General features: G+C 40.3%; 8 protein-coding genes, 2 non-coding genes and 1 pseudogene across 10 annotated transcripts; 8 read left to right on the top strand and 3 right to left on the bottom strand.

The window, feature by feature from the left end:
- Positions 1–11,775: 11,775 nt before the first annotated feature.
- Positions 11,776–201,321, bottom strand: USP32 (ubiquitin specific peptidase 32). Its single transcript, XM_036836787.1, has 34 exons — positions 201,111–201,321; positions 136,121–136,248; positions 110,331–110,436; positions 105,852–105,970; positions 99,532–99,691; positions 82,954–83,085; positions 81,207–81,314; positions 79,238–79,353; positions 78,798–78,860; positions 77,200–77,283; positions 71,697–71,758; positions 56,365–56,467; positions 52,614–52,809; positions 50,591–50,766; positions 49,806–49,946; positions 44,979–45,096; positions 41,648–41,802; positions 40,376–40,457; positions 39,501–39,575; positions 38,884–39,022; positions 38,515–38,620; positions 36,957–37,130; positions 35,985–36,159; positions 35,298–35,449; positions 34,061–34,172; positions 32,595–32,806; positions 27,166–27,350; positions 23,247–23,333; positions 21,630–21,750; positions 17,235–17,426; positions 15,280–15,568; positions 13,119–13,543; positions 12,561–12,653; positions 11,776–11,949 (listed from the first exon to the last, which is right to left on the bottom strand). Exons 1-34 carry the CDS (start codon positions 201,166–201,168, stop codon positions 11,776–11,778), a joined length of 4,818 nt encoding a protein of 1,605 aa, XP_036692682.1. The 5' UTR covers positions 201,169–201,321.
- On the top strand, positions 115,555–115,661 carry LOC118887628. The gene has a single exon (XR_005018103.1). It is a non-coding gene; the product is annotated as a U6 spliceosomal RNA (small nuclear RNA).
- A 30,235-nt stretch (positions 201,322–231,556) lies between the features above and the next one.
- C20H17orf64 (chromosome 20 C17orf64 homolog) lies at positions 231,557–240,372 on the top strand. The gene is made up of 6 exons (XM_036838163.1): positions 231,557–231,607; positions 232,752–232,853; positions 233,121–233,296; positions 233,731–233,846; positions 236,737–236,928; positions 240,209–240,372. The coding sequence occupies exons 1-6, from the start codon at positions 231,557–231,559 to the stop codon at positions 240,370–240,372; spliced, it is 801 nt and encodes a 266-aa protein (XP_036694058.1).
- Positions 240,373–248,564: 8,192 nt separating this feature from the next.
- On the bottom strand, positions 248,565–320,155 carry APPBP2 (amyloid beta precursor protein binding protein 2). Its single transcript, XM_036836709.1, has 13 exons — positions 319,737–320,155; positions 291,486–291,574; positions 287,427–287,578; positions 282,538–282,661; positions 266,765–266,933; positions 262,913–263,002; positions 261,292–261,359; positions 261,106–261,211; positions 260,279–260,403; positions 257,536–257,621; positions 255,685–255,875; positions 254,238–254,403; positions 248,565–252,023 (listed from the first exon to the last, which is right to left on the bottom strand). The coding sequence occupies exons 1-13, from the start codon at positions 319,872–319,874 to the stop codon at positions 251,770–251,772; spliced, it is 1,758 nt and encodes a 585-aa protein (XP_036692604.1). The 5' UTR covers positions 319,875–320,155; the 3' UTR covers positions 248,565–251,769.
- A 60,050-nt stretch (positions 320,156–380,205) lies between these two features.
- On the top strand, positions 380,206–432,463 carry PPM1D (protein phosphatase, Mg2+/Mn2+ dependent 1D). The gene is made up of 6 exons (XM_036838312.1): positions 380,206–380,900; positions 396,070–396,298; positions 406,678–406,802; positions 420,960–421,150; positions 426,965–427,207; positions 431,800–432,463. Exons 1-6 carry the CDS (start codon positions 380,429–380,431, stop codon positions 432,355–432,357), a joined length of 1,818 nt encoding a protein of 605 aa, XP_036694207.1. The 5' UTR covers positions 380,206–380,428; the 3' UTR covers positions 432,358–432,463.
- An 8,052-nt stretch (positions 432,464–440,515) lies between these two features.
- On the top strand, positions 440,516–440,621 carry LOC118887622. The gene has a single exon (XR_005018096.1). It is a non-coding gene; the product is annotated as a U6 spliceosomal RNA (small nuclear RNA).
- Positions 440,622–443,390: 2,769 nt separating this feature from the next.
- BCAS3 (BCAS3 microtubule associated cell migration factor) lies at positions 443,391–1,016,153 on the top strand. Its single transcript, XM_036838162.1, is given in 29 exon segments — positions 443,391–443,498; positions 443,933–444,008; positions 445,749–445,836; positions 450,639–450,693; positions 455,996–456,071; positions 464,141–464,247; positions 491,609–491,690; positions 525,627–525,699; positions 567,553–567,623; positions 567,626–567,652; positions 569,985–570,026; positions 570,029–570,059; positions 575,204–575,211; positions 585,122–585,198; positions 590,707–590,790; positions 601,503–601,673; positions 614,537–614,630; positions 635,170–635,303; positions 651,949–652,213; positions 678,911–679,061; positions 688,991–689,035; positions 696,818–696,942; positions 698,938–699,103; positions 701,045–701,145; positions 726,340–726,440; positions 729,166–729,362; positions 735,084–735,181; positions 993,118–993,285; positions 1,015,358–1,016,153. Coding segments are annotated over 29 exon segments (2,970 nt in total). The 3' UTR covers positions 1,015,507–1,016,153.
- Positions 712,388–712,754, top strand: LOC118886201 (60S ribosomal protein L39). Its single transcript, XM_036835552.1, has one exon. The coding sequence runs from the start codon at positions 712,440–712,442 to the stop codon at positions 712,593–712,595; it is 156 nt and encodes a 51-aa protein (XP_036691447.1). The 5' UTR covers positions 712,388–712,439; the 3' UTR covers positions 712,596–712,754.
- Positions 1,016,154–1,023,203: 7,050 nt separating the features above from the next.
- TBX2 (T-box transcription factor 2) lies at positions 1,023,204–1,032,726 on the top strand. The gene is made up of 7 exons (XM_036838279.1): positions 1,023,204–1,023,944; positions 1,025,064–1,025,331; positions 1,026,339–1,026,485; positions 1,027,687–1,027,763; positions 1,027,873–1,028,036; positions 1,028,488–1,029,122; positions 1,031,338–1,032,726. Exons 1-7 carry the CDS (start codon positions 1,023,550–1,023,552, stop codon positions 1,031,788–1,031,790), a joined length of 2,139 nt encoding a protein of 712 aa, XP_036694174.1. The 5' UTR covers positions 1,023,204–1,023,549; the 3' UTR covers positions 1,031,791–1,032,726.
- Positions 1,032,727–1,060,310: 27,584 nt separating this feature from the next.
- LOC118887358 lies at positions 1,060,311–1,061,423 on the bottom strand (annotated as a pseudogene).
- An 11,934-nt stretch (positions 1,061,424–1,073,357) lies between these two features.
- TBX4 (T-box transcription factor 4) lies at positions 1,073,358–1,098,424 on the top strand. The gene is made up of 8 exons (XM_036837220.1): positions 1,073,358–1,073,557; positions 1,074,334–1,074,428; positions 1,082,580–1,082,699; positions 1,083,942–1,084,089; positions 1,094,062–1,094,214; positions 1,095,165–1,095,253; positions 1,095,386–1,095,621; positions 1,097,531–1,098,424. Exons 1-8 carry the CDS (start codon positions 1,073,363–1,073,365, stop codon positions 1,098,166–1,098,168), a joined length of 1,674 nt encoding a protein of 557 aa, XP_036693115.1. The 5' UTR covers positions 1,073,358–1,073,362; the 3' UTR covers positions 1,098,169–1,098,424.
- Positions 1,098,425–1,153,433: the final 55,009 nt, after the last annotated feature.

Raw genomic sequence — 1,153,433 nt, 5'->3', positions numbered from 1 at the left:
AAGGCTTAGCAAGGTAAAGGATCTCGCCCCTTGCCAGCCAATGAGTGGCCACCCGATCTACAAGCCCCACAGTCCCTGCTTGAACTGAGTGCTGCTGGCCTGAAAGTGCTTCTAAGGAGTCCTCAGAGGGAAGCTTGGATTTAGAAACCACCAGTCTGGCCAGAGATGCTGGGGACACATGCTGTTCCCTAGATCTTCACTGCTCTCCCTGCCCTTCCCCTGCTTGTGGCTTGTCTCATGAGGTCCACACAGCAGCCAAAACCTGGCTTAAAAGTTAACTCCTTTGTGAAAGCTTCCCCGATCCCTGCTCCCCTCCTTCTCCACCAAGACCCCCTAAGGGAAGACTGGAGGATCCCGTCCGAGCTGTCGGAGGATGGAAGTGCCAGGCCAGGGTTGGCCACGTGGAGGCGGGGGGCGGGAGGGAGGCAGGCAACAAATGTCAGGGTGAGTGAATAAAGGGAAAGATGACAGTAAAGCACAGAATTAGGCACCAGTCCAGGGCTGGGACTAAATATTTACCTTGCCCATCGGGCAATCCTGAGAGATAATCCTTGTTTTCTGAGCTCTATTTATGCAGATTTTCCTTCAGTAACTGACACAATCAACCTGGTTTTGTTATAGTTTGAACAGCTGTTTCCACACGTGGGGCCAGGGCATAAGAGGTGCTTTATTTATTTTATTTATTTATTTTGGCTGTGTTGGGTCTTCGTTGCTGCGCGCGGGCTTTCTCTAGTTGTGGCGAGCGGGGGCTACTCTTTGTTGTGGTGCGCCGACTTCTCGTTGCGGTGGCTTCTCTTGTTATGGAGCACGGGCTGTAGGCACGCGGGCTTCAGTAGTTGTGGCACGCAAGCTCAGTAGTTGTGGCGCACGGACTTAGTTGCTCTACAGCATCTGGGATCTTCCCGGACCAGGGCTCAAACCTGTGTCCCCTGCATTGGCAGGCAGATTCTTAACCACTGCGCCACCAGGGACGCCCTGTACGAGGTGCTTAATCCTTGGCTTCCGCTGTGCACCAGCATCATGTGTTCTCCCCAGTGAATCCGCTTCCCCATCCTTGGGCCCTAAGTCCCTTTGCCCCTCCATCCTGCAGGCCTGGCCAGGCTCCACAAGGCTGCAGGTCAAATTGGGGTTTCACTCTAGTTTAAGCTGTGGCTTCACATGCAATCAAGGGTCGAGTCACACTGGGGCTGCTTGGAGGGTCATAAGACCCTCCACGGGTGCTGGGACTATTGCCCGAGTGGCCTCCCGGGAGGCACCTCTCCTAAGGGAGAGGCGTTGGGTGTGACATGCTGGGTCCACATGAAGCCTCAGAGTTGTAGGGGTGAAGGGATGCGGAGTTTGGAGTGGCATCTCTCAGTCAGCCTCTGGGGTTCACACTGGAGTCATAAGGGGGATGGAAGTGGCTTATAAAAACCGGAAGAGCAATTTTACCCAAATACTAACGTGGGGGACAGCAGCTCTGCTGTGGGAACACTCTAGCAGAGTAAAAGGGCCCAGCGGGGGACTCCGATCCTGGTGCCCAGTCTGTGGGGGGAGGCAGTGGTGGTGTTGGATTAGGGGCGCCTAAAAGATCAGGGGGTCCTGCCCAGCGGATACCACATGACAGCTGAAAGGACTAGTTCAAAACACATTTAGATACCCTCCGGAGGCTGCATCAATGTGTAGACGGAGAGTGGGATTTTTGCAGGAGTAAGAGTGAGATCCATTGAAACCTGTGTATTCAGAGAGTGACCTTCACTGAAGCCCAAGGTTGCTTTGGCCAGGCCAGCACAGTCGGCACAGAAGCTGGTTCACAGATGCTGTCCGTGGAATTTGGTGACGGTTCAAGTTCAGGGAGCAGGATGAGGCTGGTCTGCGCTCTAGATGAGGAAACGGTTGCCTCAACAAATACCCATGCAAGCAGGATTAGATGAAACGTTTCGTTCAAGCCTTTGCCGGGCGCTGTGGCCATGCTGCCACTTCCAGGACATTCCCTTTCTTTTCTAATCAGTCAGGGAGTTTAGATTTCCCTCTACATTTATACTGCTTATGTTCCCAGAGTCCAGATTAGGCATACTTTCTCTCTCCTGACGTATATGAGTTTTGGATTGAGGCTTGACATTTCATTATCATCAAAGGGGAGAGATGAGAAAACCAAAGCTGGGCTCATAAACCCTGGGGAAAAAGACAATGGGCTGCTTCTTTGGGGCTCAGCACAGTCAGAATTGAATGGAAGGCCGCTGAGGAGTCAGCCTGCTGCGTGATTGGCCCACTCTGCGGGCTGGATGGACATGTGGTATCTGGTTTAGAAGCCCAGGCTTACGGGCGCAAACACCTAGTTATAAATGGTCAGGCTCGATTGTTCTCCCTCCCTTCCCAGGAAAGGCCAGGAAGGAAAAGGCCTCAGCTGAAGGGAGGAGGCATTGTACTTGGTAGGTCAGGCATCTCAGGTAGCCCGTCTGGCAGGGGGCCCGTGGGGAACATGGGATTCTCACGGCTTCTGTGGCTGATGGCTGCCTTCCTGAAACCAGTTCATTCAATCCTGGTCTTTCCCATCCTGCCTCTGGCACAATCACCTCCCTGCTAAATCCCTGATACTACCAGGCACTCCAAAGTCCAGTTTGGAGCTAGTGGCCTTGACCCGCCCCAGAGTCCTTTCTTTCTCCCTCCCTGCTCCCACTTCCCCTTCAACACCCCTTCCTCCCTCCGTCTGGCTCCTAAAGCCCCTGGGCCCCCAGAGGTGAAGAGAACAAACCTAGGAAGTCGGTCTCCCTCAAGAGTCACTGAATGGCTATTTGCTCCCAAGAGTTTTTCATCTTCCAGGAAGAGGGAGAGGAGGCTGCTTTCAGGACACCTACTTCCTCTCCTCACATAACAATAATACTTTGCATTTGCATAAGCGTTATTGGTTGTAAAAGGGGTTCACGTTCACTTTCTCATTCAGTGATTATCACAATAATCTCACTGATTCTGTTTCCTCATCTATAAAAAGAGATGATAATGCATCCCTCACAGAGCTGCGGTGAGCATTAAAGAATGAACGAAACATGCATAGCTTGGGGTCTGGCAAGCAGTAAATGTCCGTTTAATGGCTAAAAGTGCCCTCTTCAACTTTTCTCCCGATTCCAAGGGCAGAACTATCCTTTATGCCACATAGTAAGTGCTCAATAAACATTTGATGTATGAGTGATAAACTCTGCCCTCTCCCTTTCCCATCTCTCCCAAAGTGAGAGGATGTTTATTTGCAACTCCAAGCCGCAGGGAGTTCTGCAAACAAGGAGTGGCAGCAGTGACTTTCTCCAGCCAGCAAGGTGAAAGGCCACAGGCCCTGGGGCTGGGTCCCTATAGATGCCCTGCCACAGGCTGCTCCAGTAGTCTCTGCAGCGGGGGAGGGAAGTTGACTGGCCTTCACTCTAGTTGGCTGGCTTTTCCTCCCTGCCCAGCCGGATGTACTGAGAGTAGCAAAATGGCTTTGGAAAGGCCCACCCTGCTGGCACGGCGATTTCCAGCAGAAAATGAGAATGCTCTGCTGTTGAAATCGAGCAAGACCCTGTGGACCCTCCTTGGTACAAAAGCCCCTCCATGCCCACCGTTTCTTTTTCTTTCTTTTTTTGGCCGTGCCACGCGGCTTGTGGGACCTCAGTTCCCCCACCAGGGATTGAACCTGGGCCCTCAGCAGTGAAAATGCCAAGTCCTAACCACTGGATTGCCAGGGAATTCCCTGTGCCCCCGGTTTCTTGTTTGTAGAAACAAGCTGTGGTCTCCTAGGCCTTCCCTGAGTTCCAAAGAGCAGATTCAAGCAGTTAGTAATTAAGGAAGAGAGGGAATACAGAAACAAAGGAAAAGCAGTCAAGAAACAATAGTTCAGCTATGAAACAGAGTCCTAGTTCCTCCTGAAGGGATATACAAAAATCTGACACATACCTTTGAATTGTTCTGCAGAAACAAGGACCCACATCTGGTGGAGGAAGGTGACTGCATGCTGACCACAAGCATGTAGACCCCAGGTGGTCGATGTTGTCAGGAAAAGCTTCACCCTGTTACCTCACCACGCACCAGTCAGAGGACTGAGCGTGAGCTGGTCACGCACCCCAAGGCCCCGCCCCTTTATCCCTAAAAGCCTTGCGCCCAGGCCAGCCAGTAAAGCGGATCTGAGACAAACGTACGTTTCCATCTTCTCGGTTGCTACCCTCTCTATCAGTAAACCTTCCTCTGCACCAAACTCCGGTATTTCGGTTTGTTTGGCCTCAGCACCGGGTACTCGAACTTGGGCTCGACAGCACTGTTGCTGGGGACCATCCTCCGGGAGCTCTTCAGGGATCAGCACTGCATCATGATCAACTGTTTTTTTTTTTTTTGTTTTTTATTTTTGGCCGCGCAGCGAGTCTTGCACAGTTCCCCAACCAGGGATTGAACCCGGGGCCACGGCAGTGAAAGTCCCAAGTTCTAACCACTGGCCTGCCAGGGAATTCCCCATGATCGACTTTCTGAATGCTTTAGTGTCCAAGGGGCTTTATTTATATTTTTTAAAACAAATTTAAAAAATTTATTTATTTATCTATATTTGGCTCCGTCGGGTCTTCATTGCTGCGTGCAGTCTTCCTCTAGTTGCAGCGAGTGGGGGCTACTGTTCATTAGACTGTGCAGGCTTCTCATTGCGGTGGCTTCTCTTGCTGTGGAAAACGAGCTCTAGGCGCACGGGCTTCAGTAGTTGTGGCTCGCGGGCTCTAGAGCGCAGGCTCAGTAGTTGTGCACATGGGCTTAGTTGCTCGAGGGCATGTGGGATCTTCCCGGACCAGGGCTCAAACCCGTGTCCTCGGCACTGGCAGGTGGATTCTTAACCACTGCTGCCACCAGGGAAGCCCCCAGGTGCTTTACTGAACATCTGATCCAGAGTTCCCAGAGGCTGCTCAAGCAGCACCCCATCCCCCACCCTCACTTCAACCTGAGCAACTCCAACCTCACCTGCTTCAGCTATGGGTCCTTCAGATAAAATACAGTTGGAGGGGGCTTCCCTGGTGGTGCAGTGGTTCAGAATCTGCCTGCCAATGCAGGGGACATGGGTTCGAGCTCTGGTTCTGGAAGATCCCACATGCCGTGGAGCAGCTAAGCACACGCACCACAACTACTGAGCCTGCGCTCTAGAGCCCACGAGCCACAACTACCAAGCCAGTGCACCTAGAGCCCCTGCTCCGCAACAAGAGAAGCCCCCGCACCACAACAAAGAGTAACCTCCGCTGGCTGCAACTAGAGAAAGCCTGCGTGCAGCCATGAAGACCCAACGCAGTCAAAAAATAAATAAAATAAATAAAATTATACATAAAAATAATACAATTGGAGGAAAGGGTCCTGCCCCAATGTTGTTTCAAAATAAACGTTTAAGACCACTGACATCAGGCAAACCCTTCATGATTCACAATGGAACAGAGGTGCAGGGGAGACAAGTGACCTACTCCAAAGTCATACCGTTCTGCAAGAAGCAGAGCAACATTGCTTTCTGTGGGGTCACCTAAGATGACGGCCCTGAACTAGGGGCTGGAGCAGCCCTGCTGACCATGGGCATCTCCTGATCCATCCTGGGGGGCTCCCTGCTCATCCTCAATACAGAAGGCCCCCTCTCTATAACCCCAGTGAGCGCTGGGGTTTACCATCAGTGCAGAGGATCCCGCCATGAAGAACCGAAGACGCCCGCCCCCGGGGCCTCCAAGGATCTTGGACACGGCCACCAGCCCACTCTCCCTCCTGGTCCTCCTCTCCTGTGTTCTCCGGGCCACACTAGGCGGGCTCCTTTCTCTGGCTTGCCTTCCTTCTCTTTTTCCACAGCCCTTCTAGTTTTCCTCCCATTTCCTGCCTGTTTCCTTTTTTCTTTTTCCTCTACTTCCTTTGATCTTCTTGGAGCACTTGAAGCCTAGTTTCCATCTGCATTCCTCTTGGGCTTGTGGTAAAGTCCAAAGTTCATTATCAAGAGAAATTTCAGCAGAAGTGGATTGTGTATTTGAAAAAGAGAAAGTTAAGTTACAGAAAACACAAATTTGTTTATAACTAAGTGGTCTCAGATTAGTGTGTACTTAATGAAAACCATGGGAAAATGTTTTGCAACCATACCAAAATACTTGGCAATGTGAAACACTTTTATGAGAGCAGGTCTGACCTTCTCAGGCCTTCACAACATGGTTTCTCCTGCTTGTTATCTTCTACTATGCTCCTCGTGCACCTTCAGCTCACCTCAAATGGCCTCCACAGCCTCTGGAACGCACCACCTCGGCTGCCTTTTCTGTTCAGACTGCTACACTGCTCTGCACACTTCTGACAAGAAAATCCTGGTCTTGCTTCACGGCGCTGCTCACTTCCCTTTCCCATATGGTTTTCCCTAAGTACTCTGCCAACAGCTACTGTCTAACGTCCTCAGTCAGCACTTCATCGGAGACAGTTATACCTACCAATCCTCCTTACATGTGTGCATATGCATATCATCTTTCCCTAATTAGACTGGAAGTAATGATTCATTCCCTGGAGCAGTGGTTTCCATAAATGACCAATCTGCAGGACAGTGCCAACTGGCTACAAAAGAATCTCCCCTGAGGAACTTAATAAAATGCAGATTCTGGGGCTTCCCTGGTGGTGCGGTGGTTAAGAATCCGCCTGCCAATGCAGGGGACACGGGTTCGAGCCCTGGTCCAGGAAGATCCCACATGCCGCGGAGCAACTAAACCTGTGCGCCACAACTACTGAGCCTGTGAGCCACAACTACTGAAGCCCACGCGCCTAGAGCCCACGCTCTGCAACAAGAGAAGCCACCGCAATGAGAAGCCTGTGCACCGCAACCAAGAGGCCCGCGCACCGCGATGAAGAGTGGCCCCCGCTCGCCGCAACTAGAGAAAGTCCTTGCACAGCAACTAAGACCCAACACAGCCAAAATAAATAAATAAATAAATTAAAAAAAAAAAAAATGAGTAGCCCCTGCTCGCCCCAACTAGAGAAAGCCCGCGCACAGCAAAGAGGACCCAACACAGCCAAAAATAAATAAAATAAATAAATTTATATTAAAAAATGCAGATTCTTGGACTGCTTGGGAGAAGATGATCTCATAAATCTGGGTGTCAATAGGCACAGAGCACAGATGTAATATGACAATGCGGGTGGGACTCTGGAATCAGCACATTTAACAAGCTCCTAGCTGATTTTGATGATGCTCATGAATGGCCAGGTTGGGAACAGCTGCCCCCAGAGAATCTAGCACAGAGCTCTGTACCTAGAATGTGCTCATATGTTGTTAGCTGTACGCTTCTTGACTGGTAATGAACTTGAGCATAACATTATTGTTATGTTATACCTGTGTTCTGCTTCTCTAAGTGGGGAAAGAATACTATTATTTGAGTACCCAATAGGTGTCAGGGCCTGTGCCTATTTACATTCATTATCTATTCCTTATAATAATCCTTTGAAGTAAAGTGGTATTCTCATTGGGCATGACAAATCTGAGGGTCCAAAGAACTTGTTTTAGTGCACAGTTGATGTAATATAGCAAGACCTAGAATCTCTCCAAGTCCATGACCTTCCTACTGACCAGAGGGCATAATAGTGGTGGCTAGTATCTGGCTTGCAAGTATGTTTTACTTGGACAGGACAATGTTTAAAAATTAAAAAACAAACCTGCCAACATGTCTAAATTGGATATTTTGTATAAATATCTGGATTTCTGGCTTCTCTTTAGGGGGGAAAAAAAAAGGTTTGGTCTAACACTGGGGCCCGCATTCCTGCATGGCAACAAATGGAGCCTTTAGAAGGATGTGTGCCCTACAACTCACCACTATTCCCCATTCTCATCCACAGCTGGACCAGCTTCTCTTACACTCTGTTCCCAACCTGGTCCCTATAGGTCTCTGAGTTTGCAACTCCTGCACTCTTATTTACCACCTTGCTTTCCACTGGTAGGAAGTTTGGCAAACCTAAAGGCAACCTCTTTTTATTGCTCTATCATGTATGGGTCTCTGATCATAGACGTAGGTGTGTTTCTGACCTTCTGATTTCAATACTAAGAAACCTGGTGGTACATCATCAAGGAAAGCTGGGATCTCTGTTCCCTAAGCTGCGCATTATGGCTCTAGCCTAGTAAAATTCTATAGTCAACCTTTAAAATAGTTGGAGAAAATGTGGCCATTCATCTACTTGCTCCAATTCAATGGTATCTACAACTAAGAAAAGAACCCATAAGTGAGCAATGCCACCAAGTGGAAGGGAGATTCCATGTTGAACTGCCTTAGCCAGAGAGGCTGATGACCACTCTCAAGTTACAGGGCCATTCAGGAACCAGAAATAAAATGCCTGCCCATCTCTGTATGCTGTTTCTTTTCAAGATTGTCTTTTATTTTTTTCATTAAAATATTATTTATTTTATATATTATTTACCTTCCATGTGCCAGGAACAATGTTTGAGATACAAAGATGAAGATACTCAAGGTTGTCTTTTAAAATTTTTATTTATTTATTTATTTTTGGCTGTGTTGGGTCTTCATTGCTGCGCAAGGGCTTTTCTCTAGTTGCGGCGAGCGGGGGCCACTCTTCGTCGCGGTGCATGGGCTTCTCATTGCGGTGGCTTCTCTTGTTGCGGAGCACGGGCTCTAGATGCGCGGGCTTCAGTAGTTTTGGCTTGCGGGCTCTACAGAGCAGGCTCAGTAGTTGTGGCGCACGGGCTTAGTTGCTCCGCGGCATGCGGGATCCTCCCAGACCAGGGCTCGAACCCATGTCCCCCGCACTGGCAGGCGGACTCCCAACCTCTGCGCCACCAGGGAAGCCCAAGGTTGTCTTTTAAAAAGCCAGAGACACAGACCGCACTTTGGAAGCCGTGCTTCATTTTCGATGACTTTTCTGATCCTTTTTCTGTTTGTTCGTTTCCTTAAACAAGCTACTGTTGCTGCTGATTCAACATGTTTCATTCTATACATTTTTAATGTGTATTCCTGTTTTTTGGAGAATGTGAGCAGAGAGCTATCAAATTCTTTTAGTGTCAGTACGGCCAGGGAATACAAAAACCTCCTTGTATAGGACTGAACTCATGGGGGAAAGATTTCACATTCATCGAGCACGTCCCAAGAAACTGTGTCAGGCATTTATATACTTCATTTACTTAATATAAGCCCCAGAGGTAGGTATTCTGATTTTAAAGGTAAATAGATAGGACTGAATGTGAAGGACCCACAACTCTAAATCTTCGACTCTTCTCAACACTGTCAACTGCCTCCCTGGAGATCTCCCAGAACGACAACCAGGGACATCCCTGGTTTCTCAGAGCCCCCTAGAAATCCAGGATCATCTCAAGGTATTATACAAATAAGAAGTCGGCCTCTTCTTCACCTTATCTCTTAATCTGCAGGAAAACTATTGCGAAACCTCCTTCATCAATTCTCAGTTCCAAACCAGCAAGCCACCCTTCTCCCCAACCCCTTCAATACCTTCGAAGCAATTTCCTAACAGGGATGTGAACCAAATTTAAATCAATTTATCCGGTCACTGCAGGTATCTTGTTCTACCTTCAACACAGCTTGCATTCCCTCAGAGATAGAACCTCCAACTCTGTAAGTCAGGTAGGTATTATTCAAGTTAGGAGAATTAAAACAGGGTCACAGAGAGGAAGGCTAAAGAATTTGACTTTTTTGTGCTTACTTGTATAGAGGAAAAACAGCACATAGATGCATCCACAGTATTTAATTTGTTTGGATAATAGTTACAGATAAACAGTTACACTCCATATACAATTACCAATACTTTTTTATACAGTTCGTATTTCAGTACATCAACACTATTTTATTTACACTCTATTTATGTACATTAACATCTCTCTAAAGTCAGTGCATTGTCAACAAGTTTTATACAGTAATTTACAAAGTGAATGTAGTTAGTTAATTTAATAAATTTTCTGCTAATCATGAATTAAAAAAATTAATTACAACCAATATAACCAACACAGATCAAACAACATTAGTAGATTGTGCTACCTGCTTAAATAAAACATCTGTAAGGAAATTCTTTAAAATCTTCCACTTTTTCATGGGACTTGTCCAGTTAGGAATGGACAGATTTTATACACTGAAAATCATGAAACTATAAAGTCTGCATTTTGTCTGACTTTATCACATTATACCATTTAGGCCACTCCTTCCTACCTGCGATTATAGTCTTCTTCTGAATAGGGTTTCAACTTAGACAGCCATTTATGACAACCTTTCCAAATGCTCTGAGAAGAACTGGATAGCAACCGACCTCAGATATCAGAACACAAATGCTTAATTACATTGGTACCTACTATCTATGAGGAAGGAAGGGTAATGGAATCTGACAATTAATGAGAATCAGCTTCCAGGGTCCAGATGAATAAAAAAAGACTGAAAAAAAAGTGAAATATTTACTTCGAATACATATTTAAAAACAACACAGGAAAAAAATGTTGCCTGAAATAAATAACATTTATATACTTTTGTTCCAGTCTTGAATTATTGAAGAAAAAAATGAAGTGAGCAAAGAAACATAACTTTTGATGACCACTACTGTGAAATGTAAAAAAATAAAAAATAAAAAGGACAAACACCAAAATAAAAAAAGTATATGGACATGCAAACAAAAGTTTACTTCCTAAAACCACCAATTTCATTAAAAATACTTATACACTATCAATGTTTGGGATGTGTTTTGTTGTTAAATTTAATATGATGGGGGAAAATACCCCAATTAAGTTAATTTATAGCCCTTATAGCCATCAAATATGAACAAGTTCTGAAAAGTTCATTTGCACATATTCTTTCTTTAAAGTGCAAAACAAAGAAACAAAGAACAAACAACCACTAATTTTAAAATACCATCTAGCTTTGTTGCCACTTTCCCTCTCAGAAGCTCTCTGTGCAACAGTGCATGTAAAGATGGTGCAAATTTTGGCAACTCCCCTCCCACACTCAGCAGTGGTGGTAAACATTTTTGAGGGCTCTTGAAGTATCCTCAAAGTAGGCCGCCTCTATCTGGAGGGCTATTTTATTTTAGCTGGATCTCCCAGGATGCTTTTTTTTTTTTTTTTTTCTGCAGGGTCTCCCAACCAAGGCCCTGGGTAGAAGGTACGCAACTCTTAAGAGATTCTCCCTTTCAGACTTACCACTTATATATGCCTCTGCTACCACCAGCGATTGGTTGTGTCTCAAACACAAACACAACAACAAAAACAAAAAGCAATAAAGACATAGAAAGAGTGGGAAAATGGTTTAAAAAGTAAATCGAAAAATCTGTGTCCGTGCTGTAAGAATCCTTCGCACACCCTTTGTGATCTTGCTTTCTCCATCGTGTCAGTCACTACAGTGGAATAAAACTTCAGGAAAAAGGAGGTAGCATATCATGTCGTCCCCAGACAACACTACAATTTTTTGTTTTACTTTGACTCCAAGGAAATTCTTAGTATTTTGTTATGATTATTGGTAAACTATACTTGCTACATGTTTGTTCATATCTGGACAAGCACAACTTAGTTCTTATTTGGTCCCAGGGGGCTGGTGCCAAACCCTTTTGTTTACAGGCTAATGGTGGGCTCTGCCTGAAAGTTCTCTACCAGGGAGCTCGTGTGAGACACTTCCAAACAAAATTATTACTACTGTTATGTTAACTGCTATTTTAATTAGGATTTTTATTTTGTGCTTCAGGGTCACAGGATAAAATAACTACACATTTAGCTTGCCTTTCAGCGACGCTTTTGCCCATTGTCAGCTACGGGGAGTCATCTCCCTCATCACAGCCTGTCTAGCAGCCAGAGTGGTAGCTTTACTGTAACACACAGTACTTTTTGTAATCAGACTCAAAGTCCTCGTCCATGCTGCTTGTGTCTGCCATCTTTTTGCCGTCAATCTTTGGCAGAAATTGTGCATAGTCTATCCCCTGCTGCTCATAGAAAAGAATGTAGGCAGAGTCGGTGTCAATTTCATCAGGGTGAAGTTCCTGAAGGAGCAAGAAAGGCTTTAACTAAAAAGCCATCACTATGCTGGCTCTTAATCCTCACCAGGGAAGGGAGGACCAACACTCTTTAATTACTAAACCTGATTGCTTCCAATCAGCTTAATATTTTGGCTGTCTCATACCTGCCCCTAAAATAAGACCCATTATTTTCAATGTTTGTTTTGGGGAAATATTCATACCATAGACAAGTCAAAAGGATGACAAAAAATGAAACAAAACAACCCATCAAATTCTACTAGCTCAAAAGATAAGAAATTTTTCTTATAACCAATACCTTCTTCCTCTTCACTGTTTTCATTCTCTGCTCTGCATAACCGCCCCCACCCCAACCAGGGATCAAACCTGGGCCCTCACAGTGAAGGCGTCGAGTCCCAGCCACTGGAGTGCCAGGGAATTCCCTGCATATCACTTTTATTCCTTTATACTGAAGGCATCTATATACTGATTCTCCCTTAGAGGAATTTCTTTTTTCTTTTTTCCTGATTCTAATAGCAATAACTATTTCCTATTCAGGAGAAAGTCCATTATTTCAACAAATGCCCTCCAGTTCTGTTGACATTTGTTTCTTTTATTCAAAGATTGGGGATATTTACCTTACAGCTGCTGTCATTGTAACAGTACCACCTGCTGTTTGGATTTTTGGCATAAGTGACGTAATGGCCCCCGCCCAGAATTCCTGAATGGCACTATAAGAGAGAAGAAAGTGGAGGTATATTAGTAGCTGACAGGGCACAGTACTAGGATCCAATCAGGAAAACACTTTTGGGAAAAAAAAGTGTTTTCCTTCTTCCAAAAACAAATCAAAGAGGAAAACTGAAAATTTTAAAACTCTGAATCTTACCATTTTATTGCTGTAATTATTTTTGGAAAGCAAAAATTCCTTAGAAACACACAGTTGTGAATGACTTGAACCTGTGACTCCGGTTATAATGATTACACGACTGTTCCCTTTATTACACTGTGAGCATCTTGGATTCTACCCAAAAGGCCAAGATATCTACTGCTAACTTTGTCTATCACCAAGCTCAATGCCCAGCAAATAAGCAGGCCCTGAAAAAATGATGAATGAATGAATGAATGAATGAATGAAGATGAGCAAACAAACCACTGAAAGTGCAGATCATTCTGAATACATACAACAAACCACTTACCGAAATTGCATATAGATTATAAATAGGCTTAACATGAATATCTTCTCTTTGGTCATCGGTGCTGTCTTCTTCACTGTGGTTTTCAAACTGACCATTGCTGTAGCCATTGCCACATGCCTCATGCTCATAAAGGAAGCCGTTGGCCAAAGCTACTTCATGGTCCTGCGGGGTGACCAGCTCAGGCTGGCTGCCCCCCAGCATGTGCCCTCGGCTCAAGGCATCAGCCAGCTCACAAACTTGCCCAGCCCCGTTCTCTTTGCTGGCATCCAAGTTCTCCTTACTACTTGACAGTTTATTTTTGCTGCCGATCTGGGGTAGCCGGAGCCTCCCTTTGCTCCTCCCTATAGTCCGAGGGCTGCTGTTAGGGCTGCTGTTTTTGCTGGAGGGACAGCTGGTTCCACTTTTTCTTGATGAAGAAGGTGAACCTGTGAAAGGGAAGAAAAGATAAATCCAAATGCCACAAGTTAAACCAGCTACCAAATGCTAACTATGAAGTCAACTTCACAAGTGTACACATAAAGGTAAAGACAGGGGTGTCCTGACTGGCTACGCTTTATTCCTATTATGTGGACAGTAGGTTACATTCTTGTCTTCCTCAACGCCAACCCCCTCAAGGCAGCAATGTCCTGAAAATGTGAAGTACAACTAAGTACAGACTTAGAAAATAGCAGAAAGATGATTTAGGACAGATTCAGTTCAAAACAATATTAGACTAAGGAGTTTTACAAATACATATTCTTCTTCTTTGTAAAATTAGATTAAAAAATACGATCACTAATTATCAAGCACTTACTATTGCTAGGCATGATATTGGGAACTCTATTATCTCTACCTCTCACAACAATCCTGTAAAGTAGCAGGCCATAAACAGCTCCCGACCCCCTTATATACCCTTAAGAATTGTTGAGGACCTCTAGAACTTTTGTTTATGTAAATTCTATCTATCAATATTTACCATACTAGAAATTAAAACTGAGGAATTTGAAAAACACAATACACAAGCATATATTTTTCTTTCTTTCTTTAATTAATTAATTAATTAATCTTTGGCTGCGTTGGGTCTTTGTTGCTGCACGCAGGCTTTCTCTAGTTGCGGTAAGTGGGGGCTACTCTTCTTTGCGGTGTGCTGGCTTCTTATTGCGGTGGCTTCTCTTGTTGCAGAGCACAGGCTCTAGGCACGCGGGCTTCAGTAGTTGTGGCATGCGGGCTCAGTAATTGTGGCTCTCGGGCTCTAGAGCGCAGGCTCAGTAGTTGTGGTGCATGGGCTTAGTTGCTCCTTGGCATGTGGGATCTTCCCGGACCAGGGCTCGAACCCGTGTCCCCTGCACTGGCAGACGGATTCCTAACCACTGCACCACCAGGGAAGTCCCACACAAGCATATGTTTCACTGACAATATCACACGTATCGTTGGCTTTGACTCCGCTTGTGAGAGAATGAGAGTGGAAAGGCAAATACTTAGTATTTTTTCCTTTTTCTTTTTTTTTTGCCTTGCTGCGTGAATTGTGGGATCTTAGTTTCCTGACCAGGGATTGAACCTTAGCCCACAGCAGAGAAAGCGCTGAGTCCTAACAACTGGACCGCCAGGGAACCCCCAAATACTTAGTATTTTTATGAAAATAGTTCTGATCCTCCAGAAGGGGTCTCAGGGACTCTCTAGGGGTTCCCAGACTATATTTTGAGAACCCCTGCTGTAAGGGAACAAGGATGACAACTATCATTCATGATCACCAAATGTCAGGCTCTATGTAAAGTTCTTTACTCTTTTTCTTTTTTTAAATGTTTTGTTTGTTTTTTGGTTTTTTTTTGGCTACGCAGTACGGCATGTGGGATCTTAGTTCCCTAACCAGGGACTGAACCCATGCCCCCTGCACTGGAAGCACTGTCTTAACAACTGGACCCAGGGAAGTCCTAAAGTGCTTTACTCTTGATGTATCAATTTCTCACTCTGTGAATTTAGTATTATCTTCATTTTATGAATGAGAAAATAGATTTAGCGAGGCTGTACTTCTTGCTAAAAGTCACATTTCAGACAGGTTCCTTGTACAACCAAGCTGTTGCTCCAGAGTGGAAAACAGGGAAACACGCAGCCTAGAGGGATCCCTGGAGAGCCCCTTGCAGAGTGCCGTCTGGGCTCCGTGAAGTCCCCCAGGCCTCCTCACCTTTAGGGCTACTGATGACATTGGCGCTCAGCGAGGATGGGCTCTTGCTCAGGAGCGTGTTGTCTTCCCCAGCTGAGTTCTGAGCATCCACTTTCTTCACCTCTCCTGCCGGGACCCTGGGCTCAGAGAGGTCGTCCCCCTGGGGTGTGAGTGGCTTACGCTGACAGAGAGCTGGGTCTCTCGGCACCAAAAAAGCACTAGGGTCAAAACTCTCACGAGGAAATTTAACAATTTTCTGTGATTTTATCCATCGCCCATTTACAAATTGAAATCGTTTAAGATGAATAATCTGGAGAAGAATAGAAAACAGTTGCATTAAAGAGTTCTGAAGATACAAAATACACATTAAAAAACCCCAAGTCTAATACACGTAAATGTTCCAAAAATATAACTTTTTTTCCCCCAAAAGAATACATTTTATGATGTAACATAGTTAACAGTCAGCCCACTGCCCTTTAGCTATATGACTAACATGGTAATCCTCCTAATTTCCTTCAGTATCCTAGGAGCCTACACTTGCATGTTCTCTGGGCTTGTGACGCACGCCGACCTTTACCTCTCTCCAATATCATAGAAGGTCCATTCATAAACACACTCATGAGGATAGAATACTATATACTGAATGTTTTGAAGAAAAATGGAGGCGTTTTTTACAGATGAAACTTACCCAATCTCCAATAGGAGGCCTCTTCCTTCTTACCACATCCTTTGGTTGCTACCATGGAGTTTCACTGTCCTGAAGAGCATAAGAATCTCCCTTCTCTTTTTTGGCTTCTCTTCTTCTTTTCAAGAGCAATGAATTCCTCTAGCCTTACGCAGTGTGATTATGCTCTCTACTGTGGGCACAGATATTTGGGTGGCTCCCTCTACCCTAAATGCTTAATAATTTACTGTTTATATAAAGAGAACCCCTCTGTAAGGGGCAGGCTGGTGTGTGGATTTAACAGAAGCCCACCAAGCTCTCAACATAACATCTACTCCTCATTATTCTTTAAAGACCTCAAAAACATAGTTTTGCAAAAGCCAATACTTCATGATATGTTTTATGTGATGGTTATATGAGTATATATAATTGTCAAACTCATCAAACTAGACATTTAACATCTATGAATTTAATTCCATGTTAACTATACCTCAATTTAAAAAAAAAAACTTCCCCCTTTCCACCTACCTGTTCCCAAGCCTGTCCCTGTGCTCTGCTTCCCATCCCTGGAGCTAGCTAATCACCATTAGTAATTTCTTGTGCATCCTTCCCTGGGAAGTTGTTCTGGTCTACATTCACAGTCTCACAGAGTAGTAGGAAGAAGATATGAATAAAAAAATACACACAAGGTCTGGTTAAAATACACCAGTGCCTTACATTTGATATGATTTCCTCCCTTAAGGAAAAAACTTTCTTAAATGAATAGGAAGAATTGACACCTCAAACTTTCTTGACAAGCAACAGGAGAGTCTCCTAATCCATGAATGGAGAAGGCAGAAGTACATCAAATCAGAAAGAATACGTAAGCCCCAGTGCACTTGTGCCTACACATTTAATTCAGCAGCGTGTTGTGGCCATGTGCTGAAGCACAGCGGGATCGGAGGTTCAGCCTCTGTTCTCTTCTGTAGTCCATAAAGCACAAGCCTAAAGCTTCCTCTCTCCCTAGAGCCCGAAGTGCTTTCACCTTTTCCTGAAGTTCAAATTCACCAGGTTGTACCACTCGTGGCACTTCTCATATATTGCACTTAATGCAGTTACTGATCTATATGACTTCTCTCCCCTTCTAGGCTGTATGCTCTTTAGGATACAAAACTAGCAAATATCTGTAGTACCATTCATCTCTGTGTGCAACAGCAAATGTGTTTTAAACACTGCTGCAGGAAGGGTCTTATTCTCAAAAACTCTTATTTGTTCCCCACTTCTTTCCTTCAAGCTAGACTCTTGCTCTCTCAGAGGTGGGACTGTAACATACCAGAATGGGGGGGAGCCTCCAGAGATCTAGCTTCTTGGTTGCCAAGCAGTGGGTCTTACACTTGGAGCAGTAGTACATCTCATTTTCCCCTAGCTCCTCCTCACTGGTGAAAGCACGCAGACAGCTGTCCAGGTTGATGGGCTCAGCTTGCGCTCGCCGACTCTGCTCCACACTCTCGTGCTCATCTACGACCTGCAGGTGGAGGGAACAGGAGGCATGGGAGAAGGGGTGGGAGGGAGGCAGTTGAAAATGGTCACCTGCTATGCATCATCTTCTAGGTGACTCAACCTCATTTACTTTACATGAGGAAAAAAATACAACCCAAACTAGAGTCTGAGCAAATAGGGCATTTGTACATTTATTCACAAATATCACATCAATAACATCCTTGATCAAATTTCTATTTATATGACCATAGCTTTTTTGGGAAAAATTTCTGCATGCTTCCAAATGACAAAAACAAAAACAAACAAGGAACTGCCTGTTTATTTTACAATTTGAAATCCTAAAACAGCTTACATGTGGGCTGGCTCTCAAGCCAGGGTGTTGAGATTAGGCCATTTATTTTTTAGCAGGGACACAGAACATTATTAGTATGCTGCAGGCTTTACAGAGGCTAGGAGAAATAATATCACTGAAACACAGATGCCAGATCTGGATTAAATAAGAAAGGATACAGAAAAGCTAACCTTAAGAGGACAACCCCCAGGGCATTAAAACTCACAGGCCACAACTCATTTGCATAGTGATGTCACATAACACAGAGTTATCAAAATACCATGTGTATTATTATCTGTCTCCTGCCTCTTGGTGCCTTTCTATCCGAGATGGCAATAAAAGGAACAGCAGGCTCAAAAAAGCCTGATTTTGCTGAGAAGACCCCTAATACCTGCCCAAACCTCTGTGGTCCTGTTAACCAGCATGCTAGGCTTTGAAGCAAGGAGGAGGTAAATATGAGGAAGGAGAGAGCAAAGGGGGGTAGATGTGCAAGGATGTATGTTGGAGGTGGCGTGGGAATCAGGAGGAAGGAGACAAGGAGGGGCCTAGAATGCAACAGAAAGGAAGGATTTTTCCCTCTCCAATTCTTGGCTGCCACCTAATAAGCAATCAAGAACCACGGCAGGTGAGGCATACATAGCATGACTATGAATGACCGTGAGACTCCACAGGGATCACGTCGCAGGGTGGAGCTGGGACTACAAGTACAACAATGAATGCCTCTCTTTTTGGCACAGGTCACATACAGGTCCCTCACCCCACTTATTACTCCTCCCTTCCGGAGGTGAATTGCCTTTGCCTGAGGCAATTTCCCTCAAGTTTTCCTTCCTGAGCTCACAGTTTAGAACAGGTTTTCAGGTGTGACTTTTTCCCTACGTGAGAAGATGGCTGAGTCACAGGCTGTCAAATGTTTTTATAAACTATCAAGGTTGGGGTTGATTATGCAATGAAGAGTTTTATCATTGCATCGCCATCCATTTCTAAAGAGCTTATTTAAAAAGGGGAACTTAGAGGAAATCTCTTTTTTTTAGGAAGGGAAATCTGGCTTGACCTTGACTTCTTTTCTGATACTAACTCTCATCATTTTTAGGGCTGGTCATCCAAGGGAAAAACTGACATGCTTCAAAAGGAAACATGCTGTATCATGGTGGTTAGAATCAGACTAGAAAAAGAGGTGTATTAAATATAGTACTGTCTCTTTTCTCACAGCCAGTTAAACATTATCTGTATTATCTCTACCAGGGATGCTTTATGGCCAACCACAAATTATAGTAAGTAAGTAAAGAATGTTGATTTTTATTGACTATATGTTCTATAGAACACACAGGATATAGAGCTGGATGGAGACAGGGAGGAAGGAGATGGATGAAAAACATATCTGTGGACAAAAATAATTTTTATTTATTAATAAAATTTCCCTAAATGATAAAGATTCCCTTTACCTCTTGGGATCCATTCCCAGATCCTCTACAATTATTCAAATAGTCTAAATTATTATTGGCACCCTCTTCCTTTTTTTTTTTAATCTAAGTTGCTTGAAAGCTCATCCTTAGCCCCAAACATAAAGGAATGAAATAATAAGCTTTCATACATTATAAGACTATTAGAAAAAGAGGGGATCTGAGAAGTTATCTAGTTTAATTTTTTATTAAGGAATATGAGGTCCAAACAGGGGAAAAATGAAAAGAATAATAAGCACAATTGCCTATATTTTTCCCTCCTTACCAAATAAAACATTCATGTAGAAATTCTGGAAAGCAGTGAAAAATGTAAAAAGGCAGGAAACCTTTTATATTCTTAATATAAAGGCAAACTGTCAAAATATTGGCAGATTTTCTTCTGCTCTTTTTTTATATGAAGAGATTTTTCAGTGTATGCAATTTTATATCTTTTTTTCAATTTTATACCTTGCTTTATAAAAAACTTTACAAGACATCGTAAGCATCTCTCCATGTATGTCGGGAAAAACTCCTGGTAGTCATCATTTTCAATGACTGCATAATATTTTATCCAATTTCTATACCACATGCCTCTAATGTGGGACAAATACAAGTTGCTTCTAATTTTTTACTATTCTAACAAATGCTACGATGAAATTTGTCAGCAAATCACAGAGTATTTCCCTAGGATAAATTCTTAAAAGGGGAATTACTGGAATAAAAACCATAAAACATACAGGCAACAATCTCAATTTTGAATCTCCTTTGTCTACGTGACTCTCCAAGCACATGCAGAAACCACATGTAGGAAGAAATTAGTCATGTGGCCCCATTCCCCAGCAAGGAAAGATATCTCAATAGCAGCTTGGTTTCCATGGTATCCTAAGAGCATCACTGAAAATGGAAGTGGGATGAGATTTAACAGGTCACGTAGGTCCCTCTTCCTATAAAGCAGGATGTCCTCCAGAGTTTTTCAGATTGCACACTGGGTTTGTTATAAAGGGAAAGAGATTTACAGCCAAATAATTGTTCATCTTTGACAGGAGTATCTTGTCACAATAATGTCCTGTTGGATTTTGTGCTGATGAAGATTTAAGAATCTTTCTTTCAACTGCTAAAATTTTCCCTCTTCAAAGGAACCATGGTTGAGGTTGTTGAACTACCTTGCTACAGCGAGCATAATCTGCCAAAACATCTACTTCTCTTCAGCTTCCTTTAGCCCAATGATGTTTCATTTGGCCAAGTATCCACAAATAGTACTCATCCTTGGCTAGTGAGAGCCTTAGGGTGTGTGGGGGCATATTTAGGGATCCAAATAGGGAATTTGGTCTGGAACTGGGAGTTCCCCCACTCCTCAATAGCACAAAAAGACAGAAAAGTTCATAGAGAACAGACTTGTGGTTGCCAAGGGGGTGGGGGAGGGTTGGACTGGGAGTTTGGGATTAGCAGATGAGAACTATTATACGTGCGTTATATATGTGAATGGATAAACAACAAGATCCTATTATATAGCACAGTGAATTATAATCAGTACCCTGTAATAAACCATAATGGAAAAGAATACAAAAAAGAATATATATGTATGTATAACAGAATCACTTTGCTGTACACCAGAAACACAACATCGTAAGTCAACTATACTTAAAAAAAGACAGAAAAGTTAATTCTCATTACTAACTTATCTAAAGGGAATGCCTTAAGAAACAGTGAAGGAAATTTCCATCAAGAATCATATAAATGCAAAAGCCACTACTACTCTTCCTGTGACTAAAACAACTCCTTTGATTCTGTTGCTTTTACATCTCCACCAGATTCTTCATCTCTCTATGCACAAGCTATCTAGTCAATCTACCCTTCAAACAATATTTGGCAAACATTTTTAGATATGGAGGTAGTATTCTTTTGGAAGTTACATTTTCAAAATTTAAAAACTGCTCCAGCCAGAGTGGCAGTAGAGGAATGCTAAGTGTGAAGAACAGGCATGGAGATGTACTCTTAGGTGCCCAGTCTTGAAACATTCAGTTCTTTCTCTAATTTTCTGATCACTATGCCCATTAAAGGTAGCAGCTATAGCCCTGGAATGCACTTGAGCTAAGTAATAGTGGTTACCAAATGCTGCAGCTTCAATAATAATTAATAAACAGGCAGAGAGACTGGCATGCTTGATATGTCATGGCCAGAGAATATAACTTCTTAATTATGCCCGAAGTTTTGTTTCAAGATTTACTTATTATTAATATTTTTGAAATTCAATGCTCCAATACAATTAACTCTACAAGTGGGAAAACTGAAACATCCACATAATCATGTTAATATATTTAAGTGCCACAGAGAATGCCAATGAATGTTTTTCTAGCTGTTTTTAAACTGTCTGAAAATAGAAATGGCATGATACAGTTAAGCTGGGAAAAATTTTACATAGGAAAACCACCATCTTACGATGGCTTTGAGTACTTACCCTTTCCTGTGAAGTTTGATAGCGGAGGTGAAGGGCCGTGGGGTCCCAATCCACAGCAATATAGGCATTTCCAATGAAAGCTCTGTCTTCCCCACAATCAATTTTACAGCCCCTGCAAAATCTAAAGGGGGAAAAAAGATCTACTGAGGAAAGAGTAATTATGAAGGAATCCAAATTTTCTTTATCAGAAATATTCTCAAAAAAAAAAAAAAAGAAAAAAGAAATATTCTCCCCGGGAATTCCCTGGAGGTCCAGTGGTTAGGACTTGTCACTTTCACTGCCACGGCCTGGGTTGAATCCCTGGTAGGGGAACTAAGATCCTGCAAGCTGTGGGGCGTGGCCAAACAACACAAAAAAACCAAAAAGCCCCCAAAACTCTCCCTTTCTACTTTTTTTAAAAAAAATAAATTTGTTTATTTATTTATTTATTTATGGCTGCGTTGGGTCTTTGTTGCTGCCTGTGGGCTTTCTCTAATTGCATTGGGGGGGGTGGCTACTCTTCACTGCAATACGCGGGCTTCTTATTGCAGTGGCGTCTCTTGTTGTGGAGCATGGGCTCTCGGCTCACAGGCTTCAGTAGTTGTGGCACGTGGGCTCAGTAGTTGTGGCTCGTGGGCTCTAGAGCGCGCAGACTCAGTAGTTGTGGCGCACAGGCTTAGTTGCTGTGCGGCATGTGGGATCTTCCTGGACCAGGGCTCGAACCCATGTCCCCTGCATTGGCAGGTGGACTCCTAACCACTGCACCACCAGGAAGTCCCCCTTTCTACTTCTCTACTTTCCTTCTTGGACGTCCCAATTTGTCATGGGCTTCTAACTTCAGACTGATAAATGCATGAATATGTACTAGTAATTATTATTATTTCAGGGAATCCTGCTTATCATTTCTCAAATCTTTGGTTTTTCAAGGTACTTGATAACCATTTGTAAATCCACATGAATATGTGGACTTTATGGCAAATAAATGATATGGGAATTGGCTATCTGAGACCATACACCCTCAAGAAATTCTAAATTTAGTTATTAAATGCTTGGAGGTAGGACAATTTATCTGGCATAACCATGCCTATTTCCTTGTTTGTAAAATGGCACATTAAATAAATATATATAAAAATTTATGGGGCGGGGGAGGGAACCATGACAAAGGCCATGGTTCCAAGGCCTATACAGACTCAGTTTGCTAAAGCTATTACACTTCTCTGAAGGCTGACTTCAGTACTCAAGCATTTTCCAAGCTGGGACAGTAATGGTCAATCAATCTCCATAACTCTTCTAAAAACCAAAAATAGACTTCCAGCAAGGTCTAGTAAATAGACTATGTCTTATTGGGCTCAGAATTGCTAAACTGATTTATACCTAAGGAGCAGAAGGTATAGAATGATAAGTGTTAGTCATAAACTACGAATTTGATGAGGATTGTAGAGTTTACAAAACCAGCTAAATCTCAAGAGCAAAACTTAGCTATAGACCTCACAGGGAAGAGATGAATGAAGAACTCTTAAGTTTATTTCAAGCTCCTCATTATTCATTATCACTTCTAAAAACTGGAAACCTTATGAAAAAGGTATAATATCTGAAGCTGCAATTCTAAAATTTTTCTTTTGCAGAAGGTCACTTTACCTATACCATGGGCACCAAGCACAGGAGTTCCCATCTTTCTGCACAACTCGTAGAGTGAATGGATACTGATAACCCATACTGTCATCACTGAAACAGAACATAAACCAAAGAGTATAAGAAACATTTCTTAGTTGAGGTCTCTTTCATCTTCTCTTGAACTCACCCTAGAAAGGGGCACCTGTCAGAGCAGTATGTTCACACTGACAGCTCAGGGCTGGTTATCCTAACCCATAAACTGCAGCCCTGTACAACCACACTCAGGGCTCCCTGCTTACAGAGGGGGAGACACAGCAGACCGCCAGATGTCTCTGAGGGAGTCCATGTGGTCCACGCAAATTTCATGAAATAAGCTAATCATGAAATCAAATGCTAATTATCCTTCAGCCCTAACTCTGTCAAGAGATTTAATTCACATTAAACCAGACCTCTTCCATGACAAGAACACTGACACACCACAGAAAGCTGAAAGGTCATAATGGTATTAGAGAAGTTGACTAACTATATATTTAGAAGCTTCTTTAATCAGAATCCCTCATGTGGTACATGGCAGATACCCCCTTTCCCTGCCTTAACTATCTAAAGCTATAAGCTACGTAACATTTTTAGGGTGATGTCTTAACTGCAAGATAGCCTTGTGAGTTCTCCAACTTAAAAAAAATTTATTCATCCTTGCCCCAATAAGAAGCAATGCAAGGACTATAACATAAGAGCAATATACTTTATGGATCATTTGGCAATTTGTAGCGGCTATTGCATGGTTGCTGAAGGTAATAAAACCATGATAAGGACACACTGTAAGGGCAACAGTGAGTATCATGCCTGTCACAGCAGTTCCTAGATTTCTGCATAACTTGTTGATTGAATGACTATTGATAGCCCATGCTGTCCAGTATCATGTCAATGTAAACCAGGTCAATGGTAAGTGAGGAATCCAAAGAAAGATAAAGGGACAAAACAACCAGGCAGCACTCTGGCAGAGAACTGGGCAGCACCTCTCTTCTAAAAAGTTTCTTTACTTTTTTGCTCTAACGGAAACCTGGCTTTCCTGAGGACTCCGCTTCCAGTTCACCTCTTAAGTGCTAGCTTTCTTCTCATAAACCCCAGAACCTGAAGGTGATATGGGTCTCCTCCTTACTCCTCTTTACCACTTCTGGTAAAATTCTGGTTTCTATGTAGCGTCTGCTACTGAATTATACCACCTGCTTGCTATTCCTCCTTGGTAGGGACATTTCTTCTTTATTCACTAAAGATTTTAGAACCCAGTTCACTGTTTTTCTCTCTGTCACTTCCATCATTACTCTTGGTGACTTCAATGTAACTTATCTAACAACTCCTCGGCCTTCTCTCTTCCAACACTAATCTCCATTCTATACTGATCTACCCTCTCCAATGGTCATATTCTAGATCTTGTCAACTGATAGTGGCTATTACATGGCTGCTGAAGGTAATGAAGCCATGATAAGGACTTTACCATCTCCAAAAATCTCAATTCCAAACATCCTACTTTGCAACAAACATCTCCTATCTTCTTGGATCACTTATTCAAGTATCACTACTCTAACAATTCTTTGACCCAACATAAACCTCCAATCACTGCCCTCAAATCCTCACTTTCCTCCTTATCCACTGTCCCTCAAACTAATCATCTTTTGCATGGATCCTCAATTCCAGGAATTTGTCCATTTAATCTAAAATTTCAAATTTACTGACATAAACACTCAGAAAAGTAGAGAACTGTACAATGAACAGCACCCAACTACAATTAATCATCAACTCTTGGCCACTCTTATTTCATCTATACCCTTACCTAGCCCCACTAGATTTTTTATTCCATTTTTTAAAATGTGGTACAATATACATAAAGTTTACCATTTAATCATTTTAAGTGTATAACTCAGAGGCATTAGGTACATTCACAATGCTGTGCAATTATCACTACCACCCAGCTCCAGAACCTTTTTATCTCCTCAAACAGAAACTCTACCCATTAAGCAATAATAAATTCCCCTCCCCCCGGACCTTGTTAACCTCTAATCTACTTTCGGTCTATAAACTTGCCTATTCGAGATACACCTCATAAAAGTGGAATCATACAAACATTTGTCCTTTTGTGTCTAGCTTATTTCACTGAGTGTAATGTCTTCAAGGCTCATCCATGTTGAAGTATGTATCAGAACTCCATTCCTTTTTATGGCGGAATAATACTCCACTGTATGTATATACCACATTTTGTTTATCCATTCATCTGTTGATGGACTTCTGGGTTGTTTCCACCTCTTGGCTACTGTGACCCACTAGATACTTTTGAAGAAAATCAGAGGCATTTTATCATTTTCATCCATAAATATTTCACTGTGTTATCTCTAAAAGATAAGCTCTTATTATTCTTTGAATGTCTGTAGGACCATCTTCTCTTTAACCTACTCTAACCTCTGTGTCTTCATCTACACCACTCCACTAAAACAGCTTTTGCAAGGTCACCAAAGGCTGCCATTTAATCAAATCCAGTGGTCAATTCCCAGTCCTTCTCTTAATCTCTCTGTAGCATCTGGAAACTGATCAGTCCTCCCTTAAACACTATCTTCACTTAACTTCTGGGACACTACTCACTCCTGGTTTTCTTCTTACTTCACTGGCTGTTCCTTCTGAATCTCCTTTGTTGTCTCTCCCTCCATTATTCAACCTCTAAATGCTGGAATGCATCAGGAATTAGATCTTAGGCATCTTCTCTCTTACTATCTAAGTAATATCAACTGGTCTCAGGGCTTTAAATACCAACTATTTGTTGATGACACCTATATTTATACCTCCTGGAAAGACCTTAAGTCTATTTCCCACTTGAAAATATAACACAGATCTTGAATTTAGCTTGATTCCTGTCATCGCTTGCCAAAACCTACTCCTTCTCCAGTCTTCCTCATTTCATTAAACAGTACCAGCATTCACAAACAATTGTTCAGGCTGAAAATCTAGCTTGGATTCCTCCTCCCCTCATACTCCATATCTGATTCATTAGCAAGCCCTGGGAAAAGTCCTCATCTAGAAGCCTTCTAATTCAATTAGATTTTCACTTCAAATTTAATCTTGCCCTATTGTCATTTTTACTAAACACAACATTCATCAATTAAATCACTTATCTACCATTTGTACTTTTCCTTTAAAATTTATTTACCTTAAGCCTTATCCTAATTATCAAAAGACCCTCATACCATAACAAATAACCTATCAGCAAAAATAATTTCTTTACTCAGTTAACACAGAAGCAGAACTCCCACTTGCACCATGATAACAAGAAAATGATCTTCAATTCAAATGAGATATAAAAGGCAACACAATCCCAAAGATTATTAGAAGTAAATACATTTACTAATCCAATAGAACAGTGGTAAGAGGAATGGAAAAAAAACAGAAGATGCTTATTTTCTTTACCAAGACTTAGGAAATTACTCATTGTTAAAATGACATGGTAGGGAGATAATCCAACTGAATCATTGTTATGGCGTGAGACTTTTTCAGAGTTCATGTATAGATATGCACGTATAGATACTGCTCCCATTCGGAATTTCAGAGGGTTGAGATGATGCAAATTTCCTGGTGAATTCATACTCTCTACTTTTGTAGTAACAGAAGCCAAGGATATTACCTGAAGCATATAAAATACTAGCCAGAAAGATTTAGGTAAGAGATCAGAGAATACAACGATTATTAGACACTGGAATGTCTAGGTGATGAAAGGAAGGTGTACAGTCTCTCCTACTCAAAAGACCAAACCAAATGGTTGAACTGTATGTTCTCTGGATGGTTCTTCAAGGAGTGATTAACCTGACATGGAATGGGTTCTATAAATCACACAGAATTCACATAAATTCTTTTTCTACATTTGGAAACCAAAGATCTAGGAAGATGCCCTGAAACTCACCAATCTTGCGCATGATTACTAGCTTCCTGAGGTGGGAGTGGGCTGGCTAATCGAGATACTTGAATCCAAACCGCATCATACAGGTCTTTCTTCCGGGTATGCACAGTACACGGAACAATCAGAGGCATTCCAAAAAGGCTGGGGCGATTCTTCTGAGATGACAGGAAATACAGTTCTGTCCTCATCTGTATGTACAAACAAGAGAAGAAAGAGCGGAGAAGATAGGCCTCTGATTCCTCCCTTTCATTCTTCTAAGACTGCCAAAAACAGGCATCACTACCATTTTCAACTTAGTCGCTATCACACTTCTCTTTATTTATAGGACCATCTTTTATTAATATGAAGAGAATGGTTATTCAAACTGGAATCACTGAAAGGTTGAGGTATTGCCAATTTCAGAGTTGCTCTCTATCTATCAAACTTGGGTTTTCAGCATTTAATATTTTCAAACTGCGTAGGTTTCTCTGATAAACATTTCTCACACACACAGAATCATATGTAAAAAAATTAAAAATCATATTCTTAATTACACGATAGGATAAAAGTAAGGTAAACTTTTGAAACGTTTGCTTTGAGTATGTTAAAGGAGATTTTTATTATTTCTTAACATGGAGATACTGCACAGAATTAGCTTGGAAATGATGGCTTAAAACAAAAGTTCAGTATAATAGAAAGGTTGCTGGGAGTTGCAGGATTACTCAAAAAAGCTGATGAGTGCTTGGACGTTTAATTCTTTAAGTTTGGTCTTTATATAGTAGAGAAGCTAAGCCAACAACTTATAAACCCACTAGTTTCTAAGTGAAAAGACTCTTATTTCAGATCCTCAAGTATTTTATTTTGCCATTATTCACTTAAGATTAGCTAAATACATGATTTTAAGACCCCATTTCATGTGTTGGTAGTTATATTATTATAAGACCCACAGAAATGTGGACAGAGTTCAGAACTATTTTTTAAAAATCAAAAAACTTAGATGAGTTTTTCTCTCCTAAAACTTCTACTTTTCTTCCACGCCAACTCTCGGTAGATGACTTATTTTACTAAATAAATGAGGTCATTTAAGCAACTATTTCTTTACTCTTCTCAGTGTATTTCTCTTCTTTTTTTTTTTTTAATTAATTTATTTTTGGCTGCGTTGGGTCTTCGTTGCTGCGCGCGGGCTTTCTCTAGTTGCAGCGAGCGGGGGCTACTCTTCATTGCGGTGCGCAGGCTTCTCATTGTGGTGGCTTCTCTTGTTGCACAGCACGGGCTCTAGCTGCGTGGGCTTCAGTAGCTGTGGCACATGGGCTCAGTAGTTGTGGTGCACGGGCTTAATTGCTCTGCGGCATGTGGGGTCTTCCTGGACCAGGGCTCAAACCCGTGTCCCCTGCCTTGTCAGGTGGATTCTTAACCACTATGTCACCAGGGAAGTCCCTGTATTTCACTTCTAAACCCACACAATTTTCATCCTCTTGAAGGTAACTTCTCCCAGGGCCCTGTGGCCCATACCTGCTCAGCATGCTCCCAGCTTTACTGCACCAGGAATTGTCCTTTTGTCCTCTCCTAACGATTTTTTCTCTAATCTGAAAAAACTCACTTGACCTACTGTGCTAAGTTCTTGCCCTATTTCTTTACTTGGTTACACAGCCGAACTTCTCAGTTTTCATTCTTTTTGATGTCTCTGGCCTATGTAACCATATCTTTCTTTCTTAATTTTTTTTTTGAAACTGACTTCCCTTTAGTTGTTGTGTCAACACAACACTATTTCTCCCTTTAGTCTCTGAATATTCTTGCCTGTGTTACCTTGCCTTATTCCCCTTCTTTTTCTATCTTGTAGAAGGGAGTAGAAGAAAAATATTTTCAAAGTAAGTCAACCATGAGATCAAAGGGTCTGAAAGAAGAAGGTGGCAATGAAAATGATGAAAAATGGTAAATTCAAGTAGTATTTTGAAAGAAGAAATTAAAAGGCATAATGATATACTGAATATAGGGTTTTAGAAGGGGGAAAAAATTCTAAGAACACTTCTAGCCTTTAGCCTTTAGCATGGAAGAACGGTGTTGCCTTTCACATGAATAATGGGAAAAGGGAGTTGACTTGGGACAGATGGTAAAATCAATTTTAGGCATTCCCCAAAGAAGCTGCTAGATCATGAAGGAAACTGGAAACAGGGAACTGGTTAAAAGGTGAAAATTTAGAGCTGATAATATGGCTTTATGGTCCAATAATTACAAAAACCTATATATAATGCTTTAGCACTTACAAGCACTTTACGTAACATATACATGATAACTGAAGAGAGCTGTTCTCTAAGAAAGATTAAAAATACATCAGTGTTCTTAATATATAATCTGATAATGCTCCATTAAAAAAGACATGGGGAAATGAATGAATCACCCCAATTATTTTAGCTGATGGGACCTGTTGGAGCTGTGCTTAAACAAAATTCCAAGACACAAATATATCCCTTAATTCTCTAGGATGTCCACTCATACAATCCTGTTTAGAATATGTTCCATAGAACATTGTTCACATGGTCAGAAAATCACCTTAACTCGGGAGTTACTGATTCAAAGGAGGGAAAAAATGCATTTCAAAGAATTATCACAGAGCAAATAGTTGTGTAATCACCAGTCAGGTCAAGAAACAATTCAGCCAGCACTCCAAAGCCTTCCTCTTGCTTCCTCCCAATCACAAATTCTTCCTTTCTCCTAACGGTAACAGTTTTTCTGAATTTTATGGTAATCAATTCTTTGCTTTTCTTTATCATTTTACACCCTACGCATAAACAGTAAATTTCATTTTCCCTGTCTTTAAAGTTTTTATTTATAAATAGAATCATATTATTGGTATTTCTTTTGTGTCTGGCTTCTTTCCCACATTATGTTTATGAGATTCATTTACGTTGGGTATAACTAAAAATTCATTCATTTTCATTGCTGTATAATATTCTATTATATGACCATGTCTCAACTTCCTTATCCTTTCTACTACTAATGGACATTTAGTGGCTTTATTTTGTGTTTTCATAAAAACACAAAATGGAATAGTGGAATTACTTATCTTTAATTAGAAAACTATTTTTACAAGTAGCTGTATTAATGTACACTCTCATCAGCAGTGTATGAGAGTTCCTGTTGCTCAATTATTCTTACCAACACTGTCAACCTGTTTAATAATGATAACTATTCTGGTGGGTGTGCAGTGATATTGTAATGTGGGTTTTTAAAAAAATTATTTATTTTTGGCTGCCTTGGGTCTTCGTTGCCGCACGCGGTCTTCTCTAGTTGCGGAGAGCGCAGGCTGCTCTTCATTGTGGTGCGCGGGCTTCTCACTGCGGTGGCTTCTCTTGTTGTGGAGCAAGGGCTCTAGGCTGTGGGCTTCAGTAGTTGTGGCACACAGGCTCAGTAGTTGTGGCGCGTGGGTTCTAGAGCTCAGGCTCAGTAGTTGTGGCACACGGGCTTAGTTGCTCCACGGCATGTGGGATCTTCCCGGACCAGGGCTCGAACCCATGTCCCCTGCATTGGCAGGCGGATTCTTAACCGCTGCGCCACCAGGGAAGTCTTTGTAATGTGATTTTAATTTGCATTTCCCTAATTAGTAGTGTGGCTGATCACTTTTTTATATGATTATTGGCTATTTGGATATCCTTTCTGTGATGTGCCTATTTAAGTATTAGCCATTTTTTTATTGAATTGTTTTTTCTTAGTGACTTATAGGAGTCCTTTATATTTTCTGGATTGAGCCTTTTTGTTGGTTACATGAGTTACAAACATCTTCTACTACTAGGCTTGCCTTTTATTTTCTTAGTGATGTCTTTTGATGAAACCGAAGCTCATAATTTTAATGATGTACTATTTATCAATCTTTTCTTTTATGGTTAGTGCTTTCTGTGTCCTATTCAAGAAGTCTTTTTCTCTAAACCAAGGTCATGAATATATTCATGTTTATTATCTTCAAGGGTCTGCTTTTCTGTTTTGCTTTCATATTTAATTCTGCAGTCCACCTGGAATTGATTTTTATGTGGTGAGAGGTAGGTGCGTCAAGTTTCATATGGTTATTCTATTATCCCAGCTCCATTTACCGAGAAAACTGTCTTTCACTGCTCTGTAATGTCATCTTTGTTATAAATCAAGTGTTCATACATATGTGAACCTGTTTCTGGGCTCTCTATTTTATTCCATTGGTCTATTTGTCTTTTCTCACACCAATATCACAATGTCTCAAGTATCATTGCTTTATAAAATCATGATATCTGGTAGCTCAATTCTTCATGTTTTGTTCTTCTTCAAGACTGTCTTGGTTATTTTAGTGCTTTGTGCTTCCATATATTAAAATCAGCTTATCAAGTTATACACACACAAGCATACACATACAGAGTATGCATTTTTATTGGGATTGTGCATTGAATCTGTAGATTTGTTTGTGGAGAACAGATATCTTTGAAATACTGAGTCTTCTAATCCATGAATACGGTCTGTTCCTTCAAACATCTGAGTCTTCTTTAATTTCAAGCAATAATATTTTATTGTTTTCTATACAGATACCTTGTATATTTTTTGTAAAGTTTATTTCCAGGTATTTAATTTTTTTCTTGGTACTTAGTTTTTTGAATAAATGATAATTTTATGATAAATGATTTCTGTAGTGAATTTTGGTGGTCCCCAAAAAGATATGTCCACATCCTAACTCCTAGAACTTACGAATGTGACCCTATATGGCAAAAGGGTTTTTGCATATGTAATTAAATTGAGATATCATCCTGGATTATTTGGATGGCCCCTAAATCCTATGACAATTGTTCTTAACAGTGAAAGGCAGAGGAAGAAGGAGAAGAAGGCCAAGACAGATGCAGAGATTGGAGTTATACAGCCACAAGCTAAGGAATGCCTGTACAAGTTGGAAGAGGCAAGAAGGATTCTCTCCTAAAACCTATGGAGGGGGCACAACCCTGTTGATGCCTTGATTTCAGACTTCCGGCCTTCAGAACTGTGAAAGAATTAATTTCTGTTGTTTTAAGCCACCAAGTTTGTGGTAATTTGTTACAGCAGTCCTAGGAAACAACTTGTCTTGCCCAAGAATCTTCTTGTTTCTCCCTCCAAAACAAACAAACAAAACCTTCTCCAAAGGCATCTACACTTATATGGCGGAGAAGATGTACACAGCTACATGAACATATAGGAGCCACAAACTTTTTAAAGACAGTAGTACTATATTCAGATGCACCAGCTCTCTTGTTGCTGCCTGATACATGAGTGAGGAATGTCATTTCATACGTAGGCCGTCATGTGTGATATTAAATCCTGGCTGCAATCAGTTAGAACACACCGCAATCACTTAGAACATAACACATTGAAAGTGCACACACTGAAAATGTTGCAAAGACAGAAAATGGCTGTTTCATAAATAACACTGGCAAGACCAGCAGTAACTTGCCTAACATTAAACTAACCATTTTTCGGTGGACTGCAATGATGTAGCCTGTAAAGGAACTGTCAGGAAGAGATGGCATATGACCATTCACCATTCCATTTGTGAAGTTTTTCTCAGTTCCACATGGCACAACAGTGTTTGGCATTCCATTGGGGATGAATATTGATCGAGGCAGGTCCCCATTGGTGGTTAGGGTGAACATTCCATTTGTAGACGGGGAAGAGGAAAAATCTACAAATTCAAAGATAAGTATAGCATCACAAGTCTGTGGTACCTTTATCTTTGCTCTTTTCTCAAATATTGCTGGGACCCAGACCACTGACAGTCTCTTTTAACAGAGGACAGGGAGGAATCATAGGTCAAATGATAATTCTAGATTAATTGGAAGATTTTAACTTCAGATTTTACCTCGATAACTCACACTTCTGACTAAATGACAAAGGACGAGTAACTGACAGAAAGAGTAAGTAGAATTTTTCCAACAGTCTTTATTAGCTCCGTGTTGTGGCACGAAAACAGTTCTACTGCTTTTCTTTTTCTTCTCCTCTAAAAATTCATTTCTCCATTCTTCTAGAAATGTTCTAAGACGGTAGTCCCTAGCCAGATGATGGGTTTTTAAAAAATTGTTTAATTTTTAAAAAAGACTATTTTTTAGGGCAGTTTTAGACTCAATAAGATAAAGAGCAAGGTAGAGATTTCCCACCTGCTGCCTGCCCCCACCCAGCACAGCCTCCCCCAGTAGCAACCTGCCCCACCAGAGTGAAACATTTGCTACAGCTGATGAAAGTCACTGCTTTTTAAATTAAAATTAAATTAAAAGTGCATTTCCTCACTTTCACTAGCCACATTTCAAGTGCTAAACAGTCCATGTGACTAGTAGATAACTGTATTGGATGGCAAAGATTACAGAAACTTTTCCTCATTGCAGAGAGTTCTACTGGACAGTGATGATAACCAAAAAGCAATGTTAAATCATCCACCATCTACTGAGTGCCAGTGACAGGAGCCTCATTCTCTCTGAAGCACGTTATAGTTGGGGAATGAATCTAACTGCCAACAGTATAAAGAGGAGACAAACCCCACTAATGGCCAAAAAGACTCATTGGATGACCATATTAAATCACAGGCAATATTAGATAAACAGATTCCTTTTTAGTCAAATTTATTATTTTGTTTTCTCATAGTACATTTCTCTCACACCATCTGTTACCATGGTAATATTAGATAAAAGAGTTAAAGGAGATCTGAATTCCAGTGGTAGATTTAGCTAATAACTACCTATCTAACTTAGTCAGGTTCTCTGAATTTTAGGTTCCTCACCTATAAAATGAGGATTTGAGATAAATGATCACCAAGGTTTCCTTCAGGCTCCAAAATTCTTTTGCTCTAATATTTTTAGCCTAAACAAAAGCGTAAAAAGGATGACAACCCTTAGACTGTTATTCAAAGCTAAAATCATGAGAAGGAGCTCTAGTTCTATCTTACCTGTCTGTACTGGACTAGGAGCTGAAATTGGAGATCCAGGGACGGGAATTTCAAATGCACACAAAAATCCACTCACTGAGAGTCGTACTTTCTGGTTGTCCTGAGGGAAATTCTATAGAAAAAGAGGCGAGATGAGAAGGGGGAGATGTTTCAGATAAAATGGAGAATCACCTCTCTGATATATCTGAAGCAAATGTCTTAGATCCTTTTATCAGTAAAACAAATAAGATGTCCGAATAATTTTTCTAAAATAACTATAAATGAAAGCTTGATAAACTAAGTGAAAACTAACCTTCCTGACAAAACCATTATCCCCTTTCATAGGAGGGCAGTATGATGTGTATAATTGACTTCTTAAGTTTTGTCCGTCATTTCAAGAATCTAAACCCAAAATCCCCAGAGAGATCTCACCTCCGCATTACATATGAAAAAAAATGTCAAAGAGGTGGGAGTTTGTTCAGAAACCCCGAAGATGAATATAAATAATACCAGTGGTAGGAGATCAATTCAGGGTAGGCAATATATCTATTAAATTTCTTGTTTCTCCAGCTGGTATGCAAGAAGAAGTGATTTGTGTCACTTTGTCTTTACTCTTTAGTTTCTTAGTCTGTTGAAAGGCCAGGTATATATATTCATAAAGGTACTAAAAAAAAAGTACTAAAAGAACACATTCATACATACCTAAAATACTTTAAGAATTCTAGCAATAGTGGTAATACAGAAGAGCTGTTAGGTGTAGCAGCAGCAGTCACTGGGGGTAAATCTAGACTGTAGTGACACAGCTAGATCACTCCGTATAGGTAGCTTTGGGCTTACATATTTCCCTTCTTTAAAAATACCACCATTGGGACCTCCCTGGTGGTCCAGTGGTTAAGACTCTGTGCTTCCACTGCAGGGGACATGGGTTCGATCCCTTGTAGGGGAACTAAGATCCCGCATGCCATGCAGTGTGGCCAAAAATAATAATAATAATAAAAATACCACCATCATTATTACTCTTTTATTCTGGTAGACAACTCTTTTAAGTTTCTTCTAGAACGAAAAACTTCACAAATTTTTTTCCAGTTTTTGTTGTGTTTTATTATCTCCCTTGGTCATTTGACACAATAATTAATCGAGAATTATTAATTATTATTAATAATTAATAATAATACTTAATAATAATCATTATTATTAATTAACTGTGATCTTTGAAGGATGGAATCAAGAGTTTCCTAAAAAGAACAGTTAATATCACCTTTATGTTGGAACCATGTACTTCTGCAAGAAGGATCTGTTCTGATTTAAGTCCACAGAGATCGCTTAGCTGTTTTTTTAAACCTGTGTACTTTTCATCCATATTCAGTCTTAGTCCATATCGTACAGGGGTAGTACCATCCAACGTAATAACTAGTAAAGAGAAAAGGTTTTTTACCAGTAAAATTCAGGTTTCATTGAAAGCTTTACACTGTGTGTGTCTGTGTGTGTGTGAGAGAGAGACTTGGAAACAGCAAATATTTCAGTCTAGAATTTTAATTTTATATGTAAACACTATGACAGATGGTGCTTAAAGATAATCTTAAGTAAAATCATTATTTTTTGAATATTCATCTGATACAGAAGTGTGAGTGGCTTTGCAAGATTTTAAAGAGAGTTCCTGGCACATTTGAAACTAACAGAAGACTCAATGGGCACAAAAATGGACCCATGTTCCAAGTCTTTCAAACCTCAAATCATGCCTGAAATTAGATTGTTAAATTGTAACATGCTCACAACACTGTAAACCAACTAACACCAATAAAATTTAAAAAAAAATTATAACATGCTGACTACCAATCTTTATGAGAACGCATTATACACAAATGACTATACTTACAAATGCAGGCTGCTTGAATAAGGTAAAAGACAATGGAATTAAATAATTTTTCATAACTTTGCGACCCACCTGTTATTTCTAAGTGCATATAACTGTCCATCGGTAGTGGCAAAGACAAAAAATTGAAAGGGTCAAATCGCACACTTATATGCCCACATGTCTTGCATTTGACTTGGGACCTTAGCTGTCCATGGAACAAATCCACAACGATTGATCTATTTCTCCTCAGATGGTTGTCCCAGGCCTAGCAAGAAAAAAGATTAGAGAAATTTTTTATCTCCCCAAATTCAAAGAAAATGGTTAAATATATTAGATTTAAATGTCAAGAATATAACCCTTAAAAAAAAAAAGCTTTGTGCCTACAAATTTACAAGTCGGATATGTAATTTAAAATATATTGCCTATTGAGATAGTAGAGAAATACATAAAATACTTCAAGAATTCTGGCAACAGTGGTAACACAGAAGAGCTGCCAAGTGTAGCAGCAGCACTCACTGGGGTAAATCTAGACTGTAGTGACACAGCTAGATCACTCTGTATAGGTAGCTTTGGGCTTACGTATTTCCCTTCTTTAAAAATACCACCATCGGGACTTCCCTGGCGGTCCAGAAAAGAATGTGATTCTTTCTGCCCAATCTATAAAGTATTAAATTCAGATGGAAAACCCTATTTCTTTCTTTCTTCTTACCATGGTAACAATGATGAGTTCTTTGTCCATTAAAAAGCGTAAAAAATATGCCTATTGGTCACTGTACACATTACTTTAGCAATTATGGGGGCTCCTAAATTTCTACTGAATAATTATTCCTACATCCTCTCCCCCAAATTTACATTGAAGAGGAAACATTTTTCTATTTTCATTAAAGATGCTTTGTTTTAGGATTACTGCACAAGAAATAAGCAGAGAAATATAAATTCCTTCATTTTCGCAGTAAAATTCTGACCACAGAACAGTTTAGTTAGCATTTAAGTTGTGCAACACATATTTGTGGTCAGAATATTTTATCTATTGCTTACATTAGAAACTCAAAACTGACAAACCTCTGCAGCTACTTCCCAGTCTGGTCGGCCATCACTGTCCTTTAGTTCCACGTATGGCTTCTCATGGACTCGGTTGAGATCTTCATGAAGACCATCCAAGAGAAAAGCCAGAAGTTCTTGGGAGTCTTGTTGCTGGAACCCATTAAACCTGGGAGCATATTTTGCTATGGTCCACTATAAATATAAGAGGAATCAAACTCATTATTTGCTATCTCATAAAGTTTAGAATGAACATGCCCATAATTCTATCAGAGGCATTAGAAGAAGATAAATAGTATAGTATTTAGTCTGTCTCTATTTCAGCAAATATATTTTGGATAATCATGAAATCTTTCTAATCTTAATCTCAAATGATGTTCCCTGCCCCAGCCCCAAAAAAGTATTATGGCCAATCCTATGTTCTGGTTTAGCATCATATAAGCAAACAGTTCTTTAGGTACATAGCTATTTAATATACAAGATGGAAATATTAAAATAGCATTTGCTCACATTGGAAGATTCCTTTTTATAATGTTTTCTTTTTTTTTTAAATTAATTATTTATTTATTTATTTTTTTATGGCTGTGTTGGATCTTCGTTTCTGTGCGAGGACTTTCTCTAGTTGTGGCAAGCGGGGGGCCATTCTTCATCGCGGTGCGTGGGCCTCTCACTATCGAGGCCTCTCTTGTTGCGGAGCACAGGCTCCAGACGCGCAGGCTCAGTAGTTGTGGCTCACGGGCCTAGTTGCTCCACGGCATGTGGGATCCTCCCAGACCAGGGCTCGAACCCGTGTGCCCTGCATTAGCAGGCAGATTCTCAACCACTGCGCCACCAGGGAAGCCCTTATAATGTTTTCTTTTACAGTTAGCTTTTCTGGTCTTGTTGTATCCTAACTTTTATTATTAGAGGCAGAACAGCCTCATGTTCAACTGTGAGGACTTAGTAACTAGCTTGCAACCTTGGACAAGCTATTTGACTGCTATGAGTCTTAGTTTCCTGAGCCATAAAATGGGGATAATAATGTCGCTTTATACTGTAGGGACATTTAGAAGATTAAATGAGTTAATACACAATTATTACAGTGGTAATCCTAACATCAACTAGAATTCACTGCATATGATATTAATGTCAAATTTGTATCCATTAATTACATTCTTTCTTTCTGCTACTTTTTAAAATTCTGCAGATAGAACTAATTATCTTAGTAATGTTAAAAATGTACTGAGTATCATTAATTAGACTCAGGTCTACCTTGCAGTTAGAATACTGCTAATAGTGAAGGATTAAGAAAGAAAGGTTTACTGTATATACAAGTAAGATACCTGATAAATTAGTAAAATGAATGGCATCCTGAATTTAGACTATACTTTTGATCTTTTTCTACCCACTATGTCTATAGTAGTATTTTGCATATATGTGAAGAAGTAAAAGTATCTGACATCCAGTTTATGCCTTGTGAAGGACCCAAAAACATTACACTAAAACTAAAAAGCTAAATATAAAAAACATGTAGAGAAAAATAATTACTTAAATAACTGCTTAGGACTTAAATACCTTTATATTATTTTAACATGCTTACCCGAAGCTTTAATGGGGCAACATTCTTCTGAGTTCCACTCCAAAGTTCCTGTACTAAATCCCCATAGCATTTAGCCATATGTCCCTTCATACCAATGGGATTTGTCCTAGAAGTTTGAGAGGAAAATTTGTTGCCAAAGATTCTTATAAATCACAATCATGTGGACACAGCAATGCCTAGAGTCCGTTTTCTCACATCAAAATATCTTTTCAAAATAAGAGAAGTAGCATTTGGTCCTTACTTCACGCTTAATAGGGCAAATAAGATTAAGACTTTCCTCCCCCAGGGTGAAGAAAGAGGAGATTTAGGTAATATTGCGTTCATAGCAAAGTTATAAAAGTTAAGAGCCAATGACTCAAGGAAGATTACCTGTTGAGTTCATACAGATGTCTCCCTGAGATAAAATACTGTGTCAGTGGCTGTGTGTTACTAACACACTGGATGCTTGAGTTCATGAAGCATGTGTTTCCCAGGTTACTCAGACCTGTGGCCCCCTTTTCTGTCGGAACTGGAACAAACAACACGAGAATGGAAGCCTAGCTGTAGCAAGATGTCATGACCAAACAGTTATTTGTATTCAATGCAATGATTTTTATAACTCTTCTAATCAATTAAATGGAGCTAATATTTCTCTATTGGGTCTTGCAATGCTAAGTAGAGGTTTTTTCATGGAGCATCATCAGCAATCATGATAATCTACACTCATTTGTAATCTAGAAGCAGCAGTGATTCTCTTTAATTGCTATGATCGTTTTTTAGAGTTCAAACAATTCTCTCCTAGAATTATGTCTTTCAAAATGTATAAATTATTTAATTGCATGGTTAGAAAGAAATTTGATGCTTCAGGAAAAAGAAGAATAAGAGGGGGTCTAATCGCTTTTGAGCTAGAAAGCTACAAGTTGTTAAGACTTCAATAGTTGAGAGAAGGAAAAATAAAAGAATAATTTTAAGATAGTTTGTTTAAAAATAATACACTGTAGACTTACCCTTGTGTCTATCTATTTTACTACTGTTAGCTATAAAGGACATTTCTTCAGGCCAACTCATATCTTTGTTGCGAACTGGAAAAACAGAGACAGCAATGTGTTAATTTCTTATCTATTCAAATCACACCCACTAAATTGCTTCTGTTAAAAAAAAAAGTTCTTATTTCTAAATCAGAAACTGAAAAAAAAAAATCAAGTTAATTTTAGTAATTGCCTCTGAAACCATTCCAATTCTTTACACCGGAGACTTTACTGGTTAGAATTAATTAGTAAGCTAATCCCTCAATTACATACCTGAAGTAAAATTATACTCAACCATCTATAGAAGGAATTAAAGTTCTTAAACTTAATACACTGGAACTATTACAATGCTTTCTTAAATTGTGACAACTGCCAGAGAAATCTATTCATTTTAATACAGAGGCAGCTAGGAATGTTTCATGAATCTTGATGAGAAAAGACACACTAAGTTTTCAATGATGTGTGCATGCCAGTGTGTAAATCTATGCTTATGTTGGTGAATGACTAGTGTTGACTAATGAAAAGCCTGCACCACTAACTATGCAAGAAAGTCTCCTGACAAAGAGGCAGCTTGAAAATTTTAAGGAGCTATAAACTTATAACTGAATTCACTCGTTTTTACCCACCGCTTCCACCCTTGCCAGCCAATGAATGTAGACATGTTTTTCTCTTAAAGCAATACAAATAGTATTACATTACAGTAGGATTACATAAGGGTTTAATGGGTTTTCTTTACTATATAGAATATAGTGATCAAATACCAGTTGGAAAAACTATAAAATGGATTATCAGTAATTAAATCTTTAAATTCTTCCCCTAAAAATCTAATACAAATGCATGCTTCCATCTTGTACCTTCAATTACCAAGTGCTGCTCATCCTGGATTTTCAAATATTCTAATCTATGATCCTCATCATCCAGAAGAGTGAGGTAATTCTGTATATGGAGGAGGAAATGTTTTGTTAATTTAATTACTAAACTTGAAACAAATATGGAAATAAAAATGAATGACAATTAAAAACATCCTTGTAGTTACATAACTCGTGACAGATATTTAGCGTATTATAGTTATTCAGAAATGCTCATAATTTTGGTGGCAAAATGAGGGAAAGACAATGTATACTTTGTAAACACATACTTTATGTCTCTAAAAAAGTTATATAGGATTTGGGGGAGACCAGAAAAGACTCATCACACATCAAACCAAAATTCACTGAGATTTAGATTTTCTGAACAGCTTATAGAAAAGAAGTTTTTTTTAGTATCTAGTATGAAATTCAGTAAATGTGCTTGTGGTCAAGATGGAACTTGATTATTTACTAGGAACTGAAAATGTAAAACCAAATGTCATGCAATAGAATTATACATTTTTGTTGATGCTCACCCTGTCTAAAGCACTCAGAAAATTAATTCATTTAATTCTTACAACTATCCTAAGGGAAATACTATTATTTTCCCCATTTACTCATGAGAAAACTGTGACAGAGAGTCAAGGGACTTGCCCTTGGTTATTCAACTAACAGGTGTGAGGGCCAAGATTTAATCCGTGGCAGTGTGGCTCCAGCACCTCTGCTCTTAACTTATTATACTATTGGTCACCTCTCAATGGTGACCAAAGGAGGATGTAAGAAAGAAGGAACTAGGGAATAAAGAACTGGTTAAAACTACTTATGATCCAATTTCAGAGTATTAATGGAAATATATTGCATGTGTTAGGAAGAATATATAAGCAATTAACAGCACTGCCTCTGAGGAGAATGGAAGATAGGGGTCAGAGGATGGAAAGGAAGAATTTTCACTACACACTTTTGTATTGTTTGAATTTTTTTAACATGTATATAAGTTACTTTAAGACAAATCAAAAATAAACTATTTGTTAAAAAATGATATTTGCCGTTACTTTATAATAATAATCTTCACAAGATGGTACTATCCATGACTGTTATTATGGGTTTCAGATGACAAATATCTACATGTATGCATCCAGTAATTTAAAAGTTGAAGTTTCCACTGTGATTCCGAGACATGGCTTTCAGAACAATTAGTGCAGATAAAAAAACCCATACTTATGAAACATGGATTTAACACTTAATCAGGACTTTCCTTGACTCCGACATGTCTCTTACCTCACTGTTGTATAGCCACAGGCGCATATCTTCCTCTTTGATGCGCAGCCTCTGAGATAGATATTCATGAATTTCCTTGATGGTCTGCATTCGACTAAAACAGCCTGTATAGGCTAAGACCCGCTTTAATGGTGCATTCGGAGAAGGTACATTTCCTATGGTCATAGTAGTCACAGTAAGGAAAAACGCAGATGTAAAAAAAGAAAAAAGCACCCCTCTCAGCAACGGGGACCATACTATTTTTGGACATGATGAGAAATGAGAGTTACAGATTTAATAATTTTATAAATTAAGACACTTTAAGAGAAAGCTTTAAAATGAAGGTAGGAGAACTAAGTGTCTTAGAGTAAGCCTTAACTTTGAAAGGAAGAACAACAAAATTAGAGGCCCAAATAATTGGCAGTATCTGGATCCCAAGAGTGGCAAATATCAATGGGCATCCGTATCTAGGCTGCCCTCAGCTGGGTCACACTCAATAGCAAAATCAAAACTCAGTGTAAGAATGGGGAAGATAAAATGGGACTGGATTTGAATTCCACAGATAGATAATTGGATTTACCTGATCTACTTTCTTAAAATAAACTGTCTTTGAGTTACTAATCACATCACTCTCATTAAGTAGCCCAATTACCTGGCACACTGGTACAATTACACAAGAATTGTTACTTGTACTTAGAATTCTAAGTAGGCATAGATGTTACTTGGCCAAACAAAGCTTTAAAGGAAGCCAAGAAATTTCCCATGACAAAAAAATTGCCCTATTGAAAGGTAGTAAGGGGGGAATCATATGGCCTGCCCACCCGAAAAGAGGAAAGCAGACATGACCTTGAATTCTTGAAGGGCTCAAGGTGGAAACAAAAAGAGGCAATAAGAGGAAAGAGTGAAGACTGAAGGAAGAATATATCAAGTCTAACCACATACTTCAAAAGAAAAGGGTGATAAAATGACAAGAGATTATGGAAATCAAAAACAGGTTGCTAAAACAACCTGCTAAACCCTAGGTAACCACTCAGACAAAAATCTAGACAAAAGCTGTAGCTTAAAATGGTCATCTCTGCCTATGGGAGGTTATAGTTTACTGAGCAACCCAAAACTAAAATACACTTAACATATCAATATAATCCATGAAGGGTACAATTATACACTCCAGGTAGTTTTCCATCCATTCAATGGTGACTTAGCTTTTTTCCTCCCCTTAAATGTGCTTTGAGTCTTTACCTACTAAACAGAGGAGAAAAGTACTGGCATCATCCACTTTTTCGGAACTTCCAAGAATTAACTCACCTAAAATAAGCTGAAAAATCATCTAACAATGACTTCTTGTTTGTTGAAAAGGCTACAATTAAGTCATTGTAACTGTGGCAAGGTTTGTATACCTGTCATTCCAAAAGGAATAAAAGAGCCTAGTAAACAGCTGTGATAAATTGAGTAATGAGAAAGATGAAAACTACGTTATGGAGAACAAACCCAACTATGATCAATTTTTAAACATCTAGCAAAGCAAATCATTTACTATCAGCAAGCAAAGGATAACCCCTAGAAGAAAACAAAAGAGCAAATTTCTCCAAAAACACATCAGAGGATTAGTTATAAGATTACAGCAAGAAAGCATATTTTTATAAACTTCAAAATGATTAATGATTGATTTCACAACTAATTAGTACGAAATAAAATTTCAAATTAAGAACAAATTTGGAGCGTAATAACTACCCAGTTCTAGGATTCAGAAGCATTTGCAAGTGTAATGTCCAAGTCAATTTCTATTGTCCTTAAGCCACATAAGAAATTTATTTGAATTCTAGACAGTTTTTGTAGCATAGCTCATTAAGCAGGCAGCCACTTATTATACATAATTTCGTGCTTTTGAATAGCACCAACAAATCTAGTGGAATTTACAGAAGCAGCAAAAATCTAGGATCAGCACAAGAGTTACAAAGAATACTTACTAAAAGCGCAACAACACATCTTGCCTCTCATGTTATCTTTCAAAGAGAATTGAAAAAGATATGTACTAAGGGTGCCATGGAAGCAAGGCAAATACTATTATTCAATGGAAAATTAAACCAAGAGTGTTTCAGAGAGATTCTTATTTCACTGTTCCTTGATTTTAATGTGTTCCAAGACAAAGTTTGGTTAGGCAGAGGCCACTGCTTTGCTATAATTCTTACCAAACAGCATGTGTAAGAATCTCCATATATTATCTGAATACAACCTTTAATGAAGACATAAAACTACTCTATTACATTTCAAAGGAGGGATGATACTTTACAGGGTTGGTCTGGGTTCAAAGGTAGTTCTTTCATATTAAGTTATATTAATTATAACAACATTCTGGCATTGTTAACACAGTCTGGGACTTTGTGTAAATGGATGAACTCATTATTTTTGCTGAAGAAGAACTATTTCAAATATTTGCAAGGCAAAAGCATTGAGCAAGTCTGGCCCATCAATAAAATTTAACCTCATAGATCAGCTTGGTGCTTTGTGACCACCTAGAGGGGTGGGATAGGGAGGGTGGGAGTGAGACACAAGAGGGAGGAGATACGGGGATATGTACATGTATAGCTGATTCACTTGGTTATAAAGCAGAAACTAACACACCATTGTAAAGCAATTATACTCCAATAAAGATGTTAGAAAAATAAAATAAAATAAAATTTAACCTCATAGAGAAATCAAAAGGGAACTTTTTGCATGTATTACATTAAAACGAGAACTTATTTATATGTCATTTTGATAGGCTTGATATTTTTGAAAGAAAATGTGTCAATTTCATTTTCAAAAATGTGTCTTTTCCTTTGTATTATCGGTCTGTTATAAAGGTTCCTTGGACCTAGTATGAGAAATGTGTCATGTTTTGTTAAAAAAAACCAAAAACCAAAAAACAAACAAAAAAAGATGATATTGCCAAAGAAATTACTGCTTAGAAATTTGAGTGGAGTTGAAAAGACCAGTCATTGACTGGCAGACTCTAATTTAGGTCAAGCACATAATTTACAATGTCTTGTTCTCAAAGAAACAAAGTAAATAAAATTTACTTCTACGTATTATCTTTGTATGTTTACAAGCCAAAAAAGGGAACAACACTTCTCAGTTTGCTGCTGAGATTTTGCCTCTACCCCATCTAGTTCTTGCGCATGACCGTAGATCTAAGCCCCACAAGTGATTTACTGATTCTGTATGAAAACAGATGAAAATGTGTATTAGTACAGTGGCACCAGACTATGAGCAAATTGGTTTTTATTTTTTTAAGGAAATGCGTGGTATTCTTGCTGCATTCTTAAGTTACCTCTTGGTAAATGCTGAGGAAACATTCTCAGGCTCATCATACCCATATTCACCCAGATGTTAGACTGCTGTGTCCGAGTGGCAGGCTGCTGTCTCAGGAAGAGAAGATAGCGAGGAAATAATTCCAGCTCTGGGATTTCTGTCTTGCTATTCTTGATTACCTATTGTTTTAAAAGACATAAAGTGATCACTATAAAAGAAACAAAACTTGCCATTTTTTACCTAATTTCTTAGGTTTATTTTTAAACTAAAATGTTCAATAGGTTCACTGCCTATGGTTCAGTTAGATTATAGAAATTCACAGGTTTAAATTACATGGGTTTAAAGACCCTCAGCCTCCTGCACCTAAATCCATTTTCCAGGATTAGGATTCATGGTGGGTATTTTCTCCCCTTTCATTTAAAATCAAGTAACATCAAAATTAAGGGGAAAAAATCTTAAATATTATCTACAATTCTAGCACTCTCACACCATAACTCTTTTCACTTTTACATATTTCATACATATAAATGATGGTATTTTAAAGGACAAATTCTTAGGAATGGAGTTAATATAAAAGTACAGAAGTATTCATGTCATTAACTACATAAGTCATAGTGCCACCCAAAATGTAGCATTATTCCCGGAAATGTATGAGTGTATTACTTTCACAAAAACTTATCACTGGACATCATTTAAAGATACCCCATTTCTGGGCTTCCCTGGTGGTGCAGTGGTTAAGAACCCTCCTGCCAATGCAGGGGACACAGGTTCGATCCCTGGTCCAGGAAGATCCCATATGCCATGGAGCAACTAGGCCCGTGTGCCACAACTACTGAGCCTGCAAGCCACAACTACTGAACCCACGTGCCACAACTACCAAAGCCCACGCGCCTAGAGCCCGTGCTCCGCAACAAGAGAAGCCACCGCAATGAGAAGCCCGTGCACCGCAACAAAGAGTAGCCCCTGCTCGCCACAACCAGAGAAAGCCCGTGCGCAGCAACGAAGACCCAACGCAACCAAAAATAAATAATAAATAAAATTAAAAAACAAACAAACCCCATTTCTTTAATACATATAAAGAATATTATAAATTTGCTTAAAATTTTATTTCTTGTATTTGTAGTGAGAACAAAAATGTTTCCACGTAAAAATTTACTATCTATGTGTTTTGTGTAACTGGACTGTTTATATATTTTTTGTCTATGATTAAAACAACTAAATTGGATGTACAAAACTGGAAGTCACACGGTTGAAACAGGATTTTTCAGTAATCCCTCTAATAACTTGCTTGCTAGCCCCAAAACACAGGAAAACATATTACCAAAGTAGAGCTTTAAGAGTTTTAAGAGTAGCACCTTATCAATTCAGCATTCCAAAAGGATAGCAGGGTCAACACTCAAACTCTTTAAAACATAAAATCTTACAGAATCTTTAATAGCCTCAAGTGATTGGGCTTTGTTTCATTTCCTTTTGCCTTAGTAACCAATATATTCTGCAACAGGGCATTTTTTAATATCAAGAGGGGGCAGTAAAGAGCCAGATAAAAACAATGCTACAAACCAAACCTTTAGGACTCTTTCTTAAAAGTATTCTACATGTTCTGATATGCTATAGTATGGTACTAGGAAAGCTCCACTTGGGAGCTTTTTCAACTCCTATTTAAAGCAGTAAAAGGAGCTCTCCCTGACACTGGAGGAAAACAAAGTCTGTCCACTTCTAGAGAGTCACTGATAGCTGTGAAGCCAACAGTAAAATTCTCTTATGATTTCAGTTTAACTGTGATTTTGGGAAAGATCAATAATTCTGCACCTATAGTCGTCAGGCTACATAAAAAACATACTTTTGGCAGAATCTGAAATGACAAAGAAGTAATTTTTATAATCTGTAGCTTGCTTTCCAAGATAAGTGATTTTGTGAGCAAACTACAGATTAACAAATTCTTATATATACATGCACAATCATACATAAATACATATTTATTTACATTTTAATTATTCTTGTATATGAACTTATTAACTTCAACCACAACCGGCAAACAATAGATGCAATTCCATTTACAGGAATTTACCTTAAAGAGATCATCACACATGTTTAGAAAGAGACTATTCACCAGAAAATTGTTTTTTTTTTTTGGTCGTGTGGTGCGGCACACAGGATCTTAGTTCCCCGACCAGGGATCGAACCTGTGCCCCCTGCATTGGGAGCACAGAGTCTCAACCACTGGACTGCCAGGAAAGTCCCAGAAAATTGCTTTAAACAACTAAAATCTAGAGGCAAACTAAAAGTCCATCAGTGGTGATTGGTTAATAAATTGTGATTTATTACATATGTGTGTGTATGTAATAAATTAAGGAACACTATGCAATTATTAAAAATAATGGTATAGATCTAAATTTATTAACCTAGAAAGATATCAATAGCATCTATCTTAGACTGAAAATAGCAGATCACAAGACATCAAGTATAATATGGTTCAATTTCATTAAATTATCTATACATATTTATATATGTATATGAATAGGCACAGAGGAATGTTTGGAAAGATGAACACCAAAATGTTAATAGTAATTATCTCTTAAGTAGTAGGATATGGTAGATATGGTATGCTTTTTATTTTCTTCTTTATTTTTTCTATATTGCTTAATTTGTTATCATTGAGCTTGTACATGTGCAAACTAAATAAAGCTATTTTTTTAAAATGGTATGATTTATGTAAATATGAAGATGAAAGTATTTATTTTTAACCTTGCTGTGGCAAATATATTTAGTATTCTTTAACTTGAAACACCATATTCTAAATGTTTTTACAGCAATTTTTCCTGAAATCAGGTAAATTTATCATATTTAGAGGTAAAAAAATATTATCAAGCCAGCAACCGAAGCTTTCCTGTAGTAAAATTACTGCTTATTTAAACTAATATTTATCTGACATCAATGTTAAAAAACATGACCTTTTGTGAGGTTCCAAAAAAACTTGTTTAATAATTATAATGATGATGGTGATGATAGTAGCAACAGGCAAAATTTATTGACCATTTACTATAAATCAGGTGCTGTGCTAATCATATGTATTATTTACTTATCAAAACAACTCTAATGAGGTAGATATTATTGTTATCACCATTTTACAGATGAGGAAACTAAGGTTTAGAGATTAGAACACTGGTAATCTGAATCCAGGCAGACTCCAAAACATCAAACTCACTCTATCTATCTATCTATCTATCTATCTATCTATCTATCTATCTATCTATCTATCTATCTGCCTACCTACCTACCTACCTACCTACCCATCCATCCAACATAATTATCACAATGATTCTCCTACAGATATAGAATATTAGATCCGTCTCTGCCAATGCAGGGGACACGGGTTCAATTCCTGGTCCAGGAAGATCCCATACGCCTCGGAGCAACCAACCCTGTGTGCCACAACTATTGAGCCTGTGCTCTAGAGCCCACGAGCTACAACTACTGGGCCCACGCCCTGCAACTACTGAAGCCCACGTGCCTAGAGCCTGTGCTCCACAACAAGAGAAGCCACCACAATGAGAAGTCCGCGCACCACAAAGAAGAGTAGCTCCTGCTTGCCGCAACTAAAGAAAGCCTGCATGCAGCAACAAAGACCCAACGCAGCCATAAATAAACAAACAAATAAATAAATAAATTTATTTAAAAAAAAAAAAGAAGAATATTAGAGCAGGAAAGTTCCACCAGAAATTAAGTGATTAACTCAAGGACTATCCCACCCCCCAATAAATAAAGAATATAATATGTATGTAAGTGTATCTATGTATATTCATATTTATATGTATCTACCTAGGAGTTCTGTTGACAAATACAGTAGAAACCTTTTGGAGCCAACAAACACAAACCCTAAATTCCTGATTGTGATTTAAACATAATTTTTAATAAACATAATTATTAATAACTCAAAATCATTATCAAAATTATAGACTACGGATATATAGCAGACTTTTACTCTTTTTGGACGTGATCTAACTTACTATATCTTATCCATGTAAAACCTTCCTGGTATAAAAATGTTCTAGCTTGGACATTATACAGGGAGAGTGTTTCTTGATACAGTAAAAGAATCTTCTTATAAAGTATTTTACTGCGTCAATAATGTGAAGAGTATTCAGGTCAGTGAGTACTGCTGTTTACTGTATAAGCAGAACAAATGATGTTGAATAGTTAACTCACTAATATTTTGATATTACACACTCCAAGCCCTTTAAATTACTTTAGAGCATTTTACTTATGCTCTAAATGACTCATTCTAGTAATGGCAACAATCAGAATTCACTAGCTTTGAATTCTTTTTATCATATGTTGTGATCTTTTATATGTTCCTCTTTCAAAAAGACAAACCACAAAAATCCACCAACAGCTACAAGATGAATCCAATCCCTAAGTGGATGCCTGTGTGGTTAATGGGAGTAACAGTTTTAGAAGTAACCTCTGTACCACTTCCTCTACGTTCACTGAACTTTTTGGCACTGGCTCTCAGACTTCTGCTCCAGTCTGAGTTCTGCATTATCTTAAGGGCTATGTTTATGTGGATGACTTATTTAACAGACTAGCCTCATAATTCCTTGACTCTATTTAGTCCAGTGACTATTTCCTCCACTCCATATAAGTCACCCACTCCCAAAGGAACATCATTGTATGGTTGGTACCTAATGTAGTGCTCAATAAATGTATGAGTAAATGAATGAATGAATATGAAAGAACCTAAAATTCATTCAGCTAATTTGAACAGGTACTGAATACTCTGCTACCATGGGTAAGAACTAATTTGTGGATAGTGTGGTTCACATAAAAAATTAATAGAAGACCCCATCTATAATTGCTCCTTATATAAGGCAATATTGGCTATACTTACAGGTCTAGGTAGGGCCAGGTTTGCTCCATACCAATGATAAAGTGCTCTCCATACAGGTTCTGGAACCATTTCATAATCTCTTCCGTGAATCAGCTGTGGGGTTCGTTTTAATCGTCCTCCTTCTAGTGTTAATGATGTAGCCTTAGAAAGAACAGAATGTAAATGTTGATTTTTTTTTTTTTTTTTTGGCTGCACCTCGCAGCTTTCGTGATCTTAGTTCCCAGACCAGGGATGGAACCCGGGCCCACGGCAGTGAAAGTGTGCAGTCCTAACCACTGGACTGCCAGGGAATTCCCCCAAATTTTGACTTTTAAAATTGCAGTCTCTTGTGTTTTAACAAAACCTAGATACAGGAGAATAAACACATGTCACTACTCAGTTACATGTCACTAGAAAAAAATGAATTTTCTAAAAGATTTTTATTTTGAACTTTCAAAATAAACTAAGAAATGAGACTCAAGGCAGATCATTTGAAAAAAGTCACTGGAACATTTGGAAATAATAAAAGTTTTCACAGACTTCTTTCCAACAGTAAAAAATATTATTTTGAAAAAAAAAATTCACATACACGTGAAACTACATTTTTACAGTAGCTGTCCTAAGTAAGGAAAACATTTCTAAGGATCACTAAACTGCTTCTACGCAAGTACTAAGTCATAAAATATTCTCACAGAAATATTTCCATCTACAACAGGTTAATAAAATGAATCACAGACATTTTCTATGTGCTAAAATCTATAGAATGAAATTTATTAGCAACTTGAAAGAGATGTCAAATTACTTACCTTTACTGGTTCTTGAGTTACTAGTGGCTGGTTATCAATAGCCCCTGGTTTCTGAGGATTGAGGTGCAACAAAATATTCCCACTGGTTCCTAGTAAACACTGGTTGTTATTGTCAGAAGTGTTATGTTGTCGAGCAAAGCACATATCTGCCCCTGGTGTGGCAGAATACAGAAAGCCTGTAAGGAAAAAGAAGATGGAATCTCTTTATTTTATTATACATAAATAGGCTTGAATATACAAACTCAATGTCCATGTATTAGGTTAATGCTATTATTCTGTGGTCAGGTCAGTACAGGGTTAGACTCTGATTAATTCTGTAGAAGATAGGAAATAGAGAGGTATTCCTTTCTGGACAATACCTAGTATAACACTAGGTAGAATAAAAGCTTTGAAAATTGTTACCAAATGAATGTTTGGCCAGACTCCTAGAATATCTAATAATTCACAAGAATTATATATCCTCTTCCTTTCCTCTGATAGGAAAGGAAAAAATACAGTCAAGTAGCTGGGCTCTCACGTATCTTCCCTTAATTCTTCCTTCCACCTGCAAAGGTTCTTGGTAGATAATGGTGATAACAAGTCTCTAAACCAAAGGGAAGGAGCTAAAACAAGAACCCCAACAGGAGAGTGCTGGGAGGGAAGAAACTGTTGCTTAATAAATCTATTTGAAAGGAAGGCATGAATGTTACAATAGAAAAATACACACAGGAAAATTACTGGTGATAACTTAGAGTTGTGAACCCCAGTGGTATCTTAAGGTATTTCAACTCTCAACCACATGTTAATCTCAGGTAAACCTTCTAGCCATCAATTACTTTGAACCTTCTATCTGTGGTATGGCTCAGCATGTGTATAGCACAGATTATACAGAGTGAGCACATATCAAAAAGGATCTTAGGGAGGGTCAAGAAACAATCTTAGTGTGAAAGCTGATCAGAGAGAGCACTTCCAGGACTGCTAAGTGATCTCTGTAACGTCAGATGCGGAAAAAGAAGCAGTAGATTCTACAGAGTTTTGTAGAGAAAATGCTAACTCTGTCCAATTTGCCTTCTCCCTCCACAGAAAAGGAGAAAAAAATCTCAAAGATGAAACAACAACAGAATAAGGTTGAGAGTCCTGCTACTGTATCAGCAGAATGATAGGGATCAACTAAATTCATTTGGGCCAAAATACACCAAAGCATCTTCCCCATAAGTGCAGAACCACTAAGTTTGTTTTTTGTTTTTTTTTTTAAATTATTTATTTATTTACTTATTTATGGCTGTGTTGGGTCTTCGTTTCTGTGCGAGGGCTTTCTCTAGTTGTGGCGGGCGGGGGCCACTCCTCATTGCGGTGCGCGGGCCTCTCACTGTCGTGGCCTCTCTTGTTGCGGAGCACAGGCTCCAGACGCGCAGGCTCAGTAATTGTGGCTCACGGGCCTAGTTGCTCCGCAGCATGTGGGATCTTCCCAGACCAGGGCTCGAACCCATGTCCCCTGCATTGGCAGGCGGATTCTCAACTACTGCGCCACCAGGGAAGCCCAAACCACTAAGTTTTATGTAGGTATCAACAACGGAAGGGGATTATGGGGAACATTATGAAGTCTTTCTAAATATTTTAACAAAATAACCCCCAAATTCCATCCTGAAATGTCTGTAGAATCTGATATGAGGGTGCATTTAATCCAATGAATGTATGCTTAGGTTAGAGAGAGTTCTGGAGATAAAAATTTAGGTTTTCTTACGTCTTCTCAAATCTAAATTTATTGACAAAATGATTTAATAACAATATGGAAAGATTGACTTAATCAATGAAAACTGAAAATATTTTCAAATTGAGAGATTAATGAAGTAGAATATAGAAGAGTTCCTCTTTGTAAAGCTACTAATACATTCAAGAATCTATTAATTGACCATTTCATTCGAAACTTATTTCTGTGAATGGAAACCTGACGCCCCATATCCTACCAAGCACACTCTCTGACAAAGTGTACCCCTTTAAGAAATGACCCTGCCTAAACCTCTTGGAAAACAAACTAGCTTACCACTGCCAGCAGTTTCCGAGGCTTCAGATGCAGTAGAAATGTTGTCTGAAAATTTCTCTTCTGTGGTGTTCACATAACTGGGGCTGCCTCCTCCGATTCTATCTTCACTCTGCTCTATAGGATGTACTGTTGTTCCAAATAAATACTTTCCTCCATTCAGAACAGATGACGGCTCAATTACAACAGGGCTGGTATCCTAAAAATCATGAAGTCAGAAATTAAGAGGTAAAATTTAATAATCTGCCAATTATGCAGCCTTCAAAAATGAATCCGCAAATTGTCTATTGTTTCTAATCTTCCTGTGGTTGGCTACAGCCACTTAAAAACATTTTGATGTATAACTAAATTTTAATTTCTTCAAAGGGGAATAGTGTATATAAATAAAATTGGTAAGGCAGAATGGGAACAGACTGCAAGGGATTCTGTGCCACATAAAATAATTTAGACTTTATTCTGTTGAAAGTTGGAAATCATGGAAAGCTTTTATTGATACTAAAAAATTAAATAATATTTATTCTTTTTACTATTAAAGATTATATTGTTATTATAGAAAATACGGAAAAATATGAAGAAAATAAATATCACAAGTACTCAGATGCCATCATTTATTTTTTGTGACTGAAAACATATACACATATGTAAAAACTAAATGTGGAGAATACAGTTAGAATTAAGGGCAGGACACTGACTTCCCAGCTATGTGACCTTTTACAATAAGTAAACTTATAAGCCTCAGCTCCTTCATGGGTAAAAACTAGGATAATATTAGTATTAATATCTACCTCAGAGTTTTATGCCTGGCATTTAGTAAATGTGAACTATCATTCTGGTTGTTGTTAGATATCACATTTTAAATACAGCATATTGCTAGTTTTTCTTTCCCTTAACATTATATTGACAGGATTTTTCTGTGAGAGGCTTTTAAATAGGGGAATAGCATAACCCAATTTTTGCTTTAAAAATAACTCTAGTGTGCAGAAAGGATTTGAGGCAGAAACTGAAAATTGAGACACAAGTTAGAAGACTTCTATAATAATTCAGGCAAGAGATGATGAGGCACTAAACCATAAAAAGCCAGATCCATAAGTAAGGAGATAGAGAGAAGAGCATGGATCTAGGAGATTAAAAAAAACTTGACAACTAATTGTGTATGAAAGAGGGGCACAGATAATTCCAAGGTCGGACATGAGGTGCTGGCTTAGATGACTGGATGGGAGTTGGCACCTTCATAAGATAAGGTGTACTGGTGACTGGAATCGTTTTGGGAATGACCTTATTTTGGGATATTCTGGTTTGAGATATGTGGACATTTGAGTCTAGTGCTCAGGACAGAGAAAGAGACTAGATATAAAAATGTGGGGCTCGGGGCTTCCCTGGTGGCGCAGTGGTTGAGAATCTGCCTGCTAATGCAGGGGACACGGGTTCGATCCCTGGTCTGGGAAGATCCCACATGCCACGGAGCAACTAGGCCCGTGAGCCACAACTACTGAGCCTGCGCGTCTGGAACCTGTGCTCCGCAACAAGAGAGACCACGATAGTGAGAGGCCCGCGCACAGCGATGAAGAGTGGCCCCCGCTTGCCGCAACTAGAGAAAGCCCTCGCACAGAAACGGAGACCCAACACAGCCAAAAATAAATAAATAAATAAATTTATAAAAAAAAAAAAAAATGTGGGGCTCAACAGACTTCCGGAAGGACAAGAAAATGGTGTATATAGAATAAGGAGAGTACAATATTTACAGGATAGGTAGCAGAAGAATCTGGGAAGGACACTGAGTCTGAAAGACCAGAGAAAAATCAGGAGATGCAGAATACCAGAAGCAGAGGCCGCTAGCATAGAACTATTCTCTACTAAGTTTACTTGTGGAAAAAAAACAAAAAAAAAAGAGAGAGAGCGCTAAGACTTGAGAAGCTGGAGGGAAGGTGCTATGAGAATGTATATCTGTGAGTGTTTTAAAAAGATCAGGATATTTTTAAGTGAGAGGGTAAAGAGAAAGACTAAAGGGGCTAACCAGTAGAACAAGATCCCATAGGCATCTGAGAATGATAGACAGTAGCATGGGTAAAGGATCTCAAGCGGCATTCAATAAATAATGACATGAATTTTAGTAGATGAAACTGATCAATGGATGTGGGTCTTGAAGGCACAGCTTATAAAGTAACTAATTGAAACCCAAGAAAAACATCAAATTTAAAAGACAAACTCCAAGTCACAGAATAGCAACAGCATAATGGATGCTTTAGATTCTTTTAATGAAATTACAGCATCCCTAATTTTAGCCAAAACAAGGAGACACTGTGTCAATATTTTATTAGATTTTTTTCCCTCTTTGATCTGTAAGGCAGGTGAATACTATCAATTTGTAAATCCTTCAGAAGCCAGCTCTGAAGAAATTCCAGTGCCTTTAATCAAAAGAGTGGCAATAAGAATGAGAATGAAACCTAGACTTCTTTCTACATACCAATTAACTTTATTGGACTAAAAAATTTTAAATAGCCTTATTGTTAAAACTTCAAATAGTTCAGAAGCACATAGATTCACATTCTTTATTACAGATCCAAGTGTTAGCATCTTCTATTAATTATTAACTTTCTTAAAATATGGGAAAGGTACCGGATTATTTTGGGTATTAAATAACCCTAGTTCACAGTGAAAAAATTATTCCCTATTCAATTCTCTTTCAATCCTCTGATTACTTCAAGGACAGGGTCTCAGTTTGGTACTAATGTGTTAATCTAATGCTTGATCTGCTAATCTAATACTTGACAATTTCTCTTTTTGACAGAGAACAGGTCTCAGTTATCAGTCTTCAAAAGGCAACACTACTTGGCTAGACTTTAATAATATATTTTATTTTCATTGATTTTATTTTGATCCTCTATTTCTGGAATGTGACGCTGATTTTCTATTTAAGATAGTGATATAAAGTTTCCTTTTAAAATAAAATATATTTACATAAAAATGATAAAGTTATTTATATAAACATACTAAGAAAATAATAGTATGGGAACTATATGGTAAAAAAATGGTGACCATAGTACACAAATGATTAAAAACTGGGAGTCTACATTAAGTATGGATTTGGGGTCATCAATATTTTAAATTCAACTACCCACCAAAGAAGTCAAAATTGTATATGGACAATGGAACAATAGAATCACACTGACCTATGGCCTGTGAAGTAGGTCTGAGTAGTTAGTTTATATTAATATGTTTGGACTTCAGTTTGTAGACTTCATAACAATTTATTAAAGATAATATTGATCTTCTCACAGCTTTTCTGATATTGAGTCCATACCAACAAAATGTATTCCATTTAAATTAGATTTCAAAAGAGAATTTTCAGTAAACAAAAATGACTTATTTAAATTAATTCAAACTTTCTTCAACTATGCTTTCTGATTTATCTGGTCTGGAGTGGAGCATAGGCAGTTCTTTCTTTTTTTTTTTTTTTAAGCTTTCTATGTGATTTTGCTATGCAGCCACTGCCCAAGTGAAGATTATAGTCTCCTACTTTTGTTTTCATAATGTGCTCCAAATGCTGAGTATAGTAACTGATTTCTTAATGAATCTATTACTTGCTCTGGAACTTGCTTTTTAGAAAAGCAAGTTGGTAGCATCATATAGGTATTCATTTCTTTCCCCTTCAAATCTTTAGGTTGGAGCATTTTATTACTGGCCACTAGTCACACAAAGTCTGATGGAGTTAATAATCCTATGAAAAATGTAGATATACAGGAATCTTACTCACATATTTGACATATTCTTTCCACTGCTGCCACCACTGCATGGAGATGATAAACCAATTGTGTCCGGGTTGCAGACCATACCTGCTCTCTCGTTCTAACCATCCTCTGTACATACAAAAGAAATTCAGTACAAAAAATGGTGTATAAAACATATGACCACGCACCTACAAATTATCATCAGAAATTTTTCAAAGGAAAAACATGAAACAGATATACTTGGGAGATGGCCACATTTTAAATTAGTGAAACATTGATAAGCCAATTTCTGGAGTCATAACACCACTATTAAGCCTCCAACTGATGTTTCAAATACAGCTTAACTAAGGAATAATTTAATAACATACTAGTTACCTGAATTAAGTAAAGAACTCAATGATTTTGGTAAACTTACAGTCACGTGCAACCATCACCACAATCCAATTTTAGAACATTTCAGATACCCCCAAAAGATACTTTATGCCTATTTTTAGTCATTTTTTAGTCAAATTACTGCCCTCAGCCACAAGACACCACTAGTCTATTTTCTATTTCTTATAAATTTCCTTTTTATGAACATTTTGCAATTTTTAAATGGACAAGGAACTTAAATAAATGGAATGTTATCACATGGTCTTTTATATCTGGCCTCTTTTACTTAGCATGTTTTAGAGGTTCATCTATGTTGAAGTAGATATCACTAGTTTGTGCTTTTTTATTACTGAATAATATTCCATAGGTATATTATTATATATATACATATATACACCATATTTTGTTTATCTATCTAACACCTGATAATTTGAAACTGGCCAACTGTTTTCCAAAGTGGCTGCACCATTTAACATCCCCATCAGTTATTGTCTGTCTTTTCTATCACAAATGTCCTAATGGGTGTGAAGTGGTGTCACATTGTGATTTTATTTTTAAGATTAATTTATTATTTATTTATTTTTATTGGAGTATAATTGCTTTACAATGTGTTAGTTTCTGCTGTACAATGAGGTGAATCAGCTATATGTATATCTATATCCCCTCCCTCTTGGACCTCCCACCCATGCCCCCATCCCACCCATCTAGGTCATCACAGAGCACCAAGCTGAGCTCCCTGTGCTATACAGCAGGTTCCCACTAGCTATCTATTTTACACATGGTAGTGTATTTATGTCAAACCTAATCTCCCAGTTGGTCCCACCCTCCCCTTCCCCTGCTGTGTCCACATGTCCATTCTCTATGTCTATGTCTCTATTCCTGCCCTGCAAATAGGTTCATCTACCATTTTTCTAGATTCCACATATATACATGAATATACGATATTTGTTTTTCTCTTTCTGGCTTACTTCACTCTGTATGACAGACTCTAGGTCCAGCCACATCTCTACAAATGACCCAATTTCATCCCTTTTTCTGGCTGAGTAATATTCCATTGCATATATGTACCACAACTTCTTTATCCATTCATCTGTCATTGGACATTTAGGTTGTTTCCATGTCCTGGCTATTGTAAACAGTGCTACAATGAACACTGGGGTACATGTGTCCTTTTGAATTATGGTTTTCTCAGGGTATATGCCCAGTAGTGGGATTGCTGGGTCATATGGTAGCTCTATTTTTAGTTTTTTAAGGGACCTCCATACTGTTCTCCATAGTGGCTGAATCAGTTTACATTCCCACCAACAGTGCAAAAGGGTTCCCTTTTTTCCACACCCTCTCCAGCATTTATTGTTTGTAGATTTTTTGATGATGGCCATTCTGACCAATGTGAGGTGATACCTCACTGTAGTTTTGATTTGCATTTCTCTAATAATTAGTGATGTTGAGAATCTTTTCATGTGCCTCTTGGTCATCTGTATGTCTTCTTTGGTGAAATGTCTATTTAGGTCTTCTGCTCATTTTTTAATAGGGTTGTTTGTTTTTTGATATTGAGCTCCGTGAGCTGTTTGTATATTTTGGAGATTAATCCATTGTTTATTGCTTCATTTGCAAATACTTTCTCCCATTCTGAGGGTTGTCTTTTCGTCTTGTTTATGGTTTCCTTTATTTATTTTTGGCTGCATCAGGTCTTAGTTATGGCACGTGGGATCTTTGTTGCAGTGCTCGGGCTTCTCTCTAGTTGTGGCCTGTGGGTTTTCTCTTCTCTAGTTGTGGCATGCAGGCTCCAAGGTGCGTGGGCTCTGTAGCTGTGGTGAGTGGGCTCTGTAATTGTGGCGTGTGGGCTTAGTTGCCCCATGGCATGTGGGATGTTGGTTCCCTGACCAGGGATCAAACCCATGTCCTCTGCATTGTAAGGTGGATTCTTTACCACTGGACCACCAGGGAAGTCCCCGCACTGTGATTTTTAAAACACTATTCTTATTGAGGAGAAATTCATATAACATAAGATGGTTGTTGCACATTTTAAATGTACTAAATGCCACTGAATTGTATACTTTACAATCGTTTTTTTTTTTAACATCTTTATTGGAGTATAATTGCTTTACAATGGTGTGTTAGTTTCTACTGTATAACAAAGTGAATCAGCTATACATATACATTTATCCCCATTTCTCCTCCCTCTTGCGTCTCCCTCCCACCCTCCCTATCCCACCCCTCTAGGTGGGCACAAAGCATGGAGCTGATCTCCCTGTGACATTTGGCTGCTTCCTACTAGCTATCTATTTTACATTTGGTAGTGTACATATGTCCATGCCACTCTCTCACTTCGTCCCAGCTTACCCTACTCCCTCCCCATGTCCTCAAGTCCATTCTCTACGTTTGCATCTTTATTCCTGTCCTGCCCCTAGGTTCTTCAGAACCATTTTTTTTTTTTTTTTAGATTCCATATATGTTAGCATATGGTATTTGTTTTTCTCTTTCTGACTTACTTCACTCTGTATGACAGTCTCTAGGTCCATCCACCTCACTACAAATAACTAAATTTCATTTCTTTTTATGGCTGAGTAATATTCCATTGTATATATGTGCCACATCTTCTTTATCCATTCATCTGTCAATGGACACTTAGGTTGCTTCCACGTCCTGGCTATTGTAAATAGTGCTGCAATGAACATTGTGGTACATGACTCTTTTTGAACTATGGTTTTCTCAGGGTATATGCCCAGTAGTGGGATTGCTAGGTCATATGGTAGTTCTATTTTTAGTTTTTTAAGGAATCTCCATACTGTTCTCCATAGCAGCTGTATCAATTTACATTCCCACCAACAGTGCTACAATTGTTAATTTTATGCTATGTGAACTTCTCCAAAACATTTTCATACATCCCAACTAAGCAGTTATTTTCTATTACTCCCTTCCCCCAGCCCTTGACAATCACCAATCTGCTTTCTGTACCAATAGATTTACCTATTCTGGATATTTCATATAAATCAGGAGGCCCCAACACCCAGGCCGTGGACCAGTATTGGTCCGTGGCCTGTTAGGAACCGGCCGCACAGCAGGAGGTGAGTGGCGGGTAAGCAAGCAATGCTTCATCTGCCGCTCCCCATCGCTCCCCATTGCTCGCATTACCGTCTGAACCATCACTCACATTACTGCCTGAACCATTTCCCCCTCACCCCACACCCCCGAGTCTGTGGAAAAATTGTCTTCCACGAAACCAGCCCCTGGTGCCAAAAAGGTTGGGGACCACTGATATAAATGGAATCATATAATATGTGACCTATTGTGTCTGGCTTCTTCATTTGTGAGGTTCATCCATGATGTAGCATGTATCAGTACATCACTCCTTTTTATGGCTAATATTTCATGGCATAGATATACATTTTGTTTATTCATTCATCTACTGGTTGATATTTGGGCTGTTTCCACCTTATGGCTATTGTGAATAGTGCTGATATAAACATTTGGGTACAAGTATTTGAGTGTCTATTTTCAATTGTTTTAAGTATATACCTAGAAGTGGAATTGCTGGATTATGTGGTAATTCCATGTTGAAGAAGTACCAACTTGTTTTCTAAAGCAGCTACACCATTTTACAATTCTACCAGTGGTGCAATGAGGATCCCAAATTCTCCACATCATCACAAAATTTATTTTCCATTTTAAAAATTAAAAATATCCTAGTAGGTGCAAAGTGGAATTTCATGTGGTTTTGAATTGCAAAATTTCCTTAATGACTCATGTTTTTGAGCACCTTTTCAACTGCTGCATAACCACTTGTATATCATCTCTGAAGAAATGTGTATTCAAGTCCCTTGCCCATTTTAAAATTGAGTTATCTTTTGGTTGGTGAGCTGTAGGAGTTCTTTATATATTCTACTTACTTGACCCTTGTCAGATCTATGATTTACAAATATTATGTCTCATTCTGTAGGCTTTCTTTTCACTTTCTTGACAATGGCCTTTGATGAAAAGTTTTTAAATTTTGATGAAGCCAAATTTATCCATTTTTTTCTTTGGTTGCTTATGCTTTGGGGGTCATGTATAAGAATTAATTTCAAAATCCAAATCATTCTTGAAGAAATATTTTTGCAGGATACAGAATTCTTGTTTTTTGTTTTTTCTTTCAGCACTTTAAATCTTATTGAGGATCCATTGTATGTGATAAGTAGCTTCCCTCTTGCTGCTTTCAAAATTCTGTCCCTGGCTTCTGACAACTTGATGATAATGTGTCTTGATGTGGATCTCTTAGAGTTTAATCCTGCTGTTCAATGAGCTTTTTGAATGTTTAGGTTCTTGTCTTTTATCAAATTTGGTAAGTTTTTTCTTCAAATATTCTGTCACTTCCTCTCTCTCCTCTCCTTCTGGGGTTTCCATCATGTGAATGCTTGCTGCTATTTCACAAGTCTCCTAGGCTCTGTTCATCTTCCTTCATTCTTTTTCCTTTCTACCCCTCAGTCTGGGGTAGTTCAATTGAACTACCTTTAAATTTGCTGATTCTTTCTTCTATCTACTCAAATCTGGTGGTGAACCTCTCTACTGAATTTTTCATTTTGCTTATTGTGCTTTTCAGCTCCAGAATTTGTGCTTGGTTCCTTTTTATACTTTCTTTCTCTTTACTGATATTATCTGTTTGTCCATACATTATTCTCCTGGTTATTTTAACCTCTTTGTTCATGGTTTCCAGCAGCTTTCTGAACATATTTAAGATAGTTGATTAAAATCTTTGTCTACTAAGTCCAATGTCTGTGCTTCCTTAGATACAGTTTCTGTTAATTTCTTCTATGAATGGGCAATGGACTTTCTTGTTCTGCTGCATGGTTCATAATTTTTGTTGAAAACTAGACCTTTTGAAAATTATAATGTGGCAACTCTGGAAATCTGATCCTCCCCCCTGCCTCTGCTGGTTTTTGTTGCTTGCTATAGTGTTTGTTCAGTGACATTCCTAAACTATTTTTTGTAAAGTCTGTTATGTGTGGTCTCTGAAGTCTCTCTTCACTTCACTCGTGTTCAGCTGGTGTTTTGACAGAGATTTCCTTGAATGGCAGGAGCGAGGGGAGAGGGAGAGAAAAGGAATAGTAGGGGGAAGAAAAAAAGGGAGGAGGAGAGGAAGAATAGGGAGGAGGGGATGGAGGAGGGCAGGGTGGGCAGAGGAAGAAGATGAGGAGGAAACAAAAACCACTCCTGTCTTTACAGAATAGCTCTGTGCTGGGGAATTCTTCAATGCTTATCCAGGCTCTTTACAGCTGCCTTAGCCTTCATTTATACATGCCCTCAGTCTAGAGATTAGCCAGAGGTGAAAACATAGGGGTATTCTCAGGTCTATTCTGAGCATGCATCTTGCCACGAGTTCGTGCAAGGCTTTCTAAATTTGCTAGTATACACAAGTGTGCTTTCAAATGCCCTAATTTTCCAAGGAAACTCTCTCCAGCTTCTCCTCCTAGACTTTTGGCACTCTGTTGTACGGCTCAACTATAATCTTTTGCCCCAGGTCGTTACGGTTTGTTCATTTGCTTTACAATATTTTTGAGGAATGCCCACTGCTTTTCCAGCCTGGTTAAGTTCTCAGTTAGGCATACCAGAGATGAACTCCTTGTGTCAGTTCTTCAAATAAACCCAGACAGGTTAGAACAAACAAACACAAATCTTTGTGAACATGGTGTGCTCTGTTCCATGTGAAACCAAGCACAGGTGCCTAAACCAGGAACATGGGTTGCCATCTTCAAGACTGACAATGAACCAGATAAGGGCAAATATAAATGCCAGAGTTTTCCTATTGCTTTTCAGTTGTCCTTTTTTTTTTTTTTAAGAGTTCTAACAAAGTTTGTTTTGACAGTTTTTCCTTTATTTTTCAATGTTTCTGTGGAGAGACAGGCTCTTGGAGCTACCTACTACACCAGTTTCACTGAGTCACTGCTGTCATTGTGCTTTTAATTTGCCTTCCCTGAAAATGCATGGGTGTACTAGCCATTCATTCATATATGTTTAGTGAAATGCCTATTCAAGTCTTTTGCATATTTTACTTGGATTTAAAAATTTCTACTGTTGTAACACTCACTTATATAACCTGGAAACAAGTCCTTTGTCGAATAAATGATATGCAAATATTTTCTCCCAGTCTCTGTGTTAATGGTATCTCTTGAACCTTGAAAGTTTTTAATTTTGACTATGTCCAGTTTATCAAAACAAATTCATTTATGGATTGTGCTTTTGGTGTTATATCTAAGAAATCCTTGGCAACACCAAATCACAAAGACTTTCTATTTTTTTTCTCCAGAAGTGTTATAGTTTCAGTTTTTATGTTTAGGTCTATGGGATCCATTTGGACTACATTTTTTTTTGTATGGTATAGGTAAGGATCTAAATCTTTTCAAGGTGAATATCCAACTATTCCCACACAATTTGTTGAAAAGACAACCCTTTCTCCATTACATTTTGTTGGCAAATTTGTAGGAAATTAATTGACCAAATATATAAAGGTTTATTTCTAAACTGTCAGTTCAGTTTGATTGATCTCTGTGTCTGTCCATGTGCCAGTACCACACTACCTTGATTAATGCAGCCTTACAGTAAGTTTGAATTCAGGAAGTTCTCCAATTCTGTTCTTTTTTGAAGTTGTTTAGGCTAATCTGAGTTCTTTGTGTTTCTATATGAAAATTAGGAATAGCTTGTCAGTTTCTACAAAAACCTAGGATTTTGATTGGTATGTTGAATCTATAAATCAGTTTGGGAGAATTATCTTGACAGTACTGAGTTTTCAAACACATGAACATGGAAAGTCTCTTCATTTACAAAGATTTTAATTTCTCTCAGCCTGGCTTTGTAGTTTTCAGTGCACAAGTCTCACACTTCTTTCGTTAAATTTGTTTCCTAGGATTTTATTTATTTTGATTCTATTGAGAAAGGAACTAGAGTCTTAATTTTAAGTTTACTTTCAAATTATTCAGTGTTAGTAAATAGCAATTCAATTGACTTTTTATATTGATTTTGTATCCTACAACCTTGTTGAACTAATTATTAATTCTAGATTAATAGATTTTCTGTGGATTCTTTAAGAGTTAGAATCTATGTCTGCAAATAGAAACAGTTTTACTTCTTCCTTTATAATCTGGATGACTTTTAAAAATTTATTTATTTAATCTTACCTGATTTCACTGGCTAGAACCTCTAATACAAAGTTGATAGACGTGGTAAGAGCAAGCATCCTTGCCTTTGTCCTGATCTTATGGGAAAAGTCTTCAGTGTTCCACCGTTAGATATATCAGTTGTAGGTTTTTCAAGAAATCTTTATCAGGTTAACAAATTTCCATTCCCCAAAGGTTTCTTTGAATGTGCATAGTTGTGTTCCAATAAAACTTTGTTTGTGTACCCTGAGATTAGAGTTTCATTTAATTGTAAAGTGTCCCAAATTATTAATCCCCTTTTGATGGTTTTCAAACATTTAAAAATGTAAAATAACATTTTTAGCTTGCAGGTTGTATAAAAATCAGGTAGCATTCCCAAGTTAGCCAAAGGGCCAGAGTATGAAAATCCATGGCCTAGAATACAGTCTGTCCTAGACTGTATTCCATGTGCACTTGAATATGTATTCTGCTGTTTGCTGGGTAGAGTGTTCTGTTACTGGGTGCATATGTATTTACAATTGTTATATCTTCCTGATGAATTGAAACTTTTATCATTATAAAATGTCTGTTTGTAGTAACATTTTTTTGCATAAAAGCCATTTTAATTCTAATATCAGTATAGCCACTCTAGCTCTCTTATGATTACTATCTGCATGGTTATATCTTTTTCATCCTTTTATTTTCAATCTATTTGTGTCTTTAAATCTCAAGTACAGATCATCCACAATTTATGATGGGGTTATGGCACGACAAACTCATCATAAGTTGAAAATATCTTAAGTTGAAAATGTGTTTAATACACAAAATCTGCTGAACATCATAGATTGATTAGCTTAGGCTACCTTAAACGTGCTCAGAACACTTATATTAGCCTACAGTTGAGCAAAATCATCTAACACAAAACCCATTTTATAATACAGTGTTGAATATCTCATGCAATTTATTGAATATTATACTGGAAGTGAAAAACACAATGGTTGTATTAGTACAGAATGGTTGTAAGTGTATTGGTTGCTTACCCTTGTGATTAAGTGGCTGACTGGAAGCTGCAGCTCACTGCTGCTGCCCAGCATTACAAGAGAGTATCGTACCACATATCAGTAGCTCAGAAAAAGATCAAAATTCAAAATATGGTTTCTACTAAATGTGTTATTGCTTTTGAACCATGATAAAGTCAAAAAATCATGACTCAGGGACTGTCTGTAGTTGGATTTAAAAAGATTCAGTCTATCTTTAGCTTTTGATTAGAGTGTTTAATTCATTATTATTTAAGGTAATTATTGGTTTGGATTTATGCCTACTATTTAGTTATTTGTTTTCTATTTATTTCAAGTATTTTTATTTGTTCCTCTATTCCTCCTTTACTTCCTTTTTTGCATTAAATAGATATTTTCTAGTATATCACTTTAATTTTTTTTAAGAAACCATATTTTGGGATTATTTTCTTAGTGGCTGCTCTAGATTTACAATATGGATCTTAACATATTCTACTTCAGATTAACTCTAAATTATTGCAGTGATATATAGAAACCTTACTCAAATATAGCTCTGCCTCCTACTCTTTTTGTATTATTATTGTCACACATTCTCTATGTTACAAAAACACAATTTTTAAATCACTATCTCATTAATTTTAAATTAGTAAAAAGAAACAGAAAATATATATTTATACTGTCTTTTATTAACTATGTAATTATGTTTACTGGTGCTCTATATTTCTTTGTGTGGAGACAAATTACTGTCTGGTGTCACTTCCTTTCAGCCTGAAGAAGTTTCTTTAGCATTTATCTTAGGACATGTTTACCAGCAACAAATTCAGTATTTATATTTACCTTCATTTCTGAAAGATAGTTCTGCTGGATAAAGAATTCTGGATGACAGTTTTTCCCCTTTCAGCATTTTAAATGCCATCCCACTGGCTACTGACCTCCATCTTTTAAGAACGTCAGCTGTTGACTGTATTGGGGTTGCCGTCTACAAAAGAAGTCATTCTTCTCTTCCTGCTTTTGAGATCTTCTCTTTGCCTATAGCTTTGAACAGTTTGACCATGTGTCTAGATATGAATCTCTTTATGTTTCACTTACTTGCAGTTCACTGGAATTCTTGAATTACTGATTTTCAACACATTTTGGAAGGTTCAGCCATTAATTTGTCAAATATTTTTCTCTGCTCTTTTCTCTCTCTCTCCTTTCCTTCTGGAACTTCCATTATGTTTATGTTGGTATACTTATTTCTGGCATTCCATATGTCCCTGAAGTGCTGTTCACTTTTATTTATTCTTTTGTTTCTGTCCTTCATATTGGAAAAATCTCTATTGGTCTATGTTATATTTTACTGGTTATTTCTCTGTCGGTTCAAATCTGTTGTGAATTTTTGTTTCACTTACTGTACTTTTCAACTCCAGAATTTCTATTGGCTTCTCTTTTAAAATTTCTGTCTCTTTACTGATATTATGTATTTGAGCAGTCATTGTCATGATACTTTAATTCTTTAAACAAAGCTTACTTTAGTTCTTTGAAAACACTTATATTCAAATACTGCTTTGAAGTCTGCGTATTAAGTCTAACATCAGTGGCCACCTCAGAGACAGTTTCTATCAACTAGTTTTCCCTCCTTATACGGGTCATATTTTCCTATTCTGTTGAATGTCTTGTAATTTTTTGTTATTGAAAACCAGACATATTTGATAATATATTTCAGCAACTCTGGATTCTGACCGCCCCCACGTGTGTTCTTCCTTGTGACTTCCTGAACTAATTCTGTAGAGTCTGTCTCTTCTGCAAGTATAAGGCTGCTCAGTTTTCTTTATTATTATTTTTAAATATTTATTTATTTTATTTTTGGTTGCATCGGGTATTAGTTGTGGCATGCAGGATCTTCGTTTAGGCATGCGGGATCCTCTGCTGTGGCACACGGGCTCCTCGTTGCAGCATGTGGGCTTCTCTTAGCTGTGGTGCATGGGCTCCAGAATGTATGGACTCTCTAGTTGTGGTGCCTGGGCTCTCTAGTTGTGGCCCGTGTGCTCAGTAGTTGTGGCACGCGGGCTTAGTTGCCCCGTGGCATGTGGGATCTTAGTTCCCCGACCAGGGATCAAACCCACGTCCCCTGCATTGGAAGGCAGATTCTTAACCACTGGACCACCAGGGAAGTCCCAGTTTTCTTTATTATTGTTTCTTCTATTTATTTTTAAGCCTGGATTTCTTGGGAAGAGCATAACTTACTTGCCAGCCAATGACTAGTGAGAGGCTGTGCTTAAACATCTGGAGCCACTTGCACCTCTTCCCTGATGGATCTGTGTTCACCATTTGAGAAACACATGCAAAGTTCAGAAAGGTTACAAACCTTCTCTGTGCAAGGGAAGGCTTTTACTTTCTGCATGTGCAAGGATTCCCATTAAACCAGGAATGAATAGACAGCTAAGGCTCGCTTTGGTGTCTTCTGAGCTTGCATGTAGTCTTGTATATACTAGGAGCCTTCCAAATCATTTAGAATATGGGGAAGTTTATTAATACTCACTATGGTTATCTTGTTCTCTGGATCTCTTTGTTAAAATTTTGACTGGGCTGTCAGTCTGCTGCTTCCTTTAACCAGTACCTCAACCCCAAGCTAGTGATGTTCCCTGATCGTTTGCCACCATGTGATCTCTACTGTTTCTTACAATTTTTTATAAGATTGTTTATATTCTTATTTTATTTTTTTGCTTTCTTTTTTAAATTGAAGTATAGTTAATTTACAATGTTGTGTTAGTTTTAGGTATACAGCAAAGTGATTCAGATATATATATATATATTCCTTTCAGATTCTTTTCCATCATAGATTATTATAAGATATTGAATATAGTTCCCTATACAGCAGGCCCTTGTTGTTTATCTATTTTATATACAGTAGTGTGTATATGTTAATCCCAAACTTCTAATTCCACCCCCCACCCCCATTTTTTTTTACAATTCTCTTGGCCAGGCACTCAGCCCTGCTCTACTGCAAATCAAGTCAGCCCTCTCTGGCCTGCCCTGGTAAAACTATCATGCAAATCTGTTGGATGGGAGGGCATGGGAACAGTCTCAGGTAGAAATACTACAGAATCCCATTATTCTTACCAAGGTTTAGTAGTTTTTCTTGAATAAATGCTTCTCAATTTGTTGAATAACTCTGTTCAGTTTCCAGAGTCCTAAAATGGTTGGTTGACAATTTTGCCCAGTTGCTTTTCGGGGAGAGAATTTGCTGAGATCTTCACTCAGCCATTGCAGAAATCATGCTACTGATTTTTTTAAAATAAATTAATTAATTTTTTGACTGCTTTGGGTCTTCATTGCTGCGCGTGGGCTTTCTCTAGTTGCAGCGAGCGGGGGCTGCTCTTCATTGCAGTGTGGTACGTAGGCTTCTCATTGTGGTGGCTTCTCTTGTTGCAGAGCAGGGGCTCTAGGCGCGCAGGCTCAGTAGTTGTGGCACACGGGTTCTAGAGCACAGGCTCACTAGTTGTGGCACATGGGCTTAGTTGCTCTGCAGCACGTGGGATCTTCCCAGACCAGGGATCAAACCTGTGTCCCCTGCATTGGCAGGCGGATTCTTAACCACTGCGCCACCAGGGAAGTCCATGATACTGATTTTTAAACAAAGTACTGATTCTTTAAGTTAGCAACAAATATTTCTTTCTTTTTTTTTCTTTGAGACAAATATTTCTTTCACTTCATTGCCTATGTACCAACCTGACTCATCCTTTATTTATTTATTTAAAAAATATTTATTTATTTATTATTTATTTTAGCTGTGCTGGGTCTTAGTTGCAGCACGTGGGATCTTTAATTGTAGCAGGTGGACTTCTTAGCTGCGGCATGCGGCTCTTAGTTGTGGCATGTGAACTCTTTAGTTGTGGCATGCGTGCAGGATCTATTTCCCCAATCAGGGATTGAATCCAGGCCCCCTGCATTGGGAGCGTGGAGTCCTACCCACTGGACCACCAAGGAAGTCCCTCATCCTTTACTTTTTATTAAAAAAAAATTTTTTTTGAAGATCTAATTCAGTTTATTCAATGATTCATGAATCAGGTAGCATCCCGTCTAGCAACTAGAAGGGTGATTCCCTGACTCATCCATCAAAAACCATCACAGTAAAATGAATTTTTGAAGTGAAAAGTGGAGGCAAAATAAAACAAAACTCAGAAATCCAAATGAAATAAAAAATTTGGAATCTAGGATTTAAAATTCAGATTTATTGAAAAATAAGAAATACGGAAAGCAGTAGTTGTGTTTTTAATGAAAAAAGTCCTAGACTTGATTCTGCCACCTCCATGTAATTTTAGGTAAGTTCCTCAACTTTTGTGAATCTCAGTTTTCTCTTTTACAAAATGGGATGATGAAATTAATTTCATGCAGTTATTCTGAGGACTAGATGAAATAATCCAAGTGGAAGTATTTTGCAAAGAACAAAGTTTTATAAAAATATAAGATTATCTCAACATTACACTTTTAAATAGGGTTACTATGAACATTTGCAAAATAATTAAGCCAAGAAATATATATACAGTTTACACAGCATTCTTAATATCTATGCTAAGTCATAATGACTTAAGAAGATATTAGTATAACATGAAATTATATTGCAGTGCTGTCAGAAAAAAAAGTTACTGCAGCTACATAAAAGCCTTTTAGTATTTCCTTACACTATCTCATTTGTACACTTCAATGTATTTTTAATTTTTATTTTACGAGAGTTAAACATTAGAGAAAATCAAGCAACACTGTCAACATCTGTAAACTGTAAATAAGAAGAAGTCTTCTGAGTATGAAAGTTAAAAAGACTACACGAGACTACAGTTTTTATGAAAACAACATTTTAAAAAATGGATTTTGCCTAACCTTCTTTAAGAAGTAACCATTTTTAAAAATCCATTTTAAAAAGTTGCAGAATATATTTACTACTTCAACTAACCTAAATCTCAATTGGCACTGCCTATTTAAATGTGACTATGTAATATTGTTCTCCGGTGTTCCCAACAACGCTGTTTCAGTAAAATCTCTTTTATCCATTAGTCCAAAACCAAAAGAAACTACTAAAAAATTGGTATACACACTACTTCAGGAAAAAGTCAAGTGACAAACTATATGTTGAGACTTTATTCTAAAAGCAAAGTTTAGTAGAGATTCAGTCATATTTCTAAAACTTTCTATATAAACATGTAGTATAATAGTAATCCTAAAGCAATGAAAGATACTTAAGGTATTAAAAATTGAATTATAACTATAAAAATATACAGGCTCATTAACCCACGTATATGACTTCAAGTAATTCTGCCTAAGTAAATCCCTAATCAAAGGCTTATAGACTTTATGACTAAATTGTTCCAATATACTTACGTTAAAGAAAAATAGAGATAAAATTAGGGAATGAATAGGACCTATTAGCCAATCAATTAAATTATAAGAGGCTTTTATTGATAAATAAAAGTGTCATTTTATATTATCTGCAGTGGAAATGTAAGCAGAAAGTAAAACTATATTTCAGAATATCTCATTTTCGTAAAAAATTTACAAATTCCATCAGAGGTATACACGTATGTGCATATGTGATAGAGTGCCAATAGTGCAACCATCAACAAAATGAAAAGGCAACCTATAAAATGGGAGCAAATATTTGCAAACCACATATTTGATAAGGGGTTGATATCCAAAATATACAAAGAACTCATATAGTTCACTAGCAAAACACCAAAACAATCCAATTAAAAAAATGGGCAAAGAAAAAAAAAATGGGCAAAGGACCTGAATAGACATTTTTCTAAAGAAAACATACAAATGGCCAATGGCTACATGAAAAGGTGCTCAACATCACTAAAAATGAGGGAAATACAAATCAAAACCACAATGAGATATCATCTCACATCTTTTAGGATGGCTATTATAAAAAAGATAAGAGATAACAAATGCTGGCAAGGATGTAGAGAAAAGAAACCCTTGTACACTGTTGGTGGGAACGTAAACTGATACAGCCATCACGGAAAACAGTGTGGTTTCTCAGGAAATTAAAAATGGAACTACCATATGATCCAGCAATCCCACTCCCGGGTATATATCCAAAGGAAACGATATCATTATCTTGAAGAGACAGCTCTATTCCCAAGTTCATTGGAGTATTATTCACACTAGCCAAGGTATGGAAACAATCTAAGTGTCCCAAAACGGATGAATGGATAAAGAAAATGTGGTGTTTTTATATATATAAAATGGAATTTTATTCAGCCTTAAAAGAGAAGGAAATCATGTCATTTACAAAAACATGGATGAAGCTGGAGGGCATTAAGCTAAGTGAAATAAGCCAGACAGAGAAAGACAAATACTGCATGGTATCAAAAAAAAAAAAGTCAAATTCAGAAACTGAAGAGAAAAGTGGTTGCCAGGGGCTGGGAGAAATAGAGGTCGGTAAAAAGGTACAAATTTCCATTATAAGATATATAAGGTCTTCAAATCCAATGTGATATAGTTGATAACAATGTATTATATAAATGAAACCTGCTAAGAGAGCAGAACTTAAATGTTCTCACCCTCCACCCCCAAAAGGTAAATAAATATGTGAGCTGATGATGATGGTGTGTTAATTAACTCAATGGGTGGAATCCTTTCATAATGAATACAATATATCAAGTCATCACATTGTACATTTTAAATATCTTAACCCAATCCCTTGGTTAGGAAGTTAGTTTAACAAAAACATTTCATTATATAACTATTTTGGAGAAACAAAGTGCTACTGTAATGATAACATTAAAATGGGACATGCTGTTACTCAGTAACAATATATTTCAGGTGTCAGAAATTTCAACTATTTAATGAAAAATATACAGATTGGAACTACAAACTTACCTGATAATTTGTCCTTCCTCTTCTGGAGTAGCTGGTCTTAACCCCAGAACTATGTGACATACCTAGAGATAAAAGTGGTAAATTAAACTTCTTTGGTGCCAATGACTGGACTATAGACTATTTCACATTCTCTGTATGAGATCCATATTCTAGATGGGAATATTAATCAGCAATAGCTTTCAACTGATGAATAATCAATGATCCACTTAAGCAAATCTGAACTTTAAACTTAAGTTTTTTGTGTTGTTTCTTTTTAAACAAACCATTGCAATGGAAAGCAATTTCCAAATCTCTGCGTGATAAGAAAGAGACAGAGAGAGAGACAGAGAAAGGAAGAAAGGAAGAAAAGGAGAAAGAAAGGAAGAAAGAAACTACTTTTCAGAATATTTCATTAACACTATATATCTTAATTATCTCACATAGAGAATATTACTTCCTTTCCTGAAATCTGAAGAGCATACCATGGCACCTGGGCAGAGAGGTGAAGGGGAGATGAAAAGGATATAGAAAATGAAGGATAATGGTGGCATTTCAATTTGAACAACTCTAAGAAAAACATTATTGCCACTAGTGCTAAATATGTTTTTTTAAGGCTCATTTTCTCCTCAATTTATTTGCCTTCTCTAAATATCATCACAAAAGATATGAATTTTCCCCCAACATTTAACATGAAAACTTTCAAAACTACAGAAAAGTTGAAAGAATTTTACACTGAACACCTCATACCCATTACCTAAGTCTAACATTTACATTTTTATTATACTTAATCTATTCATCCCTCAATTCATCATCTTAATTTTTGCATGCATTTCAAAGTAAATTATAGCTATTAGTACAGCTCCCTGTAAATACATCAGCATGCCTGTGTATAGTTTTGTTTACATTTTGAGGTACAATTTACTTAACAGTACACAAATTAGGTTTATAAGATTCATCCACGTATCAGTAGTTCATTCTTTTTTATTGCTGAGTAATAGTCCACGGTTTGAAAATACCATTTTATCCTTTCTCCTACTGATGAATACTTGGGCTTTGGGTTTTGTTTTTTTTATTTTAATTTATTTTTGGCTGTGTTGGGTCTTCGTTGCTGCGCGCGGGCTTTCTCTAGTTGTGGTGAGCGGGGTCTACTCTTGGTTGCGGTGCACAGGCTTCTCATTGTGGTGGCTTCTCTTGTTGCAGAGCACGGGCTCTAGGGCATGCAGGTTTCAGTAGTTGTGGCACATGGGCTCAGTAGTTGTCACTCGCGGGCTCTAGAGCACAGGCTCAGTAGTTGTGGCGCACGGGCTTAGTGGCTCCACGGCATGTGGGATCTTCCTGGACCAGGGCTCAAACCCGTGTCTCCTACATTGGCAGGTGGATTCTTAACCACTGCGCCATGAGGGAAGCACAGGTATCTGGTTTTTTGTAAGCAAACTTAATAAAAAGGAAATATAATATACATGCTTAAAAGTGAACAATATTTTTAAAAGATTTTTTAATTGAAGTATAGTTGATTTACAATATTGTGTTAGTTTCACATGTACAGCAAAGTGATAAAAGTGAACAAATCTTAAGTGTACAGTTTAGTGACTTTTCACAAAGTAAACACACCTATGTAACCTTCATCTAGTCAAGAAACAGAACATTGCTACCTCCCCCAAAGTTCCACTTTGAGTTCTTTCCCAGACACCACTGTACCCCTTTGATGTGTTCACTATACTAAATTCTACCACCATGGATTGGTTTTGTCTGCTTTTGAATTTTCTGGCCCAGTATTTTCCACTCAAAATTATGTAAGATTCATCCATGTGGTTGTGTGTAGCACTAGTATATTTATTTTTATTGCTTTAAAGTAAACCATATGTATGCATGTGCCACCATTTCTGTTTATGTATTTATTGTTGATAGGTACTTGGGTCATTTTCTGTTTGGGGCTGTAACAAAAAGTGATTATAAGAACTTATTCTGGGCTTCCCTGGTGGTGCAGTGGTTGAGAATCCGCCTGCCAGTGCAGGGGACACGGGTTCGAGCCCTGGTCTGGGAGGATCCCACATGCCGCGGAGCAGCTGGGCCCGTGAGCCACAACTACTGAGCCTGCGCGTCTGGAGCTTGTGCTCCGCAACAAGAGAGGCCACGACAGTGAGGGGCCCGCGCACCGCGATGAAGAGTGGCCCCCGCTCGCCGCAACTAGAGAAAGTCCTCGCACAGAAACTAAGATCCAATGCAGCCATAAATAAATAAATAAACAAACAAACAAACAAACAAACAAATAAATAAATAAAAGAGCTTATTCTATGTTTTTTGGCGCTCAGATATACAAGTTTCTGTAGGGTACATACATGGGGTAGATTTGCTGAGTCATAGAGTATACATAAAAACAGCTAAACAATTTCCAAAATACTTGTAAGAATTTCTATTCTTACTGGCAATGTGTAAGAGTTCCAGATGCTTGTTATCCTCAACAATGCTTCATATCACTTCAAAGCTAACCATTCTAGTGGATGTCTAATGGTACTCCAAGTGTGATTTTAAAATGTATTTCCATTATGACTAAAGAAGTTAGTCCCCTTTCATAATTATTAGCTATTTGGATATTCTTGTTTGTGAAGCACCTGTTCAAGTTTTTTGTACACTTTGATATTGAGCTTCTGCCTTTTTTTCATTGATTTTTGTTCTTTGTATGCCCTATATACAAGTCTTTTGTTGGATACAGGTATAGCAAATATATTCTTATATTTTCACTTTTTTTTTTTTTTTTGGCCATGCCGTGTGGCATGGGGAATCCTACCTAGTTCCCCAACCAGAGATCAAACCCATGCCCCCTGCATCAGAAGCGTGGCGTCTTAACCACTGGACAGTCAGGGAAGTCCCTCTTTTCACTTTCTTAATGGTATCTCTTGATAAAAAGAATTCTTAATTTTACTGAAGTCCAACTTAAAACTTTTCTTTATGCTTAGTGCTCTCTGTGTCCTGTTTAAGAACTCTTTGCCACCTCAAAGTCATTAAAATATCTCCTATATTATTTTCTAGACATTTTATTGTTTACCGTTCAAATTTATTAGATTTATAATCTACCTAAATTACTTTCCATGTATTATAATGGGGTGGGAATAATGATGCATGTTTTCACCATATGAATACTAATTAATTCAGTACCACTTACTGAAAAGACCACCCCTTTGCATCTGCAATGCAATGTCTTCTTTGTTATAAATCAAGTGATCACACCTATGTAGGTCTGTTTAAGAACTCTCAATACTGTTCCACTGGTTTGTCTGACTTTATGCAGATATCACATTGTCTTAATACTGTTATTTTATAACAAGTTCTAATATCTGGTAATACAAGTCCACTGTTCTTTAATATCACCTTTGCTATTTTTATTTTTGACCCTTCATACTTCTCTGTGTATTTAGAATCAGCTTGTCAAGTTCTACAAAAACACAATGACAACAATGAACTTTTTGGGATTCTGACTGTGAGTGCACAAATCTTTAAATCAACTGAAGGGGAAGTGACGTCTTTAAAGTATTGAGCCTTCCAATCTATAAATATGGATTATCTCTCTCTGTATTGGTTTTTTTATTACTGCTGTAACAAATTATCACAAAATTTGCAGCTTAAAACAACACAAATTCATTATCTTACCGTTATGTAGGTCAAAAGTAAGGCATGGATCTCACTAGGCTAAAAATCAAGATGGCAACAGGGCTGTATTCCTTTCCGGAGGTCAAAGGAAGAATATGCTTCCTTGCCTTTTCCAGCTTCTAGAGTTCACCCACATTCCTTTGCTCGTGGCCCCTTCCTCTTTCTTCAAAGCTAGCCACTTGCACCTCTCTCACTCTTCTTCCAACGTCATTTCTTTCTCTCTGACCACAGCTGAGAAAGATTTTCCACTTTTAAGGACTCATGTGATTAGACTGGACCCATCTGGATAATACAGGACAATCTCCCCATCTCAGAGTCCTTAAACTGATACATCTGCAAAATCCCCTTTGCCATGCAAAATAACATATTCACAGGTTCCAAGGATTAGGGCATGGATATTGGTGGGGGTGGGGGTAGGGTGCATTATTCTGCTTACCACATTATTTAACATTTGATACTTTCTGACAAATGTATAAGATAGAAGATCCTGCTCATGTTTAGCATGCTTCCTCTGCAAAATATTGGGCACTGAGTTTATTAAAAAGGATTGAAAATAAAGTATTACCACAGGAATGGTTTACTAATTCTACTGATACTTATGTTACACTTAAATACTCAGGCAAGTGTGGGATCTTGGCAAATAAAATAAGAGCATAATTCAAGCTTTTATCACTGAACTTACCAGCTAACTCTACCTATTTTAAGACACAGATAGAAAATAAAACAAATTAGCATAACAGTCTGCTTACTCATATATTAAGTGAACATAAAGCTTACTTAAGTGGTCAAAATGTTTATATAACTAATTATGACTTAATGTAGTTGAGAATATTATTTTAAATGAGATAAAAAAATAGGTGATCAATTTTCATATTACCAAGCAAGTCATTTCTGCTTATAGTAGTGATTTATATTATTTTTGTAAATTTTTTATTTTACAAAGCCATCAACTTAAATCCCTGCTGAAAACTGATAGTGGAGCAGCTGAGTGATTTATATGGATATTATAGGCTTATCAGATTGCATATGCTTTAAATATACATTAATTAGTCATTAGCTATCATGAAGAGTTCAATTTCCATTTATTCTAACATCGTTGTGTCGCAGACAAGTTACTCTTTATTTGCAATGGAAGACCATGATACATACAAAGATACTAAACCTGACTTTCACAGGGGTGCTTTTACAAGGAAAGGAAAGTATAATAAGGAGAATCTAAAATATCACTATTAAATCAACAAATATTTATAAAGAACCATGAAAAATGGGAAACCATAAGTTATTTTTTTAAATTGGAGCAAGAGAAGTATTTTAACTGGGAAAACAGTTAAAATATGTCTGCTCACTGCTAGCAGCTATTCTTTCCTCCTTCTCCTTCAATCTTTTCTGGACCTTCTAAAGAATTAGAAAAAAAAACAAAACTGAGAAACAGTCTTGCATCTAAGATAATCTCCTAACTGGGAAGATTGTATATTTTGTGAAAAATTTACAGCTGCCTACTTATGATCCATCTCTCTGTTCACACAGCCTTACTTGTTAGGAGGGGCCTTTAAACAAGACAACAATGAAGAAAAATAGCAAATTATAATGGCTTTTACAATTTAAATTATTCTCTATATGTCTACATTCTCCTCTGTCATTAGTTGTAAGATAAACATAATCAGCTCTATTCTACTTTCCTATCGTCTCATGACTTTGAGAAGCTTCAGTAGGCACTCATGCTCTCTCACCATCCTTCAGGTTGTGTACGGGATAATGTAGTTCTTTTTATAATATATGGTTTTGTAGCCCAGTTGTAATAACTATTACATAATGGAAAAGATGCAGAACTACTGGTACCACTGTCCTCTGTACCTGTCATTTACCTTAAACATACCTGGAAAAGTAGATTCAAAAATTCATTGGCAAGAACATTTTTCACACTCCAGATTTGATAGTCTTCTAGAGTAAGATGGCCCATCTGAAAGAGAAACAGTATTTTAAAAGATCTCATTTTTTATAGTATTTGAATAAAATCTGGTTTATTAAACTTCTAATTGTCATATGTCTGAAAGAAAACCAATAATTTAAGGGAGATGCTATGTGTTCATCTGAGAAGTAGGCCAGCTAGGATAAGTTTAAAAGTAACCAAACTTTGTTGAAATAGTCAATGGCAATGAGGACAATTTATCACCAACAATCTTCTTCTTCCAATAAGACCTGGGAAATAACTCACAGTATCTTCTGGTTCAAAGGTTACTTATGGAACCCACAAAACGCCCTGAGTAGGGAAAATGAAGCATTTACTAATTTTGAAAGCATTTTTGCAGACTCTTTGGATTGTGCCCTTTGATCCTAACAATTTTCTAAGACCTTCTTAGAAATATCTGGCAATTTTATCAGAATTCTTAGAGATTTAACAGAATTTAATAAATATAAAAAAATGAGTATCTACATTACATTTCCCCAAAATACAATTTAACATTACTCTTATAAGTTGAGTAAAGCAATATTTTCTTGGTGTCGAAGTGTACCAAAAATTACATTTTCATATAGAAGGCAAAATATATGTAAGCTATTACATGCTTATTCTGGCTGCCATTAAAGAACTCAGAAGAGACCTTTACCAATATTACTTTTTAAATTTTTTAAAAGAATATATGTGGGGCTTCCTTGGTGGCACAGTGGTTAAGAATCCGCCTGCCAATGCAGGGGACACAGGTTCGAGCCCTGGTCCGGGAAGATCCCACATGCCGCGGAGCAACTAAGCCCGTGAGCCACAACTCCTGAGCCTGCGCCTAGAGCCCATGCTCTGCAACAAGAGAAGCCACTGCAATGAGAAGCCCACGCACCGCAGCGAAGAGTAGCCCCCCCTCACCGCAACTAGAGAAAGCCCACGCACACAGCAACAAACACCCAGTGCAGACAAAAATAAATAAATTAAATAAATAAATTAAAAAAAAAAAAAGAATATATGTACTACCCAGATTGAGATAAAAGGTCATTTCCATCATCCCAAATATCCTTATGGTCCTCCCCAGTTAAATCACTCATCCCCGAAATCACTGTTGTAACACCTATTACCATTTTTAAGTTTTGCCTCTGTTTTCGAACTTCATATAAATGGAATCATACAATATGTGTTCCTTTTTTCGGTGCATTCTTTCGCTCAATATAAGGTTAGCCCTACCATAACTTATTAAAATGGGAGAAATAAAGATTATAAACGATGGCAAGGGCTGTGTCTACTTAATTTTTATAAAATGCCTAGCTTATAAAATATAATAAATGTTTTTATGTATGTAACACTTAATGGAGTTGTTTAAAGATGGAATGGGCTATCTTTAGAGACAACTTGGAGGTGTTGTAACCACAGATCCAAATAAGCACTTGGTGGGGATGAGGTAGAAGAGATTTAAATATGTATATAAACTATATATATCAATTCAGAGTACAAGATATTTTTAGAAAAGGATTAGTCCCAGCGAGACTCACCTTTGTGGTGTCATGTGCATTCAATATGCCTTCTACAATGTCAGATAGATCCATGTGTAATTCCTTTAAAAACAGAAACCCAAAGACATAATTAGAAAAGAGTAGATATCATCTTTATTAGTCAGTGACTAAGGTATACGATATTTTGGTCAAGTATTTTTTAAAATTACCATTAATAGATTGTTACACTTCCTTTAAAAAATTAAGCCAATTTCCCTCTGGTTTCATTTTTACTTTACACAATACATTCAGTTTATGAAATTTTCGAAGGCAAATTCTTTTCCCAATTTTGTACCTTCAGCTATGGATATTTTGAGTAGCATAATATAGCAACTAGAGGTAATAACAAATCCCTTTCTCTTGATCTCTTTTTAAAATTTTTCACTCTATTTTCCTGTTGGAAATTTACATGCAACAAGATGTATACAACCAGAATTTACCGGGATGTCATCAGTGCGGTTGTCCTTCCAGACCTCTAAGAGTGCAACCACCATGTCTCTCAGTTCAACCCTGGAGAGAACTCCATCACGGTCAACATCAAACACCTTGAAGCAAACTAAAGAAAAGAAACTCTTATGGAGGGAAATTACTTTTATATTCTGAAGTACAATACATTTTACTGGAAGCTGCCTTAGTAAAATTACTTAGTTTCTTAAGCAAGTATATTCTGGATTAAGTCTGCTCATCTGGAGCAGACTATGTCATTAAAGTCCTCTGAACTTGTAGGACTTCCTACACGTACTTGCTAAGTCTCTCTATCTAAATCATTAGCCAGGTTGGAGAACCCTATCCTTCCCCCAAATCTAGAGTTAAATTCCTTGCAAACTGAAAAATAAGAGCCATATTACTATATAATACCTCACAGATTTTGAGGAGGTAGTTCAAGCCTTTAAATTAATTTCTAATATTTAAAACTGATCACTTCAGAGTTGATTCTCACAATGCTGAAAATATTCCATCTACATTAAGAATCAACAATAACAAGGTGGTACAGTTGGCCCTCTGTATCCACAGGTTCCACATTTGTAGATTCAAACAACCACAGATCGAAAATATATAAAAATTAAGAAAAAAATTTTCCATAAAGTCCCCAAGAGCAAAACTTGAATTTGCCACACTGGCAACTATTTAATAGCATCTACATTGTATTTACAACTATTTACATTGTATTAGGTATTATAAATAACCTAGAGATGATGTAAAGTACACAAGAAGATGTGCATAGGTTATATGCAAATACTATGCCATTTTATACAAGGACTTGAGTATCCATGGATTTTGGTATCTGAGAAGGTCCCAGAACCAATTCCCAGCAGATACTGTGGGATAACTGTATAAAGATTTTGCCTCTCCAATGTAATTAAGGCACACTCATTTTTTGCCAAAGAACAATTTCAACTCTTCAATTCTTTGTTTATATACAACAGACTAAGAATTAGAAATAGCACCACTTTGCTAATTAACATCAAATGAATCACTCTAGTTTATTAACTTCCACTAGCAAAAAAGAAATTAAAAAAATTTTTAAGGCAATAATAAACCTCAATTGAAAAGCAAAGATTTCGGCCTCTTTATTTAATATTTGAACTTTAATGGGAACAAATAATCTATCATAAAGCCAGGTTAGAATAATGGTATACCATATCAGGGAAGAAAAAAGAAATATAAATTTTTTAGATTACACACTTATCTATTTCATATACTCCCATAATAATTATGCTATTAAATCAATGGAGTGCATCATAGCACATTACTGAAGAATATCAAATAACAAGTAGCATACCCCAAATAGGCAACATTTGTGAAGCTGTATTTTAGAAAGACACAGAGATAATGACACTTGTAAATATATTAGAATCAGGTTCCAATTAAATGTAAACTGTTGCATTTTCTCAAATATAGTTAAGATTTATTAATTTAATATACTTATGCTTATAAATTACACTATAACATTTTAGTTAGGCTTAAAAGACCATTTTACTATTTAATAAAACTGTGTTTTGATCATAAATTTCACTTTGCTAATAAAATATTAATGTATTCAAGTGACAGAAAATAAGTTATACTTCAAGTCATGCAAGACACAAAATTCTCTATAGACTACCAGGAAATATTTTCTCAATGCTTAACATTTTCAAATACATCATGACTGATGTAGTTCATTTATCATGAACTGCACATTCATCTGGAAAAATCAACCCCGTTACTAATGACAAATCCCAAATCACTCCACAGAAAATAGGTGACTGAATCCTTACAGCGACCTCAGTAAAACCTCAACGTGAGACTGCTATTTGCCAAAGTAATGAAAATTCAAGCCTAAATCCACAGATGATTTTTATATGAATGAATGCTGATTTTTTTCGCTGTATAGTTTGCAAATTTTGTGACAATGTTTAACACACTTACATTTTTGTCTTTCGGCCAGGGGTCCTCTGCAACAGGCTGATAACCCACAGGATATCTCCTTAAAATCTATGTGATTGTCACGATTTTCATCAAAAGCATTAAACAAACCTGTAAAATAGGAAGACAACGTAAATCACAACAAACAAACTTCCTAGTGTTAATAATGACATGTTTATGAAAGGAGGCATGACTCTTTCCCATAAACTGACTGAATTAAAAAAAAAAAAAGTTTATCAGTAGTTCCCATTGTCCTAGGAAGTATTTCTCTTTTTCCTGGTATAATTATAAAGCTTAACTTTCTAGCAGAAAATACATTACTATCATTTAGTGTTTGGTTTTGTTTGCCTGCCTGTCTCTATCTTATATCAATTCCTATAGCTAAAAATGACTATAGCATGTAAAAAATAAAAATCAGTTTAAAAAATCAAGAACTGAAAAAAAATGTCAGAGACCACAATTATCCTTATTTGGAAAGACTAAGAAGAAAAAGGAAAAAAGAAGAAAAGTTGAACCGCATATCAAAGATATACTGTGTTGTTATTAATAAGCTCCATTAAGCTCTTTCATGAAGCAAAGAAAAATAACACACTATATTACCAAAGAAAGAAATTCTGTACTGCAGTCTTCTTTGTATTACTTAATATTTATAAATATTTTAAAATTCAGAAATAAAAGGGAATTTATAATATAATCCTGTGGTTTTCAAACTTTTTATAAAAAATAGAAATGGAATAATTTTGTTTTCAAATAAAATGACTTATCACTCTCCAATTCTAGAAAGGTAAAAACACTACTGCACCTTTGAAGTAGGTACAAGCCCTATCTGTTCTGGCTCCCCTAACAGGTATTTCTGAAATACACTGGGAATGTGAAGAATACAGATTGTCTGTAAGACTCTACTTCTGTGCCTTCCGTTTAAAGAGTAGAAAATCAAAGGTAGAAGTAGTTACATGACTTGCCAAAAGTTAGAAAAGTTTAAAAAGGTCTGAACCAGAAGCAGAACCCAAGTATTCAGATTCCAAATATGGTTTTTGTGATATCACCAACAACTACCCTTTGCATTCCTAACTTTTTTTTAAAGTTATAGCCATGAAAAGTTTAGGGCTAAGTGGGGAGCATAGGGATGGTCCAGTCCAGTGGTTTCTTAATCTTTTTTGGGCAGGGGAGGGAGGGAGGGATACAACAGTGGAAACTTCTTCCTTTTTTTTTTTTGGTGCCACGCCACGCGGCTTGCAAGATCTTAGTTCCCCAACCAGGGACTGAACCCGGGCCCTCAGCAGTGAAAGTGCAGAGTCCGAAGCGCTGGACCACCAGGGAATTCCCCAGTGGAACCTTCTTACGTAAAAGAAAAATAGTGGAGGCTCTTGAGGTGAGGGAAGAGGTGGGGCTATGTGTGGAAGCCTAGAGCTTTGCCTGCTCAGTGGCCACCTCCCTAATCCCTGCACCAGATGCTGAGGCACCTCATTGGAGTACAGTTTTGTAACCACTGTCTCGGTCAAAATGTTTTATATATGAGAATATACAGGTGAGAGAGCAAAACTGACTTATTCAAGGCTACATAGGTAGAATAGGAAGCTCAAGACTATAAATCCCAATTTAGTTTTTTTTCCCACTGAACTACACTATTTGCAAGAAACTTGCAAACTTGTAACATTATAGCCTTTTAGAGTTAAGATGTATTGGTTAGAAATAAAAGATGGTCTTATGTGTGTTTAGCAAGGAACACTAGAAATAGAATGATTCCTACCTTCACTTAGAGATGGACGAATTGGTGGTGAAACCAATGGGCCAAATGTCTCTAAATCAAATCGTCCAGTTCGGGATTGAGCCTTCAGCAACCAATAGCGTTTCTCCAGATCAATGATGTCTGATTCCTCCACTGAGAGTCAAATCAAACAAGATTATAAAACCTCAGTCTTCTCTTCTGGGCACTTAGTTCATCCTGATAATGTAACTTCTAAGGATATATTTTAATTTCCCAGTGAAATTGCTAAAAATTACCTAAAACAAAACTCTGAAAGACAAATACATTATATTTAAAATGGAATGAAAATTAAATTCAAATTAACATATAAGAAGCTTTAAAATGGAAAATTTTTTTTTTTTGCAGTTCCCCATTTAAATCCAATATGCAAAACAGGAAACAACTGAGACCTTTTTTTTGGCTTCCCACACCATTTTTATCTGTACTCATTTTTGGTAATTTTCAATCTGTATCTTGGATTTAGTGATTCTATATACATATTCTCTCCTGGCTACACTATAAACATCCTAATAGCAGGATCCCACGTCTAATCCATCCTGTTGATATGGTAACTACACACATTCAATACTTATTAAATAAATGAAAATGAACATGACAAAAGATGTTATAAGTAATAAAGTCAATAAATAAGACAGAGAGTAGAACAGGATTTATAATGTGATAGGTAATAGGGGCATCATGAAAACATGAACATCTTTTTCTCCTCATTTATCAGAAGATGTATTTTTAAAAAATCACAGGTAAACTCCAACTATGGTTACATTCTATATGTGCATTGTTGTTTTTTTTTTTTAGTTCCTCCAAGGAACTAAAGTAAGATTTGGAAAACAAACAAGGTGAGTACTTCCATTACCCTGGCTTTCTGCCTGCAGCCTCTTCCCAGACCTTGGCAAGGTATGAGGAACCTAAGCAGTGAAATTTCACTGAGTTAAGAATAGAACTTGTAGTTCAGGGAGGTTGAGGTAGCTCAAGTTTACAGGGCAGAATACTGGAGAGGAAAGAGTTATGTAGAGAAAGAGCTCCAGAAAAATGAACAGGAGTCTTGCTGAGTTTTGGCAGAGTACTAAGCTATGTACGCATAGAGTGAAATTCATTGAGGCTGGGCTAGGAGATGCCTAAGTTCTGACCAGCCAGAGCGGAGATACCTTGTTGAACACTGGGAGCATTCACAGACTCAGAGGGTCACACTTAATCAGTAGGGGAAAAACTAACTCTTAGAGTAAAGGCTACTCCAGACTTGCCCCCAAAAAACTTAAAAAAAAAATTCTAGAAAATATCAACCTGATCCACAAATAACTCCCTATCAAAACAAAACAAACTTCCTATTTTAAAGGATGACAATAGAATCCATTAGCCATATAACATTCATAATGTCTAGCATCCAAATATATACATGTACATAAAACAGCAGGAAAAAGCGATCCAAAACCAGGATAAAAACCAGTCAATAGAAAAAGCCATAGAAATAACAGAGATGATGGAATTAGCAGACAAGGCTTTAAAACATCCATTATAAATATCTCCAGAATTTAAGGAAAACCATGACTATATTGAAAGGAGAAACAGAAACTATTAAAAAAAAAAAGTACCAAATGAAACTACTAGAGATGAAGAGTACAATACAATCATCCCTTGGTATCCATAGGAGATTGGTTCCAGGACCCCCGTGGATACCAAAATCCAAGGACGCTCAAGGCCCTTATATAAAATGGTGTAGTATTTGCATATAACCAATGCACATCCTCCTGTATACTTTAAATCATCTCTAGATTACTTATAATACCTAATAAAATGTAGATGCTATATAAACAGTTGCTGGTACGTGGCAAATTCAAGTTTTGCTTTTTGGAACTTTCTGGAAAAAAATTTTTTTCAAATATTTTCAATCCCCAATTGGTTGAATCTGTGGATGCGAAATCTGTGGATATGGAGGGTTAACTGTACTTGAAATTTTAAAAATTCATGGGAGATTAACTGCAGATTAAAAAATACAGAGGAAAGGTCAGTGAACCTGAAGACTGAGCAATAGAAACTATCCAAATGGAAGCATAAGGAGAAAAAAAAGACTGAAAAAATTAGTAGACTCTTAGTGACCTGTAAGACAATATCAAAAGTATAGCATACATGTTACTGGGGTCCCAGAAAAGAGTGGGCAGAAAATATTTAAAACAAATAACAGCTGAAAAAATTTCAAATTTGATTAAAACCATAATCCCATAGACAGAAGTTCAATGAAACTTGTGCAAGAAAAATTCAAGGAAAACCAAACCAAGGCAAGACACGATCCAATTGCTGATAAAGTAAAAATCTTAAAAGCAGCATGAGAGGGGAGAAAAAATACATTACAAACACAGGAACTAAGATAAGCAATGATTTCTTTTCGAAAACAAGGGAGCCAGAAGATTAATGGGGGTAAAAAAGGGTTTGAAAGGAGAAAAAAAAAAAACAACTGTTAATCTCAAATTCTATATCCTATGAAAATATCCTTCAAAAACACAGGCAAAATAAAGTATTTTTTGGACAAACAAAAGCTGAGAGAATTCATCAATAGCAGAACAGTACCAAAAGGAATGTTAAAGGATGTTCTTCAGACTAAATTAAATGATACCAGATGGAAATCAGTATCTACACAGAGCAATGATGAAAACAGGAAACACCCAGTCCATAATGTCCATCTGATATCATTAATCATGACAGATTTTGGATAGGAGTTTAGTTGCAGCTTTGGTTAGACTAAGTTTACCTCTAGTTCAAATGCTCTGAAGGTGAGCTCAGAAACTGCTAGTTTTTGAAACTGGAGATCTATAAACTCCAGCCTGAAGGCTGCATGCATGTTTGTATAAATAATGTTTTATTAGAACACAACAATGCCATTTACTTACATATAGTTTATGGTTGCTAATGTGTTACAATGGCAGAGTTGAGTAATTGTAACAAAGAGCCATATGGCCTACAAGTCTGAAATATTAACTATTTGCCTTTTAAAGAAAATGTTTGTCAATACCTGTGTTGAAACTGCATAACCACAGGACTTCAAGACTGCAACTCCATAAAATGACAGCAGCTCAGGACCACAGAGCCTTGAGACTGAAACCTTCAAGATTTTGAGACTTCAAAATTATGAGCTCATGAAACTGCCTAACCCCAGTCTCAGCAAAATTTCCACAGGACAGAATTACGGGGTGGAGAGGATTATCTTTGCACTTGCGGTTCCTTCAGATTTAAATCTGAAACGGGTTTTTCAAAGTTTGGCTGGATTCTCCTCATCCCAGCAAAGACTGTCCTCAGGCAGGCTCACTCTTCTGGCAGCCTTAGCCCCAATCTCAGCCTCTGGCCTCAGAAATGAAAGCACCTTTATATTCTTTGATTACCTAGGAAGCACTTGTCCCTCTGGAGTTCAGTTTTGCTTTGTTTTTTAAGATTTCTTTGTATTGATATGTCTTCAGTGGCTTTAAAGATTATGATTGCTTGGTTTATGTAGTGATTTCATGTTATTAAAATGGGAATGAAGATCCTTCATGTCCTTCTACTTCCCAACCTAAAGTAGAACCTTTCCCGTTATTTAACATGATTCTGAAAATTCTCACCAATGCAATAAGATACGAATATGAGGTATAATGTTAGAAAATAAGCAAGGTTATTATTTGCATATAAGTAGAATGCATTCCAAAAAACTCAAAGAGAAAACATTTAAAAATTATAATTGAGTTTAAAAATCTGTAGGGATATAAAATAAATATATAAAAATCAATGCTTTTCCTATATAACATTAATAACATGTAAGAAAACATAAAAGAGAAAAAGCATAACAATAATAGCAATTTCCCCACAAGAGACAAATATCCAAAAATAAAAGTCAGTAAGAAAATGGGGGTCAGATTATACAGGCCACTGTAAGGACTTTGATTTTAAGTGAAATTGTGAACCATTGGAGGATCTAAAGCAGAGGAGTGACATGATCCAACCTACAGGATCACTCTTGACTGCTGAGTTAAGAATAGCCTAGTGGGCAGCTAAGAACAGAAGTGAGTTTAAATCATCAATATACGGAATTAAAAAGCATTAAGATTACAATAAATTAACAAGTACAAGACAGACAATTCATAAAAAGGGGGGGAGTTAATTTCACTAAGAATAAAAACATCATTTCAGAAGAAAAATTTAAGCAGAATCATGCTACTTCTCTGCTTCAAAACTTTTTTAACACTCTTCTCGCAAGATACCCGCATGGCTATTACAACTCTTTCAGATCTTTACTCGATGTCACATTCTCGGGATCTTCTAAACTGCACCCCATCCAATGATGTTCCTCCATCCCTCTTCCCTGCTTTACTTTGCTCTCTAAGACTTATTTGTTTTGTTTGTTGTTTCCTCCAACTAGAACATATGCTCCTTGTAGGCAGGCTTTTTGGTCTATTTTATTCATTGCTATATTCTAAAACTTAGAATAATATCTGGTACATTTTGAGCACTCCAGAAATATTTTTTTAACGGACAAGTAGCTTACAAGTTACCTGGCAAGACAAGAACAATGTATTTTAAATTTCTAGTGATTTCAAAGCATTCATTCTTACTCTATTCCTTAGCAGTTTTGGTTTTTCTGTCTGTCTTTTTTTTTTTTTAAGTTTTTTTGGCTGTGCTGCGCAGCTTGCGGGATTTTAGTTCCCCGACCAGGGTTTGAACCCGGGCCACTGCAGTGAAAGTGCTGAGTCTTAACCACTGGACCACCAGGGAATTCCCATAGTTTTCTTTTTTTTTTTTTTTTAACAGAAGTATCTACTTCAAATACCCAGATGACTGAATTTATTTAAGAGGAATAATTTAAAATTTTAGCAATAGGGAGAGTAATCACAGGAGTCTGATATATAAATTGAGCATTACTGCCTCATTTTCCTAAATAAGATGTCTGTTTACTCCATTTATGATGTGAAAGGAAGAAAGAAAGAGAAATTTCTTCTGTTCCTCCAGAGAAACAGTTTTCTCAAATTCTAAATTTTCTTCCAAGTAGTAGATCTGCTGATTAAAAAAATCTGACACTGAAACCAAAGGTGGAAGACAGAAACTGTGTTCTCATTTTTATACATCTAGGTACTGAGCATATAATGGGTATTCAATGAGTACTTCTGATCAGTTGGTGTTCAGTTAATACACTAAATTAGAACACAGAAAATTCACATCAACTTCCTCCCAAATGTTTTTACCTTTGAAAACTAAGTTCATTAATCTCCTTAAAAAACACATTTTTTTTGTTGAAGTAGAAATGTGGAAAGACAAGTAAGTAGAACATATTTAGAAGACAAAAATGATCAGATTGGTTATGCTACAGCTCCCTTTTAAGTTTATGTGATCTGTTCATTTATAGTTACAGACTGTAATTTGTTAATCAAATATTTGCAAAAGCATGCTAAAGTAAGTTATATATATTATCATTACCCAAACATTTTACATGAGTTGGCAGCTGAATTGCTGAGAAGAGGAAAGATAACTAACCTTATTTTCACTTAAAGAAGTTAGAGGCTAACAACTGCAGTAGTTACTCTATTTGCAATTCATAAATAAATATCAAAACTTATACTTTACCAGCTAAATGGGAATTAATTTATCACCCACCTATTGGTATAATTTTTTCTGGTTCACAACAGCAGCATACTATATTCCCAACATTCTAAATAGTTCCTCGCCTGCCCTTTGGGCCATCCTAATCAAGTCCCACCTTACCGGAGGCTCCAGCTGCAGAAATTGTTCTTTAATGCCAGAATTGGATTCTTATTTAAAAACAAAAACAAAAACAAAGCCAAGCAAAATATCCAAGTATTTTCAAACAGTAACACAGTTCTTTAACATTTCTGAGGAAGCAACCTGTTCTCAAAAGCAATGACCTTCTGCGATCTATTTAAGCCTTACATTATTTACAACAAGATAAGAGGATAATGAAGGAGGGACATGCAGATTTACTAGGCAGTTTATGGCCTAAGAATCACTGAAGTACTTTTCTCTTACTGAAAGGAGGTTTTAACATTGCAAACTAAAATGTGGCAAGGGAATATAATAATATGCATATTTTTAGTTGAGATAATAAATGCTAAAATAAAGCATTTGAGTTATATAAATTTGAGTTAGATAAGAAAAGAAAACCAATCAAAATGAGTTCAATGGCCCTAAAATTAGCCCAAAATACTACATTAATTACCTCAGGATCCAGATTCTACTACTTAAAAGAAATCACGCTTATGATACATTTTAGGGAAACTCTAAAAAACATATTTACAAGAGAGAGGTAGCACACATATTTTCTTCCAAATAATATAGCTAAACTCTATGAAAAGATGGTCATCATTAAGGAAAAAAACCTCTCAACTAGTTCTTAAAACATAGTTCTTAAAATCTTAGTTCTTCCAATTACCTATTTCACTGTTGGTAAATGGGGAATCATTCAGTGACCTTGCCTGGGTCAAATGAAGTTAATTATTAAAGAGAAATTTAAAATAATAATCATTTGAAGGTATCCCAAGGGGAAAAAAAAGGAAATTGGAAAAGTGAAGCTGCAAGATTGTCTGAAGTGAGTCTGAGGAAGATGGCTCACCACAACCACAACTATCACATGACCACCTCCTTTTATCTGCAATTACAAGCTGCTCATGAAAGATTAAAGAAAAAATGACTGTGTGTCAATAAACTGTCTTCAAATCCTAAAATGATACTAATCATGCACTCTGGGCTTCAAACATCCCAATTTTGGCACCTATTAGCCATTTGATCTTGAGAAAGTTTCTTTACCTTCTTGTAGCTGTGGTTTCCTCATTTTTAGAACTGAGATAAAATGAACTTCAGAGGTGGCACAAGGATTAAATGAGATAATGTACAAGGAGTATAGTGCCTCCTTTAGTAAGGGCTCAATCTGTATGTGGTAAATTGGAACCTTCCAAAGCATTTTTGGGAAAAAAAAAAAAAAAGTACAGGAGCTATAGTCAAGATCATTTAATATTCTACAAACATTCAATAAAAACATTTTATGTGCCTGACATTGTGCTAAAAATTATAGACATGATTGTGAACAAAATAATTATGTTTAGATTCTAATAGAAGAGAAAATGGGTCATTTTAATCCAGTGTGGAAAGTACAATGAAGGAACAGAGATACAGGGTTTTCAGGGAGCACATAAGCAGTGAGGCCCTAGAAGTCTTGATATTTAAAGAGGTACACACAGAACATCTAAGGGTTGACCAGGGAAAGGAAAACTAGTGTGGCAGAAGAAGGATATTACAAGCAGAAGTAAAAAAGCATGTGTAAAAGTCTCTAGGAAAAACAGGTAGTGATAGGACAGGAAAACAAAAAGAATAACCATTGTATTCTGCTATAATTCAAAAAAAAGGAAGAGGATAACCTATAGAAGGATTTATGCTACGGACACAAGATAAAAGACAAAAAACAAGAGAGAACTTTACTTTCCAGTGAGTGACAAAAAAAGAGTGTTAAAGATGGCAGTTCAACCTAGAATTAGTAGACAGTTCGGTTAGAATGTAGACATTTCAAAGGTTAGCATCTAAAGGATGAGCCTTCAAACTCAAGCAGAGAGATGCCAGACTGTGATTGGATAGGACTATGCATGTACAATAGTAGGGGATTTGATACACTGAACTAAATTTGTAAAAAGCTGATTAAAACAAATTATTTTGAGTTTATAGTCTGTGGCTCCAAATTCCAACACTATGTGGTGCTAAATAACCATGAACAAAATGGGTGGGGAAAGGCTATTACAAGAAAAAGCCAAATGACTAGTTAGTCTTAGAAAGTAGAATCTTCTTTCAGATATCAATAATAATAAAAATAAACTTGTACCAAACTATTTCAAACATTTAACTATATAGAACATGTTTATGTTCTCTATATATGTTCTCTGATTCTGAATATCAAAATGTTTAAAAATTAACTTGTCATTAAAAACACTGTATATTTGACAAAAAAAATCTTTTTAGGAAATCTAATCTTAGGTATTTAAACAGCAAATTATAAAAGAAAAATAGGGGGCTTCCCTGGTGGTGCAGTGGTTGAGAATCCGCCTGCCAATGCAGGGGACAGGGGTTCGAGCTCTGGTCTGGGAAGATCCCACATGCCGTGGAGCAACTGGGCCCGTGAGCCACAACTACTGAGCCTGCACGTCTGGAGCTTGTGCTCCGCAGCAAGAGAGCCCGCGATAGTGAGAGGCCCGTGCACCGCGATGAAGAGTGGCCCCCGCTCACCGCAACTAGAGAAAGACCTTGCACAGAAACGAAGACCCAACACAGCCAAAAATAAATAAATAAATAAATAAATAAATTTATAAAAATAAAAAAAAAAAGAAAAATATATCAGTCTTGATAAAAATCTGGTTAAGATCTACTCAAGCATAAAAACTTGGACTTTTGGCTAAAGTTCTAATTCAGGGAATTCCCTGGCGGTCCAGTGGTTAGAACTCAGTGCTTTCACTACTGAGGGCCCGGGTTCAATCCCTGGTTGGAGAACTAAGATCCTGCAAGGTGGTGCAGCCAAAAAAAAGTTCTAATTCAATTTCTTAAATAAAAGGTAAGGTAACAATAGTTTGGAATCTGAAGTTCTAAAAACTGTACTGGCCATGACAAAATCTAAAATCTTGTGTAAATCAAATCAGTTAGTTATTCTAACTCTGTATTGAATACAAATAGCACCCCAGTTTCATTTGTGATTTACACGAAAGAGAAAAAATTTGATTAAAAATGGCTGTATGTTCAACTTACTGTGACTTCAAATTTTACTTTATAATCGTATGTGAAAAAGTAATTAAAGACATCTGCACTCTAACATAAATGTTATTTACAAGTGAAAAATTATAACTCCTTTTTGTTTCCTAGATACCTTGGGTCATTACACAAATTTAAATGGAGTCAGTGATGCTTTAAAATAAATATTTTCTGTTTACTTATAAATCAGTTAATAACATTCTCTATTTTTATCCCACGTTTCCACATTCCTGACACATTATTTGAAAAGTTTAATGTACCAAATATTCTTTGAGTGAAAGAGCCTGCAAAGACATCCACAGAAGCTGAGAGTTTATAAATAATATGATAAATCACAGATATCAGAATATAAACCTACCCATGTCAGAATTTCTGTAAGAAATATAGCAGTAATTCTGACTGTCATAATGCTTTCACAGGAAAGCCCACTAAGAAAGGAGCCATTTGCTGAAGCCAGCAGCAAATGAGTTGTCTGTTGTACTAGTTTATTTTTGTTCTTTATTTTTATAAATTCTAAAATAAAAGAAAGCAAACTGGTAAGAAAAACACTTTCTTCCCACAGACATGGATGAGTTAATTTTTGTACTGATCTACAGTCCTCTCTTAGAAAACTGCTTGCTCCCAAAACAATTACTCTCTGGAGAAAGTGGGATGAAGCTCACCGACATTCCCAAGCCAAGTGTTCACTAATACAAAAGGATGCAGGGAGTTCCTTGATGATCCAGTGGTTAGCACTCCATGCTTCCACTGCAGGGGGCACGGGTTTGATCCCTGGTCAGGGAACTAAGATCCCTCATGCAGCGCATACACGGCCCGGCCAAAAATAAAAAAAAGAGGATGCATACTCATTGTAAAGCACCTACCTATTCTATATCAGGCATAATGCTGAGTCCCTTAAAAAAGGTACTATCTCATGTATTCCTGAAGGGTAGCACCATATACCACCCCAAACATGCCACTTTAGCATAAGGGTTATTTTGAGTTGAAGGCAATTGAGAAGAAGCTGATACAAAAAAAAGCTCTCCAGCTCCCCCTATTAGCCTAATTTATAAAGATGTCTTACCTGCCCTTCTACCAGGAAGGATAGAAGTTAATCACCAGAGACCACTCTAGATACTTATCAACCTGGAGATAGCACCAAAGGAAAGAATCTACATAACAAACCTCATTAACCAGCCATATCAATCAACAGTTTCTCCATGTATTTGCCTTCCCACAATGTGCCATCCCTAGCAGCTCAAAGTCCTTTTCTTTTGTCTTGTCACATCTCCATAAAATTATTGCTCTTTGCTAAGATGCTATATAAGCTCAAGCTCTAACCACCCCTTTGAGTTACTCATCACTGAAAGTTCTGGTACATAAGTAAGTTAGTTAAGTATCAATAGTAAGAAAGTAAGCTTATGTTTTTCTCTTGTTATCTGTCTTTTGTTAGTCTAATTTAAAGGGCCCCACCCAATGAAACCAAGATAAGTAGAGGAAAATACTTTTCGTTCCCCACACTCCTTACAACACATCTATGAGGTACAGTTATATCATTATCCCTGTTTTCCAGATGAAAAAAGAAGTTCATAGAGATTAAATTTCCCACAGCTACATGAATAATAAGTAGCAGGGCCAGAGTGTCTGACTCAAGAGTCCGAAGAACTCCTAAATACCACATGAGTATTGTTTCTCAAAATATAGTTCATGGTCCATCTATATCAGAATTACCCTGGATATCTATTAAAAGTACAGAGTCCTAGGGACCACTGATAAAAATCTTTGAAGACAGAACCAGTAACCTGCACTTTTAATACCCTCTTCAAATAATTCTGAAGCTTAATAAAGGCTAGTAACTACCAATATACAATAGTGGTTTAATAGTTGATTAACTTTTTATTTTGGTGTATTCCTCTTACAAGAAAAAAGTATACAACAAAATTCAGCCAAGAGATCGGCAATTAAAAATGTTATAGATAACGGAGAAAACTGAAAGCACAGTTTATTTCTTCAAGTTTTTACCACACACTACCAATTTACTTCTCTGGCCACCAAGGAAACCAATGGGTGCATTACAGGAGGAGAGAAAATAATTAGTTCAGATAGCTTATTCTCTTTAGTATTTGAAGTAAGTTAATTTTCTGTAGCTCACATAATTTATCTAACCAAAAGTTTTAAAGGTAAGATCTAAGAACAAAGTAACTTTGCAACCTTAAGCAGTTCCTTAAATTTACAAATATAATTCATTTTCACCCTAAAAATGTATGTCTTTATATGAACACTCACATACTATGAAGCTGTTAAACCTTATTCAAACATGATGATTTATCTTGGTCCTTCTCCCTCGTATGGGTTTAGTCCTACAATCCTAAAACAACATATTCTTCCTGCTCACTCCTGGGGAAATCAAATGTTTAAATCAGTACTTAGAATGTAGATGAATAGGATATAAGCCTTGTCCTCAAGGGACTTGTAACTTCCGATGAAAAACAAAGGCATTTCCAATTGACTCTAAGGTAAGGCAAAAAGCATCTTAATTGCTTTAATTGAAATGTTAAGTGTGCAGGAATGCAAAGAGAAAAGTGATTAATTCAAACTGCAGAAAAATGGAGAAGGCACGACAGCATCTGAGTTGGGTTTGATGACAAAGTATTTCAATTGTCAAGAACTGAAAGATGGAATGTGTTCTTAAATGAAGGAATATTAGGAGTGATGGTAGATAGGGTAGCTATAAAATTTCATGGTATAGTCACAGAATATTGACCAGGGCTCTGCAGTTGAAGCAGAGAACATATGTGAGGAGAAACAGGTATGGAAAATTAAGAATAATAAACTAAGAGACTTTAGAGTTATACTAAGGATTTTAAAACTTTATTCTACAGAATATGAAGAATTTTCAAAGGTTTCTAAGCAGGGAAATTAAGAATGGTTTTTGGTTTTTTTAAAACACAAACTAAAAAAGCAAAACCAGAAAACTTGTCTTTCATTCTTTCCTATCATTAACATGTAGTCAGATAAATAAGGAAAGCTATTACAATGATGATAGTAGCAAAGAAAGATGTAAGAAATATAGCTGAGTTAAGATTGTTAGGATCTAGGGCTTCCCTGGTGGCACAGTGGTTAAGAATCTGCCTGCCAATGCAAGACACATGGGTTCGAGCCCTGGCCCAGGAAGATCCCACATGCCACAGAGCAACTAAGCCTGTGCGCCACAACTACTGAGCCTGAGCTCTAGAGCCTGCAAGCCACAACTACTGAGCCCACGTGCCACAACTACTGAAGCCTGCACGCCTAGAGCCCATGCTCTGCAACAAGAGAAGCCACCGCAATAAGAAGCCCGTGCACTGCAACAAAGAGTAGTCCCCACTTGCTGCAACTAGAGAAAGCCTGCACACAGCAGCAAAGACCCAACACAGCCATAAATAAATAAATAAATAAATAAACAAATTTATATATATAAAAAAAAGATTGATAGGATCTAATATGAAGCTTGATAAAGAAGTCAAAGGTAGCCTCAAATTGGATTACTAGAATTACAGATACTAGTAACCAAGATGGAAAAGACAGGAGGTATGGAATCTAAAAAATACAACAAACTAGTGAATATAACAACAACAAAAAAAGCAGACTCACAGATGACACAGAGAACAAACTAGTGGTTACCAGTGAGAAGAGGGAAGGGGGGAGGGGCAATATAGAGGCAGGGGAATAAAGAGGTACAAACTATTAAGTATAAAATAAGCTACAAGGGTATATTGTACAACACAGGGAATATAGCCAACATTTTAAATAACTAGAAATGGAGCATAACCTTTAAAAATTGTGAATCACTATATTATACACTCATAATTTACATTATATTGTACAGCAACTATACTTCAATTTAAAAAAAAAAAAGAAAAAAAAGAAAAGAGAGGAAGAAGAATATACTGTTTGCTTTTTTTACCTATAGATGGACTGAAGTGAGGAAAGATAAATTTGGTTTTAGACATGAGAGTAAGATGTTAGAATATATATCCAGGAGGCATTTATTAAAATGAATATGCAGTTTGAGAGATACCTCAAGATCAGAAAACTTCATCTATGTATCACCTGCAAAGATATGCAAAAGAAAAAAAGGCTGTGATGAAGCAAAGCACATATGCCATTTAAGAATAGAATAGAGCTAAAGGCTGATCCATGAGAAATAACTTACACTCGAAAAGTGAACAGAAAAAGGATAGCAGTGAAGAAAAGTCAAAAGAAATAATAAAAAGCTAGAAAACTACAATGTTTCAAAACCAAAGGAGAAGAGAATTTCAAGAAAACTGAATGGTCAATAGTGCTAAAATGCTGCAGAGATATTAGCAGGTACAATGAACGACCCTATGAAGAAACCTCTCAGTTTAGAAATTAGGTCATCATTTCAGCTGAAACAATGCATCTGCATTAATATTTTAAATAATTCAAGATAAAATATTTTTTAACAAGGCAAAGGCATTGTACTTTTAGATACCATTAAAAATCCAAAAATCTTCCCACTTGATAAAAAAATAAATAGAAAAGATCATTTTCAAATTAAAATGGAGCCATATAATGGGATAATATTTTTAACATTTTGATAATTATTTTGACTCATTAAATTTAAATAAATCTGTAATCTTTAATACGGCGCTTTCAAAAACAAGCAATAAGTAGCATTTGCATTTGCATTTGCAAAGTATGTCAGAACTCATTTAACTTTAAGCAACTGACAAAGACTCTCTCCTTGACCAAACTTTAGCCCTACTCCTTTGAGCCCTCTTTTCTACTAGGCCTCGAAGTTGGCCCCCATATCCTGTCTTTGGCCTGCCCAGCTGAATCTTTTTCTTTTTCCCATAAATTTATTTTATTTGTTTATTTATTTTTGGCTGTGTCGGGTCTTTGTTGCTGCGCGCGAGCTTTCTCTAGTTGCAGCGAGCAGGGGCCACTCTTCGCTGAGGTGCGCAGGTTTCTCATTGTAGTGGCTTCTCCTGTTGCAGAGCACAGGCTCTAGGGCACGTGGGCTTCAGTAGTTGTGGCGCACAGACTCAGTAGTTATAGCTCCTGGGCTCTAGAACACAGGCTCAGTAGTTGTGGCGCATGAGCTTAGTTGCTCCATGGCACGTGGGATCCTCCTGGACCAGGGCTCGAACCCGTGTCCCCTGCATTGTCAGGCAGACTCTTAACCACTGCACCACCAAGGAAGCCCTGCCCAGCTGAATCTTAGCAAAGAATCCTGCTAAATCATCCCCCTATTCTTGATATCTGATCAAGTTCCTCATACTCCATATTTAGTGAATAAGTCTTCAGCCTACTTTTAGCAAGAATTCCCCTACCCTTGATGATTGATTCCTGTTAGTAATTTTCCCTCCACTGACCCCCTCACCTTGCTCCTTGGACATAAATTACTTGTCCTTGTAATATTTGGAGGTAAGACCAATATCTATCCCCTATTGCAATATGCTACTGCAAAAGTCTTGAATAAAGTCTTGTTTACCATTTTAACAAATGTCAGAATAATTTTTTCTGTAACATAAGTCATTCAAGGAAAGTAATCACACCTTTAGCCAATAATAATAGAAAAATAATTTACCATACAGTCACAAACGAAAGCAAGAGTTCACCAGAATATCTACATGACTGACAACTTAAATATTAATGTAAGTTAGATAGAGCTTAAAGTAAGTATAAAAAGATTCCCTAATTTTTTATACAAAACAATTTTTTTTTTAAAAGGCTTTCCTATCAAAAATAAAGGCGGGGGGCACTGAAAAGTAGGAACATCAAATTCATTGCCTATTCATGCCAGAATTTATCTGTCAGAACTTCTGGTGACAATGGAATGAAAATGAGAGGGAAAGTAGCTGGTGTATAACTAACTAGTAGCCAACTCATAAATTACATGAACAAATAGATACAAATAGCACTTGATACCCAAGGTCCTCTACTCAGTCAACAAATACTTATTTAAGGCTTGACACAGGGTGAATAAAAAAATAATACAGACTCTCTATGATTTAAGAGAGATGACATGTACAAATAAATGGAATGCTATAAATAATTATAATACAAGGGCAAAAGTGGTAAGTTCATTCAAGAAGGGTACAAAAAAGGTGTTATGAGAGTTCAGAGGAAGGAGAGATGATTTCTCACAGGAAGGCAAGAAAATGTTTTATGAAAACCAAGCAGCATGTGATTTAAGTCTTCAAAGATGACTAAGGTTTATAGGGAGAATAAAAGGGAAAGGCATTCATTCTAGTGTTAAGAAGTAGCATAAGCAAAAGCCCAGTGTAGGTACAATTCTGTAACCACAGGAAAGAAGAACAGTAGAAGTTAACACTTAGGTCTGTGTTGTGGAGGACTAAATACTGTCCCTCAAAAATTCATTATCACCTGCAATCACAGAATGTGACCTTATTGGAAATAGGGTCTTTGCAGATGTAATGAATTAAAGGCCCTTGAGTTAAAATCATCCTGAATTTAGACTGGGCCCTAAATCCAATGACTGGTGTCCTTAAAAGAAGAGAGGACATAGACACACACAGAGAGAAGGCCATGGGAAGACAGACACAGAGATTGGAGTTACGCTGCTACAGGCCAAGCAAAGCCTGGGGTCACCAGAAGCTGGGAGAGACAAGGAAAGATTCTTCCCTAGGGCCTTCAGAGGGAACAAGGCTCTGTTAACACTTTGATTTCAGCTTCCAGAACTGTGAGAGAATACATCTCTGTTTTTTCAGTTTACAGATTGTGGTAATTTGTTACAGCAGCCCTAGGAAACTAATACAGGTTGGTTAAGGACAATTAGTAGAGGGCTATTGTGAAATAGTAATATTGACCCTCGTTCCTGCTAATATTTGCTCTTTGATCAAATTCCTGTAATTTCCTGAGTGATAGGAATCTCTGACACAGAGCTCCTAAATTCTTTGCAATTTTCTGGGTGATAGGAATCTTTTGTTTTAATGTCTGAGATGACTTTTGGTAAGCTCTTAGAAAGGGGCTGGTCACTAGAAAGACCAAGTCATAATTAGAAACTCGGAACTTTCAGCCCCATTCCCCATTCTCTGGAGATGGAAGATGAACTAGAAATGTAGTTAATAATCAATCATGCTTATGTAATAAGCCTGCACAAAAATCCCCAAAGCACAGGGTCTGGAGAGCTTCTAGACTGGTAAACACATCTACATGCCAGAAGAATTGGGGCATCACAGCTCCACAGGGACAGAAGTTCCTGTGTTTGGGGCCCTTCCAGATCCTGCCCTATGTATCTGTTCATCCAGCTGTTCATCTGTATCCTTCAACATATCCTTTATTATATAATGCATCAGTAAATGTAACTGTTTCCTGAAGTTCTGTGAACTGTTCTAGTAAATTACCAAACCCAAGGAGGGGGTCATGGGAAGTCTCATTTATAGGTGGTTGGTCAGAAGCACAGGTCACAATCTGGACTTGGCGTCTGAAGTGGGGAGCAGAGGGGCAGTCTTTCGAGACTGAGCCCTAAACCTGTGGGGTCTGTGCTAACCCCAGGTAGACAGTGTCAGACTGAACTGAGATGCAGGACACCCAGTTGGTATCCATAGAGCACTGGAGAATTGCTTGGTGTGGGAAAAAAAAAAACACCCCACACATTTGGAGTACAAAAGTATTCAGTGAGTAGACAAAAAAGAGAGTTTTCCTTTTCAGCTATGTACTCAAGCCTCCAGTATTCCATTTTACTATACTTCGGAAGAAAAAACCCCACTGATAATAGGCATATTCTCATATTCTCATATTACCAGGCAATTGTATTAAAAAGTGAACAGAACACAATGAAATGCCATTACTTACAATGTGTGACTCCAGCCAGAGTTTGGTAGAAAGTGGGAGTATCACTATCATCAGTGAGGGTCACATATACACCTCCAGACAGCAGCCAACGAGAGAAGGTAAAAGCATCTTTGTTTAGAAGAAGCCAATTTCTAAACTTTTCATAGTTTACTTTTTCACCCTAAAATTAAAACAAGAAAACATAGGTTTAGTCAAATTTTAAGGTACCTACTTGGAACTTATACAACTTGAAATTTGCATTTAATTGACATTTACCCTTCTACTATCTATAAAGGAAGAATTATCTAAATATCATTATAGGCTATATACCTGGAAATAAAACTGTTTTCAAATATAATTGTACTTCAGAACTTCCATTTGCATAAAATCTATATGCTAATTGCAAATTATTTCATCAATTCATTAAAGCAGTGCATTTCTACTAATAAGTCACATTTTATATGCTAAGGTATATCCTGAAATCAGTAAACTGAATTTCTTTCAATATTTAATAAAACCAACTTTTCACTTGCTTCATCCCTCTTCTTCAGCACTTCAATTGGTCAGAATTAGCATATTTTAATTAAATATGTATGGAATTTAAATACTCTTTTAAATTTCATTGGCGAATTAAAAACTATCCAGGAGTCCTCCTCCAAAAGACATCACTGAAAACATGTATTCACAAGTCAACTAGAATACAAAAAGAAGCAAGGAGATTTCTATTTCTTTGCTTTCTTTCCAAGTATTTGTCTTGCTAAATCTCTGGAGGAAAAAAAGTATCCAGGCTGAGAAAGAACATCATATGGCTGTGTAAGTCAATCTCTTTGACTGGAAGACAAGAGGACCCAGGTAGAGTGAGGGCCAGATGTTTCTATGAAGAAAAAGGCAGAAGCAACCCACATAGAAATACAATGAAGAATGACCTAGCAGCTCTAATCTTGATGCAGATATTAAGGGATACAAATAACTTAGAACCTAAAAGAGTTATGGTAGAAATAATTTCTATATTGTTAGTAGCATCCTATTAACTATATAGCAACATGCTTAAGCCTCATGGTTTCAGAACATTTAACAGTGCAATCCAAGCAATCAAGACAACATTGGAAGTCTTGTTTTTCTAAATGGAAGAATATGGCATTCAGACTTGCTGCAGGGATGTGAGGACATTGCCAACATGTTTAGAGAATCATAGCCATATTCTTTCTCTACCCCACATTTAGTCTAGAAAGAGGGTTTGCAGTATAAACCCTACAAGCTGATGCACATTTTTACAAGTTAACATCTCTGACATTGGGAAAAGTCTTAAAATCAATAATACCCTTCAATTGTAACTCGCAGGTTTTTTGTTCTTTATAATACATAAAAGCGCATCTTATTAATCGATGGCATCTTAGATTCAGTTGAACGTGGTAGTTTCAATGGTTTCAGTGAAGCTAAGATGTTGTTATAAGATGCACCTTCATGTACCTCTAAGAAAGAAAGAAGCTGCCGATTATTCTACCACCTTCACATATAGGTAATACTTATAGAGTATTTACAATGCCCTAAGCACCATTCTAAGTATTTTTATATTCATTTAATCCTCAAGCAACCCTCTATAGGAGATACTATTATCTCCATTTTACACATGAGAAAACTGAGGCTCCAAAAAGTTATGCGTTCAAGGTTATACGGTGGCAGAGATAGGATTGAACCCAGGTAGTCAAGGCTCCAAAGTCTCTGTGCCTAAACTATACACTTCACTGCCTGGCCGACTTAGTGAAATATAAAGCAATCTCTGAAACCCACTTGCCCATCGGGATCACTCCATATAACTGGTAGCACCAAAATTCCATCTGCCAAACCTGACTTTTTATGTTTTGAATCATGGCTCTAAATAAGGGAAGTAAAGGGAAAGTCTCCTTTTATAAACTGTCATAATAGCAGTCTAGAAAAAAAATTTCCAGTACTATAAAAGGCAATTAAAAATAAACAGATTTCTGAAACTGATACATCTTTGAAGAACAATGTAAAATATGAATTTCCACCTTGAGAATCAACACCCAAAAAAATTCAGTAAGAAAAAAACAATATAACTCCTATGTGGATTTCCTTCATTTCAAGTTACTGAAACATGGTAACTTGAAAAGCAAGGGTCGGGATCACATCACACACATTACTCAGAAATTACAGCAGATAAATACATCAAATAGTTGAATTAGGTAAAATTAGCCCATTTACAGTCTTGTTTTTTTGGTTTTTTTTAACCAACCTTAAGTACCTAATCATTTAAACAGCTATACACATGAGTATCCCAAAACCTAGACCTCTCATTTCTTTGTCCTCCCTCTTCCATAGATCTTGTCCTTCATACAAGACTAACCCAACCATTTATTACCATAGTCTTATATTGATATTTTTATTATAATAACCATTCCCTTTCCAATAAATGCAATTTTAAGCATTCCACTCTCCCTGTCACAATTTCCTCTTATGAGCACACTCCTTCTAGTATCCTGACTCCAGTGATTTTTTAACTCCACAGGACCTACACCAATCACCTACCCTTCACATTGTCAAATCTAATGATCACTTCTCAATGATCAAAGGACAACTCACTTGATCTTTCGGTTTATTTGACGTAGTTAAATACTCCTTCCTCTTGAAACATTTATTTTTTTAATTAATTTATTTATTTATGGCTGTGTTGGGTCTTCGTTTCTGTGCGAGGGCTTTCTCTAGTTGCGGCGAGCGGGGGCCACTCCTCATCGCGGTGCGCGGGCCTCTCACTATCGCGGCCTCTCTTGTTGCGGAGCACAGGCTCCAGACGTGCAGGCTCAGTAATTGTGGCTCACGGGCCCAGTTGCTCCGCGGCATGTGGGATCTTCCCAGACCAGGGCTCGAACCCATGTCCCCTGCATTGGCAGGCAGATTCTCAACCACTGCGCCACCAGGGAAGCCCTCTTGAAGCATTTTTATCACTTGGCTTCTAGGACACCATTCTCATTTGTTCCTCCTCACAAGCTATTCCTTAGGCTCCTGTTTTGATTCTTCATCATCTCGCCATACGTCAGAGTACAGGACTCCGTCTTCCAATCCGTTTTCTATCTTAATTCACTCCTAGATGACCTCATCCACATCTATAAGCCAAGAAATCCTTTCCTCTGAACTCCAACTTATATGTCAAAAACACGGTTACAACTCCACCTGAATGTCTAATATGATTCTCTAATTATGTCTTAAACTTCTCTTGCTTTTGAAACCTCCAACTTCCCTCTCCTATAGCATTAGCCATCTCAGTTAATGGCAACTCCATTCATTTACTAAATCAAGCGAAACACCTTAATCTTCCTTTTCTCTTTCACTCACAGCCCATCATCAATACAAGAAATGGTCCTGTCAACTCCACCTTCAAAATAAATGCAGAATCTGAAAAGTCTCATCACCTCACTGTTACACCATGACCTCTTCCCTGGATTATTCAGATACCTTAATCAGATTCTGTTCAGTGTACTTTCTACATAAGAGCCAAAATGATGACGTTTAAAATGTAATTAGGACTTCCCTTGGTGGCGCAGTGGTTAAGAATCCACCTGCCAATGCAGGGGACATGGGTTCGAGCCCTGGTCTGGGAAGATCCCACATGCTGCGGAGCAACTAAGTGCATGTTTCACAACTACTGAGCCTGTGTTCTAGAGCCCGCGAGCCACAACTACTGAAGCCTGTGCACCCTAGAGCCTGTGCTCCGCAACAAGAGAAGCCACCACAATCAGAAGCCCACGCATCGCAACGAAGAGTAGCCTCTGCTCGCTGCAACTAGAGAAAGCCCGCACACAGCAACGAAGACCCAACGCAGCCAAAAAAAAAAAAAAAAAGTAATTAAACAACAGCAACAAAAACTCATATATTTTCCTGCTCAAATACCTCTAAAGACTTCTATCTCACTCAGGGTGAAAGCTGAAGAACTCACACTGTCCTACAGGGCCATGTGTAATCTCCCTACCCCATCCCACCCCCTCCCCCAACCTCTGTAACTTCATTTCCTACTATTCCCTTGCTCATTCCATTCCAGCTAAATTGACCTCTCCTTGTTCCTTGAACAAGTCAAGCACACTTCCCCTCAGGGCTTTTGCTATATTCTCTTCATGAAAAATGCTTTCCCTAGATATCCGCGTGGGTTTTCTCTCTCACTTCCTTAAAATTCTTTGTTCAAATGTCACTTTCTCTGATAAGCCTCTCCTAACTATCCTATACAAAATACCTACACTTGGCTACCTCCTCCCCATCACCACCTATGCCCTGTATTCTACTTTATTTTTCCCTATAGCACTAATTATTATCTAATATATGTACCTGCTATTGTGCCTAAATTATAAGAGAACTGGGTGGCTAACCACATTTAATCCCCATCTATAAAATGGTAATGTCTGCATAAGCCTTATTAAAATGAAAAAAAAAAAAAGGAACTTCCCTGGTATCCAGTGGTAAAGAATCCGCCTTCCAATGCAGGGGATGCCCGTTCAATCCTTGGTCAGGGAACTAAGACCCCACGTGCCGCAGGGCAACTAAGGCTGCGCGTCTCATCTAGAGCCCGCGTGCCACGAACTACAGAGCCCACGTGCCCTGGAGCCTGTGTGCCACAACTAGAGAGAGAAAACCCTCACACCACAACTAGAGAGAAGCCCGCATGCCTCAACAAAAGATCCCGCATGCCACAACTAAGACCCAACGTGGCAAAATAAACAAACAAACAAATAAATAAATAAATAAAATATTTTAAAATATACACATATATGTATATATATACATTCTCCCCGGAAATGACCAAAGCACTTGACATCTCTGTGAAAAATTCAAGTAATCAGGCCTGTAAAGATTAGATCAGTTTTTTTTTTCTGGTCAGCAAATTTTATTAGGGGGAAAAAAAATGATCTAGTTTGTCTTGAGGTACTGAAATATCATCACAGCAACTTCCAGTCAATAAGTCAGAACCAGAAATGCAGGAGGACAATCCTTCTGCACCAAACACACAGAAATGCTGAGTAAAATGTAACACCATAACTACTACCAAAAACTGCTTAGCCAAGCTCAAAAGCAAGAAAGGGAAATCTCCAGATGCTATCAACACAGAGGAAACTTAAAGCCAGAGTGATAAAAAGCTAAAGGTAAAGCCAGAGAGTCCAAAGAGATATAAGAACCACACACATGGGCTTCCCTGGTGGCGCAGTGGTTGAGAATCCATCTGCCAATGCAGGGGACATGGGTTCGATCCCTGGTCCGGGAAGATCCCACATGCTGCGGAGCAACTAAGCCCGTGAGCCACAACTACTGAGCCTGCATGCCGCAACTACTGAAGCCCGCGTGCCTAGAGCCTGTGCTCCACAATGAGAGAAGCCACCACAATGAGAAGCCTACGCACTGCAAGGAAGAGTAGCCCCCGCTCGCCGCAACTAGAGAAAGCCCGCGCGCAGCAACAAAGACCCAACACAGCCAAAATAAATAAATAAATAAAATAAATTTATATTAAAAAAAAAAAAGAACCACATATGGTTGGGGTATTAACAATCAATGCTTATATAGTTAGGAAGGTGAGTAAACTAAATTGAATTAAAACTCTCTGAATAAAACCAAGAGCAGTGAAAGTGAAATGGAAGTGGGTCAAATAGCCACCCATAAGAAATCATACAGCACTGAGTGCTGCAGGAAAGAATCAGAAACTTGTAAAAGGACTTTACTCTGCCATCTCTTGGGACTTTTCCCATATTAGCAGACCTCTGAAAAGAAATAAAAGAATTTTCTCTGTTAAAGATACACATTTTCTGTTGTTAAAGTTTTTTACAATGAAAATATATTATTTATGAAAACAGGAGAATGACAAATTTTTAAAACCCAAATATTTCACTATGCAAATCAACTAAGTAAAATAAATGATAAAATAGGCATTGATGGATCATAGAGGTCACCTATGGCTCAAGGCCAATGAGTGATATATCTACATGCTCATGATGAAAAGCAATGAGCACCACAACCTAAGCAATGCTGTTTCTGCAGGATCACCTGTGTGTGTGTCTGTATGTGTGCTGGTGTGACAGTGGGGGAGTATGTTTCATTATACCGTTAAGTATAGACAGTTGCCTTTATTGGGAATTGGGAATTTTCAGATTCACAAACACAGCAGTAATAAGCGTCATGGACCTTTGAGCATAGCACACAAATCGTTAAAGCATCAACCATTAAATAGAAAAATGTCAAGAATATGCTACACATAAACGTCTATTCATCACAGCTAAATTCATTATACAACTAAGAGTTAATACTTTGTCCACAGGGAGGGATGAAATGTAAATCTTTAAATATACCTCTGAGAAACACTTCCTGAGTGTATCTGGGACTTTACCATCCACCACATGGAGCATTCTTTCCATTTCTTCCCGTATAACATAGCTCCCGGATTCACTTGCAAAAAGACTAAAAATGTCTAGGAGAAAGAAAGAATAAAGTAATTTTATCATAGATTAATGTACTCTGGTGGAAGTAGGGAGGGAAGAGATAGGTAACAATTATTGAGTGATTACTAGCGCCAAGCACTTTATAAATATACAATTTAATTTATTCATTAAAAAAAACAATGCTAATTAAAACAGGAATGTGGTACCTTTTCAAATACCAAATTTGCAAAAATGTTTAGGTGTGACAATACCAAGTGTTAGCAATAAACTGGGATAAACAGGAACTCTTATATACTGTTAATGAGTATAGATTACTGTAACACTTTGGAGAGCACCTTGCCAAAATCTAGTAAAGATGAATATTTATGCTAGAAATTCAATTTCTAGGCAACTCCACCTTCACTTGTGAGAAACTCTCATACATACGTGCGTGAGGTACAACATACACTGAAGTATACTTTGTAATAGCAAAATTTAGGGAAGAAAAGATAAATGTCTATCAACAAAAAATATAGGTAACCTGAGACACACACACACAATGAAATACTATATAGCAGTTAGAATAAAGAAACTAAGTGTTTCAACATGGGTAAATATCAATAATATTCAGGGGAAAAAGCAAATTGCAAAACCTGTATAGTATACAATTTATTTTAAAAGTTTTAAATCTGTAAAACAGTTGAAGATATGTTTAAGGATACATACAAATGTCATAAATGTATAAAGACCTGCATGAGAAATGAAAGATCACCAACTTCATGAGAGTGCTTACTTCTGTCAAGGGAAGAATGTGGATGGGAACATGGAGGGATACTGAGAAAGAGCCTCACCTTGGCTATAATCTTTTATTTCTTAAAAAACAAGATCTGGGACAAATATGACACAATGGTAAGAAATAATAAAGCTGGGTGGAAGTACATACTACATGTATGTTTGAAATATTACTGTTATGAGTTGAACTGCATCCCCCCAAAAGACATGCTGAAATCCTAACCTCCAAGTACCTGAGAATATGACCTTATTTGGAAAGATAGGAGACAGAAAGATAGAAGAGACATTCCATCCCTCTGAAGGCCCAGTGGGTTCCATTGCCTGCCCTCCCACATGCCATGGCTGATTCCCTTAAGGGGAATATTTGCTAGAAGCCTCTGACCATCTGTTATGGGTTAAATTATATTCCCCTGCTCCAAAAGATGTTGAAGTCTTAACCTCAGTACCCATGATTGTGACCTTATTTGAAACAGGGTCTCTGCAGATATAATCAAGTTAAGATGAGGTCATGAGGGTGGGTCTTAACCCAATATGATTAATTATAAGAAGACAAGACAGAAACAGTGGGAAGAAAGCCATATGATGAGATGAGATGGAAAGAGACTGGAATGATGCAACTGCAAGCCAAGGAATACCAAGGATTGAGGGCTACCACCAGAAGTTACGTAAAAAGAAGGATTCTTCCCTGTAGATTTCAGAGGGAGTAAGGCCCTGCTAACATATTAATTTTGGACTTCTAGCCTCTAGACTGTGAGATAATAAATTTCTGTTGTTTTGAGCCACCCAGTTTGTGGTACTTTGCTATAGCTGCCCTAGGAAACTAATACAATTGTATAATAAAAATGATTTAAAATTTTAAATATATGTGTTTATGACCCTCAAATTGGTTATTTTTATTTATTGGCTACCTCGAGCCAGAGTATGTGTTTGTTGGTAGAGGGATGTTAATTTTAAAAAATCAGGATCTCAGTTAAATTCCAATACATAAAATTGGGTTTAGGGATATGTTCATTATCTTGATTGTGATAATGTGGATATATACATGTCTGAAAACATCAAAATGTACACTCTTTAAATATGTACATTTTATTGTATATCAATTATACCTCAACAAAACTGTAAAAAAGGAAACAGCTGAAGAACAACAGTCTAAATTCAGAAGTGAGAAAGAAGATTCTGAGAGATTTAGAAGCAGTAAGAGGGCAGCTTAGAAAAGGAAGAAAGAAGAAAGACCAGCATCCAGTGGGCAAGGGTAAAATTCTAGGGATTTTTAGAGCAAAATGTCACACTCTTTAATATAAACACCTTCCTAAACTTCCCCTGGAAAATTTTCTTCTTTTTTTTCTTCTTTGAAAGTTTATTTTGGCCTCAATGTTTTTCACACGTTTAATTGTAGGTACATATGTGTGTATATAAACAATCACTTTGAGAAAACAGTAAAAGTTAACAATTTATTGATTGCCCGCTAGTTCTTGATACTTGCCAGGTGCTTTACATAAATTTTTTCTTCTGAATTTTACAATGAAAGTTTTTGGTGGATGTTACTTTCATCCTTGTAGTGATGAAAAACAGGGGCTCAGAAGATCAAGAAGAGACCCAGAGTCATACAGATAGTAATCAGTCAAGCTAGCTTTTGGTCTTGGTCTTTCTCCCATGTTTTGCTCTGAGAATCATTAATTATGATAATAGTCAAATTATACTACCCTATTTGATAATAGTCAAATTATACTACTGAATTCCTACTATGTGCCAGACATTGGGGTCAGAGTGTCAGGGATAGAGCAATTCTAGCTGAGTCCTCCCATGTTGTCACTTAAATTTTAACTGTCATCTGACATTTCCCTCTCATCTCCCCTGGAAAATTTTCAATAAAATTTACATTGTTTACTAATATTCTTGTTAAGAGCAGATTTGCCTTGGGGGAGCTCAAAGAAAAGAATGAGGAAACATAAGACATTATAAGTAATTAAATGAATGAATTAAAAATTAAGTAAATAAATGCATATCCTAGGAAACACAGATGAATGATGAATGATCAACTAAGGTTGTCTTCCCTTTCACATTTAGAGGGTAAATGATGCCCTCTCATTGTAATATAAAATTTCCCTGCTTAGTAGAACTTAAAGGTGCCATCCTCTTCTGGGCTTACATAATTCACCTGATACAATTCATCTCTGAAGTTAAAAGTAAAACCATTAAAAATAATTAAACCTTTTACCAAGAATTTGTATAAAGTATTATCAAGTGAACTTCTGGTTGTATTTGTGAAGTAAGGCAAGAATAGATTGCTAAATCTATGTCTTCAGAATTATATTTTAAATAACAGCTTTACTGAGATATAAGGCATGTTCCATAAAATTCACTCTTTTAAAGTGTACAATTCAGTGTTTTTTAATATATTTACACGGCTGTGCAATCATCACCGCTATCTAATTACAGAACATTTTCACACAAAAGAAATCCCATACTCATTGGCAGTAAGCTCTCCATTTCCCTCTCCCCCTAGCCTCTGGCAACCACTAATCTATATCCTGTCTCTATAAATTTGCCTAATCTGGACATTTCATATGATTGGAACCACATAATGTGTGGCCTATTTTGACTGGCATTTATCACTTAGCATAACATTTTCAGGTTCATCTATGTTGTAGCATGTATCTCTTGGAGGAGAGCAGAATTTGTTGCCCCCAAATACGTCACTTTGGCTTGACAATTATTTTGAGCTTAAACGCAATCAAAACCCAGCAGATTCAGAAAAGCTCATTACCTTCCCATCAACAGCCTAAATTTACATTGGAAGAAAGGCCTATACCAGAGAGAGAGTTATTATCAGAGATACTTTTTTACCTAAGAAACTAGTATAACAGGGCAACCTTTGTTCTCCAAACATCTCCTCTGCCTTCCTGTGAATGGACTCCCTCTTGTATCCTCAGATCCCTAACCCTTTCCTTAGCTCAGAATGTTATCTAAGCCTCAATTACCTGGCTGCCCTTTGGGTCTCATATTTTTATGGGGCTCCTGTACGTATATACAAAATTTGTTTGGTTTTCTCCTGTTAATCTGTCTTATATCAACTTAATTATTAGATCAGCCAAAAGACCTAGAAGGGAAATTTTTTCCACTCTTACACAGTACTTTATTCCTTCTTATTGTTGAGTAATATTCTATTGTTGGTTATATCACGTTTTGTTTATGCTGAATGCATCAGTTGATGGGCATTAGGGTTGTTACCATTTTGTAACCATTATGAACAGTGCTGTTAGGAACATTTTTTTTTTTTAATGAATATATGTTTTCCGTTTTCTTGGGTATATACCTAGGAATGAAATTGTGGGATCATATGAAAACTCAGTGATTAACAGTTTGAGAAACTGCCAGTTTTCCAAAGTGGCTTCATTATCTATCTTAACACTTACGTGGTATCTAATTGTAATTTGAATTTACACTTCCCAAGTAACTACTTATGTTTAACATTTTTTCAAGTGCTTACTGGCTACTTGTATATCTTCTTTGGAGAAACATCACTTCAAATCCTTTGACTGTCATCAAAATTTTGAGGTAGATTATTCTGTACACAGATGTAGTATTTTAACATTTTGAGATAATAAAAGTACTCACATTTTGCTTTCTCTTCATCTCTGCCTCTTGTAAGAAGGACAAGTCCAACTATTAAGTTATTGAAGTGCAGTCCTTTGGATGTTCCACCAAAAGAACAATAAATCACCTAGGAGAAAATGAATGATACAGTCAACTATAGACATTTCAGTTGTTGAGGAATGTGAGGCTGATATCACCTTTAACAAATCTTATCTCCATCTCCAAACAAGGTCCTGGTAAATTTTAGTGCAATGATGTTGTTTCTCCCTCTTCTTCCTCCCTTATAACTTGTTATGGCACTCAGCCAAGAATATACTGTACTTATCCTAAAGTACATATATCACTGGCTCACACACTGAATTTTCTTTCTCTTGGGAGTCCTCATCAAGGTCCAAAAAGACAAGTTCCTCCCCTTCAATAGTCCCAATAATGTGATAAGGATTTCATGCAATTAGACAGCTTCCTTCAACCTCTGTTAAACATATATACACATAATTTTGATTTGAAAGATCAACATTCTCTAAGTGAGTGTTCAGAAATACAGTGGCAATTACACTGCAATATATAAATGTACCTAATTAACATGTTGTACACCTTAAATTTATACAATGTTATATGTCAAATATATTCAAATTTTAAGTAAAAACATGAAGAAAATACAGAAGGACATTTTTATACTCTTAGAATTGAGTATTATAGTAACCAGAAATAAAAAAGAAAAGCTATTCATAAGAAAGGGACAGTAACAGCAATCACATAAATTCATTTATTCAACAATTCTGTGTTGAGTGCCTAGCGTGATAGTGTGATACAACAAACATATATTTGGTCTTCCTCCAGGTTCCTGACACAAGAGCTTCTAAAATCTTTGGAATTCCCAGAGTGATACAGGTGAAAGGAGCATCTTTTGTTATTGATAATATCCCTTTAAACCATACCTGAATTTATGCTAATAAGGTGACTCTTGGTGAGTCCTTACAAAGCTTCAGAATGGGAGCTGGTATTCAGAGGTACTAATGATGTGATTAGAGGGTTAGAACTTTCAGCCCCACTTCCCAAAGTCAGGGAAAGGGAGAGGAGCTGAAGATTGAGCTAATCACCAATGGCAAGTGACTTAATCATTCATGCCTATGTAATGGAACTTCTATAAGAACCCCTAAACCGAAGGTTTGTTGGTGAACACATCAAGGTGCAAGAAGGTTGGAACATCCAGAAAGGACAAGAAAGTACTGTGCACCATCGCCTTCCTAACTGCCCCCCCCCCGCCATCCCATGCATCTTTTTGCATTTGGCTGTTCCTGAGTTATATCCTTTATAATAAACTGGTGATATTAAATAAAGTGTCTTCCTGAGTTCTGTGGGCCATTCTAGCAAATTACTGAATCCCAGAAGGGGGACATGGGAACCCTCGACTTATAGCTGATTGGTCAGAAGTACAGGAGGTCGGGGACCTGCAATTGGCAACTTCTGAAGTGGGGGGCAGACCTGTGGGGTCTGCACTAACTCTGGATAGTTAGTATCAGAACTTAATTGAATTGTAGGACACCCAGTTGGTGTTCAGAGAGTTGGAGAACTGATTGATGTGGGGAAAAAACTCCACACATTTGGCATCGGAAGTGCTGTGTTGTTTAAAAAAGAAAAAAGAAAAAAACCCGACCTAGTAACTGCCATGCAGAATTTGTCATTGAAATACACGATTAAAGATAATTCAAGGAATAAAACTTAAATGGTCAACATATGAAAATACATATTCATTAAATGATACTTATAAATATATTTAATAATACTCTGACAGCTGATGCCAAAAACTGTGTGTTTAGTGCCACTGAGAGCAAAAACTAGCATAGGGAGATGGCCCCAAATCAGAAAATATAAAACATAAAAAGAACATAAGAAGTATACTTCATAGAATAACTATTTTTAGCTAGCCCCTGCATAACCAGAGGAAGGTAACAGAAAACCCCCTCTATCCCTGATTTATAAAGCCCCAGACCTTTAAAACTCCCCTACCATTGGGGGAAAGGCAGAATCACTGAGAAAGTCTTGCCCTCCAAGATCCAGAGACATAATGACCCCCTAGAACTGAGACAGAAATAGGACAACAGAGAACGTCCCCCCCGCCCCAGTACCCCTCACCCACCTCCGCCACTGTGCTAGCAAACACTGAGGAATAAATAACAGCAGTCTACTGCCGAAGGAGAGGGAAGAGTATGGAGAGAGATCTTCTCTATGGTACAGTAACAGAGAGAAAATAAAATCAAAAGTTAAAGATAGAGCAGACATTAGAAATGTTCTCTGGCAAACAGGACTCTACCCTAAAAAAGGTAACCCTAGTCTGGAATTTGAAGCCTGTAGTGCACTGTGAGTAGCCATAGCAACACAAAAAACCAGCTCAACTACAGACTAGACTGACAACTACTTGTGCTAAAGACCTAGCCAGGCATAAATACTATTTAGCTCAGTCTCTACTGTCCTATATAAAACATCTATCATTCCACCACAAATTATAAGTCACACAAGGAAGCAGAGAAAAACACCCAAAACCTCACACACTGACAAAGGAAAAACATGGGAATAGAGTTCAATAAAGCTTTGGAATGGCTCAACAGTAAACTCAACAGACTCAAGTTAGAGATTATCCAAATGAAACATAGAAGGAAAAAAAATGTGGGGATGGGAGGGAACAAAACAGAAAATCCAAGAGCTGTGAGAAAATATCAAATGATTTAACATACATGTAATTGAAATCCAAGAAGTAAAAGAGAATGGGTCAGAAGAAATATCTGAAGAGATAAAGGCTGAGGATCTTCCAAAACTAATAAAGACACAAAACCACAGATACAAGTTGTTCAGAGAACAGGTAGGGTAAATCATACTTTTAATCCCCCAAAACCAACTAGACAAACCATACCCAAACTATTCGAAACAAAAGATAAAAAGAAAATCTTTAAGGCTGCCAGAGGAAAAAAGATGCATTACACTGAGAGAAACATTTCTCATCAAAAACCACATAAGCCAGAAAACAGTGCAATGACATGTTTAAAGCACTAAAGGAAAAAAAAAACAACTGAGAATCCTATACCCAATGAAAATATCTTTGAAAAAGAAAGAAAAACAGAATTTTTCAGGAAAATGAAAACAGAGAAGTCATGGGACTTCCCTGGTGGTCCAGTGGCTAAGACTCTACGCTCCTAATGCAGGGGGCCCGGGTTCCATCCCTGGTCAGGGAACTAGATCCCATATGCTGTAACTAAGAGTTTGCATGTGCAACTAAAAGATCCTGCATGCCACAACTGAAGATCCCGCACACCGCAACAAAGATCCCACATGCCACAACTAAGACCCAGTGCAGCCAAATAAATAAATAAATAAATATATTTTTTTAAAAAACAAAACCAGAGAAGTCATTACCAATGAATGTGTACTACATAAAAGGGCAAAAGAAAGTAGTACCTCAGGCTGAAGGAAATATGATATCAAATAGGTAAATGTATCTACACAAAGAAATGAGTAGGAAATAGCATAAATGAAGGTAAATATAAAATTTATTTGTTTCCTAATTTTTAATTGCTCTAAAAGACAACTGGCTGGCTAACGGAATAATAGTAAAATTTTAATGTGCTTATAGCATATGTAAAACACATGACAACAGCACAAAAGATGGGACAGAGAAATTGGAAGTATACTGTTGTATACTAAGATATTATACCATGTATCTCAGTCTGTACATTGCCAATCAGCAAGAAATTAATCACAGCACTATAGTGTTTAACCCAACATCAACTCCATTGATATTATTATTATTATAAAAACAATAGCTAACACACTTAAATGGTTATTACATGGCATATAACTATTGTTGTAAGTGCTTTACCAGTATTAAGCTTCAAGATGATTCCATGAGGAAGACATTACTGGTGTCCCCATTTTATGGCTGAGGAAAACTAGAGCCCAAGGAGATCTAAGTAACTTGTCCAAAGTCATACATCAATGAAGCTGCAGGGTCAAGATTCAAACCTAGTTTCCTGAAACTGAACTCTTAACCACTTCACAGTTCTATAGTACAATTATACACATTCTCTAGTATTATATGAAATGAAAGACATCACCAGCAAGATGTATACCATTTTGGTGAAATATATTGAAGATTAAGAAATTTCAAACTATCACAAACCCAATCTACAGACACTATGTTTTTGGCATCCCTTTCTCCCCAGTTTAACTTGATAATGTGGTCTTTTCACTTTTGATCACTGACTTTAGTACAAAGAGAGCAAAGTAGTAACAGTAAACTTGAGAAAGAAATTTTGGGTAAGATATGATTTTCAATTTTGCAAGTATTTGCAAAATGTAGAAGATTTTGTTTTGAATTCACCTGGTTGGAATGCTGGAATATACTGGTCCCTCACTCCCAAAATATAAGAACGGCAATAACTTTCTAAAACCACCAAGTTCAAAAGTTCATTTAACAGACGATGAAAGGAGGCCCGGGAAAATCACCACATCTCCTGAATTCTAAGATGTATGCATTTTCCACCTTTTATTAATGTGTCAGAAATCATGCATCTAACATCAAATGTGTAATATCTTTTTTCATCCTCAAAAAGTTATTTTTAAATCAACAGTCACCTTATAACTGACAATGATTTAACATTAATGAAATATTAAGTGCCACGCTCATTACTATTCACACTGTTTTTAGGATTGACGAGAGGCGTTGTGCACAGGATAGGCAAGGATATTTTGATGCTACTTTTTAAAAGGCACATAAGTGTTAACTTATTACTATAACTTGTTATAAGATCTTTATTTTAAAATCCCTCTAATAATCTTCTTTAGCTATTAAAAAGAAAGAAGAATAGGGACTTCTCTGGTGGTCCAGTGGTAAAGAATCCGCCTCCAATGCAGGGGACGTGGGTTCAATCCCTGGTCGGGGAACTAAGATCCCACATGCCGTGGGACAACTAAGCCTGCGTGCCACAACTACTGAGCTCAAGCGCCTCAACTAGAGCCCGTGTGCCGCAAACTACAGAGCCCACACGCCTTGAAGCCTGTGCGCCACGACTAGAGAAGAGAAAACCTGCACACCACAACTAGAGAGAAGCCCGCTTTGCCACAACAAAGATCCCGAATGCCGCAACTAAGACCCGACGCAGCCAAATAAATAAATAAATAGAATTGATTTTTCTAGAAATGTCTAAACAACGACAAACTCTTTGTGCTTTAAAAAAAAAAAGACCTGTTAGTGCTCACTTCAGTAGCGCATACACTAAAACTGAAATGATACAGAGAAGATTACCATGGCCCCTGTGCAAGGATGACACGCAAATTCGTGAAGCGTTCCGTACCATGATATCACTTATACATGGAATCTAAAATAGGACACAGGGAATTCCCTGGCAGTCTAGTGGTTAGGACTCCGTGCTTTCACTGCTGAGGGCCCAGGTTCAATCTCCCACAAGCCTCGTGGTGTGGCCAAAAAATAAATTTTAAAAATAAACATGACACAAATGAACTTATTTATGAAACAGAAACATATCCACAGGCATGGAGAACAGACTTGTGGTTGCCAGGAGGGTGGATGAGGTGGAGAAGGGATGGATTGGGATTTTGGGATTAGCAGATGCAAACTATTATATATAGAATGGATAAACAACAAGGTCCTACTGTATAGCACAGGGAACTATATTCAACGTCCTGTAAAAGAATATAAAATACTGTGTGTGTGTGTGTGTGTGTGTGTGTGTGTGTGTGTGTGTGTGTATTGAATCACGTTGCTGTATACCAGAAACTAACACAACATTGTAAATCAACTCTATTTCCATAAAAAAAAATTTTTAATAAGTAAATAAAGTTTAAAAACCTGATATACAGTTTATTCTTAATTTGATATGTAAATATTTTATTGTCTATCTCTACAAGATACTTTTAAAATATAACCATAATATCATTATCACAACTAAGAAAAACCTGTCTTCCCAAAATTCATATGTTGAAACCCAGTGTGAGATGGACTTTTGGGAGGTGATTAGGTCACAAGGGCAAAGCCCTCATGAATGGGATCAGTGCTCTTATAAAAGAGGCCTAAGAAGCTCCTTTGCTTTGAAATACAATTCTGTTTATAAGCCATCCAGAATATGGTATTCTGCTACAGCAGCCCAAGTGGACTAAGACAAACACTAACAAAAATTCCTTAGTATCATCAAGTATCTAGTCAGTATTCAGATTTCCCCAACTGTCTTATTTTTTTTTTCAACTTGTTTGCTCAACTTGGGAGCTAAAATATATAATTGGTTGCTAGTCTCTTAACTCTCTTGAGCTGTAGGTTTTCTTTCTCTCTCCCTCTTCTTCTCACTCCCTCTCTTTTTCATCACAATTTATTTGCTGAAGAAAGCAAGATGTTTGTCCTGTGGAGTTTTCCAAAGTCTGCATTTTGATGATTGTATTGTCTATCCTCTGTATTCCCTGTAAACTGGGAGTTAGATCCAAAGAATTAATCACGTTTAAATTATATTTTTTGGCAAGAACCATCTCCCAGTTGGTGCTACTGTATCTCCATCAGGAGGCACATAATGACTACTTATCTCTCTTTTTGTGATATTAATAGCCATTAATGATCACTGCCTAGATTCACAAATTCATTAAAGGTTAAAAAAGGCTGGGGCTTCCCTGGTGGCGCAGCGGTTGAGAATCTGCCTGCCAATGCAGGGGACACGGGTTCGAGCCCTGGTCTGGGAAGATCCCACATGCCGCGGAGCAGCTGGGCCCGTGAGCCACAATTGCTGAGCCTGCGCGTCTGGAGCCTATGCTCCGCAACGAGAGGCCGCGATAGTGAGAGGCCCGCGCACCGCGATGAAGAGTGGCCCCCGCTTGCCACAACTAGAGAAAGCACTCGCACAGAAACGAAGACCCAACACAGCCATAAATAAATTAAATAAATAAATAAATAAATAAAGCATGACACACACACACACACACACACACACACACACAAAGGCTGATAATTCTTTTGTTTATTGGCTGAAATATTTCGATAAAGAGAAAATTCTCCTAATCTACTATTTGGTTACCCTGAGATGTACTTTGTATAGAAGAGCCAGAATAAATGTTTGATTCTTTTCCTTCATTAATCAGTTTTTAAAATATGAGTTGGTTTCCCAGCATCTTTCAAAGGTACCTGTGCAGAAAAAAGAAAATATAGAAGACCTAAGACTGCTATCCTTAGGTCTGCTTGCCAGTTTGGCCCTTGACTGATATCTGTGAACTTGGATTTCGGGAAGATTTCCACCATTCCTTAAATGTTAAATGTGGTTAACTACCTAAACTGTTTATAAAAACAATGTGGCAGGGCTTCCCTGGTGGCACAGTGGTTAAGAATCCGCCTGCCAATGCAGGGGACACGGGTTTGAGCCCTGGTCCCGGAAGATCCCACATGCCACAGAGCAACTAAGCTCGTGTGCCACAACTACTGAGCCTGCGCTCTAGAGTCTGCGAGCCACAACTACTGAGCCCGCGCGCTGCAACTGCTGAAGCCCGTGCGACCTAGAGCCCATGCTCTGCAACAAGAGAAGCCACCGCAATGAGAAGGCCACACACCGCAACAAAGAGTAGCCCCCGCTCGCCACAACTAGAGAAAGCCCGCGTGCAGCAACGAAGACCCAACGCAGCCAAAAATAAGTAAATAAAATAAATTTATAAAAAAAAAAAAAACAATGTGGCTTATACTCAACACCTGCTTTCTTTTGGAAGTTTGGAATTTTGGTATGTGATAGGTAGAAGGTACCCAGGTGACCAGCTCCAATAAAAGCCTTGAGCACTGAGTCTCTCTAAAGAGCTTCTCTAGTAGACAACATTTCACACCTGCTGTCACAACTTATTGCTAGAGAAACTAAGTACATCCTGTGCGACTCCACTGGAAGAGGACTCTTACAAGCTTGTACCTGGTCTCCTCCAGACTTTGCCCCATATTCCTTTCCTCTTTGCTGATTTTGCTTTGTATCCTTTTGCTATAATAAATCACAATAGTGAGTATGATATATGCTCAGTCCTGGGAGTCCTGTTAATCATGAATCTGGGGGTGGTCTTGGAAACCTGTGTCCAAAAGGAGTATTTTTATTTTTTTATTTTGGCTGTGTTGGGTCTTCATTGCTGCGCACACGGGCTTTCTCTAGTTGTGGCGCACGGGCTTCTCATTGCGGTGGCTTCTCTTGCTGAGGAGCAGGGGCTCTAGGCACGCGGGCTTCATTAGTTGTGGCTCGCTGGCTCTAGAGCGCAAGCTCAGTAGTTGTAGAGCACGGGCTTAGTTGCTCCGCAGCATGCGGGACCTTCCTAGACCAGGGATCGAACCCGTGTCCCCTGCATGGGCAGGCGGATTCTTAACCACTGCGCCACCAGGGAAGTCCCAAAAGGAGTATTTTTAAAAATATATTTGATATGTTTCAATCTCCTTACAATTAACCTTAGTGATGATCAATTTCCCCATTTTTGCCCATCCCTTTGTAGAGGGAGACTCTTCGAATTGGCTCCTGAATCCCTTCTATATGACTCTAAGTAGTGTCTTACACCTTCCTTACTTTCTGGTATGACAAGATGTTCTAAGCTCATTTTATAAATTCCCTGACCCAGACCTAGAATCAGACATTTTTCCAAACAGCCTTGTTCTTTGAAATGGGAAGTTGTATTTAGAGATCACAATCAGGATACTAGTGGTGCTTATTGCTTGGGTATTAGTGACTGTTTCTCAAACTTTTCAGTGGACAGATCTAGGAAAGTAAAACACATCATGAATTTATACTAATACTCCCATATACATGCAATCTTTTCCATTTCATCTCCAACTAATCATTACATTTTGATATCGATTGAATGTTTCAATATTAATAATGTTTCTATGTTCCTTTCTAGAGAACATCACTGAACTAAGGTAACATGGAAGTAGGATAACGAGAAGATAATTCTAAGCGGTAACTTCAAAAGGGAATCTGAGACCATAAAGCATGAGAATACTGGGCCTAGATATTTGTAGAAAAGACTTCTGATGTTCTCACAAAGGTAGTTCTCCTTTCTTTGGGGACATAAGGCATGGAGACATTTTCTCATGCTTCTTGCAACTGAATAGGGCTGTATGACTACTTCTGGCCAAAAGGTTATGAACAGAAATGACAGACACAACTTCTGGGCCATGCACCTAATTGCACAAGACCTCTCCCGAGCATGACTTCCATTACTCCACTACTGATTTATAGAAGCTCTTTCTGATATGTAAGTGCCAAAGATTTGACACTGCCAAACAAAAACACTAATTCAAAAAGATACATGTACCCCAATGTTCATAGCATTATTTACAATAGCCAAGATATGGAAGCAACCTAAGTATCCATTAACAGATGAATGCATAAAGATGTGGGGGGTGTGTGTGTACACATACATATACACAACGGAATACTACTCAGTCATAAAAAAGAATGAAATTTTGCCATCTGCAACAACATGGATGGACTTGGAGGGTATTATGCTAAGTGAAATAAGTCAGAGAAAGACAAATATGGTATGATATCATATGTGGAATCTAAAACAAACAAACAAACAAATACGTAGTGAATACAACAAAAAAGAAACAGACTCACAGATATAGAGAACAAACTAGTGGTTACCAGCAGGGAGGAGGAAGAGGGGAGGGGCAAGAAAGGGGTAAAGGATTAAGAGATGAAAACTACTATGTATAAAATAAATAAGCTACAAGGATATATTGTACAATACAGGGAATACAGCCAATATTTTATAATAACTATAAATGGAATAAAACCTTTAAAAATTGTGAATCACTATTTTGTACACCTGAAACATATATATATGTACATCAACTATACCACACACACAAAAAATTCATTAAAAGAAAAAGACCCACTAAAATGTGCACTATTGTCTTATGAATGAATACCAAATTGAAAATAAACATTTTGGCTTCAGTGCAGGAAAAAAAGACAAAAGGGGGGAAAATTGACACTGCCTGTAAAGCTGAACCAACAAAAAGAGCTGTCATGGAGAGTCACCTAACTCCATCAACAGGATTTTTATGACTGAAAAATAACCTTATGTTATTTGGAGTGATGAAAAACTTTGGAAATAGACAGTGGTGATGACTGGACACAACATAACATGGTGAATGAAATTATTGCCACTGAAACGTGTACTTAAAAATAGTTAAAATAGTAAATTTTATGTTATAAATATTTTACCACAATTAAAACATACTAAAAATAAACAAACAAACATGGGAGAACTTCTACTAACTTAGAACCTGTTTATCACTATCAACTAATAATAAACACCTGATTATACCTGATTGTTCAGCACAAATGTTCTCGTTTGTTTAGAAAAGATTTTTAAAATACACAATTAGTGCTTTAACCTATTAAGTTACTGTTAGAAAGCAGCTTTGAATTTTGTTTCCCACTTTAAAAAATCTGCCTTGTTCCAACCCAAAAGCTTAAAACACCAATTTTTGGAAACACCATTTTTCTGAAACATCAATTTTAGGAAAACAATTATGATTTCTGTGGGGAAATGAACATTGTGGGGAGAAAGGTACAGAGGATTTCATCTGTATAGAAAATGCTTTTATTCTGCTTTATTTCTTTACATTTTTGGTAGATCTTAAATACTGCAATAAATCCTTTAGTGCCTCATACATTACAGACAGCAAATATTTTTTGAATTATTGAGTGCACTTAAGAAAATAGACATTTCAGGGACCTCCCTGGTGGTCCAGTGGTTAAGAATCTGCCTTCCAATGCAGGGGGCGTGCTCTAGAGCCTGTACGCCACAACTAGAGAGCCCACGTGCTGCAACTACTGAGCCAGCGCGCTCTGGAGCCTGTGCCACAACTAGAGAGAAGCCCATGCGCCGCAACAAAGAGCCCAAGCACCACAATGAAAGACCCCGTGTGCCACAACTAAGACCCGATGCAGCCAAATTAATTAATTAATTAAAATAATAAAAAAGAAAATAGACATTTCACTCCACCATCCAGGTTTGTTGGCAGCTAGAATCCCAGTCTGACCAACCTACCAGCAATCTTCCCCATTGCATCTTTTCACTTTCCATTAAAATGGAAAGAAATTAAGAGTAGATTCATGGGACACATTAATGATTAAAATACACAGGATCCTAGACAATTTTGAAGTTCCTGAACTCCATTTCATTCTTCTGAATGTGAGCCCATTTCAGTGTTAAAACCAGACACAGTAGTAGTCTAAGATTCCTATTTTCTTGTATTCCTTATAACCAACCATTTATTTAAGGAAACTTAAGTGATTCTCTGCTCCTTAGGATCAAAAGAACTAATAACATATACCCTTCTGTTAATGTTATCTTAAAGGAAAGCTGAAGAGAATAAATTATACAAAGTACAGTCATTTGAGAATTTTAAAAGACGGGCAATTTTTTCATTTTGTATGTTTTGCTTATTATCTGTCTCTCCTGACAAAAATGTAAGGGATTTTATCTGATTGTTTACTGCTTTTCAGCACTCACTATTCCTTTCTATATAAATGATATTAGAAAAATACATTATTAAAGATAATTATAATAGATAAGTCATTTGTTTACTCCTTAAGTAGGGCATTTTAGATCAAATTTATACAGATATCGCTTGTTTTTACTTAAATGGTTTTGAATCTTGTATAGAAATCTTAGCAAAATTAATTTTAGACTTGGATTAATCTTATGCCTCAGATTCTCCTACAATGATGTGATGAATGTTTAGTTTTGGAAAAATAAACAGTCTATAGGAACTGGCAAAAGGTCAACTTGACATACCTTTTGTTTTACCATAATATAGTAAATAACTATTTTCAAGTGAATGAAACAATCCTTTAATCATTGAATATATCAATTCTCACATTTTTCTACTACTATTTTCAAAAAGGACTCAATTCAAATCTCTAGAAAAGTAAATTTTTATGGGTATTTCCTGGCGGTCCAGTGGTTAGGACTCCGAGATTCCACTGCAGGGGGCCCGGGTTTGATGGGGAACTAAGACCCTGGTGGGGAACTAAGATCCTGCAAGCAGCACGTTGTGGCCAAAAATGAAAATAAAATAAAATAAATGCTGAAAGGGAATTTTTAAAAAATATACCTTTCCCTTTAAGAGATCACATAAGAAGTAGACCAATTTCCTCATATGCCTAACTATAAAGCTAGCCTAGAAGTTACAAAAAGTTAATTAGCTTCCATGTTACGACAAAGATCATGTTCCAGAAATTTAAAATGGTAAAGTGATCAAATTAACTAATAAGAATTAAGATAAACATGCTGACTTTATTTAGGAAAGTATTTGACAAGGTCTCATAATAACACATTTTAGATAATATAGTAAATTGTGGACTGAATAATTATAGTTAGGGTCATGCAAATCTGATTGAAAATTATAAACACAAAGAGTGTTGATTAAAAATTCTATACCTTCTTTGGAAAAAAAGGCTATAAAGAAGTGCCAAAGGCTTCCCTGGTGGCACAGTGGTTAAGAATCTGCCTGCCAATGCAGGGGACACGGGTTCGAGCCCTGGTCTGGGAAGATCCCACATGCCACGGAGCAACTAAGCCTGTGAGCCACAACTACTGAGCCTGCGCGTCTGGAGCTTGTGCTCCGCAACGGGAGAGGCCGCGACAGTAAGAGGCCCGCGCACCGCAATGAAGAGTGGCCCCCACTCGCCCCAACTAGAGAAAGCCCTCGCACAGAAACGAAGACCCAACACAGCCAAAAGTAAATAAATAAATAAATTAATTAAAAAAAAAAAAGAAAAGAATTGCCAACCTGGACTTTATATTTTATCATAACTATTAAACACTTTTTACCAGTGATTTGGATTATGACATAGAAGCCGTGTGTGTTAATTGTGTAAATGACAAAGATGGAAGGAATGGCTAATAAAATAGGTAGCAGAATATAGAATCAAATTCATCTTAGGCAGGGACACTAGGCTAAATGCAACAAGATTAAATGTAATATATTCAGAATTTTTTAAAAACTCAGTATTATACATAAGAATAGAAGAACAAGATCAAGCTTGGAAATTTTAGCTAAAAAAGCTATGACCTTTCTGCTTAAGCTAATACAATTTTATGCTGCATGGTAGTGATTAAAGAATTAAATATTCTCCTACTGTTCACTAATCTAATTTCATCTAGAGAGCAGCATGGGATTAACCAGTATGCATATTAACTATGGTTAAGGAGCAGCAGGGGAAAAGGACTTGTTCATGTGCCTAGAAGGGAAGGTTCCCATTTCCCAATTCAAATAGCTTAATTCCATCTCTGAGGGGTAGCAGATTTCCAATGGGAGTTCTAGTAGTGACAGCAAAAACTTTGGGACCATGATACCATGCCAAAATCCCCAGTGGCTTCTCGCTCCACCCTTATCTCTAAAACCAGAAAATGAGGCTGGTACTAGGTCAGGTGAATATATAGAACTGTTTCAATGCCCCCAAATTTAAAGGGGGTAGAATGAAAAACAAAAATTTCACTGAATTCATGATATCTTACATTTTCAAGGTGATTTGCCACATCGATTTACAACATCCAACACTTAGCAAGACACAGAAACTTCAACAATGTAAGAGAAATGTTACAGAGAAGGATGTTTGAGATAAAACTGACCACTTTTAAGTTATTAGTTACAATGGGATATTATTCAGCCATAAAAAGAAATGAAGTTGTAACACATACTACAACATGCATGAATCTTGAAAACATTATGCAAGGGAAATAAGCCACACACAAAAAGACAAATATTGTATGATTTCACATATATGAAATATTTAGAATAGGCAAATTCAGAGACAGAAAGTGGCTGAAGTGGGGGGGGGGGGTAAGTGGCGTTATTATCACTTAATAAGCACAGAATTTCTGTTTGGGGTGATGAAGACATTTTAGATAAAGATAGTAGTGATAGTTCCATAACATTGTGAATGTAATTAATGCCACTTAAATGTATACTTGAAAATAGTTAAAACAGCAAATTTTGTTATATATATTTTAACACAAACACTATTTGCTTTCTCTCAGCTCAGTGGGATCCAGCAAAGAAAGTGACTTATTTGAGGCCTGATCTATCTCACTCATCCAGTCCCAATCTCTGATGTCATGGAATTACCTAGAAAATTCAAAGATTGACTAGCAAAATCAAACAAAACCCTAACCCAAAAGCAGTCCTTAAAATAACTCACAAGCAGTTTAGTTATTAAGAAACAAGGAAATCATTCCCCACTCACAAACTATACCTTGTGGAAAGAACTGTTTGAATACAGAATGCATTTTCTCTCATAATCAATGATCAGATTTCCCTGGCTAACCCCATGAATTCTACCTAAATTATAATGTTGTTAAAATACTGAGTAATTAACAATAATTTAAAGAAGACTTAAAAAGTATACAACTGTGAATGTATTCATCTGTATTATGAACTAAATAAGCTTAGGGGCTAGCACAGGAATGCAGTCATTATTTACAAATATTATTTCCAGGGAAACGTGTACACTATGTGATAAAAAGGAAATAAAAAGACAATATGAATGTCTCAGTCCATCTCTCCTCTCTTTCCTGGTCCCACGCAGTCCCCATTGCTGATATTTTTAAGCAGACAAAAGTAAACTAAAGAAAGAATGAGCAACTGGAGTAGGGGCAGTGCACATTATCAAGTCCCTACATGCCAGAAATGTCCTTGATAATACATCTACCCAAAATCACATTCCCAGAACCGAGACCACCATTCCTCTAAAGATGGATCGATCAAGCAGGGTAATAACATGTTTGGCTATCCTTTGCTCATGCCTTATTCTCATGAATCCAGTTCAAGTCAAGAAGTAATAAGCATGAAACTATTATCTATATGCATAACTGAATCACTTTGCTGCACACCAGAAACTAACACAACATAGTAAAGCAAGTAAATGTCAATAAAATAAATTAAAAAAAAAAGAAGTAATGAGCATAGAGCACTCTTTCTGCACATATATACATTGGCTACTGGTAATAATAAACCTGTAGGGAAGTCAACAGTGAAACTAAGAGAATACCAGCAAGGTGCTGTCATATGCAGATGCTGCCTTGTAGCTACATTTAAGAATATGTTGGTTCTGGGGACTTCCCTGGCGCTCCAATGGTTGAGAGTCTGCCTTCCAAGCGCAGAACGCGGTTCAATCCCTGGTCAGGGAACTAGGATCCCACATGCCACGGGGCTGCTAGGCCTGCACGCCACAACTACTGAGCCTGTGCACCTCAAATGGAGAGTCTGTGTGCCCCAAACTACAGAGCCCACGTGCCACAACTACTGAGCCCACGTGCTCTGGAGCCCACGTGCCAAAACTAGAGAGAAGCCCACATGCCGCAACAAAAGATCCCACGTGCTGCAACGAAGATCCAGAGTGCCACAACTAAGACTTGACACAGCCAAAAAACTAAATAAATAAAATAATAAAATAAAATAAAATGTAACATGTTTAAGAAAAAAAGAGTATGTGGGCTCTAAAATGCCATTTTAAAGAATGGAGATCTTTGTGCCAAGATATTTTTACCTTCCTATTTCTCTCAGTAACCAAAAATACACAGTTAACAAATAAATAGCATTCTGGGATATCTTATCATCAGGCAAATTTGAGAAACACCACACAAACCCAAACACACAATTATTCTAGGCAACAAAGACAAAAAAGTAGGACTACATCGAGCTACAAAGCTTCTGCACAGCAAAGGAAATCAAGAACAAAATGAAAAGGCAACCTATATAATGGGAAAAAAATATTTGTAGATTATATATAAGGGGTTAATATCCAAAATATATAAAGAACTCATACAACTCCATAGCAAAGAAAAAAAAAATCAAACAACCTGGTTTTTAAAAGGACAGAGGAACTGAATATAGACATTTTCCCAAAGACATACAAATGATCAACAGGTACATGAAAAGGTGCTCAACATCACTAATCATCAGGAAAATCAAAATCAAAATCACAAGGAGGTATTACCTCACACCTGTTAGAATGGCTATCATCAAAAAGACAAGAGACACTGTTGTATGGCATATATGAAAGTTGTTAAGAGAGTAAATCGAAAGAGTTCTTATCACAAGTAAAAAAATTTTTTTTCTTTTTTATATCTATATATGATGACAGATGTTAATGAAACTTACTGTGATAACATTTCAAGAAATATGTAAATCAAATCATTATGCTGTACACCTTAAACTTCAATGCTGTATGTCAACTTATATCTCAATAAAATTGGAAGAAAAAAATAAAGTGTTGGTGAGGATATGGAGAAAAGGGAACACTGGTGCACTGTTGGTAGGAATGTACATTGGTGCAGCCATTATGGAAAACAGTATGGAGGTTCCCCAAAACACTAAAAATAGAATTACCATATGATCCAGCAACTCCACTTCTGGGAATATATCCAAAGGAAATGAAAACAGGATGTTGAAGACATACATGTACTCCCATTTTCAATGCAACATATATTATTCACAATAGCCAAGATATGGAAACAACTTAAGTATTCATCAACGGATGAATGAGTAAAGATGTGGTATACATATACAATGGAGTATTATTTAGCCATGAGAAAAAAGAAAATCCTGCCATTTGCAACAACATGGATAAACCTTGAGGGCATTATGCTATAAGAAATAAGCCAGAAAGAGAAATAAAAATTATGCATCGTATCACTTATATGTGGAATCTCTTTAAAAAAAAAAAAAAAAAGGTCAAACTCTTAGAAACTGAGTAGAAAAGTAGCTGCCAAGGCCTGGGGGAAACAGGGACAGGTTGGTAAAAAGGCACAAACTTCTCAGCTGTAAGATGAATAAGGAGATCTGAGGATCTAATGCACAACATGGTGACTATAGTTGATAACACTATATTATATGCCACTAATTCAAATTTGTTAAGAGAACTTAAATGTTCTTACCAAAAAAAAAAAAAAAAAGCCCAGGAGTTACATTCTGTAAACTCCAAGATAACAAAGTGTTTTAGAAATCTAAAGAAACTGCTGTGATGGCAATTTTAAAAAAATACAGTAAATATCCCAATTCATACCTTTAAGATACATCTTTAATAGGATACATCAAAAACTGGTAAGAGGGAATTCCCTGGAGGTCCAGTGGTTAGGACTCTGTGCTTCCACTGCCAGCGGCCTGGGTTTGATCCCTGGTTGGGGAGCTAAGATCTCACAAGTCAAGCGGCACAGCCAGAAAAAAAAAAAAAAAAAAAAAAAAATCTAAAAAAGAAAAAAAAATGGTAAGAAAGGTCCTTCCTTCTGGGAGGGAAATTAGATGCCTAGTGGACTGGGTGGAAAGGAGATTTTTTCACGGTCTGTTCTTTTTAAAATTTTGAACCATGAGAAGGTATCATTTGTTTAAAAGTACAGAAAGAGAATAAGAAAGAAAAAAAGACATGTATTTCCTAATTGTCCTCAAAAGCCATATCATACTGACAGAGATCTAAATCAGGTAAAAAATGAAGCCATAGTCACCAGACAAGACAGATTTTCAGTAGACCAAATAACACAGTGCTGTACATCTTATATAAAAGTAAAAGAATCAACATGACAGGGCTTCCCTGGTGGCGCAGTGGTTGAGAGTCTGCCTGCCAATGCGGGGGGCATGGGTTCGAGCCCTGGTCTGGGAGGATCCCGCGTGCCGCGGAGCGACTGGGCCCGTGTGCCACAGTTGCTGGGCCTGCGCGTCTGGAGCCTGTGCTCCGCAGCGGGAGAGGCCGCGGTAGTGAGAGGCCCGCGCGCCGCGATGGAGAGTGGCCCCCGCTTGCTACGGCTGGGGAAAGCCCTCGCACAGAAACTAAGACCCAACACAGCCATAAATAAATAAATAAAAAAAAAAAAAAAAAAAAAAGAATCAACATGACAAATAAATGTATGAGCTTGCAACTGCACCTGAGTTTTCAGTGAAACATAATTGTTAACAACTCTGGAACCAAAAAGCCCCGGGGTCAAATCCTAGCTCTTCTAATTAGGAGCTGTATGGTCTTGAATAAATTATATAACTTCAATTTGCTAGTCTAGAAAATGGGATTAATAATAATAGCACCTCCATGGTGCTATTAATAATAGCAACATTCACATGGTGCGGTGAAAATTAAATGAGATAATTTACATAAAATATTTACCCTAAGCCAGGTGCATGGTAAATAACTCCATAAATTTTAGTTATTATCATCATCCACGGGGGGAAACACAGAACAGTAGCTAACAAGGATTTGGATACCTGGACTTGAATCCTGGATCTGCTCATTAGCTTTAATACTTGAGCAAGTAACCTAACATCCTTAAGATTCAGTATCTTTTTCTCATTCATAAAACGGTAGGAACAGGGGGCTTCCCTGGTGGCACAGTGGTTAAGAATCCGCCTGCCACGAATTCTATCAAACATTTAGAGAAGACCTAACACCTATCCTTCTCAAACTCTTCCAAAATATAGCAGAGGGAGGAACACACCCAAACTCATTCTATGAGGCCACCATCACTCTGATACCAAAACCAGACAAAGATGTCACAAAGAAAGAAAACTACAGGCCAATATCACTGATGAACATAGATGCAAAAATCCTCAACAAAATACTACCAAACAGAATCCAACAGCACATTAAAAGGATCATACACTATGATCAAGTGGGGTTTATCTCAGGAATGCAGGGATTGTTCAATATACGCAAATCAATCAATGTGATACACCATATTAACAAACTTAAGGAGAAAAAACATATCATCTCAATAGATGCAGAAAAAGCTTTCGACAAAATTCAACACCCATTTATGATAAAAACCCTCCAGAAAGTAGGCATAGAGGGAACTTTCCTCAACATAATAAAGGCCATGTACGACAAACCCACAGCCAACATCGTCCTCAATGGTGAAAAACTGAAACCATTTCCACTAAGATCAGGAACAAGACAAGTCTGTCCACTCTCACCACTATTCTTCAACATAGTTTTGGAAGTTTTAGCCACAGCAATCAGAGAAGAAAAAAAAATAAAAGGAATCCAAATTGGAAAAGAAGAAGTAAAGCTGTCACTGTTTGCAGATGACATGATACTATACATACAGAACCCTAAAGATGCTACCAGAAAACTACTAGAGCTAATCAACGAATTTGGTAAAGTAGCAGGATACAAAATTAATGCACAGAAATCTCTTGCATTCCTATACACTAATGATGAAAAATCTGAAAGTGAAATTAAGGAAACACTTCCATTTACCATTGCAACAAAAAGAATAAAATATCTAGGAATAAACCTACCTAAGGAGACAAAAGACCTGTATGCAGAAAATTATGACACTGATGAAAGAAATTAAAGGTGATACAAATAGATGGAGAGATATACCATGTTCTTGGATTGGAAGAATCAACATTGTGAAAATGAGTATACTACCCAAAGCAATCTACAGATTGAGCGCAATCCCTATCAAACTACCACTGGCATTTTTCTCAGAACTAGAACAAAAAATTTCACAATTTGTATGGAAACACAAAAGACCCCCAATAGCCAAAGCAATCTTGAGAAAGAAAAACGGAGCTGGAGGAATCAGGCTCCCGGACTTCAGACTATACTACAAAGCTACAGTAATCAAGACAGTATGGTACTGGCACTAAAACAGAAATATAGATCAATGGAACAGGATAGAAAGCCCAGAGATAAACCCATGCACCTATGGTCACCTTATCTTTGATAGAGGAGGCAAGACTATATAGTGGAGAAAAGACAGCCTCTTCAATAAGTGGTGCTGGGAAAACTGGATAGCTACATGTAAAAGAATGAAATTAGAACACTCCCTAACACCATACACAAAAATAAACTCAAAATGGATTAAAGACCTAAATGTAAGGCCAGACACCATCAAACTCTTAGAGGAAAACATAGGCAGAACACTCTATGACATAAATCACAGCAAGATCCTTTTTGACCCACCTCCTAGAGAAATGGAAATAAAAACAAAAATAAACAAATGGGACCTAATGAAACTTAAAAGCTTTTGCACAGCAAAGGAAACCATAAACAAGACGAAAAGACAACCCTCAGAATGGGAGAAAATATTTGCAAATGAAGCAACTGACAAAGGATTAATCTCCAAAACATACAAGCAACTCAGGCAGCTCAATATCAAAAAAACAAACAACCCAATCAAAAAATGGGCAGAAGACCTAAATAGACATTTCTCCAGAGAAGATATACAGATTGCCAACAAACACATGAAAGCATGCTCAACATCATTAATCATTAGAGAAATGCAAATCAAAACTACAATGAGATATCATCTCACACCGGTCAGAATGGCCATCATCAAAAAATCTACAAACAATAAATGCTGGAGAGGGTGTGGAGAAAAGGGAACCCTCTTGCACTGTTGGTGGGAATGTAAATTGATACAGCCACTATGGAGAACAGTATGGAGGTTCCTTAAAAAACTAAAAATAGAACTACCATATGACCCAGCAATCCCACTACTGGGCATATACCCTGAGAAAACCATAACTCAAAAAGAGTCATGTACCAAAATGTTCATTGCAGCTCTATTTACAATAGCCAGGACATGGAAGCAACCTAAATGTCCATCGACAGATGAATGGATAAAGAAGATGTGGCACATATATACAATGGAATATTACTCAGCCATAAAAAGAAATGAAATGGAGATATTTATAATGAGGTGGATGGAGTTAGAGTCTGTCATACAGAGTGAAGTAAGTCAGAAAGAGAAAAACAAATACAGTATGCTAACACATATATACGGAATCTAAGGAAAAAAAAAAGCCATGAAGAACCTAGTGGCAAGACGGGAATAAAGACACAGACCTACTAGAGAATGGACTTGAGGATATGGGGAGGGGGGGGGGTGAGATGTGACAGGGTGAGAGAGTGTCATGGACATATATACACTACCAAATGTAAAATAGATAGCTAGTGGGAAGCAGCCGCATAGCACAGGGAGATCAGCTCGGTGCTTTGTGACCACCTAGAGGGGTGGGATGGGGAGGGTGGGAGGGAGGGAGGTGCAAGAGGGAAGAGATATGGGAACATATTGTATATGTATAACTGATTAACTTTGTTATAAAGCAGAAGCTAACACACCATTGTAAGGCAATTATACTTCAATAAAAAAATAAAAAAAAAAAAAGAGTTTAAGGATGGGAGAAAAACAGTGTGGGCTAAAATTGTCAGAGACAGCTTTATGGAGGAAGGTGGAGTGGAATTTTTATCCTAGACAGCCATCCAGAATTGAAATCAATCCTGGGATAGAGATTTAAGAGTTTCCAGTTAAAAGAAATAGTTAAGGAGTAGCAACTATCAATTCACTTGCATCACATATTTTGTAAATGGTGAAAACCAGTTTTAAGTGAATGTGAAAACAAGAGGAAATGATTACAAATTAATACTACATGGAAATGTTTTGTCATTAGATTTCTTTGGGGGAATAGGGGTTGGGAGATGGGTGACACACTAAAGAAAAAACACTGAATAATTAAGAGTTAGTGGCCTTGGTTCAGAGAAGTCCAATTTCAAGTAGAACACAGTTTTCCATTCACCTTGTTTTGACCTTGTTTTCTTAATTCCCTCAAATTCCATTCATTTAATATTTTGTTCAAATAACACATAGCTATTATTATAAGCAAGATCAGAATTACATCAAAATATTAAGTACACGAATCTATCCTAGAAAATAATGAGTCAAATGAAATCAATGCTTTGATTCTAAAAATTTTAAACTGCTTTGAGTTATTTTTCCTTATCCAAAATAGCCTGTCTTGGAATTTATCATAGGAAACTCTTAGAAGGATTTTAAGAAAGATCACAGAAGAGCCATATACAGTGGAATGATTACTTCCTTAGTTTTGCTACTAATCACTTTGTTTAGAAATCCCATCATTTAACAAGATTTTGCTGCAACTACAGAATACAGATCCTCCATTCTATGAGTCTGCCTACCCACTATATCTAAATTCAAACTTCAAAACTATCTGCCCAGATCTATACTTCCATTTTACTTAAAATGTACTATTTCCTCTTTAGCAAATAACTTTGTACTCTGCAAGATGAAACATACTCATAAATTCTCTCCCTTTCCCAAATACACACAAAAGTTGAAGTCTATCTACTAACCTGCCTGTCTTGGAGAGATGCCTGAAATAAGTTACAAGCTCATTTATATAAATGCTGCAACTGTTCCAGAACTGAGCTTAATGGGGTTCACTCATCCTTTGAGATTATTGTATGAGACACTATAAAGACATCCTTTCATGAGAAAATACCAGAGATTAAAGACAGAAGTACTTAGTTCCTTATAGTACTTTAAAACTTACACAGTGTTATATGTACTAATCAATATTCACATGCTAATAGTACTCCTCCTCACTTAAAATAAACCTAGGTCCATAGGATAAATGATGTTCACCATCATCACTAAAAGCATTTATAAAATTTCTATTTGTGTTTAATACTGTGCTAGAGTTTACACACAAAAAAGTGTTAACTATAATGAAACTGAAATTTGAAACTATCATTATGGATTTTACAATTTAAAATTAAGATCATTCTTGTAAAACAATTATTCAATACTTTAATTATTCTAGCCAGTGATGATTCTTAAAAGATAGTCCAAAGGACAGAGACTCTTGAAATAATTTTGGGTGAAATGAAATTTACGAAATAGTCACATAAAAATGACGCTCCAGGGAGTTCCACTTCCACCTTAGATGTAGAAAGCCTGAGTGTCACTCCTAACCTAAAAACAAGAAAAAGTCATTTAACTATCATATTACATTTCTCGAGCATATCGGAGAGCTGAGTTAACAGGGTAACCTGTATCTGACATTTCAAGAAAGATAGATTCCTCCAAAACAACAGCAGGAAGAGGCAGCTACCATGCAAGCGAGTAAGAAAAAAATCAGCTAAAATTTTAACAAAGTGCCACTAATCTATTTCCTGTCTCCATAGATTTGGCTATTCTGGCCATTTCACACAAATAGAATAAAAAAATACATGGTGTTTTGTATTTGACTTAGAATGTTTTGAAGGTTCATCCATGCATGTATCAGAAAACTTCATTCCTTTTTTATTAACAATATTCCATTCTATAGATTAGATATACCACATTTTGTTCTATTGATGGACATTTGACTTGTACACTGAAAACTATAAAACATTGCTGAAAGAAATTAAAAATCTAAATCAATGGAAAGGCATTCTAATTTTGTGAGTCAGAAGACTTAAATATTGTTAAAATGGCAATACTCCCCAAATCAATCTACTGATTCAATGCAACCCCTATCAAAATCTCAGCTGCTTCTTTTGCAGAAATTGAAAAACTGATACAAAAATTCATATGTAAATGCAAGGGACCCAGAATAGACGCAACAACTTGAAAAATTAGAAAGATGGGGAAATGACACTTGCTTATTTCAACACTTACTATAAACCTAGAGTAATCAAGACAATATGATACTGATACAAGGATAGACACAGAAAGCAATGGAATAGAATTGAGAATCCAGAAGTAAAACCTTATGCTTATGATCAGTTGATTTTCAACAACAGTGATAAGATGACTCAATGGGAAAGAATAATCTTTTCAACAAACAGTTGCTCGGACTATAACAGAGAAGAATAAACCTGACTCCATATTGAATCTATTCCTTTAGCTCTAACCTTTGCGCTCTGTTGCCTGTGCTTAGTCATGCAGGCTTTGCACCTTTTGTAAAAGAATGTTGCCTATAGCCTGAAATATACAAGATAGCCCATTCTCAAGGCTCTGACTTTTTAAAGGTATAACACTTTTTCATTCATATAAGATAAAAAGTTACAGAACAGAGAATAACATTTGTCTTGCAGGAGGTCTAGGAACATTGTGATCAGACCTCCGTGGACAGCTGCAAGAACAAAGGCACCAAGAAGTCTGCAACAACCAGCCACACCCTCTCCCCTTTTAGTATAAAAGAAGCCTGAATTCTAACTCAGGGAAGATGGTTCTTTGGGACACTAGTCCACCATCTTCTTGGTCTGCTGGCTTTCGGAATAAAGTCGTTATTCCTTGCCCCCACAACGCGTCTCTCAATTTATTGACCTGTCATGTGGCGAGCAGTAGGAGCTTGGACTCGGTAACAGGACGACTAAAGAACTATTTCCAAAAGAATGAAGTTGGACTCGTCACACCATACACAAAAATTAGCACAAGATGAATGAGACCTAAAGGTAAGGGCTAAAATCCTTAGAGGGAAACAGAAGAGTAAATCTTTGTGACCTTGGGTTAGGCAATGGTTTCCTAGACATAACACCAGAAACACAAGTGATAAAAGGAAAAACAGGTAAACTGGACTTTATCAAATTTTAAAGTTTTGTGTTTCAAAGAACACCATCAAGAGAGTGATGGGACAATATATTTGCAAATCATGTATCTTATAAGGGACTGGGACCTAGAATATATAAAGAACTCTTACATCTCAAGCATAAAAAGACAACCCAATTAAAAAATGGACAAGGACCTGAATGGACATCTGTTTATAGGTATGTAGATGTACACATGTAAATCTTTATACATGATCCAAAGAGATAAATCAGATATTCTGACCTAAGTTTTCCCAGCACCATGAAGTTACAGAGACTGACAGTTTTGACTTTAAGGAAGAAGCTGAGGGAAAGAAAAGCTCAAGTTAGTATACATTTGAATTTGGAAGCATCTTGTTTTAAATACTACGGATTCAGTTTAAATCCCTTCCTCTAATGGGCAACTTATATTATCTCATTAAATTGCTAGTTATATCCTAAAATGAAAAATTCTGAATTCCAAATTTTTATATTATACTAGCACTTAAGACAAATAAATTAAAAGAAAATAGGAAGATGAATTCATACTGAAAAAGAGAACCCAATAAATAGTATCAGGAAAAAAACTAATCCTGTCATAAATCCAAAATAATGACAGAGCAAGAAAGTACATTATTTTACACAAGAATACATGTAACAGAATTAATGCAACATATATCCCCACCAAAAAAAAAAAAAAGATTAAAACACACAAAAAAGCAATAAATGTAATTTCTATATTATGTAAACCATAAGATTCAAAAGCACACAGCACAGGTTAGAAATATCAACTGTCACTAATTAGGAATGGTGAATTAAGGTTTTATGAAATACACCAAGCTTAAAATTCTTATTACAATTTTCACTGTTTTATTAATTATATTCTCATTTCACCTTTCGAATGACATATCTGTGTATATACCTATAAAATAGTGAACTTAATGTTAGAAAGGGGATATTTATATCAACTTAGCTCATTTTATCTCTACCTAAAATTTTTAGTAGAATTTAAATAAGCCTTTACAAATTCTAATAAGCTAGTGTTTCATGTACAACATTTAATTTTACAGAATTAATTTAATTAGGTTTTACTATATGGAAAGGTTTTAAATTCAAAATTTATAAAAATACTCCCAAGATAAAAATTATATGTCAGAGTGATGAAGTTTATAAGAATAAGAAGCTAGTCATATAAATGGTCTCATGATAATAATCAGTGGCTATTAAAGCTCAGAAGTACACAGAAGCAGAATTGCAGCTCTGCAGTACTCCCATTTGGCCTCTAAGAACACAGCCATATTGACATCTAAAACAAGATCTGTTAACCTACTCAGCAAGAAAAATAACTGTAGGGAAGATTAAATCTGTCAAGACCAGGAGAACCCTCAAGAATTCAGGCTGGTGGTAACTATCTCAAAGGAAAACCTAGAACATAAAGATTACCTCAGCAACTTTTGGAGGCACTCCATCCCCAAGCACTTCTCTGATGAAGCAGTGCTGGCCCATGTAATATGAGAGTCCACAGGTCCTCTTGAAGGCATCTTTCAGTCGTTTCAGCTCTACATCTGTAACTGCAATTCAGAAAGAGAAGATGGGTAAGAAACTAGAGGAGAAAAGTCATCTCTCAAAATCTTTACATTTTTTCAACCCAATTCCTAATAAAAATTGGCAAATATTATTTCTCTTTCCAAATAAGTCAAATAAATCCAAAGATATTTTTCATAATTCCAATATTTTCAAATCTAATCTAGAAAATAAATATGCAAATTCCTGACCCACTATTCTCAAATGACAGAAAATTAAATTATGCATACAAATTTTAGGCAGGGGTAAGGAAGAGGCAACAAGTACTTCGAATTAGCAAGTAAGCTAAATGGCCTTAGACGCTGGCATTAATATGTTTCTAGCAGCAATGCACTCATTGCCTCTGGGATAAAAATTATATTATTTCTACTCTTTGAGCATGTATCTATCCATGCAAAAGACACCCCCTAAGTTTACCTTAGACCATGTCATCATCTACAAAGAAAGTAACCTATAAATAGATGATTCTAATAAACTATAATTTTTAGACACCCACTCTCAAAAAAAAAATTACTGAGTCATTACTTTATTTTAGGCATTGAAGCCTTTTTTCCACTGAATAGAACAATCTTTGTCTACAAGGACAGAAAAATAAATACTCTTTAGTATTATGTGGTCAGTACAATCGTCACTATGGAGGCACAGAATTGGTACCTTTATCCCATGCTAGAGAAGAAAGACAAGACTTCTGGACAGAGAGGATGATTACTTAAACTTTTAAAGGCTAAACCAGGCAAAATGGACAAGGGCATGCCAGGCAGACATAATAGTTTGTTTCAAAGTATAATGCATAGAGCATGATGTATAGAGCGTGTGGAGAATTGTATGTTACTAGAACAAAATGAATAAGGCAGGGAGTAGTAAGTGATAAACCTGAAGCAGTCATTGACCAATTCAGAGAAATTCGGTTCTGTCATAATAAGGAAGGGACTCCGTCAGACACAATTCAGATACAAACTCCAGGCAGACAGGAAACAGGACACAGTCAGATAAAATTCAGATAGTTTACCAGTTCTATAGAGAATGGAACAAATGTGGAAGCAAAAGATAGACTGCTACTAAGAGAAGAAAAGGAGGAGCTAAATCTGGGAAATATTTAGAAGGAAAAGTCAGTAGAATCTGAAGCTTGACTAAAAGTAGAAGCAATCTAGAATAACACTCAGGATTCTATCCTGGGAAACTTGAAGGATGGTATTAGCATGTAGAAAGGAAATGTACGAAAAAGAGTAAGTGAGGAAGTGGGGACTTCCCTGGTGGTCCAGTGGCTAAGACTCCGCACTCCCAATGCAGGGGGCCCAGGTTCAATCCCTAGTCAGGGAACTAGATTAGAGCCCACATGCTGCAACTAAGGGTTTGCATGCCACAACTAAAGATTCCGCATGCCGCAATGAAGATCCCGCATGCAGCAGCAAAGATCTTGCGTGCCACAACTAACACCCAGCAGAGCCAAATAAATAAATTAAAAAAATATTTTAAAAAAAAAATAGTGAGGAAGAAAAAAAATGATAAATTCTGATAAGGACATCCTGAAAATGAGGAACCTTGGGGAGATCCATTGGGTTTTTACAATTATGAGTGTAAAGCTTAGGAGAGGTTTGATGAGAGTCATCAACCTATAGGTGGCAATTAAAGCCATGAATGAAGAGCACAAATGAGACAGAGACAAAACTGGGAGAAACCAAAGCTTACAGTACATGTGGAGAAAGAAAAAATACTCAAACAAGATCAACAAGGAATAGTTAGAACAGGAAAAACAAGAGTGTAGTCTCCAAAGGACAAGAAAAAGGGCTGGTCTACAGTCTCAAATAAGGCAGAAAAGGCCAGCAAGATAAAGACTAAAGAGTGCCCTGGCACATAGATTATCATTCAATGAAAGTCTGTGGTAGGGAGGGAAAGTTCATGAGTTCAACAACCTGTAGGGCAATGATAAAACAATAAGAACTAATACTTGAATAAGTAGCTAGAGAAAAGTATGAATACTAGATGCTTAATTCATTAAAAAATGAATTCATAATATTAATAGCCCCAAGTTACTAATTTCTTTTCCTTTTTAGAATGCAAAAGTGAGAAACAGAACAAAGCTCATTTTATAAATTACAATAAAAAAGAAGAAATTACTTCAGCTACTGGAATACCTATTTCTTCAATATGCCTAATTTTCATTAATGGTTTTACTAACAAATTAGGATGCTCATAGTCTAGTGGAGGAGACAAGAAAAATCAATCACTGTGATATAAAATGATAATCTCATACACTGTTGGTTACAGATATTTGAAGGACTGTTTGGTAATATGTTAAAAAAATAGCAACCAGATGACTAATGAATTTATTCCCTTATAACAGGAGAAAATGTACATATAAGCTTTTTAAAGCATTTGTAAAAGCAAACAATGTCCATCAGCAGAAGACAGATTGAATAAGTTATTGTATATGCACAAAAGAAACTATCAGACACTAAAATACTGCCAGAGATCCATATTTACTGAAAATAAATAGTATTTTTATTCAAAATAAACAATCTAACAGTTCGTCTGTAGATAAGGAGTACATAAAAGCATTCATTGTACAAGTGAAACTTTGAAAACTTTAAAGATTCAGGCAAGATGGAAAACAAAAGAGAATCAAGCCTAGTAAAATTTTAGGGTAGGAAAACATAATATTAATGCAATTATTTTAGTTTTAGAAAGAAAAAGCAATTTCTGGAAAAAATAGAAAACTGAACACATGTGGTTTTTCTATCTCCTCTCTCTCCAAAGACTTCACTAAAATTACAGCAAGAATAAAAAAGGACATAAACTCACAAGGACAAAGAGAATAGGAGAAAAAAGAACTGAGGATCTAAGAGGCAGTCAATTTTTTCTGGGGAACATTAGTGTCTGGAGGAGTGACTGACCTGAGCAGATAAAATAAAATTGAAACCTAAGCACCAGCAGTTGAGAAATGTGAACAAGAAAGTGAACTAACTTACTCTGTCTAGAGCACCCAAAAAAGACTCGAATTCATTGTACCAATTACCACAAAAAAAAAAGGGGTGAGGGTAAAAGGTGGGATTGAAGAGAAATTGGTTGAAAGTTATATGAGGAGTGCTTAGACTCTCAGGTCCCTTGCAGCACAACACAGTCACGCACCAATCTACCATCTACCCCCCACCCCCCGCACATCACTTTTAGATGTAGATATATATCAAAAACCAGAGATACATTCTCTGGAGACACTGACACAGAAAGACTCCATACATGGAAACACCTAATTTAGCTGAGAGCTATAGGAAGGACAATGAGGTATGAAAAAAGGTGAAGATTAAGTGAGCATTTGCATCCAGCTGCCCTCCCTTGCCCTATTCTCACATATATATCACCTGGGCAGAATCAATGAGGATTCTTCTCTGAAGAAAGTAAATGATTCTAGAACAAAGACCTACTGTTATTGACATGGGGTGAGGGGAATGTCTCCATTCCCCCTTTAGAAATGGCTGGGTTCCCAAAAGGAAAATCCACAAGTCAACAAGTGATATACTCAAACATGTAAGTCTTCCAGTCAATCTTTTAATACATCACTCTTTAAAATAAAAAGGCAATTTGGCAGTTATTATAAAGTTAAGCATATACTTACCTTATGACCCAATAATTCCAATCCTTGCTATTTACCCAATACTGTACAGAAACATACAAAGGAGCTTTATTAACAATAGCAAAAACACTAGAAACAACAACCCCTTGATCCTTGAACAGATGAATAAATAAATGTGGTATATCCATACAATGGAATAGTATTCTGCAATAAAAATGAAGAAACCACTGATTCATGCACCAACATAAGTGGATCTCAAAAACTATGCTGAGCAAAATAAGCCAGACACAAAAGAACATATACCATACGACTGCATTATATAAAAGACTTAAAGAGGCAACACTAGCTGTGATGTCAAAGACAGTGGTTGACAGGTGGTGAAGTGGCTGGAACTGTAGGGAACAGACACTGCAAAGAGATAGGAGGGAACTCTTCTGAGGTGATGGAAATGTCTTATATATTTGATCGGGGTGGTGGCTACAAAAGTGAATATGATTGTCAAAACTTACTAAACTGAATACTTAAAATCTGTGCATTTTATTGTATGTAAATTATATATCAATAGAGTAGACTGAAAAAATGAATGAACTGCCAAGGAACACCAAAAATTAAGGAAGATTCCAAAAAGAAAGGTACCAAAACAAACAAATGGGGGAAGGGGGAGGGGTGAACAGAAATAATGAAGAAAGAAGAAAAAAAATATGAAAACCTCCAAATATTCTCAGAAAAGGAGAAAAAGAAAATTACATCCAAATAGGAATAGGGTACTATAAAAATATAACAAGGAAAAAGTACAAACAATCTCTCCTGTACCTTTTCCAGAAAGCTATAGGAGAATGTCCTACAACAAAATGAGGGGGTAAACAAAGGAAAGAAAAGGGATCCAGGAAACACTGACTGTAGCATGAGAGAGGTAAAGGGAATTTCCAGGATGATTATGATATGATATCCCAGCAGGACAGCTATGCATAATCCTAGAGAACAAGACTAGATTAGAAATGAAGGACTCCAGAATAAAAAAGGAAAGCATGACAGTAAACTAATACATTTGGACAGTAAACTAATATATTTGACCACAATGGGAATAGCTTAAAGAGGTATTTCACCTTCAAAAAATAAATCTCAAGGGCTGGTTTTACTTTAGGTTTTTCTTAATCTAAGGAACTGTAAAACATTTCAAGTCCACCTATAACACTGTCATAAGAGTCAAGAAACTAATCAGAATCTTATTGAAAACTACAGAAACAGAACTAAAATCCTTCCTCAAACAGGAGGTAAGTGTGATGAAAGACAAGGGAACACCCAAGGCAAAGAACCAAGGGAGAAAGTTTTATCTTCTCATATCAAAACAAATTTTCAAGAGAATTTAACACAAATCTCATCCAACAAAAAGCCTTGGTGATTTCAAGACATCTCAGTTTTCAAAATATTCCATTAGTGAGAATTAGCAACTCACAATCAAATACCAAGATATGGTAAGAAAAAGAAAGTACTTGATAATCACGTAATGATTATAGCACAAAAGTAAAAGCAATTGCACAGAAGGGGCAAATACTGAAACAGAGATAAAACAAAGATTATGGTCCTCACCACAGAAACAGAATCCTTCCAGTAAGACGCTCCTGAAATGCAATCAATCAATCAACAAATCATTAATTAATTAAAGGCTACTGTGCCCTTACTGATCATATGCCCAAACACTGTGCTAGGCCATGAGGAACACAAAACTAATAAGACCTCCAACTCTGCTTTCAAGGAACTCACAGCTAAGAGACAGACTCATGAATAAACAATGACAATATAGTAAACATAAAGACATAGTTGTGCACAGAGGAAGAACATCTAAAAAGGGGGGAAGAGTGCTCTAAAACTACATTAACTAAGGCACAAGTTAGAGCAAAACAGATAGCTAGGTCCATCTAGTGATTATTTGCATATATACTTTCTATAAAGATCTCCTTGTGAATTCTTTTTACATTTGATCATCTATAGCATGACATTCTCAAGACCTATTTGATCTATAATAAACCTAATATAGCAACTTATCAGCATAAACAACCTAATCACCAGTTTTTAAGAGAAAATGGTAGTCTCCCGAGCTGAAGTAGAGATATACAGGTTATATCATTGATATAACTGTGACTAACATGGCTGATTTGAGTTAATTGTAGCCACGAATTTGTGCCTCCCTGGACACCTTCTCATCCAAGACTTTCCCACCCTTTCTCATCACTTGGCTTTTGGAGCAGGGTGAAAGGCAACAGCGTACTGTGGTGAGCTAAGGCGAGGACACTGAATTCACTCCAGGCAGTCTAATGTCTCGCTGAAGGACTACATATTCAAGGGCCGTGGGGCGCTGACAAGAGACCTGTGCTTCTTTAATACTCTCTGCTATTCCTGAACCACATTTCATCTGATCCTTTACCATCACTATCAATAAATATTGTCCAAATAAATGAAAATATATGTGTTATTCCAACTCAAAGGCCAGAAACATAAGGCAATCTCCCTTACACTTGACTATTCTCAGACCTCACATTGGGAAGAAAAGCTGTATGAATAAAAATATTCTGTAGCTCCTCTGCTCTAGAACACAAGTTCAAGCATAAAAGGAATTACTGGTGGTAGTACAGACTGATGATGCAAACCTCAAAAACGGAAATACCTACAGGGAGCAGGAGGGTAATATAAATGATGAAGAGGGCCAGGTGGGGTCTGTGGAACCCCAGAGAGCACATATTCCTCCTACAGCATGAAGCTGCTACTAAGTTCCAGGCCTATGCTGCAATGTGGCAATGAGGAAACCAGTAATATAAATTTTTTGTGAAATCTCTCCACATTAAAAGTGTTAGCAGCTAATATTTTAAAAAAAAATTAATCAACATGCAGTCTAAATATGACCCACCAGCTGCCAAGTTTGGCAGCCAAATGGTTAAGGGCACAAACAAAATATATATATGTTCGAATCCAACACGGTCACTTATATATATATATATATATATATATATATATATATGTATAAAACAAAGACAGAAAAATAATGGATGCCCAATAATGACAGTCTGTGGGGAGGAGGAGATTTCTAGCAGTAATGAGAGCAGCCCCTGTTTACTTTCTACTCCTAACTCTGGAGGAAAGTTGTGAAAATGAGGACTGGAGAAAGGAGGTAAAAGTCCAACAAACAACAACAAATTTTTCTTCCCCTATCCTTTTTCCTCCTTACCTATAGACTAATGTTACCACCCCAACAGATCCAGCTGCTGCCTAACACTGGAACAAAGGGGAGGGAAGGAAAAGAGAGCAAGCAGAAGAGGAAGGGAAATATCAAGAAGAGGAAGGCAATTTCTGTAGGTTTGACAGACAAGCATACAGAAAGTATTGTCATTAATTGTAAAGAACTACCCAAGTCAACGCTTAGTACCTTCGGGGCATTGGTTCCAGGACCAGCAAACCCACCCCACCCCAACCCCATACCAAAATCCACAGACGATCAAAGTCCCTTATATAAAATGGTGTAGTATTTGCATGTAACCTACAAAAGTCCTCCTCTATACTTTAAATCATCTCTATATTCCTTATAATACCTAATACAGTGTAAATGCTAAGTATCAATAAATTGTTGTAAATACAATGTAAATGCTATATAAATAGTTGTCTGTGTGTAGCAGGAGTGGCAAATTGACGTTTTGTTTTTTGGAACTTTCTGGAATTTTTTCCCCCAAATATTTTCGATCCACACTTGGTTGAATCCACAGATGAGGAACCTGTGGATACAGAGGGCCAACTGTATTAGATTTGACCATGAGTGCTGTCTTACTCAAAGCCAGGTTAGTCACATAAGTATGAGTATTCATAAGCACTTTTAATTAAAAGGTTATTAACATTCCAAAAAATTATGAACAAAATAAAACCTCCCTTTGTAAAACAAATTTTGCTATCAACATCACATAAAAGAAGTAAGTCAGGAGCCATATGGTCTGAATAGGTCAAAGGTTCAATCTGATAATTCTGCTGCATGCACTGGCTATAGGTTGGGCTAAATATTATATTTACTTGAAGCATGGGTACATTCATTGCTTTATTTATTATATTTATCTATAAAGGCTCCTAATCATACTTGAACTAAAGTCACATTTTATGAAGACTACGTTGTATCAGATTAAAGAATGGAGCTCATATTTTATATTTAACCCACAGATCAAACACAAGACTAGTTTAGAGTTCAGTAAATCCAAGACTTCTCTAGAGGGTATTTTAAAATTTATTTTAAAAATACAAACAAGAGCAGAAAAAACAGGGACTTCCCTGTAGAGCCAGTGGTTAAGACTCCGCGCTTCCAATGCAGGGGGCGCAGGTTCAATCCCTGGTTAGGGAACTAGGATCCCACTTGCCCCACAGGCACAGCCAAAAAAAAAAAAAAAGCAGAAAAAACATTTTACGGTTGTCTAGCAGTTTCTAGTTACATAGTAATCCAAGCATATTCTGAATGGCCCCTGCAACTACATGAAATATCATGAAAACTGAAAAGAACTATGTATTTCACCTAATTATATACAGGTATCCCCCGCTTTTCAAAAGTTCACTTTATGCCTCTTCACTTTCATGAGAAACCTACGTTAGCATCTGTTTTCGCTAATCAGAAGAAATCTAAAGAGGATTTCTGCTTTTACAAAAAAAGGCGAAAATAGCTTTTAGCATTTGTTTTGCAGAGAGCTATTATAGAGGCATCACGCACCCCAAGCAGCAAGAGTGGCATTGCCAAGCTCCTTCCCTGGGAACTACACTAGCATCTCAGCATCAAGCTGCCATAGCTCTGAACTATGTCTGTCAGCATTTATGTTTTATCTCAGTTTATTTTGTACATTGTTAGCAAGATGTGTCCTAAGGTGACTGCCTCTCTGCTTTATGCCATTTCAGCTTACAAAAGGTTTCACAGGAATGCTCTACTTTCGGATAATAGGGAAAACCTGTATACAATAGTAGGCAATAGTGTGTTGGGTGCTATGGGGGATACAAAAATAAACTATGGTCCTTGGATTTAAAAGCTTAAAATCTGTCAACAAATATTTGAGTGCTTATCACAGGCCAGATGGGCACTGTGTTATATCTTTATTCTATTAGTTCTTAATCCTGGAATCAACTGAGGAGCATTTAAAGAATTCTGATGCCCAGGCTCCATCCCAAACCAATAAATTGAAATCTCTGGAAGTAGGACCCAGGGATTCAAATGTTTGCTAAATAAATGAATACATAAGTAACATACCAATAACACAAAGTAGACTGTAATAAATAGCCTAAAGGGTATAAACAAGTGATATGGAAGTACAGAAGAAAAGATTACAAGGGAGGAATCTAGGAAAGTTTCATAAAAGGGGGGCAGTTCCCATACTAGAAAGTTAAGAATGAGTACAAGACAGGGAGACAGGAAGAACATGTCAAGTATCAGGAAGGGAGTGAGCAATGACACAGAAGTCAGAAGATGTTAGGAATGTTTAGAGGACAGTTTTTGAGGCTGGAATGTAAAGTGTGGGGACTGCAAAACAGAAAAGTATGGGAAGAGAAGTGGAAGGAATATCTAGGGTGATAAATATGCTAATGAGTTTTTACTTTTTCAGGAGTTATTCTGGTGAGAGTGTGAAAGAAGTATATAATAAGGTGTAAATTTTTTAAATTAGGAATGCAAATCTAGAAGCTAATGAAAAACTAAATCTAAGACTTCTATTAAGTGCTCAGTGTTCATATAGACACAACATATTCCACACTGAAAAAGTTTACAATTTGAAAAAGAAAGCCAGAGAGACATACATCAGCCCTCATACAAATCCATTCCTCCTCATTTTATTTCATTGTCTGATAACAGAGAAGAAGGAAGAAGGGCCACTCGGCCTCAGTTTGAGATCTCCAGTATTATGGAAAAATGTCTACCAAAATGCCCATCATTCGCTCCCTGGCCAAAGAAAGAAATGATGCAGGAAACAGAAAGAGAATAAGATTGAGGAAAAGAAGGCAAATAGAACAAGAAAGTTAACAAAGCGAAAACAGAAAGATTAGAGAGAAAATATTATACAAAGAGGCACAGGAAATCAACATACATTCCACTGGTATCCCAAATTTTAAAAGCTGAAATAACAAGACTGTCACTTCTGCTGCAGTCATAAACCTGCCCAGGTTCAAGAGGAGCAACCACAGATTCCAGTGTGTCAAAGTCACATTGTAACCAGCTTGTGGGATGGGAGATATTTGTCATAGCTATCTTTTGAAAATATAATCTGCCATAAACACGAATACTAAGTATTACATCTGTACTGGGTTTTCTTTTCTCCATAGGCATCTGAAGAATTTCACATCTTATACTACTCTTCTAAATATTTACAAATCTCTGTAACACAAGTTAGATACGTAAGTACTAAAGAAAATGGTACTTCCGTCAAAAGTGTTACCAAAGAAGTTGGCCCTAAAATAGTCAACCATACAACTCTCCTTCAGGAATACTAAACCATTACCTCTAGCCAAAGAGAGCTAAAGTGAAGATTTAAACTTTCAACCCCATTGGGAGAGATCAAAATCCCATCTGTACTACATCTAAGGGCACCATTTCAGAAATTAGGAGTAACCTAGCCTTAGAGAAAAAAAGGGGAGGTGGGGAGAGAAGACTGTGATCTATTTCTTCACAAAGAACTTCGGTATCTAAAATCTGTAGAAAGAAGGGTGGCGGGGGGAAGGAAAGAAGGGAGGGAGGGCAAATATATTCCAAGGCAAAAGGATAAAAAAAATTAGGTTAGCTTTACTTCCTGATATGAGGTTCTAAGACCATTGAGAGCCTTCCTTCCTGAAAGTTTAAATGAATATTTTCTCTTTTCTCATAGTCAGCTTGACTTGTATAATGAAATACAACTTAGCAAGGCAATGGACACACTGTTCTTGGGAAAGAAAATCAAAGATGAAACAGACCTAGTTTGTTATAACTGTTAGTTTGTTGTAACTGTTTTAAAAGAGGAGAGGGAAGCATAATCTGCCAAAAAAAAAAAATTTCATTTACAAAAATTCATTTACAAAGCAGAGCTATCAACACTAATTCTGTTTCACCTTGTTTTAAGCAATAAGTATGTTCAAATCATTCAACCAGGGATTTCAGAACTTTCTCTAATTCCATCATTTTAATGTTATAGTCCACATACCCTATATATTCATTATCTGTAGTTCTTAGAGGCAGTTCCTAATTGCATGTGGCCTACAAGAATAACATTCCACCTAGCTGTTATTAAATTGTACTTTTAGCTGATTTTTTTCAACAATCACTTATTAAATGTCTCCTATGTGTCAGGCACAGTCAAAATGAATAAGACATAGTCCCTGCATTCTAATACTTCAAAATTTAGTAGGGAAAAAAGGCACAAAACCAAAATAACTGCAATGCCAGACAGGAAATGTTAAAGAGGAGGTATTAAAATGGAGTCCCCAAATAGCGAGTGATTAATTCTGTCCCAGTTGGTAATTAAGAAAGGCTTCCAAGAGATGTTGACCCTTGAAGGATAGGAGTTCACCTGGCCAAAAAGGGCAAAAGTGTAATCCATGTAAGGAAAACATATATAAAAGAATAAAGTAGCATGGATAATCAGGGGATTGCAGGTAGTTTGATATAAATGAAGTACAGGGTACAAGAAACAGAGTCGCAGGAAATGAGGTTGGAACGATAACTGGCAGATAAACAGAATCCTTTTTTCGAGGTGATAATGTTCCCAGGTAAAAGACTATACTTTCCAGCTTCCCTTGCTATGGAACTAGAAATAGCCAATGAAATGTAATAGAAATTGCTGCCAGAAGACACCTTAAAAGCTCCAGATAGTTAGCAATGTCCTTTTGCTATTATCTCTTCTTCCCACCTGGATCTCAAGATGGGATGGCTGCCTCTCCAGAAGCCGTTTTACACTATAAGTGAACTTGAAGTTAAAAACCATACACTAAAGATGGTGAAGTCAAAGAGACAGAAAAAGCTTAATGACCATGGAATTGCCATACAACCTCTGGATATTCTATCTCCAGATTTATGTATGAGAAAAATAAAGAACTATATCTTACATATTTTCTGTTTAATATTCATCCAAACTTAATCCTAGATAGATAGAGATATCAGATGCAACTGCATGGAAGGACACTCTAAGCTATTCCTGAGTTTTAAACAAAGAAATAACAATCAGATTTATGTTCACACTCGTATTAATGTGTTTAAAAGACCGGGAAAAGACCAGATAAGCAGCATAAAGAGCAGCTGAGAGGCTATTGTGTTAGTTCAGACAAGAGTTGAGGACTTAAACTATAAAAAGGAGGTAAGGTAAGACAGATTCAAGAGATATAAGAGTTGACTGAACTGAGTTCAATGAATAATTAGCTGTGAAAAAAACAAGAAAGAAAAAAGGATCTATGGTGATTTCTAGATGTCTGCTTGGTTCTAAGTTATACTCAGACTTGATGAAGACCAAGTCTATAGGAAAACTTGAATATTTCACATTGTACAGCTGACCTTTGAACAACGTGGGTTTAAACTACTCAGGTACACTTATACGCAGATTTTTTTCCAATAGTAAACACAGAGGACTACGCCATCCGCCATCCGAGGTTGGTTGAATCCTCAGATGCGGAACCACAGATGGAGGAACCTTGTATACAGAAGGCCGACTGTAAGTCATACACAGATTTTCAACTATGGGTCAGCACCCAGAACTCCTAAGTTATTCAAAGGTCAACTGTATTTACATTTCTGTTACGGACTAAATGAATGTCACTAACAAAATTCATATGCTGAAGCCCTGACCCCCAGTGTGGCTGCATTTGGAGTTAAGAAGTAACTACTGTTAAATGAGATTATAAGGGTGGGGCCATTGGATTAGTGTCCACCTAAGAAGAAACACCAGAGAGCTTGCACTCGCCACCTCTCCCCCAGCTCCCCACATACACACAGAAGGCCATGTGAGGAGCCAGAGAGAAGGCAGCCATCTGCAAGCCAAGAGAGTCCCCATCAGAAACCAAACCCTGCCAGAACCCTGATCTTAGACTTTCCAGCCTCCAGAACTGTGAAAAAATAAATTTCTGTTGTTTAAGCCACCCAGTCTGTGATATTTGTTATGGTAGCCCAAGCTGATTAATACAGAATTTGGTATTGAGAAGTGAGCTGCTGCTATAACAAATGCCTAAAAATGTGGACGCAGCTTTGGAACTGGGTAATGGGTAGAGGCGGGGGGAGTTTTGAGGTACTTGATAGAAAAGGCTTAGACTGCTGTTAAGGAACTGTTGGCAAAAATATGGACATCAAAGGCAATTCTAGGGAGAGTTTAGAAAGAGGAGGGCTACGGAGAAAGTCTCTGTCATCTTAAAGAATACATCATGAACAGAATGTAGGTTAGGAATATGCATGCTTAAGGCCATTCTGGTGAGACTGAAACCAAGTCCCCCTAAAACCAAGTTCCCCTGCAGAGTTTATGATTAACCTCTCTGTCCAAAACTTTATTCCCTTTCTTGTCCCACCCCTTTCCCCTCAGGATTGAGGAATATCAAAGAAAAGGGGGGACTGAAACCAAGTGGGACCATGCAGAGCCTTCCTGGGTACTAGCCCCTCTGTGTCCCCCGCTTGTTTGGCCAAAGAGCAGACTCAAGCGGTTAATGATTAGAGAAGTGGAAAATGCAGAAACAAAGGAAAGCAGTCAAGCAAGAGAAGTAATAATAGCTTGAACAATGGAGTCACAGGACTAAGTCACTGAAGGGATACAGATAACAGTCTGACGTGTATCTTTGAGTTGTTCTGCCGAAACTAAGACCCCCAACCCAGTGGAGGATGGTAACTACAAGCTGACCACAAGCATGACCACAAGCACATAGACCCTAAACTGGTTGGAACCAGAAAGTTGATGATTAAGATTCCTGAACATTACCACCAACCAATCAGAAAAATGTCCACTAGCTGATCATGTACTCTGTGACCCTCATCCCTAATGCTGCCTTTTAAAACCCTTGCCTGAAAGCCACGGGGGAGTTCAGGTTTTTTGATCATTAGCTGCCCACTCTCCTTGCTTGGTGACCTACAAATAAAGGCCATACTTTCTTTCACCACAACCTGGTGTCAGTAGATTGGCTTTACTGCGTGGTGGGCAAGTGAACCCAAGTTCGGTTGGGTAAAAATATCTTAGGGACTTCGCTGGTGGCACAGTGGTTAAGAATCCGCCTGCCAACGCAGGGGACACAGGTTTGAGCCCTGGTCTGGGAAGATCCCACATGCCCCAGAGCAACTAAGCCCGTGCACCACAACTACTGAGCCTGTGCTCTAGAGCCCGTGAGCCACAACTATTGAGCCTGTATGCCACAATTACTGAAGCCTGCACACCTAGAGCCTGTACTCTGCAACAAGAGAAGCCACCGCAGTGAGAAGCCTGCGCATCGCAACGAAGAGTAGCACCCACTCGCCACAACAAAGACCCAACACAGCCAAAAATAAATAAAAATATAAAATAAAAAAAAAGATCACAGACAGAAATGAGGAACAAAAAACTGGAGGAGAGGTGATCCTTGCTAAAAAGTGACAAAGAACTTGGCTGAACTGGTGTCATGTCTCTAGTGTTCTGTAGATACAGAACTTTCAAGTGATGAAATTGGATATTTGGGTGAAGAGATTTCTAAGAAAGAAAGTGTTGAAGACTTGTTTTTCTCTTACTTGTTTTTAGTAAAATGTGAGGAAGGAAAGAGATAAATTGAAGGAATTGTTAAACAAAAAGGACCCAGAACTTGAAGGTTTGGAAAATTCTCAGCCTATCCATACTGCTGCAAAAAATGATAAAGGCTTGATCTGAAGAGAACACTAACAATAGATGTGGCTAACATCTATTTGATAAGGAGTTGAACCACAAACTAATCAGCCACTTCAGCAGAAGCCAGGAATAAAGATGGGATTATAGGAGCAGAAACACTGCTAGCTGGGACTAAAAGGAATAGAAAACAAATGGGACAGAATGAAAGAAGGCTGTCTGGGATTCTACAGGATGGAACAATAGTTACCAGCTACAAACATGCATCATCCTTCAAGAAAAGGGAAGACTGACCCCAAAGGCGATTCTGAGAGGGCAGGGCTGCCACTCCCACCACCGGTCCAGGGGGTAGTGCTGGCTCCTCCTCATCTTCAAAAGGTGTGGCCTCCTTGGTTTGAGGGTGGGGGACCAAGATGCCACCACCCAGTGCCTCAAGAGCAAGGCCATGGCCCAGGGGCTGGGGGCAAGGCTTCCCCACAGAGCCTTGGGGGGTGACGCTGCTTCCCCAATGCACCTGGAGGGCAGTGCATGAAACCAAAGAGGATTATTCAACTCTTAACATCTAACGGAGAGACTTCCCTGGTAGCACAGTGGTTAAGACTCTGTGCTCCCAATTCAGGGGGCCCGAGTTCAATCCCTGGTCAGGGAACTAGATCCCACATGCATGCCGCAACTAAGAGTTCGCATGCCACAACTAAGAAGCCCACGCGCCGCAACTAAGGAGCCGGCAAGCCACAACCAAGAGGCCCACCTGCCACAGCTAAGACCCAGTGCAACCAAATAAATAAATATTTAAAAAAAAAAATCTAATGGAATTTGCCTTTGTAAATTTCAGACTTGCTTGAGAACTGTCACTCCTTTCTTCTTTCGACTTTTCCCTTTTGGAATGAGAATGTGTATCCTATTCTGTCCCAGCATTGTATTTTTGCAAGCTTATCTCCAGTCTCATCCACACCTGGATTTAGATGGTATTTAGATGAGACTATAGACTTCAGACTTTACAGTTCGTGCTGGAATGAGTTAAGACTTTGGAGGCTGCTGGGATGGAATGAATGTATTTTCAATGCAAGGAGGACATTAATTTGGGGGGGCCAGCAGGCAGCATGTTATAAACTGATATGTCACCCAAAATTCATACGCTGAAACCCTAAACCCCAGTGTAGCTATATTTAGACTGGAAAGTAATTAAGGTTAAATGAGGTCAGAAGGGTGGGGTCCTGATTGTTTAAAAATAAGATTAGCACCAGAGAGCTTGAGAACTCTCTTTCTCTCCCTTCAAGCACACAGGAGAAAAGTCACTTGAAGGCACAGAGATAAGGCGGCCATCTGCAAGCCAGGAAAAGAGCCATCACCAGAAACCAAACCCTGCCAGAACCTTGATCTTGGACTTTTCAGCTTCCACAAATGTGAGAAAATTAGTTTATGTTTTTTAAGCCACCCAGTCTATGGTATTTTGTTACAGCAGACCAATACAATATTTACAGTACCAATAATAAATAGGCCAACTCCTCCTTTCTAATTTAGATAGAAAAGCTATTTAAATGGCTTTTGCAGGATCAGAGGAAGGGATTAGAACTCACCGTCTTTGAAAGGAAAATAAGTCTATACTTTAGTGATCTCACCAAAAAAAACTCAGTGTGAAAGAAAGAACAGCACAATGCTCATCTCTAAACTCTTAAAAATTTTTTTTTAATCTATACCAGTAGTTATCAAACTTTTTCTGCAATGACACAGGATGGATGTTTTCATTTCCATGTGCATTCCCTGAACTCTAGCTGTAACTACAGTCTTTTTACTTCCATTTAAATCATATAGGGGACTTCCCTGGTGGATCAGTGGCTAAGACTCTGCACTCCCAATGTGGGGGGCCCGGGCCCTGGTCAGGGAACTAGATCCCACATGCCAAAACTAAGAGTTCACATGCCGCAGCTAAAGATCCCGCATGCTGCAAGTAAGACCTGGTGCAGCCAAATAAATAAATAAATAAATTTTAAAAAAATAAATAAATCATATACATATGTGAAGTATATGAACTTTAATCCACTTTTGTAAAGGTAAGCTTATTTTTTAAACAAAGTTCAGTACTTCACTATTACTCATTACATGGTTATAAAATATTTCACATTAGACCACAATATTGGTGTTCTATACTCCTATTATATACTGCCTTATATCACAACTTTTTTTCAAAGGTAATGGTTAAGTCTTATCTCTCCAAGTAGATTTTAAGTCTCTCGAAAGCAGGGACCAAGTAATCTATTTCTTCATCTTTCTCATAGAACCAAAGCTTGTCATGCATTCAGATTTTTGCTAAAAGATAGGAATTGCTGTTTTAACAGTTTAGTTCCAAAGGCATGGATGAAAATTTAACAACATCTGAATCAGAAGATAACCACAGAAGTAAACAAACACTGGGAAATATGCCTTTCACTGCCAAACTAGAGTAAGAATTTCCAAATACAGACGAAGGAAAATGCCCAGTGTAGCAAAGAAATCACAACCAATATTAAATTATAAATGTGCTTGGTGCAGCTGATCTAAAATGAATTTACCTACCAAAAGTCTCTCTAGCAGACTACCTATAGCAAAAACTATTGCAAAAAAAGGCCAACCTAAATGGAACGTCTCAGGTAAGAGGCAGCCCACAACCAGCACGTTTTTTGCCACTAGTGACTTCAGAAAACAAGAGCTTCAGAATATATCTAGGGCCAAATGGTGTCATAAGAGTTTTTTCCCTCATAAGAAGGGGCAGGGACTTCCCTGGTGGCGCAGTGGTTAAGACTCCATGCTCCCAATGCAGGAGGCCCGGGTTCGATCCCTCGTCAGGGAACTAGATCCCACATGCATGCCGCAGCTAAGAGTTTGCATGCCACAACTAAGGAGCCCGCCTGCTGCAACTAAGACCCAATGCAACCAAATAAATAAATATTTTTTTTAAAAAATAAACAAATAAAAATAAAATTAAATTAAAAAGGGGCAAAGCAAGGCTGAATGATTAAACTCACACACATATTCATAATCTTTAATCAAGTGGAACAAAATTAGAAATTCTGAAACTGGCCTAACATTTGTTCTGTAAACTAGAGTTTCTAATATAAATGATCAATTCGTTTTGATAGAGGAAATCAGCTCTAAATAAGATAATATAAAAAACTAATTTTAATGATTATGTATTTATTCTTCTAAAAAGATTAGAGGACTTCTGAGCATCACAATTTTCCACAATACCACCATAAGACAGGATAAAAGTTCCCAATTTTTATAAGTGAGGCAAAAAAAAGATTGATTTGGCTAATCAAGGACAATGCTAAAACTATAAATACTGATTTTGATCTCTAAGCAATATTGCCCTCAAAAAAAGTAATGGCTCATAGGAGTTACAACAATGCTTATACAAACTGTTTCTGTGGCAGATCATGGCAGTTATGGCTGTATCTGTGAACCCAAAGTATAAACTCTATTATTACAGTCTAAATTAATAAGCTTTCTACTTATTCTGAATTCCATCTATCAAAATACAAAAAGCAAATGAGATCATTAAAATTCCAATGCCAAGACCCCTCATCAACCCAGAAAACAGTCATTGCCAGATTTAAGAGTATTAACTACACTGCTTCTGAATATCTACAACTTCATGTCACAGGGAATGATCTTTAACTATCAGACTCCTTTTATTATCTTCCTTTAAAACAAACATTAGAAGGACAGAGAGCCCAACTGAAAGTTGGAAAAAAAGACTTAAATGAGCATTTCATAAAAGAGGATAGCTAAGGTATTCATTAGAACATTAGAAAAGGTGTTCAATTTCATTAGCAATCAAGGAAATGCAAATTAAAACCATGATAAGATACTACTACACAACCATTAAAATGGCTAAAATTTAAAAGGCTGAGAACACCAAATGTTGGCAAGGATATAGAGGAACTGAAACTCTTACTCACTGCTAGTGGGAATATAATAAAATGGTATATCTACTTTGTGAAAAGGTTTAGCAGTTTCTTATTAAGTTAACACATACCTATCCTATGACCTAGCAATTTCACCAAGTATTTACCTAAGAGAAATAAAAACATATGATGATCCCAGAAGACTTGTACAAAATGTTCACAGTAACTTCATTGATAATAGCAAAAAAACTGGAAATGACCCAAATGTTCATGAACAAGTTAACAAAAAATTATGATATATTAATATTATAGAATACTATTCAGCACTGAAGAGGCAAAAGCTACTCAACCACGTAACATGGATGAAGCTCACAGTTATTATACTGAACAAAAGAAGGTTGATAAAAAGAGTAGATTCTACTTACGTGAAAAACTAATAAACCTACCCCAAATGCATAGGAACAGTCCTACAAATACAAATACCTGATGTACTGACAACTCCCCAGCTACTTACGAATGGACAAAAATTCCCTAAGAATACTCTTATCCCTCTATGTGACTAACAGTAGTTGATAAACACTCTGAAGCTGCATCTGAAAAGGACTCACTGACCTAGCAGGGAATAGTATTCCACATCTTCAAATATTAGCATTTAGATACATTTTTAAATGACTTTTTCAATTTTACTGTTATTGTGCTTCATCTAGTATTCCCACAGAATTGTTTGTTATTTTTTTTATTGCAAATGTACAGTATTTCAGCTACATAGTGACTTAAATTTCTGTAAGTCACCACCCTATGAATCTAATCATCATTTATAACACTGTTTCTATGGAGAAATAAATTTTAAATTCCAAATAAACTTTTGGAAGTCAATGTATAGAGTACTTTAAAACTAGCTTACTCTTAGATTAAAAAAACACGTTTCAATAGCTCAGTTAATTCAATATGTTTCTCTAACATCATTAAATCACACAATAGTACAAATCTAATTTTTAATAGTAAACATGCCTACCAAAATAAATTTTCACAAATCCCTTTAAGCATTCACAGTACTTTGGTTTTTGACTCTAAACTAAAACAGAAATATAGCATTTTGAAGGAAAAGCCAAAATAACCATTCCTTCAACGTTTTCAAAGTATCTATTAGAGAGGAAAAGAATGACAATATATAAATGGTTAACTAAACATAAAATCAGAAGTAATATAGAAGAAATCCCACAATAGAAACAAAGAAATTTCTACAAATATGACACGGGAAAAATTGCAAAAAGCAAACTAGTGATGAATAAATTATGCCTGGCACGAATAGATTGCAAAGGTAACTACGACATACATTAACCTAGTAGAAAAGAACAAATTCTGAAGTAGACCTTGATATCTAATACAACAAGGAGAGCATATAAAATACAATTAATGGCTACTTGAATATATAAAATGTATAAGGGGGCAATCAGAAACAAATCTACTATAGGTCAGAACCTCACAACTGAGAAATAGTACTAGAAAAATGTAGATAATACAAAATTCAAAGGATCAGAAAACCAGTAAAGGCAAGGTTTAATAAAGATAATGTTACTCTGTACATCAAGAATATAAAAGACCACTTTGAAAACAGGAGCCCCAAGCAAGAGTTTTTACATCTAAAAATTAGATTTAAAATGAAAGTAATTTTTACAGACGGAGTTTATTATAGATCAAATTTGCAGAAACTAGCCAAGACCAGAATATTGATGATGAGGATCCTTGTCTTAGAACAAAAAGATCTAAAATGTTCTAGCATGCAATAAATAGATGAAAAATTTTATCTTTTTTTTTCTTTTCTTTTTTTTTTTTGGCTGCACAGCATGTGGGATCCTAGTTCCCAGACCAGGGACTGAAACTCTGCCCCCTGAAGTGGAAGCATAGAGTCCCAACCACTGGACCACCAGGGAAGTCCACTTTCTTTTTTTAATCTTTTTTTTGAAAAATTTAATTGTAAACCTTAGAATGAGAAGTAGCGATACAAAGGCTCCAACTATCCCAAACTATAGTTGACCCTTAAATAATGCAGGGGGCTAGGAGTGTCAACCCTCCATGCAGTCGAAAAATCCACATATAACTTATAGTTGGTCCTCCATATCTGCAGTTCTTCCGTATCCATGGTTCCTCTGTATCCTCAGGTCCACATCCTCAGACTTATCCAACCATGATCATACAATACTATATGTATTTACTATTGAAAAAAATCTGAGTACAAGTGGACATGCACAGTTCAAACCTGAGTTAAGAGTCAACTGTACTTACCTTTCCCTAATGATATTAATACTCACTGCCATCATCCTTGCACTGTCCTCTGCCTATTATCCCCAATTACTCTAATTGGCCCAACATCCTTCAAGACTTGGCTTAATGTCTCTCTTTTACTTTTTTTTTGAAGCATATTCTAAAGGCTTCCATGCCCCACTAAGTAAAGGTAGGTGTCCCTCCCATAGAATGACCTTCCTTACCACCATTTACTCAGTATCAAGCTTGAGATGTTTTAACCTTTAAATAACACAACTTATACTGTATTTGTTAATTTAATTGTGTATCTCCCCTCTGCTCTTGAGAGCAAAGAAATGGTCTTATTAATCTGTATCCCAACACCTATCAAAGAACCTTAAATACTACTGATGTTCAATAAATTTTTGGATAAAGATTTAGATTTTTTGATGATCAGATGAATGTCCTATCTATTCTTCTATTCACAGCCTTTCACTTATTACTGAACCACAGCATCTAAAACTGTACTGACTCACAGTAAGGGCTCAATAAAAATGTTTTTTCATTATCTTGTACCTGATGTTTGTCATCACTAAATGTATCTCCTGCTCACATCTTTCCTCAGCCTAAAACCAATTTTCAATCGAGTTCATTTAGTAACCTACTGAATGAAACCCAGATGGGAAATATAGTACGTTAATTCTAAAAGTGCTGTGGAATAGGTATAATTTAGACATTTACCTGCGCAAAGGCAGAAAATCAAATAATGACTCAAAATCTCTTAACTCTGATAATGCATCTTTTCCTTATCATTAAAACAGACACCATGTACTGAAAAATTACTATTTATACATTTTTGTGGTATGTTTTTGCTTCAAAAGATAAAAAGTGACAAATTTTAGAAGAAAAATAATCACACAATATCAAACAAGGCAGATAAGATACAAACTGGATATGACCCAGTCTTGCTCCAAAGCGCCTCCAAACTATCCTTTTTTAAAAAAATTTTTTATCTAACATTTGCCCTATGTCAGGTGTTCCAGGTGTTTACAAATATTATTTCATATAATCCTTGTAATTTCCCTACAGAGTAGACACTGTTATTATTCCCATTTTATAGATGAGGAAGTTGAAGCATGAAAGTCACTTGCCCAAGGTCACACATTTGAGTGGCAGAAGCATGATTTGCACCCAAGGACTCAGTTTCCAGGGTCCATACTCTTAATCTCTATGCTTTTAAGAAGAAGCTTGAGGGCTTCCCTGGAGGCACAGTGGTTAAGAATCCGCCTGCCGGTGCAGGGGACACGGGTTCGAGCCCTGGTCCAGGAAGATCTCACATGCCGCAGAGCAACTAAGCCCATGTGCCACAACTACTGAGCCTGCGCTCTAGAGCCTGTGAGCCACAGCTACTGAGCCCGCATGCCACAACTACTGAAGCCTGCGTGCCTAGAACCCGTGCTCCGCAACAAGAGAAGCCACCACAATGAGAAGCCCACGCACCGCAATGAAGAGTAGCCCCCACTCGCCACAACTAGAGAAAGCCTGTGTGCAGCAACGAAGACCCAACAAGCCAAAAATTAATTAATTAATTAATTAATTTTTAAAAAGAAAAGAAATTTGAACACTGAGGTCGTGAAGTTAGTGCACTTCACCACTGCTGGTAGCATTATACACTGGCAAAATCCTTTTGTAAAGTAATACAGCAATACTTAAGAAGAGCAGGAAATGTTCATATCCTTCGATCATGTGGTTCATTCCTGGGAATTTCATTTAAAGAAATAATTTAAGAGTATCAGTAAAGACGGTAAAAAAAAGATTTTATAGAAACATGAAAACATGTTTGTAATATAATAAATTAACCAAAGATTATTAAACGTGTTCAGAATATACACAAAAATGAATGACATTATGCAAAAAACAGTGGTTGTTGTATTGGGTGGTACTTTGGGATCATTTTCTGATTAATTTTTTATTACACAAGTAATAAGTAAAAGTATTCTTCTTTTAAATTCAAACAGTGCATACAGATAAGGCTAAAGGCACCACCACTACTAAACCCTAGTCACTGACTCCCAGTAGTCTTGATCCCTCACCCTTCCCCAAGAGATAATCATGTTTGGTCTACCTCCTTTCAGATCTTTTTGCATGCTTTCATAAGAAGTACCCATAGAAATGTAGCTCATTCCTTTATGTGTTGCATAGTATTAGTATTCCATCACATAACAATCCTATAGATCACCTAGATGTCACTTATTGTTGACATTTAGCCTGTTTCTCATTTTTTCTTTCATACAACAATTGCCATGAAAAATCATGTACATGTCTCCTTAGAAAAAAAAAATATATGCTTCTCTAGTAAGCACTAGGCCATTCACATTTTTTTCATTTAATAAATACCACCAAACTTCCAAGTGGCTCTACCAATTTACATTCCTAAAATTGGGCTTTTCCTAGCCTTTTATTCACTGTTGTTTATATAGTCTCTGTAATTCAAACGAACAAAAATTTCTAAAAGAATCTATCCTGTATGGCCTTGTATGGGTAGCTGTTTAAATGATGAAGAAAATAAATCTCCACTTCTCTTGTTATTGAGAAGGTATAAATCTAGCTCCCTGCTATTATGTCCTAGTTTTATCCCTGAGCACATCATCTGTAATTCAAAGCAGAAAACAGTGTGGCAATGTATATACCATTTAGCCTTAGCGCTCAAAGATACAAGGTTGACAGTATTGTTATGTGTGGGTGTGTGGAAACTGGAAGTGAATGCAGTCATCTCTTCTACTATGCCCATACAAAGTTGTTCTTGGCTCTACCACAACACACATGGTTAGTGCATGCTAGAAAATAGACTGTGGCTCCATATCTTCACTTCACAGACTGCCAGTGTCTGTAATCAAAAGGAACCACCCTATCTTTGCAGAGCATCAAGTTGGACCATCTGCCACTACTTCTGTTCCCCAGCATCCCTGAGCTTTGCTGCACTGCATAAAAAATTGCAGTAGTCTAAGAGAAAATTCTGCTTCTTCCTTTCTATTAGTTTCTATTAACAAGCATAAAAATGTGAAGGAAAAATAATATAGAATGGAATATGTGTGCTGGACAGCTAAGCTAGTTTATTAATGAATGAACCAGTAACAACTTATCAACCTAGAGCACAAATGGAGAAATAGGCAAGTTGTACAAGCTTTCTTCTACTAAGAATAGCAGCTCACATTCTGAAACATGCCAAATATGCCACTTTACAGTCAACAAATTCAAATAATTTCTGGGGACGAATATGTCTTTGGAAACTGCCCATAAGAACATAAATCAAAAAAGACACCACTTAGTTTATGGTCACAGGAAATCTGTTGTATACTTAAACGCTGCAGGAGAGTCTTAAAAACATCATGGAAAGAATGCCTTTAAGTATTCCTTAGCTTTTTTTATTCTCCATAATAAAACAAAATGACTACTTAACATATGTTGATGACAAGTTTTCTAGTTCATTCACTTGCTTCCAGCAGTTTCTCAAGTCAAACACACAATTTATCATTCTCCTGGTTCATAAACTTCTGAGCTATCAGCAACATGGCACTCATCAGTTCAACTACATTAAAATGTATGTTTCCAAGTACCCTCCTTTCCCCCAGAGAGGAAAAACACTTAGTCAAAAGACATCTAGTAGCCCAAATCCCTCTGCAAGTCTAACAAAAGTGGAATGACAAGTTGTCATTAGTGCATTTAACCTTAAAAAAAAAAAAAAAAGATTAATAGTAAGTATTGTTTCTAACCTAGCATTTTACTCTTTAAAAAGCACACTCAAAGACACTATCTCATAAGATTCTTAAAAAAAAGAAAAAAAGGGGGAATTCCCTGGCGGTCCAGTGTTTAGGACTCTGAACTTCCACTGCCAAGGGCCTGGGTTCAATCCCTGGTCCGGGAACTAAGATCCCGCAAGCCACACATCACGGCAAAAAAAAAAAAAAAGATTTTTGCAATAGGCTCATAAGATAAGGATAACATATTTCTCTGTACTGGGAAAGAGAAAGAGAAAAAGACTGAAGGCAAGGAGGGAGGGGAGGGAGGGAGGCAGAAAGGCAAGAAAAAAGGAAGGGAGGGAGGGAAGAAGGGAGGAGGGCAAGGAGGAAGGATGGGGGGATGGGAGGAAGAGAAGGCCAGCCCACACACATATGTAAGTTTTCAGGTTCCCTAAGGAAACCAATGACGTTTCATTCACCACCATCCCCCAAAACCTGCTAAGCCAATCACATTTAATATCCATGAATTTAAAATTAGTTATTACTTCCATTCTCTTTCCCTTTAAGAGCAGTCTTTTATAACATAATATATCCTAAATCTCCCCTTTCCAGAAACTTTATTATTCACTATGATGTCTGCAAAGAAAAGAAAGCTCAATCCTCCAGTGAGAGTCACCTTCCAAGTAACAGTCAAATTTTATATTTTAGGTTCCCATTTGTAAAGAAAGCCACAAATAACAACACAGGTGTACATCTTTATCAAATGAGTACAGAATTAAAAGTCAGATATTCTACATTCTACTACTAGTACTAGCTAAATCCATAATATTCCAGTTGAAAGTCATTTTCTTGTACCTTTCAATTAAGAAACCATGAAAAATTTCCCACAATTCTATGAGAATTCACTCAACCTTATGTGTCATTAAGATCCTTGCTGAAAGGTACTATAAAAAAAAAACACCTTAGAAGAGAACAAATTAATGAAATTTGGAAACAAAAAAAACCAATGTATTAGTCAGAAGAAAACATATTAATGAAATTTGGAACTGTTCTTCTACTTTCCATACAGAGTGGAAATAACTAATTTTTTAACATCTTTCCTGACAAACTGGTGAAAGAGAACACATATAGTGCCTCTATTCTCAACACTGCTGTCATTTAGGAAGAACTGTTGAAAATCAACTGATGCCTTGGCAGCCGCTACACCTAATAAGTGACAGGAAAAAATGTCATTTTCAGTACTACTGATGATAACAACATATAACATCTGAAAACCTTCATATGTTATTCCTTCTGATACCAAAAGCAACTCAGAACAAAATTATTTAAATGGATAAGAGCCAGATGTGGACAATTCTGAATTCTTTAAAGAAATTCACATACTTACATTGTCAAACTGAGTTCTTACTTTCTATTTTCTCAACAGTGTTTACCCATACTTTATAATAAGAAGGTGCATACCAACCTGGTAATGACAAATGTTTTAATCTGAAAAATTTTAATTAAAATTATAAGAAAATCTAACAGCTTCAAATTTTTATAGAAAGAATTCATGTACCATAGATACTTAATTTTCATGAGTATTTTAGATACTGTCCGTTACCAGTTCTCTTATCTCAGATTTTCTACAGCAATGATTACCAACAAGCATTGGAGGGAAAAATCATTACTGTTCTATTAAACATTCAGGTAGAGTAATAGACAACAGCATTACCAGTTTATGGTTTGAAGAAAAATAAAAAGAAAGTTATTTCAACAAGTGAAAGTTAATTTTGTTTAAATGAAGAAAATGGTCATTGTTTTCCAGTTTTTCTTGTCAACCAAGCTCTAATTATTCAGTTAATCTAGTTTCATAAATAAGTTTATTGCTTTAAAAATGACTCTGTTTTAAAGTTGAATTTAACTTTCAAGACAATCTGTAACTAAAGAATTACCTTTCCTGTAATCATTCACTCAATATTTCCCCAAGGAATTCCTGCCCTAGTTATGTACAAAAATTTTATTACTTTTTTCATTACTCTACACTGTGACTTCATGGCAGTGGTTATTAAGTCGTCAGGAAACAAAGTAATTACTAAAAGGATTCATTCAGAGAAGGCATTTTTACAAATAAAATTTTATACATAATTTTATTAAAATATCAAAAATAATGCCACAGAATAAATATATAAGAGGAAAAATTAAAACAAAAGTACCAAAAAGAGTTTGCCCTTGAATCCAAACTTCTGCCTTTTGAAGAAATTAACTCATATTTTTATAGTAATAGTTTTAGTACTCTGACATTTAAAACTGAAATGAATATTTCACTGCACTTTTAGGAAAAATGAATATAATTAGATTTGGTAAGAGTCTGCTATTGATTCTTGATTTTTATAATTCTAAAAATATTCTAATTTAAGTCTATTTTTGAAAATTGTGGTGCTGTTGTTTTTCTCCCAGAAACAGAAACACACTGCTATTATTAAAGTGGATAAGAATCTTAAGCCCAATTTTTATTTTTATTTTTTTAACATCTTTATTGGAGTATAATTGCTTTACAATGGTGTGCTAGTTTCTGCTTTATAACAAAGTGAATCAGCTATACATATACCTATATCCCCATATCTCCTCCCTCTTGTGTCTCGTCTTCCTCCCACTCACCCTATCCCACCCCTCTAGGTGGTCACAAAGCACCGAGCTGATCTCCCTGTTAAGCCCACTTTTTAAAAGAAACCCATATAACTCAAAGAGCCATATAAGCTAACAGGCAATAAACAAACAAACCAACAAACAAATAAAAAGAAAATGCTGACAGGAAGTAAACATTCCATATAACCAAGTTCACCCTATTTCATATAACACAATTTCATCCTTCCTGCTGCAAGAAAAATAAAGTATTTAGAGATAATGAAGCATTTCATGCTGTACTACAATACTGGGTAGTGTTCCACTCGCTGTTTATTTATTTTAATGTAAAATTTTTTAAAATTTGACAAAGTTATATAAACACTAAATTTCATTTCAATATGTAGTGGTTTTTTTGCCATTTTTTTACTTTCTAGTAATCAAGGAAAAGAGAAGTTCTATTGTTAATAAGAAATCCTGATATAAAGATCTAAAGGATCTTTGCTACTAGAAGAAAATCTTTTCACCAAACGGCCCTGGTTCAAAAGAAACAAGGCTGCTAGTTGTAGGGCCAACTACTAGTTGTAGTGGGGGGAAAAACGTTATAGGGAAAATATATTCTAAACTAAGGTCCTAGTTAAAAAACAAAAATAAAACAAAACAAACTATTAAAACCAAGAATTGAATCTGGCCATCAAAAAATAAACATAAAATATGTCTAGGAGTTTCTTTTCCCTATTGCACACAATAAGCACTTCATAATTGTCAGCAATTTCCTGATAACCATACACGGCTTTATAAACAACCTCAAGATGGCAACATTCTGAAGTTTTATTACATAAAAGCAAAAGTGTACAAACACTTCCCAAACAACCAAAGCAGAACAACTTAATTTAAAATAAGGAAGTCTAGATTACATATGATGCAATGCAAGTTTCTGTAAGGGAATACACAAGTTTCTGATGCAAAACTATATGGAGGAATAATTAGAACAGAATTTATGAGGTAAAATAGGAGTTATTACACATATTCAAATTCTTTTTTTTAAGATTTTTTAAAAACCAAGAATGGAAATGATCCCCTGGCTCATATTGGATTAGCTGCTTAGCAGCTTGAAAAACAAAAACAAAACATAAATTTAGATATTAACTTTTACTACACTCGAAAATAAATTTCAGGTAATTTCTTTTTAAGTTCAATACTAAAAATATAAAGTCATAAATTAGAATCGATTATCTTTCAGAGATCTTTAGAGTAAAAATGTAAAACTTCAAAAGTGATACAAAATACAACAGTTCACAGGTTTGACTATACACAAATTTTAAACTCACGCACATTAAAAAATAGCAAAAAAAATCAAAAAATGGTAAACCAACTGGAGAAAATATATATATATATTTTTAAAGATTTATTTATTGATTGATTGATTGCTATGTTGGGTCTTCGTTTCTGTGCTAGGGCTTTCTCTAGTTGCGGCAAGCGGGGGCCACTCTTCATTGCGGTGCGCGGGCCTCTCACTATCGTGGCCTCTCTTGTTGCGGAGCACAGGCTCCAGACGCGCAGGCTCAGTAGTTGTGGCTCACGGGCCCAGTTGCTCCGCGGCATGTGGGATCTTCCCAGACCAGGGCGCGAACCCATGTCCCCTGCATTAGCAGGCAGATTCTCAACCACTGAGCCACCAGGGAAGCCCCTGGAGAAAATATTTATAGCATATCTGTCTGACAGTTTACGTTTAAGGCATTTATTATAAAGAGGGTCTACAAATTGATTTATTTTATGTTTTAGGAACTAAAAATGTTGATAAGAACAAAGGAGAAAAAGACAGTGAGTAAATACAACTATCAAAAACGTGGGGAAAGTTTCTACCTTGACAACTAATACAAAAAAATACAAATTAAAACAAGCTGCCATTTTAGACTATTCAATTAGCAAATAATTTTTTTGGCAAATTATAATACCAAATTCTGATAAATGTTTAGTCAAATCAACACTCATATATCACTTTCAGAAAATGATTACAAAATAACAAGGTCTTACTATATAGCACAGGGAACTATATTCAATATCCTGTAATAAATGTAATGAAAAAGAATATATATATGTATAGATGAATCACTTTTCTATACAGCAGAAAAACACAACATTGTAAATCAATTATACTTCAATAAAATTAATTTAAAAAAAGAAATAAAATTCAAAAAGATGTTATTTCTCGAATTCTATTCTAAGGGAATAATCCTAAATTTGGGGGAATCTTAAATTAATGAAGATGTTCACTTCAGCATAATGTAATAAGTGAAAAACTGGAAGAAACTTAAATATCTAGTAATAAGGCAACAGTAAATTATGGGCAATCTAGGCAATGCAATATCAAGCAACCAAGAATCATTATAATTATGAAAATATAACAATTTGAAAAAAATAAGATATGATACACTATGTAACAAAAAATACAGAATTCTAATAAAAGAACACTGGATTGAAATACATTTAATTCCACTCCCTTCTTAAAGCCCACTAAAACTCAATAAAGGGACTGTTTGCTTCTTTAAATGCATAAACCCAAAGACAAAGAAATCAGGATAGGAGATAAAACTAAGAAAATTTTGGAAGCTGTAAAGCAGATGGATGTATATTCAATATTAAATACAGGACTTAGTAGATATAATAAAGCTGAATCCCTAAGCTGACAATAGGAGAAGATGAGCTTTTTATATGCAGAATCCTATAAAGGCTCAGGATTAGTGGGACCAGGGTACCTCTAGAAGGTGGGAGTAAAGAAGGTAGTTGTGCTATTGGCTCAAAGCTAACTAAGAAACAGTGACATTCCAGAGATACCCAACTCCATTTCACAAGCCTAGCCACTAAGCTTCCCCAACTATGGCAAAAGACTAGAAGTTTATTGTCTAGAAGATATGAAACATCAGACAATTTGGACATCAGACATAAATGAAGTTAGGTAAGCCATTCTAAAAACACGGGTATTAAATAAACACATGAATGGGAATGTAGAGATATCACCCCTCTTCCTCTTCTGAGCTTCCGGAGTCTGGCAGTCAGACATTCACCCTCCAGACAGAAGACCTGAGAGGACTTCTCTGAGTAAAGACCTAAATATACTGACTTATACAGTCTCACCTCAAGAAACAAAAAGAATCTCAAATAAACAATCTAACACCTACACTTAAAACATCTAGAGAGAAACTAACACACCATTGTAAAGAAATTATACTCCAATAAAGATGTTAAAAATAATAATAATAAAATTAAAAAAAAAAAAAACTACAGAAAGAAGAACAAAGAAAACCCAAAGTCATAAAGATCAGAGCAGAAGTAAATGAAATAGAAACAAAGAAAACAATAGCAAAGATCAATAAAACTAAAAGCTGGTTCTTGGAGAAGATAAAGAAAATTGATAAACCCTTAACCAGACTCATCAAGAAAAAAAGGGAGAGGATGCAAATCAATAAAATTAGAAATGAAAAAGGAGAAATCACAACTGACACTGCAGAAACACAAAGGACTATAAGAGACTACTACAAACAACTATATGCCAATAAAATGGACAACCTGGAAGAAATGGACAAATTCTTAGAAAGGTACAAATTTCTAAGATTGAACCAGAAGAATTAGAAAATATAAACAGACCTATCACAAGTAATGAAATTGAAACTGTAATTAAAAATCTTCCAACAAACAAAAGTCCAGGACCAGATGGCTTCACAGGTGACTTCTATCAAACATTTAGAGAAGAGCTAACACCTATCCTTCTCAAACTCTTCCAAAAAACTGCAGAGGGAGAAACACTCCCAAATTCATTCTACGAAGCCACCATCACCCTGACACCAAAACCATAAAAAGATATCACAAAAAAAGAAAATTACACACCAATATCACTGATGAACATAGATGCAAAAATTCTGAACAAAATACTAGCAAACAGAATCCAACAGCACATTAAAAGGATCATACACCATGATCACGTGGGATTTATCCCAGGGATGCAAGGATTATTCAATATACGCAAATCAATCAATGTGATACACCACATTAACAAATTAAGGAATAAAAACCATATGATCATCTCAATAGATGCAGAAAAAGCTTTTGACAAAATTAAACACACAATTATGATGAAAACTCTACAGAAAATGGGCATAGAGGGAACCTACCTCAACATAATAAAGGCCATATATGACAAATCCACAGCAAGCATCATACTCAATGGTGAAAAACTGAAAGCACTTCCACTAGGATCAGGAACAAGACAAGGATGTCCACTCTCACCACTATATTATTCAACATAGTTTTGGAAGTCCTAGCCACGGCAATCAGAGAAGTAAAAGAAATAAAAGGAATACAAATCAGAAAAGAAGAAATAAAACTGTCACTGTTTGCAGATGACATGATACTATACATAGAGAATCCTAAAGATGCCACCAGAAAACTACTAGAGCTAATCAATGAATTTGGTAAAGTTGCAGGATACAAAATGAATGCACAGAAATCTCTTGCATTCCTATATACTAATGATGAAAAATCTGAAAGAGAAATTAAGGAAACACTCCCATTTACCATTGCAACAAAAAGAATAAAATACCTAGGAATAAACCTACCTAGGGAGACAAAAGACCTGTATGCAGAAAACTATAAGACACTGATGAAAGAAATTAAAGGTGATATCAACAGATGGAGAGATATACCATGTTCCTGGATTGGAAGAATCAATATTGTGAAAATGACTATACTACCCAAAGCAATCTACAGATTCAGTGCAATCCCTATCAAACTACCAATGGCATTCTTCACAGAATTAGAACAAAAAATTTTACAATTTGTATGGAAACACAAAAGACCCTGAATAGCCAAAGCAATCTTCAGAAAGAAAAACGGAGCTGGAGGAATCAGGCTCCCTGACTTCAAACAATACCACAAAGCTACAGTAATCAAGACAGTATGAGACTGGCACAAAAACACAAATATAGATCAGTGGTACAACATAGAATGCCCAGAGATAAACCCACGCACATATGGGCACCTAATTTACGACACAGGAGGCAAGAACATACAATGGAGAAAAGACAGCCTCTTCAATAAGTGGTGCTGGGAAAACTGGACAGCTACATGTAAAAGAATGAAATTAGAACACTACCTAACACCATACATAAAAATAAACTCCAAATGGATTAAAGACTTAAATGGAAGACCAGACACTATAAAACTCTTAGAGGAAAACATAGGAAAAACACTCTTTGACATAAACCACAGCAAGATCTTTTTTGACCCACCTCCTAAAGCAACAGAAATAAAAACAAAAATTAACAAATGGGACTTAATTAAACTTAAAAGCTTTTGCACAGCAAAGGAAACCATAAACAAGACAAAAAGACAACCCTCAGAATGGGAGAAAATATTTGCAAATGAAACAACAGACAAAGGATTAATCTCCAAAATATACAAACAGCTCATGGAGCTCAACATCAAAAAAACAAATTATCCAGTTAAAAAATGGGCAGAAGACCTAAATAGACATTTCACCAAGGAAGACATACAGATGGCCAAGAAGCACATGAAAAGATGCTCAACATCACTAATTATTAGAGAAATGCAAATCAAAACTACAATGAGGTATCACCTCACACCAGTCAGAATGGCCATTATCAAAAAATCTACAAACAATAAATGCTGGAGAGGGTGTGGAGAAAAGGGAACCCTCTTGCACTGTTGTTGGGAATGTAAATTGATACAGCCACTATGGAGAACAATATGGAGGTTCCTTAAAAAACTAAAAATAGAGTTACCATATGACCCAGCAATCCCACTCCTGAAACCGTAATTCAAAAAGACACATGCACCCGAATGTTCATTGCAGCACTATTTACAATAGCCAGGTCATGGAAGCAACCTAAAATGCCCATCGACAGACGAATGGATAAAGAAGTTGTGGTACATATATACAATGGAATATTACTCAGCCATAAAAAGGAACGAAATTGAGTCATTTGTTGAGAAGTGGATGGATCTAGAGACTGTCATACAGAGTGAAGTAAGTCAGAAAGAGAAAAACAAATATCGTATATTAATGCATGTATGTGGAACCTAGAAAAATGGTACAGGTGAGCCGGTTTGCAGGGCAGAAGTTGAGACACAGATGTAGAGAATGGACATATGGACACCAAGAGGGGAAAACTGCAGTGGGGTGGGGATGGTGGTGTGCTGAATTGGGCAATTGGGATTGACATGTATACACTGATGTGTATAAAATTGATGCCTAATAAGAACCTGCAGTATAAAAAAACAAACAAACAAAACAACTAATACTAAACTTTCATTGGGTTATTTGTATGGAAATATGTTAACATAAATGTTTCAGACATTACATGAAATTTCTAAAAATCTTATATTTGTATTTGTATGGAAATATGTATGGAAATATGTTAATATAAATGTTTCAGACATTACATGAAATTTCTAAAAATCTTATATGTTCTGGTATAATGTTATAAGTAATAATCCTAGTTATTACTTTAAAATGTATATCTCAGAAATAACTAATTTTCTTGTCAACTGCATTATTATGAACTTTCATCAAATCTTTAACTGTGGTCATTTTTAAGTCTTTTGTCATTTACAGACAGTTCTGGGTGTACTCTGATGATTTTGCAAATATGTTCCTATAAAAGGGTTTCATCTTCAAGAAATTCATGGAAAAGACTCTGACAAGTACAGGTTTCTGGTAACTGACTGTACTGCTGAACTGAATGAATAAGCATTTTCAGAACTCTAATGAAAAACTGATGAACTCATAAAAGTGCTAACAAAAGATCAAGATGAAAAAAAAAATAATTACATGGGACTGAGTGAACTGATGAGGATGAGTATAATTTTTGTGACTTTCTGTCTGAATTTAAAAAAAAAAAAAAAATCCCACAAGGACTCAGAGGCAAAGAATATACAAATCAATTTTCACTGCAAAGTAAAGGAGCTGTTACAGTGGAGGATTACTGGACTGAATGTCAATATTATGACATAGTATGAGTGTGTTTCATGTTTGGTAATTGCAATCATTGTTGCTTTTGTTGTGGTCATCCATGTACAATGCTTGGTGTCAGTCTATTTATGTCTTGTAAAAATAAAATACAGTGTGTGTGTGTGTGAATAAAAAAAAAAAAAAAAAAAAAAAAAACTGATGAACTCATAAAAGTGCTAACAAAAGATCAAGATGAAAAAAAAAAATTAATTACATGGGACTGAGTGAACTGATGAGGATGAGTATAATTTTTGTGACTTTCTGTCTGAATTAAAAAAAAAAAATCCCACAAGGACTCAGAGGCAAAGAATATACAAATCAATTTTCACTGCAAAGTAAAGGAGCTGTTACAGTGGAGGATTACTGGACTGAATGTCAATATTATGACATAGTATGAGTGTGTTTCATGTTTGGTAATTGCAATCATTGTTGCTTTTGTTGTGGTCATCCATGTACAATGCTTGGTGTCAGTCTATCTCTTGTAAAAATAAAATACAGTGCGTGTGTGTGGAAAAAAAAAAAAAAAAGTAAATCATTGTGGATATACAGTTCAGGTTTTGTCAATCTGTCCACAGTATTTATTGAGTGACCAGTGTGTGCAGGGAGGGCCTGGTAGGAAATAGTCTTTGGGCATTACAGTATAAAACAACAATAACAACCACCAACAGGAAAAAAAAAAATCTAGAAGCAATAAATGCTGGAAAGGGTGTGGTGAAAAGGGAACCCTCCTACACTGTTGGTGGGAATGTAAATTGATACAACCACTATGGAAAACAGTATGGAGGTTCCTTAAAAAACTAAAAATAGAACTACTATATTACCCAGCAATCCCACTGCTGGGCATATACCCTGAGAAAACCATAATTCAAAAAGAGACATGTACCCCAATGTTCACTGCAGCACTATTTACAATAGCCAGGACATGGAACCAACCTAAATGTCCATCGACAGATGAATGAATAAAGAAGATGTGGCACATATATACAATGGAATATTACTCAGCCATAAAAAGAAATGAAATTCAGTTATTTGTAGTGAGGTGGATGGACCTAGAGTCTGTCATACAGAGTGAAGTAAGTCAGAAAGAGAAAAACAAATACCATATGCTAACACATACATATGGAATCTAAAAAGAAAAAATGGTACTGATGAACCTCGTTGCAGGGCAGGAATAAAGAGGTAGACACAGATAATGGACGTGAGGACATGGGGTGGGAGGGCGAAGCTGGGGCGAAGTGAGAGTAACATCAACATATATACACTACCGCATGTAAAATAGTTGGCTGGTGGGAAGCAGCAGCATAGCACAGGGAGATCAGCTCGGTGCTTTGCGATGACCTAGAAGGGTGGGATAGGGAGGATGGGAGGGAGGCTCAGAAGAGAGGGGGATATGGGGACATGTGTATGCATATGGCTGATTTGCTTTGTTGTGCAACAGAAACTAACACAGTATTGTGAGGCAATTATACTCCAATAAAGACCTACTAAAAAAAAGTACCATTAATATCTTCAAAGAGATAAAAGATGAAAAAAAAGAACAAGATACTATTTAAACAAAATTCGTAGAACAAAAAAGGGCTCTTAAGGACATACAAAGGGCCAACATGCACAATTAAAAATGTTCAACATTATTAGACTTCAAGGAAATACAAATTAAAACCACACTGAGATACTACTTTCCACTAATCTGAATGTGTGAAAATTAAAAAGACTCACAATACCAAGCATTGGTAAGGAGGCAGAGCAACTAAAACTGGTGAAAGTAAAAAAATTGTATAACCACTTTGAAAAACTATTTGATGGTTTCTAATAAAGCTAAACATATACCTACTCTATGTCTCAACCATTCCACTATGGTCCTAGGTATATAAGATATATGAAAGCTTATGTCCAGAAAGACTTGCACAAAAATGTTTATAGCAGTTTTATTCATAATAGCCAAAACTAGGAAACTCAAATTTCTAACTGAAGAATAAATGATTGTGTTCAATTCATACAGTAGAATACTACTCAGCAACAACTTGGATGAATATCACATCTCTCAGATATTTTTTGAGCAAAAAAAAAAAAAAGCCAGATGCAAAAGGATACTATACGATGCCATTTATATTAAGTGTAAAACCAAACAAAACTAATATATCATGATAGAAATCAGAAAAGTGGATGCCTCTGGTGGGTGGAGAATGACTAATTGGGAAGAGGCATGAAGCGCCTTTCTGGGGTGATGGAAATATTCCATATCTTGAATTGGGTAATAACATAATTATAAAGCATTTGTCAGAAATCACTGAACTAAACATTTAATATCTATATCTTGCTAGGAGTGTAGATTACATGAGTGCATGTTTTTTAATCTCATTGAAGTGTACACTTAAGATTTGTGCATTTTACCACATATAATTTTATCAAATGAAAATTTTCAGTAAAGAAAAAATTTGAGAGCTCTTAAAAATTAAAAAATGAGGGCTTTCCTGGTGGTGCCTGCCAATGAAGGGGACACGGGTTCGAGCTCTGGTCCGGGAAGATTCCACATGCCATGGAGCAACTAAGCCCATGCGTCACAACTACTAAGCTTGCGCTCTAGAGCCCGCGAGCCACAACTACTGAGCCCACGTGCCACAACTACTGAAGCCCATGCACCTAGAGCCCGTGCTCTGCAACAAGAGAAGCCACCGCAATGAGAAGCCCACACACCGCAACGAAGAGTAGCCCCTGCCTGCCACAACTAGAGAAAGCCCGCACACAACAAAGACCCAACGCAGCCAAAAATGAAATAAACAAAATAAATAAAAATTTTCAAAAAATTTTAAAATGAGAGCAGAAAGACAAAGATCAATTGAAAAACTGTAAGGTAAGTTTAAAGAAATCTCCCCCAAAGCAGTAAAAAGACAAAGATGGAAAAAGCTAAGAAAATTAGAGGATCAGTCCAGGAGGTCCAATATTCAAATAAGAGTTGCAAGAAGAAAGAAAATCTAAGAGAGGAAATCATCTATGAGATAATTTTTTTCATTTCCCAGAACTGAAAGAGATTAGCCTTCAGATTAAAGGAGCCCATTTTTAGCAATAAATAGGTGAAAACAGAGCCATATTAAAGGACATCACTGTGAAAATTCAGAACATTTTAGATAAAAATCCTATAAGCTTCCAGAAACAGAAACAAATACAACAGTCCAAGAATTAAAATGGCACTGGATATCTCAACAGCAAATGGGAAGCCCGGCTAAAAATGAAGCAATACTTTTTCAAAATTCTGAAGAAAAATGATTTCTAGGGACTTCCCTGGTGGTCCAGCAGTTGGGACTCTGCACTCCCAATGCAGGGGGCCAGGGTTCGATCCCTGGTCAGGGAACTAGATCCTGCATGCTGCAACTAAGAGCCCGCATGCCGCAACTAAAGATCCCAAGTGCCGCAACTAAAAGATCCCACACACTGCAACGAAGATCCCTCATGCCACAACTAAGACCCAGCGCAGGCAAATAAATAAATATTTTAAAAAAAGAAAGAAAAATGATTTCTAACTTAGAATTCTAACTCAGACAAACTTTAAGTATGAGAACAGATTTAAGATATTTTCAGATTTACAAATTTCAGTAATTTACCTCTAATAAACTCTTGCTCAAAAAGTTCCTGGAGAAAACCAAAACAAGAAAAAATCCAGAAAGCAGAAGATATGGGATAGAAGTAACAAAGATCTAGTACAGGAGAAACTCCAGGATAAGGGTGAAGGGAGTTGCCAGGATCATAACCATGGACCAGGTTCAAAGAGTAGCCAATCTAGTTTGAAGCCAGTCCAAAGGCTACACAAAAACATTAGATGCAACTGACAACATCTGATAATCTTGAGAGGCGAGTGTAGGGTTGAATTAGTGATACTTAGAATACTAAACAAACACAAATAAAACCACAATTATTAGCGCTAGGGAAAACAAAAAATTGTGCTAGAAAAGTAATCATAGCTCACTACATAACTTCAGCTGTGAATCATATGTACATGGTCATAAGGTAAACACTGAATATATATCTAACCAAGATTACCATATAGCTGTAGTGTAGGATGAAGTAATAGGGAGAGGTGAAGAGGAAGTGGCTAAGGGGGAAGGGGGGGAAGAAAGCTAAATTCACACGCTCAGAAGTGGGAAGTCAATAGATAATGCCTAGAATATAAAGTAGTCTCTTCTGAGAAGGAGAAAATACCAAGGAAGATTAGGCAACGGCTTATTATTCAACAAATCTTATACAAACTACTTAATGCTTTAAGCTATATGCATGTATAGCACCAATAAAAATAGACATCTCAGAAAAAACTAAAAGATATAAAACTGCATGCGTTATGATTAAAATAATATAAAACATTTATTTGAAAAAAGGGTAAAAGCAAATAATTAGCTGTGTTAGGTGACAGGATCATTAGTGAAATGTTCTCCCTTTTCCAGTCTTTCATAATACTATTGTATTGCTTTTATAATTTTTACGCAAATTTTACAAAAGTGCTATTGGCTGTTAGGTGACATCCCTGTTTGCCTTTATTTACAATGCTCCGTCCTTCTCTATAGATACCACCCTACTTTTTACAATGCCACCTGAACATCTAATCATCTTTTGTGACTTGGTTAAAACATCACCTCCTCTTTCCTTTCATCCCCAAACTACTGTCTCCTTCATGACCCTGCTTTATCTTGTATGAATAATAAGCTCCTGAAGGTCGTATCATGTCTTATTTGTCTTGATACACCTAGCACTCAGCACAGAACCTAGAACAGTATGTAGGCATTTAATAAATAATTAATCATTCAATTATTTATTTATTTCAATAAGAAATCTAAGTGCTTTTGTCAAATCAAACAGACCATAAAATTTTTAAAAAGAGGGAAAAAAGGCAAAAGGAGCTAATAAATTCCACACAGAAGAGACTTTTAAAAGGGAAATGTAATTTCTTACTATTAAATTTCATTTTTTCTACTTTAACATTTTTAAAATAATCTACCTTTTACTTCTCTATATAACTCAGGTTGACAAAGTATTATCCAAATCTTTAATAGGAACTTACCTAGATTACCTTAAGGATAAACTCAAAGCGTCTTAAATTCTTCATAAGCTAATGAAAGAGGCAGATATCAGATGATTCTCTAAACTTTGATGTTGAAGAGAATGTATTATATTTTTTAGAAAATTTTTTTCAATTATATTGATCAACAACAAGCTCTTAACCTGATCAGATTCTGTCAACACAAACACTTTTAATGGTGATGCCAACAAATAACCTCAATTTTTCTGCTACACAAAAAACTTTAAAAAGCTATTAATGGCAAAGGGAATAAATTAATAAGAGCTGTTGAAAGCTTCATAAAACACAAATCTATTTTTATGAAACAACTGGCTAGAAAACACACAAAAAGCATTTACATATTAACCTGAAAATTTAACCTTAAAAAAAGTCACAAAAAACTTTACAATGGGACTTTAATCCCATTGGAATACCAAAAGAAATGGAACTCCTTATTACAGCTAAATATGAAAAAAACACAGGTCACTCATGAAGTGGCCTAAAACGTGATGCTGCCTCTTTTTTTCTTTTTTTTTGGTAATAAAAAAAATAATTTTAAAAATACAACTTAAACTTTTTTGAAAAACAGATATACAAGGAGACAATAAAAATCACCTTCAACCTCACAACACAGTGATAACCTGTCAATCTGTTAATGTTTTGCAATATATTCTTCAAATTTGTTTTCCTTTACATGTATATAATTTTTACAAAAATGAGATCACACATTATATTACTTCATGTTTTCCTCACTATACCATACTGTGAACAGCATTCCATGTTATTAAGTATTCTTCTACAGTATCAGTTTTAATGGGCATATGATATTCATTGTGTGGATATAACATAATTCATTTTACTAATCTACTGGTGGATACTTAAGCTGTTCATAATTTTTTTTTAATTGTAAACAATCTAAAACAAAAATTGTTACTAAATCTTTTTGGTGAAAAAAGAATATCTTTGTTAATCAGGTCCACAAGGTAGGTAAGAAACGAAAAGCATCTTAAAAACTACCCACAGAACGTAAGCACATCATACATTGTCTACATTAAAAGCAGTAAGCTCAGGACTTCCCTGGTGGTCCAGTGGTTAAGAATCCGCCTGCCAATGCAGGGGACACGGGTTTGATCCCTGGTCTGGGAAGATCCCACATGCCATGGTGCAACTAATCCCGTGTGCCACAACTACTGAGCCTGTGCTCTAAAGCCTGCACGCCACAACTACTGAGCCTGCACACCACAGCTACTGAAGCCTGCACGCTCTAAAGCCTGCATGCTGCAACTACTGAAGCCCGCACGCCTAGAGCCCATGCTCTGCAACAAGAAAAGCCACAGCAATGAGAAGCCCGCGCACTGCGACGAACAGCCCCTGCTGGCCGCAACTAGAGAAAGCCGGTGCGCATCTACAAAGACCCAGCACAGCCAAAAATAAATTCATTAATTTTTTAAAAAGGCAGTAAGCTCGTAGAATTTTTAAGTGTAAGAAAAGACTGAGGTTATATAGGTAAGCCTCACGTCCTTTTCTCTACAAACCGCATACACATTTATTCCTTTCCTGAGAAATCGAAGAAATCCCATACTCATGAATTTCAGTTACTACAGCTTAGCTGAATAACCCAAGTCTCCCCAAAACACAGCTCAAATTTCAGTCATCACATTATATTAACTATAAATAATTGCATAAAGTACAAATTTCACTGCTATCTCCTCAGTGCACAAATCCCTATGTAAACAAAAGATGCACATCATGATCAGTGACCAACAGTCTCACTTCTTTAAATGTCTGTCCATAACTGATCACGCAGCATCTGTTATTTAGTTCTCATGTGGAGAGCAAAGGTAGTTACATAATAAATCCACATGATATTTTATGAAAATGGAGAATCAAAAGAGGGAACTCACCAACAAAGATAAAAATGTAGCAAATAAATGAACTGATAATGCTAAATTCAAATTGAACATAAATGGAGATTTAGAAGAAACAGCTGACCATGGAAATATTGACATTGCTACCTTTCAAGAGACACTAGATATGCATTTAGAGGAACTTAGTGAAAGGTAAATAAGGAAAGTAGTTGTGTTGAAAAAGATGAAGATGTCCCAGAGGAAGCAGCACTGGCAAAAAAACTTTTAAGGAACCCTCAGAGGTACTTTCACAACACTGAAAGGAGAAAAAGTGTTGGAAGTAACCCATACTTAGAAAGGACTATGACAATTCACCAAAGAAAAGATGCCCACTCCATATTTTAAGTTATACAACAAGAAGGAAGCTTGAAACTACTCCCGATAGGTTTTTTACAAAGAAATTTTTAAAAGTTCTGATCATTTAAGTTATAGTGTACTAAATAAACAGTATTATTGAGCATTTAAAGAAATATCTATAATGCACCATAAATTATACAGCCCAATGCCAGAATTTGCATTCTAGGACCAAACACATATATACACACCCATAAAGTGTATAAATAACACATATTAAATTATGTCTTTGGTTAATACTGTTTCTCCTTTTCCTATTTAAAATGCAGTAGAGCTGAGTACATTCCATGGATAAGGCCAGAGTTATGAGTACCCTTATCCCATCAACACTGGTAGAGACAATCCGACAGAAAGCTGCAGAAGTAAGTCTAACATGACGATCAGAATTGAGATGTGAATTCTAAGCACAAAAATGACAGTAGGAGGAAAGTGAAAAAAGTAAATAATTTTGACCTGTCATTTTTAATTTTCCCAACAAATCTTTAACTTCTAAACTAATCTGGAAAGAAAGGATAATTCGTATCTTCCAACATACATAATCAAAAAGCAGTAACTCAGAATATGCACTGCATTTTCGTTATCACTCAATTTTTTTTGCCAATTATACTGATTTTTAATTTTATGAAAAGGAACAACTTTTTTAAAATGAAGAAAATTTGGGACTTCCCTCGTGGCACAGTGGTTAAGAATCTGCCTGCCAAGGCAGGGGACATGGGTTCGAGCCCTGGTCCAGGAAGATCCCACATGCCATGGAGCAACTAAGCCCGTGTGCCATGACTACTGAGCCTGCGCTCTAGAGCCCACGTGCCAGAATTACTGAGCCTGCGTGCTACAACTACTGAAGCCCACGGCCTAGAACCCGTGCTCCACAACAAGAGAAGCCACTGCAACAAGAAGCCCATGCACCGCATCAAAGAGTAGCCCCTGTTCGCCACAACTAGAGAAAGCCCGCGTGCAGCAATGAAGACCCAACGCAGCCAAAAATAAATAAAATTAAATCTTAAAAAAAAAAAAAAAACTACAAGGAGATACTACTTCATATCCACTAGGATGACTAAAATAAGACAGATAACAAGTGTAGACAAGAATGTGGAAAAACCGTAACCCTCATACATTGCTGGTGGGAGTGTAAAATAGTGCAGCCACTTTGGAAAACAGATGGGCAGTTCCTCAAACTGTTAAATATCGAGGTACCATATGACCCAGAAATTCCACTCCTAGGTATATACTCAAAAGAACTGAAAGCAGGGACTCAAACAGATCTTTGTACACCAATGTTCATAGCAGCATTATTCACAATAACAAAAAGGTAGAAACAATTCAAATGTCCAGATGAATGGATAAACAAAATGTAGTATATTCATTATTATTAATAATATACATATTATTCAGCCATAAAAAGGAATGAAATCTGCTACATGCTACAACATGGATGAACCCTGAAAATAGTATGTTAAGTGAAATAAGACATGAAAGGATAAACACTGCATGATTCCACTTATAGAGGTACCTAGAATACGCAAATTCAGAGACAGAAAGTAGAACAGAGGCTACCAGGGGCTAGGGGGTGGCGGAGGAGGGGTTATTATTTAACAATTACAGAGTTTCTGTTTGGGATGATGAATAAGTTCTAGAAATAGATACTGGTGATGGTTGCACAACATTATGAATGTACTTAATGCCAGTGAATTATGCATTTTTAAATGGTTCAAAGAGTAAAGTTAATATTATGTATAGTTTACCATAGTAGTAATAAATGACTGAAGTCAGAAAAAAAACAAAATTATGTACATACCTGAGTCTGTGAAGATGAGACAAAAATTCACATGAAACATTTCAGAAGTCCCTTACAACAATGCTAAGACAGTTGAAAATACAATACTGGTCAAAAGGCTATGTTCCTACTGCAATTAGAAATCATAACTGAGTATAATTTTTGCTTTCTATCTCATATGTATGAGAAAAGTATATTATTTTACTTGTTAATGTTAGGAATACACACACACACACACACACACACACACACACAGCTTTTAGAAAGGGTTTTACAGAAGTGCAAATGTCAAATTAGATTTTTTTTTAACTATTGGAAATAATTGTGAAGGACTTAATAAATGTGAAAACTTTAAAAGGCTGAAAAATCCACTTGCAGTGTTTCCACTTGCATAGGGAAATACGTAAACATCTATCATTCCAGGTATAAGGACTCAGGATACTAAGATAAACATAAAAGTCTACCCTTTCAGCTTAGCTTACCCCTGCCAGGATCACAAAGGCACCGGTGAGAAGTAGACATCTTGGGTGTATTTTCAAATCCTCAAACTGACACAAATAGATAAGATGAGAAAAGTCTTCTAAATAGCAGGGCAACCTACAATTGTCTATCTTCTAATAAATTCTTCTAACACATACAGAACTGCCTTGCAGTGCAGTTCTCTTGGACCTATAATTGTAACCTTCAGTCACATTTCTATAAACTTGCAAATTGGGAGTTTGAGGTATGAGCCACATGTTATTTAAACATTCAGATGAAGACATGGACATGAAATTTAAAAGGTGCAGTTGTCCCTTGGTATCTGTGGGGGACTAGTTCCAGGAGCCCCTGTGGATACCAAAATCCACAGATGCTCAAGTCCTTTACATTAAATGGTGCAGTACAATGAATACAGTCAGCCCTCCTTATCCGCAGATGCAAAACCCAAGGAGGACAGAGGGCCAACTGTATATCTTAAAATAAAACTAAATAAGAAATAACTACTGATTTTAAAATGCAACACATCATCATATAAAGACACCAATGACTGTAACCATCTGCTTCTCTTGATCACCAAACAAATGCTGAACATCTATCTGTTCTTAAAACAGTAAAAAGTGGGTTTTTGTTGTTGTTGTTGTTTTTTATTGGGGTACAGTTGTTTCACAATGTTGTGTTAGTTTCTACTGTATAGTGAAGTGAAATAGAGTTCCCTGTGCTATACAGCAGGTTCTCATTAATTATCTATTTTATACATATTAGTGTATATATATCAATCCCTATCTCCCAATTCATCCCACCCCCACAAAGTGTTTTTTTTTTAAAGATTCCTCCTCAAGAAATTTGCAGTCTAGCAGGAAGATTAAATTAGTAAACATAAAACAATACCATATGTATGTAAAAATACTGAAATAACAAGGATACAAATTAAGAGTCACAGGAATTCAAAACTGGTAAGTGCTGGATAGTCCAGGAACATTCCAGAGAAGAAGGCACGATTTAGACAAAGTCTAGAAGTCCAGAAAGATGGGTAGAATCAAATGAGAACAATCCCTTCATATTCTAGCCTCATCTTGCCTGTCCAACACTCTGTACAATATAAAATTATTAGAATAAATGAAAGCAGAGAAAAAGTCACCCAGACAAATGACAGAAATATGAAATGAGGAGAACCAACCAACTAGCCCACATAATGCTTACTGTAGAGAAGTTAAAATTTTTTAAGTAGGAGTATATATCCAAGTGTGTAAATTATATGAAAAGAAGTTTCCAAAAATTGCATGGACTTTTGACATGACTTTCCCTTATTTTCTATTCATATCAGTAAGTATTTACTGTTTATGAGAAATGTGTCTCAGAACCAAGCAAACCAATGCTCATCTGCAAAAAGTGGGCACTCAAACTTAATCAAAGGTATTAATTATAACACAAATTAGAAATCTACTAGTCCTGGGACTTCCCTGGTGGTGCAGTGGTTAAGAATCCACCTGCCAATGCAGGGGACACGGGTTCGAGCCCTGGTCCGGGAAGATCCCACAAGCCGCGGAGCAACTAAGTCCATGCACCACAACTACTGAGCCTGTGTGCCACATACTGAGCCCACGCGGCCCAACTACTGAAGCTTGTGTGCCCTAGGGCCCGTGAGCCTCAACTACTGAGCCTACGCGCCACAACTACTGATGCCCGCGTGCTCTAGGGCCCATGTGCCACAACTACTGAGCCCACATGCTGCAACTACTGAAGCCCACACACCTAGAGCCCATGCTCCACAAGAGAAGCCACCGCAATGAGAAGCCCACGCACCGCAACAAAGGGTAGCCCCCACTCGCCGCAACTAGAGAAAGCCCGTGAAGAGCAACGAAGCCAAAAAATAAATTAAACAAACAAACAAACAAACAAAAAGACTCTGAGCTCCCAATGCAGGGGGTCGGGATTCAATCCCTGGTCAGGGAACTAGATCCCACAGGCATGCCGCAACTAAGAGTTCGCATGCCAAGACCTTCAAGATGGCGGAGGAGTAAGACCTGGAGATCACCTTCCCCCCCAAAAATACATCAGAAATACATCTACATGTGGAACAACTCCTACAGAACACCTACTGAACGCTGGCAGAAGACCTCAGACTTCCCAAAAGGCAAGAAACTCCCCACGTACCTGGGTAGGGCAAAAGAAAAAAGAAAAACCAGAGACAAAAGAATAGAGACGGGACCTGCACCTCTGGGAGGTAGCTGTGAAGGAGGAAAAGTTTCCACACACTAGGAAGCCCCTTCACTGGCGGAGACGGGGCTGGGGGGGGGGGGCGTGGCAGGAGGGGAGGGGCAAGCTTCGGAGCCACGAAGGAGAGTGCAGCAACAGGGGTGCAGAGGTCAAGGCGGAGAGATTCCCGCACAAAGGATCAGTGCCGACTAGCACTCACCAGCCTGAGAGGCTTGTCTGCTCACCCTCAGGGCGGGTGGGAGCTGGGAGCTGAGGCTTCGCCTTCGGAGGTCAGATCCCAGGGAGAGGACTGGGGTTGGCTGCGTGAACACAGCCTGAAGGGGGCTAGTGTGCCACAGCTAGCCGAGTGGGAGTCCAGGAAAAAGTCTGGACCTGCCTAAGGGGCAAGAGATCATTGTTTTGGGGAGCGTGAAGAGAGGGAATTCAGAGCAACACCTAAATGAGTTCCAGAGATGGGCGCAAACCGCGGCTATCAGCGCGGACCCCAGAGACGGGCATGAAATGCTAAGGCTGCTCCTGCAGCCACCAAGAAGCCAGTGTGCAAGCACAGGTCACTATCCACACCTCCCCTCCCGTGAGCCTGTGCAGCCCGCCACTGCCAGGGTCCCGTGATCCAGGGACAACTTCCCTGGGAGAACACACAGCACGCCTCAGGCTGTTGCAACGTCATGTCTGCCTCTGCCACCGCAGGCTCGCCCCGCATTCTGTACCCCTCCCTCCCCCCAGCCTGAGTGAGCCAGAGCCCCCGAATCAGCTGCTCCTTTAACCCCGCCCTGTCTCAGCAAAGAACAGTTGCCCTCAGGCAACCTACACGCAGAGGTGGGGCCAAATCCAAAGCTGAACCCCAGGAGTTGTGCGAACAAAGAAAAGAAAGGGAAATCTCTCCCAGCAGCCTCAAGAGCAGTGGATTAAATCTCCACAATCAACTTGATGTACCCCGCATCTGTGGAATACCTGAATAGACAACGAATCAACCCAAAATTGAGGCGGTGGACTTTGGGAGCAACTGTAGACTTGGGGTTTGCTTTCTGCATCTAATTTGTTCCTGGCTTTAGGTTTATCTTAGTTTAGTATTTAGAGTTTATTATCATTGGTAGATTTCTTTATTGATTTGGTTGCTCTCGTCCTCCTTTTTTTTTTTTATATACAGATATATATATATTTTCCCTTTTTCTCTTTTGTGAGTGTGTATGTGTATGCTTCTTTGTGTGATTCTGTCTGTATAGCTTTGCTTTTACCATTTGTTCTAGGGTTTTGTCTGTCCGTTTTCAGTTTTTTTTTTTTTAGTATAGTTATAGCGCTTGTTACCACTGGTGGATTTATTTTTTGGTTTGGTTGCTCTCTTCTATCTTTCTTTCTTTCTTTTTTTCTTTTTGTTTCTTACTTTTTAATTTTTTTTATTTTTAATAATTTTTTTAAATTATTTATTTATTTATTTATTTATGGCTGTGTTGGGTCTTCGTTTCTGTGTGAGGGCTTTCTCTAGTTGCGGCAAGTGGGGGCCACTCTTCATCGTGGTGCACGGGCCTCTCATTATTGCGGCCTCTCTTGTTGCGGAGCACAGGCTCCAGACACACAGGCTAAGTAACTGTGGCTCACGGGCCTAGTTGCTCCGCGGCATGTGGGATCTTCCCAGACCAGGGCTCGAACCCGTGTTCCCTGCATTGGCAGGCAGATTCTCAACCACTGCGCCACCTGGGAAGCCCTATTTTTTATTTTTTATTTTAATAACTTTATTTTATTTATTTTTTCTTTCTTTCTTTCTTTCTCCCTTTTCTTCTGAGCCGTGTGGATGATAGGCTCCTGTTGCTCTGCCCGGGTGTCAGGCCTGTGCCTCTGAGGTGGTAGAGCTGAGTCCAGGACATCGGTCCACCAGAGACCTCCTGGCTCCACGAAATATCAAATGGCGAAAGCTCTCCTAGAGATCTCCATCTCAATGCTAAGACCCAGCTCCACTCAACAACCAGCAAGCTACAGTGCTGGACACCCTATGCCAACCAACTAGCAAGACAGGAACACAACCCCACCCATTAGCAGAGAGGCTGCCTAAAATCATAATAAGGTCACAGACACCCCAAAACACACTACTGGACACAGTCCTGCCCACCAGAAAGACAAGGTCCAGCCTCATCCACCAGAACAAAGGCACTAGTCCTCTCCACCAGGAAACCTCCATAACCCACTGAACCAACCTTAGCCACTGGGGTCAGACACCAAAAACAACGGGAACTACGAACCTGCAGCCTGCGAAAAGGAAACCCCAAACACAGTGAGTGAAGCAAAATGAGAATACAGAGAAACACAGAGCAGATGAAGGAGCAAGGTAAAAACCCACCAGATCAAACAAATGACGAGGAAATAGGCAGTCTACCTGAAAAAGAATTCAGAATAATGATAGTAAAGATGATCCAAAATCTTGGAAATAGAAAGGAGAAAACACAAGAAATGTTTAACAAGGACCCAGAAGAACTAAAGAGAAAACAAACAATGATCAACAACACAATAAATGAAATTAAAAATCTCTAGAAGGAATCAATAGCAGAATAACTGAGGCAAAAGAACGGATAAGTAACCTGGAAGATAAAATACTGGATATAACTACAGCAGAACAGAATAAAGAAAAAAGAATGAAAAGAATTGAGGACAGTCTCAGAGACCTCTGGGACAACATTAAACACACTAACATTCGAATTATATGGGTCCCAGAAGAAGAAGAGAAAAAGAAAGGGATTGAGAAAATATTTGAAGAGATTATAATTGAAAACTTCCCTAATATGGGAAAGGAAATAGTCAATCAAGTCCAGGAAGCACAGAAAGTCCCATACAGGATAAATCCAAGGAGAAACACGCCAAGACAAATATTAATCAAACTATCAAAAATTAAATACAAAGAAAACATATTAAAAGCAGCAAGGGAAAAACAACAAATAACATACAAGGGAATCCCTATAAGGTTAACAGCTGATCTTTCAGCAGAAACTCTGCAAGCCAGAAGGGAGTGGCAGGACATATTTAAAGTGATGAAAGGGAAAAACCTACAACCAAGATTACTCTACCCAGCAAGGATCTCATTCAAATTTGTTGGAGAAATTAAAACCTTTACAGACAAGCAAAAGCTAAGAGAATTCAGCACCACCAAAGCAGGTTTACAACAAATGCTAAAGGAATTTCTCTAGGGAGGAAACACAAGAGATGGAAAAGATCTGCAATAACAAACCCAAAACAATTAAGAAAATGGTAAAAGGAACATACGTATCGATAATTACCTTAAATATAAATGGATTAAATGCTCCAACCAAAAGACACAGACTGGCTGAATGGATACAAAAACAAGACCCAGGGCTTCCCTGGTGGCGCAGTGGTTGAGAATCTGCCTGCCGATGCAGGGGACACAGGTTCGTGCACTGGTCTGGGAAGATCCCACATGACGTGGAGCAACTAGGACCATGAGCCACACCTACTGAGCCTGCGCCTCTGGAGCTTGTGCTCCGCAACAAGAGAGGCCGCGATAGTGAGAGGCCCCCGCTCGCCGCCAACTGGAGAAAGCCCTAGCACAGAAACAAAGACCCAACACAGCCAAAAATTAAATAAATAAATAAATAAATAAACAAACAAGACCCATATATATGCTGTCTACAAGAGACCCACTTCAACCTAGGGACACATACAGACTGAAAGTGAGGGGATGGAAAGAGATATTCCATGCAAATGGAAATCAAAAGAAAGCTGGAGCAGCACTTCTCATATCAGACAAAATAGACTTTAAAATAAAGACTATTAAAAGAGACAAAGAAGGACGCTACATAATGATCAAGGGATCAATCCAAGAAGATGCAACAATTGTAAATATTTATGCACCCAACATAGGAGCACCTCAATACATAAGGCAAGTGCTAACAGCCATAAAAGGGGACATTGACAGGAACACAATCACAATAGGGGACTTTAACACCCCACTTTCACCAATGGACAGATCATCCAAAATGAAAATAAATAAGGAAACACAAGCTTTAAATGATACATTCAACAAGATGGACTTAATTGATATTTATAGGACATTCCATCCAAAAAAAACAGAACACACTTTCTTCTGAAGTGCTCATGGAACATTCTCCAGGACAGATCATACCTGGGGTCACAAATCAAGCCTTGGTAAATTTAAGAAAATTAAAATTGTATCAAGTATCTTTTCCAACCACAACGGTATAAGACTAGATATAAATTACAGGAAAAAATCTGTAAAAAATACAAACACATGGAGGCTAAACAATACATTACTAAATAACCAAGACATCACTGAAGAAATCAAAGAGGAAATCAAAATATACCTAGAGACAAATGACAATGAAACACGATGACCCAAAACCTATGGGATGCAGCAAAAGCAGTTCTAAGAGAGAAGTTTATAGCAATACAATCCTACCTCAAGAAACAAGAAACATCTCAAATAAAACACCTAATTTTACATCTAAAGCAATTAGAGAAAGAAGAACAAAAACCCCCCAAAGTTAGCAGAAGGAAAGAAATCATAAAGATCAGATCAGAAATAAATGAAAAAGAAATGAAGGAAACAATAGCAAAGATCAATAAAACTAAAAGCTGGTTCTTTGAGAAGATAAACAAAATTTGATAAACCATTAGCCAGACTCATCAAGAAAAAAAGGGAGAAGACTCAAATCAATAGAATTAGAAATGAAAAAGGAGAAGTAACAATTGACAATGCAGAAATACAAAGGATCATGAGAGACTACTACAAGCAACTACATGCCAATAAAATGGACAACCTGGAAGACATGGACAAATTCTTAGAAAAGCACAACCTTCCGAGACTGAACCAGGAAGAAACAGAAAATATGAACAGACCAATCACAAGTAATGAAATAGAAACTGTGATTTAAAATCTTCCAACAAACAAAAGTCCAGGACCAGATGGCTTCACAGGTGATTTCTATCAAATATGTAGAGAAGAGCTAACACCTATCCTTCTCAAACTCTTCCAAATATAGCAGAGGGAGGAACACTCCCAAACTCATTCTACGAGGCCACCATCACCCTGATACCAAAACCAGACAAATATGTCACAAAGAAAGAAAACTACAGGCCAATATAACTGATGAACTTAGATGCAAAAATCCTCAACAAAATACTACCAAACAGAATCCAACAGCACATTAAAAGGATCATACACCATGACCAAGTGGGGTTTATCCCAGGAATGCAAGGATTCTTCAATATACACAAATCAATCAATGTGATAAACCATATTAACACACTGAAGGAGAAAAACCATACAATCATCTCAATAGATGCAGAAAAAGCTTTTGACAAAATTCAACACCCATTTATGATAAAATCCCTCCAGAAAGTAGGCATAGAGGGAACTTACCTCAACATAATAAAGGCCATATATGACAAACTCACAGCCAACATCATCCTCAATGGTGAAAAACTGAAAGCATTTCCACTAAGATCAGGAATAAGACAAGGTTGTCCACTCTCACCACTCTTATTCAACATAGTTGGAAGTTATAGCCACAGCAATCAGAGAAGAAAAAGAAATAAAAGGAATCCAAATCGGAAAAGAAGAAGTAAAGCTGTCACTGTTTGCAGATGACATGATACTATACATAGAGAATCCTAAAGATGCCACCAGAAAACTACTAGAGCTAATCAACGAATTTGGTAAAGTAGCAGGATACAAAATTAATGCACAGAAATCTCTTGCATTGCTATACACTAATGATGTAAAATCTGAAAGAGAAATTAAGGAAACCCTCCCATTTACGATTGCAACAAAAAGAATAAAATACCTAGGAATAAACCTCCCTAAGGAGACAAAAGACCTGTATGCGGAAAACTATAAGACACTGATGAAAGAAATTAAAGATAATACAAACAGATGGAGAGATATACCATGTTCTTGGACTGGAAGAATCAACATTGTGAGAATGACTATACCACCCAAAGCAATCTACAGATTCAATGCAATCCCTATCAAACTACCAATGGCATTTATTACAGAACCACAACAAAAAATTTCACTATCTGTATGGAAACACAAAAGACCCCGAATAGCCAAAGCAATCTTGAGAAAGAAAAACGGAGCTGGAGGAATCAGGCTCCCAGACTTCAGACTATACTACAAAGCTACAGTAATCAAGACAGTATGGTACTGGAACAAAATCAGACATATAGATCAATGGAACAGGATAGAAAGTCCAGAGATGAACCCACACACATATGGTCACCTTATTTTTTATAAAGGAAGCAAGAATATACAATGGAGAAAAGAGAGCCTCTTCAATAAGTAGTGCTGGGAAAACTGGACAGCTACATGTGAAAGCATGAAATTAGAACACTCCCTAACACCTTACACAAAAATAAACTCAAAATGGATTAAAGACCTAAATGTTAGGCCAGACACTATAAAGCTCTTAGAGGAAAACATAGGCAGAACACTCTATGACATAAATCACAGCAAGATCCTTTTTGACCCACCTCTTAGAGAAATGGAAATAAAAACAAAAATAAACAAGGAAACCATAAACAAGACGAAAGACAACCCTCAGAATGGGAGAAAATATTTGCAAATGAAGCAACTGACAACGGATTAATCTCCAAAACATACAAGCAACTCAGGCAGCTCACATCAAAAAGCAAACAACCAATCCAAAAATGGGCAGAAGACCTAAACAGACATTACTCCAAAGAAGATATACAGATTGCCAACAAACACATGAAAGAATGCTCAACATCATTAATCATTAGAGAAATGCAAATCAAAACTACAATGATATATCATCTCTCACCGGTCAGAATGGCCATCATCAAAAAATCTACAAACAATAAACGCTGGAGAGGGTGTGGAGAAAAGGGAACCCTCTTGCACTATTGGTGGGAATGTAGATTGATACAGCCACTATTGAGAACAGTACGGAGGTTCCTTAAAAAACTAAAAATAGAACTACCATATGAACCAGCAATCCCACTACTGGGCATATACCCTGAGAAAACCATAATTCAAAAAGAGTCATGTACCACAATGTTCATTGCAGCTCTATTTACAACAGCCAGGACATGGAAGCAACCTAAATGTCCACTGACAGATGAATGGATAAAGAAGATGTGGCACATATACACAATGGAATATTACTCAACCATAAAAAGAAACGAAATTGAGTTATTTGTAATGAGGTGGATGGACCTAGAGTCTGTCACACAGAGTGAAGTAAGTCAGAAAGAGAAAAACAAATACCATATGCTAACACATATATATGGAATCAAAGAAAAAAAAAAAAAAAGGTCATGAAGAACCTAGGGGTAAGACGGGAATAAAGACACAGACCTACTAGAGAATGGACTTGAGGATACGGGGAGGGGGAAGGGTAAGCTGTGACAAAGTGAGAGAGTGGCATGGACATATATACACTACCAAACGTAAAATAGATAGCTAGTGGGAAGCAGCCGCATAGCACAGGGAGATCAGCTCGGTGGTTTGTGACCACCAAAAGGGGTGGGATAGGGAGGGTGGGAGGGAGGGAGATGCAAGAGGGAAGAGATATGGGCACATATGTACATGTATAATTGATTCACTTTGTTGTAAAGCAGAAACTAACACACCATTGTAAAGCAATTATACTCCAATAAAGATGTAAAAAAAAAAAAAAAGGTTCTCATGAACCTAGGGTCAGGACAGGAATAAAGAGACAGACGTAGAGAATGGACTTGAGGACACAGGGAGGGGGAAGGGTAAGCTGGGACGAAGTGAGAGAGTGGCATGGACGTATATACACTACCAAACGTAAAATAGGTAGCTAGTGGGAAGCAGCCACATAGCACAGGGAGATCAGCTCGGTGGTTTGTGACCACCTAGAGGGGTGGGACAGAGGGAGATGCAAGAGGGAAGAGATATGGGAACATATGTATATGTATAACTGATTCACTTTGTTGTAAAGCAGAAACTAACACACCATTGTAAAGCAATTATACTCCAATAAAGATGTTAATAAAAAAAAAAAAAGGTTCTCATGAACCTAGGGTCAGGACAGGAATAAAGAGACAGACGTAGAGAATGGACTTGAGGACAAAGGGAGGGGGAAGGGTAAGCTGGGACGAAGTGAGAGAGTGGCATGGACATATATACACTACCAAATGTGAAATAGATAGCTCTTGGGAACCAGCCGCATAGCCCAGGGAGATCAGCTCGGTGGTTTGTGACCACCTAGAGGGGTGGGATAGGGATGGTGGGAGGGAGACTCAAAAGGGAGGATATACGGGGATATATATATATGTATAGCTGATTCACTTTGTTATAAAGCAGAAAGTAACACACCATTGTAAAGCAATTATACTCCAATAAAGATTTTTTAAAAAGTTAAAAATTTAAAAAAAAAACAAAAACAGTTCGCACACCACAACTAAGGAGCTGGCAAGCCACAACTAAGGTGCCCACGAGCCCCCACTAAGGAACCAGTGAACCTCAACCAAGGAGCCCACAAGCCGCAACTAAGGAGCCGCCTGCCACAATTAAGACCTGGCGCAACTGAATAAATTAAACAAACAAATAAATAAATAAATATTTTTAAAAGAAATCTACTAGTCCTTGCATATAAGGTCATGTTTCTGTTTTCCTCGTATTTTCTACTGAGTGCTCTGTAGATTCATGTAATTTTAGTTTAGAGCCAGTTTTTAACCCAATTTTAAATGTTTATATTCCTGGAACATTTAAATATTTGCATAAATATCATGAAACAACCATAATTTATCCTGTAAAAATACAATTTACCAGATTATTACTATTAGCTTTATTCTGTGAGCTTTCTCCTTTATTCAAAAGGCACTAAGTTGTCCCATTCATTCAGTCAACATTTTAATAAGCCCTACCAGGCACCTTCTAGACCCCAAAGTTCTCATTCTGAAGGATTTCAGAACTCAACATAAAGTAGAGGAGACAGCCAATTAAACCAGCAGCTATAATGCAGCGGGATAACTACTACAATAAAAGTATATTACAGCAGGAGAGAAAGTAGGAGCAATATCAGGGAAGGTTTCTAAAAGGACTTGATGCCTGGGTTTAGTTTTGATGGATGAGGATCTAGTAAGGCAGATAGCTCAGGGAGAAAGATGCATGTAAATTCATTGATGAGCATGTACTTCATGCCAGCCTCTATGTCAGCTTCTGGAAATAAAAATAATACATTGACGCTAATTCAAGACACTAGTAATCTCAAGAATTTACTTCATAGAGAAAAGGCTTAAAATTTGGTCTTAAAAATGAGTTCACACTCAATTTTTTTTTAATGAGTTCACTGTGCACAAAAAAGTAAATACTGCATGATTCTATTCATATGAGACTCAAAAATAAGCAAAACTAAACTATAGTGATAGAAGTCAAAACAATGGTTACCTCTGAAGGGCAGTATCAACTGGGAGAGGGCAGGAGGGAACCTACTGGGGCAGTGGGAATGTTCTTTATCTTGGTTTTGCATGGTGGTTACTTGGGTACATACCTAAAATTTCATCAAGCTGTACAATGAGATTCTGTTGTATGTAAGTAATGAAGGGGGGCATTCCCAGATCTAGGAAGCAGCATTTTCAAAGGCACAGAGTATTCAGACAAGGACCAAATCACAGAAACTACCAGGGCTTGCCATGCTAAAAAGACTGACTTCAAACCATGTGTACCTTCCACTGAAAGGCACTTGAGTAAAATGACCAGATGTCCATTTCAGAAAGACTATTCCAGATGTATAATGGATTGGAGGGGTACGAGACTAATAGCCCAGGGGACAGATGAAGCCCTTTTCTAAGGCAATGACTTTAAAGGTGGAGAAGAAACAGAAGATAATAAGAAGGTAGCACCAAAAGGACACTGTGACTGATTAAATGTGAACAGAGGAAAGAAAGAGTCTCAACTGATGACTAGGTTTCTGGCTTGGGCCCGAAGTTGCATTTAGTTTTGGACTCTACTGAAATAGTATAAGAAACATGCTCCACTCAAAATGGAACATTTTTCTATGAGATGTTATTCATTGCCAAGTGTTCATTCAGTTGATGTCTTATTTTCCTTTATTATTTAAATACATTTGCTTGGGACTTCCCTGGTGGCGCAGTGGTTAGAAATCTGCCTGCCAATGCAGGGGACGCAGGTTCGAGCACTGGTCCTGGAAGATCCCACATTCCGCAGAGCAACTAAGCCCGTGCACCACAACTACTGAGCCTGCGCTCTGGAGCCCACGAGCCACAACTACTGAGGTCCATGCACCTAGAGCCCGTGCTCCGCAATGGGATAGGCCAGCGGAATGAGAAGCCCGCGCACTAGCCCCCACTCGCCACAACTAGAGAGGGCCCACGCACAGCAACGAAGACCCAACACAGCCATAAATAAAAATGTTTTTTAATAAATATATTTGCTTGGCAATCATCTGTCAACTTCAATTTGAATCTCTATGGTACCAGCGATGTGACAATATAAAATGTTTCCACCATTAGGTAATTGCTCCTTACCACACCTCTAAGCCTACAAAGAATAAGCAATTTGTCCCTCCATAATCAGCTGTAAAGAAGTATTCTCAAGTCAGCATCTCTGACAAAATGAATAACTTCTGATCTATAAAATTCTATACAGTGAAAGATTTCATTTATAGATGCTTACATAAACTAAAGAATCTCTAAACCAAATGTATTAATCAAACAACTGTTGCAAACTCACCACAGCTTCCTACCACAGCTACTCACCAATAGATTCCAAACCAACTTTCAAGCAGAGCCAAAAATGACATAATAACATGCCTAATACAACTAACCATTTTTTAAAAGCAAAAGATGCATTTAAATACATATATACTATAGATAAGAAAACATGAGTTTTAAGCCTCTGGGCACACACACATATCCGAACCAATTTTCCTCTAAAAATTCAATCTGGTTTTTAGAAAAGATTGCTTTGATATGCAATTCACTCATTCAACAAATATGTATTGATTAGCTAATGTATGACAGGCACTGTGCAAGTGAGTGCTAGGGATACAGCAGTGAGTAAGACACGTCCCCACACTCATGGAGTTTTATACCCTAGTGGCATATGATCATGAAAACTGTATTCTGGGGCAATGTCTTCCTCCTACCCCAGTCTCTAAGTGAACACTGCAGTGAATCTGCCCTGAGCCTTAAATTAAGACCCACATGACTGAAGATTAAGTATAAGGATCATTAAAAAGGAACTTCAAAATAATTAGCTGGTAAAAACATAGAAGGCCTCTCGGAAATTAAAAAGTAGAGATATAAGAATTATTTTTAAAAAAGCACCAGACTGGGGACTTCCCTGGTGGTCCAGTGGTTAAGACTCTGTGCTTCCACTGCAGGGGGCACAGGTTCAATCCCTGTCCACTGCCCGGCGGGCAGGTTCGATCCCGCAAGCTGTGCAGTGGTGTCCCACCAAAATGGAAGAGTAAATCAAGAAAGAGGAAACGAAGAATACAGACAACAGGATCCAACACAGGACAGCAAAGGAAATCCCCAGAATAATGGTGAGGAAGATCCCAGGATGGCAGCTATGCTTTAAGCACAAAGGCAAAAGGTACAGATTGGAGCAGGCCAGAAAGTTCCAGGAAAAGTTTTTTCTAATATGGTGAACTGAGTGAACACCTGATGTATATTAACATATGGAGTAGGGACTTCCCTGGTGGCACAGTGGTTGAGAATCCACCTGCCAATGCAGGCGACACAGTTTCGATCCCTGGTCCGGGAAGATCCCACATGCCGCAGAGCAACTAAGCCCATGCGCCACAACTACTGAAGCCCACGCTCCTAGAGCCTGTGCTCCACAACAAGAGAAGCCACTGCAGTGAGAAGGCCGCGCACGGCACTAGAGAAAGCCCACGTGCAGCAACGAAGACCCCAACACAGCCAAAAATAAATAAATAAATTATTTTTTAAAAAAACAAAACATATGGAGTAGATTTAACATTTGGTGGTAACTTTGGCGGTTGAATTATAGTAAATAGAAACCTAAGCAAATAATATAAAAAGCAATTATTAAAGGAAATATTTAAGAGGAAATCAAGTGTACAGAAAAGGAAAAGTAATCCTAGTATATTAAATAGCTTAGCGGTGAACAGCATTTACAAAGGTCTAATTATGTAAATAGCAAACAATGATCCCTAACCAAAATTAAAATATGCATATACTAAGATAAGGAAATGGGAGGATAGGAGCACGTGTGTCCTTTGAGGACTGGTAGCAGTATAGAAAAAGAGCCAAGTCCTCATCTTTAATAGTGGGAACACAATAAATACTCCTTAAATGGAAGAAAAAAGTAGCAATACAAGCATATAATTTCAAGATATAAAGACCAAATTAATAAATTTAGGGACTTCCCTGGTGGCGCAGTGTTTAAGAATCCGTCTGCCAATGCAGGAGACATGGGTTCGAGCCCTGGGCTGGGAAGATCCCACATGCCGTGGAGCAACTAAGTCCCTGAGCAACTAAGCCCCTGCACCACAACTGCTGAGCCCGCAACCTAGAGCCCACGAGCCACAACTACTGAGCCCGCGTGCCATAACTACTGAAGCCTGCGTGTCTAGAGCCCGTGCTCAACAAGAGAAGCCACGACAATGAGAAGCCCACGCACAGCAACGAAGAGTAGCCCCCGCTCGCTGCAACTAGAGAAAGCCCACGTGCAGCAACGAAGACCCAATGCAGCCAAAAATAAATAAATTTTTAAATTTTTTTAAAAATAAAAAAATAAAAATAAATCCCTTCAAAAAAAATCACTTCATGAGCAAAATTATTAAATATTATATATTACTAAAAGACATTCTTAAGTGTTCATAAACATAATACTTACTGCCATACTAGTCTCTCAATGACTACTCAGGACTTTACATTATTAGGTATGAACTTAAATATCTGAACTAAACAGACAAAATTACATATTACTTTTAAGGCTCCCATGTTTTTAACTATGATTCAAAACCTTTAGCAATTTTTTTCAAAGATTTTCAAAGCTGATGAAAGGAAAAGAAATTCTGAGATGGATTGCTCAGAATACTCAATCCCTGTCAATACTCCACTCTTTACCCCCCAACCTCACAAACATTATGCAGTTCTCCAAATCTTCTCTCCATCAATTGTATATTCACCCAGTCATGCATATTTGCTGAGCACAAAATACACCAGGCACTGAACCTATCTTGGCACTGGGGATTCATCATCATGACTGACGATAAACATGATAATCACAAATTATGAACTATACAGAATAGTGCAATACTGACAGAAGACCACTTCATATAAGATGATAAGAAAAGGTCAAGCTGAGGCAACCAGAGTCAGGACGTCAGGTATGAAGAATGAGCCAGACATGTGAAAATTTGTAAAGAGCCTTTCCAGACTGAGAGGAAAACAGCCTGAGAAGAAAGGAATGACAGGATCTGATTTGAATTTTAAGATTACACTGGCTGCTGTGTGAAACTGGGAAACCACTGCATGGTACCTTAGCAAGAGATGCTGGCAGCTGGGGCTAGAGTAGTGGCAGTGAAGATGAGAAGTCAACAGACTGGACTGGATACCAAACTACATGACTAGGCAACAGACTCAAACTGGGGATAAGAGGTCAGGTCAGATGGTGAAAGAGAGGAACTAAGGATGTCTATAGATTTTTGGCTTTACCCACTGTGTTGGAATAGTGGTGCCATTTACTGTCACGGGAAAGACTAGGAGAGGCCGACCTTGATAGAAGGGCCTTTTCACAACGCAACCTCTCTAGACTCTTTTACAAGTCATTAGGAAAAGGCAAGACACCACAGCAAACCTTGAAAGTTTTTTCTGCAAGGGGTAAGATGCTAAGACATTCTAACTTTACAGAAATGAAAGAGGAGAACTTCCTCTGTAAAACCTCATTTTAGCATAGATTTGCTCTTAATGCAGTCCAGTATCAAGGACTCCAACAACCATCAATTTTCCTGAACCTTGTTCACAAGATAGTGATGAACTTGGGATTCCTCTAAAGTAAAAAGAGCCTTATGTTAATATTAAATCCCTAATGAAAAAGGGTGACAAGGGAAAGCCTTCATCTTTGAATAGATGGGTCTTCTAACAGACAGGTCTCTGACTATAACAGTAAATACCATAAAGCTAGTTTTATCAGGCTTTTGGGTCAGTAATTAACTATCCATCTCTGACCTCCAAGAGCTCTTTACTATTAAAAGAAAGGAAAGAGGCTGAGTGAGTGGCTCAATTTAAACACAAATATCATGAAGCCCAAAAGGTAAAAGCAGAAGCATAAACACACCCTGAAGAGAGAAGCCATGCTTTCTGGAAACAGTATGGAAAGAACTGTCATCAACAAGGACCTACTGTATAGCACAGGGAACTCTACTCAATATTCTGTAATAACCTTAATGGGAAAAGAATCTGAAAAAGAACAGATATATGTATATGTATAACTGAATCACTTTGCTGTACACCTGAAACTAACACATTGTAAATCAACTATACTCCAATATAAAATAAAAATGTTTTAATACTTTTTTTAAAGTTTAAAGATATATTAAAAAAAAAAACTCTCAGTCCCAGCCTTCTCAGTACTACTATCAAACCACCAACTTTTAATTTATAAATAAAAACCTCTTCACCTCTGCAGCTGTTTAACATTGGAGCTTCTAAACTCTCAGCATTAATCTCTAGTGCTCCAAAAACAGATTTTCTATAGCCACAGCAACAATAATAATCACTTCCCTAACTTTTCCTGGGACCTATCATAAAATCAAGTGCCAAAATTCTTCCCTGTCTCCTGAGAAAACACCTGGCTATTGGTTGGTCACCACATTCCCAAGTCTAAGTGACTTACACATCTTTCTGGAAGGCAACCCTGAATGCTGTCACTGTGAAGTCTCACTAACCAAGCACAAAGACAAACAATGAACAACAAAAAACAAACAACAGCTGTCCAGCTGGGTAAATGGGGAGGCCATTAACCATCAAGTGATGTCACCTCATTCTGCTCATTCCCCCCATATCCAGGGTTCATTGGTGTATTTATCTCCTCTTTGTCACTGACACTTCATATGGAGTGTCAAACTGGAGATTATGAAGAATAGAACCTTTGTAACTACTTAGGTGACTACATATAAGCAGACTAACTTAAAATTGCCCCATTTTTCTCCTTTACATATAATAACAGCTGGCGAGGCATACTTGCAAAAGGCTTGACCCAAACCTACCATTCCACACTAATGCTAGAGCGTTCACTGGTAAATTTAGCAAATTTAGATGAAGGCAAATTAGTGCTTTAATAAAAGAGAATAGTGCATCCCAGAAGGTACCAACTGTGAAATTCAATTTCCATTTATACAATGATATTTTATACTAAACCAGCTAACATCACATCATAGGTAGTATAATACTAATGAAATTTTAATATTAATACTACAAAACATGGAGAATAAAATCTTGGTTGGGGAGTCAATGTTTTAGAGCATGTTAGGGTTGGTGGATAAGCAAAATGAAAAGTTCTGAAATCCTCAACTATTACATGCCTAATTATTCCACTAGCAAACACAACAACCTTTAAGTGACTAGGAAATTAAATTCTTTAATAAACAATTAATTGAGCACATACTATGAAATGAGTACGGTGATAGGGCACTTCCAGATCACCAAATACTCCCACACACACTCCGCATTCCTACAGCACTCCCTTCTATAGCACTGGAGCACTTAATATACTGCATGTTAATCATTTATAAATTAAATACATATATACTACATTTTGAAAGTATTATGCCCATTATCAAAAAAACACAAAAAAAGAATCTTAACATAGAAGTTCTAATACTTTATTCCCACTTGCCATGGACAGTCCTACACACATCTTACAATATATACTGTACACTTCGGTGGAGATCATCGACCCAGGCTATAGGAGAGGGGTCTTAGTCATCTCTGTTTCTTCAGTGTCTAAGTCACAGACAGCGCTCAGTAAAAATTTGCTGAGTGTATGAGCAAAGAGACACTTGAAACGTGAATCCACAACATAACTTTTTGACATCAGCCAGCTGCTTAGTCTAATGTAAGTGCCAAATTCTACTTAAAGAAAGGGATTAGAAGAAATTTACCTACTGTATTTTATTACTACAATTTAAAAGCTACGGACAATTTTAATTCAGCCAGTTCTTAATTAAAAAAAAAAAAAAAAGGCTTATAATTCTGTTTCCAGAATGATGCAAGGAAAGAAGAGAGGAGCAGGAAGAAAGAATTAAAGAACTGGAGATTTTTTAAGGTTTCTTGAGAGTTCTGAAATGCTTTAAACTGCAATTCCTTTCATTCAACATTTTTTTTATTGCTATGTTCCAAGCACTTAGAATACATTTTTAGGAATACACAGCCACAAACTTAAGATGCAATAAGGAAATGAAGTAAAGAGATAAAGAACTTAGATGCTAAAATTCTCACTATCCATAAAGTACAGTAATACTGTACTTTAGAAAATACATGCAATTGAACCAGAGTCAAGCCTTCAAGGGAAAGCTTGTGTTCTATTTAAGAAAGATAGATACAAGCCAAAAATAAAAGCTACCACTAATACATCTCCCTTAAAGAAAAAAAAAAAAGTTAAGGTATATTTTAAGGAAATTAATTTTTATTAAACTGATATAGTGTAGCTAAAATAGTATGCAAAACCAATCTTTCTAATTTCTAGAGCTTCTGAAATGTAAATGAGAAGTCACTAGCCTGCCCTTTCAGTAGGAGTTATCTGTCACATAACACTCCATTTCCAAGGCCCCATTTTGCAAGATAAACTGCTTGTAACTCCATATTTGTAGGTGACAATATGTACTTGATATTTTTTTAATACTATCTAATTGTGGTTAGGCATTATTTAGTGCTCAGTACTTTTAAGTAAAGCCAAGCAAGTAGGTATTTCAGTAGTTTATCAAGCTTGCTTTTTACTTGTACAATGATTCATATAACACACAATGTGTATTTGTCCAATCCTTTCCCCCTTCCCATTCACCTTATACAATATAAGCAAGCAGCTAAGACTAAGGATGGAAGTTTCAGTACCTATTTACATTATTCACATGCCCCAAAAAAGTTCTCAAACTATTTTCTAGCTCTATCAAAAGCTTTATAAATTCCTTCTATAACCTTACTAAAAAAAATTCTATATCAAAATCTGACATTTACTAGCGTAAACAGTATCATATTCAAAAGAACTACCCACTTTATAAAAGAAAAAGCTGCTGGTTTACATTTAGAAATGCTATGTTATCAACTTGCTTCTCTTTCTTGCCTTAATTTTCCTCTGCTGCAAAAATGATAAAACATAAATTCATTCAAACAACAGTTAAATAAGGTTTTAACAAATATTTTGCTACCTCTTCAAATATATGCTTTAAAATTCAACAAGCAGACACTTCCTAACAAATTGAACAAATACCTTCGGTCAAATCACTTTAAAATACACCAACTATTAATTTCCTTTATATTTACAAAGGTAGAATCTTAGTTTTATATGAAAGTAGGCAGGCTAGAGTTGGATAAAAGTTTAATTTCAGAATTCCTTAATGTCAGCTAAAACACCCTCAAACTTAAGAAACTAAACACTTCTAAACCTTGAAGCTGAAATCAGTTTGACTGATGTCCTCTTTCATGCCATGTAAGCCATTGCCTAATTGAGGCCAGACCTGTCAGGCTCAACAGCATCCCAGAAATGACTAGCCTTCTAGAGCTGGAAACACATCAAGAATTTGGAATATTTCTCATATTGAAGAAAGGAAAAAAGTTCAAGTGAGATTGTCCCTAAGAACAATCAGTATACTGTTCCACAGGGGGGGAAAAAAAAAAAAAAAAAGACCTAAAAAGCATATTTTTGTTATTCTGGTCAGTCCACAAGAATATATCAAAATTCTGTATCTATTTTCAGGTGATGGCCCACTGAACTTACCCCTTTCCTTCCTACACATGAACAAGAGTTCACTATTAAATTCTCATTTTGAATGCCTGTCTTGTAATCTAGATTTTTTATTTTATATCTTTAGCTACTAAAACCATCACCTGGAGCACGGCTGGTTTCTTGACTCAGAAACCTGTTACCAATAATGCCTAGCACCTAAGCTGCTTAATGGTTTTCACTTCTTACCAAGAAAATCCATTAAACGTCGAAAAGAAATAAATACAAGCGCGCGCGCACGCACGCACACACATTCAAATCCCAGTCATGAAAAATTAAGTCACATTCCGGCCATAAACCGTGCAATAGACACTTCGAGTTAGCGTGTGCCTTAGTGATCATGGACAGCGGTATCAGAGTAAGTGATAGGGGGTTGGAGGTGGCTGACAACATACAGTGCATCAGAGCCAATAAGCAGCAGGCTAGGACTGACAGCAAGGCCGGTCTCTAAAGGGAGCTATAACACAATATCAGAATGCTGGATTTCCGAATGCCATTTTATGGGGAAGGAGGGGATGAGAACTGGGGATCAAGTGCAATGAAAGGCTTTGACCAACGTCTGAGGCGATGAAACCGAAGACAAGGTCTTCTGGCAACACCAGCTGTCCAGTCTCATCTCACCTCAAACACAACTCAATTTCAGGTCGTTCTTATCAAAGTCAGCTGCTCAAAGGGTGAGGGGGTGGCAGGCAGGGGATGGTGACAGCCCCCAAGAGACTGCCAAAAGCCCTTGGAAAAGGCAGAGACACTACAATTGGAAGGGGCTTGAAGGGGCTTCTACTTCGCAAAAGGAGGGCTTTGCAGCCGCCTCCCGTCTCCCTTTCCAGCCGGGGTTGTTAGGTAGGAGGTTAGGATGTTGCTGGAGGGTTTATGAAGGAGTGATAGGAGAAAATGGCAGTAAAGGATGAGGGGGGCTGGAAGGGCTGGTGCCACCCAAGAAAAAGAGGGAGGAGGGACTTCCCTGGACACATCCAGGATAACAACGCCACCACAGAGCAAGGGCAGTGCCCTGCTAGCGCCTGACACCCCTCTCTCTGGGAAAGCTTCGCCCCCGTCCACACGATCCCAATCCCCAAACACTGCTCCCACCCGACCCTTCTCCCCCACGGTATCCCCATCGTGGCCTCCTTTCCCTTCCGCCTCAGGCCCCACGCCCTCAAGCTCCCCTCCCCTTCCCCGGTCACCCACCCTCAGGGCAGCCCGTCGCCGGCCTCCCCGGCAGCTCGCCCAGACCCCTCCCCCCCTCACCTCTCCTCAGCGCCTCCTCGTAGCTGAGGAATCCGATCCGTGACTCCTTGGCGCCCATGCTCCCCTCATCCCCTCGGCCGGGGGTCGGAGCCCGATCTCGCCCCCACCCCCCTCCCGCCTTCTCCTCGGCGTCCCTGGCAGACGGTGTTGGCGTCCCCCGGCCTCCTCCTCCCCCCACACTAACAAGTGCGGCTTCTGCCCCGGCGGCTCCTCCCGGCCGCCGCCACCGCCTCCATGCCGAATCACGTGACCCGCTCCCACCCCGCCCCCTTCCCCTCCCTCTTACTCCGCCCTTCTCCTCTCTCCTCCCCTCCCTTCCCTTCCCTCCTCACGCCCTCTTCCCTCCCCCGCCTCCCGCCTGCCCCGCCGAGGGTCACCTGACCCGAGGCCAGAGATTGTTCCGGGTAATGGCCGCCTGGGGCCACCCACTCCGCCCCGCCCCACGCTCGCCGCGCGCAGGGGCGTAGGGGCGGAGCCAGACCTCGCGCGTAACGCATCATCGCCACCTTCCGGCCAATCCGAAGCCGCGAGGCCCAGGAGCCTCCGCCCGCCTGGGGGGCAGTGACTTCCGGGGCGCTCGAGGCCGTCCTCCCGCCCACATGTTCTGGCGCTCGCTGGGCGGGGTCGGAGCCCTTGACTGTTGGTCAGGCCTGGGCCCAGACGCATCTTGAAAGAGAAATGGAATCTTAGGGTGCGGGGGTCCTAGCGGTGCGGTTCGTGAGAGAAAGGAGCGGGCAGAAGGTGCATTCCTAACGTTAAGGACATTTTTGTTTGGGAGGGAGCTATGAAAGGAAAGGAGACTCTCAGGAATTTCATGTCACCAGAGAATTCTTTATCCTAGTGGGGCGATCCTTAAGGAAAGCGAATGTTCTGACAGAGTTGAGAAGATCTTCCTTTTCGCGTTACCCCATCCCCCATCCCAGTTGACGCTAGATTTCCTTTCACATACGCTCAGTCAGCCGGCCCTGGACTCATGTCGGCCGCCCTGGGCGCACCTCCTGCTCTGAGCCTGCTTCGTGTACACAGTCTTTGGAAGCTGTTAAGCAAAGGCTTAGCTTACGGATCTGCAAGAGTTGCTCCCTGCCAGAAATGTGGGAGTTACAAGACTGATAACAGCGTTCTTACGCTTTTTTTAATTATTATTTTTTAAATTGTGTGTAAGGTATAAGAGAATTGGCCATGCTAACCATTTTTAAATATCTCAAGAGCAGAATTATACAGTACTTCCCTTTTTGTGACTGGCTTATTTCACTTAGCATAATGTCCTTAAGGTTTGTCCATGTTGCAGCACAGTATCAGAATTTCCCAGGTTTACCATATGACCCAGCAATTCCACTTGTGAAATTATACCCAAAAGAATTAAAAACAGGGACAGGAACAGATATTTATACATCTGTGTTGATAGAATATGATTCACAGTAACCAAAAGGTAGAAGCAGTTCAAGTGTCCATCGACAGATGAATAAATAAATACAGTATATGCGTACAATGGAATACATTCAGTTCCTTGCTTTTTTAAATTCAGTTTGCTTTCGTTAGTCTTCACCCTGAAAACCACAGCATCAAACTTCTGGATAAGGAAACACAACCATTTATTTGAAAAATAAGCATTTGGATTAGATTAGACTCAAGGTGCTACTTAGGTAATTGAGGGGCAGCAAAAGGATTTTTAGTTCCTAAAGCCAACATATTATAATATGTCCTGCTAGAGAGAGAAGGTAATTAACTCTCTACTCATCTTTCCTGGCAGACTAGATCAGCGGTGTGGCATTAGTCACAGTGCTGCCCTTTCCAGTTCACTGTGAGGTAGTTAATTTTAAGGCCTCAGATTAGTTTCACTACTAAAAAGCCATGAATAAGGGGGTTGGGAATGTACTTCAAAGCCTTTAATTTCCGCGTGATTAGTTCGGCATAGACATAAGTCTCCAGACAAAACAAATCAGTCATCTTCAGCCTGCAGTTAGATTATAGTAATTAATGGGAAGTGAATCTTAAGAAAGGGCTCAGCTGTGGAGAAAGGACCCTCAAGAGTTTAATTGCAGCATGCCTTGGCATTATTACTGTCCTAAATAATCAGTACCTAAAGGCAACCTTGCTGTACAAAGGACAGACCTGGGTGATTATCTACCCTCTTGATTTACAGTAGAATTGGAAGCAAATTGTTTTATCTCTTTGTAGTACTTGCCCCGCTTGAAAGGTGGGATTGGGTTGGAATTTATCTCATGAAATAGTAAATTATTACAAAATACTCAGGAAAGAATAGAAGATAAACTATATAATGAAACATTTAAGAGCAGTACTAATACACAGGAACTTTTAAGATTTCCTCCTTGGTTTTAGGCCCAGCTTCCCCTGGAGCCATAAAAAATTTCACCCCATCATGGAGTTTACCATGGATTAAGCACAACTCAAAATTATGGGTTGAGGTAGAAAACTAGGAAATACTATTTCTCCCTTGTCTAAGTTAAATTAAGCATATTATTGAAGGCAGTGAAGCAGATAGTTATGTCTGATGGGAATTTTAAAAAGCTGGGATTAAAACCTGCCTTTCCGTTTGTATTACACGGTATCAGGCAGTCAAATGTTAAACATCCCTCTATAACTTAAAATTGATATAGCACTTAAGTTTGATGATGTAGAAAATCTAAAGTCTACCTGTCATGCTGAAAGGAATTCTATTAATCATTTAGTTTGTTCAGTTTCATCATCTTTTACTTCATCCATTGAAGAGTTGACCAGCCCCCTGACTTTAAGCATTAGGTCGCACTTGGGCAACCATTGCTTTAACTATGATTACATGTCTGTGAAAGAGTTATCCATATGAAGATGTAAAGCATGGGAGATTGGTATGTAATTTCTACTTCCAGTTGGGCAAGCTAAATGACAGTGTTCCTCAGTTTATATTCCCAGAGAATTGACATAGGAATAGGATAGAGTCATTTTAGTACTTACCAAAGAAGCTTAAGTCACAGACAGGGAGGTCACTACAATAAAGAAGGGGTGGAACAGCACCTGACTTTTGTATAATCGGATTGCCACAAAGTGAGGCCAACACTGTAGGAAGTATGACTCTACAATAAGAGAACTGATTTTCCAGAATTAGGGACTTGTTACCTTATGGTGACACAATGTGAAGTTGTGGTCACCATATATATATATATATATTTTGGCCGTGCTTCATGGCTTGTGGGCTCTTAGTTCCCCAGAGCCACGGCAGTGAAAGCACCAAATCCTAACCACTGGACTGCCAGGGAATTCCCTACTTGTATTATATTTTTATTTAAAACATTTTAAGTTTTTTGGGTTTTTTTAAAAATAAATTTATTAATTTATTTTTGGCTGCGTTGGGTCTTTGTTTCTGTGCGCGGGCTCTCTCTAGTTGCGGCGAGCAGGGGCCACTCTTCGTTGCGGTGTGTGGGCTTCTCATTGCTGTGGCTTCTCTTGTTATGGAGCATGGACTCCAGGCGCGCGGGCCTCAGCAGTTGTGGCACACGCACTCAGTAGTTGTGGCTCACAAGCTCTAGAGCGCAGGCTCAGCAGTTGTGGCACACGGGCTTAGTTGCTCCGCGGCATGTGGAATCTTCCCTGACCAGGGATCGAACCCGTGTCTCCTGCATTGGCAGGGAGATTCCTAACCACTGCGCCACCAGGGAAGTCCCTTAAGCTATTTTTAATGAAAATAATACCACTCATTGTAAAAAAATTTTTCCATCAGTACAAAAGTGTATCTAAAACAAAAGATCACACTCCTGCTTCACCCAGTCTCATTCCTTAGGAGTGTGTATCCTTCCTCTTTTCTGTGACTATACCCACCATATTTTTCATGAATATAAGATATGCATCTACTACTCCCTTTATTTTTACACATATTTTCAGTCTACCTACTGATCTGCAGTTTCTTTCTTCACTTAATAGAATATCCCAGACTGCTTTTCATCTCAGCATACAGATCTATCTTATTCTTTTAACAGAAGCAATAGTAAGCTGTATTTAATGTATAATTAACCAATTACCTATTGATGAACACTAGATTGTTTCAAGTATTTCAATATTACAAATACTGTTGCAATAAACATCCTAGTACATATATCCTTCTTTACATATGTGACTGTATCTGTAGATGGAATTTCCAGAAGTGGAATGGCAGAGTCTAAGAGTATGCACCTTTTAAGTTTCAATAGATGTTGCCAAATTGCCTGCCTAAAAAGTTGGATCAATTTACATTCTAATCTAAAAAAAATAAAATAAAATAAAAATAAAATTTACATTCTAATCAAGAGTATCTGAGAAAACCAATTTCCCCTCACCCTTGCTAACATTAATATCAAGTTAAGCTGATCTTTGTTATTACCGTTTAACTATTACAAATCCTATGAACAAAGAATTGAACCCCTGCTTTTCTAGACATGAAATTCATTTTCATTTTAAACCTGGACAAAATATTTGAAGAATGACTAAAGAGATGTCATTCTCTAATCAGCAATTAGAGATGTTTCTCTTTCCCATTTATCGTTCTTAAAAAGGTGCCTAAGGGCTGCCCTGGTGGTGCAGTGGTTAAGAATCCACCTGCCAATGCAGGAGACACGGGTTCGAGCCCTGGGCTGGGAAGATCTCACATGCCGCAGAGCAACTAAGCCGGTGCGCCACAACTACTGAGCCTGCGAGTCACAACTACTGAAGCCCACGAGCCTAGAGCCCGTGCTCCGCAACAAGAGAAGCCACCACAATGAGAAGCCCGCGCACCGCAACAAAGAGTAGCCCCCGCTCTCAGCAACTAGAGAAAAACCAGCGTGCAGCAGTGAAGACCCAATGCAGCCAAAAATTAAATAAATGAATAAATAAATTTTTTTTAAAAAAGGTGCCTAAAATTGGCAAGATTTCAACAGGGCCCATCCCCTAAGAGCTTCCAACTCACAAGATACCTAAGCTAAAACTAAGAATGGGAAAGAAGTACAATATTCAGAGTGAGGGCCTTTAACTTAGACCTACTTTAGAAGTTTTCTTCTGTCTTAGCCACAGTCCATGCTTGGCAAACATTTTACACTACCCACTGAACCTGTGAGTAGATGTTTTGCCTTTATAATGCTCCTCTGTTGCCCTCCTCCACCCCACCTGCAATTAACTTGTATTTGTGTCTTTTTTAAATTGTTTACAAATGTTAGGAAATGGGTCTTAAGGACAGGACCACCAGTGGCTGCTTTTTCTTGTCAGCTACTGAAAAATCAAGCAGCTTCCTTTTAGTCCTCCTCTGATCTCCTTATTCCTTCCGATATGGCAATTTCATTGTACTCTTAGGCCAGTCTTTTCCAGCAAAATAGGAACTACAAGTTTGAGAATAAGTCCATTAATTGAATTCCACTCAGCAATTAAAACATAGAATAATACAGAATCCAGCTCTGAACCATAAGAATACCTTACTTCAGTTTCTAGGTTCTAAATAGCTTTGTCAAGTCATCCAAAGTCCAGCTTATCAGTCTAAGTACGCTTTCTTAGATCTGAGAAATGCCAAATGTACCTTTGACTTTGATTTCTTCAACTAGTAGATGAGCGATTTAAACTCAGTCAGGCTTTTCTCAGGTCTTAAATTCTATGATTGGGCTTCCCTGGTGGCGCAGTGGTTGAGAATCTGCCTGCCAATGCAGGGGACACGGGTTTGAGCCCTGGTCTGGGAAGATCCCACATGCCGCAGAGCGACTAGGCCCGTGAGCCACAATTGCTGAGCCTGCGCGTCTGGAGCCTGTGCTCCGCAACAGGAGAGGCCGCGATAGTGAGAGGCCCGTGCACCACAATGAAGAGTGGCCCCCACTTGCCGCAACTAGAGAAAGCCCTCACACAGGAACGAAGACCCAACACAGCCATAAATAAATAAATAAATAAATAAAATTTAAAAAAAAAATTCTATGATCTTACTAGCTCTTGAAATGTACATTCTCTTGCCAGCTCAGATCTGGTCTTTTGGGGGGTGGGTTGTTTGTTTGTTTAATTAATTTATTTACTTGTTTTTGGCTGCACTGGGGCTTCGTTGCTGCGTGCGGGCTCTCTCTAGTTGCAGCTACTCTTCGTTGCGGTGTACGGGCTTCTCATTGCGGTGGCTTCTCTTGTTGCAGAGCACAGGCTCTAGGCACGCGGGCTTCAGTAGTTTGTGGCCACAGGCCTCAGTAGTTGTGGTGCATGGGCTTAGTGGCTCCGCGGCATGTGGGATCTTCCCGGACCAGGGCTCGAACCTGTGCGCCATCAGGGGAAGTCCTCAAATCTGTTTTTATTTTTAGTTCAGGCTGAGTTTTTTTTCTCACATGGCTAATTAATGCATGTTTCTATTCTGTTTCCCACCTTTTACTGAACTCCCAGTCTGCTGTTTGTCTAACTGTCCTCCATCTCTTGAGGCGTTCCTTTTGATCAATAACTATTATTTTGATGGAAGAGGCTATGCATGTGTGGCGGCAGTGGGGTAAGTGGGAATCTCTGTACCCTTCTGCTTAATTCTGTCTTGTTAACCTAAATTGTGCTCAAAAAATAAAGTCCTGATACTCAAAAATTCTGATACAGAGATGTGCCTGCCTACATATCAGTTTTAATAGCTAGTAATTGTGGTATACTCTATGAAAACTCACGGGTTACAGTGGAAGTGAGGATGGAGTAAATCATTGGAGTCTTAAAAGGAGTTAGGAGGTGAAGCTAGCTATACAGTATGTGTAAGTTGTGATTGTAGGTTTAGGTGAAACGTTTGTTTGATGTTACTGATCCAACAACTAACATCGTTTAAAGTCCCAGTATTGGGCTTCCCTGGTGGCGCAGTGATTAAGAATCGAGCCACACTACTGAAGCCCATGCGCCTAGAGCCCGTGCTCCACAACAAGAGAAGCCACGGCGATGAGAAGCCTGCGCACCGCCTCGAAGAGTAGCCCCCGCTCGCCACAACTAGAGAGAGCCCGCGTACAGCAACGAAGACCCAATGCAGCCAAAAATAAATAAATAAATAAAATAAATCAATTTTTTTTTAAATCCCAGTATTTTCTTCTAAAAGGATTGGAAAGCTATACAATAGCATTTGGTCAAAATTTTTCTGGCAGTTATGTTCAATTACTGGCCCCCCAGGGGTTGGGGGTTAGAATCAAATCTGGATTTCTTTGAAAGAGGAAGGAAATTCTCATAATAAAACGGGAAGTTGACAAATCCCTCACTCCTTCCTATTTAACATCTTCCCACCGCCCCAACATTTGGTATGAATGTTGCAAATAGTTCATTTTAACATTAAGCATTTTTCTGTGTGCAAAGGACTGTGCTGAATCAAAGATGAACTTTTTAAAGCCTGTGGGAAGTACTATGATCAGGATAAACACAGTATGTTATGGGAACCGAAAGTAGCGAGAGGTGTTAGTCCAAACTGAAGAAGTAGGGAGGGAGGGAAGTCTTGGGCGACGGGAGTCTTGAAGGATGAATAAGAAATCAGCCATTCATTCACTCTTTTTTTTTTTTTAAACTTTTTGGCTGTGCCGCACAGCATGTGGCATCTTAGTTCCCCAACCAGGGATTGAACCTGGGCCACAGCTGTGAAAACACCAAGTCCTAACCACTGGACCACTAGGGAACGCCCTATTTTTAAACGATTTCTTAATTGCTGTGTTGAAAATGGGCGGGTGAGAGAAGAGATAAACACAGGGTAAACCCAGGGAGACCAGTGAAGAGGCAATTACAGATATCCAGGCAGTGAGGTTGAGGGGTGAGAGGCTGGGTCCAAGATAATAATTTGAAGGAACAACCGACAGGACTTATTGACAAATTGGATTGGGATGTCTGAGAGAACATTCAAGGGTGACTCCCAAGTCGGTGGCCCAAGTAACTAGGAGGATAGAATTGCAATTCACTGAGATGAGAAAGGCAATTGGAGGAGCAGGTTTGTGGGGAAAGATCAGGAGCTCAGCTTTGGACCTGTTATGTTTGAGATGCCTGTTAGACCCCCAAGTGAATAGAGTTAAATACTTGTCTGACGTTAGAAAGAGTCCAGGCTGGAGATATAAATTGAGGAGTCATTAGAGATTGATGGCATTTAAAGTCACAAGACTGGATAAGATCTCCAAGGACATGTTCCACTCCCAAAGGGCTTCCAACATTAGAAGTTCAGAGATGGGGAACAAACAAGAAGACTTAGTGAGAAGGTGAAGCCAGGGAGGTAGGAAAGCAAATAAGGGGAGGGGGCATGCCAAGAAAAAAGAAGAGTGTGAATAAAGGCACAGAGATATAAAGTAGAACTCCAAAGAAGCTCTGCTTCATCAGAAATGCCTTTTGTACCAGGGCTTCCCTGGTGGCGCAGTGGTTGAGAATCCACCTGCCAATGCAAGGGACATGGGTTCTATCCCTAGGCCTGGAAGATCCCACACGCCGCGAAGCAACTAAGCCCATGCAACACAACTACTGAGCCCATGTGCTGCAACTACTGAAGCCCGTGCGCCTAGAGCCTGTGATTCACCGCAAGAGAAGCCACCGCAATGAGAAGTCCACGCGCCACAACGAAGAGTAGCCCAGCTCACTTCAATTAGAGAAAGCCTGCGCGCAGCAATGAAGACCCAACACAGCCAAAAATAAATAAATTAATTAAATAAATAAAAAAAAAAAAGAAATGTCTTTTGTACCACCAAAATCAAAGCTAGCTGCTAAGACAACTGAAAAATCAAAATCCATTATTAACTAGCAAGGCAACAGTTCTCACTTTTACCACTTGGTAAGAATTATAAGCATTTGAGGAATGCTTTCAGACAGATTTTTTAGAACGTAGTTTGTTTTTGTGAGATTTCTATTTTGCTGTGATCTCTTTGAGCTTGTCAATGGGCAATACTGGACAAGAGGTTCTCGGCACAAGAGGCACCATTAAAATTTGATCTAAAAGAATGAATTAGGCTAAAGTATAATAATTAATGGTTGACGGAATTCCCCTGTGGTCCAGTGGTTAGGACTCTGTGCTTTCACTGCCGAGGGTTCAATCCCTGGTCGAGGAACTAAGATCCCGCGAGCAGCACAGCCAAAAAAAAAAAATTAATGGTTGAAAGTAGATCTCTACAAATGCATGAACTTTAGCCCGGATGTCACTCAGAAGAGATTGTTGAGGCCCATACTTTTGTGTACATTAGTAAATAATACTGACATCCCAATTAATTCATACAAAAATCTAAGAGAGTAGTCAATAAATACAAAGATTGTTCCCAGAAAATCCGTAGGGAAATGGTTCAAATTTCCTCCACTCAGTCAAACTATCTTTTAATTAGTAGCTCAGACCACGTCCTGGACTCAATGGGCAACCTTCTGAAAAAAGGGTGTTAAATTAACCCAAATCTTCTAGTTTCTGTGGCTATGGAACAAAAACAAAGATGGGCAGAGTTAAATTCTAGTTAATAGGCCCCTGTGTGCATTTATTTAACGGCACCCAACTTAGCATTATACAAATACTAGTATAAGGATTTTCTCTCTCCTCAATACTCCATCCCTCATTGATCTCCAACTTACTTTTTCACTCTTCTGAAGTGCTAGAGCACTCATTGTAATTACATTCTAGTACATATGTCTTTGCTTACATGAGTGAGTATGCCTATGCTACTGTATGTGATTCTGGTTATTACCGCTGCACAAGAAATTATCCCCCAAAACTTAGTGGCTTAAAACAATGACAACATTTATTTTGCTCATGAAGCTGCAATTTGGGCAAGGTTCAGTGGGGATAACTAACCTCTGCTCCATTTAGTGTCAGCTGCAACAGCTTGAAAGCTAGGAAGTAGGAATCCTCTGAGGGTTTGATCACTCACATGCCTGGCAGTTGATCCTGGTTGCTGGCTGAGGCTGTAGCTGGAACTGTCAAGTGGAATGATTACACGTGTAATGTGTTTCTTCTTTCCTCACAATGTTGTGGCTAGCTTCCAAAGATGAGCGGGGCGGGGGTGGGGGGATTAGCCTAAGCCATATCGCCTTTTATGACGTAGCCTTATATATAATGCAGTGTCACTTCTGCTGCATTCTAATCATTGAAACAGTCACAGAGTTCTGCCCAGGTTCAAAGGGAGGGGAAATAGTCTCCAGAAATATTGCTGTGCCACAGTCTGCCCTCTGGTCACAACAATTTACATTCTTCCCATATGCAATATACCTTCATCCTTTTCTCCAAAATTCCCGTTATGACATCAGGATCAGGCATGGAGTCTGGGATCTCATCATCTAGATCAGGTCCAGCTGTGAGTGAGGCTCCTCGGTTGTGATTTGAATACAGTATCTCTTGACGTGATCACCTGTTCTTTGTAAATATACACTGAGGTTATTCAGGGAAAAGGGACCATGATGTATGAAACTTACTTTTAAATGGTTCAGGAAAAGACTATTTTTATACACACACAATTTCTGGAAACAGTTTCCCCATTCCTTGAGCCTGAGCAGAAATTCGTGATTGCGTGATTGCTTCAATGAATAGAATGCAGCAGAAATGGCACTGTGCTACATCTGAGGATAGAATATATATATATATACACATATATATATATGTATATATGCATTGTAGGCACATATATATGTAGTGTGTGTGTCTATATATGTACATATGTATTTATATATATAAATATATAAAGAGAATGGGAGAGAGGGAGAATGCAAATGATAAAGCAAATTCAGTAAAATGTTAACAATACATGAATCTGAGTAAAGGGCATACAAGTATTATTTGTACTATTCTTATTTTTGCAACTTTCCTGTAAGCTTGAAATTAATTCCAAATAAAAAAGTGAAATAGTCAAAATTCAAAAAAAATGAAATAGGTTCTGAGCATTAATATTTTGATATATTTCATTCCAGGGGCAAGTCCTGACTTGACCTTTCTATTAACTTTTGGACATTAAGACCCTTTAATTCTCCCTTTTCCCAGATGTCTACAAGAAGACACCATCACCTCCCATACTTTAGCCTACATTCCTCCACATCCCATTTCCTTAAAGAGCTAGTCTTGGAAAGATCCCTCTCTGAGAGGGGAGATTTGGCCTCGCTGAAACTCAGCTTTTCCATGGTCTTTGCGTTACCTACACACTAAAGGCATCTGTAAGAGTGGCTCGGCTTTTGGAGAAATTACAGAGGGTTGCACATCAGCCTCCTTGTAACAAAAAGAGACTGGGATTAACTCTCTTGAAGAACCATCATTGTGCTCCCAGAGCATAAACTCTAAAAATAGTGGCTGCCCAGAAACAACTTTCTCATGTTTCTAGGTTGAAAAGGACACTTAAAGAGAAGGCGGGTCTTTTTAGTCAGTGTCACAATCCCCAAACAAGCAAAGAATAATCACTAGTAAAAGCCCCAGTTCAGGAACTGTTAGTACCTCTACAAGCACATGCTGGCCATTTAATAAATTTATTCATGGCCATCATGTGTACAATTTTATTCATTCAAAGCTGATTATTCTGAAATCCTTGCATCAACACCAGATGTGTTATCACCTAAAAATTAGTATTAGCTATACCGAAGATGTATAAAGAGTTCATTTGTGAGATATGTAATCGAGGATCATCCTCTTAAACAATTTAATAATAATTGCTAGCACTTATTGAGCTCTTATATGTGTCAGACACTGGATTAAGGTCTTTTATACATATTGTTAAATCATTTAATCTTTTTTTTTTTTTTTTTTGGTTGCGTTGAGTCTTTGTTGCTATGCGCGGGCCTTCTCTAGTTGCAGCGAGCAGGGGCTACTCTTCAGTGTAGTACGCTGGTGCATGGGCTTCTAATTGCGGTGGCTTCTCTTGTTATGGAGCACGGGCTCTAGGGCACACAGGCTCTAGAGCACAGGCTCAGTAGTTGTGGCGCACAGATTTAGTTGCTCCGCAGCATGTGGGATCTTCCTGGACCAGGGATCGAACCTGTGTCCCCTGCACTGGCAGGCAGATTCTTATCCACTGAACCACCAGGGAAGCCCCAAATCATTTAATCTTCACAACAGCCCTATGAGGTATATATTATCATTATCTCCGTTTTACAGGTGAAGAAAATTGAAGTTTATCAGGTTTAAATAATTTGCCCAGAGTCATACAACTAGTTAATGGAACTAGGATTTGAACCCAGGCAATCTAAATCCAGAATCATGCTCATAACCTATACTTACACTATGGATTATAAAATAAAATAAAGTATGAACTTAAGCATGTTGCTACTTTGTGAGTTATTTTTCCTTTGTGAGAACATTGATGAGTTTTGCCCACACATACGCTGAACATTCATTCTTTGATAAATTAGCATTGTTTCTCATGATGAGTATGCTTAGATAACTTCTTTGCCATTAGACTCATAGATCAAGTAGTTAGTAAATTCTTAGGATAGAGCAAATCAGTCTGGCCATTCTTTTGGATCCTAGAATGACCTCGCTTAAATGTAATTATGTTCATTTAGTAATTCACTTATTCAACAAACATTTGTCAAATAACCATATGGGGTAAGAAATTGGGGTGAGATACCACCTGGACAGATTTGTTAGCTGCCCATAAAAGGCTTCCCAGGTTGACACTAATCTTAGTGCAGTCACCTCACTTGAGGAGCTTTTAGGTTTACAAACTCCCTTTTATCAGATTGATCATTTCTCACAGACTGGATTATGCTAATAAAATGACCATGAAACAGAGGACCTTTGTTTCTGACCATGATGCAGTTAAAGGGACCTAACCCTCTGCCATAACAACTAGGAAACTAAACAAAATATATAAAACAATTCTTTTCAGACATTGGACAATAGGTAGTCCAGAACTGACATCGTCGAGAGAAGAAAAACAAATGAGCTGAGTTCTACAATTGCCCTGGCTTTATGCCTAGAAGCACATTCTGGATCATAAATTCACAACATGGCGGAACACAGCAGTCTCACTGAGTTGAGAAGACAGAGATAGGAGTTCAGGGTCTCTGTGGCAGCTGGAAGTTGCTAGACAAAATAGCAAAATGGAAGAAGTTATATAATAAGAGCTCCAAAAATCTGCTGAGGGCCTTGAGTCTTTGCTGGATACTAATGTGGCCATACGTAGAGTTAAATTCCAGGAGAATGAGCATGGAATAATCAAAGAGATATAACTGAACAATTCCCAGAGCTCATACAGGGTTAAGAAACATTCTGACCAGTCTGAGTAGAAAGACTTCACTGACTACCCAAGACGTTCAAGAGAAACCTCAGAAGTGTCAAACATTACCAGTTGGTCTAAACTACCTCTAGAGTAAATTATACTCTAGACCTGCTCTAACAAAACTTTAAAACAAGCCTCAAAAACATCATATTAATCTGAAAGTAACCTAAATGTCTGGTAAAACAAAAGCCTATGGTGTTTAAGGGAAGACTACAAAATTCAGGCACTCAACAATGTTAACATCCTAGCATCTGATTAAAAATTACCGTATATGCCAAGAAGCAGGAAAAAGAATAGCCTAACCAAAAATTGATGACTGATTAAAAAAAAAAAAAAAAGAATAGCCTAACCAGGAGAAAAACCAGTCAACAGAAACAGACCCAGAAATGACAGAGATGATGTAATGAGCAGACAAGAATGATAAAACAGCTATTATAACTACAATGGGGTATTTAAAAGAAAACACAAACATAATGAGGAAAGAAATGGAAGATATAATAACCACATAAAACTTCTAAAGGTGAGAAATATAATACCTGAAACGAAAAATTCAACATGGCAGCTAGCTTCCCCCAAAGCAAGTGTTCAGAAGAAAAAAAAGAGGCTGCAAGGAAGAAGGCACATGCCTTTTATGACCTAGTATATTCCTTTTCTATTGCAGTAATAATTTAACACAAACTTGGTGTCTTAAAACAACACAAAATTTATTCTCTCACAGTTCTGTAGGCTAGAAGTCTGACGTGACTGTCATCTTGAGGAGACTCAAAAAGCCTTATGGAGAGGTCCAGCTAATGAGGAACTGAGGCCTCCCACCAACAGCCAGCACTCAGTTGCCAGGCACGCAAGCAAGTCACCTTGGAAATGGATGCTCCAGCCCCTGTCAAGTCTTCAGATGACGCAGCCCTGGCTGACATCTTTTTTTTTTTTTTTAATTAAATTTATTTATTTATTTATGGCTGTGTTGGGTCTTCGTTTCTGTGCGAGGGCTTTCTCCAGTTGCGGCGAGCGGGGGCCACTCTTCATCGCGGTGCGTGGGCCTCTCACTATCGCGGCCTCTCTTGTTGCAGAGCACAGGCTCCAGACGCGCAGGCTCAGCAATTGTGGCTCACGGGCCTAGTTGCTCCACAGCATGTGGGATCTTCCCAGACCAGGGCTCGAACCCGTGTCCCCTGCATTGGCAGGCAGACTCTCAACCACTGCACCACCAGGGAAGCCCCTGGCTGACCTCTTGACTGCAACTTCATGAGAAACATTGTCAGACTCACCAAACTAAGCCACTGCTAGATTCTTGACCCACAGAAATTGTGTCAGATAATAAGTATTGATTGTCTTAAGCCATTAAAATTTAAAACAATGTATTTTCCAGCAGCAGCAGATAACTCATGCGAGAACCTCTTCAACAAATAGTACTGGAACAACTGGATAGCCATTTAGAAAACAAACAAACAAACAAAACTCCCCCCAAACTGACATATTCATACAATAGAATACAACTCAGCAATAAAAAGGAACAGACTATACATCCATGTGACAACATGGGAGAATCTCAAAAACACTCTGCTGAGCAAAAGAAACCAGGTGTGAAAAGTACACCCTGTATGATTTATTCATATGAAACTGTAGAAAAGACAATTGATGATGATGGAAAGCAGACCAATAGTTGCCTGGGCCTGGGGGTGAGGGCGGAAGGAGGAGGGAGGAGTGAAGGTTGGCTGGGAAAGGAGAAAGGAAATTTTGGTGTGATGGGAATGTTCTATATCTTGATTGTAGCTCTATAGGTTATAAGGGCGTATTTGTTAATACTCACTGAACTCTATGCTTGAAATGGGTTCACTTTACCTCAGTAAAGTTGAATTTTAAACTGAAAATAAAATCCCATGAAACAAATATACATACCTAAATGGTTAGTGCCTTTTATATAGGAGAAATTTCTTCTGGGATATATGATATATTAGTCTCTATTAAGAATTTCCCAGGGACTTCCCTGGTGGTGCAGTGGTTAAGAATCCACCTGCCAATGCAGGGGACACAGGATCAATCCCTGGTCCGAGAAGATCCCTCATGCCGCGGAGCAACTAAGCCCACGTGCCACAGCTACCAAACCCCGGGCGCCTAGAGCCTGTGCTCCACAACAAGAGAAGCTACCACAATGAGAAGCCCGCGCACCACAATGAAGAGTAGCCCCCGCTCGCTGCAACTAGAGAAAACCCACGCACAGCAATGGAAGACCCAACACAGCCAAAAAAATAAATTAAATTAAAAAAAAAAAAAAAAGAATTTCCCAGGACTTCCCTGTCTGTCCAGTGGTTAAGATTCCGTGTTCTCACTCCCGATGGCCTGGGTTCAATCCCTGGTCAGGGAACTAAGATCCCACGAGCCATGCAGCACAGCAAAAAATAAATAAATAAACAAAGAATTTCCCCCTTCCAGCATCAGGGAACCTGGGAAACTAAATTAATAATCTGAAGATTTTTTTGGTCAGCAGGTCCTTTTGTTATAGCTCTCATGATACCTGATGTCATACTTGTCACTCTAATTACAAATTTCTGGGAGTACTTGACTGACATCTTTCTCTTCCAGTAGACAATAAAGCTCCCCAAGGGCAGAGACTGGGCTTGTTTCACTCACTTCTATATCCCCAGAGTCTAGCATAGTGGTTGGCACAGTGTAAATATACGTATTTGGTAAATTAATTCTCTACTTCATTCAACGTACACAAGCTAGTCCTATAAATACAAAATCCTTCACAGATAAGAAATTGAGTCCCACTACTGTATAACACAGGGAACTCTGTAATGACCTATGTGGGAAAAGAATCTAAAAAAAAGTGGATATATGTGTATGTATAACTGATTCACTTTGCTGTACAACAGAAACTAACACAACATTGTAAATCAACTATACTCCAATAAAAAAAAAAGAAAGAAAGAAATTGAGTCCCTTCTGTCCAACAGGTAGAGGAACTATGGCCTCAAATACCTCACTCCGCCATGCCCTTTGTGAGTGTTCTCTCGCCCTTCCCTTTCTCTTCCCACTCCCCATCCCTAGCCCATCTCTCTTCTTTAACTGGCTCACTTCTCTACCTGTAGATGACATCAGAGATGCTGCCCTTGGTTTGGGTGGCTATCCTCCTTGACATTCTCATCTCTTCACTCTAATCTGGTTTCTCCACTCCAGTCAAGCTAATGTGATCCCTTTCCTGCACACAATTCTTCCTTTTTTACCATCTCCATGACTTTGCCTATGCTATTCCTTCCACAGAGAAATCCTAATCCCTTCTTGCCAATCCATAAGATTTGGCCTATAAATTATTTATTTTAGGAAATCATTCTTACCTAACATTTCTCAATCTCTATGCTCTGCTTCTCACCAGCCCTTTGGATTCAACCTGAGACATGGGGACTTTGCACTTATGGAGACGTCACCCACTTGTATCATCATGATGGATTTGTATGAAGTTATGTACTTTCCACTAACTATGAACTCCTTCCAAATGGTACCTGCTTGCTTCTTTCCCTTGTATCTGTTGTATCTTGTAGTTGTAGTTGTAGTTGATCAACTACAAGTTGATCTCTTGTAGTTGTATCTCATGCAACTACTCAGGACAGAATTCTGCACAGAGTTGCACTCAATCTCAATATATTACAGTTGTACAAGTGAAACATCAATGGGTAATTCATCCCAAGTGCAAGCCTGGAAAGGAAGCCAGGTTTGATCCTACTGAAACAGCTTAAGGGAGAATGTCTTTTCTGAGACCAGGTTCCCAAATGCATCTCTTTTTTGTGGGCTAGGAGACTCCCATTTTTTTGCCAGTGGGGATAAATGAAGATTCCTTGAAACATACTCTGCCAGGTGGCACAAATAAACCATATAACTATATTTCCTTAAACAGAAAAGCCCAGAACATAAGGATATGTGGGTTCCCTGGGTTAGACCAAAGGCCATTTAATTCAGATTATTTATTTATTTATTTATTTAATTTTTAAATGGAGAGCTGGTCGCTTCCACCCCTACTTTATTTATTTATTTATTTTTGGCCACGCCACACAGCATGTGGGATCTTAGTTCCCCAACCAGGGATCAAACCCGCACCCCCTGCATTGCAAGCACAGAGTCTTAACCAATGGACTGCCAGGGAAGTCCAAGATTTTTTAAAAATAAATTTTTTAACAACAAGGTCCTACTGTATAGCACAGGGAACTATATTCAATATCCTGTGATAAACCATAATGGAGCAGAATACGAAAAGAATGTATATATGTGTATAACTGAATCAATTTGCTGTACAGCAGAAATTAACACAACATTGTACATCAGCTATACTTCAATAAAATAAATTTTTTTAATTTACAGAAAAGTTGCAAAGGTTTTATGGAGAGTTTCTATATACTCCTTACTCAACTTCCACCATTGTTAACATCTTATATTATCATGATATAGTTGTCAAAGCCAAGAAATAGACATTGGTATATTATTATTATCTAAACTCCAGGCTTTATTTGGATTTCACCAGTTTTTCCATTAATGTTCACTTTCTGTTCCAGGATCCAACGCAGAGTACCATTTTGCATTTAGTTGTCATGTCTCCCTTCTCCTCTCTAGTCCGTGACAGTTTCTTGGTCTTTCCTTGTTTTTCATGGTCTTAACAGTCTTGAGGAAGACTGGCCAGATATCTTGTAGAATGTCTCCCAATCTTGTTTTGTCTGATGTTTTTCTCATGATTAGACTGGGGTTATGGGTTTTTTGAAAAATACTGTGAAGCTGAACTGTCCTTCTCATCACACATCATATTTGGGAGTGCATACATGAAAACCACATGACATCATTGGTAATATTAACCTTCATCATTAGGTTGATTTAGTGTTACCAGTCTTCTCCACTGTAAAGTTACTAACATTCCCTGTTCCTACTCTATTCTTTGGATAGCTCGGATCTTGATGGGCATCAAAAACCATTTTGTAAAGAGAGCAGGGTAATTTGACACTATAATGGCCTTAGGTTTTATGGATTTACTCAAAATATTCCTAATTCCAGAAGGAGTCCAAAAAGACAAAGAATCTTCTCGAAGTCTGACCTTCTGAACTATAGAAATAAACCAAAATATATTAATGCCCACTTGTCAAGCAATGCAACATTACATAGCTCTAAATTTTTTAACAAAATTGAATGCAATCTATTGACAGCCGAGATCTCCCAGCTTCTTAAAATCTAGAGAAAATTTATGCAGATCTCCAATCTGTAGAGGATAGAAGTCCAAAGTGTTTTTCAAGGTTTCTCCAAATTCCCAGGAATTTATGTCACCATGGTGGTACCTTCTGATTGAATTTTTCCCTCTGTACCTTATCTTTTAGCTGTCCCTTTATCTCTCACTGGCAACCAGGGCCCAAGATAAGATAGCCTAGATTCTTTTTGATTCATTTCATTCCCAAAGAAACACGAATCCGAGGCTGTTGAGTAGGGTAGACACAAAGGGTTTTAGTGAAGGGTTGCATCTTGTACCTTACAGCCAGTGAATACAATCCATATTAATCCTTTTGGCCACCCTTTCCCAGGAATGTCTTATTGGAAGTGTAGTCTCCGTCTGACCCAACTTCCAACTCACCCCACAGTGAGCCAGCTTATCATTATCTGTTTTGCTGGCTTCTCGCTCTGCAGTGTCCCCTCTTTCTTCCTCTCCCTTCTGGCATGCATTGGTGGATTGCTGCACCGCAGCTTGCAGGATCTTAGCTCCCCGACCAGGGGTCAAACCCAGGCCACAGTAGTGGAAGTGTGGAGTCTTAACCTCTGGACTGCCAGGGAACTCCCCTGGCATTCTAGATTGAAAGTAAAAACAAAGGCCAAATTCTTCTCATTTTCTCTTTCACATCATCTTAGCTATCTCTTTTTTTTTTTTTTTTTATAGCTACTTTATTTATTTATTTATTTATTTATTTTTTGGCTGTGTTGGGTCTTCGGTTCGTGCGAGGGCTTTCTCTAGTTACGGCAAGTGGGGGCCACTCTTCATGGCGGTGCGGGGACCGCTCTTCATCGCGGTGCGCGGGCCTTTCACTATCGCGGCCCCTCCCGTTGCAGGGCACAGGCTCCAGACGCGCAGGCTCAGTAGTTGTGGCTCACGGGCCCAGCTGCTCCGTGGCATGTGGGATCTTCCCAGACCAGGGCTCGAACCCGTGTGCCCTGCATTAGCAGGCAGATTCTCAACCACTGCGCCACCAGGGAAGCCCCTAGCTATCTCTTTTTGATAAGGCTCCTTGCCTGCAGGTGTCACCTTCTGCCCCCGGAGTTATAAAGTTGCTGGAGGAGCTCGTGGTCTCTAGAGAAAGGGACGCCAACCCAGCACTTCCTGTGCAGCAGGCATGTGAATGGGCCCCTTTACCTGAACAAACTTTTTTTGTTTGTTCTATTTTTTTATTGCTTTCTAACATTGTACTAGTTTAATGTGTACAACATAATGATTTGACATATGTATATACTGCGAAACGATCACCACAGTAAGTTTAATGAACATCCCTCACCTCACATAGAGAACTATCTTTATTTAATCCTCAGAGAAACTCTGTAAGGTAGGTTTTGACCTCCTTTTGACCATTGAGGAAATTATGGCTTAGAGACAGTGGGGTGCTGGTAAATGCTTAACCAACAGTTTGGTGGGGAGAAGACCCTAATTTGTAGTGTTTTTGGTTTCTGCTGTGTAAATACTCCTACTGCAGCCAACATCCAGCTACCAATATGACATCACTGAATTTGGAGATGGGAAGAGATGCTTAACAGGATACCGTGATATAGTATCTCCACCAAACAGATACAATAGACATAAAAATCTCCCAGGCAAAGATCATTGTAAAATGTAGAAAAATAATCAAGAAGTGCTGAGTTTTGAGTATTATTTTCTTTCCGATATAATTTATTTAACTAAGTTTATAATTTTATTTTTACAGAATTAACCTTTCTTTTTTTTGGCTGCACTGCATGGCATAGGGGATCTTAGTTCCCCAACCAGGGATCAAACCCATGCCCCCTGCATTGGAAGGGCAGTCCTAACCACTGGACCGCTAGGGAAGTCCCAGAATTAACTTCTTTATTGTGGTAAAATATACATTACACAAAATTTACCATTTTAACCATTTAAAAAAATTTTTTTTTAATTATTTTTTTGGCTGCATTGGGTCTTCGTTGCTGTGTGTGGGCTCTCCCTAGTTGCGGCGAGCAGGGGCCACTCCTTGTTGCGGTGAGCGGGCTTCTCATTGTGGTGGCTTCTCTTGTTGTGGAGCATGGGCTCTGGGCACGCGGGCCTCAGCAGCTGTGGCACATGGGCTCAGTAGCTGTGGCTCGCGGGCTCTAGAGCGCAGGCCTAGTAGCTGTGGCACACGGGCCCAGTTGCTCCGCGGCATGAGGGATCTTCCCGGACCAGGGATCGAACCCATGTCCCCTGCATTGGCAGGCGGATTCTCAACCACTGCGCAACCAGGGAAGCCCTTAACCATTTTTAAGTGTACGATTCAGTGGCATTAAGTATATTCACAATGTTGTATAGCTATCACCATTATCTATTTCCAACAATAAACTTTTCCATCATCCCCAGCAGAAACTGTAACTATTCCTTCTTTCTCCCAGATGCTGGTAACTTTTATTTTCCTTTCTGTCTTTTTAATATAAGTGGAATCATACAATATTTGTTCTTTTGTATCTGGCTTATTTCACTTAGCATAATGTTTTCAAGGTTCATCCATACTGTAAAATCCATATATAAAAATTTCATTCCTTATAAAATAATGCCATTTGCAGCAACATGGATGGACCTAGAGATTATCATACTAAGCAAAGAAAGTCAGAAAGACAAATACCATATGATATCACTTATATGTGGAATCTAAAATATGACACAAATGAACATAGCTACAAAACAAGCAAACTCACAGATATGGAGAACAGACTTGTAGTTGCCAAGGGGGAAGAAAGGATTGGGAGTTTGGGATTAGCAGATGCAAACTATTATATATAGGATGGATAAACAACAAGGTCCTACTGTATAGCACAGGGAACTATATCCAGTCTCCTGGGATAAACCATAATGGAAAAGAATATAAAAAAAGAATGTGTATATGTGTATAACTGAGTCACTTTGCTGTACAGAGAGGTTGGCATGATATTATAAATCAACTATACTTCAATAAAAAAATAAATTAAAATATATATGTGTATAACTGAATCACTTTGCTGTACAGCAGAAATCAACACAACATTGTAAATCAACTATACTTCAATAAAATTAAATTTTTTTTTCATTCCTTTTTATGGCTGAATAAAATTCTATTGTATGTATATACAACATTTTGTTTATCCATTCATCTGTTGATGGACACTTGGGTTATTTCCACCTTTTACCTATTGATAATAATGTTGCTATGAACATTAGTGTACAAGTATGTGGAGTTTCAATATCATTTAATGTCTGTGTTTAACAAACAGCTGACAAAATTCCTGAAAATTTACCGATCAGCTCTGGTGAGCCTCTTAGAGCCTGTCAGAGCTAGCTCTAGCACAACGCTGGAGAGTCCATTATTCAGTAAATTAGACCTAACAAGGGCCAATTTGGGATTCAACTCCAGCATCTTTCAAATGTGCCTGATGATAAGAATTGCCTGGGACATCCATTAAAATAGTGATTCCCAGGCCCTCGTGGGAGATTCTGATTCCGAAGCTCTGAGGTGAAGTGATTTTACTCATCAGAATTTGTCTCAGTCTGGAAAACCTGATACGAGCCTCCAGTACCAACAAATCTAGGCCTGAAGGCAGGGGGTACAAATATGGTGCCCTGGAAGAGGGGAGGTGAGCATAAGTCCCTTGGGACTTTTTTTTTTTTTTATCAGAGAATACTTTGAATATCAGTACTCATTTTAATGCCTAAATTCTGATACATAAATTTTGATTTTTATTTTATTTATTTATTTATTTATTTATTTATTTTTTGAGGGAGAGAGGACTTTTTTTAAATTAATTATTTTTGGCTTCATTGTGTCTTTGTTGCTGTGTGGGCTTTCTCTAGTTGCGGCGAGCGGGGGCTACTCTTCGTTGCGGTGCGCGGGTTTCTCACTGAGGTGGCTGATCAGCATGCACAGACGTGCCTGGGTCCTGCCAGCGATGGAGGGCAAAGCCTCACGCAGGCAGCCCTGTCCTGACAGGCTCTCACCCTTGTATTAGAGCAAGAGATACTTCCTTCCCACCGGTAAGGGCTGGCTGTAGGTCCCTGGCAGGGGACACAGTGCTTTAGCTTTACTGGACATGGTCAAGGACCTCACTGGTCTTCTGCTTAGTCCCTGGTTTCTTCGGTTGGGTCTGGAATATGGTTAGTTAGGCCTAAAAACCTCTTGCCTCCTTCCTCCATCCTGTTTCTCTCCAGACTAGCTGTGTTTCTGGCATTTCTCAGTGTCTCTATTTGCTTCCACCAGCTCAGGTTTAAAGACCCATCTGGAAAACTACGGCTGAGAAGGTTCACACTCTTAGGTGCGACCTCTTAGATCACTGGTTCCCAACCTTCTGGGGGCTATAGACTTCTCTGATTGCCTGGTGAAGGCTGTGGGTCCCCGCATACAATACGCTAGTTAGAGTTCCAAAGGGCTTGTTGACTTCCTCAAGCCCGTCAGTGGATCCATATTAAGAGACTCTTTTGGGGATTAAAATATACACACTACTATATATAAATTAGATAACCAACAAGGACCTACTATATAGCACAGGGAACTATACTCAATATCTTGTAATAACCTATAATGGAAGAGAATGTAAAAAACGAATATATATATTTATATACATATGCATAACTGAATCACTTTGCGTACAACTGAAACTAACACAACATTGTAAATCAACTATACTTCAATAAAAATTAAAAAAAAAGAGAGAGAGAGAGAGAGAGAAAGAGAAAGAGACTGTGCCTTAGGTAGTGATTCAGACCCTGGTAGCTTTGGAGTAGGGATGCCTTGGCCCTCCACTGGGAACTGTCTCAAGCCCTGAAGATCCAGCACTCCAGCTATGACAGGAAATTGAATGACCCTCTTTTTCTTGAAGTCTTGATATAATTCTATTTGGATAATTGGATAATTCAAAGTAAGATCAAGAGGCTTCTTCTGGCAATGCTAAAATACCCTGGGGTTTCTTATCATCAAGAGGAATAGAGCAGAGTTCTTCTGGGGAATAAAAAGTCTCTGAGTCACTGTTTAACCCAGAGAGAGAGAGATGGGAAAATCTTCAGGTCTATGAGAGGAAGCGCAGGCAGTAGATGCTCAAGTCATTTTCCATGTCCACTGAATTCAGAGCATAGAATTTTGTGAGCTCTACCATGTGCACTGGGGGGTGGTATAAGCAGATAGAGTAGGAGATCCCCGGACAAAAAGAACCAGTCATGGCTTTCTTGACACAAGAGAAGCCAGTTTAGCCTAAGCCATTTTGTCATCTAAGCCTGGCTGCAATGCTTGCCCTTGAACAGGTCTCAGTAATTAATGATCTTAAGGAAAGTGAGGGAAAGCAGGAACAAAGGAAAAGCAGTCAAGAAACAATAGTTCAGGGACTTCCCTGGTGGCGCAGTGGTTAAAAATCCGCCTGCCAATGCAGGGGACATGGGTTCGACCCCTGGTCCGGGAAGACCCCACATGCCGTGAAGCAACTAAGCCTGTGAGCCACAACTACTGAAGCCCACGCGCCTAGAGTCCCTGCTCCGCAACAAGAGAATCCACCGCAATGAGAAGCATGCGCACCGCAAGGAAGAGTAGCCCCCATTCGCCACAACTAGAGAAAGCCTGCGAGCAGCAACGAAGACCCAATGCAGCCAAAAATAAATAAATAAAAATAAATAAATCTATAAAAATTATTTTTTTTAAAAGTATATAAAAAAAGAAACAATAGTTCAGTGATAAAACAGAGTCCCAGTTCCTCCTCAAGGGACACATAAAAATCTGATACTTATCTTTGAGTTCTGCAGGATCTAAGGGGTTGGAATGATGATGTTGACCTTTTCTGACCCTATGATGTCAATCAACTGAAGCTTGGACTCTCAGTCTTTGCCCCAATTTTATGCTGAATTCTTTGCCCAAGCCCCTTCACGAAGATGCATGCACCCTTAGCTTAAAAATTCCCCACTTATGCCGTTGGGAGACACTGTTTTGGGAAAGATCCCCGGTGTTCTCCTTCCTTGCTGCAAGTAATAAATCCTTCCTTCTCCCAATCTTTGGCTTGGTTGTGTCCTTTGGCTTGACACCCACCAAGAGGTGAACCCAGTTTTCAGGTTATGGGGTGGGGGGAATGTGATGATTATGAAATCGGTCCATACCATCAAGGAACATGCCAGCCTGCACAAAGTGGAGGGTGGACAAATTCACACACCTTTCTACCCCCATCTCCTCCTGCCTAAAGTATGTGGCATACAGGATTATTTTTTAAATTAAATATTAGAGGAATGACTGCTGAAAGAGTTGCCTTGCCCTATAGAGTCATTTTATGCTGACCATTTGGATTCTTTTTTAAGTAGTTAATTAATTTATTTTTGGCTGTGTTGGGTCTTCATTGTTGCATACGGGCTTTCTCTAGTTGCGGTGTGCAGGGGCTACTCTTCGTTGCGGTGTGCGGGCTTCTCATTGCGGTGGCTTCCCTTGTTGCGGAGCACGGGCTCTAGGTGCGCAGGCTTCAGTAGTTGTGGCACGCGGGCTCTAGAGTGCAGGCTCAGTAGTTGTGGTGCACGGGCTTAACTGCTCGGTGGCATGTGGGATCTTCCTGCCAGGGCTCGAACCCGTGTCTCCTGCATTGGCAGGCGGATTCTTAACCACTGCACCACCAGGGAACCCTGACCAATTGGATTTTGAAGAGTGTTTCCCAAAGGCAATGGATTTTCATTTTGTCTTAGTTAACGTTGAGCTTTGAGCCATTATTTGTGACTGCTGTTAGATTTAATTGTCTCTTCAGGCTACTTCCTATGGTTTATAATAAAACCATTATGGGAATAGGGCAGACATCCAGATTCTAGGATTTGCTGGAGGCTCTGGGAGAGAAAAGGAGGGGTGGAGTGCGGTGAGGGAGCAGGCAGAGACAGAGAAGCTTTGGGGTTCTGATACTTAATTCCCCCTTCTGAATTTTAGATATTGTTTGGGGCTGGTGGAGGAATAAATGTACATATATTCTTTGTTCCTTCTTCTTTTTTTTTCTCTGTTTTCATCCAGTCTTGGTCCATATTCACATCCACTTACCTAAGTATGAGTTATAATGTAATATTCTTCTGCATTATGCTTTTAAACTTAGCATTATATTACATTTTTAATGATGTTATTTATTCCTTAAATAGCTTTTAAAAACAGAGCTCTCCTTTCTTTCTGATTGTAAATCTAAAGCATAGTCATTATTTTTAGCACTATGTTTTTTTTTTAATTAATTTATTTTTACTTATTTTATTTTTGGCTGTGTTGGGTCTTCATTGCTGCGCGTGGGCTTTCTCTAGTTGCGGCGAGTGGGGGCTACTGTTCATTGCAGTGCGCAGGCTTCTCATTGAGGTGGCTTCTCTTTTTGCAGAGCATGGGCTCTAGGTGCATGGACTTCAGTAGTTGTGGCACGTGGGCTCAGTAGTTGTGGTTCATGGGCTCTAGAGTGCAGGCTCGGTATCTGTGGTGCATGGGCATTGTTGCTCTGCGGTATGTGGGATCTTCCTGGACCAGGGCTTGAACCCATGTCTCCTGCATTGGCAGGCGGATTCTTAACCACTGTGCCACCAGGGAAGCCCCATATTCATTATTTTTAAAAATGCAGATAACATGAAAAGAAAGTGAAAAATCACCCTCAATATTTTGAAGTGTAGCCCTCAAAACTTTTTTCTATGTGCATATAAATACCTACAAAAATGGGATCATACCACCCTATCAAATTACCCATGAAAGTTTTCACAGAACTAGAACAGATAATCCTAAAATGTATACAGAACCATAAAAGACCCAGAATTGCCAAAGCAATCCTGAGTAAAAAGAACAAAGCAGGAGGCATAACCCTCCCAGACTTCAGACAATACTACAAAGCTACAGTAATCAAAAGAGCATGGTATGGGCACAAAAAGAGACATATGGATCAATGGAACAGAATAGAGAGCTCAGAAATAAACCCACACACCTATGGTCAATTAACCTTCGACAAAGGAGGCAAGAACATACAATGGAAAAAAGACAGTCTCTTCAGCAAGTGGTGTTGGGAAAGTTGGACAACTGCATGTAAATCAATGAAGTTAGAACACACCCTCACACCACACACAAAAATAAACTCAAAATGACTTAAAGACTTAAATATAAGACATGACACCATAAAACTCCTAGAAGAGAACATAGGCAAAACATTCTCTGACATAAATCGTACTAATATTTTCTTATGTCAGTCTCCCAAGGCAATAGAAATAAAAGCAAAAATAAACAAATGGGAACTAATCAAACTTACAAACTTTTGCACAGCAAAGGAAACCATAAACAAAACAAAAAGGCAACCTATGGACTGGGAGAAAACACTTGCAAATGATGCGACCAACAAGGGCTTAATTTCCAAAATATACAAACAGCTCGTACAACTCAAAAACAAAATAACAAACAACCCAATCGAAAAATGGGCACAAGGCCTAAACAGACATTTCTCCAAAGAAGACATACAGATGGCCAACAGGCACATGAAAAGATGCTCAACATCACTAATCAACAGAGAAATCCAAATCAAAACCACAATGAGGTACCACTTCACACCGGTCAAAATGGCCATTACAAAAAAATCTACAAATAACAAATGCTGGAGATGGTGTGGAGAAAAGGGAACATTCCTACACTGTTGGTGGGAATGTAAATTGGTATAAATGGAAAATGGCATGGATGTTCCTCAAAAAACTAAAAATAGAGTTGCCATATGATCCAGCAATCCCACTCCTGGGCATATATCCGGATAAAACTATAATCCAAAAAGATACATGCACCCCTATGTTCATAGCAGCACTACTCACAATAGCCAAAACATGGAAACAACCTAAATGTCCATCGACAGATGAATGGGTAAAGAAGATGTGGTATACAATGGATATATGATGGAATATTACTCAGCCATAAAAAAATAATAATAATGCTATTTGAAGCAACACAGATGGACCTAGAGATTATCATACTAAGTGAAGTAAGTCAGAAAGAGAAAGGCAAATACCATATGATATCACTTATATGTGGAATCTAAAATATGACACAGGGACTTCCCTGGTGGTGGAGTGGTTAAGAATCTGCCTGCCAATGCAGGAGACATGGGTTTGAGCCCTAGTTCGGGAAGATCTCACATGCCTCGGAGCAACTAAGCCCCTGCGCCACAACTACTGAGCCTGCGCTCTAGAGCCCATGAGCCACAACTACTGAAGCCTGCGCGCCTAGAGCCCATGCTCCGCAACAAGAGAAGCCACTGCAATGAGAAGCCCACACATCGCAACGAAGAGTAGCCCTCGCTCGCCGCAACTAGAGAAAGCCCGCGTGCAGCAGTGAAGACCCAACGCAGCCAAAAATAAATAATAAATAAATTTAAAATAAATAAATAAATAAAGTATGACACAAATGAACTTATCTATGAAACAGAAACAGACTCACAGAGATAGAGAACAGACTTGTGGTTGCCAAGGGGGAGGGGTTGTGGGAGAGGGATGGATTGGGGGTATGGGATTAGTAGATGCAAACTATTACATAGAGAATGGATAAACAACAAGGTGCACAATACAATATTCAATATCCCATGATAAACCATAATGGAAAAGAATATGAAATAGAATGTAAATATATGTATAACTGAATCACTTTGCTGTACAGTAGAAATTAACAAAACATTGTAACTCAACTATACTTCAATAAAATAAATTTTAAAATAAATGGGATCATACCATACATGCTGTTCCAGTTCCTGTTTTCCATGTCATTAAATACAGATATAGGGGCTTCCCTGGTGGCGCAGTGGGTGAGAATCTGCCTGCCAATGCAGGGCACACGGGTTCAAGCTCTGGTCTGGGGAGATCCCACATGCTACGGAGCAACTAAGCCCGTGAGCCACAACTACTGAGCCTGTGCGTCTGGAGCCTGTGTTCTGCAACGGGAGAGGCCGCGACAGCGAGAGGCCCGCGCATCGCGATGAAGCGTGGCCCCCGCTCACCACAACTGGAGAAAGCCCTCGCACAGAAACAAAGACCCAACACGGCCAAAAATAAATAAATAAATAAATAAATAAATAAATAAATAAATAAATAAATAAATAAATAAATAAATAAATAAATAAATAAATAAAATACAGATATAGATTAGCAATTTAAAATTTAAAAATTTTAATTCATATTTAATTTAAATTTATTCTTATAAATTTAATTTGGTAGGGTAGTATTTTAATAATTAGTAGTATTTTAGTAGTAAAGGTTTTTTTTTTTTTGGCTGTGTTGGGTCTTTGTTGCTGCGCACAGGCTTTCTCTAGTTGCTGTGAACAGGGGCTACTCTTCATTGCGGTGCACGGGCTTCTCATTGCGGTGGCTTCTCTCCTTATGGAGCAAGGGCTCTAGGCGCACGCGGGCTTCAGTAGTTGTGGCTCGCAAGCTCCATAGTTGTGGCTCTCGGGCTCTAGAGCACAGGCTCAGTAATTGTGGCGCACGGGCTTAGTCGCTCTGTGGCATGTGGGATCTCCCCGTGTCCCCTGCGTTGGCAGGCGGATTCTTAACCACTGCACCACCAGGGAAGCCCAATATTTTCTAAATTAATCTTAACCTTAATATTAGAGTAGTATTTTTAAGTATGTGTGTGCCACAGTGTATTTACCCTTTCCTATGGATTACACTTCAGTTGTTTACAAATTGTCACCACTGTAACAGTCCTCATACATATACCTCTCCGTAGGGCTAATTCTAGCAGTAGAATTTGTGGGTCAAAGAGAACGCATATTTAACATTTTAAATTACATTTTTTTTTACTAATTATCACTCCCAGTAGTTTGTAAAAGAGCTCCTTTCCCCTCACTCTTGCCAGTGTAATTATCCTTCTTAATAGCCGCAAAATAATCTTGAATTGCTGCTCCAGTTTGGAGGCAAAGCCACCTTGTCCCCTAGGAACGTCAGGAGCTAAATGCCCCTGTCAAACGCGGCTACTGCTGCCAGATGGCGAGAGGGAGAGCTGGGAGGACCGTGCCGCAGCCTCAGCCCGGGCTGGGTTGGCCGACGGCCGTCCGACCCAGTGCCCGCGAAGGCAGGGGAGGTAGAGGGCCAAACGGAGTGGGGAAAACGGGACCCGGGCCCAGAGGACAGAAAGGCAAGGGCCAGAAGAGGGAGTTCCGCGATCCAAGGAAGAAGATGAGGGTCAGGTGAGGGAACTGAGGCCGCACGGTCTTACCAGCGCCCCGACCCGCTGTGCGCCCTGAGCGGCCACCCGGGCCGCGGTAGGGGTGAGCGGGCGGCTTGGACCCGCGCCCCCGAGCGCCTCCGAGGACCTCCCCGCGACCTCTGATCCCCCCGAGGGCGACGCAGGAGGGATAAGCCAGGGCGGTCGGAATCCGACCCAGACCCTCGCGCCCCACCTAGTGGCGGCGGACCCAAGGCAATTTACGGGACCTCTGTGCGTCTCAGCTCAGCAAGTCTTCTGTGAATGCGGATCACTGCTGGGACCTACCCCGGGGAAGACTGCTGTGAGCGTTAATTGAGATAATACACGGTGGCTAGTATTTTTGTACACCTCTCTAGAAACACCGCCACCACCCAACACAACGGGCTGCTTCCCTTCCTGGAGATTACGGGGGATGGAAGAGAAGATCTATCCCAGGACAGATTTACAGCGTTCCTTTCTCCCTACACCCTCTAGCCCATCGTCCCCAATCGGGAAAGCGATGTTACAAGACCTGGTCCTCACTCTCGGGAAGCCCACGCTGTAACTGAAGGGGCATGAATGGTACACACGCCGGAAAATGACTTCAAAAGCCTTACCCGGGTTCAAAATGGACAGCATCTGACAGTTCTCTTGGGAGAAGGGGTGCCAGCCCCTCCTGCCCAGCTGTGCGCTCTGACAAAGTCCGGGGTCTACCTGGCACAACCTGCTCACTTCCCTAAGCCAGTCCCAGTTGAAGGAGAGGCTGGTCACCTGGGGAACGAGGGCAGGGGAGGGGAGGGGCACGCTCTGTGTTGGCAGTTGCCATGGTTTTGCTCCGAGTTCTGAGTGCCAACCTGCCCACTCCCTGAGACACTCAGGTCCCAGAAGCAGTAGGTCAGAAGCCTGAGGGGGCTGAGGAGTGCTACCTCTGGAGCCCATCAGCACACCTGTTGAGATGGAAGCCTTAGAGGGGCAGGGGGGTGAAGGGGACCAGCCACTAGAGAAGGTGAAGTGGGGTTGGGGATGTGAGGGAGGGAGGAAAGGAGGGCCCTGGAGGGGCTGGTTTGGGAAGGCAGAGAGTATGAAATTCATGGAAGGAGAGAAGAAAGAAAAAGGGTGAGGTACACGAGTTGGCAAGAGACTGAAAGAACAAGAGGTTAATTCATTCAGACAGATGTTTATCAGGGACATATATACCTGGCTAGATGATGGGAAGGTTCTCGGCAAGATGATTGTTGTTTATGAAGATACACAGGCTCGTGTGTGTGTGTGTGTGTGTGTGTGTGTGTGTGCGCGCGCGCATGCGTTATGGTCTGTGAGGGTGGTTGCCTGATTTGTGTGGCATGTTTATGGAATTGATCAGCCAGAGTCCCCTCTCTCTCGGGTCTGGAGGAGCCTGTGTCCCGTTCCCTCTCCATCTTTCTCCCTCCCTTTCCCTGGTCTCTCCCTTCAGAGTGGTCTGGGCCTGGATCTTCCTTGTGCCCCCTGAACACAGGCAGGAATTAATGCTCACTTTTCTGAGAGGCTTTTGAAAGGTCAGGTGTAAATCCCATGTCAGTCTAATCCTGTGCTCTGACTTCAAGTATTATTCCACAGTCACTTCGTCGTTATTAATTTTCAGCTTTTTTTGCCCCAGCTTGCTGTCAGAAAGTTCCTTCTCGTCATCACCATCACCGTCATACACTTTCTGAGTGCCCATTAGCCCATGGACCTGGGATTTAGGCACTCAATAAGTGCTGAATGAATGAGTAAATGAATCCCTAATCATTCCCCCAAGGAGTTACTTAAACTTCTTGGTGCCGTTAGTGTTCTCATCTGTAACCAGGATTAATGATTTCTAGCCTCACAGAATCTGTGGGAGAATAAAATGAGTTAATGTGTATCAAGTGCTTTGCAAAGTTAGCTAGTATACTGTGCTATAATTATTATAAAAGAAATGGGTCGGGCGTTCTAGGTTTTCTAAACAGGGATTCTCAGAGATGGTTTTCTTTGCCCGGGGATCACTCGCCTGAGTGCTGGCTCAAGGACGAGGTCACTGGGAAAACAGAGAAGGGCTTTGGCTGGCATCTGGACCAGTGGTTGCCCAGCACTGCCCCTCAGGAGCAGTAGCCCAAGCCCCCCAGCTCACTCCTGCCCCTGCCTCCTCCCAGGGGACGGATGCACCCTGCTCAGAGGGGAGCTCCAGCACCATCCCTGCCAGAGACTCACTGGTGTGCCAGGCCAAGGGCCTGGGCCAGGACACCTTCAAAATTGTGAGTAAGGGGCCAGCCCAGGACCCTGCCCCCTGTTCCCCACAGGTCAGGAGACCTGGGTCAGAAATTGGCAAGCCTCAGACTCATAGTTCATGGCCCCACTTGACACACTCTTGGGAAGGAAGTGGGGTAAGAGGTTGACGGGAACCTCCTCAACACTTCCTGGGCCATAAGGGTTGCAGCTGGGCCAACCTGCTGGCTATGTGGGGCTGCCCAGCTGCCTCTCCTTTTTCCTGTGGCCCCTCACTTCACCTGTTGCCTCCTAAGTGTAAAGAATATCTAAGGCCGCTGAAGAAGTTCCTGCGAAAGTTGCACCTGCCCAGGGACCTTCCCCAGAAGAAGAAGCTAAAGTACATGAAGCAGAGCCTGGTGGTCCTAGGGGACCACATCAACACCTTTCTGCAGCACTACTGCCGAGCCTGGGAAATCAAGCACTGGAGGAAGTAGGGCAGCCTCCTTACCCTTACCGCTACACTCACTCCTGGGCCGACCCCTCTAGAATCAAGGTCACACCTTAGTGAAAATCTCCTAGTCCTTCATCTTAGTGTGAAAGAGTCAGGATCCTGGAGTGAGCATGGTGAAGGGGGATGGGGAGAACAGGGTCGGCTAGTGACTCAGGGCAGCACTGAGTAGACAAAGAACTCTCCTGACCCCGGGGAGAATGGCCTCTGATCGAATAACTGCTGTGTGGTGTGGGGGGCTCCTCACCGATACAGGGTATCCAAGATCTGGCAAATCCCCGTAACTCCATGTCCCCAACCGAAAACTAAGGAGGCAGCATTTCCCCCTGGGTGGTCCTGGCCACAGGACAAATGCTGGAGGGAGAGGGGCTGTGCTCCGCCCCCCTCAGCCTTGGACTTGGACTTCTCCCCTGCAGGATGCTCTGGCGATTTGTCTCCCTCTTCTCAGAACTGGAGGCGAAGCAGCTTCACAGGCTCTACAAGTATACCAAGAACACCCAGATGGACAAGTTCCCGGTGAGGTTCCTCCAGGGTCCAGCTGAGGGTTGGTTGGTGTGTTCTTAACTTGTGAGGGGAGGCCTGCAACTGAAGGGCGGCATGTGGAATCTTAATTCCCCAACCAGGGCTCAAACCGGCGCCCCCTGCAGTGAAAGCCCGGAATCCTAACCACGGGGCCACTAGGGAAGTCCCTGAAGGGCCCTCTGATACAGCCAGCACCCCTCAGTCCCTTCCACACTCACTGCCTGAGGAAGACGCCACTGCCCCTGCGGTGGGCACAGAGTGGGACTGAAGAGGGCAGAGACTCAGCTTCAAGTTCTAGGTATTTATTCATCCTCCACACCCACACCCTGATGTGAACAGGGGCAAGGACATCCCTGGGGAGCCATGGGCAGGGATGATTGAGGCCAGGCAGAAAGGCACAGCCAGCTTGGGGAAGACTCTGGAGATTGTTGCAAAGGACAGAGGACAGAGGACAAATTCCTGGGCAGGGACTTCCCTGGTGGTCCAGTTGTTAAGACTCCGAGCTTTCCAATGCAGGGGGGCGTGGTTCGATCCTTGGTCGGGGAACTAAGATCCCACATGCCACGAGGCATGGCCAAAAAATTAAAAAAAAAAAAAAAGTCCCAGGGCAGGCTTTGTCCAAAAACAGTGCTTCTCAAACATTTTGGTCTCGGGTCACTTCTACCCTCTTAAAAATCATTGGGAACCCCCCAAAACATGTATTCCTGTAGGTTACATCTATTGATATTTATTTGCCCTACTAGAAATTAAAGCTAAAGAAATAATTCAAAATATGTATTTACTAATTCATTTAAAAATAAAAACAAGGAGTCCATTATATATTAACATAATTTTTATGAGAGTTAACTATATTTTCCAAAACAAAAAAATTTAGAGAGAAGAGTGGCATTGTTTGACATTTTTGCAAATCTCTTTAGGGCCTGGCTTAATAGAAGACAGTTGGATTCTCATATCTGCTTCTGCTCAATCTCTTATGATATAATGATTTGGTTAAAGTGCATGAAGAAAACCCAGCCTCACACAGATATATAGTTAAAAGGGAGGAGTATTTTATTAGTGTTTTCATGTAATTGTGGATATTTTTCTTTGATACCACACCAAAACTCAGAAAGTGGCAGTTACTTAATTGCAGTGTGGAATCTGAAACCATATTGATGAATGTTTTAAAATAGAATTTTAAAAAAATTTTTTAATTAAATTTTTTTTTTTTTTTGGCTGCGTCGGGTCGTCATTGTTGGGTGTTTGCTGCTGCGCACAGGCTTTCTCTAGCTGCCGCGAGCGGGGGCTACTCTTCGTTGTGGTGCGAGGGCTTCTCATTGCAGTGGCTTCTCTTGTTTCAGAGCTCAGGCTCTAGGCGCGCGGGCTTCAGCACTTGTGGCACGTGGGCTCAGTAGTTGTGGCTCACGGGCTCTAGCGCGCAGGCTCAGTAGTTGTGGCTCACAGGCTTAGTTGCTCCGCGTCATGTGGGATCTTCCCGGACCAGGGATCGAACCTGTGTCCCCTGCATTGGTAGGCGGATTCTTAACCACTGCGCCACCAGGGAAGTCCCAGAGTTTTTTTTTAAAACCAGTTTTAGGTTTACAGAAAAATTGAGTATAAAGTATAGGGTTAGCCAAAAAGTTAGTTCGGTTTTTTCCATATAATGTTATGGAAAAACCCGAACCAACATTTTGGCCAACCCAATACAGAGTTCCCATATCCCACTCTTTTCTGTCTTCCTTATTATTAGCACCTTGCATTAGAGAGGTACATTTGTATCTTTGATGAGCCACTATTGATACACTATTAGCTAAAAAAATAATGTCCATAGTTTACATTAGGGTGCACTCTTTGTTTTGTACATTCTATAGGTTTTGACAAATGTACAATAACATGTATCCACCATTACAGTAGCAAACAGAATAGTTTCATTGCCCTAAAAATCCCCTGTGCTCCACCTATTCATTCCTCCCCCCTTCCCCCAGACGCCTGGCAATCACTCATCTTTTTATTGTCTCCATAGTTTTTCCTTTTCTGGAATATCCACGTAGTTGGCATCATACAGTACGTAGCCTTTTCAGATTTGTATCAATGAACTTTTCACACTAGGTTACATTAGAATCCATTGGTTTCTCTCTTGCACTTTGAGTGGACCCCACTTTTCAGGGGGTCTGTGAGGTTAGAGTATTTCACAGAGCACACTTTGAGAACCACTGATTTGAAAGAATAATCACAGATAACAGTTTTTATGTACCAGGCACATTATGTTCCCTCATGTCATCTTCGGAAGTAACCCTAAGTGGTAATTAGAGTTATTGTCCACAGTGTGTAAATGAAGGTGGTGAGGTAAAGTAACTTGACCCAAACCACATAGCAAGTGGAAGGGAAGAATTGGATTCAAACATAATCTAGCTCAAAGGAAAGCCCTGCCCTGCCCTCACCCCACCCACTGCTCTAGCTGTGCAGCCTTAACCAAATCCTCTCTTTCTCTGGGTCTTTATTTCTACCTCTGAACATGAATGAGTGGATCGTTTCAGTGATTCCCCTTCTGAATATAAGGAGCTGCCATTTTGGTGATTCTTGGATTTCAGCAGCCAGGAAAATTTCAAAACATGTTTCAGGCTCTCAATCTTAATTTGCAAAGGACTCTTTAAAACAAGTACCACTGTTTCATTACAAAACATAAGACACTATACTCAAAAAGAGATGAAGGACATATCCTAACGGAAAGAGACACCCAAGAAGGGGACAGTTGGCAGCCTGGGTCTCAATGTCCCCATGGTCCCCATCTGTGGCCCTCCATCCTTCTGGCCTACACACGGTGTGAGGTGCAGTCAAAGCAGTTGCCTAACAAGGGCAGGCTGGGCTCTGGCACATGGGCCCCTCTCTTATCCTCAACACTGTGGCCCCTTGCAGGTTAGCCTTCTACCCCTTGGACATCCCAGAGAGCTCCTTGCTGGCCAACAAGGACGACAGTCTGCCCAAGCTCTGCACTGCCTGGGGGCTGCACAGTCACCTCAGTGGCATGAAGGAGAGGCTGTCCAAGGTGCATGCCCCGGGCCACCAGGTCTCCCTGCTCGGGGAGCTGAGACCTAGGGGCCACAGCATGAGAGGTAATGCCTGGAGAAGGGGCCTGTGTGTCCCGTGGAACACCTGACATAGTCTTCATCCCTCCTCCCATCTTCTCTTCATCACCTGCATTTTCTTTTATTTATTTATTTATTTATTTATTTATGTATGTATGTATGTATGTATGTATTGGCCACACCACGCGGCATGTGGGATCTAGTTCCCAGACCAGGGGTCGAACCGCGCCCCCTGCATTCGCAGCACGGAGTCTTAACCACTAGACCACCAGGGAAGTCCCCATCCCTGCATTTCTTCTTTCTTTTTTTTTTTATAAATTTATTTATTTACACTTATTTATTTATTTATTGTTGGCTGTGTTGGGTCTTCGTTGCCGCGCGCGGACTTCTCATTGAGATGGCTTCTCTTGCTGCGGAGCACGGGCTCTAGGCATGCGGGCTTCAGTAGTTGTGGCACACGGGCTCAGTAGTTGTGGCTCGCGGGCTCTAGGGCGCAGGCTCAGTAGCTGTGGCACACAGGCTTAGTTGCTCCGCAGCATGTGGGATCTTCCCGGACTAGGGATTGAACCTGTGTCCCCTGCACTGGCAGGCGGATTCTTAACCACTGCGCCACCAGGGAAGTCCCATCCCTGCATTTCTCTTTCTGTCCATTTTCCTTCCCCCTCTCCACTTTTTCTTTTCTCTTTTTCGCCCTTTCCCCACAGGTATGCTCATTATAGAAAGTTTGAAATGTACAGATAGTATAAAATAGAAGAGAGGAAAATTACCCATCACCCAGAGGCATGACTATTAACATTTAGGTGTGTTTCCTTCACTGTTCTGTTTCATCCCAACCCCCCAACCCAGAGGTCTCAGGAGACATGCTTTTTTCAGTTAACATGTAAACAAAGCACTTTCCCATACAACCAGAAGCAGAGCAGAGATGTTTCTAGAGGCTAAGAGCAGGAACTCCCAGGAAGTGTCCAAGCAGCAGCAGAATGCCCCTTCTTAGCATTGGGCAGCGTATGGGCGGAGGGAGGGGTTCATTCCACCAGGGAGGAGGCCATCCAGCCAGGTGGCCTGGGAACCGCCTTCCCAGCAGCCTTTGCCTCTGCAGTGACTGCGCGGCCTGGCTCTCTGGACAGAGGGTGTGGGATTAGGGGACAGAGACTCTTCAGTGAGAGGGACCCCAGCCAACGTTGGAACCTATGAAGGCCCCTCCTGTGCACTGAGGTGCGGAGAGGTGTTGGACCACCTACCTCTCACCTTTCTGGAACTGGCTTCTTGCTTAGCTCCTGGGGGAGAAAATGAAGGCAAATGGTAGCCTAGGACCGCAGAGCATGGTCCGAAACTGGACCCAGGTGTTCCTCTGAAGGCCGGGCTGGCTGGGGCAGCCCTCAGGGCATCTTCACCAGTCACAGCTGGACCCAGTGGGAGGGCAGGATTGAGGGTGGGTCAGGTACAGAGGGCCCAGGTCAGGCAGCTACTGAGACCCAGAACTCTCTCTGCCTGGGCTCTCTGGGGGCCCGTGGCCCCAGTGCCTATTGTTTAAATGAGAAGTAAAACATACAGTGGAATGAAGGCCAGTCCATCATTAAGATGATCTAGGCCAGGGACTTCCCTGGTGGCGCAGTGGTTAAGACTCTGCACTCCCAATGCAGGGGGCCCAGGTTCGATCCCTGGTCAGGGAACTAGATCCCACATGCGTGCCACAACTAAGAGTTCACATGCCACAACTATGGAGCCGGAGAGCCACAACTAAGGAGACTGCCTGCCGCAACTAAGACCCGGTACACCAAATAAATAAAATTAATTAATTGATTTTAAAAAATGATCTAGGCCAAGCTGTCCATGAATCAGATGAGGGTAGTGAGGTGCAGGCTTTTGGGCCAGCGTCTCCCTGTACCAAGAGCTTTGTATCTCTCAATTTCACCCAAACCCTGCAGCATCCTGATGAGATGGGCCTTATTATCCCCCTCCTACAAATGGGCAATCTCAGGATACAGGGTACAGGGTAGGTCTGGAGGAGGTAGGTTTGGGACAGGATTTAAAGAAAGGAATAAGGAGAGGGAGGGGGAAGGGGAAAGAGGTGGGAGGGACGTGTGCGTGGAGGTGAGGGGGCAGTGAGTAGACAGGCTGGGCTCAGGGGTGAATGACCAAGCACACTGCAGAGGTGCAGGCTGGCGGGTAACAGGAAAAAGGCTTGGATGGTGGGTTAAGAAATTGGGCTTGAAATTGTAATTCTTAAAATAACATTTTATGACAAACATAAGCATATCCTAGAAAATTAGATAATACAGATCAGCAAAAAATAAGAAAATATAAACATTGTCATCCACAGTTAGCACTTTCCAGATGTTTTTTATGCATATAAATACCTGTATTAAACCAAAATGAGACCATGCCGTATATAGGATTTAGATTTGAACTTGCTTTTTTCAGTTAATTATAGAAACCTTCCATGTTAACATCTTCATTTCATCTTATTGTTGGATTAAATACTCCACTTTCAAATTTTCCCAGCAAAGATATCTTTGCCCTGGTTTCCCAAACATGTGTTTCACCTGGTTGTGTCTCTTAAGCCTCTTTTAACCTAACCGAGTCCCCTTTTTTACACCCTGGCCTGTTGAAGAGATCAGGCTATTCTGCAGAATGTTCCAATTTCTGCTTTTTTCTTGTTGCTTCCTTTTGGTATCTTTGAAGCTTGTTCCTCTATCCAGGAGCAGGATTGTAGGTCAAGAGTCTCGATGAATTCATGTTAAACATGTTTTTGGCTGGGATATGTTACAGACGAGGTTGTGTTTTTCACATTGTGTTACATGAGATAACACATACTACCTGGTAGAGCCACCATGACTGAGTGAATCACCAAGTCTATCGTGCAATTAAAAGTGACCTGCATGGTGTTTCTTGGGCACCATGTTCATGAGTCAGTTCTTAAGGAACAAGATGGCAACGGTGTTTGCAAACAACCCAGCAACAAAGTACTGGGAATTGGGTTGTGAAACTAGAGAGAGGAGTGGGGAGGAATGAGAGTCGGAAGCCAGAGGTCTAGTCCCAACGGTACCCCTAGCTTGGCTTAGGCTTTGAGCAGCAGCTCATTTCCTTACTCTGTGCCTGTGTGAGATCCCTCAACTGTAAATTGGAGGGATACCATCTCCCTACCCCGCATTTCTGTGAGAAAAGAGTACGGGACATAGGTTGGAAGCAAGATAAGATTTTGTTGTTCCTCCTTTGAGTCCCTACCATGCCCCCCACACGTTACAGACTGAGATTCTCTTACTATTCGTCATGTCATCAGCACTGTCTCTGACTTGCCCTTTTTCAGGTTCTTTAAGGAAACTTCCTCAAAAACCACAACTCAAGAGAAAGAGGATTAAGGAAGCCCCAGAAACTCCAGAGACCTGCCCAAAAGAATACCCAGCTGGGGCAGAGGGCCAGCTCGCCCTGGATCCCAGCGCACTTGTACCTGAGGGCGTGGGGGACCAATGAGGGGAAAGAAGAAATTGTCTTTATCAAAAGGATGCTCAGGTCTTAATTATGTATAAATGGGGCAAGGAAATAAACATCCTTAATACAGTTTGACTTGGCTAAGGTGGTCACTGTGTCAAGGACCATCAGTCTGGGTGGCGATACATGTAAATAGACAATACAACGGGGTGACACAGGTGCCTGGGGAAGACCTCAGGGGAGGTAACACAGGCGCTGATGTGTGTTTGCCAGGGAAGAGCACAGGTGGGAGTGGAATGGGCCTGGGGTCAGAGAGTGATAAGTCTGGCGCCTGCCTAAATCATCTGCCCTTGATCTCATGGGAAAGTTAGCGGGGGGACAGTGAGAAGGGAGTTGCCAGGAATGAGCTGGTGTGACTCAGTTATCAGGCAAAGTGCATGGAAGTGAGAGAGAGTAGAGGCAGGAGACCAAAGAAGTAACCATATTAATAGTCTTAGCTAGGAACTATACTCAATATTATGTAATAAGCTATAAGGGAAGAGAATCTGAAGAAGAATAGCATACATATGTATAACTGAACCACTGTGCTGTACACCTGAAACTAACACGATATTGTAAATCAACTATATTTCAATTGTTAAAAATATTTTTTAAAAGTCTTAGCTAGGATGTTGGTTCAAACCCGTGGTCCAAAATTGGCAGCCCATGTGCTGAATTCAGACCACTGATGTGTTTTGTTTGCCCTTTGTGGTCTACTTGTTTAAAACATTTTTATTAAAAAAAGTCAGTTGCCAATATTAACTTGGTACATTTCACATTAGAAACAACAGCAGTTTAAAAAACTGTCCACACTTGGACCTGTCTTCTCAAATGACCACACCTTGCTGGGGCTGAGACACACATGGGGCTTAGGTTTCACTGATAACTCTTTCCAGTTCACCACAGTCCCCACCCTCCTTGTTGCCTGACACACTGGCCTTCTTCACTTCCTATCACCTATTGATCCTTTTAGCCTTTAGTATTTGTTACCCTTAGGGTATATACAAATGCAATGAAGCTGTGCATGAAAGGGGGAGGAGTGAATTTGTGAGACTAAGGTAAAGTTGACAGTTTTTGGTGACAGAAGTGGGAGATGAGGAAGGAAGGGAAGGGGAGGAAGTGAAGGTGGTACATTGTTTCTAGCTAGAAAGGCCAGGTGGATGGAGGTCAATTCCAGGAGGAGAAGCTGGTCCAATTGTATTCCAAGAACACAGGAGAATCAGGACTCTGCTAGCAGCAGCAACATACAGTGCCCAGTATGGGCTGGAATGGATGGGACCAGAACAAATGTGTGTGACCCTTTTTCCTTTCCTCCATTTGTACTCAGGAGTGAATATCATCAAAGATTTAAAATATTAAAATGAATATCATTCTAGACTTGAAGACCAAGTACAGGGAAGCATAAATAGGGAAGGAGGTGGCAGCCCCATCTGCTTCTTTGTTCCTGGTGCCCATTGCCTCCCAGAAGCAAAATGAGAGGCTAAGGCAGGGGCCTGGGATCGGCCTTACTGGGTGTTCCTGACAGTCCTGCCGAAGCAGGGAGGATTTTATATGGGAAAAGAATCTGAAAAAGAATGGGTATATGCATATGTATAACTGAATCACTTTGCTGTACACCTGAAGCAAACACAACATTGTAAATCAACTATACTCCAATATAAAATAAGAATTAAGCTAAAAAAAAAAAGCAGGGAGGATTTGTGAGAGAAGGGCAAGCAGGCTGGAGGGTAACCCTGACGACTGGGGGCTCTCCAATTTTCTCTACTCCTGAGAGATTTCACTGACAAGTCCCAGGAAAAGGGCTGTTTGGGGAACGGATCTGAATAAGAAGGTGAACCCTGTGTGCGAGGCAGCACCGCCACCTAGAGGAACTATGGAACTCTACAGCCTTTTTCTTCCCGTGGAAAGAGATGGAGACCAGGAGGAAATGGGGGAGCTTCCTACCAGACTTGAGGACAATCAGGAGGCCTGAAAGCAAAATGGGCAACAGGCGAGGCCTGGTTTTGGAGGCCTCTTAACTCCTTCCTCAAATTCAGTAGGATCTCAGAATTCTAAAAAGGCAGATCACATGACATTGCTCTGCTCAAAACCCTCCAACAGCACAGAGGTTTTTAGGGCAGTGAAAATACCCTATATGATTCTAGAATAGTGGATACATGCCATTATACATTTGTCCAGACCCATAGAATGTGCAACACCAAGAGTGAACCCTAATGTAAACTATGGATGCTGGGTGATTATGTTGTAGCAATGCAGGTTCATCAGTTGTAATCAACCTACCCCCTGATGGGGGATGTGGGTAATGGGAAAGGCTGTGCACGTGTGGGGATGGCAGTATACAGGAAATCTCTGTACCTCCTGCTCAATTTTTCTGTGAACCTAAAACTTCTCTGAAAATAATGTATTAAAACAAACAAACAAGCAAAACCTTCCAAAAGCGTTTTCCCTCATACAGGTTAAAAGCCAGTCTTTGCGAGGGCCTGCAAGGCCCTCGATGATCTATCCCTGTCCATTCTGTTGCCTCTCTGCCCTCGTCCTTGCTTTTCTCATACCTGTCAAGCATACTCCTGCCTGAGGGCTTTTTCACTGGCTGTTTCCTCTGTCTGGGATGTTCTTTCCCAAGCAATTACAGTAGTACCCAGCATGTAGCAGGCACTTAACACACATTTGATGAATGAATGATTTAATGAAAAAATGAACCAAAATAAACCTTTCGCCCAAACACCACCTGGTTCAGAGGGGATAAAAGAGGCCCAAGAGGAAAGGTTACTTCTCCAAGGTTGAGAAGGAAGTCTATGCCAGAAGTGGGACTAGACTTCAGACCTGATGACCCCAGGCCAGTACACATCCCACACACCAAGGGCACATGCTCCACCTGCCCTCAGCCAACACGCTCACTTCCCACAAAATGTCAGTAACACACAAGACCCAATGTATGACTTCTAGGATCGGCTGTATTTTCTTAGTAACAATATCTCTAAGGTGGACTTGGGGACACCAGAAATAGGGGGTGGGGGAGGTTATTTGAGGGTGGGGAGCCTTGGAAACCCACCAAGGCTTAGGTCAAGGTGTGGTTTGGGTAGAAACCCCAAACCACACCTTGACCTAAGCTGCCTGTGGATAGGCTCACCCTGAGGAACATGATGGCTCCTCTCCTAGTGAATAATGGATAATTTCCCTAAAGTCTCAAACAGAAGAGTCTCCTGACCACAGATATAATGAATGACTGCTACCTGACCCACGCCCACCCCAGGCTACCAGAGTCTCCTGGCCGTCTCCTCTTCGTAATAACACTGCGGCAAATGCTGTGACTCAGGAGAGATGGCACAGTGCTTTGCATCCATTCTCCTCGGACCTTCATGTCAAACTTGTGAGGGAGATTCCACCCCATTACAGAGAAGAAAAGAGGGGCTTAGGGGCTGCCACAGCTGAATTGAGAGATGGGTTTTCCAGGTCTCCTGACTCCACATCCAGTGCTCCTGGGTTTTGACTTTACGATTTTTTTCCTTTGTGCAGGCAGACATTTCCTATTTTTATATAGTTAAATTATCAGTCTTTTCTTTTATGGCTTCTTTACGACTTCGAAAGGTCTTCCTCACTCAGAGAATATTTAAAATTCTATCTTTCCTTCTTCTAGCACTAGGGTTTCAGTTTTTACATTTAATCTTTGGTCTATCTGAAATTTATTTTGATTTAAGTTGTGTAATAGGATTCCAATATATATATTTTTCAGGTGGCTAAATGGTTATCCTTGCACATGTGGGAATGTATTTATAGGATGTAAGGGGAAAATCCACCTTTTCTACACTGTTCTGAAATGTCACCCTTATCATATATTAAGTTCCTGACTTATTTGGGTCTATTTCTGAACTTACTGTTCTGGTCTGATCTGTCTGTTCATGTAGAGTTGGGTTTTAATGAAAAAGGAGAAAAAGATATACAGTAACAAAACAGGATATGATAGGAAAAGAGTATACAGATTCTAAAAAGAACCAAATGAAATTTTTAAAATGAAAAATAATTATTGATATTAAAAACTTAATAGTCAAGTTAAACAGAAGACAACATCTGAATTCCCAGATTAATCTTGACATCATAAAGCAAAATACTGTAACCAGACATTATGGGCCTCCAGCTAAGCAGTATGTTTGCAAAAAATTTGAAACTGAATCTGATCAGATTTCTAGCTCTATTACCAGCTCATAGGAAATACAAGGGACTGAGGAGCACATTAAGTGATACCATGGGGACAGAATCAGCAAACTCTTGACTATGTGAAAATTCAAAGGACAAACAAACCAGTTACTTTAATATATAAACTTCAAAGGGGGAAAAAAAGAGGAAGAGGAAATCTAAAAATTAAAAGAGATTGAAAAACTATGGGGGTATGACCAAAGGACATAAGAGGACCATGTTTGCACCCTGATTAGAACAAACCAGTTCTACAAAAACGTTTCTGAAACATTCAGGGAAATAGAACATGGGCTGACAAATTTGATGATATAAAAGGATAAGTTAATATTTCTTAAGTGCGGTAATAGTATTTTGGAGTTTTATATATATATATATATATTTTTTTTTAAGGTTTTTAATTTTTTTTGGTCACGCTGTGTGGCATGAGGGATCTTCGTTCCCCGACCACAGTTTGAACCCCTGCCCACTACAGTGGAAGCATGGAGTCTTAACCACTGGACCACCAGGGAAGTCCCTGGAGTTATATATTTTTAAAGTCTTTATATTTTAAAGATAAACAGTAAAATATTTGTAGACAAAACAATATGATTCTTGGATTTGATTTAAAATAATCCAGGACTTCCCTGTGGTGTAGTGGTTAAGACTCCGCCTGCCAATGCAGGGGACACGAGTTGGAGCCCTCGTCCAGGAAGATCCCACATGCCGCGGAGCAACTAAGCCCGTGCGCCACAACTACTGAGCCTGCGCTCTAGAGCCCGCGAGCCACAGCTACTGAAGCCCGTGCGCCTAGAGCCCGTGCTCTGCAACAAGAGAAGCCACCGCAATGAGAAGCCCGCGCACCGCAACGAAGATCCAATGCAGCCATAAATAAATAAATAAATAAATTTATATATTAAAAAACCCTCCTTTAAAAAAAAATAAAGTACTGTCTGGAAGTGATCACATTCTTTTCACACTTTATATATCATGTCTGGCTTAACTGTTTTATGCAGTTGTCCAGAAATTTTTAAAAATTGTGGTAACTCATAAAACTTACCATCTTAACTATTTTTAAGTGCACAGTAGTGTTAATTATATTCATTGTTGTGCAACTGATCTCTAGAACTGTCATCTTGCAAAACTGAAACTCTACACCCATTAAGCAGCCTCTCCCCATTTTCCTCCCCCCCAGCCTTGACAACCACTCTTCTACTTTCTGATTCCCCTAGATAGCTCATGTAAGTGGAACCATCCAGTATTTACTTGCTCTCCTCTCCCTTTTGTGACTGGCTTATATCAGTCAGCATAATGCCCTCAAAGTTCATCCATGTTGTAGCATGCATCAGAATTTCCTTCCTGTTTAAGGCTGAAGAATATTCCATTGTATGTATGTACCACATTTTTATCCATTTTTTATCCGTTCATCCATTGATGGACATTTGGGTTACTTCCACCTTTTGGCTATTGCGAATAATGCTGCTATGAACGTGGGTGTACATATGATCATGACAATGGCTTTAACAAAGCTTTAAATAAAATGCTGCATAAGTACCAAGAAGTGGCAACTCAAGCTTTAAGGGAAAGCTTCCCTTGTCCTTTCAGCTTGATGAAGGAGATTTTATGCAAGAAATGGCATTCCATACAACAGAGGAAATAGCATGTTCAAAGTCATGGAGATGTAAAAGGAAAAAAATTTAAATTCAGTATCACCAGGGAACTCCCTGGTGGTCCAGCGGTTAGGACTCCATGCTTTCACTGTGGAGGGCCTGGGTTCAATCCCTGGTTGGGGAACTAAGATCCCGCAAGCCGCACAGTGCAGACAAAAAAAAAAAAAATTCATTATCACCAAAGGTGGCAGGTGATGAAGTCAGTGCTGACTATTCCAAGTGCAGGTGGGATTTTGTCTAAATGTTGATCAATTTTCTTTGTAATCTTTTAAAATCTCGTTTCATTTCCTGTAACTAACTGTTTTGAGTGCTTCAGATTCATGCTGTTTCATGGTGGATTTTTAAAAAGACCTAATGTGACCCTGCCATTCATATGAGGAAATAAAACACAAAGAGGCTTATAATGACATATCTCAAATTCCTACTGTTGAGAGGCAGGGCTTGAACCATAACCCACACCCAGGGTTTTCTCCATTGTCACCAGCAGAACTTCACCAGGTCTCATCACCCATTCTCAGCCTTTTAGAGTTCGAAGACTAGGGAAAAGAGTGGTGTAATTAATTCTGTAAAGACCAGAAAGTCCCCTGCATTAATGCAGTGCTTATCTTTTCCAAAGTACTTTCACGAGCACCATCTCCAGATGCTGTTACCATGTGTCTTCTCTGCCACACATCTCACTTTTGTTGAACAAGAACACTGTTGTTCTAGTTCCGACAGTTTCTCTCACACTGTTCTCTAATAAAAAGTCTGTGATGTTTCAACAATCCCAAGTCCCAACCAAAAGTGAGCACAACTAAATTGGAAACAGATACACTATGAATGCAGGAACACTATATTTATTAAGTCAATAATTCATTTTTAGCAATACAAGTACAGAATATATCACAATGCTGGTTACAAACATACTTAGTATGGTTTAATGGTTACAAATAATGGTGGGCACTACAAGTTTGTGATAAGGATGACACGAAAGGTCATTCTGACACAATGAAGAATTAATTGCCTTTAAAAAATCTATCAATGACCTTAGATATTTCTATAGAAATTACTGTGGCACTATTAGTGGGGATTTTCATGTAAAGAATTGATAATGATTTGCTTTTAATTGTTTCATTAAGAGATTTTTGAGTCTATTAAACTAAAATCCCCTGTTGCTTAGTAAAGTATAAAAATAGTACTGACCTGGTAATATTTAATAAAACATAGCATTCATTCACATCATAAAAGTGGAACTAAATTGAAAAGTTTTAGTTACCATGGCAACATATCTTCCCATAAAAGAAATCTACAGAAATGAGTAATGTTACACAAATGGTACCTGCAAAGTTATTTAGTGATCCAACACTTGTGCACCACAAACCAAGGTTTCTAGATACCTATATATAGCATATATTTTTAATCTTAAATTTTACTTTTGAAAAAAAATGTGCACTTCAAAAAACTCACTAAGGCCACTCATGCTATAGATGCCTAGGACTGTAATTAAAGAATAGCATTATTTTTAAAAATGCCAAAGCACACTCCTTCAGATCACCAACAGGGTAAAACCAGTTTTCTGCCTCAAACATTCCTGAGATTTGTGGACAATACAACTACTAGTGTTCAAGCTGGAGATTAATTCAAATGTCAGATAAAAAAAGGAATTTTCTAGCAAGAACTGAGGTCCTCCAAAGCCAAGAGGTGAAATATACATGTTAATTCTTAAAGCAAAAATAAAACTCTTAAAGACGTTTTTACTTATAAATAAGTATTTTTCCAGTAGTAACTTTGCCATCCAGAAAAAGAACAGTTTGGAAGCAGCAAGGCTACAAATTCAGGGGAAAAAAAACAACAAAACTGAGTAGCAGTTAATACAGGTATCCTCTGCGTTCTGAAAGTTCACTTTATGGTACTTTGCTTTTATGAAAGACCTACATTAGCACCTGTTTTCGTTAACCGAAAAAAATCCAAAAGGATCTTCACTTTTACGAAAAAAGGTGAAAAGCAAAAATAGCATTCAGTGCTTGTTTTGCAGACAGCTGTTAACAGAGGCAGTGGCACCCTGACCAAGAGTGGCACTGCCAAGCTCCTCCCCTAGAACTACGCTCAGTATCTCAGCTTCAAGCCACAACTGTGCGAGTTTCTGTGCTTTATCTCAATTTATTTTGTGCATCCATTAGCAAGACATGTCCTAAGGTAACTGCCTCTCTGCTGTTCACCTGTTTTTGGCTTAAAGAGGTTTCATGGGAACGCTCTACTTTCGGATAGCAGTGAAAGCCTCTACCTGCTACTCAGCAAACCATTCTTTCAATCTGTAAAGTATGGCCAAAAGCTTCAATCATGTTCTAGGCATGTGTTTACTGTTCAGCATTCTGTCTGCACTATAAGCCGCCAAATGGCACTCTCGTTATTTATGATTGCAGCCACTGGACCTAGTTTCCACAATATTATGAACCCTTCTCTAACAGGCTAAGAACAAAGGTCTTTGTCAAATCTTTCATTTTCACAAGTGAAAGCACACCTGTGTGGGGATTACCCCAAAGCAATAATGAGTTCATTTTTTGCTGAACAGAGACAGAAATTTGACGATAATAAGGGTCCTAATGCGTTGGGCAAAGTCAGCTTTGGGGACCCATAAAAATTATGGTCTAAAAAACCCAACCCGCTCTCCTAAACTGAACGCTGGAGTGACCGACCACCTGTGTGGCTCACGAATGTTACAGGGCTCCCTGATGCACCCAACTTGAGTAGCACCAAACTTTAGGAAAAAAACTGGGTAAGAGAGAAACATTGAAAGCCAGGAAAGGATGAGACCAAAGGCCCCTTATTTAATATTACTTTGCTGAACTTCCAGAAAAATCTTTTAAGTTGGTCTAGGATTTCTTACACACAACCCCACCATATATAAAAAGTTTGTTCAAGCAATTGGCTATTGTGAGGTAATTTTATTCTTTTGAGATTTTTTCTAACCCCAAAAATCATGATGATATTTACCTCCCTAACTTATCCTAAACATCCCTAACTGAAAGGATAAATCCCACACTTAAAAATTAGGGTATTATTCTTCATTAAAACCAGAAACAACAGCACATTAAGTTACATCACTAACAGAAACTGGCAATCTCTCTTCTCAACCTAGAGTGTCTGCATTAAGTCAAAGTATATGGATTTACAGAAAACTACATTAAAGCAGTGGCAATAAGGGGGAACTACCAATAATGACTTTTTTTTTTTTAAGAAAAACTGGCTGCCATTTAATATTATCACCCTGTGAACCTAGGCTTCTAAATATCATGTTGTTTTATCACTGAGTGTGAGCTAAGTTGAGTTCAAACTGAATTAGAGAAGATGAGGCCTTAAGTCATTTGCTTGATTTTATCCTAGGAAATGCTATATGTGCACAAAACCAAAAATATAGATTAAAAAAAAAAACTTCATATGAAAACATAAGTTTCAAAATATTTATTGAAAAACAATTTACCATGACATTCCTATACCACAAACATACCACAGGACTCTAAATAACCAACAAAAGTATACAAAGCCTATCCTTAAAGTATCTTTGGAGGTATTAAATATATAGGCCCATGAGGATAGAGCTGAGTAACTTAAAAATGTTAGTCCTTGGTCACACAGACTATTTGGTAATTAATAAAGAGGTGCCTCTTGGCATTAGATTGTAATAAACTGGAAGGGGGAGGTGCAGGTGTGCCAATGTACTCTTTTCAAAATTAAAAGTAATTCAATTTGAGGATTAAACCCAGGTTTCAAAATCACATAGCTATAATCTTAAGGTCTGGGCTTGCTTCATCTTTAGGTACCTCCCCTAGTCATCGCCCACTTGGGGACTTAAAAACACTGGCTCATAACTAACAAGACGGCAAATAAAAGTTTTAAACAAGGTTGTATTTAGGAAGTCCAAAAAAGTGTTTAAAATCAAATTTATCTGAAATCTCCAATTACTTTTTCTGTAGTCAATGTGGTGGACAGTTTAGATTTTTTCTCCCTCCCACCCCAACGTGCCTGTTAAAAGAAAACCAAAATTCAGCACACATCCACTCACCCACAGACCACTCCCAGCATTAGCCAGGAGCAACATCTCTAACAGCCAAGTCATGAACCCCTGAAAATAGGGGGGAAAACCCTGATTCTTAACTATAGAGGCACCAAATAGGCCACTATAATAAGAACTGAGGTAACAGCAAAAGACCTTTTTTGTTTCTTGGATTGCTACATGTCACAACTTCTCAAATTTGAATATTACCTCAACATTAAATAACCTGACTGGCTTAAAAAAAAAATCAAAACCCAATAAACAGAAAGACAAGTTAGTGAAATAGATATATCATTAGGGGAATCTTTCCACTTGACTCTTGAATTTCAAATAAAATGACCTAGTTGCACTATTATTTACCATAAACATGAAGGATTTCTAAGAAGACTTGCTGTTTTTCGGAATTCATTTTTCCATTAATCCCCATAAACCACACAGTAACCTATAATTCCCATCTGGACATGAGCTATTTCATGACTCTTAGCCAATATGCTTGCTAACTGTGTTGCTTATTAGGGTAACATTTAAAATGAGGGAGGTGGCTGCAGCAGATATTTATAGACTTGCTTATGGCATTGCCATCTGTGTACCTTGACTAAAATATGCCACTGAAATTGCCAAATTTCCCTAGTTTGGTGTCTATTACATGAATATAATTTTTGCATGATCACTTTTCATTATACATCTAAATGAAATCATTCTACTGATAAAAGTATAGGCAGGGGCTAAAATAATAATCTAAAGCCTCTGGTCCAAATAACCCCTTTCTACATTAGGCTGGTCCTTTTCAGATCCTCCTGGTCCTGTTAGCAAACGCTATGAGAGCATCTTGCATTTTTGTACCCCAAAAAAACACAACAAAACCAAAACAACCAAAGAGTTAAAACTGCTGGTTTATCAGCTTTCCTGTTACTTACAGATCAACACTGGTCCAGTTCAGATGAATCTGACAGTCCTTCCCTTGTAATAGAGCTCTGGAGTGGTTGTATCCACTTCTCTGGGTAAGGTAGCCAAACCTAAGTCTGGATGTCCCTCTTCTATTAGTATTTGTGTTAACTTTTCTATACTGCATATAAAGATTTTCCCCATAAAATTTCTTTACAATACAGTATTGAATACCTCCTCAAGGAAGAATTATATGTTAAAAAGTTGTTAAAATCATCCTTACATAATAAGAATGCAACTCTTTTAAACTCTTAAATAGTTTTATTTAGGGGTTCTTTTTTTCTTTCAGGCTTTCTGCAAAATGAATTATTTTTTAAAAAGAAAAAAAAATTCCTGTTGTTTGTTCTACTAGGTTGAAAATATGGGCCAGATTACTTATACATGCGGTACATGCTGAATATAACTGAATATATGCTTATTCCTACGGACACTCTGCAAGATAGGGATCACCCAAATAGGGTCAATGGACTGGACCAGTGTTTCAATGCAAATTCCAGCCCCAAAAAACAACATGGTTTTGATTTCACAGTATGAATTCCCTGGAATCTGGGAAAAGGTAAATTAGTTAACTGAGGTCCTCCCTCAGCAGCTCGGTCCCTCAACATTCTGAGAAATCAGGAAGGACTGCACCACTTCTTCAGTGGACTGGGGGCTGGTGTTGACATCTTCAAGGGCATCGGTCACTGAATACTGCCGATCTCGCAACCGGTTCCAGTTAGACAGAACATTGTGATATTCAAACACTTTCTCGTAATTTCCAACGGAGTTGTAAAGTTTAATGAGACCTCGGTAATCATATTCTAGTCCACTGTAGCCTTCACCAAAAAGTTTCTTCCCTGAAAGTAAACAGAAAAAGAAAGAAAACTCAAATAAATAATGAAATAACAAGTAGTTTCCACAACACAAGCTCAGTTCTTTAAAATAAGGTGGCTTCGTTTTATTCCCTTAAAAGGAATAGATTCAATTCTTTTATCAGCATTCACCAACATAGTCCTACCCATAATCTACCTCTAAGACTTAAAAGAGATCTAAAGAATGGCAGCACCTTCAACAGTAGAAAAATACATATGCACAAGGCTATTTATTACAGCATTGTTTATAAGTGCGAAATATTAGAAACAAATGAAGATTTGTTTCAATCAACTATGGAACATCCACTCAACTATGGAACATCCATTCAAGGCATACTATGCAGCTATAAACAGAGGAGGGAGCTCCCAGCTCTTTATGAACTGACACGGAGTCATTTATAGGGTATACTGTTAAGTTAAAAAAAAAAGCAAAGTACAAAAAAGTACCAAGAGTTTGTCACCTTTTATGTATAAAAGGGAAAATAAAATATTTATGTATCTGAACATTTGTGCAAAAAGACACACAGAAAATATGGGACTTCCAGGATTGAGCAAGGTAATACATTACGGATAATGAGCAATCTCACATACATGGATATATGATTTATTGGCAAAGGTAGCACAGCAGAGGGGAAAGGACAGTCTTTTGAAAAAATGGTCCTGGTCAACTGTATATCCATACAGAGGAAAAAAAAGGCGGGGGGTGGGGGGATTTGATCACTACCTTACACTATAAACAAAAATCAATTTCAGGACTGTGGATCTAAATGTGAATGGTAAAATAAAGTTTCCAGAAGATAATCTTCCAAAAGAATATCTTCATGACTTTGGGGTAGGAAAAGATTTCCTAAACATAATATAAAAAGTGTTAACCATAAAAGAAAAGAGCAATATTTGATTACATTAAAATCTAAGAACTTCTGTTCTTTGAAAGGCACCATTAAGAAATAAGAAGTAGGGACTTTCCTGATGGCGCAGTGGGTAAGACTCCACGCTCCCAAAGCAGGGGGCCCGGGTTTGATCCCTGGTTAGGGAACTATATACCACATGCATGCTGCAACCAAGAGTTCGCACACGGACTTCCCTGGTGGTGCAGTGGTTAAGAATCCGCCTGCCAATGCAGGGGACACGGGTTCGAGCCCTGGTCCGGGAAGATCCCACATGACGCGGAGCAACTTAGCCCATGCAGAACTACTGAGCCTGCGCTCTAGAGCCCGCGAGCCACAACTACTGAAGCCCATGCGCCTACAGCCCATGCTCTGCAACGAGAGAAGCCACCTCGATGAGAAGCCCGTGCACCGCAACGAAGAGTAGCCCCCACTTGCCGCAACTAGAGAAAGCCCGCACGCAGCAACAAAGACCCAACGCAGCCAAAAATAAATAAATAAATAAAAATTAAAAAAAAATTTTAAAAGACAGAGTTTGCACACCACAACTAAGACCCAGTACAACCAATCAAAAAAGAAAGGGAGGGAGGGAGGGAGGGAGGGAGGGAGGAAGAAGCAGTACAGTGAGAGTTATCTGCAACACATTTAACCAACAGATACATCCAAAGTATATAAAGAACTTCTATAAACCAATAAGAAAATGACAGACAAGTCAATATAAAAATGGGGAAGAGTTTTAACAGGCACAACATTCAGATGATGACCACAGCATCTTATTTTGTAATAGGGCTGAACTGAAAACAATTCAAATGTTCCAAATATCCATTAATAGTAGAATGGATTAAATAATGATATACTAATCCAATACAATATTACACGGCACTGGAAATTAACAAGGAACAGTGATATGAACAACACAGATGTATCTCACAATTGATGGTCACCAAAAGAAACCAGGCATATAAAAATATACATTGTATGATTTCATTTATATCAAGTTAAAAAACAGGTACACTGGGTCTATGTTAAAATCAGAAGAAGGGAGAGGATGGGCTGGGGGTAGTGTTTACACAAATATTTAAAAATAACTACTTTTGCCTTTACTTGACGCTCTACTGTCATATTTCTTACTAGTGGCTTCAACATCAATAAATAATCTTTAGCAAAATGTTTCAGATGATTTTTGAGTGGTCCCTGGATATCCTTAGCAGCTCTAAACTCATTTAAGTCTTAATAATAACACTTCCCTATACAACATATAAGACATGTTGATCTCTAATCAACTGACTAAGAAAATTTTAAAGTAACATACCAATTGCTATAGATCGCAAATAAAGTTTCTCAGCATTTTCATACTGATTCATGTCATAATTATATAAAGAAGCCAGATGTCCCACTGAAAGGGCTACTTCATAATCTTCTTGACCAAGAAGTTGCTCTTTAATCTGAATTGCTTTGATGTGCATTTCTTCTGCTTCCTGAAAAATAATTAAGCTGTATTAACCATTAGATTATACTTTTTCTTATGTCAACAATTCTTACCCCATGAGTAAGATTCTTCTAAACGCCAAAGACGTCTTATGGATGGCATAAGGTAATCTGATCAGAGAACACGCTATATTCTTCCAAAAGTTGCCTACGGGAAGCCTTACTGGTTTGGGGAAGCTATGCACATAAGCTGATGAAAGTAATAGTGTCCTATACCAAAATGACAAAAGAAAACTTGTCCTTGTAATAAAAAATTGTTAGAAGAAATTAACATCAAAATATTCTAAAATGAAAATTTCTTCTTTCAGTTAATACACTCCAAAATTTAATTGAACCTTAAGAAACTCTATACTATAGCATGTTATTTTACATAGAAGTACACTTTATTTTATTTTTTGGAGTTCTGACAATTTTTATTCCAACAAACCAAACTCAGGTTAATTGAGGAATGTGTAAACTGATTTTTAGATAAAAATGAATGTCTTAAGCAGCAACTCTCATCCCTTCCTTATTGTGACCCTGTAATGGACAATAATAAGAATCTATAACCCAAAATTCTAAAAGGGAACTAAATTCAGTAAATTTTTATCACTACAATTAATAACACTTGCAATATCTTATATTTCTTGCATACCTACTATGTGTCAGGAATTCTGCTAAGTGCTGTACTTAAATTACTAGCTAAGAGCTATGTTTTAAGTCTAACTATAATAACTGTTTTAGTCTTTATGGTTTGATATATTTATTTTTCTAGGGTCTGTATTTTTGAATTTTATTTATATTTTGACTGTCTTTTTAAAAATTTTTATTTATTTATTTATGATTTTTGGCTGCAGTGGGTCTTCGTTGCTGCGCGTGGGCTTTCTCTAGTTGCAGCGAGCAGGGGCTACTTTGTTGCAGTGCGCAGGCTTCTCATTGCAGTGGCTGCTCTTGTTGCGGAGCACGGGCTCTAGGCACGCAGGCCTCAGTAGTTGTGGCTCACGGGCTTAGTTGCTCCGCAGCATGTGGGATCTTCCTGGACCAGGGCTTGAACCCGTGTCCCCTGCATTGGCAGGTGGATTCTTAACTGCTGCGCCACCAGGGAAGCCCCTGTCGTTTTATACTAGCCATTTTCTCAATTCTTATGTGAAATAATGTAGGAGTATAATAAATGTATACCTTATTATTTAAGATTACTAAAGAAGCATTATTTAAGATTTATTTATTAAGATTATACTTTATTATCTAAGATTATTTAGAGAGAGAAAAATATAGTAAAACGTGCTTCTAACCTTAAATTTTCTCATTGACTGATAAAGTCTTCCAAGGTTTCCATAGTGTTTTGCAGTCTGTACATTAAATTCCCCAAAAGCTTTTTTAGCTAGCTGGAGTGAAGACAGGTGCAAATCATGAGCTTCTTGAAGCAACCTCTGTTCAGTTTCTTTATTATGACAGTCAATTGCAATCTCCTCTAAAATAAGTGCTGAATAAGAAGGCAATAAAATTAGTGCATTTCCAAACCATGTATGAAAGCTAATCAGAACATAAAATAATTTAAAACTAAATTTTACAAATGTTAGTAGTATATACTTATATATGCTTATGGTTTAGAACCATAAACCATATCCCATACCACAGAACTGGTGAAGATGAAAGTATTCCATTTTAATGAAAAAATACACTTTTGGGGTCATTCTATTATGCACAGTATAATGAATTTCAAATTTAAGAAAAACAATGGTATACAACAAATTATTTTGCAGAATTACTCTCTATTTTACCAGACCTGTTATGCTTTGCTGATGTGAATTTGTTGTTTAAGCAAATACAAGGAAGATAAGAACAAAGAGGCAAATTTTTTAAAGTTGTCAAGGAGTACCTAAGCACTGTTGAAAATTTGGAAACCACACTTTGTAAATTATATAACCTTTAACCAAATACAACTAAAAGAACTGGTTTCCTCCTAACTCACTTGACCAATCAAACCAGGCAAGAAGATAACTTTAAAGTCCCATTCAAGACCCTCAAATTCCATTTAAAGTCTTAAAAACACATATTCTTTTACCAGGCAATTTTATTTCTAGGAAAATTGTCCATGTGCACAAAAGTAAAAAGAGATTTAGTTCACTGTAGCATTTTTAAAGAACAAAAGGTTAAAAAACAATTTAAAGGTCCAATAAGACAGGTGAGGTTAAGAACATTAGAAAAAAAGATATATACCTACATGTACTGAAATGGGAAAATGTTGATAATATATTAATTGAACAAAGCAGATTATAGAACAAAAAAAAACTATTCACTCATTTCAGCATTTGAAGAAAGAAAAGTCTAAAAAAATATTCACCAAAATGTTGATTCTGGATTGATGAGATTTCAGGTAACTTAATTTTTTCTCTTTTCTAACTTTTAATTTTTGACATTAATCATGTATTACATGCATGACTTTAAAAATGCAAACCTAGAGGGGAGGTAAAACCCAGTTCCAGAATTAAGGTAAAAGTTATCCAATATGCATGGAATTACCACATGGGTGACCCAATCATGTTGGCAAAATGAAAGCCTTGGTAGTGATTTGCAGAAGAGTTAATGAGAAAAGAAGAAAGTGGTATGTGGTAAGAGCCTTACAACATTAAGGGTAACCTGATATGAAACTGAGTTTCAGAAGCTTGCATGATAAAACTGAAGGTATGAGAAAAACCCATCTTCAGTTTCCTACCCATGTCACTGCACAGTAATAATTTGTGATTCTTCCATCCTCTCCACAAAAGAAAGGAATGAATGAATGAATGAATGAGTGAAAGGAAAGAGAGGAAAGAAGGTAGGAAAAGGTAAAGAGAGAGGCAAAAGAAATGTATTCTGGCCTATTAACAATGTTATATGAGAGAAGTGAACAACCTTTCATTATGAACCACTGTAAATTCTTAGAGTTCTAGGCAAATACTTTAAATCAGTGAATTGGCTATTTTAGTAATATGCAGTCTAATCCTGAGGAAATAAACAAATACCCGTATTTTATACCATATACCATCGATTTTAAAGTATCAGAGAGTAGACATCTATTATAATTGACAGCAAAAGAAATCTTAAAAAAAAAAATATATATATATATATATATATATAGGAGACTAGACTACAAAGGGTACCTTTCACCCTCTTTGAAGAAGCCAAAAGAAGATGATCTTCAGGTAGGATGTGGGTAATGATACCAATAGCTCTTTCTGCATGAAATCTGCAATACAGATAGATATACTCTGGCATTTCTTTTCTTTTAAGTTACAAATAATTTAAGCATTTTAAAAAATCACAATTTATAATATAATACTGAGAGAATTTCTAAAACTATCTGTGGAAAAGGACCAGTTTTTTGTTTGTTTTAAAGTTCCAATCTTTTGTAGACTGAACTTTTAAACATCCAGTGGATTCCCATCTCCCTCAGAATCAACTGTGAAGTTGCTATCACAGCCTATAAGGCTCAATATAATATGATCTTTCACTGGGCTACCTCTCTGACCTCATCTCCTACCATTCTCAGAAACAATCCCCTCTTTTCCTTCCAAGCACACAGGAACTGCAGTTTTCTGAACATGTAAAGCACGTGCTCACCTATGACTCCTGCACTCGCTTTACTGTCTCTCTGTAATGGCTGTCCCCTGAATATCCACATGGCTTACCCTCACTGAACTCTTTCCACACCAGCCTATACAAAAGACCCTAAAAAATCTACCATCATTCTTTAAACTCTTAGCTTACTTTATTCTTCTTCATAGCATGTATTCTCACCTGACATGTTTGGTTATTTGTTCATGGCCCATCTCGTCAAACAGAAGGCAAGCTGTTTGTCTATTTTATCTGTCAGTTCCTCTCAAACAACTCCACGCCTTCTATTCCCATCTTCCAGGTAATCATTAATTTTCTCAGATCTATCTTCCAATTCACTGTCTCTTTAGTTGTGTCTAATCTGCTGTTTAACTTGTCTACTGAGTTTTAATGTCAATGACTATTTTCCAATTCCAGCTATTATAATGTATTTTTATAATAAAAGTGCTTATTAAGATAATTCATACCAACACAATTCACCCATTTAAAGTGTACAATTGAAGGTTTTTAGTATATTACAGAGTTATGTACCCATCACAATTAATTTCAGAATATTTTCATGACCTCAGAAAGAAACCTTGTGCCCTTTAGGAGTCAATTCGTTTTCCTCCAACTCCACCAGCCCTAGGCAACCACCAACTTACTTTCTGTTTCTACATGTTCGCCTGTATCTAGATATTTCATATAAATGAAATTATACAATATGTGGTCCTTTCTAACTGGCTGCTTTCACTTAGCACAACGTTTTAAAGGTTCATTCATGCTGTAGCATGTATCAGTTGTTTTATTTTTATTTTTTTAATTGAAGTATAGTTGATTTACAATGTTGTGTTAGTTTCAGGTGTATGGCCAAGTGATTCAGTTATACATACATATATATCTATTTTTTTTAGATTCTTTTTCCCTTATAGGTTATTACAAAATACTGAGTATAGTTCCCTCAGTTGTTTTATTTTTAAATCTGTCTTTTTTTCTTCATTTTCCCTCCAAAATATTACTGATTCCTTCTTTTATATCAGCATCAGCACATTTTTTTCTGTAAAGGGCCATATAGTAAATATCTCAGATTATGTGGCTACACTCTGTCCCAACTACTCAACTCTGCTGTTATAGCATAAAAGGAACCATAGACAATACATGAGTGCATGAGCATTGCTATGTTCCAATAAACCTTTATTTTGCCTTCAGGCCATAGTTTGTCATCCCATTTTATATCTTTAAACATTTAAGAAACCTTACTTTATAGTATCAGCCATAAAGTTCTGTTAACTGATACTTTTAGTGTTCTAATCTTGATAATTATGTCTGCTGACTAACCCATGGGGGAAATGTTCCCTTATTTAAATATTTTTTATGATGAGTTCATCTCAGGTACAGCTAGATCTATGGGAAGTCTGTATGGCTTGGACGGAAGGTTAATTATTTCCAAGAGTTTTGCATTTTCTCCTGAAAAGCATCCCAGGAGAACTAGCAGTCCCAAAGTGCTTCTTAATGTTTTCCTCAGTTTGGGGGTTCTTGCATGCATGATGCCCAAACACAACGTAGACATCTATAAATTATAAATTCCCCTATGAGGCTCCTTTTTTTTTTTCAACTGAGGGCCCAACTTAAGTTGGAGAAATTTCCATGTCACCTCTCTTGCCAGTGGGCAGTTCTTTTCCCTAGTCTACTCTTTCTCCAAGGGTGTAGCCTTGATCTTGGCTTCATGTGAGGGTTTCACTTCTAAGCCACAGCTTCCTATGGGCTAAATGCCTTGTCTCTTAAACCCAGGATTGCTGTTCAACCAAGGTTACCGAAACTTCTAAGCCTTCTAAGCCTTTCCACCCCAGAACGCTCATACTGTAGTTCATGCCTACCCTTTTTGGATTTTAGTCCATTACTGGCCCTTGGGGATTTCTTTTCTCTCTTACAAGCTCAGTTATGCATTTAAAAAGATGATTGTTACATTATTCAGTACTTCTGCATGTTATGAGCAAGTTTTTATGTTAAGTCTGTCATTTAACCAGATACTACTATATTAGTCAAAGAAAAATTACTGAAGGAGACACTTAAAAAATAAGTCATATTCTATATGGAGATATATGTCTCAACATTAAACCACATAAGATCTAAACAAATGGCTTATAAATTGATATGATTTTAAATGACTTCAAGAACATTTCAGGTATCTTGTTAAAGTTCCAGGAGGACAAATTTAATCCATAAGATACACTGAAAAGTATTGTATTAGGAAAAAACAAAACAAAATATATCAACACATCCCTCACTGAAAAGGAAAGTGGAACTTACAGTGCATTGTCAAATTTCCCAGAGCTATACTGGTGAACATAAGAAGAATAAGCCAAGTCTTCATGAGCTGTTGCTACATGGATATTTTTGCCACCAAACACTGACTGCCGAATGTCAAGGGCTGCCTGAAAGAGTCATAAGAATAACTGGTAATACTGTGAATCCTTAAAAGACACTACCCAGTTAAATTAAGCATCCTAGTAATTTAAATATATATTCTACATACTCAATCCCATCAGTTTTGAAAAAAGTCCTGCTGTATTTAAATCACAACAGAACATAAAATTCACCTGCAGCCTGATTTTCTAAAGAGTAAGTCTGACTTAAAAGGCAATGGCTTAATAATAAAAATCATTCACAGGTCTTAGGAATTATATTAGTGTTTTTCTCTATGTCCTCTTCAGAAGTAAACTATAAAATCAAGGATACCTTGTCCAGAGCGATGGCATAACACATCACTTTCCTGAGACTGACTGAGATAAGGCCTAAAATAATTGCTATCAAGCCTCCTTGCTACTGCAAAGGCAGCTATAATGATTTGTGCTAAATCAACAACAAAGACAAGCCATCATCTCGGTAAATGAAAAATGGAAAACTACTCTTAAATACTGACCCACAACCCCCGAACTTTTTTCCTGGATGATTCTCTTTAATTCCTAAAACATAAAGTTTTAAGCCTTCTAGGTATTATTTAGTAAAATAATGGAGTACCATATATGAGGAAGGGCTCAGAAAGAGTTATTTTTAGATAGTGGTTTATACATCACAAATTACAGGTCAGCAAGTCAATTTAGGTTGAAAGAAAAAAAGTGTAACTATTAACATACCTGATAAATTGCAACAGACTGACAGATATTATCTACATTGAGTAAGTAGAACCCATAATCTAGCAGTGTATCAGAATATTTTGGGTGTTTGGATCCAAAATGATCCCTATAAAAAGATACAAAACTATTAGGATATAAAGTAGAAATAAACAATTTGAAATGGTATTTTTAATAACAATCACCTACCGTGCCAAATACACTGCATGCTTAATTAACTGTTCTGCCTTCTTAAATTCACGTTTTACAACACAAGCCTAAAGATAAAGTGAAAAATTGTTAAATAACTCTGAAACAGTTAGTGTGTTGAAACACGTATGGCTTATATATTGATATAGTCAAACTATAATGGTTGAAAAAAGCATCTTCAAACATAAATAGAATGGTTCTATTTGTAATTTCTTTCCTTCCAAGCATTTGAAAATTCCATTATAAACAGATCTGTACATATCCTGGGAAATTACAAAACTTAAAATTTTGATAGTCATACCCAGAACAAACCTGTTATAACAAAGTCACCTTAAAGAGCTGGTATACTCCCATCCTTACATATTATTAAAACAGAGGCGGGGAGGGTTCACCGTATTATTTTCTAAGGTACTTATTTATATCCCCGTTCTACAGTGGCTTACAACTATTTTGTAGTTTTCCATCTAATAACTTTTTTTTAAAAAAATAGTTATTTATTTATTTATTTTATTTATGGCTGTGTTGGGTCTTCGTTTCTGCGTGAGGGCTTTCTCCAGTTGCGGCAAGTGGGGACCACTCTTCGTCACGGTGCGCGGGCCTCTCATTATCGCGGCCTCTCTTGCTGTGGAGCACAGGCTCCAGACGCACAGGCTCAGTAATTGTGGCCCACGGGCCCAGCCGCTCCGCGGCATGTGGGATCTTCCCAGACCAGGGCTCGAACCCGTGTGACCTGCATTGGCAGGCAGACTCACAACCACTGCGCCACCAGGGAAGCCCTAATAACTTTTAAATGCACAGAATTCCAAGTATTTCTATTGCTTCTTAAAATATTTTGATTCATGAGAAAGCCAGTAGTCTTTAACTGTAAATATTATTTGCATACAGAAATGTAAATCTTGCATATATATTAAGCTGTCTTTATATTAAATGTATATTCAATGTTTTAAATTAATTAAAAACATATTAATGTCTCTTCTAGCTCTAATAGTAACCTGAATATTTATGCTGTTTACTTGCTCTAAAATGACTTATTTCATAAATTTCGCAGAAATCTTCAACTCTTCTAAATCTATAATTTTAGAATAATTCTTCTAATTGAAATTTCCGTAAGTAAAACCAACCAAAATGGAATATTCAAAACTAAAAAACCTCTGGGTAGAAAGAGTATATCTGAAAAGTACATCAATGTTTCAAAGCCTCAGTGTACCAAAGCAGCAATTTTTAAATATTACTAAATGGCTTCAAAGACTTAATGCATTTTTTTTTTACAGAGTAAGAAGAAACTAGAGGAAAAATCAAGTAAGTATTGCCTACCCAGTCAAGAAAAAAAAAGCTATCACACTGTGACACTGCCAATACTGTGACTAAAAGATTTATTACCAGTCTATCTTTTAGGAGAAAAGTGACGAAAGCCCAAACAACTATGACATAAGGAATTCAGGTTGCTGTAAAGGTTTAAGAAAGAAGCCAGATTTCTAAAACTGAGCAGAGAAACTTAGAAAATAGACTTTGTTATCCATGAGTATGCAATACCTAATTTGTTAAATAGTAGGTTAATTTACACAAATTTAAAGTTTACTAAATCCTATAATCCATTTAATAATTTCAACATTATATTCACCTTAGAAGCTTGTCTTAAAACATCCACCACGACTTTGACTGGTAAGCCTGTTGTGATTTCTTTCATTGCCTCAATGCACCATTTGTATGCCTAAAAAATATTTACAGAAGAGCAAAACCTGTGATATATCAAATTGACAATATTTAATGAAATGATTATGAATTTTTCCTGCAAGCTTGCAAGTACTTGAATAAGAACACATACAAAATATTTACACTTAAAATTTTCTCTCAGAGGCTGAGTCTTCTTGAAAGTGTAAGTTTGTTACATTTTTCTTTGCATATGTGACACATATTCAGGAAATCAGAGGCACGTTCTTTGTGTCCCAGAAGCCTTTGCACATACCGTCCCCTCTGCCTTAAAATACATTCCCCTCCTCCCTCCAACCCCTTAAACCACCTAAGTTGTCCTTCAGGTTTCAGCCCTAGACTAGGTTTCCTGTACTTTCCTTCCCCTACTGTAACACTTATTATTTTGTATCTTAATTGCTTGTTTAGTTGAGTGCTTACTTTGTGCCAATTATTGTTCTAAGCACTTTACGTGCACTAACACATGTAATTGACACAACACCCCTTTGAGATATGTACTATTATTATAGGAAAACGAGGTGCAGAGAGATTAAGTACTAGGCAATGTGCTGGCACATAGGTATCTATTGGGGAGCACAACAGAAAATGTCCTTCGTCTCCTAGTGCTTAGTGGGGAAAAAAAGCAAAATAAATTACTTTAGATAGTAAGAACTGCTTCAAAGAAACAAAATAATATTATGAAGGGGTCACAAAAAATGTGGGGAAAACAAATTGAAAATATTAGAAAGTAAACATTTGTTTTCCTCTGTAAGCTTCCATCTCTTCCATTCCACCTAAAAGATGTAGCTATTCAGAAGCAATTTTGATGCAAAAAGGAAATATATGCGATTTAGGCCAAAAAACCTGATTTGTTTGTAAGATACTAAATAAGCTGATTTTGTTCCAGAATAAGAATGTAAAATCTGTGGTAAGTTGTAATACTGCTTTTAAAATATTTACTGCCCCTCCTCGGGGAAAGATAAACTTCCCTTCCACATTAAAGATGAGAATGGTTATGTGAGTTCCTTTAGCCAAAATATTAATTAAAATATAAGCAGAGGTGAAACGTGGCATTTCTGGGAGAAAGCTCTAAGAACCAGTAATCCCTTCCCCATAATGTTTCTGCCTCTGCTCAAGGCTGATAATGTTCTAGATAGAAGCTGCTCCACAACACAGGGTTTTGAACAAAGTACAGATGTGATGTTAAGCAGAGCCACAGAGATCCCAAGACGGGATGTAGCAAGAGCAAGAAATAAACTTTTATTATTCCAAGTCAGTGCTGTTTGGAGGTTGATATTACCTTAGCATAACCTAGCCTACATGGACTAATAACAGAATATGGTGATACTTCATCAAACTATTGATATATCCTCAAGATTTGTGTACTTTTCTGTAGATACAATGACAAATTTATAAACTATCAAGATTATCCAAGAAACATCTATAGACTTAAATATTCCTCATGAATGTGCGAGTTGCAAAGATCATGAATAAGACACAGTATGACACCCCAGTTCAAATGTTCAGAAAGAAAATAACTGTCAATTAAATAGTAACTGCCTAGTAAAGAAAGTAGAAACTGGTGGGACTTCCCTGGTGGTCCAGTGGGTAAGACTCTGCCCTCCCAATGCAGGGGCCCTGGGTTCAATCCCTGGATGGGGAACTAGATCCCACGTGAGGCAACTAAGAGTCCGCATGCCGCAACTATGAGCCTGCCGCAACTAAACATGCCGCAACAAGGATCCTGAGTGCCGCAATGAAGACGCAGTGCAGCCAAAGTAAGTAAATAAATAAAAATAAATATTAAAAAAAAAAAGGAAAGAAAGTGGAAACTGGTGAATAAAAGGTACTTTTCTTCCACTGAATACATCGGTGAGTCTGGACATATTAAGGTGGGTCTGGAGCTGGGTACATGAGTAGAAAATGGCAAGATATGACTCACTTTATAGAACAGAAAGAAGGATGCAGGGCAGTATGAAAAACGAGGATGAAAAGAAACAATGAAAGAGGAAACAGAGATGGCCAAGATGAGGAGGACATATGCAGAGAGATAAAAAGATGGTGGGGCACCTGAAGAATTTTTCTTTTTCTTTTGGGCATACCATGCGGCTTGCGGGATCTTAGCTCCCCAATCAGGGACTGAACCTGGGGCCCCGGCAATGAAAGCACTGAGTCCTAACCACTGGACCACCAGGGAATTCCCAGAAGAACTTTTAAGGTAGGCATTTCTAATACTTGAACTGTTGCTGTTTACTTCATTCTCATTTCTAGTAAAGGCTATCCACACAAAGGCCCTCTGTGAATGGGGTTCTTTGTTTTTGGTATGTGAAAATCATAGAAAGGGGCTAAATTCTATATCTGGGTCAATAAGCTATGGAATAGTCTGCATAAAAGGGGCGGCAAAATAATCCATCGACAGAACGAGTTCAGCAGACATAGGAATTCAGCATTAAAAATAACCGGAAGAACTTACATAAACCTCCTGAGAAAATGCAGGCATGTTGATAAGGATTTTAGATTTTAACACGTACACTTAATGACTTAAAAAAATTTCCCCCCAACTTTATTGACATATAACTGACAAATAAAAACTGTATATATTTAAGGTGTTCATGATGACTTGATATACATATACACTGTGAAATGACTGTCACAATCTAATTAACACAGCCATCACCTCACACTGTTGCCTTTTTTGTGTGTGATGAGCACACTTAAGACCTACTCTTAGCAAGTTTCAAATACACAGTACAGTATTAACTACAGTCACCACACTGTACGTTAGATCCTCAGAACTTACTCATCTTATAATGAATTGTTAAGCTTTCAAAAATAGTTAATGCAAACAATGAGGCATGCCTATTAGAACGGCGAAAATCTTAAACACTGACAACACCAAATGCTAGCAAGGATATGGAGCAACAGGAGCTCGCATTCATTGCTGGTGGGAATGTATACTGGTACAGACAGTTTGGCAGTTCCTTAAAAAACTTATACTCTCACCATACGATTCAACAAATGCATTCCTTGATGATACCTCTTAGATATTAAAAGCAGGATGATCCTAGCACTGGGATTATAAACATCACTTCACAATTATTCTAGAATTCTCCAGTTTCACTTCTAATGGTGACGTTCCTTTAAATATGGAACATACATGTATTTATATTACAGGGTAAAAATTGAGATAGGGATAATTTTAAAATATGAAAGCTAAATGACAGCTATCTGAGAGCATAAAGTAACTATGATACTCTTCCATAAATAAAGGAGTTACGCTTACACAGCTCACTTCTCAACTATGTATTCATCAGCACCAAAGCCTTAATTTAACAGTATAAAGCCAAGAATGAGGCTATCTTTCTCATAATGCAGAAACAGAAGCAAAACAATGCAATAAAGTATAAATAAAATCTAGGTTCCCACTGAAACGAATGCCTTCAAGTTATGAGAGTTCACCCAGAGCTACACATCCAATAAAAAAGCACCTATTAAAGGTTCATTTAACAGAGCATGCCCTCAAAATAATTTAGGCAGAGATACATTTGGTCAAATTAAAAACAAACACAAAAACAGGCTCTAAACTGTATATGTATGTTTAAAATTCATATCACAGAATAATCCTTTTGCCTAATTTAAAATATTCCATTACAAATGTATATTGCTTTAAGTAAACCTAATATGTCAAAATGAGATCTATTAAAACAAATATGACATTATATGATTTATCTTTTGTTTTATAGATACTTACTGGTCACAGTGAAATGTTCTTCAAAACACTCACCTCATCATAGTGACTTTTTGCAAACAGGAGTGCACACAGTTCTCCATAGAGCGCAGCTCTGTTTGCTTGCTGGCCATGTTTTGAGAGTTTATCCATGTATGTCTGAGCTAACTTAAATGTTTCTTCACCCAAATGATATTTGCAGTTTCCATTTCGCACATGAAGCAATCTGCAGAAGCACAAATAACATTACTCTATTTCTGATAGCTATTTCCAGCATGGTAGAACTGATAACCTCTTACTGATCACTATGTAGCACCCAAATGAGTTAAGGTCACGAGACAGAAGAAATGAGGCAGCACTGGAAAACAATCGTCCGGCTGAAGCTAGGACCGACTAATGCACAGAAGAAAGTATATGCTCGTTCCAGAAAGCTACCTATGGTTATCTCATCCAACTTTGATTCCTTATCTTCTCTAAATATTTTGTGTATTTGTGCACCTACCATGTGCTACATCTATCACTTAATTCTTTTTGTTCCAAATCCCAAAGTAATGCAGTTTCATTATAAAAAATTTGGAAAACAATGAAGACAATAAAAATCAACATGAAATTCTATTACCTACCATTACTTTCCATTCTTTTTTTTAGGATATTCGTGCAACCCTTGATCAGTTACCACTCATTTTATGTTGCTTCATAAAAGTTGTTTTTACTTATCTTTGCAGTAAGCTAAGTTCACTGAAAATAGTGGTACTGCCAGTTCTTTCTTTTATAACCTTTATCCTCTATGGTGGAAAAATACAGAATTCTTTACACACAGTATCTGTAAAACCATGCTATCTAGTTTGTTGTTGTTGTTTTTTAAATATTTATTTATTTAGGCTGCACTGGGTCTTAGTTGTGGCACGTGGGATCTTTAGTTGCGGCATGTGGACTCTTAGTTGTGCCATGCGAACTCATAGTTACAGCATGCATGTGGGATCTAGTTCTCCAACTAGGGATCGAACCCAGACCCCCCGAACTGGGAGCGTGGAATCTTACCCACTGGACCACCAGGGAAGCCCCAAAACCATGCTATCTAGTGATATGTAAGAGTAGTAAAATGCTTTAGGTCAGAATGAGGTCAAGATAGCAACAGACTATACCTCTGTATAGACCATACAAGACAGGAGAACACAGTGAGGACTGGACATATATTTATGTATCTATTATAATGTTGGCTAAAACATTATGTCCATATATTATGCTGAACATTATGTCCATATATCATGATAATTTTCTGAAAATGCTCAGCCCTGAGAGGGAACAAAATATAAACGTAATTTAAAAGAAAACCAAGTATTAAAAAAAGAAAACCAAGTATGAAGAGGTTAGGAAGCATTCTTCAGGAGTATTAAATAAAACCCAGATACTTAAAATCTAATTTTTATATCTATTCCAAAAATATTAACAGATCAATGACCCAAGATGAGAAACACTCTAACAGTCTTCTGATGTCTATCATTCCGTTGTACAGTGAGAAAAAAGAGAGTACTTTTAATTTACTTTTTTAAAAATTGAAGTCCAGCTGATTTACAATGTTGTGTTAATTACTGCTGTACAGCAAAGTGACTCTGTTATACATACATATATATACATTCTTTTTCATATTCTTTTCCATTATGGTTTAATCACAGGATACTGAATATAGTTCCCTGTGCTAGACAGTAAGACCTGTTGCTTATCCATTCTATATATACCAGTTTGCATCTGCTAATCCCAAACTCCCAATCCATTCCTCTCCCACTCCCCTCCCCCCTTGGCAGCCACCAGTCTATTCTAAAAGAGAGTAATTTTAAATTATCAGTACTATTCAATAAGGTGGCAGATATTACACAATGCCACTGTGTATCCTCCCAACACTCACAATACAGTTATCTGCTTTTAGAAAAGACTAAAACCCTCACATAAAACAATACAGTATTGAAGTTAATAAAAAGTTCTGGGGACTTCCCTGGTGGCCCAGTGATTAAGAATCAGACTTCCAATGCAGGGGACCTGGGTTCGATCCCTGGTCGGGGAACTAAGATCCCACATGCCGCAGGGTAACTAAGCCCGCACGCCACAACTACTGAGCCCGAGCGCTCTGGACCCCGAGCGCCACAACCAGAGAGCCTGCGCACCACAACTACTGAGCCCACGCGCCACAACCAGAGAAGCCCGCACGCCGCAATGAAGAAGAATCTACACACCACAACGAAGACCCAGTGCGGCCCAAAAAAATCTGAATGGAGTATCTTTCATATTACAAAATTTCAACTTAAAGAAGAAATATATATAATTATCAGGCAACTCTAGAATGGTGAGTTGATTAGATTTATATTTTAAAGCAGAAATATAAAAGTAGAAAAAATGTTTTGTATACAGGCAACTTTTCATGCTAAAGTAAGTACACTCATACAGAATAAAGAGACAATATCACTTGACAGTCAAATTGCTGATCTAATGACCAAGCAGTCTGCAATGATTCCTGTCACTATGAAAAAAAAAGTGAAATCTAGTAAAAGATTATAGTAAAAAGAAATATGTACTTCAAATGATAAAGTTTTCAGAGACTCTCATAGTCAAGTATTGACTGAACACCTATATGTGCCAGTCATTTCTATTTCTCTAGGTGCAAGGGATATAGTGGCAAACAGGACAGAAAGAATCCATGACCATAAGAAGCTTCATTCTAATAACGGAGGCACTATACAATGGGGGAAAGACAGCCTCTTCAATAAATGGTGTTGAGAAAACTGGACAGCTACATGCAAAAGAATCAAACTGGACTACTTGCTTATACCATAAAAAATAAATTCAAAATGGATTAAAGGCTTAAGTGTTAAGTCCTGAAACCATAAAACTTCTAGAAGAAAACATAGGTAGTAAGCTCTCTGACATCAGTCTTAGTAATTTTTTTTTTGGATATATCTCCTCAGGCAAGGGAAACAAAATCAAGAGTAGACAAATGGGACCACATCAAACTACAAAGCTTTTGCACAGCAAGGAAAACTATCAAAAACCCAAAAAGGCCACCTACTGAATGGGAGAGGATACTTGCAAACAATATATCTGGTAAGGGGTTAATATCCAAAATATACAAAGAACCCATACAACTCAACATCAACAAAACAAACAACCCGATTAAAAAATGGGCAAAGATCCTGGGTATTTACCCAAAGAAAACAAAAACACTAATTAGAAAAGATATATGCACCCCTATGCTCATTGCGGCATTATTTACGACAGCCAAAACATGGAAGCTACCTAAGTGCCCATCAATAGATAATGGATAAAGAAGATGTGGTATATACACACAGTGGAATATTGGTCATAAAAAAGAATGAAACCTTGCCATCTATGACAACATGGATGGAACCAGAGGGTATTATGCTAAGTGAAATAAGTCAGACAGAGAAAGACAAACACTGTATGACTTCACTTATAGGTGGAATCTAAAAAACAAAACAAATGAACATAACAAAACAGAAACAGAGTTACAGACAAAGAGAATGAACAGGTGGTTACCAGAGGGGAAGGGGGTAGGGAAAGAAATAGGTGAGGGAGATTAAGAGGTACAAACTTCCAGCTGCAAAATAAATGAGTCACAGGTATGAAATGTGCAGTACAGGGAATACAGTCAATAACTGTAATATCTTTGTACGGTGACACATCATAACTAGACTTATCTGGTGATAATTTAGGTTGTATAGAAATATCGAATCACTATGTTGTGTAACAGGAACTAACATAGTGTTGTAGGTCAATTATACATCAAAAACAAACTCATGGAAAAAGAGATCAGATTTGTGATTAACAAAGGTAAGAGGTGGGGGGAGGGGGAATTGGACGAAGGCAGACAAAAAGTACAAACTTCCAGTTATAAGATAAATAAGTACTAGGGATATAATTTATAACATGATAAATTAACACTACTGTATGTTATATATGAAAGTTGTTAAGAGTAAATCTTAAGAATTTTCATCACAAGGAAAAAATTTTTTTCTATTTCTTTAATTTTGTATCTGTATGAAATGATAGATGCTCACTAAACCTGTGATAATCATTTCACAATGTATCTAAGTCAAATCATTTTGCTGTACACCTTAAACTTACACAGTGCTATATGTCAATTATATCTCAATAAAGCTGGAAGAAAAAAAAAACTTCATTCTAGTGGGGAAAAGTTTATTAGGCAGACACACACCAATTAAGACAAAGATAAATGCTATGAAGATGATAAAAATAGGGTGATATGGTCAAAGCCTTCTTAAAGGAAGGGCTTAGGGTAGACAGGGAAGAATTCTCTTGCGGAGGTAACATTTGAGTTGACACTTAATGATGAAGAAGCAATCATGTGCAGATCTGGGGGAAGCATGTTCCAAAAAGAAGGAATAATGAGTGCAAAAGCCCTGAGAAAGGGAAAAAAAATCTGGCATAATCAAAGAACAGTAATAAGGCCAATGTGTCTGGAGTATTTCTTTAAAAATAAATTTATTTATTTATTTATTTAAATTTTTGGCTGTGTTGGGTCTTCGTTGCTGTGCACGGGCTTTCTCCAGTTGCAGAGAGCGGGGGCCACTCTCCGTTGCGGTACACAGGCCTCTCACCGCGGTGGCCTCTCCCGCTGCAGAGCACGGGCTCCAGGCACATGGGCCTCAGTAGCTGTGGCTCATGGGCTTAGCTGCTCCGCGGCATGTGGGATCCCCCCGGGTCAGGGATGGAACCCGTGTCCCCTGCATTGGCAGGCGGACTCCCAACCACTATGCCACCAGGGAAGCCCGTCTGGAGTATTTTGAATAACAGATTATATAAAGAGAGATGAGAAAGTAGAGAAAAGAAAGATTTTTATAGGGTCTTACTGGCCATGGTAAGTCATTTGGGTTGCAAAAGTGAGATTACTTGATTTATGCTGTAGAACAACACTATCTAATAGAACTTTCTGAAATGTTCTATACCTGCTCTGCTCAATTTGGTAGCCACAAGCGGCTACTGAGTATCTGAAATCTGCCTAGTGTGACTGAGGACTGACTTTAAATTTTTAATGTTAATTAATTTTTTTTTAATTTTTAAAATTTATTTATTTATTTATTTTTGGTTGCATTGTGTCTTCGTTGCTGTGTGCGGGCTTTCTTTAATTGTGGCAAGCGGGGTCTACTCTTTGTTGCGGTGCACGGGCTTCTCATTGCAGTGGCTTCTCTTGTTGTGGAGCACGGGCTCTAGGTACGTGGGCTTCAGTAGCTGTGGCACATGGGCTCAGCAGTTGTGGCGCATGGGCTTAGTTGCTCCGTGGCATGTGGGATCTTCCTGGACTGGGGCTCAAACCGGTGCCCCCTGCACTGGCAGCATATTGTTAACCACTGCGCCACCAGGGAAGTCCCATAATGTTAATTTAAATAGTCACATATGGTTAATGGCTACCATACTGAACAGTGCAACTCTAGAAAGATTGCTCTGCTTGCAGTGTGGAGAATGGATTACAGTAAAGCCAAGAGTGGAAGCAAGGCAACCAGGACAGAAGATATTACAAAAGTCCAGAAAAAAAACCCTTGAGAAAAAAAGGATTGGTATAAGAAATACAGATTTGATAGTTATCCAAATGGCTGAATGAGAAAAAAGTTAAATTTAGAGAATGAAAAGAACAGTGGTCACCAATCATTTCTACAATACTAAGAACTGCATTTCCAGCAAACTTCACTATAGGTATTCTGCCTAAAAATTAGTTTCTGGAAATTATTTACTAATTGGTGGAGGTAGCAAACTACATGTTTTATGCCAGAAAAGCACAGCTTGATATTTTCTCCAGTCTCCGCTGATGATCTATTGAAACAAAAGGGCAAATTCAACATATGGAGACTCTTCAGGGTCTGTGTGTCCATCTGGGCTGACAATGAGCAGGATGCAGGATCCAAAAAACTTTTGGTCCAACTGAGGATCTAATTTTGCCTCAACGTTCAGCCTAACAAAAAGGCAGGTTCTCAAGGCTCTCCAAATGTGGCACTACCATGTAAGCACAGTATTTTATTTTAATAGATTTAAAGATAGATTTTATTTTCTAGAGCAGTTTTAGATTCACAGCAAAACTGAGAAGATAGAGATTTCCCATATACCTCTAACCTCACAGTATTTTATTTTTATGACAATGTAAAATCATAGCTACTTGATCAATAGCTATTATCAAAAGCAATTACTATGGGACTTCCCTGGTGGTGCAGTGGTTAAGAATTCACCTGCCAATGCAGGGGACATGGGTTCGATCCCTGGTCCGGGAAGATCCCACATGCCATGGGGCAACTAAGCCCGTGTGCCAAAGCTACTGAACCTGCAATCTAGAGTCCACGAGCCACAACTATTGAAGCCTGCACGCCTAGAGCCCGTGCTCTGAAACAAAAGCCACCTGAATGAGATGCCTGCGCACTGCAACGAAGAGTAGCCCATGCTCGCCACAACTAGAGAAAGCCTGCGCGCAGCAACGAAAACCCAATACAGCCAAAAATAAATAAATAAATTTTAAAAATAAATTTAAAAAAGCAATTACTATTTAATTAGTTAAGTTATTCATTGTTTGAAGTGGAAAATATACAAATCTAGAGGTCACTAGTTTTTGTTTTTTTTTTGTTTTTTTTTTTAATTTTTATTTATTTATATTTATTTTTGGCTGTGTTGGGTCTTCGTTTCTGTGCGAGGGCTTTCTCTAGTTGCGGCAAGCGGGGGCCACTCTTCATCGCGGTGCGCGGGCCTCTCACTATCGCGGCCTCTCTTGTTGCGGAGCACAGGCTCCAGACGTGCAGGCTCAGTAGTTGTGGCTCACGGGCCCAGTTGCTCCGTGGCATGTGGGATCTTCCCAGACCAGGTCTCGAACCCGTGTCCCCTGCACTGGCAGGCAGATTCTCAACCGCTGCGCCACCAGGGAAGCCCGAGGTCACTAGTTTATAAATATATTTACTATAAGATTGAGCTAGATGACTAGTTAGACCCTCATTAGATAGACATGACAAAAATAAAATCTTAAAAGTAAACCCAAAGGAAAAAATCTCTCTCCTGCTTATGCAAGCATATTTTCCTATGAACTACTTACGAATTTTACAAATAAATGATAAACTGAAAGGGGAGGGTTGGGTAATTAAAAAAAAAAGACTGGTGGGCTTTTTAAAAAATTGTGGTAAAATGTATAACATGAAATTTGCCATATTAACCATTTTTAAATGTACAGCTTGGTGGTATTCATTATATTTACCATGTTTACAATCATCACCACCATGCATTTCCATAACTTTTCATCACCCCAAACAGACACTATAATATACAATAGCTTCCCATTATCTCCTTACACTCCCCAGCTCCTGGTAACCTTTAATTTCTCGTTTCTATCAATTTGTCTATTCTAGGTATTTAAGTAAAATCATACAGTATTTGTCTTTATATATCTGTCTTATTTCACTTAGAATATTACTTTCAAAATTCACCTATGTTGTAGCATACATCAAAACTGGCTGAATAATATTCCACTGTATATACAGTTGACCCTTGAACAACGTGGCGAGGGGGTTAGGGACACTGACCCTCCAGGGCAGTAAAAAAAAATCCACATATAACTTTACAGTCAGCCCTTTGTATCTGTGGATTCAACCAAGAGTAGACCGTGTAGTACTGTAGTATGTATGTACTGGAAAAAAAAAAAATCCGTGTATTAAGTGGACGCTCGCTGTTCAAACCCACGTTGTTTAAGGGTTCTTTTGTCGATGTATACTTGGGTCATTTCCACCTTTTGGCTAATGTGAAATATTCTGCAATGAACACTAACACACAGGTATCTGTTTGTGTCCCAGTTTTCAATTCTTTGTGATATATATACCTAGGACTGAAACGGCTGGGTCATATGGTAATTTTTTTTGCTCAGCTTTTTAAGGAACCACCAAACTATTCTATAGCAGCTGCTCCATTTTACATTCCCATTAGCAATGCATGAGGATTCCAATTTCTCCACATTCTTATTAACACTTATTTTGTTTCTTCCTTCTCTCCCTTCCTTCTTTGCTCTCCCTTCCCTCCCTCTCTCTTTTTCCTCCTTCCTTCCTTCCCCCCCCTTTCGTTTTCTTTTCTTTTCTTTCTTACATTACAGCCAAACTGGCAGATGTGAAGTGGTATTTCATTGTTTTTGATTTGCATTTCCCTAATGACAAATGCTGCTTATTGGCCATTTATATATCTTCTTTGGAGAAATGTCTATTCAAATCCCTTACCCATTTTTTAATTGTGTTGATTGTTGTTGTTGAATTGTAGTACTTGAAATATTCTGGATAGTAGACCCTTACTTGATATATGATTTACAAATATTTCTCCTATTCCATAGGCTGTCTTTTCACTTTCCTGATAATGTCCTCTGATGTACAAAAGTTTTTAATATTGGTGAATTCCAATTCACCTGTGAACAGAGATAGTTTTACTTCTTTCTTTCCAACATGGATGCATTTTATTTTATTTTATTTTTGTCTAATTGCTTTGGCTAGAACTTTCAGGACAAAGATGAATAGTAGTAGTGAAAGCAGGCATCCTTGTCATGTTCTTGATCTCAGGGAGGAAGATTTGAATATAATGTTAGCTGTGGGTTTTTCATAAATGCCTTTTAGCATATTAAGGAAGGTTCCTCTATTCCTAGTTTTCTGAATGTTTCTATCATGAAAAGGTGCTGGATTTTGTCAAATGTCTTTTGTGTCAATTGAGATGATCGTGGTTTTCACCCTTCATTCTACTAATGTGGTGTACTGCATTAATTTTCTTACGTTGAATCACCTCTGCGTTCCTGGGATAAATCCCACTTAGTAATGGTGCATAATCCTTCTATATTCTATTGCATCCGATTTGCTAGTATTTTGTTGAGACTTTCTGCATTTATATTGATAGGAGACATTAGTCTGTAATTTTCTTTTCTTTTTTCTTCTCATGTCTTTTTTCTGGTTTTGATATAGGTTAATGCTGGCCTCATAGAGTAAGTTAGGAAGTGTTCCTTCCTCTTGATTTTTTTGAAGACTTTGAGAAGAATTGGTATTAATTCTTTTTATTTTTTTAAAAAATATGTATTTATTTGGCTGCATCGGGTCTTAGTTGCAGCACGCACAATCTTCATTGTGGAGGCGGGATCTTTTGTTGCGGCAAAAGGGCTCTTTGTTGCAGCACATGGGCTTCTTTCTCTCTAGCTGTGCTCAGGCTTAGTTGCCCCACAGCACGTGGGATCTTAGTTCCTCGACCAGGGATCGAACCCGTGTCCCCTGCATTGGAAGGCAGATTCTTAACCACTGGACCACCAGGGAAGTCCCTAACTTCTTTTAATGTTTGGTACAATTCACTACTGAAGTCTTCTGCTCTTGGACTTTTCTTTTTTGGAAGGTTTTTGATTACTGATTCAATCTCTTTGTTATAGGTTTGTTCAGAATTTTAATTTTTTTCTTGGGTCAGTTTAGGTAACTTGTGTATTTCTAAGAAATACCTGTCTGGCGTGGTTTTAATTTTAAGTGGGGAAGCAAAGCACTGCGAGATGTAGCAGATACTGCTGGCTCCCTAACCAAGTCATTTTTCCCATCTCATGCTTGTTGGCAGAACCCTGATTTTGTTAGGCACTGACCCCTTTCTCATAGGACTCATAAGTAAATCATGATTAGTTTAAGCCAATCCTAACATGGTGATCCCATTCAGATTGCCACTGATTGATTCAGAGGTCAACAAATGACCTAGCTCTGGTTAATGAGACTCAAGGGTATGTCAGCTAGGTGGTTTCTGAGAAAGGCTCCTTTGTCATTAGAGATAAAATATGGTCTTTCTTCTACTGGACAATGTGGAATCTGCACGTGATACCTCAAACCACAGCAGCAGTCTTACAACCACTGGGAACAGAGGAGCCAGAAGATGGAAAAAACCTAGTTCCCTGATAACCTCTATGAATTCTGAATTAACCCATCCTGGAGGTACTTGACTTTGTACTGATTATCTTTTTAATCAAATTCTTTGTATTTTTAGGGTGCTGTGTTTATGTAGAGGGCTACTATCTTATTTGCTATACATGGGTTTATGACCTTTTTGTGGATTGTACATTTTATTGTCAATATCCCTTCTGTATCAACTAATGGTTTTCATCCTGAATTCTGCTTTTATTGTTAATATTATTGTCTAGGGGTATTTTCTTTTAACAATATTTAGCTGGGTTTCATTTTTTATTTATTTATTTATTATTTTTTTTAAAGAATTGCTTTATTTTTTTATTTTTGGCTGTGTCGGGTCTTAGTTGTGGGATCTGCCTTGCAGCGTGTGGGATCTTTCGTTTGCAGTGCGTGGGCTCCAGAGCGTGTGGGCTCTGTAGTTTGCAGCACATGGGCTCTCTAGTTGAGGAACGCGGGCTTAGCTGCCCCGCGGCATGTGGGATCTTAGTTCCCCGATCAGGGATGGAACCCGCGTTCCCTGCATTGGAAGGCAGATTCTTAACCACTGGACCACCAGGGAAGTCCCTGGGTTTCATTTTTTAACCTTCTTGGCAGTCGCTGTCTCTAGATAGGGGAATTGAGTGCATTTACATGGTCATAGTTATATTTGGTTTTAATTGTTTCACATTTTTCAGTTATCATACTTAGTTATTTCTTCTATTCTCTTTGCTTATCTATCTACCTTGGACAAGTTTCCAATCATCCTTACCCCTACTCCCACTATTCTAATTTGGAATGTCTATCGTATTTTTCCATTAGTCAATTTATTATATACCGCTCCCTAGCACTGACAATGTTTGAACATTAAATGATAGGCATTCATATTCCCCTTACCAAGATGAGACCTTTGTAATACTTTCTTATACTACTACATTTTCCTAAATGTGTATTTTTAAAATAGGCTATTATGTAATATATGCCCAACAGCAAGCAACCTGAACATAATAACATGAGCCTCAATTTTCCATCCAAAAAGGTTTTTTGCCAACTTGAATACATCAAGTTTTAGGGATATATATGATAACATTTTGAAATTTATAATATTTAAATCATCTTTATGTTATGTTATAAATACATATTTAAAATCTAAACTAAATTTTCAAAAATTAATTCTCCTTCTTATAATTTATGAAATGTTACCCAAACTATTCACACGCATCTTAAAACATTTATCTTCATCATCACCAAACTACTTCTTAGTCATCTAACAGTTTTTCAGAGTAAAACATTTTCACTTGCTTGAAAATCAGCACTTTTGAGTCTGCTTTCATGTCCCTAGAAATGTTATCCAAAGGTACCAGCAACCATTTGCAAAGCACTAAGACAGCTGGGCTTTCCCATTCCACCTAAGACAAGTAGACACCCATAATCTCCACAACCAAACCACTTAATGCATCACATTTCAAAGTAATATTCAAGTAGCCAGTTAATAAAGATATCTAACACAACTATAAGGTTATGACCCCTAGAATAATTCCAAATTTTGTGTTAAATTATGTTAAATTCCATTACTTCTGTAAAAAGAAAATTCTGCCAGGTGACCTCTATGAGCTTCCTGGTATTGGCACTGGCTGAGTTTCAGGCTAACATTTCTTTCCCAAACAGTACTTTGTTTTTCAAAACAAGAGACTTGAAAGAACATCACATAACATGAGGGACTTTGTAAGGCAACTCTTTTTTCAATTTTCAGGTGGAAAAAACACAAACTTATCTTACATTTAATAGTATGCGGTAACTGAGAATTTGTCTTGTTATTTCTAAAATTTCCCTTTCATTTCCAGTTTGAAAAAAAATCCTTACATAAGACATATTACAAATTCACAATTTGTTCTTCATTCTTTCCACTCCATTATGTCTAACTACATATTACAATATTCACTGCTTACCACTGTTTCTACACCATCTTCCCCTGTCTTGAGATTTGTTACTATTGAACTTTTATTTGGTTGGAGATATTCCTTGACTATTTTCCTCAGATAAAGTAACTGGAGGTATATTTGGTATCTACATATTTGAAAAATTTGAATTTTATCCTAAAAGTTTGTGAAGTGTAGTATTTTCTCAGTAATTGAGATACTGCTCTTGTCTCTTAGCTTCTAACTCCTATTTATCCTTGGATTTCAAGAAATTCACCTGCTTCGGGCTCAAGGTTCTTTTTCAATCTAGATTCAAGTCTTTTCCCTCCAGTTCAGGAAGTTCCATTTTTCACTTAAAATCCCCAAAATACACCAAAATAATAATCGTGGTTATATCTAGGCAGCAGAGTTACAGATAATATTTATTTTCTTCTTCATAGTTTTCTGTATGTTTTCAATTTGTTTGCTAATAGACACGCACATGAGCAGAACAAACAAAGCTATTAAATAGAAAGCAAGTAAAGTAAACGAAACTAGGCAGAGTCTTCAAGGAATAAAACAAAGACTGAGAAATGGTACCAGGTTTAAGAAGAAGAGTCTCTGACATTTGCTCTATACTGCTTCCATGCCAGCCCCAGATTAGAAACTGGTTTTGTGCTATTAAAGTTAAAAACACACTGTTACATTAGGCTCAAAGCTCCTGGGATTGGCTAAAGGATTTCATTAATATTTGTTCTCCAAAATAATCCTCTCCCAAATCAATTAAAAGCTAAGTAAGAATAATTTAATATTTTTTCAAAAAATACTACTATAATAATAAAAATTATCTTTACGTCTGTAATGGCCAAGAATTTAGCAAGCAAAGCTGTGTAGAAGCAAATTTTAATTTGAAATTTAAAATTCTTGTCTTCCCTGGTGGTGCAGTGGTTGAGAATCTGCCTGCCAATGCAGGGGACACGGGTTCGAGCCCTGGTATGGGAAGATTCCACATGCCATGGAGCAACTAGGCCCGTGAGCCACAACTACTGAGCCTGCGCGTCTAGAGCCCATGCTCCGCAACGAGAGGCCGCGACAGTGAGAGGCCCGTGCACCGCGATGAAGAGTGGCCCCCGCTCACCGCAGCTAGAGGAAGCCCTCGCACAGAAACGAAAGACCCAACACAGCCAAAAATAAATAAATAAACACATACATAAATAAATAAAAACAAGCTCCTGCTTTAAAAAAAAAAAAAAAGAAATTTAAAATTCTTAAGAACAAGATGTCTAGGTATACAGGCAGTAAGCTGGTATAAATAGTTTTGTTTCTTGGCACAGGTATTTTCCTATTCACATGTGCTTGTTCTGAAAACAGCCCGAACACTCACAGTATTGACAGTTACCTGTCCAATATTCCCCTCTCCTCCTTCCTTAATGTAGACCCATGAGTTCATTTGGGGCAGCAAAATGCACAGTTAAAAATGTTTTGCTCTCCAGATCACCTTATACTGGTTGGAGGATGTGCAGAATGTGTCCCAGTTTCCCAGTTTCAAAGAGAGGTAATAAGTAAAGAAGATAAGGCTAGGCCTCTGGGAAAGCTATATTTTCTGACTGAAAAAAAAAAAAAAAGAAAGGAAAAGGAAGCAGACTCAGCAGGCATGAGCCCTTTGCCCTTCTCCTTGCCCGTAGCATTTGCAAACATAATGACGTGAGCTACATGCTAAAGATGACAAAATAGGAAAAAGAAGAGGAGCCCTCCCTGGTCCTGTGAGAAAACTAAATCTTTTGGTTATATTAATGCAAAATTTATATAAGAGCCTTAAAATCAGACAGGAGAAATGTTAGTTATCTGGATGGAATAGATCTTCTGACTTTGTGCATAAAAAGCAAGCACTTAAAGAAGAAAATGTTTTACCTTTTGGTCAAAAGACTGCTTGCAATGAAAGAGCAATCTACAATGAAATCATACAAAATGGGTTTTCTGTTCTAAATTAACTAGTTCATACACAAAGAAACATTTAGCTAGCCCCTAAAATACCTATAAGATAGTCTAGTTTTCTATTCCTAGGATAGGCAGAAGTGGGGAGGAAAGATGACACAGATTATCAGTACTACAAATTACAGGCCCAATACCAATCCTTTTATAGTTTCTGCACACAAGTGTTACTATAATTTATCATAAATATCTGTGGGAAATTATCCTAAGCTTCTAAAATATTATTTATAATTAAGTTTGCACATTATAAAATTAACTTCAGGATTTGAATGTTTGTCTAACACAGGTAAGCCCTGTATAAAACGGGGTAATAACCTCAAAAGATTGAGCAGAGAGAGCTTTAGTCAATGGTAGCATAAATCAACAATGGTTTTATATAGGAGAACCTGTATTCTAGCTCTGAAGAGGTGCAGATTTAATTAACTTATCTCTAAGGTACAAAAAAAATATGACCCCTTATTCAATAAAAATAGAAGACTATAAATTCAGTAAACTGACCAGATTCTAGTTAACTTAAGACAAAGAATTATTCTGTTATTTTTTAAACTTTATTTCGATTTCCCTTTAGTTTCATAAAAAAATTCTTTTTAAGAAATGTCAAATCAAATGGGGGGGACAGAGAGAAAACCTACGTGAAAATAGCTAAAACTAAATGTTACATATATTAAAAAAATAGGGCTTCCCTGGTGGGGCAGTGGTTGAGAATCTGCCTGCTAATGCAGGGGACACGGGTTCGAGCCCTGGTCTGGGAAGATCCCACATGCCAAGGAGCAACTGGGCCCGTGAGCCACAACTACTGAGCCTGCGCATCTGGAGCTTGTGCTCCGCAACAAGAGGGCCGCGATAGTGAGAGGCCCGCGCACCACGATGAAGAGTGGCCCCCGCTTGCCGCAACTAGAGAAAGCCCTTGCACAGAAACGAAGACCCAACACAGCCAAAAATAAATAAATAAATAAATAAATAAATAAATAAATAAATAAATAAATAAAAAGGAATTCCTTTAAAAAAAAAAATAAATAAATAAAGACAGTAAAATCAAAGAGTTACTTCTGGATTTGTTTGCCTTTCATTTAAGTACATCTGTTAAAAAATGTATTTTAAAGAAAGGTTAGGGGGACTTCCCTGGCTGTCCAGTGGTTAAGATTTCGCCTTCCAATGCAGGGGTGTGGGTTCAATCCCTGGTCAGGGAGCTAAGATCCCAGGTGCCTCGCAGCCAAAAATCCAAAACATAAAACAGAAGCAATGCTGTAACAAATTCAATAAAGACTTTAAAAATAGTCCACATCAAAAAAAAAGAAAGGTTAGGGACTTCGCTGGTGGCCCAGTGGTTAAGACTCCACGCTCCCAATGCAGGGGGCCCAGGTTCGATCCCTGGTCAGGGAACTAGATCCCACATGCCGCAACTAAAAACAAAAGATCCCACATGCCACAACTAAAGATACCACACACCTCAACGAAGATCCCGGAAGCAGCAACGAAGATTCCCGCGTGCCGCAACTAAGACCCCATGCAGCCAAATAAATAATAAAGATTTTAAAAAAAAACAAAAAAGGTTATTTAGAAGTAAAATATTAATCAGGTTACGTACAATTCCAGAAATGTAAACGGAGCACAGTAAAAACAAAACAAAACACACACACACACACAAAAAAAAACCCAAGAAGGGACTTCCCTCCGGGCACAGTGGTCAAGAATCTGCCTGCCAATGCAGGGGACACGGGTTCGATCCCTGGTCCAGGAAGATCCCACATGCCACGGAGCAACTAAACCCGTGTGCCACAACTGAGCTCGCATGCCACAACTACTGAAGCCCGTGCTCCACAACAAGAGAAGCCGCCGCAAGGAGAAGCCCACACTCCGCAACGAAGAGTAGCCCCCGCTCACTGCACTAGAGAAAGCCTGCGTGCAGCAACAAAGACCCAGCACAGCCTAAAATAAAAAAAATAAATAAAAAAAAAAGGTCACTAATACCATTACAGCATGTAATTAAAGGACTGTTCCAACTTACCTCACACAACATTCTACTGCACGAAACCAATGAAGCATCTCATCATGTAGAGTACACAACTGAAGGCAAGACAGGAAAACTTTCTCAGCATCACTGTACCAGCCTGCATCTGAAAGAAAGCCACCTAAGGGACAAGAAAAACCAAAAACTTTAGATAATTTAATAAATCACTTGAAAGCTAAAATGACATGCTTACAATGATTATTACCTAAAATGAAAAAAACCTCTGTTTAGTCTGAAACAAAGATACTAATTGTGAAATTTAAAAAAAAAAAGGAACTTTCAAACTAGGGAAATTAGATCGAAGTTGAGACCCTGAATAAGGAGTCAAGAGTTTTTGTTTTGTTTTTTACTTTTGGCTGCATTGGGTCTTCATTGCTGCGCGTGGGCTTTCTCTAGTTGCGGCGAGCGGGCGCTACTCTTCGTTGCAGTGCGCGGGCTTCTTGTTGCGGTGTGCGGGCTTCTTGTTGCGGTGGCTTCTCTTGCTGTGGAGCACAGGCTCTAGGTGCGCGGGCTTCAGTAGTTGTGGCATGCGGGTTCAGTAGCTGTGGCGCACGGGCTTAGTTGCTCAGCGGCATGTGGGATCTTCCCCAACCAGGGATCAAACCCGTGTCCCCTGCATTGGCAGTCAGATTCTTAACCGCTGTGCCACCAGGGAAGTCCCAGGAGTCAAGAGTTTTAGCCCTCTAAAAGTACTTCATCGCCTAAGAGTTGACATTTTCCAGCTAATTAGCCACTATATTTAGTGATTTGTCTAACATTTTCATCACGCAGGGTAAACATAACTTTCCAATCTCTCCATACCCAATCCCAAAGAGGATAAAGACATCTGAATAAACTTAATCTTCTTAGCATAACAGCACATCATAGAGGATACACAGATAAAAGAGACAGTAGTGCTTGCTCATCTTAAATTTTTTTTAGCAAAAAATTAAACTGCTGTCCTCCAACAGTTGTAATGCATGGGGCATCTGGGCATCACTTCCTTAGGATACTGTCCATCTTTTTAGAGCCTCTTGATCCCCTCCTAATAGTTTAATCACTTTTTGACAGTGTCAACTAATCTTAATAGTGTCAATAGTATCTGGGTCAAGAAAAAATATATTTTGCTCAGACTGGTGTTTCATGTTTAATTAAAGCTATATGAAATGAAACAAATATTTTAACTGGAGAGAAGTGTGCTTTAGAACACTTTTTTATCCCCCCAAATATGACATTTTAGGGTCCTCACTGAATGACTGGAATAATGAGATTATAATATTCATATGAAGCAACCTCCTACTCATTATCTCAACATATTGTGCACTGTGCTGGGTTATTAGGCTATTATCTCTCAGCTTCAAACCAACCCTTCTAGACTGTTTTATGATGCTGGGCTAGGACTCTATAACCACATTTCTCCTCTGCCAGCTGGCTCCCTAGTAGTCTCTACCAAAGAAGGCACTAGAGAGAAAGGCTGTAAGACTGGAAAAGTAAGAGACACTCCCCGATAGCTGCCAGTTTCTGCCAGCAACGCCCCTGCTCACAGCAGTGTCCCAGGGTAATGTTTCTTTACTCTGGCAGTGGCAATTCATCTCAGTAAGCCAATTCCAGCTGCAGTTTTCCAACACTTACAGAACCTGATTCACAGCACCCCATCAGAGAGACACTAGTACCAGCCAGTCAGGTGTCCCTCCTAGAGGTCGAGATTCTAGACCAACGAGCTCCCTTCTTAGAACTCTGAGGCACCTGTACCAGGCAAGCAGCATCCCAGCTCTGCGAGGCACCTCCTCAAGCTTCTTTTTTCTTTTTCCTTTTGGCCACGCCATGCGGCTTGTGGGATCTTAGTTCCCTGACCAGGGACTGAACGCTGTGAATATACTAAAGACCTTTAAATTATATACTTTAAATGGGTGCACTGTATGGTATGTGAATTATATCTCAATAAAGCTGTTATTTTTTAACAGTTTCCATCATGTATACTTCTGGTATGAAGTTTTTTCACTGTTTTGGTAATTTTAGGATCAAGACTAATAATATAACTGAATCTGTTAGGACTTGGTTCTAACTCCAAGATACTTGTTCGATCTGGCTCCTTACAGTGGCCAGACTGGTACAAGTGAAGAGACAACAGAGGATTTCAATGAACATTAGCTTTCCTGCCTTTCATCTTCCTTGATACTAAACATCTCCCACATAGATTTTTACATGACCACCTAGGACTAAATGGATGTCAATATTAACATTCATCTAGGTCACAAACACTCTATTAAGAGACATTCTTTAGTCACAATTCTTTGTTGCAATTTATATTCCACAGGACTACCAAAGGATAAATGCTGAGGGTTCTTTTCGGAAAAGAATGTTAAGTTCCTCCAAGCAAACCCTCTATGACCACTACAAAAAAACACTTTTTTCCTAATACTGAAGGAAATGATCATGAAAACTTGGCAAAGAAAGTAAATGTGCAAGTGCCAAAGAGAGAGAGAGAGAAAACATGCACACACACACACACATTAATGTGAGAAGTTAAAAATGAAAGGTAGGGCTTCCCTGGTGGCGCAGTGGTTAACAATCTGCCTGCCAATGCAGGGCACACAGGTTCGAGCCCTGGTCCGGGAAGATCCCACATGTTGCGGAGTAACTAAGCCCGTGAGCCACAACTACTGAGCCTGTGTGTCATAACTACTGAAGTCCGCGCGCCTTCAGCCTGCGCACCGCAACCAAGAGTAGCCCCCACTCCCCGCAACTAGAGAAAGCCTGCGTGCAGCAACCAAGACCCAACGCAGCCAAAAATAAATAATAAATTTATAAAATAAAAAAATGGGCAGAGGATCTGAATAGACATTTTTCCAAAAAAGACATACAGATGGCTAACAGATACATGAAAAGATGCTCCACATCACTAATCATCAGGGAAATGCAAATCAAAACCACAATGAGATACCACCTCACACCTGTCAGGATGGCTGTCATCACCAGAAAACAATTAATGAGTGTTCCCGAGGGTGTGGAGACAAGGGAACCCTCCTGCACTGCTGGTGGGACTGTAAATTGGCACAGCCACTATGGAGAACCGTGTGGAGGTTGCTCAAAAAATTTAATATAGAACTGCCACATGATCTAGCAATTTCACTTCTGGGTATTTATCCAAAAAAGGCAAAAACACTAACTCAAAAAAGATATATGCACCTCAATGTTCAGTGAAGCATTATTTATAATAGCCAAGATATGTAAGCAACCTAAATGTCCATCAACAGATGAATGAACGGATAAAGAAGGTGTGAGATATATTTATACACACAACAGTGGAACATTACCCAACCACAAAAATTAAACATAAAAAAAAAAGAAAAGAAAAGAAATCTTGTGACAACACAGATGGATCTAGAGGGTATCATGCTAAGTGAAATAAGTCAGACAGAGAAAGACAAATACCATATGATCTCACTTATAGGTAGAATCTAAAAATCAAAACAAACAAAACAAAATGAAAATAGACTCGTAGATACAGAGACCAAACAGTTGGTTGCCAGAGAAAGGAGGTGGGGTGTGGGGTGAAATAGGTGAAGGGGATTAAGAGGTCTGAGCCTCCAGTTAGAAAATAAATAAGCCATGGGAATGTAATATACAGCCTAAGGAACATGGTCAATAATACTGTAATAACTTTGTACAGGGACTATACTTGTCGTGGCAATCATTTCATAAAGTATGCAAATTCCAAATCACTATGTGGTACATCTGAAACCAACATAATACTGTATGTCAACTACATTTAAATAAAACACACACACACAAATGAGTATATGTAAAAACCAATGAAAGCAGGCTTCCCGGGTGGCGCAGTGGTTGAGAATCTGCCTGCCAATACAGGGGACACGGGTTCAAGCCCTGGTCTGGGAAGATCCCACATGCCACGGAGCAACTAGGCCCGTGAGCCACAACTACTGAGCCTGCATGTCTGGAGCCCGTGCTCCGCAACAAGAGAGGCCGCGATGGTGAGAGGCCCGCGCACCACGATGAAGAGTGGCCCCCGCTTGCCGCAACTGGAGAAAGCCCTCGCACAGAAACGAAGACCCAACACAGCTAAAAATAAATAAATAAATAAATAAATTTATTTTAAAAAAAAACCAATGAAAGTTAAATAAGGTCTATAGTCTAGGTAACAGTATAAACCAGTATCAATTTCCTGGTTTTGATATTGTCTGTAAATCTATAATCATTTCAAAATAAAAATTTTTCCAAAAACAAAGTAAAAAGGTAGCAATAACTTGAATAAATAATTGCCTGAGACATACTTATCTATGTAGATTTGTAAAAGCTATACTAAAATGTTATGCAAACATTAAACGATATTTTTCTATGTGTGTAGCATACAAAACCTTTTCAGAATCCTTTTCCATTTATGTTTTTAGTATTCTCATACCCATGAGAAAATGGAGATTTACCCTCATTTTAGAGATGGGAAAACTGAGGTCCCAAAAGGATTAAGTCCCACGTCACAACACACAGTAAGCTGGTGAAAGAGGTTGGTAGCAGCTTGACATGGTAGAAAGGTAAGTGGTTTGGAATCACAGTGCCACAGGATTCTAAATTTAGCTCCATTACTATGTGACTTGAGCAAGTTACTCAACTTTTCTGAGTCCGTTTCCTCATTTCTAAAACTCTATTAATACCTTCACATCACTGGAATGTCATGAGGATTTTCTTGAAAGACAGCATTTAGATACATAGCATAGTACTTAGCACAAAGTTAATGTTCAATATATCACATCTAGTTCTTCTGATGTTTTTCTCATAACCTCCCACGTTGACTTTGGGAATGTCCTGTGAGAATCCTTTAATGCCAGCAGGCTTAATTCTGAGTCATGTTACAGGACAAAACACCCCTCTGTTTTACCATTACTTACCTAAAACAAAGCCAACCTGAATGGCTTTTTCCTTTACTGCAGCATCTGATTCCGCTATGTAAGAGCACCGTCTACTAAATGAGTAGGCTAAGACTGAAGCAACTTTCACACCATGATCCATCAAAGCCTGGAAACAATGATGAAGCAAATGTCTGAAAGAGAAGGAAAAGGTCGTTTTTGTTTTTATAAAGGTAACATATTTTGTCCTTTTAGAAAGTGCTAACTTTCATGCACATTGTTCCTTCCTGCCTCAGGAAATTTGCACATGCTGTTCCTTCTACCTAAAAAAGCTCTTCACCACCATCACCTAGTTCTCTCCCATAAATCGGTTAGACTTCAGCTCAAATGTCACTTCCTCCAGGAGATCCTCCCTGTCTCCTGTCTCCCTCTCTTCACCAGCCTGAAGGGGCCATGGTAGGCCTATCCCAGAATCCCCAAGGACCTTGTAGGTTATGTTAAGGCATTTACACTTCTATCTAGAAGAGAAAAGGGAGCCACCAAAGTGTTGCCAGCTAGGAAAGATAAGATCCAATATGCTGGTAGGTCTGGGGCTCAGAGAATTATGAACAGCAGCAAGCAGCTTACCTGGGACACAGATGACCCTTGCTCAACAAACAGTGGCCTCATCCTACCTCCCCAGGGTACCTCCAGTAATTCCCTATGGTAGTGTTTTCCAGAATGGGGCATGACTATCACTGGGGGCTCTAGGCATAATTTTAGTGGCATATAACCAAATATTTTTCAAAGATTAACATATTTATTTCAATGGGGATTCAAAAATAAAACTTGCAATCTAAAAAAAAAAGTGCTAACTTGCTTTTTTGAAATAACAGTACCATTATTTTCAAAGATGGAATAAGATAAAAAGCAACTGTTTGCCTTATGAATTATGAGGTCATAACAATTCACAATTTAGCCTAATATCTTTTACTCAGTGGATCACTGAGTGATTCTGTATATGTAAATTGATGACAATGAAGGATGAAAACAACTTCTAACATCAATCTTAAAAAACCAAATTGTCTTGTAATTCAACAATGACCCAATTAAAAAATGGGCAATAGATTTGAATAGAGATTCCTCCAAAGAAAATATACAAATGGCCAATAAGCACAAGAAAAGATGCTCCATATCATTAGTGATTAGGGAAATGCAAATCAAACTCACAATGAGATACGACTTCACACTGTCTAGGATGGCTATAATACTACTTTTTTAAAAACAGTGATGGCAAGGATATGGAAAAATTAGAACCCTCATACGTTGGTAATAGGGACATATTGGGTTAGCCAAAAGGTTCATTTGGTTTTTCCCGTAAGATGGCTCTAGCAGCACTTAGATGTCTTTAGCTTCATTCAAAACAATTTTGTTAGATTGTATGGGACAGCTGTTGTATCAGCGTGCATTTAAAAAAACACTTATCAAAACTGGTGAATTTTTGTGTAGCCATTTTAATATTGAAGATGGAAGAAAAAAAGCAACATTTTCAGCATATTATGCTTTATTATTTCAAGAAAAGTGAAAAACGCAACTGAAACACAAAAAAATATTTGTGCAGTATATGGAAAAGGTGCTGTGACTGATTGAACATGTCAAAAGTGGTTTGCGAAGTTTCGTGCTGGAGATTTCTCACTGGACGATGTTCCACGGTTGGGTAGACCAGTTGAAGTTGAAAGCAATCAGATCGAGACATTGATTGAGAACAATCAACGTTATACGGTGCGGGAGATAGCTAACATACGCAAAACATCCAAATCAAGCGTTGAAAATCATTTGTACCAGCTTGGTTATATTAATTGCTTTGATGTTTGGGTTCCACATAAGTTAAGAAAAAAAACCTTCTTGACTGTATTTCTGCATGGATTCTCTACTTAAATGTAATGAAAACGTTCTGTTTTTAAAACAAATTGTGACGGGTGATGAAAAGTGGATACTGTACAATAACGTGGAACGGAAGAGATCGTCGGGCAAGCGAAATGAACCACCACCAACCACACCAAAGCCCGGTCTTCACCCAAAGAAGGTGATGTTGTGTATATGGTGGGATTGGAAGCGAGTCCTCTATTATGAGCTCCTTCCGGAAAACCAAACAATTAATTCCAACAAGTACTGCTCCCAATTAGACCAACTGAAAGCAGCACTCAATGAAAAGAGTCCAGAATTAGTCAACAGAAAACACATAATCTTCCATCAGGATAATGCAAGACTGCATGTCTCTTTGATGACCAGGTAAAAACTGTTACAGCTTGGCTGGGAAGTTCTGATTCATCCACTGTATTCACCAGACATTGCACCTTCAGATTTCCATTTATTTCGGTCTTTACAAAATTCTCTTAATGGAAAAACTCAATTCCCTGGAAGACAGTAAAAGGCACCTGGACAGTTCTTTGCTCAAAAAGATAAAAAGTTTTGAGAAGATGGAATTATGAAGTTGCCTGAAAAATGGCAGAAGATAGTGGAACAAAATGGTGAATATGTTGTTTAATAAAGTTTTCGGTGAAAATGAAAAATGTGTTTTTTACTGTTACTTAAAAACCAAAGGCATTTTTTTGGCCAGCCCAATAAAATGGTGGCGCTGCTGTGGGAAACAATTTAGGAGTTACTCAAAAAGTTAAACCTAGGTTTACCCTAGTTGTATATACATACAAGAGAACTGAAAACATACGTCCACACAAAATCTTGTTCATGAGCATTCATAGTAGCATTATTCATAATGGCCAAAAGGTAGAAACAACCCAAATGTTCATCAACAGATGGCTAGATAACCAAAACATAGTAACATAGTATATCCACACAATGGAAAACTGATACAAACAACAGCCATGAATGAACCTTGAAAACATTATAGGTAAAATCCAGTCACAAAAGACCACATACTGTATAGTCCCATTTATATGAAATGTCTAGAGCAGATAAACCCAGAAACAGAAAGTAGATTAATGGTAGGCTAGAGACCAGGGGTAAGGGGAAATAGGAAGTGACTGTTAATGGGTACAGGGTTTCTTTTGGGGATGATGAAAGTATTCTAGAATTAGATAGTGGTGATAGTTGCAAAAATTTGTGAATATACTAAAAACTAATGAATTATACAGTTTAAAATGATAAATTTATGGTATTATGAATTATCTCAATAAAAAAACTGCTTTAAACAAAATTGTAAATAACCAAGTCACTGCTTTGCATAAAGGGGGGAAAAAAGTCAAACTACATGTGTTTAGTTTCACAAATATATTAAACACTTACCAAGGGATTGGGACTTGGTAAAAAGATAACCTGAGAGATGAAAGAGAGGTAGTCCACTAAATCTTTATAATGGCCATCTTTAGAACTGCATAGAGAAATTCAAATCCTAGAAAGCTAACCTTTTCGAAGAGTAAAGAATTTTTTTTTAAAGTTTTTCTATGGCCTTCTTGTCCCAAAATGAAACTCTCATCTATTATTTTTTAACAGATTAATTTTAATTATTTAACTAACCAAGAAATTTCTCTTAGGCTTAGTACACAGGTCACATCCAAAGGTATCCCTAAACAATGAAATCATGTTAATTTGTTAACATGTTACTTGATTATTTTATCATCTCTTTCTAAAACACAAACTCCATGAGGAAGAGACCTTGTAAAACTTATTCACTGCTGTAACCCCAGCATCTAGAATAGTACTTGACATATACTACACATTCTAACAAGTATTTACTTAACTTGGCAACATTCATATTACAGATTAACAATATTTTGTAAAACTATATTCTTATTTTCCCAGAAATGTAGGTTAGGAAAAAGAAATGGCATTTCAAGCAAATTTAGGGAAGAATGATAAAGAGAACAGCAAGGACAATCAAAGGCCATGTCACCTACATCCACATATAACTCCTACTACATAATAGCCAGAACGGGGAAGATGAATTCAGTCCTTCTTGAACACAAAAAGCAAGGGTGGTACTGATGGTTTCAAAACAATATGAATGTACTTACTGCTACTGAACTGTACACTTAAAATATGGTCACAATCGTAGAATTTAGATATGTACAGTTTACCACAATTGTTAAAAAATGAGTTTACCTTTTATCCAAAGCTCTCAATACTTTAGCAAAAACTTCCAATTCACAAAATTCACTGCCCAGTTGACATAAGCGTCCCTGTTGGTACAGCTGAAATTAAAAAAAAACAAAAAAGGATAATGTTTAAAATTTTTAATTTAATTTCAATTTCTACTTTACTTATGAATATAATTTGATGGAGTTAATATTTGATGAATTTATGACTATTACTCAAAGTTAAGATTACACAGTAATATCAGGGAAGATGCTTATGCTAAGACAAATGTAACATTAACTTAACAAATCTCTATAATTCATATAGAACACTTTAATAGTTGTATATAATATTTAAAAATTAATATTTGTATAACAGTATATGGTACATGCTAAGTACTAAAAAGTGCTATATAATTACTTTATTTATTAAACACTAAAAACAGTTATATTCAGGACTTCCCTGGTGGCCCAGGGGTTAAGAATCCGCCTGCCAATGCAAGGGACACGGTTCGATCCCTGGTCTGGGAAGATCTCACATGCCGTGGAACAACTAAGCCCGTGTGCCACAACTACTAGAGCCCATGCTCCACAACAAAGAGAAGCCACTGCAATGAGAAGCCCACGCACCGCAACGAAGGATAGCCGCTGCTCGCCACAACTAGAAAAAACCCACGCACAGCAACGAAGACCCAATGCAGCCAAAAAATAAACAAATAAATTGATTAAAAAAGAACAATTATATTCAAGAAACTAAATTTTTTTTAACTTCTTTTTTTCTTAAACAAAACTGGGTAAAGTAAATTATAAAAATGATAGCAAGATAATGTCCAGAAGCCAGAACTGGTCACTATGCCCCACTAAGGGCTCTTCAGACCACAAAAACCTCAGTTCAGTTCCAGGCATGAAACATCACAAGCAGACTAACAGTAGATTATATCTAAAGTAATCCAGCATGGCAAGATTTCTAATCATGTCACAATCATATACTCCTTTTGCCTGACTTTTTTTTTTTTTTAACATCTTCATTGGAGTGTAATTGCTTTACAATGTCCTGTTAGTTTCTGCTGTATAACAAAAGTGAATCGGCTATATGAATACATATATCACCATATCCCCTCCCTCTTGCATCTCCCTCCAACCCTCCCTGTCTCACCCCTCTAGGTGGTCACGAAGCACTGAGCTGATCTCCCTGTGCGATGCAGCTGCTTCCCACTAGTTATCTATTTCACATTTGGTAGTGTATATATGTCAATGGTACTCTCACTTCGTCCCAGGTTACCCTTCCCCCTCTCCATGTCCTCAACTCCATTCGCTATGTCTGCATCTTTATTCCTGTCCTGTCCCTAGGTTCATCAGAACCTTTTTTTTTTTTTTTAGATTCCATATATATGTGTTAGCATACGGTATTTGTTTTTCTCTTTCTGACTTACTTCACTCTATATGACAGACTCTAAGTCCTTCCACCTCACTACAACTAGTTCAATTTTGTTTCTTTTTATGGCTGAGTAATATTCCATTGTATATATGTGCCACATCTTCTTTATCCATTCATCTTTGATGGACACTTAGGTTGCTTCCATGTCCCGGCTATTGTAAATAGTGCTGCAATGAACACTGTGGTACATGTCTCTTTTTGAATTATGGTTTTCTCAGGGTATATGCCCAGTAGTGGGATTGCTGGTCATATAGTAGTTCTATTTTTAGTTTTTTGAAGAACCTCCATACTGTTCTCCATAGTGACTGTATCAATTTACATTCCTACCAACAGTACAGGAGGGCTCCCTTTTCTCCACACCCTTGCGAGCATTTACTGTTTGTAGATCTTTTGATGATGGCCATTCTGACCCCTGTGAGGTGATAACTCACTGTAGTTTTGATTTGCATTTCTCTAATGATTAGTGATGTTGAGCATCCTTTCATCTGTTTGTTGGCAATCTCTACATCTTCTATGCAGAAATGTCTACTTAGGTCTTCTACCCATTTCTGGATTGGATTGTTTGTTTTTTTGATATTGAGCTGCATGAGCTGCTTGTATATTTTGGAGATTAATCCTTTGTCAGTTGCTTTGTTTGCAAATATTTTCTCCCATTCTGAGGGTTATATTCTTGTCTTGTTTATGGTTTCCTTTGCTGTGCAAAAGCTTTTAAGTTTCATTAGGTCCCATTTGTTTATTTTTTATTTTTTTAAGCTACCCTGGACATCTTTAAATCATTTACCTAATGGAGTTTTTTTTAAATTAATTTAGTTATTTATTTTTGGGTGTGTTGGGTCTTCATTTCTGTGCGAGGGCCCTCTCCAGCTGCGGCGAGCGGGGGCCACTCTTCATCGCGGTGCGCGGGCCTCTCACTGTCGCGGCCTCTCTTGTTGCGGAGCACAGGCTCCAGACGTGCAGGCTCAGTAGTTGTGGCTCACGGGCCCAGTTGCTCCGTGGCATGTGGGATCTTCCCAGACCAGGGCTCGAACCCGTGTCCCCTGCATTGGCAGGCAGATTCTCAACCACTGCGCCACCAGGGAAGCCTCCATTTGTTTATTTTTGTTTTTATTTCCATTTCTCTAAAAGGTGGGTCAAAAAGGATCTTGCTGTGACTTATGTCATAGAGTGTTCTACCTATGTTTTCCTCTAAGAGTTTTATAGTGTCTGGCCTTACATTTAGGTCTTTAACCCATTTTGAGTTTATTTTTGTGTATGGTGTTAGGAAGTGTTCTAATTTCATTCTTTTACATGTACCTGTCCAGTTTTCCCAGCATCACTTATTGAAGAGACTGTCTTTTCTCCATTGTATATTCTTGCCTCCTTTATCAAAAATAAGGTGACCATATGTGCATGGGTTTATCTCTGGGTCTTCTATCCTGTTCATTGATCTGTATTTCTGTTTTGTGCCAGTACCATACTGTCTTGACTACTGTAGCTTTGTAGTATAGTCTGAAGTCCAGAAGCCTGATTCCTCCAGCTCCGTTTTTTCTTCTCAAGATTGCTTTGGCTATTCGGGGTCTTTTGTGTTTCCATACAAATTGTGAAGTTTTTTGTTCTAGTTCTGTAAAAAACGCCATTGGTAGTTTGATAGGGATTGTGCTCAATCTGTAGATTGCTTTGGGTAGTAGAGTCATTTTCACAATGTTGGTTCTTCCAATCCAAGAACATGGTATATCTCTCCATCTGTTTGTATCATCTTTAATTTCTTTCATCAGTGTCTTGTAGTTTTCTGCATACAGGTCTTTTGTCTCCTTAGGTAGGTTTATTCCTAGGTATTTTATTCTTTTTCTTGCAATGGTAAATGGGAGTGTTCCCCTAATTTCTTTCAGGTTTTTCATTGTTAGTGTATAGGAATGCAAGAGATGTGTGCATTAATTTTGTATCTTGCTACTTTACCAAATTTGTTGATCAGCTCTAGTAGTTTTCTGATAGCATCTTTAGGATTCTCTATGTATAGTATCGTCATCTGCAAACAGTGACAGTTTTACTTCTTTTCCAATTTGGATTCCTTTTATTTCTTTTTCTTCTCTGATTGCTGTGGCTAAAACTTCCAAAACCATGTTGAATAATAGTGATGAGAGTGGGCAACCTTGTCTTGTTCCTGATCTTAGAGGAAATGGTTTCAGTTTTTCACCACTGAGAACGATGTTGGCTGTGGGTTTGTCATATATGGCCTTTATTATGTTGAGGTAGGTTCCCTCTCTGCCTACTTTCTGGAGAGTTTTTATCATAAATAGGTGCTGAATTCTGTCAAAAGCTTTTTCTGCTTCTATTGAGATTATCATATGGTTTTTATCCTTCAGTTTGTTAATATGGTGTATCACATTGATTGATTTGGTATATTGAAGAATCCTTGCATTCCTGGGATAAACCCCACTTGATCATGATGTATGATCCTTTTAATGTGCGGTTGGATTCTCTTGGCTAGTATTTTGTTGAGGATTTTTGCATCTGTGTTCATCAGTGATATTGGCCTGTAGTTTTCTTTTTTTGTGACATCTTTGTCTGGTTTTGGTATCAGGGTGATGGTGGCCTCATAGAATGAGTTTGGGAGTGTTCCTTCCTCTGCTATCTTTTGGAAGTGTTTGAGAAGGATAGGTGTTAGCTCTTCTCTAAGTGTTTGACAGAATTCACCTGTGAAGCCATCTGGTCCTGGGCTTTTGTTTGTTGGAAGAATTTTAAGCACAGTCTCAATTTCAGTGCTTGCGATTGGTCTGTTTTTATTCTCTGTTTCTTCCTGGTTCAGTTTCGGAAGGTTGTGCTTTTCTAAGAATTTGTCTATGTCTTCCAGGTTGTCCATTTTATTGGCATATAGTTGCTTGTAGTAATCTCTCATGATCCTTTGTATTTCTGCAGTGTCAGTTGTTACTTCTCCTTTTTCATTTCTAATTCTATTGATTTGAGTCTTCTTTTTTTCTTGATGAGTCTGGCTAATGGTTTATCAATTTTGTTTATCTTCTCAAAGAACCAGCTTTTAGTTTTACTGATCTTTGCTATTGTTTCCTTCATTTCTTTTTCATTTATTTCTGATCTGATCTTTATGATTTCTTTCCTTCTGCTAACTTTAGGGTTTTTTGTTCTTCTTTCTCTAATTGCTTTAGGTGCAAGGTTAGCTTGTTTATTTGAGATGTTTCTTGTTTCTTGAGGTAGGATTGTATTGCTATAAACTTCCCTCTTAGAACTGCTTTTGCTGCATCCCATAGGTTTTGGGTTGTCGTGTTTTCATTGTCATCTGTTTCTAGGTATTTTTTGATTTCCTCAGTGATCTCTTGGTCATTTAGTAGTATATTGTTTAGCCTCCATGTGTTTGTATTTTTTACAGTTTTTTTTTCCTGTAATTGATATCTAGTCTCACAGCGTTGTGGTCGGAAAAGATACTTGATACGATTTCAATTTCCTTAAATTTACCAAGGCTTGATTTGTGACCCACGATATGATCTATCCTGGAGAATGTTCCATGAGCACTTGAGAAGAAAGTGTATCCTGTTGTTTTTGGATGGTATGTCCTCTAAATATCAATTAAGTCCATCTTGTCTAATGTGTCATTTAAAGCTTGTGTCTCATTTATTTTCATTTTGGATGCTCTGTCCATTGGTGAAAGTGGAGTGTGAAAGTCCCCTATTATTATTGTGTTACTGTCGATTTCCCTTTTTTTTTTTTAAATTTATTTATTTATTTTTGGCTGTGTTGGGTCTTCGTCTCTGTGCGAGGGCTTTCTCCAGTTGTGGCAAGCAGGGGCCACTCTTCATCGCGGTGTGCGGGCCCCTCACTACCGTGGTCTCTCTTGTTGCAGAGCACAGGCTCCAGACGCGCAGGCTCAGTAATTGTGGCTCACGGGCCTAGGTGCTCTGCGGCATGTGGGATCTTCCCAGACCAGGGCTCGAACCCGTGTCCCCTGCATTAGCAGGCAGATTCTCAACCACTGCACCACCAGGGAAGCCCCGATTTCCCTTTTTATGGCTGTTAGCATTTGCCTTATGTACTGAGGTCTTCCTATGTTGGGTGCATAATATTTACAATTGTTCTATCTTCTTGGATCGATCCCTTGATCATTATGTAGTGTCCTTCTTTGTCTCTTGTAATAGTCTTTATTTTAAAGTCTACTTGTCTGATATGAGAACTGCTACTCCAGCTTTCTTTTGATTTCCATTTGCATAGAATATCTTTTTCCATCCCCTCACTTTCAGTCTGTATGTGTCCCAAAGTCTGAAGTGGGTCTCTTGTAGACAGCATATGTACGGGTCTTGTTTTTGTATCCATTCAGCCAGTCTATGTCGTTCGGTTGGAGCATTTAATCCATTTACATTTAAGGTAATTATCAATATGTATGCTCCTATCACCATTTTCTTAATTGTTTTAGGTTTGTTATTGTAGGTCTTTTCCTTCTCTTGTGTTTCCTGCCTAGAGAAGTTCCTTTAGCATTTATTGTAAAGCTTGTCTGGTGGTGCTGAATTCTCTTAACTTTTGCTTGTCTGTAAAGGTTTTAATTTCTCTGTCGAATCTGAACGAGATCCTTGCTGGGTAGAGTAATCTTGGTTGTAGGGTTTTTTTGATATTTACTTATTTATTTTTGGCTGTGTTTGGGTCTTCACTTTTTTTTAAATATATTTATATATTTGCTTATTTATTTTTGGATGTGTTGGGTCTTCATTGTTGCGCAAGGGGTCTACTCTTCTTTGCAGTGCATGGGCTTTTCATTGCAGTGGCTTCTCTTGTTGCGGAGCACAGGCTCTAGGTGCACGGGCTACAGTAGTTGTGGCATGTGGGCTCAGTAGTTGTGGCTCATGGGCTCTAGAGCGCAGGCTCAGTAGTTGTGGTACACGGGCTTAGTTGCTCCACGACATGTGGGATCTTCCTGGACGAGGGCTCGAACACGTGCCCCCTGCATTAGCAGATGGATTCTCAACCACTGCGCCACCAGGGAAGCCCCTGGGTCTTCACTGTTGTGCACAGGCTTTCTTTAGTTGCGGTGAGCAGCGGCTACTCTTCATTGCAGTGCACAGGCTTCTCATTGCAGTGGCTTCTCTTGTTGCGGAGCACAGGCTCTAGGCGTGTGGGCTTCAGTAGCTGTGGCATGCAGGCTCAGTAGTTGTGGCACGCAGGCTCAGTAGTTGTGGCTCGCGGGCTCTAGAGCACAGGCTGAGTAGTTTTGGTGCAAGGCTTACCTGCTCTGTGGCATGTGGGATCTTCCTGGACCAGGGATTGAATCTGTGTCCACTGCACTGGTAGGCAGATTCATTACCACTGCACCACCAGGGAAGCCCCCCCTTTCATCACTTTAAATATGTCCTGCCACTCCCTTCTGGCTTGCAGAGTTTCTGCTGAAAGATCAGCTGTTAACCTTATGGGACTCCCTTGTATGTTATTTGTTGCTTTTCCCTTGCTGCTTTTAATATTTTTTTCTTTGTATTTAATTTTTGATAGTTTGATTAATATGTGTCTTGGCGTGTTTCTCCTTGGATTTATCCTGTACGGCACTCTCTGCACTTCCTGGACTTGATTATTTCCTTTCCCTTGTTAGGGAAGTTTTCGACTATAATCTCTTCAAATATTTTCTCAGACCCTTTCTTTTTCTCTTCTTCTGAGACACCTATAATTTAAATGTTGGTGCATTTAATATTGTCCCAGAGGTCTCTAAGACTGTCCTCAATTCTTTTCATTCTTTTTTCTTTATTCTGCTCTGCAGTAGTTATTTCCACTATTTTATCTTCCAGGTCACTTATCCGTTCTTCTGCCTCAGTTATTCTGCTATTGACTGTTTCTAGAGTATTTTTAATTTCATTTATTGTGTTGTTCATCACTGTTCGTTTGCTCTTTAGTTCTTCTAAGTCCTTGTTAAACGTTTCTTGTATTTTCTATATTCTATTTCCAAGATTTTAGATCATCTTTACTCCATTACTCTGAATTCTTTTTCAGGTAGACTGCCTATTTCCTTTTCATTTGGTCTCGGGGGTTTTTTTACCTTGCTCCTTCATCTGCTGCATATTTCTCTGTGTTCTCATTTTGTTTAACTTACTTTTTTTGGGGTCTCCTTTTCATGGGCTGCAGGTTCGTAGTTCCTGTTGTTTTTGGTGTCTGCCCCCAGTGGGCGAGGTTGGTTCAGTGGCTTGTGTAGGCTTTCTGGTGGAGGGGACTGGTGCCTGTGTTCTGGTGGGCAGGGACGCATCTGGCCGTGTGTTTTGGGGTGTCTGTGAACTTAGTATGATTTTAGGCAGCCTCTCTGCTAATGGGTGGGGTTGTGTTCCTGTTTGTTTGGCATGGGGTGTCCAGCACTGGAGCTTGCTGGCTGTTGGGTGGAGCTGGGTCTTCGTGTTGAGATGGAGATCTCTGGAAGAGCTCTCGTCGATTGATATTACGTGGGGCGGAGAGGTCTCTGGTGGTCCAATGTCCTGAACTCGGCTCTCTCACCCTGGAGGCGCAGGCCTGACACCAGGCCGGAGCACCAAGACCCTGTCAGCCACACTGCAAGGTACGTGGGGATATTCTTGCCTTTGGGGAAGTCTGAAGTCTTCTGCCAGCGTTCAGTATGTGTTCTGTAGTTGGTCCACATGTAGATGTATTTTTGATGTATTTGTGGGGAGGAAGGTGATCTCTACGTCCCACTCCTCCGCCATCTTGAAGTTCCCCCTGCAATAGGAGACTCCACTGAAGACACCAACCTCCGCAAGAGCTAGAGGTGCAGAGGCATTTTTTTCAGAGGATTTGCAGAGCTTGCTTTTTTTTTTTCTTTTCCTTTGTGCTTTGTCTAGTTTCACTTGTTCACAGGGTGCTTCATGCAGAGGCCTCACACCCAGCACTTCAGATCAGAGTGCCTAGTGAGAAATGGCTGTGCTGACACCTCAGCTCAGCGGGCCGGGCCGTGTGCGGAAGCACTGCCCCTGACACTGCAACTCAAGATCTGCCTGATTTTTTTAAACTTCCATTTAAAATAGTATTTTAATAAATGTGTTAAACGTTTATCCCAAATAATACATGTACACAGTTAAAAATAAATACTACTGCCCCTCTTTCCCCTGCCTCAACTTCACCAAATGTTACTGAATTTATATATGCTATATAAATACAGTGCCTTAGAAAGCAAGAATTTTATTATATCAACTCACTTTACATTAGTAAGCACTTAACATCTAGCTCATTTGACAAAAACATGGGTTTCAGAAAGAGGACATGATCCTGAATTCATCTGCCAAATGGGCCAGTTAACTTTGCACAGGGAAAACATACTACAAACTCATTTAGCAAACTCTTGGGCATAAATCACTAGTCATAATGGAGGCCAGGTCAGATTAGGTAGATATAGGAATACAAATCAATGGTGACTGCTGGAAGGGAGAGGGGACAGGGACTGCCATGTGCTCAGGAAGGGGAGGCAGAAATGTTATCTTCAAACAATGACTGGATATTCATCTTAACCATAAACTTTCATAAGGAAAGATTTGCTATTTTTGGAGATGATTATGTTTTCTGAGGTTAGAAAAACAGGAAGAGTGGGACTTCCCTGGCAGTCCAGTAGCTGGGACTCCGCGCTCCCACTGCAGTGGGCAAAGGTTCAATCCCTGGTCAGGGAACTAGGATCCCGGAAGCCACACAGTGTGGCCAAAAAAAAAAAAAGCTTCTGGGAATGTATATGATAAAATTCCCTTCCATCACATATACCTTCACAGTTAACCAATGAAGAATAACTCAGGGAAAATAAAGCTGAGAATTAATAATCACATCCTATTTGGGGGCTTAACAATGTGACACATTTCTGATTTGGGGCAGAAAAACAAATGCACTTATCAAAATATATAGATACACATACTCCAAAAACAGTACAGGACCAAAAAACCTTAGTTTCTTACCAAAGTAACTCATCATTAGCAAACTTAAGGCTTAGAATTTCTTTTGTAAGATAGAAGAAATGGAAAGTTGTACAACTTTTTTTGCCTACACTTACTAGTCAAATAAAGACAATTAAACTAAACTTTATATGTTCTACAACTCATAGTATCCCTTTAATACTGAAAATTTCCTAACAAATGGATTTGAAACTAAAATTTAGGAAAGCAGTAACCTTACTTACAATTTTAAATGTAAGTATGCCTATTAACAAAAACAAGCTTTTTTTTTTCTCTCAGCTGTTTAATTTTTCTAGCTAAAAAGGGGTCTGCCTTTAAATTCTGGGGAGAGAGTAGTGATTTAACTGTTTCAAATCATCCTTTCCTGTACAGCAACTATAATTCAAAAAAAAGAAAATCCTTACTAGGCTTATCACCAAAAATGAAAATTTCTACATTTTATGAATGGGATTTTTGAATACCAATCCAGAATAAAAAGAGCATTTAATCCTTACAGAGATCTTATATGCATGTGCCAGGCACTGTTCTAAGTGCTTTTCATAAGCAACGCACTCTGTCCTTCCACAGATGAGGAAACTAAGGCATATAAAGTTAAATTACCTGGTCTAAATCACACAATTAAGAAGTGGCAAGGCATTTGCAGCAACATGGATGCAACTAGAGATTATCATACTAAGTGAAGGAAGTCAGAAAGAGAAAGACAAATACCATATGGTATCATTTACAGGTGGAATCTAAAGTATGGCACAAAGGAACCTATCTACAAAACAGCAACAGACTCACAGATATAGAGAACAGACTTGTGGTTGCCAAGGAGGACAGGGGGAAGAAGAGGGATGGACTGGGAGTTTGTGGTTGGTAGATGCAAACTATTACATAGAGAATGGATAAACCACAAGGTTCAACTGTACAGCACAATGATATTCAATATCCTGTAATAAATCATAATGGAAAAAATATAAAAAAAGAATGTCTCTATGTGTATAACTGAGTTACTTTACTGTACAGCAGAGACTGGCACAACATTGTACATCAACTATACTTCAATTAAAAAAAAAAAAAAAAAAGAAGTGGCAAGGCAACAATCTGGCTCCAAGCAGTCTATCCTTATATCCATGTTCCTAATAACTTACAGTACAATGCTTTTAGACGGTATTATATCAGGAAGTAAGAAAGAGCATAAAATGGGCAATTTAAAACATTTTTATAGAAATAATAGAAGAGGGACTTCCCTGGCAGTCCAGTGGTTAAGACTCCGTGCTCCCAATGCAGGGGGCATGGGTTGGATCCCTGGTCAGGGAACTAAGATCCCTCATGCCACACAGCACGGCCAAAAAAAAAAAAAAGAAGAAATAATAGAAGATTAATCCCTTCATAGAGTCACACATCTTATGGAGTAGAGCTTAGAAGAAAGAAAACTGAGGCTCTAGGTTCTTTGGTAATGATACTTATATCAAATTTTTTAAAATTTGACTTATTTTAGTTCATTATTACATGTGTTTTAATATTAAATTCTGGGCAGGAAAAGAGATGCAGACGTAGAGAATGGGCTTGTGGACCCGGGTGGGGGGCGGGAAGGGGAGGGTGGGACAAACTGAGAGAGTAGCACTGACATATATTCACTACCATGTATAAAATAGATACCTAGTGGGAAGCTGCTGTACAGCACAGAGAGCTCAGCTCGGTGCTCTGTGATGACCTAGAGGGGTGGGACAGGATGGGGGGCGTTGGGGTGGGAGGGAGGTTCAAGAGGGAGGGTATATATGTATACATATAGTTGATTCACTTTGTTGTACAGCAAAAACTGTAAAGCAATTATGCTCCAATACAAAAAATTTTTTTAATAAATAAATTCTGCACCCACTGGGTAATGAGGCTATTAAAGGACTAGCAACTTCTTTTACCTACTGGTACCTTCAGGAAAATAAGAAAAAACAAGTTTATTTTTATAAGTAGGTAAATTATCTTCCAAAAGATATGAAACAGACAATAAAATTATTATGTAAAAACATAAACAATATTGTACAGGTATGAAGATTGACCAATCAATGGAACAAAACGCAAAGTTCAAAAGCAGATCTTGGTATACATAAAAAAAATTAACATATGATAAAGGGAGCATTTTAAAAATCACTGAAAGAAACAAAAAGTTAGTTAATAAAGAGTGCATAAAAATGGGGAAACAAAGTAAGGTACCTCCTGATAAAACAGAACAAAAATAAATTCCAGATTTATCAAAGTTTTAAATATTAAACAATTAAATCATAGCAGTGTTAAAAGCTACCTGGTAACACTGCCTTTCTAAGCATTATATACCACAGGCAAAAATCATAAAGGAAGAGATATGTGATTTGATAAACACCAAAAATGTCCATGAATGTAAAATACTGTAAATAGGGCTTCCCTGGTGGCGCAGTGGTTAAGAATCTGCCTGCCAATGCAAGGGACGGGGGTTCGAGCCCTGGTCTGGGAAGATCCCACATGCCACGGAGCAAGTAAGCCCGTGTGCCACAACTACTGAGCCTGCGCTCTAGAACCGGCAAGCCACAACTACTGAGCCCACGTGCCACAACTACTGAAGCCTGTGTGCCTAGAGCCTGTGCTCTGCAACAAGAGAAGCCATTGCAATGAGAAGCCCGTGCACCGCAATGAAGAGTAGACCCTGCTCACCACAACTAGAGAAAGCCTGCGCGCAGCAGCGAAGACCCAACACAACCCAAAATAAAAGAAACAAATAAATAAATTTTAAAAATAAATAATAAAATAAAATACTGTAAATAAAAATTAAACATACAATAAAAGTAAGTAAAATATTAGTAACACACTTGTGTAGGATTTAGTATCTTTAATACATAAAGGGGTGAAACTCCTGGTGGTATTTTAGAAGCAAGGGCTTTCAGAGACTAAAGTAAAATTTTCTTTCTTTAAAAAATATTTATTTATTTATTTGTTGTTGGCTGCGTTGGGTCTTCGTTGCTGCGCGTGGGCTTTCTCTAGTTGCAGCGAGTAGGGGCTACTCTTCGTTGCGGTGCGCAGACTTCTCATTACGGTGGCTTCTCTTTGTTGCAGAGCACGGGCTCTAGGTGCGCAGGCTTCAGTAGTTGTGGCTCGCGGGCTCTAGAGTGCAGGCTCAGTAGTTGTGGTGCACGGGCTTAGTTGCTCCGCGGCACGTGGGATCTTCCCGGACCAGGGCTCAAACCCATGTCTCCTGCATTGGCAGGTGGATTCTTAACCACTGCGCCACCAGGGAAGTCCCCTAAAGTAAAATTTTTACAGAAAACTGAAGGCAGCTATTGCAAGGGCAATACAAGACAGCCCCAAACCCAGAGAACTCTTTGGGAGATAAAGATAGGGATGAAAGCCTTCCTTACCCCAAGGGATTTTGAATTGACGTGGCTGCTTTCGCAGCCAATCCAAAATTACCAGGCTGAGTGAACAGTTTAGTGTTAATATCAAATTAGCATACAAAATAATCTAGGCTAAAAACATGGAAACAACCTAAATGTCCATCAAAAGATGAATGGAGGGCTTCCCTGGTGGCGCAGTGGTTGAGAATCTGCCTGCTAATGCAGCGGACACGGGTTCGAGCCCTGGTCTGGGAAGATCCCACATGCCACGGAGCAACTAGGCCCGTGAGCCACAACTACTGAGCCTGCGCATCTGGAGCCTGTGCTCCGCAATAAGAGAGGCCGCGATAGTGAAGAGGCCCGCGCACCGCGATGAAGAGTGGCCCCTACTTGCACAGAAACGAAGACCCAACACAGCCAAAAATAAAAAAAATTAAAAAAAAAAAAGATGAATGGATAAAGAAGATGAGGTATATATACACAATGGAATACTACTCAGCCATAAAAAGCATGAAATAATGCCATCTGCAGCAACATGGATGGAACTAGAGATTATCATACTAAGTGAAGTCAGTCAGAAAGACAAAAAAAAATACCATATGATATCACTTATATGTTGAATATAAAATATGGCACAAATGAACCTATCTACAAAACAGAAACAGACTCTCAGACACAGAGAACAGATTTGTGGTTGCCGAGGGGGAGGGGGAGGGCGGAGGGAAGGATTGGGAGTTTGGGATTAGCAGATGTAAACTATTATATATAGGATGGATAAACAACAAGGTCCTACTGTATAGCACAGGGAACTATATTCAATATCCCATGATAAATAATAATGGAAAAGAAAAAAAACAAAAACAAAACAAAACCAACCCAAAATAATCTAGGCTAATTCCCCAAAACAAAAACTCAGAAAGGTTTAGAAAAAGATATAAAAGAAATCAAGTTCAAAACGATGGTCTAGGGACTTCCCTGGTGGCGCAGTGGTTAAGAATCTGCTTGCCAATGCAGGGGACATGGGTTCGAGCCCTGGTCTGGGAAGATCCCACATGCCACAGAGCAATTAAACCCGTGTGCCACAACTATTGAGCCTGTGCTTTAGAGCCCATGCTCCGCAACAGAAGAAGCCACTGCAACGAGAGCATGCACCACAACAAAGAGTAGCCCCCACCTGCTGTAACGAGAGGAAGCTTGTGCTCAGCAATGAAGACCCAATGCAGCCAAAAGAAAATAATAAAAATAAAGTAATATTTTGTTTTGTTTAACACACATAAGATACATTTATTCTTGTTTTCTAATCTCAAAATTCACTTGAAATGTAGCTCTGAAAAAATTAACTTTGGCATATAACTTGATATTCCTTTACTTTGCTCTCATATCACATTGTATATTACATGTAATGTCCTTTATCTGTTGTTTGATTACAATCTGAACGTGTTGTCAGATTACACATTCTTGGATTAAAGCAAGTACCACAGAAGTATTTTAATGTAACGCACACTTAATTAAAAAGTATTGGGTTGGCAAAAAAGTTCATTCGTTTTTTCCCGTAAGATGGCTCTAATAGCACTTAGTTTTCTTTTTTTTGTTTTTTTTTTTTAAGTTTTCTTTAACTTCATTCAAAACAATTTTGTTAGATTGTATTGTGACAGCTGTCATATCAGCGTGCATTAAAAAAACTTATCAAAACTCGGGAAGGGGCTTCCCTGGTGGCGCAGTGGTTGAGAATCTGCCTGCCCATGCAGGGGACACGGGTTCGAGCCCTGGTCTGGGAGGATCCCACATGCCACGGAGCAACTAGGCCCGTGAGCCACAACTACTGAGCCTGCGCGTCTGGAGCCTGTGCTCACAACAAGAGAGGCCACGACAGTGAGAGGCCCGCGCACCACAATGAAGAGTGGCCCCCGCTCGCCACAACTAGAGAAAGCCCTCGCACAGAAACAAAGACCCAACACAGACAAAAATTAATTAATTAATTAATTTTTTAAAAATTGGGGAATTTTTGCCATTTTAATATTGAAGATGGAAGAAAAAAAGCAACATTTTCAGCATATTATGCTTTATCATTTCAAGAAAGGTAAAAACGCAACTGAAACACAAAAAAAGATTTATGCAGTGTATGAAGAAGGTGCTGTGACTGATGGAACGTGTCAAAAGTGGTTCGCGGAGTTCTGTACTGGAGATTTCTCGCTGGATGATGCTCAACGGTGGGGTAGACCAGTTGAAGTTGAAAGCAATCAAATCGAGACATTAATTGAGAACAATCAACATTATACCACGCAGGAGATAGCCGACATACTCAAAATATCCAAATCAAGCGTTGAAAATCATTTGCACCAGCTTGGTTATGTTAATCGCTTTGATGTTTGAGTTTCACATAAGTTAAGCGAAAAAAGCTTCTTGACCATATTTCCACATGCAATTCTCTATTTAGACGTAATGAAAATGTTCAGTTTTTAAAACAAATTGTGACGGGTGATGAAAAGTGGATACTGTACAATAACGTGGAATGGAAGAGATCGTCAGGCAAGCAAAATGAACCACCACCAACCACACCAATGCCCGGTCTCCATCCAAAGAAGGTGATGTTGTGCATATGGTGGGATTGGAAGCGAGTCCTCTATTATGAGCTCCTTCCAGAAAACCAAACAATTAATTCCAACAAGTACTGCTCCCAGTTAGACCAACTGAAAGCAGCACTCAATGAAAAGCGTTCAGAATTAGTCAACAGAAAACACGTAATCTTCCATCAGGATAACACCAGACTGCATGTCTCTTTGATGACCAGGTAAAAACTGTTGCAGCTTGGCTGGGAAGTTCTGATTCATGCGCTGTATTCACCAGACATTGCACCTCCAGATTTCCATTTATTTTGGTCTTTACAAAATTCTCTTAATGGAAAAAATTTCAATTCCCTGGAAGACTGTAAAAAGCACCTGGAACAGTTCTTTGTGCAAAAAGATAAAATGTTTTGGGAAGAAGGAATTATGAAGCTGCCTGAAAAATGGCAGAAGGTAGTGGAACAAAATGGTGAATATGTTGTTTAATAAAGTTTTTGATGAAAACGAAAAATGTGCCTTTTATTTTTACCTAAAAACCAAAGGAACCTTTAGGCCAACCCAATAAATGCTTTCTTCTGGAGGTAAACCAAATATTTTAATTTCTTGCTTCTTATAACATTTTAATTGCTCAGCTGTTCCACTCATTGGTTCTATGTCATACTTTAAAAAAAAATACAACTGACCAACATGATTTTTGTATCTTGCAGGGCAAAGTGCTTTGCTTATTGGTAAGTAAGCAAAAGGTTAAGTGAACATGTTCACATTATTTAAAGCACAAGAAACAGTTAACTCTCAAATGGGAAGGCAACCCTTTCCTAACGTTTAAATACGCTGTCCACATATAAAGATGATACTAGATTTGCCATCCATTAAATGAGAAATTGAGTTTTTTCCCCAATCATTACAAGAATGAACTTATGTCTAATACACAGATTCTCTAACTCTGTCTCTCATGTGATGGGTCAATGGCATAATTTTCAAGATAGCATGATTGTGTTAATGGTGGAAGATGCTATCATGGTACAAATGGAAGGTCAAAACAAAAAACTAGCTGGATGTAAAATCTAACCAACAATGATAACCAGCCACATAAAACTCAATACGATTCAGTGATCTCTACATTTGGGTAAGAAGTTTCTCAACTTCTCTTAAATCTTCACTACCAATCTTGGTGAAAATTAGGAGTGTATCCATGAAGCACTAGAAAGAAGATAGTATGGTTATAACAAAACATTCTGTCTCTATAGGAAAACTCATTCTCTACAACTGAAACATTGTAAATCAACTATACTGCAATTTTTTAAAAAATGTAAAAACCAAAAAAACCCAAAAAACTCATTCTGTATTCTAGATAGCCAACTTTAAAACATTTTCCCCTCTGATTCCAGAATTGCATATACATTTTTTAATTAGAAAATATAGAAAAGAATTTATAAAAAAGAATAACATTCATTCAATTTTACCATCTAGAGAAAATCACTGTCAACATGACGACATATTTCTTTTTGGTCCTCTTTTTCTTACTGATTTGCAGGAGTTTTCAGTATGTTTCATAAACTTGAATTCTCCACTATGGATGTTAAAAACTTTTTTTTTCATTACACATTTTTTTTTTTAAAGTTCTGTCTTTTTTTTTTTTAACTTTTGGGTTTATTTATTTATTTATTTATTTATTTATGGCTGTGTTGGGTCTTCGTTTCTGTGCGAGGGCTTTCTCTAGTTGTGGTGAGCGGGGGCCACTCTTCATTGCGGTGCGCGGGCCTCTCACTATCGCGGCCTCTCTTGTTGCGGAGCACAGGCTCCAGATGCGCAGACTCAGTAATTGTGGCTCACGGGCCTAGTTGCTCCGCGGCATGTGGGATCTTCCCAGACCAGGGCTCGAACCCGTGTCCCCTGCATTGGCAGACGGATTCTCAACCACTGCACCACCAGGGAAGCCCCACATTTTTAAGTTATTAAACTTGGTTCCAAGACACAAGAGTTAGAGAGAAATCATATCTTTAAAACTCTGAATCTTCCAATCTAAGAAGAAAATATGTTTCTTCTACACTTACTGAAGACTTTCAGATTTCTGTACACCTCTTTTTGGATTTACTCCATGGCATGTTTTCTTTTGATGAGTAAAACATACTTTCCTATATTGTATATAGAAAAATTATCATACTTTTAATTATAAATGTGTAATCATCCTCCTACTGAATTATCTTATTGTAGTATTTCACTTGATTTTGGACTTTTCTTATTCTAACTGCATTGGTTAGCCCTTCAAGAATGTTGAATATGTAGTATACAGCTCCAGAAATAAGTCTGAAAAATCACTTAAATACCAATAATATCAAATGGTACTTGAATATACCCAAGAAAGTATCTAAAATTGGCGGGAGTTTTGTCTGCTGAGGGAGGAGGCATATGAACAAAGAGAAAAGTATAATTTCTCAGTTCTTTTACGGTTTTTAGTCTATCAACTTCTCTCTTGGATCATTTGTATCTTCCTAGAAACACAATTTCAGTAAGGTTTTCAGACTGATTAGCACAGAATTACATAAGCTATTGTACATCTAAAGAAGCTATTCTATAACTTAAAAAGCCATTTTTCCCCTTTCCACTGTATCTATGGTTGTTTTTACTTTCTCATTCCTAATTTTGAGAATGTGAGCTTTCTCTCACACTTGTTGATCTGGCAGCTAGTGAATTAACTACTTAGTTGAATTATTTACTTTTCTTTTAAACCAGTCACCTCAACTTATCTTCTTTTTTTTAAGACTTTTTTAAAAATAAATTTATTTATTTTATTTATTTATTTTTGGCTGCGTTGGGCCTTCATTGCTGCACGTGGGCTTTCTCTAGTTGCGGCAAGCGGGGACGACTCTTCGTTGCGATGTGCAGGTTTCTCATTGCGGTGGCTTCTCTTGTCGCGGAGCACAGGCTCTAGGCGCGCGGGCTTCAGTAGTTGTGGCTAGCGGGCTCTAGAGTGCAGGCTCAGTAGCTGTGGTGCAAGGGCTTAGTTGCTCCGTGGCATGTGGGATCTTCCTGGACCAGGGCTCAAACCCGTGTCCCCTGCATTGGCAGGAGGATTCTTAACCACTGAGCCACCGGGGAAGTCCCTCAACTTATTTCTTGGTCACGCTAATATTTTAGAATATCAATTTTTAGGCTATTCCCCTCTTAGTACAACTTCATGTCCCAGATATCTTATTCTTAAAAATTCAATTTTACTTCTTTTATATATCAAAATAATATAGTCATAAAAATCCAAGCAGTATAAAAAAAAGAGAGAATAAACAAAAACAACATAACATAATAAGTACTTTACTTGTTATCTTTTTTTTTAAATAGAGATCTTTATTAATGTTAAGTGTAAAACACAACCTACTAAATTAAAATATTAATAATGTTCCTGGATTTTAGGATATTTGGAAGATACTTTAGGAAATAATTTTGTTGATCCAAGTTTCTTTAAAAAAATCTGTCAAATGATGTTTGAGTGGATTCTTTTTTCCTACTCTCAAATGTCTTGGAAGCTAAGGAAACATTTTAAATTATTTTAATTTTAAAACTTTTTAAAGGTAATATAGTGAGCATGCTAAAATTGATAATTTGAGGAATTTATTCTACGTAGAATATTACAATAAGCCAATAATAACATCAATAAATGGATATCATTTATTTAAGAAAAGAGAGAATATATGTACAAAGTTAAAAATGACTATAATCCTATCCCTTGAATAAACACTATGAAATTTTGTGTTCCTCTAATTTTTTTCAACACATAAACAAATGTACACATATACCAATGTACACATATATTCCTCCATTTAAAAACAACAGGATTATATTATTCATACTACTTTGTAACAAGCTTTTTATTCTCCCCATGTGCTCTCTACCTCAGTATACACAGCATCCTCATTCTTTCCTTTTTTTTTTTTTTTCTGGCCACGCTACGTGGCATGTGGGATCTTAGTTCCCCAACCAGGAATCAAACCCATGCCCCCTGCAGTGGAAGCACGGAGTCTTAACCACTGGACCACCAGGGAAGTCCCAGCATCCTCATTCTTTCTAACTGCACTATGATATTCCATTCCTGATTGATTTGCATATAGTTGTTTCCAATTTTTGCCATCATAAACCATACTGTACTTAATATCCCCAAATAGAATTTTCTGCACAGTCAACAAGCATTGCTGTAGGAAAAAAAAAAATTTAATGGTATTGTGGATTAAAGGGTATGAGTTATCTGAATCATTAAACCATGACAATCTAGTAAGTGAAAATGAATGTTAATTTTTAAACCTTTTTACTGAAGTATAACATACACACAGATGAGTGCACAATTCATATTTAAAATATAAAGCTCTAAGAGGTACAAACTATTATGTACAAAATAAGCTACAAGGATATATTGTACAACACAGGGAATATCACCAATATTTTATATGAATTATAAATGGAGTATAACCTTTAAAAATTGTGAATCACTATACTGTACACCTGTAACTTGTATAATATTATACAGCAACTATACTTCAATAAAAAATATATATAATTTAGGACTTCCCTGGTGGAGCAGTGGTTTAGAATCCGCCTGCCAACGCAGGGGACACAGGTTCGAGCCCTGGTCCGGGAAGATCCCACATGCCACGGAGCAACTAAGCCCGTGCGCCACAACTACAGAGCCTGTGCTCTAGAGCCCGTGAGCCACAACTACTGAGCCCACGTGCCACAACTAATGAAGCCCACGCGCCTAGAGCCCATGCTCCACAACAAGAGAAGCCACCACAATGAGAAGCCCACGTACCGCAACAAAGAGTAGCTCCCGCTCGCAGCAACTAGAGAAAGCCCACGTGCAGCAACGAAGACCCAATGCAGCTAAAAATAATTAATTAATTAATTAATTTAAAAATATATGTATATAATTTAAAAAAGAAAATGAAAGAATAAAATGTAAAGCTCAATAAATTTTCACAAAGTGAACACACCCATAACCAACATGCAGATCATAAAATAGAGTATTATCAGAATCCCAGACATCTCCCTCTGTGCCCCTGCATAGTCACTATCCTCCAAGGATAACTGCTCCTGACTTACAATACTTGTGATTAATTTTGCCTGTTTTTGAACTTTAAACAAATGAAATCACACTACATATCCACATTTTCCAAACTGCACCAAGGTTTCCTGGGGCACTGCAAGATATTTTAAGTTTGAAAGAAACAATATTCCACATCTGTATTAAACCATGCCAAATACTAGATTGCTATATTCCTTTCAACAACATCTTATCTTTGTGAAGCAGCATTTTCAGTGGTTGCTATAATAAAAGTAATGTGCAAAAATCATTATGAAACAGAAAATGGAATGGTGGTGACCAATCCGATTCCAAGATGTGAGAAGTTGTACAGTGCCCAACAAACACACAACCCAGTAATAAGTAATTGTGGTTATTTAAGAACGAAGTACACTACTCTTTGTTCTTTCAATTTTTGTGCACTATTCTTTTAATGGCTCTTAAGTTGTTAGGACATAAGTATTACTAACTGTTTATATCTACTTAATGAACAGAACTGTTAGGTATTTCTTTTGGCCTAAGGGTGCTATGAGGGGAGAGTTTGGGAGCCTCTGATACATACTCCTATGACTGATTTCTTTCACTCAATATCATTTGTGAGATTCATCCATATGGTTTATAACAGTTGCAATTCATTCATTTTCATTGCAAAATATTCCACTATATAGCTACTCCATAACTTATTTATTAATTCTCCTACTGATGGACATTGGGATAGTTTCCACTTTTTGGTTATCATGAATAGTATTGCTATGAACTTTTTTTTTTTTTTTTGGTCACACTGCACAGCTTGTGGAATCTCAGTTCCCCAACCAGGGATTGAACCTGGGCCATGGCAGTGAAAGCACCAAATCCTAATCACTAAATAACCAGGGGACTCCCTGAATGTTCTTAAGTGTATATATCTTGAGATGGAATTATGGGGTATATATACGTTCAGTTTTAGTAGATGATGCTAGTTTTCCAAAATGGTATATCAATTTACATTCCCACTAACAGTACATGAGAGTTCTGATTGCTCCATATCCTTACCAACACTTTTTTCTTTTTCATTTAGTCATTCTGAGGAAAGTACAGGAGGGCAGCGATTTCCCTGAAGACAAAATGAGGTTGAGCATTTTTCCAAATGTTTGACAGGTCCTTGGAATGTCCCCTTTTGGATGTCTATTGAAGTTATTTCTCCATTTAAAAAAATGGGTTATTTTCTTAATTTCTAGTTCTTTAGATGCAGGATGATTCCTTTGTCAGATATATGTGCTTCAAATATCTTCTACTCTGTGGCATGGCTTTTCCCTTTTTTTAAAATAAATTTATTTATTTACTTTTATCTTTGGCTGTGTCGGGTCTTCGTTGCTGCATGTGCGCTTTCTTTAGTTGCGGTGAGCGGGGTCTACTCTTCGTTGCTGCTGTGCGCGGGCTTCTCACTGCAAAGGTTTCTCTTGTTGTGGAGCGTGGGCTCTAGGTGCGCAGGCTTCAGTAGTTGTGGCGCACAGGCTCCAGAGCGCAGGCTCAGTAGATGTGGCGCACGGGCTTAGTTGCTCCGCAGCATGTGGGATCTTCCTGGACCAGGGCTTGAACCCATGTCCCCTGCATTGGCAGGCAGATTCTTAGCTACTGCACCACCAGGGAAGCCCTGGCTTTTCCCTTTTGATGGTATCTATCTATCTATTTATGGCTGAATTGGGTCTTTGTTGCTGCGCGTGGGCTTTCTCTAGTTGCAGTGAGCGGGGGCTACTCTTCATTGTGGTGCGCGGGCTTCTCGTTGTGGTGGCTTCTCTCGTTGCGGAGCACGGGCTCTAGGTGCACGGGCTTCAGCAGTGTGGCGTGCAGGCTCAGTAGATGTGGCGCACGGGCTTAGTTGCTCTGCAGTATGTGGGATCTTCCTGGACCAGGGCTCGAACCGTGTCCCCTGCACTGGCAGGCAGATTCTTAACCACTGCGTCACCAGAAAAGCCCCAGCTTTTCCCTTTTAATGGTATTTTTTATGAAGAGATGTTCTTGATCTTAATGTAGTCCAATTTTTCAAGTTATCTTTATATTTAGCTCATTTGTATCCTATTTAATAAATCTTTGCTGACACACTGAAAACTTTTTTTCCTAAAAAACTGTTTTTTCACACTTAGATCAGCAATCCACCCAAAACTGGTAACTGTGTATGATATAAGGTAAGCTCGTGATCCTTCTCCCCCTACATGGATATCTAACTGACCAACACCATTATTTGATTCTCCTTTCTCCACTGTACTGCTGTGTCACTTTTATTATAAACCAGGTGACAGTATACATGTGTCAGTCTGTTTCTGGACTGTATTGCTCCATTGGTCTATTTGTCTACCCGTGTGCCAAAACCATCTTATCTTGTTACAGCTTGATATTTGATGGTGTAAGTCCTCCAGATTTTCTTTCTTCTTCATGGTTGACTTGGCTTGACACTGCATTTTAATTTGCATTTCATCTGAACATCTTTTGATATTTATTATGATTAGTATTAGATGTTTTCTTCTTGTATGAGCTAGCTGTTCAGGTCTTCTGAAAATAAGTTGGTTGTCCTTTACATACTAATTAGTATTAGATCTTTCTGTATTTAGGAAATTCACCCCTCATGTGACAAACGTTGCCATTTGCATAGTCTTTTTAAAAAATGTGCTTACAATTTTCCCCCTATTATTTATTTATTGTAATATTTTATATTACAATAATTTTTATATTTATATATTTATAAATATATTTTAATATTTATATATTTATATTTTATAAATATATATTTTATATTTTATATTTTTATATTTTAAATAATAATTGTAATAATTTATTGTAAAATTTACAATTTTCCCCCTATTATTTATTTATTTATTATTTATTTATTTATTAATTTATTTATTATTTATTATTTATTTATTATTATTTATTTATTTATTATTCCCCCTATTATTTATTTATTTTTGACTGTGTTGGGTCTTCGTTTCTGTGCGAGGGCTTTCTCCAGTTGCGGCGAGCGGGGGCCACTCTTCACCATGGTGCACAGGCCTCTCGCTGTTGCGGCCTCTCCCGTTGCGGAGCACAGGCTGCAGACGCGCAGGCTCAGTAGTTGTGGCTCACAGGCTTAGTTGCTCCGTGGCATGTGGGGTCTTCCCAGACCAGGGCTCGAACCCGTGTCCCCTGCATTGGCAGGCAGATTCCTAACCACTGCGCCACCAGGGAAGCCCTCCCCCTATTTTTTAATGTACTCAAAAGTATCAATTTCTTTTTTTCCTCCTGGGTTTTGGTTTCAGGCTTAGAAAAGCCTTCTCTATGCCAAGACAGCATTAGTGTTGGCAAGATGAGTAACAAGAGGACTTCACGTTTTACATTACTCATTTTTGTAATGTTTGACATTTTTTAAATTTGTAAATTACCTCAATAATTTCTTTAAAAAAGAATTTCAGTCATTTCCCACTGTAAGATATTGACCCAATAATTTATTCTGATACTTTTATGATTTCATTTGCCATATTTAAATCTTTAATTCACCTGGAATTCATTTTGGTATAAGGTGTGAAGTGGAAGTCTAACATTCCCCCTAAATAACCAATTTTCCCCCATTTATTTAAAATACAGCACTGTCCTATAACTTTATTATGTAATATATTCTTAAATATGCTTTGGTTTCTATCTAGTCTGTCTACTATGTTCTATAAATCAATTTCCCTCTTTGCTGTTCTTGTGCCAATACCATGTTGTTTTAAAATATACAGCCTTCTAATACACTTGACTATCCTAAATACTGTACATCTTAAAAATTTCCTTGGCTCATTTATTCTCATGTAATTAATTCCTCCACATAAACATATTTAATCAATTTCCTATACCCAATAAAATTCTGAGATTCTGATTCAAGTTGTAATAAATTCACAGCTTAAACTGACAAGAGTGGACATATTTATAACATATTACCTTCCCATCCAGATACGTGGTATGGCTGGCTATTTATGTTTTTTTATGCCCTGCCTCCCCTAAAGTTTTTGCTCTCAATTTATTAATCCTAAGAGTTTTTTTATGTGAAAAGAATATTAACTCTTTGGCTGTCAAATATGTTGCAAGAATTTTTTTTCAATTTGTTACCAGCCAATTTAAAAAAATATTAGTTGAGGCTGTATACAACTAAGAATAGAAATAAACACAGAAAAAGAAAAAATTAATTCAACTCTAATACTAAATCAGGCATTAATCCGTATGGTTTTCAGCCTGAGACTTATAATAATTTTTAAAAATCCCAAATTATTAAGTTTAAGACTAAAAACAATAAATAGAACACATTATGGCAACACTTCACTGGGTCAAAACTTAACTCTATGGAAAATTCTGTAATTGGAACAGGATAAAATAGACCATTCAGCAGTTACAATAAAAAGAAAAGTTCATAAACTTCACTCTTTGAAGAACCCAGCCCTTCACTCTATTTGCCTTCAGTTGGTCTACAATTTTACAATTCTTTCTATTCACTTTATCTACTTCTATACCCAAATTGTTGAGTACCCTTAGAGAAAACCCATTCTGATTCAAAGACATTATCCTGTAGGATACTGTTTTATGGAACCATCTATATCTCCTATCATTTTTTTTAAACATATTTTTACTGAGCCTCCCTTTCTATATAACTTAGCAGCCATTTCCAACTTCTGTTTAGCCTTTCTACATAAAAGCCACCACTCCTATCCCTTATTCTCAGCAGATGATCTTACCTCTTAATTCATAACTACCATTCTTTGCAAACTTAGTTATGTAGACACTTTATGTCTTTAACTCTTTGCGTCTGATCTTAGAGGAAGAAGTATTCCTTCCTCAACTCCAATGTAAGACTAATACCTTGGACTTCCCTGGTAGCGCAGTGGTTAAGAATCCACCTACCGGGCTTCCCTGGTGGCGCGGTGGTTGAGAATCCGCCTGCCAATACAGGGGATACGGGTTCGAGCCCTGGTCTGGGAAGATCCCACATGCCGCAAAGCAACTGGGCCCGTGAGCCACAACTACTGAGCCTGCGCGCCTGGAGCCTGTGCTCCGCAACAGGAGAGGCCGCGATAGTGAGAGGCCCGCGCACCACGATGAAGAGTGGCCCCCGCTCGCCACAACTAGAGAAAGCCCTCGCACAGAAACGAAGATCCAACACAGCCAAAAGTAAATAAATAAATAAATAAATAAATTTAAAAAAAAAAAAAAAAAAAAGAATCCACCTACCAATGCAGGGGACACGGGTTCGAGCCCTGGTCCAGGAAGATCCCACATGCCATGGAGCAACTAAGCCCACGCACCACAACTACTAAGCCTGTGCTCTAGAGCCCACGAGCCACAGCTACTGAGCCCGCGAGCCGCAACTACTGAAGCCCGCGCACCTAGAGCCCATGCTCCGCAACGAGAAGCCACTGCAGTGAGAAGCCCGCGCACTGCAACGGAAGAGTAGCCCCCGCTCGCAGCAACTAGAGAAAGCCCATGCGCAGCAACCAAGACCCAATGCAGCCAAAAATAAATAAATTAAAATAAAAATAAAAAAAAAAAAGACTAATACCTTAATTTATGCAAGGTGAAGGAAGGGGCAAGGCTTATTAATTTAAGGCTCCTACACAAGGACTCTGCTCCATAATTTATTTCCCGCCTTACCTGTATATTCAACCTCTCATTCCGTTTTGGTTTCTGCCATTCAGCCAATAAATACATTCTAACATCTTCCATTCTTTAAAAACAACAACTTTCACATTTTACCCTTTCTACATATCAATACCTCTCTCCCTTCCCTTTTTAGGGAGCAGTCAGCATGTCTACTTCTTCACCTCCCATTCATTCCATAACCCCATTTCCTAAAGCTTTATGACTGTGCCTTCACCTGAAGCTACTGACAAAAACTAACACAGTGACACTGGACTATGGTGAATCAGGATGGGGAAATTTTTGATTGCACAAATACTATTATTTTGTCTATGACTATGCCTATTGATGGAAGTTGGGACAGCTGGAGGGAGGGATCTGACTGTGAGTTTCTCCTTGGCTCTAAATTGGAGAAAAGTGGAAACTGTAAACATTAAGCAAGAAAGCAAGGTACACAGGAACTAAATACTAGACCTAGACTAAATTACTTAACTTTCTCACCTATAAAACAGGGTTATACCCCACTTTACAGTTTAATTGTGAGGCTTAAACAAAATAACTGTGTAAAAGCACTTACAGTTCCAGGCACATGTTAAACACCCTCCTTCACCTTAGCACAGTGCCATATTCCCTACAGGCACACAACTGTTAAGGAGTACAAGTGTACCAAAAAAGACACCATATTAAAACTTTGTGGACTACGTGAAACAGAAAATGTGGCAAAAGCACCATCTGTTCATACTCACTATTAATAATACACAAATGAAAAGCTTCAATTAGAAATGAAAGTTACAGAAGATATCCAAGTACTTTGAGGGAATTCAACCACTAAATATACTTTGATTAAACTTCCAATGATTTTCTCTAAAAAGTGTAAAAGATTACACGCGATTTATTAAAATAGATAGAGTTAGCATACACAAAAAGCTGCAGTTTCCCGGGTAGAGAAAGAGATCCAACTCATCCTTCCTGGGAGGAATGAATCTTAAATATACAAAACTTCCTTAGATATGCACAAAAGTAAATCAATGTATCAAAGGGATCTGGAATAAAGGGAGATTTTTCTCTAACTTCCCCTCCCCCCAAATAATAACATAAATGACCAAAATGAATATTCCCCAAATATCTAGGGGGGAAAAAATTTAATTGTTAGAATTGGTGTAAAGCAGCTGGATTTAGTAGAATGCAGCAAGTCAGCTGCTTTCTGAAAAAATATTCGGGGTGGAGAAAGCGGGCAACCTTCCCGATGAAACAACTGCCATAAAACATCATACATATATAAGAACATACACATCTGTTAAATATCAGTTTACAATGTTCCAGCCAACTTACAAATCAAGAGGAAGTGTTCAGATCTAAAAAATAAATCACACTTTACTTCTAGTCAAATTTTGCGTGGGTGGCTACAGGAGAAGAGGCGTTATCCACGCCGATTCAAGGCAAAGAGGACTGAATAATAAGTCCACTGTTCACATTCAAATGTGGGGGGAGAGGAAAAGGGAGGCTCCGAGTCCATAAAGTTCTCCTCCCTCTCTAAACACTGCAAAACTGTCCACGTCTAAAAACACTTACCCCTGAAACTACTTGGAGACTGACTTGGAAACTTTTTGTTCAGATTTCTGAGGGGGAGCGATTTAGGAATGCTGCAAGATTACAACTTGCAAATACATGAACATACTTTAAATTCTAAAGTTTTTTTTTTTAAGGATTTTCCCCCTTTCAAGTAGTTTATCAACACTCCCATGTTAATAAAACCCCCTATTCAACCCCCAGTATAAACAAAAACCAAAGCTTTAAAGGATATGCGAATAAGGCACACGACTACTTCCAATAATTGCTCAACTCCCTCCCAATTAGGAAGAAAAAGGTAAAGCTAAGGAACAAGAAGCAGGGGGAAAAAAAAAACCAAACAAACTTGGGAAGGAGGGCGGCGAGAAAAGAAACTAGAAAGGAGGGGAAAAGAGCAAAGAGAAGTCCAGCTGATGGTGACACTTAATTGGGAAGGGAGGGCAGAAAATATCCCGAAGACATAGGCTAGAAGGGAAGGATTGAGTGGGACAAGGGCGCAATAAAGGAAGTCCACGCAAAAGGCCTACCCAAAGGGGCCCCAATGTAGGAGGGAACACCAAAAGGGGAAAAAGACTCATTAGGAAGACGTATCCATCAAGGCCCAAGAGCTTGCGAGACAGAGGCTACCAGATGGGGTGTTTCTATATTGGTCACCCCGACACCGCCCCATATGTCTCGGAAGACGACCCTGCTACAAGGGGTAAGGGGTTAAACGCGGGGGTTCGCGGACGTGGAAGGGGGTGCGGCCCCAGGGGTTCCTGCAGGAGAGCAGAGCGCTGGCCCACGGTCCGTACCTTATAGTAAACATCGAACTGAATGTTCTCGGGTAAGGAGCGGATGTCTCGGCGTGAGCGGATGTAGTTGTCCACGACAGCGGAGATGGCGGTGTTATAGAGGGTCTCTGGGATCCACTCTAGTTCCACGGCCGCCATCTTCCTTCCCTCCTCCTCCGCCTCCTCCGCCTCCTCCTCCCGAAGGCCCCCGCCTCCCTCCGTAGCGAACTCCTCGGCGGCCCCGGAGGATTCCCAGGGGTGGCGGCGGCCACGCGGGCACACAGCAGAAGGGCGCGGCTGCCCTGGCTCCTCCGGGCAAGCTGGGGGCGGCGGGCGCGGGCGCAGGCCCGTGTGGAGAGCGGGCCAGGGATCCGGGGGCAGCCGGGCCGAGGCCTCACATTCCGTGTTTGCGAGCACCCTGGGATCCGTCCCAGTGCCTCTCTCTGCAGGGGCGGGACTACGTGTGCGGCGTCATGACGTCAGCGTACGCCGACGCGCTGGAGGGAAGGAATGCGGCAGGCGAAAAACTTGGGAAGAAAAGATCCGTGATCCCGCCCTCGGGGAACATACTTTCCGAGGGCGCTGGAGTTCAGTGGATGGGGGTGAACTTTTTTCACTGCGACAAGTTATGACAGGTTTTTAAGCAGCTCCTTCCGACCGGCCGCATCAGTCCTTTCAGCCAGTCCTACTTCGGGGGTTCTTAGGCACGGACCCTTTCCAGGCTCAGGTAGAAGTTTGGTTGCAGTTATCAGTCCATTAAAAATCATGCATTCAGAGAAGTAACATTACTCTGGAAACCCTCCCTTAGACTCCGGTCCCTAAGCCAAGTTAGGAACCTTCGGCCTAGGAACTAGGGATCAGGATGGAAGGGAGACTTGCACTGTGTAACCATTTGCCCTGTTTGAACTTTACTATGTTTCTTTTTCTAAATGAAACTTACCAAAAAAAAAGGGGGGGGCGGGGAAAGAACTGCTTTAGAAGAGTTTGGTGGGAAGGTTAGACTTATTATGGAATTACAAATAGTGGTGAGAGAAAAAGGGCTAAATGGTAACTGTGGTATGACTGTGGTAAAACAGAAATGAAGATATCTGTTTCCTTCCGTCCTCAGCCTGAATATCTGCTACTTATGTAACTTAATTTTCCAAGTCTGCGATTTCAAGAACTTTATGCAACATCTTTCTGCTCTAGGAATTTAACAAGGAAATTACTGGCCATAATTGGTGACACTGTCAATCTCGTAGTCACGCTGTAGCAATGTAAAACCTGAAAACAATGATGATAATGTGCTGACATTTAGAGTTAAAGGAATTGGAAGTGGCTCTTCCAGTTCACCCTGCTATTTCAATGTTAAATGGTTAAATAGTTTGGTAAGAAAGAAAGAAGGAAACACACTTAGTCCTCTTCTCAGTCTATACGGTTCTTACTCTGTAGTGCATGAACCTGGGAAAGCTGTGGTTGGCCTTAAGGTAGGGTTGCCAGAATTGGCAAGTAAAAAAATACAAATGCCCAGTTACATTTTAATTTCACATAAACAACGAATCCCTACCTTAAGGCACTAAATCCAGAATTAGAATCCATCTGCAGGCCAGGCCCTTGTTAACCAGATGAACAGAGAAACTAGTGGAAACTAGGCCATTTTTGTTGCGGACTGTCCTCAATTGAGGGAAGAAAGCTTCTCCCTTGTACTCTAGAAAATTAACGAGTCCCAGCAGAGCTGGTATTTGAACTCAATAATTATATAAATACTGCCTTTCATATTCTGGATGATAGCATAACATCTGAGTTTTCAGTGGTCAGGGTCAGATCATGAAGGGGCTAATGTGATGCTAATGACCTTGGACTTCATCTTGGAGATGATAGGGGATCCTTAAAGGATTGTAAGGAAGCAAAAGATTTGTGTGTCAGCAAGAAGACAGTAATCATCTATGACCAGCAGAGCCGGAGGAAGATCTCGAATCATGCACTCCCAGCTACAGGAGGATAGAATACAGAAGAGGCCTGCTAAACTGTCATGGCCATCTATACATTTTGGCGGACAGAGGTCCTTTGTGTCACAATGTTATCGCTACAGTCCACCAAATCTCTAACCCTTGACTACTGGTGGCCTCAAATTTGGCAGAAAGCCTTCCACTATACAGAGCTATATGAGACATGAACTTGGTCCAGAAAGAATCCTGAAAATCCTAAGAGGCAATACACATTTTGACCATTTTTAAATTGCAGGTTCTCCCTTCATTGAGCTGTGGGGGTCTAAGTATTGAGCAATACCTTGCTCTTGACTCTGGTTGGACTGTGTCTGTTTCAACAAATGGAGTACAGCAGAAGTGATGCTAGGCCAGAAAAGGCCATATGGAGTCTATCTTGTTCTCTGGAATACTCACTCTTGGATTCCTGAGCCACCATGTAAAAAGATGAACTACCCTGAGGCCACCATGCTCTGAGTAAGCCCAAGTCACATGGAGAGGCTACACGTAAGCACTCCCGGTCAACAATCCCAGCTGAATGCAGCCTTTGAGTCATCCCAGCTCAGGTACCAGTTGTTTCAGTGAAGAAACCTCCAGATGATTCCTCATCTCTAAGACATTTGAGTTACCTTCAGCCACTCCATTCTTTCCAGATGAGGATCCAGCATCAAGGAACTGATTGAGACAAGTATCCCTGCTCTGGTCTGAATTCCTGACCCACAGGAGCATAATAAAATGGTTCTTCATTTATATCACTAAGGTTGTAGTGGTTATGCCACAGCAGGTCACTGGAACACCCCATTCCAATCCCCTAAATTTCCCAGGAACCCATCACTTTAGACTCCATAGTCAACCTATTCCCTCTCAGGGCTATACATTACTAAACATATGAATTCATTCATGAGAATGAGACAATTCATAACCTGTGTTGGACAGTTTTCTTAACTTTCTGACAATGGCTCTGCTATACTACTTATAAGAGTGAACTGCATAACCAAAGAGAATCAGAATGGAAACAATGATTCTTGTCCTAAATTTGAAGAGCCTTTTTCAGAGCCCTCCATGTCTAAATCCACATAATCAACACCCATCAACCACAGGCCAACCATCACATGGACCTCATAAATAGAGTCATCAAGGCACACGTATGGCAGCACACATCACATAGGCAGAATGACTGGGTCCTGATACTTGCAACCATCAAAGAACAGAGCAAGGCTTTGCCAAACAGTTCTTGTCACTTAGGGAAACAATGAAGATAGGAAATCCTGCCCAGTTCTCATCCCTCAGTACCATTACCCACATCTGCAGAAAACTCAGGAGTTTTTTGGACATGTTCATAGTTACTATGCATCTTGTCTTGACCCCTTTAAATTCACCCTGCTTGCTACGTGTGGCTTCCCGTCTCCAAAGTTAATCCAAACAGCTACCTACTAGGATGCTCCCCCAATTCTTGATCTCTACTGTCTTCATTAACATACATAACACCCCCATTTGGCCCTAAGAGCAATAGAAAATAAAACCTATCATTTGCCAGTCCTTATTTTGAGGAAATCCACTTGGAACCTGCTCTGTATGCAGTCCGTCTACTCACCCTGACAATCAGAAGTAGAGAATTAGCATAGAAGGTCTGAGTGGTTTTGTATTTGTGCTGCTGGTGCTGGTCCAGTGCATGGAATAAAGGCTTAAGGGTCATTCTTGGAAAGACAAACATGTAATCAATAATCACATTATAATGTGAGAAATACCGTGATAGCGTTTGCACAGGATATCATGAGAGTAGTGAGGAGATAATGAATTGGTTTTGGATGTAATAGTCATATAAAAGTTCCAAAATAGGTCAATTCTCAAAGTATTTTCAGTTGCAATGAAGTTCATAGGAAAATATACACCTGAAACTAACACAACATTGTAAATCAACTATACTCCAATAAAATTTTTTTTTTTAATAAAGGCAATAAGAGTTAAAAAGAAGTTCAGGACTTCCCTGGTGGCACAGTGGTTGGGGATCTGCCAGCCAATGCCGGGGACATGGGTTCAAGCCCTGGTCGGGGAAGATCCCACATGCCGCGGAGCAACTAAACCTGTGAGCCACAACTACTGAGTCTGTGCTCTAGAGCACGCAAGCCACAACTACTGAGCCCACGTGCCACAACTACAGAAGCCCATGCGCCTAGAGCCTGTGCTCCGTAACAAGAGAAACCACCACAATGAGAAGCCCGCGCTCCGCAGCAAAATGTAGTCCTTGCTCACCACAACTAGAGAAAGCCCACGTGCAGCAACAAAGACCCAACGCAGCCAAATAAATAAATAAATAAATAAAATCCTTTTAAAAAGTTCATAGGAAAATAACACGAATAGATTTACTTGAGCAATACAGTGTAAGTGAGTTCATTTCACCTTGACACTATACCTCCAAGTTCTAGGAAATTTTCTAATTTTCAGAATGTAAAAAAAACATGCAAAATTGTGAAACAAAGTTGTGGTTCTTTATTTGTGACAGTGAAAAGTTTTAATTTTTCAATGAGATGGAAAATGGGAACAAAGTAAACTATACACAAAGTGATATAGTCATATAACTCTTGAGCCATCTTGTATAGATATTATCCTGCCTAAGGGCATTCCAATCACATCCAACTCCCCACCAAACTTTTTAGTCAAAATATACAAATGATACAGATTTTTAACCTAGAAGACAAAATATGTGGTGAGGTCATTTACTGAACTTAACAACATACTGAGGAGTTTGGGTCCAGTTTTGGATTTTTTAAGGATGAGGTTTCTATGAGATACACAGGCAGACTTGGGAAAGGTTTCAAGACGGGGGGGGGTGGGAAACTTGATAATTTTTGAGGATAGTTAAAGATAAGAGAGTAAAAAGAGTATATCAAAAGAGAGGGAGAATGTATAATTCAAGAGAAAAGAAAAAGTTAAAAGATCACATTATAATCTTCCATGTAACATCTCTTATAATGATATCTTATCTTATAATTTAATTACATCATGTGTGGATGCCTTATCTCCCCAACAGGCCTCTAAGCATCTTGAGGACAAGACAGTAAATGTTGTGGGGACTTCCCTGGTGGCGCAGTGGTTAAGAATCCACCTGCCAATGCAGGGGACACAGGTTTGAGCCCTGGTCCGCGAAGATCCCACAGGCCGCTGAGCAACTAAGCCCGTGCACCACAACTACTGAGCCTGTGCTCTAGAGCCCACGAGCCACAACTACTGAGCCCACATGCCACAACTACTGAGTCTGCGTGTCTAGAGCCTGTGCTCTGCAACAAGAGAAGCCACCGCAATGAGAAGTTCGCGCACCGCAATGAAGAGTAGCCCCTGCTCACTGCAACTAGAGAAAGCCCATGCGCAGCAACGAAAGACCCAAAGCAGCCAAAAATAAATAAATAAAATAAATAAATAAACAGTAATTCCACATTTCCCCCTCTTCCCAGCCCCTGGTAATTTCTAATCTGCTTTCTGTCTCTGTGGGTTCACCTATTCTAGGTGCCTCAAATAAGTAGAATCATACAATATTTGTTCTTTTGTGTCTGGCTTATTTCATTTAGCATGTTTTCAAGGTTCATCCATGTTGTACCTTGTATCAGAATTTCATTCCTTTTTAAGGCTAAATAATACTCAGTTGTATGTATATACCACATTTGTTTATCCATTCATCTGTTCATAGACATTTGGGTTGTTTCCACATTTTGGCAATTGTGAATAACGCTATGAACAAAGTATACAAATATATATATATATATATTTATATATATATATATATCTGTTTGAGTCGTTTTCAATTCTTTTGGGTGTATACCTTGAAGTAGAATTGCTGGATCATATGGTAATTCTACTTCTAACTTTTTGAGGAACTGCCAAACTGTTTTCCACAACAGCTGTACCATTTTATATTCCCACCAGCAATGCACACACGTTCCAATTTCTCCACATCTTCACACTTGTTATTTTCCATTTTTTGGATAATTAGCCATCCTAATGAACACGAAGTGGTATTAAAATATCTTTGTATTCCACAAAAATTCACATTAGAGTGATCAGCTAGCCCAATAAGAAGACAAAGTGTATTAAATACATAGCTGAAGACACTAAAGATATGTTGGAAAAAACATTTAGGCAATACATATCAAGAGCCTTAAAAAATGTGCAAATTCCAACTTAATTTATAGAGGCTTCCTCACATGTTTAAACTGACATATGTATAAAGATGTTCATACAGTTTGTTTACGTGGTAAGATACTCATTTTAAAATATGAACAACAACCCTTCCCCCCACTGAGGCAGTGGATAGAATGGTTCTATGCTCATTTGTTTTAAATGAGAGGACACAGAAGAGGGAAACAAGGATCCTTTTCTTTGCTTGTGCATTTCAAAAGTCTAGGCCCTGCAGGGGAATAGAAAGAACTTATATACATAGACAACACAGTAGATTTGATGAAAACAGTTTCCCCATCCCTTACACAAGCCCGTTTTTGCTGGAAAGGAGAAAGGAAGAAGGGGGAAAGCCCAAAGTGGAAAGTATAGGAAACCGATTACGCAGAAGTGTCCTGTACCCTGTGCCTTCACCGCCTCCACCCCTCACCCCCACAGCCCTGCATGGGTCCTAGAGTAGGAAAGAAAAAAAGATTTGGGGCGGGGGAGCATTGAATGCAGAAGGTCTACTTTCATAAGTATTAGAATCCATAAAGGGAGTAAGAACACATAGTAGGAAATGCGGCTTAATAGGCCCAGGCAGATGGGCCTTAGACAACATCACAGGGCACCCCAGCATGATATGGGAGTGGTATAATGACTACCTGGGGATAACCGGCATTTGTGAAGGGCTTTGAGCAACCCAAGAGTTGCTCAGAACAGCAGAATGATTTCTGTGTACCCAAGATCCTGAGACAGCCTCCCAGAGCTGGCCACTGGCAGCCTGTCACAGGGGCTGACAATTCCAATGTAACAGAGAGTGCCCTTAACGGAGGAGAGAGAGAAATCTGTCTCTCAAGAAGCTCTGAGATCCAAAAGCAGTGATGGGCATGGACCATCTCGGAAAAGCTGATCACTAGCAAGATAAAACAGCTCCAACCATTTTTGGTCCTTGGATCACACGACTCAAGATTCAAATTCCAAGGATAGAAGGTCATACTGGCTAGCTTGGGTCACATGTCCAACTTTGGCCAGAGGAGGACAAGGCAATATATAAGACTATTCACCAAGATTATATCAAGTAGATGGTGACCTAAATGGGAAGGAAGTCCAAAAAGGAGGGGATATATGTATACATATAGCTGATTCACTTTGCTGTACAGCAGAAACTAACACAACATTGTAAAGCAACTATACCCCAATTTAAAAAAAAAATGTGGGGCTTCCCTGGTGGCACAGTGGTTAAGAATCTGCCTGCAATGCAGGGGACATGGGTTCGATCCCTGGCCCGGGAAGATCCCACATGCCGCGGAGCAACTAAGCCCGTGTGCCACAACTACTGAGCCTGCGCTCTAGAGCCCGTGAGTCACAACAGCTGAGCCCGCGTGCCACAGCTACTGAATCCCATGTGCCTAGAGCCCGTGCTCTGCAACAGGAGAAGCCACAACAATGAGAAGCCTGTGCGCCACAACGAAGAGTAGCCCCCTCTCGCCGCAACTAGGGAAGGCCCGCACACAGCAACGAAGACCCAACACAGCCAAAAAACAAACAAAAAAAGAAAACAAATAAATAAAATAAATTTATTTTAAAAAAATGTGTTCAATGAACATACACTGTATTCCAGACCATATTCTGGATATGGGGATCCAAAAATAAATAAAACAGGTTAAAAAAAAAGACTATCTCAAGTACAAAAGTGGTAGTTACCTAAGAAAATAACATCAGATGATATTACCAAAAGATGAGGTCAGAGATAGCTGGCAAACAAAAACTACAGATGTATACCACAGCTGAAGTCACCAAGTGGATTTACTCTTCAAAGATATAATAATTTTTGGAAAATAGCAACTTCATTAAGGCATAATTTATATACAATAAAAGTTATGTATCTTAAGTGTACAGGTTGATGACTTTTGACAAATGTACACATGTATGTAACCACCACCCCAATCAAGGTGTATATCTCCATCTCCCCAGAAGTTCCCTGGTGCCCCATTTGCAGTCAATCTCAATCAAGGTGTATATCTCCATCTCCCCAGAAGTTCCCTGGTGCCCCATTTGCAGTCAATCTCCCCAGCTGCCCCACTCCAGGCAACCACCAATGTGATTTTCTAGTACTGTTGATTAGTTCTGTTTGAGAATTTCTTATAAATGGAATAATAATCTAATATTTTAAACATTTCATTTTATTTCCTATTAGCTGCTTAGCTATAGCTCTTTTTATTACTTTTTCAGTGATTCCTCCAAGGCTCATAAAATGTATTCTTAACTTATCAGAGTCTACTTAGAGTCAATACTAAATATATCTCTTCCCATTTCCCACTTTCTACTTAAGCCTTATCCTACTTATCTGACACTTCCTGCCTCACAATGAAATAACTTTATAACAAATAAAAATTTACAAATAAATTCACCTACCCTCTTATACTTTATATGAATATCGTCATATCCTTTCCTTCTCCATTATAAGTCCCTCCTTACATTTGTTTTGTTTTAACAGTTACTGTCTTTTAAGTGAATTACAAGAAAGAAAGCAGTCTTTTATATTTTCCTGCTTATTTACAACTCCTGATGCTCTTACCTTCCTTTCTGCAGATTTGACTATTTGGAAAGTATTTAATACTCTATTAATTTACATTCCTGACGGTAGTGGCAGTGATTTTCCTATATACAAATCATAGCAAGTTAGGAAACATAATGGAAAGAAAGATTATAAAAGCAATAAAAGGGCTTCCCTGGTGGCGCAGTGGTTGAGAGTCTGCCCGTCAATGCAGGGGACACGGGTTCGAGCCCTGGTCTGGGAAGATCCCACATGCCGCGGAGCAACTAGGCCCGTGAGCCACAACTACTGAGCCTGCGCGTCTGGAGCCTGTGCTCCGCAACAAGAGAGGCCTTGATAGTGAGAGGCCCGCGCACCGCGATGAAGAGTGGCCCCCGCTCGCCGCAACTAGAGGAAGCCCTCGCACAGAAACGAAGACCCAACACAGCCAAAAAAATAAATAAATAATAATTAAAGGTGCTAATAATTAAAAAAAAAGCAATAAAAACTGAATAAAGATTAAGAATATAGAATAAAGAATAAGTGATAAAGTCAATAAGAAATGTGAAAGACCTATGTGAGATTAGCCACAAAATAAAGGGATACAAAAGAGGCTTTTAATGAAAGGAGGGACATGCTTTGTTCCCAGAAAGACAATTTTGTAATTATGTGATTTCTAGTTAATTATACTTAATTTCTACTTAATTCTCAACAATTCCGTGTCATTTTTGTGGTCAATATAACATATAGCTGGAATTTACCTTTAAAAAAATTCATATATTAACTACTGGTATATCTGATTTTGCTCCAGCAATCATGGTTTACATTTTCCACCCATTGTATAGTCTTACCTTCTTTCTTTTCTCTGTCTGTGACTTTGGCTATATAGGTTTTTTTAAAAAAAATGTAGTACTGGACTTCCCTGGTGGCGCAGTGGTTAAGAATCCGCCTGCCAATGCAGGGGACACGGGTTTGAGCCCTGGTCTGGGAAGATCCCACTTGCCACGGAGCAGCTAAGCCCATGCACCACAACTACTGAGCCTGCGAGCCACAACAACTGAAGCCCGTGCACCTAGAGCCCGTGCTCCTCAACAAGAGAAGACACCGCAATGAGAAGTCCACACACTGCAATGAAGAGTACCCCCTGTTCGCCACAACTAGAGAAAGCCCGCGCACGGTAGCAAAGACCCAACGCAGCCAAAAATAAATAAATAAATTTATTTTTTAAAAATGTAGTATTGCATTCCATTTTTGCAGTACTGCATTCTATTTCCATTCTTATAGTGGTGAATTTTATCTTTTATAAAATAATAGTTATTACTATTTTCTGATTGTAAAAGTAAGACATGCCCATGAAAGAATATTTGGAATAAACAGAAAACTAGGAAAAATTTTACTGTAATCCCACTATGCAGAGATAACCACCGTTAATATCCTTAAACTTTTTGTGTATTGAAATTAATTTTTTTTTCCTAAAAGTAAAGCATGCTTCCTGTAACAATTTCAAATAATACAAAGACACTATAGTGGGCATCTTTTATTTTTGCTTGTCCAGTATCTAGTCCTTCTTCTTCTGGAAATGATACCCTGATTTTGCTTTGGGGAACTATCTCTCCCCCACTTTCAGTCCATGTGTTTCAGATGAGACTGATCCAACCCCTCAGCTCTAAGGGCTAGCACAAGACTCAGTTTTGGCCAGAGTAATGATGGCCCAGGAAAGGCTAACAGGAAACAATTCTGCAACTTTGGTTGAAATTACATATTGGGAAAAAGAAGTTCATTTCTACTATGACCCACATCTAACAAATAGAATATGATGAAAATGGTGCTATGTGACTTCCAAGAACATAACTTCTATTCTGCACTTTCCTTCTTGAGTCATTCATAGAATGAATTGGGAAGCCAGCCACCATGTTGTGAGGATACTCAAGCAGCCTCATGGAAAGGACCCTGAAGAGAGGAACTGAGGCATCAGCCATGTGAGTGAGCCACCTAGAAAAGAAATCCTCCAGCCTCAGTTGAGCTTTCAGAGGACTGCAGCTCTACCTGACTTCTTGGCTGAATCTTCATGTGAGATCCTGAGCCAGCACAGCTCAGCTAGGCTTCTCCTGACCCATGGAAACCTTGAAAGATACTAAATGCTTATTGTTCTTTTAAGCCATGAAGTTTTAGGGTAATTTGTTATGTAGTAATAGATAACTAAAACAAGGTTGGTTTAGGAACCTAGACCTAAGCCAATCAGAATGTGGCATTCCCAGGTAAACTTTATCCATTTAGGAATAGGCAATTTACTAAACTGTCCCAACTGGACAAAAGGGATGGGCTTCCTTTTTTTTAAAAAACAGTTGGGTAAGCAACTGTCTTCCACTACCCATAAACATGAAAATCTATATTCAGATTGTAATTGGCAGCCATCCTGTTGTCATAAAAGAGGCCAACTTTAGGATGAATATAATCTTGCAGGTGGCAAATCAGATAGACCAAATAAATTGGGTCCTTGATAAAATTATTGAGCTACAGAAACAAATAACCATAAACCCCACCTTAACTTTAGCCTTCCAGTTATATGAGCCAACACATTTCCTTATCATTTTAGCCACAAAAGCCTTCCTTTTGTTAGCATATACTTTGAAATGAACATCTCCCATTATTTTCAAACTTTCTTAGTCATGTCATTTTAGCTGCCTCTTTAGCTGGGGTTTCGTTGTTGTTGTTTTTTCTTCTCTCAACACACCTATGCCTCTGATTGGAAGAATTTACTATATTTGCTTTTATAGTGATTAATCATATATTTGTTTTTATTCTCACTATTTTGGCTCATGCAGTCTATGTATTTTGCTTTATTCTTTACTAATTTTGAAGTCTTACCTCAGAGGTTGCAAATTGATAGCTTTATATTCAACCCACAAATATGGTTGGGGTGTTTGTCTTATAGGGTATTTAAAAATTTTGAGTCAATATTTAAAAGTCTGGAATTTGGGGACTTTCCTGGTGGTCCAATGGTTAAGAATCCGCCTTCCAATGCAGGGGACATGGGTTGGATCCCTGGTCGGGGAACTAAGATCCCACATGCCGCCCTGATCTCAGACTTCCAGCCTCTAGTACTGTGAGAAAATTAATTTCTGTTGTTTAAGCCAACCAGTTTATGGTACTTTGTTATGGTAGCCCAAGCTAACTATAATATACTATTTTTTTCAAGAAAAAAAATATACATTACCTCTCTGGCCCCTGTGGACATTTGGGTTTGCAATTTCTGTTTAAATCTTTTTTTACTTGTGGTTGCCCATAATTTGTTAAGAATTATGATATGAGCCAATATGTTTATGAGCATCAAGATAGTCTATCTATAATTTTGCTACCCTACACAGGATGCTTTTAACAAGATTTCATTCTCCCCTACTTTATACCTCACTTCCACTTTTATCGTGATTCAGTTCAAGATTGTTATTAATTTTTCTTATTTGTTCTCTTTTATTTTAAGATCTCTTCCAAAGAATTGCATTAAACTTCAAAATCACTTTATCAAAAACTATTTATACTTAACTGTAAGCTTTGTTCATTTCTTTGCTTATCACAGTTTCTAATAAATCATGCTTCCCCTTTTTGTCCTCTTTATTGTGATTCATTGTTTATTGTGCTGCAGTACTTCCTTAAGGAAAAAAATCTCTGTTGATAGATGGTTTGCACTCCCTCAGAACTTGTATCAGTCACTGACCTGTTCAGTTTCCCCTGAGGAAGGCCTCCCACTCCAAGCCTACAGCATCCTGCTGGCTTTACCCCCAGGGTAAAGCCATGGGCACGGAACAGGCCTGCAAGTGAAGACCCTCCCAGAGCAAGAAAGCAAGGGAGGTGGTGGAGGCTTAAGGAATTTCACTGATGTGAAATACCTTTCACCATGTCTATTGTGACCACCCCAGTCTAAGCCACTATCATTTCTCATCTGGATGACTGAGATAGTCTCCTAAAATGATCTCACTGCATTCACTCAAAGTAAAAACAAAAGTCCTTACAATGGCCAACAAGCCTCCATATGATTTGAAGGTCCCTCCACCCCGCCTCACCTCCCTGACCTAATCCCCTACTGCTTTCCTCCTCACTCTATTCCAGACAGAGTGGTCACCTTGCTCTAATGTTCTCTCTGCCTGGAACACTCTTCCCACAAATAACTTCACTATTAACTTTCTCACCTCTCCAAGTCTTCACTCAAATGATGCCTTTCAAATGAGGCCTTCCCTGATCACCCTAAATAATGTTGTAACTAGCCCTCCAACCAATTTGCTCCTGATCCTCTCCGTCCTCTGCTTTATTTTTTCCCATAGCACTTACCATCTTCCAACATACCACATATACTAGTAATTATTATGTTTATCATTTATTACCTCTCCCCCTGCTGGAACATAAGTTCTACAAGGGTAGCGATTTTGTCTGTTTTGTTCACTATTCTATCTCCAGTGCCAAGAACAGTACTCAACACATAATAGGTGCTCAATGAATATCTGTTGAATATAATGAGTAGGTTATATATTTTCTTTTTTTTTAAAATAAATTTATTTATTTATACATTTATTTTATTTATTTATTTTTGGCTGCCTTGGGTCCTCGTTGCTGCACGTGGGCTTTCTCTAGTTGCGGTGAGCGGGGCTACTCTTTGTTGTGCTGCACGGGCTTCTCACTGCGGTGGCTTCTCTTGTTGCGGAGCACATGCTCTAGGTGCGCGGGCTTCAGTAGTTGTGGTACGTGGGCTCAGTAGTTGTGGCTCGCGGGCTCAGTAGCTGTGGCTTGCGGGCTCTAGAGCACAGGCTCAGTAGTTGTGGCGCACAGGCTTAGTTGCTCCGCGGCATGTTGGATCTTCCCAGACCAGGGCTCGAACCCGTGTCCCCTGCACTAGCAGGCGAATTCTTAACCACTGCACCACCAGGGAAGCCCTATATATTTTCTTACATCAAAAAATTCTTACCATGTAATTTTCGAAAAGAAGTAGAAAATAAAAAGCATAATAAATTGCCATGTACACATCATCCAGCTACAACTGTTATCAGCATTTTGCAATGTTGTTGAGTAGGATATATTTAGATGTGGCTTACTTTTCAGTAACCAAAAATAAAGATGATAGCAGCTTATATTTTTTCCCAAATAAAGGTAATCTGTGGGAAAGCCCTCTTTTTCATCCTTAAATGAGTTAATCCCAGACTTTTAAAAATTGCCTGTATAGGTGCTACTCTCCTCCAAACCTATCATGTGACTCAGCTCCACGAGAATTACTTGAAGGCTAAGGTGTGAAAGGGGTTCCTCTTTAGTTTCTGGAAGCATGATAAAATTTTTCCTGTTTACAACTCTTGAATCATTTCATCAGGAAATTGGAGAGATAGGAAGTAGAATGTGTGTGATTTGTTCACCACCTTGGCCAATTCAACATCTGTTTTTTTTTTTTTTAATGTGTGCATGCCCTCTATTTTTTAAATATTTTATTTATTTATTTATTTATTTATTATTTATCTGTTTTTTTGGCTGCGTCGTGTCTTAGTTGCAGCACGCAGGATCTTTGTTGAAGCATGCGGGATTTTTCGTTAGGGCACGCGGGTTTCTCTCTAGTTGTGGCATGCGGGTTTTCTCTTCTTTTGTTGTGTGCACGGGCTCCAGAGAACGTGGGCGCTATAGTCTGCGGCAAGCTGGCTGTCTCGTTGAGGCACGCGAGCTCAGTAGTTGTGGTGCGCGGGCTTAGTTGCCCTGTGGCATGTGGGATCTTAGTTCCCCCACCAGGGATCGAACCCATGTCCCCTGCATTAGAAGGTGGATTCTTTACCATTGGACAACCAGGGAAGTCTCTCAACATCTGTTTTATACTAATTTTTTTCTAAACAGTATTTAAAATATTCCTGACTTCTATTAAAAAGCTACTTTGAACAGCTGTGATTTTTTTTTTTTTTGCCATAAAGTTCCCTCTTGCCAAAACTCCATTATAGCAACAGTAATTTTTTTTTTTTTAAAGAGGCATAAACCAGCAGGAATACAGAAAACAAGAAGGGAGGCAACAGCAACAATACTTTGGCTGCTGGAATGTAGAGGAAATGGATGGGTATTACCTGACTTAGTAAGACCTAAGAAAGCACAGTCTTCAACCAGCAATGGAGAAAGTAGAGCATCAATCTGATTTATGTCAGAGAACTCATAAAAGACTCATAAAACTCAGGTACCTCTGGAATTGGGGAGAAAGGAGTGGCTAAAAACAGGAAGACTGACGGAAAATATGATTAGGAAATGTTAGGCTCCTAGATGCTAACCTTCACACATGCTGACAAACAACTCTGCTTGTTCCATCCTGGCAGGAGAATGGAAGCTTATTCTTTCGAGAGGGTAAAACATAGGGTCTCTGGTCTGGGGGATACCAGGTTCAGTTGAAGGTAGGAGTTTCATGCTAAAAACAGGTTTAGTAAGTGAAAATTTTTTATAGTAAATGTTAAGATGCTTCCCCTACTTCCTAGCTTTCTTCCTGCCTCAGCTTCCAGAATGCTGATAGCCGGGTCTATACCCTCCATGCAGGAGACGAGGTTTCTCTAGAGAGTCTGATCAGCCCAAAAGAGCTAAAGAAAGTGACATCAAGGTTCCTCAACAAAAGAGTTAATTCAGATTACCATGTATTGGGTTGGCCAAAACATTCGTTCGGTTTTTTCCATAAGCTAGATCTAGTAAACGATTAGTTGTGTTTAACTTCATTCGAAACAATTCTGTTAGATTGTATTGTGACAGCTGTCATATCAGCATGCATTAAAAAAAAAAACTTATCGGGGCTTCCCTGGTGGTGCAGTGGTTGAGAATCTGCCTGCCAATGCAGGGGACATGGCTTCGAGCCCTGGTCTGGGAAGATCCCACATGCCGCGGAGCGACTAGGCCTGTGAGCCACAATTGCTGAGCCTGCGCGCCTGGAGCCTGTGCTCCGCAACAAGAGAGGCCGCTATAGTGAGAGGCCCGCGCACCGTGATGAAGAGTGGCCCTCACTTGCCGCAAGTAGAGAAAGCCCTCGCACAGAAACGAAGACCCAACACAGCCATAAATTAATAAATAAATAAACAAATAAATAAATAAATATTTTTAAAAAACAAAAAACTTATCAAAACTGGTGAATTTTTGTGTAGCCATTTTAATATTGAAGATGGAAGAAAAAAACAACATTTTTGGCATATTATGCTTTATTATTTCAAGAAAGGTAAAAACGTAACTGAAACATACAAAAAGATTTGTGCAGTATATGCAGAAGGTGCTGTGACTGATCAAACATGTCAAAAGTGGTTTGTGAAGTCTCGCTGGATGATGCTCCACAGTCAGGGAGACCAGTTGAAGTTGAAAGCAATCAAATCGAGACATTAATTGAGAACAATCAACATTGTACCACTTAGGAGATAGCCGACATACTCAAAATATCCAAATCAAGCGTTGAAAATCATTTGCACCAGTTTGGTTATGTTAATCGCTTTGATGTTTGGGTTTCACATAAGTTAAGCGAAAAAAGCTTCTTGACCACATTTCTGCATGCAATTCTCTATTTAAACATAATGAAAATGTTCTGCTTTTAAAACAAATTGTGACGGGTGATGAAAAGTGGATACTGTACAATAACGTGGAATGGAAGCGATCGTGGGGCAAGCGAAATGAACAACCACCAACCACACCAAAGTCCGGTCTTCATCCAAAGAAGGTGATGTTGTGTATATGGTGGGATTGGAAGCGAGTCCTCTATTATGAGCTCCTTCTGGAAAACTAAACAATTACTTCCAACAAGTACTGCTCCCAGTTAGACCAACTGAAAGCAGCACTCAACGAAAAGCATCCAGAAACAGTCAACAGAAAACGCATAATCTTCCATCAGGATAATGCAAGACCGCATGTTTCTTTGATGACCAGGCAAAAACAGTTACAGCTTGGCTGGGATTCATCCGCCTTATTCACCAGACATCGCACCTTTGGATTTCCATTTATTTTGGTCTTTACAAAATTCTCTTAATGGAAAAAATTTCAATTCCCTGGAAGACCGTAAAATGCACCTGGAACAGTTCTTTGCACAAAAAGATAAAATGTTTTGGGAAGATGGAATTACGAAGTTGCCTGAAAAATGGCAGAAGGTAGTAGAACAAAATGGTGAATATGTTTTTGTTTGTTTGTTTTGGTTATTTTGACCACACCACGCAGCATGCATGTGGAAGTTCCCCGACCAGGGATCGAACCTGTGCCCCCTGCAGTGGAAGGGCAGAGTCTTAACCACTGGACCACTGGGGAAGTCCACAAAATGGTGAATATGTTGTTCAATAAAGTTCTTGGTGAAAATCAAGAATGTCTTTTATTTTTACTTAAAAACTGAAGGAAGTTTTTGGCCAACCCAATAGTAAAGGCACACAGTGAATAAGTCCCACCTGCAGACAGAGCCTAGAGGCAGCTCAATTAAATATGAGCATGCAGCCATGCATCTAATATAAAACACAGTAACCAAAGCAAACAGAAAAAGCCACTTGGAGGAAACCTATACGTTGAGGGAGAAGAAAACACAAAAACTATGTCTCATATCTTCAGAGATATTTTATCTGTTAAACAAGAATAAGATACAATTTTAAAAGGGACTTAAATTCTAAATTTTAGAGAGCAATAAGAGCTCTTGGAAATTAAACACATGATCACAGAAGTTAAAATCTCAATAGTAGTTTTGGAAGTTAAATTTGAGGAAAACTCTCAGAAAGTTGAAAAAAAAACTGATAGGGAATAGAAGATAAAAATATAGGGGATCAGGCTGAAATGGATGACACTTTCAAATATTAGGAGGTCAAAAAAAAGGAAAGAAAAAAGAATAGAGAAAAATAGAGGGGAGAAAATAATCCAGACATAATTTAGAATTATTTTCCCAAACCACAGGACATGAGTTTCCAGACAGAAAGGGCCTACCTAGTGCCTAACTAAATGGATGAAAAATGAACATCCACCAAGGTTCATCACTATGAAATTTCAGAACACCAAGGACAAAGAATAAATCCTTCCAGCAAGATTTTAAAAAACAATCAAAGAAGCAGTTATACTGCAATAAAGATGTTAAAAAAAACCAACAACAACAACAACAAAAAACAATCAACGTGACATCAAACTTCTCAACAGCAACACTACTGTGAAAATATTTATTAACGTATGGTCTCAGGAAATACCTTTGACAGAAAATTATTTCCAACCTAGAATTCCCTACTCAGCCAAATTATCAGTTAAGTGTGAAAGTAAGGTAAAAATATTTTCAGACATATAACATCTCAGAAAACAATTGCTCCTCATTTACCTATTCTCAAAAACAACTAAGGAGTGGACTCCGCAAAATGAAGGAATAATCCAAGAAGGAGGAAAAAATATGACACAATATTGAGGGTCCAACCAAAACAGAGCTAAAAAGTAAAACTCTAGGATGATAGCAAAGTAGCTCCAACAAGACAGTGGCACAGGCCTGAAGAGGAACCAGTATAGACTAGAGCCGATCAGAAGACTCTGGAAAAGATGTCTAAAATAAGATTAAATCGAAAGAATATTACTGCTAGAATACTACTGTTTTTAAATGTTTCGGGAGATTTATATAGCCAGAGGAAGTTTGGGGTTAAATTAATAAATAAGTAGAAAGCTGAATAATCTAAAAAACAAGATAACCCTACAAAAGAAAAAATGTGTAAGAAATGAAAAGGACTCATAGTATAATACTAAATTTGATAAGACTAGGATTTACATAGCCATAATAAAGTAAATGCTATATGTTGATCTATTGAAATTATAAACTAAATGTACAAGAAGGATAAGGAAATGGGAAGGGTGCATATGTGACATGGTAGGGGATGGCAAAAGAGTTAAATCCTCATCTTTCATGAAAGGAAGACAATAGATAATGCCTGAATTTGAAAAATAAGAAGCAGCAATGCATGTTATTTTAGAGATAGGGAAGTAAATTCCCAAAAAAATCACTTGAGAAAGTGAAATTTGGTTGCCACTTGGGAAAATATTTCATTAAAGGGTGGACAGATAACAAAGGCATCAAACTTCCCAATAGGAACACTGTTGTTGGAAACCTTTTAATTAGTGCATAGACTTGGTGAATGACCTTGAGGGAAAAATCTATTTCCAATCTAAATCAATCTGAGAACAGAAAATAGAAAGGAGGACTGCTGTTTGACATAATAAAACTATAATAGAACAGCTTGACTCAAATTAAATGAATGTATAACTTTGAGAAAGCTAATTACAAAATATTTTACATAATTCTATTAAGGGTACTATATTAATAATTAACTCATATGACTAAATTTGTTGGAATTCTTATATGGAAATTAAAAGCTAATTTTTCTCCTTGATACAGTAACTAAAAAATGATTAAGTTAAAATCTGAAAATGTTTACTATTGAATAAATTCAGTGAATTCTTTTGACCCACTTAAAGAAAAGAACATGACATTCATGAAGTAATAACTGAAAAGCCTTTAAAAGAACTGTTGTGTAGTTCACATTAATTTAGCTTTTCTTTTTTAATATGCCTGCATTACAAGAAAAAACTTCTTTCAAGCCTGAGAAAAAGGAGTGAATTCTTCTTTGCCCTTCAGGCCCTCTCCTGCAATATACTGAGGCCATATAAGTGGTTGGAGTTTAGTGGGAGCTGGGAAGGGTTGAAAAGGTCTGCCTGACCAAAGGTACCTTTTCCACCTGGCTGTCAAGATGTCAGAAAAATCCTCCTATTAGTTACTCTTTTTTATGTGGACATTAGAGCCTCCTGTTAAAATAAAAATAGTTTAACTGGGAGTGAATTTACTAAGTCATCATCACTTATTAACAATTTAGTTTACCAGTTTATCTCTTAGCATACTCCTGGTGTTGAAGGACACAGAAATAGTAAGCATTGAACAGGAGAGAAGAATGATCTAATCAGCAATGTCCAATAGAAACATAGTACCAGCCATATATGTTAATGTGAAATTTTCCAGTAACCAACAAGTAAAAAGGAACAAACCAACAAGTAAAACGGAACAAACCAACAAGTAAAAAGAAACAAACCAACAAGGAAGGACCTACTATATAGCACAGGGAACTATACTCAATATCTTGTAATAACTTATAATGGAAAAGAATCTAAAAAAGAATATATATATAAAAGAATATTTATATTCATATATGTATATGTGTGTATAGATATAGATATATCACTTTGCTGTATACCTGGAACTAACACATTGTAAATCAACTATATTTCAATAAAAATTTTTTTAAAGTAAAAAGAAACAGGTGAAATTATTTTTAATATATTTTCTTTAACCCCATATATTTATATAAATATTATCATTTCAACATAGAATCAATTTTTAAAATTACTAAGGAGATAATTTACATTCTTTATTTTACTAAGTCTTTAAAATCCAGTGTGTATGTTACACAGCACATCTCAATTTGGACTAGACACATTTGAAGTGCTTAATAATCACATGTGGCTAGTGGCTATCATATTGGACCAAGAGGATCTAAATCAATGGTTTTCAAAGTGTGGTCCCTGGACCAGCAATATCACCATCACCCTAAAACTTGTTAGAAATAAAAATTCTCAATCCCTGCACCAGACCTACTGAATCAGAAACTCTGATGGTGCAGTCCTGCAATCTGTGTTTTAACAAGCCTTTCAGGTGATTCTGATACATGCTAAATTTGAGAACGACCAGTCTAAATAATAGGGAACTGGTGGGAGAATTTTTTTCCTTTACTCTATTAAATAGGTATTACATTCAACATGGGTCAAAATTTTTAAAATACAAAAGCATATGGGGACTTCCCTGGTGGTCCAGAGGTTAAGACTCTGCACTCCCAATGCAGGGGGCCCGCATTCGATCCCTGGTCAGGGAACTAAGATCCCACGTATCGCAGCTAAGCACGTGCACCACAACTGCTGAGCCCTGCCCGCTGTAGATCCTTTGCGCCTCAACTAGAGAAGCCCGTGTGCCACAATGAAGACTCAGCGCAGCCAAAAAAATATATACAAAAGCATATACAGGGTGGACTTCCCTGGTGGCACTGTGGTTAAGAATCCACCTGCCAATGCAGGGGACATGGGTTCGAGCTCTGGTCCAGGAAGATCCCACATGGCGCAGAGCAACTAAGCCCATGCGCCACAACTACTGAGGCTGTGCTCTAGAGCCGGTGAGCCACAGCTACTGAGCCCACATGCCGCAACTACTGAAGCCCGCATGCCTAGAGCCCATGCTCCGCAACAAGAGAAGCCACCGCAATGAGAAGCCCGTGCACCGCAACCAAGAGTAGCCCCCACTCACCGTAACTAGAGAAAGCCCACGCACAGCAACGAAGACCCAACTCAGCCAAACAGTAAAACTGAGCCTAATGAATCTAAACTGCTGCCCTAAGAATACATTATTTATGCTAGCTTTTGTATAAACAAAACCTAAGACCAAGTCTTTCTTAAAGATTTTAAAATTATAAACATTATGAGTCCTTCTCATTACACATACGCACACACACACATACACACAGACAGTACAGAATTATATGAAGTAAATAAGACAGCTCCCCCATTTCTGAAACTGCCCTGATTACATTCATTCCTGAGTATTTATGCTTCAACTTTTCCTTCTTTTTCATGAAATATAGTATGTTCTTAGTATATTCTCATTTCCCCCCAAAACCACCCAGAACCTGTTTCTTTTGCTTGCAATCAGAAGAATTGTAATAGTGTAAAATGGATATACCATAATTTAACCTGTCTTTTCCTTGGACATTTAAATTATTTCCAGTTTTTAATATTATTAATAATATTACAACAAACATTCCTTACATCTCTGCCTACCTGTGTGTTATCTTTAAGATAAATTCCTAGGGGCTTCCCTGGTGGCGCAGTGGTTGAGAATCTGCCTGCTAATGCAGGGGACACGGGTTCGAGCCCTGGTCTGGGAAGATCCCACATGCCGCAAAGCAACTGGGCCCGTGAGCCACAACTACTGAGCCTGCGCGTCTGGAGCCTGTGCTCCGCAACAAGAGAGGCCACGATAGTGAGAGGCCCGCGCACCGCGATGAAGAGTGGCCCCCACTTGCCGCAACTAGAGAAAGCCCTTGCACAGAAACGAAGACCCAACACAGCCAAAAATAAATAAATAAAATAAATAAATAAAATTAAAATAAAACAAAAAAACAGGATAAATTCCTAGAAACGAAATTGCTGAGTCCAAGGGTATGTGCATATAAAAGCTTGATAAATACTGCCAAATTTCCTTCAATAAACGTCATGCCAACGTACACCTTCAATGTACACTGAATAGTGTTGTTGGAGACTTTGGATGCTCCTTTCCCCAGCTACAACTCCAATTCTGATTAATGAAGAACATACACCCCCCCCAAAAAAAAATTGGTCAAATGGGAATTGAAGTACAATTCCATGAATATGGACAAGAGCCCAGCGCGCCAATGCTAAGCTGTCATTTAGCTTAGGTCTGAGGCTGAAATAAAGACTTTTATTCCCGGCCTGAATCCAGACCTTGTGACCCACACACTCAGGCTTTCTTGCAGAGAAATCAAAGTTGAAAAATGAAATTCCCTTCCTCTTATGAATGAAAGTTCCAAAAATCTATCCTCCCCAATTTCCACTGGTCGTGATGAGTCTGGTTTCCAACAGCAGGAGCTAAATCTCAAATCCCTATCCCAGCCAAAAAGTGAAGCCCCTTTGAAATACCTCCAAAGTAGAATTACTCCTCCCTGTAACAGATGAAGGAGATATTCTATCTGATTCATTATGAAGAAGGGCTTACTGAGAGGCAGTCCTGAAGGATTCTTTTGTTGAGGAAGAGAACTGAAGTCTTTTTCTCTTGGTTTGAAAAATACTTGGCTGAAGATTGGAAGGGCTCATCTCTGCTTTACTGTTGGTCTGTTGGTCCACTGCATGGATGTTGCCCAGCCACAGAGACCTGATCCCTGTGCCATTGGTTGTATTAAGCTGTATTTCTTCAGGAAAGTAACCAGAAAGGTGAGGTGTTGACTAACTGTTAACGTGGTTACTGATACCAGGGTACATTTCTAAAGTATAAATACATGGTTTTAGGGTACTTCCCTGGTGGTCCAGCGGTTAAGAATCTGCCTTCCAGTGCAGGGGACGTGGGTTCGATCCCTGGTTGGAGAACTAAGATCCCACATGCTGCGGGGCAACTAAGCCTGCGCACCACAACTAGAAGAGCCCACGGGCCACAACAAAAGATCCCGCGTGCTGCAACTAAGACCCGAGGCAGCCAAAAATAAATAAATAAATATTTTCTTTAAATGTATATATATGGTTTTACTTCCCTGATTAAAGACCTCTGATGATTCATCGTAGCCCAAATCATAAAGTCTACACTTTCTGATTTGGCTTTTAAAGCCCTTCACAATCTAACCCAAACCTACATTTCCACCTTTCACTATTCCTACCCTACCTCCTACCCCACTCCCTTATTTCTTGAAATCTGGTCTTCAACTATGCCAGAAAACTGGCCACTGCCTAATCGGGCAACACATGATGAATCATGCTCTCCATGCTCTTGTCACATCTTATCAATATTGAGAACACCTATTTACCTTGAATTACTCAGAATATATCCCGCCTGGACTGTCAGGTAGCTCAAAGTTAAATTTGATGGATACTCACTGAACTCTTACTAGCTTAACTGTCTTTTCCATTTCTTTGGACCAGATCTCTGTCCTTATATTTGACTTGACTTTTTAAAATTACAAAATCAATGGAATATGGAAAAGAAGAAAAATATTATTAGTTTGTTAAAAAGAAATAACGCTGTTTATCTAAAAAAACCCACGAGTACTTAAATGTATAAACTATACAACCCTCCATTCTTCCCTAATCCCACTCCCCAGATGTAGCTGTTGTTAAGCTTAATAAATATACTTCCGAATTTTTTATATAAGCAACTGAAACTCTCATACATTGATGGTGGGAACAAAAAGTGGCACAGGGCTTCCCTGGTGGCACAGTGGTTGAGAATCTGCCTGCTAATGCACGGAATACGGGTTCGAGCCCTGCTCTGGGAAGATCCCACATGCCGTGGAGCAACTGGGCCCGTGAGCCACGACTACTGAGCCTGCGCGTCTGGAGCCTGTGCTCCGCAACAAGAGAGGCCGCGATAGTGAGCGGCCCGCGCACCGCAATGAAGAGTGGCCCCCGCTCCCCACAACTAGAGAAAGCCCTCACACAGAAACGAAGACCCAACACAGCTAAAAATAAATAAATAAATAAATAAATTTATAAAAAAAAAAAAAAAAAAAAAAAGTGGCACAACCATTTTGGAAAACTATTTGGCAGCATCTACTAAAACAATATACACAAAGACACACAGTAGTTTTACTCCTAGGTGTATATCCAACAGAAATGTAGGCATATGTAGAAAATACATAAAAGAAACATTCATAGAACATTATTCATAATAACTCAAAACTAGAGACAACTAAGCTGTAGAACAGATAAATTTTGGTATATTTAATAAAAATACCAGATAGCAACAGAAGTTAACAAACTATAGCAGCATTCAATATGAATCTATCTCACAATAATAACCAAAGAAGCCAGACACAAAAGAAAATATACTCTATGATTACATGCATATAAAGTTCAAAACGGGCAAAACTAATGTATAGTGATAGAAATCAGGATGTAGTTACCTCAAGAGAGGTTGCTTGTGACTAGGAGGGTGCATGAGGGGGCATCTGAGCTGTTAATGGGTGTAATTGCTTTCTAATAATTTATTGAGCTGAACACCGATGCAGTAAAAATATATTGATCTTATTATTTTTAATGGCTCCAGAGTCTTCCACTGGATAAATGTTGACTAATTCACTGATTTTTTTTCTATTAATTGGACATTTACATTGAACTTAGGTTTTTATTCCTATTATAATGTTGCAATGAACAACCCTGTAATATATCTTTTTCCATTTGTATAAATATATCTGTAAGATAACATTCCTAGTAGAAGAATGATGCTTTAAAAGGAATGCACGGGAATTCCCTGGTGGTCCAGTGGTTAGGACTCCACGCTTTCCCTGCTTGGGGAGCTCCAAGGCACAGCCAAAAAAAAAGGAATAGACATTGTAAAGGTTGATGGGCATTGTTTTATAACCCTGCAAAAAAGCTGTACCAATTTGCATTTGCACCAACAGGACATGATTGCTTAATTTCTATAACCTGGAAATTCACTGGTTAGTATTTGTCTTTTAATTACTGCCTCTCTAGTAGGTAAAAACATTTCTTCATTGCTGCATTCATTTGTACACTTATTTATTTATTTACTTACTTGCTTACTTCTTTATTTATTAGTTTATTTATTTATTTATTTATTTATTTATGTGGGGGGCGGGGGTAGACCAAGCCATTTTATTGAGGGGCTTCCAGGGAGGGTTGAAGGGCTGGGAGGACAATGAGATCTGACATCCTTCTCCAGGCCGGGATCTCCTCAGCTTCACAGTCGCTGAAAAGCTACTTTTACTCCTTTAAAATTATTGGTGAAGTTGAAAACTTTTTCATGTTATTAATGATTTTGTTTTGTTTTGTTTTTGTTTTTTGGTGGTTTTTTTGCCCACACCGCACAGCATGCGGGATCTTAGTTCCCGGACCAGGGATGGAATCTGTACCCCCTACAGTGGAAGCTGGAGTCCTAACAACTGGACTGCTAGGGAAGTCCCTGTTTATTATTTTTTATGAGCAGCTTATTTATGTTTTTCTCCTCCTTTTTCCCGTAGAGAGTGGTTTACTTACTAATATATGTGTTAAGAATACTAACCCTTTATCAAGTTGTGGAAAATATTTTTCCTGGTTTGTCATTTGGAGTTTGTTTTCATTTATGAAGATTTTTGGCCTTAGAAGAAGCAGTTTAAATTTTCATGTGTTCTGTTTTGTTTTTAATGTTTTCTAGTATCTTGTCAGACTTGAAGTCCAGTAGGCAAGTTTTTCAGAATTTGTCTTGTGTTGACTATTTTGTACCAGTTTTTCCTGGAACACAGTGTACCCTTTGGGATGTTCTAGGGGAGGAGATCAAGGTATTAGACAAATTCTGCCCACACATCCTGGGCCAGCCTCCCAGACACTGGTCTGGAGCAAATAAGACAAGCAGTCTAACTCCTCAAGGCCTTTATGAATGCTTCTTTGATCCTGGCCTCTGAAGCCTTTGAAATGGATCAAGGCAGAACATTCACTTTTTAGTCCAAAAGCCACATTATATACTACATGAGATGTCACACCTTATTTCCTGCTCAGTTATATTTTCAAATTTAGTTTATTGGATGACACCACCCAAATAATACCAGGCCAGCTATTTTTAAAAATGGTAACATTTGGACTGTAACAGAATGATGCTTTGCCCTTATATTTAAGAGAAATTCATGTTCCCCCAATGAATCTCTCCTTTTTTACACCCAAAGAAGCATTAAAATCCCCAAATTTCCCCTTTACCACTTCTCCTTATTCAAGGCTCTAGCTGGAGAAGTCTCATTCAGGTGCCAGCTTATTGTCAGCGTTTTTTCTTTGACAACTGCAACTCTATCCATCTTTCACTAGACCCACTGCAGTTCTTCCAGCCCCTCGCAGAATGTTCCAACCCAATTCTGTACTTTTCCTGAGTTCTAGAAGAACACATGAAAATATTTCAACATAATCACCTTGTCCACAAAACTTCATTTCCTATGCAATAGTGATTTTCCATAATCTAATAGCAATCTAAATATATAGGCTGGGTGCCAACCATTGGCCATAGCAGAATATTCTGTGTTGGGGTAAGAGAGTGAAGACAATGAGAAAGGGCTTCCCTGTTTTAGATTTGCCATGAATCTTATCAGTCCATTCCAGATATTCAGAGCACATCATCTGTGGAATTAAAACTCAATTGGGAGAAGATCCACAATAAGAAGTCATGACACTGGGACTTCCCTGGCAGTCCAGTGTCGTTAACAGTACACGCTTCCACTGCAGGGGGCAAGGGTTCATCCCTGGTCGGGGAACTAAGATCCCGCATGCCACGTGGTGTGACCAAAAAACATATATAGGTGTGTGTATATATACATATATATATATATATATATATATATATATATATATATATATATATATACACACACCCCTCGCATATAAACTTCCACTTCCCAGACAACAGCATCTGAATTACTTTTGTCTCCCTGCAAAAAAAAAAAAAGAAAGAAGAAAACTTGTAATGGTTATTCCAAAGACCCAGACTAGTGGGCTTTTTTTTTTTTTCTATCCATCATCCAACCTCTTCCATAGTGAAAGAAAGTAGCTCACCTCCCACTACAGAAACCAAAGAGGCAAATTCTCCCTACCCTCTTCCCCTTCCCAGCAGTCAGAACACAAGACCAAACAAATGTTCCTACCCAGGAACTTGAGTCTTGAGTGAGTGACGAAAAAACGATGGTCAGAATTTACTCACAAGAGGGGCTACAGTGGCAGTGTCTTGCCATGTCAGGGTCAGTAAACACTTCTTGATAAAAGACAGCTGTGGTGACTCCTGCTTCTTAGGCCTGAGTTGTCTTGGCCTCTGTTGGTTTTCTGAGCCTGATTCTCCAGTATAGCTTTGATTCTGTGAGCCAATCACAAGACTATACAAAGTGAGGGATACCCCTAAAAAAGGAGGATTAACGTTAGCCAAAAATAGCAACAGACGGTTTACTACATCTTCTTTCTGCTTCCTTTGTGTTTATCTCATATTTAAAACCTACGAGTTTCCATTTCATCTTTGGTTCCTGTATTCCTGGCACAATGCCAAAGAGAGTCTTAGGATGTGGCCTCCATTCTCCTTTAGGGATATGATTCCATGTGTTTATAAAAGGCATATCCCGCGATGAAGAGTGGCCCCCACTTGCCGCAACTAGAGAAAGCCCTCGCACAGAAATGAAGACCCAACACAGCCAAAAATAAAAATAAATTAATTAACTAATAAAAAAAAAGGCATATCTCCAAGCAAAGTTTACAGCTTTGTTTTGTTTAATATTTATTTATTTGTTTGTTTGTTTGGCTGCGCCAGGTCTAAGTTGTGGCATGCGGGATCTAGTTCCCTGACCAGGGTTCAAACCTGGGCCCCCTGCATTGGGAGCTCGGAGTCTTAACCACTGAACCACCAGGGAAGTGTCAAAGTTTACAGTTTTGTACTCCCCACATTTCCTCCGCGGCCTCTGCGGCCGTTTGCTACTGTGTACGCTGCAGTGGGTGCTGCTGCTGCTTCAGCTCCACAGCTCCTTACAGCTGTGGTTCCTGGTTCTGGGTAAAGTCCTCCATTGTGTGCATTCCTGGACTGGCTGGAAATAACCCAGATGTCCAAATGAATAAACAAATTGTGGTACATGCCTACAATGAAATTAAATTCAGAAATTAAATGCAACAAACTATTGATACAAACGACCACATGAATGAATCTCAAGATTATTATGTTATTATTACAAGACAGTTACAGGGCTTCCCTGGTGGCGCAGTGGTTAAGAATCCGCCTGCCAATGCAGGGGACAGGGGTTCAAGCCCTGGTCCAGGAAGATTCCACATGCCGCGGAGCAACTAACCCCGTGTGCTACAACTGAGCCTGCGCTCTAGAGCCCGCGAGCCACAGCTACTGAAGCCCGTACACCTAGAGCCCGTGCTCCGCAACAAGAGAAGCCACCGCAATGAGAAGCCCGCACATCGCAACGAAGAGTAGCCCCCGTTTGCCACAACTAGAGAAAGCCCGCATGCAGCAATGAAAACTCAACACAGCCCCCCCCCCAAAAAAAAGCACTTACAAAAAGCTACATACTGTATGTTTGCATTTATATATAACTGTAGGAAAGGCAAATATAAAATATAGTGACAGGGACTTCCCTGGTGATCCAGTGGTAAAGATCCAGTGCAGGGGATGGGGGTTCGATCCCTGGTCAGGGAACTAAGATCCCACATGCCACAGGGCAACTAAGCCCATGTGCCACAACTACTGAGCTCATGCGCCTCAACTAGAGAGCCCGCATCTCAACTAGAGAGCCCACGTGCTGCAAACTACAGAGCCCACGCGCCACACTAGAGAAAAGAAAACCCGCATGCCACAAATAGAGAGACGCCCGCGCACCACAACAAAAGATCCCTCACGCCAGAACTAAGACCCGATGCAGCCAAAAAAAAAGGTATAGTGACAGAAAACAGATCAGTGGGTTCCTGTAGCTGTGGATAGAGGGGATTTACTGCACGAGAAGATAAGGGAACTTTTTTGGGGTGGTTGTGGTAGTGGTTACATGGGTGTATACATTTGTTTAAACACACAGAACTATATATTTAAAATGGGTGCATTTTGGGCTTCCCTGGTGGCGCAGTGGTTGAGAATCTGCCTGCCAATGCAGGGGACACGGGTTCGAGCCCTGGTCTGGGAAGATCCCACATGCCGCGGAGCAACCGGGCCCGTGAGCCACAACTACTGAGCCTGCACGTCTGGAGCCTGTGCTCCGCAACAAGAGAGGCCGCGATACTGAGAGGCCCGCGCACCACGATGAAGAGTAGCCCCCGCTTGCCGCAACTAGAGAAAGCCCTAGCACAGAAACGAAGACCCAACATAGCAACCAATCAATCAATTAAATAAATAAATCTTTAAAAAAAAAAAAAAAAAAGGGTGCATTTTATAGTATATAAATTATACCTTAATAAAGCTAGTTTGTAAAAAATGTTAGCACTGAACCACCTATATTTTTTCTCTACTTTCAGGCACTATTAAGGTTGAATTGTGTCCCTCCAAAAGATATGTTGAAGTTCTATCCCCCAGTCCTTCAAAATGTGACCTTATTTGGAACCAAGGTCTTTGTAGATGTAATCAAGTCAAAATGAGATCATACTGGATTAGGGTGGGCTCTAATCCATGACTGTTATCATAATAAGGAGAGGAAATTTGGACAGAGACACAGACAGGAGAACACCGTATAACAACGGAGGTTGACCTTGAAGTCGTGCATCTACAAACCAAGGAACACCAAGGATTGCCAGCCACCACCATAAGCTAGGAAGAGGCAGGGAAGAATCCTCCTAGAGCCTTCACAGAGATCATGGCCCTGTCGACACCTTGACTTTGGACTTCTTGCCTCCAGAACTTTGAGAGCATAAATTTCTCTCATTTAAAGATATCCAGTTTGTGGTAATTTGCTACAGTAGACCTAGGAAACTATTACAGGAACATAGAATTATTTTCATAATATATTATTCTAACTCCTGCCTTGTGGGGATCTTCTAAGAGGGAGATATGATTCCTTGAGCTTGAGGTCTGAAAAATTCCTCTTAACCCAGCACCTCCTTGGTAGAGTTGTCAAGGAACTAGCCTTCCACCGTCAGCCCAGCATCCAGCCCAGTCTCACACATGACCATTTGTGGTGCTGTGGTGCTGTCCGGCTACTGTTTCATGGATCTCAACACTTGTGGTTTCCCTTAGCTTCATATACATCCTAAGCCCAGCTTTGTACACATCTAAGCATGCTACTTGTGACATATGTCATTGTGTGAGTGATGGGCTATAAAATTTCAGATGTTACTGTGTATTTCCTTATCCTCCAGATCTTTTTTTTTTTTTCTTCTTCCAGAAGAGATTTTTCCACAACCTACAATTAGTTCTGAATTTCCCACAGCTTTGGGAAAACGTGGGTGGAGGGTGGAGACATCACTGTGCAATGTCAGGAACAAAAGTCAATAAATTTTTGTTTGTTTTGTTTTGTTTTTGGCTGCGTGGCCCAGCATGCAGGATCTTAGTTCCCCGACCAGGGATCAAACCCGTGCCCCGGCAGTGGAAGTGCAGAGCCCTAACCACTGGACCATCAAGAAATTTCAATAAATTTTTCTTTGTAAGCTCAAAATCTATTTCTATATCATAAAGCAAAAAATAGTAAAAAAAAAAAAAAAAGTAGATAAAAACAGCTAGCAGAGGACTAGACAGGTAGAGATTGAGAAATTGACAATCTCTCCTCACTCCCACTCCCTCTCACAGGAGTTTAAACTCCAAAGGGAAGAAGGACCAAGTAGGAACAAAACTAAACACACTGTATTTTAAACATGAATTGAGGTATAATTGAATTTAAATGTTCGCCTTAAATTGGCAAGGATGGGGACTTGAGGTCAGAAATTACGATTGAATTATAGAAAATAGTTCTATTTTATACACACCCTACACCTGTAGGAGCCTAAGAGCGAGCACCTTTTTAATTGTGCATGCTAAGTATCTCACTTACCTTACCCGAGTACCAGCCCTGTTCTTTGATTGTTGCTTTCGGAGGATACTTTTCAATGATTTCCTGAACTTCGGGTTTTTCTGGGGAAGATTCAGCTACTTCTGGGATTACTACTTGACCACTCGTTTGTTAAATCTTTTGGGGTCCCAAACATCCCTGGTGTCCCTGAAATAGTAACATGTGATAGAACACCTGTTTTCCAAGACTGTTATATCTGAGTAAAAGTTTTTTCATATTTCCCTTTCACTGAAAGAGCACAGCCTTTGTCTCTGATAGGCCCTTCTCCTCCCTCACATCCTGACAACCTCTAGTCTACCCTCTGCCAACCCTGTATAAAAAGTGCTGTTTGTTTCTTTGTTTAAAGTTTCCTGTAAGGTGCTCTTCTTTCTGCCAGAGGTCCTTCTTGCATCTCTTTCAACCTAATTCATAAAGCTGAGGATTCCAAATGCAGATTCTTTTTAAATGAAATTTCATAAAGCTAAAGGCCAAAAGTGTCACGCATTTTTCTCCCACCTTTTTTCAAGAAGCCACACAGAGTTCTCATGGATTCTTCCCATCCACTGTGGTTGAACTGACATAATGACCACTCAGGATTCCTAATCAGCAAAGAATGGGAAAGTGGTGGCGGTGTATCAGTTAAATTCCTTTGAATTTAAATACAGAAAATGACTGCTACATGCTAAGGGGAGAAAAAAAAAAAAAAAGAAATGGAATTTGATGTTGAAGTAGCTCACAAATCTTGGAAAAAATAGTAGTCTTTTTTTGTTGTTGCTGTTGGACCATTTTTCAGTGTACCACTCAGTGGCACTAATTACAATCACAATATTGTGCAACTGTTACCACTATTTATTTCCAAAACTTTTTCATCACCCCACACAGAAACTTTGCACTCATTAAGCAAGAGCTCCACATTCTCCCATTCTCCCAGCCCCTAGTAAACTCTATTCTACTTTCTGTTTCTACGAATTTAACTACTCTAGGTAACTCATATAAGTGGAATCATACAATATTTTTCCTTTTGTGTCTGGCTTATTTCACATAGCTTTCAAGGTTCATCCACGTTGTAGTATGTATCAGAACTTCATTCCTTTTTAGCTGAGTAATATTCCACTGTATTATACACCACATTTGTTTATCCATTTATCTTTGGGTGGACACTTGGGCTGCTTCAATTTTTGGCTGTGGAGAATAATGCTGCTGTAAACATGGGTGTACAAATATCTGTTTGAGTCCTTGTTTTCAGTTCTTGTGGTATATACCCAGGACTTGCTAATCATATGCTAATTCTGTGTTTAATTTTTTGAGAAACCACCATACTGTTTCCCATAAATTCATTTTTAAGTAACATTTGTTTTTTACTGATTATGTGATTTAGAAAGTAGTTCTTAAGTGTGATCATATCAGGAAGCTTAGAACGGATAAAATAATCTTGCCTTTTCATATTTCTGCAAAAAAAACCCTGAGAATTTGCTAGAGATTGCATTGAATCTGTAGATCATTTTGAGTAGTATTGACATCTTAACAGTATTGTCTGCTGGTCCATTACACAGCATATCTTTCCATTTATTTAGGTCTTTAATTTCATACAGCCATGTCTTATAGTTTTCAGTATACAAGTCTTACACCTCCTTGGTTAAATTTATTCTGAAGTATTTTATCCGTTTTGATGCTATTGTGATTTGGACTTTTAAGATTTATTCTCTCAGCAACTTGCCAATATGCAATACAGTATTACTAACTATAGTTACCATGCTCTACATTACATCCCCATGACTTATTTGGAATTGTTTTCTTAATTTCCTTTTTATATTTTTTGTAACTGGTGTATAGAAATACAACTGATTTTTGTGTCTTTATTTTGTATCCGGTTATTTTACTAAAATTATTTATTAGTTCTAACAGTTTTTTGTGTGTGTGTGGATTCTTTAGGGTGTTCTACATATAAGATCATATCATTTGCAAACAGAGATAGTTTTACTTCTTTCTTTCCAATTTGGATACCTTTTATTTCTTTCTCTTGCCTGTTTGCTCTCCCTAGATTGGAAAGAATTGGAATTAGAGCACCCCAATCACCTCACAGAACTTCTCTTTAGGATGTTGCCATAAGATATCTCCATTCTAAACTATTTCTATGTGTCTCCATTCAAGTCTGCAATTCCTGGGAGATAGAATCTGCATATGCCCATGACTTCTGGGGGCCTAATCCTTGTGGGTGAGGTGTTGTAAGATTAGCCTAGCTTGGGCCATAGACCTTCTCTCTGCCTAGAGAGTAAGTCGGCTACCAGAAGAAAGCGATGGCAGAAGTGCCAAGAGGATAAAAGCAGTACGTACAAACAAACCACCAATCTGGTCTGCAAAGGTTGATCTAGGTGTCTGTTTTCTTACTGATTTGCTGGAGCTAAGTGAAAAGTTCAATGCTGGTACTTTCCTGTCCACTCAACGTGGATGAGGATTTCTGTAAGGCAATAAGCAAATTTTCTGTTTGGGATCAAAGCATTATACGTAATGTCCAAGAGAGAAGGGGGAGCTCAGGTACTCCTAACCAAACAGAACATACTTATGATCCTAAGAAAAATCAGGGTCATCAAGTCCTTCCTGTACTGAGACCTGGAACTCAGATGACATCTGTGTCTCTGTAGTTCACAGTAGACAACAGAAATCTCTCTTATATCCTGACCGTATGTAATATCTTTCTTGTCTACCTACAAGTATCAACAAAGGGCCCGGTTTCTTCAAAAGGGGCACACCCTCTCTGAAACTAGATGTCAACTTTATAACTTTGGATCATTCCCCAATTAGGCAAAAGTGAATCTTGCAACATAATTTTACGATATATATTGTATTTTGCAAATGTCCCCTGGTAGACAGAACTAGTATAACAACCAGCTACAAAATGTCACTGGGGATAATAGAGTGGGTCCAGGGGGTGAACAAACCCTCCACTTGGGTCTACTCACAACACAAATCAGCCTTAAAGGGCCTCAGATGACTCCACCACCTTTTCTCTTGTCTTTTCTGCTTCCCTCCAAATTAATCATGATATAATCACTAAAAGGAAAATATTTGTCGTTGCAATTCATGTTATCATGCTGTCCAAGTTGTTGGCTATTGTGGTAAGCAAGATATTTAGGGAAAGTATGTGGAGTAAAGGTTCAGGTGCTACGCAATGACGGGAAGTTAGTATTTAATATATTCACTCTCCAAAAGCATGGAATACTCATAACCCAACAGGAAAATCTCTAAACCAAAAAGTCCATATATCATGTGAGAAATCAATAGGTGCCTTATTATTTGCAAAAAATATAAATCATGACTTTTTCTCCCCATCCATAATAGTAGCAACGAAGAGCTCTGGAAATCTTTTAAACAAATGTAAGAAACATTCCATGACCTCGGACATAGAACATTTATAGATAAGATCCTTGAAATCTTGTCTTGAGAAATATCAGAGTAAAACTGAAATCCAATTTCTGGGTTTAGGCAGAAAAATTATCTGAAACTTATGCAAGTACTTGAAACTCCAAGTTATTTGTGACTTGACCTTCATGAGTCACATGGCAGCCCATTACAGCTCTTTTCTGTTTCTTCCCTCCTGTTGCTCTATGCTAGGTTTAGTGGAGTAGTATGTTTTCTCCCTCTCTGTCAACCAGGAACTTCATATTTGAATTTCAGCTAGAGGAAGTGGCACAAATAAACACCCATTACAAGTTGTGTCATCAATAATGGTTTCTGATGAGAAAGTTTTAAAAATCAGAAGAGGGCCTACGGCAGACGCGCTGGGCTCTCACATGAGGTCCCCGTGACCCATCTCTGTTTTCAGAAACAGCTGTGGTGGATAGTTCCGTGTGAGCTCAGATGCACCTAGCACTAACTAACTAGATAGCCCATGACTATCTACGGTGCACCTTGCATATTCTGCCCCAGGACATTCTCCAATGCCGCAGGAATCAGCTAGACCCATAGACAAGTATAGGCCGGGGCAAATTCATCCAAAGGGGAATGGGAGTGGATGATGATCCAGATGGACCATTCTGGAAGGCATTCTGTAGTTTCTCAGGAGGCTCTGGCTAACTGGAGCCCCTGTTGCCCACAGCAACAATCTAGATAATGACCCTTATATGATCTTTTCCTTCTCTATTTCATTCCCCTCAGTCCCTCCTGTGATCATCTCCAAATAAACTACCTTCACTCAGTTCTTTGTCTTAGGCTCTGCTTTCAGGTGAACTCAGTAGTCATCATTGGTATTCTCTGTACAGGGACTTAGATATCTTGGCTCCTGGTCCCCCTAAGGAACTATGGCTGGGGACATGTGGGAACAAACTGATGGCTGTGAGTAGGGGAGAATTCTGCAGAGAACAGAGACAGATAAAGGAGGAGAGAAAAGAATCCAGAACTAGAAAAGGCAGAAGAGGAAAGGCTTTGATGGAATGGGGAAGAGGGTGAATGGGGATCCTGGACCATCCAAAAGGGAACATCGACCTTCATTCCAGGGAGGAGGCTAGCTCAAGACTGTGCTGAGGCTATGTTGACATATTACCCACCTTCCTATTGTCCTCCTAATTCTTATTCTGATAGCTCCAATGATTCTGTGAGCCCCAACATAAGCAGGAGCATGCAGTCATGGCTATTGTCTCCATTCCAGAGATGATATATGACAAATAAGAAAATTCTAAGGAGAGAAGGGAGTGCATGGTCCAGGCCCTATCCCCAAGGATCCCTAGTTCATTCCTAACCTTCCTTAGCCCCTTGTCTCCCTGCTTTTCTTGATACACCCAGCTGACTATAGGGTATATTTTCATGGTAGATTAGAGGATGTCAAAGGTCAATGAGATCTTCACTTTCCTCCTGTATATTTGATTCTCAGGTTCAGGAGCAGTGGCCCAGCCTCAGTGCCAGGGTCACTTGGGAACCCTCACAGGATCACACTATTATATCACTTTCCCCATTTCACTCTCTAATTTGTCCAGAGGAATAAGTTCCCTCTTCTCATGCTTCTTGGGAATGGGGTTCTAGATCCTCTTACCCATTCCTTAAACTTATGAAGAAAAATTAAAGTTCATTAGGAGCAGGAGGTATCCTTTACTGTGGATATCTTTTTTTTTTTAAATAAATTTATTTATTTATTTATTTTTGGCTGCATTGATGTTCGTTGTTGCGCGCGGGTTTTCTCTAGTTGTGGTGCACGGGCTTCTCATTGCGGTGGCTTCTCTTGCTACAGAGCACAGGCTCTAAGGCTCTAGGGCGCCCAGGCTTCAATAGTTGTGGCACATGGGCTCAGTAGTTGTGGCTCATGGGCTTAGTTGCTCCATGGCATGTGGGATCTTCCTGGACCAGGGTTCGAACCCGAGTCCCCTGCATTGGCAGGTGGGTTCTTAACCACTGCGCCACCAGGGAAGTCCCACCGTGGATATCTTTATGGCTTCCACCTTTGCCAAGGGAATCTGTGTGAGAAGGTGTGCCTTCAAACTTTAGGCAGTTTACCAGACAGCCTTAGCTTTCACTTTCCGTTTGCAAAGAGCCTTAAAGTCAGCCAGAAATTAGTAACTAGGACCTTCTCCATTCCCTTGTCTCTCCTGTGCATGTGCAAAGCGTTGTGCATTCAAACAGCCTTTTAGAACTGCTGGAATATGCTAGAGCTTTTCAGAGCTCCCTATGGTTATCTAGTTCTCCAAGATGTACTCAGATTCCCAGCTTGTCTCTTGCTAACCCCAACTGAAAGCATAGCCTTAGGCAACTCCTATGTTGCCAGCAGATGGCTATTGTTTTGATAATGCCCTGGGAGCAGGGTATTTTTTTTCTGTTGAGCTGAACTCTGAGTCAAATCAAATAGTCAAAACTACCTAAGAATAGAGATTTTCCAGGGAGCTGCAAGTTCAGACAAAATATTGACTGTGCTCTGGGGATGTTGCTTTTAACTGAGCTCCGCAAGAGATCAGTCCTCTCCATTGGCTGTGAGACTGCTGGCTTTTTGTGGCTACCGTGAAACTGAGCTGGGGAGGGAGGGTGAATGGGAATAGTATTCCATTCATAAGTTAAAATATCACAGATCCCATTTTCTAACCAAAGTTCAGTTGTTTCTCTTGGATGGATGATTTTCACTTTTTCTGTGGCTTTGATTGGTTTCCAAAGTTCTAAAATGGTTGATTTTAATTGTTTTGCCCGTATTTTTATTGTTTTTGTGGGAAAGTGAGTTCACTGAACTCCTCAATCTGCTATTATGGAAGTTGACCTCCAGGCAAGCTCATTCCTAAACATGGTTCTTCTCACATATCCTACATCTCTCAGTAGAGTCTTTATTTAAAGTTTGTCCTGCTTCAAGGTCAGTGTGATATAAGCTTATTCTGACGTGGAATATCCCAGTTATCCTTAAGGTATATGGTTCTCTTAAATGGAACTTCCAGAGGTCATTGGAACATATTTCATCAGGAGCATCCCCCTAGCCTGCTGTGTAGTACAAGACAAGTTACTAACAGCAGCACCCTGGACAGAAGGTGATAACTTGAGTACTGCCAAGTTCTCTGTACAAGTGCCCTGGCTGGAACAAATGCCAGTAGATTCTTTTACTTCTGTTTTTCATCTGTCTTGTCATCCAGGATGTGTCCTTGATCCATCGTTGCTACCTGTAGGGAAGGGAAAGCATCGTGGGCTATTTAGGATGAGGTGCTAATCCTTCCTACTTAGCTCTGGACCTCTCACCTGGCATTAGTGGAGCCAATCAATAATGCCTTTTCTCCAGATTTCTCATTCATTCTCCTAAGAATCAGTTCATACTGTTTCCATGTCATTCATGCCTTTACTGCTGGGACATGAACTGTGCCTTTTTGGGGTCCCAGCTGGTAATCTGCCAAAGCTTTCTGTCTTTAGTGAGTTTTTGTTATCCTCCAATGATTGAATGTGAGTGAAAGAAATAGACACCAACTCCTCTATCTCCATGCAATTGATTTAAATAGTCAAAGGAAAATTAATATCAATGATGAAAATATATATCATTGTTGAAACAATGGAGGGGAGACAATGGAGGGGAGACACCACAATCATTTCTGCTGGATAATGGTCACCTGGGACTCAAGGTAAGGCTAAAACCCATATGTATCATTTCCAAGAGACAAGTGCAGTATCACGAAAACTGAGTAGAGGAAATCCTAGCAGATCCCCACTAATCAGAGAAATAAGATCTCCTAGAAAAAGCTGTTTTTTGGAAGGATGGGGCCATTTCTATTGAATACTTGGAATTCCTTTTGACACTACAGATCAATAGCACCTGAAGGCAGTTGCACATAGTTTAGGAAAGAAAAGGAGGCCATGAAAACAGAAGAACCTGTGGAGAGGTCTTTCCCTGACTGTACATCTCATTAAAGCAGGTAGCTCATCTTAATGCTGGGAGAAGTTTTCTTATTTTTAGGGGCAACTGACCCCATGAGGCAACTCAACTTACAACACAGCCAGGGAGGCAGCCATACACCTGTACCTAAAGCAGAAGCCAGACCAAAGAATCAGATACCAAAAAACTATTACCAGGAACAGCAATTTGAACAAACAATAGGTAAAGATCTACCAAGACAAACTTCTAGGTAAGATGACCATGACTCTAACTTCCTCTCAACCCTGTGCAGGAAGCTGACACTCTGAACTTATTATTTAAACCCACATAATGAAGGACTCCAAGAGCAGCTGGGTAAATAGAGAGACCCAAGGAAAATAAGTGCATAATATTTTTAGTCAGTTATGAAGTCTTTCTAAATCAGAGGTTGGCAAGGTTTTTCTTATAGGGCCGGATAAGTAAACATTTTAGGCTTTGTGGGCCAAGAGACACAATCAAGGCTATTACGCAGGTACTTATATAACTATTTTAAACTGTAATCATTTTTTTAAAATGTAAAAACCAGGGACTTCCCTGGTGGCACAGTGGTTAAGAATCTGCCTGCCAGTGCAGGGGACACAGGTTCGAGCCCTGGTCCAGGAAGATCCCACATGCCACGGAGCAACTAAGCCCGTGAGCCACAACTACTGAGCCTGTGCTCTAGAACCCGTGCACCACAACTACTGAGCCCGCATGCCACAACTATTGAAGCCCGTACACCTAGAATCTGTGCTCCGCAACAAGAGAAGCCACCACAGTGAGAAGCCCACGCACCGCAACGAAGAGTAGCCCCTGCTCGTCACAACTAGAGAAAGCCCGCGTGCAGCAACGAAGACCCAACGCAGCCAAAAAAAGAAAAAGTAAAAACCATTTTTAGCTTGTGGGCTGTAAAAACAAAACAGGTGGCTGGCCAGATACGGCTCATGGGCTGTAGTTTGCTGATCTAGACTTATCCTCACTCAAATATGAGTAAGGAGAAACACAACATTGTAATCAATTATACTTCAATTTAAAAATATATGTATGAATAATGAGGAAAAACACTGGATCTGTGACTGTTATGAAACACAGGAGAAAAAGATAAACATGGCATACACAAGAGATAGATATATTAGCTAAGATACTTTCGGTCGTGACAGAAATACAATTTAAACTATCTTAAGTGAAAAAGGATTATTAGCTCAAATAACTGAGGACTGGTGAATCAAAAGGGGAAGCAATGTGGTCTTTTTCTTCCATCTCTTTTCTCAGCTCTTCTCTATGATTCAGTCACTTTCAATCCACAGATGCAAATTAAAAGAAATGTATTATATTGGAAAGCTGGATTAAGCAAAAGATTTGGGAAAAATAAAGTAAAACTGACCAATAAAGAAGATCTGTACAAACGCATAAAATGAAAGTGACTTAAAAACTAGTTAAGAGGGAATTCCCTGGCAGTCCAGTGGTTAGGACTTGGCACTTACACTGCCGGGGGCCCGAGTTCAATCCCTGGTTGGGGAACTAAGATCTTGTAAGCCGCAGGCGCAGCCAGAAAAAAAAACAAACAAAAAAAACTAGTTAAAAACTAGTTTAAAAAAACTACTTAAAGAGTAAGCTGCAGGACTTCCCTGGTGGCGCAGTGGTTAAGAATCCTCCTGCCAATGCAGGGGACACTGGTTCAATACCTGGTCGGGGAAGATCCCACATGCTGTGGAGCAACTAAGCCCGTGCGCCACAACTACTGAGCCTGCCTTCTGGATCCCACGAGCCACAACTGCTGAGCCCGCGTGCCACAACTACTGAAGCCCTCATGCCTAGAGCCTGTGCTCTGCAACAAGAGAAGCCACCGCAATGTGAAGCCCGTGCACCGCCACGAGAGAAATCCCGCACGCAGCAACGAAGACCCAACACAGCCAAAATAAAAGGTTGAAAAAAAAAAAAGAGTAAGCTGCAGAGTGAGTAGCTTTGGATTTAAGAGGGCTTGAGGGGAGTGGGGGAAGCCTCGGAAAGGTGGGAGAGAAGAATGGAAGAGGAAGAGAATCGATCAAGGGCAAGGAATGAGGTTCTTGAGTAATGCCCTGGGCGTACAGATCCAGAAATTTGAGGCAACACTTATCCTTGTAGCATTCCTCATCATTCTTGGTATAGGGGCAGAGAAGTCGGCATAGGATTTGTTCTCAAGAAGGTGTTTGATGTCCAGGTTGATAGAAGAAGGAAGTGATGTGAGGGAGGTGCAAGTGCTCCTGAAAGAGTAGTTGAGGTGATAAACCAGGGAGGTCAGACTAAAGAGTGAAGGAAGTGAGGCAGTGATAGGTTGAGAAAAGAAAGATCAAGAACCTATCTGTCTCCAGAAATTTACACAACATTGTAAATTAACTATACTTCAATTTAAAAAAAACCTATATGTCTCTTTTTTGTCAGTCAAACCTCAATAAAGCTGGGAAAAAAAGAACCTATAGGACTCTGTATGATCTAAGAACAGTGGTAATAAAAATTAGGGCTTGGACGAGGTGGAAATAGAGAATGGTAGGTACACTGAAGTCAAAGGTTTCTATTTTTTTAATTCTATTATTATTATTATTATTATATTTATTTTTGGCTGTGCCGTGCGGCTTGAGGGATCTTAGTGCCCTGACCAGGGATCAAACCTGGGTCCCTGGAAGCACGGAGTCCTAACCACTGGACCGCCAGGGAATTCCCCAAAGATTTCTAATATGGAGTAGTTTTTTTCTTTTTTTAAAGAAATTCACGTTTTTAAAATTTTATTTATTTATTTATTTATGACTGTGTTAAGTCTTTGTTTCTGTGCGAGGGCTTTCTCTAGTTGCAGCAAGTGGGGACCACTCTTCATCACGGTGCGCAGGCCTCTCACTGTCGCGGCCTCTCTTGTTGCGGAGCACAGGCTCCAGACGCGCAGGCTCAGTAGTTGTGGCTCACGGGCCCAGTTGCTCCGTGGCATGTGGGATCTTCCCAGACCAGGGCTTGAACCCATGTCCCCTGCATTGGCAGGCAGATTCTCAACCACTGCGCCACCAGGGAAGCCCCTGGAGTAGTTTTTAGCATGGTCATGTATCAGTCTGGTTGACCTGGAGTGAAACTATATGTCACTTGAGTTGCATAAGTCACTGAAGTGTGAGGTTATGAGGTTTAATGGTTCTTTCAAGGGAAAATGAAGTTATCAGGGTGCTGGCACACTGCGGGGTTTAGCGGTAGATAGGAGCCAGGTGCTACAAGCTCTTATAAACGTAGAATAGAACCATAAACTGGTAGATGAGAAAGAAAAGTGGTGGAGGAATTTTTACCCATCTGAGAGGAGTACTGGCTTAGTAATAATGGGAATGAAAAAAATGCAAAATTCCCTCCAGCCCCTATAATGTGTGGATTACGGGAGACCATGAGCCCCCTAACTTGAAAAGAGTAGTCCCAGGAGCAGAATTTCCGAGATAAAACAAGAAGGGAGGGAGGGAAGATTATAGAGGACAAGAAAATGTGGAGGAGTTTGTTTATAATGGAAGTAAATATCCAGAAGGCACAGTGGAAAAATATTTTAGGGAAGACAGCAATGGGAGGATGAGTCAGGAAAAAGAAGAAAGTAACATTGGTCTGGAAGTCTGGGAGAGGAAAAGAGTGGGAGATACAGAAGCTAAGTGCTGAGCTGCCCATATTTCGGGTAAAATCCAAGAATGATAGGTGAGTTCAGCTGGCCTCTATACAAAACTCTGGTGACCTGTTCAGGTATGTCTGATATTCTGATATAGCTATATTCAGATAAAGTCTCAGTGGATTCTGTATCATGATATGCAGGCTAGGGAGCTGGGGTGAGCATGTTGGAGCAGGTCTAGTTTGGTTCTATCATTCAAAAATTTCCAAGCCATTGTGTACAGTACGTGTTCAATGTATATTCATTATTTGTCCGATGAAAGAGGGACTCGGTGTAACCAAAGAAAATAGGTGAAGTCTCCAAAGGACTGAAAAGCCTAGAAGATCTCAGCTATTTTTCCTTCCTTTCCCATTTCGACAGTCATAAAACTGGGGAATGGGGTGGGGCTGAGAGTTGGCCGCCTCAGAGAACTAGAGTGGCTGAGAGACTGTCCTGCCCAAAGGCAAGGGTATCGACCAGATGAACTTAATCTTGGATAGGAAGGTGTGTTTGTTGAAAGGGCGGTGGAGGAGGAAGAATTCATTGTACTCTGTCCCCTGGAACATGTCTAAAAAGGTCACTCAATGAATGGTCTACATGAGATTCAAGCTTCTGAAATGAATGTAGGGAAATCAATCCATTGCCAGATGAGGTGGAGGAAAAAGTCTTTCTTTTATAAACAGAGACTCTCCCTGCCCCCCCTCACTCCCTACCATCAGCTCCATCAAATTACCCAACAATTCTGACATATCCTCATCTCACTTCATCTTCTGAATCTTTTCTCACAGATCTAATCTCAGTGACATTGTCACTTGTCCTTTGGGGATTTTACTATTTTGTACTATATTTGTTGATTGATTTGTTTCCTCCTCTCTTTGCTGCAGTAGAGAAGGTGCTGAATAGGATTACCATTAATTACTCAGAACCAGACGGAAATAACACCTCAAAAATTGAAGGTAAAGCTCTGTTAGGGAGATTGACAGACCCCAAAGTCCTGAAAGTTCAATGTACACTCCTTTGTCTTGAAATAATTATTTTCAGTCTAAAATTTGGGAAATAGGAAAAGTTTGTTGACCTCAAGCAAAAAAAAAAAAATTTTTTTTTTGTTTTTTGGCTGTGTCACGCACCTTGCAGGATCTTAGCTCCCCAACCACGGATTGAACAGGGCCCCGGCAGTGAAAGCACCGAGTCTTAACCACTGGACCACTAGGGAATTCCCTACCTCAAACAAATTCTTAACTTCAGGTTTTTATCTGTTAAATGATGTATTAATATTTACCTTTGCAGAACAATTGTATTAAGCCTATGGTATATTAAGGATCTAGCATGAAATAGGCATTCAACAAATAGTAATCATTATTATAATTTTCAATCCACATAAACTATATTACTTAAGTATCATAACAGTCCAGTTAAATAAGGATAATTATTTGGCTACCTCAATAGTAGACTATCGAGATTTTGTGTAAAATAATATGCTTAAAGCTAATAACTGGTTAACTGGTACCACGCCCTAGTGGTCACTCCAAGGTCATCTTCTTGGGATCTGAGCGAAAACAGAAACAGCTTGTTCCTGGACTTCCCTGGCGGTGCAGTGGTTAAGAATCCGCCTGCCAATGCAGGGGACACATGTTCGAGCCCCGGTCCGGGAAGACCCCACATGCTGCAGGGCAACTGAGCCCAGGCGCCACAACTACTGAGCCTGCGCTCTAGAGCCCCTGAGCCACAACTACTGAGCCTGAGTGCCACAACTACTGAAGCCCACGCACCTAGAGCCCGTGCTCCACAACAAGAGAAGCCACCGCAACAAAGAGAAGGCTGTGCATGGCAATGAAGAGTAGCCCCCCGCTCACGGCAGCTAGAGAAAGCCTGCGCTCAGCAGCGAAGACCCAACGCAGCCAAAAATTAATTAATTAATTAATTAATTATTTTAAAAAAGAAAGAGCTTGTTCCTGAAACCATATCCTAGATTCTGAAATCCTAAGTTCTTTAATACCAAATGACAGCTACCTCATCTGATCCACTTATTTGACACATAATCTGAAGTGAATTCACATTACAGAGCCCCAAAGAGGCTATATTCTGAGATGGCTGAGTATATAGTCCTGGAGTTAGACTGTGTGGGATCAAACTCTACCACTTATTTTTTGTGTGACCTTAAGCAAATTATTTTCTTCAAGTGCCAGTTTCCTCATTTGCAAAATGGGGAGAATAATAGAACCCATCTTATGGAGCTATTGTGAGAATCAACCGAATTCATATGTGTAAAGTGCTTAAAATAATGCCTAGCGCACAAAAAAATGGCTATTTTTTTTTAGTATAACTCAAACTAGGGAAAGCCCACATGCAGCAACGAAGACCCAATGCAGCCAAAAATAAAAATAAATAAATAAAATTTCAAAAATAAAACAAACTGAATTCCTAAATTTCTTCATCAAAGCAGATAGCAACAAGATTCGGGCTTGGCAATTTCCAAAGCAGGTGTTTCTAGTTACCTGCCCCAGGAAAATCTTAATAATTCTTCCACTGCACCGCATAACTTCCTTGTCAACTTGTCTGGATGAATTAATTGAAAAACATTCCTTTAATAAGTAACAAAACAAATTGACCTTTTGTGCAGTGTTATGAGAATAGCTAATTACAAAGCAATAGCCTTCACCTAATATTTATAGTTCCTTATCCCATCAGTCTCTCCCTTGCTCCCAGCTGATTTCACTCCTACTTCACTGAGAATATATAGGCCAATGGGCAGTAAATTCCTCAGCATCCTACCTCTCCACAAATCTACAAACTTACCTGCAACCCTGTCGATCTCTGCCTTTTCCTCATCTCCTCAGTGGCGAAGCTATCTCTGTTCTAAGGTGATTTTCTCCATTTATCTACTAAATCAGTGGTTCTCAGATGTGATCCCTGGACTGGCAGCATCAGCAGCACCTGGGAACTTACTAGAAATGTAAATTCTTGGGCTTCCCTGGTGGCGCAGTGGTTGAGAATCTGCCTGCCAATGCAGGGGACACGGGTTCGAGCCCTGGTCTGGGAAGATCCCACATGCCACGGAGCAACTAGGCCCGCGAGCCACAGCTACTGAGCCTGCGCGTCTGGAGCCTGTGCTCCGCAACAAGAGAGGCTGCGATAGTGAGAAGCCCGCGCACTGCAATGAAGAGTGGCCCCCGCTCGCCACAACTAGAGAAAGCCCTCACACAGAAACGAAGACCCAACACAGCCAAAAATAAATTAATTAATTTATAAAAAAAAATGTAAATTCTTGTGCCCCATTCCAGAAGTACTGAAGCAGAAACTCTGGGAGTAGGTCCCAGGAACCTGTTTGAACAAGCCCACAAGGTGATTCTGATGCACACTGAAGTTTGAGAACCACTGCTCTAAATTCTTACTATTCAAAGTGGAGCCCGTGACCGGCAGCATTGGCATCACCTGGGAGCTTGTTAGAACAGTAGGCTTAATCCCACAGGTGACTCCAATATCCCCAGGATATTAAAGTTTGAGAAACTGCTCTAGATAGCATTCTCTTCTCAGGGACCATCGACATTCCCCCTCTCCCTTTCACTTTTTACTCTCTTTTGGACCTTTCCTGTCGGCATTTTAAAATTACCTTTCTCGGGCTTCCCTGGTGGTGCAGTGGTTGAGAATCCACCTGCCAGTGCGGGGGACACGGGTTCGAGCCCTGGTCTGGGAAGATCCCACATGCCGCGGAGCAACTGGGCCCGTGAGCCACAACTACTGAGCCTGCGTGTCTGGAGCCTGTGTTCCGCAACAGGAGAGGCCGCGATAGTGAGAGGCCCGCGCACCGCGATGAAGAGTGGCCCCCACTTGCCACAACTAGAGAAAGCCCTCGCACAGAAACGAAGACCCAACACAGCCAAAAAAAAAAAATAAATAAATAAATAAATTTAAAATTACCTTTCTCTTCTTTTTTTTTTCCGGGCCGTGCCATGTGACTTATGGGATTTTAGTTCCCTGACCAGGGATCAAACCTGGGTCCACCGCAGTGAAAGCACGGAGTCCTCACCAGTGGACCGCCAGGGAAGTTCCCTGTCTCTTCATTATTTACAAACAAATTATTGGGGAGTTCCCTGGTGGCCTAGTAGTTAGGATTCCCAGCTTTCACTGCCGTGGCCCGGGTTCAATCCCTGGTAGGGGAACTGAGATCCTGGAAGCCAAGCGGCTCGGCAGAAAAAAAAAAACTAACAAATTATTCCCTTGACCCTTCAGCTCCTTCTCTCTCCCCTTCCATTCACAGACAAGCTTCTTGAATGACTTGCCTACACTGTAATCAGGGTCTCTTGGTCATCACCTCTCACTCACTCAATCCATATCAGCGAAACTTCGGCCTTTACCACCCTACTGGAACTTTTGGAGCAAAAGTAACAAGTAACCCCTTTAGGGATAAATCTAGTGAATGGTTTTTAGTCATAAACTTACTTGACCTCTCTACAGCATTTGACACTACTGACCATGTTTGTCTTCTTAACATTCTTCTCCTTTGGCTTTTTTAAAAAAATAAATTTATTTATTTATTTATTTTTGTTTTTGGCTGCGTTTGGTCATCGTTGCTCTGTGCTGGCTTTCTCTAGTTGCAGTGAGTGGGGGCTACTCTTTGTCGCGGTGCGCGGGCTTCTGATTGCAGTGGCTTCTCTTGTTGTGGAGCATGGGCTCTAGGTGCACGGCCTTCAGTCGTTGTGGCACGCGGGCTCAGTAGTTGTGGCTCGTGGGCTCTAGAGCGCAGGCTCAGTAGTTGTGGCGCACGGGCTTAGTTGCTCCGTGGCATGTGGGATCTTCCCAGACCAGGGCTCGAACCCGTGTCCCCTGCATTGGCAGGCGGATTCTTAACCACTGTGCCACCAGGGAAGTCCCCAACATTATTCATCTTATATCTTGTAACATTATTTTTGAGATGTATCCATATTGACAGAGCATAACAGTTAGTGATGTTTCTGGCTGAGAATAGTATAAAATCCAACCAAAGGTGACTTAAAGAAGGATTTTTTTCCTCACATAACAAATACTCTAGAGGTAAACAGCTGTTGGTATTTTTTCCATGGCTCAGTAATGTAAGGACCAGAATCTCTATATTTCTCTTGGCATTTCCTTCATGGTTGTATGCTGAGGGAAAAGACAGTGCCAGCTACATTTGTCTTCAGAATCCCCCAACAAACTTCCATTTATATTTCACTGACCTTTACTATCTCAAGACCCAGGTGCAGTGGAGTTTAGGAAAGGGAGTGTTGAACCTTCAAATCCTCTACAGAGGAGACAGTAAATGGAGAAAGGAATTATGAATGGTTGGTAAGTCAGTCAAATAATGTCTGACACACTATTCCTAAAAGAACATTCCTTCCAGCTGCTATCACAGTCACATTAATACACCACATATTGTTATCTATTCCTTTTTTTTTTTTTTGCCATGACACCAGGCATGTGGGATCTTAGTTCCCTGACTAGGGATCGAACCCATGCCCCTTGCAGTGGAAGCACAGATTCTTAACCACTGGACTACCAGGGAAGTCTCTCTATTCCATTTTTGATGGACGTTTTTGATTTTTGCTATTGCAAACAATGGTGCAATGAACATCCTTGCATATGTCTTCTTGTAAGTTTGTAAAATCTTTATCACCTTCATTACACACAAAAACTGGCTCTATTGAATTATATATTTTTGCATACCAAGGATTTTGAAACAAGAAAGTTGAATATTTAACTTTTTTTTTTCCCTCTGACATCACTTTCCTGAGGTGTAAACTCAAAGTGAGTTCATGAGTTTGTGAATGAAGGAAGGGTCTTGAGGTAATAGGAATTTCTGGGAGTAGAAAACCAGTAAACATAAGAACAATTTTCTGCTACACATAAATCAATAAAGTGTCAGTGTATGAAAACTGTAATTTGAATTAGTACATAAGCAAAAACTAGGACATATCAAAAAGAAACACAAAGAAGCAGAAATCTCAGAACAAACTACATGGATGAAAGCAACACTGAAATACAGAAGAATGCGGGACGGTTCAGAGCCCAAACAAACAAGACCAACCATACTAGTTACGGGCCATCCGCACTTCCCTATCAAGGAGGAAAAGGAGATTTCTGTTTTTGTCAATGAAAATTCTTTATGTTGCAGTGAAGGAAAATTCAAGGCAAAGTGGTTTCATTAAAAGGGAAACTGAAGAGACCGTTGATAGATCCAGGGGTAGTCATGACATTATTCAAAGTTCAAATAATGTCACCAGACCTAGCTCCTAGATCTTCTTCCTCTGAGTGTTAAACTTCATTTTCAGACTGGTTCCCGACCTGGTAGCAGAATGGCTGCAGCAGTTCCAACTTCACACTAGATGCTAAGGTGAGAGTCTCTTCTAGTGGCTCCATTATTAAGGAGAAGCTTTTCTCTCCCAGAAGCCCCAGCAAATGTCTCCTCATATCTCATTGGCTTCTGAACAGGCTCTGAGTTCATTAATGAACCCATCACTAAGGCCATAGAGATGGAATATGTTGACTGGCCTAACCCAATCTGGGCTCTCTCTTAGAGCTGGGTTTGGGACCAGTGCTACCCAATGACATAGCTTGAGAGTGGGGGAGGGAGAAGAAAATCACTGCACCATTTTACCAAAGGAGAGGCGGGTGGGTGCTGAACGGGAAAAAACAAAATGTCTACTATAAGAGTATTAGAGGGCTTCCCTGGTGGCACAGTGGTTGAGAGTCTGCCTGCCAATGCGGGGGACACGGGTTCGAGCCCTGGTCTGGGAAGATCCCACATGCCGCGGAGCAGCTGGGCCCATGAGCCACAATTACTGAGCCTGTGCGTCTGGAGCCTGTGCTCCGCAACAAGAGAGGCCGCGATAGTGAGAGGCCCGCGCACCGCGATGAAGAGTGGCCCCCACTTGCCGCAACTAGAGAAAGCCCTCGCACAGAAACGAAGACTCAACACAGCCAAAAATAAATAAATAAATAAATAAATAAATAAATAAAATTAAAAAAAAAAAGAGTATTAGAACATATTTTATTTCATTTTTAGTTTATTACATGTAAGTAAGCAGAGTAAGCTATATTATTCCCATTACAAAGCTAGTCTCAGTCATTTTCTATGAATTCTTTGACCTTTTCACCTCATTTTTCATGGAAGCCCTTCCAAGAATAATTACACAATAGAAGCTCTTTCCACCAATCACCACTGAAATGATTTATTTGATTAATCAGTGCTCACTTTTGCCTCTAAAAAAGACACATGTCCAGATGCCCACTGCACGCTGAAACTTTGGGGCTAGACTTTGATTTGCTGATACATCCAGACACTATTGCTCTCACATGTTGAGTCAATATTGGTTCACAAACCTGTTTGTTCCAGTTGTTCTTGTTTAATTACATATTTAATTAAATGTTACATAACATGATGAAATATGAGTGCAAGAAAAATAAAGTTCTCTCTATGAAAATTAAATGGAATGCTTTAGAAAGATTTAATAAAGGCAAATCAATTTTAAAAAAACTGCTGTGAATCAGGTATGGGTGAGAGAGGCTACTGTAAACGGTGGATGGTGAGTTGGGTAAGTCATAAAACCCAGCAGAATTCTGTACTGAGAGCACTCTGATCACTTTTTAAGTTCTTGTTCCACTTTAAAGAAATCAAAACTGAAAGTCATAGGTGATACACTATTCATGTGGTTTATGGGAGAAGAAGGGATGCTGAACTCCAAACAGTGGACTCATATTCAAAGTAAAGGTCTTGGCCCTACATCAAAAGATTGGCAAATGAATGTACATGAATGTAAGTTAAAATGTTTAAAGTACGTATGTATATGTGTGGTGAAAGCTATAAATTAAGCAGAGAGGTCAATGAGCAAGAGAATTGGAATTGAATTTGGTAATTAGTAGGTAAGAAGTAGATGGTTCACGAAGGTAAAGAGGATGGAGGGCAGATTATAGGAGAGTAAGGTGAAAAATAAAACTACTGAGAAATTTTAATCAAGAAGCTTAATAGAAATAAATCATTAATAACAATGGTAAGAGCTAACATTTATTGAGTGCTTATTGTATGCAGGTACTATCCTAGACATTTTCCATGCACTATCAATTTTTTTTACAACAGTTTAGGAGATAGTAGTAAGTAACTTGCGCCCACTTAAACAGCGAAAAAGTGAAATCAATTTTTCTGGTAAAGCACATGCTGAAGGGAAAAAACTCAGGATTTTTCTGATGAGAGAATATCCCAGGAAAAAAATAATAAAAGGATTAAATCAAAAGCAAATTATAAGTAAAGTCCCCTTCATACGAACGAATTCTGTTCTGACAGCATGTTCGTAAGTCCAATTTGTTCGTAATTCCAACAAAGTTAGACTAGGTACCCAACTAACACAACTAGTTATATAGTACTGTACTATAATAGGTATATAATACTTTTCACACAAATAATACATAAAAAACAAACAAACACAAAAAATAAAGAAAACATTTTAAACCTTATAGTACCGTACCTTGAAAAGTACAGTAGTACAGTATAACAGCTGGCATACAGGGGCTGGCATCGAGTGAACAGGCAAGAAGAGTTACTGACTGGAGGAGGGAAAGGAAGTGGGAGATGGTAGAGCTGAAGGATCGTCAGCAATAGGAGACGGAGGGCAAGCTGCAATTTCACTCACGCCTGACGGTGATGGCACAGGTTCTGGTTCCTTGCTGGATTCAATTCTATCTACCCTCTTGAAAAAACCATCCAGTGATATCTAGGTAGTAGCTCTTTTTTTCTCGTCATAGGACATGGTAGCACTGGATTGCATTCTGAACGGCGGCTGCAGCCCTCATGTACCGTTCTACGTTCGGGTCCTGTGCCTCAAAAACTAACAGTGCCTCCTCAAATAAAGAAAATCCCTTGCCATTTCCTGCATCGTGAATCTCTTCAGTTCTTCAGTTACTTCTTCCTCTTGTCTCTCTTCATCATTTCTCTAGGCCTCCAATTCCATCAGGTCTTCGTTGGTAAGCTCCTTGTGTTGCACAGCAAGGAGTTCAATGAAGTCATCCTTTTGTAGATCTAGCTTGAAATAAAGATACTGTACTACTGTACTCTATTCAGTACTGTACAGTAAAGTACACAAAAGCACAACCTCTTGTAGAGGATACATGCACGTGACAATGTATGCCAGACACGTGAACTAACTTACGTGACTGGACATGACAATGCATGTTCACATATTTGAAAGTTTGCAACTTGAATGTTCGTATGTAGGGGACTTACTGTATTAAGTGTTCTTGCTACTTGGCCAACATTCATTTAAAAATACAAGCTTCCTTTCTCAAAAATAGGTAATTTAATAGTTTACCTTTATACCACCTCTCACAGGTCAGAATGGCCATCATTAAAAAGTGTACAAATAACAAATGCTGGAGAGGGTGTGGAAAAAAGGGAATCCTCCTACACTGTCAGTGGGAATGTAAATTGGCACAGCCACTATGGAGGTTCCTAAAAAAACTAAAAATAGAGTTGCCATATTCTCGTGCAATCTCACTCCTGAGCACATATCTGGAGAAAACAATAATTTGAAAAGATACATGCACCCCCATGTTCATTGCAGCACTATTTACAGTAGCCAAGACATGGAAGCAACCTAAATGTCCACTGACAGATGAATGGATAAAGAAGATGTGGTACATACATACAATGGCATACTACTCAGCCATAAAAAATAATGAAATAATGCCATTTGTAGCAACATGGATGGACCTAGAGATTATCATACTAAGTGAAGTAAGCCAGACAGAGAAAGACAAATATCATATGATATCACTTACATGTGGAATCTAAAACATGCCACAAGGGACTTCCCTGGTGCCTCCCTTGCAATGCAGGGGACACGAGTTCAATCCCTGGTCAGGGAACTAAGATCCCACATGCTGCAGGCAACTAAGCCCATGCACCACAACGAAGATCCCACGTGCCACAACTAAGACCCAACTCAGCCAAATAAATAAATAAATATTTTTAAAAATGACACAGATGAACTTATCTACAAAACAGAAACAGACTCACAGGCATAGAGAACAGACTTGTGGTTGCCAAAGGGGAGGGGAAGTAGGGGAGGGATGGATTGGGAGTTGGGGATTAGCAGATGCTAACTGTTATATATAGAATGGATAAACATTCTACTGTATAGCCCAGAGAACTATATTCAATATCCCATGATAAACCATAATGGAAAAGAATATGAGAAAGAATGTATATATATGCATAACTGAATCACTTTGCTGTGCAGTAGAAATTAATACAACACGGTAAATCAACTATATTTCAATAAAATAAATTTTAAAAAATAGTTTACCTTTAAAAATCAGTTCTGAAGTCCCTTCTAAGTTCACTCAAGTCCCACAGACTGGATGGAAGAAGAAAATGTGAAAAAAAAAAAAATGCTATGCCTTACAGTTCTGCTCAGCACAGAGGAGGCAGAGAGTATTCTAAAATAATTTGCTCCTGGGACTTCCCTGGTGGCTCAGTGGTTAAGAATCCACCTGCCAATGCAGGGGACAGGGTTTGATCCCTGGTCCAGGAAGATCCCACATGCCGCGGAGCAACTAAGCCCATGCACCACAACTACTGAGCCTGCGCTCTAGAGCCTGCTAGCCACAGCTACTGAGCCCGCATGCCACAACTACTGAGCCCAAGTGCCTAGAGCCCGTGCTCCACAACAAGAGAAGCCACCGCAGTGAGAAGCCCGTGCACCGCAATGAAGAGTAGCTCCCACTCGACACAGCCAGAGAAAACCCGCAGAAGACCCAACGCAGCCAAAAATAAATAAATAAAAATAATAATAAAATAAAATAAAATAATTTGCTCCTACCCTAGCTTAGAAACGAAAATCATGATATTAGCACCCAAAAATAAATGCAATGCTTAAATTTTACTAGTTTCTGTCTTAAAGGTGGTCTTCTCTGATTTTGTCTCTAATTCTGAAGGGTGCACAACTTGGAGCTTGAAACCTCCCCAGAAGCATAGCAAGCCGTACTGCTGAGTAAAACTGATAGTACACAGTACTTCAAGGGAAAAAAAAAACTGCTTTTTCCAAATTATATAAAGAAATAACTTTTGTTAAACTTTTCAAAAAATGAGAAAAATGGAACTTTTCATCAAGGAAAAGCAATAATAAATTCAAGAGTCGGTTAGATCTCTTTAGAAAAAAACGGTCAAGTGTGTAAGTAGAGCTACCTAAAGAGAAAAGGTATGAATGCTCTATCCACACTAATGACAGCAAAACCACTTATCTGCAGAAACCACGACAGATTGAATTTCCATGGCTAATTAAGAACACATACAGGTTTGACACCTCTGGGACTCTGGCAGCAGTGATTCTAATTTTGTGTCTCCTACCAATTTGCCTTTGCACACGATGAATGTGACAGTGGTAGCCAGATTAGACTGACTATTTTGTTAAATACTGAGTTGCAAAAACAACAGGGTCAGAGTAAAGGCAAGGTTATAGAATTTAACCTCTTGAGACACATTGTCTCGTAATTCCAAATACACAGGGTGGCTCTAATAGATGAGGAATGGACTATTACTTAGTAGATATTACTGATATTTACTAGCCATAGGAAGAAAAAATAGCAAATTAATTAGTGTCATATTTCTTCTAAGGTTAATTCTTTTTTTTTTTTTTTAATTTTTACTTATTTTTGGCTGCATTGGGTCTTTGTTGCCGTGTGCGGGCTTTCTCTAGTTGTGGTGGGCAGGGGTTACTCTTCATTGCAGTGCTCGGGTTTCTCATTATGGTGGCTTCTCTTGTTGTGGAGCACGGGCTCTAGGCGCGTGGGCTTCAGTAGTTGCAGCACACAGCTCAGTAGTTGTGGCTCACGGGCTTAGTTGCTCCGTGGCATGTGGGATCTTCCCGGACCAGGGATAGAACCCATGTCCCCTGAACTGGCAGGTGATTCTTAACCACTGTGCCACCAGGGAAGTCCCCATAAGACTAATTCTTACAGTATATGTTTGAAAATTTTGAACTCAATAATTAAAAGCAAGATATGACTCCCAAATCAACAAATTAGTGAAAAAGAATAGTTAACACTGAAATAGATCCAAGGGTATATAAAAACTTAATACCTAATAATGGGAGTGTCACTAACCAATAGATCAAAAAATGGGTCATTTCACAGAAGACATTGGGAAATATACCTGCTTGAAAGATTCAAATCCACTTCATGTCAAAATAATTTCAACTAAACTTGAATGGTATTTCAACATTTTAACCACAAAAACACTAGAAGATAACATGAAATTTTAGTCGCATTTAACTGATCTCAGAAATGAAAAGGACATTTTTAAACATAAAACCATTGGAAATATAAGAAAGAAAAGCTCAAGAGGTATTTTAGTATATTCTATCCTGTATTTTCTTCTAGCATTTAAAAAATATGTATTCATTTACTGTCATGAAAAATGCTGCTGGGAAAATCCTTATATGTGTACCTTTTGCAAAGATACCCATATAATGAATTACTGGCAGTGGAACTTCTAGGTCAGAGGATATACATAGTTTAAATTTCAGTTGATAGGGACTGAAACTAGAAATAAGCTAATGGCTCATGAAAGTGCGTGTCTGCACACCTTTCCCAGCCCTACATATTATCAAACTTAAAAGGCTTTTGCCAGTCTAACAGGTAAAAAATATCTCATTGTTTCTTCTTGCACTTTTACATATTTTTCTTAGTTTAGCTCTTTAATCTACCTGTCATTTTATTTTACAGCTGGTCCGAGTTAAGGACTTCACCTTTTTTCCCCTTCAGGGATGGCAAGTTGTCCCAACAAAGGGATGGCCATGAGTCCTAATGTCAGTTAATAAATAATCAGCCCTGGGAATTCCCTGGCCATCCAATGGTTAGGACTCGGAGCTTTCACTGCCAGGGGCCGGGTTCCATCCCGGGGAACTAAGATCCTGCGAGCTGCGTGGCAACGGTGCGGCCAAAAAAAGCAAAACAAAACAAACGCAAAAACCAAACCAAAACAAACAAACAAAAAATCAGCCCTTTCCTCAACTGTTTGAAATGCTACATCCATCATATTCTCTTTTCACATGTATATATTGACCCTTTTCTGCGCTCTCTCTGTTCTGTTCTATTATCTACTGGTCCGTTTGCCATTTCTCTGCCGCTCCCAACTTTATAAAATATTCTGATATCGGCGGGGCAACTAGTCATCTTAATATTCTTCTTTTTCAATAACATCTTGGCTATTCTCATCCATTTTCTCTTCTGGATACATTTTATTTTATTTTTTAAAATAAATTTATTAATTTTATTTATTTATTTTTGGTTGCATTGGGTCTTCGTTGCTGCATGCGGGCTTTCTCTAGCTGTGGCGAGCGGGGGCTACTCTTCACTGCGGTGTGCGTGCTTCTCATTGCGGTGGCTTCTTTTGTTGAGAAGCACAGGCCCTAGAAGCCCACGCACCGGAACGAAGAGTAGCTCCCACTCGCCACAACTAGAGAAAGCCCGTGCGCAGCAACAAAGACCCAACGCAGCCAAAAATAATTAATTAATTAATTAATTAATTTTAAAAAATGTCTCAAACATTTAGGGACCAAATAAATCATGTAGGCCTTCATAAGGAGTTTGTATATTATTTTAAATGTGATGGGACGTCATGGAGTGCATTGAATAGGGGAATGACTTGATCTGATTCATGGTTTTGAAAGATCATGATAGTAGTTAGTGGAAAAAAGACTGCAGAGGTCCAAGAGTGAAAGAAAGGAGACTTGTGAGGAGACTAACATAATGGTCCAGTTGAGAGGTAATAGTGGCTTAGAATGGAATGGTAGTGGTGGATGTAGTGAAAAGTGGTGGGTTCAGTATTGATTTCGAAGATTTAGTGAAAAGGATTTGATGATGAATTAGAAGGATTGAAAATTGGTGGGGGACCTAGGGGGAAAGAGAATGGAGGAAAGAGAGGAATAAAAAAACTCCGATGCTTTTTGGCTTGAACAGCCTGGTGGATAACGATGCTTATTGATATTGGTAAGAAAGGGAGGAGGAGATATGGAGAAGAAATTAAGAGTTCGTTATGACCATGTTAGCATTAGACACCTGTGTGGAACAGTCAAGTGTGCAGTTGCACACAGAGTCTGGGATGCAGTGTAAAGTTCAGACTGCAGATATAAATTTGGGAGTCATCAGACTTCCCTGGTGGCGCAGTGTTTAAGAGTCCGCCTGCCAGGACTTCCCTGTTAGCGCAGTGGTTAAGAATCCACCTGCCAAGGTAGGGGACACGGGTTTGAGCCCTAGTCCGGGAAGATCCCACATGCCGTGGAGCAACTAAGCCCGCGTGCCACAACTACTGAAGCCCACACACCTAGAGCCCGTGTCCACAACAAGAAAAGCCACCACAATGAGAAGCCCCCGCACGGCAACGAAGAGTAGCCCGCGCTCGCCGCAACTAGAGAGAAAACCCGTGTGCGGTAACGAAGACCCAATGCAGCCAATAAATAAATAAATAAGTAAACAAATAAATAAAATTACTTAAAAATATCAGTAATAAAAAAAATTTTAAACTATGCATTTAAAAAAAATTTTGGGAGTCATCAGTGAATAGTTTTTAGAGCTATAGTCCTGGATGGTGTTACCTGGGAAGAGTGTATAGGAAAAGAAAAGATCCCATGACAAAGCCTGGAGTACTCCCAACAACCTGAGGTCTAGCTGCGGATAAATAGGCAAAGGAAAATGAAAACGGGTGGTCAGTCTATGTGGTAGGAAGAAACCAAGAATAGTGTGGTCTCTTACAAGCCAAGAGAACAAAGGTTCCAGAAAGAAGCAATGGTTTGACTTGTTACTAAGTTTCAAGAAGGAAACAGTGGTTCCCTTGCTGCTTCAGCTGGAACAGAGTCAGTAAGATCAGAAAAGTCATCATTTAGCTTCGGAAACAGAGAGGTCTCGTTATGTCATTAAAAACAGTCTCAGCAGCATCACGGGGATGGTTGCTTGACTGGAATGGGTTAAGGAGAAATTATGCAGTTGGAACTGGAAGTAGACTCTAGATAGAGACAACTCTTTTTTTTTTAATTAATTAATTTATTTTTGGCTGCGTTGGGTCTTCGTTGCTGCTCGTGGGCTTTCTCTAGTTGCAGCGAGCGGGGGCTACTCTTCGATGCGGTGTGCGGGCTTCTCATTGCGGTGGCTTCTCCTGTTGTGGAGCACGAGCTCTAGGTGCACGGGCTTCAGTAGTTGTGGCACGCAGGCTCAGTAATTGTGGCTCGTGGGCTCTAGAGTGCAGGCTCAGTAGCTGTGGCACACGGGCTTCGTTGCTCCGCGGCATGTGGGATCTTCGCGGACCAGGGCTCGAACCCGTGTCCACTGCACTGGCAGGAGGCTTCTTAACCACTGCGCCACCAGGGAAGTCCCTGAGACAACTCCTTAAAATTTTTTGGGGGGACAGGGAGCAGAGAAATTGGGTAGAATCAGGAGTCAAGGTAGTTATTTTGTTTTTTGTTAAAATAGAAACCAGAACATATTTGTACAAAGATGGAAATGACCCCGTAGAAAAAGAGAAATTGATGAGGTAGGAGCAAGAATGGATAACTGGTGGAGCAAAGCTCTTGAGGAGAGAGGAGACGGGATCTAGAATACAAACGGAGGGGTTGCCTTTAATGGTAGCAAGGCCTTGGCATCATGAAGGGGAGGATGAGGAACTGAGAAGCCAGGATATTGGATGGAAAATGTAGATAACATTTTGAAGAATAAAGTGGCTGAGAAGTGATAAGAATAGTGGAGGAAAGAAAGGATGACAGTGAGCCATGAACAAATGAAGGGGGAGTTAACAGGGATCAGTAGGTGACAGCATCTTGGTGTGGTGGCAGCTGGCATTAACATTAAAAGAGCTTGGGTTTTGTGTTTTTTGGTTTTTTTTAAATATTTATTTATTTATTTGGCTGCGCTGGGTCTTAGCTGCAGCATGTGGGATCTAGTTCCCTATCCCGGAATCGAACCCGGGCCCCCTGCATTGGGAGCGTGGAGTCTTAACCACTGGACCACCACAGAAGTCCCAAGCTTGGGTTTTTGAAGGAGGAAGGAAGAGAAATGATTTGGGGGCAACATGAGAAGTTAGTTCGAAGATAAGAATACCTGTGAGAGGAAAAATAATCTCCTGTACTTGAAAAGTTGTAAGGGAGGTAGTTTTGCTAGGCGACAAACCAGTTTTCAGTTGGAAGAGGAAGTTGATGGAACATTTAGAGAAGAGGTTAAGAATAAAGAGGAAATGGCTGATAAAGATGTTGAAATCTGAAGGGTGGAGTGAAATGGTTAGGATGATTGGTAAAGAGCAGAGTACTGAATCAGATTAATAGAAGTAGAGAGTACCATGGAGATGCTAATCAGGGTAATGACGGATGACCTGGAGGCTACCGGTTGTGACTGAGTGAAAAGGATTATAGAGCATGATGGAATATCTTTTTGTAATCTCTAGGAGTGGAAGGGAAGGTGAGTAAGCTGTTTAAGATTAGTAATATAGAGAGCTACACAAACTGTTGTCTCTTGCAGGTCTTGTGTTATGGAGGGTACTGAACTAGAATTGCTAATATTTCACTTAGGTTTTTTGCATTTAGTTATAAAATATGGTCTATAGATATCCTTCCAGCATTACAATTATTAGGTTTTAATAACAGGATTATGATTATCTTTCAAAACAAGCTGGGATTTTTTTCCAAGTGTTTTTACACTCTGGAACCATCTGGTGTAGTGCATTTTGACGTAGGGTATATCTTTGATTACATTTTCAATTTAATTGATCCAGTCAGATTTGCTACATTTTGAGGTGATTTAATTTATTTTTTAAATTTTATTTATTTATTTATTTACTTTCGGCTGCGTTGGGTCTTTGTTGCTGTGCGTGGGCTTTCTCTAGTTGCTGCGAGCAGGGCCCACTCGTTTTGGTGCGCGGGCTTCTCATTGAGGTGGCTTATCTTGTTGCGGAGTACGGGCTCTAGGCACGGGGGCTACAGTAGTTGTGGTGCGCAGGCTCAGTAGCTGTGGCTCGCAGGCTCTACAGTGCAGGCTCAGTAGTCGTGGCACACAGGCTTAGTTGCTCCGTGACATGTGGGATCTTCCCGAAGCAGGGCTTGAACCCGTGTCCCCTGCATTGGCAGGCGGATTCTTAACCACTGTGCCACCAGGGAAGCCCTACCTGTTGTATTTTTATTTTTATTTGTTTTTGCCTGCGTTGGGTCTTTGTTGCTGTGCGCGGGCTTTCTCTAGTTGCGGCGAGCGGGGGCTACTCTTCGTTGCGGTGCGGGGGCTACTCATTGCGGTGGCGTCTCTTGTTGCGGAGTACGGGCTCTAGGCGCACGGGTCAGTAGTTTTGGCACGCGGGCTCCGGAGTTGTGGCTCGTGGGCTCTAGAGCACAGGCTCAGTAGCTGTGGCGCACAGGCTTATTTGCTCCACGCCATGTGGGGTCTTCCCGGACCAGGGCTCGAACCCGTGTCCCCTGCATTGGCAGGCAGATTCTTAACCACTGCACCACCAGGGAAGTCCCCAGGTGATTTTATTTATATGTTTATTGGCATAAGGATTTTTTTCTATTTGTATTTCTTGTCACATGTGAAAAAATGAACATTTTCCCCATTCCCAGTTCAGAACTAGTATCATTCCATTTGAAAAAACTCCAAGGCTGTAGAGGAAAGGGCACCCAGGAGAGCTGATGGTGATGTGGCCAAAAACTGGAAAAGGGAACTTTGATTCACGACAAGAACGTGTGCTGTTGAGAACATACCAACCTGCCCACTCTGAGGCTTATTTTAATGCCGTTGAAGTCCGTGCAAAGGTTTTAGCGCTTAGACTGTAACTTACCGGAGGAAGACGGGAGAAGATAACCGAACTCTTGGAGCACTGGAGCGCTGGGTAGTTTTTGTAAGCTATTTTCTGATCCCGCCTAAGGAGGAAAATGCTGCACCCAGGGCTCGTCGGAAAAAGTACTACTTTTAACAAAAGCTGAAAAGATGTTTAAAAAGACAGTTAAGCCTTTTAAGTCTCCGACATACCCAGGTATATGAAACGAGACTGTGCAGCCGATGGTGGAAATTTCCCGAGTTTTCTTAACACAAGCTGGATTTGCTCTCTCAACTCCCAGTCGGATCCATCCCACCGAAATCCAATTCAGCTGTGGCATGCTTTTTCCAGCCTGTTCGCAAACCACCTTCCGAAGTGAGGTTTCCCGCCATTTAACTTAAAGAAATGAAGGTCTTTCCTCCCAGATTCTCTACACTCGTGAGAGGCCCAAGCCCACACGAGGCGAGCAGCGGAACGCCCAGGGCAGCAGACTGCATCATGATCCCCAGGACTGAGCAAAAAGGTGACATCAAATTGGTAGATAAGCGTTTAGCACCCGCCGAAAAGCGGGAGGGCGAAAACGCCCACTGCAAAGCGAAAACCAGCCAGGTCGCGCGCGGGCCCAGCGCCCACGGTGGGAGGAGGGAGGGCGGCCGTTGCGGGGAGGAGCGAGGGTTGAGGGCGGAGGGCGGGTTCGCTCCAACTCGACTCCGGATTGGTCGGGCCCAGAGAGCCGAGTGACGTCAGCCGGCGAGAACGTCTGATTTGTGTGGTGGGCGCGGGCAGCCGGCGGAGGCGTATTACGCAGGCGCAGCTGGTCGGCTCATTTCCCCCTGGCGCTTCTGCCAAGCTCTGGCGGACAAGTCTCGACATCGTGCGCCCCCCCCCCCCGACTCCGGGACCGCTCCCTCCCCCTTCTCGGCGTAGTCGAAGATAAACAATAGTTGGCCGGCGAGCGCCGAGTGTGTATCCCGCCGCCGGATTCGGCGGGCTGCGTGGGACCGGCGGGATCTCGGCCAGCCGGCCATGGCGGGGCTGTACTCTCTGGGAGTGAGCGTCTTCTCAGACCAGGGCGGGAGGAAGTACATGGAGGACGTTACTCAGATCGTGGTGGAGCCCGAGCCCACGGCTGAAGAAGAGCCCTCGCCGCGGCGGTCTCTCTCTCAGCCGTTGCCTCCGCAGCGGTCACCGCTGGCTCTTCCTGGCGGCGAAATCTCGGGGAAAGGCCCGGCGGTGGCAGCCCGAGAGGCTCGCGACGCGCCGCCGGACGCCGGGGCCTCGCCGGCTCCCGGCTGCTGCTGCCGCCGCCGTTCCTCGGTGGCCTTTTTCGCCGTGTGCGACGGGCACGGCGGGCGGGAGGCGGCACAGTTTGCCCGGGAGCACTTGTGGGGTTTCATCAAGAAGCAGAAGGGCTTCACCTCTTCCGAGCCGGCGAAGGTGTGCGCTGCCATCCGCAAAGGCTTCCTCGCTTGTCATCTCGCCATGTGGAAGAAATTGGGTAAGTTCCCCAGCTTGTTTGGCGCCCGCCTCTTTTTCAGGCAGTTTGGGGCCTTTTTAGCGCCAGTCCCGCGGTCCCCCGGCACGGAGAGCGCTCTCAGTGTCCATCGATGGGAGGGAAGACTTTTCTGGGTCTCAGCGCTCTTTCCAGGGTGGAGGTGCGGGCAAACAAAGTGGCTTTGGGAAGGATAGGATTGTTGTCTCCCTTCAAACGCTCATCGCTTTATTTCCAACACCCCCCCCCACCCCCGCCAAGGATCAATGGGGAGCAGTCCTCTCCCTTCGCGACTTCACTTTGGTGGCCGCCAGCGGAAACGTGTTTGAAACCTGGCGCCAGATTTTGGCCAAAAGATGCACTGAAGACACGTTGCTATCTGGGACAGGCGAAGGAAGCGGGAGGTGGCAAAAATTAGACGAGATCGGGTGCGTTCAGGGTGGTATGGCTGTAGACAAGACGGCAAAAATTAGTGTTTCCTTCCGATCTGTCATAATTTTGCTGTTGAAGGACTTGCCCCTGTCGGTTGCCTCCTACTGGTGGTGTCAGTCTTCCAGAATTGATCCTGGGTGGCTGGTAGTTGGAGTAAACTGTTGGATAATTCAGAAAGGCTAAAAAGTTATCATCTAGCGACTTAAAGTCTTGGAAGGAATTCGCTGTGGTGGTCATGAAATGTTTCTAAGATCTTTATGCTTGTCCGGCTTATGAAAAACAAAAGCGCGGAATGCGTTCCTACTGCTTAAACCGGCCGGGTTAAGGCGATGTGTTAAATTCACCTAGGGCTTTTTAAGAATGCACTTCCCCCCCCCACCCCCACCCTTTGGTAGTTGCCTTAGCTAATTGCTGTCAGATCGTTCTCCACAGTTCCTAGTTAAAAGTACTTGCAAATTTTAGCTGCCCTTCAAAGTAGCAAGAGATAAGGAATTACCGATGTGCCAAAAGGAGAGACCTTCATTTCTAAAAATTTGGTGTAGTTGTAGTTTCATCTAAGCTTTAAGTGTTCTCTAAAGCAGTCTGTGTTCCTGTACCCAACATATGTTATCATACAGAGTTATAATTGCTTACCCATTGCTGTGAATGAATGGTCTGAATCTTTTTTTAAGAGAAAAGGTAATACTACTTCTGTCATTTTAAAAAGTCCTGTGGTTTATGGTAGAATAGTGTTGCTTTATTTTCAGCAGAGGGACAGAGACATAGGAGAAGAGTGTAAAGGTTGGTCAAATACAAAACATTTTTAAAAGGTATTGTCATAGAGTTGTAGAGTAGCTTCTTTCAAAGTCTCTTTTCTATTTGCCTGGCTTTCTGCCAGGAATTATTTGATTGACTCATAGAACAACCAGTCCGCCGGTGGGAGGCGTTTTCCATCCAATCCCAGAGGTCCCTATTATGGATTTGTTTTGTTTCTGTGTAGGCAGAGCACAGCTGAAAGCACCAGCAGTATATTCCAGAAATTTGTCATTTCATTGCTTGCAGGGCAAGTAGGAGTGGACAGCAAGACAAGATAGAGGAAGATTAGACACAAAGAACGATTTAGAGTCCTGTTTATTTTGCAGCACACTTGGGGCAACGTGAATTTGCCATATGTTTTCACTAAAAGGATAAAGTATAAACCCTGTTACTTGAACATATTTTTTAATAAAGCAGAAACCATGCTGTTAAATGTGAATGTGTATGTTTTTTGACATATATGTACTTTTTGAACCAAGATTTATACACCAAATGTTAAAGTTTGCTTTGTTCCACAGTTAACATCGTACTCCATCATCAAAACTTGAATTTAAAAAAAAAAAAAAAGTATGCTGAGCATATGGAAGTCTTGACACAGGAAACTCCCTGTGTCGAGTTTCCACTTTTGTAGTTCTCAATTGGTTATTGTAGTGGTTCTCAAACTTTTTGCTCTCAGAACCCTTTGTACTCAAAAATGATTTAGGGTCCTAAACAGCTTTTGTTGATGTGGGCTACATCTATCATATTTACTGTTTGAGAAGTTAAAACAGAAATTTTAAAAATATTTATTAATCTATTAAAAATAAACTTATTGTATGTTGACATTTTTAAGTGAAAAATCAATTTTTCCCCCAAATAAAAAATATTGAAATAAGAAATATTCTCATCTCTGCCTCTGCATTCAGTCTGTTATGCTATGTTTTCTGGTGAAGTATGTAAAGGAAAGGCAGTCTCACACACATATATAGTAGGAAAAGGGAGGAATAGTTTGTCTTTTCAGATAGTTGTGGATATTCTATACCAAAGTGGTAGTTTCTTAAGACTAGTCAAAATAGAATCTGAAACCTCATCAATGAACTTTTCTATTTTTACATTAAGAGCCATTGGTCTGTCTTGCACTTTGAATCAATTTTTTACCCACGTGTGATTTTGTGACATGGTGCATTAGTCTTTTGGAAAATAATGGTTCACTGAATTATGCGGCTCTTCCAAGTATTGATGCATTTCATTATACAATACTAAAGTATCCACATTTGTTAATATCACTGATCTCTTCAGAAAAGTCTTAAGATTGGGAAGTTATCAAGTTCATTGTAGTGGACACACATATTCTAAAATACGAGGTTTTGGGATTTCGCTGGCAGTCCAGTGGTTAAGACTCTGCGCTTCCAATGCAGGGGGTGTGAGTTTGATCCCTGGTGGGGGAACTAAGATCCCAGATCCCATATGCCACATGGTACGGCCTAAATAAATAAATAAATAAAATAAGAGGTTTTAAGCAGCAGTTAGAAATTTATCACTGGCAACAAATACTGTCAGTTGTTTCTCTTGAAATGAAAAACTCACTTTGTTCATTTTGAAGAAAATGTACGTTAAATGGCCAAGTCGCCGTCTTCTTTTTTTTTTTTTTTTTTGGCCGCGCCATGTTGCTTGCAGGATCTCAGTTTCCCGACCAAGGGACACGGCAGTGAAAGGCCAGAATCCTAACCACTAGGCCATCAGGAACTCCCTGCCCAAGTCTTATTAACCCATTTTATCAGTCTTTCAAGTAAAAATGATGGTCTGTTAAAATTGTGGCTACTTCATTTCATAACTCACACAATCACAAGTGCTTTTCCTCTATACAGCCATAGTATGCAACAGAAGTCTATTATGCAGCTTCTCTTCTTGTCTTACAGAATGTTAAAAAGACGTGTATTCATGGGTGGAAGTTTAATAAAATTAATTTTTATTGCATCATCAAGGACATTCTTAAGTTAAACTGGTTTGCCTTTTTTTTTTTTAAGTTGTGAGTGGCTATGGTGAGTACAGTGATTACTAGTTCACTTTGGTACCACTGTCTTGACTCCTGCTAAGGCACCAGCAGTTTTACTAAGCACTGCTTTTTTTTTTTTTTTTTAAGATTTATTTTTAAATTTATTTTATTTATTTTTGGCTGCGTTGGATATTAGTTGCAGCTCGCGGGATCTTTCGTTGTGGCGTGCGGGCTCTTTGTTGTGGTGCGCTGGCTTCTCTCTAGTTGTGGCGGCGGGTTTTCTCTTCTCTAATTGTGGCGAGCAGGCTCGAGGGCACGTGGGCTCTTTAGTTTGTGGCACGCGGGCTCTAGTTGAGGCGCGCGAGCTCAGTAGTTGTGACACGCGGGCTTAGTAGTTGCCCCGTGGCATGTGGGATCTTAGCTGCCTGACCAGGGATCAAACCCATGTCCCCTGCATTGCAAGGCGGATTCTTTACCACTGGACCACCAGGGAAATCCCCTAACCACTGCTTTTGAACCATCAGTGCAGGTATCAACACAGTGCAAAGGGCAAGTAAACTCAGAATTATTAAGAAAATAGTTTTGGCCTTGTGGAATCCCTGTAAAGATCACTCATACCGTTGTGAGGTAACTGCTGTGTTTTATCTGCCTCTCAGCTAAATCTTGACGTCTTTGGGGGCAAAGATACCGCCTTACATATCTTATAGTTAATCTCTTAGGGCTAACCGTGCAATTCCTTGCCCAAAGTAGCTGCTAGTTTAGTTGAATTTCTGTGGGTGTAATGGTTAAATTGGCTTTCTTACTTTTTCTTTAATTAAAAAAACTTCCCCCTTTAAAAATTGTAAAGTACACAGATTTACCATTTTAGCCAATTTTATGTGTACAGTTTAGTGGCATCAAGTACATTCTCAATATTTTGCAATAGTCACCACTGTCCATTTTCAGAACTTGTCCATTACCCAAATGGAAATTCTGTACGCATTCAACAGTAATTCTCCATTATCCTCTTCCCCAGTCCCTAGTAAACCTCTATTTTACTTTCCATTGCTATTAATTCACCTATTCTAGGTACCTCATGTAAGCAGAATCATACAGTATTTGTCCTTTTTGTGTCTTATTTCATTTAGCTTAATGTCTTTAAGGTTCGTCCACATTGTACCATGTATCAGAATTTTCTTCCTTTTTAAGGCTGAATAATATTCCACTGTATATATACACCACATTATGTTTATCCATTCGTCTATTGATAGACATTTGGGTTGTTTCCACCTTTTGGCTGTTATGAATAATGCTACTGTGAACATAGGTATACAAGTATCTGTTTGATTCTCTCTTTTCATTTCTTTTGGGTCTAAACCTGGAATTGGAATGGCTTGGACATTTGGTAATTCTGTATTTAACTTTCTGAGGAATCACCAAACTGTCTTCACAGCAGGTTCACTGTTTTACATTGCCACAAGCAGTGCTACAAGGGTCCTGATTTCTCCACATTCTTGCCAACACTTGATATTTTTCTTTTCTTAAAAAATAATAGCCATATTAATGGGTGTGAAGGGCTTTCTTATATTTTTAAAGAATACCTTCTTTGTCTTCCTAAGCCTTTTTTTTGGCCCGCGTGGCATGCGGGATTTCCCCGACCAGGTATAGAACCCGCGCCCCCTGCATTGGGAGCACAGAGTCTTAACCACTGGACCACCAGGGAAGTCCCCTAAGCCCTTATTGAGCTTGACCTCTCTAGCATTGTTCTAGTGCTTGTGTACTCTTGCCAAATAAAAAAGGAAAACATAATTTATCCAAAAATTTTTATATGACTTATTTTTATCTTGAGGCTGGGGGATTTGATAAATATAGCATGGAGTGAGAGAGTATGTGAATATATCGGTTTTTTTTTTTTTTTTTGGCCATGCCATGCGGCTTGTGGGATCTTAGTTCCCTGACCAGGAATAGAACCTGGACCCCTGGCAGTGGAAGCGGGGAGTCCTAACCAACTGGACTGCCAGGGAATTCCCAACATATCCTTTTTTAAAAGTAATTTTTTTCGTATTTTTATTACTTCTTGATCTTAAGTTACAGTATGTGCCTGATTTATGTATTTTCCTATGTCTGGATTTACTGTTCTTGTGTTATGCTTGCCTTCTAAGAAATAATGTTTCAAAGTTTGTGTGTGCTTCTTTAGGTTTATTCGTTCGAAATAATGTTCTTATTATCCTTTTCTTTTGATAGTTCAGAGAAGATAGTGAACAACATGCAGCTTTTATTCCTTTGAGCCATAGTTCATTGACTTATGTTATCAAGAGAGCCATTAGAAAGATAATGACATACTCTTGAAATAAATGTAGTGTGATCTCTGATGTGATTACAGGAAATTTGCCACAGTATTTGTAAAGGAAGATGAAATATGGGACGTTTTGTTTTTTTAATTTGTTCAAATGAAAATCAGAGCATTTACTTAAAAGAATATGGCCAAATGAATGAATTATGAAGAAGCTGGTCCTAACCTAAATTGTTGGTTCTGGTTTTGGCACATAGTTTTCATTATCTTAAGTTTAAAGACAGAGACGGACAAATGCAGAAGAGGGGTGGAAGGGGTAAAGGGAAAGACAGGGAAAGCCAGATAGAACTAAACTGGAAGAAAACCTTTATTAAATCATAGAATTTTAAACCTGTATCTTTATTTTAGTTTGATATTTCTCAGTTTTTACCATCAAGGACCTTCACCCTCTCACACATCACATGGTCTGAATGAGTTTGCCATATTTATCAAGTACCAGTTTTTTCCATTTTTGTTAATCAGTCATTACTTTCAATCAGTATTAGCAAATCTCTGCTACATGTTGTTGCATATATCTATAGTTCATTCCTTTTTTTATTACCGAGTAGTATGCTGTTGTCTAGATATACCACAATTTGTTTATCCATTCACCTATTATATATATATATATTTAGGCTGCGTTGGGTCTTTGTTGCTGCACGTGGGCTTACTCTAGTTGCGGTGAGCGGGCTTCTAACTGTGGTGGCTTCTCTTGTTGTGGAGCACGGGCTCTAGGTGCACGGGCTTCAGTAGTTGTGGCACACGGGCTCAGTATTTGTGGCTCGCAGGCTCTAGAGCACAGGCTCAGTAGCTGTGGTGCACGGGCTTAGCGCTCCGTGGCATGTGGGATCTTCCTGGACCAGGGCTTGAATCCGTGTCCCCTGCATTGACAGGCGGATTCTTAACCACTGCGCCACCAGGGAAGCCCTCCATTCACCTGTTGATGGGCATTTGGATTGTCTACAGCTTTTGGCTATTACAAATAAAGCTGATGTAAAGCTTTTCTTTACAGAAGTCCACTAATAAATGTAGAAGGAATGGGGACTTCCCTGGTGGTACAGTGGTTGAGACTCCACGCTCCCAATGCATGGGGGCCTGGGTTCAATCCCTGGTCAGGGAACTAGATCCCACATGCATGCTGCAACTAAAAGATCCTGCATGCCACAAATAAGACCCAGTGCAGCCAAATAAACAAATACATATATATATTTTTAAATTTTATTTATTTATGGTTTATTTATGGCTGTGTTGGGTCTTCGTTTCTGTGTGAGGGCTTTCTCTAGTTGCGGCAAGTGGGGGCCACTCTTCATCGCGGTGCGCAGGCCTCTCACTATCGCGGCCTCTCTTGTTGTGGAGCACAGGCTCCAGACGCACAGGCTCAGCAATTGTGGCTCACGGGCCCAGTTGCTCCGCGGCATGTGGGATCTTCCCAGACCAGGGCTCGAACCCGTGTCCCCTGCATTGGCAGGCAGATTCTCAACCACTGCGCCACCAGGGAAGCCCCATATATTTTTTTAAATGTAAAAGGAATGATAGAACCCGAAAATCTCATTTGGTAACCATCATAATAATTGATTCAGCCAAGAAACATCAATAAATGCTACAACTAGTAGGTAAAACTTTGAGGAACAGAATTGCTATATTACTTTCCTAGAGGTGCTGTAACAAATTAGCACAAATTGGGTGGCTTAAAACCACAGAAATTTATTCTCTCATGGTTCTGGAGGCCAGAAGTCTGAAATCCAGGTGTGAGCAGGGTTGATTCCTTTTTGGAGGTTCTGAGGGAGAATCTGTTCCATGCTCTCCCCTAGCTTCTGGTGGCTGGCAGCAATCCTTGTCATTTCTTGGCTTGTAGATGCATCACCCAGTCTTCACTGTCTTTATATTGCCTCCTCTGTGTCTTCTCCTCTTCTCTTCTCTTTGAAGGACACTTGTCTTTGGACTTAGGGCCCACTGTAATCCAGGGTGATCTCTTCTTAAGATCTTTAACCTAATTACATCTGCAAAGATCCTTTTCCCAAATAAGGTCACATTCACAGGTTCTGGGTGAGCATATCTTTTATTGAAGTTGCGGGGGGGCACCACTCAACCCACTCCAAGGATATTTATATCGTCTCAGATAATCTCCCTATGAACACTTTTTAATTACAAAAGGAAAAGGATTATAGGGGGAAACCTGGTAGACAGCACCTTAATTGAGTGATCAAGAGTATCATCACTTTTAATGGGACAAATTGAAATTGTATACTGCCTGCAGGGAGAAGATCATATTTAATACTTCTGTGATATTCCTGCCAAAAATGTGTAATCTGATTACAAACATGAGGAAACATGAAACAAACCCAAACTGTGAGACATTCTTGAAATGACTGGCCAAGTACTCCTAAAAAGCATCAAGGAAACACTGAGGAATTGTTCCAGATTGGAAGAGAATAAAGATACATAATAAGTAAATATAACAAGGGATCCTGAATTTTATCCTTTTACTGTAAAGCATATTGTTAGGATAGTTGATGAAATTTGCATGAGATATATGGATTAGATGGTTGTATGGTATCAATGTTAATTTCCTGATTTTGATGGTGTATTGTAGGAATTAGATACTATAATAGTATTTGGGAGTGACGGTATATTTTGTTGGCAGTTTGCTTTCTATTGGTTCAAGAAAAAAATTCTTTGGATTATTCTTGGGGGAAAAAAAAAAAAGTAAACCTGAAGAAGCAGGTCTCAGATCAGAAACCTTGGATACCTCCAGGAATCTAGGTAGCAGTTTCATCAGAGCCCTGCTGCTGGATGCATACCAGGCTGTATTTATTTGTTTCAGTACAGAGAATAAGTCAGAAACTTGCAGCAGCATTTGGAATCACCATTTGATTATAATTCCGTGTCATTTTCCAAGAGCTATCAGACTTTTGCAGTGGTCAAATTATAGAATGGAATATATCGCATCACCACCTCAGCTCATGTTTCAGTGGTGACACCAATCTTTGTTATTCTTTGAGAGATGTGATAACGCTTTTAATTTTCTATTTTGGAAGAGAGTATCATTGGTGGTCTTGCACTTGGCCTTTTCTACCCTAATAGGCTTTTGAGCAATCAATGAAGAGCTATGACGGGAAGCTATTAGTTGCTGAGGTTATTTGGGGACCAAACTAGCTGTGGCATAGGTTTGGGATTCCATTGGTTCTGAGGTGGACTGTATTGAAAGTCCTATTTAGTACCTGACCTCCATGAGCCTTAGCTCTTATCAGTGGACTGTGGCTGTGTTCTGTAGCCCCAGAATTATTATCTTAGAGCCATCGTTCAGTAGTTACTCAATGTTGTGGTTCTTTTTCCTTGGTGTATAGCTACATGTGAAAATGGCCACATATCACTTTGAAGAAGGTTAACAATTCTTTAACTAAACTTGGAAGATTTTCTTTTTGTTTTTTGTTTTGTTCCCTGTTTTTTTGTGAAAGACCATTCTGCAGATCCAATTTTTCTTCTGCCCTGTTGTCAGCGAGGTAACCGTACCAGATTTTCTTTGGGTAATTAACTGCTCCTGTCTGATCTCTGTCACCTCAGGGTTCTCCCATCCACAGAGATCAGGGAACCCATTTTCATTGCAGCCTCTTCCCTTAGTATTTCTTGCCTAGACAGAAGAGTCAGTAAAATGTGTTTAAAAGATTTTAGTGTACCATATATAAAATAGACAAACAATAAGGATTTACTGTATAGCACAGGGAATATATTCAATATCTTGTAATAACCTATAATGGAAAATAATAATAATAAAAAAGAACATATAGGGACTTCCCTGGTGGTCCAGTGGTTAAGGCTCCGTGCTTCCGGGCTTCCCTGGTGGCGCAGTGGTTAAGAATCCGCCTGCCAATGCAGGGGACACGGGTTCGAGACCTGGTCTGGGAAGATCCCACATGCCGTGGAGCAACTAAGCCGGTGCGTCACAACTACTGAGCCTGCACTCTAGAGCCCGCGAGCCACAACTACTGAAGCCCACATGCCATAACTACTGAAGCCTGTGCACCTAGAGCCTGTGCTCTGCAACAAGAGAAGCCCTCACAATGAGAAGCCCCCGCAGTGAGAAGCCCCGGCTCGCTGCTACTAAAGAAAGCCCACGCAGAGCAACGAAGACCCAATGCAGGCAAGCAAGTAAGCAAGCAAGCAAGCAAGCAAGCAATAAATAAATAAATAAATAAATAAATAAATAATAAATATTTAAAAAAAAAATCTGCCTGCCAATGCTGGAGACACAGGTTCAAGCCCTGGTCCGGGAAGATCTCACATGCCACGGAGCAACTAAGCCCGTGTGCCACAACTACTGAGCCTGCGCTCTAGAGCCTGCGAGCCACAACTCATGAGCCCATGTACCACAACTACTGAAGCCCGTGCACCTAGAGCCTGTGCTCCGCAACAAGAGAAGCCGCTGCAATGAGGAGGCTGCGCACCGCAACTTAGAGTAGCCCCTCGCTCGCCGCAACTAGAGAAAGCCTGCACACAGCAACGAAGACCCAACGCAGCCAAAAAAAAAAAAAAAAAAAAAAATAATAATAATAAATTAAGGGAAAAAAAGGACTGCGCTTCCACTGCAGGGGGCACCGGTTCAGTCCCTGGTGGGGGAACTAAGATGCCACATGCCACATGGCGTGGCCAAAAAAAAAAAATATATATATATGTGTATGTGTATATATATATATATATATATATACACATATATATATAATTATAACCAAATCACTTTTTTTATAACAATGTTTTTTTCCAATTTATTTATTTTATTTATTTATTTTTGGCTGCACTGGGTCTTCATTGCTGCACACAGGATTTTTCTAGTTGTGGCGAGAGGGGGCTACTCTTTGTTGTGGTGCGCAGGCTTCTCATTGCCGTGGCTTCTCTTGTTGTGGAGCACGGGATCTAGGCAGGCTTCAGTAGTTGTGGTTCGTGGGCCCTAGAGTGCAGGCTCAGTAGTTGTGGCGCATGGGTTTAGTTGCTCCAAGGCATGTGGGATCTTCCCGGACCAGGGCACGAACCTGTGTCCCGTGCATTGGCAGGCAGATCCTTAACCACTGCGCCACCAAGGAAGTCCTTAGTCTTTGTTTTAATGACTTAATGCACATTTTCTAAAGGATACTTAAGTCGGAGTTCATATACTATCTGATACTGTCTTTTTAATATGCTCCTAGTTTTAAGTCATTTTTTTTAAATTAAAAGATTAAAATGTAAAGTAGAAAACAAGAAAGGCTAACTAAGGAAGACAAAGAGGTAGCTTCCTTAATATATAAATTTATTGCAGTTTCAATCAGAACCTCCACAGGGTTTGTTTTTTAATTTTGCAAGTTGCTTCTGAAGTTCATATGGAAAAATACTTGAGAATATTGAAAAAGAAGAATAATTGGTGGATACTTAAACTCCCTATTATTAAAAAGCACCATAAATAGATTAGTAGGATGAGTCCAGAAATAGATCTGAGGCAAAATGTAACATATGATAAAAGGTGACATTTCAAATGAATAGGGAAAGCATGGATTATTCAGTATTTTTAGATCATTGTGGAATATCTTTCGTATGTTAGTGCTTTTGACAAAAAATGTGATTTAAATATTAACATTGCTTTGAATATCCTTTTTATTTTTAGCTTTTTTTCTCCTTTTTCATCTCGTTTTAGGTGCTTTTTGCAAACAGCTAAATTACTTGTATGCTGTAGGTAAATTTTGTTTTCTGAATGTGGTTAAGAACCCTTGTTTCTGGGAGTTCACTTCGTTCGCATTTATTATGATAATAGATTTTTTTTTTCAGGTTCTTAGCTGCAGAAGACAATGTTTTCTAGTTTTCTTTTTTTAAAAAAAGGAAAAAAGAAAATGTTTTAGCAAGAGCTATAGTTAACCCATAAAATAATTGAAAGGGCTAAAGAAACATACACCATACTCTACGCTGGGCTTCTGGAAATGACGTCTGTAACCAGACTGCAAAACTGCATGGGCTAGGGAGCTGTCTGCTGTGATCTGTTTGCAAAATTGGTGCCTTCTTCCTGCTGCTTGTTTTTCTTTTAACTTAAAAAAGGTGTGAAATATAACATAGCATGCATACATAAAAGGCCATAAAACATAAATGTACACTTTAATAAATAATCATAAAATGAACACCATCCAGTTACAAAAGAGAACATTGCCTGTACACCAGAAGCCCCTGTATGCCCTTTCTGATCTCATATTTCTGTCTTCCCCCAAGAGGCAACCACGATCTTGACTTTGTGATTATAGGTCTGTAGTGATTTACTTATTTTTCTTAATAGTTTTACCTCTTGTCTGTAAATATGATAGTGTTTTTTTTTTCTGAAGAAAATCATGCTGAATGTATTCTTTTATCTCATCCTTCTTGTGAGATTCTCACCCATTATATGTAGTATATAGTCTGTTGTTATGTTGAAGGACATTTGAGCTGTTGCCCATTTTTAGCCCATATGAACAGTGCTGCTATGAACATTCATACGTATTGTGTGTCATGAATTTATGCTGTATACCAGTGGGTAGTGAGTAGTCAAGAGTATACGTATCTTCACCTTTACCATATAATGCCTAGATGTTTTCTAAAGTAGTTGTACCAGTTTATACTCCTACCAGTAGTTGATGATAGAACATGTTACTCCACATTCTTAACTTACTCTTGTCAAACTTTAATTTATGCAGCAATCTGATAATTATGTTGTGGTATCTCATTATGGCTTTTATTTTTTAATTAATTAATTTATTTATTGAGTTATTTATTTATTTATGGCTGTGTTGGGTCTTCATTGCTGAGCACGGGCTTTTCTCTAGTTGTGGAGAGTGGGGGCTACTCTTCGTTGCGGTGCGCAGGCTTCTCATTGAGGTGGCTTCCCTTGTTGCAGAGCATGGGCTCTAGGCGCGGGCTTCAGTAGTTGTGGCTCACGGGCTTTAGAGCGCAGGCTCAGTAGTTGTGGCACACGGGTTTAGTTGCTCTGCGGCATGTGGGATCTTCCCGGACCAGGGCTCGAACCCGTGTCCCCTGCATTGACAGGCGGATTCTTAACCACTGTGCCACCAGGGAAGTCCTCATTATGGCTTTTAATTTGTATTTCCGTGATGATTAAAGAAGGCAAACACCTCTGCATGCTTTTTGGCTCTTTGGATTTCCTCATTTGTAAAAGCCTGTTCAGGTCCTTTATCCGTTTTTCTATTGAGTAGTCTTCTTGATTTGATTTGTTTTAGCATTTTATATATTCTGGATACCATTCCTTTGGTGTGTATATATTACAAATATATCCTCTTCCATTCTGTGAGTTGTCTTTTCACTCTAGTAATCATATCTTTTGATGAACAGAAATTCTTAATTTTGATGGTGGTGCAACTTCACAATCATTTTCTTATATGGCTAGTCCATTCTTTGTCTTTAGGAAATCCTTCCCCACCTTGAGATCATAAATGTACTTTCTTGTGCATTTTCTAAGCATTTTAGCTTTGCTTTTCATGATAGGTCTTTAATGTACCTGGAATTGATTTTGTGTGTGTGTGTGTGTGTGTGTGTTTGGCATCAGGGACACAAAGTTGTTTGTTTGTTTTTTTAATTTTATCCCAGTTCCATTTATTGAATGTCTGTCCTTTCTCCACTGTTCATATGTCAAGTGTCTGAATATGCATGGATCTGTCTCTGTGCTCACTGTTGTATTTGTTCACTGGCTTTTACAACTTTTCCAAACAGGTCTTACTAGAGATTTGTTAGCACTGTTGGCAGATATAGCACACCTTTCGCTGTTATTGTGAATGGGATCTTTTTTTTTTTAAGTTACATTTTGTAATTTTTTGTTGCTGTTTTACAAAAATAGAATTCATATTTTATATAACTATTTATATCCAGTAACCTTATTGAACTTTATCAATACCAGTAATCTATCCACAAATGTTTTCTTTAGGGCCTTTTTTTTTTTTTGGCAACTCCACTTGGTACCTCTCAGGCTGGTTGCTTTTCTTAAATACATAATGGTGATAACAACAAAAACTAATGTTTATTGAGCACTAACTATGTGTCTGGTACTGTTGCTGATAGTTTTACATGTGTATATGCCTGTGTGTGTGAATTTCTAGCTTCATCAATATTGGTAGCTGTTCTGGTTTCCCTTAGCATTTGTGAAGGTCATTATTTCGTATACTGCAAGCAGCCCTCTGTTGTGAGTGACAGGTCACTCTGGAGGGTGAGTTCCATCTGTGGGATGGGATGGGATGGGGAGATGCACTGTAGTGTTCAAGAGATGGCTTTTCAGCATATATAATATTGGAAAAGAAAAGAACTAGTTAGCCCAAATATATTAGAGAAGCCTTGTGGCTATAAAAGTTGTGTGGCACCCGTCCATTTGGGGGGGGTGCTTATTTCTTCTCCCACATCCCCTTTGAGACCCTGTTGTCCCTATCAGCCAATGCACCACTTTTCTTAAAAGAGAGGTATTATAGTTACTGGCATCTTAGGAACTTAAATGTTTCACCTTTTACCATGCAGGGAGTTTAGGCACTGACCTAGCTCCTGCAGTTTTAAATGAATCTGCCAAGCTTTTACCATCCATTCCTGACTTCAGCCTTTGCCACTGCCTCTGAGTTTGAACTTTTCTGGAACTCTGTTAATGGGGAATACTGATGTACTGCCTCCTGTACTGACTGTGCTTTTTCCTTATGTTGGATTACAAATTTTGCATTCTGATTTTTCCCTCAGTATAATTCCATTTGTTTAAAATTCCAGGAATTCCTCAGATTTTTTTTTTTTTTTTTTTTTTTTTTTTGCAATTCCTCAGATTTTCTTATGACCCTTCTCTGTGTTTCATGACTGCTCTGGACTTTTTCTAATATTTATATTCTGTCCTTTCAGTAGGATTTTGATGGGGAGAATATGTCAGTGTTTGGACTTAGTTTGCTGTCTTGAACTGTAACTTGTAGTTTAATATTACAGAATATTTCAGAATTTTAAATGATAGTGAATATAATCAGTCAGTATAGGTTTTGGAATTAGGTATATGGGATCTTTGCCACTTAAAATACTTGAGTTATTTTGAGCAAATTTTGTAATCATTGAAAGTTTTGGTTTCCTCATCTGCGAAATGAAAATAATGAAACTAATCTTACCTATCACTTAGGTTTATTAGTATTATATGAGATAATACAATACATGTAAAGCTCTTAGCACAGAAAGTGGTATCCAGTAAGCCCTCAATAAATGTTATTTATTAGGTTATGAATATTCAACAGTTGTTTCAAAAACAAATCCAGTAGCTTTTTCTGAAAATCTTCTTGAAGTGAAATTAATAAACAGATGATAAGCTGCTAGCAGTACGGTATCAAAACTTTTAACATATCCTTGCCACTAAATGTAATTAAGACTAAGACTTATGTGGAATTAGTAAATCTATGCTGTAACATTTTTCTCGTAGGATCGGCTTGATGGTCATAATATAATTGCATTATTTATAAAATTAATTTATTAATATGTGAATGAAGGGATTAATACAAGTCCTTCTTTAATACCTTTCAAAATATTTTTCTTAAATATTTTCCTATGCTAATTCAAATTTTAACAGGCTAATTCAAAATATGTTGGCATTTTTATTCTGCCACAGGATTAATGTATACACCTGAAAGAGTAAAATGTTTTATTTTTTATTACAGCAGAATGGCCAAAGACTATGACAGGTCTTCCCAGCACGTCAGGGACAACTGCCAGTGTGGTCATCATACGGGGCCTGAAGATGTATGTAGCTCATGTGGGTGACTCAGGGGTGGTTCTTGGAATTCAGGATGACCCAAAGGATGATTTTATCAGAGCTGTGGAGGTGACACAGGACCATAAGCCAGAACTTCCCAAGGAAAGAGAACGAATTGAAGGACTTGGTGGGAGGTAATTATTGTCCTTTTTTGTCTTTCTTCTCTTGGTTCTATTTAGTCCTTTTCTGCTTCACTTACCAGATTTACCTACTTCTCCCTTTTAATGAAGTTACAGATTTTTAGTTTGCCTGATGAAGTACTCATGTATGTTCATATTTATCTTATTATTTTGAATTGACTGTTTTATTTCTGATAATGGCTCCAAAGGGAAATAATATTTTAATATTATTATTAAATAATAATAATATAAATAATAATAATAATATTTTGTTACTCAAGTAACAAAACATACAAGGATTTATTTAAAACCTTTTACATAAATACTGATCAGCATGCCCTTCAGAATCTGGACAGAGCAGCCCTTAGAGTTCCAGAGTAGGACAATTTGATATTTATTTCTTTAGGCTGTGCTGGGTCTTAGGTGGTCTTTGTTGCGGCATGCATGCAGGATCTAGTTCCCCGACCAGGGATCGAACCCGGGTCCCTTGCACTGGGAGCTTCAAGTCCTACCCACTGGACCACCAGGGAAGTCCCCCAGAGTAGAACAATTTGAATCTGTCTTTGGGAATAGAATTCTGTTAGAATTAGCCTTCAGTTTTTCCCTTTGATTTCTAAGTCATATATGCTGCAAACCCCTGTTTCAACTTATTGTCTCAATATGTATCGAGATAGTTTGTAAACTATGAACTGAATTTGACTTCAGCGTAATATTTTTATGCTACAAACTAAAATATAAGATTGTTCTAAAAATCAGAGGAATGAGTAACATAAGAAAATTTTAAAATTATTCTAATACTAATTTTTAAAAATCAAGGATTAAGGCAAGTTAAACAGAATCCAGTGTTTTCTAAATAATCATTCTAACTCAAGTCTTACCATGATATTATTACTTGCCTCCTCTTTCTTGCTTTTTTCTTTTTTTTAAGAAGCCCCAGGTTTTTTTTTGTTTGTTTGTTTTTTTCTTTTCGGCTGCATCGGGTCTTAGTTGCGGCACGCAGGATCTTTCATTACGGCATACAGGCTTCTCTCTAGTTATGGTGCGGGCTCCAGAGCGGTGGGCTCTTTAGTTTGTGGCACGTGGGCTCGCTCGTTGAGATGCTCGAGCTCAGTAGTTGTGGCGCGCGGGCTTAGTTGCCCCGCAGCGTGTGGGATCTTAGTTCCCTGACCGGGGATTGAACCTACGTCCCCTGCATTGGAAGGCGGATTCTTTACCACTGGATCACCAGGGAAGTCCCTCCTCTTTCTTGCTTTTATTAAATCAAAATGGTCTTTTTCAGAGAAATAATAAACTGAAGGAAAGAATTAACATCCTTAAGCTACCAAGAGTTCAAAAGATAAGTAAGAAAAACACTAAAACTCTGCTGCCTTCAGATAGATGGATAATGGAGAGGAAGTTTGAACAAAAACAGATTCTCAAAAGAATAGTATAAACATTCGAAAAAATGTTTAACATTATTGAAATGAAATTCTATTTTTTGCTGTTGGGTTAGCAATATTTTTGTTGTAATGGATATCCTGTTGATAAGATTATATATTGGTATGACCTATACAAAATATAACACATACCACTAACTTTAAATGTATATAGACTCAGTAATTTCAGGAATCTACTCTAAAGAAGAAATATGAAATGTGGACCAAAATATCTGAATGGAGCTATTGATTGCAGCTGTGTTTATTTACTGTTAATTTAGCTGAAAATAACTTGAAGGCCCAACAGCTGGAAAATGGTTAAGTACATTTAATATATATTCATAACATTGGATATGATATGAACATTAAATAATGTTTATATGTAAATTTTTAAAAATCATGGTGTTATGAAAAATTTCAAACATAAAAGTAAAGGTAGGGGAATTCCCTGGCAGTCCAGTGGTTAGGACTCTGCACTTTCACTGCTGAGGGCCCGGGTTCAATCCCTGGTCGGGGAACTAAGATCCTGCAAGCCGCGTAGCATAGTCAAAAAAAAAAAAGTAAAGGTGGAATAGTGTAATGAACATATGGGGAATACATATGGGGAATTTTTCTTTAATATACGATTTTTTTTCCCTGTTTCACTGACAAATAATTGACATATATCACTGTATAAATTTAAGGCGTGCTACATGATGGTTTGGTTTACTTATACTGTGAAATGATTACCACAATAGGTTCAGCTAACATCCATCTTCTCATATAGATACAATAAATAGAAAAGAGAGAATAAAGGAAAAAAAAATTTCTCCTTGTGATGAGAACACTTAGGATTTATTGTCTTAAAAACTTTCCTGTGTATAATGTAGCAGTATTAACTGTAGTCATCATGTTGTACATTACATCCATAGTACTTATTTATTTTATAACTGGAAATTTGTACCTTTTGACCACATTCCTCCAATTCCCCCTTTCCCCTACCAGGAATTTTTAATAATATGGGAGAATGCTTATTGGTCACAATAAGCAGGATATAAAATTACATTGCTAACTCTTTGTCTCCGTGGAGATTGTACAAATTTATACTTATATCATCAGGATATGTGGATGACCCTGACAACAGACTTATAGAACTTTTTGATCATATCCAGTTGTAGGTTAAAAAGAACGCATCTTGGTGATGTTTTCATTTGCATTTGCATCTTGAGAAAGGTTGAATATCTTTTTATTTAAGAGCCATTTATACTTCCTTTTCTGTGTTTTTTTGTTTATATTCTTTGTTCATTTTGGGGGAGAGTAGTTAGCCTTTTTTGTATTAATGTGTAGGAGCCACTTAGACATTAGAGAAATTAGACTAATATAAGTGATGAGTTTCAGATGTTGTTTTCACAGTTTGTGTTTTGATTCTGCTCCTGGAATCTTTTTTCCATGTGGGAGTTTATTTTAATGTAGTTAAATTGATCAATCTCTACCGTTATGACTTTTGGGTTTTGTGCCATACATACAGTTCCTTCACTCTGAGGTTATTAAAAAGTCTTCTATATTTTCTTCTTGTACAGCAGTTATGAATACTTTGGTCTTAGGAACCCTTTACACTCTTAAAAATTGAGGCCCTCAAAGAGCTTTTTGTTTATATGGGTTACATGTATTGATTCTACCATATTAGGAATTAAAATGGAGACATTTTCAAATATTTGTTAATTTATTGAAAAATAACAATGTTAGGCTTATTATGTGTTAATATAAAGAAAATTTTTTGTGAAAAAATAGCTGTTTTCCCAAAACAAACATTTGAGAGGATTGGCGTTGTTTTACATTTTTAAAAAGTCTCTTCATTGTCTGGCTTAATAGGTGACTGCTAGATTCTTGTATTTGCTTCTGCATTCAATCTGTTGTGATAAGGTATTTTGGTTGTAGTATCTGAAGCAAAGTCTGGTTTTACACAGATTTATAGGTGGAAAAGGGAGACTATTTTAAAAGCTTTTCCATGTTTTGGGGGTATTCTTCTTTGATACTATTCTAAAATTCACGAAGAGGGAGTTTCTTAAAGGTTAATAATAGTGTGGTATCTGAAATCATATCAATGACTTTTTTCATACTCTTTCACTGAGAGCCATAGGTGTATCAGTTAAGAGCCATTGGTTAAATAATATCTTTATCCATGCATGTTTTTTTAATTAGTAGATTTTTATTGTTTAAAGCAGTTTTAGATTCATAGCAAAATTGAGCAGAAAGTATAGAGTTCCTGTATACTCCCTGCCTCCTTCTACACGCATAGTCTCTTCCACTATCAGCATCCTTCCCCAGAATGGTACATTTGTTACAATTGATGACCCTACATTGACACATCATTATCCCCAAAGTCCATAGTTTACATTAGGGTTACTTTTGGTGTTGTGCATTCTAGGGTTTGACAAATGTGTAATGACATGTATTTAACATTATAGTTTCATACAGAATAGTTTCACTGTCCTAAAAATCTTCTGTGCTCTGCCTATTTATCCCTTCCTCCCTTCCTACACCTGGCAACCACTGGTCTTTTTATTGTCTCCATAGTTTTGCCTTTTCCAGAGTGTCATATAGTTGGAATCATATAGTGTATAGCCCCAGTGCATGATTTTGAAACCTAGGTATTGGTCATTTGTAAAGTATTGGTTAGCTGAGTTATGCAGATCATCCAAATATTGACACATTTTATTATACAATATAGCAAATCCTGTAGCTGCTCAAAAAGTCCACTGTATACACATGGTCGTAGTACTATTATGAAAATAATTTTGAGGGCTTCCCTGGTGGCGCAGTGGTTAAGAATCCTCCTGCCAATGCAGGGGACACGGGTTCGAGCCCTGGTCCGGGAAGATCCCACATGCTGCGGAGCTACTAAGCCCGTGCGCCACAACTACTGGGCCTGCGCTCTAGAGCCTGTGTGCCACAACTACTGAAGCCCTCGTGCCTAGAGCCCGGGCTCTGCAGCAAGAGAAGCCACCGCAGTGAGAAACCCGCACACCGCAACGAAGAGTAGCCCCTGCTCGAGCACAGCAACGAAGACCCAGCACAGCCAAAAATAAATAAATAAGTAAATAAAATTAAGAAAAAGAAAATAATTTTGACCTTGCATATCCCCTGAAATGGTCTGGGGGACTCCCGGGGTCCCTGAACCATATTTTGAGAACCACTTTTCTAGTACTTGTGTGGTTTCATCATTTACATTTTAAACAGTCCCTTTTTTAAATTTTTCTTTAATTAATTAATTAATTATTATTTTTTGGTCCGTGTTGGGTCTTTGTTGCCGCCCGTGGGCTTTCTGTAGTTGCAGCAATCGAGGGCTACTCTTCGTTGCGGTGCATGGGCTTCTCATTGCTGGCTTCTCTTGTTGTGGATAGTGGGCTCTAGGCACGGGGGCTTCAGTAGTTGTGGCATGTGGGCTCAGTAGTTGTGGCACGTGAGCTCTAGAGCGCAGGCTCAGTAGTTGTGGTGCACGGACTTAGTTGCTCCGTGGCACGTGGGATCTTCCCGGACCAGGGATCGAACCCATGTCCCCTGCATTGGTAGGTGGATTCTTAACCACTGCGCCACCAGGGAAGTCCCATTATTTACATTTTAATCTTATAGCTCTGGAATTTTAAAATTAAAGCTGAGTAATAGGGATATGAGTTAATATTTTTTTCTCATTGGCCATTGGTAGCCACTTGAACAACCATTCCGTACTGATTAGAAGGCTTACCAGGCATAAAACCCTTCTTCAATGGGAAGATAACCTTGAGTTTATCCTCTTCTAGCACTCTTTCTCTGGTTAAGATAAATATGGAATGTCAGCTCTGTTATAAGGCAACATTGCTTATTGTAGAATGACCCTTGAATGGAACTGCATCTGGATAGGAAAGATTTTGAATGGACCACAAATTTCTCTTGGGAAGCAGAGACCTCAGCTGCCCTTTGTACATGCAGTTTGACTTGTGCAGGGACGAGGAAGTCATGGGCTGTTAAGATACTGATTCTTATGGCATACGAAGCTCACTTGTGGTGCCTAGAAATTGGCTCCTGGATTTCTGTAAGGATCACTGCTGAAGACAGCACAACTGAAGCTGCAGTGCTGGCATACTGTGTTTCCTGTCCTGTATGCTACAAAGTTAAATGAGCCTGGTTTCATGCTATAGTTTATTTGATCCTATGAGTGTGAAGGTCAGTATGTATCTGAGACCACTACTGGTAGTTATGCAAAATGAGCTTTGCAATTATATATATTTGGGTCTTTTTCTGGACTTTCTTTTTTTAATACTGTATATTCGTGTACCAGTGCCATACTTATTTTATTTATTTATTTTTATTTTTATAAATTTATTTATTTATTTATTTATTTATTTATTTTTGGCTGCGTTGGGTCTTCATTGCTGTGCGCAGGCTTTCTCTGGTTGCTGCGAGCGGGGGCTACTCTTCATTGCGGTGTGCGGGATTCTCATTGTGGTGGCTTCTCTTGTTGCGGAGCCTGGGCTCTAGGCACGCGGGCTTCATTGCGGGCTCCGTGGTTGTGGCTCGTGGGCTCTAGAGCGCAGGCTCAGTAGTTGTGGCGCACGGGCTTAGTTGCTTCGTGGCATGTGGGATCTTCCCGGACCGGGCTCGAACCCGTGTCCACTGCATTGGCAGGCGGATTCTTAACCACTGTGCCACCGGGGAAGCCCATACTTATTTTAAATTGAGGCTTTATTTTAATTTTTAATATTGGTAGGCCTGATTCCTCTCATTAGTCTTTAAAAAAATATTGTTCTTGACTGTTCTTTATTTTTCGCTATGAATATTAAAGTTATTTTTATTTTAATAACTTTTTTTAGAGTTTATTTTTTTGTCCTGTTACTTAAAATAGCATCTGGATAGTTGGACAGATGCTGTTTGCCATTTGAGAGCAGGTGTCTTTTTGCACAAATTGAACTGTTTTATTTATTTATTTATTTTAAATAAATTTTTATTTATTTATTTATTGTTGGCTGTGTTGGGTCTTCGTTGCTGCGTGCGGGCTTTTTCTAGTTGTGGCAAGCGGGGGCTACTCTTCACTGCTGCGCGCGGACTTCTCATTGCGGTGGCTTCTCTTGTTGCGGAGCACGGGCTCTGGGCGCGCAGGCTTCAGTAGTTGTGGCACGTGGGCTCAGTAGTTGTGGCTCGAGGGCTCTAGAGCACAGAGCTCAGTAGCTTGGCACACGGGCCTAGTTGCTCCGCGGCATGTGGGATCTTCCTGGATCAGGGCTCGAACCCGTGTCCCCTGCATTGGCAGGCGGATTCTTAATCACTGTGCCACCAGGGAAGTCCCTGAACTGTTTTATTGTAAGTTATTTCCTCCTTTCCCTCTGTCCTCACTCTAGGCAACTGGCCAGTGCTCTGTTTTTCTGGCCTTCTATTGCTGCTCAGTCAGCCCTTTGCATATCAGGCTGATCCTTTGTGTATGCCATTAGTGATGCAGGACAACAGCAGGAAGTGCAATAAAAGCAGCATCTTTTACAACATTTCTTTGGTTTTTTGATACTGGATTTAAAACTTTGTTTTAGCCAGTGCCCTTATTTTGTCATTTGTTTCTCAGAAACACAGAGACCATAATAACTTTGAATATTAAGTATCCAGAGAGCTCCTAGGAGTGTTATGTTGGAAGCAATTTGGGTAGGTACTGTAATTACTTAAGTATTAAGTCTTACTTTTTAGGGAGCTGGTTTAGGAAAGAACAATAGGGCATAAGGTGTTAGGAAGGCAGAATGTTGGTGTCTCTTCTCCTGGAACTGGTATGTTTCACAGATTCTTGTGAATTGTAGATTTAGTCTTTACTCTCCTGTTTCCTTTTTGAGGATCAGCATTGAAGAAAGCATAAAATAACAAAGTGATGGCCTTTGATACTCTTACTATGACCGAGAACAATGTTGCTTTCAGTATTACAAATTAAACTAATTCTCAAAAGGGATAGTAAATGAACAACCCTCTTGAATTTCTCTTCTAGGTTAACGTTGACAAAGTTTTCTGCTCATTCTGTACTTGCTTCATTCCCCCCTGTTCTGTCCAGTATAGTAGCCACTAACCACATATGAGTGTTTGAATTTAAGTGTAAATTAATTAAAATTAAATTAAAAATTCGGTTCCTCATTTGCACTAGTCACATTGACAGTGCTCAGTTGGCGGACGTGGCTAGTGCCTGCTGTATCAGACTGTGCCCAGTGAACATTTCTATCATTGCAGGAAGTTTCATGAGACAGAGCTGCTCAAATCTCCTGGCCTGCCCTTGTCTCATGAGCTTGTTTTCTACTTAAGAAAGATGATTGAGGCTGTTCTCCTTCTGTCATATTCATGTTTTTCTGGGCTCAGTGGAAGATTTCTTTTTCTCATTTATGAAGGTTTATGCCTTTATTTTGGGTCTCTTAGAACTTGTATTCCATTTGTTATCTCTTCTCCCTAGTATCTTCATTCCTTTGAAGTTAGAGCAGAAATAGAAAAGCCATAGATGGAGGTTAACTTGGAGGCTGCTGCTGAGGTCTGCAGCATTTCATACTGACATTCCTGTGGAGACGGTCACCATTATCTGTCCTGCCTTCAGCTTTCCATATCTTGAAGCCAGTTTAGTTTCAGTGTTCATCAAGTTTAGGGGGACAGAGTCATACTACTCACAGTCAACATAGTAAGCTATTAAGAGACTCATGTATACATCAGGATGTCATAGTACTCATTAATAATGAGAACAGTAACTGACAAGAAGACCACATATTATTGTCATCTGGCCTGCCGTAGATGAAATGAAATTTCAGATTATAATCAGAGGGTTTCAGTGTGCACATGGGACTTTAGTGTGAAGACTTAATTCGGTTACCTTAATGTCATCTATCTTTGAGGGTTCAGAATCAACTTGTGTCTGATGCATGTATCTGTCAGGTGAACCTAATATCAGGCAGGCTGATATTGTTTCTTGGGAATGCTCTTTCCCACTCTTCCCCTCAACTTTTTAAAGCCTTCCAGGGGAACATTTTTCTTCTATTTATTATTTTTTTTAAATTCCAGGCAGATTATGATTAAATTGATTTAAGGGCCAGTTTCCCATTTCAGTCGTTCAGGCATAGGTTGAGAGACCATCTCTGTTAAGTTTTATTACTTTTTTGCTCCAATATTTGACCATATCTCAATGTTTTAGGCACCCTGGAGTGTACTAACTTCTCTGTGTATTAATTACAGATTTCTGTTGCTCTAACACCAAATTTCTAGGCGGGTTTTCTTGTTGTGTAACTCCCAAATCTATATTTCTGCAGCTGATCTGTTTCCAAAGTCTAGTCTCACTTCTAAATACAGAAATATCTAAATACATAGGTACTTCTATTGAGGCATTTCTTATTAATTTCTCAGATCAAAAATATTAAAATTGAAGTTCTATTTTCAATGCCCCTAAATCCTTCAAAAAGTATACAACCTTTTCAATTTCTTTTATCATTATGTAATCCCTCTTCAATTTTAACCACTTCTTCCTCCCCTCAGTTTTTTTAGTTATCAAATTATCTTGCTTTTTTAGAGTCATATACCACAATGTTCCTTGCAGCACTATTTACAATAGCCAGGACATGGAAGCAACCTAAGTGTCCATCGACAGATGAATGGATAAAGAAGATGTGGCACATATATACAATGGAATATTACTGAGCCATAAAAAGAAACGAAATTGAGTTATTTGTAGTGAGGTGGATGGACCTAGAGTCTGTCATACAGAGTGGAGTAAGTCAGAAAGAGAAAAACAAATACCGTATGCTAACACATATATATGGAATCTAAAAAAAAAAAAGGTTCTGAAGAACCTAGGGGCAGGACAGGAATAAAGACGCAGACATAGGACTTCCCTGGTGTCACAGTGGTTAAGAATCCACCTGCCAACGCAGGGGACACGGCTTCGATCCCTGGTCTGGGAAGATCCTACATGCCGTGGTGCAGGTAAGCCCATGCGCCACAACTACTGAGGCTGTGCTCTAGAGGCCGCGAGCCACAACTACTGACGCCCGCGTGCCTAGAGCCCATGCTCCACAACAAGAGAAGCCACCTCAATGAAAAGCCGACTCACCACAATGAAGGGTAGCCCCCTCTCGCTGCACCTAGAGAAAGCCCATGCACAGCAACAAAAACCCAACACAGCCAAAAATAAATAAATAAATTTATTTATTAAAAAAAAAAAGAAAAGACGCAGTTGTAGCGAATGGACTTGAGGACACGGGGAGGGGGAAGGGTAAGCTGGGACGAAGTGAGAGAGTAGCATGGACATATATATACTACCAAATGTAAAATAGATAGCTAGTGGGAAGCAGCTGCATCGCACAGGGAGATCAGCTCGGTGCTTTGTGACCACCTAGAGGGGTGGGATAGGGAGGGTGGGAGGGAGATGCAAGAGGGAGAGGATATGGGGGTATATGTATACATATAGCTGATTCACTTTGTTATACAGCAGAAACTAACACAACATTGTAAAGCAATTATACTCCAATAAAGATGTTAAAAAAAAATCCAAAAGAAACACACAAAATGAATATCGTGGTGGAAATTAACTAAGACCACTGAATCCCACTGAAATGGATTTGAAAAGGGAAAAATGTATTATGTCCTATTGCAGTAGTCTATTTCTGTGTATTTCCATTTGTGTGTGTGTGTGTGTGTGTGTGTGTGTGTGTGCGCCTGTCATTGGATCTTAAAAAAAAATTATCTTGCTTTTTTATATACATGATATCTACTCATTTCTATTCCCATTGCTTCCTTTCTATTCTGTCTAGCCTACCTTAATAATCTCCAAATTCTCATCTTAATCTACCCTATTTTGTCTTTGCCTTCTGAACAGGAACTTTGGTTTATGCATCTTTGTATCTGAAAGAGATAAGTCATTATTTTGCAGTAATCTGATTTTATTAGCTATTTAACACGTTAAACTACTTTAGTTGTTATATTTTAATCATTTAGAGTATTTATGTGAACTCTATTTTTTAGCGTGATGAACAAGTCTGGGGTGAATCGTGTAGTTTGGAAACGACCTCGGCTCACTCACAACGGACCTGTGAGAAGGAGCACAGTCATTGACCAGATTCCATTTCTGGCAGTAGCAAGAGCACTTGGTAAGTAGGACTTACATTTGGTGAAACCATCTTGGATTTTCTATAATATATGGTGGTAAAATAAAAGAGAAGACTGAGAATTAAACCGTCATTTGGCACGTCATGAAGGTATAAATATGATATTATAGTAAATGATTGAAAACCTAATTGAGGGGAAGGTTAAAGTATGGATTTCAGTGCCAATTGCTCTTTGATCATGAGTTATGTTCAATGTTTTGCTAGTTCCCATTTATTCCTAGGGAAGTAAATGTATGCCTAGGCTTGATGTTAGCCTTAAAACTATTTCTAAATGTCCTTCCCTACTTCAGCCCTTCATATTTCTCTCAAGAGCCTTCAAAGCTCTTTTTTTTTCATTAGCTAGCAAAGTAAATTGTACATGACAAAATAAACATACTTATTTTCTGTTCTACCTGGTTTTGAAAGGAAGGCTAGAGGATTATAGCTATAGAAATATCTTACCTTGGATGTACTAATTAAATTTTCTTCTGAAGAAAATTTCTTTTGGAAAACACCACTTTTTTCCTTCTCTCCTTCTTCCTCTAACAGATACTTGAGAACTGACTTGGTGCCAGGCACTGCCTTAGGCTTTGGAGAGATAATACAGATATACTCTGCCCCCAGGGTGCAAGACTGAGTAGTTGGGGAGATAGGCAATAAAGAAGGAAGCTTGTCCTGAAAGTAATATAATATTGCAAGTCAATTATACTTCAGTTTTTTAAAAAGTAAGCTTGTAAATGAAATAATTACAGATTAGGAAATATGAAAGTCCTGTGATAAAGAATAATTTAGAAGGGAAAAACTATTTTAGATAGTGTGATGGAAATGCTCCTTTTAGGAAGTGTTATTTTAGCTGAGATTTGATGGCTGAGAAGGAGTTATTCTTGTGAAGAGCCTGTTGAAGAATATTCTAGGCATGGTTCCTGAATTGGGAAAGAGCGTGGCCTGTTGTAGGAATTATCAGAAGGCAGGAGTTAAAGAGGCAAACATGAGCCACAGATGTTTTCATTCTAGTCTAAGGGTACTGGGAAACACTGAAGGGTATTAAGCTAAGGAGTAACATTATCTGATTTGCTTTTTTAAAAGATCATGCTACTGGGGCTTCCCTGGTGGCGCAGTGGTTGAGAATCTGCCTGCCAATGCAGGGGACACGGGTTCGAGCCCTGGTCTGGGAAGATCCCACATGCCGCGGAGCAACTGGGCCCGTGAGCCACAGTTACTGAGCCTGCGCGTCTGGAGCCTGTGCTCTGCAACAAGAGAGGCCGCGACAGTGAGAGGCCCGCGCACCGCGATGAAGGGTGGCCCCCGCTTGCCACAACTAGAGAAAGCCCTCGCAGAGAAACGAAGACCCAACACAGCCATAAATAAAATAAATAATAATTTAAAAAAAAAAAAAAAAAAGATCATGCTACCTATCATGTTACTATCTTTGTTCATCTTTGGTGATCATATACATATAGTCCCAATATTCATGGAGCCTATAATCTAATGGGGAGATAGATAATAAACAAATGAGAAAATTATTTTAAAAAGCATTATAAAGGAATTAAACAGTATGATATGCCACTAATTGGTGGGAGGGATAGTGGGTAGCAGAGGAGGGCTACTTTGGAGAGGATGATTAAGGAACATTCTTTTATTTATTTATTTTTTAATCAATTTATTTTTGACTGTGTTGGGTCTTCGTTGCTGCGCATGGGCTTTCTCTAGTTGCGGCAAGCGGAGGCTACTCTTCGTTGCGGTGCACGGGCTTCTCATTGCAGTGGCTTCTCTTGTTGCGGAGCACGGGCTCTAGGTGCTCGGGCTTCAGTAGTTGTGGCACGCAGGCTCAGTAGTTGTGGCTCATGGGCTCTGGAGCTCAGGCTCAGTAGTTGTGGCACACTGGCTTAGTTGCTCCGTGGCATGTGGGATCTTCCCGGACCAGGGTTCGAACCTGTGTCCCTGCATTGGCGGGCGGATTCTTAACCACTGCGCCACCAGGGAAGCCCAAAGAACATTCTTTTAAAAAGTGATATTTTGGGCTTCCCTGGTGGCGCAGTGGTTGAGAATCTGCCTGCTAATGCGGGGGACACGGGTTCGAGCCCTGGTCTGGGAGGATCCCACATGCCGCGGAGCAACTGGGCCCGTGAGCCAAAATTACTGAGCCTGCGCGTCTGGAGCCTGTGCTCTGCAACAAGAGAGGCCGCGATAGTGAGAGGCCCGCGCACCGCGATGAGGAGTGGCCCCCACTTGCCGCAACTGGAGGAAGCCCTCGCAGAGAAACGAAGACCCAACACAGCCAAAAATAAATAAATAAATAAATTAATTAATTAAAAAAAAAAAAGTGATATTTTGAGTAAGACCTAAAAGGAGGCGAAGGGGCCAAGTCAAAGCAAAGCCACAGCACTTGCAAAGGCCATTAGGCAATTAGTGGACATTTGATTTGGGAGGGATGGTGGTGTGGGTTGTGTAGCATATATTCTTTTTTCCTACTGAATAATGCCCTGACTTCCTTTGGGGAAACTGTATCTCCCCTACTATGTGCAGTCTTAGTTTAGACATTCCTATTCAGGGTCCTTTTATAAAACATAAAAGGTTGGGCATATGACCCCAGCTAGATCAGTTAGATTCCTTGTTCCATGATTTTGAGCTGTGAATCTAGAAAGGATAAACATTACAAACCAAAAACGTGGTTGGAATGAATTCATCCTAGTGATACTGACCTCCTTTGGCAGTGCTCATTGATGTGGTTGGGTTTTCCTGCCTAGTTGTTTGGAATTGCCCTGTCTCCATGCCTGGTTCTCCAGCTTCTTGTCTACCGTGTGAGCTACTTGAGTTTCTTCTGAGTTGCCTTTTTGGCCTAGGTTAACCTGAGCTGGAAATTGTTGTTTGTTAGCAACAAATCCTAATGCAGAAAGGAAAGGACTTGCTGTCTTTAAGGACCAAGAACGAAGCCAGTGTGAGAGAGAGGAGGTAGAGATATAAGATGAAGGCGGAGATGAGGACACTTGCCTGATTAAGAGGGTGGCGCAGGCTAATGTAAGGAGTTTGGTGAAGACATTACCGGTGGTAGGCAAGAACTAAATCCTGCAAGGCTTTCTAGACCATGATAAGGAATTTTATTTTAAATGCTTTTGGGAAGGGATTGAAGAGTAGGAGAGGAAGTAAACCATAGTGGTTAAGAGGTAGACTTTGGACCCAAAATTCCTAGTTTCCAATCCCAGTGCTGTTATTTACTGTACAAACTTGGGCAAATTACTTAATATATTGTGGCACAGTTTTTTCTGCTGTAAAGTGGGGCCTGCTTCGTACTGTCGTGAGTATTGGGTAACTTAGCACATGTAAAGTGCTTAAAATAGTGCCTGGCACATAGTAAGTGCTCTGTAAATGTTAGTTGTTATTATTGTTGTTTACTGAAGTAGGGCAGTGACATGATCCAGTATGTTTTTTAAAGGATCATTTTGGCTGATCCAGTTTGTTTTTAAAAGATCATAATGGCTAAAATTATAGGGTAATAAAATCGGAGGCCAGGGTCCCATTTAGGGACCTGTAGCAGTATTCTAAGCACTTTACATATTTTACAGATTTTTGTCTGAGTTTCCCAGGCCATTCATTCATAGTATACATGTGATATAATTGATCCTCCAATTGTTAGCAAGGAGAAAGAGGGGGCAAGGTGGATGACAGATAGTCAGCTGCTATTGACACTTCAGGTAGATGGTAAATTTCCAGTTAACTGTTGCCATTTGTAACATTAGTGAGCTTAGGGGGAAGGCATGGGATGCAAGGAATTAATATTAGTAAAGAAATAGAGGGGATTTTTGTGGGGAACTCAACATGGACTGAGGGCAAGGTCTTACTCCAGGTTCAAAAGTAAGGTGAACCTTCAGTTTAGAAAGTAGATGTCAATTTATTTTGTATATGTGAAGTGTGTGTGCACCAAGCATTTCAAGTAAGCCTTGAAACCCTTAAGTGATTGTGGAGAGGAAGAGAAGGAACAGGTGATGGAGTGGCAAAAAGAGCAGAAAAACCAACTGGTTTTCCTGTTTCAGACATTCCTACTTAGTTCAGATATAGCTCTGGAGTAATTCAGACAAGAAGTAATTCAACCTGCTTGAATATCTTCAGTAATCTTTACTTAATGTTTCAAAGTAGAAACTCTTGTATTATTAGACAATTCTGTGAGTTAAAATCTGCCTCCATGAAGCTTTCAGACAGGGCAGTGTACTTCCTTTTCTTTTTGCATAATGACAGTCATTTACCTATTCAGAATTGGCTAGCATGTTTCTCTAGGCTAATTTCAGACCCTTCATTATTCTTGTCGTATTCCTCTAGATGTTTCCTTCAATAAACGTGATTTGGGAATTGAGGACACTGCAAGATGTGGTCTGACCAGTTTGAAGTACAATGGAAATACTTAGTTCCTGCTACCTGAACATTGTACTTCTAATAATGGAGTCCTAGAATCCTATCATTAGCTTTTTGTAATCTTACCACATTAGTTGGCTTATTAAGCTCAGATCTCTAGATATTTCTCTTATGAACTGCTACCAGGTCAAGTTTCTCTTTTATGTACTCTGTTGGTTTTTATTGGGATGGTGTAAGGGTGGGGAAATGGAGACTGAATAATAGCATTAGATGAGTTGTTGTTGGAATGTATTTATCAATACAAAAGGTATTGATTAATAGATTGGTGTGTATTTAGAGAGAGAGATCTTTTTTTTTTTTAACATCTTTATTGGAGTATAATTGCTTTACAATGGTGTGTTAGTTTCTGCTTTATAACAAAGTGAAGCAGTTATACATATACATATGTTCCCATATCTCTTCCCTCTTTTGTCTCCCTCCCTCCCACCCTCCCTATCCCACCCCTCTAGGTGGTCACAAACCACCGAGCTGGTCTCCCTGTGCTATGCGGCTGCTTCCCACTAGCTATCTATTTTACATTTGCTAGTGTATATATGTCCATGACACTTAGAGAGGGAGATCTTGATTGATGTGATGCTGTTTTTTTTTTTCTTAGCTTAGTTTCAACATTTGTTAACTACCTAGAGAAAGAAATAATGTGCGTGGTCCTCCATTTTGTATATTATACAAATATGCAAAAATACTTAGGCAGCAAGATATTAGCATTGTTTAACTACTTTTAGTTGCCAGAGAGAAAAAATAGTAATTAGAGAGTAGAGAAATCAGACAACACTTTGACTAGGTGATGACAGTTACCATCACTAATGAGGAATAGTTGGACATTGTATGCCTCCAGATGTGTGGTACACATATCCCCTATGTAGTACCCTGGTCAAAAATGCATAGCCTCAATCTAGATAAAGGAGGTTAAAGAAATGTTACAAGTAAAGAAAAAAAGAAAAAGAAAAGAAAAGAAACGTTACAAGTACATGCTATTCCTGATCCTAGGCTGGATCCTATAAAGGATATTATTAGGCCATCTGATAATTCAGAATATGGATGGTAGATGGTATGTTAGGTAAATATTATATTAATATAAATTTATGAAGCTGATAACTGCAGTGTCCTTATTCTTAGAAAATATACTTTGAAGTATTTAGGGATAAAGGACCATTATTTAAAATATTTTTTATATATACACACAGAATCTTTATATATATGTAGATTGAAAACAAGCGAATGGGGCAAAATGTCAACAATAGATGAATCTGAGTAAAGATGGGTGTTCTTTGTCATAGTTTTATTTTTATAGCTTTATACATTTGAAATGATCTCCAGATGAAATGTTTGTAAAAATAGGCTGGCAGGGACTTCGCTGGTGGCGCACTGGTTAAGAATTCGCCTGCCAATGCAGGGGACACGGGTTTGAGCCCTGGTCCGGGAGGATCCCACATGCCACGGAGCAACTAAGCCCGTGTGCCACAACTACTGAGCCTGCGCTCTAGAGCCCACAAGCCACAACTACTGAAGCCCGTTGGCCTAGAGCCCATGCTCCACAACAAGAGAAGCCACCACAATGAGAAGCCTGTGCACTGCAACGAAGAGTAGACCCCGCTCTCTGCAATTAGAGAAAGCCCACAAGCAGCAATGAAGACCCAACGCAGCCAAAAATAAAACAAACAAACAAATAAATAAATAAATGGGATGGTCAGAGGAGGTCTGAAAAGATGACATTTGAGTGAAGAGGTGAGGCATCAAGGCCTGTGGGTGTCTGGGGCAAGATATTAGGCAGAAGGAACAACAAATACAAAGTGTCCTTTTTATGATTTTTTTTTTAATTAATTTTATTTATTTATTTTTGTCTGCGTTGGGTCTTCGTTGCTGTGCGCGGGATTTTCTCTAGTTGTGAGCGGGGGCTACTCTTGGTTACGGTGCGCAGGCTTCTCATTGCCGTGGCTTCTCTCGTTGCGGAGCACAGGCTCTAGGTGCACAGGCTTCAGTAGTTGTGGCACGTGGGCTCAGTAGTTGTGGCTCACGGGCTCTAGAGCGCAGGCTCAGTAGTTGTGGAGCACGGGCTTAGTTGCTCCGCGGCATGTGGGATCTTCCCAGACCAGGGCTCAAACCAGTGTCCCCTGCATTGGCAGGCGGATTCTTAACCACTGCGCTACCAGGGAAGCCCCATGATTTTTTTTTTTTTTAACTGAGCAGCTTGAAAGGTGGAGTTGCCATCAACTGATGTAGCAAAGACCAGAGTATATGTAGCAGGGGGAGGTCAGTTCAGTTTTGGACAACTTACCTTCAAGGTGCTAATCAGACATTAAAGTGGTGATATCTATTGGGCTTCTGGTTATGAAAATTGACTAGGTGAGGGCTAGGCTAGAGATATCAGGCTGTGGCTGAATCAAGGGATTGAGTGTAGGTAGAAAAGGGGGGGAAAAAGAAAAGAAAAAAGGAAGGGTCCAGTGACTGATCCGTGAGATACTGTCACTGTTAGGAGGTGGGGGCATGAATGGAAGAACAGGTAAAACAAGACTGAGAAAGAGCCACAGGTAAAATACAAGAAAGTTCAGGAGAGTGTCCTGAAAGCTAAGAGAAGAAACTGTTTCAAGAAGGTATTTCGTTATATGTCAGTTATACCTCAATTAAAAAAAAAATATTTCAAATACTGTTGATAGTTCAGGTAAAGGAAAGACTGAGAAGTGACCTTTGGGTTTAACAATGTGAAAGTCATTGGTGACCTTGACAAAGTAGCTTTTGGTGGATATTGAGACCACAATCGTGCCTGGAGTTGGTTCAAGAAAGAGTGAGAAGGGGAAATTTTGATATAGCAAGTTTTAGACACTCTTCCTAGGTGGGGAAGGAAGAGATGGGGCTTTAGCTGGAGTAGAAATAATAGCATCAAGAGAGGGTTTGCTACTGTTATTTTAAAAAGGGAAGAAATAATAACAGTTGATGGGAAAGATCCTCTAGACCAGGGAGAACTCCATGTAAGAGATAAAATACAATTGCTATAGTAATTTCCTATGACAATTACATTATTTTAACATAATTTTGTAAACAAATATATGGAAATAAATGAATATTTTCATATAGAAAGACATGGGAGAGATGGTATTGCTTTAGTAATGGAAAAAAATTGCATCTGCTTTTTCTCTTGATTTTATTTTTCTATCACATATTTTCTCAAATTTTCTCAAATATCTTTTTATTTTTTTAAACTTTATTGAGATATAACTGACATACAGCACTGTATATAGGTTTAATGTGTACAGCATTTAAAAGAGAATATCCTTTAGATTTGAACATTTAAGCTGAAAGAAATGCTTTGTCATATTACTTTTCCTGTCTTTATTTTGGCACTTGGGGGAAAAAAGGAACTATTTAAGTTCTAGCTTTCTTTTTAAGTTTAACTTCTTGCATGGTAATTCTTATTGGCCCCATAGTAAATTAAATTATAGAATTTAGCACCACTCTTATGGTTTATAGTCATTTTTCTTCCAGTTTTTTGGGAAAGAGAGAAGTTTACTTATCAAAATTTGTACTGATGAAGATCAGAATTACCTGAGTGCAAATGTAGCAAAGGTGCCTCCTAGTGGCTGCCCAATGGAATTGCATGTGAGTCTTGCAATTCATTTATTCATTGAACAGATATTTGAGTGCAGTATGTGCCAAGCACAGGGTCTTTGCCCTCATGGAAGCTTACAGTTTAGAGAGGGGAGAGGCATTCATCAAATGATCACAAAAAGAACGGAAACATTACAACTCTTAACTATTTGTATATCTGTTAATGGGAACTTAAAATGGGAGTATTTTACCTAACCGGAGAGGCCAGAGAAGTGATGTTTGAGCTGAGGTCTTAAGAATTACTAAAAGTTAATAGAGGAAGAAAATGTGTTATAGGCATAGGAACTGCATTTGTGAACAGCTCTGTGATAGGAGGAGGCATGGTGAATATAAGGGACTCTGATGAAGGCTAGGTGGAACAAAGATATGGGAACAAAAGGCATAGATAAAGTCAGAAAATACTGCATTTTTATAGGCTGTGGTTAAGAGTTATGCAAGAGTAAACTATTGCAGAGTTGGGGTGGGAAACATATAACTAGGTAGGGGTGTGTGTGTGTGTTTTAATTATGGCAAAATACATATAACAACATTTACCATCTTAACCATTTTAAGTATACAGTTCAGTGGTATTAAGTACATTTACATTGTTGTGCAGCCATCACCACCGTCAATCTTAAATTTGTGTTTTAAAGAGATGATTTTGGTTGCAGTTTTGAGAATGGATTAGGTGAGGCAAAAGTTGCTGGGAAGCTCTCCACGGGAAGCCACTCACAGAGCTGGAGGCAGGGTGGGGTGGGGAGACATGTTGAAATTCCCTAGGGATAAGGACCACTAGGTGTCCTGCACATTGCTGGCTGTAGTATGCCCCAGCAGCAAGCAGAGAACATACTGAAACCAGAAGAAAGGCCTCTTTCTCATCTGGTATCACTCCAGTGCCCCTACTGAAAACAAAAGGGAAATAGCCATTGAGCAGGCAACCAACCTCTGCCACAATGTTCAAGGCCCCTCCCTTCAATATATAGAGGAATGACATTCCTGTGATCCTATAATGGTGTACAAACACTAGGCCAATAATAAAATACTTAGTTCAATTCTGATTCTTACTCATTTGATCTCAGGTAAAGCCATGTAGATTACCTGAACTGGCAAAATAAGGGAACTGGCTCTATCTTATGTTCCTAAATCTAGCTATGAATACAGATCATATGGTGAGTTTGTTAAAAATTCAAATTCTAGGGACTTTTACCGGCAAATTTAAAGCAACTTGAGCATCAAAACAATAACAGGAATAAGTTATAACATAATGAGGAAAAAAGAATCCCTAAGTCCATACTGATACAAAAAGATTATAAAGAGGTAGAGAGAAAAATGGATAGTTCTTCTTTAGAAAAGACAACTAATAAATGTAGTTAGTGTTCTAATTCTATCATCAGTTTACAGCCATCACAATAACACTTGATTCGTGCAAGAATCATTAATGAATGCTAAAATGTGGCATATTTTGGTGAGGAATAGAATATTTCACACAATCTCAAACTATCACTGTACAGATTACTTAGGGCATCTTTACAGTGCTGGTAGGCAGCACTTTAACTGAATGATCAGGTTTGGCATCGCCAATAATAGGACAGACTGACATTTTGTGCCTCCTAATGTGACATACTAAGAAGGCTATGACTTCAGCAATTTAGTATTCTGGCCAAAAAAAAAAGTTTAACCTGAACACAAACCCTTATATCTAGCCTGCGGACACGAGGAAGCAGTCAAGACAAATCCAAATTGAGGGTCACTCTGCAAAACAACTGGCCTGGACTCTCTTGACAATTGTCTGTCCGTGTCATGAATGACAAAAACAAATCACAAAACCTAGAGAATTGTTCTGGGTTAAAAACGACTAAAAAATATGACAACTAAATGTAATGAATGATCCTTGAGTGGATCCTGGATATTAAAAAAGCATTATTGCGGGAATTCCCTGGTGATCCAGGGGTTAGGACTTGACACTTTCACTGAGGGGGCCTGGGTTCAATCCCTCTTGGGGGAATTAAGATCCTGAAAGCCACGTGGTGTGGCCCAAAAAAAAAGGCATTATTGGGATAACTGGGGAAATTTGAACATAGATTTTTTTTTTTTTTTTTTTTTTAAGTGTTGAAGCTCTAACATGGAATAGTAAGGAATTATTTTTATTTATTTATTTATGGCTGTGTTGGGTCTTCGTTTCTGTGTGAGAGCTTTCTCTAGTTGCGGCGAGCAGGGGCCACTCTTCATCGCGGTGCGCGGGCCTCTCACTATCGTGGCCTCTCTTGTTGCGGAGCAGAGGCTCCAGATGCACAGGCTCAGTAATTGTGGCTCACGGGCCTGGCTGCTCCGCGGCATGTGGGATCTTCCCAGACCAGGGCTCGAACCCGTGTCCCCTGCATTGGCAGGCAGATTCTCAACCACTGCGCCACCAGGGAAGCCCCAGAACATAGATTTTATATTACACAATACTGGATCAACATGAAATTTTCTGACTGTGGCTACATAGGAGAATATCCTTATGCTCAGGAGATTAAATAGGAGATACACCATGTTATTGGCTTGGGAGATATAATATTGTTATGATGGCATTTCTCTCTGAAGTGATCTATAGGTTCAGTGCAATCGCATTCAAAACCCAGAGTTTGGGGGGACTTCCCTCCTGGTCCAGTGGCTAAGACTCCATGCTCCCAAAGAGGGGGCCGAGGTTTGATCCCTGGTCTGGGAACTAGATACTGCATGCATGCCACAACTGAAGATCCCTCATGTTGCAACTAAGACCCAGTGCAGCCTAAATAAATAAATAAATAAGATAATAATAAATATTATTATTTTTTAAAATATTTATTTTTTATTTTTGGCTGCGTCAGGTCTTAGTCATGGGATTTTTGTTGCAGCATGTGGGATCTTTCGTTGCGGCACACAGGCTCCTTGTTGCGGCGCACGGGCTTCTCTCTAGTTGTGGCTCACGTGCTCAGTAGTTGCGGTGCATGGGCTTAGTTGCCCCACAGCATGTGGGATGTTAGTCCCCTGACCAGGGATCAAACCTGTATCCCCTGTATTGGAAGGCGATTCTTAACCACTGGAACACCAGGGAAGTTCCAGTAAATATTATGAAAAAAACAAACAAACAAAAAAAATAAAATAGAGTTTGGGAATTCCCTGGCGGTCCAGGGGTTAGGACTCCACGTTTCCACTGCAGGGGGCACAGGTTCAATCCCTGGTTGGGGAATTAAGATCCCCCATGCCACATGGCCTGGCCAAAAACTAAAAATAAACAAACAAATAAACTAATTAATTTAAAAAACAGTTTCAGAAATTTAAGTTGGGAGAAATGCGCCTTTCTTCTGGAAATGTATTGAGGTTTAGTGAGAAGAAAAAGAGATTTCAATATATTGGGGGCTAGTGATTTGGGAGTTGCAAGCTTGAGAGGACAATTTTGTGGAAGGAGTATACATATATACTGGGTATATATCCATAGAAATCTCTAGAAGGATACATAAGGACAGTAGTTGTTCCCTAAGTGGAGAACCAGAAAGGACATGAATGGGAAAGGAGATTTTTGTATCTTTTGGTTTTCGTGCCATGTGAAATAAACAAGTAACTTATTTTAAAATATTTTCAGATTTTTAACTATATTAATGTTAGTTTATATATGAGAAATTGTGACCCTTCTTTGAGGTCATATAGTTTGCATTAGATTGAAAATTGGAATTTCTTTTTTTAACCTAGATTTTAAGTTGAGACATATTAGGGATTCTGCTTTATATAAATTTATGTTTTTACTTGGAGTGGCAATATTAATTTCAAATATTGGGGGGGAAATTGCTTTTGAAAGCTTTTAGCATCACATATGAACCCTGTAATTGCTATCTTACAATTTATCTGTTTCCATCCACGTTCATTTTTATAGTTTCATCAACCAGGGAGTTTTGTTTTACTGGTATAAAGAAATAAATGTGCCTTTGTGAGCTGACCTGGATTATAATTAGCTTTTAGTGGTCATATGTGTTCTCTTTTGTTACTCTGAAGGATGAATTGCCCCTTTCAGGAGGCTGATTTAGCAGTGAATTTTGCTATTTCAGAGTGGAGTAATTGATTTGAAGTATTCTTTCCTTGGATTCTGAGCATATTTGAATTGGCCAGTATTTCTGATGAGAGGTATGGTGACGTTTAAATAAGGAAAGGAGAGGACAAAGAGCTTCCTCTTGTTTAGCAAAAGTCAGACCTGCTTAACAGTGGCAAAAACAATTTATCCTCTTGTCTGAAAACCTTTTGCTCTTAATTAGGTCTTTTCCCAAAGTATTTCACAACAAACAAAAGAGGCAGAAATTAATGTTTTCTCCTTCTTGTCTCCTCCTTCCTGTTTTTGGGAGCAAAAGAGTTTATATTGTCCTACTTATTTATCTTATGTATCACGAAAGAGTAGATGGTTTCTATAAATTTTTTTTTCTATTTCAGTTTTATTGATCTTTTAGTTGACCCGAGTCGACTAAAGCTTCTTTTATGTTGAACATTTTGAGGTGTACATCTAATGCGTCTAAAAAGCGGAAGTGTTAGGCATTGTTTTATGTGGAGCTAATCAAGAAGGAAGATAATTATGTAAGAATCTTCTTTTACTGGCTCACTGAAAGGGTGAACTATTGATCTCCAAAGGCTAGTCATATGGTAGGTTAAAAGCATAAAAATGCTTATTTTTATTTCTGGAATTTTCTTCCAAGTGACTGGCACCCATCCTTTCAGTTTTTTTTTTTTTTTAATTTTATTTATTTTATTTATTTATTTTTGGCTGCGTTGGGTCTTCGTTGCTGCGTGCGGGCTTTCTCTAGTTGTGTCGATGGGCTTCTCATTGCAGTGGCTTCTCTTGTTGTGGAGCATGGGCTCCACGCGTGCAGGCTTCAGTAGTTGTGGTGCATGGGCTCAGTAGCTGTGGCTTGCGGGCCCTAGAGCGCAGGCTCAGTAGTTGTAACGCCTGGGCCTAGCTGCTCTGCAGCATGTGGGATCTTCCCAGACCAGGGCTCGAACCCGTGTCCCCTGCATTGGCAGGCGGATTCTTAACCGCTGCACCACCAGGGAAGCCCCATCCTTTCAGTTTTGATGTAGGTATTTTCTTGACCTAGGGGGCTAACAGGAGGTTTTCAGTTAGCCAGTAGGACTCTTATTATTTGTAGAGCAAGGTCTCCACATTTTATCTTTTTTTATAGTTATCTTAGTTAATCTTGGCCCTTTGCTCTTCCCCATACATTTTATTTTTTTCTACTTTTAAATATATTTTTTAAAATTTTTATTGGAGTATAGTTGATTTACAATGTTGTGTTAGTTTCTGCTGTACAGCAAAGTGAATCAGTTATACATATATCCACTCTTTTTTAGATTCTTTTCTCACGTAGGTCATTACAGAGTATTGAGTAGAGTTCCCTGTGCTATAGAGTAGGTCCTTCTTATACGTTTTAGAATCAGCTTGTCAAATTCTACAAAAGTCCTTTTGGGATTTTGGATGGAATTACATTGACATTATAGGTTATTTTTGGAAGAAGTAACATCTTCATAATGTTGACTCCTCCTATCTTTGATTATAGTTTATTTCCCCATTTATTTAGATAGTCTTTGGAATCTAATTGTATAATCTTGTCCATAAAAGATTTGCACACCTTTTGTTAAATTTCCCAGTACCTGATATTTGGTTCACTGTTGTAAATGGAATTGTTTAAAATTTTACATTTTCTATTTCTTGCTATTATATAGAGATGCAGCTGACTTTTATATATTGGGTTTGTATTTAACAACCTTGCTAAGTGTTCCTGTTCTGATAATTTATCTAATTTCTTTTTGGTTTCCCATGTAGAAATAAAATTATCTTCAAGTAATGATAGTTTTATTTTCTCCGTTCCAATTCACATATATCATTTATCTTTATTATCTTACTGTGTTGAGAAGGATCCCTTGTATAGAATTGGAAGAGAAGTGGTGATAGAAGGCATACTTTTATCAGGTTTATAAGGGAGTTACCTTTTCAAATTTCTAGTTTGCTAAGAATTTTTTTTTTTTAAATCATGAATGGATTTTGAATGTTATCAAATGCTTTTCTGCATCTGTTGAGATGAACATGTAGATTTTCTTCTTTGATCTGTTGATGTGATACTACTAGCTTGCAAATAATACTTCTTGCTTTTTCTGCCTCCTGCTCCCCAGGTGATTTGTGGAGCTATGATTTCTTCAGTGGTGAGTTTGTGGTGTCACCTGAACCAGACACAAGTGTCCATACTCTTGATCCCCAGAAGCACAAGTATATTATCTTGGGGAGTGATGGACTTTGGAATATGATTCCACCTCAAGATGCCATCTCAATGTGCCAGGACCAAGAGGAGAAAAAATACTTGACGGTGAGAAGTAACTCAATTAGATATTATTATCTACACATTGTTCTGGTACTTTTGTCAGGGGTCTTGAATATGAACTAAGGATGTTCACCTTGAGTAGATTTTTGCACTTGCCCTGGCTATAGAAGAAAGTAAAATATAGATTTCTGCAGCTTATTAGGGGAACAAGACAGGAAATAGATGAATGAAACTAGATAACAAAACATACAACCACTGACTTCATTATGAGCAGCCCTTGACTTCCTGGCCTATGGAACCCTCACCAATCCTTCTTTTTATAAATTGAGATATAATTCACATTCTATAAAATTTACCTTTTTAAAGTATTCAGGTCAGTGGTTCTTAGGATAGTCTCAAAGTTATGTAACTCTCAACACTAATTCCAGAACATTTCATCACTGCCCCCAACAAACCCCATAACCATTAGCAGTCATTCACTATCACCCCTGTTCCCTGGCAACCACTAATTTTTTTTTGTCTCTATGTATTTGCCTGTTTTGCATATTTCATATAAATGAGATCATACAATATGTGACCTTTTGTGTCTGACTTCTTTCACTTAAGCATAATGTCTTCAAGGTTCATTCATGTTGCTTGTATCAGTACTTTATTCCTCTTTATGGCTGAATAATTTTCCATTGATGGATATATAACATTTTATTTATCCATCCATTCATCAGTCAATGGGTACTTGAGTTGTTTCCACTTTTTGGCTATTTTGAATGACGCTGCTCTTAACATTCATGTACAAGTTTTTGTGTGGACATGTTTTCAGATCTCTCAGGTATCTACGTAGGAGTGGAACTCCTGGGTCATGTGGTAACTCTATGTCACCTATATTGTTTTAGTCAATTGCAAACCTAGAAACAACCATCAATGAGAAAATTCTTTTCTTTCCTTCCTGGCTTGCTTAAAAATTGATCTTCATTCTGAGCAATGACAAAGTAAGGAGATTTGGGAAAGTGCAGTGTTATTGAAGGCAAGGAAAGAGAGTGTTTTGGAGTAGTAGCCAGCAATGTCAAATTCCACAAAGAAGTGGAGGCAGATGGATGAAAACAGGGTATTGGGTTTTATATTTAGGACCTTTTATTATTAGTGACCTTCAAGGATGAAGAGTTTCGGTTGAAGTGATGAGGGCATTAGCTAGCAGGTTGGAGTGATGATGAAACAGTACTTTGTGAGCCTAGGAAATAGATGTAGAGAGTGTTCAGGAAGGGAATGTGCCATTGTTAGCTTGAAAAGATAGTGAGGGTCTTGAAAGCAGTTTTATAGTCTTACAAGAAAGATGGACAGAACAAGAGAAATAAGGGATATTGATGGAATGAAGGTCCAGAGCACATCGAAGTAACTGGAATCAATGGCTCCTTGGAAAAGATGATCTTTTTCTAAGATGGGAGGAATGGTAAAGCTATATTTTGGGGCGATAAGGAGGCAACATGAAAGAACTTGAATTAAATTGTCTCCATTCATTCCCTCAACTAACATGTTAGGCACTAGGTACAAAGGAAGCAAAGATAAATAGAATATGGTCCTTGCTCAGCATTTACCATATTATTACCAATAGGATATATAGATAGCTATCAGTACCATTTGATTGTGAGTTGTTTAAAGATAAGAGTCATGTATCTATTCAATTTTACAAACTTGGGGCTAGCATGATGCATTTGGTCAGTGATGTCAGATGTAAAAGAAAGATTAAATAAAATAAAGACTGTTTTGTCTATTGGATTTTGTTTGTTTGTTTGTTTGCCACGCCGGCTTGCAGGATCTTAGCTCCCCTACCAGGGATCAAACCTGGGCCCTCGGCTGTGAAAGAGTGGAGTCCTAACTACTGGACTGCGAGGGAATTCCCATGTCTATTGGATTTAGAATTCTTTAATGATGAAAGAGAAAGAGAGAAACATTTCAGTGGCATGATGAGGCCAAAAGCCAGTTTTATTGGGTTGGGAGAACCTATTCATAAACACTTAGGTGTTTAGAATGAGTACTGAAGGAAGCATTCATCTAACAATATTTAGAACAAGTGTTGAGAACTGAGAGGGAGAAGATAGGAAACTTGTGAGGACTGCATAAAGAAGTTTCATGGATGAGAGTGGTATTTGAGCAGGTCTTATAGGTGGAGTTGAATTTACCAGGTAGAGATGAAGGGAGGAGAGTGAAGCTTTCCAGGCAAAGAAATAGAATGTGTAAAGTCAGAGAGAAGAGACAAGTACAGCACATTCAGGTTTCACAAGTAACTTGATGTGATTGGAAGACAGGAGGCAAAAAGGTTTTGAATGGTCTGTTATGAAGTTAAGTCTTAATAGTCAGGTAGTGGAGAGTATTGAAAAGCTGCATTTTAGATACGCATTTTAGAAAGCATACCCATGGCAGGGTGGAATAGAGGGCAGATGATAATGGATGTGAGAATTCTATTTATTAGGAGGTGTAGGAAAAACGTCTCGCCCCTTACTAAATTAAACTGATGCAAAGTTGGCAATGAAAGAGAATGGGTGTCAGCAGTGAGTGATTGGTGAAGAATCCCTGAGAAAAGGTGAATTTTGATGAATGGAATCATATTTATAAGGTCTGTCTCTGCCTCTGTTCACATGTTGATTCCTATTGACAGTATCTGATTTTATTTTAGTTTTATTAATTAATTAATTAATTAATGGCTCCCTTGGGTCTTTGTTGCTGCGCGCGGGCTTTCTCTAGTTGCAGTGAGTGGGGGCAACTCTTCATTGTGGTGCACGGGCTTCTCATTGTGGTGGCTTCTCTTGTTGCAGAGCATGGGCTCTAGGCATGAGGGCTTCAGTAGTTGTGGCATGTGGGCTCAGTAGTTGTGTCTCGTGGGCTCTAGAGCGCAAGCTCAGTAGTTGTTGGCGCATGGGCTTAGTTGCTCCACGGCATGTGGGATCTTCCCGGACCAGGGCTCCAACCCGTGTCCCCTGCATTGACAGGCGGATTCTTAACCACTGCACCACCAGGGAAGTCCTGATTTTAATTTTTTAAAAAATATTTATTTATTTATTTATTTATTTATTTATTTATTTATTTGGCTGCACCCGGTCTTAGTTGTGGCACTCAGGATCTTTAGTTGCAGCTTGTGGGATCTAGTTCCCTGACCAGGGATAGAACCCCGGCCCCCTGCATTGGGAGTGCAGAGTCTTAACCACTGGACCACCAGGGAAGTCCCTGATTTGATTTTTATTAATGGATCTATTAGACTTCCTCTTTGGAAGCTGCTGTTATGTTCCAAATGAAAATTTTTGCACGTTTGATCTAAAGCAGCAATGGATTAAAGAAAAAAAAGAAAAAAAAACATATGCACATACAAGCAAAAAAGAAATATGGGACTCCCCTGGTGGCGCAGTGGTTAAGAGATCGTCTGTCAATGCAGGGGACACGGGTTCGAGCCCTGGTCCCAGAAGATCCCACATGCCCCGGAGCAACTAAGCCCATGCACCACAACTACTGAGCCTGAGCTCTAGAGCCCGCGAGCCACAACTACTGAGCCCATGTGCCACAACTACTGAAGCCCACGCACCTATAACCCGTGCTCCACAACAAAAGAAGCCACCGCAATGAGCAGCCCACGCACCGCAATGAAGAGTAGCCCCCGCTCGCTGCAACTAGAGAAAGCCCGCACACAGCAATGGAGACCCAACGCAGCCATAAATAAATAAGTAAATAAGTAAGTAAATAGAAATGTAGACGTTAAAAAAAATACATAAGTGGTAGAACTGACAGAACTTGGGTTTTAAGGAGGGAGAATATTATGACACCCAAATTTCTTAGTGGTGGCTGGAAGCTGTTATCAAGAAGAAACACATTATTTTGGGGGGAGGGAGGGATAATTCATATAGGCGTGTTGAATAGGACGTGCCTTTGGTTCATCTAGATAGATATTTTCAGTAGGCAGTTACTGAAAGGCAATGCCTGGAAATGCTAACTTCAGTGTTAACGGGAGTTAAAGCTGTGACAATTTATGACATCACCTCATGAGACAGTAGGGTGGAAGAAAAGGACACAGTATTAAGGGCGGCCCGAGTCAACAGAATCCGTGAGCTGAGGGAAAATGCAAGTAAGGTAGTAGAAATGGCTTATGTAGATTTCTTTTTTATGGAGCTTTGCTGGGAGGGAAACAGGTACACTGAAAAAGTGAAAGGTAAAGGAGTCCTTCAGTGAGTTCTCAGTGAGCTAGTATTTGGAGAGTGGTGCAACATGTACACTGGGGAACGTAATAGATTCATGAATTACAGCTTAATGCTGCCTTTCATCAATTGTGAAGTGCATATTTTTTCATATTAGAAAGGGGGGGGGAAAGCAATGTTTAAAAACATCTTTACAAAGTGGTACTTTTCTTGCGAATGAAAGGATGGCTTAATATTAAGATTTTAAAGCAGCTGAGAGGAGTTTTTTGCAGTTTGCCATCATTAATGTGTTGGAATACTGTAATATGACCAAGATCAGGCAATCCCAAATAAAAATGATTCCCTGTTTCCCAAGGAAAGAATGAAAAAAGCCCAGTTCTTTATCCGGTTTCAATATATAAACTTGAGGCATATAGCTGACAGTTAAATGACATATATGTTATATATTTTTTAATAAAGTGCTTATAGTACGGTAGTACATTATATATACATTATAGTACATTAATATTTTGTACTTATAATACATTAATACATGTATTTTTAAAATTAGGGTATAGTTGCTTTACAATGTTGTGTTAGTTTCTGCTGTACAATGAAGTGAGTCAGCTATATGTATACATATATCCCCTCCCTCTTGGACCTTCCCCCCACCCCACAATCCTATCCATCTAGGTCACTACAGAGCACCGAGCTGAGCTCCCTGTGACATTAATATATTTTATTACATTACATAAAGTAACATATTAATTAAAAATTTTTTCCCCGTATAGTTCATGACACATTTCTTTTTCAAACATTTCCACTCATTTTCATTATTCAGTTATTTCTAGAGGTATTTTTTAAGATAAGTAGTTCTTTTCTGGAGCACATCATTTTCTTTTCTGTTCTTTGAAACTTAGCAGTTATTAAATCCATGTATGATGCTGTAAGTTTTATTCCAAGCCACATTTATTTGTATAACACAAGTTCATTTAATTTTTTTTTGTTTTGTTTTTTACTCTTTCTGTTTGTATGTATTTGATCTCTATACTATAACCACTTATTGTATTGCTTTTTTCTTCATATGAGTGACATTAGCCATTTATATATCTATAAATGGCTATGTGTGTATGTATCTATGTATGTATATATATGTCAATATATACATATATCTATGTATGTATATATATATATATGTCAATATGTATACATATATTTAATGACCATTTTTATTTCCTTGTCTCTGAATTTTGTTCATATCCTTTGACAGTTTTTATGTTGGGATTGTCTTTGATTTGCAGAAGCTCTTATTTTAGGAGGAAATTGGCCCTTTGCAATGAGTTTTTTTTGCCATGTGTGATTATTTCATTTGTGAATTGTTTATCTATAATAACTTGATGTTTACTTCCCCTTTTTAGATAACTTCTGTATAACTTTTCCTAAGTAAGTTTACAATGAAGACCAAGTTTCTTGCTACCAAAAAGATAAAAATACAGGTGAAATTTAACCACAGGATAAGACCTTGTCTTAGTATTTTTTTAAATTTAGAGCAATACTGTTTTAGCATAGTTATGGGTTTGTGGGTAAAGTTTGAAATTTTAATTATTTATGTAGGCCATGTTGAACACGTGAGTTTTCATTTGCTACAGGTGTCGTGGCAACAAGGTCTGAGTTGTTATCTTCCTTCTTATTCTTTTAAATACAGGGTGAGCATGGACAGTCTTGTGCCAAAATGCTTGTGAATCGAGCTCTAGGCCGCTGGAGGCAGCGTATGCTTCGAGCAGATAATACTAGTGCCATAGTAATCTGCATCTCTCCAGGAGTGGGCACTCAGGGAGATTTCACCAATGAAGACGAGCTCTATCTGAACCTGACTGATAGCCCTTCCTATAATAGTCAAGAAACCTGCGTGATGACTCCTTCTCCGTGTTCTACACCACCAGTCAAGGTACACAGTTCTCTAGTATTTAAGTTGTAATAGAATTTCTCTGGTTAGTATTACCTGAAAACAGTTTTCAGATTCTTTATATAATAGAATTTTGGATTTGAGCTACAGTCAAGAAAGTGATAGATCTTTGTCATGTAACTTACTGTCAGTAGGCCATCTGCACATAGGTACTATACTGAATGCCAGCTGTATGTAGAGCACCTAATAGAAAAGTGATTAGATATGCCCCCTGAAGAATATTAACCATATTAATATTTGGAACTTACTGATTCCCTTCTGATAGTATGAAAGTTTTTAAGCATTTTTTGTGATGCACTTCCATATGTGGTATTTCATTTGAACCTCATAACCGTGAAAGCTAAATAGTGCAGATGTTATTCCATTTTATAGATAATATGACTGAGATATTGAGCAGTTTGAATAAGATCATACAGAATCAAGAGTGAACTGGACCTTAGGATATCAGACTTTAGAACTGGTTATCTAGTAACATGGATAAGAAACATCATTCCTATTTCTTATCCATATTAATATTGAATGAATTTAAGATGTGCTGTGAAATAAACAAGTTTAAATGCTACTGTATTTCCCTTTTTCTGATTTCGTCCCAATTTTTTTCCTGCTAATAATTAGTAATATCGATAACTTTTGATATACCTGGCCTTCTGAGAATGTGTTTTCAGAAGAATGACCATTAAAATGGGAAACACAGTGGAATTTTATGTTGTGTATTCAGGCAGTTTTTTAAGATGTTCAAAGCTACACAGTACAAAGAATTTATTTAATTTTGGGTATTGTGATCCTATATGGAGTACGTGGAAGTTTACTATTACCGCTTTCCTATCTTTTACTTCACTATATATATGGCAACTTAATTTTCCTTACATGGACTCTTCATTTAGAAATTGACAAATTAATATTTTATGCTTATTTTCTTAAAAGAATTTCTTGTCAAAGCTTTCTTTGCTTTGAAAACTCTTGAATAATAATGCAGATTGAAATCTTTTAAAGTCTCTTCATTCTCTTTTGAGTGTTATGAAGGAGCTTATGTTCATTTGAGAATTCGCTGGTTTCTGTATTTGAATGTATTCATTACTTTCGTGTTTCCTAATGTGTTTGTATTTGAATAACTGAACTTTAGGCAGTACAGAGAAGGAGGCCTTAAGGTGGAGGTAAGGATGAGGGGATAGAAGATACTGTGATAGGAATAAATACTCTTAATATTGATCTCAAAACTTATTGCCGTCTGTGGATTGGCATTAGTAAAATTGTACATAAATTGCACCTAGAAATAATTTTTAAAACATATTTCAAAATTCTGAAAAATAATGATCTAACAATTTTACTAAAGTACAGCTTAGGAGATTTATGTATACACTGACTTATATGTAGGCGTGGTTGTTTGTTAACCATCTGGCCCCACCTAAATATGAAAGAATATTTAGAGCCATTCAGGACAATCAGTATTGTTGGCTCTGCCCTAACAAGTAAATAAAGACAAATCTCTGCCCCAAAGATTGTGTTTTGTTTTGTTTATCTTAACCATGGCTACTCACAAGTATCTCTGATGTATTTCATTGTTACAATAATCCTATGTTTAGTAACATCTAGATATAAATGACATTCTCGTTGATTTTGAATGGTTTTTAAGACCTACCCACATTTAGACTAGGCACTTGAGACTAGGTTATCTATCTATAGACATGTGAACTTCTGTTTGAATCGTAAGCTAAATCGGTAGTCAAATCTTTGTTTTCGGACAGATATAGTAGAAATACTTCTGTTTGTGATATATTACTATGGCACAGATTTCTTTATCCTTTCTTTAGGGCAAAACTAAATTTAGCTGTTTTTTAAATAAGCCAAGAGCTATAGGAAGGAGGAATGAGGAAAAGAGTTCTTCCAGAGGATTAACACTTAGTTTCAGTTGTGTTCTAGGCACAATTTGTAATTAGTTGTTTACTGTTGGATTGTAAAATATATGGAGCTCTCAAGAAAGCCGATCTCTGAAGTAGTGAAACTTTTAAAGTGTGAGTTTTTAGGACGTAACCTGTCAATATCACAAGTGTTTTATGAGCAGGTAAGAAGGCTTAGCAATACAGTAGTAATTAATCTGGGATGAGTCTAAGAAGTCTAGGCAGTTGCCTGAGCTAACAGATGCAATGTATTCCCACAGAATGCCAATAAAAAGAGAAGGAAAAGCTCAAGGAGAAAGTGGGGGAAGAAAAGCCGTGCACCTGTGGTATCAGAATAATAATTTGTGAATTTAAAAAGACACAGCACAACAGAAATTACAATAAATTGCGTTAACTCTGACATCATCCCATTGTTTTTCTTTTGTAAAGGAATTCCATCTAATGTCTAGCATTGTTGCATAAACTAGAGCAATATGTTCTATTTCTGTAAGTGGCTTGATTAGTACCTTTCTTCTTGTGCCTAAATTAGTGATGTGCTTGTTTGGTAGTAGGAAGCCTTCTGTCTACAGAATTTATCTGCTGCCTGGTCTTGTTGCAAATCCTTTTTCTATAGTAAACCAAGATGAACTTTTAGTCAAAAATTACTAATGACTAGATATAGTTTTCTGTGGTCAGTCAGAACATGCTTGTGATCAGGGTAGTAGGCATTGGAATCAACCTAATGTAGAGGGGATAAATTCACAGACAAGTTGTTGTTATTATTGAAAGCCAGATGTAAATATTCTAGAACAGAGACTGTCCTGTTATCCGTTCTCAACACTGGTATTTTGAAATAAGGTTGCTGCCCAACATCTAGTCAGTGTTAAAACAGATAAGAATTGGGCTTTCAGTAAACCATGTAGTGTGAAATAAATAAATGAGCCAATGACCCCAGAAAGGAAGAATATATTCTTAGTTTTAAAAAAAAAAAAAAAAAAAAAGGAAGCAGCATTCTATTTGGGGCAGTACCAAATTAGGAACTTTAGGGTTTCTCATCTCTAGCCTCCATTGGACCTAAAGTTAATTTTTTTTTTCAGTAAAGCATGTTCATGTTACATGGTTAAATTGAAATGCTTTTGATTGCTTCAATTTCCCTTTTTCTTTTTAATTCTAGAAACGTTGAAGGGAACATTAGTTTTATAAATATGCTTTTTTATAGAGCACTTTCTCGAAAGGCGTTTATTCCTAGGGGATTTTATATCAGAGGGCGACCAGATAATATGTCTTTGTTTACCATTCTACAAAATGGTTTACTTGGGCTCTTCAGAATATATTACTATTTTAATAAATTTGATTTGATTGAGAGAGGAAATGATTGAGGGAAATGTTACACACTTGGGCAAGAGATAGTATTTATGCTTAAAATTTATACTTGAGGGCTTCCCTGGTGGCACAGTGGTTGAGAATCTGCCTGCCAATGCAGGGGACACGGGTTCGAGCCCTGGTCTGGGAGGATCCCACATGCCGCGGAGCAACTAGGCCCGTGAGCCACAACTACTGAGCGTGCGCATCTGGAGCCTGTGCTCCGCAACAAGAGAGGCCGCGACGGTGAGAGGCCCGCGCACCGCGATGAAGAGTGGCCCCCGCTCGCCGCACCTAGAGAAAGCCCTCGCACAGAAACGAAGACCCAACACAGCCAAAAATAAATAAAGAAACAAATGTGGGGTTTAAAAAAAAAAAAAAAACAGAAAGAAAGAATGAAATTTATAAAAAAAAAAATTTATACTTGAGAAAGTATTAAAACAATGATTTTCTAAAATATTATACTGGAAGATTTGTATTTGATAGGAAGAATGTTCTTATCTGTCTGGAGATGGGAGGATATTCTGAATACATATAGATCTGAGGCACTACACCTAAAGGAGTGGTGCATAGCTGAACCTCCTGTGAAGCTTTTTAAAAAACAATACCTGAAAGTTTCCATATGATTTTCACTTATATCTTTTTTTTAAAATAAATTTATTTTATTTATTTACTTTTGGCTGTGTTGGGTCTTCGTTGCTGTGCACAGGCTTTCTCTAGTTGTGGCGAGCAGGGGCTACTCTTTGTTGTGGTGCGCGGGCTTCTGATTTGTGGTGGCTTCTCTTGTTGCAGAGCACGGGCTCTAGGCGTGCAGGCTTCAGTAGTTGTGGCGCATGGGCTCAGTGGTTGTGGCTTGCGGGCTCTAGAGCACAGGCTCAGTAGTTGTGGCTCATGGGCTTAGTTGCTCCGTGGCAACTAAGATGTGGGATCTTCCCGGACCAGGGCTCGAACCTGTGTCCCCTTCATTGGCAGGCGGATTCTTAACCACTGTGCCACCAGGGAAGCCCTCACTTATATCTTTGAAAGTTGCCCCTGCCATACTCAGTACATTCCCATATGTCCTGTTTTCTCAAATAACGGAACAGCATCTAGTGTTTGGGAGATGGGTGCAAAGCAACAATCTGAATTTCCATTATGACAGAGTTGCTTTAATGTTGCACTTCACATTTTCCACACTACTGAATATTCAGAAATTAAAATATAGAAAGTAGGAAATAAACCCCCCAAATAAACAAATTTGTCACTTATTCTAATGAAATCTTTTCATTTCCCCAATGGTTAAGCTGAATTCTAGGATAAATTAGTTCTTACTTGGTTTACCTTCTTGTTTTTCAGTCACTGGAGGAGGACCCATGGCCAAGGCTGAACTCTAAGGACCACATACCTGCCCTTGTTCGTAGTAATGCCTTCTCAGAGAATTATTTAGAAGTCCCAGCTGAGATAGCTCGAGGGAATGTCCAGGCTGCAGTCATATCCTCAAAAGATCCAGAGCCACTTGAAGAAAATTGCACTAAAGCCCTGACTTTAAGGATACATGATTCTTTGAATAATAGCCTGTCAGTTGGCCTTGTGCCTACCAATTCAACAAACACCATCGTGGACCAAAAAAATTTAAAGATGTCGATCCCAGGTCAAGTGAAAGCTCAAGAAGTTGAAAGAACCCCTCCAACAAACTTCAAAAGGACATTAGAAGAATCCAACTCTGGCCCTCTTGTGAAGAAGCATAGACGAAATGGTTTAAGTCGAAGTAGCGGTGCTCAGCCTGCAAGCCTCCCCACAAACTCACAGCGAAAGAACTCTGTTAAACTTACCATGCGACGCAGACTTAGGGGCCAGAAGAAAATTGGAAATCCTTTACTTCACCAGCACAGGAAAACTGTTTGTGTTTGCTGAAATATATCTGGAATTTTTTTTTTTCCAAACTTCTAAGAGGGCTTTTTGAATTTGGTGCCGAAGTTGAACTTTTTTTAAGGGGACAAAATAAAAATAGTATACAGTTTGACTTTTTGGAATTCAACCGTTTTAACCTGGCCTTGTACTTGCCTGTATTATAAATGTGAATTTTGTAGATGTTAGGGTTATAAGTTGCTATAAAATGTGTGTAAATTTGTATCCTTCACACAAACTCAGTCTCTTACTCTGATACACAGTAAATGTAACAACAGGGCTAAAGGTTTAAAAAAAAAAAATCAAAAGAATCTATTAGATTTTAGAAATACATTTAAACTTTTAAAAATGCTTATTAAGAAATTTGTATAAGTCACTTGTGATGAAAACTACACAACTTTTTAAAGTAAATTATGAAGCAAACTGGAAAAGTGATGTATTTTCATAGTGACCTGTGTTCCACTTAATGTTTCTTAGAGACAACTAGTGTTTTAAAAATTATTCTTTATTTCTGATTTCATAATTCAGAACTAAATTTTTCATAGAAGCAGAAGTGTTGAGCCATGCAAAAGTAGCTGGGTTTTAGTCTCCTTGTCCTAATTAAAATACTATGCAGTATCTATTTCATTCAGTAGCATTTTTTCTAAACATTAATCATCAGATTTGCTCACCAAATCTTTGAAGTAGAAGGAGGTAGGTTTGCCTAAAAAGATGTCCTTCTCAATCATCCCAGACATTCAGTGGCATTAGTAGGTCTTAAAAGTAGTTATATCCTCTTCTAGTGTTTGCATAAAATATGTGAAGTTTTTCTTGCTATGTCAATAACGGATGGTGCTGCTAATTCCCAACATTTCTTAAATTATTTTATATATCCGATGGTTTTCATTGATTATATGGACATGTTTGTTCATCTAATAAAATCAGTGAACTGTTACTGATGTTGCTGGATTTTTGTTATTGGTTTGTTTTAATGGTATATATTAACTTTTTGTCAGGCCATGATCAAGCTTTAGAGTAACAACTTAAAATACATGTAATGTTCATCTTTGCACTCTTGACTTTTTAATTTTAACTTAGAGTACATCAAGTCAGGCTAAATATACAATAATAAGTATATGGTTAGATCAGTTATGGCTTATAAGAGTTTGATGAAATATTACATAGCAATTAAAAATGAATAAAACTATTATTTGGTAATATAAGAAAAAACTAAAAGGAACTAATACCAAAATACTAAGAGTATGTTGTTTTGGTGTGATAAATTGTTCTACAAAGAGAAATTTTTAAAATTTATTAATTTAGAACAGGACTCTAAATGAGACATTGAAGAGTTAATCCATGCATTCAACATTGACCATGCACCTACAGTATGCTAGGAACTGTGCAATTGGAAGCACACCAGTTTTCCATAAGAGGATTAATTGAGGGCTTCCCTGGTGGCACAGTGGTTAAGAATCCGCCTGCCGGTGCAGGGGACATGGGTTCGAGCCTTGGTCTGGGAAGATCCCACATGCCACGGAGCAACTAAGCCTGTGCGCCACAACTACTGAGCCTGTGCTCTAGAGCCTGCGAGCCACAACTACTGAGCCCATGTGCCACAACTACTGAAGCCTGTGTGCCTAGAGCCCATGCTCCACAACAAGAGAAGCCACTGCAATGAGAAGCCCACACACCGCAATGAAGAGTAGCCCCAACTCGCCGCAACAAGAGAAAGCCCGCGTGCAGCAACGAAGACCCAATGCAGCCAAATAAATAAATAAATAAATAAATAAAAATTTCCCTTTAAAAAAAAAAGGATTAATTGAGAACCAGTGGTTCAGGTGAAACATTAATTTTGGCTAGTTTTTCAAAACTAAAGAGTTTGTTTTTCAGATCTTTCCAAGGTAATGACATATAGCAAGTAGCGTACATTTTTGGAGTCAATTTTTTGTGAAGAATTTTTCCATCTTTATTTTTCAGATCAATTTTTTAATGTAAATGTCATAGCATTCTTTCCTAGGTCACATTTATAGTGCCATAGAGTCCAGTTCCATACCATACTAATAGCTCTCTAATACTGGAAACATTTTTGGTTTGAGATATATAACTAAAAGGTAAAATGAGCTCTTTTGTATGTGTACCTAGGGCTGTTTTTAGGCCTTTTCTTTAACGAGTTAAAGATGTTATGCAATTAACAAATAATGTTTTAATGTTTATATTATTTTTATTAAATTTTATTTGCCTATAATGTATACATCAGTAGTATAATGCATGATGGAAAATTCATGATTTATAAAATGGTACATAATGAAACTACCCTCACCTTAGTCCCCAGGGTAGCCAACAAATCTGTGCATAGACATGCAACTATACATCTGTTTCTCTCTTAAAGATTTTTCCACATCAGTACATCACAGCGCCTCCTCATTCTTTCGTATTCTACTCTGGATATGTTATTCACCTATGCCACTACTTAACCGTGTCCACTGAATGGAAAACAAACACTATTTCTTCCTTTACTCACACTCATAATACTTAAGATGCCAGATGTGTGGGTTTTCCTACACCAAGCAATGCTGCAATATTCTGCAGACACCAACTGTGTGTCCTACAGTTCAGTTCAGTCTGACACTATCCATCTGATCCCACAAGTTAAGGGCTCAGTCTCATGGTGCTGCCCCCACTTCAGATGCCAACTGCATCTCCCAGGTTGTCACCTACTCTTTGGACTGGCTGACTATAAGTCAGCATTCCCACAATCACCACCTCAGTTTTGATACTTTGCTAGAACAGCTCACAGAACTCAGGGAAATGTGTTTACTGGTTTATCATATAATAAAGATATAGATGAACAGCTGGATGAAGAGACATCAGGAAAGTCCAGAAGGGTTCCAAGTGTAGGAGGTTCTGTCCCCATGGATTTGGGTTGTACCACCCCTCCCAGCACATGAGTCTGTTCACCAGTCTGGCAGCTCTCCAAAGCCCACAGTTCAGGGATTTTCATGGAGGCTTCATTATATAGGCATGATCAATTATTAACTTAATCTCCAGCTTCTTCTCCCAGGAGGAAGGTGGTGGTGTTACCGAACTCAGGTTCTGCTGGTCGCCGCCGGAAAGCCAATATTCAAGAGGTGAGAGTGTTGGTTGGAAAGGAAGAGTTGCTTTATTCAGGAAGTCAGCAATCTAGGGAGAAGACGGACTGGTGTCCAAAAATCAACTTTGAAGATTCTGCTTGACCATGAAAGTTTTTAAAGGGAGAATCATTTGGGGAAGAGGGATCAGACTTCCCATGTGCAGACTTTCTTCTGATTGGTCGATGGTGAGGTAACAGAGCCGTGTTCAAGGAATCTTGTGCTCAGCCTTAAGTATCCATTCTCCACCCGAGTGGGGGCCATAGTTCCTACAGAACTCAAAGATATTGTTATATTCCTTGAGGAGGAACCAGGACCCTGCCCCACAGCTGCACTATCGTTTCTTGACTGCTCCCCCTTTGTTTCTGCTTTCCCTCCCCTTCCCTGATAAGCAGCAGTTTGAAACTGCCCTTTGGAACTCAGGGAAGGTCAGGAGGCTGAATGAAGCCTATTTCCTACAAACAAGAAATGGGGGACACGGAAAGGATTTGTACCAGATATGTATCAGAGGACATGTATCAGATTGTTATGTACACCCCTTGGGGAGGAACTAGGACTTCTTTCACTGAACTATTGTTTCTTGACTGCTTTTCCACTGTTCCTGAATTCCCTCACTTCCCTTAATATCATTAATTACTGAGACCTGTTCAAGGGCAAGCTTCGTGACCAGGCTTAGATCACAAAATGGCTTAGGCCAAAATAGCTTCTCTTATGTCAAGAAAGCCAGGCCTGGTTCTCTTTCTCCAAGGACCCCCTACCCTATCTGCTTACAGTTCTTCTTTATATCTTCTCTTTTTTGAGATTTTCTGTTTTTCCATTCATGTCGAGTGTTCACAGTTGCTTGCAAGAGCATTTGTATAATATAGCTTTAAAGTGTCAGATATTATTCTTTGTCATTTAGGTATTGGCACCTGTTAATTGTTTTTTTCATGCAAATTGAGGTTTTCCTGGTTCTTTGTATACCATGTAATTTTGGATTCTATCCTAGACATCTGAATATTATGACAATCTTATTTAGCTCTTATGGAGATCATTGTTTTAATAGGTAGTCAATCTGGTTAATTCATGCTGTTGCAGGAAAGAAAGTGGGGCACAAGAGGATGGTCCCGTCCCGTCCCAGGTCTCAGGCAAGTCCCTGGGATGGCTGCTGAGTGTGGGTTCTTGGCTTCGTGCAGGAAATAATTCAAGAGCGAGGCATAGTAAAGTGAAAGAAGGCTTATGCAGGGAGATACACACTGAATGTGGGTCATCTCAGAAGGCCAGAGGCTTAAGGGTGTGGGGTTGTCAGTTTTTATAGTGGTGGGTAATTTCATAGGTGAGTGAGTGGGAGGATTATTCCAACTATTTTGGGGAAGGGGCGGGGATTTCCAGGGATTGGGCCACTGCCCATTGTTTGGCCTTTTATGGTGGGCCTTGGAACTGTCATGGCGCCTGTGGGTGTGTCATTTAGCTTGCTGACGTATTACAATGAGCATATACTGAGGCTCAAGGTTTAGCGGAAGTCAATCATCTGCCATCTTGGACCTAGTTTGTGCTAACCAGTTTATGTCACATCCTCAATGGCTGTCATTCTTTAAAAGGTTGTGCCCTGCCCCCTTCCTGTCTCAATGCCACATATTCCAACGCACCTTCTGTGGTCTGTGGTTTCAATATCAGTTCATTTTCCAAATCCTTTGCCATTGTGTAATTTGATCTGTCCCTTGTGTTCATCACCCAGTAGCTAGTTGGGGACCTGGGCAGTTACCTATCTGCCAGTTAAGTTCTCAAAGTCTTTAATATGCTGATTAGGATCAGATTCATGCCTAATGTACTCAGTGGGGTCGCTTTCCTGAGCTCCTCCCTCTCTACAGTCTCCATGGTACTTTCCCTTTCTTTGGGGTTCTTTTTCAGGCAGAAAGCTGAGGCTTCAGGAACCATGCACTTCTATCACTTTGCCTGAATTTGGGACTAAACGGCTTAACATCTTTGAGTTTTGGTCCCCACCTGTAAAATGCAGATAATACTACTACAATGGCAGGTATATAGTGCTAAATAAATGTTTGTAAATGTTTCCTAATATTAAAATTTTAGCTTCTCAAAACTGTTACTACATATTCAGTTTTCACTGATTTAAAGCAATCTTTATCCAGGTTTATGTATATGAGGGGAAGATAAATTATGCCGTGGCCATCATTAAAACAGCTGATGAAACTAATTTTTGGTCTTTGTTAATAGTTTTACTTTCTGGTATCTTTAATTACAAATACCAGCTCCAAATTGTAGGATAAATTACTGGGGTTCTGACATGTAATTTTTCCTGTTAGTGAGCAGAGTCTTATGGAGAATAGAAATGAAACAAATAATCCCTTCTGTTAAAGAGTTTACATTTTAGCTAAATAGACAATGGAATTATAATCATGCAGAAATATATAATCATGCACAAAACAGTTACAAAGTAGTACTAATGTGTCAAAGATAAAGGGTAACCATACTTCATGGTTTGCCGGGGACAGTCCTACTTTACCTTATTTTTTTGGTTTAATTATTAATAGAGCCTCATTTCATGAAGGTTTCCTAGGTAGGATGACAAATTACATGGCCACTTTATAAATACTAGTTTCAGGAGAATGACAAAGCAAAAAAATTATCACTGTATTTTCAGAAAGTTTGCTGGGCCTGAGAATGAGCAGAGTGGGCTAAAGAGATCTGTGGGTTAGGGTGAAGGGACCCAAGATAGTAAACAAATACATAGAATTTCAAATAGAAATGTGGGAAATGGTGTTTTAGAAACCACAGTTATCTAGTAATATGCAGGGCAGACAAATGGCAGGCCAGGTGTTGTAATTAAATAGATGTGAGGTGATATAACCTTGGATTATGTTGGTTTTGCAATTCTGAAGTTTAGAATTATAATTTTTAGGCTATTACCACAAATGGTAGTGTTCAAAAGTTTCAGCCTGATGAATGCACAAGAGAATGTCCATGGAGTGAGTAATTAATGTATTTTTACCTCACAATTAGAGGATTTTAGAGAAATGTAATTTTTTTTTTTTTTAAAGAATAGTCTTTTTTTTTTTTTTAATTTATTTATTTTATGGCTGTGTGTTGGGTCTTTGTTTCTGTGCGAGGGCTTTCTCTAGTTGCAGCAAGCGGAGGCCACTCTTCATCGCGGTGCGCGGGCCTCTCGCTATCTCGGCCTCTCTTGTTGTGGAGCACAGGCTCCAGACGCGCAGGCTCAGTAATTGTGGCTCACGGGCCTAGTTGCTCGGCGGCATGTGGGATCTTCCTAGACCAGGGCTCGAACCCGTGTCCCCTGCATTGGCAGGCAGATTCTCAACCACTGCGCCACCAGGGAAGCCCGAGAAATGTAATTTTTTAATAGACATTTTCTAGAGCAGTTTCAGGTTCACAGCAAAATTAGAGCAGAAGGTACAGATTTCCCATATACGGCCTGCCTTAACACATATACAATCACCCTTGCTATCAACATCCCCAACCAGAGTGATACAATTGAACAACTGATGAACTTACACTTGATGATGATTTTTTTTTTTTAAAGTACTCGAACTGTGTTTTTACTTTTTTTTAATTTATTTTTTATTTATTTATTTTTGGCTGTGTTGGGTCTTCGTTTCTGTGCGAGGGCTTTCTCTAGCTGCGGCAAGTGGAGGCCACTCTTCATTGCGGTGCGCGGGCCTCTCACTATCGCGGACTCTCTTCTTGCGGAGCACAGGCTCCAGACGCACAGGCTCAGTAGTTGTGGCTCACGGGCCTAGTTGCTCTGCGGCATGTGGGATCTTCCCAGACTAGGGCTCGAACCCGTGTCCCCTGCATTAGCAGGCAGATTCTCAACCACTGCGCCACCAGGGAAGCCCGATGATGATTTTTTTACCTCTTTGTTTTCCTTTTTTCTTTTCTTTTCTTTTCTTTTTTTTTTTGGCACGGCCTGCAGGATCTTAGTTCCCCCACCAGTGATTGAACCCCTGCCCTCAGCAGTGAAAGTGTGGAGTCCTAACCATTGGACCGCCAGGGAATTCCCTCTTTGTTTTTCCTTATGCTTGACTGACAATTAAAATATTAATGTTCACCACAGCTCTGTGTGAAATCAGATGATTTCACCACTGCTTAAATCATGTGATTACTGTCCAAGTGTTTTTGGTGGCCAAAACAAGTGAGGCAATGGCTTGTTTGAGGCTAAAAAAAGAATCCTAATCCTACCAAACAAAAAGAGGGGAGAAAGTATAAACTGACCTTGACATTTGGTTTGCATATGGATAGGTCTCTGACAAATCTCTGGGAACTGGGAACTTTTGTTTTTGATTTGCATGGCCACCGGAGAGGCAGCTTTAGTAATCAGTGATTTATTACAATAGGCCATTATAGCAGCTGGAAGAACAAGGACTCTAGCTTGAAGTTACTCTCACACTGAAAATGAGTTTCCTAGCTGGGACTGCTCAATCCCAAGAACAGATTGTGAAAAGGTTCCCCACGTCCCAATAATCTGAAGTGACTCATCAGCTGCCAATATGTACTAAGCACCCACAATTCACGTCCATTCAAAACATGATCACCACAAATTCTATTTTCTCCCTATTTGAAGGCTGATGAGAGAATCGAACACCATCTTTGTGGAGAAAAAACGGAGTATAGCTGGGGTGTTTTTGTTTTGTTTTGTTTTGTTTTTCGGTTTACTGCAGCACTTTTACTTCCTCACAATGGCACACTGCTGGGGCCTAATATTCTCACATGACAGTAGAAAACCAAAATCTGTTGTCATCTCTTCAAGAATTGAGAATTGCGTGCAAAAACCTTACATAAGTTAAAAGGATGAATAAATTTACAGGTGTGAATGCAAACTGTTTTCCAACTCAAGGCAAGTAATAACATATGGTGTTCTGGCAGGAAAACTTCGATAAGAAAGGAAAGCAGGTCCTAAGGTTCAGACCTTCTCAACCCGGTAAGACTGGCAAGTTAGTAATTAGAATGAGTTAATTTGTACAAATTTCTAACTGGTTCTGAGAATTTTAAATTTATTTACACCTCATAAGAATCCCACCTGTGGAATTGTGAGGCTTGTGCTCGGTTTGGCAGCACATATACTAAAATTGGAATGACACAGAGAAGATTAGCATGGCCCTTGCACAGGATTACATGCAAATTCAGGAAACATTCCATATTTTTCAGTTATCGAATTTGTATCTTTGTGTATACAATGTCTTTGCAAAGATTAAATAGTATAAAATATGATGTAAATAGTACCAACATTAAACTTTGCAAAATTTTAAAACTTGAAAAAAAAAACCCTGCTGGGACTTCCCTGGTAGTGCAGTGGTTAAGAGTCCACCTGCCAATGCAGGGGACATGGGTTCGAGCCCTGGTCCGGAAAGATTCCACATGCTGCGGAGCAACTAAGCCTGTGCAACACAACTCCTGAGCCTGCGCTCTAGAGCCCGTGAGCCGCAACTACTGAGCCCACATGCCGCAACTACTGAAGCCCGTGCGCCTAGAGCCCGTGCTCTGCAACAAGAGAAGCCACTGCAATGAGAAGCCCGCGCACTGCAACGAAGAGTAGTCCCCGCTCACCACAACTAGAGAAAGCTCTCGCGCAGCAACGGAGACACAGTGCAGCCATAAATAAATAAATAAATTAATTAATTAATTAATTTTTAAAAATCCTGGGAATTCCCTGGCAGGTCCAGTTGTTGGGACTCTGTGCTTCCACTGCAGGGGGCACAGGTTTGATGGCTGGTCTGGAACTAAGATCCTGCATGCCATGACGTGGCCAAATAAATAAATAAATAAATAAATAAAATAAACAACATAAAACACAACCTCCTATCAAAACATCACATTAATAAAAAAAAATTCTATGAGGCTAATAATTTTTTTTTTTTTACAATTTACAAAGGATGAAACCAGGGCACAGAAATTCACCCCCACTAAAAAATGTATAACTTCCAACAGGGTTCATCCTATCTGTAAACGTCATCACTCAGTTGCTCAAGCCCAAAGCATAGGCATCATTCCTGATTCTCTCATTTCCTTCTAACCCACATGCAACCCATTATCAAGTTCTTTTAGTTCTGTCTTCCAAAGTATTCTGAAATTGATTACTTTTCACCTCTGCTGCTTCACTTCTAGGCCCAGTTCTAGACAGCTCTCCCATCTGGTCTAGTGAAATAGCCTCCCTACTTGACCCACTGTTTCCACTCTTGTCCCCTCCCTAATGACAGTTTATTCTGTTTAGTAGATAGAACGATCTTTTAGAAATATAAGTTTGATCATGACACTTCCTAGCTGAAAGTCCTCCAATAGAGTCCCACCCTAGAATAAAACTAAAAGTCCTTATAATTCTATACACTATACTTCATTTGGCCACTGCCTACCTCTCCTAATTAGTTTGCTATCATTTTCAATTGAATCTACTTTATTTAACAATACTGTTTTTCTCATTCTTCTTCAAAATTCATTCCTTTCTTAAGGCCATTGTACCTGTTGTTTCTTTTATCCTGACTGCTTTTCCCTCAGAGCAGCTTTCTTACTACTTCATTGAAGTCTTTGTTCAAATGCCATCTCCTGAGAGGCCTTCCCTGACCACACTACCTAAAATAAGCCAGCTCTGACCTCTATTTATTTGGCTTATTTTTTTTTCCATACCATTTTACACTACTTGAATTTCTCTGTTTGTGTGTTTATTTCTGTCTTCCCACCAGAATGCAAATTCTCTGGCTGAGGACAAGCACATTGGTTGATTTGTTTATTGCTGTATCTCCAGAGCCTAGAACATGCCTGACACTTAGTAGGCATTCAAATATTTTTTGAATGAATGAATTTGTGTTTATGATTTTTGTTTCCTTGCTTCTTCCATAACTTTGTAGAGGAATAGTGAAAGAGTTATGGAATTTAACAATGCATGTAAAACAGCTATTTAAACTGAAAAACCTTATACAAATGCTGGTTATCCCACTTGTGAGTATTACCTGTTGGTCTCCTCTGGATTTTCTCTTTATTCCTGCTCTGGGTCAGGGACAACATGAGAGTAATAATTATTTAATTCAAGTAAGTCTGAATTTTGAAATATCTGTTGTGTTCAGGGTAGTTAGGTATAAAGCCTTAGTCTATTAATGCCTAGGAGGAGTTTAACTTTCTAGTGGGAGAAAATGAGACATGCATTAGAGAAATAACCAAAAAACATTTCAAAGACAGCAAGGAAATAAGCCAGTGATAGCAATAAGAACAAAGGGAATTCAAAATACTGGAAAGATTTTTCCATTACTGGGTTTAATGTAGGAAGCAAATCTTAAAAGACCGACAGTGCTGGGAATTTGTGTAGTGGAAGAACATGAATGTCCAAACATTAGCCTGATAAATATCACTTTGGGTGTCCTTTTTATGGGCACTAATTGAGCGTACAAGCAAATGGGTGGTTTCTTGGCTATATCTATACCTATATCATCATCTATCTGTCCAGCACCTGATTAACTGCATATTTCTGGTGAGGTAGTTTCTCTACTAAATTTTTCCCTCCTTCACAGTGCTAAAACCTTTTAAAAGTTTTTACTGCTGTATCAGCCACTTTGTTACAAACCCCATGCCTATTAATAAGCCATATTTTCATGGGATTGTCAAGAGTATTAAATTTGATAGTACTTATGAAGTGCTTAAGTCTGTGTTGAGCGTTCCTTCAATAGAACAATAAATATTATTATATAAGAAATGTAACCGACGGAGTGACACCAGAGCGATCTCAATATGTTCCTTACGGGAAGTGTAAACAGGTAGGAAGGAGTCAGGTGTGGTCCACAAACCTAGGTCAAACTGACAACAATACCAGCCGCACCCCTCATTCAGATCACCACCCGGGCTCCAGGGCAGCCCACCAGCGCTAGCCAGCCTAGGCTCCCGGAAGGTAAACACATTGAAAAGGGCGGGGCAGAAGGCGCGTTCGGGATGGCTGACTGGCCAGCTAAAAGTGATTGGCAGCTGCCATGTCCACGTGCTTTGAGCTTCGAACCAGCTGTCGCGAGAATTCGATGTAAACAGACCGGTCTCCGTGTGGTACGACTCCCAGCCTGAGACACCCAAGTGACGTGCACAGGCTTCTGCGGCATGATGCTTTTTGACAAGGCCACGAAGGGGCTGTGTGCAAAGGAAAACAGACATGTTTGTAACTCCTCCCTACCTGGCCTACCTTCGCAACCGAACCTGACACCTCGGCTTCACCCGAACTTACATACTGTTGTGTTTTCCCTCGAGCCCCAGCGGATTGGATCACTTCGGGAGGCGGGTCCGCCTCTTTGCTACTTGCTGGTTGGCAAAGCTGACCTCTAAGGGCGGTGCCCAGCCGCGGCCAGTTTGCTTCTAGGATTGGCTAGAAAGGTAGTTCCGCTGAGGCGTGGTAGGAAGTGGTAACCGTCAATCACGAGGGGAGACTCCAAACAGTGAGTCTTGAGCTGGAGAGCAGCGTTTACCGGCGGGGCGGCCGGTGAGAGGGCTGGTGGTGCTGCGGCTTTGAGGAGGCTTGGCGAGGACGTGGGACGAGCAGCGTGAGGGGAGAGGGCTTGGCTGGTAGGAATTCGACGAGGTAGAGCTGTGGAGATCGGAGGGGGAGGGGAGGGAGGGCAAGGGGCCAGAGGGCGGCCGGGGACAGCGGTGGCTCAGCGTTGGAGGTGAAATGGGTAACGCCGTGCTGATGTCTTTCAGGAGAGTGGGGCCTGAGGGGCTGGCGAGGGTCGTCCTCAGGAGACAGGGCCCTTAAAGACCGTTCTTGGGAGCCTGTGTTTCGAGGAATAAAGGGTGGAATGGAAATGAAAGGGCTCAGGGGCTGGAGGTGAAGATACCCACTGAGGAAGGGGTATCTGGGCTAGTTGGGGCACAGCGTGGTTTGGTTGTAGCAGATGGGACTCATCAGTTTGCGATTTTCAAACTTATTTTCAAATAAGGTGATAGAATGCTCCCTGCTTAGAAGAGATGGTTTTAGGGGCTTTCAAGATTAGTTCCAGGCTGTGGGCTTTCCTGAGCCGTGTAAGAGATCTTTAATATTGCTGTCTCTTTTAACCTTAACCACATACAGTCCATGCTTTTAAAACCTCCCCAGTGATTCAGGTGCTTATTAGACATTCAAGGACCAGGATTCAGTGATGAGACTGGAAGGGCTTCTAATGTCATATACGTTTTTATTACTTATTTAGACTCTGGTGATTAGGTTACAGTAGCAGAGGTTACAAATATGGTTACAAATTAGGTTACAAATATGATTTTGATAGTCTTGTTAAATTGTGACTGTGCAGTCTTTTAAAAAAAAAAATATATATATTTGACGTATAAATTACATGAGTTTCAGGTGTACAACATAATGATTCGACATTTGTATATACTGCGAAATATCACCACAATAAGACTAGTTAACATCCATCAGAATACGTAGGCCATTTTACTCCTATTTTCCCAACACTCTTAGTTGGAAGGTAGTACCTCACTGTTCCATTTGGTCTTAAAATATTATACCATGTATATTTTTATTATCTCAATATAAGATTTCAGTAAATTCTTTAATTTCTTTAATTTGGCTCACAAAGTTAGGATATTTGTTTTTATAAAGTGATCCTGTGTTAGACTTTCCATCCCTTCCTAGTTTATGTTAATAGTAGATCAGGGACTTCCCTGGTGGTGCAGTGGTTAAGAATCCACCTGCCAATGCAGGGGACACAGGTTCAAGCCCTGGTCCGGGAAGATCCCACATGCCGTGGAGCAACTAAGCCCGTGCTGCACAACTACTGAGCCTATGTTCTAGATCCCGCAAGGCACAACTAGTGAGCCTGCGTGCCACAAATACTGAAGCCCGCGCACCTAGAGCCCGTGCTCTGCGACACGGAGAAGAGAAGCCACCGCAATGAGAGGCCTGCGCGCTTCTAGTGAAGAGTAGCCCCTGCTCGCCGCAACTAGAGAAAGCCCGAGTGCAGCAACGAAGACCCGATGCAGCCAAAAATAAATAAAACAAACAAACAAAAACAATAAAAAAGCAGTAGATCAAAGGGTCCTGCACGGGTCTTAACTAGTTTTGTGGTTCTGCGGCTTGGTCCAAATAAGAAAACCTCATAGTAGTTTGAAAAATCTTTTATCTACTTCTTCCTCTTCTGCACTCCCCTCTTTTAGGTGTAATAGGAATTGCTGGGAAATTTTCCTGCATTTTAGGACCTAACATTTAGGTATTTGTGACAAGGGGTCTCTAGTGAGCAACCATGTATCTTTCTCCCGACCCCCAACAATAATGATCCATTATTTTCTGTCTTTTCGTTCTGGAAACAGGTTTTGTGAATGAAGCAATGGCTACAGATTCCCCCAGAAGACCCAGTCGTTGTACTGGTGGAGTCGTGGTTCGCCCTCAGGCTGTCACGTAAGCAAATTTCAGATAAGCCTGATAGGTAAAGGAAAGATTACTCAGAATAGTAACTAACATTTAGGTTTCCTTTCTAAGCAGTACTTACTTTTGTAAAATCTGTTTAATTTTGGCTTTACAACATGATAAACATCGTTGCCGAGGCCAAATAAAAGCAATAATTGGAGGGTCAGTTTGATGTATTTAGCACATTTATAGAGTACTTGAAAAGCACTGTTATTTTATCCTTGAGTACTGCTTTTTCAAACCTCAGGTTTAACAATTAGTGGGTCATTAAATCGGTTTAGTGGACCAGGACCATTATTCAAAAAATGAAATAGAAGATAGTAGAAAATATAGTTGGGAGTTAGTATTGTGTTCTGACACGCACATAGATAATATTCATTCATATCTATGTATATGTTTACTAGATTGTGATGTATCACTCTAGGTCTCAGTCAGAAAGTTTCAAAGTGAATGTCATAAAGAGTACATTTCTGTATTTTAAGCATGTTTTTGACAAAGCATGGCTATACTTTGCAGGAGCTTATAATCTAATGTTTTTTTTTTCTTTTTTTCTTTGGCTGCGTCGGGTCTTAGTTGCGGCACATGGGATCTTTTGTTGCGGCGTGGGGGCTTCTGCCTAGTTGTGGCGTGTGGGCTCTAGAGTGCACATGGGCTTAGTTGCCCCACGGCATGTGGGATCTCAGTTCCCTGACCAGGGATCGAACTGGCGTCTCGTGCATTGGAAGGCGGATTCTTAACCACTGGACCACCAGGGAAGTCCCTAATGTAGTTTTAAGATGTGTATACTTGCAAGCACTCTAATGAATAAAAAAGATGCCAGCAAAACAGCATGGGAATTTAGAGGGAATATTTTGTTTTTTAAATTAATTATTTTATTTATTTATTTATTTATTTATGGCTGCATTGGGTCTTCTTTGCTGTGTGCAGGCTTTCTCTAGTTGTGGTGAGTGGGGGCTACTCTTCGTTGCGGTGCGCGGGCTTCTCATTGTGGTGGCTTCTGTGTTGCAGAGCATGGGCTCTAGGCGCGTGGGCTTCAGCAGTTGTGGCACGCGGGCTCAGTAGCTGTGGCAGACGGGCTTAGTTGCTCCGCGGCATGTGGGACCTTCCCGGACCAGGGCTCGAACCCATGTCCCCTGCATTGGCAGGCGGATTCTTAACCACTGCGCCACCAGGGAAGTCCCTATTATTTTTTTAAAATTTTGATTGGAGGTACTATTTTAGTGGGAGTATTTTAGTATTTTAGATCTGAAAAGGTTTCATTAAGAAGCTAACATTTGGGGGGCTTCCCTGGTGGTGCAAGTGGTTGAGAATCCGCCTGCCAATGAAGGGGACACGGGTTCGAGCCCTGGTCTGGGAAGATCCCACATGCCGCGGAGCGGCTGGGCCCGTGAGCCACAACTACTGAGCCTGCGCGTCTGGAGCCTGTGCTCCGCAACAAGAGAGGCCGCGATAGTGAGAGGCCCGCGCACCGCGATGAAGAGTGGCCCCCACTTGCCGCAACTAGAGAAAGCCCTCGCACAGAAACGAAGACCCAACACAGCCAAAAATAAATAAATAAATAAATAAAAATTAAAAAAAAAAAAAAAAAAAAAGAAGCTAACATTTGGACTTCCCTGGTGGCGCAGTGGTTAAGAATCCGCCTGCCAACGCGGGGGACATGGGTTCGAGCCCTGGTCCGGGAAGGTCCCACATGCCACAGAGCAACTAAGCCCGTTTGCCACAGCTACTGAGCCTGCGCTCTAGAGCCTGCGCTCTAGAGCCTGCGCTCTAGAGCCTGTGAGCCACATATATTGAAGTCCACGTGCCTAGAGCCCGTGCTCCGCAACAAGAGAAGCTACCGCAACGAGAAGCCCACGCACCACAACGAAGAGTAGCCCCTGCTCGCCACAACTAGAGAAAGCCCGCACACAGCAACAAAGACCCAATGAAGCCAAAAATAAATAAATAAAATTTGAAAAAGCTAACATTTATAGTGTACTTTAAGGGCTGAATACAATTTGGGCAATTAGAATCAAGGGCACATTTTCGGCAAAGGCAGTGGAGTAAGCAGAGGTGGGAAAGGCAAGCTATTTTCATAAATGAAATCTAGGGAAGTTGACCTGTTTAAAGGAGGTTGGGGTGGACAATTAAGACCCTTGAATACCTGGCTAAGGAGATAAAGTTTGTTTTCTGTCTTTCAAAGTGTTCATAAGGGAATTGTAGCATTTTGGATTATTTCCCTTGAGCAGTTTAGCATGTTACATAAAATTGCCTTCTTAGACTAACAAAAAATATATGTATAGTATGATATTTCACCGTTATACTTGCTTTTTTTTCCCTCCTGCTTTTCCCAGGGCTATATATTTCTTTGCTAACTGTGGACCATGGCAACAGGCTAAGCATATTATTAGCTATGAGTTAGGTACTGTTGCAATCTTCATTTTACAGATGAGGAAACCAAAGCAGAGAGGGAAAAATTTTCCTTGGTAACATCCAAGAAGGGAAACCTGGATCAAACCCAGGCAGTTTGTCTCCAGAGTCTGTGTGCTTATGCACTATTCTCTGCTGCCTCACCATATGGTATTCCACATATATTGCTTTTTGTTATGCAATACATAATTTTAGTGTTTTTTGAAGTTCTTTAATTTATTCAGTATTCTTTTAACAAGTAATGCTTGAGCATCTACTCTGTGCCTAAGTACTGGCTTATAGATTCTGGAGATATAAGGTAAATATGAAAGATGGATTCCTTTCTGTAATAGAGTTTGCATTCTAGTGGGGGACACAGTAAATAAGTAATTACAGGCTCTGATCAGTGCCTGGTGTGCTATGATAGAGAACAGCATTGGGGAGTATGATTTAAGGCCGTCAGGGAAGGCCTCTCTGAGGAGGTAACACTTAGGCTGGAGATCTAAAGGGCAGGGAAGAATTTGCGAAGGGATCCATGCAGAAAAAAAGCTGGTGTAAAGGTCTTGATTCAAAGAAGAGCCTGGTGTAGTCTAAGAATTGAAGTTGCATGTGACTGAAGCAGAGTAAGTTACGAGAGTGGGAGAAAAATGAGGTTGGAGGGGCAGGCCTAATCAAATTTTTTTTTTAAGGCCTACTCAGTTTTTGTCGGTATTAAGGCATATTGCCTTTTAAAAAAATAGGATTTAGGGTAACTCACATTATTTTCTTCAAATGTAATTTTTCACATTTCTCTGGAATGAATTTGATTTGGTATATATTTTGAAGAAAAATTTTTTCCCTCCATTTGCTGATCTCCATATATTTCCCATTTAAAATATCTTAGTGTCCTTAATAGTTCTTCACTTTCATGCATTTTGATATTTTCCCATACCTTATCCACACCAAAAGTTCTGTGAGGGCTGTTTAATAACTCCTCCTAATGCCTGCACCTGCAGCAAAATATAGATTCATTTTGCTAGATACAAGTAAGGGACTAGGTTCTTAACCAGGTTAAAGAGAAGGTCACTAAATACTGAGTCCTCAGCAACAGTTTTTCTTGCTCTAACTAGGGCATTCTTCTGCCCTGACTCAAGAGGACGGTCCTGCTTTAGCCAAGTCTTCTGTCAGCACTCCTTCAAATACGAGTTAAAAGTTCTATCTGTATCAAAGTAAGAGAGCGTGCAGCCATAAAAAAGAAGCAAATATTGCTATATGCAGCAACATGGATGGACCTAGAGTGAAGTAAGCCAGGCAGAGAGAGACAGATGTTATATGATGTCACTTACATGTGGAATCTAAAGAAGAATACAAATGAACGTTTATATTTCAAAACAGAAACAGAGTTACAGACATGGAAAACAAACTTATGGTTACCAAAGGGGAAAGAGAGAGGGAGGGATAAATTAGGAGTATGGTATTAACAGATACTACTATATATAAAATACGTAAACAACATGGATTTACTGTATAGCACAGGGAACTATATTTAATATCTGGTAATAACCTATAATGGAAAAGAATCAGAAAAAAATATATAACTGAATTACTTTGCTGTACACCTGAAACTAACACAATAATGGAAATCAACTGTACTTCAATTAAAAAAAATTGGAGCATGACTTTTTAAATTTTTATTTATTTTTATTTTACTTTTAAAAATTTTAATTTATTTTTGGCTGCGTTGGGTCTTCATTGCTGCGCGCGGGCTTTTCTCTAGTTGTAGCAAGTGGGGAATACTCTTCGTTGTGGTGCGCGTGCTTCTCATTGCAGTGGCTTCTCTAGTTGCGGAGCATGGATTCTAGGTGCGCGGGCTTCAGTAGTTGTGGCTCGTGGGCTGTAGAGTGGAGGCTCAGTAGTTGTGGCGCATGGGCTTAGTTGCTCCACAGCATGTGGGAGCTTCCCGGACAAGGGCTCGAACCCGTGTTCCCTGCACTGGCAGGCGGATTCTTAACCACTGCGCCACCAGGGAAGTCCCTAAAAAAAAAAATGGAGCATGACTTTTAAGAAGAGATAATGTTTGGGAATTCCTTGGTGGTCCAGTGGTTAGGACTCCATGCTTCCACTGCAGGGGGCGGGGGTTCAATCCCTGGTTGGGGAACTAAGATCCCACAAGCCCCATGGCGCGGCCAAAAAAAAAAAAAACAGAAAAGAAAAGATAATGTTTAAAAATTTTAAAATCTCCTTTGCATTTAATAACATATTCAAAGAAATTAAGAAAGCAGGTTAGCAGAATTATCAGACGATGAGAGTTGTTTTTTCTATTTTTTTGGAATTGTGAATAACTTTATTAGGGCTTGTAGAAAGAGCTTTTCCATGTTTCATATTAAGCTGTCATGATAAATTTTATCCATTTCACCCTTTTTCAGGGAGCAGTCCTACATGGAAAGTGTCGTGACTTTTCTGCAGGATGTTGTGCCCCAGGTAAGTGTCTGTGTGGTTTCAGAAATAGTAGGCTTTACTCTTGGCCAGGGAAGCTCTGAAATATTCTGTTCCCTAAACTTGACACCAGTATCGTCAACTTTAGAAAGACTTTTGATGTTTTAGCATCCCGAACATTGGTAGGGTAGAACCATACTTGCTGTTATTGTTAGATGTGCCTTAGTTTTGTGCTGACGGTGGCATAATTATTATTCCTCAGCCCTTGCTTTACTAAGAGGAATCAAGGTGCGATATTAGCTGAGAGATGGGGCTTGGAACTGTCTATTTGGGTTCTTTTTCCAAAATCTTTCTCTTGTCCTAGTTAAATGTTGCCTGTTGGAAGTGAAATAAGCAATATATGCTTTGCATTTGGTTAACTAGATACTATATTAACTAAATACTACACTGAGGTCAAATCTGTATCACTTTCCTATTGAGCAGTAGTTTTATGCCAATTATAGCTTGCCTTGTTACTCTAACTTATAAGAGAGTAAGCCCTTTACTGTTCCCTCTATGTAAATGTGAGAATAAAGAGTGAGAGGAACCCTCCTGGGATCACCTCTAGCACACCGTCTCCCAGACTTAAATTAACATAGGTGTCGCTTGGCACACTTGTTAAAAATAATAATTTCCAGGCCCGTCTCCCAGTGAGTTTGACTCAGGGGAATTAAGGTGGCATCCAGTAACTTGTGTCGCTAGGAAGAATCTCAGGTGATTCTTGTGAAACAATATCTTTGGGAAACACTGTTTAGTGGAACTACTGAAGGGAAAGGTTTCTGTGTTTTCTCCTGTGATTATGTCTGACTGCTGTGTTCTGAGTGTTCTGACTGCTGTGGTATCTATAATTGCACTGTTCAGAAAGAACACTCATGGATCCAGTGTCCCAGCTTTATGAGAAGGTCCTACCTAGAAAAGTCTAAAATCCAGATTTCAGTTGTATTAATAAATTGTATTCATCAAATAAGGGAAAGTATCAAGGCATGTTTGGTATTCCATTATTATGTTCGGTCAACTTTAATGAAAATAGGCCACAATGACAAGGTCTGTGGGGCATGTAAGGAAAAGCAAATGCTTTCTTTTCTTGAGGAACTTGGTTAAGAAGGGAAGTCAAATGGCTTGAAGCAGTCAGGGGTAATAGCAACATATCACTAAGTGTTGCACTTGATAGTACAGACTGAATATGTAATTGCTAAGGGAATGCACAGCAAAGAAAGCGTGAAAGAGTCAAGTTCCAAAGGACATTGGAAGTAGCGTTAGTGGAAATGAATGGCAAGGTTGGGAATCTGATGGTAAAGGAAACGGCCCAACTGGATATGGTAGGCAGCAGCGTTGCCGTGGCTGTGGAGAATCTTGTACTCTGTACAGTACAGGCTTAGAGAACAATCGGGCCGAAATCCAACTTGGTCTTCTACAAACTGCACCTTTCTCTTAAGCCCTGAGCCCTGACGTGAGGCTAGTTCCAAGGAAGGGGCATTTAAAAATATTGGTAATTTGCCTGCTGTAGAGTGCCCCTTTATCAGATTTTTACAAAGGCACCTTTTGTGCTAATGGAAACCCTGCGTAGCAAGCAGTTTTTGTTGGCTGGAGGAGAGAGGCTGCAGTCAGAGGCTTTGAGGGAATAGTTGGAGAGTTTGCTAGAGAAACAAGAATACTAGGTTGAGCAATAGATTGAAAATAGGGGGCTGCTAAAACTGATAGGGTAAAAACGCCAGAAGGTGGAAGATTAACTTAGTTTTCATGAGGATTATACATTAGAAAGGGGATAATCCATGCAATTGACTGTGAAGACTGGGATCAGAGTTAAGTCACTTCAGAAGTGAAGTTGTAGTCCCGGATCTAAGAATTAGAATACTCATTTAAGAAATTTATGTTAGGTAAGTCATTATTCTAGTGACTGTGGAAAGAAAGCAAAAATTCAGGCACTACCGGTCAGGTGCTGTGTTAAGTTGGGGGATACTCAGTGCCTGTCCTTAAGGCTTCATGGTCTAGTGTAGCAGTCAGGCACACTCTTTCTGTAAAGGGCCAGAGAAGCTTTGCAATTCATACAATGTTAATTTTTGCTTTTTAATTTTTATTTTTGGCTGCGTGGGATCTTTGTTGCCGTGCGCGGGCTTTCTCTATTTGCAGCAAACAGGGGCTACTCTTTGTTGCAGTGTGTGGGCTTCTTATTGCGGTGGCTTCTCTTGTTGTGGAGCACGGGCTCTAGGCACGCAGGCTTCAGTAGTTGTGGCACTCGGGCTCAGTAGTTGTGGCACTCGGGCTCAGTAGTTGTGGCTCGTGGGCTCCGGAGTGCAGGCTCAGTAGTTGTGGCTCACGGGCTTAGTTGTTCCGCGGCATGTGGGATCTTCCTGGACCACGACTTGAACCTGTGTCCCCTGCATTGGCAGGCGGATTCTTAACCACGGCGCCACCAGGGAAGTCCCTCATACAATGTTTGTTGTAACTACGCAGCCCTGCTTTTTATGTAAAAGAAAGGGTGTGGCTGTGTTAAAATAAAACTTTATTTATGAACACGGGTCGTGGGTGACCCATGGTCTCCTTTTCTCCACATTTAATCCGTAATCCCCCATTGGCAATTTGTGGTCAGACATTTGGAAAATGATACATTTTTGCTGATGTTATGTTCCAACTCCTGCCCTATTCTGGGAATTATCAAATTCATGGAGCTTAGAAATTATTCTCTGGGTCTCCAGATATGCCTAAAAGGGAGAAAATGTGTTGTTAGACTGGTATCAGCTTCTTCAGCTGTCATAAATAGAGTGAGTTCCTACTGTGTCACTGACGCAGATGTCACTGACAGCTGGTAGAAGCCCTAACTGTGCCGTTTGATATAATAATTGTACTTCTGAAAATTTATTTTAAAAAAATTCAGCAAAGAAAAAAGTTAAAGCTCAGAACTTTTCATTTCAGTGAGAAATTTTGACATTTTTCAGTGTGAAAAATTGTAGCCTGCCCAAATGTCAGTAGCAGTCAAGCAAATTGTGATATGTGGTCCCTATAGAATAATTTGCTGTGATTAAAAATTATACTTTTGACAAATAGCACACAATGGAAGTTACTTTCTCTCCAGTGAAAAAATAAAACACAACATATTATAGTGATTGTTGCTGTGTTTTTTAAAATTGAACAATAACTTTGCGCTTATGAACGTGTATATGCATTAGAAACTAGATAAGAAATAAAAGGAGAGATAAATCCTGTACTCAGTAATGGGGTGGAAGTTTCAACTGTAAATAAGAGAGCTAGAGCAGTTGGATCTTGGTTGGAGAAGGAGGGCTAAAAATCAGTGCTGGGGGGAGAAATAACAAACTTTTGTGTGGCAGCGCACTGACCTCCAGTAAGATAGCAAATAAACCTGGATGGGCACTGGGTGAGTCTGTGCTTCACTGACAGTAAAATACCTAAACATGAGCAAAGGATATCATAGAAAGCTGAGAGGCAAAATGACATGATGTCATATGCCTTCTTGATGCCAATCTGCAGGAAGGCACACAAGAAGCAACCGTCTTCAGTCAACTTCACAGAATTTTTTCAAAAATGCTTAGTAAAGAACACTGTGTCTGCTAAGGAGAGAGGAAAACTTGAAGACATAGCAAAAGTATGCAGGCCTCCTTATGAAAGTCTTGTTTCCCCCTGAAGGGGAAAGAAAAAAGTTTAAGAATCTCTATTCACTGAAAGGCCTCTTTTAACCTTGTTTCGTGCTGCATATCGGCCAGAAATCAAAGGAGAACACCGTGCAAATGTTGCAGAGGAATTGGGAGAATGTTGAGTAATGCAGGTGATTATCAGCCTTATAATAAATCTGCTAAATGGAAGAAGATATTGTATATGTTATAGCTTTACCAGATTAAGGGAGAGCCTGACATAGGAAAAAAAGAGGTGGTCCTAAATGCAATGTGGTATCCTGGATTGGGTCCTGTAGCAGAGAAAGGACATTAGTGGAAAAACTGCTGAAATCCAAATAAAGTCTGGGGCTTTAATTAGTGGTAATGCACTGGCGTTAGTCTCATAGCTTTGGCAAATGTACCATGGTAGGGTAAGATTTGATTAGGTTAGATTGTTAACAGTAGGGGAAACTGGCTGAGGAGTATATGAGAACTCTGTACTCTTTAGTAATCTAAAATTATTCCCAAATGAGAAGTTTATATTAAAAAGGAGAATTTTCAGGAATGAAGAGAGCAAGACCAAGGAAGAACAGGAAGAATATGAGGATGAGATGGTTGAAGATAAAGTAGATTAATTAGTTGGTTCTAGTGCAGGTTTTCCTTTTCTCCAAAGGAATTAACTGCCCTATACACAACTTGTTTTTTTAAACAATTGAAATCATAAGGATGTGTAAGATAACTTTTTTTTTTCTTTTTGCATAGTAAACCTACTATTAGAGTAACGCTGTCTTTTAGTAATATTTTCAGTGGCTGTTAACCTTGTGCAGTAAAGAAAAAGGGCTGTAAAACTGCATGGAAATTTAAAGCAAGTTGTGTATAACACAGATTATATATGGGATAATGGTTTTTGAATGCTTTTGATCCAGCTTATATTAAATAACTGTTCTGTGAACTGAAGACCACTTTATAACTGAAAACGTTGCAGCTTTTTGTTGACATTCTAAGTGCTTGCAAGTGTATACAATCTAGAAAATCTAGACAGTTTTAAATAAAAACATTTGATTTGAGGAGAGATGACTCCCTTTGAATATTGATGGGTACCGTTGATACTTTTCCTGTGACTTCACAGCAGTTCATGCTTATCTTTGTGACCCTTGCAGGCTTGCAAGAAAGCTAATAGTTTGGGTCCAGAGGCCAGATAAGAGACTGAAAAAGTAATACGTTTTTTTCTACCCCCAACCCTGGCCATGCTCTCCACCCGGAACTGGTGGTTAGCAGAAAGTAATGCTCTTGACAATTCCAGGCAGAGTGTAATTGCCTGATCATAAACACCTGGGAACTAAGTAGATCTGGGTGGTAGTTTGGTGTATTTCTTCAGCTTTATTTGTTGACCAGTATAGGAGATTAGTTTTTTGAGTACCTTTGAATTAGAGTGATGCTTCCTAATAGACTATGATCATTGTATTTTAGGTTTCTGTAATTCTTAGGCTAAAAACCCTTTTCTGACCAAGGTTATCAGACTCCTGGGTAACTTTCTTTAAAAATAAAAATATTGCAAAATGTGCTAGTTCTCAAGATGTAGGATTGGTGAGGTTGGAGGGGGATAGGGTTGGCCTTATTTAAGTTACTTTTTGTTTTGAACATCAGTAATATTTGAGCTGTAAAACATTTTCATTCAAGTGTTTCTGTTTACTATGCAGGCTTACAGTGGAACACCTCTAACAGAAGAAAAGGAGAAAATAGTCTGGGTCAGATTTGAAAATGCAGATTTAAATGGTATGGTTTTAACTTTTGGGGGGCATATGAAATCAGTGTTTGTTTGAGGTTGACCTGATTCCAAAAAAAGAACCCTTACTTTTCGTCAGATAACTTTTTCTTTAAGTGACTTTTTAAGTTTTCAAAATAAATTTATTTTTAATTTAAAAAGTAACATATTCAACTACAGAAACTTGATTAGAACTAATATTGTATTGTACAAGTCTTAGAGTCACTGTAACATGTAGTGCCTAGCCTTAAACTTCAAGTCCAAGTGAGATAACAATTTCTTAGAAAAGAAGTTTTTGTAATTCCAGTTTGGTTACTTGTATAGGATTTATAACTGCAAAATAATCATTAGCGTTGAACTTTTTAGACTTTAAAATTATTTTTCTGAGCAGAATGTGTGCCAGTTCAAGGCCTGTTTGTTCTCAGATACCTTCCATTTCATTGCTCCTTCCTGCTCCCTCTTGCAAGGGGACTGCTGCTTGTCTGTTTCCCAGGCTGCCATGTCTGTTTTCCTCTGGCTGAGTTTGGGAGGCACTGGTGGGTAATTGAAAGGGAGGATGGGAGAAAGGGAAGAGTATTATTCCCTCTCCCTCTCTGTCAGCAGCTGCATTTCCTCCCTGGTTTTCACTTCACCTCGGCAGCTCCACTGGGGTTCCAGTTTCTGCCAGGTGACTCCAGCGCCCTGCCCTCCTCCCTGTCTCCCTAGGGTAGGGGTGGTGATGGCTGCCCGCCATTGCTAATCCAGTAGGTTGCCTCACAGTTCCTTTTTTGGCTTCTTAGCTATTCTGTCATCTGTGTAACGAGTTGTCTGTATTAAATTCCCAATTATGAATACACTGAGTTGTTTTCACTTGGACCTTGATGGATACCATACTCTTGAGTCTTAGTCTCCTCTGAGACTTTTAAAATACCGTATTTTCCTTTAAAAGCTACGGTCCAGGATGCGAGAGGCTAAGTGTCACTTCTGCAAATAGGTTTCTTTTGAATTTTGGATTCTCTGTCAGCTGGTTTGTTCAAATGACAACTTGTGCCCTCTGTGGAGAATAACACATTCATTTGTATAGGTGATTATTTATGATATATAAACTTTTCCTACACTATTTCTCTTTGAAAGCTTATTCTATTTAAAATTTCCTTTCTTTTTATGACTGTCGAATTTCCTTGTTTACTAGTATATTCTTCTTTTCTTTCTTCCTTTTCCTTCTTTATTAATAACTATTTAAGTGTCGGTCATCTTTTGTTTTCTATCACCAATTCCTCATGAATTCATACTCTTTTCCCTCCTGGAAGTATATTTGCTTTGTAGATGTCAGAATGTATTAGAGGACTTTCTTGATTTAATAACAAAGAAAATGTGGTCATGGTCTTGAAAATATTAGCCAGATAATAGCAAAAACTTGTACAGCATATGCAAAATGTTAAAAATAATTTAAAAATCACAAAATTGGGGAATTTCCTGGCTGTCCAGTGGTTAGGACTCCATGCTCTCACTGCTGAGGGCCTGGGTTCAATCCCTGGTTAGGGAACTAAAATCCCATAAGCCATGCAGCATGGCCAAAAAAAAAAAAACCACAAAGTTATCTTTAAAAAAATGTCATCAAAATAATCTTTAGGCAAGGTTTTATTGTTTTGTTTTGTTTTTAAACAACAAATAAGACTTGCTGGTGTAATAAAGCTCTATAAAGCATTTGCTTTATTGAAGTAAAATGCATCTACATCTGGAAATGTAGATGGAAACTGCTTATTTGGTACTTTGTGTTCTGTTGAACTTATAATGATTGTCCTTAATTTAGTATCCCATATCCCTGTTGACTTATTAAAGGTTTAAGTTTATACATCTTCCTGTTAAATACTTAAGCACGCTCACGTGTCCTTTGGTCTCTCCTTTCTATATCATATTGATAGTGTATGAAATTTTGTCCTGGTTTTTCAAGGATATACTTTTTATTATCTCTAGCCCTAGGGGGTGTGTGTGCATGTGTGCATGTGTATGTGTATAGTTGTGTTTGTTTTAAGGCAATAGTAAATATTACCAAGCTATTTGATCCTCCTTAACTTCCCCAATCTCTCATAACATTTCTTTTTTTTTTGGTCATGCGGTGCGGCATGCAGGATCTTAGTTCCCCGACCAGGGATCGAACCTGTGCCCCCTGCGTTGGGAGCATCGAGTCTTAACCATTGGACCTTCAGGGAAGTCCCTCTTAGAACATTTCTTGAATTTGTCTCTTATTTGTGTTCTTTCTTCAGGAATGTTTTATTTAGGTGTTTGTGTGGCAGACCTTCTGAGATATAATTGAAAGAAAATTTGGCTGTGGGAAAGAAAAAGTAGGGTTCATTGGCTGCAAGTCCAACATCTCCCTGAAGAAAGCTAACAAGGACTAACTTTTCCATTGCATTAGAGATTCTTGATCAGCCAGTCTGCCCTTCCCTGGTTGTGCCTGCTGCAGCTAGGATGCAATTCCTTGTTCATTGCCTTTGTCTTTCATGATATCCTAAGGGAGACAGTGGAGGGGATTCTTCTGATTGCAGCCATATTAGCTTAGCAGGCTGCTTCTTTGTAGAGCAGTTATGAGTACCCAGAGATTGTATTAGGTATTTAGGCTTCTCTTTGCTAGACTGGGAGGTTTTCTGGCAAAACAATTTAGAAGTCTTTTACCTGTCTGTAGATTTAAGTTACTTTATCGTATTAATGAAACTCTATTGGCTATTAATTTAAAACTTGCAGTGTTCGAATTGAACTCTGCTCTGGTGATTGCTTTCTGTTTATTCCAACAGGCCTGAGAGCTCTGCTTTTCTGCTTGAAATTATAAAGTGGTGCCAGTTGGCCCCTTACCTCCAGGCTGCAGCCCATTTGATTATGGGCTTGTCATGCTTGGGGGTGGAGTAGGTAACAACTTTTACAGGAGTACTTCTAAGGAACCTGGCTTATTGAGATTCTCCAGTCCTGGATCCTTCTAGGTATCTGCATTCCTAATCAATGTACTGACTTTGGTTTGGTGTTAGGTAGAGACTACTACTTTTGGAGTTTATTAGAAAGTGAGATTAAGGCCCTTTGTATCATGGTCATTGTTCTGTTTTTGCTGTCAGGCAGCCTTATTTATACCTAAGATTGTTTTTCTTAAGGCACTGTACTGAAAAAGGTATAAGAAGTAGCCAAAGCAGGTTATTTATGTATTTATTTATTTTTAATTAATTAATTAATTAATTTTTGGCTGCGTTGGGCTTTCTCTAGTTCCCATGAGCGGGGGCTACTCTTTGTTGAGGTGCGCTGGCTTGTCTTGTTGCGGAGCACGGGCTCTAGGCGCACAGGCTTCAGCAGTTGTGGCATGCGGGCTCAGTAGTTGTGGCTTGCGGGCTGTAGAGCTCAGGCTCAGTAGTTGTGATGCACGGGCTTAGTTGCTCCACGGCATGTGGGATCTTCCCGGACCAGGGCTTGAACCCATGTCCGCTTCGTTGGCAGGTGGATTCTTAACCACTGCGCCACCAGGGGAGTCCCTATTTTTGTTTTTCTGTTTGTTTGTTTTGGGATTTTAGTTCCCTGACCAGGGATCAAACCCCAGGCCCTTGGCAGTGAGAGCACGGAGCACGGAGTCCTAACCACTGGACCACCAGGGAATTCCCCATTATTTGTATTTTAAAAAGAGCAGTCTGACTGAAATATGGAGTTTGGTAGGCAGTGGTGGAGGCAGGAAGCCACTCAGGCTTTTGCAGTAGATGTTGTGGACAGGGGTGGTGGTGATGTAAGAAGAGAGCTGTTTAGGAGCTTGGTCACAGATTTATTGCTAGAGGGAAGGAAGAAGGCGGTTCCTGATCTTGCTATCTGCATAGATAAACATGCTATTCACCAAAATAGGGAGCTCTGGAAGATCAGGTTTGGGGAGGAAATCCTGATCTTTGAGTGGAATTTGATCTTCTACTGAGACATGCAAAAACCCACACTGAGGAAGTCACTAGCAGATACTGACTGAAGCAGTGGTTGGAATGAGATCACTTGGGGAGCGTATACTGTGAGAAGAAAACAGAGTTTAGGAATTTGCTTTAAATATTGAGTAACTCCAATATTTAAAGAGTGGTTAGAAAAAGATGAGCCAGCAGAGAAAATGGTGAGCATCGGTTATAGCTGCTGAATAATCTTAACAAGATGTGCTTGAAAAACATATATTGGATTCAACAACTTGGAGGTTATTGGTGACCATAGCAAAAGTCACTTGGGAGGAGTGTTAGGGGCAGAAACACATTCTGAAATGGATTTGGGGTGAATGAGAGATGAAAAACAGATGACAGTTATAAATAGACGAGGAATTTAGCTTCTAGAAGGAGAGGAAATGAAGTCAAATAAAGGGGGAGGGATATTACTGCTTTATGATTTTTTAAAAACCTTATTTATTGTGCAAATATATCATGGTAAATAACACAAAAATATGGATCAATGAATGAATTTTTACAAATCCAACACCTGTGTAGCCATTGCCTAGGGTAAGAAATAGAATGTTGCTACCTAATTGCCTAGTGATTTTGAATTTCATATAAATAGAATTGTTCGGTATATAGGCTTTTGTGTCTGACATATTATGCTTTTTGCATATTATGTCTGTGAGGTTCATCCATGTTATAGTATATGGTAGTGGGTCATTTTTTTCTGTGCTGAATAGTCTTCCATTGTATCCGTGTACCACTGTGCTTGTCCATTCTCCTCTTGATGGACATTTGGATAGATTCCAGCTTTTGGGTCTTTATAGTAATGCTGCTGTGAGTATTCTTATCTCTTGGTGTATATGTGCTGAGGCTTCTAATGAGTATATGCCTAGAGTGGAACTACTTGGTCAAGGGCATGGTATCTTCAACTTGAGTATGTATTGTCAAACTGTTTTCCAAAGTGATTGTACTGATTTACAGTTACTAGCAATAAATAAGAAGCCTCTTCACTCCATATCCTGCCACCACTTGGTTTTGTCATTGTGGTTTTAATTAGCACTTCCTTGATTACAGATGAGGTTGAGCCACTTTTCATGTTCACTGATGATTTGACTATACTGTTTTTGAAGTGTTTTTCCATGTCTCCTGCCTATTTTTCTAATGACTTATCTTTTTCATATTGAAGTTTAATTGTTATATGTATTAGATGAATCCTTGTGAGGTTATAGTTGTCTCTTCTCCCATGCTGTGGCTTGGCTTTTCACTCTTCTGGTAAGGGTGGCTCATGAGTAACAGACGTTCTTCATTTTAATGTAATAAATTTAATGTAGTAGAATTTGCCGATCTTTTATGCTAAGAGTTTTTTTGTGTTCTGTTGTAAAGTTGTTCCCTGTACCGTGATCATGAAAATACGTTTCTACAGTGTTCCTCTAGTATTTTATTAACTTCACCTTTGTCATTTACATCTAAAATTCCCTGGTATTGATTTATTTGAAATTTTTAAAATTGTTTTTCAATAAGAAGTTCTGAAGTATTTGGAAGACATTTAAAGGAAAGCGAACAGGAAGGTGAAATCACAAAACTAGTATTTTTTTTTTAACAGTACTTACAATTATCAGCACAAGTAAGGTTTTAAAAATCAAACTCTCTCAGTAGAGTACAAGTACCAAGTACCACCCCACTATACACAAAGAGTAGACTACAGAACCTAACAGAGCGCCACCAAATTGCCTCCTTGCTATTCTTAAATATAGGAAACATAATCCAGACTTCCCTGGTGGCGCAGTGATTAAGAATCCGCCTGCCAATGCAGGGGACACGGGTTCGATCCCTGGTCTGGGAAGATCCCACATGCCGCGGGGCAACTAAGCCCGTGACCCACAACTACTGAGCCTGCGCTCTAGAGCCTGCAAGCCATAATTACTGAGCCCGTGTGCCTAGAGCCCATGCTCTGCAACAAGAGAAGCCACTGCAATGAGAAGCCTGCACACCGCAATGAAGAATAGGCCCGCTCGCCGCAACTAGAGAAAGCCCACATGCAGCAAGGAAGACCCAACACAGCCAAAAATAAATTCAAAAAACAAAAACCACACAGTTCTTCTATAGTGGACTATATGCCCAGTGTGTTCAGATATAGCAGGATTTAATTCCTGTATGTAAAGGATATAATTTTTCTTCCATTGCTAAATTTGCATATATTAGAAATTCTAGATGATTATCTGTCATATTTATATTTAGTTAACTTTGGTAAAATATTTTATTTTCATTTATCATTTACAGGTGGTTTTGTTCCTGATATTAGTATTTCCTAGGTATCTAGTGAGAGTTTTATTTTTATTTATTTTTATTTTTTTTTACTGCAGCATGATTTTATAACAACAGTAATAACATCAACATGGTGTTTCATATACCTGATACTATTCTAAATGCTTTTTATATTATCCCATTTAACTCTTACAACAGTTCTTTGACATATGAGTATGATTACCTTCATTTTACAGGTGAGGAAACTGAGGAACATTAACAGTACTAAATTTCACAGACTCTTGTGTCTACCTACTTACACAAGACCTCTGGCTGTTTGCAAAACCCTCTCCGCATCTTGCTCTTCCCTGTCCTCTGCCTATTATTTCTCAGAGTGTCCAGATGCAACTTGTGAACCCACACAGTTTATGTTGTGTGCTTCCGCTGGGCACTTCTCCTTCTGTGCTTTTACCTGGCACTAGTTTCCTACTGGGTACTGCTGTCACTGTGTTAGGTTCTGTAGTCTACTCTTTGTGTGTAGTGGGGTGGTACTTGGTACTTGTACTCTACCGAGAGAGTTTGATTTTTAAAACCTTACCTGTGCTGATAATTATAGGTACTGACTGTTAAAAAAAAATACTAGTTTTGTGATTTCAGCTTCCTGTTTTCTTTCCTTTAAATGTCTTCCAAATACTTAAGAACTTTTTATTGAAAAACAATTTAAACAATTGTTACGCCAGTAACATTAAAGAAGTGTACTTGTTTTTGCTGATTGGCATTGTCTTTTTTTTTTTTAATAGATCTTTATTGGAGTATAATTGCTTCACAATACTGTGTTAGTTTCTGTTGTCCACCAAAGTGAATCAGCCATATGCATACACATGTCCCCATATCTCCTCCCTCTTGAGCCTCCCTCCCGTCCTCTCTATCCCACCGCTCTAGGTGGTCACAAAGCACCGAGCTGATCTCCCTGTGCTATGCTGCTGCTTCCCACTAGCTAACTGTTTTACATTTGGTAGTGTATATATGTCAGTGCTACTCTTACTTCATCCCAGCTTCGCCCTCCCACCCCATGTCCTCAAGTCCATTCTCTATGTCTGCATCTTTATTCCTGCCCTGCAACTAGGCTCATCAGTACCATTTTTTATTTTTTTAAGATTCCATATATATGTGTTAGCATACGGTATTTGTTTTTCTCTTTCTGACCTACTTCACTCTGTATGACAGACTCTAGGTCCATCCAGCTCACTACAAATAACTCAGTTTTGTTTCTCTTTATGGCTGAGTAATATTCCATTGTATATATGTGCCACATCTTCTATATCCATTCATCTGTCGATGGACATTTAGGTTGGTTCCATGTCCCGGCTATTGTAAATAGTGCTGCAGTGAACATTGTGGTACATGACTCTTTTTGAATTATGGTTTTCTCAGGGTATATGCCCAGTAGTGGGATTGCTGGATCATATGGTAGTCCTATTTTTAGTTTTTTAAGGAACCTCCATACTGTTTTCCATAGTGGTTGTATCAGTTTACATTCCCACCAGCAGTGCAGGAGGGTTCCCTTTTCACCACACCCTTTCCAGCGTTTATTGTTTCTAGATTTTTTGATAATAGCCATTCTGACCGGCGTGAGGTGATACCTCATTGTAGTTTTGATTTGCATTTCTCTAATAATTAGTGATGTTGAGCATCTTTTCATGTGCCTGTTGGCCATCTGTATGTCTTCCTTGGTGAAATGTCTATTTAGGTCTTCTGCTGATTTTTTAATTGGATTGTTTGTTTTTTTGATATTGAGCTCCATGAGCTGTTTGTATATTTTGGAGATTAATCCTTTGTCTGTTGTTTCATTTGCAAATATTTTCTCCCATTCTGAGGGTTGTCTTTTTAATTTGCTCCTTTGTTACTTAATTCTAATGCAGATACATCAAGAAATCTGGAATTTCATGAAATACATAGCACAGGGAATGAGCCACCTTTGCTGATTATGATTGGCTACAGTGATGGAATGCAGGTCTGGAGCATCCCTGTAAGTATGAAGATGGTTGAATCCCTGAAATACAATACTTTTCAGCATGCTAGCTGGTGTGAAACCTGGCGATATTTTCTCTAAGGCCTCATCCATTTATTTTGCAAGCAATTGCTAAGGGACTGCTGTGTGTGGAACCCCGTACTAGGCCCAAGGGATAAGGGGAAAATGGGAAATTAAAGATGTTGTAAATGATTTGTAAAGTGGGCCAGCAATTGTGGGAATCACTTTACATGGAAGATCTAATTTCTTATCATAGTAACTCTACCTAGTTGGTATTATTATTATCTTTAACTGCATTTTTACAGAAGAGTAAAGAGGCTTACAGAAGGCTTTTAAAAAAAACAGTGATCATTTAAAAAAAATGTTTTGAATTAGTTAAAACATTCACATGGTATAAAATTCAGGAGGTATAAGTGGGTAACAAAACTCCCTACCACTGCTGTCCCCAATTTCCCTTATCTTGAGCAGTTTCTAGTTTTCTAGGATTTCTAGTTATGTTTCTTTTCCTTATAGCTATATTTTATGCTAATAAAAACATATATACATATAATTCTCCCATCCTGCCCTTCCTTAACAGAAGGGAACATATTATACAACTCAGTCTGTACATTGCTGTTTTTTACTTATAAATCAGTATTCAGAGACCTTCTCTATGGAATTTATAACTGCTTATAATTATGTTTTTTGGATTTTCCTTAATTTACGTAACTTGTTTCCTATTATTGGAAAAACTTAAATTTCCACCCCCCCACCCCCTTTCTGGTATTAGAAACAATGATGTAATACATGAATTTGAACAAAGGTTATTTTGTGTCTTTGCATCTATATAGGATAAGTCATAATTTTAATAAATGTTTTAAATTGCCAAATACTATTCCCAGTTTCCCTCTTCAATCCTACATGTTCCTCTTTGGGATGACCAAAAATAAAGTGTACTAAAAGAGGAAGAGGCTTGGTAGGATCACAGCTCAGTGAAGTGTAGTAGGGACTGCATACTTTGGCGTGTACTTAGTTATATTCTGCTGTTTGGCATGGCCTAGATATCATGTCTCTCCTGCATATTTTGGGGTGGGGGGGAGTTGGCGGGTGGACCCTTTATTGTGTGTTTTTTTTTTTTTTGCAGTTGGAGGCCTGGAGCCAATAGAATTTTAATTTGTGCCATTAATAGATGCATTTACCACATTGTTTGAAGCCTCTTGTTAGTGGGTGGTTCAGCTAGAATTTTTTTCCCTTTCTTTTTGATTCTTTTGCATATTATGGTTACTTCTTAAAGTAACCATATATAAGCAAACATATATTACCTCAAATTTAATGAAATTCAGGATGTTCCTGAGTGCAGAATTTGGCTAAAGGATTATTAAGTAATGAATACATTGAACTGCATAATTCTTTAATATTCTAAGTAAAAATATTGTTTATTCTTTGATAAATCACTTATAATGAACTTTGGTCTTCCGTCTAATCTTATAATAATTATATATCATTAGGTATTTAGGATTTTAGGTTTTATATTTCTTACTTTTAAAGATTGGCTTTATTTTGCAGAGATAGAAGAATCCTGTTGGTATGTCATGGAATGAGTGTCCTCGTTTTTTTGCCTTTGGGGATGTGTAGTTGACGTTTTTTCAAGGCCCTGCAATGTTGTTTGTAATTTAAGTGTCACGGCCAAAGGCATAGACAGAGGACTTAAAACATGGCATTCTTTGCTTGCTTGCTTTTTCCTACCAAGAGAAATATTTCTAGGTTGTGTTCAAGAGGAGAGGATTATGTAAATGTAACTTTTTCTTATTAATAGAGACTACATTTTGATTCTTTACACTGTTTGTTGACGGACTTGAAGGCAATGAGGAAGCTAGAGCTTTAACAAGGTTGGGCCTTGTGGGATTAGGGATGTTGACTGGATTGAGGACATTTCTTTGGTGGTACTCAGGCTACCCACTTGCTTTGGTTATAATTAGAGGTATCACTTTTAATAGTTAATTTGTGTCTGGCTCTGAGTAACTTAAAGGTCTTAAGAGGAAATTACTTCTTTAAAGTAATTCTTATGCCCAGATTGTATTTTGAGAGATTTAAATAATCTTTTCTTCATGGAATTTTCATTGACTAACAGTTGTTTTTATTTATTTGTTTATTTATTTATTTGGCTGCATTGGGTCTTGGTTGTGGCATGCGGGATCTTTCATTGCGGCTCGCGGGCTTCTCTCTAGTTGTGTCGCGTGGGCTCCAGAGCATTCAGGCTTAGTTGCCCCACAGCATGTGGAATCTTAGCTCCCCGACTAAGGATCGAACCTGAGTCCCCTGCATTGGAAGGTGGATTCTTAACCACTGGACCCCCAGGGAAGTCCCTGACAGTTATTTACTGTTGTAGTAGTATAGCCCCGTGAGGACTGGTTCAAGAATTAGAAGGCAGTTTGGAAAAATAAGCTCCTTCTGTTGCACTGATTGAGCTCTTACTATGTTCAGAGAACTTTATATACACATTATCTCATCTGTTGTATGCTGTGAGGGAGAAGTTATCCTGTTTTACAGCTGGTAAGGTCACACTACTTATAAGAGGTGGAATTGGAATTCAAACCCAGTTCTGACTTCAGATTCACAGCCCATGATCTAAGAGCTCTATTTCCCCTATGTGATAGCAGAAGATACGCCATGCAAGTAGTATGGCACCTTAGTTTTAGTTTTCATTGTAATAGGTTACGAAGTACCTTCATATATTCATCTTCTATAGACTAGTGTGACTGTTACCCATTACTCTAACTAAACCCTTCTGAAACTTGTTTATCACTAGTCAGTTATTCGGTAATCACTTAAGTGTTACCATGTGCTAGACACTGGGGAGCTTATGTTGGTCAACCTAGAAATAATCCTGGCTCTTAGGGATCTTCGCAGACCATAAATTGTATTTGCTTTTCAGTAAGTGCGGGTGGGCAGAAATCAAACCCTGTCCAAACTACAACTCAGTTTTTTCTTCAAGTTTGTGCACAGGGTTCCCTTCTGTTGATTTTATGTAACTGTCCCACCTGTGAGTCTCAGATTAAGAAAATAAACATCCTGGCTAAACATGTAAAAAAATTGTCTATTTATGTAAGTGCACAAATATGAACAAGGCTTAGATGATATCTAGGAATATAGTTAAGTGGAGTTAGCTCAGAAGCAGAACTGTGCAGAAGTAATTTCTCTGCTGCCCAATCACTACCACTTTGTGTATGAGATGGCTGCAGGAAAACACCAGCTTTCATAGCTTTCCCAAGCTGTCAGGCACCTTCTTTCAACACATCTGATGCAACATAAGAAGGAATGATTATTTGTGATGTTGATATTCTGGATAAATAGGCCCTTTTCCCACCTGTGCCTAACAGTGACATTGCCTCTTTTTGGTAATGTGAATATAGACTCTCTTGCTTAAAATTCTTAATTAAAAAAAAAAAATCAAAGTTATACATGTACATGGACTAAAGACCGAATAATTTTATGGGAGTCATAAGAAAAAAACAGTAGTTGTGTATTCTTCCTTTCTTAACTCCCATAGTTCTTTTAGCTCTTGTTATCTTTGCATTGATTTCAGTTATTTTATTTTATTTATTTTTAAAAATATTTATTTATTTATTTGGCTGTGCCAGGTCTTAGTTGCAGCACACGGGACCTTCGCTGCCACATGCAGGATCTTTAGTTGCGGCATGTGGGCTCTTAGTTGCGGCGTGCGGGATCTAGTTCCCAGACCAGGGATCGAACCCAGGCCCCCTGCATTGGGAGCGAGGAATTTTAACCACTGGACCACCAGGGAAGTCCCTGGTGGGGACTTCAGTTATTTTAAAATATCTTGCTTACATTCTTTTTTTTTTTTTAACATCTTTATTGGAGTATAATTGCTTTACAATGGTGTGTTAGTTTCTGCTGTATAACAAAGTGAATCAGCTATACATAAACGTATATCCCCATATCTCCTCCCTCTTGCGTCCTCCTCCCATCCTCTCTTGCTTACATTCTTGATTTTTTTTTTCTGGCCAGTTTTACACATAGATTGACTTGGTACCATGAACTGTGAGAACGTAAAAATTGTTCATTTATTCATTACAATTTTTGGATAAAGTATGTATTTTGAGCAAAATAGACATGACCTTTGCTCGAATGGAGCTAGAAGGAGAAATGGATTTAAATAAAAATAAATTAATAGACAAATTGTAATATGAAGAAAATAATAGGAGATTATAATAAGGAAGCGGCATAAAAGTTAATTAAGATTTAGCCACAGTAAGACTGGAACAGCAAGTAGTGAAGTCAGAGGCTCTGAGGTGGAAATGTTCTTTTCTCTATAGTGGGACATTGATTTAGATTTCTTAAGTTTTTTTCTTCTTAAAGAATATTGAGATAAATATCTTTATGATCATGTAATTTGGAGAGATCAATAAAAGTAAATATACTAAAACTCTTGATAGATTTACCAAATTGCATTCTTTTTTTTTTTTTTTTAAAGTATGAGCTTCTTTTTTTTTTTTTTTTTTAAAGAAATTCACGTTCTTTTGTTTATTTATTTATTTATTTATGACTGTGTTGAGTCTTCGTTTCTGTGCGAGGGCTTTCTCTAGTTGCGGCAAGTGGGGACCACTCTTCATCGCGGTGCGCGGGCCTCTCACCATCGCGGCCTCTCTTGTTGCGGAGCACAGGCTCCAGACGCGCAGGCTCAGTAATTGTGGCTCACGGGCCCAGTTGCTCCGTGGCATGTGGGATCTTCCCAGACCAGGGCTCGAACCCGTGTCCCCTGCATTGGCAGGCAGATTCTCAACCACTGCGCCACCAGGGAAGCCCCAAATTGCATTCTTATAAAGCCATGCCATTTATACTTGCCTCATTCATTTATTAATTCATTCACTCAGCAAAGATTTATTGATTGCCTTTTATATGCCAGACCCTGTTCAAGGTGCTGGGAAAACAACAATGAGCAAAACAAAACCATTATTCTTATGGAATTTCCATTCTAGGTAGGTGGGTTGGAGGGTGGGGAAGATGATAATAAAAATGTACCATGCTTTGATAATAAACAAGTTACCAAGTGTTAAGGTGGGGTGGTTGATATTGTTGTGGGTTGCTATATTATATGAGGTGGTCTTGGAAAGCCTCTCTCAAAGACCGTCTGAGCAGAAGTGTGGAGGAGTGATACTTATGGGTATTTGAGGGAGGGGCATTCAAAGGCAGTACTCTCTCATAGGATTATGTTGTTATTTTTAAAATTTTGTTTATTTTTGGGTCTTTGTTGCTGTGTGCGGGCTTTCTCTAGTTGCGGCGAGCGGGGGCTACTCTTGGTTGCGGTGTGTGGGCTTCTCATTGCGGTTGTTTCTTTTGTTGCGGAGTACGGGCTCTAGGGTGCGCGGGTTCAGTAGTTGTGGCACACGGGCTTCAGTAGTTGTGGCTCACAGGCTCTAGAGCGCAGGCTCAGTAGTTATGGCACACGGGCTTAGTTGCTTCACAGCCTGTGGGATCTTCCCGGACCAGGGCTCGAACCCGTGTTCCCTGCATTGGCAGGTGGATTCTTAACCACTGAGCCACCAGGGAAGTCCGGATTATATTTCCTATATTTAAGAATAGCAAGGAGGCAATTTGGTGGAGCCCAGTGGGCAGGTGAAGAATGCTAAATGGTGTCTCAGAGGTGGGTGGGCTAGAGTTTTGTAAGGTAAAGCTTACAAGATGAGCTTTGTACCATTGGAAGAACTTCAAAAGTTTTGCAGGGAAAACACGTATACCCACCACCTAGATTATACCATGAAAATTTTTACTGTACTTACTTTGTCTCCACCTGTAGATCTTATTGGATTCATTTCAAAGTGAATTGCAAACATCAGCATACTTTCCCCTAACTACTTTTTCATTAACTAATGTTCAATATTTGATTAGTTTTTTAATGTAAAATTTACACACAATTAAATATACAAATCTTAATATGTAAATTTCCTGAACTTTGACAAGTGCATGGCAACCCAAATCTCTGTCAAGATATACAGTAGATCTTGATTATCACTCAAGACATTTCCTTCATGCCTATTCTCAATTTTTCCTCCATCCCATCCCTGAAACAACCACTGTTATTTTTTTTTCCATTGTAGATTAGTTTTGCCTGTTTTAGAACTTTCTGTACTATTATACAGTATGGACTCTTTTTGTGTAAGGCTCCTTTCACTCAGCATAATGTTTGTGAGATTCGCTCTTGTTGGTTGTCCCTTTTAATTGCCGAATAGTATTCCAATATATGAATATACCATAGTTTATCCCTTCTCTTAATGAGAGATAGCTGGCCTATTAATAGCTTTTGCCTGTTATGAATGAAGCTGCCGTGAAGATTCTTCTGTAAGTCTTTTTGTAAACGTATGCATTTATTTTTCTTAGGTAAATATCTACAAGTGGAATTGTTGCTTCATAGGGTAGGAATATAGTTAGTTTTATAACAAACTTCCAAACATTTTTTCCAAAGTAGTTGTATCGTTTTACATTTCCCCCAACAATGTATGAGTTGTACTATATCCTTGCCAACATTTGGTGTTGTGTCCATCATTTTAATTTTTTTTTTTTTTAGTTACGGCATGCGAACTCTTAGTTGTGGCATGTGGGATCTAGTTCCCTGACCAAGGATTGAACCTGAGCCCCCTGCATTGGGAGCGTGGAGTCTTAGCCACTGGACCACCAGGGAAGTCCCATCTTTTTAATTTTAGCCATTCTGGTGGGTGATACCTTGTGGTTTTAGTTAGCATTTCCCTGATGACTAATAATGTTGAATGCTTTTTCATATATTTGTTGGCCATTTGAATATCTTTTAGGGATTATCTGTACAGTTTTTTTGCCTGTTAAAAAAATTGAGTTGTAGAAGCCAATGGAGAGCTTTGAACAGAGGTAGACAGTGATGCCTCTTATAAAAATAGGGTGTGACAGCTACCGAGCCCATGCACCACAACTACTGAAGCCCGCGCGCCTAGAACCCCTACTCTGCAACAAGAAAAGCCACCGCAGTGAGGAGACTGCGCACCACAACAAAGAGTAGCCCCCGCTCGCCGCAACTAGAGGAAGCAGCAAAGACCCAACGCAGCCAAAAATAAATAAATAAAATAAATAAATTTATTAAAAAAAATAGGGAGTGACAAGGAGCAGATTTGGGTGGAAAGACGGTGAGTTTGTGGACTATGGACTGTTGCTGGTCCGTGAACTGTTGACAGTCAGTGAAATGTTTGTTACTGTTTGCAACAAGATAAGTACAGAAGTTGAGAGTAAGCTTTTGGAAACCTATAGCTGTTTGCCAGTTGCGCATCATCCAAACCTGTGTTTGTCATTTACAGACGTATCTGTTTGTGCCAGAATGGAAATCAAAAAAAAAAAAAAAAAGTAATTGAGCCTTCATAACATGGTTTGACAAGCAGTATCAGTGGGCAACCAGTTGGAAGAGGAGTTGTTCATGACAGTGGGTGTGTTTTAGACATTGTGCCGTCATCTGTTATTTCATTTAGCACAAGTAACATCTCTGTGATCATTAATATTCATTTTAGTGGTTGTAAGCTCTCCGGGGACATGCAATGAGATATAGAAGTTTCAGGGAGGAGATTTGAATTGCAGGATGAGGATTTGGATTTATTAATTTTTCCCCCACTATGAATTCATTAAGAATCTTTGAGTAACAGAGATACATTCCAAAATCCATATTCAATAAAGGTTGGTTTTGCAGTGGCTTTGGAATGAATAGAGAGTAAAGGAGAAAAGAAAAGGATATGAGAAGGATATGACTCCAGTTAGGAGTCAGTTTCACTTCCCTGGTGGCGCAGTGGTTAAGAATTCGCCTGCCACCTCAGGGGATACGGGTTTGAACCCTGGTCCAGGAAGATCCCACATGCTGTGGAGCAACTAAGGCCCTTGGTGGTTGTCGCTGTTCCTGTTGTTGGATGTGGGCACGGAGCCTGAGCCCCACAAGTCCCAGCTGTCTGAGCTCCTCTTGTCGGCTGAGGCCCGTCAGTTTCACATTGTCTACTTGGGAGATGTTGAGAGCCTGAACTGAGTTAGTTGTATTGGTAACTGATAAAACATTTAGAAGAGAAGAATCAAAGATGTTTCCAAGATCTTGATTTGGGGCTGGTGCTGCCTGGTATGTAAGATGGCATAGTTTTAGAAGAAATAGAATTTGATTATTAGAATTAGACTTACATTATGTTGAAAATTTTATAAGGCAAAATTGCACTGTATAGTTTAAATAATAAAGTGTTGTCATTAAAAATTTTCAAGATAGTACCTTTGTAAAAAGTTCTGAAATTTTTCCATACTTTTTTGCTGTTAAATGGCTACTTAGCTTTCTCATCCTCTTTTGAAATGCTTAATATCTTAAACAAATCTTGAAAATGTATTCATTACAGCATCTAGAAGATGAGAGTTGCATTGTATGAAACAGTATATTTTTAGGTTCAGTAAGTTAAGATTTGAAGTGTTTTCTTGGAGCTTTTGCATGTACTGCAAAGAAATAACACTAGGTGTCGCTAACACATTGAGCTAAGAAAAGTATAGCTGTTCCCTTGAAAGATTTGCCCTAAAGCTTTTAGTGTAGCTTTTACACTTTTTGTGTTGCCTTTACACAAAAAACTTTAGAGAAAACATGCAAGGACATATTTGAGGTGAATTCCAATTAGTTTATTATTTGTTAGAAGTTGGGTGCCAACAGACCTTGCCATGTCAAGATTGCTAGCCAGGAAACAATTTTTATGGGTTTCATTTGGGAACAATATAAAGTCAGTGATTTGGGTAACTGGCAAGCAGAGAAGGTTTGAATATGGACCCAAATCAAAAAATTGCCTTTGTTGAGAGTAGTCTTATTTTTTTTGGTCCAGTGTCTTATTACTGGAAAGAGAAGTAATGGATGGCTCTTTAGTCACCTGGCAATGAAAAATCTTTGGGTGTCATGGAGTGAATAGAAGCAGAAATGAAGAATAATATTGAAGTAACTTGTGGAATCTATTCATATTAGTAGAGGAAAATTTTTTTGTAGTGTATGTTTCTTTTTTTTTTTTTTTTATTTGTACTATTTACTATTTTATTAGAGTCCAGACACTGAAGTTTCATGTTAACCTGTACATTTCTGTCCAATAATACCAAAGGTTACAGTTTTATTGACCAGTTTATTGACCTGTAGGACATTAATCAGTTTTGTAACTACTAGCAAAATCCATTCAGCAATTCTTTGATTGTGTAAGTCTCTATTCCTTGAATTCTCCTTTAAATCAGCTTTGCTACCTTATTGATTCCTTCATTAATTGATGAGTTTAATAAATTTTTATACAGGTTCATTTTATTTGTGTACAAGAATCATGTTTTTAACTTCTTGAAAATCATATTTTGATAACAGTCATTACATTGTTCACTGAGTCATTTCTCTGCATTGTGCTGTATCTAAGAAGAACTATTTTCTGCCCGGGCCGCTCCTCCCATACGTTCAAAAGGCACATTTTTTTTTTTTTAACATGTGCCAGCTTGACATTATTTTACACAGTCACAGGCCTTAATTACCTACAATCATACAATCATATCTTGTTTGGTTCTCAGTGTTTTGTTTTATTTAACTGAATTATTGCTGACATTTACAAACTAGAAGTCACAAAAATAATAAATATGGATTTCTAGTTTCTTTTGAGAAATCAGAAGGTCTGGCAACACTACACTCATTTTCTCACCCAATGGAAGGGGAGCTGAGTAGAGGTTGCCCCTTTTTAGAGCATTCTCCCCTCGGTTCGCCACAGTCCCCATGTAGTGTATGTTTCTTAAGGTGTCACTTTAGAGAAGTCTTGTATCTGAAGTTTAGTCTTTCCAATGTTTAAATAGTGGCTTTATGTGACTTTTGTTGATTTGAAAAGTGAGTTTGAAATTTATTATTATAAATTGGTATTTTTCTTGTTTGAAGTATTTTTGATGTTTTTCCACTCTAAAATGGAAGATATTCTTTGGACACAAGCTGACCTACGAGTGTGTGGAAGACAGCTTTTTCTTTTCTTATAAATGTTACTGCGTATGTTAAATATCATAAAGTGCACAGATCGTAAGTGTGCAGACTGAATTTTTATATGTGTATGTAACCTTCTGGGCACCACTCAGATTAAGACAGAACGTTTCCAGCAACTCAGGAGTCTCTCATGCCACTTTCCTGTCAATACTGTCCTCATACCTCCACGTAACCACTATTCTGACTTCTATCACCAGAGATTAGCTTTTTCTATTCTTGAACTTAAAAAAAGGGGGGGATGGGGGGACACAGATAACCCAATCTATTCTTTTGTGTCTGGCTTCTTTCTCTCAACAGTGTGACTATGAGATTCTTTCATGTTATCGTACGTAGAAGTAATTTGTTCTCATTTTTGCTGTATACTATTTTATCATGAATACAATGCATTTTATTTTATTTATTTTTAAAAATTTTATTTATTTATATATTTGGCTGTGTCGGGTCTTGGTTGCGGCATGCAGGCTCTTCGTTGTGGCACTCAGGCTTCTCTCTAGTTGTGGCACGCGGGCTCAGTAGTTGAGGCACGCAGGCCCAGCTGTCCCCGGCATGTGGGATCCTAGTTCCGTGACCAGGGATTGAACCCGCGTCCCCTGCATTGGAAGGCGGACTCCCAACCACTGGACCACCAGGGAAGTCCCACAATGCATTTTTAAAAGTTCGTTATACACCTGATAGACATTTTTGTTTGTTCTACTTTTTGAGCATTATGGATAAAGCTGCTCTGACGTTCTTGTAAGTGTTCCTTGGTGGGTATATGCTGCACCCATCTCTCTTGGATTTGCGTGTCATAGTGTAGGTATATGTTTAACTTTAGTAGATATTGCCAACCAGTTTTCCAAAGTGGTTTTACCAATATGTACTCCTACCAGCAATGTATGAAAGTTTCATTTGCTCCACATTTTCATTAGCTCCTAGTGTTGTCAGTCTTACTAATTTTAATCATTTTTTTGTGTATGTGTTGGTATCTCATTGTGGGGGTTTAAAGATGCTTTTGTTCTGCAATAATTTTAAACTTTCAGAAAATTTTATAACTAGTACAAGGAACTCCTGTTACTCATTACCCAGATTTACCAATGAGGACATTTTGCCCCTTTTGCTTTATCATTCTCTCATTTTTTTTTTCTGTGAAGATTTTTTTCTGAACCATTTATAAGTAGGAGAATTTATGCCCCCCTTTTCCATAAATAATTCAGTATATATTTCCTGGGAATAAGCACATTATCTTTTACAACCATAGCACTATTATCAAAACCAGGACATTTAAATTTGATACAATACTATTTTGTAATCCACAGTCCATTTTCTGGTTTCACCATTTGTCCTAATAGTCTTCTTTATAGGTTTTCTTACATTTTCACTTTATTAATATTGTCTTTTTTTTTTTTTTAATATTGTCTTTTGATGAAAGAAATCCAGATCAGATTTTAAGTGGTTTACTCTATTCTTTTTTTTTTTTTTATTTTTGGCTGCCTTGGGTCTTTGTTGCTGTGCGTGGACTTTCTCTGGTTGTGGCTGCGGCGAGCAGGGGATACTCTTTGTTGTGGTGCGTGGGCTTCTCATTGCAGTGGCTTCTCTTGTTGTGGAGCACGGGCGCTAGACGCGCAGGCTTCAGTAGTTGTGGTGTGCGGGCTCAGTAGTTGTGGCGCACGGGCTTATTTGCTCTGTGGCATGTGGGATCTTCCTCGACCAGGGCTCAAACCCGTGTCCCCTGCATTGGCAGGCGGATTCTTAACCACTGCACCACCACGGAAGCCTGGTTTACTCTATTCTTAATGCTTTTTGTATCCTTGTTTACTCTAAGGCCATGAAGATATTCTCCTGTGTTTTCTGTTAGAAGATTGTTGTTATTATCTTTAGGTTTATAATCCTTTTGAAATTTTTGGTGTATGGTATGACATAGGGGTCAAAGCTTTTTTGAATTAAAAAAAGAAAAAAAAACAACTAACTCATTCAGCACCATTTCCTGAAAGGACCATTCTTTCCCCACCAAATATGAGCATGTAATTCTTGCCAGATCTGTGTTTTTGCTCTTTTTGTTTGTTTGTTTTTTGGTCTCTTTTCAAATTGATTTTTAAAACCTTTTTATTTTGAAATAATTATAGACTCATGGGAAGTTGCAGAATATTAGAGTTCAGGGTACAGTGCCCCCTGTGTCCCCCAGAGGTGACATCTTATGTGAACTGTAGTACAGTATCAAAACCAGGAAATAGACATTTACAATGATTTTTCAAAAAATTTTGTAGTTTGTCTTTTCCAGTTTTATTTAGATATAATTGACCTACTACATTGGTTTTTTTTTTTCCTCTGTGCTGAGCAGCATGTGGGATCTTAGTTCCCTGACCAGGGATCGAACCGGTGTCCCCTGCATTGGAAGCACAGAGTCTTAACCACTGTACCATCAGGGAAGTCCCTACGTTGATTTTTTTTTAAATTTTATTTATTTTTTATACAGCAGGTTCTTACTAGTTATCTATTTCATTCATATTAGTGTGTACATGTCAATCCCAATCTCCCAATTCATCCCCCGCCCCCACATTGATTTTTAACACCATAAATTATGGTCATTTTGCCCATTTTGAACTGTATCTAGATGGATTCATATGATATGAACTCAGTTTTTTTTAATATATATATTTATTTATTTATTTTTGGCTGTTGGGTCTTCGTTGCTGCACACGGGCTTTCTCTAGTTGCAGTGAGCGGGGGCTACTCTTCGTTGCGGTGCGCGGGCTTCTCGTTGCAGTGGCTTCTCTTGTTGTGGAGCCCGGGCTCTAGGCACACGAGCTTCAGTAGTTGTGGCACGTGGGCTCAGTAGTTGTGGCTTGCAGGCTCTAGAGCGCAGGCTCAGTAGTTGTGGCACACGGGCTTAGTTGCTCCGCGGCATGTGGGATCTTCCCGGACCAGGGCTTGAACCCGTGTCCCCTGCATTGGCAGGCAGATTCTTAACCACTGTGCCACCAGGGAAGCCCATGAACTCAGATTTTCATCTGCAGACACAATGATTAATCTTGAGACTTAAGTCCATTTTTTTTTTTCAATTGACCACATATGAATATTCTTCAACTCTGGCCTAGGGGTTATTTGCAGCTAGACAGAGTGTGCATTGATCACATGGTTCTCATTTATGCCTTGCTTTTTATCTTCTTTCTTTATGTGTACGTTTCTGGTTTAAAGAGTGTTGGTCAGCTTGATGTGAACTATCAGAAGTGATAACAAAATTAATAAATAATTGTTTTAAAAGGCGAATACTATTTTAAATAAGAAATTAACTAAAATTATAATGCATGAAAGTATGCAAATACAAATTACATATGTTTGTGACTCATTCTTGCCATTATTGGCGTTTTGGACCAGGTGATTCTTTGTTATGGGGGGCTGTTCTATACATTGTAGTTGCCACATCTGTGGCCTCCATCTACTAGATGCCCAAAGCAACTCCCTGAATTGTGACAATTAAGAACGTCTCCAGACATTGCCAAACATCCTCTGGTTAAGAACCACAACTCCAGAGAAAATTTTGGTTGAAACTACTGGCTTAGGTACATATAATTTGATGGGAAAAGTTGTTGTGTGTAGTTAAGAATACCAAAGAGTTACTGTGCATATATATGTACACACACACACCACACACCCGCTTTAGTAAGAATTGTTTAAAAATGGAACTGAAATATCCGTATTATTAAATATTAAAATTATTAAAGTGCTATCCATTATAAACCTGTTCTTTCCCTTAATATTCATTCAAGTTGATTGGCAATAATCAATTGTCTCATTTTTTTCAGGTGGGAAGAGTGAGATAATAGAAAGTATTAGTTTTCTGGGGACCTTAAAAAGAAATGGAACTAGGATTTCTATTTTCTAAATTTTGTTCATATTCAATGTAATGTTTGAATTTTGGACATAGGACCAAAGGAATGAAATGGAGAATTTCTGATTTCCTAATTTTTGATTCGACTTACCTGTGAGTTTCAGTATTTTCCGGGAATCTTGATTTTACATTAGCAGTTGGGAGAATTCTTCATAAGGCTCTCTAGAACTGTGATCATGTCTAATGGTCTTTGTATCTCTGGTGCCAAGTACATTGGCAGTTAGTAGGGTGTGTGTGTTTGTGTGTGTGGGTGTATTTACATATATATTTACACATGTACGTGTATATATATATATGCACATGTATATATGTGTATACACGTTTAATAAATGTGTTTCAAGATTTCAGCCTTTTGCTGGATATTTTCATCAAAGTATGCTAGAGACTCAATATCAGAAAGATCCAAAATAAATTTCATAATCTTTTGTTGTTTGCTCTCATTCCATTCCATTCCCAATTTATCCCTTCTTCCTAAAATCTCCTTTTTTAAATTAATTAACAGAAGTCTCATTTTTCCGTTCAGCCATACTGAAACTTTAGGGTCTATGCCACGTATTAAGAGGTGTAAATGTAACTAAGGGCTGAGCCCTCCCTTGAGGAGATCATATTTTACTTGTGCGCGATGTCACTACATAATTGCAGTCTGTGTCAGTGCTTCCCAAATGGGAGTGATTTTGCCCTCAAGGAAACATTTGTCTATGTCTGCAGACATTTTTTATTGTCACTGTTAGGAGCTGCTACTGGCATCTAGTGGATAAAAGCCAGAGATGCTGTTAAACATCCTACAATGTACAGGACAACCTCCCACAACAAAAATTGTTCAGTCCGAAACGTCAGTAGTGCTGAGAAGCCCTGGTCTATGAGATTTGTGCTACGTTGGAGGGTTCAGTAGAGTGCTGTAGAACACTGAGCAGTGTTGGGATACTTTGGGGAATTTTGACACTTGTGTTGCATAGTAAAGTTTCATAATATTAATATAAATAATGGCAACTATTTAAAAAAATAATCGGAGTGTACCACACACATTACTTTAGGCACATTGCCCATTATTGTCTCATTATCCTGTCAGTTTAACTAGTTAGTGTTATTCCTGTTTTACAGATGAAAAAAATTGAAGCTCATATTTAACCAGCTCAGCTTCTTTAATAGATGCCTTAAAAAAGAGACTATTTTTTATTTATTTTAAAAAATAAATTTATTTATTTATTTTTGGCTGCGTTGGGTCTTCGTTGCTGCGCGCAGGCTTTCTCTAGTTGTGGTGAGCTGGGGCTACTCTTCGTTGTGGTGCGCGGGCTTCTCATTGTGGTGGCTTCTCTTGTTGTGGAGCACGGGCTCTAGGTGCGTGGCCTTCAGTAGTTGTGGCTCGCGGGCTCTAGAGTGCGGGCTCAGTAGTTGTGGCGCACGGGCTTAGTTGCTCTGTGGCATGTGGGATCTTCCTGGACCAGGGCTCGAACCCGTGTTCCCTGCATTGGCAGGCGGATTCTTGACCACTGCACCACCAGGGAAGTCCCAAAAAAGACTATTTTTTAGAGCAATTTTAGGTTCATAGTAAAATTGAGCTGAAAGTACAAAGAGTTCCCATATACCTCCTGCCCCCCCAAACACACAGCCTCCCTGCTACCAGCATTCCACATCAGGAGTGGTGCATTGTTAGAATCGATGAACCTACACTGACACATCATTATCACTAAGAGTCCATGGTTTACATTAGGGTTTACTTCCAGTGTTGTACATGCTATGGGTTTTGACAGATGTATAATGACGTGTACCCACCATTAGAGTGTTTTACAGAATAGTCTCACTGCCCTAAATATCCTCTGTGTTCTGCCTATGTATGCACTACTGTAAAAGTCTTGTGGGCACCCTTCTCTGGCAACCACTGGTCTTTTTACTGTCCATGTAGTTTTGCCTTTTCCAGAATGTCATATAGCTGGAATCATACAGTATGTAGCCATTTCAGATTGGCTTCTTTCACCTAGTAATATGCATTTAAGTTTTCCCCATGTCTTTTCATGGCTTGATAGCGCATTTGTTTCTAGTGCTAGGTAATATTCCACTGTCTGGAGGTACCACAGTTTATTTATGACAGACACTTTTAAAAAATTAAGATATACATACTATAAAATGTACAAATCTCAAGTCTGTAGTTTGATGACTGTGTGTGTGTGTTTTATATATGTTTATATGCAAATAAGTCAAACTACCATTGAGAACAAAATGTAGAACATTTTTCTTACTCAGAAAGTTCCCCAGTCACTATTAGCCCCAAGGTAATCACTATTCTGACCATAGATTAGCTTTGCCTCATTGAACTTCACATAAGTAGAGGTACACAGTATGTGCTACTTTGTGTCTGTCTTTTGCACTATGTCTTTTTAAAATTCACCCATGTTGTTGCATGTTGCAGTAGTTGTTTTTAAATTTTTATTTATTTTCCTTTTTTTTTTGGCTGCGTCGGGTCTTAGTTGTGGCACACGGGATCTTCGTTGAGGCATGTGAGATCTTTCGTTGCGGCGCGCAGTCTCTTCATTGCGGTGTGCGCGCTTCTCTCTTGTTGTGGCGTGTGTGTTTTCTCTCTCTAGTTGTGGCATGCAGGCTCTAGGGCGTGTAGGCGCTGTGGTTTGTGGCACGCAGGTGCACCCAATAGTTGTGGCATGCGGGCTTAGTTGCCCCACGGCATGTGGGATCTTAGTTCCTGGACCAGGGATTGAACCTGCGTCCCCTGAATTGGAAGGTGGATTCTCTTCCACTGGACCACCAGGGAAGTCCCAGTAGTTTGTATTTTCAATTTTTTTTCATTACTGGGTTTTATTCCATGGATTGAATGTACCACAGTTTGTTTAGCTCTTCTTTTGATGAGCATTTGTATTTCTGGCTTTTGGCTATAGTGAATAAAGCTCCTATGAACATAATTGTAGATTTATGTACTCTAGGAGTAGAATTTCTGGGTCATAGGTTAGGCATGTATTTAACTTTATTAGAAATTACCTGGAGTTTTCCAAAGGGGTTGTACCATTACACACTTATATCTGCAATATCTGAGAGTTCTAGTTGCTCCATTTCCTGCGACCATTGGTGCTGTCAGTCATTTTTTTTTTAATAAATTTATTTATTTTATTTATTTATTTTTGGCTGCATTGGGTCTTCATTGCCGTGCGCGGGCTTTGTCTAGTTGTGGCGAGCGGGGACTACTCTTTGTTGCAGTGCGAGGCTTCTTATTGTGGTGGCTTCTCTTGTTGCAGAGCACGGGCTCTAGGTGCACGGGCTTCAGTAGTTGTGGCTCGCAGCCTCAGTTGTGGCTCACGGGCTCTAGAGCGCAAGCTCAGTAGTTGTGGTGCACGGGCTTAGTTGCTTCACAGCATGTGGGATCTTCCCGGACCAGGGCTCAAACCCGTGTCCCCTCCATCGGCAGGCGGATTCTTAACCACTGCGCCACCAGGGAAGCCCCTGTCAGTCATTTTTTTAATCATCTTGTCAATATTACAAGTTTGTGTGATACCTGTTTTACAGAAGAAGAAAACCTTAGGCGTCTTTTTGATATAATCCGTTTCTCTTTGGTTAGATTTCTACTGCAAAGCTATCTTCAATCAACAGATTATATCAGGGTAGGTTTACAATATGACAAACTCTTTTAAAAGTGGAAAAAGTCTATAAGCCAAAATTGGCTTATCTGCAGCACTGTTTTCTCTCTTTCCCTTTTCAATTGGACATGTATTCAGCATGAAATAAAATAACGAGTTAAAGGGAATCCAGTTTGCGTGTCTGAGTGATTATGAAGTGTTTATGACAGCTGCTAGGCTGACACTCTCTGTAATGGTGTTACATTGGCTTCTGAACACCTTCCAGTCTGCCTCCAGGCGTGTGTGTCTGTGTAGTCTGAGTGGTTTTACATTAACATCCACCCTGAGTAAGATCTTTTGACTACAGAAGTGTTACTTGCAAATGGAAGATACCATTAGGGCTGCTTCAAAGCTCTGGAATGGTATTTGGATTGGTGATGCTGAAGTAATGGCTCGAGTTTTGAAGTGTAATGTCTAAATCTGCGTTGCATAACCGGAGGAACGTGTGAGTTTAAACTGCTTTTCTTTGATCTTCCTTTCAAAAACCAGGCTGAAGGGGAAAGGTTAAAGTTGCCTTAAAATATTCCTCTCTATGTGTGTAAAAATTTGGAAGTATGAAAATATGATTACAAATTCCATTCATTATTTATGTTCTGCGGTTTTCATATTGTTTTTGAAACTTACTTCCTTCTTGCCTCAAGTTTTGTATTTTGAATTTAGTGTCAAGACCAAAATACAGACTCGGTTGCTGTCTGCTTTATGTGGTTAGCAAATATCTGTTCTATAAGTTGTTAGTCCTCACAAATATGCATTTTAGGTGGTTTTTGTGGTTTGCATTTTTTTCTTGATGGCATACAGAGTAGGTTATGGAGATACTGACACTCTGACATTAACTGAATCATTTGTGGTTAGCTAGGCAAAAATAAAACAAAAAGCTTGTCCCCTCCTTCCTCCTACTTTTAGGAGCTTTCAAAAGAATTACTTTTTTACCGTTAGGAATACTTTCCTCAATGTGTGCTATCTTAAGTTTTTGATATTGTTGGAGCAGAACTGTAGCACGTAAAATGACCACCTGGCATTGACTTGTTCAAGAAAAAAACCCTGAGTTTAAAAACTGTTTTTGAATACAGTATTAATGGGAGATTCTGATGCCTCTTTGATCTGGGCATTTGGGGGGAATATTTTTCTCTGTTTCCTTATGTCTAAAATGAAAATATATCATCAGATTGGCTCACAGGGTGAGAGAGAGCTAGAGAGAGAGCTTGCTTTGTAGTTGTGATCATTACTCATGTAGCTACGTGCTGTCCTTCTGTTGCTTAGGAACCAAATACCTTAGTATAGATGATACTTCCCTCTCCTTCCCTTGTCTCTTGTTTTATGTTTTTAAATTTTTACCCTTTCTCTCTAACTAAAAAAAATACATACATACATACATATATATATATGTATGTATTTACCTTTTCTCCTTATTAAAAAAAATTATTGTTGTTACTTTGTAAGTTAACAAAACTGGCAGGAATTCCCTGGCAGTCCAGTGATTAGCACTCCGCAGGCTTCCACTGCAGGGGGCCCGGGTTCTATCCCTGGTTGGCACAGTGTGCCCAGAAAAAAAAAGAAAGAGAAAAGAACACCAGGGCTTTCCTGGTGGTGCAGTGGTTAAGAATCCACGTGCCAATGCAGGGGACACGGGTTCGAGCCCTGGTCTGGGAAGATCCCACATGCCACGGAGCAACTAAGCCTGTGCGCCACAACTACTGAGCCTGCACTGTAGAACTCGCAAGCCACAGCTACTGAGCCTGTGTGCCACAGCTAGTGAAGCCCACGCGCCTAGAGCCCGTGCTCCACAACAAGAGAAGCCACTGCAGTGAGAAGCCTGCGCACCGCAACTAAGAGTAGCCCCTGCTCGCCTCAACTAGGGAAAGCCCACACGCAGCAATGAAGACCCAATGCAGCCAAAAATAAGATAAATAAAATAAGTAAATTTATTTTTAAAAAAAACACCAAAAACTGTCATGAACCAATCTTCGTTTTAAAGAACTTCATCAGTTCAGTTGTGTTGTATGTATGATTACTACATGTGAAACAATTAGCAAAGTGATAACTTATATACTTGTTTATTTAAATAGACCAAGTAAGGTCCTCTTGTTACTTTAGAAACTGAATTATTTAGTGTAAAATGTTATCGGCTCTTCATTCCTCCCATCTCTCTATATTTTTACCTTTTATCCCTATTTTGGGTGGGGTGGGTATCAAGGAAGGTTAAAATTTATTTGTGGAATTTTCACATTTTTCATGTATATGAAAATAAACACTAATATACTATTTTTAAAGCAGTTTTAGGTTTACATGAAAGTTGAGCAGAAAGTACAGAGAATTCCCATGTATCCCTCATCCCCCGCATTTTCCCCTATTAACATCTTGCATTAGTGATGCGCCACGTGGCTTACAAGATCTTAGTTCCTGGACCAGGGATTGAACCTGAGCCCACGGCAGTGAAAGTGCTGAGTCTTAACCACTGGACCACCAGGGAATTCCCGAGGTACATTTGTTAAACTTGGTGAACCAGTATTGACACATTATTAACTAAAGTCCATAGTTTACATTTTTCTCCTTAATGAAAAAGTTTTATTTGTTATTACTTTTTAACTTTAAAACTAATGAAGCACTGTTCTTATTAAGGACTTCATTTCAATTGTGTCTATGTGGCTGGTACATGTGAGACAATTAGAAAAGATTGATAATTCTACATTTGTTTATTTAAATGGACAGTTTTTACATCACTCTTGGTAAGAAAACCTGTTGCAGGTAAAAACATTACATTAACCCAGAAAGGTTGGATTGAGTGTGGGATATTTGCCGGCGAGAGTGGCGACTGCCTTGATCTTGAGCGGGAGTGTGAAGACCAGTGTGATAAAACCTGCTGCCCAGATGAGGTGCTGCTTGCCACTCTGATAGTAGTCCTTTTCTTGAGAGCTGAAAAGCTTAGGAAGTAATATACCAGTGGGTTCAAGAATGAGTTGTACCAAAATGTGTTTTATGATGTGGTGTTATAACAAATTTCCAGATATTAAATGTTAACAACATGTTTTGAAAACAGGGAGACAAAGGCAAATTAAGTACCATGAAGACTGAATAATGATGCCAACATAGACTTAGTCGTTTATTTATCAGTTCATTCATTTAACAAGCATCTTCTTGATTTAACTCTCTTGTTTCATATTTTATTTTTTAATTTTTATTTATTTATTTATTTATTTTTGGCTGTGTTGGGTCTTCGTTGCTGTGCGAGGGCTTTCTCTAGTTGCGGCAAGTGGGGGGCCACTCTTCATCGCGGTGCGCGGGCCTCTCACTGTCGCGGCCTCTCTTGTTGCGGAGCACAGGCTCCAGCCGCGCAGGCTCAGTAGTTGTGGCTCACGGGCCTAGTTGCTCCGCGGCATGTGGGATCTTCCCAGACCAGGGCTCGAACCCATGTCCCCTGCATCGGCAGGCAGATTCTCAACCACTGCGCCACCAAGGAAGCCCTCTTGTTTCATATTTTAAATACACAGTTTAACACCTTTGCTTTGTTAGATAGATATGTCGTTACCCTTATTATAAAGCCAAACTCAGATTTAGCAAATTTGTATAGGTTATAAACAGAAGTCTGGTTTATTTTCTACCGTAATAAACTGTTGGAGTCGTTGATGTTGCTAATGTGATATTTGTAACTGATGATCTGTCATACTGTACGCACTTGGCATTGTTGCTATAGGCCATGATTTCGGGAAAGGAATAAAACTTCCAGGGTCTTACCTGTGGGCTGCTTTTACTCTCTTTGATTTTCCAAGTGGAATCAGAGGCATTACTTGTTTGGAAAACTCAGGTGTGAAAGATATTTTTGACTGAAAGTCAGGATGTGCTTGAGATAAACACAAAGAATTCTTTTTCTGATGTCTTTTATGTCTGATGGCTTGGTCTTTTAATTTATATTTCCAGTCTAAAAATGCCCTACTGTATATGACGTAGCCATTTTGAAAAATAGGTAAATTAATACCTCTTTTTAAGTTTTTTATTTTAGAGATTAAAGCTTGCTGAAGTATTTATCAAGGAAAAAAAAACTGCTAATCATTACCTTTTGTATTCGAACTGCTTGAGTTATAGGGGAAAGATATAGTAATTTTTGTATGTTTCCTATCTTTAATAGGGACTGAATTTGCTTTGAATGTTTGTGTGAAGTTTTACAAATCAACATTTTTCCACTTCAAGGGCTATCATTTTGTTATAACCCAATCATTGTACCTTATATGGGGGGAGAGTTTGCTTATTACTGGATTTGGAATTAAGATATGAATTCAGTTAGGTATAAAAAGCTCTAGTTTTTCCAGAGCTGCTGAAATGAGTTCTTGAATCTCATTCATAATGCTGGAAATCAAGGGTCCTTCAGGACAAAACTCTTACATCATGAGCCCTGATGGAGGGCCACTATAATAAAGCCTGTTTGTTTATTTAGTTTGAGGCAGCGTTGCTTTTCCAAAGGAGACTGATTTATGCATTTTACTCACTGTGCATAATAGATCTAAATCCATAATTTCTTACAATCAGGCAAATATATTGGGCAAGAGACTTTATCAGATTGCTCATGAGATAGTATAACTAAATTCCAATAATAATATGAAAGGGTGAAACCTCCTTTGAAGAAAATGCAAATTAAAATGACAGTGAGAATCCCACTGAACATCCACCAGAATGACACCAACTGTTGGATGTGGAGCAGGTAGAGAACTCTTCTACACTGGTAAATTGTTCAGTTACTGTTTTGTTAAAATCTACAAAATATGCACATATTCCTAATATAGAAGCAACTTCAGTAGTATATACCCAAAAGAAATACTTAAATATGGTCACTAAATGCCATGTGCAAGAATATTCATAGTAATATTCCTTATGATGTTACCAGTTTAAAAATGGTAAAATCATGACACTCATACAACTGTAAAATGGACATGTGTCATAAATTTTATTTAACTTATTAATGAGGTGTTAGACAAGTTAACGCCGGTTCAAAGGAGAATCTGAAGAACAGATATAGGGAATAAGGAATGCTGAAATGACCCTGTTAAGAGATGCAAACCTAGCTAATAGCCTGTTGGGAAAGTGTACTGCTTGGAATCTTTTTTATGAGCGGAATTCAATTGTATCTCTACTAAACAAGATTCATTTGCATTTCTGTGGGCAAGAGTCAATTGCCTTACTATCAGTTTTCTACAACTTACAGTATTGTAAAATAGCCCAGTCAAGACAAAGGTGCAGATTCTTATAGAATCAAATAATCCCAAAGGATCCACTGTAGAACTCTTGGTAATCCACTGGAAGAACACACAGTAATCTTTTTCCCATTCGAAAGTTTGTTGCAATTTTTCCTCATATCTTATGAGCCCAAAACTAGAAACAACCTAGAAGTCCAGCAACCAACAGTAGAATGGATAAATTGTATTTTTCATGCAATGGGAATCTATATAGCAACAGAAATAAAAAACTACAATCATATGCAACAATACAAATGAATTTCACAGGCATGTAATGTGTGAAAGAAGCCATTCACAAGAGAGTACATACTACGTGATTCCATTTAAATAAATTTGAAGAAGTAAAACTTATGTGTGAGAAGTGTTAGAAGTCAAGATAGTGGTTATGGTTATTCTTGCCTTGGGCTTGTGACTGCGAAGCGGTGTGGAGGGACCTTCTGAGTATCCGTAATGTTCTGTTTCTTGATGTCTCTGCTGGTAACAGAGGTGTATTAACATTGAAAATTCGTTAAGCTGTACATATACCTAAGATTTATGTATTACTTCTAAGTCTGTTATCTTTGAGTAAAGTTTACTAAAAAGAATCAATTGGAGACCACAATTCTCCATTTGACCAGTGTCTAAAAGGGAAGTTGGGGGTGTAAATATGTACTATTGTCCTCATTCTGTGTCGTTGTAGAGCATTATTATTATTGTCCTTTGTGTTTGATTGAATTTTCTATTTTGTAGTCAGATGCCTTTGAAAAGTCATCAGGATTTCAGAAACAAGTTTGGTTCTGAGGGCTAGATGACCTTCATGTGCTTTCAGAATTCTCTAAAAGCACTTATAAAGCTCCCCTTCCCCCCACCCCAAGCTTTTATAGCCTTTTCTCTGTGTGTATGATTGTCTCGGCTGTTATAATTTCCTTTTGCCTTAGGTTGAGCTGTGAGATTCTAAACTTGTACTCCCCCCCCACCCCTTTTTGGTTTGGTATGTAATTTGCATATTTTCACCATGTGAAAGCTATTTTCTATGGTTGGAAAAGATTTTTTTCCAACAGTGTGAACAAATCATTCTTTGTTCTCCTTATTGTGCCTCCAAACTGGTACGTCCGGTTTATGCTCCAAACAACAAAAGCCTGTCATCAGAAATTAAAATGCCAGTAAGAACAAAGGCAGAGACCCATGAGGAACTATTGGAGAGGTTTCCTCCCTGTTTGCTCCTCTCCCCAAGTTACTGCAGTTGCCAGGAAGTTGGAACATTGCTTGATACACGCCTTCCTTGTAGTTCTACCCTTGTATTTATTATTGTTGGTTTAAAAGTGAACTTAGAGCTCCTGGTAATTCTTCTCAGGATCAGTAAAATCCTCATCTCAGAGATTCTTTGCTCTTTTCAATGAGCTCTTTCTAAGAAACCTAAAAATCACTTTGAAAGCCTTAAAAAAACTTCATCAGTTTTGCCACTCATTTATTTGAGAGCAAAATTACCAGTGAACATACTGTATAGAATGATTAGAGGCAATTGAAAACGGCAGCTAAAGCGGAGCCTGTAAGGACATATCCATTCTCTCTGTGTCCTACCTAAAATGTGCACGTCTTATCTATATACACGTTATTAGCACTGTCTCTGTTCTGAAATTGTATTCCAGTATAGAGTTTGCCTATATTATTGGGAGAGTTCTCTCCTGTGGGAAGTTTGACATTTGTGACTCACTTAGGATACTTCAGAATTATGCTTCTAACAATTTTGATTTTAACATGTTCACAAATTTCTATTCATAGTAATAGTGCTTCTCCCCACCTCCCTTCCCTGATGTGATAATTAAAGATTCTAGGACCTTAACTTAGAGGTAATGAAGGATCGGTAATGAATGTGGAGATGCATTTTGTAATCACTCCTAATGTTTTTTTCTTACCTGTTGCTGTACATTTAAAGAGGGATTTAGAGTAGAAGCTTAGAATAGAATAGGGCATTTAGGTTTGTTTTAAAAGCCGTTATGCTCAAAAGCATGGTGTGTTCAGATTTCAGAATGTTTTGTATATCAAAGTAAGCTCTTGGGTATTAAATCCAGTGATAACAAACGTTTATCATATTGTGAATATGCCAAGACAGGTTTGTTTTATTCTTTATTGTTTAGTATAATTTAGTATAGCAGCTCAGTTAAATGTGATTAGACTTTTTAACTTTAAAGCTTTATTTGATAGGACCAAAAGCTAAATGCTAGACTTGTGGCATATGGAAATAATAGTACAGAGCAGTGAATTTTGTGTTAGAATACTATGATTTGTTATAGGTATAAACCTTATTTGTGAGAGGTGGTTTTCATTACTCTGAATTATAATTTCAGTGCAATTTCTACAGTATTGTTTTATAATTTATTTTTCATTGCATTCTTAGTAGAAATAGTATGTATATTGAAGAATACTATTTATCCATTGCCCAACAAACAATCTCTTTTCAAAAAGTAAATGACTTGGCAGCTTTGGAGATAGCCAGTAATGCATCTATAATGTAGTTGGACTGTATTAGTGATTTACCTTTCGTTGGAAGTGTTCTTAAAATCAACGAGGTGATGGTAATTTTTAGATTTCAGAGAATGTGTGATTACTACATTGGGTGGGAGATTGAACAAAGTGACCCTTTAAGGATTTTTATAAACTGAAAATTCTGTTCTATAAGAATAAAATGTGGACTTAAGAGCTGCAGTATATAATGTCAATGGTATTTCATTTAGAAAATTAATGTTTACAGAGGAATTTGTAGAGAGGTAAATTTAAGAAGTAAATTTAAGTTTGCTATACTGAGTTTGTAGCTTTTGTGTGTTTAATTGGTGATAGGTGGTGCTATTGTTGCATAGTTAGTGGGAAGAGCCTAGCATTCCTCATATCTTCTGCTTCCCAAGTGCTGTAGAGGGATTTGCCATTGTGGCCAATAAATACATTTTAATAATTATTTTTATAAGCTAAATGAATATGATGGCTCTTTGGGTATTACCATAATTTAACATTTATAAGAGACAAAAATATTGACAGTTTGCAGCTCTTAAATTCAGGTAGAAGAGAAGCTGAAGATCTAAAAAAGTAGTTAATCTAAAAGACAGCTCTGCAGATTTATAGTTTAATATTGGAAGATTGATAAGCCTTTTATAATGTATACAATGTTGATATTTTAAACTCCTTGTTTGGCAGGCCTATTTTTAAAAAAATACCATCAGCGTGTTTATGGAATGTTTATCATTTTTATATCTGTTGTAAGTTCTTAGGTATTTAGAACGAGTTATTTCTATATCTCTTGTAAGTTTTTGGGTATTTAGAGCGAGTTTTATAATATTTGCCATTTTCCCTATCTGATATTACATATTCCATCAAACACTTGAGAATTAAGAAAATGTATTGGAAACTACAGTACCACTTATAGTAGTCTGGAAAGCCTTTCTTAACATTATGATTTAATATGTTCAGTATTTCAATTAGCAAATTGTTCTTTTGAACCACTAATTCTGAAAAGCAATTGTTTTCACACTTGACACAAATATTAGTCTACCTCTTTTACTTTGGGATTAATAGACTGCTGTACTGTTTATATCTGAGGAACAGATCTGATATGACTGAAAATGAACGGACATTCATACGTGTTTGATCTATGTGTGTAATAAGAATAATGACATATAAAGATGCGTACATATTTTTTTATGCATAGAATACTGAAATTTAAAGCATCTTGAGGTCCTTTAGCACCTTTATTGTCTCAGCTTATAAATGCAAAGGAATATAGGCTTAGAGGAGGTAGGGGAAATGTGGAGATGTTGGTCAGATGGTGCAAAGTTGCAGTTTTGTAAGATGTACAAGTCAGGGGACGTAATGTTCAGGCATGATGACTGCAGTTAATAATACTGTATTGAAGACTGGAAAAATAGATTTCAGATACTCTTATCACACACAGAAGGTAACTCTGAGGAGGTGACTCTGGTAATCATTTCACCATATATATGTATATCAAATCTTCATGTTGTATACCTAAATGTATACAATATTTACTAAAATATATTTAGAAAAGAAAATAAGTAATAAAAGTTTATAGAGGTTAAATGATTTACTCAACGTAGTTAAGGGTAGCTAGGGTTGCAGAACCATAGCTGGCACCTAGGTCATTTACCCTCCACCTCAGTGTTCTTTGCAACATGTTTTGCTCTTTTTCATCTATAACAATTTGCGAAAGTTACTACAACATTTAAGTTCTGCTTTTCAGAATGCTAAGAATATTTATGTTTTTCTTACATGGTAAACTGAATACTAATGAAAAAAAATCAGAGTTGCTTTACTCTAAAATGGAAGGCAGTCATACAGGAACCGAGCAGACTTTAACAAACTGGTAGTTTATTAAAGATAAAAATTATAGGTTTTCAGAACAGACCTTTTATTTTCCTATTCATATTAAGTGCATGCTCTTATAATTTTCTAAAAATATTTATGATAATTTAAGGTATTAATATACTTAATGTGTATGGTCAGCCATAAATGGGTGTGTGAACGTACATATACTACATTTCAGACCAAAAATTGTGATGAAAATTTAGGAGATCTTGTTTTTGTATAATAATGTTCTGACCTGTGTTTTCATTTACTGAATTTTTTTTTCTGTCTTCTGCAGATCAGTGGGGAAGCACAGGAGCTTTTTTCTGTTCGACATGGCCCAATTCGAGCAGCTAGAATCTTGCCTGCTCCACAGTTTGGTGAGTGTAGCCCTTAAGAAGAGACAAATCATTCAGAAAGAGGTTTCTCTTCTACTGGTCTTGGACATCAGACAGCAAGAATGATAACTAAAGTCTGTTTTCCTCCACGTGTCCATACTCCTTCCCCTCCTCCCTCCAAGATAAACTCTTAGTTCTGTCAGTTGAGATGGAAATAGGTAATCTTAACCAATTCAGTATGGCCATTCACTTTCTGCTGCGGTTTTGATTTATCTTCGTCCTCTTTGATCTCCATTTAGTTTCTGACTTTGCTGGCTCTTTCTTGAAGTCCTCTTCTCTCTTGGTTTTCATGGCAGTGCTCTTCCCAGATCCCTTCCTTGCTGACTGTGCCGCTTTTGTTCTGTTTCTGGTTCAGCTTACTTCTGTGGGTATTCCCCAAGTCTCTGTTGTCTTCAGTGTCTTTGCTCCTCTCAGTTATACTTACTGCCTTGAAGAGCTTGGTTTTCACCATTATCTCGATTGTAGATGAGTCTGCTGTCTGTATTTACAGCTATGGCAGAAGTACAGTTTCGGGCTTTTGACCTTGGATCTCCGCTTTAATAATGAACACTTCTTAATGTTGTATGTAACTATTATGTATTTTTAAAGTTAAAAAACCAGATATATGGTTAAATTACATCTGTTATTTGGAAGCGTAAAAAATTCCCAACTCCTTAATGATCTGAGCTTTCTGAGGGTTGTATTTTCTCTTTAATTTGCCTATGTTCACTCAGTAATGCTTTTGTATGTGCACTAAAAACAATCATATTAATATCATTTGCATAATTAAAAAAGAGGATATTAAAATATTTTAATGCTATTATAGTTTTAAAGTTTGTACAGAAGTTGGGAAATCTTCCTGTTAATACTTCCTTCTGCAGTTATTTCTGTAAATTGGTGAGAATGATGTTTATTAAAATGTACTACTATTTGCATAGCTAATGTTAGGGATTAATTTAATTATTAAATCTACTTAATTGAAATGGTAAGGGTGGAGGTAATAAGGCAACAATATCCTGCTGTCACGTGGAGATTTTTCCTTGTTATTGAACTGTATGGCATCTACAGTTATCCGCTTCGTCTCTGCTTTACACTCTCTTTCTGTTTTCTGTTGCATTTGTGTTTTGGTGAAATTTTTGACAAAGAAGATTGTTTTGGAATAACCAGCCTCACTGGATGGTTGGAATCAAGAAGAACTTTATTGCTAAAGGACTCTGCCATGTCTTTGTTTCTTTTGTATGTAATTCACAGAGGCAGATTTTTCTCCTTTCATTTCAGTTATGAAGTTCTATTCTTTATGTCAATTATGTATTATTTATTTATTTATTTATAAAATATTTATTTATTTATTTATTTATTTATTTTTGGCTGTGTTGGGTCTTTGTTGCTGCGAGAGGGCTTTCTCTAGTAGCGGGCAGGGGCTACTCTTCGTTGAAGTGCGCGGGCTGCTCATTGCGGGGGCTTCTGTTGTTGCGGAGCACGGGCTGTAGGCACGTGGGCTTCAGTAGTTGTGAATCGTGGGCTCTAGAGCTCAGGCTCAGTAGCTGTGGTGCACGGACTTAGTTGCTCTGCGACATGTGGGATCTTCCCGGACCAAGGCTCAAACCTGTGTCCCCTGCATTGGCAGGCGGATTCTCAACCACTGCTCCACCAGAGAAACCCTATTTATTTTTTATATTTTAATTTTTTTTGGCCACACTGCATGGCTTGTGGGATCTTAGTTCCCTGACCAGAGATGGGACCTTGGCCCCATGTGGTGGAAGCATGGAGTCCTACCCACTGGACTGCCAAGGAATTCCCCTCTTTATGCCAATTATTAATGTTCAGCTTTTCTCAAATTTTTTACTTTGGGCAGAACTATATGAGAGAGTATAAAGCTTTAAAAGCTAATATTGCTAGTAGAATTTGAGTTTGTTTAATTTACTTTGTCTAATTAAAAGAAAGATTTCTCTATCCACTATAATAGACATTTATTTATTTATTTATTTATTTAATTAAAAAAAATTTTTGGCCGCATTGGGTCTTCGTTGCTGCACGTGGGCTTTCTCTAGTTGCAGCGAGCGGGTGCTACTCTTCATCGTGGTGGCTTCTTTTGTTGCGGAGCACGGGCTCTAGGTGTGTGGGCTTCAGTAGTTGCAGCACGCGAACTCCAGTACTTGTGGCACATGGGCTCTGTAGCTGTGGCTTGTGGGCTCTAGAGCACGGGCTCAGTAGTTGTGGCACACGGGCTTAGTTGCTCTGTGGCATGTGGGATCTTCACGGACCAGGGATTGAACCCATGTCCCCTGCGTTGGCAGGCATATACTTAACCACTGCGCCACCAGGGAAATCCAACTATAATATACTTTTACATGCACTATAAGATACTTTAAATATACTTTTTTTTAGATTTAAGATGTAATTTCACAAAACTAAATGTTGTATGACTTGCAGAAATTATGTTACTTTTTTTGTATTTAATTTTTTAGATTTGTTTTCATCAAACGTGCAACTGATCAGATAAAATTTGTAACGGAAAATAGAATACGCCTTTCCTCTCTTCTGCCCGTTTTGCTTTTGCACTCACTTTGGTGGAATAAGTCCTTTGGTAGCTTCCTGAAAAGGGATGTGTGGTAGATCTTGTTTGTCTGAAGATGTCTTTATTTTTCTTTAATTCTTGATTGTTAATTTGGGTAAGAAATACTTGTTTGTAAGTAATGTTACTTCAGAAATTTGAAGGTATTGATCTAGTGTTATGGTTGAAGAATCTTAAGCCATTTTGATACCTTTTTCTTTGTATATGGCTTGTTTTTTTCTCAGGAGCTAATAGAATGTTGGCTTTTTTCCCAGTGTTCCAAAACTTTGCAGTGTTGTTTCTTGGTTCATATGTTATTCTGGGCCTCTTCGATGTAGAAATGCAAGTAGTATAGTTATGAGAAAATTCTTTTTCTTTTTTTAAAATATCTTTATTGGAGTATAATTGCTTTACAATGTTGTGTTAGTTTCTGCTGTACAACAAAGTGAATCAGCTATATGTATACATAGATCCCCATATGCCCTCCCTCTTGAGCCTCCCTCCCATTCTCCCTATCCCACCCCTCTAGGTTGTCACAAAGCATCAAGCAAGAAAATTCTTTAAACTACTTTTTTGATGGTTTCTTCTCTTAAATTTTCCATGTTCTCTCTTTCTGGTACTTGTATTATTTAGCTGTTATATCCCCTAGAATGATTAATTAAAAAATAATTTCATCCCTGTTCCTTTTGGGAGATTGTCTCAATATGGATTACTAACTCTTCTTGAATAATTCTTTTCTGGGATGTCCCTGGTTTTCCAGTGGTTAAAACTCTGTGCTTTCAATGCAGGGGGTGCGGGTTCAATCCCTGGTCGGGGAACTAAGATCCCACATGCCTTGTGGTGTGCCCCACCCCCTCACAAAATGATTCTTTTCTGCTGTCTTTTTTTCTTAACCTCTCCTCATGCCCAACACCTCCCTCCCTCCCTTCCTCCCTCTTTCCCTCCCTCCCTGTTTTTCTTTCTTGGTGTAATTTACATGTAAATATTACCAAATAGAATCCAGTGATCCATAAAAAATTTATACATCAGGACCAAGTAAAAGATATTCCAGGAATACAAGGTCGGTTAACATTTTGAAAATAAATCAGTGTAATTCACCATATTAGTAGAATGAAGAAGAAAACACAGTTGATCACCTCAATAGAAGTGGAAAAAAACCTTGGCAAAATTTAATAGCCATTTGGGATTTAAAAAAAAGCTTTTAGCAAATTAGGAGTAGAAAGAAACATCCTCAGTATGCTAAAGATAATCTATAAAACAACCTATAGCCAACATTATAATCTGTAATGATATATTAAATATTATACTTTCTTACTGAGTTTGGGATGGATCCTATCACTACTTCTATTCACCATTGAATTCAAGTCCTAGCCATTACAACAAGGCAAGAAAAATGAATAAGAGATGTAAATATTAGAAGGAAAGGTGTAAAATCATCTTATTCATAGATAATTTGATTGTATATGTAGAAAATACAAAACAATCTACAAACCATTAGAATTAAAAAGTGATTTTTTTAAAAAATTAATTATTTAATTAATTTATTTTTGGCTGTGTTGGATCTTCGTTGCTGTGTGCGGCCTTTCTCTAGTTGCGGCGAGCGGGGGCTACTCTTTGTTGTGGTGTGTGGGCTTCTCATTGCAGTGGCTTCTCTTGTTGTGGAGCACAGGCTCTAGGCGTGCGGGCTTCAGTAGTTGTGGCTTGTGGGCTCTAGAGTGCAGGCTGAGTAGTTGTGGCTCACAGGCTTAGTTGCTCTGCAGCATGTGAGATCTTCCTGGACCAGGGCTTGAACCCATGTCCCCTGCATTGGCAGGCGGATTCTTAACCACTGCCCCACCAGGGAAGCCCCAATTAATAAATCATTAATAAGAGCTGTTGCAAAAATCATCAGGAAAATACTAGCAAACAGAATCCAATAGCACATTAAAAGGATCATGCACCATGATCAAGTGGGATTTATCCCAGGAATGCAAGGATTCTTCAGTATACGCAGATCAATCAATGTGATACACCATACTAACAAATTGGAGGATAAAAACCATATGATAATCTCAGTAGATGCGGAAAAAGCTTTTGACAAAATTCAACATCCATTTATGATAAGAACTCTCTAGAAAGTAGGCATAGAGGGAACCTACCTCAACATAATAAAGGCCATATATGACAAACACACAGCCAACATTGTTCTCAAGGGTGAAACACTGAAACCATTTCCTCTAAGATCAGGAACAAGACAAGGTTGCGCATTCTCACCACTGTCATTCAACATAGTTTTGGAAGTGTTAGCCACAGCAATCAGAGAAGAAAAAGAAATAAAAGGAATCCAAATCGGAAAAGAAGAAGTAAAACCGTCACTGTTTGCAGATGACATGATACTATGCATAGAGAATCCTAAAGATGCTACCAGAAAACTACTAGAGCTAATCAATGAATTTGGTAGAGTAGCAGGATACAAAATTAATGCACAGAAATCTCTTACATTCCTATACACTAATGATGAAAAATCTGAACAGGAAATGAAGGAAACACTCCCATTTACAACTGCAACAAAAAGAATAAAATACCTAGGAATAAACCTACCTAAGGAGACAAAAAGATCTGTATGCAGAAAAGTATAAGACACTGATGAAAGAAATTAAAGATGATACAAACGGATGGAGAGATACACCATGTTCTTTTTTTTTTTTTTTTTTTTTTATTTATTTTGGCTGTGTTGGGTCTTCGTTGCTGTACGCGGGCTATCTCCAGTTGTGTAGAGCAGGGTTAGTCTTCCTTGCGGTGCGTGGTCTTCTCATTGTGGTGGCTTCTCCTGTTGTGGAGCACGGGCTCCAGGCACATGGGCTTAGTTGTGGCACGCAGGCTCAGTAGTTGTGGCTCATGGACTCCAGAGCGCAGGCTCAGCAGTTGTGGCACATGGGCTTAGTTGCTCCATGTCATGTGGGATCTTCCCGAACCAGGGCTCGAACCCATGTCCCCTGCATTGGCAGGTGAATTCCCAACCACTGCGCCACCAGAGGAGTCCCACACCATGTTCTTGGATTGGAAGAATCAACATTGTGAAAATGACTATACCACCCAAAGCAATATACAGATTCAGTGCAATCCCTATCAAACTACCACTGACATTTTTCACAGAACTAGAACAAAAAATTTCACAATTTGTATGGAAACACAAAAGACCCTGAATAGCCAAAGCAATCTTGAGAAAGAAAAAAGGAGCTGGAGGAATCAGGCTTCCGGACTTCAGACTGTACTACAAAGCTACAGTAATCAAGACAGTATGGTACTGGCACAAAAACAGAAATATAGATCAGTGGAACAGGATAGAAAGCCCAGAGATAAACCCATGCACATATGGTCACCTTATCTTTGATAAAGGAGGCAAGACTATACAGTGGAGAAAAGACAGCCTCTTCAATAAGTGGTGCTAGGAAAACTGGACAGCTACATGTAAAAGAATGAAATTAGAACACTCCCTAACACCATACATAAAAATAAACTAAAAATGGATTCAAGACCTAAATGTAAGGCCAGACACTATCAAACTCTTAGAGGAAAACAGGCAGAACACTCTATGATATAAATCACATCAAGATCCTTTTCGACCCACCTCCTAGAGAAATGGAAATAAAAACAAAAATAAATAAATGGGACCTAATGAAACCTAGAAGCTTTTGCACAGCAAAGGAAACCACAAACAAGACGAAAAGACAACCCTCAGAATGAGAGAAAATATTTGCCAACGAAGCAACTGACAAAGGATTAATCTCCAAAATTTACAAGTAGCTCATGCAGCTCAATATCAAAAAAACAAACAGCCCAATCCAAAAATGGGCAGAAGATCTAAATAGACATTTCTCCAAAGAAGATAAACAGATTGCCAACAAACACATGAAAAGATGCTCAACATCACTAATCATTAGAGAAATGCACATCTACATTTGCAAACTACAATGAGGTATCACCTCACACTGGTCAGAATGGCCATCATCAAAAAATTAACAAACAATAAATGCTGGAGAGAGTGTGGAGAAAAGGGTAACCTCTTGCACTGTTGGTGGGAATGTAAATTGGTACAGCCACTATGGAGAACAGTATGGAGGTTCCTTAAAAAACTAAAAATAGAACTACCATATGACCCAGCAATCCCACTACTGGGCATATACCCTGAGAAAACCATAATTCAAAAAGAGTCATGCACCACAATGTTCCTAGCAGCACTATTTACAGTAGCCAGGACATGGAAGCAACCTAAGTGTCCATTGACAGATGAATGGATAAAGAAGATGTGGCACATATATACAATGGAATATTACTCAGCCATAAAAAGAAACGAAATTGAGTTATTTGTAGTGAGGTGGATGGACCTAGAGTCTGTCATGTCATACAGAGCGTATAAGTCAGAAAGAGAAAAACAAATACCGTATGCTAACACATATATATGGAATCTAAGAAGAAAAAAAAAAAGGTCATGAAGAACCTAGGGGCAAGACAGGAATAAAGACACAGACCTAGGAGAGAATGGACTTGAGGACACGGAGAGGGGGAAGGGTAAGCTGTGACAAAGTGAGAGAGTGGCATGAACATATATACACTACCAAATGTAAAATAGATAGCTAGTGGGAAGCAGCTGCATTGCACAGGCAGATCAGCTTGGTGCTTTGTGACCACCTAGAGGGGTGGGATAGGGAGGGTGGGAGGGAGACGCAAGAGGGAGGGTGTATAGGGATATACGTATGCATATAGCTGATTCACTTTGTTATACAGCAGAAACTAACACACCACTGTGAAGCAATTATACTCCAATAAAGATGTTAAAAAAAAAATAGAGCTGTTGCATACCAGATTCATTAGATCTTTGGTGAACTGATGCCCTTACAGTGTATTTTTCCAGCATTATTTTCAGCCGTCACCAGTAACCCCTCTCTAAGCCTTCCTCTCCCCAACAACACTCACGCCTTTGTGATAGTTTTATTGAACTTTCGTTTCCTCAAATGATCCATCTTCTTTCTTTCAGACCTTTTCATTTGCTATTTCCTCTTCTAGAATACTCATGTCCTAACCCTTCTTTCTTGTTATCCAATGTCAGTAGTATGTGCTCCCATAGGATTTACTGGTTTTTTATTTTAGTTGCCCAGTTGCCTCTTAATTGCTAGGTTTGTAGGCTGTTTTCATATCTTCAGTACCTAACAGAGTACTTGATACAAGGTGTTAATAAATATTTGAATGTTGCTGCATGGTATAATGTTTTGAAGGTTATGATCTAGAAGAAAAGCAAGTTCCCTTTCTGTAGGTGATTCTGTGCAAAGTCTGTCTCTTAACTAAAAGCGGAAAAACTGAAGGATTTGGATGTTCTTTTACACTGTAGAAGGTCATTATTGTATTTAATGGGCATTTACTCCTAACGACACAGTTTGTACTTCCCTATATTTTCATGGTCACTAACAATAATTGATTACGTTTTTAATGAACCTACACTTGCTTTAGAATTGTTTTCAGTGCAGTCTTCCAGGAAGCTATGACCAATCAATTGGTATTCTCATGTCAGATAAAAGCTGTTATTTGTTATCTTTCAAATCTGTCTTTTTAGAACTTAATTCCAAGTAAATTCTTCTTACTTGTTACTCTCAGGAGCCATAGTGGTTTTTAGTAACTCAGTACCTCGCTTGTGAAATAGAATATAGCAATATGTGTGATTTAATATATAAGTTAAATTTAATATAAGTTAAAAATTTTATATGACTATAGATTTTGTGCTGATAATGCTTATTTCCAAGGAATGGGATCAGAGGACACATACATTTTAATATGTTTTAAATTTCTTAATATAAAGACCATACAATTAATTCTAACCAGTTAAAGTATTCATTATAAAAATTCAAGGAATACTGAAATGTAGAAAATGAAAATTCACTTGATTCTGTTATTAGAGATAAACCCAGGTTACCTCTTTACTTTCCTTCTTTTCTCTCTTTACTCAGATACTGAGCATGTATTGACAGCTTAGAGTATGCATTTCCTGTTTTTTTCCCCCTAAACTATTCATACATGCGTGAAAGTAACTTGTAGTAGTATGTCCAGGACCTGATTCAAGTTCTTTACATGTATTATATGTATTTGCTATTGATGTGTATATGTAGGTTTTTTCATAACAGTTTATATTATGAATGTCTTTCTATTTCAAAACTTCTTTCAACATTGCTAAAAATTATGTCATTCCATTGTATAAACATTTATATTAATTTTAACCTTTTCCCTATAACAGGTTATGTTGTTACATGCTTCTGTATATGTACATTTAAAAAATACACAAGGAATTATAAATATTTTTAGGATAATTCCTAGAAGGGGAATTACTGGGTAAAAGAATGTATACATGTAAAATGTTGATACACATTGTAAAATTGCTTCTCAGAGAGAGTATGTTGTCATTTATATATGAGAATTCCTTTTTTTCCCCAATTCTGTCCTCTACTGGCTATTATGAATCTTTTCAGTCTTGGCCTATGTGATGGAGGAAAATCCTATTCTTGCAATTTTTCTGTCTTTGAGTGCTAGGGAGATTAGAAAAATCTTCATATTTTTACTGTTCAGTCTCATAATACCATGCTTGTTTGTACTCTTTGCTCTTCTCTTATTGATTTCAGCTCTCTACTAGATTATTATTAGTGAAATATTATCATGGATATGTGTCCTGTAGACTTCCTGTGTAGTTTGCAGCCTATCTTGTTATTTGGTGAAATCTGTCCGTTTTTTATGTTATATATATTTAGTTTCACAAAAAGAAAAACTTTGTATATTTTACCATGTCTTATTTCAAATCATGACTCTCTTTGAATGTTGTATTTTTTGTCTTTTTGTAATTTGTTTTCTTTTTCTATTATATCTTCCTGATTGTTTCTTGCCAACCTCTGATTTTCATAGCTTTTGGGGGAAATTTCTCCTTTATTATGGTCTTTCCCTTACTATAATATGTTCCTTTGGAATCACAGAAACAGTGATTGATTAATCATTGCATTCTCTGCAGTGCCTTGCATAATATGTGGAATATATATGGGTGGTGCCCCGAAATGAATTTATCCAGTATTTTATAAAAGAGAAACTAGAGCTCCACTTTTGTATAAAGTTTTTTTTTCTTTTTTTTTTAGTCATTTATCAGTGACCAAATGGAGAGCGCCGCTTTTGACTCTGAGTTTATAACTCTATTAGGAATTATCTTAGCCTTGTGCTTATGCTGTTTGCTTATTGATTATGGAGTAGAGAATCATTTTGGCCTCTCACCTGAACCAGATTTCTTAGAAATGCAGATTGAACCTTACTCGCTATCCTTAGGAGTCCAATATACTGAGTATCTGAACTTCCTTGTTTTAGAGCAAATTCTTATAAACTAGCGCCTTTACTCTGGGAATAGACGGACTCTGGAGATACAGTTTCCTCAAGTGCCTGTGAACCGAAATCCTAGTACTCATCCAAAACACTGGGTAGCCAACTTGGCTTATTCCTTCTAGATTATTTTGTTATTACATACTACTGGAAAGGTACTATTGTTTTTTGTTCTGCTGTGCTCGGAATTCACAGTTTCACACCTTAAAATATTGAAAGGTTTTAAAATAACCCCAAGATCCAACCCATTCTTCCCTTACTGGAGCGTAAATGCCGTGTATTTTCTGAAGCTTGTAATACTGTAAACAGCCCACCCATGCAGTCAATAATACTAATTGTTGCTGCCTTTTTATGATATGAATGGCTTAAGTTATTTTCTAGAAGCAAATATGAGTAGAACACCTTTAGAATTGTTAAACTTTTTCTCATTTTCTTTTTTTTTGGGGGGGTATATTTTCATATAGGGTGCACTTTCTGTGGGTTGAATTTTCATTACTTTTCTCAATGTACAAGTTACCTCTTTCATCCTCTTCAAACAAGTTAAATGTGGCTTTTGTCACATTCAAGGAAGAGCTCTTTGATTTGTTCAGTCATATCAATTCAGAAATTCTGCTTAACTTTTCCAGAACGGTTTGCCATAATTTTTTTTTACTGTAAAAATTTAATAACTATGGTTAAACAAGTAAATCTTTACACACACTCACAGTCTGTTCATCCAAAACACTAGCAACCTTCCAAAAGTAGGCCAACTGACATTTGCTTACAGTCATCACCAGTATTTTGCAAAGAGGAAACAGGCTTATCGACATTTTAAATGGCCAAACTATGAGATTTAGGGCTTCCCTAATGTTTTCTGCTCTAATTACTTCTCAGTTTGCTTTGTGTATGTTTTTCGTAACACCTAGTCCTTATCAGTGGAGCCTTTATTACTTGGGATCATTTAGATTTTTACAAAATTTTGCTAAGCCCATTATTCAGATAAATTATAACTTGGGAACATTTGTTCTCTTCACTATCAATTTCTTTAATACTTTTGGTCAGAGAACAGTGTTTCTAATAGAGAATGTTTGCTTTAGAAGTGCTGCTTTTTTAGTTTAAAATTTTTTTTTTAGTTTTTGGAGATGTCATGGTATTAGAGAAATTGATTTAAGAGTATTCTCAGTTTATACCTAAATATTTGATCCCTGTAGTTAGGGACTTTTCATATGAGGGCTATCGTGAATGGGAAGTATACTGAACAGAAAAGAGAGGAAGTAAATTGATAAATCAAGTGTATAATGTTGCTTAGTATTTTTCAGATGAAATTCTAGGTTGATAATAAACATTATCACCACTTTACCGCTGTCCTGCAAGGTGAATGCCATGACACATAGCTGATAAGTGATCCAGCTGGAAATTGAACTTTAAAACTTGCTCCTTAATCATTTAGGCCTCACTGTCTCCCATTATATGATTTTTCCATTATTACAGGGAAGCACTTTTACCAAATCCAGGTGTTTCTAGGCTGTGTCTCTGACAGCAGGAATCAAACAGTTGTGTATCAGTTGAAATGTGTAAAAAGTATCTCTGTTTCTCTGTGTTTTCATCCACTTTTGAAGGTCTAAAGTATCTTCAGTTGTGTCTTTATTATATTTGGAGCCCTTGGTTGTTTAGTCTAGTGGTGAAGAGCATTGAAAAGAGTCAATATCGGGACCAATATATAGGAAAGCTATTATCCTACATTAGTGTATTTAAAATTTTAAGCTGTTGGGATAAAGTATGTCACAGAGACAGCTGTAATCTATTTAAGTTACATTCATCCTAAATTAAATCAGCCCTTTAAAAGAAACGTTGGTTCCCTTTACAGGACTTGGTATAAACTATTAAAAGTACATCAAAAGGATTAGTGACGGATATCTCGAATCAGATAAAAACAAAGGTGTAACATGAAGCAACTAAATTACATGTGAGCTTAATGATTCTGACCCAAATAAACAGACTTGTAATGGAGATGCTGATTATTATCAGTACAGCTTAAATGCTTTTTTACTTTAGAACTGTAAAGAAGATTGTAGGTGTCTTAGTGAATTGGACAAATTATGGTCTTGGAAATCTGTGTTTATTTATCACAACCATTCCTAGGTGTGAAAATGAAAACTCATAGTTTCCTAATTAATAGTTATTTTAAAGTAAGTCTTTCAGGGACTTCCCTGGTGGTCCAGTGGCTAAGACTCCACACTCCCAATGCAGGGGGCCTGGGTTCCATCCTTGGTCAAGGAACTAGATCCCACATGCTGCAACCAGGAGTTTGTATGCCGCAGCTAAACATCCTGCGTGCTGCAATTAAAACCCAACACAGCTAAATAAATAATATATATGAAAGCTTTTTTTTTTTTAACATCTTTATTGGAGTATAATTGCTTTACAATGGTGTGTTAGTTTCTGCTTTATAACAAAGTGAATCAGTTATACATATACATATGTTCCCATATCTCTTCCCTCTTGCGTCTCCCTCCCTCCCACCCTCCCTATCCCACCCCTCTAGGTGGTCACAAAGCACCGAGCTGATCTCCCTGTGCTATGCGGCTGCTTCCCACTAGCTATCTGTTTTACGTTTGGTAGTGTATATATGTCCATGCCACTCTCTCACTTTGTCACAGCTTACCCTTCCCCCTCACCATATCCTCAAGTCCATTCTCTCCTAGGTCTGTGTCTTTATTCCTGTCTTGCCCCTAGGTTCTTCATGACCTTTTTTTTTTTCTTCTTAGATTCCATATATATGTGTTAGCATACGGTATTTGTTTTTCTCTTTCTGACTTACTTCACTCTGTATGACAGACTCTAGGTCCATCCACCTCACTACAAATAACTCAATTTCGTTTCTTTTTATGGCTGAGTAATACTCCATTGTATATATGTGCCACATCTTCTTTATCCATTCATCTGTTGATGGACACTTAGGTTGCTTCCATGTCCCGGCTATTGTAAAAAGAGCTGCAGTGAACATTTTGGTACAAGACTCTTTTTGAATTATGGTCTTCTCAGGGTATATGCCCAGTAGTGGGATTGCTGGGTCATATGGTAGTTCTGTTTTTAGTTTTTTAAGGAACCTCCATACTGTTCTCCATAGTGGCTGTACCAATTTACATTCCCACCAACAGTGCAAGAGGGTTCCCTTTTCTCCACACCCTCTCCAGCATTTATTGTTTGTAGATTTTTTGATGATGGCCATTCTGACCGGTGTGAGATGATATCTCATTGTAGTTTCGATTTGCATTTCTCTAATGATTAATGATGTTGAGCATTCTTTCGTGTGTTTGTTGGCAATCTGTTTATCTTCTTTGGAGAAATGTCTATTTAGGTCTTCTGCCCATTTTTGGATTGGGTTGTTTGTTTTTTTAATATTGAGCTGCATGAGCTGTTTACATATTTTGGAGGTTAATGGGACACATCTTTTCATATGCTTATTTGCCATCTATATGTCTTCTTTGGTGAGGTATCTGTCAGATCTTTAGCCCAGGTTGTTTCTTTTCTTGTTGTTGAGTTTTAAGAGCTCTTTGTATATTTCAGATAACTGTGCATGTGTATAATATTTTTTCCCAGTCCATGGCTTGTCTTATTCTCCTCACAGTGTCTCTTGTAGAGCATATTCAAATGTTTTTTTCCTCTTCCCTACATGTATTTTAGCTTACTTGATGCTGTCTCACAACTCACTGATGCTGTGTTCATTATTTTCCTGTCTTTTTTTCCCCTTTTGTGTTTCCAGTTTTTGTGCAGTATCTAATCTATCATTAACCTATCGAGTGTATTTTTCATTTCAGACACTGCATTTTTCATTTTTAGAAGGTGTGTGTGTGTGTGTTTCTGTATGGAGAGATCTCCCATGTATTTTTTTTTAATATTTATTTATTTAGGCTGCGCCAGGCCTTAGTTGTGGCATGCGGGATCTTTAGTTGCGGCATGCAGACTCTTAGTTGCAGCATGCATGCAGGATCTAGTTCCCTGACCAGGGATCGAACTCAGGGCCCCTGCATTGGGAGCATGGAGTCTTAGCCCCTGGACCACCAGGGAAGTCCCTCCCATGTCTTTTGAACATGTTCACATTCTCTTCTACCTTCTTGAGTAAATGGAGTATGTTTATCAGAGAGTTTAAATGTCAGCCTGTTCTATGGAAGGATATACTGTGTTTGTGGATTGGAAGAATTAAAATTGGTAAAATGACCATGCTACCCAAAGCAATCTATAGATTCAGTGCAATACCTGTCACAATACCAATGACATTTTTCACAGAACTAGGACAAATAATTTTAAAATATGTATAGAAACACAAACGACCTTGAATAGCCAAAACAATCTTGAGAAAGAAGAACAGAGCTGGAGGTATCACACTTGCTGACTTCAGACTATACTACAAAGCTTCAGTAATACAAACAGTATGGTACTGGCACAAAAACAGACAAAGATCAGTGGAACAGAATAAAGAGCCCAGAAATAAACCCATGCATTTTTGGTCAATTGATCTGTGACAAAGGAGGCAAGTACATACAGTGGAGTAAAGATAGTCTCTTCAATAAGTGGCACTGGGAAAACTGGACAGCTACATGTAACAGAATGAAATTAGAACATTTTCTCGCACCATATACAAAAGTAAGCTCAAAATGGATTAAAGACCTAAATGTAAGACTCGAAATCATAAACATTCCTTGACATAAATTGTAGCAATATTTTTTGTATCTGTCTCCTAAAGTAAAGGAAATAGAAGCAAAAATAAACAAATGGGACCTAATTAAACTTAAAGGCTTTTGCACAGCAAAGGAAACCATTGACGAAATGAAAGAAAACCTACTGAATGGGAGAAAATGCAATGATATGACTGATAAGGGGTTAATATCTAAAATATATAAACAGCTCATACAACTCAACATCAGAAAAACAAACAGCCCCATTAAAAAATGGACAGAAGACCTGAATAGACATTTTCTCAAAGAAGATGTACAGATGGCCAACAGGCACATGAAAAGATACTCAACATCATTAATCATCAGAGAAATGCAAATCAAAACCACAAAACCTCATGCCTCTCAGAATGGCTGCCATCAAAAATGCCACAAATAACAAATGTTGGTGAGAAAAGGGAACCCTTGTACACTGTTGGTGGGAATGTAAGTTGGTGCAGCCACTATGGAGAACAGTATGGAGGTTCCTCAAAAAACTAAAAATAGAACTACCATATGATCCAGCAATTCCACTCCTAGGTATATATCCAGAAAAACAAAATAAAACAAAAACACTAATTCAAAAAGATTCATGCACCCCAGTGCAGTGTTCACAGCAGCACTATTTATAGTAGCCAAGATATAGAAACAACCTAAGTGTCCATCAACAGATGAATGGTTACGGAAGATGTGGATATACATGTACACACACATACGCACACACACGCACACACACACACACAATGAAATTTTGCCATTTGCAGTAACATGATTGGACTTAGAGGGTATTATGCTTAGTGAAATAAGTCAGACAGAGAAAGACAAATGCTATACAATACCACTCCTATCTGGAATCTAAAAAATACAATAGTTAATATAACAGAAAAGAAGCGGACTTACAGATATAGAGAACAAACTAGTGGTTACCAGTGGGGAGGGGCAAGATAGGGTTAGGGGATTAAGAGTTACAAACTATTAGGTATAAAATAAGCTGCAAGGAGATACAAAGTACTGTATATAAAATAGGAAAACAACAAGGTCCTACTGTATAGCACAGGGAACTATATTCAGTATCTTGTAGTAAACTATAAGGGAAAAGAATCTGAAAAAGAATATGTATATATATGTATATATAACTGAATCACTTTGCTGCACACCAGAAACTAACACAACATTGTAAATCAACTATACTTCAATTTAAAAAAATTAAGCTACAAGGATATATTGTACAGCATGGGGAATATAGCCAATATTTTATAATTATATTGTGAATCACTATATTTTGAATCACTGTGTTGTACCCCAGAAACTTATATAATGTTGTAAATCAAGATTATCTCAAAAAAAAAGTCAATCTGTTCTATCAATTGATTGATCTTCTAATTATGGGTCAGAATTTCTTGCTTATTTGCATGCTTTGAAACATTTCTTTGGATGCCACACTTTGTGAATTTTATGTTGCTCAGGGCTGGTATTTTGTATTACTTTAAATATTTTTGGACTTGGTTCTGGGATATAGTCAAATTACTCAGTTTTTGTTTTGTATGTCTGGGACAGTCTTTAGTCTAGGGCAGGAGTGTGCTAACATTTTCTTAAAGGGTCAGCTAGGAAATATTTTAGGCTTGTGGGGTTTTTATTTGTAGATAAAGAAAAATAAATTGGGTTTGGATTTTGTTTGCAGGATAGTTTAAATTTTAATGTGTCTTTGGAGAAGCTGAATCTTAGATCCTTTAAAAGGTGCAGGCATTTTTAGAGTTATTGTAGTTTTAATTGTGCTTTCTTCTCTCTGGTGCTAGATGTAGTAGAAAAAGAAAATGATAAAAACACCAAGGGATTCTTTTTTTCTTTTGATTTTGTGAATAGTTAAAGGAGGCTTGAACTTTCTCTCTCCTCTTACTATTATCAAGGGACTACTATGATTCTTGCCTTATAGAGAATGGCTTTTTTTTTTTCTTTTTTCTTTGCCTGTGATGCTTTTAGTCTTAAAAAACAAGAGGACTGGGCCTCAGTTGTTATCATTTGAATATCTTCTTGGCACCTACTGTTTAACCTAGTTTTCACTGAAATTTTACCTCTTGTTGCTTTTATTGTGTCTTCCAGTTTTTATGTATGTATGTGTTCACTTTGGAAGTATTTTGGAATTTCTATTCTTTCACCTGTGGAACATGGAAAGAATCTGAGGCCAGGTGAATTTATCTAGCTTCATAGTTTACAGCAACAGCCAGACGCATGAACTAATCAAAACTCTCAAATTGTATAATATGAAAATAAAAACTACAACTCTGTGTGTGTGTGTCTGCAAAGGAGTGAGAAGCACAAAATTTAGGAGAATGGCTCCCCAGCAGTGGGTGGCTGACAGGGTTTCAGATGTATGAGTGTATGTTAGTAAATGGAAATTATTGGTAATGTTATACTTCTCATCTTGGGTGATGGGTTCATAGGTATTTATTATATTATTAAAATATAAAGAAGAGTTCCAAGCATTCAACGTTAAAGTGAAGCAAGAATTATTAATGGTCTAATTCTTTGTATTTGGGGCCTTAGGTGGAGAGGAGAAAGATGCAAGCAAGAGAAACCATCTTCAGCAGTCTTTACTGGGTCAGAAGTGGAAATCAGAAATGAGAATTAAAAGTTTAGAGTGAAGGAATAAAAGAGAGGGATATTTCTCTTTGTAGGTATTTTACCTTGGGAGATTTTCTTATATAAAGATGTGTTACTTAAAGGTGCTAATATTTTAAATTTAACAGTATTAAATCAGTTCTGCATTTTCAAAGTACTGTACTTATATATTTTCTCTAACCAGAACATGACTGCAGCTAACATGTGCTCTTGGTATTTTTATTCATATATTGAACAGGCTACTGTAGTATGATCTCAAGTTAATCATCTAATCTACTATAGTTTTATAGTCTTTCGAATGTAAATAATATCCTTCTTTTAAAATTTTTTAAATTATTTATTTATTTATTAAATTTCTTTCTTTATTTTTTGGCTGCATTGGGTTTTCGTTGCTGGGCGCAGGCTTTTTCTAGTTGCGACGAGCGGGGGCTACTCTTTGTTGTGGTGCGCAGGCTTCTCATTGCAGTGGCTTCTCTTGTTGCAGAGCGCGGGCTCTAGGCGTGCAGGCTTCAGTAGTTGTGGCATGCAGGCTCAGTAGTTGTGGCCTGTGGGCTCTAGAGTGCAGGCTTAGTAGTTGTGGTGCACGGGTTTAGTTGCTCCACGGCATGTGGGATCTTCCCGGACCAGGGCTCGAACTTGTGTCCCCTGCATTGGCAGGTGGATTCTTAACCACTGTGCCCCCAGGGAAGTCCTCTAAAATTTTTTTAAAATTGAGGCATAGTTGATTTACAGTGTTGTGTTAGTTTCTGGTATACAGCAAAGTGATTCAGTTATATATATTTGTATATATACATATTTTTTTTTCAGATTCTTTTCCATTATAGTTTATTACAAGATATTGAATATAGTTCCCTGTGCTGTACAGTAGGATCTTGTTGCTTATCTATTTTATATATAGTAGTTTGTATCTGCTAATCTGAAAGTCCTAACTGTCCCCCCACTCTTTCCCCTTTGGTAACCAAAGTTTGTATTCTATGTCTGTGAGTCTGTTTCTGTTTTGTATATAAGTTCATTTGTATCATTTTTTGAGATTCCACATATAGGTGATATCATATAATATTTGTCTTTCTCCGTCTGACTTCACTTAGTATGATAATCTCTAGGTCCATCCATGTTGCTGCAAATGGCATTATTTCATTCTTTTTTATGGCCGAATAACATTTCATTGTATATATACACACACACATATACATATATATATATATATATGCCACATCTTCTTTGTCTATTCATCTGTTGATGGACAGTTAGGTTGCTTCCATGTCTTGGCTATTGTAAAATAGTGCTGCTATGAACATGGGGGTGCATGTTTCTTTTTGAATTTTAATTTTGTCTGGATATATGCCCAGGAGTGGGATTGCTGGATCATACAGCAACTCTATTTTTAGTCTTTTGAGGAACCTCCATACTGTTTTCCATAGTGTACATGCCAAATCTGGTGTATGGTGTGAGGGAGTGTTCTAACTTCATTGATTTACCCATGGCTATACAACTTTCCCAGTACCACTTGCTGAAGAGACTGTCTTTTCTCCATCGTATATTCTTGCCTCCTTTGTCAAAGATTAATTGATTGTAGGTGTGTAATAATATCCCTCTGTATCCTACTTCACAGAGCTATCATGAGGACAAATGAAGTAAACTATAATTTTTTTTGGAAAATTTCCCTGCAAAAGTGACTAAAATGACCAGATGTCAAGAGGGTGCCCCATGGCCTCCACTCCACCACTGGCAGGAGGGAGTAAGTGGCTGTAGAATTCTGGGTGTCTACCCCATCACCATCTCCCTTTCCCCCTCTCATGGTACACTCACAGTGTTTCCATCACCGTCTAAGACCATGGGGACTTTTATCCTTGTTGACCTCAGTCACCATAGGAAGCCAGAGACCATCTCTCATCCTCACACTCTCCTCCAAATAGCATTCAGTTGTCAAACTTTTGAAATCTCTCTGTGGATTCCCCTACTCCCTCCACTACTCACCCCAACTCCTGAAGCCTTTTGACTGGGCCTTCTGGAAGTCACTGTCATCTGCAAAATTCCCTATATCCTCAACCTCTTTTGGAATGTTCTTTTCTTTTCCTCTTGTTGCAGTTTTCATTAGTTATTGCCTTTCAGTTTTTGAAGGTTATATATTTTTATTTCATGGTTTTCTGTAGTACCACTGCTTTCACAATTCCTAATAGTTAATGATGTTGAACTTCTTTCATGTTCTTATTTGAAATCCCTATATCCTCTTTGGTGATATATCTATTCATGTCTTTTGCCAATTACTGTCGAATTTGGAGAGTTTTTTACATATTCTGGCTTCGAGTCGTTCGTTGGATATATGATTTGAAAAATTTTTTTTTCTGTCCGTGGCTTATCTCTTCATCACCTCAATTTAAATGAATTCCAATCAATCACTTTATTTTCAAATGAGAGGATTATTTCCTCAGGAATATTTTGCCACAAATTAATAGGGATCCATCTACACATTATTAACTTTCATACTCTGTGTTTTTGGTTCTCATTTTTCGGATATTGTTATGTGGGGAAGTTGGTGCTTACTCAGCAAGAACTTTGTATTCTTCAGCAAGATTTATTTCCCTGCAGTCTGTAAATCTTTTGAGGAACTGGACAAATCCCCAAAGTTTACTAGTTGATATAGTTGATCCCTGGGTGGCATAAAGGTTTTACGTCTCTTTATAAGAGGATATAATTACCTAGCATGTAAAAACAGTAACCCTAGCATTTTACCAGGCAGTAGGATTCTTTTGGATGGAATTGAGTGGTTTATGTATGCCTGTTGGGTGTATGCTGTAAGTAGCATACAGTTGTGTGGGCAGATAAACTATAGGTTATGTACATGTTAACACTTATTTATTGTAAAACTGCATTGTGTCCAAAGTAGTTTTTTCTAGGCAGATATTGAATAAACATCTAAATATAATTTTTGTAGTGTACCTTTTGGTTACTACATTATTAGTGTTTTTAATGCTTCCTTTTTTTTAAAAAAAAAAATTTATTTATTTATTTTTGGCTGTGTCGGGTCTTAGTTGAGGCACACGGGATCTTTCCTTGTGGTGTGCGGGCTCTTTGCGGTGCACGGGCTTCTCTCTAGTTGTGGTGCGTGGGCTCTGTAGTTGCGGCGCATGGGCTTAGTTGCCCCGCGGCATGTGGGATGTTAGTTCCTTGACCAGAGATTGAACCCACATCCCCTGCATTGGAAGGCGGATTCTTAACCACTAGACCACCAGGGAAGTCCCTAAACTGCTTGATTTATTCTTGATTTATTCTTGTAGGCTTGCTGAGGGTGTGCCAAGACCTATCAGTGTGTTAATAGGAGGAATCTCATTTAGCACCTAGTTTCAGGCTGATTGGAAGCCAGACCCCCAGGCAGGATCTGTATAGAAATATATACAGTCCTGTGGGTCACATTTGTAATTCCTACTGGCCTCCAGTCCAGGAGATCTGTAGGTGTTCCCTGGGTGACAGTTACAAAAATTGGGGCTCTAGACAGTTGTACAAGCTCCTTTCTGGAAGGTCTTTTAGAGCTGTAGCAAGGTCAAAGAAAAAGAGGGATGGGTGTCTCCCTGGGAGCACCTCCTTAGCTCCTGGGTGTGTGGGAAACCTGAAACCTGTCCCTCAGGCTGAAGCTCCAGGCTAAGTAAATAGGCCCCTTTCACAGGAAGACTGGGGTTGAATTTCTTTTGGTGTTCTGTGCAATGCCCTGGGGATGGTGGCCTGCCAAGAACTGTCTTTTCAATTGTTACAGTCCCCTAGCGCTCAGTAATGTCAGCCTCCTGTCCAACAGAGAGGGGCAATCAAGGGGGTGGCCCCTTGTGTGGATTGCACATGCCTGCTGGCTTTAGGCAGGTCAACTGGAGAGTGTAAGCGGTGAGGCTGGCCCCCCACCCCGGCTTTCCAAACGCAGTGGGAAAATGTCTTGACCACACATGCCCATGGTTTCGGCAATGCAGCAGGACAGTGCCTTGCCTTTGTACCCCTACCAGCTTTGTCTCGGAGTGGGAGAATGCCACACTGCTCATGCTTGTCCGCCTCAGCCAGGGAGTGGCTGAATGTAGCCCCGGAATTTAGCTAGGGAGCAGTGGAATGCCGTGTCTGTTCCTGCTTATCCACTCCAACAGTAATGAGGAAGTGCTGCAGCCCCCTGAGCTTTCCTGCTTCATCAAGGCCAGTGGTTGCCACCAACTTTTCCCCTGATGGTCTTAGCAAGATTGGAGGGAAGGTGCTGCCTCTGATCTAGCCCAGCTGTGCTAGCAGGGTACCAGGCGAGTGCAGTAATGGCATCCACCAGTGCCTCTCTCTCCAAGGGGAGGATTCTGCTGTTGCCCTGCCCCTCCAGCAGTTGCTTTTATTTTACTTATTTTTAATTTATATTTTATTTATTGTTGCTGAGCGCGGGCTTTCTCTAGTTGTGGCGAGCAGGGGCTTACTCTTCGTTGTGGTGAGCAGGCTCTTGTTGCAGTGGCTTCTCTTGTTGAGGAGCAGGGGCTCTAGGCAGGCGGACTTCAGTAGTTGTGGTGCACAGGCTCAGTAGTTGTGGTGCGCAGGCTCAGTAGGTGTGGCTCGCTAGGCTCTAGAGCTCAGGCTCAGTAGTTGTGTCACACGAGCTTAGTTGCTCCGTGGCATCTGGGATCTTCCAGACCAGGGCTCAAAACCCGTTGTCCCCTGCATTGGCAGAAGGGTTCTTAACCACCTGCACCACCAGGGAAGCCCTTGATGTGATTTTACACGGGATTGTCTTCTTGCTTTCTCTTTTTGATAGTTTATAATTAGTGTATGAAAAGCAGTAGTCTAAAAAAATTATTTATTTATTTATTAGGCTGTGCTGGGTCTTAGTTGCCGACATGCTGGATCTTTGTTGCGGCATGCGGACTTCTTAGTTGTGGCATGCAGACCTCTTAGTTGCGGCATGCGGACTCTTAGTTGTGGCATGCATTCAGGATTTAGTTCCCCAACCAGGATGGAACCTGGGCCCCCTGCATTGGGAGCGAAGAGTCTTAACCCACTGGACCACCAGGGAAGTCCCAATAGGTTTTTAAAATGTATTAATCTTGTATCCTGCAACTTTACCTAAGTCATTTATTAGTTTCTAATAGTGGAGACTTCAGGGTTTTCTATATATGGTATCATGTCATTTCAAATAGTGACAGTTTTACTCCTTCCCTTCCAAATTTGGATGCCTTTTATTTTTTTTCTTTGTCTGATTGCTGTGGCTAGGACTTCCAATACTACATTAAACCGAAGTGGCAAGAATGGGCATCATTGTCTTGTTCCTGATCTTAGAGGGAAAATTTTCAGGTTTTCACCATTGAGCGTGATGTTTAGCTGTGGGTTTGTCATAAATGGGCTTTATTATGTTTCAGATATGTTCCCTCTATACCCACTTTGATGAAAGTTTTTACCATGAACGAATGTTGAATGTTGTCAAATGCTTGCATCCCATAGAAAGCTATGTTTCCATGTTCATTTGTCTCGAGGGTATTTTCTGATCTCTTCGATTTCTTCATTGACCCATTGGTTTTTTAGTAGCATATTGTTTCATTTTTCCCATTTTTTTCCTGTAATTGCTTTCTAGTTTTTATACCATTGTGGTTGGAAAAATGCTTGATACAACTCCTATTCTCTGAATTTGTTTAGAGTTATTTTTGGTTCTAACATATGATCTATTCTGGAGAACATACCATGTGTACTTGATAAGAATGGTATTCTGATCTTTTGGATGGAATGTCCTGTAGATATCTGTAAGATTAACCTGTCTAATGCGTCATTTAAGACCATTGTTTCATTCTTGATTTTCTGTATGGATGGCTTCGTCCATTGATGTAAGTGAGGCGTTAAAGTCCCTTACTATTAATGTATATTGCCAGTTTCTCCCTTTATGTCTGTTAATATTTGCTTTATATATTTAGGTGCTCCTGTATTAGGTGCATATATGTTAATGAGTATTACATCCTCTTCTTGTATCGATCACTTTATCATTAAATAATGCCCTTCTTTGTCGTTTGTTATAGACTTTGTTATTAAGTCTATTTGGTCTGATATGAGTATTGGTACCTGCCCCCCCCCCGTAAAAATTTCTTTTTACGTCTCTTTGCTTTCAGTTTGTGTGTGTGTCTTTAGCTCTTTTAAGCAGAATATAGAAGCATTATTCCATTTACATTTAAAGTGATGTTTAAAAAAATTTATTTTCTTTTTGCTGCATTGGGTCTTCGTTGCTGCGCACGGGCTTTCTCTAGCTGCAGTGAGTGGGGGCTACTCTTCATTGCGGTGCGCAGGCTTCTCATTGCGGTGGCTTCTCTTGTTGCAGAGCATGGGCTCTAGGTGTGCGGGCTTCAGTAGTTGTGGCACGTGGGCTCAGTAGTTGTGGCTCACAGGCTCTAGAGCACAGGCTCAGTAGTTGTGGCACACAGGCTTAGTTGCTCTGCAGCATGTTGGATCTTCCTGGATCAGGGCTCGAACCTGTATCCCCTGCATTGGCAGGCAGATGTGTAACCATTGTGCCACCAGGGAAGCCCCAGTGATTTTTGATTTGTGTGTACTCATTGCCATTTTGTTCCCTGTATTCTGGTTGTTTCTGTAGTTCTTCTCTGTACTTTTCCTCTTCTTTTAGTTTCTTCCCTTATGGTTTGATGATTTTATTTTTTTAGTGGTATGCTTGTGTTCCTTTCTCTCTCTAGTTTTTTGTGTATTATTGTACGTTTTTGATTTGTTAATACCATTGGGTTCATATATGTTAATCTTTAATTGTATCTCCTGTTTTAAACTGGTAATCGTTAAGTTCTAACACATTCTAAAAGATGTACATTTAACTCCTCTCCCTCACATTTTGTGTTTTTGATATCGTATTTTACATCTTCATGTTTATCCCATTATCCTTTTTATTCTAATGCATATTAGAATGCACATTCCAACTTGTTTTTGCCAAAACATAAAACCCCCAGAATGATGAAATGAGTAGGACAGTAAACTCCTGTATACCTTTGCCCTAGACTAATACTAATATTTTGGTCACATTTAGCCCACCTCTATTCTTATCACTCTAATCAACCACTATTAATGTCATGCACACAGGTTATTTCCTTTGCCACTGAACAACTTTCTATTTGCTTCAATTTTTTAATGCAGGTGTAATTTACAGTGGAGAAATGCAGAGATTTATCTGTTACAGTTTTGGTTTTGACAATACATACACTTATGTAAACCATAACCTCTTTAAAGATTTTTCTGTTACCCCCGGAACGTTCTCACATGTCCCTTTCCCAGTCATCCTTATACCCCCTCGGAAGCATATACTGTTCCAACTTCTTTCACTTCAGAGGAGTAGTCCTTCCCTTTTCTTGATGATGTTTACATGTTATCAGTATATCTTCCTTTTTATTGCTGAGTAGTGTTCCATTTTATGAATATATTAAATTATTCATTTTCCTGTTGGGTTGAATTTTTGAGCTATTATGAATAAAGCTGTTGTGAACTTTGTCATACAAGTCTTTATGTGTCATGGAGTTTGAGTTACCATTTGGGTGAGCTGAGACAGATAATCAATCGAATGTGTATAATATGAGGCTCTGTTAAGTGCTTTAAAGAAAAACAAAGGAGCGGACAGCATATAGAGGGTGATCTTTCTGATTGGAAAATACTTTAAGCAATGACCTAAAAAAAAGTATGTAAGAGAACTATGGAGATGACTGGGGGTATAACTTGATAATTCCAAGGAGATAGCAGAAAATGGAGCGTTCCTGAGGCAGGAGTGTGCTTGGCATATTCCAATGTGGGTGAGCAGGGTAGAGGGCTAGGTCAGAGAGATATTGATACCATGGTAGAAGAGCAAGAAAGGAGTTAAGGACATGAACAGTGTTTTTTTTTCTTACGAGGAAAGTAAATGAATGGATTCACAATACGACCGGTTTGCCAGCAACAATAAGAACTGCATAAAGTTTATTGAGTTCTTACATGTTGCAGCACCTTGTTTAGTCCATTCCATGTCTTATCTTTTTTAGACCTCACAAACAATCCTATGTGAGGTATTGGCACTTATCTCCACTTTACAGATGAGAGAATTAAAGCACTAAGGGATTAGATACATTAGCCTTTATCAGTACATTTATTTATTTTCCAGCAGAGTTCTTCTTGGTCATAACTTTCTGACAGTAGATTTTTCAGTGAGCCAGGTAGCAGAGGAACAAATCCTGGGCTGTCTTTCTGGTTCGCACGTGGTTTAGTACCACAATAACTTGGGAGATTATTTAGCCTCTCAAAATCTCATTTTACTACCTCCTTTGTCAATGTATGATTTGTACTTTGTGTTTGTTAAGGTCTGGTGAGTCAAATCTGTGCAAGAGCACAAGGGGCCTGATCCTTGAAGAGAAATAATGCGATGCCACTAATATTAAGGGATACCTCACATGCTGAACATTTTAACTTATGGAGGAAGATAATAAAGCCAGCAATAACTTAAAATGTTGTGTTAACATTTTAAACTTTCTGAGTCACCGTGGAGGAGTCTAAATGTATACGCATGTTTGGATACTTGAGGCAGATGCAAAGATTTACTTGGTGGTTCATGGTTTTTTTTTTTTTTTTGGCTGCATTGGGTCTTGTTGCTACGCGCAGGCTTTTCTCTGGTTGCAGCAAGCTGGGGCTACTCTTCGTTGTGTGCTCTGGCTTCTCATGCAGTGGCTTCTCTTGTTGCAGAGCATGGGCTCTAGGCGTGGCGGGCTTCAGTAGTTGTGGCACGCGGGGCCTCTAGAGTGCAGACTCAGTAGTTGTGGCGCGTGGGCTTAGTTGCTCCATGGCATGTGGGATTTTCTGGAGCAGGGCTCGAACCCGTGTTTCTTGCATTGGCAGGCGGATTCTTAACCAGTTGCGCCACCTGGTGATCATGTTTTGATAAAACTTAAAGGGCAATAAGATTTCTGTCCTGTTTTTCTTGTGGTTGGTTGATGGTACCTGCAGCCTATGTGTCTGTTTTCCCATTTCTCTCTCTTCATCTCATCTTCCACTTTATCTCTGTCTTCTTTGTCCTAAAAAAATTCCTCACATTTTTCTCTGTTTAGGTGAGAAATAAACATGAAGAGTATTCAGTTCATAATGGTGATTGTTTTGTAGCACAAAATAGAACATTGCGTAATAAAATAGAACTTTTTAGTGGGAAAATAATCTACACAGAATCTAAAATTATACACAATAAAATGTATTGACTACCAACTGACGATAAATCATACTTTCTAGCTAAAATTTAGATCTGCAAATATGACTACAACTTGAAGCTCACATTGAGAGAATCTATGAAAATGGGTTTGGACAACCTCATTGAGTTAAGTATTTTCTAAAAGAATTATTTCAATAAAATAACAAATGGAATGGAAGACTTGGAAACAGTTAACTGATAAAATGAATTAAATTGTTCAATGGAATCTTTCTGCAGAAGGCACTCTCAGTTAAAATTAGTGCCTACTTAATACACTTTGTGTGTAAAATCTCTGTTTTCCAGTTATCCTCAACATCAAAAGAGTAGAGCTGGAATATCTTACTATCAGTTGGATGTTTATTTGCCTCTGGATATGATTTTGGATCCATACAGAAGTGGTCTCTATTTGATATCTTGAAATCCTTAAGGCTGATCCCATGAACTTAAACTCTTCAGTTAATGAGTTTACAATAGTGTGTATGATGGGGGGTGTTATTCAACATTTTCTGACATTCAAACTGTCTTGAATTTTGCTGAGGGGGAGAGGAGTTGGTTGACTTGGTGGGCAAGCCCATTTTCATTACTTTAATTGTGTGATTTATTAGGATTTTAAGCTTTTTATAAATGTTTTAGTGTTACAGGACAGAATTAAAAGGATTTAGAATAAAAGGAGTTTAACAAAGGACTTTGCAACAGGATTGCAATAGTTTTTATATTTGATGGATTTAGCTAACGGCTTTTCATTTCAATCATCATGCTACATTCTGTTAAATGCTGTAGAAACAGGTGTGTGTAACGTCATTCTCTCTATTGTACATGCAAATAAACACAATTTTATGTATAAAAAGTTAATCCTCTACAATTTGGAGGATTACATTATGGGAGGGTGATGACTCCGTTAGACATCTTGGAGAGTACATGCTATTTATATTGCAAGAAAAAATCAGGTTAATAGCTACGGTGTTCGTGAGATTATAGAATTTTATACCAACACTTTAAAAAATTGTATTTATTCAAACCATCCACAAAGAAATTATTTAAGGCAGAGTTAAGGTTTTGTTACATGGTTTTCCAACTTTGAAAAAACTTTAATGTAGAGTGTGCCTCAAAGATATTTGAAGGATTTGTTATGGTTTGTTTGCTTACTGTAGATTCATCTTTTCTATTTACAAGTTTTGGTAGTACAGTGGGGGCTTTTGGCTTTATGTTGTTCTTAAGTGAGGGCATTATTTTGTAGTTTAAAATTTTTTGCTTGGTTACCTTTCTGAATATCCATGACGCTTTCTTAGTAAGCGTCAGGTGACTGACCTAGAGAACAGATTCGGTAGGACTGTTGTAACCCAGTAGGTCAGCAGAAACCAATGGAATTCTTCAATTCAGGTTTTGAGAAACACAAAAACAATCAAACCATTCTTGCCAGTATTATTTGCGTTTTAAAGACATGATGTATCATTCATCAAAATATCAAATTGGTATGTATAATACAGGTACAAACCATAAAGACCTTGTCAAAACACCAGGATGCAGAGGGAGAATAGGTATTGTAAAAGGTGAAGGTGAAATATGGAGGAGTGAAGAATTGGCCTTGTATAGCTGAAGTTCAATTATAATTAATTTGGAACATAAATGTTATGGGCTTTGGACCAGTTAATTTTAACTTGTGCTTCGCTCGAAAGTCATATTGTTAATTGTGAAATCTGATTTATTTGTTTAGCAGGGGTAAGAGCACACAATCCGTAGTAAATTAATGTTGGTGAAGATGTAGACACTGATCTTTATAAGCTTCTCAAATTTAAATTAGTTATGGAGAACTTTATTCATCAACACTGTGTTTATAGTTTTGGATCCTTTTTTTATAGTTTTGATCTTTTTAAGGTGTGATAATACAGTCTGTTAGTGGATCATAGAACTTGTCTTAACCTATTTAACTAAATTATTATCACAATTTAAAGTATCTATGTCAGATCACAATCTAAATGTGTAACCATTAACCTGTCCTCCTCTGGATTACACCTCATTATTTTTGGAGGGATCCATTAACGAGGATTATTAACATTAATATTACAGTTGCTCTTTACCATCTAGCAAAGAAATGAAACATTATTAAAAGAGAGCTGAAGTCCCCTGGCTACCTCTCCCAAATATTGTCTTCATCCTAAACCCCTAAGAGGACTATTCCTATCCTGAAATTGGTGTTTGTGTGTTTATGTCTTTAGCACTTAAGATAACTAAATATCTATCTATACATCTAACTACACACACTCACGTGGGCAACACTTGTTCAAGCACACAACTTGTACCTTTTCAAAACTGTGGTAAAAAATCACATAACATAAAATTTAACGTCTTTAGTTCTTCCCTGGTGATGCAGTGGTTAAGAGTCCGCTTGCCAATGCAGGGGACACGGTTAGAGCCCTGGTCCAGAAAGATTCCATGTGTCGTGGAGCAGCTAAGCCCGTGTGCCACAACTACTGAGCCTGCGCTCTAGAGCCCGTGAGCCACAATTACTGAAGCCTGTGCGCTTGGAGCCTGTGCTCTGCACAAGAGAAGCCACCACAGTAAGAAGCCCGCGCACCACAACGAAGAGTAGCTCCCCCTCACCGCAACTAAAGAAAGCCCGCATGCAGCAGCAAAGACCCAAGGCAGCCAAACATAAAGAAAAAAAAATTACCATCTTTAAATCTTTACAAACTTTTTTTTTCCTGCCCAGCCGTGCCGTGCAGCATGCGGGATCTTAGTTCCCTGACCAGGGATTGAACCTGTGTCCCGTGGTCCCATGAAGTGGAAGCACAGAGCCCTAACCATTGGACTGCCAGGGAATTCCCGACAAACTTTTAATTGTACCGCTTGGCAGTGTTAAGTGCATTCAAAGAACTCTGTACCCATTGAACACCAGCTCTCCATTTCTCTCTCCGTCACTAGTCCCTGGTAATCACCTTTTTCTTTCTGTTTCTAGGAATTTGACTACTTTAGATTCCCCACACAAGTGGAATAATAGAGTATTTGTCTTTTTGTGAGTAGTGTATTTCATTTAGCATAATGTCCTCAAGATTCATCTGTGTGTAGCATGTGACAGGATTTCCTTTTTAATATATACATTTTCTTTATCCAGTCATCATTTGATGGACATTTGTATTGCTGCCACCTTTTGCTATTGTGAATGATTCTTTAGTGAACATGGGGGTTCAAGAGCTTGCTACATCTTTTTAAAATTAATATTTTAAGAGCATTTTTTAGTTACCAAAATTGAGCAGAAAGTACAGAGAGTTGCTGTGTATCTCCTGACCCCTCACATCTCACAACTTCCCCCACTATTCATACCCTGCACCACAGAGGTACCCACACTGACATCATTATCACCCAAAGTCCACAATTCTCATTAGGCTTCCCTATCGGTGTTGTACATTCAGCTGGTTTTGACAAATGCATAAGGACATGTATCTACCGTTGTAGTGTCCGAACAGAATAGTTTTCTGCCCTAAGCATCCTCTGTGCTCTACTTACTCATGCCTCCCTCTTCTTAACCCCTGAAGACCCCTCATCTTTTACTGTCTCGGTATTAAAAACTGTCTTTTGCCTTTTCCAGAGCCATTCAGTATGTATTTGTTTTCCCCATGTTTTTTCATGGCTTGATAGCTCATTTCATTTTAGGTCCCTGAGTCATATTCCGTTGTCTGGAGGTACCACAGTTTATTTATCCACTCATCTACTGAAGGGCATCTTGATTGCTTCAAGTTTTGGCAACTGGAAACAAAGCTGATATAAATGTCCATGTGCAGGTTTTTGTGTAAACAAAAGTTTTCAACTCCTTTGGGTAAATACCAAGGAGCATGATTGCTGGATCTTGTAGTAAGAGTATGTTTAGTTTAGTAAGAAACTGCCACACTGTCTTACAATGTGGCTGTACCATTTTGCATTCCTCTAGTGACAGTTGAGAGTTCTTGTTGGTCTGAATCCTTGTCAGCATCTTGTATTGTCCGTTGTTTTACATTTTGGCTGGTCTAGTATGTGTGGAGTGGTATCTCATTGTTGTTTTGATTTGAATTTCCTGATGACCTGGGATGTGGAGCATCTTTTCATATGCTTATTGGCCATCTGTATATTACTCTTGGTTAAGTGTCTGTTCAGATCTTTTTCTCAGTTTTAAATGGGGTTGTTCGTATTCTTACTGTTTAGTTTTAAAAAGTACTTTGTTATATTGGGATAACACTCCTTTATTAGATGTGTCTTTTGCAAGTATTTCTCCAAGTCTGTGGCTTTTCTTCTTTACTCTTGACATATGTACCTTTTTAAAGAGCATAAACTAAATTACATAATATTAAAGAAAATATTTATCTTCTTTATTCTACCTTCCATTAAAAAAAAACCTGGGCTTCCCTGGTGGTGCAGTGGTTGAGAATCCGCCTGCCAATGCAGGGGACACGGGTTTGAGCCCTGGTCTGGGAAGATCCCACATGCCGCGGAGCGACTGGGCCCGTGAGCCACAATTACTGAGCCTGCGCGTCTGGAGCCTGTGCTCCGCAACAAGAGAGGCTGCGATAGTGAGAGGTCCGCGCACCGCGATGAAGAGTGGCCCCCACTCACCACAACTAGAGAAAGCCCTGGCACAGAAACGAAGACCCAACACAGCCAAAAATAAATTAATAAATTAATAAAAACAAAACAAAACAAAAAAAACCTGCCTTCTGAAATATTACATATTTACCAGAAAGTTGCAAAAATACTACAGACAGGTCTTGTGCACCCTCTGCCCAGCTGGTTACATCTTATATACAATATAAACCAGGAAACTGACATTGGTGGAATGTGTACACATAGTTCCATGTCATTTTATCACATGTGTAGAATTCATGTAACCACTTACCATAATCAAGATACAGATCTATTTCATCACTACAGTAATCTCCCTCACACCATCTCCGTCCACCATCCCTAACCTTTGGGAATTTATCATTCTGTTTTCCATCTCTGTACTAATTTGTCATTTCAAGAGTATTACGTAAATGGACTTACGCAGTATTGCTTTTTCACTTAGCACAAGTTTGTTGAGGTGTATCCAAGTTGTTTAGTGTATCAATAGTTAGTCCTTCTTACTACTGATACTATTTCATGGTGTGGAGGTAAAAATTCATCTGCTGAAGGACAATCAGGGATGATTCACTTATTTTGCTGTTTAAAAATAAATCTACTGTGAAATTTGTGTACAAGTTTGTGTGGGTGTAGTTTTTATTTTCTGGGATAAATGCCCAGTAGTATGATTGCTGGGATATATGGTAAGTGTATTTTAGGTTTTTTGTTTCTGCTCCTTTAAAGAAACTGCCACACTCTTTCTAAAGGGCTGTACTATTTATATTTCCACCAGGAATGTGTGAAAGATCTAAGTTCTCTGCATTTTTTGTCAGCATTTGCTTTTTACATTTCCCTGGTAGCTAATGTTGTTGAAAATCTTTTCATTTGCATATCTGCTTTCCATATCTTATTTTCAGTGAAATATCTCATGTCTTTTGCCCATTTAAAGTTGGATTTTTGTTTTTTAGTTTTGAGTATGTTGAGATTATTTCATATATTCTAGATGGGTCCTTTGTCAAATATGTGTTTTACAAGTATTTTTTCCAATGTGTAGCTTGTTTTTAATTTTAATTATAGCCAACTTATTGCTTTTTTCGGTCTCATGGATCATATTTTCTGGTGTCATGTCTGAGACCTTCTTCACCAAACCTTAGGTCCTGCGATTTTCTTTGTTTTCTTCTAAAGTTATATAGTTTTACATTTAATCTCTGATCCATGTTGAGGTTATTTAGGTAAGGTGTTTTTATTTCCAGTTTTATTCTTTTCCTATGGGTATGCAGTTGCTCCAGGACAATTTGTTGAAATGGTCAAATGGTCTTACTCTGCTTAATTGCCTTTACACCTCTTTCAAAAATCAGTTGACCATATTTGTTTGGGTCTATTTCTGGATTGTCTTCTGTTCCATTAATCTGTGCATCTTCTGTCAACTTTATATATCTGTTTACTTAGATTGTCTTTCATTTCCTACATCAGCATTTTGTAGTTTTCAGTATCTAAGTCCTGTATATGTTTTTTAGATTTATACCTGAGTATTTAATGTTCTTTTGAGCAGTTATAAATGGTATTGTATTTTTAATCTGGAATTCTGGAATTCTGTATGCTTGTTGCTAGTATATAGAAGTACGGTTGATATTCTGTATGTTGATCTTGACTCTGGTGACCTTGCTGAGCTAACTCACTAGCTCTAGAAGTTTTGTTGTTGTTGATTCCTTGGGATTTTCAATGTATCAATCATGTACCTGCAAATAGGGAGTTTTATTTCTTCCTTTCTTATCTGTGTGACTTTTCCCCCTTTCTTTCTGCTTGTTGCCTTGTCTAGAACTTCCAGTACTATGCTGAATAGCAGTGGTGAGAGTGGAGTCCTTGCCTCATTCTTGCAAAATTCTTGTTTGTCCTTGTTTGTTCTGTGAAAAATTTTGAAACATTTCATGGATTCTTTCCTCCTCTGTTTTTCTCTTTTCTCTCTTTTTGGAATTCCTACCTACGTACTGGAACTTTGAGACTGTCCTTTAACATTTCTCTTGTGTATGTGTTTGTGTGTGTGTATAAATTAATGCTGTTTTTCTTTTTGTTTTTGGTGTTTTTTGCTGTGTTCTCTAGGAAATTTTCTCTGATGCTTGTGTTGAGTTTTTAAATAATATCTACCTTGTTTTTAACTTCTCAGAGCTCTTTTATTTTCTAAGCATCAGTTTTTCATTGCATTCTTGTTATTGTTTCATGCCTGAAATATCTTCTCATATTTTTAAAATTATTAATGATGGTTTCAAAATTTTTGAAACTTTCTTCCTGTAGAGAGTTAACCACTTTTCCAGGTGCTTGTACCTGTTTGTAAGCAGCAAACTAAAAGGCTGATTGCAAAGCAATGTGTATGTGTTTGCCAACCTCTAACTTTATTGAAGGTGCTGTGGTTGTGCTGTTTCTTGGAGCTCTCTGGTTGACAGTGTCTTTCAGTCTTTCCTCCACGGACTGACTGATTTTATTTTTTCCTAATACATTGCTATTCATTTTGCTAGTCTTTTTTCAGGATTTTGCATTGTTGTGTATTGAGAATGGCCTGAAATTTGAAGTTTTTAAAGTTTCCTGTTGCGACCTTCCTTTATTTAGTTTTGAAATCAAGGTGGTATACAACTCTTAGGTAATTAGTTGGTGGAATTGGGGGTGGTTTTCTGATTTCATGGTGAATGTGTATAAGATTGACGTTGTTAATTTTAAAACAGGTTTTTAAATGTTGGTTCAATTTCAAAAATAGTTATAAGTTTATTTATAGCTCTTCTAGTTTTTGTTCAGTCAACTGTATAAATATATCAATTTAAATGAATGTTTTGCTATCTCTTTAGCTGTAAATGTTTTGAGAGAATGAAAATAATGGGAAATGTACAAGAATACTCCTCAAAGTTTTATTTTACATTTTATTTCATGTTCCTTATCAGGTGCTCCAAAGTGTGACAACTTCGCTGAAAAAAGGCCCCTCCTTGGTGTTTGTAAGAGCACTGGATCTTCTGGGTAAGGAATTTAAAAAAATTTCTTTGAACCACTGTTAAAATTTTGTATTATTTCAGAGGGGGAACTTTGATGTCTTCAAATCTTTGTTTACCATAAGAGTATGCTCTTACAAGACAGATGGGAAAGGAAATAAAAACATATTTAGGGTTTTTGTCACTCAGTCCTTGTGATTTTTCTGCTCACTGTTTTCTCAAACGTAGGGTGATAGCAAAACATGAAAGCAAGCCAGCAGTACATCAGAATTCAGTCTTGAAATAAAAGATTAGCATCATTAAGAAAAATGTGTTTCAGTTTATGTGTTTGTTTAGTATTTATAATGGCCTCCTACAGTGGATTAGAATTTACTGTTAGGTCGTCGTCATCATCATCATCATCATCACCATCATCATCATCATCATCATCACCACCACCATCATTAACATTTACTGTTGTTGTAGCATGTGCCTGACATGGTTCTAAAGGCATTCCATGAATTTTCTCTTTCATTTCTTTCAGCAATACTATGAAATAGATACTGTTCTTAGTCCCATTTTGCAGTTTAGAAAAACTCAGGCGCTGAATTCACACAGTGGAGCTGTGGATTCAAACCCAAGCAAGCATTCTCTTAATTCCATGCTGGTTACATTTGTGACCATGAGAGGACTATGGACAAAGATGATTAATGGTTATTACTCAGGAAGTCAGATTTTCCCCTACTTTCTCTGTATAGTAAATGAGAATATATGCTTCTTAATGGCTTATAGTGATTTAGTTATCAGGTTTGTTGTGACCTTTTCACTATGTAATTCCAATTCAACTGCTGGTAAAATTGCAATGGCCTCTACAAACCATGTAATTGAAAGTTACTGGGTAGGCAGTCCAGGGCTAGTGAAGTGTTTCTGTGATGTGTCATTAATGACCTAGGTTCTTTCCATTTCTAGTTTTGAGATCTTTTAGAATATGACCCCTTCCCCTAATGATCTCAAGAAGGCTACTGTCTTTTCAGTTAGTGCCTCTCCTCCACTTGAACTCCTAGCTACAAGGTAAGCAGGGATATGATTATGGGTTTGTTAGTAAGGTAGAGGATCAAAATGAGTATTAGGCTTGGCAACCAGTAGTCCCTGCCTTGTGCTTTCAGCTGATAGTGTACACTCTAGGTCATGGTTGCAGTGCAGAAGGGAAGAATGTGCTAGTGGTGTTACATGATTAGGTCTTGGAATCTTAATCGTTGCTTTCTGGGGAAATGGTTTGACTACATGCATTACAAGGCAGTTTTCTTCCAGTGTAAATTTTTGGGTTGAAGTGGGCAAAAATTTACTTTGTACTCATCACTCTGCTGGGTATGGGATGAGGATACAAAGCATGAAAACCTAATTCCTTGTCCCAAAGACTTAAGGATGTTGCTGAAAACAAAAACATAGCACACAGAAAATGATTGTGATATAATGATGTGTAATAGGAATTCAAAGAAGGTAGAGATCAGTGTGCATGGATTAATGGGAGATGGCCTCATGAGGAAGGCACAGCATATGCTGGATCTAAAGGAATAAGAAAGTTTGGCAGTACATGTAGAAGACTAAGGACTTCCAAAGTAGGTTACAAAGCTATAGAAGGGGGACAGAAACTGGTATAAATATACTTAGGAAAGATGGAGGTTTGTGACTTAGAATGAAGTCCATCTGCAAAACAAGTAATAACAACCATTTCAGTGCTCTAGAACTCAACCAAAGGCTTCCAACAATGTGGAAAGTGTTTATGTTTGAGAAACTGGTAAATATTAAGCCATAACAGTGGGAATCTGTCGCATTCATGCCCGGAAGCTGCTCCCATCACACTCCACCCTTTCCTCTTCCAACTTGGTTGATTTTCCAGGGTGTGCAATGTCATGACCATGCCCAGCAGCATTGTCCCTGGAAGTTATGGTCTTGGGGTCATGAGAGTTGTGCAGGCCCATGGCTCTTTTAGCCTAAAGTCATGGTTAGCTGAGGCTTCATGTAGGTGCAGAGGAGCCGTGAAAGCATCCAGGGAAAGCTAAAATCTGGAAGACTTGAAAATGTCTGCCTGTTGAACATGTTCCTCTACCCACACATAGATCCTTTTGGAAAGGATGACAACCTTTATTGACTTAGGGTATTTGAGCAAATTCTCTGTCGAATCTTTGGCTAAGTCACTAAGCTACTTAGACACAGGGGCAACCCCCAGGCAAGCAGGCTTTAAAATGAAAACAAGAATTAAAGAAAAGTAAAACTCAGCAGAGGCATTAGTAACTGCACATTGTGGAGGAAGAGAGATTTCCAGAATTCTTATACTATTTTATATAACATGTCTAGTTTTCAACATAAAATTATGATACATACCAAGAAATAGGAAAGTGTGATATATTGAGAAAAGTAGGCGATAGAAAGTGTTCCTGATTGTTTCCAATGTTAAAATTTGTAGACAGGGCTTTTAAAGGCGTTATTCTACATATGTTCTAAGAACTAAATGAACCGTTTCTGGAATGATAGGAAAGTATGATAACAGTGACTGAACAAATAGAGAATCTCAATAAGAAATTAGAAATTGTAGAAAAACCAAATGGAAATTCTGGAGTTGAAGAGAAAAAAGGTGAAATAAACTCTCTGGAAGAACACAACACCATATTCAAGTCAGCACAAGTATCAGGGAACGGGTGTGTTGACAAGCGAGCTGAAAGGGAATGGGAACCACGCAGAAGAGGGGAAACACCTGTGGTGAAAGAAAACCTTGTTGATTTCACTCTTCCTGGTGTTTAGGTCCTTGTAATTCAGGCGCACCCAGTCCTGTTGAAGCCCCACAAAAAGATGTGTTTACGGAAGGTGCTCAGCTACCTACTGGGTTTGGTTTGCAGGTTTTGAAAGATTTCCCATTCCTTAGCAACCCTGCTTAACTGTATGATTAAGGAGATTGTTTTTATTTTTACAGGATTCATTTATTGAGGTATCACTTTATCAAAAAATAAGACACAAAAGGAAGGGTAAGATGATAACATATAGTAGGTGATGAGATCATTTATTGAGGGATGACCATGATGGTATGCAGGTTATATTAGTCAGGGTTCTCCGGAGAATCAGAACCAGTGGGATGTGGGATGTATGTGTGTGGGGAGGGAGGGAGTGGGGGATTGATTTTAAGAAATTGTCTCACATGATTGTGAGGGCTGCAGATCCAAAATCTGGAGACTGAGGGAAGAGTTACAATTTCAATCCAAAGACAGAATTCCCTCTTCCTCCAAGGAAGTCAGTGTTTTAAAATTTTATTAGAACTTTGAACTGATTGGATGAGTCCCACTCACATTATGAAGCATAATCTGCTTTACTCAAACTGCTGATTGAAATGGTAGTCTTATATAAAAAATACTTTCAGAGAAACATCTAGAATAATATTTGACCAAATCTGGTTATTGTGGCCTAGCCAAGTTGACACATTAATCACCACAGGGGCGATGAATATAGTTCTGATTAAAATAGCATTTGCGGAACTTCCCTGGTGGCGCAGTGGTTAAGAATCCACCTGCCAATGCAGGGGACACAGGTTTGAGCCCTGGTCTGGGAAGATCCCACATGCTGCGGAACAATTAGGGCCGTGTGCTGAAACTTGTGAACCTGCAGTCTAGAGCCCGTGAACCACAACTGCTGAGCCTGCGTGCCTAGAGCCCGTGCTCCACAACAAGAGAAGCCACCACAATGAGAAGCCCGCACACCGCAACGAAGAGTAGCCCCCGCTCGCCATAACTAGAGAAAGCCCATGGGCAACAACGAAGACCCAATGCAGCACCCCCCTCCCCCCCAAAAAAAATAGCATTTGCTGGGCTTCCCTGGTGGCGTAGTGGTTGGGAATCCGCCTGCCAAGGCAGGGAACATGGGTTCAAGCCCTGGTCTGGGAAGATCCCACATGCTGTGGAGCAACTAAGCCTGTGCGCCACAACTGCTGAGCCTGTGCTCTAGAGCCCACGAGCCACAACTGCTGGGCCCATGTGCCACAACTACTGAAGCCCATGCACTGCAACGAAGAGTGGCCCCAGCTTGCTGCAACTAAAGAAAGCCCATGCACAGCAACGAAGACCCAACGCAGCCAAAAATAAATAAATAAATCTATTAAAAAAATAGCATTTACCTATTTCAAAAAAGTCTATTGTAGGCACTCATTTCCCCTGTCCCATTTCTGCTCCTTAAATTAATTTATTTCATAGTTGGAGAATCATTCTGGAAAGAGACTGCTATATGTCTGTATCATTTGCTGGGGATAAATAAATGCAAAGATATTTCCTTCTTGTTTTTTTTTGTTTTGTTGTTTTTTTGTTTTGTTTGCTTTTTTCTTTTGGCTGCACTGGGTCTTCATTGCTGCTTGGGCTTTCTCTAGCTGTGGTGAGTGGGGGCTACTCTTCGTTGTGGTGCGCAGACTTCTCATTGCAGTGGCCTCTCTTGTTGCGGAACATAGGCTCTAGGAGCGCAAGCTTCAGTAGTTGCGGCACGTGGGCCCTATGGTGTGCGGGCTTGAGTAGTTGTGGCTCATGGCTCTAGGTCGCGTGGGCTTCAGTTGTGGTGTGCAGGCTCAGTAGTTGTGGCTTGTGGGCTCTAGAGCACAGGCTCAGTAGTTATGGCACACGGACTTGGTTGCTCCACGGCATGTGGGATCTTCTGGGCTAGAACCTGTGTCCTCTGCACTGGCAGGCTAATTCTTAACCACTGTGCCACCAGGGAAGTCCTCCTTGGTTTTAAGCACAGTGCCTTCTAACTAGCAGGCTCTCAAAAATATTTATTTTTTGCTAAATGAATTTTAGTAAGCTTGCTATACAGTCATAGTCCTTTATTTGAATATTAGTAACACTTTTTTATGGTTGAGAAAATGTCTTAATCTGAGGAACCACATGTCCTGAACCTGGGTGTTGATATCTTCTTCAGAGCCTGTGGTGCACAAGATTTTATGACCCCCTTCACCCTTTGGAGACGTACAAGACATGTCTGTTGCCGTTCATTTCCGTGGCAAATGCTTTATTGAGCACAAGGTGCTTTGGACACTGTCAGTTGCTTATATTCACGATGAATACCACTTAGTTCTTCTTAAGAAAGTTCAGTAAAATTTCCTTTTGATGTATAAATTTTCATATTTATATTAAATTTATATTTAAATTTATAATAACTTTTCAAAGCGGGGGGGAATTGCTATGGAAATAATCCCAGTCCTTCCTCATTTTTTATCCTTTAGGTATACACACGTTATACTTAGCCCAAAGTTTTTAATACTGGCTCTTACTGCATTCATGACAGTCATTAAAATGCCATTTTTTTTTTTTTTTTAATTTGGACACAAAGGCAGACATTTGCGTTTTTTTTTTTTTTTAATTAATAGCTACTCTATTTCTTTATTTATTTATTTGTTTGTTTTAGCTGTGTTGGGTCTTCGTTTCGTGCGAGGGCTTTCTCTAGTTGTGGCAAGTGGGGGCCACTCTCCATCGCGGTGCGCAGGCCTCTCACTATCGCGGCCCCTCCCGTTGCGGGGCACAGGCTCCAGACGCGCAGGCTCAGCAGTTGTGGCTCACGGGCCCAGTTGCTCCGCGGCATGTGGGATCTTCCCAGACCAGGGCTCGAACCCATGTCCCCTGCATTAGCAGGCAGATTCTCAACCACTGCGCCACCAGGGAAGCCCCATTTATTTTTATATTCTAGTGATGTTGTCTTTCTTTCTTTGTGTGTATGTGTCTATGTAGAGAGAAAGAGAGAGGGAGAGGGAGAAGGGGAGAGAGAGAGACAGATCCACTGTTCCACAAGACAGATCCACAAGCCATTTCAGTGCTTGGTGGGAGATAATGTTTATTGTGCTACTGATCCAGGGATTAAGTCAGTGCCTTGTGTAATAATTTGAGGGAGGGAGGAGAAGTATGGACACTATACTAAGGAATATACACCTTCTTAGGAAATGAAAGCTCATTGTGTATTACATGCTAAACTGTTCCAGTAATGCAGTTTTTAGTGGTTAGGATTTTGTTGGGTATTATGAATAATTGCAAAAGAGTAACGTTATTCAACAGCTGACTGCAGACCTTGAAGAATGTTTAATCCAATATAATATCATCACGTTATACATGTTATTGGAGTGAGATGTGATCTTTACATAGAGAGAATCATAGAATACTGGCAGTGGAAAGAACCTTGAAATCATGTAAGATATATGCTACAGATAAAGGAAGTCTTATCCAGAGACTCACATCATATATCCATTTGGTGGTGGGAAATTCTTGTAAGAGTGAGAAAATTTCCCTCAGAAACAGACTTACAGATACAGAGAACAAACCAGTGATTACCAGAGGGGAACAGGGCGGGAGAAGCGGTGAAATAGGTGAAGGGGATTAAGAGGTACAAACTACCAGTTGTAAAATAAATAAGATCCAGGGATGTAATATACAACACAGAATATAGTCCAGATTTTATAATAACTTTGTATGGTGTATAATCTGTAAAACTATTGAACCACTGTGTTGTACACCTGAAACTAATATTGAAAGTCAACTGTGCTTCAATTAAAAGAGTGAGAGGGACTTCCCTGGTGGTCCAGTGGCTAAGACTCTACGCTCCCAATGCAGGGGGCCCAGGTTCAATCCCTGGTCAGGGAACTAGATCCCACATGCCGCAACCAAGAGTTTGCATGCCTCAACTAAAGATTCTGCACACTGCGACGGAGAAGATCCTGCGTGCCGCAACGAAGATCCCACACATGGCAACGAAGATCTCACACGTGGCAATGAAGATCCCGCGTGCCACAACTATGACCTGACGCAGCCAAATAAATAAATAAATATTAAAATAAAATAAAATGAAAGTGTGAGAAAATTTCTTTATTTCAATTTGTTAGGAATCCCTTATCTCTTATTAAATAAGCACTCTATGGCCATATTTCCAAGATTGAATTTTAATAATAAGAGAGATTAAAATTTTGGCAATCAAAGACATCTTAAATTTACCTTGAAAAAAGCTAATTAATTTTAATAGCTGCATAGGAATGAAGACTTAATTTCAAAATTAAGGACTGTTCATTAAATATGATACAGTTAGTTCACAGTATTAATAGTTTTGCAGTTTGTTACCAATTGCTAAAAAAGGTCATTTTGGATTGACAGAATTCTGTGGGACTGGTGTTTTATTTATTTATTTATTTGTATTTATTTATTTATTTATTTTCTTGAAGTATAGTTATGTACAATGTTGTGCCATTCTCTGCTGTACAGCACAGTGACTCAGTTATACACATATAGACATTCTTAGGGCTGGTGTTCGGTAGCCACTGATCTAAAGCAGCAGTTATTTAGGTGGAGGTTAAGCACAGTTTCACTGTCCTGAAGTGTTGCTGAAGAGAGTTTATTTCACCTTGTGTCTAAAATAAATAAGGGTTGTGTTAAATAGAACTAGAAGGGAGGTTGCTTGGGATACTAAGTATCTGACATTTCTTCTTGTAATGAAATGTCACAGAGCTGTTACATACGATGCCCTTGTTTTAACTGATTTTCATCATGTTGTGTTGTGAGGTCTGATGGAATCACAGTTTGGGCTGGCATTACTTGTGCAGATACAAAAAAGATTTATGCCATTCTTCCAGTCTTTGGTGCTCTAACGCATGAGCTTTTTGAGCAATTCCTTGGCCTTCCTTCAAGTACCCAGTCTTTCACTTGTTCATCTCAGTGGTCTTTTACATTTCTGTGGGTGTTCTGCGTTTTCTTCTAGCTCTCTGCATGGCCTTGTGACTCTCTTCACTGCTTTCAAAGACTGGGCTTTTACATCTTTGATATACCATTTATGAAAGCTGCCACCCTGGCACAGAGGTTTTTAATGAGATGTGTCAGGATACTGGGGTATCCAATATCATGGATTGTTCATGGACCTCTTGACTTTAGTATTGTCTTAGAACCACCAGAGCCCTCAGAGCATGATAGAGCACACCCTGTTGATCTGATTATGGATGTAATAAAACCTTAAGGAAATAAGATGACATTACTGTAACAGGTAAAACTTGTTTTTTTATGTATTTATTTAAAAATATAGTATCTAAACTATGGACACCACTTAGTGGTGTGTTGTAAGATTGTTTTTATAGACATTGTTGTGTATTTCCTTGTGAGCCTGAAATTGGTACAAATTTCAAATGGCCCACCAAAATGGTTATATGTAGGTGACTAAACCAAAGGAATCCTGGTTTAATTTTTTGAAGAACTGCGTTTCTTGCTATTACATGATATTTGTATTCCTGAAAACCTGTACTGTTAGGGTCCTAGCTAGAAATAGAAGATATACTCAAATATGGTAATTTGACGAGAGTTTAAATAAAGTGAATAGGAGCTGAGACCCTTTACCATTTCTAAGCAAGGGGTGAGAGCCATTAGCAGAACCTCCAATGAGAGCCCTATCAAGATGGTTACCTGACAGGAGCTGTGGCCTCTGGTGGAGAGATTCGGTCCATCTGCAATAACCTGACAGCGGAGCAGCCAGGGGTGTCCCCGCCTTACTGTCATTTCTCCAGATGGCTCTCTCAGGCTGAACCCAGCCAGAAGCTGGAGGTTCTGAAGGTTCAGGGAGCCCATGGATGCAATCCATTTGATATGTGCCAGCCTCCCAAGGCAGGGAGCCGGGTGCCTTGAAAGCAGAGTGTATTTACAGGGGCAGCATGCTTATATTCTGCAAAATTTCACCCTAAAACTGAGGTTATGGGGAAAACCGATACGGAGAAAGTTTATACAATGTTGTAATCAGAGCAGTAGTCCTGATTAAAATTTAAAAAGGAATGTTAATTTAAAAATGACTAGTAAATATGGAATTTTACCTTAAAAAGAAGGTCAAGGAGCCTTGATGGAATGGGGGTATAAGAAAGAGTTGAGACTGTTAAGTTAGAGCGGTAAGAACAAAATGGACAAAGACCAGGTGGAAATAAGCTATAACATTTCTTGTTGCCTAAGCACATGGTCAAACTGAGCCATGACAAACCTGGTCCCTCCTGGTTTTCTGTATTCAACTGAGCTAGTGAACTCTGTGTTCAAAATATACGTTGTATGTTGTATTGTAACACGAATGACTAAGTGCTGTCAATTTTATTAATATCACTTCCTTTATTAATACTACTGATGTCACTCCTCATTCAGAATCATAAATTTTAGCAGACTCTGATGTGTTTGTGTGTGTATACACTTTTAACAGCTTTACGAGGTGTAATTGACATGCAATAAACTATATATTCTTTTTTTAAAAATAAATTTATTTATTTATTTATTTTTGGCTGCGTTGGGTCTTCGTTGCTGTGCGCAGGCTTTCTTTAGTTGCGGCGAGCAGGGGCTACGCTTTGTTGCTGTGCGTGGGCTTCTCATTGCGGTGGCTTCTCTCGCTGCGGAGCACGGGCTCTAGGCATGCAGGCTTCAGTAGTTGTGGCATGCAGGCTCAGTAGTTGTGGCTTGCAGGCTCTAGAGCACAGGCTCAGCAGTTGTGGCGCACGGGCTCATTTGCTCCGTGGCACGTGGGATCTTCCCAGACTAGGGCTCGAACCTGTGTCCCCTGCATTGGCAGGTGGATTCTTAACCACTGCGCCACCAGGGAAGCCCCTTAAAGTGTACAATTTTATATGTTTGGCATATGTATACACCTATGAAGCCATCGCCACAAACAAGATAATGAATATAACTATCACCCCCAAAGATTCCTCATGTCCCCTTATAATTTTTCCCTCCCAATTCCTTTTCTTCAAATAACTACTGATCTGGTTTCGGTCACTGTAGATTAATTTTCATTTTCTAGAGTTTTATGTAAGTGGAATCATATAGTATGTACTTTTTTTGGTCTGGCTTCTCTTACAAAGCATATTTATTTTGAGATTCATTCATGTTGTTACATTTATCATTAGCTCATTCATCTTTATTACTGAGTAGTATCACACTATATGAGTGTACCATAATTTGGTTATCTATTCACCTGTTGATGGGTATTTTGGTTGTTTCTAGGTTTTGGCTTTTACAGGTAATGCTGCTTTGAACCTAATGTTCAAGTCTTTGTATAGACATATGCTTTCTTTTCTCTTGGTCAAATATCTACAAGTAGAATGACTGAATCACATGTTAGATGTATGTTTTTCAAAGTGGTTGTCCCATTTTACATTCCTACCATCAATGTAGGAGGTTTCTAATTCCTCTACTTCCTCACCAGCCCTTGACTTTATCAGCCTTTAAAATTTTAACCATTCTAATAAATATGTAATGGATTCTCATTATGGTTTCTATTTGTACGTCCCCCATTTTTTGTTATTCTCAACCTCAATTCAGTTAACTCTTCTTTCATGAGAAATAGGTTATTGTCCTAAGCCAGTATGATTTCTAATGGTTTGGCATACAGCATTAGATGCATGAACCGTATTATCTCTTCCTTTGTATACCTAGTGAGAAGGATGATGTAGTAGCACCTAATGACTGTAGTCTGTTGTTTATGGTCACTACTTCCATGTGTTTTGGAGCATTCTTTTTTATTTTATTTATTTATTTTTGGCCGTACCACGCTGCGCGGCATTCAGGATCCTAGTTCCCCAACCTGGGATCGAACCCATGCCCCCCGCAGTGGAAGCGTGGAGTCTTAACCACTGGACTGCCAGGGAAGTCCCTTTTGGAGAATTCTTGATTTTAGTTTTTATTTTGTCCCAATCAGTTTTTCTCTGCTACAACTTTTTAAAAAATTTTTGGCTGCATTGGGTCTTCGTTGCTGCATGCGGGCTTTCTCTGGTTGCGGCCAGCGGGGGCTACTCTTTGTTGCAGTGCGTGGGCTTCTCATTGCTGTGGCTTCTCTTGTTGTGGAGCATGGGCTCTAGGCCTGTGGGCTTCAGTAGTTGTGGCACACGGGCTCAGTAGTTGCGCCTCGCGGGCTCTAGAGCACAGGCTCAGTAGTAGTGGCGCATGGGCTTACTTGCTCCGTGGCATGTGGGATCTTCCCGGACCGGGTCTTGAACCCGTGTCCCCTGCATTGGCAGGTGGATTCTTAGCCACTGCGCCACCAGGGAAGCCTTCTGCTACAAATTTTAATGTGTGTTTTGAGAGCAAGAGCTTTATGAGTCCCCAAAAGGTTGAAAAATTGGTGAAGAGATGGCACAGGTACAAGGGAAGCAAAGGAAAAAAGCTTTAATAATTAAGCAAAAGACGGTCTTATAAAGAGGATTGAAAATGGGCATAGAATTTAAAAAGTATATTTTCTTTAGAGTTAGCTCACTCTACTGAACTGGTTGTATGTTCTAGGAAATTGCATTGTGTTATGAGAAGGAGTCATGGTTTTTGAGAAACTTAAAAATAAATGTGTGTAATACATTAAATGGAGAATGAAACCACTGGTGGATTAACATTATCAAACTATGAGGCAGCTGTCAGTCTTCCACCTTGGACTATTTTTCAAAGATCCTTCTTCTTTTTTTTTTTTTTTTCTTTTGTTTGTGGACAAGGTGCTCCATTTATTTTTGCATATACACATTTTGTGTACGAAGCCACAAAGCATTTGTTTTTAACATCTTTATTGGAGTATAATTGCTTTACAATGGTGTGTTAGTTTCTGTTGTAAAACAAAGTGTATCAGCCATACATATACATATATCCCCATATCCCCTCCCTCTTGCGTCTCCCTCCCTCCCATCCTCCCTATCCCACCCCTCTAGGTGGTCGCGAAGCACGGAGCTCATCTCCCTGTGCTATGCAGCTGCATCCTACTAGCTATCTGTTTTACATTTGATAGTGTATATATGTCCATGCGACTCTCTCACTTCGTCCCGGCTTACCCTTCCCTATCCCCGTGTCCTCAAGTCCATTCTCTACGTCTGTGTCTTTATTCCTGTCCTGCCCCTAGGTTCATCAGAACCATTTTTTTTTTTTAGATTCCATATATATGTGTTAGCATACGGTATTTGTTTTTCTCTTTCTGACTTACACGCTCTGTATGACATGACAGACTCTAGGTCCATCCACCTCACTACAAATAACTCAGTTTCATTTCTTTTTATGGCTGAGTAATATTCCATTGTATATATGTGTCACGTCTTCTTTATCCATTCATCTGTTGATGGACACTTAGGTTGCTTCCATGTCCTGCTATTGTAAATAGTGCTGCAAGGAACATTGTGGTGCATGACTCTTTTTGAATTATGGTTTTCTCAGGGTATATGCCCAGTAGTGGGATTGCTGGGTCATATGGTAGTTCTATTTTTAGTTTTTTAACGAACCTCCATACTGTTCTCCATAGTGGCTGTATCAATTTACATTCCCACCAACAGTGCAGGAGGGTTCCCTTTTCTCTACACCCTCTCCAGCATTTATTGTTTGTAGATCTTTTGATAATAGCCATTCTGACCGGTGTGAGGTGATACCTCATTGTAGTTTTGATCTGCATTTCTCTAATGATTAGTGATGTTGAGCATCTTTTCATGTATTTGTTGGCAATCTGTTTATCTTCTTTGGAGAAATGTCTATTGAGGTCTTCTGCCTATTTTTGGATTGGGTTGTTTGTTTTTTTGATATTGAGCTGCATGAGCTACTTGTAAATTTTGGAGATTAATCCTTTGTCAGTTGCTTTGTTGGCAAATATTTTCTCTCATTCTGAGGATTGTCTTTTCGTCTTGTTTGTGGTTTCCTTTGCTGTGCAAAAGCTTCTAGGTTTCATTAGGTCCCATTTGTTTACTTTTGTTTTTATTTCCATTTCTCTAGGAGATGGGTCAAAAAGGATCTTGATGTGATTTATGTCATAGGGTGTTCTGCCTATGTTTTCCTCTAAGAGTTTTATAGTGTCTGGCGTTGCATTTAGGTCTTTAATCCATTTTGAGTTTATTTTTGTGTATGGTGTTAGGAAGTGTTCTCATTTCATTGTTTTACATGTAGCTGTCCAGTTTTCCCAGCACCACTTATTGAAGAGACTGTCTTTTCTCCATTGTATATTCTTGTCTCCTTTAAAAGATCCTTCTTTTATGGCTAGATCAGATTGTCTGTTAAAAACTTTAGAGTCGTAGTGTTAAGGAAAAGATACTTTCTGTCAAACATGTTGGATTCTGATGTTGAATATCCATCTGAAAGTAGATCACCTGAAAGTAGATTCGCCTTTCAAGAAAAGACCTTCTCACTATGGAGAACAGTATGGAGGTTCGTTAAATAACTAAAAATAGAACTACCATACGACCCAGCAATCCCACTACTGGGCATATATGCTGGGAAAGCCATAATTCAAAAAGGGTCATGTACCACAATGTTCACTGCAGCACTATTTACAATAGCCAGGACATGGAAGCAACCTAAGGGCCCAGATGAATGGATAAAGAAGATGTGGCACATATATACAAGGGAATATTACTGAGCCATAAAAAGAAACGAAATTGAGTGATTTGTTGTGAGGTGGATGGACCTAGGGTCTGTCATACAGAGTGAAGTAAGTCAGAAAGAGAAAAACAAATACTGTATGCTAACACATATATATGGAATCCAGAAAAAAAAGGTTCTGAAGAACCTAGGGGCAGGACAGGAATAAAGACACAGACGTAGAGAATGGACTTGAGGACACAGGGAGGGGGATGGGTAAGCTGGGACGAAGTGAGAGAGTGGCATGGACATATATGCACTATCAAATGTAAAATAGATAGCTAGTGGGAAGCAGCTGCATCGCGCAGGCAGATCAGCTTGGTGCTTTGTGACCACCTAGAGGGGTGGGTTAGGGAGGGTGGGAGGGAGATGCAAGAGGGAGGAGATATGGAGATATATGTATATGTATAGCTGATTCACTTTGTTTTACAACAGAAACTAACACACCATTGTAAAGCAATTATACTCCAATAAAGGTGTTAAAAAAGAAAGAAAGAAAAGACCTTCTGACACCCTTCTTTATCAACAGCCACTTACAATAAAGTCTTTCTACTTTGACTAGTGTGATAAACTTTCATTATTTTTTAATTAAAATATAAATTTTAATTAAATATAGATTTGAAAATGTATATTTTCAAATTAATGTTTCTCATGTAAACACACTTTCATATTCAATTAATATATTTTTATCTCTCTGTAAAGATACGGATTGAGATAGAACTCATTCCAGTTTTTCCCATTAAAAGTAATGGAAATGATTTTCCACTTAATGCCTTTTCATTTAGTGGCAGAGCTTTCAGGAACAAATTAAAGTCACTAAGTGAGGCTTGCATTTTGGGTTATAGTTTTCTATTTTGTGGGACTTGGGGGGAATATTTTCATTAAGATGAAATACTGGTTTTTCTTCTGGTAGTTTTGTGTGAATGTTGCTATTACTTTTTTTTTCCTTCATGATACACGCAGTATGACTTTTCTGGGGCAGTATTAATAATCATTTTTATAGAGGTTAAGGGTTGTGGTTGGAGGGATTTGGGTTTTTACCTGGTTTCCTAGTGGGAGTGCGTCTTTTTCTGTAGATATAGGGAAGTACAGGGTTTCTTTAATAAGTGGCACCTTGGCACAATGGCTTGGGTTCTTCCTGTGGTTTTCTTGTAATACCCTTACTTTCAGCTCATTTCTTCTACTTTTCCTTCACTGCTAAGTTCCCACGGATACATCCCATGTCTGATGTGATTCCTCTCAGATGCTTTCCCTCTGACATCTCTGGTCCTGCACACACCCTCATCCCCCTACTTTTGATTCATTAGTAGCCAAGGCTTTGAGCCAACTGATCTTAGACCTGTTTGTAGCATTTCCCTACTCAGGGTGAGACCCACTTTCTTCTGGGAGTAAATCTTAGGTGATTTTATCTATGCCCCACCACTAGTAGGACTATTGCATTCTCTCCTTGTTTTCCAAGTAATCTCCGCTTTGCTGCCAGCCAGCAGAGAAGGCTCTGCCAGTTTTGAATCATGATCCCTGCGGCCCCCGTGGCGCCCCACCCCCCCATAAATGTTATTTAAAGTTCTTGGCTTTTCTCTCTCATCCCTCTCATAGTTATGATATAGTGTGATTTCAGGGTGATTTCATTTGCTTTCCTTGTTGATAGGTGGTGTTTTTCAAAGACATTTGGAGATTCAGAGTTAGGTGGCCTTATATACATGCACAAACACATTTGTAAAGATACTTGAGTTGCATTGTTCTTATCTGCACCTTGCTTGTTTTTACCTCTTATTAATATATTATGGCATATTTTTATTTAATGGTGAATATTGGTGCTACCTTATTATGTATACCATCCCATTTAATACATATTCCATTAATACACATATTTTAAAATATTAGTTATAAATGGAAAGAACTTAAAGCTTAAAATAGGCCATCATGTGCTGCCACCATATCTAAGAATTTCTTGTTCAGCTTTTTAAGATTTTGTGTCAGAGAATGCTGGTAAGCAAAGAAGAAAAAAGCACTTGTGAAAGGTTTGTTTCCTATACTGTCTGGTTCAAAACTTGTTGAGAACAGAAATTAGCCACAGATTTTATTAAAATGGGACCATCTCTCCCACCATTTAACTACTGCATGTGTTTCCTGTGGCCACATTGCAAAGAGGTGTGTTTTCCAAGAGGTACATCTAATTCTTGTTGTATGGTTCTATCTGATTTTAATAGAGGTTCTTAGAGAATGAATCTACATCAATTTTTGAACCTGTATTCAGAAAGTAAGTATTGAAATCCCATCATTACAATGACTTGGGAGAATGATGATATCTCTTTTCTTGGGATGTGTTATATGTGTTATCACTTTTCCTTAGGATCTGTACACCTAAGTTATTAGCTGGCTAGGAATTCTCTTCACGTACTGTTTAAGCAGATTTGTCTATTAAACAATTGAAATGTGGTTGGTGCCAATGGAATGCTGATATTGTGGATATATTAAGTTAAATATATTAAAATTAATTTCACTTGTTTCTTTTTAACGTGGCTACTAGAAAATTAAAAATTACACGTGTAGCTCATTTTGTCTTGCTTTTGGACTTTGTTGCTCTCACCTTGCTTTGGGCTAGAGGTATACATTTGGACTCTTTCTGATTACCTCTGTGTGGAACACTCTCATGGTTTGTTATTACATGTACAGATCTATAGATTCATCAATCCTTTGCTATTAGCCAGGGAAATTTACAGGAACTTCTAAAAATCTGACAAAGCAAAGATTGCCAGAGAACAGTAGTCTGTAATGTATAGTTGAAGAAAGAAGCCTTTATTAAAAACAAATTTTGACATTGTGATATTCTGGATGATGGTGGGCCTTCAGTGGCACCTTTTGTTGTGTTAATCTAAAAGAAACTCTACCTATAGTGATATTTATGTTTAATGGATCTGGTTTTCATTTTGGGTTCTCTAATTTCCTTTCTGTATGCATTTAGCCTAAGGTGGGTACTCTGTAATGTTCATTGACACTCCTGAATCCATGGATAGAAGTATAGAACACTGGAAAGAACAGAGATTTAGGGGTCACACAGACCTAGATATGAATTACTAGAGTGAATTATTCAACAATTCTCAGGCTCAGTTTCCTTATCTGTAATGTGGTGCTCTTACACAGCTTCGTGCTAGGTCCTTGTGAGGATTAAATATGACAATATTTTCAGATATTCGGTACAATGTCAAGCCCATATTAGGTGCACCTCATATTATTTGGTCAGAAAGATATGAAGGGTATCCAGGGAACACTCTTTACTAGGAATTTCTTTTCGTGTATATATATATATATGAAGAACTATATATATATAATATATATTTATAAATGTTTAGGTAAATTGAAGTGTTGCCTGTATGACTCTTGGAAGAGTGTGGTTATGCCCAGTTTATCCAGTATCTGCGCTACAGGTTTGTCTGGCTTCATGCCCTAGCCCAGTGCTGTATTTATAGTGTCTCTGATGAATTGGAGCCCTTTACTTTCATTGGAAAATGGTAATTTGTTTATACTCCCCAAGAAAGCCCATGTTATATTTATTTACATCTTTATTGAGGTATAATTGAAACATGACAAATGGCACATATTTCAAGTGTACAGTATGATGAATTTTGACGTATGTGCACACCCATGAGACCATCGTTCCAGTCAAGATAATGAGCATGTCCACTACCCACAATAGTTTTCTCATGCCCCTTTATAATGCACCCCTGCTGCCCCTCCCAGTGCTCCATAAAAGAAGCACATTTCTATGTAATAAGTCTCTTTGAGTATCATTGAGATCTTTTTTGAGGGGAGATACTTTGCTGTCATGTAGTTTAATATGACTTTATATTATATAGCTAAAAACTAAAGGTGGGGGCTTCCCTGGTGGCGCAATGGTTAGGAATCCGCCTGCCAATGTAGGGGACACAGGTTCGAGCCCTGGTCCGGGAAGATCCCACATGCCGCGGAGCAACTAAGCCCGTGCGCCACAACTACTGAGCCTGCGCTCTATAGAGTCTGCGAGTCACAACTACTGAAGCCCGCCCACCTAGAGCCCGTGCTCCACAATAAGAGAAGCCACCGCAATGAGAAGGCGGTGCACCGCAACGGAGAGTATTCCCCACTTGCCGCAAGTAGAGAAAGCCCGCGAGCAGCAACAAAGACCCAACACAGCCAGTAAATTAATTAATTAATTAATTAATTTAAAAAACAGAAACAAAAGGTGGGAGTCTTGAATTCAAAGTTTTTTTCTTCTGCTCTGTATCTTAAACTAAAGGCCCTTTAAAAGAAACGTTTTCCCTCTAGTTCAGAAAACAGCTAAAAGGGTTGCAGTTTTCTGTGTAATCATTTCAAAACAAGTTTTTTTCAGCCACCAAAAGGATGCAGTCTTGACATATAAATAGAAAACAGATTGAGCTTTTGGCTGATACTGCTATACTGGTTTAAATGTTGGTTCAGTCAGCTTCAGGCTTAGATTACAAGATTTGCAAATTAAAGGAAAACCAAAAGGGAAAGAACATCTGTATAGATTCTGACTTTGTGGAATTCCGTACAGGCATGCTTATTCTACTGCTGGTGCAACACGGCATGTACACAGTGAATAAGCCTCGAGAAGAGATCACTGTTATGTTGTGCCTATCCCAGAGACAAAATTGAGGATGAGAGTTCGGGAATTCATTACGAAGAACCACGTCAGTTTCCAAATCAAGTATTATTCCACAATTTTTTGGGGGAAATATTTTCGTGTTGTAGCTGTAGGGTATTTAGCCAGAATAAAAATCTTGCTAAATCTCACTAGTTGTGTTACTTGATGATTTTCTTGAATCAAAAGTATTGGGAATTGAGAAAGGTAATTTGCTTTAACTAAGACTTAAATATGTTATAGTCAAGGAGTATGTTAATTAATTGATAGGAAATTAATTACTATACACCTCTGTGAGATGTAAGGAATCCTTGTTTGCTACTGGGTAAATCATACCTGTGTGTATGATTTTAAAATGTTTGCTATAGGTTACCTGTGCTACTGTCTCAAAAAATGCTTTATTTTAATGTTTTTCCCCCTTTTGTTGTAAGAAAGAATTTTATCTTCTTTCAAGAAATGTTGGGCTTCCCGGGTGGCGCAGTGGTTGAGAATCTGCCTGCCAATGCAGGGGACACGGGTTCGGGCCCTGGTCTGGGAAGATCCCACATGCCGCGGAGCAACTGGGCCCGTGAGCCACAATTGCTGAGCCTGCGCGTCTGGAGCCTGTGCTCCGCAACAAGGGAGGCCGCAATAGTGAGAGGCCCGTGCACCGCGATGAAGAGTGGCCCCCACTTGCCGCAACTAGAGAAAGCCCTCGCACAGAAACGAAGACCCAACACAGCCATAAATAAATAAATAAACATTTAAAAAAAAAAAAAAAAAAAAGAAATGTTTATAGCTACCTGTATTATTTATGGGTACCTGCTATATTTCAGCTGCTCTCATAGAATGTGGGAATTCAGTAGTAATCCAAGGCAGTGGCTTTTAGCTGAGAGGGAGATGAGACAGGTGGTTTTGACCCCCAGGAGACACTTGGCAGTGCCTGGTGACATTTTTGGATGTCACATCTGGGGACTGGGAGGTGCTAGTGTTACGGCAGAGTCAAGGATGATGCTAAACATCCTATAATGTGCAGATCAGCTCCTGACAACAAAGAATTTTCCAGCCTATAATGCCCATAGGGCCAAGGTTGAGACGCTCGGATCTAAGGAAACAAAGATCTATGCATTGATTGAGCTGACTTTCTAGCAGGGAGAGAGAAACAAATAAGTAAAATATATAGTATGTTAACAGGTGATGTAAGAAATACTAGGGAAGGTGGTTAGAGAATGTTGGACAAGGCAATGCTATGTGGTGTTGATGGACATTTGGATAATTTGCTGTTTTGGACTATAGTGAACAGTGCTGATATGAACATTTGTATACATGGGAGTACATTTTTTGGTGTGCATTTCTGTTTGGTATATGTACCTAGTAGTGGAATTGCAAGGTCATAAGTTATGCTTTGCTTGATATTACCAAGCAGTTCTCTAAAGTGGTTATACCAGTTGCCTTCCTACCAGCAGTTCATAAGGCTTCCAGTTGCAGTACTTTGTGTGAAAATTTGGCATTGATAGCCTTCATTTTAGCCATTCTGGTGAATATGCATTGGTATCTCATGTGGTTTTTGTTTTCATTTTACTGACAGCTAATGAATTTGAATACTTTTATATATATTTTAATCTATTTCAACTTCCTCTGAAGTGCATGAACAAGTCTTAAGCCCATTTTTCTTTTGTTTTAAATGTCCTTTTCTTATTCATTTGTTGGAGTAGTTTTAACATGAGCCCCCTATCAATGCTTTTATGATTAGTGCTTTTTTTTTTTTAATATTTATTTATTTATTTATTTATGGCTACGTTGGGTCTCTGTTGCTGCACGCGGGCTTTCTCTAGTTGCGGCGAGCAGGGGCTACTCTTCGTTGTGATGCTCGGGCTTCTCATTGTGGTGGCTTCTCTTCTTGCGGAGCACGGGCTCTAGGTGCACGGGCTTCAGTAGTTGTGGCACGTGGGCTCAGTAGCTGGGGCACACGGGCTCTAGAGCACAGACTCAGTAGTTGTGGCACTCAGGCTTTGTTGAAGATCCCATGGCGTGTGGGATCTTCCCGGACCAGGGATTGTACCCGTGTCCCCTGCATTGGCAGGCAGATTCTTAACCACTGTACCACCAGGGAAGTCCCTGATCAGCGCTTTTTATATCCTGTTTACCTCAAGGTCATGAAGCTGACTCCAAAATGTATATGGTTATCAATACATAGGCCCAAGAATATCCAAGACAGTTTTGAAGAACAAAGTTGGTAGGGTTACACTACTTGATATTTATAAAGCAATAGTCAAAGTTGCATTGGCATAAGGAGAGACCATTAGATTAGTGGAATACGTAGGGCGTCCAGAAACAGATTCACATATTTTTATGGTAAAAATGGCACTGCAGTACAAAGGCAATTCATGTATGGTTCTGGGTCATTTGGGTATTCATATGGAAAATGAAGAAACTTGTTTCCTATCACATATCATGCAAAAATCAACTTAAGATGTATTGTAGACCTAAAGGTGAGAGAAGAAGCAAAATATTTTGAAGATGAAGAAAATATCCTCATGACTTAAAAAATTTTGTTTATTTATTTATTTGGCTGCGTTGGGTCTTAGTTGTGGAGCCAGGGATCTTTCATTGCGGCACGCAGGCTTCTCTCTAGTTGTGGCGTGCAGGCTCAGTAGTTGCAGCTTGCGGGCTTAGTTGCCCCGTGACATGTGGGATCTTAGTTCCCTGACCAGGGATCAAACCCACATTCCCTGCATTGGAAGGCAGATTCTTAACCACTGGACCACCAGGGAAGTCCCCCTCATGACTTTAAGGTAGACAGGTATTCCCTAAACAAAACATAATATGTACTCACTGTAAAGAAAAACATTTGTCTTCTTTTGGCTTCAGTATTATGTAGAAAATTGCTTGATTTGGTGGTGTATGACTTATATATGATATTCTGTTATGTACATGTAATGAAAACCAGGATTTTACTGTTTTGTGAAACTTTAATGTCAGTATATGGAATTATCATATAATTGGAACAATATAGTAACTGTGTATCATTTCCTTTGTTGATGATATCGTGGGTTCTATAAGGCTGCCTTAAAAAATTAGGATTTGAAATCTTAGGTTTGCTTTTTCTCCTTTTGTAGTCATTTAAATATTATTTCTTTTTTTAATTTATTTTCCTAGTTTTTTTTTAAATTTAATTTTGTTTATTTTTCTATACAGCAGGTTCTTATTAGTTATCCATTTTATACATATAAGTGTATATATGTCAATCCCAATCTCTCTTCCTAGTTTAATTCCAGTGATAGAATACCTTTAAATAGCTTCCTTTTTTTTTAATGTTCGAGAAATATAAATCCAACTATAATGGTACAAAACATGATATTGTTGTATAAGTCTAGTTGGAAAATTCCCCTCAAAGATGGCAGAAATTCTTGAAGCCATCCAGATCATGAGGGGGGAAAAAGGACAAATAGGAAGTCCTGAATAATTACTTGGTGGAAAAGTGCAAAGGTAGAGGAGATTGGTTGATTTTTTTTTTTTTTTAAGGCGATAAGATCCTGGTTTTTTATTCTGTGCAGGATGTTACAGAGGGCCACAATTTTCTTATTTATTTCAGTTTGTAAAGCTGAATATACCTTAGGATACAGAGGTGCAATACACAAAAACTCCTTTGGACTTATACTCTGCTGAAAAACTTCAAAAAAATTACAAATGACTTGAATTATTGTTTTATGTTTAGAAACAGATTGTTATTTTAAAACTAAATTTCCTGGCCTCAAGGTGGTTGTCACAACCAATGTAATATCCTAGAAGCAAGATTTTGTTTTTGTTTTTGTTTTTGTTTTTTAGTCTTTTGAGTGTGTTATATCTTAATGTTAACTGATTTTGTTCTTTGTCAGTAACTTTTGGTATAACGAGTCTTTTTTTCTTGGCATTCAAGTAATTTTACTAACATCTTGTTTTTCAAACACAATATCCAAGGAAGGTTAAAACAGTTATTATACAGTAACTGGCATATTAATTAGAGCCTCCTGATATGGGGTGGGTAAATGTGCTTGTGGAGAGGAATGAACAAGAGACAGTATTTTGAGTGTCCCTTTGGAGTTTTTTTAAAAAACTTTTAAGTGCTTAAACATGTGGTATATTTAGGTTTTATCACTTATTTAAATACACAGTTTGTATTTAGCTCTGTGGAAATAATGAAATATAATAAATTTGTATGTGTTAAAGTAACATTTCCTATTTTATTCTAACTCTGTTTACTTATTAGTCTTCATTTCCCTGAAAAATTTCAGCAAACACATACTGAATGCATCTGTTTGTCAGTTTCGTCCATGCACCTTTTTCAAACAAGGAAATAAAAGTAAAGTTTATGATGACCAGAGAGCTTGATGAAAACAGCTGCACTGCATACTTCTGTGAGTCACTTGTCAAATGAAGCAGCAGTATAGGAAAAATGATAATGCACCCCTCCACTGTTAAAGACAAAACTGCCGCGATGGGGGACGTTTTAAATTATTAAACACTGTAAACGCCATAACGTTAATTAGAAGAGGAACAAACTCCACAAAGATAAATGTGTTTTCAATATGATTCTTAGGGAGGGTACAGTAGAAACCAGTGAACAGAGAGGAAATTTATTTCTGGCAGGACTCTAGACATGGAACTGTGGCTGAACTTTTTACCCTAATTACCTCCTGCTAATGCCTGCAGCGGTCTGGAATCAAAGTGGTGCTTCGGGCCCTGGAAATTCTCTGATGTGGCAAACGTTTGTTGTGTGAGGAGGGTTTCTTAAGAAAAAGCAGAATGTTGTGACAGGATTTTAAAAAAATTTCTCAGTTACCACCCACCTCACTTGTTGCCTACAAAAATAGAGTAATTGTTTGCATCTGTGTGTGCTTTTTTCCCCCTAAGAAATAACTGTTATAAATCAATGTGACATAGATCCAGTGAACTGAGCCTTGCCTGAGATATGCTTTTTTTTTTTTTAAGTCTCTCCTTTATTTAAAAATCTAGGTTCAAAATGTAAAGAAGTTATTTTTGATGAGGGAGAAGAAACATTCTGCTCATTTCTGAGGAGAATTTAGATCTTAAAGTATGCTTTTCAAAATAAAGCCTAACCACTTTAGGAGCATCAGACTGATAACTATTAAACTGCTTAATCCTGGAAGTTGAAATGGGAATTTCCAGTTTCCATTTTTAGCTCTCCATCCCACAGGGACCAGAACCTTAGAGACATTTCCCTTTAATTTCTCTGAAACTTCGTTGCATTCATCTGTCACCACCTGCTTTTCATCCTTTTCTTTTAAAGTTAGTGTTTCTATACTATGTATAGGATAAATACTTTGACCTTGCATTTTATGTATTCTAAAACAATCTAAATTTCAATTTGTCTGCCCTTGTGTCATATGAACGTCTGTACTAACTTGTATCTCCAGTTCCAGCCCTTTACTAATCTTCTTAAATACCTTTTATATAATTCTTGAAAAACACTAATTGCACTATTGTTTTGTAAGGCAAACATACTCATGGTTTCACTTGGGAAGAAATTTATTTAGGCAGTCTTTTATTTAGGTATTGAATAGATAGCTTTAATTAGTATGTTGTTAGTTTTCTTGATCCTGGGCAAGAAAGAGAATTCTTATTCCTCATAATGAAATCTAAAATTTCTTACAAGGTTGGATCAAAAATTCACATCTTGCTGTGGTTAAGCTGTGGTTACAAATTGCTCCAATATAATCTTAGTATTTTGCATTTTGTATATCTGCATCTGTGACCATTCATATAGTAGTTTTATTTGTGAATTGTGAATGAGGATTATTTCTTTGAATTACCAACGTTTCAAAATTATGTTACAAATAATTTATTTTCACTTTCTTCCCCTATATATTTTTATAAAAACTTTTTAATTAGTGGAAGGCAGTTATACATTTCACTTCTAACATATTGTTTCAAAATTATAATTAGCCACTTTGGATGTAATATGTGTATTTCACAACTTTTGTTTGTTGTTTGATTCCTCTGGATCCCCCCTGCCCCATTCTACCTACCTTTATAAGAGCAGTCAAATTAGAAAAACGTTTTTGTTTTAACTACTAAGAAAAGTAATCTTTCATAGTAATGATACTGTTCAAACTGGAAAATGACTTTTAAGTTTTAACCATATCTATATGGCATTTGGAGTTGTTGCAGTTCAGTTTATACTTCACTATAAAATAACCTTGCATATTATTATAAGTATTTAAAGTGTCATCTGCTTTTTTTTCTAAACCTCATACCACAGGAAAAAGAAAGGACAATCATGTGGCTTTATCAGGTATTATGGAATTTAAATATTCCTCACAAGTTTCAAACAAACATACTCTACAGTGTACAAATAATGATTTTCTTGTGCTTTAGTAAGTCAGATTAGAAGAACTGATTTAGAACAATATAGGCACCTTCTAAAAAATATATAAAAGCAAGGGCTCAGATTTTCTGTTGTCATTTTAAGTATGAAGAAGGGAAATATCAGAAGTAATAAGTTTTTACACATATCCTTTTCTAAAATATCTTTTGGTAAGTTTTGGTATTCCTTGATTTTGAGAAATAGATTGCATATAATCTATTAGCTTTAGCTTGTTTACATTTCTCAGTGTGTCTCAAATGCTGTAATGATCTGTTGGCTTCTTTGACATGTTTAATATGTTGGTTTGTATTGATTTCATACTCAAACTTCATGCACGTTGGTAAAGTTTTAGGGTAACACTGGAATAATAAAACCAAGTATGCTTTTATGCAGTAGAGCATATTTGGTGTCTATGCTTGCTTGGCAGAAGTTGGTATAATTAACATCTTTCTCGTGAATTGAACCAGACTTAGTGCTCTCATTTCCAGTATCCCATGTTTTTTAGTTAAACTGTGGTTATATTTATCTGTTAATATGCAAATGATTCTGTATATACTTTGTTTATCATGACAGATAAGCATTTCACAAATTAACTTGCTTTCTAGGGAAATAAATTCAAGCAAGATTTTGCTTTGTTTTGTTTGGAGTGTTATTGCTTCTGCCTTAAAGAATACACAAATTTTTCTTAGTATATTATTTTAGTTTTCAAAGTTTCTTTATAGTATCATGACTCAAAATTAACTTCCTTTTTTTTTTTAGGGAACTGTATTTATGATCCATTTCTTAACCATTAAGTAAAATTTTAATTTTTAACTTAACTTTTTTGCCTCTGTTTTTTGGTATCCCTCTGCCAGTGGTTTCCCTTATGGAGGAATATGTTGTCCACAAAAAGGAAAAAACAGGTTGTAGTAGAATTTAGACTCCCTAAATTCATAGATCTTCAAAAATTATAAAATAGTGAACAATTTATTAATTTTCTGCTATTATCAAGAAAAACTGATTTTCTTTTACATTGGGAATTACAAAGTAAGATTTTATTTATTTTTAAAAAATTTTATTGAAGTGTAGTGATTTACAATGTTGTGTTAATTTCTGCTGTACAGCAAAGTTATTCAGTTATACATATTTCTTTTTCATCATGATTTATCACAGGATATTGAATCTAGTTCCCTGTGCTGTATAGTAGGACCTTGTTTATCCATCCAAATATAACAGTTTGCATCTGCTAATCCCAAACTCCCAATCCTTCCCTCCCCCAATCCCAAAGCAACATTTTAGTATCCTGAATTATTAATTTCAAAGAATACAGTATAAGAGTTGTACTATAATTATGGCTAATTATAATATTTACTTTGTGAATGCCAGAGGCAGATTTATTTTCTTTTTGATTTTTTGGAAACATGATGCTAGTGAAAGCAAGTTTACAGCTTTCAATCTTCGTTTTCTGTGTTTTCTGTCTCTGTCTTCTATGTCTATAAATCATTTTCCTAATCAATTAGTAAATGAATATCAGCAATTTAAAATATTAAATATTCAATATTTGAAGCCCTTGCTGTTGATAGAAACATTTTCCTATGATATTCCATTGCTGAAAATGCTTAATGAAAAGCTTTCCTCTGTAAATAGATCACTAAGGGTTAAATGAAATAATACATATAGTGTCTTTATAACAATGGCTGGTATTTATCATATGCACAATAATCAAAATTATAGAGCAGCCACAGTCATGGTACTTATTATTAGATAAGTGAGATTCAAAAGGTAGAATGTCAAACATTTTCATATCTTTACTTCATAATGGAATTTTGCCAAGTATTTCTCTCTTCAGTTCATTCAGTCTTGTATTGTACATTCTATGGTTTTGGACAAACATATTTATTTATATATCTATATATATTTGGACAAACATTCTGTGGTTTTAGACAAACATGTATACACCATTATAATATCATAGAGAGTTGTTAATTGATAACAAGTAGTTAACATCAATTCTTTTCTTAATTTTTAATAGATTCTTTTAACAAATAATGTTATGTTCAACGTATTACAACAATAAACACGATGTAGTCGCTGCCCTCTGGAAGCTTCTAGTTCTTTTGATTGAAAGGGCGTGTAAGTTCGTGAAATGTGTAGATGACATTACTAGATTTGTTTAGTACCTTTGTTTGCATTCCTTCATTAAGAATGTTTTAATATCTCCAAATGATTTTAAAAAATCACGGGAAATATTCTGGAAGGATAAGTGGGCAGTTCTTTTCCTTATTTGTTAGAATAAACTCATTATATGTTTTTTAATGTTATTGTCATTGTCCTTGGACTAGTTGGAATTTATTAATATGGTTCATGGTTACTTATAAATATCTCACATGTATATAATTATGAATTGTGTTATATTATTTTTAGAGTTTGAAATAAAATGTTGCCTATATGTTAGCGTTTTAGGTTTTTGTAACCTCAGCATAGTTATATGCTACTTCGTGTTAGATCATGTTATGTAGAATGGTAATTAGAATATATTTCACTTGTACCTCATTAGTCTAGTTAAAACCAGTTGAGAGGTTTTAAAATGTTCTAATTCTTATTGATATTTATTTTTTGGGGAGGCAGATCCTTAGATTTTGAATTTTGAAGAGATATTTGACAGGTTGACAAACTTGTCCTTTGTGTTATTGGGAAATGAGGCTTGATCATCTCATCTCTTGGAGATTCAGAAGATTTTGCTCTATTCTTGAACAATTGCACTTTGACCTTCTATCTAGTGAAAATTTTACTTTTCTTAGCAGAAGTCAGAATAGTTGAACTATTTACATTTGGATGGTAAAACTCATATTAGAAGGCATATATATTTAATAAATAGATGGAGTAGAAGATGACAGGTTAGCTATTTCCAAACATTCATAACTTTGTTTAAAGCTCTTTTATTTCCAGCAGAGTACCATACGTCCTACTTCACTGGAACTTTAATCCAATTTATTTGGAATTGCCTTAGATAACGATACTTATATATTATAAAAATACCTACTCATGTGTAATGAGTATTTTATTATTTAATATTTATTTCTTTAGGGGAGATGACTGGAAGACATTTGTTCTTCCTTGAATATGTTCAATCTTTTAAAAAATGACTATTCAAATACGTTGAAAAAATATGAATTTTAAAAATACATGAAGCACTGTTACAGCTGAAAGGAAAATAGAGAAATCAACAATTAAAGTTAGAGATGAGCAATCCTCTTTTAGTAAATGATGCAACTAGGAGATAGGAAATGAGTCAGGATATAGAAGACATCAACTACAACATCATTCTGACTCACCTGATATTTATAGAATACTATATCCACATACTGTACATACAGCATTGACCAAGACTGACCATATGCTGGGTGATAAAGCAAGTCTCAAAAACAGAGTATGCTTTATAACCACAGTGCAGTTAAGTTAGAATTCAGTAATAAACATCTCTCTGTAAAACCTGTTTTACAGAGAGGTACAATGTGAGGTACAATGTTTGGAAATTAAACAATGGGTCAAGCAGAGGTCAAGAGAAAAAAGAGCAGATTTTGAATTGAAAGACTGAAAAAACACAGCATATGAAAAATGGAATGTAACTAAAGCAGAGACGGGGGATATTTATAGCGCTAAATGCTCATGTTTGGAAGAAGAAAGGTCTAAACCCTTTCACCTTAAGCATCTAAAAAAGAGGAGCAAGTTTACCTAAAATAAGTAAAAGGAAGAAAATAATAAATGGAAATTAATGAAAGGAAATGGACAAACAACAGAGAAAATCAGTTAAGTCAGAAACTAGTTCTTTGCACAAAAGACCCCGTATAGCCAAAGCAATCTTGAGAACGAAAAATGGAGCTGGAGGAATCAGGCTCCCTGACTTCAGACTATACTACAAAGCTACAGTAATCAAGACAGTATGGTACTGGCACATAAACAGAAATATAGATCAATGGAACAGGATAGAAAGCCCAGAGATATACCCATGCACATATGGTCACCTTATCTTTGATAAAGGAGGCAAGACTATACAGTGGAGAAAAGACAGCCTCTTCAATAAGTGGTGCTGGGAAAACTGGACAACTACATGTAAAAGTATGAAATTAGAACACTCCCTAACACCATACACAAAAATAAACTCAAAATGGATTAAAGACCTAAATGTAAGGCCAGACACTATCAAACTCTTAGAGGAAAACATAGGCAGAACACTCTATGACATAAATCACAGCAAGATCCTTTTTGACCCAGCTCCTAGAGAAATGGAAATAAAAACAAAAATAAACAAATGGGACCTAATGAAACTTAAAAGCTTTTGCACAGCAAAGGAAACCATAAACAAGACCAAAAGACAACCCTCAGAATGGGAGAAAGTATTTGCAAATGAAGCAACTGACAAAGGATTAATCTCTAAGATTTACAAGCAGCTCATGCAGCTCAATAACAAAAAAACAAACAACCCACTCCAAAAATGGGCAGAAGACCTAAATAGACATTTCTCCAAAGAAGATATACAGATTGCCAACAAACACATGAAAGAATGCTCAACATCACTAATCATTAGAGAAATGCAAATCAAAACTACATTGAGGTATCACCTCACACCAGTCAGAATGGCCATCATCGAAAAATATACAAGCAATAAATGCTGGAGAGGGTGTGGAGAAAAGGGAACCCTCTTGCACTGTTGGTGGGAATGTAAATTGATACAGCCACTATGGAGAACAGTATGGAGGTTCCTTAAAAAACTAAAAATAGAACTACCATACAACCCAGCAGTCCCACTACTGGGCATATACCCTGAGAAAACCATAATTCAAAAAGAGTCATGTGGGCTTCCCTGGTGGCGCAGTGGTTGAGAATCTGCCTGCCAATGCAGGGGACACAGGTTTGAGCCCTGGTCTGGGAAGATCCCACATGCCGCGGAGCAACTGGGCCCGTGAGCCACAATTACTGAGCCTGCGCGTCTGGAGCCTATGCTCCGCAACAAGAGAGGCCGCGATAGTGAGAGGCCTGCGCGCTGCAATGAAGAGTGGCCCCCACTTGCCACAACTAGAGAAAGCCCTCACACAGAAACGAAGACCCAACACAGCCATAAATAAATAAATTAAAAAAAAAAATAATGAGTCATGTACCAAAATGTTCATTGCAGCTCTATTTACAATAGCCAGGACATGGAAGCAACCTAAGTGTCCATCATCAGGTAAATGGATAAAGAAGATGTGGCACATATATACAATGGAATATTACTCAGCCATAAAAAGAAATGAAATGGAGGTATTTGTAGTGAGGTGGATGGAGTTAGAGTCTGTCATACAGAGTGAGGTAAGTCAGAAAGAGAAAAACAAATACAGTATGCTAACACATATATATGGAATCTAAGGAAAAAAAAAAAAAAGGCCATGAAGAACCTAGGGGTAAGATGGGAATAAAGACACAGACCTACTAGAGAATGGACTTGAGGATATGGGGAGGGGGAAGGGTAAGCTGTGACAAAGTGAGAGTGGCATGGACATATATACACTACCAAACGTAAAATAGATAGCTAGTGGGAAGCAGCTGCATAGCACAGGGAGATCAGCTTGGTGGTTTGTGACCACCTATAGGGGTGGGATAGGGAGGGTGGGAGGGAGGGAGATGCAAGATGGAAGAGATATGGGGACATATGTGTATGTATAACTGATTCACTTTGTTATAAAGCAGAAACTAACACACCATTGTAAAGCAATTATACTCCAATAAAGATGTTAAAAAAACAACAACAAAAAAACCTAGTTCTTTGAAAACATCATTAGTAGGACTGATTGAAAACCACACAAATCACCAATGTTAAGAGTGAATGAAAGGGCATTACTACAGATCTTATGGTCATTAAAGATAGTAAGCAATATCAGGATCACCTTTATCTTTGAAAGCTTACATGAAATGGACAAATGGAAAATAACTTAGTGAAAAGTTATTGGTAAGTAAAGACCAGTCAGTAGCATAATATTGCCATGGAGTAGTTCATAATTGTAAATAGATATTTCACAATTATTTCTATAAAGAAAGTACAAAACAGACATACAAGAACTTAGGGAAGACAGGGTGAGATAATAAGAGAGACATGACCTATGGGAAGAAACAGAAGGAAATAGCTCCACAAATTCATTGTAGAACTGACAAAGAAATTAGAAGGTGGAGAAGGAAGACTAGACAGAAAACTGAATAAAATGAGAGCTTGAGCAAAATGGGAAGAAAATTAGAACATTTGCATATTTCCCAAATAAGAGAAGCAAAATAATGCAATAGAGGAAATGTCAAACATCAGAATGGTTAATCCCAAGATATATTATTGTAGAGTTCCTATATTTCAGGAACTCGGGCTCACCTCATATTCCCCCTCAGCCGAAGCACATACTTAAAAGACCCGTGAGAAAGACAGTGCAAAGCAACCCAATTACACTAGAAATGGATAACTATATTTCAGGGGTCAGTAAAGGTGTCCCCCCCCTTTTAAATTAATTATTTAATTTGGCTGTGTTGGGTCTTAGTTGTGGCACGTGGGCTCTTTGTTGCAGCGTGCAGGCTTCTCTCTAGTTGTGGCACACGGTCTCAGTAGTTGCGGCATGTGGGCTCTCTAGTTGTGGCGCATGGGCTTAGTTGCCCCACGGCATGTGGGATCTTAGTTCCCTGACCAGGGATCGTACCCATGTCCCCTGTGTTGGAAGGCGGATTCTTAACCACTGGGCCAGCAGGGACGTCCCTACATTTATATTTAAATTTATGATCCCCTTTGTGTTATTTTTTGTATAATGTATCAGGTTTAGGTCATGGTTTTTCCCTATTCTTTGCTACTTCATCATTTCTTCAAGATATTATCCTTCCTCCGTTGAATTACTTTTGTACTTTCCTCAACACGTAAAGGTGTTTTTTTGTTTTGTTTTGTTTTTGCCATGTATGAAATGCTCAGCGGACTATATGGTCTCTGTGGCAACTACTCAACTCAACCATAGAAAATAAATAAGTGGGTGTGGCTATATTCCAGTGAAACTGGCATTTGGTGTTGGATTTGGGACATAGTTTGATCTCTACCATACCCTAAAGTTTTTGAAAATTTTTCTTAAACAAAAATTTTTTTTAATAAGTTTATTTTATTTTATTTTATTTTTGGCTGTGTTGGGTCTTCGTTGCTGCATGCGGGCTTTTCTCTGGTTGTGGCGAGTGGGGGCTACTCTTTGTTGTGGTGGGCAGGCTTCTCATTGTAGTGGCTTCTCTTGTTGGGAGCATGGGCTCTAGGTGTGCAGGCTTCAGTAGTTGTGGCACACGGGCTCAGTAGTTGTGGCTCGTGGGCTCTACAGTGCAGGCTCAGTAGTTGTGGTGCACGGGCTTAGTTGCTCCGCGGCATGTGGGATCTTCCCGGATCAGGGCTCGAACCCGTGTCCCCTGCATTGGCAGGCAGATTCTTAACCACTGCGCCACCAGGGAAGCCCCTTAAACAAAATTTTAAGTATTGTATTTAGGAATAGTTTGTAGTGGACAAAGATTATTTAGGCATAAATGAAAAACAGTATCATAAATGTATAAACTATGTAATGGGGTTTCCCTGGTGGCGCAGTGGTTGAGAGTCTGCCTGCCAATGCAGGGGACACGGGTTTGAGCCCTGGTCTGGGAAGATCCCACATGCCGCAGAGCAACTAGGCCCGTGAGCCACAACTACTGAACCTGTGCGTCTGGAGCCTGTGCTCCGAGAGAGGCCGCGATAGTGAGAGGCCCGCGCACCGCGATGAAGAGTGGCCCCTGCTCGCCACAATTAGAGAAAGCCCTCACACAGAAAGGAAGACCCAACACAGCCAAAAATAAATAAATAAATAAATAAAATTAAAAAACAAAACAAAACTATGTAATGTTTATATTGTTTATATATGGATATATGAACTAACCTGCAGGCTTTTTTTGTTCCCTGTAACATCTCTTCCATAATTTGAATTTCCATTGCATTTGTTTTTCACTGTGGTATATTAAACATACTTGTATTATAACTTTATTCTCTATCCTTAAAAAAAAAAATCTAATATTTTTTGAAATTTCCTTGAAGGTAGAATATTTCTAACTCATCTTCATATTTAATCGCAAATTATAGAATCTTACATTAAAAAAATACAGTGTATTATACCTCTTTGCTTCTTATGTAGTATATGACCCTATTGAAGAACACCTGATTCCAACCTCAATTTTACATTGCCTCCTGTTTTCATGTGGAGACTTTACTTCTTCTTGCCTGGTTACCTCCCCATGTAAAAGCATTGTTAGTACCACTCTCTCAACTTGTAGTGGTGTTGGAAGGTTTAAATACCCAGTGTTTATCCTGAACTTTGCAAAAGAAAAATGTTATTATTAACTAGGCTAATCACAAATTTAGTCTTTAATATGGTTAAGTTTCCATTTTCTTGGCTTTTTCTTTTTAATTACTTAATAAAAAAATGCCACCAACTGACTTTTGTTCTTTAGCAGCTGGATAAGAATACAAATAATGTAATACTATCAAAATTTTTCCTCTTATATTTAAAGGATTAGCTTCAGTAACACATGTTGAAGGTTGTGCAGCTTTTTCCCATTTAAAAATAAGTGTTTCCATGCTTCTTGCAATTTGTGGTAGATTTAAGATGTCTTTGCTATTTTGTGTTTCACTTATACATGCACATTCTTGGAAAATGTCACTTTCTCAAATACTTTGTTCCGCTTTTCCTAATTTTGGTTCAATCTGTTAAATATCATGAATAAAAATAATAAAAGTCTTTGTAAAGGAAAATGTTATTAATGTTTAGAATTTTCAAGTCATAGAAAGCCATATCTCACATTGCTTTAACGTGATGCTTATTGTATTGCATTACAAAAAAACTTTTTTTTTTCAATTTATTTATTTATTTATGGCTGTGTTGGGTCTTCATTGCTGTGTGCAGGCTCTTTCTAGTTGTGGTGATCTGGGGCTGCTCTTCACTGTGGTGCACGGGCTTCTCACTGCGGTGGCTTCTCTTGTTGCGGAGCACGGACTCTAGGCTCATGGGCTTCAGTAGTTGTGGTGCACAGGCTCAGTAGTTGTGGCACGCGGGCTTTAGTGCACAGGCTCAGTAGTTGTGGCACGCGGGCTTTAGAGCACAGGCTCAGTAGTTGTGGCACACGGGCTTAGTTGCTCCGTGGCATATGGGATCTTCCGGACCAGGGATGAAACCCGTGTCCCCTGCATTGGCAGGCGGATTCTTGACCACTGTGCCACCAGGAAAGTCCCCCCAAAAACTATTTTGAAAACATTGTTCAGGGTAAGAAATAGCTATGATTCTAATAAAACATATGAATATTAAGAAAAAAAATTAGTATAAAAATTAAAAGTAGACTCTGTGACTCTGTGATAGAAAGTTATAAGATTAGGGGATTAATATATATTATTTGTGATTCTTGTTTTCTATCAGGCATAAAAGATAGTTTGCACCTATCTAATACAACATTTTCAATCAGTGTTTAAATTTCAAAGATAAAGTGTAAGGTCACCATCATCATTCTTCCATTATTCTAAGTCTTCACAAAAAGCCCAAGATACCTAGGTCATTCCTCATTTTCTACATGGTAATAACCTAGCGTTTGACATTAGAAAAGGGATTATTGAATCTTCTATGGAAAGATGTACTTCAATAGGAATACTTAACTGCACATACCTAAAGATCTTATTTAATTCCTATTCTTTGACCATTTCATGCTCCTTGCTCCATTTAGTGGTTCATTTGAGTAGGTCTCACTGTACTTCTGACTTTTCCCTTAAATAGTAATTGTTGGATCTGAAACACACTGTCGGAATATTTCCCAGTGTTTACAACATGTATAGTATTATCTGTATATAAAACTAACTGAAGTCATGGATTGAGAGTTCTGACAGTCATTCAACCAAATTATGTGGTTATGTATTTTTGGTCAAATCTTTTCACTGTGTAACCCCAATTAAGAACAAATTACTGGTATAACTAATGAAAATTAAAGTAACTTTTTGATTAAAAGTACTTAATTCTTAGCATTTTAAAAGTTTTATTATTTGGAGACTCTCTGTTGTCCTAATAAAACTATGTTGGCTTAATAAAAGGATATCAGCAATTTTAGTGTGTTACAGAAGAACCTGAGAAATGGAAGCCCACACAGATTTGTTTCAGAATAGTTTATAATAGTAAAAATTTATTTAAAAGTGTATTAGTTTAACATAATTGTCTATATAGTACTTAAAGGAAAGAAATTAATTTGATAGATTGAAAGAGTAAACAGTAAATCATGACTCTAGATACATTGCTGAAATTTAATAATCAAATAAGTAAGTGAAAAGGCAACTGAATGTTATTGAAGTAGTAGTAGATCTTTTTACTGTCTCCATAGATTTGCCTTTCCAGAACGTCATATCGTTGGAACTTCATTCTTTATAAGGCAAAATAATATTACATTGTATGGGTATACTACAGTTTGTTTATGCATTCATCATTTAAAAGGACATATGGTTGTTTCCACTTTGTGGTTATTATGAATAATGCTGATATGAATGTTCATGTACATGTTATTCTGTCGACATATGCTTTCATTTCTTGGTGTACATCTAGGAGTGGAATTGCTGGATCATATGGTAATTCTATCTTTAGCTTTTTGAGAAACCGCCAGACTGTTTTTCATAGCAGCTGCACCATTTTACATTCCCACCAGTAATGGATCAGGGTTTTACTTTTTCTATATCCTTGCAAATACCTGCTCCTTTTCAATTGTTTTGTTATAACCAACCTAGTGGGTGTGAAGTAGTATCTCACTGTGGTTTTGATTTGCATTTCACCACTGATTAATGATTTTGATAATCTTTTCATATACTTGTTGGCCATCTGTATATCTTCTTTGGAGAAATGTCTATTCACATCCTGTGCTCATTTTGTAATTGGGTTGTTTATCTTCTAGATGTTGAATAGTAAGAGTTCTCAATATACTCTGGATACTAGACCCTTATCTGATATATGATTTACAAATATTTTCTATTTTTTGATTGTCTTTTAACTTTTTAAAATAATGCCCTTTGATACACAACAGTTTTAAATATTGATGTAATATAATTTTTTTTCTTTTGTTGCTTGTGCTTTTGGTGTCACATCTGAAAATATTGTCAAATCCAAGATCATGAAGATTTACCCCTATATTTTCTTCTTGTATAGTTTTAGCTCTTATATTTAGGTCTTTAATACATTTTGAGTTAATTTTTATATATGATTTAAGATAGTAGTCCAACTTTTTTGCATGTGGACTTCAGTCTTCCCAGCACCATTTGTTGAAGATACTTGGTACTTTTTTCAAAAATTAATTGATCACAGATGTATGGGTTTATGTCTGGACTCTGAATTTTATTCCATTGGTTTACATGTCTGATGTCAGTAACACAGAGTTTTGATTAATGTAGCTTTGTTGTAATTTTTGAAATCAGGTAGTGTGCATCCTCCAATTTGTTCTTTTTTATTTGGGACCTCTTGCAACTTCATTTGTTTTTAGGTTGGCTTTTCACTTGTGCAAAAGCCATTGGAATGTTGATAGAGATTGCATTGCTATTGTAACTAGAACTGCTTTCTTAACTTTTTATTTTGGGTGATAATTGCTGGTTATGTATGTTGATCTTGTACCCTGAAATTTTCCTGAATTTATCAGTTCTAGTACTATTTTATGAATTCTTTGGAATTTCTATATATAGCATCATGTTGTCTGTGAATAGAGATAGTTTTATTTCTTTTCCAATTTAGAAGTTTTCAGTTTCTTTTCTTGCCTAATTGCTTTGGTTAGATCTTTCAATACAGTGTTGACTGTAGGCATCCTTGTCTTGTTTCAGATATTAATGGAAAAACATTCAGTCTTTTGTCAATTAGTATAGTGTTTTGCAAATGCCCTTTATCATATTTGGAAATTCCCTTCTGTTCCTAGTTTCCTGTATGTTTTTTTTGTTGTTGCTGTGTTTTTTTGTTTTTTTTTTTTAATCATGAAAGGGTGTTGAATTTTGGCAGATGCTTTTTGTGTATCCATTGAGATGATCATGTTGTTTTTCCCCCTTTCATTCTGTTAATGTGATGTTGACTGTTAAGAGTTTATTATTTAATTCCACATATTTGTGACATGGTGATTATTTGATATGCTATGTTTAATATCACATATTCATGAATTTCCAGTTTTCCTTCTGCTTTTGATTTGTAATGTCATTCCATCTTGGTTAGAGAGATTGTCTACATTGTTTTTAAATTTAGTGAGACTTGTTTTGTGGCTAACATAGAAGAAGAATGTGTATTCTGCCATTATTGGGTAGAGTCTTATATAGGTTTGTTGAGTTTAGTTGATTTATATTGTTAATCTTAAGCTGTGTTCATTTTTTTTCTTTCATTTTTTTTCATTCTGCTACTCTGATGTGTAATTTCACTCATCTTATTTTCAAGTTTGTGATTTCTTTCTTTGGTCTATTCTGATATTCAGATATGCTTTTGAAACCTTTAGTGCCTTTTTCATTTTAGTTATTGTACTGTTCTGTTCTGTTATTTCTATGTGGTTCCTTTTTCATAAGGAACCAGTATCTTTATTGATATTTTCAATTTGTGAATTCATCTTTCTCCCTTATTTCTTTGTCTATAATTTCTTTTAGCTCTTTGAGCATATATAAGACAAGTTGATTTAAATTCTTTGTATAGGTTCTTCAGTGTCAGTTTCTCTCAGTTTATTTTTGTTCTTTGTATGGGCTCTACCTTCCTGTGTCTTTGTGTGCCTTGTGATTTTTTGTTGAATGGTGGACATTTTGAATATCATAATGTGGCAACTCTGAACATCATATTGTCCTCCCCTCCCCAGGGTTTGCTGTTTTGCTTGTTGAGGTCTGCAGCCACACACTGTTTATTGACTTTTTCAAACTCTTTTTTGTAAAGACTATGTTTGCGACAGTCCTTTGAGTGTGTAGTGATACCATCTACAGCTCTGCCGTAGCCTTTACCTCTGGCTTGTGCAGTCAAAAGCTCAGCCAGAGATGCAAGACTAGTGTCCTCACAGTTCTTTGTTGAGCCGGCATTGGCTCTGGGCATGTGTGCTGTATTCTAGATTCCCTGGTATATCATTCAGTGTACACATATGCATGTACAGAAACACACATGTGATTTTCATTTCAAGGAATTGGCTTATGTGACTGGGCTGGCAGGTGAGAAGTAGAGTCGGCTAGCAGGCTGGAAACTATCAGGTAGAGACTGATACTGCAGTCTTGAGGTAGAATTTCTTCAGGATTATGAATTTTTATAAATTCAGTCTCTATATTCAGTTCTTTTAATCTGCTGTCTTTCATTTCATCTCATTTCTTCTTCATTCTGGAAATTTTTCTGAGGTTTGTCCTATACAGATTCAATTTTCTGAATAAAACTTGGACTTCATTAAAATTACATACTCCCACTCTTCAAAAACACAGACTGGGAGAAAGCACTTGCAAAACACATATCTGATAAAGGACTGTTATCCAAAATACACAAAGCTCTTAAAAATCGAAATAAGAAAATGAACAACCTGATTAAAAATTGGGCAAAAGACCTCACCTCAAAGACAATATACAGCTGTCAAGTAAACATATGAAAAGGTGCTCCATATCACGTGTCATCAGGGAAACAACAAGGACATACTACTACACACCTGGCCAAAATTCAGTACACTGAATATATCAAATGCTGGTAAAGTGGAGCAATAGGAACTCTCATTAATTTCTGGTAGGAATGCAAATGGTAAAACCACTTTGGAAGACAGTTTGGCAGTTTTGTACAAAACTAAACATACTTTTACCATACAATCAAACAATTGTCCTGCATAGTATTTACCGAAAGGAGTTACGTCTGCCCAAAAAACTGCACACAGGTGTTTATATCAGCTTTATCCATAATTGCCAGAATTTAGAAGTAACCAAGATGTCCTTCAGTAGGTGAATGGATAAATAAAACGTGGTACATCCAGATAGTGGAATACTATTCAGGACTAAAAGCTATCAGCCATGAAAGAAAGGGGGGAAACTTTAAAAGTGTATTACTAAGTGAAAGAAGCCGATCTGAAAAGGATACATACTGTATGATTCCAACTAAACAACATTCTGGAAAAGGCAATACAATAAGACAGTAAGAAGATCAGAGTTTACCAGGAGGGATGCATAGGCAGAGAACAAAGGATTTTTAGGGCAGTGAGACTATTCTGTATGCTACTGTAATGTGGATATATGTCGTTATAAATTTGTCCAAAACCCATACAATGTACAACACCAAGAGTGAGCCATAATGAAAACTATGGGATTTGGGTGATTATATTGTGTCATTATAGGTTGTAGCAAATGTTCCACTTTGGTAGGGGACGTTGATAACGGGTAGACTATGCATGAATGGGGGCAGAGGCTATATGGAAAATCTTTGTACCTTCCTCTCAATTTTGTTGTGAACCAAAAACTGCTCTAAAAAATGAAGCATATTAAAATTTTTTTTAAATGTGGTGGGAAGGATTACAGAGAAAAGTAAGAAATAATGAAATAGGCAACGTATTTAGATGAAAACGTTTAGTGTTTTCTTCTTGGTGTTTATCTTCTATACTATAGTTCAGGATTTGCTTTTAGGAAATCCAGTTTAACTATTTTGTTTTATATTTAATTTAACCTTTCATTTTCCGTAATGGAAGTTTTAAAACATTTTACTCTTTAAATAATTGTAGTCAACTCTCTTCACTGAAATGAACTGTAAATTCCATACCTTTGGCTCTGGGAGGACTAGTCCTTTGCTAATAAAAGCTTTATAACTTCCTTTATGTGTATAGGTTATGAATACAGCAGGTAACAGATTGCTCCAATGCAAAAATTTTCAATATATGTCCTGGTTCCTCACTATAAAACAAGTTACGTAGGTAAAGGGAAGGTCAGTTAAGGAGAATTTGCATTCATTTCTATTATATATTTATCATTAAAAGTACTAAATAACTTTACATTACCCCTGTTGATATTTATGTGTTGGAAAGGCAGTGGTGCCTGGGCACAGTTTAGAGTCCTTTAACCAACCATTTAATAATACAAATTACGTCATTTCTGCTTTTCTTTCCAACTCTGGTTTTGCTTGCAATAGATTCAGTTACATTCTAAATTAGATTCTCTACATTTCTATGTGAACTTTTTTTCCTTAAAGTATTAATTAGGTTTTATCTTAAAGTGAAGTCACAATTTTAGGTTTAAATGTCAGGCGCAAACCTGTAAACATGTTAACCCATTTGAGCTCTGGAAATCTAATGAAGACTTCTGTATACAGCTTTTGACACTGCTTGGTGTATACTAGAGTACAAAGTAAAAGCTTGTTTCTTGTCTGTATATTTTAGAATAACACATGTCCTTTCTGTTATGGGGCATGCATTCTGCTGATGTTATAGAAAGCTTTCTCATCAGCCTACCCATGAGGAAAATTAAGATTGTCTTGCTGTGTCCCAGGGAAATAGTCAAGGCTTTTAAAAAGAGAGAAAAATAGAGAACAAAAGGACATGTCAGGCGTGTGTACACAACTGTGTTATTGGCAGATAGCATGACTCCTTTATGAATGTGTGACTTTCTGAAAACTCTGATTTTAAAAGAATTATCTTTTTCTATTAGGCATTGAATAAGAGTTTTTTTCCATATATAAATAGAATTTTTAGATCTACCAAATCTTGTTCATTCAACTCTAAACAGCCTTCATAGCATTTGTTTTGTCTACTTCTATTGAAGGCTTTCTGCAGGAAGAATCTCAGTTGTGACATTGTATGGATGCCAGTGAAATGATCAGAATTCAAGTTTCTAGTGTACCGTGGCTATAATGAGCTGCTAATTGAAGGTGACAAGCTGTTTTTTCCTTCCCAGTTGGTCTGGCAAAATGTTAGATTTCGTTCATTATTAACTCATTGCTTCTCAGCAGAGGACTGGATTAATTAGTTGGGAACATTAAGAAAAGAATTTTTGCCTTGTGTCAATTTTAGAGGTTGAAGTTCAAGTTTTACTAGATTCTCTCCCATCTCCACTTTCACCAATTGTATGCACTTGTGTTAAGTCCCTAGCACAATCAAGACACAGCAACATTTCTATTGCCCTAAAAGTGGCACCCATCATGCCACTTTGTACTCTGTAGGTTCCCTCCTTTTCTGGTCCCTGGCAACCACTGATCTGCTTCCTATTTATTTTTTTTGGCTGCGTTGGGTCTTCATTGCTGTGCGCGGGCCTTCTCTAGTTGCGGCGAGCGGGGGCTATATTCTTCATTGCGGTGCATGGGCTTCTCATTGTGGTGGCTTCTCTTGTTGCGGAGCACACGCTCTAGGTGCTCAGGCTTCAGTAGTTGTGGCTCGCGGGCTCTAGAACGCAGGCTCAGTAGCTGTGGTGCACGGGCTTAGTTGCTCCGCGGCACGTGGGATCTTCCTGGACCAGGGCTCAAACACGTGTCCCTTGCATCGGCAGGTGGATTCTTAACCACTGCGCTACCAGGGCAGTCCCAACTTGTTAATGTTTTTGTTGAGGATTTTTTATGTATATTCATGAGATATATAAATATATCGGTAGCTTCTTGTGAAGTATTTATTTTGGGGATCATGTGTTACTGGCCTCATAAAATAAGTTGGTGACTCCTATCTTATAAAAGAGTTTGTGTAGAATATCTAAACTTTTGTTTAAATGACTAGTAGAATTTACAAATGAAGCCATTTTTAAGGATTTCTTTGTAAGAAGTTTTAAATTATGAGTTTGGTTTGTTTTATAGATACTGAATATTTCAAATTATCTATTTCAAGGAATTGGTTTAGTTTTGTTAATTTTTTTCTTTTGCTTACTCAAGTTTGTTTCATTGATTTGTTGTATTTTATTAATTCCCTCATTCCACTTTCATTTGGTTAACTTGCTCTTCTTTTCCTACTTTCTTAAGGTGAAAACATTTGATCTCTTCATCTGTTCTAGTATGAAGGAACACATGTCTTTATAATTAAATTTTATCATTTTAGAATGCGTATTTATGTACATTTTAGAAAGAGGTCTTGCTTCTGATAGATTCTTGATTAGGGTTGAACTGTGTCAATCTACATATTAACCCTTATATTAATGGGTTTGTCTTTTATTATGGGTTTGTGTATATATTGCAACTTTGTGTTACTAGGTTTTTATACTATACAGTCAAATTCTCACAAATAACTGCAGCTTTATTTCTTCTTGTAGTAATTTCTTACGCACATACCTTCTATACTGTGTTGAGTAGAGTGGCCATATTCTTCAAGTGTTCTTCTCTAATCCCTGATTTTAGGGTGAAAGCTTTCAGTATTTCACCATTATGCAGTTGCTAATTTTGTTGATTAAAGTCAAAATCAATTTGCTTGTATTATGTTAGTAAGAAAATTTATTGGCCCTCCCACCTGTTAAACATAATAGCTTGTGTCTTTATTTATTTATTTATTTATGTGTGTATGTATGTATGTATTTATTTATTTATTTTTTAGCACAAGTCCACCTTACTGTTGTGTGGATTTATATTCACTTCGTACTGGGGAGATGGTCAAGTCCATTCAGTTTAAACACCTATCTATGATCTCCATTGCAAACAAAAGGTAAGCAATTTTTCATGTGTTTCTTGTGCAAGATAACATACCTCCTGTGCATGTACCACATTTCCATTATCATTGACTTTGATATAATAATAATAAAAAAGTCACAAATATGTCTTCGGATTCTGCCAAATATAAGTAGCTCTTAAGATTTCTTAATGTTTTCAAACTTTTGTCTTGACCATTAGTGAAATAATGAAATGGAAAAGAATAAAAAGTGCCTGAGCAAACATATGAAGTTTAAATATTGCTTTGAGGAACCTTTTATATGTATAACATAACATTTTATATAACTTTTGTTTAATATATGTACTTCTATATGTTTACTGGTTTATGATGGGAAATGTAATTTTCCTGTTAGCATTCATCAAAACAAAGCTTATTTCTGAAATGTAAAAAAGACTTTTAAATATTCTTATTTTTTTGCACTTCACAATGGGGCTAAACGAGGGACCAGATAGATTTTTCCTAGCCCCATGATGCTAAATGTCTTATCAAGGTCATGGCTGCAAACTATTAATCTCATTAAAGAGCAAACACATGGAACATGGAAAACAAAAATTAAATTTATAATAAAGACTCTCAGGTTAGATTTTAAAGAGATATTTCAAAAAGTGACTCAGAAAGTTTGAATGTAAAAGGAATGGTAAACACATACCTGACAAATACAAACTAAAAGCCCAAGACTTTGATATTAATGATAAAAATATTTGAATTCAAAACAAAAATATGAAATAGGACAAAGAAGAGTTGTTCAGTGATAGTGTGTAATTCATAATGAAGATCTAGTATTATGTATATTTAAACTTCAAATAACATCAAACAAAATTATATATGACATAGGAGGTTATACTTGTTATTTCCGGGATAATGTAATTATCCAGTGATATATTAAATTATTAAAAATCAACATTTTTGGGCTTCCCTGGTGGCACAGTGGTTAAGAATCCGCCTGCCAGTGCAGCGGACATGGGTTCGAGCCCTGGTCCAGGAAGATCCACATGCCGCGGAGCAACTAAGCCCGTGCGCCACAACTACTGAGCCTGCGCTCTAGAGCCCACGAGCCACAACTATTGAGCCCATGTGCACACACTACTTAAGCCCGTGTGCCTAGAGCCGTTGCTCCGCAAGAATAGAAGCCAACCGCAATGAGAAGCCCGCGCACCGCAATGAAGAGTAGCCCCCGGCTCGCCGCAACTAGAGAAAGCCATGTGTTAGCAACAAAGACCCAATGCAGCCAAAAATAAATAAATAAATAAATAAAATTTAAAAAAATCAACATTTTTAAATGGGTGGATCTAGGGGCTTCCCTGGTGGTGCAGTGGTTGAGAATCTGCCTGCCAATGCAGGGGACATGGGTTTGAGCCCTGGTCTGGGAGGATCCCACATGCCGCGGAGCACTGGGCCCGTGAGCCACAACTGCTGAGCCTGCACTTCTGGAGCCTGTGCTGCACGAACAAGAGAGGCCGGCAATAGTGAGAGGCCCGTGCCCGCAATGAAGAGTGGGTCCCCGCTGTCTGCAACTAGAGAAAGCCCTCGCACAGAAACGAAGACCCAACACAGCTAAAAATATAAATAAATAAATAAATTTAAAAACAAAAAAAAAAGGGTGGATCTAGTAGTTAAATATTTACAACTGTTATAAGGAGCAATACTCTAAAATGTAGTTTATAAAACAACTTTCATTTCAGATACATTTTAATTTTGAAAATTTATAACTTTCCCCTAATTATTTATAATCTTGAACTTTGGGAGAAATACAGATTCTGATTAATTTTAATATTTCAATAATCAGAAATGTCTCATTTACATTGAATAATAGTTATCTGAGCTTCCTTCCTCCCTTCCTTTCTCCCTTCCTCCCTCCCTCCCTCCCTCCCTCTCTCTCATTTTGGCTCTTGTGTTGGGAAATTCAGCAATCATTTTAAGTGCCAGGTTGTATAAATCCATTTATGTTTAATTCCATGACTTTGAGCCAGCACTGGAAAAACACTTTTAGTAAATAGCCAGCAGTTTATTGATCTCATACATTCTAATGAAGATAGATTCATTTGATTTATAATGAATGAAAATGAAATTTTATTTTGAGGTGTAGTTCTCCTGTGACTTTTCTTCCTTTAATCTTGTCTATCTTGATCATGTTAAGGATTTTGTGACTGTATTTTGACATTTAAGAAGCAGATGTTTCTAGCCTATATGCTTAAGAAGCGTTTGATTTTTAAAAATTCCTTTGGTACATATTTACTTAAATCTAGATGATTTAACTTATTTATAGTTCAGTTTATAGAATTTCACATTAACATTTTCTTTTGTGGTTTTTTCCCTCTATTTTAGGATCCTTGTCGTAGTATTGCAGGAGAAAATTGCTGCCTTGATAGCTGTACTTTCACAAAAAAATTTTTGTCACAAGTACGTATCAACTTGATTTATTTCCTATCATATGCATTGAGTTTATACTACTTACTTGATAGAATCAGCAGACTAATTGGAATCATAACATCAGTATTTCATGCTTATTCAATTACTGTATTTCTATGTTTCTGTGATGTCTTATTTAGTAATATAATTTTATGGTATATGTGTTCAACCCACAGCGCATTTTCTTCATGTTACTGTGGAAGCCTTGTTGTATACCTCTGCTTTTCCTTATATATTTCCTTGAGTCGTTGTGATTAATTTAGATTTGTGTAGCTATGTTGTTAAATTACTTAATTAACATAACATACTTGTGGACATAACTGGATTATCATTCATGAGGGAAATGTGTCAGTCTTTCACTCCTTCTTTCCCCCACCTGTCACAACTCTGCCTGGATTTGCAGAAATAAGCCTGGATTCTGGATCCACACACACACACACACACAGACACAGACACAGTCATACAGAGAGAGTGATTGTTTGATCAGTTGATCTATTTTTTAAAAAATTGGCCCATGCAGTTGTGGGAGCTGGCCAGTCCAAGATTTGCAAGGCAGGCCAGCAAGCTGGAAATTCCAACAGGGGCCTTGTCTGGAGTTAGATTTTTTTTTTTTTTTTTTTTTACTACAGCCTAGTAAAGCAATAGTTTTCACTCTTTTGTATTTTAACTCTTAACACTCACCATCAAAGCTATAGCTGTTTTTTCAGAGAATCTGTTATGTGTGTGCTGCAGAAATAGTTCTGTTGGAACAGAGCTCATTTTTGTTATGTGTAGGGAATTCCAATCATATTGTTGCATCTCCTGAAATATCACAACTATTTACACACTTACTCATCAGATGTTTATCCATGTATTAAGCTCTGAGTAGTAGACATTATTCCTTTCTGTTAAGAGCTCATGTTCTTGTTAATATCTTACAGTCTATATGTTATTGCATACATTATATAATATATACTATACTATATATAACACATGAATAATTCATTGTAATATATAGTTTATCATTTTGTAGCCTATGAAGAAGAATACAACATACTACTCACCTCCTTGATCTTGTAATCTTTTCTCTCAGTGATCTACAGAGATAATAATGGAGATCATGTTCATTGAGATATTTTTGTTTTATCACAAGTTCTAATTTACAAACCATTTACAAATTTTACATTAGTATCTCTAGCACCTAGGACATTGGCTGGCACAATGTAGGCTTCTCATTAACTATTTCTTGAATGACTGAGTACATTAACCCGCTTATCAGTCAGTTATTTCATACTGATCAGAAATTTACTGATATTTTTAATAATGATTAAATATCGATTACCAGAAGGAATCTTTTATTTTTTATCTATAAATTAAAAGTTTGGGGGAGCATAGATCTGTTAATACATCTTCATTCAAAAATGTAGTATATATATATTAATATAGTAAGCTTTGAATATTACATAGCCTGTTTTAGCATATTAATTCTACAGACCTTATGCATTATATATTACCTTATAATTATATCACTCATTATTAAAATTGAAACAAGTAGAAAAATAGAGGAATCATGTATGAGTCTTTCCATTTCTTCCAAGTGTGTGGGCTACAGAGGAGTGAATTAGAACAGAGTATGAATATTTCAGCCAGATTTAGATGCCAGTTTTTTCCTGAGTATTTGTTCTTTACATCTTATCAGTAGTCTTCTGTTGTTTTTCGTTAATCAAAGATATGTGTGTATTGGCTTCTGCAAAGTTAGACATCTCTGTTGCAGGTCCATTTTAATTTTATACTCATAGATAGCTCTTGCTGCCTCAGCTGAGTGTTAAATTGGGGAGAACTCTCAAATCGTTATTTGTTAAGATAGTTTATTTAAATGACAATATATGTTTTGAAATTTAAACCTTATTTAAACACTGGGCTCTACTGCGCTGTGCATGTTGAAAGTAATATTACACTTGCCAATAGATTGCAGTTTTCCTCTCTGTAATAAGTGCTAGGGTATAAAGTCAGTTGTCACAGTTACTAAAGAGAAGTTAATATATGTAAGTAAGTTACTAATGGAGAGTTAATAATATTATTATTTCTTATCCACTAAAAAAAACTAGCATAAATAATAATGCTAGTTTTTTTTTAGTGGATAAATAAACATTATAGATTTTTCATTGATTAATACCCACTATAGAATTTTAAAAGAAAAAATTAAACTTTATTATAAAGAAAGAATTAAAATAATTAGATTTGTGTATTTCATAGTTTGAGTCAAAGGACATAGGCTTTGTAATAATTTTGATACATTGGAATCAGAATAGGCTTTTCACAATACTCTTGTTTTGTTGGAGAAAATGGGCAATGTATTTTTTATATTATAATAGTAAATATTATATTTATATTATAATAGTAATTTTTAAGCTTAGATGACCTAATTATATTTTGCATAAAATCATGTAGATATAACCTGTATCGTCAATTGTTTATATCTACGTATGAGTGAAATTTGTCTCAGCCAGCATGAGTGTCTGTTATTTAACTAATGGGTGATAGAAATGTATTTGTTTCAAATAAGGACCTACAAATAAGAAGATTTAAGCAAAACCCTACGCACTGTAGGCTATAATTACAAGTTATTTTTAAAGAAAGTTTTGTTTTTGCACATTGATGATATTTGCAGCTTTTCTGGGAGAGTATTTTGCAGTCTGAGATTTTGCAATAGAAGAATTTGTTTTTGGAATGTCCTGACTTGGGTTAACTTACAGAAAATACGTAAAGCCCTTGAGTCAATTGGCAGGATCAATATAGAAACTGGCACATTACAGAAATTTCATATTTTCATGGGATTTTACTGTACTTTCTCAGTTAAACCATTTATAGTGGAAATAAGAATGAAAATACCTTTAAGCAGAAGAAGAGAGACTATAGTAATGTATTCTTACTTTTCAGTCTTACTTGAAATCATGAAGTTCTTGCAGAAAGGTGAATTTTTAGTCATGTTAAAATGGTGAAATGTACCTTTGATTTTCAATCATTTTGCTTATTTGATGAACATATAGTCATTTAGTGATATGGCAAAAATATTGCATTTTATTAAATTACTAAGGCCATAGATATACCATTTCATTTCCTATGAATGTTATTTTTTTTTGATGCCTTTTTTCTTTTTTTAAGAAAAATTATTTATTTATTGGCTGTGTTGGGTCTTCGTTGCTGCGCACGGGCTTTCTCTGTTTACGGCAGGCGGGGTCTACTCTTGTTGTGGAGCATGGACTCTAGGCACACAGGCTTCAGTAGTTGTGGCACGCGTGCTCAGTAGTTTTGGCTCACAGGCTTAGCTGCTCCGTGGCATGTGGGATCTTCCTGGACCAGGGCTCGAACCCGTGTCTCCCGCATTGACAGGCGGATTCTTAACCACTGTGCCACCAGGGAAGTCCCTGAATGTTATTTTTTAAAAAAATTTTATTTGGGGAAATATATACAATTATTTAAAGACGGTAGTATAATGAACCACCATGTATTTATCATCTAGTTTCAATATGTTCCAACTCGTGGACAATCTTTTTCATTTATACCCTTCCCAAATTATTTTGAAGCATATCCCTGATATATAATTTAATCTATTATCTATATTTAAATGATAAGAACTTACAAAATCATTATTTCTGTATTACCAATTGATCAAATAATTTATCGTCTAAACTCTGAGGTCTTTTGATTGGAACAAAGGCCTTACTTGATTTAACTGTGCTCAACTAGTGTAAACTTGTACATTCCTTCCAACTGAACTGTCAAGGTTTTTGGCATACAAAACCTTCTTTATCAAAATCCAGTGTCCTTGCTAAATCTTTATTTCTACAACCCATTTTCATGCTGCTTATGCTACATTTTCTTTGAGCCACTCGTAACTCTCAGTTCTTTGCAAGTGCTCTGTTTTCCTGCCTGAAATGGCCTTTTCACTAGCAGTCTCTCTTTCCACAGTGACTTAATCCTACATGTCTTTCTAGCCCCAGTGTAGATGTTAGTTCTTATATGAAGTATTTCCTGATCCCCTTAGTTTAAGGAAGCCTCTCCTTCTTCTAAATCCCCAAAATCTATCCACAGAACAGTAGACCTTCAGCATGCTGTGTAAAGCAGGATGCCCTGGTCAAATAAACTTAGGAAATGCTGCCTTCTATTGGAGGATGCCAGTGGTGATTAGCATTTTAATCTGTTTAAATTTATTTACTACATTTCAATATTTCCTAGATTTATTTGATTACAGACCTCTTTTTTTACCTAATACCCTTTGGGAATGCTTCTATAGTGTAATTTTTCCCTCTGTTAAGACACCTAGTTTCTATGTTATTGTATGTGTCTTCTGTCTACTTGTTCTATCTTTGCCGCTATAGAGTAATTTCCTTGAGAGCGAAGTTACTCATCTTGATTTGGATTAAGGAAGTAGGTCCATCATGCAAGGTATAATAATCCATTTGTTCTAGCTAACTTAAAAATATTTCTGATGCTTATTTTTGGTTCTTAGAATAATAAAACTCAATTTGCTAAAGATGAAAACATTTATCACAACTATTCTACTTTCAAAGCATCAGTGGTTCTTTTCCAAGATGTTAGCTAGCCAAAGGGTTGAGAATGTAGTACAACTCTATCAAAAGTTATCAGATAAGGAAGAAAGTTATTCATATAGGATCAGTAGTCATCTCTAGAGAGTGATATAGGCTTGAACTGGGAATTATAAGTTTGGTGGGTATTTAAAGGAATGAATATATGAATGCATATAGGAACAAAGTTTCTTTCTCATGTTGGAGTTAAGTACACAGCTTTTCTGAAGTATGAGTTTATTTGAAAATTACACCTTTGTAGTGATCAGCTCTTGAGTATCTCTCCAGTATCTGGAGTATTGTTTCCCCTTTCAGGAGTAGGAGCTTCTGTTTTACAAGCCTTTAGGAAGCACAAAATATCAGTTGAGTTTGATAAAAATGAGTGTCTTTTTTTTTTTTTTAAGTTAATATTGTTTTAGGATCTTTGCCATATAGTCCCAAATGCTTCCCTCTGTATTGCTGGACTACTGAACAGTTGAAACAAGTATTATTAAAATATTAGTCTCATATTCTGTGAATCGTTTTCATGATAGGAAGAAGAGATCTGGAAGGATCACTAGTGTGTCTAGTGTTGCAGTCAGGTGCTTTATAAGTGGCATGCAGCAAGTCCTGGTCAAGTGGGGTGGAGTCCACAGTAGTGAATTTCCAGTAATTTCTGATTCATTAGGATTATCACTTATTCTGTGACTGTACTGCTTGTAAAATGGCTCTCGTGGCTTAAGGATGCCATGAAGTCTATTTAGTATGGATTTCTTTAAATCTGAAATGTATGTTAAAATGTTGAAAAATGGGGTAGTATAAAGTACAACTGTCATTTCTTGGTGATAAATGATGGAAATAAGTGTAATAAACTATGTATTAAAATCCAGTGATATCTTTTGAAGATAGATGTCCAGTATCGTTGTCAGAACACACCTGCGTAACCTGGAAGGGGCTTTTGGGATTCTATAATGTCCTGTTTTTTGTTTTGGGTGCTGCTTTTATGCACGCATATGTTTACTTTGTTGACTTGGTACTTCTTTATCTATATTATATTTAAATACATAGTTTACATTAAAAAAGAGTCCAGAAAGCATCAAGAACAACAAAAGTTTGTGATTTCTCTCCTCACACTCTGAATGCCGTTCATTGTAGCATTTCACAGCAGATCTCCCCAAACCCTTCATCTATAATACTCTGGCCAATAGTAGTTATATCTCATTTCATACTTCCATTTTCTCACCATTCTTAGTTACATATTATTTTACTTTACTTGAAAACCCTATAGACCAGATTTATTCAAGGGCTGTTAGGTTCTTGATATTGATGATATTTAACACATGTTTGTATGAAGAAATTTAGCTTCTTTTCTTTGAAATACAACTTCACCTTAAGGGATTTTTATCAACATTTTGAACAAAATTGAGCAAGACTTAATATTTAAAATCAAGGAACACATGGAGCCATTTCCTAACTTTAAATAAGCTTATTTTTCCCTAATTTTTGCAACCTCCCCCCACCCCCATTCCTTTAAACAGACTGAAACTTTTGGCAAGTGGAAAGAAGCATGGTATAGGTTATGTGTGTTTCTCTGAATTTGGGTTATTCCATGCTTGTAAGCCAGTTTTGCCTGGGACAGTGAGAAGTACAGGATATAGGGATTGGAGGACAGGGGAGCTGATAGGCATACTGAGAATAGCATTCGTGGCAGCCCATGTAGTTTTTTTCCCCCATTGATTGGTTTCTAGTTCTTAAAGAATTAGTACTAAAGCCCATGTAGAATGACAGATTCTTAATGAGGATATTGTTTTGTTCATGCAAGCATTTAATTTCTAAAAGAGTTTGAAAAGCTCTTGTGTAATACAATCATGATTGCCTAAGTTGTGTATGAATACAATGATGAGACTGTAAAATAAGTAGAGACAGCTGTGTCCATCAGAGAAAGCACCATGGGAATTTGTGCCAAAGGGTGGACGGGTCAGGTAAAGAGAGCTGATAGAGAACTGGAAAGGGAACACAGCCAATATGATGAGAAAGGAGACACCTTCGTATTTGGCTGTACAGAAAAGGTGGCCTTGAGCAGCTGTCTGATGTGGAAATCCAAAACCCACGTATGATTAAGAAAACAAAAGACCAAGACTGATAGATGTCATTAGCAGTCATTTCCAGTGTGCTTAAGTTTAAATGCAGATATGAAGTCTCCAGAGAGACCAAAGGATCGTATAGGAAGTAACTCTTTCCACTGGCTTCTGTTTTTACTTTGAGGAGGAAAATTTATTCCTTACAATCCTAATGTTATTTCTCAGGGTTAGAATGTGTATTTTTCATTTATGTTAATGGTGAATTACAAATAAGGCATGTATTCAAAGGATCTTTAAAATGCAAAATTATTTTTAATTTTGGGAAGAGGAACCTTTCTTTTTATGTTTGTAAGCAAGCTTGTAACATTGATAAGAAGAGATTGGCAGGTTAATGTGGCATCTAAGACCAGTTCAAGTTAAAACCCTGTTCTTTTGGTTTCCCATCTATATACAACAGACTAGGTGGCCGTGATGTTTTCATAGCCCAGGCAGGTGTTCAATATAAAGTGGACTCTAAATAACATGTATGCCATGAACTAACGTGATTTTCATATTTTCTGCACGTAATTCCCACCCATTGAACGCGTTGAGCCTTCGAATGGCATTACTCTGTTTCATATACATTAAAAAAAGCAAAATAAAATCAAGTTTTAAATTCAAAGCTCATGGAACCTTAAGAGGGTCATTAATCAGGAGTAAGATGGTCAAATAAATCTCTGAAATGATATTTAATATTTTATGTGCTTATTCTTTCTGGAGAGGGTTTCATAGTCCTTTCTGAACTTCATTCAGTGTGTGGTCTTTGGTGACTTGTTGTCTTTCACGGAACATAGTAGAAGATTATATTTTTAGAGCAGTTTTAGGTTCACAGCAAAATTAATCAGAAGGCACAGAAATTTCCCATATACCCCCAGGCCCCACACGTACATAGTCTCCCCAATTATCAGCATCCCTCACCAGAGCAGTACATTTGTTACACTTGATGAACCTACACTGACACATAATTATCACTCAGAGTCCATTGTTTATCTTAGGATTCCCTCTGGTGTTGTACATCAGTGGGCTTGGGTAAATGTATAATGACATATATCCATCATTGTAATATCATATAGAGTATTTCAATGCCCTAAAAAATCCTCTGTGCTCTGCCTGTTCATCTCTGCCCCTCCCGTTCCCCCCAGCAACCATGGCATTTCCTAGAATGTCATATAGTTGGAATCATAGTATGTAGCCTTCTCTGATTGGCTTCTTTCAGTGAATAATATCATGTTTCCTCCATGTGTTACCCACTTCAAGATTTACTATAAAGCTACATTAATCAAGACAGTGTGGCATTGGCAAAAGAATAGACAAATAGATCAACGGAACAGAATAGAGAGCCCAGAAATAAATCTTTGATGAAGAAGCAGAGGTGTAGCACAATGGAGCAGAGATAGTCTCCTTAACAAATGGTACTGAACAACTGGATGTTCACAGGCATAAAACTGAATTTAGACACAGACTATACATCCTTCACAAAATTAACTCAAAAAGTATCACAGGCCTAAATGTAATACATAAAGTATAAGATTTATAGAGATAACATAAGTGTAAACCTAGATGACCTTGGGTATGGTGATGCCTTTTTAGATAACATCACAAAGGCACGAAAGAAATAACTGATAAAGTGGGCTTCACTAAAATTAAAAACTTATGCTCTGCAAAAGACAATGTCAAGAAAATGAGAAGAAAGGCCACAGGACTGAGAGAAAATATTTGTAATAGACAAACCTAATATTTGCCAACAAAGCAACCGACAAGGGATTAATCTCCAAAATATACAAACAGCTCATGCAGCTCAATATCAAAAAAACAAACAACCAATCAAAAATGGGGGTGGAAGATCTAAATAGACATTTCTCCAAGAAGACATACAGAAGGCCAAAAAACACTTGAAAAGATGCTCAACATTGCTAATTATTAGAGAAATGCAAATCAAAACTACAATGAGGTGTCACCTCACACCAGTCACGATGGCATCATCAAAAAAATCTACAAACAATAAAATGCTGGAGAGGATGTGGAGAAAAGGGAACCTCCTACACTGTTGGTGGGAATGTAAACTGGTACAGCCACTATGGAGAACAGTATGGAGGGTTCCTTAAAAAACTAAAAATAGAACTACCATATGACCCAGCAATCCCACTCCTAGCATATACCTGGAGAAGAAAACCATAATTCGAAAAGATACATGCACCCCAGTGTTCACTGCAGCAGTATTACAATAGGCAGGACATGGAAGCAACCTAAATGCCCATCAACGGAGGAATGGATAAAGAAGATGTGATACATATATACAATGGAGTATCACTCAGCCATAAAAAAGAACAAAATAATACCATTTGCAGCAACATGGATGGACCTGGAGATTATCATACTGAGTGAGGTAAGTCACACACAGAAAGACAAATATCATATGATATTGCTTATGTGTGGAATCTAAAAAAAGGGGTACAGATGAACTTACCTTCTCTACAAAACAGAAGTAGAGTCACAGATGTAGAAGACAGGACTTATGGTTAACAGGGGATAAGGTGGGGAGGGATAAATTGGGAGATTGGGATTGACATATATACACTACTAATATATAAAATAGATAACTAGGACTTCCCTGGTGGTGCAGTGGTTAAGGATCCTCCTGCCAATGTAGGGGACACGGGTTTTGAGCCCTGGTCGGGAAGATCCCACATGCCCATGGAGCAGGCTGGGCCCATGTGCCACAACTACTGAGCTTGCGCTCTAGAGCCTGCGAGCCACAACTACTGAAGCCCGCACATCTAGAGCCCGTGTCCGTAACAAGAGAAGCCACCGCAATGAGAAGCCCGTGCACCACAACGAAGAGTAGCCCCCTCTTGCCTCAACTAGAGGAAGCCCATGCACAGCAACCAAGACCCCAATGCAGCAAAAAATAAAATAAAATAAAATAGATAACTAATAAGAACCTACTGTACAACACAGTAGACACAGGGAACTCAATACTCTGTAATGGCCTATATGGGAAAGAATCTAAAAAAGAGTGGCTATATGTATGTATAACTGATTCACTTTGCTGTACACCTGAAACTAACACAACATTGTAAGTCAACTATACTCCAAAAAAAAAAAAAAAGAAAGGACAAATCTAATAATGGGCTGTTATCCAAAATATACAAAGAACTCTAAAATTCAACAAGAACAAAATAAACAACCTGATGAAAAAATGGGCCAGTGACTCTGACAGGCACCTCAACAAAGAATAATAAGCATATGATATGATACTCCACATTATATGTCATCAGAGAAATGCAAGTTAAAACAATGAGATAACCATCACACGTCTAAAATCCAGAACACTGAGAACACCAGTGCTGTCAGAGTTGTGGAACAACAGGAACTCTCATTGCTGGTGGGAAGGCAAAATGGTGCTGCCACTTTTGGAATACAATTTGACAGTTTCTTACAAAACTAGACCTACTCTTAGTATACAATCCAGCAATCTCACTTCTTGTTATTTAACCAAAGGAGTTGAAAACTATGTCCACACAGCCTTTACACAGATATTTATAGCAGCTTTATTCACATTGCCAAAAGTGGAAGCAACCAAAGTGTCCTTCAGTGTGTGAATGGATAAACTGTGGTGTATCCTGACAGTGGAATATTATACGTCATTCTTTTATTGCTTGCCATTTAGTTGTTTCCATTTTGGGGGCTTTTATGATAATGCTTTCATAATGAAAGGTTGTTTATGGGGAATCTATTTTTGATTCTCTTGGATAAGTATTTGTGTGGATGTTTTCGTTTCTCTTGGGTATGTACCCAGGAGTTGAATTACTGGGTCATATGGTAATTCTATCCTTAACTATTTGAAGAGCTGTTGGGCGCAGTGACTGCACATTTTACATTCCTACCAGCAGTGTACGAGGGTTCCAGTTTCTCACCAATGATTGTTAATAAGATTATATAGGGCTTCCCTGGTGGTGCAGTGGTGGTTGAGAATCTGCCTGCCAATGCAGGGGATACGGGTTCGAGCCTGGTCTGGGAAGATCCCACATGCCGCGGAGCAACTAGGCCCGTGAGCCACACTACTGAGCCTGCGCGTCTGGAGCCTGTGCTCTGCAACAAGAGAGGCCTCGATAGTGAGAGGCCCGCGCACCGCGATGAAGAGTGGCCCCCGTTCGCCGCAACTGGAGAAAGCCCTCGCACAGCAACAAAGACCCAACAAAGCCAAAAATAAATAAATAAATAAATTATTTAAAATAAAAAAAAAAAAGATTATATAGCCATCCTGTTGCTATCTCACAAAGTAGTATCTGATTATACTTTTTTTTAATAGATCTTTATTGGAGTATAGTTGCTTCACAATACTGTGTTAGCTTCTGTTGCACAGCAAAGCGAGTCAGCCATATGCATACACATGTCCCCATATCCCCTCCCTCTTGAGCCTCCTCTCATCCCTCCCTATCCCACCCCTCTCAGTCATCGCACAGCACCTAGCTGATCTTCCTGTGCTATGCTGCTGCTTCCACCAGCAACTATTCTACATTCGGTAGTGTATATATGTCAATGCTACTCTCACTTCGCCCCAGCTTAGCCCTCCCAACCCATGTCCTCAAGTCCATTCTCTACATCTACCTCTTATTCCTGCCCTGCAAACTAGGTTCATCAGTACCATTTTTTTTGATTTGCATTTCCTTATGGCTAATGATGCTGAGTATCTTTTCATGTGCTCATCTTCTATCTTCTTTGTCAAATTTTACATTGATTTATTTGTCTTTATTGAGTTATACTAGTTCTGTTTATATTTTAGATACAAGTCAGTTATCAGATATATGTTTTGCCCAATTCCCATTCTCTGAGTTGTCTTTTCTCTTTCTTGGTGGTGTCCTTTGAAGCACAAAGATTTTAGTTTTGATGAAGTTTAATTTATCTATTTTTTTCTTTTATCACTTGTACTTTTGGTGTCATAGCTAAGAAAGCATTGCCTCTGGTTATGAAGATTTACCACGGTTTGTTCCAAGAGGTTAATACATTAGCTTTAGTCTTTGATTCATTTTGACTTTGTATGTAGTGTGAGGCCAGGGTTCAGTTTCATTCGTTTGCATGCGGATATCAGTTGACCTATCATCATTCGTTGAAAGGATTATTCTTTCCCCATTGACTTGTCTTGGTAGCGTTGTTGAAAGTCAATTGACCATAAATGCAGACATCTGTTTTTTTCGAAAAAGGTCTGAAATCTTTTGAGTTGTCTTTTCCAAGAAAAATAAGGCAGGGTATTACAGGAGAGTAGTTAAATCCTTTGTTTTTCAAAACAAGTTCAGGTCTTCTTCCCACTAGGACCAACATTCTGGGAGGATGCCATGTAAATTGCATCAGTCTCATGAACCTTTAGTTATGAATCATCTTCATGTAGCATTCGTGGATTTTACCTTTATTTAAATTTGGAAACCTGATATTTTAAAATATCCAGTTCTCTTTTACTTTGTTCACAAACATTGTAAACTTGTTAGAATTAGTCCCAGTATTATAGAGGTTTGGGTTGTGTTTTTTTTGTTGTTTTTTGTTTCTTTTTTCTTCACTTGTTTTCAGAGTTTAGCTGGAGGCAATGGTTAATCTTTAAAGGAGTCATGCTTATAAAGTTGGGATAGTGCTGAGAGGCTGATGGTCTGCTGATTCCAGCTGTAAAATGTTTTTTGGAGAGCAGAAAAACAATTTGTTTTCATTCCAATACACTATAATTCTTGAGGTCCACTGGCTTTCTAAAAACATTGACTCAAAAAGTGAAATGAAGAATTGTAAACCACATTTTTTCTTAGTATCCTTTAGTATTTGGAAGGCAAGTATACTTATTAGGATCTGTTGAGGCAAAATGGTTATCGGAATTGGTTGAGTTAGATTATGTTGACTTTAAAGTTCAGGAGATTAGCTGCCTCTAATGTAATGCCACAATTCACAGGTATTTATTTCTGTTTTTTATTTGGTTCTTTTTTTCATGACATTTTAAAAGGGGAAATTTTCTTATAGACAGTGTTTATGCTCATTTCTCCAGTCTGAAAGTATATATGGACTATGTATATACACTTATATAAAAGTACATTTTGGTGTGAATTAGGTGTGGGTGTAATAATGAAATCTATTATGTAAATATTGTGTGATATATATATTAGAGTGTGTTGTCTTTGTATTATATTAGTGGACCTTTTTTTCTACATATATGTCCATAATATGTGTCCATAATATGCCTTCAGTGATTATAGTAACATCACAGTTACCCAGAAGCTGATTTTCCAGAAATCCAAACATTCCAAACACACCACTTTAAACCCTGAAATACAAAAAAAGTTTTTAAACAATGAACGAAACATTAGAAAACTTATATCTTATATTATGTATGACATATGGATTTTCTCTTCGGATTATTATCTTCTTCATCTTCTTTAAAAATGAACACTCAGGGAATTCCCTGGCGGTCTAGTGGTTAGGACTCCGTGCCGAGGGCCCGGGTTCAGTTCCTGGTCAGGGAACCAAGATCCCACAGGTTGCTCAGTGTGGCCAAAAAAAAAAGAAAAAAGAAAACTCAAAATAGATGGAGTTGAAGGAGCTGAAATGAAAACTAGCAGTAACAAAAGCAACAGCGACTTGCGCTTCTCTAGTGGCTGTGAACACAACGGCATTACCATTTCAGAATCACCACAATTGCTACTCAAAAGGCTTTCTGAATTCAGGCAAGCATGTATGTACAATTAAGGAAGATTTCTGTTAAAAAATGGCTTTAAAATGAACACAAAAAGCCTAACCTAAAGAATATGCAAGCACAATATTTAAAAAATATTTGAAAATTTTCTTCTGTAGATGACTTTTTTTTTTTTTTTGCAAGTGTGTCTTATACATATGCTTTGATTAATTTAGGTGCATTGTTTAATTTATTCAAACATTTATTAAGCTATTTTTCAGGTATTAGTCTAAGCAGTATAGATTCAGCTGTGAACAAAAGACACAAACACTTGACCTTAATCAAGTGGAAGGAAGACAGAAAATAAAGAAGCAAAAAGATAAATAAATATATTACAGAACATATAAATTATTTTTATTGTTGGCAGTACTTGTCAAAGTAGTTAATTATTCATGCATTGATAACTCTATTCCTGTTAGGATCAGTACTAGACTGAGACTTTCTGCTGGGTAAGGTATTTTCAGGTGTGCTGTTCATGCTATTCTGATTATGCTATTTTTTCCTGTTACGCTCATGTGTTTCATGCAATTTGGCTGTTTTTTTTGTTGTTGTTTTGTTTTGTTTTTTGTCATGGGAAGAAAAGGTTATTTTTATAAAAACCTGTCTTGTATAAGTTTAGATTCCAAATTGAGACCTAAACTATGAAATAGATAACCTCAGTTTGACCCTCCAGTGTACATTTTAGGGAAAAACATTTGTGAAAATATTAACCAGATACTTGTGGAATGATAAACAAGGAATTCTTTAGGCTAGGCTTTTTGTGTTCTTTGATTCTGCAGTCTCCTTTGAGGAGTCCCTTAAAAGCAGTTTTGTGAAACACTGGAATATTATTTTGTGTAGCTGACAGATGAGGACATTATACTCAGAGACCTTATTGGTATAGTCAGAAGGGGAGATGAGACCCTCACGGATGACAGATATCACTTACTTGACTGAATTGTGTTGTGTCTTGTTTAGTGTAGTTCAGGAAGATGGCATTGGTGTTTCCATGGTGTTGGTGACCACTTTCAGGAATGTGTGATTTTTTTTTTTGAAATCGGAGAACCACAAAATAATCCTACCTAGTAGTTTGTTTTTGGCTGGGCTGAAAGTAAGAAGAATGAAATTGAATGCTTAATGTAAATGCATAGGATTATGTAAATTAGTTCCCCAACATCTCGTGATGCACTCTTTGTGGATTACTTCTCCCCATTAGCTCCACACCTAAGTTACTTGTTCTACCCTGCCCCTATTATTGTCATTTTATTTTAGGGTTATGTCTTTCTTATCTTTGCCCTTAAATTCCTGAGCCAATTGTATCCTTTCTCTTTCTTCTCTAAACATTTTTGCTAGACTTATGAAATTGTAGGCTTATGATCTTTAAATGATTCTTCTTGGCTTCTCTCTCTTGTTCCAGGAATAACTGTATAAAATGCCCAATTTTTGCAAAAAGTGAATACCAGTTCTTCCCAGATTTATTTCTTATTGGAACAGAGTCAAAACCCAAAGGAAACTGTAGAGGAGAAAAAAATGAACCTCTTTTAGCTATTAAAATAATGACTAGGTTATGGGAATTTTATGTGAGACTTGAAAAAATAAAAGCATTTGATTATTCTGTTTTTATGGCATCAAAGTATGATGCACCAACAGAAATTATTAAATTTCTTACATTGCCATTTGAAAATTTTCAGGCTGCTACCCTTGTCCCGGGCCCAACATGAATCCTATTGCTCTTGGGAGCCGCTGGCTTGCTTATGCAGAAAACAAGGTAAGCGGGGCCTGTGTTGGAATATTTGTAATGGAGCAAGTGTTGAAGAGTTTTCCAAAGGTAATTAACAACCAATAATGAATGTTTAACTTACTAGTTTGTTTTCTCTGGTTTGGTTTTTGTTTTAATTGGGCACCCAGTTGTCTGATCTTATTGCTCAGGATCAGTATTTGGACTCAGCCTTACTTTTCTAGGCTTAGTTTTATATAGAGAACTTTACTCCATTAACTTTAAATCACAGCATTGATATCATCACAGGAGTTTCTGTGGAGCTAGAAATCAGGAGGCAGGAATGACTTCTGTCTTTAGTAGTAGGTTGGGAACCTGAGGCATAGAATAATTGAATGGACTTCAACTATATGTGTACATTTAAATCTAAACAAGAGTACTGCCATTTGTTGTTATTTATCAATCTCACTTATCTCTTAAGGTCATCATAGTAAATGAAGATATTATATTTATACATTGAAACTTTTCTTATGTCTAGTTGAAAGCAAAGGGCAAATCCCTTTTTATGCCATTTAGTGACCTGCATATGAATATAGAACGAAATCTAAAAAAATATTACAGACTTCAAAGAAGATGATCATTTTTTTGTTCCAGTTTTGCTTGTTTCTATGGTTACTGTATATTGAGAATAATATGAAATAATATATATTGAAGAGTTCTTGACACAAGTCTGGATATGGTAAGTACAACAATTATTTGGTGAAACCACAGTATATCTCTAGCCTCTGGAATTCACAAAATCAAGAAACTACTGGAGAAATTTATTTTTCTGGATGAATCCCTTGATGCTTTTTCCAAAATTCTGTCCGCTACATATAGGTATTTGCATTTTTAGTGAATGCTGTATTTATACTCTACCCTCTTCTTTCTCTTGATTATCCAGTATATCACTTTTCAAATTCATTCTTTTCAAATAAGACAAGAGGCATACAATTCAGTGTGCTGACATCATGGTATCTTCTAATGATTACGTCTGTAGGAAATTTCTTTGAGTGCCGGAGACATCCAAGACTTCCAAGAGGAAGATATATACATTGTCCCTTGGCTCTTGCAGATTTATTGTCAAGTGTGGGAAACTACTCATTTAGAATTGTAGGTATTATGCAAATAGTTACATATTATTTTCTTATGGAAAAAACTTCCTTCATAGATGCATAGCATCAAAGTGTGCCAGTTGTCTTGCCTTTGTCTTGCCTTTGCCTTTGTAGAGATACGTGTCAGTAATATCTAGTGTTATATACAGAGACCAAGACGTGTAGTGGCATTCACAAGGAGTTTACTAATCAGATGGTTGTACCATCCTTTGGAAGAAATATTTCCAGATAAATGTGTTTCCATGATATTTACGTAAGAGCTAGTATTTATTAACAGTTTCTGATTGTAGTAGCATTTGGGCTGAGTGTGGAACTGTAGAAATTAAATTTTGGAGCAACAATCTCTTTCAGTGAAATGCTCTTTGACTACAGTTTTAACCAAGAGGCCATATTATCTTGATTGGGTTTGTTTTTCAGTGCCTATTTTTAAGTGTACTTTTAATTTGGAAGACTTGCAGAAAACCTGCAAGAATAGAGTACAAATGTTATAAAGTACACCCATGTACTCTTTACTCAGGTTGACCTCTGAACAATCTCAGAGTAAGTTGCGTATATCACATTACCCCAGAATACTTAAGTTATCAGCCAATTTAATTTTTAAAAAATTTATTTATTTTATTTATTTTATTTTTGACTGTGTTGGGTCTTCGTTGCTGCACGCAGGCTTTCTCTAGTTGCGAGCGGGGACTACTCTTCGTTGCAGTGCGCGGGCTTCTCATTGCAGTGGCTTCTCTTGTTGCAGAGCACAGGCTCTAGGCACGTGGGCTTCAGTAGTTGTGGCATGTGGGCTCAGTAGTTGTGGCTCGCGAGCTCTAGAGTGCAGGCTCAGTAGTTGTGGCGCATGGGCTTAGTTGCTACGCGGCATGTGAGATCTTCCCGGACCAGGGCTCGAACCCGTGTCCCCTGCATTGGCAGGCGGATTCTTAACCACTGCGCCACCAGGGAAGTCTGCCAATTTAATATTGATAAGCTACTTTTATCTATTATAGCATCCATGTTCCAATTTTGTCAATTAATCCTATCATATCATTTGTAGAAAATTTTTTCCTATAGTGCAGATCCAGTCTAGGATCAGGTATTATATCTTGTAGGAGTGTCCCTTTCTTTCTTTATCTTTTACAGGATTGGTAATTTTGAAGACTATAGCCCCCTACATCTACCCCTTTTTCTTTTTAATAGAATGCTTTTTATTTTCAGTGTTTTGATGTTTTCTCTTGATTATATTCGGGTTACGTATTTCTGTCTGGAATACTGCAGTATTGTATGAGTGCTGTTCTGGACTTCTCACAGTGTCACATCTGGAGGCACATGGTATATGTCTGTCCTTTGTTGGTGATGCTAATTTTGTCAAGGTCTTGTCCAGTTTCTGTACTGAATAAGCACTATTTTTTCCTCTTGTAACTAATAATTTGGAAAGAGCATGCTTATATCCTGCGTTTCATCGAAATCTTAGCCTACCTAATTTTAGCATCCATTGATGATTCCTGCCTGAACCAGTCTTTACTATGAGGATTGCATATTAATGGTTTTCCACTTCACACTACACATTTACCTGTAGGCATTTGGCTTTCTATCATAATCAAGAACTTTCCCTTCTTTTTAAATCTTCCTGTATCTATAGTTTTGATAGGTGTTAACGATTCCTATTTTTTAAGTAGTTTTTAATTTTTTTCTGTCTTTAACTATTTTGGTTTTCAAATTATGCCAGAGTTGACCGATGAGAGCCCCTTTAGTCTGCTTCTTGTGACATTGTGTTGTGGCTTCATCAAAATTAAAAAAAAAAAAATTTCCTTACTTGCTATCATAAGAATATGTCCAGGTCCATCTTGTACTTGCCTTGTCTCAGCCCTGGAATCATCTTCTTCTGATTTTACTGTTTCTTTTTAATGGGCAATGGTATTAGTTACTAAGCTTTTGTCCAGTAGATGTGTTCATTGTTACTGGCGTATTTTTGCTTCTAGACTCTTTCAGTGGACAAACTTCAGAAATATGCATGTTATATATCCACACACACTTCTTATTATACACATAAAGAAGCAAATGTACATATATGCATATTTGTGCACCCATGTATACCCATATACACATGTACATTTTGGAAATGAAGAGTTCACATTGGTATTTCCACAGGATTCTCTCTTTTTGTCCCCCATTTCCTATTTGTATGTCCTTTGTTTTGGATAGGAGACCATGATATCAGCACGTTTTCTTCATTTCTTCAATCCTATAATGCCAAAAAGTAATTACAGAGTTGCTTGCTCATACCTCTGCAAAAATCAAACCAACTACAAAGAGTTCAGGATTTTCTTGCAATTTTCTCTACTTTCATTACTGCCCAAAACTGAAGGTATGCAATCAAATACTGCGTTCATAGGTTATTTTAGTTAGTTTGTCCTGTATCCCTCTTTTTCTGCCTTCCTTCATTGTTACAGTTTTCATTTGATACATAATTGTATACATTTGTCTTTATATTTATTTATATGCTTATATATTTTCTCATATGTTATATATATATTTATATTTCCCTTTATTTCCCCAAAGATAACATTATACACGTGGTCTTTTATACGTTGCTTTTTTTCACTTACCAATATTTCCTGGGATTTGGGCATGATAGATTTTTGCACTACGGAAATTTCTGGTTTATCTTTTATTTTGATGTACTGAGATGCAAATATAACTTTTGTAATGAGTCTAAGTTTTAAACAAATTTCTGGCTTAGTTATGTTTATGTAGAAATGCTGACTCAGATTTAGATGAATTGAAAAGGTGATAGTATTGCTTGTTTTCCTTGATTATTTTAATTACCTGAAGCAGGGAAAAGATGGTAGTGTTTCTAAGATATGTCTTTCCTTGCACATGCTGCAGGAGGCAGCAGAGGGGATAATTTTCATAATTCTTCAAATGTGTATTTGTGAATGAATGTATGAGTGACTGGGTGAATAAGTGAGAGAGATTCTTTTCATTAGCTAAAATGATCACTTTTCAAGCTCCCTCTTTTCCCTTGTGTGAAACTACATTTGCCAGGCACCTGCGATTTGGAAAATTCCACAGCACTGTTGTCTTAAGGGATTTTTAAAAAAAAATACAAATCAGTGATAAAGAAAAGTTTGATTTTAAAATAAAAGAATAAAAGGTTCACATATTAATCTTTATCAAGTGACCTGGTTTTAAATTATATAGAGCATTTTTTTTTTGTTTTTATATTTCGGGAGAGGAAGATTTGTTCTGAATTCTGAACGCTTTTAATAATTCATATCACAATGTGGAGCTGTTCTAATAGTCTACTATTGCCTTTTTTTTTTTTTTAAATTTATTTATTTTTGGCTGTGTTGGGTCTTCGTTTCTGTGCGAAGGCTTTCTCTAGTTGCGGCAAGCGGGAGACACTCTTCATCGCGGTGCGCGGGCCTCTCACTATCGGGGCCTCTCTTGTTGCAGAGCACAGGCTCCAGACGCGCAGGCTCAGTAATTGTGGCTCACGGGCCTAGTTGCTCCGCGGCATGTGGGATCCTCCCAGACCAGGGCTCGAACCCGTGTGCCCTGCATTAGCAGGCAGATTCTCAACCACTGCGCCACCAGGGAAGCCCTACTATTGCCTTTTAAGTGTAAAAATCTGGCTAATGATTTTTATATTTCCCTTTCATTCTTTCTCTTTCTTTCTTCTTTTCTTTCTTTTTCTTTCTATTTTTTCTTTAAACTAAAGTTAGGAAGTGTAGGAGCAGTGGAGAATTTAGTCTTGGTTAATTGCTCAGCACATGAGAGAATCATGCATGTCAAACTAGTGATTCACTTTGGAAATTGGCAGTTTGATTTATTTATTTATGAATAAGGGCATGTCTTTTTCATTCTAATGTTGAAACTGGTGAGCCCTCTGAAGTGGACAGCTATTATGTGTCATAGTTGATTTATGCATAATTTGTGCCACTTTCTGACAAACACAATTGAAAATGGAAATACTGCACATTCTTTTGTCTATTTTTTAAAGTTTCCTTTTACAATCTTTATGTAGGAATTAAGAGGACAAAACCTCCAATTTGTTAGCATGTTAAATATTTAATGTTAGGAAGTCATGGCTAAGTCCTTTGATTATGTTTCTAAAATTTATTTGTGGAAAGCCTGCCAGATCTCAAATCCTACCATTTCAGAGTTTATGAATTCTTAAAGGCTATTCATCTTGTAATTAAAAATCGTATTTGAGCATGAAACTGCTTGAGTGGCACCAGTAGATTACAAAAAGGGGTAACAGTGTCTCAGCAGGGCTTTTAGCTGTTTGTCTGGAAAACACTCATGCAAACATTCCCACCCACCACCATCATTCTGCATGGTAAATAAGCTCTATCTTAAGAGCCTGTAGAGTTAAACAGTTTAATAGAAATAACTTTCTGGTCATTCTCTCTCTTTCCAGTTGATTCGATGTCATCAGTCCCGTGGTGGAGCCTGTGGGGACAACATTCAGTCTTATACTGCCACAGTCATTAGTGCTGCTAAAGTGAGTATCCAGTAATCTCTAGGAGGTGCGATTTTGCAGAGTAATTATCACGTTTCTCTCCTGAATTGCATTGAGATTGTCCCTTGCCTTTTCATTTGCAAAGGTCGAACAGACTTAAGTAAGTCAGAATTATTTTGTCACTCAAGAGAACTGGTGACTAAATGATTAGGTATTTAATCTCTTAAGGTTCCTAAATCATACTTTATATTTTATTGTAATGATTATGAGGTTTGTATTTATCCAATTTAAAATATTTAAGTCTGTTAGCTAGGTCAAAGTCTGTAATCTAATTACTTTGGAAAGAAGCTTTACATGTTTTAAGTAGTAACTTCTGGATTTTTTTGTGTGTGTGAGTGTGAGTGTGATTTGCATCATTCTACCTATACTGACATCCCTTTGCATTTTTGAACATTTATGAATCATCTTGACATAAAAAAAAATATTATTCCTTAACAAAACTTGAGTGAAATCCCTGGCACATTCAAAGATTCTTTAATGTCACAGAGCTGCCCCCTGCATGTTTGTCAAGTGAGTTCTTTTTGTGTATGTGCGAGGGTTAATTATGATGATGGCTTGTAAACTTTATGCTGATTATAAGGTATCCTTATAATCACCATTCTTTTGAATTGTCAAGTATACAACAAAACAATTCTAATAATAGGGATGACATAGTGAAACTAAATGACAGCATGTAATAGAAAGCACAACTATTCAGAAAAGAACAACAGTTTAAAACAAACCACAGGGAGGGAATCAAAGGTCACACTGTTTTATGTAAAACAAATACAAAAATACTTCAAGACTGATCACAAATGCTTACATGATGTGGTTTGATGAGAGAAGCATTACATATTTTTCACTCAAAGGGAATTATTGAATGGCTTTTTGCTTACAGCCCCATATATTTTAGATTTCAGAATCTTTATAAGAATGGCTTACTTTTCTCCTCTGTGTGAAAAAATTATGGTTATTTCAGTGAAGAGAAATCTGAAGCAGAGTAATTAGGCAGCATCAGTGTTATTTAGCTAATTTATAATAGATCTGCAAAATCTACCAATGAGATCTAGTTCTCAAGTATTAGATTCCTGTCCAACTTATCTGTGTCACACACTTTCGTCAGGATAGCTCATTGTATTGTCGTTCTGAATAATTTTCAGTTATGTGACAGAGAATAACTTTTCAGCTCTTCTTTGCTATAATTGTGTGTTTGTGTGCCTACATAAAAGGAAAGTGACCTGCATCATTCAGTAACTGTTTAGCTGTTTAACTGTTAGATGAAAGTAGACTTGCTGGAATGAGGCTAGACTTAATATGCTTTCAAAAAAGCAAGTCCAGACTTGCCACGTTTCTGCACCACAATACTGTGAACTGTGAGGGACATACTCGTCTTCCACATTTAAGCTCTAAGAAATTATGCTGATGACACCTTAATAGGCCATTGGTCACCAGTGGAATTGGTGTTGATTGCAATTCATTATTACCTCTGGCAATAGATAAGATTCTGCCATTAACTCCTGAATAAAGTGATTAATGTTTAATTTTTGTTTAATGACTTTAGCCTGATTTTAGTGCTTATTCATGTTCTTGCTTATAAATTTATAAAATGAAGGAAAAATATAGCCATGAATGTCGAAGTCACCCATTTCTGGCTAGTCTTAACATGTCCAATCCTGTATTATACTCTGCTCTTTTAACTTATATTTAACTTAAATGTCACAAAATACTTTTGAAAACATTTTTCTTATATTTATATAATCTTCTTCTGTGTGCCTATGGATTCCTGAGTTAGAGAGCATGAATATTTTGAGATTTCTTTGCAAATGCTGTCAAATAGTTTTCCTAAAATCTTATCAGATCTAGAATAATCCTTCATTTCACATTCAAGGTGTGGCTGTTTTATATGGGAAAGATTGGAAAGTTGGCATGATTTCCCCCCCAAATATAATTTCTCCTAGTAAGTTATTTGACATTAGAAACTTTGTGGGTAAATTAACCTTCTGAGATATAAGTAGCTCCAGTTTTCCATGATAAGAACATAAAAATGACTTCCATAATTAAGTAGTGTAGTTATAAATATATTATTTTATAATTTTTACTGTTATATTATAGATTACACTCCTATTATATTAGTATGTTCACTTGTGAAAATTTATCATGGTGTACACTTATAATTCCTGTACTTTGTTGTCTAAGTGGATATAAAACTTTGCTAAGGAAAGAAAAATCTCACAAAGATAGCTTCAGATCTAGATACCTTCTCCAGAGAATTCTATCTAATGTTTACGAATAAACAATGGCATAGATAAACAATAAGGATTTACTGTATAGCACAGGGAACTATATTCAATATCTTGTAATAACCTATAATAGAAAATAGTCTGAAAAAAATATGTAGCTGAATCACTTTGCCGTACACCTGAAACTGACACAATCTTGTAAATCAACTATGATTCAGTTAAAAAAAAGAATAAACAATGGCAATATTAAGAAGTCTCTTCTATAGAATAAAAAGGTCAGGTTATGCCTCATCTTGTTTCATGATTTAAGACCACCTTGATATTGAAACTTAACAAGAGCATTATGAAAAAGGAAAGCTAGAGTCCTGTCTTACTCATTAACATAGATACGAAAAATCCTAAACAAAATACTAGCAGAAAAAAAAAATACACAGAGGGGTAATGTGTCATAATCCATTTGGGATAATTCCACAATTAAGGCTGGTTTACTACTCAAAATCAGTGAGTGTAGGGCTTCCCTGGTGGCGCAGTGGTTGAGACTCTGCCTGCTAATGCAGGGGACACGGGTTCGAGCCCTGGTCTGGGAAGATCCCACATGCCGCGGAGCAGCTAGGCCTGTGAGCCACAACTACTGAGCCTGCGCGGCTGGAGCCTGTGCTCTACAACAAGAGAGACCACGATAGTGAGAGGCCCGCGCACCGCGATGAAGAGTGGCCCCCACTTGCCGCAACTAGAGAAAGCCCTCGCACAGAAACGAAGACCCAACATAGCCAAAAAAATAATAATAATAAATAAATAAATAAATAAATAAATCAGTGAGTGTAATTTGCCACATTAGCAGAATAAAGGAGAAAATGATACAAATTATCTCAATATATGCACCAAAAGCGTTTGATAAAATTGAACATATATGCATTGATAAAACATTTTAGTAAATAGTGATAGCTTCTGGTTCTCTAGAATTCAGTTTTTCTCAAATTGCCAAACTATTTAAACATAGTAAACATGGTCTGTTTCTGATCATTTCAATATCTGGCTCCCTTTTAGTTGTGTTTTTGTTGTTTACTGTTAGTTCCCATTTATGATGTCTTGACTCCTTGTTTGCTAGAATTTTTAAAAAAGATTTGTAGAAACAGATTTGAGTTTGAGATGATACCAGAGTTCTGTGACACTCTAGGCTTGGATCATCTTAATCCAATTTCACAGATTGAGATTACTTAAATTATTTAAATAAAGGTCACCTGAAATAGCTGGAAAATCCTGATTACTACAGGTTCACTCTTATTTCTATTGTATGTCCCTTTATGTTTCAACCCAAAGCATGCAGGGAAAGTAGACCCCCTTGAACATGACTACCTAGTTCCACAAGTCTATCAAAAGCACTACTCAGTCTCTTAGAAGCCCCCTCTAGAATCATCCAGTGCATCTAGGCCTAAATACCAGCTCACATGTCTGGATTTTCTTGTCCTCTTGGATTTGGACCTAGTAACTCATCACTATTTTGTTAAATATTCAGTAACTTCAAGCAGAATTAAAGAAAAATAAACTCCCCGGTTTTCCTACTTGTTTTCATTGGTAGGATTGATCTGATTTACCTAGCCTGTCATTATTGAAAATAGAAAATAAAATTTCTTCCTATTATTTCTTACCATTTTAATAATTTCTAGGTAATATGATATATTACCATGAGATATATAACATGGAGAATATTTAAAAAGCCATGTAGTATGTGCTCCTTAAGAGAATACTACACTTTCTTTGACAGAGTAATCATTAATATTTTTCTGTCTCTGACAACTGCTTCTCATGTGGCTTCATATAGGTAAACCACTTTGTTATATAGAAGGATTAATTATTAAATTTTTAATTATTTTTTATGTCTCACATTACAATTGTAAGTATAAATTATATTAATTGTATATGTGCTTGGATCTCCTTCAAAGAAATAATCTTTTTTGCCCCACCCCCCGGATTTTCAAATAGCACTTAAAATTCATCTTTCCAAATAATTTGGCTTTCCTTATAAAGAATATAAAAATGAAAAACTCTCTGAGGTCGTGTTGAAGGAAGAAGTTTAATATTGAAATTGTTCAATTGGATTATTTTGAAACGTTTATTAAAACACTCCCAAACTCATTCTACTAGGCCACCATCACCCTGATACCAAAACCAGAAAAAGATACTACAAAAAAAATTACAGACCAATATCACTGATGAATATAGATGCAAAAATCCTCAACAAAATACTAACAAACAGAATCCAACAACACATTAAAAGGATCATACACCATGGTCAAGTGGGATTTATCCCAGGGATGCAAGGATTCTTCAATATATTCAAATCAATCAGTGTGATACACCATATTAACAAATTGAAGAATGAAAGCCATACGATCATCTCAATAGATGCAGAAAAAGCTTTTGACAAAGTTCAACACCTATTTATGACAAAAACTCTCCAGAAAGTGGGCACAGAGGGAACCTACCTCAACATAATAAAGGCCATGTACGACAAACCCACAGCAGACATTATTCTCAATGGTGAAAAACTGAAAGCATTTCCTCTAAGATCAGGAACAAGACAAGGATGTCCACTCTTGCCACTGTTATTCAACATAGTTTTGGAAGTCCTAGCCATGGCAATTAGAGAAGAAAAAGAAATAAAAGGACTACAAATTGGAAAAGAAGAAGTAAAACTGTCACTGTTTGCAGATGACATGATACTATACATAGAAAATCCTAAAGATGCCAGCAGAAAACTACTAGAGCTAATCAATGAATTTGGTAAAGTTGCAGGATACAGAATTAATGCACAGAGACCTCTTGCATTCCTATACACTGACAACGAAAGATCAGAAAGAGAAATTAAGGAAACAATCCCATTCACCATTGCAACAAAAAGAATAAAATACCTAGGAATAAACCTACCTAAGGAGGTAAAAGACCTGTACTCAGAAAACTATAAGGCACTGGTGAAAGAAATCAAAGATGATACAAACAGATGGAGAGATATACCATGTTCTTGGATTGGAAGAATCAATATTGTGAAAATGACTGTTCTATCCAAAGCAATCTACGGAGTCAGTGCAATCCCTATCAAATTACCAATGGCATTTTTTACAGAACTAGAACAAAAAATCTTAAAATTTGTATGGAGACACAAAAGACCCCGAATAGCCAAAGCAATTTTGAGGGAAAAAAGTGGAGCTGGAGGAATAAGACTCCCTGACTTCAGACTATACTACAAAGCCACAGTAAGCAAGACAATATGTTACTGGCATAAAAACATAAATACAGATCGATGGAACAGGATAGAAAGCCCAGAGATAAACCCACGCACGTATGGTCACCTTATCTTCAGTAAAGGAGGCAAGGATATACAATAGAGAGAAGACAGTCTCTTCAATAAGTGGTGCTGGGAAAACTGGACAGCTACATGTAAAAGAATGAAATTGGAACACTAACCTAACACCATACACAAAAATAAACTCCAAATGGATTAAAGACCTAAATGTAAGACCGGACACTATAAAACTCTTAGAGGAAAACATAGGAAGAACACTCTGACATAAATCACAGGAAGATCTTTTTTGACCCACTGCCTCGAGTAATGGAAATAAAAACAAAAATAAACAATGGAAATGGACAAACGGACCTAATGAAACTTAAAAGTTTTTGCACAGCAAAGGAAACTATAAACAATATGAAAAAACAACCCTCAGAATGTGAGAAAATATTTGCAAATGAATCAGTAGACAAAGGATTAATCTCTAAAATATGTAAACAGCTCATGCAGCTCAATATTAAAAAAACAAACAACCCAATCAAAAAATGGGCAGAAGACCTAAATAGACATTTCTCCAAAGAATACATACAGACGGCCAAGAGGCACTTGAAAAGCTGCTCAACATCACTAATTATTAGAGAAATGCAAATCAGAACTACAATGAGGTGTTACCTCTCACCGGTTAGAATGGGCATCATCAGAAAATCTACAAACAACAAATGCTGGAGAGGGTGTGGAGAAAAGGGAACCCTCTTGCACTGTTGGTGGGAATGTAAATTGATACAGCCACTATGGAGAACAGTATGGAGGTTCCTTCAAAAACTAAAAATAGAATTACCATATGACCCCGCAATCCCACTACTGGGCATATACCCAGAGAAAACCATAATTCAAAAAGACACATGCACCCCAATGTTCACTGCAGCACTATTTACAATAGCCAGGTCATGGAAGCAACCTAAATGCCCATCGACAGACGAATGGATAAAGAAGATGTGGTACATATATACAATGGAATATTACTCAGCCATAAAAAGGAGCGAAATTGGGTCATTTGTAGAGACGTGGATGGATCTAGAGACTGTCATACAGAGTGAAGTAAGTCAGAAAGAGAAAAACAAATATCGTATATTAATGCATATATGTGGAATCTAGAAAAATGGTACAAATGAACCAGTTTGCAAGGCAGAAATAGAGACACAGATGTAGAGAAAAAACGTATGGACACCAAGCGGGGATAGTAGGGGTGGGGAGGTGGTGATGTGAATTGGGAGATTGGGATTGACATGTATACACTAATATGTATAAAATAGATAACTAATAAGAACCAGCTGTATACAAAAAATAAAGTTAAAAAAAAATGAAAGAAACACTTTTATTGAAAAAGAAGAAAAGTCTGGATGGGGCCACCTACCCTTCACCTGGGCCTGTGCAAGGGTCTGCTCCATGACCTTTTGAATGTGCAGAGACCTGTAGCTTCGTTATGCCTGTACATTTTTTCCCAATCATTTCCCCCCACGCTTCCCACACTCCCCACACCTCAGACCACCCTGCTTCTTTATTCTTAATCACATAAATACCCTGAGCCCCTTGCCTTCAGGGAGGTGCATTTGAGATTTGTTCTCCTGTCTTCTTGCTTGGCTATATTGTGAAGAAAACTTCTCTTTGCTACACACCTCGATGTCTCAGCTTTTTGGCTTGCTGTGTGTTGGGCAAGATGAACTTGGTTTGGTAACATATGTGTGTGTGTATAACTGTTTATGATTGTCAATTTATTAGTCTCTCCCACTAGATTGTGAATTCCTTGAGGTCGGGGACTATATTTTGTTCATTTCTGTAAACCCAATATGTAGCAGTCAATAAATGAATTCAATAATGGAATAAATGAAATAATGAATTTGGAAAGAAAAAAAGAATGCTACACTTCCTTTTACAGAGTAATCATTAATATTGTTCTCTCTCTGACGACAGCTCATGTGGCTTCATATAGGTTAACCACTTTGTTATATAGAAGGATTAATTATTAAATTTTTAATTCTCTTTTATGTCTTACATTACAATTGTAAGTATAAATTACATTAATTGTATATGTGTTTGTATCTCCTTAGAGGAAATAATCTTTTTTTTTCCTGGATTTTCAAATAGCACTTAGAATTCATCTTTCCAAATAATTTGGCTTTCCTTATAAAGAATATAATAGTGAAAAATTCTCTGAGTTCGTGTTAAAGGAAGAAGTTTAATATTGAAATTGTTCAAACTGGATTATTTTGAAATATTTATTATATCTTGGTCCATATATTCTAGTTACCTTATAACTGCTCTATTTGATTTTTCCTTTTAATGTGTTTTAACCCCAGCGTTGTAAATTGATTTAATAAAAATGCCTCTGTTTTCTCCTGTTATCTGATAACTTCTTAATGACAACTAACAGCTTTTGTGAAAGCAGCACCATTAGTCCTAATGGATAGGGAGGACAACTGATATGGCCTGAGAAAGGTTAAAGATGACTAGTGACCCTTTGGCAAATCTGTCTGCAACAGAACAGAATAAGAACCATTCTCATTTGAATTTTTGGTCACAGTAGATTATCTGACACATTCGTTATAGTCTTATGTTCAGCACTTTACAGTACAGATTAGTTATGTGAATATTCTTGTAATATTCTTCAGATTGTGAGGACACTAGTGGTCGCTGATATGACTCTAACATGGAAACAAATTTCTTCTAAAGGCAAAGGTTTTTACTAATGTAGAAAGCTTCCATCACCCCTCTCTCACACCCTGCCTTAGACCTTATTTTGAAAGTTAATGAGCTATAATAGATAGTACTGTCATGTTACTTACTATACAAAGTACAGATTTGATGACTGTTAAATTTTGGGTTTAATTTTTTGTCCACTGATAAGAAGACCCAACCAATAGTCCTAAGTTTTTGTTTTTGTTTTTTTTTTTTGGTGAGAAGCATCATTAACTCTTTCTGTAATATTAGCCTTTAACTCTGAAATATACTACTCTGTTTTTCCCCTCTTTCTGGAGTTTTTTTCCTAGTTCTCGTCTATTAACTTTTCCCTTTATCTTGTGGTTTGCTTTGGTACATTACTTCCACTTTCTGTGTGCTCCAGTTATTTTAATTTTATTCCTTTTCATTGGTATAAGAGCATGAAATAATAAGCTCAAGGGCAAACAGGGAGGATAAACAATTAAAGACTTTAAACCTGAAAGGCATTCCTTTGATAAAGGGATAGCGCCGTTTAAGTGGGAGCATCTCCATTAGCATTAATGGAGTAAGTACATCAGCTGAAGCATCTCAGAGGTTAATCAGGCTTCCTGGCCCACTTTTGACATCAATATACCGTGGCGCCTGGTTTTGTTGGTCCTTCAGAGGCTTTCTTGACAACACTCTAACAGACTTTGTGTAAGTCATTTCTTGTGAATTATTGAAACAAATGTTTGGCTGCTAATTGAGGAGCACTAATGTGTTTTATAATCACTGCAGTTTGAGTTTTTAGCACTAAACAAAACAGTTACAATTGATTTGTGGCTTTTTCTTGGTTTCAGTCAGCTGTAAGTTATATCATTTTGCTTGAATTCAGCAAATGGCTTTGCTGGTTATTTTATTTAAGTATTTATTAGGATACACTATCACGGTTTTCATTTTTCCTTCCCAGTATGCATTTGTGTTCTGAATTCATGAAGTGTGTGAGATCACAGGTAGTAACAGGAATAGATTACAAGGCAATACTGGATAGTGGTTTGGAGATAGTCCTAGTTTTGAGTTCTGGCTTTGTCATTGGCTGGCTGTTTGAGCTGCCGTTTTCTTTAACCCCCGTAGCCTCAGTTTTCTCTTCTATGAAGAGTAGAGGTGTTTGAGGAGATCTATCCAGATCATTTTTGTTAAAGAGCCTTAACCATTTATGAGTTCATAATCAAGTTTCCATGGAACATAGCTACAGTAAAATAATATGTATATTATGTATGTTTCCTTTTTTTTAGTTCCATCTGGTTGTTGTTTAAATTACATTTAAGCCTTTATAAACAACCTTTTTTGCCTACAAGTTATAAATTAATATTTGAAATGCTGTATATATAATATACATTTTAAAATTTAGCTATAGCATATGCCAGAATATAGGTCCATAATTATTTTAAAAAGAGCAAGTCACGGTATTGAAGACTAATTTGAAGTATTTTAATAAAAACTTTTCCTCACAGTATGAAGATATGTGTCTATTGTATCATACATAATTTTTGATATGTCCATGTAATCTAGACAACTTATTTTGGCTCTAATGATTAGATATGTTAATGTGTTTATGAATCACATAATTTTCTCTTTGTTTTCACTTTCCTCCCTTTCGGACAAGAAGAAAAAACCCCGTTACTTAACGTGATTGTTTGTTAATGGTTATGAGAATAATCAGATGAGATTCACATAAAAGAAAACATGCCCATGAGTTAGTTTCATCTCTTTGTTTTGAATGAAATGGAACTAAAATGTAATTCTGAAACGTCTTAAGTTGTCTTTAATTGAAATAATATATTAGGAGCATTACATTAAATTGTTTTCTGTTATCAGAGAGAAAAGAACCTTCTTGGTTAATTTTATATGACATTCCATTCATCAAGTAAAAGTATCTTAGATGGAGACTGTATTTTCTACATGCCAAATCTTGATGTACAATATTATATAACATCATATTATAGATTTAATTTGGAATCAAAGTTGTTTTCACATATGGATTCTACCAGTATCTCAGTCTTTTTCCTGCTAAAAAGTTGACTCAATATTAGATTTATACTGTTTAAAAAATAGAATATCACATAGTTGCTACTTCTTAATATTTCACATATTTTAAGTTATACGCATTGAGGAGAGGGGAAAATAAATATTGTTAATAAAAGTATAATTGTATCCTCATGTGAAACAAACTCTTTAATTATTTACCTATAGCTTTATTCTCACCATGCTGGCTTTGGGGAATCTACTGATACCATTCACTCAAGCTAATAGCAATTTTCTAACTAAAATTTAAGATCGTATAAAAATCAGACTGAATTTCTGTGACAGTGCACTGCTGCATATAAGCTTGTTAGAGAATAAAGAATTTAATGTGAATTAACAAAACATGTATTTCTATTTAGAATCCAAATACTGATGTGAAGTCATACATTTTACCTTTCATTGTATAGACGTTGAAAACTGGCCTGACAATGGTTGGGAAGGTGGTAACTCAGCTGACAGGCACACTGCCTTCAGGTGTGACAGAAGATGATGTTGCCATCCACAGTAATTCAAGGCGGAGTCCTCTGGTCCCAGGCATCATCACAGTAATCGACACTGAGACAGTTGGAGAGGGCCAGGTAAGAACATGTGATGCATGTAATGTTCCCCTTGTGCAGAGGATGGAGTGACTAAGAATATCATTTGGGATCAAGACCATACAAAATATATTTGGAGATGTGTTAATTTGGAATTGTAGAAAATTAAGGTTATCTCAGGTTAGAATTTTGTTTTTTTCAAAAAATGATGAGTAATTATTGTACAACACAGGGAATATAGCCAATGTTTTATAAAAACTATAAATGGTGTAGACCCATTTAAAAAATGATGAGTAACATGTTAAAACCTATTATTTCAGACATCGTTAATGTATCAAACCGGAAGGTAAAATTGAGGTTCTATAGAATTCTCTTGCTATCTCTTCATCAGGACATTTGTTCCATAAATAAATAATTATATATCTCTTTTATACTGTTTAGTACTGTTTCTTTTTTTTTAATGACACTTGTTATAACTTAGACTAATTATGACTAATTATGATGGTAATAAATGACAATAATATTAATAAATTTTATTACACATTTTATTACAGATACTTCCTTATAAATATGAAAAAATACAAAAAATCTCAAAGAGTATATTAGAATATATAAATGGTAATAACTTATTATAAGATCTTATATCTTCACATAAAACAGATTTTTACAGCCTATGTTCAGAAACATTTAGGAGTGATTATAAACATGGAGAAATACGTTATGCTTATGTAAGTCTTGCTAGAAAGAAACCAGTTGGGTTTTGTTTTTCTCCCTCATGCATTCATAGACAGTATTTTCTTTTGAATCATAGTCATGAATTTTAAAATACATTTCTGAAAGGAAGGTAATTTTCATGGTTTGTGATCCTTGCTATAAATACACAATGTAAACCTGATTACTAGAATGAGATAGGAGTAGAGCAAGATTTGGAAATAGAAATTATTTTAATTTTATATAGAATTTAATTCCATTTTCAGAACACAATTATGTGAGCCATTAAAATATTAACCCTAAATATTGCATGTTCTTTTGAGAAAATCTGCTTCCAGTATATGTGGTTCTACATCTTGATGAAAGATTACATTTGGCTGGTACTCATATACTAATTCCTATAGTAAGATCAAGTGGCATTTCAAAAAAATGTGGACTGTGCTGCAATTAAAACACCCAAAAAAATCTTTGAATTTCTGGGTTATTGAATCTGGCTATTATATTTTATTTAAAATCTGAATAATATAATTCTCTGCCTTTCCCATCTTAACTTTGTGGTTAACCAGATATGTTACAGACTTGTATTCCTGTTTAAAACTCGTTTTATTGAAGTGCTAGGAAACTTCTCAGTTGACTGTAATAACTTTTTTTTTTTAAGTTGTGTTAATTAGCTCAAGTTGATAGACACATACAGATGTTCTCTTTTTAAATTGGAATTAAATATATAAACCCTTAGTGTTTTATGAGTGTTAAAGTAAAAAATATTTTCTTTTGTCCTTTGATTCTTAATTAATTCACCTCCAAGGCCACCCACATTTACTAAGTAGTAACAACCCTCCTCAACACTGTCTAGTTTGGTGAGTGGCTTTAAATCTGTTAAGCATCTAGCATTTGTTGACAGACTGATTTGTGGTAATTTAAAAGTTGAAAATGTTATCTCATTATTTTTGATGAAATAGAGCTATAACTCATTAATTTATGGAATGAGTAAAAAGAAAAATTTAAAGTAATTTATACGAAAAGCATAGCATTAGGTCTTGTGTTTTCACATGTGGTTTGTTTGGGGTTTTTTTTCCCCTAGTTCTTTGTTAACTTTTTATAACTTTAAATTGGAATTCTCACATTTGGAATATGGAAGTGAACAGTAGATTGTACAAAAGTTCATTTTTCTGTGATAAGTGCATTGTTAACCCTGGAAACAAGTAAAGTTGTTCATTAGGAAATAAGAATCATAGAAATGTTAGCTTTTAAAAGTTAAAAAAGTGAAAGTGTTGCTCAACCTGGAAAGTTTTATCTTTTCTATTATTTGTTGGGAGCATAATCTCTTTTCATTCCTACTTATAACATATTCTGCAATTTTGATTGATTTAAGAATTTTATTAAAAGACAGGAAATTAATAAGTTGCTATGTGCATTTTTAAGGAATTATAAATATTTTTTTAATCAATAAGATTTCCTCAATATAATACTGTCTTCTTTTCTTTTATTAATTGAATCTGTTTTTTGTCAGGAGGACATTTTTCTCTCTGATAAATAGTTCAGTTGAAGTACAAAGCTGTTTTTAGGTTATGCTGGATTGTATTAGAAAGACTGCAGTGGTTAATGTCATGGATTTATCACTTTTAGCCCTTTCCCACTGATGTTTGACCTTAGCTGTAGTGTTTCTTCTTGTCCCTTTACATATCAGGAACTAAAGTTGACATTATGTGCAGTTTTGCTGTTTAAATCCATTGAGCCTTTAATAAAGACATTTTCATGTTTACAGGGATAGTGTATAAAATTTGATTCACCATTTTTCTGATGCTGAGTTGATTAGTTTGATTTGATGGTGACAGGATCACCGTATGGTACCTGCATCAAAGGGGAATGTATTTGCTTGACTTTGTCCATTTTTGTCTGTGTTACTTTCATGTTTTATTTAAAAGCATTTCGTGGCTAGGATAAGTTAAGCGGTATAATTTGCCTTTATAAATTTATATAATTTCAGTTAACAAGGTGGCAAAGTCTCTAATCAAAGAAAAACGCTCCAGAATGATAGCATAAACTAGAGCTATTTCTTGCCCTGAGTGCAAATACAAGTGTTATTCATAGTAATTTGTTGGTTCCTGTGGTTTTTGTCTATCTTTTTGTTCATATGATAAAGCCTTATCCACCTTGTATCCACCTTGCTTTGCTTTGTTTTAATAAACTCAAGTTGTTGCTACATATACTTGGGGGTTTAGCCTGTTTAGTTAAGTAGTGAGTAAAAATTACATGTCTCAGGACAACTGTATTGGGATATCGCTGGTATTGATTTGGTATTGATATTTTAGGCAAGATGATGATGCGGTGGAGAGAATCTGTACAAAAGTATCTGGTTGTTATATTTGTGAAGTTCATAAAGAGAAGGTTCAAAGAATCCTATATAGTGGCATGAGGTTTTGGTATTCACCAAGATTAATGAGCCTTTTTGCTGGATGGCTTCTGTATTAGTACCATCAAGTAGAGTACTCAATGCTAATTGTATTGGAAAGAGAGGTATAGGGTTATAATATATGAAAGGAAAGGGAATCATAAGATTGAGTTAAAATAGAAAAATGGGCAAAGGACAAAATATTTCAATGAAAAAATAAAATACTTAACAAATGGTGTAAAATCTTTAGACTTGACTTGTTATAAGAGAAAGACAAAACTACCCTAAGATACCACTTGTCACCTATCAGCATGAAAGAAATCAAAAAGCTTGCAGTATACTCTACATTTTTTTAATACTCTTTTAAAAGAATATATTTATTTATTTATTATTTATTTGGCTGTGCCTGGCATGTGGGATCTTTTTAGTTGTGGCATTGCAGGATCTTTTTAGTTGTGGCATGTGGGATCTTTTATTAGTTGCGGCATGTGGGATCTTGTTTTAGTTGTGGCACACAGGATCTTTAGTTGCAGCATGTGGGATCTAGTTCCCTGACCAGGCATCAAACCCAGGCCCCCTGCATTGGGAGTGCGGAGTCTTAGCCACTGAACCACCGGGGAAGTCCCTGCTCTACATTTTTAACTTTTAATTTTGAAATAATTGTAGAGTCACAGTAAGTTGCAGATACTTTCCCTAAACTGTGACATCTTATGTAACTGTTGTAAAATATCAAAACCAGGATATTGACGATGGCACTTTACTTTTAACTAGGCTACAGACCATATTCAGCTCTCACCATTTGTTTTACTTGCATTCATTTGTGTGTGTATCCAGAATATTGAAAGAACTCCTATAACTGGATAATAAAAAGATAAATAGCCTTATTTTAAAATGAGCAAAGGATTTGAATAGACATCTTTCCAAATATGATATGCCAGTGGCCAGTAAGCAGAAATGAGAGCCCTGGTACACTGCTGGTGGGGAATGTAAAATTGTACAGCTGCTTTGGAAAAGAGTTACCATTTGACTCAGCAATTTATCTCTGAAGAGATTTGCTCTTAGGAGATATATAACCAAAAGAAATGAAAATATATTTTCATGTAAAAACTTGTACATGAATGTTCGTAGCAGCATTATTCGTAATAGCCAAAAAATAGGAGCAGCCCAAATGTACATCAACTGATTGATGGATGGTTAAATAAAATGTGGTATATACATACAGTGTAATATTATTTAGCAATAAGAAGAAGTGAAGTAGTGATTCATGCTACAAAATGAATGAACCTTGAAAATCTTATGCTTAGTGGAAGAAGCCAGTCGCAAAAGAACACATATTGTATGAATCTATTTATATGAAATGTCCAGAATAGGGAAATCTACATAGAGAGAAAATAGATTGGTTGCCTAGGGCTTGGAGTTTGGAGGGAATCAGGTGGGGAGTGACTGTTAATGGTTATGAAGTTTCTTTTGGGTGATGAAAGTGTTCTAAATTTGATTGTCATAATGGTTGCACAACTCTGTGTATATACCATAGTTCCTAAAGCAATCTATCAGTTATTTAGCAGACTTGGTTTAACACACTTTCCTGGAGACTGCTCCTATAAGACTTCTTTTCTTTTTCTTGTTTTCCTTACCTAACATTTTTGAAAGTCAAATGGAAGAATGGAAAAGAGAGATGAGAGAAATAATTTATAACCCATGTTTCCCCCCACTTGTGGTAAAATATATATAACTTAAAATTTGCCATTCAGCCATTTTTAAGTTTACAATTCAGTGATATTAAGTACATTCACAGTGTTGTACAACCATTGCCATTATCCATGTCCAGAACTTTTCATCATCTGTACCCATTAAACAGTAACTCCCCATCCCCCTGTTCTCACACTCCCTGTTGACCACCATTCTAATTTCTGTCTCCAATAGATTGCCCTTCATTGAAAAGACATACAGTACAAACTGTTGAAAATGATGTGGAGAGATGAAACCTTATACTTTACTGGTGGACATATGAAAGTATCTATACTTTGGAAAACAGTTTTTCCTGTTTCTTAAAAAGTTCAGTATATATTTACCATATGACTGAGCAAATCCACTTCTAGGTATCTCCCAAAGAGAAATAAAAACATGTTTCACAAAAGAGATGTGTGTGCAGATATTCATAACAGCATTATGCATAATAGCAATCAATTGGAAATAATCCAAATTGCCAAGAATTGTTTGGTGAACCCACATGTTGTGGTCCCTCCATACAGTGGAATACACGTAAGCAATACAAAGAAATGAATGATACCTGAAACAATATGGTTGAACAAAAAAATTATATATTTAGAAAGAAATGGAAGATAAATCACATGATTCTACTTATTTGAAATATTTTGAAAAATTTTAGAAAAGGCAAATGAGATGAAATATACACTAGGGATTGTCTGGGACTTGTGGTTGGTGTTCTAAAGTCATCATGAAGAAATTTTGGGGGTGTTGGAAGTATTCTAAATCTAGAATGTGGTAATGGTTATACAACTGTATAAATTTACTAAGCATTATCCACTTATATGGGGTGATTTGTGTGTATGAATTTTGTGGTAATTGGGGAATGACTCCCAGCTATGATGAAGTGAAGAGATAAGCAAATCTTTTTCCCAGAAAATAAGTACATTACTGGACAGAATTGTCATACTGAGTGAAGTAAGTCAGAGAAGGAGAAACATCATATGATATAGCTTATATGTGGAAGCTAAAAAAAAATGATACAGATGAATTTATTTACAAAACAGACACAGACTTGCAGACTTAGAGAATGAACTTATGGTGAACTTATGGTTACCACGGGGGAAGTGTCGGGGGGAGGGATAGTTAGGGAGTTTGGGATTGACCTGTACACACTGCTATATTTAATATGGATAACCAACAAGGACCTACTGTATAGCACAGGGAGCTCTGTTTAATATTATGTAACAACCTAAACGGGAGAAGAATTTGAAAAGTAATAGATACATGTATATGTATAACTGAATCACTTTGCTGTACACCTGAAACTAATACAACATTGTTAATCTGCTATATCCAATAGAAAATAAAAAGTTAAAAAAAAAAAGAGTCTCAGAGACCTTTGGGGCAACATTAAACATATCAACATATATGTAATTGGAAGATTGTTTTAGGGAATAATGATGTTTCTCAGTTGATAGTTCCCATGATAATAATAGCACAACAGAATGGGGAGGAAATGGAGCTATATTGGAGCAAGGAGCTATAATTTATTGCAGTTAAGTGTGGAATTAACATGTAATTTTGTTGTCTATACAGCACCTTATAGCCTGTAGAGTAACCACTTAAGAAATTAATCCAAAGAATTAACAGAAGATAAAAATAGTAAACATTAAAAATAATTGTTTAACACAAAGGAAGAGGATCAGAGCAACAACAAACACCTGAGACATAAAAATAAATGGAAAATGGCAGACCTAAATCCAAATATGTGTGTAATTATATTAACTATAAATGGACTCAAGTTAAAAGACAGTGATTGTCAGACCAGAATCACTTTAGATTCAAAGACATAATTGGTTGAAGTAAAAGGATGGAAGAAATGTACCATGCAAACAATAACCATAATAGAATTGGAATGGCTATATTAATATCCGATAAAAGACTTTAAGTCAAGAAATATTGCCAGAGAAAAGGAGGGATGTTTCATAATGATAAGAGGGTCAATGTAATAGGTAGATAAAACAATTAATAATGTGTAAACACCTAATAACATAGTGCAGCAAGCATTAAACAAAATCTGACAAATTGAAAGAAGAAATTCTAGCTAACATTTACAGTTTGAGATTTAAATACTGTGCTTTCAATAATTGATGGAAAAGCTATACAGAAAATTTTTAAAGATTTAGAAGACTTGATTAAGACTGTCAACCAACATGACCTAAATCTTCCCCCAAAACCTACAAACGTAAGTTTGTTTTCAAGAACATCTGGAACACTTTCCAAGATAGACCATATGATTGACCATAAAGCAAATCTAAAGAATGGAAATCAGTAATAGAATGAAATTATGAAATGAAGGAGTCTCAAGGAAATTAGAAAATATTTTGAATGCAATGAACATAGAAATAGAACATATCAGAAATTATAATTGCAGCTATATTATTGAATAATGGGAAAATTACAGCTTTAAATGGTTATAGTAGAAAAGAAAAGTGGTCCTAAATTAATAATCTTAGCTCTCCATTAAGAGATTTCAAAAACAGCAAATTATAACCAAAGCAAGACAAATGAAGTAAATAATAGAAGTATTACTAGGAGTCAACAAAATAACAAACAGTGAAATGATGGGGAGAATCCAAAACTGGTTCTTTGAAAAGATTAACAAAGTTGATAAATCTGATGATATAGCAAATGGGATTGTTTTCTTAATTTCCTTTTTAATTTGGTCTTTGTTAGTATATAGAAACGAAACTGATGGTGAGTGTTAATTTTATATCCTGCAACTTTGTTGAATTTTTTTTTGTGTGTATGTGTGTGTGTAATCTGTAAAATCTGTTACAGAGATAATTTTCTTTCTTTTCCAATTTGTATGCCTTGTATTTCTTTTCTTTTTCTTTTTTTCCCCTCCTTTTGGTCTGGTTGCTATGGCTAGACCTTATAGTACTGTGTTGAATAGTAGTACTGAGTGTTGGCATCCTTGCCTTTTTACTGATCTTAGAGGAAAAGCTTTCAGTCTTGCCCATTGTGTGTAATATTAGCTTTGGACTCTGCATATGTAACTTTTATTGTATTGAGGTAGTTTCCATGTATTCCTAGTTTGTTGAGTGTTTTTATCATGAAAGTGGTTGAATTTTGTCAAATTCTTTTTCTGCATTGATTGAGATGATCAATCAATCATCTTTTGTTCTTCAGTTTGTTAATGTGGTATATTACATTAATTGATTTTTGTATGTTGAACCATCCTTACATTCCAAGTATAAGTCTCACTTTTCTTGGTGTTTGGTCCTTTTAATGTGTTGAATTTGGTTTGATCCTGTTTTCGTTTAGATTTTTGCATCATTATTCATCAGGGATATTGATTTGTAGTTTTCTTTTTGTCTTTCTCTTGTTTTGGTCTCAGGACAATGAGGGCCTCATAGATATATCTTATAATCCTTTTTATTTCTGTGACATCAGTTTTAATGGCTCTTGCTTCATTTCTAATTTTATTTTTATTTTTTTGAATTTTTGAATTTTATTTTTTTATACAGCAGGTTCTTATTAGTTATCCATTTTATATATATTAGTGTATATATGTCAATCCCAATCTCCCAATTTGTCACACACACACACACAAACCCCCGCCCCTTTCCCCCCTTGGTGTCCATACGTTCTCTACATCTGTGTCTCTATTTGCCCTGCAAACCGGTTCATCTGTACCATTTTTCTAGGTTCCACATATATGCATTAATATATGATATTTGTTTTTCTCTTTCTGACTTACTTCACTCTGTATGACAGTCTCTAGATCCATCCATGTCTGTACAAATGACCCAATTTTGTTCCTTTTTATGGCTGAGTAATATTCCATTGTATATATGTACCACATCTTCTTTATCCATTTGTCTGTCGATGGGCATTTAGGTTGCTCCCATGACCTGGCTATTGTAAATAGTGCTGCAGTGAACATTGGGATGCATGTGTCTTTTTTTTTTTTAATAGACAGCATGGTGACTATAGTTAATAACACTGCATTGCATATTTGAAAGATGCTAAGAGTAGATCTTTTAAAGAGTTTTTTTTTTTTTAATATAAATTTATTTATTTATTTTTGGCTGTGTTGGGTCCTCATTTCTGTGCGAGGGCTTTCCCCAGTTGCGGCAAGCGGGGGCCACTCTTCATCGCGGTGCGCGGGCCTCTCACTATCGCGGCCTCTCCCGTTGCGGAGCACAGGCTCCAGACGCGCAGGCTCAGCAACTGCGGCTCATGGGCCCAGTTGCTCCGCGGCATGCGGGATCCTCCCAGACCAGGGCCCGAACCCGTGTCCCCTGCATTGGCAGGCGGATTCTCAACCACTGCACCACCAGGGAAGCCCCGCATGTGTCTTTTTGAATTATGGTTTTCTCTGGGTATATGCCCAGTAGTGGGATTGCTGGGTCATATGGTAATTCTATTTTTAGTTTTTGAAGGAACCTCCATACTGTTCTCCATAGTGGCTGTATCAATTTACATTCCCACCAACAGTGCAAGAAGGTTCCCTTTTCTCCACACCCTCTCCAGCATTTATTGCTTGTAGATTTTTTGATGATGGCCATTCTGAAAGGGAGGGGATGGAAAAAGATATTCCATGCAAATGGAAATCAAAAGAAAGCTGGAGTAGCGATACTCATATCAGGTAAAATAGACTTTAAAATAAAGAATGTTACAAGAGACAAGGAAGGACACTACATAATGATCAAGGGATCAATCCAAGAAGAAGATATAACAATTATAAATATGTATGTACCCAACATAGGAGTGCCTCAATACATGAGGCAACTGCTAACAGCTCTAAAAGAGGAAATCTACAGTAACACAATAATAGTGAGGGACTTTAAAACCTCACTTACACCAATGGACAGATCACCCAAACATAAAATTAATAAGGATACACAAGCTTTAAATGACACAATAGACCAGATAGATTTAATTGATATTTATAGGACATTCAGTCCAAAAAACAGCAGATTATACTTTCTTCTCAAGTGCGCATGGAACATTCTCCAGGATAGATCACTTCTTGGGTCACAAATCAAGCCTCAGTAAATTTAAGAAAATTGAAATCATATCAAGCATCTTTTCTGACCACAATGCTATGAGATTAGAAATCAATTACAGGGAAAAAAATGTAAAAAACACAAACACATGGAGGCTAAACAATATGTTACTAAATAATCATTTCTAATTTTAGCTATTTGAATTTTCTCTCTTTTTTTGTTAGTCTAATTAAGGGCTGTCAATTTTGTTGATTTTTTTTAAGAAAACAAACTCTTAGGGATAAACGAAAACAAGGAGGTGAAAGACTTGTACACTGAAAACTATAATACATTGTTAAAAGAAGTTAAAGAAGATACAAAAAGTGGGAAAAACATCTCATGCTTGTGGATTTGAAGACAATGTTGTTAAAATATCCATAGCACCTAATGTGATATTAAATGCAATACCTATCAAAATCTCTATGACATTTTGTGGCAGTAATAGAAAAAGCCATCCTGATATTCTTATGGAATCTGAAGGGACCCTGAAAAGCCGAAACAATCTTGGAAAAAGAAAAACAACACAACTCTGCCTCATTTCAAATCCTATTGCAAAGCAATGGTAATTAAGATGATGTGATACTGGCGTAAAGATAGATATGTAGACCAATGGAACAGAATAGAGAGTGCAGAAATAAGACCATGCATATGCATCCGAAAGGTTTTTGACAAGGTTGGAAAAAGCTCACAGTGGGGAAATGGCAGTCTCTTCAACAAATGAGGTTCGGAAAACTGGATAGCTACATGCAAAAGAATGAAGTTGGACCCTTACCTTATTCCATATACAAAAATGGTTATAGATTATAGACCCAACCATTAGACTGGAAACTATTAAACTCCTACAAGAAAACATAGGAGAAAATCTTTAGGACATTGGATCAGGCAATGATTTCTTAGATATTAAACCAAAAGCACAGGTAACAAAATAAAAAATAGACAAATGGAGCTACATCAAACTTTAAAACTTCTGTGTCTAAATGGAAAAAATCAACCAAGTGAAAAGGCACCCTATGGAGTGGGAGAAAAGCATTGTAAATCATATGGCTGATAAGGAATTAATATATAGTATGAATAAGGAGTTTCTACAACTCAACAATAATAATAATAAAAAAATAACCCGATTAACAAATGGACATAGGACTTGAATAGAAACTTCTCCAAAGAAGATGTAGGGATGTCCAATAAGCATATGAAAAGATGCTCAACATCACTAATCATTAGCAAATCAAAAACACGGTGAAATATCACCTCCTACCTATCAGGATGACCACTATCAACAGAACAGAATTTAACAGTGTTGTCAGAATATGGGGAGAAGTTGGAACCCTTGTGAACTTTTGGTGGGAATGTAAAATGATGCAGCCATTATGGAAATCAGTATGAAAGTTTCTCAAAAAATTAAAAATAAAATTACCATGTGATCCAGTAATCCCACTTCGGCATTTATATGCAGAATAATTCAAATCAGGATCTTGAAGAGATATTTACACACTCCTGTTCTTTGCAGTGTCATTCACGGTACCCGGGAGGTGGAAGCAATCCAAATGTCCATTGCCAGATAAATGGATAAAGAGAAATGTGGTATATACATACAATGTAATAATATTGCACAGCCTTAGGAAAGAAGGAAATCTTTTTACATGTTACAATGTGGATGAACCTTGAGGACATTGTGCTAAGGGAAATAGCTAGTCACAAAAGTACAAATACTAAATTCTTCCTTTTATTTTGAATATCTAAAGTAGTCAAAATCATGGAAACAAAATTAAAAGGTGGTTACTAAGGATGGGAGGAGGGAAGAGGAAGAATTAGTGTTTAGTGGGTATAGAATTTAAGTTTTGCAAGATGAAAAAGTTCTAGAAATCTGTTAGATAACAATATGAGTATACTTAACAGAACTGAAGTGAATACTTCAAAATGGTTTAAGTGGTAATGAAGAAAATCTACAGACAGAAAAATGATCAGTCTGCAGCTTAACTGAATTGCAGGTTCTAGCCAGAACAATAAGGCAAGAAGATTAAAGCATTAAGATAGGAAAGGGTGACAAATCAGATGTTTCTATATAATGGATTGTTGTAATGGTTATAGTACTGTATAAAATCATTGAATTGTAAACATAAAATAAGTGACTTTTATGGAATGTAAATTATACCTCTGTAAAGCTTTTTACTCTAAAAGAAAAACTAACTTTGCCAGTGTAGGACTACTTCCTGGATTACTTCAGATTAAATTCTTTATGTCTATCATGATCCAATATTGGTACAGTAGGTTTTTCCTTTGCAACATTAGATATGTGAAACTTTTTTGTTTCTTGAGTTAATTACTTGCTTTGTAAAACGAATACATGTTATTTTAAAACTTTTTTCCTTAGGGATCATTGAACAGTGTACTCACAATGGGCAAATTGTATGGAATGTAAATTGTATTTCAATATGCTTAGTAAGAAAATTAAGGGGAATAAATTTGAGATACAAAACTGCCTGTTCCAATATACTTTTGCTTGGTAATATTTTCAAAGAAGTGATGTGTCCATCTAAAATCTAGGAGTTAGATTAAAGTACAAAAGACCATAACTTCTGTATTTTAAGTAAAAAATATTTCGATAATTCCTCTAATATATGGCTGTTTGTTTGTATTTAACTTATGTTGTTTTTCACTGTTCTGTTCCAGTCACGGCCAAGAGTTTTTCAGCAGGCCGTAACACAATAAGAACTCTTGTTCCTGATCGTAGATGAAGCTCTGCATAGCTGACTTTATGCTTTTTGTTTTTTTCTGAACCTACGATTCAAGAAATTATTGTCTCTGTCATGTACAGTCAAGTCAACCAACTGTTTTTAGAGGTTATATGACTGATCTGCTGGGGACATGTTACATCTTTTCCTTATTTCTGAAGTGACATTCTCACCTTATATTGCCAAGAATAATCTTCAAATGTAGCGGAAACATGTTATTTGGTCAGGGGTGCAGTGGTGTAGCTGTGTATATCTTCAGGCTCAGTAGTTGGTTAACTTCCATTTGCCTTCTTCCTTTTTGTAAAGGTGCTTGTGAGTGAGGATTCTGACAGTGATGGCATCGTGGCCCATTTCCCTGCTCATGAAAAACCAGTGTGCTGTATGGCTTTTAATACAAGCGGTATGTCCTTCCCCCCACAACCCCCCATTTATGTTATGGGTTTTCCAACCAATTTTTTGAAAATAGAAAATATGAAATATATGTGTTAGTGTATATGAGATAAGTAAATAGTTTTCAGTAAGTGATTATTGAATGAATGAATTTATAATAAAAATTTAGAAACCCTCTAAAGATTAGTTTTAGCTGAGCAAAGTTGTGATTGAGTAGTAGCAGTAGATCAATAATAGTAGATAAACTGTGCTGTTGAATTGCATTGATTTCTGTATTATTAGTAAGGCAAGGACTTCAATATTCGAAACTACATATGTATGTGAATAGCATTTTCTCTGTAACTTCAAGTTTCTTTTTAACAATACAGTGACAGATGTACTGTAACCCTGATTAAACAGGTCTTCACATTTTAATATAGTGTGTGTGTGTGTGTGTGTGTGTTTGTATTTTGCTGAACTGTTTGAATGTAAGTTACATACGTGATGACATTTCACCCACTACGAATTAAGCATGCATTTTCTAAGAGTAAGGCCCTTCTTGTACTTTATAGCCAAATATTATATTATATTCAGAAAAGTAACGCATTATATTATCTAATATCCAAGTCATAATTTAAAATTTCTCAATTGTCTCAAAAATGGGTTCTCTAACTGCTTCAAATCAAGGTCTAATTAAAGTTTACTTCTTACATTTTATGTCTCTTTAGCTCCTTTTAATCCAATTTATTACTTTCACCTTTTTCCCCCTAAATTTCAGTGTCCAGAGCAGTTATCTTATCCAAATTCTGCATTTGTCACATATTTTTTTCATTATAATAATGTTTTCCTTATTCCCTAAAAGGCTTTTTAAAAACATTCAGGCCTAAAGATTTTTTTTTAAACTTCCTAAGTATTCCTGTCTACATCATTTCATCCCAGCAGGAGACACATTATATCAGGCTCTCTTGCAATTTATGATACTATGTTTGATCACAAGAATAAGTTAGTGACCCATCAAACATCTACATTTTGCAAATAGGTTGTCTTGTGGAGATTAGCAAGTGCAGGGTGTTATTTTGGCCTCATTTCTGAAACAACTTTTTACTAAATAGTTTTGTTACATTGAAGGCTATAGAATGGTGGTTTTTCTAATTCTATCATATTTTCAGCATTGATTAACTGCTGTTATTCTATTTAAAATAAGATTTTTCTCTCATCAACCATAAATGAACCATAGTTCTCCTGTATGCAAAAAACAGGGCAAAAATGTAATACTTTCTCTTTACCAATTTTCATAGTTAGGAATTGGTTTAATACGTCCAGTGGTGGAATTCCACTTCAGTGGACTTATTTTTAAAATACTTTGATTATGAATAAAAGATAAAATTGCTCTTATGCTTTCAGAGCTGAAACAGTCTTTGTAAGTTTGCAATCTTTTCCTTGCTTGGTGGGTCTGAAGAGACTGCCATTTTTATCTTATTCTGCAGAATATTAGGTAAAATTGATGGAAAGGCCCATCTTTTCCCCCTTCTTTTCATCTTTTCAGATAAAGAATGATGGTAAGAGGATAATATAAAGTATTTTGAATGATTTTCCTCCGATTATCTTAGGTATTTTCAATAGAGAGGAAGATTTTGTAGTAATTGTTGATCATTAGGATTGATTTAAGTAATGAAGACAAAGATTTATTGAAATGTTCTGAATGTTGTGGGAATTAAGTTAAATTTGAAGAAACAGTCTGGAAGTTATGTCACTTATAGCACTCTACTTGTAGTAACCAGTATGGCTCATTTTGATAGTCCATCTGTTATGTCAGATCTCCTTTGTATTAATATATATTTCATATTGCCATAGTTAGGGTGCTTCAGAAGTCTGAAGCTGTATTTTTTCCTGTCTATGAATTTCCATTGTTACCAGAACATCTTATATAACTTAAAGAATGTTGTAGTTACCTCTGTCATTGTGTCATTGTGTACCGGTTTTCATAGTTTCAGAATGTCATATAGTTGGAATACTACAGTATGTAGCCATTTCAGATTGGCTTCTTTCACTTACTAATATGCAGATATTTAAGTCTCCTCTGTGTCTTTTCATGCCTTGATTGCTCATTTCTTTTTAGCACTGAATAATATTCTATTGTATGGATGTATCATACATTATTTGCCATCTGTATATATTATTTATTGAGCTGTCTGTATCTTTCATCCATTTTTTAATTGGTTTGTTCATTTTTTGATTGTTGAGTTTTAAGGGTTCTTTGTGTATTTTGGATAACACTCCTGTATCAAATATGTGTTTTGTACGTATTTTCTCCCAGTCTGTGACTTGTCTTCTCATTCTCTTGAAATGGTTTCTGAAAATCAAAGTATTTAATTTTAATGAAATCCAGCTTATCAATTATTTCTTTGATGGATCTTTCCTTTGGTGTGTTATGTAACACTTCAGTACATATAAATTGACATTCTTGTACTGTTGTATTCTTAATTTGGTCTCACACCAAATCTTGTAATTTCTTGGAGGGAAGAGAATTTTATGAGAACTATTTTATGAGTTTTAGGATCTCTTACAGTTCTTCTTGAATCTAAAATAGAGCTTCTTAACCTGGGTCTGAGAGGTCCATGGGTAATATTTAGACAGTATGTGAACCTAGAAAGAAAAAAAAAAAATTACATCCTTATTTTCTTTAACCTGTAATGAAAATTTCTTTCACTTATGAATATGTACAATAAACCACTGAAATACTAGCTTGCTTTTGAGTTTGTAATAGAAATAATGGATATTTTCATATCATTTTGTTGTTATTTATATAATTCTCTAAATAATACTTATGGTTCAAAATCATGGTAGAGCCTTTATTTTAATATATTAATAAAAACATATTCTACCACATGTCAATTTTTATAACCCTAAGTATTTTACTTTGTCTTTAAAAAAATATTATTCTAAGAGAGAGGTTCGTAGGCTTCACCATATTGCTGAAAAGGTTCATGGCACTAAAATGTTTATGAACCCATTCATGCTTGGTGTGATTTCACCTGTTTAAACTAAACACATTGGAAGCTAGACTTCATTCACAGTGCCTGGTTCAGTCCCTACCCATGGAGTCTGCTGGTGGCATAGGGACTTTTTTTAAAAAAGGAAGATAAATCCTTTGGGGAGTAAGGATGGAGTGCTAGGAGGTGAATATTAACTTGGTCTTTTGCTTTTGGAGAAAGTTCTTAAAAAGGAAGTCAGTTCTAAATTGGAAGCAAAAGATGATTAGGAAATAATTATTCAGTGCCTGGTATATAAATTAATGTTAGTTGAATGAATGAGGCAAAAAAAATATGGCACATTTGACATAGATTTTGAAGCAGAGGCTATACAGTGGACTCATCAGTTTGTTATGTGGCAGATTTATTTTTCAATGTGTCATCATTTCTGCAAAATTTTATAAAATGCTTTGTATCTGTGTAAAAATTTGAATTAAATGGAGGGTTCATAATTCAGCAAGCACTCACAACATTGGTTTGCAAAATCTTTTATAGAAGCTGGTAGACACAGATTTCGTGCAGTTGCTTACAATTCATCTTCGTTATTTACTGTTCATCTCTGAGTATTTTTGCCATTCAGAATATGGCTTTTATTGTTTGAGTATGAACAAGTGTGTACATAAAATATTCAATTCTCAATGATTTGAAAACCTTGATTTTATTTTAGCTATTCAGTAGCTGAACAACATCTTAGAGAAAGGCATTGCACTCAGCTATGGCTGCTGACTATTATCCAGCTCCTATCACTAGGTGACATTTTATTTTGCTTGTCTAGTTTCTGTATCACGTTCCTCGTTTTATCCTAACACTCTCGGATTCAGACATACACACAGACATATGAAATATTTGAGGCAAGAGGCTTCTTTGCCATTTGTAAATGCATGAATATCTTAGTAGTTATTTTTTTTCCTTGTAATTTTTTATGTAATACTTAAAATATTTTGGGGAGATCAAATGTATTTTCTATCAAAATTTAAGTTCTCTATGACTTTACTTATAAGATGAGGCACTTTTCTGTTCTCTGGCTGAGTTATTTCTGTTAGCTTCTGAACTTTCATTAATTGCTATTTTGTACAAAGGCATCTAATTTAAATGGCCCTTGCCATAACACTTGTTTTGTTGTTGTTTAAATAGTACCTTTTCAAAATGTAACTTTGTAAATCCCCTAGTAATACCCCAGTTTTTCCTTACATGTATCCAATATATATTTCAAAATTTATTTATATTCAAGTTTTAACTAACCCTCTAATAATTCTCTATTTGGTTAAAGGCATTTTCATTTGGTATGTAATGTGACCAATAATAACAATAGTGCTTGTTGAAGTACTTTTAATGGGCATAGGGAAGTTCACTTAAAAAAATAAGTGAAACAAAACATATAAGAAAAGTTGATTGCCTGTTTTTTGTTTTTAAACCTGATTTTCTCTAACTGGTTTCCCTGTATATATGTATCACTGTTATACTTTTATTTAGAGAGGCATATTTTTAGCTGCCAGAATTGCTACCATGTCCTGTGTATCAAAATTCAAGAACAAACCAGGAATGTTGTCCACCTCCTGAGAAATTTTAAAAACAATGTGCGTGATGGAATAACACTGCAAAGTGAATTAAGGAGAAAATGTAGGTTGTTTGACTGGGTGGCATGCAGTTCAGCCTTGTATGGGACCTATTCAGAAAAGAAATTAAGGGATACCATTAAATAGAGCTGTGAAACTTTCAGTTCAGCAGCTGCATTCAGTTTGTTTTTCAATTTCTCCTTCCCATTCTTGTTTATTAACTGTGACTGAGTCCTGAATTAAAACAAATATTTTAATGGCAACATTTATGATTTGGTTAGAAGAACCGGAGAGGCATCATGCTTAGATCTAGGCAGATTCAATATGGGTCGTGTAAGTTTGTTGCTTTCAATTATTTAGATACACAATGCGTATATTTTCTATTGTATTTTCAACCTTTTCTAGGGAACTTCTTTTAAAATTAATAAACTATTTTTTAGAGCAGTTTTAGGTCCACAGCAAAAGTGAATGGAAAGTGCAGAGACCTCTCGTATTCCACCTTTCTCCCATCCCCCCCACCCCCCAGGCCCACACCCACAACCTCCCACGCTAACAGCATTCCACACCACATTGATCATTTTCTTACAGTTGATGAACCCATGTTGACACATTATGATCAACCAAAGTCCACAGTTTACATTAGGGTTCACTCTTGGTGGTGTAATTTCTATGGGTTTTAACAAATTAATATGGACATGTACTCACCATTATAGTATCATATAAAGTAGTTTCACTGTCCTAAATGTTTTTCATGAAATTTGGGACTTCTCAGTCATTATTTCTGCCTCTTTTCCCCTCTTCTTTCCTTCTGGGACTCCTGTAGATTCACCTCCTCGATAGTATCCCACAGATCTCAGAGGCTCTGTTCATTTTTCTACGTTCTTTTTTTGTCAAGCTGGATACTCTCAATTGATTTTTTCTGCTGTTTAAATCTGCTTTTCGAGCCAGCCCCTCTATTGAATTTTTCATTTCAGTTATTGTAAATACTTTTCTACTCCAGATTTCTATTTGTTTCTTTTTATAATGTTATCTCTTTATTGATTTTCCCTACTTGGTGAGACCTTATTCTCATACTTCCCTTGAATCCTCTAGACATGGTTTCTCTGTATCCTTGCTAGCATTTGGTAGTCTCATCATCTTCTATTTTGTATATATATATATATATATATATATATACACTAGATATAGGTCCTCTGTAAGATACGTGATGTGGAAATCTTTTTTCCCAGTAAGAAGTTTTTCCTTTTGTATTTTTAATAGGGCCCTTTGCAGAGCAAAATTCTTTACTTTTTGTGAAATCCATTTTTTTCTATTTATTTATTTATTTATTTATTTTTGACTGTGTTGGGTCTTCATTGCTGAGCGCGGGCTTTCTCTATTTGTGGCGAGTGGGGGCTACTCTTCATTGTGGTGTGTGGGCCTCTCATTGCGGTGGCTTCTCTTGTTGTGGAGCATGGGCTCTAGGGCGCGCGGACTTCAGTAGTTGTGGCACATGGGCTCAGTAGTTGTGTCTCACGGGCTCTAGGGCGCAGGCTCAGTAGTTGTGGCGCACGGGCCTAGTTGCTCCGCGGCATGTGGGATCTTCCCGGACCAGGGCTTGAACCCGTGTCCCTTGCATTGCCAGGCGGATTCTTAACCATTGCACCATCAGGGAAGCCCAATTTTTTAAATAATTTTTTATTCGTAAATTTGGGATTATGCTGTACATTTGTGAACTTCTTTTTTTTTTTAATTTTATTTACTTGGCTGTGTCGGGTCTTAGTTGCAGCACTCAGGATCTTTGTTGCAGCATGTGGGATGAGGGCTTTGTTGTGGTGAGGGCTCTCTCTAATTGTGGTGTGTGGGCTCCAGAGCGTGCGTGCTCATTAGTTGGGGCATGCAGCCTCTCTAGTTGTGGCACATGGGCTCAGTAGTTGTGGCACGTGGGCTTAGTTGCCCTGTGGCATGTGGGATCTTAGTTCCCTGACCAGGGATTGAACCCGTGTCTCCTGCATTGGAAGGCGGATTCTTAACCACTGGACCACCAGGGAAGTCCCTACATTTATATTTAAATTTATGATCCCCTTTGTGTTATTTTAGGTTTATGACCAGGTTTAGGTCATGGTTTTCCCCTATTCTTTGCTACTTCATAATTTTTTTTTTTTTAATTTATTTATTTGGCTCTGTTGGGTCTTCGTTTCTGTGCGAGGGCTTTCTCTAGTTGTGGCAAGCAGGGGCCGCTCTTCATCGCGGTGCGCGGGCCTCTCACTATCGCGGCCTCTCTTGTTGTGGAGCACAGGCTCCAGACGCGCAGGCTCAGTAGTTGTGGCTCACGGGCCTAGTTGCTCTGCGGCATGTGGGATCTTCCCAGACCAGGGCTTGAACCCGTGTCCCCTGCATTAGCAGGCAGATTCTCAACCACTGCGCTGCCAGGGAAGCCCCATCTACTTCATAATTTTTTCAAGATATTATGCTTCCTCCATGGAATTGCTTTTGTACTTTCCTCAATAACATACTTCTGTTGGCTATTTCTGGTTTCTCTGATAAAGATTACTTTTTTAAAGCATTTTTTTGATTGACAGTATCTGTATTTTGCTCATAATTTTGAGGAATATGTCAACTAGATATGATAGTTTAGTTCAGTGGTTATTTTTTCTTTCAGCAACTGTCAGCTCTCTTTCTTTATTCACAGCTTTTGGCATTATTAATCTTAATCCTCTTGATTAGTTAGGTACAGAGTTGTACTTTTGTGGGGGTGGTATTCTAATCTGTCACGTCAGCTCAAATTGAGCCATTGAAAATTTTTCAAAAGGTTGCTGAGTTCTCCTTATCCTCACCTATCTTGGACCCCTCTTCCTCCTGCTGTTCTGCTCAAGGTGAGAGCAGCTACTTTTACTTATTGAACTTTCAAATAGTATTTTTTACAACTTTATTATGTTCTTCATCAGTTTGTTATAGAGCAAGAACAATAGCCTCTTTTGATTTTGTAAATCCATCCCAAAATCCTGCTCACTGGTCATTTGACATGTAAAATGTTCTCTATGATACTAGCTTTAGACAATAACCTGTGTACATGTATTAGTCATCTCGGGCTGCCAGAATGCAATACCATAGGCTCGGTGGCTTAAACAACAGAAATTTCTTTTCCCACAGTGATTGAGGCTGGAAGTCCAAGATCAAGTTTCTAGCTGATGGTTTCTACTGAGGTGTTTCTTCCTGGCTAAGAGGTAGCCACCTTCTCGATGTGTCATCACATGGCCTTTCCTTGGTACAAGGGAGCAGGGAGAGAGAGAGACAGAGAGAGAGAGAGAGAGAGAGAGAGAGAGAGAGAGAGAGAGAGAGAGAGAGAGAGAGAGGGAGCTGTCTCTGTGGTGTCTCTTCTTACCAGGATACTAATACTATCAGATCAGGGCCTCACCCTTATGACCTCATTTCAACTTAGTTACTTCCACAGAGACCACCCCCCTCACCCCCCATTCCACATATAGCCACACTGGGTTTTTAGCATTTCAATATAGGAATTTTGGGGCTATACAAACATTTACTCTATAACAGTATGTATGAGAATCGTTCAGTTATTCTTGTTTTTAGAAATCTAGTCTTGTTTGATCACAGCCCAATTCTAGGTTATTCTGTTCAACTGTTATTGTTGTATCATACTCCATGTTTACTTCCATTTTAAGATATTTACATATTTTGTAAGAAATGTTAAATGTTAATGATACTTCTGTCTTTCAACAACTTCCTTATTATTGAGTGTATTGTCAAAAAGTATTACAGCCTGGTACAAGTTTACTGCTTCAACCTGATCAACATTTTTCTTCCCATATTTGGCCATTCTAGTTATTTTTCAGCTCCTTAAACATGTTACATCATTTTACCTCTGCCTGGAACCTTCTTTTCCCTGGCTCTTATTTATCTGTTGAATCCCATCTTAAGTATCATTTTGGGAAGACTTACCTGATCCTATGTAAAATATCATGTCACCCCTTCATCCTGCTACTTAATAAGGCAAGCTACTTAATCTGCTTGGATCACTCACAGTACTTCCGTTTCCTGATCAACAAAATGAGGGCTATACTGGCATCTAAAACAATACGTAAAATATACTGAGACATTTATTGAAGTATCAGTTGTTGTTGTTTTCATTATTATTAACCTCCCTCATCCTAGTTTTTATTTATATCCATCAAGAGTATCCTTTCAACATGTTTTCTGTTAGAGGTAAGCTTTTATTTCGTTCTCAGGTATTATTAGCCTGGTAATTTTCACATAGTTGATAGTGAGTAAGTACACATTGAATAATTACATTAATTAATTGTCTTTTTCTATCATTATAATTATGGGAAAACTCTGGCAGGGCAGAGATAAGGCATTAATTTAATGTAGTTAGTCATTTGTTGAATAAAACCAACTTACTTCCAATTTGTGATTTCATCAAGAATTGTCTCCCTCCCTCAATTGTGGGATTATTCCATGATGCCAGTTATATTAAATGCAGATGCATATCACATGTAATTAATATTGAAATTAAATTTAAAATATCTTGTGGAAACTATATCATATTTGTGTGACTTGGTACACTAGATTGGCACATTATTAATTGTATGCATTTGACACCAAAGAAGATATGTATTTCTTTATTAATTAAATTGGAAATTAAAAATGTAAGGAAGAAATTCTCAACTCCTTGCAATCAGCCTGACGTTTCTCAAACAGACCTGTTGTCTTTAATTTGGTAAATAATTGATCTGCTTTCCAGAGGCGTTACTTCTGCCAACTGAGTAGCCTAGAGCTGTGAAGGGCAACACATCTACATTTTAAATAATTACCCTTCCTTGGCAGGGAAATTGCTTTTCCATCCATTAATAAGAGGAAAATGAACATTGGGTCTCTAGTAAAGTAGATTAAACATGTACCCCTTTGGATGCTTGACTGCATCTTTAACAGACTTGAAATTTTTCTGGTTACTTAAATGCTATATATCGAAAGGTGATGGTGGTCTCAGGTTAATCATTTAAAAAGTTGGATTTTTCTTTTTGGCACAGTTTTCCCCATTGATCATAGCAAGTTGTCAGAAAAATACCTTGTCTTGATTTTTTGTTAACGTCTATGCCTCGTAGATTTATAGAATTATGTGGCTTTAGATTTTTCCTCTCATCTGACAGCTTTGGTTTATTACTGTAAGTCAGTCATGCTATATCATTAACAATGCAAAAGCAGCTTGAAGAGTTTATTGCCACCCCCTGCCCGCCCCCCCACCCCACCAACAAGGGGATGTTTCCATTAGAGGTCTGTAGTTACTCTCCTGTTTTTTCATCTTGTGAAGTGATGTCTTTTACTCATGTAATGGATTGCTCCTTGGAGAATTTGTTGTCTTTGCTCTGTTCATTGTGGCACTGGGCTTGTATGAGAGTCAAACTTTTCAGGTTTGATGTGCCATAAAGTACAGTAGGCACCATGCCTAGGGCCCACAATAATTTTAGGGTCCCACCAAAACGTTTCATTCCTTTTAAATGCAAAATAATATATATATATAAACTTTTAGGTTGACAGAATGCCTTAATACACATTTAAAACCAACAACAGTAGTCATAAAATATTTTTTTCCTGGAGGGGTTGGGGGGTGTCCATGAAGGCAAAAATGTCCAGAGCCCACAAAAGTACTAATCCAGTCCTGGAATCCTGGATGTCCATTAGTAAGGAGGGGCCCTGCTCCTTCACTGCCACCACTGCCACAGCAAAGATGCTCAATTAATACTGAATGAACTAATGAAAGATGTGAATGCATACAGTGGCATACTGTGTAAAAATGTGAAGTAAATATATATGCCTGTAACACTAGAGCTACAACAACAATATAGACCCAGTATTAAATTTTGAAGAAGGTAAAGAAGGATATCTATAACCAAGTACATACAGGCAAAGTAGCCAAGGTTGAATTAAACTTTTTAAAGGACAACTTTAAAACAGTTAAGTACTTGAATATTGTTGTCCCTTCTCCTTTCCACTCTTCTAGAATGCTCTGGCCCTCCCCTAGCTTCAGGCTTGTTTCAGTTTCCTCTTTCAGATTGGTCTATATTCTTGCCATATATTAAATATTTTTTTATTCAATATTTTGAACAGTGCTCTGAAAACAGTTTAAGTATTTCTTTCAAGGATAAGCATACTTCAAAGGACATATATTAAATTCAGTATGGTGGGTACCTATTGTGAGAAAGGATGGGAGTGGTTGCAGGAATGGAGGATGAGAAGGAAAATGTGAAAGCAGCAGTCTATTCAAAATTAATAAATATAATCTTAAAGTCTTATCAAAGTCTTACCAATAGCATAGAAAAAATAAAATTATTATTTAATTAAAAATGAACTAAGTTCACTCCCCCCAACCCCATACCTCCATTATTTCATGGGAAGTTTTTGATTGTTCTTGTTATTGTTGGTGGTCTCTCTTTTTTCAAATCATATCTTTTTGATGGGCTAAGAAGCTATTGTATTTGTCTATATAGATATAGATCTATTTTCTAATATTTGCTATGTTTGCAAATATACCCAAAATAAAAGTGTTAAGTGATGACCAAATTTTATCTTCCATCTAATCATTATGTGTTACATGGTTTCTGATCTCCCCTGTTAGAACCCTGAATTAAATCTGTTATATTTTCATATATACACAGTGGAATTCATGAATAATGGTGCTTTGACCACTCATTTGGCCACGCTGCACATCTGAGACTTGTAGACCTCTTTCTTGCCTCCTCACTATGTATCTGTATTTCTTATACATCCCTCTATGACTGCTATGTTCTTTATTTTTTGGTGTGTTTCTTTCCCCCATAGGGGTAGTGTTTTAACTCTCTAACTTCTCTCTTTAGCATCTTTATCTTTTCCCTCTCTTCTTTCACTGTAGATAAAACCACCAATGTTATTTTGTTCCCTCACCCTTGTTATTGTTTTGGTTCGTCTTCATTTTTATTGAACTGTAGTTATATGGTACAGATTGTACAAATCTTAAGTGTATAGCTTGGTGAATTTCTAACTATATATATATGTCTACACACACACACACACACACACACACACACACGTGTTAACTCCAACCAGAAAATTTTAAAGTTCTGTTTCATACATCTGTGAAGTACATCAAATGGCATTCCTTTGGAAATTCCTAAATTTCCAAATTTACCTTTCAATTTATATCTTACAGTCTTAATACATAAAATATCTCTTCTAAGCAGACTGATCTGTCTACCAAAATCCTATTAACCTCAATTCGAAATGTATTTTTTTTTTAAAGAATTTCACTTTTATTTATTTATTTATTTATTTTTGGCTGTGTTGGGTCTTCGTTTCTGTGCGAGGGCTTTCTCTAGTTGCGGCAAGCGGGGGCCACTCTTCATCGCCGTGCATGGGCCTCTCACTATCGCGGCCTCTCTTGTTGTGGAGCACAGGATCCAGACGCGCAGGCTCAGTAGTTGTGGCACACGGGCTTAGTTGCTCCGTGGCATGTGGGATCTTCCCAGACCAGGGCTCGAACCCGTGTCCCCTGCCTTGGCAGGCAGATTCTCAACCACTGCGCCACCAGGGAAGCCCTTGAAATGTATTTTATTATGAACTTGTAGCAGTGATTGTCTGTGACATTAATTTAGTATTGCTGTGTGTGTGTGTGCGTGTGTGTTTATCTGTATCTGTGTATATAATTTTTCTTTGAGGATGGTAGCATTGTGTTGGTACATAAGAATGTTCCCAAGGTAACTGCTTTATCTAAAAATTTTACATTTTTGCCATCCTAGTGACCTTCTATGTTGTGCTGTTACAATTAATTATATGGTGAGAAAACTCATTAATTCAATTATGGTAGAAAACCATGTTTTCATAAAAATGTTTTATCACTGTTGTGCTTTGATATCCTATGAGTGTTTTGTGTTAATATTGTTCACTAATAGTTAGCTTTATTAAAAGTGAATGTTTAAACCAAAAATAATCAACGGAAGCTTATTCTAAAATTATATGGAGATTCAAAGGATCTAAAATAGTTAAATCAATCTTGAAAAAGATGAGTAAATTTTAAAAACTGAAACTACCTAAATTTCTGGCTTACTTGATAAATCTACAGTAATGTAGAAAAGATGGTTTTGGGTAAATATAGTCATAGATGGATGGAATAGAATCCAGGAATTGATCAAACACTTATGGTCATTTGATTTTCAACCGAAGTGTCAAGTAATTCATTAGGGATAGCATAGTTTTCTCAAAAAATGGTGCTAGAACACCTGGCATATCCGTTTGGGAAAAATAAACTTTTCTTTAACACCATACACAAAAATTTAACTCAAAATCAATCATAGACTTAACTTAAAACCTGAAACTATAAACCTTTAAAAAGAAAACAGAAGGATTATATTATTGTGACCCAGGAGGGATAGGGGAAGATTTCTTAGATAGGACACCAAAAAAACAAACCGTCAGATTGGTCTTCATTAAACCTTTTGGGAAACATACGGTTAAGCAAATGAAGTGGGATGCCATAAACTGGGAGAAAATATTTGAGATAAATATATACATATATAAGTTTATATGTATTTTATAATGTAATATAAATATACTTTTAATGTATATAAAATAAAGACCAAACAATTTAAAATGGGCAAAAGATTTGAGCAATCATGTCACAAAAGAAAATATGTAAATAGCCACTTAGCACCCCAACATCACTGATCACCAAGGAACATAGCATATTTAAACCACAAGAAACCAAGTGCTCACTGAAGTGATTAAATTTAAAAAGAGCGGCAATACCAAATGTTGCAAAATTATGGAGTTCACGGGAAGGTAAAATGATACAGCCGCTTTGGAAAAACATTTTCCCAGTTTCTTATACAGTTAAGTGTACGTATGACCCAGCAATTCCCCTCCTAAATATTCACCTAAGAGAAATGAAAACATATGTCCACAGAGAGACTTGTACTTGAATCTCCACAACAGCCAAAAACAAGAATCAACTGCTTAATGGATATATAATTGTCATATATCCATATAATGGAACACTACTCAATAATATAAATAAGTGCACGGACTACTCTTACCTGTAGTGAATAGGTTTAGCAAAATATTACATGATTCCATTACATGAAATGCCCAAGTAGGCAATATTAATTCATAATGACAGAAAGCCAATCAGTGGTTGCCTGGGGCCAGGCGATGGGGAAGGGTTGGACTGCAAGTGGACACAAGGGAGTTTTTTCACATGTTCTCTATCTTGATTATGGTAGTAGCTGCATAGGTATACATACTTGTCATAGTCATCAAACTGTACACTTTAAATGAGTGTGTTTTATATAAATTACACATTAATAAAGGTTAATACAGTTTAAAAATTATTCTGGCTTGTGACAACAAATATATCCAGCCACTTGGAACAATAAGGGTACACATAGACATTTACCACTTTTCCTCTATGTCTGTTGGATGAATAAACTGTTGAAAGTAATGAATACTAGAATATTTACCTATTGGATATGGCCAAAGATGTCTTTAGAAGCTTAACAATTTCATGATGCAAAATGAAAGGAAGAAAATAATTATTTAAATGAAGATGTTAGGACATTTAAAGATTACAAACTTTAATAATTTTTAAGTTTCCATCTGTATAAGTATTGATGGGGAAGTATTAAATTCACAAGAGTTAATACTAAAACATACAGTTATTTTATGAGTGATAATAATCTGAGTTCCTGTAAAGATTTCTATATGACCCAGTATATGTCTCTTTTTGGAGAGAGTGTGAATAGCTGGTAATTTGTCTTCCAGTTCATATGTGTGTATGTGATAAAGAACCATATAATTAGGTAGGTGTTATAAATAGTATATAGCAAAAAAGGCTTCCCTACTCATGTTTCCAAGGTTTTATAGCATATGCCCAGTCAAGGTTTGCTACTCTTTAATTTTGCCTTTCGGGTTAACCAGCTGACGCCCAGTTGAAAAGACTTATGTTCTTATGAGGCCGCAAAAGCCTTAATGTTCAGTCTCCAGCTACCTCAGATTTTGGAGAACACCATGTACCATCAGCAGCTTTAGTCCCCACCCTCTAATGCTAACGCTCATCTATCAAACTTAAGGTTGAGAGTGAAGGAGAGGAAGCTTCCAGATAAACATACAGCAGCGCCTAAACAGCTAATCACTCTAGGCTTCCGCTTCCAGGCCCTATAATTAGAAGTCCTTCTTTTCCTTGTATTCCCAGATGACGCAAATGCTTTTTGTGGCTTGGCACCTCATTTGGGGCGTGGGTTTAGTTTATGGCCAGGCTAGAGTCTGGTTTAGTCTTCTGATGCTGCATAAATAGTTCTCAAGCCACAGTCTACTCTGTACAAGTCTTTCCTTTTATGTATATCTGCTTTTTAACTTGTTTTCTAGAAAAAAGAAGCTTGTCATTTCTCCCAGCAGATGTGCAAAAGAGGAAATTACAAATTAAAAGAAAGCATGTTATTGGTATAGTACTATACTAGCTATTTCTTCCTTTCCTCTCTACTTTTTAAAAATTAAAAAAAAAATTATTTTAAAGTTTTGTCAAAAAAGTGAGCTCATTGCTGGATTATAGAAGCCACATTTGCATGGAGAAGTGGAAAAAGAAAGCTTTTGAGACAGGATACACAGACGATAATAAGGATAAATTTTCAAAGGACTAATTCTCTAAAAATTTCAATTTGTTTTGCATATTAGAAACCAAACAGATATTGATGTCAGTTTGAAAAACTAGGAGCACGTTGAAAAGTTTTCGTCTGTGATTATCATTCATATGCAAAACAATAATAGTTTTGATTTGCATAATAGGGACTATTATTTGAATGCTAATTATGAGTAAAATATTGATATGCTAATAAAAGAAACCAAGTGAAGTTTATGTTCAGTAGATGAGTAATATATAAATATGAGTTCATCACATTTGCTGTTAGAATGTTTCCACTGAATTGTTTGTCATATGCAGAAAATAATTTTGTGGGAATGTGGAATCGGAACATAGTAGTAGAATTGTGATAATTCAAACTTACCACAACTAAGCAAAAAGTAGGAGTCAAGAAATACTGTCCACAAAAAAGAACATGTCCCATCTTAGAAATTTATTGTTTGAATAACAACAACAATATGGAAAGATTATTAAGTATGTCAGTGACCTCATGATGATAGCTAGGCATAGAGTGGGTGGCAGTGTTATATAAAATGTTAGAGATTTGAAGTAGATCTCAATAAATGACACTTTTCATCATCTAAAATATGTTCTCTTGGAAATAGCCAAGACACTGTCATCTAATATTGCTATGTTTTAATCTAATGTAATGACTAGAGCTATACCTTATATTAGCCAATAAATAGCAAACTCAAATATACTTCATCTTCCCATATAAATGCCTATTTTATCTTTCCACAGATGCTTAATATTCTTTCATAATCTTTTCTTTCAGCAAAGAAAAGTTTTAGGAATTAAAAAATATGATTCTGCTTCTGTTTCCCACAGAAAACAAATAAAAATTCTGGACAAAATATTAACAAACACACACAAATTTATATATGTGTATTATAATCTCTGGAACAACTAGTAAAAACCAATAGACAAATTAAAATTGGATATTAAAAATAGTGAAATTATCCAAAGAATGGGAAGGAAGCAAGAGCAGATAAATAAACAAAAATCAAAAACAAGGGTACAACTTAAAATATATAACCAACAAGGACCTATGTATTGCACAGGGAACTCTGCTCGATATTCAGTAATAACTTAAATGGGAAAATAACTTGAAAAAGAATAGATACATATATAGGTATAACTGAATGACTTTGCTGTACACCTGAAACTAACACAACATTGTTAATCAACAATACTCCAATATAAAACAAAAATTTTAAAAAAAGGAAAAAAAACCAAGGATATAATCAGAAAAAAGGGTACAATAAAAAAATAACAAAATGGTAGACGTAAATTCAACCCTACCCATAAGTCACACTAAATGTGAATGATGTACAAACAGCAATTAAAAGTCTGAGATTGGAATAAAAAACCCCAGAACTAGATCCCGATTATTGTCCAAAACACAGTCATTTTATAATATATTGATTGTGAAAGCAAAATAATAAAAAAGTGTATACCATGCATATACCAATCAATGCAAAACAGAAGTGGTGATATGAATATCAGAAAAAGTTTACTTCAGAACAAGGGAAATATTAGGGTTAAAATGGGACATTATGATAAAAGAGGTAATTCACCAAAAACTCATTATAATCCTAAGTGTGTATGAACTTAAAAAAATGTAGGTCTGGGGCTTCCCTGGTGGCACAGTGGTTAAGAATCCGCCTGCCAATGCAGGGGACACAGGTTTGAGCCCTGGTCCGGGAAGATCCCACATGCCGTGGAGCAACTAAGCCCGTGCACCACAACTACTGAGCCTGCGCTCTAGAGCCCGCGAGCCACAACTACTGAAGCCTGCATGCCTAGAACCCATGCTCCGCAACAAGAGAAGCCACCGCAGTGAGAAGACTGTGCACCGCAACGAAGAGTAGCCCCCGCTCACCGCAACTAGAGAAAGCCTGCGCTCAGCAACAAAGACCCAACACAGCCATAAATAAATAAGTAAGTAAGTAAGTAAATTTATATTTTAAAAAAAGGTCTGAAATTTAGGGAGCTTATATAACTGGGAAAAAAAGCATATTTATGATTATGCTTGGAGATGTTAACTTCTATGCAGTAATAGAACACAAAAGCAGGTAATCAGTAAGTAAGGATGTTGAAGATCCAAATAACACTATCAGTTAAATTAAATTGACACTGATAAGACATACCAGGTGTTCAAGTGTACATTGAACAGTTACCAAGATATATCATTCTGAGACATAAAACGAATTTCTTGTTGTAATGGAATTAAACTAGAAATCAATATATGAATGATACCTGGAAGATACCCAAACATTTGGAAACTAAAAAACATATCTTCCTGACATAGTAATCTAAGCTTCAACCTTAAGAAACTTGAAAAAAGAAAGAGGAAATATAACTAAAGCAAGTAAAATGAAGGATATAGTAGTAGAAGGTCGTTATAGCAAAAGGAGGAAGATAAGAGAAATCAGTGAAATGGAAAAGAGAAAACCAATGACACCAAAATGGTTTCCTTGAAAAGATCTAGCTAGACTGCCAAGAAATGAAGAGAAAGGACACAAATTTTCGGTATCGTGAATGAAAAAGTGTACTAAAGACCCTACAGACAGTATCCTTGAGTTATAGAGAGTAATTCCTCCAAGAAGAAAAATTACATTTTACATTTTAAATTAACAAAATTTAAATTAAAGAGAAATTAAATTACTATTAATATCTAAAAATCTTCACACACACACAAAAAGGCCCACATAGTTTTACTGGCAAATTCTACTGGAAATTTATTTAAGTATTTCTTCTAGAAAATAAAAGGAACATTCTGCAACAAGACCAGCTTTACCCTGATACCAGAAATAGACGAGCACATTATTAGAAAAGAAAACTACAAATCAGTATCCCTCAGGAACACAGTCACGAAAATCTTCAACAAAATTTTAGCTAATTCAATGCAACTGCATGTAATAAAGGATTTTGACCAAGTGGAGTTTATCCCAGGAATGCAAGATTGTTCCACTTTTGATAACTTTTCATTGTTAAAATTTACCATATTAATTGACCAAAGAAGAAAAACCAGGTAATCATCTCATAGGTGCAGAAAAGCACTAGAAAAATTTGACATCTGTTCATTATTAAAACTCTCAACAAATTACAAGTAGAAAGGAATGTCCTTAACTTGATACAGGGCATTTACAAAAAATCTACAGCTGGTATCATACTTAAAGATTGAATACTTTCTCCTAAAATATAGAACAAGGCATAAATATTGCTTCTCACCATTCCTGTTTACCTCAGCAAATGTAGTAAGTCAAGAAAAAGAAAAAAAAGGCATGCGGTTTGGAAAGGAAAAAAATCAAACTATGTCTTTTCACATACTATATGTTTGGAAAGAAAATTCCATGTAATCTACATAAAAACTACTAGAATTGGCAGACTATATAGGTATGCACACAAGTATATATAAATGTCAATTATATCTCTGTATACTAACAAGGAAAAATTGATAATTGAAATAGAGTACCATTTATAGTAGCTCTAAGAAAATATATTTATAATCAATGTGCTGAACAAGAAAAAAAAATGTCAAAGAACACACATATCAAGAAAATGAGGTGTTGGGGCTTCCCTGGTGGCGCAGTGGTTAAGAATCCGCCTGTCAATGCAGGGGACATGGGTTCGAGCCCTGGTCTGGGAAGATCCCACATGCCATGGAGCAACGAAGCCCGTGTGCCACAACTACTGAGCCTGCGTTCTAGAGCCCATGAGCCACAACTACTGAACCCACATGCCACAACTACTGAAGCTCACATGCCTAGAGCCCGTGCTCTGTAACAAGAGAAGCCACTGCAATGAGAAGCCTGCACACCTCAATGAAGAGTAGCTCCTGCTGGCCACAACTAGAGAAAGCCCGTGCACAGCAACGAAGACCCAACACAGCCAAAAATAAATAAATAAAATAAATTTTAAAAAAATTAAAGAAATATGAGGTGTTCATAGATCAGAAGAATCAATATTGTTAAGATGTCCATTATCGCCATTGTTTGTAGATATCAAAAAGCTGAATCTGTGTTTGGAAAGGCAAAGGAATTGGAATAGCTAAAACAATCTTGAAAAAGGTTAGAAAACGAGGACCTGCTTTACTTGATTTCAAAGTTTCCTTCAAAGTTACCTTAAATTAAGAAAATGTGGTATTAATGAAAGTATAAACATAGAAATCAATGGAACAGAATAGAACTTCTGGAAAAAGAACTACACAAATATAGTCAGTTGATCTTTGGCATGTTGACAATGGATTTAGAGTAGATTAAACATTTAATGGATAAAGAATAGTCTATTCAAGTAATCCTGCTGAAACAATTGGACATTATTTGCAAAAAATTTAATTTGTCTTATACCTCACACTTTATACAAAAATTAATGCAAAATGGATGATAGACCTAAAGGTTAAATACAAAACTGAGAAATTGGACAGGAAAACAAAATTTTTGTGACTTGTGTTGGGCATAGAATTCTTAGCTATGACATCTCATCAAAATTTGCTTTGTGGGGCTTCCCTTGTGGTGCAGTGGTTGAGAATCTGCCTGCCAATGCAGGGGACATGGGTTCGAGCCCTGGTCTGGGAGGATCCCACATGCCGCAGAGCAGCTGGGCCCGTGAGCCACAACTACTGAGCCTGCGCGTCTGGAGCCTGTGCTCCGCAACAAGAGAGGCCGCGACAGTGAGAGACCTGCGCACCGTGATGAAGAGTGGCCCCCACTCGCCGCGACTAGAGAAAGCCCTCGCGCGGAAACGAAGACCCAATACAGCCAAAAAAAAATTTTTTTAATTAATTAATTAATTTTAAAAAATTTGCTTTGTGAAAGACACTGTTGCGAATTTAAGTAAATATTATGCTAGAGTAGAGACAAGTTTTAAACTGGTGAATTGAGTAAGATATTACTAGTTGTAGTAGTAGATAAATTGGAACTTATAATTCAGGTTTTGAGAAATGGAAAAAGTGGAAGTGGCTTTAATTCCATGGAGGAAAGTCTTTTGCATTCTTTGTTATCAGATTTGCTATCTGAAAATGCTTGTGAACTCTGTAAATTCAGGCATTTAAACTTTTCTCTACTAGTTGTATGAGAACATCACAAAACCTGGATATGTAGTATGTCACTATGCCTGTATACTGATGTGGTGTTAGGTTTTGTATTCCCATAGGAAAAAGATCCTGTGTTTTAATTTTTTTATTTTGGGAAGTTTCTTATATATTTGGTCATTTTTTCCCTTTGGTAATATTTTAAATCATGATGAATGCTTTGTGAAAATATTTCATCCACATACATAATGGTTTATATTTTTACCCTGTTTTGGTGTGTCCTTTAGGAATGCTTCTAGTCACAACAGATACCCTTGGCCATGACTTCCATGTCTTCCAAATTTTGACTCATCCTTGGTCCTCATCACAAAGTGCTGTCCATCATCTGTATACTCTTCACAGGGGAGAAACTGAAGCCAAAGTAAGTTGTATATTTTTCAGAAGATGTTTTCTTTGTGTAATATGATGTCTAATCCAGCTGGTTATTTGTATCGAATTGGAGCTTAACGTTAATGTTAGTGAGTTCATATTGTTCTTTAGACTGGGTCAGATAATTAAGAGTTTTTATCCTGTTTTGATCCAGTAAATATATAAGCAGTAGGTAAACAATTCAATGAATGTTGATAAGACAGAAGTTCCATTTATCCTTCTCCCCCTACCATAATACCATTTCTAGCCTCAGAGAAAACGCTGTCATCCATATAACCATCTCTCCAGACCTTCTCCTAGGCATCTTGATTCTATACATGCATACATACACACACACATACATGTAAATACATACATATTCACATATACCAGAAAATAATCGAGTTTTATAATGTATATAACTTATATGCATAATATTCAGTGGTATGCTGGAGCCAGCTCACAGTTGCTAGTGAGAATCAGTTATGCACATCTAGCCCCAATTCTGGATGTAGTGACATTATATTGGTAGATTGAAATCATCCACGTTAGGAGTGGTTACACAGTGGAAATCAGCAACACTAAAAATCAGGGCTATTTCTTCTTTAGGGAGCCAGTTTTTAACATTTACCAGCACATCACTGCTCACATATGCGTGCGCGTGCATGCGCACACACATCCATATATATAATTTAATGAGCATTTGAATTAAGCACCATGCTGAGTGTATTACATGTATTTAATACTCTTAGTATCACTTGGTAGATACTGAGATGGTTTTTAATAGCCTTAAATCCCAAATATTCTTTCACAGAGCCTGTGGGTATGCATATACCAGTACACTTCTGTATATAGTTTATTCTGAAAGATAGCTCATTGACCCAACAACATTTATTGACTAGTCCATTCTTTCCCAATAGTCTAAAATGTTGTTTGTCATGACTTTGCATTAAATTTTCTATAATAGAATGAAACATCTTTAATATATATAAACCCATGATTTATAATGATACTTAAAAACAAGGTATTGGACATTACTGTATGTTGCTTGTTTGCAAACTCATTATTCTAAAAATTGATAATTAAAGAGAAAGTACCCTGCCTTTCTTGTATCAATTTAATAAGATGACCAAGTAGTTGATGAGGGAAAGTTTTTCCTTATTGAGGAATTTCAGAATAAAAGATGTTGGAAATTAGACTTATTTTGTTGATCATTTTATAATATATACATTATGGTATGCACCTGAAACTAATGTCACATGTCAGTTGTACCTCAGTTTTTAAAAAATGTAGAAATATAAGAATTACTGTGTTGCTATTTCTAATGAAACAATATACCTAGGCAACAAACATCTGTGTGTGGTTTTGGCTAATGAGTCTTAATGTTAGCAATGTGGAACAGTCCTACCTATATCATGAGCTTCCGAATATGATGTAATTAGGATGTATACAACATCGTCTATGAAATTAAACCTGAATTTAATTCAGCCACTAGATACAATGAGCACTTCTTAAAAAAAAAAAATTATTTATTTATTTATTTATTTATACAGCATGTTCTTATTAGTTATCTATTTTATACATATTAGTGTATATATGTCAATCCCAATCTCCCAATTCATCCCACCACCACCCCATCCCGTTTTCTCCCCTTGGTGTCCATACGTTAGTTCTCTACATCTGTGTCTCTATTTCTGCCTTGCAAACCGGCTAATTAATTTTGTTAATTAGCACATTACACAAAATACATAGATAGAGGGACAAGTTAAATACCATGAGAGTGCAGCTAGTGAAATCTAAAATGTGGGAAGTTCATTACAAAAACCAGGCTGTGTGGCAGGGCTTAGAAGTAATTTTAGAGAATAATATCTAAGTAGAAGGTGTGGACCTTATTTGACTCCTGTTTCATACAAATCAAGTATGAAAATACATTTTTCATACAAATGGTGAGATTTGAACATTTGGCTTAGTAGATACTATTAAGGAATTTAATATCCTTATTTTTTTGTGATTCATACAAGAGTGTGGAGTTTGCTTTAAAATAATCTAGCCATAGGGGAGTGTTGGTTAGATAAAAGAACAAATACATGACAAGTAGGGATATGGTTATGTTGATTACGAGTCTTAAAAGACATATCAGTTTACCAACTAAATTCAATATGTGAACTTTGTTTGGAGCCTGATTTAAACAAGGTATAAAAAAGACATTTTTGAGACAGAGAAAATTGACCTTGAACTGGGAGTTACATGATTTTAACCAGTTTATTTTGCTGGGTCTGTAATTGTGTTACTTTTTTTTTTAAAGCCCTAATCTATTAGGCATATAACCTGAAGTCATGCTGAAGTAGTTATTGGTGAAACAATATGATATGATATCTCTAGTTTGCTTTTAAATATTCTGGCAAAACAAAACAAACTAAGAGATAGATTGAACACAATATGCAAAGCTGGGTGATGCTGATATTGGTGGTTCATTATAGCAATCTCTGCACTTAGTGTATATCAGGAAATTCTTCTAGGGAATTCCCTGGCGGTCCAGTAGTTAGGACTCAGCACTTTCACCACAGGGGGACTGGGTTCGATCCCTGGTTGGGGAACTAAGATCCCATAAGTTGTGCAGCGTGGCCAAAAAAAAAAAAATTCCTCTAATAGAAAGTAAAAATAAAGCAGTACCTTTTACCAACATTATGCTGTTTTACTTTAGCAGATTTATTGTTCATTTTCAAAAACTTTTCCAGCTATTCTTTGGCATTTTCTCATTGAAATGCATTTTAGAGTAACCCTATTGAGTTATATAAAGAATATTTTGAAGTTTTTTATTTGGATTGCATTGAAATTACATTTTAATACAGTTAGAATTCACATCATTAAATGTAGAATTTTTGCATCCAATGTTATTTATTGCTGAGGTATCATAAACTATAGATTGTTTTGTATTAGATTTGTATCTTCCTGCTTTGCTAGACTCTACTGTAAGATCCAATACTTTTTCAGTAACATTTTCTTGGATTTTATAAGTAGAACATACTTTCTGACAATTATGATAATTTTTGACTGTTTTCAATTTTATTTTTCTTGTTGCATTAGGTCGGAAATCTAAAACAATGTATACCTATACAAGTGATAGTTGCAGTCTTTTCTTTGTTAATAATACCCCCTTTTTTTTACTTTCTTATTTTGCTCTACTGCTAGCATCTGTTTTTACCCCAATACCGTGCTGTTTTTATTACCTTAGCTTTGTAATATAGTTTGAAATCAAGGAACTTGATGCTTCCAACTTTGTTCTTCTTTGTCATGATCACTTTTGTTATTTGGGGTCTTTGGTAGTTCCTACAAATTTTAGGATTTTTTGTTCTAGTTCCGTGAAAAATGCCATTTGAATTTTGATAGAGATTGCATTGAATCTGTAGATTGCTTTGGGTAGTATGGACATTTTAACAGTATTAATTCTTCTAATTCATGAGCATGGATTATTTTTTCATTTATTTGTGTCTTCTTCAGTTTGTTTCATCAGTGTCTTATGGTTTGCAGTGTGCAGGTCTTTCACCTCATTGGTTAAATTTTCCTACATATTTTATTCTTTTTGATGCAACTGTAAATGGAATTATTTTCTCAATTTCTCTTTCTGATAGTTTGTTATTAGTGTGAAGAAACAGAACTGATTTTGTATCCCATAGTTTTACTGAATTTGTTTATTAGTTTTATCAGTTTTTTGGTGTAGTGTTTAAGGTTTTTGTATATATAAGATCATGTCATCTTCAAATAGAGACAGTTTTATTTCTTCCATTCCAGTTTGAAAGACTTTTACTTGTTTATTTTTTTCTTGCCTAAGCACTCTGGCTAGTACTTCCAGTACTGTGTTTAATAAAAGAATCACAAATGGGCACCCTTGTCTTGCTCCACATCTTAAAGCAAAAGCTTTCAGCTTTTCACCATTGAGTATGATGTTAGGTGTGGGCTTGTCATATATGGCCTTTATTATGTTGAGGTACATTTTCTCTATACCCACGTTATTGAGTTTTTATTATGAATGGATGTTGAATTGTGTCAAATGTTTTTTCTGCATCTATTGGGATGATCATATTTCATTTTGTTAATGTGGTGTGTATCTCAGCACCTAGATGCAGACTGATAGGAAGCTGGCAGTGGTCTTTAAAGTACACAAATGTACTTCTTTCAGGGGAAGATTGGGAGAAGGACATTTTAGTCTGCTGCCTCTATGCTGTGCCCTGGCGGATAGCGGGTTAAGAGAAGTCAGTTAAAACTATGTAAATATCCCATTCCTCATCAAGCTTTGTAGTACTTCTTTTATTTACATATATCATTTGATTGAATAGATTCTTTATTAGATGGGTTATAGTCATTCAATAATTATTTTAATACTCAAAATATCCCAGATTTGGCCAGTTGGAGCCTATTAGCTTGACATCTATGTACTTTTGACCTATCTCCATTATTCTTTGACAGTGTCCTTAACTTTCTGGTACAATGAACTTGCTTACTCTTATTTAGTAACCATTTGTTTTTGTTTCTTTTGCATGGAAGTTTTTAATTAGGTGAGCATTTTAGGTAAAGATTTACTATTTCAACATGCTGCTGGGAACATTTTATTTCTTTAAAAAAAATTTTTTTTCGTTGAAGTATGGTTGATGTACAATATTATATGTTACAACACAGTGATTCACAGTTTTTGAAGGTTATGTTCCATTTATAGTTACTAAAAATACTGGCTGTATTCCCTGTGTTGTACAATACAGGGCACATTTTATTTCTTAACTCTGGTTTTTTAATCCCTGTCCTGCCCTCCCTACTTACTGATATGCTGTACCTCAGCTACAATCTACTAGAATTATTTTAAGCACCCACACCTTTTAAAAAAAATTTATACCTATTTTTGATACCTCTTTTGCATTAGAATTATTTGTCACTTAATTTACCTTTATATCCAACCGGAAATAGAGATCTTGCTTAAGCTTCTTGGTGTCTCTCATCCGTAGAACAGTGCCCTGCACATGGACAAATGTTTGTAGGTACTAATGTTTGCTAGTGACAATGCTATTCCTATTTAACAGGTAGGAAAACCAAATAGACATTATTAAAATTATGTTGTTCTATGTCACACCCTGTAATTTAGGAGATTGGAAATTTTAAACATCAAACATCAAGATCTAAGGAAACTCAATTAATGACCATAAAATTAATTTTTATAAACTTCTACTGAAAGTAATTTTGAAATGATATATAAAATTTAGCACCGATGATGAAATCTGTATGGCAAGTGATCTATCTGTCTTTGAGTATTTTAAAATCATGTCCTTCTGGAATCTTCCAAGGATTCTGAGGGTACTTTCATCAGGCAAGAAAAGAAATCAAATATGTGGATCTAATTATGTTGAATTAACTTGTTTTGTGATCTGTGACTTGGGATATCCTCTGCATCTGACAGTAATTTCCTCACAAAGTACATATGCAGTTAGAAAAATATTCTTAGTTTTCATCAATGAAGTTGTATATAGTAAGACCTTACAATATTTTAAAAATATACTTCTGTAAAGTCTTACTGAAGCAGACACAAGTAGTTTTTGTACTTAACATACTAATTTTGATAAATGGTAAACTTGCTTTTGAAACCTCTGCTTACGTGTTACTTTTACTTTATCAGAGCAGTCCTACAAAATGGTATGATTAGTATGTTTAATACTCAAGGGGAAAAGTATCTAGCTATTTAATATTATTAATTGATAGTAGCTGATGATCAGTTCAGGAAAAAAGAGTCCATGGTGCAGGAAGGGGGAACCCAGATGGAGCCTAGTAGACTCCCTTTGTTGATGAGAGTCCAGGGAGACAAAGATCATTGAGTTCTCAGGACAGAGCACCAGAGAGATGAAAGCTGCAAAGAAAGAACCGCTGAGATCTGCAGAGAAATCTGCAGCCACAGGAAGAATGACATCATACTAGTAAGGAAGAAGTAAAATTATGTTTATTTAAAGATGACATGTAGAAAATCTAATGGATACTACAAAAAAAGTTAGAACTAATAAGTGATTTTAACAAGGCTTCAGGGTACTACATACTAGGAAAAAATAATTGGTGATTTAAAAAAAATTAGTTAAAATTTAAAAATAGTGACTATATACCATGTACAAGACTATATTCTAAAACTATAAAACATTGCTGAGAATAAAGACCTGAATAAATAAAAGAGTTAAACCATATTCTTAGGCTGGAATACTTAATATTGTTAGACTATCATTTCTGTCCGAACTGATCTATATATTCATTGCAATCTCCATCAAAATCCCACCAGGATTTAAAAAAAATTTTTTTGGATAGAAATTGACAAGCTAATTCTCAAATTCATATGGAAGTACATAGGACTTATACTGGGCAAAATAATATTGAAAAAGAAAAACAAGGTTGGAGGGTTACCACTACCTGATAATAAGACTTATTAAAGCTAAATAACATTCAGGAATGTTTCCATACATATGTACAATTGATTTTTGACAAAGGTGCAAAGTGGAGACAAGTTAGTCTTTTCAACAATGGTAATAGACTGTCTGTCTGGGTATTGATGTGCAAAAAAAAAAAAAAAAGTGTTAATCCATATCTCATCCCATATACAAAAATTAACTGAAATTGGATCACAGATTTAAATATAAAATCTACGATTATAAAGCTTTTAGAAGAAAACATAGGAGGAACCCTTTGGATTAGATACAAGTTGTCTGGTATCTACAACACATTTTAAGGAACTCTCAAAAAGTCAATGAGTGGAGGAACTCGATCTTCTGTACAGTGCTGTTGGGAATGTACAATGGTAACTGCCACTCTGGAAAATAGTTTGGCAGTTTATGAAAATCTTAACATAAGCTTGCCATTCCACCCAGCAACCTCAGTTACAGGCAGTCTGCAACATTAAATTCACATTGTTCTGGACGATATACAAATTTACTCCACATTTCTTTCCTGTGGTTGTCATAACAAATTACCTTAAAATAACAGAACAAAACCAAATTGCCTTAAAATAACAGAAATTTATTTTTTCACAGTCCTGGAAGGCAAAGGTCCAAAATCAAGGTGCTGGTGAGGCTGCACTCCCTCTAGAGTTCTAACAAAGAATCTGTTCTTTGCCTTTTCCAGCTTCTGGTGACCCTCAGCATTTCTTGCTTAATGGCCACATCACTCCAGTATCTGCCTCTATGATCTCATTTCCTCCTCCCCTTCTCTGTGTCTTTTCCTCTTTGTATCTTATAAGGGTACCTGTGATTCCATTTAATGTCAACACTGATAATCCAGGATAACTTCTCCAGATCTAGAAATTAATCACATTATTTTGTCATATAAGGTAATAGTCACTCTTTGGGTCTATAATGTACTGTATGTAGGTTCCAGGGATTAGGATCTGGATGTGTCTTTTTTAGAGCCACTATTTACCTCACTACAGTCCACCCTCTGACCCTTCAAATTCAGGATTATGTCATGTGTAAAATGTATTTACTCCATACAAACATCCCTGAAGATCTCAACACATTACAACATCTCCTCTAACTCTAAAATTTCTTAAAAATATCATCAGCTCCAAAGTTCAGATCTCCTCATCAAAATCATACAAATCAGGTATGGTTGAGACTCTGCGTATGATCCACCCTGGAGCAAAATTCCTCTCAATCTGTGTAGAAGGAGAGGATACAGAGAGAATGAGGCAGAAAAAAAAAATGAAGAAATAAAGATGGAAAACTTTCCAAATTTATTGAAAAAAAAATATTGAATATGACAAAACACAAGTTTAACAAGAACATCATAGTAAACTTTCTGAAAACCAAAGCAAATCTTGAAAGTAGCCAGAGGAAAATAACACGTTACATACAGAGAAATAGCATTTGAACAAACTGTTGACTTCTCATCAGAAACTATGGAAGTCAGAAGGCAGTGGAATAACATGTTTACAGGACTGAAAGAAAAAAGTACTGGTAATCAAAAATTCTCCATCCAGCAAAAGTATCATTTAAGAATGAAGGAGTGAGCAATAAACCTTGCACATCCACACTAGAAATCATGCACAGGGAAATGATACCAGAGCAAACTTGGATATCTTGGAAGTAATGAAGTATGTGAGAAACGATCAATTTCTTATTAGAGAGGATTTTTTCTCTCTTTCTTTTAATTCATTTAAAATATGTAGGAATGTTAAAATTTTAAATTTAATGTTAAAATAATTTTTATATGTAAGAAATTTTAACATTTTCTCAGGTTTATATTGTATACATGTAATGCATATAACTATAGCATAATGGACCATTGGTGCTTCGGTGGGAGCAAGGAACTATACTATTTCAAGGTTCAATGTGCTACACCTAAAAAGACAAAACTTCATATAAAATGGAATTCTAAAAAATGTTCAGTTAATTCAAAAGTAGGCAGAAAAGGAGGAGCAGAGGCACAAGAAACAGAGGGGATAAACAGAAAACAACATTAAATGGTACATCAAAATTCAATCATATAAATAATTATATTAAATTTTAATATATTCCAATCTAAAGAACTTCAAACTAAAGGAACAAGTTATCTATTAAAGATTTTCTTTGAATCTTTAATATGATAGTAAAAGCACGTTAAAAGGTATGTCATGCAAATAATAAATGTAAGAATATTAAAAATTTGACTATATTAATATCAAGTAAAATAGAGGTTAAGACAAAGACTATTACCAGAGATATTTCATAAAGTTCGAGTCAAATTATCAGGAGGATTTAAATGTCTGTGCACCTAAAACTGAGTTTAATAACACTTTCTCAACATTTGATAGAACAAATAAGGAAAAAAGGGCAAATATCTGACCAATCCTGTCAACTATGTTGTCCTAATAGTTCAACAACTAACCCCAGCACCTGTAGTATATTTATGCTTTTAAATTACGACATCATGTATACTTTGAGTGATATGAAACAATGGATAATAGATGGGGCAAAGATTTATAATTGATGGATTTAGATGGAAATCACTGTACAAGGCAGGGCAAAAAGCAGGCCTGATCAGTGGCTTGATTGCAGTCATTCTCATCAGTGGGTGGATTCTTACCTTGGGCATTAGTGACCCAGATTCTTCAGTTACCAGCCATGATTTGCTTGCACAGCTCATGGCCCTAAAAGAGGGACATCTGCAATCTGCCGGTATGTAGTCTACTTCATGGCAAACAGACCATTGACAAGGCCATCGGCAGATGACAAGTTTCGGTATAAATATAACAGTTCTAGTCCTTTGGAGTATTTGTCTAAAGCAGGAGTTTTCTTTAAAAGGCCAGATTGTAAAATAACTCTGCATTCTACATGTATCACCTCTGTCATTGTAGTGCAAAAACATCCATAGATAATACATAAATGAATGGGCATGATTGGTCCACAGTTATAGTGACCCCTCAAAGTAGAGGTGACAGCTTTCCATTATCCTGCTGTGTTGACTGGTCCTTAGATTTGTCCATCCACAGTTTTTGTTGGTGCTGTGCAGCTGCCCTGGGCCGGCAGACACCATCACTTCTCATTTTAGCCAAACCATCAATCAGGCATTTAAAGGAAACTCTGTGATTCAGGGGCTTATAGAACCAGTGGCATTGCTTCAGGAGGTAGAGTGGGTGGTAAAGTAGTGGTAAAAACAAGGTGCTCCTAGGGCCATTCTGGAACATATTCTGGAATATACCATTTGACTAGCAAGCCCTGTCGGGCCCTTCCCACCGTGCTCATCATCAGATTTGAGTTGACTCATCCCAGTGTGGGTCTGGAAAATCACAAAGCCTCCATGGGTCAGTTGTTCAGTTACAAGAACCTGGTAGCAGGTTAGTAGCTGCCATCTAAAAAAAGGGAGCGTACTTGGTTGCTGGATCAGGCAGGTGGCGATGTTGTACTGGGATAACACCGCTGTGTCCTTAAGCAGCCATTAAGTCTCTACCTCAACTTTTTCCTACTGGGATTCTGTTGTTTCTATTACATAACATGGGAAGGCACTGGAAGCCTAGTACGTGAGCTGTTGTGGGCTTGTCGCATTGTCACCTCGATCTACATGGCAGAGGATACCCCCTGACACTTAAAAGCATGTAAGTACAATCAGTTAAGCCATTAATACTAGTTATACATTTATCAACATAAACGACAACAATAGTACACCGGCAAGGTCATCTTAGCTCCTCTTCCCTACTGTGAACTGTGCTTACACTTCGTTCCAGGGTATTTTTCCTCCTACGAGGGCATGGGCTGTTTCCCCCTACACGAGAACATGGACGAATGTGTTTAAGGGGCACATGCCAGTTTTTCCATTGACGGCTGCCAGGGGATCTCGTTATCCCCTGTCTTGGTGGCAGGGGAGGCTAGTCTGTAGATACTATGGGGGCAGCCAGGAGCGTTGGCCTTTTTTCCTCACTTGGCCAAGTGTTGGTGCCAGTTATTTCCTGATAAGCAGTGGTGTGCTCACCAGCTTCCAGCGAGTGTCCAGGCACCACAGCCCCTTTCTTTCTGCCCCCACTCCCATCGCTGCTGCGGTTCACACTGCACTCCTTGGAATTTGGGCCACCCCTCATCCTTGTCTCCACTCAAGTTCAGGCTACAGCAGGAGCCGGCTGCACTAGCACTGCTGGCTTTGTGGTGTTTACAAGGTGTCACATTCGCTTTTTTTGTTTGTTTAGATTTTTATTGAAATAATCATAGGTTCATAGGCACTTGTAAGAAATTGTACTAAGAGATCCCATGTACACTTTACCCAGTTTATCCCAATGGTAACATTTTGCAAAACTAGAGTATATGACAACCAGCATATTGACATGGGCACAATGCACTGATCTTTTTCAGATTTTACCAGATGTGCTTGTGCTTGTGTGTGTGTGTTTGTGTATGTGTGTGTGTTTAGGTGTATATAATTTAATCACATGTTGGTTTGTGTATCCACCACTGCTGTCAAGATACTGAACATTTCCCTCATGTTACCCTATTATAAGTAACCTAACTTTTACAGTTCGTTTAAACATCCACCCGGACTATTTACAGTTTGGGGATATTATGAGTATGTTACGTGAAAGTAGTTTTCATTTCTCTGGCATAGATGCCCAAGAGTTCAGCATGCTGCTTATTTGATAGCTCATTTTCGAATTTCTAGCACCTAGAAGAGTGCAAAACATGTAATAGGATTCCCATGAATGCATTATTGGATAAATAAATGAATCTGAGGAATTGATATGGGGAGGGAGTAGGCAGAGGAGATAGAGGGTGTGTGTGGATTATCTGTCTTTACCACATCTCCATTCTAAGCATCTTATTCTCAAGCAAACTTATTGCCATTAACATAACCTCATCTGAAGGCTTGGACCTTGGCTAGTTAGTTTTTGTGATATGGGACTTGTCTTTACGGTTTTGATTGCCATTCTTACAGGCTTGTGAAAGAATAGTACTCTGGGATTTGAGACTTTTTATCCAAGTACTCTCTGCTTTTGGGTTTTCTTTCTTTTTAAAAGAGAGTTGGAAAGGGAATTAGTAATTGAATCATTAGGCATATATTTGCCTACAGAAACAAAAACAATGGTTTAAAAAACAAACAAACCCAGGGTTTATTTTTCTTACTTTACAAGAAGGCTGCTGCCAGTTTTGGTACAATGTCTCAGTGACTTTTTTGTTCTTTTTCTGTGATCGCTTTATAATTGCCACTCCAGTGGGCATCATTTCTGAATTCAAAGCAGTAAGGTGAATTCAAAGCAGTAAGGTGAATTCAAGGAGTAAGGACAGCTTCAGTGATGTTAATTCCTTTTGTCAAGAAAGTGGATACTTTTCAACACCTGCTGTAAGAGAGGCTTTGGGAAGCACATAGGAAGTATCTGTAGTGGTGGCAGGTGAGGGAGTGAAGGTTGGAGGTTGGGTGTTCTATTTGCCATCCACTAGTTACATCTATACAACCATAAATCAAGGTATAGAACATTTTCATCATCTCAGAAAGTTTCCTCCTGCCCTTTTCAGTCAATCTTCTGCCCCACTCACACTTTAGGAAATCATTGCCATTACTTCATTTTTAGAAAAGAGTGTCTTTTATGTAATTTCTAAGGTTTGGTGTGGGGCTGGGGGACTGCTTCTGGTAAGTTTATTTTTTTTTTCTGGCTCCATATTATAGACTTCAGGCCAGTATCAGAGTCATTATCGGAGTTCTAAAACTGCAGAATTCTCGGTCATGTCTCCCCTAAGACCTCCCAGCACCTCCTGAATCGTAATTCTGAAGGTGGGACCAACGGATCTATATTTCTTACAAATAATCTAGGTGCTTCTTAGTCTACTAAAAGTTAGAGAATCTCTGCTTTAGATTTTAGGATGTTAAAATAATGCTGAATTTTAAAATTGCTATTATTAGTTAATTGGGATTGGGGGGTAAATTTGCGGCATAAATTGGGAGCGTTGTGCGATGCTCATTTCTGTATCTTAGATGCTTAAATGTAGTAACACTTAATTCTAGTGCTGAAATACTCTTGCTTTATATGTAATTTGAATTCAGCCTGTTCTGTGAATGGAATATACACTCGAGGTTTTTTTTTCTTTTGGTTGTTTGTTTTGATAAAATGTTGGATGTAATGATTCCATATATGTCTGCTATATTAGATTTTGGTTGCCCCAAATATTGTTTGGATTAGTAAATCAATGAAATTGATTTAGATTGCTGAAAAAAATACTTGTATAAATTAGAATTACTGGCATATAGCTGCAGTATGTTTTAAGGAACAAATACTTCAGCTTTCTACACGCCTAATTGGTTGCTCATAGCCAAATTTTACATCATTACAATAAGAAGCAAGTGTGAGATGTTATAAATATGCCAAATAATACATTTAAAGAGCAATAAATTATATAACCTAATAGAAATTTGCAAAACATTTAATTAAGCACTCTGTATTTCTTATTTGTATCTCATTAGTTAAGAATTCTGACATTTGCTTATTTAAAAGCTCCAAATTGATAATAATGAGTGTCCTAATGAGGGTTCCCAGTCTTTCTTATTTTTAATAAAGTATGAAAAACCACCCAACTTGTTTGATAACATGAACAGTTGTATCATTTTGCATTTTGTGGATAGGCGACTTGTTATCCTCTGTAATGTTATTTAAAGGATTAAACTTTCTCTAGTTTCTTGACAGCTGATGTCTTTAGCAACTCTTCTCTGCTCGTTTATGTATCCTGATGTGTCTTTAAGGTCACAGAGCAGAATCACTTCTCTAATAGCAGTTTTCTAAGTAAGCTTTTAGGTGGAATTCTGTCTTCTTGCCTTGATACTGTTTGTTAGCACCACCTCATATCAGAAGTATTCTTAAAATGAAAGAAGGAAACTTCTTTTCATTGACAGACCAGGAAGTCATCTTGATTATAAGTGTTTTGGAAAAAGGTTTTAGATGACATGGTTTAGTTCCGCTGTGGATGGAACATAAGTTACTCAGTAAGCCTAAAGATAGTTTTCTTTATATATTTGATTCTGGCTTGTGTTAATGCATTTGATACTATAATATTAAATTTGTCTGGTACTGTGTTTCTTTTCTCTTGCTTCTGCTGTTTACACTTTTCTTTGCCCTTCCCCTTCCTTTTCTCCTGCTTTTCTATAAGTCATTTAGCTGAAAGTTAGTGTAAGTGAAGTAGAGAGGTAAAGCACTTGAGGAATGACGTTTTATTCGTAATTCTAGAATTGCTGGGAGTTAAATTTCTCAGTGTAAAGAATCAGGAGATTCTTTAATTATAACATTAATGTGTCATTTGGATGTGTCACAGTAATTGAAATGGGCAGGCATGTGGCTCAGTTTGGGGTTTATCCATGTATTGATAATTTTGGTCTGTCAGTTGTCTAGCAATGAAATATCCTGTTTTGATGTAAGACTAAAATTTCTTTTTTATTTCAAAGATTCCAGGCTCTTGTACTTTGATGAATACTTATAGCTTTTGCTTGTAGAATATTTCTGAAGTATTAGTCAAGATTTTAAGCTGAATTTAGGCTTATTTGAAGATTTAGTACACTGAAAATTGGCTTCTTTGACTGCTTGAGGAGTTTTACTCACAAGTTTTAAATCCTACTCACAAACATCTTATCTTTATTTTACCATACTTTTTTGTCTGGGTTATTTTTTTTAAAGCACGGTTTGACATTTGTTTTACGTGATGAAAAATTATTTTAGTTTATCGTTTAGTCAACATAGAAATCTTTCTTAAGTATCTGTGATTTGTCTTTTTTTAAAAAGGCTGTGGTTAGAACAATATGGAATTTTACTTAGCTGTCTTTTTTAAGTATAAAAGAAAATAGAGACATTTTTGTTCAAGTTGTCATCATTAGACTGATATCAAGATAAAAGTAATAAATTCAGTTTGCTAATTTGAAAATACTGGGACTTCTGTATTTCAGTACCTGATAAATGTCATACAATTTAGTGACTAACTTTACCTAGATCAAGTTTGTGGCCAGTCAGTTTTTCAGTAAAATGTTTTTTACAAACATAGCTGCATTCATTGATTTACATATGTTTTCTATGGCTACTTTGTCACTGGAAGGGCAGGGAAATAGCTGAGAGAGACCGTATGGCCTGTAGTGTTTGCCAACCACTGCAAATACATAAGTTTTTTCTCTTTTTTTTCATTGTTATCAGAGTGGTTTTTTTAATTGAATAAGTATGACATGTAACATTGTGTAAATTTAAGGTGTACAGCTTGTTACTTTGATACATTTATACATTGCAATGTGATTGCCATTGTACCCATATTTATCACATTATATAACTGTACAATATTATTGTCTATATCAGTATACTGTGCATTAGCTCTCTGTGGCTTATTTACTACTCGTTACAAGTTTGTACCCTTAAACACGGTCAGTCTTATCCCCGCCTCGCATCCCCTGGTAACCACCATTTTACTCTGTTTTTTACAGGTTTGCTTTTCTTAGATTTCACATATAAGTGATACTGTAAAGTTCTTTCTCTGTCTGACTTACCACGTTTAGCATTATGTGTTCAAGGTCCATCCATGCTGTCACAGTTAGGAGGATATCCATTTTTCTCATGGCTGAAATATTCCATTGTGCATATATACATGCCACATCTTTTTTCTCCATTCGTCCGATGATGGACATTTGGATTGTCATTTGGGTGTTTTGAGACATTTTCTCTTCCCACCTCTCTTCAGGGTCCTATATCTGTGTCTGTTGAAGAAACTTCTACTTAACTTTCCTTCAACTACCCTCATCTCCACTGCAAATCCATTCCCCTGCATTCACTCCCACAATCATCCTTCCAGAATTGAAATCTTGACTTCCTATTTCTTAAATAAAATCCAGACACCTCTTGCACTGGCTTTTGCTCACTCTCATGTTGTTTCTGACATACTGAACTACTTGCTCATCATTTCCATCTTATATCTATGCATCTATTTCAAAAGTAGAATATCTGCATATATCTAAATTAGAAAGTCCATCGCTCCTTTCTTTGTAAGTGTATCCTACTTCAAAACTCAATTCCAGAACCCAGAGCTATTCAGATCATGTGTTTTTGGTGCCACTCCTAACCCTCTACCCTCTTGAACATCTCCTTTTCACCTCTCAGAAGCAGATTTCATATTTTCCTTCCTTTTTGTTACCACTGTGCCTCAAATGTAAGATAGTTATTTCATTTTCATATGTTATATTTTTGCAGATTTCTTATGTCTTTTCTTCCTGGTAGGCTGTGAGCCCAGGGATGATTTCTTTTTTTTTTTTTTTTTTTTTTTAAATAAGGTTTAATTTATTTATTTATGGCTGTGTTGGGTCTTCGTTTCTGTGCGAGGGCCCTCTCCAGTTGTGGCAAGTGGGGGCCACTCTTCATCACGGTGCGCGGGCCTCTCTTGTTGCGAAGCACAGGCTCCAGACGCGCAGGCTCAGCAATTGTGGCTCACGAGCCCAGTCGCTCCGCGGCATGTGGGACCCTCCCAGACCAGGGCCCGAACCCGCGTCCCCTGCATTGGCAGGCAGACTCCCAACCACTGCGCCACCAGGGAAGCCCAAGGGATGATTTCTTATCCACCTCTTTGTTCCTAGTGTTTATTAGCATGGTACCCAGTGAGTATTCGTTGAGTGAATGATTAGATTAATAACTTCACCTGCATTGTATAATGTATGTTTTAATTTTTACTCTTCTATGCTTTTTTGGAAGGTAAATTCCTTTAAAGAAATGAACATTATCCATATATCTTTTTTTTTTTTTTTTAATATAGCTCTATAGGGTGAAACCACCTAGGTCCTATTTTCTGACTTGGCACTCTATACAGCAAGGGACAGAATTCCCTATTGTAAATCTTATCAAATCCCTTATGTGGAGTTTTGATCAGTATTCACCATGAATCTAATCTTTAGAAGAAACATTTTGAAAATATAATCTGATGTTAGGTAAATTTGGTAACCAGGGAGGCATATCTTTTTTAAAATTAATTAATTAATTAATTATATTTTATTTTATTATTTATTTATTTTTTGGCTGCATTGGGTCTTTTTTGGCAGATTCTTAACCACTGCGCCACCAGGGAAGTCCCCACGCAGGCATTTCTGTTCATATTTAGTAATATGTTTGTGATATTCTTAGGTAAATCCAAATAGTTTCAATCATTTTTTGTTTTTCCTTGTTTCATTTCTAGGTACAAGACATATGCTTCAGCCATGACTGTCGCTGGGTTGTGGTCAGTACACTCCGGGGGACTTCCCACGTTTTCCCAATCAACCCTTATGGTGGCCAGCCTTGTGTTCGAACACATATGTCACCACGAGTCGTAAATCGTATGAGCCGTTTCCAGAAGAGTGCTGGTCTGGAAGAGATTGAACAGGAACTGACGTCTAAGCAAGGAGGTCGCTGTAGCCCTGTTCCAGGTCTATCCAGCAGCCCTTCTGGATCACCTCTGCACGGTAAACCCAGTTTTCTCTCTCTCCACTATTCCCAACAATTCTTCTTCCCTTTATCTTTCATTTTGGAGATCTGGAATAAAATTAACCCATTTTTCTAATTCATTCATACAAAGATAAGATCTTGGGCTCATTTGGGGACCTTCTTTTTTTTTTAAATTTATTTATTTTTGGTTGTGTTGGGTCTTCGTTGCTGCGCCCGAGCTTTCTCTAGTTGCGGCGAGTGGGGGCTACTACTCTTTGTTGCGGCGCACAGGCTTCTCATTGCGGTGGCCTCTCTTGTTGCAGAGCACAGGCTCTAGGTGTGTGAGCTTCAGTAGTTGTGGTGTGCGGGCTCAGTAGTTGTGGCTCACGGGCTCTAGATCACAGGCTCAGTAGTTCTGGCGCACGGGCATAGTTGCTCCGCGGCATGTGGGATCTTCCCGGACCAGGGATCGAACCCATGTCCCGTGCACTGGCAGGCAGATTCTTAGCCACTGCGCCACCAGGGAAGCCCAGGGACATTCTTAATTTATTAAAACATTTAATAAATTGAAGTTAATATAGTAATGGTGACCATTACCATGCTACATTAACTCCCTAACTTGTTTTTTTCAACTTTAAATTAAATATTTATTTGTGTGATTATGTTTTAAATATGTCTCTGCCACCAGGCTATTAGTTGTATTAAATGCCCATTCTGTATGAACAGAACTTATTACAGTCCATGCCAGGCACAGAGTAAATGGAGATCTGTTGAATGAATGAACGGACAGATGGATGGATGGAGGAGTGTGTGAGTGAATGAATATGGAAACAGCAGTCCCCAAGCTTCAGCATTCCCTGTTGTGCTGGGAATTCTGCCTTCTAGTTTTTGATAAGTTCTCTCCTTCTTCCCCAATGACTGCCCCCTTCCCCCACCCTAGCAGAGCCCACACCACTCTCCTTGGCCCCAGGGGAAGAACCAGATCTCTTCAGCTCACTTGCCATGCTCAGCTAACTCCCTAACTTTTTCACTATATAAGAGTTGCTTGATGTCATATGTATGGAATATGGTGTTCAAGACTATTTTCATAAATTTAGAGATCGAATCTCATATCTATAGATCTTTTCCAGAAAACTCTGACTTTAACCAGAATCAGTGCTGTAGTTCATTAAGAAATATTTATTGTTAGAGAGGAATAATCTTGAGTCATATGTATTTTAGAGCACCATTTGCATTTTATTTTGACATATTGGGTTGACCAAAAAGTTCATTTGGGTTTTCGTAAGATGGTACGGAAAAACCCGAATGAACTTTTTGGCCAACCCAATACATCTTTGTGGGATTTCTAAAAAACCCACGTATTAGTCAGTATTTTATCTAGAGCAAATACTTGTGTAACCATCACTCCAACCAATAAAGGAAACATTACTAGAACTCCATTTTTGTGCCCCTTTTCCATAAAAGCAAGCTGTGATTCTGACTTCTAGGGTAATCACTTCCTTACTTTTTAAAAAAGTGAACTATTCACTTTTTTTTAAAACAGTGTGTGTATATATTCATATATTCAACTTCTTTAACATGTTTGTGAGATTAATTCATGTATTTTTATGTAGGTTTAATTCATTTATTTCCATTGCTCTTACATATTCCATTGTACAAATATATTTTTACTTATTTATCCTTTTTCCTACTGTTGATGTATATTTGGGTGGTTTCTGATGTGGAGCTATTATGTATAATGAAGAGATGAAAAATTTTGTCCTTGTTTCTTAGTGCAAATGTGTGCTTATTTTTGTCTTGTTTTTGTTTTTTAACATCTTTATTGGAGTATAATTGCTTTACAATGGTGTGTTAGTTTCTGCTGTATAACAAAGTGAATCAGCTATACATATACATACATCCCCATTTCTCCTCCCTCTTGCATCTCCCTCCCACCCTCCCTATCCCACCCCTCTAGGTGGTCACAAAGCACCGAGCTGATCTCCCTGTGCTACGCGGCTGCTTCCCACTAGCTATCGGTTTTATATTTGGTAGTGTATACATGCCCATGCCACTCTCTCACTTTGTTTTATTTTTGAATTGAAGTGCTGGACTACAATGTATGCGAATCTTGGCCTTGGTAGATAATATCAGAATGGTTGTACCCACCAGAATGAGAGAAGATATTCATTGACATTAGATGACACTTTGTTTTTTGGAGCATTGCAGTTTCTCCTTGACAGATGACCAATTTAGATTTTTAAGTATAGGGAATTTTATAGAGCGAGATTATGGTTCCTACAGAAAACAACCCTTATTTAATTGATTTGACATTCATACAACATAAAGTTAACCATTTAGATGTTAACAATTCAGTGGGATTTATTACATCACAATATTTTGCAACTACCGCTTCTGTCTAGTTCCAAATATATTGTCTTCACCCCAGACGAAAACTGCATATTCTTTTTCTTTTTTGGGGGCTGCACTGCATGGCCTGTGGGCTCTTATTTCCCCAACCAGGGATCTAGTCCGTGCCCCCTGCATTGGAAGGGCGGAGTCTTAACTGCTGGACCGCCAGGGAAATCCCCCAAACTGTATATTCTTTAAGCAGTTCCTCCCCACCCCTCTGTCCCCAAGCCCCTAGCAACCACCAGTCTGCTTTCCATCGCAATCTATACCTGTTATGGATATTTCATATAACTGCAGTCATAAAATATGTGACCTTTTGTTTCTGGTTTCTTTCGCGTAGCATAATGTTTTAAAAGTATAGCCACATTGTAGTATGTATCAGTGCTTCATTGCTTTTTATGGTTGAATAATATTGCATTATATGTATGTACCACCGTTTTTTATCCATTCATCCATTGATGGATATTTGAGTTGTTTCCACCTTTTGATTTTGTGGATAGTGCTGTTATGAACATGTGTGTGCAAGTACTTGTTTGAATACATCTTTGCAATTCTTCTGGCTATATCCCTAAGAAGTTAAAGAAGCTAAAATGCTTCTGCTTGAACACACATCCTTTTGTAATACCTAATCAATTCAACATATATATTTTTTCTGGAGGAAGTTCTAAGATAGACTGAAAAAATATATTGGTAAATAGAATCCTGGGGAGAAATTCTGCAACTCAAAACAGTTTGGGACCTTTGTTTTCTCCTTAGATGATGTTTTGTCCTTTGGCCCTATTATAATTTTTTTAATATTTATTTTTATTTATTTTTGGCTGCGTTGAGTCTTAGTTGCAGCACGCGGGATCTTTCGTTGTGGCACACAGGCTCCAAAGCGCGTTGGCTCTGTAGTTGCTGTGTGCAGGCTCTCTAGCTGCGGCACGTGGGCTGTCTAGTTGTGGCGCACGGGCTCTCTAGTTGTGTCACCTGGGCTTAGTTGCCCTCCAGCATGTGGGATCTTAGTTCCCCGACCAGGGATCAAACCCACATCCCCTGCATTGGAAGGCAGATTTTTTTTTTTTTTAATAAATTTATTTATTTATTTATTTATTTTTGGCTGTGTTGGGTCTTCGTTTCTGTGCGAGGGCTTTCTCCAGTTGCGGCGAGCGGGGGCCACTCTTCATCGCGGTGCACGGGCCTCTCACTGTTGCGGCCTCTCCCGTTGCGGAGCACAGGCTCCAGACGCGCAGGCTCAGCAGTTGTGGCTCACGGGCCTAGCCGCTCCGCGGCATGTGGGATCATCCCGGACTGGGGCACGAACCCGTGTCCCCTGCATTGTGGAAGGCAGATTCTTAACTATTGGACCACCAGGGAAGTCCCTGGCCCTATTATTATTTTTTTTTAGAAGTATTTTTTTAAAATTAATTAATTAATTAATTTGTTTTTGGCTGCATTGGGTCTTTGTTGCTGCTCATGGGCTTTCTCTAGTTGCGGCGAGCGGGGGCTACTCCTCGTTGCGGTGCACAGGCTTCTCATTGCAGTGGCTTCTCTTGTTGCGGAGCATGGGTTCTAGGCACACAGGCTTCAGTAGTTGTGGCACGCAGGCTCAGTAGTTGTGGCTCGCGGGCTCTAGAGTGCAGGCTCAGTAGTTGTGGTGCACGGGCTTAGTTGCTCCGTGGCATGTGGGATCTTCCCGGACCAGGGATCAAACCCATGTCCCCTGCATTGGTAGGCAGATTCTTAACCACTGCACCACCAGGGAAGTCCCTGGCCCTATTATTTTTATAAGAACAGTTATTATTAATGTATATTTAACTAGTGATCCATGATCTTTGAGGTTGAAATAAGTCCTGGGTGAAAACTGTCATTTAAAAAAGTATTGGGACTTCCCTGGTGGTCCAGTGGGTAAGACTCCACACTCCCAATGCAGGGGACCTGGATTCAATCCCTGATCGGGGAACTAGATCCCCCATGCACGCTGTAACTAAGAGTTTGCATGATGCAACTAAGAGTCTGCATGCCACAACAAAGATACCATGGCCGTAACAAAGATGCCGTGTGCCGCAACTAAGACCCGGCAGAGCCAAAATAAGTAAATAATAAATAAATAAATATTTTTTAAAATAAAAATAATAAAAAAGTATTTAAAATTTTAAAAAAAGTTTAGAAAGCTATGAGATATTCATATTTTCAGCCATTTGCAAGAAATTTTACTTCAGAAATAATTACTTACATTCTTAGGTGTGACTATTTTGTCATATAATTAAATGGTAGTATAGGTTCTTTGAGGGCCTTGCTTTTTGTGTTAAATATTTTTCTTAACTTGAATTTCACCATACACTTTATGGAGCGAGATTTAGTGTGCACATTGGGCAGCTAGGTTGGCCAGAGAACCAGTTGTATTAATAGAAAAATTTGGAAGAATTTATAGTCTTTATATTTATACATCTTCAGAGAGCATTCTTTTGAGCTCCTTTTTTCTTCCTCTTCTTCCTTCTCTAATAAGCATACCACATACCAGGTTCTGTGCTAGGCTTTGGGCATACTGTGCACAGAAATTAAGGTAATCTCTGCCCTTGTCTAAGGGAACAAAACAGATATTGAATGACTGAATGAATACCTTTCAATATATTTTTGCTGAAGGGTGCAAAGTGCCAGTCAATTAAGGATTTGTCATTTGTAAAAGATCAAACAGTTGAAGAGTAATATTGTCAAAATATAGTATTTTCTCTCAGCATTATTGTTTTCACAGCTTTCTTCATATTTTTCCATAAAACTAAGAGAAAGCATCGCAGAGAGGAGATTATAGACAGTTTAGCAGTACTGCAGTTCTTAAATTCCCTTTTGAAAGCAAGGAATTTCAGGAGACGTTTTCCTCCTGATAACACATGCTAAATTTTTATTATGTTGGAATTTCACCCCCTTTTTCTGTAGTTTTTTCATTTTTAAAGTGCAGACATTAGAGTGATGGTCATTTTTCTTTATGTTCTTTTTGTACCTTACATGTCAAAACAAAATGGGCATTGTTGTTGGTTAGTTCTAAAAATGATGTATTTACAGTTTGTGTGGATAAACAATCTGATGCTAGTCAAAAACAATGTAAACCTTTGAACAGGGAGGGATTCATCTTGAAAATGAATCATGCTTTGGCGGTTATTGCTGTTGTTTGTCTGTGCTCTTTTTAGCAAAGTAAAGGAAACTGTTAAATAACAGTTGATATAAGGATATTTCCTTTTTACTTTCTGGATGCAATCCAGTTTAGGTTAGGATTATTTTATCTATTTGCCATTTTTACTTAACAGAGGATGTTTATTTATTTGAAATATACTTTCTCTAAATATCTCTTTCATTTCTGGTCTTGTTGCCTGGACCTTAGTCTTAAGGGGTTCTTAAGATCCGTGAACATGGATAGGAAAATATTTCATCTTTAGGATTACTATCCTCTACCCAAAAGTAAATGTTTTCTTTCATTATGAATATAGACAACACATGACAGTAATAACAGCAGTACTTGTGACGTTGTCACCAATAAAAACACAGAGTTTTTGTATCACATTATATACAAAAAAATCTTGAAGTGTTTTGTCGAGATGTATTTTGAAATATTGTTTATGCTCACCATTGCTTGGAAATTATATATATAAAATGTAATAATATTACTGATTTTAATATTACATATATTACTATAGCAGAACTTAATTTTTTAAATAAACTGATAGCTATACTTCAGTATAATAGTATGGTTTTCTTTGTAATTCTGTGTATAGTATCCCATGCATTTATAAGTATTATTCTGAGAAAGAGTCCACAGGCTTTTCCATGTTGTCTAAGTAGTCCATGACAAAAATGATTAAGAACCTCTTATCATCATTTCTTACCTCATCTGTTTCTGTAGCCTCCAGCCTTCTTTTTTTCTTTTAACTATCGCAAGCATTTTCTTTGTTAACCGTAGCTAGGATAATATTCCGCTTTTCTGCTTTCAGTCTTTCAGCGTCTCACCATGCTTTTAGGATGTTAGGGAAGGTTCCGTCTCACTCTCAGTTTCTTGTCCCACCACACCTACATTTCTGTACCCTTCCCTGAAAATGCCACCTGTATTCATTTCCTGGCACCTTTTAAGTTTGCATACTCCTCTCGAAATAATTTTTATTCCCTTGGATGCCTGCTGAAACCCTACTTCATTATGATCTAGCTAAAAATATCACTTCATCTCTTCAGCCTCTTTTTTTGTTTGTTTTTTATTTATTTATTTTTGGCCACGTTGGGTCTTCGTTGCTGCACGCGGGCTTTCTCTAGTTGCAGCGAGCGGGGGCTACTCTTCATCGCGGTGCGCAGGCTTCTCATTGCGGTGGCTTCTCTTGTTGCAGAGCATGGGTTCTAGGTGCGTGGGCTTCCGTAGTTATGGCATGCGAGCTCAGTAGTTGTGGCTCGTGGGCTCTAGAGCGCGGGCTCAGTAGTTGTGGTGCGTGGGCTTAGTTGCTCTGAAGCATGTGGGATCTTTCCAGACCAGGGATCGAACCCGTGTCCCCTGCATTGGCAGGTGGATTCTTAATTGTGCTACCAGGGAAGTCCCTCTTCAGCCTCTTTTAAACACCTCTTGATGTTGTATGTTCTGTATCAGTCTTGGTATTGGCACTATGAATGTGATTTTATTATATTTTAATGTTAGTTGTTCATATTAACATATGTTAATATGTTCATTGACATGCCTGTGTCTCCCAGTAGATTTACCTCCATGAAGAGAGGGTCTTTTTCTTGTTTATATTTGTATCTTGGCACCTCATGTAGTATTTGGTAAAATGTAGATTCTAAGGCTTCAAACCAAAGTTTTCAAAGTTATTAGAACTTAGAAGTTCTAATAAAAACAATTTATTACTTGTCAGAATGAAGAGATTTTCATTCATGGTAACATTGCTTTTCATTTTAACATCTGTAAGATTCTTTCATTTTATTCAAGAACTATTAATTAGTGTTACTATGTCCAGGCACTGTTCCTGAGCTCTAGGGATACAGCAGTGAATAAAAGAGGAAAACATCCCTGTTCCCATGGAGCTGACTTTCCAGTGGAGGGATATGTATGATGCATAGGATAGATGACAGGTGGATGGATGGATGGATGGATGGATGGATGGATTCATGGATGGATGGATGGACAAATGGATGGATAAGCAGGTAGTTTTATATGCTATGGAGAAAAGTAAAGGAAGGGGAATAGGGCATGCCTGGAGAAGATTGCAGTTTGAAATTAGGATGCTCCTGGCAGGCCTTACTGAGTTGATGACATTTGAATAAAGATCTGATGGAAGTGTGGGAGAAAGTCATGCAGATGTCTGCGGAACGTGTTCCAGGCAGAAGAAATAGTCAGTGTAAAATCCCTGAGCTGGGAATGTGTCTGGAGTGTTCATGGAGAGGCAAGGAGGCCCATGTGGCCAAGGAACAGTGTGCAAGGTGCAGAGTAGAAGATGAGGTCAGAGAGGGAATGCGGCCAGATCATGTCAGCCTTTGACTTTTACTGAGAGTAAAGTGGAAAAGCTGTGGAGGGTTTTGGGTGACGGGGTCAGATTGCGGTTTGACAGGAGCAGAATGGTGATCTGTATTGAGAACGCACCATCTGCAGTCTGACAAGAGTAGAAGTCTAGTGAGACCAGTTACGAGAGCATTGCAGAAATCCAGGAGAGAAAAGAGAGGAGTCAGGGTGACCAGTAAGGCTTTCGGCCCGACCAGCTGGAAGGGTGCGACTGCCATCACATGAAATGAGGACCATGAGGATAAAGCAGCTCTGGGGATAGAGACAGATCAGGACTTTTGGACATGTTTAGTTTAAGATGTGTCTTGACCACCTAGTGATGTTAGGCAGGTAGTTGGTTTTATGAATCTGGAGTTCAGTGGGAAGGAATAGGCTGAGAATAAATGTTGGGGAGGCATAGATTAAAAAAAGCCAAAGCAGGATGAGATCACCTAGTAAGTGAATGAGTATGAAAAGAAGATGAAGACGTCCCAGGACTGAGCCTGTGACATAGAAGGAAAACCAACACATGAGAAATCCTATAAGCCAAATGAAGACATTTTTTTTTTTTTCCTGAGAAAAGGGAATGATTAATGTGTTAAATTCTGCTGATAGGTCAATTAAGATAAGGACTGAGAAAAAGATAGAATACCATCAAATTTAGTCATGTAGAGGACATGTGGCTTTGATAAGAGCAAGTTTTGGTGAAGCAGTAGGGGCCTGATAAGAGAGGATTTTATTAAGGACGGGAAGAGAGAAATTGGAGGCCAGTATTGACAGGCCTTTCAATGAGCATTGATGTAAAGGGGAACAGGAAAATGGGGAAAAGTTAGAGGAAAAGGAGGAGATTTCCTCTGTTTTCTCATAGAAACAGGAGGTGGGCATGTTGGCAGGCGAAATGGTCCTCTAGGAGATGAGGCATTCCCTTTACCAGTTAGTAAATTTTTGCTGAATGAAGAAACCATTTCTGCCACTATTGTTTATGCTCCAAGCAAATTTAATTACTTGCTTTTGCTTTTCAGCTTCAATCAACACCTTGTTCCTGCATCTGAATTGTTTTCCGCTTATTTCTTCAGGTAAACGTGGAATGCATCTTTGAAGCTCAGATCAGCTCAGCTCACAGTGTGCTTTTTCCCTCTTACCATAAAGTGTCTAACTTTGGTATTTGTTTCTTCTGTAAGCTATTTATCCATACTCATCACTTACTGCTTTCTACCTATTATTTTCGATGATCTCCATTTTTAAGTGTAACTTCCTTGGGGAGGCAGTTGGAGTTGGAGGACCTGGAGTCTGACTTCCTGTGGTAGAACCTCTGTGACTTTCTGGCTCTGTAAATTTAGACAAATTACTTAATCTACCTGTGCCTTAATTTTCTATCAGTAAAATGGGGATAATAAAATTACCTACCTTAGAGAGTTACTGTGAGGATCAAAGCACTTTGAATAGTGTCTGGCACACACGAAATAACTCAGGAAAAGACTAGCTGCTATGATTAGTTTCATTATTGATACTGTTTATTACTAAGGAGGTATATAGGACTGATTCATTATTCATAGTTTTGTATAGTGGCTCTTATGCAGAAAAGAGAATAAATGAAGAATTCACCAAATAATAAGTGACTGAAATATAATCGTGACCTTATTGTGCATAGGCTTTTGTAGCATAATTAGGCTCAATATTGATGAGTTGACTTCTGACGTTGTTTCTGAAATGAAGGTACACCCAACGCAAAATTGAAAGTGAAGGTAGTATTATTTTTTCTTTTTCATCTGTTTTTGCTCATCGTAATACCATACATCAGGAAATATAGTTGGATAAATGAATCTACCCATTCTCTAGCCTTTGCATTTCTTTATTTTGCAAATGAGTTTTCCAGTTTAGGTTCAAGAATATGACAGTCACTATGTGATAGGGCTTTTAAGGAATTTGGTTTTTTTCCTACTATTTCCATTGCGTTAACAGAGGGGTTCTGGGTTTACTTCTACAGTTCTCGGAAGTGTCGCCTTCCCATTAACTCATTGGTCCCCAGGGGAGGAGTCATTGTTGAGTCACAACTTCAGGCATCTGAATTCCAGATTCTGCTTCTTCTAAATGGAAGTGATGGATGAGACTCTGGGCCCTGTAGAGGGGGCCTCTGATTTCTTGGGCTTGAAGCCTCGCTATTTTAATAAACTGCTTCTAAGTAACTGGTAGCATCAACTTTTCTTCCTAGCATCTGTATGAGGCATTCTTTTTTTTACCACTCAGAAACTGTGTTTATAGCTTTCATTTGCTGGTTTATTGTAATTACTTACTTTTGTTGATCAGTAGTTTTCTTGATACAGACCACGTCACAATTGTAAATACAAAGCAACCACCCATTTCAGCCTTATATAGTTTCACCTACTTAAGACAGTCGATAATAACGTGATGTTTCTTGACTTCTCTTTCCACATCACCGTTTACTTGTGGATTGAAGTTTCCATTTGTATGTTTTAATTTTTGCCAAGAAAAATCAATCATGTGCACTGTAGCTCTGCTTTAAATTTTATGCCTCATATGACACAGAGTATATATATATATATATACAGTATATACATGTAAATGGATAAAAATCTTCTTTTAGGCTCTCTTAGTTTAGTACCTGGGTTTTTTACTGGTTGCATGTAGTTGCATGCATCTTGTAGTTCAGATGAAGTTTTTAATCTATTGTTTTCAAGTCTATTAAAGTTTTCCTAGTGAATTTGTGTCTTTACATCTATACAGCAAAATCATGCGTATTTAAAATATTTTAATGTCACTTCCTATTGTTTCTCAGAACAGATGAGTTCTTTAGGGAAAGTGGATTGAAAAGAGAGGCCTTATAATTAATACCATCCTGAAAAGTTCTTTTATTTCAGAAGCCCTAATTGGAGAAACCATGTACTAAATAAAGATAGCATCATTTTTTAATAGACTGTTTTATAGAGCAGTTATAGGTTCACAGCAAAATTGAGAGGAAGTTTCAGGTAACATAGTTTTTGAGGAAAATAAAATTACCTGTGGAGTATCTTCAAACACTCTTATATTGTCTCTAAATTATACTTTATATTAAATTCAATACTATAAAAACGGATTTAAGTCTATTTGAATACTTTATCTCTTGTCTGTATTATTTGGAATATGCTACAGTTTTTTCTCTCTCTCTTTTTTTTATTCCTTAAAATAAATGCTGGCTCAGGTAGTTAGCAGTTGGAGCTATACTGTCATTTTTTGTTTTCCTCTTTACTGTAAATGACATATTTTGTATTTTCTCTATATTTTTAACACTGGCACATCATAGACTCCAGGTTTCTTGTTTTGTTTTTAAATGGTTAATGAGACATGCCTCTAGAGGGCGATCTTTTCTAAACTTTCCTGTGACGGTAATCATGGCAACCCTGGCATGAACCTGGTGTACTATGGATGTTGATGTCGTCTAAGATTTTATAATAACCTAGCTTCCTTTTCATGATGTTTCCTATGATGTATTCCTCAAAGTCTTATTAGAGAATTGGACTTTTGAAATATATTACTATCAATTAGTATCTAGTTTTAGTACCCCGTCCAGGTACCTAGCTCCTATGAATGAACGGAGGGAACTCTTTTAGTTAATCATCTGAGTAAGTGGTTTCTATATGTTCTAAAAGTTCCTTTCTTTGTTTCTCTATACGTTGCTATTCCAGGACCTATCTCTGTATTTTATGGGACCAGAGTGATTACACTCCACTACTGAGGCATCATTAGGCCTTACACTTAATCTCTGCTTCTCTTTTCTGTTAACATTCATTGTAGTTTTATTGTTTTTGTTTACCTATTCAATATAATTTTTGTATCAAAGCAATGCATATATTTATTATAAAAGTCAAATAATGCCACAATTTTATAAAGAAAAATTGCACTCTCCTGCACCCACTTCTCCCACTCAGAGGCTGCTTCTTTCAGTTCTTCATAATTTATTTCTTGCTGTTTTCTTTTTTTTGCCCCTTTCTGGAAATCATTTTGGTTGGATAATGGATCTCCTACACTGGACCCCTAACTTTCTTTTCTATTTCCTATCTCTTTGTCTTTTTGTTTTACTTTAAGAGAATATCCCCAACTTTATCTCCTAACCTTCTTATTAGATTTTTATTTGTGCAATATGTTTTTAATAACCTTTTCTGTGAATGTTTCTCTTATTATCACATCCTTTTCTTATTTCACAGATGTAAAATTGTTTATCTCTTTAAAAGATAGTTATAATTTTTGATGCACTTCTTTGCTCCTGGTAGTATCTCTATTTCCTCTGAGTTCCTTTTTCAGTTTTTTTTGTGGTCATCATTACCTTTCATCTTGGACTCTCAACCCTGATTGTACATTATAATTTACCTGGATAGATTAAAAAAGTACTGATGCCTAGGCCCAATCTCAGACTGGTTAAACTAAAATACTGGCCGGAATGTCTAGGAATCCTTGGCTGATCATTCTTATTTTTTATTTTATTAAAAAAATTTTATTATTATTTGATTTATTTTGTTATTTCATATTTATTCAGCTAATCAACACATCCATACTAAAGAACTGATTGGAAGCTCTTTGAGCACGAGTAGCTCATACCAGTTTATAGGTCCAACTGGTCTATCAGTTTTATTGGGGTACCCCCCGATCAATAGTATTTGTAGATCTTTTCACTTTGACTGGTCAGTTTCCCCACGAAGGAATCCTCTAGAAACGTTCTGGCAATAGACTTACAAGTTAGTTTTCAGGGAGTTGATCCTTCAACATTGTTTTAGTCTAGTGATTAGAATAACTAACTACAAGAGGATTTGGCTTCTCTATTTGCACGTTAAGTTAGCCTTACTTTTCCAGTGAGGAAGACAATTAAGTAAGAAAATTCTGGTCAGGTTCCATTGAAATATTTTTTCAAAATTTGGTTTTAGAAAAATTGGAGGGGGAGAAGAGAGAAGAAATTGGGCTTCTTAGGATACACAGTGACCACTGTCTGCATGAGTGACCCAAATAAACAGATTTAGAAATTATGAGACTTGGGAGTAGCAGCCGTGAGCAGTCTTGAACTTAAAAATCTGAGCAGGAAGTAAAAATATGACTGCTGGCTTATAGTTTGTAAACTACAAAAGAGTACGGAGAGTGAGGTCGCTGCTGTGCCAGCATTACACATACTGAGAAATAGAAACTGTTATGGTTCTTAGCATAATAGGTTCTTAGCATAAAATGACATTTAGAATTTGGAGGAGGATGAGAAAAGGAAAGGGATTTAAGGTTCATTGAACGAGGTATTAACATTGGATGATGTGTTTTTGCAGGTGAGAATATTGAAGCTAGAATGAGGCACAAGAGTGAAACTATTTCAGAATGGATGGAGTGGAATTATGTGGGCATTGTTGTTGTTGGCGGCTTCAGAAGAGACAGGCCATTCCCTTTTCAGTGTTGAGAATCATCACTAGTAGGGAATTCTTAACAAATGTTCAATAATATTTCACTCCTGTCCAATTTGGAATGGATTGAAATGTGTACACTTTTGATAAAATCATGGATGAAAGAAAATATAAAACAACAGTACTGATAAATGATTATGGTTTTCTGGCAATAATCCAGCTGATTAAGAAAAAGTGTTTCTGCTAAGGCAGAAGAATTACAGGGAAAGAAGTAGAGTCATCATTCTCCGGTGCCCAGATATGGTCATGGTATCACTCCTCTTTGTGATTTTCATTCTCGAGGACTTTCTGTCAAAGGAGTTTTTATGCAAACAGGTAAATTCATGGTTTTGCTTTTGGAAAAATAAGTTTGGAAGACAAGGACTCGAACTATTTATTAACGTTCATATGTGTACTTTGATTTCTTTCTTTTTCTTTTTTTGTCGGTGAACGACACTCTCTCACAAATTGTTGATAATTTAGGCAGCTAAATTGAGAATGGGTTTCCTGTTTTCTTCTTGAGCAGAACATGTAAGCATATTTTGATAGAATGATATTTAAATGTTTTTAAGCTGGAAATAAAATATATGTGAGTATAAAAGGTTTTATCTTCCCTGCTGTCAAAAATGCTGATTTGGCTCTTTTGCACAGTACTCCCATCTTTGTATGGTTGTTAAAATCTGTTGCTCTTTCCCATCTGAAGGAAATGCATCTTTGACACTTCTCATGACCTGAGTCATGATGCTGAAATAGAGCCAGAAAATATCCTTAACAGTCATAAGTAAAAAGAAGGAAGGCTTCCGTGGGGTGGGGGTAAGGGAGCGGGAAGGAGGTTGTGGGGAGCATCTTTGCTGTTGCTATTTTAAATTATATCTTTTTGATTATTATGAAAGTTGCTTACATTTTACTACGATCGTTGTTATTCAACAGAAAATACTTTGATTTTAATATTTAATTTTTCCTTAGTATACAGTGTTTAATGTACTGGAAAAAGACCAGTTCTGCAAATGTTAAATTATTTTGAGTCCTCCAAGTCTAAAAACATTACACCTTAAATCTTGCAATTTATTCAGTATTTTATCTTGTTACAGTGTTTCTTTTTATTTCAGTACCAGCTCCCATTTTTCCATATCTTATAGGTTCAACAGTTTAAGTAATAACATTATATTTATTGAATGATGCAGATAAGTTTCTTTTTTTTTTTTTTCCTTGAACAGTGAAGTGCTTCTGTTTGATCTGTTGACATGATACAGAATTCATTGCAAGATAAGCATGGGCGATATGGGTGTGGAATATTTTCAAAAAAGAATTTTAATGAGGATTTATTTATACTTCGGGGAACTCATTTAATCACAGATTTGGTCTAAGTGCTGCTAGATTATGGGATTTTTAATTCTGGGGATTTTGCACTAGGGTTATTAAATGTCTTCACTTCTGAGCACTTAGTCCCAAAACTCCACTCTTCGATTCAGAAGAGTGGGGAATTTTGAGGTTGCTTTCGTCTTTAGGAATAACTTGATTCTTAAAGTAAAATCCCAAGATCTTTTTCTTTCATTCTCCTTCTTTATACAAACAGTTTGCATTGTTCCCTCTACTGTTAAGTATAGTGCATTTACTGTCTTGCTTGATTTTTCATTGTGGAAAGAGTGGTAAACTACAATCCTAATGTTTAAAATGAATTAAAAATTGCTGAAACTTCTTAAATATTAAGAGCACCAGCTCTTACAAATTGTCTTCATCCCAAATCTTGGAATGCTGCAAGAATAATAAACTAAGGTAATGAACTTCCCACTTATGGGAGGAGATTTTAAAAATTCATTTTGTAAATTTGGGTTGGCTGTGTGAACAAATTGTGCCAAAAGTATAGTGGAGAGGAGATGCAGACAGAAGATTTTCATACAGTTTATTTCAGTGCTTGTCCCCATACACTGTTATCTCTGGAACTTTTTGGAAATATTTCTTATTTCCCCTTATTTGTATTTTTTTGAATGTTGTTTCTGACTTACCTCCCTTTCTGGGCTTATTTTTGCATCGCAAGGATCCTTGTTCTCAGACAGCTTTAGTATCTTTTTGGAGTAGTGTAGACTGATCTTGTTCTGCATATAGTTTTAGTAACAGTTAGTTCCTTTTGACTTTTTATTTTTATGTGTAAATTTTCTAAATTTATTGAGTTTTGGATTTAAGGAAAGAAGAACACATTTACATGTAACAGTCGTGAACACATTAAAATAATAATTAACTGGTAAAAAAGTATTCAGACTAGAAAAGGAAACTACTTAGCACGTTGTGTATTTGAATATTTATAAATTTATATATATACTTTTAATTAATTAATTAATTAATTTATTTATTTATGGCTGCGTTGGGTCTTCGTTGCTGCGCACTGGCTTCCTCTAGTTGCAGCGAGCGGGGGCTACTCTTTGTTGCGGTTCGCGGGCTTCTCATTGCGGTGGCTTCTCTTGTTGCAGAGCACGGGCTCCAGGCGCGCGGGCTTCAGTAGTTGTGGCACGCGGGCTCAGTAGTTGTGGCTTGTGGGCTCTAGAGCACAGGCTCAGTAGTTGTGGCGCCCAGGCTTAGTTGCTCTGCGGCATGTGGGATCTTCCCGGACCAGGGCTCGAACCCGTGTCCCCTGCATGGGCAGGCGGATTCTTAACCACTGTGCCACAAGGGAATCCCTATAAATTTATATAGTGATTAATATTTGATAAATAGTGCAGTTACAAGTCTCCAGAGTGTGAAGTTTTAATTCTGACATTTAGTAAGCACTAGTGCAAAGTTCCGTGCAGCTACTTTGTATGTAGTGGGAAGAGTGATGAGAGTATCATTAAAAACCTCAACCCCATCTTGCAAAGAAAAAAAAAAAAATTGGGTTCTTGTTTTCAAGTCAATTTTCTGGGGGATATTTTTTACCTTTCTACCTTCCCACCCCTCCCCCAAAGTACCTGTCTGTTGTGTTGTGAACTGTTTACTTGAAAAAGCAACAAGTGTTTTGCTTGAAATGCATATATGTTTTTGCAGTATCTTTGCTTCACCACCTATTACTCTCCAAAAATTTTACAGGGAGAAGCAAGTCAGTGCCTAGTCAGAATTGTCCTTGAACGCTTCCTATCTTGCACTTTGTCACCAAAACTATTTGGTTGTTCTGTTAACAGTCTTTAAAAAAATATGGATGTATTATTCATTTTCTTTTAATTGTGTGTGTTCTGCTCTCCTTGGCTCCTGTGAACAAGCATTGCTTCCGCCCAGTTTGGTATGTGGGTCAGAAGGCACTGTTTCTCACCAGGGCGCTGCTGTTTCCTCTTCCTACTTGAGTAGATTACAGATTATACTGGAATACGCCTGAGAAAAGGTCAAAAAGGAGGGTGAAAGTCCTGGAACTGCAGCTGGGAAGCTTGTCATTCTCATCTAGGAAAGGGGAAAAAAAGAGAGAAAGAAAGAAAAAGAGAAATAGAGACTCCAATGTCAACCCCAAACAACCCACATTCAGGAAATTCCCGTTTGCACAGGATACTTTTTATATATTCCAAAAGGACTCTATTTGGTTTTGATTAAATAATTATCGAGTGTTTGGCTGAGAAAGCTTTAATGTTAAATTAGATGGCAAGCAAGGGCTAAGCAGTGTTTTTAGCTTTTCAGAGCCTACATTTCCAGTGATTGTTACAAAACAAGCTACCATTGTACTCTTTTTGACAGAGTCAAGAAGTCGGGAGCTTTTCAGCTACAGAGTTAACTTAGTTAAACTCATTGGTATATTTTGGATTTTTATCCCTGTCAATTCCACAGCAGGATACTAAAAGCAGACGGAACATTTTGGTCTTCTGTGGAAAGCAAAAAGCACCCAAAAAGCCCCATATGAACTTGTTACCCGATTTTTATTTTGGAAAGACGTGATGTTGGGAGTAGGCCATCTACATGAGGTCTTAGAGTAAAGAAGTTGGTTGAAGTAGGATAATAATGGGATATTTGGGAATAGGGTTCTCCCTATATATTTATCTTCTCAGGAGTGCCAGGTTGTCACATCCACATTGCCTCTTAGTGTGCCTCGTTACTCCAATTTCAAAATGTAAGGATTCAGAATATTAGCAGACCAAGGACACTGACTGACTGAGAGGCTTATATCCTAGAACAAGAGTGGATCTTGTGGACAGGTGTGTGGAAGGGTGATGAGAACAGAATTTGAAACTATTGTAGGAGTCTCATTTCTATGTTTCTTTAGTAAACCTTCAGAAAAAATGGAGTGCCTAAAGGAATAAAGTTTAGGGTCAAAAAGTGAGAAGATAATGCAGACCTCCTAAAAGCTGTGCTCTCCCTTAGGGCACCATCAACACTGCCTAGTGTCATTTTGCTTTTCTCCACGTGAATCTTTGCCATTTTTATGTTTATCCCTGCATCCCTAATGACAACAAAAGACAATGCTTCTTTATCCTCCACACTCTCCATTTGGTCCCCTTGATTCCATTGTAGCTCTTAGTTTCTTACACCTTCTGTTCCTAGACTCTTCCTCAGACCCTCATTAGCAGTAATTTGTAGCTTGTGCCTCTAGAATCCTATAACAAAAAGTTTTCTCTTTTTCACTGATGTGATACCGTTTTAAGGTCCTTTCTCACCTAGAACTCTGATCCCTTGATTGCTTAATGTTATTTTAACTGATCTCATTCGTCGTAGTTCGCAGTATGGTAAGATAGGGAAATTTTTTAGAGGGGAGGGAGGAGGCCTATAATTGCATTTACGTCTTATTTTTCCTCTTCTGGTTTGCATTTAAGACGAAATGAAGGTGTACACACAGAGATACCGGTATTAACTTTAATATTTAGCATAATCTGAAATGGGCAGTAATCTCAGGATCTTGCTGGCTTTTAGAGATTTCTTGTGGCTGGCACTTTGCCACATTCACATGTTCTCACATCATGCATTCAGAAGCTAAGAATACCAACCTGGCAGCTTCTGCAGGGAGGGTAAAGATAAAACAGAAAGGAGTCTAGCTTTGCAGCCACATTACCTGGGAGTTGTTGCTGATGTCTTTTCCACAAATGTTCAAGTTTGTCAAAGCCCAGTAAATCTTGGAAAGTTTATTTTCCTTGTAGCATCTGTGTTTTATAATGGGTCTTTTAATTTGTTTTTACTTTGTCTGCAGGGATTTCTTTTGTCCGGAGTTTTCAGACTCTGTCTTTTTTTTTCTTTTTTTTTCCTGTGGAAGTGAGTCCGTTAATGATGACTGGTTTGGGAATATGCCTCTGCAAAGCTGACCTGACAGGCTGTTCCTCCAGCACAGCAACAAAGCCCATTGTTATTTTCTCTCTTTTATCCTCAACTTCATCCATTTTCCCCCTGTGTGTTTATAGTATAGAAAGTCTGGGAAAACATACTTTGGGACAGTGCATACATGATAAGGTGGCATTTTGAAGTTAGAAACATTTTTAGTAAATAGAGATTACACCACATCAGCCTCACACACAGACAGAGGTGCTGTGTGTTAATGTGGAGATTGAAAGTTTCTTTCCCCATCGTACCTGCAGGTATTCTTCATCCAAAAGGCAGAATGGGGGAGAAAAACAGAGCACATGAGGTTGTTTTCATAATTCCTTTTTCAAAAATGCAAACTTGTACAAGTAAATGCAAAAAGTCAGTGGTTAAACCCCGATGTGAACTGTTCTGGCTTCGGGCTTTGTATTGTAACATTCAAAACAATAATATCCATAAACAAATAAACAACTGAAAACAAAATATCGCTTTAAACATCAAAGGATGTTTTGAAAATTCTGATTTTTAAATGATTTTCTATTCCCAAATAGAATTCCTGCTTTAATTTATTGAGAAAGCATTTTATTGGAACTTGGGATTTTTCCCCCACCCCAAGAGAACTCCGTCTATCTTGGGGACTGGTAAACCTCTAAAGGATCAAAGCTCTAGTGGATTTGGTTAAAGACCCAAAAGCCTGAAGGCTTATGGAAGTTTATCTATATAGAGTAAGCCCAAAAAACTGGGATGAGAGTTTTAGAAGAGCTTATTTTCTCATGAGATTTTTGAGACTTCCTCTGTTTGGATGTGCCAGAAATACTGTGAGAATATCCATTCTCATGGCATTTGTCACTTACAGGTCTTTTCCCAGCTGGAATTTGTAAGTATAATGCTGTGTGAAATATTATATGTATTTTAAGGTTTTATGAAGCCCACTACTAAAATTGCAATTAAACAGCCTCCACTATTTTCGCTGTACTCATACAATAAAGAGACAAGCATAGTAAAGAATGGTTGCTGAAGGTGACATTTAGAATTGATGTAGTGACTCTTCACTGATCTCAGAAATTTTTAATTTTACTGTTACAATCATATATATGCCTAGAAGGTGGAGCAAAGAAAGTGCTGCTCTCCCTGTCTGTCCAAAGGGAAATTGAAGCATAAGATGGAGGGACAGGCTTAATCCACATCCAAGGCTTAGGATACTATGAGTTTCTTTCTCTGAAGCTCTTTGTATTAAGAAGCTTCAGGCTTCAAGAATAATCCTGGCTCGGAAATTTAGGTTTGATATAATGATAAGGAAGTGTCTGAAGATCTATTCTTAAAGTTACCAAGTCCAGGCTCCTGGCCGAGTCAACCTGAGACTAAGGAGACTGGTGAAAGCCACGGACTCCAGCACCTGGCTATCTTCTGAAGGACTTTGGGTGTCCCCTCCAAAATTAATTTTTTTTCTATAGATCATAGGGCTATATTTTCTGAAGGACTTTGGGTGTCCCCTCCAAAATTAATTTTTTTTCTATAGATCATAGGGCTATATTTTCTGAAGGACTTTGGGTGTCCCCTCCAAAATTAATTTTTTTTCTATAGATCATAGGGCTATATTTTCCTATATTTCCTGGATATGAGAAAAAATATATTTCTTCCCTTCATTCAGCATTTACTGAGCTGTCAACAACTAGTAAGATACTGCTCCTACTCTGGAGGAGTCTTAACAGTTTTTGTGGAGGATAAATCTGGGGGTTTGTTAGATTCTAGCTTCATTTTCAAAGAAAATCCATGACCCAAGAAAGAGATAGTGAAAATCGTCTTTAAACAAAGACTTTGAACAATTGAAAAGGGAAGAAAGGATCATTATACTATTTTTGTGTATTTGATTGATTCAGTATGAACTTTCGTTTTTAAATTTTGTGCTTTTAACATATATTTTTATATGTAGATCATTACGTGTGAGTTAATGAGATTTCTTGTCTAAGCTAGTTCCCTCATTTTACTAATTCCTGAATTAATTGTTCACACAGCTCTCATCCTTTATTTTCTACTAGAAAAGTGAAGATGAGAAGATCCAAGTTCCTTCCTCTATACTCAAAATTTGCATATCGTCCCTTTAAAACAACAATGAAAAACATATCCTTCCTTTTTGTTCCTGAGACATTTTGCAGATATCTTTTTTTTTTTAAATTAATTAATTTATTTATTTATGGCTGTGTTGGGTCTTCGTTTCTGTGCGAGGGCTTTCTCCAGTTGTGGCAAGCGGGGGCCACTCTTCATCGCGGTGCGCGGGCCTCTCACTAGCGCGGCCTCTCTTGTTGTGGAGCACAGGCTCCAGACGTGCAGGCTCAGTAGTTGTGGCGCATGGGCCTAGCCCCTCCGCGGCATATGGGATCTTCCCAGACCAGGGCTCGAACCCGTGTCCCCTGCATTGGCAGGCAGACTCTCAACCACTTTTGCAGATATCTTTATTAGCACTTTTTCTCCCATTAAATCCTTTAAAGACCTATAGTCTTTCTGTCTCATTATGTTATGACCTCTTCAGGAGTCCCTTGGACTTATTTATCCAGGACTAGAACAGGGCCTCATACCAATAAGGCTCAAAAAGTGTGAGTTGAAAGAATGAATGTTGAATGAAACCTTTGCCTGGTACAGTATCTCATTTTGTTAACGGCTTCTTTTCAGCTCCAAAGTCCTTAAATTTGTGTTCTGTATCCATTACCGGAAACATTTCCTATCAACGCTTCCTTTACTTATCCCTTTCCATATGATTTGTCACCTCTTTAGTGAAGCTACCCTATTGAACATTACCAGAGTTAGCAGCTGTCTCTCTCTGTTTGCCTTTCTGAACCTTGTCATTGTTGACCATTTTACTTATTCTTTCATTAAAGCTATTTTTATAAATTGCTTACCACATAGTAAAATATGTCAGACACTTATGAATTCTTATGAAACATACCCAACTTATTTTACTCTTTCAGATACACTGGGTTTCACAGGCTACATCATGAACACAGACACCAAGAATAAAAGCTCATAAATACTTGGGTGTTGCTTGACAATAGGTAGAAGGCTGCGAGGGATAGATGTGATGTACCTTGTATGCTCCCTTTAGGTTGTTTTATCTTGGTGAGCCAACGAAGGGTTTTAAGTTATGGCTAACGTAACCACAAGATTTGGAACTTCTCAGTGAAATCACTTCCTTTTTCTAGACTATGCATCCTATCTGTAAAGTTCAATGATCTCAAAATCTGTGCTGTTCCCTTGCTGAAGAATTTAGGTACCTAAGTTCCTACTCCTCTGCCTCAATTGAAATATTCTTCTAAAACTGAAATATATTATCTTCCCATTGCTTTCCATTATAATTCTCTCCTAGTTAGAGATTTCTTACTATTGCTCACATCTGTGGCATCACTTTACACGCTCTTCTCTTCATGTTATCCTTATCCTCAGAATATTTCTGCTCTTCTGCTCTTATCCATATTTTACCCATCTTTCAAAGCCTAGGTTATGTCTCATCTGCTCTATGATCTCTTCTCCAAATAATTGATCCCATGTGTACTTATCTTTAGTGCTAGGCAATTAGCACTTAATTATTCCTGTTTCATGCATATTAGACTGTAAGCTTTGTGACAACGAAAAATGCAGTCCTCACAGTGTGTGATCTTAGGGTAAGGCACTCAACAAATATTTGACTGCTCGTTGTGAAATGTGTGTGTTAAACATAGTCCTTGAATTTCATTAGCTTGTGACATATTTCGTGTTGCGGTCTGATTTCAGATCCAAATTAGATTCAGATCCAAACAATATTCAAAGAAATTAAAGGATACCTTCATAAGTGGAAAGACATCCCATGTTCTTGGCTTGGTTGTGGTCTGATTTCAGATCCAATTAGATTCAGATTCAAACAGTATTCAATGAAATTAAAGGATACCTGCATAAGTGGAAAGACATCCAATGTTCTTGGCTTGGAAGAATTAATATTCTTAAGATGGCAGTGCTCCCTGTACTGATGAACAGATTCAGTGCAATCCCTATCAAAATCCCAGCTGGCATTTTTGCAGATAATGACAAAATATTGGTGGAAGCAGCAAGTTTTGTTGGATATAATGATCCATCAAAGAAGCATAACAGACCACTGACTGTCTTAGAAAGAAAAGGAATTCAGCATGATTTTTCTGTTTTTTTTTTTTTTAAAGTGAAAAGTCCTATCCTGGAAATTCAACTGTGGAGACTCCCATCCTCTTTTCACTATTATTTAGGTTTTGTTTTTTTTTTAAATTTATTTATTTATTTATTTTTGGCTGTGTTGGGTCCCCGTTTCTGTGCGAGGGCCTTCTTTAGTTGCGGTGAGCGGGGGCCACTCCTCATCATGGTGCGCGGGCCTCCCACTCTCGCGGCCTCTCTTGTTGTGGAGCACAGGCTCCAGACGCGCAGGCTCAGTAGTTGTGGCTCACGGGCCCAGCTGCTCCGCGGCATGTGGGATCTTCCCAGACCAGGGCTCGAACCCGTGTCGCCTGCATTGGCAGGTAGACTCTCAACCACTGCGCCACCAGGGAAGCCCCTGTCTGTTTTTTTTCTATCTTAAGTTCCTCTGAAAAACCATTATTTGCAGTGACAGAGATGCTTCACAGTCCTTATTCTTCCTGGAAAAAAGTGAACAAGGGTTATAGGAGTTTTGAAAGTTAAAGTATTGTCTTCAGTGAGTTCTGTATGTGTGTATTTGGGTAAGGGTTTATGTAATGGCTATTTTAGAAGTCATCCCGATATGGCAGAATTTCAAAACAACTTCGAAATGAAAAACAAACACACTGATCTAAATTTTCTAATTCCATGTGGCTTGTATCTGAAGAGGACATTGATAATGTAATCCCAACTTCTGTCTTTATATTTCATAACCTTCTCTCTGGGAGATTTGTAACTTACTTGAATTTTGTAGTGGTAGGCTTACAAGGTGGTGACACCAAATAATATAGAAATAGTAAATGTCCAAATGGGTGCTTCTGCTCTACAGTATAGTATGTTCCCTTCTGCTATTCTCATTTCTTTCTTTTCAGTGACTATATGTGTTTTCTGTTTATTTTCAGATAGCAGTACAAATTGACAAATCTAAGTTTGTCATTAGGCCAAGATATCATTAAATGGAAAAAACAAAAGCGATCATGGATCCTGACTTGCCTCAGATTTCAAGTGTCACAGTATTGAAGTAATAGACATTATAGGCACTATTTTGAGGACACTGGTTAAAAAACAAAAAAATTCGAAATGCATATTTGTAAGGTTGTGGTAAATAAGTATAAAATATAAAAGTTAAAAAGTTTTTAGATTGAATTTTTGAAACAGAAGTACAAAAGAAACATTCATAAAGTGGAGTATATGAAAAAAATATTTTGCTTGTTAAAAGATCTATAAGAGAAGAAAAAGACAAGTTGCAGCAGGGTAGAAAATATTTAAGAATCATGTATCTTATAAAAGGTTTATATCCAGAATATATAAAGAACTTTTGAAATTTGAGAGTAAGATCCATAAATAATTTCTTACATTTATAGTCGTTTGATTTTCAGCAAGGGTACCAAGACAATCCATTGGTATGGGAAAGAATATCTTTTCAACAAATGATGCTGGAACAAGTGGATATTCAACATTCAAAAGAATGAAGTTGAACCCCTACCTCACACCATTTATAAAAATTAATTCAAAATTGGTCAGAGACCTAAATATTAGAGCTAAAAATATATAAAACTCTTAGAAGAAAACATAGCTCTAAATCTTTGTGTCCTTGGACCTGGGCAGTGGTTTCTTAGACATGATAACAAAAGAATAAGCAATTAAAGAAAATATAAAGAGTTCATCAAAATTAAAAACTTTTATGTTTCAAAGCATGCCATGAAGAAAGTGAAAGATGACACATGGAATGGGAGAAAATATTTATAAATCATGTACTTGATAAGGGACTTACATTCTGAGAATATAATTAGCTCTTACAACTGAACAATAAAAAGATAACTCAATTTTGGGTAAACATTTTGGATAGACATTTCTCCAAAGAAGGTATACAAATTACCAAAATGCACATGAAAAAGATGTTTAACATCATTAGTCATTAGTAAAATGCAAATCAAAACTACAGCGAGATACCACTTCACACACACTAGGATGGATAAAATAAAAAAGATAGACCATAACAAATATTGTTGAGGATGTGGAGAATTTGGAGTCCTCATACACTGGTGCAGCCACAGTTTAGCAGTTCCTCAAAAGGTTAAATATAGACCCAACAGTTCCACTCCTTGGTGTATATACCCAAGAAAATTGAAAGCACAAGTCCACATAAAAACCTGTGCACTAATGTCCATAGAAGCATTATTCATAGTAGCCTGTTAAAACAACCCAAATATTCATCAACTGGTATAAATGTGGTATATCCATACATTGGAATATTATTCAACCAGTAAAAGGACTGAACTATTGATACTTGGTAACATGGATGAACCTTGAAAACATAATAAGTGAAAGAAACACTCACAAAAGGCTACATTGTATGATTTCATTTATATGAAATATCCAGAATAGGCAAATCTATAGAAACAGAAAAGTTTCCTGTATCAAAAGCCGATGGGTGGGGCAAAGGAAGAGTGACTACTAATGGGCATGGGCTTTCTTTTTGGGTGATGAAAATGTTCTGAAATTAGACAGTGATCATAGTATATGATTCTACTCTGTAGAATATACTGAACACCATGGAACTGTACATTTTAAAAGGGTGGATTTTATGGTATATGAATTATATCTCAGCAAAAATATTAACCCAGTTTTTAAAATTGGCAAAAGCTTTACATAGGTACTTTACCAAAGAAAATATATGGATGACAAATAAGTACACGAACAACAACAACAACAACAAGCTAAACATTTCTGACCATTAGAGAAATCCAAATAAAAGCCAGAATAGCTAAAATCAGAAAGAGTAACAATACCAAATTCTGGTGTGGATGCAGAAGAACTGGAACTGTCATACTTTGCCAGTGGGAGTGTGAAGATCAGCTACTTTGTCAAACTGTTTGGCATTTTCTCATAACCTTAAACATACAATTATTATGTCCATGCAAACATTCATTTACTATGATCAGCAACTCCATTCCTAGATTATTTATATGTTTTTAGAAAACTTGCATTCATACAAAAACCTGTTCAAAAATGTTTATAGCAGCTTTATTTGTAATAACCAAAAGTTGGAAACAAGTCAAATGTCCTTTCGCCGATGACTGGGTAAACAAACTGAAGTACTTCCGTACAATGGGATCATACTCAGGAATAAAAAGAATTGATACATGTAGGAAAATGTAGAGTGGATGAATCTCAGATGCTTATTGGCAAGTGAAAGAAGCAAGACAATACCGTACATACTTTGTAATTTCATTTATAGGATGTTCCGAAAAATGCAAAGCCATGGAGAGGGAGAAAAGATAAGTGCATGAGAGGAATTTGGCTTATTGGTGAGAGCAGAGTAATTACTCTCACTGCAGATCAGATTTTATTTCACAGAGCTTGTTTTTCCTGGTTGTTAATGAGCCATAATGCCTATTCTTTTTTTTTTTTTTTTGGTATTAATACCATCATAAAATAAAGGGTTGATTTATGTTTTTTAATTTTATGGTGGGGAGTGGTACATTTTGGGAGTAAGGCAATGTTTTTGCCTATTGACTTTTGTCAGTCTCACCCTATGTCTACTGTGGTACATTCTATGGATACACATCCTTATGACTCATGTTTCTTCTGCTCTCTGAGCCTTTGCAGGTCGCCATGGCTGGAATATTCTCCCCACTTACTCTCAAGCTTGTTTAGGGAAATGTTCCAGGCTTCCTCTAGGCTAATTTAGATCTTGCCATTTTATTTTCTTTTACTATCCTATATTTCTTTATAGCACCATAAAATTATAATTAAGTTTTATACCAATTATTTGTATAACCATGTAACATCTATCCAATTCTGTATCCTCCAATCCTCCATCCTCAAACACTACAGTCTCTGTTTATAATCAATGCACATTTGGTATTACCAGAGTCCTTTGTTTTTCTTCCATCCATATAGCCATGATTCTTTTAGAATCCCTTCTGCCTTTGGTAACTTTCTTAAAAGATTAGTGGAGTCAGTGCAAATCCTATCAGAGAAGGAAACTTCGCTCGGTGATGCTTTTCTTTTCTTTTTTCTCTTTGTAGGGAAACTCAACAGCCAAGACTCCTACAATAATTTTGCCAACAACAACCCTGGCAACCCCCGGCTTTCTCCTCTCCCCAGCCTGATGGTATTGATGCCTCTTGCACAAATCAAGCAGCCAATGACATTGGGGACCATCACCAAACGAACAGGGTAAGGCCTCAGGCTTGATACTTTTTTAGTAGCTGTTTTAGAGGATTAAATACACAAAAATAAAGCATATTTTTTCTTTGGGTGGTTTTGATTATGTTCTTCATTTCCAGCCCACATGAGACTTAATGGCAGCAGATTAAATACAAAGTATAGAACATACACGAACACATTCATACACAGCCATATACATGCACATTCACAGAAATAACAAAGCAGTGACAAGTTGTGAAAACTAGTATTGGCTAATAAAAACCAGATCCATTTACACAGGCTTATAGTTGCTGCCTTGTGGCTTTGTCTGAAAGTAGTACAGTTGCATTTTCTTGCTTTTGTGGACATGATCTGGATTTATAATGACCCCCAAATTTTGACTGACCCAAATACTAAGGAGAGAACTTAATATGACAACCATGTTTCTAATACTTAAAAAAAAAACATCTATATTGAGGTGCAATTTACATATAATAATCTATCATTAGTATCAGGACAATGTGATATTATGGATAGTTTTCAAAATCCAGAGTCCTAGGGTTTAGGCTTTACTGAGATTGGTCATTAACATCCTCAGAGGCTCCTGATGACTCACTTGATATCTTCGTGCTTATTTTAGCTATTTAAAAAATTTTCAAATTCCTACCTGTTAGGAATATAAAATTATCACTTCTTTGGGTTCCTGAAAATAAAGTGCTGTGTCTAAGATATAAGATCATTAGATATTCAATTGTATAACAACTGTGAAACTCCATTATGTTCCCCAAAATATATATGTCTATAGCCAAATTACCTATTTTCATCAATAAGCAATCCTGAGGTTTAGCATAATTTGAAATGGAACAACTCTTAAAATTCTGTATTTGGTAGTCAAGAGAAAACTCCATCTTGGCTTCAAATAGTCTTCAAGGTCTTTCCAACAAGAGGAATAGACTTAATTATGTGGCTGCTGTATCATTATGTTTTAATATTGTTGTGCTAGGTGGTAAAGTGTTTACAGAAGCTACTTCTGTAAGAAGAAATACTCATTCTCCAGGACGAGGCCTTTTAGCTCCAGATTTCACCATAACGCTGAAATTGACCCTCTACCTAGTGGAGTTGTGTTTGCCTATAAATTCCTGTTGCTGAATGCAGAAATTGAGTTTGTGGTGTATTAAGGGAAAAATACAGCAAACCTAGCTCCCAAATCAGACATCTTATGATACAAATCATTTGCCTGTATTTTTAAAAATTGATATCAGCTTTTTAACTCTTCATTAGTAGTGTAATTTAAATAGAATTTTTACCTCCGTTTCCTCTTATTTAGTTTCTTTATTTTAAAATAAGTTAAATAAGAGTGGCTATGGATAGTAAAGGGGTTATGAACTTATATTTACAGGTGGCTCATTCTTTTCTTTGTGTAATGATACATTTCTGGGACATAGAATCAAATAAAAATGGGACTAAATCTTGAATCATAATCTTAAAAGTTATTTTTTCACTCACAGAAGTCAGTCAGTACATAATTATACCTTCTTGATCCAACCCAGCATTGTAGAATTCTACAAAGTGTCTGTCAGTCTTTCCTGAATCTAAGAATCTAATCTCAAAATTGTTCCTCTTGATTTTAATTTTACCTCTAAGATCCTAAATGAAGTTCTATGCCTGAAATCACGTCATCTTTGAGTTTAATTCAAAATATTTGTGGGGAGGGTTGAAAAGTGAGTTTACTTCTGTATATATTTGAAACTTTCCATAATAAAAAGATAAACTGTATCACACACTCTTTCACTGTCTCTCTTGCTACTCTTTCTCTCTGTCTTTAGATGGGTAGAAACTATTAATCATCTGGTGTCTTCCTGAACTACCATACTTTATGAACTTAGATAACTTCTGTGTTTCCTGTTCTTGTTAAAAACTTGGTCACAATTCCTAGATTTTCAGAGCACGTGTATTATGTTCCCTTATATTCTAGACAGTTTAATAATTATTTATTAATGAATTAAGTGATAGGAATTTGAATTGTGTGCTTTGAAATTAATATTAGTTCAAGATACATGTATCTTATTAGTTACTGAGCTTTTTTTTTTTAACATCTTTATCGGAGTATAATTGCTTTACAATGGTGTGTTAGTTTCTGCTTTATAACAAAGTGAATCAGCTATACATATACATATATCCCCATATCTCCTCCCTCTTTACTGGGCTTTTTATCTCAGATCTCAAACCGTTTTTTTTTTCCCAAATTTTTGAATTCTTTTTGGCATGTCCTCTGTCTTGGAGTGTTTAGAAAGAATAATTACTATTTGTCCCACAATGAGTCCTTGGCTTTTAATTTTAAACATTTTGATAGAGATTCATTCAGACTTACCAAAAAAAGTTACAAGACCAGTAAAAGGAATTCCAGCATACCCACATTTCCCAAATGTTAGCAGTTTAACATATTTGCCTTATCATTTATCTTTTCTCACTCTGCACACACATACACACATGCACACACACATCCACCAAAAACTCATTTTATTAGTATTTTTTTCTTCCATATGGTTGTTTCTCTACTTATGGCAGAGCTTTAGTGCTCCATAAATTACCCCACCCACTCTTCTTTTTTTCCCTCCCCTCCTACTATTCTTTTTTTCCCTTCCTATTAACAGAGATTACAGTGACCAAAAACACTTTGATGATAGTATTCATAACTTATGCTTGGCTATGGCTAGGTTACAAGACTTAATACCCTTAAGCCATTTTCTGAAGGGTTTGTTGATTATATTTAGAAATTGCTATTGTGACTTATAGTTCTTATAGTACTACTGTAAGTCACCCAAACATTTGGTCATAGAATTTTTAGAATATAGTTTGTGGTTTTATTATCTTAACATTTAGCATTTTCATTGAAATACATGTATTTTGCCTAACCAAACGTAATATTTGTTTTGGGAGAGTAAGTTATGTCCCCTAGATTTCCATTTTTGACATATGCTGAGATTTGAAGCACATCCCAGACATTTTTATATCATTAGATTTCACCCATTAGATAGTAAGGTTATATATTTATTTCTTTTTTAAAAAAAATTAATTAGTTAATTAATTAATTAATTAATTTATTTATTTATTTTTGGCTGTGTTGGGTCTTCGTTTCTGTGCGAGGGCTTTCTCTAGTTGCAGCGAGCGGGGGCCACTCTTCATCGCGGTGCGCGGGCCTCTCACTATCGCGGCCTCTCTTGTTGCGGAGCACAGGCTCCAGACGCGCAGGCTCAGTAATTGTGGCTCACGGGCCTAGTTGCTCTGCGGCATGTGGGATCTTCCCAGACCAGGGCTCGAACCCGTGTCCCCTGCATTGGCAGGCAGATTCTTAACCACTGCGCCACCAGGGAAGCCCTTATTTCAGTTTTATTAAAAAAAATTTTTTTTTTTTTTACTGTGACCAGTTCGCAAGCTGCCCTTAGCTCACTTGCGTTATTTCCATCAAATTTTATTATATTTACTGAGAATTTTGATTGCCACATTAAGGTCACCAGAGTGATGAGCAAACAGGCTTTTAATTTTCCAGGTCATTGTGGAAATCCTGATTTACTCTGTGCTCTAGTGAAATGCCTTTCCTAACATTTTAAAGATAAAATTAACAGAAGTATTTGACATGAATTATGTAGAAAGAGAGCACAGAGCTGACTCATTTATAGACATGTAAGTTCAAGTATACCTGATAATATATCTAGTAAAATATATATATTTGTCCCATGTCCTAGATATTTGGCATAACGGCATGAAATAAACATTAAAAATCATATTTCTAGCATAGAGATTTCTAAGGATTGCTTAGGATCCTATATTTAAATAACCAAATTTAGATGGAAGCCTTAACTCAGACCTTCAGGGGATAGGCATGTACTTACCGTGTTTCATGTCTGCCCTCTTATTTTTGGAAATATAGATCCCTGAAAGCCTGTGCAGTGTCAGGGACCATCTGTCTTATTCGAAGACATTTGCAAGGCCAGTAGAACTACAAATGGCAAAAGACAGATGTATTTGCACCTTCATATTCTGTACCTTGAAGCAGCAACTGGGAGGAAATAAGGCCTGTTTTGGCAACAGCTGTTGCTTAACCCGATTGTGGTACACGCTGGTGAAGGCAAAAGACACGCTAAGAATCTTTTGGTTTAACAGTCACTCATTCAGACAAAACCCATTTCTTCCAGTCTAAGACTGGAGGATTGGAAAGACCTCCATCATGTTTTTATCATGTGTGAATAAGTGTAGTTTTTTTTCATCTATTAAAAGTGAAACTGGGTGCTAAGGGATTGCTCATTGTTTTGGAGTGTAAAGTTTTTGTAGTAGGGATTTACTTAAGCAATAGTCCATAGATGTTTGGTTGAATTAATTTTTAATGCTTCCTATGTAAAAACTTACTAAATGAGGTAATTTTCATCAATATGCTTAATTTTATGTACATCAAATCTAAAATTATTAACATATACACATCATTTTGTGGGCACAAGCAAGGAACAGTACATTTCAAAAAGTGGTCAGGGGACTTCCCTGGTGGTGCAGTGGTTAGGAATCTGCCTGCCAATGCAGGGGACGTGGGTTTGAGAGCCAACACAGCCATACATACATACATACATAAATATAAATAAATAAATAATAAAAAGAACAGTATATGTGGAATATGCAAAAAAAAAAAAGTGGTCAGAGTAATTTCATGGGAATAAAAATATAGAAATTGGGAATGAAGTTACTTCCTTGCCCTTAACTAGCTGAGGTTTTTGGTGAAGTAAACCTGGTATGACTTGTTGTCTTTCATAGGTTTCCTTTTTCTTAAATCGAGCAGCTTTTTGCTCCTTCTTCCCTCCCCCCATGTTTGTATTTATTCATTTCTTTGTGAGCAATTCGAGCTAGGTATTAGGGACTTTGGGCCTGACCCTGTAGAAGTAGGTAATGTAGTAAAAGAATACTGACTTAGGAGTCTGAAGCTCTGGTTTCACATCTTGGTTCTGCCGTTACCAGTGTGTCCTAGGTAAATTTCTTCATCTGAAAAATGAAAGTTTGTATGTATGGATTATTATCTGTCATACTTACAGTGTATGAATTCCCACCAGGTGTTCGATCCTGTTACCTACTTTCTAAGCCTCATTCATTGCTGTGCCCTAGGCCAGTGCTTCACAAGAGCTCCATTTAGAAGACATAGATGATTATTCTTATTTAGAAATGGAAGCATTTAATAGCATTTATTTGATTATCTGTAATTGAAATTTGTAGACTAAATCTGCCGTCAGAGCTTGCTAAGTGAATAAATGACATTGACATATAGTCCTTGAGGAAGGTCTATTCCTCCTTCTAATTCAGTTAGGTCTGCCTTGGCTTATTTAGACACTTCGACCTGAGCCCCAAATGTTATAGGTGAAGTTCTAAGAGTTAAATGGGAAAGATTTGGAGAAAGATTCCCCAGATACAGTAGCAAATGGTAATTCTCCACCTTCCAGCCCTGTCTTATCTATGTGTTATTTCATGATAGCTAAGCTATATATGTTTGGTTCCAGATATAAAGTAATTGATAATGTATTTTCATTAGGATGGATATGTCTACATGTGCAATATACATATATAGTTTGAGTTTCCAGTTTTTGTACTAAATCAGTAGAGTACTTAAACCACTCCATAGTTTGTTCCCTTTTACCATAAATCTGTGGATTTGGGGGAGATGGGAGCAGCGAGGGGATTAAGTCTCCTATATACTGTTATTACAAGTCAGCAAGCACTACTTTCTATAGAAATTTGACAATCTGTGTGTACTATTCTAGTCTCTCTTCTGCCCCATCTGGCAGAATTTGAACATTAGTGTTTTTCTAATGAAAATCTTGAGCTTGTAATTTAAATTTGCATGTTGAACGTACCTCAGATTAGACAATTTATCTGTATATTTCAGCTTGAATTTGCCTTCAGATCAATAATTTGAGAGCCAATAATGCCACAGGTCTCTGTAGTAGTGAGTGGTTAAAATTAAATTAATGAAAAATTTAAAGTAATACTTGAAAATGATGTGAGGACTGATTTGCTTGCATGCACGTAGGAAATGTGTGTCCATCAAAGGTGCTGCTTAACAGGGGGCATAGAGAGTGTAGCAGAGTCATTAGGGTTCCTGGAATATTTTGTTAGAGAATACGGCTTTACTTTACAATTTTACACATAATGTTGTATAGCCCTTTCTCTGTTCAGTATGTTTAATATTTATATGGGCTCTTTCTGATGTCTGTTAAGTGATAGTGCTTGAATTCTCATAGGACATGATCAATTGGAAAATAGGACTTTCAGAGATTTTTTTAGTTTCTATAACTCTGGAGATGGTGAAATCTAATCATTATTAATGCCTTTCAGCACTCGAGTCAGGTTATAAAAGATTTTACCATGTTAAAATCAAATCTAGTTTTACTTTTCCCTTACATATAAAAAAAAAAATCTTCACATTTGTCTTCTTTTCAGCTAGTAAGACCAAAGCTTTTGTGGTACTCTGTGGCCTTTGAAAAAATGAATCAGAGTTTAAAGAGTTACATAGCATCAATGATTTGATATAAAGCACAATTCCTAACTGTCTTCTGACAATCTCCAGAAGAAACTGTTTGAGAACCAAAGGCAGAGTCACTTTATGCTGGACTAGCATTTCTGGATTTTTAGTCTCTTGATTTTTCAATCAGAATTCAGCTTAAAAAGGACATAATCATGACTTAAGTGGATAGGTTTTACATGGCAGGATTGTTCAACCTGCTGAAACTTAATAGTGTTTGGAAAACACACAAATTCTTAATACCTGAATATGGTAATTTGAGTTGCATTTGTTAATACAGACCATTTTAATTCCCCATACACTCTTACTCACATGCTCTCTTCCTCCTTCGAGTCACCCCCTGTAAAACTACAGCTGCGGGATTTTGGAGAGGAGGGGAAAGTCATAGGTGAAGACAGCTGGATCATGGACTTGGCCTTTGTGACTTTATATTTTCATTCTTTCCCTACTGAGCGAAGATGAAGCGGGCACATTTCAAAAGAACAGCTGACACCACCCATGCAAAGTCAGTAGTTACGTCAGTCACTCTAATTCATTGGAGTTTGTGGCTCTTCTTTTACATGTATGTGGCAGAGGTCCAGTTTGTCGGAGCGAGTAAGAAGTGGGTGAGTACAGATTGGGACTGTGCCAAATGTACGTACTGAAGCGGGTCTTCACCCTGTTTCCCCAACCCCTGTTTTCTCCTTGAGCTGCGTCAGCCTGTAGATCCTTATTTGGCTAAAGAAGGATGGCTTGTAACTCACACAACCGAGTTATGTTGTGAACAGTGAGGATTGTGTTGTCTTTAAACTTGACCAACTGCTGTTTAGTGCAGGCCTGTTTGCTACAGTGTCTGGAGGGTTAACAGTGCATTTTGGGATTGTGGGGTTGTAGAAATCTTGTTGGTAACATGCTGCTACTGTCCGGGAAGGAAAATCTAGGATATTAAAAAAACAAACAAACAAAAAAAAACACCAAAAACTTGTGTTTAATTTGTTTGGCTAATATGTTTTTTTTTATACATAAGGAAATTTAAACTTGGAAAAAGGTACTTACTGGCTCTGTAGGTGGGAACATCAGCTGGTCTTTTGAAATGTAGAAACTTAAAGTTTTGTTTCGTTTTTGTTTGATTTTGGGGGTCAGTCAGAAGCCTTTTAAGTCATAAAGGACTAAGGTAAAACTTTCAAATTCTTTACAGTGAATCAGTTGTATTCTGATATTTGGAGTGAGGTGGGAGACTGTCTAGCTTCTATACAATATATGCTAAAGAGCAACTCATGCCCAGACGTTCCAGATCACAAGTGCTTCTGTCAGAATCGTTTGAACTGTTTGATTAATTCAGGTGTCTGCCTAAGGAAGAAAATGAAAGGGAGTTGGGTAGTATGTGCCAACAATAACTTCTTCATTTTGGTGGTATTTGTGGGCATACGGAAATGTGTTGAACTTTCCATTTTCTGATCCTTTTTTTATGGCGTCACGGTGCTGTTGAGACATTGGAGTCTTCATGTGGTCACACTTATTTAAAATGGTGTTTCTCAAAGTTCAGGGTGAGCTCCAGTAACATTTTGTTTCTGATGTAATTAGTGAATCATGAAATCAAGACAAGGGGATCATGGCTAACTTTTTTTTCATTAATGAAATAGAATATAATAGAATGTAATTTTGCTACTGGTTCTGCAAGCTAACAGCCTTGGCATTATCTAGGAGCTTGTTAGAAATATAGAATCTAAGGCCCCACTCAGACCTACCTACCCTGTCATTATATGCAACAATCTTCACTGTAACTAAATCCCAACATTAATGTTTACAAAATGTTGAAACAGAGAATAATAAAGTTGATTACACACCAAAAAACCCCACATTCATTAAATTGTTTCAATTTGTGTGTGTTCATGTACATACCAGCTTACACGTTAATACATTTGTCTCTCAGTATCCAAGGGGGGTTGGTTCCCACCCCATGCCAAAATCATAGATGCTCAAGTCCCTTATATGAAATGGCCTAGTATTTGCATATAACCTACACACATCTACCCATATACTTTAAATCATTTCTAAATTGTAAATAGTTGCTGGTGCACAGCAAGTTTTGCCTTTTGGAACTTTTTTTTTTTTTTTTTTTTTGATCTATAGTTGTTTGTGGATGTGGGTCCTATGGATATGGAGGGCCAACTGTATATTTCTATGGGTCATAGTTAAAAAATTTTTGAAATACATTGTTTTAGATGTGGATGATGACATCTGAATGATGACATTTCTCTGATTGTGGTCTTGTCATTAACTGTGGGAGAGATTTCCTTGCTTTGTATTGACATCATCTCTAAAGTTTTCTTTTCCAGTATTTCTGTCTTCCAACTCACTCTTTCTTCTAATAGTATCTTGCTTTTCTGTTCCCTTTTTCATATCTTCTGTTCTTCAGTCCTCAGAATTGTACTGTTTTGTGAATATACTCAGTTCACTGGGAGATTGATGCTAATTAGCATGATTTTTCTTTTTTAATGTTCCTAGCACCAAAGTTGAAGAAGAAAATTACCAAGTTATGCAGTGCTCTTTCCTTCTCAGTTTATTATGTCTTCCTTCCAAATGTCAGATGCAACAGCAATATTTTGTTCTGTGTGCAAATGTGCATAGCATGTCTTAAATGCTATGAACAGAATATTAAGAAGTATGTGTAACGTTGAAGTCTGCCTTTGTATCCCCAGCTGTATTTAAAGCAAGCAGTTGTGGCTTTAGTTTCCTGTATTCCAGCCTAGCCCAGTGTAGGCCAGATAGAGGAAGCTAACCTCGTCTATCATTATTAAGAGTAATGCTAATTTCCTGGAATGTGACCCTAAAATGGAAGTAAATCATACCACAGACTTGGTTTTAGTGTTAGTTCCTTTGACCAGCAATATGCAGTTCAACTTACTGTAATTAAGCAGCTTAGAAAATATGTACTTTCTTTCTGTGGCTCTGAGACTACAACTGGTGAACAGCAAACAATGCTTATCAAATTTTTATTGAGTCCCCTTTCGCTAGTTTTAAACATTTCGTGTCACACAACCACACATCTGTTGCTACTGGTCCCACTCTTTTCTCCATCCGATTATTCCATTTAACTTGTACTTTGTTTTAAAGGGCCTCTGAAGTGGATTTTATTTTATTTTACCTTAGGAACCCTACAGGGGTGCTCCAGAAAAGGGGGAGAAATAGAGCATTTTGAAATCTCTAACCCTATGAAAATTAAGGGCCTTGTTACTGCACATCATTCTATTGATTGGTTATATCAGACTTGTTAGTATCTATGGCAGGATTGTAAACGATTACTAATTTTTTAATTGATTTTATCCATACTCTTTAACAGTATAATAAACATGTATTTGTTAATGTTACATGAGTTTTCCTCTAATTTTTTGTGCATTTTCCCCCCTTTTCCATGAAGGCCTTATCTGTTTGGAGCGGGGTGTTTTTCCATAAAAGCTCCATGGTGAGTCCCAGTTCAGTCCAGCATGCCTAATTCATTTGCTGTACTCTCAGAAAGTAACTCTGTTTTGTACTTTGTTTTCAGTTGCATGGCCTGATCACAGATAGATGCACCGAATTACTGAGTAATTTGTAGATGGGACATGAATGTTGGTATTTAAGCTTTAAAAGATTAGTTTTCTTGGTTTCACTTCATTTCTTGAAAAGTCACATAAAAAATCATAGATTAATATTAAAAAAAAAAGAAATTAGAAGAATTCTCATAATAACGCTAGTATATATCATAAGACAAAGGCTAACACCCAAGTTTAAAGCTTTGAGTATTTTAGTGATAGAAATTCCCTACATGACATGCTGAACATTTGAAAACAAGATTTATTTTGAAATGTAAATGTATTTAAGGTATACTAAAAATACCCTATAAATTTTTACTGCATTTTATTTGGTACCAAAGGAACAAGAGTCAGTTCTGTTTTGAATAGTTTAGGTAGTTACGGAGCTACATAAGGAAATTTGTATTTCACATAAAACCTCCTAAGTAACTTATTATTTCGAGTTATTAGCACCTCCCCACCATAACTTATTTAGTAAACTCTTATGTAAGACTGCATAAAATACAACTTTTGTCAGTCTTAGACATGGTGATCATAGAAAAGGAACAGTATGTTTAATACTTTTATGTAAAGGTATGAAATAGAATATATTTAGAACCTGGTATAATAATTTTAGCACAATAGTTAAGAGTCAGGGGACTTCCCTGGTGGTCCAGTGGTTGAGACTTCACCTTGCCAGTGCAAGGGGTGCAGGTTCGATCCCTGGTCGGGAAGCTAAGATCCCACATGCCTCGTGGCCAAAAAACCAAAACATAAAACAGAATATTGTAACGAATTCAATAAAGACTTTAAAAATGGTCCACATCAAAAAAAATCTTAAAAAAAAAAAAAAAAAAGAATCAGGGCTCCAGAATCAGACTGCCTAGGTCTTAAATCCCAGCTTACACAGTTACTACCTATATGATCTTGGGCAATTTTCTAAAACCTCTCTTTATCTTAGTTTCCTTATCTCCATTAAACGGAGTTACCAGTAGCACCTACCTCATAGGTTTATTATGAGGAGTAAATGAACCGACAATATAAATTGCTTAGAACAGTGCCTGGCACATAATAAGAGCTCAGTAAATGTTCGCTGCTATTGCTATGATTTCTTTTCTGCTTTAAGGGGAAAATTCCATTTTTGAAAAGTAGTTTCTTTAAGTTAGATCATGGTTTTGTTTTTCTTTTTTGTTTTTGTCTTTTTTGCTTTTAAGAGTGAGTGAGCCCAAAAAGAAGTTTTGGTTAATGTAAGTTATATCAATTTTATAAATTTAGTCAGAATACATGTACGTGCAGTTCTCCTAACTGCTCCTGGGACTTGTTCATACTGTCCCATTATACTAGGAGAAAACCTTCCAATCATTTTTCTCTTGGACAAAAAGAAACTTAAAAGTTTGACACAAACTAATTTCAGTGTTCATATGCCACAGGAACATCTGAAAATTTCATTGTCGTATTAGAATAGGATGATAAATCATCATAAAAATTTCCTCTTTGAAATGCAGCATCAAAATTAGGATATAGATTGTGAAACTATCGTTAACAAAATCATGGTATACAGGAATAAAAATTCCCTGAAAGTCAACCTTCATTCTTTGTGTTAACCAGATTTCTTCCAAAAACAAATAAGATACATGGATCTTACTCAGGAGCTTGTAGTGAACAGTTGATTTTTAAATGTCAGATTCAACATATGCCAACATTTCTTTGTAGACTCAATTTAGAATTAAATTCCATCTTGGGATAAATTTCTCATTCTAAGTACAAAGAAAAAAGTTTTAGTATGTTAATAAAGATTGAAGTTTTAGCATAGAAGTAAAGACGGAATGACAAACATTGTATGTGAAATAAGAAAAGCCCATGCCTTCAACAGCTTATGTGCTCCTCAAATTTAAGCAAAAGTACTTGTCAACCAGAAATGATTTGAGGTTGAAACAAGATTAAAAGAGCCAGATTAAAGAAAGGGATATATGAAATGTAGTAGACTTTTAAATCATTGCTTGTCTTTTAGAAGACTGCTTTGTGGTTTGTTTGATGCCATCGTTAGCTCACAAGAAACTCGTTTTTAGTCACTTATACTAGCCTAAAAGAGCCTCCTTTAAAATACGTTCCTTTACTGGTGGTGCATGTTTTTCCCATTAAGATCTTAATGAAACCTCAAATTAAGGCAGCAAAATGAATATAAATTTGACAACTTCTTCCATGTTGTTTATAAGAGCTTCTTTGTTTTAAGAGTTTTTACTATTTATTTTTCCATGCTATTTAGCATTCAACCTGAGAATGTTTTTATTTACTGTTTTGAAATAAAACATTATGCTAAATAAAGTTACTTATTTCATCAGGTTTATAGAACTTCCAGTATAGGATAATATTTGTATTTTGGAAGAATATGAAAATTTTATAGTTCCTCTTAAAATGTTATGTAAGTTTAATACAAATTTTTTTAAATTAATTTTCAGTTGAAACATTTATATTTAGCTAAGATTTTGCTTTTGATTGATCACGGTTTCTACTAATTCTTCATTCTTTGATAAACTGTTTTAATTGTTTAAATTCAGGCAGTTTCAGATGAGTCAGTTTATAATAATATCTTTTCCTTTGACAACCAAATAAGCTTGTTGGAAAGTTAACTATGCAGACCATCTTTGACACTTTAGCCATTTTCTACATTCTGGAGATTATGTATTCTCTAGGATTTATGAATTTAAATAATGGCATAAAATGATGTAAGAATCACACACATGATATACTTTTTAATGCAGAAATTTTAAGAGAAATAGCCATTGTGAAATTTTAAAAATGAATTTTGCTTTCTACATTACAAATAAGTAACAAGTTTTTATCAAGCTCCTAGTCGGCATGTAGTATCATGTTTAAACTATTGCTATTTTTGACTTTCTTAGCAAAAGAAAAAATACATGCACAACAGTGTAGACAAGAGGTAGTCCATTTGAATATATCTTTGTAGTGTATAAGGTTAATTTTAAAGAAGAGTTAGAACTTACATGTCAAATTATGTTTAAAGTTTTAATTAGCACCGAGTCTTCAATCTGTTTATAAATAGCTGATTTAAATTAATCTTGTTATTCTGAGAATATTGAAAAAAATATTATAATAATATAATTTCATTTTTAGAAGCAAAGACTTATATGGAGAGGAGAATCTTATCTGGCAGGTTTACAGAAATCTCATATCTTTAAGAATAATTTGTGGTAGAATAATTTTACATATATTATCAATATCTTTTTTTAAAATAAATACTTTCATTTTCCCTCTTAGTTTTTATTTTAGAATACACAGTTGAGAGTGAGAGAAAACTTCTGAATACCTTTTGAAAGCCCAATCACAGTGAGGAGCATAAAGAAAAGTTTTTCTTCCTTAACACAAAGACATAATACCACTTGTAATTCTTACATCAATATTGTGTCTAAGGTTTAAACTGAAATATTGACTGTACCCTTATGTTTTAGAGAAGGAAAGAAAACGGTGCTTCTATCTCAGTTTAGCTCTTTTCCATGCTTGTGTCCTAAACAAGGCACTGGACCTCATTGTTGCTTTTCATGCCATCCACAGATTCACCACTTGTATCCTATTTTATAGAACATAGTAAAATTATCCAGATAGACATAATTTTTCTATAATTTTAAAGCCGATATCATTAGAGTTTTGCTTTTTTTTTTTCCTGTTTGCAGTAGAGTGTGGAGGAAAAAAAAAACAGGCAAAAGAAATTCAATATGTTTCTCTGACTGAATTATGTAATACAGAAAAAGCCAATGGGTAACTTCAATAGTCTTTGTAAATATTTTTAAAGATGTCATCATGTCCGTAGAACATCTGATGGTATTAAAAATGATTCTCATTCTATGGTTAGATGGTTAGGTCTTCCAGAAGAAATGACAAAATGTTAAAACTCCTGAGTTTTAATTCAGCACCTTATTTGTTGTTGTTTTTTTCATCGTACATTAATTTTACTTTTGATTATGTTGTCTCTTGTATCAAGTTTAGTAAATGTGATGTTTTCTGATGTGGTGAAGGTTGAATTCATTCCATAGTTCTTTATGTTTTGCTCACAAGTTAAGGCAAATTTTTCTTTTAATTTTTGAACGCGGGGTTCTTTATGGCTCAGGAGGGTAGAGAGCAGGGGTTCTCAGTGGAAAGGAGTCCACCAGCCCTATCAGTATGTTTTGTACTCATTTATAACCACAGCACAATTGAATTTCTGGACCCCCATATACACTGAAAATTTTTATTTTTTATATCAATTATTAATTTAATAAATTAATAAACACCCAGAGGTATTCGTTTATACTTGCAAATGTCTTGTAATAGGATTTATTGTCTCTTTCAGAGGATAAAGGGAGATATTGAGAGGAAGAAAGAAAAAAAGGCTAGTACTGGAATGCTTTCCTAAAATGGTTGGGTCACCAGTCTATAAGTGAGCATGATTTGCAAGGCTAGCACTTTTCTCTTTTGTTCCTTTCACGTATGTATCATTTTTCAACGTTTTATCTTTCTGCCAACAAAAGGTGATTTTGCAATAGAAGTATTCTGGGTCATTGTGGAATAGTTCAATTCTGCTTCCACCCAACATTCCTGGTCTTGGTCTTTTAAAATTTTAGGATAAAGGGCAAATTGAATCAATGTTAAATTTTCTCCCTTTGAGTATTTTGTATAGAAAATACTTTATTAATAATAATCTTTTCTTTAGATTATTTCTCCTTTTTATTTTTCTGAAAATCTTGTACATATACGCACATATTTTAAATTTCTATTTTGCTTAAATACCACAGTCATTCCAAAAGGTAGGTTGATGATAGAAATAACTTGTTATAAATATGTTCACCAAATATGCTAAATACCCAATACACAGCACTGTGTCATGCAGGAGGTAGCAAGTTATTTTCAGGGATAAAACCCCTTTTAATTACTTATTAAACACGAACTTTTACTAATGTGATTTATGAAGGCCCTATCAGAAGAACAAGAAGAAATAATGAAGTATAAGAATAAAATTGAACATTTTTTCATAATTTTAAGAATACTTTTAACCTAAGATACTTATTCTCTGCAGGAGATAATGAGTTTATGTAAATTGATACTGTGTTGGTGCTTTTTAGTTATGTGTTCAGAAGCTGAGTTATGTATAACATTAAAGAAGTCTAAAAGACTTTAGCTTTTGACATTAACTGATTAGACTGTAAGCTAATAAACATACAAAATATATATATTTGCTTGGCTAAAGACTAAATTGATTATTATATTACAAAGGTAGCTAAGTGGCCCAGTAGCAACTTTTAAAATCTATTTAGGATGCATACCTTAGATGCACCATAGACTCTCTTAAGAAGTGGCATGCTACTTGTTTTCTATCTTGTTGCTTACCACATGATTTAAAAGCAAGAACAAAAATAGCACTCATTAAGTTGCAAAGAACTTTGAACTTGTACATTTTGTAGGACCATTGCTCCTTGATGGTGATTCTAGTAAAAACATAGTCACGCAGTTGAAACACCTTTCCAAAAATTCTGGAATGTTTTTTTTCCTCTCTCCTCTGCCTTCCAGCCTCCAAAAATTGACCAATGGAAGTTAAAAGATGCTAGTTACAGGAACTTACAGCAGTTCAGTGATGGAAATAAAGGCTTTGAAGGAAAATTTACATTCTAAGGTAGTACAACAGAGAGCATCATAACCAGAAAGAACAATTCTGGTGCCGGTTACCCAGAAACCAAGGGAAGGTGCTTGTTTGTTCAGTTGTAGGTGGAGGGGAGTCTTCTCTTCTGTTGGTTTTGCAAAGGTTATTATTGCAGGTGTGGCAAATGCAGCAAGAAGATGTGAAATTGTTGGCAGAAACAGATGCATTTTCTTACAGAAACTTAAAAATTAAAAAACTGTCATTTTATTCCCTATCAGTGGAAGTCTGACTGTGACTAATATTGGTGATTTAGGCATGGATGTGATTTTTATGGGTAATAACTTGTTGTGTTTAAGAAATGTTAATGATGGAAAGAAAAGGCCTTTGCATATATGGCAATGTGCATTACATGAATTTGGTCAAAGGCAGAGACCAAGCAGAGTGGCTTCTGATCCAGACTTTTTGCTTTCCCTACGAGGAAGACATCAAAACAGAAGGCTCAGGAAATAAAATATGTGAGAGACTATTTCAGGTGTCATAACACCTGGAAAATGAGATTACCAAAGTGAAGTCTGATTTTTTGAAAATTAGTTGAAGGCTGTGTGCTATACAGGAGATAGCGTTGAGTTCTATGATATGGGAATTCACAGCGCTTTCTACACGTTACCTAACACAGTGGTTCTTAAACCTGAACGTGTGCCAGAATCTCCTGGAGGGCTATTAAAAACACAGATTGTCATGCCCCACCTCCAGAGCGGGGTGTGGCCTGATGAATATTTGCATGTCTAAGAGGTTCTCAGTGCTACTGGCCAGGGACCCCACTTTGAGAACAAATAAAATGCTGTAAACCTTAAAATAACCCTAAGAGGTAGGCATTGCTGTCTTTCTATTTTATATAGTTTATATATTAGTTGTCTGAGCACTGAGAGGTTAAATAACCTAATCAAAATTCACACAGGTAAAAAAGTGGCAGCAGTGCGATTCAGATTCGTGTTTCCACCTGACTCCAAAACCCAGTCTTTCTCTGTCTAACCGTACTTCATTAAAAGATAAAGAGATAAAGGATAGTGAGCAAACGAAGGTAGAAATAATGTTATTTGACATTGGAGACTGAGTAGCAGCGGCGGAACATTATTCTTGTGCCCCGACTGGGCTGTGATCTTGACCAGTGTACAGTGGGGCTATTTCCTGGTCTACGAGTCAGAGACCATAATACACCATTTCTCTAAGGTGCCTGACAAAATTGCTAAGGAACTTTGGGGCAGCCTTTGACAAATTGGGAGAGAAGAGAAATATAGGATTTGCAAGAAAATGAAAGGCTGATATCAGAAGTCAATGGTATTAGAAGCTGAAAGCTGATTTGGGGAAAACAAAGAGGACAGCAAGTACTTTTTTATGGTAGTTATATGAAGTAGCAGAAGTTACTTAATGTGTCCTCAAACATAGGAGAAGCAGAATAAAAATAGACCTATCATCTTCACAAATCCACAAAGAAAAAATAAACAAGAAATAGGAAGATCAGTGACTGTAATCGCATTAGATCTTTAGGTCTACTCACCAGACATTGTCTAACCATACATACATGTCTGAGAGCATTGTCAGGATCCCATTCTGTATCATCTCGTGTTTTCATACATGCTGTCTCCATTCAACTGTATTGTCAGTCCCACATTTTATATATTGAAGTGAACTGATAAACTATTCTATTATTATGAGATGTTTTTGCTGGTTCTATTGTTCCACTTTGAAATATCCAGGGAAATGTTATCTTTCTCAAATGGGTCGACATGGATTTTGCCAGCACATTCTTCAAAAAGAAGCTAATTTTTATTGGTATAAGTTGCTATTCCAATAATACTCTGGAGCTTTGAACTAGTTTTACTTTTACTGCAGATCACAGTCTCACAACCGCCAGTTAAGTTATACTTACGGCAAAATGCATGTCCACATGGGAGCGTTTGAATACTTAGGGGCAGATTTTAAGGGAAATATGTCATTTTCTCAAGGACCATGATTTTATCATAGTAATTTTTCTTTTTTTACTCTCATTTTATTTTTTAAGCAAAGTTAAACCACCTCCACAAATTTCACCCAGCAAATCAGTGGGCGGAGAATTTTGCGTGGCTGCGACGTTTGGGACATCCCGATCGTGGTTTGCAAATAATGCAGGTCTGAAAAGAGAAAAAGGTACGTATTTTTACTGAAGTTAAACTTGCCATTTGTAATTTTTGTTTCTTGAGGAAAATTCAGAGCAGTTCTCTTTGAATAATCTTGAGCCCAACAATAGAAAAAAATGTTCCCACTCAGTTAGCATGTCTCTCCTCAACTACTCAAGTCTCAAGAAGACAGGCTATCCTCTCACTATAAATATGGAATAAATTGCCCACTGAGTGTTTTTATTTTGTTTTGCTGGTGACAATATACAGGATTTCTCAGTGCTGTCAATTCCATACCATTATATGTAGCTTTTACATTTTTCTCAAACTAATTTCATGCTATTGTCTGTAAAGTGTGGAGAGGAAAAACGTTGTTATTCCCCATTTTAGAGATGAAGAATTTGAGATCAGTGAGTTTAAATAATTTAGCTAAAATCACTAGTTAGTAGGTTATGGTATCAGAGTTTGAACCCAGGTTTTCTAATGCTAAATCTGTCCTTAAAAAATAATCTACAACAACTCTGCCATGTTATAAATTAAAAGATAAAAACAGGCTCCCACTCAGAAATAAGAATCATCTTTTATGGTAACCATTGTCCCTTTGAACTTATATAGTGTTGTTGTTGTTGTTTTTTAAAATCCCTCCTTTGACCACCAGAGTCAACTTATATAATTACTCTTTTAGTATGTGATTCCTCATTGTTTCTGTTTAGAAAAGAGTGCCTGCATTCGTGGACCAAGTGTTTAATTTTGAGTGTTAAAAATTTCCTCTTATTATTGTGATACTATTAAAGTAGGTCAGAAACCGAGTTGTTAGCGAGGCACTTTTCTGACAGGTTCCACAGGCTGTATTGTTCTTGGCAAAATGGCTCTCCTTTACGCTTAATACTGGCAGTCAGACATCAGCCCTTTCCCTTGTTATCGCCTTTCAGTGGCCCTTTCCTTGGAAATAGGATCCCAGGCACAGCAGGCTCTTTACCTAAGTGGGAGAGGATACAGTAAAGTATGCAGGCCTTCCATTTTCTTATCCCATCTTTATTTTTTTGTTACCTCCTCAGCTTTAATGATGCTATCGAAATGACTTTTTGTTACTAGTTAAAACCCTCTGTGAAGCTCGATTTCAAATGCTTCTCGCTTCTGTTCTAATTACCCTTTTAACTTGCTACTCCTTTATGTCCCACTACTGGTCATTAGCCATTTTCTCAAAGCAGCTGTAATTGAGTCCTCTGGCGTAGAGATAAGGTAACCCACCCAGCATTCATGAGGGATTTTATATGCTCCTAGGTTTACTGTAAAACCCAAGATAGAGGATTAAACCTGGTTTGGTAGTGAGGACATGTGTACTCCTTATAAAGTCATTTGATTAGATCCATATTCAGCACCTGACCTCAAAGTATGACTGGTCTTCATTTGCCATGGGAGGAAAGAAGGAAGAGGGTTGAGAGGAAAGAAGGATGAGGATTTGGGGGAGGAGGACATGTGTGTGTTTTTCATTTGTCTGTTCGTTTTAATCCAGAAATTTAAAGGAGGAAGTTTCCTGAGAGAGAGTAGATGAGAAGTTAGGCTGATTTAGGCAAAGGGTCTCTCATGCAGTTGAGTTGGTGCATCCAGTGTAACTAATTCTTAGTCCATACAGGGTTCCTTTTCTGTCAGTCCTTCCCTGTCCCACCTGATACCATTCATTTTTCGTAATGTGGGACAAATTACTACGCTTCAGGCAAATACAGAAGACTGTATAATACTGTTTGAGCATACTAGAATTTTGAGTATATTTATGTCATTCTTGAAATAAATTGCTTAAATTTAAAAATATTTTGATAGCATAGAACTTTTCATATTCGTTAGCATCTACTTATAAGAGACAATTTTGAGGCAAGGAGCAGGCACCACGTGAAAAAGTTCCTGCCTTCTTATTTTCTCTCAGCAACCTCAGGAACGGACTGAAGGGTCAATAACTTGTCAAAATGATGCTGTGCTCCTTTTATGCCAATATCACATATCCAGGATCTGTTTTCCTGTTTTGTAGATCAGTCCAAACAAGTTGTAGTTGAATCCCTCTACATTATTAGCTGCTACGGGACCTTAGTGGAGCACATGATGGAGCCACGACCGCTTAGCGCTGCCCCCAAGATCAGCGATGACACCCCGCTGGAAATGATGACATCTCCCCGAGCCAGCTGGACTCTGGTTAGGTAGTATCTCTTTTTGTTTTTTTGGTTTTGGGGTTTTTTTTAACAGCTTTGTTGAGATACAAAATATTAAAAGTGTACAATTTGATAAGGTGTGACGTATGTTTACAGCTGTGAAATCATCCCCATAATTAACATTATAAATATATCCATCACCTCAAATGTTTTCTTATGCCTCTTTCTAATCTCTCACCTGCCCCCCCCCTTTATCCCTACTTCACCTACTGAGCCCCAGGCAACCACTGGTCTGTTCTCTGTCACTATAGATCAGTTTATAATTTCTAGAATTTTATATAAATGGAATCAGAGTGCATAGTCTTTTTGTCTTCTTTCTCCCAGCAAAATTATTTTGATTTATCCCTGTTGTGTTTTTTGATAATTCATTCCTTTTTTAATTGAGATACAATTTACATGTAATACATATAATACAATTCACCCACTTAAAGTGAATTTTCACTAGGTCGTGCATCCATCACCCTCCACAGAAATCCCGTACCCATTAGCAGTCATCCCCTCCCCCCCCCCCCCCATTTTCCTCCAACCCTTCAGCCCTAGGCAACCACCAGTTTATCTCCTGTCTCTGGATTTGCCTACTCTGGACATCTCATGTAAACGGAATCATGCAAAATGTGACCTGTTGCATCTGATTTCCTTTACTTAGTATAATGTTTTTAAGGTCCATCCATGTTGCAGCATGTAGCAGAACTTCATTCCTCTTTAATGGCCAAATAATATTCCATTGCATGGATATACCACATTTTGTTTATCCATTAATCAGTTGATGAGCATTTCCACAGTTTAGTTGTCATGAATTATGCTCCTGAGAATATTCATGTACAAATTGTTGTGTGGTCCTATGTATTCAGCTGTCTTTGGTGTTTGCCTTGGAGAATACCTCCCTTTGAACTTCTTTCCCCTCGCATCTTTGAGTTACCTTTTCTAGGACTTGTTTTTTTTTCCTATCCCACATAAAGAGCTTTAGTGCTTCCCCTGTTTCCAGTCTCATGCTCACTGCAAATAGAAAGTACATTGAGATAGCCATTATGGGGAATGGAAACTAATATAAATAGATTGGAAGGTTTCCTTTAAAGTGATTCCCCAAGATATAATGGTTTATCACTGTAAAAATGTTTATTAACAATCAGAGTCCTTCTCAAAAGCACGTAATCATTAGAACATTTATAATCTAGTATAAAGACGGAAAAATAAGATCTAGGATAAAATCCATTCAATATAGTGTACAATAGTATAGGAGAGACAGAAAAAATTGGTCCTGATGTGTATGGAAGGAAACAGACAAAAATGGATATGAAAATGATCTCTCTCCTTATGACATTTTAAAATATTCTTATATTGATTTTTGGAGGCTCTACCATTCTTTATTAGTACTTTACTGCACTGGATTGATCTGATCAATATCTTATTTATCAAGCTATTTAGGAATGGGCAGATCTAATTAAAATTACTGCACCATCATTGAAATAAGTGGCTTATTTTGGCATTCAGATGCTAATTAGGTCTTTAATAAGTCAACCATTAACTGTGTTTTTTTAAGCCATTTTTATCTGCTTTTACTCTATTTTAAAATGTATACATATTCTAAGAATAGAGAGCTCTAACAAGTGTCAGAAATTAGGTAAAAATTAGTTGTGACATTTGAATTCCACACTTCCTCTCTGTTCAATGTTTTGTATGTCTTGTATTGAAGGGTCGTCTGCTTTAAACTAATATTGGCTGTATGTAATTTGTATGACTCACTGCCACCTTTTTATTCTTTCTAAGCAGATGGCCTTGTGTTTCAGGTTTCAGCACTCCAACAAGTTCATTTTAATGATTACAAAGATAGTGTGAGTTTATATCAATGTCTGTAAGTGGTGACAGTGATGGTGATTTACATCCCATCTATTAAGCCTGAATATTAATATTCTTCTGCTGTTTCCTTAGAACTCCTCAATGGAATGAATTGCAACCACCATTTAACGCAAACCACCCTCTGCTCCTCGCTGCAGATGCAGTACAGTATTATCAGTTCCTGCTTGCTGGCCGTGAGTAGTTCTCATTTTTTTCCTTGCATAGAGTATTTTGAGCTTTCATTTTAAAATGCCGACTTTTAATGCAACCATGCATATTACCACTGGTCCATAGGCCAGAGGCCGTAAGTAATCAGACTGAGGCAAGTAAGATATTTAATACAAATGTATACCATAAGCTTTAGCACACATTAAGTATGCCTCTAGCTGTTCACATTCCCTGGCCATGAGATATCTGGTGGGCTCAAAATTTTTTTTAAAAAATGTGGATACTAGGATATAATAAAGTTTCATGAAATTGGAATTTATTTCTGACATGAAAAAAGTTACACACTTTTCACTGTGAAAATTGTATCAGCAGGCTTTTCGCTTTGTAGAATTTTACTTGCAATAATGAAGTAGTGATTCCAGCTCCATCAGGATTTTGTTTGTTTACTTTTATACCTAAGCCCTAACATTTGTATAGATTGACTGGATTCTTTTTTTACTGAAGGAGAAAAAATGTAGATTGAACTAGAAACAGCCTTCTTTGTAGGTGAGGCCTGAAAAGATAATTTAATATTTATTATCCAGTTTATGGTCATAGAATTAAAAATTCTTTACAATTATAATTCAGTTTTGTAGAATTCACTGGATCCTTAATTTTACTTGATGGCTCTGAGTACTGCATGTTTTTAAGAAACTTTCTAAAAATCAACACTGACATGTTTTTAATGGAGTTTTGTTGAATCAGACTTAATTTCTTGCCTAGCTGTATTATGCAGCATGAAGTAAAATATTTGTAAAACAATTTTATTTTATGTTTATAATGTGTTATATGTTATACTGGAAACAGAGAAAGTATATTGACTTTGCTCTAAAGTTAAGAAACTCTATAATTGTAACAAATAGTTGGCAGTCTCATTCTCTTGTATAATAGAACTCGCTGATTCTTCTTCTTCATGTATTTGAGTGACTTCTATGTGTCAGGAACTTGTGGTTTAAATGAGAATAGTATGTTGCATCTGTCCTCAATGAATTCAGTATCTAATTCAGGAGACAGGTGTTAAAAGATAAAAGGAAATGAGGCAGGTGCATCAGTGAAGGGTTATACATTGAATTATGAGGGCAGTGACTTAAGTTGCCAAAGCTTTCACAGAGGGATAATAGGTAAGTGGTTTTCTGGTTCCAAGAAGCAGAGTACATAAAAGTTGTTAGGGTCTAGGTTATCTAAGCATATATTTAACTCTATCATATGACTTGGAAAATACATGACATTTATGTAATATCAGTGTTCACGAGAACATTTCCCCCTACTTCTCAATAGGGGTGAAAATAACTAATTGTTGGATTAAGTGTAGGTAACTTTTTCAGAATTAATATTGGTTTTCTTTGTTTAGTTATTTTGATAGGTCTGCTCAGTAGACAAACAGTAGCAAGTCCCAAATATGTGAGAAAAAGATATGGGCAAAAAAAAAAAAAAAAAAAAAGCAACTATCTCTATTCCTTAATTTTTTTGTTCCAGTGAATTAAGCTGATGGATATGACTTTATTTTAGCAGCTCTACTTGCATGGTTGAAGAACCGCCACTGTAGGCAGTAGCAAGCCATCAGTTGTTTTCAAGCATTGGAACGACACCATCAGAACTGCATCTTAGAAAGATCACCCTGGCAGTGTTGTAATAAGAGGTTCGGGGTGGGGGGGAGTGGAGGCACAGTGATCCTGGAGCAAGATGAGAGGGCTTTAGTTAAGGCTGTTTACAGAGAAGACAGGACAAACCCATGAGATGTTGCGCAGTTGGACTAGAACAGAATTAGACAATTTGAAAGAAAGTAGTCACTGATGACTCTATGGTTTCTAAATAAAATACATAATATAATGCATTTAATGTGAGACCTTTTGAATTCCAGATGGACTAGCATTGGGATAAGGGTGAAAAGGCCTAGTTTCCAGTTCTAGACCACCTCTCAATAACTTGGAAAATATAAAGTATCAGTAATGATACTTGCTCTTATGAAGGTGTTACTGTGGTCAGTGAAGTGATGCTAAAGTCCTTTAAAAACTATAAAATAATCTATACATTTAAGCATCATTCTGAACCTCTGTTTCTTATCTCAGAAGTGCGTATTTTCAAATATTAGACTTCAGGGACTTAACAATGGAATCCCCATTCTGAATATGTGATTTTGACGATGTTGCCAGATCTGTCATCTAAGTGATAGACTTAATATGTCTGTCATATATCTAAGTGACATAATTATGTTTCCTCTTATCTAGTGAAATGTTACCATAGATATAACTTAATAAGTTAAAAAATACCTAAGAGGCAGGTAATTCTGTAATAATCATTATATTGCTTCTTTACATTGACAGTAGAGACACAGATTTAGCCTGGATTTTTAAAGTCATGTTTTCGACATAAAGAAAGGCTATTTGATCGAGAGTCCTCGACAAGATAGTATATTTCATGACTGAAGCAATTAAATATGCAAAACATGGACATCTGCATCAGAGGAGTAAGAGCTGAAATATAATTGGTAAAAGCAATGCTGGAGCCAGTTTAGAGAGAATGCCTTTGCCTACCCATCTGTTGAGCCCTCTCTGTAAGTTAGAGCCTCATTAAGAAGACTTTCTTATTACCTTCTTGCTTTCTCTCCGGTTTCCCTTACTGAAGCCATTTGAAAAGATGATGTGTATACTGTACCTGGCGGCAGGAAGTTTTTTGTTTTATTTAACCATATTGAAAATCACTTCTTACTTCCCAACCTGCAAACTGTTGATAAATATATTACTAAAGGTATTTTCAAATATAACCATTTGGAGTAAAACTATAATGCAAACTTCACAGATGTTGTCAGTATTTTCTTTGATTGTATCTGGTTCTGTGGATCAAGTGAAGCAGACTTGTACAAACTCCGGAAATTATAATAATAGTGGACAAAGAATGATGTAAATGGAAATGCGAAAGAGACTTTGTCTCAGGGAGAGGAGAGTAGGAGAGCAGGATGTTTAGCAAGGAATCCCCACTCCCCTTTCAGCCCTGTAATCATAATAAATACACCACTAGTTGTAAACAAAGTTCTGCATATGTGGTAAAAAGGTGACTGGTGGTAAGGGAAAGGGAAACCTGCCTGAACACTAAAGACTTCTTACCTAAATTTAGTGAAGTAAGTTAAAACTCCAAATTTTGTATTAACTGTAGTCACACTTCCTACCCATATTAATTGAATGGAATGACACAAAATTGAGCAATCTGGGTGTATCATAAATTGACTCATAGAAGCCTGCTCCTTACAAGAGCTCCTCACTATGGAGGTAGAAATCACTCCTTTGTCATTAGGAGGATAAGCCATAAGAAATTGCTGTTTAGAATAAGCGAAAAAAGTCATATGGTTTGAGTAGATTGACTAGTTTATGTGTGCAAAGTGGATATGCAGATGGTAATCTAATCTTGCTATATAGCTCAGTAAAGGTAAAAGTCAAGAATCTAATATAAAAAAAAAGTTTTGCCTGGGTCATAAGAAATCTTGAGAATCGTTTATAAAAAGATTATAGTAGTGGTGATTAGTGATTTTTGTGCTAACGGTATATTTTCTTCCTTCCAAAAAAAAACAAAAAACAAAAAACACATGCTATAGTTACCTTTTCTAAAATAGGCTTTTTATTTCAGTGTATTTCTTTGCCATAAACAAAGATAAACATTAGACGAGACTAACAAATATCAACCAGCTTTGAATGTGATCCCAGAGTAGACAATGCTTTTTCTTTAGTCTGCTTCGGAGCTTCCCAAATTGTAAATTAGAAACAGGGCTTACTTGGGAAAGTTTTATTTAGCGCAAAAATAATGTTTCCTCCTTTTCTTTCAGGTAATTTGGCAGCAGCAGTATTTTTTAAGTTGCTGACATTAACTAGCTTTGTTGGGGGTAGGTCAGACTTTGAACTCCCAAGATAATCCATGGGTATGTGAGAAGTTCCTCCCTAAGCTTACTGAGTTTTCTTTGTTAAATGGTAACAAAGGATCACTCAACAGAAATATAGCTTTGATACACAATAGAAAGATGACTGGGATCCATAGAACCCCCCCCCCAATGTTTTATTGGGGATATAATTGTTTTTCTCTGCTTATAAAGGCATTATAGGAAAGGTGGGGAGAGCCTTTGACACTAGATGGAAGGGAATGAAGAACACTGAAAATGGTTAAAGCATATATGTGGGTTTTTTGTTAATTATTTAACTCTCTTTCAAATATAATTCACTGTTAACACAAAAATAGTATCAATGTATTGTGGTCTTTAAAACACATACGTGTGTGTGTGTGTGTGTGTGTGTGTGTGTGTGTGACAACAGTAGCATAAAGGCCAGGAGTGTGGGAAATGGAACTATACTATTGTAAGTTTTTATAGTATATGTGACTTCAACATCATTTGAAGGTTGTTAAAGATGTATGTAATGAAATAAAAAAACAATCTAAGTGCTCAAAAAGGAAATAAAATGTTAACAAATAAGCAAGTTGATGTAACCCTAAGCATGTCGATGCTCACATTAATTATAAATGGTCTAAACATCTAAACAAGTCATGGATCAAAAAATAAACCGCAGCTATATGCTGCTTAGGAGAAACCCACTTTTTTTTAATCAGCAATTTTTTTATCGAAGTATAGTTGACTTAAAATGTTGTGTTAATTTCTGCTGTACAGCAAAGTGATTAAGTTATATATTCTTTTTTTAAATATTCTTTTCCATTATGGTTTATCATAGGATATGGAATATAAGTTCTCTGTGCTCTACAGTAGGACCTTGTTGTTTATCCGTTCTATATATAAAAGTTTACATCTGCTAACCCCAACCTCCTCCCCCTTGGCAACCACCAGACTGGAGAAACCCACTTTAAACCCTCGCTTGCTACATTAATATAAGACTAAGTAGAACACTCCACCCAACAACAGTAGAATGTACATTCTTTTCAAGTGCACAGGGAACATTGACAAATAGAGACCTTCTTCTGGGCCATAAAACAAGTCTCAATAAGTTTAAAAGCTTTCAAGTTATACAAAGTATGTATATTCTCTGACCACAATGGAATTAAATAAGAAATGATTAACAAGTCTCTGGGAAATCTACAAATATTTGGAAACTAAACAATACACTTCTACATGATACATGGTTCACAGGAAAAGTCAAAAGGGAAATTAGGATTATTTTTAGCTGAATGAAAATGAAAACAGAACACATCCCTATCTTAGACTACTATTCAGGGAAAAAAAATAGTAGATTGAAGTATAAATACATGCAACAAGTTGGATGATTCTTAAGAACATCATGCGGAGAGACAGAGTACGAGGGAGGGTGTTGAATATTACCATGAAGGGTTCGGTAGATCTTTATGGTGATGGGATCGTTCTGTATCTTGATTACTATTTTAGCAACTTCTTATGAATCTGTAATTCTTTCAAAATAAAAACTTCAGAGAAAAATGAAATATTTGTGGGATGGCACTAAATCACTACTCAAGGTGAAATTTATAGGACTAAATGCCCATGTTATAAAATGAAATCAAAAATGAAATCAATGACTCAGCTTTCACATTCAGGAACTAGTAAAGTAGAGCGAATTAAAGCACAAAAAAGGAAATAATAAAGATCAGAGTGAAATCAAGGAAATAGAAAACATAAAAACAATAGAAATAATATAGAAAAATAGGAAAAAGTATTTAAACCATAACGTTGTGGTGTGGTTTTCTTCTGCTTGGAGTCTGTGAGATTCTTCAATCTGTGAATTTTAAATTTTCATCAGATTTGAAAATTTTAATGCAGTTACATCTTCACAGTTTTTTTCTGTCACTCTGCTTCTCTCCTTTTGTGACTCCAATTATATGTCTGTTGACAAGTTGATATTTTCGCAGCTCACTGATTCTTTGTTGAGTTGAAAAATTCTCTTTCTTTCACTCTGTTTGATTTTGTATAGTTTGTATTTCTATGTATTTATATATATTGTCTTCTGTTCTGCTGTCTAATCTGTTTTATTCAACACATTCTTCATTCCAGATACCATATTTTTCATCTATAAGTTCCATTTGGATGTTCTTTTATATCTTTCATTTCTTTCCTCATCGTGTACCTGTTTGAACATACGAGACATATATTTTGTAATTGTTGTTTTAGAGTCCTTGTGTGCTAATTCTTTTCACCCTGGTATTGCTTAGGGGTTTTCTATTGATTGATTTTTCTTCTGGGTGTGCTTTCCTGCTTCTTTATGTGCCTAATGATTTTTGATAGGATGCTGGGCATTTTTGGTTTCATGTTGTTGAGTGGTGGATTATTCTGTTTTCCTAGGATGTAGTCAAGTTACTTGGAATAAATTTGATTCTTTCTTTGTTTATTTTTAAGCTTTGTTATGGAGGGTTCAAAATAACCTTTTGCTTAGGGCTAATTTAATTATTTTAGGAGATAATGTAAATCTAGTCTCTTTTATGTGGCCAGTAGTAGATATGGGTGACCCTAATTATTTTTTACATTTCTGGTCCTTAAATCCTATGTATTATCTTGATATTACATTATACCAGTTCTGCTGCCTTACTTTTGACTCATTACCTTCCCTAACATAAATACAAGTAAAAAACATGTATATGAGTATCTATAACACATTGTGATAAGTGCTTGTTAATAGCATGAATTAATTGGTATAGAAAGGATGGTGAAGGATGAAGGAGGTACAGAGAATTCAAGCCATAGCTGCTGACACAGAAATGACTTAGGAAACCATAATTCGAAAAGATACACGCACCCCAGTGTTCATTGCAGCACTATTTACAATAGCCAAGGCATGGAAGCAACCTAAATGTCCATCGAAAGAGGAATGGATAAAGAAGATGTGGTACATATATACAATGGAATATTACTCAACCATAAAAAAGAATGAAATAATGCCATTTGTAGCAACATGGATGGATCTAGAGATTGTCATACTGAGTGAAGTAAGTCAGACAGAGAAAAAGAAATATCGTATATCGCTTATATGTGGAATCTAAAAAGAAGTGATACAAATGAACGTATTTATAAAGCAGAAACGGACTCACAGACTTAGGGAATGAACTTACGGTTACCAGGGGTGGGAGGGTAGAGGGAAGGGATAGTTAGGGAGTTTGGGATTGACATGTACACTCAGTGTTATGTGGCAGCCTGGATGGGAGGGGAGTCTTGGGGAGACTGGATACATGTATATGTATGGCTGAGTCGCTTTGCTGTGCACCTGAAACTATCACAACATTTTTAATCGGCTATATTCCAATATAAAATAAAAAGTTAAAAAAAAAGAAATTCAAAGAAGGAAGAAGTTAATTGTTAGTGGGGATGGAGAGAAGTGGCTGAATTTCAGAGAAATTGAGCAAGTTGCCTCTGTAGGATTTGGGACTATATGAGGTTACTGAAGAAAAGTGAGGAGGAATGGATGACTAGCTTAACAGTAGGTTATGCCATTCATTGAAATATTAAAGAGAAATATGTTGCCTAGAGTAGGAGAGAGAATTGCTGATTGCAGTGTTGCATCTGTTTTGGTGCATGCAGTATGTATCCTAGTGGTAATATTCAGTAGGTTCTTGGAAATAACTCAGAACCTTCCATGTGTGTATTTATAGATTTGAGCTCCTTTCTGAGATTGTTTGGATATATAATTAGTAATTGATGTAAGCTTTCTCTGAAATAATTTTATCCTAGAGAGAATTTAGAGAGGAGAGATGAGGTTCCATTATGGTGCAGACAGCATAACATGTAAGAAGGCGGTGTTAATCATTCTAAAAGCTCCACCTGAAACCTTACTTTTCAATAGCTGGGCTATCTATTGATATATCGGCTTTTTAAAAATGTTTTTGCTTTACTGATCACTTGGACTTTACTAGCACTTTTATTTAAATCGGTATATATAATGAAGTAGATAATACCTAAAGCTAGTATTGAAATTTGTCTTACCCATAGAAGTATGAAAAACACAAGTAGGCAGCATATTTAAGGTGAGATTCTAGAGATCTTAATTCCCAACTAAATTTTGTGCTGCTGGCCTACCGGCTACAACTGTGAGAGTAAAAATAGGAAATATTTTTCCTTGTAATATAAAGTCACACTTTTGGGTTTAGAGTTGAAGACATTTTTAGCCTATTTTACTGTCTTGTTTCATTGGTTTTACAATACAATGGTGATCTATTTTGAACATACTGATGCAAAAAGGAAGAAAAAAGTATTGCTCTCCTCTACCATGGTCATTATCAGTGCCCTGGCAAAGCAGTTAAATGTGCAGCAGTTTTCTGAGCTGCTCTCTTTGGAGTGTCACATTAGATTTAACCTAACATCCTGGATTGCATCGTTGTTGTGGTATGTACCAAGTATGGTGGAGGTACTCAACACTATTTCCTTGCATTGTCCATAATAAATATTTGCCCAAGATTGGGTAGGGTGGAAGGGGAAAGAAAGAAATGTTTTTCTCCTGTAGAGGAAACTTGTAATGTAGGACTTATTTATAGAGTATTTATAGTCCATTGTTGGTCATTGGGTGTGTCATACTGCTCTATCTAGGTCTGAATATCTGAGGTACTTAAGAAACCACTTCATATTGAGTTGTATTTGATGGGTTCTCTTATTTATAGCTAATTTTATCCGCTGACATGTCCTTCCATAGAGAAATGATTTTAGTGAAATGAATGGTGTTTTTCTTCAGGAGACTAGAAGTTTGAGACATACTGACCCTGAATTTAGCCATATATATGTTGAATAATTTAGGGAACATTATGAAATTGAATACATTTTCTTCCTCAATGAAAAAATATCATATAGTTAATCAAAAAGTTTAGAGTACCCTCTTTTCCTTCTTCTTTCCCTTTGTGTTTATGGGATACATGCTTTTTATTGATACCCATATCTTTACATAGATCTTCACACCTATGGAATAGTTCATTGGGTTTCTCTGTCATCGTTGATTTATTGTTGAGATGTTTCACCATCAAAAGTCCTCTATTTTACAACATAATGACCTATACTCCATTCTGAAGTAAGTCTTGGCATTTCTGTCATTTGCTGTAGTATTTATCATTTGGAGAAATGATGTCAAACCACCTTCCTGTCATAATTACATGTCAAACCACCTTCCTGTCATAATTGTTCTTAAAATTGAAATGAAACAAAAAAGTTTTTGTAGAGGGTTTTTTGGTACTTTTAAATATCTTGCTTACTTTATTTTACACAACTGTGTGACATCACAACTTACTGTTCCTGTAGGTTGCTTTATTTTTATTATTAATAAATTTATTTATTTTATTTATTTATTTTTGGCTGCGTTGGGTCTCCGTTGCTGCACGCGGGCTTTCTCTAGTTGTGGTGAGCGGGGGCTACTCTTCATTGCCGTGAGCGGGCTTCTCATTGCAGTGGCTTCTCTTGTTGCAGAGCACGGGCTCTAGGCATGTGGACTTCAGTAGTTGTGGCTCGCGGGCTCTAGAGAGCAGGCTCAGTAGTTGTGGCGCACGGGCTTAGTTGCTCTGCAGCATGTGGGATCTTCCTGGACCAGGGCTCAAACCCACGTCCCCTGCATTGGCAGGCGGATTCTTAACCATTGTGCCACCAGGGAAGCCCTGTAGGTTGCTTTATGACCTGCTTTTTTTTCAGGTACAGTTGACAGTATATTCTTTTCCATTTATGCTATTAATATTCATTGCCATCGGATTGGCAGATTTGGCTGGGATAGAACATTGATTCTGATAGATTAAAGAAAAATAATCTATTGGTCATAAAGCCTCTAGTCCGTGAGTACTTCTGCTTCTGCTGTCATTTACTCTATCCCACCAGAGTTTAAGGTTCTTATATTCAGATACGGATACCCCTGAATATGCATTTTGTTAGTTGGGTAGTGGGGATATAGGATGGAGGGTACAGGGATATCTGTTTGCCTTTTTCTCCAAAAATAAGGAACTAAAGAGAATGGTCTCTGTCTGCTTACCTGCAATAATGTAATGGGTTGATATTGGCAGGAGCTTGTGGTTTGATGTGCCATCACTTCCATCAGTAAGGTTAATTGCTAACAAATGACTAAATGGGAATCTAGGGGGAATGCTACAGCTGTCTGCTACGTTAGTGGTGACGGGAGTTCTGGCGCCATTTCAGGGTCACTATTTGTATCTGTCTATCAGAGTTAGAATACAGTTGTTTCTCTCAGTTTCAGCCTTCTCTATAGAATTTCTGTCAATTGTTTGACTCCATTAAGTGTGCAGAGGAAAAAAAGCCTGAATGACCAATCCACCAGGGGCTATGGATAGACCCTTTCATTGTCCATACTCAGAGCACTGCATTAGGTCTCATTATCCATTTATAATAAGCGACCTCTGCCCCCTGGGTCATTGAAAAATATTCAGTGTGCTTTTCTGACACATAGGGCACCTTTCTCAGCAGACACATCAAACAATGGGACGTCTGGTAGTCTGGAGGACTAGTGCACATGGCAGGTTTTTAAATACACAGGCTTGTGCCAAATCACTCTGACAATTTGCTCTCGCATGGTTCATAAATGTGCTAAGGGGAGCCTAGCGTCTGGAAGATGAATGTAATGTTCCTTTCCTCTTATCTTTCTTTCTTTTTCTTCTGTTTAAAACAAATTTTTTTTGCCATGTTTTTCAGTATTGTTTTCTAGAAAGGATTTGCCTTCATGTCTGCTTTTGCATTTCCTGATAGAGAAATAAGGAAAGGTTTGGACATAGTGAATGGATAGAGCCATCATCTTTGGAAAGTATTTGCGAAATACACCCATGGAGGTTATCTGTGGTACATTAAAAACCTATCTTCTGTTTCCTGCCATGCCCAAACTGGTAGTGATTAAATATCCCACTGAAAAGTTTGAGAAAGAACTTGCTACTTCCTTGATCACTATAGTCCAGATTTCTTCTGTGATATAAATTTGGGCCACCTACTTGAAATCTCCGTGGTTCTTTCTCCAGCCCCCAGTGCATAGATAGACTTGGGGAAAAGATGGAGATAACATAGTGGTTATTGGATGAAATATAAAGTAAGAAAACTGTCATGTCCAGAGCTTCACACTGTGTAAGCTGAAGGTGGCCTTCTAAGAGTCTTGACTAATGGTTACTATGTGACCTTAACAGTACAGTGCCCTGTTAAGTACTGGTAGGAGTCAGTCATTTACCTGAGGGATGTTGGGATAGGAAAATAAAAGATTGAGAGCCACTTCTTTAGCAGTTCATATGAAGCAACATTAAGAATAGGGGAAAGTGTTTATAAAAGTACTTTTTGCTCTTTTTCTCTTGTCCGCCATCCTATGTGCGGTTGGATTTGCTCCTCGTCATGTCTTCTCACAAGACTTTCAGGATCAAACGATTCCTGGCCAAGAAACAAAAGCAGAATCGTCCCATTCCCCAGTGGATTCGAATGAAAACTGGTAATAAAATCAGGTACAACTCTAAGAGAAGACATTGGAGAAGAACCAAGCTGGGTCTATAAGGAGCCTCGCATAAGAAGTGGCACACATAATCAGAACATCACTAGTGTCTGGAACAGCTGCCTGTGTTTGATGCTCTCTCCTCTTTTCTTGATCTTTCCTCACCACTGCTCACTGTGTAGCTCAGTAATAAACATGTGAACCTTTTGTTGGAACTGTTACTGTATTATTCTGGTTTGTGATGATGTACTGAATAAATACCCCTCCTATCAGATGTAACACAGGACTGTTCAATGATAGAAATGTTCTCTAGTTACCAGGTACTTAGAAGTATGGCTAGTAAAAGTAAGGAAGTGGTTTGTTAGATTTTGTTGTTTAATAGCTCCCTGTAACTAGCAGCTCTTATACCTACTGTTACGGGAAGTGCGCATATGTGTCATCCTCATACCTGAGGGTAGCACCTTCTTAAAAGGCTTTTGGGGGGGGCGGTGTACCACGACGCAGGCAGGGTCTTAGTTCCCTGACCAAGGATCGAACTCGTGCAGCCTTAACCACTGGACTGCCAGGGAAGTCCCATAAAAATCATTCATATACTATTCTATGGTGCCAGTCCTCAAAGAGTAGGAATCACGTGAACCAGGGATTGGCAAACTGGTCTGCTGACTGTTTTCGTATGGCCTGTGAACTAAAGTTCTGCTTTTTTTTTAAAATAAATTTATGTATTTATTTAAAAAAAAAAAAAAGTACTTTTTAAGTTTAAGATGCATACATTTCATTGGTAAAGCCTTGTTCCTCTCTCGGAAGCTTACATACTTGGCATTTTTAGTGTCACATATATTGGCTTGATCAATTTATTAAAAATGTATGAAACACACAGGCATTCAAAGAAAACCAGTATTACAATGAACTGGCGGCCACACCATCCAGTAGACCCCAGGTGTCTAGTTCAGCAAAGCAGTTTTCCTATTAAGTGATATACAGTGGGTGGCATGCTCTCAGATCCTGGGACACAGGCGTGTCACCTCCAAAGAATGACCGTTGAGTTCCAGCGCAGATTTTTCTCTCCAAACCAGTTATGGAAAACCATGTAGTTGTCAGAACTCTCTCCATGACAAGAATTAATATATTAACTGGATTATAGCACCATTTGACAAATTGCTTACTAAATACATCAAAATTGATTGGACATTCTGTATTTGAATTGACAAATGGCTGCATTAGGAGAACGAGGGAAATCCATTAATTATAGCCACTCTCAACCATGGGAAATATAATCATATAAATATAGATTTTGTTAAAACAAAAATCTCCACTTTATGGTAGCATTGCTTATGTGTTTACCTACACCTCTTTGTTGTTAACAGAAGGGCTGCTCTTGGCCACTGCCCTTTACATAATCATAAAAAAATAATAATTTCTGCTCTGTTATATGTTTCAAGCCCTCCTGACTGCATAATAGTTTTTAGTTCTTATTCCAGAAAAGTAGAAAATACCAGGGAAACTCAGCCTTTCTGCTCAGTTCTCAGCTGCGCCCCTGTCTGTCCATCTTGCCCTTGGAGTCTCATCTTATTTAAGTCAAAAGCTTTACTTTTTGCTTTGATGGTGTATAAGCTTTTATCATCACTCAATTTCTTCTTTTTCTCATGGTCTTTCTTTCTGAAGGTAACCAACCGAATGACCAAGGCATAAGGGAGGTGGGTGAATGCCGTGGATTGTCTCTCTCCAGTTTGAATCTGTTCTCCTTATTGTTGTCATATGACAGGAGGCTTTCTGCCATGTGATTCTGTGGAAGTTGGTGGAGAGACGAGAAACACTGGAGTGCCTTTATACCATTAGTTTCTTGCCTTTTCTACTATGCTTTCTTTGTATTTTATGACCACATGAACAGCATCAGAACCTCCCTTACATGATGTCAAGTCTGGGTCAGAGCTGAGATTTATAAGAATATTTTGGGTTTACTGTTTTTTTCTTCCCTTGGGCACTCTGCTGCCTTCCAAGGCTGTTTCCTAGGTACCAGTGGTCCTCCCATGGTTATGTCACTTACACTTTAAGTATAAAACCAAACCAATATTTTCTAAAATGAAATCTTCTGATTCCTCAGGGGTATTATAGGGAATGTAAGGTGTGGTCCAAAGTACTTTCTTTTCTGTTACTACATGTAAGGCTTCCTTGAATATCTGTAACTTCCTTGTGTTGGGACTTCTGTTCAAAGTCATTTTTTCCCATTATTTGATAGCTTTATATGGTATCTCTGATCAGCATGCATAGATGTTTATTAAGATGAGAAAAATGATTATATTAAGACGTGAAATAAAGGAATCATGGAGACTAAATCGGTGATATAGTTCATATTTGGGGATAAACAACTCTCAGATGTTTCACATGAAAATTTTAATTTAAAATAGTGAACTTACCATGTAAAGACATCATGAATTGAAACAGTTTATACTTCAGGTTAAGAACATGGTCTTTGGAGTTTGCAGTTCTAAATTCCATTTCTGCTGTTTGCTGGCTGGGTGACATTGGGCAGATAACTTAACCTCTCTGGGCTTTAGTTTACCTGCCATTCAAATGGGAATAATACCTACCTTACAAGATTGTGTTAGATTAAATGAGGTAATTCATCCAAAAAGCTTTACACATTATCTTGGATAGAATAAAAACTTACCAAAGATTAGCTTTTGTTTGTAGGTGGTGTTAACAGAAATAGTATTCTTGTTCTCCTTTGAGGTCCTTCTTGCCTCTATCCATTCCAAGAGCTTTATGACTGAGATACTATCAGTCGGCACAGCTTTGTTGTTAACAAACAAGACTGAAGAGAAAACATTTGCGGTAAATCCTATCTCTTCTGTTTTGAAGTGGTCATCTGGGCAAGTATGGCTCTAACATGAGCATTTTCAAACCTATAGAAAGAAATTTTTCTTAGCAATTCTAATTTATTGATGCAAATGAAAATTTCTCTTAGACCTATTTGTTTTGAGCATCTTCAATACCTTAGTAATTTATAGGAATTGGGATTTTTCTTGGTGTCCACTGCATTCTGAAAGGCTTTACTCTGGATAATTGCCTTAAAACTCTGAAACTCTTACATAAAAGGTAAGATTCTCAACCCCCAGCCTTCTGAAATGCCAGAAGGGCATTTGATTTTCTGAGTTTATCATTGGAATCATTGTTCACTATTCCAGTGAGCCTTTTGTTTTTTACTCCATATTTTTTGAAGTTTATAGTGAACATGTGTTCATATAATATTATTTAGGTGATTTTTTTTAAAAAAAGGCAATGAGAGAGGAAGAAAGAGAGGGAGGGAGGGGAAAAGGAAGAAAGGAAAAGAATGAAAGAAGAGGGGACTTCCCTGGTGGTGCAGTGGTTAAGAATCTGCTTGCCAATGCAGGGGACGCGGGTTCAAGCCCTGGTCCAGGAAGACCCCACATGCAGCGGAGCAAATAAGCTTGTGCGCCACAACTACTAAGCCTGCACTCTAGAGCCCGCGAGCCACAACTACTGAGCCTGCGAGCCACAGCTACTGAGCCCACGTGCCACAACTACTGAACCCTGCATGCCTAGAACCCGTGCTCCACAACAAGAGAAGCCACTGCAACGAGAAGCCCGCGCACAGCAACAAAAAGTAGCTCCCGCTCACCGCAACTAGGGAAAGCCCGCGCACAGCAACGAAGACCCAACGGAACCAAAAAAAAAAAAAAAATCTTTAAAAAAAAAGAAAGAGGGAAAGAAGGGGAGACGGAAGGATGGACTATGGCAATTTGTTATAGAGCATAGAAATTAAATGTTATATTATACTAAGGCTAAAGGTATTAATATGGATGATTCTCACACATATGGTGCTGTGGGAAAACAACATAGTCCTGAATACTTCATAGATCTCCTAGTCTCGCCAAGAAAAGAATCAAGATGGCTCTGTGTCCAACTGCGGGTCAAGAAATGTTTGCTGTTTTTTTCATTCATGCAACAGACTTAAAAAATTTTTTTGTATTATGGAAATGTTCAAACATTCACAGAAGTATAGTGAATAGTATAATGAGTCTGCCTGTTACTCAGCTTGAAGAATTAACAACATTCTGCCACTCTTGTTTCTTATGTTCTCTTAAAATCTTTTTTTTTTTTTTAACGTATGGTGGATAAAAGTATTTTGAGAAAGCCACCCACTCTTGTATCTTTTTACCTATGAATACTTTAGTATGTATCTAATGACAAGGACTTAATAATAAGGAGATAGGTCTTTCTAGTAGTTGTACGTTGTGCAGTGGTAGAGGGAAGAGCAAGCCTTGGAAAATGTTCTCCTGCATTTGGAAAGAGAGAAAAGTATATGGTGGTTGTAAGGCAGTATTCTCCATCTCATTCTTTCCCCAGTCCTCTTGGCTCTATGATGTTTCTGATTTATTTAGAGGTAAAAATCTTAAACATTTAATTTCTTTATTTTATGGAACATATCAAGGATCCTTAATGATTGTTTGGAAAGATTTTAAATTATGTTCTTAAGTATAGGTTGAAAATGTTGATGTCTTCCACAACTAAAAGCTTTTAACTCTCCATGCCAAGAGAACTTTGCCTCTTTTGCTTAGGCAAGAGAAAATCTGTACTTGATTCTTCCTGCTGTATAATGATCTGGCCTTATCTGGTATGTAACTAGATAATAAATAAGGGAAGCATGGAAGAAGCTGCATTAATTCTTTGCAAAAAATGATCTTTGCCGTTTTTACATTTCCAAACGACTCCCTCCCCTTTATATTTGTTTTGTGAGACCTTGTTGCGGAGGCTGGACTGAGTACATTAGACTCTTTGCTCTTCAACTGTGCCATTGTAGGTTAGATCGGGAACAATACGTTTCCAATAACTGGCCTATTGCCTACTTGCACAGATTGGTACATTGATGACTGAATGTGGTTTAATGATCCAAAACAGTGATTTTTTTACCTTCAAGACATCAATTTGCAATACTTTCTGCCTAACCTCTACTCATCTCAATCTCATAGAGGATATTATATTTTAGAGTGTTCCTTGAATTTAGAGAATTGATTATTCCTGAAAGAACTGCCTCTAACATACAGGGTTAGCTGTGAGAATACAGTTGCCACTATCGAAAGATTACAGCTCATAATTCTACAGAGAATTAGCACCAAAGAGCTTCTAGCTTCCAGCAAATAGTCATTTCCCTCAACAGAAACATACACTACCATGTGTACTTGAGCAGTTGCTAAAAGCTGGTCCTATATTTTATATGTGTGTGTAAATACAGAGATAATGATAAACAGATACATGTAGAGTGAGTGTGAGAAAGAGTGTATATAAGCACTTCTATTTCCCTTTTTAGAGAAAACGCCACAAAACCTAAGAAAACGGGGGAAATGTATGACTCGATATGCTGTAAGCTCAACTTTCGTTTCATGCACTGGTTTCCATCATTTATTGATACACATTTTATTTCTTTGTTTTCCTTTCTTAACTTCTTGGATTGACTTCTCTAACCATATTAACTGTAGTGTGCTTATTCCACAACTTTATAATTATAAATTTTTAAATAGGTACATGGTATACACAATTTAAAAGGTACCAAGAAATATTTAGTGGAAAATGAGTCACCCCTGTCCCCAGCCATGCTCATTTCCTCCCGTGAGGTAACAGTTCTGTAAAGGTGAGCTTTGATAAGAATGGTTTTGTTGTTATTTAGACTTATTTTTCTGGATAGATTATCTAACCCTTGGTAAGACAAAGTTGTTATCTCTAAGCTGCAAGCAAGGTATTATACAGACCTAGTATGATCCTTTAAAATAGTCAGGGTGGATTCACTTTTCTAGTTATCCTGCTACTGGTTTAATGTATATATAATATAGTTGTACTATGAATTGAGTTGCCATAATCCACATTAAATTGTGTACATCTTTCCAGGTGACCTTAATTGCAAATGTTTTGAAGGGATTGTCGCAGCCTGTTAAGTTGGGACAGTTCGAAATTTTCAGGGGAGTAGCTGATCTTGCTGACAGCCTGAAGCCATTGTGTTTTATTCTTTCTGTTCATTTTATGATATTTAGAGTTACACTGAGGAGCAAAACTAAATTGTGAACCCTTCCAGTCTATCCCCAGGCACAACTTGTCCAGATGCGAAATGGCAAATGACGGTTATGGTAGCAAGAATAACAAATGAAAGCTCCTTAGTTTATGTCTTCTGTGGGAATATTATATGATGCTTTGGAGGTAGGGCAAGGGAGACAGAGCACGGTGGGGAGGAGATGCACCTAGGGTTGTGAGTTATCCAGTGAAATCTATTATCTCATAAACAATGAGGGTATGTCATTTTTCTAATTATATATTGCCTGTGACTGTTCTTCTGGGAATGTGGAATAAAAGGAAAGTGAAACCAGAGATGTACAATGACTGACTGTTAGAAAACTTTAATAATTAATTAGAGAACATCTATGGTACCGCAGGGTCAGGGTGCAAGGAAGATCATTGATCCGTTTAATATATAACGTAGGTAAAGCCTGTTCCCTTTTATGTATTGTAACACTTCAGTTGTTGTTGCACTGATACAGGAGATGGCTCCTAATAAACAGAATAGCCAGTAATATATCGTGCTATTGCTTGATTACTCTGTGTGTGAAATTCAATGAATTCCTTTACATTTAAATGGAAACATTTATAAATTACAGGGAAAACTTACAGACTTCAGTAGAGGTTAAGAGTCACTCCCTCAATAAGAATAAGTAGGTACCTTTATCTTAAGGTAGTTAGGTGTGGTATTTTTGACCTGAGAGCCTTCTCCCTTTTTAAAAAATTATTTTTAAAAAGACCAGGGTTTAATTTTTGTCAGTTTGATAGTATGAAAGCATAACTTCTTAAATTTTGCAAATCTCTGATTACTACTATTTATGTGTGTTTGTTGGCCGTTGTATTTCCTCTTTTGTGAATTGCTTGTTCATTAGGAAATGCCTTAGACTATTTTGCTTTCGGATTATTTCTCTTTGAGCCTTTCTTCTTAAAAGGCAAATTTTATTTTCTATACTAAGAACTACATTCCCAAGCAGAATTTCTTCCTAAGATCCTGAGTGCTTTCTGATCAGAAACAGAGTTTGGTAAAGAACCCTCTCTTACTGTATGGCTGCTATATAAATGCTGTTTTTAATAAGTACCAAAAATATATTGAAGTTTGTCCTTGGATGAGAGTTTATCACTGTTGGCCTTTGGGTGAACTTTGAGCCTGAGCTGTTTCATTCAAGGCAGCATGATGTCATTTAACTCACAAATTTCTCTGTTGCTAGAAAAAGGAATGTTGTTCCCCTAAATAACCTAAAGGACTGAATAATGCTGGCACAACATTATTCACCTCTCAGGTCTCCACTAAAGACTTCAGCATGGTAAGGGTTTTATTGTTCACAGAGGATTGGTGGGGATATGGTATGGAGTAGGGGAAAACAAAAGCTGTGTCTGGTCCTGAATCTGAAGAATATTTTATTCTACCGCCCACTCTGCTGTCAGTATGACCCAGCTCTCACTCACTTCTCCAAATAAAAACCTTTGGATCCATTTTTGTTTCTTCATATTAAAAGACTCTCTAAGTTTCTTTCTAGAGCTGTTTATTCAGCATATGAACATATTTTAGGCTTTGCAATAGAAGCTGAAGCAGAGAGCTACATCTCACATAAAAAATGAGATACCATTTTTATCAACATTTCCCCCCTTATTTGAGAAGTAGATTTCCCTGATTCCAGTACTACCAAGATTCATTTCAGGGAGTAGAGCAGCTTTTTAGCATGTCCTGAAGTTGGGAGCATGGAGTTCGCTCCAGGAGAGCCTGTGCTTGATTAGCAGCTGTGTCCTCTGAAGCTAAGAGAATTTATTACTGGGAGTTCAAGAGATGCAGGGAAGACTAGAAAAAGAACATAACAGAACCAAATAGATTTTCCCTTCATTGGGTTCATAAATAAGCACTGCTCATTGTTCAGCATTATGCTTTGTGTCAGTTTATATAAAAAGGATGCTTATAACGTGTATGTGGTTAGTCTTTTAACTTTCATATACATTTGTCAACTCTTTTTTCTTTCATTGTTTTAAGGACAAATGGTGCTGGGAGCAAATAATTATTCCTTTTATTCTTTCATCTTAATGGAATATCTAGATCCTGTGTGCCCTGTTATAAACTCCATAGTTAGGAGATCTTATTTTTTCTGGAGTATCTAAACCATGCCCAATACACTGAGAAAAGTAATTACCTGCTCTAATATAAAGTGTATTCAATATATTAATGGTAAAAATGTATCTCTGTCTTTCAACTGGAAGACTAGCTTTGTTGTGGATGAACTTAGGCTATTGAGATCTAGCTGTTACTTTTTGGGGATTTTCGAAAGAATTTGATTCCTTGGAATTGAGGGTACACTGTTATTACTTCGGGTAAAACACCCTGAAATGTGAAGAGTTTTACATTTCTCCAGGACTAGTAATAACTCATTCTTGGAACCTTGATTCAAACCTACATATCCTAACCTTCAAATATTCCATTAACTAGTGTTAAAAAGGAGATTTCAGCATGTCACTTTAGATATCTGTTAATACAATGTTTATAACTCTATTTAATTACTATATTTTATGTGGGTAATTTGTAAAAATTCTATACTCATTGATCCTCTTCCTGACTACTTAGGGATTTGAGATGTTATATTATGAATTGACATTTTCCATTTTCAAATTGAGAATTTTGTTACATGGGATTCAGACGTAGGGGTATTATCAGAGGACCATTTAATCTTTCTGTTCATAATTTTACTTAGGTTGTTCTACTGACTTGGAAGTTTTTTGGGAGTTTTGATTAACAGGACTAATTTCCAAAGGTCAGTGCTGAAGCAGATTTGTTTTTGTTTGCTTTGCACATAAACACATATAAAATATATAAATATATTCATAGGAATACACACATACATACACACACACTCATATATCACTGTAAGACAGTAAAATACACTTAGTGATTTTTTTTTAGCTTTTATTTACTCACTAGAAGCATGATCTGCTTTCCTGAGAACACGATATAAACAAAGTCTAGCTCACAGTTACCTCATAACGATCTGCTCATCCTGCCCTTGGTTGTTGATCTATACTTATCAAATGCCTGTGTGTACAGGCAGTACTTTTGAAGTTGTATTCTCTAAAGAAAATTGACAGTGTATCCTTTTTAGTTAGATGGATAGTCTTGTTTAAATTACTGTACTAAAGGTAGGGATAGAACATGGCAGAGATTTTTATTTCAAAATTCCATATCCTTTTCCTAACCCAAGATTATTAATTATCTAAGAACAGTTGGTAAAAGTAAAAGATACTAACCATGTTTCTTTAGATAGAAGGTAGGTATATTGGTCCATTAAACTCAGGCTTGCAATATATGTAACTTATTTTTTTATAAATGAACTCTCTTAAGTCCTCTTTTGTGCCTCCATCCTAACAAGTACAGAAAAATTAATCTCATCAACTATAACCTTTTTTTAAATAATAGCTGGTACTTATTTATTTATTTGGCCACATGACATGTGGGATCTTAGTTCCCTGACCAGGGATCATTTTATGTTCATTTTCACCACTGAGATGTCCCAGTTCCCTGCCGAATCATGGGCTATTGGTTCATGTAGATCTCTGCAACATCCATCCTTGTTTCAAAGCCTTTTCAAAGTCTGCCAGTTCCCTGGACCTTGTCCATATTACTCTTGGACACATAGTAAATAGTCATCATCCCATCATAGGGGACTTAGAGAGGTTGTTACAGGCTCAGCTGTGCAGACCCACTATGTGCACATCTTCTTTACTGTTGCACGTGTGGAATCTCCTGCTACTTCCTTGAACTCTACCCAAGAATGAAAATAGGAGTTTTCACAGCTGTTCATCCCAAAAACTCCTTCTGAATTCTGTCATTTCATACCCTTCCTTGGGAACCCTCTTTTTCCCCCTTTCTGCTTATGGTACTCTCACTCCAATCTCAAAATATCTTTCCTAATAATTAGCTGCTTGGAGAGCACGAAACTTTGCTCTTAACTATCATACTTTCAATCTCTTTTTCTTATCCCAGGGTCAAGTTTTTGAATTCTTTTTTTCTCTGTGACCAGGTATATCATTGCTTCCCCAAGACAGTAAACATGTAATGTTCTTCCTACCTGGATTGGAGAAATTTTTTAAATGTAAAGAAATATGAGAGAGAGGGAAGGACATTTATTTTATGTTGAAAAATAGTATTCCACCACACTTGTATTTTTATATTGTGAATCTTCTGAATGCTTCAAAGCATTCTTAATTAGAATACTGTTTTTTAGTGAACATAAGGTATGGAAACTCTTCTTACAATCTCAATTTAGAAATTCAGGATTCAGACTTAATTTTTCATAGATATACATTTGGTATTTTTACCACTTCCTTTGGGAAACAGAGAATGGCTGGGAAGAAGAGGAGGAGGAGGAAGAGATTTCTTCTTTTTCTTTTTCAAGAAACTTTTCACTGTGGGAAATTTGAAACATACACACAATCAAAAAACAATAGTATAATGACTCTCCATGTACCTGTCCTTCACCTTCAACAATAATCAACTCATAACTAACCTTTTTCACCTATAATCCTACTCCTCACCATTCTCTGCCATTGGATTTTTTTTTAATTAATTAATTTATTTATTTATTTTTGGCTGTGCTGGGTTTTCGTTGCTGCACGTGGGCTTTCTCTAGTTGTGGCGAGCTGGGGCTACTCTTTGTTGTGGTGCATGGGCTTCTCATTGCAGCGGCTTCTCTTGTTGCGGAGCACGGGCTCTAGGCGCACGGGCTTCAGTAGTTGTGGCTCACAGGCTCTAGAGTGCAGGCTCAGTAGTTGTGGCGCACGGGCTTAGTTGCTCCACGGCATGTGAGATCTTCCTGGACCAGGGCTTGAACCCGTGTCCCCTGCATTGGCAGGCGGATTCTTAACCACTGGGCCACCAGGGAAGCCTCATTGGATTATTTTTAAGTTTATCCCCCCTCCCACCCCACCCCTTGCCTTTTTCTTTTTTTTGGCTCTGCCTTGCAGCTTGCAGGGTCTTAGCTACCCCACCAGGGATTGAACCCAGGCCCTCAGCAGTGAAAGCGTGGAGTCCTAACCACTGGACCGCCAGGGAATTCCCAAGTTTATCCCATTTTGATGATGGATGAATAAGTGTCCTACCATTCTGGTATCATTACTTATTCCAGAATGCAAAACTCCATTTATTCACCTAATACTTACAGAATGCTTATTCTGCAACAGGTAGTGGCCTAGGCTCAGCATATGTAGAGTACCTTATAAACTCTTGGAAAAAATTCACATTAGGTACTAGTTAGTAACACAAGGGTATAATTTCTCACTTCTTCTTAAGTTTTTCCAATATCTTTCTGTCTACCCTAGCTTTATTTTTTAAAAAAAAGAAAAAAAGAAGAAAAAAAGCCCTAAATCATCTGGTGATCCCTGCCCGCTTTGCCTTCCTGACTCATCTAACACTCCCAACTTGCCTCATCACTCGCAGCCACACTGGCCTCCTGACATTACTGAAACATTTCCTTCATGTTCCCACTTCAAAATGTTTGTAATTGATAGTCTCTCTGTAACACTTTCCCCTCAGATATCTGCATGGCCTATTCCCTCACCTCTTTAAAATCTTCTCTCACCTCAACTGCGTTCCAAAGTGTGTCCTGACCTCTAGATATTTGTCCGTAGTTGCCTTCTTGACTGGTATTTAGGGAGTGGGGTTTTGAGGCATACTCTTGCTCTGTTGTGTATTAAGAATTTAATATCAAATTTATTTATTAAAAAGAATACAAATGTTTGGGGAACAACTCAGCCTTTGCAAACATAAATTTACTTATCATCTTTGCAATATACACCAAAATTATTTAAAAGGATGCTTAAATATTAGTTGATTATTATGGTATTCTTTTCTTCATGATATTCAAAATCCTAAGAAATTAGGTGTTATGCTTTGGTGATCACTTGTGTTTTGTGCCAGATGCCAGCATGCCTCTCAGCTGTAGAACTATGAATCTGAAGAACTAATAGCTAATAGTTTTAACCACTGCAAATCTTGTATTTTAATACTATTTATCTCCCTCTGATGAGTAATTGACTGGTATCATTTCTCCTCTCCCAGATAGTTAAGATAAGGTTTTTGTGAGTACGTCTTCTTTAAAATCTTGTCCTATGTTCTGCTCTGTCTACTTCACTAATATCTGTTTCACTGAGATTTAGTTCTTCAAAATACCTTGTTCTGGCAAGAGTGCTGTGAGATTAGCATTCTCAGTCACTGCTCATGGAAGTGTAACTCTTTCTGGGAATATGCATTAAGAAATTTAGACATGTTCATATCCTTTGATTTCATTTTTAGGAATGTAGCCTAAGGCAGATGCACATACTGAAGTGTATATACCTATCTCTGGGTGGTAGAAATAATGAGATTATTTTCTTTTTCTCATTCTTTTCTGTTTCTTCTAGGTTTCTTTAATACTCACCAACTTTCCATCCTCTTCTGTTCTCTTCCTTTTCTTTTCTCTATTTCCCCTCGGTACTTTATTGCTTTACTTAGTATTAAAATGTATACAGAGGGAGAGAATATATGGGAAATCTCTATCTTCTCATCCATTGTGTTTTGAACCTAAAATTGTTCTTAAAAATGAAGTCTATTTTATAATAAAAATAAGCAAATAAATAGTATGGGACTTTAGGGACTTTCCTGGGTGGCACAGTGGTTGGGAGTCCGCCTGCCAGTGCAGGGGACATGGGTTCGAGCCCCAGTCTGGGAAGATCCCACATGCCACGGAGCTGCTGGGCCAGTGTGCCACAGGTACTGAGCCTGCGCTCTGGAGCCCATGAGCCACAACTACTGAGCCCTAGCGCCGCAGCTACTGAAGCCTGCGTGCCCTAGAGCCCATGCTCCGCAACAGGAGAGGCCACCGCAGTGAGAAGCCCGCACACCGTGGCGAGGAGTGGTCCCTGAACGCCACAGCTAGAGAGAGCCCGTGGTCAGCAAGAAAGACCCCAACGCAGCCAAAAATAAATAAATTAAATTAAATTAAAAAAAAAATAGTATGGGACTTTAAATAAGTTTCTGTTGGGATGGTATTTGGTTCATTAGGAACTCAATAAATGTTTGCCGAGTCATTTTATTGCTTTGACTAAGCAAACGTTCTTCTTTGTATGAGAAAGCAGCCTCTTTGTGTTTTAAAGCCTATATTCTACCACCTAAGAATCAGAGAAACTACTGAAGTATCCAGAAAAAATGAAACATTTCTTTGGATAAATGAAATGTTTTAGGAACTAAAAGTGTTTTAAAATTAAAAATATTTTAATGCCTTCCCTTTATATGAACTATTAAGTAGACTCTTAAAGAATCTTATTTGAGATTTGTTTTAAAAACCCCTTCCTGAACTATAGGAACTGCATTAAATTAATTTCATTGTTAGATGGAGAGGACTGAAGTGTCCTAAAGGCTAGGAGTTACATTGGTGCGTGGGCAATGGAGTTCCAAACTGTTCCTTAATGTACTTGTGCTGTTAAGATGCAATTAGTTGTGTATTTCTTTAACAGTGATATACGTAATGACTAAATTCCTGCAGATGTTTTTTAAAGTGTACTCTTATTTGGAGATTTTTCTTACTCCTCAGAAATTCAGTCTTTCTTGTTCGTTAATTATTTGAATTGTGCATTGAATGTCTTATTTTAGCTTATAAATTACCACAGTATTCAGGATGGTTATGCCTACATTCATTTTTTTCACTGCATGGATTAAAGTTGTTTAAATACGTTTTCTTTCTCCTGCAGTGGTTCCCCCTGGAAGTCCTGGGCCCATTACTCGGCATGGGTCCTATGACAGTTTAGCTTCTGACCATAGTGGGCAGGAAGATGAAGAGTGGCTGTCTCAGGTAAGACTCTGAAACACCGGGTCTATTAAAGTGACAGAAAACAGAGATCCATTAGCTCTTTTTTTCTTGAATTTTAAAAATTATTTTCCTAAGAGGAAAATGGGCAGAATTGGGATTTTTTAAGGATCCCCAAGAATTAATCAATTGTCTTTCCATATTAAGAATTTCTCATAAATACTGCTGCAGGGATACATATACATATATTTTATACACACACATATGCATATATATATGTGTGTGTGTGTACATTAGCTTTCACACAGAGAGCATAAAATATGCTATCTTTCAAACAATCCATTCGTATCCCCCAGGACCTTGGATTTCAGATGGACTGTTTGGATTAAAATAAGAATTGGCCTTGTTAAAACAGTGAAGCCATTCAGCAATCTTTGGGCTTTTCTTTTGTGGAGGCAACAGTTTCTGAAGATTGGGCCCATACTTTGATTAGGAAAGTTAGGCATTCTAATCTACACAAGTGCCCGCCTGGCTTTCCTTTCCTAAGCTCCTGTAATGCCGCTTCTAGCGGTCTCGAAACCAGTCCTGTAACAGCTTCGACTGACCCTTCCTCTCCCTGCTAGGTGAAGCTGTCTTCATCTCAAGGGCTTTGAAATAAAAGATGCTCAGGCAGATTTCAAAATGATGAGATTACAAGTGACTTCATTACAAATGCTGTTATGTCTGTCTCAAGTCTGACATCATTTGGTGAAGTTAATGACTGGTCTCAGATTACCAATCCAGCGGCTTTTCATCAGACAGGTGCCTCAGTGGAGGCCGGGTGCAGTTTCATTGCTTTCTCAGGGAAGGGAGCCCGAAAAACTAAAGGGAATCTGGGAACTGGAGAATCAAATTGTTTCTAGGTGACATACAGGAAGCTCCCTGAAGGAGCTTGATGCATATGGAGATACATTCTTTCTTGAGGATACCACGATAAAGTAAAAAAAAAAAAAAAAAAAAGAATGCTGGCAAAGAAACCACTGTCCTTCACTTCAACTTTTCAATTAGAAAAAGGGGTAATGTGTGCTGTCAGTGTGAAAGTATCTACAATATGTTTGTACCGCATACAACAGAGGAGTGAGCAGGAACATCTGGCCGTTGCCTCAGTGAAATTGCACAGGCATCTGTTTACCTCTCGGCTCTGTGACACTGATGGTTTTGAGCTTAAAATACACAGAATGCTTTATCTGTGGCCTCATTTACATTGCTGAATACAGCTCCTTGAATGAGAAATCACTGTCCTAAATCTGAGTAGTTTTCTCCCTGTGATTAGTGGGAATGTGAATATTGTTCCAAGACCGTGATGCTTTTGCCCTTTAGGACTTACACACACAGAGCTGCACTCCGTGAACCTTTTCAGTTACATTTTGTTAAGAATTAATCACTGCAGTCAGAGAAATGTGATTAAATATAAAAGAACTCAGGGCAAAACTAAGGCACATGGCTAGTCAATTCCATAAAGTATGTATACAGATGTGGATGTAGCAATTACAAGACATTGAGAAATAGTGTTTTACCAAAGGTTTGCATATTTAATCTCTTATTCAAGTTGCTCATTTGTAAAATCACATGTTTATTTTTAGGTTTTACCCTGTGTCCTACTCTCTGCATTGTCTAATATTGGCAACATTCCGTACCCCCTCCATAGAGCATGAAATTCATAAAGCATTTTGGTATTACTGTTTTGCAGCATTTAAAATACCTATGTGAATGTTCATGGTAGTTGAGAAAACAATCTAATTAAGAAATGGTATTTTGAAGACAAATCTAGTTTGAGGGAAAATATATAGTCCTCTCTTCCATTAAAAGTGAATTTTGGAGGATTTTGAGGGCAGTAAAGTAAATATTATAGTGTTTAATTGTGGAAAGAAACTGGCTTTGGGTATTAAATTATTTCAGACCTTTTCTTTTCCTTGGATAGTTCAAGAACAACTTCACATTTGTCATGAGCTTGGTCCTCAATGAAGGAATTACTTTTAATCTGTGGATTGATAGGTGTAGTATTCACTGCATGCCCACAAAGTGGTAAGTACTGTCTAGAATGAGTGAAAAACGTAGTCCCTAGGGAGCCAGTGCTCGGTATATGAGGCAGGCAACTGATCCTTTTATTCTCATGTGATTTTTGTGTTATATATGTGGGGTGCATGTGTGTGTGTATGTATATTTGTGTTTACATATACACACATATATTTACACATACACAAAATGAGTTTCTGGTATTGATGTATTTTGGTGAGAACCCGTAGAGGGATGTAGTGAATGTCTCTATAGGTTGCTATTGTCATCACCTTTTTTTTTTTTTTTTTAAATATTTATTTATTTATTATTATTATTTTTTGGCTGCGCCTGGTCTTAGTTGCAGCACATGGGATCTTTTGTTACGGTGTGCAGGCTCCAGAACGCATGGGCTCTGTAGTTGCGGCACACAGGCTCTCCAGTTGTGGCACGCGGGCTTAGTTGCCCTGCGGCATGTGGGATCTTAGTTCCCCGACCAGGGATTGAATCAGTGTCCCCTGTATTGCAAGACGGATTCTTAACCACTGGACCACCAGGGAAGTCCCTGTCATCACCTTTTGATTGTAGATGCCCTGTCCCTCTTCCACTTGGTTAAGATGGGCTTCTTGGAGAATGTGAGTGTTCAGAGATGAGATTGGGGTCGGGGGGTGGATCATGAAAGGCTCTCAAAGGGAGAGCCTAATACATTTCAATCATGATTCCTAATCTGTTCCAGGTAGAAATTGTAACGCACACCGGACCCCACAGACGTCTGTGGATGGGTCCACAGTTCCAGTTCAAAACCATCCATCCCTCAGGCCAAACCACAGTCATATCATCCAGTTCATCTGTGTTGCAGTCTCATGGTCCAAGTGATACTCCACAGCCCCTTTCGGATTTTGATACAGATGATCTTGATCTCAACAGTCTCAGGTAAGAAATAAGAACTAGAGAGTGATCTGAACACATTAATATGTTCATTTGTAGTTAACATCTTAGATAATATTTGCATTTCCCCTTCTGATGCTTATCACGTTGCAGAATACATACAGTGTAACTTGTGGTTCATTATTATCACTGGGGATCTTATGTGAGATCTCATCACATCCAATAAATATTTGTGTTCTGGATTGTACTTCCCTAAATCTAATATTCAGTGCACTTTTTAAAGCCATCTTATTTTATGATGCCTCTCTCATATTTCTAATATCTATCTCTTTATCTGTCTCGCTATATTTTCATCATATATATTCTCGATCCTCACTTGTAAGAATCACAGTAGTTTACAGAGTATGCTTTTTTTTTTTTAAACCTAAGTTGTTTTTTTTTTAATTTTATTTATTTATTTATTTATGGCTGTGTTGGGTCTTCGTTTCTGTGCGAGGGCTTTCTCCAGTTGTGGCAAGTGGGGGCCACTCTTCATCGCAGTGCACGGGCCTCTCACTATCGCGGCCTCTCTCGTTGCGGAGCACAGGCTCCAGACGCACAGGCTCAGTAATTGTGGCTCACGGGCCCAGCTGCTCCGCGGCATGTGGGATCTTCCCAGACCAGGGCTCGAACCCGTGTCCCCTGCATTGGCAGGCAGATTCTTAACCACTGCGCCACCAGGGAAGCCCAGAGTATGCTTTTTATTATTAGCATTTTTTTTAATGTAATTGAGAACTTTTTGACTTTTGTGCTCTTCTGTTTGCTTAGCAGTTTAATTTGTTACACCAGGACTTGACACATTAGGATACAACAGACAGTGAAGGGCTTAGTCTAATGCAATATAATCTCCCTTTCCTTGTGTTCTTTTAAAAAAAAGTTCTACAGTGTATTTTTATTTGAATCTAAAATAGCCCTCTGACCTTTTTCTTGCATCTCTTTTTTAAAAATTGTGGAAAAATGTGTCCCAATCCTATGTTGGAAATATGTTTTTATTCTACTTCTTTGTCAACATTAATAACAGATCTTTATAACAATGCAAAAGCTGTTGCAGAGGTGGATTAGGCCTAGATATTTCTTCTTTAAGAATAACTCATATAATGAAACATGTCTCCTGTAATACCTTTCTAAGTATTTTAGTTTGTTATTTTAGTTTTCTTTGTATTTTATTTCTTCCATACATTTTTGCTTTTTTTCGTTCAGTATATTTTCTTTAGCTTTCTAGAAGTGGCACTTCTCCCTAACATGTGAGGCAATAGTGACAATACAGTGGGTGCTAGACCATTTTTCATAGGTACTAATTATAAAATATGATCCAGTTTCACAAAGTCGAGTCAGTCCTCAGCTTAGTGATTCAGTGCGTATTCAAATTTTTTATAGGTTATTTTGTTACTTAAATGTTAATAAAATAGACCCATGAAACTATGTTTATTCTCTTTACTAAAGTATTCTCGAGATTCTCCCCCCACCTTTTTTTCTTTCTGATGATTGTCACCCGCTACTCTGATAAGACCCTGTCCCTTTTCTTTGGAGGACATCCCCAGCTCCTGTATACACAGCTCTGTTCCTTTGGGTTTTTTGTTTGTTTTTTTGTTTTTAAAGTTTTTTTTTTTTTTTTGATGTGGACCATTTTTAAAGTCTTTATTGAATTTATTACAATATTGCTTCTGTTTTATGTTTTGGTTTTTTTGGCCATGAGGCATGTGGGATCTTAGCTCCCCAACCAGGAATCGAACCCACACCCCCTGCACTGGAAGGTGAAGTCCTAACCACTGGACCGCCAGGGGAGTCCCCTGTTCCTTTGTTTTTGACCTCCTCTAGCTTTCTTAGTTACCCCTTACTTTGGATACAGTTCTTCATCTAAAAGCTCTCTAACTTGCTTCTTCAGACAGAGCTTTATTCCTGAAATCCTTCCAGAATTTTCCTCAGGGAGTTTTCTTTTTCTTATACTAAAGAGCTCCCGGTATTTAAATTGTTTGTGTCCTTTTTGTTGGGAACATATAAATATTAGAAACCTTTATGTTAGTCCCAGGTTTATAATTTTATTTTTATTTCACTTGTAGTTTATATTTAAACATTTGAGCATATAGGCCCTTGGTTATGACCTTAACCCCATTAGAACACAGTTTTGATGGAAAATTCAGATTTACCTCACATCATTTCAATTATGTGTCCTGTTTAGTACCATTTCCTGCCCAGCATCCAATTAGAAATTCCACTTTTTATATTCTCCTCACTCCTGTCCACTATCACTTTATCCCAGCTCCTCACCTCTGGTTCTACATTTCTTTAGGCTTATGCACAATGGCAGTATAGCTGTTGACTTTACCTTCTTCTTTATTTATTTATTTTTTTAAAAAATTAATTTATTTATTTTTATTAATTTATTTTTGGCTGCGTTGGGTCTTCCTTGCTGCGCACGGGCTTTCTCTAGTTGCGGTGAGTGGGGGCTACTCTTCGTTGTGGTGGCTTCTCTTGTTGCGGAGCACAGGCTCTCAGTGCGTGGGCTTCAGTAGTTGTGGCACATGGGCTCAGTAGTTGGGGCTCGTGGGCTCTAGAGCGCAGCCTCTGTAGTTGTGGTGCACGGGCTCAGTAGGTGTGGCGCACGGGCTTAGTTGCTCCGTGGCATGTGGGATCTTCCCTGACCAGGGCTCGAACCCATGTCCCCTGCATTGGCAGGCGGATTCTTAACCACTGAGCCACCAGGGAAGCCGCCCCCTACCTTCTCCTTTAAATTGTGAAGACTTGTTTAGATTTTTTTGGCTCAACTGACCCTTTACACCTGGTACCTTGTCCTATACCTCATATTGCTAAGAATTACTTGATGCTGTGGTAGTCTGCCTCCCTGTATCCTAACCAAAATGGCAACAGTCAGGTGTATTGGTGGCTGTCGTATCTATAACAGGCATGGCGGTTAGGCATGGCTAACCTCATACCAGCTCCTTATTTGGAATAGGGATTTAACTTGTAAAAAAGGTCAATGAAATATTTATTAATAGACCTGAGAAATAGATAATGTAAAAGAAAGTGAAATATAAAACCTAGTTTTCCGTTCAAGATTAGCTCCTAAGAAATCAATTTCATTTTATTTTATCATTTTATTTTTTCATCTAGTTAATTAATACATCCATCAACTGATCTATTTTATATATGTATGTTGTGAATTTTCTGTGTGTGAGAACATTTAACTTCTACTCTTTTAGCAAACTTCAGTTATATAATATAGTTTTATCAACCATAGTCACCATGTGATACATTAGATCTTCACACCTTAACCATATTATTTTAATTGATATATAATTCACATAACATAAAATTCACTGTACAATTCAGTGGCTTTATTACATTCACTATGTTGTGCTATATCCCCCAGTCTAATTCTAGGACATTTCCATCACCCCCACCAGTTTTTTTTTGGTCTTTTTTTTATTATTATTATGGAAAAATTTCAAGCATATATAAAAATATGTAAAGTTAAAGAGAATAATAGAATTAACCCCTGTGTATCCATTGCCCAGCTTCAACACATCAATTCTTGGCCAATCTTCTTTCATCTATAGCCCAGTCCACACCCCACCCACAACTCTGGATGATTCAGAAACTCCAATGCTATAAAGTGAATTAATAATAGGAAAATTATTAGGCCATATAAATTATTTAGACCAGGAAGGAGCTTTGATTTGCATGCACTGAGCATGTCTAACAGGCTAGCTTCTTGTTTCTTTTAAGACCCAGAAAACATCTCTTCTAGAAACTTCAAATAAACTCTTCCTCTTTTCTCACTGGCCCACATTTGCTTCGGCCTGCCCATCCCTGAGCTAATTAATCTCACCATGAGATGATGGGATTATCATGACTGGCTTGGGAAAATGAGCTGGGGCAGAAGGCATACTGGTTAGGGCACCATTATCGTCCACTGCAGCAGTTATCATCAACATTTCCAACTTCCAATACTAGATCAAATGCATCATTTTTCATCCCCCCGCCCCGCCCCATTTCTTTCTTTCATACAACAAATGCATATACGTTCAAGCTGTGCTTTCAGTAAGGACTCTTTTGGGACTTCCCTGGTGGCGCAGTGGTTAAGAATCCGCCTGTCAATTCCCACATGCCGCGGAGCAACCAAGCCCATGTGCCACAACTACTGAGCCTGTGCTCTAGAGCCCGCGAGCCACAACTACTGAAGCCCGTGTGCCTAGAGCCCATGCTCCCCAACAAGAGAAGCCACCGCAATGAGAAGCCCGCACACCGCAACGAAGAGGAGCCCCCACTCTCTGCAACTAGAGAAAGCCCCCGCACAGCAACGAAGACCCAGTGCAGCCAAAAATAAATAAATAAATTTATTAAAAAAACAAACAAAAATACCTCTTCACAAAGATTAACTCAATGGATCACGGACCTAAGTGTAAAAAGCAAAATTATTTTTTAAAAAAAGGACTCTTTTTCTGTAGTCCATAATTGGTATGTCAGCCTTCGATAATCTGTCCCATGGTGCTAATCGATTCTTATCTTCCACCAGTATCCACTATAAACCCTATGCTTAAGCCAAATCATGCTCTTCAAGATGCCCTGCATTTATCATGCTTGGTCACAATTCCAAGGGTTCACTTGTTCTAGTTCTATGTTTAAAGGGCACTTCTTGCCCCTTTGCATATATACACATCCTAATACTGTATACAGGTCCAATTTCTGTTATAGCTCCATAAGACCATCTCGATCTGCTGTGGACCATACATTCCTCCCCCCCATTTCTTCATTCTGAGCTTTCATTACCTATTTCATTCATTTTCACACTCCAGTTTTCTTTTGCATCAGTCCTGAATGTCCATATGCTATACTGTATATCTGCACACAGACTTTGTATTTCGTGTTTTGTTTCTGCTTGTTCCTAGAATAATACTGACACGTGATTAATATTCAGCAAATACTTACTGAATGAACGAATCGCCAAAAATGCATGCTTATATTGTTATAACAAGTCTTTATTCCTTTAAGTTGCCTGGGCCTCTCGGATCTTTTAGCCATACAGAAATTTTTGTGTGAATAGTATTAATCTAATACAACTGGAAATAGACTCTTGGCATTTATAGATTTGCCATTCCCAAGCAACTTGAAATTTTATGTAGTAAATTGCAAGTTTGCTGAGACTCTAATTGATTCTTCAATGCTAATTGATAATTTTATGGAGGTAACTCAGTTAGATGGTAGTAATCCTAGCTAACCCCCTGGCAGCCACATCCCAACACAGCTTTGTTATCCTATGCTTGTTGTCATATATAAAGTAACTTTCATTAAGGATTTTAAGGGAGTGACTCAAAATTTGTATCTATTAATGCTGTCTTTTAAGGAAGGCATGGTTCTATTCATGAATTTGAAGATTCTCAAAACTCTTCATCTCCTTTGCAAATGCCAAAGTTTTCAGTATGATGTGTTTTGTGTCCTCTCCCATGCTGCTTAATTTATCACTTTAAATTAATTTCAGTTTTTCAGTCCCTTGCTTAAAATCTATTGAAAACATACAAAGAGAAGAAGAGGTCTAGAGTGTAGAGAATGCTGTGCTTTAGCCTTCTGCGAGAATAAGGGACTGCAGCTCCCCTGTTTGCCTTGTTTTAGAATGAATGGTTCTTTAATGGATTGGGCTATTCCAGCATTCCTGATTTAAGATCTGTTGTCGCCAGCGACAGTTTTGATGCCAGTAACATATGTGAATTAAATTAAATTGCATTGCAGGATCCAGCCAGTCCGCTCTGACCCAGTCAGCATGCCAGGGTCATCCCGTCCAGTGTCTGATCGAAGGGGAATTTCCACCGTGATTGATGCTGCCTCAGGTAGAAAACTACCTCCAAAATGTTTACTGGGTATTTCTGTGCATTTTTAGTTTCTTTTCTTGCACCATGTAGAGAGTATATATTTTTTGCCATCTTCCTCTTCTTTTTTCGGGGGGTGGTGGGGAGGGATGGCTGCGTGTGCACAGGCAGTTGTGTGTGCACGTGTGCGTGTGGGGGTGTGTGTGTGTGTGTGTATTAAAACAGTACTGTGCCTACATTTGCTGCTAAACGACGCCATGCATTTAAATATTGTTAAGGTTGGTGAAGGATGCGGTGGAGTTGGCACTTGATTAAATGTAATGAACACAGTATTGAAGGCTACAGGGTTGATGACTGTTTTGCCTTTGATCTCTCAAATGTGGAGAAGCAACCTTGACAGAGAACGTAAATACAATATATGGATTCAATTTACTCAACCTGTTGAGTATCAGAGTGCCTGATCTGTGGAAGTAGAGAGTCCAAATGCTATAGCTTAAATGGTTTTATTATTGAAAGCATAAAGTTTAGAAATTCATTAACTTAACTCTGTCTATCACAATGATTAACTTCCTATCCTTGGAAGCAAGCCATGAATATGTGTCGTCAGTACCTGGAAGTAAGTCTTTGTCTCTATAGGTGATAGTTGCTACATTAGTATTGTAAAACTGTTTTCTGCCAGGTGTGCCAAATAATAGAACTGTTTGTAATAATACATTTTCTCATCTCTAAATGCAGTCATAAAGAAAATAAGGACAGTGATGCTTTATATATGGTGCAGCTGCGGTGCATCTGAAGACATCATACGGCAGGGTTTCATCAAAAAAAGTCTCTTACAAGTAGAATTATTAAACACTCGGTATTAGTCAAACAGTTGAGTCAGAGAGGATTTTAATCTATAGCAATTTCAAAATCCCTGGAGACAGCTGACTTGATTGAGGTTTAAAATGTGAAAGAAAAAGGAAACAAACACAAACCTGATTTGTGAAGGTCTCTTTTAAAAGACCAAAGCTTCTATTTCTGATTCTGTCTCTGGATGTGTTTCGAAGTTTGAAAGCTCATGGGTTTTGTACGTTTTCTTGGCGTTCTGAACTATTTGTCAGTGGATTGTACCTTGTGTCTGATTGAGCTATCCACTTCCAGGGCTGTGCTTTCATTCTTAATGTAAACTCTTACTTTGGAGAACTCATACTTTTCCTCTGCTTTAACTTGGCAACCAGGGTAGTCCCCTGGACACAAGCACAGAAATGTCTAAGGTCCCTAGCCTTGCACTGAATGAGATATTGAGATAGGTGACTTAAACAATAAATCTTTTTGATAGTTTCAGTCTGTCAATGCTAACAGATCCTGCTCATATGGAATTATCATTTACAATTGTGAATCCTGGAAATGATGTATTTAACTTGAAGTATTTTATTCAAGATTTCAGTAGTAGGTTTTGTTGGTTTGGGGGTATTGTTTTTTTGTTTTTTTACGTTATTAAACTGCCATATTATTAATGCTTTAGCATCAGGTAACTAGCTATTGGTCAAGTGAAACACATGTCACTAAAGCAGTTCCCATGTGTGTTATTAAATGTGCCATATTCAGTTCACGATTCTGGGTTAAGACTTGTATTTATCACGTATCACTATCTCAATTTTAGCTCTTTGTAAAGTTCTCTCATGCCACAGAAAGGAACTTCAGTGAACTATTGCAACCATAGTTTTGTTTTACTCTGTTGCAAGAAGAGTTTTTAAGCTGATGTTTGAGCAGGGGATTCAGTCTTTGCCTTTGATTTACTTAGATTTCCATCAGAAAAACATGTAGGAGGTTCTAGGATATTGTTCTCCAACTCTGAGCCTCTGCCTGACAGTACTAATCTTTGGAGTAGAGAAGGACTTCTTGGTGACCAAGCTGTATTATTTTTCTCAGCCTCTTTTCACTCCAAAAAGCTATAGCTCCTTTCAGAATGACAGCCAGAGCAATGAAATGTGTGTGCTACGTTCTCTAGCTGAGCTAAAGAAACCCCATAGATGAGGAATTAGATTCTATGAATTATCCTCTGCCTCTCAAATGGTTTGCATCCCTTTTGGTGAACATGTTTTTTAAGTGGGTGAATAATGTTTTGTTGGGGAAACTTCATCTACTTCTGTCTAGTAGGACCACTTTTTTAACAGTCTTACTTTCTATTGAGAAAAGATAGAGATAACAAGATAGAGGTTAGATGATTTGGGTTCTTTTTTTGAAATTTATTTTATTGAAGTATAGTTGATCTACAATGTTGTGTTAATTTCTGCTGTACAGCAAAGTGATTCAGTTATACATATATACATTCTTTTTCATATTATTTTCCATTGTGGTTTATCACAGGATACTGAATATAGTTCCCTGTGGTATACAGTAGGACTTTGTTGTTTATCCATTCTGTATATAATAGTTTGCATCTGCTAATCTCAAACTCTGATTTGGGTTCTTTATGAAAGGAAGTTTATGGGGAAATTCCGTTTTAGATTCTTCTACTAAAAAGAGTATAACATATTTTTATAATTGCTCCTGAACCAGGAAGTGCGTCTCCGATTATGACCCATGCACTGGAGGCAGCCGCATATTATGAAGATGCTAATCTGGAGTTTTGATTGCCTTTGCTTAGAGGGATATGACCAGTGTGGCACCTCCTCGTATCAGGGTTCATTGCTTTGTCTTACCGTCAGCAATTTATACGACTAAGTGTATTGTCTTTTTAATTGTTCCTGTGGCATATTTTTTTTTTCTCCATTACCAGTAAAAGTGTAAAAAGTATGAGAAAAATGTCACCCTGGAGCAGCTCAATCATTTAAGCATTCCAGTAAGTGTTGTCTCAAAATGTTACACTGAAGATCTTCCTTTGACAGCCTGACATGCATCCGCCATCAGTTAAGTTATCTGAACTATTCTTGAATCTCTCTTTTAACATCACCTTTCTGGGAAAAGACTTTCATGTGTTTATAATCCCTTTCAATTGTGAAAGGTAACCCTTATTCTGGTGACCTTTATTTTAGTGGCAGCTCTTGCTCTGTCTGTCTAAACCAGTGGTAGTATAATTATTTTTCATCTAATTACTTTTCAGAGGCATAGTATTGAAAAGTTTAATGTGACACTATCACATCTTTTGGTGGCCGTGACAATTTTCAAAGTGAAAATATTATTTAAACCTTGGGTCTGTATGTTCTGTTTTAGGTATGTGTGTATCTTGCAGTGTTATTCTGCTGAAACTAAAAGAGATCAGCAGGGCATTGTGCCACTCTTACTAGCAAATTTTTTTTTTTTGATTTCTTGATCATATAGTATGTTTGTGCTTCACTCCTTCATATGGAAATATACCACCTAAACTACATGTTTTTCACTTATTAACTTTGATAATTTAGGCACAGTGTAAATTCCATGCCTTTAGATACCTATGAACCAGCTTCTAGCTGTCTCTCTCTATATATGTGTATTTTAGACTCAGCAGATCTATACTGCTTTATATGTAGATGTTACTTCCCATGACATGTTTCATCTGATCTTTGGAGTTTCAAAAGATACTATCCTACCTCAGATTTTGAGTTTAGATAATTGTATGAGGTTCCCTTCTTGACTGAGGAGAAAACCATTCTGGAAATGGACTTTATAGGATTTATCCATACACACAGGCTACCCAGAAGAAATGGGATTTGAATGAACTGCTCCATTTTTCCGGTCCAACTGACTGACATCAGTTTCGGAATCATAGACAGTACGTCTAGACAAACCACTGCATGGATTACTTACTTTTTTTTTTTTTTCCTCTGTACATTCCTTTTTTTCCTAACATTCCTGGTTAGGTATCTAAGAATTTCTTCCCGTTGTTTGTCCTTTATAACATGTGTCCTTCTTTTGATAAAAGTGTAGGACCTGAAGAGAAAAAAAAATACTGTCAATGTCCTGTTCAAACTTGTTTCCCACATTGGTGACTGAAGTACTTGTTCCAGGCCTTGCAGGCTGTACTTGTTGGATAACTTAATAACAACTCTAATTGCTTTTGAGTCATACATACAAAGAGCCTAGAAAGATCTGGTTCATCCTAAGTTTGTTTGTCCTCGTTTGTAGTTTTACTATGGAAATTGGTGTTTACCAAGAAAGAACTCAAAGCAACTGAGACTTAAAGATAAACTTATGCCTGACTTGTATGAAGAGCAGACATCTTTGTCAAGCTCTACTAAAGTAAACATTTTATAGAGAAAATGTTATTAGAAGTGGTAAGAGCAGCATTGATGTACATTCCTGAGGCAGATGACAGTAGGAGAGGAAAAATTGTGACAGATAAGTAAAATGAGTTCTTATTCTTTAGAGCAGGCTTTTTGGTACATAAGGTATTGGTGCTACGTCAAACATTCCACTAAATAGGGACAAAGTTGCAGACCTGGTATTTGTTGTTGTTCTTGACTCAAGAGAAATGTTATTTTTGTTGTACAATTGCAGTCATCTAAATGATTTCTAAGGAATTAATTAATTCAGGCTTCCAGCACCCAATTCTCCTGGAAAGCGAAATAATTTGTTCGCTTGAAGAAAATGCAAACTGGTTTGATTTGATTGATTTTATAATGATCAACTGTGCCTATTTGTGTATTTGGCATTTGGTGCATCAGACCCTTAAAAGAATAAATAATACTCATTAGAAGAGTATGGTTGGGTAGGCAACAAGGATATTACTTGAGGAGTCAAATCTCTGCTGGAGGGACGTTCTGATAGAGGCATGCTTTTATCTTACAGAGATTTTTCTGATGCTCTGGGGGAAGCATATTCCTAAGGACTGTATTTCACTGTATCTACAGTTGCCATTTCAATCTGAGGCAGACAAACTTAGTTATTGCATCTTAAAGCCATCAGAGGCACAAGAGCTGCTGGTGGTAAGAAGCAAGAGATTTATAAGAAACACCATTTGGTCTACCATGGTGAGGCCACTTAGCTCCATGATTTTTTTTTTTTTTTTAAACATCATTATTGGAGTATAACTGCTTTACAATGGTGTGTTAGTTTCTGCTGTGTAACAAAGTGAATCAGCTATATGTATACGTATATCCCCATATCCCCTTTCTCTTGCGTTTCCCTCCCACCCTCCCTATCCCACTCCTCTAGGTGGTCACAAAGCACCGAGCTGATCGCCCTGTGCTCTGCGGTTGCTTCCCACTAGCTATCTATTTTACATTTGGTAGTGTATATGTGTCAGTGCTGCTCTCTCAGTTTGTCCCAGCTTACCCTGCCCCTTCCCCGTGTCCTCAAGTCCATTCTCTATGTCTGCGTCTTTATTCCTGTCCTGCCCCTAGGTTCTTCAGTACCAATTTTTTTTTTTTTTAGATTCCATATATATGCATTAGCATACGGTATTTGTTTTTCTCTTTCTGACTTATTTCACTATGTATGACAGACTCTAGGTCCATCCACCTCACTACAAGTAATTCAATTTCGTTTCTTTTTATGGCTGAGTAATATTCCATTGTATATATGAGCCACATCTTCTTTATCCATTCATCTGTCGATGGACACTTAGGTTGCTTCCATGTCCTGGCTATTGTAAATAGCGCTGCAGTGAACATTGTGGTACATGACTCTTTTTGAATTATGGTTTTCTCAGGGTATATGCCCAGTAGTGGGATTGCTGGGTCATATGGTAATTCTATTTTTAGTTTTTTAAGGAACCTCCATACTGTTCTCCATAGTGGCTGTATCAATTTACATTCCCACCAACAGTGCAAGAGTGTTCCCTTGTCTCCACACCCTCTCCAGCATTTATTGTTTGTAGACTTTTTGATGATGGCCATTATGACCAGTGTGAGGTGATACCTCATTGTAGTTTTGATTTGAGTTTCTCTAATGACTAGTGATGTTGAGCATCTTTTCATGTGTTTGCTGGCAATCTGTATAATTTCTTTGGAGAAATGTCTATTTAGGTCTTTTGCCCATTTTTGGATTGGGTTGTTTGTTTTTTTTTGATATTGAGCTGCATGAGCTGCTTATATATTTGGGAGATTAATCCAGCACCATGATTTTAAAACTAGAACTGAGTGACAGAAGCCATGATGTTATAATCATGGTCTTGAACTTTTGCTGAAACCTTCAACAAGTCATGTTTCCTACCTATCCATTCTTCTCTGCATCTGTAAAAAGAATTTAAGTTTCCCTATGTAAAAATTTGTTTCACCTCTTTTGGCAGGAATGTGTTCAAATTATTTCCTAAAATAATTCCCGGATATAAAGGATATAAAGTTCTTTTGAAATGTTGAGATATTTCTTTGAATAAACAATATGGTTTTCATTTAATAGAGTTCCAGATATTCTTTGTGATTATAAGGTGACGAAAACTCCAGGCATACTTGTACCTTGGGTATTCAAAGCCTATGTGGGATCAGTAAGAGGATTATGGATGAGGGTGAAATTAAAAGAAGGCTTAGTCCTGACCTGTGAACAGAGTCCCTCAGAGGGGAAGAAAGAGGTCAGTACTTTTACTTTGACACTATTTATACTTTAAACAGTAAATATTCAAACTAAGATATTAAGATTGGCTTTTTAATTAGAAATGAGGAAGTCTATGCATTATTTCACCTCTGATCTAATGAACACCTACTGCCTGTAGAGAATCAAAAATAAATTTTAGAGATTAAGAATATAGGGAAAAGACCTAGATTTCTCATCAGAAAAGTGCTCAGTCACATCTCTCTCCTTCTGATTTAAATACTCCTCTCATTCTTCTTTCTAATATTTATAGGATGTTAGAAGATGAAATTCAAGTTAACAATGTGGAAAATTTTAGCTCAGCACAATTAAGGAAAAAATCATTGCCCCACTTGAAAATGAAGAAACTGTAAACAGAAGTAGAAGAAGCTGCTGGGAAAGTTTTTTCTGATGACACATTACTTCTTTGAATAAATCTTTGTGTCAACTGAAACCTCGCCTTTGCTTTCTCTGTTGCAAGCACCAAGTCCTTGACATGACTTTAAGTCTTTCCTAAGCATTTTGAGAAGGAATTGATGGAATTCTCCCTACTGTTGATATACCAGGTTACCACATATTTACATGGGACTTCTGGGCCAAAAAACCCAACATTTCTTTTTTGTACCTTTATTACTACATCTTTAATACAAGGCTGGACTGTTTATGTAGTCTGTTGCCTGAGACTGTGGTGGCAGAGGGACAATATTGGGGGCAGTATTAGAATTTGTTTAAGTCTGAACCGGGAATTCCATCTGTCTTAGTGACATTAGTGTCAAACTGTTAGTGCCACACTATTTTAAATTGTGTCCAAGAGCCTGAGGCTTATGCTTATAGGTGCCATCTATAAACTTAGAAACAAACAAAAGAGCCTCTCTCCATTGAATATGAAAGCCCAGTGAGCAATTAAAAAGCAGCCTGGGACCTCACCCGGGCAACTAGTCGGAACCAGAGCTCTTGATATTCCCCTGGATATTGTTGAAAACTGTCAGAGAAAAACTAAAGCAAATAATCAAAGTGGAAATAATTGTTCCCCGGAACAGTTTTGTTTTCGAAGCTTGGTGCAGTGGAAGGAATAGTGACTAGTCACTTATGAATCTTTGGTTCTAGTCTCAGCTCTGCTTGGAACTACCTCGTTAAGAACTTGCTTCAAAACCCAAGGCTTGCTTCTATAAAATGAAGAAAAGAACTGAAGTAGGTTATTTGCAAAGTCCCTTCCATCTTGAAAAATTGATACATCCGTACTTCAGATCACCTTTGAAGAATTTTTTTAAATTAGGGTACAGTTTACATATAGCAAAAATGCACATATCTTAATCATACAGCTTGATCAATTTTTATACCCATGTAATCACCAGGCAGATCAAGTTAGAATATTTCCATCATGCCAAAAAGTTCCTTTATTTCTCTTCCAGTCAAGACTACCTTTGGCCTAGACTATGACTTTTATCATCATAAGTTAGCTTTGTCTATATTGAACTTCGTGTAAATGGAATCATTCTGTACATACTCTTTTGTGTGTGGCTTCTTTTACTCAACTTAATGTTTTCGAGATTCATCCAGGTATTACATGTGTCACTAGTTCATTTTTTTCTACATTGCAGTGTAGTTTGAATGTAACACAGTTTATATATCCATTACCTCATTGTTTTTAGCTTTTGGCATATTATTAATAAAGCTTCTATAAACTTTTCTGTATAAGTCTCTCTTTTTTTTTTTTTTTTGGACATATGTGTTCATATCTTTGGGGCCTATACCTAGGATTGGAAGTGCTGGCTCACAAGGTAGGCATGTGTTTAGCTTTATTAGGATCTGCCAAGAAAGTATCCCTAAATGACTATACCATTTTTTCATTCTGAACAGCAATGTAGGAGCCGTTCTAGTGAATGTAAACTGGGGTTTTAATTTGCTTTTCTCTGATGAATACTGATATTGTGCACCTTGAATATACTTACTGGCGATTTGGATATCTTCTTTTGCAATGTATTTGCGAAGTCTTTCACCAATTTTTGTTGGGTCTACTGTCTTTATTGAATTTCAGGGGTTCTTTAACTATTCTGGGTAAGGTCTTTCATTGGATATTTTGCCAATATGTTCTTTCAGTTCATTGCCTTTTCACTTTCTTATTGGTGTTTTTTGACAAGCGGAAACCCAAACTTTCCATTGTTTTTCCTTTTCTGTTTTCTGATGCTTTTCACTAGTAATTGTATGGTTTTGGCCTTTGCATTTAGGTCTATTATCCTTTTCAAATTATTTTTTATTACGATATGAGGCAAGGATCAAGGTTCAGTTTCTTCCGTACAAATGTCTTGTTGTTCCTGCACTGTTCATTGAAAAGATATGCCTTTCGATGACACCTTTTCTTTTTTTTAAATTTATTTTTGGCTCTGCTGGGTCTTCGTTGCTGTGTCCGCTTTCTCTAGTTGCGGCGAGCGGGTGCTACTCTTCGCTGTGGTGCGTGGGCTTCTCGTTGCAGTGGCCTCTCCTGTTGCAGAGCATAGGCTCTAGGGTGTGCGGGCTTCAGTAGTTGTGGCACATGGGCTCAGTAGTTGTGGTTCACAGGCTCTAGAGCACAGGCTTAGTAGTTGTGGCGCACGGGCTTAGTTGCTCAGCGGCATGTGGGATCTTCCTGGACCAGGGCTCGAACCCGTGTCCCCTTAATTGGCAAGCGGATTCTTAACCATTGCACCACCAGGGAAGTCCCGATGATGCCTTTTAAAAAAATCATATTTTACCTGGATTCTCTATTTTCTTCCACATATGTGTGTGTGTGTGTGTGTGTGTATGTGTATATATATATATATATATATATATATATATGTCTTTATACCACTATCATACTATCTTAAAAACTGTAGCTGTTTAGTAAGTTTTGAAATGTAGCAGATTAATGTCTCTACTTTTTTTTTCAAGTATATCTTGGCTATTCTAGAATATAGAATATAAATTCATGTATCAATATATCTTTGCATTTCCACACACATGCATATGTACACACATACCAGTGGATGGTATGGTCCACAGACATCTGGAAGTCCCCAATACACTTGCAAGGGGTCAGTGCGTGAAAACTATTTTTATAAATATGAAGTCATTATTTGTCTTTTTTATACTGTCTTGACATTTAGTATAGATTGTGCTGAAGCAATGGTAGATAAAACTGATGGCATCTTAGCATAGTAAAAAGCAGTGGCACCAAACTATGCTTGTAGCCAATGCAACCTGCTCACAGTTAAGAAAAAAAAAAAAAGATATAATTACTTCAGGCTGTCTTTGATATAGTCAACATTATTAATTTTACTAAATTTTTAAATCTAATACATTTTATTAAATTTTCATGCTTGTGTACTTCTTTTTAATGTTCTATATATCACAGTCAAATTAATGCACAGTGGTTGTCTTGAGGAAATGCACTTGTGTGTTTGTTGTGCACTGAACTAGCAACTGTTTTCATGGAATGCAATTTTACTTGAAAGAACAGCTGACAAACTATGTTTATTCAGACATTGGTATTTGGCAGAAATTTTCTCAAAAATAAACAAAGTAAGCCTGTCATTTCAAAGAAGACAACTTACAGTATTTACTACCAATGATAGAAATTCTAGTCTTCAACTGAAGATTGGAAATTTGGAAACCATGTATCTACCAGTCTGCTTAACAGGTTCCCAATACTTAAACACATTTCTGATGAGATAGGTGGTGATATTGACTAGTGTGATATTTTATATCATAAAGTAAATCAACATTTGGAAGATCTGAAATATTTTCCAAATGACCAACCTTATGATATGATAAAATTATGTCTGGGTAACGGACTCATTCCAAGTGCAAGATAGGACAAAGGATTTTAATATGACAGAGTCCAAAAGTTAATTGGTATGGTTTCAGATATCCTTGTAACTAATTTGTTAAGTGTAATATCAAAGAAGAATATCCCCAGAATCTGAAAAGGCTCAGAATATGAATATGCTGCATCCTTTTCCAATCACATTTCTCAGTGAGGCCAACTTGTCTTCACATACTTCAACCAAAACAACATATCACAACAGATCAAATACATAAGCTGATAGGAGAATCCACCTGTTATCTATTATAAAGATTTCTCTCCAAAAAAGTAAAAATGTCACTCTTTCTCACTATTAGTTTGGAAATTATTTTTAATAAAAATACTATTTAAACAGCCAATGCCACAGAGATACAAAAAATCATAAGAGAATACTATGAACAGTTCTATTCCAGCGAATTGGACAACCTAGGAGAAATGGAAAAATTTCTAGAAACATATAACCTTCCAAAACTGAATCAGGAAGAAATAAACTGAATCAGACCAATCACTAGTAGTGAAATTGAATTTGTATTTTTAAAAAATCCTAGCAAACAGAAGTCCAGGAATGGACAGCTTCCCAGGGAAATTCTCCCAAACATATAAGAGCTATAACATATCCTCAAGCTAGTCTAAAAAACTGAAGAGGATGGAATACCCCCAAACTCATTCTATACGGCCGTCATTACCGTGATACCAAAACCAGACAAAGGCACTACAAAAAAAGAAAAATATAGGCCAATATCTCTGATGAATATAGATGCAAAAAATTCTCAACAAACTATTAACAAATTAAATTCAGCAGTATATAAAAAGGATCATACACCATGATCAACTGACATTTATTCCAAGGATGCAAGAATGGCTCAGTATCTGCAAATCAATCAATGTGATACACTGTATTAACAAAAGGAAGGATGAAAATCATATGATCATCTCAATAGATGCAGAAAAAGCACTTGACAAAATCCAATGTCCATTCATGATAAAAACTGTCATCAAAGTGGGTACAGCGGAGCATATCTCAACATAATAAAGACCATTTATGACAGACCCACAGCTAGCATTATACTCAACTGTGAAAAGCTGAAAGCTTTCCCTCTAACATCAGGAACACGACAAGGATCCCCACTCTCATCACTTCTATTTAACATAGTACTGGAAGTCCTAGCTACAGAAATTAGACAAGAAAAAGAAATAAATGGCATTCAAATTGGAAGGGAAGAAATAAAACTGTCACTATTTGCAGATTACATGATATTATGTATGGAAAATACTAAAGTCTCCACCAAAAAACTATTAGAGCTAATGAGCTAATAAATGAATTCAGCAAGGTTGCAGGATACAAGATTAATATACAGAAATATGTTGCTTAGCTATACACTAATAATGAACTATCAGAAAGAGAAATTAAGGAAACAGTTAATTTAGAATTGGATTAAAAAGAATAAAATACCTAGGAATAAACTTAACCAATGATATGACCATAGGGGTTAATATCCAAAATATATACGTAGCTCATTCAAAAAAAAAAAAAAAAAACCAATTAAAACATGGGTAGAAGACCTGAATAGACATTTTTCCAAAGAAGACATACAGATGGCCAAAAACCACATGAAAAGAAGCTCAGCATTGCTAATCAAAGGAGAAATGCAAATCAAAACCATGATGAGGTATCACCTCACACCTGTCAGAAAGGCTATCATCGAAAAGGCTACAAATAACAAATGTTGGAGAAAAGGGCACCCTAGTACACTGTTGGTGGGATTGTAATTTGGTGCAGCTACTATGGGAAACAGTATTGATATTCCTCAGAAAACTAAAAATAGAACTTCCATATGATCCAGCAATTTCACTCCTGGGTATATATCTGAAGAAATAAAAGCACTAATTCAAAAAGATATATGAACCCCAATGTTCATAGTAGCATTATGCACAATAGTCAAGAAATAGAAGCAACCTAAGTGCCCATCAACAGATGAATGGATAAAGAAGATGTGGTATATATGTACAATGGAATATGACTCAGCCATAATAAAGAATGAAATTCTGCCATTTGCAACAATGTAGATGAACTTGGAGAGTATTATGCTTAGTGAAGTAAGTCAGACAGAGAAAGACAAATACTCCATGTTATCACTTACATGTGGAGTCAAAAAAATAAGGCAAATGAATGTATATAACAAAACAAAAACAGACTAACAGATATAGAGATCAAACTACTTGTTACCAGTGGGGAGAGGGAAAGAGGAAGGGGCAAGATAGAGGTAGGTAGGGGATTAAGAGGCACAAACCACTATGTATAAAATAAGCAACAAGTATATAGTCATTATTTTGTAATAAATTTAAATGGAGTATAAAAATATTGACTCACTATGTTGTATACCGGAAACTAGTATAATATTGTAAATCATCTATACTTTGATAAAAATTTATGTAATATACCATCAAAGAAAGAAAGAATGTCATTATTTGTAATGGCTCAAAATTAAAATGTCACTTAGTTTAATACATAAAGTGATTCTTGTTGTTTTTAATGAGTTAATACATAAATATTTTCAATATTGATAGATATAATCACATAAATCAAAGCTCTTTGGAGTCCTCAATCTTTAAGAGCACAAAGGGGTCTTGATTCCCAAAAATGTTTGAAAACTATTGAGAGACAGAGAGAGAGAGATATATATTATATATATATACATATATATATATGTATATATATGCCCCCCACACACATATTAAGTATATATTCATCTCTACAGAAATTTAGATGAGATTTGATTCACATTTCATTGACTCTGTGGATCAAATTTGGGAGATTTGACATCGTAATCATATTGAATCTTTGACTACATGAATCTTCTTTAGCTATCCATTTATTTAGGCCTTCTTTAATTTCTCCTAATATTTGTTAACTTTTAATGTAAAAGTCATACATATTTTGTAAAATTTATTTCAATTATTTGATGTTTTGATGCTATTATAAATAGCATGTTTTATTTTTCAGGATTTTTCCATAGTATATAGAATACAATGATTTTTTTTTTTTTTGGTACATTTAAATTGTATCCAGAATCCTTTATGAGTTCATGTATTAATTCTAATAGATTCGTTTGGATTTTCTGCTATGCAGTCATGTCATCTGCAAATAAAGATGGTTTTATTTCTTTCCAATCTTTATACCTTTTATTTCTTTTCCTCCCTTATTGTACTTGCTTAGATCTCTAGTACAATGTTGAGTAGAAGTGATGATATTGAACATTCTTGTCTTCTTAATCCTAGAGAGAAGTGTTTAATATTTCACTATTAAATATAATGTTAGATGTAGTTGTTTTGGGTGTTCTTTTACAAATGAAAACCTACATTCCTCTACTGTATTATTCCTATATTGGAACTCCTACATTCTTATATCATTCCTTCATTGGAATGGCAAAAAGATGGACAAAATCCATAAAAGAACCAATCTGACATTCTAAAACTGAAAAATATAATATATTAAATAAATAATTTATTGAATGGGCTTAACAGCTGACTGGATGCATAGGAAGAAAGAATTAGAAACCCAAAAACAAGTCAGAACTTATCAAAACTGAAGTAGAGAAAGAAGAAAATAATGAAATGCAACAGAACTCAGTGTGAGAAGTGTGGGGGGTAATATTTAACTGTCTAACATACGTGCAGTTGTTACACATGGATGGAAAGAAGGAGAGGATAAGACAAAAGAAATAAATGAAGGGCTGAGAATTTTCTAAAATTAAAGACATCAACTCAAATTTCAAGAAGCTTAGCATGCCCCAAGTAGGATAAATATAAAGAAAACCATACCTTAGCATATCAGAACCAAAATCTTGAAGTCCAAAAATCATGAAGTAATTTTAATAAGCCTACCATGTTTCTTTATTTCTTAGGTTCATATTTGGGTGAGGATCTAAAGTTTTGACAAAATTAGGGTGATTTTAAGTTTCTTTGACAGTATGAGATCCCTGTCTCCCAGTGCTCTGTGAGGAATCTTCAGGATATTTGCCATTAGACAGAAGTAAAAGAAATGGGGAACCAGTATTTACTTATAAACAGCTATGTGCCCAACATTGTGGTAGGTGTTTTCACATGGCTTATCTCATTTAATCATATTTAATTAGGATCACAGGTCCATTTCAGAAATATGCAAAGAGTGGGCTTTGAGACACCTAGTTCCTGATACTCAGAAATACTTAAAGTGCATTATGGTGACACCTCAGATAAGTCCAGACCTCTTTTTACCCTGCCTGATCAAATATTCATTTCAAAACACTGTATGCTGAAATGAGCCACGTGGGAGTTGAAGAGAATCAACCATTCAGGTGGTGAAAATGTGTGAATGCAGCTGGCAGATGAAGTTCCAGCGTGATGAATTCCCAGCTTGTCATTATTGCTTCAGGCAACGACTGACAGGCCTGACTGGTCATTGGCTTTCCATTTCTGGCATTGATAGGACTGAAAATTCTTAGTGTCACAGATACTTAAAAGCTGTCCCTGTTAGAGTGGATACAAACAGTGCTGGAGGGTCCTTATTGCATAGAGATGTAATCAATATGGTCTAGAGTTCTTGACCTGAACCTGTAATTATCTGTATGTTGTAAAGGTGGCTTATTGTTAAAGAAAATGCTTATATTCAGAACTTTGGGGCTAAGTTGTGAATGAAGTGAAGAAAAATAGAGGCTTTGTCTCTCTCTTTCTACTTCCTAGTATTTAAGAGGCTATCATAATAATCACAGATCAGGGTATTCTTAAAGGATTAGAACATTGTATCTTTAGGATTTTGGGTGCTGAAGTTTAAATTTTACCTCTGATGCGAAAGTCGTGTCTTCAGTGTTTGCAGCTTGTGATTGTGATTTTTCAGATTCCAAAGTAGAATTTCTTTTCATTGATTTAAATACTTGGATTTGAGGGACTTCCCTGGTGGCGCAGTGGTTGAGAATCCGCCTGCTAATGCAGGGGACACCGGTTCAAGCCCTGGTCCGGTAAGATCCCACATGCTGCGGAGCAACTAAGCCCGTGTGCCACAACTACTGAGCCGCGTGCCACAACTACTGAAGCCCGCGTGCCTAGAGCCCGCGCTCTGGAACAAGAGAAGCCACCACAATGAGAAGCCTGCGCACCGCAACGAAGAGTAGCCCCTGGGCTTCCCTGGTGGCGCAGTGGTTGAGAGTCTGCCTGCCAATGCAGGAGACACGGGTTCGAGCCCTGGTCTGGGAGGATCCCACATGCCGCGGAGCAACTAGGCCCGTGAGCCACAACTGCTGAGCCTGAGCGTCTAGAGCCTCTGCTCCGCAACAAGAGAGGCCTCGATAGTGAGAGGCCCGCGCACCGCGATGAAGAGTGGCCCCCACTCACCGCAACTGGAGAAAGCCCTCACACAGAAACGAAGACCCAACACAGCCAAAAATAAAAATAATAAATAAATAATAAATTAAAAAAAAAAAAAAAAAAAAAAGAGTAGCCCCTGCTCACCGCAACTAAAGAAAGCCCGCGCGCAGCAACGAAGACCCAGCACAGCCAAAAATAAGTAAATAAATAAATAAATTTATTAAAAAACAAAACAAATACTTGGATTTGAAGTGCAGCTTAAATAATAACACATTTGAGTTTGACCTTTTCCTGCAGCTAAGTGTATGCTGAAAAAAGAAACTGGGTAAGCAGACGTTATGGCATCCATGATCCATGGGTGGGAGTGAGTAGAAGGATGTGACACTGGTAGCAAATTTTAAGTTACTATATGTTCCAATGTGTTTAAGTATATTGTGATCGAGATTAACTTGCCATGAGAAAATAGTAGAAGTGGAGTTATAAAAGCACTTAACAGTCAATGTGGATCCTGATTGCTCTGTCACTGCTTGGCTTAAGATACCTCTGGCTGGCATTATTATTAGATTACCTTATGCGTAGGATGCCTTGAAAAAGAGGGGAAAAGTAATGCCTTGTAATAGAGGGCTATTTGAAAACAAGGGCTGTCTTTGTATTTCCACATGCCTGGTATTGGTGCCTGCCACAGAGCAGATAATCAGTATTTGTCACATTGTTGATTTCTGATAAAACGTTAAGTCTTTTTCTTTTTTTAATTAATTAATTAATTTATTTTCGGCTGCGTTGGGTCTTTGTTGCTGTGCACGGGCTTTCTCTAGTTGCAGCGAGCGGGGGCTTCTCATTGCGGTGGCTTCTCTTGTTGCAGAGCACGGCCTCTAGGCACACGGGCTTCAGTAGTTGTGGCACACGGGCTCAGTAGCTGTGGCTCGCAGGCTCTAGAGTGCAGGCTCAGTAGTCATGTTGCACAAGCTTAGTTGCTCTGTGGCATGTGGGATCTTCCCGGACCAGGGATTGAACCCGTGTCCCCTGCATTGGCAGGCAGATTCTTAACCACTGCACCACTAGGGAAGTCCCTAAGTCTTTAAATATATCACAAAATGTTTTAAATTTAATAATGTTGCATCTTTTTGTATACAGTACCTCACTTAAACCTAGAAAACGTAATCTTGACCTAGAGTCCATTATTAAGGTTGTTATGAGGTTGCTGTTATGCTTATGGTCACTATTCCTTTGTTTGGGTCCTTGGTAAACTGTGTAATCACTTGAAATATTTTATAGAGCGTTTCAAATGATCTTTCGTGTCATTTTTTTTTAAAGTAGCATTATGTTTGAGTGGTATGTTTCTCACCTTTGATACTTTTACATAACTGGACAATAAAAATAAAGAAATTATGGCCCTCAACTCAGTCATGCTTTAGTCTTATTAGGCTGGCATGGAAATTTGTGTTTGAAGGTTATCTTTATAAAGCAATAATTGGCAAATTCCTGCTTCCTGGGATCTGTTGTCAAGCCTGACAAACATCCACTGAAAGGAATGGACTTGCTTGTGTCTTCTGGTCATACTAGGCTAGCTTCCAGACATGGTTTTGTGGATATTTGGGACTATCTTTTAAGCTAGCCCATCTTATACATGGGCCCAGGATATTGGCATATAGGGATCTGACCTAAATTCCATTAAAGCAAAAAGTTTTGTTTTGAATTGCTACCATTTTGGTAATGCCATTACAGTCCAGTGGCTTGTACTTATTATGCTCTAGGCGGTCCTGTGCGACATGCCATCTTGAGTCTTAAACCTGTTTTACTTTGGTTTCTAAGAATACTGGAGAGACCGTATTTATGCTATAAATGCTCAGTGTTATGATTGTAGAGAATACCAAAAGATGCACTTGAAACTTGAACTCTCCACTTAGTCATCCATTTTTTAGAGGAATTTATATAGTTTTCAAGTAAAGAATGTTTGTATGATTGGGAAAAGACTCCTTCACCCTTCTGCTTCTCTCTACCTAAAGAGGACACTTAGAGCATCCACAATAATCCCTTTGAAATTCTCCTGTCAGGCTGACTTTTCCTATGTCAGAGATTTTGAGCCATAAGTGAATACCTCTAGTCAGAGTTTTTATCTCTGTGGTAGGGTCCCAGTTCCTGAATCAGAGGGCCTACGCCAGAGAGACCTTAGAAAAATGTTGGTGTGGTGTCTGAAACTTTTCATTTGCCTTGAAACATGTTCTTAATTTTACTTTTTCTTCCAGTCGACCTCGTTGATTAATTACTTTCTCCTCTGTTCTTAAACTTTTACTGTTGTGTTTATCACCTCATATTAAAGTTCGTTGGGAACCATTTCCCTTTCAAAACTGTGAGCTCATCTTTGAACTCCCCGCAGCACCCTGAATGGTTCAGACACATAATAGGCACTCAATAGATTTTAATGAATTCAGCGTTTTAGCATGGAATATTGAAACCAAACTTCTGAATTTCAGTAGGCACGGTAGTTGCCTCCTAGGAGGGGAACTGAGTGGCTAGGGAACAGAAGTGAAAAGAAGACTTTCTTTTCATTGTAGCCTTTTAGAACATGAAGCTGCATTATCTTTGCAAAACATAAATGAAGCTCTTCTTAACACCTGACATATTTTCCAGAATTTGACAGGTTACCATCAACAACAAGATATTATTGTTTGTTTATTTATTTATACAAATAAAGAAACTGAGATTAAAGGGTGTTCAATAACCTGTGTATGGTTACATAGTTAGTAGGTGATAGAGCAAACTATGAATCAGTACGACCTTTACTTTCTCCAGGGTATTGAATACCATTCTCGGCCACAATAGCCTACCTTGATTTTGTTCATACAATCAGCAGGGAGCAGGGTAGGTGTCTGACCTAGGAACTATCCTTACTTACTTCTTATACATGTACTGTGTACATCACAGAAACCACAAAATACAGCACCTCCACTCTTTGAGTGGCACCTCTATTTTAAGAGGCCATTGGCCCAACCTCTTTGATGAGGTTTTGATGATTGAAGACTGTTGTGCTCATGGCTCACCTAGATATCCCTGCAGCTCACAGACTCTTACCCTTTAAGCAGTGAACATTTATTTTCAGCTAGGAAAGCCACCATCAATCAGGTAATGTTTTCTCAAGCTGAAAAAGGCTTTTACTAAAGAATGGTGATTGCCCAAGGTCACATTTCTTTACCCATCTACTTGTGGGAAAACGCAAACTAAAGGAATACTAGTGTTTGAAACTCACAGTTTATTCTGTATTTGCTGGGGAGGGGTGGGAGAGGCAGAGTGATTGTATTTCTCTTGGAAATATTGTGAATTACATTTTCAAAATATGGGTGAAAGCATAAAAGAAGCCAAAAAACACTCTGATTCTAAATGGACCTGACACCTTGATCTTCTATCATGGCATAACATATGAGTGGAGGTTCCCAATGGACCTTTCTACACTACAATATTTATTCCTATAAAGATCTAAGAGTTTTTAGTCGCTTTGAAACTTGCTAAGAGCTGTTCAGATCCCATTCACTGGACTTGTGTTTTTACATGTTAAAGTTACTCTGGTTTGTTTAGTATAGTTCATTCAGAAGTACCACACTGCTCAAATTCTGAATAATAATATTAGGCTTTTCAATAAACTTAGAAAGTAGAGCTCAGATATGAAAGTATACCTGAGAGAAAAATGTTTTGCTTTGCTTTTCTTGTACATTAATGTTCAGGGACTATGGGGTCTTAAACTGACCGATTTTATCCCTCTGTATTTTCATGTGCAAAATGGTAACTAAATTTTGCCTTCTGTTTCATTAATATGATTGAAATACTAATAAATTGAAAGGTGCTAAGATGATACTTCTATCAGTTCCCGCTATTGATGGTGGAATTTTCACTGTAGTTTGCTTTAATACTATGGTGTCAAGAATAAACAATGGTTCATTATGGTTTAATTTTAATAGTATGGTTTTAAGAATAAAAAATTACTAAAAAATCTCAATGAATATAGTACCATTTACATTCACAAAAATAGCTCTATGTAAATTAGTAGATGTACTTAGCTGAGACAAAATTATTTTGAGGTTGTGATCATCAAAATTAATGTAAATTAATATAATTTTGAATTACGCACTTCCTTACTTATGAAGAAAACCAAACTACATTATTCTAGGAAAGTTATAGAAGTAAGGGGAAATAAATAGGATATTTGACATCTCTACTTAAATCTTGAGTTACATGCAGCCCATATAGTTTCTGTGCTGCATATTAAATTCCATATATAATGAATAATAGTGGTTTTTGGTAACAGTTGGTTGCTTAATATACTGTGCTAAGCATTTCACATGCATTACCTTCTTTATTCTTCACAGAAATCCTGTGAGATAAAAGTATTGTTATAATTTCCTTTTTACAGAATAAGGAGCTATGGCTCAAGAGAAATTGTGGACACTATACTACTTCCCATTTTGACAGTGCCATCTGAATTTCTTTATCGTGAACATGTTTTACACAGATATTTATTAAAATATATTTTTGATAAATGCATTTTGGGGATAGACAGGTGTATAGTGTATGAACTTTGTGATCAAATGTAGGTCTGACTTCCATTTCTGTAGCCAGCCAGCTATATTACCTCCAGTCTCTTTGTCCTTAAGAATAGTATGAAAATACCTGTCTACTGTGTTGTGAGAATTAATAGAGGTAACATTTGTATATCTTCTGGCCACTGTTTGGATACATAACAAGGACTCATTAAATGTTAGTTCTCTCCTTGTTACTTTATTTCAGTAAGAGGAGGGGGGGGAGGAGGAGGGGGGGGTAATTTTTACTACGTCCCAATGTTTTTGTTTTGCTCTTTAGTATATTATGTTTATTCCTCAGTCTCCCTATGGAGAATGATTTTACTATTGTCCTTATTTTGTAACTGAGGAAACAGAGAAGTGGTAGATCCCAGGTTGGAGGCCAGGTAGTCTAATTCTGGAGCTTGTTTTTTTTCTTTTTCTTTTTTTTTTAATACATTGGACTATAATTGCTTCACAATACTCTGTTAGTTTCTGTTGCACAACAAAGCAAATCGGCCATCTGCATACACTTGTCCCCATATCCCCTCCCTCTTGAGCCTCCCTCCCAACCTCCCTATCCCACCCCTCTAGGTCATCGCAAAGCACCGAGCCCATCTCCCTGTGCTATGCTGCTGCTTCCCACCAGCCAACTATTTTACATTCAGTAGTGTATATATGTCGATGTTACTCTCACTTCGCCCCAGCTTCGCCCTCCCACCCCATGTCATCAGGTCGATTCTCTACGCCTACCTGTTTATTACTGCCCTGCAACTAGGTTCATCAGTACCATTTTTTTTTTGATTCCATATATATGCATTAGCATACGGTATTTGTTTTTCTCTTTCTCACTTACTTCACTCTGTATGACAGACTCTAGGTCCATCCACCTCACTACAAATAACTCAATTTTGTTTCTTTTTATGGCTGAGTAATATTCCATTGTATATATGTGCCACATTTTCTTTATCCGTTCACCTGTCGATGGACATTTAGGTTGGTTCTGTGTCCTGGCTATTATACATAGCGCTGCAATGAACAGTGTGGTGCATGTCTCTTTTTGAATTATGGTTTTCTCAGGGTATATGCAAGTAGTGGGATTGCTTGGTCGTATGGTAGTTCTATTTTTCATTTTTTAAGGAAACTCCATACTGTTTTCCATAGTGGTTGTATCAATTTACATTCACACCAACAGTGTAGGAGGGTTGCCTTTTCACCACAACCTTTCCAGCATTTATTGTTTCTAGGTTTTTTGATAATGGCCATTCTGACCGGTGTGAGGTGATGCCTCATTGTAGTTTTGATTTGCATTTCTCTAATAATTAGTGATGTTGAACATCTTTGCATGTGCCTCTTGGCCAACTGTGTGTCTTCCTTGGTGAAATGTCTGTTTAGGTCTTCTGCCCATTTTTTAACTGGATTGTTTGTTTTTTTTGATATTGAGCCCCATGAACTGTTTGTATATTTTTGAGATTAATCCTTTGTCTATTGTTTCATTTGCAAATATTTTCTCCCATTCTGAGGGTTGTCTTTTTGTCTTGTTTATGGTTTCCTTTGCTGTGCAAAAGCTTTTAAATTTAATTAAGTCCCATTTGTTTATTTTTGCTTTTATTTCTGTTACTCTAGGAGGTGGGTCAAAAAAGATCTTGCTGTGGTTTATGTCAAAGAGTGTTTTTCCTATGTTTTCCTCTAAAAGTTTTATAGTGTCTGGTCTTACATTTAAGTCTTTAATCCATTTGGAGTTTATTTTTGTGTATGGTGTTAAGTAGTGTTCTAATTTCATTCTTTTACATGTAGCTGTCCAGTTTTCCCCACACCACTTATTGAAAAGGCTATCTTTTCTCCATTGTATGTTCTTGCCTCCTTTGTCATAAATTAGGTGCCCATATGTGCGTGGGTTTATCTCTGAGCATTCTATCCTGTACCGTTGATCTCTATTTATGTTTTTGTGCCAGTACCATACTGTTTTGATTACTGTAGCTTTGTGGTATAGTTTGAAGTTGGGGAGCCTCATTCCTCCAACTCCATTTTTCTTTCTCAAGATTGCTTTGGCTATTCAGGGTCTTTTGTGTTTCCATACGAATAGTAAGATTTTTTCTTCTAACTCTGTGAAGAATGCCATTGGTAGTTTGATAGGGATTGCATTGAATCTGTAGATTGCTTTGGGCAGTATAGTCATTTTCACAATATTGATTCTTCCAATCCAAGAACATAGTATATTTCTCCATCTGTTTATGTCATCTTTAATTTCTATTATCAGTGTTTTATAGTTTTCTGAGTATAAGTCTTTTGCCTCCTTAGGCAGGTTTATTCCTAGGTATTTTATTCTTTTTGTTGCAGGGGTAAATAGGAGTGTTTCCTTAATTTCTCTTTCTGATTTTTCGTTGTTGGTGTATAGGAATGCCAGAGATTTCTGTGCATTAATATTGTATCCTGCAACCTTACCAAATTCACTGATTAGTTCTAGTAGTTTTCTGGTGGCATATTTAGGATTTTCTATGTATAGTATCATGTCATTGGCAAATAGTGACAGTTTTACTTCTTCTTTTCCAATTTGTATCCCTTTTATTTCTTTTTCTTCTCTGATTGTTGTGGCTAGGACTTCCAAAATTATGGTGAATAAGAGTGGCGAGAGTGGACATCCTTGTCTTGTTCCTGATCCTAGTGGAAATGCTTTCGGTTTTTCACCATTGAGTATGATGCTTGCTGTGGGTTTGTCATATATGGCCTTTATTATGTTGAGGTAGGTTCCCTGTATGCCCATTTTGTGGCGAGTTTTTATCATAAATGGGTGTTGGATTTTGTCAAAAGCTTTTTCTGCATCTACTGAGATGATCATATGGTTTTTATTTCTTAATTTGTTAATGTGGTATATCATATTGATTGATTTGCGTGTATTGAAGAATCCTTGCATCCCTGGGATAAATCCCACTTGATCATGGTGTATGATCGTTTTAATGTGCTGTTGGATTCTGTTTGCTAGTGTTTTGTTCAGGATTTTTGCATCTATGTTCATCAGTGATATTGGTTTATAATCTTTTTTTGTGATATCTTTTTCTGGTTTTGGTATCAGGGTGATGGTGGCTTTGTAGAATGAATTTGGGAGTGTTTCTCCCTCTGCCATTTTTTGGAAGAGTTTGAGAAAGATCAGTGTTAACTCTTCTCTAAATGTTTGATAGAACTCGCCTGTGAAGCCATCTGGTCCTGGACTTTTGTTTGTTGGAAGATTTTTAATTATGGTTTCAATTTCATTACTTGTGATAGGTCTGTTTATATTTTCTAATTCTTCCTGGTTCAGTCTTGGAAAATTGTACCTTTCCAAGAATTTGTCCATTTCTTCGTGGTTGTCCATTTTTTTGGCATATAGTTGTTTGTAGTAGTCTCTTATAATCCTTTGTATTTCTGCAGTGTTGGTTGTGATTTCTCCTTTTTCATTTCTAATTTTATTGATTTGCGTCCTCTCCCTTTTTTTCTTGAGGGGTATGGCTAAGGGTTTATCAATTTTGTTTATCTTCTCAAAGAGCCAGCTTTTAGTTTTATTGATCTTTGCTGTTATTTTCTTTGTTTCTATTTCATTTATTTCTGCTCTGATCTTTATGATTTCTTTCCTTCCACTGACTTTGGGTTTTCTTTGTTCTTCTTTCTCTAGTTGTTTTAAGTGTCAGGTTAGATAGTTTATTTGAGATTTTTCTTGTTTCTTGAGATGCGATTGAATTGCTATAAAATTCCCTCTTAGAACTGCTTTTGCTGCATCCCGTAGGTTTTGGGTCATCCTGTTTTTGTTGTCATTTGTTTCTATGTATTTTTTTATTTCTTCTTTGATTTCTTCAGTGATCTCTTGGTTATTTAATAGCACACTGTTTAGCCTCCATGTATTTGGGGTTTTTTTTACAGTTTTTTTCCTGTAATTGATTTCCAATCTCATAGCGTTGTGGTCAGAAAGGATGCTTGATATGATTTCAATTTTCTTAAATTTTCTGAGGCTTGATTTGTGACCCAAGATGTGATCTATCCTGGAGAATGTTCCATGTGCACTTGAGAAGAAAGTGTATTCTGCCACTTTTGGGTGGAATGTTCTGTAAATACCAATTAGATCTATCTGGTCTGTGGTGTCATTTAAAGCTTGTGTTCCCTTATTTATTTTCTGTTTGGATGATCTGTCCATTGGTGTAAGTGGTGTGTTAAAGTCATCTAGTATTACTGTGTTACTGTCCTTTCATGGTTGTTAACATTTGCCTTATGTGTTGAGGTGCTCCTGTGTTGGGTGCGTAAACATTTATAATTGTTATATCTTCTTCTTGGATTGATCCTTTGGTCATTATGTAGTGTCCCTCCTTATCTCTTGTAACAGTCTTTATTTTAAAGTCTGTTTTATTTGATACAAGTATTGCTACGGCAGTTTTCTTTTAATTTCCATTTGCATGGAATATCTTTTTTCATCCCTTCACTTTCAGTCTGTATGTGTCCCTAGGTCTGAAGTGGGTCTCTTGTAGACAACACATATATGGGTCTTGTTTTTGTATCCATTCAGCCAGTCTGTGTCTTTTGGTTGGGGCATTTAATCCATTTACATTCAAGGTTATTATTGATATGTATTTCCTATTACCATTTTCTTAATTGTTTTGGGTTTGTTTTTGTGTGTCTTTTTCTTCTCTTGTGTTTCCCGCTTAGAGAAGTTTCTTTAGCATGTGTTGTAAAGCTGGTTTGGTGGTTCCGAATTCTCTTAGCTTTTGTTTGTCTGAAAAGCTTTTGACTTCTCCATTGAATTTGAATGTGATCCTTGCTGTGTAGAGTAATCTTGGCTGTAGGTTTTTCTCTTTCATCACTTTAAGTGTATCCTGCCACTCCCTTCTGGCCTGCAGAGTTTCCACTGAAAAATCAGCTGATAACTTTATGGGGATTCCTTGTATGTTATTTTTTGTTTTTCCCTTGCTGCTTTTAATAATTTTTCTTTGAATTTAATTTTTGTTAGTTTGATTAGCATGTGCCTTGTTGTGTTTTTCCTAGGGTTTATCCTGTATGGAACTCTCTGTGCTTCCCGGACTTGGGTGACTATTTCTTTTCCCATGTTAGGGAAGTTTTCCACTATAATCTCTTCAAATATTTTCTCAGACCCTTTCTTTTTCTCTTCTTCTTCTGGGACCCCTATAATTCGAATGTTTGTGCATTTAGTGTTGTCCCAGAAGTCTCTGAGATTGTCTTCAGTTCTTTTCATTCTTCTTTCTTTATTCTGCTCCTTGGCAGTTATTTCCACCATTTTGTCTTCCAGCTCACTTATTCATTCTTCTGCCTCCATTATTCTGTTATTGTTTCCTTCTAGTGTATTTTTCATTTCAGTTGTGTTGTTCATCTGTGTTTGTTTGTTTTTTAGTTCTTCTAGATCTTTGTTAAACATTTCTTGTATTTTCTCAATCCGTGCTTCTGTTCTGTTTCCAAGATTCTGGAGCATCTTTTCTATCGTTACTCTGAATTCTTTTTCAGGTAGATTACCTATTTCCTCTTCATTTATTTGGTCTTGTAGGTTTTTACCTTGCTCCTTCATTTGTGACATATTTTTTTGCTGTCTCGTTTTTGTTTTTTTATGAGTGGGATTGTGTTCTGGCGTTACTGGTTGTTTGGCCTGAGGCTTCCAACACTGGAGTCTGTAGGCCGTTGGGTGGAGCTGGGTCTTGGTGCTGAGATGAGGAACTCTGTGAGACCTCACTCTGATGAATATTCCCTGGGGTCTGAGCTTCTCTGTTATTCCAGTGGTTTGGACTTGGAGCTGCCACTGCAGGAGCTTCCCCCTGACCCCAGGCTCGCGAATCAAGATCCCACAAGCTGCGTGGGGCAGCAAAAAAAAAAAAAAAAGAGAGAGAACAATAACAAAGTAAAAAATAAAATTAGACTAGGAAACTAACAGATACGTTAGAAAGAATGTAAAAAATAAAAATATAGATGAATCAACAACCGGAAGATGCATCAGTACCACAGTAGTGAAAAAGAGGAGGGAAAAAAATAAAAGCGGGAGGGTGGGGGGGAGAAGGCCTTGGCTGTGGAGGGCGGGGTCTAAGCAAGGGTGAGGTTTGGGTGGTGGGCGGGGCCAATGCTCAGGACCCACAGGGCTGGAAAAGGCCCTAGGATCTGTGGGGGGTGGGGCTTAGGCTCAAGGAACAGAAGGGGCCCAGGCGTGCCCCCCATCCCTGGTCTCAGAGGGCAGAGGACCTCACCTGGGAGCCCAGCAGGCTTCCTGGGATTGAGTGGGTGGGGCATATGCCCTCTTCTCCTCTCCTGCTCCTCCAGTCTGCAGTCTGGGAGGGCCCCTCCCACCTGCCTCTCCTGATCTCCCGGGTCTCTGTCCGATGACCCCAGGACCAGTGCGGCTGATGGTGGGGAATGGGGTGCCTTGGAGGGCAGGAGACCGGCCTGTGAGCTCAGCAGGGTGCCAATCTTGTCTGGCCTCCACTTCTCCTCCCCCCTCGGTCCCCCTTCATCCTACCGGTTCACTCTAGGGTTCCTCCCGTCTCCTTTGTGGTCAGAGTCCCCCACCAGTGGCCAGCAGGCACCCTAGTTGTGGGGAGTCGCTAACTCTGTGTCTTCCCACACTGCCATCTTGACTACTCCCCTATTTTTTTTTAATTGAAGTATAGTTAATTTACAAAAGAGCTTGCCTTCTTAACTAATATGTGAGTTTCTTGGAGGATATGTTCCAATAACAATAGATGAGAGTCTGATATTTTAGATCTTAATCCTAGAAGTTATTCTCCCACCCCCTCCTTCTCCCTCATCCATTTCTTCCAGGTTTAGATTGTGACAGTGTGACAATTCTTTTCCTGATCCTCAGTTGATTCCTACCATAAGTTTGTTCGATTAGATGTTCACAAAGACCCTTCTGATTCTAAAATCTGTGATCCTATACTGTTTGGATACATTTGCAGTATTCTGAGGCAGCTCTGACAGTCCTTTAAGGGAAAGGTATTCATCACCGTGGCCAAACAGGGAAGATGTTGACTTCAATACTGAACTGAAATTAACCATTTCATGGGGTTTTTGGTGGGAACAACAGAACGCAAGTTACCTCCTCAAGCCTCTTCATCTCCTTAAAATAATTCTGCCCAGTTGGATTTGACTTTAGTCATATTAGTTTTTGCATGTGAATACATTTTGTTCTGCCTACAGAAGATGAGGAAACAGAGCCGTTCTGTTTGCCAGAGGAGCAGTCACTCTCTTAAACATTTTTGGCTCTGTCCTGATCTGTCATTGTCTCCCTTTCACTCTTTTTTCCCTATGTCTCTGTTTCAGTTTGTCTTGTGTTTCAGTTTCTCCCTCCTAGGTTCTATCTTCTTGTTTTGATAATCCCACCCCCCTTTTTTTTCCTCTAAATGAAAGTATCTCCCAGGGATGCTGAATAGTTCATTCTTTTTATAACACTCCTTATATGCACAGCAGAATTTAGCTTGGCTGTAAAATTTGTCCTTGGCATAAATTTGGCAGATAGTTTTAACCTCAGTGAGACTTTTCATTGGGAATCATGAAAGTGTTTGGGGCATCACTGCCCTCCACTCTTCCTTCTTCAAGTATGACATTAGTGGTTTTAGCTCTTGTTGACCCTTCTTTAAACCAAAGCTTTATAGCCTATTACAGCACAGTGTGGATTTTTTTTTTATGATATGTTGGAGGGAAAGAAAAAACTCCTCTAAAGTTACAAATGGTTTCACTTACCAAAATGACTATTACTCTTGGAAAGTTTTGTCTTTTCTTTGAAATTTCCAGGAGTTGGGTGGGCTTGATGTCCTCTCTCCCACTCCACCTCCCCACCCACACACTCATGTTGGTAGAGATGCCAAGAGCTTGAAGCATAATTCCAGGCTTCTAGGAGGCAAATCATTTACCAAGGAGCAAGCAAGACACGCTTTCCTGCTGTTATTTTAATCTTGTATTTCATCATTTATTGGATCAAATAACAGTCTCATTTACTTAGGATCCATGTCAGCACCTTGAAATCCAAATTATCTGTTACATGTCACCTTGTAAGAGATTCTCTGCATTGTCCCTGTCCAGCCCTCCTTCCTTAAAAGACTTTATTTAAGCATCTTCATGTTTTCTGGGTATCTGAGGGTTTCAGTGTAATGAAAAATGTTTGCTCTCTTCATAAAAATAATACTTAACATTTTTTTTTTAATGTGTGCCTCTTCTGAGGCTTGCAACTTGTTTTTTTTTTTTAAATAAGTTTATTTATTTATTTTTGGCTGTGTTGGGTCTTTTTTTTATTTTATAAATTTATTTATTTATTTATTTATTTTTAAATTTTTTGGCTGCGTGGGGTCTTCGTTGCTGCATACGGGCTTTCTCTAGTTGCAGCGAGCAGGGGCTACTCATCATTGCTGTGCACGGGCTTCTCACTGCAGTGGCTTCTCTTTTCGAGGAGCACGGGCTCTAGGCACACGGGCTTCAGTAGTTGTGGCACACAGGCTTAGTTGTTCCACGGCATGTGGGATCTTCCTGGACCCGGGCTCAAATCCGTGTCCCCTGCATTGGCAGGAGGATTCTTAACCACTGCGCCACCAGGGAAGCCCAATACTTAAAACTTTTATCTTAAGCTTTACTTATCAGAGTAGCTTTGCCCAGACCTGGACCTGAGCATTCTTAAATGTGAGCCAGTGAATCTTAGCTTCTGATGGTTCTACAAGGAACCACTGAAGAAACATAAGGATTTCCTGTCCAAAGCAAGCAGTGTCCTTCAGTAGGGTACCAGTTTATCATAAATCTAGGCATAGCTGAGAAGATGAAAAGTTGTGAATCATTTATCATCACAAGTTGAATAACACAAACTTCAGGCAGCCTCCATGGGTTTCCTCCCTGCTGTTGGCTCAGCTAGGGCTTTTATTGGAGCCATATCTGCACCTCTACTCTTTCAACCCTCTGTTTTTATGAGACTGAAATGTAAATTGGGTGCTATTTAAATATTTCCTACTTATGTTTATTGAAAACTATGCTGCCACAGGGCATGGCATTTTGAAAACTGCCTTGCACCAGCCCAGTTTTCCACCCACGTGGTTTACCCAAAAACCTGGACTTTCCTTTCCTCAGACCTTTAATTTCTTTAAACCAAATGATCACACAAAAACTTAGGAGGAACCTAGTTTCATTTGTGAGGTTTTCAATAAAAGTTGAGTGTGGCTAGAAAACCAGACCCATGAAAAGCCATGCTTATGCTGACACTAGAGGAAAAACTTACAGAATTCTTATACTTCCTGCTTTCAGTGTTGGGGAGAAAAGAAAAAACAAGGAAGATGGAAGAGCTTTCGCAGTGGTCCACTTTGGGAAAGAAAGGAGATGAGGGAAGTTTGGTTGAGTTCATTTGTCACTTATTTAGTGTTTTATTTTGTCCTAGTCCTAGACATTTTTGAAAATACAGAAAAGTATTAAGAATAAAATTTTAAAACTATAATATTTTTTAAATTGACAAAATATTAAACAATATTTTGTAACTTACCTCATTTATTATCATCAGATTTCCTTCAAATCATTAAATATTTTTCAAGGCATAGATATTTTAATGGTTATATTCTCTGAATCATTTGTCTAGTCTTCTATCCTTAAACTTTTTGATTTCTAATTTTTTTTTTACCTACTAATTAAGATTAAATAAAATTCCTACATAGAGATCTTTGGTTTATATGTTTCCAAACACTTAAAGAAGAATTAATATCAATACTTCTCAACTATTCCAAAAAACAGAAGCAGAGGGAGCCCTTCTAAACTCATTTCATGATGTCAGCATTATCCTTATACCAAAACCAGTCAAGGACACAACAGGAAAAGAAAATCAGGCCAGTATCCCTAATGAACAAGAGGTAGAGATCCTTGACAAAATTTAGCAAACCAAATTCAATATTACACAAAAAGGAGCACCCACCATGATTAAGTGGGATTTATTCCAGGGATGCTAGGATGAGTCAACATCTACAAATCAATCAGTATGGTACACCACATTAACAAAATGAAGGATAAAAATCATATGATCATCTCAATAGATGCAGAAAAAGCATTTGACAAAATTCAACATTCATTTATGATAAAAACTCTCAACAAAGGAGGTATACAGGGAACATACCTCAACCTAATAAAGCCCATATATGACAAGCCCACAGCTAACAACATGGTGAAAAGCTGAAAGATTTTCTTCCAAGGTCAGGAATAAGACAAGGATGCCCATCCTTGCCATCTATTAGGCAAGGCAAAGAAATAAAAAGCATTCAAATTGGAAATGAAGAAGTAAAACTGTCACTATTTACAGATGATATGACGTTATATATAGAAAACTCTAAAAACTCCACCAAAACACTGTGAGAACTAATAAACAAATTCAGTGAAGTTGCAGCATACAAAAATCAGTTGCATTTCTATATACTACATACACTATACTGAACTATCAGAAGAGAAATTAATAAAACAATCCCACTTACAATTAAATGAAAAAGAATGAAATACCTATGTATAAATTTAGTCAGGGAGGTGAAAGACCTGTACACTGAAAACCTTAAGACATTGATGAAAGAAACTGAAGAAGACATAAATACAGGCATACCTTCTTCAGTTCCAGACCACTGCAATAAAGTAAGTGAATATCAAAATAAAGTGTTTCACATGAACTTTTTGGTTTCCCAGTACATATAAAAGTTATGTTTACAATATACTGTAGTCTCTTAAGTGTGCACTAACATTATGTCCAAAAAAACAATGTATGTACCTTAATTTTAAAATATTACTAAAAAATGCTAACCCTCACCTGAGCCTTCAAGGAATAGTAATCTTTTTGCTGGTGAAGAGTTTGAAATAATGCGAGAATTATTAAAATGTGACACAGAGGGGGCTTCCCTGGTGGCGCAGTGGTTGAGAGTCTGCCTGCCAATGCGGGCGACACGGGTTCGAGCCCTGGTCTGGCAAGATTCCCACATGCCGTGGAGCGACTAGGCCCGTGAGCCACAATTGCTGAGCCTGCGCATCTGGAGCCTGTGCTCCGCAACAAGAGAGGCCGCGATAGTGAGAGGCCCGCGCACCGCGATGAAGAGTGGCCCCCACTTGCCACAACTAGAGAAAGCCCTCGCACAGAAATGAAGACCCAACACAGCCATAAATAAATAAATAAATAAAATTAAAAAAAAATGTGACACAGAGATATGAAGGGAGCAAATGCTATTGGAAAAATGGTGCTGGTAAACTTGCTTGACACAGGTTTGCCAGAAACCTTCAATTTGTAAAAAATGCAGTATCTTCAAAGTGCAATAAAGTGAAGTACAATAAAACGAGGTGTGCCTATAAATGGAAAGATATACCATGATCATGGATTCGAAGATTTAATATTGTTAAAATGTCCATACCACCCAAAGCAATCTACAGATTTAATGCAATCCCTATCAAAATTCCAATGGCATTTTTCACGGAAAGAGAACAAACAATCTTAAAATCTGTATGGAGCTGCAAGAGGCCCCAAATAGCAAAAGCAATCTTGAGAAAGGAGAACAAAGTTGGAGGCATCATTCTTCCTGATTTCAAACTATATTACAGAGCTATAGTAATCAAAACAATATAGTACTGACAAAAAATAGATCAATGGAACAGAATAGATAGCCTAGAAATAAACCCTCGCATATATGGTCAATTAATTTACAACAAAGAAGCCAAGAATATGGACCACTATCTTATCCTATGCACAAAAATCAACTCAGAATGGTTTAAAGACCTCAAAATGAGATCTGAAATAATAAATGCATAGAATACGTAGGTGGTAAGCTCCTTGACACTGGGTTTTTTATTTGATACCAAAAGCAAAGGCAACAAAAGCAAAACAAACAAGTGGGACTACATCAAACTAAAAAGTTTCTGTACAGCAAAAGAACCCTCCCCCCCACCCCCCACCCCCCCCGCAAAAGACAGGTATCCTGCAGAATGAGAGAAAGTATTTGCAAATCATGTATCTGATAAGGAATAATATCCAAAATACATAAAGAACTCATACAACTCAACAGAAAAAAAAGTCTGATTAAAAAATGGGCAGAGGATCTGAAGAGAAATCCCATAGAATACGTACAAATGGCCAATAGGTACATGAAAATATGCTCAGCACACTAATTATCAGGGAAATACAAATCAAAAGCACAATGAGATATCATCTCACGCCTGTTAGAATGGCTGTCATGAAAAAGACAAGAGATAACAAGTGTTGGCAAGAATGTGGAGAAAAGGGAATCCTTGTGTACTGTAAACTAGGATTACGGAATGTAAGCTGGTGCAGCTACTATGGAAAACAGTATGGAGGTTCCTCAAAAAATTAAAAATAGAACTACCATATGATCCAGCAATGTCCACTCTGGGGAACACATTAACTTACAGAGATATCTGCATCCCCATGCTCATTGCAGAATTATTTACAGTAGGCAAGACATGGAAACAACCTAAGTGTCTATCGATGGATTAATGAATAAAGAAAATGTGATACACACACACACACACACACACACACACACACACACACACAATGTAATATTCAGACATAAAAAGAAGAAAATGCTGCCCCTCGTGACAACATGGATAGACCTTGAGGGTGTTATGCCAGTCAGACAGAGAAAGACAAATACCATATTATCTTACTTTATAAGTGGAATCTAAGTAAAAACAAAAACAAAAACTCATACATGCAGGTAACAGGCTGGTGGTTGCTGGTGGGGGGATGTATTGATAGATGGAGGGAAATGGATGAAGTGGGTGAAGGTGGTCAAAAGGTACAAAATTCTAGTTTAAAAATAAGTGAGGCTTGGGAATGTTAAAACATGGTGGCTATAGTTAAAATACTACATTGTGTATTTGAAAGTTGCTGAGAGAATAGATCTTACAAGTTCTCATCATAAGAAAAAACCTGTATGAGTTGGTGATGGATGTTAACTAGACTATTGTGATCATTTCCCCATGTATACATATATCAAAACATTATGTTGTACATCTGAAACTAATATATGTCAATTATATTTCAACTAAAATATTTTTTCTTATTTTATTGAGATATCATTGACATGCAGCACTGTATAGGCTTAAGGTGTACAGCATAATTGACTTACATGAAATGATTATCATAATATGTTTAGTGAACGTCCATCATCTCATATAGATACAAAATAGAAGAAAATGAAAAAAAATTTTTTTCCTTGTGATGAGAACTCTTAGGATTTACTCTCTTGACAACTTTCATACATAACATACAGCACTGTTACTTATATTAATTATGTTGTGCATTACATCTGTAGTACGTATTTATCTTATAACTAGAGGTTTGTACCTTTGACCACCTCAGTTTTTAAAAATGATTTAATGCTTAAAAGATCAAAAATAAACATATTTTATTTTTGGGGGGGAAAGTAAGTTTAACTTATACTCATTTGATTACTTTTGATGTTGGACTTTGAGAAAATGTTAATTAGCCATTCACTGTTACCTTCTGGAGTTTTCCTACTCTCATTGATTTTAAGATCATATACCTTTTTCCAAATTTTACTTTCAGTCTGTGTATATCATTATGCCTTACAATGAGTTTCTTATAGACAGCATACAGTTTATGTTTTTAATTCTCTCTGCCAACCTCTGTCTTTTATTTCATGTTTGTGGACAATTTACATTGAATGTAATTATTTATATGTTAGGGCATAAGTCTGCTCTTTTATTTTTTATTCTCTATTCTGTTTTTGTTTGTTTTTTTTGTTTTCTTTCCCTTGCCTTCCTGTTTTTATTATACCACTTTATATAGCTTTATTAGGGGTTGCTGTAGGTGTATTACCTTAACTATGCATAACTTATCACAGTCTACTGGTGTCATTTTACCAGTTTGAGTGAAGCCTTTCCTCCCTTTATGTCCCTTTACATTCCCTATTTGTAATATAATTATCTTATACATTTAGAGCCACATCCATGATTGTTACTTTTTGCTTCAACTCTTAAACATAATATAGAAAACTCAAGAGGAGAAGTGCAACCTATTATATTTACTCATATTTTTGTTTACTATGTTTTTTCTTCCTTCCAGTGTTCCAAAGTTCCTTCTTTTATTGTTTTCTTTCTGTTAGGAGAACTTCCTTTAGCCATTCTTTTAGAGTAAGTCTGCTGACAACAAATTCTCTTTGTTTTTGTTCATCTGAGAAAGTCTTGATTTCCCCTTCATTCATGAAATATATTTTCTCTGGGTACAGGATTCAGGGTTGACAGTTCTTTTCTTTCAATACTCAAAAAAATACCGTGTCAGTTTCTTCCAGCCTCCATGTGTTTTTGATGAGGAATCTGCTATCATTTGAGGTGTGTTTCCCCTATAGGTAAACTGTCATTTTTTCTCTGGCTGCCTTCAGGTTTTTTTCTGCCTTTAGTTTTCAGAAGTTGCATTATGATATGTCTTTTCATGGGTGTCTTTGAGAGTGTCCTGTTATGGGTTCACTCAGCTTCTTTATTGTGTAGATTTATGTCTCTTGCAAAATTTAGTTAGTTTTCAGCCATTGTTTTTTCAAATACTTTTCCAGCCCCATCTCCTTTCCCTTTCCCTTCTGGGCCCGTTATGACCCACGTGTTAGATCTTTTAAAATAATCCCACAAATCCCTGGGATTCTGTTAATTTTTCAGTCTGTTTTTCCTGTCTTTGTCAGATTGGGTAATTTCTACTGCTCTTTTACACTTTACTGATTCTTTTTTACTGTCCCTCCATTCTGCTATTGAATCTATCCACTGAACTTTTGATTTTATTGCATGTTGAAGTTACAGAATTTCCATTTGATTTTTCTTTACATCTTCTAATTCTTTGCCGAGAGTTTCTTTTTCTTTGCTGAAGCTTTCTGTTTTTACATTTGTTTCTAGCATGTTCATAAGTGCTCTTTGAAACATTTTTATCACGGCATTTGAAAAATCTTTCACAGATAATTTAAACATCTTTGTCATCTTGGTGTTAGTGTCTATTGATTGTCCTTTTTTCATTCAGTTTGACATCTTCCAGGTTCTTGGTATGTCCGGTGATTTTCAGTTTGGACCTAGGCATTTTCCTAAGATTTGGATCTTATTTAAAGCTTTTGTTTTAACTGGCTTTCTTGCCACCACCGTGGCAGGGGAAGTGGAGCACTGTGCCTCGCTCTGCCAAGTGGAGGTAGAAGTCTTGCTTGGCCAACGTTACTCTTCAAGGTCAGGGGACTATTGGGCAGAAATGGTGGTTCAGCTCACCATGTGGGTTCATTACTGCTGAATGATGACAGAAGTCCTCCTGACCCTCTTCTAGGCCTGTACTCACAGCTCACGAGTGGGAAGGAGCTGGGGCGCCTCTCTACTGCTGGGAGCAGCGAGTGAGGGCAGTCCAAGTTCCTTGTTTGTTCTGTACCACCACTGCGTGGATTGGGGGCTAGTTCTTGTTAATGGCTGGAAGGAATTCAAGTCCTGAAAACCTACTTAGCCTTTTCTGGCACCGCCTCAGTTGGATGTTGGGCATCTTGTTATAGTCTCAGGAGGGCGGAAGTCCAGGCTCCCCACTTGGCTTTTGCTGGCATGGGTGGTGGTAGAGCCACAGTTTTTTCCTTTGGTGTTTGTCTAGAGTAAAGCAGTTATTTTCTAAAAGTCTCTGCCTTGCAAGGCTGCCCCTTTCCTATTCCTTTGGCTAGAGAGATCAGGCTTTTGTTCAGACTTCTTCTTGTCCTTTTCCATTGGCATTTTCAGGTTGTTGGCTTCTTCACCACCAAGGCTGGGATATTTGAGGCAAAAACAAACCCCAAGGACCTCACGTTCCTCGTGTTATTCTTTGTGTCCTGAAGGTCCTAGCTGTCCTGCCGCCTCTTCTCCACCCTCCAGAGTTTTATGTTTATTCTGTACATAGAACTGACCCTTGAACATCGTGGGCATTAGGGGTGCTTACTCTCTGCGGAGTCAGAAATCCATGTATGACTTATAATTGGCCCTCCACACCCCCGGTTCCAGTTCCGCATCTGCAAATTGCATAGTGTTGTAGTAGTTACTGTTGAAAAAAAAAAAATCCCTGTATAAGTGGACCCACCTAATTGAAACCCATGTTATTCAAGGGTCAGCTGCAATTAATGCCCATGGTTTTGCGTAGCAGATTGCGTAGTATTATAGTATTTATTGTTGAAAAAAAAAATTCCTCTGTAAGTGGACCCACCCAGTTCAAACTCCTGTTATTCAAGGGTCAGCTGTAATTAATGTCCAGGGTTTTTAGTTGTACTTAGGTAGAGAAACGTACATCTACTCTATTTTCCACTAAGTGGAATCAGTTTGTGCAATTTACTTAAACCTTTCAGCAAAAATATATATGCATTTTTCTGTCTGTATGTATATGAAAATATATCTTATGTGAACAATTTGTCCCTGATTTGGTCAGTATCAGGAGTCAATAAGCGTTTCCTCCGCAGTAAATATTTTAGACTTTGAAGACCAGACTGTAATGGTAGGTACCTTTGAATTTTTCATTTCTTCCTTGCTTCCTTTTACTTTACCAGTATTTTTAGAGCATCATGTTCAGTATGACACAAGTTTAAAGCCAAGCTAGACATTTCGTGTACATTAAAGTAAACTAAAATTTGTCAACATTGTTTCTCTTTTTGAAACATGTCGCAAAAAACTGGGAGGGAAAAACACTGAAACATTGATGGACATAGAATATGCCTTGACTGAATATGAAATGGGCTTTGGAATCTTGAGTCTTGCTAAGTATGAGCACAGCTTTGCTTCCCCTCCATCTCTTTTACCTGGCTTCATTCATTTACAAATAGAATTTGTAGACCAATCTCTTCTCTGCTAAAGACCTTACTAGTAAAGCTGCAGAGACCTCAAACTTAGGCTTCTCTACAGAAAGAGGGAGAGATGAGCACGTAGCTCAATAAGCTGCTGTTGTCTCTCATATAGTAGGTGACTTGAGTTACTGCCTCCATTTCGTTCCTTTGTGTTCTGAGTATCTTGCAATTGAAATGTCATTACTCAGGGATGTAATACACCTTATAAAATAAAGAACCTATCCTTTCTCCAGGTCACTATGTAGATTCTGTCATAAACTGTAGCAAACTAGTACTAAGGATTCCAGTGAGTTATAGAAATGTTCAGTAACATTTACCAAAATCAGCACTAACTTCTCAAGATTTTGGTGCTACAATTTGAAATGAACATTGTTTGTTTCTCATCTGGCTTTCTCATTTCTTATTCCATAGTGACCTTGCCAGAAAAAGTTTTTCAATTATCTTCCAAAAAGTTGACAGCTCTTATGTTTGTCAATTACTTTAATATTTTTAAACGGTTGCTTGGTTGGGAGTCTCTAGATACAACACTTCACACTAAGGAAGGCTGACAGTTAAGTGATGTGGAAGCCATTATCTCACCTTTGTGCTTGCAGGCTGTGGCCTCTTGCCTTTTCCTATTTCATAATAAGTAGCATTAGCATTCAGGAACTTTTTTACACCTATTGAGGACAGGAGTTTTCTAATCCCCTATAAGAGAGCATTTTAAAAATGAATGAGTAAAACCTAACAAACATAGCATTAAAAAAAAGAGAACTAAGCATCATTCTTACATTTGAATTTAGCTCATAAATATCAAGTAAAATACCAACCAACCAAATTGAACATTACGATTAAAGAATCATCTACAATGACCAAATATGATTTATTCCCATATTAAAAAATCTATTGTTGTAATATATAATATTAATTGGTCCAATAAGAGAACATGATAATCTCACTAGTTGCTGAAAGAGCATTTGATAAAATTCAGCATTTATTTATGAGATTTACTCTTGAGATAACTAGGAATAGAGAGGTAAATTCTGTAAATAATAAGGAATCTTAAACCAAATTTTAAACCAAACAGCAGCATCATATTTAATGTGGAATATTATCGGCATTCCTTCTAAAATCATGAAAAAGGTAATCATGCCGTGACCATTTTTATATAATTACTCTGAAAATTCCAGACAATGCAGTAATATATAAAACATAAGGAAGAGATATAATTACAAAATCATTTACAGATTGATTTTGAATTATTTTTTTCAGACAGTATAATTTTGTTTGACCGAGAATTCAAGAGCATCAAGTTTTAATGAACTTATTACACTGATCAGATACTTGGTTCATATGTAAAACATCCATACTCTTTCTGTAAAACAGTAAAAACTAATTAGGTAATCTAATTCTTTAAAAAATTTACTCATAATAATACCAGAAAACATAAAGTACTTAAGAATAAGTACTTCCCTAAGAAGAAATATGGAAAGTGTACCAAAAGAAAAAAAAAAAAGGGTGAAACTCTTCAGAGTAATATAATTTACATAAACTAACAATATATCAGGTTTCTGAAGAAGGAAACTGAGTATTGTAAAAATTGCAGTTATTCCAAAATTAGTTCTGAACTTTCTTACAATCCCAGTCAAAATAGCAGTGGATTTTATTTGACTCTTAACACTGCATTTGAAAGTATCAACAGGCAGGAATTGCTAAGATAATTTTTTGTCTTGGCAATGAGTAGGAAGTTTAATTCACAACTTTTTATTGTGAAAATTTTCTAACTTATAGAAAAAATTTAAATAAATATATAATATAGCAAATATCTAAACATTGTCGCTAGATTTCAACAATTGATAATATTTTGTGATATCTCTCTACACAAAGTACTTTAAATAAAAATGAATGAACCATGAGGTCCATTTTAAAAGCAATATCAGCTACAGACCCATTTCTTTCCTTTAAAGTATAACTCCTCAAAAGAATTATCTACACTTGCTGTCATCAGTTTCTGTGAGTCTGCGCGTGTGTGTGCGCATGCGTGCGTTCATGCACACATGCACGCTCTCTCTTCCTTTAACACCTCATTATACAAAATTTCAAATGTACGCAGACATAGAAGGAATAGCATTACGAACCCCCTAACAATCAGGTAGCTTCAGCAAGTAAGAACTCATGGCCAGACTAGTTTCATATCTTACCCCACTACCCCACCAGATTATTTTGAAGCAAACTTCAGACATTATTTCATCTGTAAATATATCCACACATATCTCCAAAAAATAAACTTTTTTTAAAGCAAAATACTATCACTCCTGAAAAAAATTAACAATAATGCTTTAATATCAAATTTCCAATTCATGTTAAATTCCCTGATTATCTCATTTTTAAAAATCATGTTCCAAATAAAACCCATACATTCCAATTGGTTGATATCTCTCATAAGACTATCTTAAAATATAGGGTTCTCTTCCATCAGTTTTTAAAGAAACATGTATCCTGTAGTGTTTCCCTTCCCACAAATAGGATTTTGCTGATTGTATCCCCATGGTGTTCTTTTGTCCCTGAAATTTCCTATAAATTGTTAATTAGATCTGGAAGATTGTTTAGATCAGATTTTATTTTGTGGCGAAAATACTTACTTTCTGTGAATTTATATTATTAGGCACACTTGAAAAAGGATATATTCTCTGTTTTCAAGATATAAAGTTGTGTTTATATCAGTTAGATTTACCTCATTAATTATGTTTTTGTGTCTGCTGATGCCGTATGTATCCTATCCTGGACTTAGAAAGGTGAATTAAACTCTCATGCTACTAATACTTTTCTCTTTATTTCTCCTTATACTTCTGTAGTTTTGCCATATAATGTCCATGTTATGTGATATACAAATATCCATAACTGCTAAGGCTTCATTGTAGAATGTAAGGTACTAGGTGTCCTTTTTAACATTTCTAGATTTAATACTTTTTTTGTCGTTTAATGCTTTTTGTCTAACTCAGATTGTGACCACTGCTTTTCATTTTGCCATTATAAATGTGTAGAAGGATACAGAACTGTATTTTATACATTTGAGAAACTAGAAGGAAACGGAGCAAAAATATAAATAGTTTTTAACCTCTGAGTGGTGGGATGTGGGGCATTATTAACTTTCTTCTTTAAAGTTTTTCCAAAGTTTTCTACAGTGAGCTTGTGTTACTTATATAAGGCTTAAAAATCTGTTATTTTTTTACAAGAGAAAATTGTAAAGAAAGTATGCAAAGGTAGTTTGGTTTTGTTAATGTTCTCAGCATGTTTTTGGCCACAGCCTAAATAATGAACTAGTGACAGTATTGAACAGACCCTGCCCCCTATTTTAATCACAACTAAAATCGAGCGCATGCCTCTTGCAGGCATGGGTTTGAAATGGGAAATTGTTACATGAGTGAAGGAAAATTCCCCGAGTCTTTGATGCAACTCGAGGACTGGGAGTGGAGCAGGGGAGGCCTCCTGAAAATCTGTCTAACATTCGCTCGGGCTCCTCTTGGTTCTGAGCCAAATAACACACCCTTCAGTTGAATTTTTCTGTCCAGACACTGGCTTAAATGAAGGTATACTTAACTTGGAAATATCATTTCAGCTTTTGGCTGGAATAGCTGTTGTAGAAGAGCTTCTTTAGATGTGAAGCCATGAGGGAGTTCTCTGAGTACATGCATTTTCACACATCTGCTAATGCAAAAGCCCCAGTGTGAGCATTAGTACTCAGGAATGTGATGTGGATTTGAGATGATCTCCCCAGGATTTTGGCAGGTCAGGACAAACATTATCTTGCTCCCATATGTTTTTGTAGGATCTTGAAAGGGAAATCATATACATTTCCTTAAACTGACATGCTGAATTTTCCCACATACACCAAAAAACCCTCTCAGCAAAAATAAATTCAGGAATATGTATATATGACATTCATATATTTCGCAGCTGTTGTCAATACAACAATATAAGCTGATGGCTATTGGGAGTCACAGACAGTTTGCATTTACTCTGACTTATGTTTAAATGGCTGATTTCAGAAAACCTGGCCCAACAGATAAAAAACTATGAAAGATCCCACATTTTGAGTAAGTCCTTTTTATTTTTTTCTACTCTGCACTTCCTCAGGTGCAGTGTACATGGGGCTCGAGTCCTCATTTGTCACTATTTCCCCACTGATAGCACTGCTGCCCTATATGGACACCTCTCCCGACATACACAGTATACAAAACAACCAGGGAACCCTTGTGAAGCTAAGAAATTCAAATGTATTGATAATAATATTGATAACACATACTGTGTACAAAGACTGTATCTGTTTTTTATCACCCTTGAGCAAACCCACTCCCGTTTCCTATGGGGTTTGACAAATAGTAAGTACTCATTAAATGTTGACTAACCCTTTTCCTAAGTCTTTTCATTCTTCAGTCTCTACTCCCTCTAGAGAATGATATATTATCTGCCTAGTATTTTGGCTCCTTTTCTCAGAGAGTGTATTATTAAAACTTGAATAAATATAGCACCAGTTTCAGCTACGTAATGGCCTCTTGTGCCAAGGGTCGCACATTGGTTGATTCTCACTGGCACAAAAGCTGATAGATTAAGTCTTATTTCATTCTGTATCACAACTAGGCCCACTTGTAGGATTGAACCTATGTGAGAAGGTAATAATCCCTAACCACTATTTGTTTTCATGTTTGTAAATGAGTTTTGTTGCTGCAGTGTCTTGTACCTAATCAAATCAGTCCTCTGGTTCTTCTATCTGCTTACACCACATGGTTTTTAAGCTATCAAATATTATTTAAAAGTAATATCTAGGATATATTTCTTCTCCCACCCCCAACATTTGGAGAGAGGTCACATATCTTTGACCTCATTTATTTTACTTTTGTTTTGCTTATTTATTACCAATGGTTTCCTGTTGGATTATTTAGCTGGAAAAATGATTTCTTTTCGGAAGTAAGACCTGGGATTCTACTCCATAAAGGGAAACATGGAGAGGCTATGTTATCAGTTTAATGTATTAACAAATAATTGGCCTTGGGTTCTTTTCCTGGCATCTTGATGAACCACTGCGTTCATGTAGCTTTATTTGGTCTGAATTTATCAGTCTGTACAGGTAGGGACTATGATAATGTATTTTTTTAATTTAGTTTGTTGACTGCATTCTATTCTAGAATTGTTATGTATATATATTTTCAAGATCATGTGATTCATGAAAATATTGGTGTTGTATCAGTTGTTATTTCATTGCATGTTGGCACTTTGGCATTAGTTCTTACATCCACTGTTGGTATTTAGGGGAAAATCATGGAAAACTTTCTTTTTTTTTTTTACTAGTTTTCCTTGGTGACTTATAAAGTTAATTTCATAAAAATATTCTTCTGTTCTAAAATATGTAAGATTTTCAGTCCTTTGAAAAAATCGTTATAGTCAATTTTCCATGTATTACTCAACATTAGAGATCTACCTGCCAAATGATCCCAGGTGTGGGATTGCAGCAGGTAATTTCCTGAGCTGTATGGTACAGATGATTTTCTGTGTTAGAAGATGCTATCGGCTCACCTGGCCTCTTAGTGACAGAGAAATCCTTTGTTTATTCATTTAGTAGTCAGATTAACCCTAATGAATATTGGCTTCCTGGAAATAGATACAGGTGACAATGGCAAAGTGAGGAGTGGGGAGAAGTAAGACAAATTCCCTTTTCTTTCTTCACTTATGAATAATGGTGGCTTTCACTGGAGAGTGTTTTAAATCAGAAAGGAATGCAAAATATTTTAATTTAAAAGCAAGATTTAAATAATCAACCTTTAATTTTTAGTTTTGAACGTTTATATATGTATATTCTTTTCAGAAGAACTAAGGATTTTCTAATTTTGGCAAACAAGTTAAAAATTTTGTGTCTTTCAAATTAGAGTCAAATGAAAATATTTAATTAAATGCTTCATGCTGGTTTGGACAGAATGAGTCATTTGAACAGGAAAATGCAACTCTAATATGTTCTTACATTCAGTTAAAATTTTGTGAATTAAAAAATTATATCATTCTTCAGCCTCTCCTACCACAGGAAAGAAAATGTGCATTGTGCTGTGTTCATTTCTATAGTCTGTTCATGCTGCTTCAGTGACATATTTATTTGTTTTCTCAGGAGCAAAGATGAAGGGCTAATATAGCCATTAGAAGATTATTCATAGAGTTATACTATAAATTGTCAAAAATTTGTAGAATTAAGCTACTTAAAATTCTTTGCTTTGTTATGACTTTTAACAATATTTACAGAAATCATTTTTGTGAATATAATCATGGATATTTGATTAATTCTCAATAATGTATGGTGAAATGAAATCTTTGTGATTGCAACTCATAAGCTTTGCTTACTGAAGGGAGGAGTACTTTACAACATTTTTCTGTGAATGGTTTTGAAGATACATTATTCCCAAGACATGAATGTATAGACACAGATGTGGAAATCTCTTAACATTCTACCAAACTTTTCCAGATCTTACAGCAATAATTTATTCTGCACTCTCCAAAGACTCCCCAAATGTCTTCTTTTACATAACTTTATTCATTGGAGGAAAAGTTAAAATTCTTCCCCACCACATGCTAAATATTGGAGATAGGCTTTTCATGATGCATTTTGTAGTTGACTATAAAAGCTCTAGAATTTCAAGGGAGAAGTGAAAAAGCAGAGTTTATCTTTCTATGCAGATATAAAATTTATGATTTTTCCTAGCTATAGGCTTGATATTCTGCTTGAATTGTGTTATGGAGAGTTCTGAATAATCTGAGATATATATGAATCAGAGGCAGTAATAAATTCTGAATGAATCTTTGGTTTTTACTTAAGATTACTTTATCCTTAAAACTAATGTTTCTATAACCTCTGACCGAATACAGAAGATCCAAAGTACTTCCAAGGGTGAGAATTTTTCCTGGCCTCGTGTGAGTAGTTTAATTCATTCCAATTGTGTGGTACAGTGTGGCATGTGATGGAGCACATCAGAGGTATATTTGCGAATTCTTAATTTACATACCACCTTGCCAAAATATGATGCAATCCTTTACTGATTTGTCAGTAATATTTATTTTCAAAGATATTGGAAAAAGAGAAAGCAATGTATATGTGTCATATTATCTTCACAGGAACCACTGCCTATGTTAACTGGATTTTCCTTTCCTTTTCGTGAAAAACCAAAGGACAACAGTCATTATATGATTTTGTATTTTAAGTATTTTCATAATCCAACATAAATTGGCCCACCCAAGGATTATGTCTGTCTTATAAAGATGTGTTTACATAGTCATTGGGTGAAAGATTGCAGAAGTTGAACCACTAGTTTTGAAAGTTGAGCCAGACCAGGAAAAATCAGGATACAATTTGGCACTTATGGAGACGAAATGATTTCCTTTTTAGCTGCTGATTTCTACTGGGAAATGTATCCTTGGACTGAAAATTGCATCCGGAAAAATGTTTATGTAGTGTTTTTCAAATGACTGATTATTCTTCTAACCTTTAACATGAACTGTGTCTAATTTTGGTCTCTTTTAACTCTTCCATGACTAGGGGATTTTTCTCTTTGTGGGAAAAATATTACTCACAAACATATTTTTACTACTTGGAATACAAAAATGCCTTCCATGGCAACAATAACATAAAATGTGTTAAGATTTCTTCTTGGGTTGTTTTTCTGAGCAGTTAGTACGATGTCCTAAATCATCCACCCTTTATCACAGGCATTATATTATGAAAATATATAAGGTACAGATAAGGTACAAAAGATCATCTGTACCTTTATATCACAGGTTTTATATTATGTTACATCTTAAGGAACAGTTGTAGTTTGCCTGAGCAGCTACATTTCCTCCTCATTCCACCACCACCTGCACATGCGAAGTAGGAGCTTCTTGACCTTTTCATGGGTAATATTTGACCCATAGGGTTTTAACAAAGATCAGTACTTGCTCTACTTTTTTTCTTGTATATTTTGTGACTTTTCTAGCTAAATTATTGTCCATCAGAGGTTGCAGGAGTCTCTGCTCCATGCTGTCTCCACTCTTGGACCTCGATTAACTAAAGCTTCATCATCAAATTATTACAGGTGACCATGGCAAGGGGAAGGGGACACTGGAGGTCTCACACTGGTCACTTCTGCTCACAATTCATGGGTTAGAACTGTGCTGTCCAATGCAATAGCCACTAGCTGCATTTGCTTATCTAAATTCAAACTAATGAAAATTAAACAAAATTTGTCCTTTGGTTCCTCGGTGGCACTAGCTGCATTATAAATCTACCACCCTGGACAACACAAAATACAGAACATTTCCATTATCACAGAAAGTTGTGTTTGAGACTAATGAACTAGAGCTTTAAGGGGACGGGGAAGTACAATCCTCTTATTAGCCCAGAGGTGGGAAAGAAGCAAATATTACCGACTTGCAATAATGTCTAACACTGTTGGTAAACGATATGCTTGCAAATATTCCTGAGATGCTCTGTATCCTTTTTTTCCCCCTTGTTTCTTTTTGGGGGGGGGGGTGTGGTGGTGAAATGTGAGGAGGGTGATAAAAATGCACACCTACATGCATATATACATACACATATACTGTTTCTAGCTGCATGAAAAAGATGAGAAGCATACACTTGAATCTAACATTTTGCCAAGGGGGAGTCCTTATGTTCCATATCCCTTTGGAGGAAGAATCTGTATTGCATTTATGTGGCTTTGGAGAAGATATTCAGGAAAGAAACACCACAATTCCCATTGAGCTCAGAAAATGTGATTAAGGAATTTGAATGTAATTACCCAGAGTTTGGCTTTTCTTTTAAGGAACCCATTCATTGTAGAGATATTTTGATAGTGTAAATCTGACAACTAAATCTGGATTTTTGGGGGAAGACTCCCACCAGGAATAGTGTGAGTCAGGGATGAGTCCATAAAAAAGAAGCCCATTCAGCAGGGACAGCCTGAGCAATATTCTGTTTTGACATGATTTTATCTATGGCTGATATATGGAGGGGATATTTAGTGGAATGTGCAGAGCTTTGCTCTAGATTTGTATCTCCTATGATTGGTGTACAAGCTTATTTAAATAAAACGTATGGCAACAATAAATATATATTTGAGTAAATCACACTGTAGTTATTTCTGATCACAGTAATAAAAATAGATTTGGAAAATTTTCTGTGTTTTCAGAGACAAAGTTCTTTTTACCCAGAGTCGATGGATTAGAATTTGCCAGCTGACAAGAAACCTTCAGTTCTTCTCTATCCTAAATGGTTTGACAGCTGTGTAAAGTCCCCAGAAAGCAAGTAACCCAGCAGAGTTTGTGACAGAAACTGTTAACCGTCCTTTTCGGTGTTTCTGCACTATCTTGTCCAACATCTGGAAATCAGCATGTTTGCAGTCATCTCACAACATGATTTTGCATTTACATCATTGTGCTAGCTGATAAAAGTTGTTTTTTTCTTTTAAGGGAAAAAAAAAATCAGCAACTTTTGGTCTGTCACAAGGTCAAGTGATGATTAGTGATGTAGTCTCTCCTAAACACATGTTTAGCTCAGGAAAGTTAAATCAGTTTCCAAAAATTTGGTAACCATTAGAGTACTTCCTAAGTCACTTCCGGATGTCAAACCTAAGGTAGAGGGGGGACAGGGCTGTATTGAGTTCCCTGCAGTTTTTTTTTTACCAAAGGGACTTAATTTGGCAGCGGATCCAGCCAAGGAAATACTCACGCAATGGCAGAACTAGACAGGAAACACTTTTGAAAGTGCTGTTTTGATAGAGGATCATGAGATCAGGCGAAGAGCTGTGAACTCTGCATGTAGCCTAGGCCGTGGAGCACCAGGCTAGCCACCTGAGGGTATGGCGTAAGAAAGGAAATTAAAGTAGGAGGGCCATAAAATTTGCACGCAGTTTTCCTTTCTCAAAAGAGGAATGCTAAGAATTATGAAATTCTTTGAAGTAGAGGGACATAATTAATGAATTTTGTTGTTGTTATTATTTTTTGGTTTTGGTTAAGCATTCCACCATCATTATTCACCTTTACATTTTTAACATGATGGTTAGCTTGACTGCAAGAGCTTACCTCATCAATTCTAACCACCTTTTTATAGCTCTCAGAAGAGCTGTCTTCCAAGGAAAACACTGCGTTGAGCAAAGGTTGTACTTTGGGAAGATGGACGTTTTATAATGATAAGTTTTGACAACTTGCTCTGGTCGCCATGTGTCTCCCAGGCCTGCCGGTGGGTGGGTATTTGTCAGGAATGAGAATATATCTGAGAGGGGTTGCTTTATAGCAGCCAGACTTGATTTTCAACTTCCAAGACTTTGAGCCTCCTTTCCTTACAGTACTCAGGAAAACAGAGAGGAGGAGCTTTGCTCTCATGTGTGAGGTTGAGGAGACCCCGAGGTCCTGTACAGGGAGGTGCAGATCCTCAGTCTTAGCGCCTTTGTTGGACACCTTTCATTGTCCCAGGAACTTCTCTCTGTTCTTCTCTGCCCATATTTAGGAACTACACCTTGATTTATTTCTTCTCCTGAGATGTTCTTCAGGGTCTACGGAAGCCATTTTTGTGTATAAGGCAGACTTATTCATTTCTCATAGCACATCATGAAATTGTGTCTGGTTTAACTGCAACATTTAAAAGAAAAATAAAATCCATATCTGTAGTTGACAAATCTGCTGGTGCTTTTCTTTAGACCATGAGTGATTCTTGGTCTGTTGTTGTTTGTAAAGGCCATGTTGGACTCTCAGCATTATCACCCACACTCTACTTCTGTGGCTCAGACAGCTGGCAGGTCCCCGAGAGCATATGGATGATACCCTAATAGCATCTGCCCAGTTGTTCTAATCACATATTTGGTAGATAGCTGAAAGACCCACATTCAACTTCACTGAGCTTATATGACTAACTCTAAATTTACTGTCAATACTTTTTTACCTAAAGCTCTTTCAAATTCTTAGTAGTATTTAATAATAATTGCATAAGTATCCCTCTTAGTTCTAACTTTCAGAGCTCCTTAAAAACCAACAAACAAAATATCTTCCCAGTTAACTATGAGCAATTAGTCTGTACAAAACAATACCGAAACAACGTCGGCGTTTGGAGCAGAAAAAGGTTTATTTCAGGGCCATGCAAGGAGAATGGGTGGCTCATGCCCTAAAAATCCCTGAACTCCCTAAAGGGTTTCAGCAAAGTATTTTTAAAGGCAAGATGAGGGAAGGGGCATGGCATGGTTGGGTTGCACACTTCTTGGTGTTGGAATCCTTTGTTCTTGCAGCTGTCTAGTAGGTCAGGTCTCAATGTTCCTGTAAAACTCCAACAAGACAAATGTTATTCTCTGTTCTGCAACTTTTTATCTCTATGTGAATGAAAAAGTGTTATACCCTTAAAGATCAGAGCCTTGAGAGTGGGCTATCCTGTATATTTCAGGCTATCGGCAACATTCTTAAAGCAATAGAATACAGAGGTTAAAGTAAAAGAAACAGATCTAATGTGGAGTGAGATTTGTTCTTCCCTATTACAGTGTGATTAATTCTCTTATATCCAAGAGAATAGTCAGTACAAGCCAAGGAACCCCCCTTGCCCCACATTCATCAGAATAACCACAAAACTGATTCTTAATTACCTCTTGCCTGGAGCACTGCAGCAGTGTCAACCTTGGTCCCACAAATGTCAGCTTCTCTGAACCTGCCACTTCCCCCAGTTTATCCTACATAATGCTGATAGAAACTTCTTCCTCAAATACTGCTTTTATCATTTCATTGCTCCCATTTTACAATATGAAGTCTGGTATTTTGAATGAAGATTCAAAATTCTAGCCATGCTTCTTGTATATCCCTTCTATAAGCACCTGCAGTCTAATCAAATTGTCCTTCTTTTTAGTTCAGTTGGGCTCCAAGCAGTTCAGATCCTGGCTCCTAAGATCAGTATCAAACAGTGTTTCTCCTGAGGTCTTATGAGAGTTTTTCTTCATAAAGTCAATGACAGACAAAGGTTCTGGTTACAGTAGGAAAAACAGGAGGCTGTTTTATGCAGTTAGATTCAGGAGAAGTGTTCATCACTTTGACGGATGCTAGTTCCTTAGTTATATTTTAATAATACTGGAGTGGAGGAAAACTAGCATTTTTGCATAGCTATGACTCTGCCTCAGAGGGGGGGCTCCTCTGTGCTCTGTGTAAGGACAATACCCATATCTGTCAGGCCATGGTGAGATGACATTATCATGCTTCAGCTTTCACAGACAACAAGCAATAACATACCATCAAAGCTGGAACAGCAGTAGGTCTTGGCTCCTAGGCAGGCGTGTTGCCTTTACTGCCACACAGCGTCACGTATTTGGCTAAGTGTCTCCTATGATTTCTTTCTGGAGTCCATGCCATCCTCACTGTGTCATAGGCAGATAGATATAAAGTAGGTCTTAGGTTTGCCATTAGAAAAGTTAGCATCTATTTTGGAAGCCATGGACTCAACTCTTGGATTGCTAATTTGCGTGCCACACTATGGTCTGATTTTGTGTCTCAGGGGTGATTTCATATCTAAGCTTGTATCCTAGGATTCTGGTAGTATTTGCTACAATCTGTATCTGTCTTCCTCTGAAAAGTGAATTTTCTCTGCTTTACCTGAATCCCGTTAGCTCTTCAGCCCATTCCAGCTCTCAGAAAAGTTGTTTATAATAATTTAATAATACCTTGTATATATATTGCAGCAGCCCTATAATACATGCAGGAAATATGTAAACCCCATTTTACAGGTGAAGAAATTGAGACTCAGAGTGTTCAGTGATTTAGCCAAGGTAAGCGAGTAAGTGGTGGACATAGGACTGTAGCCCACATTTCCTGATTCATAGTCTACTCTTCACTTTTCTCTGTTAAGTGGTGATTTTTCAGTATTGACTCATGCATGAGATCTATAGTTGTGTAAGATGTTTGGAATCCTAGTTTCTAGAGTAAACTCTGCTACTAACAAGCTCTGCTGACTTTTAGCCACTCCATTTAGTCTTTTTCTTAGCTTATTTCTAAGATCCTTTCCAGAGAAAAAATACAATATGTTCGTAATTTTATGATCCTAATTCCATTTAAGCAAAGTAACAGTCATATTATAGACATTAGAGTTCTCACCTGGAATTTTTTGTGTTATTTCTCAATGACATCTTTGAGTCTTACTAAGTTTTGAGTTAGGTATTGAAATCATTGAGCTGGGGGTACAAATTCGATTCATTCAGCAAACTCATAATCTGCCTTACATTGCTAAAACGAAATTATCTTCTAAACTCTTAAGATTAAATGTGAACAATTTGCGTTTGAGATTTTAAAATAAGTCCTAGACATTGGAGTGCTATTCCACCTCCACTAATTTATTATTTCTACATAAAGGCCTTTCTTCCTTGAGGCCTGTGAGCCACCAGTCTTTTTCAGTGTAGTGGTCTGCACTTCTCTGTTTTTCTTTCCCTGGGAGTGCTGATTAGTGACTTGCGGTGCGGACTCTGATTTATCGCAGACCAGAGCTGCCCCTTAGGGGCTGAGCAGAAACACTCATGAAGGAGCCCTGATTAAAAAGAGTGGTAATGAAGACAAATGTTTCAGAGGGAGTTGAGAGAAAACCAGTCCTTGGCATTCCCCGTAGCTCCTCTGAGCTTTTGAAAAGGAGGCAGTGGTAGCCAAAGGAAATATTTCTCCTTTGTTGTTTATTTCTTATGGCACTGGAAACATTTTTCTTTTCCTCCTGGGTGTTCTAATTCTCACTTGTTAACTGCTTTTCATGCAGGGTTGCAATTAACCCCTGGCAGATTCCTACCCGGGTTGGCCTTATAGCCACTCCATCCCCAAAGAAGTTTTTAATGCTTTGACCTATAACCATTTAAAAATTCTTCAGACTTGACACTTTTGCCTAATTTCTTAGATCATTAAATCACACTTCTGGTTTTCTATCCAGTGATTTTTACTAAATTTGATGTTAGGTACCTATAATCACCTTCCCTTCTTCTTGTTTTTACAAGACAGAATGCCAGTAGAAAGAACAAATTCCTACTCCCTTGGTAGTTTTCATCACAACTAGGTCGAAAGTTCCAAATCTAGTGTTATTAAGAAGGGCAGGGCTGGGGCTATATCTCCTACTTTTTGTCTTTCCTTCTCTCCATCTTGCCTTCTCAACATTGAGCAAAGTACGCAGCACATTCACCAGGTACACGCGCAACAGTTTGCTCTCGTTCACCAGAATACTTCATGGCATCCACAATACTTTGTTCAATGTTTTGTTCAATAAGAAGCTCCTGAGCAGATCTACTTGGATTAACAGGAAAACATCAAAGAATTTAAGTTCAGATTGATCTGACCCTACTGAAAGGTTTGATTTCCAGAGGCAGGTAGTGGTTTCTAATCCAATCAGGGGGTTTCCTTTTTGTGGAGAAAGTCTCAGTGTGCTCAAGAACCTGTCAAACATCCAAGGTTAAAGGAAAATTTAAATAGAATCCAATCAGATGAACAAAGCTGATAAAAAGATACAATCCTTAGTGTGAGAGGAGCCTTTCAAGTTACCCTTATGGCCTTCTACTTCTGCCTTAAGGCAAAACAAAAACAAAGAAACAAATAAGAACAACAAATTATGAGCTTAATGTTTCTTAGATAGAAGGGAGAGTTTGCAGTTATCCCATTCTGATGAACATATGAGATTAAAGATCAAATATTTAAATATTAAAATATTTAAATATTAAAGAGCACTCATTGAGAGAAGCCTTGGGGTAAAACCTTTCACACTTAGGTTGTTTCTGTCGAGGTTTGGTCCCTCTGAACTCTTCCCCAACTATAAAGGCAAGGTCAAGGGCTGAGTCTAGGCTAAATGATGTCAAGTGCAAGGGCTGTTAGGCAAGGCCAAAAATTGCTGCAGCTCATCTGGCAACAGATGAAGACTTAGGCTGTTAGAGTAATTGCCAAGTTTGTAGGATCACTTCAGGAGCATGCTTCAGGGTAGTGGAATGCCATGTAAATTTAAACCGTTTGACATTTTCTTCCCCAGTTATCATGGAAGTAGACTCTTTCAGTAATTTCCAAGACCGAACAAAATTCCCCCTCAAGTACTGATGGACTTTTCCTGGTCTTCAATATTGGCGTACTGTTCTTTATTTTTCCTGGCTTCAAACAGGCATATTAAGATTTCATGGATATCTGAATCTTTCTTTGAGTATCTGGGAACACATCAGAGAAACCAGATAGAAAACAGGGAAAAGGAAATAGATTATTTCCTTAGCCTTTTAAGCAAATGAATTGGAAGGATGCTTTCTGTGACGTTCATTGGCCCACAACTGCTTGGAATCTCCAGAAACACCATCTTTTATTCCTTACTGTGTGATCTTTAACAAAGCATTTCACAGATATATTTAGCACAGTTTTTACATATGTGTTCCCAGGACCCATGGAGCAGAGTTGGAGAAATTGAAGCATTGGAAGACTTACTAAAATAATTTGAAGTTGAGGTGTATACTAACGAAGGAATCGTACAAAGAAAGGGAGAGGTAGAGTTTGCCAGATTTGGAAAATAAATATTTTAAATAGTTTGCCTCAGTCTGGTGTGGCCTGTCAGTATAGTTAGCTAGGAGTCAAGTACAGAACAAATACAGGAGCAATTTACACACATTCTTCAAAAGATGGACAGAGGAAATATAATTTCATGGTAGGAAGATTAAGATCAATAATAATAGTGAACATTTATTGATTTTAAAAAAATATGTTAGTCACTGTCTTCAGTACTTTGTGAGCATCATCTCATTTAATCCACATTTTTATAAATTAGGAAATTGAGGTTTTGGCCGAATTAACTCAGGTGGTGGAGCCAGGACTCAAAATCGGGCATGTTCAACTACAGAGCCCTTGCTCTTTATACCAAGCTATACCATCTCCCTGTGTGACTTTGGTCAGTCAATCCATTTATATAATATGAGAGGTGGACCGTGCAATTTCTAGGTTCTTTCGATTCTTGAATTCTTTGAAAAGTATTTTAAAGTCGGGAGAACTCTGTCATGGTGAAACATTTAGAGAGAAGCTGAAGTAGTGATTGTAATACATTTCGTGTTAATGATACCTAACCTCGATGGAGCATATACTGTATACCAGACACTGTGTAATTAACTTACAAACAGATCAATTAAACCTCAAAACAATCCTTTTGACATATGTTTATTGTCCCTAAGAAAGATCATAATTATTCATAAAAGAGTCAGCCACGTCAAAGATGTAAAAGACAGTGGTTTAGATTTGAAATGGCTTTAGTTATAATAGTACACCATTGTGGCTATTATAAATCATACAGAATTGGAATCAGGAAGAAACAAGTTTTTTAAAGAAATGTTTCTCTAGATCAGTACTCTTGTACTTTTCTCTTACACAGTTTGTTTTTTAATAAAACATTTTTTAATTGAGTAAAAGTGACATACTGTCTTCACAATTTGAATCCATGTTATCAGACCTCTCTCTTGAAAATAGTTCCAAATTAAAAGTTAGAGGTTTCCAGTAGCTTGAAGTTTCTAGAATTTGAATTGGGATAATATCAGGACTAAGATAGTGAGAACACCTTACCTGTGTGTCAAGCGGCCTGTGTCATACTTCTCATATTGATACCATGAGGTATTTGGTCTTCTCTTCATTATAACAGATGATTATAAATATGGAGTTGTTTCTTAATAGCTGGTACTTTTTGTCACTTAGCCCTAATTTGCTTAATTCAAGGACATACTCTGTCAGTACTGGGGAGTGAGTTTAAAGATGACTTTGCTGCAGTAATCAGATTACATTAGTGTCAAGTGCCCACTAATTATGAAGAAATTTGTATCTGCATTAGGTAAATGTCATTTCACCACAGTAGCCTAAAATGAGCTTTCCTTTCCTTTAGTTAGCATACCACCTCATTGTAAGTATTACAGGCAAGCTACTGACAAAATTTAGGCCCAAGTCCATTTGTTCTTTAGCAGGAATGGCTAGAAGACGGTCAGTCCTTCCAGAGATCTCAAGAAAAATGCCCCGCTTCATTTTTTTATCTGATCAGCTGACTTGTCACCTTGAAGTCCTGTGTATTCACTCTAGCAGGGCTCGGCAAACTACTGTCACCATCTACTTATGTACAGCCCACAGGTAAAGAATGGTTTTCACAGTTTTATACGGTAGAAAAAAATCAAAAGGAAACGAATATTTTATTAACCCTGAAAATTACATGCAATTCAAATTTTAGTGCCCCTAAGTAAAGTTTTTTTTTTTTTAATTTTTATTTATTTATTTATGGCTGCGTTGGGTCTTCGTTTCTGCGCGCGGGCTTTCTCTAGTTGCGGCGAGCGGGGGCCACTCTTCATCGCGGTGCGCGGGCCTCTCATTATCGCGGCCTCTCTTGTTGCGGAACACAGGCTCCAGACGCGCAGGCTCAGTAGTTGTGGCTCACGGGCCCAGTTGCTCCGCGGCCTGCGGGATCTTCCCGGACCAGGGCTCGAACCCGTGTCCGCTGCATTAGCAGGCAGACTCTCAACCCCTGCGCCACCGGGGAAGCCCCCTGAGTAAAGTTCTAATGGAGCGCAGCCACGTTCCTTGTGCACTTACGGATTGTCGATGGCTGCTTTCTCCTCACCATGATCACAGAGTTGAGTAGTTGTAACAGAGACCGTACGGCCTAAAGATATTCCTATCTGGCTCATTACAGAAAATGTTTGTTGACCACTGATTACAAGATCAAGTCCAAGTTCTTTCCTAGCATGACATACAAAACCATGATGATCGGGCTCCTGTGTAATCTTCTATTCTCTTGTTCTCTCCTGAGCTGTAACTATTCTGAACTCCTGGAACTTCCTAGACTCCAACGTGCTTTCTGCATATCAGTATTTCTCCACGTTAGTCCCTCTACATGAAATCACTCCTTTCCATCCTGAGTACCCCTGGCAAATTCCTGTCTGTCTTCCAATATTTTTTGGCTTAAGCATCCTCTTCTCTCTGCAACCCTAGCATCCTGTGCTGTTTCCACCTTGCACTCTTTCACCAGACAGTAAGCTTTGGGCAGATAGATATTGTCTCTTGTTCATCTTTGTATGCCAAGAACAGGTTTCTTAACATAAGCACTACTGGCATTTTGGACTGGATAATTCTTTGTTGTGGGGCGGTCGTGTGCATTGTAGGATGTCTAGCAGCATCCCCGGCCTCTATCCATTAAATACTAATAGCTTCCACCCATCACGATAATCAAAAATGTCTCCAAACATTGCCAAATGTGCCCTGGTAGGCAAAATTGTCCCCATTTGAGAGCCACTGCTCTAGAACCTTACATAGTCAGTAGCCCATACTGGGTACTGGGTAATGTTGAATTATGTATTAAAAGACTTGATTCAGGGGCTTCTCTGGTGGCGCAGTGGTTAAGAAACCACCTGCCAATGCTGGGGACACGGGTTCGAGCCGTGGTCCGGGAAGATCCCACGTGCCGTGGAGCAACTAAGCCTGTGTGCCACAACTACTGAGCCTGCGCTCTAGAGCCCACGAGCCACAACTACTGAGCCCGCATGCCACAACTACTGAAGCCCACATGCCTAGAGCCTGTGCTCCACAGCAAGAGAAGCCACCACGATAAGAAGCCCGTGCACTGCAAAGAACAGGAGTCCCGGCTCACCGCAACTAGAGAAAGGCCATGTGCAGCAACGAAGACCCAACGCAGCCAAAAATTAATCAATTTTTAAAAAAGGCTTGATTCACATTGAATTAATTGTACACTTCAAAAGGATGATTTGTATGATGTGTCAGATATTGCTCAATAAAGCTGGTTTTTTTCTTAATAGATCTTTATTGGAGTATAATTGCTTCACAATACCGTGTTAGTTTCTGTTGCACAACAAAGCAAATTGGCCATATGCATACATGTGTCCCCATATCCCCTCCCTCTTGAGCCTACCTCCCATCCTCCCTATCCCACCCCTCCAGGTCATCGCAAAGCACCGAGGTGATCTCCCTGTGCTATGCTGCTGCTTCCCACCAGCCAACTATTTTACATCCGGTAGTGTATATATGTCGATGTTACTCTCACTTCGCCCCAGCTTTGCCCTCCCACCCCATGTCATCAAGTCCATTCTCTATGCCTACCTCTTTATTACTGCCCTGCAACTAGGTTCATCAGTACCATTTTTTTTTTTTGGAATAAAAGTTTTTATTAGTATAGTTGCTGTGCAATATTATATAAGTTACAGGTATACAGTATAGTGATTCACAATTTTTAAAGGTTATGCTCCATTTATAGTTTTTATAAAATATTGGCTATATTGACATATATACACTAATAGCTATAAAATGGATAACTAGTAGGAACCTGCTGTATAAAAAAATAAATAAAATTCAAAAAAAAATGAGCTATAAGGATATATTGTCCAACAGAATATAACCTATATATATATTTTTAGATTCCATATAAACACATTAGCATACGGTATTTGTTTTTCTCTTTCTGACTTACTTCACTCTGTATGACAGACTCTAGGTCCATCCACCTCACTACAAATAACTCAATTTTGTTTCTTTTTACGGCTGAGTAATATTCCATTGTATATATGTGCCACATTTTCTTTATCCATTCATCTGTTGATGGACATTTAGGTTGGTTCCATGTCCTGGCTATGGTAAATAGTGCTGCAGTGAACATTGCGGTGCATGTCTCTTTTTGAATTATGGTCTTCTCAGGGTATATGCCCAGTAGTGGGATTGCTGGGTCATATGGTAGTTCTTTTTTTTAAAAAATATAATTTTTAATTAATTAATTAATTAATTAATTTTTGGCTGTGTTGGGTCTTCGTTGCCATGCACCGGCTTCCTCTGGTTGCGGCGAGTGGAGGCTGCTCTTCGTTATGGAGCACTGGCTCTAGGCATGCGGGCTTCAGTAGTTGTGGTACACGGGCTTCAGCGTTTATGGCATTCAGGCTCAGTAGTTGTGGCTCACGGGCTCTAGAGCACAGGCTCAGTAGTTGTGACACATGGGCTTAGTTGCTCTGCGGCATTTGAGATCTTCCCGGACCAGGGCTCGAACCTGTGTCCCCTGCATTGGCAGGCGGATTCTTAACCACTGCGCCACCAGGGAAGTCCCCATATGGTAGTTCTATTTTCAGTTTCTTAAGGAACCTCCATACTGTTTTCCATAGTGGTTGTATCAATTTACATTCCCACCAGCAGTGTAGGAGGGTTGCCTTTTCACCACACCCTTTCCAGCATTTATTGTTTCTAGGTTTTTTTTTTTTTAAACATCTTTATTGAACTATAATTGCTTTACCATGGTGTGTTACTTTCTGCTTTATAACAAAGTGAATCAGTTATACATATACATATGTTCCCATATCTCTTCCCTCTTGCATCTCCCTCCCTCCCACCCTCCCCATCCCACCCCTCTAGGTGGTCACAAAGCACCGAGCTGATCTCCCTGTGCTATGCGGCTGCTTCCCACTAGCTATCTATTTTACATTTGGTAGTGTATATATGTCCATGCCACTCTCTTACCCTGTCACATCTCACCCCTCCCCCTCCCCATATCCTCAAGTCCATTCTCTAGTAGGTCTGTGTCTTTATTCCCATCTTGCCACTAGGTTCTTCATGGCCTTTTTTTTTTTTCCTTAGATTCCATATATATGTGTTAGCATACTGTATTTGTTTTTCTCTTTCTGACTTACTGCACTCTGTATGACAGACTCTAACTCCATCCACCTCATTACAAATACCTCCATTTCATTTCTTTTTATGGCTGAGTAATATTCCATTGTATATATGTGCCACATCTTCTTTATCCATTCATCCGATGATGGACACTTAGGTTGCTTCCATGTCCTGGCTATTGTAAATAGAGCTGCAATAAACATTGTGGTACATGACTCTTTTTGAATTATGGTTTTTTCAGGGTATATGCCCAGTAGTGGGATTGCTGGGTCATATGGTAGTTCTATTTTTAGTTTTTTAAGGAACCTCCATACTGTTCTCCATAGTGGCTGTATCAATTTACATTCCCACCAACAGTGCAAGAGTGTTCCCTTGTCTCCACACCCTCTCCAGCATTTATTGTTTCTAGATTTTTTGATGATGGCCATTCTGACCGGTGTGCGATGATATCTCATTGTAGTTTTGATTTGCATTTCTCTAATAATTAGTGATGTTGAGCATCTTTTCATGTGCCTCTTGGCCATCTGTATGTCTTCACTGGTGAAATGTCTATTTACGTCTTCTGCCCATTTTTTAACTGGATTGTTTGTTTTTTTGATATTAAGCCCCATGAACTGTTTGTATATTTTGGAGATTAATCCTTTGTCTGTTGTTTCACTTGCAAATATTGTCTCCCATTCTGAGAATTGTCTTTTTGTCCTGTTTATGGTTTCCTTTGCTGTGCAAAAACTTTTAAATTTAATTAAGTCCCATTTGTTTATTTTTGCTTTTGTTTCTGTTACTCTAGGAGGTGGGTCAAAAAAGATCTTGCTGTGGTTTATGTCAAAGTGTGTTTTTCCTATGTTTTCCTCTAAAAGTTTTATAGTGTCTGGTCTTACATTTAAGTCTTTAATCCATTTGGAGTTTATTTTTGTGTATGGTGTTAAGTAGTGTTCTAATTTCATTCTTTTACATGTAGCTGTCCAGTTTTCCCCACACCACTTACTGAAGAGGCTGTCTTTTCTCCATTATACGTTCTTGCCTCTTTTGTCGTAAATTAGGTGCCCATATGTGCATGGGTTTATCTCTGGGCATTCTATCCTGTACCATTGATCTATATTTATGTTTTTGTGCCAGTACCATACTGTCTTGATTACTGTAGCTTTGTGGTATAGTTTGAAGTTGGGGAGCCTCATTCCTCCAACTCCATTTTTCTTTCTCAGGATTGCTTTGGCTATTCGGGGTCTTTTGTGTTACCATACGAATAGTAAGATTTTTTCTTCTAACTCTGTGAAGAATGCCATTGGTAGTTTGATAGGGATTGCATTGAATCTGTAGATTGCTTTGGGCAGTATAGTCATTTTCACAATATTGATTCTTCCAATCCAAGAACATAGTATATTTCTCCATCTGTTTATGTCATCTTTAATTTCTATTATCAGTGTTTTATAGTTTTCTGAGTACAAGTCTTTTGCCTCCTTAGGCAGGTTTATTCCTAGGTATTTTATTCTTTTTGTTGCAGGGGTAAATGGGAGTGTTTCCTTAATTTCTCTTTCTGATTTTTCGTTGTTGGTGTATAGGAATGCCAGAGATTTCTGTGCATTAATGTTGTATCCTACAACCTTACCAAATTCACTGATTAGTTCTAGTAGTTTTCTGGTGGCATGTTTAGGATTTTCTATGTATAGTATCATGTCATTGGCAAACAGTGACAGTTTTACTTCTTCTTTTCCAATTTGTATTCCTTTTATTTCTTTTTCTTCTCTGATTGCTGTGGCTAGGACTTCCAAAACCATGGTGAATAAGAGTGGCGAGAGTGGACATCCTTGTCTTGTTCCTGATCCTAGTGGAAATGCTTTCAGTTTTTCACCATTGAGTATGATGCTTGCTGTGGGTTTGTCATATATGGCCTTTATTATGTTGAGGTAGGTTCCCTGTATGCCCATTTTGTGGCGAGTTTTTATCATAAATGGGTGTTGGATTTTGTCAAAAGCTTTTTCTGCATCTACTGAGATGATCATATGGTTTTTATTTCTTAATTTGTTAATGTGGTATATCATATTGATTGATTTGCGTGTATTGAAGAATCCTTGCATCCCTGGGATAAATCCCACTTGATCATGGTGTATGATCGTTTTAATGTGCTGTTGGATTCTGTTTGCTAGTGTTTTGTTCAGGATTTTTGCATCTATGTTCATCAGTGATATTGGTTTATAATCTTTTTTTGTGATATCTTTTTCTGGTTTTGGTATCAGGGTGATGGTGGCTTTGTAGAATGAATTTGGGAGTGTTTCTCCCTCTGCCATTTTTTGGAAGAGTTTGAGAAAGATCAGTGTTAACTCTTCTCTAAATGTTTGATAGAACTCGCCTGTGAAGCCATCTGGTCCTGGACTTTTGTTTGTTGGAAGATTTTTAATTACGGTTTCAATTTCATTACTTGTGATAGGTCTGTTTATATTTTCTAATTCTTCCTGGTTCAGTCTTGGAAAATTGTACCTTTCCAAGAATTTGTCCATTTCTTCGTGGTTGTCCATTTTATTGGCATATAGTTGTTTGTAGTAGTCTCTTATAATCCTTTGTATTTCTGCAGTGTTGGTTGTGATTTCTCCTTTTTCATTTCTAATTTTATTGATTTGCGTCCTCTCCCTTTTTTTCTTGAGGGGTCTGGCTAAGGGTTTATCAATTTTGTTTATCTTCTTAAAGAGCCAGCTTTTAGTTTTATTGATCTTTGCTATTATTTTCTTCGTTTCTATTTCATGTATTTCTGCTCTGATCTTTATGATTTCTTTCCTTCCACTGACTTTGGGTTTTCTTTGTTCTTCTTTCTCTAGTTGTTTTAAGTGTCGGGTTAGATAGTTTATTTGAGATTTTTCTTGTTTCTTGAGATGCGATTGAATTGCTATAAACTTCCCTCTTAGAACTGCTTTTGCTGCATCGCATGGGTTTTGGGTCATTGTGTTTTCATTGTCATTTGTTTCTGTGTATTTTTTTATTTCTTCTTTGATTTCTTCAGTGATCTCTTGGTTATTTAGTAGCACACTGTTTAGCCTCCATGTATTTGGGGGTTTTTTTACAGTTTTTTTCCTGTAATTGATTTCCAATCTCATAGTGTTGTGGTCAGAAAGGATGCTTGATACGATTTCAATTTTCTTAAATTTTCTGAGGCTTGATTTGTGACCCAAGATGTGATCTATCCTGGAGAATGTTCCATGTGCACTTGAGAAGAAAGTGTATTCTCCCACTTTTGGGTGGAATGTTCTTTAAATACCAATTAGATCTATCTGGTCTATTGTGTCATTTAAAGCTTGTGTTTCCTTATTTATTTTCTGTTTGGATGATCTGTCCGTTGGTGTAAGTGGTGTGTTAAAGTCCCCTAGTATTATTGTGTTACTGTCGATTTCTCCTTTCGTGGTTGTTAGCATTTGCCTTATGTGTTGAGGCACTCCTGTGTTGGGTGCATAAACATTTATAATTGCTATATCTTCTTCTTTGATTGATCTTACATAACCAAAGGATTGATCCTTTGGTCATTATGTAGTGTCCCTCCTTATCTCTTGTAACAGTCTTTATTTTAAAGTCTGTTTTATCTGATACAAGTATTGCTACTCTAGCTTTCTTTTGATTTCCATTTGCATGGAATATCTTTTTTCATCCCTTCACTTTCAGTCTGTACGTGTCCCTAGGTCTGAAGTGGGTCTCTTGTAGACAGTATATATATGGGTCTTGTTTTTGTATCCATTCAGCCAGTCTGTGACTTTTGGTTGGGGCATTTAACCCATTTACATTCAAGGTTATTATTGATACGTATTTTCCTATTACCATTTTCTTAATTGTTTTGGGTTTGTTTTTGTGTGTCTTTTTCTTCTCTTGTGTATTCTGCTTAGAGAAGTTTCTTTAGCATGTGTTGTAAAGCTGGTTTGGTGGTTCTGAATTCTCTTAGCTTTTGTTTGTCTGAAAAGCTTTTGACTTCTCCATCGAATTTGAATGTGATCCTTGCTGTGTAGAGTAATCTTGGTTGTAGGTTTTTCTTCTTCATCACTTTAAGTATATCCTGCCACTCCCTTCCGGCCTGCAGAGTTTCCACTGAAAAATCAGCTGTTAACTTTATGGGGATTCCTTGTATGTTATTTTTTGTTTTTCCCTTGCTGCTTTTAATAATTTTTCTTTGAATTTAATTTTTGTTAGTTTGATTAGCATGTGTCTTGGTGTGTTTTTCCTAGGGTTTATCCTGTATGGAACTCTCTGTGCTTCCTGGACTTGGGTGACTATTTCCTTTCCCATTAGGGAAGTTTTCCACTTCAAAAGGGTGATTTGTATGATGAGTCAGATATTACTCAATAACGCTGTTTTTAAATAAAAAGATTTGGTTTACTAATAGCTGTTACCAGTGGCATTGTTATTGTGTACTGTGAATGAGTGGGGTTTTTTTTTTTTGTCTTCTAGAATAGTTGCTGGTGCAACCGACTGTATCACATACTGTGCTAGTTGATGCCAAATATACATTATCTTCTTAATACTGAACAAGCCTGGGAAGTTGACCTGATTTTTTGCTTCTTTCTTTTTTGGCAAATTCAGATGCAGAGAGATTCAGTAATTTGCTCAAAAGTCATGTAACTAGTGAGCATGTATGAAGGGATACAGGACTTAGCTCCTATCTGGTTTCAAAACCTTTGTTTCTATCATTTGACCATGTTGCTTCCGCAAGCAAGTTATTAGCCAGAGGAAGCCTATCTTCTTGGTTAGGTGAAAATGCACGTACCTACTAAAGACAATATGTGTATATAGCAGATGTGAGCATTTTTTAAATAATGGGAGCACTATTTTTGTCCAGAATGCTTAGCACTGAGTTTCTCATCAGTAGAACAGCCCGTATGCTCTATGGACCATGGTGGAGTTTTTGTTTTGTTGTAGTTGTAGTTGTTTTGGTTGGTTTGTTTTCTTTGAATCTGCCAAGGGACCACGTTTTTTCTTTCATGTTTTTAGATCCTGAGGTGGTGGGGACTCTAGTCTGAAACATCATAACGATTTGATTCTCAGCCTAGAAATAAAAGAACAAACTTGATAGGTGGCATTATCAGTTCTATCTTTCACTTTACCTTGAAGCCATGGCACTAAAGCAAATATGACCTATAAGACTGGTCATCCTTAGGATGGAACTGTACAATAGAACTTTCTGTGATGATGGAAAAGTGCTAGATCTTTGCTGTCCAATATGAGAGCCACGTGTAGCCTTTGAGGACTGGAGGGGTGATGAATGTAACTAAGGAACTGAATTTCAAATTTAATTATGATTCATTGAAATTTAAATAGCCATTTGTGTCTAGTGACAATCAGATTGGACAGCACAGCTTTAGAAGTCTTCACTTTGATAAAACCACAAATCTAAGCTTAACCCCAGCAAATATCTTAGGGGTCGGAGGCCCCAGTTTCAGATTGAGTAAAGGGAGCCCAGTCTTAGATTGAATAAATGACCAGTGTTGAATACATATGGAGAGTGTAGGAATATCTACTTTCACAGTACAATTGAATAGGTTATTGTTATACTACAGCTATGTGACTTGTAGAAGGACAAACTTACTCTGTAGGGGATATACTTGGGATATACTTCAACAATTATAAACATTTTCTAGTAAGCAATTTTGCATTTTTCTGTTGACTTGATTATTATAATGATAAAATAAATTATCCATCTAGGGGCAATGTTGAGACATTGAGATATAAAATGGATAATGTAGTGTATTTGATTGTTTTAGGTGTTTAAGAATTGTTGTTGGAATAAGAGTCTTGCTTTGTTGAAATGCTAGGATTTTTTACCATAACATTTGATTTTTGGCTCTTGGTCCAAATGACAGCTATATGTAGGAATTCAGCAGAAAACTAACAAAATTTTTCTTCTTTGGGGATACTGCTTTCAGAAGATGTAGTGTTTTAGGGGACTTCCCTGGTGACACAGTGGTTAAGAATCCACCTGCCAATGCAGGGGACATGGGTTCGAGCCCTGGTCCGGGAAGGTCCCACATGCCACGGAGCAACTAAGCCCGTGCGCCACAACTACTGAGCCCGCGTGCCACAACTACTGAAGCCCACACACCTAGAGCCTGTGCTCCACAACAGGAGAAGCCACCACAATGAGAAGCCTGTGCACCGCAACAAAGAGTAGCCCCTGCTCGCCGCAACTAGAGAAAGCCCACGCGCAGCAACAGACCCAACGCAGCCAAAAATTTTTTTAAAAAAAAGAAAAGAAGATGTAGTGTTTTGGAATATTTTTCATACTCATAATATTTTAATTATGATGATGAGTATAAAAACATTAAGTTGTGGGCTTCCCTGGTGGTGCAGTGGTTGAGAATCCGCCTGCCAATGCAGGGGACACGGGTTCGAGCCCTGGTCTGGGAAGATCCCACATGCCGCAGAGCAACTGGGCCCGTGAGCCACAACTACTGAGCCTGCGCATCTGGAGCCTGTGCTCCGCAACAAGAGAGGCCGCCATAGTGAGAGGCCCACGCACCGCGATGAAGAGTGCCCCCCCCCAGCTCACCGCAACTAGAGAAAGCCCTCGCACAGAAACGAAGACCCAACACAGCCAAAAATAAATAAATAAATAAATAAATTTATTAAAAATATATATATTAAGTTGTAAAATTTTCATCAGCAATACATTCATAAAAAGGAGAGAAACACTTTATTTCAAACACCACCCTAAATTAGCTGTTATCTTTGGCAAGTTATATTTAAACTCATTTTTTGCCTTTGCTTGTGTGTTCATTACATCTATTAGATCTAGGAAAAAAGCAACTCAATTGTAAGGAGACAGATGAGTTTTATTTTTGGATTTTCAAGAGTTATTGTTTTCTTTTTGACTTTTTATTTTATATTGGAGTATAGTTGATTAACAACGTTGTGTTAGTTTCAGATGTACAGCAAAGTGATTCAATTATACATATACTTGTATCTATTCTTTTTCAAATTCTTTTCCCATTTAGATTGTTACATAATACTGAGCAGAGTGCCCTGTGCTATACAGTAGGTCCTGATGGTTATCTCTGTTATTTTTATTTTTGTTTGTATTACGATTTTTTTTTTTTGATGTGGACCATTTTTTAAGTCTTTATTGAATTTGTTACAATATTGCTTCTGTTTTATGTTTTGGTTTTTTGGCCACGAGGCATGTGGGATCTTAGCTCCCCAACCAGGGATCAAACCCGCACCCCCTGCATTGGAAGGTGAAGTCTTAACCACTGGACCACCAGGGAAGTCCCATACTTGTCTATTTTAAACATAGCACTGTGTATATGTCAATCCCAAGTGCCATTTTAGAAATATAACTGGGAGGTGGGGACAGAAAGGGGTCCGTGGTGTTGGAAGGACTGGGACCTGCACATGTGCTTTGGCATATATCTGTTTGTAGTACTAACTCTTAGATTTCCCCCGAGGGTAGTTATATTTTATTTTATTTATTTATTTATTTATTTTTGGCTGCGTTGGGTCTTCGTTGCTGTGCGCGGGCTCTCCCTAGTTGTGGCGAGTGGGGGCTACTCTTTGTTGCGGTGCGCGGGCTTCTCATTGCGGTGGCTTCTCCTGTTGCGGAGCACAGGCTCTAGGCATGAGGGCTTCAGTAGTTGTGGTGTGCAGGCTCAGTAGTTGTGGCACACAGGCTCAGTAGTTGTGGCACACAGGCTCAGTAGTTGTGGCTCACGGGCTCTAGAGCGCAGGTTCAGTAGTTGTGGCACACGGGCTTAATTGCTCTGCGGCATGTGGGATCTTCCCAGACTCGAACCCGTGTCCCCTGCATTGGCAGGTGGATTCTTAACCACTGCGCCACCAGGGAAGTCCCTTGGTTATATTTTAAAAGTAATAGAATATTCATTTCCTGCTACATTTAAAATGGATAACCAACAAGAGTTGCTGTTAATTTTTTATTTATGTTTATTTTGCCCTAGCATGTACCTTGTATTAATTGCTAGTGATTGAAATTCTGAAGTCTAGATGCATCCCTCATTTGATCTTAGCCAAAAGGCCAAGAAACGTAAGGTGCATTCTCAAATATTACACATTATTCTCCTTAGAGTTACAGATGACCTAATCTAAAAATTTGGAAGACTTTAAAAGAAAAAAAAAGCATAAAGATATTTTTTTCCCTTTCCCATTTCCCGACTTGCTCCTTTTAAGGAAGTGTGATGAAATTAAAGATGTCTGTGATCTGGCTGAAAGAGGTTCACAAACACTGTTTCCATATTTGTGGTTTTGGTATTTCCTCCTACACATGTGTCTTCCTTCTTCAGTTTCTTACTCACTCTGTCAGGAGAGAATTGGCTGCTCTTTCTGTGTGCTGTGCGTATATCAGATGGGCTCAGTGGGGGCTTTGTAGCAGAAACCATAAAGTCCAGGAGTTGGTGAGCCAGTTAAGAAATTTCCCTCAAAGAATTCCTTGTGTGGACTGCTTATCAGAAAAGATGTAAATGTTATTACTGATGGTTTCCTAGATATCAAATATGCAGCACAATTCAGTGTGATTAAGTCACTGTGCTCCATGCTCTAAGGGGTACAAAAAATGAAAAGGGTATGCTCCCTGACCCTTAGAAACTTGGAATTCAGGGGATAAAAATCAAACTCTAGTGACCATAGTACAAGACCGATCAAGTCTTCTTAGAGTACAAATAAGGGAAAGATGAGTTCTAACTGGGGCGATGAGAGACAGTTGTGTGGAAAAAAAAAAAAAAAAGCCATTTGAGCTAAAATTTGAGGAATAGGTAGACTTTTGATAGGTGAAGATTCAGGAAATGGACTCCTATTGGCAAGAAGCAAAGGCACCAAGGCAGACACATACTGAATAATTTGAGGACAACCTGGAATCTGCTTTGACTATATAGGAGGGGGTATGTGTGGGGAAGTTTGGGAGCTTCAGCTGTCTAGGGAGATTATGACCAGACAGTGAAAGGAAAGTGCTGGTAGAAGAGTTGGAATAGAGGACAAGGAATGCAAAGTGTTTGAGGGGATGAGTGATCTGTTTAGGAAGATTATTCTAGCAGCAGTATTGAATAGGTGTGGTAAAGACTAAAGAAAAGTAACCTATTTAAGTGGTTATCACAGTCAGCCATTTACCCGGTAATCACACCAAGAGAGGCTTGATTTGTAAAGCCACATAACGCATATATGTGGAATCTAGAAAAATGGTACAGATGAACTGGTTTGCAAGGCAGAAATAGAGACACAGATGTAGAGAACAAACGTATGGACACCAAGTAGGGAAAGTGGGGCAGTGGGGGGTGGTAGTGGTGGTGGTGGGATGAATTGGGAGATAGGGATTGACATATATACACTAATATGTATAAAATAAGTAATTAGGACTTCCCTGGTGGCGCAGTGGTTAAGAATCCACCTGCCAATGCAGGGGACACGGGTTCGAGCCCTGGTCCGGGAAGACCCCACATGCCGCAGAGCAACTAAGCCCGTGCGGCACAACTACTGAGCCTGCGCTCTACAGCCCACGAGACACAACTACTGAGCCCACGTGCCACAACTACTGAAGCCCGCATGCCTGGAGCCCATGCTCCGCAACAGGAGAAGCCACTGCAATGAGAAGCCCGAGCACCACAAGGAAGAGTAGCCCCCACTCGCTGCAACTAGAGAAAGCCCACGTGCAGCAACAAAGACCCCATGCAGCCAAAAATAAATAAATAAAATTTAAAAAAATAGATAATAAGAACCTGCTGTATAAAAATAAGTAAAATAAAATTCAAAATTCGGAAAAAAAAGGTTGCTAATCTTTCCTCTCCACCCCCGCCCCTCGACCCCAAGAAATAGTGCTCTGGCATTTGGCCATCTTAGGATAATCTTTGTATAACTTTGGAATGCAAAATAGAGAGAGAGAGAAAGAAAAGAATACTCTCATTAAAAAGTCAGCAAAAAGCTTCTAGTTTGTGATTTTTTAATTAGTAAGTAGGTAGACTGTTCTTACATAAAATGTGGATGTCCGTTCTTTTCCTTATTAAATGACTGTATGACATTGGGCACATTACAGATGGTAATGTAGTAATTTGGTAGTGCATGATTTAAGATACATTTTGTCCCAACCTGCAAGTGTCCTGACAAATGTTAAGTAAGCAAAAAGCATGCCTCCCCCATGCCCTTTGTTCATCTGAGTGATTTTTTTCAAAAGTATAATACTGAAATGGTGCAGGCTGAAGCCAAGTGAGAGACCATTGCCGCCACTGCCACTTTCCGTTATCAGTACTGTCACTTCTTGGCTTTGCTGTGTACAGATGCACTGGGCTGGTTCATTTAGACAAGGCAGCAAGCATTCATCCTCTATCCTGAGTCCTTGCCCCGCTATATTAATATTAATATAATTAATTATATAATTATATTATATGTAATATATAATTATATTATATGTAATATTAATATATAATGTAATATATTAATATTACATTCTTCAATTACATTCTTCACAAATTCTTTACATTTGTGTATGGGACATTCGATTTTTTAAGGATCGACAGTTATAAACAGGTTGAAGCACCTTTGTTTTAGATTATGAGCTTATTGAAAGTTCCCATTAAACAATTATACTGAAATACTTAAGTTCTTAAAAGAAGTTTGTTGAGGGTTATGATTTATAAAAGTGGAATATTTTTACCCCCATTTCTTCCTTCACTTCCTCCTTTCCACCTTACACATACCTCCTCTCTTGATTGATATGTATCACATGAAAGATTCTCTTGCTTAATTCTTTTTTTTTTTTTTTCCACTGTAACAGCTCCTTTACTTTGCAGTGAAAATTGATTTGTATATTCTTTGCCTCTGAGTCCTTGTGGGATTTTTTTTTTTTTTAAATTCAGACAGAAAGTCCCAAAAATTATACTCATCCTCATCAGTTCACTCAGTCCCATGTAATTAATTTTTTTTTCATCTTGATCTTTTGTTAGCTCTTGCTTAATTCTTAAAAATGAGCTACCATTTATTATTTATTATTCTTGGCTAAGCACTCTACACATATTATTTCATTTAATCTTCTCAACAGTTCTATGAGGGAGTTATTATTCCAGTTTTAGAGATGAGGAGACAGGGAACTTGCCCAAGGATACAAAGTTAGTAATTGGCAGAGCCAAATTTAAAACCAGGTCTGTATGACTGAAGCTGATGTCTTAACCACTGTACTTCCTTGACCACTGTATAGTGTCTTCCTTGGTGCCAGATGATGTGACCCCAGTTTTGGTAATGGAGGAACACTGGTCCAAAATGTCTGTTTGCATAGAGGAGTCATAGACTTTTAAGAATGGAAGGGTATATGGAGGTCATCAGCCCTCATGTAAAACAAAAGTCCTGTGTATCTGAGACATGCTAGGTTTATCTAGATTCATGTAGGGAAATCCCTGGTGGTCCAGTGGTTAGGACTCCGTGCTTCCATTGAAGGGGGCAGGGGTTCAATCCCTGGTCAGGGAACTAAGATCCCGCATGCCACTTGGCAAAAACAAAAAACAAACTAGATTCATGTAGTGCCCTGGGTAGTTAGTACTAGTAACAACGACCTATGGGGAAGGGGAGAAGTTTATCATCAGAAAAAAATGATTTTTGGGTGGACGTGAAGGCAGAAAGAGGCCATTAGTGTACTTGAAGGATCTCTGCTTTTTCATGTACTGTGTCTGATTTGATGACATCTGGAATTTGCCTCAAAATAATACAAGAGGAGAGAGGTGGATGTGGATGGGGCAGGATTGGCCATGGCTTGATGGTTGTTGGGTTGTGTGAAGGATGCTTGGGTTTTATTATATTTTTCTGTCTATTTTGGTGTATGTTCAAAATCCTTCATAATAAAATGTTTTAGAAATTTTATTTGAAAGCCCTGTTTTCATGATTTTGTAGTGGTTAGATTATGTATATGTTTTCTTATCCAAAAGTCTCTTGGATGTTTTAGTCAAGAGAAGCGTTTTTTCCTCGCATTTGTTCCCTCTTAGAATCTCCTTCCTCTCTTTTTCTGAATATTTGTTACAGAAAGGACTCAACTTTTCCAGTGCTGAAGGTGAAGTTAACTGTCAGCTGCCTATATGGCTGCAGTGTTGGGATAATTTATCTAATTTCTCTTATGAGTAACTTCTCTTTGACATTATTTTTGAACTCAAAGACTTGCTTGCATTGTTCTTGTTAGTAAAAAAAAAAAAAATCGCTAGGATGTACTTAGTAATTGGAGTCAGCTGCACTTAAGACTGTTCAGCCAGACTGTTATTTTAGCCTTCACTAGTAAGGTTTTTAACACCAGTTTGACCTTACTTTGAAACATTCTCAAAATACCATACTTTAATATCGATTTATATACTTTCCTACTAAGGCAGGGCAGGGTCCCTGGGGAAAAAAATAATGAAACTCTTACTTCCCACAAATACAAGAATCAAGGTAGATTTTTCTGGTTTTGTTTTTTAAAGAAAAATAGGGAAAGACTTTGGGTAAAGGTTTCCTTTGGTTAGGGCATAATGTTTGCAAAAATGCATTCTGAGTATACAAGCGACAGAAAGATAGGATACCTACAGATTAGGTGGGCTGATTCCCTTGGCCTATGAGGATGGAGACCAAATGCTCAATTTGTAGCGCCGAGCAGATGCTCAAAGAATTTGTTTCTGAATGCTAAATATTATACTAAATTTCCCAGACTTTACGCCAGTTATACTTCAGGCAAGTAAAGTACAAATTTTATAAAATTTGCTGAAAATAACTTCTACGTTTCTGTTCATTCCAGAGGAGGATGGTGTTGTGATTCCTTCCTTCTCTTTGCTTTTTGCCATGGTCCCTCTTTTCTTGACCCCTGGTAAACTCCCATCTGGTAGCATGTCAGAGGCAGAATAAATTTAGGAGTGTAGATATTCTTTTTTAACGTAGATGGAGAGGGTTATAGTATTCTCAGGACTTCAGTGCTTTCTCTGAGGACACAACTATCAGCAGATCCATATAAGGTAGCCGGACTGCTTCCCATCTCCTCCGAGCCTTCTGCGCTCATGTCTAGATACCGTGATAGATCCAGTGCCTGTGAAGACCTGGAACGTTTCAGACAATAACTCAGACTTGTTTTCTTATGCTATATATAGGAATTGAGCAAGTGTTTTATAATGAAATATCCCTCCAGGCACTCTGCATCTCCTGGTGATGCAAAACCCTCAGACACCCAGTCAACAGTCCTTTTTAAGTTTAAAATTCTTTCTTTTGGCCGCTTTATTTCTGTTACCTTTCTGAAATATTTGGCCCAATCGTTTTCATAAAATAATAAAATCTGTGAGAGAGTAAAATTTTCTGATGGTTGATCCTCAGTAGCTAAAAAATAGATTCTGTAACAATACGGCATTTCTCTGCATGTTCTTGAGCTTCCGATCTTGGACTTTCACATTTGCTTTTATTAACGCTTTATTTTCTTGACTTCAAGTCAACGATTGGAATGGTTTTTGAGTGGCGGAGGAAGCTAAAGGTTAAAGATAATTTCTTAGTAAGTTGATTTACATCAAAGAATTACATCATCTAGATTAATGGAAATAATGATACTGGTGAGATTTCCAGACCAGGATCATTCCAGCATTTGGAGTACGTTCTCGGTGGCTCTAAACTTGTTTGGCTTACCCCCTAAGGTTTAAAACAGAAAAAATATAAAAGTGTTTAAATTTTTCTTTCTCTTTCCTTATCAGAAATATTCATTTAGACCATAACAACTGTTAGAACAAGATAACAACTCCAGGCCAGCTGTCAAATGTTTACCATTATCAAAACTCTCCCTGGAGGGAGATGCAACTTTGGCTCGCCTCACCGGCAGTAATTTAATTTTTCCTTCATTCTGACTCGGAAATGGCAGCATTTTTCAAAGCTTCCTCCCACTGATGGCTGAAATTTTCCTTGTGAAATGATTTCCACCAGTCTTGAATCTTTCTTGTTTCTGCCGTCTTCACCTTTGCTGATGGTTCTGCAACTCATCACCAGCTATGCAAACTGACAGTTCACATCCTGGGGCAGCAGCGGGGTCTGGCCTGCAGAAAGAAGCAGCCTGACCAAATTTACGCTCACAAGATCTCTTAATTCACAAAAGCATTTGCTCTAGTTCCTGTTCTCTGCTGCAGGGGCTTCGGAGAGGGAGTGGGGGTGGGGGCAGGACCGTTGGGAGAATGTTCTGAAGAAAAGAGAGGCTCTCTTCACACTCTACTGAGTACACAGACTTTGGAGATGAAAAACAGACGGAGAGAGGCATTTCCAACCATCTTGCTGATCTGCGCGGGAGTTCATTGAACTGTACAGCATAGCACCAGAGCCTCGTGTCATTTAATGTTCCTTCTGAAAATCGTTCTTAAATGTTCAGCACAAATATCCCTCCCCCTTTGACTTAAGTTGACAAAGAATATAAAAATTAAAAAGGAAGAAAAGGCGAACTATCGCCGTGAGAATGACCAGAAATCACTTGGCTCTCTGGAGAGTTCTGCTGAATAGGAAAGTCCTCTTAACAAGAGTGGACAGAGGAAGTTTTAGGTTTGATCTGAACTTCATGTTCATGACAGATTTCATTTTTTTCTTCCTTCACAAATTTCAACCCAGGCCACTTGTTTGCAGAAACTGCCAAACCTTCCCTGGCTGCTGCTAAGATACTCCTGAAATTTGAGGTTGCCTTTTATCTTCTTCTTGGTAGAGACGTATTTTTGTCTTTTTCCCTGCAGCCCCTCAACTCTTCTAGAGAGGACTCATCCCTCTCTGCACAGTCTACCCCAGACAGACAGCTGGTACGTTACTGTTTGTAGCACAGGATCACTTATGTACTTGTGAACCAGTTTGGGTCGGTCTGAAAATTGCTTTTGAACACAGATTGTTTATAATGACTGACCTCATAGGTCTATTTCTACCCACTCCCTCCCCAGCTGTCTGAGACAACCTAATCAAAATGGTAGGTTGTTTGCCTGGCTTTGAGTATGGGACTGTAATTAAAGTAAAAATGAGAGAATCCTGCCGCTAGAGAGGCAGATTTGAATTCTAGGCTTCGCTCTTCTACTACGTTCTTCAATTTTTTTCCTTGTAATCCTCGTGACCCCAGTGAAAGGGTGATAACACCATCAAGTCCCTAATTTGGATCCCGCTAATTCAAAATGTATGCTGATGCGGAATTGAACTATCTGGAAGTAAAGTTTGTTATGCAAATTGGTATCTTAAATATTATTTTACTGAAGAAACGAAAAATTTTCAAACACTTCTGCTGATACAGTTAGCTGTGTACAGCATTCCTAATTACAGGTGTTTCTTTTATCAACCTAGATCTAACAGACTTCTACCTCTCAGCAAGTATTCTTCTTAAGTAGCACTCACCTGTTTCCTTGTTTGAGACTAGCGGTTTCCTGAGTTGCCTGAATTAGAGGTATTTTTATGTTCTCAACAATGCTTTGGGAAGACACACTTGAGCTTACAAGTTGGTTAGGGATGCAAATACCAATACAAAATCGTATGTGCTAAATTCCAGAAGAAGCTTGATAAAAAGTAAGTGCTATAGGAACTTTAGATCGTAGAGATATTTGGAAGGTTCTGAAGACAGCACATATGCATATATATGCTGTTTTCAAAAAAACTTTCCAAATATATATATAAAAACAAAATACATGGACGTTTTAAAAAATTATTTCCAGAACTTGAACATAAAATGTTTAGCTGATATCTGTGAAACCTCTCTCCATTTTGGAGTCAACGGATTTTATTTGGTGTAGTAGTTCTTTTATTGAGTACTTACTATGTAGCAAACACTGTGCGCCAAACACAGTTCCAAACTCTGTTTTAAGCTATCCATGGAGGGTTCAAAAACTCAGATGCTCCGATGGCAAGGCATAAGCCGGGGAACTATATATAGCAAATTACCTGCACTTAAGGTTCTGTCGCTACTCCGTTCCATGTTGCTGTTGCAGAAATGTGGGCTTAGTGTTGCCAGACCTTCCATTTAGTCAAGAGAGACAGGAAATTCACATTTTTATGGATATTTCCTGATTTTTAAACCAGTACAGGCCAAATAAAAGTTTGTGACTTTTGCATTATATACTCAACCCCGTTGTATCCTCACAACATCCCTACAAGATAGGGATAGTTATTTGTATTTGGCCACTTTCAGTATAGCCAATAAGTAGCAAAAGTAGAGCTTTACCCCAGGCCTGTCTCCAAAAACTGCGGTGTTACTGGGCTCTCTCCTTTCTCCCCTAGATTTGTGGAGATGGAGCTGGGGATAGTTTTGGCAGAAAAGTGCTATTTGGTTAAAGCCAGGCCCTTAACAAAATTATCACATCTTGTTGTACTGTACGGTAGAATGTCATTTTCCAGAGAACAGTTACGTATGGCTTTGGGGGGAGTTAATTATAACAAGAAGGTATTGGTGACTATAAATATCAAACAAAAGCTCTGTTGCCTTTGCTGCAGATTTATTATTTCAACCTCATTGTACTTCTAGAAGAGCTACACAAATACTCTAAACTGTTTGTAGAGTTCTTCATTTCACAGAGTGGCAAAAGTATTAGTGGCAATTTTACAAGGCCTGACCTTGCCAGAGACAGAGGAGAAATCCGTAGTTCTCAGGATCTACTAAATATTCAATCACTTTTGTTAAAATTCTAATATGAACTTTGTGGCCTGAAGGAGTTAACACACCTCCACAAAGCTGGTAAGATCAGGCCCATGATTATTATTATATGCAGCTGTAAAAAGCTGGTTACATAGCATAAATTGCATTGAAACACTTAGGCCACAAGATTACTCAAGAAGAATTGTATTGCTTGTTCAGTCATATATTTTGATCTTTATTGCTAGTAGTTTATTCTCCTGAGAGTTGGGGATTAGCCTTGCTTTTAATGTAAAAAGTGTATCTATGAGGGTAAAAATATAAAATGAAAATAGATTTTTAATGGCAACTTTGGTTCTTAGCATTAATTTTACATGCCTTTTTCATTCTGAACTTATAAACAGTTTGGAGAAACATATGAGAGATTTGTGAACAGGGGCAAGAGAGGGTCAAATGTATCAAATCCTTGGATTCCAGCAAATGTAGGATTTGTGGACAAGCAGAGAAGCACACATGTGTTGGGAATGTAAATTAAAATAAAACCTCACTTTGTGGAGACTTTGAGAAGTGAGCACACCACTTTATGGCGCATGTCTGAGGTGTTCGTCTCCTTAATAAATTAACCAAATATTAAAATAAACATTCATTTTATCAGTCTGCATTTTTTCCTCTCTGGATGAAAGTGTTTCAGGAAAAATCATAAAAGAATCTATGGTAGCTCAGAGAGGTTAAACTCAACAGTTGTTTTCTTTGAAGTCCCTGGCCATGAGGTTAATTGCCAAAACTGCTTGTGGAAAAGGTGGTAACAATTTAACAAGACTGTACAACTGCAGAGACTTAGATGAATATCAGGTGTTTGCAGAAGTTTTTTTCCTCACAGGAAAGGGGGTGGGGAGGAGAGGAACAGAATGAGAAACAGGGGAAGAGGGAGGCCTGAATAAAGTCCCAGCTAAACAGCCAATAATTCTTTGTTTGCTTAGCCAATCATCCTGTAATTGGCCGGGAGGTTAATAGGAGTCTATTGATTGGTCAGAAGGAGTGCTTACTGTGGCTATTTTTACTGTATGCTTCCAGACAGAAGGCTGCAATTACTGGAGCTCTCATTCCCACTTTTTAGGGCCATGGTCGCTCTGATTTATGAAACCCGATCAAGTTGCTCTTGGCAGTTTATGTTTTAAGTGTTGCCTTCTGGGTCTTTGCTGCTTATGGGTCAGTGTGCTATTTCTCATCATTTATTGTGGTCATTTGAATAGGTAAGCTTATTTATGACTTATTGAAGGAGGAATACATTAAAAATAATCACCACCACCCGCATGGACTGAAAAGTGGGAACCGTCGGACAGGCTGTGTGATAGAGCCCTACCTGCTCTAGAAATAGAAATTCTGCTCCTGGCGTAGAGTTCCCCATTGATGACGAGATAAAATAACGCAGTCCTCCCTTTTATCTGCCTTCCACAGACAGGTTTCTCAACTTTCCCCGTTCCTTTGCCTTCCTGGATTACACTTGGATTTGCTCTTGTAGACCTTTTAATAATTGGATTTGGTGGCTGCTATTTTAGAGTTCAGGAAACTGAGGCCATGTTTAAAATGCCTTGCACCATCCAGACTGCTTCTGGAGCTTGTGACAGGGCTCTTCTGTCTTAACCCATCCTGGCCTGGTCGTGACCCGAGCATTACTAATAAGGTACTTAACCTCATCATTTCATTTCTCACTTGCTAAACTTGACTATAAATCCTTCCGTTACTCAAGAACTTGGTTTTCCACCCTTGCTCAAACCTTCTTTTGTAGTTCAGAGTTTCCTGGGAGCCCGGTTGAAGGGGCGTAAATCTCTACTGATGATAAGGCCCTGAGCCACAGATTTCTGGGGAGGCACATCTAGACGACCAGATTTCACCTGCACTGCCAGCTTGTCACTTCAGGCCGTGATGACCACAGCTACTGCTGCTGCTACTACTGCCTCCTGTTTCTCCTGCTTCTTTAATTTTGCTACTGCTATTAAAAAAAATACAAAACACGTTAAGGACTTCTGCAGATCCTCTCGTTGCTTCTAAAGATCTCCATCGTTCAGCATCCACGTTTTGAATGACTGCCCCATTTTGGGCGCTCTTGCAAGTACTGTGGATACAGTGGCGATGACAATAGACCACAGCTTTCCGTGCTGATCACGCTACCCCGAGTGTGGCGACGTTGCTAAAACCCAGCGAACTTCCTGTAAGAAGAGTGGCAAGCACCAACCCCACTACGTGACCCAGTACAAGAAGGGCAAGGATCCTCTGCCCACAGAGAGCAGCATTATGACAAGAAGCAGAGGCTATAGTAGGCAGACTAGGTTATCCTCTCCTTGAACTGGAAGGAGATAAGAGAATCAAGTGATCCAGTTCTAAACTTCATGTTTCATTTTATTATGAAGAGTGTAAAATCTTGAGGTTACGTTAAACAAAAAAAAGACCAAAACTATCCCAGTACTACAGATTCCTGGTCATATTCCTTTTGGAGAGAAAGGTGCCCTCGAGTTTGGTGGGTACACCTCCCTCTACAAAGCGGTGAAAGATAGGATTGCCCTACATGGCAGAGGAACTACCAACAGCCTCCCAGAGATTTTTTTCTATATGTGAACCACTTATTATTGAACTTTCTTATTTATGCTGTCTTGACATTGCAGAAGATAATGCCTTTCCTTGGTCCTTCTTTTAAAAATTTTCTTCCGGGACATCCCTGGTGGTGCAGTGGTTAAGAATCCTCCTACCAATGCAGGGGACATTGTTTCGAGCCCTGGTCCGGGAAGATCCCACATGCCGCGGAGCAGCTAAGCCCATGCACCACAACTACTGAGCCTGCGCTCTAGAGCCCATGAGTCACCACTGCTGAGCCCGTGTGCCACATCTACTGAAGCCTGCACGCTTAGAGCCCATGCTCCGCAACAAGAGAAGCCACTGCAATGAGAAGCCCGCACACCACAATGAAGAGTAGCTCCCGCTCGCCACAACTAAAGAAAGCCCATGTGCAGCAACGAAGACCCAATGCAGCCAAAAATATAATTAATTAATTAATTAATTAAAAACCAATATACAGTTATAAAAAATTTTTTTTTCTTCCATCATCTTACTCTAACAATTTTTCTCCTAATCCTCCTGAGTTCACTAGAGCTCAAAAGAACCTTGATAGTTTTCTCGTCTGTCCATTGTCCATAGAACTTTCTTTGTCTTCTTGTTGCTTCTGCAAATAAGAGTGGCCCTTTCCTGCCTTGCCCTCCACCTCATTACCTCACTTTAGAAGTCTGTTCTGATTATGATTCCATCTTTTGTGAGTCTTTAAAACTATTCTGACTAACTTGTTATCATAATGTTATGAGGGAGGAGAGTGTTAATCTGACCTCTCAGGGTGGCAATTACTTGTATAACTTCTAATAATTGGATTTGGTGGCTGATATTTTAGAGTTGAGGCAACTGAGGCCATGTTCAAGGAAAGCATAAAGGTTAGTGGCCAAATACCCCATAGGGTAGTCTGCCACCAGTTCCACTAGACTTTAAGAATATCACTCCTGCCTTTCACCCTGGTTCACATCTAGGCAAAATTACCTTTTCTCTTGGTTTTCGTGCTGTGTTACGGTTTTTACTATGACTATCGTAAGGAAAGAGATGACTCAGTGTGCTTAAAAGATCTGACATCACCAACCCCCCCATTGTAATGTGACAGCTCCTATTTAATTAATTTGGAATTCACAAGAGAAAGTAGCTTGGTACTTTTAGACAGACCACGTGTTCTTTATCCTTTGCTTTTTCCATAAGCCCCAAATCTCAGAGCCCCAGGGAAAGGTCCCTGAAATGCATTCTTTCCACCTTTGTATGCCTTTAGAATCCTTGTATTGGCTTGTTGTTTTCTGATTTTTTTGGCTAAACTTCACTATTTAACTTCATTATCAACTTTAGTATCAGAACGCAACAACATTTATAAGATTCTTTAGTAACATGGTGATGTCTGAACTCCTATCTTCCCATTTGTGGGTAGAATCTGCTAGTGTTTTCCAAAGGAATTAACAAACAACCACCACCAACAACAAACATTTCAGAACAGTCCATGTTCTGCAACTAGCCAGTTTAAAGATCTCATCATTTAAGTATCCCTTTACTGGTGATAAAGGAATTATGAGAAAGGAGAATAAACAGACAGCAATCCATTTTAAAGAAAGGAAGCAAGGGCTGAGTAAGTAAGCTTGGTGTTCATCCCCTGGGACTGCTTGGTTCTCTTAAAGGATTTTTCCTGTAGATATATGTCACACTGTCTTCCTTCAGTTTTGTTTTGTTTTCTTTTGTTTTGTTTTGAGCCAGCTATGTCCTTTGCTGGATAAGCATGTATAAAAAGGGAAGGGAGGGAGGAAGGAAGGGAGGGAGGGAGGGAGGGAGGAAGGAAGGAAGGAAGAAAAGGGACGGAAGGAGGGAGGAAGGATGGAAGGAAGGATGGAAGGAAGGAAGGAAGGGAGGAGGGAAGGAAGGAGGGAAGGAAGGAAGGAAGGAAGGAAAGGGAGGGAGGACAGACAGAAGGGAGGGAGGATAGACAGAAGGGAGGGAGGGACGAAGGAAGGAAGGAAGGGGAAAAAGAAAACCCATGTAATAAAGCAGAGATTTTGAACTGCGTGTTGGAGCAAATGCAGTATTTGGAGATAGAACTATTTATAAAACTTTGGGCGCTGACTCAGCCATGACACATTCACCCTTTTTGGGAAAAACTCAGGGGAGATTTTTTTTGGCAAAACTCCGTGACTTGTTTTCATAGTTCCGGGACAAAAACTGCCACCACAGACTTTCACATTTTTTGAGGACTAAACGTGACTTTATCAGTTAATCACCAGATATTCATTTATTTAATGTGTTTAATGTAAAAAGGAATAAAATCTATTGTGAATGAAGTTACTGTCACTAAATATAGTTTTGTTTTTAAAATGTAAACTTGAAGTGTTCTTTTGATTGAATGCAACTGTTTTTTGTGGGGTTTTTTTTTTTTTTTTTGGCTTGCAAAAGACAAAAGAAATCATTTCAGAAATGTGTTCCTGTCGGCACTTTTCCTTGAAATTGTCTTTTGAATATGGAAAAGTGACCAATGCACAATACAGAGAATTTGTAATGAGACATTTCAGGCATCATGGAAGGTTCTTGCATAGCTCCCTCATGTGAGATGACCTCAACAAACTCATTTTGCTGTACAATGAAAAAAAAAAGGCGTGAGAGGCTTACATGTGATAAAAATGTTTCTCCATCCTAGAGCATAGATTAAAGAAACTTTAACAGGGAGTAAACATTTAATAAACATAGCTCGATATGAATTTCTGTGAACGTTATCAGAGACAAGTAGTAGTGGGCCAACTAAATTGATATCTTTATAGGAAAGCTTGAATTGGGGCAATAAATATGTCCTGAGGCTTTGGTGGCATCATCAAGTATGTGTGCTTTATTCTTTGTGATTTATTGCTTTATCAACAGAAGTGAGCATTTGTGTTCAGAAATGGATAATTCACACTTAAATCTTGTTTTTCTGTGTTTAATCCAACGTAAATTACAGGTTGAGTGGTGGCAAAAAGAAGAAAAAAAAAAGCAACCCTCCAGAAAAAGTGTATTATTTAACTTGAATCTTAACTTAAATTTGTCACCCAATGCTGAGGTTTTACATCTGTCTAGGGGCAAACACTGCTGGTATTTGTCAATAAGCAAAAGAAAAATACTGACTTTCAGATAACAGGCATTTGGTGAACTGGCGACAGTCATGCAAGCGAGAATGCTCAAATGACTTCAGCTCTTTCTACCTTCATTATGTCAGGCTGGCAGATCACATATGGCATTATGGAAATCAGCAAATGAAAACCATATTGATCAGCATTGAGAACAAATGTAAAAAAGGTGGTCTCGAGGAGGAGCCCAGGAGAAGAATGCTTTCCTGGTCAACCTGATAGGCCCTTGTTAAGGCCTTTTAATCATTTATTAACGTAACCCTCCTTCTTCCCTTTCCACTCACATTACCTCAGCCACAGAGCATCCTGCTCCATTTATCTTTTAATGTTTCCTTTATTTAATTTATTTTTAAGCTCTAAGTTATACTCTTATTTCAGAATTGAGTTTTACTTTTCATGGGATTGTTTTAAGTGACTTAAATGACTTTTCCCAACAAGCTCACCAGGCATTCAAAGGAAGAAAAGCATTTGCTGAGATTCACCTATCAGCAAATAATTTACTTGGTATGCACCACAACCAAAAGCAGAGAGACAGAGAGAGACAGCCAGCCAGACACGTTTTTAAAAAAAAAAAAAAAAAAGGAGAGCGAGAGAGCGAGCAAAATCAGAGTTGTTCCTAAACCTAATTCTCTGGTTAAGCTTTGGGTCGATGTTTCAATTTTAAAGTTTTTGGGTTTTGGTTTTTTTTCACAGTTTGGAATTTAGCTTGGTACAGTTCCTTCAGGTCTAAAACTGAAATCTCAGTCCCCTTTCCTTTCTTTCTTCTCTCTGTGACTAAAGTAGGAAACTGGAGTTGTCTTTCATCTTGTTACTTTGGAAGGAAAATGGGAGTAATACTGGGTCTGCGTAAATAAGAGAGAGAAATGGGAATCTGGGGTTTGTGGAGGATTCTGTTTGCCTTGAGTTTCCTCACTGGAAACGCATCTTGGGTTTGCAGGTTTGCTGCTTTCCTAAATCACCTTCAAACCTAGGTTTGACCGGGTTTGCTTCTCTCCCCGCCTCTTCCCTCCCTCTCTCTCTCATCCCCTCCAACCCCTGCCTCCCCTGACATTTTTTATGTGCAGGTTCATCGTTTAGTAAGAAATTTCAAAGGTGTTTTTTCATATGGAACTGTGTCCTTTTGTAGTTGATGAGTAACCTGTGGACGTGATCCTTTGGAATACTAATTGGCATATGACAATAATTGTTTCTACCCCACTTTGGGGCATAAATCAGTCCTAAGAAAGACTGACACACAAAAGAAATGTGGAATATAGATATAATTTAATGCCCTGAAACTGATGCATACAAACCAACTGTACGATGGACTCTTTCAAGAGTTATTTAGGAAATTGACAAAACTGAATATTTTCTATTTTTTTCCTTCTGAAACCACCTTTAAAAAAAAAAAAACCAACCAAGAAACTCTTCAACATTAAACAATTGAGGTTTCACTTTCCTGTAAATTTAACATTGAATTCTGAGATAGATATTCATTAAAAAAAAATGTGTTTAATCTCTAGGTGCTGTGGGTGATCAAATCATTGAACTGTCTTTTCGTTCTGGACTCCTTGTCTGTGGCCGTTTGGGCATGATTCTTTTTTATCTTTGCTTTCCTATGTTTCCTTTGCCTGCCCGGGCATTTTGAGGGAATATCTCTGATTGATTTGGATATCAAAAGATGTGCCACGTGTAGATCTAATTTATCTAAATAGAATCAAGAATGTTATTTTATTTTGGTTCTCCCCTGGGACTCCAAAGATACATTCAATAATGGATTTGAAAAATCCATGTATAAAATCTATTTTATGGTTTTATCTTCTTGCATACTCATTGATTCCTAAGTGCTTTTCCTTATAGACTCACATTACTGTCCCACGTTCCTCTCTGGGCTCTACATCAAACAGTGTAGGAATTACAGCAGGAGTGATATCTGGGGAAGAGCTACTCCCCTTGTTTGTTGCAGAAGAGCAGAACATTAAACAGTGAGTGGACTGTGCAGAAACGCTCTCCCTCTCCGGCTCTTTTTTTTTTTTTCTCTCTGCCTTCCTCTCTTCCTCTTTTTTTTCCTACTCTTCCCTCTCCTTCTCGTCCTCTCTTTCTCTCTCTCCCCATTCCCAATGGGAGTGTTGTTTATAGAGCATTATAATTTATAACTGAAGAGAGTGGATTTAATTTCAGTGGAGAGGCTCGCCAGCAGGGCGCCAGCCTGTAATCATATGAATCAGCAAGCTGCAAACTCTATTGAATGGAAAGTATTATCGCTGGCCACAAACGGACACTGTTTCTCCTAAACAACTCCCTTGGTGCAGGAAGACCTTGTCTTCATTCATCTATTTTACATATCTACTTCTGTTTTAATTTTGCCATCTCCTAAAAGTGTTTTCTCTTTGGATTGCAACTTTTCTCTTAACTACCTTATTTCCTGACCCAACATTGGAAACTGCTATTGTATATTTCTAGCTGATTCGATATTTCTTCTATCTCCATCCTTACCATGTATGGCTTTAGTTTTCCCTTCGCTTCTCCTTCCTGCATACAAGTCTTTTTTTCTCTTTTTAATGGGAGCTGTTAAACGTGCAAACAAGACTATGATGAACCATTAGCATTGATATTGTAAAATGCTAGTCAGTTTCAATCACCTACAATTTTATTTAATCGTGGATATTTTGCTTATACTCAGATATTTTTTTCTACATTCATGGAAAGCTTTATTTTCTTGTCCTTCAAACTTCTGGGAGATGATTTCTTATTCTTTATGTGACCCATCAAATCTCTTGTAACGTTAGTACCTGCACCTTTATGCCAAGTTTTTGAAGTGTTTTGGTCATTTTTTAGAAAGAGTGCTAGAATATGTGCATGACTTTTTGTGGTTGGTATTTGTTTTAATCCAACATCGACTGCTTTCATGTAATTAAGCTAAATCTCTGAGTCATTTTGAAAAATCAGATTAGACCGACAAGGCTGGTAACTTTTTCAAAAGTATTTTACTGAATTCATGTAGCTATTATAATTGTTGGTAATTTTGGTAGCGAATCTTTAGCTGAGATTAGACAGATTGCATTAATACTGCATCAAATATCAGGCTATCTTCATCCAGACTTTTGAATAATTTCAACATTCATGTCTTAACAATGAAATTCAAGTTGCACTAACAGCCTGATTCTGATATTTGCTAAAAGAGAGAGAGGAATAGTACATGAGGCAGTAAGGAAGCTCTAGTAAAGGAATTTTATTTAGACATCAGTGGAAAAACCAGACTAGTCTGACTACATTTGTTTAAAATAAAGGTCTTAACATATTTAGAAAATGTAGAAGTTAGCGAATAATGAAAATGCTAAAAGCTCAGAAAATTGATATGAAGTTCACAGGTTTCACTGTCAGAAATGTATTTTCTTGTATGTTTATAAGGGAAAATTATTTCTGTATCAGCTTGCATATTTTCTTGACACAATGTAACATCAACAAATCAAATATATGTGCATAATTTTTCTCATTTAAAGCACAAACTTATGAATCCATATGTCTTCATAAATTTTCTCCTTTAAAGTCTGAGAATAGAGTTTTAGTCCTCACTGTCTCAGCTAGGATTTTTTTTTTTTTTGCCTTTGATTACTTAATAAGAATTACACATAGGAACAGAAAATCAATATGTTTACTTCTGCTTATTTTCAAAATTGAACGTTGCTCTGTACTAATTTCAGAGCAGGTATACCCAGCGTCAGCTGAGAGAGGTTCTGTTCGGTTTAGTTTTAAATTCCTTGTGCTGGTAGTTGTTACCTCTAATAGCAATGAACTATCAACAGAAGTGAAATTGCTTATCACTCCATTTTTATTCCAAGAAGTAGTATCTGAAATAAGGAAGAAAACTGGGAAGTGATTGCAGGCAAATGTATTTCTAAATCCTTTTATTCCTGACTTAAAATTAGTTGGTACGCCTGACTCATGATATGTGGATTTTTATCGAATTAAGATTAGAAGAAGTACAGGCAGCTCCATAATGAATATCTTTATACAGAGATCTTGTGCATTTTTAACATCCTTGAGGAGGTGGGAGAGCTACAGTGAAACACAAACATTTGGGGAAGGTTGAAATGAGTCAACAAGAGTGAAAAGGCCCTTGGCTTCATCCATTTCTTTTCAGAGGCAGGGAAAGGGAGGGCTTTTGTCTTTTCACTTGAGTCTTGTGGGGTTTAGTTATTGTGTTTTGTTTGTTGTGTGTTTTTACCTAAAAGATGCCGCACTCTCTACCTGTAATGTAATGTAAGGTTCAAGACAAGCATGGTGTATTCTTGTTTTATGCTGATTAGTTCCTATTTTTTTAAAATTCTACCATAAGGACTCTCAAAACCCACTCCTAGAACAGATAAGTTCTGTTTGCCTGAATATTACACGCAAAGGGTTAGTTTCTTAAAATTAGTACCCGTAGTTCAATTAATTCCTTTGAGAATTTTCTGCAGTTGAAGTCAAAGAAGAAAAAATGTGGTACTTATCTATGATTCAAATAAAAAATTTATTGAAAGTAGAATCATCTATAAATACATTTACCCAAAATGTTTATATGCTACTGGAATCAAAAATAGAAATAAAGTATACTTCACGAAAAGGTTGTTTTTTATAGTCTAAAGCAGGGTTGTTGTTTTTTGTTTGTTTTGTTTTGCACAATTATTACACATTGTAGTGACCTGACTTCTTAACACATTATCTGATCCCTTGATCAGAAAACTTTTATGAAATAGAATGGATTTTTAAAATGTTACTAGGTGACCTTGTAGAAGTCCCTGCCCTGGTCATACAAGAGATATGTTGCATTTACATAATTGCTATTGGCTTCTTTGATTGTTCATATCCAAAGTTTCCATGCCTAGCTTTAATAAAGCGCGTTCGGGCATCGGGGCCGACAGCTATGTTTCCCCTCCCTGTAACTCTGCTCCTGGACCGTGTGCTTGGCTGATTTAGCAAAGCTTAGAAGTCAGCTGCATCTGTGTGAGCCAACTCTGCTTTGACTGGGAGCAATTGAGAACACCATTTGTTTTCTTTTCTAAATATCACGAAAGTTTTATTTTCCATTCACTGGGGCTTCCCCCCCCCCCCTTTGGGCTAAGGGTTTACCAATTTTTCTAACATCTATACATACTTCCAAAATGTAAAAAAAGGTCATGGCCTTATTACTGATTGTAGTGGATAACACTGCGGTCGCTCTAGTTAAAACTGTGACCTTGGTGGGGGGGAGGGGGAAAGGCCCCACTGGTGGTGGCTTTCCTCACTTTCTGGAGCTTTGATGTGTCCCTGCAACTGATATAAATGCAGGGGGGCTGTTCAGGGAGAGGCAGCTGGCTGGCAGTGTCAGATTAAAATATTTCTGACCCACAAAAGTAACCAAATGCCCATATTTCTTCATTTAACATAATTAATACCTTGTATTTCCAATGACTTTGATAAAGTGGCCTTCCTCCTCCCACCCCTTCCCCCTTCTCTCTGTCAACTTTGGGAAGACTGCAAGAGATCTATAGTTAAAATACTCTGTAGATGATGAAGGATAGCGTGTCTTAAAAAAAGCTAACATCAAAAGTATCAATTAGGTTGCTGCCTAGCAGGAAGCTTATAACCACATTAAAATGGAAAAGTTATTTCATTTTTAGTATACTGTATTTCAGCAGCAAGGGTTGCAATCTAAGAGCAATATGAAACACTTTGGTTTGGCTGCCAAGTAAATCCACATTTTGTTATAAATGTGTAATTACAGGAAATATATGAAAAGAAAAGTGTTAAGCATTTCTTATCAAATACTGTTGAAGAGGAATTTGGTGCCTTTGGAATTTAGAAAAAGCCTGGGATGGATTTTGGTCATGTTACAAGGTCTACTTGTTGCATTTAATTTAAAGCAGTTGTTCTTATATCATTATCCCAGAGCACAGTGCTTTTCCATTCTTTAAAAGACAGAGACAGTGCTACCAAATGTGGCTATAGGTTTAAGCAGTATTTGATCGATCACGTGATTACATCCGTGACTTTTTTTTTTTTTCTTTCCTTCTGCACCTCAGTGTACACATTTCTAAGTGAAAACACAGACGATGTCTTTATTTTAAACAATCTAGCCTTGGTTGAGCCAGCCATCTGGAAAGGTGATGTCAGCTGAGGGCAGGGGTGTTTGCTGGTTGAGGGCAGTCATCTGCTCCTTCGCCCACAACACACACACCAGCCTCCGCAAGTCCAGTTTCATGGTGCCTGAGCTGCTGTTTGGTTGGTTGAACTCATTCTCCTCAGCTGATATTTAACTAGTAGTTTGTGCTGGAAAAGTATCAGTACTGCCTTCTCTGGCCTTTACAGACATGATTGCTGGACAAAGATGAGCAGCCCCGATCTGCTGTGATGGACAGAATTCAATTCTATTACTGTCTCTCAGAGAGGAAAAAAGCACACATTTAATGCCATAACTAAATTGGATTCCTTCTAGTAAGAAATCCTAAATTTGTGCTTAATAGCCAGATAAATGTAGAGCTGATTTACATTTACAGGCTGATTGTAGATTTGGTTCACAGAATATGAAATTTGGTCGGTATGTAGATGGTTTTACTCCCCCAAATGATATGTATGTATCATGGTCGTGCAGTATTTTTTTCTTAAGTAAAAATTGAAGACCTCTCATTGGAAAATATCTTGGGTAAGTAAACTGACAGTGACTGCAGTGTGTATGGAGCTGCTGTTCTTATAGGAGTATGTATGGTTCAGGAAGATTTTGATTTCTCTGTGGGATGGGGGTAGGTGAGAATCATTTTGTGAGGGAGGGCTTGCAATGGAATCGTGGAAGTGTTCCTGACACCTGTTGTTGTTTTTTTTAGTTCCCAAGAAGGAGATGTTTCAAATGCATTTGCCTCCACAGAAAGAGAATTTTCTCCTATTATATGGTTATAGAGAAAGGACAGATACACACACCATATTTTTTTTCTTTTTTTTTAATTTACCATTTTTTATTGAGATATAATTGACATATCACGTTATATTAGATTCAGATGTTCAATAAAATGATTTGATATTTGTATATGTTGCAAAATGATCACCAGAGTAAGTCTAGCTAACATCCATTACCACACAGTTACAAATTTTTGTTCTTGTGTTGAGAACTTCCAAGGTCTGCTCTCTTAGCAACTTCATTTTTTTTCAATTAGTTATCTATTTTATACATATTAGTGTATATGCATCAATCCCGATCTCCCAGCTTACCCCACCCCCACCCCCCATCCCCCGCTTCCCCCCTTGGTGTCCATACGTTTGTTCTCTACATCTGTGTCTCTATTTCTGCCTTGCAAACCGGTTCATCTGTACCATTTTTCTAGACAGATACACACACCATATTTTATTTGGAGATGTCCTGACAGAATTCCTCACTGCCTTTTTCCATGTTACAGCCTGTTACACAGCAGCAAGACCAAGATGATCCCAGTAATAAACCTTATTGGTATGGTTCACTGATTTTTTTTGGACTCTGCATTTAGCAGACTTCTCCGATAGCTTTTTGCAGTTTTCAGCTTTTTGTTGTTGAAAACAAAAATAATAAGTAAACCAGTTTAGGGATATATTTCTCTTTCTGAAACTGATTCCCTGTCATAGGGCCCTCCTTGGGGAGGAGCGGTCTCTCGAGCCAAGGCTGGAGCCTAAGGAGCCACTCACGGAATGTGAGAGAAAAGACGGTATTGCTTACGTTCTTAAGGTCTTATTATTTGAGACATTCAAGGGGATCAACAGGGCATAAAAAATTATATACATACATGTCTTGCTCAAGTTGTACTCATAGGTCTGTAAGTTTAGTCTTACTTTGTGAAAGATCAGGGCAACATTTTATTCACATTCAACAAATTTTGGTTGAACACCTATTGGGCAATACAATAGTGAATACTTAGAATGTGTTTACTGCCAGAGTAGATGGTGGTGTTTCTATTATAAGAGCAAAGCACTGCAGCACACATGATAAATATTATTGACTAAGACATTTCTTACTAAAATGTAGGGGGTCAACATTTCTAAACTCTCAAGAAACGGGATAGTTTCTTTTAACACTTGACCCCAAGGTATTTTATGTTTGAAGGAATAACTATAGTATGTTCTTCCAATGCAGAATTGCTCAGATTCTTCAGTAGTTTAAAGTTTTCATTCCATAATCTTTCTGGAATATAGCTTAAGGAGTGGTCATATTCCATTTGTCCAGGAGTCAACAAAATAAACAAAACTCAAATAAACCAAAGACTTAATTGAAGTGATCATATTTCAGTTAGTCACAGAAATCAGTGATAAAGACATGACTTTTTTGGGAGGGGGGTGGGGGAGATGTTGATATTGGAAAATTTATAAAACCCTTAAGAGAAAGCAGTAAAAGTCGGGACTTCCCTGGTGGCGCAGTGGTTAAGAATCTGCCTGCCAGTGCAGGTGACACGGGTTCGATCCCTGGTCCGGGAAGATCCCACATGCCGCGGAGCAACTAAGCCCGTGCGCCACAACTACTGAGCCTGCGCTCTAGAGCCTGTGAGCCACAACTACTGAGCCCACGTGCTGCAACCACTGAAGCCCCCGCACCTAGAGCCTGTGCTCCGCAACAAGAGAAGCCACAGCAATAAGAAGCCCACACACCGCAATGAAGTGTAGCCCCCGCTGGCTGCAACTAGAGAAAACCTGCACACAGAAACAAGGACCCAATGCAGCCAAAAATCAATCAATCAATCAATCAATAAAATTTAAAATAAATAAATAAAGTACCATGGAATCGTGTGTATAGTGATTCTGAAACAGTGGCAAGATATTGAACTGTCTTCTAAATCATCAAAGAAAAATTATGCTCAGTATTAGTTTTGTATTAAACATGCTTCATAATTTTCTACTTCCTTATAAGTTAGTATCTTACTGATAGAATATGATAGCTATGATACCTCTTCATTAAGAAGAATGTTCTGTTAACCCCAACATGGAATTTCCTGGTTAGACCACTCTCTTTGTCGGTTACGAGAAAGCTGAACCAAAGAGACCCCACAGCGGCATTCAGATTGAAAGGTATTGAACCCTAGTTGGTTCTCCATTTAGGTGTCATCCAGGAAGCAGAGCGCTGAGCAGAACTCCCAGGAGAGTGCCTGCAGTGACAGTTTCTACCTGTTAGAGTCTAACTCCTTTCAATGCCCTTGTCTCTTAGAGCTTCTTTAGTTATCTGTTTTGTTGCAAAGGAAGCCTTGTTAGGGCCCTGAGTACTTAGAGACTTTTGTCTCAGAGGGAGCCCCCGGCATCCGAAGGAATTAGAACAAACCCACCTAAGCACCCAGATGCTCTCTAGAAAATAGCAGCCTCCTGCCCACCATTCTTTAGCTTGGCCACACCTACTTCCAGAGTGTCAGGCACTCTGAGGGCATTTGTGTGATTTTTTTTAAAAAATTCCAATTTATAGAGAACTCTTCACTTAACATCACTTACATTTCCTACATTTTTTTTTAATTGAAGTATAGTTGATTTGCAATGTTTCAGGTGTACAGCAAAGTGATTCAGTTATACAGATACATATATATCTATAGATATATCTATATTCTTTTTCAGATTATTTTCCATTATAGGGTATTACAGTAGTTCCCTGTGCTATACAGTAGGTCCTTGTTGTTTATTTTATATATAGTGGTGTGTCTGTTAATCCCAAATTCCTAACTGATCCTTCTCCTCCTTTCCCCTTTGGTAACCATAAGTTTGTTTTCTATGTCTGTGAGTCTGTTTCTGTTTTGTAAATAAGTTCATTTGCATCATTTTTTTAGATTCCCCATGTAAGCAATATCGTATGGTATTTGTCTTTCTCTGTTTGACGTACTTTACTTAGTATGATAATCTCTAGGTCCATCCATGTTGCTGCATCCTCGATTCTTTTTTTTTTTTTTTTTAAAGATTTATTGATTGATTGATTGATTGATTGATTGCTATGTTGGGTCTTCGTTTCTGTGCGAGGGCTTTCTCTAGTTGCGGCAAGCGGGGGCCACTCTTCATCGCGGTGCGCGTGCCTCTCACTATCGTGGCCTCTCTTGTTGCGGAGCACAGGCTCCAGACGCGCAGGCTCAGCAGTTGTGGCTCACAGGCTTAGTTGCCCCGCGGCATGTGGGATCTTCCCAGACCAGGGCTCGAACCCTTGTTCCCTGCATTAGCAGGCAGATTCTCAACCACTGCGCCACCAGGGAAGCCCCATCCTCGATTCTTGAATGGACTCAGGCAGGAATTATTATTTTATATTTTATAAATGAGCAAACTGAGGCTTAGAGATGTTAAGTAATTTCAGCATAGTGACCAAGTGTTAGAGCTGAGAGTCAAACTGAGGTCCTGTAAATCCAAATACTGCCACCATGTGACACTGCCTAATTCTTTGTGATGGTAATGATCATTGCTAAAGTAGGTAATTGCTACTTGGGCTTATCAATGAACAAAGGAAACTAAGTCTCATGATAAGTTTTCCCCTATTATCACTAGTTCAGGAGATGTCCCTGCTCAGTTCCTTTTCATCCTTGCAAAACAAAACACCTTTCCCAGGAGCTCCTTTTGGCAGGTTATCAACAAGCAAAAAGCCTTGAATTCCTTCCTAGCATATTTTTGTCCTATAAAGAAGCTTCTGTAACTGATGGCTTCATTAGTCTTGCCTCCCAACTCCTTCCAGTTAAAAGGCAACTTGCAGTAGAGCCTCCAAATGCTAGGTGACAGCACTCTGAGCATTTTCTTAAAGAATCGGTTCATTTTGTGAAATAGGTTGGTATTTATTGAATGCTCTCTGTCTCTCTCTGTCTTTCTGTTCTTAGCAGTGTGGGAGATGAGAAAACTTTGTTCCTTTCTCAATTCAAGGAGCTGTAGTTGGGAAAGATGAGACATAAATGCACTTGAATTACTTAAAAGATGAAGAAATACCCAAGGCATTCTATGATCAATTGCAAAATTAATAGTACAGATAGTAAATGCTTTGCATTCAGGGAAGAGAGAATCATAATCTTAGAATGTGTAATCCTACCACCTTAAGAGAAGGTAGAACTCAGCAAGATTAATATACAGGCATAAATTTATACAGCAAGATATTGTCATATCTGGAATTCAAATGCATATCTTTTCATTGCCAGTCTCTTGCCGGAAGTATACTCCCTCCCTGACCTGTAATCACTTAGATTTTTGAGATAGAAGTGAAACCTCACCCTCAGTATTTTTAAGTTTCCAACATGATACAGTGGATATTTATCCAGCACCCTGCTGTGTCCTGGGCATGAGGTACTGGTACTATAAAAAATGGTCCTTGACTCAAGTAGTTTACAGTCTACTGGGGTAGGAATATATACAGTGAACTGGACTACAAGGTAAACTTAAGTGCCACAGAAGAGCCTTACATGAATATAATGTTGTGGGTGCCCAGCGGTGGGGGGAGAAATCGGGTTAATGGGGACTAGGGCTTCTTGTAGGGGATGCATTTGAACATGCGGCAGTGTTTGGAAGGGCATTAGGTGCAAAGGGAAATGCTATGGTTTATTTTCTGTTTTTTAGTGCTTTCACAATTAGTTCCCATTTTCCTTTACTCTTTCTTTTATTTATTTATTTTTGGGGCATGCAGGATCTTAGTTCCCCGACTAGGGATGGAACCCGTGCCCCCTGCAGTGGAAGTGCAGAGCCCTAACCACCAGACTGCCAGGGAATCCCCCCTTTACTCTTTCTAATTTCATCTCTGTTCCCCATACCTGTTTTTCACCATCTTAGCCACTTCTACGTGGGGTTTTACCTTGCTGCTAAAACCTACTTTTTGATATTTGCAGTAACTATAGGTTTGTTTTCTCTCCTCTGTGGCGTAATATGGCACTGCCTGTCTTTTGATTCTAGAAGTAATTTGACTTCCCCATTGGCTTTTATCATTCATTGGAAACAATTGAAATTAATGCCTATTGACAAAATTCATCATTAGCTTATTTTATTCGCTGGGTCAAGCTTGACTTTTCTTTCTTCCCATCTGTCTCTGTCTTTCTGTCTTTCATTTCTCTATCTCTAGGCTTTTTTCTATCCTTCCACAGTTTCTCCCATGTAACTTCTACACTCTGGAAGATCACCTTGATGACTCTCAAGACAGCCCCTCCACATCTGTTCACACCTATCATGTGGAGCTGCCTTGTCCCTCGAGCCTTTTCTATTTCTTCCTTCTCCTATGTTTTATATTTGGCATTTAATTACCATGCTACAAATGGTTTGACATCATTCCGTGTTTAAAAAATGCAATCGAATAAAAGTTTATTTTGAACAGCAACTTTGAATATTAACTGCATGGAGATTAGGTCATAATTTTCTCACCGTATTCAAATATTTTATCTCTACTTTTTCTCCTGCCAAAGTCTAGAATTCCAAAGTGTCTTTCCTCAGTAATTTAATTAGGCCACAAGTTTGAGGCTTAATGATGGATCAAAAAATGTATGATATGCTTGAGAGATCAAGACGGCAAATTGATTACTGTTGTAGCAAAGGTTGGCCAATGTGGGAGAGGGAGCAGGTACTGCCCTGTGCTGCAGGGTCTGAGTCAGTGATCAAGGTCAGCCTCAGTTCATTAACTTCTTTTGAGGGCTTATAGTCATTATACATATAACTGCCTATACCTTATATTCTAATTACAATATAGTATGGTTTTGCAGTGACTTACGTTCACGTCAGTAATGTCCTAGAGAGTAATATAGAATGTTGAAAGATCCAGAGTAGTGTAAGCTGATTTCTGGTCATTTTGCCTAGTTTCTTAGTGCCCACAACAAAATCTCACCTCTCAGGATATTAGTGTGGATAAATATGCTCCCATCCTTGAGCACATTAGGCAGGAGCCTGTTCTTAACCTAATCATCTAAAACCCTCATCTATTTTAAAGAGCAATATAAGAGATTCTTATTGTGCTTTCAGCTAACACATCATTGAAAATTGGAATGTATTTTCTTTTCTTTTTTTTTTTGGCCGTGCCTCAGGGCATGTGAGATCTTAGTTTCCCGACAAGGGATCGAACCTGTGTCCCCTGCAGTGGAAACGTGGATTGTTAACCACTGGACCACCAGGGAAGTCCCTGGAATGTATTTCATGATAATTTTTAAGACCTCACAATCAAGAAATGTGTTTTTTCAACAATTCTAATACCCAATTTCATTTCTGTGTTTAGACAGTACCATATATTGTTTTGACCATAAATTGCTAATAAGCCTAATTTTTTTTTTTTTTTGTAAATTTATTTATTTTTGGCTGCTTTGGGTCTTCGTTGCTGCACGAGGGCTTTCTCTAGTTGCAGCGAGCGGGGGCTACTCTTCGTTGCGGTGCGCGGGCTTCTCATTGCGGTGGCTTCTCCTGTTGCGGAACACAAACTCTAGGCGAGCGAGCTTCAGTAGTTGTGGCGTGCGGGCTCAGTAGTTGTGGCTTGCGGGCTCTAGAGCGCAGGCTCAGTAGTTGTGGAGCACAGGCTTAGTTGCCCCACAGCATGTGGGATCTTCCCGGACCAGGACTCGAACCCGTGTCCCCTGCATTGGCAGGCGGATTCTTAACCACTGCACCACCAGGGAAGCCCAAGCCTACTTTTAAGTAACTTTTAAAGTATTTTACTTGAAGCAGAATAGCAAATCATTGTAAGCTTAGCAGATTTTTTTGTGAAATCTAGAATGAAGATAACATCTGTGTACCCAGTCCTTTGCACAGAAGTGAAATAACTTGGTTTGGGGTTTTGCACATGGATACCCTAACTGCTATAAGAGGTTTCTTTTGTTTAAGGATTCCTCAGTATACTTTAGAAACTCTCAACACCAATCTTCATAAATAGACACAAAATCAGAAAAATCAATATACTTTTTCATTTGTTATATAGACGTTAAAGACCATTTGAGAAGCAGAAATTGGTGTTGGTGATAAGATAATGAATTAGAGTTTAAGCTAAGGATATTTGTGGACGTTGGATCATTGTTTACTCATTTAATTTTTGGTAATGTTTATTTATTTATTTGGCTGCACTGGCTCTTAGTTGTGGCACGTAGGATCTTTTAGTTGTGGCATGCAGAATCTTTAGTTGCAGCATACAGGATCTTTAGTTGCTGCATGCGAACTCTTAGTTGCGGCGTGTGGGATCTAGTTCCCTGACCAGGGATCGAACACAGGCCCCGTGCATTGGGAGCGTGGAGTCTTAGCTACTGGACCACCAGGGAAGTCCCTTTACTAACTTAACTTAAAATAGATATTGTTCCTTTCAATTTCTATAAGTTGATTTTCATAAAGGTGAAATAATTAACATTCATTTTATAAGCATTAATTGGATACTCCATCCATGGAGTTTTACAAGGCCTTCAATAAATGCAGGCATCAGACTTACCCTTCCACCTGAAAAAAATAAACAAGACAATTGTATGATACAGTGGTTTTCAAGGTATTGGGTATCAGGCAGTAAGGACAGTGATCCCTGAGAGATGGGAAACAAATGAACTGAGTCCTACAATTGTCCTGGCTCATTACCAGGACATATCGTAGGGAAGGGGAATCCACATAGAGCACAGCACTCTCTCTGAGTGGAAAAGACGAAGCTGGGAGTTTGGGGAGGCCAAGGTGTCTCGTGGTCACAGGGCACAGTACCAGAGTGGAGAGAGCTGTCCAGATAAATAGCTCTAGAGATCTGCAGAGGATATCCTGTAAGCCTTCAGCTGAGTACTGATCAGCACATGAGAAACTACCCAAGGCCCAGGAAAGAACCACCAACAAGGGTTAGAGCAAACATTCACTAGAGCTCACACAGAGCTGGGAATAGTTTCTGTTCCCAGTAGCAAGAGTTGGAAAATCTCATAATTTACAGGCAAATGGGGATAATATGCAGAAAGTTTTTTCCTCCACAGTGGGGCAAAATTTCTCTTACACTATACTGTTCCAGTTCTGCCTAACAGAACTTAAAAGCATGACCCACATCATAATTAAATTGCTTTAAGCCAGTGTTTAAAAGTTATAAGGTTTTTATACTACCCATGAAGTGGTATGATATTCCTAAAAGGTAGACTTTGATGAGTTACAAATATATGCTATTAACCCTAAAGCCACTACTAAAATAACAAATTATATAGCTAATAAGCCAACAAATGAGATAAAATGGAATCCTAAAAATATTCAATTACAAAGAAGTCAGGGAGAGAAAAAAAAAGGAACCCCGCCCCCCCCCCAAAAATATATATATAGGCAAATAGTAAATGTATAGCAAAATGGTGCATTTAAACCCAACATAACAAAAATCATATTAAATGTAAATGGCCAAAAGACTCAATTAAAATTAGACAGAAGTTGTCTAATTGGATAAAAAGGGAAGATTCAACCATAGGATGTCTACAAGAAACCCAATTAAATATAAGCATACAAATACAATAAAAGTAAAGGAATGGATTGGGATTGACATATATACGCTAATATGTATAAAATAGATAACTAATAAGAACCTGCTGTATAAAAAATAAATTAAATTAAATTTTAAAAAAAGTTAAGGGATGGAAATAATATACTATATAAGACTAAAGAAAGCAGCAACTCCTATATTAATAGACAAAATAGATATCAGAAAAAATATTACAGAATAAGGAGACATTCATAATGTTAAGGGTGTTAATTCATAAAGAGTACATATCAATTCTAAAGGTTTATATTCCTGATTATGGAGTTTCAAGCCACATGAGACAAAACTGACTACAAGCAGAATTAGGCAAACACATAGTTGGAGATTTCCACATTCCTTTCTCAATAATTGATAAACCAATAGAGAATCAACAAGGATATAGAAGATCTGAATAACACTAATAACCAACTTAATCTAATAGACATTTATTTTTTTAAAAAAAACCCACCACCAACAGCAGAACCACCTTCTTTTTTTTTTAATAAATTTATTTATTTATTTATTTATTTTTGGCTGTGTTGGGTCTTCGTTGCTGCACGCAGGCTTTCTCTATTTGCGGTGAGCGGGGGCTACTCTTCGTTGTGGTGCACAAGCTTCTCATTGTGGTGGCTTCTCTTGTTGCAGAGCACGGGCTCTAGGTGCACGGGCTTCAGTAGTTGTGGCACGTGGGCTCAGTAGTTGTGGCTCGCGGGCTCTAGAGCACAGGCTCGGTAGTTGTGGCACACGGGCTTAGTTGCTCCGTGGCATGTGGGATCTTCCTGGACCAGGGTTCGAACTCGTGTCCCCTGCATTGGCAGGCGGATTCTTAACCAGTGAGCCACCAGAGAAGTCCAGAACCACCTTCACTTTTTTTAAAATTAATTAATTTATTTATTTTTATTTATTTTTGTCTACTTTGGGTCTTCGTTGCTGGGCGTGGGCTTTCTCTAGTTGTGGTGAGCAGGGACTACTCTTCCTTGCGGTGCGTGGGTTTCTCATTGTGGTGGCTTTTCTTGTTGCGGATCACGGGCTCTAGGCGCGTGGGCTTCAGTAGTTTTGGCACGCAGGCTCAGTAGTTGTGGTGCACGGGCTTAGTTGCTCCGTGGCATGTGGGATCTTCCTGGACCAGGGCTCGAACCTGTGTCCCCTGCATTGAATGGCAGATTCTTAACCACTGCACCACGAGGGAAGTCCCCAGAACCACCTTCTTTTTAAATGCACAGAAAATATTTATTATGATGATCCATATTCTGCACCATAAAACAAGCCTCAATAAATTTAAAAGATTTGAATCATACACAATTTTGTTCTCTGACCACAATGCAATTAAATTAGAAATCAATTACCACAAGATATTTGGAAAAATCCCCAAATATTTGGAAATTAACATTTAAAAAAAACTCATGGTTCTAAGAATTTTTTTTTATTGGAAATTATTTTGAACTGAATAAAAATTAAGACACAGCATATACAAATTTGTGGGATGCACTAAAGTGGTACTTAGAGGGAAATTTGTAGTACTAAATGCCTAACTGGAAATGAAGGAAGGTCTCAGATCAATGACTTCAGCCCCCATCTTAGACTAGAATAAGGATCAAAGTAGAAAGCAAATAAAAACAGAAAACAATAGAGAAAATCAATGAAACTATAATTTCTTAGTTTTGGTAATGGAAGTGTTGTCCGTAAAAGAAAAAATTGACAAATTAAAATTTGACTTCATCAAAATCATGAACATGTGTTCTTTTACTGATACTGATACTGGAATGCCACACATTGGGAGAAAATATTTTCAATTTACATAACTGATAAAAGACTTGTATCCAGAATATGTGAATATATAAAAACTCAAACTCAGTAATAAGACAACCAAATAAAAATTGGGGCAATTTGAACAGATTTCACTGAAGAAGAAACACAGATGGCAAATAAGGACATGCAAAGATGTTCAACATCATTAGTCATTAGGGAATTGCAAATTAAAACCATAATGAGATACTACTACATACTTATTAGATTGTCTCATATTAAAAATACTGACCATACCAAGTCTTGGCAAGGACATAGAGCAACTGGAACTCTCATACACTACTGTTGGAAATACAGAATCTTACAAAACACTTTGAAAAACAATTTGGCAGTTCCTTAATTTTTTCATGTATCAGAATTCAATAAAAGCCATATTTGTAGTAGCCAAGACCTGGAAACAACTCAAATGTCCATCTACAAATAAGTGGACAAATTGGTATTTATCCGTAAAATTGAATACTACTCAGCAGTTAAAATGAATGAATTTTTTTGTGTGTGTGTGGGCTGTGCCACATGTGGGATTTTAGTTCCCTGACCAGGGATCGAACCTGCGCCCCATGCATTGGAAGGGCAGAGTCTTAACCACTGGACTGCCAGGGAAGTCCCCAAAAATGAAGGAATTTTTGATAAATGCAATAACATGGGTGGATCTCAAAATAAGTCAATGGAACCAGACCAAACAAATACATACTATATAGTTTCATTTACATAAGATGCTAGAAAATGCTAACAGATCTGTGTAACAGAAAGCCAATGAACAGTTTCCTGGATTTAGAGGTCGGGCAAAGTGAGAGATGGATTACCGCAGGAGGAAACCTTTGGCAGGGAAGGACGTGATCATTATCTTGATAATTGTGGTGATGGTTTCATAGGTTTATACATATGTCAAAACATCTAACTGTACACTTTAACATACACAGTTTATTGCATGTCAGTTAAACTGTTAAATTCTCAAGGATGACAGTTTACACTCTCATTCTAAATTCTGTACAGCAATGCTATTTTGAGATTTTTGGTTTAGCGTTCCAGTTAATCCAGTAGGTCTTTCATCTGAAAGACGAGCATTGTCTAGTCATTGTACCTGACTTGTTTCCAAACTGATCACTGTTTAATGAGGAAACCAACTCTTGATACCGTACTAAAGCAATAAAATGGATATATTACATGAGAACACGTGTAACAGCTACTAAATGTCCTACATGTCTACATCCTAAAGTAAAGTGAACATTAGACACTTGTATCTTTGAATGTTTAAGTTAGTGTTTTGCTTTTGGACTCTGAAATACAGACTAAAATCCTAAACATTCTTTTTTTAATTACCTCCCAAATTCACAGGTTCTGGCTCTTAGATGTTTGGTGGGTTATACACACCCAGTCTGCCATCTTATTCCATGGAAGTCCTGCTTGGACATTATATTTTGAAATCTGTATTACAAAGTCTTTTATCCTTTTATTAGTTTAGTACTTTAAGCCTTAGACATAAGAAAGAAGGCTATCAGTGAAAATCAATTGAAATGCGGTTAGATAAAGATCTGTTGTACTAGCAGAAGGCTTAGTTGCAGCACAATATAATCAATTAGGACCCTCCAGCTGCATACAGAGTTTTTCCCAGCCAATCACTTTTCACACGTTTCCTCCATTAGCTTGACTAGAGTTCTTTTTCTTTTTTTTCTTAATGTGAATTATGATGAATGAGATTCTTGTTATGAATATAGAGATGGGTCATTACCCTACAGAAACCAGACTGTGCTGGCGTTTAGTGATTAGGGCTTTCTGCTCCTGCTATCAATAAAGTATAAATTTATCTGTCTCAAACTATAATTGGGAAGCTGTAGTCATTGTTATCTAATTCATTTAACAATGTTATAATCGTAAATTGTTTTTGTTCGTCTGGATAATTTACATAACTTTTAAGTTAGTTGGGAGGATGAAGGCATAGAATTTATCAAATAGAGGTGGGAAATTTTTCATGGCTTCAAATCAAATAAATATCCCTCAGGAATTAGTACCCCCAAATTCAACAACCTGGGTATAGCCCTCAAGATGTCACAAGTGGAAATAATAAATGAAGTTTATATACCCTACATGAAGATGCTGGAGGTTTGCAAAATAAGAAGCATTAGCTTATTACAGAAATCCCATAGTTGATTAAATTCTAAAAATTATGTGACTGTTTTTCTTGGGCTTAGGTTGTGGAATTGGAGGGAGAAAGGAGTTGTCTTTTGTTTTAATGCACTCAGAGACTGAGATGCGACACTGGTAAAGTGGGCGGCTGATCTGCCTAACGTCAGCATGTTTTATGAAAAAAAAGAATTAATCCTGAGAACACCTCCACCTGAGTGGATTAGTAGAGCAGGTCCTGACCATTGAATTATAATCAAATTTAGTCTTTTTTTTTTTTTTTTTGTTCTGAACTATTTTTGTTTTTTGTTATTTTAACAAAATATCTTCCTATTGCAGCCTCCTGTTGTCACAGAAAAAGGCTTTTTGTGTGTCTGTGTGTCTAGAAAAAGGCCTTTTTCAAAAGAAGTCTAGAATATACTGCTTATAATACTCAGCCCTCACAGATGTCAGTGTATGTATAGAAAAATCTCACCATCTTCAGGTGTGACTAGCTCCAATGTTACATGAAAAGGCAGGAGCTGTTGCCTGACTGATGGATACCAAAGAACACTTCAGTAGAGATGCTGTACTTGGAAGCTTAAAGTTAAAGCAGGCCTGCCTTTGAGGTCCATTGATGAAAAGACCTTTGTGTTTTGTGCCATGAGGGTGGGGGAGGAGTCCTCAGTACTAGAAGAGTTAATAAACACCAAGAGCTATGCTCATCTTGTAGCTTTAGTAAGCTTTAATCTGTAAGCTTGATTACCTCCTAACCCCTCTATCTCTTGCCTCCCCCTTCAAGCACTGTGGGAGCTTTATGGCAGTATTAGTGGCATTTTGCCCAACACTGGCTTTAGGGAAATCATTCTACAAGAAAGAAAAGCAGAAAGACTGGATCTGTCTGCTGTGTGAGGTCATTAACACAAGAACAACCTTATGAGCTCCAGAGGGCAGCCGGGAATGTCTGTACTTACTAGAAATTTGCAGGTGAAATGATACTGTCCTTTTCATGTAGCCCAACTTGTTCTAGGCCTGGCAGCATCTATCTTCTAGAAAAACTCCCTTTAGATACTTTCAGCAGGATATTCAGTTGTATATCACAGAGAGCCCTTTGTGTTTGCTATGATATTTTGTAAAAATATGTTTGCAAGCTCTTGCTCTCGGGGATATTTTAGAGATAGATACTAGCAAAGAGTTGCTATGTAATTAATTTTCAGTATTAAAGATATTCTAGTGTCTGAGACCAGATTCAGAGCTCCTCGTTTTGCCAAACGTCATTAAGTCATTAGCTTTGGGGACTTGTTGTGAAGGACTGATTAAAAGCTCAGAGAAGCCCTTGTACGTTTTTATATTAATTCCAAGAGCTTTACCATATTCCCTTTTCTCTTTATAATGAGTGGTTTGAGAAGATGATGTGTCATTTCATTAAAAATATCTTGGCAGATAAGCCAAGACAGAAAATGATTATGGCCACAGATAAGTGATTAAGCTATTCAGCCAATAAGCCTGTGATAAATACTGAACCCATATACTATTAAACCGGGAGCCACTGGGTAGAAATAATTTGGCTTAAAGTTTGACCCCGTGTTGTCAGAGGATGTGAAAGAATTAGTGAAAGTTGTCACTTGCCTCCAGGGTATCCAGGAGTTGATTGTCAGGTCACTTGGAGAACTGGTGTGCCTTACACCTATGAGGAAACAACTCAGAGGGACTGTTACAGCAAGTGATGGGCCTTGATAGCAAATGGGGGCTCATACTTGCTACCTTTACCAGAGGGCGTTGGCCCCATGCTGTGTGTCTCTGCAGTGGAACAGAAAGCAGCAGTTCAACCTCACAGACACCATTGCCTGCAGGAGACTTTGTGCTTTAGGCACAGGATAAAATCGTCCTAGCCTTGCAGCCCTTGAAATGAGGGGGAAATAACATAGCCATGTAGAGCCCAAGGGTAGAATTTAAGCTCCATGAGGCCAGGCCTTATCTTCTGTCATTGAATTTCCAGAAGTTGCAACAGTGCCTGGCAGAAAATGGCAGTTTGATATAAAATTTTTAATTAATTAATTGGCATGACTGGTGAGGGACAAGAGATGATTTGATCCTGACCTGAGCCCATGCTTCTATGGTAAGGCCTGAAACATTGCAGGCCCACTGATTGTGGTCAAATGAAGGATTCTAAGAAGATCAGGATGAAGTACGGATTTGCCATGTTTGTTTGAGAAAGCCTTTATTCCTCCTTCATTTCTGAAGGACAGCCTTGCCAGGTATAGAATTCTTGGTTGGCAGTTTTCTCTCCCAATATTTTGAGGATGTTTATCCCATTCTCTCCTGGCCTGAAAAGTTTTTGTTGAGAAATCCACTGATGGTCTTGTGGGGTTCCCTTGTATATAACTTCTCTGTTTTCTCTTGATGCTTTTAAAATTCATTTTTTGCCTTTGACTTTTAAGAACTTAATTATCATATGTCTCAGTTTAGCCCTATTTGGGTTCAACCTACAATGGGGTCCTTTGGGCCTTATGGCTCTGGATGTCCATTTCTCTTTCTAGGTTTGGGAAGTCTTCAGCCATTATTGCTTTAAATGTACTTTCTGTCTCTTCTCTTTCTCTTTTCCTTCTAAAATTCCCATAATGCAAATATTGCTTCTTTTCATTGTGTCTCGTAAGTCCCATAGACTTTCTTCACTCTTTTTCATTCCCTTTTCTTTTTGCTTCTCTGACTGGCTAATTTCCAGTGTCTTATCCTCCAGGTTGCTGATTCTGTCTTTTGTGTGGTTGAGTCCACTTTTGAAACTCTAGAGAGTTTCAAAAACTGAATTCTTCAGTTCATTTATGGTATTTTTCAACTCTAGGATTTCTGATTTCTGTTTATTTGGGTTTTTGTTTGTTTGTTGTTTGTTTTTGGTGGTTTCTGTTTCTTTGTCAAACTTCTCATTTTGTTCATCCTTTGTTTTCCTAATTTCATTTAGTTGTCTGTGTGTTCTTGAAGCTCACTAAACTTCCTTAAGAGTATTATTCTGAATTCTTTGTCTAACAGTTCGTAGATTTCTGTTTTTATAGGCTCAGTTATCAGAACTTTATTAGTTTCCTTTGGCAGTCTCATATTTACTTGGTTTTTTGTTGTCCTTCATTCCTTATGTTGATATCTGCACATTTGAGTAATCAGGCTCCTCTTCTAGACTTTACAGGTTAACTTTGGCAGAGACAGATCTTTACTAGTCAGCTCAGTTTGGGTTTCTGGGTGTGTCTGCTGGTAATGTTCTTGGGCAGGTGGGGTCTGCTATTATGGTCTGTTTTGGGGGCAGCAGCCATTTGAGCGCTGAGGTCAGGGATGGGGGGGCAGGTGTTCCGCTGTCTGAGAACTGTTGGATAGGACTGCTGGCTTGGTTTCCTATTCAAGTGAGGCTGTAAGAGGCTCAATTGTTGCCTGGATTCTCTGGTCAGGCTTACTAGATGGTCAGGACTGGGTACTATATTCAGTAGTAGATGGGGCTATGAATGACCTTCCCTGCTCTGGCAGGACAACAGGATGGGACCCAGGGCCTATATGGCTCATTGTTTGGGGACTGGAATCAGGCAAGAGTGTGCACTGAATTCCCTGGTCAGGTGAGGCCACCAGTTTTGCCCTGCAGATGGAGAAAGCCGTGGGCTATGTTCTCTTTTCAAGTGCCACTGTAAGCAGGGCTTTTGGATGGGCTACGCAGTTTCCCGTGTAGGTTCCTTGGTTGGGCGGGCTGAAGGCTATCTTCAGCAACGAGCAGGGCTATGAATTAGTTTCCCTGCCCAGGTGTGGCAGGAAAAGCAGCTCTAAAGCCAGTAAATCTCTTTATTTGTTGTCTTAACTCAAGCTGACCTGCACCCCAAGTTTCCTGTCTGAACAGGGCCACTGGGTTAGCTCTGCAGACTATCAGCTCTGCCTAGCCATTTCTCAGCTCCAGCGTTGCTGGACTTATGCAACTTCCAGGTGTTCTCCTATCCCTTCTGGTCATATGGGGCCAGGAGACACTCTCCACAGTGGCATAGCTCCAAAAGGAACTCAGTTCCAAAAGTCTCAGTTCCCTTGCCTGTTCGAGATGGGGAAGGGTCACTACAGGCCTCTTCTAATTTATCTGTTGGAAATGTTGTAACCAGAGGCTCACAGGTCCCTCACTTTGTTTCTCCCATAGGAAATTTCAGTATTCATTAATTCAGTGTTCATGGTGACTTTTTTTTTTTTTTTAATTTTCTCGGCAGACCCCTCCCTTTTTTTTTTTTAAATTTATTTATTTTATTCATTTATTTTTGGCTGCGTTGGGTCTTCATTGCTGTGCACGGGCTTTCTCTAGTTGCGGCGAGCGGGGGCTACTTTTTGTTGTTTCGGTGGCTTCTCTTGTTGTGGAGCACGGGCACCAGGCGCGCAGGATCCAGTAGTTGCGGCACGCGGGCTCAGTAGTTATGGCTCGTGGGCTCTAGAGCACAGGCTCAGTAGTCGCAGCTCACGGGCCCAGTTGCTCCGTGGCATGCGGGATCTTCCTGGGCCAGGGCTCGAACCCGCGTCCCCCGCAACGGCAGGCAGACTCCTAACCACTGCGCCACCAGGGAAGCCCCATGGTGACTTTATAGAATATAAGTACAAGAATTGACTCTTATTTAATAAAGGAATCATGCGCAAAATATGTAAAGAACTCTTATAACTCAGTAAAGAGAAAAACAACTCAATTAAACCATGGGCATTTGAACAGAGACTTCACCAGAGAAGATAAAAAAGTGACAAGTATGTGAAAAGATGCTCTGACATTTGTCCTTAGGGAAATGATACTATAACTACTAGAATGGCTAAAATTTAAAAGACTAATAATACCAAGTGTTGATGAGGATGTGGAAAAACTGTGGAACCCTTAAACATTATTGTTGGAAATGCAGAATGGCATAACCACTTTGTAATATAGTTTGGTAGTTTTTTATAAAATTAAACATATACCTACCATATGGTTCCATCATTCTACTCATACGTATTTACCCAAGAGAAATGGAAACATATGTTTATACAAAGACTTGTACTCAAATGTTTATTGCAGCTACATTCATAATAGCCAAAATCTTTAAACAAACCAAATGTTCATCTGTTTGTGAAGAGAAAAAAAAAATTGTGTTATATCACTACTTAGCAATAAAAAGAAAGGGGCTACTGATTGATACACATAGCAACATGGATGAATTACAAAAGCATCGTGCTTAGTGAAAAAGGACAGACATAAAACACCACATACTGCATGATTCTATTTATATGAAATTCTAGAAAAGGCAAAACTATAGAGCTAGAATGCAGATTAGTGATTACCGGGGACCAGGAGTTGGAAGAAAGAGATTGACTTCCAAGGGGTGTGAATGGACCTTTTGGAGTGATGGAAATATTCTATATCTTGATTGTGGTGGTGATTACGTACTATATACATTAAAAACAAAAACAAACAAAAATCTCCTCAAAGGCAACACTTAAAATGGATAGGCTTAATTAAAGGTAAATTAATGCCCCTGTAAAGCTAACTAAAGCAACAACAAAACTCCTTACCAAAACCTATAAGGCCTAGCATAATAAAACTTGTGCCTACTTTTTCAACTTACAAGTATAAAAGTTTATTGTCTATGTATTCATAGGCCTTCAGCACAACAAAAGCTACTAGTGGGGTTGAGTTATCACCATATAAGCCAGTAGGAATTAAAAATGCTCTTTCTTAAAATGGCTAATGGACTAATGGTTTAAATACTTATCCATATTCTAATATGTTCTTCTTTCATGACCATGCTGTGACCTCTCAAAACAAAAGTTAGAGATCGGATGTAACTAACTGACAATTACAGTGGTTGATACACTCCAGTTTAAATAGGAGTGTCCTCGGTTAAAATATGGTTCATTCATCGGTCAAACTGTCCTTATTTCCTTTAATTGAATTAAGATGGACAAATGAGAGATGTGTGCAAGACAGAAAAAAATCCTTTCACAAATCACTGTTATCCTCCCTCTGAGTGTAAAACGAATCAATTAAAAGCATGTCAAAGCATCTTTTACTCTTGAACAACTTTAAAGCAGAAAACATTTTATAAAAATAAAAAATTTGAGTGAGAAATTGAGAGAAACTTGTTACCTTTTACAATTAAATACAATTTAATTTTATTTATGAGAATTGTGGATTATATTATTTTATATGCTCTTGTTTGGCTACAGATTATAACTTTGTGCTAAAAAGCCTTCATTTTTCATTTCATCTTCAAGTTGAAAATTCCTAATAACAAGAAAGTACAAAATGTAAGAAAATATACAATTCACAATCGTGTGTGCACAATTTGGTTTTATCTGTACACTTACTAAATAGTATTTCTTGGGGAGAGGTGTAGGAGTGGGATGGAGGGTGAAGTATAATTTTTATTTTTCCAGCTAATATCCAATTACTTTGAAAAATGTAGTTTTCCTGCTCTTTCTACTCCCTTAAATTATTATTCATTTGTACTATATCTTATGTGTGGATTCATACACATTCTATACAATCATTTTTAACCTGTGTATTAAGGTTTATTTTATTAAAATTAGTTATCTGTCGCTTACCTCTATTTTCACTAGTATACACATGCAAATTTACACTGCTTAACTTAGAGCCTACTTCCCATTCGTAATTCATATCTTTTTACACTTGAATATATTCTTTCCTGCTTTCTGAATTTGGCCATAGATATGCTCATAATTTGTGTTATTTGTCCATTTGAACTTTTGTTTTACTTTTAATATTTCTAAATTTTTGATAGGTTCAAAATTCAAAACATACAATATTGAGAAATCTTTCTTCTACCCCTGTCCCTCAGTCACCTAATTCCTCTCTTTGGAGGCCAACAATATTATCAGTTTCTTTATCCTTCCAGAAGTGTTTTATACAATATCTATTTGGGTGGAGAAAAAAAAAAAACTGAAGCAAAATTTATTTATAAATTGGGGGGTTCAAAATTTCAAAACTATTGAAGTGCTATCACTTTCCACATGTTGGTTTTTATAGAATCAACTTGCCAACATCAATTAACTCTCAGATTTTTCTTTTTTTTTTTTTAATTTATTTTGGCTGCATTGGGTCTTCGTTGCTGTGCACGGGCTTTCTCTAGTTGCGGCGAGCGGGGGCTACTCTTTGTTGCAGTGCGTGGGCTTCTCATTGTTGTGGCTTCTCTTGTTGCAGAGCAAAGGCTCTAGGCGCGTGGGCTTCAGTAGTTGTGGCACGTGGGCTCAGTAGTTGTGGCTTGTGGACTCTAGAGCACAGGCTCAGTAGTTGTGGCGCACAGGCTTAGTTGCTCCGTGGCATGCGGGATCTTCCCGGACCAGGGCTTGAACCCGTGTCCCCTGCATTGGCAGGCAGATTCTTAACCACTGCGCCACCAGGGAAGTCCCAACTCTCAGGGACTTAAATGTTAGCAGAGACATCATGACAGACCTTTCGCTAAGAGATTTTAAGAACTTACTCAAAATATTCTGAATATCAGGCTTTTAGAGTTTCCTATCTCTAGGCTTTATATCTATGACCTGTGTTCTAGGCTAGAATTCTGGAATGTCTGAAATATATCTTTTACCATTTGTCTTTTAGCATGAACCATGCCAGTTAGAAAGAGCATGGGTATGAATTACTGTGTAACGCTGATCAACGGCACATCTACCCATGTGGTTTTTCCCTTACTTTTATAATAATAGAAGAATAATAATTTTACCATCCTTCTTCCATAATAAATAAATAAGTAACTAAAAATGTAAAAATGCAGGACAAGAAACTAAAACCTAGAAGAATATTTGTAAACATGTTTAGGGTTATTTATTGGTGGCTTGCTCATTGGCAGTATAAAGTGTGTGTCACTTGTCATTAGCAGTAACAATTTCAGCACATTATGTTCTCTTTTTATTTATTCTGGCGGCAACATGTTTCTGAACAGGGCCACTGGCTGTGGGTCAAGAGGTCAGCCTTTGAGGTTAAGAGTGGCTGGGGTCATTTACTATTAACCTAAGATTAGCAGCGAAGTTTTTTTTCTTTTTTCTTTTCTTTTTAGCAGATTTCCTCCTATTTGTATAACATGCCAAATTAATCTTGCCCACTTTTAGAATTTCTCCTTTCTGATCTGAACTTTTTCTTAAATTTTATTAAAGGTATTTTTCTCAATCCAGATCTCTTTCTAGTCCCTTTTCCTTGTCCATGAAGCAATGTGAACTTTCTCTAAGATTTAAAAAATTTCAGATATTTAACATCCATTTCCCAATGTACAAATACAGCTATTTTTTCTATTTTTGAAGTCTTAAGATTTTTTCCCCCCACATATATACATATCAAAAACCCCAAAATATACAAAGCAATACACAGCAGAATTTTAGGATTTCAGGGATGGATTCTTCCCTAAACCGGTTTTTTTGTTTGTTTGTTTGGTTGGTTGGTTGGTTGATTTTCTCTTGCTATTCTTGCTAATAAACAACATCCAACTCCTAAACTAGCAAGTTTTCTTGTTGCTGTTTAGCTTTAGGTATCTATTTAGTTGGTGCCATGATATCTGAAACTTTCTTTTTCTCTCCAATCTTCAGCAAAAAGAATCACCTGTTATAATGTAGTTTCATTAGTCATCATGTATCAATAGCAAGTGTTCCCTGTGGAATGTCTCCATGAGAATTTCCACACAATTCCTAGTTTTTATTCTGGTATGAACCACGAGCCCACTCTAGAATCTAAGTCGATGTTAGGTCTTTTATACCAAAATTGTTTCTCATTCGATTACTAGAAGGAGATTTTACTTAACTTTAAAAAACTATTGCTGAGACTTCCCTGATGGCACAGTGGTTAAGAATCCGCCTGCCAATGCAGGGGACACGGGTTTGAACCCTGGTCCGGGAAGATCCTACATGCTGCGGAGCGACTAAGCCCGTGCGCCACAACTACTGAAGCCCGCGCGCTCTAGAGGCCGTGCTCCGCAACAAGAGAAGCCACCGCAATGAGAAGCCCGCACACCTCAACGAAGAGTAGCCCCCACTCACCGCAGTTAGAGAAAGCCCGCATTCAGCAACGAAGACCCAACGGAGCCGGAAAAAACAAACAAACAAAAACATTTAAAAACAAACAAACAATTGCTGTCGGTGATTCGCTTTCTTTTTGTCTCTAACCTTAGCAGTCGGCCTTAGCCTGTGAATAAGTATATAATGAGTACCCTATGGGTACAAGGTAAAACAATCAGGGAAAAGTCCTTAGTGCAGACTTCTAAGAGTGCAGTATTGAGCTTAGTGGGTAAAAGAAGGAGAGGAAAGTAAAGTATATACATAAAATTTCAAACATATGAAACCTTTGATAAGGGAGAGATGAAAATCAACTGGATTTCTAATAATATTATACTGTAAAGAACAGCAAACTTCAAAGGGTATGGTCTTTGTCGCTAAGTTCCTTTCTATGCTTGGAGTTGAGGAAGGGAAAGAATATTTAAGGAAAGCTTTCTAAAGATACGACACCCAGGATGAGGAGGAGTTGAGTTGGTAGCAATCCAGGTAGACAATATAGCATAAGTGAAGGTATAGAGGCAAGAAAACCCATGGTATGTTCCATGGGCTCATACAGAGGTTGCCATAATATAAATTCCTAGGCAGGGAGTTGTAAGAGATGAATCCAGAGCAGTGTGTGTGTCAGTTGAGGATTTTGGAGTTTATCTTATAAGGTATGGACACAGATTTTAAGCAGAAGAGGAGTGACATAGTCAGGCTTGCATTTCAAATGCAATTTGGTAGCTGCAGAGAAAGCAGATTTGAAGAAAGGTTAAGACCGGAGTCAGGAAGACTACTTAGAGTGTTGACCTGACCTAGGGCAGTGGTAAATGCAAATGAAAGGAGACGAATGGAGAGACATAGGATAGAGAGTTGAGGAAGTGTTTAAGAGTAAAAATTGTCAGGCATGGTGATTGGATATCAGGCACGAGGAAGAGGGAGGAGTTTAATATGAATCCCAGGTTTCTACCTGTGCTAACTGAATGGAAAAAAGCAGTTTCATGGGGAACTTAATACTTGTAATTTTAGGAATGTTGAAATTGATGTACTTTTGAGACAACCAAGGCAGACCACCTGGCCCTGAGTAAAAATTTGGGAGTTATCAATGAAGACGAAAGAGGAAGTGTATGGAGTGAGAAAAATGGTGGGTCAAGGGCAGACCCCGAAAATCAGCAAAATACTATAGGCCTACAAAGGATGATTTGTTCAGAAAGAGCTGAGAAAGAATCAAGACTAGAATCCGCAAAGTGCAGTGCCACCAGAAGTCATGGGGGGGTGCGCATGGGGGTTTCGATCAGCAGTGTCATTAAATATAGGATTGTGCAGTTGTCCTGGATGACAAGGATAGAAATATATATTGACTTGAGCAATTGGCAAATCACGAGAGGTGTTAGCAAGAGCAATTTGAACATAGCAGTAAACGTGAGAGCCACACTACCACAAATTATGGAGTGAATAGGAATTAGTAGGAGGTGAGAAAACAGGACATGGGATGTCTCTGTTTTGATGTCATTTTAAAGAGCGGATTTTTTATTTTCCTTTAAAAAACTTGAGCATACTTATGGTCTGAAGGGGAAAATGCAGAAATAAGGAATGAATTAGAAATGGAAGAGAGATTGGATGCCTGACAGAGCAAGAGCCCAAACAAGGAAGAGAAGATTGGTTTGGAGGCCTTGAAAAGAAGGAAGGAGAGCTCAGATTAGTGTAATAAGAAGAAATAGCTCTAGACATGTGGGGATATATTTGCATTTATAGACAATCAGCTGAGGGATTAAGTTCCTTGGTCTCAAGCTCATATTATCGCTCTTTTCTTGACTTCTGTGCATTTAAGAGTAATTATTCCCCCATCTCTACTTAATTTTTACTTTTTACAGAGAGATACATACATAGTCCTGTAGCAATAATACCATAACTACCAAAAAAAAAAAAAAGAAAGAAAAGAAAATATAGGTTACCCATTAATATACTTCCAGAGGTAACATTTTGGTATAAACTTTCACCTCTCTTTTGTGTATATGGGTGCATTTTTACAGTGACTATGTAGTATTCCATAATTTATTTAACCAGCCTCATGTTAATGAATATTTTGTTTATTCCTTTGCTTTTGTTTGTTATGATATTGTTGGTTTGGTTTTTTGCTTTTATAAACAATGAATTCCTAGTACATTTTCATATATTTATGTTTATTTCCTCACAATAAATTTCTAGAAGTAGAAATGCTGTCTATTGAGTAGGGGTTCTCTTTGGGCTTTAATGTATATTGGCCTAATCATGTTTCAGATTGTCAGGTTTGCGCTGCCATATAAGAGAATGATTTCTTCTTACTCTCAACTTTTAAAGAGAGAATTTGACAATACAATATGCAAAAGTTAGGTATCTTTCGCTTTAGGTTTGCATTTCTTTGATGCTGATTATTTTTCATTTGTTTTGATCATTTAAGTGAATATTTTTGAGTACTTTCACTCATTACTTGAATAATTAAGTGTATAAGAAATTAATTACAATTATAATTATGAATTATAAGAAATCATTTGAGTATAAAAAATTTTCAGCATGGCCTGCATATGTAAGTATCTGTGACATAGAAATAATAAGGCCAGTTTGGCTTCAAGGAAAATCAAAAGGTGAATGACTTAGAGACTACTAACAACTTGGTTGGGGGAATTCTTTCAGTAAAGATGATGATGTAAGTCTATACTTTGATCACAAACTACTGGAAAAATAAAAGGAAGAAAAAAGAAAAGAAAATTTAGGAGACATGGCAAAGCTAAAGAACAATAGTAGTAACAATAAAATAATAAAGACATTGAAAACTTAAAACTCAGTAACAATTTTAGACTGTATTTTTGGGTAGTAGTTCTCAGAAAACAGTACAGAGATATAAAAAAGTGAAATAATAGTTAAGAAATAAGGAGTTCAGAAACTTCAATATATATCTAGTAAGAGTTCCAAAATAAAATAGAGAAAATGACCAAGAAGTGATGCTAACATAATAACTAAGAGTTTTCTAGAATTGAAGAGATTTAGTCCTCAGATTGAAAGTATAACTTGAGTATTGAGCTGAATATATAAATAAATTCATATCTGCATACTTTATTATAAAATTGAAGATCCCTGATTTTTAAAAGTTAGCAGAGAGAAAAGCTATATTACCTACATAGGTATGAAAATTAGATAGCTAGCAGACTTCTGTTTGGTCACATTAGATGCTAGAAGACAATGGAGTAATACACCAAAGTGCTGAGCAAAAATAACTCTTAAATTACCATTCTATACCCAGCTAAAATTATCATTCAATACTTTCATGGGGTAGTAAGAGTTTACTACCGACTTTTTCTTGCTGGAAAAAAAATCGTTTAAAGATGTACTTTACCATGAAAATGTGAGTGCAGAGCGAAAGAGTGATATGCAAGATACAGAATTATTTTGGCAATTAACTTTGAATGTTAAAATCCCAGACAATAATGACAAAGAAGCTGTGAGGATGTTCGGTGGCAATTAAAGCATATTTAGGACAAATATTGTTATATTGAGTAACTTAGGGATTTTTATAGTTGTGTATAGTATGATAAAAATTAAGGGTAAACCATTAACAGAAACATAATCTATAGCTTCCAAACATATAGAGAAAAATGATTATAGAAAACCATATAGAAGTGCCATAGAAGGCAAGGGAGAACAGACCTTACAAAATAAGATGGTAGAAATAAGCCCCATTACATCAATGATTAAAATAAAAATAAAAGACAGGGGATATAATATTAAACTTAAAAATCTAATCATATTCTGCTTACCAAAAAAAGTACATCTGGAGATTGTGCTGTTAGCTTGTACCAATGGTGTGAACTTTTCAGTCAGAATCTACTGTTAGCAACAAATGGCTTTATTTTCTTTTCCTTTTATTACAAATATATTTTATTCTTTTATTACAATATATATTTGCGTGAGAGAAAAAAAATATTGCCTTGTACTTTCACAAATTTTGTCATCAATCAGAGTTCACAGAAGCTTCAAATATCCCATCAGTTAATTCCCCCAGCACTTGAAATTTTCATTGTGCTAAAGCTGATTGAAATTCTGAGCTGCCTTTACAGCAATTCCAGACCTCAAGCTTCTGAGGATTTTTTTAAAGTTATACTAAGTATGTGACGCTTAAATTCATAGGCTAAATTTCCTTTTGGATTGCTTTTCAAAGACTGAAAATGCTTATGTCAGGAAATATTTTCTCTTTCCATCTCCCGGCTTCCCTGTTTGTCAACTATTCTATTCTGACCTCTAAGATGGGGTTCACATTTTAATTACAGTTATGTATGGCAGTCTCCATCTGCCATAGCCAGTCAGCCTGCAGGCTTGCAGAGAGAGAAAGAGAGAATGTAATACAGGACTTCTTTCTGACAAGCTAGATATCTTGCTGTTTTCCCTTTACAATTAGACTCTCTAAATAGTAATCTGTTGCAGTGACTGAATGACCCTGTAAATTATCAAATATTAGAAATCTCCAGTTTTGGGAAGTGTATCACTTTAAGCATTAGCAATCTATTTCTTTTTAATTAAATTTCTTTATTCTTCACATATGCATTTGTGCTTACGGACAGAAGGACTTAATAAAATTTATGAAAGTTGTAAAAATTTGCTGTTTATGCTCTTATTCCCATTTAACTGCAGATGAAAATTGGTTGTTCAGGATGAATTATCCTTAATGGAATATTCTTCCCTCCCATCCCTGTGATGCCCCTCCCCCAACTGTACTCTCCCTAATAATATTTCTAAACTTTCTAGTTTGCTGTGACTACAGTTATCCACAGATTAAACATAGATTTTTTTTCTGGTTGATAATGTGCATAAGAGATGATCTGATTGGATCTTTAGGAATGATTTTATTTGCAGGCTGTAATAATGATCAAAAGCCCAAACTGATTTTTATCTTTTTGTCCTATTATGGTACAAGAATCTCGTTTTTAAAAATTTATGGACATTAGCATCAGAAGTATTTATACATAGTTTTGAAACTGAAAATATAGCTTTTTTTTTAACCTCTCACATAACTATAGGGACAATTACCTCTGCAGATCTATCTAGGGCACTTTTCAGATTCATACATGTACATGAGAAAACTCGTTTATTGCTGCTAATACATCCTTGCTGCGACTATAGCTGAAATCACTGCAGTCTGAATAACTAAAGAGAAGCTATTCCATAACACAGTGAATCTCAGAATTTATTTTTTCAACTGATACTTCCAGCTCTGGATTCTGTGACATTTGCCCAAAGGGAAACACCGGTCCCTTGGATTACACTGTGCATCCATTGTCTGAACTGTCACAGCAATAGCGCGTAAAGCTGTTTGTGTAGCGTGCTAACTCTATCAGGGTCAGTTCCAGTCTGTGGCCGCTAAAAATGAAAACCATGCCCCAACCGGGACAAGAGCAGGGTCAACAGCTGGCAAAGGATATGGCAATCATTTATATAAATATGCTTTCTCAAGCCCACAAAAACAAAAAACCCCAACCCAACAGCTGGGAAGGGTTGGAAGTAGCCCCAAGGCTGGTTAGTCCCCTTCCAGATGGGGAGGTTAGACTGGGGCTAGCCAGACTGATCCACATAGACTTCCGATTCGCATTAGAAATGAAAAGAGGAGAGGAAAGGGAAAAGGAAGAAAGGCTACAAGCATGACTGCTCTGTTTTTCACCTAACTTAATCAAATAAGTGAAGACTTTCCGAGACGGAAGGCTTGCATTTATCGGTATTCACGCTCCGTTTTTTCTGTTTATCATAGTGTCTAATACACTTCTTAACTGCTTAAACAGAAAGCATATATGCTCTAAAGCATAGTTTATATATAATGTCATGGTTATTTGTAGACAGATTGAAGAACCGATCTCAGATTTATGTCCTGTTTACATCTTCCAAACACTTATGTAGAACATTCAGTGCTAGAGAAGATAATAATTGTGGTGTTGGCTCACTCCCAGAACTTTATCCAAGGGATGGGGTTCATTTTTGTAATTTGATTTACTTTATAATACATCGTTATTGCACATCTAATATATCCTACACAATAACGAATACCATTTTCCTGAGTTCATCTTAAGGTTGCATACCATGAGACAAAGTATTATTTTTATAACCTGTTGATGCCACAAGAGGCAAAGGTGGAGAGTGTATGACTTTCGAACTCTTCCAGAGTGACATAGTGAAATAAAAGGCACCACAGTGATGATGAAAAATTTGTCCTCATTATCTAGAAATGGGCAGCTTCCTCCTGATAATGGAAAGTTCTGCTGAAGCCAAATTGAATGGCAAGCAGCACTTTCCTCTTCTCCAGCCTTTATTTGCTTAAGAGAAAGCTTACATAATGAATATATTTTTTAGGTGTAGGATGAACTCATGTTACTGGAATCCATAAAGAGACATAAATTAGGGTCTTTTGCCAAAATTGAGGCATTGTCTTAGAGAATGTGCTGGTCCGGCACAGAAGTTAAATAATGTATTTTTCTTCTTGTAATGATTGGCCTGAAATAAACATTTTAGCTTTACTCATAGAATGTCATAGCTAGAAGGAACTTCAGTGATCATCTCAGATACCTCCTCTCATCTTACTGCCAGAGTAGTAGAGATCTCAAAGGTAGAATGTGCAACTGGAGGACGATGTGGACCCCTCATCAGGTGTGCATTTCCCAGCTGCAGTTATACAGAGGACCCTGTCCTGAGGAAGAATAGTGCTAAGCCAAGCTGGACAAAGACCTGCAGAACACCTGAATTATCAGCTCTATCTGTTGATCCCAGATTTACCCAGATCTGCTGTGTAATTGTACTTACTTCCTACTTTACTATAGCCCTGTAGTGTCAAAGCAAGTGTCACTGAAGCATCAACATTTTATTAGATATTTTGACGGTTTCTAGATTGTTTTAGTCAGATACTTCCTTGGAGAACTAATAAGGTGAGTGAGTTAGGTGTGTTAGGCGTGTGTTAGGAGTCTGTCTTCTCTGTCTGGGTAGTTCTAGCCTTTAAGCATTTTGAGGGCAAGAAAACTATGTCTTATTCACGTTTGTATCCACTGAGTCTTGCACATATGAAAGTACCCAGTATAGATGTTTGCTGCTGTGAAATTAAAGTGTAGGAAATGCTGATTTCCAAATCATTCAGTCATTTAAATGTTTTCTCCTATAATATCTGCATCCATTTTATGCTAAATTTTGGGGGGTTGGATAGGCACTATTTATTACCTTAATTTATATAGTAGATCAGTTAGTTGTGTTTTGCAGGAGAGAGAGAGAGTATGGAAAAGGTGTTTTCAACAAGTTATCACTGCTGTTCCTGCCACCTTCAGTTCCATTAACCTGGCCCTTTTTTAGTTTCTGTGCCCTTACTTTTGGTTAATCTTCTATTTGATTTTAATACACTGTTCAATTTGTCTCGAACATTTTCTTAGCATTTATCTACAAACATTAAGTACAAAAGCAAGGCAGGCTTAGAGGTTGCTTAGAATTTAAGAACTAGTGGCTTAATTTCCTGACTCTGAGAGTCTAAATGTTTCCTTAGATTGATGCAGATTAGTTTAACCTAATTGGAGGTTTGAAAGGTGCATGTTTCTAAAGCTTTTAAGATAATGATACTCAGAAATCACTGATTCTTCCCTGATGACTAATGTCTTTAATAGATGTTTACAAGCTCCAAAGACTTTTAATATATTTTACCATACTCTGATTACTAGTAATATACAACTGAAACAAACATTTTCTATATCTTGTAATTCTTAGTGAATAAAAGTATTTGGTGGAGGCGGCCCTTCCTGAATTTAGTTAATGCAGCTCTGCATCTTATTTTTATGTTTCTTAGAACTTTCCCAATCTATAATACATTGCAGCCTTGCTGGGATATATAAGAAAGGTATTTCTTCCTTCCATTTTCTTTCCCTCTTTTAGCCATTTGTATACCATGTACAACCACATAATACATATGTTTATATCTATTCTATTGTACAGAATATATGTGCAACCTGCCGGCCTTACTCTTTCCTCTCCAAGCTGCCTGTGGAGAGGCTACCACCACTTCTCTACCAAACATTAGAATAACAGAGGGAGGAAACCAGCGTGTGGTGTTACATGAATGACAATATACTGACTGAACTTTCCTGTCTTAGTTTAAAGGTGAATACCAGCTATCACAACCAAATTTAGGATGCGATTAATACCATTGTTTAGGTGTGTATGTGATTCAGTGGGGTTATCTAATCATATATACTTTTCCTTGTAATTTGTGGTCTGACTGTGCCTTATTAGGACAATGATGAACAAGTCAAAAGAAGTACTTTCAGGGTGGACAAATGTTGATTTTTAAACAGCAGACACAGAAGGTGAAGCTCCTTTCTCAAACAGTGACAGGTTGATTTTGAATGGATCCCTATGATCTTTGTAAAGTGTATTCATGCCTGTAATCTTGTCCTAAGCATTAGATTCTATCTCTATCACTTTTCAAAAAGCCCCGTAAAGTTAGTTGCCTAAAAGTACCTGAAAACATCTTTCTAGACTTCCACCTTACTTCAGGGCCCTAGGGTCATAACCTCTTAACCTTACAGGTTAGAGGTCTCTTGCTTTTTGATCTTTCTTGGTTCCTTAGTTTTTGCCTACTTCCTCCACAACATTCAAGCCTTGTTATATAAGGAAATTGGAAACACCAATTTTGGATGAGATAAGAGTTACCCTCTCTTCCAGAATAATGCAAAAAGATGATTTTAAATAGAAACATGCTTGGGAAAAAACGTAACAAAACTAACTACAGCATCCTGTCTAAGCCAGTTTGAATTGGCCCCTTCATTTCTTGTCCTCCAAAACAACAACAAAAAACCAGCAACAACAACTTAGAATTTACTGTTGACTTACTAGATAAAATTTTTATTTAGGTCACAACACAGCTTGCTTGAGACAGACATCAGAGGGATTCAAAGAGGTTTGAGTGACTAAGAAGTGGATTAATAAAATTGGTTGGTTAACTTAATATTCTTGCCCTACTGGTCAGTATGCTGTTTGATAATAGTAATAACTAACATCAATATGGTACTTACTGTTGACAAAGCATTATCACATTTATTATTTTATAGCCATATCAATTTAGTGAGAGAGAGAGAGATTATCTTCATTTCACAGTAAAGGAACTTGAGCTTCAGAAAAGGTCCTTGACCTGCCCGAAGCCAGATAGAAAATAAATGGCAAAGCTAGTGTGGAATGTTAGCCTCCTGGATCCTGATCCTTTGCAGCCAACCAAACGTTCCTATTGGAGAGGCTTTAGGAGTGGAGCAAATTTCTTTTGATTCTCAACTAGGGTGGTGGTAAGATATCTTCAGTTGTTTGGCTGCCCGGCTGGCTCTCTCATTTTGTTAATATGTTTTTATTGTTTATTTATTATTATATTATCTTGCTTTTGTTCCAACCAATATTTGGGTTTTGTTTCTTTGCCACACCCATGGTGCCAGGTACGATTAGACTGAATTTTTAATTCTCCAAATGAAGAAACTTCTTTGAGCCTAATAATCAAGTACTGAAACTACAAATAGAATTGGAAAATGCACTTTTTTGATGGGATACCTCTCTCCACCCCTGCCTGAGCCCAGTAATATCCCCATTAGAAAGGAAAGGAATGGAAAGGAGAGGAGAGTGGAGGGAAGGGGAGGGAAGGGGAGGGAGGGAGGGAAGGAGGGAGGGAGGAAGGAAGGAAAGAAGGAAGGGAGGGAGGAAGGAAGGAAGGAAGGAACCCTCACAAAGGATTTTGAAGCCAGGTTAGAAGCTCTGAGACATTTTTAGCAGGACAGATGTTTGTCTTTGATCCTTACTCAGGAAGTATTGTTCACCCATCCACCAGACAGAGCAAAAGAGGACTAATGGTAAAAAACGTATAGGTCATTATTCAGTTGTCTTTCAGTCCCATTAAAATTATGAGATCTTGCTTTTAAAAAACATTAAGATATATTGTAACTCTAACCTAAAATCAAACAATGACAGCAATATTTTTTCTCAAATGCAGACTACCTGACATTGGCAAATATCTACTAGTAGCAAAATCAGAACCAGGAGGCCTGTGAATGATAGTCATACCTCCAAACTGTGTTAATCACCTACTTGTCTATCTCACAATAGCACTGAAGTGTGTGTGTGTGTTCTGAATTTATTTTTGTTTTATCTGGCTTGCCAGCTGAATAAGGGGGCAAAGAATGTAATGTGGAAACTATCCATTGCCACTGTGAAAGGATCCAAGAGGAATTCCTCAAGCTGAGAACATGAGCTGTGAGCAACATGTTTAAATAGCTAAATATCCAAAGTTTGAGTCAAGCCCATTTATTTTGGGGGATACACTCTCTTCTTTGAGGCTTAAAGGAGTCCCTTAGACTTAGAGTATAACAGATGTGGTGCTGGAGGAGGTGAGAGACTGGAAGCCTAAAGAGTTTGCCCAGGTTGTGGCTGATGGTGAGAGAGAATGGTGCAGCTCCACGTCCATGACGTACAGTTCATGTGCAATCCAAAAAAGCCAGGGACTTTTAAAGGCTTTTCTGTGTACTCCGAAGAAATGAGGGGAGAGGTGGGAGAGAGGTAGGGGAAAGGAAGCTCACATTTTTGAGTACTTTTTATGTGTTGGGTGCCATTCCAGAAGTGTCACATTTAGTTCTATTCACACTCTTAGTAGGTAGCGATCTTTACCGCCATTTTGCAGATGAAACTGATGATACGTGAAATGACTTGCCCAGTCCAACAGAGCTGTCAAGGCTGGGGGTCAGGATTTGATCCCAGATCTGGCTCCAAAACCCATACTTTTCTCAACTGCCTTGAAACATTATTCAAAGCATTCACTAGAACTGTCAACAGCGAGTTTACTTTCCTTCTGATTTTCCTTGTTTTCTGCCCTAGGCTATCTGGGCTAATCACTCCATTAGTTAGAGTAAGAATACATCGGGCCGCAAATCTTGCTTGATCTCTGGATGGGCCAAATGAATTTTTTATAAAGCAAAGCTGAGGATTTTATAGCATCACCTCTCTAACAAAAGTGTGAGAGATGAGCTAAGAGTGTGTCTGACTCAATGGCAACCCAGAAAAGCAACTCAAAAGCACATGTCCTGTTACTCTCACAGGGTCTGACTATTTAAAAGGAGTAAAAGTAATGCATGAGAAGTAGAAATAAACAGCCTGAATAACTTATACCAAGTCAGTAGCTTTTCAACAGTAAAGCTGACTCTTTTGTATCTGTCTTGTTTCAATTTAGGTAATCAAGATACTGAATTTTCTCTGAGCAGGTTTATATTTATAGTATCAGCATCATGAAGAAGGTGGTCTTAGTCCTCTGTTGTGAATTAGGGCTCATATTAAATTATGTATAATTGCTGGAGAAGTTTGCTAATGCCTGTGCTTATTACCTCTCTTTTCAAAAAAAATTTTTTTGGTGCCTGCTAAATCTAAAAGGGAAGAGTTTTTCTTACAATTTCAAGACTTCGGTTTTTTTTGAGTTATTTTTTAAATGTAAGCACCTTGCTCTGTCCATCTTTGGTCTCTGCTGGTTGTGATCGGGGGTACATGCTTTTGTCTGTCCCACCTTCTTGTCATTCAGTATTCGAAAAATAAACATTTTCATCTATCATCACACTTTTCACTTTAAGAATTTTTAAAAACCATTAATAACTATCCTTCAATCATTCCATAGTTTAAGTGCATAGTAACAGTTTCTGCATGGGCAGATTGAGTTTGGTGTAGAGAAAGAATAGGCAGTCTTTAAAAAGTCAGTTTTAGAGAGTAAAGATTAATGAAGAGAACTAAACGTCAGTCCAGCCAGGAAGAACCTTCTGCCCTGAGTAGTTGAGAAGAGTCCTGCAGAGTGTATTTTCCTTTCTCTCTCTCCCTTCATTACTATTTTTATTTTATTTTTGTCTTCCTGACTTCTGGGGGACAATGGGGCACAAAAAAGACAGTTTATAAAGAACTTAACAATTTCCACATTGTCATCTGTGTAAAATCAGGCAAAGAATAATTAACAGATGTACCACAGAATAGTTAGGGAGACTAGTGATCAAAAGGGCTTGAAAAGATATTTCGAAATACATGGAAACTTCCAGCTACATATTTTGCTTTCTGTTCATCTTTGTAAACTTTTTTTTTTTTTCCAGGTTGAGTGTGATTCTTTTTTTCCAGCTGGATCTTTCAGCTTTGTCCCTAGGACCAAAGGCTCCATCAGTATCACTCTGTTTTCAATGTACTAGTATCCTCACCTTGGCAATCAGTAGGAGATAGTCAGCCCTGCCCTTGGCCCTGAGCTAATTAATCGCAGAGCCCTCCAAGCTCTGAAGTGACAGAGGGGAAAGGGCAGAGAATGGAACCAAGAGATCGTTCAAAATGGGGTTCAAGTTGTGAAGCCACGCCGGCCCCCTTCTTTCACAGCTGGGGTTTTGGCTGCGTGTCCCTTGGCTTGTTCAGCATGGTGACCCTGGCTGCCTGTGATTTACTAACTGTTTTACAAACATTTCCTCACTCTGGGAGGTTTGATATACTCTTCATCCTCCTCGGCTCACCAGAGTCACTCAGGGTCTGAGCCAAACCTGCCTTTGTTTACAACTTTTCCGGAAATTTTCACAGGGGCGGGGGGGGGGGGGGGAATAGCCCCTCCCTCCTCTTCCAGTGTTTTATTTTTAAGTCAACACTTTCCCCAAGTTTATTTGTGCTAAACCAAGTTCTCCTACAAGGTATTGCTCTAGATTCAAATGGGAATTGCTGCATTTCTATAAATAGAATGAAGGTCATGTGAACGAGTTCAGAAAAATCTAAATATCACATTTTACTGGACCTTTACATTTAGTTAACTATTTTTTGAAAATAATATTCCATGTTTGGATTTGTCTTTTTTTCCCACATTCATATTGGACTGACCATTATGTGAAACACTGAATTTGGGAAACATTGAGTGGAATCTTTTTTAAACTAAAATACCCATGTTAAAAATAACGAAAATTGTTGTTGCTTCGTCATTGTAACTTTCTTTAAAACAGAGTTTATAGCCCTTACATTAAGTATTTCTGGAATACGATTACCTTTGAAAACACAGTACCAGGGCTTTTTTCTTTAAATCTGATTCCCATTGTATTATTCAGTCTTTGCGTTGGCTGAGAATGGAAAAATGCCTTGGAACTTATTAAACATCAAGAATAATTTGAAGAAAAATTAAAGAGTAATAGGATAAAAAATTAGGAAGTCCAGTTCCATCTGAAATCAAAGGCTAACTTCTGATTCATACTAAGAAGAAATTAAGTAAGTAGCAATTTCTGACAAATATGCAATGGGTTTCTCCTACTCTGCTCATTTTTTCAGTCCACTGTTAAAATGGAGAGAATTTTAAGACTCTCTTGTTATAAAAAAGTGACTTTCTTTGGAACTTACCTGTCTGGGAAATACAAGAAGTATCATTTTTCTCTTTTCTACCTGTCAAAAAAAAAGGTTGAAAGTGAAAGAAAAGAAAACAAACATCTATCACTTCTTTCCTCCTTTTCTGTCTTCTAGAGCCAGAACAGACAGTATATCCTAAGAGGGATACAGCCAGAGACCAGTTTCCTGATAAAATATGTTTTAGGAAGGAAAATTTGTTTTATTTCAACAAATCCAGCTGGACTTCCTGGTGGGCCTCCCACCTTGTCAACATCAATAGCATTTATCTGTTGACCAACAGAAGACCACCAGAATGAGGTATTTCCATTTCTGCGTATTTCTAAGTCTACAGGAAAGATAGCTGTTAAGAGAGCTAGTATGGAGGAAATGGCAAACAAACACCATAGGTGATCCTGTGTGACATTCAGGAACTGTTGCAGACTTCCAATGCTCAAGACAGTCTCCTCAGCCATAATGTCATTGACCTTGACATGCTCAGAACAAATTGGTCTTTGTGATTGCTACCACATGCTGTCGTGCTTTCTAACCCCGCCATTGGTCTAAAGGGAAGTGGGCAGGAAAGAGAGCTGCTCATCAGAGAATGTGCTTCTTTTATGTTCCCTAGACCCTTGTTCAGCTGCTTTTCCCACTCTGGTTAGTCTGAAAATGGCTAATTTAAAGTGGCCTAAGCAACTTCCCTGGTGGCGCAGTGGTTAAGAATACGCCTGCCAATGCAGGGGACACGGGTTAGAGCCCTGGTCCACGAAGATTCCACATGCCACGGAGCAACTAAGCCCATGTGCCACAACTACTGAGCCTGCACTCTAGAGCCTGTGAGCCACAACTACTGAACCCACGTGCCACAACTACTGAAGCCCATGCGCCTAGAGCCCGTGCTCCACAAGCCACCGCAATGAGAAGCCCGCACACCGCAACGAAGAGTAGCCCCCGCTCGCTGCAAGTAGAGAAAGCTTGCGTGCAGCAATGAAGACCCAATGCAGCCAAAAATAAATAATAAATAAATAAATTAATTAATAAATAAATAAATAAAGTGGCCTAAGCTTTGTAGGACCTGAGGAGTGTACCTAGTTTTACCCAAGTACTTAACAGACGAGTAGTCTTGGTATTCTTAGGGTGTGAACTGTGTCAGGAGCAGAGTTTGAGGCAGGCACAATCAGAAGGACAGCTTTTATTATCAATTAGGAGGATAATTTTTGCCCCAAAGGCCTTTATGCTATCTGTATCCATCAGATCAGTAGAATCTGAGCTTTTAAAGGAAAAACAATGATATCTCTTTTCCCACCTGAAGGACGAGATGGGCATATTCCTGAATTATACTTCTCTTTTACTTCTGTAGGTTTTTCATGTATTGGGGTAACATAGGTTTTAGCCTAAGTTTTAGAGGACTGTTTCTAGCACTCTGGTTATACGCACTTGATAAATGTTGCATGAATGAGTGAGTCTTGCACAATTCAGGATGTGTCGGGTAAGTCATAATCTAGGCAAAAGCCTTACCTAGTACCATCAAAACATCACGTTTGAAACAGGAACTTAAATCACGCCTTTGATTTTTAGCTTAAGACCGATCCATTAGCTTTTGCAGTGCCGTACGCCTTGACACATACACTGGAGTGACCGCCTGTCGGAATAGCTGGGAAGCTCGTGGCACCCTGGGGCATTTTTTGGGCATCGCATGCACAGCCTTCCTCATGTTCTGAGTCAGAGCTGTCTGGATGATTCTTGAGCTCTGAGAACAACTTATTTTTGCAACAAGTAGGCATATTTTATCTTGCTTTGTGTGTGTATGTAAATCTGTATATATCTGTATATATAGATCTATACATTATGCTAGTTCTTTTGTGGCACTACGAATAACTATAATATTAACTAAAACTACTTTTTAACGTTAGAAAGTCATGAGGTGGTTTTTCCCTATGAATGTAGCAGGTTTTACTTTGACTCTATCTAGTTCTTTTCTTTTCTTTTTTTAATATTTATTTATTTGGCTGCGCCGGGTCTTAGTTGCGGCAGGCGGGATCTAGTTCCCTGACCAGGGATGGAACCCGGGCCTGCTGCATTGGGAGCATGGAGTCTTAGCCACTGGACCACCAGGGAAGTCCCTATCTAGTTCTTTTTTTAACTTGAAGAATTCAATGTAGATCCAAAATAATTTTGTTTTGAAAGAACAGGGGTATTAGGGGAACAACTGACATGAAAGCTACAAAGGAGTATGTTTTTCAAGTATTTTTTTATTTGAAGACACAATATTAATATTTGTTCTTAGACCTTTTTCAAGTTTTCTGCATATAAACTCTTGCAGTATGCCAAAGATAGCAGAGATGTTTCTTCTTATTTTTTAATTATTTTATTTTATTAAAAAAAATTTTAATGGAAGGGTAGTCGATTTACAGTGTTGTGTTAGTTTCAGGTGTACAGCAGGGTGATTCAGTAATGTGTGTGTGTGTATTCTTTTTCAGATTCTCTTCCATTATAGGTTATTAAAAGATATTGAGTATAGTTCCCTGTGCTATATAGTAGGTCCTTGTTGTTTATGTATTTTATTTTTTTTTTTTTTTTTTTTTTTTTTTTGGAAGAAATGCCTTTATCAAAAATAATGCAGAGGAGAATTATGATGATGAGTTCACCGATAACATCATTCATAGAACAATTACTAACGTTCACAGCTGAAAAATTTGAGGCACATAAAATAGAACTTTCTTGTCCATGTTTATGTATTTTATACATAGCAGTATGTATCTGTTAATCCCAAACTCCTAATTTATCCCTCCCCACCCCACTTTCCCCTTTGATAACCATAAGTTTGTTTTCTCCCCACCCCACTTTCCCCTTTGATAACCATAAGTTTGTTTTCTATGTCTGTGAGTCTGTTTCTGTTTTGTAAATAAGTTCATTTGTATCATTTTTTTAGATTCCACATATGATATCATGTGATATTTGTCTGTCTCTGTCTGACTTTCTACACTTGGTATGATAATCTCTGGGTCCATCCATGTTGGTGCAAATGGCATTATTTCATTCTTCTTTATGGCTGAGTTAGTATTCCATTGTATATATTTACCACATCTTCTTTATCTATTCATCTGTCAATGGAGCAGGGATGTTTCTTAAACTTTTATCTGTACATGCGTAAAAGCATAGAAATTCAATTTTCTTCCCTGTTCTCATACTACTATATCTACTGCTCTCCAACCTGTGTTTTTCCTCCCACCAATTTATGTGGTAGATACCGTCTCCCTGTCAGTATATATTGTGCATATAGATCTACCTTATTCTTTTTACTGTCTGTATATTAATAATAATGGATAATATTTCTAGAGGCAGCTGTGTATTAATTCATTTAATCTTCACTGTAACTTTAGGATATAAGTATTGATAGATGAGGAAATTGAGTTTAAAAAAGGTTATGGATGTGCCCAAGGTTACAGAGACAGTAAAAGCCAAGGCTGGATTCAAACCAAGATATTCTGGCTCGTTGGCCTGTGCTCCTGTTCATTGAGCTCTTTCCAATAGCATTCTGCTGTATGGCGGTATTCTAATCGATTTAACTGCCTCCCTGCGGCAGTGGTTTAAAAATGTTGGCTTCTATGAACAAAGCTGCAGTGAACATCTTTGTACCTATTTCCTTGTTTATTGAGTAGCATCTTAAAAGCATGGATATAACTGCCCTCTCCAACCACTCCTACCCCAAGCAATCCCTGTGTTGCTTCAAAACCCAGGAGAGGAGAAAATCTGCCCTGTCACAAGGCTCAAGGAAATTCAGCTGTCAGAGGGTCCATTTTCCCAAGTTTTCTTGGAGCTGTGAGATTTAAACTAAGGTAGAAACAATGCATATACATATTTGTGTCTTGTTTGGTGAAAGTGGTGGGGCGGGATGATGTTTTCAGTTTTGCTGAGATTTTATTAGTCACATGGCTTTGTAAAACTCTCAGTAGGATTCTTGCACTTAAGTGGAATCAGAGAAAGAAAAGTATCGTTAGTATTATTAATCTTCCTTTCATATAAGAACCTGGATGGAGAAGAAAAATCTTAGGAGGTAATATTGATCACCTCTTTAAGTTACCTTTAAAGTGTATAGTAATGATAATAATTAGGGCTATTTTAAAAATCCCCTTCGAAAAATATATCCAACTACATGTACAGAAACTTACAGAGACTGGGACATTTAGGAACTCAGAAAGAAGTTAAAGAAATGCCTCTCTGAATCTAGGGTAGAAATAACCTGTTTTCACTTAAGAGTTTTACCTCTTACCTATTATATCTTAATAAATAACTCATTTAGTATTTTAGAAAATGGTCTCTAAAAATGTGTTGACTTCAACTTATTATTTCAAAATCTAAATTCAAAATAGGGATGTTTCATGAACTCTCAGACTTTCTAAAGGCTGGTGGCTTCCTGTTCCACTCCCCTGCACTAGGTATTTTACTTATTGTGTTGCCTATTTACATATATTTGACTTCTCACAGTATTTCATTTTTTTCTAAAGCTGAGCTCTCATCTTCCAGGAACAAGAGAATCTTGTTTTTGGTGCACCGCTAATGCCTTGCTAATGCTCTGACTCAGCCTGACTTTAAAGCCATAGTTTCGTTTTCTAACATTCTTAATGATTAATATTGAAGCACCAAATTTTTTTTTAAAAATCGTAAGTTTCATCAGAGAGCTGAGATAGTAAGTTTCATGAGAAGTTCTTCTGTTTAGGACATTTCTCATCCTCGGTGTGAGTTTAACTTGAATCTCACTAGCCCAGCTTCACGTGAGGGTGTTCTAAAACGGAAAGGGGAGAGACAAAGCGTCTGGTCATCCTAAATGCGAATATCAGAGCCTCCTCTTTTATACATCTGTTAGGTCCATGCTTCTGTGAAGAAAAATAGGTATCCATATTGTTGATGTGCCCTCAGAGGGGCTCAGACACATTTCGTTCCCGAACAGAATTAGAAGGAAAAAGTCTGCTTAGCTGTCTTTCCCTGTTTAAAATACAGCTGCCCCTGAAGCAGAGCCGTTGTCAGCTCACCAATGCTCCTGCCGACTCGTGGTGCGCGTGTGTGATATAAGTGGTGTGGAGTCGTTTTGTTGCTAAGGGAAATGTGCTAAAAAGGGAAGGGGAGGGGGGTGCCATATCTCTTGTATAGCTTGGATCCTTTGGGTATTTAATGTACAGTTGCAACAAAGGACACTCAGAATTATACCTCTGGTTCAAAATTGCTTAAATGTTGAAACATATGGTCTCGTGTTCCATTCGTTAGGAAACAACCAGCTGTTCTCAGCCTGCCAAATCCAAGTAAACATCCACTGTGTGGAAGAGTGAATCTGAAGTGGTTCAGTAAAAACATAAAAGCTATTTTTGCTGAAGAAGAAGAAGGAAAAAAAAAAAAAAAAAAAGGCCACCCCGAAACAACAGCTAGTAAAGAAAAAAAAAATCCTGTTCTGATAACATATTTTCCCTGGCTTCCTTGTAGTGGACTGCGGAACAGGAAAGGCTCTGGCGATGCTTCAATTAAAAACGATTTGTAGCCGTCCATGTTGTCTTCTGATGGTGAAAATCATGCGATTGCCTCAGTGACAGTGATTATTTTAATAAAACGCAATTATCTGAATAATTAATTTATTTGGCTACTCGACTGTGTCCTCCATTCACAGAGGCCAAAATGTCAAAGATCAAGTAGATTGGGAGAATAGGAAAATTCTCATTATAGAGGCAAAGGGAGGAGGGAAAGGATGAAATATTTGGAATTTCAGTGCAGTGGTTTCTATTTATCCGAAATGTCAAGGGCAGTGTAAAATGTATTTTTAAAATGTGTTTCTGTATGGTTTGTGCCCATTCTTGGCATGGCTGTGGCTCTGCAGAGGCCATTGTTCTTTGAAGAGTATGAGGGGGTGTCTTTGTCCAAAGTGACAAAAAGAAGACTTGGAAGACTGGGCTTCCTTTGTTCCTGTGCGGTGCTGTAAAATTTGGTTTGAAATTAGGACCTCAGGGAAGGACCTTCAATAGAGAGCTTTCATTTCCTGCCAGCATTTTAATCACTCTGGGGTTTAAAGTGGATGGCCGGCCAGCATAATGGCCCTATGTTTAATAGAACAGCTCGTATCTTGAAGGCCAGTTAAGGCATCTGTCATCCACCCAAATATTCGTCTTTTCTGTTTCCTGTCCATTTATGAAGATCACCCACCCTTTTAGGTGGCTGCCCTAGACCATTTTGTAGGAGAGCTGCTGCCACTGCTTCTTAAAGAGGCTGAACAGAAAGCCACTTGAACGTGGTCCAGTCTTCACCCCTATACAGGAAAGGTCAGGAGAATGCTCTGATTAGACACGAAATCCACCAGGTTTGGAAGTTGATGCCATCAGTTGCAGAGAGGAAGTGTCAGGGTTCACAAAAGGATAGAATGTGAGGAAGGTTAAACCTGAGCCAGATCTCATCAGGAATATTGGCACCTACTGACTTGATAGGCGACTACAACATCACCGCCGTGGAAGTTAATGTCATTCCCATCAGGCAGAGGACTAATTTACCCCTTGGCAGGTGAAGTAACCCAGTGGATTTGTTCCTGTTGTATAATAAGGACATTTGTAGCTTCTGTGATGGAGTGGCTTTTTAACTCTGAAAGCTCCCTTTGGAGCCATTTAGAGATTTACCTTTATGGTCTGTTAGGTGATACCCAGAAATCCTAAGGGAGTGAGTATTGAAGTAAAGTCTTGAAAGATAGGGCCAGGTTCTGAATTTCTTCCCTGATTCATACCTGGTGGCTAGGAATAATACCAGTGAAAGCCTCAGGTTCACTAAGTTCTAATCTAGGACCTATTGCCGAAATTGCTCTGTGACCAGATGCTAAGCCTAGAATCCTCCCTGTGTGGTGATAGTAGTAGTAAACTACTTAGCAGAGGCAATTTCAGGGATAGCTTTTAAATAGGATCACAGAGTGGTTGCCTAACTCTGAGTTATAACAGACATGAACGGAGAGCGAAAGGGAAGGGCCTTCTCCAGCTGCTAACACACTCTCCCATCTCAGAGAGTCAGGAATCCTGCAGAAGAAACAGGGAATCTACTCTCCACAGGTAGGTGTAGGTTATCACGGGGAGATGAAGGCGTGTGTAAGCATCCTTCAGCAGAACTGAAAGGATTCTCTCTCCAGTCTATCCCAGGCCAAGCTTGACCCACACCCCCGGAGATGGTGGAAGTGAGCAAGAGTCTTAGCTGCCCATGGGCTTCTCTGAGCCAGGATCTCTGCCCTGGGTGGAGGAAAGGAGAAAAAGCCTGGGGTGGGGGTGGGAGGAACTGCTCTGGAGAGTATTCTCACTTCTTCAGAAGAAATGGAATGACATTGACATTCTCCCCACTCCCCTCAGAATTGCCGGAACCAGCCCCGCTTCGCTTTTCCCCTCTGTCATCGGTAATCATTGCCTGGTTAGTTCAAACGACAGCCCGGTTGGCCACCAGGTGGTTGTGCTTCCTTACTGACCGCACTTGTGCCCTGGAAGACTTTTCAAACAAGAATGTAAACATCCACAGACACTCCTCCCTTTTTGAGAGCCACCCTCCCTCTGGGTCCCTTCTGACCTCTTTTGTCATGTCTCTAGCCACAGATTTCTGAGCTGCCCAATTTGATCCCTTTTGAATTGTCCTCCCTTGGATGAATAGCTGTTTGAAAGCTGATTTAAAGTGAGTGTTGCGCCGTGGAAGAGCTGTTGGCTGAAAAGAGTGCTCTCTAGAGCAGCAGAGGTGGTTGCGTAAGGCAGGCAGGCTCTCCTGAGGTTGGTTTTGCAGATGTGCATTGGTCTAGTAGGAATTAGGCATCATTAGACTCAGGATCTTTTCTTTGCATCCAGGTCGTTTCTCCAACCAAAAAAAAAAAAAAAATGCGTCTAACATTTCAGCCAGGGAACCATCATTGTACTTATACCAGTCTATTCCCACACAGGAAATGTTTCAACTCAAAGAACCACTCAACAGCTCTTTTGAAGGTCTAGGGTCTGTTTCTTGGGTAACATTTTTCAGGCATAGATGTGGAGGGAAAGCTGCCCACCAGAGTAGGGCCTTAGCGTAAAGTTAGTATCGTCAAAGATCTGACTATAATCCGTTTCATTCACTGTAGCAGTTTGCTGTGTGGGTGTATCCACAATGTGGGAACCTCATTTCATTGAAGAATCTGAATATTTTGTAAGGATGTGAAGGGTTGCAAACAACTTTTCTGTAAGGCTGTGAGAGGAACAAAGCAGCTAATGTTAGAAAGAACTGGTACACTATTGTTTTCTGCCATTTGTAAAACTCAGTAGGAATATTCTAGACTTGACAGATTTATATCCTCAACTTGTTGCTCCTTAAAGAGTATACATATCCTGTTTACAAAAAGCCTACCTGCGAAAAGATCTGTTCCATTGGAAGGATATCCTATTTTGAAGATCAACAAGTTTAAAAATAAGAGGATATGTGTACTAACCCCCTAAATCCTTTGTTTATAGCAAAGAATTTGTCTGTACCTTCAAAGAGGTATCTGAAGTCTGCTATATTAGCAAAAGACAAGGCATGGAATAAAATTTTTATATATACATACACACACATTACCACTTTATTTTTATATGTACAGTTGAATATGTAAAAATTATATATAATAATATATGTATAAATAAATATAAGTATATAAAATATAAGTATGTGTGTCTATGCAAGTCAGTGGATTTAGCCAAGATACCTTCATATTTGCTTTGCTTTAGGCAGAGACTATGCCAGCCTTAATTGTAACCAGGGCGATTATTAGACTCACTGGTGCTAGTTTCCAATTTCCGTTTTTCAGCCTCTCTTAGAAATCACACTAGAAAATGAAGTGGCCTTTGTGGAGGTCCCATTTTTGGGCAATGGCATCTGATTAGCATTGTTTCTATGGGCTCCCTTGGCAAATTTTGCCTATATCTATATGTCCTTCTGGTCCTTTCTTCTAAAAGTCTTTCTTGAGAGTTCCTCCTTTATTTAGTTAATACCTTTTTTTTTTTATTATACTGTGTGCAAGTGCTTTTATGTTTTAGAATTGAATCCCAACCAGGTAGTTAACTTCTTTGAGGCAGGACCTATGTCATACTTTTTCTGTATTCCTCAGAACCTAGCCAACTGTTCAGTGCCTCAGTAAGTGTGAGTTTCCTTCCCTTGTTTAATTCTTATCCATAAATTTTTCATATGAGAAAAGTAAGGCATGATGAGAATTTAAAGCAAAAGTAGTACAATAACCATCTTACCTCAAGTTCCAAGAAGGATGATCTTCTTTTGCCACTCCTGCATTGTAGCTCATCTCTCTTCCTGACCTTTAACTGTCTTATATTTACATGTTTTCCTTTTTGAAAAATACAGTTGTTTTGAAAGTTGTGAAAGAAAGATGGAGGATGAATAGATAGACAGATGGACAGACAGACATTTGTGCTAGGCAGCTGTTTATTTTATTATTATTAATTTATTAATTTATTTATTTGGTTGTGCCGGGTCTTAGTTGCAGCAGGCAGGCTCCTTAGTTGCAGCTCTCCAGCTCCTTAGTTGTGGCATGAGAACTCTTAGCTGCGGCATGCATGTGGGATCTAGTTCCCTGACCAGGGATCAAACCCGGGCCCCCTGCACTGAGAGCGCAGAGTCTTAACCACTGGACCACCAGGGAAGTCCCTAGGCAGCTGTTTAGAACTCACAGGTTTTGAATCTTCTGGATGTGGTTTAGTCCATCATGAATTCCAAACCATGGCAGCTCCCAGCGAGTGAGGCAGGCAAGGAAGAACTGAATGAGATATTCGACTCTGCCTTCTGCCCTTTTGCAGTTGTCCCAGGATGGCAGAGAAAGGTCTATGGTAATGTAGTGCAAAGGGGTGAGTGAGGAATTCTGGCAGCCGAATGCCTCCTAAAGTGAAAGGCAAGAGAATGATTGTTGAGAGTGGTTGCTTGATTTAAAGTGGGCTGGAGATGGTAACTAACCTCACAGGACTCCTTGTAGGGCTGGTTTCAAAGCTCATTCCAACTAAAGGAATATACTGATGGAACTACTCCTTGGAATTAACGGTGGCTTTCCTGGAAAATACTGAAAGATAACTATTCAAAAGGGTATGCTCTGGCTATGAATGTACCATACAGACGCTGAGCAGTATTTAGTGATAACAAGTTTGTTGGGGGTTTCGTCTCAGAAAATTAACCACTTGCATATACTTAATGCACAGGATTACCCTGTAGATACAACCTACATTTCTCTTACATCCACCTGATAAAATTTAAGGAACTAATCAGGCTCTCTCTTTTGATAGCAGGAGCAGATAAGCAGGAAATATAACTAACCAGGATTAATTTCACATATTGTCTATTATTATGATTTTTCTTAGTCTACTCCTTGGCTTGGTCTAATATTTTTCAGTTCAGGGAGCTAGCTTCTTAAGAATGGACAAGGATATATTTCACCAATGTCTAATGCTGTTAAATCTTTTGAGAGGGAAACAAATGTCTCTTGAAATCCATTGGTTAGAGAAAATATTTCAGGCATCATAGTACCAGAGAAAAGAACTTGCTTGGCTGATTCTTCTTTCTCTGGATGGGGAATCCGGATGTCTTTGGTTTTTACTTATCTCTGCTGACACTTTACCTTTCTATACTTCAGTTTGGTATTTTGTGAAACGTCTAAACTAGATGATTCCTGACCTCCCCCCAGATTTGTAGTGATTCTGTTGCTTCATCACCTGAGACATGCAGACACTTGAATATGTCTCCAAACGTGTATGCATTCCTCCCCCTGCATAAAGTGGGAACCAGTGTCCATTACACTGCAGACTCTAGAGTACAGAGGAATATCTTTTGACATATTTTTTAAAGCTACTTAATTGCAAAGTAAACTGTAATCTTTTACAAGAAGAGTGAAAGTTTAACAGTAGCCTCTCCCAATTTCCATCTCTTTCCAATTCACTTCCTTAATTTGCTAACCCCCCCAGCTCACCATATCCAGGCTCCGTTAGATGTGGGCACCAACAGCTCTTGTGCAGTGGTTCTCAACCTTGGCTGCACATTAGAATTCCTTGGGGACCTTTCAAAAAAATCCCTATCTCCAGACCACGCTCAGATCAGTTGAGATTGAAGCACAGACATCAGTATTTTTTAAACTCTCTGGATGATTCCAGTGTACAGCCGAATTTGAAAACCTCTATCTTAGTTGGATCTCTTTTGCTTTTCAGAGTGTAATATATAAGTTCACTTTTCTAATTTATTAAAATATATATTTATGTTGGTTCCCCCAGTAGTAGGTCTCTTATATTTCAGAACATTTTGCTGAATATCTTACTGACTGCATATTTTATTCCATACTAATCTCTCTGATAGCCATTTCCCTTCATTTGGAGGTATAGCATCGTTTCAGATTAGGCAGCATGACATGAATTGTCTATTCCCATTTCCTAGGAATAAACTCTAAGTAAGTGGGGAGGGAGATTCCTTAGTGTATCATGGGATGTCAAGAAATTGAGCATAGTCTGGGACACATGAGTGGATTTAGAGTGGTGTCGATATGTGTTTATGTACAACAGAAGATACCACTATTGGGATTTATGTCACTGTTTTGTCAGATTTGCCTTAACTCAAGTTTACAAAGTATTGAGGGAGAAGCTTTTTTCTGCCAGAATTGACCCTACGCTTAACGGAAGTTTAAAGTACAAAACAAAACAAAACAAAACAGTTCAGGAAGGAGATACCAAATTAAAACACATGTAGGATTCTAGCATATGTCATCATATCTATGAACTAGGCAGTTCAATAAATACTTGTTGATTTTATATGAAGTAAGATAATTCTCACATAATGGAAAAGAATATGAAAAAGAATATATATATGTATAACTGAGGCACTTTACTGTACAGCAAAGTTAATTTCTGCTTAACTTTAACAACACAAATTAACACAACACTGTAAATCCATTATACTTAAATAAAAATTTTTTTTGAAAAGATAATTTTCAAACACACTCTTCTAAGATACAGAATTTAAATGTGAATTTGTTAACAATGAGTCTGTACACTCTTTTTTAAAAAATTTATTTATTTTACTTATTTATTTTTGGCTGCGTTGGGTCTTTGTTGCTGCGCGCGGCTTTCTCTAGCTGCGGCGAGCGGCGGCTACTCTTCATTGCGGTGCGCAGGCTTCTCATTGCGGTGGCTTCTCTTATTGTGGAGCACGGGCTCTAGGCGCGCGGGCTTCAGTAGTTGTGGCACGTGGGCCCAGTAGTTGTGGCTTGCAGGCTCTAGAACTCAGGCTCAGTAGTTGTGGCACATGGGCTTAGCTGCTCCGCGGCATGTGGGATCTTCCCAGACCAGGGCTCGAACCCGTGTCCCCTGCATTGGCAGGCAGATTCTTAACCACTGTGCCACCAGGGAAGTCCCTAGTGTGTACAATCTTGTGCAGGTTTTCCTTTATCTAAATATCAAGTCCTCAGTCTGCAAAGTTGTTTGCCTACCATGTAGAGTTTAAAGTTAGTGCTAGTTTTAAAGTGTCCTCTGCCTTTTGCGATAGTGAAAAATCTGGATTCCTGAAAAGAATGGATTCTTTTCCCACCTGGATGATTTCCAGTCCTTACAGTGGTTTGGAAGTGTTTGGTGAGGATACTGTGACCCAGGAATCATTGTGGCTTAGTTTGGCTTGCCTTAGTAATGTAAATTATAGGAAATCTTTCCTGAAAAAGATAAACAGGAACTGAGAGCAGAATTGCTTTTCCCCCTGTCATGGTTATTTGGAGCTATTGAAAGGATGGACAAATAAATGAAGGGCATATTCCCAGGACCTAGGCACCCTCCAAAATTCCCCCCTTTTTATCCCAAGTTCACTTTTACACACCTGATATCATTAGGCAGATTCCTCTAACTTGTCAATTTGCTTGAGAAATATTTTTCTTCATCATGTAGCAACTCATATTGCTTTGCTTAAACTCCTCGAAGCCTTTTTTTCTCCCTTCCTCAAAATGACTTCTAAAAAAAGCCTAATGTTTTTTTTTAAAAAAGCAGTAATGCCAGGCACAAAGTAAACTATACAAGAAAACTGTCAGACTTCCTCTGAAAAGTCTTGGTTACTGAGTTTATTGCTCTGAGAGGCCTTCATGTTTTGAATGAACAATTATAATTGGCCACTGATAATTTAGGTAGACTAGTTACTGCCAGAATTCTTGGGATCATCTGATCTTTTCCAACTAGTTCTTCACTTAATATTGCTTTGCCTATAGTCTGGTTATGTTATCATGGTCTTCAGCCAGAACACCAACTGAGATGGTTAAAAGAAGAAATGCGAAGTGTTGCGTCATGAGAAATTGAATCGAGCACCTCACTTCTTGTTCCTTGTGGAGCTGGCTGCACTGGCTTTCTCAGTCTGAAGTCTCCCCCGCTCCTACCCCATTACCCTGTGAGCCCATTAGCACAGTGATTAGAAGCATCCAGAAGGTTAGGTAATATTCCTTTCCCTCAAAGACTTTACCCGAAAGACTACAGTCTGAATTCTCCTTAGTGTGTTGGGATTACGTTAAATTCTATCACAGTGGAAAATGCCCAGACCCCGTTCTGCCTGTCCTCTTGGGTCTGTCCTTGGGACCAGAGAAAAGGACCCTGAGACCAGCATGCTCTTGGCTTCAGGTAAATTTCCTGGAGACGGGTCGCTAGCTGTCCCAGGACCCTGCGTGTGAAGTTGCAGTGGATAATCGTAACTGAGTCGTAGTCACATGGTAACGCCTCCTTCCTCTCAGCGGGGGGTGGGGGGGGCGGTCAGGGCTGAGTCGGCACAGTTGTCTGCATGGACACCGTGAATCAAACAGCCTGACGTTTGTTATTAGGCAAGTAAGACATCCAGCTGGTGGGCTGAGCATCTTCATTCCATCCTGCTGTTCGTTCTGTGAGGAAATAGCCACTTATTCATTTCCTATCCCATCACATAACTTTTCAAGTCTCAATTTACTGCGAGGACTTAGCTCAGCTAATCACAGGTCCCAGTCTACCCAGCTCCTGCTTGCGCGTGTCAGTTTAATTATCAGCGGTGCTCGTTTCACCCTTAAAAGTGCACTGGTGTGGGTGACAGCCTCCCTATTTATCACCCTATGTTAGCCAAAAGAAAGAGCCACCAAATGGAACGATACCAGGCTGTGTGCTTCTAAAACGGGGGAATTCGCCTGTATTACCTGCTGTTTTCAACTTGCGTCCAAAACAGTCGTAAGATACCTTCTTCTTTATGTTTGCTGACAAGGGAAGGTGCTCTAGAATTAGGGTTCTGGTCTCTGTAACTAATATTGTTATCAGAAATCAGAAACAGAGCAGTGAAGTATGAAATCAGGCAGATTCTGTAGCCTTTTCAATGCAATTGGACTCTTCTCGTGAGGAACAAACATGGGTAGATGTCGATGGAACAAGCTGTCTTCTGAACCTACAGCCTCCAAGAAAGGAACCTGATCCAGAAATCCCATGCCTTCACTGGTGCCCAGTGGTGCCCTGGAGAGGAACATTCATTCCAGTAATTCCTTTCTGGGCAAAGTTCCTCGGGAGTATTGCAGGTTCAGTAGTCGTGTGCAGGTTCAGGACTTGGGGGCCAGATCCGAACATAAAGGTCTTTCTCTCCCTAGGGTGGTCCACTGGCTTGGTCTCTATGTGCCCCCATGACGAGTGCTGCCAGCTGAGGGAGCTTATGAAATTTTGATGTAGAAATTAGGTTGTTGCTTATGTTGTACCTCCTTGCTCATAGTATTGACAGTACCATTGAATTGCTCGGCAGATAGCATCTCAGTGATCGCTGTGCTATTTCAGCTCTCTGCTGCTGACAACATCAGAAGTGTTTTAACAGGGTTTTAATGGGCAGCCTCTGAAGCTCCTTGGAGGGTTGCAAATAGCTGCCGTGAGAAACCCTCTCTGCTGCTCTGGGCTGACATGCCCTCTTTTCTCATCTCGCTGCTGCTTGTTTAGATGGCCGCCTTCCTGGTGACAAGCACTTCTTATTTGGTCTGAGCAGTACTAGGACTTGAATTCCAGAGATGAGATTGTGTAATATAAAAAAGGAAAGGTCTCCTAAGGACGTTTTCTTCCCATCCTGTTGGGAGCAGGGAGAAACAAGGCGGGTTGTGGGAGTTAGGGAGAGAGGGGGTCTAACCAGGAATGAGTCTGCCATTCCCAGAACCTTTCAGAGAAAATTCCTGGTGCATCGTTAAAACTAAAGTGTCCTCATTTGACGGAGTCACAAGAATCTATTTGGAGAATGCCATGCCCAGAGCCCCTGTTTTTTAGCTTTCCCACATTTTAGAGTTTTATTTAATGGCTGACAGGCACACGAAAGAGGAAAACACCTTTCCACACATGAAGACAATTTTTGACTATTTCATGATACTCTGGGCTTTTATTAAATACATCTCCAGAGTTAAAGCACAGTGAATTAATGACATTTCAGCTTGGGTTCCATTACTTGATCTTTAGATGCAACAAAGTGACTGAATTCCCAACTAGTAACTTAAAACCTCAAATCTTAGGGTGAAAGGGGATGGAAATCGACCCTTCCAAGGATTCTCTTTACTGAGACAGTGAGGTGAAAAAATGATATGACATTGACCTCCCAGCTGTGGTACCAAAGAAAGTTCTTGATATCTGTGCCCAAGGTCAACAGGGTACCCAAAAGGGAACTGGTGATCAAAATGGAAGAAAAAATAGAGTGGCCGAAATAATGAAGTTTTTAGTGGGATACAAGAACTCAGTCTAATCAGGAGGGCACGTGTCCTACTCCTGCCTCCACCCCCAATCCCCACCCCTGAGGAAAATATGTCTGTGTTTCATTTTAAAAGTGTGGTTCCTGGTAGAATCCCGGTGTCTGGAAGTATCAGTACAGACATCAGCGGCTGTGATTGTTTCTCTCCATCATTTCCCTTCTCAGGGACGTAGAAACAGTAGTTTGCCTGGCTCTTTTTAAAGGAGATCTAAGAATACTTCCTTCTAATGTCACAGAGAGACTGCCTTCACTTCAAGCTCTACCTGCTTAGAATTGGTTTTTATCATTATCACCCTCCACAGATTTTTTTCAGGCTGCCTGAGAAAAATCTCCTATCAGACACTTAAGGCCATTTCACAGCCTTCTCTTCCCAAATCAAATTGATAGTACTAGGTTATCATCTGTCCTTCAGAGATTTAAGATTCTTCTTGTCACCAGCAGAGGCATGATTTTAGCTATTAAGGGATAAATTTGATTATCAAGGTTGTAAGAGGAAAAAAAAGTACACCTCTGGGACACATTCAGAAATGGATTCTTGGGAAGGCCCAAGCCTGTCTACCATTTGCTTTCTTACAGCTGGCTACCTTTCCTAAAGCTGCTGTTGGATATGTTGCTATTGGGACTGCTTCTCCAACTAAGATCATAAAAAAGGCTTTATTAGATGTGCCTGTGTTTGGGGTCTTCTGCGAGGCCCTGAATAAAGAAAACTGCAGGAGGCTACATAATATAAAGGGAAAAACCACAAGAATATGGCCTATGGGAGAGTGTAATTATGAAGAGTATAAATTCTAGAGTCAGGGAGAAAGCTAACCGCATCACTAACTAACTAGTGGATTTGCCTCCCTCTGCCTCAGCTTCCTCACTTACAAAATAAAAATTATAATGAGAATTGTAACCTACTTATAAGACTGTTAGGGATTAAATAAGAAAATGCACAGTGCCTGGCACATAGGTAAGTGCTTGGTTAACAGGGATTGATATTACTATTTCTATTAAGGATACACATGCCTGGTACTCAATAAATGTACTCAAATAATCCCTGCATATGTTCAAAGTGCCTAATTTAGGGAATTTATTAGCAGTCATAGATACAATCAGATATAGATACAGGGGTAGAGGACATAGAATGGCAGAATGAAATCAGTTAGCCAAGATATGAAAGAATGGTGGGGAGCTGTAAATAAATGATAAAAATAAAGACTCAGCACAAACCTTTGAAAGAAAGAGCATCCCTCGACTCGTCAAACTACAGATTTCAATTTTGAGACTCTATATTCTCTTTTATAGTCTAAAATCAAGATTAGGCTTGACTACCTACTGTGGTCTTAGGCTGGTTTTTCCTTTCTTTAAGGCCTCAGTTTTCTCTAAAGTGGGAGATTGGAATAGATGGTCTCCAGAGAATCTTCTGGTCTAAAATTTTATAGGTTTGTTGAAAAAGAAAAGGAGTAGTGGCATTCCTCTTTTCACAATTGCTCAACTGTATTTTCCCTGAGGTAAAGATGTTTTGTGGATCCACCCTGATAGATCTTTCTGTGAAATTTCAGGCTCCTGCCTTATGTCTATAGCTTACCAGTAGGCAGCGTGGTTAATTTATTGTTTTATGGCTGATTTTGTAAGTTACATCATGCGATGAGTGGTCTTGGTCAAGGTGGGCCGTTGGCCAGTCCACAAGTCCAGGTTGATTCCTGTGCCTGCTGGCTTTGAGGTTTGCTTTGAAGCTCCCTTTTGCCTCACTCAGCTGCCTTGAGTAAAGTCATTTGCTGCTCCCTGTGCTTCCTCTACTTTCAGGTTTGTGCCCTCTCTCAAAGATGGGAATGTAACTTGTGGGCTGCATAACCTAAAGCTAGCCCTTTAGGTTTCCCTCAGTGATAGTATTACTCCACCTTGGGCTTTTCTCATTTCCCGGTTTGGTTGGTCCCAAGTTCAGTAGTTTAATCCTCCACACTTGAAGAACACCAATGCAGTATCTCCCTTTCCTTAATCATAACTGCAGATGGTAATTGTGGAATAGATTTCTTAGAAATATTTACTTTGCTTTCCATATGTGACAGTATTCAGAGCTGTTTTTTAAAGATATTTTTAAATGTCATAATAAGGTCCTGGATGGCTTGCAAGCTGCCTGATCTAGTCATTCTCCTCTCTGCCTTGGGCACTGTCTGTCTACATGCTCATGCATTTCCTTATTTTATATACCACCTGCCAACATCTAGCGAAAAGATGTCTTTAACCGTGAGTCATTATGAAGGGCTGCATAGTATCTTTTCATGATGTCAAGTTTTTAAAAATTTGAAACTAGCAATTAGGGACTTCCCTGGTGGCACAGTGGTTAAGAATCCGCCTGCCAGTGCAGGGGACACGGGTTCGATCCCTGGTCCAGGAAGATCCCACGTGCCGCGGAGCAACTAAGCCCATGCTCCACAACTACTGAACCTGAGCTCTCGAGCCCACGGGCCACAACTACTGAAGCCCGCGTGCTGCAACTACTGAAGCCCGCACACCTAGAACCTGTGCTCCACAACAAGAGAAGCCACCTCAGTGAGAAGCCTGAGCACCCCAACGAAGAGTAGCCCCCACTCGCCACAACTAGAGAAAGCCCACACGCAGCAACGAAGACCCAACGCAGCCAAAAATTAATTAATTACATAAATTTTTTTAAAACCTAGCGATTAGGATACACTTGAAAGGAGGAATATCTTGATTTCTTAGAACACGATATGGAGTAATTTATATTTGCATTTCTGAGAGCCTTTGGTGAGGTGGCCACGTGATGATGAAAGAGCGCAGGTATTTTCAGAACAGCTGATTTCCTAAGCCTGGGTTCTTTGTGGTGTGTAAAGTTGTTTCTACAGATGTCAACCAGGCATTATAGCTAGAACTCAGTTATAGCCTGATCATGTCTGACAGATATCTGCCAAGCATCATCACGTGCTAGGATTTGAATAGAAGGAGGTGGGTGACAGTGAAGTTGCTGTTCTTCAATTCCCTTCAGCCACCTCTAATTGGGGGCAAAAAAAAGCATTTGCTTTATATCACTTGGGCAGTCCATCTTTCCTTCTGTACTCAATCATAAACCTATTGAGGATAGAAAGCAGTTTTAATTTTCATCCTATATATTTATTATTTACTCATTCATTTATAAAAGGAATTTTTGAGCACCTATCATGTGCATCTCTGTGATAGGAACCATAGGCAATTTAAAGATGCACAATGCCAAGTTCTTCTTAGCAGGAAGATAAACTATAAGTACACCTGTAACTATCAAGTAATACCAGAAGTACAAGTGAAATAGGGGGGGACATTCAGAAGAAAGGGAAGTCAGTTTCTACTGGAAGTTCAGAGAAGGCTTCCTGGAAGAGGTATCATTTGAGGTGAGTTTCGTTGTATGGAAATAGGAAAGGGAAGTCGTTCCCGGCAGGGAGAACAATGCTCAGAAAACATGATGTACGTACAGGGAAAGTAGATGGTTTGGTTTGCCTGTAGGACAGGGTGTGACAAGGAGAGGAGAAGGAGAGAACATTTGAAAAGTAAGTTAGACTAGAGAGTATAGGGTTTTGAATGTTACCTCTGGAGTCAGTTGGTCAGTTGGATTTGAATCTTGCTTCCACCACTTCTTAACCTCTGTGACCCTGGGCAATTCCTTATCCTCTCTGCACTTCAGTTTCCTGGTGTGTAAAAACTAACAGCTGAAACGAATTTTAATAATACGCTTTATTTAACCCAGTATATCTAAAATACCATTTCAAGGTTTAATCCATATAAAAATGATTAACGGAGTATTTGACATTCTTTTTTCCCATGCTAAGTCTTGGAAATCTGCTGTATATTTCATCCTTACAGCACATTTCGATTCGGACTAGCCGTCTTTCCCGTGCTCGACAGTCACACCTTGTCAGCACAGATCTGCAACATGTAGAACCCCTTCTTCTACTCCACCACCTTGGGTTTTATGAACACAAAGAGTGAAACATTTGAATTGAACTCAAAAGTCATGCCATACTGATATCCATAGCTACCACTTACAGATGTTTTTGACATGACGGAAGTTAATCTAAATAAATTTCGTTCTTAGCTGGCCACAAGAGATTTGTCAATGATGATTAGAATGAAAGCAATCACTGGTAGCAGGTCCATCCTGGTGGACATGTGAGTTTTTTTGTTTGTTTGTTTAATTTTTTTTTAATTAATTTATTTATTCATTTATTTTTGGCTGTGTTGGGTCTTCGTTGCTGCGCGCGGGCTTTCTCTAGTTGTGGCGAGCGGGGGCTACTCTTCGTTGTGGTGTGCGGGCTTCTCACTGCGGGGGCTTCTCTTGTTGCGGAGCACAGGCTCTAGGCACGTGGGCTTCAGTTGTGGTGTGCAGGCTCAGTAGTTGTGGGTCGCGAGCACTAGAGCGCAGGCTCAGTAGTTGTGGCGCACGGGCTTGGTTGCTCCGCGGCATGTGGGATCTTCCCGGACCAGGAATTGAACCCGTGTCCTTGCATTGGCAGGCATATTCTTAACCACTGCGCCACCAGGGAAGTCCCGACATGTGAGTTTTGCTCAGGCATTTGTTTAGAGAAATAAGACTCATCTCTCCTTTTATTCTTTCTTGACCCAGCCTGCCTTTGTATTCAGGTCTAACAACCTTAGAAGAACACCGATTATTTGCTAAATATAATAGTTACCCTTTTTCACTTAATAAGTGGCCGTCTGAATTCCCAGCACTGATCTAATTCCAATTGCTCCTGAAGTTTACCTTTTACACTTGTGTTGGTTTTAGCCAGTGGACACTGTGTCAAAGGTCATGAACTTGTACACTTCCTCCCCAAAGATTCACTGTATCAGTGCTCAGTTTGTTAAGATCCCTCTGGATTCGTTTCTTTAATTTTGCCACCATTGGTTAATTCATAAAATCATACAGCTTTTTTTTTCTTCTTTCAACTGGATGGCAAATAAAGGAGGAGAAGGAAAAGGAATGGAATTCGTCAGTTTCCTCAGCATCCTAATTATCTTAAAGTTCTTCTATAAGTGTGTCTTTATGGATATGGTTTTACTAGCTTAAAGCATCTAATTGAAACCAGATCCTTAAATCTCTCTGGATCAAGGAGCAGTAATAAGCCCAGAGCATCTTATCCCTACAATCCAGAAACACTTATATGTGCTTGTACTTGATGCAGTGTAATCAGTTTACTCTCCCCGCTTCTTTTCCACCTAAGACCTTAACATGATCTAGTATAGTGGTGAAGGGGATATTTATTCCTGTTTCCAGTGGGCACAGCCAAAGAAAGGAGGGTGAGAGCTTAATTATTAGTGATTGTTCAGAGGGTCTGTTTTCTTTACATATGGTATTACGGAGACTACTCATATATTTTCAGCTACAGAATATACGATTGTCCTTTTGCAAATTAAGGTTCACTTTTTTCTCTATCACATGCTCATTCTGATTTAATATTTGTACATTCAAAAATACAGCGTGATTTCTAAAATGCCTGCTGACCACAAGAGTGTCAATCATACGCGTTTTAACATTCTTGCTGTTATGTCCGTAATCCTTTCTATAGAGAATTTGGAAAAATCTGTCCTGTGATATCAACTTTTCGGGTGACTCCAGCATGTCAGAAAAAAAGGGCAATATTTGAAGCATTTATATTAACACTCTGTCATTTTGTGCATAGTTGGAGAAGAAAGTGTTCAGATAAGTATTTTAGTGTTTTAACCCTTTGTGTGGAGCTCCTTCTCAAGTGGATTCATGCTTGCTTACTTCTTGAGTACCCTTTGATCTAGTACAGGGCCTAGACATGCAGTTCTTAGTTGTTGAATAACTCATATTTTTTCTTTTTATCTATTTTTAATTTTTAATTATGAAATACTCCAAACATATAGAAAAGTACAGAACATAATAGTAACAACAGCAGTGTATCCACCATCCCATGGACCCACTGTGCAAATTTTAAAACTTAATAACAATTTACTATTTGTTCTTATATTTTTCCCAAAAGAAATAAACAGCTAGAGCCTCCTAACTCATTACTGCTACGAGAGGTAATCATTAGCCTCAATTTGGTATGTATCATCCTATTTATTCATGATTTCATACTTTTTCTACATTTGCATGTATGTTATTGAATGACTCATTGTTATAAGCGTACAGTGTTGTACTGGGTCTTACATACTAAAGTTTGAGGGTTTTTTTTATGTCATATTCTTTGCTCAGATGCAAAATAGCTCCAGTACTCATGTGTATTAACTGTAACTTTTATTTTTCTGCCATCAAGACTGACAACCTTAGAGAAAGACAGAAATCTTTTACTGACTATGTAATTAATATATGCCAGGTGCACATAGTGTTACATTGGATACTTCATTTAATCTTCACAGTGACCCTCTGAGAGAGCTCTCACTGTATCCATTTTACAGGTGAGGGAACTGAGTCTTAGAGAGACCAGGTTTTTTCCTGTTGCTATCCGTGCATCTACTTATATCATCCCTTTCCTTTTTAAATGTGTTGCTTCTACTTCTGAGGACCAGAAATCCAGGAAACTAGATTATGCATCAAACAGAATATGCTTTCCTTCAGGGAAAGAATGATGAAGACTGGGAGAGGGGTTCCAGCTTGGCTATTTATGAGATGTTTTATGTGGGTGCTAATGCCCCTTTCATATAGGTTATGGTTACTCTATGTTAAGCTAATGTTACACTGTTAGCCAGGATAGTTACATTTTGGCTAGACTGTCTTTTGTCTAGGGGTAGTGGAATGACATGAGTGAGTCCTCACAGGCTGTTCCAGAGGGGCACAAGTTCCACCACCTAAATACGGAAAAGCTAAGTCAGTAGTTCCTAATATTTTGGGGTCATAGCACTGAGAAGCTAGTGCAGTTTGTGAGTCTGCTCCAGAAGAAATGTGCAGACACTCTCAGACACACAATGTTGTATGTTTTCAGGGATTTGGGGATCCTCTGACGTCCATCCCTGGACCCCAGATTAAGATAATTGATTTGGCCTCTGCGGGTGGGTGGTTGTCATTGATGCTGTTATAACCTGAACATGTCCCTCACGCCAGAAACGATCATGACGGCAGAGGAACCCCTGGGACTGTGGGAGATTTGAAACAGAAAAGGGAAGAATTTGTGTTTGCCCTTGAATATTACAAGGTGAGATGAGCAGGTAGACAGTAGGGCCAGTCCTGGAGGCTGGGGAGACCTTGTGTGCCTGAGGTCACCTGGCTGAGAGAAGGGCCAGCACCCAAAAGAGGAGAAACCAGGCAAAGGTCCTGTACGGATATACGGGTCCAGCAGGGCGGAGCACCTGGCGCCACGTCAGGAAAGCTCTTGCTACTCGGAGGAGAGATTTTCAGAATCAGAAACCTTGGGAAACGTAAAATAGATAGCTAGTGGGAAGCAGCCGCATAGCACAGGGAGATCAGCTCGGTGCTTTGTGACCACCTAGAGGGGTGGGATAGGGAGGGTGGGAGGGAGACGCAAGAGGGAGGAGATATGGGGATATATGTATATGTATAGCTGATTCACTTTGTTATAAAGCAGAAACTAACACACCATTGTAAAGCAATTATGCTCCAATAAAGATGTTAAAAAAAAGAAAAAAAAAAAAGAAACCTTGGGAAACATAGCTTTTTTTTTTTTTTCATATTTTATTTATTTATTTAATTTGGTTGCACCAAGTCTTATTTGTGGCAGGCTGGCGCCTTAGTTGTGGCCTGCAAACTCTTAGTTGCGGCATGCATGTGGGATCTAGTTCCCTGACCAGGGAACGAACCTGGGCCCCCTGCATTGGGAGCTCGCAGTTTAACCACTGCACCACCAGGGAAGTCCCAACATAGCTTTTTATGCTGCTTATTTTTTCTCTAATGATTTGTTTCTCTCTCTCCCTGGCTTTATGTAAAATTTGCACTGAGGTCAACATAGAAAGGGAGTTTTGCAAATAAATCCTTGAGCCTTTATAAAGGGAAGAACAGCTCGTGCAGTGGCGTTAGCAGTTCTTTTCCTCTGTCTTGAGAGTGAACCCCAGGGAGATAAAGTGCAAAGGCTCAGCCGCAGGTGTAGACACAGACTCCCTTCCCACCTGGAGACTCTCCTTTTAGATTTTTAGCCCTAAAGATTTTTGCATCTTGTTCTACCTGTTCTTTTACACTCATTCCCACAAATTCTTGCATCATCCCCCCAGGCCCAGTAGAATCCAGCAGTAGGAAGTTCCTCATTTTGGCAAGAGAGACTCATGTGTGTGGGACCAGTCACCTGGCTCTTCACTGAAGCCTTGAATGGCTTCAGGAGCCCTTTATTATCTTGCTTTGAGATTCCTTTAAGCCCCAATAGTGTTGAAAAATTGTGAAGGAGACTAGACACATTGAACTCTTTAACCAGAGAAGCTGCCTTTAACAAGAAAGCATAATTTATAGTGTATTTTTAAAATTTTATTTATCTTATTTATTTTATTTTTGCCTGCGTTGGGTCTTCGTTGCTGCACGGGCTTTCTCTAGTTGCGGAGAGAGGGGGCTACTCTTCGTTGCGGTGCGCGGGCTTCTCATTGCGGTGGCTTCTCTTGTTGCGGAGCACGGGCTCTAGGCACTCAAACTTCAGTAGTTGTGGCATGCGGGCTCAGTAGTTGTGGCCTGCGGGCTCAGTTGCTCCGTGGCATGCAGGATCTTCCCGGACCAGGGCTCGAACCCGTGTCCCCTGCATTGGCAGGCAGATTCTTAACCACTGCGCCACCAGGGAAGCCCTATAGTGTATTTTTTTTTTTAAGTCTTTATTGAATTTGCTACGATATTGCTTCTGTTTTATGTTTTGTTTTTTTGGCCGCGAGGCATGTGGGATCTTAGCTCCCTGACGAGGGATCGAACCTGCCCCCCGTGCTTTGGAAGGCAAAGTCTTAACCACTAGACTGCCAGGGAAGTCCCCTCTATAGTGTATTTTAAAAGGATTTAAAAGCACTAAAGTAATAGGTCCAATAATTACAGTATTTTCCCAAATCATTGCATGTTATCCTAAAGAATGAAATCTGTCACCTTTTAAGTCACACATCAATTTTCTGTCTAAATTTAATAATTTTTCTCCTCAGCAGCCCCAGTCTGAGTTGGGGAACCACCTTCTTGTGCTTCTAAAAGTTTTCCATTGAAGTACCTTGAATAGCAGAAGAGGGATGCTTATGTGTCCCCCTTGCTCATTCCCCAATTCTGGACCCACAACCTTGACTGCTACTGGCTTAAAATTTTTCTTGAAGCTAGGGTTTTATCTTAAAATTAGTGTTGATATTGTATTCTCTTCCACAATGTATATGTTTGTTTTAACATATGAATTATTTGTCTGTCAAATTACTTAACTTTTTCCCCTAAAAATTTTAAGCAATGCAGCTCTCCCTGGCCCACCACGAGATAACCCCAGAAATTCTACAATAACACAAACACTGGTAAAGGTTATATTTTTTTATTGCTCTCTTCTGTTCCCATTTTACAGATAAGAAACAGGTTTTATAAAGTTCAGCTACTTGTTCAAAGTCATAAACTCATGAAGTTCATGAGTGGCAAAGCCATTTCTAACCCATGTTAGAAATTTCTTGAGTTCTAAATCTATAATACAAAACCATGCTGGGTATTAAGGCAACCCTATCTTCAAAAGAAATAAGAAGGTAAGTTTTAAAATATTCCACAAAGTTAGTGACTATGAGTTATTCACGTACCGGGTGCTTAGTTTCCCACATAGCTTGGAAACAATTAATTTTGGATAAGCATGCATGTTTTATGTAACTGTACCTACTGGCAGTAATGCTTCATAACTAATGCATTTTGGCAAAAAAGAATAGGGGGCTATATCTGGCAGGGTAAGAAGGGGTGGTTTTCATATTTGAACAGAGAAACGGAGACTCATGTGGGAATCTTTGTTGCATTTATGGCACTTTGACAGACCCTTGAAGATAACCAATTTCATGGCCAATGTGCTAGTCCTTCCCTGAAAACCCTCTTGCTTGTGAAGAAAAACTTTAAAAAACCTCAAGTCCCTGAGTTTCATCGTGAGGATTCAGGACCGATTTTCTCTTTCTTGAAAGGAAAAAGAACCAAAATGGTGGGAAATTCTTTGCAAGTCTTGTTTTATCCTCAGTTGTTCTCTCTCTTCTCCATTGCTGCTCTCTTGGCGTCTTCAACCCTTGTGAATAAGCATACTGGAAATTATTATTATTATTATCATTATTAAAATAACTATTGTCTTTATCCTCATTTTAGAGTCATGTATCTATTTAGCAGACCACAGCAGCTAGTCCAAGCTAGTATTGTAAGATACAAAATTATGTTGCTTGTATCAGTTGGGAATTTCGTGGAATTTGCTTCTATTTGACTATATTTCCAGATGGAACCATGTGCCTAAGTGTTTGTTTTAGGCCTCCAAGAAGTCATTCCTTTGCAATGATCTGTAGCCAGACTGCTCTCCCTTGGGACTAACCTGTGTGACTAATTTGAGTAGGAGTGTGATAAACTTTGTCACCGCTTAAAAAGAGGCTAAAAATACTTCCTTTTTTTATTGGGCTTTTTTTTTTTTTTCCCCCTCCATATTATCTAGCAACACTCTTCAAGGGATAATCAAAAGGAGGTGGTGAAGATTAGAGCTGATTGGGAAGGTTCTGAGTGCCCAAGCTTCATTTCAGAAGCTTCACACCTTTGAGCCCCAGGGAAAAGTTTTGACCCCTGGCTTTTACAGGTTTTGTTGTAAAATCCGAGCTGCCCAGAACACTTCGTGGCTAATGGCTTTAGCAGAAGTGATTTTACAACTAAAGATGGCCATCAACCAGGCTTGCCGTAGTTCATTGTCCAGATCTAAAAAATGATTGTTAATTTGACTTCTTGCGCCAGTTAAATATTTCTAAAAAGTGTTTCTTTTTAGGTTTGCAGTCTTGTGATGCAAACACAGTAAATGGAGGCAGGGCTTCCCTGAAAGGTGGAGCAGACAGACATGGTTTGGAGATGGAGCACATACTGAACGGGGGGCTGCAGAGGAGTTCTTGTCTTAACCCTGTTCTCTACTCACTGAGGGACCTCGGCCAAGTCACAGCCTCGCAGGCCCGTGTTTCGTTAACTTTAAAATGAAAGATTGGACCAGCTCTTTGGTTTTCAAACCTCCCTCTTACCCGTTCCTCCCCAACAGCAGAGCCTTTTTTTCTAGTGAAATTTTTGCAGGACCCCAATATATAAAACAGATACAGGTGGAGATGTTTTGTTAATGGAGGGTACTGGGAAACTCCCTGTCTGGCCTCAGTTCTGGCCCCTGAGACACTTCTTCTCTAACCTTTCTTTAAGAGCTCTTCCGGGCTGTGGCATTCTATAATTCTAATTAATGTGAATTGAGCACTATTAATATCAGTGGGTTTGTGGGTTTTTTTTTTCGCTCAGAACCCACAGCAGGGAGGAAAAACATGGTCTTACATTTCAGCATGATTTAAGTTAGTAGAAGGTGTAATTCATTGATATTAAAGATGAGTATATGTCTAACATACGACTATTAGAAGTTGTGGAAATTCACAATAGAAACCTTCTTCCTTTGCCCCAGAATGCATGGAGCAAGGATTCAGAGGAGTAGATAAATGATAAACCTTCAACCATTAGACCTCACTTCGTATCCATTTCCCACTGCGCCCTAATGCACGGCACCGTCTTTTTTCTTCTCCTCCTCTCTCAAATCCTAGGTCACTGCACAGTTTAGAATTTTGGCCCCAGAAGGGGCTTTTCTTGGTTCCTTGTGTCTCTCTCTGTAACTGGAGCCAGGTCTGAAGTGCTCTGATTTGAACCTGTCATCTCAGCTAAGACCTTGCAGATTCAATACCAAACTATTGTATAGGATTAAATTCTGTGCCTTCCAGGAAAAATTTCAGAAAGCATTCCTTTGCTGTTGTTAATTGTAAAATAAACAGATATCCCTCCCAGGGAGCAGAGTTTCCTTCTCCTTTGGTGGCCTTCCCTCTAGCAATGCAGGAGCTGCTGGGACCAGATTTACACCTACAATTCCAGACCAGTTGAGAGCTCCCACTTCAATTTCCCAGTTTGCAGCATTTCGCCAACCCATGTACCAATGGCTAATCATTCCAGCCTTTTCCAAGCCATGGTTTTTCCCCACCAGCAGTTTTTCCACTGATTGCTAGAACTGTACCTCTGAGTCAGGATTTCCCCTCCAAAATACTAATAGCAAATACTGTCTAGCATTTTCTGTCAGCCAGGCACTGTCAACTCATTTGGGCTCTTTGAGAATGGCCAGAGCAAGGCCCAAGTGACAGGATAGGTGCAGAGTTTCCAGAATCCTTCTTGGCTTGTTAGAGAGAGCCGAATGACTTGCAGACGGACAAGGCGGGTAGATCCCAAACGAGTGTCCTCCAGTTAAAACATACAACTTGGAGAATTTGGATTTTTTTTTTAACAAACAAATGAGCCACTTGAGTTGCTTAAGTATGAAATGATTGTTTGGCAGGTGAAGTTATTATTATTCTATTATGTTAAAAATGATTAACAAGGGCTTAATTTCATTCCAAACAGATTGTGTCAAGGCGACTGGGCGCTGCAGAAGTACAGTGAAATATGAGCTTCTTGAGCCTTTAGTAGAGGCTGAGCAAGAGACCCCAGTTAGTCCTACCCTTTTCCAAACAGCCACAGCCATGAAACTTTCTTGACCTTTTCACCTTTAAACTTTGGTTGAACTTGGAAAGAAGACTTTTGAATTAAAAAAAAAAAAAAAAAAAGAGAGAGAGAGAGAAAAGAGAAGAAAAAAGAAAGGGAAAAAAAAAAGGTTGGGGGAGGCTGTGGACGAGATGTGGAGACTGGGAGAAAAGGACTGATTATATGTTAGCGTAACAGTAATACTAGGAAAATAATCCTCCTCTTGTGTATGAGTTTCTGCTACTGGGAGCCACAGGGTAATCAGCTCACATGACATACCCAGAGGCTAATGCTAGCCTGTGCTGTTTTTGAACATATTCAAACAAAGACTGATTATCCAAACAAGAATTTGGACTGCAGCAGTCGGACCAGTTAAATTATAGTTAGTAAAACTTGGCGCCTTCTGAGCTTGGAATGTTACAATTGCAGCTGGATCTTCGTTTGTCAGGCAGCCTCACTAAACAATAAAACCGGAGATTTTTATCTCCCCAGGACTCAGTTTAACTCCTTGGATGCAAAGAGAGAAGTGCCAACTCTCACAGCTTGGGATCCTGGCAACCTCTGTCTCTCCCGTCCCGCCAGAGTTAATGAGGCAGCGGAGTTTTCTTGGGGTTCTGTAGGGAAGTGGGAGTGTGAAGGCAAGTTGCTCATTTTCTTAGATGTATTAGAGAGAGAATTGTTGTTATTCGTTTATTCCCCTAATCAACCTTTACTAAGTGCTACTGTGGACAAAGCCCTGTGCTAGGTACTCTGTTTATATACAAATGCCTATAACAGACAGCATAAAATAGTCAGTTGTCAGAAGGTTACAAGACATTATGAGTAATTTAGTGAAGAGAGATGGGGAAGATTAAAAAAAAAGGCTTTTTGAAGAAGGTATCATTTGAACAGTAGGCTTGAATCTTTAAAGGTGACTCTAAGGGTGATTTCATGCAGAGGGCACGACACAAATAAAGGAGTAGAGGCAGGAAGGTTGGATAGTGGATGTGAAGGGAAGTAGTAGAAGCGAAGGCTGAAAAAGTTGATTGAGACTAAAAGTAGATTGGGAATGTCAGGCCTAAGAGTGCGGCCTTTAAAAGTTATCTTTTGTTTATATAATACATAGCTGTCTTTAATAATAAGTTAACATATATTGAAAGTTTACCTGTTTTTTTTTGGACATTGAGTGCTCATAATAATTCTCTGAGAAAACTGCAATTCAGAGAAACTAGTAACTTCCCCAAGATCACACAGCTCATAAGTAGCAGAGTCAAGGTCAAACCCAGACTGACTATAAACCCCCTCCCCAGCTCTTAACTACTTTTCTTTTCTGCTCTCTATGCCTTTTAAATTTGCTGAGTTTATGATCACAATGGATTAGGCATATTCTTATATGGAGGCAAGCATGGATTATCACTATTCTTGAACTGGTTGGTTCTAGTGAAAAGAGTCACTTTACATGGATGATCTTTATATCAGAGGTCAATATACAGTTACCACGATCACCACTCTGAGTTGGTTTAAGCATGTGGGTTGTAATTACAAGTTCGTGTGAACAAGAGTGTTTCTTCTTGACCCATCCCATCATAACGAGACAATCTGCTCTCCTAGTTACGTCTGACAGTAATTTTATGGTAGTACAGGGCCGACTTTGGCAGTCAAGGTCCAAAGCATTTATGACTTTGCCTTTTCTGAGAAACACACTCGATACGATGAATATATGGCTCCCTGTTCCCTGCTTCCACAGGGCATCTTCACCGTGTTCTTATCCTCTGCTGACCCTGCCACTGTCTTGTTTTCTTTCCTGTCCTCTTTGATATACTCTGTTATTGTAAGCCAGGCTTGTGGCTTCTGGCAGGGGTGATTGGCAGGGTCAGTCAGACATAAGCGCTGAAACGTGTGTCCCAGAGGTGGAAGCCAGATTTCCTCTCCGGGCCCTGAGGCCAACTCCTGTGATGGCTTTGTGGCTAGAAATAGCAAAAACCGAAATGGATATTGCAGATAGTCCAGACAAGCAAATAAGAAATCTAAATGCTTGGATACTTCAGATTTTTAAGTTTACTAGTGGATATTTTTAACAACGGAAGCAATATAACCTATCTTTGTGTCAATTTTTCCTACGTATAGGATGGGTTTACAGTTCTTAGGGGAAGATCAGGTGCTGATTTAGTGAGTTTATTTTTGAGAAGCAAAAGCAAGAGTGAATAAAATGGGTTACCATATTGTAGATAGTGGGAGTTGATTGGCACCAACATCCTTATTTAGCTTGGGTTAAAAGTGAATTTGGAGAGGAAATACTAGCTTGAACAGAATTATCAAGGATAGTTACATACCCAAGAGGAAAGCCTAGGTTTGAAATACTGACAGATTAGGGGGGTGGGTATTTGTTTGCTTTATTTTGTTATTTAATTCAATTTGTAAGGCCTCTAGTAGATAGCTCTGACACCTTTGAGAAAACTGTTGAAATTCCAGAGATAAGCTTTCTATAACTTATGATGCTTTTGGAAATTTGGGTGGCCTAACGATGAGCAATTCTTCCTTTCTGATGTTAATCATTTGTATTTTTATCAGTGGCTCTAAAATTAATATAAAAAGGGAACTTCATTTACTCTGGGCAATCATGTTTCAGGAGTAGCAGAGGATAACATGCTACTGTTAAGATCTAGATCATGCTAAAAGTATTAAACTTGGCTTTTGGAGATTAGGTTTTCCCTACTTAAAATTAAGAACTTAAAGATTTTAATCAAGATAATCTTACAATGTCTTAAGGTGCAACTTATTCGGGAGGTGATACTGCTTGGAATAGTAGAGACCAAAGGAGAAATTGTGAGTTAATGTTTACTCTTTTATTACTATTTTAATCAAATGGCTTTACAGCTTGACCTTTTAAATGTGAATATATTTTTTTAAAAGAACACTCAGGTATGTGAAGCCATACTGTTGTATTGGAAGTTCGCAGGCCTAAAAGTCTTATACGTGAGTTTTAAATATGTATATGATAAAAATATTTTGATTGGGATTTTCTGTGAGGGCAGTTACATTCTCCTTGTGACCTGCATTTTGGTGGTGATTTGGATGTAACCATATCACCTCATATAATAATAATAATAATAATAGCAGTAACTACCATTTATTGAATGCCTACTCTGTGATAGACACTTTTTGTGTGTGTGTGTGTGATAAACACTTTATATGCATATTTTCTTATTTCCTCACAACTATCCTGCCAGGTAGAATAGTATTTATATTTTTAAGAGAACTGAGCCTAAGATAAGGGATAAGGACAGGCTTTGAACCCAGGATTATCTGACCCCAAAGTCCATATTCTTTCCACTGCACCATGATATTACAGTAGAATGAGTTGTAGTTGATGCTCGTTTAAAACTTACCCATTTTAGCACACATAGTCTAAGAAGTTCAAGACCGATCTTATCTTATTCAGTAGACCGGATTCATTTACCTGTGTCTTTGAGCCCTGTGACTGACTATAAAGGGCTCATTTCTTTTAAATTAAACTCAAAAACACTGAAGTATGTCTTAACTAAAACCTTCCCCCAAAAGAAACATTCTTAAAAAGTACCAAGGGTGGTTGTTCTTGAGACGATTTTGATGAATTCAAGGGTAAAAATAGGCTAGCCATTTGATTAGATTTCAATATGCCACTCTTACTTGGGAACTTTCCTCTGTTTGGACAGGAGAGGATTCTTGCCATGAGAAACTGTCGGCTCCCTCCCCGACAACTCTCACTCCCTGTCTCTCACCCTTCAGAAGAGGCCAACCTGAAATTACAATCCAATTAGGCTTGCTTTGGGGGACCCTCAATATGATAGACACACTGAATTAGGTAGATTTGACATTAGAGGTTTGACTATTTGAAGGTGATTCCAGAAGTCAATAAAGAGTTTGCTGTTTCTACCGATTTGTAGGTTGGTATACAGGAGAGAGTGGCAAAGCCAGTGAACCAGCCTGTTTGACCACCCAGCACCTGTATCTCCCTTTGGCTCTGCTGTTCTCTACTTGTTGTCTTGTGCCAGGATTTAATACACACACGCACGCATACACACACACACACACACACACCAAATGACTTAGCCATCTCCTTATGCTAATAACAGAAGAGAAGAGAAAGTAAGTAAGCCTAATAAAATAATAGTTTTGAGATAAAACCAGTTCAAAATTGTACTTTCTCCCCTACGCATAGCATTTGACACATAGGGGTTGAAACAAGGTTTGCTGAGTAAATGCTTAAGTTTTCTAAGAAGGCTAAGAGCCTTCAGGATAATAGAATAAGATTCAATGTGTGTGTGTCTGTGTGTGTGTGTATGTTTTAATTAAAGGGGAATGGTTTCCCGGTGATAAGTATATCTAGGACCAGAATGGCTCTTGTTATTCAAGATGAAGAAGCCAAGAACATGAAGAAGACAGTATAAATATCAGAACCCAAAAGAGACTCTTAGATATGTCCCGATGAGCCCTAAGAAGTCACTATACCTAAAACACATAAAGACGTTTAGAGTGGTGTTTTAATAACTTTCATGTCTGTTTTGGACTCAGTCCATATTTGGTTAATGTTGCCAGACCCAGACTCTAGCTATCCTCCCTTTATATTTGATGCTTTAGACATGATGAGAACTTCTTCACTGACTAGCCCGTGATGCTTAGACCCTTCCTCCGATTAGAAAGACATCACTGAATGCGAGCTATAGCAAAGAGCTGCTGTACAGAACCTGCACTTAACAAGCTCATGAGATGAAAAGAGCCTGGAATTCAGGAAGCTAAAGGAAAAATTCACCTTCAGAGCCTCTCTTCTGCCAGTCAACCTGCTTTTTTACAGAGGTTTATCCCACTTCTCCTGAGCCGACGTTTAGGAGAAGGAATAGTGTTCATCACAGTTCTGCAAAGATTATCATGTCCCTTGCTGCCTTTATGAACTAATCCCTAATCCCAGTTTCTTCCAAACAGATTGAGAACTTTATTTATAATCTCATATAATGGGGTGCATACTATCTCATTATTGGATATATCAGGATTTATTTTGCCAGTTCTTTAGGAGATAGTGTCTTTAGAAGACAAATAAGTAGGTTTTCAACACGTTAAAAAAAAGCAAAAAAAAAAAAAAAAAAAACTAAGGAAAGTCCATTCAGTCTGTGGAGATAACATCGGCAAAGGCATCAGTTTGAAAACAGCGTGACTAGAAGTTAGCAAAAATGTGTCATAAAAGAATAACAATAGGTAAAATTCAGATTTTTACTTTATTATTAAAATTGCCTGATGCTCACAGACTTCATTTATTCTACATTTTACAAAATGGGATATACAGGGAAGGAGCAATGTTTTTTAAGACTTAACTGAAACTCCATAGTTTTTGTGATTTCACTATTCATCCTCCTAAACGCAGTGTAATAGACTGTAATTTTAGGCAGCATTTAAGCAAATATTACTGATAAATCAATAAAGTTGCTTATTTTGTATATATATATATATATATATATATTTTTTTTTTTTTTTTTTTTTTTTGGCTGCGTTGGGTCTTCGTTGCTGCTGTGGGCTTTCTCTAGTTGTGGCGAGCTGGGGCTTACTCTTCATTGCGGTGCACAGGTTTCTCATTGCAGTGGCTTCTCTTGATGCGGAGTACGGGCTCTAGGTGCACGGGCTTCAGTAGTTGTGGCTCGTGGGCTCTAGAGCGCAGGCTCAGTAGTTGCGGTGCGTGGGCTTAATTGCTCCGCGGCATGTGGGATCTTCCTGGACCAGGGATCGAACCCGTGTCCCCTGCATTGGCAGGTGGATTCTTAACCACTGCACCACCAGGGAAGTCCTAAAGTTGCTTATTTTAAAAGATGAAAAAGTTGTTTCCATATTATCTGATGTCAATCAGTTTTTCTCTCTGGTCGAAATTTTATATGTAAAACTCGTAGAATAAGGCAAAGTCATAAATGCTTTGGACCTTGACTGCCAAAGTCGGCCCTGTACTACCATAAAATTACTTTTATATGTAAAAGTCGTAGAAGTCCTCTGCCTACTATTCAGTGGTTTCAGATGGTAGGCTTTAACGTAACAACTATGAGATGTTGGGCTATCATAAAAACCAGTTCCTCAGGGAACACCTAAATTTAGTACTTCTTTTTAATGGTAGTGAAAGTCTCATTGAAAGAAAAAACAACAGGAGATTGTTAGGTACCTCTTACTGCCTAGTCCTGAGGGATATGGAGCTGATGGGGCACCTCTTTAGGTCTAGAGACCTGTTCTTTGTGGACTCAATGTAATGTCAAAGCTGGAAGACTTCCTCCTCTGACATGTAAAAAAACCTGACACTCTGAAGGTTCAAGTGATCTATGTACAGCGATTGACAGGGCTGACACTTACAATCCCAGCCTTCTAGCACCTGGATTTGGCCTTCCTTACATACTGATCAAGGATTGTTTTCTGTCCTGGGAGAACCCTGGACCTATCATGACCCCAGACCTGGTCTAAGGTGGCATTCTAGAGATGGTTGAGTTAGGAATAGGTCTAAAGTAGGTTGAAATTGGTCCCTGGGTCTCTCCCTCCACTTCCAAAACTGTCTAAGGATTTTGAGGAGGCCTAGCCGTCAGAGGGTACACTAGGGGTAGTATTGTATATCCAGTAAGATTTTGGACATGACCTACCTGGCATGGCCTCATTGGAGATTGAATACCTGAATTATACCAGCTGTTGCAGGTGAGCTCTCTTGGTTGGCAAGAGAATTTCCTTTTCTTTTTTAATGCAAATCATGCTTTCGTTTTAATATAATATCGACCATTCAGCCTTGACATGATTTAAAATGAATGTGGCTAGTTTTGCCTTTGAATATGTGTGTAGAATAACTTAATTGACAAGCAGTCATGAAGTTCTCCTTGAGGCTGATGTTATCCCATCATTCAGAGACCCATTTTGGTTAATTTGTTTTTTCATATAGTTTCTGGTGGGAAAAATGCATTGCTTTCCTACTGAAATTAACTTGATTGAAATGTCTTAGACCTTGTCATTTTCCAGCAGCTCAAGAGGTTATTTCCCAAGTGTTTAATTTTTTAAGTACAGTGTATATTAATTTAACTGCTACTTTCTGACATTCATCATTCCATGAAAAATTATCAACTGCATGCATTGAACAGATTTTTATTTACATTCCAAATTCCCATTCACTGTAGGGTTTATTTAACTTTGAAGATATCATGCAAATTTGATAAAGATGAGGTTTTTTAAAACTTGTACCATTTATTGATTTGCTAAATATAATTTTCACATTTTCTTTAAAGTATTCTATAATATATCTTTCAGAAGGAAACACTTAAAGAGTAATGCAATCTACAGGAACTGTTCAATCAGAAATAATGAGTGGAGAGGTCACTTGTCAAGAACGTATTTTTTGAAATACTTACATTTAAGGGTTTCCAGTCTTTGAGGTAAAAAGTTCTGCCGTGAAAAATATGGACTGCATCGGGCTTCTGAATTCTGTACAACATGTCACGATTTTTGCTCCTGGGCTAAAGTTAGAAAGTAAAATAAAATGTTCTTTGTCCATTTAGTTATCCTTGACTCTGTGAAGTTCTCCAAAGTAATTACTGGTGACCACAATACCACCTACCAGCAAGAACAGCATTGACCCTGTGCCAGCTGCCTTATTGCTGACCACAGCTGCTCTTGACTAGAGCAGATGTTTCTCCTTTTGCCTTGCCAGTAAAATTTTATTGAGCAGTTTTGCACATAGAGAGCAGTATACTCTGCCTGAAGAGCGGCCAGAGATCTTAGCCACCTTGTACAATAAGGTCAGATTTCTCCTCTCCACCATGAGGTCCCCACTCCTAGGTTCTGTGCATCCTACTTCCCAGGCCTCGGGACCTGTAAACTGCAGTCCTCTTGGGTTTGCTTCCCTACCCACCCATGTAATTTTCCCAGAGAAAATAATGTTGGAAGAGCAACCACACTTGTGGTTGCAACTTGCTGCTTTAAAAGGCTGTCACATTAGAACTTTGCTTCTACCAGTTGTGGGTTTGCAAAAAGGAGTTAGGGTACTTTGTTGGGATGTTTTGTTAGGATGCTTTTCTGAATTTTTCCACATCTCTTCGGTTTGGATGTTGACTTGGAAATCTCTTTTGAATTAGCTAGCTTCTTTTGGAGAGTTTTCTGCCTTCCTGAGCACTTCTTGAATCCTTGCCCCATGAAGGCAGCCAAGGGAACTTCTTCTGATTGTACGTATCAAGGATGGCACCCTGTTTGAGTCTGAAAGTTGAAGCACTTTAAAGGCCTGTATTTTGCTTTGGATGATTTAATACAGTTTCCCTGTGTTCCTTGTCCAGAGGTAAAGGAATAGATTTTTGAGTTGAAGCTGATACTACTTTTTTTTTTTTAATGGAAATCTAAAGGACCACTCCCTGTAATGATTCCAGCCTATTTCCCAGGACCTTTTAAAGAAATCAACTCATAAAGATAATGGCAATTGAGATTGTAAGCCCCAGCTTGGCATGAATTCCCACAGAGCCTTGGGCCTAGGGAGGACAGGTAAGATATAAGATCAGAGGGTAAAGGCCATATGGTGAGAATTTGCCTGCCTTGTGCTTTTTTAACAGGAAGTGGCCCTGACCTGAGTCCCTCAGTGTTCATTCCAGGAGTGTGTCATTGTGGAAATTTATCTAGCCAGCTCTGTGGGCAGATGACCAATTCTGATAGCCTGATTTTAAGGCTCCTAACACATATGATACCAGGACTTCATTGAATATTCTGTTTAGTCCATATTAGGATACATAGGTCAAGGTGAGTGATTACTTTTAGATCTACAGGTCAGGAAGTTTGAAGCACATTTAATGCTTTAAACTACTTGGAGTAGTTTAAAGTAGTAGTATATTCTCAAATACTTGTAACACAAAACTTGATTCTTCTTTGATCTTAAAAAGAGGAGCTTTTGTATATTCTTTTGCTACTTTCTCTGCTACTCCTGTAAAAATTTATTTTTAAAATAAGAGCCTTGAAAGCAATATCAGCACTGCTAGACTGGGTATTTGGCACAGGACTCGGGCTTTTTTTTTTTTTCATGTTCCCAGAGCAGAGCACTCTTTAAACTAGGATGAGAAAGTTAATTTTAATCCTCCAAAGGCTTATTTGCTAGCACAAAAGGTCATGAAACACACCCAAAAACTATATTGCTGAGATCTTAAGGAGAGAGATCTCGGCAGCAAAGATGGACTCCAGTATCCCAACATAGAATTATGTCCCTGGCTGAAGAAACAGTTTGTTTTAGACTTCCCCGTCGGTCCAGTGGTTAAGACTCAGCACTTCCATTGCGGGGGACACAGGTTCGATCCCTGGTCGGGGAACTAAGATCCCGCATGCCTCATGGCACGGCGAAAAAAAAAACAAACAAAAAAAACCAGTTTGTTTTAGGAGCACCAATTAATGCAAAAATGACTGAATGGAAGGGCTTTCCCTTAACCTGTCTAAGGGAAACTCTTGGTTTCACATTGTTTCATCCCAGAAGAGAATTCTTCAGAAGTGGTTATAAAATGGTGGTAGAAGAAGTTATTTCCAAGGATGTTTAAGTAGCTGTTCTCTGTCCAATCTTTTTATAATTATAACCACTTGATCTATGATCTGTCAAAAGAGAGAAAGACTTGCCATATCTAGCTGGTAGACCCCAAGAGTATGAAAATAGGATGACCCAATTTTTCAGAGCTTTCTTTTGAGCTGATTTTTTTAGGTTATTAAAATGTCACCTGCCCCAAAGATTAAGAATCAGAAATTGGGGACTTCCTTGGTGGCACAGTGGTTAAGAATCCGCCTGCCAATGCAGGGGACATGGGTCCGAGCCCTGGTCCAGGAAGATCCCACATGCCGCGGGGCAACTAAGCCTGTGTGCCACAACTACTGAGCCTGCGCTCTAGAGCCTGCGAGCCACAACTACTGAGCCCGCATGCCACAACTACTGAAGCCCGCGCGCCTAGAGCCCGTGCTCCGCAACAAGAGAAGCCACCGCAATGAGAAGCCTGAGCACTGCAATGAAGAGTAGCCCTCGCTCACTGCAACTAGAGAAAGCCCGCACACGGCGACAAAGACCCAACGCAGACAAGAAAAAAAAAATTTCAGTTTTGATACATTTATAAACAACTGCTCCTTCACATTGTGGATTCTGACACATTATGAAAATCGGGCCTGCTGAGCCATTGCAAGAATTCTCAATATATTGTGCAAGTTTTGATGGCAAGGGAACTGAGAGGAAGGCTTGTTTTTCATAAAAAAAAAAAAATTGCTTTAGAAACTAAGGTTGTAACTGAGCACTGCTCTGTACTGTTTCAAGCCATAATATCCAGTGAGTCATGAAGACATTAGGGAAACACTGGAGACATCATAAGAAACATCTGAGTTAATGTTTGAGATAAGGAAGATGACTATCTCTGAAAAGAAACTGAAATTAAAGGGCACATGGTCCCATTTTCAGATGACTAAAGGGAATTCCTTCCAGTGATGCTTCCTTTACTCACCGGTGGTCATCCTGTAGGTGGTGAAGAGCCAGATAGAGAACTAGAAACCAGGTTTCTAAGCTCCCGTAGGCCATGAGACCTTGGGTAAATAACTTGCCCGTGTTGGCTTCAGTTCCTCACCTGAAAATGAGTGATGGACTACGTCATCTCCATGGAGCCTTCTGGTCGAAGCAGTCTCTATAAGTCTGGTTTTTGAACATTGTGTTATATTAGATGTTCCTGGAAAGGTTTTATCATTTGTGACTACCACTGTGGTGCTTTGTGTCACTGGGAGTACTTAATACTCGGACCACTCAAGAGACAGTTTCCTCCTGGCCAGGAATCCAGATGGCCAAATGCCCCCATCCCCCGGCCCTGCCCCGAGAAACCCTTAGCTCAGAAAGGTCATTTCATTTCCTGTGAGCCTGTGATTCAGGTTTATATCACTGGTCCAAGAGCTGGGCACCATTTGTCCATCTGGAGGGTGGGACAATGGAGACCTCAGCCCCTCAGACTCTGTCAAGTGACCCAGCCTTCCAGGGAGTTGTCAGCCTGGTGACAAGCTGGTGGAGAGCCCAATCCTCTGTTAACTTCAGGCCTAATTCTAATGAATTTGGGATTCCTTGCTGAAAAGCAAACTGGATCTTGGTATGTCCAAGACTCTGCCCTTGAAACCTCTGGGCTGATGACTGATATGTTAGTCTCTTGGGACAGGGCTGTACAGTTGAGAAAAGTAGCAAGAGCATCAGATCTCCGTGGGTCATCTGGCCCCCATAAAAAAGCAATAGCAAACTGGGAAAAGGCTAGACTGCACGGTTCCCAGCTATACTGGATTATTAGACAAAGCCTCCCACTCCATCTTTGTTTATAGAACTCATTTTCAAGAACAAGTGTTTTATAGTGAGGTGGAGGTTGTTAAGAAGCTATTTATAATGGAAGATCTCAAATATGTGAGCCCTCTATCAAGCTTGATCTAAAGGAACTTTGCATGGGTGGCAGTTTAGGAGAAAAAGGGAGAAAAGGATAAGGAAAAAAAACTAATAAAAATAGCTGAGATCACTCAACAGTTATCAAGAAACAGATACTACAGTTTTATAACACTAAGTACTAAAAGTATATGCACTCTTAAAAGGCAATTAAAACGTATGCTCTGAAACTATAAAACATTTTCTTTTCATCTGCAACATAGAGGGCAGATTACAACACATTAATAACGTTTTGTTTAGAGTTCAGTTTCTGATGGTTTCCAAATGTAGTCTGTGTAGATTAACCAGAAGGAGTCCAGTTCCCTTTTTTAAGAGCGCTTGTAAAGGAAAGCAATGTGGTAAGATTGTTATGAAAAGAGAGTGTATTTAGGAAATAGCACTTAGCAGGGTCTCTCTGAATGGCTGCCAGGTCAGGAAGCTGAAGTGCAAGGCTTGGCCCTTGTTCAGCCCCCCCCAGTTCCAGCTCCTTGACCACACAGTACGTCAGGAACATGTCACAGGCCAGCCAGGAAGACTCGGCCCCGCCCATGGGCCAGCTTGGCACGGCTGCTTTCACATAACCCAGGGCTCCAGAGGGGCCAGAGGCAGGCATTCCAGGGCCACGGGAACATGCAATTTTTTAAAATAGAAATGAAGAACTTAAAAAAAAAAAAGCCTGGGAATCAAACAGATGCTGAGTCCTTATGGAACATGGTCCCTCATGGAGAATGTCAGAGCTGAAAAGGGCCTTAAAGGTTATCTCATCCTCTGCCCTTGTCTTACAGACAAGGAAATTGACTTGGCTTAACTGCAGTGGCAGAGTCAACATGCAACCCGTAGCTCCCAGTTCTCAGTCGGCTGAACCCACTGGCTCCACCTCAGTGGGCTAAGTCTTCTCCCTTGGGACCTCTGTCCTGTCCTTAGCATTCTGCGGTGCCGTGTAGGAGCCCTGTGGACCCCCTCCCCCTTGGATCTTGGCAATTCAATGATTTGTTGCTGTATCATTTGCTCCTGCTACTTGCCTAACTGCTCTGTGCCTCAGCCTCAGTTTCTTCATCTGCAAAATGGAGATAATATCAGGGTTAATTCGTCATAGAGTTGTTACAAGGATTGACTGAGTAAATAGATGTGACGTTTCTAGTGCCTGGCCCTTAATAAGATCTCAATAATGTTAGCTGTTATTATCATTAATAATAGCATTGATTGGCCTTATTATCAATACTATCATTGTGATGTCATTGTTACCACTGTTGTTTCGACAGTTGCTAAATCAACAGTCACCCTCAGGAATTTGGGCCTGGGGGGGTGGGACATGAGCTGTATCACTAGGAGGCTGTCAGACCCAGGATTGAGGGGTCATGAATACCTCTGGGCTGGTGCTTCATGAAGTCCTACCATCAGATTCCAGCTGAGGAGCAGAGGTTTAGAAGTGGGTTGTTGTTTTTTTCTTTGATTGTTCTTGATGTTTGTTTATGTTTTGCATTTTTAACTTTGTTATGTACTTTCAGTTGAAAGGGACTTTGGGGATGATTGAGTGATTATATATTACAGTTCAGTCTCCTCAATTTACATGTGGGAAAACTGAGGCTCAGAGAGATAAAATTTGCCTTATGTTTTGCTGCCCTAACTTCACATTTGCCTGGAGCTCTTGTCTTATTTATATATAAAAGAAAGACTGGAGGAGAAAGAGCCTAAGGATAATACCCACAAGACCTCAATCCTTTAGCTTTTCTTCTACATTAGGCCCACTGGGACCCTATTAAAACCCCAGTTGTGACCTTATTCCTTAGCACAGAGACAACCCTAAAGAAAAATTCAAGAGAGCCAACCCCTTCCTTAGGTATTAGAGAACAATCCCTATAAAAATTAAGTGGATTTTTTTTGGGGGGGGGTGTTTTGCTTTGTTTTTTGTGCTTCATGCTTTTATTTTTTGGATGTTTGTTTTTTATTTAAAGCCTTGAAGAGACTTAACCCTGTTGGGCTGCTACTGCCTCACCCCAAGCAGTGTCTTTTGAGGCCTCATGTGGTACTACCTGAAAGAAGACTTACTTTCTCAGTTGCTTTAAAAACTGTGAGAAGCACATTTCTTTGCTTAACATAGGCTCACTGGTTTAAAAAGTAAAATTACTTTCTTAGTTTATGCATCAGTTGTCTTTTCCTTGAGCTTTTTTTTTTTTTTTTTTTTTTTTTAAATCTTTATTTATTTATTTATTTATTTATTTATTTTTGGCTGTGCTGGGTCTTCGTTTCGTGCGAGGGCCTTCTCCAGTTGCGGCAAGCGGGGGCCACTCTTTCATCGCGGTGCGGGGACCGCTCTTCATCGCGGTGCGCGGGCCTTTCACTATCGCGACCCCTCCCATTGCGGGGCACAGGCTCCAGACGCGCAGGCTCAGCAGTCGTGGCTCACGGGCCCAGCCGCTCCGCGGCATGTGGGATCTTCCCAGACCAGGGCTCGAACCCGTGTCCCCTGCATTAGCAGGCAGATTCTCAACCACTGCGCCACCAGGGAAGCCCGAGCTTTTTTTTTCATATAAATTTTATTTATTTATTTTTGGCAGCATTGGGCCTTTGTTGCTGCGCGTGGGCTTTCTCTAGTTGCCGCGAGCGGGGGCTACTCTTCCTTGTGGTGCGCGGGCTTCTCATTGTGGTAGCTTCTCTTGTTGAGGAGCACAGGCTCTAGAGCGCAGGCTCAGTAGCTGTGGCACGTGGACTTAGTTGCTCTGCGGCATGTGGGACCTTCCCGGACCAGGGCTCGAACCCTTGTCCCCTGCATTGGCAGGCGGATTCTTAAACACTGCACCACCAGGGAAGCCCTCCTTGAGCTTTTATCTCTCCTAAGCCCTAGTGTCAAATCGGTTTTCCTGTTTTTCTAAAATGATTGACCAAGTAGTTGGTAAGATTAGAAAATTTAACTACACTGCTTTAAATAGCAGGTAAGTATAGTATTTGATTGCTGGAAAGGTCTTGCATACTTACCAACAACAATACTACAACAACACTGATTATTATTTACCTAGAAAAATCAACCATAAATTCATCCCAACTCTCAATAAGAATATTTTAGCTTTTCCCTTTTAAGATTTTAAGCTCTGGGATTGCCTGGCTACATTGAAACACCTGGTGCCTTCCTCTTTGGGACTCTTTTTAGTTTCATTAATCTAAATTTGTTCTGAAGGCACTGAAGCAGCTTTTCTAAGAGCTGTAATTGTCACAGAAAGAGCACAAAGACTTATTGAAGTTTCAGATTTTGCTCTGTTTGGAGCTACCAGAGATTGGAACCGATTCTCCATCCTCATCTCTGCCCCAGAGTTGGATGAAAATATCAAAGCTTTCCCTTCTCTGATGCTTGTCGAACATACCCTTCCCAGCAGCTAATCACGTTTCTAGTTTTCCAAAGAGCAAAACCAAATGTCAAGAGGTGACTCTTCATCTCAAGGTCATCTGACAAGGTAAGAAGAGAGCTTGGATGAGTGCGCCCAAGTTTCTTTCCCTTATAGCCTCCAAAAGACATCCATGATACACTTTCTTTAGTTTCCACGTCCCACTTTCCTACATTTCTTCTTAGTTTGGCAATGTCTGGAAAGCATCGTGGGAAACTGGTGGTGACTTCCAGTGGTCAGAGATTTTGAATATCATCAGCACTCATAAGCCTTGCCATCCTTCTCTAGAACCCCAGTGGGCACATCATTGCACCCTGTGGTGTGAGTGAGGGCCCTGGAATCAGAGTAGACTTGACTTTGTGCTTCTTGGTAGTTGGCTTAAGTGCCAACTGCATGTATTGAGTGAAGCTTTTCCATCAGAATGATCATTTTTTGGAAGACTTTTCTAAACACTTTTTTGCTTGACCACACCGTGTGTAGAGTTTTGGGACTAAACATTTGCTGATTGAGCTGCTCATGTGGAGGACCTTACCACAGCTTTCTTTCCCTGAGCTATTTATAGTAAAGTCCTGGCAATTTGTTTATACGTTCAGTGAATAACACCTAATAAAATAATAAATGGATGGCATTTGACTCTGAGGAATTTGGGGGCCTTGCTAGTTTCCTTGCCAAGCTACTTACATGCAACTTTGATTCTAGACTTGAGGGATGGGAGATGCCACATTATCCATTTTCCCCTGAAAATTGAGTCTGATCAAACCAGAAGCTTATTTTCTGAAACTCCAAGTCACAAGTATATCATATTTATTTTCTGACTTTAATCTTTACTTTTTACACTTAGTAAAATGTTTCCCGCCCATTGTCAACCTCTACTCATAGTCATAGGCTAAACGGGCTAATGACTCATTATATAATTGAGGCTTCTTTTTTAACATGGAAGTGCTGTGTTTCAAAGTGTCTTCAAAGTGACCCTGAGCTGGACCAGACGACATGGGGTCATTAAGCCTTCCTTCTTCAAGCCACGTGGTAGTTTCTTTTTTCATGATTTCTTTAAATAGAATGTCTTTGTCCGTGGAGTGCTATGCATTTGAGGTTGAGCCCACTTCTTGCCTTTAAAACCATTGAGTCTGGGGCCTGGAGAGAGATGAGTAGGATACAAAGGTGAACAAGAGACAGAGCCATACAAGAATAACCATTACAAAAGGGACTCTTCTCAATACTCTGTAATGACCTATATGGGAAAAGAATCTAAAAAAACAGTATATGTGTAACTGATTCACTTTGCTGTACAGTAGAAACTAACACAACATTTTAAATCAACTATACTCCAATTAAAAAAAAAAAAAGAAAAAGAAATGTTAAAGAGAAAAAAAAGGGACCTAAGGGTTTTAGGGTTGTTTGTATCCTGTGGCACAGGAACCCAAGGTAATTTCCTCAGCCTTAAACCCAACCCCCAACCGCTACAGATGGTCTTTGTTTTTGTTTTTGTTTTAATAAATTTATTTATTTTACTTATTTATTTTTGGCTGTGTAGGGTCTTCGTTGCTGCGAGCAGGCTTTCTCTAGTTGCGGCAAGCGGGGGCTACTCTTTGTTGTGGTGCACGGGCTTCTCATTGCAGTGGCTTCTTTTGTTGCAGAGCACAGGGTCTAGGTGCGTGGGCTTCAGTAGTTGTGGCACGTGGGCTCAGTAGTTGTGCCGCACGAGCTTAGTTGCTCCGTGCCATGTGGGATCTTCCCAGACCAGGGCTCGAACCCATGTCCCCTGCATTGGCAGGCGGATTCTTAACCACTGTGCCACCAGGGAAACCCCTGCAGGTGGTCTTTGAACAGGCTACAAGTAAGGGGTGGGCCTTATAACTGGAGTTATGTGTGTCTTTGAACCATTTCTGGGGGTGAACTCAAATTCTGTTTAGGTATTTTCTCTACCAAATCAAGAATTTTGGATTTTTAAAAATTTTACGTTATGCTTTAGTTATAGAGCATTTCCCCCTTTTAAATCTAAACCTGTGAGATGCATGTTGTCATCCCCATTTTGCCGATAAGGCTTAGAGAAAGAAACTCATCTAAAATCACATTGCTAATAAAGGCCAGAACCCTGGCCTTCAACCCATGTCCTCAGTCATTCCTTCAAGAAAACTTTTTACCAAGTTACCTTCCTTTGAATGGAAGACTTCAGTGGCCCCAGGAGAGTCTTTATGTATCCCCAAATAGCAAATAGTTTGATCATGTCAAAATATTTTTCCCCTCAAAAACTTTACTGAGTGTTGTCACCTTCAAATAATAGAAATCCAGATTCATTAATTTCTCTTTTAAGGTAACACAGTGTAGTGGGGGGAGCATGGAATTGGGGAGCAATCAAATAATTCAAAAATATGACTGTCCTGCCATAAATGTGGGACTTTCACTTAGCCTGTTTCTTCTTCTATACAAATGTGAATAGCAAACCACCTCAAAGGAGTCTAGATGAATCTAGATGAAATGACAGCACAGTGCCTCATATTCACAATGATAAACTGGAGTCTCCCTTCCCATTTTCACTTTGGTTCAAACCGATCTTTTCTACCTGACCTCCTGCTCCTTGCTTAGATGAACCCTTTGCTTGTGCCAAATTTAATTAATGGGTTGGCCGAAAAGTTCATATGAACTTTCTGGCCAACCCAATATTTATCATCTCTTGAGCATGCCTTCCACCTTGCCACCTTCATATTTTTGTGCACATTGTCTCCTTCCTCTGAAAAGCCCTTCTGTCATCAGTGTCCCTTTGTACACGCCTATAGAAGTTCTACTCATCTTTCCAATTTTAGATCAAATACCATTCCTCCTCGTAGCCTTTTCTGCTGCTCACCCTTTCTGCCATGATTTTCTAAACAGGGGATTTATTGATAATAATTTTAGTTGGCTCATCTAATGTAACGAGGACTGGTATACACTCTCTTTAGTTTATTTGGGAAGCCGAGTGTTACTCTGTGGGAGAATCACAGAACACTAGCTAAATATTAACTGACTCTTCCGTCCCCTTCCAGCATATGGATTTGTATTCGTAATTCCCTCTAGATAAGATTTTACCGTCCCTCTTAATTTTATTAATCCATTCTAAACTGACAGATGTTGCAGCAAGCCTTGAGCTCTTGGGGATTCTTATTTCATTTCTGATTAAAGGATGTTTCCTTCTTAAACCCAAGGGTCTAAGTATACACTGCCCTTCTCTCCTAAACAGCTTATTTGAATGTCAGAAGTAACCCTGTTATTCTCTATCAGATACTGAAGAAGATTTCTGGTAGCTGAGCCCCTTCTAAAATGTTTCTTTCTAGCAGACAGAAGAGTGGTATGGGGGTAGATTAGCAGTAGTACCTTGGTACTTTGTAGTTGCTTAGTTAACAGTAGTACGATCTTTACTTTTTATTTACATTGGAAGAGGCTGGAGGCAGTAAGCAGAACTCATAAAACTAATCTGTGTTAATATCTCTTCTTCTCAAGGGCACGTAGAATTTGAGAACACTGAAATTCAGCCAGATAACGACCCAGAGTTATGGTCAGTGTTCCGGTATGGTTTGTGCTTTGCTCTGACTTTAATAGCATAGCCGTTGTCAGTTCCTATCCACAGAAGCTGAGAACATCAGATCATCTGTTTAACTCTGGAGACGCTGAGGGTGGCCGAAGTCGTGGTCCATCCTTAGGTTACTGGCTAGTGTGTGAACTGCTGCTCCAGAAGACAAGTTGTCAGCGTAGGAATTTTAATGAAGCCATTTAAGTTTTCTACCCATGGGAGCTGGTTCTCTTGTTTAGTTCCCTTTCATCAGCCTACCAGCAAGAAGAGGCTCATGTTCTTTCCCAGGGCACCAGTCCTGGAGCAGGCAGCTGTCCATTACTGGCCCGGGACAATCATACTGGAGATCTCCCTGACACCAGACACTGGCTATCGCTTCTGCTCTCCTGTTGGCTGATCCCCACGTGCTCTTAGGGGCACCTGAGGTCATCTTTTTCCTTAGGAGGTGTCGCTCTGTGCCATCTTTACTGTAGATAACTGTGGATTTGCCATCTATCACTTTGGATTGGCAGTAGCTACCGTTTATTGAACTGTGTGACTTAAGCACTGGGCAGGTTGCTTAACCTTGATTGTCACGAGTCCCCCAAACAACCTTTTAAGGAAGGTATCATTACACCCATTTTACAGATACGTATTGGGGAAGTTAGGTAACTCGGTCAAATTACTAAATGCAGAAGCCGAGACTTAACTTCAAAGCCCCATTTTTCCACTCTGTTTACAAAAAGCTCAAAATGCCCCTGAAACTCTGAAATCGCTGTGGCCTTTCACACTAACATTACCAGAAATTCCCGGGACGTTAATGTAGTGATCAGACTTGAATGTGTAGGGGCATTAGCCAATTCAAAAGCAGTAGATGTCCACCGTTTTGTAAGAAAACCCAGAGAAGCCCAAGTACACTAGAAAAATTCAAATTGAAAAGCTTAAGTAAAAATATTCCTTTGAAGGTCATCTATTTATACTGACACGAGGTCTATGGAAAATGAGGGAGCCAGCATCGTGTTTCTGAAATATGCAATTTTACAATGGGAACGTGTTATAAAACGCCCTGCCACTGTTGTTTGCCTTGGGATTTAGGGTGAGAGACATGAAGGCTGACAACTCTCTTCCTGTTGTAGGTCAGAGCTTCAAGGAACTCTGTAATCTTCCCACCAGCTTTCCTCTCTCCTGGAACTCACGGGTAAAATTAGATGCTGGCTGGACTTCAGTAGCTGAGTTTGAAAGCTTTCAGAGGCCCAGTCAGACAACTGCAGCAGACTGCTTTCTCACAGGACCATTTTGAGAGACGCTTTGTACAGACTAACATAGTTTGGTAAACTGATGAGCGTCTGACAATTCTGCCATAAAACACCGTTAATAACAGTGTCCATAGGAGCAGAAAAAAAAATTATCTTCGTGTGGTTAATCTCCTTGGAAACAGGATAAGGCTTTATCTTCCTTTTATCAATATGCTGCATCTGCCTCTTGATATTGCTTTACTCTATGTATACTGTTAAAGTTTTGTTTTGTTTTTTAAAAAAACCCTCTATTTGAGTTGGAATTCTTTGATTATACACATTCTAATTGACTCTAGGAGGCAAACGTGGTGAACAGGGTATGGGAAGAAATCAGAATGAGAGCTCCCAAACCAGCATCAAACACATTTATCTAATTTGACACAATTTGCCTGGAAGTCATAGAAAGAGACTGAGGTGTCCCCGTTCAGAATATAAAGAGCCAGAGACTAAAACCAGACTGAAAAGGGCCAACCCATTAGGGAAGTACCTCCCTGGGGAGCGGGTGGGCAGAGGAAAGAGGTTAGATGGCAGTTATTAAACCTGGAATCGAGAATATGTTCAGAGAGGCTGCTACACGGGAAAATCCTCCTTCCTGGGCTCAGCTGGGCAGGGGACGGCTCAGGAAAAGGAGTTCTGCTTATTCTCTGCTGCAGGATGCTACCCTCTGACCCTTTATAAGTCAGCCTTGCTTGATTACTCCTTTTAATTCAAGACTCAAAACAGCTTGTAAAGTTTTTTTTTTTTTATCATTCCTTTCCAGATTGTGTGGGCCACACTGTAGCATGGGCTTTTCTTTTGTCCACATCTGTTTTCCAACCTCATTACTCTTCTGTTATTACATTCATTAAAAAAGAGAGAGAGCTGTTTGTTTCTGTTTATTTCTTTTCTGCATGTTTTCCCCCCAGTTTCAAAAGCTAACACGGTAAATCATGTGATGTTTGGTGTGATCATCTCTGCAATTTCTAGTATATGAATTGATGGTGGCTTATACAGGAATTGGTTGAACCCTATTGTTTAAATTAGCTATACCCAAGCCAAGGCTCACAACTCACATAACACTATTTCAGTGTAGACTGCGACTGTCAAGGCTTCTCATTTCTATATTAGAATGTTACATCATATGCTCCAGGGCATATGGTAGTCACATGACTTTTTGGCTAAGATGACTTATTTAATTTGAATATAATTATTTAAAGGCAAATGGAAGCTGGGAGGCATAGCTTTAGGATTAATGGTGGTTTTACTCAGTGAAGAGAGAGCTAAGAGGGATGAGACAAGGATGCCTATTAACACCGTTTCTATTCAGCATTGTATGGAAGTACTAGCCAATGCAATGAAGTAAGAACAAGCAATAAGAAATGTAAGATTTGGAAAGAAAGAGACATAGCTGACCTTATTTGCAGGTGATAGGATTTGCTGCATAGAAAATCCAGGAGAATCAACAAACTATTAGAATTGTTGCTGGATACAGAAATTGATGGTGTTGCTACAGGCCAGCAATAACCGATTAAAGAAACAACCCTTTTTGCCAAAGCAGTGAAGCACAAAGAAGCTAGGAATAATCCTTAGAAAAGATATGCAGAATGTTTCCAGAAAATTTATAAAAGGAAATTGAAGGGATGAAAGAAGACCTAAATAAATGGGTATAACATGTTCATGGATAAGAAGACTCAGTATATAAAAGTTGTCCATTATCCTCAAATTAATTGACAAATTAAATGAAATTTTCATCAAAGTCATAATAGATTTTAAATCAGTCAAAGGCCTGGCAGGAAACCTGTGGCACACACCAGAGTCTTTACTGAAGAGAGGCAGTGAAGGGCTTACTTACAAAGGTCTGGACAACCAAGAAACCAACAGAGGAAGGTGAAGCATCCTAAGCTATCAAAGGCAAGAAGTCTTTAGCATCCCTGTGCCTGAAACAGCAAGAGGTGGAGCAGTTGTCAGACCCCAGAGAGTGCTGTAGCTGTAGATCTAGGAGAAATCTACCAGGCCTTGGGTAGAGGAACAGCCACTGCTAATTGGGCCCCGTGGCAAGAAAGCCAGTGGGGGAAAATACCTTGATCTGTTTTCCTTCTTGCTCTTCATTCTCCTGTCATTGACTCTCAGTGGCTGAATCCAGGATGAAGGGACCCAGTTGATGCTGTCCATCTGGAGGACAGCCTCATGGGGATGGAGCAAGGTGAAGGGTAGAAAGGGGATCTGAAGGAGCAATCAGAACATCCAGCACAGATTTCTTTCCATAAAAATTTTCAAGGTGTTGTTGAACTTCATGTGGAAGACCAAAGGGTTGAAATCATAAAAGAACAATTTTGGAGAACAACAGACAATTATGATTTCCATTAGCATCTCAATTTCTGTCCTACCAGATATTAAAATGTATTATAAACTATAATAATTAAGGCAGAATGGTATCGTTACAGAGGCAAACAGTAGAACAGAATCCACATGTGTGTGGAAACTTGAAATATGATAGAGATACCACTACAAATCAGTGCTGTAAGATGCACTAGTCAGTCAATTGTGCCAGGACAAATGGTTACCCATATAGGAAACATTTAGTACTTCATATTTGGATAGCAGAAATTAAAAAACTGACCAGAAGTGTTGGCAAGGATGTGGAAATTCATACACTGATGGTGGAAGTATGAATTGATGTAATCATTTTAGAAGGTAATGATTAGACTAGGCAATGTCTAGTAAAGTTGCATAGATTCTAGAGTCAAACTACTTCCTGTCTGTAAAATAGAGATAATAACAGAATCCTCGTAAGGTTATTGTGAAAATTAAATGACTTAATATATATAAGCCACTTAGAACAATGTTTGGCACAAAATAAGCACTAAGTATCAGTTATTATCATTATTATTTCTAGGATCCTACAGTTCCATCCCTAGGTATGTAATCCAGGGAAAGTTCTGATTCATGTAAAAGAAGACTCCTACAATAATGTTCATTGCAGATGAGCAAAAGAATGGATCTTTTAAAAAATCATGATATGTTCATTATATAGAGTAAAAATGAATGAACTAAAGCTATATGTAGCAACATAGATAAATCTTAAAAACATGTTGGGGAAAAAAACACTGCAGAGGAATAAGAATAGTATGATACTGGGATAGAAGGAGAAATGGGACTGGGTTAAGGGACACAGAGATTTCAGCTATATCTGTAATATTTTATATCTTTTAAAACACTTTAAAAAAATCTGAATCAAAAGGAGGGAGAGAGAGCTACATGGTGAGTTATGGTCAGGTTTTAAAAAATATAAAAGGGCTATTAGAAATACGATAGAAAGAAACCACCTTGTAGAGGGATCTAGTTTTTGGTGGCAGACAGCCCTGGGTTCCATTCCACTTTTTTTTTGTTAAATTAGCTGTGTAACTTCGTAGAGCAACTTAACATTTGTTATTTTACTGGGCTATTTTGAGGATTAAATGAGATACTGTATATAATATAGCATAGGACCTGATACATAATATTCAATAATTGTTCCATTCTTTTTCCTTTTGTACAAGGAAGAAAAATGTCCAATCAATATTTTCCTTGGAAAATATTCTAGACCAAATTTCTGCTTCCGTGGGCCTGGTTTCTACAATCTTTTCTTGGCTCAAATTCATGTTGACTTTAAGTAAGAATTGCCAAGTCATAACCAAACTTTGTGAAACAAGCTCATTTGATAAAGAAATGAACTTCAGAATCTCACTGCATAAAATCATCATTCTTTTTTTTTTTTTTCCATCAAGTGGTATATTTCCCAGTGTTTGGGTGTGCGCTGCTGCCTTGAGCTTTATATAAAAAAGAGCAAATGACCATGGTCCTTCCCTTTATCCTAAAAAAACTTCGACTATATTTTTATAACATGCACTTGTGAACTTACACCTTCTCTTGCTAACTGAGCTGGAAAATAGTTATTCTTTCCCCCCATAACAGATAAGTGTCTTTTTCTTGTGAAAACCAGTATGGATACTAAACTGTTTCCCTTCCTCATCTCTAATGAATTGCTGTTTGATTATTGTTTTCATAAAGACATGAAATCCATTTGAAAGCCCATGTAGTCAACATCAGTTTCTACATGGGGGAAACTTGTCCTCACTTTCATTAAAATTTCTCTATTCTAGGCAGACCCCTTTTGATCATTAACAAGCAATTTGATGTTTTTCATATGAACACTTCTGTAACAACCAGGATAGCAAATTAGGGATTGTGCTTTGGAGTTGGACCTCATTTTTACTCTAGTATTTGGGGAGTTAGATATGACATTCGTGCTAAAAATAGAAGCAGTGCAATAGGCAAAGGAGACAGATGGCTTTAAAAAGAGAGAGACAGAGAGACCTAAGCCTAAGTGGACAAAGAAAATGACCGGTGTGTGAATTTTGAAAGGAGATCTTCTCTGTTGCAGGCTTCTCACAAGGAGACTTGCTGTGAGCAATGCCATTTAAGGAAAGATTTAGGAAAGGAGAATTAGTTTCCAAAGGAAAGTGTGAGAAGCCCCTTGAGCTTGAATGATTTAACACTAAACTAAGACCTGGTATTTGAGAAGCTCTATCTAAGGCTGGAGAGATAAAACAAGAGGCCTAGGAAAATTTTCCTGTCTGGTGTCCCCAGGGTTTACCAACATGACCTTGCATGTAGATGCTCATTTCTGAAACTGACATACTTGCTGCAACAAGTATGACTCCTAACCCTTTGCACCTTCTGTTGTTATGGAGTCCATCCCTTGCTGTGTTAGAAATTTTCTGTAATCGAAGCCTATTTAGTCTATTTTCTCCCACTTTGTAAACACCCTTTTTCCCATAGTTGCAAATGTCTCCACCATTATTTGTTTCAGTTTGTAAATTGCAGAAAGTCTAGAATAAACAGTGTCCTCACACACGCATATCGTCCATTGCCAGAGATTAACTATCTCCCGCCAGGGATGCATTCAAATGGGGACATTCCATATTTTCTTTATAAAGCCAGAATTCCAAGAGTAAGGTTCTTTTCTTCTTGTCTCATCTCTACTAGGATAGGAAAGTTAGTTTTTAAATTTCCACGGTGGTTGGTAGCTTCAGAGATAATAAGTAGTGATGTCAAGGCTTTTATTTCTTTGGAAACTTAAACAAGAGATTGACCAGTCCCTTAAAAGTATTCAGGGGCCTGACCAACAGCTACAATGGTAGGAATTATCTTAGCCGTGGTTGGTGGGTGGGTGAGTGAGTGAGTGAATAAATGAATGAATGCCATGCTGCCAAAACGTATTATCCTTGGCAAGAAGCATGGGATGCCCACAGGCTTACAGTCTGATTCTGAGTTCAAAGAGGGAGGTGGCAAGGAGGTGAAACATGGAATTTTCCAGAGCATAGCCAGGAAGGGTTATGTAAGAGAGGACTGCTTGACCTGAAACATGACCACGGGGTTAAAAGACTGCTCCCCTTTGCTTTGTTCTCCTCTGTGTCCACGGACCTGTCCTACATAGGTCTGTGTATGCTCAGAGCTCACTGAAAACCCAATACCCCCAGCCCCCCAAAAAACTAGGTCATGTATCTCTTGAATATTTAATATCATGTCCTACATTTTGTGCCTGGAGAGAAACCGTTACTCACTTGTAGATGTCCCTCAGGCCGCAGATCTTCTGTCACTCACTCAAGAGTCAGTCTCCCCAGTCATTTATGACCTTGGGCACTGTTTACACCTTTACTTGTTCCATCCCTGCCTGTTCTGCATTTATTTATTCATTCATTCATTCAGTACTTTTTCTACCTAAAGGTAATCTTGACTACCCAGACATGAAAATGAATAAGCCATGAACTCTATCTTCAAAGTGTATCCTCATTCTAGATGGAAAGACAGAATTGTATAGTAAATGATAGTATCTCCACCACCAACCCTCTCTCCCCACCACATTTTAAACTTTTCTTTTGCTTTCCCTTTACCAGATTCAAATTATTTTTGTGTGCGTGGTTAAAAAATATATATATATATGTAACATAAAATTTGCCATTTTAACCGTTAAAGTTTTTTCCCCTTTTTTCTTCGTTTTATTGAGATATCATTGACGTACAGCACTGTATAAGTGTAAGATATACAGCATAATGATTTGATTTACGTACCTCATGAAATTATTACCACAAGTTTAGTAAATATCCATCATCTCATATGGATACAAAATAATAGAAAAACAAAAAAATCTTTTTTCCTTGTGATGAAAACTCAGAATATACTCTCTTAACTTTCACATATAACCTACAGCAGTGTTCATTATACTAATCACGTTATACGTTACATCCCCAGTACTTACTTATCTTATAACTGGAAGTTTGTACCTTTTGACCACCTTCATCCAATTTCCCCCCCAATTTAACTGTTTTTAAGTGTACAGTACAGTAGTAGTGACTTTATGCATATTGTTGTACAACAGATCTCTGGAAATTTTCATCTTGCAAAACTGTAACTCTTTACCCATTGAACAACTCCCCATTTTCCCCTTATCCCCGGCCCCTGGTAACCACATTCTACTTTCTGTTTCCGAGTTTGACTACTTTACCTACCTCATGTAAGTAAAATCACGCAGTATTTATCCTTTAAAAATTGTAATTTTTTTTTTAATAGACAATTTTTTAGAGCCGTTTTAGGTTCACAGAAAAATTGAGTGGACAGTACAGAGAGCTCCCGTATACCCCAGTCCCGACAAACGTTCAACATCCCACACAGAGTGGTACTGTTTATAATAACATAAATAGGTTTTGATCATAGAAGCAGAACCACTGGTATAGAATAAGGGTCTCATTGTAGGGACCAGACCTTGTATGTCTATACAGTAGTAATGAGCAAATCGAAAATGAAACTAAGAAAACAATTCCACTTATAATAGCACCGAAAAGATTAAAATATTTAGGAATAAATTTAACAAAGGAAGTATAAACTTTATACTCTGAAAACTACAAAGTGTTGAAAGAAATTACAGAAGGCCTAAGTAAATGGAAACACATCTTATGTTACTGATTGGAAGACAATGTTGTTAAGATGACAGTATTCCCCAAATTGATCTATGTATTCGACTAAGTCCCTTTAAAAATCCCAACTGATTTTGCAGAAATCAACAAGCTGGTCCTAAAATTCATATATAAATTCAAAGGATGCAGAATAGTCAAAACAATTTTGAAAAAGAAGAGCAAAGTTATAGGCATCAACTTCCCAATTTCAGAATTTACTGCTAAGTTACAGTAATCAAAGCAGTGTAGTACTGGCATAAAGATAGACCCATAGATCAATGGAATAGAATTGAGAGCCTAGAAATAAACCCTCATTTATGGTCAACTGATTTTCAACAAGGGTGCCAAGACAGTTCTTTGGGAAAAGAATAGTCTTTTCAACAGATGGTGATGGAACTGTTACAGGTTCACATTCAAAAGAATGAAGTTGTACCCCTACCTTATGTCATATACAAAACTTAACTCAAAATGGATCAAAGACTTAAATACAAGAGCTGAAGCCGTAAAACTCTTAGAAGACATTGGTGTAAATCTTTGTGACCTTGGATTAGGCAATGGTTTCTTAGATATGATACCAAAAGCAGAAACATAATAAAAAATAGATAAGCTGGACCTCATCAGAATTAAAAACTTTTGTGCTTTGAAGGACAATATCGCAAAGTGAAAAGACAACCCACAGAATACGAGAAAATTTTTGCAAATCATATATCCAAAAAGGAACTTTTATTTATACAATGTAAATAACTATTACAACTCGACAATAAAATGACAGATAACCCAATATAACAATGGGCAAAGGATCTGAATAGACAGGTCTCCAAAGAGGATATACAAATGGCCAATAATCATGTGAAAAGATGCTCAACATTATTAACCATCAGGGAAACACAACTCAAAACCACAATGAGGACTTCCCTGGTGGCACAGTGGTTAAGAATCCACCTGCCAATGCAGGGGACCCGGGTTCGATCCCTGGTCTGGGAAGAGCCCACATGCCTTGGAGCAACTAAGCCCCTGAGCCGCAACTACTGAGCCCGCATGCCACAACTACCGAGCCCACATGCCACAACTACTGAAGCCTGTGCGCCTAGAGCCCGTGCTCCACAAGAAGAGAAGCCACTGCAATGAGAAGCCCGTGCACCACAACGAAGAGTAGCCCCCGCTCGCTGCTTGTAGAGAAAGTCCACACACAGCAGTGAAGACCCAACACAGTCATAAATAAATAAATAAATAATTTTAAAAAAACCCACAATGAGATACCACTCTGCAGCCACTAGCATGGCTGTAATCAAAAAGATAATAAGTGTTGATGAGGATGTAGAGAAATTGGAACTGCCCTTGGGAATGTAAAATGGTGCAGCTTCTTTGGCAAACTATCTGGCAGTTCCTCAGATTTTTAAGCATAGAGTTGCCATATGATCCAGCAATATCACACCTAGGTAAAAGAGAATGAAATGAAAGAGAATGAAACCAACAGAAATGGAAATTTGTACACAAATGTTCATGGCAACATTAATCTCAAGTAGTAATTAATAATCATTAATAGCCAAGAAGTAGAAACAACTGTCTATCAACTGATTAATGGATATACCCAAAGTACTTGAAAGCAGGAACTCAAACAGATGCTTGTACACTATATTCACAATAGCTAAAAGAGGAAACAACCCAAGTGTCATGAACAGATTAATGGATAAACATAATGTAGTATGTCCATACAATGGGTTATTATTCAGCCATAAAAAGGAATGAAGTTCTTATCTATGCTACAACATAAATGAACCTTGAAAACATTTGTGACTGAAAGAAGCCAGTCACAAAGGACCACCGATTGTATGGTTCCATTTATATGAGATGTCCAGAATAGGCCAATCTAGAGAGACAGAAAGTAGATTCCTTGTCGCCTGGGGCTAGGGGATGGGGAGTTTGGGAGGTGATGGCTAAGAGGTACAGGGTTTGTTTTTGAAATAATTAAACTGTTCTAAAATAGATGGTTACACGTTCTATGAATATACTATCAGCTGTTGAATTGTACCCTTTAAATGGATAGAATGTATGGTAGGTGAATTATATCTCAGTAAAGCTGTGTTATTTTTAAAATGTGTGCAGCCTAGGACTGACACTCTTAACAGAACAGAAGCTCTTGCTTATTTCTTCTCTTTTTCTCAATGATTCCCTTTGTGGGCAGGTGTGTGAGCAGATGGGGAATTCCATTCCGTTCCTTATCATTTGGTTTCTTCTTGAATGGCAGCTTCTGCCTAGCCTGTCGTGGCTAACGATTCACTAGGCATTGTTTGTATGTTGCAGACTTCTCCCTGAGGCCTTGCAGAGGATATTTTTAGCAAAAATTTGTGTCTAATGTTGATGTTGCCCAATGTCTCTTCACTTGTCCCCATCACTGCCATTGGGATAAGCACATGTTACATCCAGTCTTAATCCCTTGGAGGACACAGACTTGTTCAGTCTATCCTGGTATAGACCACAAACTATGTTTAAAATAGTGGGCCAAGCCATTGGGCTTCCATGGTGAGGTGGCCCTGATTCCTCTGCTTGAGTGAAAACAGCCGGCCAGGTAACCACAAGCCACATTGGACTTGGCTTCTTCAGACCGGCTGGATGTCTGAGACGGTGTGAGTTTTGCTAAACCACCTATGGCTCCCTCCTTCTCCCTCTCCCAGTCTCTATGTTAACTCTTTGTTTAGCTTAGCTCCAGAGCTCTGAGTACTTTTTTTTTAGTTAAACGCTCACCCCTGGGATAATTCTCTCCCCACTGTCAGCAGAACTCAAGAAATCCTCCGTTTCACTGAAGAGTAGAGTTGTAAGGGATCTCAGAATTCTTATAGTCCAACCTCCTTACTTTACCCTGGAGCACCGTGGATGCCCAGAGAAAGGCAATTATAGTTTGTTAAAGTCCAGGAGGCTATGGGATGCCTCAGGATCCGGGGAGTTGTATAGGCAAAACAATTACTTCATAGCTTTTAATTGCCACAGCTTCAGCATGGAGGGGTCGTCACTGATTTCTTTTCAGAAGGGAATGTGAAGTAGTTGACCAGGTAGAAAGAACATCTAATTTGGATCAGGGGATCTAGGTTTGAGTCACAGGTCTGCCACTTAGATGTTGCATCTTGGGTGAGTGACTTAATTTTTTTGAGCTTCAGTATACAGATCTGTATACCAGGAGGGCACTAAAATGGATAAAATGGATAACTAATAAGAACCTGCCGCATAAAAAAAAAAAATGTTCCTTCCTTGGAATGTGTTTGTAAAGATTTGATGAAATGATGGGTATAAAAGCTTCTTGTAACTTGAAAGGAAAAGTATATTCACATGAAAAGACTGGTACCATTTGGGGGTGGGGGGCAGGTGTAGGGGGTGTGTGGGTGTGTGAGTCTCTGCCCAGTTAAGACGAGGCCCCTCCAAGTACGTTCTTATGACAGAGTAGTGTTTACATGGGCAGTACCAGTGCCGAGGGCTCTGCCAGCTATTCTCACACATGCCTGCTCATTTGGGCAGCAAAGATGGAGCTACATGTGTATCTCTGGACTTTTAACAGGTCAAAGCCTTTTTCCAGCAAGTCTCAACTCATTGGCCTACTTTATTCACATGGTACCTCAGCTTTTTTTTTTGAAAATAAATTTATTTATTCATTTATTTATTTTGTTTTTGGCTGCGTTGGGTCTTCGTTGCTGCACACGGGCTTTCTGTAGTTGCGGCAAGCGGGGGCTACTCTTCATTGTGGTGCGCGGGCTTCTCATCATGGTGGCTTCTCTTGTTGCGGAGCACGGGCTCTAGGCACGCAGGTTTCAGTAGTTGTGGCCAACAGGCTCAGTAGTTGTGGCTCGTGGGCTCTAGAGCGCAGGCTCAGTAGTTGTGGCACACGGGCTTAGTTGCTCCGCGGCATGTGGGATCTTCCCCGACCAGGGCTCAGACCCGTGTCCCCTGCATTGGCAGGCAGATTCTTAAACACTACGCCACCAGGGAAGCCCAATCGCAGCTTTTTGAACAGTATTACGTACCATGTGATATTAGGCACTAAATGGTGTGTAGTGAAAATTCTCCCACCCCTATCTTCTAGTGTTTCCCCAGAGGTAATCACTGTTACCAGTTTCCTGTGTGTCATTCCAAGGATGTTCTGTACACATACAAACATCCTTTTTTCTTTACATCAAAAGGATACCCTAGTATGCACACTTTTTTGTACATTAGTTTTTTTTTTTTAAACGTGATAATCCATTTATTTATTTATTTATTTATTTATTTATTTATTTATGGCTGTGTTGGGTCTTCGTTTCTGTGTGAGGGCTTTCTCTAATTATGGCAAGTGGGGACCACTCTTCATCGCAGTGCACCGGCCTCTCACTATCGCGGCCTCTCTTGTTGCGGAGCACAAGCTCCAGATGCGCAGGCTCAGTAATTGTGGCTCACGGGCCTAGTTGCTCCGTGGCATGTGGGATCTTCCCAGACCAGGGCTCGAACCCGTGTCCCCTGCATTGGCAGGCAGACTCTCAACCACTGCGCCGCCAGGGAAGCCCCTGTACATTAGTTTTATATGTTAATATATCTCAGATATTTTTCCTTTTTCTTTTTAGTATTTATGGAATTTCCTTATTATTTTTAGACTACATAGTTTTCCATTGTAATGATGTACCATAATTTACCTAGAACCGCTATTGTTGGACATATAGATGGTTTTCAGTCTTTTTTCATTATAAACTAAAGCTAAAGTAAATATCCTTTTACATCTTTGAGCATTTGTATAATTGTAACTACACAGTTAGTTCCTAGAAATAAAATTCCCAAATTAAAGGGTATGTGCATTTGGGTTGTTTTGTTTGTTTTTCTTCTTTTTTAAATATCTATTGAAATATAGTTGATTTACAATATTGTGTTAGTTTCAGTGTTGTGAGCATTTGTAATTTTATTTCCTAATGCCTAATTTTCCATCATAGTTGCTATACTAACCTATACTCCCACTAACAATATATGAGAGTGCTTGCTTCTCTATACCTTTTCAAAACAGCATGTTATTAAATTTTTTGAGTTTTGCTAATCAGATAGATTCAGTGTGATATTTCATTGTAATTTTAATTTGAACTTCTCTTAGACTGGCATTGAGTATCTTTTCACATATTTACATTCTATATTTTGTGCATTCTCTGTTCATGTTCTTTGCTCATTTTTCTTTGGTTATTGGGATTGGTCTTATTCATATTGATTTGGTGAAGCTTTCTACATATTAAGCAAATTAGCATTTTGTGGGTGTATTGTAAATATTTTTCTTATTTTGTCAATATCTTTTTTTAAAATTTTATTTATTTATTTATTTATTTATTTATTTATTTATTTATGGCTGTGTTGGGTCTTCATTTCTGTGCGAGGGCTTTCTCTAGTTGCGGCAAGTGGGGGCCACTCTTCATCGCGGTGCACGGGCCTCTCACTGTCACGGCCTCTCTTGTTGCGGAGCACAGGCTCCAGACACGCAGGCTCAGCAATTGTGGCTCACGGGCCTAGTCGCTCCGCGGCATGTGGTATCTTCCCAGACCAGGGCTTGAACCCGTGTTCCCTGCATTGGCAGGCAGATTCTCAACCACTGCACCACCAGGGAAGCCCTGTCAATATCTTTTAACATTTTTTTTTTTTAATAAATAGTATACATTTTTAAAAAAATTATTTATTTATTTATTTGTTTATTTATTTATTTATTTTTGGCTGTGTTGGGTCTTCGTTTCTGTGCGAGGGCTTTCTATAGTTGTGGCAAGCGGGGGCCACTCTTCATCGCGGTGCACGGGCCTCTCACTGTCGCGGCCTCTCTTGTTGTGGAGCACAGGCTCCAGATACGCAGGCTCAGTAGTTGTGGCTCACGGGCCTAGTTGCTCCGCAGCATGTGGGATCTTCCCAGACCAGGGCTCGAACCCGTGTCCCCTGCATTGGCAGGCAGATTCTCAACAGGAAGCCCTGTCAATATCTTTTAACATGTTTTTGATACTTTTTGCCATACAATATTTTAGTTTTTATGTGTTTGAATTTATCAGTAATTTTTAACAGTTTTGAGAGTTTACATTATACTTAGAATAACTTTCTCCCCTTCTCTATTGATCATAAAATTCTCTTATGTTTTCATGATAAATCTTCACATTCTTCTCTCTGTCACTCCCTTTCTGCAAGAAGGTTGCACACATAATAGATGCTCAGGAACATTTTTCCTAAACAACTGTTTCCATTTAGGCTGTTGTGTCTAGTGGAAGAAACACTGAATTTGGATTCAGAATACCTCATTGACTCACTGTAACATATACATACCAGTTATCTACTGTGTACCTGCCTCTCAGATTTTTGTAAATATCTAATAAGATCAAATGAAATCATATGTGAGAAAGTACTTTTTAAACTGTAAAGGAATCATTTGGGTTAATTTCAGTGAACACGTCCATACATGCTTTTGCTATTTTTCTCCCTAATTGGTCTCAGGTTTGAAATAAAATTTGTCTCTAGGAAAAAGCAAACCTCATAAATCTGAAATTTCCTTTAGTGCTTCTTTGGGAATATCTTACCAATGTGAAGTCTTTACTGAGCCTCCTGGTTGGGAGCTGACAAAGGAGGGGAGGACTGAGCCCTTGGTGAGAAGTTCTCCCCAAGTGTCCAGACTGGTAACTTCTAAGAGTTGGATGATTAGAAAAAGTGGGTGGGGCATTTGGTTAATATGCAAGGACAGAGAACACAGGTCACTGGGATTGTGCTCAAAGAGTTCAAAGGCAAAGTCTTTGGGGAACTAAAGTTGGTTTACTCTTAGATGTGACTTCCTGTGTCAGCAAGGGAAAATTCCCTTGCTTGACCTATGAAGGCTCCAAGGACATGTTAAATGCCTAAGTTATAGAAAGTTGTGTTTAGATTGGTCCCTGTTAATAAAATAGAAGAGTTGGGTTGAATGAAAAAGAAGGAAGCCTGTGAACACAGAGGGCTGTGGACCAAACTCTTCCCAAAGTTGGTATACTTCAGTTTGAGAAGAATTAAACACTATTATTTTTGGTTCTATCCTGGTTTAATGAATTGGACAAATTATGTTATCCCTTTATCTGCCTAAAGTGTGAATTTTTTTTTAAATTATTTATTTATTTATTTATTTATTTATTTTTGGCTGTGTTGGGCCTTCGTTTCTGCGCAAGGGCTTTCTCCAGTTGCGGCAAGCGGGGGCCACTCTTCATTGCGGTGCGCGGGCCTCTCACTATCACGGCCTGTCTTGTTGCGGAGCACAGGCTCCAGACGCGCAGGCTCAGTAGTTGTGGCTCACGGGCCTAGTTGCTCCGCGGCATGTGGGATCTTCCCAGACCAGGGCTTGAACCCGCGTCCCCTGCATTGGCAGGCAGACTCTCAACCACTGCGCCACCAGGGAAGCCCCAAAGTGTGAATTTTTAAAACATTTTTATTGAGGTAAATTTTATGTACGTATATTTGACTTTGAGTTTTCCCTCTTTAAAATTTAAAATAAAGCAACTCAAGACATCTTATATCTACAAAATACTATAATGTTGTGATGTTATAACACTAGAAGTTGTGATGGCTATTTCACTTTGCTCTTTTATGTGGTGGAAATAGTTGGGCTGCTGGGATGTTCAGTGATGCTGCCCAGTCCCTTTAGAGATTTTACCGTTTTATTTTATTTTTTTTTTAGGACTAATGGGACCATTAGTGTTGGAAAAGTACCCATGAATCTAATTAGTCTTGGTCTCCTACAGTTGATCCACCAGATCTTTATTAAGCACCCACTTCATGCCAGGTACTTTATATTTATTTCATTCCTTCTCTGTCCCTATTTGGAAAGAGGCAGAGGTGGCAAAGGGATGGCCAGGTGAATTTAGAGGGGATTTGTACCAAAATGAGGTTAAAAGAAGTAAGTTGACTTTCAGCGGTTAGAACTTGAGAACTGTCGTTCAAGTTGGAACTTGAACTCCCTCACCTGGGCAGCTTTAATCATACCTTTGGTATTATGATCTGTTGACCCCTGCTGCCTCTGGGCTCCTTGGAAGCAGCAGTGCAGGCTGCAGCTGCATTTCTTTTCTCGCTGCATTTCTTTTTTGCTTTCTCCAGCTGAGCTTCGGAGGACGCCGTTTAGACTTCAACTCTACTGGCTTTTCAACCTGCCTGGGCATTGATTTGTTCCCTTAAGGCCGTGCTGATGGCTGTAAACACAGAGAGAAGGGACCCTCAGATGAGCTGCCAGGGCCTCTGCTGGGAGAGTCCCCATGCCCCGCTCACCAAAAAGTGAGGGGGATTTGCCCACATAGGACAGGGCATAGCACAGTGACCACAGAGAGGCCTGCTCAGAAAGAGCAGTAGAAGCTTCCCCAGAACCTATTTGTAGAATGGATGGGTGACTGATGTTCCCAAGCGGTTGTCACCAAGGCCCTCTCCTGTCCATCTGGTCTGTAGGCTTCTGGAAGCCTTGTTGTCCTAAATTCCTCTCTTCCGTCTCTGCTCAGACGAAGCTGCTCTCTCCTGACCTACTGCCTGACTCTGACCTCGGGGCCTCTTCTGCCCCCTGGTGACTCAAACCAACTACCCTGAATCTGCCTCCACCGCAATAGACCAGGGACCACAAGAACCAGAGAAAAGAAAAAAAGTATCAGCTGAGAGTTGAATTGGGGTCCTTTGCTTTCCCATCCTCCTGGGTTGTGGTTTATCTTGCTAAAATGCAGAAACGAAGGGACACAATTATGCTACTTGGTGCCTGGCCGAGTAGGTGCTAAAACGTGTATGTTAAAGAGAGAACCCAGTGCTATTGTCCGGCCCAGAGGAGCCCCCAGGTCTGAATACTTGTCTTTGTTTTCTGCTGATTTCCAGCAGGTGTCAATTATGCTTTCTTGGCCCTAAAGTACAGAGCTCCACGTGTTTGGTTCGGTTTACCCATACGCTGTAGAGGAGACTGGGGGATTGACTCAGTGAAAATGTTTACGTCTCTAATTAAGCAAAATTAAGGTCTGGACTCAAAACTGTCTTGGGCAGTGCTAGGCATAATTGAGATGCGTGGGCTTTGTGTAAATAATGTCCCTCTAATTGGCTTTGATTAAGTGCAAATTAGGATCACACTTCACTCCAGTGTGATTTACATTCCTAAGCCCTTTTACTCACTGAAGTAGTGTGGGTGGCCGATAAAGCAGGCTGTTTATTCAGGGTGCCAGAGTGCTCGGAGCTGGGGATCTGCAGTTTTCCAAAGGTAAAGAGCCTGCGGCCGAGACTCCCCCCACCCCCATGCCGAGTTCTGCCATCTTCTTCCCCGTTTCTGGGCCCTGCTTTGGACAAAATCAGCTTAGTCCTCCGAATTCTAGAGCTCCACCACTTACTTTTTGATTTTCAAGACTTGGGAAGCTTGTCTAAAAAATAAAAAGGCAAGTGACTCTTGGAGTTTGCCTTGTGGAATCTTAGACCTAAAACCAGCGCCAGGCTGTGGCTGTCAGAATATTGTGACATCTTGGCTACTCGTTGACCAGAAATGTTTCATGAAAGGAAACACCTGGTGGGAAGTTGTCTCCAAAGAGTTCCCAGTGTGTGGGTGTGAGTCAGAAGACTGCTTACAAAGCAGCTTAACTCTACACACATCTTCCTCCTGGATCGCTTTGCAATATTTGAAGGGAAGGTCTTTGCCATTGGCCCTTGGTGAGCCTGGATGGGGAGCGTGACAAATTCCTTCTTGCTCATAAATCCTCTGAATCTGCATTTGAAAGTCATCATATGAGATGGAGCAACCGTGGCTGGGTTTGTCTTGATGTCGGTGCCTAACTCCTGGGCTGGCGAAGTGTCTGGCGAGTACAGAAAAGGCCTCTGGCTGGTGCCAGCCTGGTGCATGGGCCACCAGAGGACTGTCATGTGGTGTATATGACCCTGTAGGCCATCAACAGTTCAACCTAGAAGGGGTTTCTCCAGATTTCCTCACATTAGCATGCTGCTACTTGGTGTGGGACCAGAAACTAATATGACAAGATAGGGACTTTCACACTAACCTCTGACAGTGGGCTAGGATCCGAGGGGTGCTGTTAAGAGGCGTGACGTGTTCAACGCTCACTTCCCGGCCTGATGAAAGTCACAGAGGGACTCCTTGAGCGTGTCACCTTCAGAGAAGTTTGGACTGCAAAGACATGTGGTATCTAAGCTCTGCCCTGGGCCCACTTGAGTGAGAAGGCAGACTATTTAGACAGGCTACACTCTGGCCAGAGCGAAGAAAGACAGAAGGGTTTCTAGGCCCTTTAAACTACATTCATTCATTTATTCATTCGGTAAACATTTGTGGGCCACCTACTGAGCCAGACCCTGGAGATGTGACTAGGAATAAGCTATGGACTCCACCCCAGGAGAACTCTAGTTGGGGAGCAGAGCCGCACAGAGCTAAATTACAACCAAATGTGGTGTGTGCCATGGCAGAAGTAAGGAAGCATATGGTGACGGCTGTCACGGGGGAAATTGTCGGCCATACTGCATTGGTTCAGAGCAACTTGGGCCACGTGCTGTCCCACAGAAATGCATTTCTTATCCTTTTCACTTGAGTGGGACCAGCACATGAATTTCTGAAGGAAAAAAACCAGTAATAACAACAACTACAGTAATTAAGAACATGTTTTCAGTGTGCACCATATGCCAGGTACCATTTCAGGGCTTTTAGTTCATGCTCTCAGTTGAATCTTCACAGCGTTGGATAGATACAGTTATTATTCCTATTTTAAGAGGAGTAAACTGAAGCTTGAGATGATGCCAAAGATAGGAACCAGGACTTGAACTCGGGTGTGACGTCTCTACAGCCCGTGACCCCCGTTCCTCTTCATCAAGGTGTAATGGGCTGTGAGTCGGGAACTCTGGGCTCCGGTCCTGACTCTCCCCCTCTGGCTGCCAGCTCTTGAGCGAGTTGCTTCCTGTCTCTGCCTCAGTTCCCTCTCTAGCCTCACCATCAAGGGAGATGCTCAACCAGCTTCTTGAATCACGGAAAACACGTGGGCTGTGGCTAGGGAAAGAGGAAGGTCGTTTGCTGCTTGCTGTCGCTGCTGTCAGTTGTGAATTTTGTGGCCTTGACTTACCATCTGCCAGCCCTCAAGTAAGTGATATTGATCTCTGTTAGTCTTCTTGACCTGGGTACTTGATTCCAGAAAGCCTCTTAAAGTAGGACTCTGTCTCTTTTCCTTTGTCAGGAGTGGCCCAGGCGGCAGCGTCCCAAGGTTAGGGAGTGCAAGGGCTTTGTCCCAGGGCCATCTCTGCTGCAGACTGTCCTGGCTTTAGATCAGCATGTGCTTTCTACCACAGATCCCTGTCAGGCCTTGTTGGCAAATGCAGTGCTCTGATCTTTTTAAAAGATGCAGTTCAGTCCAAGACCTTGACTTCTCCTGCACTTCTGGTGGGTTAGGATGATTGCTTCTCTGTCTGAGTGACAGAGACAAGGAACCAAGCCTGAGGCAGACACAGAATATGGCCTCCCAAAGGGCCAAGGAGTCTCCCTCCTTCCCACCCCTTAGTCCACTTGTTGGAAAAACTTGTTTCAGACTCTTCATGTTGTCTCCTTCTAATCGTATTCTAGAACTTTGACCTTGCGTTATGTTTCCAAGTACTAAGCATTACATAGGAGAGGAGGCAGCCGCCGTGACTGTGTGGGCTCACTCAGAGTGGTGGGATTGGGGTGTGGATGTGACCCAGTAAATTCTCATTCACCCATGAAAAGGGGCTCCTGACCTTTTCCAGACATCTTCAGATGAACCAAATTTGGTTTTTAGCTTCTTTTCCTGCTCTTGGCTTATAATGTCTCAGTATCAGACACGGATGTTTACCTCCGTGTGCATTACTGCAATATGAAACCCCTCCATCCTCTGAAAGCAAATAAACTGGCTTTAATACATGCGCTGGCAACTGGCAGCTAAAGGGTTAAAAGTTTTAGCAGGCCGACTGGCCAGCAGGAGTTAGTGGTGTGGAGTAAGAGGGACGCCAGGCTGTCTCTAAACTTTTTGGCCCTCCCCAAGTACAGAGATGAAGGAAGAGCCTCTATAAATCACTGGAGATTAGAGACCCTGTTCTTGCCGACTCTCTGGGGTTGCACTGCTTAATGTCAAAGCCTCACGTATTACTTTAACAGCACACTCCTTTTCTTTATTAAATCCACTTTGAAATAAAAAAAAAAAAAAATGATGATCTTTCCAGTAAGGGGGAGAAGGCTAAAAGGATTTAGAAAGTATCTGCTATGTTACATTACAGAGACTAATAACTGTTTAGGGAGTAAGTAACATTTTTGCACCATCTTAAGCCATAAAAATGAAAAGATGTATAAAGGTCTGCTCCTTAAAATCAATTTGTTTGAGCATTTATTTTGCCCCGTGTCCTTGCCTTCAGGTTCTTTCAAAGTGTGAGCACAGAACCTGGGAACTGGAGACGTGTGTGCTCATGACCCAAAGGTCTGGGAATGCGCTCTTCATGGGATTGTTCAGAACGTAGGGTATTAGTTGTGTGTGTGCGTGTGTGTGTGTGTGTGTGCGTGTGTGTGTGCGTGTGTGTGTGTGTGTGTGTGTGAAGGGAGCATGGGAGGGAGTGTGGTGGTGGAAACAGTTCTACTTTTATACTTAAAAGAAAAAATGCAAACTTTGACTACGTTCCATTGGAGGCCGAGACTAAGCTTATCTCCTTCATCTGACTTTAATGAAGACATATTTTAAGCAGCTGCACCCAAGTCAAATGTCATATTTTGGCTCAAAACTTCCACCTTCTGAGTGGGAGGTTTCTCAAAACTAAGAAGTTGGTAGTAATTATAAACTAATTGGGGAGCTCTAGGCAAAAGTCTGATTGTCACAAAACTTATGTTAAAAACTAATTTATATATGTGAAATAAGAGGCCATGAACCGATAGTCATTAAAGTTGGTGATGAGTATGTAGGGTTCATTATACCATTTTCTCTGCTTATATATTAAAAAATTTTTCATAATAGAAAACAAATAAATCAGTTTAAATAAAATGCTTAGCACTCAATGTAAAGAGTAAAAAAATGCTAACCGGTATGGGCTAAAGCATTAAATCACCAATTACAGCATTTTTATTTATACTTTTAGAGAGATCTTAAGATAAAGAAAAGCTGCACAGAGAATTTGGGCGCCTCTAATTTGTTTACTACCCATTAGGGCTCGAAGATTCTTTCTCTTATATTCATTTATAGTCAAATGGCCATTACTTAAATAGAATTATTTCAAGAAGGTGGGATTTCCTCACTTAAAAGCTCAGCCAAAAGCCTTCAGAATCTTGGGAACAAATGTGATCAAGGGACTTTTTCGGTTTGCCTATTTTAACCAAGCACCCACAAGCCAAGTCAATTTTGTTTTCGGGGTTTCACTTGTTTATTCAGCAAACATTTCCTGAACAACTGCTACATCCCAGGCAGTGATAAAAAGCTGAATAACCTGGGTTCCCACTCTTGAGAAGCTTACGATCTTAAATGGGAATGTGAAAACACAGATCAAATGTAAAGTAGGCATGAAACCTGGAAAACCAAGGCCACTTTTAAATGTCGCTGTACTTGATGTGGGAAAGGGAGTCGTGCTTGCTTTCTGAGGCTCCCAGGTCACGGCTGGGAAGACTGTGAGGTTTGAGATGAGCAGAGAACCCTCTTTGAGCTGATTCCTAGATTGGGACGGTGTTGTTTCCATCTGCATTTTGAAGTCTGGAAGGAGTTCACACCTTTAAAATACGGTTCATATTGGCCAGGAGAAAACAACAACAACAAAACAAAAACAAAACAACAGTTTGTTGTCTGACAAGTCACAGCTTTGGATTCTGACAAACAGCTTGGAGATATCACCTCCCCAGGCTCCTGACACAATGAATTGTGGCTCTTCGCTTACGGCAGTTTGTGCTTCGCATATGCCTTCATATATTTAGGATGGTTGCCCAGTTTTAAAGTAGCCGCTCAGAAAATAGCTGGAAATGGATGTGAGTTCAGGCTCGGTGGAGTTGGGGTTGGTGGTGCTTGTGTGAGCCATGCGAGTGCCAGTGCCGCCACAGGTCCGCGCTGGAGCAATTTACACAGGGCTCCACTGTGGCCAGAGAAGAAAAGGCACGTAGGGCGAGGAGGAAGAGGGAGGGAGGAGTGCAGTTAGTGATCCGGGAACAGTTGCTCAGACCAGCATTTAGTGTTTTATTAGGAGAGAACAACTCTATAAAAGGAACAAGAGGTCCAATGATTACAGAGTGGGGCGACAGGAGGCAGCTGCCAGCATGACTTTGAAAACCCTTTCAGATCCTAAAAGAGTTGCCACATATAATGTGCTGCAGCTGCTGGGATCATTTAGGAGAAATGCAGAACTTGGCACCCACTGACCCCTCCGGGAGAAAGGATTCGAGGATCACCCAATGTTTTCTTTAGATGAGTTCCAATCCCACCTACCCCCACTTGCCTTCTTTGCCACTGAACCTTCTCAACAGCAGTTCTTGTATTTCCCTTTTTTTATTTTTCAGGTAGGTTTGCAGAGAATTAAAAGAAAAAGACAGTTCCCTAGTTTGAAAAGAGATGGGTGCAGGGGTGGAGCTGGTCCTGCATGCTTGGGGACTGGGTAGGTGAGGCCAGGGTGGGAGAAGCCAGAGGGTCTCTTAGTCACGCACCCAATATTTGTCCTTGATGAATGAGTTACCATAGCCTTGCAAACTATCACTTACATGATGTCATGCAAGTAACAGAGTATGTGGATTTCATTTCTAAAAATCAGCCTCGGGATGTCTGTTTTTCATCAGTACATACAGAATATTTGCAAAGTTGAACCGTTGGTGATTAAAAATCTCCAATTAAATCATATAAACTTTAGCAATAACCTATGAGTGTATACACCAGGAAAAAAATCATTTATGGGGAGTTATTTTTGACAAATGCACTTTTTGATATATGTATAAGATTTTTTTTTATATATAAGATTTTTGATAAAGATTTCTCGAAGTGTAAATGCCAATTACGGCTAAAATTTGGCAACCAGAAGAGTTTCTTTGAACTCGTGTTTGTGGGCAAGTTCAGGGATCACTAGTATGTTAGCAAAAAATATTACTGATGCAATTTTGAAAGAGGTGTGACCCTCACCTCATTGGGGACCCAATGGAGAGAAAATTAGGGGATGTGGAGGTAGTCAAAGTTTTAAAATGAGAAGGGATATTAGAAATCCTTTAAGCTGAAAATCTCACTTACAGTTTGAGAAAATCCCCCTGCCCCTCCAATCTGGTAACTTTTCTTTCTTACCTTCCTCACCCCAATTTAAAAATCATTCCCTCTCTTCCTCTGAGATACGCATGTCTCTCAGATATGTTGAGATGGAGAAAAACAAATTAAGAACCACTAATTGAAGCTTCCTGACTTTTTTTTTTACTGAAGTATAGTTGATTTACAATGTTGTGTTAGTTTCTAGCGTACAGCAACGTGATTCAGTTATATACCTATATATATTCTTTTTCAGATTCTTTTCCATTATAGGTTATTACAAGATATTGAATATAGTTCCCTGTGCTATACAGTAGGACCTTGTTGTTTATCTGTTTTATATAAAGTAGTGTGTATCTGTTAACCGTAAGTTTGTTTTCTATGTCTGTGACTGACTCATATTTTGTTTTTATTTTATTTATTTATTTATTTTTGGCTGCGTTGGGTCTTCGTTGCAGTGCGCAGGCTTCTCACTGCAGTGGCTTCTCTTGTCGCGGAGCACGGGCTCTAGGCGCACGGGCTGCAGTAGCTGTAGCACGTGGGCTCAGTAGTTGTGGCATGCGGGCTTAGTTGCTCTGCGGCATGTGGGATCTTCCCGGACCAGGGCTCAAACCTGTGTCCCCTGCATTGGCAGATGGATTCTTAACCACTGTGCCACCAGGGAAGTCCCAGACTGACTCATTTTTAAGATCAGAAAACTAGGACTCAGAAAACTCCTGTAGAAAAAAACAGAACAAGGTCTTCATATTCTGTCATAACTCAAATCGGGCATTTCTAAGACATCGTCACAACCCTCATGCAGTTACCAGGTAAGCAGGGATCCACAGTGGTCAAGTAGGAAAGAGAAAAGACCATGTTGCTGGTGAGATGCTATGAGGAACTACATATGGTCATAAGCTCAAATTCCATTATGTGCAGCAGGATTCAGGAGAGCTACTGGAAGTAGCAACCCATTTTGCTAGAAAGTACATTGTGTTTGCGGTCCACGGAGTTGAGTGATAGATTACAGCATTTCATTCTTATATCTTCCAGTCACCAACATAAGTGGTTATTAAAAAAGAAAATAAATGTATAGAAGAGATGCCCAGCTACTATAGTTAAACTCATAAAAGAGTTACTCATTACGTTTGAAAAGAGACTGGAATGGAATAGCCTATGTTTTTATTCCGGGCCCCCAGCTGGATAGTAGCGCTGTCATGTCCCCACGCTCACTGGTCCTTTGCTTCTGTATTTGAGGGGCACAGAACTTCTCACCAGCCCAGGAAGAATCACCCATCCTGAGTATCTTTAAGTATCTGATTAAGCCATACAAGGAGCAAGCAGAGTTATGCTACCCACAGCATGGTATTTGGAATTCCTTTTGTTATTAAAAAATTCCACACTGGTAGTATGAGTTCAGGAAGCCTGAGGAGGGATAAGAAATAGAGAGCTTTTGTCTAGGGCTGTTTTAATGTACTCCTTCAGGTACTGGTGGGCAGAAATGCCTGAGTCTGAGAAATCCTCTTCCAGAATTTTATTTTATTTTATTTTATTTTACTTATTTATTTTTGGCCACGTTGGGTCTTCCTTGCTGTGCGCGGGCTTTCTTTAGTTGCAGCGAGCGGGGGCTACTCTTCATTGCGGTGCGCGGGCCTCTTATTGTGGTGGCTTCTCTTGTTGCGGAGCACAGGTTCTAGGTGAGCGGGCTTCAGTAGTTGTGGCGCGCGGGCTTCAGTAGTTATGGCCCGCGGGCTGTAGAGCGTAGGCCCAGTAGTTGTGGCGTACGGGCTTAGTTGCTCTGTGGCACGTAGGATCTTCCCGGACCAGGGCTCACACCCATGTCCCCTGCATTGACAGGCGGATTCTTAACCACTGTGCCACCAGGGAAGCCCCTCCAGAGTTTTAGAATGGAGACTGAAGGATACCCAGAGATGCAAAGAAATAGAGAAATCCAAAGTGATGAAATAAATGTATAGAAGAGATTTCAGGCCTAGGCTCAGTGGCAGAAATGCCTGATCCCGTTGGGTACTCTTCTGCCCCATCTCTCCTGTCCCTATATTTGTCAGATTTTTCAAGACAGTGTTGCTACTTAAACACAATCGGGCAGCTCCATTCCTTTCTGCCAGGCCCATCCAGTTGCAGTCACTGGGATCTAGCATGCATTTGATACAGCTGGGCTTGGGGATAAGCTCAGTCTTTCACAAACAGTTTCTCTTGAGACTTCTGGTTCATTTCTTACCCTTGAGGTCTTTGCCCCTAAGACAGTTCTCTCTGCTTCTATGGTGCTATGAGTAGGGCCGGTCAGTTAAGCATTTAGCCCCCTCACTAATTTAGAAAGCCAAGACCGCCTCCACCCACATGACCAAAGCCTTTGATGACATCACTACTCAAGACCGTGGCTGACAGGAAGGTCTTGGTGTCACTTTATGGAGGAGACAAGCTGAGAAGCCCAGCTTCTAAATAGCCCCTGCTGGGTGATGAAGTCTTGATCGGGGAATGTGCTCCCCCTGAGACTTATCTCTAAACCTTTGGAGGGCACGCTCCCTAATAAGCTGCCTGAGATGGGCAGTGCAGACAAGGAACTCCCTTTAAATGAGTCACAACATCTGGAATGGTCGTGCCGGATTACTAGGCAGCCTAGCCAGCAACCCCTTTCTCCTTTCCTAAAACTGAATTCTCAAGTGAAGTGGTTTACGAGGAGCAGGTGATGGCGGCAAGGAGGTGTTGGTGATGGAGACTTCTCCCAGAGAGCAGTCTGGCTCCCGGGGGGAACGAAGGGCTAGAGAACCTCTATCTCTGAGACGAACCGTGCCCAGCATTATCCCCGAGGCACATTATCCCCAAGGGCAGACTGAGAGCATCTCTTAGAAGAGTAGCTGCCTCTCTGTCTCTGAGGCCATGGGGGAGCTGCTTTTCTGTGGGTTTGCTTCCTCCAGGAGCCAAGGCAGTGGCTTCCAGGTGAAGGTTCCTTTGTCCAGTTCTTTTCCGTGCTTATGGTAAAGCCTGTTTCTGCTGCCACTCAGGTCAAGACTAGTCTGACTGAGATGTCTGCTGTTGCGCTGGAAATTTCCAAAGATCATTACAGTTTTAAACATAACAGTTGCTCAGACAGCTCCTGCACTGGCCCAAGGGGGTCATGAAAAGTTTGCCTTTCTGCTTTGAACATGAGTTTTGTTTTGCTGATGTTATTTAGTAAAATATTCCCAAAAATATTTCCTAGGGAAACAGAATCTAGATGTGTATCATCACCGTATCTGCCTCCACCACTCCCTCATCCCCCCAATCAGATTATATAGCCTCGACCCAGAGGTCGTTTGGATACTCCAAGTTCTTTGTGGTTACCTTGAGTTAGACTTAATGACAGTTTAATAGGACAATTGCTGGCAAAATCAGTGAAGGCAAATAACGTGATCACTATGATTCGATGGTTCCTAATGCTTCCAAGGCAGGCAGTTATGTTATTGTTCCAAGCTCCAGGTCTTCTGAGGAGAGACTGTGCCTTAGGATTCCATCTCACTTTTGAAAAGGCAGTTCTGACAAAGGTACCTGAAACAGGATGCTTCTGCCCCAGCCATGATAATGACATCACATTTAGCCAAAGGTCTTATTCCCCAGCCTACATTCCTTCCTTTCCCTTTGCAGTTATTACTGTGCTTCTATAGGAGAGAGGTGTGTCTACTAGAACATCTTCCTACCATTTGTTCAGTTTATTCATTTATTCAACAAATTTATTAAGCACCAACCAGGTGCCAGGGGAAGCTTCCTGGAGGAATGATTGCTTGAACCAAGTCTTGAAGAACAAGTTGGAATTAGCCATGCAGCAGTGAAGAGGGACAAAGTCCATTGACAAGAGAGGCCAGAGCACAAGCTTCATTTAGTTCAGGAAGGCCAGGCTGTAGGGCATAAATGAGAGATGAAGTGGGAGAAATAGAAGGCTGAACCTGAGGAGTTTAGGTGTGTCACGGTAGAGAGGCTGGAGGCTTTGGGGAGCTCCCGTGGAATTTTAAGCAAGGCAGTATGATCAGATATGTGTTTCCGAAAAACCACTTTGACTACAGTGTGGAAAGTGGATTCAAGTGGGGTGAGGCTGGATCCAGGAAGACCATCAGGTATAACTGTATTAATCTAAATGATAAGAGAGGAATGCCTGAAGTAAGGTAGTGGTAGTGGGAGTAGAGAGGAGATGCAAAACATGAGAGACAGTTCGAGGGCTTTATGAGAGTTAATGCCATATTGCGCCCAGGATGTAATAAAGAGGGAAGTGTCCAGGGTGATACTCAAGGTCTGGTTGGGCAACTGAGTAGAAAGCAGTACCATTCATAGAGATTGAGGGTGGGGAGGGAGGAGAGGAGATACGTCTACTTTGTAACACTGAGTTTAAGGAACCTAAGAAACAGCCAAGAGAAATAGGGGCAAGTCATACTCCTTGACTTTTTCTTGGCTCAGACCGTCTCACTGCCCTTGGTGATTGGCTTGTGGGGGAGGGGGAGAGGAGGGGCAAGTAGAAACTCTCAGCATCCAAGAGAAGTTAGCATAAACCCTCCTGTTGAGATTATTTCCAAAATTTGACCAGATGTTTAAGCAAATTAACAAACAAATGATTAAAGCGGCAGTCGGCAGAGACCTAGACCCCTGTAGGGATAGGCAAGGGAGCAAGGCTACAGAGAAAGCCAAGCCCAGGTGTTCTTGCTAGAAAGATCGGTGTGATGTGGGTCCCCAGGGGTTGGTGGACAGAGAGAAAACAAGGCGACCTGAGTCCGATGGAGAGGGTGAAATAGGCGGTCTAGAAAAAGTACAGATGTTTGCGTTCATTCTGAGAAACTTCTGCCCAATGGCTAGGCTTTCAAAAATGTTTTATTCTATCCATTGTTGGTAATACATTCCACTTTTCTCAATAGTCAAGTGTTTCAGCCCTCAAAAAGACTGTTTCTAAATAATCCAGAGAGAATAGTCTCAGAGAAGGACCGTTGGTTCACGTTTTGCCATTGCCTGTGCGCTGGACCAGCAGCTGGAGACTGACTCGGGTCCCCGTCTCCAGCTTCGTCAGTGGCCCACTGTAGAGCATCGAGCCCATCACTCACCCTCTCTGGACCTTAGCCTTTGCCTCCAGAAAGTTAAGTATCGTATCCCAGCTTGTTTCTAGGGTCCCTTCCAGCATTAGCATTCTATATCTGTGTCCATTTCTGATTTGGAAAGGCCACACGTCTTGCTTAGAATGGCACATTCTTCTCACTCACCAAAGACACAGGCTTGGACATCAGCAAAATACTTCAGTAAATGGTACTTCCCAGCACATTCTGTGCCTGGTGTGTAGCAAGGCTGGAAAATTGCCACAGAGACACTCACTGTAGTCCTTAACCCAGCAGGGGTGATTTAGAATGTCACGTTTAAAAATCCACTATCCATGCGTCCCTCTCCCTAAAAAAGTCAGCTTCCTAGCTGGCCTCATCTAGAGGCTGCATTCCTTATTGATCTTCAAATAAAAGCAAACTAAAATGAAAAGGAAGTTGAGCTGTAATATGTGGAAGCTCTCCCAAACGTCCTGATCTTTCTGTCCCTGCTAACACTGGCTCTTTTCAGCAACTTCGTTCTCCGTGTGAGTTCATTCTCCAGCTCAAATCCTCTGCCCCGAGAATAATGATGAAAAAGATCATTGATGACTATCCCACTGTCTTTCCAAACTACTTCCAAAAGGGAGTCAGATCCAAGCCCCGACAGGGGATGGCACTCAGGCTCCTTCAATTTTTGTGTCTCAGGCTGCATCCCCCCATCTTTCCACTCATCCATCTCACCCCTCCTATGGGAATAGAGATTTCAGTGCCCTCAAATACGGGCTACCTTCCAGTTGAGAGTAGTCACATATAATTTTATTTATTTATTTTTATTTTTAATTTTTTTTGGCTGCGTTGGGTTTTCGTTGCTGTGCGCGGGCTTTCTCTAGTTGCGGCGAGTAGGGGCTACTCTTCGTTGCGGTGCGGGGGCTTCTCATTGCGGTGGCTTCTCCTGTTGCGGAGCATGGGTTCTAGGTATGTGGGCTTCAGTAGCTGTGGCACGTGGGCTCAGTAGTTGTGGCTCATGGGCTCTAGAGCGCAGGCTCAGTAGTTGTGGCGCACGGGCTTAGTTGCTCCGCGGCATGTGGGATCTTCCCGGACTAGGGCTCGCACCTGTGTCCCCTGCATTGGCAGGCAGATTCTTAACCCCTGTGCCACCAGAGAAGCCCAGTAGTCACATATAATTTAACACTCACATGGCAAAAGATGGGACTCTGATTAAACTTGGGTTAAGTATTTGTATGAATTAATTATGTCATAACAAATTCATGGCAATTTCATAGCATTCTTCAGAGGGTTTGGGCTTCTTTACCAAAAGAATCTCATTACTACTCGTGCCACTTTTGTAGGGCAGTTAACATCTATCAGAATGTTTATTTCACATTCAGATATCAGAGAGCCAGAGAGGTTTAGTTACCTGCCTGTGGTCACACAGTAAGTGAGTGCTCAGGAAGGATGAGGAACAATCCAGGTGGTAATGAAACTGAACTGCTTGGGCTCTGACAGAATAGTTCAGCAAAAGGATGTTAGTCCTAAAATGGGGAGTGTAGCTCAGCCTTCAAGTCCCATTGCTCTCCCAGGAGAACTGTATTTTCTACTCTCCTGAATTCTATTATGACAGGTTTTTAAAAATGATTTAAAATTTATGTGTATGTATGTGCATGAAAATATGTAGCTGCTCACAGATACGTATATAGAAGATGAAAGAGAAAAATGGACAGCTTATAATTACAGATATTTTTGTTCATCTGGTATCCAGATGATCTCCCTTGATTCTGACAGTTTTGACAAATCAGTTTATTAAAATTGTAAATGTAACCCAGAGCTGTTTAGTGCAGTACTAAGCAGAAGGTGCTTTCTACTCACATTATATTTTGCTGTTGCATTATTAGAAGTAAATATGGCTTCTGCTTGAAGGACAAAACAGCCTGTCTTTTATGAGAAGTATGTAACTTGCCATGTGTATTCCCAGTCGGTTTCACTGTTCTGAGACTCTAAGGATATTTTCCTAGAGCTTTGACCTTGATCAGGCACAGAGACGCCTTGTCCTCTTGTCCCCTTTTTCCCTTCATCTTCCCTGTCCCTTCAACCTCAAGTTTCTAAATCGAAAATTCTAGGGAATTCCCTAGTGGTCCAGTGGTTAGGACTCGGTGCTCTCACCGCCAGAGCCGGGGTTGGATCCCTGGTCCGGGAATTCCACAAGCCACGCTGCATGGCCAAAAAAAAGCTAAAGAGAACACTTGCTCCCTAATATCCAGAAGGTATTGTTCAGGTGACATTTGAGGAAAGAAATCATCAGAAAGCAAGTTTCAGTTTGAGGTGTATAAACCCATTGTGCTTGAGGAACAGACTTTCACTGTAAACTCTTCAGAAAAATTCATGGCAGCAAGAAGTGATGGTGTGGGGAGGCAAGATGGGAATAGTGAGTGCTGCTTTTTTTTTTCTTATAAATTTATTTATTTTATTTTTGGCTGTGTTGGGTCTTCGTTGCAGTGCGCGGGCTTTCTCTAGTTGTGGCGAGCGGGGGCTACTCTTTGTTGTGGTGCACGGGCTTCTCATTGCGGTGGCTTCTCTTGTTGTGGAGCACGGGCTCTAGGCATGCGGGCTTCAGTAGTTGTGGCACGCGGCCTCAGTAGTTGTGGCTCGCGGGCTCTAGAGCGCAGGCTCAGTAGTTGTGGCACACGGGCTTAGTTGCTCTGCGGCATGTGCGATCTTCCCGGACCAGGGCTCGAACCCGTGTCCCCTGCGTTGGCAGGTGGATTCTTAACCACTGCGCCACCAGGGAGGTCCGTGAGTGCTTCTTAAACTGAGAGAGAAGAAATGTACAGAAAGTGGAACTCGCTTTATGCAGTCACTGAAAATCGGAAAAGAATTCCTTTTTTTCTCATCACCTACCATGGAAAGACCAGGGAGGTTTTTATTTCATATCTGATTAGCTTCAAGTTGACAGTGTCTTCTACCACGCTGACTTTGTTCCTCCAGCTTTCCTCTTCCCCAGTACCTCTAGTCTGCCCAGCAGTCATTTGTCAACAAGCACATATATCTACGACAAGGCATCTAAATCTTTCTGCCATGGACTATTGGTAATTTAGTAAAGCCTATGGACCCCTTCGCAGGATATTTTTCAATGCATAAAATGTATAGGAACATAATTATTAACATATTTTATATGCCTACACATTTATGATATAGTAATACTTACGTTTTAGCATACTAAATAACCAGAACTAATCGCTACTATAAAGTCATAATGTGTGTACACCAGGGATTAGCAAACTACAGCTCACAGACTGTTTTTGTAAATAAAGTTTTATTGCAACACAGCTATGCTCCTTCATTTACATGTCATCTCTGCCTGCTTTCATGCTGCAATAGCGGAGTCAAACAGCTGGAGAGAGATCATATAGCCCTCAAAGTCTAAAATATTGGCCATCTGGTTCTTTACAGAAAAAGTTTCCCAATCCCTTGTGTAAATTGCAGTAACAGTAATGTGCAATAAAAATGTGATTTCTGTTGACGACAGTCCTAGGCGCTACTAACTACTGTTTGCTGCCTACATTCATAATTGATGTAAGTGCTAAATTTCAGTTAGAGGTTACTGAAAATATAGGTGGAACTTTTTGTCCATCCAACTCCACAGACCACCTGAATGTTATCCATGGATCCCTTGGGGACCTGTGGACCCCACGTTGGTAACCTCTGGATGGGATTAAAATTTAAAAGACCTTTCATCAGAAAGAAATCATTCTTTTGCAGTGTGAAAACTCTGCCCCCTTTCTACCCCCTCTCACATATTTGTGTATTTTAATTTCGTATTTTCATATAAGGGGTTTTTAAGGGATAGATGAAAAAGAAGCTAGATCATCCCTAGAATTAGGTGACTCAGCGCCACCTTGGACTCTTATTACCATTCTGTAAAGACCCAGGGTCTTGCTGAGGAGAGGTTATTTCTGTCAGCTCATGCTAAGAAAAATTAGAGATCCTCTGCACAATCAGCTCATTACCCCTGCCCCATCCCACCCTGCCAGGAGAAAGAGCCAGAATCTTCCCGTCCCCCACTCCCATGCTTCTTCTGTCCTCTCTGGTGCATACCTTGACTTTTCTCATCTTGTCTTTTAATGTCACATCAAGACACACCATGGGATCTGACTTTACCATTTATGTGGCTATGATGTCTTATTCTCCAGAGATAGCTTCAAGTGTTCAGCAATAACTCATGTCCACTTAATGTGAAAATTGATACCATCTAATAGAATCTTCAACATGCTAACCACACCATTCCTATAATGAAATGCAAATTTTTCTGGTTTTTTTTTTTTTTTTTTTTTTTTTTTAGTATGGTCATTTTTAGACTCTTGAGGAATGGAATATCCTCTTTATTATGAATTGAAAACTAGAAATAAAGATACAGAGTTTCTTACACTTAATTTAATTTAATATTTTTAAATCGAAGTATAGTTGATTTACAATGTTGTGCTAATTTCTGCTGTACAGCAAAGTGACTCAGTTATACGCATGTACACATTCTTTTTTTATATTCTTTTCCATTATGGTTTATCCCGGGAGATTGGATGTAGTTCCCTGTGCTGTACAGTAGGACCTTCTTGTTTACCCATTCTACATGTAATAGTTTCCATCTACTAACCCCAAGCTCCCAGTCTGTCCCTCTCCCTCCACCCACCCCCGCCGCCTTGGCAACCACAAGTCTGTTCTCTGTGTCTGTTTCTGTTTTGTAGATAGGTTCATTTGTGCCGTAAATTAGGTTCCACACATAAGTCTTACACTTATTTTAAATAATCCTTTTACCTAGAGTCATAGGCTATCATATTCAATCCTCACAACAGACCCAGAAAGTCCATGTCATTGTTATTCCCATTTTACTGTGAAGAAAACTAATATAGAGAGAGTTTAGGTTGCACTGGTAAGTGACAGAATTCCAGAATTCTTGTATTTTTTTTTTCCAACTTGGAGAGAAAAGACAACCTTACTTTATATGACCCTTCACTTTCAGGATCAGCTATGGCCCCTGGGTGTGTTTTTATCTAAGAGAATCCTGTAGTAGTTCAAACACTGTAGAGAAAGACAGTGAAATGGAATAGTTCTGACTGTAGACTCGGGATCTAGGCTGTAGATCATTTCCCAAGTTTCTCATCTGTGCAGTGAGGGCTTTGAGAGGGACCGTCTTTAAGGCCCCTTCCAGTGTCATCTAACCATCCGTGTTCTAGGATATTCAATGCAAAGGATGTTGAGGAAGCCCAGCTTGTGATGAGTTCCCAGCCTGCCTTTCAGGTGGGTCATTAAAGGCAAAGGCTGGTCCAGCAGTGGGACCTCGGAGGTGGATTCGTAAGCACCGTAGCCACCGTCGTGTGTGCTGAACAGCTCTACTGATGGAGCAAAGCAGGGGATATTATTGATTTTTCAAATAATATTTGAATATCATCTTATTGAGACAAAATGAAAAGCATGTATGGGGACGCAGAGCCGCACACTGCTGCAGGAGGCCTAAAAATAAAAAAGGAAAAAAATAGTCCCTCACGTATGAGAGTGGGGGAAAAAATGTAAACAAGCGCCTGTGTGTGGGCACACAGCAGCCGCCCGGAACTTCTGAGCTGCCAGAGAAACGTACAGTGTGTGAGAAGGAACACATGGGCTTCACTGAGTGATCAGTGCCGTAGGTTTCTATAGAGTTTGAATTCTGATCTAGCCCTGGTCTGATTCAGCCCCAGCTCTGCTTGGCTTCCAGGACAGTGATTTGAACTGACAGCCTTACCACCTGTTGTTAATTGGACTTCGGTGCTTTCTCCTCCTGCTGTCATTTCTCATTTCTGTCCTTGACTTCTTTTTAGGGGTATGGGGGCGATGGGGAGTGACCAGCCCGCAGGAAGAGGGCCCAGGTACAGGACGGCGCTCCCCTCTTTCCGCCGCCTGTCTCTGGCTCTGCGTGGATTGAGGTGGAAGCCGTGTTTCCCTGTCCTCTTTTGTTCCCTCTGTATTGAGCATGTATCACAACGTGCTGTAGTTTTCTGCTAACATTTCTGACTCCCTTCTGGATTGTAAGCTCCTGAACCGTCGAGGTTGAAAAGTCATCTCTGTGATCCCAGCACCGAGCTCTGTGCCTGGCACTAAAGAGGTGTTCCGTAATACTTGTTGGCTGGCTGGATGAAGGGTGGGCGTCATTCCCCTAGCCTAACCCGTCCTACCCCTGCTCCACTCCCAGCAGTACCATTGCCATTATTTTACAGTCTGGGCTGGTAGCCCCACCACCCATCATGTCAACAGAACTAGAAATATGGGGTCATCCTCACTGCTGCCTCCTTCTCCACACAAATAAGTCACCAATTCCTGCTGATTTTTTTTTTTCCCCTAAAATTTCTCTAATTTGTCCTTTCTCCTTTTCATTCCTATTACCACCGCCTGGTTATTTCCTCGGTATTGTCATTGTCTGCTCTTCATACCCTTCACTTTGGCTTCCATTTATCTGTCCCGTGACACTGCTGCTCTGACCTTGTCACTGTCCTGCCTGAGGGCTGTCTGAGGCTCCCTGTTTGCCCGCAGCGGCTCTTAGCATGGTCTGCAGAGCCTTTCCTTGCTCCGGCTTCCGCCTGCCTCTACATCCATGGCTCCGACCACTTCCTGCCTTGAATTTTATGTCTCAGCATCACCTGAATCCTTACGGTTCCCCATGTGAGTCATACTGTTGGCTGCCTAGGATGCCTCTCTCACTTTTGCTTTTTCCATTCTCAGTCGTACCGTGAAACTCAGGACATATGTCACCTCCTCGTCTGATCCTGTCTCCCCGTGGAAGGAAGGGAGTGAGGGAGAGGGAGAGCGTGGGCATCTCCTCTGGGCTTTTACAGAACTCTGTACATACGCCTCAATGTCCCAGGCACGGGAAGGCACTTCCATAGGGTATTGAACTTCCAACATGCCTCTTCCAATTGCTTAATACCCTCAAGTTCTCTCCATTTTCCTTCCCAATCCTTTTCTAAAGTTTTTATTCACGTTAGGATCCAAGTGACAGGTATGTGTGACCTTTCTTAGGAGGACTGACATTTTTATAGAGCCCTACTCCTCTACAGATGGGACACTGGCCTTAGTGAATGAGGAGGCATCTCTTGGGGTTGCCAGATGATCCCAGGAAAATGACTAATCCATTGAACTCTGACTCGGCTCTTCAGTTGGGTTAACACTTGCCTTTGCACTCACTATAGAGTGAGGAATGGAGAATGCAGTGGAGCGCCCGTCACACCCCGTGAAGGGGAGCCGTGAGCCAAAAGCAGTGCTGAGCCCAACCAGAAAAAAGCCTGACATTCTAGAAACGGCATGGTCTCTGAAAGATTGACAAGCCTGGGTTCAAATCCATTGTTTGCCGCGTAACAGTGGAAAATTGAGCAAGTTCCTTAAACCCTCTGCTCCTCTGTTGAACATGCATACACATTGAATTGCGATAAGGATTAAGTGAGTAAATACATGTTATATGCTTCGAAGAGTCACTAGCACATAGTAGGTGATCAATAATGATGGCTGCCTTTGTTGTTATTTTCCCTGTCTCACTCCCGCCAGAAAGAGGTTGCTGTGTAATGAAAACGCCATAATCTCTGAGTTCTATGTGCGTTTCTCTTGTTTCACTTAACTTGGCCCTGAGGCTTAACTTCCAAGTCCATGTCAGTGGGTGGCTTTTGATTCAAACAAACACCCTAGTATGTGTTTCCAGTTTTCAAACAGTTGGTGAGAGCATTATAAAGCCCCAGATCCTATATGTGGGAAAGCAGTGTGGTATAAAAAAGGAGGTACACTCGAGTCCTGGTCCTGGTTTCTCTTCTTGGGAGCTGTGTGATCTTGGACAGAACCCTTAGAGTCTCTGCCCCTGAGTTGTAAAGATCCCGTGAGATTAACGTGTACATGGAACTTTCTGTTGTTGGATGTGCTTTTTTAACGTCCTTGTGGACACTTTGCTCACAATCAAAGTACTTTGGCACTGTAATAGTGGTTTGGTTATAACTATATAGGAGCCAGACTTCAGCCTTATATTTAGCTCTTAGAGGTGAGCAGGCTTTGCTTTGTCTTCAAATGAAAACCAAACTCACCTTGAGAAGTAGAACAGAATCAGTATCACCAAGTATTAATTTTCAAGGATAATTCAAGAAGCTCTTTTCTTTAAAACATTTCTTGGAAAATAAGCCCATAGATCTGCACTTTTATTAATCATTCCGTAACGGAACTTTGGATTTTTCCCCAGGCTTAAGTAGAATGGTTATTTCTAAGTCTGCTATTTCCTGGCGTCAGATCTTTCTAGGAACAGCTCTGGGTCTCTTGGCCAATTTGGCATCAGAGCTTCTGGGCCAATATCCTCAGCTTCTATGATTTTCTCAAAGGTCTGACAGTGTTCGTCAGAGGGTCACTTCTGCTGAGTCCTTGTGGTTTTTCTTCCCCATAAGCCACAGAATTAGAAAAGGAGGGATGGAGCTAAGAGCCCAGCCTACTGTTGGGCTTGGGTTGGCACCTAATGTTGGTTCCCATCTGTCTGAAGAGTACACTGCAGTCTTCCTCGGCCACGTAATTCCTCTGGGACTATTCCCAGAAGGAAATTTTTCTGTCAGTTTTTAGTTTGCTCTTTGGAGAGCAGTGAATACTACCTGTCATTTTCCCCATTTTTCCCTTACTGCCACTAGCATTTACTAGAGTTTGACTCAAGTTCTTTGAGAGTAATCTCAGAGGAGCATCGAACCCACCCTTTCTTTTTCCCATTGCGTTTCCCACAGCTGTAAGCATAATAACCATGGAATTATCTTTCTTTTAGCCTCTAGCCAACATGTGAGCAGCCCCTTTCATTTTTTTTTTCCCAGTTTTATTGCAATATAATTGACACATAACATTGTATAAGTTTAAGGTGTACAACATAAAGATTTGATACACATGTACATTGCCAAATGATTACCACAATAAGATTAGTTAATATCCATCACCTCACATAGTTACAATTTATTTTTTCTTATATGAGAACTCTTAGCGTCTACTCTCCCATCAACTTTCAAATACACAATACAGCATTGTTAACTATAGTTGTCATGTTGTACGTTACTAAGTGGCCCCTTTAAACTTTATTTTCTGTGTTTGGCATCTACCTGTGTAAAACAGCAATAATCCCAATCTTCCTCAATGGGATTTGCCACCCCCCGCCAAATAGTATTCAGAACAAAAAGAACTATATAAATCCCAGAAACTACAGAGAAGGCTCTAGCTAATTTCGAGTCCGAGTGCTCTACATTGAATTACTGTTTCCCACGTAAACAGTGTTCTAGAAGGAGTTACATTCCTAACTAAGAACGTAATGGCCAACTCATTGGGAAATAACCAAATTAAAAGTATTTAATTCTAACTTTTAACTAACTGGGGGGGGGGGGCACCTTCTTTAGGCATTTCCGTATGACCTGTGCAAAATTGACAGCAAAACATCCGATACAGAGTTACAAATATAACATAGTTTTATGAGCATCTTCAAATGATGTACCTTTATACTGTCGAGACTTAAATTTTCCAAACACTAATTAAGTGGGGCAGATAAATACCTATTTCATCCAATTACCTTCTGTTTTATCTAGTTAGCTGCGTGTGGGCCTCCTGAAAAGGGACCTGGGAATGAGGGTCAGAAAGTAGACAGGCCAGCGGTGGAGGGGGTACAAGTGGCCAAGCCCTGTGAATGTGGCTGAGTGTGTGGGGACTCCCGGTGTTGTCGTCTGTGCCATTTGGCAAATATTTCTCCTCAAGCCCTCAGCTAGTTTATAACATTTCATTTTACAGCCCATCACGATGATAGTAACCAACCCCAGAAAAACATCAAGCCGTTAGAGACCATCGTGTTGGAAGATGAATGTGACCTCAGAGACCTCCATTCTATCCACCACCCCCTTTAGTGTTCAGTGAATTTCTGTAGCCAAAGTGGTTGCCATGGTTCTTGGGTCAAAAGGAGGATATTTGGAGAGATTTTTCTAAACACACACATATAAATGTTGAGAAATAGGACTCTAAAAAGTAGGAGTTATACACAGACCCCAGTCCCTCTCAGTGAGTAAGACAAAAGGCAGCATGATCTATAAATATGGTAAAGTGCCTTCAAATGCTGAGTATTCGGGGTGGCGGGGAGGGAGAGAGGCCACGCACGCATGCCATGTGCTCCCTCCAAACACAGCCTCATAAGACATTTTCCATTTTTGAACAAGGAAACAACAATCACATTTTAAGTTGCATTGGTTAAGAACAGAAAAATATAACTTGGCACGAGTTCCCTTGCTGGCCTTTTGGAACGGGTTGGTCTGTAACACCATACTAAGTCTGTTTTCTATCAGTGATTCCTAGCCAGCTTATTAAACAGATTTATACAATGAAAGAATCTAATAACAGAAACATTCACCTCCTTTATTACTTGGCATTATTTATGGTTTGAGTTTTTTCAGCTACTTTTTTATGCACCGGAATCTGGCAACATTGTACTTATAAAGTTTATGTACCAAAGTATGAGTAGGTTGGGGGAGTATTACATGTGTCCCCTCCATCCGGCCACATGGACTCCGCCAGCAGAGGTGCTGAGGACCTATCTCTCCCATCCTCTGAGTGTTTTAAGCGTGGAATCCTGTTTCCTTTTGGATTCCATGATGCTTGACCCAAACAAGGATTAATTTTCTTCCCCCACAAGGAGTAATGTTCCTTTCAGCCCTGGGTTTAGTAATAGGGGGGGGAAAAAAAAAAGAACCTTAGCCTGTGTGAGAATGTTTATAGGGGAATTAGATAATTCTCCACCGATTTGCAAACATCTCAAATTTTTCAAGATGGAAGAGATATCCAGAGCCTCCTTTTTCCTCCCCATTCATTCTCTGATAATGAGGGATTAGGTAGAGGTAATAGAAATTTTTTAAGGGAACTGGTGTGGGGAGAACTCGGGGGTACTACACTCTAGAGCATTACTCCCCAAATTGCCCTTTTGTAGGAGACATAGCAGGGAGCCACTTACAGGGGCATCAGTGGACCCGAAGTGGGTGTCAGAGGGGCCGTGGCGTGGCCAGCGTGGCCCCAACCCTTCCCTGCCTCAGTTACCCCTCTGCATCCCAGCTTCATCGTGGCATGAAAGAACATTTTCACGTGTTTGTTCTCCCTGAGAAAGAACAAGTCCCATCTCAGATAGGCATCGCCTCCTCTCCCTGAGCTGCATCCTTCTTCCAAGGAAAACCCATATGTGAGGCACACTGAGCAACGTCTAGAGCTGGAGAGGTGACCCAGGTGCTTTTGGATTGTGAAGTAGCTTCTGTGGGAAAGCAGTGGCCTACTTATGGGTTCATGGGTTAAGGAGGAAGGACAGGATGACAAGAGGGAGGCCAGGAGGCTCCCATGAATCTACATGCCCTGGTAAGAAGCAGCTCATGAGGTCAAATGGCAATTTGTAAAAGGAAGCCGTGAACACTGGCAAATGAGCACGTTGGTGGTTCAAGATGAAGGTATAAAATTAAAGGAAAGGCTTATGCTTAATGCAGTTTTCCTTATAAAAACCTACAGCATTTAGGCTACCACTTTTTGTTTCCTTAATAAGGAAGCCGAATCCCAGCCATGTGGTGGGAATTAGTCATTGCCATCCCTATGGTTCATACTAATAAATATAAGAATTCAGGGGTTAATGAACGTGGTCCTGGTTCTCAGTTATCAGTGGGGATTGCCAGAGGTTTGCCGGGTGGACGGACCAAAAGAAATCACATTTCTTCCTTCTCCCAGCTTCCAGGTTTCCAGCCCTTCTTCCCTGTTATGCATATATATGTATATGGGCTCCCATCTCTTTGACCCACTTATCCATCCCTGTTTTGATGGGTCTTTTGAATAATCAGAAATGAGACCATTGAAAGAACTCCTAAATCTCTCTCGTTGGCCCACATGTGAACCATCTCTCAGAAACCAGTATTTCCCCTGAGCCCAGGTACCGAGCCAAGCTATGAACAAAAAATTAGAGGTGTGAGAGACATGATGAGGATCCCACCTCCACGCCCTGCCCTCCGCGAGCTCCCCGTCTTGTTCTGTATAAACAGGTCATTCTAGTGGCAAATATTGTGAGAGAAAAAGGACTCCCAATTCTGTTGACCTGCGTGTGTTTGGGGAGGCAGCTGGCACGAAGGTAGAACGCAGAAGAGGGAAGGCTGTGTTCCAGATGGCTTCTGAGGATCTTCCAGGATGTTACTGGCAGTTCAGTGGATTAGAACACGGGCTCTGGAGCAGTCTGCTCTGACTTCAGTTCCCAGCTCTGCCTCTTACTAGCTGTGTCACCTTGGGCAAGTTACTTAACCTCTCTGTGCCTCATTTCTTCATCCATAAAATAGTGTACCTACATCCGAGGGTTGTTGTGAGGATTCAGTGAGTTAATACGTGTAGAACACTTAAAATACTGCCTGCCCACCACACAGAAAATACTGCCTGACAGTAAATGCTGTATATAATTATTAGCTGTTATTACTATTTTCACATATTTTGTGTGAATGTATATAAATGTGATATATGTATACCTATCCTTTTTTTCTTCTTTAAGCTCCTACTATACAGAGAGCCTGACTTGCTTTCCATATCAGCACATACAGATTTATCTTATGACATTGATTTAAAATTAACTTTCTTTGGGGAAATTTTATAACTAACCCCTCAGAGGTTGGAGAGTCTACGTGATGGCACCTCTCTAAGATCAGATCTTCCTCTGGTTGATGGAATTACATTCTTCAGCAATCAAATTTGAGATCTCTATTCAAACTGTTTGGTCTGTGAAAATTTTAGATATTTGTTTTTCAAATCCACATCAGGACACATTATCCACTATTTGAAGGAGTCACCATATACTAATTCCTAGGCTGCTTGAAGAATTTGTAGGTAAATTGTTGCTTTTAAATCCCCCTGAAATATAGGGCAGAAGGGAACTTTGCATCCTGTATTGAAAAGATACATTTTTAAGTCAACTGTTAGGGCAAATAGGTCATTTCACATCTCAGCCTCCTGAGGCTTGTACTTCTCCAAACTGATGTGGTTTCTGGCAGTTAGAAATGAAGCAGGAGGATCTTTTGATCTCTTGCTCCTTAAATGTGAGCCCTGGGTCGTCGTTAAGAGGTGCTGGCCTTTGGGAGAGTTCTCCCTGATTTACCCCCTAGAAACAGTGGCTCCAGATCCCAGCTGAGGATCCTACATGTTACAGGATCTGTGGCGTATCCATTAGACAGGTCTGTCCAAGGAAACAGAATGCAGCAAGGAGAACCGTGGTATCAGCCAGATGGGCTGGACCGTCTAGCGGATGCCAGTTCTCCCACAAGGCAGATACCCTGTGTAATTCACATCTGGTACTGAAGAGGCTGGAGTGTGGCCACACCCCAAAATGGCACTGACCTTGGCCATGCTGTTGGGGTAATTGGACTTTCAGGATGAACTCCCTGAACAATCTCACCACTGTGGCTGGCACAAACAGGCTTTTCTTTAGCAGCAGACGTTCATGTCTTCTCACTCCAACTTTTTTTTCTTGAACAAACATATGTATTGTGGCCAATGCAAGGAAAATCCCACTCATCATTTTGTTCTGAGTTGTTTCTGTCCTGGAACAATAGTCTAGTGTACCCAGGGCCCTTGAAAATCTGGTTTCCATGCCTGTGTGAATCTCCTTGGAAGACCCTAAGGCCAGGAAGCCATTGGTATTACCGAAGGCTTCCTACCGCCATCCGTGACATCAGTGGCTTTGCATCAGATTGGCTCCTTTTTCCATGGCCGGAGAGTGAGCTTTAGCAAAAGATCCCCAAACCAACAGGCTTCTAAGTGCCTGTCTTTTCTCCCACAAGGGAAGGTGGCCTCTTCATTACTTCGATGAGCGTCACCCAGGACTTGTCTTCTTCTTTGAGCATCCACTCCACTCAGGAGAAGGAATATGTCTCCAGGCACTGCAGACTAGTGAAGAAGCACTTGCCAAGCCCAGGTACTAGGTTAGGCACTTCATATCTTTAATCCTGTTGGGCTCCTCAAAATCCTGTGAGGTTTTAAATCACAGACTTGCTATGTACTAATCGAGAAACCTACTCTGTGTGAGGCGTAGACTACGTTAACAATGAACAAATCAGACAAGCCTTTGTGCTCGTGGAGGTTGCCACCGAGTAGACAGGAATCCTGTTATTTCCATATAAGAGGAAACCGAGGTTCAAAGAATCGAGAGGTTCTCAGGGCCATACAGCTCTAAAGGCCAGAGCCCCCGTTCAGATGGCTGTCTGACTCCAAAGACTGCCCTCCTTCCACTGTGCCACACTGCCTTCCTGCAGGAAGCGTAATCTGTGGTTCCACTTAAAATATGAGGAAACATCTGGAATATTAGTTTTCAACCACATTTCAGACACGGAAAGTGGAGCCTAAGGAATAGCCCAGTTGGCTCCTCGCTGAGAGTGGGTAAGAGTAGAAAAGAATTGCTGATCTCCAGCGTTTTGTTACCAGAATAACCCCACAGGAGAGGCCCGGCTGAACTGGGATTTGTGTGGGCCAGTGTAGGGGGTTTACTTCCAGAGCTGCAGGACGGAGCTGGGATTCTGGTCCAGCGCTGCGTCCTCCCTCGAGTCCCGCTGGTCGAGGAGGTGCGGCCTCTGGAGGAGGCCTTTCCGGCTGGCCTAGAGCTCGGCGGGGCCGAGGCAGTTAACGATTAAACAAGAAGCAGCCTTTGGCAGCAGACCTCATGGTTTGGGTTCCAGGGTGCAGGATAAAAATATACAACTGGAAAGGCAAGCTCCCAATTAAGTGGAAGAGCTCGCGCAAGAGACGTTTCACTCCAGTGTCGCCAGTGACCACACGCGGGCCCACTGTCTCCTCAGACGGCCCCGCGCTCCCCGCCCCATACTTAGCGTTGGCTCCAGGATTTTTCGGAGAACGTCAGCTGGAGCACACAGGCCTTTTCTCTTTTCCATTCAGAGAAAAACTTGCATGCCTTCAGCCCAGCCGTTTATCTTCTTTGGCGTCTTAGGAGAGTAGGCTGTGAGAACGAGGAGTGTCGTTAGTGATCATCTGGTCGAATCCAGCTCCTGCGCTTAATGCTGTGGAAACTGAGGCCCAGGCAGGGGAAGTGACTTGAGCAAAGTCTCTTTGCCGACGAGGTGAGGGGTAGGGAGGAGATTAAAGTCTAGGTCTTCTGACGTCTGTATCCACCCCCGCCCCTCCCCCTCCAAGTGTCCCAAGCCAGCACCACTGGGCCAGTCACACTTCTTTCCTTCCCCGCCCCCCCCCCCCCCCCCCGACACACAAGTGTGCTCAGCCCTCCTCTTCTTTTACAGGAAAGGATGCTAAGGCAGGGAGTGTAAGCAGTGCCCACAGAACTGACAAGAACAGATGCCAGAAAAGGGAACCACAGGATCCCGACAAGCAGGGCTGGGCCTTCTCCATCTGACCGCATTCCCTCTCTAAGAACGTGTTGTGGGAGGCCAGAGTTGGCCTCCCCTGAGCTCCCAGCCTGCAATAGCCCTCCTAATGGCCCTACGGTTCCTGGCTTCCTCTTGTGACTGACTTTCCCCTCCGCCGCTGCCCGGGACGACCGTACAACTACAGTGACTTCGAGTCTTGCCAAGACAAGCCCAATAGTTACTTTCAGCCTCCATTTCTTGCCAAGCCTGAAATAGTAATTGCCTGAAGGATTCCAAAAAGCTGGGCTTTATCTGCAGCAGAGACTCCGTAAATCAAAACGCAGGTCTTATCTCTCGATTCTCTCCTCTCTGTTGTGTGGTCTCCTGAATGAAAAATGTTACCTAATTGCCTAAAACAGCTGGCCTGATGTTTAATTATTTCGGCTCGCTAACCTGATATTCTGGGCCAATAAATCGTGCCCAGGGAGTGGATAATGGTCTTTACAGATCGGGCTTGTCCTGGTTGCCTGTGTCAGAGATGTTGATTTCAGCCACCAGAGGGAATTCCAGATTTGAACGCTCTTAGCAAGCACCGCGTTTGTCTGATGTTGGAGCTCCCCTTCACCCATCTGAGGAACTGTTTGCTTAGAAAATGCCTTTAATCCTCTCCCAAACATTCCAATGGCGTGCCCTCCTGCACCCCTGCCCAACTCAGCCCGCACTCCCTGTACTGAGGCCCAGGAGAGCCTGAAGAACAACTGCGAACCTGACCCTCAGCCTTGGTGCCTGTGCTCTCACCTCAGAGCAGAGAAGCCCATGGAAGGGGCAGCACAGGGTGGCTGGTTAATAACAGCGCCAGGATTACAGGCCAGTGAGCTCCAGCGATCCTCTCTAACCTCGAGTCTCTCCACCCACACCCCTAACTCCTCCCCCACGTGGGACCTGGATTCTGAACAGGCCAGATGGCTTGTCGTTCCCTGACCCCCGTCTCATGCCCCTTTGCCTTTGCTCCTACCATTCCCTGGGATGTCCCCTCACTCTCCCCCTCGCCTCACCTCCTCTTCCCTCCCATCTTCCAGATGCCACCTGCTCCTCCTTCAGGAGCCCCCTCAAGTGGCAGCACCTTCGCACAGCCTTGTCCTTCACCCCTCAGTAAGCTCAGTGGTTCCCATGGCCAATACCTCAACTCTGCCTCCATCGTCCCCCCATCTGGTTCATCGTCCCCCCTCATCTCTTACTGCACTTCTTCAGGGGTGGGACTTGATCTTTCCATCTGGGATTCTCTGGTGCTTAGAATCATGTCTGATCTACAGCAGGAACTCAGCAAATGTGTATTGAATGGGGGCTGTTTGGGAGGGGAGCCTAAGATGTCATTCTTAGAGCAACAAAGATAGGGTCATGGAGCTGTATATACTTAGTGTTTGATCCAAGAAATAAAGGAAGGAGAGAGGGAGGGAGGGAGGGAGAGGAAATAAATAGAAAGAAGAGGCAGATTCTTCAGAAAAGAAACCCAGGCCCTCTGAATGGCGTGGCCCTCTTCTCAGGCCCGACACCTACTCACGCTCACCAGCAAGACTCTGCATGCTGTGCTCGATTCCTCAGGGTAATAGCCACCAATTCCTGCCATTTGGGTTTATTGAATTAACAGTTTCAACTTAAATTACGTTTAGCTGTTTTCCCCTAAGAAATTCCTCATGCATTCGATCGGCTGGTGTAAGAAGCAAACTCCGGCCATGGCCAGTCCTTCCGTGGAACTGCTACTGTGGGAACCAAAATTCCTTCCTCACAGCAGACACTGAAGGTGCCATCAGACTTAGGGAGACTCCCTATGCAAGTCCGAGCTGGGTACAGCAGGTATAAAAGTTGCTTTCGCTGCTTTATTTTCCTAAAAATTTCAGGTTTCCAAAGAGTAGTCTCTTCTCTCTAAACTTAATATATGTATGTATTATATCCATTATATTATATTTAGCTGTTTCCTCCCAGGTATTCGATTGATATGCGCATTCCATTGCCAGGCTTTTAAGAAGCCTCTGCTCCACACCTTCCTGCCACCCTCACTAGCTCAGGACAAAGCCGATGGACCAGTGAGAGAGGGGACTCTTCTCCAGAGCCCACCCAGAGATGCCGTATATAATAGGATGTAATCAAACAACATAAGGGCAACACTGCCTAAATAATAGGTCAGATGCTTTTATGCTTTCATTCATTCATCTACAGATGATGTTATTTTCCTTATCAGCAAACAGCCTTTCTCAAACACCTGCTTGCTTTGGGCCTGTGCGGAGAGTCAGGCCTGACCTGGTGGGCTGGTAGCAGCAACAGGGGCAGCTGGCAGTGGAGCCCTGTAGCAGGTTGAACCTCCAGTGAGACTCTCCTAGGTGGGGCGGGAGAAGGGTGGATGGCAGGGTAAGGCACGGGCTTGTTCCTAGACAGCTGACGCTGCTCGGGGCAGGGATCCAGTGCACAGATACCCCTGGGACTCATCCTCAGGGAGCGAACAGAAGCGTAGTTATTAGAGCAGAGGCACAGCCTCTGCCATGGGGGGCCGGACGCTGATCTCTTCCCCTCCACCCACCTGAGGGCATACTTGGACCAAGAACCTGGGTGAGATCTGAGGGTGGGAGGAACCAGGTAGAACGTGCCAGGTTGCCCTGACCGACACGGCTCTGCAGGCCTGACAGGTCAAACCAAGCGGTGGAGGGGCTACAGGGCAGTGTTTGTGCTTTGGGCGTCCCAGGATGTACAGGACGCTGGCGCAGACACGTCTTCTGCTGCCAGAGCTCTGTCCCACCCTTCCCCTCCTCCCCTTCCATCGTCACACTGGGGACCAGACCCCTGGCTAGAAGGGGCTAGAACCTGCTGGAAAAAGAATGGACAGCTTCCCTGCCAGGTGGAATCAACCCTTCATTTAAGAGACTGTCTGTGGCCAAAAGTTAGTAAGGGTTCCGCAGATGAACTCTGCCCTTTTTTTTGAGGCAGGAGTAGAGATGCCAGAATTAACTGACTTTTTCTACATGGGAACCTCCCTTCTCAGGCTCCAGGATTTGCAGTGTCCAATCTCTACTCCTTGGGGGCCTCCAAGCAGCAGCTGTCTCCTCTCCTCCTCTCCTCTAGTTGTAGCAAAATATCGTCTTCCTTGACGCCCACGAGGCAGCACCATCTCCCTTTCCCACTGCCATGAGCAGCCATGCCCTGCTTCCCCAAACGGCAAGTGTGGCCACTTCTAAGTGTCCTGTAGCCTCAACAAGGAATGAACAGCTTAACAACATTTTGAACCACACACAGACGAAAAGGTTATTCCCATACTTCTCCCCGCCCTGCGGTGAGGCGGCAGCCTCGTGTGGGGTTTCTGCAGAGCACTCCTGCTCCAAGGACGAGCGCTATTTCCAGCCCGAATTGTCCACCTGCAACTTTCTGCTAGCGTCAGCAGTTTCATCTCCCATTATTAGAGTCCAGCTGGAGTACCTTTGAAGTTGGTCCCATAATGTTAAATGTTAACTATAATTTCTCTTGGCTCTCGCTGAAGAGTGCATTCCTTCTGTCGGTATGATAATAGCCATGGCTATATTGGCCGTGTTCTAGCTGACCACCTCAGCAATTGCTTTCTCTCCCGTGGTGACATAGCAAGAGCTTTGTACTGTGCATCGTGAAACTTGGGTTTGGACCTGGTCCTGCCAGGAAGCCTCGTGACCTTGAGCAAGTCCTTTCTCTTCTCTGGTTCTCATTGTCGTGCTCTGTGAAATGATGGGTAAGGGCTCTTGCCTCTGAGTCTAGATTCCAGGATTCAGAAGGTGCGCAGTGATTCTCAGCTCCTGCTTCTGCCCCTGCCTGTGGCCTTCTTCCCTCCCCAGAATTCTCCCCCATCTGCATATCCCAGTAGGAAGCCATGATCTGGGAATACTAGTAATATGTAGAGAACCTGGGGTCGTTCTGACCGTTTGAACTTGAAATCCTCAGAGACCCTTACATTCTAATAAAAAGGCATGATATTGGTGATATGACACCCCCTGCATCAAACTCTGTCATATTAAGGAAACCTTAGAACTCAGATCTACAGTCTGGCCTGATAATTTACAATTCTGCTGGGATTGGTATGAGGAATAATTATATCTATTTATTTATTCCACTGTCAGAATATTGATGCTAGGTTTTCATATTGTCTCTGTCACTAGAGATTATAATTAAATAATATGTCAGATGTATTGATCATATTCTTATAAATTTGCCTGATATGCTATAGAGGCCTTTTGTTGTTACAGTGTATCACAAGATTAAATTCAAAAGTTTGCCAGGCCATGTAGGTCTTTTTAAGAGATCTTCTCTTTTTTTCTTAATAAACCACAAATTTTTGACGGCTTGTCATTTTGACATTGACTAAACTAATTTCTTTTTCCTCTCTTGTGCAGTACTGTTATCTCTGTTAGCCGTTAATCAGATTAATAGCTATAATTCCATTAAAATGAAAAGTAGTGTGTATCTTTGAAGGTGGATTTCAAATGTCTTTTTCAGCGTGAACTCATAGTTTTCAGAAAACAAGTCTGTTTTTTCTATGCATTTGTTATGAGAAATTTTCCATAGGAAAAAGTGTATTTTTACTGGTTCTCTAGACTTTAGTTCCATTCTTCCAATACAGAAATAGCAAATAAACATACGTTTATTCGTCGACTACTATATTTCTAAGAATACTAGAAATGAGACCTGGTCCAGCTAAGGAGATGGATTCTAATAAGATGATAAAGTAGGCTAGATGGGAATTGAGAGAGAAGAGGCATCTCTGGATTAGATTTATGAGAACAGATATGGCAGCAAAGGTGTATGTAATGCTGTCCAAGAGCACAAGAGGCCAAGGATGGCAGCAGGAGGAAGAGGAAATGAGAGACGGGAAAACATCTGAGGTACACAAGATACACCTGTATCTCTGATGTTTACTCTCTAGAATCATCCTCAAATGCTTGTTACACTCTCGTTGTCCTGAAGCTATCCATTATTTTAAGTCCAAGACCCCAGATGTTTGCCAAAAGAAGGAAAAACCAAGACATTTTCTACGTGGTGGGCCAGGAAAAAAAATTGGCCACTTTTGTACATATATGCTTTTCCGTGTAGGTCTAGAGAAACAATTAGCAAATGAAATTTAGAAGTCCATGTAATATGTTATGATGCCTGCCCAGGGAAAGTTCAGACGCAGTGAACTGAAAAGGGGTAAATTGAGAAAATGAATTGTGCCCTATAATTGATATTTATTGATCTCTTATTATATGCTTGACATTCTAGAGTTTTTCCTAGTTTGTGTCTTGTAGTCTTTACATTGACAGTACAGTATTTTTCCTGTGTTACAGATGAGGACATTTGGGCTGTTCCCTGCCCGTGGTCTCACAGCTAGTAACCCAGGTCTTCAAAGCCTAGGTTTTCCATGCTACCATACTATTGTCTTTACATTGTTTCTCTCATATCTACCTACTTCAGCGAGTCACTAGAAGTTTATGACATTTTAGGAGATATGTAAGGTATAAGATCACTTACAGTGAGCATCTGCTACAGGCCAGTCACTCTACATACAGAATTCCAAATCCTTATGGCAACTCTGCACGAATAGAGATTCTCATCCTCATTTTTCAGGTTAGCAGCTGAAGCCCAAAGAGGTTAAATAAATTGCTCCAGGTGCATGGCTAGACTTTGGCAGAGCTAGAATTTGAACTCAGGTCGCTTTGACTCTAAAACCCAGTCTTTTCTTCTACACCAAGCAGTTTCTTCCTAGAGAGCTACGCTTCGAGCCAAAAAGACTTGGGTTCCTCACTTGTCCCTGGACTCTCAGCCAGGCGACACAGGTGAAAGAAAGTATTTGACTGCAAGCTCTTTTTTCAGCGCAGTTCTTTTACTTTTCTTAAGTCACAAAGCATTCACCTGCTTTAGTGACAGGACCCAGAGGATATAATTAGACTTTCTCTAATATTTGCTTTGAATGTTTCATATGTTTTCTTAACAGGCAAAGAGGACTTCTTCAATCTGCCTGAAACATGTGTAATAAGCTCTTCAGTCATAATAAAAATAATAATGCATCACAGGTGTATAATACTGTACCATTTACAAACAGCTGTCGTATACGTTATCCCAGATGAACCTTAAAGTATCTGGTGATATAGGCAGGGATTATTGCTATCAGTTCATACTACAGATTTTAAAAAAAGAGGCCTTAAGAATTTAAGATTTTCCCATATCATATAATTAGTAAGTCGTAGAGACTAGAATTCAAGTCTTCTGAATCCTTAATCTAGCTTTGTTTTCTTATGAGCTTTACAAACATAACTAAAAATGTGATATCTCCGATTTCCCTTTTTTTTTATTTTATTTTATTTTTATTTTTGGCTGTGTTGGGTCTTCGTTTCTGTGCGAGGGCTTTCTCTAGTTGCGGCAAGTGGGGGCCACTCTTCATCGCGGTGCGCGGGCCTCTCACTATCGCGGCCTCTCCTGTTGCGGAGCACAGGCTCCAGACGCGCAGGCTCAGTAGTTGTGGCTAATGGGCCTAGTTGCTCCGCGGCATGTGGGATCCTCCCAGACCAGGGCTCGAACCCGTGTCCCCTGCCTTGGCAGGCAGATTCTCAACCACTGCGCCACCAGGGAAGCCCCAGGTTTCCCTTTTTTGCTTATTTGTTTAAAGTAGGCTCTCAGTTCCTTGTAGCATCCAGTTCTTTGGAAAGGTGTGGCATGAAATTAAATGGTCACCCTTTACTGACCCAAGGAAGGACAGAGCAATAGCAGAAGAAGAAAGATGCTGGTTATAATTGACTGAGGGATGGACTCACGCCTCCTCTCCCACCTCCTCTCCCTGTGCCCATCCATCCTTTGGCTTCTTGGGCAGCTCATGACCTCCATTTTCAAAGAGCTTCGTTGTGGTCCTAGGCCGGGAGGAAACGCACGAGCACACGCAGTGCTGGCTCATGGCTGATGACCCCCAAGAAGAGGCCATCTGGCCCAGGGTGGCGTGAGGCTTTGGCCAGGACGCCCTCTCCTCCCGAGGGGCATCCGGATAGCCCTGTGGACCACTAGGCCCCCTGTGCTTTGGTGGAACCTCACACTGCTGTCACTTCGGTTGGCTTTTGGGCCTTTGTCATCAGAAATTCTTCACGCCGGAGCAAGCCCTAGGAAGGACGACCAGCAAATTGTCCTTGTGGCCGCTCTAGACTAGGAGAAGCAACCTGGTCTGGTGTTCTCCACTCTGGCCTATGATTTGGTTGGGAGACAAGAGAGAGTAGCATGAAGGACCCCGGACCGCTGGATTTTAGGCTTTGCAGCCTGTGTGACCTTAGGCACGTTATTTGACCTCTCTAAGTTTCAGCTTTGTTTCTTCATCAGTAAAACAGGAATGATAACATGAATTCCCGCTTATTTCCTCAGGTTACAATGATGAGGCAAAAATGAGCTCGTGTGTAGAGTTAGAGGACAAACTTATGGTTACTGGGGGGGAAGGGGTGGGGGAAGAGTTAGACTGGGAGTTTGGGATTGACACGCTGCTATATTTAAAATAGATAACCAACAAGGACCTACTGTATAACACAGGAAACTCTGCTCAATATTCTGTAATAACCTAAATGGGAAAATAATTTGAAAAAGAATAGATACATGCATATGTATGACTGATTCACTTTGCTGAAACTAACACAACACTGTTCATCAACGATACTCCAGTATGTAAAAAAAATGAATGAGCTCATATGTAAAGGCACCTTGCTCATTGTAAAGCCCACTCAAATGAAAGGGTCTCACTCTGAGGGAAGGTGCTAGTCTCTGGAACGTTCTGTTTTAGGGGAGCTGCCAAACTGAGCAGTTCATAGGAACAGAAAGAATTCTTTCCTCTCCTCACTCTTGGTGAGGACCAGGACTGCCTCCTGGGGTTATACCCATCCCTGCAAGCCTTCCGCCGGCCTCTTAGGAGTGAGGTTGTATCTCAGCCACGATTCAGCTGAGACGTTTCTTCAGGCCCGAGGCTTGGCCAAGGGCATGGCCTCCCCGTGCCTCCCACCCTTCTTCCCCTTCTCCTCCCCCTCTCTGGCCTCCACTTCATTTCGAACAAGTGAGTTGTGTCGCTCAGCTCTTTAATGAGGTTTTTCCAGCCTCTTGTTTTTTTGTCCTTGACCATAAAGAACTCCCAGTTACTCAAAGCTGAAAATAAAATTTGGCCAGAAGTAAGCTGAGAATATAGTCTCATTATTGGTGTTGATATTTTTAAGTCTCCCTTTAAAATAAAAAATTTAAAAAAAGGCTCTGGGAGAAAGGGAGGATTTGTCATGGCATGAATATCTGTTTGAGTACTCTAGAGTGAGGACTTTACATCTTTTCCTGAAAACAAGGCGCCTTCCTTTTTTTCTCAGGGAGAGTTGTGGCTATTTTGATGCCTTTTGAGAGCACCACAATTAATTTGATTGAGCTGCTAAGCAGTTGGTTTAAAAAAGAAAGAAAGAAGGAAGGAAGGAAAAAGAGAGGGAAAGAAAGAAAGAAAGAAAGAGGGAAGGAAGGAAAGAAAGAAAGGAATTAAGAAAGAAAAAAAGGATAATGGTCACATGGATTTAGCATCACATGGGGAAATTCGCTGTAACCCAGCGGCCTCTTAGACAGCTGATGACCACAGGCCAGATTGTTCATTTCACAAAAGGGAGTCTTTTAAAGATGAGAAGACTTTTGTCTAGAACCCAAACTTCCCCAGGGGGAAGGACTCATTTATAACCCATTCTGATTATTTTTTCCTATGAAATCTCACTGGTTAAATATGAATATATGTGGAGCATTATGCTACAACATGAAAATAAGTAATGCAGTGAGAATTTGGCCTCAGGGAGTTCTAGCCCTGGGTCCCACTCTCAGCTCTGACACTCCCTAGAAAGCTGTGTAGACATAGGAATGGCCCTGAGCTGCCTTGGGTCTTCTGTTCTGTAAAATGAAGCAATAAAACGAATCCTTCCTACCTTGAGGATTGGTTTGAAGGAGAAAATTAGTTGATAATGTAAAGTGCTTTCAGAAATATCTTAGGGAAGAAAAAAAAAGAAATATCTTAGGGAATTCCCTGGTGGTCCAGTGGTTAAGACTCTGTGCTTTCACTGCTGTGGGTCTGGGTTCAATCCCTGGTTGGGGAACTAAGATCCCACAAGCCACGTGGTGTGGCAAAAAAAAATCTTAAAATTCCACACTCGAAGGTGTGTGGAGGGGGTGAACTTGGGGAGGGAGTGGTGACCACGCTCCCCAGTTCCTTCCTCCATATGGCATCTCAGTCAAAAGGTGGGTCTCTGTTTCCTTAGTAGCCCCCACTTCCCTCCGAGGACCCAGAGACCATTCATCACCACGGTGCAGATTCCCCAGGAAGCAGGCGGCCCATATGCTGTGCTCCACTGCTCGTAAGCTATCCGGCAGAAGCAGGCAGCCCGACTTTTCCTTGGGCCCCCTGGTCGCCATGCGGGTTAGCTGCCTCTTTGTTTGCCCTCTTTCCCAGACTACCTGTTCCCTTCCCATTCGTGCATTCTTCCCAGAGGAGAATGATAACTCACTGTCAGCTTGGGTGGGAGACAGGATTCGAGGTGCTAGTGTCTGTGAGGTGTTTGGGGTCCCTTCATCATGCTCATCCTAGCTTCCAGCTGGAACCCTCACACAGCTTCGGCCCAGGCCTCCTTCCTCTGTGTTCCCAGGGCACTCCTCACACGCGTCTGCTAGAGCACTTCTGTGGCTCTCTCTTCCTGTCAGGACCCCTCCTTTCTCTACCTCTGCGTTCCCAGTGCCCGGCACATGCTAAGCACTCAGTAAATGTTTCAATGAATGAATGAATGAATGAATGAATGGGAGACTTCGGAGTACTTACAGCCCCCAGCTTCCTTCCCTGTACACACTGATGAAACCAAAGCCCACGGCTCCTATGTGAATTGATCATGCAGAGAAAACTAGAACTGGGATTAAATATGTATTTATAACAAATACATATATTTATATATTATATTGTGTATGATACCCGTAAGTAATCTCAGTTCTACCATAGCCTGACTCTAGTATATCTATGTATGTCCTGACTCGGAGTTGACCATGTGTTAAAAAGCAAACTGAAATAGCCCAGAAAGGAAGGCAGCACCGAATAGGAAGGCAAGAGCCACGCTTGGAGACACCAGCCTGGCTTCCCGCCCTGCCAGTGACTGGTTGTATGACCTTGGACATTGTATGATGTCACTTCCTCTCCCTCATCTCAGTCGCCTAGTTTATCAAATAAGGATGTAGATTAGATGACCTCTAAAGTCTCTCCATGTTCAAAAGTCTAATGCTCTAAGAATTTCATGAGTTTCTAAAAGTTTTAGCTTCTTGAGGAGAAATTTAAAAACATTTAAAAAAATCAGTTAGAGAGTTACTACAAAGGAGGGTTTTGGTTAAAAATTCTTACCTTAAAACCCATTTCCACAAGGGTCCCATCATGAGCACTTTGCCTGTGCTTTAGACGCGCCCGGCCCTCTTCCCGTCGCCAACTGAGTTACTGGTCAGAGAGCTTGAGTGTCTGTGTCTCCGCGGCCCACAGCACAGGACACAGGCTGTAGCTTAGTTGCATTTAGGGAGCGAGAGAATCCTGGTTTCTGTGCTCTTTGAATAGCGACCATGACAAGGAACTCTGAGGCGAACCAGCGGTGCCCTGACCCTTTCACGTCTGTGGGAACCGACTCCCAACCTCCACCCCATCCCACACCTGCTTGGGCAGCCTCGTGCCGCCCCGCCCTGCCCTGTGCAGTCCTCAGGCCCCGCTGGGGTGGGAAGGGTGACCCTCAGCCTCAGGGCACTGGGCACTGCCTGGGGGGTGGTGATCCGTCTCCGGGAAGACCTGTGTTGGCGCTCCCCCAAGGCTTTGCAAAGTAGAGGAGCTACACACCAATTCATTGTTGGTCAGTGGCAGGCAGATTTCACACTGAATTCCACCCCATGGGGCTGTGTCTAATTGGACAAATGTGAACAGCAGGCCGCAGAGCCACTGCAGCGAGGAACATTGATATATGGCCCAAGCAAGGGACTCAAATCTTAAAGTGACAGGGGTTCTTTTTCAAAAAATGACTGGCTGGATTCCAGGAGGAACAGGCCTGACTGGCGAGAGAGAGAGATGGGCCAGCTCTCCAAAGCCGGGGCTCTTTCAAGGAGGTGTTTTTGAAAAGAGTGTCTCCATTTCTGCTGGTCTCCGTGGCAGGATAAACAGTATAGGGTGGTCCCTAGGGACTGTCAGCTGGGAACCAGTCGTGCTGAAGGCTTCTCCCACCAAAAGACTCGCTGTGTGTGATTGAATCTGGCTAAAATATCCAGCAAGGAAACCTTGACAGAAAAGAATTGAGAGATCGTGTTGTCATACGTTCCTGAGCACCCGCCATTCGTTAGTTCAGCATCCATCAAATAGCTATTCAGTGCTGCTGTGGGTACTCTTACATGCACTATGCTTGAACACAGTGGGGCTTGTGAGTCTATGGTCTAAGGAGGGGGTAAGACATTAATCAAGTAGTCTCACAAATAAACATTACAAATTGTGTGAAGTCTTATGAAGGAAGAATTCCACGTGGTATGAGAGCATCTGAAAGGGCTATTTGGGGAGAGTTTTCCTGAGAAGTCACATTGAAGCTAAGCCCTAGGGGGTAAGTTAAGTCAGCCAGGGGGGCAGGGGTGCAAGACGTCAAGGGAGTGGTCAAGGTGAAAGAGGGCCTGCGTGGCTGGAGCTCAGTGCCTAAGGGGAGGAAGGGGCGGTGAATAGCACTGGTGAGGCTGTAGGGACTTGCTGCTCCTGTGAAGGATTTTAGTCTCATCCTAAAAGCAGTGGGAAATCTATTTCCAGCAGAGAGTGATAGGATCATAGTTGAGATTTGAAAAGATCACTCTGGAAGACAGACTTTTACAGAAGTCCAGTAGGAGGTGATGGAATGGATTAGGTTGGTATCAATAACCAACAGAAGCGGACAGATGCCAGTGATATTTAGGAGGTGCAATCAAAGGACTTTGTGATGGAATCAGTATGGGTGAGTGAGAGAGGAGGAGATGTTGAGGGTGGTCCCCAGGTTTCTGACTTAATTTTCTCTATTCACTTCATTCACGGAGAGTTGCCAGTCATGTGGACAAGGCGGCTTGGGCACGTTGAGTTTCCATTGAGATGTCAGGATGCAAACTCCACATCTGTGGGGTTGAATCTATGGGTCTTCAGCACAGAAGAGATGTTTGGGCTAGGTGTTTCCTCAGAGAGGGATGGGGAGAGAGGGAAGGGAGATGACAGAAAGGTAGAATAGATACCTCTCTCCCTTGAGGCATCCTCAGATCTATTTGGAGAGGCAAGGAGACATTTACAAATTAATATAATAAATGTAAATGTTCATGATTTTGTAGAAGTGTGATGAGACTATGTTGAGAGTTAGATGACAGCCAAGTGTGTAGTGTGTAGCAATGAAGAAGTGGAGCCCATAGAAAATGAGGGAACTGACCAAGGACTTGTGCAGAGGTGAGGGCAGCAGTTCAGTTAACAGCAGGTCAGCGGTAGGCATTGACTTTATTTAATGCTTGTAGTGCTTGTTCAGACACTGGCAGTGGAGTGTAAACTGGGTAACCCTTTCTAGAAGGCAGTTTGGTAGTAACCATTATATATTAATAATTCATTCTTTTTGATCCAGTTATTTATCTTCTAAGAATTTATTCTATAAAAATATAGGTAAAATTTCTAAGGTATAGGGAAAAGCACTGTTGCAATAGCAAAGAAAAACTAAAATAAGTTAACACCGCTGTCAATCAATAGAGGCACGGGTAACAGTAAATTTTGGTATGTACATATCATAGCAATAGCATGTAGGTATTAAAAAGAATATTTTTAGATTAAAAAAAAATAGTTGCAAAGCAATGTGTATAATATAATTCTATTGCTAGCATAAAAACAAAACTCAGTGAATAGTAGCTATCTGGGGAAGTTAAAAAAAAGGGAATTCTCACTCTTACATGGTTTTTTATAGTTAATATATTTTGCAATTAACATATATTACTCTTCTAATCAGAAATAACAGTAAAGACTTTTACAAAGAGAACACAAGTAAAGGGGCAGGAATAGCTACTGGCTGGGAACAAGCTCTTCTGGATGATGGTGATGAGGAGGGGGAAGGGCTCTTTACTTTCTCCTTCTCGAGGCTTACCTGTGTGACTCCGCCGCGCTTGCTTATGGGTCCTGCAAGACCATGCTCAAATGCCAACTCTTCCAGGATTCTGTTCCTGCTAAGCAAATTCAGGGTGTCGGTTTAATGAGCACTTATTGAGAATTTCCTTTTATCAGCCCTCGTGAGGCACTGGAGATGCCTAATGGAGAAGAGTGAATAAGATACAGTCTCTGCCTTTAAGAAACTTTCTCTGGAGGGGCAGAGATTGCCAAGGAAACAAACGATTGCAGGACAGAATTGAGTCCAGAGGCCCTGGGGTCTCTTCCAAGTTGAAAAGCCTGCAATTCAATGAAGAAAGTCCCCAAAATTTCTGGCTTCTTTTCACAGGCTGGGAGGAATGTGCTGTGAGCAGTGTTCATCCCTGAATTGTCCTGGGCCCCCATATGCGGGCCTTCATTCACTGGGCAGCAGGCCCTTGCCCTCAGCACAAGGCCTTGTGTGGGAGGCAGACGCACGAGTCAGTGGCCAGTTGGCTGAATGGATGACCTGACAACTTCTCAGACCTCAGGCCCAAGGAGAGTCCCCCCAGCCTGCCTGCTCTTCCATCAGCAGCACATGCTGGTGAGCACCCCAGGGACACCTAATGTGCACAGGGACCCTCAGGGACGCACAGTGCAAGGCCAGCACTCTCACTCTGCTGATTGCGTGACTGGGGACAGATGACGTTCCCTCTCTGGGCCTCGGTTTCCTCATTTGCAAGATCAGCAGCTGGTGCTGAGTGGTCCCTGCTAGCTTTGACATCCTACAATCATGGTGAAACAATTCTGCCATCTCTCCGATGGGTCACATGAAGCCACAGTGTCAGGCACACAGTAGGTATTCCACATGTGTTTGCTATTGACAGCCTACTACGGGTGCTGGGTGTGGTAGAGGTGAGAGAAGCCTATAAGACTTTATCCTGCCTTCTAGGAGCTTCCAGTCTCTCTGAAAGGCAAGAGAAGTATCCGTGGAACAGTAGCAAGCCCTAGAACCCTCAGGACAAAGGGGCAGAGGGGTGGAAATGGCGGAGGCTGGGGGTGAGGGGTGGGTTCTTTGGTCAGTTTTCAAAGGCTCTTGCTGATCTCCAGAGAAATTGCCCCTTTATAAGCTGTGTGGCAATCCTACTGGCTTGTTTCATTCCAGAACATTCTACTCTCTGAATCACTCGGTGACAGGGAACGCACGCTGGAGCTTCTGAAATTTCCTTAGGGGTGAAGGAGGGTTGGAAAGCGGTGAGACGCCCCTCTCCCTTTGTTCTAGAATGCCCTGCCTGCCCACCTTGGCAGAAAGAAAAGGTCCAGTTAATATAACCCTTCTTACTCCTAAGGGAAAATGAAAGGGGAATTCCTGTCAAGAAAACCATGAACAAGGAACACATTTCAGTGCCATTTCTGTCATTTCTTTCCCGTGTGGGCTTGTCAGTGTGTGCTCAGCACCCGGCAGGTGTACAGCTTGTGCTTATTGGCCTGAAACGACTACCGTTCTGAACCCTCAGCCCGTCCCCGGGGCTGACAAGAGCTTTGTCTGTCCATACCCGAGCCCACGATGAGCTTGGGTGATGTACTTCTTTGGGTTTGTACCAAACCAGCCTTTTCCATGGATCATCCTGCACTGGTCTGTCTCTTTTGCGCGTTGGGCTAATCTTCTCCATATGTGTGTCTGGTTTGGCATGTGCATCTCGACCTCCCATGAGACGGCGAGGCTGCCTCAGACAAACGCGGAGAGTTGCTGCCCAGCCCGCCAGGCTCTGGAGCTGGGCCACTGGCTGGCAGAGGGCGGCCCCCGTTAGGCCTCCTCTCTCTGGAAAGGCTCTGTGGAGAGGCACCCAGATGGCCTTCTCTTTTGGGTTGAGTGGAGCACGAGAAGAAGGCGTCCTTTGAACAGCTACTGCCCGGTGACCCAGCCGGAGCAGAGTCTCACCAGGACAGTGGGCCTCAGGTGTGCCCAGCTGTTGGCCAGACCGTGTGTGGCTCTCAGGTGAGGAGTCCTCTAGGCCTTGAACTCCCTGCACTGACGACCAACGTCCTCTTCTCGCCTCCCTTCACCATCCTAGAAATCAGCTTCCCTCCCCAGCTGGCTGGAGCCCCTGCTCACCATGTTTGTGAAGGGCAAATAGATCCATAGGATTTATGGCTGCAGATTGAAAGGAGGGGAACAACTTGACAGCAGAAAAAGAAACCTCATGTGAAGGGTAATGTTGCAATTCTACAAAGTTCTTTCAAAGTCATTACCTTTATTAATCCCTACAGGCACCCTCTGAAGTGGGAATTAACCTCCCGAAGGTTCAGAGAAGTCTTGCTGCTGGTAAGAGGCAGAGCCAGGACCAAATCCCGGCCTCCTAACTCCAGGTTCAGAGTTCTTTTCTAGAATTCTGCCCTCCCCAGACCTATAGGCTGCAGCCTAGTGGCTCCTCACCCCTTCTGTGTAGACCCCATCAAGGTGCTGTTTCAAGCCTCTTCCTGTCTCCCTGGTGCCACCTCAAGCCTATCTCTGGACCTTGGTTGGCATGTGGGCCAGGAGAGAAGCCTGTGTGAGCAGAGAGATGAAATCCCTGTGAGAAGAACAAGTACAGTTACTGCCCAGGGCCCCTCAGACTCTGTCAACCCCTGCTGCTATGGTTGTTGATCTTAGGAAAGCTCCATCTGCAAAGGGCTTTGTGCCCGACTGCTAATCTCCACCTGTAATCTTCAGAGGGTGCCAGTTCTCATCAGGCCATAGTTGGCCATGACCTCAAGCCAGACCCTGGTCAGAATGGAGGCATTTTGTGAGCCAGGTGGGCCTCTGCTTCACCATCACCAAGAGCATACCTTCCTCTCAGCCCACACTCTGCTGCCCCCAGCCCTCACCAACCCCGTGCATACCATGCAATCATGCCAGCTCTTACTTCCTCTCCAAGCCCAAGAGCCCCTTTTGTGCCCGCTAGACTAGCTATACAGCTTTATCAAGTTCCTGAACCTTTCTGATCTTTTGTTTCCCTGGTTGAGAGATGAGGTCAGCACACATGCATCAGTTCATTCATTTATATTAATTCAACATATAATTTGATGAGTCCCCAGGATTCAGATTCTAGGGCCCCAAGCCCTAGAGATTCAGAAAGGTGGTCAGACACAGTCTCACTGCCCTCCAGATGTTCATAGTCTAGCAAGGGACACAGATGTGTAAACAGATGATCATGATACAGTAGGGACATCAACAAAGTGTTTCCCAGCTCATGTCAAAGCTGTGTCCACCGAAAGCCGTTGAGGGAAGGAGAACGTGGGCTTCATTCCTTAGAAGTCACGGAAAAGCATGTGGGAGACAGGGGTGAGCTGGATGACCCCAGGCAAGTTCTGTAACTTCTCTGAGGCTCAATTTCCTTATCTATAAAGCAGAATGATAAAGCCCATGTTACAGAGTTTTAACGCAGAATGTATTCAAGTATCGAGCCAATACCTACTCATAATAGGTCATAGAAAGCAAAAGAGCCACAGAGATGATTGAATTGTAATTTTTGGAAAAATAAGGGTCACAGGGATGTCTCATTATAACAGCAACTAGTATTCATTAGTGCCCAGTAAATGCCTGACCCATTCGTGGACCTTGGCCTGTACCTGAGGCTGAGACGTCTGCTGTGATCTGGGCTTCCTGAGCAGATGTTGGCATCTGGATAGAAAGAGCCTGAGCCTGCATCCCGTGCAGGGCCTCAGTCACTCAGAAGTAAAGCTCTGATGGCCCCGGCACTCTCGTTACCTCTGAAGGTCCTAGACCAGGCCGAGGAGTTCTTCCTCAGGCACATCCCTGCCCCACCCGCGTGGCCTTGTATCATTGTCAGCCCATTGCTTTTTCTCCTCAAGTAGACATAGGCAGACCTCCCTTTAGGAGGCCCCGTTTTAGTCAAGTCTGCTTCCATGAAAACCATGTAAATTCAGAGCAGCAGTTTGCTCTCAGGGGTGGAGCGGGGACGTTCCCCTCTGACCTAGCTGCTGAGTCCTACTTTCCAGGGCTGACTTACAGTGTGCCCTCAGTCAAGGCACCTGATTTTTCAGGACTACCTCTTCACCCTCTTTCACTCAAAACAGCTGTCTTTGCCCTACATCCTTAGCATTGTAAGATATAAGCAGAGTGGACTCTGCTATTCTTTGCCAGTCATTCAACAGATGCTCCTTTCATTGCTTCTCTGAACCCCACACTATGAGAAATGCAAAGATGCAAGGTGTAGGGACCATCTAAGCTGCTGTCTCCCTCCCAACAGAGTTCTTATTGCCAAGTAATTAATGTTGGCACATTGAGGGAAGTTTAATTAAATGATTATTTTGCTTTGTGGGCCTCAGTTTTCTCATCTGGAAAATGGCCATAGTAATAATACCTCATATAGCTCTTGCTAAGAATTAAACAGTGTCCCTAGATGAGTTGACCAGACTAGGTGCTCAGTACATGGTAGCTCTCGTTCATCTGCCCTTAGAGCTACCAAATATTTATTGAGGGCCTCCTGTGGACTAGACTGTGCAGGGGGGCCCTGGAGATACCATCATGGTGAAGACCCAGGCAATCAGGAAGTCATTAGCCCAGTCTAGGAGGGGAAAGAGACATTAAACAAAGAATCACATAAATAAATACCTAATTACAAATTTCCCTTCTCTTGCCCTTCAGGGACTAGGGCGGATTGCATCAAGACAGTTTTGGGTGGAGGAGAGAGGAGAGAAACGGCTGTATTTCTAGGCTGCTGAGGTTGGCTGGGTGCAGAAGTGAAGGAGAGGTTGGCGTCTGCTGGGTCTGACCAGAAGGTCTGGCCCATTTTCTCCAGTTCTAAGACTCTGAGCAGTGCCCGCAGGGGACCCCTGTGCCGTCCTTCAGGGCTGCTCCAGACTCGGGAGCAGCAAGGAGTCCAGGTGACCGTGAGCTGGAGAGCATCCCCCCTGATCCCCGGCCCAGGGCTGCGCCTCCTCTGAACGCGGACTGACTTCTGAGAGATGCCTTTCCCATGTTGGGAATTCATGGCCCTTCATAGTGACTGGGGAAATGGGAGAAAAAGCAACTCTAGGCTGGGTTTTCTCTCAGAAATCTACAAACTTCAGTCTGGTCAGAGTCTGGGCTGGAGAGTGGGCACCTGAGAGGGCACAGCCCAGCCTGGCAGCTGTAGCGGCCTGCGGACCAAGGAGGTGTTCAGATCCGGCTCAGAGGGCTCTGCCGGCCTCCTGCCTGCGTTCTGCTCAGATGCAGGGCTTGTAGGACTTCCCTGATGCGAGGGAAGCTCCAGAGGCCCTGCCCCAACCGTGCTGCTCTGGATCAAGGCCTCGCTAAACTCCCAGTTCCCTGGTTTGCAAAGCAAACTTCAGCCTTGTACTATTTACCTTGGCAAGTCCAGGACCAGATTGATGATCTGTAAAGTGGATTTGTTATTTGGCTGTTTGCTTTGGCAGCTCTTGAAAGCGCTTTGCTGATTACGGTCCCAGATGTCATTGCATACGTTACCCTGCTCTATAATGGGGCTTTGAACACTTTAATTTGAACTACAAATACTATTAAGCTTTTTTGCACCTCTTCTGCCTTTCGTTCTTGGTTATTAAATATCAGAACAGACAGCCTGCATTCCCTTAGGCTTCTTTCTCATTGTCTTTGTCAGCCTCCTCCCATAGAGAGCTTCCAGCTTTCCTCCTGTTCTCTCTGGGGCTTGCTAGAAACCTTACCCACCTGTGCCCACCCCGCAGGTAAGCCACCCTGGCGGCAGCCTCGCCAGGTTTTCCCCTAGCAGGTAATCTCGCCTTCTAGTTTCAAGGTGCAGTGCGTTCACTCCAAGCCTGGCTTCCCCACGCTCCCGGTCCTGAGGACTTCGTCCTAGCGCTTCGTTCCACTCGCCCACAAGGATTTTTTGTTTGTTTTAACGTTACCGATGGCATTCTTTGGGGGAAGCTAGATTTGGGGCATGAATGTGTCATGTCTTTTTGCCCAGAGAGGGCCGGGGTCTCACCAGAAAGGCCCAACATCACACAAAAAGGCAGCGGCAGAACCAAAAATGACTTTATACCTTCCCAACTCAAAGCCTGGTATTGCTGCCCGAGCTCCCCTTCTCATACTTGATTCCCAGTCACCTCACCAGGGTGGCGTGGGGAGGAGAGCGGTGGCCGTGTCTTTAAATGGGGACAGTCGCTGCTCCGTATGTCTTCGGGGTTATTGGTGGAGAGCGCCCGTGTTCCTGGCTAATGGCGGGTATATGACTCCGTGTTCTCCAAGGTAATTGCTTCTTCCTGTTGTAAATAAACCATTAGCCAGGTCCTCGCCTCAGGAAGCAATTTAAGGCCCAGGGGAGGTGGCCAAAGAAGTCAGCTCGCAGCCTCCTGGAAAGGAGGCCCGGCTCTGCCCAGCGCCTCCCATCCCGGTCTTCCCTTCAGAGCAGCGGAGTGCCCCCTCATCGTCCTGCCAGGCTCCTGACGGGCTTCCCTCGGCCTTGGATTTGCCAAGCTCCGCGTGAACTGCCTCTGGTTTTGTTTCTCTCCAAAGAAAATGCCCATTTCTAGTCCACCTAAACTGAGTATCGGTGGAATTTTTTTTTCATTTGGTGGTTGTGGTGGTATTTTTTTCCTTTTTCTTTTTTGCTTTCACTCCTTAAAAGTCATTTTTTGTCCACTCCTTCTCCTCTGGCCTTAAAGACCCACAAGTTTCTTAGCCGAAGGCTTTCGGCATGTCACAGGGCCTTAGAGATAGAAAAAGTCTCCCTCGTATCAACAGTCAGTGGCGTGCCTGTGTATATTTCTGTTAATCATTATATCATCCCTGCAAGGAAGCTAGTTCTAACCCTGTTTTATAGTGAAGGAAGCCGAGGCTCAGTGAGGGCCTGTCCAGTATCACACGGCCACGGCGGGGCTAAGGTTTAAGCAGCTAGATCAGTGTGACTCCAAAGCCAGGGCTGTCTGCCTTCTCCCCCCGCTGCTTCCATTCAATCCCTTCTCCTATGGAAGGTCTGAGTTCTGAGTTGGAAACTGCAGCATCCTTTCTGTGGTGTAAGCATCTCAAAGGTAGGTTGAATGTCATGCTTCATTTTGTATCCCGGTGACTAGTCCTGGACCTTGTTTGATTTAGATGCCCAATAAATGTTTGTTGGATGAATAATGATGCATCCACTCACGTGCTTCTGATTTTAAGTGACCGTGGCTTCCCTGTGGCCAGTCTCTAATATGTCGGAAGGTGGGGCGGGGGAGGGGAGAGACTTTCACCTTTGAAATATTTCAGTTGAAGAAGTTAATTCACTTTGGGAGTTTACTTTAGGAATAGAGATTATGGCAGTTTTTTTGGCCACCACTCTGAAATTCTTCTAACCCTTTACCATAATAAGCAAATTGAGCAGATTAAGGACATACTTAACTGCCAAATGGTGTTCTGAACTGTGTAAAGTTACCAGGGTGGCTTTTTTTTTTTTTCCTGTATAAAAGATTGTGTGGGTTCTGTGAACTTCTCTGCTTTTTTTAGCCCTTCCTGTCTTATTGTGTTTGAAGTATCTTTGTGGTGACCTGTTGGGAGTGGATTCTTCCATATGGAAGTGTTTCTCTAACTTTTTAATCATTTCTTTTGGGAAGTGGAGAGTTAGGGGTAGCAGATGTTTTTCTGGCATTGTTGTTGAGTGGAGGTAGGGGCTTTTGAGCTGTGAGTCAAGCTAAGCCCAGCCTGAAAGGAGAAGGCCCCTCCCAGGGGTAGGAGGCAGCCCAACACCATTGGCTCTGGCAAATCAGGCCCGTGTGGGAGTAGACCCTTCTGCCCTCACCCTGACTAATGCCTTTTCCATTTCCCAGGAAGAATGCCTTTTCCCCTGTGACACTGAGAAAAGTTATTTTTTTTTCAGTGTCCCAAAGCAAATCCTTACCAGTCCTCAAATGGGAAGCCTGTCTGGTGCCCTTACCCACACCCCGCCCGCCCCCCCCAAAAAAAGGAAAAATAACAAATAAAATGAACCCTTGTTTCTCTCCTTCGTGGCAGTCACGTCCCTCTTCGTATTCAGTTTCTCAGGGAGCCACAGCTTAACATCTTGGTTTAAAAAAGAAAGGTTGCAAAAACCCATCTGATTCTCCCATTTTCTCATGTTCTCTTGGACTCTGTGACTCAATCAGCCTATTCAAGAAGCAACACGTGACCCCCTGGGAAGGTCGTTCGGTGGAGGTTGCAGAAACTGATGGCTGGCAACCGACGTGTGCCGCAGCGCTCAGCCTGAATACTGATTCAACAGTGGCCGCTGCCCTTGCCCTCGGTCTGTTTTACTGCCTCGCCTCCAGTGTCTGCCTCCCCTTCATCCCCAGGTCACACCTGCAGCGCTAACGAAGAAGAGGTTTTGGTGCAGTGAGGGAGAGCGCTCAGGCACTGGCACCCTTCAGCCCCCGGTGATAAAGATACAGTGGGAAGACAGGGAAGGAGCTCAAACGAGGGCTTCCCTTGCCCTGTAATCCTTCCTTGACCAGACCGTGGCTTTGCATGTAAACTTGGGCATTTCAACATTTAGAGGTTGAGGGGGAGAGTAAAAGAGTCAGCAAAAGAGACTGAAAGTAGCTGCTAGAAAGGTGGGAGGAAAACTAGCTGAGTGTGCTGTCAAAGCCAAGGGAAGAGAAGGATCAGCCGCATCAAATGCACACCTGACCTGCTGAGAGGTCAGGTCGGATGATCACTGAGAAGCAGCCACGCGATGCTAGCGTGCAGCTCGCCGCCTGTGGAAGAGCCTTTTCAGTGGAGAGTTGGGGGCAACACCCTTATTGGAGTGGGTTCGAAGAGAACGGGAGGAAGGATCTTGTAGACAGCAAGTCCAGACCTCTCTTTCAAGGAGTTTTAAGGGAAGGAGAGAAATGGGGAGGCAGCTAGAGGAGGGAGGAGGGTCAAGAGGGTCTTCCTTTTTTTTTTTTTTTAATTAATTTATTTTATTTATTTATTTTTGGCTGCATTGGGTCTTCGTTGCTGCGCGCGGGCTTTTCTCTAGTTGCGGCGAGCGGGGGCTACTCTTCGTTGCGGTGCGCGGGCTTCTCATTGCGGTGGCTTCTCTTGTCAGCGAGCACAGGCTCTAGGCGCGCGGGCTTCAGTAGTTGTGGCTCACAGGCTTCAGTAGTTGTGGCTCGCGGGCTCTAGAGCGCAGGCTCAGTAGTCGTGGCGCACGGGCTTAGTTGCTCCGTGGCATGTTGGATCTTCCGGGACCAGGGCTCGAACCCATGTCCCCTGCACTGGCAGGTGGATTCTTAACCACTGCGCCACCAGGGAAGCCCGGTTCTTCCTTTCTCTTAATGGAAGAAAAACTAGCAGAATGATGGCAAGAGGATATGGGGTCTAGCGCACAGGCGGAGGGATTGGCCTTGATGAGTGAGCACATACACTCAGATGGAGGTAGGTGGATAGATACAGCAGAGGGACTTTCAGTTTCCTTCTCATGGCTTCCGTTTTCTTGGCAAAGTCATAATACGTCCTCGGCTGAAAGTGAGAAGGATGGAGAAGGTATTGGAGGTTTGAGGCTAGAGGAGCAAATATGAAGTCATCAGCCAAGAGAGTGGAGGGCAGATGGACTGAGGAAATATGATTAGAGGGCAGCGTTAAAGGCCCATTTGAAGTTAGTGATCATCAAGTTAAAAGTAAGACCGGTTAGCACAGTGAGCTTTTTTTTCCAGCTCTGAGTAATTGCATGGGGACAGGGAGGAGGTGGAGAGTTGGTTTAACGATTGTGGTTTCACCAGGCAAGTATAGCAGAGGGAGAGAGGGGGTGAGTATAAGAGTGCACGTGGGGGAGGAGAGGACAGAGGGGACTAAGGGGCGATGAAAAGCAAGTGGAACCAACAGATTATAGACCTTGGAGGGGTGTCGAAGGATTGTTGGAGCTGGAGTACTAGGGAGAGAGACCCAGAAAGATAGGAGGTGATGGTCAGAGTGGGATATTTGATTTTGAGAGTGTGACAGTGTTTGCAGTTGCTGTTAATTATATCAAAGAAACGGCTGAGATTGAGTGGGGGAGGTAAACTACAAGTGGGGAGGTTCAGGAACTGAGAGGCCAAGTTGTTGGAAGGACCATCTGTGTGACTTATGGCAGGATTCGTGATGGAGAGAGTGGCAGTGAACCAACCAGGAGCTAAAATCTTGGAGGAGTGAGGGGTGTGATGGAGGGGCAGGAATTGGAGAAGGAGGGGTGAGGGGCCGTATTGTCTCCTGGCACCAGAGTCAAAGCTGGAGCTTTTATGAAACAAAGAAGAGACGTCTGCCTCTGTGAGAAGGCGGAAGGACACCAGCTCCACCCCAGGGGCTAAGGGATGTGGGAGAGAATCAGGAGAGGATTGCTGGGCGGGCAGGGTCCTCAGAGGAGAGCCTGGCGTTTCTCAAAATATTACGACTTCAGAATTTACAGAGAGAACGTGTGTATATACATTTCCTATTTTATTTGATTCTTTCAACAACGCTTCAAGTAGGGAGGGCAGGTATTTTACACCTGAGGACCCTGAAGCGTACAGGGGTGACATGTTTGTGCAGTGACACTCAGCTACTTGGTGATGGATCCAAGGCCTCCTGACTCCAAGTCCAGTGCTCTTTTTACCACACGCTTCTGCCTTCCTTCAGGAGGCCAGCAGTCCTATCACTGAACCCACGAAATCACACTTGATCCAAAGTCATGACTGTTCTTCCCATGCTGCCCCCATAGCCTGAGGTTCAGCACCCAAAGACAGGTTCCTGGAAGTGGTGATCATTTGGCCTATACTCTGCCCTCTGAGATCCACCTAGATATTCAGGACCATTCTCCTTAGTACCCCAGATATCTTAAACTTAGCAGCCAGCAGTGAGACACAAGTGGACATTCCCTCTCAGGGATGATTTGGAAAACAATTTCCAAATAGGAATAACACAATATTTTAGTTTTAAGGAATTTAGGTGTCCTAGAAAGTGCCTTTTTCGCAACAACGGACAGAAAAGTTATTATGACGTGTAGACAGGCAGTTGGCCATGATGGAAATCATGAACTTAGGGTGGTGGTTCAGAGCTTGGTTCTTAAAAATGTTTCGTTCTCGATTCTCAGGCAGAGTGCATGGGGCAGTATGGCCACCGAGGCATCTCCCAACTGCCGAGTTACCCCGTCCCTCCTCCCTCACTGGGCCAGAGAGCCCAAGATGAAGGGGTCTCACTTAGCAAGCGTGTGTTGATCACCTCTATCGCAGTCAACAGCACACTACAGAAATAAATGCCGTGGAGGGCTAGAGGTTCTTATCCATGCACAGTATGAAGAAATGTTTCTTCTAAAGGAAAATGAGAATATTCCTTCATACTCCAGTAAGTGACCTCTTTTGAGCCACCTCACCCTAGTTCCCCAGCTTGCTGGGCCGCTGAGGAGGGTTGGTTTGTGGAGGGTTGGCACCAGATCCCTCCGTCAGTCCATGTGTGCCTTCGTGGGCACATTGGCCAAGGCTGTTGCCATGCAGGGTGGGGATGGTAGTGTTTCGAAAAATGTCATCTGGAGCAGTAGTACAAGCCCTTCCGTGCAGCTTCATGTTGGACATGGCACCAGGGTGGCCTCTGAGTAGAGAGAATTATGCAGGTGTGTGCCCTGCTCTCTACATCGTAATGGTCTCAGGCAGACGCACTGACTTAGACGGCAGTAGAGACCTGGCTGTGGTTTATGGCAACAGGGAGTGCCTCAGAGTCACCTGGGTTAGGGTTAGGGTGAAGGTGAGGGTCAGGGTTAGGGGAGCTTTTCAAAGATAAAGATGCCCAGGCCCCAATCTTATGCCCCAGAAATTCAGATTATGATCTGGGACGGGGCTCGCACCTCCGTGTATTTGAAAAGCTCCCCAGTGGATTCTGATGTGTCGCCCCAGGTGAGAAGTACTGTTGGAGGAGGTGTATGCAGGGGTTTGTGCCAGACAGCTGGATGGCAGGATAGCAAACACCCCACTGCCGTTCCTCTACCAGGTCTCAGTGTGAGCAAATGTCTCTTCTGACAGTTCCCTCCTCAACATGATCCTCCAGGAACTTGTGATTATCCTCAGTCTAAGTCAAAAGCAGCTTAATTTCTCTGAAAACAGTGCCAGTTGGGCATTTTGCCTGGAACGAGAGAAGCAAATCTGTGGCAGTGTTCTTTGCTAGATTCAGCTCTGCAGCCTCCATGGGGCACCCTCTCTGTTCGTACCGCCTCCCCACTTTCTCTTCCTGCCACAAAGTCCAGTGCTTCGTTTGGTGCCTGGTTGGTGAAGTCAGGTCGTTCTAGCAGGGCTGGGCACCTGGCTGGATACAGACTTGGGTGTAGATGGCCTGGTGAAATCTGGTTGGCAAGAAGGTCCTGGGTGGGCTAAGACAAGCAAGTGTCAGTCATAAGATCAGAGAACAGGAGACTGGGGCCAGGGGCCTGGAGAGCAGGCTGAGGGTGCAGACCAGACCAGCACCCAACTCTGATCCCAAAGAGCCCTGCGATCAAGTCTGAGAGAGGCTCATTGATACCCAGAAGGAGCTGGAAAACATGCACCCACTTTACACAGTGGAACCTGAGTTCACCTGCCTATGTCATCCTTTGACGTCAAATCCCCTGGGTCTTAAAGGGCCAACCTCTTACCAGTTTATTCTGCTTTGTCAGAGACATGGGCCTGTTCATCCAAGACCCTGAGCTGAAAGTTGGAGCCATTGCACCATGAAACGAGCAGCAGTCGACTCTGGGTCTTCTGGTTGAGACTGGTTCCCCCTTTAGGCCCAGCGTTATTTCCCCTGGGACTTTCTTCCCTCTGTGCACTGATATTAGTGTTCTGTTATCCTCTAAAACCCTTGATTCTCAGGGATCGGTATCAAGACGTTAGGAAGGTGGGCCCTAAGTTTTGAGGATACGGTAAAGAGCAAGACGGATGATCTCTCCACCCTCGTGGGCTTATACTGTAGAAGGGAAAACAGACAAACCAGCAGTGCCCGTGGAGTGAGTGTGATAAGATAGGTTCAGGGGTCTCTGCTATGGGAGCACACAGGAGGGGCATTGGACCTAACCTATAGAGGGTCAGGGAAGGCTCAGAAGAAGTTCTGTTTAAGCTGTCATCAAGGGGAAGATGTGAAGGCCCAGAGGTGAGAGGGAGCAGTCCACTGGAGAAAGAAAAAGAAGTTCATTATGCTTAACACAAGGGACAAGGGAGTGGGGGGGAGAGGTGAGTCTGGAGGAGTGAGGAGGGCCAGGTCATCAAGCAACTTGGCCACCATGGCGAGCAGTTGAGGCAACATTCTAGCCCCTTGTTTGCCACTGTGGACAGGTATTTTCTGACTCCTGGGATGACTCTGAAATAGATACACACACACACACACACGCGCACGCGCGCGTGCGCGCAAATCTCTCAGGAATGATTACTGCTGTGTCCCTTCTCATTTGGAGGCAGCACAGGGTAATCTGGATTATAAACCGTCCGCCTGGGGCAGGGGCTCACCCGCCTGCTGTCATCATCTTTCCTTCCACCTTAGGATGGCACTCAGCCTCACACAGCCCCAGCCTGCTGATGAAGAATAGAAGTGACAAGGGCAAAATAAAAAACTCTCCAGAACGTATTCAGTGGGAAAGGAGAAGCGGTTCTCTTGTTCCCAGCCGACACCCCCCCGCTCCTGCTTTCTCATTCCAGAGGAGACTCCGCTTCCACTCTGCCTGACTGGCTGGCTGGACGATTCTTCAGGGGCTATGTTTTGTGCTTGTCACTCCTATACCAGGTTGCTTTTAAGATGCACGGACTTCTGAATCTTTAAAAGAAAGAACTAAAAAGGAAATCCCAAAGGCAGTGAGTTGGCAGGTCATCTGCTGAGAATGAGGGAGAGAGTTGTGACAGGTTTGGGGAGCTTGAGAAGAGGGGGAAATACAGGAGGGAACTGACCAGGAACAAATGGGATAAAAAAAAAAGATTGAGGAACAGGGAGGGCCTGGCTGATAAATTTGTCATGGCGCCAGTTGACACAAGTGTATGGTTTTTCTCCAGCACAGCTCTGCAGCCCAGGAGCAGTAGTGGAGAAATTCGATGGTTGCCTGGATCATCCCGGATGCGTCTGGCAAAGCGGGAGGGGCGGATAGACCAGGAGGAGGGGTGACGGGGGCTCGGCGAGAGTGCTCTTGGTCCTGTGAGCTGGGCTGGATGGTGAAGAAGTGCCACCAGGAGGGAGCTGGTGGCTTGGGATATTGTGGAGGTCTCCAGAGGCTGGCAGTCTCAGTGAAGTTGAAAGTCATTGTTGGTAGAAATAAGGAAGTGAGAGGGATAGACAAATAGGAAGTTTCACGATCAAAATGTGGGCTTTCTTGCTTCAAATACTAGAAGTGCCAATTGCAGGATCCAGGTGAGTGAATGGCTGGAAGGAAGGTGAAGGTCACTGGTACGTGGAGGTTGGTGAATCGTGAGGCCAAGGGGGTTGGTTTGATCGGGCACCTGAGCGCACCACACTTTCTCAGCATTTGGCAGGAATTGTTGAGAAGGTGACGGGTGTAACACCACAGTCCTCTTTGAAGTCGGGGGATTGTTGCTTCGGTCTGTAGAGTCCAGTGACAAGGATGTGGGGCGCTATTCTAGAGACTGTGTGAGCTCTGAGCTTCTCGCCTGGTTGGTAAGATAATTCCTTTGGAAGAGGTGATGTCATTCACAAAGAATATTTGTATTCCCTTGGAGAAGACAGTACTTCCTTTTATTGTCAGATCATTTTAGTATGATTGAAAAATCAGGGAGAAAGTGTTTTTTTAATGCCTGAAAGGAATACTATATGAGAGGTCTCAAATCCTGGCCCCGAGGTCCAGCTCTGTGGCCTAATACAGAGTGTCTTTATACCTCAGCCTCTTTCTGAAACAGAAGAACTTCTCAGAAGAGCAGAATAACGCAGGGTCGTTGTGACAATCGGTGGGATAGTGGTCCCTTTAAGCATTTATTGTGTATAAGGCACGTTTGTTTAAGCCTTACTATTTTTAATTATTCCCATTTTATAGATGTATAAATTGAACCAGGAGAGGTAACTAAGTTACCCAACTTATACAACTATTATAAATGACAGAAGAAGGGCCCTAAAAGTCTGAGCCTTTCACCATTTCCCATCCTACCTCTGTTGGGCTCTGAATACAAAAATAAGACAAAACACTCACAGTGCTAAGTTGAAAGACATGGAAACAGCTCACGTGACCACAGTCCCCCCACTGAGGGTGTGCGTGTGCTGTGGGGATGCAGCAGGAGGACCACTCCCTGCCAGGTGACTCCAGGAAGGCTTCCCGGAGGAGCTCAGGCTGGGGTCGAGCCTCGTGTCGTGTCGGCTGCAGGCGGCAGCTTGTGCTGTCAGCTGGCACCTCTTCTCGTGTTGGTCTGAGATGTGCCAGCATGTTGTCTTCTCCCTCTGTGTCCTGTTTTGCCCCATGTTGAGACACACACACACACGCGCGCACACACACACACACGTCTATTCCTTTTTCTGTAAAACTGCTCTTCAAATGTTTGAGTTCTAGAATCGCAGCTCGCTGAACCTCTTCTCCAGGTTAAACAACCTCAGTTTCTTCCCTCCCTCCCTCTTTCCTTCCTGCTGGGTGCCAGGAACTGAGGCACCGTGCTGTGCATTTAGGATACAGAGATCTTTTTTTTTTTTTAATTTTATTTATTTATTTATTTATTTTATATTTTTGGCTGTGTTGGGTCTTCGTTTCTGTGCGAGGGCTTTCTCTAGTTGTGGCAAGCGGGGGCCACTCTTGATCGCGGTGTGCGGGCCTCTCACTATCGCGACCTCTCGTTGCGGAGCACAGGCTCCAGTCGCACAGGCTCAGTAGTTGTGGCTCACGGGCCTAGTTGCTCCGCGGCGTGTGGGATCTTCCCAGACCAGGGCTCGAACCCGTATCACCTGCATTGGCAGGCAGATTCTCAACCACTGCGCCACCAGGGAAGCCCCAGAGATCTTTTTTTAAAAGAATGGGCTTCCCTGGTGGCGCAATGGTTAAGAATCCGCCTGCCAACACAGGGTACACGGGTTCGAGCCCTGGTCCGGGAAGATCCCACACGCCGCGGAGCAACTAAGCCCGTGCACCACAACTACTGAGCCTGCACTCTAGAGCCCGCGAACCACAACTACTGAAGCCCGCGTGCCACAACTACTGAAGCCCGTGCGCCTAGAGCCCGTGCTCCACAACAAGAGAAGCCACTGCATTAAGAAGCCTGCACACCGCAACTAGAGAAAGCCCATGCGCAGCAACGAAGACCCAACGCAGCCAAAAAAGAAGAAGAAGAAGAAGCAGATGCTGCCCTCCAGGAACGTACAGTCTAGTGAGAAGATAGACCAGAAAATACTTTATTGTTCTTTTTTGTAGTCTGTCACCTTTACCAAAACTCCCAGCACTCAGCACGGTAGCTGGACCGTAATAGACCCCCAGTAAGGGTCTGTTGTGGAATTGACTACACGGGGGCTCTCAGGAAGGGAAGCCCAGGGTGCTGTGGTGCCTGCTGGAAAACCTAAATCAGCCCCAGAAGGAGAGTGCTAGACTCCCCAGCTGATCTGAGTCTTCAAGGATAAATAGGACTTAGCCAGGGAAGAAGAACATCCCAGGCAGAGGGAGCCGCAGTGGCACAGAGGGCAAAGCGCCAGGGCGGGTATGGTGTGTAGAGTGTGGAGAGCTGGCCAGGGCCAGGTGATGACAGTGGCGCTAAGGACATTGGGCTTTATCCTGAGGCTAGATGAGGCAGATGTTCAGATTTGCATTGTAGAGAAGATCACTCTGGTGGCACTAAGAGGAATGAAAAGAAGGGAAGGTCTACTGAGGAGCAGGAAGACCAGTGTCAAGTTGTTGGAATTACCCTGTGAGAACTGAACTCAGTGGCTATGGAGTAGGGGACAGATTCAAGAGGGTTTAAGAAGGGAATTCCCTGGCGGTCCAGTGGTGAGGACTCGGTGCTTTCGCTGTTCGGGCCCGGGTTCAATCCCTGGTCAGGGAACCAAGATCCCGCAAGCCGTGCGGTGCAGCCAAAAAAATAATTAATTTATTTATTATTTTTTTTTAAAAAAAAGAGTTTAAGAAGTCAGATCTACCGGACTTCCTGACCAGCTGGCTCTGGGAATGGGATGAGGGAAAGGAGGGGTCTGACAGAGGGCACTAAGAAGGCAGTGTGGCCATTGGTTTAGGGACTAGAGAAGGATGAACACATTTTGGAACTGTAAGGTAATGGATTGGTTTTGGACATGACTTGGAGGTGCCTGGGGAGCGTGTCTGGTCTGACACAAATGGCCCTGGAGGCCAAAAGAGAACCGAGTTAGAAGTGCAGTTTGGAAGTCAGTCGCATGTCCATGATAGTTGTGACTAAGAGCTGATAAGCTCACCCAGGCGCAGTGTGCAGAGAAAGAAGAGAAGAGGGTTAAGGGTAAAACCCTTAGAAGCACCAAAATTTGAGGAGCAGACGGAGCTGAGCAAGGCCTTGGGAGAGACTTTGGGGGTGGTCAGAGGGGGAGGAGGGAAATCAGAGGAAACGGAGAAAGAATGGGAGCAGTCTGCAACTTCCCGACGCAGTCAGCTTTCCTTTATAGCATCTGAGTTGCCACATGGTTGTAACTGAGCTACCACGGTCATGGGGGGACAGTCACCTGCTTTTTCAATCTTGAGAGATTCTTAAGACTGGATTTGAGCACCGGCTGCTCTAGAGCCATGGTTCCCAAAATTCCCAGGTGAGAGTCAGACGCTATCCCAGAACCACTTTGTTATTAGGACATCTTGGAGACAGGCCTGAGAATCTGTTTTTCAATAAGCACCCTGGTGATTCTTCTTATTAGGGAAGTCTGAGAATGGTGCTCCAGACCGAAGGTTCTTCCATCATAACCTGGGGGCTCTTTGTGACTCCTCCAGCCACACCTCCACCCTCCCACAATTTCTACACACAAATTCTGACCTAAGGCTCTGGAGAACCCCTATAGTTAGTTATGAGCCACTGTGGCTGGTGGAACTCCTGAAATGTGTGGAAATGGAAATGCTAACCCACTGATCTAATGGAGAGTTTTTGAACAACTGTCTGAGTGTTTGGGAATCCAATGGAAATCCTGCATTTAGACATATAATTGATCTAGCGCTCCTTCTCCAAAAGCATTTAGACTGGAACACCCTCACTGCCCTCTGGTGTAGACAGTCTGATTGCCTACTCCACTTTGTGGAATAATGGAACTGAATGTAATCCAACGTTAAAAAAAAAAAAAAAAAAACACCATATGTTAAAAAGCTGACTATTAAAGTAGTTTGGAAGAGACACCACATGTAGACAAAGGAGACATTTTAAAGTTACTGCCATGGCAGGAGCTGACTCTCCTCATTTATATGTTTAGGAACTAAGACTGCTCAATGTCCCAGCAGTGAAATTCATGAAGTATGTTTAAAACATCTATTCTCAGGAGCGTCTTTGTAAATAAGGCCTTTGACTCTACCGCAGGTATTTATTAGGCATAGAAGTTGTTCAGAGGGCCTGCACCCCTTGTGTGAAATTGCAAATCTATAAAATGCAAACATTGTCTTTAATGAATAGTCAAGATAGATCATCTTTTCCTAAGCAATTGGCTTTGGGACATTATCTTTCCAGGATAAATAGAGATATTCATTAGACTTATGCTAATATTGCAGGCAGAAGGTACCTGCTGAGGTAGAGAACTCAGGAGTGTCCCTCTAAGGAGCGTGGAGACCTCTTCTTTTTGGAGTTAGTTTAAAATGAAAGACTGATACTGCCTGGAGGTAGGAGGGTGGCTGAGAAATGCCCTTAGGAGCTCCCTTCATACCCATGACACGTACATACTTCAGACTGAAAGATAAGCAAGTCTTGTTCTTTCATCCATTCATTCAATAAATATTTACTGGGCACCTATTATGTGGCAAGATCTGTGCTGCAGGCTCTTGGCTCTCAGGTATCTCTGGGACATCAGAACAACTTCAGGGGGAGCCCGTTTGATCCTGGAGGGCAGCAGTGGAGGATCTTGTGCAACATGAAAGCTACAGTAGAGACGTTACTGGTGACTTTCACATTCCCGGTTTAGAAATGAGCAGCGAGCTAAGCTATGTGGATGTTCCCATGCCACAGGAAGCCACACCGTTTAGACATCCTCCTTACGTCTCAGAGGAGCTGGAGGGAAGTGGTGAAAGCACCAGCCTAAGGCCATCTGGCTTCTCAGGGCAAAATCAGTACTTTGCATGCAGACTACACATCGTAATCTTGAAGGTTCTATCTCGTACCTTGTCATTTGAATCTTCACATAACTTTGAGAATTACGAATAACTAGCTAGAATAGCTAGCATTATTATTGCTCTTTTCCAGTAGAGAAAACTGATGTGCCTGGAGGCTGAGTGACCTGCACAAGGTCACGCAGAACAGACCAGAGCCAAAGCTAATACTTAGTTTCCCACTCTTACCCACGTACTCTTTCTACCAGCAGAATTCGTTGACCTTGTAAGCACCTTGTCTGTCCAAAGGATCTGACCCCCAGCCCCATCTCACAATGCTTTTAAAAATAAGATATAAGGTGAAGAGAAGAGATTGCAGCTAGATTCAAAGGGTACAAGCAACTCGGGCCTTGAAGATAGACACCGCGGGCAGGGGTAGGAGGAGGAGGGATGGTTCACCCAGTCTGTGATGTACCACCACCCATCTTGGCTCTTGAGAACAAGAGAGTCACCTCCTACATTAGAAGATGATGATAGAGCTCATAGGCAGGCCTCTTCATTAATGACTTGCCCGGGAGGGTTTTGGTGGGTTTGCAAGTTCATTGAGTTGTTTGGTAGGTATTTGTATAAGAAAGATGACTTGGTTTTTATTTATTTACCTTTTTTTTTTTTTTTTAACAGTCTGAGACATATGAGAAAGCTATGCTAGTAACTTTTCTACCCTGGAGGCATTTCTAAAACTCAGATGAAGCACAATGAGAAATTCATTCTTCCGTTCAGCTGTTAGCTCTAACTCAAGGTTAGATGACAGGGCCGTGTCTGTATGACATGGTAACAGGAGGTGTCCAGGCCCCTCCTAAGGGCCTCTTGGCGCCTTGGCTTTTCTCTCTCTCTCTCTCTCTCTCTCTCTCCTTATGGATGGCTCTGCCCTTCCTCTAATTCACTGCGTACCCCAGGTCCAAAGATAAAAAGATAGGTTTCAGCAAACACACGGGCACACTCATTCTGGGCTAACTCTGTAAACCTGCTCCTTGCGTGAGTGTAGCAGAAACAAAATATGTCGCTTCCTCCTCGTGGGAGGGATTGGCATTGCTTACACAGGGAAGGGGTAGAGGAGGCTCTGCTGGCCTTTTTGAACTTGCTTCTCAACTAGGGAAATGAATAACATCCTGATTGGCCCCAGTGGAGTAGAAGCGGAGGAAAAGGAGGGGAAATCCTGGCCCCAAGCTCCAGCCAAGGCATACGAATCACTTTACCCAGGTGCCAGACTTGGCACAGAGTGTGACCAGTGAGTGGAGGGGAAATCATAAGCAGATTAACACAGTTTTTTGGACATTTTCACACTTAACTAATGAAGTGGGCATTTTACAAAGCCTAAGCAGAATCTCCTTCACAGGCAAGCAAGAGTTCCCCAGCCTTCTCCTATAGGCAAGAAGGCTGGAGGGGAAAGGGCAGAGATAACCCAAGCATTGGCCCTCCCCACCTAAAACACACACACACACACACACACACACACACACACACACACACACACACATACACACACACTTCTACTCGGCTCCTAGACTTAGCACGAGGTATGAACTTCTCTGTTTGCTTTCATAGAGGGTTAACCCCGGGCCTTAGAACTTGTGTCAACACTTAGCACAAGGCTGGAACCAAGGGGGGAGGCTGAGTGACTGGCAGATGAGGGTGGTCTGAGGGTTGAACTGTGGGGTGTGGAGGGGGATGGAAAGGCAAAGGAGATACCAGTTGAATGTCAGCTGGATGTAAGGGACCCAGGACTGATTTGCAAGATCAAGGTTCTGTCTATTCCTGCTGCCGTCAGGGGCCAGGACCCGTCCCCTCCCTGGACCAATTTCCTTGTCTTGAAATGAGTAGATAGAAGCAGATATACTCTAAGAATGTTTGGTGGGACAGGACAAGGGGAGGGGCGGGCGGTGTCAGCAGCAGTCTCCAGCTTTATTGCGCACACGGATCCCCTGGGGATCCGACTTCAACGCAGATCCTGATTCATTCATCTCTCGGGTGGGGCCTGAGAGGCTCCATTTCTAACGGGCTTCCTGCTGCTGCTGGTTGGGGGCCCGCACTTTGAGTAGCACAGGTGTGGAGCACAGGATGGGGTTCCCCGGTCTACGCTCTGCCCCCCACTTAACTCCCTGCACTTATTTCGTCAGCTGTGAAACGGGGACTAGTAATAGTTGCCTTGCCTTCCTCCCTAGGGGTGTTGTGAGGATTAAGGGGAGAAAGGCATGTGAAAGCACCTTGTAAAGGGTAAGGCAGTGTGAGTGTAAGGGATTATTTTCATTGTGAAGATTTCTACGCCTCAGTGCTCTCCCGTGTGTGTTCCTGCAGCGGCTCAACTTTTCCCTACATCCTCCTTTGTTTCCATGCCTGGGCTGCTAGTCAATGTCACCAGCCAGGGCTAAACAAATACTTGGACATGTCAAGGCAGGAAATGACAGTTCCCGGGCACCCCACTGTTTCAGGTGCAGAACAAGCCCCAAACACACCTTGTGTGATAAATTCAAGTGATACCAAGCTGAGCCCCACCCCCTCCCCCATGGGCTGCCAGGCCAGGAAATGAGGCCAGAAGTCAAGGAGGTCCCTGTAGGACAAGGGACGCAAGCAAAGCACTAGCCAAGCTTTCAGCAAGGTGGATCACCAGTCCACGCTTTGATGCCACTTCTGTGCCCACCGCAGGCAGCCACGATGATATTTCTGAAGTGTGTTGGTCTATTCACTGAGGACCTTCACAGATGGTTCCACAGCTACCCTGTGAGGCAAGAAACTAAGGTGACTGAGGCAAGTCATAGACCCTCCCTGACCCTCAGTATCCTCATCTGTAAAATGGAGTCGACAGTGTCTGTCCTGCCTACGGTACAAATTGCTGTGATCCTAGAATCAAAGTGAAATAACTGTGTGAAAATATGCAGTGATTCTGTGAAATTATGTGAGCTGTTATTCTTCATGAGAGACTTCCTGCTCCAGTGGAGTTGACTCACAGCCCCACGTGAGGAACATCCTTGCTTTCATTTCTGTGCTCAGACCTCCCTGCCCCCCACCTTCCCTAATGTGGGCTGTCCTCCACCCACCTCAACCTCCACGCCTGATGGAAAGCATCCCCAGGTACCCCAGCTCCAGTGGGGGTCCCGCACCCTCCAAACTGTGCTGGTTTTCATCTCGCTCCTCGCGGGCCCTGAGGCCAAGTCTCTGCCGAGCAACTTCTTTGGAAGGGCCTGGAAAGTACAGATCCTGTTATATAATAGACCCCACGTCAGAGTGGCAGGCCAGGCCCAGATCTTCATCCCAAGATGCCTGCGGCGGAAAATCTGGTTCAGGTTTACCCCGTGGAGTGAGTACTGATGGGTTTTGGTGGCAGAGATTGGTAGAAGGCTGACCACGCATTACAAATGGAAAAGCCTATCGCCCAAGCTGGGGGTGCCATTTTCAAGGACACAGAATTAGGGGACTACCAGAATAATAAAACCGGAAATGGGCAGGGTATCAAACCAGTCAGCTCTGGGGCCCACACGCACATCCAGGACCCTCCTTCAGCACAGGGTGGGTCCCTCCCTTTCCCCAAAGCCACTGCTTAGAGGAGCAAATGGCAGCAGGATCCATTTTGCCCACCCATCCCTCTCTGGCCTTTGAAAACTCCTGAGGCCAGCAGAGCCCAGGCCTGCAAAGTTGGGCCTCCATTCACCTCAGCCAGCCCAGGAAGCAGAGTGGTCTCATCTGAAGAAATGCAAATCCTCAGGCAGGAGCAAAAATAACCCAGAAGGGCAAGCCATGCTCGTCTGTGTGTATACTGGGTTTCACATCTGAAATCCGGTCGTGATAAATCTGATGGTTTTGAAACATCTTCTTTAATTAATAAAAACAGAGGACATCTTAGCCCCAGGTTTCAGACTTCAAAGTTCTCCTCAGTTGAGAGCCTCAAATTTGGCTTATTTGTGGAGCACTGTAATCTCTTTCTAGACAAACACAGGGTTTTAGTTGGGTTGCTGCCCCCACCCCGCCACAGCTGAATGGCAAGAACCACTTTATAATTCGAGACTGGGAAGACTGAGCTGAAAACCCCCTTCCTGGTCCTGCAGCCATATTTTCAAAATCAAAATTCAGCCTGGATTTTCATGGGGAAAGTTCAGGCTTTGGAGGCAGATGAACCTAGAATCAGAATCCTGACCATACCCTTGATACTGTCGTCTTGAGCAAAAATGTTATGTCTCTCTGCCTCAGTTTCTTGATCTGTAAAATGGGAATATTGATACCACCATCAGACTTGTTGGGGTGATTCCTATGAGGTAATGCACGTGAAGTGGCTATGCCTGGCGCAAAATAGACACTCGAGAAATGTCCGTTCTCTTGCCTTTCCTGATATCTGATCTGATCACAGAACTAATTATGTGGAATCGGGACTGTCCTGGAAAACCTAGTTTGTGTGCTTACCTGTCTTGAGAGATACAGTTCCGTGACGTTTTTCCATTCAAGGAGTTGTTAGGTTTCCGAGGATACCGTTTGTCTTGCAGTGTCTTCTGAGCCTTACCATAGGAATCCTATGACAGAGGGCTGTGTGTAAACTTCCTCTCCACCCTCAGAAGCAGGCCAAGCATCCTGAATGGTTAGCCTAGCTGCAAAATGATTCTTCTCTTCTCACCTAGAGGGGGAGAGATCTTGATTGTGCCACGTTTCAAGCAGAGGAGGAAAGGGTCTCTGGGATCCTGTCTGGGAAATGCCCGTGTCCACCTGACTCAGACAGCTCTTCTGTTTGAGGCACCTTCAGGTCCGGTCTGAGTGTGAAGCCAGTGGTAACTCCCCTGGGACCTGCAGTGATGACTGATTTCTTGGGCTCCCAGGCAAAAGGCAGGGCCCTGCTCAGTGACCTCCTAATGATGTGTGAGGGGCTCAGACCTTCCTTGACAGTCATGGAAGGGTGTCTCCTAGGAAGCTGTGTCCTGTTTATCCAAAGGATAGTGGGAGTGTGGGGGGCAGGGCAGGGTGGGGACAAAGGTGACAGGTAAAGGGACTTGATGTAAAAATCGACTCCTTCCAGACTTGCTCTACCTGCCCTTTCTGATCTGATGTATGAAATTTGTACAGAGGTGGAATTGTTTCTGCCATTTTCCACACACAAGTTGGTGCGCATTCCTGATATGAATTAGTAAGAAATATGCCAGATGTACACAGGGGTGGGTCAACATCGCATGCAGCCAACCACGGCCACTGGGAGAAAAGTCAAATGTGGGCCCTGGAGCCACGGGCTCACCTGCCCCGGCTGAGTCAAGCACAGGGCTTGGCAAGCGAGTCAACTCAGCAGAGTCAGGGCTTCCCTTCCAATGCTTTTCACAGGCTCACCTGTGATCCAGGTCCCAGCATGAGTGTTTCTGCCACAGGCATTTTTTCCTCTCCAATTTTTTCTTAGTATTTGTTGGTTTGCTTTATGCTGATTACGGGAGTTATAAGAAACATATAGAAAGGTTTAAAGTAACAGAAGAGTTCCATATAACCCAACTGCCCAGAGGCAACCATGGTTAATAACATTTTCTCATGACTCTTTTAAAATGTTTTTTTTTTATGCTTTCTTTACATTGTTCAGTAATACTAACTGTACAATTTTGTTTTATTTTTTTAAAAAGTTGAAGTATAGCTGATTTACAATGTTTCAGGCATACAGCAAAGTGATTCAGTTTTATATATATATATTTAGGTGTTTATAAATTTACATATTTTTATATATACATATGTATTCTTTTTCAGATTCTTTTCCATTGTAGGTTATTACAAGATACTGAGTAGAGTTCCCTGTGCTATACAGTAGGTCCTTGTTGTTTATCTATTTTATATAAAATAGTGTATGTCTGTTAATCCCAAATAATTTAACATCATCTCTTATAGAATTTCTCCTGTTATAAGTAACGTTTTTCAAGACTACCTAATATTCTACTGCCATGATGAAGCACAATTTACTTAACAAATACCCTATTGTAAGGCTGCATTCAAGTGGCAGTGAGCATCTTTATGCATGAAGGTTGTTGGCGTCTTAGATTAGGGTTAGGTTGGGTTAGGTTTCTAGAAGTGGCCTTTTATGTTTTTAAAAGGCTCTTTATACATATTGCCAAATTGCCCTTTAGATAGTTTATACCAATAATATTCCCATTAGCAACAGTCTATTTCATTTCATCCTTACTTGTGTTGAGTACGATTCTGTTTATTCATTAAAGAATTTAGGGGAAAAAAAAAAAAAAGAATTTAGGGAACAGCAATGTCCTATCCCCACCCTCTGATGTGGGGAGATCAGGGCATGTGAGGGACCTGACCTCAGAGCTAAGAGACCACCTCCCCTGCTCTCCTGGGCCCTCTGCAGTCATCCTCAGAGAAGAGGGGGATACATACCCAACGTAGATGCTGTAACTCCCTATCAAAGGCTCTGGCTATGTGATGACACAGGACCACTCAGCTTTCATGATGGAGTTGCCCAGACTGGGAGCTTATGTGACTGTTTCCCACCCAGTATCCTCCTCCAGCTGCTTGTCTTCTGGCCTAGAGGTGTCCCTACTCACCTTCTAAGCCTTTCACAGAATCCCACTGCCCCTAAGAAGAGCTGCTCACAGAGCCCTGGGGTAGTCCCCTATGTTGGAGTGGCCCCGTTCAGTTTTACAAAGCACTCTTTCATGTACTACCTGATCAGATGCTCATGACAGCCCTGGAAGGCAAACATTCATTTCCCTGTTTTATAGGTGTATCATTTTCCTAGGGCTGCCGTAACAAATTACTACAAACTTGGTAACTTAGAACAACAGAAATGTATTCTCTCATATTTCTGGGGGCCAGAAGTTCAAAATCAAGGTGTCAGCAGCATCACGCTTCCACCAAAGTCTCCACGGGAGAATCCTTGCTTGCTTCTTCCAGCCAAGACTCCTTTACAGGGTGGCTGCTTGATTATGGAACTGGTTCATAGAAAATGAAATTTGGTACCCTTGGATACCCTAGGAACCTCAGACATCATGTCACCATTACTCTGTTAGTGTATTACTGTTCATTACATTGAAAATATTAGCAAACCCCTTAAATGAGAGCTGCTCATTTGTTCTCCATGTGGTAAGTGGGGAAATTAAGACCTAGAGTAACCAGAAAAGTTAATGGGAGAATTCCAATTGTAGCCTGGATGTCTGGATTTGTAATCTATATCCTAAGCTTTAAAGTATGAGTTGTGATCATATGTTAGTTACAGTTAAAATTGTTGTCAAAATGACTATTTTAAATAGCACAGAAATTCTTAGTGTCTCAGTTACTGTTGAATTCCTCTTCCCTGTCTCAGGCGCCTTTGACATGCCCCACACGGCAGTCTGTTCATGGACCTCTGATGAACAGTGACCGATTCCTTCCCATTAGTGGCCCCGAGGGCCTGTGAGGACAGATGTGCCATCACCACATCTGGCTCGCCAGCATCTCCTGGCTTGCCACCATTAGCTAAGGGCGTTTCTGTACTTTGCTGGTACCTTTCCCTTCTATTGCTAAGTTTACTTCTGAACTGGAATAGTAGATCCTTTAATGACCTAACCGCCAAACCTAAACCCTGCAGCCAAACGGATGACTATGGGACAAACATGGTACACGGTCACAAGTTTGGTGAGCATTAGATAGTCGGAGTCATAAAAGATTGCTGGGGTCTAGGCCTCTTTGCTCTGTACTGCGTCTGTGGATGTGGGTTACGGTTATCTTGGGAACCAACGTAAAGGACTGAGAGGGACAGACGGGGTCCTCATATGCTCTCAGTCTCCCTCTCCCATGTCTGTTAGCCATGACATAGCACATGTTGAGATAGTGAAACATGCCTGTGGCCACATCTAATAACCACAAAGCTAAAGTCCTCAGCCTGTGCTTATATGAACCAACCTGCTCATATAAGCACAGAGAAAGCACCAGTCTCAAGCTCAGTTTGGTGCCCTAGTTTGGAGATCAGGTGGGGACACTCTCCAATGGCCGCTCTCATCATGCCTGGGATCATTTCTTAGTCACCATGGACATGATTATCATCACACACTCTCACCCAGGAAGGCTTATGTCTTGAAGAGCATTGGTTAATGACAAGTTTTGCTCTTGGTACCTGGCCTCCCTGGTGGCTGGAAATCTGATCAACAGGCTCTCATCAACATCCAAACCCTGGGCTGAATCTAATGGATGCAAAGCGGAGGCTGAGCCCCAGTCTCCTAAATAGCGAGGGTGTGATGAGACACTATCAGCTCAGAGGAACATCCCACCTCCCCCATGCTGCCTCCACCGCTGGGCTTCCCTGCCCCTTGACAGTGGTGCACAAAAGACAGAGCACGTGTGCCACTCACCTCCCCCCTGGAGCTTGCTGGTTCACCAGCTGTCATGGCATGCCTTTAATGCGTTTGTGAAACCCGAGAACCTGACCCATTTCTCCTTTGGGGAGAGAGTGTAACGCAGGATGCCAAGCTGGGAGGCAGGATTCGGGAAGCTCACCTGTATGAACCTGGCTCTCTGTGTCATCCAAGGCAGATTGTTTGGGTTCTTCCAATTCCCAGAATCTCACCTGTAAAATAAGCATCCAGGGGGTAGTAGAATGATACTGCAACATTGTTTTCTGCTCACTTACAATTTTTCTCCTTCCTCTTATTTAATTTTAGCTCCTTTTTCTGCTTGCCTCCATCTCCTCCTCCCAATCCTGGCCCTAGATGTTTAGTCTCTGGGACAATACACCCAAAGGGTATTGACTCCAGAGTGACTGTCAAATTTCTCAGATGTTAAAAAAAAAAAATTCTCAGATGTTCATAATCAGTCAATAAACATGTTTGGAGCAAGCACAATGCACAAAGTCCGGTGCTTATTACAGACTTATGGCTTGTGGAGGAATCCATGCCCTCAAGCAGCTTCTAAACTAGGTTGAAGAGCAGATCATGAGAATCATGTAAGGCAGTGTGGGAAGAACACCAGGGGACCGATCTCACTAACCTGGGATCTGAGGATGGGCTTCAGAGGCATCCCTCAACACCCTGAAACTGCTTATATCATTTCATGTTTGCCAATACACATTTTGGGGGTAAGTTTATAGCTTTCACCAGCTTCACCCCAAGAGGTGAAGAATTTTGCGTCCAGTCAGACTTTGTAGAAGAGTGCTCATGATAACTTAGATTATCATTATAACAAGGTTTCGTTGAGCCAGTGAGACCTGAACTGAATCTTAGAAAATATATTCAGAGAATAGCGGGGTGGGAGGCAGCCCTGATGGAAGGGGTCCCCAGGGAGCATCACGGGAAGACTGTCGCACTTAGGACCGGTGACCTTAAGTTGTCTCACCTCCCTCAGTCTCAGAAAAATGCAGATCTGTAAAATGGTGATCGTTGCTGCTTCCCAGAGTTTTGTGGACCTTGAGCTTTTTTTTTTTCTTGCTCACTTTATATTCCCATCCCTCCGCACGGGGCTTGACTCATATCACAGTGGACACTAATCCATATTTGATGAATGTGTGAGTTAACCGAAATCATAAACGTGAGAGGGCTTGGTAAACAGCAGAGCATTGCTTCAGCTAAAGATCTTTGTTGCTAAGTACGTATACTTTGTGCTTTGCAAGCAGCCTGCACTAAATGTCTTCTCCCCCTTGAAACTGACCCTTTCCCCCGTAATGGGGCTCAAAGGGCCAGCCCATCTGATGGAGTGTCTCTAGGCTGGCCAGATGAATGATAGCGGTGCCGATCACGCTGACAAGATGTGCAGTTGCCTAAGAGCCCAGAGGTGACCTCACTCTCCAAGGGCTCGGCCTCTAACCCCAGCCCCTGCTGGCACACGCACACACCTGCAGCCCTTTTCTCACTCCAAGACGAGGAGACCCCGTGAGCTCCTTTGCTGCCCTCATCTGCACTGGCAGGAAGGATGGACAGCAAGGGGGCATTGCTGGGTCTCTGCTGGGACTCCCTCTAGCACTATAAGCGGGACTGCTGATGGCGTGCTCTCTGTGACCTCTCAGGACTGTCGAAATGATCAAATGCTCCTTTGCTGAGCACTTTTTGTATGCCCAGCCTCCTACTCACAGCTTCCTCGCAGTACCCCTGCTAAGAGAGAACAGATTAGATCTTCTGTCAATTTTTCTTTTCTCCTGTGTGCCATCCAACAGACAGGATGACTCATCGGCGTTACCAGGATACTCCAAGAAACTTGGGCTGTTTGGGTGTGGGAAAGATTTTTAAAAGGCCGTGGTTGAAGGTGACAGGAGTTCTCAGAACAAGTTAGGAAAGATAGGGGTGATTTCTCCCTGTAACAGTTCTCCACTGCAGATGCAGCTGATAGAATGAGCTCCAAGATAAGAGTTAGGAGCTTGTGTTCCAGATCTGTCACTTAGAGACTTTGAGCAAGCCACTGAATCTCTCTGAGCTTCCAGCTCCTCTCCCATAAATTGGAGTGGTACCCATCTTGCCTCTCAGGATCATTGTGATAGTCAACATTTACGATGGTACTTTAAGTGGTATAAAGTTGTACATATTTGTTATTATTAACATATACACAAGCATACCCCTTATGTGCAGAGCACTCACTATATGCTATTTATCTAATGCAAACCCCATAACACCCCTATAAGATTGTATTGTTTTCCCATTTTTACGGATGAGGAATCAGAGGCTCAGAAAGGTAAAGGGCTTGCCCAGAGCTATACGCATACAAGTAATATGTGTTAGAGCCTGTATTTCTGTTTCCATTCTCCACTATAACACTAGCTCATGATCCTTTTCTCCTGTATAGTGTCACTTTGTCCCTTAAAATATTGCCTACTCCTCTGGCCTTTACCCTCTCTCATGGACCGGGCCCCTTACCTGCACGCTTCTTGCTATAACATCTTGCTGGATTGTTTCGTTTTCTTCCTGCTTTGGCTTCAGATACTCCTCTTGGCCCTGCTGTCAGCTTACCTGCCCTGACCTCTAAACACAGTATGTACAATCCTTGACTGAGCGCCTTTCTAGAGGCAGGCACCCTGCTCCTGTGAAGTGAGATAAGGAACGATCATTCTCTTCCCTTCCCCAGGCTCTGGGACATCTCTGTCCATAAAAATAAAAAAATAAAAAAGTTGCCGCCCCGGCCCTGAGCGCACGGGGAGGAGGAGTGCCCACGTTTTATTGTTATTCTCCTCTTCTGGAAATTACTAAGCATAGACTTGCCAGGCAGACCCCAGGCAGACCAGGAACACTGGTGCTGTAGCTCTTGATCTTGTCAACTAAGAGTGGGGCGGTAGAGGAAAACTCAGACTCCCGGCAGGAACCTCACTTAATCTCTTCCCTCCTTTGAGACGGGGCAAAGAGTTACTACTTCAGAGATGGAAAAAGGAGGTGGAGGGACTCGCCTCACATCGCTTAGTGAGTGGGCACTGCAATCAACAGTCCACTGTGTGTCTTCAGTCCTTGTGTGTCCTTGGGGACTGGGCACCTTTGAGTCGTGGCTGATGCCGGTTGAGTGTGGGCCCCAGGGCATCACTAGCACAGCCCAGGCCCTTAGAGGGCTGACCTCAGAGCACCTCTCCCCCACTGCCCAGCGCCTGGCTCCCCAGACCCACCGCCTGACCCTACCTGATGGAGAGAGAAGGCGGTATAGGGCAGCTCCCCGTCCCTGAGTCCGACCTGACAAGCTGATCCCCAGCAACCGACTCCCAAGGTGGGCCTCTTCTTGGGGAGACGCATTTATAGACGCTGACCGTTACCCCGGCACCAGGAATCTACCCTCCAGTTAGGCAAGAGATAAATCAAAGCCAAACTTGGCTGATGACATTCAGGAGCCAGGAGTGACCCTTGCCACACATAGAAATCCCAGCGGGCTGGCCAAGGGCCTTTGTCTGGTCAGGAGAGCTCAGGATTATCTGGCCCTCTTTGCTGATGTATGGAGTCACCGGCTGTCGGAGTGTTTACGAACGGTTATCACCTCAGTGCTTTGGCCATTATCAGAGGCAGGGCCGCCTGCCGGGGCTGGGGCTCGCACCCTCTCTATTACCACCTGTCATTGGCAGAGAGTGTGCCCTGACGCTGCCCAGTCCTGACTGCCGAGGGAAGATAGTTTCTGACGGCTGATCAAAGAGGAGAAGCAAGACCTGATAAAAAGAGTGTGTGGTGGTGTACTTTTAACTTTGGGAAACATTGGCATTTGCATTTTTTCCCCATCTTCCTGGTGCTGGCAGGAACCAAGCCCAATAAATGCAGTGGATTCAGTTACCTAATCGCTGGGGAAATGGTATGTGCTTAAAGCAACAGAGCATGACTATAATCTCCTTCCAAGAGAGAGTGGATGAAATAAGCTTTCACAGAAGACTTGCTGTATAATAAAGTAGAATAATTTAAATTTAGCCTTTGAAGTGATCTTGCATGTAAAATCTAATCTTGGCATTCAGCAGAGCACCGTGTACTTTTTGGAATTGGGAAGCAGCTTCAGATCAAGGAAAGGTCTTTGCTGAAGACGCTGTCACCCAAGTCTCGTGCTGCCATCCTGCAAATGGTGCCCCAGTGGTGCACATGTCCTGGGGCAGCTGGGGGACTGTATGTGGTGGAGTAGAATGAGTTCTAGACTGAGCCATCGGAAGATCTGAGTTCTTGAACCAAGCCGGCCACAAACTTGCCGTTGGATCTTGGGACATAACCTTTCTGAGGGGTATAGGTTATAGGATATAATGACTTAGAATGCTTTTTAAAAAAAAATTTAAGCTATGTAACCCCTTTTGAAAATGAATCTTTAGGTGAAGCCCTATTGCATCAAACAGAGAAAAGTGGGAAGGGGGGTTTGCTTGAACCCGGGAAAGAAGTTTCCTACCCTTGACCTAGATCTTTTTTTTTTTTTTTAATAATTATTTGTAGCTGAGCACTTTAACACACCAACTTTTTTTTTTTTTTTAAACTTTGGGTTTATTTATTTATTTATTTATTTATTTATTTTTGGCTGTGTTGGGTCTTCGTTTCTGTGCGAGGGCTTTCTCTAGTTGCGGCAAGTGGGGGCCACTCTTCATCGCGGTGTGCGGGCCTCTCACTGTCACGGCCTCTCTTGTTGCAGAGCACAGGCTCCAAACGCGCAGGCTCAGTAGTTGTGGCTCACGGGCCTAGTTGCTCCGCAGCATGTGGGATCTTCCCAGACCAGGGCCTGAACCCGTGTCCCCTGCATTGGCAGGCAGATTCTCAACCACTGCGCCACCAGGGAAGCCCCTTGACCTAGATCTAGAAGCAGTCCCTGAAGACTTCAGAGAACCCTGTAGGTCCTCTGAAAACAGTTCGGGGGAGTTCCCTGGCGGCCCAGTGGTTAAGACTCTGTGCTTTCACTGCTGAGGGCCCGGTTTTGATCCCTGATGGGGGAACAAGGATCCTACAAGCCATGCAACAATAACAAAAAAAGAAAACAGTTCAAAAACCACTAGCCCAACGCCGTGGAGGTCTACACGCTCTGATCTGGTGGCATGAGCTGTCTCGTTCTGCCCTGCACATCCGTGTTTCGTGGTGTTCCCTCCTTCATCCGTCCTGTGGAAGGGCTAAGATGGACCCTGGGCAGGGCGGGGAGTTGGCGGTGGGCAGACATAGAGAACGGCCCGCTCTCTGCAAGGTGACTCAGCGTCAGATGTCCCCTGTGCGCTGCAGGTACCTTCGACCGGAGCGTGACCCTGCTGGAGGTGTGTGGGAGCTGGCCGGAGGGCTTCGGGCTGCGGCACATGGCCTCCATGGAGCACACGGAGGAGGGCCTGCGGGAGCGGCTGGCCGATGCCATGGCCGAGTCACCGAGCCGGGACGTGGTGGGCTCTGGAACAGGTAAAGGTGGCCTCACACTCCTAGCCTGGCTCGGTCGTGAATGGCACCTGTGGGTCTGGAGCTTCTCTGGTGGGACAGGGTGTGTGTTTTAACCATCTGTTTCTTTAGTTAGTACTCTGATTGCCATCCATTTTGGAAGCTTCTGATATTGGGAAACCCAGTGTAGAGGGGGGTTCCCAGGGAACCGACCCCTCCTACATGGACTAATGCATACAAACATGCTGTGGTTACACAGTTGTATTGTATAGGTGGCTCCCAGAAGGACACCTTCTCCAGGGGAAGGGACAGCCTCGGTGTCCCTAAGGTTTCAGCAGCCATTGAGCACTGAACACTGAGGCAGCACACCTTCTTCTGCCCTGCTGCAGGCTTTATAGATTGGAGAGTATCAGTGGGCCCTGCCAGCCTGGGAGGGAGCAAGGATGAAGTAGGCAAGGCTGGTGTGATCCCCCAGACAGCTTTTTCTTGTGCTGCCTTTTGCCTCTGCACTCTTGTCTCTGAGACGGTCCGGCAACTGGGGCCTGGGGTAGCTTCTCACATCCATAGAGCAGAGACATCCTTAGATGATGGGTAAGCCCTGCTCTGGGCAAGCAGGTGTACACACACACACACACACACACACACACACGTATGCACTTAGGAAAGGCCACAACCCTTCCATCTTCGCAGAATTACAGTACAGCCTTCCTCTCCTTTTTTCTAAAGTACCCCTTCCTTCTAGACATCTGTGCTGTTAGTGCCAGCTCTAGCCCGGCTTTTATCCCTGAGGAAGACCGCCCCACAGGCCTCTTGCCAGTGTTCTGAGGTCAACAGGAACTTTGTTCGGGGATGGAGCAGATCCTGGCTGCAGGCCTTCTCACTCTTGCTTGCCTGAGTCCTCTCAAGCCTGTTATTCTTCACCATGAACTGCTCCATCCCTGATCCACGTGCCTACCTGAAGAGGGGATTCCAGGGAGGAGAAACTTACAACCCTGGGGCAGGAATCAGGACCAGCAAGATCGAGAGTCAAAGCATTTTTGGCAGGGCTCAAAATGCCTGACATTATTACACAGTCCCAATTTCCTGCAGATCCTCCAGGTCTTTTAGATATTTGGGTTTAGCAGTTAACCTTTTCCCTCTCTTCTTCCCCATCCCATTCAGTTCCTCTGTTCCTACACTAACAGGATAGAGATACATTGCCCTCATCTCTTTCTCCACAGCACTAGCTTCATGCCTGCCCATAGCTCTCGTGTGATAATTGGCAAATGAACAGAATAGATGCAAGAGAGGGAGTTGGCTAGAGATGGAGAGGTGCTTTATCTGGCCACAGGAGACAGCCATCTCTGAGGACCGGCCCCCTCCACGCCCCCTTCTTCCCTGGAAAGGAAGACGTGCACCATGGAAGCTGCAACAAGCCATGTCCCACCCCCTCGACTCCCACAAGCACAGACGTGGGCACGCCACCTCTCCACCCCCATTGTAAAGCCATCCAGCTCGTGAATGGCAGGTCATCATGCCGTTGTTCTCCCACCTGGATCTGGAGATGAGAAGCGGCTGTGCCATTTACAGGGGCTCTAACCCCATTTTGCTTGGAAGCTGGCCGAAGGGAGAAAAGCTTCTCCCTTTCTGAACCTTGCTTGTAGCGCAGCTTTCCCCTACGTCTCTGGGGCCCTGGCCAGCCCCAGCTCACACAAACCAGAGCCCGTGGCACCAGACACACTCCCAAGGAGCCACCCTTCCAGGGGCCAGAGCAGCTCTGGGTCAGCTCTCCTCCCCAGCCGCCTTCCTCAGAAGCCACTTAGAGCACCTCCGTGTCATCCAGCAACAGATTGGAAGTCTTGGAAGGCGCATTCAGGCAGAGTTGGGGAACTTCAGCCTGGCACAGACCATTAGTAACCTGAGCGAAGCTGGCAGCCATTCATCTGCCAGACAGCTGAAGGATTCGGGAGAGTCTTTGTGGCCTTAAGCAGGTTCATGAAATTAAAAAAAAAAAAAAAAAAAAAAAGGAGAGAGAGAGGAAATTAAAACTGCATGACCCACAGGTCAGAAAATAGGAGACGCCCTTTTTGAGCATAGGGATTTCATTTTCCTCCCCAAACTGTCACCAAATGGGATTCATTCGGTTTTCTTTGACCAGATTAAATCTATCAGTCTATATGTGTGCACACATATATATGTTTTTGTTGTTGCTTTTAAACTCTGCCTCCATTTTAAAGGCCCATAAGTTAAGCAGATATCATGGAGGTTAACCTGTTCCCCTCTGCCTTTGTTGAGAATCAGTTTTCACATTTTGCAACTCCAGATAAAGTATCAGCCTGGTCGTGCAGCCCAGGGCCTTGAAAGGGCAGCCTGACACACCCACACCGGAGTCGGCCTGCTGCCCAGAGATAGCCAGGCAACGTGGATGAGAATTTCCAGCAAGTCACCCTTTGCTCAGAGCAGCCTCTCAGTCCCGCTGTCGCTTTCCACAGCCCGCTCCTCTAGGTGCTCATGGGATAGGGTGACCCAAGCATGTGCCTCTGTTGGTTCCTCCGAGGCACCAGAGATGATCAGTTTCTGTAACGCCTGCAGCAGGCTCTCTGTTTAGTGTAGTACCCGGGACGGATGCTCCATGACCTCTGACACCAAAGCCCTTTGTATCCATGCTTCACTATTATACAGGTTTACCTAGTGATGTGCCGATAAATGTTTAACAACCAGCTCTCCAAAGGGAAGCAGGAAAGCCCTGATTTATAGCAGTTGGGCATTGCCATAGGATAGAACCTCCCATTACGGCCAATTTCAGGCTATCAACATGATGTCAGTCACCTGGCAGAATTCCTGAAAATGTAGCGGTCAGCCGGCTCCAGCACCCCACTGGTAAGCTGTACCATAGTGCAAAACAACTCTCCCCCAAAGTAAAGCACAACCTTTCAAAACCTTACTATTCGCAGAGTGGTCTGTGAACCGGCAGCGCTGTCTATATCCAGGAGCTGATTAAAAATGCAGAATCTCAGGCCCCACCCAGCCCTACTGAGTCAGCACCTGCGTTTTGACAAGATCTCTATGCACATTAAAGTTTGAGAAGGCCCGTTTTAAAACGTAGTTAACCTGTGAGACGGGTGTTAGCTCTGTCCTCCAGGATGGCTGTGACCAGTTAGTCTAATTGGATCAAAATTAGATTTGCAAGTCCAGCTCAGAAATAACGGACTGAATTGCTTTCTTTCTAATATCCTCACACCTCTTGCCCCTGTTACCTTTCCATTGCCCCCAGTCAGCAAAACAAAATCCAGGTCAAGCCAACTCTGCTCGTACACTTAGGTTGCTGAAGAAAAATCATAAATTGTTCAGATCGGTACCTCTACAAACGTACGGTCTCTACTCTCCAGTGAGCCCTGGCAGTCCTTCTGCATTTTCCCAGTGCCCCTTTTTCCGATTCTCAGTTTGCACTCATCTTTTGCAGCAGACCCCAGTGCCTAGAACAGTGTCTGACACACGGGGTGTGCAGTAACCACTGGGTGAATGGATTCTACATTTAACCTAGGTGTTAGCAGCTCTGCTGCAGCCCCTGCTTTACTGCTGTGGCTTCTGGCCTGTTTTCATTCTCTTAGAGATTCCCCAGATCTCTGGTCCTCTAAGAGTTTGTATTTTATTATTTTTTTCCATATTATTGCTGTTTACTTGGTATGAATTAGTCTGCGCTTTATTCAGTATGGTACCTGTGCTCTGTCCACCCAGCATCTTGAAATCAGTCTCTTTCCTTCTTCATGGACACTATGTCGAACTAACCGTTCCCCTCAAATCTCTTACCCCACCAGCTTGTCTCTCACCCTCAGAAAATGGTGGTCACCATTTGAGCAATCCCTTGGCCTCCTGCACCCAGACCCTAAACGTCCCTGCAGCAACCTCCACTCTCCTCCTGTCGAGAGGAGGAGCACTTCCTACCCCCAGCCTGCCCGGCCACAATGCCCATCTCCCCAGAGTCACCACCGAATGTCCATTTCGCCCCAGCGCTGGCCCGGTGAGCCAGGCCCTGTGATCTTGGAGTGATCTCCCTGTAGTTCCTGTTTCACCACACTCTCATGGTTTTTCTTCTGCCTCTGCTACTTCTCCGTCCTTTCCCTGGGCTTGCTTTCTCTGTCGGCCTTCAGTGTATTTCTCCAGGCCCTTTCTTAGCCCTCTTTCCTCTCCCTCAGTGCGAACAGGGCCATCCCCTCTGCTTCCGTGGCCTCAATTACTACCCATAAACCAATGATTTCCAAAGATTCTCCAAGTTGGCTTCCTCTCCTGATCTCCAGACCATGTCTCCAGTCACCTGTCGATGTTTCCACGTATCCAAGAACTGAACTTCTCTCCCCCAAGCCCTGTCCTTCTCCCAGATTCACCCCGTCTCATCGCGTACAAAGCCCTTCATGACCAGCCGCTGCCCTGTCTGCGGACTCCTCTCTCACTGCTCTGGGCGAGCTCCAGCCAAGCTGAAGTCCCCGGAGGGTCCCTAAGCACACGTGTTCCCTCTGCCTGCCGGGCCTCTGCACAAACTTCTCCTTCTGCCGGGAATGCTGTCTCCTACAGCCCCTCCTCTCTCAGCCCCTCAAAATAACATGACTAATTCCTGCTTAGTAGACATGCCTTTCAATATTGCCTTTTCTAGAAAAATAGGATTTTTTTCGATAAGCAAAACATTTACTTATTCCAGTTGTTTTGTGTCTAAGTAAAGGTATAACCTTATACCAAAAAAATTTTCATAAACACCTGGACACATATTAACTTTATTTTCACTTTAACTCTTTCAATCACTATTTAGCTAAACCTTGTCTTTCTTTTTTTGGCTTTCTCCCACATCCAATAGCAAAAGCCCTAGGCCTAATTCACAGGTCCTGACCAGCTGTTTAAAGTATTGACACATCTCTGTTGCAGGCAGCCTCCCTTTGCTGCTGTTGACTCTTAAGAGCTCACTAAGTCAGCAGTCAGGGTCAAGCGGGACTGACTCTTCCCCATGACTGTGGCTTCCTGCCGTCCTGGGAACGCTGTTTCATTCTCCTTTATGATCACAGCGCTAAGGGTAGGAAAGAGGCTCATCCTTTTCTGTCTGGAATCTCTTTAACAGATTCTGTCCTAGTCCAGAAGCAGCTACTCTTGGGGATCACACTGGGAGCTCAATCTTTACCTCTTACCTTCCATCAGAAATACATTTACTTCCTTGCTCAAATATATAAAACTTTCAGAAAACAATAGTATAGGTAGTACACTCTAATACTATTTTATTTCATTTTTTTTAAAAATTGGGGTACAGTTGCTGTGCAATGCTGTGTTAGTTTCTGCTGTACAGTGATGTGACTCAGCTGTATACATATTTTTTTTTAATGCAGTCATGACTCACTAAACTGATTTTACAATACATCGATGAATTGCGATCTACAGTTTGGAAAGCAGTGCTCTAGTTTATTCTGCTAAATCCTCTGAGTTTTCCTGAGTGTATAGTAGTTACTCAGCAGAAAAGGCTGTGAGATTATTTTCAGCTAAAGGTCTTCCAAAGATTTCTGTCAGAAACTACTTTTACTTTTTGAAAGGGCTGTACCTTTTTTCCTCCTTAATATGGAAAGCACATTTTGAACAGTATACACAGCTTTTAAATGGTCACAGGAAGGGTTCAATAAGTGAATTAACAAATATCCATTCAATAAGTGAATTAACAAATATCAATAAGTAAATTAACAAATATCCATTAACAAAGTCCATTGACTACCCATGTTTTGCAAAAAGATGAACTAAAAGCACTGTTTTTGTGTGTGCGTGTTAATATCTTTCATTTCAGAAATGTGAGAATTAAGATCTCAATAAATGTTAGCTGTTGTTCCTGGAGTTGACCAGATGGACACCCCAAAACAAATAACCCAGTATGTTGGACCCTCTATCCTACCTCTAGGATTAGCTCTTCCAATGGGCCTTGGAACTCCTGCTTGCCTCATTGCTGAGGGCTGGGAACATTTTCGTGCTAAGGCTGCATCTCCTGTAGGAGCCGTGTCAGCCCCCTCCCATCTCAGGGTGCCACATGATCACGTGACAGTAATTGCAGGCATGGGGCAGTGAATTAATTCTCTTTTATCTTTTAGACATCCCTACTCTCAGGCAAGTACTATCATCGAAGCAACTTAGCCAGTCCCTTAGGTACTTTCCTCTGCTTTACCTAGTCGGGCCCTGGATTTTCTCGCCTTCTTCGGTGCCTTTCCAAAATGCTTTCAGGGGCTCCTCTCAGCCACCTCCTCAGTAGGCCCTCACCTTCTCTCCAGGGCCGCCGCAGGCAGGCGAGCTCTCTGGAGGTGCCCCTGGGCACGGTGCCTGCCCTCCAGGGAATAAAGCTTTCCCTCTCTCAGCTCACTTTCTTCCTCTCTGAGGCCAAGGGAGAGGGAAGACAGGAGGTGCAGGAAATGTTGGCCTCCTGTTCCCATGATGTCCTGGCCGCTCTTCCCTGTGCCGAGCGCTTAGGTTGCCTCATTTCCTCCTCTCCTTTGTCCTCACGGCCGCCACCTCCCAAACGGCTTCTACGCCTCAGACTCCATGCTAACCATGTGAGCGTCCTACAGTTGTCACACCACCGCCAGGTAGATGTCCCTCTCTGCGATGTACAAAGGAGGAAAAATTAAAGCTTTCAAGTGAAATCATAACTGAAACATGTGGGATTAAAAGGAGATATCCAGGGCTTCCCTGGTAGCGCAGTGGTTAAGAATCCTCCTGCCAATGCAGGGGACACGGGTTCGATCCCTGGTCCAGGAAGATCCCACAGGCCGCGGAGCAACTAAGCCCGCGAGCCACAGCTACTGAGCCCGCGAGCCACAACTACTGAGCCCGCGTGCCTAGAGCCCGTGCTCCACAACAAGAGAAGCCACCGCAATGAGAAGCCCACGCACCACAACGAAGAGTAGCCCCCGCTCGCCGCAACTAAAGAAAGCCCGTGTGCAGCAACGAAGACCCAATGCAGCCAAAAATAAAATAAAATAAATAAATTTATAAAAAAACAGAAAAAGGAGATGTCCAGGAAGAATTTCCAGTTCTTAAGATCCTGTCACCTGGTCCGAGGGGTTTATCAATCACTCCCACATTTTATTCCCGAGAAGGGAGACCCAGAAAAGGAAGGCATCCTTACTGTCAGGGCCTCCTCTGCCTGTCCTGTTTCCCTCTTCACAAGAGCCCAGGGCCCACACGTGACAGCCTGGGCTTCTTGCTGTGATATTTCAGGTCTCTTACAGGCCTTCCTCACCTTCCTTTCCAACCTGCTCCCCCACTTCCCTTCCACAGTCGCCCCTTATTCATATTCCATGCAGACACCCTCACCCATCATCCCCAGCACATGCACTGCTGACCTGGCTCTGTTCAGGGGCCTGCTGCCCTCACCCACTGCCCGGTCACCTTTTTAGACCAAGCTCCAATCTCACGTTGTCTGAAGCTTTCTCTGAATTTCTGTATCACCTACTCACTGGACACTTGGCCCTGGGCAGGTAGTACATGTTGCCGTTTCCACTAACTAGCAATGGCGGAGTCCCTTCTCCATCCCACCGGGGCAAGGCTCAGCTCTGGTGGTCTCTTGAGCCCCTCTTTCAGCCATACTGTGTGTCTTAGCCCAATTCCGGTTCCTCGGACTGAGTCCGATTCCTCTTTGTTACCTCTAACCACCAGCCTTTCCCTGCCCAGCATTTAGCACTGGGACAAGAGCCAAGCTGAGCCCCAGTTAATGTTTGCTGAATGACTGGATGGGTTTTCGTGGCTCCTGAGAGGTAAATGAAAGCCAGTCAGAGCAATGGAAAGAAGGGTTGTGTTTAAAAGACACACTTGTCAGTTTCTGGCCAGTTCTAGATAGTTAGTTTCTCCCTCCTCCTCCTCCTCCTTCCCCTCCCCCCTCCCTCCTCCATCCCTCTCTCCTTTTCCCCCTAAGCCTGCTGGAAGCCCCAGGCAAAGGCAGAGCTGTAATGGAAGTTTAGGGCTGAGAAGCTTCTCTGCACATTTCTCAGTGGCCCAAAGTCTTCTTTGAATTCTTTAACCAAAGCACACTGATTCCTGTCTACAAGGAGGAAGTGCCCATGTGACCTCATCAGTGAATCTTCAGAGTCCCCTCTCTACGTGTTGCCCCACATGGAAGCAGGGATTCCTGTGGAAAACAGACAGGCTTGGACAAGGGGTGGAGAAGGGCCGTTGGACCCCCAGATAAGGGCCCTTCTCTGAAGACATGAACATGGGTAAATGGTTAACGAACGGGAGGATTTCTCTCTGTTCCTCCTCTTCTGCCAGAGAATTCACCTTTAACCATTGACCTTTCTGCGAGGTGTGAGATCTGAACAAAGTTGAACACAGTCATGGATGGTTAAATACCCATCTTTCCCTTCTGCCCCTGCCTCTGCCCCTCTACTGCCTCAGAAGGTGGCCTGAGGTATTTCGACCACCCCCCCAGGTGGGATGGCTGGTGACAGAGGAAAGACAAACAGACACACAGAAAATGAAAGTTGGAAATGGCCCTCTGACCCTTTAGGAATCCAGAGCCTGGGCTCTTGAAGCAAAAGAGTCCTGTACGAAGGAAGCCAAGCCATGCCCATCAGATTGAATTTACAGAGGGAGGCGTTTCCGAGTACCCACCCCAGAGTCAGCTGTCTAACCTCTGACATTTGGTGATTGCTTCCTGCCCACTTCTCTTTGAACCCCACCCCTGCCCCCAGGGACCTGCAGGCCCACCACAGAAAGCATTTTAAAATGTCCTGGCAGAATCCCCCGGCACCAGGCTTCCCAGACCTCCCCCGATTCCCCCCACATATGTTTTATTTAGTGTAGCCCGATAGCTTGCAGTCCCACCCCTCTGTGTGCTTAATTGAGTTTGGGGAGAATTGACATCCAGTTGCTTCATTTGTTCAGGATGATTTTTTCCCTTCTGTGCCTGCCCTCCCTGCCAGTTGGGGCCAGGGGGCTCATTTTTCTGGCCGGTTCCCATCATCTCCAGTTGGCCAGGACCAGCTTGCCATCTCCACTTTGATGTATGTGACTGGTGTTGGCCTTAGGGGTGGATTGGGGGGAGGAGCAGGTGGGCCGAGCCTACCAGGGCCGCCCCCCACCTCCCCTGCTTCCGTCCGGGCATGGGCCTGGGTCCTTTGGTTTCATACTTTATTCCTCCCCAAGCCACTGGGAGCTGAATCTAAGCATATGGTTCATGCGTTTGAGCACGTCTCCGTGAGCCTTCTCTGAGCAGCCCAGCAGCACTGCCAAGCAGCTTGGAACTTAAGGCCTGGTTTCCACATTCATAGAACCCGAGAGGGAGGAAGAAAACCTGAGGGGCTGCGCAAGTGCTGGTGGTAATTCCACATCCTTTCCTGCTCCCATTCCCTTGTAGGGGCGTAGGCAGGACTGGGAGGAGGAACAGAGGGAAGGACAGACCAGTTCAGGCTGGCGAGAAATAGATAAAACCCTGCATGTGCTGTGCCTCGGAACAGACCACGAGCACTCCCTGCAACGCGCTCAGTGGTCAAACCAGATTTTTATATCTGCTCCCTTTGATCTCGGCACCGGCTGCTCTCTGAAAGGTCCATGTTGTGATCCTCTTTAAAGAAATATTTTATTTTCAATACGGACACAGCCCTTGACATAGCAGTAAAAACCATCACCCCTGAGAGGCACATGGCTGTGAAGTGTGTTGGTATGTAACTTCCTGTCTTTGCCTACGTGCCGGGCTTCATCCACTGCTCTTTTGGTCCCTCAAGAGGCCCCCCGCCCCTGCCCTGGTGCTCAGGCTTCAGGAGGCATTGGAGTGAGGGCAAGAGGTCGGCTCAGACAGGAGGTACCTTCTGGCAACGGACTGGTTTGGGATGGGGAGTAGCTGCCGTGCTTTCCCCAACAAGAGTTTCTTTGAGAACCTCACTCCCTGCCCCCCACTTTTAAGATGGAAGTCAAATTTTCGGATTCTGCTGTGCAGAGCGGAGAGGTCACTAGGCTCTAATGCATTTACCATTGACTGCCCCTCTTGTAGTGCGTCTATTAGTGAGTAATTTGATTTGTACCTATTCATTTGCAGTCCCTGCAGGAGCCTGGAGCTGGCCCCTAGTATAATTGGTGCTGTCTCTATTTTTACATCATTAGATTAGCCCCGACTCCTGGCCACTTGTTGTCTGCGCTTGTCTGTCCATTTATACAACCTAATGTAACACAAAATTCATTACTGATCACATTACTTTCAACTCTGAAGCCAGCCTTGTGATAAACATTTGGTTAACCCCTTCCTGCCCACAGGGGGGCTGACAGAACAAATGCACTCCCACTCGACGGGCAAATCAATATCGTAATACAGCAAAGTGGAATTGCATTTCTAGATTTGTTATTTCTCCTGGAGGAGCAAATGGAAAGGCTCGTCTGAGCGAGCTGAATTGAATAATGAATAGAGCCCCGGCACCAGCAGCCAGTCTGCGGACAGAGCACAAAGGCAAACCCAGTATCCGCCCAGCTTTTTCATCTGGATGGGCGGCACCGCAGCAATTAATCGAGACTCGTGACTGTGGGGTCAAGATCATAGGCTGGGACCCTAACAGAGGCAACAGAGACCTTGACCCCATCACCACTGTCTTAGCTAAGCTTGGCCTAGGACAACTGAACTAAGAACTAGTTCATTTCCTTAAAACCTTCACTGATATGCAGGCACCAGCCCTATGGCCTTGGCAGTAATGCCACCAAGAAATTAAATTAAATCCATTACTAAACTAAAGTTTACCATTTGGAAACAAATATATGAAATTTTTCCTATTTAGAGTCAGGTCAGCAATGTTGGGATTGCTGTGTGCTGTGCCCATCTCCAGGGTGAGCATTCTTTGGTGTGGAAGTGCCACATGCGCCTAAAAGTGGTCCTAGATCTCAGATAGGGATGTTGGTGAGCAGCCTGGGGGACTGTGGTCCAGGAGCTGGCCAAGAGTCTTAAAGGGACCTGGATTTAATCTGGAAGAGTCTTACCTACCCCCACCCTGGTTATCCCCTCCCCAGCCCCCATTTGTCTCTGGGGAGCATCCACACCCACTCTAAGTCATTAACTTGCAGGACAGTTTGTTTCAAAAAGAATACTACCCCGACTTATTAAGAAACTCTCGTAAAGCCTATACCACAAAGATTAGAAAAATAGACATAGAGGAAGTAGAATGGAACCCATTACCATGAAAGTCATAAATCCCTAAGTAAAAATAAGCCATAAACTGAAGATACTCAGTTGGGAAGGGAAGCTGGAAAAGGCAGCCTGTCTAGGGGATGTTCTGCTTGAATTCAGGGAAGTCCTGAACGGGAGGCTGGGGAGAGGCACCGAAGCCTCGGGTGAGTGCGCCCTCCTTTCTATTGAGTGGGCCACCCTCCGTCTCACCGAGGCCCGCACCTTGGACCGTGCTGCCCGTTAGCCCGTTCGGAGCCCTGCCAGGCCAGAAATGACCAGCAATCCTGTGAGACGTGGCGGTCCCAGGGATTCCTGGAGACGGTTCCCAGGCCGCCCCTGGCCTTCTCCATTCCTCTGCTGCTTTCGTGCCTCCCTCCTCTTCTCCGTGCGTAGGGGCAGGCAAGCTGCCTCGCCCTGCCCTGACTGTGAGAGGCTCCACTTCCCATAGAGGGCTCTAGGGCCAGGCCAGAGGCTCTCGAGTGCATCCTGTTGTGAGAAGCTACAGAGAGGGGATCCCTCAGCAGGGTGTGACGAGACACCGCGCGTCTAGGCAGTGGAAGGAGGACACTGGTGTGTCCCCGAGGCGAGCCTGGGTTCGGCAGCCGTGTCCCCAGGGCCGCTCACCTCCCCGCCCCTGCCCAGCCCACAGTGCACTGACTTGCTCAGTCAAAGCGAGCCTGCTGCTTTGGCCTCAGCTGGCCGTCCTCTCAGGTGGGTAAGTGGGACAGTGGGGGAGAGGGCGCGGCACGGACCCCAGCCCCATCAGCTCTAGAAAACAGATCAGAGCACAGGCCTTAACTCTACAGAACGGGACAGATCAGTGGCAGGGAGGAGATTGGGTCAGCCCATGGAATGAGAGATGATGGTGATTTCTTAACCTTGATGGAAGGGGGAAAGCCACATCTTACCAAACTCTTCCGCTGCATCGGAGAGAATTTAATTACATTTGGACATTTGAATGAGAACCAGATGTGGCTCGAGCCCATCAGGCCAGCTGTGTTCAAGGAGCAGCATCTCTCCTGTGGTCCACGGGCCCCTGCGCTGTCTCACAGCCCCGGAGGGCGGCTCGGGAAGACCCCGCCCGGGAGATCGGAGGGGTCTTCCGAGCTTCAAGGCTGGACTTCAGGAGGCAGGAAGGTCGAGGCTGGCTGCCGGACACCTGGTTCCCTAGGACAGTTTCCAAGCTCTGTGTCCTCCCCAGAGCCATGCTGAGTGGGCATGTTCGCAGGGCCCCATATGCAGACGCACACAAAGGAGGCCCGTCCAGCACCTGGCTGGGCGTCCTCTACCGCCACGCTGCCCCCCTGCATCTACCTCAGATTGCATCTGCCTCAGCTCTGCCCCCCGTGTTGTGCTGCTGGCCTGGAGCTAGAGGGGGCATTTTGGGTCCTCCTGGGTGAGGACCGCTTCTCCAAGGGCCTCGGCCTGCTGAAGCATCAGAGATGGCAACCCCAGCTTTCTACCCAGGACCCCACTGCAGTGAGAGTGGTCTCTCGCACGCGCTCTGGCATATCCTGCTTCTCGCAGCACCTTCACATCCTCTTCTCTTTAGAGCCTCACACGCCCCGTGAGGTCTGCAGAGCAGCCCCTCCCCTCCTGCCTGACAGATGGTGATGCAGATGAGAAGTGAAGCAACTTGCCCAGGTCATTCAGCACGTCTGCGGCAGAACTGGGGCTAGAGCGAGTCCTCCTCCTCCTCCTCCTCCTCCTCCACATCCACAGGGAGGTTCCGCTCAAGGCTGCTCCTACATCCGGCTGATCTCAAGCATGGTTTCAGCCAGATTTATCACATAACTCAAAGCCAGGGACCCGTGAGCCAGGTCAGCTCAGCCTTTGCCATCCCCAAGTATAATATGCGGTGACAGGACATACTCTGCCTGGGTCAGGATTTAAAGTTAGACAGATGTAGTGACACCGAGAGGGTCCCCGCACGTGGGGTGCTGGTCGAGGTGACCTGAGTGGATGATCCTGCTCTCTTCTCCTTAAGCCAAGACTTGAGAGGGCTTGGGTCACATGGGTTGCCTGGGAGCGGGTTGTGGCAGCCTTTCTGGTCTTTCCCTGGCTGGGGTTGGTGCCCTATCATGGCTGTTGTAGGAGGGACCCAGGGAAAGGCTCCAGCCCCCAGACAGGCCAGCCTACCCTCTGGCAAATACCACCTAAGTCTCGGAAGGGATCCGGGGCTGGGTTGTGAGCTGCTCTGCCTGGAACTCAGATGCTCTGCTCCCTTCCCCACCCCCAGCACACACACACACACACACACACACACACACACGCGCGCGCGCGCACGTGCAGCTGGCTCCAGGGGAAGGGGGGGGGATGGAGGATGCCCTTCCTCATTCTTCAGCCTCCATCCCTCCCCCTCTTTTTTCTACTTCGAGTCTCCCTTCCCCAACATTCCAGCATGCTCCTCTCCTGTCATCCCCACTGGACCCACCAGGAATTCGGGGACCTAGCCTACCTCTATGCCCCTGTCTCATGGTATTAATGCCAGACTGGCCTGCTGTCATGAATAGGGTTTCCAGAGGCCTAAGGACCTTTCTTGTTGGAGGGAAGAAAGGTGATGTGCCTTTTCCCCGGTTTTTCTGGGTGGAGCCTAAGGCACAGAGAGGGCTCTCCACTTGCCGGTTTCCTCAACCATCCTTTCTAGGATTGATCATGACTTTCAGCTTCCAGTGGGGGGGCCAGTGGATGCCCAGAAGGGTCTGAGGTCTCCTTGAGGCCTCAGGTCTCCCCCCAGAACCCTGAGGTTATTAGGCAGCTGTGCGTGGCCCCAGTGGCCAAGGGACACAATTCCAGGTACCTGAGCCGCGAGCTGCAGATATTTGCCCTTAATGTTTGGAGCTGGCAGCGGGGGAGGGGTTGGTGAGGGGCAAGGCAGGCCATGTAGCCTTGGCCTCATCCTGTGACGTTCTGGGTCTCAGTACCTGCGGGGTCAGGAACAAGAGCGGGGCAAGGAGATAAGAAATTGTGTTTGTGGGAGCCCTGTGGGTTGGAAGAGACTCCTGCCAGGAGGGAAGGCGTGTACCTGCCCACTGGCTGCAGGACTCGGGCCGTTGGCACAAGCTCTCAGGGACCCCAGGCCGAGTGTGCAGTGAGATGACCAGAAGGAGGTGGAATCAGTGGGCCAGGGCTCTGTGCTCAGACACAGGTGTGAAGCCCTGGAGATACCCAGGCCATTGTTAGCTATCTTCTCATCCACTCCCTCATTCCATCACCCAGACCAGGATTCCCATTATCTGAACTCGGAAGGGCCTTTTCATCCTCAGCCCCTCAGCTTCGAGAAACTGCCCTCCTTCCTTCCACAAGTGTGCCTGGGAGGGGAATAAAAACCCCTGCTGGAGGAGAAAGGTGATACCTTCTCAGCCCTACCCCCCAGCCCCCATCCTTCCAAGACCCAGTGTTGGTGGATGAAGAGGATTCCTGGTCTGTTGGCCTCTCTGCAGGCTCTGGAGCCTGAGGGGGGTGCCTGAGGGTGGGATACGGCAGGGCTGAGGGGACAGGAAAAGGGAAGGTGCAGGGGAGCCATGCAGCCTCAGTTCGGTGTGTCAGGGTGCGAAGAAAATCGAGGCCTCCCTACCGGCTGCCTCCTTTAACTGCTGCCCTTTTAACCTCCTAAAAAGTGCCCTGGGGCTGAGGCTGGCTCCAACCCAGAGTGTGGTCTGTGACAGAGCTGTCAGGGTTTCCAGAAGCCATCTCAGGCAACTCCATCTCTGTCTCCCTGAAGAGACCCCCACCTCCCTGAGCCACTCCTGTTCTCTGGAAGAGAGAGCAGTAGTTTCCAGGCCCAGGGCCGGTGTAAGACAAGCAGCCCCTAGCCGTGTCCACCCCCTAGTTGGCCTCTGGATCATCTCTTCGGGTTCCAGCACCAGGAAGCTGACAAACCTCCTGAACCCGCAGGATGCAGTCAAGCCCCCCACCTCCTTAGCGCCTCTCTCTCCAAGTCCCAGTTTGCATAGCTGGTCCCAGGCCCTTGTTGGCAGGCCCCTTGCTGACAAAGTCGATTGCTTGGGGCAGACCCCGTTGAGATCCACTTGCTGAACTTGAAGCAGTCCTGTGGTCCCCTGGTCTCCTCTCTGTATATCCCCTTCAGGGAAGATGCTAAAAATCGCTAATCTCCTGCTCAGAGGACCTCCTTCCCCCCACCCCACCCCCTGACCTCAACCCCCCAGCCAAGAACCCTCACGGCAGAAGGGGATGGAAGCCATTTCTGTATGCAGACCTCCTCTGAGCCAGGCACTGGGCAAGATGGGGCAGTTTGGCTGACTGTTCCGTACTCTGGGGCCACCCACTCCCCTGGGGTACCACTGAGCCCAACCCAGACAAGGGGCTTAACCACAGGCCCTGCTGACGGGGGAGAACTGGGAGGTGGATGCAGGAGGGAAAAATCAATGCACGTCAACAGGGTTGGAAATTTATTTTCCAGCTTGGAAGAGGGTATTTTCAAAGAGGCAAGGAGGGAAATGAAAAGCTGTAAACACATATCTGCCATCTTCCTCTTCAGGCCATTTCTAGATTAAAAAGAAAGACTCTTTCCCAAGATCCAGTGGAGAAGGGGGAGCGCGAACCGGTGGGGGCCTGGATGGCAGAGACACCTGCTGGGGAGGGAAGATGGAGAGGGACCCCGAGGTCCTGTGGATAATCACAAGCACTAATACAATTGCAGCAATAAGAGTAACTCACATTTGCTGATGGGAAGCTTTAAGCACTTTATGATGCGCTCTACATGCATTGTTTAATTTAATTCTACAACCGCACCACGAAAGAGACACTGTTACCCTCCTGCGCAGGAGACTGAGGCACAGAGGTTGAGTAACTTGCCCCAGATCTCCCAGGTAGCAGGGCCCAGAGCCTGTGCTCTTAACCACTTCCCTCACCTGCCTCCCCAGCCTGGGCCAACACTGCCCTCCCCCTCCTCAGGCCCTTGAGGCTGAGGGGTAGGGGTGGGGGGCATTCTCCCTCCTCTCTGCTGGAAGTGGGTGGTGGGTGCCGCCTAAGCCTCCACCCCAAGGTCTCATCCTACTCCCCGCAGGCCGCCTGGGTGGTCAGCTTGGGACGGGGGTGTGGCTGCAGCCAGGGCCCAGTAGAAGTGCTCTGCTAATCCCTTTAATGAGCTGCATCGTGAGGCTGAGTGTGCCGAGCTGGGCCTGCTGGAGCCTCTGAGCACACCAGAGGGGCCCGGCAGTAAATGCTACTCCTTTTGTGTCAAGGAAAGCACCAGGGAGGCCTGGGGACTGAACCCCAGGGGTCCCAGGGACCCTCCGCCCAAACACACAGAACTGCCCTCACTCACCCCATTAGGTCCCGGAAACAGACCGTCCTCAGCCAAGTCCTGAGACGGGCTCTCCACAGTGCCCTCACCCACCAGAAGCCGAAGGGGCTTCCCTCGGGGTCTCTGATGGGCCAGCCACCCTCACTGCCATCCGGCCTGGAGGAGGCCTGGAGAAGGTCAAGCCCAAAGTAGGACTTCACTCCTGACCTTCCCCCTGGGGTCTCCTGCCCTCCTGGGCTCCTCCAGCTCCTCCCAAAGCTCACATAGACCCTATGTCCTCAGCGTTTCACCCCCTCCCCAGGGATCAGGGAACCAAGACCATAGCGCTTAGTACAGTGACTGTTCTGTGAAGAGAGACCTGCTCCCGGTCTGTCCCCAAAAGTCCCTGCCTTAGCTGGCATTGGACGGCCTCAAGGGAGTGAAGGGTCTGTACCCAGGGGAGAGGACGGTGCCAGGGAGAGGAACCTCCAGGGTGAAGCAGCCTTGGGGACCAGCGCTCCAGAGGGGAGGACCAGAGAGGGGGGCTTCCTCATGCCCTGCCCCCCGTGCCGTCTCCTGTGCCGTGTACGGTCCCCTTCCTGCCTCATCCTCTGCGTCTCCCCGGGTGGAGCCCTGCCCTGCTCATCGGCACCCACCCACAGCTCCCAGGAGCCAGTCTGCTGTTCCTGCCTTTGCAAAGGGGCCTCAGTATCCTGCCGGGAGATGAGGGGCTGGGGTGATGGTGGAGTGAAGGACGGAAGACAGGCGCCCTCACCCTGCGTGGCCCAGCCCGAGAGAGGGCAGCCAAGCTCCTGCCTCCTCACATGCTCCCTGGGTCTCCGTTGGCATACACGCCCGGGGAACCAGGGTCGCTTCTCCCTAACGAGGCCAGCCACCTCTTTGCCCTCTTCTGACACCTTCGAAATTTGCCAGGCTCCATAGAGAGTGAGGGCAACACGAGGGCTGAGCTTTCTCGGTCCTTTGCTTACTTCATGAGAGCCGAGGCGCCTCCTTTTTGGTTGCTGCTCATTCCACTGCCCCCCTGTTGGAGCCAGTCTTAGTGGCTTCTGGAGTTGTCACATCGCCGTCCTGGGGCCTGCAGCGGCCCAGTTCTCTCTCTTGGGGGGTTGTGTACCCAGAGCCAGTGGCTTCCTGCTCTTCCTTGGTTTTGCTGCCTGCAAGATGGGGAGACCAGCACCCACCTCCCAGGCGCACAAAGGCGCTGGAGAATGTGAGGTCATAATAAGATTTTCTGTCCGAGTCCAGTCCATTATCTAGGAGCTACTCCGCATCCCCTACCTTGCTTTGAGGCCTGGAGAGCAGCCTCCTTTAGAGCTAGCTTTTTCTCACCGGCCAGAATCCACATACTTCCGCTGAGTGGGGAGGCTGCCAGGGCTGCTTGCTTAGTCCCCCACCACAGAGCCCCCAGCTCTCTCTCCTGCAGCCCTGGCAGGTTTCTGGTGGGCTTTCCCCACAGGTCCACCTCAGCTGCAGGAGAGCTGTTCAGACCCAGGGGTCTTGGGATTGGCGGAGGAGGGCGGCAGCCAGAAGCTGGGCCACTGAGTCAGAACATCCGGAGGCGTCCCCGAAAACTCAGCCTTTCTCTGTCTCCTCTTCCTCTCCTGGCATCCCACCTGCACGGGCCGCCATCCGGCACCTCATGGGCCAGGGGCCCCCTCTCCCCTCCCCCCAGCTGCTCCTCCTCCATGTGTGGTTCCTCCCCCCCCGCCCACCACCCATCACCCTCACCAAAGGGGGTCTCGGCTCTGTCACGACACTTCCATCTCTGGGACCCCCAAGACTGGTCCCCAGGCCCCTACACATGCATGTCACTGCAGAATTCTGCTGCAAGCTTACCCTCCTCCCAGTATGACTTCCCCACACCTCCCGGTACCCTCTCCTCCCGCTTGCAGAGATCAGTGTACTTCTCCATCGATCGCTGTCCAGGTCTTTTCCCAAAAGATTCCTCAGTGCTTTTCTTTTCACAAGGGAAAAAAAAAGGAAAAAAAAAAAAAAAAACTGCCGACAGCCCAGCGTCCGTGAGCAACCCAACAGTAACAAAGCATGTGTTCAGGATGGAGGCAGGTAAGGCCTTACGCTTCCGTTTGCCGCTTGCTCTGAGGGCTGGGCGGCTGGGCAAGCTGAAGGGCAGCCGTGTGTGCACCCCTCTTCCACATCCACATCCGCTTCTGCACGCGCCCATCGTCCTGTCTCAGTGAGAAGAAGAGAAAGGGGTTTGACAGACGCATGTAGGAAAGTGCCCAGGCCCAGCCGGGCCCCTGGTTCTTGTACTGGTAGTCACGCTGCAGAAGAAGCGCCACATCTCCTTACCACATCATTCACTCATTCACTCGAGAAATGTTTTTTGAGCACCAGCTGTCTTCTAGGCCCTGCGGTTGGCACTAGGGAATAGAGAGAGAAAGCACAGAACTGGCCCCCGAGAGACTCTCCACCTGGATGGGGACACGCGTGTGAGCAGGCGGGGCACGGTGTGCTAGAGGGCCCGGGGCAGGAGCCGGTACACAGCGCAGTGGGGCCTGGCGGGCTCTGCCAGGGCAACAGCACAGGCTCGTGCTTGTGCTTAGCTTCGAAGACGAGTAGGCGTCCTAGGGGCCTAGGGAGCCTGGGAAGAGCTTTTCCGACAGAGGGAGTTGGATGAGCACAGGCCCAGAGGCCTGAGGCAGCCTGGAGAGGCCCCTAGACTGCCCAAGCTCATTACTGGTTCCTCAAATCCAATAACAGGTGAGGTTAGTGAGGTCTTAGTGGGGGCGGGTCAGTCATGGAAGGCAGTTCGATAGAGCTGAGGGGTTTAGACCTTATCCTCAGGACCCTTAGGAGGTGATGAAGATTTTTTTTTTTTTTTAAAGGAACTCCTTTTATTTATTTATTTATTTATTTTTGGCTGTGTTGGGTCTTCGTTTCTGTGCGAGGGCTTTCTCTAGTTGCGGCAAGCGGGGGCCACTCTTCATCGCGGTGCGCGGGCCTCTCACTATCGCGGCCTCTCTTGTTGCGGAGCACAGGCTCCAGATGCGCAGGCTCAGTAGTTGTGGCTCACGGGCCTAGTTGCTCTGCGGTATGTGGGATCCTCCCAGACCAGGGCTCGAACCCGTGTCCCCTGCATTGGCAGGCAGATTCTCAGCCACTGCGCCACCAGGGAAGCCCCTCGATGAAGATTTTTAAGCAGAGGAAAAGATGAGGTTTGTGCTTTAGAGAGAACACTCCGGCTTTGGGATGCGGTGGCTTGGAGAGGGGCGTCTGCAGGTCAGGAGACCAGAAGGGAGCTTTGGAAATTATCCAGGCAGGAAGCACAGGCCTAACCCGGCAGTGGCCGTGGGCATGGAGAGGAGGGAAGAGGCCCGGGGAGATGTACGGGATATAAATTCACCAGAGCTAGGTCGCCCTGGGAGATGGGGCCACTTCCCTCACATCCCAGGCCTCACTGGTAAAGAGAAAACACGAGCAGGGCAGCTCAGGCTCTACCTGGCCCCCAAGAGCAGCAAACTCATCTTGTAGGTCCCTTTGGCAACCGTCCCTGCGCTGTCACAGGATGGGATGGGGGTGTCCGCCCAGACTCGCGGGGTGGGGTCCCTGCGGGCCTGTGCTGAGGGGCAAAGCGGGTGCCACGCTTGGTCCTGGGCTCCCGGCTCCTCGGCTTCCTCGTTAGTGGGGACGTGCCGGCGCTGGGCCTCCGGAACGTTGGGCCTGTCTCCCAGGTCTGGAGAGGAGCCAACCTTCCCCATGCTGGTGGCCTTTTCTGCTCCTTCATGTGGGGCTTTCTTCCTTGGACCTGGTGTCCAGAGGCTCAGGAAGCCCCTGCTCGTCTTGCTGTGGCCACTGCTCCTCTCTCCTGCCCTCCTGGCCCTGCTGCCAGCGCCCCCTAGTGCTGGGACGGCCTGCACCAGGGCCAGGGCCTCTGAAATCAGAGATCTCCCGCAGACCCCTCGGCTTGCTTGCGGGGAAAGAAGGGAGCGGAGGGAGCTTTCTTGGAGCCTGACGCTTCCATACAGAAATCCCGGGGCCTGTTCTTTGCTTTCCTGTCCTGTCCCTCTCTCGGCACAATGGCCTGGACTCCCAGATGAGGGTGAGGCTGGAGGGCGATCCACGTCTACATAACTCTCGACTTATCTCGGGGTTGGGCCCAACGGGGCAGCCAGTGTCTCTTGGAGATCAGGGGCCATCACCAGGCCTGTAGCCTGTGTCCACAACCCCCATCTGCTGAGAGGTTCTGGTGTTCAGGCACACACGCCCTTCCAGCCTGGGCCCGGGCCCCGGAGCGGTGCCTGGTGCAACCTGAGGGCCCCTCCCGCCTCCCACAGGACCAGGAGCCTCTGCTCTGAAGGAGGGCAGCCCAGACTCCCCCAGCCCGCCTGTGGCTGCCTCTACTGGGTCACCACGGTGCTCTGGGGGTCGCCCGCAGGGAGAGGGGGGTCGGTGGTTACTTCCTGGCTGACTGGTGATGGCCGGCCCAGGAGTAAAGGCCATGACCCATTCCCTAACCAAAGCCAGCTGTGCTGCGTGTGTATGGTGGCGGGGAGCCAGGGAGCAGGTGCAGGCTGGAGATAAAAGAGACCAGACAAGTGTACATTCGAGCACACCTTGCTGTTTCAGATGACTGCTTTGAGGTCCTGGGCTCCTGGGGTGGACAGGCAAGACCCCTCAGTCCCAGGCAGGTGTACCTTGGGGAAGGAGAGGTTGCAGGTACCACATCTTGGCTTGGGGCCCAGAGTTTGCCCAGGGATGTGTGTGTCCACATCTCAGAGCCCACTGTGAGGAAAAGGGTATAGGAACTGGCCACTTTCAAAAAGCCAAGAAGTAATTCTCTCTTCCTTGCATTCGGCATGCCAGGAAGTCTATTCCCAGGCCACCTACCCCAGTACTTGTCTTGGATCAAGAGATGGTGGGGCAGTTGAGGAAGTTGCCCAGAGTTGAATGAGATGGAGCCAGTTGCCATAGCCAAGATGGTAGCGTGGCTGTGTTGATGCCAGGGAAGGGGCAGAGGAGGAGATGGGAGCCTCCCTGCCTGCTTCCCCGGTTGACTCTGAGCATACAAATTCTGGGGGGCCTCCAGGACACTTGGGAGCCCAGAGGAAGGGAGAAAGGAGGCACTCCAGGCACGTAGGCCCCTCTCAAACCTGGCATTCCCTCCTGAAGGGAAACAGGACACTTTCCAGGAGGTGCCACAGATGGACCGGGGCCTGGCCAGCCGGCAGATTGTGTGGGTGAGAACGAGTGAGCAAGTGAGTGGCTAAGCCAGGGTTGAAGCTCCCTGGCGGGGGAGGGGAGGGAGACAGATCGGGTAGGGAAGCGTCGGTCCTTCCCATGTCCTGGCTTCTCCCCTCCTGCCAGACTTGCAGCTCCAGGACAGGAGCCTCTCGTGGAGCTGCGTGGAGCTGGGGGAGCACGCTGGCTGAGCACATGCCCCATGTATGGCAGTGGGGTCCAGACAAATCATCAGGGCGGCCATACTTCTGGCTAAAGGGGCTCCCACAATGAGGGAGTAACTGGAGCCCGCCAGCCAAGGGGGCTTCGCCCTCCTCAGGGTGAGCCTCCCTGTGACCCGAGCTGCCACCCGGCCCGTCCTTCCCCCCGCAGAAGGATGTAAGTGGACCCAGATTGGTGCCTCAAGGCAGGCAGCCCGGCCCAGGGGCTACCCCCGCCTCCCCAAGACTGCACTCTGACCGGGCCTGGCCCGCTCCTCTGTCTTGCAGAGCTACAGCGAGAGGGAAGCATCGAGACTCTGAGTAACAGCTCAGGTTCCACCAGCGGCAGCATCCCGAGAAACTTCGATGGCTACCGATCTCCACTGCCCACCAACGAGAGTCAGCCCCTCAGCCTCTTCCCTACCAGCTTCCCGTAGGTACCAGCAACCTGCTTCTGGCTGGCTGGCCCACTCACCTGCTGGAGGGAGGAGAGAAGTCCCCCCTCTGGTCCTGCCCTTCGGACTCTGCTCGTCTTTTACCAACCACCTTCCCCAAGCTTCGTGACAACAGCCGCCCACCCTCCCTGGATCGAGAAGAGACCCTTCTCCAAAGCACCTCGGCTCACTATGACCTCTGCCCCCCATCAGCGGGGCCGTGGCTGAGAGAGACTCTGCAGAAGCTCCGTCCCCTCCTCCGTTTGCACACGATGTCCTGCATTGGACCCGCTTTTGTATTTTCTAACCAAACCCTTGGGGGGCCTGGGTGGGGAGAGGGTGGGTGGTCCGGCGGGCACTTTGGCCCTGAGCGACAGCCCCAGCTCACTCCTGGCTTTGGCACACGCTGCCCAGCTTCCCTTGGCCAACCTCCTTCTGGCGTTGAACTGAGGCCCAGAGTATTAGGGAAGGAGGAAGGAAGAAGAAACCCCCCTTCCTCTTTTCTTTCCCCTTTGGCTCATGGAAAGGATTTGTCTTTCTTGTCTGTAAGCCCTTTTACCCTGGTCCTGTACTGTTCAGTGAAGGAAACCCTGGTTACTGAGGCCCTGTCAAAAAGTGCACGTCTTGTTCAATAAATCACGCTGCAGTTGGTGTCCATCCCTGAGTTGCTGGGGTCAGGGTCCTCTCCAAGCGCTGAGCAGCATCCTGTGGGCCTGACCGTGTGTCCCTGCTCCACACGTGCAGCTGAGGGGGAGTCAGGGAGGCGGGAGGAAGGAGAAGGTTTGCTCTTGAATTGGGGCAGGGTCTGACTTAAATCCATTCTCTGACCTTCTTGCCTGTTACCAGAGCCGTTGAGTTCTGGGGGCACCCCAGGCCCGGACCCTCCCTGGCTGTGGCAGTCAGGGCTGGTCAGGCCCTTGGCATGTGCTTCTGGGCTGCTGTGGGAAGGAGAGCCTGATGAAGACTCTGGCCTCATCTTTGGGACAGGCTCCCTGTCATTACCTCTCCTCAAACTCAGAAGGTTGACGGGTGGTCAGGTGAAGGTGGGTGTCCCAGGAAACCTGGCTGGAACCTTGGATGACAAGTTCCTGATGTGGTTCCCCTCCCACCTCCCAATTCTAGACCTAAAGTGAGTGGCAGGAAGGAGACAGGAGCAGGAGGAGTGAAAAGGGGTATTGAGCAAGAAGAAGACCAATGCTAGCCCCAGTCCCGCCTTCCCTGAGACCCCGGAGAGGCCTGGGAGGATTGAAGGAAACCCACTGATCCAGGTGTGGTTTGGCGTGAAGTTTAATGTAACAGCCACAGAAGAGTTGAGTTCACAAACAAGCAGGCCTTCCCATCCAGCCAGAGCGGGGGAGCTCCAGGGCCCCCGGCCTCTTTGCACGCACCCCATCCAACCCTGGCGCCTGAGGAGAGATTAAATCTTCAGTGCCCTCCACCCGACCAGTTGGGCATGCTAGTACAAGGGGGACCTGAATCACACTCGGCTCTGAAGGCTCAGTAGATGGCCCTGCATAGGGTGGCTGAAGCCAGTCCCTCCTGCCTGGGAACCTGCGGGGTGAGGAATCACATGCCAGAGTGAGGCATGCTGGGAACGGAAGGAGGCCTGGGCCCAGTCGGGGCTGCGGGACGGCAGCAGCTTTTCCCGTTCCAGCCCAGCTGGAGACACTGATGTGCCTGGCATACCCCCCACCCCAGCCAGAGCAGTGTTTCAGTCAAAAGGGGACAGGGAGGCAGGGAGGGGCATGCCACCAGATTGCCCATGCACACTGGCCATGGCCTGGCTCCTTGGGGATGGGTCCAGAGCTCAAGGAAGGGTCAGGCCCTCTGAACCCACCCTAGGCACATGGATGGGGCAAAGACGGACAGCCAGGAGCGCTCTCCAACCACGCAGGGGACTGGCTGGCAGCTTAGAGCCAGGAGTCCTCCCTGGCTCAGCCCTTTCCCTCCAGGGGGTGCAGAACAGCTGTGGCCTCCTTCAGTCAGGGAAAGTGGTGGGTGTAGGGCTGGACTTGCCGGCTGAGCTTGCAGGACAATCTGGTTATTCATCTGCTCACAGCTAGGGCAACTCTTTGAGTATGTGGGGGAAGGGGGAGGATAAGAGAGGCCAGATAAGCTGGCCCCATGGCGGCTGCCACTGGAGCTGGGGTTATCAGAGAGGCCTTGGGTCTGGCCCCCGGCTAATTGGAGAGGTTATAGACCCTGCCACAGCCTGTAATCAGCTGGAAGTGAGACTGGGCCCCAGGGTGGGGGGCTTTACTGCCCACTGGCCCGGGAGCAGCCAGCGTCCTGTCCTCTAGAGATAACACCCAGGGCCAGCTCCACCTGACCCCGAGCAGCCCCAGCAGACCCCCATGATGGCATTACCCTAGGAGGCCGTCGGAACATGCATCTAATTGTGGCCTGACCAGGTGACCTTGAGGAAGCCATGTGACCTCCCTGATTCTTACAGCGCTACCTGCTCAACAGGCAAATCACTATGGACTTTCTCTCAACTTGATGGAGGAAAAAATACCTTCATGGTTTGCGAGGAGGCTGATGGGAGCTGGGGTGGCAGCTCAGGGAGGGAGGGCACTGTCTGGGATTGATTGGAGAGATGGCCCAGTGGTCCCAAGGTAAATGCAGGTGCACAGCACTCCGTCAAACACTAGTGTGGGCTCCTCTGGAAGCAAGCAGAGACCAGAGCAGGCAGCTGCCAGTCTAAGATTGGAAGTGGTTTCTCACTGCTGAGTTTTCTGATTTTCACAGATCAGGGAATCTCTAAACTAGAAGGCACCCAAAAGAGCACTGTTCGGTTCTCATTTTGCAGATGAGAAGCCTGAGCCTGAAAGAAGCCTTGCCCAAGGTTAAGAAGTCACACAGCTAATCTGCTGACCCCTGTCTGCTCCATGCTCCTCACATGCCCAGGCCAGTTCCCTTAGAGGAACTGCATTCTGCACTGACCTCCCTGTCCTGGGCCCGCACACAGTCCAAGACTCTGAGCCCACTCACCCCCATTCCCTACCCCTAAGAGCATCCAGCCCTGGCCCCTGGCTAGCTTTGAAGCTGCTCCTTTGTCCCCGTGTAACTGAGAAGGCAGCCCCCTCCTGCAGACCTAGAGCTGGAAACTCTAGGGGCAAAAGGGAAGAGCATCTTGTACCGTCTTGTATTCAAAGCCAGAGCCCAGCCTGAGGGTGGGGCCCTGGAGTCTCAGTATTGCATTGCTGCAGGAGCAGGTGTAGCTAGTGGGACAGCAATGACATCACCAGCTTCTAAGGAGTGGCCTTGCTGTTTTTTAAGGTCCTTGGGTCCCATCCCAGCTCTGCCACCGGTAGCTGTGTGGCCTCGGGTAAATTACTGCACCTCTGGGCTCATCTGTAAAGTCGGGGGAGGGGAGCACACCCAGCGAAGAAGAGCAACAAGGTCCAAGCAGGCAAAGAGGAAGCTGCAGGTCAAAAAAGCAAAAGATTGGTTGGAGGCCCAGAGGCTGACCAGAGGCCAGGTAGCTCTGTTGGGGGGGAGAGGGAGGGCAGGTGAGGCGACGCTGGAGCCCGGATTGTCGAGAACTACCCCCGAAGCTGCTCCAGGGAATCATGGCCCCGCTCTAGGCGAAAGCTAATCAAGAGCCTGGTGAGCGCGCGCAGGCCAGCCCCGCCCCTCTCTCGCAGGTGGGCTGGTCCTAGGGGGGTCCTTTTTGTGCTTTGCCCCCTCTCTCAAGCCACACAGCAGCGTGGCCTGTTCACTCTGCCACGATCCCAGGCACCCACACCCATGATCTCACACCCGTGCTCGTCCACGCACTGGCAGGTCCACAGATGTGCACCTCACTTTTACCGACCCCTGCGTCCCAAGCGGACTGCTGCGAACCGAGGACCTCGACCCCAGAGCATAGAATAGTCTGGAGCTCTCAGGGTTATGGAATCCCCAAAACTCTGGGGAAGTCGTCCGAAGTCTGGCGGGGATGAGTCTTGGGTTGCCGGGCCCTGTGACCTTGCTTGCCCTCAGGTGCAGAGCGACGACCCTCAAGGGCCAGGGCTGTCCCGCGCCAGAGCTGCCAGCCTGGGCCTTGCTTTCGCGTCAGCCTGGAAGACTGGGGACTGGGCCGCAGAGGCCGTGCTGCCTAGGCACTTCCCGGGACGTAATCGGAAGAAGTGGCCCCGCCGCCTGTCCCGGCGCAAGGCCTGGGCCACAACGCAGCCGGGAAGAGGTCGCGCCTCCCGCTCTCCCCGCGCCCCCCGCCCCATCCCAGCCACTTGGCCCGACCCTGCGCGGGGTAATTGGGTCGGGAGGGAGGCGACGGACGGGCGGCGACTCCAGAGAGACTGCGAGCCTGTCAGCCGCAATTTGTCTAAGTGGACGGGACAGGCCGGGCCGCTGCGGGCCGGGGTCATCGAGGCCGCGGCCCCCACCCCAGCCAGACCCGGGACCGCGGGGGAGCCGGGCCGGCCACTAAACGGGGCTGGCTGGCGCCAAGGCTCCGGGAGGCGCGGGTCCGGCCGGGAAGCCGGGGATGGGGAGCAACTCTGTCTATCCTCCCCGTCCCTTCTTCCTACACACACAGGCCAAGACGAGGATGGACGCGCCCAGTGGCACCTCCACTACTGGTCACCGGCATAGGGCCACACACGTCACCCGAGCTTAGCCCGGGCACACTCATAAGCCACCGCGCACTCAGTACCAGTCTCACGCCAGCGCCCCGCTACCCGGACGCACGTCCCCTCTGCCACAGGACCATACACCCCAAGCCATCACTCCATGTAGGAGCACGCAGATCCACGCCCAGTCACACAGACCAAGACACCGGGCGGGGACCAATCCCGGGAATGTCCCAGCAGTGCCCCTTGACCCCGAGAAAGGTTAGGGGGCCAAGGACGGACAGCAGCCAGGCCAGGCTCGGGACCACGGCCACACCCGGCCCAGGCCGCCCCCGCCCGATTTCCGGGTTGCGGGAAGCACAGAGCTTATTGAGCGCGTGCAACGGGCCGGAGGCCCGAGGCCCGCGCCCGCCCGACGCCCGGGCCCTGGACGGCCTGGGAGAGGGAGGGGCGGCTGAGCGCGCGTCCCCCGCCTGTCTGCGGGGCCCGGCCGATGCGAAGTGACAGGGGCCGGAGCTTCGCTGTGGAGCCTCGGCCGCCTGGCGCCAGCCGCCCCCGCCCGTGCCCTCCCCCTCCAGCCCCGGGCGGCTCGCGAGGCGCCCCCCAGGGCCTCTTAAAGAGACACGCACTCTCAGCCCCGGGGACCCCCCCAGAGGCGCCTGTTCCCGGGAAGAGGAGGGGGGGGTTAGACCCGGTGGGGGGAGGGGCCGAGCGGGAGATGGGCGCCGCACGGCGCAGCACCGGGGCCTCCTGGGCCTCCCCTTCGCGGGTTTTCGTTGAGCCAAGGATAGTCCTCGCTGGAGAGTTTGGCTGGAGGTGTTGGGGGTAGGGGGAAAGGGGGATGGAAATTCAGAATATTAAGAGCGGCTGTAGCGACCTCGGGTTGGTTGCGGGACGACGGGGCAGGGCAGATGATGGGGTCCTGGCCGGGAAAGAGCCTGTGGCCGCCGGAGGGCAGGTCCGTGGCCCAGTGCTCGTGGCCAGGAGGGATTGTGGTCCCCAAATGCAGCCGCTGCATCGTCTCCGCGGGGTTTCTTGGGCGAACAACCCGGACCAGCGTGTTTCAGACTGCCTGGGCCTTGGACGCCGGACCAGCTACAGACCTTCTCCAGGAAAATGTCCAAATTGCACACACTTAGGTATACTACACGCCATTCTTGCAAGTTCGAAAGTACGTGTACACACACGACTTTGCGAGTGCATGCACGGATTCCCAGGCCTGTGTCCGGATTCCTGGCTCCGGAACGCTGCCCTGGCTATTATCTGGTCACCTCACCAACTGCGCAAACCTGTCCACACACATCCATCCCCAGGGGCAACATCTCGCCTAAGACGGAGCCGGCAGGACTTCGCCTGTGCAAAGCTGCAACGGATCCTGCCCCGGCTGCATAGACTGCGCAGCGCGGAGTCGAAGATTCGTTCTGGACAGAGAGGAGGCACTAAGAGAGGAGCGACCCAGTAGAGAGTGAGGTCGTGAAGAAAAACCCTTTGGGGGCGGCGCCCTGTTGCGCGCTGGGTAGGGGGGTAGCGAGATCTCCGGGGTCGGCTCAGAAAAGTAGAAAAAAAGTTCGGGGAGGCCAAACCGCTCCGGCCGGTCCCCAACCCGCACTGCCGGGGTGATCAGATTTTACACGGCAGGTCTGCGTGTGCAGCGACAGGATTCCCTGCGACTGGTGTGCGCAGCGGATGGGACACTGTTGGATGTGGGCTGTACGCGCCCACAACGCCGGCGCAAACCCGCTCCGGCAGAACTCACCCGCCTTTGCATTGGTTGTGCGGGCAGACGTGTCACCCGTGTCTAGTGCGTGGTCCGTCTTGCCTTCGGAACGCGACCTCCAGGAATCAGTGTCAGGCCTGAGACTGATTCAAGGCAGGTGTGTAGCCGCTTCACTGGGCGCACGCCTTAAGTTCGGCTCCCGCTGCGCACAGAAGGCACGACCACAGTGGGCGCGAAACACACACACACACACACACACACACCAAGGGCGGGAGGCAGTACTGGTGCTGCCTGAGAACAACTGCGGCAGGCGGGGGTAGGAGGGGGGGGTGGAGGCTCAACCGCAGGTGCGCACAGACGCTCAGACCCCCACACTCGTTGCTCGGCATTACTGAACCTGGGAGATGTGAGCTTTCGAGAGAGCTGGAAACAAATTCTAGGAAAGTGGAGGAGAGAGGATGCCGGTGTTTAGAATGAGGGGTACTTGTGTCTTTGGTACCGGATGCGGCGAAAATTCGTTGGGTCGCGGGTCAAGAACCTGGGGGCTGGATCCGCCCGCGCCTTGCCGCCCTGTGCTCGGCGGAAGGTGCACTCACACCTTCCCAGCCCCGAGGACCCGCTCTCCCGGCAGTGGGAGAGCTCTGCTTAGATCGGGGACGCAGGCGGATACTGGGCTGAGTCCAGGGCTTTCCCGGAACTCCCGGTTCCTCCTGAGTCTTCCTGTGAGGGGAGGCGCGGGCTAAGGGGTCCCCGCGTTTCCCGAGTGAAAGGCCGCGTCCCGCTCCCGCCCACGCCGGCCCCTCCAGGGCTCTGCAACGGCTCCACTCACCAGCTCCCGCCACCTGGGTTCCGCTCCGGGACCTCGGCAGCCAGCGCCTCCCGACTCGCCCGCCCACCGGCCTCTCTTTCCAGCACCCGCAGCCTCCCTCCGGAGTGCAGGGGCCCGGGCGGCGCCACGGCCGGGAGCGGGGTCGGAGGCCAAGCTGGGGCGCGGGCCAGAGCTGCCGGGCCGCCGGGCGCGGGAGAAGGAGGGCGCCCCCTCTCCTCTCTGGGCCGTGTCAATGCTTTGCACTTGGGGCGGCCTGCGGCTGGGGGTCCTTCCCCAGGGCCCTGGGACCCGGGCGCCCCCCGCCTCAGGCCCTTTCGGCAGGTCGGGTCGGCCCGCCGCACTTTCCTGTTCGGGCGCAGGCAGCCGCGGGCGCGGGCGACGGGGTGGGGGCCGGGGCAGGGGGAGGGGTCTCGGGGCTCGCTGGCCCGTCATTGGTTAATATTTTATTCTGTTGACATGTTTTCTTACTGCTGAGGCTTCCGACACCTTCTCCCCGGCCCCCCCTCCCGGCCGGAGCTTGGCCTGAGCTGTCAAAACCCCGCCCCCGGAGACCCACAATTGGTCCAAAAAGCGTAAAATCAGCAATCAAGGGGGGCCTGGCTCGTTAGCGCAGGGGATCCGAGCAGGGCAGGACATGTGAGATAGTCACAGTTTTCCAGAGATCACGACAAGATCTAACCAGTCGCGCGTGGTCCCCGGCGCCGGAGCGGGCCAGCCCAGCCCAGCCCAGCCCCGCACAGAGCCCCCGCCGCCCCCGCGCCCAGAGCCCCGCGTCCCTCGCCGTGCGCCGGACGGGGAACCGGGAGGAGCTGCCACCGCGCTTGCCACCTGGGTCGCCCTTCCTCCGCGTGCGCCGCCGCCCGGGCCGGGGGTCCGAGCCGCGCGCCCCCGGCCCCGGCCCCCGGGCGCCTGGGCCGGATGTCCCGATGAGAGAGCCGGCGCTGGCGGCCAGCGCCATGGCTTACCACCCGTTTCACGCGCCACGGCCGGCCGACTTCCCCATGTCCGCCTTCCTGGCGGCGGCGCAGCCCTCCTTCTTCCCGGCGCTCGCACTGCCGCCCGGCGCGCTGGCCAAGCCTCTGCCCGACCCCGGCTTGGCGGGGGCGGCGGCGGCGGCGGCGGCGGCAGCGGCGGCGGCCGAGGCGGGGCTGCACGTCTCGGCACTCGGCCCGCATCCGCCCGCTGCGCATCTGCGCTCGCTTAAGAGCCTGGAGCCTGAGGACGAGGTGGAGGACGACCCCAAGGTGACGCTGGAGGCCAAGGAGCTGTGGGACCAGTTCCACAAGCTGGGCACCGAGATGGTCATCACCAAGTCCGGGAGGTAGGGCGGCCGGCTGGCCGGAGGGCGCGCGGGTGGGCGGGAGGGGCACCCGACAGCACCCATCAGCGCCGAGCCCGCCGCTCTCGGCTCCCTGCTCGCTCGGGCCCCCGCACCACGCTTAGACAACCAAGTTGACTTTTCTTATTTGGCAGCGAACGAATTTTTTTAAACCAAAGCATCGAAATCTCCCAAATGAAAACGAAAATATGCTCCTGCAAAATAGCCCCAATCGGTATGAGTCCCAAAGCCGAGGAGGCCCCGCGGCTTGGCCCTGGCGGGTCTCCAGCGGTCTCGGCTGCAACTCCTCAGCCCCGCGGCCTCGCTCTCCTGCCTCCGAGGTTGGCTCGGTGCTCCGGGCAGATGCAGCGTCTCCCGCACTCTCCTCCGACCCTGGAGCCCAGAATGAGACTCGCACCCTGCTAGGCCCAGGCTGGCCCACTGGTTCCCGCCGGTCGCTGCGTTCTCGGCAGCGAGCCCCGAGCCGGCCCGGCTGCAGCCTGACCCGGCCTGGAGCCTTGTCCGCGCCGAGGAGCGAGGACCTCCAGACGCTCACGCCGCCCTAGGCCTTAAGGCCGGAAGAAAACTACAGTCCCCAACCACTCAAGCCTTTGACTCAGATACGGAGAATCCAGGCCTCAGGCTCACCCTCTTCCCCCGAACTTCAGGGTCAGGGTCCTTGTTCGGCGCTGTAACCCAGTTCCTTCCCCCAAACAAACAACATCCGAATTTATTTATGAGAGCTTCGGTCCCAAGTGGATATATCCCCTGAACGGATTTCAGGGAGAGTCAAGAGAAGCGGGTGTATTTATAAAGGCCCTGGATTTCTTTCATGAAAGCTCGGCTTTCATCTCAGATGAGGGAGAAAGAGGGTCACTAGATCTGAGCATAGGGCCGTTGGGAAGCCTTATAAATAGGAGAGGGTCTTGACAGGCAGAAATGGGGTCTCCCAGGAATAACAACCGCAGGTGGTGTCTCCCAGGCAGTAATAAGGGGGAGAGCAGCGACAACAGAGGAACACAGGTGGGGAAGCTCCAGGCAATGGTGTGTGGGGGGGAGGGGGAGGGGTCCTCCGACAGAGAGCCGGGTCCCATGACGTCTCCATCTTTCCCTTTCTCGCAGGAGGATGTTTCCTCCCTTCAAGGTGCGAGTCAGCGGCCTGGACAAGAAGGCCAAATATATCCTGCTGATGGACATCGTGGCCGCTGATGATTGCCGGTATAAATTCCATAACTCGCGCTGGATGGTGGCGGGCAAGGCCGACCCCGAGATGCCCAAACGGATGTACATCCACCCGGACAGCCCGGCCACAGGAGAGCAGTGGATGGCCAAGCCGGTGGCCTTCCATAAGCTGAAGCTGACCAACAACATCTCCGACAAGCACGGCTTCGTGAGTGCAGGGCGGATGTGCAGATTGGGGTCGGAGACTGAGCACCGGGCACTACAGGCAGTGGGGGGAGGAGAGGAGACCGCGGGATTCCCCAGAGGGGAGCGCTTGCCGAACCGGCAGGGTGCCCCTGCCCAGGTCACTGCCCTGTGGCCTGTGCCGGCTGGGCCTGGGCCCAGAGGGCTCTGCTCTGCAAGCCTGGAGAATGGTGGGGTTGGGGGCCGCTAAGCTCCAGGCTGCTCACAGCCTGAGCTCTCGTCAGGCCTTCCAAAGCCCCTCCTAGAGTCCAGCAGGAGGCAGGTGCGGCCGGAACTGGGTCATGCAGCCGCTGGTCTTTAGGTTCTGAACTTGGAAGCCCTGACCAGGACCTCAGCTTGTCCTCACCCTTCCCCGTGAACAAGACCCGGGTTCCCATCCCTCTCCCCAAACGAGGAGATTTAAAAGTTAAAACAGCCCCCTCCATACCTTTTCTGAGACTCCTTTCCCTCCTCCCACAGGCAGATTGCCCGACCAGGAGGAGGGAGTTTGGGGTTCTCACCGTTTCTGCCTGAGCCAGGGCCCCAGCGAATGGGAGGGGGGAGTTCATGGGGCAAAAGGGACTTGCTGTCCGGAGGTAGGGCAGTCGATGAGCCCTCGAAGGTCCCAATCTTCTCTCCGTGGGGTTACTAGGGGCTTAGCAGTGAGCCCAGGAAGAGAGGTTAAGAGTGGCATTGTAGGGGGGTTCATTTTGTTTTATTTTTGTTTTCAACTGGGGTAAATTTTTTTTTAATGGAGAGAGAAACTGTGAGGAAGAAAATTGAGAGAAAAAATAAAAGAAAAAGTAATACAGGAGGGAAAAGAAGCGGAGAAGACAGGAGAAAATGGGGAAGGGTGGGGGGTGGAATGGGGAAGGCAAACCCCTGAGAGAGACAGAGAGAGATGGAAAGAGGTCGGGTCCCCAGAGAACAGAAATGCTCAGGTCACAGGCTTGTGGGGGGGGGGCTGTCGGCTGACCCGCGCCCTCCCCGCAGACCATCCTGAACTCCATGCACAAGTACCAACCGCGCTTCCACATCGTGCGAGCTAACGACATCCTGAAGCTGCCCTACAGCACCTTCCGTACCTACGTGTTCCCCGAGACCGACTTCATCGCGGTCACTGCCTACCAGAACGACAAGGTGCGCGGGACCGGCGGCGGGCCCAGCCCCTGCACCGATGCCCTCCCCCACGTGCAGGCTCCAGCCCTCCACTCACACCCGCCCGCAGCCCCCCGCGCCCTCACGGCCCACTCCCGAGCACCAAGCCTCACGTCTGTAAGCGCAGCAGCCTCCGAAATCCCCCAGGCTCTCTCGCAAGCCCGCGACATGTACCCACGAGCCCCCCCGGGCACGCGAGCAGCTGGGCGCTCGTTGGGGTGGGGATATTTACTTAGCAATTAGCAGAGACTCCGGGCCGTGCTGACATTTTTACATTTTATTCGTTTATTTTTTGGCTCAGGGATGGGAATTTAAATGAAAAGAGGGCGCCAGAGGCAATCTGCCCAGGCGTTCCTGCTGCTAGGAACCCAACGCTAGGAACAGGGGGCCCAGTTTTCACTCTCCTGGGGGAGCCAGAGGGCGGGACAGGTGACAGCCCCCACCCCGCCATCCTTCTCTGGGTCAGTCCAGGCCCGGGACCCCTTGGGAGGTGCTTAGAGACTTTTCCTTCAAGTGAAAGGGCCTTTTCTGCGTGCTGCCTTTCTACACCCTCTCTCTAGAGAGGCAAAGCACCACCCCACTAGGCCTGTGCCCGTGTGCACCACTCTCGGGTGAACGACAGTGTCTGAGTGTCCTGCCGGTCGTTTTTTCTGTCTTGTGAACCGATGTGTCTGTCCCACGCGGATATGCGTGCACCATTTGGAGTGCCTTAGATTCGTGTGGAGGCGTGTGAATTCGTTTGGTTTCCTGGGCACTTGTTTTGCCTGTGTGTACTTGCATGTGTGCAGCCCGTGAGTGTGGTTGACTTTGTGTGTGTCTGCTGACCTGCGTGTGCTCTGCCGTCTGCGCCCTGCTCAGGTTCCGGGTTAGTTTAACTTGAGTGGCCTCGTGGGCTTGTGTGCACGCTTGGACGGATTTCGACTCTGGATGCACAGCTTTGGGCTTGTGTGTGCAAGTTGAGGGATTATGCCTCGAATAAAGTTTTTGGAGGTCGCTTTCCTCGAGGCCCGCCCGCCGGCCTCACCTTGCCTTGTGGCTTGGAGCGTCCTATCCCAGGTGGGCGGGTACCAAGTGCGCACTCCCCGGGCTCTCCTCTGGGCGGGCAGCCGCTGACCTCCGGGTGCCCCAGGCCAGGCTGGAAGAGCCGCATCCTGACCTGGCGCCGCCCCCTCGGTCCCCGCAGATCACGCAGCTTAAGATCGACAACAACCCATTTGCCAAGGGCTTCCGGGACACCGGGAATGGCCGGCGGGAGAAAAGGTGAGGGTGCACGGGACCGCCCTGCGGCGGTGCTTGGGGGAACAGGACATGGAAGGGGGCGGTGGGGGACTGCGCTGCGCTCTGACCCGCTCCGTCCACTTATCCCCAGGAAGCAGCTAACGCTGCCGTCGTTGCGCTTGTACGAGGAGCACTGCAAGCCAGAGCGCGACGGTGCCGAGTCGGACGCCTCGTCCTGCGAACCTCCCCCCGCGCGGGAACCGCCACCCTCCCCGGGGACAGCGCCTAGTCCCCTGCGCCTGCACCGGACTAGAGGTGCGGATCTGACGGGGAAGAGAAGGGGACCGGGAAGAGAAGGGGAGGGTGTCCACCGGGCGCCAGGTGGCTCGGTGCTCAACATCCGGCTAACTTAAGGCCTGGGAGAAGCGTCAGCAGTGAGCCTGGGAGCCTCTAACCCAGGACTCTCCGTGAGGGCGGTCCCAGGTGGCCCGCAGATCCTGCTGGGCTCCGAGTTAGGGCCCTGGCGCTGGGTGACTCTGTGGCAGTAAGGTTTTCTCTACCGGGTTCACCTTCTCCCACTGTACATAAGGTCTTGGATGAGGTGACCTACAACTGCCCTTAGCCCGACGAGCATCTAGAAGCTCCTCCGACTTGGCATGCCCGAGAGCAGGCTTTCGCACGTCTCTCCGGCCCGGCGCAGACACCGGGAGAGGCTTCGCACCTGCCTCTCCCGGGCCGTAACCCCGCGCGTCCTCTCTCCCCGCAGCCGAGGAGAAGTCGTGCGCCGCGGACAGTGACCCAGAGCCCGAGAGGCTGAGCGAGGAGCGCGCGGGGCAGGCGCTAGGCCGCAGCCCGGCCCTGGACGGCGGCAGCCCCCCTCGCTTGACCGAACCCGAGCGCGCCCGGGAGCGGCGCAGCCCCGAGAGGGCCAAGGAGCCGGCCGAGAGCGGCGGGGACGGCCTGTTTGGCCTGCGGAGCCTAGAGAAGGAGCGCGCCGAAGCCCGGCGGAAGGACGAGGGGCGCAAGGAGGCCGGCGAGAGCAAGGAGCCCGGCCTGGCGCCGCTGGTGGTGCAGACAGACAGTGCGTCCCCCCTGGGCGCCGGACACCTGCCGGGCTTGGCTTTCTCCGGCCACCTGCACGGGCAGCAGTTCTTCGGGCCCCTGGGGGCCGGCCAGCCGCTCTTTCTGCACCCGGGACAGTTCGCCATGGGCCCCGGCGCCTTCTCCGCCATGGGCATGGGCCACCTACTGGCCTCGGTGGCAGGCGGCGGCAGTGGAGGAGGCGGCGGGCCAGGGACAGCCACCGGGCTGGACGCAGGCGGGCTGGGTCCCGCGGCCAGCGCGGCAAGCACCGCCGGGCCCTTCCCGTTCCACCTCTCCCAGCACATGCTGGCATCTCAGGTAAGGCCTGTGAGCTGGTGGCAACACGATGGAGGGAGGAGGACTGAGGTGGGCAGAGGAGACAGGCATAGGGCTTGAGGATGCCATAGGCGCTCCAGTGCTTCCAGCCGGCAAGGACTCCCTCCTGGGGAGACCCAATGGACCCTCTGGAACACACCTAGGTTCAGGGAGACTAGGATTGTAGGTCCAGGGTTTGCAAGGGCACTGCTTCTGACTCCTGTGTGACCTTGGGCAAGTCCCTGACCCTCTCTGGGCCTATTTCCTTCCCTGTAACCCTAGCATAGAGTGGCACCCGTTAGACTCTTTCTGCTCTGGCTGCCCTGGGCTTCTGTAAGTCCACTTGCCTGGCCTGCCTCAGGACATTTTTCTTGGGAACAAAGATCCCTGGCTCACTGTCAGTCCCTGAAAGGTTAAGGTGGCTGGACAAAAGGAGTAGGAAAATTTGCAATATGTTTTGGATAATTGACCACCCAAATGACCCACCTCCCAGATGTCTCTGGTCCCTTTCAGACCCTCCAGGAAGTCCTCTGACCTGACAAAGGACTGGGCTCTCCCTTCCCCCACACCAGGTTTCCCAACTCTCCCAGCCACATGTCTCAGAGATGAGGGGCTCGGTTCCCCAGGCCCAAGTTGAAATTCTGAGCTCCCAGGGGAAAGTTTATGAAACTGTGGCCAGCAGCAAAATAAGAAGATCTGATGGGGAGAGCGGCCTCTTTGGTTGCTTGGGTGGAATATTCCCTGTGGAAAGATTTGGAATCTCTACATTCATTTTCCTCCCTCTGAGGTTTCTGGCAAATTGAACCCGTGAGATCTTATCTTAAGGGAAGGAAAATAGGAGTTCAGATCTGAGAAGGCTCCTTTGGTTCAGAAGCAAATATTTTTAAAGTGGGGGAGGGGATTCTGAAATGAGTTTTAAATAGAGCTCAGCGTCAGGGGTGTGTGGAGTGAGTGTTTGAGGCACTAACATCACATATCTGGGGATCTGAGCTGGCAAGGAAGCCTCCAGAAAATGGAGTTCAGGGCCTGGAGGTTGAATCTGCACCCTTGAGTCGGTGTGTATGTGATGCCTCCTCCTCAGACAAATTCTGGTGATAAGCATGGGCATCAGAGAGGTCACAGGGAAGTCAGGGCTTCTAGACACAGCCTGGTCAACAGGTGCAAGGCCAGGGCAAGAGTACTCAGCACTCAGGAGGCATCACTTGGTGTACTGCTAGTGGTTAAGTTCTCAAGCCAGGATAGCTCACCTCTGGCCATCAGGAAGAGCCAAAACCTGGGAGGTCTGAAGCCTCCCTCCTTCCTCTGAGACACCATGTCTGAATGCTCAGTAGGGCTTGACCTTCTCAGGAAGGATATTTTCTCATTCCTGACTAAGCTACTTCTCTTCCTTCTCCCTGCCTGAGCCAGGCCTGAGGCTCCCCGGAAGCCCAGCCCAGTCAGCTCCTGCCCTCCTCCCCATACCCACATACTGTGTGGAGTGAACATTATCTCAAAGGTCAGATAATCCAAAAGCCGGGCCTCAGGGACTCAGGCAGTGTTTGTCCAGGGTTTCCCAGCTACTGTGCTTTCCACAGGCAAAGACTTTGCATTCCTTCCTCAGCTGCCACTTAGGTGCCGCCAGGAGTTCTTTGTATTCAGGCCAGTTTATATACTGATTGGCATCTGTATCCTTCTCCTGGTCCAGGCAGGAGACCCCTGAGCAGGTGGGCAGGCAGAGGGAGAATTTACAAAGACCCCCGGCCCCCACCCCACCCCTCGCCTGTGCTTCCCCAGCCCTGCGGGGCACCTGCGGATAGAAAGGCTGGGGAGGACACTGTTGTAAGCGAGCAGAACCTCCCTCCCAGCACAGCCAAAGATGCCTGCTGGCCACCTGGCCCTGTGCCAGCCCTGTTTCCTCCCTCAAGGCCCATGCTAGTTCAGCTGCCTGTAATGGCCTTCCCATACTCGGATTGTAATACCCGGCACAGAGCTTGATGGCGCCAGGTCTGTGCATCATAACCTGAAGCGAGCTCCCCTTCTAACTGGGTTTGGCCATAGGCATACCGGCTCATGCCTACCTGTGCTTTTTTGGGATTACAGTCATGTGAGCTCTGGTCTCATATTCCTAAAAACCGTAGGGCAAGGATTTCCAGTTGTAGCACCACCCCCAGAGCCCAGATCACCTGCAGAAACACCTCAGGCAGGATGCCTAACCCTTGTGTTGTTCTGTTTCTTCCAGGGAATCCCAATGCCCACTTTCGGAGGCCTCTTCCCCTACCCCTACACTTACATGGCTGCTGCTGCCGCAGCGGCCTCCGCTTTGCCAGCCACTAGTGCCGCGGCTGCTGCCGCCGCTGCCGCAGGCTCCCTGTCCCGGAGTCCCTTTCTGGGCAGTGCCCGGCCCCGCCTGCGCTTCAGCCCCTACCAGATCCCAGTCACCATCCCACCTAGCACTAGCCTCCTCACTACTGGGCTGGCGGCCGAGGGCCCCAAGGCTGCAGGCGGCAACAGCCGGGAGCCCAGCCCGCCGCCCGAGCTGGCTCTCCGCAAAGCGGGGGCCCCGCCCCGCGGGGCCCTGTCGCCCAGCGGCTCAGCCAAAGAGGCAGCCAGTGAACTGCAGAGCATCCAGAGACTGGTGAGTGGGCTGGAGAGCCAGCGAGCCCTCTCCCCCGGCAGGGAGTCGCCCAAGTGAGGGGGCCGCTCAGCTGCTCCGCTGGCCTCCTGAGCTGCCTGCCCCTGCTGCTTGGGACATGTACAGCACAGAATGGGTATTTATTTAAATAAAGGAGAAAAAGCGGGCTGCAGCAGCTGGAATGAAGCCCCGATCAGCCAGCCAGGGCCTGGGACACTTCCCTGGGCTTCAGAAGGAATCCGGCTGCCAGGAACGCAGTCGCGTTGGAGCCACTGGATTTGGTCCAAGCCTGCTCCCGTGTCAAGGTGTCATCGGCGGGGCCCTCTCCGGGTCCTCCAGCGCTGTGGGGAGGCCTCGTCCCTGGCCCAGCCAGAGGCTGGCTCTTCGGGAGCCAGAAGGTGCAGGGGTCAGGCGGGGGAGCCCCAGAACCCCTAGCCTCGGGCTGGGACCGCTTGAGAATCTGGGGTGAGGGGTGCTGGGGTCAGTGAAGATTCAAGTCAGTGTAGACTTGAGCTGAGAGAACCTGTTCTTTTAGTCCTTCCACCTCTTCACCCAGACAGGCGCCCCTCCCACCCCTGGGTCAGCAGAGGAAGTGGCACTTCAGCCTTGAGTCCCCAGGGGAAAAAAAAAAGATATTTATGAAATAAATGGTAATTTGTGTAAATAAGCTTTAAGGTTCCCAGAATATGCAAATTGGTATTAATTTATTCAAAGGTGTACATTGCTGTGTACATAATATTTAGAGATTAACTCATAGCATTTAATTTTTTTTTTCATTTTACATGAGCATCTATATTGTACAGGGCTGGGGGGTGTCCTTGGCTGCGGGAGAGGGCTCCGATCCCTGGAGGAGCTCCCACCCCGCCAGCCCCTCGGCCCCTGCGCCCGGGCTTTGCTCTTCCGGCCCGCGGGCTCCACCTCAGGTTTTCACTTTTCGCTCTGGAGCGAGACGAAACGACAAAAACTCGAGAAAACAATAAAACGCTACAATGCGAAGTGAACGGCGCAGTGCGCTCTGTGGGTCGCGCGGGGCAGGGGCGCCGCAAGCGCGTCAGGTGGGACTGGAGGCGGGGACCGAAGGTTGGGCGCCCCGGGCTCGGCGGCAGCTGCTCCCCGGGGGCGGCTGCAAGGCTTGGGCGGCGAGCTGAGCTGCGAGGCCGGGCGGCGCCGGCGCGGGCTGCGGGCTGGGCCGGGAGGCGCCGAGCCGCCGCGAGCCCCCGCGCTCCCAGCGCGTCCGCGTCCCAGGCCGGGGGCCGGGCTCCCTCTGCTGGCCGCCAGCCTCTGGCCGCCTCTCCCGCCACTCCGCGTCGGGCCTCCCGCTCCCAGTCCGGGGCACCACAGTGGAATTGCACCCCCTTTCAGAGCCTCTGGGTAGGTGGGGCTGATAAGATGGGTGCTCCCTGCTCCCTCTTTCCCTTCGGAGGAGGGGTTTGGCCATGGTCCCCCATATACCGCGGACCCTAGAATCCTTTTCCATCTCTCTGTCTCCTGAACCTCAAAAAGAAACGTTCTCTCCGTATCAGGGTTGTTGACTAGAGTGGCAAAGTCTAGCCTGAAAGTTCTCCGGTGGAAATCATCTAAATCCCTCTTGGGGGCGTGGGGAGTGAGGGTCACTAGGCTCTTTCTTTTCCTGCCTCACTTTCCCCTTGTATAGTAATGGGTTCAGATGGTGATCTCTCAGGGAGCTCCACTGTGTCAGTCTCCATTAGGCCTCCTTCCCCGTGGCCCACGTCTGCAAGGACAGCTGCCTCCTGCCCCTATCCCATGAGGGCGGCATCTTCTCTCTTCTTCACCCAGCCAACAGGTGTCACCAGCCCCAAATCCTAGCAGTGGAAGGGATGGGAGACGGGCGGTCACTCTTTCAAACCCAGTTCCTTCCTCATTAAGCCTTGGAGATCCATAACACCCTGGCCCAGCAGGCTGCTCAACTTGGGTACTTTGGGGGACGAGAGGCTCTGGCTTCCTGTTCACCAGGGCCATCAAGGATGGTGAGATGGAGGAAGGATGAAGGAGGAGGTGGAATTGGCCTCCAAACTCCCAGGACACCTTCTTGGGCCGACACATTTGCAAGGAAGAGAATCATGTCTGCCTTTTCCAGGGAGGGAGCTGGCCACAGGTCACGCTGAATTCGGCGAGGGGCTCAGCCAGTGAACCAGTGGGAGGGCCAGAACACTGTCCCACTCTCGGAGGGTGGGCTCCGGCTTCCGTGCCTCTGACCTTCGGGCGTGCAGGACAGCGAGGCGGGCAGTTCAGGAACAAGGTGGAGCAGAAAGTCCCTTTTCTCAGCTCAAATAAAATCCTCTGTGTACAGTGTGTTTATTCGAGGTCTCTTCGGGCTAAAAACGCCTCTAAAATTCGAAGAGGGGCGCGTTGGTTTCTTCCGGTTTCTCACTGTCAGCCCGTCTAGGAAGAATTGGGAAGAGGCTGCGGAGCGAGCTGCTGACACCAGGGGTCAGCACCGACCCGGAGCCGCGGGCGGGCCCGCGGGCAGATGGGAAACTGGAGGAGGGTCGCTGTCAAAGCCGGGCAGAGCGGCCAGTTTGCGGCCGCGTTCTCACCGCGTGGTGGCTGCAGCGCCCCGGGTGGGGTGGAGTGATACTCCAAGGCCTCGAGAGGCCCCGGGCCCCGAGCGCAGCTTGGCGAGTCGTCCCCCCTTCCCCCCTGACCCCCAACCGCACAGTCCCCTCCCTGAGTCTCCCTCGCGCCTCTGCGCTGGGTCCCAGCTGCGAGCCTGAGTTCGGCTGCGGGAACCGCGCGGTCGAGTCCCAGACAAAGGCCAGGCCGCTCCCTGGCCCAATTAAGCCACCCGCCTCCCAGCTTTCATTGTTCCCGGGGTCGCCAATTAGCCCAGGCGCCCCGCGTCCCGCCGCTCCGGTGTCCCAAGGCCTCCTTAACCCTTCAGGGCCTGGCACCAGGCGCCCTAGACGGCAGAATCCCCGGCGGACGAGTGTGGAGGGCTTGCTGAGCTGGTGTGTCCCCGCGAGGCCCTGTGCCTTGGGACTGCGGGGTGTGAGAGGGAATTGTACGTGTCGGCGTGGGATTGTGAGTGTGATTCACAGGGGAGTTTGGAGGCTAGGGGTGTGGGTGTCGGGGGCTCCGTGAGACCCCTAGCGGCTGGGCAGCGAGGAGTGCGAGACCTAGGGGACCTCATTTCCTCTTCTGCCAATCCGAGTCTCCCGAGCCCTCGAGTCATCCCCCTACCCCTACCCCCACCCCCGCCAACCCACCCCCCAAAAATGCTGCCGCGGAAAATCTTGAGCATCAGTGGCCCCGCCCTGTCCTCCCCAAGGGCGCAGAACTGGGACCCGCCTCCGCAGCTTACCGCGAACGTCCACGCAGGCCACCCCTTGCAGACAGCGGGGCGTGTTCAGCTTGGTGCTCCCCATGACACCCACAGGTGAAAGCCCCGGCTGCAGGCCCCTCCCCGCCCACCCACCCCCAGCCCCCGTTTCCCGGGTATAGGACGGTTCAAGGGACAGAGTCTCGATGAAACCGAGGTTTAAACTCTGAGCCTGCCTTCCTCTCTGCTTTGGGAAGTACCCCACATCCAATCCCACTCTGTCGTCTCCTTCGCCGTCCTGGACCCCAAAGTCCGTAGCACCAGCCCGGCATACAAGGTCCGTCGAGGGGCCAAGGGCTCCGTGCTCTAGGGCCCGGGCAGCAGAGGGGAGACCTGTGAGCGCCCGGGTTAAGGGGCAAAGGTTAAGGAGCCTGAGCTCCGGGTCCTCTCTGGGCACTCCCCCAGGAGGGCCCTTGGCAGTGCAGCTTGGTCACCCTCACTGAATACGTTCCTGTCTCCGTCCGAACGCGCCGGGGATTTTGATTTGCCCTTGGAGCTCCTTTTGGACTCTCTGGAGGCGCGGACCCGCTCACCCCACCTCTCACTCATTCCCGAAGCACCAGGTTCCCAGAGCCGACGGCCGCCTCTCTTCTCCAGTCCCCTCCTTTTGGTACCTTCCGCAGCTCCCGGCCAGGAACGGACCTGGAGCGAGCCCTGTCCGGGGACCGTGGCAACTCCCCATATGCCCACCAGATGGCGCTTTAGGACAGGGGCCGGGCGGCAGCCGGACAGCCCGCCCCGGGCTAGAGCTGGGGTGGACCGAGAGCCGCAGCAAGAGCGGCGCGGAGGCAGAGCCACAGACTACCGTAGATCCAGGCCCAGAGATGGGCACAGGCAGCCAGCCAAAAGACCGAGGCGCTCCGTGGAGCCCAAAGGAAGCTCTGGACAGCGGCTGCAGACACAAGGATGGGATTGCCCTAGGCTCGGGATGGGGGCTTCCTTTCTCCTCGGGGCCGCCCTGCCGGGCCAGTTCCCCGACCTGCGAAGCCCCAGCTGCAAACACCCACCGGCCGCCTTCTGTGTGCCGGGCGGGCTAGGGCCCTTGCGATCCCTCTCCGGGCAGGAGGCCGCCTGACTCCCGCCTTCCGGACGTCTCAGAAGCGGGGCTGTGGGCTTGGACCCGTCGCGCGCCGGACGAACTGCTCTGCCCGGCGGGGCCCCCACGAAGGTGCGGGGTGGGGGGATAGGAGGTTGAGGCGGCTCCCGGGAGATGGGCGGGATCCAGTGGGCCTCCCGCTGGGAGGTGCACTGAGGCGCCTTCCTCCCCCACCCCTGTCTTCAGGGGCAGGATGGGCCCCCGGCCCCCCACTGCCACTCCGGGGCGAGACTTGCGGAGCTGCTTCCCCAGGATCCTGCCTCCGTGGGCCCCGGTGCCAGAAGCCCTGGGGAGGCTTCGGGTCTGCGTTGTTCCAGTGGGAAGCGGTGGGGACTGGAGAGGGCACAGGGGTCAGCCTGAGAATCTCTCCCTCGGGTTTAAAAGCCACCAAGGTTCTGGGTCAGGTTTGAATGGGGACGGGGGAGTGTGAGGCCCAATGTCCTATTGCCAGTTTGATTCGGGGCCGAGGTTTGGAAGGCTGATTCCAGCTGACGCTTAAAGTCCCCAGGTGAGCTCTGGCACTCTCAGAGATTACCTCCCTTATTATTAACTAAGGGTACACAGCTAGAAAGCTGCGACACAGTCACCAGCTTGTTGTGTGACCCCAGCCGGGTGTCCTTCCTGCCCTAGGCCTCCAGCTCTTTCCCCTTCAATGTATAACACAGGATAGAATCAAACCCATGGTAATTTAGTAGTTATCTACATGTCCATCTACCGCGGAAGCTGGGGAGACAGGTATAAAGTCAAGCTGTGAGTCTTGCTGTGTGACCTTGGACAATGTGACTTTCTTCTCTGGGCCAAATCCTCCTCCTGAAGATAAGTGGTTTGGAGTAAAATCACATTGGTCTGTGAGTGACCAGGTGACCTCGCTCTCCAATTCCCAGTGACCCCCAGTCTCAACGTCTTCAGATAAGAGGCTGGGACTCTGCTTCCATTTAATGTTTGAGGAACCTAAGCCTGGAGGATAGGCGGGGTTATCCACAGACCCAGGCTGTTGTTGCTGAGATTCCTGGGGTTGGGGGTAAGGCTGGTGGCCAGAATGAATTCACAATTAGGAAATCACATTCCAGGTCCTGAAACCCTCAGGGAACCGGCTGGCTCCAGCTGCCTCCACTCCTTGTGGGATGTGGTCGCCGCCCCCGCCAGCCCTGCAACCCCCTTCCACGTTGGCACAAACTGCAGGAGAGGCACAGCTTGGTGGAGGGTGGGTTTGGCACCCAGCACCACAGTTTGCCCACTGACTGTGACTTCTTCCCAAAGAGAGAAGGGGATACTGATGGAGGGCATTCAGGCACCCATGTTTAAGGGTGCCCCCCCAGACCTGGGATACCAGCAGGCTAATTCCTTAGCTGGTGGAAGGCTTTGGGGGCATTCAAAGCACTTCTGTGTATGGGCTTTCACTGAACCCTCACTGGCAGGCTGTTGACGGCGAATCCCCATTTCACAGCCGATGGCAGTGAGGTTCAGGGAGGTGAAGTGAAGTGCCCCAGGCCATCCAGTAAATAAAGGAAGAGCTCTTTCACAATCCCACGGGCCTGGTCCTTGGAAATGTTAGCTGATGAAGTGACGATGGGTGAGAGTCAGCCTCATGGCTGGGAAAGGGCAAAGGGGCCGGGTGCCCTCTGTGGCCCGCCGGGCCGCGTGTCCATGGGAGAAGCAGCCTGACTCGGAGCCCAAGACCAGGACACCAGGGGAAGGGTGGCCTCCCCGCTTCATGTCAGCCCAGCAGGGCCTGCCAGGGCCCCCTGGTGGGGGCAGGGGCTTCCTCTGTGTAAACCATAGCAGGGGGGATGTCACGTGGCAAGTGCTAAGCTCAGCGATGTTTGGTCTCCTTATTGTTGATTTCAGTCCCCAAGAGAACAAGGTATCCTCCTGCCCCACCGCACCTTCTCCTCAGCCCGAGGGGAGGAGCTGTGGAACACCCACCATGTGCTCAACGCTGGGCCTGCCTTTTCTCATTGCATTCTCAGCTGGGTAGTGGGTATGCTCATGCCCATTTTACAGAAGAGAAAACCAAGGCTTAGGCCTGCCCAAGGTTATAGAGCTGCTAAGAAGCAGGTCACAGGCCATGGCAAGGTCTGGCCGACCCTAAGCCTAAGCTCCTTCCTGGAGCCCTCTTTCCTACAGCCCCAGGACCTCCAAGTGCCACTGGGCATTCAGCCCAGCCTCCCATGGCGGGCTCTTGTGGGACTGGTCCTTATTTAGCCCTGCCCCACTTTGGGTTTTATTTCCTTCTCGGAGGGGCTGTCCACTCTCCCAGCTTTGGTCTCCCGCAACTGTCCTGGTGTGTCCATAGCAATTCTAACTTTAGTATCACTAGATCAAGTTCTGAGAAACCCCTCAGATCTTAGCAAATCACCCAGGAGGTCACCCTGCCACTCACACAAAGACACCCACGCACATGCATGCATGTATGTGGAGACCCATACATAGTATGCTAACACCCACCCACACACACACAGACACACAAATGTAGTCATATATGGACACCCCGCCCCCAAACACACAGAGGCACTTCCTTAACAACCACATACAAACACACAGAGACATATAGAGAAACACACTCAGACTCACAAATGGACACAGACATATACCTGTACCTACCCCACAGACACACGTGCATGCAAACACACAGAGACAAGCCTACATGAGACGCTTGGTGGGGATGGTTTTCCATGGAGAAACCAGTTCCCCAGCCTCTCTGAGGCTCTGAGGCTCTCTCTCTCTGCCCCCAGTTTTCTGGGGCCAATCCCTTTCCTACCCCACCCCTCTGTGTTGCCACATCTCCTCTGGGAAGGGATATATTTGTTTAAGGTCTCTGTTTCCTATGAGATCATTGGCTCCCTCAAGGAAGGGCTGGTGTCTGCTTTGCTTATTTCTGGGTCCCCAGACCTGAAACTGCTTAACACATGGAAGGGGTGCAAAAAGCATTCGCTGAATAAATGAATGAATGAATAAGTGAAATGTACCCTCCAGAAGCAGGGCCCACACCTGGTCCCTCCAGGATATGTTTGCCAGGCCCTGGACCAAAAGTTCCACGTTCACTTGGAGTCGGCACAGAGAGCCCCTGAGGGCCAAGGGCCTCAGTCCCGGCCAATGGGGCCTCCTCTCTCTCCTGGGTCACTGAGGCCCAGGGAGGAGGGCGTATATCTTGCCTGAGGACTTGCCTCTGCAGGAGAAGGGTCAAAGCTGCAGTGGTCTGAATATTTGTGTCCCCCCTCAAATTCATGTTGAAACCTAACTCCCAAGGTGATGGTATTAGGAGCTGGAATCTTTGGGAGGAGCTTAGATCATAAGGATGGGATCCTCTTGAATGGGATTAATGCTGTTATAAAAGAGACCCCTTCCCCTTTTCACCATGTGAGTATACAATGAGACATCTCTGTCACGGATGAAGGTCCTCACTGGACCATGCTGGCACCCTGATTTCACACTTCCTGCCTCCAGGACTGGGAGAAATAAATGTCTGTTGTTTAGAAGGTACCCAGTCTGTGGAATTTTGTTACAGCAGCCCAAATGGACTAAGGGCCCTCCCAGCCCTCAAACCCTGCTCTCCAGCCGTGCTGGGTGATTCTCTGTTCCCTAGGGGCTCTGGGGCTCTCTGGCCTCTGGGCATTTGCTGCCACTGAGTCCCTGCCTTGAGCAACAGACGCCCCTCCATTCCCCCACTCCAGGGCAAGCCCCTCCACCTGGGACGGTAGGGAGCCTCCCAGTGTGTCTCCCCACTGATCTTTCCTGCCAGCAGGACCTTCCTGAAACACAGATGAGATGGGGTCGCTGCCCTGCTTAATGCCCTCCAAGGCTTCCTGTGTTCTTGGGGTCAAGTCCAGACTCCTTAGCCTGAAAGTGGGGCTTGTATGAGTCCTGCCTACTCCCCCCTGCCCCGCCCACCTCCCGCTCCTCTGTCCACCTGCCCAGGTCTAGGTTAACCTTTCTGACCTTGCCTCAGGGACTTCTCACACCCATGGCTCTGCCCTCTGCCTGGAATCACTTCCTTCTCCAGGAAGCTTCCCCTTGGCCTTCTCCCTTCTGAGTGTGGTGCCCACGCACATTGTTTTATAGTTAGTATTCAATGAATGTGTGACTTGGGCAAATTAGTTTACCCCTCCCCCATCACTTCTTCAAAATGGAGATAATAGTATCGAGCTCATGGGGTTGTTTGAGGATTAACTGAGGTGCTGTTTAGAACAGTGCCTGGCACAGTGAACGCTGGTTTCCTGCCCCTCCTGAGGAGGCCTTGCCCCTTTGGAGGAGCCTGAGGATGGGGGCCTGGGGGCCATCTGGGGACAGGGCGTATTCTCTTCTGGTCTGGACAGCAGCCAGGGTTGAGCCCACCAGAGCTGGGTGACCCCTTCTACCCTGGAGGCCAGTGCAGGCCAGTGAGACCCTGCTGTCTGGCGTGACAGGCTGCCAAGTCCCTGAGCCTGGGGAATCTGGCCTAGACCTGGATGTTTAGGCTAGGTGTGGCCAGAGGGGCCTGTGTGATAGTCTGCGGCTGAGCACAGAGCTCCGACATGCGACTGGGTCGCTACAGAGAAATCATGAGGGCAATGAACCCCAGCGCCAGCTGATGGGACCTCCTCTCTCTCCTAAGAACCTAGGCCGAGGGAGAGGGTGTTTGTTGCTGGAGGATGGGTTACTGGTGACCTGGCTAGATCTGTGTCTCATTGAGCTGCCTGGGTGGTGTGGCAGTAGCTCCCTGCTACCACTAGGTGGGGATGTGGAGTCATCCAGGCTTGGAGTCTGGGGCCTGGAGCCGCTGCACCCACTGCTGCAGGCCTGTTTCAGGTCAGGAGTTCCCGGCCTGCTGGCTGCTGCCTCTGGGGGGATCCAGGCCTGCTCTCTGTGCCTCCATCCTAATTTCTGGCTAGTCCCGCTGCCAGGCAATGACACTGAGGGAAGTAAGAGCAAAGACCTTGTGCAGCCAGAGAGACCTGAGTTCAAATCCCAGCTGCACCTCTAGCTCTGTGGCTTTGACCGCTTGAGCCTCAAGTGTCCTCATCTCTGAAATAGACTCGTCTATTTATCCTGCAAAGGGCGAGAGGAAATGGGGCCACCCTGATGGTCACACAGAGCTGGGGGAACCAGCAAGTGTTCTGAAGCCTGTGGCCCATGCTCACGTAGGATGTGGGACCAGCTGACCCAGGAGGAGGAGACGAACGTGACCTCCGTTTGTCCGTCTTGCTCTCAGGGCTCTGAGGGGTCCCAAGGAAGCATGGCCTGGTCCCCTCTCTCAGGTTGCCAACAGACAAGATGGCAGGTCCACAGGGAGGTAGGAAGAAAGAGCTTTGGGCGGTTCATCTTCCACGACAGGGAAACCGCACTTCCTGTCTGCGTGGAATGGCCCTCTGTCCCTCCTCTCCTGCTTCTCTAAATGCACCGTTATTTTCCAAGTCTCAGGTCAGAAGTCCTTTCCTTCGCCGTGACTTATCTGTCTCCTCCTCCCTCCAGTCCGGGCTCCCGCAATCCTGGTATGTCCCTTTCTCCTGGCACCGGCTCATCCAGTCAGAATGTTGGCTGGGTTAGGCTCCTGGCGCAGGACAGATGCTTAATGAACATACGGGAACGTTGCCCGAAGATGAGGAGGACTTCATAGAGAGGTGACCTGGGGCTTCCCTGGTGGTGCAGTGGTTGAGAATCTGCCTGCTAATGCAGGGGACACGGGTTCGAGCCCTGGTCTGGGAAGACCCCACATGCCGCGGAGCAACTGGGCCCGTGAGCCACAACTACTGAGCCTGCGCGTCTGGAGCCTGTGCCCTGCAACGGGAGGGGCCGCGATAGTGAAAGGCCTGTGCACCGCGATGAAGAGTGGCCCCAGCACCGCGATGAAGAGTTGCCCCCGCTTGCCGCAACTAGAGAAAGCCCTCGCACGAAATGAAGACCCAACACAGCCAAAAATAAACAAATAAATAAATAAAGTAGAGAGGTGACCTGAAAGATGGGAAAACATTTCAAAGGCCCAGGGGCTGGGTTTTGGGGTATGGGGGAGGGGGCCTCTGCTTAGGACAAGCCGCTCCGAGAGGAAGGCAGGTCCCAGAGGGTGGAGGTGGCTGGGAGACCTGGGGAGAGAGGAACTGGCTCCTTAGAGGGCCTGCTTGGAGCCCCAAATCCAAAACCTGCAGCTTGTCTGGCCACAATGGTGGGAGCAGGGCCCGGGACCGGTCTAGCCTCTCTGAGGGTCATGCCCTCCTCACCCCACCACACCCCATCTCCTCCTCCATCACCACCTCAGATGTAATCAGTGGAGCCAGAACCCGCGATGGGGCTGGGTGCCCTGCTGGGAGCGGTTTTCCATTCTTCCCCCAGCTCGGGTTTCCAGCAGGGCCACGTAGGAAGAGCTTGCACTGGCAGATGGACCTGACTTCCGCCTGGCTCTGCTACCTCTCAGCTGGGTCACCTTAGGCAAATGGCTCCGTATCTCTGGTTTCCTCACCTGGGAAATGGGAGTAAGTTGTCCCCCTCCCCCACTCCCCACCACCATCTCCCAACCTCTCCTGAGGTTTAAGGAGACAATGTGTGTTACCATCAAGAACTCTCCTCCCTTGAGGGCCTGGGAGTAGACTATGTTTGATGCATCTCTGCCTCCGACAGTACTCCCCTCAATGCCTCCCACGGTGGTCCCTATTTCCCCCCACTCTGCTCCCACAGGGCATCTTCACGACAGCAGCTGAGCTGCACGCAGAACTTGCCTTTCCTCACATCGAGGCTGGGCCCTGCTGCTGGCTGAGCCTGAGCCTCAGGCTGGTGTGTGGCATTGGTGTGGCTTGTCCTCAGGATGCCTCCCCGGCCCTGCATGTTGACCTCCTAAATGCCCAGGGCTGCCCAGTCCCCCATGTTTCTGGACAGCACCCTGTTTTCCAAGTCCTCCCCACTTTCCTAGCTCACTGGTGGAAACTTACCCTTCCCAGGACTCCCTCCCCCGGGGCCAGACTGGGTGAGGGTGAGGGTGAGGGTGAGGGTTAGTGCTCCCTCTTCCAGGTGCCATGCTGGCAGCTTCCATCAGCACCTGGGGAGCAGACTCTGGTCTGGGTCCCAGGGCATCATTTCAGAGGCTCAGAAGTCCCCTCCCCCATCACTTCCTCCTGTGCCTCCATCAGGCCCCCTGCCAGGGCTGAGGGCTAACTTCCCTTCTCCCCCAGTGATGGGCAGGAAAACTGAGGTCCAGAGAGCCCAGCGCATGTTCCACAAGTGGGAAAAAGTGAAGGACCAGCCCAGGGAAGCAGAACGTGGAGCTTGGGATCCTTCCTTTTAGGTCACGGGTCTACCCCATGGATCAGGTGCCCCCTCCTCCCCAGAGCTCATCCGTCTGTCCCCTGAAGTAGGAGGGATTTGAGTGAGAATCCTCACCTGTTCAGAAACCTGAACGAGCCAGGCCCAGAGGGATCTGCTGTCCCTGGTTCTCACCACTTTGGGGTCACATGAATGAAGAGGTGGAGGGCACTCTGCTGGGCACACAGGGCAGAACACGGTGAGGCCTGGGGGTGAGGGTGCTGCGAGGATTGCCGAGGCCCCCGCCTGCCCGTTTCTGCACCTGTCAAACTTGTCATGGGGGCTCAGCCCAGACCACTCATGCTCTCACTGTCGCCCACCAGGGGCAAAGGGGAACCCAACCTACTCCCTAAACTAGGCGGGATGCTGTGCAGTCATTACAACAGGCCTGCCTACTGGATAGGACACAGTTTACAGACAAGGCAACAGTTTAGTCAAAGGGTTTGAAAGGTGGCAGCTGGGGAGGGCGTTCAACTGTGACCTCAGTGTCCTGCATCGGCCCTATCTGTCCCCTCCAGGGGGGACATGAGATGTGAGCGCTGCTTGACAGGAAAGGATGCTGGCCTTTCCCACGCCGGGAGCCAGGGACGGACTGTCCCAGCGGCAGAGCTGACCCAGTGGGTCTTTTATGGCCTCACCTCAGCTGGCCTCTGGGCACGTTGGTCAGGAATCCTTCATTGGCAAGGGATGGAAATCCAGCTCAGGCTGAAGGAAAAAAGCAGTTTGTTGGCTCATGTGGTACCTGGAAGGGCAGGGGAGGGGGCAGCCGCCTTCAGAACTCTGGCGGCTGGGCACACGTGTCCCCAGCTCTCTCACTCTTGACCTGCTCTCTTATTTCTTCTCTTTGGGGGTTGGTGTCATTCTCTCCCACCGCATGTGGGCTTCTTCAAGGGACAGGGAGCTTGGCTGCGGGCAGCTGTGGTTACAGAAATCCAGCTTCGTGGCCCAAGGGGAGAGGAAATTGCCCCACTGCACCCCTCAGAACAACCCAGGGAAACGCTGATTGGCACAGCGGGGATCACATTCTCGCTTGTCTCAAACACCTGAACAAACACCGTGTTCCACTGTTGTCCATTATGGTTACACCAGAAAACCAGGCTTGCTGGGCTCTCACAAAATGCCTGCCTAAGTGCCAGGTACTTGGCAATATTTCTTTGAATCCACACAACTGCCCTGCAGAAAGATATACTGGTCAGGACTCTTTGGGTTCCTACTGACAGAAGCCCAACTCAAATTAGCTTAAGCCAAAACCGGAATTTATTGCTCACATAATTGATAAAAATAGGAGTGGACTTTAGGCATAGCTGGGTCCAGGGAGTCAGATTAGTCTGGGCTGTCTCTCATTAGCTCCAGCTCTTAATCTGACTCCCGTCTGTATTGGCTCTACTCTCAGGCACATTCTCCCCACAGAGCAGGAAAGATGCCCAAGGCAGCTGAGGCCCAGATGGCCTTTAGATCACTCAATCCCAGAGGAAGAGAGAGGCCTGCTCTCTGTGTGTAGAGCAGACCACTTGGGGAGACTCTGACTGGCTCCTATGAGGATTCCATATCTACTCAGTGGACAGGGGGAAGGCAACCATAATTGGCCAGGCCAGGTCACATGCCCACCCCTGCAGCAAGAAGATGGGACAGAGCTGTGGGGGTTGGTGTCCCCAGAACTGGCTGGGGGCCGACAGATTGCATATGGTCAGCTATAGTTGGTATAATTTTCCCATTGTACAGATTAGGAAACTGAGGCTTGCAGAGATTAGGTAACTTGTCAAGGCTATATAGCTAGAGACCCAGCTGGGATTCAAACCTATGTCTGTCTCCTCTTCCCAGAACATCACCCTGCCTCCTTTTAAAGTGATATTGAAACATCACTTGAAGAAATAGATTCCTGTTGGCAGCTACATCATTCCCAGCACACTTTGCAGCAGCTGTCACAGAGAGGATGCCCTGGGAGGAGAAGGGGGCCACACTCTCAGACAAGATCTTTTACAAGCCCTGCTCCATGATTGAAAGAGTCTCTGGGATCATTGACTCCTGTTGCCGTACTGAATCAGTAACCCATAACCTGGACTCTGTTTGGACACTGCTCATCCCAGGGAACTCACCCCCTCCCAAGGTAGGCAGCTTGTTAGAGATTTGAACTGGTCTAGTAGTTAAAAACCACATCAATGGTTAGAAACAAGGCAGCTTTGGCTGGCTCCTGATCATTTGTTTGTCTTCATTCATCTGTAGGGGGAGCTTTTGTTTTATAGGTGGAAGAGGAGAGAGAAAGTTTGGGTAGAGGGTGGAGCCATCCAAATATTTGAAAGTTACCATGTACCCCCTTCCTCTAACTCCACCCAGTCATATCCCAAGTTTCCTCAACTGAGTTTATTCACTATATATATTATCCTGTCTCTGGAAACATCATCTATGGTCTCAAGAACCCTCTAGAAACATGTGGGCCTCAGTGGGTAGAGCACAGGAGACAGGGCCCTCTCTCCTCCTGCACGGGTTTAAATACAGCCCAACATCACTTGTTCTTTGGCAGCCACAGAGCAGTATTGGCTCAAGTTGGTTCTATGCCAGATCCCCTCCCCACTGTGGACACATGACACCGATTTTTTTTTTTTAATCAAAAACGATGAGTCAACAGTGTTTGGAAAAACCCATCCTAAAATTCATATAGAATATCAAGGAATTCTATATCAAGGAATCCTAAATAGCCAAAAAAAAAACCTTAAAAAGAAGAAGAAAGTTGGAGGGCTCACATTTCCCAATTTCAAAACATTGTACAAATCTACAGTAATCAAAACAGTATGGTATTGACATGGGGATAGATATATAGACTAAAGGAACAGAATTGAGAGCCGAGAAATAAACCCTCAAATTTATGGTCAACTGACTTTCCACAAAGGTGCCAAGACCATTCAATGGGGAAAAGAGAATCTTTTCAAAAAACGGTGCTGGGTAAAGTGGATATCCACATGCAAAAGAATGAAGTTAGACTCCTACTTTATATCATATATAAACCCAAAAATGGATCAAAAAGACCTACGTTTAAGAGCTAAAACTATAAAACTTGTAGAAGAAATCATAAGGGAAAATTTTTACGATGTTAGGTTTGGCAATGGTCTCTTAAATATGATACCAAATGCACAAGTGACAAAAGAAAAAAATAGATAAGTTGGACTTCACAAGATTAAATACTTTTGTACAACAAAAGACACTATCAAGAGAGTGAAAAGACAAAAAACAGAATAGAAAAAATATTTGCAAATCATTTATCTGATGAGGATTTAATATCCAGAATATATAAAGAACTCCTACAACTCAACAAGAAAGAGACAAACATCCCCATTAAAAAATGGTCAAAAGACCTTGAATAGACATTTCTCCAAAGAAGATATACAAATAATCAATAAGCACATTAAAAAGATATTCAACATTACTAGTCATTAAGGAAAGGCAAATCAAAATCACCATTAGATACCACTTCACACTGGCAAGGCTGGCTAGAATTTTTTTTTAATTAAAATAAAAAACAAGTGTTGGCAAGGATGTGGAGAAATTGGAACTCTTGTCCATCCTGTTGGGAATCTAACATGGTGCAGCCACTGTGGACAAGTTTGGCAGTGCCTCAAAAATCTAAACATAGAATTACCATATGATCAAGCAATTCCACTCCTATGTATATACCCTTAAGAACTGAAAACAGGGACACAAACCAACACTTGTACACCAGTGTTTATTACAGCATTATTCACAACAGTTCAAAGGTAGATACAACCCACATGTCCATCAACAGATGAGTGGATCAAGTATGGTATAGGCATACTTTGTTTTATTGTGCTTCACTTTATTCACTTTGCAGATGTTGCATTTTTTTACAAACTGAAGGTTTGTGGAAACCTTGCAACAAGCAAGTCTATCGGTGCCATTTTTCCAACAGCATTTGCTCACTTCCTGTCTCTGTCTCATATTTTGGTAATTCTCACAATATTTCAAACTTGATTATTTATTTTTAAAAATAAATTTATTATTATTTTTTTTGGCTGCATTGGGTCTTTGTTGCTGTGCATGGGCTTTTCTTCGGTTGCGGCGAGCGGGGGCTACTCTTTGTTGCGGTGCGTGGGCTTCTCATTGCTGTGGCTTCTCTTGTTGCAGAGCACGGGATCTAGGCGCACAGGCTCAGTAGTTGTGGTGCATGGCCTCTAGAGCCCAGGCTCAGTAGTTGTGGCGCACGGGCTTGGTTGCTCTGCGGCATGTGGGATCTTCCCAGACCAGGGGTCGAACCCGTGTCCCCTGCATTGGCAGGCGGATTCTTAACCACTGTGCCACCAGGGAAGCCCAAACTTCATTATTATTATACTTGTATGGTGATGTGTGATCAGTGATTTTTGATGTTACTCTTGCAAAAAGATGATTACTCGCTGAAGGCTCAGATAATGGCTAGAATTTCTGGGCAATAAAGTATTTTTTAATTCAGTTATGTACATTGTTTTTTCAGATATAATGCTATTGCATACTTAATAGACTACACTATAGTGTAAACATAGCTTTTCTATGCACTGGGAAACCAAAAAATTCGTGTGACTTGATTTATTGAGATATTTTCTTTATTGTGGTGCTCTGAAACCAAACCCAAAATATCTCCAAGGTATGCCTGTATATACATACAATAGAATATTATACAGCCATAAAAGGAATGAAGCTCCAATACATGCTACAACATGGATAAAACTTGAAGGCATCACACTAAGTGAAATAAGCTAGACACAAAAGGACAAATATTGTATGATTCCACTTGTATGGAATATCTAAAATAGTCAAATTCATAGAGACAAAGTAGATCAGATGTTACCAGGGCCTGGGGGAGGGGCGAATCAGGAGTTGTTGCTCAATGGGTACAGAGTTTCTGTTTAAGGTGATGAAAATATTTTGGAAATAGATATTGCTGATGGTTGCAAAACAATGTGAATATACTTAATGCCACTGAACTGTACACTTAAAAATAATTAAAATGGTAACTCTTATGTATATTGTACCACAATTTAACATTTTTAAATGATTAAAATGGCAAATTTTATGTTATATATATATATATTTACCCCAGTAGAAAAAATGATAAGCCAGCATTGCTACAAATTCATAAAATACCTTCGATGTGAATTTTTAAAAGGGTCCTCTTCTTTTGGGTGGAATTGAGTGGAGAGCTGACTGAATTTCAGCCCCTATTTAGTTCCTCAACTCGGAAGATGCACTTGGGTAGTCAACAGCCTATGCAACCATACATGGCGACTTTGTGCTGGATTTTATATTTATATCTCTTTCTGATTGGTCAAGATCATGTTTGGTCCTCATTCTGTTATCCAGTGTATTTGCCATCTCCCCCAGTTTGTGCCACCTACTGAGCTGATGTTATGCCATCTTCCACAGTGTTGATTAAAAAGGTCAAACTGGGCAGAATCCTGTGGCTCCTCAGTAGAGACCTCCTGCCAGATTTGTAACTAACCTGTTAACTAACACTCTTTGGGTGTGACTGTCCAACTGCCATTGGTCCTACTTGTGCCTCTGGAATGACAACACACTGTCGTGCTGTATCCAGCCTCCTTCCTCACTGGTCTTCTCCACATTTTCCCACATTGTCCTCAAAGTTTTCAAAGGCTTTACTAAACTCCAGAGAGAGGCTATTTCCTTCATCTGCCAGTCTGGGCACCCTATTATAAAAGAAAATGAGACGACTTTGGCCTGCCTGAATCTTTGAGGGGGTAGGATGATGCAGGGCAGTTGTTTTCAAACTTGCATCAGAATCACCTGGAGGGTGACGGCTGGGCTATGCCCAAAGAGTTTCAGATACTGGATGTTGACTTTTATATTAAAATGCCTAATAATGAATGTGTGCTGACTGCTTTTCTTTCTTTTTTTTAAAGTTACTCTTCTTTTTTTTTTTTTAATTAATTAATTAATTAATTTACCTTTGGCTGCGTTGGGTCTCCGTTTCTGTGCGAGGGCTTTCTCCAGTTGGGGCGAGCGGGGGCCACTCTTCATCGCGGTGCGCGGGCCTCTCACTGTTGCGGCCTCTTGTTGCGGAGCACAGGCTCCAGACGCGCAGGCTCAGTAGCTGTGGCGCACGGGCTTAGTTGCTCCGCGGCATGCGGGATCTTCCCGGACCAGGGCTTGAACCCGTGTCCCCTGCATCGGCAGGCAGACTCTCAACCACTGCGCCACCAGGGAAGCCCTGACTGCTTTTCTAAACTGCTCAACTCCACACTGGAGCTGGGGTTGGTCAGTTACTGGCCTCAGCTTTTCCTAGGTTGATCTGGGTAATGGGTAGATCATTGATTACCTGAAGAAAGTAGATTAATTAAGGAAGAATGGGGAGAAGAGAATAAATCTTTCAAGTGGGAGGAAGGAGGACTGGCTGAACCGGGAGAGGACCCCTTTATCCACTGCTTCCTCTTTGCCTCTTAGCTGGTCATTTGCGGTGCTGTCAGAATTTTACTTTCCACAGCCCATTCCTAGATACCAGGCCAAGAAAGTGGGTCCCCAGCCCATCCTGGCTCCCGGGCAGGGCAAACCTCTTCCCCAGGTGGCTGGGACTCCCAAGGCAGCCCCCAGCTGCAAGCCGGCCTCACCCTGAGCACCCTCATTCTTGCCGCCTCTTGGATGCTGAGCCTCCTGCCCGACTCTTTTTTTTTTTTTTTTTTTAAGCTGGGTTATTTTTTTTTAAAATTTATTTATTTATGGCTGTGTTGGGTCTTCGTTTCTGTGTGAAGGCTTTCTCCAGTTGTGGCAAGCGGGGGCCACTCTTCATCGCGGTGCGCGGGCCTCTCACTATCGCGGCCTCTCCCGTTGTGGAGCACAGGCTCCAGACACGCAGGCTCAGTAATTGTGGTTCACGGGCCTAGCTGCTCCGCGGCATGTGGGATCTTCCCAGACCAGGGCTCGAACCCGTGTCCCCTGCATTGGCAGGCAGATTCTCAACCACTGCGCCACCAGGGAAGCCCTGCCCTACTCTTAAGATGCATGTTTCAAAATTGACATGTTGCCTCAAATTCTATTCCCAAGATTCTGTGTTGGTTTCTGTCTGGCCCTTCTGCCTCAATGGAGGCCCCCAGGCTCAAGGGTTAAAAGAAGTCATGGACAGAGCCAGCCGGCAGTAGATTCACCCAACACCTCTGCTCGCTTCCCAAGGTCTAGGCTCTGAGAAGTCGCTCCCACCCCTTACACCCAACTCCCGCAAGCCCTGAAAGGAGAAAGATGTCCAAGACCTCCAAGAACTTTCGGGGCAGAGTCTGCACTGCGACACACTTCTCCTCAACACCTGCTGCAGATAAAGTGATGCAGTGGCTCTGGGCCTGGGCCGCTTATCTGTAGGCTGTGCTACCGTGAACATGTTAATGAAGCACCTGGTACCACCTGTGGTTTCCTCCTTCATCAAATTGCAGCGAGTGATCTCGCCTGCCTCAGAACTGCCAAGGAGTTTAAATGGGATAATTTATGTCTAGTGTTTAGGACAGATCTTAGCACATAGGAAACTGTAAATAATATTGACTTTTATTATTTTTATTTTGTTTAGTTTCTGGACCAGAGTTTTTTAAACTCTTGGTAGTTTTTCTTCTGCGGTGGGTTGAATTGTGTCCCCTCCCCCGCCCACCCTGAGAGAGATATAGCTAATCCTTATCCCCCACTACCTGTGAATGTGACCTTACTTGGATAGGATCTCTGCAGATGTAATCAGTTCAGGATCTCAAGGTGATATCACCCTGGATTTAGGGTGGACACTAATCTACTGGACTTGTGTCCTTACAATAAAAAGGACACAAGGAAGAAAGTCATGTGAAAACTGAGGCAGGGTTTAGATGTTGCCACAAGCCAAAGAGTTCATGGAGCCACCAGAAGGTGGAAGGAGGAAGGAAGGATTCTTCCTTAGAACCTCCAGAGGCAGTGCGGCTCCACAGGCACCGTGATTCCAAACTCTGGTCTGCAGAACCGTGAGAGAATCAATGTCTTTTGTTTAAGCCACCCAGTTTGTGATATACTAGTATACTTTTCTTTCTGATTGTCCAGAAAACTTACCCAGGCTCACTTTTCCCAGAAGGGTCTGTCCACATTTCTTTCTCTTCCCAGTGGAAACTTCCATTTAGGGAAATTTACCTTGGTGTTTTAAGTGGAAAAAAATGTGATAATTTAGTTAAGGAGTCTTTCCCTCTGAGCCATTAAAAATGTTCCCTCACACACCTGCATTCGAAATTAAGCCTTCTTAGCGGAATGTGGTCTGAAGATTTTTGAGGCCCTCTTGGGTCTCCTTGGCTGGGCTGGGCCCTTCTGCAGAGGGCATTTCTGCCACGATGCTGACCACAATGAAAGGTCATGAGAGCCCTCTTTGTCCTGGCTTTCTTAGCCTGTAGTTCAGGCTTGGCACGTCGTCGTCCTAATAAATGTTTATTGACTTAATAGATGAGGGAGGGCTTTTTCTGATGTCCCTACTCCTGGCTACCTCTACCCCAGTCCTAGAAAATTCCATGAGAAATGAAAACATATGTCCACACAAAGACTTGTACACGAATGTTTATAGAGGTTTTCTTTACAACAGCCAAATCTGGAAACAATCTAAATGCCCATCAACAGGTGGCTGAATAAACAAACTGGGGTCATATCCATATAATGGAATACGACTCACCAATATAAAGGACTGATTTACCCACCAGTATGGATGAATCTCAAATCATTACGCTGAATGAAAGAAGCCAGATGCAAAAGAATACATACTGTACGATTCTGTTTACATGTAATTCTAGAGAATGCAGACTAATCTATAGTGACAGGAAGAAGAGAAGTTGTCTGGAGCCGGGGCCCAGGGGGGACTGACTGCAAAGGGACAGGAGGGGACTCTTGGGGTTGATGGAAATATTCTGTATCTTGTGGTCGTGGTTATACCGATGTAGCACACACTTGTCAGAACTCATCCAACTGATACTTTAGTACACTTTATTGTATGTAAACTATATCTCACTAAAGTAGATTAAAAAGAAAATTCTATAAAGCTTTGGATCCTAAATACTGCATCCTCTACTCCAAGAAAAATAGGACATGTGACTTGCATGGGGAGAGGCCTATTTGAGAACTTATTTAGTCCACAAAAATGTACTGAACATCCATCACTGCAGGTATCTGATTGACCCTGGAGATGGATAAGGTAAGTTCCACCCTCAGGAGACCCAGGGCTGTAACAGAACTTGCCAAGTTCTCAAAGAGAAAGGAGCTAGATGAAAATAACACGCCAAGGGCAAAGTATAGGAATTTCCCTCCTCTGTGTTGCCCAACTTGCCTGAGGTGTTTGTTATAGGTACTAAAAACATCTGGGCTCAGTCCCTGACCTACTGAGTCAGAATCGATGAAAGGGCCTATGAATCTTTAGTTTTAATAAGTGCCCCAGGTAAATCTTCAGATCAGGTAAGTTTAGAGAAAGTGCTTGACTGGATCTCCATTTCAGGCATAGGTGGGAATACTGTACAAAGCCAAATGAGATGACTTTGAACGGGAAGGGAGGGTCACCTGCCCACCCTGCCTCTGGCCAATGAGTCCAAGTTCACCAGCGTCTCCTCTCCCTCCAGTCCCAGACCTCGGCCCATCTGCCAGAAGTGACCCTCTCTAGTTGACTCGGTCCATCCTGGGAAAAACAAAAAACAGACACCCCCCCTCCCCCAATCCCACCATCTTTCAGAAGGTCAAAGGTTTTATTGAAAGGGTCTGCAACGTGGGCCAAACATATTGGTCCTTTGATGAGACAGTGTTTCTGCTCCTGTGGCCTGAGAACTCAGTGCTAACCTAGGAAACACATTACCCACGCTGCTGGTGGTTGGAAGATGGATGTGAGGTTGGGAGGAGTAAATTCCGTCCTGTGCTCACTCAGGCCACAGGGAGATGAGGTCACCATTGCCGTGAGCTCTCACTATTCTGCAGGCAACCATCCTGCTTTCATGGGCAAAGCCCGCTCACCACGAGGCTGTGTGGTGGTGGTGCGGACACAGCCTTCAGAAAGGGTTTGTGTCACAGCCAGAGATGACCCAGGACCTTGGGTCAGCAGCTCCACCCCCTCCCAAATCTGGCTGGGTTCCTCCCCAGGATCCGGACCTTTGGCCGAGGACAGGAGTTCAGGTCTGTCCCCTCTTCGAGAACATGCCACGGAGACCATATTTTAAAACCCCCAAATCAGAACATCGTGCTTGATAAAAAATTTGTTATTTAATGATGCAAAAAGTACTTGAAATGTATACAAATCAAGTCACAGTTGGTTACATATTGAATAAATTATACTTCTGGAAAAAATGCAATCAAGGCACACACTGTCCTGAAGACCCAGTGGTTGTCTGTTTAGGCCAGTGTTTCTAAATGGGGGTGATTTTTGACCCCCCCCCCAAGGGACATCTGGCAATGTTTGGAGACATTTTGGGTCTTCATAACCTGGAGTAGGGATGTGACAGGCACCTAGTGGGTAGAGGCCAGGATGCTGCTGAACGTCCCACAATCACAGGGCAGCCCCTGAAACAAAGAATTATTTGGCCCCATATGTCAATAGTGCCAAGGCTGAGAAACCCTGGTCTAGGTTATCCGGGGCTGCACCCAGGTGCACCCCAGGGTGTCAGCCCTGGCACTTGTGTTTCCTCCTACCTACTTTGGTCCTGGCCTTGATGCTGTTGTCAGAGGGGAGAGGCTGGGGACCCCTCAGCTCTCCATTGCATCCTCTTCTGTTGGCAGAAGCAAGGAGACAACTGCCCTTGAAGAGGCGCCCAGACACCACGCCAAGCACAGGGAGAGACAGGCAAGGTCTCGGGTCAGTATGTCCCATCACAGAAGAGTTTCCAGAGCAGAGACCCCCTGCAGCAAGGGAGTAGGAAGGAGCCCTGGATTTTGAGGGAGACGCTTGGGTTCTAGCTCTGCTTGACTCTGCTTCTGACTTGCTCACTTAACCTCTGTGCCTCGGTTTCCTCAGGCCCTCCTCTGGGCACAGTTTCCTGTGCTTGTCTCCTTCACAGGGTTGTTATGGGAGGGTGTGTGCAGATATAGGGGTGACCCAGGTGGCGGCAGGTGCGGGGAGGGTAACTGTGGGCGGAGAGGATGGAGGGTGTAACCTATGAGGGTGCAAACCACCCACCTGGCCACGATCACAGGGCATCTGGGAGGAAGGAGGGGGAGTGGCCGGCATCATGGTGCTGGGCGGCCAGTGGCGCCTTCCTCTGAGGACGCCCTTCCTTGCAGCTCTCAGACTGAGGGGGCAGGAGGTGTACAGGAGTCTGGAAGGGCGCCCAGGACACATGTGCTGTAGGAGGTTATCCGGGAAAGAGGGGCTGGTAGATGGGCTCCTTGTAGTTGGCCCAAAACAGGCCAATCAGCAGGATGGCCTTGGAAACGATGAACACATATCCAAAGCCAGTGTTTTGAAAGTCTTCGAATTTTCAGTTGCTTGCGAAGTGGTTTTGCAACCTTTAGATGTCTTTAAGCATTTCTGTCCATCTTCTCAAGGCGTTTTAAATCTACTTTTTAATTTCTAATTTCTTATAGCTAAGTATTTCTTCTCTGTGTTGTATATGTTAGCAAAAATTTGGAATAACTGAAATGCCCAACAATAAAGTATTTATTTATTGAAACAGAATTAATATATAACCACAAGGATCTGTGGGAACAAACTAGATGTTCACACACACACACACACACACACACACATACACAGGCATGAAAAGGAAACCATAGCAAAGATTATGGATTAAGAGAAATTAGAAAAGTTTTGCAAGTAGGGCAAAATTGATCCAAACTCCAAAATTTCTTAAAACATGTGTGTGTGTGTGTGTGTGCGCGCGCGTGTGTGTGTGTTTAGAGGAGACAATGGTGTCTAATGGCCATACTTGCTGCCCAGAAGTTAGAAAGAGACCCCATTCACCAGCAGTGTGACTCTTAACGCTGTAATTCATCTTCTCTCAATTTTATTTTTTTCATCTGTGAAAGGTGGATGTTAATGATGGGATATCAAAGGGACACAGGAGCCAGCTGAAAGAGCTCCCAATGGCCAAAACTGCAACAATGTGACAAAATAAATAACACAGTATTAGATTATAACCCAAAGTACAAAATGAATATCCATGAGGTTATACTAATATAAATAAATGATTGAAAAAATAAATAAATTTGAGGAGAATAGATAAATCTACTGTGAAGAATGTCAAATAATTTACGTAAATACTCCTCCCTCCAGGAGGAGAGCAGAACTCCCCGTTCCTGAAGTGAGGGCCGCGCTCAGTGACTTCTTCCCGACAACTGCAGTGTGAAAAGAGAGTGGAGAACGTTTAGTCTAGTCGAAACCTGGCAAACACTACCTCGGCTAAGTGATTGAGGTCAATATCATTAGTGATAAGTCATCTTGATAACACGTCCCTTTGATAGGATGTGATGAGAAGGGCGCTTCACAGCTGCGGCTTTCCTCCCCCAAAGGAAGGAATCCTGAGATTCCTTCAATCCTGAGAAACACATGAGACAAACCCTGATCAAGGGACAGTCTACAAATACCTGACCAGCACTCCTTAAAGCTGTCAAGGTCTTCAAAAACAAGGAAAGCTGGAGAAACCATCACAGCCAAGAGGAGCCTAAGGAGAGATGATGACTAAATGTAATGTGATATCCTGGATGGGATTCTGGAGCAGAAAAAGGACATTAGGTAAAAACTAAGGAAATCTGAATAAAGTATGGATGGACTTTATTTAGTTAATATTATTGATCAATATTCGTTCATTAGTTGTGACAAATACACGATATTCACGTGACGTAAGATGTTAACAGTAGGGGAGACTGGGTGTGAGCTATCTGGGGAGTTTATGCACATCTTTGCAACTTTTCTTTACATCTATTCTGAAATAAAAAGTTTATTTTAGAAAGTGGATAATAGTGTCTACATTATGTTGTTGCACCCATTAAGGGAATTCATATCAAGCATTTAATACACTGGCATATGGTAAGGGTTTAAGGTTAGCTATTGTTTATCATTATTGTTCTTATTTCTATTTTTCTTATGAAAACAGCTATACATATCCATTACAGAAAAATTTACAGACGAGACAAAGGAAGACATAAGCCACAGAAGAACAAAACACAACACCCACAATCATACCCTCCCTGAGACAACTACTGGTCACACCTTGCCATGGATCCCTGCAGAGATATAACTAATTTTTTTTTTTTGAGAGAAAAATATCTGCTGTAGTAATTTATGTTAAAATTCAGAACATGTGATCATCGAAAGATCCATTCATAGAGTGAAAAAACAACCCCCAGGTTGAAAGAAGCTACTTGCAACACAGATATCTGGTATACACAATACAACAGACTGATATAAATAATATACAGAAAATTCTTACAAATCAGCAAGAAAAGAGCGGAGAAATAAATAGAAAAATGGACAGAAGAAAATGGATAAAAAGGTAATAAATTTCACCAAACAGGATAACCGAGCGGCAATTAAACATATGAAATAAGTGTTTAACTTCTCTAGTCTAATTTTTTTATAAAACTTGGATCACACCACACATACACTTTGGTAAGTGGCCATCATTTAAGTAAGTAACATTTCTGTTGTTCCACCTCTTTGCTCTTACAAGTAGTCAAGAGCACAAGTAATGGACTAAATATTAATTGGGAAGGAAAAAAACCCTGAAAAATTATAAAAACTGGGCAACAGTGCTTAAATATGCACAAAAGGTGCTCAATGGTTCATCAGAATGACTCTCATCTGAAAAGTTAATGACTGACTTTTCTAGGTCTGTTTTATTAAAATTTAATAAATTAAAAAAATTTTGTTTAAGTTAAGAAAAAAAGAAGAGAAGGGAATACGGCAAAATGTTGACAGCGGTTATCTCTTTTGTTTCCTCTGCAGCCTGCTGTGACTGCCAGATTCCCTACCAGGAGGATATTTTACTGTAAAGCTGTGGACAGTGAGTGATTGGGTCTAGTCCTTTTCAACCAATTGCCATCTTGCCTAAATCACTGGGTTCACTGATTTTCTTTCAAGTAAATCTATTTACTATGTAGTGTTCTAAATGCTTCCCAAATAGTTAATGACCCGATGATGTAAATGGGTTTTGTTCATTTTATAGATGAGGAAACCGAGGCCCAGAGAGGCTAAGTTACCCAAGCCTTATGGACCCAGAGGCCAGCTCTTGACCACTGCACCCATGATGCCCCCCAAACACCTCTAGCCAAACTGCATGGAGCCAACAGCCTGCCCTGTGCTGGCAAGGAGGCGACAATTGCACTAACCTTCACGATTCCAGGGCCTGGCTTCTAGAAGCCACTGGACTCCAGAAGTCTGTACAGGTCACCTCCTAGTTGTGTGACCTTGGGAAAGTCCCTTTACTTCCCCCAGCCTCAGTTTCCTTATTTGTAAAAGGGGCATTATTATACCACTTCCTCCTTTCCTACTCCTCAGGGCTGTTGTGGGCTCAGGTATGTGAAGATGCTTCGGAAACTGTGAAGTGTGCGTGTAGGCAGGAGATCAAAGGAGAGAAGGGGTGCCGTGTGAGCAAAGGTGCAGGAACAGGACTGTGTAGGCCATTTTGAGAGAGCTGTGTTCAGGGAACTTTGGTTTCTGAGAAGCGGGACGGGGGTGGAAGGGGGTTTGGAGTTGGTCTCGGAGGGCTTTAATGTCAGACGATGAGTTGGATGAGTTTGGACGCCAGTGACGGCGGGGTGGAAGGGTGGGCTGTGAAGGAGAGTCCACTGCAGGAACCCAGGGCCACGGCAGGGTTGTCTTCAGCCTCTCAGCTGGGCCCTGGGCTCCTAGGTGACTGAGACAGAGCTCCCCAGGACAGGCCCTCTGGGTGGGTGAGGGCTCCAGTGGGGTGTAGGGACTTGCCAGCATATTCCTGTCAATGCCCGTGAGAGGGGAGGATGGTACAGGAGGCAAGCACTACTGTTCTTTCCAGAAGCCCTGGGAAATCAGAGTGCAAGCTTCTTATTTGGTGGCCCCCTCCCAGTTCACAACAGCCAGATCATCTGAGCCTCCAACAGTCTGGGAGGGAGGTAGACCCTTCTCTCCCCTGCCCTCAGTCTGCTCTTTCTAACGTCCCTAGTGCTCTCCTCGCCAATCATTTACATTCTCCTCCTTGACACTCTTGCCGGTATTTTACACTATACTGACCTCTCCCTTGCTCTGAAGAAGTTCTTTTTCTGCCAGGACTGCACCCCTTCTTGGCCAGCCCTTTAACTGATTCTTCTTGGGTCACTTTGCTGGTTTCCTATCTTCTTTTGTACACCCTCCAGATTCTCTTCTTGGACTCCTTCTTTTCTTTTTTTGTAAATAAATTCTCCCTTAGTGGCCTCATCAGCTACAGTGTGAACCCCACTATGTACTGATGTGTTCCAAATCTTCAGCCCCTGTATTTCCAACTAAAGTCCTGTCACGACTAAAACTAAACTTATTTCTGCCCACACCCACTGCCTCTTCTCTCACTTAATGTCATCGTGACCAGATAGGGTTCTGTTGTCAAAGCTGTTGAAATGCACCTGGCTGGCTTAAGCAGAGAGCGGATTTATTGGAAGGATGAAGCAACTCACCAACTTGAAGCGAAGGCTCAAAATCCAGGCTCAGAAATGATGGAGGCCGGAGCAGCTCTGGGGAGCTGAGTGGTGGGTGCAGGTGAATGGCTCCTTCAGGGCATGAAGACTGGAGAATATAGAATAAGAATGTTACCTACCATATGGCCAAGGGTGAAGGGGCATGGGTGAGGGATGGACTGGGAATTTGGGATGAGCAGATACAAACTATTACATATAGAATGGATAAACAAAAAGGTCCTATTGAACTATATTCAATACCCTGTGATAACCCATAATGGAAAAGAATATATATATGTATAACTGAATCACTTTGCTGTACAGTGGAAACTAACACAACATTGTAAAACAACTGTACTTCAATAAAATAAATTAAAAAAAAATAAAAAGGAATGTTGCTTACTGCGCAGTGTTGGTTGAACCTTAAATCAACTGTATGCGTAAGGAAGCTGAGACCCAAAAAGGATGATTCAACTCCTCTGCCTCCATTCTTTCTGCCCTTACGCTCAAGATTAGAATTCTAGGAAGAAAGCATCTAATATGCTCTTGGCTGGGGATGGGCAGAGCGCCTTCACTGCAACTCTTCCCACCAAACTTTACCAATGGCAATGATTCTTTCCCCTAAAACTAAATTAGGGTTCTGAACCTGAAAAAGAGGAGTGGACCCAGGACGTGCAAAATCACAAATGTCTACCATATTCCTGCCCAGAGACATACTAAACTCCAGCCTCTTTCCTACTCCACTTCTCCTAAATATCCTTTGAATAATTTCCCTGCCTTCACAACTGGTCTCCTTGCTACTCTTCCTCACTCCCAAATCTTCCCACCCTACCAGCAATCATTGTCTAAAACACAAATCTGATCATTCCAGAACAGTTTCCCGCTAAAAACCATTTATGGCTTCCCATTGCCCTTAGATAAAGTGTTTTGCTGTTGTTTTTGTTTTGGTTTGGTTTTGGGGGGTAGTCTGTGGAGTTTTTTTGGTCTCATTTCAACTTTTATTACCCTCATCATATGCAGGGTCTGTAGACAAAAGCTTTTTTATCAGCTAACTATATTGAAAAGATAAACACTGTAATAGTACATGTGATCCAAAATGGGCAAAGGCAAAAGACAAGCTTCCTCTCAATAAGAAAAGTTTCAGACCTAGGAAAAGGACAATACTAATTTTAAAAAACTGTGTTTACTTAGACGCATTCAGATTGTCAACAAAATTGCTGCAACTTTTTTTTCTTTGCAATTACAGAGTGGTATTTGGTTAACAGAACAACAATTACTTTGTATATAAGCTGCATCAGAGACAACTGAAGATGAAAAAACTACTATCCCCATACATAACTCATTTGTATTGTGCACCAGCAAGAACCTACTTTAAATTTCCATGCCAGTTTACATCCCCACACTGTATCAGGCAAGGTTAGCAGCCATTGAAAATACCACCAGGACAGGGTTAGCTAGAGACACGTGCAGTAGTGTAACTATACAGAAAAAGACACTGCTGGTTTAAAAACAAATCTTACACAGTCTTACATTTCAATTTTTTCTTAAAAAGGAGTGAGTTGTGTACAGGGGGGTTAAATGCTTTATAGACAAGAAAAAAAAAACTTAGAACCAACTTATTCATCATCATCTTCTTCATCTTTCTCCTCCTCCCCCTTTTCATCTTCCTCATCTTCCTTCTTTTTCTTGCTTTTTTTCAGCCTTGATGACTCTCTTTCTCGCTACATCAGCTTTCCTTTAGCTCAGCAGACAGCAATATCCTTTCTATATGTTCCCTTCAGTCTTCCTTTAGAAGGCTGCTTGCTTGTCATCTGCTGCAGTGTTATTCCACCTCTCTCCCAGGTTCTTTGCAACATCACCAATGGACAGACCCAGATGTTCTCCTTTGATCTTTTGAGTGAAACTCAGAACAAAATAAGAAAAAGGCCAAAGGAAGCCTTTTGGGTTCACTGGGATCCTTGAACTTCTTTTTTGTTTCCCCTTTATAAGAGATACAGGTTTTCATGTCTCTTTTACAATGGGCCTTGTCCGCCTTTGCCATGTCTTCAAATTTTCCTTTCTCCTTATAGATATGGTCTATAGAAAACTCCCAAGAAGCTGACTGAAGCATCTGGGTGCTTTTTCTCGTGCTCCTCCCAGCAAGTTTGCACAAAGGATGCATATGACGACATTTTTGCCTCTCATTTTCTTAGGCTCTCCTTGCCCGTGTTTAATTATTTTTCCTCAGCGAGGCTCAGAGTTACCTAGTACCTGTTTGGCTCTCACTTGCCCTGGTGTTGTCTCTGTGGAGATCAATGTCCTGCAATGGCTGTCTAGATAAAGTTCTTAACAGGGTTTACAGGAGCCTTTCCAAACTTTACCTTTCTACAAAGCTTCATTTCCACCACTGCAGCCCCGCTGCTCCTCAAACATGCCCTTTGTGCCTTTGTACTTGTGCTTCCCCTCTCCTGGGAGTCCCTTTTCACATCCTCTATCTCTCAGGATCCCATACATATTCATCTTTCAAAGATGGACTCAGATGTCATCTCCTCATGGAACCCTGTGGAACAAGGTAGGATGAATTGGTTATTCCCTCTGTTGTACTCTCATCACACTCAATATGGAAATAGATTATAGCCCTGGGCCTGTTTTATTACCGCATTTGTTTACAAGTCTGCCTCTCCCACGAGACTGGGAGGTTAAGTCACACACCTAGAACAAGTAACCAACCTGATGGAAATGAATTTGGAGGGAGATGTGATAAATCAGATTGTGTTTTTCATAGTCTAGGCAGTAGCTAAAGACTGCCCACCGCGCCCCCCCCCCCCACCAAAGGCAGGTAACCACCTATTTATTCCCTTTGCTCTTTGGGAAAACAGGGCTTGGAGAGATTTAAGTTAAAGAAGATGAAGGTCTTCTTGTTCCTGGGTTCTTGTAGACAAAAAAGTGAGGTGACTCAGAATGCATGGATTTGGCCTTTGGAGGCTTTTAAAAACAAGGGAGACTTTATCAGGAGCAAGCTGGAAGTCCTGTTAGAAGTGGACAAATGGCTGAGCTGACACCTGAAGAGGTTGCCTCTTGAGGAGGCCTACAAGGAGCAGAGGAACCAGCCAGAGGTCTCCAGTGTCTCCAACCATGTACCCATGGAGCTCAAGGATGTTTGGGGGAGGGGAGATAGATGAGGGAGCCCCCGCTAATTAAGCCTCTACCCTCGAGCGAATGTGAGGCTAATAAGGCGGCCCCATTCCAGGGCACCTCCACACCAAGCCAGCCGGTCTGCCTGTTTATTGCCCGTATGGAGATCATTAATACCTCCTGACACTGGGGTCACTCCTGGGGTCAATCCCTGAGCCCGTTCTGCAAAACAAGGGGAAATGAACTTCCCAGCACATGTGGCTCAGGCCTGGCGGGGAGGGGGACTCCCGTCACCCCACTCAGCTCTGGGAGAGACAGCACCCCAGGCTGTTGGACCCCCCAACACAATCCCTTCTGCCCAAGCTGGACTCTTGAGAGAGTGGTCCTGGGGAATGGCGAAGGGGAGGCCCTGGTCTGGGACAACCCCCACCGAGGCTGTCCCAAACGACAGACGGACACTAATCCTCTGGCGACGGGCAGTGGTGGTGTCTGGGAGCTGCAGCTGCAGCTCGACAGGGGCCGGACTCGGGCTGCAGGTGGCGAAAAGGCACAAGCCCGCGGCCACGTGGGTGCGAGCTGCAGATTCGGCCCCACCCTCCCCGCTTCCCCCTGCAGTGATTGGGCCCTCCGGAATCCAAGATGGCGGACTGAGGCGGGGTTCCTGGCCAAGCGAAACTGCGATTGGTAAAGCGCAGGTCTTTTGAGCTGAAAGACGGCCTCAGTAGCCAGTCAGGGAACTCCTTGCGGTGTAGGTGAGCGCTCAGCCGTCTTACCTCACGCTTAAGCAACCAAGGCCTCATCAATCTGTCTCTCGCAGCCTGGGAAGGGCCAAGGTGGGAACAAGGAACCCCCAGGTGGTCCTCCAGGCAGGCCCTTACCCGTCTGGGGCCTCTTTCTCGGTAATGACTGGAACTGGGAATCAGCCCCGGCTGGCCCGAGGAGAAGTCGAGAAAGCCCCCAACTAGCTTGGAGGAAATCGATAGGATTATGAGCTTAATGCCAGAGCAGACTGAGTGACAGTTACCAAATAAATGATATGGCTGAGGTTAAATGAGGCCCAATAAATAAAGGAACGTGTTCAAGGGAGAAACTTCAGAAAATGCAGGGACGTGGGGGTCGGGCCTCTGGACTTCTTCCAGCCTTCCCCTTCTAGGTCTTGTTGAATTCTAGAAGAGCCGCAGTCTGGGGCGCTACCTCCCAGGAACACACAGGTTGGGGTCTGTGCCCTGTTCAGTGCCCTGTTCAGTGCCAGTGTTGGCATGGCGCCTGAGCACAGGGCTCCTTGGACAGCGCCATCCGCCCAGCTTTGGGTGAGGGAATGGAAACTGTTAGTATGGAGGTCTGACCAGTTAACAGCGGGGGCATGCCTCTGATTGCTTAGAAGCAGAAAATGGACCAACTGCAGCAAGAGGGGTGGAAGCCAGGAAGCACTTTTATCTATGGGATATCACTTAGTGCTTTCTTCTACCCTGTAAGGTGGCTGTTATTATTAAATTCATTTTACAGATGAGGAAACAGAGGCTTAAAGCAGATTTTGCTCTAGGTCCCTCTATAAACAGCCTGTTGAGGACCAGAATTCAGGTTTTTAAACTTCAAATTCCAAGGGCTTTCTAATAGCCCACATATTCTTTCATTCTTGAATTCTAATTTCCTTCAGCCCCTGGTTCAGAGAAATCCTTGAGGGCCCAAATTAAAAGCCAGTTTTGGATAATCTATGCTTAGGAAGAATGGAAGGGAGAAAGAGGAGGAAAGAAGGGGCAGGGGGGATTGAAACATTAAATAATTTCTCTGACTTAGGATTTTGTTTTTAACCTAACACAACCCTAGCAGATATACCTTCCTCGGACAGATTGTAAAATAAATGGGTATTTCAGAGAAGTCTTACTGGAGGAAATGGAAGGAAGTGGCAATTCAGGAGCATATAGTGTAATGGGGAAGAAAGTGTGATCATCTACAGTGAATCCACCTACTGATAAGGACTCTGGAACAGAAGGTCTATATTGCTACCTGTGACTGTGCAAAACCCAGATCTGATTATTCATTCCTTATCTCTGTAGTTCCTCAAGTGAGAGTTATAGTAGGGGTCCACCTGTGTTATTGGTGAATCACTGCCCCTGTCCTCAGTCCTGAGGGGGGGGCTCAGACCAGCTTACCTCACCCAGGTCCAGGATCAGGCCAGCCCAGTCCTCAGTTCCTCATAACTGGAAGTTTCCTAATTCTCTTTGTGGGAGAAGGCCTGGGAGGCCAGGGTGAGAGGTCAGGTGTGCAGAGCTGCACCTGTGGTAAGAAGGGCAGCACCTGCAGCAGTAGCTGTCACCCACTACCCATTCTCCTTATTCAATCCTCCAATTTCCAGAGTGAGCTCAGGCTCCTGTCCCCACTCCAGCTGTCCTGAGTTTGATAATCTCAATGGGATGTGGGCTGGGGGATCTGGAACCAAGATTTGGGGTTACTGGGTAACAATAAAGCCACAGGGGACAGGTAAATTCCCTGCTGCCTCACCCATCTTTCCTCTTTGGGGGACTTACTAAGGATCCCAGGCCTTAGATTATAGTACACATAGAATAACATGGCTGGGAAGGGAGTGTGAAGGGGTTTTGTTTCCTGAATTTGAACGAGAAGGTATGTGCACGTGTGTAAGAACACATATGGACACTAAGATATGTATCTTTCATTATGAAATGCCCAAGGACTCACTCAGCACTGAGCTGGGACCTTCGCATATGCCTCAGGAGTAAGACTGTAAGTAACAGAGACTCAAACTAACAATGATGTAAAGAAATAGGGTTTATTTTTTCTCACATTACAAGAGCAGGTTTACCTGCTCAGTGACGCCATCAGGAACCCAGACTCTTTCTTTTTGCTCTGATATCCTTAGCATATTGGCCTTCATCTTTCTTGCCTCAAGGTCTTCTCTAGAGAGTGAGAACTCCAAGGATCTCATCCACAGGGGAAAAGAAGACTATGTCTTCCCCTTTTTCAAGAAAGGGGGAAAAAAATTCCCCACATCCTTTCTCCTCTCTAGTCTTTTGCTTAGGCCTCATTGGCCAACGTTGGGTCACATGACCACTCCTAGCTACAAGGAAGGGAGTCTATGAGAGCATGGAACAGGATTTCCATGATTGGCACAGAACAGTGGTTCTCAACCTCGGCTCTGTTCTCAGAGATTCTGACTCTGTTGGTCAGGGTTGGGGCTTGACATTGGTATTTATTAAATTCTCCAAAAACCTAGGATTTAAAAAAAAATTGTAATTGCATTTCACTACAGTATGGCACCAACTCAAGTAATCATCTTCAACCAAACCCACCCTAGGCTCTGGACAAGCCACCTTATTGTACTGACTGGGATTCTCTAGCTTATCCTGTAGCCCCTGCTCCTTTTGGAACTGATTATATAGGTGATTAATTAGTACATTTGTAGGTCATTTGTTAGTGAATTTGCAGTTAGTAACTGGTTAGCTAGTCAGCTGGCTAACTAATAGAATGGTTAGTTGGCCTTTCCTCTTGTTTATGTGTCTGGCACATAGTAAGTACTTGATAAATATTTCTTTGGGTGAATGAATCCATAAAATGGAGATAAAACGGCGTTAATACCACATCAAATGAGATAGTAGCTATGAACTTTGTAAATGATAAAACACTGTAAAGATACAAGAATAAACATTTACATGAGAAGCTACTTTAAAATTTAGGGCCAGAGTAAAGTTTTTTCCCCCCATCCTTCACCAAGGAAATAGTGTTTCCACATTTCTGAAATGGAGAACTACCATTTTGCCCTGTTGCCAGTAAGCCAGATTTCTCTCTCAATTATAGCGACTTTGTCAACACTTAGCGATAGCATATATTCTTTCTCCTTTTTCCTTGACCTTACTTTGTCTTTCTACTCGCATTTTTATTAGCTTATTTTGGTTATAAACCACCTCAAGCCTTTTTGGGAAAGAAGTGGGGTAGAATTAATTTTAAAAATACTTGGGAACTAACCTTTATTATCTACCTACCACATGCCAGGCATTTACATATATTGACTTAGCCAAATCTCACAAATAGCTAGTAGGTTGGTGCGATTATCCCCATTTTATGTAGGTGTCAAGGGACTTGCTCAAGGTCATACAGCTGCTAAGATTTCAGAACCAGATTTCAAAACCAAGGCCAGTCTGATACCAAATCTGAGACCTTTCCCCTAAGCAACCCAAGTTGGTGTGATAGATGCTTGGTTATGGTCAACTATTTACTTAGCTAGTTGAGGAGAGTTTTTGTAGTTTGAACTCCTCAAATAAGTCTTGGGGGAAAAAATTGGTCTTTTTCCTTTCGCCACAGGCCATTTATCAGCAAATACTATACTTCATCAATTGTACGCTATTCTATTATTTTATGTACCACTAAGAAAAAAACCCTGCTACTTAAACTGTGACACACCACTGATGTTAGGATGCATCCTAATTTCAGAGATGTCAAAATGTGAAAAATGTGTGTCTTAGAATCAACAAAATAATGTATTCCATTCTAGTAATGGAGAATTTGTGTACATAACCTCCCCTCTTTTCTTGCTCAATTGCTGGCTTTGCCCCTTCCTTTTCTTATTTATTTATTTATTTTATTTATTTATTTTTGGTTGTGTTGGGTCTTCGTTGCTGCGCGCGGGCTTTCTCTAGTTGCAGCGAGCGGGGCTACTCTCTGTTGCAGTGCGCGGGCTTCTCATTGCGGTGACTTCTCTCGTTGTGGAGCGCAGCCTCTAGGTGCGCGGGCTTCAGTAGTTGTGGCATGCAGGCTCAGTAGTTGTGGCTCACAGGCTCTAGAGCACAGGCTCAGTAGTTGTGGCGCACGGGCTTAGTTGCTCCACGGCATGTGGGATCTTCCTGGACCAGGGATCGAACCCGTGTCCCCTGCGTTGGCAGGCGGATTCTCAACCACTGCGCCACCAGGGAAGCCCCCCCACCCCTTCCTTTTCATCACCAAAACCTTGCCTGTCTCTTCAATATCGCATTTCTCCACATCATCATGAACTAGTCAGTTTTGATTTGGATTATCTCACATGAGTCTCCAGAAAGCCTTGCACTCATAGGAGGTTTCCACTCTAGTTTTTTTAAAGAGCTACCTTAGATGGTCTTATTATGAACTTCCTCCAATGGCTGTCATCAAACTCTTTCCAGAGTCTGGCCTAAATCTAGTTTTCCCAAGGTAACTGGTGATTCACTGCCCTCCCTGTTCACCATTCCACACAATAGTTGGTTGGTCTGTACACTACTTACTTGCAAGGGATTTCCCTCCAGGCTGTTGGAGAGGGCATGGGAGGGGGCTTGGGCGCAGAAGTGGGCATGTTCTCCCTAACACAGGAAACATGACTCCCCAGGCATCTCCTGAAACACCAGGGCCTTCCCTTTCTCCACACCAGGAGGAGGCAGGATTGGGGGAGGATTCAGCTTCTCCACCCCTCTTAGACCTTACTTCCCCTTCCTGGTTTGGGACTCCATGAGACAAGTCATGAAGGGAAGATGAGGCAGTGGGATCTGGTACTGCTGGGGGAGATGAAGATTCTTGAGCAGTGGGCCCGTTGTGGAGCTGGGTTACAGGCTCCCGACAGCAGCAGCTGGCTTTTCTGAGTTGGTGTTCTGCTTCCCCCTTTGTGTGCAGGGTTCTGGGGAAAGCACTGATTCTGGCTTTCCATTTCCTAGCATCATAAAAGGGACAGAGCCATCCAGGATTTTCCCTGTCCTGTTCCCGCCAATCTGATTTTGAGGTCAGAATCTGGAAAGGAACAGAGGCTGATTGGAGAGGTTGGGACACCAGTGGAGGGAGGGATGCAGCCCATGCTGAGAACTGAGGGGCTAATCTGGGAATCCTATTGACAGAGGACTCTGGGGCCTTTGCAGATGGGTGGGCAGGCAGACCTATCCTGGCCCCAGTGTTCTGGGCATGTTACAGGCTGTCAGGCTTGGGCATGGGCTGAGGTCCACATGGGTCTGTGTGCCTGTGCAGCTGCAGGAGCCTGTGGGGAGGTACAGTCAGACACAGAGAAATAGAGATAAGTGAGACAGAGGGGATCAGAGGCAGGACCGGGAGGTCTAGGTGGCTGAGGGGCACTCACTTTCTGAGGCACCGAGGCTGGCTGGCTCAGTGCGAAGCCCCCTGGGCTTCCTAGACTGGAGCAGGCACTGGGCTTCCTCTTCAGCCCTCCGGGATCTCGGGGAGCTGCTGGCAGAGTCCTGGCCCTGGTCCGCAGTTTCCCCAAGAGGCTCTGCCAAGCCTTGGCACCTCGGAGCCTGGGCCTGGGCTCGGATTCAGGCCGGCGCCGCACCTCCCCGCCGCCGCCGCTGCCGCCGCCGCCGCTGCCGCCGCCGCTCCAGGCCGGACCGCCGGCCTCCTCCCCGCCCGAGCGCACGCAGGGCCTGCCCTCACCCGTGACCCCCGCGGCCGACTCCAGCGCCCGCTGCCCGCTGGGCCCGGACGAGCGCGGGCCGGTGAGCAGCGGGGTCGGTCCCAGACGAGGCCCGGCCCGGCTGTCGCGACAGGGCCCGGAACCCGACAGCAGGAGCGAGCGCGGGCCGGCGCGCGGAGGTGTGAGAATGTGAGGCGGGCAAGGTCGGGAGCCGCCGTGCGGGGCGGTGGGGCGCGTGTGCGCTGCGGCCGCCGAGCGGGCTCACGAATAAAGCGGGCACGGCCGGGAGCGGGCTCGGACCGCGGTGCGTGCGGGCAGGCGGGCCCCGCGGCCTGCGGCTCGGCGGAGGGCGGCCGTCTGGAAGTGGGCCCCGGCCCCGCCGGCGCGGCGTGCGGCGCCCCAGGGTGCGGTCCGCGCCGCCGCCCCTGGCCGGCCGTTCCGGTTGTCGAGCCTCGGGTGGGAGCCGCGCGGCGCGGCCAGGCCGCTCGCCCTCTCTTCCCCCCCCCTCTAATCTAAACCATGCGGGCTCCCACCCCGGGCCGGCCGGCGGGGCCCGAGGGCCGCGGAGAGGGCACCGGACCGCGCGCTGGTGGAGCGGGCAGCCCACTCCGAGCTCGGGGTCCCCGAACCGCGGAGCCAGGGGACCCTCGAGCCCCCTCCCCGGGGGGCGGCGGGCGCGGACTGATTGACAGCAGCGACGTCAGCGCGGGGAGGGGGGGCGGCCCCGGAGGGAGGGAGGGAGGGAGGAGGAGGGAGCTGAGGCCCCAAAGTGCAGCCTCAGAGATCAAGGGCCCGCTCCAGAACCGGGATGTGTCCGGCCCCGAGGGCGCGGCGGGCAGCGGGACCCTGACCCAGCTGCCCCAAGTCGGAGTCCCGGCTGACCCGGGCTCCTCGGACCCGAGCCTGCAGCGGACCTCGGGCCGCAGGCGCCAACGCATGCGGCAGCGCAGTTAGGGTGAGTGAGGGTCCCGGCGTGGGTGGGGGTGAGTCGGGAGTGCGGGAGAGGGGCCACCCCGAAACCAGGGTTAGGCTGCAAGGTCGAGGAGGATGCGCTGGAAAGGGGGAGAGTAACAGGACCTGGGTAAGAACCTCGGGGACAGTCAAGGCGGCAAGAGGGCGGCGAGAAGAGTTTCTAATCCGGCTGCCGCCTCGGCCCGACTCCCAGCGGTCGGAGCTCGAGCCCTTCTCTCCTCCTAGTAACCGGACGAATTGGGTCTAAGGGCCCAAGAGCATAGAAACGACAGCGCCAGCGCCAAAGGAACAAGGTTAGGACGAGACAAGCGGAGCGGTGGCCTTGAAATTGGTGTTTGAAGAATAAGAAAGGCCAAGGAGGAGGGCCCAGGTACTTGGCAAATATCGATGTGGAAACGTTCGTGATCAGAACACTGGACTTCAGTGCCTTTGATGCAACAGGGTCGTCAAAATTAAAGCAAGGAGCATACTACATAAATAATGATCCATGATCAAGAATTATCAAAATATGAGCAATTACCCAAAAAGCAGGGCTAAGCGGCATAACTAATACAGTACTCGGACTTTAAAACAACAATAAAATAATAGTCACTCTCAAAACCAAGTGAAAATTGTAATCACGAATTTGAGAGAATCATAGACAAAGTGATGGAACAATGTGATAAGAACTATTGTATTAAAATCAATAGAATAAGAAATAGTAATAGTGTAAAAATGATAAAACTGTAGGAAAAAGGTGAACAATGAAAATACTAACAAGGGAAATACTAATATTAGTAGTATTGACAGAATACTATCATATAATTTATTATTGATACTATAGTGAATTTTTAAAATAAATGTTAACCAAAATCTTAAGAGCAATAGTAATATAAATAAAGACGCAACAAGAATTACTGGAGTAATATGACAATTTATGACCAAGGTTTAATAGTCCCAATAACATTATAAATAATGGTAGACTAATAAGAAGTATTGTACCAATGTGATGAAAAAATAATCAGAGTATTAAGAGCTACAACAATATTACAAATTATGACAAAGTAACAAGAAGTAATGATGCATTGAAAAGTAACTAGTGAATTAAGATCCATAACATTACAAATAATGACAAAGTAACAAGATATTGTAACGATGTGATGAAGAATACCTGGAGTATTATGAACAATCCCAACAAAACAAATAATGGTAAAATAACAAGAAGTATTATAAGGATGTGAAGGAAATGAATGTGAATATTGAGAACAATAATACTACAAGTTGTGGTAAATAAATTATTGAAACTGTGACAAAGTACAAACAGAGACCGAGGAGCCAGCACGGAAACATTTCAGGGACACAGAGTAAAAAAAATAATGATAGATTAACATGACCTATTGGAAGACTATATTTAATAATTGCATAGGTATTAGTAATAGTATTACTAATGTGCCAGGAGGCCCTAGAATGATGGAGCAGTGACAGGAAAGCAATAACAACATATTTGATAATGATAAATTAACAAATCAAACCAGTACTTTAACCATACAGTATTAAAAATAACATGTACTAATAACTTGTGTGATAGGATAGTCTTAATGTTATTGAATTGACCAGACGAATACTACTCTGATAATAGAGATAATTAAAATAGTATAAAAAATTAACAATTCCCCCAGTGCGAGAAAAGTATCACCAGTAATCTAGAAATGAAAAGAAAAACGCTATTCTTCTTTAAAAAACGAGGCAACTGAAAGTGACGGACCCGAGCGCACAGGGCGCGGAGCCGGCCGGCCGCGTCCGCCAAAGGCTCCAGGAGAAGGGCGAGCGCGGGCCGCGCACCCCGGCTGGTGCGGGACCCGCTCTGCTGGCGTCCCAGCGCGCCGGGGCTCGGGGTCCGAGGGGACCGGACAGCGGGGATGGCCGTGCCGGGCGGGAAGAAAAAGAAACGAGCGGGGAGCTCCAGCGAAGGCGAATCTTCGCGATGTCGGGATGTGGCTCCGTGGCGGAGAGAAAAGGAAGAGGCGAACCTCGAGTTGGGGAATGAGGGCCCAACGCAGCCCTTGTCCCGCGTGGGAGCGGCGGGACTGGCGTCAGTGGACGCGGGCCGCGGATGTGCTCGGCACCGGGCAGGACTGAGAGCGCGCGGCGCAAGTCGCGGGGAGCCGCTGCACAGCTCTGGGTGTGACAAGTGCCCGCAGAGGACCTAGTGGCCAAGATAGCATCGGGCCAGGCGGCCCCTCCTGGCCCCGCGGGCCGCAGCATCTGGACCAGCGGATCGCGGGTGCCCATCCCGGCTGACCCCAGATATAGTGGGAACCAGCGCGTTGGGCCAGAGCGCGCAACTATCCCCCGTTGCGCAGTGTCTCCACTTGCCTGGGGTCTCCTGGGTTTCCAGGCTCGGCCCCGGAACCCGCATGTGGCCCAAGGCCGGTGCTGGCGTTGGCCATGCCCGGTGAATCTTCCTCCTCAGTGCCTGTGGCTGGAGGACCGACCCGGCTGTCAGCCTTATCTTTATGGGCTTTTCCCAGCCCCAACTGGCCCCGGCCCCTTTTTATCTCCTCGGTTGCACTTGGCTTGTTTACTTTGTGAGGCCCTGGGAGCCCATGTCTAGGCCTGGGATGGGAGGCCAGTGGATGAGGGGCCTGGGCCTTGGAATGCCCAGGGAGAGCCAGGAGAGGACAGAAAGAAGGTAAGGGAAGAAAGAGGGAACATTCAGCTGCAAGAGAGGCAGCCAGACATTTAGAAAGCCTCCCCAGAACTTGCCCAGATCCAGATGAAGGGAGAAGAGCTAGGAGGTGGAAAGGAGAAGCAGGGATAATTCAGGGTTGCACCCACGATGAGGCAGGACAGGCAGGTCCTTGCAGGCTGGACTCTCATCCTGATATCCCAGGACCAGCTTCCAGAAGGAAGCAGGCACATGAGCAGGCGGGTGAATAGTCCTAGTCGCTTGGGGAAGGGTAGCTGTGCCCTGGGGCAGGACTAGGCAGTGCCTGTGAACTGGACTCAACTGGCCTGGTCCTTAGCTGGGAAGGGTCTGAGTTCTTTGCCTCAAAGCAGAGCCCTTTGGAGCTAAAATCTAAAATGTGAGTGAGTGAGCCAGCCAGTGTGCATGTGAGGGCAAGGCTGGGGTGGCCCCTGGCTGAGTTCGGGGCCTGAATCAGAGTGGCCCTAGGAAAATGTGGCTACTTGGGTGACTTGTAGGCTATGAGAGGGTGCTGTGTCGGGGTGTGAGGATGTGGGTGCCTGCGTGGGTGCCACACAGGTATCTGAGGGAGTGGAACGTGCAGGAAGGAAAACCTTTGGTTCAGGAAGCCTCTACCTGACCGCTGTCTGAGGGAGTGGGTTTGGGCAGATGAGGGAGCAGGGGCCTGAGAGGCCGCTCAGCCGAAGGCCCTCTCTGCCGCTGTGGAGCCCCGGGAGCCCAGGCCCGGCCCTCCTGGGCTGACTCTCCTCTCCTCCCTACCCAGAAGGTGTCCTGGCTGCCCTGGGCCGAGAGTGAGCCTGGACCCCAGTTATTAGGAACAGACGAAAAAGACCCAGGCTTCAGGCTCCAGGGTCCACGGGAGCCCAGCAGGAGGAGGCACTGGGGGTGCAGCTGGGGCAATGCCGAGAGGGCGGTCCTTCCCCCAGACCTACTCATCACACAGCCCCACACCCAGGGCAGGCGGACCTGGAACCGCACACAAACCCTCCCAGGTCCAGACCCAGAGGGAGGAGGGAAGGGTCCTGCCCGCGCTATTCTCCCTCCTCCGGCTCAGGAGGGGGCGGGGTCCACGTGCGCCAGGGCGGCCTCCCGGCAGTGCTCGAAGCACCCCCCACCGCCACCCGCGGCTCGGCTCCAGGGCTGCCGGGTCTCAGGCGCGTGTGGACCTGGGCATGTGACTCGCGTGTGCTGTGCCCACAGGAGATGCTGCAGGATAAGGGCCTGTCGGAGAGCGAGGAGGCCTTCCGGGCCCCGGGCTCGGTGCTCGGCGAGGCCAGCGCCGCCAACGCCGCCAACGCCCCCGAGCCCGCGCTGGCGGCGCCGGGCCTCAGCGGAGCCGCGCTCGGCAGCCCCCCGGGCCCCGGCGCCGACGTCGCCACCAATGCCGCCGCCGAGCAGGTAGGGCGGGGCCGGGCAGGCCGTCGGGTGGAGGTCGGGCGTCGGTTTGTCTGCAGGGCCGCCTGTGTCGGTCAACCGCCCCACTGCGGGCAGGACTGTCTGCCTGTTCGCGCTCCCCTGGGCAGGGCTCGCCTTCTGCCCTTCGTCCTTGCTCCACCTCGAGCCCTTGAGGCTGCTCTGGGACAGGCCGGGGAGGGGAGCCCGCGGCGGAGCGAGCCCAGGAAAACAGTCCAGCTCCGACGACCCTGAGAGGGCGGGGACAAAAGCCTGGGACCAGGCGGGGTGAGTAGCCCTTGGCCGGGTGCTTGCGGGAGCCGCCGCCGAGCTCCGAGGCCGAGGGGACATCACCGTGACCCTGTGCACGCCCTCTGCCTGTGCGGGTCTGCAGGACGTGTCTGCGGGTGCGCGCCTCTGGCCGAGGGTGTGTGTGCCCATCCTGTGCTGGTGTGTCTGCCCACAAGCCTGTGGCTATGTCGGGCCACGTGGAGTGTTTATGTTTGTGTAAGAGTGTCTCATCTACCCTGGCACAGTCGGTTAGTGTGTCCTCTGCGGGCCCGTCTGTAGGTGCAGCTCTGAAGAAGGGGGTTTCAGCCACTGATTAAATTTTTAAAAATTCACCAATGGTACAGAATAATTTTTTGAAACGACATCTCGAGGCGTGGGCGCCTGGGGCTGGCAGTGTCCTTCATGGTCCCTTGGGTCTGTGCTCCCCTTTCTGATGGCTCCGCATGGAGCCGTGGGCAGGGCGACACAAGTCCCCTCTCTCCCATCCCTAGACTATCGAGAACATCAAGGTGGGCCTGCATGAGAAAGAGCTCTGGAAGAAGTTTCACGAGGCGGGCACCGAGATGATCATCACCAAGGCGGGCAGGTCAGCGCTGGTTTTACTTCGGGGGGGGATGACGGATGGGGGCAGTGGGGAGCCCCACGGGCTCCCTTAGCAGTCCTCTCAGTCTTCAGCCCAGGGGGCAACGGGAGTCCCCTTCGCCATTGTGGCCTTAGCTCCGAGTCCGGCCACAGCATCGGAACTGGCCTCGGCAGCCCACAGGAGGCTACACCACAAGGGAGAGGCACGGGCTGGAGGGAGGGGAGGGGCAGTGATATGCAAATGAAACGCAAACAGGGTCGCGTTGCTGGAGGTCCCCGCTCCAGCACTTTTGGCCCCTGGGGGGCTGCTTTGTCCTCCTCCTTTTGGGGAGCTGCTGGGTTTCTCAGGATTGACTGGGGACCCGGAGATGCCCCTCAACAGATTGAGGAAAGGGGAATGGGACCATGTTTTCCTATTTCCATTACTTTTCCCGGGGCAGCTCGAACCCCAAGTCTCTCATCCCACGGGCGCCGCTCCGCCAGTTGCCAGCACCCTCCTCGGCCAAGGCGAAGGCACCGTTGGGCCCTGTGTGTGTGTTGTTCGGGGAGTAGCCCTCAGGTGGCTGCCAGAGAGGGATGATTTATAAAGCGGAACCATCTTTAAAATGTGCTGGTGTCTGTGGGAGAGAGCCCAGAGGAGAGGGAAAGAGGAGGAAGACGGGGCATGATGGAGAGATTCGCTGGGGTGGTGCCCCCCGGGTGGGGTTGGAATCGCAAGGAGAGCGGTTACCAGGTGAAGGGAGATGGCTGCAGATGGAGAAGCTGGAAGGTTCAGGTTCAGGTTCAGAAACGTCCTCCCCCCTACTCTGCCTCCTCCACAAACTCACACTGGATTTTGGTCCCCGGGGTACAGTTTAGGTGTGAAAATGTCCCTTTATCTGACAGTGGACCCATAGTTGGGTTTTCTGAGGAATAAGATGGTGAAGCTTCAAGGGCCGGGGATGGGGAGTCAGACCTGGGCGGGGGGTGGGGGTGGGGGGCTACCCGTTCCGCTCACCTACTTCCATCTGTGCAACCCTCAGGCCAGGTACTTTAGAGTCTATGCCCTTTCCTCATCTCCATCTGTAAAATAATAGGTTTTTCTTTATACAGTTTCATGTAAAGCCCTTAGCACAGCTCCTGGCACGTGTAAGCACACAATAAATGCTAGCGAATACTGTTCATCATAATTAGAGAAATGTCTGGCATTTACTCAGCGTTTTTCTTCTACTTTTTAGAAAGCTCTGCTGAACTGCTTAGGGAATGATGGGTCAGAGGAAACAAAAAGCTGGCAGTTTGCTGTATGCAGAGTAGGGGTGCTGGGTCCTTCCAGTCTGCTTACTGACAGGCCTTGCGAATTTTCCTTTGTTTTGTTGGGGGAGGGAGTCTGGGCACTCGGCTGCCCTCTTGCCTAAGTCAGGGAGGTGGCAGGGCCACCCAGGGCCTCTATCGGGGGAAGGAACAAGGAAATGTCAGGACTTGAGTTTGCTGCACTTTGGGGATGGGGAAGGAGGGTGCACTGGGAAACCTGGTGGGGGAACAGTCGTTGAGGACGGTGGGGACCAGGTGTCACAAGGCCTGCCTCTTCCTAGTTGTGTGCACTTGGGCTAGTCTCCAGACTTCCTGTGGCTCAGAGGTGTCAGGTAAAACAGGATGGTGACTCTAGACCTACCTGCCGTCCTTCCTTTTTCAGTTACTGTGAGACTCAAACCAGGGACCTTATGAGCAGTGCTTGTTAAATTGTTGAGTGGATTATAAGTGTGAAGAGGGGATTTATTTCTTGTTACTGCTGAGATGTAGAGAAGAAAAGAAGAGAAGGATCCAGAACTTCCATTTTGGGGTAGCAGAAATAACCTTGTCTCTTGAAAATGAAGGGCCAGCATGTTCTTTGGGCATGCGTGGCCTCTGCCATTTTAAACAAGGCATTTGCGATTCTCCTCAGTGGGGTTTCCTGCACCTGCATGGGTCCTCCTCCCTCCCTTCCCCAACACACATACGTGCACACGCGCGCGCACGCACACATTTCCAGAGGTGACTGGCTTCAGGCAGGTATTTGTGCCTGATCCTAGTGGCAGAAGAGGCACATCACTAGAGGCTTAGAGGCAGGCCTCAGGGAATGATGATAATAATTTTTAAATGACCATGACGATGTTGGCCAATAAGGAATTCATCGCAGTCTTTCCCTGGCAGAAAGTTATCCTTGCACCAGGTCTAACCCTTAGGAAAGTCACTAGCCTTATCCCCTGCCTGCACGGTTCTCACAGACCCTTCTTCCTCCTGCATAGCTGCCCACGGTCTTCAGAGACCACTTTCACCCCTCTGACCCCGTGTCCCCCTCCTCCCCGCTGCCTCCTTCCCACCTCAGCCTTGGAATGCACTGTGCTTTGCTCGGGCTTGTGGCCCTTCAACGTCCTATCCAGCGCCTCTCCCTCTCCTCTTCTTTGTGTCTTTACCATCACCTTCCTGGGACACTTCTATTTCTCAGCAGACGGCCTGGACATTTCTCCTGAACCTTGAATCATAGATTCCTAGACCGCTTGAGCTGGAGGAGAACCAAGAGAACATAAACCCAACCCCTGAGAAGGGAAGGCATTTGGCTCTTGCCCATAGAAGCAGAGTTAGGCAGCTGCCAGGTCTACACAAGCCAAGCAATGATGCCCTTCCCCCCAGAACAAACCCCTAACTTTGAGAAACTCCCTTCATTGCTTGTTTATGGGGGCCTGCTCAAGGTGGAGTTGTTGCTCTGCCCTAGAGACCCTGACTGGTTAGGGGCATGATTGCTCTCTGGTTGGCCCGTGGAGGCATGGTGGGGGGGTGGGGGTGGGGCGGGGGCTGGAGGAAAGGAGCCCGAATGTTCTCAAGCCAGTATGAGTCCTTAGTCACAAGCCTCTGCCTTAAGCCCTTGAAGAGCTGAAGGCCAAAGGAAAAAAGGGTCCCCTTCATTGGATAGTGATTTTGAATTCTCAGACAACTTGACCTGGTGAATAACATGCCAGCCACAGTTCAAGCCATCAGTTTCTGAATGCTCGGGGTCCCCCGATGTCAGGTGTACAATGGGGCCACAGCCTTCCCTAGCCAGTCTCTGTCTCTCTCAGGCCCCTGCACCCAGAGAGTTTATGCCCTTAACTGCAGAGAACAGAGCCTTCTCTGCTTCCTCACATCCCTGCCAAGCTTGATACATGTGAGAAACTGCATTTTCTCCCAAACACAGATAAAAGTGAGCTCTACAAAATTTAAATATAAACCTCCCCAATATGAAAATTTCCTAACCGTCTGACTGCTCTACTCCTAGGTCATGGTTTTGCCACCAGATAAATCTCCACTATCAGCCTTCATAGCCTGTTGAGTTCAATGTTGCTTGTGTTAGTGACAGTGAATTTGTGTTTGAAAAATGAACTACTGATGAGAACTCCTGTTGAACCTGTATTGTTTGTTATTCTGAGGCAAGGATTTGGCCCGGCTTAATCCGGGGCTTCAAAGCCAGTTGCCCTTGCTCTGTACACAGAACGTCAGAGCCCATTGGCGTGGGTGATAAGAGAAGTAAGGGTTGAAGACACTGGGAAAGTGGGTTGGGGAGAGAGTGCTTTGATCTCTTTCTAAAGTATTTTCTGAAAGCAAAAGTCTATCAGAAGGAAGTGTCTTCAAAAAAATCTGAGAGAAGCAACTGGCCTTCCCAAACAGCATCCATTCCACACACCCTCTCTCCTGCCCCCACCTCAGGGAAAATATTTCTTAAAAATGCTTTGAGTGAAGTAGAAAACTCTGCGTGTGTGTAAAGTGGAAATAAATTACATAGCTCTGTCATTGCTCTCAGAAATCATTTGGCCACAAAAGCTTTGGTCTCAGTATAGACGGCACCCCTACCTCCCGCCCCCAAACTTGGCCTTAGTTGCTAGGCCCTGGCCTCTTTCCAACACACCCAGAATTCTTCTTTAAGACCCCAAGACACTAGGGATAGAAAATGGATGGGGTTTTCTGTGGACCCCTACCCTTTTCCTGCATCCCTTTCCTTTCAAACTCTGGCCTCCACGGGCCTCTGTATGTGTTTATGTACGCATATTTATGATATATACATACACATAATTTTTTAATATCAATTTTATTGAAGTGGAACATTTCTGCAGAAAAGTGAACAAATCTTGATTGTACAGCTCCACAGACTTTCACAAAATGAACACACTGGTGTTAGCACCACCCAGATAAAGAAACAGCACGTTACTGGCCCCCAGAATCCCTCTTGTCTGCCCTCCCAGTCACCGCCTCTCCCCACCTCGAACCCCCTCTCCCGACTTCTCACCCCTTCGATTTGGTTTTGCACCTACATTTCAGGGAAGGCACATATGGCCGCTCCTGGGGTTCCGGATCCCCCTGGGGAAGCCGGGGGTGTGGTGGATTTGGGGTTGGGGGGCTCTGCTAATTGGAGAGAATCTGGTGGGTCCCCTCGGTTCGTTCTTTCCTGCCCCCCACCCCCATGGATTGGTGGGGAGCGAATAGGTCAGCACCTTGAATTTGGCCACCCGTTTGGCCCGGGACCGGGCGCCCCGCGGCTCTCTGAGCCCAGCTGAAACTTACTTGGCCCCTCTCTCAGTTCGTCTTTACGGGTTTGTTGCCAAAATCAAAATGCCCCAAACCGTTGCCCAGCGCCCCGCAAGCCTCCAACACCGAGAAACGTCCAAGGAAGCTTATCTTAGCAGTTCATTCTAAAACCATTTCCGAGTATGAAGTAGATAAGGCTCCACGCCCGCACCCTTTCAGAGCCTGTTTCATGATCAGAGGAGAGACCCCCGGCTTTCATCTCCTCCCGGGGCCGGCGGGGCAGGCGGCTTGTTTATTCCCTGGCGGAGCAGTTTCCGCGAGGGCCGGGAGCGCCCCAAATGCCTGCGGACCGGGAGTCCGAGGCGGGCGGGGAACCAGAGACGGGAGAGGGCGCCAGGGCCGCAGAGAGAAGGCGCGCAGGGCACGGGGAAGGGGTGCGGAGGGGCGCAGGGAGCGGGTGGGACAGAAGGCGCGCCGAGCAGGGGTCTGGGTGGCTGCCGGGCGTTGAGGACAGGGAGCCTGGGCTTCATGGCCGCCAGCGCTGGCCAGTGGCAGGGCTGAGTGGGATACGGGCTGCGCAGAGTCACTACTTCCCTGCTTGGCCCTCCCTCCCTCCCTGTCCCACTGAGGTGTTTATTTCCGCCCCCCCCTCCCCCCATAGATGATGGTTTTCAGGTACATTTTCTTTTGGTCCTAAATCACAGAAGCAATTTACAACTCACTCTATGGTTTCATCTGTTTCAATAGAGAGGACCTTTACAGGGCGGGGTGAGCCCAGAGGAAGTCACAGCTCCCAGTTCAGCTTGGCCTCTGTGGCCTGAGTCCTGCCCTCCTGGTGAACGCTCCCATGCCAGGCCTCTCGGCTCCAACCTTAGACCCTCTGGAACCAAGGGCAGATGCCCTCAGCTTGGGCAGGAGGCCCATAGGGCTGGAAGAGTGTGCGCTTCAGCTGCACACTTAGCCCTTCCCGCACACCAGGCAGGACCTTCATCCTCCTGGAGCCCGCTAGGTGGGGAAAGGATAGTGCCTGGGCTCCCCGCTGGGTGTGTTCTCCACGGCCCAGAAGCAGCCACCAAACTGGACGCTAACAGAGGCGGAGACGCCTGTTTCCATGAAGGCAGCGGTGCTCACCTGGCCAGCTCAGGCCAGCTCAGCCTGGAACAGAGGACTTTTGAACTCCCCATTCAAACCACAGATCTCATCGTCCCTCCTGATTTCTGAGGGCAGTTGCCCTACAAAGAGGGAAAGGCAGGGCAGAGGCTAGGAGACACCTTCCTTCCCTGCCCCAACTTCCTTAAAACCTCCTGGAGGCTGTTATCCGTCAGGAATCTGGTCCACGGTCAGCTTCCAGGAGAGGCCAAATCACAGGACACCAGCCCCATGCCTTGGGAGGCCAAGGACAGGCTCCTTGCCAGCCTTCTCAAAAGCACTAGTCATGTCCGCCTGGCCTCCTGAGCTGCTGAGGTGAAGTACACTAGGACGTAGAAGGGCAAGGGCAGGACCCCATACCCCCCACCTCAGCCTAGGTTATGAAGACCGTTGAAGTGGGAGCCAGCCGTTTTCTCCTGGCCCCCTTTGTGGACGCTGGCTGGGGGGAGCGGGGGAAGCTGTGCCTGCCCTCTGCTGTCGCCACCTGGAGTGATTATAGGAGAAGCAGGCTGAGTGCAGGGCACTGGTACCAGGCCAACCCGAAGCCCAGCCAGGGCTGCCCCACTCCGTGGCTGTTTCTGTAGCAGTTACAAAATGGTAGCCTGCAGGGGACGGGATTCTTGGCCTTCCCCCAGGGAGGCGGGAGCTGAGCGAACTGCTGCCTCCCTCCCCTTCAGCCTGAGGCCCACCTGGAGAGAGGCTGGGCCAGGGAGAGGGTGGTGCAGGCTCCAGCTGTGCCCCCGGCCCGCTGGGCAGGGGGCTGGTAAGCAGGAGGCAGCACTGGATTCCTGGGGAGGGGGTGGGGTGGACATTTGAAAACGCTTTCAATTGACATCTGAGACAAATTCTTCCACACGGTTTATGAGTCCCTAGACTTGCCGCTAGAACTGCCCTCCTCTCTCCAGGCACACACGCACGCACTCCACCGGGTACGCACGCACATGTGCCTGTGCACACACATGGTCACACAGCTCCCGCACCCCTGGCCCACCGCAGCACTCATGGGCCTGTCCTCCAGGGGGAGAGGGTGCACACGCTGGGGCATCCTCCACCCCAGGGTCCTGGCCTGGGCTTGCCGTAGGGTCTGCCACCTTGTGGGGGCCTGGATCCCTCTGGAAGCCCTGCTCTGTCAAGGTAAGCTGGTTCCCTGTCGACAAAATGGGGGACTCCAGTCATCTGTTTGAGGTGTTTAGGACAGCTTCTCCTGAGGGTTCCCATGCTGTCTCTCAGCTTTATGAGAGCCGGAGGGCCCCCTGATGGCTCTCCCAGAGTGGACAGCTTGGGCTTCTACCAGCTCAGGGGATTTGGCTCCCCTTGGCCTTAGTGTCTTCAGTTAAGTTTGGCTTCTGCCTCTCTCTTGGGGACATCTTTGGGGGAGATCAGCTAGGAGGGGGTGGGAGCATCTGAGGAGGACAGAGGAAGTTCCCCTCTGAGGAAGTCCGGTGTCAGGGACCTGGTGACCAGGGGAGGGTACCCCGCAGGTATGGGTACAAGCTGTTGTATGTTTGGTGTGCTGAGGGGTCTGAGGAAGCTCTTCTCTAGAATGTTCCCTGAGCCTCAGGGTCCTGGACAGTTTCATCACGGGCTGCAGGAACTGGAAAACTTTCTACTTTTTTGCTGACTCTATTTTCATAGAGGTAGGTCATACCACGGGTCTGTGGAGGAAGCAGTGCAGTAGGGGTCAGTGGTAAGAGCTGTAAGTGGACTCATTTAATCCACACAGCAACCTATGAGATTGGTAGTCCCATTTTAGAGATAAGGAAACCAAGGCATAGAGAGATCCAAGCAAGCTGCCCAAGGCATCATGGTTTGTCAGTGGTGGGGCCAGGCTGTGGACCACGGCAGAGAGGTTCTAGAATCCGTGCTCTACTCCTCAGGGCTCCTAGACTGACTTTCCGCGATACCCAGTGAGTGCGCACAGGCCCAGGCAAGGCATTCACAGGGATAAACACCTCTGCTAAACACACAGAAGGCATCCAGAGACCGAGCAGCACTCCTGCTCTCCTGCGAGTTGGTTTGAGGCCTGGGGGTTTCCATAGAGACATGACCCAGAGGAGGCATCTCATTGATCATGGAAGCAGCTGACAGGGACTTCCAGGTCTTCTGCTCTGGGCCCCTGTAATGCCCCCCCCACCACCCCAGAACTTTCGTTGTGTATGGATGACAGACAGGAGGGAAACTAAGGCAGCCTGGTTGGGGTTGAGATCCTCTCTCACATCCTGGCCGGGGTCTCTGTGCTTTAGCTGCTCACAGCCACAGACTGACAACTGCAGGGGCTCAGAGGGAGCAGCTTGTGCAGCCCTTTCCTTGTAGAGGGGGAGGCTGACCAGAGAGGGAAGCAACTTACCCAAGGTCACAAAGCTCTGCCCAGTGCCGAGATCTCTTGCTAAAGAGGCAGTGCCTCTTAAGGCCTTCTGTCCCCTCGCCCACTCTGTGCCACCTCTCCTGGTGCTCTGTCCACGCCTCTGCGTCATCTCTCGGCTTCCCCCAGGAGGATGTTCCCCAGCTACAAGGTAAAAGTCACAGGCATGAACCCCAAGACCAAGTACATCCTGCTGATCGACATCGTCCCCGCGGATGACCACCGCTACAAGTTCTGTGACAACAAATGGTAAGAACCCGGGACTCTCACGTCGCCCGCCTTCCCACTCGCACACCCATCCCCACCTGATGTTTGGTCCAGGGACTTACCAGTTAGTCCCAGTGATTGGCCAGATCCGCAGCCTTGTGCACCAGGCCTGCTGAGGCTACAGGGTCATCAAATGTTCGCACACCTGCTGCTGGTGGGGCAGGGGCTGGGGCTGAAAATGAGCCGCAGTGTTTGGGCTTTTGGTGGATTTCAAGGGTCTGTGCTCTCCCCACAGCTGTGAACGAACAGGGTGGGTGCCTGTGCTTTGGGATGACAGATGAGCCCCAGCACTGGGCAGGTTTAGGCTCTGGCGGCTCTGTGCTCGGGGAGGGGGGCAGAAGATAGAAGCCACTTTCCTTGAGGGGCTTTGGTATTCCATAGTTAGGGCCCAGTTACCTGGGCTGTGGTGTCTCTCTTCTGTTCCTACACTCACTTGCTCTTTGGCCGCAGAGGCTTCCCTCTTAAGCTGTGTCCCCCATCCAGAGAGAGTAGTCAGGTTGAAGGGCGAAACCAAGCTGGGACCGGGTGAATAAACGCTGGGCTGCTTTTCCTGAGGCCATCCCGTTAGTACCCTGTCTGCCCCCAGAGCCCAGGACAGCGCCCAGGGAGAGAGAGGGATGAATGAATCCACAGTCCGAGACGTGGGCTCAGCGGTGGATGAGTAATAGGGCTGCAGAGGCTGGATCCAGGAGGCCAGATTCGGTGGTCAGGTCCTGCCAAGGGCTTGTCTCTGTTCTGTCTTTGGGCTGGAATAGCACTCAGAGCAGCTTTTGGCTCAGGGGACAGCTACCACTTAGTTTCTTATGATTGTTTTGGGGGCAAGCCATTTGAAAATTGTCTACATCCTCTGAGAAGCTACCTCCAAACTTACAACATTTAAAAATTGTAAATATAACACATACATGGAAGTGCCTAAATCTCCCCACAACATACTTGTGATTAGCCCCATTCCTTCAAGTAAATCATCACATGTCTCTGTAATTTCACTTTCTCTTTCTTATTGCAGTGAAATACAGGAGGTTCAGAAACGCTCTCCCTCCCCAGCACTCTTTCCTCTGTCCCTCCCTCTTACCCCCAAAGCCCTAAATTGACAGTCTGATAGGATCGTCAGGTGATTTGTTTCTCAGGTCTCTGGGGATTTGCTCTCAGAGGGCACAGGGAATCTGGGCTCCCCCAGGCTGCAGGGCAATCAACTGCTCTGGCTTCTCCGTGCTCTGTTGGCAGGATGGTGGCAGGGAAGGCTGAGCCGGCCATGCCCGGAAGGCTCTACGTTCACCCGGATTCTCCTGCCACTGGGGCCCACTGGATGCGGCAGCTGGTCTCCTTCCAGAAGCTGAAGCTGACAAACAACCACCTGGACCCCTTCGGCCATGTAAGCATGGGACTGCCTGGCCTTGAGGGCGTGTCCTGGGGCAGTGTTGGGGATGGGCCGGTCCAGGGATCTGGGATCTGGAGAATCCATTCTCGGGATCCAGCTCCAGGCCGGTTTGTGGAAGGAGCACAGGGTCTGAGTCCCACAGCAGAACATCCTTCCCCTAGCACTTTCTGGCTGGGTAACTTTGGGCAAGTTTCTTAGCCTTTTTGAGCCTTAGTTTCCTTGTCTAGAACATGGAGATGACCACGTGAGAATTAAAGGAGAGATTACGCATGAGGCACTTTGTGCCTAAGAGGCTCCAAATAAATGGCAACTATGACAACGACGACGGTGATGGACCAAATCTCAGCTTCAGTTTCCCCAAATCTGGCCTTGCTGGAGCCTAAGACAAGTGAACCTCCTTGAGAAAGAGTCACTGATGGGTTCTGAAGCCTGTCTCTGGCGTGTACCGTCTGCCTGGCCCGGCAGCCACCTGCCCTGGAAGGGAAGGCCTCGCTCTGGCTCCTGTGTCAGCGCCTTCCTGGCCTTGCCCGGGACCTGGCTGTCACAAGAGAGATTCTGGAGCCCCAGGGATCCTGCTGCTGATGCCCCATCCAGGCTGCTGAAGCTCATTCTTTCCCCCGTCTGTCCCTGGCAGGCCCACAAAAGCTTTTTATGTGGAAATTTTTAGCTCAAGTGTGTGGCAAACAGAAGCCTAGGGACCTGGTATCATCTGCCAGGGAGCAGGCCTCGCCCCTCTAGGCTACCCATGGTTACCCTGGAAACGCAGGGCGGGGTGTGGTGGAGCGGGCGCGGTCGAGGCTCCTCGATGCCGTTGCCCGGGCTGCACCCATGACACTCATACCGTCCGTGTGGATGGTGGTGGGGGGGGAAGCAGGAGTGGGCGCTGTGCAGGCATGTGCCTCTTTGGTGCCTCAGTTCTATTTCTGGGGAGCTGTGTGCAAATCAGAATTCTGTGAATCATAGTTCCTTAATGGAAAATGCCAGTGATGCTTCATTTCTGATTGATTGGTGTGTAACTGGCAAGCAGCTCTCAGTTCTCATTTTCTCAGAGTCTGTTCAGTTCTCTTCTGGGTCACTGGTGATCTCTAAACCAGCAATTAGGAGGCTGCTTCATTAACATAATAAACTCCTGACTTCTCTGTTTTGCGAGCAGCATGGGCTTTCCCGTGCGGGGCAGGCAGATGCCGTTGGGTGTGTGACAGAGACATGCAGGTGTGCGTGGTGACGTGTACTCATGTAGCCCCAGCCTCTCCCGGGGGGCGGAGACAAGCCACCATCCAACGGGAAGGGTCAGCCAAGCCCCCACCTCTCAGAGCACAGGGTCTTTTAACCAAGGGCCAGAGGGGCCTCCCATTCTGGCCAAGACTTTGCTCCCGGTCAGCTCCTACCTGGCCTCCTCTGCTTGGCCAGGCTGTGGGATCAACCTCAAAAGGTTAGCAAGGGCCTCAGTGGTGGGAGGTGGGAAGCCACATCTCTGCCCACAATTTCACACACACGCAGACCCCAGGGGACAGACCACTGGGGTGGACACAGAGCTTGGCGGAAGCTGGATCTTTGGGCGAGTGACCAGAAGTACCCAGGGAATCGAAGCTCTGGAGAATTTTGGATGCACAGCTTGCTGTCATGGTTCCCAGCTGCAGGGATGGCTCTGAGGGCTCTTCCGCCTCCCTGGGCCCCTGCAGAATGTGGCAGGGGAGAGAGCCAGGTGGTTGAAAAGCTGGGATTTTTAGGAATCGGGAGACCTGGCCTTCATAGCCCAGCAGTAGGTTTCCCAGCCTGGCTTGCCTCTGTAGTGGCTCTACTGGAGTCCATAAGAGGTTTGCAATAACGCTGCATATAGTCTTGAGTCTGGGCCAGTGGGGCTGCTTGTTGGGCTCGTGTCGTTGGGGGTGCCCCTGGCTACACTCGCCGTGCCTGCCTGGGGCTCGCCTCTCCTCGGCAGGAGGGAGATTCCCCGTACTAACCCAGCTTCCTCCCTGGAGGGTTCGGTGCAGAGCATCTTCCTTCTCCCCGTCCCCGAATTTACCCAGCGTGTGCAGTCTATTGGTTACGACACCCCTTGTGGGGTGGCAGGGCTCAGGGAGATGAGGTGCTTGTCTCAGGAGCTGGGAGTAAAGGAGCAGAGCGTGGGCCCCTGCCTCCTGATGCCTAGTCCCGCACTCCTTTGGCTTCTCCACCTGTCTCTCCGTACCCAGGGCCTGAGCTGTCAGATCTTCAGCCATCTGGAGCATCACTGGAGAGGAGCAGCCTTTGCCCGTGCAGGCCAGGGCTGTGGAGGATGAGCTAACTTCCTCGACATACCAAGGCAAAGTGGCCCATTTGAACCTTGGCTTTCTGCTCCTTGGTCTGTGCCACCTGGAGTGGTGAGCTCTCCCAGTCGCCCTTCCTGGCTTCTTGGTGCAGGAGCCTGGGAAAGAGCCATCTCATACTGTGAACTTGCCCCCGACAAGTCCCTCTGCACAGCTCACCTCCACACTTGCAATTTTCCCTAAAAGCTTCCAGACCTCAAGGAACTTTCTCCAGCCAAATGGACTGTGGACTTTCCCCTTGGGTCTCACAGTATCTCAGAGACTTTAGCAGCTGTCTCCCATTTGGAGACTTCCCCCAAGAGAAGGGTCCAGAGTCCAGGAACCCCTCAGGCCACAGGGCCACATGTTCTGAAAAGACAGGATTGGCTTCTGACTAGAAAACTCCCGTGGGTTTTTGCTGTGAGTCCAGGAAAGCCCTCTGTTCTTGAGGGGTAGGTTCAGGGTGTGACCCCTGGGTTCTGGGTGTAAGCCTAGGGGCAGAGGACTGGCGGGCAGCAGGGGCAGAAAGGATCAGGGGGCTGGGGCCGGGCTGGGCTGCTCCAGTTCAGCTCCACTGCTGTGGCTCCGCTGGCTACAGAGGGTGCCTGCCATCCTCCCCTCCTACTCGCCAACCCCTCCCACCCCTAGCAGGGTCCTGTGCCGGGTGACCACGTGATGGGAAGAGAAGCTGCTTCGGGAAATTGAAGAGGGCCTCACTGGGGTGGGGCCTGTGTTCTGCAGTGGGACATGGAGGTGGCTGGCACGTGGGTCTTACTTTTCTCCTGATCTGGAGGCAGGGAGGGGATGGCTGCAGTGAGGGGTGTGTGTGTGTGTGTGTGTGTGTGTGTGTGTGTGTGTGTGTGTGTGTGTGTGAAGGGGAATGGCCGTCTTCACCACCTCTTGTGTCTCAGCACTCCCAGATTGCCGAGGTAAAAGGTTAGCTTTTGATTTCGGGCATAGTAGGTCTCACTGTTCCAGAGGCAAAATTAGCCCCGGACTGGGGGTGTGGGCTCCCAGGCCACAAAGTGGCACATGCGCCATCCCCTCGGTGTGCTTCCTTCTCCAGCCACAGGCCTCTTAGCCTAGTTCGTTACTGCTGAGCCTTGGAATCCAAGCTCAAATGCCACATCTTCAGGGAGACAGTTCAGGGTCCCCATTATATGCTGTCAGAGCACCATGCACCTTTCTGTCCAAGTACTTACCACAGTTATAATTTTATACTTATTTGTCAAATTTGTTTTTGAATAGGAAATACATTCACATGGTTTAAAAATCAATCAATGAATAAATAAAACACGTCTGCAATGAGACATTTCCCTCCCCTGGTTCCCCATCCATCTAGTTTTTTCCAGCTCTGGCCACAGGTAACCATTGTTACTAATTTCTTCTCAGTGTTTCTTTTTGCATATGCAGGCAGAATACAGAGTCTCAAATCCCTTCTTTTCCACACAAAAGGTAACATACTATAAACACTTTGCACCTTGCTTTGTAAACTTAGTGTATCATGGAGATCATTCCATTCATGTAGAGCTGCCTCATTCCTTTCTTTACAGCTGTATAGAATTTCATCATGTGATCGTTCCATTAATTATGTAGCCAGTCCTTATTGAAGGAATTAGATGTTTTCCTATATTTGCTCTTTTGATTAAGCTTGTACATATGTCGTTTTATACCTATGGCAAGTATTCTTTCTGAGAAATTGCCTGTTCAAGGGGTGCTTGGATTTGCAATTTGTAATTCTGCCCTCGACTGGAGTCCCAGTGATGTGTATTCCCACCATCGCTGTAGGCTCACGAACATGGTGGGAGAGAAAGGTTTGCATCTTTGCCAGTTTGATGGGTGAAATATAGATGTCAGTTTTAGTTTCAATTTATATTTCCTTTATTATGAGTGAGATTAAGCATCTTTTTTATATGTATCTCCTCTTCGGTCCTTATCCTTTGCTCATTTTTCTCTTAGATTTTTTTTTCAATCACCTATCCATTCTAGGAGATTTTATAAATTAGGAAGATTTCGCTCCTAATCTGGGATGTTGAATTGCTTATATGTTTTTCCCGTTTGTCACTTGTCTTTTGGTTTGGCCTATAGTGGTATTCCTACACAGAAGTTTTTGATTGAATGTGTTGGTCTTTTCTCTGTGGGTTCTGGATTTTGAGTAATTGAAAGCCACTCTTTACTTATAAGGGAGTTTTCTTCTAGTATTTTATGGAATTATTATTACACTTAAACCATTGATCCTTTTGGAATTTATTCTGGCATTCTATATGAGGCGTGAATCCAACTTTTTTTTTTTCTAGAGAGCTATCCAGTGGTTCCCAACACCAATAACTGACTGGTCCCCTTCCCTCTCTGGTTTAGGATGCCTTATTTCTGTACACTAAATCCCCTTCTGAATCTGTGTCTGTTCATGTGCCAGTGCCTTAACTGTTGAGACTTCATAATAGGTTTTAGTGTCTGGCAGGCTTGGTCCCCCTGCATTGCTCTTTTTTTTCAGAGTTTTCTTGGCTGGTCTTGTCTATTTTTTTATATGAGCTTTAGAATCAGCTTGTAGTGTTGAGAAAGAAACTTGCTTGTATTTTTATTAGAATCACTTTAAATTATAAATTGACTTAGGGAGGATTGATAGGGATGCCTTTCTCTTTGCTGAAGTCTGATTTGTGTCTTTCAAAGGTGTATTCAAGTTTTCTTCCCGAGGTCCTACACATTTGCTGCAAGCTATGTCATCTTGTTTGTTACTATTATCAATGCAGTCTTTGGTCCACTACTTTTTCTCACCACTGATTTTTGCTTGATTTTTGGATTACCGTGTGACTTCCCCACTGGATGGTAAACCGTGAGGTTTTTCATCACCATTGTGTCCTGGTGCCTGGCAGTGTGAGTGGTGGTGAGCAGTGAGTGAGTGAACCTGCTGACGGGGGGATTATTTAGACAGAGAAGGCACTTCCTCCGCTGGGTGCCGATGTGCCCCCAAAGCATATGCCAGCCAGTGGGGACCCAGAGCTATTGGTCTCCCTCTTTTCCTCCCACGTTTGCTGAGCCCTGACAATGCACCACGCCTTGCCGGGCGCTCTGGGACATAGACTACCCATCCGGCTCCAGACTCGGCCTCACCCTCCCCAGCCACAGGGGTGCAGGTGCAGGTGCAGGTACGAGCTAAGGCTCGGAGAGCAGTGCTGGGGCTGGCTCCGCTTCCCGTCGCTGTCTGACGTTGGGCAGATGCCTTCCCCCGCTTGAGCCTCAGTTCCTTGCCTGTTAAAATGGGGCTAATAATAATACCTCCTTTACAGGGATGTTGTAAAGATCAGTTGTGCGATGTGTGTAGAATACTCAGAGCAGGGCCTGGCACAGAGGCTGCGTTCAGTCAACACTGGCTGTCATTGCTGTGCCTGGGAGGGAAGGTGGGAAGGCAGCTGCCCTGGGCGTGAGGCCTCAGGCCTGTCTGGCCCAGGCCTCTTGAGTCGGCTGACGGGTTTTCCGACTCAGTTCTAGTTTGGATATTCTTCGGGCCAATCTTTGGCTCTCTCCAGTCTTAGTTTTGTTGTGTTTTTTTCTTTTTCCTCTAAGTTGCAGATCCTGTCTCTTTCCTAAACCTCTTTGTGGGGCTGGAGAGGGTAAGAAGGATGATGGAGAAGGTCGTCTTAGGAAGTAAAAATGTGATGCAGGAGAAAATTTGGTCTTAATATATGACAAGCGGACATCAGCCCCACTTGTCGTGTGGCTGGCATCCAGGTACTCTGTGCTCTACGATGGGCGACAGGGCCTGGTGAATCCTCATCCCCTGCAGTGTTTGGTTGAAACCTTATCCTTAATTACCGAGCTTGTTGTTGAGAGCAGTGTGTGCTGTCTCAAGGGCCATCTGGAATCTTCCCCGGATTCAATCTCCAGCCAGCTGTGTGTCCTTGGGCAAGTCACGTTCTCGCTACTAGCCTCCTGTTCCTCGTCTGTACAATTAGGAGGTGAACTAGAATGATCTCTAAGGTCTGTCCCTCCATGCCCTGGTGTGCTGTGATTCCAGCACAGATGAATCTGGGCCTCGTTAGCCAAGCACGCTATGGCGATCTCTTGAGGAGATGGATGTTTGGCGCTATCACAATTGCGAAAATAGAACAGGCCTCTGACTTGTAGCCAGAACATAATGAATCCCATTTCTGTAGAACAGTGATGACGACGGGACCAGCCGTGTAGTGGGGTTTGTTGACGTGGCTGGCCCATTTGACCCAACATCCTCTGCAAGAAATATAGATGTGAGATTCTGGCTAAACAGTTTAATGCGGCGCCTGAGGAACTTCCGAGTAAAGCCAGGTGCGAGTCACTGAGGTGGCTTCCCATTCTCCCAGGCCGTCGGGACCGATGCTGTGCTTTGTGTCTGCATTGGTTCAATGGGTGGAACTTTCTTCCACACACCTGTCCAAGTTCCAGACTGTCAGAGGCGGGAGGGGTGTTTGGGACCACTTAGTCGAAGGCCTCACTTTACAGATGGGGACCCCGATGACTGGAGGGGAAGAGCTTGCTCAGGACTTGCAGCTGGTGGGCAGAGATCCATAGAAGCTTCTGGGCCTCTCTTGGCTTCTCTGTGGCTGGGATTGGACTCCCCAGTGGCCCCTACCTGCCCTTGCAAGTCTGGCAGTTGCTCTCTTCCCAGATTTCCCTGCCAGCCTGTCTGGTTCCCTCTCCTAGAAGGTGTGTTTGGCAATCTCTCCACCCTTGTCATCCAGGACCTTGTCTGATAGGCTGCGGATTCGGCCTTTATCCCAGGGGGCAAGAGGGAGCCATCAAAGGTGGCATCATGAATTTAAGATATTTACTGAGCCCTAAATACTGGCAGGAGTTCGGGGGCCAGCGGACAAGGGAGGCAAGAGGAAGAGACACAAAGGGCCCTGCTCTCAAGCAATGTAGTCTTCCTGGATGAGCCAGAAGGTTCTAAGCAAGGGAGTGACCTGATCTGATGTGTAGCAGGTGAAATGGAGAGGAAGTAGATGGAGGCAGGGAGGGGACTGCCGCAGAGCCCAGTGAGAGGCGGCGGGGCCGGAGCCAGGGCTGCGCAGGGGGAATGGAGGAGCCTTGGTTTTACAGGTGGAGTCACAGGCCTTGGTCACTGATTGGACCTGGAGATGGGTGACAGTGAGGGGGAGGGGATTGATGATGCCCAGGGCTCTGGCTGGACTGTCACAGCCTGTGACTGCCCAGGTGGCAGAGGAGCAGGGTGGGTGCTGCTGTTTGTCCCAAGGTGTCCTTAAGGGACGGCACAGCCTCACTGCGTGGTGACTGCAACATCTGCTTTGGGTTCTGTCCGCCCGTTGTCTGTGTTCTCCCCTTGGGCGCCCCACCGCCCCCCGCCAGGGGAGCTGGCCTGATGCAGGGTTAGCCCTGCGTGTCAGGGGGCTGGAGCGTGGGAGTGATCATGGAAGGATTGTCTGTGCACATGTTTGATCACTACTTTTGACCTGAAAAGTGCCTTAGAGGTTATCCTGTCTCTAGTGAGCAAAGAAAGACAAGGGAGGAGGGGACAGAGAGTTTGTGGTCATGGCCCAGGTCTTTCTCCGCCCATATCCTGGTCTCGCGCTTACTTGTTCCTGTTTTGAAGTAAAGGAGCCTGGAGGTACAAAAGGAATAAAAGATATGGCCCTTTCTCTTGAGGAGTTATAATTTAATTGGAGGGACAGGAAGAAATGGGAAGCCGCTAGGAAGCAGCACAATAGCCAAGTAGACGATGCATGGAAAGGAAGTTTCAGAATTGGGAGTTCAGAGCAGGCCTTAGTAGTGTGGGAAGACTTCCTGGAAGAGTTGGGCCTTGAGATGATAGGCCTAGAAGGTGAGGGAGAATGGGAAAGGAAGATCAAGGCAGCAGAGGGAACTGCCTGTGCAAAGGTGCAGAGGCAGGAATCTGGCATCTAGGCTACCTCCCGGGTAGTCAGGTGCTGGGTCTTCTGGGCACTGGGGTCCTTTGTGGGCTCCTGCAGCGTGGGTACAGTGCAGGGTGACAGAGTAACCTAAAGGGTCTGGGAGGTGTTTCCCAACCCCCAGCCCCTCTCCCGAGGGGCCCCTTCCCAGGCTTCTGGAACACGAAGTCCGTTGAGGCCTCCCCGGGCAGGACTTGTGCCCTTCAATCTCACGCTGAGGTTTGCTTGGCAGGCTCCCAGCTGGGCAGTGAGTCCCCAGCTGCAGGATGTGATTTGGGATTTGGGGAGCTCTGTACTTGCCCCAAGAGGGTCCAGAGGTTTGTCACTGAGGGCTGAGTGAGGAGTGGCCCGTGCAGAAGAGCTAGTTTCTGCTGGACGGAGCTGCCCAGCCAAACCGAGGAGCCCGGGGAAAGTCAGAGCCTACAGCCTGGCTCCTGGGCTGCCCACGCCCTTGGCTGAGCCTCTCCCTGGGCTGCCTCTGTCCCCAGGGTGTGAGGAGAGCAGAACCTCGCCAGACAAAGGCTTCAGCCCAGGCTTGCCACAGAAGAGCCTGGCTCGGGCCCCTTGCTTGGCACTCTGGTCACTCAAGGGTTAAATCTTTCACTAAGCCTCAGCCCCAGGCCTGGTCCTTGGGAACCTGGAAGGGTGAGAGGCAGCAGAGCCAGCCCAAGGGAGGGGCACTCCCTGCGGAGAGAAAGGAGCTCAGAGGGGACCAGCCTCACCCAGCCAGGACAGGAGCCAAAGGGTTAACAAAAGCAGCGGTGCTGATAAAATGCCCCAAATGCCTGGTCCTACCTCCAATGGGAAGGGCGTCTGGTAAATGTCAACGATAAAAAATACATTTTAATGGCACATGATGCTGCGCTACCGTGGGGCACAGCCAAATGGAGTGGGTTTGGGGCCACAACTACCGTGTGTTTCTCCCAGGGCTCTGGGCCAAGTCTCCTGGGCTCTTCGCCTTTTGCCCCAGGCATCCTCAAGGGCTGGGGGTGCCTGGGGCCTCTGGGCTTCCTCTTACCTTGGTACCTTGAACTCTAGTCCCTGATGGCACTCCCCTCCTGGCTGTGAGCTGCCTGGGACAGGTCTGAAGGCAGAGTGCCTCTGGGTGTCCCCAGTGTCCCCTCAGTAGGCCTCTGTGAATGAAGGAAGGAGTGACCCGAGGGAACAAGTCGGAGTGCACCATTTTCCTCAGCATCCCCCCTCCCCCATCTTGCAAACCCTGGGCTGTGAAGCTGCTTTTGTTGCTGACAAATGTGAGAGGAGGGGCTGAGCGCCCACCGCTGACAACTCTCCGAAAGGCAGGTCCCAAATAAGTGGGGAGGGGTGAGCAGGGGAAGAAGAGCAGGATAGGACAGGGGGAAGCCCGGGGAAGAGTCAGCCTGCCGGGCTGCAAGCTGAGGCTCGGAGAAGTCGAGAGACTTGCCTGAGATCACACAGTGAGTCAGTGGCACCTGGACTTTTCGCCTACAACTCAGAATTCCACCAACTACACTGTGCTGAGTTCATTGGGGCTTTTAAATGGTTATGTCCCCATTTCCACACTGAAGGGTCTGTAATATCCGGGAGGTCCTGGGACCAGGAGTTGGTGCTGGAGCAGAGAGTCCAAGTGGGGCCCAGGGGCCTGGTTCTTCAACCTTCAAGGGAGGTTTGGACCTTTCTGGGCTCAGCCCCTGGAGCCCGGGTTTTTAGGACAAGGAAAGCCAGCCCCAGGCCAGCTGAATGAGGCCGAAGACAAGAGGGTGGGGACCCGGAGCTCAGAAGAGACCCTTCTCTTCCAGATCATCCTCAACTCCATGCACAAGTACCAACCGCGGCTACACATCGTGAAGGCTGACGAGAACAATGCTTTTGGCTCCAAAAACACAGCCTTCTGCACCCACGTGTTCCCAGAAACTTCCTTCATCTCGGTGACCTCCTACCAGAATCACAAGGTACAGCCCCACCGCCCCGCATGTCTGTGCCATCACAGAGGTAGGAAGTGACGCCCCGATGCAGCAGGGCTGAGTCAGGCAGGGCAGGCGCCTCAGGAACCTGCTAAGCCCTGCAGAGCAGTGAGAAATGGTGACGTGCAGGAAAGGAGACCAGATTCCTGAACCCCCAGCACAAAGTAACTGTGGTCTCTATGCTGGGGATGCACAGAGTTGGCAACTGTAGAGACCGGGAGCGTGGAGCTTGCCCTGTGGCTCAGTGCTGGGCCCTTTCGTTCTACAGTCTTCTTCTCCCGGGTGGGATTCTGCACCTGCAGAGAGAAGGGGATGGAACAGGGAGAGGAGCCCTGGGGCACTGCCAGCTGTGTGGGAGCAGGTGACTGAGCCATCTGGAGGCCCTTCCCAGGCAGCGGTCACAGGGGTCCTGGCATGTCCTGGCCCACCTCCCACCCCAGCCCGACCATCCCAAACTGCCTCCCGATCCCCGCCCGGGCCACTCTCCCCTGCCTCCCTGCCTTCGCCCACGCCATCCTTCTCAGAAGGCTTTCACATCTGCACAGTGGGACTGGCCAGATTGGGGGAAGGATCTTAGGCAGAAGAGTGACAGAGTCAGGTTTGCATTTAGAAGAGTCACGCAGAACCTGATGTGGCAGTTGCACTGGAGGCGGGTGATGTGGACGGCAAGCTGCCACAGGCCCCCGGGAGAGGATGCCGAGGGGCTGAATCGAGGTCGCACAGCGGGCGGGAGAGCGGGAGACAGAACCAGGGGCTCTGCCGCAAGTGGAAGGGATAGGAGCCCGCGACGTGAAGGGCAAGGCCAAGGAGGCCTCAGCAAGACGCAACTTCCCCAGACACTGCGGGGGTTCTGAATGTGCCTGGGGTCGGGGGGGAAGGCCAGAGGCCAGCCCAGTCCTCTCCCCCCAGTGACTCTACCGTGTATCCTGTCCTGACAGATCACACAGCTGAAAATTGAGAACAACCCTTTTGCCAAGGGGTTCCGGGGCAGTGACGACAGTGACCTGCGTGTGGCCCGGCTGCAGAGGTGGGGCTGCTCCGGCCTGGGGGTGGGGCGGGTGGGGCGGGTGGACCGGGTTCAAGCACAGGGACTCCGTAACCCTCAAGGTATCGCCACTCCCTTCCCGCCTCCCGCTGACTGTCCTCCCCTCACCCCCAGCAAAGAATATCCCGTGATCTCCAAAAGCATCATGAGGCAGAGGCTCGTCTCCACCCAGCTGTCATCCAAGCCTGACGTCAGCCCCCTGCATGGGGCTCACCAGGCGCTCCAACACTACCAGTACGAGAACGGGGCTCACATGCAGTTCACTGCGGCTGAGCCCCAGGACCTTCCCCTCAACACCTTCCCAGCCCAGAGGGACTCCAGCCTCTTCTATCACTGCCTGAAAAGACGAGGTACCTCTCTCCTGGTCTAGAAGCCCTGGAGGGTCAGGGGGGGTGACACTCTCCCCACAAACACTCCCCACTGCACATGTGAGCACGCATGGGCGCGCGCACACACACACACACCCCTGGTTATTGTGTGGCCTGGGAGAGGGAGCCTGACGCTTTGGGGACTGTGCCCAGGCTCAGTGCAGGGATGTGCTTCTTGCTTTTCACGCAGCCCTCAGAACCCTCACAGGCAGCTTGCGGCCTTGGTGTCCCCAGACACCGGTACCCCTCCCGAGCCCCAGGTGCTGCTTTGAGCGGGGTGGGCAGAGGACACAAGTCAGCCAGGCTCTGTCTCTAGGTGTGGGAGGAGGTGGAAGCATCACAATCCCGAGGTTTCCATTTAGGGAGGCGACCTCCATCCTAACACAGGGAGTCCCTAGCACAGGCTCCCCACCTCATCACACCAGATCTGCAGAGGCTTCTTGAAAGTGGCAGGGAGCTGTTGTGGATGCAGATTGGGGACCAGGAAGACAGGCAACACACTTGTCCGTGCTGGCTTCTTTGTGAGGAAGAGGAGCCCTGAGCTGAGAACCAGATGTGCTCTGGTACCAGGTCTCGATTTTTCCCTCTATAAAATATGAATGATTAGTGTTATTACACCAGAAGTCCTCACAGGGCCACTGAATTGTCTTGGGAATGAGTTTGGGGACTTTTGCTTGCAATCCAGAATGTTCTCTCAGCCCAGCTCCTAGGGACCAGCCAGGCAGGCCCCTGAGTACCCACCGCACCAGGTCCAGTAGAACTAGTGACCTAGAGCAGGGGCTGGCAAACTGTGGCCTTTGGACCAAATCTGGCCTGCTGTCTGTTTTTGTTCAGCCTGTGAGTCATACAAAATGGTTTTTACATTTTAAATAGTTGAAAAACGTCAAGACTGTTTCATGATATATGAACATTATATGAAATTCAAAGTTTGGTATCCATAAATAAAGTCTTATTGGAACACAGCCAAACACATTTATTTACCTATTGTCTGTGGCCGCTTTCCTGTTGAGAATCCCTAGAGAAAACAGAAGGAGGGAGACCAAGACAAGCGACCGGACAAGTGTTCTTAATTCACTGAGTGGGCTGTCGCCCAAGTCCTCAGGCCTGGGTCATCCCTGCATCCCAGGGGAGCCCGTGCTTGTCCAGAGAGTCAAGCCCTCATGCTTGAGGATGTTGAAAGACACACATCCATGGTTTGGACCAGTTAATGTCATCTTTCCCGAGACAGAGTATTAGCTTAGCCTTAAAAGTGCAAGTCACCTTTTACTTATTAACAGCTCCATTTCTTAATTGTGTAAACCCTGTTATGTTGGAATCTGTGTAATTACAATCTGATGGGACTTCTTTGAACATATGTAGGGTTTACTTCCTCCTCTAAAAGCAATAGGAGCGTGACTGTGAGTAGCTTTGTCTTGCTAAGGCCTTCCTGGGAGTGGAGGATTGAGGCCGAAGCATCGCGGCTTTAATTTTCTGGCTAATTCAGGCAGATGTAGCCTCTGGGCCCGGTTTGGGCTGGCAGTTGCTTGCACTTTCCTTGGCCAGGGTGGGCCTAGCCTGAGTGCCAGTGCACATTAAGGCCTCTTACCATCCCCCAGAGTCAGGGTGGCAAAGGATCAAAGCTATACGCTGCCTGGCTAAACACATCACTCAGTGTCCAGTGAGGCAGTGTGCCCCATGGCCTTTGAGCGTGGTCCATGATCCGACCGCTTCTTGGCTGCTGCCACCTTTGAAAAGCTGTAGCTGATTAAAATGGTTCTGGGAGTGCCGTGGTAGTGTGGGGCAGTGGGGGCCCTGAATGACAAGGATGGGCTGTCCTAGCGTCCAGCGGGGGTATTCGGGGCCCTGGGCTGGCGGAAGTGGCTCTTCCTGAGGTTTCTTTGTCTTCCGGCAGACAGTGCCCGCCACCTGGACTTACCCTGCAAAAGATCTTATCTGGAAGCTCCCACTGCAGTGGGGGAGGATCATTATTTCCGGTCTCCCCCTCCCTACGACCAACAGATGCTAAGCCCCTCCTACTGCAGTGAGGTGACCCCACGAGAAGCCTGCATGTACTCAGGTTCAGGGACCGAGATCGCCGGGGTGTCCGGGGTGGACGACTTGCCCCCTCCCCCACTGAGCTGTAACATGTGGACGTCAGTGTCGCCGTACACGAGCTACAGCGTTCAGACCGTGGAGACTGTGCCTTACCAGTCCTTCCCCACGCACTTCACCGCCACCACTATGATGCCCCGGCTGCCCCCCATCTCGGCTCCGAGCTCCCAGCCGCCCGGAAGCGCCCACTTCAGCGTCTACAATCAGCTCTCACAGTCTCAGGTCCGAGAGCGAGAGCGGGGGCCCAGCGCCTCCTTCCCGAGGGAGCGCGGCCTCCCCGGCACGGGCACCGGCACCGCGTGCGAGCGGAAGCCGCCCTCGCCGCACCTGAATGCTGCCAACGAGTTTCTCTACTCGCAGAGCTTCTCCTTGTCCCGGGAAGCCTCCTTACAGTATCATTCAGGAATGGGGACTGTGGAGAACTGGACTGACGGATGACTCCCAGGGCCCGTCCACAGCCCCAGGACCGTGCTAACCCAGTATTAACCTCTGAGGGTGGCGTGCACTACCAAGAAACACAGGAAGGCGTCATAAAGGGTGCGGTGCGAGCGCGCGTGCGCGTTTCTTTGGAGGGCATCTATCTTCTGACATAGGACTGAGGCCATGACAAAGGAAAAAACACACTTATCTCGGAAGTGATTTTGGCTGCAGGACCTGGATCCATTGTTATATCTCTTGACATGCCCATGGGTGGGATGGGGGTGGAGAGTTCAGGTGGTGAGGTCTCTCCTGCAGGGGAAGTCGGGGGGAAGGTTCTCCTTGCTGGGGTGGGAGGAGGGGTCTCTGCACATCTTAAGAGTCCTGGCCTTGCAAGGGAGCTGAGAATCTTGTTTTGGGAGCAGGAGGCCCATTCCTTTGGCTTCCGGAGATTCTGTGAGACCACCTGAGAGGTGGGCTCAGGTAAGCCACGAAGCCCTTCTGGGAGAGGAGCGCTGACTGCTCAGTTAGTGGCCCGGAAATCGATCCCCGGACCTCTGAGGTCTGAGGGACAATTTTTAGAGAGAGAGTCGTAGGCTAAGTGCCACCTGATGGGTATTAAAACATTGCTTTTTCCTTCAAGAGGAGGGAAGATACAACCGGCAGCATCTCTGGCATCATTCAGGTTTTCTTATAACGTACGAAGCCCTTCCCCCTCCGTCCCCAGTATACAGCCCCTCACTCTCTCTGGTGCGCAAGACTCACCTCTCAGGCCCCATCTGCGTCCTACGACTGGCCAGTAGGAAGCACACTTGACCTGGCAGTGTCCCCAGGAGACCGCACTGGAGCTGCTGCCCAGCAGCTCTAGAGCCCGTTCTGCTCCCAGAAAATCCTCGCCTCTGGAGCAAGAAAGCCCAACAGAAATAAAAACGAGAATTCAGAAAACATTCATTTCTTCCAGTGAATTCAGCCAGTGAGCTCAGAGGAGCAAGGATAATTCTTCTCCAGGGAGGTGGATCTCGTCCTCAGCTCAGCTCTTTAGCATTGAATGTCACCAGACCGTCCGTGTGGCTGGTGGGAACTCTGTAATCAAATTTGGGAAATCACTAAACTCTTTGCATGCCGAATAGCTATTTATATATTATATAAATAAATAAATAAAATAAAATATATAAATATATATATCTCACAAATGCAGGCCACATGTCAAATTCAGCTTTGCTTTTTTACAAATGAATAAACTTAATAAAATGAACGTTGGAGAGGGTGTTTGGAAAGACATCTATTTAAATCTTTATTACACATTTGATGTTAAAAACAAAGAACGGTTTAGATAAAACAAACAAATAATTATATATAAACAGACACACACTACAGATTACACTTTATTAGAAGACACATTAGCTAACGGGATATGGAACGTCAAGTGTTTTGTTATATAGCATGGACATTTTATTTTACATATCAGAACATAAAGCCATTTTACAACTGTGAAGTGTGTGGATGCTCATTACTCCTGACTTGTCATTTCTTGGCTCAGCAATGGTCTCTGCTTCCCTTTTGCTCATATATTTTCTCAAGGGCCAGGTGGAGCCCTTAGTGCCTCTGCGCATTTGTTCCGTGGAGCCTCTGAGCTCAGAGTGAAGTAATTTAGGACCAACGGAGCAACTGTACCTTTGATCTCATGCTACTCCCCAGATGATGGGCCTGGATTCCAGGGCCCACAAAGACCCCAGACGGGCAGGGCAGACAGTACGCAAGAATCTGTCACCTTTTAGTAGTGGACATGCAACCTGGCGGTCTGGGGGAGATGGGCTCCCAGGTGGGGAGTTCTTGGTGGGATTTGTGCAGCTGCCTCAGAGAAGGAACTGAAGGGCAGGTTGGAGTCAGAGCCCAGGGCTTCCTGGAGCAAGCAGTCAGCTATGTGAGCCCATCAACCACCTGCACCCCCCAGGGGAGGAATCAAGGCCTGGCAGAGACCTCCGCTTGTCTACTCCTCTGCCAGATCCCTGCAGTTGGCCTCAAGATGGGGATGGGATAAAAGGAGACACAATCCAGTCCAGGTTCACCCTCCTAGATAAGAAGAGAAGCTGGTGTCGGAAGGCATGTTGGGTCTCCCTCCTCACAACCCCTTGCCTCTCGCCCCCTCCCCTCATAGCTCCTTTTCCAAAGCTGCTCACTGTCACCCACCGTCTCCAGGAGGGAGCCATGAGAAGAGAAGGCAAGGGTAAGGGATGCCCTTTAAATCCTTGTCCTCACCAGGATTAAGATGAGATTTCCTGCTGGGTAAGAAGTCAGCCTTGTCTCCTGTCTCCCCAGGGTCCTGCCCTTGTGGCCCTGGGTTGCTCTCTGGCTGGACTCCTCCCTTGCAGAAGGAGGCCAAGCTCCTTTTTTCCCTTTGCTGTCGGCTCCCACCTTGGGCTTGTTGGTCACAGAGAAAAACTTAACTTGGCTCAGGAGACAGGGAAGCGGGGGGGGGGGGGTTCTTCCTAACTCACACCTGCACTGCTCTTTTCTTTCTGGGTGAAGACGGCATTCTGAGATACTCTATACCTTCTGCAACCACATGTAGGGGGCTGGGAGCTAGATGTATGTTCCCAGGCTCTCTGCAGACACACAGTTGCCTGAGCTGGAGGTAAAGAAAGCCGCTTCTTAAGAGAGATGTTGTCTTTAGGCAGCCCGCTGCTTCCTACCAACTTTCTGGGAAGCATGAGGTCCGTGGGCTTCCCCACCTGGACATGGCTAGAACAGGGCCTGCAGTGGGATTTGTGGAACTTTCCTGCCCCTCTGAATCAACAAGTCAATAAAAAGGGGGCACATGGGATACCCTGGAACAAAGGGCACCATTCAGTAGCGCCAACAGGTCATACATCATGGGGCCAGAAACCTGCCACATGAAAAGTGTCTGCTGCTGCTGTGCCCTGCCTGGGAAGGGAAATAAGAAACGATGAACGTTCAACTGTGAGCCATAGGCAGGCCGCCCCCAGGGCTCTGCCCTCAGCCCAGGGCCAGGCCCCTGGGGGAAGCCGGACTAGGCTCCCAGCCGCAGCTCAGACACCCAGCGGCCCCTCCAGTGACAGAAGAGCCTGGAATAACCAAAGGGAGAATGAAAAGAGAAGCTGGGTCAGACTGACAAATTGTTAAAAAACCAAACCAACTTCCAGCCTCCACTGGGCCTCAGGGGGTCAAGAGGCCTGCCTCTCCCGACTAATGGAGACTGCCGGAGGAGTAGCAGTCCCAGCCCTGCAGTGTCTTATCTTACAACATAAAATTAAAACCCACTTAAAAGGCCGGAGGGCATGTTAACATTCCCCCTGCTGTCTAATTGAAGTAGTTCCCAGCGCAAAGGATTTCGCTTGAAAGATGTCTCCCTCCAAGCCCGGGTTCTCCTGCTTGGCGGCCCGGGGAAGGGGGTGGGGAGAGAGAGAGAGAGCGTCATTTCAAAAACCAGCAGGAACTTAGGCGGGAAAAGCGCGGGTCCTGTTGGCCGCCCGCACCCTACAGGCGGCAGGTGGCGACGGCAAAGGTTAGGACAGGCTGGATTGTTTTGTAGGTTTTAAAAATCTGCAAATTCATTAGCAGCTATGTCAGCAGAGGCCAGACTCGCGACGAGAAGGCCTGGTAATGATTCAGATACAGTGAGCCCCACAGCAAAACCTGGCCGTTCCCGAGGCCAAGAGATTTCTATTCGGTCCCCCAACGATGCCCTCCTCCCTCCTATGCAAATATATTACAGGTCTCCAAGGCATACGGAATCAATCAGGGACATCCTGTAAAGGTGGTGAACTTGCACTGGCCATCCTGAGTAATGGGAACCAGTCAGCCTGAAGCCCGGCTGCGACTGAAAGCCAAGGTGACAGCTATTAAGCAATTGTGTGCAGAACAAAATGGCAAAGGGGCCGGGTAATCAATTCAATTTCGATGGGCAACCCAAGCAACTGCCGCGTCTGTCGCAGCTGATTAGAGAGGGCCCTGCTGGAGCTTTCAGTGCGAGCCCATCACAGATCAGAAACAGGCCCGGATGAAAAGGGAAAGAACCGTCTCCTGAGAAGCAGGCGATGAAGGACTCTGTTTTATGTGACGGTGTTCTTCCTTCTCTCCTTGAAGAAAGAGTCGAAAAAAAGCCAGCAGTTTGGAGATTAGATAGTTTTCTTTTCAGCCATTTATCATTATGAAGGAAAGTAGACAGGGCAGGGGCGGAAAAATCTCCAGTGGGATTTCTGCGAAGTCTCACTAAGAAGGACCAGGTTTACACTTTGCCGCTCAAACAGCCCCTGCTTATTACCACAGCCTGACGGGGTCTGCAGAGCGTCCGGAGTCCCTCTTCTCTAACAAGAGCAAACAGGCCCCAGTGCTCTGAGGAGCACAGAAATTCTCCTGCAGAAACCCCAAACCGCCAAATTGTATCGTTTGTGAAAATTAAAGCCTGAGTTGGAATCACGGGGAGAGGAGGAAAATGGGAAAGGGAAAGATGAGACAGGGTCATGCAAAGTCCCAGCAGGTAATGCCCGGCTGGGGCCCCCCAGTTACCTGGACCCAGCGCAGGGCAGGAAGGACCCTGCCGTGTCTGTCCTCGGTCCGCGCTGACCCCAGGCCGATGGTGAACCCTGGCAGCCTGCTCAAGAATTCTAGGCTCGTGCTTGGTTCTCGGGAGCAGGGGTTTGGGGAAGGTAGAGAAGGGGTACCCACAGGCACAGAAGCCGCAAGAGAGACCAGCTATCGGACTGTGGAGGGGACAGGAGAGGCTTGTGAGCAGATGGGAAGCGATGCAGAACCAGGAGGGGGAAGGTGCTCTCGGAGCCCAGGGCGAGGAGTAAACATCCGGGGCAGGAGGGCTCAGGGCCGGGGCAGGGCGGTGAGCAAGGAGGAAGGGCTGACGTGGAAAACGAGAGCCATGGGTGAGCAGATCATTCTTAAGAGAAGAATGGCAAATGGATAATTAACCTGAACAAGACTAACCTCACTAATAATCGAAAATGCAAAGGAAAGTGATAAAATATCACTTTTGTCTAACAAATTAATCAACATTTAAGAAAAGATGTGGGCAGCTTCTTTCAGTCCTTGCTGGTGGGAGCACAGATTGTTATTTCTGGAGAAAGCAATTTGGTAGTGTGGACAAAAACTCTAAAAATGTTCATATCCCAAAGAAAATATCCAGAAATGTGGACATAGCTTAATGCTCCATAATGTTCATTGTGGTATTATTTTTAATAGCCCCAAATTGGCAGAAAGTAAATTATGGTTAAGTAAATTATAATATACTCATATTCTGGAATATGATGTAGTCATTGACACTGTGTTTACAAAGTATGTTTAAGGACATGGGGAACTGATTTAAAACTAAGTGAAAAAAGAGGATCGTAATATAGAGCATGATCTCAAGAATATTGGAAAATGAAAAAAAAAAAACTGGCATAGCCAAACTATAGATCATTAAATAGCAATCAACGAGAGAATGAAATATATAAATATATATTTCTGTGATATATTATGTGAAAAAAAGTTTCTGAGTAATATGTATGGTTTCCCAATTGTGTGAAATATAAAACAAAAAACACACCTCTGTGTGTGTGTGCACATATGGGTGTGCAGTGTAAATGTATGATGTGTGAGTCTGTATGAAGGTGTGTGATGTGTGAGCCTGTGACGTGTATCTCTGTGTGTGTGTGCGCGTGCGTTCACGTGCAGTAGGGGCACAGAGGATTTAGGAGGAACTGTTTCTGAAAGTTCCCTCATACATCTCCGTTTTGTTTGACTTGTTACAATGAGCATGTATTACTTCTGAAACGAAAAGATTTAATTAAAGAGAAAAGAAAAATAAGGTAAGATTATAGAAGTGCCTGAAATAAAAGAAGAAAGAGTGAAAGAAACTGTGCCCAAACGCTGTGGAGGTAACTCTGGGAGGTGGATGAGACTGACTTCTGGGCCCCCTCTCTCTGCTTGTTTTCCTCCTGACTCTGGGGTCTCCCTCTTAGACACTCCTTCTTCTGCCTAGGCCTTTAATGCTACTCTTGTTCAAGGTCTGGGGCTATAGCCTTCTTAATTATTTATTTATCTTTTATTGAAGTACAGTTGATTTACAATGTGTTAGTTTCAGGTGTACAGCAAAATGATTCAGTTATAGGTATATGTATCTATCTATCTGTCTGTATATATATACATATATCTATATCTATTCTTTTTCAGATTCTTTTCCATTATAGTTTATTACAAGATATTGAATACAGTTCCCTGTGTTATACAGTAAGTCCTTACTGTTTATCAATTTTATATATTAGCCTTCTCTTCTCACTAGCTGTTCTCCCTCAGTGATGCCGTCTGTTCCCGACAGCTTCTTTCACCGACAAATGCCAATGCATCTCAAGTCTAATTTCACTTCCCTCTCCTGAGTCTGTCTCCTGGACGGTTCTACTTAAGAAAGGTCAGGATCTCCAACTACCCCTGTTCAAACTTGAACCCATCCTCACCCTCCAAACCTCCCCTTGCCTTCTACTTTTGGGTAAATGGAGCCACCAGCCAACGTCCCATTGCTCGACTCAGAAACCTGGGCTTCAGTGCTGACTCCCCACCTGCCCACCCCAAACGCTTGCTAAATTATGCAGATTCTACTTCGTAAAGAGCGCTTACATCCGCACAACTTTTCTCTCTTCCATCAGGCCCGGCATATCTGCCCAGCAGCAAAGCCTTGGGTCTGGGCTGCCCGCCCTCTAGCGCCAGCCGCGTGAGGCTGCAGAGTTTTGGGCTGTCGTGAAGTGTCCATCACGGGGTGACGGCTGTTCAGACACATGAGTCAGGGAACTAACTGCCCAAGCAGAAGACAGGCTAGGAATGCTGCCTCCACCAGGGACTCAGTTTGCAGCTCGGTGTGGCCTGAGTCCTCTGCTCTGGCTGCTGTCACAGGTGTGATGAGGAAGCAGTGCACTCCTGCAGCTCAGCTTCAGGGTCACGGACCAGCTCCCGGGGTCCTGAGCTATCTGAGCACCTCCTGCCCTGATAGGCCTGCACCCAGAGCACGATGCTCTCTGTCGTCTTATCCAGTTGCTTCCTAGGGGCAAATAAGCCCCAGCGGTACTAGATTGGGGCTGTTTCCAGCAACTGCCTTCGATGTCCCTACATCTCTTTCTCCTTTGGGGATTCCAAACTATCCCCTCCCCCACCCCCTTCTGTGAGACCACTCAGCCTATGCCAAGAAAGGACTGGTCTTGTCTCTCTCTTAAGAAGAGAGAACCAAACCAAACCAAGGCAAGAAGCCCCCAAACATGGCTCCCTGTGTAAGCCTCTGGGAAGGGCGCATGCTTGGGAAATGATGGTGTACCCTTAGTCCTGCGTCCCCTCACACCTTGACCTCTCTCCTGAGCAGGTGCCTGTATGAGCTGTGGGACAGCAGCAGATGAGACACGTTTACGATTGCTTCCACTAACCACAGCCACCCCCCCACGCTGGGCCATGAAGTTGGGTTATCTGTTGCCTCCCAGCTGATCAAAGGAGGGGGGCTGTCATTACATTAAGCCTCATCCTCTCCATGAGGCTGGGTCCGCTTGGTCCAAACTAGCAGAGTCAATAATCCAGGTACCTCTAAAACAACTGTTTAAAGTGTTTGGGGCATGGCCCGGAGCCCCACTTGGATTGGGTGGCAGAGTCGGGGTGATTTCCTTGCCTTTTCAACTCCTGGTCACAATGTGCTCCCTTGGGATGACCTGGAAAAGACGTGATTTGGAGTCAATTCTCCTTACACCAAGAATTCCTAGCTAGGGTACCTGAAGCAAGGGCTGGGGGTAAAATGACGTGGCTCCATTAGGAATGGTAGAAACTATGTGAGCTGCTTCTAATAGCATCAAATACAGCATAGCACAGTCTTCTTTCTCCTTAGAGCGCATGCGCTGATGACCTGGTGCATGTGCTCTGCGGCCCGGACTGAAAAGCCAGGGGCTGCCTTTTTAGGGCAGTTGATGGACCTGAATTTACTCCAGACACAGCGCTGAAGGGTTAGGCATTGTGTTTAGGCTCTGGCCTGTCACGCTGGAGACCCCAGTGCATTTTCTAGCCCAAGAAAATGAACTTTTGGCTTCTATCTACATCGGTGTAGAGCAGTGAAAAGGGCTTGGGACTGGGTGTGAGGAGATGTGGCTCCCACTGCCAGTTCTGTCACATGCTGGCTGTGTGACTTGCCCTCTTTCTGAGCCTCCTCATATCCTTTGCAGCACTGAAAGTCTATGATTCCGTGAATAACGTCTGCAATCGTGAATTCCCTAGTTATATTCCGCAATCTGTCTAAATCTATAGCAGGACTCTCCAAAGTAGGGTAACAGAAGGAAATACTAGAACTTCTTTTTCTATTTACTTTAATCTCATCCTTTTCCAAATATCTAATGTCTATGTTAGTAAGTCGTACATCTATATATCTAATAAGTAAGTTTATAAATAATAAATAATATAAATATATTGGGAGTATGTGCCTTAAGACTTTTTGGTAAAGGGAGGTGAGATCAAAAAGGTATGGAGGGCTTCCTTGGTGGCGCAGTGGTTAAGAATCTGCCTGCCAATGCAGGGGACACAGGTTCGAGCCCTGGTCCAGGAAGATCCCACATGTGGCGGAGCAACTAAGTCCGTGCACCACAACTACTGAGCCTGAGCTCTAGGGCCCATGAGCCTCAACTACTGAAGCCAGCGCACCTAGAGCCCGTGCTCCATAACAAGAGACGCCACCACAATTAGAAGCCTGCGCACCGCAACGAGGAGGAGCCCCCGCTCGCCGCAACTAGAGAAAGCCCACGCGCAGTAAAAAAGACACAAAACAGCCAAAAAAAAAAAAAAGTATGGCGACTACAGGGTGATAGAGGAATTGCCATGAGGCTCTGATCTGCGTGACCTTCCAGAGATGGTTTACCAGAGCTTTGGATGGAGAGGCACAGGAGGTAGTGGAGAGAGAGTGAGCCTGGAGCTCCACCACTTATTAGATGTTTGCCACATCTCCCCATGTGTTAATTAGGAGCAATGAAGTGCTACCTATCTTCCAAGGTTATAGAAAAGATTAAATAAGATAACAGAGATAAAAGTGTGCTCCCCTCCCCCGACATGGAATGCCAGTCTACACAGATTTTATTTTTGATGCTTAAAAGATGTGAGACTTTTTTTTTCTAGGAAATTCCTTTTATTGCTTTTCAGGACTTTATTGCTTCTCCTGTCTCACAGTTAAGCCTCCTTTAACAGATGCCAAAGCCTAGATCTATGCGCAGTTAGGTATACAATGCCAGGGGGGGTGGGAGGGTGATACTGGGAAGAATCCTGCTCCGTCTTCCCAGCCCTCTGAGCACCTCACAGCCCCAGGGGTTTGGGGCTCATGCAGCAGTCAGGACGACATTCAAGAACAGTTAGGAAAGGGTGTCCCTGCAAAGGAGAAGCGGGCCATCTTGACCAGTGCCTCCAGGAAGGGACGGGTTGTGTTTTCTGCCCCTTCATTCAGAACCCATAGCCAAACTCAGTGACACTGGGAACTAATCTATTCCTAAAAGAAAGTCCCAACTCTGCCACTCTATTTTTGGAGGCCTTGGACAAGTCTCTCAGTCTCTCTTGGCTTCAAGGTCCTCATTTACAAAAAGATACGGGTAATACCTGTGCCGCCAACCTCCTAGGTTCGGTTCATGGGCCAAATGAGATGCTCTGCATAGAAATACTTAGTAAGAAATGGATGGGATTGCAATTATTAAGCTTCCTGTTGGTCTAGTGTGTACCGATCCATGCTCATTTTTCCATTTTCGTTAAAAAGAAAAAACAAACATGGCTTTTTTATAGACTGAGGGAGGGGCATGGTTGGCGAGGTATTGAGCAATCTCATCAGCTCTGAGGCGTGGATGATTTAGCATCATTACCTGCCTTATCACGATCCTTGCCTTGCCTGCATCCTCAGCTTTTGACGAGGTCAATTGCCGGCTGATGCGGAAACGCCTGTGGCTGTGATCGGGAACAATCGGCCACAGCGCTCCTCTCGTGTTGTTGATCCTTTCATTTCCTCCAGCCGACTCCTGCTGGGGACTAAGTTCTGAGCTTTTCACTACTCTTTTGGACTCGTCCTTTACAACAGCCCTAGGCAGCCAGCCCCTCTCTCACGTTTGCTGTCCAGCTACCCGTCTGGATGGCAAGATTGCTAACCGGGACGCGACCCCAGCCAAACGGCAAGAAAGACTCAAGAAGCTGGTTCACTGGACCTTCAATATCCTGCCCACAACTTTACAGCTCAGGCAGCCATGGAGGAAGCATGAGTCATGAGGTGAGGCTGCTGCTTAGGGAAGGCCTCTGCAATGACATTTTTCACACTTTTAATAAACCGCTGTATTATTAGAACTCACCAAAGCTTAATTTAATGAAAGTGTTAGGCCCTAAGCCCTGAATTTTTCTTTTGTATTGCAAAATGAAACCACCTGGTCCATTCAAATCAACCCCAGCGAATGCATAGACTTTCTTTCATTCTTTTTCCTTTCTCTCTTTCTTTTTCTCTCCCTTTCTCCACTCTCTCATTTTCAACTTTTGCTGGTGATTACAATCTATTGGAAGAAAAGGAACGTACAACAGGAAGAAGAAATAAAATATGAGAAACATTCAGATAGTCACAAGTTTCTCTACAGGATTCTTTAAGGAAAGTTACTGATCAGTGACACAAATGCATATGAGAGTAAATACAAGGTCCCCTCAACTTGTATCAGAGACATAATCTGATTTAAAATTCAATTTTAGGAAAGCTCCTTCAATTAGACCTGCTAAGCATCATTTCATAACAGGCAGTTCTGTACACAACACTGGGTGCCCCCCAGTAAACAAACAATCACTCCAGAAATAATGACAAATCCTTTATTTCAAATTTCTGAGGCTGAGCCCTTGGGAACTACCTTGGCGGAGGTGGGTAATGAAACATGCAGCTGTGCACCTGGCCTTCAACTATTCAGAAGCTTGGGTGGCAGGAAATAGCTCTGCGGCAGCTTCCGTATTTGCAGGAGCTGGTGAAAAGATATCTTTTTTCCCCTCACAGCTACGTTCACAAACAAATGTTCACTCTCCAACCCCTACCCCAGTTGGAGCATATTTATCCAAGAGAGTGGCCTTCAAATGCCTCCTTGACCTTTACAGAGCAGGTGGCACAAACGCCCATGCTCCCAGCTTCGCGGCCTCTTTAGGGAATACGCTGTCGGCCCTTCCTGAAGACAGGCCAGCAGACCTCCAGGGCCCGGACTCCCCACTCGAGTCACTGGATTGCAAAGTCACCCAAGATGTCGGCGAGGGAAACAATTTCAAATGCACTGCCTGCGGCATCAAGGGGCAGGCGGTAGAGGGGGACTGGGAAAAAACCTGGGTGCAGAGCTGCCTTTGTCTTGGCCAGTTCGTCCTTTTGGGGATCAGGCTTAGCTCCGATTCCTGCAGGGAAGTTTCTGCTTGGCATCAAGGCTGGCCTCAGGCATAAGATCCTAATTATTTGAATGGTATTTGTTTTCATAGCTTTCTCTCTCTCTCTCTCTTTTTTTTTAAATGTATCCAGGTCGATGGCATTTTAATGCCTTATTAAATGGGGGTTTTACAGCAGTCTGTCTGTTCAGTCTCTGGGCCCATGCCTGTACTTTGTGTGCAGGGATTTTATCTTTCCTGCTGGCAGAAAATATTTTCCGAATTCCCTATAAAAGTTTTCGAGATTTCCTAAGACAAATAGAGCTCCACCAGCTCTAAAATGACCTTGATGCAGTCGGAATTACATTCAGACACATACTCTCTCCCTTGTTTACACAAAGAACTGAACTTCATTAACTAACTTAATGAACTTCATTAACTGAACTTCATTAACTGCCGTTATGAGCGCACCAAATTTGCTTCACAAGTGTGCTGGTGCATAAAAACACAACTCTACCTGGGATGGCTCCCCAGAATACCATCTTTTACTGGTTTCTTCCGTCCTCTCAGATGGCCGCCTTGCCTTTGAAGGCGGCATCAGTAAAGCCTGTCCTGGACGAGGGGTTTACATAAGAGCAGGCAGTGACACACAGCTGAGGCGAGCAGTCAGCCCTGCAACAGAACATGGCTGCTGTGAAGACCACAGAGCCGCCTGGGAGAAAATCAGCCCAGCCCTTCTGTTTCCTTGCCAGGGCTGAAGATTTTATGAAAATGGATTGTTCAGACGGAAGTTGAATGTAGAAAGTATTGAAATAAGCCACGAGTCAGGCAACTTAGTGTTATGGAAAGAACCTAGAATAGACGTGGGTTCAAATCTCATCTCCGGCCCAATTTAGCATATGATCTTGGGCAAATAAAATGGGGGAAATTTTCTATATCTCTATCGATTTTTTGTTTTCTATATCTCTATCTCTGTTTCTATCCCAGGGTTATTGTGAGGACTGAAATGAAAGGATGTATATAAAACATCGAGAGCCATGGCAGACTCAAGTGTTTGTAAATAGCCATCACTACTACCTTGTGAGGGTCCTTAGGACTCAGATAGGCAAAAGCACCATCATCGTGTGTACAGTACTCAGGCTTTGTTAAGGGTTCTGGAAGTGGGAGGGGAAAAGGAGGCCTCAGGGATTGGATGCCCAACTCTGGACCAAAAACCAGAATTTAAATCCAGATCTGACTCCAAAGCCTGGTTCCACTGTCCAGCTTGGGGAAATTAAATATGGAGAATTATGTCAGCTGCCTGCAACACAATCCAAGCCTGAATCAGCCAGATGGGACTTATTTTGCTTATGTGGCATTAAAAACCCCCTCCAACGCTAACTACTTAGTCACCAGGAAATCTTCCTCTGAATTTCTATTTCTCTGGGTCATTTTTGAGCATGACCTTCTTGGTGGTGTTTCACTACAAATGCCACTTTTAACATTTAAGACAAATACCCTGAAGATGAATTGGGATGCCCAGCCCATTCCGAACATTTCCTGCTTATTTCATGTCTTCTGGTATTAATCATGTCACAACCAAAGATGAAAGGTTGCTTGATGCCTGCAGTTGGAAAGGACAATAATCAGGGGTCATGTTAATGCTTCTATGATTAAAACCTGTCATTTATTTAACTAAGACTTTCCACTTTCATGGAATCAATGAATACTCTCAATTTTAAGGAGTATATGTTTCATTCCTTGAAATTCTATTTGATTCTTCTCCAAGTCAGTTTAGTCTTTTCTTTAAAAATATTGCTTTTTCTGTTTGTGTTCTCTTCTTTTTATGTATTTAATTATCTTAAACATGCTTTAAAATCATCTCTAGATGATAATTCTGTTATCTGAGGTTCTTGGGGAGGAGGAGCTAATTCTGCTATTTATTGGGTCTACTGATAATTCACAACAAGCTTTTTTCTTCTATTGTTTTATAATTTTGTAAGAACTCATCCTAAACCAGTCTTTGCCTCCTGTCAGATCCCTTCAGAACAGTTTTGGTTTTGCTTTTGAAGATTACCTTTTATGTTGACTTTTCAGCTTGGGTTCTTAGACTATGCAGGAAGAATAAATTCAGACCCTGAAACCCGAAGGAGGGAAAAATTTGTCTTGTACTGGCTGGAAGTTTTTAGGGTTTTAGCTATTCCTGAGTCTCAGTATCAACTTCTCTACTTTCCTATCCTTATATGTCAGTTAAAAGCTCAAGTCCCTTACACTGAAGAAGAAGAAAACTGGAGGACTTATACTATAAGGTAAGGAGAACTGTCATAAAACTAGAACAATTAAAGCAGTATGATACTGGTGCAAAGACAGATTTCATAGACGAGTGGAACAGAGCAGAGAGTCCAGAAACAGACCCACACATATATAATACCTGAATTATGAAAAACATGGCATTGCAGTGGAAAGTGATGGCGCTGTGTTGATTGGTTATCCATGTGGAACAAAATGATATTTGACCCCTGACTCACACCATACAGAAAAATAAATTCCAGATGGATTGTGATCGAAATATGAAATATGAAACAATAAAATGTTTAAAAGAAAACATAGAAGAATATCTCCATGACTTCGAGCTAAGCAAAGATTTCTTAAAAAGAACACAGAAAGCACTAACCATAATGGAAGAAACTGATAGACTGGTCTATATTGAACTGTAAACTTCTCTTTTTTAAAAAAAAAGCTGTAATAAGTGTCAATTTTAATAAGTGTCAGTTTCCACGATAACAGTTTTTTTTGTTATGGGATCCTAGTTCCCTGACCAGGGATGGAACCTGAGCCCCATGCATCAGAAGCACAGAGTCTTCACCACTGGACTGTCAGGGAAGTCCCTAAACTTATCTTTATCAAAAGACTTCACTAAGAAAATGAAAATCTAAGTACAGAATAGAAGATATTAAAGATATTTTTTGTATATATTTATGGACTCAACTCCAGAATAAAGAACTCCCATAAATCAATAAGAGAAAGGCAGACATACCAATAGATAAATGGGCAAAAGACTTGTACAGGCTCTTTGCAAAAAAGGATATCCAAATTTCCAGGAAATGTATGAAAAGGTGCTCAACTTCAATAGTGATCAGGAAAACGCAGATTATGACCATAATGCAATACTACTGTACTCCCATCAGAATGGCTAAAATGAAAACGACAAGGGAATTCCCTGGCAGTCCAGTGGTTAGGACTGGGCACTTTTGCTGCGGTGGCCTGAGTTCAATCCCTGGTCGAGGAACTGAGATCCTGCAAGCCTCGAGGCAGGGTCAAAAAAAAAAAAAGAAAAAAGAAAAAAAAAACAATACAGAGCATTGGTGGAACTTTCATATACAGCTGGTGAGAATATAAGTTGGCATAACTGCTTTGGAAAAATATTTGGCAGTATCTACTAAACTGTTTGTCAGTATCCTACAATTATGTTTTAGTAGGAACATGGGAACATACCAGATGGCTAAGCAATTCCCCTCTTAGGTACATACAGAAAAGAAATGCATGTGTGTGCTGACAAAAAGGTCTGTACAGAATCTTAACAGTCGCACTATTCATTAAACTCAAACGTGAGAACAACACCATCTCATCTGCAATAGGAAGAATAAACAAATTGTGGTATATTCATACACTGGACTATTACACAGCAATGAGAATGAAGGAATGACAGCTTAATGCAAAATTGTAGATATATCTTACAAAGATAATGTTAAACAAAAAAGCCAGACTTAAATGAGTACATACCATGTGTTTTCATTATACATTGTCCAGACAGGCAAAACTAATTTGATGCTGTTAGAAGTTAGAATAGAAGTTTCCCTTGGAGAGGTGGGTAGTGATTGGCTGGGGTACAAGGGAGGCTTCTGGAGTGCCAGGAAAAAAGTGTGTTTCTTGGTGTGGGTACTAGTTTACATGGGTGTGTTCACTTGTTACAATGCACCAAACTGTACAATTATGATTTGTGCAAATTTCTGTTATGCATGTTACACTTCAAAAAAGTTTACTAAAAAAGTTTATTAAAAAAAGAAAAAACACAATCCTTAACCAATTAAAAAGAGAAAAACTCAAGCCCCTGGGTTAGCAAGATAGGTTCTTTAACCCCAGGTAGTCCCAGCATCAGCTTAAATTTACAACTGACTGTTTCTAGCTCCTCTTACATTTTTCATTTTTGAGGGGTTTTCTTACTTTTTTAAAAGCTCAGCTATATATTTAAGTGAAAATTGCTATATATTTTTCTATTGAGATATAATTGACATTGTATTAGTTTTAGGTGTACAAATTAATTATTTGATATGTGCATGATTGCAAAATGATCATCACAATAAAGTTTAGTTAACATCCATCACACATGTAGTTACACATTTTTTTTTTCTTGATGAGAACTTTTAAGATCCACTCTCTTAGCAGAAAGTTGCTACGTTTTATCCATCTTTCGAGAGGTTTTTGAGCTGAAGCATTTTCAGCTTATCTAAGTCACAATATTGTCAACATCAAAAGTCTTCTGTGAAAAGGTGCTCAACTTCAATAGTCATCAGGGAAATGCAGATTATAACCACAATACAATACTATTATACCCCATTTGTTTGAATTTCCTTAAGCATTTTTACTTCTCAAGTGACTCTGTTTTAACTGAAGCAGGGATCTAGGCTCAGTCAACCAAGAGGTTAAAGACCAGTGATTTAGAATAGTCTTAAGTTAAATGATTCTTCATATATCACCCTGGATTCACCTGGATCCCACCCCCCACCCCAGTTTTATTGAGAGAGAATTGACACACATCACTGTGTAGGTTGAAGGTGTACAGCATGATGGTTTGCTTTACATACATTGTGAAGTAATTACCACAATAGGTTCAGCTAACATTCATCTTCTCATATGGATGCAATTAAAAAGAAAAGAAAGAAAAAAAGAAGAAAGGAAAAAACTTTCCTCCCTGTGATGAGAAGTCTTAGCAACTGTGCAGCAGTGGTAGCTTTAGTCAACATGTTCTACGGTACATCCTCATACTTATAACTGGAAATTTGTAACTTTTGACCACTTTCATCTAGTTCTCCCTCCCCCCACATATGCCTCTGATAACCACAAGTCTGGTGGTCTCTTTTTCTATTAGTTTGGTTTTTTTGGCGGTTGTTGTTTTTTAGATTCCATGTATAAGTGAGATCATACAGTATTTGTCTTTCTATGTCTGATTTAGATGTACTAATTACCTTCCTTGTTGCTCCAGGTAATCTATCTGCCAGCAAGAAGGTGAGAAGAGAGAAGTGACAGGAGAGAGGAGACTCTGGTTTGAAAGAGTTTGCTTTCTCTTTCCCTTGACCCTAGTCTGTTTGAGAAGGCTGTCTTATGGTTATTCCAGCAGATTCATTTTTAAAAGGTCTTTTTATAAAATGTACTTAGTTGAAGCAAAGAAAGTGAACAGGAATGTGGACACTAAATCTTGTCGTGTGGAACTGTTAGTTTTCAAGTTGGGGGAAAGGAGTTAGATGAATGATTTTGATATAGTGGTATTTTTTCATTCGTTCACAAAGTGGTTATTTCCTTCTGTTAAGTCTCTACTTGAAGTTTACGTCAAACTGAGAAAAATGCACAAAAACAGGATGAATAAGGTAGTTTCAGCCCTTTTCCTCTGTGTTTAGCTTTCTAGTAGATTTCAGATGAGAAACAGAAGGAAGGACAGGTCCTGTGGTCCAAAAGCTTCTGGTTTAACTGGGGACTCAGAGCTAACACACATGCAGCAACAGCAAAAATGTGCAGTGTAATCTCCACCTGTAACAGGGACCATAAGAAAGGAGTTCCTTTAACTTTCTTCTTCTGCATCTCCAAATGTAGCTCTTTCCTTATTTTCATTTTCATTGTATATGGTATTTATTACTTTTCCATTACATTTTCTAAGTGGTTGTTTCTGAAAAAGAGTAGGAAAACAGTTTTTATTTCGTAAATAGATACTATTACTCTCTTGGTTCTAGCAGTAATTATTTGGTTCTCTTGGATTTTCTAGTTAGATAATCTTATCATTTGCAAATATTGATCATCTTCCCACCTCTCCCCCCCAACCCCTTCCTTCCTTTCTATTTTTTTGTTGGATGGAATTAACTTTAACAACAATGATAAATAAGCGTAGGGATAGCAGACCTTCTTGTCCTGCCCCTGACTTCTACAGAAATCCTCCTAGTGTTTTATCCTTATGTTTTTTATTATATATTTGATTATTGCATCTGTTCCCATTTGTTCTATTCTTTCCAGGAGCAACATTTATCCATTGAGTTCTATATCTGTCATGGTCTCTCTCAATGTAGTTTTTCTCTTTTTCTTGGCATTCTGCATGACTTCTCTTATAGCTTAACCAGTGCCCTGTACACCAGTGATTCCCAAGTCAAGAGACAATGGGCTTCCCTGGTGGCGCAGTGGTTAAGAATCTGCCTGCCAATGCGGGGGACACAGGTTTGAACCCTGACCCAGGAAGATCCCACACACTGCGGAGCAACTAAGCCCGTGCGCCACCACTACTGAAGCCCTAGAGCGCAGCTAGAGGCTGCGCTCCACAACAAGAGAAGCCACCGTGATGAGAAGCCTGCACACTGCAACAAAGTGTAGCCCCTGCTCGCCGCAACTAGAGAAAGTCCGCGCACAGCAGTGAAGACCCAACGCAGCCAAAAATAAAATAAATAAAATTTTAAAAAAGAGAGAGACAAGTTACTTCTCTCTTGAGGACCAACATCTGCATTCCTATTGCCGTTTGGGCATTATTATCTGATACCTGAATATTTATCTGTATTGTTATCTGATATCTGATCGTATGGATACCTGAAGCTTGACATGCTCAAAACTGAACTCTTTTCCCCACAAAAAAAGTTCCTCCTCCTGTGTGTCCTAAGCAAAGGCTGATGATTTACCAATCACTTGGTCACCTAAGCTGGAAAACTTGGAGTGAAAGTCATCTCCTCTCTTATCTTACCTCTCCTTTTCGCATACAGTTGAGATGCAGCTGGTTTTGTTAAATAAGGCCAAAAGAGTGAAACAGCAAGATCAGAGCCTCTCATATGCATGATGCTATGATGTGTGAAAGATATGGTCCTCATGTTTGTAGTGATGTGAAATGACGCTATTAAAAAAATAACACCTGATTGCAGCCACTTCTACTATAGGGAAGTTGCCAAACTGATTTTCAGGGTACATAACATTAATGTTTAGGAAAACTCTTTGATGGAACTTTTTGGCCGAGAAAGGATCAGCCTAGATGTGCTAGACACAGAGAGAGCTGAATTTCTATGTGGAGGAAAGAGAAAAGGTCTGAAATTCTGTAAAGCATCATTGTGAAAGAGATGGGGTGGGACCACAAGGTAGAGATGTTTGGAGAGATGAGGAGGGACTAGGGAGAAAAGAGGGCCTAAGAAGATGACAAGAAGCAGGAACCGAAGGAAAGAAAGTTCCTTTCTCTCTGGGAAAAATTCTCTGTAATGGGGATGGCCTGGGGCCTTTGGGACAGGGATGTTCACTTCTAAGTTGTTTGCTGTACTGCGTTGTTAACCTATCTGTGTCCCCCATAAAGATATGCTATCCATAACAGCCTGGCATAAGTGATGTTGCAGGAAACCAAGGGTGAGGGCAATAAAAGAAATGAAGTCTACTCCACATCACCCCCCTTGAGGCAGCGTGGCTGGTAGCAGCAGTGTGCAGAGGACAATTCAAGATTGTGCCCTTGAAATGAAACCCTCTTTCCTCAGGATATCAGAAGAAAGTGATCTTTAAAAGGGGGCAGCCAGAGAATTCCCTGGTGGTCCAGTGGTTAGGACTCCGCGCTTCACTGCTGAGAGCCCAGGTTCAATCCCTGGTCGGGGAACTAAGATCCCACAAGCCGCATGGTGTGGCAAAAAAAAAAAAATGGGGTGGCCAGGCAGACATTTAGGTTGCACTTACAATCTAGAAGGGGAGATAACACAAGTAAAATCATAACTATGATACAAAGCGGTATAAAATACACGCTGTAAGAGTGGTATATACAAAGAACAGAATAGGAAAACAGAAACATTGAAAATCACCATATCAAGGGAGGGCTTTGATATTAATGAAAGTAGAATGAGATAGAACTATCTGAATGTATATGTAATAAAAGCACTGTGCATACCAACGACAGATAAATGTGCTATGAGTTACTTTAAACTGTAGCAATGATTTCTGCAATAGTAAATTTAAGAGCACATTTTTAAAAGTAAAACGTAACACCCAACACATGTTGATTAAATGAAGAATGAATGAATGTAAAATTTGTTAAAGTAATTCAAAATGGGAAAGTGATAAATGAACCAGTGCAACTGATCAAGCAGGAAAGATTATAAAATAAAGGAATGAATGGCTTACAAAAAGTATCTGAGATCCTCAACTGGTACATTTACTAAAAATTAAATTTGACTAAAGAAAGACTGAACAGCATATATGCTAGGTCATCTCATTACCAAGATCACAAGCACTGGTAGTAGCCAGGGCAGGATCAATTGATGAAAAAATTGACCAAGGAGAAAGGCCTTAGAAAGCTTCTTAAATTCTGTGATAAAAAGTAGTAAAGGTGGAATTAGAAGCTTTTAACCAGAACACCACTGCAACTGCTCCTGAGTCATTCTGATCCTAGCTGGAGACAGAGAGAGAGAGAGACAGACAGACAGACAGACAGAATATGAATGAAAGTCTATGTGGCATTTGTGAGTGGACTTTGTGACTGACAAAATGAAAATCAGAATGTCCAATTGTACTTTGTTGTAAGTGGTCCTCCCTAAGATTATGTGCTTATAAAAATAAAACTGGCTTTTCATTTGACAAATATATGGAACATGGTGACAGAGTTGAGTTGGAATGGTTAAGCACATGGTGCTGATATTTCTGAGTATTTAAAAACATAAGAGAAGGGGACTTCCCTGGTGGCGCAGTGGTTGACAATCTGCCTGCCAATGCAGGGGACATGGGTTTGAGCCCTTGTCCGGGAAGATCCCACATGCCGTGGAGCAACTAAGTCCATGCGCCACAACTACTGAGCCCCTGTGCCACAACTACTGAAGGCCGCACACCTAGAGCCTGTGCTCTGCAACAAAGAGAAGCCACCTTAATGAGAAGCCCGCACACCGCAACGAAGAGTAGCCCCCGCTTGCCGCAGCTAGAGATAAGCCCGCCCGCAGCAACAAAGACCCAACGCAGCCAAAAATAAAGAAAGAAATAAAGTTTTTAAAACTAAATAAATAAAAATTAAAAATAAGAGAAAAATATCAGAAGCCCCAGACAACAATTATTTGTCTACTCTCGTCTTCACGTAAGCCAAATGTGAGGTGCAATTTTGGCGAGATTAGTGGAGGAAAGGTTTTTGGCCAAAGATCACAGATGCGCTGAACAGGTGCACTGCTGTCAAAGGACTATGCTTCCTAAGGTGAAGGGAACACACATTTCTGAGAGCTGTGTGTCACGTAGGCACTTGATCTGTATCATCTCACTGGGTCTCATGGAGGAGGAAGGCAAGTGTAATTGTCTTCATGTACAGACAAGACTGAGGCTCTGAGAGCTTACACAGTGGATAAGGATTGGAACAGGGTTTAGATGTCAGGTTTGGTGGCTCCATATCGCCACACCACCACGAACCCTAAGTAAGGGTAAGGATTCCTTTTTCCAATTTCTTACTGATTCTTAGGAACAGAAGAATCTTTCTGAGACTCTGATGGTTGTTTGACACTAAGCAGAATTCCCCCAAAACAGGTGAAAGTTATCAACAAAAGCCTGTACTTTCTGAGAGCCTCTAGAGACATGCTCCTGCTTTGGAAAAAAAAACTGTGTAAAATAAACCGAATCAACTCCAGATCCATCCCAACCAATACTACCCAAGAGGGACTAGGGGAGCCATTCACTAAGGGTGAACTAAATTCCAGCTTATTTTTCCTCCTGTGAGAAGCAACCATGTAAGAAAGGAACAAAGATAGTAAAAACAAACTGTGTTAAAACTTCTGCCTATCAAATGTCAGCATAAATAAGTGAAAATATATCTGCAACACATCAAGTGACAAAGATAAAGCACATAGAAAGAATTTCTAGCAATTAATAAAAGACAAACAATCCCATAAAAACCTGGCTCACAAAAGAACAAATACAGTTGACTGATAAATATATGAAAAGATGCTTAACCTCATTGGAAATCAGTGAAATGCAAATTAAAATTGCAAAGGGATAACATTTCACATACATTAGATTGCCAATACTTAAAATGTCAAACAAAACCAAGAATTTAAAAGGATATGGAGCAAGTGGAACAAATACACAGTGCAGGTGGTTGTGTGTAAACATTTGGAAAATAATTTGGAATTTTTTGGCATGTTGAAGATGTGCAAACTCTATGACCTGGCAGAAATAAATTTCCAGAGAAACTCTCGTCACGTTCCCCAAGGGACAGGTACAGTAAGCTTCAAAGCAGAATTTTTTGTGATAGCAAAACATTGGAATCAACCCAAACATCTAAGAGGATAATGGTTGGATACATTTTAGTATGGTCAAACAATGGAATATTACACAGCAGTGAAAATGAATTTAGCCATGTAGATCAACATGGGTGAATATTGCAAGCACGTTGAATGAATGCAGTAAATTGAGGAAGAATACAGTATGACACCATTTTTATGAAGCTCAAAAGAAAAAACTGAGCAGTGTAGTTTAGAGATATGTACTCACATAGCTGAGCTACATGCTAGAGAAAAGTCAAGGAGTAATAAACATGACAACCAGGATAGGGTAACCTCCAGGGAAGAGGGAGCAGAGTTTGAAATGGGGGAGGAGCGCACAGGAGTATTTGGGGGTATGGATGGTGTTCTTTTCGTAGCCTGTGTTTTGGGTATACCAGCATTTATCTTATTCTTCTTCTGCCTAATATATACTTTATATGCATTCTTTTGAATGCATAATTTAAAAATATAAAGAAAGAAAGAGTATGAAGGGCTTAGAAACACATTAGTTTTAATAGGAACCTCACTAACTTCTCCTCCCTAATCAGTTAGTATTCACCAAACACTTTTACTTTGCCTTGATGACTCCCTTCTGAATGGAATTTGCAGTGGATAAAAGGATTAGACAGCAGTAGGTAAAACTGTTAACTGTTGGTAGATCTGCAGTTTGCTTTTGACATTTAAAAAGTAAAAGTTAAACTTCAGGTTTGACTGACCCCTAAATGTTCCATGGACATTTCAGTAGTGCCTCCGTTAATGAAGAAGATGTTTCTGAAAAATCCCTTTGTTGATAGAAAACTTGTTTCCAGAGATAGAAATCACGTTGGCAGTTGGGATTGGGGCTCAGAGCCAGGGATTCCTCTCCTGGCTCCCAGACCAGGCCCCACAGCCAGACATTCCCTCTCTCTCCCCTGAGGTTAGCATTGACTCCCCAAGTCTCTCAGCGTGTTTGGGAAGCAGGGTAACGTCCTGCCCAGGGATGGGTGGTCCATACAGTGGCTGCCCTGCTCCTGCCCTGCCCTCCCTCCAGTTGAGGCATCTGCCTCAGTGACTGTCACTGCTCCTCTTCCTCAGCTGCCAAAGTCCCAGCACTTGAGAAGACCAGCCTCTTCTAACTTCCCTCCAATCAGGCTGACTGTTACAAGGAGCCGAAGTGCCCAAGCATTACTTACAGAGCTAAGTTATCTGATTCAAGCTCTCACAAGTCTTGGAGACCCCTGCCATACCTGTAGAATTATTAACTCCTAGTCACTTGTCTGATTTTTCAAAGATTGAGGTTTATAACGTCACTCTTGGGAGCTTTCTCTCGGGAATTTATTTTTCAATTTACCTAATATTTTGAATGTCTTTATAGCTTCAGGGGCCAGTGAGAGGTATTAGGGGAAGAGCAGAATGGGTGGAAATCTTAAAATGAAGAGGACTTTTCACTCATGACTACCATATACTCATGTCTCTGAGTTACCAATAAGTTGCTACCGATAAAGGTCAGTCTATTATATGTCAGGCTGTGTTGACATATATTATCTTTTCTCTCTGTACCTAAACCTGCAAGGAAAGTCTCATTGAGGTGTAAATATGTATTAGTCAAGACCCAATAACTTGTAAAAACTGGAATCCATTGCTGGCTTCAACCCTCTACCAAACTGTCTCCAGTTGGAAATCCAAATGTCTTTTAGGGAGAGAACAGTTTCATTCCCTGGTGGTGAGTGGCAGTGAAGGTCACATGACATCTTACTCTAAATATGCAATAACATTAGATTCCACTTACTTCCACTGCCCTAGTTCAGTGTGCAGGGAATCCATATTTCTGGTGGGACAATATTACTGTTTCAAAACAGATTTTCTGCATATTTACAGAGGCAGGCTTTCGCTGCATATAGGCCGACAGCTTAGAAACCCATTTTTATCAAATGAAGTTTTGGGGGTGTTTATAGAAGTCCCCAAAATGTATGAAACTGGAAACGTCTCTGTTTTTGAGCACACAAGAACAGCTAAGAGACTGGATGCCAAACTTCAGCCCAGAGTGAATTTTTATGACTTGAGCTGTAAGCCTATGAAATTAAGGGTTTAAAATGGAAACGCTGACACAATCTTTGCACTTCGTAGAACGTTGAGTGCTGGTGGGGGTAGTGCTCTTCTCCTGCTGCTGCTGGCCTCTGCTGTGCTAGGAAACTTCCTGTCCAGCTTTCTTTGGGGCCTCTTGTTCTCCTCTCAGATCTCCCAAGCCTCCCTCTGGCCCAGCTAAGAAAGCAGCTCAGATGCAGGCCCATCTGGAGATGTTCAATGTGAAGCCTGGCTGGCTGCAGAGCCCAGCCTGTGGAAGCCTTACTGGTTTCCAAGCTCTCTGGTGCCGCCCTGGACTGCTCTCTACCAGGCCCTCCTAGCCTCAGATCTCCCAAGTGGCCCTGAGTGGTACTGCATCAAGCTATCATTCTAGGTCCAGCTACCACCTTCCTGTGAATCCTTCCCATGATGCAGAAGGGCACCATTCCTGAAGTATCCAGGGTTCCCCTTGATTTACCGATGGCTTTGGCTGGTGCTGAGTTTACATCCTTCTGAAAGAAAACGTCTATCAGAAGCTTTTTCCTTCATGGCAGCAAGAGTGACAGGTAATGATGCCTGCCTGAAAGATACCTCAAATCAGCATGGCTTTAAGCATGCAGACTCTGTCAGGCTGCCTGGATTCAAATACTTGCAGTACCTACCTCACAGGATTGTTTTGAAGATTAAATGAAGTAATATATGCAAAGTGCTTAACACTCACTAGGTGAGTACTGAGTGAGGGCAGTGCTCTTTCTTCCTGAATCAAGAGAGGGGATCAGGACCTACGAGGAATGGCTCTGGGAGGACTGCACGTGAGTGAACCCAAGGGAGAGAAGAGTGGAAATTGATGACTTCAAAACTGATGACTTATTTGCATGGTGCTTTATAGTGTATGGTCTCATAATTTAATCAGAGCATCCCTATAAGGTAGGTTATCTCCATTTTACAGACTGAGCCAAGGTCATATAGCTAGTAAGTGAAAAGCTGGGGCTTGAACCATGTCCTGATTCTAAGTTTGGTGCTCATTTCACTATTCCATGAATTTTGTGGAACAAGAAAGAGGGGCTGGTGGAGATGGTAGAATCCTCATCACCTTATGGGTTCTCAGTTTAAAAGACTGATTTTATACTTTTTAGAAGACTCACTATCTAAAGAAAGCATGTATCATTTCTTTATTACTGAGAATCTCAGAAAGTACCTTGGAATTAGTGCAATCAAGGCTCAAATGAGCGTATAAGTTTTTTTGTTTGTTTGTTTGTTTTTAATTTATTTATTTATGGCTGTGTTCGGTCTTCATTTCTGTGCGAGGGCTTTCTCTAGTTGTGGCAAGCGGGGGCCACTCTTCATCGCCGTGCACGTGCCTCTCACTATCGCGGCCTCTCTTGTTGCGGAGCACAGGCTCCAGACATGCAGGCTCAGTAATTGTGGCTCACGGGCCCAGTTGCTCCGCGGCATGTGGGATCTTCCCAGACCAGGGCTCGAACCCGTGTCCCCTGCATTGGCAGGCAGATTCTCAACCACTGCACCACCAGGGAAGCCCTGCGTATAAGTTTTTAAAAGGAATTAAAACAAGTTGTCTAACTTAATTCCTTTTTCTTTTACACTTTCTCCAATTTTAGTTTTAGTAATTTTCTTTTCCTCAGAGGTTGTTTTATAAAACCTCTTGTTCCATGATCAGAATTTAATTGGAAAACAGTAAGGTAAAACAACAATAAAACAAAGGAAACAACTAGGAAATTTTGCATAACTCAGTAAAATGTGCTTAGATATTTGATGCTCCTGTAGAGATGGGCCTGAAATAATTAGACAACAAAACTCTGGTTTGTTACAGCCAGACTATCATTTCTTCTGCACAGTGGAGACTTTTCAAGTTGTTTCAACCTGGAAACTAGTCTCATCCTTAAAAGAAGAAACAGAGAGACACAGAGAGAGAGAGAACGCAAACAAGCGAGGAAGAGCAAAAGATATCAAAGCTGTGCAAGATAAAGAGTGGACAGTGGTGGCATGCATTCTGCAAGGAGCACAGTGAAAGAAAACGAACCTTCATATGTAAGAGCTTTAAATGGTTCTGCTCAGGAGCAGATGCAAAACAGTTTTGCTAGTGCTATGGAAATACAGTTCAAAAGGATTGTAATTAAAGACTAAACTTTGAGCCATTGCAGACAGAGAAGCCTAAAATTCTCTGCGATTAGCTAAAAGCATTTGGACAAGGTCAAAAAGTGAGGACTACAAGACAGCATGGGGCACAGAAGATATGCAGAGAGTGTACTGCCAGGCAATGGAAGAAGAGGGTCTGAATAGGACCAAGAGAGAGCCATTCCACCAGTGCTTAATGTCAGAAATGTATTATTTATTACTATAGTTGTGTTTATAGATTTATGTTTAAATTAACTATTCGATAAAATATACTTCATTCTGTAATACATAGTTATTCTCAAAAGATCCTTTTAAAAGTCTTTATGAAGACTTGAGTTCAAACAGACAAAACCCTTTAACTATTTTTTTTTTTTTAAGAGAAGGGCTCTTTTTGTTTTAAATTAATTAATTAATTAATTAATTAATTTTTGGCTGTGTTGGGTCTTTGTTGCTGCGTGCGGGCTTTCTTTAGTTGCGGTGAGCGGGGGCTACTCTTCGTTGCTGTGCACAGGCTTCTCATTGTCGTGGCTTCTCTTGTTGTGGAGCACGGGCTCTAGGCATGCAGGCTTCAGTAGTTGTGGCACATGGGCTCAGTAGTTGTGGCTTGCGGGCTCTAGAGCTCAGGCTCAGTAGTTGTGGCGCACGGGCTTAGTTGCTCCACGGCATGTGGGATCTTCCCAGGCCAGGGCTCGAACCCGTGTCCCTTGCATAGGCAGGTGGATTCTTAACCACTGCGCCACCAGGGACGCCCCCCTTTAACTATTGTTGCTACTCAAACCAACAGGATTCCAGTCAAGATTTTATGTCAGAAATTAGCAGAGAGGATAGTTCAGAATAGTGCCTGATTAAGGATGCAGCATCCTGTAACTGAATATATTGTACTAATGTTTGTGCTACTGACTTTTTATGCTATAGTCTTTGAAAAATTGCCTTATCATCTTGGCATTTTTCTTCCATGGGTGAGAAATGATAGCCACACTCCATCTCTCAGCTTCTTATGGTCTTCACTCTTCTCTGGTCTCACTGCTACCCCTTCCCTAACATATTCCAAAATTTATACCATTATATCTCACCTGAGCCAGTCAGCAACTTAATCTATCCAGAAACACAGTGAAAAACCAGGAAAAAAGGAAAAATGAAGGGTGAAGTAAAGAAAGAGAATGAAATTTTGCATATCACCTACTATGTGTCTAGGACTCCACTACATCGTGTGTGTGTATATATATATATATATATATATATATGTATCTTCATTTAATCATTGTAATTCTATGATACAGGTTTTATTTTCTCTATTTTAAAGCTGATAAATCTGAGGTTCAGTGAGATCAAGTAACTTGCCCAAGGTCATATAACTAACAAGTAGAGGAGTTAAAATTCAGATTTAGGTCTTACTCCCAGACTCAGATTCTTTCCACTGTACACACTATTTTCTGAAAAGGTCTCTGAATAACCAAGACTTGTGTTACAAAGTATGAGCTCAAAATAGGTGATCATATATTTTACTCACATTAGGATTCTGAAACCCTCATGCAGAACTTGGTTGCTCTCACTTTACATGTAATTCTAAGTCATGGTTGTCTGGTGTCTAAGTCCAGAGCTGATTAGAAAGAAGTGGTGAATTAAAAGATGGGAGAAGGGTTTCTGTGAGCAAGTACAATGATTACAGTGAGAAGAGACCAATGACAGCTTGATGGTAAGACCACATTAGAAAGCAGATATAAGATTGGTGCAGCCACTAGGGAGACCAGTATGGAGGTTCCTTAAAAAACTAAAAATAGAATTGCCATAAGATCCAGCAATCCCACTCCTGGCCATATATCTGGAAAAGATGAAAACTCTAATTTGAAAAGAGACCCCCATGTTCATTGCAGCACTACTTACAATAGCCTAGATATGGAAGCAACCTGTGTCCATTGACAGATGAATGGATAAGGAAGATGTGGTATATATGTATAATGGAATATTACTCAGCCATAAAAAAGAATGAAATAATGGCATTTGCAGCAACATGGATGGACCTAGAGACTATTGTACTAAGTGAAGTAAGTCAGACAGAGAAAGACAAATGTCATATGATATCACTTACATGTGGAATCTAAAAAAATGATATAAATGAACTTACAAAACAGCAGACTTAGAAAACAAACTTATGGTTACCGAAGCAGAAAGGGGAGAGAAGGGATAAATTAGGAGTTTGGGATTAACAGATACACACTACTATATATAAAATAGATCTACTGTATATCACAGGGAACTATATTCAATATCTTGTAATAACCTATAGTGGAAAAGAATCTGAAAAAGTGTATATATATATATATATATGTATATATACATATATATATATATATAACTGAATCATTTTGCTGTACACCAGAAGCTAACAAAACATTGTAAATCAACTACACTTCAATTTTAAAAAAACAGATATGAGAATAAAAGCACAAATATGAATAAAACCTTCACATGAAGTGATGACAATACTAAACTGCTATCCTTTAAATATCAATAGTATCTACTACATGTCAGGCTCTGTACCAGATGCAGTGACTTTTAAAACTCAGAGCATTTCCACTTTTATTTGTTCACAATGGGGCTCTGCGTAAGATTTCATTTGTAAAAAGAGTTTTAGGATGAGAAATACTTAAAAACCACTGCATTATATCACTTAATCTTCAAATCATCACTGTTAAGTTTCATTCTACCATTGTCATTTTATAAATGAGAAATTGGAGCTCAAAAACTTCGAGACATTTGCCCAAGATCACATAGCTATGACGAGCAGGAGCCAGTATTCAAATGCAGGTCTGCAGACTTCAGAGCCTGTGCTTTTTCCACTGTCATGCTGCCTCAACATCCATAGGCCTGGCTCTGAGTCACTAAAAGAAGATTAACTTATAACTGTTTAAAAAGCCAGGGAAATTGCATTGGTTAAACTAATGGAAAAGTGTACTTAAATGGCAAGCACCCAACTACCTGGAAAACTTAGCTCTCCGGAATGACCACATACATAGTGACACAGGAGCTACCATATAACCAGGCTCCTTACACTTTTCCCAACTTTATGTTAGTACAGTTTTGTAATTTTCATGTCTGTCTTTCTAGTAGATGATCTTATATGGTCCTCTCAGTGGACATTTTGAAGAAAATCCAACCCAGGAAGGATTTTGTCATAGAAATCATGAGAACTGTATACTTTTCAGCTGGTGTATGTGTTGTCCTGTCTCTGTGGCAATGACTTCATTGAACCACTGTTCATTACAAACACATAAATATAATTTATGGATTATTATTAATAAAAGCATATTTTTCATGAAAAATAATCTGTGGGCTGCAGGAGCAGTATCTTTCACGACATCTTTCTAATGATATTGTTGGAGGGAGAAGGAGTAGTTATAAATCATCCCTCAAATCCCCTAAAGGTTGAAAGGTAAGTAGTAACAACTCATCTTCAGAACTCACTGGATTTACAAGTTTATCCTTGAATAGGTTCATGACTGAGAGTAAGCCTCGTTAATCTTAATCATATCAATCTGAGTACCCAGTAAAGTTAGGTCAGAAATGGCTGCTATCAGAGACAGTCAGGACATACTTCAGACAAGAATGCACTCACTTCTTAGACACACATACCCAGGCCAGATAACAGCCAGGGATTTAGCAGAGATTCACTGGAGACACAAATAGTCTCAATAACGACAATAGCTAGAGAGAGGATCCCAGAGCCAAACACACAGCTAATAAAACCACTGAGGTGCAGGGTCAGACCAGAGTTAACTGCAGAGTCATCCAGAACATTACCGGCTCTATTTAAAAAAAAAAAAAAAAGCAACAGAAACCTTGTGTGAAACAAGTGGCCAGTTCGGGGCTCCAACAGGTAAACTATCATTGTCGCAGGAGATAGAGATTGCTATCATTAAGGTCAGGAAGAACTCTGCTCTGAGCCCTCCGCTTAGATGTGGGGAGTTCAACACGAGATGATGAAGGAAAAAGGGTAGAGGAAACGAGAAACCACATAATGCAGACAGACAGATTGTTGCATTTGTTGGAGGATCTGAACTCTAAAGTTTAGATTGACCTGACCAGACAAGTGGAAAAGAATCATCCATCACACAGTGTCATGAACATAACCAGTCGGGTTAGTATTTTTTCAATTTTTTAACCTTGTGAAACATGAAACTTGCCAGGAAACTTCAGGGTAGATATTCTCTCCTCCCTCCAGTTCTCCAGCTCAAAGAGCTTGGTCACTTACTCTGTTGAATCTCTCCGAGAGTCTGCAAGCTCCTGATGGGCAAGGAAATCATATTTTTTTCATCTTTGTGTTTCCTACAAAGCCTAGAACAAAACATAGAGCAGGTTCTCAATATGTCTCTGCGGATTTTAACCCCCCACTCCATGCCCCGAGAAGGCATTCTCCCTCTTCTCTCATTGTTATCACCAACTAAACCCTTTACTTCTTCATCAAAAATTTTAAAAGAAGTGTGAAGAAACACAGGACCTGAAACTGACAATGGAAGCCCTTGTGATATATAGAAAGATCTCAACACATGGGGTGAGAACCTACGTTAGGTGATTTGATTTTAGCCAGCCTTGATTTTGTGAGCTTTCAGATTTGTACCTCACTTAACTTTTCTTTTTTCTTTCTTTCTTTTTTTTTTTCAGATTTAAGCTTCTTTTTTTTTTTTTTGGCTGTGCCACACAGCATGTGGGATCTTAGTTCCCCAACCAGGGATCAAACCTGCGCCCCCTGCATTGGAAGTGCAGAGTCTTAACTGCTGAACTGCCAGGGAAGCCCCTAAGCTTCGTCTTTTTAAACACTTGGAAAACTTTTATTTGTTCCTTCTTTGTTTGGCCTAGTACTAACAGGAGTAGGTGCTCTAATTATAATACTCGCTGCCACTAATGCATTTTTTAAAAGCTTTTTTTGAGATATAATTCATGCACCATATAATTCACCTATTTAAAGTGTACAACTCACTGATTTTTAGGATATTCACAGAGCTATCAACCATTACCATAATCAACCCTAGGACATTTTCATCACCTCAAAAAAAGCCCTGTATCCCTTATACCTCACACACTCCACCTTAGGCAACCACTAATCGCTTCCTGTCTCTATAGATTTGCCTCTTCTGGACCCTTCCTATAAATGCAATCATACAATCCAACTGGGTTCTAACTCCAGCTTCTCTACTTACCAATAATATGGACTTGGAAAGTCCATTTTCTTTCTCTGGAATTCAGTTTCCCTATTTGTATAAAGAGGACCAATTTAGACCAAAGGACTTCTAAGTCTATAGCATTGACTTTAAATTCCAGTTCTCTCATTAACTTGAATAAATCCTTTAATCTCTCTGAAGCAAGTTTCCTTATTTCTAAAATGGGGACAATAACATCTTAATTTGCAGAATTGTCTTAAGAATGGAATAACATATGCATAGTCACAGCACATGTTAAGCTCTCAATAAATGAGTTTTGTTTTTTAATGATGATAGTTATCAATTTTTCCTACAGTCCAGCAGAGAGATCTAGTAAACTCACCCTGGCAGCAGGGAGGCAAATTCTCTGAAGCTGTTTTAGGAGTTGGTTTGGAATCACTTGACTTTCTCAGTGGTTCAGGCCCATCATAACCCAGCAGGCTGAGTTCATCTCCCACAAAAACTTCTCTGTTTGGCCTTTGCCCTCCCAAGCTACTAACTGATATTAGGATCCCACATGTATAATACACTAGAAATGAGACCTCTTATGGTAACATCAATCTGAGCCTCAAGGAAACTTTTTTACATAATGATATTTACTATTTTGTATTTGATGTCTACTTTCCTCCTTGACAATCATGATGTTTCATAATTGTTTGCTTTACTTACTGGGTAGAACTTCTCTCATCTAGAGGGTGTACGATCAATTTTTCTAAGATACGGAGAAGAAGCAGCCAAAGAAACCTGGAACTCAGAGAAATATTAAAACATGCTAGGTCCTTAATCCAGCAAAAAACAAAAACAAAAAAACCCTCTCATTTTAATAGTTTTGACAGCCAAATTTGTAGGACCTATTTGTCTTTAGTCAATCGCTGAGAACGAGGAAAACAAGTAGACTTTGAAACTCGGCGGGAAAGAAAGAAGAAATTCCTGATCAGACCCTACACTATATGCAGATGTAAAATCTACCATTCAGTACTATACAATACATGTAGATACAAGAGGTTAAACCCGACAATAGGACTTAGAGCACCAAATTCAGAGATCTTATAAATACAGGGAGGCTGGGAGGGCGTGGGAAGCAGGGGAAGAAAGGTCATTACCCATCTGATGCTTGCTGAGATTACCTAGCTACAGATAACAGAGAAATCAACTCAAGTTTGAATAGTGAGTGACTGTAAGTTATACCTCTTGAGTAAAATTCCTGAAAACCCCCAGTGTGGGATACTATGGTAGAGAATGAATAGGAGAGTGGTAGGTATTACTCCAGGTGTTTAAAATATGTTTTTCTGATGAAATATGGTTCTCAGATGTGCCACAAAAGATGAATCTGTCACAATCCTAATCTGGGTGAAGAGTGAGTAGGAAGAACCTGTAGAAGAAGTTATCTCCACACTCTCTCTTTCTTTTCAAAGATCAAGTCTGTTAGCAACTCCAGTATCACAATTATTACAGGTTTTGGCAATACAGGAAAGCAGTCAAGTATAATTTATTCCTGGACAAGAACTTACCAGGAGTCTACCAGGTATCCCATGCCACATCCCAGAGAACAGCAAATTCACTGGAGGAATTGGCAGCTATTGTAAACCTCTCCACTGGACCAGGCCTCCAAACGTGTAGCAGCCACAATGCTTTCCTTGGACCAGCCTCCGAGCTTTTATTAGCTTTTTGCTGTTTTTCTAGGTTAAACCCATTGGAAATTGGATTCTCGTTAAAAAGAAGTCTATGTTGGTAGAGAATACAGAGCATGTGGAATAATCAAGTCAGGTAATCTCTGGGGCTTTGGATCAAGGATTCTCTGCCCATGATGCATCATATTTAGCCTTTATTTGGGGGAAAAGTTAGTCTAAGAAATGGTATGGAAAAATAAACAAACAATCACAACCTTTGGAAGATTAGAAATGATGTCTGACTTTTAGCTATTCAGTGAATCTTGAGGATTCTGGCTTTGTCCTTTTTGCTTGTTTTAAGTTGACAGGTGTTTCCAGAAAAAACGAGTCATGTTTGTTTAAGGCCAGTATTGGAAGCCAATAAAAAGGCTGGACTTTTTTGGCTCTTAGATACAGTGTGATTTTGGATTTTTCTTTCTACTACATTAACCACGCATTCCTTAAAGAGTACTTAGAGTCCTAGGGAGGATGTAAAATGTCAACACTGAACTAAGATCACAAAATTCCTGGAATCATAGAAAACATGTTGTTAGGGATCAAACTGAAGATGTGCAAATCAAAAACAATACTTTAAACATACTCTCAGCTTTTCAGTTTCTCCTAAAAACTCAACTCTTGCTCCCAATACAGGGTAACGACACCTCCCTCCCTTTCTAGGTACTTCTCTGAAGAGCTCAGAGCACTTTCCAGACATGACTTCATTCACTCTCCCAGTAAGGAACAGTGCAGGAGAAGGGAGTGAGAGCTGTTCTCTCTATATTACATAGTGAGGAAATGCGGCTTAGAAAAGAAATTATGCTGGAGTCGCTTAGGAGTATAGGCGGAAAAGTCTGCGTGCCTCTTGTATTCCCCTGACTTCCCAAAGCAAAGTCCATAGGATGTAAACGCTAGGAGAAAACTTAGATCCCGTCTAGTCCAGTGGTTTCCAATCTTTTGGATTTTATACAAGTAAAATTTCAAAAACAATTTTAAGGATTAACTACAATACTTGCCCCAAAAGGACATTAGAAAAACAATACCTGTCATATCATGAAAAAAGGGGTATTATAACACCCTGAGACCAAAAATTGTGATAACTGCTGATATAGAGGGAGAAGAAATTTTGGACTTTAGAGCAGAAAGTAGTAGAATTTGGAATAATGGAATTAGAATTAGAAGTGGGTTTGAAGATGGTAGGCACTCAAGCTATGAATTAGTATCGTAGAAGAATAACCTCAAAATAAGTGATAATCCTTCTCAATAAAGGACTGTTTACAACTTCATATTAATACATGCATACAAGTGCAATATATATTCCTAAATTTTCTTGTTTTACCATCAAAGGCCAGCATCAATACAAGAGTAGACATACAGGAGTTTCACCTGCATCTTCATTTTACTTACGAGAAAACTAAGACCTGGAAAAGGAAGTAGGGCTGCCAGAAAAAATGCAGGACACTCGGTTAAATATGAATCCCATGCAATATTTGGGACATTCTTATACTAAATAATTATTCATTGTTTATCTGAAATTCAAATTTAACAGAGCGTCCTGTATTTTTATTTGCTAAATCTAGCAACCCTGAAAGGAAGTGACTTCTAGTTACTTGACTTGAAGTAACTGTTGCTTAACGGTAGAATTAGGAGAAATCAGTTTTGACTCCAGTGATTTTTTTTTTAAAATACATTGTGCTATCTTGTAATACATCATAGTTTTGCCCTAATTCAACACAATCCATCAACCATACTAACATACTGGTTACTTTTTTCTTTAAATCTCAAAGTTTCTTCTCTGTCTATATGAGCAGACCAAACTTTTCGGTCTCAGGACCCTTTACTCTTAAAAATTATTCAGGACCCCAAAGACTTCTTATGTATGTAAGTTATATCTATTAGTATTTACTGTACTAGAAACTAAAATTGAGAAAAATTGTATATAGCTATTTATTAATTCATTAAAAAATAATGTCATTATATGTTAATATAAGTAAGATTTATTTTAAAAAACTATATTTTTCAAAACAAAAAGATAGCAGGAAGAGTTGTAATGTTTTATATTTTTGCAAATCTCTTTAATGTCTGATTTAATAGAAGACAGGGGATTCTGATATCTGCTCCTGCATTTGATCTGTTGTGAAATTTTTGATTGAAGTATACAAAGAAAAACAGCCTCATACAGACCTGTAGTTGAAAAAGTGTTTTAAGTAGGATTTGGAAATAGTTGTGGCTATTTTTCTTTGATGTGACATGAAAAATTGACAAGTGGTAATTTCTTAAAGTTTAGTTGCCAGGTGGAATCTGCAACCTTATCAATGAACTTTTTGTACTCTGTTACACTAAAATCATTGGTCTCTCATGCACTTAGAATGGATCATTTACCCATTTTTTAACATCATTCGTTGGTAATTTGGAAAATATTGGTTCACTGATAATGTGATATTGACTGATATTGACAATAATGTGTCAATATTGGTTGACACATTTCATTATGTAATATCAAAAAATCACACATTAATATCACTACTGATGTGATTAAAAATATCTAAAATTTTACAAAATTTTCTTCTTGCTTGGAAGCTGGGCTTTTATCATTGGCAACAAATACTATATTAGTTGTTGAAATGACTGGCTCCCTTTTTTCATCATTAAGAAAATATCTGGGACTTCCCTGGTGGCGCAGTGGTTAAGAATCCGCCTGCCAATGCAGGGGACACAGGTTCGAGCCCTGGTCTGGGAAGATCCCACGTGCCGTGGAGCAACTAAGCCCATGCGCCACAACTACTGAGCCTGCGCTCTAGAGCCCGAGAGCCATAACTACTGAGCCCGTGTGCCACAACTACTGAAGCCCACGCACCTAGAGCCCATGCTCCACAACAAGAGAAGCCACGGTAATGAGAAGCCCATGCACTGCAACGCAGAGAGCCCCCGCTCGTCACAACTAGAGAAAGCCCACACACAGCGATGAAGACCCATCACAGCCAAAAATAAATAAAATTAAAAATAAAAAAGAAAAGAAAATATCTGCCAAATCTGAGTAACCACAACTTGTCTGTCAGTCATTTTTTCAAGTAAAAATAAGGTTCTGTGAAAACAGCAGCTAGTTAAACTTGAAACTCAAACAAGTGCACAGTAATTTTCCTGGAGCTAACCATTACATTTTAGTATGCAGCAGAAGAGCTTTATGCATTTTTTTGTTACACAGACTATTCAAAAAGTCTTGTACTTGAGTTGAGATTTAATAAAAATTAATGATTTTTACTGCTTCATCAAGGATTTCTTAAACAAAACTGGCTGTTTTTATTTGTTGCTGTTTTGTGTGTGTGTGTGTGTGTGTGTGGGCGGTGGTGAAGAATGCAATGATTACTACTGCAATTTGGTGTCAGCAGTTTTATCTACCGTTGTTTTGAAACATCAGTGCAAATATCTACATAGTGGAAAAGGCAAATGATGTTTAGTATTGTTAAGAAAATAGTTTTGCCCTTGTGGACCCCATGAAGGGATCTTGGGAACTCCCAGAGGTGCGTCCAAGTTGAAGTACACTGCTTTATACAGCCTTTGTGCTGACACACCCACAACCAATCGAAATGCTTAGCAAGAAACGTAAATCCAAACCTCATTAAGAAAGTTAAACCCTTTGTTCCAACACATCACCATAGTACATAACCTGCAGGGAAGCCTCTGGAAGTCCTTTTCTCTATAAATTATCAAAAGATAGCTGTGGTCTACATAGAGAAACCTAGACTGTGAACTGTTCCCAAACACATGTTGTTCCTTGGGCCTGGAGTGTCCTTGGTCCTTCCCTACCCCTCTAACTACTACTTATTCTTCAAATTTCAGCTGAGTATCACCTCTTTGGGAAGTTTTCTTGAATCCCCTAAAACTGTATTCCCATAGCGTTGTGCTCAGCACCAGGAGAAAAGGTTAGCATGGGGGTAGGGAGAGAATAACATTATTAAGTACCTCCCATATTTCAGGTATCGTGCAGGATACTTAACATTTAATGCTTACAAAAACCTTGTGAGATAATTCTATAGGTGAAGAAACAAAGTTTAGAGAGGCTGAATAACATAGCTAGTCAGAGGTAGAACAGCTGAATCCAAAGCACATGTTCTTTGTATTTGATCATTAGTTAGTTTTCCATCACTCAGAGAAATTTGATTTAGTTAAAAATTTTCTCATCTTCATATCATTTATGAAGAGGTTTAAATCAATAATCTCTGATTCCTTTTAGCATTAAAATTTTAAAACAGCATTAAAAGTGTATGAATCTTGGCTCTTTATAGAGTAACTGATCATTTATTTGGCTATCTGCATAGAGATAACCCTATTTTTTACATTTTTCTGGAAATCAGAGCGGGCAGAAGAAAGACTGGGACGGAGATGGAGTAGGGGAGGAGCAGAGGCAGGAAAGATATAATCAGTGCGTTTGTGGAAATGATCAGAAGCCTAGAAAAGGATATTCAAATAAAGTCCTACCATTAGAAAAGCAGGAATAATCACACTTTAAAAATCCAAGGACCTCATTTTGTCCAAGGACATCTCCACAAGGTGGAGAAAATTGTCCCACTCCAAATCAAGATTTATTATAAAGCTATAGTAATCAAGACATAAAAAGCATAAACTATAAAGAAAAGATTGATATATTTGACTATTTTAAATATTGAAACTTCAGCTTACCAAAGGACACACCACAGAAAAGGTGAAAAGAGAAGACACAAACTAGAAAAACGTACTTGTAATACTTATAACCAACAAAAGATAAGTGCTCAGGATATATTACAAATCTGTATGAAAAAGACAAATAATCCCCTTGCCCCCCCCCCAAAGGACAAAAGACATAAACTTATATTCCACGGAAGATAAAACATGGGTGGCCAATAAACAAATAGATATTAAACCTCACTAAGTGATCACGGAAATGAGCTGTTTCACATCCATCAGATTAACAAAATTAAAGTCTTATCATATTAAGTGTCGGTGAGATAGTGAAGCAGAACCTGCTGGTGGGAGCTGAATTTCGTTCAACCACTTTGGTGAAAAAATTGGCAATAAGTAGAAAAAGTGAATAGGCATTTACTTTGGGGATATATTCTAGAAAAATCCTTACATGTGTGCATAAAATATATGCACAAGAATATTCATAGCAGCAAGGTTAATAACAGCAAACAATAATAGGCTGAATGTCCATTGACAGGAAATGTCTAAATAGGTTGTGGTATAACCATGCAGAGCAATACCTTACGTCAGTGAAACTTAATGAGTCAGAGCCACATATATCAATGTGGACCAATCTCAGACACAAAATGTTGAAAGAAAAAAGCAAGTTTTGTAAGCAAGTAGGATAACATGTATATAAAGTTTTAAAAAATGGATATTAATACTAAATATCATTTAGAGATACATACATATGCAGTAAAAATATACAGAAATGCCTAGAAATGATAAACTCCAGATTCCCTCATCTAGAGGATTGGAAGGAGGATGCAATTAAGGAGAGGGGGCACACAGAGAACCTCTATTTATTGCTAATGTTTCATTCCTTAAGTTAGGCAGTGAGTAGAAAGGTATTTGTTGTATTATTTCCTCCCCCGGTTTTGTACCTGTAACAACAATTTAAAAAAAAAGAAACAAACCCTAGGGCAGATGCCTGAAGAAAGTCATTCTTTAGGTATACCAAATATATATATCCAGGCAGCCAAGAACTTTTTTTTTTTAGTATTCAGGATATGGATTTTAACAATTGGATTGTTTTAAAGAATAGTTTTAGACAAAGTAACGCAAAAAACCACATTCTCACTAGTTTAGTTTCACATTATGTGCTTTCTGGATTAAAATAATGCAATGCAGAATCCAGCTTATGTCATATGAGGTCAAGGGAAGAAAAAATAACGATACCTGGAAAATAGCACAGGGAAAAAGACGCTGTATGCTTATTTGTTCAGGCTTGTAGCAAGGAGTAAGGGAAACATGAAAATACCTTGGTCATAAATTGTCATGTAAAAGACGAGAAACTCTGGAATATTATGAAACTATAAATCACTTCTGGTGAAAGGGTAGAATTTGCAGTATCCCCTTAACTGAGGTTTCACCTCCCCACTTTTGACAGAATAACTCCTGTTCTTTGGAGAAAAACACATGAAATACATGTAAAACCCGAGAGGGAAATCATCTAATATGTATACCACCTGCCTAATAAAATGACAATAAATTTGGCTTTTTGGCTAAGTAGATTTGCTTATGTTTTAACTTAGAGGCACAAGCCACGTAAATTACATATATATTTTTATTTCAAAAACCCAACATGAAGGGACGAAAAATAATTTCATAATGTTTAAATGATCTTGCTTTCAAAGCAGGCATCATACAACAGAATTCATGTTTATAAAATGAATAGGCCACCATCTGCTCTTAGGTTAACATGAAACCATGTTCATTTATTAGCAACGCTAATGAGATTTCAATAAAGCTGGAGAAAAGGGAATATTGAAAAATGCTAATGAGTTTCTGAAACATCACTGCTTTGTCTCCAGCTCAGTCCTGGGACCTCAGACCTGTGGCGTAGACACCTACTTTTACTCCCAAGATTGCCAGTGCTTTAGTTCCTGAGCTAATGGCTGCAGGTACCAAACAATGACTTCTCAGAAGTAAACATCTCTACTCTTTTAAAACTCTCTTTCTCCCAAATCCTAGAAGGTGACAGACCTCATGAAGAGCTACCTGCAAAATCCTTCCTTTGAAGAAATACACAAATGAGTCAATCCCCCGTTAAAGGATTTGCTAAAAACAAAGGTCCAGGAAGCCACGTAAAAATGATTTGTGAGGCTGCTTGATGCCTGACATTAAAAACAAAAAACAAAAAAACCCTTTCTATGCCCCATTTCAAAAAATGCATCTGCAAGCAACTTGGCTGCTATTTAAGACTGAATGCTGGTCTCAGATGTATATGTGAGGCGTCTATTCAGTCTGGAGTTTACTACAGCCAAGATCTAAACCATAAAAATGGAGTTGGTAATGAAAACATGGAAAACTTTTAACTAGAGTCAGAGCCAGATCCCTATCCTGACTCCTCCAGCACCTTTCACTTACGAGTAGTTACTGCCAAATGGAGAGGAGGGGTTGCAGAGTGAACCCCCCTTCACTGGCCGATGTGACTCTCACACTAATGGAACACTGCAGTACCTTGGAGCTATTGGTTTTTGCAGCTGTGTTGGTAAGTTGTGAAGCTAGAACTTCAAAAACCCATTCTGAGCGTGTTGCATTGGCTCCATTCTATTCATTATATTGGGTGGTAGAAGCACAAATATATTTTCCAACATTCTGCATACTGTACAGGAGAAAGAATGGCCAATATCTGAGTGTCAAAATGGGCCGTCTTTTGAATACCAATTAGTAATTATTTTGATTATTGGTAAGAAAAATTACAAGAAAATTAATTCAATAAGCACTTACTGTGAATAATAAGAGCTATGATTTTTGAGGACTTACAAGTTAGCCACTCTGCTTAGTGCTTTTCAGACATTGCGTTGTATAATCCCCTCAACATTCCTAGTGATGTGACTATTTTATAAATGAGGAAACTGAGGTCCTGAGAGATTAAATAAAATGACCCAGATCATTTACTAAGTGGCAAATTTGGGATTTGAACCCACATCTAGTCAAACATTAAAACTCTTTTCACTACACTATAATTCTTCTTCAGAGTTGTTCTGTATGTGAACTACTAAAGATGCTATGAGATCAAAACATTAAAACACATTCTGTTCTGATGAATAATGTACTGCAGTGGTAGGTACCAAAACCTCTATTCTGTAGTGGGACTCCTAACATACGAAGCAGTTAGTTATTTAGTCTAATGTTACCCTGTAAGGAAGAGCTGTGGTCTGGACTTGACCCTTTGACTTTACTGGTCTAAGAAAGTTATAAAATACTCCTTATATGACTCGCCTTATTCTATTCCTGTGTTTGATCTGACAGTAATAGTTTACAAAACTTGCTTTGTTTCCAAACAATGTTAAATAATAGAAGGGGAAAATTACAGTTTCTTCCCCCGCAAAGTCATGCACAGATAAGTTGGCTAAAAATACAAAAAGAAATACACAAAACTTATAAGCTCTTTTTGGAATTAATTCATTGAAAGAACCATTACAATATCTATATCCCTTTCCATCAAACTTCCCATCTGGAATTTATTTTTTAGGCGCTCATTGCTTCTCACAGGTTCAACGTTACCCATTTCACACCATTTAACTATTGAAAGCACTTGAAATTCCGCGCCCTAGAAGCAGAGCCAGTGTATTTCCCCGTGATGCAGCTAATGTGTCAGACTTGTAAAATAGCTCTTAGTGGCGGGCCTCCATTTAGAGAAAGACGGAAACTAGCTTTAAATACTTAGAGCTTTAATATCTAGTCCATTATACTGAAGCAGGGTCTTGTAAAGAGTCAATTATGGGATACTTCTGATTTGATCCACATGCAAGGGAAATCCGCTGCTTTGCCTTTAAATCCCTGTTGTAAGTGTCTTGTTTAAATAATTAGTGACACTTTTTCTTTGATCAAATTGATTCATATTGTTATTCTTCTATGCTAATTTAAAACTTAATCCATGTAAAAGTCTAAGGCAGATTTTAATCTCTCATGAAGAAAGCTTTCCCAAAGAACGTGGTTTTCCAGAAAACATTTTAATTTTTAAAACATTGTTAACTGATTGAAAATAAATTAATTTTTCTATAAGGGAATATGAGTCAATCACAAGCCAAGATGGTAATGTTATTTTTTTGTATGTAGAGTGATGTATTTCATACACACACACACACACACACACACACACACACACAAACACACACACACACACAAATACATAATAGTTGCTTAATAGCATGTTTAAGCAATTAATATTACTGAGACTTCTGAAGGCAATCAAATGTAATCTTAGTTTACAGCTGGGGGCTAAAAAGTTTGTGTGTTTGCAATATACTGTCAAAGGGTTAATATCCTTAGTATTAAACTTTATTCATAATCAAAGAATTGATTAGCATGAATAAAAACAAATGCCAGACTTTACTTATTAAATTCATATTTTTTAAAATTGCAATATCCAGTGCTGGTCAGGGAACTGGGAAACTGCTACTCTTATGCACTGCTGGTGGGTATTAAACAGTAATTTACCAAAAGGCTTGTATAAATACACATCCAAGGCCTAGAAAAGGCACATTGCATCTGATCCAGCAGCAACGCTTCCAGCAATTTAAGCATTAGTCTGAGGAAATAAAATCACAATAATGATTTAGTTAAAGAGGTATTTCAACACTGCAAAAAATTGGGAGAAATCTAAAAGTACAACAGAAGATTAATTAAATACATTATACTTTAACTCACGATTGTATTCCTAGTACATATTGAACAAATGAAGGAAAATATATTCTTTCAAAAAGGATATTGAACACAAGTAGTTTTATATTAGGGAAGATGGTCACAATATACAATGCCATTTGTATTTTAAAATGCATGTATATGAATAAAATAATTTGGCAGGCTATACATCAAAATGTTAATAGTGGATATTTCTGGATTACAGGCTAATTTTTATTTTCCTTCTCCAAATTTTCTATAATAAACATGTATTACTTTTATAATAATGGTGTCATTTCAAACATTTACATAAATTTAAAATTATTTATGTAAGAAATATAGTCTCAGGAAATTTTTAAAAATGTGCAAGTGGATAGCATAAATATCAGAAAGTTCTCTCTTCCCATCCCTAGCTCCAATTCTACTCCCTCCCTAAGATATAACTACTCTTTAACAGTTTGGTATATCCTTCTTGACTATTTTTCTACATATTTATATCTTATATATGTGTGTTTATATATTTTTATATTTGGTTTTGTTTATAAGTGGGATCATATTCCATGAATCCATAGAGCCCTAGTCTACTTAGCTCTGGGAATATTTATGTTATTTCTCTTTTGTTTTTTGCTATTATAAACAAAGCTTCAATAAACATCCTCATATATATTTCAATATTTATAGGTGCAAGGATTTATCTAGGTTAAAAACCAAGAAACTGCAGAGATAGGTTGATGAAATGGTTGATGAGAACTTAAAAACACCTTTCAAACTCCACAAGTTCTCAGTGATTCATACGAGTGCCTACTGTTTACACTCATCAACAGTGGATATTACCTATCTTTTTTTAAAATTTTGGTCAATCAGATGGGCAGAAAGTGGCATTTCATTGTTGCTTATGTTGGCCTTTTCCTGATTACTAGCGCATTTGAACATCTTTTCAGATGATAATTGGTCATTTTTATTTCTTCTGTCAATTGCCATTTTTACTCTTGTTTTCTAATTTCTCTAATTGCTTTTTATTACTCTATATTTTGAATGTTACATTCAACGAATTTATTACATATGCTGCAATTATTTTCTTCCTGTCATTTTTCTTACCTTTTAACAAAAATTGAGGTATAATTTACATATGGTAGGTATAGAGTTCAAAAGTTTTTATACATGCTTACACTTGTGTCATTTTTTAAAAACTTTGTGTGTTTTCAGTTTCAGTAGTTTTCATTTACTGTCAATCTATTTTATGGCTTCTAGATTTTTCATTATGCTTAGGAAGGACTTCTACAGACCAAATTTAGAATATTCATTTACATTTTTCCAGATATTTTTATTATTTTAGCTTTCTAATTTATTTAGAATTTAGTTTTATATTTGGTGTGAGATTGTGATATGATTTTGTTTTATTTCTCTGACAGTTAATTACCTCAGCAGTATTTTCTCACTCATTTAAAATACCATTTTTATCATAAACTAAGTTTCTGTACATAAATAAGTGTGTGTTGCTGAGCTCTGCATTTGTTCCATTAACCTAATTGCCTATTCTTGCACCAGTGTCAGAATGTTTTAATTATCATAGGTTTATAGTATATTTTCATATCTGGTAAGGCAATTCCCCCCTCATTGTTCTGTATCAAACCATCCTCTTATGGTCTCAGTCAGTTTCTCTTCACTAAATGAGAATCAGCTTGTCAAGTTCCATGAAAAATACTGGGATTTTGATTGGGATTGCATTAAACTTATAGGCAATGTGAGGAGAACTGACGTCTTTACAATTCAGGGTCTGCCAATACAAGAACATGGTATTTGTCTCCACTGATTCTTCTCTTATGGCTTTCATTGAAGTTTAGCAGTTTATATAGGTCATACACATTTCTTGTTAGGTTTATTCCTAGGAATTTATCTATTACATGTAATTTCTGGGATATAAGAAATCTATTGATCTTTCTATATTGATCTTTAGCTAGCTACTTTGCTATATTCTCTTAGTTTTTAGAGCGGTTGATTTTTCTAAGCAGACTCTCATGTGGTCTGCAAACAATGACACTTTTGTCTCTGTTTCCAATATTTATTATTCTCATTTCTTTTCCTTTTCATATTGCATTAGCTTTCAGTTATTAAACAGTAGTTGTAGTGGGCATCCTACCTGGTTCCAGATTTTGAAGGGAATGCTTATATGTTTGCTGTATATTTCTTTTTTTTTTTTTTAGTTTTAATTTCTTTTTTTTTTAGCATCTTTATTGGAGTATAATTGCTTTACAATGGTGTCTTAGTTTCTGCTTTATAACAAAGTGAATCAGCTATACATATACATTTATCCGTATATCTCCTCCCTCTTCCGTCTCCCTCCCATCCTCCCTATCCCACCCCTCTAAGTGGTCACAAAGCCCCGAGCTGATCTCCCTGTGCTATGCGGCTGCTTCCCACTAGCTATCTATTTTACATTTGGTAGTGTATATATGTCCATGCCACTCCCTCACTTCGTCCCAGCTTACCCTTCCCCCTCACCCGTCCTCAAGTCCATTCTCTACGTCTGTGTCTTTATTCCTGTCCTACCCCTAGGTTCTTCAGAACCATTTTGCTGTATATTTCTGATAAACTTGATCAAGTTAAGGAAGTCTACTTCTATTTCTAATTTACTAAAAATTATTGGTTTTTGTTTGTTTAATGAGGAATCGTGCTCAGTTATAGTAAATGTTCTTTTCTGAGGTGGGGACTTTGGAGACTACCTTTTTTTCCTCTGTTATCTGATAATTTATAGAATATTAAATTATTTTTGCATTCCTGAGATAAATATTAATTGGACACAATGCATTTACCTTTTAATAATCATTAGGTTTGATTTTTGAATATATTACTTAAAGTTTTAAATCTTTCATAAATGACAGTGTATATCTAAGTGTATACTGCCCTTGTCTAGATTTGGGTTCAGCCTAGGAGGCTGAGTTAGAAAGCCTGAACTCATTCTCTATGTTTTAGAGCATTTTATCCATCAAAAGAAACAGTTATTCCTTAAGGCTTTGTAGAATTCATCTATAAAAAACTGGGCTTGATTCTTTCTTAGAGGAAGACTTCTTCCCACTTTTATAATATTTTTATTTTTGATATATTAAATTGTTTATCTTGTAGAGTAGATTTTGCTAAGTTATACTTTTCTAGAAAGTCTTTCATTTCATTTAGATTCTCAAATTTGGGGTATGTAAGTACAACTTTAAATCTTTCCCAGTGAGTTAATTTGTGTTTTCTTTTTTCTGGATCAGATTTGCCAAAGCTTTGTATTATTTATTGGTCTTTAAAAAAAAAAACACCTCCAATTTTTGGTTTATTGATTTCTAGTTTGATCTTCCTATTCATTTCTGCTTTGGTCTTGATTAATTATTTCTTCCTTTTAGGGTTTATTTTATGTTTTTTCCCTTAGTTTTCTGAGTTGAATGCTTAATTAATTCATTTTAAATCTTTATTATTTCCTAATAAATGCAGTTAAGGCTCGAAAATTTCCTCCAAATATCACTTTGCCTAATCCACCAGATTTTGATATGTTGTGCTTTTATTGGTTTCCATTTCTAAATAGTCTGTGATTTGATACAATAGCATTTAGGACATTTAATTTTTTTCCATGCAGAGAGATTCGGGGAGGTATCCTTTAATTATTAATTCCAAATCATTATTTTTTTGCATTGTGGTCAGAGATTTGTAGAACATAGATTTTTCTATTCTACTATCTGTTAAAATTTCTTTTGTAGTTTAATACATGGCTAAATTCTAAGAATCTTTCATGGATGTTTAAAAATAGTTGTATTACATCTTTGTTGGGTATAATATTCTATGTGTATCATTAAAACAGAGTTGTTTGATTGTGTACTTTAAATCCTCTCTATCTACTTTTTGTGTGTGTACTTGATTATCTGATTTCTGAGAAAGGGTTGTTAGAATCTCCCATTCTAATTGTGAATTTGTCAATTTCTCCTTGCATTTCGATCAAATTTCACTTAATATTATATATTTCAAAGCTATGTTCTTAGTCGATGAAAGTTCAAAAATTTTATTTCTTCTTGGTGGACTGTACTTTCTATCAGTATGAAAAGTCCCTCTTTGCCCCTTTTGTTGCTTTTCACTTTTTTTAGACTGAAACTAATATTTTGTCTGAAATTAATATTCCTATATCTGCTTTCTTTCTGTTAACATTTACATGAGATATATTTTTCCATTTCTTTATTTTAAACGTTTATCATTTTATATTTTATATATGTATATATATATATTATATAAATATATATATTTTTAAACAGCATACAGCAAGATTTGAGAAGCCCAATTAGATTTTTATCCTTTGATTGGAGAAGTTAACCTATTTACATTAATTGTGATTACTGGTATATTTGGACTTAATCTTCCTACCTTATTTTATGTTTTTTATTTACTGTGATTTCTTCTTTTTTCTTATTTATTGCCTTTTGTTGGATTGATTTAGTTCTCCTTTTTCCCTTTATTGTCTTGAAATCTATATATTTTATTTTTCTAATGATTACTCTAACATTTTAAATATTGATTTAAACATTTTAATTTTTCTACCATTTTTCCTAACGATTAGTCTGTATATCAATACACCTCTTGCCCCCAACAACAGAAGAGTCTTAGCAAGCATACATTCACTTCCCTCTGCTCTCATCTTTCGCCTCCTATTGCCCATACTGAAATTATCTGGCGTTTTAGTTCCAGGTTGTTGTTAATTATTTCTTATTATTCATGAGCATCATTAGACTTACTTAGGTTTTGTTTCTTTGCTGATCGTTTGTTCTTTATATCTCATATTCCTATGAATTCCTTTTTTGGGGGGAGGGGTTGAGTTACACTGTTTAGTAATTCTCTAAAGAGGAAGTTTGTGGGTGATTAACTTTCAAGTCTTAATATGTCTGAAAATGTTTAATTTTGTACCTCCACCCCACCCCCATTTAAATGTTAACTTGGGTGGGAATAAGATTTTAGCTTTAAAATACTTTTACATCTTATATTGAGATATTGTTTCATTGTCTTTTAGCATCCAGCCTTAGTAATGAAACATATAATGCCCAACTGATATCTATTCCTTTGTAGATAATTTGTTTTTCCTCTCCTTATCCTTGGTATTCTGAGATTTCTCTTCATCCTTGGTATTCTGATGTAAGCCCTTTCTGTCTGAAGGCTTCTGTTTTCATTTAGATCTAGGAAACTTTCTTCTATTATTTCTTTAATTATTTTCTTCCTATTATCCTCTGTGTTCTCTTTTAGGTATTCTTCAAAATATCTAATCTGATGAATTTTTCTTCCTTTAACAGATGTTTTCTTACATTTTACATGACTTTTTAAGAGAGGAAGTAGGCACATAATCAGATCACAATTCTAATCTAGCCTCTCTATGCATTATAAAGAGAATTTTTAAATGAATTTCAAATTACATCTTTGAATGTGATTGAATTTGGGCTCTGGCAATTTTCTCAAAGAATCTTATTTTTCCACCTTTGGATGAATTCCCTTCAGAGAATCCTATGAAATATTTTACTCATTGAACCATATTTATTTAGCGTATAATTCTGGTTGACATTGTTCTACATCCTGAGGATTCAAAGTTGAAAAAAGACATAAGTTTATAGTCTGGCAGAGTTTCTCAGCCTTGGCATTATTGACATTTTTGATTGGGTAATTCTTCATTGTGGGAGATTGTTTTGGGCATTATAGGATGTTTAGCTGAGTCTCTGTCTCCTTCCCCACTAGATGCCAGTAGCACTCCCTCTCCGCTGTGTGACAATAAAAAAAATGTCTCCACACATTGCCAAATGCCCCCGCTTCTCCCCAGAACCACTGGTCTTGCAGAAGAAGTAACTAATATAATATGAGGAGTGTGTTAGTGGAAGAATATATACAGTAGAGTATTGGCACAAAGAGAGTAAGGGCTAACCCTGCCTGGGGTTTAGGAAAGGCTTTTCAAAGCAGAAGATACTTGGCCAGGATCTTAAAGGAACAGCTAGGTGTTTGTCAGGCAAACAAGGAGTGAGAGAAGAAAGAATAGTAGTATTAGAACAACAGCATGTAAAGACAGAAAGGTTGAAATAATTTGATGCATTTGAAGAACCCTAAGTAATTCAGTACATGGTTGGAACATAGGTTTGAAGGCTGTGGTGGAGGGAGAAGGAAGCAATAAAGCTGGAGAGGTAGTTAGGGGCAAGGTTATAAAAGAACTTGCAGGCTATGCTAAGAAAATTTGGGCTTTATTGAGTAGTGATGGCAAACCACTGAAAATGTTAAGCAGGGAAATGGCATTTCAGAAAGGTGGTTTTGTAAATATGCAGGGAATGGTTTAGAAGGTGAGACTGGAAATAGATTAGTTTGAAGACAGTTCCAATAGCTAAGTTAAAGGTGCAAGCAAGAAATGGTACAAGCAATATTCAGGAGATAGAATTGAAAGATGTACTGATTGTTTAGCTATGGAGAGTAAGGAATTGGGAGGAATTAAGGATAATGTCAGATTTTGGTGAAAAGAGAGGATAAGTGGGGTTGTTCTCAGTAAATTGTGTTTATGGGCAGTAAATTCAAGTAAAAACCCCTGGGACAAAAACAAAAACCAAAAAACCTACCCCCTCCCTCCTCAAGGATCTTGTAGATACATAGTTCTTAACACAAAGGACAATAAATAATTTGGCATTTTTTAGAAAACCAGAACTGGTAACCCCTAAACCGGCGCACACCCCAATCATTGTTGTCCTTCATCTCAAGAAACTTTAAAGTTTTCTCTAAATAGTTTCTCATTGTCTTTCCAAAATTTCAAGAAAATGATTTATATATTTATATATAAATAAATTTTTATATATTATATATATAATAAATTTATGTATTTTTTCAAATATCCCACCATTGAGTCAACTCATTGTGACACATCATTTCAACTATTACAAAAGATTGTGAAAATTTAAGCCAAGATCAGACAATGCGAGCTGAAATTTTTTCACTTATTAATGACATAAAAAAATAGACACTAGTATCCACAAAATGACTTAAATTCCACAAGCACCTATAAATGCCAAATAATTCAAGGGTGGGAGAATTTTTCAGCATCTTAGTTGAAGAACTGTGGCACTGAGGACCTCTACTGTTGAGAATATGAATGGCTTCAACTCTAGGATTAAACATTCGGAAAAACATCAACCAAGCATGTGCAATCTACAGCCTGCCAAAGTTTGGAAATAATTTTCAGAGGCACACGGATAGTTGTGTCACTGGAGTCTCTGCAGATATGTTTATAAGGCAGAATCTCAGTCTCCTCCCAATTCCTGGAACTACTTCTTCATCTCCAGGTGCCTGTCCTACTGCTATCTTCTGGCCAAGTCTGTATTGGGTCTGATTGCTATTTTTTTCTTTTTTTTTTTCTTTTTTTGAGGCTTACATCTTTTCTGAGGCTTTTATCGAGGCAAAATTACAAGCAAATTTAATGTTTACACAACTTAAATCCATTGATGTGAAGAGTTGGAAGTAATCTATTATCTTATGTCTCCCAGTCTATGCTTAGATCCCTTTAGAAAGGGGAGAGGGTGTTTCTTTTTTTCTTACATCCATTCCTGCCTCTAGAGAAAAGTGCTCCATCTAAAATGGTTAGTGCTTAGAAATGCAAAATGGTCAATAGAAATAGTCCCTTTTTCAGATAATTTTTCCTTTACTCTACCCAGATGCTGAAATAGTGACTGAAAACACCAGATTCTCTTACAATTTATTCCCCCACAAAGTCTGAATCCAAAAAATGTTTGATTCTTCCAAGCCATTGAGCCTCTGACACTCATTTTCCCTGATTTCTCATAGTTACCTCAGAAGATTTTAAAACAGTACAGTTATTTTTAAAAGCTGTGTTTTGTGAGAAGATTTCTCAGCTGCCACAACCTATAGGATTGGGAAAGATTTCTTTTGTGTTTATATTTAATATCTGCATAGGTACAGCTCTTTATATAGTGGCCTTTCTTTTTAAGAGCGCCTTAGTTCCATTATTTCCATGCTATTCATCTATAGCATTTAAACTAACCAAGGGCCTCTCCGGTATAGTTTAGCTAATAACTATCAGACACACTAGGGCTTGAATTTGGGCTCTGCTATTTATTAGTTCATTACTAAGTAACTTGTCCAAGTCACTTAACCTCTCTGACTCTAAATTTTCTCCTCTGTTAAAATGGGAGAAAATAATGTTTATCTTGCAGGTTTTAGGAGGTTTGAATAAGACAGCATTTATGAAAACATACATGACAGAGACTGGCACAAAATCAGTGCTCAATATATCTAAGTCTCCCTTCTCTTCCCTTCCCTTCCTTTACAAAGAACACATTAAATAATCACTTCAAAATAAGAGCTATCTGGAATATTACTTAGCCATTAAAAAGAATGAAATAATGCCATTTGCAGCAACATGGATGGACCTGGAGATTATCATACTAAGTGAAGTAAATCAGACAGAGAAAGACAAATATATGATATTGCTCATATGTGGAATCTAAAAAAAATTTATACAAAGGAACTTATTTACAAAACAGGGGAGTTCCCTGGTGGTCCAGCGGTTAAGACTCCGCACTCCCAATGCAGGGGGCCTGGGTTCGATCCCTGGTCAGGGAACTAGATCCTGCATGTCGCAACTAAGAGACTGCATGCCGCAACTAAAAAAAAATCCTGCGTGTCCAGCTAAGAACTAGGTGCAGCCAAATAAATAAATAAATATTTAAAAAAAAAAACAGAAATAGACTCACAGACTTAGAGAACAAATTTATGGTTATGGGGGGAAAGGGTTGGGGGAGGGATAGATTGGGAATTTGGGATTGACATGTACACACTGCTATATTTAAAATAGATAACCAACAAGGGCCTACTGTATAGCACAGGGAACTCTGCTCAATATTCTGTAATAACCTAAATGGGAAAAGAATTTTTAAAAGAATAGATACATGTATAACTGATTTCCTTTGCTGTACACCTGAAACTAATACAACATTGTAAGTCAATGATACTCCAATATAAAATAAAAATTAAAAATAAGTTAGAGTTACCTGTGTTTAAAACTATGCCTAAGTGGGGTCCTTTATCAACAACATATTTTCAAGCCAAATGTGAATCAAACCAAATTCTTCTCTTCATCAGATTGTGTTTTTATCGCTAGAAAGGCAGTTAAACAAAGGTTGATGCTGACCAAAGGAACTGGGTTTTAGAGGGTTTGGTTGTACATACAAGTACCAAAGGCATAATCCAAATTTTGTATAAGGAATTCGATAGAATTGCAAAACAGTTTAGTCAGCTCCTACAGTCACGTGTGAATATGTGGTTTGGTACAGGGGCTGATGAGGGAAAGTATCCAATGAAAGTTCAAAACAAGAGAAACTGAAGCCCCAGACATAAAAGAGGCTCCCGCCACCTCTAGTGTCATCCAATCACATTCACAACATGCAACATGTGTATTTGAGCAGCCTATACAAAGAAAGTTCAGCAGCGCCATGCCTCACCTTTGACGGCTCAAAGTCAGGTCATTCTGTCACAGACTTCTTTGTTACAAGGTATGTCAAGCCATATGCAGAGAACGGTGTGCTACAATACAGATTCAAGGTAGTGCATAGATATATTTCTGTTGTTTTCAGTGCTTGGGGTGAAACGTGAAAGCTGATGGCTCCTATTCACTTTGAAAAATGAAGAGGGACCAGCAACCTTGTTGGAGGAATAGAGGGTTAGCAATCAGGAGATCAAAAATCTAAACCTTGCTTAGGCCACTGCCTGTCAGTGGGACCTGAGACAAGTCCTCTAAATACAGTGCTTCAGTTTCCCCGTCAGAACACTCTAAATAACAATTCTGGCTTACACCTCAAAGGGAGGATACAATAAGCATAAAATACTTTGCAGTCTTCCTTAAGACAGTGTTACATAAATCCCGGTCATTACTACCACTAATACGCTAGGATGATAGTACCTGCAGGGAGGTAATCATCACCTTGGAGAGAGAGAGGGGGAGAGCTGTTAATCACCTTCAATCCCTCAAATTGTGTGTCAAGCCAAGGGCAAGTGAGAGATATGCAAACTATAGTGTTGGTGTCAGACTGATTTTGTATAGGCCTCAAGCCTTCACTGTGAACATTTCGCTTCTAAGAAAATGATTCTGAATTGCTATGAGAAGATATGATCTTGACTACTTTACCTCTCTTGAGGCTTTAAATCTTGGCAACAGTGTCGTGACTCCCACTTAAGCTGAAGTACATGTGCAGGAGACTGCTGTCAACATAACCAGGAGGAAAGACACTTACTCTAACCAAGAAAACCATTTCCAACCCAGGATTATAAAATGTCTCCCTAAATCCAAACTGTAACTTTTATCTTGGACTTCGCCTCTAACAATATGGTCACGTACAGATCAAATGTCTAGATTGATAAATGTGGCTTACTTGCATAAGGGACTCATTGACAGAGCCCAGAATCCAAAGGTGATTAGTCGACTAAAGAGAGAAGATGAGCACCAGACAACCATGTTTGTCATTTTGCCACTTAATCACATAAATCCCTTAACACGAAGTGCATCTGCATGGCAGGAAATTAAACACTGACAAAAATAAAACCAAAGCTCCCAAATCAGTTCAGACACCTGTTTCCCAAGAGTAAGTGTGATAAGATTGTCTGTTGGTAGCAATTTCTTTTCTGTAGACAGTCTTTACATTTGAATATTGACACACATACTTTAGGATTTATTTTCATAATGGTGGCTGCTTTTTCTATAATGTAGATAAGTGTAAAATTCCAGGAAAAAAGCAGACCAGATTCTAATCAAAAATAGAGTAACCTCTAACTGTGGTTACTAATTCAGAAACAGTATATTTCCTATTTCAGAACGAAGCCGATTTTGAGATTTCCTTTAAAAAACTCTAAAAGTGACTTATGTTTCTACACACACACTTATTTGATTCTGATCAAGATTTTCCTCTTGAACCTTACATTGCTTAAATGAATTCTTCATACAGGAGACTTGAACGTTTTAAAGTCCTAGTACATGAGAGTATTATTTAAAGATATTTTTACCCAGATGAAAAATATCAATGTAAAGACCATATTTTCTTCTTTACACACACACACACACACACACACACACACACACACACAGAGCCACAGTCTTGTACCTTCATTTGATAACTGTTTTTCTCCTATGTTCCATTTATTAGTTAAAACCACGGGTATAAAAACATGTGCATATCAGCTAAACCTTTAAGAGAGTATTAGTGAAAGCTTAAAGTAGAAAATCTTCTGAGAAAAATCTACCATTTACAGGCAGGGTTAATTAAAACGTTTTAAAATTTAAAAATGATTTAAAATAGAAGATCTTTAAAGAGTTAACTTTAAGCAGAAATCAGTTTTCTTTTAACAGTGCAAATGTGCAGAAAATCCCAGAGATGTTCAAATGCACCAGGCACCTACAGAGCAACCTCCAAGCAGATAAAACTCGGAAAAGATCCGTGGAGGGTTTTCACGGCTACTGGAGAGAGTCGGCACAGAGTACCAGAACTCTTTTCAAAACATACCAAAGTATGGAATAAAGCATTCCAAGCACAAAATGAGCACTCAACAAGAGCTGCAAACGAGTCTTTTACCTAATTAAAAGCTTAACTTTACAGAACTTCAGAGCATTGTCATTTCAGCTTAACTTTGCCAAGATAATCAAGCAGAATGAAGCAAAACAAATAGGGGAAAACAAGCCTCCCACTCTGGTTTTGATTTGCTGCCCATTACAGTGGAGCGGTTTGGCCTGCTTGGGCTAGACGGCTTTCAAACATCTTCCAAATGCCCTGTAATGACACCTAATTTTACATTTAACTCTTGAAGGAAAGAGTTGTTTTTCTTGCGATGGTATTTGTTCTATTTGAACATTATCAAACCATTTGTTCTAATCCATTAGAAAAAAACATAGTAAGGCTCATCTAGAGGCTTTTCTCAGTTAGGAGCGTGACTGAAAAGATTTAGGCCTTTAGCCTGTCTTTAAATCTTCTAAATGAAAGATGATTTACAATTAAGCTATGAAAAATGTGAACACACTCAAGTCTGGAAAGTGTCAGTCTGAATGTCGGTATCCCAAATCAATGCAAAATATTCTGTCTCACAGAACTAAATTTTACAAAAATCAGCCTCTATGCTCAAATCTTGTTAATAAATTATAAAGGGTTCATGTACTATGTTTAAGTTCAACTAGTTTCAGCTGAGACACTATCAGTGTTTCCCTATAATGTGCCATGAAGAGAATAATAGGGCTTGCTTTTAGAGGTAAAATGACATAAAGTGCCAGAAAATTGTCACACGAAGATCATTTACCTTAGGAAAAAAATGATTACATTTCTAATAATTTGATTAATTGGAATAGGAAGATAAGATGTGTCAGGCTCTTCAGAAGACTTCTCCAGGTTTAGTTGCAAATTAAGGTCAATTTTTAAAATTTTTTAACAGTTGTGGATTATCAAGTTTGGGAGCCTTGTCAGCACAAACTTTTTGCTTTCCCTTCTCTGTACTCAACTAATGCCCTTGCCCTTGTTCAGAGATCTTATTTTCATTCCACAAGCAATGTAAATAGTAGAAGGACCATTGTTAGAATCCTAGATTTGGATCCAGGCTATATAACTTTAGGCAAGTTTTTTTTTCACCAGAGCTCATTCTCCTAATCTGGAAAACAACAGAATTAGACCAAGTATCTCTAATAATTCATCCCAGTTTAAAACCCTCTGAATTCTCAGCAAAGAAGGAGTACCAGACAATGGTGCCCACATATCACATCACCCAGGTCTGTCAGTAGACATTTGGGTAAGTGTTATAAAATGACCCAACTAGCTATCTGAATATTGAAATAGGAACTAAAGGCCAAGAAACTAGGAGATTTGAAAAACATGATGGTTAGATAAAACCCACTAGAGAAAGAAAATTGCATAGAAAAAGTTATTGTAACAATACCTGGTGCAGGTGTGCGTGTGAGTTACACTTCAGAGAGTGAAAGCAGACAAAGAAAAGAAAAAGAGAGTACAAATCCAGGAAGAAGACTA

This window comes from Balaenoptera musculus, chromosome 20, assembly GCF_009873245.2.
Source record: "Balaenoptera musculus isolate JJ_BM4_2016_0621 chromosome 20, mBalMus1.pri.v3, whole genome shotgun sequence".
Lineage (NCBI taxonomy): Eukaryota > Metazoa > Chordata > Mammalia > Artiodactyla > Balaenopteridae > Balaenoptera > Balaenoptera musculus.
This window is presented reverse-complemented; position numbering and strand designations above follow the sequence as displayed.

Bases quoted from the DNA above. Each gene is read 5' to 3' on its own strand.
- PPM1D (XM_036838312.1), top strand. From the start codon at position 380,429: ATGGCGGGGCTGTACTCTCTGGGAGTGAGCGTCTTCTCAGACCAGGGC. The intron at 396,299-406,677 runs GTAATTATTGTC...TCTATTTTTTAG, and splicing joins ATTGAAGGACTTGGTGGGAG to CGTGATGAACAAGTCTGGGG. The intron at 427,208-431,799 runs GTACACAGTTCT...CTTGTTTTTCAG, and splicing joins GTTCTACACCACCAGTCAAG to TCACTGGAGGAGGACCCATG.
- TBX2 (XM_036838279.1), top strand. From the start codon at position 1,023,550: ATGAGAGAGCCGGCGCTGGCGGCCAGCGCCATGGCTTACCACCCGTTT. The intron at 1,023,945-1,025,063 runs GTAGGGCGGCCG...CCTTTCTCGCAG, and splicing joins GTCATCACCAAGTCCGGGAG to GAGGATGTTTCCTCCCTTCA. The intron at 1,025,332-1,026,338 runs GTGAGTGCAGGG...CCCTCCCCGCAG, and splicing joins TCTCCGACAAGCACGGCTTC to ACCATCCTGAACTCCATGCA.
- TBX4 (XM_036837220.1), top strand. From the start codon at position 1,073,363: ATGCTGCAGGATAAGGGCCTGTCGGAGAGCGAGGAGGCCTTCCGGGCC. The intron at 1,084,090-1,094,061 runs GTAAGCATGGGA...CTTCTCTTCCAG, and splicing joins ACCTGGACCCCTTCGGCCAT to ATCATCCTCAACTCCATGCA. The intron at 1,095,254-1,095,385 runs GTGGGGCTGCTC...CCTCACCCCCAG, and splicing joins CGTGTGGCCCGGCTGCAGAG to CAAAGAATATCCCGTGATCT.
- C20H17orf64 (XM_036838163.1), top strand. From the start codon at position 231,557: ATGGAAGCCTTAGAGGGGCAGGGGGGTGAAGGGGACCAGCCACTAGAG. The intron at 232,854-233,120 runs GTGAGTAAGGGG...TTGCCTCCTAAG, and splicing joins GCCAGGACACCTTCAAAATT to TGTAAAGAATATCTAAGGCC. The intron at 233,297-233,730 runs GTAGGGCAGCCT...TCTCCCCTGCAG, and splicing joins GAAATCAAGCACTGGAGGAA to GATGCTCTGGCGATTTGTCT.
- USP32 (XM_036836787.1), bottom strand. From the start codon at position 201,168: ATGGGCGCCAAGGAGTCACGGATCGGATTCCTCAGCTACGAGGAGGCG. The intron at 83,086-99,531 runs GTAAGTAATGGC...TTTGACTCTCAG, and splicing joins TCTGGCTGGAGTCACACATT to TGGAGGAATCAGACATCATT. The intron at 13,544-15,279 runs GTGAGGAGGCCT...TCCCTTTCACAG, and splicing joins TGTCATCAGTAGCCCTAAAG to GTTCACCTTCTTCATCAAGA.
- LOC118886201 (XM_036835552.1), top strand. From the start codon at position 712,440: ATGTCTTCTCACAAGACTTTCAGGATCAAACGATTCCTGGCCAAGAAA.
- APPBP2 (XM_036836709.1), bottom strand. From the start codon at position 319,874: ATGGCGGCCGTGGAACTAGAGTGGATCCCAGAGACCCTCTATAACACC. The intron at 261,360-262,912 runs GTGAATATAATG...CTTTATCTTTAG, and splicing joins TTTTAAGACAAGCTTCTAAG to GCTTGTGTTGTAAAACGTGA. The intron at 252,024-254,237 runs GTATGTTACTTT...GTTTACTTTCAG, and splicing joins TTTGCGATCTATAGCAATTG to GGAAGAAACTTTTTGGTGAA.